This window comes from Equus asinus, chromosome 3 (genome assembly GCF_041296235.1).
Source record: "Equus asinus isolate D_3611 breed Donkey chromosome 3, EquAss-T2T_v2, whole genome shotgun sequence".
NCBI classification, from domain to species: domain Eukaryota; kingdom Metazoa; phylum Chordata; class Mammalia; order Perissodactyla; family Equidae; genus Equus; species Equus asinus.
Genome location: NC_091792.1, coordinates 47447593 through 48601025, shown reverse-complemented (window position 1 = coordinate 48601025; position 1153433 = coordinate 47447593). Strand labels below are relative to the sequence as shown.

At 34.5% G+C, this 1153433-nt stretch overlaps 2 protein-coding genes across 5 annotated transcripts; one reads left to right on the top strand and one right to left on the bottom strand.

Moving 5' to 3' along the window:
- Positions 1–36001: 36001 nt before the first annotated feature.
- On the bottom strand, positions 36002–36760 carry LOC106837759 (interferon gamma receptor 2-like). The gene has a single exon (XM_070506554.1). The coding sequence runs from the start codon at positions 36758–36760 to the stop codon at positions 36086–36088; it is 675 nt and encodes a 224-aa protein (XP_070362655.1). The 3' UTR covers positions 36002–36085.
- Positions 36761–291690: 254930 nt separating this feature from the next.
- On the top strand, positions 291691–1006851 carry FSTL5 (follistatin like 5). Of its 4 annotated transcripts, none has more exons than XM_044767022.2 (16): positions 291691–292332; positions 338436–338577; positions 417612–417645; positions 536031–536279; positions 669141–669337; positions 683450–683570; positions 771735–771901; positions 824113–824233; positions 862618–862779; positions 867249–867383; positions 893017–893043; positions 903282–903400; positions 922404–922553; positions 937717–937824; positions 943421–943545; positions 1004325–1006851. In XM_044767022.2, exons 2-16 carry the CDS (start codon positions 338452–338454, stop codon positions 1005025–1005027), a joined length of 2544 nt encoding a protein of 847 aa, XP_044622957.2. In that variant the 5' UTR covers positions 291691–292332; positions 338436–338451; the 3' UTR covers positions 1005028–1006851. The 4 variants fall into 4 exon arrangements, with proteins under 4 accessions (XP_044622957.2, XP_070361103.1, XP_044622958.2 ...); XM_070505002.1 differs by having other exon boundaries at positions 291882–292332; positions 417615–417645; XM_044767023.2 differs by lacking the exon at positions 893017–893043 and having other exon boundaries at positions 291932–292332.
- Positions 1006852–1153433: the final 146582 nt, after the last annotated feature.

Sequence of the window (1153433 nt, the reverse complement as noted above, 5' to 3'; positions counted from 1 at the left end):
TAGAGGCCAGGGAAATTTCTATTCATTTCTTTTGTACAATACCCAGCTTCAAACATAGTAAAATGTTTTAGCCGACCAGTATGTATACTAGACACTATCCATTGATACTTGACATTCATTTATGGCCCAGCTCCAGTGGTGGGTCTGAAAATCAAGTATTGGGATCAGAAATGTCTTTTCCCGCCATTTCCCTTGAAGATCCACTCACAAAATAATTGCTTATCAATCCCACAACTGCAGACACTGCTGGTTTAGAAATTTTCATTCCAAAGAAGAATATATATACAAGAGTATTCCACAGTGATGTCTCAAAAATGGGCATTGAGACTGTTGTCAACAGGCATGAATGAGATTAAAACATTGGCTGAGATAACTGATCTTGATGGTCAGGATAAATTAGTACTCCTATTGCACAACAAGCCAAAGTGTATCTGAATCCCAGGGGATCAACTGGATTACCTCCTAGTAATTCCATGTCTAGTGGTCAATTTAATGGAAAATTATGTTATATAGACAGAACCACTAATACCTTCAAGATTGAAAGGTTAGATCACCCCTCAGTTAAAGAATCCCAGCCAACTGGCGATTAGGCTGAGGACAAAGACAGTATATAATGGGTTATGGAAAAGAAAGTTGTAATGACTAACTAAGGTTTCGTGACCAGTTACATATATACATATGGATATATTAACTATTATCCTTAATTTTTTCCCTATCTTTTCTATATTATTTTCTATATCTTTTTACATGGCATGTTGCTGGTGATTATCAAGAAGTCTTCCACGTGGAATAGACGTCAACCAGAGACTGATGCAATGGACAATTGATTTGGGTCTCAAGTTTTTAGGCAGAAAGTGAGAATGTTTTCTTCTGAGAAAAAGATTGCTGCATTATAGGAGGTGAGAGCTTGCTTTTGTTGTCAATGTTGTTTACAATGAGAGAATCATAGGGTGCAATAACTGGTAGAAAAGTGTGTAAGGATATTGAGAAGCCAAAAAGAATACAGACTCTTGTGATTACAATGGGCATCGAGTTCTTTTTCCTTCACTGTTTGGTAGGGACTGGAATGCTGAAATTACATAGCCAGGCCTCCCTTGCCATTATGGTCTGGATGAATTAGAATTCCACTGTGAAAGTAAAACCAAATGAGAGAAGCAAAGGCTATTTACTCTGAGCTTGCCATAGCAAGGGAGTCAGTCACCATCGCTTGCACGCGTGTGAGTAGAGACTCAAGGCAGGCAGAGGAATGGAAAAGCCTTACAGTGGAGAAAAGGGAAGGCTTCAGCTATACTCTGGCTGGAGGCTGTTGGCAAAGGGAAGCTGGAGGTGGGCTGACTAGAAGCAGCGTATTCTATGTGATTGGTTAGGGGTATATAATTGGCTTTCTCTGGTTGGTCCTAAGACAGTAATGGGTACAAAAATTAGGGAAGCCGTCAGTTATTAATCAAATTCTGGCAATTTGGGCCGACTGTCTCAGAAGTTACTGGTTAGCTTCCTAAATTATCAGTAGAGATGGTAGTCTGACTTCCTACAAATCTGACTTACAGCAGGCTGACTTCCTGGGCTGTTTATTGCAGATAGGGGTTGGGTTCCTGGGCAGGTGTGGGTCGTAGTTGTATTACTACAAATTGTCTGGCCTTTGTCTGCATATTCAATCTCTCACTACCAATTAAGTGTATCCCTACAAGTTTTTAAAGGCTGAAAGCAGCAGAGGACATTTTTCCCAGTAATTGAAGGCTTGACCTTCTCAGATGTGAAGTTTTTCAGTGGTTGGGCACCAGCCCTACTGTCCTATCACCAGCTTCACAGCCTATGGCAGCTGTGATACCAGAAGCTGGCACGGGTCATACACTCCTGCCTTCAGGTGGTAACTATAAATTCTGACATCTAGATCACAAATTTGAGGATACACCATGTGGAAAGAAATGAAATGTATTTTAAAAGTAATAATTGAAGATAGCACAAATAGGAAGAGATGACAAAGAATGTGGGAATTGGTTTTAAAGCACAAATCCAGATGTATGCCAAGAAGGTGAGTTATAGGATCAACACAATAACCATTGATGGCTACATTATTGACCAATTAGAATTAAAAAATAACAAGTAATTTGAAATTCAGTGCAGTTAATGTTTTGTAAATAATATGTCTGTTTGTCACTGTGTACTTGTTCTGTAGCACCGTGTTTAAGTTTCTAATTTTCTCTTTAGAGCTCAGAGACTCTCTGCCTGTGCTCTTATCCTCTGCTGCCACCATGTGGTTTTAGGGAGGTATAATATAAACAGTTCCTCTCCTTTATTTTTTAGGTTAATCATCAAGGGAAATTTAGAAAAATTAAATATTAGGCCACAAACCTAAGAAATAAATTTTAATACAATAAAAATAATGAGTCATGGATAATTACACACATACACACAAATATATGTAATATATAATGTACAAGATAGCTCTCTACATATGTTATTGTATATATATTATATGTATATATAATAAATAACATATTACCTATCCACATCTATATTATATATAAGTTACATATTTAACGCATTGTATATCATCATATACCTATATATTTGTATATTAGATATATAGATATTGATATATATGAACAACATATATCAATATCTGTATATACAGAGAGAGACGTGTTGTCACTTTTCATTTTTCAAGAATTTTTCTTTCTCTTGGTTTATCAGAAGAAATTGAGAGCAGGAAAGTGAAGGGAGCATAATGTTCTTTACAACGGAATCATTGATACTACTTTCCCATCCACCAGAGACAGCTATGGCTGTAACCAAGGACATGTCCCCCTCCCCCTCTACTCTGTCCCCCCCCCCACTTTCCAGCTGTCTTTCCTATAGGATATCAGATTCTTTAAGAAAAAAGTCATGTCTTATTATCCTGTATAAGAGAGCGTAATATCTATGAACCATAAATATCAGTATCAGTCATACGAAAACCTATAAACCATCCATTTTTTCAAGAGTATCTCAGTTTTAATGTCTTTGCTTGTAAGGAGAGTGACTATGGAATTCAGAATCTAAATGGGACAATCTTGAGATTGAAATGTTGTACCATGAATAATCACACCAGACAACCAGTTTAAAACAGACTGCCCAGACAACCACAAGCATACCAATACGCTACCTAACAATCTGCTACCTTAAGTTGTTAAGTGCAAGGTGGGCTTCATTGACAGGTAACTGGCGCAGTCTCACAGGGCACCACTCTCAGAGGATGCTTCTTTAATTCTCTGCTGTTGCTGTCACAAAATTCTTAATAATTTTGAGGTCCTACATTTTCTCTTTGTACTGGATCTTGCCAACTATGTAGACAATCCTGGATATAGAATTTTTTAATTATCTCATTATTCTGTATTTCCTTAGTCGTCTATCTACTTCCTATTTTCTCCATCTGCAAAGAGTCACTCTCTTCCAAAAAATAAAAAATTTATAGACACCGTGTCTTACTCATGTATTCACCCTAAAAACAAGTTGTGATTTCCTAAATAAGTTAACTACATAGAATAACCATTTTTCTTCTCTCTGTGTACTAGTCATTTTTTTCATATTCTATAATTCCGCAATTTATCTTTTATTACTCAAAAAAATTATTTTAGAAATATTCTTTGTTTTTTTTTCCTCCCCAAAACTCCAGTGCATGGCTGTACATCCTAGTTGTAAGTCCCTCTAGGTCTTCTCTGTGAATCTTCACCACAGCACGACAATGTACAGATGGGTGGCGTGGTTCCACAACCGGGAAACGAACCCCGGGCCACCAAAGCGGAGTGCACCAAACTTTAACCGTTAGGCCATCAGGGCTGGCTCTTTGTTCTTTTTTTCACTCATAGACTAGCAATCCTCACATTGCACCTTTCTGATACACAAAGATTTTAGTTACCATGGTTTAGTTAAATAATACCAAATCTCCAACAATTCTGTTCAAATTTTAGCTACCATAATCTGTTCACTGCGAAAAGTTAAATAAAGCACAAACCTCACTATTAGCACTTTAGTCCACAAATCCCTATGTCAATACCTGATGTGCCAGTCATATTACTTCTTTTGAAGTCTGTCAGTGATTAATTGCTGAACATCTGTTAGTTCACAGACAGAGAGCAAAGCATGAAGTTGTGTTGTCTCCTAGTGAGAAACCCATGGAATGTTTTACTATAATGGATAATTGAAAGATAGAATTGGCCAACAAAGATAAAAGTGCAGCGAAAAATGAAAAGTGATTAGTGAAGAATAATTCAAACAGAAGAAATAACTGACCTTGGGAATATTAACACTGCCACCATTTGAGAGATTTTAGATATGTGGCCAATGAAACAGTGGAAATGAACTTATTGTCATGTTTTCCCATTGAGTATTAAGATCAACTTGTATGGTTTCAAATTGCATGATTCTTTTTGTGGTTCTTCACTACCATGCAATGTGAGGACTGCGTGTGTACATATATTAAGAAAATTAGTATATTTTTATTACATATTTCAAACTAATTTTTAAATAAATAACACCAATTGTAAATACTCTGATCATTGATGCTATTAAGCCAAGTGTACATAACAATAATTGAGAACATTTAAAATAGCTCAGTATGAGTGATAAGCACGCCCATTTATTTCTCCTCTTTCAAAACCTCATCAAATTGCCAGTAAAAAACAGCCAAAGGTCACAAACTTATAACAGTGAGAAGATCAAGACAGTTGATCACCAAAGTAAGGGCATTAAGAATAAATTTTGGCGACAGACAGTGGTTGGAGTTTGTGGAGAGAAGGAACAATATGAGTAAGCAGGAGTCCTTTGGCTCCGGGCAGAAGGCTGGAGGAGCAGAGCGGCGAGCACAGCTTTCGCTGAGGACCCAGGAGACACTGCATTCACGGAGCTGTGGAATACAGATGAGTGGATAGTGGGGCCAGAAAGAGGATGGTTAGTTACAGAGTCATTCATAGAAAAACGAGCGTGTAATTTCTTCTCTACTCTAAAAATACAGTTCAACATGTTGTCAAGCATTTTCTCCATATGGTCTATCTGAAAAAAGGAACCATTTTTTGGAGGGAAATTATAGACTTTAGTGCAGGTTTTGGTGACCCAGAGTAAAGCCCTCCATATTTGGCACTGCAGACCATGCATAGCCTACCTTCTAATTTCCTGTCTGTACACCGTAAATTTAAGCCCACAGTTGACACGGGCTGACCATATGCGTGGAGATCTTATTTTGTATTCCCTTTTAGGAGTGAGATGTACTGGATGAAATGGATCTCCTTAATATCTAGGAAATTAGTTATTCTTTCATCTTAAATATGACCAAAAAGCCAACATTTAGTTGAAAATTGAATAAGTCAAACAGCATAGAAGAGGATGAACAAGTTGAGAAATTGAACGTGGAAGTAGCAGATATCATTCAGAGATTTAGATGGTAACTTTCATGAAGAGAGGGACCATGTCAAATTTTATTAACATATCCTGAAATCCTAGAAGAGTGTCTGGCAAATTATGGTCACTAAATAAACATTGCGTTAATGAATAAGTGAAGGCAGTAGAATAGGAAACTGAATTATATATTTTACTAGAGAAATTTAAATATCTCAGTGCAAAAAAAGATCGAGAAAGGAGCAGTTAGAGAACAAAGAAGAAATTGTGACAATTTTTAAAAAGCATTAGATCATGATAACAGCAGCAGAAAGGATGTATAAGACGTTGCAGGAAATCTAAAAACATTAAACAAAAATAATAAGGAAGAGAACATATAATAAAATGGAATATTAATCCAGAAAGTTTAATGAGTTCCTACTAAAAGTCCCAAAAAATGGCAACAGAGAAAAGGGACTGGGAAAACTAAGCAAAGAGGCAATTGTGTCAAATTTCTCAGAGCTAAGGAAAAAATGCAATTATCATTGAAGGGCTCAACCAGTGATAAACTAGATTAACACCCTCCCCCTCCCCCAAATAACCACAACTACAGACATGCTTATGAGGTTTCAAGTCACCATATAAGCCTTGGAAAGCTTCTAGACTGGAAAGGGTAAACAAACATGGCTGACGGAAGAATGCCACTCTCACTGAAGCAGTATCAGACTTCATCATCAGCATAACTTGGTGCAAGACAGTAAAGCTATGTTTTCATGCTTCTAAGAAAGTTATTTTGAAGTTAGAACTCTTTAGTTAAATTAGCAATTGATTGAAAGAATAAAATTATTTTTTTAACTCAGCCAAAAGTCATAAAAATCGATTCGTACATCTTCTTTTGAAGAAGCAAACCATTGAAGAAGAACTCCAGTAAAAATTTAAAAATTGTATAATAGACAGGAAAACATAGAATCTGTAAACATTGGAACTTACCCAAGAGAGCGAAAAAAATCAATCTTAGGATAGTACCTACACTGTCAATAAGAGAACATAGTGAGGATGGACAATTTGAAAACAGAGGACTTGGGAGGGATAGAAAGTTAAAAACGTGATTTATGTAATAAGAAATAAGATTAAAAGTGCGTTTCTGCAGTGAAATATATGCTGACAAGAAGGAAAGTAAGATCCATTTAAAAATTCAGTTTATTGAAGTTTCACTGTAAAGTAATTACACTGTATATTAAACACTGATTGATATTTGTGATTAGTCCTTCTAGCTTTATTAATGAAGGCTTGTAGATTTCAGTTGAATTAAACTATTTTATCATGTTTTGAATTAGTATAACTGTAACATGATTTTTTAACTTTTTAAATTTTAGATGTAATTTATTGGCATTGAAATACGGAAGATGAGGGTGAAGACATTCTATGCCCATGTCAATCTCTCTAGTCTATACTCTTCGGCTTTGGTGCAGCATATCCTCCATTTTCTTCCTGAGAATTGGCGTTGGGTGTCATCTTTTTGAGACATTATATGTATGAGCACCTTTTAAATTATACTGAAACTTCATAATAGAGTGCTAGAATTTTAGCATAGGAATCTTTTTTTTCCTCACATTTTGGAACATTGCTCCATTTTCTGCTAGATTCTAGTGTGACTTTTAAGAAATTCACTTCAATTTTGATAGGCTAATACTTGATATGAGAGCTTTTCCCTCTCTTTCCCTTTGAAAGCTTGAGTGATCTCATTGTCCCTCATTTTTTCAAAATCCATGAAACATATCTTAATGTCTTTTTGCATCTCTTTGTATGTATATATGTATCTTTGTTACTTTTGTTTTTAAGCATCTTACAACTGGGCTCATATTTTATATGTATTTCCTTTTTCTTTTTTTGAGGAAGATTAGCCCTGAGCTAACATCTGCTGCCAATCCTCCTCTTTTTGCTGGGGAAGACTGGCCCCGAGCTAACATCCGTGCCCATCTTCCTCTACTTTATACGTGGGACACCTACCACAGCATGGCGTGCCAAGCGGTGCCATGTCCGCACCCGTATCCAAACCGGCGAACCCTGGGCGGCTGAGAAGCGGAATGTGCGCACTTAATCGCTGTGCCACCGGGCCGGCCCCGATATGTATTCTCTAACTTGCTATTCCACTCCGTTATGTTTGTGAATGTAGCTATAGGGTTTGTTTTTGTTTTTTTTTATATGCTTCTAGTTCAGTAATTTTCTCGGCAAAATAACTCAGAGTTGCATTAAATTAATATATTCAATATTTGTATCCATTCTCCTGTTGAAAGATAGTTGGGTTGTTTCTAATTTTATTTTGTTATGGGTATCAGGCTGTGAACATTCTTGTACATGTCTTCTTGTGCATCAGTGTGAAAATTTCTCAGGGGTGTGCATTTAGAGGTAGAGATGCTGAATCACAGAAAATGTGCATCTTCATATTTATATGGTAGTGGTTAAATTACTCTCCAATATGATTGTACTTATCAGTGTCTCTCTAATGGTAAAAGCATTTTCACCGAACGTTGTATTGTTAGGTGTTCCAAATTCATTGATTCATTGACCTAATGCCAAGATGAGGCAAAACTCATTTGCATTTCCCAGATCACTGGTAAGGCTGAGCATGTTTTCATATTTTATTGAATATTCAGATATTCTATTCTGAGAATTACTTTTTCATGTGTTTTTTACTTATTTTCCTGTTGTTCGTCTTTTTTTTTTTTGAGGAAGATCAGCCCTGAGCTAACATCTGCTGCCAATCCTCCTCTTTTTGCTGAGAAAGACTGGCTGTGAGCTAACATCCATGCCCATCTTCCTCTATTTTATATGTGGGACACCTACCACAGCATGGCTTGCCAAGCGATGCCATGTCCGCACCCAGGATCCCAACCTGTGAAGGCTGGGCCGCCAAAGCGTAATGTGGGAACTTAACCACTGTGCCACTGGGCCAGCTCCCTATTGTTTGCCTTTTTAACCAACCTGTATGAACTCTTTATAACTTGCAGTTTAATTTGTTGACAATTTTAGTTGTTACAAATATTTGTCTGTGGCTTGCCATTTGATTATTTAAAAAAAATTTTGATGGACATATTTTAGTTTATAATGCAATAAAAGATGTGAAATGTTTCTATATGTTTGTGTTTTGTATCTTATTTAAGAAAAATGTTCCTAGGACATCATAAAAGTATTCTCCAATATTTTCTTCCAAGATTTTTATAGTTTGGACTTTCACATGTAGGTCTTTAATCTATCCAGATTGTTTTTTCTTTTTCAGTAAAGGTTGAATTCAATTTCACCTTTTTTTTTTTCAGTAAGGATCATCCATTAAAGCAGAAATAATATTTACTTTTCTCATTGATAAGTAATGCTACACGTGCCGTATATCAAGCTGCTGATATACGTGTGGGATCTGTTCTGGGCTATTTGCTGTGTTCCATTGATCTGTTTTTATCCATGCACAAGTAACTCCCTGTGAATTCCCCACAGTGTCTGCTATTATAATTTTCATGTCTTGATATTTGATTCAGTAATTTCTTATCTTGTTCTTTAAAACTGTGTTGGCTATTCTAGGCAATTTGTTTTTTCCTTATTTTATAATCCAGGTCTATGAAAAACGCTTAGCAATGTTTATTGGAAATGAATTTAAATTATGAAATATCTTGGAGAGAGTATTGATATTACAGTAATATTACAGTGATACTGAGTTTTGATATCATGGCTATGATAGGTCTCTATTTAATTATACTTCTTTTATAACATTTTTTAAAGTTTTATGATTTTTTTTCTGTAAAACGTTTCACATCTTTGTCAAAGGGATGTTCACACATCACATTTTTGGTACTTTTAAAAATTCTATTTTTGTAAAAATTCCAGATGCTCTTTTTTGCTGATATATAGAAACACAATAGATTTGTGTATATTAATCTTAAATCCAGAAAACTTGCTGTACTCCATTCTCAATTGTAATAATTTGTCTGCATTTTCAGTGCTTATAACCATAAAAATTATGCATGATTAGTTTGTTACTTTTTAATTTTTGTAATATTTCTTTTTTTTGTATTTTAAATTCTTTAAATTTTTTTGATTAACTAATTAATTATTGCATCTATTTCATAATAAAATGGTTTCCAATATAATTTACTTTATATTAACTTAAAATCTCTTTAACTCTAATTTACATTAATACATTTTATCTGTTCCTCCTTGTGCTGGTTATCTATTTATTGTCTCTCAGCTCCAAATTCTCCCGTCGTTATCTGCTATGTGATAGTGGACTTGACTCTAAGCATTTCCTCTCTGCAGTGAGGCTGACATTAAGCTTTGTCAGCAGAGGGCACAGAAGGGATGTTACAGGTCAATGAGGGCTGCTGGTTTCACTTTCTATGTTTTGGTTTTTCTTGATCGTTGCTGCACAGTCCCTCAGTGGTGCACATGTGGGACATCCAGTGGTATTCTGTGAGCAGTCTTTTGCTGATGTTACATCTCTGGCTAGTTACAATGACCGTCATGCCAATTATAGTACCAGTTACAATTACTTGCCAATTACGAGGACCATTTCCAGCGCAGACATCTTGTACTCCAGGCCTCTTATCACAGTGCTCTGATACTCTCTGTGTGCCTGCCCACTAGTCTTGGCTCACCTATGCCCTAGAGAGTTATTTCCTTCTAGCATTGTGACTGTGGACCAGCTCTGGACCCAGAAACCCAGAAAGCTTCTTGGTCATCACATGGCTACAATTACATCCTCTCCAACAAGCTTTGGCCCCCAGCCTGGTGAAGATCTATTCTTCTGCGTTTGTCCTTTCTTGGGTGCTCTGCTTCGGCCCCAGGGTACTTTATAGGTATCTGTCTCTACAGTTACTCTCGTATTCTACAGATTAATAATTATTTAAACTTTCCCTGTTTAAATTATTGTGTGGCTCTATATCTTGATTGAATACAGACTGATAACCCCCATTTTTCCTTTAGGGAATGGGATTTGCAAGATCTTATTCAATAATGTAAAACCTACCAACTTTAAATAATCAATCTGCTAAGAGGTGTTAAGTAGGTGCCTTTAACAGTTGTTCATGATGTTTCTGTAATAGTAGGTTAATTCTCCTAAAGATTGAGCCTTTTTAAATCCTGAAGTGTTCTACAGATTGACAGAAAGTTACACTAACATTACCAATAATGATATTCATGGTAGATGGTAGATGAGAATACCTGCATTTTCCTAGCAGAATATACTAAATTCAACAAGGTACAGATGCCTCGGGCCCGTTTATAAATCTTGTTTAGGAGTATATGCACTTATTGTATTCACATAGTTCCAGGATTATGCCAGTAGCAAATATTGACTTCTACTTTGGGATATTTGAATTATGGAGATTGGTCTCATAGCCGCTCAATGTAGTTTTTGTTTGTTTGTTTATTTTAGTCTAGGGCTTAAAAAAGAAAATAAAATTCATGGAAAAATGCAATGGTTGTAAATCTCCCCAAACTCCCCATAAGAGCTGACAGAGTTACTAGGGTAGTGCAATTAAAACTTCGTGGACATCTTCAATAGAAAAAATTGATGAGGTTTTCCCAGAACCTCAAAAAGTGAAGACAAACCACTGAGAGCGACAAGATCAGCATAATCCGAGAATCCATTTGGAAAAAAGCTGAGGTAAAGAACAGGGAATATAAAAATAAGAAAACTAAATAATAGTCAACAAGTACTCACTGGAATTTGTGGAAATGCAACTTATCAAAGGCAGCTAAACTGGGAAGAGTTTTCCTACATAAATTCACAGGTAAGTATGGATTCTGATTATGTTCTAAAAGGTCTTGAGTAGCCTTCATCCATGACATCTCTTAACAAAACAACACCACTTCCTTCCTGGACAAAGCTGCTACTGAGTAGAAATAAGGAGAATAGCATTCTCATTGAGCAGTACAGGGGTATAGGAATTCAGAAGAGAAAAGATTCATACAGAAGTCATGCGCAGGTGGACAGAGCCAGGACATTTGAGACAATGGTGGCCATATTTTATTCCAGTTCATGTAAATAACAAAAGAGGATTCTCCATAGCTATAAGGCTCAAAACGTTGTTTCAGCAACTCTGCCTTTTAAAATAAGATAAGCTTATTTTATGTAAAAGTATATAATAAAAAATAATTGCTCTTGAATTCTAAGCAAGGTTATTATAAAAAAAGAAAAAAAACTTAAGGGAAGGGAAGAAAAACATCCCCCAAAGGAAGGAAAACAATTAGCAGACATTTGATCTTGTCCAAAGCATCAATGAGCGTATTTGGTCCATGCCAAATGGCTTTAGACAGGACCAAATATCAACGACTTTTTGGGCTAGACCAAATGTCTTATGGACATTTTGGATGGGACCAAATATCAAGGACCTTTTGGCCTGAACTAAACGTCTATGGACATTTTAGACAGGACCATATGTCCCGCACAGAGAAAAACATCACAAATTTATTCTCCAAAACAGATAGCCTAGAATCTCATATTTCTAAATGAAATGATGAAAATATCCAAAGTTATAAAAGAACAATATAAATTAGAATTATTATATAACGCGTAAAAGAGGAAGTGATAGAACTCAGGAATTAGAAAGAAAAAAATAGTCATATCAAAAATGTAGAGTAAACTAGAGTGCATAAACACAACAGAAAATGACTGTAGTGGTTGCTCCAGGCATCTTACTCAGATCCCCTTTAGCTGCTGGTGGACCTATCCCATGTCAGGAACTCAGCTGAGCTAGAAAGAGAGCTGAGTTGACAGGTGTCAAAATAGCCAATGAAACCAACAAATCAAAATGAAACTAACAGTCAAGTCTTTAATCACTTACTGAGATGGTATAAACAAGAAAAATGTCTGCCCACCTCCCATTCTATTTTGCTCCATGGAACTGCACACTGGTCAGGTGTATCAGCAGATGTGTGATTCTCATCTCACTTTTGAGGGAGCTCTGAACAAAAGGCTCCTGAACTTTTATGGACCCTGGAACTGGGGGGAGTGCAAGGGGGGATATCTAGGAGTGAAACTTTCCATTGAAAGCAGCTGGAACAATTCATATATCTAAGGATAACAGTTGCAATAGATCTTAACACATCAAGTATTTTAATGAGTTCATAATTACACTTAACAAAAACACTGACTTGTCGCTGCTGCATTATGCTAAGGAATCAAGCCTTTTTTGAAAACGGGAAGAATCAGATTTATCCTGTCTTTCTTAAATAAGCTGTAAGACTGAGTAACCAAAGAGTTGATGAGGATAAGTTTCTCTTCATAGAAGTATTCAGACTAATAAAATGAAGAAAACATAATACTTTTTTTGATGAGGAAAATTGACCCTGAGCTAACATCTGTTTGCAATCTTCCTCTTTTTGATTGAGGAAGATTGTCCCTGAGCTAACATCTGCACCAATCTTACTCTATTTTATATGTGGGATGCTGCCACGGCATAGCTTGATGGATGGTGTGAAGGTCGGTGCCCGGGATCCGAACCTGCAACCCCTGGACTGCCAAAGTGGAGCATGCAAACTTAACCACTATGCCACCTAGCTGACCCTAAAAATATGATTTTCAATAGCATCATTTTGCATCTCCTCAATCTACCACTGCTACCCATTTGTGTTATATAATGCTACTGATAACAGATCCTAATTGTGGAATTAAGAAAAGACTCACAGAAGACAGTAATTCCCAAGAAACATTTACTTATCTCCAAAGCATGGGCCAAGCACAACAAAATAGAAGGTGCATGGAGCAATCTCATATCACATCAGGCCCAGGGTCCAGGGCCCTCTATGGCACAGTACACCCTCAATTACAAAACTTAAGTCTACAAGAAACTTCTTGTGGTTCACCATAATCAGGAGCAAACAGGGAATGGAATTCTGGGAAATGCAGTTCAGTGTAGCTAGGTCGACATATTATAAAAGCCAAACTGGGGTTGAAAGGTCAAGATGTCTCCATCTTATTTTCAAATAGTTCAGCAAAACCCTCATATACTTGGAGAGCAAAAGATACACAAATGCGGCAAATGTTAACCAGAGTTGTAATCTAAGTGAAGGAATTGCAGGTGTTCGTTTTACCGTTCTGTCCATTTTTCTGTAGGCTTGAAAATTTTCCCACGTAGAGGTAAAATAGTAATAACAAAAAAATAGCTCCACAAAAAGAGAAAGAAAGAAACCAATAAAAAATTTTTGCCTAAAGGTCTGAAGCAAAATAAGAAGGTTTAACTATACTTGGCTTTCTAAGAGTTCTTTTTTCTCTCGCGTATGGAAAACACTTTTAGATTGGAATTTATGTTTTTGGAGTTTGCTTTAGAAACTACTTCAAATGATTTATGTAATGTTTGTCCTCGTAATGATTAGTTGAGCTAATAGCACTGCTGATCTTTTCCTTTTCCTTATTTAATGAATAAGGGAGGAGAGACTTCGCTTGTGCATAGCCAGTCTGAGGAGCCACTCATTCTGTCTGACGATTCAATCCCTAAGGCCCAGTGAGTTGTGGGGCACAATGTACGACCAATACTCTGGAGGTATTTTAGAAACTGAGGGGAACTTCTCTAATCTCAGTATCTACATCTATTATTCAAAAATCTAGTTCTGATTTTTAAATTACATGTTTCTCTGTTTCATAGTCAGAATTTCAAAAAATGTCAAAAAATTTCAAAAAGACCAAAGATATTGGTTCATCTGCCTCTGTGGGAGGCAGGAAATCTGTGGGCAACTATACCTCTCTGGAAAGTTCCTGGTACGTCTTTAGTTATTTAGCGTCAAGACACACACACATGACACATACATAAATACACATATGTGTGTATATATATATATATATCTGCCTTTATATATATATATATATATATATTCTAATTTGTAAAAATCCTGAAATTACAAGGATTAATTTTGTTCCTGACTATTTTTCATTTCATCACTGCCAGACATGATTGTAGGTTAGATGTTCAGGAAATGCCCTTTGTACAAATCAAATTATGGGTCATCCATTCTAGAGCATCCTGTTCTTGCGAATTTCAAGTGTTGACAAGAAGATGACTTGAGAGAACGGCAATCAGTGAAAAGGTTGTGGCAGTTGAAGACAGAGTAATTCTATCCAGGTTTTCAAAAAGACTGATGAACTCTCCCTACTCCATTTTCAAATACTCAACTTCTAGTTACTGAATTACCTATTTCTTCTTCTATTTCCTGGTCAATGATAGAAAAACTTTGTAAAGTTCGTGTATATTTGGTTCTTCTTTCTCTAAGTATATGAAGAAAACATGTTCTTTTTCGTAATTTATCTTTTCATCAAATGTCTTATTCAAAAAAATTGTATTTATTCTGACTTCAATTAATTTTTCATACTTCATCCATTCTGATTAAAATTGTTTTTCTTACACTACTCAATAACACATTTGCAAGCATTCTTAAGGCACTTACCAAAATAACTAATTTCATCTATTAGGTGATACTTCTTCTTTGTTTCTTTTCCAAGGATTACCTTTATTTCCAAACTCTGTAGGCACATTTATTAATGCTGGGGAATTTGAATAGCAACATCAGTTACGCCATACTTAAACATGAAGGACAGAAAATCTACAACATGTGCAGAATATGACTATTATTTACTGATTGACACTTAATCTTATGAAGTCTTGTCATTAATCATGCATTTAAAATATGCTAAAATATGCACATTCATTTAATTTATAGAGCTCTCTAAAACCTGTCACTCAAATCCTGTTATCATGACCTGAAATACTAGGAGGAATTCAGTAAGCTTTATGGTTCGGGAGAATATTGAAGCTTTCAATTCTTTTATCCTCTTTTGTAGACTTGGGAAGAATATTACAAAGAGCGAGGGATTTTCAATTTACTAGGAAAAATCTCAACCTACCTAGTGACACAAGGCGAGTTATTCTCTTGTGATTTGAAGGAGCAAAGCATATTTTATTCACTAGTCCTTTCTCCCTATGTATTGATATTAGAGAATTATATTATTTAAGATAGAGTGGTAGTATTGTAAAGTATTCTGATAGCCCTTTCTCTTGAGTTTACTCCCTGGGAAAGAATATATATTTTGCCATGTTGTCCCAGCATGTTCCTTAAAATATAAGGCAAATACAAGTCTGAATTCAAAAGGCATCTTAACTAAAATATCAATCAGTAGTTGTCTTACTAAATATCTTACTAGAATTCTCAGCACTAAGATTTGTGCTTTAATGGGTATTGGCAGAAATAGGCCCATTGAGTATTACATTATTTATCCCATTATTACTCTTCAAGACTTGCTTTATTGGTAAGATTGTAATTTTCCTCTTTAATTCTCAACTAGCTCTTTAATGATCTCAGTTCCTCATTTTTGTTAATGAAGGGCAACAGGCAAGGAAAATGAATTTCCCCATAATCCTTCACTCTAGCCTTTGGTGAACTGACTTTCCCTGTAATCACTGAAATGTGTTATCTCATTTATCTAGAAATGTCAATGACTTGTAGAAGGGACTGCATCTGAATGTGACTTGGATAAACATGAGCTAATAACTCAAAGTAAATGTCTTTCCCTTTGCCCTATGGATATAATTTATTAATATTAAATGACCTTTTATGTTTTGAGAACATTAAAGTGGAGGAAAGTAGACAGATGCTTCATGGAACATTTAAAGGCACAGACAAAGATAGTAAAGCTAATGACAGCAAAAATATTATTTTGCTTTCAATAGTAAAGTCAGGGGCCAAAAAGATTGGGTGTGTGTGTACATATAGAAGTAACACTTGTTGGGAAGTCACTATGTATCAGACACTATTCCTGCCCAGAATGTACTTATATTTTATCATTTAACTCTCAGAACCACTCCCTTAGGAAGTATGATTATAAGAAACAAATCCTTAAAGAAAAATGTAGACTCAGTTGTGGAGGCAGAGTATGTGGGACAAGAAACTGTTAGTCCTTTGTTTATGAAGCACCCAAAAAGCCTTTCATATTGTCATTCAGAACCTAGGAGAGATTAACACAGAGGAGGGGTGGGTGCTTTGTGGAACCTTAATGACAACTGAATGTAAAGATATTGCTGTGCTGTCACTTCTTTCTGCCTTGATGATAATACAACAGAAGGCGGAGAAATTCTGGTTCCAGATCACCAAGCTCAGTGCTATTAGGAAAAATTACGTAATTTTGTATCTCTGGTGCTTGGATCATTTTCTGCATTGAGTCTTATGTTGCTGAAGGCCAGATAAATCATTTGCAATTTTCAGAAATGAAGAGACAGTTCTCTATTGTCAGTTTTCCGACTAGATACAGCCCAAAAATGGAATTCAACTACTACATTGACAAATGCCAATGGTAGCTGTGGGTTGAAATAAAATTCACAGACAAGAGTTCTTTAAACCAAAAAGGTTTATTGGAAGGATGTAGAAGGAAATCAGCACCATTAGGATACCCAATAGAGAGATTAGTAACAGTAACTGTTGGTAATATGTTTAAATAAAGCAATTATATTGTTCTTTTCCAGTCATTAGGTCTAGCCATAAACACATAGTATTGCCTAGATGCAAGCTATGGATCACCTCATTGGATCAGGTATACCTCATCATTCTTGGAGTTCCACAAGGAAGAACATGATCATGGATGTACAACACATTTAGCACTAAACAATTATCTTAACTAACATCCACAGCTTATACAGGCTAATAGAACTTGGTATATCCTCAAAGATAAAAATCAAACAGGTAAGGAAACTGATTTCATTTAAGCTATTTACAATGGGGAAATCACCTCACATCTGAAGGTCACAGTGTCTCAGCAGGTTTGTTTTACCTTAGGCTTTCTAGAGAGGAGTAGAGAAGTCACAGGCAGCATGGTTTAAAGCTGGGATGGCATTGCCATCAGAGGAAGTCCCAGTCAGTGAGCTGTATAGGAATTACCTTTCTCTGTGTCCAGTTAGTTTTAGGGAACAAACAGGTTTAAACAATCAGGTTCTCAATTAGTCATTCATTAGACAAAGAATGGGGAGTTTGGCAACCTGTGTCTGACCTTTTCAGCAGGTTCAGGCAGAAGGGAAATGGTCTATGTTTGTCCCTGTCACAGGCAAACAAAGGAGTCATTGTGAGTATTATGGAAGTTATGAGAAAGAGTGGAAGGTGAATCTTATCTAAACCATGTGGTGAAAGATGGTTAGTTCTTTGCAATAACCATTTCCCAGAACACAAAATGGTGGTGGAGGAGGGAGTTGGAAAACAAAGCATTAGGTATATTTCTTAACTATCACTGCTCTTTGGGAGCAAAGAACTCTGGTAAAGTTGAATATTGTCAATATTCCTAAACTTAGGGCTATGAAATAGGGGCAAGAGCCATTTACCTGAATGATTCTGGAAGTTATACCTTCAGACTTGCAGTAGTTTCTCTTGTGTCATTAGGGCAAGGGAAATAGAGACGTGGGAGAGTGTTTGTATAACTGAGTAATTTATAACCCTGGGGTCTTCTCAAAAATTTTATATTAGATTTCTCTCTCTGTTTCCTCAATGTGAAGTTTCTTTCACCTTGAAGGTGGAGTTGTCACGTAACATGAACCATCAGGGTAACTTTCCAAGACGATGGAAGAAAGTCAATCTGCTCCTCTACTGAGTACCATTGCTCGTTGGTTATGAGATTAGGGCCATTACCAGGAGAAAAGTGAGGATGAACAACAGTAACTCAGAGGCATTCATTAAGGGAAAAGGTCAAACTTTTTGATTTGGGGAGTTGTCTGCCTCATGATGACTTATGACAAAAAAAAAAGTCCCCAAACTAAATTGATGAGCATTCCATTAAGGTGTTATGTTATCAGAAATCTCAAAGTAGAAAAAAGTGTGGCAACTAATTTAATTTACCAAGTTTGGAAGTTAATCTTCAAGTAATAATCAGGAGTGGATTGTCATAATGATACTGCACCTAAGCACACTCCCATGTGGGCATCCTGCATCTTTACCTTTTGAGGGTCAACATTTAATCACACTTGACAAGTGAAACTTGCAGTGTGAAGTAATACCAGAACAACGTTCAAACTCAATGAGGGCAGATGTTTGCCTGTTTTTTCACTGTGCAATGCTCAGTATCTAGAATAATGTATAGAATACAGAAAGTGCTAAACACATAATTATTGAATGAATGAATAGATGAAGAATTGAATGAACAAATGGGTGTGAAGAAACCAGTTCATCTCCAAAGAACTCAGTCTATAAACTAATTCCAATGATATTCTTTAGTCCTTTGATTCACCTAACAAATCTTTACCCTATAGGATTCATAAAGTCATATAGGATAAATCAAACTATTTTGGGAACATCATATTTTCATTTCCAGCTTCCAAATGTGAATATTTTGCAGTTGTCTTATTTTTTCCTCCATTTCATATAACTTTTTTCTTTTGCTGTCATTTTATGATTACAGGAAGGCTTCCATGCCCCTGAATATTAAGATAATTCCAAAGATTTTCTTAACTCCATATTTGTAATTTGGCCTATTTATGTGGAATACCAGCTTCCATTTTCTGGAGGAATATATTAATTTCATCAGGCTCACCGTATGCTAAGCAATTATTGGGCTATGTATTCAATATACTAATATATTCACTATGTAAATGTTTGTCTCTGGCACAGTGTCCAACCTATTAATAATCAATAAATTAAATTATAGTTGTGGCTTCCATAATCAACATCAATTTCTAGTATTATTTTTATTCTACGTACTCATTAGTTGACAGAACACAATTAACAATTAGAATAAACTAAAAAAGCTAGATGTAAACATTTACCAATGTGTATTACAGATACCAAGGTAGTTGGTGAATTTGAATCCATAAATATGATGACTGATACAATAAACAGACACAATTGCTACTGATTCTGTTTATATAAATTTGCACTCATCTGTATAATTTGTAATAAAATATGTATTATATTAAATTATCTTTGCAATCCATTTTAACGTAAGAAATTTTAGTAAAACATGATGTCAAAAATGACTATATTTGTGTCATTTGACTCCTGATGAGTGAAAAATAAACCCTTGTTAAAATATTTTCTTCATTTTTTCAAACGTATGTTTATAAGGTCAGTACAGTTTTGAGAAAATATTTTCTAACAAAGTCAAAATTAATTATAAACAGGAGAAAGGATTTTCCTTTGTGGATAATTTTCTGTATTATCCCACACTCGTGAAAGAGCCATCAAAGAAAACTGCTCATTAATTGTACATTAAGAAATTATCCCTTAGTCTTTGCTAATTTCTTGTTGACAGATTCAGCCACAATTCCCATAAGATGGCAGAAAATGTAAGTCAAAAACAAGTTAATGCCAATTGGGTTCTCATAAATTTCTTCTCAATCAACACTTTCTTACATGCTTCACTAGCTCCATCTCCTCTTCAGCATTAAAGAGGAACAGTAGGAAAATAAATGTGCTGTGTTGCACTGTATGCTTAGCTTATAAAAATAAATTCTCGATTATGAGAGAGCTTTTCTCTGTCATCTACACAGAAGGGGGTAAGTGATCAAGATATTGCACAGGAAATACATGGATAAAAAGTACTGATGAATACCAGGTGTTTTATGAGATTCATTTTTTCTTAAATTATTCAAGTGTCAATATACTACCTAAAAAAACGCTTTTACTAACATAACTATTCTACTCAGCATGGAAATAACACACTAACCAATTATCTATAATGACTAGCCCACTGGGACAGAAAGGTTTATAGGTAAGAGAAGCCCATCTAATCAAAGAATAAATTTGATCTGCCTGAGTTCCACTTAGTACTGCTTATAAAGTCTTTATTCTAATATCTGCAAGTACGATATCGAAGTATCTTTGTATCTACTATCTATCTATCCATCTATCTACCATCTTTCTGTTGTGCAATTATATCTTGCTTTGTTCTTTCAAGATACTCGTTATCATTATGTAAGTCTTAACTACTTAAGATGTGATAAGCAATGTACAGAATAATAGAAATATAGGCGATAAAGCATGTGAAAAAAAGCAGCTGATAGTAATTTGATACTATGAAATTTAAACACTTATTAGGCATCACCACAGTAGTTGTTTTAAAAGAGAAGAGTTCAGCATGAAATGTTCAGTGAGAATTGATAACAGCCTTCTATTACTTAAGCCATTTGAGGCAGGGAGTGTAAGAGGGAGCCATGAGATGTTTTCCCATTTCGTGATCTTCAGAAGGTTATGTGAAAGAGATGTCTAGCATCGTTCCAATTGTTAGTGTGAACTTCACATTTTTATGTTTAAGAGTTCTCTATTAGTAATTCATAAATACCACAAGTCACAAATTATATATTTAACTTACTCAATGAAAAATTCCATTAATTAATGGTTGTTTAGAATAATGCAATTTGGTTAGTGAGCAATCTCTTCATTACTAAGCATAGCCATTGCCAGCATATCAAATCTTTTAGAAGATCTAGGGAAAAAATGTACTGCACTTTACACTAAAACTATTTTGAATATAAACTTGCTTTTATTTATGATTTAGAAAGTAGTCACAAAATTAAATAAAAATAAAATTAAAAGCTTTATTTAAGGAGACTTTGAACTTAAAATAGAAATTGCGTAGCAAAAAAGAAGAATTTTCTGAACTTTTGACATTATAATGGATATATATTTTCCTTCAGGTAAATTGTTACCTAACTAGCTAATATTAATAACAAAATATTTTGCTGATATTAAGCAGTTAATATTCAAGAGCTTGGAATATATTTGTGTATATTCCAAATATAGCTCACTCTAAAAAAAAAATAAAGCAGTACTAAATAAGCCTGGAAGTTATTCACATCACCAATAGATGGCAGTAGGAGTTTATATTTTAAGTTAATTTAAGGAATTTGGCCATTTATTCCAATACTGCCCTGAAATCAATGTTGACTTAAAATTGTTATATTTAACTTTAATTAGCAACATTCACCAAAGTTAAATGTAAATATATATATGCGTATATGTTTGCATGTAGATTTGTAATATCTACACACACAAGCACATATACATATGTATCGATATATCTATTTTTATAATTATATATTATATATTTATTGATGTGCAACCAATTACTTCAAAACTTAGGAACTAACTCTTATTATTTCTATCAGTTTCTGAGATCAAGAATCCAAGCATGGTGTAGCTGGGTGGTTCTGGCTTAGCATCTCTCCCGAGGTGAGTTCAAGTTGGCAGTCAGGGCTGCAGCCACCTAAGGGACCAGGCAATCTACTCCAAACTCATTCAAAGAACTGATGGCAGGAGGCTTCAATTCCTTGCTATGTGGGCCTTTCTGTAGGGCTGCTTATATGACCTGGATGCCGGCCTCCCCAGAGGGAGGGAAGAAAGAGAGAGAGAATGGGAGCACAAGCAAGCAAGAGAACCCCAAAGAGAGCTCCCTACAGTCTTTAAACCTGACCTCAGATGTAACAGACTATCTCTTCTGCTTAATCTGTTGGTCACGTAAACCCATCCTGGTATATTTTGGGAGAGGTAGGGTGGTGTGAATACCTGTGGAAATGAAGAGATGCACCTTGGAGGCTGGTTATATATTTATTCTCAATGTTGTTAATTTTTTATACTCTTCATACTCAATTTTGTAATTCTTATGTCAAGTTCAATATTTCTATTTTTGTAATTGAAAATACTCTTCTCCTAACTTTCTACTCAATAGAGCTCCTCTTACCTCTTTCCTTCCCTCTTTCCTGCCTTCCTTCCTTCTTTCCTTCCTTCCATCAACACTGGTCATGACCAAACAAAAGTAAAATGCACACATACACATAAATATGTAAAACAAACCCTGATTTCTTGATTGAGATATTGTTAAATCTTTTGCAAATAGAATGTCAGAGAAAAGAGTGTTTATTATTCACTGATAGAAGAGTAACTTCTCACCACAGATAGCAATATCCAGAATTAAAAGTCCTGCTGGATTTCTAATTTACCTTTAGTCAATCCATGAAAACTTTCATTTGCTAAAGAATGTCTGCCAAGGCTTCTTAGAGTCAAAATAAGCTTGTTTATTAGAGAAAAAGCAATTGTTACAGATAAAGTGAGCATGCTAGGATAAGGAGTGTAAAAGCAGAGATATAAAACTTTTAAAGTGTTAATTCTCTATAAAAGCAGCTTTAATTATTTTTTTAAGCAAAACATTAGTGTTAATGGGATAGTGATCAAATGTAATAATAACCAGAAAAAGTGTTGAAAGGAGAAGAAGAAAATTTTTTTTTAATTTTTAAGAAAAAATAATTGAATTTAAGTGCTTTCTGGTTTACAAGTTATCTCCATCAGGGTTCAATAGAAGAAACCAGACTCCTCTAGGTATTTTAAACAGAAAAATATTTAATTCACGGAAGTTGGTGCTTACAAATCCATTGCGGTTTGTCAGGAGAGTTTTAGTCTGGGTCTCCCTGGAAGGACTCACAGAATCCTTTAAAACCGACCAACAGAGCTGCTTCTACCTGCGATACGACCAAGAAGGTGTCAGAAAGCTACCACAGAAACTTCCAGGTTTAAAGACCCTGTAGACTGTAGCAGGTGTCAAGTGTGGATAATAAATGGCAATCGACCTTTTCAACATGCAAAGTATTTCTATTTCAAGTAAGTGGTATTTTCATTACAACCCCTATCTTTCTCCTTGATAATTTCCCTTCCTTACTTTGCTCTAGAGTTAGGTTAAACATGCTCCATGTTGTTGTTACCGCACTTAAGTAGCACACTCAATAAAAATCGATTTTCATATTTCTATTGAAAAATAATAATCTCCATCCTTGAAGAATTATCTGCTTGCTAAAAGGGGTTAGTTGTTCAAAAATCAAATTAATCCTCCATGCCTAGAACAGTGCTGGGCTCTCTAGCAAATATTCTCTCTTTAACAATACCTACACCTGAAAACATATAAGAAAAAAATTAACAGGTACAGGTTACTGAACATTCATTATGAAATTATGGTCACTAATTATTACAATAATCCCATAAAATAAATACTGTTACCAATTTACAGATGAGGGCACAGAAGCTTAGAAGCTTTAAACAACTTAGCTAAGATTACACAGTAACCAAACTGAGGATCCTTACCACAATCCAGTTTTCATTCTATTGCATAATGATCACCACTATCCATTCTATCTAAAGACTTTGTGTCATACTGATAAACTCAAATTCTTTAATATGTATTGAATATAATTTGTATTTCTTGTGGAATCTAGAACTTTTCTCTAAACTGAAACTACCTGCTGTAGTTTCCTACTTTCCTTGCTGCAAGGGAGGAGAAGTGAAAAGGGAAGTGGGAAGAGGGAAGAGTGAAAAGCACAGAACTTTGTTTATTTTTAATCTAAGCAATTTACTTTTAAGGTACATTACTAATTTCACAGCTTTAAAGCCTTGGTTATTTTCTCCTAAACTATGCAGAGAATAGAAGTAAGTTGGTCATTGTTTTTGGCTGCATGTAACAGATATTCAATAGCATTAATTAAACTACAAAAAGGGGTTTAATTTCCTAATGTAATAGTAAGTACAAGGGAAACTAGTTCAGAGATGGTGTATCCATCCTTCTCTGCCATTTTTAGCATATGATTGTTTCCCCTCACGGCTGTAATCTGGCTGCTCCCCTTCTGGTCATCCCATCTGTCCTCCAGGCAGGTAGCCAGGAAAAGGGCAAATGGTGAAGAACAGAGTCTACGGAGGAGGTAAAGAGAGCAGGCAGCTGAACCTGTCCGCCTTTAAACAGCTTGTCCCAAAGTCCTCTCCTGCAACTTCTGCTCATATTTCCACTACCAGGACTAAATGGCTAATTGTTACATGAGAAAAATATGATCAGTGAGGAAACACTTAAAGAACTTATAAGCGAGTGTTATGTAGTTTGGAATGGGAAGAGATTTTTGGTAGACTAATAACAGAAATGATTATCCCAAAATTTCTAGGGCATTGGAAAACCAAATATTTTAATTGAGTATATTTCTGCTCAGTAAATATAGAGATTCTTGTAATAAATACCGAGATTCTTATAATAAGAGAAAAGGGAGAATGGATTTTTGGAAGGCTAATAGCACTGTCTCTAAAACTCTGATAATATTACCATGGCCCCAAAACATAGCATTAATTCAGTATTATTAATTAATACTCCAGTTGATAGGGCCAAGAAAAGTCAACCACTATTGAAAACTCCAAACACTATGTCCAAATTCCCATCCTGATAAATGTTTTCTTTTTTTTAAGTGTGTATAGTTGGTATTCTACTATGATAAATTTTCATCCATGCTTTTTCTTTGCAGATAAAGAGGAACATTTTTTAACATAAAAGAAATAACTATTTCCAAAGAAAAACAGCTCCATTTCAGTATAATTTTGAGGCTCCATCTCAGTACAAGTTTCCATATTCACTGTAACTGGAGGAAGGGACCACGTGGATGAGTGCACTGGCGATTATAGCTTTTACACCAAAATCAGAACTTTCACTGCTGCGCACATTTTATTGTCCAAAGCAAGTCACATAGTTTTGCTAAACATCAAAGAGAATACAAAAGTAAATGTGGAACCACCATCATGACTACACATATTCCTGCTTTTTTGAAGTGACTATGCTAGGAGCCCTGTGAGTGTATATAACCGACCTTTATTACTTAATAAGTTGGAAAGTGAAGAGTACTACAAAAAGGGCACAAAGAGGGGCTTATGGAGCAATTAGTAATTCCCTCATTAATCATCATGTAATAAAAACTTGAATAAAATAAACACTGAATTCAGCAATGCAGTCTAAGTACTTTTGTGCAAATAGAAATAAAATTCTTGGCACAAGGATGGAATAAGAGGCTGCATGAAGAATATTTTGTTAGCTTACTAATATTATTGAAAACATTTATTTTTTAAGAATTGTGTATTTGACATTGGATTTGGGGTATAATCAAACACAGAAAGAAGCAAAGACCCTAGTTTCATGGAAATTGCAGTCAAATGGGAATAAAGAGTGGCAATATAATGCCGGAGGAAATGAAGCTGAAGATCGGCCAGACTTTTACAGTGAAAATAAAAGAAAAATCTGGATCACATCTGAACAGGGACAGCAATTTCTTCCTGAGAAGAATCTAAAAGTTTATATCATGACTCTTTGTATCATTTATATTTAGTATGTATGTATACTAAGAGATGCACTGTTATCTACATAGTTCTCGTTTCTTAGGGCTTCAAAGAAAAGTTTCAATTTGTTGTTACATAAAGGTTGGAAATAAAGGACCCTGCCAGGTGTTATTTAAAATGTCCTAGTGGATTATTCATGGTTATTGTGACCAAACTGGGCAGAATTATGGAAGAAAAACACTCACCAAGTGTTGATTTTGAATTTTATCTATGGAGATATGTGCATATTATGTGTACATACATACATGATTGTGAGGAAATTAGGTCTGATGAGGAAACATTTAAACGATTTATACAAGGGTCTTAATTAGTTCGGGAATGGAGATAATTTTGCATAAATCCATAGCAGAAATTATAATCCTGAAGTCTTAAGGAACTATCAATCCTTCTTTTTTTTTTTTTTTAAAGATTTTATTTTTTTCCTTTTTCTCCCCAAAGCCCCCTGGTACATAGTTGTATATTCTTCGTTGTGGGTCCTTCTAGTTGTGGCATGTGGGATGCTGCCTCAGCGTGGTTTGATGAGCAGTGCCATGTCCGTGCCCAGGATTCGAACCAACGAAACACTGGGCCGCCTGCAGCGGAGCGCGCGAACTTAACCCCTCAGCCACAGGGCCAGCCCCATCAATCCGTCTTTTATATTTAAGAAGGCAAGTATAAAATAGCCTTAACATGCAATAATAGAGATTTAAGTATATCCTAAGAAAAAAATACGGACAGAGCATGGCTAAAGAATATGCCATTGAAGAACACATTATAATTAGCAATGATATGGCTGTGCAAATAAACGTATCTCATAAACTAGATATTGGCATGATATGATGTGTCCAGAGTGTTTCTGCCTCCATAAAAATACATGAACTTAAGGAAGGAAGGCTAGTGGAAAACATTTGGATTAAGATTGAAGTAAGAAAAGAAGGAAATGGGAGAGAACACAAAAAAGTTGCTGTTTCAATATAACAAACATTAACAAGAAACATGAAGTCATCTGATAATTTTACTACCACCCAATAAACTGTTTCAGAGATGGGATAGAACTAGTGATGACTTGTAGAGAGTCTAAAGTTTAATTATGGAAGAAGCATATGAGTCAAATATCCATTGATTTGTACAAACTCTAATGCATAGCAGAATCAAACGTGAAGAAAGAACTAAGTGGGGATAGGAGAAGTGATAGAATGTTTAGAAATTTAGAATATCATTCTATTAACAAAAGAAAAGAATTCTAACCTTGTTCAACCATATGCCCAAGATTTAAGATTTAAAAAGTTCCTTAATGGCAAGTGAGCATTACTCATCTGTAATTTGTCAAGTAACTTTAAGTAAAAGTTATGAGGCAAATTTCATTCCATTGGAAGAGACAACTTTCAGGCTGCTATAATTTTCCAGATTTATACAGGTTTCTAAAAAGTAATGGGCTAGATGTGTTTTTAAAAAAGTTGAATGAGAGGGGCCAGCCCAGTGGCATAGTGGTTAAGTTCCTGTGTTCCGCTTTGAAGGCCTGGGGTTTGTGGGTTCTGACCCTGGGTATGGACCTACACACTGCTCATCAAGCCATGCTATGGTGGCATCCTACATACAAAATAGAAGAAGATTGCCACAGATGTTAGCTCAGGGACAATCTTCCTCAAGCAAAAGGAGGAAGATCAGCAATAGATCTTAGCTAGGGCCAAACTTCTTCATCGAAAAAAAAAAAAAAGAATGAGAACTAGTAGAAAAATATGTAGAGAGATATAATTTGCTGTGGGAATTGGACTGGATGACCTGAAGTTTATTTTTATAACTGGAATTTGTTAAGAAATAACATTACATCATACATTATTTAAGAAATTAAAATATATTTATGAAGGATAGAAAGATGTAATAATTGCTGGAAATTTTTTTTCAAATCTGTTATGAGCTACACTTGATTTTTAAATAATGAAATAACTTCTTCAAAGTCAAAGGCAATGTTTTCAAATTTTCCACGGCTCTTCCAAAAAACACATCTTGAGTCTGCTAATTTCTTTTTTACTGTTACTACCAGGTCCCCACAATCTTTCATATAGCAATTGCAGGCAACATAATCCAATCAAACTCCGTATTTTAGCCAGAGTACATGACTCCACACTGTAGTCAAAATCATGTCACTACCTTGATTAAAAACTGTCAATAGCCTCCCATTGTATTTGCTGTACAAGTATATTTTTACAAACATTTGTACAAAATCCTAAGTGTGTGTCCCTGCTTAGCTTCTGTCATTTCTCTTTTGCTCACTATAGTCAAGTCACACTGGCCTACTTCCTGTTTCCTATGTGAAATACACTCTTTCCTGTTGCATAGACACTGTCCTCTACCTTTGAAAATCACTCTCCATCCCCTATCATCTGACAAAGCTTTATCCTACAAACAGCCCAAAGATGTACCTTATGAAACCCAATATAAATTATTTGCTTCTTGTATTTTCTCTCAGAGATCTGTTTTTCTTTTGGAAACGTTTTAAAGTTATATGTTTACATATATTATTATTTGATAATCAAATAATCCATATGATAGGGACTTTGGTGTAATAAGTGCTAGCACAGTACTTTTATTCAATAAATCTTTCCAATTATGACAGAACAGGAATTTCAGCTTTGATGTAGTGAATAGCTATTATAGAAATAAATAATTATGCAAACTATGAAAAAAAACTTACAAAGAGCTGTTTAAAGACAGCGGAGGGTGAACAAAAGCATTCAGAAGCTGGGGTGAATTTACCCTCTAACAAAGGCATCCATCCTATTGCGCATCCCCTCAGGGCACATCCCAGCCCACAGGCGGTGAAGCAGAAACCTCAGCCACACTGCTGAAGAGATCAGAGAAATTTGAGACTGCTCAAGGTGGAGGAGACACTATTTAGAATTTGAATCCCACTAAGTTAGAGGGAATTTGGACAGAAGTTGGGCTTTGTCTTGCAACAACCAAAAGGGCCACGCCTGGAGAGTCAAAGACTTACACTTGAATTAATGAAACAAATGAAATAGACCCATCAAAACAAAGTCAGAAAGTTCAAGGTTACCCACTGGTAATTTACTTGTTTCCTAGAACAAAACTCAACACTCATATGAAGAAGATACTAGAAATCACCCCTACAATGTATCTTCTACAATGTCCAGATTTGTATTTACAGGAAGTTCTAGAATAGGTTAAACTAAGCCACAATGATAGAAATTAGAACAGTGGTTTCCTGCGTGAGGGGGATTATTAACTACAACAGAGTATAAGAGAACTGGTGGTGATAATGATAATGTTCTTTATATTAATTTGGGTGTTAGTTACATGGATTTATTCATGTGTCAAAATTCATCCAGCGTTATGGTTAAAATCTATGAATTCAATTTACGTAAATTATACCTAAAATGAAGAAATTAATGAATTAAAGTATAATTTTTCCTGGTTTATAAATAATATGTAGAAATAATTTTGCATATTAATTGCTCATAAATTAGAAAAATAGATAAAATCATAATAATTCATGCAATAGTAGCCAACTGTTGGTATATACACATACAACCGTGTGCATATGTAACATACACATAGTTCTCCAATTAATCCAAATACCCATTTAGCAATTTTTTCCTTTATTATTATTGTCTTCTTATTTAAAGCCATATCACCATCTTTGCCCTTTGACTTGAGTGTAAGTGGCATGAAGGTGTGGCATACATTAGGGATCAATAATTCAATGATCTCACTCTCACTTCATTCTGCATTACTGAAACAAGTAAGCACCAATTTCACAATAAACTGCTTCTACTTTCTGCTTCATTTTTCACTCTTCAGGCCCCTCATACTCAGCAATAATAGAAATTAAACCTATTCCAGCCTGACACATATGTGGAATATCCAGAGTGCCTAAAATATGTCATTTTCACACGGGAAGCCTCTAGAGTTAAATCGTCCACTTTAAAAAGAGAGAAAAAAAATACACAATTCATTCATCATAAAAGGAACAGCAGGATGATTCTTCAGATCCAAGGAAAGAGCCTTCAAAATAAGCCAAGCACTCTTGATTTACATGCTTTGCTTTGATTGCGGAACTTTAAGGCTTGCCTTCTGTAAACAGAAATACTGGATTTGATGTCTAAAGAGAAATTCAGGGAGTATGTCGCATAATTGACATTTCTGATCAAATGTCTAATCTACAGATAGACTATTTTTGATAATTTTAGTTTTAAACCAAAAAGTTATGAAGAATAACAAACTGTTTCATCATCCTGTCTCTGTCCCACAAATGAAAAAACATTACAGTACTTTTGGTAAAAGTACATCGGTGCGCATGTATTTATAAATCTTTTCTTTTGATACCAATCTATTGGGTGATAAAACTCCAGGGTAAGCATGAATGATTTTAATTTCTTGACATTTTTCTTCTCTAGAATCAAAGTGCGTTTAAAAGCTCTCGGGTTTCACAATTTTGTCTTCTTAGTTTTACAGATTAAAGAACTTTTATAGATTAAAGATGGTTTATATCAAAGCATTCATTTTATGAGAAACCACAAACAGTATCTCAGAGTGGTGAAGTAAACTGCCAGCGCAAAGCTAGTTAAACAGAGTAAAATAGAGCTCAAATAGCGCATTCCAATAACATACATCTTAGACACCAAACATTGTAGCATTTTCTTGTGTAATTCTCCATGCTTCGGGTTTTGCCTTTCATATGATATGCTCTGAGCAAATCCAAGCCTCAGCATAAATCTAGAACTAATTCACTTATGTGCATTAACATTCTGACCTGGAACACATCTCAGATGAAAGAGAGGAACGATTGGATATGGTTTATGCTGCATGAAATTTAAATAGAGATGCATCTAGAAATATTTCCTTAGAGTTAGTAAAGCTATTATTGTGTTATTTGTTCAAAGATTCTTTTCTTGTAAGAAAACATTTTTATTGTGATCTCTGTCTGTAGACCTAAGTATTGCCAGAGACACAGAGCTTTCAAATTGTAGGCTTAAGTATTTTTAGATGCACTTAGAAAGGGCTTTCTAAAATGGTATTCAAATCCCCTTCACCTCACTCCCATAATACTATTCTCTGAGTTTTTATTTTTTGGTTATGATCAAGTGATTCTTATATATGAAGAATATATTTAGATTGAGCATACATATATGAAACAAATTTGTATCTGAAGCAAAATTTAACTCATCCTTTTCTGTATCTTTACCAGGAAAGTGGAGATGTTTGAGCACAATATTTGTGTCCTTTTAAGATTTAAATTTCTTGAGATGCTCTGCATGCCTTTATCCTTTGAGAGTTAGGAATCAGTTCTTAGTCTATAAGCCAGTGGACCCTCATAATTCAGTCATAATCACTGTTATTTTCCCTAGACAATCTAGCATGACAAATATTTCTTGCAATTAGATATGACAGTATTTTATACAATACTCATCAACTGGAGACTCAGTTTACTCTGTGTTCTATTTTTTCAGCTATGTATATCACTGCATTTTCTTTATTGTTATTTTTTTAATTAATTTTTTTTTTGGTGGAGAAGACTGGCCCTGAGCTAACATCTGTTGCCAGTCTTCCTCTTTTTGCTTGAGGAAGATTGTTGCTGAGTTAACATCTGCACCAATCTTCCTCTATTTTATGTGGGACACCACCACAGCATGGCTTGACCAGCAATTCTAGGTCTGCGCCCAGGATCTGAACCTGTGAACCAATGGCCGCTGAAGGGGAGTGCCCAAACTTAACCACTATACCACAAGGCTGGCCCCTCTTTATTTTTATCTTTTATGAGGCTGTGCCCTATTAAATACGATAGATCATTTGTTCTTTTTCTGCTGTAATTAGATGTTTGTTTAATTGTTTTTCCTTCTCTACATTCACTTTCCTTGGCTAAGCTCAACTTACTTATTCCAAAAATAAAGGATCTCTCTTTAAGCATGAGGCAGCAGGATCTGAAAAATCTTAGATTTTCCTTCAGAGAAAATATAGAGAAAAAGATTGAAAAAGCTGTATGATATTTTTTAATGTGGAATTTTTTGGAGTTGATTACTGTTTTTTTCTCTATATAGTTCTCTAAGGTGGTAGATTATGCAGAAATGTAGTTACTTCTATATTATATGTATATTGTCATTCATATTTGTGACTTATTTTAAATTTCTTTTATTTTATTATTTTATTATTTTATTTTTATTTAAAAAAATTTGTGCTAGTAGCCATAAACTGCTTAAGGAAGCATAATGGTTAACTTTATGTATCAATTTTTTCTGGGCCAATGGTGTCCAGATATTTGGTCAAACATTCTTCTGGATGTTTCTGTGAAGGTATTTTTCGGATGAGATTAACACTTAAGTTGATGCACTTTGAGTAAAGCAGCCCTCTGTATGTGGGTGGTCCTAATCTTATCAATTGAAATACTTGAGAGAACAAAACTGACATTTCCCGGGTAAGAAGGAATTCTGCCAGTAAACTCTCTTTGGACTCTGCAAGTTTTCCCTGGGTCTCAAGTCTGCTGAGTACTCCGTACATTTTGGGTTTACCAGGCCTTCATTAAACACATGATGCAATTCCTTCTCTCTATCTCTCTAAATATGTATATATATGTATATATATATGTATATATATATATACAATATTTGAATAATAATGTTGCATGAGGCCTTATGGCAATATGGGGATTGATATCAAGAAATATGAAAAAAAGCTAAAATACAAAAAAATTAAAAATTAGTAGTATATATTATATACATACAAATATACATACACTTATATATCACTCATATTTATATATTATATTATATTGTATAACACATATATGTATAATCTATTGGTCTGTTTCTCAGGAGAACCTTAACACAGAATGTATTGTAAATTTCACAATTAGTCCTTGAAAAAAATGGATTTACTTTAACACTTTCCTTAAAGCCAGCTTTTCCAATCTTCATATTTTTAACGAGATGAATAACATCTCACACATTTATAAGTATTAAATTATTTTTATTTGAGTTGCGAATGTCACCTGAAACTTTATTTAAACTAAAAGTTTAAATTTGAAACTGAAAATTGAGGTGTCTGTGTACAATCCTCCTCAGTTCTTAAACGGCTTTGCTCTCTTCCTTTGATTCATTTTTCTCAACCTCTGATGATAAAGGAGCTTTGCATCTCACCCAGGGACTCAAGAAAAAGTGTTATTAGCAGGAGTTTTCTACGAGAAAATTGCATTGAGCCATATGGGCTTTCCAGATTTCCCTGTATTACAAATGGGGATCTTAGAAGGGTCCAGGGAAATAAACTACTCACACCCCTACTGGAGAATATTTGAGACATCTAAGGAGGAGGATCAAGACAATGTGAAAGTCAGTCTTTTTCCTTTCAGAGATGTCTGTAGATTTTGCTCTGAAGATATGCGAGGAAAACATGGAAAAGTTGTAACATTTTTCTGTTTTGAAAAAACCTTATTAGACATGATAAGACTTTTGAAGGATTTAATGTTGCAGTAGGATGAAAAATAACCCAATTTTGATAAGATAAAAGGCACAATATCGACTACAATTAACAGTTTCAAGTGAGCCATGTATAGAGCTAATAGCCTGTTTAGCCTCCAGCATTTTCACAAGTAATTGCTTGCTTTGCCCAAGCCATCACGTCCTGCATTGCCATTGCTATTAGAATCATTAATTGCCTATTTGGCTGTTTCAGTTTGTTCAGATGTCATAGCAATAATTAGATATTCTGCCCATTTTCCTCTACAACTGTCCCTTTTTATTTCTTTAACTCTAATTTAAGAATTTAGGACTATCCCATTTTACCAGTCATATTCCTCTCTTCAGATAATCATAATTGACGGGATGAGCACAGATTGATTTATTTCTTTTCATATTTCTTGCTACTGTAGGGGAGGAAGACATTTCCTCTACCCTCCCTGGGTTCTTCTGGCTGGAGAATGAGTTAAATTCACATGAGACAGAATAACAGGAGAAAATTAAACAAAGCTTTATAACATGTATACATGAGAGAGGCTCAGGCAACCTGAGCAACTTGCCAAAATGGCTGAAGCCATCACCTTAAATATCCTCCTCAGCTAAAGACAAAGGAGGATGTTGGCTGTGGGGGGGAGACTGTTACAGGAGGTTACCAGACAAGTACAGTAAACAAGATGCAGATTTAAGTCCTTGCCTTTGGCATTGATTAAGAGTTTCTAGAGATAAGGTCATCCCTCCTTCCTGGTACAGAGAGGGAGACACCTTTACGATGGAGATTTCCCTTACAATGTAAATGTCTCTTAACAAAGGATAAGTAAATTCTACTTTTCAGAGTTTGTTTCCTGTCTGCAGTTTTTAAAAGTAACCAGCTCAAAATAATCCTCATGCCAAAGAGGCATATCTGGAGGTGGCCAATTCCGGTCCCCCACACTACTAATCCCCAAATTCCCATCAGGTCTCATTCAATATTATTATTCAAAGATTGTTTTTTAGTCTGGGTTCCTAGGGTAAGCACATAGAATTGAAGGAATTCAGTATCAGACGAGTCTTTAAGAGTCTACTATTAATATTATTGGTCTGATATTCAGCACTGGCTACATAATTTGTGGAGTTCAGTACTAAATGAAAACGTAGGGCCTCTTGTGCAAAAAATTAAGAATGTCAAGCCAGTGACTGCAGAGTATTAAGCTAATCATAGGGCCCTTCCAAGCACAGGACCCTCTGTAACTGGCCAGTTCACACACAAAGCCAGCCTGAATTCCTCCCACATCATCCTTACCAACAGGTTATGGGACCTCTGTTTACACACTTCCAGAGACAGAAAACTCATTCCTTCTCACATCTCTTCCTTAATCCAAGAGTTGTTTCTATTAGAGAGTTCTTCCTTATCCTTTTGAAATAAGGGGGGAATGATGGCACAAGACTAATTACTGATACGTTATTATTATTATTTATTACTCACTTTCTCACAATTTTTCTTACATCCAGTGTTTATAAGGAAAACATGGGAAAGGAATTAAAGTGATTTGGTCATCCCTCCAGTTTGTTACCTTTACTCTTTTTATGTTCATTCCCAAGTCGTTCTGTCTTCTCTCCTAAAACTAGAGTGAACAACATCCCTAAGAATACTTCCAATATTGGTTTTTAAAAGGAAGTGAATAGGGTAAGAGGCGAAGGATAAAAGGTGACATGATGCTGTCGGGGAAGTGGGAGAATTCCTCCCCCACTTTTCCTTAAGGTTCTTATGTCTGACCAAATAATTAAAAAGGCAGGTTAGCAGGAAAAAAATCGAACAAAGTTTAATAGTATGTATACATGGGAGAAACTCAGGAGAAACTGAATAACTCAGTCAACTGGCTGAGGCTGCCTGTTTAAGTATCTTCAGCTACAGACAAGGAGGATATTTGGGGTAGTGGTTTGGGGCTTCAAATGGGAGGAAGGCAATCCACAGGGAAATGGAAAAGCAAATGTTCGGTAAATAGAGCTTTGATCAGAGTGGGCTTAGCAATGATCCCCCCATCTATTGTAACCGGAAGTTATCTATGGTGATGGCCTGTCCTGGACACAGGCCCGTATTTTAAATTTCTTTTAGGCAGTTAGTGGGGAAAGGTCGAATGTTCTTCCTGAGTCTGAGCCCTTATTGTCTTCAGCTCTAAATAATCCACATACAACAGTGGTGCATCTTGGGGCAGCCTGCCCTGAACCCCATCAATGCCATTCAACCTAATCATCATTAGGTACAAATTATCTAGACAATACATAGTGTCAAAAATCCAGGCATTGATAGAAATTCCAAATGTAAGGACTTCATTGTCAAAGTAAAGCAGTAAGAGTGGACCTCTTATTCACTCTTGTATGAGCAATGAAAGAAACTGAAGGTCTTCTCTTTCATGTATCTCTGATTAAACAACTAAATGCATTATTTCATTTATCCAGTTTTACTGAAAACATCAATCTTATTGATATTTTTGTATTCATCTCTTTGGCCACTGCATAGATAAATTGCATCATTTTAGACACTTAAAAAAAGGCATATTTCCTGCTTTTATTAATTCTTTTCTTTTTTTAAAGTCAATTACATAGTCTTTTATTTCTAGCTTGAAAAAAAACAAATTACAAGGAAAATATTTACAGGATTAATCACGTTTTAAGCTGGGAGACTGGATGTGGGAGGCTGCTCAGTGTCCCTTGTTGGGACAGGCTGGGACAGATTAGGTGACCTGCCCGAGGGTCCACAGCTCACTTGTCAGAGTCAAGGAGAGGACTCAGTCTCCGGACTACCTGGCCCAACTGACAATGAACAAAATATCACAGGTGTGCCAAAGCCATTTTGCTAACAAATAATTACATGCTTGTTTAGTGTTTAAGAGAAATCTTCATTATTCTGAGATATCTCTGTAGAATCATCCTGGCGACGTGTATGATTTAGAAAATTCTGAAAGAAAAACAAATAAGCTTGTCTCCCCGATGAGACCTACTGCTTCTCCCCAGGCGCCACCGGCCTTTCTGGGACAGCGACGTGGAGCAGTGGGCTCCGTAAAGTCCTGACAGGGACATCCGCAGCTTCATGAGCTCAGTCCTCTTCCTGCAGGCTGGTGGAGCAGGCCAATGCTTTGCTTCAAAGTGCTTTGGAGAACATCTTCTTACTCCTTCTCTGGAAACACAATGACAGACACAGAGTCCCAGGCATCTTCCGTTGGGGAGCTGTCCTTGTCCAAGGCGTCTAAGACAGGCTGAGCCGGGTCCTTTAAATACTCTTCTATTTGTACTGGGATGCTTGGCGGAGACTGAAACCAGTATTTAACCAGGCCTCTGTATTTCAGGACCAGGAAGAGACAGGCCCCTGCCATCGCCAACAGCAACAGAAAGGTTCCCACGGCGATAAGAATCACTTGCTGAAGCTTGGTAGAGGCATCTGCCATCGTTTCGTAGCAAGATATGTTGCTTAAATGCCCGGGTCTAGAGATGTTTAGCGTTGTCCAAAGTAGTTGTACCTTGACTTGTAAACAGTATACTCTTAAGGGTTTTAAATCATTGAACACAATGGAGTTGGTCATGAAAGGCCCTGCGACATTTTGGATTCCTGCCTTTTCCTTTTCCCAGTAATGGACGTAATACTGAAGAGTGACCGTGGAGTCATAGATGTCAAAGGGAGGGGACAACCTGATGATAAGGGAGCCTTCTCCTGGGGTCACCCAAATGTTTTCTGGAGGCCCGACGGTAACATTCCGAAAGTGCTGGAACCAAGGTACCGTCACCCAGGTGGAAACGGGTTCTTCTAGCTCAGCTCGGACACGTAAAGAGATGTTGAAATGCATTGGAAACCCTTTGAGATGTTGGTGTTGGTAAAGTTGCACTCTGCCGTGATCTTCACATAGTTCACCCCTTCGGGGTTGTTACTGACATCAAACCACTTACTAGTGGTACTGCCGGGGGCGCTGCAGCGCCGCAGCCGCCGAGCAGCAGCAGCAACAACAGCAGCGGCGGTGGCGGTGGCCGCAGGGCCCAGGGCTCTGGGCACCGCAGGCTCGCTGGCGGCTCCGGCGCGGCCTGCCCAGGCGCGCGGTCCTCCGAGCCGCTCACGCCGCCGCCTTGGCGGCCATCTGCTTTTATTAATTCTGTTATGTACACTTAGCATGATCTCTTGCTCTTTATCTATTGTAAGAAGTGTTGTTTATCTCCATAGGACTTTCTTTCCATGATAATTCTGAATCTCTCCTTCTCTCTCCAATTAGACGTAATCTCTTCCTCATTTGAATCCTTGTTAAAATTTGGTTGGTTTGATTCTTCCTCATTGCGTTTCTTACCCACCTTCTCTACTGGAAGCAACCTGAAGGTCACCCTCATAGCACATAATATAGCCTTCGGCCAAAGATTTATTTCATTTATTGATCAAAATATGATTAACCATAATTTTGCTTTATGATTTTGAATAATACTTATTGAGTTTCATTACAATACATGCAAAAAAAAAAATCCACATACCCAAAATCATAAGGAAAACAGTGCTGCTAGTTTTAGACTCATTCAATTTTATACATATAAAAATTTTGGCTTTGAAGACAAATAAATATCTTTAACATGAAATTAATTCATAAATCATATCAGAATAATTTTTATACACTTTCACTTTGAAAAATTTTCATGCTAGATGTTGCTACAACTTTATTTTTGTCTTATCTACCAAAAATAGAAATATATTTTACTGTATAATATTGTATTATTAATTAAAATAATTCTTCAATGTCATGATTCTGTATAATTTAAACTTACTAATTAAATATGATGAAGTTTTCACCAATATGCTTTAAATTTCTTCAGATAAGCTTAACATTTAAATTCAGGAACTCTTTGCCACGATGGTTATCAGAATCATCAGTTTTGTACTATTTTAATACAGAACTTTAATGAGTTCTTTACAGACATTTGCATCAATTTATTTTTTCTCATGTCGTGTAGTTACTGGTTGTGTTCTATCCTTTATAATAGATTAATCCTTATAGAATGATATGCTTAAATTAAATATTTCAAAGCCAGATTTTGAAATAATCATTCACTATGTTGTCTCATGGTGAAACTACTCTGTCAGTTATAACTTAATAAAGTTATATTTTCTATTTCTTGTAGTATTTGACAACGAAAATAATCCATAACCAATCTGTAAATGAAAATTTGGGTGAGTTTATTCTGAGCTAAAATGTGAGGACCATGGCCCTTCAGGAAGTGGGGTGTACAGAGTGGTTATATACCCCCAAAGAGGATGTTTCACATATGATTGAAATATCCCTTTTATAATAGTTGTGAGACTGCTCTGTCAGCACAGTGATTAATAGACACAGCAGGTGGGTCTGCTGTCTTGGTGGACACAGCAGGGGGGCAGGCCTGCTGTCTTGAGCTGGGTGCTCACAGGTGAGCTGGGTGGTCAAAGGTGACAAAGTAATTGGTTCCTAGCCTAAGGAAAGATGCTTATCCTTAAGGAAATGCCAGTGTGGGGGGAAGTTGCACCTTTATCTCAAGGGCATTTGTTCTTGCCATAGTAAATGTTTAAAGCAGATATGCAATGCATGCTCAATGGCCGTGTCAGGCCCTTTTGGAAAAACAAAGTCAGGCCAAATTAGGTTTACGCCAAATGGCTTCCTCATATACTCCAATATATCTTATTGCTTGCCATTTCTATTTGTCATATTTATGTGTATTTTACTGATCCAACAACATTTACTGAGTTCTTACTGTGCTCTTGGGAAGATGCTAAGTGCTGAAGATAGATAGATAGGTAGATAGATATATAGATATAGATATGTTTAGTAATAAGATATTGTACTTGCCATAGGAATTTCTGATTTAAACATAAACAGATAACTAAGAATACTTTGGATAATGCTAATGAAGACAACTTACTGAAATGCTGTGGAAATACAGAAAATGGAACAAATTCCTCTATCTGGGGAAGTTGAGGGAGAATACAGAAGTGATCTTTACACTGAAGTTTAAAAGTGACTTGGACTTGAAAAATATATGAAATGATGTATACACCAGATGAAAGCAATAGCATGTAGATTCATTCATTTAATCGAGAAATAGTTATTGAGTATCTACCATTTGCCAGGTGCCCAGAAGGCAATGTGTTGCCACAAGGGCTAGAATGTGCAGAAGAGTCAAAGAAGGTAACTGGTAGGAGCAATAAAATTTGGGTGTTGGGTCTGAAAGGTGTTGGTATAAAATGAGAATGGGCAAATAGGTTGAGAACAAATTGTGCCAAGGTATGGAATTTGGATTTGATATCACATATAATAAAGTTCTTCAGCAGTGGCATGAACCATTTTACTTTTAGAAAGATAACTCTGACAGCTATATGGAGAATGAACTAGAGTGAGGGAGAAATGGGGTGTCAGCTAAGAGAGTTATGAGGCTATTATTGTAATCGTCCAAGGGAGAAATGATGAGGACCCAAACCTAGGTAGTGACAGGTGGATGGAGAGGATAGACTGAATTTGAAAGACATGTTTGAGGGAGAATTGACAGCATTTGGTGACAGTATTTTGCTGTCAATCATAGTAAAAGTGCTTTATTATGAGAAATACATAATATAAAAACATATGCATTCTAACCTTATATTGGTATTATTCATTTCATAATTATTTTGATGAGTTTAATCACTCTTATATAGCTTGAGATTAAAGAGAAAGTAGATTGGTAATACTGATGATAGGAATAGAAAGCTTAATTTGTGCAAAACCTAAGAATTTCAGAATCTATGCAGAATCAGCTCTTTCATTTTAGGGAGGAAACTGAGGTCTAAAAATATAAATCCAGTTAGTATCAGAACTCAGGTCTCCTGACTCTGTTGATTTGAGGTATCAGAATTGGCTGAAGTCGTTTTGTTGTATAAAGGAAGTACGTTCATACTGTCAGGGAGGACGACATTTCCTCTACACACTCTAGGTTCTTCGGGCTGGAGAATGAAGTAAATTCACATGAGACTGAATAACAGGAGAAAATTAAACAAGGCTTTATAACATGTATACATGGGAGAGGTTCAGGCAACCTGAGCAACTCGCCAAAATGGCTGAAGCCACCACCTTAAATATCATATCCAGCTAAAGAAAAAGGAGGATGTTGGGGGTGGGGGGAGTCATAGGAGATTACCACACAAGTACAGCAAACAAGAGTCAGGTTATTACACCGACTTAAGGAGTCCTTGCCTTCCACATTGATGAGAGTTTCTAGCGATAAGGTCATCTCCCCACCCCTTCCTGGTACAGACAGGGAGACACTTTTACAGATGGAGATTTCCTATACAATGTAAGTGTCTCTTAACAAAGGATAAGTAAATTCTACTTTTCAGAGTTGCTTTCCTGTCTGCAGTTTTTCAAAGTAACCAGCCTAAAATAATCCTCATGCCAAAGAGACATATCTTGGGGTGGCCAATTCCAGTCCCCCTCAATACGTTTTTGGAGTAATCTTTATTCCTAATTTCTTAGTACCTAGAACTCACCACTTTCAATTGTGCTGCACATAGTAGGCCTGTAGTAAATATTTGTTGAGTGAAGACATGCTTCAGAAAGAACCAAGAAGTAAACTGTGAGTGTATCATTTCACTTCATTTTAATTTACTCTTTTATTCTGAGGGACTGTAGAGCTAGGATTAGTACCTACCTTAGTACATTATGAAAGAAATCAAATTATGCCATTCTTAGGTTTTCCGAACAAAAATTGAAGAGAAAGACAATGCAACAAATTAAGTCAGCATCTAATATAAAAATGCAAAGTAAACAAAAGAGATTTTGAAGATTTCATAAGGAATAGAAAAGTAACAAGAAATTTAGAACATATCTACAAACACAAAAGGAGATCAAAATATTTTGACGTTTGCAATGACACCTAATGAAATAAGATTGGAATGTATCCAACCTGATTTTGTTTTAACTCTTTTAAATAGAACTAGAAAAGATTACAATTCTGTAGAGATTAGTAGTTTTGATTTTAAAGGGAGGATGAAGAAAAAAGTGAGGAATAAATTCATTTAAATAATAGAGTACTTTTGAATTGAGATAACCTCAGATGAAGAAAATATTTATCCTAGTTTCCAGATAAACATTTTCAGAATTTTGACATAGGCAAACAAAATGAAATGTATATGAAGATGGGAGAAAAATACACTCAAGCAATCTATCAACACTGACTATAAGAGAAGCAGAAAGATTCTATGGTAGTCCATATGCTAAAGGGTATTTTAGTAGCCACAATGTATGCAATCCTATAGTCAATGTGAGTTCATTCCAAAGCAGAACATTCTCTCTGGCTCTGGGAGCACTCCAGTGGATAATGCAGATCTGGTCTGCGGTCCTTTGTGTTCAGGACAGAATGAGGAATGATTTCGTGTGCCCAGATTCCAGAGATGGCCGTCCCAGAATCTGTGAAGTTTCAGTATACTGATATTCCTGTGCAGTGGCTGGGCTGCTTTGATAACAGAATTAATTTGGCCTCTAGAGAAGGTCTGTTCTCTTGGGAAAAGTATTTCACAGAGGTGATTTTGCCTCCAGTCCTTCATTTATCAATCAAATACCAATAGAGAGGGAAAATGAAAGTCATGAAATTACTTATAATTTCATAAGGAGGTGTTTGAGACACTTAGAAGAGTCTTTAATAATAAAAAAAATTTAACTAATGGCATCTGCAGAAGAATTCTGCATTATAAAAGGATTATAAAATTATCCCATGTTGGAAAATTTGAAAATAATAGAAGAGTAAGTGAAATTCAGAGTCTAGATAAAGTCATGTTTGTTTAAGGTACCTTTTATTAAGTTTCTGTCCTGTTATTTTAATTTTATTATTTATTTTCATATTTGTTTGAGTACACTCTTTGGGTTTTCAAACAAAACAAAACAAAAAAGACTATAAATGCATATCTCTGGGAGGAAAAAGAAACCCTAATGTTGCAGATTATATTATTTGTGACGGAAACTCCCAGAAGATGCAGAGAGAACTTTAAAGTTAAGAAATACATAGTGTACATGTTTAAAGAATGAACAAAATTCACTGAAGGAAAAGTGAGTCATATGTGGCTTTCCATCTTGGGCTCATTTATTGCCTTGTTAATATACATAGATCTTGGAATTCTCCTTTTGATAACATAGTTGGTGGCATTTTTAGGCTTTGTAGACTTTTGACAGATAGAATCATGAAGTTGTTGATTAAATATTTTCAAACCTAAAATACTGCAGATGCAGATGCACTATAATAAGGGTTTATGGCATAGTTAAGATTGGTTATGATTTATTTGAATATTTTCTTAGCACTCGGTTCATTTTGGATCCCAAAATTCTGTCGTGGTCTGTTATAAGAGGATCTAAATTAATTCGATGAAAGCATCATCTGCCTATATACAAATCTGGGGAGGGTGTTTCTGATTGACATGCCAAATTCCCCACACTGTAACTGAATTGCCACAGGAGATTTAAAGCAATTATCTGAGCAATCTGGTCAAGACAAAGTTATAATCATCAACAAATATTTATGGAGTGTCTACTGGGTGCCTAGCTTTATATTAGTTGTTATAAATCTGCTTAAATTTCTGGAATTAGATCTGATGGTGAGAACTGAGATGAGAGAGAGGTAAGTGCAGGGGGCAAAATTCCCATGAAAAAAGGCTTTAGATTCTAAGTCTATGAATGAGATGAACTAGGAATTGAAAAAGAGAAATTCTTATTTATATTTCTATTTACTAAATCTGGTAGCTCTAAAATACAGCATGTACTTAAATTAGACTTTTAAGAAGTCAGTTCCCTTAAGACATTTAAGAAGAATTTTTATTTGAAATAAGATTGCAGCATCATTTGGACACATTTGTCATATTTAAAATTAAAAAAATTAATTTTGGGGTGAGATATTCTAAAGGAAGAAGAGAAAAAGAAAAAGAAAATCAAAGGTGACATGTGTCCCGATTTAGAAAGCCTCATTGTCATTTTCAATTACGGTAAGGGAGAAAATAAAAGCAAATCTCTGACAGCAAAAATCACTTTCTTCTTAAATTATTTGTCTTGTACACATAGATTTCTAAAATCAAGTGTTACATTTTCATTGTTTTTTTCACTTTACAAACTTTTAAAAAACGTGCAGTAAGAAATACATTTTACATCATGACCATTTATTGCAATGTACACAGTTCTCGCTCACATGTGATGTGTTGTGATTGTTTCTCTTCTATTCCATTGTGTTCATTTCATTTAAAAATGTTACAATGCACTACATTTATTTCATTACCCACCAATGGGTAGTGACACACAGTTGGTAAGAGACTTTTCTAGAATTTTGAGGAAAATAAGCACAAAGAATAAGAAAAAAAAAGTTCAGATTTAATAGAAATTAAGTAGTAGACACATGAGTCTAAATTCTAATTACACAGTAGATATTTTATTCTTGTAATTTTAAGTATTGATTTTAATTCCTGATTATTCTTTGTGAAGTCTTGGTGCCAGCTAACCACTTGTCACACTTAATTCAGTATGACGTTTCAAACCAGTCTGTGAGTAAGCACAGCATCTCTGTTGTGGTGATCTGCATTTTTAATTGCCTCCCTGAAGCTGAGTAGCTGAGGCTCACGAGTTGGTAGGGCAACATGCTTCTCTATATGTTGATACTGGCTATGTTCTTCCCTATATGTTCATGCTCGCTATGTTCTTCTCTGTATGGTAATATTGGCTATACTGTGAACCCATCTACATTGTTCAGCAAAAGACTAGCAGACAGTCTTTTGATCTTTATTAATCGATTGGCATTTCAGACAGGACTGACCTACTTGTGGGGCTCCTTAGTCTCCATTGTTTAATCCTTCGTCCATAAAGATGGTTAGAAGGTTATATTATCAAAATATTGCCGATAAAATCCTTTGGATATATTCAGCACTTACCAATTTTGTTTTTTTCTTTTTCTTTCAATATTTGTGTGACTAATATATATATATATATATTTCAGGGTATAATAAATTAAAATGGCTACAGGAACTAATTATAAAATGTAATGAAGTGCAACGCTTTGGAAGTTGAGTCAAAAAATAGATGTGGTGGGAACCATGGCAACCTGATCTAAACTATCCCCAGTGAACCCAAATTTATTGTGATTGATATTGAAGGGGATAAGCAGGTCCAAAATTTTCAGAGTGTCTTATTTTCCAAGAGAATTCATAAATCTGGATGTGAAATCTCCCTTCTTAGAAACAAAAAGAAAACTGTGCCATCCAAACCCACAGTTCCGTGGAAAGGATGGAAATAATTAGTGAGCCTCCAGGTTGTACCCTAGAAGGATGTGTAACACACAGCACTTGAATCAGTTATGGCCTGGAACGGAAGTCGTAGCTACACACATGATTTTTTGTAAATCTTAATTTTTCCAAAATTAAAATTTCTTTTTATTCTTGTTATTTTTTATGTTTGTTTCTGGACAGTAGCTTTAATTGATATTGGACCACATAGGTCCATATTGAATCATCATAAAGCACATAGTAATATAGATATAATCATAAAATGGTAAGTAGTCTTATCTTTTAAGCCATCTAAAATGGCAACATTTTCTATGCATGATAGAGGCGCAGGGATCGAAAGTGTAATGGAGATGGCTAAAGAAATGTTTAAAGACTTATGGCTATTCAAAAGGCAGATTAATCCAAAATCTTTATATTATCTTTTTCTAGACAATGCACTAAAATTATGATGGTTATGAAGTTACTTTTGGTTCTTTTTTGTATTGTTTTTATTTTTTTATGCCAATAATAATGAACAAAAGGAAAGAATGAGAGAGAATATATCAGAAGAATAAAGATTTCTGGGAAAAGAAGAGAAGAAGGTACATGTGCAGGGAGGGTGAAGATTCTAGAAAAGTAAACTGGATGGAGCAAGAAAGAGGAGGCCATAGGCTACAGCACATGTGGAAAAGGCCACATGTGAAAAGGGAACTAATCTCTATTGAGCCCTAGGGAAGCTCAGGACTTCAAAGTTGGATACATTGCAAGAAAGAAATGAGAAATGGGAGAGAAATTAGATTGCTTAACTGAGGGGACCATTTGACACCTCCAAGTCCCCTCTTCTTCCTCCTGAGCATGAAGAACATGTGACAGACAGACTCTGCACCCAATAGCACAAGCTCCATCCATTGAGGTAACAAAAAACATGATATAAATGTATTGAGAAGAAGGGAAAAGAGGAGAAGAAGAGTGGTAAGAAGTGCTGAATCTATAAAAAAGCTGTAAAACAAGTTAGAGGTACGGATACAACTGCCAGAATAAACAAGGAGAAAGATTGCCTCAGGAAAGTAGGATTTGGGGTCAGCATGAGAAAAAAGAAGGACTTTTGTTGCTTTTCACTATACATACAGCCTTTGCATATATTTGACTTTTTAAATATATGCATGTTTAATTTTGATTAAAATATTTTTGAAAACCAGTTCAGTAAGTGAGAGTAAAGAAAGTTGTGGAAACTATTGATTAGAAGCCATTTGGTTAAAATGGGAAGCCGAATAAGAGAATCCAGAAAAAAGTAGTGAAGTTGACAAAATATGCTACAGATTTTATATTAGTATCCATCGGTTTTAAATATTTTCAAGCATTTTAGCTAGAGTGTGTATGATATCATTGTGAGCTGGAGATTTACTAATATGTGTTGCTGGATATTATTTTTTTTCTCTTTTCCTCTTGGTATTTTTTCAAATCACCATTCAGTAAAACATAAAGAAATGCTGACTCTGTACCTGCTAGCTTCTGGCAAGTTTGTGACATACTGAACAGAGAGAGCAGAAGTAGTGCACATGTCCTTTCTGGTTTTTGATCTCCTAGGGGATTGGATATCCCCAGGGATAAGAATAATGGTTTTAGAAAAAGCAGTTTCCCCATAATATTAATAGATTCCCTCAAGATGAGACAAAGAGAAGCATGGGTGGATGGAGAGAAAGAAAATGGGTTACCTGTCTATAGACAAGCCAGCGCCACTCCTGAGAGGCAGCAAGACCTTGTGATAAATAACTGTGTTGTACCCAGGCATATAGGACCAGATGCAAAATTACAAAGCTGAAGATTCTGTGTCTGAAGTATGGGACAGAAGCACTGGAGAACCATCAGAACAGAAAAAAGAAATGTAGAAAAATAAAAATGAAGGTCAGCAACCCTGCTCCCATCACTGCTGCTGAAGAGTTGAAATTGCAAAAGACGCCATCATGGTGGCAAAGTCCCAGGAGCAAGCAAGTTTAAATCTGGTAAAAGTTGGCTTTTTATTTGTCTTGTCAGCCTTGAAGAATGTAGACCCATAGTCAGAAATCAAGTTGAGTTAGAAAACATAACATTGTATATCTTGTCAACCTGAGTTTGCTGCCTGTGATTCATGCTCAATACACCTGCCGAAATCTAAATCGAAAGTGGAGCATGATGGATGCAGACAGGGCAAGAGAGACAGCGGCATGCTATTCTAGAAATTAGTCTAATTCTGCCTGTCTTCTGGGCTTTTTGTTGTTGCTGAAACAAATTTGTTCTTTAACAGCTCCCATTTCAGGTTCTTTTGGAGCTTGGGTAACCCCTGAAATTACCTTTATGCGCTTCTTTCTCATATGAGAGACTGTGATTTAAGGGCCCTGGCAATGATGCAGCGTGTGAGGCAATTCTACACCATGAAAATGTGACACTTTTGAGTTTCTTCTATTTATTTATTTATTTGATTTTTTGAGGAAGATTAGCCCTGAGCTAACTGCTTCCACTCCTCCTCTTTTTGCTGAGGAAGACTGGCCCTGAGCTCACATCCATGCCCATCTTCCTCTACGTTATATGTGGGATGCCTGCCACAGTATGGCTTGCCAAGCGGTGCCATGTCTGCACCTAGGATCTGAACCTGCGAACCCAGGGCTGCCGAGAAGTGGAGTGTGTGCACTTAATCTGCTGTGCCACTGGGCCGGCCTCTCTTCTATTTAAATATTTACATGACTGCTGAATTTTGGGAAGTGTCAGAAAGAGGTAACATAGCAGTTAGATAAGCTAACTAAACTAAGTATATTCTATTAACTACAATTCACTTATGCTTAATTAAGTAAATTGTTGGGTTTTATTTCATTGCACCCACACATAGCCTTTAAATAACTTGTAAAACAATGTTACTTGCATAAAATTAATTCATATTTAAAATATATTTATACTTATATTCAGATATATTCATATTTCAGATATTTTGAGACATTTAGTAAGCAGTCTAGCATGGGCATAGACTGACTTTAGCTAGTATTGTTTATACCTATTTAGTTAAAAGTTTCCATTTCCGATTCTGGAAGTATCTAAGACTGTGTTAGAGATGAAGAATCCATTTACTCTTATGTGTAAATGAAACACAGAATAACTAAAGGGAGAAGTATAGATACTTTCAGTAGAGACCCAAGTTGAACAGAAGAAAATACTGAGGCGATAGAATTGGTCATGCATTTTCTGATACTAAGATAAGTGTTCTGTCATAACAGATTATTATTTGTTGTTTTCAGACAACAATAAAATCTGAGGACCTAATATAACAATATATTTTATGGATTCTCATACTAAATGCACAAAGTTACATTTAGAATGTAAAGAATGGCATTTATTATATTTAAAAATTTAATATTAAAATGTCACTTGCCTGCTATTCAAAATATGTGTTATTTCTAGCAAGTTTAGAAAATATAGCAAATGCATTAAAATAGATATTTATGTTTATTTAAATCCGAGAAAGTGAAGTGAGTACCTCCAGAGACAGTATATCGAAAGAAAATACCTCTTAGGCCTAAAAATTCTAGACAGAAGATTTTCCAGATGAAACTAAGAATTGACCATCAAATGTATTAGGAAAATCATAAATTTTTTTTTGTTCTTTATTTTCTCACAAAAGCCACAATAAAGAAGAGTTACAATTGAGAAGATGGGAGAGATTTTAAGTTTAAGTATTTGATTTGACAAAATGAGTTCATGATGGTGAAAAGTACAATGTGACTTTTCCAGTGATTGAGGTTGAATCCAGAATAAAATAGGCTAGAAAGGACAAGGGGACTTTCATTTGGGTAATAGGAGATTTGCATATTAAAATACTTGTGGCTACAAATGCTTAGAAAAGCTCAAAAAATTTAACAATTTAAAAGTGAACATCCAAACTTGCAGAAAAGTAGAGACATTATTAGGAGTCAAAAACAAAGGCAAAAGGTTGAAATGCAGAGTGATTTGCTCTTGTGGAAACCGTAGTTGTCCCAGGGCTGGACTGTATGTCCAGGCAATTTTGATTTTAACAAACAGTAGACAGGGTTCATTACTCTGGTCTATTGAAAGACAGGGGTTGGAACTAAAACTCCTGAAAAACCTAAGACACCAAATATAAAGAAAGAATACAAACAATCCGTCATTAAAAAAAGAAAAACAAAAACTCACATAGAAACTCATCAGCCTTACCTCATCCTCTAGGTAGAAAAAGAGCTGTCTTCCACAGATTTTTAAGAGCTGGGCTGGCCTCACGTAGGATTGTGTTCAAACTTATACTAATGCTTCACCAGTGGAAACATAGTGGCCAATTAGTTCTGAATCACCTTTCTTTTCCTGAAAACAATCCAATACAATAAAGAAAAAATATATTATTTCTTAGAAAAACTAGAAGTGTGAGATGACCTCAAATTACATATGTAAGCATTCCCAAAAGCAATTCAGACAATCAGAGTATGCAGCATGTCACACAAGAAGTTGCAATAACACTGCAAAAAAGCATGGCCAGTACAGAGAGGTCTAATGATGCCAGATCTTTGAAACTGTTTTCTATAAGAAGAACCCACTCTAAATGGAAGTTGCTATGATTAGGGCTAAGATCAAATAGTGTACGAAGACTGTGGAATCTGAAGACAGCAACTGCAGAAGTGCTTAGAGGACCCCAGAGGAGAACAGAGAAAACACCAGCAAACAACACACTTCTTAAAGAAAATGTATTATTCTGGAAGGCAGACGATTTACCACTTGGAGGCATTGCCTTTTGAAGGAACTAAAGGAGCTCATAGCTGGAGCTATAACACTTCCTAAACCCAGTAAATTCTTGGAAGCATAAGAGGAATGGCTTCTCAGATATGCCAAATATTAATGAAAGACTATGCCAGTGTGACTACAGAGGCGATGGCACCTGACATGGGAAATATACAGCTTGGCAGGAAGGCTCTCAGGCCCAATCCTTCCTCAAAAGGAAACTTTGTAAATAGGTGGTCCAGAAAAATCCAGCTCTTTCTTTTTGCTAAAAGAATTGGCATAATACTCATACAAAGACAGCGAGGGAAGAAAAATGGAAAGAGTTTGTGTGAGAGACAATGAGAAAGCTAGAGAGAGATTGAGCTAAATTTTTTCCCAGAGATTTTTTTAGAGACAGCTAAAATTTTCCCATAAAGAAAATTCATGTCATGTTGAAAGGGCACAGTTTTCATCTGGGAAAGTTGATGCTAAAGAGCAAAAAAATCAAGACACATTCTAGTAATATTGGACATCAGAGGAGAGTTCTCTTTCCCATATTTAAAGGCGTGCAATAATATAACATTTTTCTGTGCTAAAATAAATGTCTTTAAGAGGATGAAATTTTTGATACAGAATCAAAAAAGTATAATGGAGGTGTAAATTCTTGATAAAGTGAGAGAAAATTCAACTCACAAAAAGGGAGGAACAGACCATTGAAAAGACAAGGGATGTCTCTTGCACAGAACTAGTAAAGAAGAAAGAAAAAAACAGATGCACACAATGGTATGTTCATAGACCTAATTTTGAGCATATTAAAATATTTCTATCTGACAGTTTCTATTTTTACAATGAAATATGAGGTAATTATCAGCTCAAATTGTGTACTTGATCATCCGAAGGGATGAGGGAGGTTTGAAGAGTGAGGAAAAAGTAAAAATGTCATTGTACAGAAAAGAGGGATAAACTTAATGATGCGTCATTTTTAAAAATTGATATCTAATAGCATGAGAAAATGATATGAAAGGGTATGATAAAAAGCTCAAAATAATGTTTCTTATAGGTGTTATGACACTCATAAAAATCATAAGTAGTACATAAGTTAACATTGGTAGTATCCCACACATCCAAGTGTACTTCCCATTGTATTCAGATGACTTCCCATTACATGCAGAAGGCAAATGTTAATAGTTGGAAAGTGTAGTCTTTGAATTTTTTGGCTATAAATGTATTGAGACATATGTCTATATACATATACATTATATTGAGATATATGTCTATATACATATACATTACTTATTTGTATATATCTCTATTTATCTAATTTATTTTCTTTTACAAAAGTGGTATCTACTTCTCTTGGTATCCCTTTGTTTTTCAGGATGGAAGATGTATTTTATTCTTGTAATGGTTCTATGGTACCTATAATACAAATATCTTATGCTTTATTTAGGTACTTTCCTGTTTCTGAAGTTTCAATGATTGACAGATTTGCTACTACAAAAAGTGATATTTGAGCAGATTGTATGTATATTTATAAGCATTGGTGAAAGTAGGAGTGAACTAATGTCACTTTCTGAAATCTTTTTAAGTTTTTATGTGATATTTGTTAGTGTATGCTTGTGTATGTTCCTTTTGGTTTTGGTGAGAAGATTCGCCCTGAGCTAACATCTGTTGCCAATCTTCCTCTTTTTGCTTGAAGAAGATTGGCCCTCAGCTGACATCTGTGACAATTTTCTTCTATTTTGTATGTGGGACACCGCCACACTATGGCTTGAGGAGCAGTGTAAAAGTCTGCACCCAGGATTCGAACCAGTGAACCCTGGGTCACCGAAGTGGAGCTTGCTAACTTAACCACTATGCAACTGGGCCAGCTCCTGTATGTTCCTTTTTTACAGTTTTCTATTATTTCCTGTGAAAATAATAGGTGTTTTGCCCGATTATGTTGGTTTGTGCAGGATACATTAATTTTTGTCTGAGCATATTTATTATTTACTGATTAATATTTACTAACACTGTTCAAAATTAAACTTACTTATCAAAATCTTCTAAAATAATGTGCATATCAAAGGGTTTCTGTGTGGCCACTTGTTTTCCAAATGTTTGTTCCTTTTCACATATCTGTGAACTGCCTTCCTTCCCTTTGAAGTCCCTGACTCTGCTCACCCCCAACATCTTCTTTTGTCTTTAGCTGGTAATGGTATTTAAGGTGAGGGCTTCACCTATTTTGGTGAGCTACTCGATTTTCCTGGGTTTCTCCCATGTACAAATGTTATTGAACTTTTGGTTATTTTTTTCCTGTTAATAAAAAAGAAAGTGTTAACAGAACCCAAGACTATATCCTGGCCCCTGAGCCACCTTTTGATAGTAGGTTAGCTAGTTATGTCTTTAGGATTATTTGTAAATACATACACCTATATTCCAAAAAGCAGAGCTGTCAAATATATTAACGTATATAGCATACAGTGTCAAATATATTAGCATGTATTACATACACACTGTCAAATAAAATGTATATATCTCATGTGATATATATATAAACAATATATAACAGATAGATATATTGTTATGTATATAATTAGTTACATGAGGCATAGAAGTGAACATAAGAATTTGTGTACACAGAATATGTCTGATGGAATACAAAAGAAACTGCTAGGAGTTATTGCTCTCCTCAAGGGAACTGGGATAGAAATAAAAGCTTATTTTTAATTTTCATCAACCACTCTTCCATTTGAATTTTAAAGTGGTACATGTAGGTATTATTTCAATAATAATTAAATAATTACAAAATACATTTTAAAAATAAAATTATATGGACAATTTTATGCCCATTTTGTCTTTCAAGAATAAATTTTTTAATCTCTTATGACTAAGTCTTTATTTAAACATAAAATGAGTGAGTTAAAATATTACCAATGGAAAAGATTAGTATTTTAAAGTTCTGAATAATGCTAGATACTGTGCTAAACACTTAATATATGTTAAAATATTTAATCTTCACATCCTGTCATCCACTTATGAAAGTGATGCTGTTATCTCATTTTTTAAGTGAGTACAATTAAGTCAGATAACTTATTAAAGACTGAGCAATTTTAGTTTATAGAGGCAGGATTTCAATCTTGCTCTTATTAATGTCAATGCAAACACTCCATAAGCAATCTATAAGTCAAAATTGAGGTGAGTTTATTATAAGCCAATCTAGAGGATCATATAGCCCAGGAGAGTCCTTTCATAAAGGAATGGAGCACTCGAAAGAAGTGGGTGTGTACAGAGTGGTTATGTAGCATGCATCACTTATAATTGGAATGTCTCTTTTACAATAGTCACGAGATTGCTTTGCTGGCACAGCAATTCCATGAACACAGTGGGTCAGTGGTCACAAGATGAGCGCAGCAGGTCAACAATCAATCGTTGGTTTAGGGAGAGATGCTTATCCTTTTGTGTGTGTCGGGGGGTGGGGGGGGGGAAGATTGGCCCTGAGCCAACATTTGTTGCCAATCTTCCTCTTTTTGTTTGAGTAAGATTGTTGCTGAGCTAACATCTCTGCCAGTCTCCCTCTATTTTATGTGGGATGCCACCACAGCATGGTTTGATGAGCAGTGCTAGGTCCACACCTGGGATCCAAACCTGCAAATCCCAGGCCCACAAAGTGGATCACATGAACTTAACCACTATGCCACTGGGACGGCCATCCGAGAGATGTTTATCCTTAAGGAAATGCCAATGTGAGGGAAGTTGCATTCTTATCTTTAAGGGCATTGTTCTTGTCTTTGGGACACAGTAAATACTTAAAGCAGATATACAGTACATGCTCAAGGGCCATGTCAGGCCCTTTTGGAAAAACAAATTCAGGCTGAATAGTTTTAGACCAAATGACTTCCTCATATACTACAATACATCTTATTGCTTGTCATTTATTTATCATTTACTATAAAATACTAATGCAGGTAATATGTTTAGATAACATTGAAAATATGAAAATAGCATATCAAGGTAGATGTGTAAAAAAAGAGAACATATTTCAGAATAATCGTGCATAAATAATAAAAGAATCCGATTCAGCAGGAGTGAAATCGGGGGAGGAGAAAAAAAACAAAGAATAAAAACACAAGTTCATTGCTGGAACTACTGAGTTCTAAAAAGGCAAAAGAAGCAGGAAATTATTTGAAAGCTGCCTTAGTTCTGTTCCGTAATTCAGAAAAAAAGAAAGTGGCAGTAAAGAGGAGAAATACAACAACAGTGAGACTTCGAGGTGGGAAGGACGTGAAATGAGAGATGAAAATACATCAGACGGAAATGAAAGAGAGTGTAACTGGAAATTCATGTATTAAACTTATAAACTTGCGGAGAACAATAAAAAATATCAGAGTCATAAGCAAAATCAGAATTGAGTGAACTGTATAACAACTATGCCAGAGGTGAATGATTGCCTCAATAACCACACGAATTCAAAAAAGTAGGTGATACTTTACATACAGTGTAAAAATAGTAGCTAAGCTGTGGGTATAAAAGTACAGCAATTTGAACATGAGAGGTAATAATAAACACAAGAACACACTTCACATTGTTTTGTGTGTGTGTGTGTGATAACTGACATTTGTGTAAATAATGAAGAATTTCTACTAAGGCATGAAAGTGATCACTGTAGACTTCAAGAAGTATATCTGTGACAAGTAAAACAAGAAGCAAGCATACACATTATTAAACCTATAAAGATAACCTGAGATGACTAGGATGATATGGCATTTCAGACTGAAAATTTAATATGTTGGAATTCAAGAGGAAGAAAATGTGAATTGGTAGGCTTGTAGGTTTTAGTATCTCAGGATGGAATATTTGTATAATTCCTAGAAGTGAAGCGGAAATGGCCATATGAGCAGCACAGCTTGACCCACGTGTGTGTGTGACAGGAGATTTCTATATGAAATTCTACGTCCTAGGAAACAGCTTCTTTTCTATGTACCAGACCTAACCATGCATAAGGGAATTAGAATTGTTAGAAATAAAATTATGCATAATGGAAGGTTAATTAGTAGGTAAATCAGGACCCAATAAAGAGAAGCTGAATTTTGAGAATGACAGAGGATGATGACAGAAGTAGAGGAACTAAATTAATACTGTTAATGGCAGTACTTCAATAGGAAAAGTAGATTTAGGAAGATGTGGGATCTTTGTAAATGAAATAGAAAAAGAATGTACAGTAATTTCAAAGAAAGATAATCCCAAAGGAAGGGGAAATGGAGAGAAGAGAGGGAAATAAATTTGAGATTGAGAAAATTCGATGCATAGGGAGAGAAAAAAATAAGCACAGGTATGAAATATACATGAATTTTTTAAAAGAAGCATAAAGAAGAGATAGAAAACAGCAAAGATCTGAAAACTTAAATGAACCCTTCCCTGTGAATAATCCCTACAGTTTATATCATCTTCAAAGAGCTCTTCTTCATATAGATTATATCCAGTCTTATTTCCACAAAGGAAAGAAAACCCAACTTTCAAAAACCTCTGCAAAATACTTTTATGAATTTCAAATATTTTATGTGTGGAGGGAAACGATGCCCTGCACAAGCACAAATGTGGGATTAGGGAGGTGAGCAAGAGTAGAGTCAGATATGACTATGATTGGGAGCCAGTCATGCTCTTCTCCAGGAGGATTGTATGGATGTCCATAATGGGCGGATTTTTTCAGTATTTATTTATTTTATTTTTTAAAACAAATATTTATAGTGATGTAGAACAGGAAGAAATGTTTGCAGACCCTAAGTGGAGATAGTAATCGGTTATCACAAAGTTAACTCATTCTTTTAACCACTACCTAATAAAATATTATCCACACCAGAAACATCCATGCCTCCTCAAGATTACTATGTCCTTGATCTTCCCAAGTAACATTATCTTGATTCCTAAAACCAAAGGTCATTTTTTTCTATTTTTGAACTTAAGAAAATGGAATTGTATAATATATATCCCTTTATAATTGGCCTCTTTCACTCACTAGTGTGCTTGAGAGCTTCAACTGTGCTCTTGCAAGGAGCAGTATAGTTCATTCATTTTTATCGTTGTGTAATATTCTATTTTAAGACTATACCTCAAATTAAATGTACATTTGCTTGTTGATACAAATTAAGGTGTTCACTTTTGAAACTATTATGGATAATGTGACAAAAAATTTCTAGAATATAACTTTTGGGGAACATATTACATGTTCGTTTTAGACGTATTTCTAGGAGCCTATCTGCTAGATCATAAGGTTTACATATATTTAACTTATTAGGTAGTATCAACTTTTTTTTGAGGAAGACTGGCCCTGAGATAACATCTGTGCCCATCTTCCTCTATTTCATATGTGGGACACCTGCGACAGCATGGCTTGATAAGAGGTGCTTAGGTCCACACCTGGGCTTTGAACTGGCAAACCCTGGGCCGTTCAAGCAGAGCATGCGAACTTAACCACTATGCCACCAGGCTGGCTCCAGCATCAACTTTTTTTCCCTCAGTGACTTTAACAATTTCCTCACTCACCAACATGTAAGAGAGAACATAAAGAAATGAAGCATTTTTTTCATGTAGTGGAAAATTCAGTATTGCTAAGATGTCAGTCCTCCTCCAATTCATCTGTAGATTTAATGCAATCCTAATGAAAATTCCTTCATGCTTTTGTTTTAGTAGAATTTGGCAAGCTAAATCTAAAATTTATATGGTATAAAGATACTTAAAGAGGTGCCAGTCCCATGGTGTAGTGGTTAAGTTCAGCGCCTTCTGCTTCGGCAGCTTGGGTTCACAGGTTTGGATCCCATGTGCAAACCTACACCGCTTATGAGCCATGCTGAGGTGGTGACCCATATATAAAATAGAGGGAGATTGGTGCAGATGTTAGCTTAGGGCTAATCTTCCTGAAGCAAAAAAAAACCAAAAACAAATAAAATCTTGAAATAGTAAAACAGTGTTAAAAGATATTCATTACCATGTTTCAAGAACTGTTATAAAGTTACGGTAATCAAGATAGAGTTGCATTAGCTTATGGTTAAAAAATATTTCAATAGAATGAAACAGAGCGTCCAGAAATAGACTGAAATATATACATACTCAATTCAATAAAGTGGGAGAAATGGAAATATTTTCAGCATATGGCTTGCAACAACTGGATATTACAAAGGGAGGAAAGAAAAGCTCAATTTCTACTTTATACCAAAAAAAAAATTAGTATAATATGGATCATAGACCTAAATGTAAAAGTTAAAACTTTGGAATTTTTAGAAGATGGCATAGTATGTTATCTATGCTAACTTGAGTAGAGCAAAATTTGTTAGAACACAAAGAATAGTGATCAAAAAAGAAAAACTGTTAAAGTGTACTTTTTTAGAACTGAAAAAAATCCTGAATTTCAAATGACGTTTAAAGAAAAATAAGACACAGACCAAGAGAAAATATTTGCGACATTCTTTTTGGATAAGAGCATATCTAAAATCTATAAAAGACTCTGTAAACTCAATAGTAAAAATAAATTAACTCAAATTTTAAAGTATCAAAAGATTTCAACAGACACATCACCAAAGATGCTATGTAATATTACTATATACCCACAGCAGTGGCTAAAATTGAAAAGAAAATAGAAAACAATAGCAAGCATTACCAAGAATGTGGAGCAAGTGTAACTCTTGTAGAATGTTCATGAGAATGTGAAATGGTAAAACTATTTTGGGAAACATTTTAGCAGTACTTTTTTTAAGTTAAAAATAACCTACCCTTGGACCCTGCAATGAAATGAGAAATGAAAGCATACACCCTAAGGGAGACTTTTATGAGAATAAATACAGAAATCTCATTCATAATAGCCAAAAGATCTGAAGTAAAAGAATGTCTTTCCTTAGGTGAATAAATAAACATAATGTAGTATGTTCATACATATATATATTTACACATGCTATTACAAATAGATGTTATGTTCAGCAAAGAAGTCAAATACAAAAGAATACGTATTGTATAATTCCAGTTATATTAATTGCAGAACACGCAAAATCATTGAACTGTACATTTAAGATTGATTTGTTTTCTTGTATGTAAATTATACATCAACTTACATAAAAAGAAGAAAGAAATAGAATATAGTGACATAAATAGGAATATATTGATAATATTAATTTAGTTTTGTACTTTAGCAGATATGTTACAATTTATTATTTTAAAAGTTACTATCATCATCCTTTCCCCAGCCCATTATTTAAGTTAATCTTAATACTGGACAATTTGTGACATACAAATTTTTGCAAAATATAATTATTGAAAATTAATTGTATTTCGTGTGTCTCTTCTCACTGGGAAGGATGATGGAAGAAGGGAGGTCAAGACAAAATCGAGTACTATTCTTCCTCATATGTCAGATGTTATTCGTGAACAAATGAAACAGGTAAAGGTTCTCAGAATATTTTGAGTACTTCTAAAGTTTAAGACCTAAACTCTAAGTCTTTACCAAATTTCTTTGAGATCATAATTGTTATGATGTCATAAAAATACTGTCAACTACTTAAATGACTTTCTAATCTCTTTAAAGGATATTGCTTCAAGTTGCACTTGCTGATTACTGTTAGGAACTTTTTGTCTCCTCGATCTTAATATCCTATCCTATCCCCTACTCTATCCTCTACCCCTGCCTTTTTATGCCTATTTTGAATATCTAGTTAATGTATTCTAGAAAGTCTGATGCTGGCATGGATACTAGGTGTTTAGGAGAAGGACAAATTTGTTTGTAAAGTAGTATAGTTTGCAGTCAAGATGGGATTATGTAGCTTTAGCTACGGTTTTGACAGTGTATATAGGGATATATTTTGGAGATAAAAAATTACTGGACATGGGATGGTTCAGGAGCTCAGAAAGAAATCTTGTGTTCCTAGAATGCAGAACTGAAAAGATAGATGACTATCAAAGCAGGGTGAGTTTTGTGGGAAAATAAGAAGTTTTATAGAAGATCAAGAGTTTGATTTTGAACATATTAAATGTGAAATCACTATGAGGACATGTCAAACAAGAATTTGATACAGTCTGATAGTATCAAATAAAGGACTAGAGATTAGAAGTCATCTGCGAGAAAAATGAGGTAACTGGGGGAGAGTGCATACAGTGAAAAGGAAAGAGGTGCCCATGGAAATCTTGAAAAACTCTAATATTTAGTGGCATGGAGAAAGGAGGATGCCGCTGCAGGAGACTGAGGAGTGTCCGAGGAGATAAAAAATACTGAAAGGAAGATTTTAACAACAGGAAAGTGTTTCAAGAAAGGATTCTAAAGAAATTCCAGAAGATAGCCGTTGACTTGAATAGTGTGAAAACCATAAATGAACGTATGAAGAGCTGTTCTAGCAGAATTTTAGGGACCCTCCAAAATCAGGTCCCAGATGAGTTCAAGTAAAGTTATGCTTTTGCAGTTGTTCAATTTTTCTTGTTAGGATAGATATGATGTTTTTTCATCTTTCTACATCATAAGCAGAAGCCAAAGGCTGGTAGAGTATATTTTATTTGCAAGGGTGACTCACTGTTAGCGGTAGACACTTCCGTGAAACGCATTTATAACGTGACAGCAGCTACGAACTAATCTGAGTGACTTGATCATGACCTAATCATTCCCCTACATGCTCGTGTCCTGGTTTCTGGAAATGTTAAGGGCGAATTTCATGCGTCACTCTATCTTACTTTTGCTTTTGACTTCATGTAAATAGATATCCTCAAAGAGAAATAGCTCTAGGTTGGCCATTTAGTTTTAATTCTTTAAGAAAATTATAACACATTTTTCTGTTTTTCTAATTTATCAACAGAGAGATTTGGTAAAATATTAATTCTCTGAGAAATGCCAGGAACAAATTCTTGCATGAAAATGCTAATCAAGTATAGTTTGTGGAAGAATAAATCGCTAGAGATGAATACATCCAAGAAATGAGAAGCTAAATTATTGAATGCATCAACCAATGGGATATTGAAGTCCGTTGAGAAGATAGCAGGATTAAGGTTAGAAGAAGGTGGACTGAGATAGACATCAGTGGATCAATGAATGAGGTAATGATTGCAACATCCGTGGCTGAAAGCAAAGAGCAAAGACACAATATAATAAACTCCAATTATATTAGCCTCAATGGATCAAGTTTTATTTTTTATTTTATTTTTTCATTAATAATAACAAGATTGAGGTGGTAATGATCTGGAATGATAGTATTATCCTACATAATTTGAATGCTAATATTATGTTTTAGGAACTGTGCTAAGTACTGTACATAGATTACCTCATTTAGGTGCCCAAGGTGAACCAATATTAAGTGTTAGTATTTGTATTTAAACCCCTGTAGACAAAAGGAGAACCTATGTGTAGACACTATATCATACTGGTTAAATAAGCATTAGTGGGGAATCCTGAAATATATTTGAGAGGCTTAGGAGAACAAAACAGTATTTTTAGAGTAGAGCCATTCTTCAGTTAACGAGCGGAAATAAATGAAAATCTCCTGCGGCCGGCTCCATGGCCGAGTAGTTAAGTTTGCGCTCTCCTCTGTGGTGGCCCAGGGTTCGGATACTGGGCGTGGACATGGCACAGCGTCAGGCTATGTTGAGGCGGCGTCGCGCATCCCACAACTAGAAGGACCAGCAACTAAGATATACATCTATGTACAGGGGGGTTTGGGAAGATAAAGCAGAAAAAAAAAAAGATTGGCAACAGTTGTTAGCTCAGGTGCCAATCTTTAAAAAAAAAAAAAGGAAAATCTCCTGATACACTGGAGTTGGCAAATGGCAGACAGATATGACTGTGGAGGACAGATTTGGTTGAAAAGAAAGGATTCAAGAACGTGTCATAATAGAGACATATAGAATAGGATACCAAGGGGTCTAAATTTTGTCTGTTGACTATTGCAAACAAGGATAAATGGTATATTGGATTTAGTATCAGCAGTTTCTTTAAGAAGAGTAGGCATTGGATTTAATGGCCAGAGGAGGTGTGTCACTCAGGTTGATTCCTGATAAGGTACAAACCAAAGGCTGAATCCTTTGTTCACTTTGCCTGTGGTGGGAGCAACTCTGGTGGCTCTAGTCTCTGCACCCAGGTGGTCCAGGCTGGTAGTGGCATCTGTTATGAGAGATACTGGAAATAATATTTCATACATTTCTTAGACTATAATGACAATAGAATAGTGAATATAAAGGCCATTTTACCTAAATATAAATCATGTTAATTTAATATAAGGGAACATTTTACCTGAATGTAAACCCAAATTAAAAAAGCAAAGATCCAATTTATGTCTTTTTATGTTTATAAGTTTTGGTAATGCTTTCTGTCATTTGTCAAATATCTACTGAAAGCCTATGATGTGCCCAGTACTATGATCAAAGATGAAGATAAACTGGTGAACAAAAATAGACAGTTATAGATCTTATGATCTTCGGGGGCTTCTAATTTAGTATGGGGACAGGAGACAGACATTAATCAAACAATCATAGAAATGAATGTGTAATTACAAGCTAAGATACATAGTGGAGAGGAAGACGAATCTATAAGAACATGCAACAATAACAATAACAAGAAGAAAAAGATTAGCCTGGGGGAATAACAAATGCATCCCTGAGAAAATTGTGTTTCTAGTGAGATCTGAAGAATTGAGAATTGTTAATTATGTATAAGTGGGTGGGGAGAAGTCATGGAACAGTGTGCCAAGTAAAGGGCACAGATTATGCAGAGACTGGAATGGAAGGGAACAGGACATTTTAGGCATTTGGAGAAGGCACTTCTAGCTAGTGTATGGATAGGATGTGTTTGAGATGAGAAGGAGATAGAAAGAGGTAGGCTCAGGAGCCTATTCGCCATGTTGGGGATTTCGGTCTCTTTCCCCAAGAGCAATTGTAAACGAGTACAGGGTTTTAGAAAGAACTGACGTGACTTCATTTGCATTTTAAAAAGGTAACTCTGACTACAGTATAGATTGAAGGAGGGCAAAGCTGGATGCCAGGAGACTAATTAAAAAGCTGTTTGCTAGCCCAGGCCAAAGATGATAGTAACTTGGACCTCTGAGTTGGCAGAAGTGATGGAGATAATTGGACAATTTGAAAAATGTCAATAAGAACTGGCATTCTGAATTGCGTTAAAACCCTTCCAAATAGTTTCGATAGCACATTGGCATTTTAAAATGTGAGCAATTTGAACTTTTCATATAAGTACATTTTTCCCACTTATTTAGATAGCATCTCTACCAATCACAATACTGGGATTTAATTGTGGATGTTCTTTCATTGAATCAAATTAAAATTACATTATTTTACTTATGATAATATCATTCATATTTTTTTTGACAAATATTTCTTGACCATTCACTTCTCTTGTCCTATCTTGATATACATTCAAATTTCCCCACTATTCATCCATATGTATATGATTGACACAATAGCTACTTCATATTAGAAACCAAATATTTCACTTAAATGAAATATTTTCAATTTAGTTGATGAAATATTCCTATACTCCTGAAACTTTTCTAAAAATAATGTGTTTTGCTGAAAAATTTTGTCACTCCTTTTCCTGTCATCACTTTCTTTTTCATTTCACTGCAACATTGACCACTTCATAACCCATGCAATTTTGCTCTTGTCGGATGGAGACGGAGTGTGCCTTGCTCTGTCTGCCTTGGAAGGGCTACTGCCCCATTTAGCAAGCTGCAGACAATTGGCACATTTAGAAAACAATCTACCACCCAGGCAGATGGGTACTAAAAGGCATTTGTAGATTTTTTTTTTAATTCCTAAGACATTTTTAGGAAATCTTGTAAAATAAAATCCAGATAGCTTCCTTACGGTAAAATATAGTTATTAAAAGAATTTTTTCACACATTTCAGATAACTTGGTATGTGTGAAAGAGCAAAGGTTGTGTACTTATAGTACTTGTGTTCAAGTCCTGGCTCTACTACTTTCTAGTATGTGAAGTTCAGCAAATCACATTTTGCCTCCATTTCTTCGTTGATAGATAAGTACAATACTACACTCCTTCCTCATAGGGTTGTTGAGAAGAATAAAGGAAATAATACCCTTACAGAGCAGGCCTTAAACCTGGGATTCCTCACTTAACATGCATTTGGAGGCTTCAAGTTCTTCATGACATTTTATGCAAAATTGTGCGTTTTTGTGCATGGACCCGTACAGAGGATTCATTACATTCTCAAATTAATCTCTGATTATCCCCCATCAAATATGAACTGCCCAAGGCAGTGTGAGATGTTGTTATTACTCATTATTACTGTCACTTTTGAGAGTGGCTTGTGCATCAGAAGGAGCACAGACGTTGAGGCCATACACACCCGGAGGTGACCGTGGACAGGTCACTTGTGTCCTCAGCAGAAGTGGTTTAGCCACTCTGAGGTCCAGTTCCTTCATCCTTAAAATTACATTTGTAATTTTTTAAAGTAAATATGAAGATTTACAGAGTAGGACTCAATGTTAGTTTCTTTATTTCTCCCCTAGTATTTATTTTGATAAGCATTCTGAAAGGCTTGTAATAGCAACAATTGAGAAGTGAAATTTTTCTATATTGGCTATTTTTGTGAATTGAGAGCATTGTATTGTATGATTCAGCAGTTAACAAGATAAATTTAAATTATGGGACTTTTCCTAGAATTATTTTTAAACTTGAATTGTTCTTATATTTCAAATATCAATCCGTTAATTCAGTATAGATTTACTTGGGAAAAATGATTACTTATGCTTATCGCTAAATGGCACTGATGGCAAAACTCTGATTTCATGACTCAAGATTCTCAAATGAAAAAACCTTATCATTTTTCTTAAATTTATAATGACATAAGGAAAAGTTTAGTAATTTCTTTTTTGGAGTAATGGTTCAAATTATTAAATTTTCCAACCAATTTTTACCAATTTTAAGGATTAGTTCAGTAAAGGTTATCTAGCCATCTATCATGTTCTTTTCTATATTTTGAGAACTCTGTCTCTAAACTGATTATTTCTTTGTGAAATACCAATGAAGCTTCGTTCTCTTCTTTATAAAATGTAGTCAGTGAGTTTTTTCTTAATGTCTGAAGAATGTAGTCCATATTCATACACAGAATCCTTTTCTAGAACGAAAGCTCTTTTGAATGTTTCTCTTTATGAAATTATCATTATAAGTTAATTTATAAATTCATTGTGGCCCTTTGATTGCCATTTTATCCAGTAAATATTTTTTTATCTTGACTAATTAAAGAAGAGCTTTAAAAAATAATTAATAGTGGGCCAGCCCAGTGGCGTAGTGTTTAAGTTCATGCACTCCGCTTCTGCAGCCTCGGGTTCATAGGTTTGGATCTTGGGCACGGACCTGGCACCACTCATCGAGCCATGCTGTGACAGCATCCCACATAAAATAGAGGAAGATTGCCATAGATGTTAGCTCAGAGACAATCTTCCTAAAGCAAAAAGAGGAAGATTGGCAACAGATGTTAACTCGGGGCCAATCTTCCTCACACACACACACACACAAATTCATAGTGACAAAAGTAGTACATTGGGCTTGAGGGATTTCATGTCTAGTAGGAGGATGATAGCCATGGGAAGACTTAGCAGATATGTTTATTTATCTAGTACTTGTTAACATTGGTAGGAGCATGTAGTTGTAGAGTTGGAACGAAACTTAACACATGTGCTCCAGCTTTCCCACTGTGTATGGAGGGTAATAATGGATGTATTGCTAAGTTCTCAGAGTTGTAGCTTGGGGAAGCTGAGCCCCATCTTTCACTTCTAGCATTTATGTGTTACTTAGTATATGCTAGACCTTGTACTTAGCCCATCATTTCATCTAATTTAATTTTTACCACCACACTGTGAGGTAATTTTATCCCTATGTTATAATGAAAGAAATAAATTTCTACAAGCTTCTTAAGGGACATGGCATAAGATCACAAAACTATGTAGGGGTAAAATCTGGATTCAAAGCCAGGTCTTTTTAATTTTAAACTTGTACTATTAATTACTGTGCAGTCTACTAAAGCCATGGTTATCTTATTCTCTGTCCACTCCAAATTATATCTACTGGATTTCTATTGTAAACAAACTATCTTTAGTTCCGTATTTCATTCTGCTTTGTGGGCATGGGTAGTAGCTGCAAGGCAAATCAGTGACTGATGACATTAGCCATGGGTATTCCATTTTGTTATGCCATGGTTGTCAAGAACACGTGGCAAAGGTAATGGCTACATTCTCTTTCAAGTAGATCAAAGGGCAAAATGGAAAATAGCTTGAGTTCAATAATGCTTATATGTATCTTTTTTTAACCCAATATATGAAATCTTTCCCTTTTTTCACAAGGATTCTCCCACATGAATAAAATAATTTCATTTTCATTTTTTGGTTGAATATTCAGCAGTCTTTTTAGCTTTGTTCAAATCCCATTGGATTTGTCTTTATTAATTAACCTTTTTATGTTTTATTCTTTCAGCATCAAATGAATCTCTGTCACTCAGATATTTAAATTTATCCCCTCAAAAAATATATTTTATTGAATAAATTAAATTATGAAGTTTATTTGTATTGAATATATAAATTATGATTTGTAAGCTCTTTTGTAAAGGAAGTCACCTTTATATTTTAACATTTAATATGAATGACTGCATGTTCCTTAAATTAAAAGCATACTAATGAATAAATCCAACCACCTCCAAGCCAAGGGCATTCTCATTCCTTGCTCTCTACAATATATTTCCTTTTGTCATCCAAGTATACAGAACATCATTTCAGCTATTGCATGCACTCTCCCTCTCTTGCTCTTTTCTTTCTCTCTTTCTTTTTCTATTTCTTTCTCTCTCTTTATATAGTCTCTCTTCACTGTGGTATCAATGTCCAAACACCCTGTTATGTGTCACTTGAAAATAAACAAACAGTATTCTCTATTGGCCTCACATCCACTTTCATTCATTTTTTAATGCAAAAATCCACACATGCATTATGAATACTTACTATTTCCAACTTTCCTCATAATTCTCTCTTGAAACCCATCCAAATAAGGTTTATGCCTCCACTGGTCCACTGAAACACCTCTTATCAAGGTCTCCAATGACCTCTGAACGGCCATATCCATTGAGCAAATCCCAATTCTCGTCGTAGTTGACCCATCAGTCGTATATGAAATGGATGATCTCTCCTTATTGAAACTTTTTTTTCCTCTATTGTTTCAGTTCTGTCCCTTTCCACTTCTCTTCTGCCAATTGCTTTGCCTTTCCCTGGGCTGTACATGGTGGAGAGTCCCAGGGCACAGGACTCTTATCATCTTTTTTTTCTATAATCCCTCCCCCCCCCCGGTAATAACTTTTAGTCTAAAGACTATATATCAGTCACATGTCTAAGTCTTCAAAATTTCTATCTGTTTATCTGTGTGAACCACACATTTGTTTACCAGCTGCTTATTTAATATCTCCATACAGATATCTCGCAGTCATCACAAATTTAACATATCTCAATTTGAATTTAGTCTTTAGTTGCTCAGGCTACACTTGGAGCTGTTCTTGATTTCTCTTTTTCTCTCATATCCCACATCCAAATCTAATAACAAATTCTGTCTATTCTATCATCAAAATGCACAATACATTTCTTCACTGCTCTCATGGTTACCACCCTTGTCCAAACTATCTACATCTTTCACCTGGATTACTTACATTGTTTCCCACCTGATTTTCTCATCTTAAAATATATTTTCAACCCATCTGTGAAAGTAATTCTTTTATTTATTTTTATATTCTTTTTGTCAAAGAAGATCCACCTTGAGCTAACATCCATGCCAATCTTCCTCTGTTTTTTAGTATGTGGGTCACCAGGACAGCATTGCTGCCAGGAGAGGGGTGTAAGTCCATGACTGGGAATTGCACCTGGTCTGCCAAAGTGGAGTGTGCTGAACTTAACCATTATGCCGCCAGGGCTGGCGCAAAATGATTCTTTTAAACATAAATCAGATCACATTGTTTCTCTGTTCAGAACCCTTCAGATGTTCTCCATCCCACCCAAAAAAGCCTTTACAATGGCCTAGAAGGTGCCATGAGTTCTGGCTGTCCTACCTCTTCAACACTGTGTCCTACTAGTCTTTTCCTTACCCAGTGTCCTCCCAGCCATAGTGTGACCTTGCTGTTTCCTGAAGGAAACAGGCTCCCACTATAGTGCTTTTATACCTGATGTTCTCTCTGCCTTGAGTGCTTTCTTCACATTTTTGCTCAAATATCTTTTCCTTAGTAAGGACATACTCAACCATCCCATGTAAAATATGACAAGACGTGATTCCTGACAGGGACTTCTTATCTCCCTAACTTATTTTATGCTTTATTTCCTCTTGAATGTGTGTGCCAAGGGCAGGGAATTTATTTTTTTCACCGTATTATCACTAGAGACTGGGATATAATGGAACTCAAAAAATATTTGCTGCATGAATGAATGAAGAATGAGGCCAGTTGTTCCCATGCATAATGCTCTTCTGATCTGTAATGTCAGTGGGTCCTCAGTGAAGTTTTGATCAATCTTCTTTAATTTAGACCCTTTTTGCTGGTTCCCATATTGCTCCGTGTTAAATTGGTTCTGATATATTACCTTATTCTTGGATGCCTCTCTTAATTGTGATCCGGTTTCCATTTTTTGACTCATTTTTTGTGTCATTTCTCTGGCCTCAGACTCTATACTACTCCAGAAATACTATGACTTGGATCTTACCCATTATCTGTCATAGCCTTTATGGCTGACCCCTTTAAGATGTTGCCACCACTCTCCCACTGTTTAACAGCCACTGACTTCACATTCAGTTATAGGAGTAGGTCTGAATTGATCCAAAATAACCGTGGTAAGTTTCTTTACACAGCCACAGTTATTGCATTAGCTAATGCAAGGCTAAATCAATTAGCCCATGGTGTTTACATGGCGATGATGATTATTTTGGAATACTGGCTGGAAATTCTGGCACACACACAGTCTCCTTCTGGGTAATGTGGTTGGTATTTATGAAGTCTGGTACTACTGCTGCTTTTTAGTGCAAGCCCAGGAAATACAACCAAATGATGAAATTAGTAAATGGAGAAACATTGGAGAAATGAGCCAGTGCCCTGATTAAACTGAACTTGAACTTTTAGCTCCTTGAGGAAATGAGTTTCCCTGAATGCCTAAGCCAAAATCAAGTTGTTGTTCTTGTTACAGTATTTGCTACCCAAAGAGTCCTACTAAAATACACTGTCCTGTTTCACCCTGTTTTAAAGCCAAGGCCTAACGATGTCTGTATTTACCTGTACAAACAAAGATTTTTTTTTCCTTTGAGGGAAAGAAATTAGAAACTTAATTCACAACCAATTTGGTTTGCTTTTCCCAACAATACTTATGAACATTGTTTAGTAACATCCACACTTGTTTTCCCACTCTGGAAGAAGAAATAAAGTTTAAAATTCTCAATATATTGGAACTAATGAGATATGCATAACTCAGAGACATTGGGAGCCCAGTACAGTCTCATTTTAGTTAGAGCCAGGTACTGTAGTACTGAGAGAGCCCAGGCTACTGGGTACTCCTGGTTGAAATGCCTAAACTCATCCTCTTTTATTTTATTTTTTTATTTTTTTGCTGAGGAAGATTCATCCTGAACTAACATCTGTTGCCAATCTCCCTCTTTTTGCTGAGGAAGATTTGTCCTGAGTTAACATCCCTTGCCAATCTTCCTCTATTTGTATGTGAGCCACCACCACAGCATGGCCACCAATGAGTGGTGTAGATCTGCACTTGGGAACCAAACCCAGGCCACCAAAGTGGAGTGTGTTGAACTTAACCACTAGGCCACCAAGGCTGGCCCCTTTGTTTTTAATTGTGGTAAAATATAAATAACATAAAATATACTATCGTAACTATTTTTTTAAAGATTTCATTTTTTTCCCTTTTTCTCCCCAAAGCCCCCCAGTACATAATTGTATATTCTTCGTTGTGGGTTCTTCTAGTTGTGGCATGTGGGACACTGCCTCAGCGTGGTTTGATGAGCAGTGCCATGTCCTCGCCCAGGATTCGAACCAACGAAACACTAGGCCACCTGCAACAGAGCGCGTGAACTTAACCACTCGGCTACGGGGCCAGCCCCCATCTTAACCATTTTTAAGCGTACAATTCAATGGCATTAAGTACATTCACATTGTTGTGCAACTTTCACCAGCATCCATCTCCAGAACTCTTTTCATCTTGCAAGACTGTAACTCTGCGCCCTTTGAACAGTAACACCCCATTCCTCCTGCCTCTCAGCCCCCAGCTAAGGAAAATACTTTTAATCACAATGACTGGGGCATGAAAAAGTGAGGAAGTGAGATATATTGATATGTATGTATATTATATCATAAATACATATGTGTATATATATATTTATTTATAAATATAAATACATAGTTACCCATACTAGAATAATTAAGTAAATATGACCAATTCAATCAATAAACACTATTGGATAAGCATTATTTCATCCTGTTTATGTAAAAATATGAACAGAGATACATACAGAGAAGGAGCAAAAGAGAGGGCAATACAACTAGAAAGGTGTTTACTGAAATATTAACATCGGTTTGAGTAGTGGGTTTAAGGTGATTTTTACTTTCCTTTTTGTAAGCTTCTCTGAAATTTTTTTTCAAAATAAGCAGGTGTTATTTTTACAACTGCTTTTTACAACTGGAATAAATTTATTTCTAAAAGAAAAACAATCTTATGCATTCTCCATTGTGTTAGATATTGGGAAAATATTAAATAAAAGAAAAAATGTTTTAAATGGCTACCTCTCTCCAACAGATTGGGGAGTTAAATAATGTTGGAGAGTGAAAGCTCCATCCCAATAAAATTTAAATTAATTGGTGCTCAGTTATATGATAAGCGATTATAAATTTTTTTTTTGAGGAAGATCAACACTGAGCTAGCATCTGCCAATCCTCCTATTTTTGCTGAGGAAGACTGGCCCTGAACTACCATCCGTGCCCATCTTCCTCTACTTTACACGTGGGATGCCTACCACAGCATGCCTTGATGAGCGGTGCCATGTCTGCACCCGGGATCTGAACCAGCAGATCCCAGGCCACGAAAGCAGAATGTGTGCACTTAATGGCTGCGCCACTGGGCCAGCCCCCTATGATTATAAATTTAATCAGAGTCTAGAGAAGAGACAAATCACTGTGGAGTGGTATATTAGAACTAGCGTTCATGCAGAAAGGGCAGTTTTATCTTCAGAACCTGGATCTTGTGACCCCATTTGAACATATATAGGTTAAAAGTCTAAGAATTAGAGTGTTCTCAGAAGGATGGACTTAGGATTTGTGAAAGATTTAATTTGGATTCAAGCTTTAAGTAAATGACAAATTTTAATTGATATAATGAATGGGAATATTTTTGAGTCTATAAATTCCATGAGAGACTATGAATACAGGAACTTGAATAATTGCAAGTCTGAAGAGGTTATCACTTAGATAAGTATCATTTCATTCCTGTTTGTGTTACATATTGATATTTGAAACAAATGCCAAACATTTAATTATTGTCATCTTATTAAATTAAATACCATTAATTTTTCCAGATGTCAAGCCTGCAACATGTATATGATCTTAATATTGGGGTATTAAATTTCCTTGAGACACCCATCATTTATGCTTGCTCTCTGAGCTATTTGTTTTTCTTCTTGTCTTCTCTGTATTGTAAAGGAGATAAAGTGGAAAAGATTTATGTCTGACTAAATTTTAGCATCTGCTCTATCCTCCCATTATGTTGCTGTTCTATATGCAGTGCTGTTGCTGAAAAATTGCCCTTGTCAGCAAGAAAAATTGCTCAGCAGTATGATCTAATATATTTCTCTTGTTCTTAAGGCAGAGATCGTTCTAGTAACCGTATTACATGGGTATGTTTTTTGTAATCTAATGAACATCCTATGAAACTACCATTAATTAGCAGAATATTTAATATGGGCCCAGTAATTGGGAACCTGCTTTCCTTTCCTACATGTTCTAAGGGAAATTTTCTCTTAGGTCATATCTAACCGACAGTAAGTGAATGCTTAGGAAGGAAAGTGTGCGTTAAGTCTATGCAATGTTATTAGTGTCTTAACTGGTAAAACCAGGTCCTAATGCAGAGGTTTATGCACCTCACTCCTTACAAATACACTGTGGACACAGAACAAGAGTCTCAGTGTTTCTTCTTTGAGCAGGAACAGTGAGTTTATTAAGAAGACCTCAAGTTCTTGGCTGTGGATGGAGAAGGAGAGTGATAATATTTTTTTCTTTGATGGCAAAGTAACTTTACTAAATCATTGAAGATGGGTGCTTACATCAAATGTGGAGTCTCCATAGCCCTGAGGGCTGTCACTCATGCTCCCCCAAGAGCCAAGGTGGCTGTGGGTTTGATGTTGATGTCTTTCTGGGTGTGGACAGTAGTTGGTGTGCACAGGGCTGCCATTCTGCAGATTCCTCTATGACATAAATACTTTTATTTTTGTCAGCCAGCTCTTTTGCTCTTGTAATACTGCTCCATCTACAGCCTGAGAGGGCTCAAGTAAACACCTTAGAACCATCAGTGTAATCTCACCTTTGAGTGTTCATTTATCTTTGCTTATACCTGCTAGTGTAGTAGGTAAATAAGCCATATTTGAGCAGGAAGAGTACAAATGTTGGAGAAATGTCAAATGAATCCCAGCAGAAGTAACCTGAGTAAAGAGGTACACAAATGATTAGTTTTTCCCTTCTAGGTAAGAGTAACTTAAGACAGCACAACATGAGGCCGTGACAGAGTTTGGAGCACATAGGACGTTAAATGAAAGGACAAATGAATGGATACTATTAGCTTTATGCCTTAGAGTAGAAACAGCAAATAATGTTCTATCTTTCAAGACCAAGATGTTCTCTTTCTTTATTTCAAGTATAAGGAAATGGTACTTAGCCAGGGGCAATCCTATGAAAAAAAATAGGGCGATTTTGGCAAATTGTACATCCCTGGAATGAGTGAGGGTGAAAAGAATTAGAATTTGTGAAAAAGTCAGTGGTTTGTAGAATGAAAAATGTTCCAGTTATTCTGACACCCACCTCCTGCTCATGCAGCCTCCCAGGTGAGAATGCTGGTCTGAATGGCTAACTTAAAACAAAATTATATCTTTAGGGATAGCTTAGAAACTTAAACAAGCAAACAACAAATAACAACTTCTCTATTGGCTGTCTTTGGTGTGCCTCATTGTGCCTTTATAAGGCTGGATTTATTATAGTGCCTAAAACACTCATTTTGCATTGTTTTATTATAAATCTGTCTCAGACTAGACTGCAAACTTATAGCACAAATGCAAAAAATAGAATACATTAATATACTAAAAAGTTCTATAAAGCATTTCATGAAATGTTTTATTTGAAAATATTTACTTCCAAGGAGTAAAAAGTTGACCAACATCATTTATAGCCTAATGTGCAAATGCTGGCCTCTTATAAGTTAAGAAGTGAGGAGGAAAGTGTAGATGTGAGGAGGAAAGATAATTCATTCGTGCATTTATCATTCCTGATATACTTTTCAGTTATTGCTGCAAATGGTTTTTAAAACTTAGTTTTTAAAAAAGCTGTTTTTTGGACGGGGCATGGATCTGTTTTGTTTTTCTTTTTCCCCAGGTTTATTGAGGTATAATTTACAAAAATTGTGTATATTCAGGTAGTAAAATGTGATTTTTTAAAGATATTTAATGTGATGATTTAATATACATATACATTGTGAATTGATTACCATAATCATGTTAATTAACACATCTATCACCTCACATAGTTACCTGTTCATGTGCGTGATGAGAACACTTAAGATCTACTCCCTTAGCAAATTTCAAGTACACAATAGAGTATTATTAACCATATTATGTACCATATTGTGCATTACACCCCCAGAACTTATGCTTAACCCTGGAAATTTGTACCCTTTGACAAACCTCTCCCCGTTTCCTCTAATCCCCAACCTCTGGAGACCACCATTCTACTCTCTGGTTCTATGAGTTCAACTTTTTTAGATTCCATATATAAATGAGATCACACTGTATTTATAAAACATTATTTTTGCACCATTATTCAAAATATTACACAGAATTTTATGTGTTAATATTTCATAATTGTTGATTTTTTACTTGTACCTTTCTAGTCAAGTCACATAATATACACATAGGATTGACTTTAAAAATGCTTGTTTCCCTCTAAGTGCAGGAATGCTTATAGCAATTTCAGGGTTTATCCCAAAAACTCTCTCACAAAGACATAATCTATCACTTTTCCAAACTCACCAGAATCAAATTAGACATGAATTCAGGCAGATAACTCTCCTCTAATTACAAAAGACTAGAGGAAACATTTTGTATTTTAGCCAAATGCTTCCAATCCAAGATAATGAGGAAAAAATTATATGCTTGTAATGCTATCTACTATTACTTTATTTTGGGGCACAATATTGTTGTGTATATAGCTGGTAAAATAAATTGTATATTAAGTATATACATACGTGCACATATGTATCACAATTTAATTACTATTTTCACACACACAGAGAATTCCAGGATTTCCATATCCATAACAATTGTTTTCTTTATCATACAAAAGCAGTCTTTAACATCTGTATTTTGAAACCCACAAAATCACTGAATAAAGCACTAGAGGCCCCCTTTCAGAAGAGCTAATTAAACACCAACATTTTATAGAGGTTGAAAGGTGTACAGGGATATTAAGAAAGTTGGCCAAAAGAGCAAATAAGCTGTAAGTTAATAGCAACTAATTATATTTATTGGAACTTGAACAACATGTAATATAAATTGGAATGTATTAAAAAATTAGGGGGGATTGTTATGATTATTAAAAGTATCCATTTGCTGTTTCCATTAATTTGGCATTCTTCTTTGCAATTTTATGTAGTATTTTACACATTTGTCACAACCTTTACCTTCTTCAGGCTTCCCTGTGACTGTGTAATCATGTTTTCCCTTCTCTCACTTGTCCTTGAATATACAATGATGTCCTTTGCTGGCAGTGGCTGTGACCCTTGATTTGAATGTCGTCAGACTGAGCAAAGCAGATTCTGATTCATCCCTCCTAGAGGTCATGTCTCAGTGTCCCTCTGGATATTTACTGCTGACTCTGTGCCACTTGGCAGTCATTGCCCTGCACAGTATTGTCAGTGATTCTTCCAATAATTGGTGTAGTTCACATCTAAGGGGTGTGTACCCATTAGTTTCTGTCTGTTTAGAAACTAACAATAAATAAAGGCTTTGGCATGAGTAAGGATTAGTTATGAATTGTGAACACATCTGTTTATATGATTTGCAATATTTTGCAAATAGCAATTTTTCTGATCAACAGTTTTTCTCCACTGGAAAAATATGGCTCAGAGTATTTGCCATGTAGGAATAGAGAAAACGACTAGCACTCAGTAAGGGTTCAAGGAATAGAAGATCCGTATCTCCATCCCTTTGTCTTTCCACCAAAGCTACTTCTTCCTCTTTTCTTCCTCTTCCTCTTATGCTTTTTGAATACAGTAAACTTTGTAGTAATTAGCAAAAGAATATCAGAGAGCAGCAATATGAAGGGTGGCTTGATGGTGATAGCAAATGAATGCAGCGGTATTTAGTGATTACCTTACAGATATGATGCAGTAAAGGCCTGGCTAAAGCAAGGGCAGTAGAAAGGGAAAGTCAAAGAGAAAACTTTGAGACCGAATGCTGCTAGAACTAACAAGACTTGTGCAATGATTGAAGTTTAAAAAAGAAACAGATTTAATAATAGCAGAGTTTACATTAGTAATATAAAATAGAGAAATTAGAAAAGATTTGTTGTACCTATATTTTTCTTTGAACAAATATTCTTGAGAACAGGCAAGTACAATGTCCTCTGTCCCTTGCACTGAGGATAGGATAATGAATTAGAAATCCTTGCCCTTATGCACCTTATAGTCTATATCAGGAGTTACCAAACAACTTCTGTAAAAGACGAGATAGCAAATATTTAGGCTTTGCTGGATATAAGGTCTCTATCTTTGTAACACCAAATCAGCCAAAGGCAATATTTAAACACATCAGCATGTATATTTTCCAATAAGACTTTTATTTATGGACACTAATATATGGATTTTATGTAATTTTCTTGAAAATGTTATGAAATACTATTCTTCATTTAATTTTTATCTCAACCATTTAAAGATGAATAGAAACATGATTAGCTCACAGGCCATCCAGAAATAGGCAGTGAAATGGATTTGGCAGGTAGTCCTAGTGTTCTTGTTACCACACAAAATTGGGGTTCTCTTACACATAAAAGGCCATTTAATTACAGCATCAGCCTTTGGTAAAAGAGATCAACTTTATTCTTTGAGAAAGACCTGCAAGGAGACAGGGGGCATGTGCCCTCAGATCTGTCTCCCTGATTCAAGATATGGGGCAAAATTTAAAAGGGTATGGAGAACAGGCTGGCATGCATAAACACTGTGGGATGGCTTTTGATTGGTGGACTTCAAGCATTTATGGTAAGATTTTAAACATTTATGACAGAGTTTTAAACATTTATAATGAGGTTATAAACTTTTATGACAGGGTTCTAAACATTTTTGATGAGGTGGGGAAAGAATTTTAACACTGGAGCTTTCTGAATGAGGGAGCCCTGCTTCTGATAAGAGTCTGACTTTCAAGTTCCGGTCATGTCCCAGTCTTTTGGTTCTGGATCTTTGGTTCTGCGATCATTTCAGACCAAGATTTCCTCTGCGCTGCTCTGGCTATGTGACTTTGCACACTTCCTGAAAGGCAATTCATAATCACTCTGTTGATAAGATATGGGGTCAGTTGAACTGGTCCTATAGGGCCTGCAGTTACATTCTAAGCAGGTTCTGCACTCTGCATGAGAAGTCTGATTTAGCTTATGATGAGTTTGAATGTGATGGGACATCCTTGTGCAGATATCTAGAAAATATTTGGAAATGTTGAAGTTGGAAGGAGCAGAATTAGGTGTCAGTTAGAAATCAAGCACAGAAATCAAACCAGGGAGGAAGAGATAAAGGAAGACAAAGAAGGAGGGCAGTTGAGCCCCACGACTTAAATTTGCATTAGAACTTAGAAAACCAACTGATTTGCATTCCAATTAAATTTGAAATATTGTCCAGGAAAGGGGAACATCAGACTGATATCTTACAGAGAAGAAAAAAAAATAGTTTTGAAAATAAGACATATAATTTGATATAAAGTAATTCAGTCAGAGATCAATAATGTTTAAAACAATTTAAAATTCATATTATCCTTTGTCTTCACCCTCTCATAGTACCACATGAAAGGATATCAAAAACATCAAAAGCGAGGAAAAAACAGCATCACCATGGGCTGCTAAACACTCTGATCTATATTTTAGACCTTAGAATAAACTGAAAAAATCCAGCATATCATAAAATATTCTTGAAAAAGAATCCAATTAACTCTTTACTATGTTTTTGAGGGTACAATTTACATCCTAATCTTTCTTGTCATTTCATTGTAGCTTCCTAAATGATTTTTAATGATTCTTTAGCTTATTGAAACAAATTTAATCATATTCTCCATCTTCATATAATTAATTTTATGTAGTTTTTCCTCAAAGGAATATTATCCTTTCATGATGTTTTTGCAGTTTTGTAACTTAGACACGTCTTTCTCCATATACAAATTGTTTACAAATCTGTAAACTCTGTTCAGCAATGATCATGTAATACAAGCAGAGGATGTGGCTTTTGTTGGAATTAAGTACACTGAGCCATTTTAGATCATCGGTAGCCTCTGTCACCTTGAATTTAACTGAAGGCCAAAAAACAAAGTGATATAAAAATCTTACTTTCCACTAATCTCTTTTCTTGGCTGAGAGCTATTAGTGTCAGAAGGTAAAAGCAAAATATCCTATTTTCATCCCATCATTTCTTATTGCATTTGCTCCATCAGAAGCGGTTTTGGGAAATAATGGGGAGAATGAATGAAGAGTATAGTAGAAATTTCAGTAAAACCAACATAAATAATTAAACCCAACAGAATTTTTGTGGAGTCTATTAGTAACTTTAAGTCACTCTTAAGATGGACTTAAGGGGCTGGCCCATGGCTGAGAGGTTAAGTTCAAGAGCTCTGCTTTGGCGGCCCAGGGTTTCGCTGGTTCAGATCCTGGGCGCAGACATGGCACCGCTCATGAAGCCATGCTGAGGTGGCATCCCACATAACACAACCAGAGGGACCTACAACTAGAATCTACAACTATGTACTGGGGGACTTTGGGGAGAAGAAGAAGTAAAGAAAAAAAAAAAAGAAAAAGATTGGCAACAGATGTTAGCTCAGGTGCCAATCTTTAAAAACAAACAAAAAAAACTATTAAAAAAAATGAAAAAGACTGACTTAGATCATAATAACTAGAAAAGCACCCTCCATTTAAAAAGTTAGAGACATCAGGTTTTGAAACACTACTTTTACCTCATTTAAATTGACATAGTAGATTCTGCAGTCATCATGATAACTAAAGCCCTGGGTGTGACTTGAAGCTTAAAAAGCTTTGAGCCCATCATGGATACACCTTCCTGTAAAGGGCACGCCATCTGTAAAAACTCTGATACCGTATTTCTAATCTTCCCTGACTCTCACACTATTGGGAAATCATATGTTCTGGAAAATTTAGTAGTTCTCTTGAAGACCTCGGTATAAATCCACACTGACACCAACGCCTTTGGCTGAGAATCATGACCAAGTCATGATTCTAGGTCTGTAGTCTGTGGACTTGAGCCAATGAAGTCTGATTTATGCCTAATTAGAAAGAGGTTCTCACTTCAGTTGCCAAAGAAAGCACAAATAAAAAGAAATATATATCTGAATGCTGCCTTGGAAAAATAAAATTCTAAAAGATATTTAAAAGACAATTATTTAGTGCACAAATAAATCCTTTATGATGCAGTACATGTTTCCTTCTTTAAATTCAAATTTATCATCATGTTTCACCTCACTTTGGTATAAATCTTTAGGTTACTGCCTAAAAGTCTCTCTTATTTTAAAGTATAATAGAAAGGGAAGCTTAGGTAACAATCTAAAGATTTATCAAAGTCAAGTCATTTTCAATAAGTTTTGATTAGTTAATCAGCAATATGGATAAACGATTTATTTATGAAATAAAACATCTATGTTTGTTTACAAGGAAATTACAGGTACTTAAGGAGTTATTGTATATTTCCTTATAAAGATAGCTAATAATTGTTACTGAAATTTATCTTTCTGTTATATTTTAAATTCCTAAGAAATTAGCGTCAGCAATATCAAGATTTGTTATACTGAGTACACATCATCTTGCTAAAATGTTGAAACAGAAAATAAATACCGGGAGATTTCATTTGGATTATCACAGTACTATCATTTAGGATGCAGATAAAATTGTAATATGACATCCATGCTACCCTTGAGAGAGAAACGTTTTCATGCCTTACAGGAGGCACTTGGTTTTTGCAGCTAGGCTAGGTAATTTTTATAACAGAAATTATTGTTGTTAAATTTAAACCTACTTAATCTTTTAGATCTAAAAAAACCCCAAAATATTATGAATTTCAGAAAGGGAGTTGACCTTTGTTTAGCCTAATCTACTTGCTACGATGTGTCACATATATTTTAGTTTGTATGTTATTTATGCAGGAATTTTAGAGGAAGTAAGAACATACCTTTTGTGATGGTTAATTTCACATGTCAACTTGCCTGGGCCACAGAGTGTCCAGATATTTGGTTAAACATTATTCTGGATTGCCTATGAGGGTGTCATGGGTTGAAATTAACATTTGGATCGAAAGACTGAGTAAATTGTCCTCCCCAATGTGGGTGGCCCTCATCCAATCCATTGAAGGCCTGGATAGAAGAAAATGTGGAGTAAGGGAGAATTCGCTCTCTCTGTGCATGACTGTCTTTGAACAGGGACCTAGGTGTCTCCTGCTCTTGAACTTAGACTCATACTGGAACTTAAAAGAATGTTTTTTATGCTTCTCAGGCCTTTGGACTTAGACTGGAACTATACCATTGGCTCTCCTGGTATATATACATATCAGGATATACATATATATATATGTATATTTACATATAAATAGATCACCAATCCCTTCCACAAGATATGACGGTGTTCCATTACATTGATAACATTATGCTGATTGGATTTAGTGAGTAAGAAGTAGCAACTACTCTAAACTTTGTGTCAGAGGGTGAGAAATAAATCTGACAAAAATTCAGGGGCCTTCTACCTACCTCAGTGAAATTTCTAGGGTTCCAGTGGTAGGACATAGCAAGATATCTCTTCTAAGGAGAAAGATAGGCTATTGAATCTGGCCACTCCCATAACCAAAAAAGGAGTCACAATGTCTAGTGGGCTTTTCTGTATTTTGGATGCAACATATTCCTCATTTATGTGTGTTACTATGGCCCATTTGCCAAGTGATCAAAAAAACTGCTGGTTCTGAGTGGAGCCCAGAACAAGAGAAGGCTCTGCCACAGGTCCAGGCATCTGTGAAAGCTGTTTTACTCCTTGGGTCATATGATCCAGGAGATCCAATCATGTCTGGAGCCAGATAGGGGCCCTGTTTGGAGCCTTACACAAGCCCTTATAGGTGAGTCATGGTGCAGTCCCTTTGGATTGAAGCAAAGCTCTACCATCCTTGGCAGATAACTAGTCCCCTCTTGAGAAACAAGTCTTGGCCTGCCACTGGGCCTTAGTAGAGACTGAACACTAAACATGGACCACCAAATTACCTTGCAACCTGAGCTGCCCCTCATGAACTGGGTGTAATCTGACCCACCAAATCATAAAATTGGGTGTGCACAGCAACAATCCATCATCAAATGGAAGGGGTATAATATATAATCAGGCTTGGGCAGGCTCTCAAGGCACAAATAAGTTACAGGAAGAAGTAACCTAAATGCCCCTGGTCCCCACTCCTGCTACACTGCCTTCTCTCTCTCATCCTTCTCCTATGGCCTCAAGAGGAATTCCCTATGATCAACTGACAGAGGAAGAGAAAATTTGGGCCTGGTTTGTAGATGGTCTTGCATGATATGCAGGCATCACCTGAAAGTGGACAGCTGCAGCTGTCCCTTTCTGGGACATTCCTAAAAGATAGTAGTGAAGGGAAATACTCACTGTGGGAAGAATTTTGAGCACACATTGTTTGTTTTTCACTTTCCATGGAAGGAGAAATCGCCAGATGCACATTATATACCAAATCATGTGCAGTAGTCAAGGTTTGGCTAGATGGTCAGGGCCTTGGAAGGAGCATGACTAGGAAACTGGTGACAGGAAATTTGGGGAGGAAGACTATGGACAGTTCTCTCTGAAAGGGCAAAAACTGTGAAGGTATTTGTGCCCCATGTGAATGCTTACCAAAGGGTGACCTTAGCAGAGGGAAATTTTAATAATCAAGTGGATAGGATGACCCATTCTGTAGATACCAGTCAGCGTCTTTCCCTAGCCATCCCTGTCATTACCTAAAGGGCTCATGAACAAAATGACCATGGTGGCAGGGATGGAAGTTATGCATGGTCTAGCGTTCTGGACTTCCACTCCCCAAGGCTGACCTGGCTACTGCCATGACTGAGTATTCAACCTGCAAGTTGCAGAGCCCAAAACAGCACCTGGATACAGTACCTTTCTCCAGAGTACTCAGCCAGGTACCTGGTGGCAAGCTGATCACACTGGACCACTTTGATCATGGAAGGGGCAGTGCTTTGTTCTTATTGGAAGAGATATGTACACTGGATATGAATTTTTCTTCCCTGCATCAATGCTTCTGCCAAAACTACCATCTGTAGACTCATTGAATGCCTTGTCTGCCATCATGGTACTCAGCATAGCATTGCTTCTGATCAAGGAACCCACTTCACAGCAAAAGAAGTATGGCCATGGGCCCCTGCTAATTCCCTGTTCTGACCATGTTTCTAAAAATCCTAAAACAGCTAGCTTGGTAGAATGGTGGAACAGTCTTTTGAAGACTGAGGTGCAGTGTCAGTTAGGTGGCAGTATCTTGCCAGGGCAAGGTTCTTCAGATGGCTGTATATGATTTGAATCAGCATCCAATATATGGTACTGTTTCTACAGTAGCCAGGATTCATGGGTCCAGGAATTAAGGGGTGGGAATGGGAGTGGCACCACTCACTGATAACCCTGGTGACCCACTAGAAAAAATTTTGGTTCTTGTTCCCATGATCTTGTGATCTGCTTGCCTAGAAGTCTTAGCTTCAAAGGGAGGAATGCTTCCACCAAAAAAGCAACAATAATTCCATTGATCTGGAAATTGATTGCTACCTGGCCCCTTTGGGCTCCTCATGCCTCTGAATCAACAGGCAAAGAAGGGAGTTACTGTGCTGGCTGGAGTGATTGATATTGACTACCAACGAGAAATAGAACTCCTACTCCACAATGGGAGTAAGGAAGAGTATGCCTGGAATACAGGAGATCCCACAGCGCATCTCCTATTATTACTATGTCCTGTGATTAAGGTCAGTGAAAAACTACAACCCAATCTAGGCAAGACTACTAATGCCCCTTCAGGAATGAAGATTTGGGTCACTTCACCAGGTAAAGAGCCACAAACAGCTGAGGCACTTGCTGAAGGCAAAGGGAATACAGAATAGGTAGTGGATAAAGGTAGTGATAAATACTACAGTCACATGACCAGTTACAGAAAGGAAGAATGTAATTATCATAAGTGTTTCTTCTTATTTTGTTAGGAATACTTTTGTGTGTGTGTGTGTGTGTATTAAGCAGATATTTGGGTTTTCTTCTCTTTTTTTCCCTTATTATGTAACATAAGACGCATGGACGTTGTATCATAGTATATCAGTATTGTTAATTTTTCATCATTATATTTAAATTATGGATATCGGGGAGAAATGTAAACACCAGTCAAAGGCTTTACTTCCTCTTCTGGGGAAGGAGTTAATTGTGTTTTCAGTTGTAGGCTAAATAGTTGTATCATGTTAGGCAGAATCAGGACCTTGCTGTTATCTTTATTTGAAGATTAAGTATGGTTTAAGGAGATGTGCAAGATGCCAAGTTGACAAAGAGTGGACTTGTGATGCTTTTATGTGTCAAGTTGACTGGGCCATGGGATGTACAGATATCCAGCTAAATGTTCTGAGTGTGTCTGTAGAGGTGTTTTTTGATGAGATTAACATTTGAATTAATAAATTGAGTAATGCAGATTGCCCTCCCCAATGTGAATGGGCTTCATCTAATTCATTGAAGGCCTAAATAGAAGAAAAGGCAAATTAAGAAAGAATTCACTTTCTCTAGCTGTTTTCAAGCTGGCACACTGGACTTCTCCTGCTTTCAAGTCTGTACCTGAAATTATACCAGCAGCTCTCCTGGTTCGAAGGCCTTCAAACTTGACTGGAACTGTACCATCACCTGGGTATCTAGCTTGCCAAATGTAGATCTTGGGTCTTTTAAGTCTCTGTAACCGTGTGAACCAATTCTTTATAATAAATCTCTTTGTATATACAACAAACATATAGAGATAGATCCTATTGGTTCTGTCTTTCTGGAGAGCTTAGACTTATACACCCATTTGAGACTTCTTGAATATCTTTCATTATTGAATAATGAAACTAAAGCTTTCCACAGAGGGGATCTCAGATATATTTTGCATGTTTCTATAAGATAGATTGATTTAGAGATTGGCCAAAGAACCATGGCAACAGGAGTGATTCTTGATGGACAATGACTGTCGCATTGTTGCACAGTGATATGTGTATCTTGCCTATGAGGTCCTAAACTGGGAAATAATATCCAAAAGAGGACTTAAATCAGATTTTTAAAACTTACACATCTATTTTATTTTACTTTTATTATTTATTTATTCATTTTTATTGTAGTAACATTAGTTTATAACACTATATAAATTTCAGGTGTACATGATTATATTTCGATTTCTGTGTATGAGTTCTTTATATCCTTTGGATATTAACCCCTTATCAGATATATCATGTGCAAATATCTTCTCCTAATTGGTAGGTTGTTTCTTCATTTTGTTGATGATTTCCTTTGTTCTATAGAAGCTTTTAGCTTGATCTGGTCCCATTTGTGTAATTTTTCTTTTGTTTCCCTTGACTGAGGAGACATATCCAAAAAGATATTGCTAAGACCGATGTCAAAATGTATCCTGTCTATGTTTTCTTCTAGGAGTTTTATGGTTTTGAGTCTTACGTTCAAGTCTTTAATCCCTTTTGAGTTAATTTTTGTGTATGGTGTAAGATAGCCACACATCCATTTTAAATTATCCAACTTTTAGAATTATAAAAGAAACTCTTTAAATGCTGGGTGGACTATGGTATTTATTTTTAAAGCTAATAAATTTGAATCTTAAATTTAACTGGTTATTCCTGTCATAGAAATATCAGAAATAATGTAAATAATTTTTAACTGGTTCTTACTTATTTTCACTTATTTTGAAGAACAAAGTTAGTCATCTTGAACTTACTTGTCTGTCTTAGGCTGATAAAATATTAGAAATAACCCTTTAAAATTCTGTTATTGATTCCTCATTTCCTGAGGAACAAAATTTAACTTTCTGAGTATGAGTTTTAAGGCTAATCATAACCTTGCTATATGCCCATTTCCCCAGGGTCATTTCCTTCATCTCTTTGTCTACTGATCTTGACATGTTTGATTGACCTGAATGAACCATGCCATCTCATGTCCACTATGTTCTCTCTGTTTGAATTTCCTTTATTCCCTTCTTAAATGAACATCCACAATCATCTCTAGCAGAATGTGGCCGTGCAATAATAGGAATTCAATTTAATCAGGGCTTTTTTTCCCCTCCTCAAAGCCCAAGCACATAGTTGTATATTCTAGTTGTAGGTCTTTCTAGTTCTTTTATGTGAGCCACTGCCACAGCATGGCTACTGACAGACCAGTGGTGTGGTTCCCTGCCCAGGAACTGAACTCAGGCAACCTAAATGGAGCACATTAAACTTTAACCACTAGGCCGTCAGGGCTGACTCCAGGCATTTTGATTCATCAAAAAAAGTCTAGAAGTCTTATTTTTTTTGTATAGAATCTCCTGAGTTCTAAATGTTTCCAGGTATTTCTTTCCTTTCTTCCTTCCTACCTTCCTTTCTCTTTTTAATGTGTGAGATGAACATAGCTTTCAGCCAGTTTCAAGGTTTCTTCACTTGGAAAGTAAACCTTAGGGGTCAGTTAGTCACCTTCTATGCCCTCTAGTAAATGGCGTATATCTCTACTCTAAAAAGCAGCATGTGCTAATTATTGGGTTCTTTCTTTAACTCATTGCTCTTTGATTTCTCTTCTCTTAGGATAATGACTAACACTTGACAAATTTTTGTCAAATAGATGTATGAATTGAGTTTGCCTTAATTTTTATGGAAGAAAAATCTCTAGTCAAGTGAATTTATAATTTGTGTAAGTTCATACAGCAAATTAGTAGCAGAGACAAGCCTCAAATTTAGGTATTTTTCCCATCCAAATTTTCCTACTCTAACTTTATTGTTATTATTGGTCAGCTTTGCATGTTCTCAAAATGTTACCAGCCCTTAAAATTGTATTCCATTCAATTAAAAAATAATTAAAATGTCTTTCCAAATCACACACACACACACACAGCACTAATAATAATTATTTGCTTTTCCTCTATCATGTACAAGACTCTTCTTCTAATTAATTAGAAATGTAGAAAATATTAAAATGACACTTTCAGACAACTAAAAATGCTTCTGAAGCAGGAGTCTCTCTCTTCCCTGAGATATGTTTGAATAGCACAAATGAGTGAGAATACCCTATTCATAGTAACTGAAACTGCTGGTAACTTGCCCTTTCTTGCTTCTCATCCTGGCTTTTCCTATGGTTTATTGGAATGGGTTGAGTCTGTGAGGCCTGGGTAATTCAGAGATGATTGCCTTAAAAACAGTATTCCTTGATTCCATTCTGACCTTGATTGGTGTCTCACCACCATCCAAAGGAGTTGTTTGCATACATTTTTTGGAATTTTTTAAAAGTTTCCATATAACTCAAGGTTTCCTTACATTCTTTCATTTGTCTAATGTGATTTTAGAGTATGATTTAGATGAAACATTTTATAGGACATTCTCTGATTAAAATCTAATGAAATTTAAAGAACATATTGAAATAACTTTCAATGCTGACAGATGGTTACTAGTCTTACCAAGGTGATCATTTTGTAGTGTATATAAATGTCAAATTGCTATGTTGTACCCCTGAAACTAATACAATAGTGTATGTTGACCATGCTTCAATAAGTAAAAGAACAAATATTTAGGATAAAATAAGTTATGTAAATCATGCCTTAACAGACCAGCTTTGTCCACATTGTAGACTTTATATTAGATTTATGTTTTAAACATTTTAATCATCCTTTAGTCATCCTTGGATCCTTTTAGCTAGTGAAGCAAATCTGGTTTTCTGAAAAGAAAGTTGCAGGTATTTCCAAGGATATGTGTGACTGTGTTTTCATTTTCTGTTCATTATTCATTTTAGTAAGTGCTTTGCCATTTCTCTGCATTCAGTTTCCATTATGACTCAAAGAAATGTATCCCAAACTACAGCACCTTTGTGTTTTGTACTGTGGCCCTGGATAAAGAACTTTACGAAAACATAATGTTTGCACAATGTTAGTTAATTAAGTTAAGCAATACATACAAAAATTATCTCTATTTTCTATTGTAATTCTCCCTTCACAATTGAATAAATTACGGCTTTATATAGGCCCTATTTCAGCAAAACATAGGGACATATGCAAATTATATATAATTGCTCAGGCAGGTTTAATTAAAGCTGTTAGAAAAAATTGTCGTGATAATTAAAATTATGTTTGGGAATGTAAGATTATCTTTCAATTCCATAATAAATTCTTAATGTCTTAATGAATGAATAGAGGGCATCATTCTTAATAACAAAACTATTTATTGAACATTTACTGTGGGCTAGACTCTATGTAAGTGCTCACATACTTTTGCCCTTTCAATCTTAGTCAAACAACTCAATATGCAATATTATTTAACTCTTTTTACAGAGAAGGAAAATAAGACTTAGAGAGGAGAATTTGCCCAAGAAACTCATTAGACTAGTCTTAGAAGTAGGGCCATAAAACCAGCAAAGCTTTGAGAACTACATACAGAGAATACAATTAGAAAATTTGTGGGTACATTAAAATGAGTGAAAAATAAAGCAAGCACAACTCATGCCATATAAAAATGTATTTATAACCTAATTGAATACTTCTCGTAATAGGAAAGTATTTGGTAATGGATATGACCTAAAAGTTTCCTATGTGAGCTTTGAAAGCAAAGCTAACCTATGTTTTAAAGTTATGGAATTTCTGTTATTACATCTATAAACGGGCTCAGTGAGTCCCATAGTATTGGAGGCAAGAATGTCTGGTTCTGTATCTTAGGCAAATTCTCTGGTTGACATGAAACCTAAGCTAACTGAGAAGGTAATTTCATACTTCCTGTTTCTGTGGATTTTAAGTGCAAAACCAGAAGAAAATAATGTATGGTGGCAGAATTCGAGATAATGGTTTTCTTTTTGGGATATTGATGAGAAGGGTATCAAGCATCTTCTATGATGCTGCTAATACTATTTCTTGTTCTGTATACTGGTTATTTGGTCACTTAGATTTTGTGAGAATTCATTAACTATGCATCTAAGCTTTGTACAGTTGTCTTTTTTTTTTTTGAGTAATATTAGCCCTTAGCTAACATCTGCTGTCAATCATCCTATTTTTTTTCTTTTGCTGAGGAAGATTGGCCCTGATCTGACATCCGTGCCCATCTTCCTCCATTTTATATGTGGGACGCCTGCTACAGCACAGCTTGACAAGCGGTGCTTAGGTCCACACCTGGGATCTGAACCGGCGAACCCCAGGCCACTGAAGTGGAACGTGTGAACTTAACTGCTGTGTCACTGGGCCAGCCCCTGTACAATTAATTGTCTTTATGTATGATATACATCAGCAAAAAAGTGGAGGAAAAATCGCTTTGATTGATTAGCTACAAACATTATCATCTGGCTGCCCTCACTTATTTACTCAAAATTATTCTTATTATACCATTGTTGTCCCCTTGTTGTATAAATATTTTGGAACAGAAAAAATAAATTTAAATATCAAAAATGAATAAGTGAATCAGTAGTGGTAATAATTCTATCAAAAAATAATGTGTTCATTTTTAAGGTATTTGCAATATTTAAAATAATTTACTTAAGAATATATTAATATTGACATTCTAATTTAAAATGTTTAATTGAGAAATTTATTTGGAATGTGATTTTAAATTGTCATCTTAAAAATCATATAAGCTCTATTTATAAACATGTTAAATGCCTGAATAGTCATCATAGTTATAAACTGAATTTATTAGTTTTATAAAAAAATATTTGAGTTTATAAAAGGCTTATTTATTGGTAAATCTGAAGTACTTATAAAGCTAATACAATACAGTAAATTAATAAATATAGTATTTAATCATTAATGTCAAAGAGTTAAAGACAATCAAGGACTAAACCAGTAGTTCAACAAAGTAAAGTTTATTTGTTTTCTGGAACCAAGAAGGGAACTGCACAGTAACGGTGGCATGCCTCTTGGTTAAGATGGAATAGGGAGGGTGTGTGTTTGCAAAACACACACTTGTACTGACCAACTTTGAGGAGATGATGGCTTGTGAGGATCCACACTGGATTTGTTCGTCTTCCTGAGTGAAACCACAGGAGACAGATCAGTTCTGGATTGATGGTTGCACTAGGTGAGAGCAGTTTAGCAATAGGGTATCTCTGATCTGTGTTCAAGAGTCATAATCAATGTGTTAGAGGTGGGCTAAGTCCTTGGTAAGGAAGCAGCAGTGCCTCAAAGAATAGGGGGGTTAGGACACTTGAGAACTGCAGCACGACCTTGGAGAAACATACTTTCCTGTAACTTTGCAGCTGACTTTATCCTAGTCTGTGATGGCAATCTGATGAATGGAAGGACTGATCTAATGTTTGCAGTTCTGAGCTGACTTTTTTACTCTTTTAATTTCAGATTAGTTTTTACTCTCTCACAATGCCTAACTGTCTTTTTTTTCCTCTCTCTTTCTTTTCTTTCTCCCTCCCTGCCTTCCTTCCCTTCTTTCCTTTTTTTGAGAAGGGAGATAGAAATGACATGCGCAAGCTTTTTTCCCCATATTTACTTTCTTCTACAAAAGCAAAGCAGATGAACACCAGTTTGCTTTTGTTCTCTCCCCAAAATGTTGATGGGGCTCTGGAGAATCCAGACAATGGTAATTGATTAGAGTGGTAGCAGAAGCTCCATTTTGATCCTGAAAAGTAAGAACCATTTTTAGCCCTGAAGAGTAAAAACAATTGTGGCTGAGTGGCATTCATGGCCAAGGCTTTTCCAAGCAGCAAAAAGCCCTCCCTGCATTGAATTTCAATGAATTTGAAAACAAATCATAGTAGTAACAGGCCAGATGAGTAAAGCTACTTTTGGCCCAAACCACTTAGAATTTTAACTTTTAAGTAAGTTATGTATAAGCGAAAACATAGGCAAACAGGGCTATGAGTTCAGAAGCAGGAGAGCCCACTTGACTAGAAAGTCCTGAGGTTTCTTAGAGGAGCAACCTGTGTGCAAGAGGGGATGGAAACCAGTGCTCGCTGCCAGGCCTTCAGTGAGTCCTTGACTTCCATGAGTCAGAGGAGATCCCGCAGACAACAGCAGCTCTGAAGAAACCCAGTATCATACCGCTCAGATTGTACAACTTGTCATCCACTAAAAATTAACTAAGTATACTTGCAATATACCATAAAGGTCCAGCTTCTCCTGTTCACTTTAGAGTCTAAGCAATACTTTGTTTGTGATGCCCTGTGACTGAACTTCTTCAAATACGCCTAATGCTAGATGCTCTAACTCCTGAGATTACAAGATTTTTCTAGTCTTTGAAGTGGCTGTTTAGCTATATAGATGACAACAGGTCTATTGAGCTATAAGTTATTGGTTAACTTGTCCACCCATGGTCAGTGACTGGTCTATGTATAGGTAAGTAACCCAATTTGGTGCACTGAGAGCTAATCATTAGCCATACTAACTGCATTTGCCTGGTCTTCCTCTCCTTGATTCCCATCTCCCTAATCCACCTCAATATCTCTCATTTCCTATCACTGATAGTTGTTAAGAGAAAGGATGTAAGCCTTGATCTGCTGATGGCTTATGTACAAGACAAGTGGAAAAATATGCCAAATAGCAGAGGAAATATCAGAATCAATAAGAAAGTAGAATTTACATATGAAATGTATGAGACTAGATCTTGACCAGTTTATTTGAGCTTCTGAGTCCAGCTGTGCCCGATGACAAACACCTCTAGATTTTTCAGAAGTGTGGACTAAATGTTTATTTTACACATTTTCAAGAGACATTTTAAATTACGTTTTCTTTCTCTTTTACCCAACAGAATATTACTCACCGAAATGACTCAACAACATGAGATGACTTACACTGTATGGTGCCTGTCTTTTCACACACCCACAAAACAAACACTTTTAAGAGTAGATGAAAATACTTTGGTCCACATCAACTTAAACACATCTAAATTCAGAAAATTGTGATTCTATAATCAATTGATATAGGAGACCATGACGGACAATATTTGTCAAGTGCTCATTATATGCAAATGACCATATTACCTCCTAGGGAACTCACATTTAAATAAAAAATAGACCTTTTCCACAACAAAGCAGTATATTATTTGGATCCTCTAAGAAGCAAGTGTATCCTGTTAGAGGATTAGATCTGAAAGAGTATATTTGGAGGGAATGCCTGTGAAGGAAGGGGGAGAGGGTGCTGGAGAAGCAGAAAAGAGAAGGTCTGACCCCTGTGAAGTGGAGAGGGAAGGAAAAGGAATGAGTACAAAGAGTTACAGCCCAAAGCTGTCCATTGAATAAGTCCCACATTTCAGAGGAATGAGCCTGCCTACTCAGCCGTTGGTTGCATGCAGCCTGAGGGAAGCTTGCCTTCAGCAAGAACTCACAGGAGGATCCAGAGGACTCCCAGCAGTAGTTGCTAGCAATTATGCTCCCTGCAGCAGGAGATTTGATGAGCACACTTTCATAGCTGCACGGAAAACTAATTGTCATAATGAGCTAGAAGAGAAAAGCAGATTAATAAAGTTATAAGATCATGGTACAGACACACAACACAGACACACAAACTGAAACTCAATTTAAAAGAACATTAATCTATTGAGGGCTTAAGGAAAGCTTCAAAGGAAAAAGCAATATTAGACCAGGCTTGAAGGATGAACAGGATTTCCTTAGCACAAGAAGTGGAAGAAGGGCTTTCCAAGCAAGGGAACAGATAAACAAAAGCGGGAAGACGCTGAAATACATGGCTGTGGGTGGATCCTCCAGCATTTTGATGGTCCTGGTATGGACCTGTGTGGGAGTTAGGTTAGAACAGATTGAAAAGAATTATGCAAGTCAAGAAAGTGTTAAGAATTAGTGTATGTGAAGAAAGCCATAAAAAAAGGGTCGTGTGAGAGGGCTAATTTCACTGTCAACAAAGAGGATGGTTTAGAAATGGAGAAACTGAGGAGGGAATATAAGGCAGCTCTGAAGGGAAGGTGAGAGATGGTGTTAAGGCAGTGGGGATGAGGACAAGTTGAAGATTGTCGTGGGGAGGAACAAGGAAGAAAGAGAGCAATGACTGAAATTATTCAGGACCCTCACCTTGCAGAATTGTGCAGATACGTAATACAAAAGAAAGACAGGTTTCAGAGAAAAGATGTTCAGGTTTATACTTATAGTGCACAGTGCATTGGATTGTCACTTCCTCATCCAGACCGCTAGGGTTTGAATCATGGCTCCACCACTTACTATCTATGAGGCCATGGGCAGGTCTCTTAAATTGTGTGCCTCAGTTTCCTCATCAGTAAAATGAGAATATTGATAGGATCTACCTTTTGGAGTTGTTTTGAGTATTAAATGATTTACTTGGCTACAGTCATTATTATTGCTATTATTATTTTAGAGGGATGCTCAGCAGTCACTTATATTATGAAATTAATAGCTTTTTCTCACAACTCAAACAAAAAGTAACATTAGGCACCTTTCTTAATTTGTACAGCTCTTTATATATTTATGAATAGATAAAATGCTATAATTCTGTAGTATACTGCATATATGTTTACTTTGAACATAGTTTCTTTTTGCTCAGTAAATGACTCTGCTTTATCAGTTCTTAATCAGAGTTATCTGATTTGACATATTTCTGCCTTGCCCCATACCTGATGTCTTTGGGAAACTCAGTTGGAATGGTTAAACAGTAAAAACAAATTCCTCAAATTAGAATGTATAGCTGGTTTAGAGAAAAAGAGAGAGGACACAGACTGAACTTTTCTCCTCTTCTCTCTCCTTCTGTGCTAACATGGCGTATTTATAGCTCAGTCTCTCACACTTCATATTAACGCAACAAATTCTTTCTCTTAGCTTTTTTTTGATCTTTTTACGTCCCAATGAAAAATACTATTCCCATATTGCTATTTCTTGATTTATAACTTTTAGACCTTGTATTTACTTTTATTTACTACTTTTATTTACTACTACAATCCATTAGGATTATGTATATTATACTGCATATGTAATATATGACATCTTATTACATTATGATACATGAGGATTCAGTTCTCTTAACTCACTCTGCCATTTCCCCTCCCCCAACAGAGTTAGCCTCTAGTAATTCTATCAAATGTTAAGTATTAGCATTGTTATAATTACTTTTAACTGTAGATCAAATGATTAACTATGATTCTTTCCTCTCTTTAAAACTCGTTAAACTTCTTAATTTGTCACTTGTTTTGTGATCTGTACGCCTAAACTTATTTTCCCTCATTTATTAATTTGTACCTCCCCATTCCTCCAGAAGTCTCCTTCCCGGAATACCCCATCTTTCTCTCCTTTTGCTCCCATCTGGACTGTTTAGTCTTAAGCACTATTACATGGCTGTCATCCTCAGACTCTCTTATATTTATTGCTTTCTGGATGTCATATATTTCTCTCTTTTTCTTATTTCTTCCTTTTTTAAAGAGTAGTCTCCAAGGAATTACCATGAAATGAAGGGGAAAAAAAGTTTACAATTTTTTCTGAGTACTTGCTTATTGAGAATGTATTTAATTTAACTTTTACCTTGATTGACTTGTTGGTTGAGCAAAACATTCTGGTTAAAATTCATTATCCTCCAGAATTTTATAAGCTTTTCTTCCTTGTCCTCTGTCATCTATTGCTGATTTTGAGAACTAGAATATCATTCAGATTCTCTCCCTCTCTCTCTCTCTGTCTTTTTTTTTTTTTTTTTTTACATTTCTTTCTTCTCCCTCTTTGGAAGTTTTTTGTATTTTTTTAATCTTAAATATCTGATTTCTGAGCCAGCCCTGATGGCCTAGTGGTTAAAGTTCAGCACTCTCACTGCTTCGGCAGCCTGGCTTTGCTTCCTGGTCGCAGAACCACACCACTCATCTGTTAGTAGCCATGCTGTGGCAGTGGCTCACATAGAAGAACTAGAAGGACTTACAACTAGGATATACAACCATGCACCAGGTCTTTGGGGAGGGGAAAATAAAAAAAAGAAGGAAGATTGGTAACAGATGTTAGCTTAGAGTGAATCTTTTCCAGCAAACACAGAAAAAAAAGGTCTGATATCTTATAGTCAGAATGGTTTGGTATTGGTGTTTTTAATTTGTGGTGCTGAGGAAGTATTTGACCATTTTCAATTTGGAGAAAGATGCTCTTCAGTTCTGGATAGTCCTGTGCTTGATTCTCTATGGTCAAAGCAATATCATCACAACCACCTTCTACTGTCTCCTCTGCCTGGTAGAAAAAAATGAACAAAATCCCCTTCCCCAGACCGTTGTGAGGGAGAATCTGCCAATGAGAGGTACTCCAGGAACAGTCACATGCACGCATCAGCAAATGATGAACTCTTGATTCAGGGTTGCAAGCACTGGAATCAACAGCAGTCATCCACCTTCCCCAAGATTCTGGATTTACAGAAGCTGCCCCGCAAAGCTTCTGAACATCACCCACTTTGGCAGTTGAGACTGAGTAATGGCCTCCCTTGAGCCTTTCAGATGCCAGATATTTTCTCAAAATCTCAAAATCTCCAGCCTCAGTATTTGAGGCGGTGGATGGCAAAAGTGGTAGGTGCCCGTGAAAATTCTGAGACTCATTGTGAGTGCATGGAGAGTCCTGGGTATCGCCTCATTCTACCCAGTTTCCTGTACCTTTGTGCTTCCAGCCCTTACAAGAGTTGTGTGCATCTCTAATTTTTTGTATTGAAAACCTTTTTACTTGGAATATCAAGAATGGCTTCTGTTTTCCTGAGTAAACTTGGCTGAAGCACCTTCTCTTGTTATTTCCTTGATAGTGTTCTCCATTTGTTTCTCTCTGCCTACACTTTCTAGAACTTCTGTTATTCTGTTAATGACATTCTTATATTGATACTGTTTGTTTGTATTTTATTTTCTAGGCTATTTTTCATTTCTTTATATTTTGGTTGTACACTTAGAAAGTTTTTTTGTTTTTCTCCTATGATCATTTTATTGGTTTCTTTAGTTTAGCTATCATACTTCTCATTTTAAAGTTATTTCCTGATCTCAGATTGATCTCCTTCATAGCTTCCTATTCTTTTATGAGTGCCAAAACTTTTTCAGAAAATTTAATCATTACAATATTTATTTGTCTTTACCTTATGTTCCCTACATTGTGTTGTTTTACCCTTAAATCTTTTTTTTTTAATTAGTGTTTGTAGTGTGGGAGGCATTGCACAAATGTTTGTGATCCATAGATTCTCATTTAAGAGTTAAAAAGTTCAGTAGAAGTTGCATTGCTGAGGCTGGTGAATGAGTGGATTTTGATAAAAGTTGCTCAGTTACAGAGCTAACTATATTTTAAAGGACCCTTAATTGCCAATATCCAGAAAACTTTCTTGGCTCTTCTCAGTTTTGCTGAAGACTAATTTTCCATTCTCCCCTAGGAGTCAATATCCGGCTAGAAGCTAGAAGCATTCTGTGAGTTGGAAGGGAGAGGCCTGGGGTTCCCGTTGTTAAGCATGCAAAATTTAGTTACTCTCTTATTTCCCACTCCATAACTCACTCCTTCCATCTGCCATTTCTGATGTGTCTGAAAGAGGAGCATATATTGTTCAATTTCTGTGGAGAATAAACTACCAGTCTCACGCCTGGGGCTAGGGCACTTCAGCTCAAACTCTTACAATGCCTGGTATTTCCAACTCATAAGTCTCATTTGGTATTTTCTTTAAAAACTGTAGTTTGTCTCTTTTCTGCTCTGCTTATGATTTTACTACCCTTTCTCTCCTTTCTATATTCCGTAAAATAGTTAACATCTCTTATCCACTGAAGTGACCTCTCCCATTTTATTTGAACTTGTAGTTTTATGTCTTTTAAAATCTATATTGTCATTTTATGGAGGTCTTGGGAAGGAAAAGAGAAATACACATGGTTAATCTTCCATAACAGTTAGAAATCCCAGAGCCCATTATTTATTCCCTGTGATGCATGGCTTTACAGTATTACTTATTCTGGAGAGCAGAGAGAGGAGGGCAGAGAAAAGATCGAAGAGAATAGAGACTCTGCTTTACAAGTAAATTCCTCTTCCACTCTATAATTAGTCCCATTTCAGACCAACTTAGTCTAAATGCTCAATCTTACAGAATTTCTCTTTTTATTCTTATTCCCATAAGACAGTTGGATGTAAGGCAACTAGGGGACAAGGCTTATGTGATTAGTGTCCATTCAGTTGTGCTACATTCTCTGGGCCTGGTTAACTATTCAATGCTATCGCTTGTCCCTCCTGAGCATCCAAATGCTGCTGACGTCAAAGCAGGTAAAATCACATCTGTTCTCCCTTCCCCTTCTGCCTCAGCACCACCAAAACCATGCAAGCCTTACCTAACCCACATCACCCTGCCATTTCTAGGTGGCTGCTGATGCTCCATGTTGGGATGTGTAGACCTGGGCAGCAGTTTCCACCTAGAATGGCAAATAGGAAGTTAGGAGAGCTCTTCCTTTCTCAGCTTTCCCCGGTTCCTGTTAGAATTTTGAACCTGCCAGGCAAATTAGGAGCCCAGCATCTCACCTCCTTGTGATACTACTTCTTGATCTGTTCATCAATAGTGGACGAATACCTGCTTCTGCTTTTTTGTTCATAGGCACATCTGTTACATCATATTTTGTATTGCAGCTGTTGCTGACAATATTGCTCTTTGTTCTGAACTGTGCAAACCTAGATTAAATATGTGAGAGAAGTTGAGATGTGAAAGAATATAAAGTAATACAAAAATATGAAATAACATAAAATAAACTATTTTACCCTTCTCATCATAGTATCAGCTTTTCACTTGCATGCTTCTGAGTCCCACATAAGAATCAGGGCAATCTGTTGACATGTATATCTCCCCATAACAACCCAATAATACACAGATGCTTGTTTCTAGATTTTCCTTCACGTTAGGGTGTTGCCCTGGAGGGTAAATATAAGGAGGTCAAGTTATTGTGACTTAACTTCTGCAACTTAATTGATGTAAAGAAATAAAAATAATTTCCCAACTTGAAAATTCTTTATAAACCACTGTATTATGCATCTAAAATATATATAATAGATATACAATAGTTATAATGTATGATTTTATATGGTTCTGTTAGCATTTAAAATGTACAAACACTACGACACATTTGTATTCATTCTTTATCTTTTTCGTTTTTCTACCTTTGTGCAATTCTGATCAAAGTCAATTATATTTCTTTCTGAATTTTCCCTTGACTTTCTAGTGGGCAGAATGCCAATATCACAATTTAAATAAATAAAGAAACATCCCTCAAAGTGGGAAAATCAGAAATACAGGCTGTCTGGTAGCAGAATTAGAGTCTTTTAAGCGTAGGAGTTGAATTGCTTCTTTCCTAATTACAGTATTAAAGTGTGAGTGTATGCAATTATTAAGTCACAATTGAATAGATATGAATATTTTACGTACATCAAACACCACCTGCAGTGTGCTTGAATAGTCATTTCAGAAATATTATGCAAAAAAAGGCAGCTAAATTATTTATTGAACTCAAAGTATTTAGTGTCTCTGCAATGAGGTACTGTCATTTATCACAGCTGTCAACTTTGGATTAATTCAAGGGTTAATTACCCATTTTATGATTTGTCCATACTTTCCCCTCCTTCTCCCTCTTTCTGTCTGCCTGTTGGCCATCTTCCTAGTAGATGGCGCCCGAGCCAAGACATGGAAAAGGAGCTAATGTTACATGAAATGCAACATGCCTCTATTAAACACAAAATGTATCTATGGAAAAGTTTAATAGTACTAGATTTTTAAAATTTGGATCTAAATTAGCCTGTAATCATTTCTTCTATGTCGTATCCAAGTACACATCAGTCAAAAATACTCTACGAGAAGAATTTTCATCCTAATAATGATAATAAATAAATTGAATTTGTTTTCATGAATGGAGATATATCTTGATATATTTAAACATGGTAAAGGTAAAGCAAGCTATTTAGCTGTATAAAATTATACATCACAAATCAAAATGTGAGCAAATGATTACAGTACACATATTCCCTTATCCGTGTGTGGGAATTTTTAAAAATCATTTAAGAAATCATTTTATGTATAAGGGAAAATATAAATATTCCTTTTGTTATACAAAGAAAGAAAGTATAATCGTTCTTTCTGTGACACAGACAAAGGTAATAAGCACAGAACCACCTCCAATAATCATCTAAAACATTTGGAGGAAGCTCATTGTCCATATGGTGATGGATTCAAACCTGGAGATAAAAAATGATATCCTTTTAATGCATGAAAATGTTTTGTTTCTCCATTTATTTGCCCAACATCAAAAAAAAAAAAAAAAAAAGTAACCAAGATGTTGAATGCTTTTTCATATTACAGGTTGCGGCTTCTGTGTTAGTTGGTGTTTCAAACATTGACTACCCTCCCGCTCCCTTCAGACATTTGAATTTGGCACCTCAGCATCATCCATTAAGTTGGAATGTCAGGTGGGAATGGACAAATATGGCTGATTTTAGCTCTTATATTTGGGAAGAAGAAGGTAATTTCAAGTATCAGCAATTACATTTCTCACGATTTAAATCTGCCTTAATACTAGGAAATGGTTTTCACCTTAATATTTATCTGTTCATTTTTATTACACACTCAGTCAAGAATTGTTGTATATCAACTCTGCATCAGAATCACACTATTAAAAATCAGCTTATATGAGTTCAAGACATGTCTCTGGATTTTATTTTATTAGTTAACATGAGTAAAATCATTCTCCAAAATTATTTTGATTAGAAAAATGTCAGCGACGGTGAGAAGACCTTGCCTCTGTCTCCTCCCCGACTCCTGAATTGATATTTATTGTGGTAAGACAAGGTTTTATACTTACCTTTTCTATATTCATATTCTTCAACTGTAAAATGAATAAAGTCATAATTACTACCTGCCTAACATAAAGGTGTTATAAAAGTTCATGAGATGAAAGCCTTAAAACATTTTGATCTCTCTGGATGAAAGGTGCTTCATAAATATGAAGTGGTTTTATTTTTTTAAATTAAGTGGAATAAGATGTACATTATATCTGAAGCAACCATACCTCATCACTTGCCGTTCCTCGTAAATACAAAACAATCTAATTAACACAGTGGTCTCTTCTGCTTGAAATTGCTTTGTGAGATATGAAAAGATAAGGGCACCCTTCAGCATACACAGAATCAAGCTCCTGGAATCTTTGAGGGGAAATAACACTCTTTGCTACTTCTGGTGTATTTGTGAGATTAGCACTCTTTTGCAGTTAAATACTTTGGTTCTACAGCATAAAAAAAATGAAAGAAGAAAAAATATTCTACTAATTAAGACGAAGGATGATATATTTTCTTTATCTAGTTAAAAAGTAGATCTTCCTACAAATACATGAAAAGAACAAGAAACTAACTTACAAATTATTTCTAAACCAATTTAGTTACAGTTGTCCACAATAAAATGACCAAAGACAAAAAAGTAGAAGCATTAGGAAGGTCAATGTTATTTAGAAGGTAGGAAACATGGTTGTGGTGGTGATTTGCAGTTCTCTTGGTGGCAAAGCATCTGTACCTTCTTTGACATCTTGGGCATTCCCTACAGTGTGAGTTGGGCCGGAAAGTAGAGTGTGCCAGCTACTTAAGTTGAAAATGATAGAGACTCACTTTCCCACTGTCCCTTGCAGCAAAGACACAAGCACATGACCCAAGCTGTGCCAAGGAAATGCATTAACCCAGAATTAAATTGGGACTCTAGTGTACATACATGTGCGACCTGAGGGACTCTCTAGAAAGTGGTTCCCTGAGCATCAGTGGTAGCCTGTGTCTAGAAATGTAGAATTAGCCATGCCAGTTATCATATTTAGCATCTTGTCAGCTGTGACAATTATGTCACAGATCACTCAGATGATTATTCACAGTGCATATTTCGGTGTGATCTTCCTGTCTGTGTAGCCTCAAACAATTTTCTAGTTATTCAGGCAGTTATGGGAACTAACCAAACCCATTTTTAGAAACATTTCTTTTATCTTCGGAGAGAGAGATGGTTTAATGTAGTTTGTGATTTATATTCCTAACTGATTCAAAATGCAATTAATAGCTATATGGTAATATTAACCACATTAAAATCCATTTAACACAAAATATTGATAAAATATTGTTATTTTCATACTCAGAATGAAGAAAGATCAATAAGCTATGTTAATAAAATATCAGGCAATGAGATGGATTATCTTAATCAGTTCTTAATAAATAAAAAAGGTTTTATTTAAATGAAAAATATTTTGGCATATTTTATAGTGGAAAACTATTTTATATTTTATAAGGGAAAAAAAGATGAACCTCAGAGCCTGTCAAATGAATTGATATCTGGCTTTTCTACTTTCCACCATGTGGCTTTGGGTAAGTCATTTAAACTCTCTGACTCTTGATTTCCTCCCTCATACAGAGAGTAAGATAGAGACTGTATTACACGATTGTTAGATTAGAGGTAATATATTTCAAAAACTCATCTAGAGCATGACAGGTATCCACAGGATTATATTGTGTGATATATTCCTGGCTATTAATGAGTTATTTTCCCAAACTATTCTGTCTTAAGGGGGGTTTTAGCTCATTGTGGTTCTAAAATATCTGTAAGTTGGACTCTTGAGTCAGTCTGGCCCATGTGGGACCACTTGATAATCACAGCTGGTGTTCTTGCTGACGGTTTGGTGTCTCTGCTATATTGATAATTATATATTTTTTATATCACCCTTGATCATAAAAGAAGAGGGGGATAATTATTAGAAATCTGTTAGATTGTTTACATTGTATTATAAAACAAGAAAACACTTTTGTAAAGTGTGACTCTTCATTCATGTTTGTATTTTGTATCTTTCCTGACCGACTGTGACAGACACTATAGGTTGGCTTCCCTACCTTTATTTTCCATTTTACTTCTTAATTGCTGAAGCTCAAGCTGAAGATCTACAAAATAAAGAGATATGTTCTCTGTTTCCAAACTTTCAACATGCCTCTTCACACTGACATTAGTTACCTTCTGATACAATACTAATCTTTAAGTTTCCTTGCTATGTGGTCTGATGAGATTTCTAGACTTATCTTGTGTTTTCTACCCCAGATACATCTATAGCTCTTTATTCTCACTGAAGAGTCTAACTTTCAAAGACAGAGAGGATAACAGAATTAGAGTTTCACGTACACTATTCTCATTTAACAATACCAATACTACTGATTCAAAAAACAAATTATGTATTTTTTCATATGCATTCTTCATTTCACCCCATTTTTAAATAGTCATATATGTACATTATCAGAGCACATAGGCTTTACATAATAGTTTCTCTGTCTTAAAACTCCTCATTTGATTTTGGTACTAAATGCAAATTTTTATTTACTGCTCATGTCTGCCTAGTCATTTTGTTTCTCAGAGGTCTGAGCTCTACTAGATTCCTTTTCCAAATTTTCTGTAGCTTATATAGTTGAAAACTAATTTGGCCTAATAAAATCCTTGGTTCACATTTCTTGCAACGCTAAATATATTTGTTTTGGCATAATACATTACTATTTAAAACTCATTGTTATTGAAAACTCTGATAGCAATTCCAATCCAGTTAGTCTTGTTGCTCTCTGCTGTGTTTTTCATCTCATAAGGGTGATTTGACCTTTTACTTGGATATTTGAATGACGTCTGTCTCCCTCTCCGCTTCTCCTTTTCTCCCCATCCTTTCCCCCATCCCTCCTTCCCTTCCACCTCCCCCTGCTCTCCTTCCTCCTCCTCCTTCGTCTTCCTCTCTCTCTTTTCTTTAAAATATGATAATTGTACTAGAATTTATCTTGGTGTTGGTTGTTCTGGGTCAATAACATCAGGTAGGAGTTTTTCAAAATGTATTTAAATTTTTTTTTTCTTTTGAGAGGGGGGACTTCTTTGAGTTATACATTTTAGCATTTATTTTCATTTACTTGATTTTGTTTTCTTCCTTATGGAGTCTTCTTATTATAAATGAGTCATCTTTTTTCTTTTTTTTGTTCAATTACACATTTATTTGATGCCTATTCATTCTTATTTTTTATTTTCTAGCCTGGTCTTCATTTCTGAAATGAAGTTTTCCTTTGTTTAGATCACCTCATTCCAGAGTTTTCCAGTTCTGATTTTCATTTTTATTTTGTTCTATCAAATCTTGTATCATTTAAAAATAGGTATTGCTTTATTTTGCCATAATGTTCATCTATTTTGTGATCCTATCTTTCTAGGATGCTTTCCTTGTCTATAGCAATGTTGTTCTGCACTTTTATTATATTAAAATTCCTAATCAATCTCCTTTCTCCAAATTCAAACATCCAATAAGTTGAAATCATTGGTTCCAGTGCTCTCTAGCTCATTGCTAGGGTACTTCCTTAATCTAGTATAAAAGTAGGTTCTATACCTTAGTTTAAATTATCCTGAGCTGTCCTCTGTACCTGCCTGCCATCCCCCTGACCACATATACACACACCTCCAAAAAAAAAAAAAAAAAGGAAAAGGAAATAATTAAATCCACCCAAGCAGATTTCACTAAAAATTTTATAAGGGAGAGCATTTGTATTATACATTCTTCAGGAAATTGATTTAAAATACACATTAGATATATCTGATGTCCCAGGTATTTTTAAGTCACATAACCATGAAGGAATAGAGTACTGGTAATGACTATTATGTCAATGCAGATCCCTATCTCTCCATATCTTCTATCTCTAAAAAATGATATGTTCCTCAGCCCCTTGAAGGAAGAGAGAAAAAATACTGTGCTCTAGCACTTCTGGCAAATATACTGTTTTCTTTATTGTTTTTATTATTTCTGGTCTCGTCACTATTTTAAATTAAATTTAAAAGAAATTTTCTTTCTGATTTCCATTGCTTTGCCAATATTTCATAGATAATACAGAAAGTGTAAAATATCAAGATACTCATTAATTCAAATAAACAAAGTGGAGAAGAATGATTAAATACGGATTAGAATTGTATCCCCAAAGTAATATTTTATATCTCTCTGTGAAGAGCAGTATATGACTGACTTGCAAGTTTCAATTATAATGTGAAAAGGGAATTTTATTTAGTTCAATATTTTTTCATCAAAATAAGATATTTACTTTTCCCCCTTTTCAATCTAAATTGTACTGCTTTATGGACACATTATTGATAGGGGTATATTGAGTATATTTACATATACATACATATGTGATTAAATAAGTATATTCCATATTTGCCTGTAGAACAACAAACACAGGCACAAATGTTTCTCTAGCACCAGAGGGAAGGGATGTTTGTTTGTTTCACTAATGATTTCAGGTACTAAGAACCATATCAGGAACATATTTAGTTCTCCATAAATAGTTCTTGGATTGTTTCTAATATATCACTTCCTCTCCACCAACCTCCTCTTTGGGTGAAAAAGTTGAATATAGTATTTGATTTTGCTATAGAATTGTGATTAATTCATGATTTGGAGGTTTGGAAGAACAATTTTGTATAAAAGAACATAGTATAGTGTATATTGAAAAATAGTGTATGTTACATAAGATTTGCATAAAGGTATTTTTGTATAACATTTAAATTTGTTTCAAGCTAAAATAGCCCATTTCTTTGAGGATGTATAGTGAGTACTAAAATTGAGGTGGGGGTATAGTTCTTTTTCATAGCATTGGAAGAATGAATGACCTTTGTAACTAACACTGCCATGTCCTTGATGAAGTCCATGACTGTGACCACATATTTCCTTAGATTGGGGGACTGGAGGTAAGGGCAAAAGAGTAGTTCACATTTCCATATAATAACGATTTCCCAATAAATACATTTCTGCTTTAGAAGACTTGTTTATTGCCCAGAGTATAACCTGCCTATTGCTGTGGCTGAAAATCCAACTATTAGTCCATGAGAGAACTGGCCTTTATGTTGTGCAAGGACTCTCTGGGTGCAGTAAGGTGCAGAAACACCAACACTGAAAACAGCCCCACATTTTGCTACCCTTGTGAAATAGTTTTACACTATAACCCATGTAACCTCTCAGTCCCCTCTTACTCTGGAAGTCTCATTGAAGACTTAATTGGCTAAAGTTGGCACATTCTTTACCTAAGTTAGATCTTTTACCCAGAAACACTAACAAGCCATATTCTCAAGGGTTTATAAATAATAACATTCTTATAGAAAGGGGAACTGCTTTTATTTCAGGTATGTGGTAGAACCTTATTTCTCTGTTCACTTCAGAATAATCAGTCCACTTATCAGTCACATCAAACTGACTACACCTGTCACTTTGTCAATTATTTCCGCATTGCAGTTTGTATCAGAATCTGCGAAATTCAGATGTCCAACAATTTGTAATTTACTGCCTTCAGTACTAATCACAGGTGGCTGGGGTCATGGCCACAGAGGACTGTCATACCAGTATCTCAAGGATCCTCTTTCTCACTCTTGGCCTGAGGTCGAAGGATTTGACATCCCCAGGGGCCTGCTTCACAATAGCTCAAACTTGTTGGTATTTGTTCGTTTGCTCTTTAAGTAAAGCTTAATTCCCTCACCAAGTTATTGATGGATCTGATGTCAGATCCAGCTAGCACTTGGTTAAATGTTTAGCAATTCTTGATTATCTTGAGAACCATGCCCTCCTATGGGAAGGTAAAAAAGAGGAGATAAACTCTTCAACAATTACTTTGACTGGAAAGAAGACTTTGCTCTTTCTAAAATCTACCTATGAATAAGGAAAGTGAACACTGAAAAATGTATATTCTGATTTATTTTCATAAATAACTAATTAGATGATCCTCTGACTTTTTTTCAGCTCAGAATTCCAAGTCCATTAATGTTGACTGTAGAGATAGTTTATTTATAAACTATCATTTCCATGATCGCTTTCTTGTTTATCTTTATAATATTGCATTTTAAATTAATTATCTGCTATCACTTTTTTGTTTCTGCATTTCCTTTTCCGGTCCTTCACTGTTGCTGCAGTAACACAGTTTTTTTTTTTTTTTTAATCTGAAGTTATAGATTAGAAATAACATCTTGGCTTATGATGGGCTACATTCTGGGGACCACTGTTACTTCACCTATAAATTATTTTCTAATAAAAACTATTCCAAACTCATAATGTTTATCCATTCCTCTCAGGATGCAAATATCCCTGAGCTGAAGGAGAGAGGGTCAATACTATTCATTTACTGATATCCACATCTTTCTACTTTTGACTTGCAAGAAAAACATTTCTCAAAGTGTGAGATGGCTGACTGATACTTACAGTGATTGGCCACTGCAAATGACAGAATGCTTATATCTAGGGGAGCCTGTGACCCTAGCTTCACTGGCAACAATGAAACATGTTCTGATGTCCACTGTGGTAAATTGTATTACTGTTCATAAATACCTACTGCCCAACTATAGAGGAGGTGTTTATTTTTACTAAACTAAAATCAAGCTTTGCTGTGTTACTGCCTTTGGCCAATGAAATGTGGATATCAATTCCAGGAAGAAGTTGTAAGTGCTTTGCTGGATATATTTTCTCTTTCTCTATGCCCTATTGAGTGAAGGGCTCCAGACAGAGGTGACGTCGACCTTGGTCCCAGGGTGAGGATAACTTGAGAATTAGAGTCGCTTGCATGTTCAACAGTAACTGTTAACTGAGAATGACCATGTAATAGAAATGAACTTTTATTGTTATAGGCCACTAAGATATTTGTTTGTTTTTCATTGACCTTATTTATAGCTAACTCCTGTGAGGGAAAATAACTTTTGCTTCATAGTCTGCAATTTACCAACAAAGGTATTTCTATATTCTCTAGAACTCTACCATCACTTTGACTGCATCTTAGTATGTAGAAAATGGTTATGTAGTATACTACACTTAGTATGTAGTATGTAGAAAATGGTTACTTTCCATTGAGCCAACTCCTTTTGTTGGATTGCTTTTTTCTCCACTCCCAGTGTAGTAGCATATATCTAATCATTTCTTCTGTTGAGGTGACGTTTGTGACAGCAGATGTATTCTTACTTTCTAGTAATTCTCAGTCTTAATCATATTATGATTGGACTACACTGTGAATCATACATCTCGCTAGGGTTTCAAACATTTGGCAGTGTGACCAATTTTCCAATATATGTGATGTGTGACTCAAGATAATGATTGGAAGCTCTTCATTAGACAGGAAACTACCTAGGCAGGGTTCTTATTTCCTTCTGTAGAACATTAAGCTATCATAGATATATTATTTCAATTTAACTGTGAAATAATTAAGTATATATGCCCCACTAATGGGATAGAAACCGAGAAATACTCAATTCATAATTGAGTGTACTTGTAGAAAAATAATCAAATCCTAATGTTCAGTTTCTGAATTCACTAGAACCCCATACAAATTGCAGTCATCTTTTAAAATGTAAAATTATCAAGACCCTTTAAAAAATCTTTTAGCTTTTATTCCAATTTCCCAGCAATATAATGAGGAGTTTTAGAATTCCAATATCATATTTCATTCGGCATATACTTAGACCACATTTTGCCCAGAAACTGCTATTGAGGACCACCTCTCCACTGAAAATACGTAGCTGTAGAGTGATTGGTTTTGAAAAGCATGAATAAGACTCTCAAGTGAGGTTTTATGCCATGGCCAAAGGACAAACAATTATATTAATCACTTCACATTCTTCTAAAGGTGTGTGTGTGTTGAGGAAGGAGATATGAGAAGGAATTGTCATGTGAAAATTATTTTGCTTGATGACTTTCAGTGTATCTGTAGGCCACTTTTATAACTATCCTCTGAGGCCAGGATTGATGATAGGGATTGCCGCTCTAGAACTGGGCTTGATAGTGTTAGTGGGGAGAATACTATTCTGGAAGAGCAGAGAATAAGTGATGACACTAAACCCTCAGAAGAAAGATGGTTTTACTTACAAGAAGGGATCTGAGATGATGATTAATAGACCATGGTGTTCCCAGGATGGAGGAGATTGGGAACCCATGAAGATATGACTTAATTTATAAAACCAAAAACTCAAGAGTTAATGAGCAAAATACTGATGCCTGTTGCTATGATGGAAACTCATACTCTCTCAGACAATTTCCAGATCTAACTGGTTCTCAGACCTAGAAGTCACTGATTGAAAAAGAGGCCAGGTTCCTTTGAGGAAGAGCCCTTCAATGTCATAACAAGTGTTTAAAATAAATATCAGCCCAACTCTTCCCCAAAGGGACCTAAAATTTTTATCAAAGTTACTATACTTGAGGAAAAGGGAAACTGAGATCTTTTGAAAGCTGTGGGATTCAGCTGACATGAAACCCCATCAAGGCCCCTCCCCACTTAGTGTGGAGATAAAAGAAGGCTAGATGATAAATGGCATGCTGTTACAAATCCCTCTTCTGGGTGTCTTATGGCTCTACAGACCAAACTTGTGTTTATTTTTGTGGTCCATAAATGTACAATTGAGTTGAATATAATTAGTAGCTCACAGAACTAGCACAATAGTCTCCTAGCCCAGGGAATGAGAGTCGTTGTGGTAAGAAAAGCCAGATGGACGTCTCTGAAACAGCTTGCTCTACCTAAAAGAGATAGTAAAGCAGAATCAGTGCCGTGTCCTGTGTGGAATGGCAGAGATTAGTTTCTAAAAGGATGCAGTGTTATTAGTCCTCATCACAGTTTATTTAATTCATCAACACCACCACTACAAAAAACAAATGGGTATTGACAGAAGACAGTGGACTCCCTAAACATAGTGAGGTACCAGTCCCAAAGTGGCTGCTATGGTGAAGGTGATGTCTTTATGAGAAAAGATTTAATCAGCTCTGGAAATTGGTATGTAGCTAATGATCTGATGGTGTGCTATTTTCAATTTCCGTAAGTAAAGAAGATCTGAATCAGTACACATTCAGCGCCTTGCCCTAGAGCTATGATAACTTTCCTACACATTTTAAAATAGATCTAAAGGAAATTTGGTCCCCTTGATATTCCTTACATCAGATTAGTTAACTTTATTGATGAATCACGTTAAGGGGACCTAATGAATAGGAATAAGCAAGTACTTTCACTTCCCTGGTAAGATTCACGTGCAAGAAAGAGTAGAAAATAAATCCTGTGATGATTCAGGGACCTGTCACATCGGCACATTTTTAAGGGCTTTCATTGTCTGGCGATGCTAGGACATCCCTCCTGTGCAAGAATAAATTATTACATTTTACTTCTCCTGCCACTAATAAAAAGAACAGCCTTCTGTAGACTTTTTTGGATTTGGGAGCAGAATATAGCTCTTTGTGGAATACTGTTTCAGCCTATTTATTAGATAATTCTAGGGCTGCCAATTGTCAGTGCACCGGGAGAAAGACTGTGCTCTGCAGCAGGTCCAGACTCTGGCACAAGCCGTTCTGCGGCTCGGTCACTTTATCTGTTAGGCCCAAATGTGCTGGAGGTAAATGAAGATGTTGTATGGAGTTTCTTGAAACAGTAATAGGCAGATAACAGTGAAGACGCCTACATTTCCAGAGAAAGGTAGTGATTTATGTAGCAGAAAATTAGCAGATTCTGACATGCTACTAGGTCCCAGTACATAATGAGCACCTGGTCATGGGACAGTGAGTGATGGTGGGATCAGAGCTGACCCTCGTGAACTTGATCTGTCAGAGATGCCAAATCATAAGTTCAGGCACTGCAGCAGCAATCTATTTTATCATGAAAGCAGTACCTTTGAGATGAAGTCTAATAAAATGCAGAGTGTACAAGTGAGTGACGCAAATAATTATGTGTGTCTATGTCATCTCTCTTCGTTGCACTGACTCCTTAATCTCACCCCTGTGGTGTCCTGGGGGCTAGGGGACTGATTCCTTCTGAGTTGCTGATGTACAAGAATAATCTTGGACCTGAATTAAGAATGGATCAGCTAGATAAGTTTGTTTGACCCCTTCCTCCCCCAAAAATGGACTTCCGTTACATTACAATCAAATTAGAGATGGTCCTGAAGACAATAGTGAGTCAAAATCTTTCCATCACCTAGAGTCTTGAACCATACCCTTGAGCATCCACTTTGAGTAGAAGGAAAAGTTGTTAAAGCAAGGATATATATAAATTTCTGGGCAGTGACAAATGCCTTGGAAGCTTGGAAGGATATTTACAATCTTCAAAGGTACAAGAGTAGAAGATCATATATAAGAAATTCTGGGGAATAGGCTTGTGGGTAGATCTGGTGATGGGTACAAGGGGAGCAGATCTTGGTATCCCGTATTAACCCAGCTACTGAATGTGTGACCTGTCATCAGCAGGGACCAGTGCTAAGCCTATGGTATGGATCTATTTGTTTTATTTTATATCATATTACCTGGAGGTTACAGGCCAGAAAGAACGTTGGAGTGACCTCTTAAATGTATAAATAAGGTATCAACTCTGAAATGAGACCCTATAGAGGGTTGGGGTATATTTCTAGATGTGGTATATACATTGAACAAATAACCATTGTAAGATGCTATATTCCAAAAACCTAGGATATGAGTCAAGGAAACAAAGAGTGAAAGTAGAGTTGGCTCCTCTCACCATTATTCCCAAGCACAATTTGGAGAAAATTATCCTTCCCGCCACTTTTGGCTCTGTTGGATTAGATGGCCTGATCTCAAGAATGAAATGACTCTGCCAGTTGACATGGTAGAATTTCCATAGATCCTAAAGTTATTACTATCAACTGGTCATTTTGGTCTACTCAAGAAAGGATAGATTGAACTGCATGTGGAACAGAAGTGGATCTGAGTTATGCAATGCATAGGCTGTGATCGATGCTATTGGAGCCTGGCCTATAGTGTCTCATTCTGTTCTGGATTCCATTGAAGCTTCAGTGGGTTCCTGCATACACTGTTCGCCTCCACCCTCAAAATTCTCTGTCTTCCTGCTTGAGGAGTAATTCTGATCACTGGAGCATGCTTAGAAGCTTGACAATCATAGTCAGAAATATCAAATTCTTGGAAATAAAATAAAAAACAAAAGAGTGAATTTTTAACTCTCTTGTACATGACAACACTGTATTAAAAGCTAGACAAATTCTTGCAAATATTTTAGATTAAAAGTAAAAGAGCAACATGCTATAAATTTCAAAATAAATGTATTAGGATAATTTATAAGATTTGTTATAGTTTTATATGTTTTATTTTTAAAAACATTATTTGCATTTTCACATGCACAGATTGTTTTTAAACTTAAGATTAATGTTATTTATTTTAATTACTTAGCCATCTCTATATTTAATTACAAACATTTCTAATAATAATTAAATTCATTTTCTAAACTAAAAGAAGCAGTTCAAACATCTCTGGCAAATTGAGGTTTCTGGTTTGAAAATTCTTAACATAACAGAGTTGAGTAATACTTAGAAGTTGTCCATCAGGATACAGAGTCTGAGTGCTACATGCCCCCAGGTTAATTCTATCTGAGTCACAGCTGGAGACACTAAGCACACTTGATAACGGGATAGTTTAGCAGTATCTTCACACACTCTCGACCCTATTTGCCTTATGGTTTAGGAGATCTCCTGATATTTCAGTTGTGTCCTTTCATTGTCCCAGATCCTGGCCGTGCGTCTGCCTCCTGGGGTTTGTGACCAGTTGGCTGTCTCTCTGGTTCTCACTTTCAGAAAATTTTTATTTTACTCTTGGGCAAGTGGTGTAATTTTGATCGGGTCCATGTCATATATGAGCCAAAAGATTTCAAGAAAGCTCTCTCTGCTCTCTGCAATATGTATCAAGGTTCCTATGCAATTGTGAAAGTCTGCTCTTTTAATCTAATAGTTTTAAATCTTATAGTGACTTTTCACAACTTTCCTTCCCATTACCTGTATTTGGTCCATCACAAGACCCAATGATAAATCTCCTAAAGCCTCCAGAATTCATTCACACCTCTCTATCTCGCACACTATCATCCTAATCCAAGCTACTACCATGTGTTGGAATAGACCCCTAAATAACCATTCTCCCTGTCCCAACTCTTATCTGCATCCACTCATTAATAGCTAGACGCTATTTTTGAAATATAAATGGGATTATGTCAGTTCTCCTTCCTTCCTAGCACATTGATTCACATTCAAATCCCTCCAAAGGCTTTGCACAATGCTTAGTCCTTAGTGCTTCCTGTCCCTGGTGCTCTCCACAGACTTTGCTTCTGGCAGTCCCTGGACTGCTTTCCTCCACATACTACCTGTAATTATCTCCTATTCATTGGACAGATTTCAATTCAGTTGTCATATATGAAGGCAAGACTTCTCTGTGGTCTCCATATATGCTCCCATAGTACCACACACTTGTCCTAATTAGCTCTTTTGTCTTCATTTGTGTGATTTTACTTTTTATGATTTTTTGTTTATCTCTCTCATTAGACTGTCAATTCCATGTGGTCAAGGGCTGGATTCACCACTGTATTCCCAGCACTTTCCATAAAGTCACCCTCAATAAACTTTTGTTGAAAAAATAAATCACTTACTAAGTTCTACCTTGAAATGGTAGATATTCATGCTCACAGCTCCACACTTTATTCTAACTGTGAAAGCAAGTCTGAAGAATTTCCTTTTATCCTTTTCTTCCGCACTTATGAGAAGGTAGGAAGGTAAGTTTCCCAAGTACCAAAACACAGGTCCGTGGAAACTGAAACAGGGCTCAAGTGGATGTGGGTTTGGGAGGCTATGAGAGGCTGGGATAATGATGTTAAAGCTGGTGAATAATGGAATATGATGGAGTATGAGGGGTAATCAATATGATTGTCCATAGAGTTAATGAAGGAAGGTAATATGGTGGTCCTTATTCCCATCTTTTCTTCCCCTTAATCTTGCCACTGTTCTATTACCACCAATTAGTAGTTGACTCCTCTCAGGGATTGTGAAAATTGGGCAGAAGAGTTGTTCTGCACTGAGGACGTGAGTGCATGCATTTCTGAGCTCAAACAAATTGAACAAATTGAATAAACGAGAACTCTTGGTATACAACTCATTCACAACCTGAAGATTGCATATATCAAAGACAAGTTCTTTGACAATATTTTCAGTATCATGTCTCAAAAACATTTATGTTTCAGGAAAAAGCACAGAAAATATATTCTCTTTGAAGGAGAAGATATTTTCATAAAATAGTGCTTTATACAATTTTATAGAAAATTGTTGTATTTACTCCATATAAATTATTCATCATTTTTCCTGGGCAATGCTAAGATTTTAAAGTAATGGCTCAGTTTTTGCCTCATCTCCATAATGTAACTTTTCAAATATTTCCAGTTACTCTTTTTAAAATATTTCAGCACTTATGTATGAGTCAGTAATAACAGCTACTCAGAAAATTATTGAACTACTTAAATATATTTTATTTAATAAACCGTCCATTCTTCTACAATTACAAGTTTACCATCTAGTAGCAAAAATGTAATTTACAAAGTTTTACCTGCACATAACCTTAATTTCTCCAGACCTCAAATGTCTGCGGTTTGCATTAGTAATATTCACATGAAACCCATGGGCATTTACTTGCACCTTATCCAGGAGGTCCTTAGGGTCCTCTATATTTCTCCTCAAGTATTTCTTTATTAAGGATCCTTTGCAGGCCCCAGAAGGTGTCCTATTCGCTTTGTATAAGCACATTTATCCTGCTAGGTGCTGTTCTGCCAGCTCCCTGCTAGTCTCAGCATTCTTCAGCAGGCACTGAAGTGTTCTACCTGGCAGAACTGGGGTCATCCTGAGTATTTTTGCCCCATCAACATCTCCACTGCACTGCCAGGCAGTGTTGATGCTACACTAGGAGGTGCAGACTTTGACAGGTGCTGCCTCTACTCCACTGAGTACTGTGGCGTCTCTGCTGCTGCTGCAGCTGTGGTCCCCCTTGTACATCCGCAGAAATGCCTTGAGATACTAGTGGTTCCAGAGCTGTTTCACTCTACTGCTGGGCAAGGGCAGGAGAATGGATGTCTCCTTTTGATAATATACTCTCTTAGACTTAGAGACATTCACAAGAAGTACTTATTCTACCTCATCTAGCATAGTTTTAGGCAGACCTTCTTTCCTGTATTTGTTGTGTTTATTTTACTTTATCATCTATTTTCTGTAATTCTCAAGCATAAATCTATTAGTGCCATGATATAAGCCTAGCATACTTCCTCTGATCATGCTTTTAATACAAAAAGCTTTTTGATTGTAGCAGATCATAACACGTTTTCAAATTCTGCTTTGAATCAATCAATGCATGTCCCCAACCCCCACCACAATAACAATCAATTTGCAGAAAGAATAACATTTTAGAAAATTCTCTTACTTCCAAATTCTTGTAGTCAGGGTATTGAACTGAAATGTTCTATTTCAAAAAAGACAATATTGATTTAAAAATAAAAGGACATAAGGTAATATGATACGGAACATAGCACACAGAAATAAATAAATTAATGAACTAAATAAAATCAAAAGCTCATGTATCCTATAATGCAATTTCTTTCACATAAATGGATCCTGAAAATCAAATGAAGACTGCTTTAAGAGTCTATTGTCTACACCACCATTGAAAACCTTAGCTTAATTGAAAATAGAAAAATAGCATGTTTATAAATTATAAAATAGGGTAATGATTGTAAAAGATACAATGTATTCATTGACTGTTGCACTCACAATCAGAATTTTAAAGCACATAAATTCCCTTAAAAATAGAAAACAAACAATACCATGCTATAATGCAAAATAAACTAAAAATATTAAATACTGAGAAGTCTTTCTTGATCTGCAAATAGAAATTTGGGAAAATCTAATCTCAGGATTTATCCTAATAGCACTGACAAAACTAGTATCAATGACTAGATCACAATAACTTAGGTCACTACCTGGAGTTAGGCCAAACTTCATAAGTAAAGGACACATTCCTCCGCAAGATTGCCGTCACTTCAGATAACAGCTGCAAGCCTGGGTATTCCAGGCACCCGTGATTCTGAGCAGCTGGCTACAAATTTGAGAGTTTGAACCATCAGGTTCGGTAATTCACTAGAATGACTCACAAAATTTACTGACAGTACTGTACTTATGAATGCAAATTTTATTATAACAAAAAGGACACATATCAGAACTAACCAAAAGAAGAGATGCATGGAGTAAGGTCTAAGAGGGTCCCAAACATGAAGCTTCTGTATCCTCAAGAACCTGCTACCCTCCTCACATGTTAACGTGTAGCAATACACACAGAGTATTGTTCACCTTCGAAGCTTACCGGAGCTTTGGTGTCTAGAGATTTTATTGGGGTTTCATTATTTAGACATAATTGACTAAATCTTTGGCCATGTGATTGAACTCAATCTATATCCCTCTTTGTTACCTGAAGGTTGGGCTGATATTAAGTGGCTCAAAGTCCCAACCTTCTAATCACACTGTTGGTCTCTCTGGCATGGCCAGCCCCCATCCTGAGTCATCTTACTAGCATAAAATAGGGGTCCACCGTGAGTCACCTTATTAACATAAACTATTAGAGCACACCATGAATAACAAAGATATTTCTATCTCTTAGGAAATCCCCCAAATTTAGAGGTTCTCTCCCAGGAACCAGTGACAAAGACCAGTCAAATTCTTTATTATACAATAGAAAGTGTGTGCATGCCATGTATTTTTTTTCTATGCCTTTCTTTTTCAAATTTCTTTTAGCCAGTAATTTTAAAGTACCTCTTGATCTATAGTAAATTACTTTATTCATGTGGAATTTATTAAATTGATTGTTATATTAAACTGCCTTAGACATTTTTTGATCTCTCCATTACCATATTCCTTATCTTATTCCTGCCAAAACAATTGTGCTACTATTTTATAAATTGGTAGTTCCCTAGCATATAATATCTTCTTTATTTATACAACAAAAATGATAAACCCAAAGGAAACTATACCAGAGCTCATCATAATTACACTTTTGAAAACTAATGACAAAAATAAAATCTTGAAAGCAGTCAGAGAGAAATAATAAATTATTCGTAGGGGAAAACCAATTCAAACGAAATCTCATTTCTCATCTGAAACCATGGAGGTCAGGAGAAAGTGGCATGATATTTTTTACATGCTGAAAATAAAAAAATTGTCCATCTTGGATTCTATATTTGGTGAAATTATCTTTCAAGAGTGAAAGATAAACATTTTTATACAAAGTAAAATTGAAAGAATTTGTGAATAGCAGATCTATCCTTAAACATTGGTTAAAGGAAGTTCTTCAAACAGAAAGGAAATGATAAAAGAAGGAATCTTGGAGCATCAAGAAGGAAGAAAGAACAATGGAAAGAGCAGAAATATCGGCACATACAATAGACTCTTTCTTGAGTTTTTGTGAAATTTGTATAAAATCCTCCTTATAAGATTATATATGAATGTGCACATATATGATTCATAAATCATATTTGATCATTGAAATAAAAATTGTAGTTCCATGTAATCCTCAAGATAATATTTAAAATTGGAGAAAGTAAAAGGACCTAAATGGAAGTGAGGTTTCCACACTTGACTGGAAGTGATGAAATGTTGGTGCCAGTAGACTGTTACAAGACATATCTGTACATTATAATATGCTGAGTGAGATGGAAAATAATTGGTGAGTTTTCTCAGACAAGTGATGTAGAATTAATTCCATGGGCATCATGGAGATTAGTTAGGAATCAAGACTACAGAGTATAAAATGGGACTGGATGTATATATTTATCCATGAGATATATATATAATAATAATAAATATTAAAGCCATGAGACAGGATAAGATCACATTAAGAGTTAAGGGACAGAGAGAAGAGAAATGGTATGAGCACTAACCCTGGTGAAATCCATAATTAAAAGGTCATAAAGATGAAGGTGACCCAGAAAAATAGACTGAGAAGGAACAACAGATGAGTTAGAAGAACTGAGAAAGAGGTATTCTGGAATCTTACTTCGTAAAACAAAAAGGGTTTAAAGAATAAATTATCAATCTTCTGAGAGAAATCCTGCTGAAAGGTCAAATGAGATGACTGAGACCTGGCAATTACATTAGTCATGCATTCTATTATCTGGATCTAAGAGTAGCTTTAGTGTTCATAAATCTCCATAAGATGATTTGCCCATATAATGATTAAATGATAGATTCTATTTTGATGAGATGTGTGGAACACTGTACACGTGAAAGAACATAAAGATATTTCCTGTTTACTCCTCTACTTGAACGCTATGCATATTCTCTATCTCTGGGCTCTCAAACCTTGAATATTTCAACCAGAAAAATATATCTAATGTTTTTTGGTTTTTTTTTTTTAGGAAGATTAGCCCTGAGCAAACTGCTGCCAATCCTCCTTTTTTTGTTGAGGAGGTCTTGCCCTGAGCTAACATCTGTAACCATCTTCCTCTCCTTTATATGTGGGATGCCTACCACAGCATGGCATGCCAAGCAGTGCCATGTCCACACCCGGGATCTGCACCAGCAAATCCCGGGCCACCGAAGTGGAACGTGGGCACTTAATGGCTGTGCCACCAGGCCGGCCCCTCTAATGTTTTAATTCATAGGTATGGCTTCTGAGGTAAACACATTAATAAATTTTGTTCTATATTAAGAATCTTTTGAAGTTCAAACCCTACAAAGTAATGATGCAATAAGCAGGAGTAAGGAGACTGTCAAGAGCACGATGCCCTGCGTTTGGTTCTCCACATTCCTTCCACCTAAGGAAAATGCTGTAAGGAAGCTATAAACAGAAAATGCACTGTAGTCATAAGATTCTAGGGATTTTTTCTCCCACAAAACCATCTATCATTTCTTTTTGACAGAGATCCACATACTGTGAAGATACCAAGATCCCATCTCAGTAAAATTAGGTGGTGGTTGATAAATGAATGACTGGTTAATGGGAATCGTATACATCAAACTGTACATCTAAGAAGTGAATTAAAACATCACTCTAGCAGATAGGTAATGAGACACAAGGATGAGTGATTTGCCACCTATATTTTCTGTTAAAATACTGATTCTGGGTAGATTGTTTCCAAGCATGTGATTCGTGGAAAAAATACTACAGAAGTGGGATTAGCACGTCATCCTGAAAGCCCAATGGTATTGAAATGTGTCATTGAAACATGAATTGTGTCAATTGAAAAACATAACTCTGGAAATGATCTAAAACATCCATCTTTATTTAATAAGAGTATATTACTGTGTATGCCCACATTTATGGATTTTTGGTGATACCACTTGTTTATGATGGGCAGCATAGGTTGCATTGGAGCTTGTTGTCATCTGGCCATGTATTAGTCTCTACTAAGGCCTAGTATTACGCTTTCTCAGAAGAAGAGTCAACTGCAGAGGATGGAATAGCTCTGTTCTAAAACCTTAAGGGTTAGTGCTGTACTGTGATTCACCTACAGTGTCTTTCCAAAGGCTCCACGGCATTCCTATCTGCTGGGAAGCCACAACATGGAACAGAAGGACAGGTACTACCGATGGTAAAAAACATGCAGTCAATCCACACAGGCTCATGTACATTCTTGGATAGTTAATTTTAGAGACTAGCCAAAAGAAAACTTTTAAGTAAAATAGAAAATGACTTTTATTCTTAGAAAAAGATTTTGGGTTTACTTTAAACCTATCACCCAAGAATTAAGGAAATTAAAGCCTTATAAATTTTACAATAAAGGTTTTAAAATCATGGCAGAAACTTTTATAGATTTATATAATAAAACTTTTTCTAAATAATATCACATCATACCTCAATGGGTTCTTGAACTTAACTTTGTGCTTGAGATTAACTGCTTCCTTTACTTTTGACATTTTAAATGAATGGAAATTAATAAAACAGTAGCCAATTGACACACACAATATTTCTTTCCTACTCCATACAAATGTGGTTTAATATGAGTTTCAATATAAAAGTCAAATGGCATTAGACTAAGCTTAAATCATATGCTCTTCGTTTGAAGATAAGACTTTCAATCTACTTAAATACAAGGCTAAAAATGTCAATAATTCTGAAAGTAAGACTGATGGATTAAATGATGGTGAGGCAAGAAGTCCAATAGACCACAAGTCAGAAATGATAATTAGATGTGATTTTCCTTAGCAATTTCACTTTTAATACCTCTATGAAATGAAAGAAATAGTGTGCTGCCATATTTAATATTATAGGTGGAAAAGGATACACGTTAAAAGGAAACTATGCCAGCAGTGTCCACAGTTGCCAGTGTTATTTCACAGAAGAAAATTTTCTCATTGAAGTTTAAATGTTTTACCAAATTTTTGTTTTGCAATGAGCATGAAATGACTAACAACAGAAAGAGATCTTTGAATACATTTATTCCTCCTCCTGTATTTAATGTGTTCACTTGTTAAAAGGAAACAATTTAAGAAGAGGACGGTGTTAAATATCTGTTAGAGCTGCATCTTCTGTTTATGAGAAACTTTAGAGCATTTTTTGAATCTGTAGGTGCAACCTTAGGGACAGGAGTAAAGTGGGATTAGTGAGGAGATCAGAGATGTGGTGAGATGAGAAAACCAGAGGAATCACACATAGAAAACCGGATCCTAGTTGCTGCTCCACCACGTCCTAGCTGTGTAATCTTGCGTATTGTCCATCTTCTTTAAACTTATCTTATTTAATTGATAAATGCAGTAAAATATTTTTTGTCTTATCTCACAGAATTTTCCAGATGGTTGCTATAAGGGTTCCATGAGAATTTATAGGAAAATACCAATATCCAAAATATGTGTTTTGCAAACGTGGAAATTAATATTATAATTTTAATCTTACATATTTCTAGTGACATGAAGAATACACAAAAGTAAATAACCTACCCAGGAATGAAGCTGTTGGGTTAGTGGATTAATTGTGCAATCTAAGTAGATAAGGGAGGGATTTGCTTTAAATCGTGTCAAGAAGCTTTCATTAAGGGGCAAACACATCATTAGGTGTGCAGATATTGCTAACAGGACACTGACGATCTGAGAAACAAGAGTGTTTCAGGATGCTATCTGGACCTGCACACTTGACAGTTGGCAGATTTGATGCGGTAGATGCTACTAAATAGAGCAAAGAACAAATTTGCTTTCGAATTCTTACTCAGCAACTTACTATCTATATGACCTTGGGGGAAATTACTTGGTTCCTGAGTTCAATGTTTTTAAATTTCTAAAATAGAAGGTAACAAGAATAACAGTAGTATGAGAGGCTCACATTACTAATTGCCACAGGAATTGTATTCAGTGCTTTCTGTAGGGAATAATCACACACAGCATTGCTGTGAAGAATGAAGGATATTTTATATATGAAAGATTTACTATAGTCATACTTGTATGTGCTGAATAAAAACCAGTTAAACTTATTTTTATCAATTTGAGAACAGGGAAATATAGAATACTGGCTGTGTTATTTGCATTCGGAGTAAATAGATAAATATTTAAATTCTGACTCTGAAACAAACAAACTTCGTTTAAAATAATTAGCCTGTGTAAGCCTCAGTTTTCCCACTTCCAAAAGATGAATAAAAACAGAAGCTAGTTAAAAATGTTGCATGATTTTCTCTTTTTTTTTTGAGGAAGATTAGCCTTGAGCTAACATCTGCCACCAATCCTCCTCTTTATGCTGAGGAAGATTGACCCTGAGCTAACATCTGTGTCCATCTTCCTCTATTTTATATGTGGGACGCCTGCCACAGCAGTGCTTGATAAGTGGTGCGTAGGTCCGCACCCAGGATCTGAATCAGTGAACCCCAGGTCGCCGAAGAGGAAGGTGTGAACTTAACTGCTGCACCATCGGACTGGCCCCTGCATGATTTTTATAACATTGCTTTTTCATAACTTTGTCACGGAGATTCAAAATAAATATTTGTGTTTCATGTAAATGAGTCTTTTTCAGGATCTAGACTTTGAAACACTTAGGAAAAAGTTAAAGATTGATCAGTGTTGTACTGAATTCTGAGTTTGTATCTGGTCTTATTTTGGAAAGTTCTAAAATATAATGTTTTTTCTAATGTGGTAACTTGTTTAAGATGCTAGTTTCATTTGAAATTAACAGTACTTTATTTTCAATTTATTTTTGCACATTTGACATTAAAAATCGATTTTTCTATTTGTCAATTCATTCTTCAGTGATTTATCAAACTCACGTAAACAGTCATTTTAAAAAATCTTTATGAATGATCAGGAAAAATTACTTGGAGGAAGAAATTAAGATAACTTTCCACTGAATATTGATTCTTTCCTATTCCAACTAAGATATTATTTTCAATAAATGATATGAAACTATTAAAAATAGAGCACATGATACATATCGAGGTGAACTTATGCACCACTCAGTCATTCGACTATCTCAGCAGCCCAGGAGCAAGTGTAACCAAGAGATAAGCTCAACCAGCCTTCTGGTTGCAGGTTTCACAATTGGTAAGCCATCTGAAGTGTTCTGAGTAGCGAACGATTATTGGTCCATGTATAGCGGTGCCCGGCACAGAGAGAGGCAGATTGACTCGCTTGACTAACAAGGGAAAATCTAATGAGGAGTGAAATCATGTTTATTTCATTTTCTAAATTAAAAGTAAAATATTTAGATCATTTGAATATATACAAGGTGAAGAATACTCTGCTACATTCTGTAAAAAAAAGAAGTATTGAGAAATAAATCAAATACAGACCTGGTGTTTACCCTAGAGAATTTTCCTTTAGAGATAGACAATATTTGTACAGACACCGAAAATAAAATATTTAAAAGATGAGGACATGCAGGCAGTCAGGCAATCCTGGAAATAATTTCAAAGATGTTTCTTCTGGTCCAAAATGTGCACAGGAGTTTAGTGGTATGTCACTATTGATGTAGTAGGCTATTAGTCAAAGTGAATTGACTGAAGCATGGATCAACAGAAAGACAATTTCCAGAGGGGAAAAGTACATCCAAGCATTGTCCTTTCTTACTTTTTTTCTCAGTGTTGGGTAGTTATAAAATGTTTCCAAAGGCTTGTTTCTATGTTTTTCTCAGTCTCCATGTATACTGAAATTTATTTTCTATTTTGTATACTGATTGACCCCTTAGATTCAGGAAGTCAGGGGATTTCCTGCCAAGGTGCCATTCATTCATGAAACAAATATTTCTTAATTCTTCCTAAATTTAAGCCAAAAATTTAAATTAAATAAGATACAGCCCTTGTCCTTTTGAACTCAGCGTCTTATTATTTTTACCAAAGAATAAAGAGACGGTAGAGTTGCAGAGAAGGAATGAGAGAAGTCTTTACAGAGAAGAGTCCTTTTTGTTCTGTTGGATAATTAAGTAGGGCTCTTTAGGAAGAGAATTCTAGAGAAAAATATTTTTGAAAAGTGTCCAAGCTTAAAATTCATTATCTATGAGGTACCTGTGAAACTGCAAGTAAATTAATACAGCTAGAGCACAGGATTTTTGAGGAGAGGCAGGAAATAAAGGCTAAAATAAGTTCAGATCATATATTTTTGTTTGTTATTGCTGCTGTTAGATATTATCACAAACAATGAAATAACACAGATTTATTATCTTAGAATTCTGTACTTCAGAAGTCTGAAACTCAGGCTAACTTTTCAGTTTTGGCTGGGCTACTTTCTTTTGTGGAGGTTCTAGGGGCGGATCCATTCCCTTACTCATTTGAATTGTTGGCAGGTGTGAGTTCTTGCAGTTGTAGGACTGTGGCCCCTGTTTGCTAGATTGCTGTCAGATCTAGAGACTGCCCACGTTCCTTGCCTCATGACCTTCTCTAGCTTCAAAGCCAGCAATGGTGGGCTTAGTCTTTGTCATGCTTAGAATCTCTTCTGCCTCTTTTTCCATTGCTGCATTTCTCTGATTGACTTCACCTCCTCTTCCACTTTTACAGTTCCATTCCATTTCAATGGTTCCACTGGGATAATCCAGAATAATCTTTTTAGCAGAAGTTCAGCCAATTAGCAATCAATGCCCTTTTGAGATGTAGGGTAACATATTCGCAGGTGTTTGGGATTAGGTCTTGAACATATTTGGAGGGCCATTATCCTGCCGACCATGGACCACATGTATCAAATGTATTTAAAGAAAATATAGAGGGGCATCTTTTATTTCCTTTCAGATTCTTTAGATCCGTCTATTGAAGTTTCTTCATTCTTCTTTGCCAAATTCTAGCATATTGTTTTCTAAAAATTTCTTCATTTTGTGTATATTATGAAACTAATTAGCATGTAGACATGCATACTGTTCTGTAATTGTTATCTTAAACCTCTATTGTATTAGTACATATTTAACAATTTCATTTATATGTTTTTCCCTTCTTTATTCTTGATCAGCATCATTAGAAGTTTACCCTTCTTGTTGATGGTTTCCAAATACCTGCTATTTGTTCTGTAAGCCTTATTTATATATTCTTTGTTTTCTATATTATTAATTTTATGCTCATTTTTATTACTTTATTCCTTTGTTTAGTTTTCTGTGTTGCAATTTTTTACAACTTCTTAAAATGGTTGCTAGCTCATTAGGTTTATTTCCCTAATTTGTTGCCTCATAACTGTATCTAAACTGCAAAATTCTCTCTAGGTACCTTTTTCTGTACCTCACAAATTTTGGCATCTAGTGTTTTCTTTGGCATTCAGTTCTAAGTATTTTTAAGTTCCCTTGTAATTTCTTCTTTTAACCAAAGAGTTAGTAAGTGGTATTTTATTTAGTATGCAAAATTTTGGTATTTCTTCTACCATATTTTAAAAATTATTAATTTCTGTTCTATTGCATTGTGAATGGAGATCACATTTTGTGCACTCTTAATTCTTTGGGAAAAAATAAGACTTCCTTTGTAGATTATTTCAGGGTAAACATTTTACAATTTTCCCTTGGTGTTTAATGTAAAAGTGAATTTTCTATTTAGGTGTATACAGTTCCCTATATAGCTTTTAGTTAAAGGTTTACACTTGGATTATTCAAGTTTTATGTATTTTGTCTTATTTATTGTGTCCTTTGCATATCAACTTTACATATTTGAGTGTGTGTGTTTATATGATATATATCACATATATATGATAATGAGAAATCATTCTAAGGGAACAAGCAAAATTTAATATTTTATTATTTCTTTAATATTTAGAGGCTATATTATTCATTGTTCATAATATTAGGAGTGAAATCTATGCAATTTGTAATGAACAGATAATCATTATCTTGGAAAAGAAGTTTAAGCATTTATAAGTAAAAGGAGAAAGTAGAAAAACTGTTTAATTTTATTAGCCAGTTAAGTATGACAAATGAAAAAATGACCATTTCATTTATGAATACTAGGAATGTATGGTATCTTATCTAATTTTGTAAAATGCATATTGCTGACAGAAACAGCAAATATTATACTTAATAAATAAAGCAATAAAAATAGATTTAAATAAATGGAAACATATATACAGGGATGAATAGCTACATTTATATATCTAATATGTCAATTTTCTCCACAATAAGACATATTATTCATACAATCAAAGCAAGATTTTCATCCATGCATTCTGAGCCATTTGACCATCTTATTCTAAAGTGGATATGAAAGTATTCAGTTGCAGAGATAGCTAAGTCAATTTTGATAAAGTAGATAAGGGTACTCTCACTTACAAATATTGACATATACTAAGAAACCATTCTACTAAACTAGTACAAGAAGGAGGAGTTTGACCAGGAGAAAAAAATAGAAGTCACAGAAACATATATATGCATATATTTGAGTATGTGTGTATGTGTATGATATATATCACATATATATATGATGAGAAATGGTTTCTCACAAACGGGAAACGGATGTGTTATTTTAGTAGGTAATGTTGAGAAAAATAACTCAGTCTATGGAGAAGAGCATAGCTGTATCACTACTTTATTCCAAATATTGATGCACTCAAAATGTATTAATATCATAAAGGTACAAGAAAAGAAAAAGTATGAAGGTAATAGAAGACAACTGGTAAGAACTTTTCTGTTACCAAGGAGTGGGAAAACTTCTTAAAGGAGATCCAAAAGGCACTAAGAAGTTAATCAATAACCAAAAAACAGATTTAAAAATATACAAACATTTTTTAAAGATTATATTTACTGATGATCTCTATAAACAAACTTACAGATAGATAAACAACCAGTGAAAGATTTTTGCAAATGTCTTCTAAATATCTAAACCTAAAAAAGAGACTAATAATATGGATAAAAAAGGGCTCTAATTACAGGACAGTAAAAAGAAAAATATTTCAATAATAAAATTGACAAAGAAAGGAACAGGAATTTTATAAAATTTGTAAGCCCAATAGCTGTGGACACTTCTTAAGTAATCAGAAAAAATGCAAATTAAAATATCGAGTGAAAGCATTTAGAAATATGGATATATTGAGTATTGGATATATTGTCTGGACTAAGATACTTGCAGCACCATGGACAGGCCCCAAAAATTTGAAGATGAATGAGAAAAATAGTAAAAAGGTCATAAAGCTTAATACTATCTGTGTAAAATGAAATAAATATTCAAGAAACAACAACACATATTTTGTAATAACATTTGCAGATTAAGCACATATTAAACTCATCAGATTGATGTTTATAGAAGAGATGGATAGAAATGGGTATTAGAAAGAAAGGAGAAAATAAGTCAGGAATTGTTTGTATGAGAACACTCCATAATACTACTATAAAGTTTTAAATATTCCTTTTTTTTAATTAATGTTATGATAGATTACAACCTTGTGAGATTTCAGTTGTACATTATTGTTAGTCATGTTGTGGGTATACCACTTCCCCCTCTGTGCCCTCCCCCCACCCGCCCTTTTCCCTGGTAACCACTATCAGATCTCCTTGTCAATATATTAACTTCCACCTATGAGTGGAGTCATATAGAGTTCGTCTTTCTCTGACTGGCTTACTTCGCTTAACATAATACCCTCGAGCTCCATCCAAGTTGCTGCAATGGGCCAATTTTGTCTTTTGTTACGGCTGAGTAGTATTCCATTGTGTATATATACCATATCTTCTTTATCCAATCATCAGTTTCTGGGCATGTAAGTTGGTTCCATGTCTTGGCTATTGTAAATAATGCTGCGATGAACATAGGGGTGCAAGGGACTCTTGGGATTTCTGATTTCAGGTTCTTAGGATAGATACCCAGTAATGGGATGGCTGGGTCATAGGGTATTTCTATTTTTAACTTTTTGAGAAATCTCCATACTGTTTTCCATAGTGGCTGTACCAGTTTGCATTCCCACCAACAGTGTATGAGGATTCCTTTTTCTCCACAACCTCTCCAACATTTGTCACTCTTGGTTTTGGATGTTTTTGCCAATCTAACAGGTGTAAGGTGATATCTTAGTGTAGTTTTGACTTGCATTTCCCTGATGATTAGCGATGATGAACATCTTTTCATGTGTCTATTGGCCATATTTATATCTTCTTTTGAGAAATGTCTGTTCATGTCCTCTGCCCATTTTTTGATCAGGTTGTTTGTTTTTTTGTTGTTGAGCTGTGTGAGTTCTTTGTATATTATGGAGATTAACCCTTTGTCGGATAAGTGGCTTGTAAATATTTTTTCCCAATTAATGAGCTGTTTTTTTGTTTCAATCCTGTTTTCCCTTGCCTTAAAGAAGCTCTTTAGTCTGATGAAGTCCCATTTGTTTATTCTTTCTATTGTTTCCCTCAACTGAGGAGTTATAGTGTCCGAAAAGATTCTTTTGAAACTGATGTCAAAGAGTGTACTGCCTATATTCTCTTCCAGAAGACTTATTGTTTCAGGCCTAATCTTTAGGTATTTGATCCATTTTGAGTTTATTTTGGTGTGTGGTGAAAAAGAATGGTCAATTTTCAATCTTTTGCATGTGGCTGTCCAGTTTTCCCAGCACCATTTGTTGAAGAGACTTTCTTTTCTCCATTGTAGGCCCTCTGCTCCTTTGTCGAAGATTAGCTGTCCATAGATGTGTGGTTTTACTTCTGGGCTTTCAATTCTGTTCCATTGATCTGTGGACCTGTTTTTGTACCAGTACCATGCTGTTTTGATCACTGTAGCTTTGTAGTATGTTTTGAAATTGGGGATTGTGATTCTGCCAGCTTTGTTTTTCTTGTTCAGGATTGCTTTAGCAATTCGCGGTCTTTTGTTGTCCCATATGAATTTTAGAATTCTTTGTTCAATTTCTGTGAAGAATGTTCTTGGGATTCTGATTGGGATAGCATAGAATCTGTAGATTGCTTTAGGTAGAACGGACATTTTAACTATGTTTATTCTTCCAATCCATGTACATGGAATGTCTTTCCATCTCTTTATGTCATCGTCAATTTGTTTCAAGAAAGTCTTGTAGTTTTCATTGTATAGATCCTTCACTTCCTTGGTTAAGTTTATCGCAAGGTATTTTATTCTTTTCGTTGTGATTGTGAATGGGATTGAGTTCTTGAGTTCTTTTTCTGTTAGTTCATTGTTAGTGTATAGAAATGCTACTGATTTATGTATGTTGATTTTATACCCTGCTACTTTGCTGTAGTTGTTGATTATTTCTAATAGTTTTTCTATGGATTCTTTGGGGTTTTCTATATATAAGATCATGTCGTCTGCAAACAGTGAGAGTTTTACTTCTTCATTACCTATTTGGATTCCTTTTATTTCTTTTTCCTGCTGAATTGCTCTGGCCAACACCTCCAGTACTATGTTCAATAGGAGTGGTGAAAGTGGGCACCCTTGTCTTGTTCCTGTCCTCAGACGGATGGCTGTCAGTTTTTGTCCATTGAGTATGATGTTGGCTGTGGGTCTGTCATATATGGCCTTTATTATGTTGAGGTACTTTCCTTCTATACCCATTTTATTGAGGGTTTTTATCATAAATGGGTGTTGGATCTTGTCGAATGCTTTCTCTGCATCTATTGAGATGATCATGTGGTTTTTGTTTTTCATTTTGTTGATGTAGTGTATCACGTTGATTGACTTGCGGATGTTGAACCATCCCTGTGTCCCTGGTATAAATCCCACTTGATCATGGTGTATAATCTTTTTGATGTATTGCTGTATTTGATTGGCCAGAATTTTGTTGAGGATTTTTGCATCTATGTTCATCAGTGATATCGGCCTGTAGTTCTCCTTCTTTGCGTTGTCCTTGTCAGGTTTGGGGATCAGAGTGATGTTGGCTTCATAGAATGTGTTAGGGAGTACTCCATCTTCCTCAATTTTATGGAATAGTTTGAGAAGAATACGTATTAAGTCTTCTTTGAATGTTTGGTAGAATTCTCCAGAGAAGCGGTCTGGTCCTGGACTCTTATTTTTGGGGAGGTTTTTGATTACTGTTTCTATTTCCTTACTTGTGATTGGCCTATTCAGATTATCCATTTCTTCCTGATTCAGTTTGGGGAGGTTGTAGGAGTCTAGGAAGTTGTCCATTTCTTCTAGGTTGTTCAATTTGTTGGCATATAGTTTTTCATAGTTCTCTTATGATCCCTTGTATTTCATTGGTATCTGTTGTGATTTCTCCTCTCTCATTCCTAATTTTATTTATTTGTGATTTCTCTCTTCTTTTCTTGGTGAGTCTGGCTAAAGGTTTGTCAATTTTGTTAATTTTTTTGAAGAACCAACTCTTTGTTTCATTGATCCTTTCTATTGCCTTTTTTGTTTCAATATTGTTTATTTCTGCTCTTATTTTTATTATTTCTCTCCTTCTACTGACTCTGGGCTTTGTTTGTTCCTCTTTTTCTAGTTCTGTTAGGTGTCGTTTGAGGTTGCTTATGTGAGCTTTTTCTTGTTTAGTGAGGTGAGCCTGTATTGCGATGAATTTCCCTCTTAGGACTGCTTTTGCTGCATCCCAAATGATTTGGTATGTCGGGTTCTCATTTTCATTTGTCTCCAGATAATATTTGATTTCTTCTTTAATTTCTTCAATGATCCATTGTTTGTTCAGAAGCGTGCTGTTTAGTCTCCACATTTTTGCACCTTTCTCTGCTTTTTTCTTGTAGTTGAATTATAGTTTCATAGCATTATGATCAGAAAAGATGCTTGATATTATTTCAACTCTCTTGTATTTATTGATGTTTGCTTTGTTTCCCAAAATATGGTCAATCCTTGAGAATGTTCCATGTGCACTTGAGAAGAATGAGTAACCTGCTGTTTTTGGATGAAATGTTCTATATATATCTATTAAGTCCATCTGGTCTAATTTTTCATTTAATTCTATTATGTCCTTGTTGATTTTCTGTCTGGATGTTCTGTCCATTGGTGTTAATGGTGTGTTGACGTCCCCTACTATTATTGTATTGTTGTTGATGTCTTCTTTTAGTTCTATTAAGAGTTGCTTTACAAATTTTGGTGCTCCTGTGTTGGGTGTGTATATATTTGAAAGTGCTATGTCTTCTTGGTGGAGAGTCCCTTTTATCATTATATACTGTCCCTCTTTGTCTTTCTTTATCTGTTTTGCTTTGAAGTCTACCTTGTCTGATATTAGTATAGCGACACCTGCTTTCTTTTGTTCATTATTAGCTTGGAGTATTGTTCTCCATCCCTTCACTCTGAGTCTGTGTTTGTCTTTGGGGCTGAGGTGTGTTTCCTGGAAGCAGCATATTGTTGGGTCTTGTTCTTTGATCCATCCTGCCACTCTGTGTCTTTTGATTGGGGAGTTCAATCCATTTACATTTAGAGTGATTATTGAGATGTGGGGGCCTACCACTACCATTTTATGTCTTGTTTTCTGGTTTTCTTCAATTTCGTTTGTTTCTAGTCCCATGGTTTAATCTGTTCTGATGAAGAGCTGCTACTCTCTGTTGTTGTCCTTCTACTTAGCTCCTCTGCTCTTGGTTTTGTAGCCCCTTTCCTTTTTTTGATTTTTCAGGAATGAGGCTTTTCCTGAGGATTTCCTGAAGAGGAGGTTTTGTGGCAATGAACTCCCTTAATTTTTGTTTATCTGGGAAAGTTTTTATTTCTCCATCGTATTTGAAGGATATTTCGCTGGGTAGAGAATTCTCGGCTGTAGGTTTTGTCCTTCATATTTTTGAATATATCATTCCACTCTCTTCTAGCCTGTAAAGTTTCTGCTGATAGCCTGATGGGGGTTCCTTTGTAGGTTAGTTTCTTTTGCCTGGCTGTCCTTAGTATTTTTTCCTTGTCATTGTCTTTTGCTAGCTTCACTACTATATGCTGTGGGGTTGGTCTTCTTGCATTGATAAAGCTTGGAGATCTGTTGGCTTATGTCACCTGAAGATCCATCTCTCTCACCAGATTTTGGAAGTTCTCAGCCATTATTTCTTTGAATAGGCTTTTTGCCCCTTTCTCCTTCTCTTCTCCCTCTGGTATACCTATAATCCTTACGCTGCATCTCCTAATTGTGTCTGATAATTCTCAGAGAGTTTCTTCATTTCTTTTTAGTCTTACTTCTCTCTCCTCCTCTGCCTGCAGCATTTCTATATTCCCATCTTCCAAATTGCTAATTCTTTCCTCCATGTTATCGGCCCTACTGTTCAGTGCATCTAGATTTTTCTTAATCTCCTCTATTGTGTTCTTCATTTCCAGTATTTCTGTTTGGTTCTTCTTTATTGTATCAAACTCTTTTGTGACATAGCTCCTGAACTCGTTGAGTTGTCTATCTGAATTCTCTCTTAACTCATTGAGTATTTTAATGATGGCTGTTTTGAAGTCATCATCATTTAGGTTATATATCTCATTTTCTTTGGGATTGTTTTCTGTGTATTTGTTATTTTCCTTCTGTTCTGGAGATTTAATGCATTTTTTCATATTGTTTGATGTTGTTGATTTATGACTCCACATAGAGATAGAGTTTAGTTGCTCCTTCCACTTGTTTCTGCTGGTGTGGTGGGGGAGCAGCTATTTATACTGTACCAACCAGGAACCCTATCCACAGTTGCTAACTGGGTCTGGGCCCCTCCTCATAGCCACAGTGGTCCTTTGGATTCCCTCTTCTGCCGTGGGGGCCGTCACGAGGGGGCTTCAGGCTGCTGGTGCCTACTGTTGCAGCCCACCTAGACGTGCTCCCTCCTTGGGGTCTGCAATGGTGTTATGGGCTTTTCCAGCGGCCAGAGGTAGGGTCACTTATATTTGCTGCTCCGTCACTGTTGGCACCCACAAAATCTCACTTGTCCACTATGGGTCACAGCAGAGCTATTGGCATCTTCTAGTCTGTGGTTAGCTCACCTAGCTATGCTACTTTTGTCCCGGGGTCTTCCAGCCTTGTGGCTGCCGGATGGGTGCTCTCTACTAGTGTTGTGCAGAGGCTTTCGCTGAGGCTGCTGTGAGCCTGTAGGCTTTCCACCTAGGCTATGGAGCCAGGTCGCTGGAACTCCACCCAGACCCAGTCCTGTTCCCCAGGAACTCGGGGAGCCCTTTGCCCTGTCTGGGGGATAGGCGGAGATCCTGATTTCAGTGGTAGCTGGTCAGCTGCTGCCCTGCCTGAGATTCTCCTCTCCGGGACCCTCCTGGTGTTGTGGATGCTAGGAGTGGCCCCTCCGCTAATAGCAGACAGAGAGTTTTGTCTGCTGCCCGGGTGGAACCCTGAGCTTCCCCTCAGGGCACAGAGCCAGCCTCTGGAGCTTCACGCAGCCCCAGTCCTCTCCAAGATCTCTGGCAATCCCTTGCCCCACGGGGTGGGCAACGGCAGCTGGGGGTCACCTCACCCTCTGGGATTCTCTCCAGGACTTTCCCGGAGTTGTGAATGCTGGGAGTGACCCCTCCACTAATGGCAGACAGAGAGTTTTGTCTGCTGCCCGGGCAGAACTCTAGAGCTTCCCCTCCGGGGCACAGAGCCGGCCTCTGGAGCTTCACCCAGCCCCAGTCCTCTCCAAGATCTCCCGCAATCCCTTGCCCCACCGTGCCAACCGTGGCAGCCGGGGGGCCGCCGTACCCTCTGTGATTCTCTCTGGGACCCTCCGGGCGCCGTGAACACTAGGTGGGATCTCCCCGCCAATGGTGGGGCGAGACTCTCTCCGTGGGCTCAGGTGTGTAACTCTAGAGTTTCCCTCTGCATTTAGGAGTAATTACGGGGGGTTTAGGTAGGGTTCTGGTCACCTGTTTCCACCGTCGCTCCTCTGGTGTGTGCTCGCTACTGCCCTGGGTGTGTGTTGATCTTCTGGGGCTGTCCGTTGGAAGAAAGCGGCTTGCTGGTACTAGGCTGTTCAGTTGGGGTCGGAGAACTTTCACCTATCTCCACATCCTCCCGGAGGGAAGTCCGTCCGCCTTCTGATGTATAGTTGCATGGGTCTCTCAGACATCCTGAGATGCTATCTGGATATCCTTTGTTAAGTGATGAGTGTTCAAATAATTGTAGACTCGAAGGGGGAGAGACAAAGAGGACTACTCCTAAATATTCCTTTTTTTTAAATGCAAAGTGAGTCCAGAATTAGGCGGAGGTAAGTTAGTACAGTAGCACATGATGTTATCAATACACAGTACTCCTTCTGTCTGTCTGGAGCATGTAACTGTGTTCATCGTGGCTGCAGTATGTCTGTTTCACCTCCAGATTTGGTACATATATTCCACTTGGGAAGAAGGATAAGACCTGGAGGCCAAACACAAGAAAGGGATGCCAACTGAGTCGGTCTCTCTTTTTTTTTCCCAATTATTTTATTGAGGTCAAAATGGTTTATAACATCGTGTAATTTCAGATGTATGTTATTATTTATCAGTTTCTGTATAGACTGCATTGTGATCACCACCAATGGTCTAATTTTTATCCCTAACCATATATATGTGCCCCTTTACCCCCTCACACATCCTCCAACCCTCTTCCCCTGGGGTAACCACTAATCTGTTCTCTTTATCCATGTGTTTGTTTATCTTCCACATATGAGTGAAATCATGCAGCATTTGTCTTTCTCTGTCCGGCTTATTTCTCTTAACATAATATCCTCAAGTTCCACCCCTGTTGTTGCAAATGGGACTATTTTGTCTTTTTTATGGCTGAGTAGTATTCCATTGTGTGTGTATATACATATATCTTCAGTTGAAGAGTAACTTGCGTTGATTCCATGTCTTGGCTATTGTGAATAATGCTGCAATGAACATAGAGTCCATAAATGTCTTTGAATTGTTGATTTCAAGTTCTTTGGATAAATAACCACTAGTGGGATACTTGATTTTATGGTATTTCTATTTTTAACTTTTGAGAAATCTCCCTACTGGTTTCCATAGTGGCTGCACCAGTTTGTATTCCCACCAGGGGGTTTAATGGTCCCCTTTTCTCCATGTTCTCTCCAAAATTTATTATTTTTTTTGTCTTGGCAATTATAGCCATTCTGACAGATATAAGGTGATATCTCATTGTATTTTTTATTTGCATTTCCCTAATAATTAGCGATGTTGAAAACCTTTTCATATTCCTCTCGGCAATCTGTATATCTTCTTTGGAAAAATGTCTGTTCATATCCTTTGCCTATTTTTTTTTGGTGAGGAAGATTGCCCCTGAGCTAACATCTGTTGCCAATCTTCCTCTACTTGCTTGAAGAAGATTCACCCCTAGCCAACATCTGTGCCAATCCTCCTCTACTCTCATGCAGGACACTGCCACAGCATGGGGCCATGAGTGGTGTATAGGCCTAAGCCTGGTATCCAAACCTGTGAACCCCAGGAAGCCATAGCAGAGAGAGTGAACCCAACCACAATGCCACCAGGCTGGACCCTACTCTGCCCATTTTTTGATGAGGTTGTTTGTTTTTATGTTGAGTTATATGAGTTTTTTATATATTTTGGAAATTAATCCCTTGTCATATGTATGATTTGCAAATATTTTCTTTCAGTTGGTGAGTCGCCTTTTTGTTTTGTTCATGGTTTCCTTTCCCTTGCAGAAGCTCTTTAGTCTCGTATAGGCCCATTTGTTTATTTTTTCTATTGTTTCCCAAGCCCAAGTAGACATGTTATTCTAAAAAATGTTGCTGAAACTGTTGCCAAAGAATATACTGCCTATATTATCTTTGAGTTTTATGATTTCAGGTCTTACATGTAAGTCTTTAACCCATTTTGAGTTAATTTTTGTGTGTGGTGTAAGATAAGGGTCTACTTTCATTCTTTTGCATGTGGCTGTCCAGTTTCCCCAACACCATTTATTGAAAAGACTTTCCTTTCTCTATTGTATGTTCTTGGCTCCTTTGTCAGAGATTAACTGTCCATAAATGTGTAGTTTTATTTCTGGCTTTCAGTTCTCTTCCATTGATGTGTGGGTCTGTTTTTGTGCCAGCACCATGCTGTTTTGATTACTATAGCTCTGTAGTACATTTTGAAGTCACAGATTGTGATGACTCCAGCTTTGTTCTTTTTACTCAGGATTACTTTAGCTATTCAGGTTCTTTTGTGGTTCCATATAAATTTTAGGATTCTTTGTTCTAGTTCTGTAAAGAATGTCATTGGGATTCTGATTGGGATTGCACTGAATCTGTAGATTAATTTAGGTATTATGGGAATTTTAAGTATGTGTACTCTTCCAATCCATGTGCATGGAATACCTTTCCATTTTGTTATGTTATCTTCAATTTCTTTCAATAATATCATAGTTTTCAGTGTATAGCTCTTTTACCTCCTTTGTTAAATTTATTCCTAGATATTTTATTCTTTCTGCTGGAATTGTTAATGGGATTGTATTCTTGAGCTGTCTTTCTGCTGTTTCATTGTTAGTGTATAGAAATGCAACTGATATTTGTAAGTTAACTTTGTACCCTGCAACTTTGCTGTAGTTGATAATTATTTATAACTGTTTTCTGGTGGACTCTTTAGGGTTTTCTATATATAGGATCATGTCATCTGCAAACAGCAAGAATTTTACATCTTTCTTTCCAATTTGGATTTTTTTTCTCACCTAATTGCTTTGGCCAAAGCCTCCAGTTCTATGTTGAATAAGATAGGTGAGAGTGGGCACCCTTGTTTTGTTCTGTTCTCAGAAGGATGGCTTTCAGTTTTTCACCATTAAGTATGATGTTGGCTGTGGGTTTGTCATATATGGAATTTATTATTATGAACTACTTTCCTTCTATATCCATTTTATTGAGAGTTTTAATCATAAATGGATGTTGGATATTGTCAAATGTTTTCTCTGCATCTATTGAAATGATCATGTGATTTTTATTTTTCATTTTGTTAATGTGGTGTATCACATTGATTGATTTGCAGATGTTGAACCCTTCCTGAATCGCTGGTTTAAATCCTACTTGATCATGGTGTATGATCCTCTTAATATATTGCTGTATTTGGTTTGCCAATATTTTCTTGAGGATTTTTGCATCTGTGTTAATCAGTGATGTTGTCTTTTAATTTCCCTTCTTTGTGTTGTCTTTGTCGGTTTTTGGTATCAGGGTGATGTTGGCCTCATAGAATGACTTAAGAAGCATTCTGTCTTCAACTTTTTGGAATAGTTTGAGAATAGGTATTCTAAATATTCTTTGAATGTTTGGTAGACTTCTCCAGAGAAGCCATCTGGTCCTAGATTTTTGTTTGTGGGGACGTTTTTGATTACTGTTTCAATCTCTTTACTTGTGATTGGTCTATTCAGATTGTCTGTTTCCTATTGATTCTGCTTTGGGAAGTTGTATAAGTCTAAGAATTTATCCATTTCTTCTAGGTTATCCAATTTGTTGGCATAGAGTTTTTCATAGTATTCTCTTATAATCCTTTGTATTTCTGTGGTATCTGTTGTAATTTCTCCTCTTTCATTTCTAATTTTATTTAGCTGAGACCTCTCTTTTTGCTTAGTCAGTCTGGCTGAGGGTTTGTCAATTTTGTTTATCTTCTCAAAGAATCAGCTCTTAGTTTCATTAATCTTTCCTACTGTTTTTTTAGTCTCTATTCCTCTTATTTCTGCTCTATTTTTTATTATTTCCCTCTTTATGCTGTCTTTGGGCTTTGTCTTTTCTTCTTTTTCTAATTCTGTTAGGTGTAGTTTAAGATTACTTATTTGAGATTTTCCTTGTTTTTTGAAGTGAGACTGTATTGCTATGAATTTGCCTCTTAGAACTGCTTTTGCTGCATCCTATAAGAGTTGGTATGATGTATTTTCATTTTCATTTTTTTGATTTCTCCTTTGACTTCTTCATTAATCCAATGGTTGTTCAGTATCGTGTGGTTTAGTCTCCATATATTTGCCATGTTCCCAGCTTTTTCTTGTAGTTGGCATTTAGTTTCACCTCATTATTGTCAGAAAAGATGCTTGATATGATTTCAAGGTTCTTAAATTTATTGAGGCTTGCTTTGTTCCACAACTTATGGTCTATCTTTGAGAATGTTCCATGTGCACTTGAGAAGAATTTGCATTCTGCTCTTTTGTGATGGAATGTTGTATATATATCTATTAAGTCCAACTGGTCTAGGTTTTCATTTAAGTCCACTAGTTCTTTGTTGACTTTCTGTCTGGATGATCTATCCATTGATGTACGTGGGGTATTAAGATTCCCTACTATTATTGTGTTGCTGTTAATTTCTCCTTTTTGGTCTTTTAATAGTTGCTTTATGTACATTGGTGCTCCTGTGTTGGGTGCGTATATATTTATGCGTTATGTCCTATTGGTGGAGTGTCCCTTTTATCGTTATATTGTTCCTCTTCATCTCTCATTGACTCTTTTATCTTTACATCTACTTTGTCTGACATAAGTATGGCCAACACCTGTTCTCTTTTGTTTGTCATTAGCTTGGAGAGCTGTCTTCTATCCCTTCACTCTGAATCTGTGTTTGTTGTTAGAGCTGAGATGTGTTTTCTGGAGGCAGGAAATTGCTGGGTCTTGTTTTTTAATCCATCTAGCAACTCTATGTCTTTTGATTGGAGAATTCAATCTATTTACATTTAGAGTGATTATTGATATATGAGGGCTTAATACTGCCATTTTATTTCTTGTTTTCCAGTTGTTCTATATTTCCCTTGTTTCTTGTTTGTATAAAAGATCTCATAGATGAGATAATCCATTTTATGATAGCCTATTATCTCCATTAGCCTAAGAAGCTTTCATCCCTTTCCTCTTACCCTTCTAAGTTGTTTTTGTCACAAATTATTCTGTTTTGTGTTGTGAGTTTGTGACTAAATTAAAGTGTTTATAGTTACTTTTGGTACTTTCCTTCCCTTTATCTTTTATAATTAAGTGTTTACTAAACTGTCCTGATAGAAAGCTTCACTTTTCTGATTTTGTCTGCTTATTTATCTCCTTGCTCAAGGCTTTGTACACCTTTGCCTTTTTGTTTTATGTATGAGGGCATCCTTGATCATTTCTTGTAAGGGAGTGCTAATGGTCATGAACTCCCTCAGCTCTTCTTTATCTAGGAAAGCTTTTATTTCTCCATCATATCTAAAGGATAGTTTCATTGGATAGAGTATTCTTGGCTGAAAGTTTTTGTCTTCCAGAAATTTAAATATATCATTCCACTCTCTCCTAGCCTGCAAAGTTTCTGCTAAGAAGTCCACCAACAGCCTGATATGGGGTATTTTGTAAGTTATTTTCTTCTTCCTTGCTGCCCTTAATGTTTTTCCTTTTGCATTTACTTTTGCCAGTTTTACTAATATGTGCCTTGAAGAAGGTCTTTTGGCATTGATGTAATTAGGAGTTCTATTGGCTTCATGTACTTGTTAATCCAGTTCTTTCCCCACACTTGGGAAGTTCTCAGCTACTATTTCTTTGAACATGCTCTCTGCTCCTTTCTCCTCCACTTCTCCCTCTGGAATACCTATAATCCTTATGTTGCATTTCATAATTGAGTCAGCTATTGCTTGAAGAATTTCTTCATTTTTTTTAAGTCTTAGTTCTCTTTCCTCCTCCACCTGAAACATTTCTATATTTCTGTCCTCTAAATCGCTAATCATGTCCTCTACAACATCAGCTCTGTTTTTTTACAATCTCTAGATTTTTTTTTAATCTCCTTTATTGTGTTCTTCATCTCCAGAATTTATGTTTCATTTTGTTTTAGAGTTTCAATCTCTTTGGTGAAGTATTCCTTCTGCTCATTAATTTTATTCTTCAATTCACTGAACAATCTTCCTGAGTTTTCTTGTAACTCATTGAGTTTCTTTATGGCAGCTATTTTGAATTCTCTGTCATGTAGATTATAAATTTCTGTGACTTCAGGATTGTTTTCTGGAGACTTGTTGTTTTCCTTTGGCTCTGAAGTGTTACTGTAGTTTTTCATGGTGTTTGATGAACTAATCTTTTGCCAAGGCATTTGTATTAGAATCAGGTTACAAATTCCAACTGCCACCTCTGGGTGGGGGGTGGGGGGGTCTGGAAGGAGCTGTGTTTTCTGAACCTGCCACATCTGCTGGAAGTTGTGCTGGTAAGGTTGTCTGTGTTTTCCCACTGGCCACAGCTGCTTGGCAGGTCACACACACATGCAGGCACTCTAGTATGGAACTGCTGCCTTTGCTGGGCATTGGCTGAGCCAGTACACTAGGCAGGAGGACAGGGGCACTTTCTTTCATGTGCACAGACCTGCTCTGCACTCATGGGTGGTTTGCCTGGGCTGCTGCACTTGCTGAGGGTGCCCTTGTGGTGGCTGAGCCACACCACTCGGTGTGGAGTGTTCCCATAGGCCAAGCTGTAACTTGAAAGTGAAAGCATTCACACTCAGGCTCACCTGTCCCCAAGCCTCTTCTTACTGTCATGAGCTGGCTGCTGTGTGAGAGCCCACAATCTAGATCACTGCTGCTGGGAAGAGGGAGGGGATCCCCTCACCTCTTTCCATTGATTTCCAAGGATCCAATACCCTCAGCTTCAGATGTATGGCTGTGTATATCTCTCAGACAGCCAATTGTGCTTTGTAAAGAATCCTCTGTTGGTTATTGAATGTCCATTTTGTTGTAACTTAGGGGTGAGAGACTAAGGGGACAACTCACTCTGCCATGATGCTGATATTACTCCTTGAGTCTGTCTCTTTTAAGCTGCTTTCCCAGAAGTCCCACTAAAAAACTTTTATTACATCTTATTGGCCAAAATTTTGTCGTATGACTACTTCTACCTGGCAGAGCACCTGGAAAACCAAATATTTAAAATTTTAATGATATAGAGTAGAGGGAAACTATAGAAAATGTCATTGTAAATGTGTGACCAATACAGAACTTGTTTATTCATGCTTGTATTGATCTAATGGGATGAGAATTTCCAATAGGGAATAAAAGGGAACAGATCTTGATGCCTAGGACATAAAATAGCAAGTGGATTTGTTAAGGTAATGATAAAATGTTTCAATATAAAAAGTAAACAGATTCACTGGCAATTCCTGAAAATAAGTAACAAAATGATGAAAGTGCTATTTTTGAAAGATTAATATGACTATGAGTTGTGGGATGTGTTGTAAAAGGGGTAAACTAGAAACAGAAGAATGGAGTAGATAAGCACTTTATAGAATAGTGAAAGTTCATGGATTTCATACCCCTCAGTTTGATTTCTGGCCTCAGCAACTAGTTTTATGAGCTTGATGCTCATTAAATCTTTCTGAGCCTTGTTTTCTTCATCTGGAAATTAGAGATAATGATACTGATTGCTGCAACAAATAAGTGAAATAAGGTTAGTAAAATTATCTAGCAATGTAACACTGTTAGTATAGGCAGAAACATACTGATCACGACAAACAATATCTTCTAGAAACCTTTCAGAAATGTCGCACTTACTGGAAAAATACTGTAACTTTTCTCATTAATGGCAAAAACCAGATAATGGTGCCCCACGTATAGTAAATTTCACATATCAAAATGTTGCTTTGAGCCAATGAAATTGGCAAAGTAGATAATAGCAAATAATTAGTTTATGATTCCAAGCTAATTCTTGTGTCATAAGGGACCAATAAAAGCTAATTCTATCACACATCCCAGGGGAGTTTATAGAAGGCACATTGAATTCCAGCCTAGTCACAATTCACAGTGAGCCCAGTTAGCCCTCAAACTCATCCTCCAATTATTTCCCCACTTGCTGAACAAGTCAGAGTCTATGTCGGAGTCTATGTGTCAAGAACACTGCCTCTTATAATATTTCCTCTAATCCCTACAACAACACACAGCCTCTTTTATTATTTTTCCTAAAGGTTGAACATTACAAAATGCTAACACTTTCAAAGTTTCCTCCAGGTCTTGCAGAGAGTTGATTCTGAGTGTTCTGCTAGACTATCACACAAATGATGATTAAGAATATAAGACTATCCTTGAGGTTATCCACTGTAGCGTGTTATTTGTTTATCAGTTATTATTGGTGAACATGAGTTCTTTTCTTTCCCCCCTTTCCTTCCTACTGAAACTACACCACCATCTCCCTACCCACAAAAACAGACAACCTTGGGAAAGATAGCTATAAGACAAACATCAATTTTGTATATGTATAATGAGTATATTCAGAGATCTGCAAAATACTAAACATCTCAGTAAGCAGTACATTCAGAGGATGAAGGTAGGCTTACATGAAGTCATTCTCATTTACATAATGATATTTTGATAATTGTGGAACAATCTCGAGGATCGCAAAACATGTACTATGTCTATTATTTAATTTTCCTTGCTTTTGTTCATTGCCCAATCATGACAAAACTTTGTCATTTTATGAAGTTTAATAAATAATACAAATCTACTTGTTACTGTAAAGCTATGATGCATTCAAATTTTAATGTAGAAGCAAGAATTTCAATTATGAATAATTCAGCATATTTTTAACTAAGCAGGCTTGTAATAGTAAAAAGACTTTCACTGTTAGCTTTTGCAGAAAATCTTATGATTAAAAGAGTGGCAATTTATTTTATTTGTATCAGGATCCTCAGGTAGCATGCTGATAAATTTACTAATTTTTAAAAAGATAATACGGTTTCTTCTTTTTTCCTATTCTACAAAATGTAATGGGAAAACAAACAGATTTCTAATATTTATTGACCTCTAACTCAAGTTGTTAATATATGTTATCTCATTTAATCTTCACGACAACTCCTTGAGGGAGAGGCTATTATTTTCCCTACTTTACAGAAGAGGAGATTAAGGCTGAGAGGATAAATAACTTGCCTGAGCTAAGGAAGCTGGTTGGTAGTAGGGACTGATGGGCATGAGGAATTCTGTCTCTGATGCTTGCTCACATAACAACTATGCCCTACTGCCTTCTCTCAGAGATTTCCTGTATTCTTTGCTTAAATTGAGGTTATGCCTTGGCCAAATGTAGAACTTGAATATGAGGCTATTGGTATGCATGTCAGTGATTGAAACCTGTGTTTAGTTCTGTAGCTTAGTGGATATCATGAGTACAAGAGTAGAGTTATGTGAAAGGAATAAAACAATTGTTCACTTAGGGCACAAACAGATTGCCTTCCTTCTGGGTCCCATGTAAACCTGTGAAAAGATTTTCTTCATGAGTTTAAAAGTATCTGGCCTCTTGCGTGTGATTTATGAAAACAAACTTTGAATGAATTCTGAAAAACAAGTGATTTGAAAGCCTTTTATTTGCTTCTATGAGAACATAACAGAGAAGCCAGAAGCAAGCAAAATAAGTTGATCTTGTGGTTTGTATGTCAGAGATGCCCCCAAGGTGCCTTATAATAATGTCCTATGAATAATTCTATCATAACAACCAAAGTTTAATAAGAACAAATAATTCCCTTTTTCACATTGAGAATTGAAAGAATGTTCTTTGATAGAAAATTCTAAAAATTGTTTTCAGGATTGAACAATAGTGAATGATAATAAAGCTGAGTAATGAATTAGTGTATTTCTTTTCCTATGTTGGATCATCTTTTGAAAAACGATTGTTCTCTGGCAATCTTTTAAACCCACGGTCTTTTTATCAGTTAAAATTATACCTTTGTTAACTTTCATTATCTGGCTTTATTTATTTTACACTTGTCCCTCAGATTGTAATAACATCAAACATTAAAAATAGTTGTGATGTAAATAACATTTAATATTTTTATGTGTTCCTTTAATGATGTAGGAAACAGCAACAATTTTAAAGTGGCATTCTATTCACACATATCCTAAATAAAAGTGCTAAAATTAAATATCATTTGATTTTTTTCTGTAAGTACCAAGATTAAAATAGTTTCTGGAATAATAAAAAGTAAGCAAAGTCAAATCTTCATTATCAGTGTGTAGTATTGCCTCTAATCCACTTTATAATGTCAATTCAATAAATAAATTGACTATATTTAGTATTATTTTCATCTATACTTTTAGAAGATGAGATGCCTATATCAATATATTTAGGAAAATCCCTAATGGGAGTGGAACTTAGTGTCCCAAAATACTTTAGGTGCTCAACTTTCCAAGCAAAGGAGATCATGAAATGCCACTAAATTCCCTGCAATAATTTATCTTCTCTACTTTCCTTCAAGCCATCACTGAATGGGGCTGAGATGCACTGGCAGACCCTTCTGGCTCCTGCCAACATTTTGTGCAGATTCACTGGCAACTATCATCAATTTTATTCATCCTCAGTCAACGGATCATAGATAATTTCTTCATAAGACCCTAGAAGTGAAATGAAGGAAATATAGTGGTGAGGTAGCAATAGGCACACTGGGAATGTATGAAACTTATGTTCCTTTAGGACCTGTGTGAGCATAATCCTTATCTCTACCACTTCTATCTTATGATCAAGTGTGTTACCGTCCATCCCCAGTTATGTTTTAGTATATACTCTATGTAGTGAAACAGTATAAAGTGTTGTGGATTGATGAGAATAAATATCTATTTAGACTGAATTATAATACTCATGTAGAGAATTGACATATCCCTGAGGAAAGATAGAGAATGTGCATTGCTGTTCTTTCCAGGAGAAAACAAAGAGTTTCTTTTGTTAGCTGTTTTGTGGTTTCCAATAGATAGCTGTACATCGGGTGATAAGGCTTATGCTATTTCAATAAAGAGACCACATTTGCCAAAATTTGCAATTTGAAACCCATCTTATTAAGTTTATAATAACCCTCTTTTATTTTTAAGACACCTCCCTCTTTTTCAGAGTTCAAATAGGGGTAGGTTAAATGGCAATGCTGTAATCTTAAGCACCTCTAAAAATTTCCAATCTTTGATGTGGTTCTAACACTGTTATTGGCTCAGTATATGGTACTGCCTTTTCTTGCTCTTTTGGTATGGGAAATAATTTCTAAGCACATTTTCTTTGCCTTTTAAACCAAAAAAATTATTTATGCCAAGGATCATGGAACCAATGAAAGAATTCTCCATTTGTTCCAAATACCTATTCCAATTACATGCTCAGAAGTTGAACGTTAACCATTCTATGGATTTGGGGTCTCCTTGTACTGATCAAGAGGCAGACTCCAGGTCAAAATCCCTTTATTAACATACCATGATGTATATGTGAAACTTGATAGCAGTGTCCTTCCTCAAGTGTATGCAGACTCCACTTCCCTCAAGCAGTATTTGTGGTTCACATTTGGAAAGAGAGAAGGGTTATATGTATCATAGTGGCCTTAGTCAGAGCTATAGTTTTCTTGGTTTATAAATCCAGCAGTAACTGTCCCAGGGATGCCATCAATGCTGTCTTCAAAGTTTCCTATAATTAAATAATTTTTATTGCCATTTTTCTTTTCTGCATTGCCTCTGGTAAATAGCTGTCATTATTTGTCCTGTGAAACCTGAGAATCTTATTATTTTCATTGAAATCAGGAAACACTGTTCAGTGACATAATCTCCCACCTACATCCTCAGATTACACATAACAACTACTGAAAGTATGTTTTCTCATATTTCTACTCACCTCACCAACACAGTTTTCAAGGAGATACCTATGAGGACTCTCAGGGTACATAGTGGGCTGTAATTGAATATGATTCATATGATACAACTGCTCGAAGATTTCTAGGCCCTTTGATTATTCCCATTCCATAATATAACTTAATGTTTAGCATCTGAATTCAGTTTTACCATACACCAACTGAAGTCCAAGTGCTAGTCAACCGAAGAAGTGAATACTAGACCATTTAAGCATCCAAGGTTTCTTTTATTGGCTACCTTGTCCACAAATATGGCCTGATCTAATACTCTCAGAATACAGCCCCAATATATTCTTCTTATATATTCTCCATATATATTATAAAATAGTTGTGATTGTTTCAATATTTGAAGCACTTGGAGAGGTACCGAAAAAATAGGATATGCCAACTGTTGACTCTAACCATTTGTCAAACATCCAACAAATCTCCCCACATTAGGAGCCTTGCCTTAAGAAGAAAAATGAACTCTTACTTTGTGAAAGCAGTATCACTCTAAAAAGGAAATTTATGAGAAGCTGGTCTGAACCTATGATATTCATTAGTCCCTAATTTGCTAATCAGAAAATTTACTCCATTTCTCATGGGGCAGAATTTTTAAACTCAGTAAACTACAAGCCTGCACTATATGAAATTTGGCTATATGAGCTATATTGGCTTAGTCTGTTTGGGCTATCATAACCAAAGAATGAGTGGCTTAACATAAACATTTATGTCTCACAGTTTTAGATATTGAGAAGTCCAAGATCAAGGTGCTAGCTAATTTGGTGTCTGGTGAAGGCCCTTTTCCTGATTTGCAGATGGCCATCTTCTCTTTACTTACTCACATGGCCTTTTCCTGGAGTATGTATTGCAGAGAGAAAGAAAGAGCTCTCCTGTCTCTTCTGTTTCTTAGAAGGGCATTAATCCCATTATGAGGGCCCCACCCTCATAACCTAATCTAACCCTAATTACTTCCCAAAGGCCCCACCTCCAAGTGTCATCATATTGGGGATTAAGGCTTCAACATATTAATTTTGTGGGTACACAAACTTTCAGGCCATACATTGGCCCTGAGCCTGTCTGAAAAAAAAATTTAAAAAATTAGAGATGTTAAAGCTCTCTCTCTTTCTGACCATTTGCACTTTGCGGTTATCATTTTCTTTCTTTATGCTTTCAAATGCAATTAGAGTGATGAGGCCACTACACAGTCCCTGTATAAAGCCAAGTAAGGATTTATTAATGGCCATTAGGTAACTAACAGAAACAACTGGAGGGTTGGCCTGTGTCCAAAAGCACGTAGGAACACTGGTATGATTGTATAATTTAACTTGGATGAAAAAACAGAAGTCTCTTTCCTAATCTTTCAATCCAGAATAAGTCCTTTCTTTTAAAGGAGGTTTTCTAAACTACTGCATGGACAAGAAGATAGTTTAATAGAGATAATTTCTTATTTTTAAGCCTTTTTACTGTTACTATAATAGATGGCAGCAAAGATCACTCATTCATTTACTTCTCTGTAGTCCATAATAGTCATGATTTGTGCAGTTGTGAAATTTTAATGGGAGAAGAATTCCCAAAGTTGAGTGTTCAAAGTGAGTATATATATATATATTTTCATTAAGATAATATATGTTCCTACCTTTCCTTGTTTATTAAAGGGTGGTTTCCTTGGGTAACTTTGTAAAGAAATTAATCATTCCTGGGCTCTAATGAATAGATGTTGATTTTTGGACAAAGGAACAGCATTTCACTAAATGTTTGTGATATATTGAGGCAACATTGTACATATTTAATGGAAATTTTTATTGAGACAATTGTAGGTTCACATGCAGTTGTAAGAGGTTATACAAAGAGATTCTGCTTACATTTTACCCAGTTTCCGCCAGTGAAATTTGCAAAACTATAATATAATATTTCAAACAAGTTATTGACATTGATACATTCTGGTGACCTTGTTCCATCTTTCTCCTTTTTATTTGTGCTCAATTTGTGTGTATATGTGTGTGTGTGTGTGTATGTATAAGATCTATATAATTTTATCACGTCTCGGTCCATATATCCTTAGTCCAGATCCTGAACATTTCAGTCACCAAAAGGATCCCTCATGTTGCCCTTTTATAGCTACATCTACCCTAACACCCTGTCCCTGTCACTAACTGCTGAAATTACTAAGTAGCTCTTCATTTCTCAGATTGTGTCAATGCAAAAATATTATATAAATGGAATTATACAGTATGAAAAATTTTATGTCTGGTCAGTCATGATTTATGTTTTTAGAGCTTCTGGTTTTCCACAGTTTCAGTGGAAAAAGTGGTTCTAGATTTGCCTCCTTCTGATTAAAACTATTCTCTGTTGATTAGGGAAAGAAGTTCAAGTTGAACTTCTTTAGTACTCAGCTCTCCACAATTCCAACCTACAACTCAATCTGCACCATTCATTCTATTCTAGAGAAATTTGCTTTTGCCTTCATGGTAGAAAATGTCATGCATTCAGATATTATAGTGGCCTGAATGAAATCTGTGTAGAAAAGACATCAAAATCAGCAATGTTTAATTGTACATTCATAACATCTACTTTATTCTTTAATAAAATCTCTGGGATGAGGTCTAGGATTTTCATTACACTTATTTAAAATGGAACTATCACGTTTATTGACAGTTAAGGGCTACAGTTTATGGGTCAGAAATAAGATAAGATAGTAGAGTGTAAACAATGCAGTAGACAGATTAATATTCTTCTCTTGGATTCTTTCCCTTAGCAACATCTAATCTAATCTTTTAATAATTCTTATCCAGGACAATCATATCAAGACATGCCCTTGAAAACTCTCTCATTTCCATGTCTTCACCTATGTACCAGCATGCAAAGGCATATTTGACATTCCTCAGATAAATTGTGTGGTGCTGGCAAGATCAGGCACAACTATAGTCTTGATGCTGCTCAGTGAGCACACAGCTTACTATTATTTGACCTATTTTCCACTAGCAAGCACAGTGGGAGCCCTGTCATTAATGCCATCTTTGAAAGCAGTGGGGCAACAATTTAAAACCTGGATGGTACTCTTCATTTGATGGTGGCATTAGTAGCATTGACATCTTTGGGATCCACATTGTGATGATATAACAGGCAGTAAGTAATGTACCTACCATTGCAAAGGTTAAATATTACCACCTAGTTTGCTGGCTCAAAACAAGTGCCTGCAGTTTCTGCTGCAATCAACTGTTTATTGTAGGCTTCTTCAGCAGATTTAACTGCCACTTATATGGCCAGAGGGAAATGGCATGGGAATTATGCACTAGGTAGTTAGTTCATATTGATAAATGTAGCATGAAGGCATTCTGCTTATTGATCATTGAATATAGCTAACAATTTTGAACAAAATATAGGTGTGGACCACAAATTTGAGGAATCTCTTATTAAAATGTTTTATTGAAATTAGAGCTTTTGGAAAGAAATAAATAGAATGAATAAAAAATGGCAAACTACATGTAGTACAATTATAACATTGTTCTGGTGGTAATTAAAAATTTTACAACAGTAAAGCTTCAATAAAACTTTTAGCTTAGGATTTCTGTTCCATAGCTAATTAACTAGATAAGCCACTTCCTCAACTGAGGACAAAGAAAAGCTAGACAAATATTTTTAAATCTGCCCTTTATGGTATGAAAGTTAATAGTCATGCAGAAAATAATGGGAAAAAACAGATCATATCCCAGCTTATATTGTTCAGAAAAAAAAATGTGCTCATGGAAAATGTTATAAATACAAATATTCATATTGTTTAAGAAACTGAAAATAAAATAAATGAATATTAAATAATTATAAAATGTAATAAAAATAAATGGAAAAATGAGGACTACAAAATCCAAATATGTCTACACACTTTCCAAATACTTACAAGTAAATAAAGGGAGAGGGAATTTAAAGCACAATAACTCATGCCTCAAAGATAACCAGGACATAAAGAATGATATAAATGTTAACTTACATTTTACATATTATAGGGAAATAAACCTCCAAAAGAAGCAGAACCTGTCTCGAGTACACACTCATGTGGTGAGTCAGGCAGTGACTATCAAAAAAGAATCAAGGATATCAGGGACCAAGCTGGGGCAGAGCAAAATTAATTCCCCTGGAAAAGGCAGTTCCACTGTAAGTAGAGTAAAACTCAAAAGAGAAATGAGAGATAGTAGGTCAGCATTCTGGCTTCTGGGTACTATATTGAAACAAACTTGAAATTGCCTGTGATCAGAAGTAACAGCCTCAGGAAGGCATTACTACAGGAAGGCATTTGGAATGGAGAAAGCAAGTAGAGAAAATTAAAGATCCTGCAGAAACAAGAGAATGTTTCAGAATCAGAAATCATTCCCCTCCCTCAAAAAAGGGCACCTTCTCTTAATGAAACTTCATTTCACTCTACCTACAATGGAGAGTCATCTTGAATGGAGAATCCCAGAAAGCCACTCAGACCCTTCAAGCCTCCTGCTATAGAGATGTATCTGTTATTGACAGTTCAGAAAAATTCAAAGCATCATAAAATGAATGGAAACATCCAGAGACCCTGAAAACAGCTACTATAAGAATAAAATAGGAGAATCAAAATGTTATACCTGATTAAAATGCTTACAATAATGAAGCATAAAGCAGAGAAAAATTGTAACTTAGTGTATTCAGTATGAATTAAATAACATTGAACTTCATTTGTAGAAATGAAAGAACTCTAAGTCAAAATGTCAGTATAACAATGGACATAAAAATAAAAGTTTGAAATAATTATTGACATAACAGTAAAGAATGAGAAGTAAAAGGCAATATTTTCTTATAAATGGTGATTAAATTAGGATGCTCAAAGGAGAATAAAATTCACTGAATATATAGTAAGAGACATTGAGAAATGAAAACAAAAATAAAATGAAGAAAGTAAAAGGATCAGAAGGTATAGATAGAAAAGGTAAGTTCTGACATGTACATAATTGCAGTTTCTGAAAAAGATAAACAAGACTTGAAAAAGAATTAATATTTTAAACTATGATCCAAAAAAAATGCTTTAAAATAAAAATCCTGAAACTACTAATGGAACAGACCAAACATATACCTGGAGAAATTGACATAGAACAAGCAACTCTGTGATATATTCTAGTATATTCTTAGTCCATAAAGAAATGAAGAAAAATATCTATGAGGCCCCCATGCAAAAAAGCAAGATACTTAATGAGGAAAAAAAGGAACATTTGTTGGATTCAGGCATCTAGAAAATGGCAGAAAAATTAATTCAACAGTGGAGTATTGTTCAAATAACTCAAGGGAAGGAAATGTGAGTCAATAGTTTTAGAGCTAGGCTATAGAGGCTATAGGAAAATAGTTTTATATCTGAAAAAATACTTGCAATAATGTAAACCTGGAACTTCCTTGAGCAATATACTAAAAGATGGGTTTCAACTAACCAAGAAGCGATTAAACATTCATGAAAGGACAGTTAGCAAGAAGTGAGAATAGGGGTCCGGCCCTGTGGCCAAGTGGTTAAGTTCTCAAGCTCTGCTTTGGCAGCCCAGGGTTTCGCCGGTTTGGATCCTGGGCTCGGACACGGCACTGCTCATCAGGCCATGTTGAGGTGGCGTCCCACATGCCACAACTAGCAGGACCTACAACTAAGATATACAACTATGTACAGCGGAGGGGGAGTTGGGGAGATAAAGCAGGGGAAAAAAAAAAGAAGATTGGCAACAGTTGTTAGCTCAGGTGCCAATCTTAAAAAAAAAAAAAAGAAAGAAATGAACATATTTAATTATGACCTAAGACAAAAACAAGGTTGTGACAATTGTCAAAAATAAATCCCCAAATTTAAATGTCATATACTACACCAAAAAGTTGAAACAGAAGAAAATGAGCAAATGACAAGTAGAAAGACATATTGATTGTTCACTTGTTAAAAGTCAAATCAACTAGTAGAAGCTTAGCTAAGGAGAACTCAGCTAGGTGAGAATTATTTTATTTTAAAGCCTAAAAAAACCTAGTAGAAGCTTAATAAGGGGAAAACATTAAGAATATTATAAAAGATGTTAAAAAGAAAGAAACTACCATAAAAATAGTACAACCTTTCATTAGCTCTAAAATAAATACCAGGGGCCAGCCCGGGGGCATAGTGGTTGAGTTTGCACACTCCGCTTCTGCAGCCAGGGGTTTGCCAGTTCAGATCCTGGGTGTGGACCTACAGGCAGCTCGTCAAGCCATGCTGTGGCAGCATCCCACATAGAAGAACTAGAAGGACTTACAACAAGGAAATACAACTATCTACTGGGGCTTTGGGGAGAAAAAAAAAAGAGGAAGATCAGCAACAGATGTTAGCTCGGGGCCAATCTTCCTCACCAAATAAATAAATAAATACCAGAAAAAAATTAGCAAAACAAGATATTACCTAGAGAAAAAACACACCTCTCTCTATTTCACACACACACACACATTAAATATAAAATAATAGACACAGTAAGTACAAAATAAAACAAGACGGCCGTGTTGAGTGTGGTCATATGAAACATATCATTAAATACAAAAGTCTTTAAAAGACTAGTAAAAGGAAATTAGCAAAAGCTAATAAAGATTAGTCAAATATTTGCTTCCAGAGCCAAATGCAAATGCAACTCTATGTGGTAAAATATGGGAAATGCTTATTTAAAAAATGTGGTTCAGAAATGACATAGAGGGTGAGAGAGGGGGAAAGGGGAGAGAGAGAGAGAGAGAGAGAGAGAGAGAGAGACAAAGAGATATTAGGCAAATGGAAATACTAAGCCAGCAGGTTTACAGTTTTATATCAACCGAAGTAGGATATTCAGGTCTCAGTACATTAGAGTAGACAAAGAAGCTTTTTCATGATGCAGAATGACACAATTAACAATAAAGCTCTAACAAGTATAAATATGTATGCACCGGGTAACACAGTAACTGTCGTTTCATTGTATAATTTAAAACATATGCAAGCAGAAAAGAAGACCACCAGGAAAGTCGGACACTTCTCTCAGGTTTGTATCAAAATAGCTCAAGTGGACAAATAAGTAAGGAAGCATATAGAGGATCTAATCAATATCAAAAAGATAGATAATATGGAGAATTATCAAATATTACACTTGATAATAAAGAATATTCCTTTATGTCAAGAGTAAATGGAAATACATTAAATGTACCATAATATTAAAAACAGAATGTAAATAAGTTTAACATAATTAAACTATTATAAACAATAGTCTCTGATCAGGATTTAATAAGACTAGAGATCAATAACAAAATTGAAAAGATCCTTCACCTAGAGTTTGTTTATTTCTGGTTAGGTTAGGTTTATCATGTTTCCATAGTCTGAATGATTGTATTCTCGTAAGATCCCTGTGTAGAAATCTAAGCCCCAAGGTAATGGTATTAGAAGATGGATCTAGAGAGAGGGGCGGAGAAAAATGGCGGGGTGAGCTGACCCGGGATTCTCTCCCCTCCAAAATACAACAAAAGATTGGAAGAACTGAATTTCAGAGAATAAACATAATGCCAGCTCCTTAGAGACCTACAATACCAAGAAGGCGGAGATCATAAACCTAGCTTTACCCCTTCGGAGGCGCTGGAACGGTAGGAGAGAACATCGCTCCCTCCCCTAGAGTCTGCGATCCCTGCAGTGCCGGTCGGGAGGGAGCAGGGGAGGGGCTGCGCGACCGGGGGGATCATCCAGGACTCCTGCCGCTGGTTCAGTGGAGACCCACTGACGGGGGAAAGCTTCCGTCCGCGGGGACCCTATAAATCAAGGGCCTTGGGAGACCAGAGAACAGAACTGATCTGAACACAGACGGGCGCGTGTGAGTAACAGCCCCTCCCCCCTAACAAAGCCAGTGGGCGCAGCCATCTTGCCCCGAAGGCGGAGAGCTAACACACCGCTCTCGACCCCCATCTAGTGGCGACAGGCTGTAACTGCAACTGAATTCTACCACCATGAGAAAAAACCACTCCTCTACCATCCAGCAATTTATAAAAGCCCCAGACCAGAAGGAAAACAATAAAAACACAGAATTAAGTCCTGAGGACTTGGAATTAGGTAAACTAAGTGATAATGAATTCAGAGCAGCTATAACCAAAAAACTCAATGAGGTAGAGAGAAAGATAGAGAAACAAGCCGAGTTCTGGAGTTACTTCACAAAAGAGATTGAAATCATAAAGAAGAATCAAACAGAATTACTTGAGATGAAAAACACAATGGACCAGATAAAACAGAATACGGAGTGGCTGGCCCCGTGGCCGAGTGGTTAAGTTCGCGCACTCCGCAGCAGGCGGCCCAGTGTTTCGTTAGTTCGAATCCTGGGCGCGGACATGGCACTGCTCATCAGACCATGCTGAGGCAGCGTCCCACATGCCACAACTAGAAGAACCCACAACGAAGAATACACAACTATGTACCGGGAGGCTTTGGGGAGAAAAAGGAAAAAATAAAATCTTTTAAAAAAAAAACAGAATACGGATTCCCTGAATGCCCGTGTAGACAACCTAGAGGAGCAAATCAGCATAATCGAGGACAGACAGGCTGAATGGCGCCAGACAGAGGAAGAAAGAGAACTAAGAATTAAAAAAAAATGAGGAAAATATCCGAGAGATAATGGATTCAATGAGGAGTAAGAACATAAGGATCATAGGAATTCCTGAGAATATGGAAAAGGAAAATGGAGCAGAAAGTGTGCTTAATGAAATTATTGAAGAGAATTTCCCAAATCTAGGGATCAACGGAGAAATGTGTGTAGAGGAGGGTTTTAGATCTCCTAGATTTGTCAATGTAAAAAGACCCACCACACGGCACATAATAGTAAAGTTGGCAAATAGGCATGATAAGGAAAGAATACTCAGGGAAGTAAGAAAAAAAAGAGAATAACCTATAAAGGAGCTCCTATCAGACTGTCAGCGGATTTCTCTACAGAAACCCTACAAGCTAGGAGAGAATGGAGTGATATATTCAAAGCTTTAAAGGATAAAAACCTTCAGCCAAGAATACTCTATCCAGCAAGAATTTCCTTCAGATATGAGGGAGAAATTAAATCTTTTCCAGACAAACAAAAGTTAAGGGAATTTGTAACTAAAAGCCCTCCATTACAAGAAACACTCAAGAAGGCTCTCATACTTGAAAAAAGGGAGAAAGGGGACACAAGCCACAGACTAGGGAGACCGATGGATAGAACCAGAACAGGATAGCAAATATTCAACTATGGCATTAGGGTAAAAATAAGGAAACTACCAAAACAAGGACGATCTTAGCACTCTAACTACAAATTAATAAGACGAGTTGCAATAAAAAATGAAAATAATTATTTAGGAGGGGAAGAGCAAAGGGTCTAAATCAGTATTGGTCAAGTAAGTAAGAGACCACCAGAGAATAGACTATATTATACACGAGATTCTAAATACAAACTTCAAGGTAGACACTAAAATAAAGTACAGAACAGAGTCACAAATCATAGATAAGGAAAAATCTAAGAAACCCAGCATAAGAAATTGCAGTATTAAATGGGTAGTCTAAAGCACACAGGAAAAGAAACACAGGAAAACTAGATAATGAGTGGCAGATTGGCAGCATTAAGTCCACATGCATCAATAATCACTCTCAATGTGAACAGATTGAACTCTCCAATTAAAAGACACAGAGTGGCAAAATGGATTAAAGAACAAGATCCAACAATTTGTTGCCTCCAGGAAACACACCTCAGCCCCAAGGACAAACACAGACTCAGGGTGAAGGGGTGGAGGACAATACTTCAAGCAAATAGAAAGGAAAAAAAGGCAGGTGTTGCAATTCTCATATCAGACCAAGTGGATTTCAAAATAAGACAGGTAAAGAGAGACACAGAGGGACAATATATAATGATCAAAGGGACACTTCATCAAGAAGAAATAACGCTTATAAATATCTATGCACCCAACACAGGAGCACCAAGATTCATAAAGCAACTATTAACAGACCTGAAGGAAGATGTTAAAAACAACACAATAATACTAGGGGACCTCAACACCCCACTCACATCAATGGACAGATCATCCAGACAGAAAATCAACAAGGAAATAGTGGAGCTGAATGAAAAACTAAAACAATTGGACTTAATAGACATATATAGATCACTCCACCCTGAAGGAGCTGAATACACATTCTTCTCAAGTGCACATGGAACATTCTCTAGGATAGACCATATGTTGGGAAACAAGGCAAGCCTCTACAAATTTAAAAAAATTGAAATAATAACAAGCATCTTCTCAGATCATAGTGCTATAAGGCTAGAAATTAATTACAAGAAAAAAGCTGAGAAAGGCACAAAGATGTGGAGACTAAACAACACACTACTGAACAAGCAATGGATCATTGAAGAAATTAAAGAAGAAATAAAAAATACCTGGAAACAAATGAAAATGATAGCATGCCATAGCAACTCATATGGGATACAGCAAAAGCTGTATTAAGAGGAAAATTCATCGCAATACAGGCACATCCTAACAAACAAAAAAAATCCCAAATAAGCAACCTTAAAGCACACCTAACTGAACTAGAGAAAAAAGAACAAATGAAGCCCAAAGTCAGCAGAAGGAGAGAAATAATAAAAATCAGAGCAGAGATAAATACTATTGAAACGAAAAAGGCAGTAGAAAGGATCAATGAGACAAAGAGCTGGTTTTTTGAGAAGATAAATAAAATTGACAAACCACTAGCCAAACTTACAAAGAAAAAAAGGGAGAAAGCTCAAATAAACAAAATCAGAAATGAGCGAGGAGAAATAACAACAGACTCTGCAGAAATACAACAGATTATAAGAGAATACTACAAAAAACTATATGCCAACAGAATGGATAACCTAGAGGAAATGGATAAATTCCTGGACTCCTACAATCTCCCAAAGCTCACTCAAGAAGAGGCAGACAAGTTGAACAGACCAATCACAAGGAAAGAGATTGAAACAGCAATCAAAAGCATCCCAAAGAATAAAAGCCCAGGACCAGATGGCTTTCCTGGGGAATTCTACCAAACTTTCAGAGAGGATTTAATACCTATCCTTTTCAAGCTATTCCAAAAAATTAGGGAAGATGGAACACTTCCTAACACATTCTATGAGGCCAACATCACGCTGATACCAAAACCTGACAAGGACACCACGAAAAAAGAGAACTACAGGCCAATATCACTGATGAACATAGATGCAAAAATTCTAAACAAAATTTTGGCAACCAGAATTCAGCAATTCATCAAAAGAATCATACATCAGGATCAGGTGGGATTCATACCAGGGACACAGGGATGGTTCAACATCCGCAAATCAATCAACATGATACACCACATCAACAAACTGAGGAATAAAAACCACATGATCATCTCAATAGATGCAGAGAAGGCATTTGACAAGATCCAACAGCCATTTATGATAAAAACTCTGAACAAAATGGGCATAGAAGGAAACTACCTCAACATAATAGAGGCCATATATGACAAACCCATAGCCAACATCATACTCAATGGGCAAAAACTGAACCCCATCCCCCTGAAAACAGGAACAAGACAAGGATGCCCTCTATCACCACGCTTATTTAACATAGTACTGGAGGTCCTGGCCAGAGCAGTCAGGCAAGAAAAAGGAATAAAAGGAATCCAAATAGGGAAGGAAGAAGTGAAACTCTCGCTGTTTGCAGACGACATGATCTTATATATAGAAAACCCCAAAGAATCCATTGGAAAACTGTTAGAAGTAATCAACAACTACAGCAAAGTTGCAGGGTATAAAATCAATTTGCATAAATCAGTAGCATTTCTATACTCCAGTAATGAACCAACAGAAAAAGAACTCAATACAATACCATTCACAATCGCAACAAAAAGAATAAAATACCTTGGGGTAAATTTAACTAAGGAAGTGAAGGACTTATATAATGAAAATTACAAGGCCTTGTCTGAGAGAATTGGATGACGACATAAAGAGATGGAAAGACATTCCATGTACATGGATTGGAAGAATAAACATAGTTAAAATGTCTATTCTACCTAAAGCAATCTACAGATTCAACGCCATCCCAATCAGAATCCCAATGACATTCTTTACAGAATTAGAACAAAGAATCCTAAAATTCATATGGGGCAACAAAAGACCCCGAATTGCTAAAGCAATCCTGAGAAAAAAGAACAAAATGGGAGGCATCACAATCCCTGACTTCAAAACATGCTACAAAGCTACAGTAATCAAAACAGCATGATACTGGTACAAAAACAGGTGCACAGATCAATGGAACAAAATTGAAAGCCCAGAAATAAAACCACACATCTATGGACAGCTTATCTTTGACAAAGGAGCTGAGCGCATACAATGGAGAAAAGAAAGTCTTTTCAACAAATGGTGCTGGGAAAACTGGAAAGCCACATGTAAAAGAATGAAAATTAACCATTCTTTTTCACCATTCACCAAAATAAACTCAAAATGGATTAAAGACCTAAAGGTGAGACCTGAAACCATAAGTCTTCTGGAAGAAAACGTAGGCAGTACACTCTTTGACATCAGTATTAAAAGGATCTTTTCGGACACCATGCCTTCTCAGAGAAGGGAAACAATAGAAAGAATAAACAAATGGGACTTCATCAGATTAAAGAGCTTCTTCAAGGCAAATGAAAACAGGATTGAAACAAAAAAGCAACCCACTAACTGCGAAAAAATATTTGCAAGTCATATATCTGACAAAGGCTTAATATCCTTAATATATAAAGAACTCTCACAACTCAATCACAAAACATCAAACAACCCAATCAAAAAATGGGCTGGAGACATGAACAGACATTTCTCCAAAAAAGATATACTGATGGCCAATAGGCACATGAACAGATGCTCATCATCGCTGATCATCAGGGAAATGCAAATCAAAACTACACTAAGATATCACCTTACACCCGTTAGAATGACAAAAATATCTAAAACTAATAGCAACAAATGTTGGAGAGGTTGCGGAGAAAAAGGAACCCTCATACACTGCTGGTGGGAATGCAAACTGGTGCAGCCACTATGGAAAACAGTATGGAGATTCCTCAAAAAACTAAAAATAGAACTACCATACGATCCAGCCATCCCACTACTGGGTATTTATCCAAAGAGCCTGAAGTCAGCAATCCCAAAAGTCCTGTGCACCCCAATGTTTATTGCAGCACTGTTTACAATAGCCAAGACGTGGAAGCAACCTAAGTGTCCACAACAGACGAATGGATAAAGAAGATGTGGTACATATATACAATGGAATACTACTCAGCTGCAAAACAGAACAAAATCATTCCATTTGCAATAACATGGATGGACCTTGAGAGAATTATGTTAAGTGAAATAAGCCAGCAAGAGAAAGATAATCTGTGTATGACTCCACTCATATGAGGAATTTAAAACTATGAACAGTTTAGTGGATACCAGGGGAAAGGTGGGGTGGAGGGTGGGCACAAAGGGTGAAGTGGTGCACCTACAACACGAATGACAAACATTAATGTACAATTGAAATTTCACAAGATTGTAACCTATCAATAACTCAATAAAAAAAAAAGAAGATGGATCTATTGGGAGGTGATTGGATCAGGAGGGGAAATCCTAGAAAAGGTGCCATCTCAGAAGCAGGAAGTGGGCCCTAGCCAGATACTGAATATACAGGCACCATGATCTTGGACTTTCCAGCCACCAGAACTGAGAGAAATAAATGTTTGTTGTTTGTAAGCTACCCAGTCGATGATGTTTCTGTTATAATAGCCCAAATGATGTGTGGTATAATTATATACAGTAGCATTCACTTTTTTTAGGTATACATTTCCATGAAGTTTTCAATTTTAATAAAGTTCAATTTATCAAATTTTCCTTTATGATTCATGTTTTACATTCTATCTGAGATCTTTTTTGCCTAACTGAAAGCTGCAACAATATTTTTTTTTAGAGTTCCAGATCTTATATTTAGGTCCCTGACAATATTAATTTTGGGAGATTATAATATAAAGTATGGGTGAAGTTTTATTATTTTCCATATCTACATCTATATGTTTCAGCACTATTTTCAGAAATTCATTCTTTTATCCACTGAATTGCCTGTGCAAATTTATCGCATGTCAATTGACCACATATGTGGGTCTATGTTGGGTCTATCTGGACTTCCTCTCTATTTGGTTCATCTTCTTCTTTATTTGATTTCAATTATCTCACATTTTATTATAAGCGTCAAGATAAAACCAGGTGGCACCTTAACACCTGATCTAGAAATTCCCTTAACTAGCTCACTCAGTTCAGTAAGTATATTTGCTACTTTCTACCTCACTGTAGATGATATTGTTGGTAAATATTCAGTTACTACGTAACAAACACCCCCCCTTCCTCAGCTTCCTCACTAAGATTTTTCATACTTTCTTATAAGCCCTCACTTGCAGCCTTCTCAAAATTTATACAATTTTATAGCTTTTTCAAAGCTCTTGATGCTTTCACAAATGCTTTCCTCAAACTCTTTAGCTTCCCAATCCATTCCAAGATATTAGGCTTTTGTTATGCTGCCATAACACCCATTCCCAGCACCAAAATAGGTGTTAGTTATATCTACAGCTGTGAAAACAATTGCCTCAAAATATAGTGACTTAAAACAGAAAACATTGATTGCCTAACGTTTCTGTAGGTCAAAAATTCAGAAGCAGCTTCACTGAATGATTTTGACGCAGGGTCTCACGTCTGGCTGCATTTAAGATGTTGACCAGGGCTACAGTCTCTGAAGCGTTGACTGGGACTAGAGGACCCTCTTTCAAACTCAGTCACGTGGCACTTGGCAGGAAGCATCAGTTCCTTGCTGGCCATCCCTAATCAGGCCTCTCAGCAGACTGATTGGTTGACCTCATGATGTGACCACTGGCATTCCATAGAGTAAGCGATTTGAGAGAGATAAAAAAGGATGCTAGAATGCCGTTTAGGACTTGGTCTCTGAAGTGACATACTATTAGTTCCACCACATTTTATTCATTAGAATCCAATCATTGAGTCAATGTCTACACTGGGAGGGGAGTTAAGCTCCACCTACTGATGGAAAGAGAGTCAAAGAATTTGTGGACATATTTTAAAACAATCACAAGGCAGAAGATAGAATTTTTTCACATACTTTGGACAAATTGAGTGCTGTGGCAGGAATGTCAGAGGTATAATTTGGTATAGTGATATGACCATACAGATTAGAGTTTACTGGGTTTGGGAAGTGCCATCTTGATATATGGGGCCTTAGAAACTAGGTAGGAGAATTTTATAGCAGGCAATTAAAAGGGGCATTAAATAATAAACATTATTTCTTTTAGGTTTTTTTTGTGTGTGTGTGTGAGGAAGATTGGTCCTGAGCTAACATCTGTGTCACTTGTCCTCTATCCTGTATATGGGGTGTCACCACACCATGGCTTGATGTGTGATGTGTAGGTTGGTACCTGGGGTCCGAACCTGAAAACCCCAGGCCACCAAAGCAGAACTCGAGAACTTAACCACTACACCACTGGTCCAGCCCCTATGTCTTTTAGTTTAAGTCCTTGATTGCAAGTCCCTGAGATCATTTCTGCTTGCTTGTTTTAGGGACTATTGAGTTCATGGTGGAGAGGAATACAAATTTTCTCTTTTCTCTCTTAGAATTCTTTTAAGCTCAAATGCATCATTGAATAAAAGATACACAGAAAAAAAGAATAAAACTAAAACACAGAAAATGATACTTAAGAACGAAAATCTGTTGGCATAAGTAATGTGTATTTCAATACAATCTATAGTCTTCAAGTTTCATGTGAACAGTGAAACAGCCAAGATTGTTATGGCTTCAGCAAAGATAGTACAGTGACTACTCATACACAGGGATGATAATACTAATGATAATGATAGAGATAGACTAATGTATTGAGCTGAATACTTATGCGCTAGGTACTCTGATAAGCAATTTATATGCATTGCCTCATGTAATTATCACCCAAATCTCATGAGATTGACACAACAAGGAAGCAATTATTTTCCTTAGGAGAATTACTTTATGAATTACGTTAATATACACTGATATAAATCTAACTCCCCTGAAGATTGTTGGAGCACTGGGTTTTCTGATTTATTTTCTATTTACTTATTAATGTTTTAATTGATTTAACATCTACTGATTATGATGATTATCATTAAGCAGTATCTAGCCTTTGCATTCACTGAATATGGTTTTTTTTTTTAAACCTGATTTCCACCATTTCAGGCAGTTAAAAATAAAACAATTATGCAAAATTTTTATACAATGAGAGGAAGAATTTTACTTTTCTAGTGTTTGAGCTGTGCACTGCTAAGCCATCTCTCTCAATTTAGATCTAATTTTCCCTACATAGACTAAATTTATTTTTCTTACTATTTTCAATTCATTGACTAAGGCTTACCTGATTCACCTAGAGCAATGACAGTGCCATTTGTAAATAGAAAAATTAATCTTTCTTCGATTCTAGAAGATACATTCATATGTGAAAACATTTATAAACTTTAAAATATTGTTCAAAATAAGTATATTCAAAGTATGTTCCAGCACTCCTATGATACAACTGAGAAAATACCTTTTTCAACATCATTTGTCTTATGATTGGAAAATATATGTTAATTATAGACCCCAGAAAATATTAAAAAAGGGACTCAACAAGAAAGCCCTAGAAATTACAAAGATTAACAATTTACCATGTTTCTGGTTATATCCATAAATATGTACAAAATATGTACATATATACACACAAATATATCTATATATTTTTAAAAAATAAAATCATACTACATAACTTTATTTCATTTAAGGTTTTTATCAAAAATATCTCCCTGTATCATTAAATATTCTTTAAAACATAATTTTAAAAACTGTATAGTATTCTCAAACATTTATAGACCGGATTTCATTTGATTATTTTCCTATTGTTGAAATTATAATTGGTGAAAACTGATCATTTTAAACCCATGGGGAATGTATTTTAAAAGAATTCAAGGTGGATGTATGAGTGCAGTGGGATGTCTTCTTAATTCATTCCTCAAGAGAATTCATCAGCACTCTTTGAGATTAGCCTTCTAGTTCCTCAAGGTTCTATTTTTCACTGGGAAATGTTTTAATATCTAGCAAGCAATTACAATAGTGCTATCACAGTACCCGAGGCATTTAATCACATGAGTCTACCCTCTTTGCCCAACTGTATCTGAATTATCTTGGCGAGGGAAAAAGAATGCTTATTTTCAGCATGGCTACAGTAAAACTTTGAAGAAACGTAAGATAAAAGACCAAGTAGAAAGGGGATGGAAACGGCAATAGAAATTGCACCTGGCGTTAGGAGATTGGTTCCTACTCCCTGTTGAGCACTTAAATAGTGTTACGCCCTCGGGGATGTCACTTAAATTCTCTACACCTCTTAACTCCTCATCTGATAATTTAGCTCAAATTGTAATTTTCGCTCTGAAAATTTTAATTTATCCTTAGAGGGAATAAATGCCTCATTTAATGTAATCTTGTTTCCAAGTGATATATCTGAAACCCAGTAAAAATTATACAAATTAATTCCATATGCTGGGCTAAGTTTACCACTGAGGTTTTTATAATTAGAGTCTGAGTTACTTGAAATGATTTAATGTCATATGTGGTTAGAGTTCAGAGCATTTTTCTACATGTTGTTTCTCTACAATTAACTTTTTTACTTCTGTACTAAATTCAGCACATTTTGGAAAATATAGAATGAATACTCATATTAACTTATTTTCATATAAACATTAGAATTACACTTTTAGCTCTGAAGTATCCATTTTATGTTGATTAGAAATGTGTTTGAATTATAAATTAATTTAGGAAGAATTTATGTTTTTATAATATTGAGTCTCATACGAGTGGAATTTTAAAATTGCTCTGGCAAAAAGGTTCTCTTAGAAGCCCATACCTTCACCTCTCAGTAGATCTGCTGAGCAAGAAGAGGCTTTTTCTGTCAATGTGGGTTGGAAAAATAAGTGAATAGAACTAGCTGAGCTTATTGTGTATGAGTAGAGAAATGAGATGGAGCTTGCCCTAGCAGATATTAAACATTATTCCTACAATATGAAACTGGTGTGATATTGGCTCTTGGCAAAAATTGAGATCAAAGAAAGAAAAATGAGAATCTAGAAACTACAACAAACCTGACATTAATAGGAAAAGAGTTAAATATTCAAAAATGAAACTGGGGCAAGTGTTAGATATTTGGATCTAAAAGTTATATGCTTTGTTCTCAATTTGACCAAAATGAGTTCAATATGAATCAAAGTTAAAACAAGAATATTTATAAAATGTAAAATAAAACACCATAATTATTAGAAAAAAAGATTTTGATATATTTTTGTTATTATTACTATGATATAAAATTATTTTCTCAGGAGAAACACCAAAAATAAAAATACATAAAGAATAAAAGTGGGAGGTTTGACAGCAGAGAGCTATTATAATCAGAATGCAAGAAGGGAAATCAAAGATAAAATAAGAAAAACTAAAGAAAGCAGGTACCTCACAGCCAGTATCACAGGTGAAAGATCTGTTTAATATCTTTAACAAATAAAGAGATTCTGTAAGTCAATATGAAAAGTTTGTGTGATAAAAGAAAAATGACAGAAATCAAATAAAAGAAAACATATAAAAGGCAAATAAACACACGTAACATATATGAGCACATTTTAAAACAAACAAAAGCAAATTAAAGACAAATAAGAGTTGAAATTTTTACCTGCAAAATTTCTGCTACACATGATGTGGAACGGTATCACAGATTACAGTGCAGAAGCGTCAACTTTCTGTAGTTTCATTTATCATCAAAAGCCTTTAAAGTTCATGGCCTTTGTTTTAGTAGCACACTTCCAGCAATTTATCTTCAAGTAATAATGGCAAGTGTGTAAATGTGTGGTTCTAAGGGTGTATTGGAGCAGTTTACACCAGTGGAAAACTGGAACAACTTAAACGTTTTTCAGTAGGATACTGGTTAAATTAATCACGGTATATTTAAAAGGAAAGCCATATTGGTCAAAATGATGGCAATAGATTTATACATGCATTAACAAGCAAAAAAGTATACAATATATACTTGTAGTATTTCTATTTAATTTTTATTTAATTTATTAAATGTGCTTTTAAAGAGCTTAGATCTGGATTCTCTTACTTTCCCCTAAATGACATTCCTGTAAATATCACTTTCAGAAAAGCCCATTTAGTGATTTAATACACACACCCCCACAAACACATTTACAAAATGTGAACATAGATTTTCTGTCATAATTTTTACAATGTAAAGTAGTTGGCAAAATTTTCCTATAAACATGTTAAAATTAATGTGATCAGATAAGTGTGGCTTTATAGGAGGTCATTTTGAAAGGAAATATTAAGTGTTATAAAGGAAGAAAGTCATTTATGTAATTTAATAAAAATTATTTATAATTGTAAGGAAATTAGACAAAATGAGTAATTTTTAAGCGCTGATCGATATCTCCTGTACGCCTTATGCGTTTGCTACATGTGCCCTCACAGATGTAAACTTTCATATGCTTAAGCTAATAAGTTGTCCTTGGAATTGCATCAACACAAACTCTTTCCGATGTTTCTAGAAGTAAATATCTCTTAGATGATGTACAAAATGACAGCCGTATAGCAAATTTCACAGTGAATCAAACATTGTCAATTAACGTAGTTGTATAGGTATTTTTATGCCTTCTGACATTTCATTAAATCCTGTAGGTTGGCATAAAGTTTATAGCTTTAAAAAGAGTATTTCTGGAGTAGATTTGAAATCCATTGCTGCTAGACAAAAGAAAAAAAAGGATTTGAATGGGAGTTATTAATTCTTGCATTGTTTCACAGTCTTCTTTTGCTAATACTGATACTTGAAAATATTTTCACCTATAGTGTTGGTTTGCATGTATGTCTCAGAATTAGAGAACATCTGACCTGGTTTTACATATCTAGCAGTTATCAGTAAAATATTTTCAATATTTAACTTTGGCTGTCATATGAGATAACTGAGCAAGCTTTATAAAAAGTCTTGGCGAGGGGCGTGCCCCATGGCCGAGTGGTTAAGTCCGCGCACTCCGCTTCAGTGGCCCAGGATTTCACTGGTTCGGATCCTGGGCATGGACATGGCACTGCTCGTCAGGCCAGGTTGAGGCGGTGTTCCACATGACACAATTAGAAGGATGTGCAACTAAGGTATACAACTATGTACCAGGGGGATTTAGGGAGATAAAGCAGAAAAAAAAAAAAAGATTGGCAACAGTTATTAGCTCAGGTGTCCATCTTTAAAAAACAAACAAACAAAAAAGAGGTCTTGGTGAGTACAAAAGGAATGAGCGTAAGTTTAGGGCTATCTGAGGTCAGTCTGTTTCAAGATGGAAGAAGAAGGAAGGTGAGGAAAAAGCCCTGAGAAAACTACCTGTACAGGAGGCTTTATTTTACTATTATTACTTTTCAAAAAAATGATCAAATATGTGTTATCTAAATGTGCTCTAATTTAAAGTATTCAAAATTTTCAAACAGACTGCAACTACCACGACCTTCTTCTTTCTATATAGTCCTTGTAGGTGAAATGGACCCAAACTGCAGTGATAGTGCTGTCAAAGTGCTGTTTGTAGAAGATCCTGTAAGTTTTGGAGCACAAAGGTGTTCTACACCTTATGTCTTTGTCTCCTGGGTAAGCATTTGTTCTTGGTTTTAGTTAGATACCCAGGAAGTTTCAGGCTAACTCACATATTTTCATTTCATCCATGTACCACATAAACCTACTTTTTGATTTACCTGTTTAACAAAACTCACTTGAGAGTCGAAGCGTCTCCAGCTCACAGGAGCAGCTTCTTGGTCATGTGAACTGTGCAGTCGATCTCACAGGGAGCACCTTTGAAAGGACTCCACAGCTGGTTCGATGCTTTGCTGTTGCCGTCTTGAAATTCATAATAGTTTTGAACAGGAGGTCCTGCATTTCGTTTTTCACTGGGCCCTTCAAATTACGTGATCTGTCTTGCTCACTCCTTAAAGGTGCCAACCCTGATGATGCAGACAATCCGAACAGAGTTTGCGGGATTGGTCATAAAATTGCGCTTATAGGAAACTTTCTTAGACTCTGAATGTTTTTAACTTTTTATTTTGAAATGATCATAGATTCATAGAAGGTTGCAAAATTAGTACAGAGACGTTATGTGGACCCTTCACCCAGCGCCCCCCAATGGTAACATCTTATGTAACTAGAGTGCAGTATCAAAACTGAGAAACTGACATTGGTACAATCTATAGACTTTATTCCAATTTCATCTTTTTACATGCATTTAGGTGTGTGTGTGTGTGTGCATAGTTCTATGCAATTTTATCCCTGAAGATTCGTGGAATCACCACTGCAATCAAAATAACAGACCCGTTCCGGCACCATGAAGGAGCTCCTTTTGTGGTTCCCTTTTCTAGGAGGAGGCTTATTTTAAAGACCTGAAATTTACCTAAATAGAACACTCTGCTTTCCATCTGGCCTAAACTTAAGTATTTACTACTTGAAATAATTTCATGCTTTTTCAAACATTAATTCTTTTAATTCATATAAGAACCCCATGAAGTAGATACTATTATTACCCACACTGAACAAATGAGGATACTGATATATGGATTATCAGAATATGTGAGGTTCTAATTCCTTCACCTTTGGAGGTTATGCTCCCTCTCAAATAATAAGCACATGTTTTCAAAGAAAAAAAGCCACTTTTGCCATTTATTCATCTTTAAACTTGTTCGGATATCTTATTAATTTTAAATTAAGGGTAATTGTTACTATTATTGAAAAGATATTTCCTTACTTTGGACCTTTGCCTCCTAGTCCCAATCACATATTAATGTTTTTTTTTCTTTTCTGAGGAAGATTCATCCTGAGCTAACATCTGTTGCCAATCTTCCTCTTTCTGCTTGCGGGTTGCCGCCAGAGCATGGCTGCTGAGAAGTTGTGTAGATCCGTGCCCGGGAACTGAACCCGCACTGCCAAAGCAGAGCACGACAAACTTAACTGCTAGGCCATGGGGGCTGGCCCACACACTAATTTTTTTAATATGGTCTTTTAAATGGCCAATTATTTGCAAAAAAGTTAATGTAAATGATTAATGGTTTTGTCAAATCTTAAATTATTTATCTATGATATTTTAAACTTGTAAATCAATTTGTGAAACACAAATTTTGGGTTGTGCAGTAAAATATCAACCATCGTCCAAGAAGCCAAGATTTATTGAAATACTTATAAATTGGGCAATTAAAATGGAGTTTTAGTTTCTCAAATAAGTTGATTACAAAAATTATTTTACCTTTACTTATTAATACATTATCTTATATAATCTAAGGTAGGGAAGTGAAAATATAGGATTTCAAATTTGTCATTGCCATATATTGGAAACAGCATATCTAAGTTTCCATCCTACAGAAATATAAAATAAGTTAGACTTATTTTCAAGGACTAGGCTGTACATTTGAGCTTTAGAAATAGCGTCTGCTGTATCTGAACACTTCCTACGCATGTGTTCACTACTACAAATATGCTGTCAGAGGAGCAACTCATCAAGCACCATGAAAAATTATGGTAACATGGTATCACAAAAAGAAAATGACAATTCTCCAGACACCAAATATGAAGTCATGAAAGATAGCAATCTAACTGCTAGAAAATTTAAAATAGCTGTCAAGAAGAAACTCAATGAGCTACAAGATAACTCAGAAACACAGTTCAAGGAATAAAATTAACGAATAAAAGGAGTACTTCATCAAAGAGATTGAAACTCTAAAAAAGAACCAAACAGAAATTCTGGAGATGAAGAACTCAATAAGTGTGATGAAGAATATAGTACAAAGCATTGGTAATAGAGCAGACCATATGGAAGAGAGAATTAGCGAGTTGAAGATAGAAATCTAGAAACGATTCAGGTAGAATGGGAGAGAGAACTAAGATTTAAAAAAAATAATAAATTCTGTGAGATATATCTGACTCCATTAGAGAAAGCAACATAAGGATAATGGTTATCCTAGAAGGAGAAGACACAGAGAAGAGAATGGAGAGTTTATTTAAATAAATAATATCTGAGAACTTCCTATATTTGGGGAAAGAATTGGATATACAAGTCCATGAAGGTAATATAATATTTAATTATCTCAATACAAAAAGACCTTTCAAGACACATTATATTAAAACTGTCAAGATTCAATGCAAAAGAAAGATTTTAAAGGTAGTAAGAGGAAAGAAGACAGTAACCTACAAAGAAACCCCCATTAGGCTATCAGCAGATTTCTCAGCAGAAACTTGATAGGCCTGGAGAGAGTAGAATAACATATTCAAAATAGTAAAAGATAAAAACTGCCAGCCAAAGATAGTCTGTCTGGCAAAGTTATCCTTTAGATATGAAGGAGAAATAAAGTCTTTCCCAGATCAATAAAAGCTGAAGGAGTTCACCACCACTTGACCTGCCTTATAAGAAAAGTTGAAAAGAGCTTTTCTACCATAAAGAAAGGCAAAAGTGCACAAGACTTTGAGCAAGGTAATAAATAGAAAAAACCAGAACATTACAAAACTATTACACTTAATTATAGCATAAAAGTTAAAGGAGAAGAAAAGCATTACAAATAACTAAAGCTACTTCAATACTGTAATGAACTCACAACATAAAAAGGTATAGTTTTTGGCAACCAAAATATGAAAGGGGAGGAGGAAAAGGGCAGAATCTGTATCGGCAAATGAATATAAGATACTATTAGCATCAAAAATACTTTTTATTTATGAGACATTGTATACAACCACATGGTAACCACAAAACAAAAATCTTGGGCAGACTGAAATATAAAAAAAGAGGAAACTAAGAAAAAACAAAATTGAAAACCACCAAAGTAAAATGGCACACAGAAACACAAAGGAAAAGAAACAATGGAGATATAGAATAACCAGTAAACAAAAATAAAATGGCAATAGTAAGTCCTCATATATCAATAATCATGCTAACTGGAAATGGATTGAACTCACCAATCAAAAGTCACAGAGTGACTGGATGGATTAAAAAACAGGACACAACTATATGCTGCTTTCAGGAGACTAATCTTAGCTGTAAGGACAAATATAGGCTCAAAGTGAAGGGACGGAAAGTGATACTCCCAGCAAATAGCAGCCAAAGGAAAGTGAGTGTAGTCATACTTACATGAGACAAAATAGATTTCAAGCCAAAAAGGTAACAAAAGACAAAGATGGATGTTACATAACGATAAAGGAGATGATCTATCAAGAAGACATAACATTTATTAATATGCATGCACTCCACATAGAAGCACTAAAATATATAAAGCACCTATTAACATGCTCAAAGGGAGAAATTGACAGCAGTAGAACAATAGTAGAGGACTTTAACTCCCCACTTACATTAATGGTAGATGATCCCTACAGAAAGTCAACAAGGAAACATAACCTTGGAATGACACGTTAGACCAGATGGACTTAACAGATATATACAGGACATTCCATTCAAAAGCAGCACAATACACATTCTTCTCAAGTGGACATGGAACATTCTCAAGATTAGACCATATGCTGGGACAGAAAACAAATCTAAATAAATTTAAGAAGATTGAAATCATATCAAGTATTTTTTCTGACCACAATGTTATGAAACTAGAAATCAATTACAAGAAGAAAATTGGAAAAATTACAAATATGTGGAGATTAAACAATATGTTACTGAAGAATAATTGGGTTAATGAGGAAATCAAAAGTCAAAAAATATATGGAGACAAATGAAAATGAAAATGAAACTAATATATTTTAAATGACATACCAAAACCTGTGGGATGCACCAAAAGTGGTTCTAAGAGGGAAGTTTATAGCAGTACAGTTCTATCTCCAGAAACAAAACAAAGTCAAATAAACAATCTAACCTTACACCTAAAGGAACCAGAAAAAGAACAAATACATCCAAAGTCAATGGAAGGAAAGAAATAATAAAATCAGAGCAGAAATAAATGAAGTAGAGACTAAAAAGACAATAGAAAAGATCAGTGAAACTAAGAGCTAGTTATTTGAAAAATAAACAAAATTGACAAACTTTTAGCTAGACTCACTAATAAAAAAAGAATTTTCAAATAAAATCAGAAATGAAAGACAAGTTACAATGGATACCTCAAAAATACAAAGGATCGTAAGACACTACAACAAATAGCTATACCAACAAATCAGAAAATCTATAAGAAATGGATAAATTCATAGAATCATACAAATTTCCAAGATTGAACCACAAAGAAATAGAAAATCTGAATAGACCAATTACTACTAAGGAGGTTCAAGCAGTAATAAAAAAACTTCCAAAATAACAAAAGTCCAGGACCAGATGGCTTCACTGGTGAATTCTAGCAGACATTCAAACAAGAGTTAATTCCTATCCTTCTCAAACTCTTCCAAAAAATTGAACAGGAGGCAATACTTCCTAACTCATTTTATGAGCCCAATATTACCCTGATTCCAAAACCAGACATGGACAGTACAATAAAAGAAAATTATAGACCAATATCTCTGATGAACATAGATGCAAAAATTTTCAACAAAATATCAGAAAACTGAATAAAACAATACATTAAAAGGATCACACACCATGATCAAGTGGTATTTATTCTAGAGAGGCAAGGTGCTTCAACATCTGCGAATCAATCAACACGATACAGCACATTATCAAAATAAAAGCTAAAAATCATATAATCATCTCAATAGATGCAGAAAAACCACTTGACAAGTTTTGACACCCATTTATGATAAAAATTCTCCTAAAAATAGGTATTGAAGGAAAGTACCTCAACATAATAAAGGGCATATATGACAAACTCACAGCTAACATTATCTATGGTGAAATATTGAAGGCTTTTCCTCTAAGATCAAGAGTAAGACTGATGCCCCCTCTTGCCACTTCTATTTAACATAGTACTGGTTGTTCTAGCCAGAGTAATTAGGCAAGAAAAAGAAATAAAAGAGATCCAAATTGGAAAAAACAAAGTAAAACTCTTGCTGTTTGCAGACAATATGATTTTACATGTAAAAAACCCTAAAGACTCCACCAAAAAGCAATCAGAAATAATAAAACAAATAAATTAAGGTTGCAGTCTACAAAATCAATATACAAAACTCTGTGGCATTTCTATACACTAACAATAAACTACCAGAAAGTGAAATTAAGAAAACAATCCCATTTACAATCACAACAAAGAGAATAAAATACCTAGGGATAAAATTTAACCAAGGAGATGAAATACTTGTACACTGAAAACTATAAGACGTTATTGAAAGAAATTGAAGACATAAAGAAATGGAAGATATTCCATGCTCAATGGATTGAAAGAATTAACATTGTTAAAATGTTGATATTACCTAAAGCAATCTACAGATATCAATATTCCAATCACAGTTTTCACAGAAATAGAAGGAAAAACGCTAAAATTTGTTTGGAACCACAAAAGACCCCAAATAGCCAAAGCAATCCTGAGAAAAAAGAACAAAGCTGGAGGTATCACACTCCCTGATTTCAAACTATACTACAAAGCTATAGTAACAAAAACAGTATGGTATTGTCAGAAAAACACACAGATCAATGGAACAGAATTGAAAACCCAGAAATAAACCCACACGTGCATGGACAAGTAATTTATGACAAAGGAGCCAAGAACATACAATGCAGAAAGGAAAGTTTTTTCAACAAATGGTGTTGGGAAAACTGAACAGCCACATGCGAAAAAAATGAAATTAGGCCACTATCTTACACTATACACAAAAATTAACTCAAAATTGATTAAAGACTTTAAGGTAAGACATGAAACCCTAAAACTGCTAGAAGAAAACATAGGCAGTATGCTCTTTGACACCAATCGTAGCAATATCTTGTTGGCTATATCTGCTCAGGCAAGGGAAACGGAAGCAAAAAGAGACCAATGGGACTACCTGGAACTAAAAAGCTCCTGCACAGCAAAAAAAAAAAAAAAAAAAAAAATCTCAGCAAAATGAGAAGACAATCTACTGAATGGGAAAGTAGATATTTGCAAATTGTATATTCGATAAGGAGTTAATATCCAAAATATATAAAGTACTCATACAACTCACCATCAAAAAAGTTAACAACCCCATTAAAAAACAGGCAGAGGATTAGAATAGACATTTTAAAGAAGACATACGGATGGTTAGCAGGTGCGTGAAAAGATGTTCCACATCACTAAGAATTAGGGAAATGCAAATCAAAACAATGATGAGATATCACCTCACACCTGGTAGAATGGCTATTATCAAAAAAACAAGAAATAACAACTGTAGGAGAGGATGTGGAGAAAAGGCAATCCTTGTGCACTACTGAGGGGAATGTAAATTGCTGCAGCCATTACGGAAAACAGTATGGAGATTCCTCAAAAGATTAAGAATAGAACTACCATATGATCCAGCTATCCCACTTCTGGATATTTATCTGAAGGATATGAAAACACTAATTTGAAAAGATATATGCACCCCTATGTTCATTGCAGCGCTATTTATGAGAGCCAAGATATGGAAACAACCTAGGCGTCCATTGATAGATGAATGGATAAAGAAGATGTGGTATGTATATATGTATTTGCATATTTATGTATATATATCTATATATACACACACGCACACACTATAGAATACTGCGCAGACGTGAAAATATGAAATCTTGCCATTCGCAACAGCATAGATGGAACTTGAGGGTATCATTCTAAGTGAAATAAGTCAAATGGAGAAAGACAAATAGTGTATGATTTCATTCATATGTGGAATATAAAAAACAAAACAAAATAAAAACAAACTCACAGAAGCAGACAACAGATTGGCGGTTACCAGAGGGGAAGGGAGGTGGGGGCAGGCAAAATAAATAAAGGGTCAATTACAGTGTGATGAATGGAAGCTGCACTTTTGGTGGTGAGCGTGCTGTAGTATATACAGATGTTGAATTACAATGTTGTACACCGGAAACCTATATAATGTTATAAAGCAATGTTACCTCAATTAAAAAAAAGAACAGAGGATGTTTAAAACATTAAAAAAAAAATGCTGTAACCAGTGCCACTTCAAATCCTTATAAAACTTCTGTATCCTCTATCTTGATGGACACTTTTGCCGTTTTCTCTTGGTTAATCCCTACTTGACCTTCATTTGACAGGTCATTGTTACTTCCTCAAAGGATCCTTTGTTAAACCTAAGACTAACTTAGATAGCCTGGTTATACAGCCATGTAGTTCCCTATGCTTTTCTTTCATAGCACTTACCATAACTTACAAGTTACAGTTTGCCATTGTTTAATTACTTTCTGTTTACCATACATAGCTCTAAGTTTTATATGGTTGGGAGTCATATCTGTTTTTTCCACCATTGGATTTTTTGGCCACAATTAGTTGCTTGGAAATCAACAAATATATGTTGACTGATAAATATTTTGCCTGAAAAATAATCTTGAACTTTTTGTTGGTTTAGTACCTGTCCACAGCTACCCATAATACCATAGTATCCATAACATTAATGACTGTGGGTCTGAAATTGGGTGTATGGATCCCCAAATAACCTGAAGAGTTATCAATATTAGATTGTCCACCTGTGATTGTACTAGCTCGGAATATAATCAAATGCTTTTCTCTTTTCTTTCAAGTTGCCTCTTCCTGAAATCACTGCTTTATCCCCTTTGTGTCAGCATAGAACCATATGACCCTGTAAAAGTTATCATTCTGCTTCTTATCTGTTTTTTCTATTTATTTTCAAAATGGAATGTTTTGCTGAAAAAAAAGAAGCTCAGGAATTGAGAAGCAAAAATAAAAAAGGCAGGTTACAAATTGTGCATGCTATTACTTGATTAATATTCTTGTGAGATCTCCTCCTAAATAATCAGATCTCAAACCAATTTTCTACGTGAACTACACAGCGAAGGTCGTAGGAAATGTCCTTAAAGCTCTACTCCTATCTCACAGTAGTAAAGGGAGGGCAGTGCATTGTGATGCAGATTTGCTGCACTGTTCAGCCTAGTTCTCTATCAGACAGATTCCCATGAATATCATTATCCTGCCCATAAATAGAAGCACACCTAGTAATGGGCAAAACACTGCCCACAATAAGATGAAAAGCCCTCCCAGCTAGCAAACGCCACCACCTGATATTTGAATGTTTGCGAATTATCAACAGGTGCAAGCAAGCAAGACAATAAGGATATTAGGTTACAGCTTAAGGAATTAGGGAGAGAGACTAGTATTTCCACTGAGAGATGTTGAACTGAGCTTGGTATTTGGCAAAGGTTACATATTTGAGCGTTACGATAAAATATGAAAGGCTATGTAAATGAGTGTACTATTTAGAAGCAGTATCAAGAACAAATCTTAGAGGCATTTCTCTAAAAAAAGTGTAACACAGTAAATGAAGCAGTTTCGTATCATTATGTTCCTTCAGAATAAAGTCTGGAAGTGAAAATGTGCTTTCTACCATTCAATATATGTTGTACTAAGGCATTATTTTAGTATTGTTAGAATTCTCAAAACAAAGGTAGGTACACATTTAATTTATAAGTGAATTGCTTTCAATAAAAATTACTTGCATAACCTAATGTGAACTATATATTAAACTATAAGGACTATTAATAAATAACTTTTGTCATTGCAAGAAAAATAAACTTTAGACCTAAAAATCTAGAAATTCTGAATGAATAATAAACATACAAGAGTCAGACTTAGATTAAGCTTACACATGGTTTTAATGGAAATATGCCAAGATGGACATTCTATACCTAATATTTTATCATTGTGAACATTTCTTGGGCTGCTAATATTAAACTAGAATATTAATTTTGAAGTAAATGTTCTTTATTGGTCGTTAAGAAATCAATGGTCATTTGTTACTTATTTTAAACTTTAACAGTATGGTTATCTAAAGGGTTTGTATGTTCTTCTGACATTTAAAATGTCACAATCATTTGGACAACAAAAGAACAATTATAAACTCTGGACAGAATATAAAATAAAACTTGCTGAGGCTTCTGATGAGTGAATAAGTACAGAGAAAATTTAGAGAGGAGTTCAGCCTTAAAGGAAGTGACACATAGAAACGGGAGTCCCGTTTTGGGGCATGGATGGCTAAAATACCAATAGAAAGTAAAGCTGTATTTCTCGGGGAAGAATCAAGGAAAGGAGCCTGCAGAATCAGGGTCACCAGAAAGTGGCCAGGAAACCCTGAGAAGGAGACAACCAGACAAAGAAACTCCAAATTCTGTGTATGAGTTTGTCAAGACTATATGCACGCGCAGGGAAAACTGAAAGCAGTCAGATTTGAGATCTGCGCTCCTACCCTGCAAAGGTATGGCAGATTTTTTGGTCCAGCCTAGATTTTGCTAGACAAAAATATCAACTCCCTTCAAAACAATATAAAATAATTCAGAGTACCCACAATACAGTGTTCACAATGTCCAGGATTCAATCCCAAATTACTTGATATATAAAAAGCCAGCTAAACGTATTCATCTTTTTCCAGAAAAAGCAAAGCAGCAGACAGCAAAACGAATCAGATGTCGGGTCTTTTCAGGCTTTAAAGCAGCTCTTAATATTTGTCATTGGGGTAAATGAATTAAATATAGAAATTCATCAAAGAAATAGAAAATATCATTTTATATAGAAAATCTAGAAGGGAAAAAATGCAATCTCTGAAATACGATATTTAGAAGTAGGGCTTAATGGCAGAAAGGAGATTTCAGAGGAAATGTTTGGTAAGTTTGAAAATAGATTAACAGTGATCATATCATCCAATCTGAAGAAAAGAGAGAAAAATTAATGAATAAAATGGCCAGAGTCCCTGGGATATGTGGGATATTTTTTCCTCATAGGCTTTGACCATTTTATTCATTCATTTATCTACGTATTGGTAATTGAAGTGCCAGAAGAAGAAAAGTGAGGGAATTGAACAAATAAAACGTTTGCACACATAATTGCTGAATATTCCCAACTTTGGAGAAAAAGATAGATTTTCAGATTCAAGGTCAGCAAAATTCAAGTGGGATAATTTAGAAATACATACACATACACACAAACACCAAGTACATGAAAGTTAAACTACTAAGAGCCAACATTAAGAGAAATTCTTGAAATCAATTAGAAAAAATGCATATTAAATATAGAGAAACAATGATTCTAATGATTTTTAACTCTTCTGCAGAAAATATGGAGGCCAAAAGAGAATTAAAAAACATTTCTAAGGCTAAAAGAAAAAAGAGCATAGGTGAAATAGATTTAAAGAAAATCTGAAAGAAACTGTTACTGCCAGATCTACTCTACAAGAGAAAAATGTTAGATAACTTCTTAAAACAGAATTAATTATTCCAGAGGGAGTTCTAATCTTCAAAAATGAATAAGGAACACAATAAATGGTAAATATCTGGGTGTTTATAAATATAAACAAATAAATGTATATAAAATAAATACATATAAAATATTCTTCTTCACTACCTTACATGGCAGATAAAGATAATAGAGTCACATGCCAATTGTGAATAAACAAAGCAAAGCCCGATTTGATTTTACATGGGAAATCTATCTTCATTAAATAATAGCTGGTTTTGGCTATTTATTTGTTGTATTGCCATCAACAGAACAGACATTTGACAGCATAGATAGACATTTGGCAGTATAGCATCTGATTTACAAATTTATGCATGAATACCTTGCTTAGTTTCCCTTAATTATAGCTGATTCCATTCCTATAGGCAGCTTTATATTTCTAGTTTTTTATATTGCTTTCCTCAGAGAACAAAGACATATTCTCTTACACATTAATTTATATAAGAAAGTAAAGCAGTAGTTTGCTTTCCTGTAGTTACAAAATCATAAGTGTCTCAAGAGATCGTCCAGTGTGATCTTACATCCTTCTATCACATATCTGATTCTATTAAAGTCTTCAAGCACAGCACTAGTTATTCTGTAATTAGTCACATCTCCTAAATGGGCTCCCTATTTCCATTACTTTCTTTTTTCTTAAACCTAGCCTCTCATATTCCAATTTATGTATGTTATTAAACATTATTGCTTCATGTTCATTGGGATCAATATTTGGCTGGTTAAGGTAAAGCATTGGCTTTAGCAGGGGATCATTAACAAAATTATACTATATATCTTCAACATTGCTTTTTAATTTAAAATATGAAAAAGTGCATTCATCCAATGATCTTTTATGTAAAGCCAATTTCCCTTAGGTATAGTCTTAATAAAGACTAATATTCCTCACCTTTCATTTATAAAATATACCCATGGGACATCATCTACAATATTCAGTTGAGTTCTTTAAGCTAAGCATAATTCTAAAGACAATGGCAAAGTAATGTGAATTCAGAATCATTCTATATTTCTGTGATGTTTCTCTAGTATTTTATAATTTTTGTCCTACTCTTATATTTATGTATATTTTTAGTAACTCACCTTTACGAAGTAAATACAGAGCCAATAAAATTTACAAAACATACATAAATTCAAATAAATGATAATATCCTTCTGTTTTTCGCTCCTTTCATTGGGTTATGTACTATTTCTTTAAATTGCATAGTACAGTTATAGGTACAACTAGCATAAATGAGATCAAACAAAATAAAATCATAGTAAGTACATATTTCATCAGATAGAGCAATTGTTCCTGAGTATACTAGAGAATACCCTAGTATGATCTAGAGAATATTAGCATTAATATCAGTCGATAAGGTAAATAGATAAATAGTGGTAAAAATGGCAAATTCTTTTGAGTTGAAATTGGTTTTGAGAGTTTCTACTGACATTCTTTCCATTCCACTATACACTAACTAAACTGGCCACTTACATATTTAATGAATCTCTACAAATATATACAATTTAAAGACATGAAGCATACTTTACTAGAAAAAGTACTAACTTCAGAAGCGTTTAGTCAAACATACATCCATTTAATCATTTACAGAACCAGGTACTTAATCTCTCCTTGTACACTGGCCACTGTGGTAAGCCCTGGGGATGTACACAGGAATAGAACAGTTCAAAGACTGGTGGGTTCAAGTGCAGTTTCACTTACTAAATGAATGACCTGGAAAAAAATCACTCTCTTATTCTAATTTCTTCACTATTTCTTCTGTAAGATAAAAAGTATATGTAGATCTGATGAAAACTAAATGAGTTAGTATGGGGATGAACCACTCCCAAATATTAATATAAATAATTGTTCACAATATCTGTTTTTATTGAAACACTGAGATTTTAAAGGTGCTGATTATTGTAGATAAAGAAAGAGAGATGATAAGTAAGGACAACTTCAAAACATAGGTAGGATTGGGAGACACTGAACAAATAAGAGAGAGCAGAACACCACTGGGCCCTTAAGACTATATCCTTGAGTTTTCTGAAGGAGGGGAGTCAGTTTAATTGCCCTGGTAAGCATTTTGTTTGCGTTTTGTTTTGTGTATTTTCTCAGATATGAAATAATTTTGATAAGGGTAAAGTCATCGGCATTGAAGAGAGGAATTTTAAAAATTCCCTGGACATATAAAATGAGGACCTTATCAGGTTGAGCTAAGATAATGTTACTTAACCTAAACAAGATTTTATCTATGAAAACTTTCAAATCACTGAAAGCATTCATGGTTTTGAATATGTACAGTTAATTATCACTGACTTCTTTTTAAATATTCTTCTCTGAAAAACATCTCCTTCCTCTTTTAAAATACATCATCATTAGTGTTATAAGGAATACTGAAAAGATGGATAGCTAAATCCACAGATAAGTCCTAATTTTGTTTTTAGGTAACAATTATTTTAAATAAAAATTATTTATTCCAGTTCCTATAATATTAAATTGAAGTATTTTACTTTCAAGTTAATCTCCCAATGTAAACTCTGTGATAAAATGCTAAATAATAGGGAAATAAATTCATATTTCTTCCTTGAGTCTTAGCCAAGAATTGCTCTTGTGTGATTTATTTTGTTTTCTTCAATTAAAAGTTTTAAGGTCAAAGGTTTGGAATCTTATTGTCTTTCGTGCTTTTAAAATTCTTATTTCACCCTTGGAAAACAATTTTCTCCTACTACGTCCACAACGGATGATGATCGGCTCCTAGGTGGACTGGACCCCGTATAACTGAGGCGAGAATTGGATATTATTGGGTAAGTCTTGCACACATCATGTTTGGCAGGAATATATTTAAGTGTAGGCAGTCATTAAATCTACAGAAAAGATTAATTAATACATTTATTGAACAAATATTTATAGACAAGCATCCATGTGTCAGACACTTTTCTACATGCTAGGAGTAAAGCAGTGAAGCAGAGAATAAAATACGCAAAATTCACATCCTTACAGTGCTGCAAAGATATTTTACTTTTATTGTTTTATGGATCCAGGTTTATAAGGAATAGGAAATTAGGAAATTGGGGTTAGAATATCTGAGTGAATTTTAGACAATTTACACCAATCTCAGGGAACAAGGACTTGTACAGGAAGGTGCAGATGGAAGTCCAACCCAAATAAACAGCACGAAGTCAGCATCCAAAGTCTGAAAATAACGGAGCAGGGTAAAAGGGAAATGAGTTCTGTACAAACAAGGAGTAGTCAACTGGTGGAAAACAAGGAATGCTCGACAGCCTGTGCCTTGGTCTCATCTTCCCTTGGTGGGTGAAAATTCAGAGTAAGCAAGGCTTATCACTTAGCTTCCTAGATGATTGACATTTCTGCATGGTGAAGGGACAAAATTAACTTGGCATGCTTAAAAGTGGAATAAAAAATTTAATACACTTTCTTCCTTCAAGCCAACTTTAAAAATCAATTATTCTGGATAGTTCACTTATTTATTTAAGAGAAGGAACTTTTGATTTAGTTTTAATTATCGTTATTGAAAATCGTCAAATATGCCAACTTCCTTTCTTTCTATTGAGTTATCAGTGACAGGGTGCTAGCACTTATCTCTGCCTTATGTCAGAGAAGGCTAAAACTACTATGAAAGCTGATTCATCGCTAAAGGACTTCAGTTAAATAACGTGAAGCTCGGCTTTTGAGGTTCTTTGGTAAGGCAAGATTCACTTTGTGCTTTAGATTGTTGCCTTGGTACGAACATGACCTTTTGGTTGAAATGTGTGTTTGACAGCTCTATAATGTAATTTTCCAGAATGTGTTGAAGTGGAACCAAATGTCATTGACTTCATTCAGTAGATTTTCCACCTGATGGAATGTACCATTACTATTCTATTTATTTTACAACCAAGAAAAATTTTGATTATTTTGATTTGTGGGGTTCTTTTACATGTAATTTTCCAGAAGGGGAAGATCACATCTTAGCCCCTATCTGTGTCCATGATTGAACATTAATTGATTTTGACCTGTAAGAAACTGTCTATGTTTAGTTCTATTTGGGCATTACTCATACAAAGAGTTAGCAGGTAGTATATTGGCTTAAGGAATATATGTGAGTGGAGGCAGAATTCTGTGGAATAATTTAAGGGATGTTTGTGTAAGAGTCATCTATAGTATAGAGAATGAAAAAGGGATTTTATAATATGAAACCAATTTATAATTTAAGAGGAGAAATGAAGCTGACTCAAATACTAGTGCCAAATAAGGAAACACTGGATTCTTGGGACTCAGACCTGCTGGGGAAAGGAAGTAGAGATATGGCTGAGGGTATTGGAGCTCAGAAGTCAGATATAGGTCATGGTGTTGGTCAGAGTGACACACAGATTCTGGCCAGGAAGGTAACCTGGAAAAAAAGAAAAAAAGGTTTATATGTTGTAGGTATTGCAATAAAGAAGCCCAACCAGACCATGAATTTGTATTTTTAACGCTAGTTAACTTGAAATTGAATGCTTAACTTTTTTCTATCAGCTTAATCAAAATTATTGTTGTGACACTAGGAAAGCTGTGACAACTTGGAAAAGAGCCTATTGCTGGACATAATTGTAATTTTTGAGTGTTTTTCTAAGTGCATTTTGCTGCTTACCTCTATTTCATTAATGAAAGAAGGGAAATCTCTCTCTTAACATGCAAATTGTAACTTTAATCAATGTGTTTAGCACAATGGACTTGGGAATAAAATACTTTATTAGCATAAGAGAAACCTAAGCCACAGTGAGTTTGTGACTTAAATCTATAAGCTTAACTTCTTATTTGCTTTTGTATCTCGTCAATACTTTTCAGTATGAAGATGTATGTATATAAGAAATCAGGATGCTGAAGTGATAATTGGGTTATGAACAAAAATGGAAATCTTAGAACTTCAGAATAAAAGGTCATCATGATACAAAATTATTTTACATAGTAGAAGCGTAGACAAAGTATTAGGACAAAAGATATTGTGAATCAGATACCTGGACTGCATGCTTTGGCTCCAGACTGTTCACAGTGAAGTTAGCTTTTTTTTTTTTTCCCCATTAATTTTCCTGCTGGTCTCCAGGAAGCTTTGACAAATATGTTAAGAACCTCCTGGTACTTCTCAAGTGCATCTTAATCAGCAGCTAGCTATTCATGGGAGGTCATTTGAAAATGAAGCAAGCATAAACTTCTGGGCTCTGAGTCTTCTTAAAGAGAATATAAAACATTCTCTTTTCTTGAGTCAGAACTGACTTTATTGCCTTCTTCTCACTAATGCATTATATATAAATCTCTGTTTCAACTTGCCCAGACCTGTGAGGGCTGCCTGATCTTTCCTGCCACAGCTGCCTCCCTGTGGTACAGCCTCACCCTTATTTCCAACGTCTGTACCATTTCTCTTCCCTAAAACTGAGTCTTTCTAATTGCCACCTGCAGACTAAAGTTTTTCAGTTTGATTTTTGACTTGGTTATAGTCCACTGGAGTCTGTAAGTTTCTCTTTTCAGTTCCTACACTGTAAGCCTAGAACTAAAGTCTTTCTCAATTGGTTAGTTCCTCTTCTTTCACTGGAATATGAGAAAGGAACTTGGCAGATGCCTTTTATTAATCAATAGTCTACCGCATGGAGTTTCCATGGGAATTAAAGGAGATAAGCACATAGGGGCTTAGCGTAAAACCTGCTACCAAGACACCTATTATAGTTAAATGCTCTCCCTGTACCTTAAAGTTTTAAAGTAAAACATAAATTTCTTGCATAACCCAGCGAGCCCACAACTAGATATGTACTTAGGGGAAACGAAAATATATGTTTGCATAACCATGTGCATGCAAATATTCATAGCAGCATTATTCATAATAGACAAAAGCTGGAAATATCCGCATGTCCATCAACTGGTGACTTCATAAAGGAAATGTGTGTACCACTTGTATTTTGTCTCCCAAAAAAAATCCATGTCCATTTGGAACCTTAGAATATGACCTTATTTGGAAATAGCGTCTTGCAGATGTTATTAGTTAAATGAGTTCATCCTGGTTTAAGAGGGGCCCTAATCCAATGACTGGTATCTTTATACCAAGAGGAAACAGAGGAGACACAGAGCAAAAGAGGAAGAATGGCCTGTGGTGATGGAGGCAGTGTTTGGAATGATGGCTTTATAAGCCATGGAACACCAGGGATTGCTGGCAACCACCAGAAGCTAGGAAGAGGCAAGGAAGGATCCTGTCCTAGAAACTTCAGGGAGAGCGTGGCTCTGCCAACACCTTGACTCTAGGCTTCTAGCCTCCCGAACTGTGAGAGGACAAACATCTGTTGTTTTAAGCCACCAAGTGCGTAGCTCTTTGTTAGCACAGCCCTAGAAACCCAATACGAGGGCCAGCCTGGTGGAATAGTGGTTAAATTCGTGTGCTCTGCTTTGGTGGCCCAGGGTTCCCTGGTTCAGATCCCAGGAACGGACTTACACACTGCTTATTAAGCCATACTGTGGAGGCATCCTACATAGAAAATAGAGGAAGATTGTCATGGATATTAGCTCAGGGCCAATCTTCCTCACCAAAAAAAGGAAATAGAAACGAAAACCAATATGATGTGGTACAATGGAACACCATTCAGGTATAAAAAGGAATACACATCTGATACATAATAAAGCATGAATGAATTTCAAAATACTACGCTAATAGAAAGAAACCAGACTCAAAATATCACATATTGTATGGTTTCATTTGTATGAAAAGTTTGCCTATACAGGCAGAAAATAGATTAGTGGTTTCCTGGGCATGTGAGTGAGAAGCAAGATTGTCTGCAAATGATCAGATAGGATCTCTTAGAAGTGATGGAAATGTTATCAAACTGAATTGTTTGGATGATTGCATAACTCTGCAAATTTACTAATAATCATTGAATTATATACTTACAAGAGTGAATTTTATGGTATATATGTATATTACACTACAATAAAGTTCTGGTTTGTTTTTTTTTTTTTTTTTGAGGAAGATTAGCCCTGAGCTAACTGCTGCCAATCCTCCTCTTTCTGCTGAGGAAGACTGGCCCTGAGCTAACATCGATGCCCATCTTTCTCTACTTTATATGTGGGATGCCTACCACAGCATGGCGTGCCAAGCTGTGCCATGTTTGCACCCTGGATCTGAACCGGCGAACCCGGGGCAGCCAAAGCGGAACGTGTGAACTTAATCGCTGCGCCGCCAGGCTGGCCCTACAATAAAGTTCTATTTAATAAAAAGTGAAAAAAAAGTGCTGTGAAGAAGACTGATGGAAGAAATTAAAGGGAAAGAGCGGTGGCCCTTGAGAGTATAAACAAGAGTGATGGATTGGGAAAAAAAGAATTTATAAATCTAGAATCTCCCTTTTTATCCTGGACATACCTTCCGCTTTCCTTTTTAATCTTTAAAAGCATGTGTCTTGTTTTTGTGTGCATGCTGTAATTGGTGCATTAGATTGGGGAATTATTTAAAAGCAACAGTGAATTAATAACAGAGCTTAAGCATTTGAATCTATTTATATAAACAGGTGACTGATCTCAGTGTTTTCTAGCCTGAAGCCTTCAGATTTTTGTAGTTCATTTAAAAGAGTAATTGGCATTGTCAAACAACTTTTGATATTTCAATAAGCATAATATAAGTCACAGTATTGTTATAAAGGCTAACTTTTACATTTTACGTGTTTATTTACTTTAGATGCAATTATATTAACTTCATGTTGTGACAGAATTTCTCTAGTGATCAGAGTTTCTAAATGGCATATGATCATTACTTGACGTGCCATTGTTTAATCAAAGATACCCCTTAGTACCTAATGTCTTATACAGGAATAATGAAATGAGGTTATGGTAGTAAATAATTTGGAAATGATTTAATTTATATGCACATGTCCTTTCTTTCACAATTTTTATTACCTAAAAGAGCAATGTTTTTATGACTCTCAAGAGATCTCAGAAGTTATGTTTTTTCCAGACCAATATAAATGCAAGTTTCATGGTTTTTCTTTAATACAGAGAGTTAAGGTTTTTCTTTGCTGCTTTGTCTTGTTTTTTGTACTTCATTTATTCTTAATTTAACCAATCTTCTATATTCTTCAGAGCATCTGTTAATAATCACAAACGGAGTAATGGTTATCTGTACAGGGCTTGCTTATTCATGATAAAACTCAAACTTAGAAACAACTCCGAGTTGACAGTGCATATCCACATAACAGTGGTTAATATGTCAGGCATGCTGAACGTACACAGAAGGAAAGGAGAATTGATGAGCAATAAATATGGTGTTTGCAACATACTTGTACCAAAACAATTATGGAAACATTAATAATTCACAATTATTAAATATGAATGTAACTGACAACATATAAATATAAAATATATTTTAAAATATATGAATGCAAGTATGGGCCCCCATTAATCTGCCTGAATAAAAAGAGTTGTAAGCAATCTAAGCAATGTTTACATAACACTTAATGTTTAGCATGAAAACTTGCAGAATGCAAACTAAAGATCATGCATTTTCCATGCTCAGTGTTTTCTCTTTAAAATGGAAAATGCTGTTTTCAGGTACCACAAAACTATTGTTATGTACAGTTTTATGTAGGACTTACATAAAACATGCAAATAAAAGGCAGTAATTTAAACAGTATTAAATACTTTTATGAAGAAATTGCGAAAAACAGTTTTATAGCACTCAATGCAAGGAGAAATCAAGAGAGTATTTTATCCTCTTAGCATATACCTTTCATTATTTTCTACCTAGGCCTTCCATTTATTATGTGCCAATTTGTTGTAAAATCTGGAGCCTAATAAAATCTCTTATATGCGAGGACATTGTTTTGAGTGGTAACATAAAAGCACTCATACGTCGAGTCAGCTAGACAAACAGTGGGGAGTTTGCTCCAGGTTATCAATATTAAATTAAAGCATGATTTACATAAAACTCTCAATATTCTTTAATTTTCAGGCTTATTTGTGTGATACACTTTGGAGCTTCAAAATAGCTACTTGATTCTTGTTTATTTTTTACTACCCTCTTCCTCTGATGCAATTTATAAGTTGCACCCCAGTAAATGGCACTCTCTCTAGTCATGGCATTTTCAACTCTCTATTTTATATAGGCTAATATATAATAAATATGTTTATATTAGGTCAGTTCAGCAAAACTCCATTCAGTTTTATAAAGATATATATTGGCTACATAGTATTATGTGTTGACACCATATGTAATTACTTTTAAGAAATTCAATCGAAAGATAGCATTTTAAGATTTCAATCAGAATTTATAGTTTACATAAGATAGACAAGCCTTATATCATTAAAACAGTGGTTCCTCCAAAAATCAAGCCTAAGATTATCATATGATGCAGCAATTCTACTTCTGGGCATACACGCACAAGAATTGAAAGCAGGGACTGAAACAGATACTTGTGCTCCAATGTTCATAGCAGCATGTTCGTAACAACCAAAAGGTGGAAACGAGCCAAATGTCCATTCATGAATGAATGGATAAACAAAATCTGATGTATAGATACAATGCATTGTTGCTCAGCCTTAAAAAGAAATGAAAGTCTGAAACATGCTAAAACATGGATGAAACTTGAGGACATTTTCCTAAGTGAAACAAGCCAGGCACAGAAGGACAAATATCACATGATTCCACTTATATGAGGCACCTGGAATAGTCAATTTCACAGAGACAGACAGTAGATCAGTGGTTACCAGGAGCTAGGGCAAGTGCAGACGGGGAGCTATTATTTACTGGGTACAGAGTTTCAGGGTGGGATGATGAAAAGAGTCCTAGAAATAGATAGTGGTGATGGTTGCACAATGTGAATATACTTAATGACACTGAACTGTACACTTAAAATGGTTAAAATGTTAAATTGTGTGCTATGTGTATTTTAACAGAATATTTTATTAATTTTTCTTCCTTTTCACCTCCTGCTTCTTAAATCTTCTCAAGGCCGAAATAAGTATAAGAAGTGTAGTATAGGATAATTTAGTACAATATAGTATAGTTAGATGTAAGAAAATTTTGAGCTGGAGATCAGAATGTTTTTAGACATTCTCCTCTGAAACCAGGGCTTTCTCTGGTCATTTTTTCCATATTTGTCATATTACCTCATCTAAGTAGAACAGAGAATGACTGAGCTACTGTTAGAGATTGAGCATGACAGAAATCAGGATCCTAAAATAGAACCTATTCATGCCAAGGACATTTCATAAGAAAGGCAACCACTCTATACACAGTAGTCCCCTTATCTGCAGTTTTGTTTTCTGCGGTTTCGGTTACCCATGGTCAACCACAGTTGGAAAACATTAAATGGAAAATTCCAGAAATAAACAACTTACAAGTTTTAAATTGCACATCATTCATAGCAGCATGGTGAAACCTAGCACCACCCTGCTCCTTCCCAACTGGGATGTAATTCATCCCCTCTTTTGGCTCCCCAACCACTGACATCGTCTGCTCCTGACATCCAACTATTGACACCGTCATAGCTCGACAATCTTCTTCTGACATATGGTCAGAAGGTCAATAGTAGCCTAAAGCTATGTCACAATGTCTATGTCATTCACCTCATTTCATGTCATCACATCGGCATGGTATTGTCTCATTGTCACAAGAAGAAGGGTGAGTACAGTACAATAAGGTATTTTGAGAAAGAAAGAGAGACCACATTCACATAACTTTTATTACAGTATATTGTTATAATTGTTCTATTGTATTATTAGTTATTGTTGTTAATCTCTTACTGTGCCTAATTTAAAAATTATACTTTATCATAGGTATGTATGCATAGGAAGAAACATAGTATATACAGGATTTGACACTATCTGCAGTTTGGGGCATCCACTGGAGTTCTTGGAACATTTCCTCAGCAGATAGCGGGAGACTACTGTAATATATAATAGATTACCACACAATATTTATAACATTAACAATGTGATCTTTTAAAAATTTCTATTATATCTAATATTGAGTAAAGTTTAGAAAATAATGTTGCTGGGTGCCATGTTTGTAGAATTTTCGTTGATTTTTTTTTCTTTTAATTTAGGAATAATCTCTTACAATACAATTTAACTCAGGTCACTATGGTGGTGAGGGCAGTTGTGCACATGATAGAAACACAATTAGAAGAAATTAGAAACAACAGCAGTAATTAGAGGTCACATTTTACAGAATGTTGAAAAATCTAGGGACATTAATATCCATAGAGAAAGAAAAGTTAATAAAACCACTTGGCAATGTGATTACAGTCTATAAATTGCTAATCTGATGTGCAGGCAGCAGCTGTGTCACTTTGCTGAGGAGGTCAAGGAGCTGTAGTTACTTTTTTTATACCTGGAGGAGAAGGGGCAAATGGCCAGTTAATCAACTGGCACCAAAGAATTTTATAAACAATCTGTGTGTGCATGGATGAGTGAGAAAAGAAGAGAGACATTATGTTTTTACGTTTGTAGTTTTGGCTTATTCCATTAAAATGCATCATCTTCCAACACAGTATGACTTAGAGAGTTCTTCTAGAAAAGGATGTGATAATCATTTGGAAAATCATTACGTGATCTCTAAGGTCTCTTCTGGATCAAAAAGTGTATAACTTCATGTCTTTCTTTTTTAAAGATTTTATTTTTTTTCCTTTTTCTCCCCAAAGCCCCCCGTACTCAGTTTTGTATTCTTAGCTGTGGGTCCCTCTATCCGTGCCACGCAGGACGCTGCCATAGCATGGTCCAATGAATGAGTGGTGCCCCATCCGCGCCCGGGACTGGAACTGGTGAAACCCTGGGCCGCTGCAGCAGAGAGCGAGAACCCAACCATTCAGCCATGGGGCTGGCCCCTAACTTCATGTCTTTTGATTGAACAAGCTTTAGTATTCTATACTTAGTCACATACATACAAATATACGCTATACATATAAAAATAAAAAAAAAATTGCAATAAGCTGCCTGGTTTGAGAAAGTGTTTTTAAATATAATATTTTAGTTCATTGTCAAATACTTCTTCAAAATGTATACCCCCCTCCTCAAAGATACCTGTTATATTTGAAGAGTTTCTCTACAATAATGAAACAAACAAAAACATAATGAAATGGCTTAAAATAGGACATTTCATTAGAAACTGTTAAGGAGACAACAAACTGAGAAAGTTGTATAATTACTTAAATAAACGTATAAATTGTAGCTTGTACAAAGTAATAATTCACTTATATACACTTAGATTATAAAGAGTAACTTTAATTTGTATGCAATGAAATCATTCATTCAAGTTTATTTTAATAAGAAATACTTCATTTTACAATGCTTACACAGTGTTATGTGAGAACACTATCATTATTCACTCACTTTACTAAATATGTGCCATTGCATTTATTTCAAATTTTGCAAGTTGCAATTTAGAAAATGATTAAGAAGCAGTAATGCAAGACCTACGTAAATTAATTCTAAAGATTGAATTCGTTTTGTTTAAGACTCTTACCATTATTCACTGTGTTCTATATCCTATTTCCTCTGCATTTGATTTTCTTTATTTTTTCTCTCCTTTTGTGTGTGTGTTTTGATGGCATAAAAGTAAAAGTCTTTAAAATAAAAGCAACAATGCATCTATTACTGCTCCATCTTGATCATTATTCTCTTCCGATCCTTAGCAATTGCAATACAGCATGTTATTTACATTTTGAAACAAACCAGTGACCATCATCATTTAATTTTGTTTTGAAGAACCCGGATATTAAATGGGAAAAGCTGCCACAGGATCTATTCTACAGGTGTGGTTTGCAACCTTTTCTTCATATGCTTTCTCTTTTTACTTGCAAATTGGATATATGTAGCCATAGGTGTTTTGACAGCTAATTAAATACGAATGTGTACAATTATATGCCAGCTTACAATTACTATTTGTGGAAAATAAAATGGAACATGTATAATTTGCACTGAAATATTTTAAATTCTGCCACTTACAAACCTGATTTTATGATGCATACTGAAACATTCACATTGAAATTTCCATTACGTGTGTGTACATGTGTGTGTGTGTATACACGTATATACATCTATATATATGCACATATATGTGTATCTGTGCATTTGTTACCTATTTGAAAGCACATGTTTTTATATATCTCATATAATGCCAAATCTGAGAAGCAAATAATGTTAATTTGGAAATAAATTTAAAAACCTTTGCTTTTTTATTATTTTAAACTTTTTTTCTTTCTTTTTTTGTCTTTTGTAAGATTCTTGGTGAAAGAACATTCTATAAGGCTTTTAGAATATTTATATCCATGAGGAAACATATTGTTCTTACTAAATTGCAGCTCCATTGTCTTGGGTTCGTCACAGTGACTGTGAGTGATAATCCAGCCTTTTTAATTATGGTAGAAAATGGTTGGAACTCAGCATGATATATGTATCAAAATAAACCCTAAACTGAGCTCAGATTCAACAAAATATCTTAGATTTCAAAGAGCCTCTACTTTAACTTTATTCTTACATCCTGCTTTTCCCTATAAGGTTGATCATAAAACTTATGAAAAATATAGGTGACATAAGGTAATCATAAAAAGAAGAGTAGAGGTTTAAAATGAGGCATCAATTAGGACAATAAAAAGGTATAATATAATCCAATATAAACATAGAATGGGCCATAGATTTGGCTCTAAGTTTTGGAAATTACAATGACATGAGAAATTGAGCAGATTGATGATGAACAATGACAACAAAATATAAAGAAACCTACTGCTCATCTTAAGGTGAGAAGTTAATTTTTTTCCAAGTTATCTGTAAAAAAGGGCACTATTTTAATTAGCAATGCCTTTAACAGCAGAATTATGATAAACATTGATGCTTTTCTTCTAACTTCCCTCAATAAAATGTTACTGGGACTCATTACATTCAACAAAAATATTTCCAAAGGGCAACTAGACATGGCGAAATCTAAGCTTTCTGCTGGCCTAGTTAAATTATGAGGTTTACTGAATGTCTTTCAAAATTTCTTCACAAATATGATTATTTCTCAAATATTCTGTATCATATATAAATTTATTAACAATCAATTATTATTTTTCTGACCTAATTTTGTTTAAGTAATTCCCAAATTGCCTTTGGGAAATCACCCACTTGATTTGGATGGTGTTTTTCCACCTGGCCATGCTCCTCAAGGGTCGTGATTGGTCCTAACCAATGAGCATATCATATTCCCTTAGCTAAAAAGAGAGATTCAGTACAGGCATGCTTGCATGCAAAGCATGTGAGAAATTATGAGGTGTTTGCTGTGACTTTTGAGACAGAATTTTATTCAGCCTTTTTAAAGACAAATTTAGATGTGTATCTTTTTGACATATTACCACCAATTTTTACTATCAGCATATGGCCCCTGAAAGTGACTCCATCACAGTGTAGGACAAAGGCACCACTAGTCCTAGTGATACGTTTGAGAGGTAGTACAGTAGAAACGTGGGGCAGATTATTGATAACTTGTGTAAGGAACTCTTTTGTTTTAGGTTAATTTTTTTCTAGTTTCTATTAATTTATGTTTAAAAGTTTAATACTTATAAAATAGTATATACAGAGGAATAACAATTTAAAGAGTAAAACTCGTATCAGAGTGCAAAGTTACTATCTTTCTCTCCCTCTTCCTCCACCACTCAATTCTCCTCTGCAGAAGCAAAAATTGGTGAGATTGTGTATGCTTTCAGAAATGTTCTACGCATATATAAGTAAACATATTTATGTTTTCTTTATTTATTACACAAATAGTAGCATATTCCACATTCTTTTCTACCTAATTTTTTCAGCAAAAAACGTATCTCGGAACTTCTTCCGTATTATATAAAAGTATTGTCTCATTTGTTTAATGGCTTTACGATTTATATAACTGATTCCCTAGAAAAGTCTGGTTAATTGACCTAACCTTTTGCTACTATATATAAAGATGCAACGAATAACCTCATTTATGCATTGTTCTGTTCAGTCGTGAATATACATGCGTGCGTGTGTGTGTACACACACATAGACACACGCATGCAAAATTGTCCTCCATAGTGGTTGTTTTAATTTATTCTTCTACCAACAACGTATGAAAATACTAATTTTCCCCTCCATCTTCCCAACACAGTGTCTTATCAACCTTTTGAAACTTTGGCCATCTGAGAGATTAAAAACCAATCTACATTTTTTTTTTGTTCTGAATAACATTAAACTTTTCTATCCTTAAATCATTTGAATTTCTCGGTTTGAGAAATAATTTCATATATGCTTTGCCAAATTTCTTTGGACTTTTAATCTTTATTATTTGTTTTTTTTAACTGGTGGTAGAAATCAGCCCTCTGTTGTAAGTTGCAAGTTTTCATGAGTATTTTGATTGTTTCTTCACTTTGTATATGAAGTTTTCCTTCATGAAGATTTTAAAATTTGAATTCGTTTGAATTTATCCTTCTTTGTTTTATCTCTGTATGTGTGGGTGTTTGCAATTTATAACATATACTTGAAAGTCTTCTTCATTCCAAGATTACTATAAAATTATGGTATTATCTCATTTCCTTTTTTGGCATTTATATCTTGATATACCTGGCAACAATTATGGTAAAAGCTATGAGGTATGGATCAACTTATTTTCCCAGAAGATTAATAGTAATTAACTCTATTTTTAAAAATTTCCACTTATGGTATGAAAAGCCATTTTTGCTATATTCTACATTTCCTTCTTCATTCCTTGCTTATTTCTTTTTCATTTTATGATAGCGCTATGCTGCTTTATTTGAATAGTATTATATATTTATTACCTACAAGTGTTATTTCTACATCATCTGCTATTACTATTTTTGTCATAATTTTCCTTATTTTTCTAGTTTGTATTTTATTTGCAAATTTTAAAAACAATTAGTCTATTCTCCCCTAAACAGGAAAAGAGTGTAGGTGTTTTTATTGAGATCTCTTACTATATAGACTAATTTAAAGATATTTGACATATTTATTGTAGGTCTTTATTTTTTCCAACAATATAGTAAATTCTTCTCTTTTTGTTTAAATATTATTTGTGTGCTACACAGTCACATTTTAAAGTTTCCATATATCTCTGCTACAAATGTCCTAGGTTTATTTTTAAATATTTTAACACTTATTCTATGATAAGAAAGCATCGTGGTAGGCAGAAGTCTAAGATAATCCACAGTTATCTTCCACCTTGTATAATCCCTCCAACATTTGTGTGGAGCCTGTGAATATGATGGGCTATCACTACCATGATTATATTATGTTATATGGCCAAAGGAGGATTATCCTAGATAGATTTGACTTATCAGATGAGCCCCTTTAAAAGCAGAGTTTCCTTCAGCTGGTCACAGAAGACAAAGTGAGACATTCGAAGCACCAGAACGATTTAATACTCTGTTGTTGGCTTGAAGATGAACATGATCATCAGATAATGATCTGAGGGTCACCCTTAGGGACTGAGAGTGGTCCCTGGCCTACAGCCAGCAGGGAAACAGGGACTTCAATAAGACAAACACAAGGAACAGAACTCTACTAAAAACAGCTATAATCTTGGGCAAGGATCCTGAGCTTCAAATAAGAGTGCAGTAAGCTGACATCTTGATTTCAGTCTGAGCAGAGAACTCAGTCAAGCTGTGCCAGAATGACAAATAGAAGTGTGTGCTAATAGATTGGTCCTATTATAAACCACTAAATATGCATTAACTTGTTATGTTTCAATAAAAACCTAATAAAGGCATGTCCATCTATTTTATCTTCTAACAGGTGGTTGTTATTTGTTATTCATTTTCATTCTCTATTTTTGTGCCAAATCATTTCATTTAATCACCTCATAATTAGCCAAAAAAAAATTTAGTTTCTGTTCTTTAGTTTTGCAGGCAAGTAAGTGTATCATCTGCAAATAAGAATGAATTTGCCTTTTCATTTAAATTTTTTTCTCATGTTCAACAATTTTCACTGTTATTACAAAATAATATTAATAATAATTAATATTATAAAATAATATAAAATAATTATAATATAAAATAATAATATAAAATAATAATAAAATAATATGAAAGTAATTGCAGACATTCTCATAGCAGACACTGCTGTTACCCTTATCTATGTTAGGATTTTTACCGGGAGCACCTGAAACTCTCTGCCTGAAAGCTTATTCTGTCTGCAGAAACAGGTACAGTCATTGTACAGGGCGTGGCATAAATGTTGAGGATTGTTGTTGTTTCCCTATTGCTGCTATAACAAATTACCTCAAACTTAGTGGCTTAACCAATACAAATGTTTCATCTTACAGTTCTGTAGGTCAAAGGCTGACAACCTCACTAGGCTAAAAAGCAATGTGTTGGTAATATGTGTTCCCTTCTGGAGACTCCAGGGGATAACCCATTTCCTTGACTTTCCAGCTTTAATTCCATCTGCAATCTTAATTCCCATTTGTCATGTAACCTCAAATACTCACAGATTTGAGGATTAGGACATGGACGTCTTTGGGAGGGCCATTATTCTGCCTGGAAGAAGAATATAGCCCAGCTTCCTCACCCCTTGGATGGTACAGTTCTAATGAGTGATCTTTGATGTCTTCCATACGTCACAAGAGGGATTGAGCCCCACTTGCACTTATACTTAGTGTTCTCAAATCAGTGTTTAAAAACTTTTTTTCCCTTCTCCATTGTGGTAAAGGACTTACACAGGACTATTAGTAACAGAGGTGGCCTCAGGAAATGGACTGTTACAATGGAATTTTAGAACCACATTACTCACCAGTCAGAGGGTAACAAGAAATCCATTGCCCGTTGTAACAGGGTGATAATAATCTCTAATATACATAAGCATCAGCAATTATTAAGATTTTTACTTGGGAATGGAGTGAAAAGGCTGAAGGGGTGTACAGTTTCATGCAGTAGATTGAGAACTTGAAAGTTAAGGGGAGAATGGTAATTATAAGGATTGAGAGCTTGTTTGACAGTTGTTAGTGGCCATAAAATCTTGGAAGGAAGAAAGTAACAGTCTGGGGTCAGCAAACTATCAATCTGGGGCACTCTGTGAAAGCTGAAAGGCCATCACTGCACTGTTTAAAGAGACACTCATCTCCTGTAGGCAGATGGCAGACTATGATGGATATCAGGCCAGGATTTGGTAGAAAAGCAATGGAATTAGAAAGGAACCTAAATTTAAATCCCTGGCTCTTCTGCTAAAATCGGATAAAAGAGGTGAACTTAGAGACCTGGGGTTGGTATTTGGGGGGAAGTTCTTGAGAACCTTGAATTCACAAATCCTCTAAATGTTCTGGGTTGGAAAAATGACTCTTTCCCTCTTGCTAGAGGAAAGCGGTCTCTGGAAACCATGCAAAGCTCTCATTGGAGAAAGATGTTTTGCATGATTATGCATATCCTCTTCAAGCTCTTCCACTGCCTCCCTTTATTCATCTTCATATTGATGTTTCTACATCAATAGCAAAAGTGAGTGCTCAGCATCACCAGGCCCTAAGTGCTACGCCTGCTATGAGAAGAAAAACTATTCACCAAACAGCTAAAGAATTTGCTTAACAGACTGGCAGGATCTACAAGATAATGCCTGGGAGAGGATCTTGATAGGGCTGGACCAGCAAAGGAAGCATATAACAATACAAAGGGATGTTTATCAAGATGGGAGAATTGTCTCATGACTCAAAATTTAATATCTTGGCAAGGATGCTTGAAGTTATAATAAGCATCTGCAACAGCTATCTGAAGCTTGGAAACAATGATGGTTTACAGTAAACGAGTTAGATCTGCCATAAATGCCTCAGCAGAGTACTGATTATCGGTTCAAATGGATCTGAGATGTGGGCATGTCGGAATGAATTCGTTATCTAAGACCAGGAAACCTAGTGGCTGAGGATGATTCCCAGAATCACCTGGAAAGCACTCCTTCACAATAAGACAAGAAATGTGCTAGTGAGGGAGGCATTGGCATATCTGAGAAACTTAGTGGTGGCTGTCCTCTGTGGGCAAGGATTGATGGTGAGATATGCAACTTTGAATTTGTCTATCTAACGTCAGTGGGGATGTTTAGATTCTGGAATAGGAGAAGCCAGGTGTCAGCTCATAACTATTAGGTGCAAAGTGAACTTAATAAAATAATATGCAGAGACACCAGGGTGACAATCCACGTGGACTTTAACCATAGGACTCACTGGCAGTGGCAAGAGACCATGTTGTTTCTTCTTAGAGGCAAAATAGATGGGCAGTCAATTAAGCTGTTGCTTGACGTGAACAGCCTGAAAAGATCAAGAGTGAATGAATGTGAAGGAAGTAAGTGAAGAGTGAAAGCTGATGTTAAGTGTCACAATGAACATTCACAAATTATTGAAAGTTTTCCAGACTTGAACCATTTCTGAGCCTACAGTCCATTGACTGAACTGGGGGCCAGGTACCTTTGAAGAAGTATCAAAATGTCACAGCAAGTATATACAATCACTATTCTTCTAAACCTTCTCTCAAAGGGACCTGAGCTCTTTTACATGAGTAGCTACCCATTGGGAAAGCAAAATATACAGAACTTTCATGGAGTGTTAGAGGCAGGATATGAGTTGATATTAATATCAGGGGAAGCAAAATAACACAATGATCTTTCCCTATAAAGCCCAGGTGATGCGGTCAAGGCCTGAACCCATCTCATCATAGGCCCAGTGGGTTCACTGAACAATCCTACAGTTATTTCCTCAGATTCTAATTTTATTATAGGAATAGATATACTTAGCAACAGAATTCTTACATGAATTCTCTGACCTGTGAAGTAAAAGACATTATAATATAAAAGAGACAAAGTGAAGATTCCTGAAATTGTTCCCTTTCTTTCACCCCAGACTGGGACAGAACAATACATCAGAAACAATGTCTTCTTCCAGTTGAAGTGGCAAATATCAGTGACATGTTCAAAAAGTGAAAGGATATAGGAGTGGTGGTCACTATCACATCCCCATTTTGTTTATAGTTATTATCTCTACAGAAACCAGAAGAATCATAGGCAGATAATGTGGACCATAAATTGAATCAAGTGATAGTTCCAAACCTAGCTGCTGTTCAAAGTCAGTATCTTTTTTTAAAAAATAAGAAATTGGTCAGCTCAGACTCTGGAATTTTATTAATCTAGCAAATGGGTTCTTTTTAATTTCCACTAGGAAAGAGGATCAAAAAGAGTTTTCATTCACCTGAGACAGATAGCAATATACATTGACAGTCCTTCTCCACGTTAACTCTCCTACTCTGCCACAAGAAAAGGCGGAGAGTTGCAACACAGACCTTTTGTGCCCATAAAATATACTATCTGGCTCTTTTCACAGAAAGTTTCCTTCTTCTTTTCTAGTGTATTCTGGAACGTCCCTTCTAAAGTAATGAAAAAATTATTTCATCTTGCACATCCTACTTGCACATCCTACAGACCTTTCTGAGCCTTTTCACATTTTGAAAGTAATGTCTAACCTACTTAGTTATACTACTTAAACCCTTTTATTGGGTGAATCATAAAGCTACAAATTTTGAATGAAGCCTGAGAAAAAGAGTGTTCTGCAGCACATTCAAACTGAAGTTCAAATGCCTGTGATTTAGTTCATACGACCCAGCTGACACCAAAAGTATAAAAGGAGTATAAGGACAGTGTGTGGACTCTGGCCAGCCTAACTAGGAGCAGTGCAGGGCGATGGCTATACCCTAAGGTATGATTCAAAGTCATGCTGCTGCAGCAGAGAATCGTTTATCATTTGAAAATCAGCTCCTGATGTGCTATTTGGCCCTAGCAGACATTCTGTCTGACCTTCACACATCATTTGACTATGTACCAGAGTTGGTCATCATGAGCTGCACATTGTAAGAGGCACCATTTCATAAGTTTGAGCATGAACAGCATCAATCTCTTATAAAATGGCACACTCAGGAAAAGGGAGCAAATGGGTTCAGAGGAATACTTAATTTTCAGAAATAAGAAGTCCAGACCCTCATGACAGTTATCTCTGTTACCTAATGCCTCTATTCTAGCAAAAACCTATAGCCTTCTGGGCAATTCTCTATAACCAGGGGAGGACAAACCTGAGATTGGGTCCAAATATACTAAAGTGAACTGGAAATGGGCTGCTGTTCCTCTACACCTCCACTCAGTGGTCGCCCCCAAAGGCAATATGAGGGGAAATCTTTCTAAATTTTTCAGCAGAATGGCTGGTCATCAACTTGATATGGACGAAGAAGTGGTCTAAGATAAAAACCTATATTGACTCCTAAATAGCAACAAATTGCTAAATAGGATTGTAAGGGACCTAAAAGCAAGAGGTCTGCAAGGATGTTGGATGAAAACACCCACGGAAATTAGGACAAAATGTTTAGATCTTTGTGTCTCCTGTCAGTGGCCATCAGGCATGAACTTTTCAGCTAGCGTAGTATGTAAACCAGCTTTCATACTAGGCAGAAATGCTAGATCTGCCATCTTTGTCAAGAGCAGAATATAATACTGAGCCTTTGATATGGTTCCATTTCTTGGGAGACCAACCAGTTCTTGGTATCAAGTTGATTTTACCAGACCTCTTCCATGCTGGACAGAGCAGTAATTTGTCTTTACTAGACTGATATACATTCTGCATTTATCTTTGCCTTCTTATCTGGCCTGGTAGCAACACACTGTGAAATTCTTAGAGTATCTGATTTACTAACATGGATTGTTACCTAAGAACACCTTGGATAAAGGCACTAACTTTATAACATAGGAGATACAACAACTGGCTTATGTCTTCAGGATCCATTTTTCCATTTAAGATTAGAACATTTTTTATACTGCTTTATCTGGAAGATGGCAGCCTGAGAGAACATTCTAATGGACTCTTAAAAGTGCAGCTAAGGTCTGGGGGTGACACTTTGCATGACTGAGCAGATCTTATACGTATTTTGAACCAGTGGTCACTATATGTTGCTATGATTCCAACAACTAAAATGTACTGGTCCAGGAAAAAATTTGAAAAGTGTCTCCTCTAACCATTAATTCCGGTGACCCACTTGGAACATCTGAATTGGAATCAGGTTTCTTGAATTAGAGGTTCTGGTTCTTGGGGGAAGGATGCTGTAACTAGGCAATAGCAGTGGGATACCAAGGGTGGGGCAGAAAGTGGAGGGGAACGTGTTGGAAGTGTTCATTCCTGACAGGGATGAATATTTGATCACTGATACTGTTTAGAATTGTTGGTGCATGTTGATAATGAAATAACCAAAATGCAGGTAGTTTATTATTGTTTTTGAATTCTATACAGTGCACCATCTTACTGCCTGAATCTTAGAAAGAACACTCCCATTGCCCACCTCCTTCGTATACCACTGGTCAACAATAAAGTTTCCACTAAATCTAGAGCTAAGATTGCTACCTGACCATTTTGCAATCTTTATGCCTCTGGACCAGCAAGCAATGAAACAGTTATTCTGCGGGCAGTAATAACTAGCTGAGGGATTCCTAAGGAGATAGGTCAATTCTTCATAATGGAGGCAGGAAGAATTATCTCTGAAACTCAAGGCACTCATTGAGTGGATGCCTCCTGTTGCTTCATGTTCAGGATTAATCACCAACAGACAAATGCAGCAACCACATCCTGACAAGGGCACCATAGCCGGAGGCTAAACTCCTCAGGAATAAAAGTCTGGGTTATTATACGAGAAGAGCAGCTTATACTACACTAAGTGCTGGCTGGATGTGAAGGGAATTCCAGAATGTGTCGTAGAGGAAGGAGATGATGTTTATAAATTCCAGTTTGGGGACTGACTAGAGCAATGATGTCTATAGCTGCAGCTTTTCTCTCTAATTCTTCTTTTGTAACTCTTTTTTTTAATTTAAGAAATTCTGACTGGCTGCTACCTTGATAAGTCAATGACAGAATGGAATAACCGTGGGGATATGAGTGGATTCGAGACACACAAAGAATGGAATGTAATAGACAATATCTGAACTAAACAGTCCCGTATATGCTTATCATTTTTAATGCAACCATCTGAGACTTGATATGGCTTGTTCACGTTGCTACAGGAGCATATTCAGCCACAGATGGGCTAAGATAAAATTGCCAAAGAGTTATTATGCTTAAGAGAAGTCCCGAACTAAAGACAGATAAGAATTGGTATATAAATACTCCAACTTCTTCACTGTGGCAGGCAGTTTAACCTCCACTCCCACCCCCAAGGTTTCCATATCCTAGTCCCTGGAAACTGCAAATATGTTGTGACATGGCAGGGGAAAATGAAGGTTGCAAATGAAATTAAGGTTGCTAATCACTGACTTTAAAATAAAGAGATGATCTTGGATTACCTAGGTAGGCCCGCCATTAATCACGAGTCCTTTAAATGTGGAAGAGAGAGGCAGAAGAGTGAGTGCCAAAGTGACAGCGTGGGAGAATGACCAACCATTGCTGCCTTTGAGAATGGGAGAGGGACACAGACAGCAAAGGAATGGGAAGAGCTTCAGAAGCTGCAAAGGCAAGGAACAGATTCTCCCCCGACAGCCCCCAGAAATGGGAACACAGCCCCGCCACTTTCATTATAGTCCCCTGAAACCCATTTTGAATATATGAACCGTAAAATAATTTTGTGTTGTTCAGCGTCACTGAGTTTGTGATAATGTGTTATGGCAGCTACAGGAAACTAATATACTCCCCCTTTTTGCTAGGACAACTGAGACTTTCAGATTTCTCCCATTGGTACCATTGGGTAAACTTGCTCATTCCCTTGCCCTGTATTGGTTCCCTTCCTTTCACAGTTATATTTCCACTCCACACTACTTCCTAGGATTGCTTTTCAATACAGTACTTACACCTAAATCCAGGGTATCTCAGAGGCTATTTCTGGGGCGATTCACTCCCAAAAAGGAGTTATTGTCTTCCTATCTTTAATGGAAATATTTCTGTTGTTTTACCCTAAGTATGATGCTGCCTTTGTAGTTTGGCTCCTTTGAGTCTTTGGAACCCAAAATGTTGTAACACAAATTACTGCTATAATGTAGAGTGTTATAAGTGGGAGGCCCCAATCTGTGCAGTTGGCTGAGTGTGAGATATGGTGGAGAGCAATCATGGAACGTAGCAATCCTTGCTCCGAGGCACAAATAGCTGGTTAAACTTTAATGTAACTTGGAAATCAAACTGTGTATCTACCAAAGTTACAGCTGTAGCAGACTGAAGGATAAAACCAAGATATATTCTATTGGCCACTTATTGTAACCTTTAGTAAGATCCTGTGTGTGTGTAAATTTTTGTTGTAAAATAACTTCAGGCCTTGTCCACAGTGCTCCATAATTTTGTAAGTCCTAGGAAAGGTCTCGACATCCCTAACCATATGAATAGAAAGTAGACTACAAAATAGGCAGAGATTCCAGAAGATTCTATTTCCAGCTCATATCTGGTCATGAAGTACAGTGTATAAGAGAAATTTTCCCAGAGAATAGATCTAGGAAACATGAAAGACAATGCCCTGAAAGATGCGGCAGTGATCGCTGTGTTGCTTCCAATTTCTTCTTTTCCTTTCCAAATGCGTCTGCTCACTTCAGTCACTGTTCACTTTCCAACACAATGAACAGGATATATTGTGTGGGCAGGGCTGGTTACACCTGCCATTTATTCATTGTCTGCTGTATCCAGTTATCTATCAATAAATCTATATGTAATCATTATCATCATCTATCTGTTCTTATTCTTTGGAAAATCCCTAGAATAGGCCATTTTCCATTTTTACTGCTTAAAGATGTGGGCTAATCTGGGTATCATCCTGTTTACCTTTATAATCTTTGTTGTTTCTGCAATAAGTGATGATTAATATGAAAAAGCAAAGGTTTGAGGAGTTGGAGAGAGGATGGGACAAGAAAAAGTAATTTCCCTTAAGCCTCATGTACTTTACAGTATTTGGCAACTTTGGGAACAACACATCAACTCTAGACTAAGATGCCAGAGAAGGACAGGAGATATTTGTTGATATCACCTTGATGCATTTTGTATTTTAGAAAAAATATACCATAGGAAGAATTTGTTCAGCATCATTTGTCTATTACAATAGATTGCATGAGTTTTCACTTTAGGTAATAATAATTGAAATTCAATTTTCCTTCATGTCTTGTGAGCATGTTTTGCTTTACAGTTCTAATAAGGACTAAAACTTTTCTTTTAGAAAATTGAAAAACTGTGACATAAGATTTCAAATGATATATGTAAACGCTGGATGATACATACAGTATTCTATCACATACACCATTTTTTAGAATATATTTCTATAAATTACATATTAGTTATATATAAAATATAATTTACTAACTAATATTACATATTTTCACTTTATCATCCATTGAATTGAATATGCCAGATGGCATAAAAAATGGGTTTTGTAAATGATCTCTTTGTTTATCAAGAATCCAATTGTTATTTTTGCTAGTTTTAAAAAAATGTTTAATGGAAAAATTTTTATTTTACTATGTTGCTCAATAATTAGCTCTTTGAGTAAAAAAAAAAAATCCCATGTGAGAATAGAACATTAAATCCAATCTATACTCCATCTTTCATTGCTGTTGATAACCTCTCCACTTTCCAAACATTTCTCTTTCATAGGCTATCAGAATAGTTTCCATTTCTGTGACTGGAAGGCTTTAAGTTCCATAAAGAGATACTGCTTTAATGTAATGTGTGGGTGATAGATAAATATTACTCTGCAATGAACGTTGGCTATTTTCTAATTAAATTGTGAATCTTAATTACTGTCTCACTCTGAAACTGGTAAGTTCTTTAAAAATCCTATTGAGCCGACTGTGAAGTGACTGAAGGACATGAAATTCTTTGAGGAAAAAGCACCTAGCAGAAATGGCCCTAAAGTAGAAGAGATGATCATTTTCTTTTATAGGATGGTTGGAGACATAGCAACTAGCTGAGTGAATTACTTACATTTTCTAAGCCTTAATTGACTCATAGGTAAAAGAGAAATAAGTGAAACTCCACCTTGTGGAATTATTGCAAGTATCAAATTAAACAATGTATTCAAACCTTTGAGGAACAATGCCTAGTGTGGAATAAGCACCCAAAATTTATGCACAGGCGTATTATTGTTATAATGACGCTATTTTGTATTATGTATCTATATAATATTAATATAATATATAACATATATTACAGTTATATAAACATATATTATATATGATATAATTTATATATATTAACATAATATAAATTTGATATATGGGACAATTGTTTTTTTCTCCCAAATTCAAATGATAGCATCTTTGATTCCTATCTATTTTGAACTCTATTCTTTTTAAATCTGTATAAAGTCATGTGCAGAGCCTGGCGTGAACCCTGACATACACTAATTGCTCGATTAATGTTAGATTTATCAACTCACTTGCACTGGCTTTGTTTCTTCTGGCTCAGGTTGTCATTCCAACATCGAATGTCTCATCCTTAGTCTTCCTTAAACACATGTGTTTCTCCAAGGTCTCAAGGAGGAAGGGTAAACTTAGTTCATATTCTCTGGGGGCACTATCTTCTTTCTCCCTCCCCTTCTCCCACCATAACACTTCTTTCTGCTAGTCAGTAATATTTTTAGCATCTTCTAAATTTATTTTCCCCTTTAATCAATATGCTGCCCTCTTTTCCCAGGAAATCTTCTGTAATTCATGGGCTCTTTATGCTTAACCATAGTATTTCAAACTCATTGATAAAACTATTATGAATGATAATAATTGGGGTGAGGTTTTGTGTATTTCTTTCCAAAATAGTGGCAAGATCTCTCAGTGATTCTGTTTCATATACTTTATAGAATGCATTCATAGTCATTTGCTTGAGTTTTTCCTGAATGCTTCCCAGTCATTCTTAATTAATCTTAGATGTAAATAGAATAAGACATCTTTTCTGTTTAAAGAAATATTATTTACTATAAAATCAGACCAGGGAACAGTTGGTTGAAAAGAACCCAGAATGAAGAATTATAACAACATGAACAGAGAGATTAATTTTCTTTCTTATTAACTTGTTTTGGTTTTTGAAACTAGCTTGCATTTCTTCAAAAGTTGATTGGGTGGAAGGAAAGATGTGTATTAAGGGTGTCTGCATCCTGGAATCAGTTAGATCCATTTGGAATTCTGGCTCTGCCATTCCCTAATTGGATGATCTTGGACAATTTATTTAACTTCCCTGGGTCTCAATTTTCTCATATGTAGAATGGGTATAATATGGTTGCACTTACCTTGTAAGATTTTCATGTTTTTTTAAATTAAATGATGTTTGCAAAAAAGACAGTGCAGTGCCCTGGCATACAGTAAGCACTTCTTGCAACTCTGAAGAGATTATCTCGACTAGGAGAAAACTTTGCTTATTTTACAGTCCATCAATAATTTCCCAGACAGCTACTTGGGCTGACATTCTCTGTGGTTTTGAATTCACTGGAGCCACCCAAAGATAATATATGTTATACGAAAAATGTATGTGTATTATATAATACGTTGTATAATATATAATATATATTATATTTATGTATGTCGTATTGTACTATTAAATCAGATATAAATCTGATTATATTAAATCTTATTTGAGGAAACCAATGGGTTCAGCTTAATAATATTTCCCACTTAATAATGGGTCAATTTATCCATGAACTTAAGTTTTACATATATATTTGTAGATACTTATCCTAAAAACTATTAACTTCAAATTACTAGTAAAAACAAACATCACTGTTCTTTTTAAAACACCTTACAAACTGAAAGCTAATATTGATTTAAAGTACAAAGTAGAATAAATTAAAGGGAAAATATTTTCTTTATATTTCACAAAAGCAGACTCAGAAATCTTCAAATGTCCCTGAGTGGTAAAAATATGTGTGGTAAGTGTGTGTGTGTGTGTGTGTGCACATGTGTGTGTGTTGTTTTCAAGACATTATTTGAAATGCAAGACAGATTTGGTACTACAAGCACAGAGGAGCAATCGTAAAGCATGAGGTAAGTTGTCGTAAAAACATATTGTTGGTTGGATAGCCATTGACTTTCTCAATTAGATTTATTTCCTATATTTTTTAAGTTTATGAAATCTTCGTTTAAATGAAATATTATAGAATAGCATAAACACAAAATTAGAAAGGCTCGGGACTTCAATGATTTAAGGTAGGGGTGACATGGTGAGGATATGAAGTTTCCTGTCATCTTCCCGCCCTTTATGTCCTCTCTTTCCCCAGCCACACACACACATATGCAAACAGAGAACATGTCGCTTAACTGGCATTAAGCTGAGTTAAGAAAGCAGAATGATTCCAAATTCTTTTGAAGGTCAGAGTGAAAAATAGAGTATAACACTTTGTTACTTTGCCCTGTAGTTCTGTTTGAAATATTTTTATCATGGTCCTTAAGAAGGTTTCCTAGTCTATTATTATATATCTTAGATGGCTATTTAAATGCTTTCAATATTTTTAGAAACACACACACCACAGGTACATCCAGGAACACAAATTTTCAGGCTTAAACTCTCGCCAATTTCTGTCTTGAATTTCTGAGGTTATGCTGGGTTACCTGAGTTGAAAATGCTGGTTAATTGGGAGGTTTTCCAGGCCATTATTCTGCCTTAAAGGATAAGGCAATAGATCTCATCTTGCATTCCTAAAAACCCTAATTACTCTCCTCCTCCATCCACTGTAAATCTCTGAGCAAGAATGCTTTTTCTTGTTTCATTTGGAAGCCTCTGTACTTCCTTGTTTAGTTTTTAATTACTTGGCCAAATTCCCTCTGAGTTTTGAGAGTCAGGTTCACTTGGTGCATTTTCAAGGCCTAAACTTATCTTGTCTTACAGTGAATGACAAAACTGGACTAGATGGTCTTTAAAGTCTGTTCTAGCACTAACGTTTTATGATTCTACATTTTTATATTACTTTATTGAGGAACAAAACAATATATAGACTATAAATGATGTCATATTTCATAATGGCTAAATCAATGTTTTCCTACAAATTCATGTTTCTTATTAATTCTTTTGGAGGGGAGAAGATCCATTTATGTAAGTTCTTAAAGAAGAAACACATTATTCCTTTATATAAATGTTGTTAACTATTCATGAACACCTTTCCATGCAATCTAATACCCCTAATATGGGATTGTCATCCGACACAGAGGCAAGGAAGGGAAATTCCTCTTCTTCCTCTATTTATATCTTCATTTCCTCAGCCACATTTATATTCTAATGAAGAAAATATGTTGGAAATCTATATTCTATGGTCTTTTCTTCAGGGTTTAATGTACGTTCCCATTTGTACATGAGAGTTAATTTAAACCCAACCAGTAAAAATCAGACCTATTTCTTGTTCCTTTCAAATTGATACTCCTTTTATGTTCACTGTCTTAGAGGAATAAATTAACAGAGGGGAAAAAAAGGTAGGCACTCAATTCCAGCTGTTAATATTCGAAATTAAGATTTGCTATTTAATAGCTATCTGTCAGTTTACAAGTTACTTATTTTCCTCCCATTTCAGTTATGTTATCCATAAACATTGACAATGAAATGATCTATTTTTTTTCCCTATGAGGAGTAAATAAGTTAATTAATATCATATACTTAGGCTATTTCCAGGACATAGTAACTATTCAGTAAATATATAGCATTATTCTCAACCCTTTTACTCTAGTGGATTAAAGATGCACATTCCACCTAACAGATGTGCAAAGAAATTATGGCTCGTTTATTTTCTGCAACTAATCTTGTCATTCTCACATGTCACCTTTCCAATCTCCCTTCCAGGTAAATTGTAGGAAAAACAAAAATAAACACATAAATATTTGTTGTTTTTATTTAACTTTGAATGTTGATTGATACTTTCATATTCTTTTCAGATTTTAAATAGATTTACATAAGTAGCTCAGTAACTTTTATATATCAGTGTTTGCTCTTTTTCTCCATAGATTTTTTTCTCCCTTCCCTCTGTCCTGTTCCCAAAGTGACAAGTGAGTATATGAGGAGTTTTTTTCTGGTGGCAAGGGAGAGGACGAGACATCCGCATGGTTTGTGCTGGATTTTGTGCTGTCGTCTTTTGAGAAGTGTCTTGTCTGTGATCATCTTTGAACTGCTAGCTGCTAAGGCACAACTGGTTCCATCTGGCTTTTGGGGTGCTATGCTACACCCATGACAGAGGACCATCATATCTTCCTTAGTCATAGAGCCCCACTCACTGAAGCTTCTTCCTTCTGTCCCAGCCATTTGCAAGTGCATAGACTTTCACACCATCCTTATATCCTCACAGAAAGGCAATCTGGATCTTCTAGATCCCCTGAAAATCATACATGGGTCATGGAAAACCTTAATCAGTATTATGCTTATGTTTAACTGACACAGGACTTGTAGCACAGACAATACTAGCTCTCTTTCAGAGAGCTCTCTTTGCAATCCCTTCCAGCTATAGGTGGGGAAGCAGACCTGAGATCTCAATATGCTATTTCTCTTTTTAAAATCACCATTTCCAAGTTTGGGCCTTAGAGGAAAAACCAAGAGGTAGGTTGTGGTGATGAAGAAAGTGACATCCTTCATTTTCATAATACCTTTATTTCCTTTTCACTCTGTCATCTGCATTTATTTTCTGTTTTTGAAAGGTACTACCCGTATGTTAATCTATTCCTTTTTTCCAGGGTTGTTAAGACTTATAGCATATAATTAATGACAGAATGTCTTTTAATATACATGTAAGGATATATCTAAATGTAGCATTCACCTAACCATAGTTTCCCCAATACTCTAGATACATGTGAAACAGCCTTCACTAAGCAATCTTTCTTTACTCAGCAGATATGATATTCTATTTATTCTACATCACGTATATCTCTAGGGTCAATTTGCTCCATTCCATTCTCATTATCATTGCCTTATTACAAGCCTGAATTAGATCTTAACTAGATTATTGCACTTAAGATATTGTCACCAATCTAATTTTATTCTAATGTATCTATTTACTAACCAATCTATCTACTAACTTGCTTAACTACCCTACCATGCAAGGTGAGGAAAATTGACACAATGCCAAAAAATGGCCAGCTGGTAACATAAATGAGTAATAAGATCCATGTAATAGTGAGCAAGGAATGCACGCTTTTCCTTAAAAGAATAAGCATTATTCAGCTCCTGCTGCAAAATTGTGGAAAAATAGTGTTTCTAGATCTTCTGATTTTTCAAGATAAGATTGGCATTTTGATTTTTATGTGAAATTTCCTAATATTTAAGTGTTTGAAACTAATAAGAAATTGTTAAAACATTTCATCGTGCAGGAAATTATCTGTAGTCAAAATTCAGCTGATGAGTAACCAGTTGTAAAGATTCAGTAGTCAGAAAAAAAGATTATTCCCCCTACTTGGCCTCAATCTACATTTATAAAACTTCATGTAGCATTCCCTAACATATATATTCAACCTTACAGTGAAACTGAATCATTCCCTGTTCTCAAACTTATTTGTGTATATATGTTTTTATACATGTTGGTCTTTTTGTCTGTACTGTATTCCTCCCTGCAGAACTCCCTCTAATATATTAAAATTGAAGTCAATGATTGTCAATGGTAGCCATGTTAACCAACTCTTTATCTGTGCTCCCAAGACAATTTTCTACAAAGTTTTATTATATAATAAGATTTATTTGAAGAGTAATCTAATGTTAACTCCACTATACTATTATCACTTCAAGACAGGGGCCAGCCGTATTCATCTTTATTTCCCAACTTTCAAATAACATCCAATAGAGAAAAGATAGTCATTATGAAAAAGAAGAGATTCCCTGTGATGCTTGAGAACACAATAAAATCTTAGAAGTGCTACGATCCTTGAAAGCTTTAGAGTAAGACTTACCTTGTACCAGTTGCTCATGCTGACCCAAGCCTCCCCCATCCCTACCATGTAGCATCGGTCTACAAGTTCTAGTAATTTTTCACAATGCATTTGTTACTGCCTCTTAGTTAATATCAGCCCTGATATTGGGTCCCCTACAGTGAACGCAACATATATGGTTTAAAACTAAAAGCAAATCTTTCCGGTTTCCTGGTTCTTTAGTTACACTCATATATAAATGCTTGTTTCTTTAACATCTGACTCCCTGCATTTTACAACCAAATAGAAGTTACAAATTGTTAAAGTCCAGATGGCCTCACTCTGGGCTCCCACTAAAATTGTGGGTAATCACAGGACGTTGAAGTTCTTTTATAGAGAAACTAATGTCCGGAGAATATCAAGAAACCAAAGCTTCCCAGGCCAAACTCCTGGCTTCCTGACATCAGAGTCTACCTTCCACCGTGGAGATAAACAGCCAAGGACACTCATCTGAGAAATCCTTTGTCTCTTGCGCTGGAAGCAGCCCGAGACACAGGCCCACGGGAAAATGCTGATGAAGAAGGCCACAGTCCCCCTCCCCTACCTAAATCCCCAAATAAAAATCTCCTACCCATTTCTTAACAGGGAGCTAGCAATTTTTCAGGCACTCCCCCTTGCTTTGCTCCCTCTGCCTGGCAAAGTAAAGCCTTTCCTTTTTCACCCAAGACTCTGTTCTCATTATTTGGATTATCATTGGGATCTGAGGTTAACTTTTGGTAACCCTTTTACATCTCATTATCCATTCCTACTGTCAAAACCCTAGTTTAGTCCCAAAATTTCTGTCACTACAGATAACTTTTACCCGTTCTTATTCTTCATAAAAACAAATCATACAGGAGTGGATCCAAGATGGCGCCGTGAGTAGTCCCATTGTCTCTCCCCCTTCGAGTATACAATTATTTGGACACTCATCGCTTAACAAAGGATATCCAGATAGCATCTCAGGACATCTGAGAGACCCACGCGACTATACATCGGAAGGCGGACAGACTTCCCTCCGGGAGGATGTGGAGATAGGTGAAAACTCTCCCACCCCGACCGAACAGCCTAGTACCTTCAAGCGGCTTTCTTCCAACAGACACACCCAGAAGATCAACACACACCTAGGGCAGGAGCGAGCACACACCAGAGGAGCGGCGGTGGAAACAGGTGACCAGAACCCTACCTAAACCCCCCGCAATTACTCCTAAACACAGAGGGAGGACCTAGAGTTACACACCTGAGCCCACGGGGAGAGTCTCGCCCCTCCATTGGTGGGGAGATCCCGCCTAGTGTTCACGGAGCCTGGAGGGTCCCAGAGAGAATCACAGAGAGTACGGTGGCCCCCCGGCTGCCACTGCCTGCACGGTGGGGAAAGGGATTGCCGGAGATCTCAGAGAGGACTGGGGCTGGGTGAAGCTCCAGAGGCCGGCTCCGCACCCTGGAGGGGAAGCTCCAGAGTTCCGCCTGGGCAGCAGACAAAACTCTCTGTCTGCCATTAGTGGAGGGGCCACACCCAGCATTCACAACTCCGGGAAAGTCCTGGAGAGAATCCCAGAGGGCGAGGTGACCCCCAGCTGGCATTGCCCACCCTGTGGGGCTAGGGATTGCTGGAGATCTCGGAGAGGACTGGGGCTGGGTGAAGCTCCAGAGGCCGGCTCCGCGCCCCGGAGGGGAAGCTCCAGAGTTCCGCCTGGGCAGCAGACAAAACTCTCCATCTGCCATTAGTGGAGGGGCCACGCCCAGCATCCACAACACCAGGAGGGTCCCGGAGAGGAGAATCTCAGGCAGGGCAGCAGCTGACCAGCTACCACTGAAATCAGGATCTCCGCCTATCCCCCAGACAGGGCAAAGGGCTCCCCGAGTTCCTGAGGAACAGGACTGGGTCTGGGTGGAGTTCCAGCGACCAAGCTCCATAGCCTAGGGGGAAACCCTACAGGCTCACAGCAGCTTCAGGGAAAGCCTCTGCACAGCACTAGTAGAGAGCACCCATCCGGCAGCCACAAGGCTGGAAGACCCCGGGACAAAGTAGCATAGCTAGGTGAGCTAACCACAGACTGTAGAAGATGCCAATAGCTCTGCTGTGACCCATAGTGGTCAAGTGAGATTTTGTGGGTGCCAACAGTGATGGAGCAGCAAATATAAGTGACCCTACCTCTGGCCACTGGAAAAGCCCATAACACCATTGCAGACCCCAAGGAGGGAGCACGTCTAGGTGGGCTGCAACAGTAGGCACCAGCAGCCTGAAGCCCCCTCGTGACGGCCCCCATGGCAGAAGAGGGAATCCAAAGGACCACTGTGACTACGAGGAGGGGACCAGGCCCAGTTAGCACCTGTGGATAGGGTTCCTGGTTGGTGCAGTATAAACAGCTGCTCCCCCACCACACCAGCAGAAACAAGTGGAAGGAGCAACTAAACTCTATCTCTATGCGGAAGCACAAATCTACAACATCAAGCAATGTGAAAAAATACATTAAATCTCCAGAACAGAAGGAAAATAACAAATACACAGAAAACAATCCCAAAGAAAATGAAATATATAACCTAACTGACGATGACTTCAAAACAGCCATCATTAAAATACTCAATGAGTTAAGAGAGAATTCAGATAGACAACTCAACGAGTTCAGGAGCTATGTCACAAAAGAGTTTGATACGATAAAGAAGAACCAAGCAGAAATACTGGAAATGAAGAACACAATAGAGGAGATCAAGAAAAATCTAGATGCACTGAACAGTAGGGCTGATAATATGGAGGAAAGAATTAGCAATTTGGAAGATGGGAATATAGAAATGCTGCAGGCAGAGGAGGAGAGAGAAGTAAGACTAAAAAGAAATGAAGAAACTCTCTGAGAATTATCAGACACAATTAGGAGATGCAACGTAAGGATTATAGGTATACCAGAGGGAGAAGAGAAGGAGAAAGGGGCAGAAAGCCTATTCAAAGAAATAATGGCTGAGAACTTCCCAAATCTGGTGAGAGAGATGGATCTTCAGGTGATAGAAGACAATAGATCTCCAAACTTTATCAATGCAAGAAGACCAACCCCACGGCATATAGTAGTGAAGCTAGCAAAAGTCAACATCAAGGAGAAAATACTAAGGACAGCCAGGCAAAAGAAACTAACCTACAAAGGAACCCCCATCAGGCTATCGGCAGATTTCTCAGCAGAAACTTTACAGGCTAGAAGAGAGTGGAATGATATATTCAAAAATCTGAAGGCCAAAAACCTACAGCCAAGAACTCTCTACCCAGCGAAAATATCCTTCAAATACGATGGAGAAATAAAAACTTTCCCAGATAAACAAAAATTAAGGGAGTTCATTGCCACAAAACCTCCTCTTCAGGAAATCCTCAGGAAAAGCCTCATTCCTGAAAAATCAAAAAAAGGAAAGGGGCTACAAAACCAAGAGCAGAGGAGATAAGTAGAAGGACAACAACAGAGAGTAGCAGCTCTTCATCAGAACAGATTAAACCATGGGACGAGAAACAAAGGAAATTGAAGAAAACCAGAAAACAAGACATAAAATGGTAGTAGTAGGCCCCCTCATCTCAATAATCACTTTAAATGTAAATGGATTGATCTACCCAATCAAAAGACACAGAGTGGCAGGATGGATCAAAGAACAAGACCCAACAATATGCTGCCTCCAGGAAACACACCTCAGCCCCAAAGACAAACACAGACTCAGAGTGAAGGGATGGAGAACAATACTCCAAGCTAATAATGAACAAAAGATAGCAGGTGTCGCTATACTAATATCAGACAAAGTAGACTTCAAAGCAAAAGAGATGAAGAAAGACAAAGAGGGACAGTATATAATGATAAAAGGGACTCTCCACCAAGAAGACATAACACTTATAAATATATACACACCCAACACAGGAGCACCAAAATTTGTAAAGCAACTCTTAATAGATCTAAAAGAAGACATCAACAACAATACAATAATAGTAGGGGACCTCAACACACCATTAACACCAATGGACAGAACATCCAGAGAGAAAATCAACAAGGACATAATAGAATTAAATGAAAAATTAGACCAGATGGACTTAATAGATATATATAGAACACTTCATCCAAAAACAGCAGGTTATACATTCTTCTCAAGTGCACATGAAACATTCTCAAGGATTGACCATATTTTGGGAAAAAAAGCAAACATCAATAAATACAAGAGAGTTGAAATAATATCAAGCATCTTTTCTGATCATAATGCTGTGAAAGTAGAATTCAACTACAAGAAAAAAGCAGAGAAAGGTGCAAAAATGTGGAGACTAAGCAACATGCTTCTGAACAAACAATGGATCATTGAAGAAATTAAAGAAGAAATCAAATAGTATCTGGATCAAATGAAAATGAGGACATGACATACCAAATCATTTGGGATGCAGGAAAAGCAGTCCTAAGAGGGAAATTCATTGCAATACAGGCTCACCTCACTAAACAAGAAAAAGCTCACATAAGCAACCTCAAACGACACCTAACAGAACTAGAAAAAGAAGAACAAACAAAGCCCAGAGTCAGTAGAAGGAGGGAAATAATAAAAATAAGAGCAGAAATAAACGATATTGAAACAAAAAAGACAATAGAAAGGATCAATGAAACAAAGAGTTGGTTCTTTGAAAAAATTAACAAAATTGACAAACCTTTAGCCAGACTCACCAAGAAAAGAAGAGAGAAATCACAAATAAATAAAATTAGGAATGAGAAAGGAGAAATCACAACAGATACCAATGAAATACAAGGGATCATAAGAAAATACTATGAAAAACTATATGCCAACAAATTGAACAACCTGGAAGAAGTGGACAAATTCCTAGACTCCTACAATCTCCCCAAGCTGAATCAGGAAGAAATGGAGAATCTGAATAGGCCAATCACAAGTAAGGAAATAGAAACGGTAATCAAAACCTCGCCAAAAATAAGAGTCCAGGACCAGAGGGCTTCTCTGGTGAATTCTACCAAACATTCAAAGAAGACTTAATACCTATTCTTCTCAAACTATTCCAGAAAATTGAGGAAGATGGAGTACTCCCTAACACATTCTATGAAGCCAACATCACTCTGATCCCCAAACCTGACAAGGACATCACAAAGAAGGAGAACTACAGGCCGAGATCACTGATGAACATAGATGCAAAAATTCTCAACAAAATTCTGGCAAACCGAATACAGCAATACATCAAAAAGATTATACACCATGATCAAGTGGGATTTATACCAGGGACACAGGGATGGTTCAACATCCACAAATCAATCAACGTGATACACTACATCAACAAAATGAAAAACAAAAACCACATGATGATCTCAATAGATGCAGAGAAAGCATTCGACAAGATCCAACACTCATTTATGATAAAAACCCTCAATAAAATGGGTATAGAAGGAAAGTACCTCAACACAAGAAAGGCCATATATGACAGACCCACAGCCAACATCATACTCAATGGACAAAAACTGAAAGCCATCCCTCTGAGGACAGGAGCAAGACAAGGGTGCCCATTTTCACCACTCCTATTCAACATAGTACTGGAGGTGTTGGCCAGAGCGCTTCGGCAGGAAAAAGAAATAAAAGGAATCCAAATAGGTAATGAAGAAGTAAAACTCTCGCTGTTTGCAGATGACATGATCTTATATATAGAAAACCCCAAAGAATCCATAGAAAAACTATTAGAAATAGTCAACAACTACAGCAAAGTAGCAGAGTATAAGATCAATATACATAAATCAGTAGCATTTCTAAACATTAACAATGAACTAACAGAAAAAGAACTCAAGAACTCAATCCCATTCACAATCGCAACGAAAAGAATAAAATACCTTGGGATAAACTTAACCAAGGAAGTGAAGGATCTATACAATGAAAACTACAAGACTTTCTTGAAAGAAATTGACGACGACATAAAGAGATGGAAAGACATTCCATGCACATGGATTGGAAGAATAAACATAGTTAAAATGTCCATACTACCTAAAGCAATCTACAGATTCAATGCTATCCCAATCAGAATCCAAAGAACATTCTTCACAGAAATTGAACAAAGAATCCTAAAATTCGTATGGGGCAACAAAAGACCGCGAATTGCTAAAGCAATCCTGAGCAAGAAAAACAAAGCCGGCGGAATCACAATCCCCGATTTCAAAACATACTACAAAGCTACAGTGATCAAAACAGCATGATACTGGTACAAAAACAGGTCCACAGATCAATGGAACAGAATTGAAAGCCCAGAGATAAAACCACACATCTATGGACAGCTAATCTTCGACAAAGGAGCAGAGGGCCTACAATGGAGAAAAGAAAGTCTCTTCAACAAATGGTGCTGGGAAAACTGGACAGCCACATGCCAAAGATTGAAAATTGACCATTCTTTTTCACCACACACCAAAATAAACTCAAAATGGATCAAAGACCTAAAGATTAGGCCTGAAAAAATAAGTCTTCTGGGAGAGAATATAGGCAGTACACTCTTTGACATCAGTTTCAAAAGAATCTTTTCAGACACTATAACTCCTCAGTTGAGGGAAACAATAGAAAGAATAAACAAATGGGACTTCATCAGACTACCGAGCTTCTTTAAGGCAAGGGAAAACAGGATTGAAACAAAAAAACAGCTCACTAATTGGGAAAAAATATTTACAAGCCACTTAACCGACAAAGGGTTAATCTCCATAATATACAAAGAACTCACACAGCTCAACAACAAAAAAACAAACAACCTGATCAAAAAATGGGCAGAGGACATGAACAGTCATTTCTCAAAAGAAGATATGAATATGGCCAATAGACACATGAAAAGATGTTCATCATCGCTAATCATCAGGGAAATGCAAATCAAAACTACACTAAGATATCACCTTACACCCGTTAGATTGGCAAAAACATCCAAAACCAAGAGCGACAAATGTTGGAGAGGTTGTGGAGAAAAAGGAACCCTCATACACTGTTGGTGGGAATGCAAACTGGTACAGCCACTATGGAAAACACTATGGAGATTTCTCAAAAAGTTAAAAATAGAAATACCCCATGACCCAGCCATCCCATTACTGGGTATCTATCCTAAGAACCCGAAATCAGAAGTCCCAAGAGTCCCTTGCACCCCTATGTTCATCGCAGCATTATTTACAATAGCCAAGACGTGGAACTAACCTACATGCCCAGAAACTGAAGATTGGATAAAGAAGATATGGTGTATATATACACAATAGAATACTACTCAGCCATAAAAAAAGACAAAATTGGCCCATTCGCAGCAACGTGGATGGACCTCGAGGGTATTATGTTAAGCGAAATAAGCCAGTCAGAGAAAGACGAACTCTATATGACTTCACTCATAGGTGGAAGTTAATATATTTACAAGGAGATCTGATCGGTGGTTACCAGGGAAAAGGGGGGGTGGGGGGAGGGCACAAAGGGGGAAGTGGTGTACCCACAACATGACTAAAAAAATGTACAACTGAAATCTCACAAGGTTGTAATCTATCATAACATTAATAAAAAAAACAAAACAAATCATACAATATATATTCTTTGGGTTTAGTTTCTTTCGTTTAGCATAATATCTTTGAGATTCACCTGTCCATTTTCATTTATTAGTATTTCATTCCTCTTGATTGCTGTGTAATATTTCATAGTATGAATGTATGAAAATTTGCTTATCCATTCTCCTGTTGAAAAGCATTAAAGTTGTTTCCAGATTGGGCTCTTAAGAATCAAGCTGCCATAAAGAATTTTTTAGGAGTCTTTTGTGGATATGTATTTTCATTTCTCTTGAGTAAAAATCTAAGAGTAGAATTGCTGGAGTATAGGGGACATGCATGTTTTATTGTATAAGAATCTGGCAAACAGTTTTCCAAAATGATTGGACCATTTGATAATCCCACTTACAATGAATCAGAGTTCAAGGTCTCCACATGCTTACCAGCATTGGATGTTGTCAGCCTTTCTAATTTTACCCACACTGGTAGGAGTGATTTTGCATCTATAGATTCAATAGTCATTTGCCTGATGATTAATGATGTTTATCACCCTCAATATGTAAACTGATCTTTGGCAAGTCTTTTATAAATTTGTTGTTCAAGTATTATTTCTTTGTTTCTTTTCTTTTTTTTTCTTTTGGCGAGGAAGCTAACATCTGTTGCCAACCTTCCTCTACCTTATGAGGGATGCCGCCACAGTGTGACTTGATGAGTGGTATCAGGTGTGCACCCAGGATCCGAACCTGTGAACCCCAGGCCACTGAAGTGGAGTACACTAACTCAACCACTATGCCACTGGGCCAGGCCCTATTTTTTCTATTTTTTAAAATTGTCTTTCCTGTTTTTGATTTGTTGGAGATATTTATATATTATGGATATATATTATTTAGGAAAAAGTCCTTTTCCGATGTCTCCTTTACTCTCACACTACTGCCACACTCACAACACTTGTGACACCAGATGTGTGGAATTTTTTCCCATGCCAAGTAGTTCTCTGACATCAGATGAGTGTCCTACAGTTCAGCTCAATTCTGATCATACCAGCTAGCATCACATCCCACAGGTTAAACGTTCAGTCTTACAAGACTGCTTCTCAATTTCAGATGCCAATGCAAGTCCAGATTGTCACCTATGCTTCTGACTAACTGGTTATAGAGTATAGCTTCCAGTGACCCCTTCCTTGGGTTCCATTAATTTGCTAGAATTACTCCTGGAACTGAAAGGAACATTTTACTTACTAGATTACTGCTTTATCATGAAAGGATATAGCTCAGGAACAGCCAGATGGAAGAGATGCACAAGGTAAGGTATAGGGGAAAGGGTGCAGAGCTTCCAAGCTCTCTGAACACATGCCAGTCTCCCTGAATCTCCATGAGTTCACTGACCCAGAAGTTCTCCAAACTCCATCCTTTTCGGTTTTGATGGAAGCTTCATTACATAGGCATAATTGAGTAAATCATTGGCCATTGGTAACCGAACTCAATCTCTAGCCCCTCTGCCCTCTCCAGAGGTTGGGAGTGGGACTAAAAGTTCCAGCCCTCTAATCACTTGTTTGGTTCCCCTGGCAGAGCCGCATCCTTAGATGCTTTCCAAAAGTCGCCTCATTAACATAACAGAAAGCACTTTGTTGCTCTTATCACTTAAAAAATTACAAGGATTTTAGTGGCTCTGTGTTAGGAATGGAGACAAAGACCAACTACATATTTCCTATTATTATCTCTAAGTTCTTTGTCAGATATATGTATTACAAATAATTGCTTGCTTTTACTTAGTCTCTTTTGATGTATAGCACGAGGTAGAACCTAAGGTATTTGTTTTACGTATTTTTATCCTTTTTCTCCAGTGGTTTTTTTTGTGTGTTTGAATTCCGTTATTGTTGAATGTTCTTGTAACTTGTAACAAAAAATCCTTGGCTTCGAATATGTAAAACTATTTTGGTCATTCTGTTTTACTCTATTGACTTGTATTTCTTTGTTTATGCCAATAATACACCATCTTATTCATTGAAGATCATGATTATATTGTGTTTATATGTTATTCAAATTTGTTTTTTCTTAATGATTTTATTTATTAGGTGTTTTTATTTTGTTATGAATTATAGAGTGATCTTGTTAACTTATACCAAAGAAAGAAAAAAGAAAAAAAAAAACCTGTTGGGATATGATTGGGATTGTGTTGAATCTATAAATCAGTTTTGGGAGAGCTAACATCTTAACTAGACTTCATAGTCCTATTCAGGAACAAGGTGCATCTCTCAAAGTTTTTAGGTTTTCTTTGATTTCTCTCAATAGCGTTCAATGATCTGTAGTTTCCAATGTAGAGGTCTGCAACATATTTTGATGTATTTGTTCATAATTATATAATTCTTTTGAGCACTAAAATAAATAGCATTATTTTACATTAAATTTTTGGTTGTTTATAGATATACAATTATTATTATCACTATTGTTTTTGTCATTGTTGTTGATATTTGTATATTGATCTTATTTGCTGCTACCTAAATAAATCAACTTTTTAGTTTTGGTAGATTTTTGTTAATCTTTTGGATTTTTCTATATAATCTTATTAACTATGAATAAAGAGTTAAAATCTTCCTTTCTGTGTATTTTAAATATGTTGATTTTTGACATATTGTATTGGTTGAGTTTCAAAACAATGTGGAATAGAAGTGATGATAACAGATAGCTTTGCCTTTTTCCTCTCGTAAGGGAGAAAGCATTCTGTACTTCACCATTAAGTGAGATGTTAGCTTTAGTTTAGTTTTTTTTCTTTAATAGATGTTCTTTATCGGGTTGAGGGTATACTCTGTTCCTAGTTTGCTGACAGTTTCATATTGATTGGGTGGTAAATTTTGTATTTTCTGCAGCTGTTGGGAAGATCACTTGATTTTTCTGTTTTATTAGTTAATGTGGTAAATTTCATTGTTTTTCAATGCTAAAACAAACTTTCATTCCAGAGATAAACCCCACTTGGTCATGATATGTACATCCTTTTATACTGCTGGATTTTGTTTGCTAATATGTTATTAAAGATTTTGATCTCTTCATTTACAAGCAATATTGACCTGTAATTTGTTTCTTCTGGTGTCCTGGTCAGCTTCATGCTGGTGTTATGTTGGCCTCTTCAAATAAGCTGGCAATTGTTCTTTTCTCCTCTATTATTCAAAGATTTTGTGTAAAACCAGTATTAGTTTTTCCATAAATACTTAAAAGACAACCAGTGAAAACATCTGGGGCTGCAATTTTCCTCAAGAGAAATTTCTCTTTCTCTTTGGTTTGGTTTTTGTTTGTTTATTTGCTTGTAACTTACAAATTGAATTTCTTTGCTAGAAGTGTGACTATTTCAGTTTCTTCCTGTGCTACTTTTGGTAAGTTGGCTTTCAAGGAAATTGCCTATTTAATCTAAGTTGTTAAATATATTGGCATAAAATTGTTCTTAAGGTTTTCTTACCCTTGCCTGCGCTTAGTCTCTTGTAAGAGTTCTTCTTTCATTCTTGATATTGAAAAATGGTTTTCCTCTATTTCTTGAGTATTTTAGGAGTTTATGAATTTTATTCATCATTTTAAAGATCAGTCTTTTTGCTTTATTAATTTTTCCATTATTATTCCATTTTATATTTCACTGATTTGGGCTCTATCCTTTAATTTCTTCCTTCTAGCTTCTCTGGGTTTAATTTGCCCTTCTTTTTCTAGTTTCTTTATGTGGAGGAGTGTATCATTAATTTTAGTCTTCTTCTTTTCTGTTCTAAGAATTGCATTTAGAGCTTAAAATTTTCCTTTAAGCGCTGCTTTACTGCATCTTATAAGTTTTAAATTTTTGTGTTTAATTTTCTGTTCAGTTTGAAATGATTTCTATTTTTCCTTGTAATTTTCTTTTTTGACATTTGATTTATATAGAAGTATGTGGTTAATTTCCAAATACTTGTGGATTTTCTAGCTACCTCATTGTGATTGATTTCTAATTTAATTCTGTTGTGCTCAGAGAATATGCTCTGTAAGATTTCTGTCTAGTAAAATTTATTCAAGCTTACTTAATGGCCTAGCATATGGTCTATCTTAGAGAATGATCAATGTGCACTTAAAAAATGTGTATTCTGCGGTTATTGCATGCTGTGTTCTACAAATATCAATTAGATAAGTTAGTTGCCAATGTTGTTCAAAATGTCTATATCCCTATTTCCTAATTGTTCTATCAGTTAATGAGAAGAGTGTTAACAGTCTCAAAATGTAATTGTGGATTTGTCTAATTCAACCTTTAAGTCTTTTAGGTTTTTCCTCATTCATTTAGAGTTTCAATTATTATAGACATTCACACTGAGGATTATTTCTTTCTGATGACTTAACATTTTAACGTTATGTATGTTCCTCTTTTTATCTCAATAATATTTCTTGTCTTGCAGTCTATTTTGTCTCATATTAATATAATCACATCAGCTTTCCTGTGCATATTGTTAAAAAATATATTAGTTTATAATTGGAAAGGGCTTATAAAAATCCCAGGTATGTAGTCAGTGATACGTAAGTGGGAAAATAAACAAACCCTCAATTTCCGAGGATCACTTTATTCCATGTAAACCAATCTGCATATTACTCCTTCTCATGCGGTTCTCCCTCCCCAAAGCCATTCCCCTTGTATGCTGTGCCTTCCCCTACTTCTACTTTTACCTGAGTCTGACTCATTTTCCTATAGTATTTCTTCTGTCCATGACATTTTCTGAAAAGTGGGCTTTCCCTTCTCTAAGCTCCTACAGCGCCTGCCATCTCTCTTTCATTCATAGTTTTCATTTGCTGCCTTATAATTTAGGTTTCATGTTTCTCTTTGCTCATCATTAGGCTATATGCCATTTTCATATTGGGATACGATCATTTTGCTTGTGTCACTCTTTCCTCACAGCAGTTTAAGTAAAATGTGTTTTGTTTTTTTGGCTCACTTATATTTAGACATGCTCCTAAGAATTGCCTTTGGTATATACAGAGGGACAGAGCAACAACAGGGCAATGAAATGGCCACGAGTAACCAAAATCAGAGAGGAACTATGGAAGAAAATTGCTCTGTCAAGGCCAGTTGAGTGGTACAGAAGTTTTCTTAACCTGCTTTATAGTTTTGCCTACACCTACTTGGAACAGTGTTGGTGGAATAATATGCATGCAGAATCAGGACAGTGGAAAGTATGAGACTTTCTACAACTAGTGCCCCATCCATTATTCCAGCCAATTTTAATGATGATGATGATGATGATGATAATGCCCTATACATCATGTAACATCTGCCAAGCACTTTCTAAATGCTTCATATATATACTAACTCTTTAATCCTCACAGCAATACTATTATTTAGTTATTATTATCCACATTTTACACAGGAGGAAATGGAGATACTGCAATAAGAAGTAATATGCCCAAGAACTCTTAGCCATTAAAAGTCAGAGTCAGGTTTTGGACCAAAGTGCCTTAAGCTCCAGAACAGACATGTGTATGTTTGGAGCCATCTTTCTTTAATTTTTCAGAAATACGGCAGTAACATCTCTAACCCTCCAAATCTTCAGAAGTGAGATGAAGAGGCTGGTGTAAGAGTTCCGATTTGTCCTCTTAACCTGCCAATGCCTTCGCTGTGTCTGTATAAAATGAGAAAGCATTAGCCCTTGCTAACTGCTACAGGCATACTTTCCTTAAATAAAAGAGTAGATAAATAACCAGTGGGAATGCCATTTATTCATTAAAATTCTACACAGCAAAATATCTACTCATTACCTCAATGACTAATGTGCTCCAGTGTCTTCACGTATATCATAAAACATAATAAAATTGATAATGGATATATTCCCCTTAATAATATTGCTGCAATTTAAATTCCTATTTAATGACATGAAAAGAAGCACATTTCTGTGCATAAAATAGTAAAATGTCAGATTATAGCTCAACAAAGAGCTGCATTATTATTTAAAGGAAAATTAATGAATCATCCAAAATAGCACATCATAATTTTTTCGTATTTGTTTTCTATTTGAATTATTTCTTCCTACTCCAGGAACAAAACCAGGACATTCCACATCTCTCAGCATAGCTTTCCACTCGAATGGTTACAAGACGTATTTTAACAAATTGCTATTTAGAGATAATTTTTCATGATTCTGATGTGATAAGACTTCCATTACTTTTTAAAATGAGCTAATAATAAGCTAAAAACATAATATAAAAGCATAAGTTTTCCTATTCTTTACTCTTTAATAGCAAAACTCTTACAGGTATATAATATCAAAATCTCCCACAAAACAATAGCCCTAAAATGACAACGTAGTATGATCCAACTTAGAGTTACTGCACTTCAAAAAGTAACATCAAACAGAACGCTCACAAATCCCAGGAACTCTATCCCAGCCAGGGCGCACATCATTCTGTTTATGTCTTAAATGCAACATTAAATGCATATCTGCAACAGAAATACATAGCCCTCAATCTAAGTGCAGACATTTTCTGGGAAGCATTATAAAATTTAGCGAAATCTATTGCTGTGAAGTCACCCAGAATGAAATAGCAACTTGGAAGTTTTTTATGAAGTTTCTATTGTAAAGCCTGCCTAATGTTATGTGGGAACATTTCACTAGTATCCTTCTTTCTTCTTATGTTTCTCCTTTTTCCAAGAAATGTTCAGAGGGCTTCATAAATTCAGGAATCAGAGAGTTCACCAAATCACTAAAATATTTCATTTCTAAATTTTAAGAATAACTAAATATTTGTAAGTGTGTTGGTAATCGTGAAAACACAGGTTGTAGAAATGTATGTTTTTGTTTTAATTTTTTAATTCTGATCATGAATATTATCTTAGAAATATATGTTAGGGGGCCCCAGACCAGTGGCGCAGTGGTTAAGTTTGCACGTTCCACTTCTCAGAGGCCCGGGGTTTGCTGGTTTGGATCCCGGTGCAGACATGGCACCTCTTGGCAAAAGCCATGCTGTGGTAGGCATCCCACCTATAAAGTAGAGGAAGATGGGCATGGATGTTAGCTCAGGGCCAGTCTTTCTCAGCACAAAGAGGAGGATTGGCAGTAGTTTGCTCAGGGCTAATCTTCCTCAAAAAAAAAAAAAAAAGAAATATATGTTAAACAAGATATGTAGGTATAAGTAGAAGAACGTATGTACTTTCAATTATTTTGAGCACAATTACTTGCAATTTGGAAAAAAACGGAGGATTAATAACTCCCAAGTTTCATTTGAAACCTAATGAATATGTGCATATTTAGAGTCATAAAAAAGTATTTACAATCTAATTAACTGTCAGCTATGTTTTGTTTATTTAAATGAATACATATCTGTCAGACTCAGGAATTCAGAAGTAATTTTTAAAGACTTTGGGGAAGTAATCTTTAACTTTTATTTTAACAAAATCACAATGCGCAAGTTTCAATGCATTTGTCTCTGTGCTCTTTTATTTTATGAATCTAGATTGCATTTGCTATGCCAAAGATCAAATGAATAGAGAGAAAAACGGAGAGGGGAGTGTTTTCTTCTCCAAATTAAGAGGAATCAAACTGTTAGAAGAATAGCAAATATAATTCTCAAACTTCAAGCCTTTTCGACACATTCACGCAGTTAAGGAAGAGGTTTTTATAGGGATCCTGAAAATGTCGTTGTTAAAGAGACACAGTGGTGCCTGAAAAGACTGTAACGTTTAACTCAATAGATTCTGGGGTTTTTTCTCATTTCTCAACAATATGGTGCGTAATTTATTTTCCCTACTTTATGAAAGTGGTAAACATATTCTGGAAGCTATTAGGAAAATAATTCATTCTTTATCCCATTTTATGTATCTTTATTTTCATTGTTCATCATGAAATAAGTATGGTTTTGGTTTTATATCGAAAGAATTCACTTTAGTTTTTTTACTTATTCAACAAATATAAACCCTATCACCAGACATACTTACAATTTTTTTTTTTTACCTGAAACTAATGTAATGTTGTACGTCAACTATATCTCAAAAAAAGACAAGGAGGAAAAGTATAAATGCCAAAACTCTATGGGAAAAAATCTGTATCTATAGTTTTGTGAGGAGATCCCTAGAAAAAGGCCCATTCAAATTGTACAGTTTTTCCAGTTCTGTGTTGTGACCCACATCTCTACTAATAGTGTAATAACTTAGTTGATGGGTCATAATCTATTCTCAATAGACAGTACCTATCTAGACTGGCTATTATATCACTACACTATCTCATAACATTACTTGTGTGTTTTATCAAGGCATGATTGAACAAATAAACTACTGAAATAATAATATGAGGGGCCAGCCCCGTAGCGCAGGATTTAAGTCTGCATGTTCCCTTTCAAAGGCCTGGGATTCGCTGGTTCAGATCCTGGGTGTGGACCTATGCACTGCTTATCCAGCCATGCTGTGGCAGGCATCCCGCATATAAGAAATAGAGGAAGATGGGCACGGGTGTTAGCTCAGGGCCAATCTTCCTCAGCAAAAAGAGGAGAATTGGTGGCAGATGTTAGCTCAGGGCTAACCTTCCTCAAAAACAAATATAATAATGTCAAACAATTTGATATTGATATCATCTAAAATCAGCCCCCTTCCTCATAAAAGTATTTCAGTAATTCAGGAGTTCTATCAACTAGGACCCAAAATTTCCCTAGATTCAAATTCCAGGTCCATTTTCCATGCATTTTATACACGGGATTCTTACTCTATCCTTGAGACTAACAGATGGTACATCATCTTTTCTCCTTTTCTGTCCTTTCTGTCCCTCATCTTTTTGGTAAAGGACCCCACTGCTTTTTGTGTTTGAATTCCTTTTACTCCATATAGGTTAATTACCATATCTTTACTCAACTTGGAAGGCACCATTTCCACATTGTTTGCTGGGAAAGACTCCATGGTGAAAATTATTAACCAATAAGAACCACTTTAGGTGAAAGTGCTGAGGTCTACTCTGGTGTGAGTGTCTTTAACAAGAGTGGAAACTACATTTATCTCTTCAGTGTGGGGAGACCAGGTGGGGGTTCTTTATTTCAACTGACTTGATCCCAAACATATGCAGGAGGCTTGTAGTCTGACCTTTCACTAGAAGTGAGCTAAATGGAGATAGGGGTTTTTCTTTAAATTATTAATTTCTGAATTCCAAAAGCTGGAATGATTTCTGTCATATAAAGCTCAATTTGATCTATTAAAAATACATTTCATTAATCAAAAATCTCAAAAAACAGTAAGTTTCAGAGGACCCTATGTCAGTAAATAAATATTATTGTACCGATTTTACAGGTGTAGTATTGGTACTTTAACTAATTCTCTGGAAATGTCACAGAAAATTATAACTATTGCTAGTATATAATGATGATGCTCTTAAATATATACATTTTTATCTGAGGTGAATAATAGAATTTTATATTTGGATACAGTTACATCAACCACCAAAATATTCATTTTTATCTAATATTCAACTGCTTATGTATTATAATATTGGTCTTCAAATATATTTTTGCCAACATCTTATAATAATTTTACAAAACTATGAAGCCCCTCATACATTTTTAAATAGAAATCTATTATTTTTGGTTATAAGTTTAAATAGTTGAAAAGGATATTTTCTATCATACTTTGTTTTATCTATATACATTAAATATATTTTCCTTGAAATTGTGATGCTGCAGATTTATCTTATTGAAATTACAGATAACATCACAGTGTTTCTTAATCAGCAAGTTAAATCCGTATTGTCAAACAAATCAGGCAAGTCAGACTAATTTTTCATCCTGAGAAAAAATCTGAACTCACTTTCAATCCAAATAACCCTGCCAATCACCATCCTAGACAATCATCTCACTTTGAGATTCTTATTCTTATGTAACCCTGACCTTGAGTGTGTAGTCTGAATGAAACAAGTCATATCCCCAGCACGAATCCTTTCTTAAAACTCAAGTACTCCTTTGAAGGGGAGATTGCCCTTGGTTGTGTAATCTGGAAGTTTTGACCTGGAAAATGCATTTTTAACAAGCTCCAGGATGGCAGAGAGGGATACTTTCTTCTGAAAAGTTGGGGAACGCCTACTGTGAAAGAGGAGGGGGGCAAAGAGAACATTAACCATGGAATATTCTCAGGCAGACCACTTTTAGGACAGTACCTATCTGAAAGTTGAGAATCTGGATACTAATTCCCTTAAAATTATTTGTGACTGTCCCACAATACGTGTGTACCTCCATGCGTTTGCAAGCCCAAATTTAAAGACTGATGCATTTCACACATCCAATATATGTTTTCAGTTTACATTACCAAGAGCAATTTTAATTACATTTGTTGACTTGCTGTCTTTTAAAACTGTATTTTGTTTTTTACGGGCTATAGTTGTATCTTACATTTAGTATATAAGAATGACAACTTAGCTCTTGATCATTAGATAACTAAGATAAATATTTACTTGCATATTTCTCTTAATTATCATACCAACTCTAAGGAGGATAATATGCCATTTTCCAGATAAAGAAACAGAGTTAGAAAAATTATGTAACTTGCCTAAGTTCACACAAACAGCGAGGGTTAAAGCTGGGAATAGAACTCAGCTTTTTCTGACCTCAACAGTCTATCCCTTTCTTGAATTGATTTTGTTTTTTAAACAAATGCAATTAAACCAATAATTTAATTTGAATAGAATTGAAAATCTTTATATATTATTACACATTGGTTATTCTTCAAAACGAAATTTTAAAATAAATGCATTTGATGGTAAATAAATTTCTATATAAAATATTTTAAATCCTCAAGACTTAAAGACATTGTACTTAAAAAAAAACTAAATCGGAGTTGTATCTGGATTAGAATGTTATACGTGTCTTAGAATAACATTGCATCTTTTGTGATGTTTAAGACAGTCATCATGTGTCCTTTTTATAATTTTCCATCTAGACCTAAATCACTTTAAACAGAAATACAGTAAAAAACAGAATTATTCAGGTTTCCAGTTGCTGAATGGATATAAAAAGTGTAATACTTTGGTAAAATATCTTGGACTCCATGCTGGATTAGTTAAATTAATCCCTATCTATTGCATGAGAACATGGTATACTAAGGAGAAAAGAGTTCAAGTGGTTCTGGAACCTCCATGGCAGATAATTAAGATAGTGATTTATAAAGGCTCTGAGTCTAATTCGTGACGTAGTTCATGTGATCTTGCCCGAAATTTATCAAGGATATTTCAGAGAAAAGTTTACAGAAGGCTGCCCTGGATATGTGTGTAAGCTGCAGTTCCCAAAGAAACCAGTACAGGGCCAAACATGGCCCATAGGCCAATTGGCTTATGCAGATTGTGAAATCTGAGTTCACCCTAAAATTTGAAAAAAAAGTATAAACAAGAAACAAACACACTGGCCAGTGGTATGCTGGTAAATTAGAGATTACCTCTACCCCACAACAAAAGCCTATTTTTTGTGTGTGTGAGGAAGATTAGCCCTGAGCTAGCATCTGTGCCCATCTTCCCCTACTTTATATGTGGGGTGCCTGACACAGCATGGCTTGACAAATGGTGCATGGATCTGCGCTCAGGCTCAGAACCAGCAAACCCTGGGCTGCCGAAGTGGAGCTCACAGACTTAATTGCTGTGCCACTGGGGTAGCCCCAACAAAAGCCTATTTTTAATGCTTTTCGTGGTGTAAATGCTCTTACCATAACCAACTTCATCCTACCAAATGAGAAGTTGTTAAGTAATGCACAGTGGGACTCCAGTGTACAGTATCTTCACCTACTGATACAAGAGACCTACATAACCTCAAGTAATTCAGTGATAGTAAAAGGTTATAATGACAAAAAAAAGAATTAATGAATCTTGAGTATTTATCTTTGTGTTTAACATCATTTATTTAATTATAAGTTTATAAAAATATATTTTTTCCACGTCAAGTGGATTATTCAAAATTTCTCAAGGGTAAAGATACAGCTTCTATTGAGCTCTATATTGTGTCAAGCCTGATGTGGAATTTTCTACCCCATAAAACTTTGCTATATTCTTGATGCATAGAATATAATGCAATTGTAATCTTAAAAGTCAATTTTAATAATTGCTGTAGTTAACAATCACTTTGCAAAATTCCTGAAAATTTAACTATCTGCTCTCAAATAGTGCAGTAATAGTCAATTTGTCTCCTCTCATCTGCCTGGGGAGCATAAAACTATTTCTCTGCTAAGAGTAGTTCATGCATCCAAGGTGGGCAGCCTAAAATATGGATGGCTAGATGACAGACACAGCATTATTCCTGAGTGGAGGCTGACAAATATGGGATGCTGCTGAACAACTAATATCAGATTGAGGTGACAGCTTCACTGTTAAGCCCTTTTAATCATATACCCCTTAAGTAAGTACTTGTCAATATAAGAATGATTAAATGTCATATATTATTGTGAATCCAAAAATCTTGTGAACTTATTTAATAACCACAATCAAAATCAGTGGCAATCTTTGCTCACGCAATAAGACAAGAAAGGGAAATAAAGGTATATAGTTTGGAAAGGAAGACATAAAACTGTTTTTGTTTGTAGATGACATGATCTTCTATATAGAAAATCTGAAAAAACTGACAAAAAATCTCTTGGAACTAGCAATTGGTTACAGAAAGTTTGAAGGATACAAGTTTAATATACAAAAATCAATTGCTTTCCTATACATTAACAATGAACAAATGGAATTTGAAATTTAAAATAATACCATTTATATTAGCAACCAGAGATATTAAATATTTAGACATAAACCTAACAAAATATATGAAAATATATACGAAGACAACTACAAAACTCTGACAAACAAAATCAAATAACTAAGTAAATGGAGAAATATTTCATATTTATGGATATAAAGGCTCAATATTATCAAGATGTCAGTTCCTCCCAGTGTGACCTACAGGTTCAATGCAATCCCCAAACCCCAGAAATTTATTTTATGAATATTGACAACTGATTCTAAAGTTTATGTTGAGAGACAAAAGACCCAGAATACCCAACAGAATATTGAAGAAAAAGAACAAATTTGGAAGACTGATGTCCCCTGACTTTAAGACTTACTATAAAGCTACAGTACTCAGGACAGTGTGGTAATGTCTAAAGTATAGACAAATAGATCAATGGAACAGAATAGAGAGCACGTAAGTAGACCCTCGTTAACATAGTGAACTGATCTTTTAGAAAGGTTAGAAAGGAGTCAAGGCAATATAATGAAGCAAAGAGTGTTGTTTCATTTCCAAAGTTTTGTGAGTTTTCCAGTTTTATTTCTGTTATTGATTTCTAACTTCATCCATTGTGGTCAGAGAAGACATTTTGTATATCCAAATTTCAAATCTATTGAGGCTTAATGTTTGGCCTAACATATGATCTATTCTGGAAAATGTCCCATGTGCACTAGAGAAGAATGAGTGCGCTGTTGTTGTCAGGTAGAGTATTCTGTACACGTCTATTAGATTCAGCTAGAATATTGTGTTGTTCAACTCCTCTGTTTCCTGATTTATCTCCGGTCTAGCTGTTCTAACCATTATTGAGAATGGGATATTGAAGTCTCCAACTATTATCATGGTATTGTCTATTTCTCCCTTAAATCCTGTCAATTTTTGCTTCGTATATTTTGATGATCTATTATTAGATGCATAAATATTTGTAATTGTTATATCTTCTTGCCATATTGAACATTTTATTCCTTCTTTGTCCTGTAAAATTTTTGGTTTAAAGTTTATTTTGTCTGATATTTGTATCTTTTTCGATCCTTTCACTTTCAGCCTGTGCTTAGTTGACTTTTTTGTAGTGAAATGTTTAAATTCCTTTCTCATTTCTTTTTGTGTATATTCTATAGCTATTTTCTTTGTGGTTACCATGGGAATTACATTCAACATCCTCAAGTTATAACATTAATTTGAATTTATATTAACTTAATTTCAATAACATACAAAAACTCTGTCCCTTACAGCTCCATCCTCATCGCTGTAACATCCCTCCAGTTGTTGATGTTACAAAATTCCATCTTTATACATTGTGTATCCAAAAGCATAAACTTATAATTCTTTTAAATGCATCAGTCTCTTAAATTATGTAGAAAACAAAATGTAGAGTTACAAACCACAGTTGCAATAATACAGATTTTAGACAAATATTTTTTTTTAATGTATTTGTTTCTTACATCATGTAGAAAAGAGAAAGTGGAGTGACATACTACTGTTACAATAATACTGGCTTTTATAATCGTCCATGTCTGTACCTTTACTGAGATCTTTATTTCTTCATAAGGCTTCCAGTTACTGCCCAATGTCCTTTCATTTCAACCAGCAGGACTCCCTCTAGTATTTCTTGCAGGAAAGAACTAATGATAACAGGCTCCTTCAGCTTTTATCTGAGACTGTCTCAATTTCTCCCTTACCTTAGAGGGACAGTTTTTGCAGACATAGGGTTCTTGGTTGATAGTTTTATTCTTTTACTTAATTTAATTTATTGATTTTTTGTTTTGAGGAAGATTAGCCATGAGCTAATATCTGCCACCAATCCTCCTCTTTTTGCTGAGGAAGACTAACCTTGAGCTAATATCCGTGCCCATCTTCCTCTACTTTTTTATATGTGGGCCACAGCATGGCTTGCCAAGTGGTACATAGGTCCACACCCGGGATCCAAACAGGTGAACCCTGGGCTGCTGGAGTGGAATGTGTGAACTTAACCGCTGCACCAACTGGCCAGCCCCTGCAGTTTTATTCTTTTAGAACTTTGCATATATTAGCCAATTGCCTCTGGTTTCCAAAGTTTCTAATGAGAAATGTGCTGATAATTTTATTAAGGATCTCAATCTTGTAGGTAATGTGTCACTTTTCTCTTGCTGCTTTCAAGATTCTCTTTCTCTTTGGCTTTCAAAAGTTTGATTATAATATGTCTTGGTGTGGGTCTCTTTGAATTCATCTAACTTGAAGTTTGTTGAACTTGTTGAATGTTTATATTTGTGTTTCTGATTAAACTGAGGATGTTTTCAGCCATTATCTCTTTAAAATATTTTCTCTGCCCCTTTCTCTCTCCTTATAGGACTCCTACAGTGCACATTTTGCCTTGATGATGTCTCACATGTCCCTTAGTCTATGTTCACTTTACTTCAGTCTCTTCTCTTTCTGTTCCCAAGCTCAATAATATTCAATGTCCTATCTTCAAGTTTGCTCTTTCTTTTTCTGCCTGCTAAAATCTGCCTTTGAATCCCTCTATTAGAGTTTTCATTTCAGTTGTGCTTTTGAGCTCTAGAATTTCCTGTTGCCTTCTTTTTAGGTTTTCTATCACTTTATTGATATTTCAATTTTGCTCATACGTAATTTTCTTGAATTTCTCTACATCTTCTTTTAGCTCTTTGAGCATCTTTTAAGACTGTCTTCAAAATGGTAGTTTTGAAGTCTTTGTCTTATAGATCCGCCATCAAATCTTTTTCAGCCACAGTTTCTGTTGATTTACTTTTTTCCTTTGAACGGACCATTCTTTTTTGTTTTTTTACATGCCTTATGATTGTTTTGTTGAAAAATGAGTATTTGTGATCGGAAGCAAAAATTGACAATCAAAGCATAAATCTTTGATATTTAAAGACAGGATCCTTTTTTCCCCACCCTGACTCCTGCATACTGATTGCAGGGTGCTCCAGGAACCCTTGCAGGGCTGCCTGCCATAGAGCTAAGGAGTGGCAGTTGGGTAACTGTTACTATGGTAAGAAATTGACTGAAATTAACTACAATTTGCCAGCCAAACCTTCCCTTGGAAGTTGCAAGGCTTAAATATACTCCAGAGCTCCAATCTATCTGCTATGGTTACTACAATAGGTTCTGTCAGTGCAATTGTTGTCTAGGTAGAGAGACAGATTCTCAGTGCTTCCTACTCCACCATCTTTCCAGAGTCCTTTCCATTTAATGATCTAGACTGGTGTTTGACTAAACATCTATACACCATGGTCTAGCTAAGTTGACACATAAACTTAACCATCACAGACTCCAAGCAAGAAAATCTTGAAATCAAAGTTTGGTGACTATTCTCACAGCAGTTTTGAAAGATATTTGCGTGTGCTGGGAAACCTGCACTCCCGTAGTTTATCCACAGAAATAATGCAGAGAAAATATATATTTTCTAGAAAAAAGATCATCTCCTATGAAATCCCAGCTGGAATTATTTAAAATTACACCCAAGAGGATCACCTGAATTGACCATGGGATCATAACATAGTTTCTGGGTAGAGTAGATTACTAAAGAAGCAATAACAGAAGTGATGCAGGAAGCCAAACAAAAAGACATTGCTGAGTTGATCCAGGAACGAGCCCCTTGAAAGAAAGTGTCGGCTTTATTCTTCCATCAGATCCAAAGAATAAGCAGTTAGTTTATGAAAGAACTGATTAAAAACTTCTCTGCTCTTCTATCTTTCCTCTTTCCTCTGCTCCATCTCAGAAGAGTCAGATACTATGAGAAACCAAATAAGAGCGGAAGAGTGGAAGTGATTCAGTAAGGAAACTAGACAGATCAAAAAAGTCTTCTAGAATTTTCTTGCCTGAAGCAAGTTCCAGTTGCACGAACAAGAGTAGCTACAGTCTTATATAAGCTTGTAATGTTGAATAATAAGTGTGGCTGGACCCTCAAGTCCTGAATCGGATCCATATCTATATCTTAAAGTTATCGTAAACCACTTTGTACTAATCATGAGTGACTAGCGAAGGGGCATGAGTCTTCACCCAAGGGAAGAGAAAGAACTTGCTCCATGTTATGCATTTCAACGTTAGAGTAGGAGAGAGGGGGAAAAAAAAACTTTCAGATTACATGCTAAGAATTGTTTGCTCAACAAAAAATGTAAATTTAAGTGAGAATATTTTAAAAAATCAGACTCCATGTGCCATGTTATATAATTTACAACAGTACAAAATAACTGATACCAATGAAGAACAGGAAGGACAATGGAAAATAAAGTTCCCAAAAGAAAAATTGAGAAAAGGGATAAAAGGCTGTGTTTATCAAACCTATCCATTAATCTTGTAAACTAATTCAAATATTTAAAATTTTTAAATATTCATTTATGTTGACAATTATGTGCCAATTCTAAGTGTTTACTTTTTTCTGTTTTCATTTGCCCTTCAGATCATAAAAACAAAATTTGGTATTTTAAATGGGATAGTTAGGTGCTTCTATATCTTTAAACAAATGGGACCAAATAATTTGACTCAAAGAATGGTACAAAAGAAATTTATATCAGAAATAACATCGTAAATTTCATATAAAATTTCATCACTGTGTTTATTCTTATGTGCTTATCACAATGCACATTTTGTAACATGAATTATAATGCTCTAAAGAGAAATTAGCCCAAAAAAATGAAAGAAAAAGAAAAATAGCAAGGAATTTAGGCATAAAATACTACTGCAAACATAGATACATGTAGAGACCTTATATCCCACATTGCTTACCTTGGAAGAACATTATTGCATATAACCTTCAATGTCTCCTATTATTGTTAGGTAACTTCTGTGTAATACTCCATACCCTGACATTATTGGGAACAAAGATTATTTATTTATTTCCAAAGAAGGAGCGCCAACTATTTGTATAAAATATGTTCAAATTTGAAAAGGTCCTTGGGTTTGGAAATTGTCACTCTTTCTGAACTTTATCCTTAAAGTCATCTTCTAGAATTTCATATGCTCTATCAGGATGTGATTATACTATCATGCTGTTAAGATAAATGATTCCTATCAGCTTCAGTGAGTTCTTACCTACCATTCATCTTCTTGATTTCCACCTTCAATGTCTGATGTACTCAACAAGCTTAAAATTGGTCAAGGTGACTAAATAAATGGTCTTTGGAGATGATTGCTGGAACAGACAATAAGATTTTGACAGGGAGAAAATAAAGTACCTCAGACTTCTGACAAGTGAACTCTGTCCAAATAAGATTCTCAGGATGTTAAACTGCTGAAAGAGTATCATCAGCTGAAAATATAATTTTGAGCCTAAGGTGGTTATTATTACCTTCCGTTGACACAACTCTTGAAGTATTAGTATGTAGCCACATTAGAAGGAGCACAATATTAACTGGATTGGAAAACTCAGCACTGTTTCCATGCCTTTTCCACTATAGCACTCACTGTAACGTGCCTCTTGTATAATTAGATGTGGGTCAGTTTTTTTCCATAGATCTAGAAGACTCAGTATATCTGTTCTCTTTAGCTAACAAATATTGAGTACTGAATAATTGCACCCAGGGAAAAGAAATCTTATATGTATCTCGCATATCATTCCTCCATCCACAAAAAAGAAGGGTTACTATGAATTAATCAATTTGAAGGACATGATAGGGAGCTAAATGTTGGAGTATTAAAACCTTTAACAAGACTAGACTGTCAGTACTCATGAGATTGATTCCTTTCACTCCCTTGCTTTCCTATGATCAAAATAGTACAGACCAGCACTACTCATTTAGTAGTCCCGGGTGATTTCTCCAGGAAAGAATACTGCATTCTCATTCTTAGCATCAAGACAAAAGATTTCTGCTGTGATTTCAGGTCTAGAGTGAGCAGTTTCTGCCTACTCTGTGGTAGGCATCAGGGACAAATTTTGCCATTTTTCTTGCTTGATCTTTTTTTTTTTTTTTTTTGCCTGTTGGTGATATATCCTTTTGTGCTATTGAAGTGTTAATTTCTATTATCTGAATTTGGACATTCGTGATTGTAGTGGGTATGCATGCTAGAAGGAGAACTTACTGAACCATATCCATGACTCAGCTTGTACTTTGATATTAAAGTTTGGTGCTGGAAACTTAGTTAATAAACACTACTTTGTTTCCTTTTCCAGTTTTTACTCCTATTCGTTTGATAACTACACTGGTGGAGAGGTTGTTGGAGCAAGGTAGGTTTAAGTATTCCTGTGTTTTCTGGCTCATGAATACTTCATGATATGATGTGAATATGACACTTTAATAGCACCTTATCATAACTTGTATGGTATCTATTTTTATATTGCGACCTCTTCCTCCATAGCTGGTGAGAGTTTTTAATTTTCCCAGCTTCACTTTAAAGTATATCATTTTATTATTTTTATATAAGTTAGAGAATAACCTCATCTTATTGTACTAATTTACAGAGCTCAAAGGATTCAGCACATTTCATCACCATAACAACCAGGAACCTAATCAAAGGGAAGGTTAATCATCTGTAAAACTTTGCCTATACTTGGAGATATTTGTTCCAGAAGGCCTTCTCTCTCATTTTATCTTTTTTCTCTTTGTGAGGATCTCATAAATTTAGCTTGACAGCTTAGCACTTGTTTTCCTCTCATGGGTCCAAGATCAATAGCTCAGACAAATTCTCACAATACAAATCTTTTTATCACCTAAGGAGAAGTGGAAAATGTTCAAAGATAATAAGGGTACAGGTTGTCATTGAATGGGTTTGTTTATTAATAAAAAATAATCCAGATTGACAGACAAGTGTAATATTATATAATTGAAGAAAACATTAGGGAAGAAGTATTTATCACAGGATCTAAACTTGAGAGAGAAAGAATAGGCACAGATGAATAAACCATAATCCCTTGTGTTGTGAGGGATACATAGACATTTACAAATAATTTCAGTATAACATGAAACCTGCTAAGAAAAGATAGGTAGAGAATAGGGCAATTGACCCAGCATGAAGAAGATGAGTCATCAGGGAAGGCTTCCTGTTGGAGTTAGCACCTTGGCTGACTCTATAATCACAGGAAGGGGTTAGCCAGACCAAGAGGAAAATAGGATTGGGTGTGAAGGTAAAGAGGCATTCCAATGACAAAAAAGAGAAAAAAGCCTGTGTGAAACACAAAGCCATGCATAATACATACAAACAGCTAAGTATTGTGCTCATAAATTACAGTAAAGTTTGAGATACATTTTAGCAAGGGTAATTCTTTCAGGTCTTAGATATCAAACTAAGATGCATTATCCTGCATGAAATAAAAGTAACAAAAAGCCTGAATTATCAAAATATTTTAACAAATTTATCCCAAACCTAACACAGTTCATTGCATATAATTTTTAATTAATACACATACAATAAAATATTAAGTAGACATAACAATAGCTTGCAGACGATAAAGCTTCCTCACTATGCTTTACATACAATATAAAGTAAGATTGTTGAATTGTTTTAAAAGATAAAATGGCTACAGTCTTTGAAAAATGCTGCTGGTGTTTCCAGTTTAGCTAAAATGTCATATATATATGTGTGTGTTGTATATATATGTATACGTGTGTGTGTGTATATATATACATATATATACATTCTCCATATGTATATAAATGTCCTCCCAGAATTATGTGTGTAAGTATTCACAGCATATCTTAATTAAGACCTTTTGGTATGTCATTGTTTACTAACTATGTAAAACAATAGAATATTACAAAAAAATTGTTGTATTCACTAGATTTCTTAGGTCAAGTCCTCCAAGAAACATACTCTGAGGCAGAAATCTGCTGACCGGTGGTTTGGGGAAGAATACCTGTAAGGGGATGAGAGAAGTAGGGTAGGGCAGACAGAGAAAGTGAACTTCAACACACTTGCAGCAGATGCCTCAGCTGAGCTCAGGGGTGGGAATGGCCCTTCAAAAGCGACCCAATAAAAAATAAAGACGATGAAATAAAAGTGTGCTTAATGTAGGCGAAGGGGCCAGGCTTCAGACTCTCGTCTTTGGTTACCGGCTGCCTGAAGGCAAACTATGAGCCAATAACAACCAAAATTTTTAGCAGGAAATTTTTAAAAAAACACAAAAACAAACAACAAAAAGCAGAATTCCTTGTTTGAGAATGGGGCATTTATTTGGGACAGCTTACCACAACATTTAGTAGAGGTCATCCCTGGCACTCCTGGGATCCACTTACTTCAAATAGTGAATTCGCACAGTTTGAGAAGAGCTCCTACAGCATTCTCATATGTTTCTCTCTCTAAATAAACTAACAAAAGGTAGTTTAGTGTGACAGAACTACAGTACAAGCCTCTGGAGGTGCCTTCAAGACCACAGTTGATCTTCAATATCTCCTCCTTGTCTAGATCCCTAACCCTCGCCTGGCAGTTTCGATGGTTTAGTATGTTTCCCTGAGAGAGTGACACAGACCCTCATTTTGAGGCATTGGAGCTCCTGGTCATCGTGACTTCTCAGATGGTGACTGCTGTGCTTATCCAGTTACAATCAAAATTGGTCAAGGAGATACCAAGAGACTATCCAAGAGATCACCTGGCTGCCAGGTGTATTCTTTCCTGCTGCCATTGAGTCATTGCAGCCCTCCCACCTCCTGATGAGTGGAGTCAATTCCCCTTCCTGTTTGGTGACTCCTTTCCTTGCCTGCTTATCTGTTGGCATAAGAATCCTGAAGTGAACAAGTGGCAGTTATAGCTTAAAGTTTAATGGGATATTTTCTGTGTATCCAGGTATAGGCAAGTGATCCTCCCCTGGAAACCATGCATTTTAGACACAAAAGTGCGTAAGTGTGTGGGGATGGAAAGCACAAATCACCATATGGGTTGCTGGAGTGATGGCAACTAAGGCTACCTCTACTTCCAGGTGCCATGTATTCTATCTATTGGAGACAAAACACTTAGAGTTATTATTGATTTAGGATATATACCACATCTTAAAGAATGAGACTCCATAATTACTGGATTATATCGTCTGCAAATTGATTCCTTAGATACACATCCCTTCTCTATCAGGCTGGCACATTCTATAAATGCTCAGATAATAGTGTTGAGGAACAAGCAGGCAGAAAAGGCAAACAAATATCTAGAATATATATTGATTCTAGCCAAGATGAAATGCTGGCCCTTCCAGGATTTAAAAGGATCAATGTAATCTACTTGTCACAAAGAGCATGGTGGATCTCCTTGAAGGATGATGCTCTAGTTGACTACTCAGTGTTAAACTCTCTTGCTAGTAGGTTGGACATTTAACAAAGGCAGTTGCTAGAGTAGCCTTGGTGATTGTGAACATATGCCATTGAGCGTCCATAGAGCTTTTTAGCACTGCCATAATTTCTGTTCCCTCCAAGAATGTTTTGTGCCAGGATTGTGGGGGGCTGATGTCAAAGGCTTGCTGACATCAAGTCCCTGCTCCTGAGCTGTCTAGTTTCTTTTCTGTGGTGGATGCTCTCAGGAAGATGCTAATAAGTATCACAAAGATCTTCATATATCAAGTTCATTCTTTTAAATCCCACTGCATGTCTTTTCCACAGATCTCTGTCTTTTTTCTTCCAATATTTCTCCACCCATGACCCTCCAACCAGTCACATTATTTACCACTTCCTATGTGTAAATGTTCATTCTTACCATGTCCTTTCCCATGAAAACTGGATAATTATGTGGAAAGCTGAAAGCTTTAGCCACTTGGAAGATATCCCTTCACTACCATCTTTAAGACTGACCCATCTATGAAGAAGCTCAAGAATTTTTCCTTTTCCATCAACTGTTCTAAGGGACACACTCTAATGTAGCCCACAGTTTGAGCCAAAGAAGAAGCTCTGACATACCTATGGTTGATGGCATAGTTATCTAGGTAACCTGCTCACACAATATACCTGTGTGCTTTAGTGCTACTTGCACATTCTGCATGTTCCACTTTAATTTTGTGATAGATTTTTGCTAGGCTCACTGGATCTTATGAATTTACAGGTCTGATCAATCCAGCTCTTATGGACAGGTCTGGATCTACTGTCACTTGATGTCCCAAGGGCCTACCAGAGAACATTAACACAATAAGAATTGTATTTTGCAGATATTATGACCATGGCCCAGAACCCCAGGAGTCTACAAGGCCAGTCTCCTATTGTGGCTTGCTGTGAAATCCACATAGCTTCTTTTCCCAATACAGATGATTGCAGTGTTTTAAGGTATACAAAATCATATGGACCAAAAGTCTTAGTCGTTCTCCCTGCAGCTTACCTAGACCTGTTGCAGAGTCCTTTCCTGCTCTGACCCCAACTCAAACCTGGAAGCCTTCTGAGTCAATTGATAAACGGAATACAGTTATATTCACAAGTATAGAATACTGTGACTCCAAAAGCTGAGAAGGTCTACAGATATTGTGTTTCCTTCTTAATGTTGGATTGTGAGATGTGTAGCAATCAGTCCTTTACATTGGATGGGATATCCTGGCATGGCCTTTATCATTAGATCCTGAAAAACTCCACTGATATGATGTGATTTGATCTTCTAAATCTTCGTAGAGTTTATGCGCTACCACCTGGAGCGTTTGTGTCTTACAAAGACCTCCAAATTACTTGAGCAGGCATCTCTCTTTTGCAAAAATAAATTCCCGAGAAGGACTAGAATGCAAGCCATCAAATGCCAACAGTTTCAACAGCTGGAAGAAGGAAGACTTTGGTACTAAGAGGATAAGAGATGTCAGACCACAACATCCCTGTGCTAAGGGACATAAGGAGAACAGATTTGAGGAAAGTGCAACATATTTTAAAAGAACATATTGCCTTTCATAAATCCTCACACTTGGTAAATGATTTGTAATTTTCAGAGGTGGGATGAAAAACATTATTATAAAAAATTGCAATTCATTTGTTTGAAAGCTAAAGAGAAAATTATGTTTGGGTCTGATACTGTGTGAAAATGACTAGAAAGCAAATTAATTAGCTTAAGATATGATATATTAAGGAAGTAAATCATGACTTTTATGAATTTTTATATTTTCAAGTTTATGTTTATTATGCATTTAAATTAAATTTATGAGAATTCTGAAATATACCTAAGGAATGCAATCAAATATTAAAAATCAGAAAAGCTATGAGAAGTTTTTTGTTTGTTTTTACAATAGGCTTGTCTTCTATACTACTTGCAAAGGTATTTTATCAATCCATAAGGCTTATTTAAAATGTTCTATTCAGCTGTAAGTTCTTCCCTGAACTATAAACTCCTTTAGGACAGGATATATGTCAAAATTGTCTTCACAGCCCTGCTAGCACATTCTTCAAAGTCTTGTACTAAGCAGTTCTTCACTGTTATATCTTGAATGAGTAAATGAATAAAACGTGTCATCTTTCCAAATATTAAAACTCATCAGACATCTTCTGTCAAACACAAAGATGGCAAAATATAAGAAATACAATAAGACAACATATGTGTAACTTCTGAGAAATTAGTTATTTAGCAGTATTATTTTAAAATAGATTTGGAAAATTAGGTACAAAAGGTCATTTCAATCAAATTTAATTTTTGAAAAGCTGAAAATTTCTTAAAACAAATATTTAAGTTGAAATTATGTGCCTAGAAAATCTGTTCTCCATTATTTGAATGTTCTAGAATTATTTGCAGATGAAACCATTATTTTATTTTAAATGTGAAGATGGGACAGCATGCAATAAAAGCATAAGTCAAAATCAAGGTATGTTTTTAGGCATTACTATTCGGTGAATCATTTTTACAGCAAAAATTATAATAAGCTAAGTATGGTACAAAATCCATCTCCTTTAACAAGGCTAGAAAATAGTATTAAATTATACCATCCTCATTACAAGCCTAAGTCCGTCACTTCACATTACTTTTTGCTCAGGTTGATATGTGCATTCACAGTCATTGCCAGACTTCCATTACTGCCTTCCCCTGTCATTTATCATTAGTGTAGGATAGAAACCAAAAAGAAACCTAACGTGATAAGGAATATATAAAAGAAATATAGCAAGTAAAATGAAGTGTTCCAAATAATATTGCTTGAATATTCTGGTACATTATAAGTTAGAGGAAGAATATTCTTTTTGCGTTTGTCCTTTTCTAATATTATTATAACACAACCCAAATGAGAAATATGCTAACGAGATATTATTAAACAGTGTACAATCATGCAGCAATTTATAAATTAGTAAAGTAAATTAAAAGTTAGCTCCTTATGATCCCAGCCCCTTCTCAGAATTCATGGAGATGGCAAAAAGCATAGAATTGTGATTAAAGGCTTAGGTAGTGTTATATAATGGAGAATTTGAGCCTGATCCTATGCCCCTTTCCATTAGTGAGGCTCATTATTCCAAGAACTATCACCTTTAGTCTATAAAGCTTCCTATCTAGATCAAGACAAATCCTTGAAAGGCTGGGATGGAGAAAGATTTTCTAAATAACTGGAAAAGTCATAGAGTCAGTTTACACTGTAGGCTCTTGGGAGTGGTATATACCATTATCAAGCGTACTGGGCCACTCTGTCCTCCAAATGAAGTACTCTGTCTTTCCACATCTTTAGCTATCAAATCCATGGAGTCATCCTAACAATTGCTGCAAAACCAGCAAGATGGATTTTAAGAGAGAGGGTAAAGTAAGACAACGAATCATATAGACTCTCTCTTTAGTGTTGATAAAAATTATCCATTGGATTTTCAGGGAAAAAATCAATTATAGCATGAAAAAGAGGGACTTGTAGTCAGACTAGGAGCGACTGAGTTGTCTCCACTAAATTGAGACTCATAATTTTTGGTTGTTTGCATGGAGATTGTAACAGTATTATGTATAAATTAAAACAAAATTAATCACAAGCCTCTGATTTGAGAGGAGCATGGTCAACGATATTGCAACTAGTATATAATAAGAATATACCTGGCAATTAGGCCCAAGTCCGGTGTGTATCCAAGGCAAAATTTTGGTCAATGTCCTTACTAGTAATTAACAAAATAGAGAAATCATCATTGTTAAGTAGGCTTTTTCCTCCAAAATGGAACGAAAGTAACTAACAGCACTTTTGAAAAGGAAAATATTCCTTATTAAAATTGAGAAATTTTGATCATGTTCGATACGATTACTTAGTTCTTAATATCCGTTTGCTCCTTGTATGTGCCTTGTTTATTGCAGAAATGGTAATGCTAAAAACTGCATTTCCCAGAGTCTCTTAGGTGTTCTAGATACACATTAGGTTTTATTAACTTTATAAACATAAAAGATTTATGTGGCAGAAGAGAAACCAATGCCAGGGTTACTAGGGTTTTGCTCATTTATTTGGCAAGAAAAGCCTATGAAGATGTAGGTGTCTCCTATTTCAGTCAACACCGTCGTGGGTGTGTAAGGCAGTTGCAGATTCAGTGGCAGCCTCCTGACCCTGCCTTTCTTATCCTTAGATCAATAGTTCAGCAATGGCCACCTGGTTGTCACTCATCTAGCCTTTTCAATGATTTTGTAAAATTCCTGGATTAAATGTCTTTCCGTTTAAAATATCTAGAATGGTTTTGATTCTTGGAACAAAGCCTAATTGATATGAGCAACAAAAATTAGGGAATGGGAAATACAGATTAGTTTGTTTCTTGTGTCCAAACAATCATAATTATTCTGCGGAACAAGCTACCTTGACCCGTCGAACAGACAGAGGTATTAGGCACATAAACACAAAGGAAAATGTCTTTCTTCAATGTCCTGGTCTCATCATTTTACAAAGTGACAGTTCAAAGATTGTTGCATCCACTATGTAGCCATTAAATCTTAAATTTCTTCATTCAATCATTAAGTGAACAATTTGAACATATCTTCAACATCGCATTCCGTAAGATCCATTCCCTTAGGATCAGCAAAATAAAAGAAAGAGACCATTAAAAATTGTAGAGAAAAGAGTATTTAGTATGTACCACTGAAAACGTCAACATTTTTTTTAAAGAAAGGGACTATAAAAGAATGTAGGGACAAGAATATTAAGTATGTACCACTGAAAAGTTCTACATTTAACAAACACATGGAAAACATGAAATCACTGATTATTGTTGTTAAGGGAAACATGAACCGAGAAACCACTGATTATTTTCCTTATATTAAACTTTTGATTAACTTAAGGAAAAGCAATTTTTAGAGAAGGAAACAGGATTGTCAAAGCTACTAAACAACTGTATCATAGAAAGCTCTACTCAGCCAAATCATCCAGATATGAGCTGACTGACAAGCTACCATCTCAATTTTTTCCAATAGTTTGTAGGAAAAAAAAGCATAAAAGAAAGCCATATAGGGGCTTATTACCTACTAAGTAAATGCTTGTTCAGCAAGTGATATACATACGTTCTTCTCACAATCCTTGGCCAGAAGTAGAAGAAAGGGCTACCAAAGGCAAGGATGCCCTCAGTTCTATTCTTTCAAATGCCAGACACCGGTACGATAAGACATATTGGGAAAACATGCAATTTACAGTGAGTCAGGCCCTCTGCAAGGCACTGAGAGTTTTCTCCTATCTGAAGTACTCTCTCTAGAATCTATTTTAATGTGCATTTATCGCTCATGAATTTTCTCACTTTTCATGTCTCTGAATGATATTTTCACTGGAACTAGAGTTCTGGGAGGATAGCTTATTTTCTTTCAGCATTTAGAAAGTGTTATACTTTGTTTTCTTCTGTCAAGGAGTCAGATTCAAGCTTATTACTCCCAGTGAATTTTATTTTCCCAAGTTTATTTTCTCAATCAATTACAAAGAATATAAAGCATACAGAGCATTTTTTTGTAGTAGAATTAAGGTGGGAACCTGTAACAAAAAGAAAACATGAAATCATTTAATGCTTGAAAATTAAGCAATATGCTCCTTCATAAATGATGGGTCAGAGAACAAACACAATGGGTAGTAAATAATGTTTTGAAATGAAAAATATTTCATGTCAAAATTTGACTAATGAAGCTACATAATCCTTAATGGAAACACTATCTCTTTAAAGCATATAATAGAAAAAAAGACTGAAAATCAATGAAGAAGAATTCTTAGAATTTAGAAAAATGAATAGCAAATTAAAGTATAAACATGGAAAGAATGAAATAAAGTAAATAGAAGAAATTAAGAACATGCTACTGAGAATTATTAAACCAAAAATTGATTTTAGAGGCTAAAAAAATTTATATATCCATAAAAACAACTTAAGAAAGGTATAGACAAGGCATTCTTAAAATAATGCATGAACAATATTAGTATCTAAAGAGTTAACACTAGTAATAGAAGCTATAATTATTATAATGTTAATAAAATTGTTCTATAAACAACAGTGTGGGAGGGGCCAGCCCGGAGGGTCAGCGGTTGAGTGCGCACATTCTTCTTCTTGGCTGCCCAGGGTTTGCCAGTTCGGATCTCGGGTGAGGACATGGCACCACTTGGCAAGCCATGCTGTAGTAGGCGTCCCACATATAAAGTGGAGGAAGATGGGCACGGATGTTAGCTCAGGGCCAGGCTTCCTCAGCAAAAGAAAGAGGAGGACTGGCAGTAGTTAGCTCAGGGTTAATCTTCCTGAAAAACAAACAAACAAAACAACAGTGTGGGATAAATTTGGGCAATATAAATACAATGAACACATTCCCAGAAAAACAACTATAAAACTGACACAAAAAGAAATAAAGACTAAATGTATATGCGCATGCACACAGCTGCAAACACGCACACACATACACAAATGCAATCCATATTTTTTTAGAAGGAAGACTCAGATTGCATCATGGTGAATGCAACTAGGCATCATAATATTACCTGAGATAAAGGAAGCTGAGGAAAAGTGCTGCAAGTCCCAATTACTCCCCACCTTGTTTAAGGAGAAAGTTCAAATTCACGTAAGGATACTCTAGGGCTAAATAGACAAGGGCAGTATGCTAGTCTAGCTTCTAATATAAGCTGGTTATTATGTTTACATATACATTATTGGGGAGGTATAAATGAATTATATCACTGATTGCACATGGGGATGGCTCACCTAAATTTCCTTTCAAGGACTTGATAAACTGTGCATCTTTGGAACTATAAGGAGATTTGGGGTAGGCAAAAGTTCAGATTTAATAAAGATCTAAAACAATGAGTCGTCTTATAGATGTAGGAACTACATATCTATGAAGACTTGCCAAGTCAAAATCCACAATTTTATAGTATCCAGGCAGCACCACACTTAAGTGAAACTTGCTTCTCTCACACCTGGTGGTCTTACAACCAGCTTCAATGATTCTATTCTGGACTTTAGGTGTACTTCTTCCTGAAATATATAGGGTTTTTTCTTTTTTATTTACTGGATTATATGATAATCTTTGAATAAAACAAAATATACCAAATAAATTTTAAACAGCTTCTGAACATTGGAAGGGTCTATGCCCCTCAGGACAGTGCTGTACACTCTTCTGGTTTAGGTGGAGCCATAAAGGGATCAAATAGTTTTTGAGTTCTGGCAATAAGCCAGGCATGATATTATCCTTTACAGATATTACTTCACTTAAGCTAACACAGGTATGAGGCAGGGTTTTAGCATCCTTGTTTTATAAATGGAGACATTGAGTTTCACAAAGCTAGGAGAATTGACTAGGGCCACTGACAGTTAATAATGGAATTAGTGTTCAAATCCTAGTCTATGCGAAATATTTTTTCTATGACCATCCTATATCATACATAGAGGGAATGTGTATATAGGAGTTAAAACCATTTGTAGATTATATTTAAAAATCTTCTCTCAGTTTCTTTAATATTAGTAATATCGTTGTTAGAAACAAAATTCCTCAAGTGAGTGGAAGATGCCATTGGTGGCATTCACGAACTCAGGCTGCCTCACGGGATCACCAGACCTTTTCTAACAGTCCAAATCGCTTTCTGTTATAGCTTTTGTCAGAGCTATTGATAGGATCCTGCTGTCTTTAACGCACCTAGAGAATCACCTTGTGGCATACTTTCCCTAATATTTTTTCTATAGTTTACACGAGTCAAAAGAACAGCCACGCAGGAGAGTGCTAATTATTTGTTATTGGTCTTTTTCTTGCACATCTAACTTTTAGGCTAGAGGGAAAACAACTGGATCTGTAAACATCAAACTCACATTACAGTTCTGCATTTTCTTCCAATTACTGTTTATTTTCCTAAAATTCTAGTGATTCATATCCCTATTATGCACCGTTTACCAGTGTCTCTCTCATCATTCTAGTTTATTCTCTAACCACTACCCACTGTTATCCTTTTATTTACATACTCCAGGTGCTGGGGATGTTTCCCCGTTTTGCTGTATTGGATATAGAATGAATTAACAAACAGAGGTATTTTCAAATTCACAGCTTCTTGCCTCGTGTGAGAGAGGGACTTGCACGTTTCTAAACTTTGGGAAGATCTAATCTGTACTCCTCTGGTGCCGAGCAATTCCCTGCGGGGTCCCAACAATCAATTGTACATTGCAGGAGTGAGACGAGCAATGCTCCTCCCATATCTGACATTTGGTTGATTATCACAAGAATGTCCTTGTATCACTTTCCATTCTTGTTGATGAAACATTTGACAAATTGCGTCCCTGTTCTATTTGTGACATTCTTTTTCTCATTATTATTTAGATTAGGAACAGGAGATAAAAAACTTTTCATATAATTTACTCTTCTCATTTTTCCCCCTTAATATCAATAGTAGACAGTATTTCCCTTTTGTGTGTAATTTTTCCTAAATACATTTAGATTCTGTCTAAACCTGTAATGAGTGTTCAATGTGATATGGAATAAAGCATATTCTAAATAATTTAAATTAGGTATTTGCACTGTTAATACTTTGAGTAATTCCCTCATGGGATCATTTATTTCCTCCTTTAATTAGAGAAGGAAAGATTGTTAAATTGGTAACAAAGTGCAATTATCTTTCTGTGGCTTCTCTTAACATCTATTTACAGTTATATGTTAATGCATCTTGTTTAGATTAGAAAGCTTTTCACTTCCTTGGTAATTCCAATAAAAAGTTCAATATTATTCATGCAAACGTGTCATTTCATGTTTAAACTGAGAAAAATATTGAAGACTTTACTAGACAAAATTCATTAATTTTAATGAGATGATACAGTTAATGCTCTAAATATTAAACTGAATATTGATTATTAAACTAAATATTAAATAGTACTTAACAAACATTACATTATAGAAGATTATGCTACTTCATACAAGTAGCATATCATCTTTTAGAACATGTGTTAATCTTATATTTCATAATTATGCATTAGTATTTATTTCAAAATGCTAAGCATCAGTGTAGATGGTCAATTCATATAATGCATTTAAAAATACAGGGAGAATTGGGAAATGCCATTCATTCAGTCAGTAAATAAAATTTGTTGGACAGTTACTTCATGCCACATACTTAGCTAAGTGCCAGGAATGAAATATTTCCTTGAGAAGGTAACAGTTTAACAGTGAAATATATAAACGAGTAAATATTTTTCCATTGTTTTAGTAAATGATTATAAGTGTTGCCAAAGAAATACAGGTACAAGTAAATAATTTCATCTAAAAGAGTCACGGAAATCTGTCCAGGATTAATACCTGAGTATTGCTGTAGAGAATGAGAAGAGTGGCATTTCTATCAGGGGAGCAGAATCTAAGACTTGTAAAGCACAGAGTATGTCTCAGGAATGGGAAGAAATCTGTATTAGCTTCTTAGGGCTGCCTTAAGAAAGTGAAATGAACTGAATAGCTTAAAACAATAGAAATTTATTTTCTGACTTTCTAGATGCTTGAAGTCTGAAATCAAGGCAGGGCCACACCCCTCCAAAGCCCCTAGGGAAGGCTCCTTCTTTTGCTCTTCCAGCTTCTGGAGGTTGCCAGCAATCCTGAGTTCCCCGGCCGGTACCTGTATCACTCCAATCTGTGCCTCTAATCACAGGGCTTTCAGCCCCCTGTGTCCTCTCTGTTTCTAGGTTCCCATCTGTTTATCCTTTTAAGGACGTCAGTCTTTCGATTTTAGGGCCACCCTAATTCAGTATAACTTCAGCTTAATTTGATTACATCTGCAAAAATCCTAATAACCTCACATTCACAGGTACCAGGATTAAGATTTGAACATACAGACCATCTTTGATTTAGGATGACTCCACTTATGATTTTTTGACTTTACAATGGTGCGAAAGCATATGCATTCAGTAGAAATAGTACTTCCAAATTTGAATTATGATCTTTTCTGGGATATCAGTGTGTGGTATGATACTCTCTTGCGATGCTGGGCAGCGGCAGCCAGCCACAGTTCCTCAGTCAGCCCTGCGATCACGTGGGTAAACAACCAATACACTTAACAATGATTCTGTATCCACACAACCACTCTGTTTGTCACTTTCAGACCATTATGTGAGATATTCAACACTTTATTGTAAAATAGGCTTTGTGTTAGATGATTTTCCCCAACTGTAGGCTAATGTAAGTGTTCTGAGCGCATTGAAAGTAGACTAGGCTAAGTTTGGTAGGTTAGGTGTATTAAATGCATTTTCAATTCATGATACTTTCAATTTGTATGGGTTTATTGGGATGTAACCCCTTTCTAAGTCGAGGAAGATCTGTATCTTTTAGGGGGACACAATTCAACCCAGAACAGAGTCCCACCAAGGGTTATTTGGAAGCAAATTTAAAGCAGCTGATGAGACATGCTAAAGAGTTTGAATTTGAGTCACTAGGGAAATATCAAAGGTTTTAATCCAGATCTCTGCTAAGATGCTATTTTTTAGTTTGAAAAGCTAAATGTTGGACCTGTGGAAGAGGAATTGGAAGGTGGAAAGCAGATACTTGAGTTAAGAAAGGGCTACCAAAGACTGGCAAGGAGAAAAAAAAGAAAAAGATGAGCCTTAGTGACTGTCATGAATTTGTCAAATTAACACATTCAATAGAGCACAGGGTGTCGAGTGGTGAGCCTGGTTTAACCACAGACCACAGGAAAATTGAAATAGAAAAGGTTATCACGCACAGGTCCTGCAGAAAGGACTTGGCATGCCTCAAACAGCCATATGAGGAGGTCAAGGCAGAGTGCGGGCATGGAGAGAGACCTGAACACATGCTTTATTAGGTTCTCTGAGTAGAGTGCTTTGGGGATCCCAGGCTAAGGCCAGATTGGTTAATTCATACCAAAAGAGCAGGGACTTGGTAAACCACATGGGGGTGTTATCTAAAGAGCGCATAATGGGAAAGTCTTGAGGGGGCAGGGAGACTGTTGATCACACAAGCACCATTGGGGAAGTCGTATCAGGAACTTACATCTGCTGTGACTCTGTGACTGCTATCCAGCACATGTGTTTGCAGGAGGGGCTATGGTCCATTTAAGGTCCCTGCAGGCTCCTTGGACAAAGGAAATGGATGCGGAGGCAGCAATACTATTGATTAGTTTAGCTGAACTCTCAGTGATAAAATAGGTGTGGGTTATGTGAAGTGAAAAAGAGAGAGGAGGAAAACTTGGTGCAAAAGTTTGTGGCTTGGGTGATTAGATGGAAGGCAGTGTTCATACACAGTGGGAGAATATATGAAAAGTAGGATTGGGGCTCGAAATACGGAAAAAGAAATTAGTTTGGTTTTACTTTGCTACAAAGAAATCTTGAGATTTGGGGATATATTAATTTAAAAAACTGTTCCATGAGCAGTTGTAAATACCAACCTGGTGTTCAAGAAAGGGTTAGATGCTTAAATGGTGTCATCAGATGTAAATGATGATTGAATCCCTGGGGATTCAATGGTATTGCTCAGTTTTAAGGTATAGGAGAAGAGACGAGAAGTAAAGACAAAAGTTGGGAAAAACTCAACACTATCAAGTAAGACAAACCGTCATATATAAAACTATATTTAAACTACTTTAAAAAATTAAACAAAATGAAACAATATATTTAAATACAAGTGTGGCTGGCACATAAAAATGTTTTAGTAAATATTTACTATCATTAATATAATCATCATCATCATTACTGCTTAAATGAAATATGTTTACTTTCTATACATTGACAAGATTTTAGGATGCTAGACCATCACTTCTTTTAATTAAAGTTTTATTTCAGAGTTATTTTAGATTTACAGAAAAAAATGTGAAGATAGTATGAAGAGTTTCCATATATCTCATACTCAGTCTTCCCTGTTATTGAATCTTACGTTAGTGTGGTACATCTGTCACAATTAGGGAACTAATATTGTTGCATTCTTATTAATTAAGATTGATACTTAAAATTGTTTCCCTAATTTTTTTCTAATGTACTTTTACTGTAGTCCTTTTTCCTTGGTCTCCTCTTAACTGTGACAGCTTCTCAGACTTTCCTCGTTTTTTGATGACTTGGATCATCTTGAGGTATGCTGGTCAATTATTTTGTAGAACGTTTATCAATTTGGATTTGTCTGATGTATTTCTCATGACTAGACTGAAGTTAAGGAGTTTGGTCAGGAACACAACAGAGATAAAGTGTATTTTTGTTGCATCATATCAAGGGTACATACTCTCAACATGTTTTTCACTGTTGAAAACAAAACTTTGATCACCTGCCCACGTAGTGTTTGCAAAGTTTCTTCATTGTAAGTTACTCTCTATTTTCCTCCTGTGGAAACTTTAGAAGAAAGTCACTATGCAAAGCCCACACATACAAAGGATTAGTATTTTTACAAAAAGAATCCTCAATAATTCCTGTCATTTTAAAGTTATTTTCCTTGAAATCCTATCAAAACATACATAGGGACTAGCTACCTTGTGAAATAATAATTGTAATTCTGAGTATGGTTCTGACTATTAATCAAAACCTTATCTATACTCAAGACAGCCCAATAGCCCAAATATATTTTACCAGAATAACTTTTCTTTTTCCAGTACAAATATTACTCCATAAAGGTGTTTGGAAATAAGTAGAAGTTGCAGAAAACTTTAGTGAATGACATCTCAATAAATCAGTGAAGATTCTGCTCTTGACACATATGATTTGCTTTAGAGTAAGCTTTTTGCAATTCTGTAATTCTAATTATCATATATTCTCATTCTTCAAAGCTCAATTACTCATGGAAGATATGAGTATATATTTATAACTCCTTGCGTAATACCCAAGCTCTTAATCATTTGGGCCACACCTATCTCAAGTCTCATGGCCACCTTTTCTTCATATTTATGCATGCTATAGCCCTTTGAAACTACTCATGGCTGCCCAAATAAGACCTTCAGTCAGATCCTTTCCTATATGCATTTACACATGCCATTCCTTTTGAACGTAATGACTCTATTTTCCAATTCTTTATCTGGATGATTTCTAAATATTTCACAGACTCACATGTTCTTTAAATCTCCCCACTGCTTTGGAGTTTGACTTAATTATCCTTTATTTGATTCCAGAGTAGAATTTTATGCATATCTCTGTGTACTGCCTTGTATATTGTTGAATTACAAGGTCTCTCTCCTCCAGATTGTGGGGTTTTTTTAAGACCAGGGACAACGTTTTATTTTGTTTGATATTATCAGCACCTAGCCAAATGAGGTAGTCAGTAAATGCCTCTTGACTGAATCAGTCAATAGCTGGCTTCTTAAAGGATGTGTACAAAAAAAAAAAAAAACCCAGAAAAAAAAATCTATCTTAGGTTTATAAATACAGCCATTTACAATACACCTAAACTTTACAAGTTGGAACAGTCTCCTTCATGAAAGGTAAAGGGAATTAACTTGTGATTGGGTTGATTTTGACTTAAATCTTGGTTATGGCTCTTATTAGTAGGTTGATCTTGAACAAATTGATTTCATTTTATGAGAATCAGTTTCCTTAAACAATTGAGTGAAAATAACTATATCCATATTGTTAAGAGATCCAAGTGAAGTAAAAAATGACAACCCCTACTATGTGCAAGGCACAGAGTGAATAATACTTCTATTCTTTATATGCTCAATTTAAAGCTTAAATTACATTCTAAAAGATTTAAATAATGTATGAGCTTTGTACTTAAGTCCCATAATCATGCAAAACTATCAGGCAATCAATTCCTTAGATATGAATTTGCTTTATTTTATCTTAAAAATGGATACATCAATAATTTTGCAAGTTAGAGGAATGCTATTGTAGAGAAGTTTCATTTGATCTTAACTTAGAATAAAACTAGAGTAAATGGTCAAAACCAAAAGATGCAAAGGCCATGTTAGACTTTTCAGAAGACAGTAAATATAATCACAATGGGTATCCAGGGTATTGGCATTCAATTTTCTGCTATGTTATAATTCACGTTTACCAAATATATATGCCAGATATGGATCGAAATGGAAGCTGATTCTATTAAAACATAAACAATTGATTACTAAATTACTCATTAAAAGGTAAAAATACTGATTTCTATCACAACTAGTATCAATATATTCTGAGAGATTATCTGCAGTTTGGAGTAATTAAAATACGGATTATTGTGTCATAAAATAACCAACTGAAGAAAGCAGTTGACTATTTTGTTAACTAAAACGTTAGATCAAAATACCAGATTCTGAAACTGAATTGATTTTTTTCCTTCCTAGGCTTTTTCAATGAATGCTCTGGAAATACTTGGTTGAACTGTTAGTGTGAGAATAATGTATACAGTTAAATATAAAGATAAAAGTAAGTGATATGAATATTCTGAAATTGGGTTTTGTGTTTTTGACTTTTTGAAAAATCTAAACTAATACTCTGGACATTTAAAAGTAATTCCTTGACATCAGTAAATATTAAATATTCTGAAAACCCAAGATCTCTTACAGAGACCACAACATCCAAAGCATACAAAGACAAATTGACCAAAGCTATAAAAATGCAACAAATCAATTTGGAAAATATGAATATAAAAAAGAATGCAGTCACTCCCTTATTGATCTTCTCCAGTCTCATGGCTTTAAATATCTATACTGGGAGGACCCGTAAGTTTACATCTCCACCCAAACTCCCCTCTCACTCTCGACTCATATATTCATCTTCTTTGTTCAGAAGATGAAGAAGAATGACTTTGGAATGGTAAGAAAGCAGCAATTACATTTAAGAAAAGCTTAATAATTTTGTAACTGTGATGTGGTCTTGACTGTATTCTTTTAGAAATTTTGTGGCCATGATAGGAAAATACAGACTGATTACTAGTAGGACTGATTATCACCTTCTGGGAGCCAATGGGCATCATCCACTCATTTGAGGCAAAAAGCAGTGTTATCACAGTGAACTATGAGGCCTCAATAAATTTCATCACACCTCTCTGACCTAATCTATTCCTACTACTTCACTCACTCTTTTCTATACACACCTACCTCTTTGCTTTTTCTGCAACAACCACATGTACTCCATCTTAGAGTCTTTATATTTGCTATTCTTTTGCCTGGAATGCTTCTCTTTAAGCACTATAGGCCAAGTGGGGAGACCCCACAGCCCACAGCATCAAATCATCTTGAAGTTTGTACCCTTTTCCTTTTCTTTGTTTCATCTTTTTTGGGTTTTTTTGGTGAAGAAGACTGGACCTGAGCTAACATCTGTTGCCAGTCTTCCTCTTTTTGCTTGAGGAAGATTGTCACTGAGCTAACATCTGTGGCAATCTTCCTCTATTTTGTACGTGGGACTATGCCACAGCATGGCTTGATGAGCAATGCATATGTCCATACCTGGGATCTGAACCCACGAACTCTGGGACCCTGAAGGAGAGCATGCTAACTTAATGACTGCGCCACCTGGCTGGGCCCCCCCTTAGCCTTTTTCTTAAGATTCTTTTTTAAATGCAATATTTTCACTTAATACTTTATTTTAAGCCTATACAACACTGGGTTTAGGGACACTCGTTTCCCTTCCTGTAATGGTTTTTCTCTTAATACTTCAAATATCTTATGCCTTGTATCTTCAAGATATGTGGATAGCTCACTTGCTCTCTTTCGTCAGATCTTCACTCAAACGTCACATTCTTAGTGCTGTTTTCATGGCTACATTATTTTAATATTGCAAATCCCACCATACAAATATTCTCTATCCCCCTTTCTTGCCATATTTTTGTTCTCAGTAATACATCATACAACCTTGCTTGATGTAGATTTTACATATTTCTTTTGTCTATCGTCTCCTTACTTGTGCTAGAATCTAAGCTCCATGAAGGCAGGTATTTGTCTGTCTTGTTTATTGAGGATCCTAGTGCCTAGAACAGTGCCAAGCACAAAGCAGATGTTCAACAAAGATGTGTGCTGAGAAAACAGTGAGTAGCATATTGTTTTCTTTGAAACTTAATCACAGTTGCAAATTTCAACAGGTTAGGATAACTAATTTTTCTACTTTAATGCCATTGTCTGTGATCATTTCAACAATGATGGATATTTTTCAGCATTACATTAATCCTTAAAGTAGAATTTTTAAAAATAGCTCAAACAAAGTAAAACCAAAATGGCTTAAGGAGTTTAATATGAACTTAGTGGAAGGAAATTTTAGGAGATTAAAGTGCATAAAGAGTCTAAAAAAATGTCTTGGTTAGTTTTTGGCCTTTATCTGGTAGATACAACAATGGACAGCCTTTGGAAGTCTTAAATGCAGTCATATTTTCTGATATGTATGTTAAAAAAATATAAACTGGTTACAATATAACAAATGGTTGGAAAAGGATAAGATAAGAGGTGGGAAAATCAATTAGAAGATTATTAAAATAAGACAAAATGATAAAAACTTAAGAGATAATGTAGGCAAGATCCAAAACAGCAGTGAAGTGGGGGAATTTGAGAGATTTTGGAGGCAGAATTGATTCATCTTATAAAAAACTGGACATGAGAAATAAGAAAAGGAGAGAGCTATAGATGAATAGATCAGGGCTTGTCATCTAGGTCTGTGTAAGGGCCACATAGAGGCACTCTGTTCCCTCCCTGTGAGCTTAGGCTTGTGCGTGCGTGTGTGTGTAAATGAAGGCATATACTTTTTATTTCTGAAGAAATTTCCATAAGCTTCTTTATTTTTCAAGTGTATTGATGACCCGGAAAAGACTAAGAACCATTGTACCAACGTGTGCAAAGTGTTATTATATGAGGGGATAAATTAACAAATGTTGTCTCGTTTGGAATAGGAGCCATGGGGAAACATGTAAGCAGAGATGATCATTGCTTGTGGACGTGTTTGAGTTTCCTACAGGACAAATATTTTGGGGGACATGTCTATCAGCCAAAGGTAAATAGTAGCATTAATCATATGAAGTGCACAATGAAGACGAAAATTTGGCAATCATTGATGCACACAGAATGTTTTTACTTTCTATAGGACACCTTATTTTATGGATATTTACTATATTATATGTTAACCATACAGTAGATTCCCAAAATTAAGTTTTCTACTTAGAATTGAAGAAAATATCCCCATTCCAGCATTGCATCAATACATCACAATGTATTACATTTTTAAAATACAAAAAAAAACTTTAATCACAAAAACTTAAATGATCGTCCACATGCATTTGTACTATTGATTTTATTGCTTCAGAATGATTAGTTTGTGTTTTTAAACCGAACACAAACATTTTCTAAACCTTTTAAAAAAACCTTTAATAAATTCTAACTAATGTCAAAATTCTTAACCTGATAAGAGTACATGTATGCATGCAATTCACTAATAAGCATAATTCACAGTATATCAGACAAAGAAAGGGAATAAAAAGAGATTCATAAAAGATGCCTGGGCTTTTGAGCTTGCATTACAACATCCCTGGGAGCATGAAGACCTGAATAAGGCCTTTAATATGTCAAATAAAATACCATCTTGGAAAGATCAATATGAGCAAAACACTCATTAGCAGTAACAAAATCCTAGTGTAAACAGCATTAAATAAAACAGAAAAGGGCATCGAAAACAAGGAAAGAAGTTTCGATCATTGTCTTAGATAGATCACTGTGATTCAAAATTTCTCCTGATCAAAATGACAAAATTGGTGTTAATTTTATTTTTCTGCTCTTTGAAAAATTTATTCACATAAGCAGTTAAAACTAGCTTCATTTTCCAAATCGACTTCATTTCCTAGAATCAGTTCTTTGACTATAGTTTGCTTTTTTTCTACCAGCTTTAAGGAGATGCAATTTACATATGATAAAAGTCACCCTTTTAAAGTGTACAATTCAGTGACTTTGAGTATAGTCAACAGTTGTGCTACCATTATCACCATCTAATTTTAAAACTTTCTGTCACTCCAAAAAGAAATTGTATACATGAAAGCAGTCTGTTCTCATTTCCCCCTCTTCTAGCCCCTAGTAACCACTAATCTACTCTCTGTCTCTGGATTTCCGATACTACGTTTATCATATAACTGTAGTTGTATATTATTTGATTTTTGTGACTGGTTTCTTTCACTTAGCATAATACTTTCAAAATTCATCCCTGTTGTAGAATGTATCTGTCAATAATTCCTTTTTAGCGTCAAGTAATATTCTATAATATGGATTTTTTTTTACCCATTCATCAGTTACAAACATTTGGTTTCATCCCATTTTTAGGTCAGTATGAATAATACCAATTTGAACTTTGTGTACAAATTTTTCTTAGGCATATTTTTTCAGTTCTCTTGGTTATATACTTACGAATGGAACTGCTGGGTCATATGGTAACTCTATGTTTAGCTTTTTGAGGAACTACCAAACTATTTTTCAAAGAGGCTGGGCATTTTACTTTCCCATCAGCAGTGTATGAGGGTTCTAATTTGTCCACATCCTCAAGAACACTTGTTACCTTGCCTTCTTTTCTTCTTTAAATTCATCCTAGTGAGCGTTAGGTGGAATATCGTGGAGGTTTTGGTTTATATTTCCTTAGTGACTAATTATGTTGAGCATCTTTTCATGTCCTTTTAGGTTATTTGTCATTCTTCTTTGGACAAATGTCTGTTTAAGCATTTTTCCCATGTTTTAATTGAATTGTCTTTTTATTGTTGAGTTGTAAGTGTTCGTTATGTATTCTGGATACTAGAGCCTTATCAGATATATGATTTGTGAATACTTTCTCCCATTCTATGGGTTGTATCTTGACTTTCCTTTGTCCTGTGAAGTAGAAAAGTTTTAATTTTGAAGGAATTTGAACTGACATATTTATTTGTCACTTGTACCTTTCATGTCATATCTAGAATACTATTGTCTACCCCAAGGTCATTATGATTTATTATGTTTTCTTCTAAGAGTTTGACAGTTTTAGCTTCTACATTGATTCATTATGTACTTTGGTTAATTTTTGCATTTGGTCCAAAATATGGGTCCAACTTTTTTTTTAATTTTTCTGCATGTGGGTATGCAGTTGTCCAGCACAATTTGTTGAAAAGACTATACTTTCTACATTAAATTGCCCAGTTACCCTAGTCAAAAATTGATTGACAATCATTTTAAGAGTTTCCTTCTTGATTCTCAATACTGCTCCATTGATCTATATTTCTATTCTTAACCCAGAACCACACTGTCTTTATTACCACAGCTTTATAGTAAGTTTTGATACGGGAACTCTGAATCCACTCATTTTGTTCTATTGAAGATTGCTTTGGCTCTTGTGGTTCCCTTGTATTTCCATATAAAATGAAGGATCATTTTTTTAAAATTTCTGCAAAATTTACATCTGTGATTATCATAGAAATTGTGTCAAATCCATAGATCAATATGAGGAGTATTGTCATATTAACAATATTTAAGTATTGTTATACATGAATATTGAGTATTTTTCCTTGCATTTAGGTCTTTTATTTTTTACAAGGCTGTTTTGCAGTATTTAGTGTACAGATGTTTTGGGGGATTCAGTACACAGATGTTTTGTGAGATTTCTATGTATGATATTATGCCATCTGCATGTAGAGATAGTATTACTTCTGCCCTTTCTATCTCAATGCTTTTATTTCTTTTTCTTGCTTAATTGCCTTACATTGACCCTCTAATACCATAATGCATATAAATGCTGAGAGCAGACATCCTTGTATTGCTCTTTACTTTAGGAGAAAAGTATTCAATCTTTCATATTAACTATGGTGTTTCATAGGATTTTTATAGATGGCCTTTATCAGGCTGAAGAAGTTCTCTAGTTTGTTGAGTGTTTTTGTCATGAAAGTGTGTTGAATTTATCAAATGATTTTTCTGGGTCTATGAGTTGATCATGAGGTATTTGTCCATTATTCTATTAGTATGATGTATTACTTTGATTAATTTTTCATATATTAAAATTTTCTTGCATCCCTGGGATAAATTCCACGAGTTCATGTCATGTAATCCTTTTAGTAATCCTTTTACATTATATACTTAAGGTTGCTAGTATTTGGTTGTGGATTTTTGCGTCTATATTTATAATGGTTATTGGTTTTTAGTTGCTTTTCTTATTGCTTATGATGTCTTTGTCTGGTTTAGGTATTCAGGTAATACTGGTTTCACAGAATGAGTTGGAAAATGTTCCCACTTCTTGTGTTTCTCTATTTTTTGGGTGAGTTTGTTAGGGAATTAGTGTTAGTCTTTAAACATTTGGTAAAAATTATCAGTGAAGCCATCTGGGCCTGGACTTTTATTGTGAGAAACGTTTTGATTATAGATTCAACTCTTTATTTACAGCTTTAATTACAGTTCTATTCAGAATTCTTTATATCTTCTTCAGTCGGTTTTGGTAGTTTGTGTCTTTCTAGGAATTTGTCCACTTCATGTAGATTATATAGTATGCTGGCACACAATTGTTCATAGCCATTTCTTATAATCCTTTCTGTTTTAGTAACATCAATAGTGATGTCCTCTCTTTCATTCCTGGTTTTAGTATTTTGAGTCTTCTCTGTTTTCTTCTCAGTGAGTCCAGTTAAAAGTTTGTCAATTTTATTTTAATTTTCAAAGAACAAACTTTTCGTTGCATTGATTGTCTTTATTGTCATTCTCTTCTATTTTTCTTCTATTTCTACTCTAATATTTATTATTATCTTCCTTCTGCTTGCTTTGGGTTTAATTTGCTCCTCTTTTTCTAGTTTCATAAGGTGGGCACTTAGATTATTGATTTGAGATCTTTTTTCTTTTAAATATAGGAGTTTGCAGCTATAAATCTTCCTCTAGCTTTAGTTGCATCATATAATTTTTGTATGTCATGTTGTCGTTTTCCCTCATATAAAAGCACTTTCCAATTTTTCTTGTGATCTCCCTTTTGACCCATGGATTAATTAGGACCATGTCATTTAATTTACATAAATTTTGAACTTCCAAAATGTCCTTCTATTACTGATTTCTAACAATTCCATTATAGTCAGAAAATGTACTTTCTATGATTTAAATACTTTCAGTTTAATGTGGCTTTTTGAAGACCTAACAATCTGGTCTGTCTTTGAGAATGTTCCATGTGCATTTGGTAAGAATTTGTCTTCTGCTATTTCTAAGTTGAGTGTTCTATAGATTTCTGTTAAGTCTAGTTAGTTTATAGTGCTGCTAGTCTTTCCTTGATGACTTTCTGTCAAGTTTTTCTTTCCGTTATTAACAGTAGAGTATTTAGGCATCAATTATTATTATTAGATTATGTATTTCTCCTTTCAATAATATCAAATGTAAAACAAGTTAATATTTTATGATGGCTTGGAAGAACAAGCAATCATTGGCACCAGAGTGTTGCTATATTTCTTTGAAGGATCATGTAAAGCTTTTCAAAAGATTCTTTTCATTCATCTTAAAAAGTAATCCTCTGAATAGCACCTAATATGGTCTGTTTTTTAACTCCATGTTCATCAGTTTTTCAATGCTAAATATCTAAATCGACAGCTGTTGTAACATAAGCCTCAAGTGTGTATAAACCACATATCTATTTTTCTCACCTACTGTAAAAGCAAACTACCCAATAAACAAATACTTGTAACATGTTGATTTACTCAATTTAAATATATATTCCTAATATTTTCTAGACCTTATTCATAATTCAACAGTCCTTCTACTTTCCTAATGCAACAACAGTTCTCAATTCCCACAGAAGTAATTCTAAATCTTTAACTCAATTTTGAAACTGCTACGTTTATATCAATACTAATTCTCCTCGTGTCTTTTTTAAGCATTGGTGCTATATTACCTGTCATAACTTTTCTTCTACTTCTCCACAATGTCTAAAAAGTAATGAACACAGGTTTAGTGATGGATTTCACTTGAAACTTCTTTTTAAGGATACTGTAATGTAATTTTGTGAAACTAAAGACTTGACCGTATTTAGAAGAATTGGTTCTCTCCTGAAACCTCTTTGTAATTGTAAACTTCAATTCCTACTAATCTCTGTGAATTTTACACTTTTGACTCTGCATTTAATTCTCCCTGATTGAGAATGTAGCTTTATTATTGGAGTTGAGGAGTAGAAGTACTAGAGTAGATGAATGGGGACAGAATTAAAAATGTCTGTTTCCTTACACTTTTCCTCCTGGTCAACTTGAAGAAGATATTTTCAATGAGAAATTGCAGGTGAAAGATGAATATCTACACTCTTCTACTAAGAAATAGAGTCAAGCTCACAAAGAACAACTTGCAGTACTTTGAGGCCATCACCTTTTTAGCACTTTATAGTTTTAAAAAGGCACAAGCATGTGAGAATAACACTTAGATTTAAAATAACTAAAGCATTCATTGACACTTTTTTTTGAAACTAGAAATTGCATAGTACACGATTAAAAGGACAAACCTGTTTTATAATTTCTGATGAGTATAAAAATAGCAACATTGCTGTTTCATTGACGATGTTGATATACTGAGTTTTATGTTTAGAATTAGAATCATTATCATGCTCAAGAAGCTTTTGCTGAAAGCTATTTAGCAGAATTTCCTAAATAGAAATAGCACTACTTTTAAAAGAATTACAGTAATCTTTAATTTCTCCCATATGGCACACTTGATATTCAGAGAAACCTTCTTGTATAGAATACTTTTAAAATGTTGGATGAAATTACATTCACTTACCTTTCAACCCATTAATCTCACTTCTAGCAATATACCCTGAAGATACACTTCTAAAATTACAAAAATGCAGATGTACATAGTTATTCTTTGCAGCATTGTTTGGAATTGCAAAATATTTGAAACAACCTAAATGCCCATGTAAAGGAAAAGGCTTGAGTAAAGTATGTTATATTCACATAATGGAGTACTATGCATCTGTGAAACAGAATGAGTAAACTTTCTGTGAACTGATATCAAGTGATTTCCAGGACATGCTGTTAAGTAAAAAAGGCAAGCCACAAAAGAGTATCTACAATTTGTTACTCTCTGTGTAAAAACAATGAAAAAATTGGATGTAAAAAATACATGTGACTTCTTATTTGTTTATTTGTTATAAACCAGAAACTAAAGAGAATTTTTACCTTTATGGGGGTTGGTAGGAAAGGGATGGAAATAAGGGAGAATGGGATGAACAGAGAGTTATACTTTTCTGAATGCATTTTTTATATAGGTTTGTTTCTCAGAACCATAGAAATATTTTATATACACTTCACATACTCCAAAAATTAAACTCTTCAAGCCAACCAGAATGTGAGAGAATTCAAAATGGAGTGTAATCTGAAACAAAGGAACCTAATCTTATAATAAATAAATAAAATATCTACATTGAGGGGATTGGCAAAGAAAAGAACTAAACTAAGTAACTGTGGAAAACTTTATCTTGAATGGATGTTGTAAGACTAAGACAAAAAGAATCATACATACTGAAATCTCATCAGCAAATATATTGTTCACAGTTCTGAAACAATCATATGCATATACTGGAACTGAAAAAGTAAGTTACTACATTGTAGATAATAAGAATTGAGCTTCAAAATATTAAGAAAGTTACAAATAAGGAAAAGGAGAAGGTTAAAATTAAAGCTGTGGTGTTGGAGTGGAATCCAAGGTGCCAGTATGAGCACATGGTGTTAAAGAGATGAAAGATAAAGAAATAAAGAGATAGACATAGATATATATATATATATATATATATATATATGGATATGGATACACACACGTGCGCAGAAATACAGAATATGGGTTAGTATATATATATATATATTTCCTAACAAACACTGAGAGGACCTGGGAGGAATGATTTTTCATAGCAAAAGTCATATCTAAAGCCATTGCTTGATTTCAAAGTACTATTATTCAAAAAAAAAAAAAGGAAAAGAAAAACCTGGACATCTTGCAGAAATGTTTGATTACAGAGCTGGGACAAAAAATATACAAGGTGAACATGGAACATCTTACAGTGCCACAATGAAAAGAAGTACTAGAGAGGAAGGTAGGAAGGAGGGGCAGAAGGAAAGAAGGAAGAAAGGAAGGAAAGAAGGAAAGAAGGAGGAGGGGAGGGTGGAATAAAGAGAGAGGGAAAAGAAATGGAACTTAGTAAAACTGAAAGCTAAACTGAAAGAGTTCCTCATAGCCAAAGGTGGAACAGTTTGACATCCCTAAAATAGTTAAATAAATACCAATGGTTTGGGATTATAACCCATAGAATAAAATAAATATCCATGAACCCATATTGATATAAACAAATAATCAATTAAATAAATACATGAAGAGAAAGACAGCTCTCACTTATAACATAATTCCAAGTAATAAATGTAAATAAAAAACAGAAATAAAAAATCACCATTAGGCAAAAACCTTAGTAATATATGCAGACAAAATATAGTTATGGATACTAATACTAGACAGATAAGTTTGAAGAGAAACAACAAGTTTATAGTCTCAAACGATCTCCCTTAAAATATTTGTTAAAGGAGAAGCGAAAGCTAGTAACTTTAGAGTAGAGAAATAACAAAAACACCTTAACTGAGCAGGCAAGGTTAACATAATCAGTAATAAGACATACTGACATTTTAAATCTCATGATGCACAGAAATGGTACAACCTCATTTCTGTGGTATTCTATAAAAAACTACATAGCCTCCAACCAGTCATGAAGAAACATCAGGCAAACTCAAATCAAGGAAAATTCATTAAACTAACTGAATAATACTCTTCAAGAGAGTAAAAGTATGGAAGACAGGAAAGACTGAGGGAATGTTACAGACTGCAAGAAACAAAGGAATATGGGGTCCTGATAGGATGCTAGAACAGGAAAAGGACCTTAGTGGAAAAACTGGTAAAATTCAAATAGTGTCTTTGGATTAGATAATAGCATTATATTCATGTTAATTTCCTGGTTCAGTGGTATAACAGTGATTTAAGATGTTAATATTAGGGGAAGCTTAGTGAATGATTTATGAAAACTTGGTACTATTTTTTCCATTCTTCTGTGAGTCTAAAATTAATTCAAAATAAAAGGTTTAAAAAAACAATATCAAAAAGAGGAGGAAAAGAGGAGACACAAATCTAAGGAGGAAACTGACATTTACATGGTCTTATTTGCTATCTCCAGGGTGCCAAGGGCCATGCCTTTAGTGAATTCTTACTTAGAAGACACTAAATATCTCCAGTAAACTGCTACAGCAGGGAAAGATTCAGACATTATCTCATAAGGGTTTACACCTTAAGTGAGAGTACTAGACAGTTTTCCCCAGTGCATAGAAAGATGGTGGTGGTATTTGCCTGCCTCTACTTTGTTTGGGGATGTGTTGGAAACAAAAAAAAAAAATGAAACAAAAACAAACAAACAAAATGAAGACACAAACAACATAGAAAAAAGTGAAAAAGATTTCTCACCTCCTGGTAATACTCATACTAACTGAGAAATACTTAGGCAGGAGAAATTTAAAGTGGTCTCAGGTTTATAGTACCCAAAGCTCATGGCACAATGAGATATTTTTCAAATATAGGCTTGAAAGAATTGCCAGAGATAGACATACAAGGACCACAGCAAAAAAAAAAAAAGAAAAATTGTAAATAACCTCAGAAACAAACCACCTTGAAAAAGGCCAGAAGAAACACACATAGGATATATTTTTTAAACATATTTTATATATCCAGACAATAGAATATTATTTAGTGAGAAAAAGAAATGAGCTATCAAGGAAAGACATGGAGAAATCTTAAATGCATATTATTAAGTGAAAAAAGCCAATCTGGAAAGACCATACACTGTAAGATTCTGTCTGTATGACATTCTAGAAAAGCAAAACTGTAGAGACAGTGAAAAGGATTAGTGATTGCTAAGAGTTAGGGGAGAGCACAGAGGATACTCAGGACAGTGAAGATACTCTATGATACTATAATGGTGGATACGTATCATTATAAATTTATTCAAACCCAAAGAATGTACAACACAAAGAGTGAACCATCGTGTAAACTACGGGCTCTAGGAGATGATGTGTCATTATAGGTTCATCAATCATAATAAATGTGCCACTCTGGTGGGAGATGTTGATAGTGGAGAGGCTATGCATATATGAGAGAAAGGAGTATATGCTATGAACCTAAAACTGCTTTATAAAACTAAAGTCTCTTTTTTAAAAAGTATATTTGGTGTGTTTAAAAACATGAAAGATAACCTTGAAAGTATAATGAAAGAAGAAGCAGGATCAAAAATGACATGGCAATTTTGAAAACAAGCAAGTAAACTCTACTAAACTTTAATAGAAATGAAAATAAATACTTGAAATTAGAAACCCAGCAGATTGGACAAAGAGGAAGAGAGAACTAATGAACTGAAAGAAAGAGCAAAAGAAATCATACAGGAAGAAATGTGATGTAATTTATGGATATCGGAAAAATACAGATTTTAGGCAAAGCCACCAAAAATTTTACTTGATATGTGGAAAATGATGTTTGGGAATGTCCACTGTAGCTGTGGTGTGTGGTTCGAATGGAGGACAACCATGCGAAAAGGAGGCCTATTTCTGTAGTCTACTAATAATGTCAATGTGAGGTAATGAAGGCGTGTATCAGCGTAGTGACAGAGGAGATGATATGGATGAAAAGAAGGTGGAAGACATTTCGAAGAAGACACGTTAGTACTTGATAGTCTATTAATAAGCTTTGTAGCACTTTCTTCTGTTTTATTAATGAAACTAGAAAAATTGGTGCACATTTTTAGAAACCAAAGCTATGTTAAACCATATTATAGTATGTTTAACAACCACACATTTAGAGATAGAGGTAGCCTAATTTGATATGATTATCGTGAAAAATGCAGATACTATCCATTTAATTCAGTCTCTGCAGCATTTCCAGGACGCATACATAACTTTGCAAGAAATAGGAAAATCACGCATTCCAGCAAAGGAAGTTTAAGCAATTCAACCATTAAAATACATATACATAAATGAACTGCCCTAGCATATTTAGCTGCCTGAAGTTCTCTGGTTGGCACTATTTGGAATATGGTTTGATAATAAGTTTTTATTTTCATCCGTGAGACACAACAAAGCCCTATTTATAACTCAAAGCTAAAATAAAAATCAGTTTTCCTGAATCTCTCAACGAGTATTTATTCAGTAAGCCTTCTACATCGATTGACTTCTTTATTCAAGCACGGAATGTAACACTTGAAAGGCACCATCGACAAAATCTGGTTTACAGACCTTACATAACTCTCCTAGGACAGCACAAGTAGAAAGTGTCAAAACTAGAATTAAAAAAATAAAGTCTTGGGACCGGCCTGGTTGCATAGTGGTTAAGTCTGTGCACTCCACTTCAGCGGCCTGGCGTTTGGAGGTTGGGATCCTGGATGTGGACCCAGTACCACTTGTCAAGCCACACTGTGGAAATGTCCCACATAAAACAGAGGAAGATTGGCAACAGATGTTAGCTCAGGGCCAATCTTCCTTGCAAAAACATAAATAAAAATCCTAAATCTTAAACAGCAAAGCACTATTTTCTTTTTACTACATGATGTTGTCCCTCTAGCAATTCTACCAATTCACAGATTAAGTTACTATAAATTTATGCGTAGAAAATAAACCTGCATTTCATGTTGGTTCTCATTGTATTCTGATGGGCTTGAAACATCAGGAGTAAATTAATTTACCTTTAATTTAATTTCAAATTTAAAAGATAGGAAAAATCTCATTAGCTTCAGAATAGCAAATCTTCTTATATCACTTTTTTATTTAAGAAAAAAAAAACTTAATGATTACACTTTGTCAGTGCATTAATATAGCATCCTCACTATCACCATTCAAATGAGTCCCCAACTAGCTTTATTGTGTTGTCCAGGGCTACTGGCACTCATATATTCTTATAGAATCCTTGAACACAGTAATCTTTGTAAGACTGGAAGGTACTTTACCTGATATGTTCTTTTTTATCTTTCCACTATTGATTCTTTATCTCTTAGGTCAAGTATCCTAGATTTATCCTTTTTCCATAATTCCGAAATATTTATTAGAAACATATTATTACCCGTTACATCTTGTATAGCTAGCTAACTAGAAGTCAAACACTGGCCTAGGTTCTAGGGATAAACTATGAATGAAAAATTTAAAAATATATTAAGCTATTATTTATTTAGTACACCTTAATCTAAAACACCAGAAACATCGAGAATGAAAGTATTATATTTCTTTGTAAAAAACTTCTCAAGACTAGCAGCAACAGCCTTTGCCTTCTTTTCATGATATAACACATCAAGAGCAAATATCTTTCATATGCCTTTCTAAGTTTGTATCATCATTTACCATTTTATCCTTTGTGTTTTCAATATCATGAAATATCTTCTAGAGTTCTAATGTGAAGTTTTGGCCAGTGTTTCTTCCTCTGGGACATCTTCATCTTTTTCATCACAATCACTTTCCTCATTTATGTCTATATGTTGATTTGACTCTGTTTATTTAGTCAGTCTTGCCTCATCTGTAGACTCCCCTGAAGAATGGCGCTGCCAACATTCCCTCACCCAGCTCTTTCTTCTGTAATTCCATTTACCTTTGATTCAAATTTCACTTCCAGTATTGTCACTTTTTATTTTTTCACCTGCACTTTCATCTTTGTTGGCCAATTCCATTTTTCATTATCCATGTTAGGAAAATCTCACACGGCTTTATCGCTGGAAGAGAAGGAGGCAACCTAACTACGTGCTTTGCTGACTGTGTGTGAACTGAATGACATGCACTGAGACCAATCGCTGTTAGACTTTGGAAAGAAAGTGGCATAATTGGTCACAGATCATTATGTGTATCTATTATTTACTTTGTGATTTGTGGACCGGAAGGGGTAGTGGTGAATTTTGCACTTCACACAGTTACTCAGTTAATAGATCATGCTGACTGAAAATTGGACCATGTTGTTGGAGGACTAGTATTATGGAACTAAACCATGGTAACTAAAACCCATGCATATCAGAATGATTTAAAGCAAGTGCTTCCTGTAATTTCTACAACAGAAAAGTATGTGACATACAATAAAACATTATTTTTCATGAACATTTTCCAATAGGGATTAACAAACAAGTTATCCATAGAATCTTGGTGAGATAGTTACATGCTCTTGTGCCTTTAGAGCTTAGAACAATGATTTCAAAGGTTGGATATAATTAATATTGTCTTTTGATTATGACTTTTGATGTAATAATATTAGTATAGTTAGTATCAGTCAAGTATTACTAAAAATAGCATGTATTCAACTCATAAAAATTAAAATGATCAGCATTTTTAAATAAGTTAAGACTAAGACTATGATTGCTTGCTACTGATTAATTAACTGTAAAATGTTGATAACATTGATGACAGCTTTCTTACATTCTAGTTCCATGAGTGAGAGCACATTGACACTAAACTCTTAGCTCATCTTTCAATTTGATATACACTATTGAACAGATCATATTGCTCATTCTCAAAAATTCAATTTAAGGTGTTGGCCATACAGGTTTTTTTAAGTGGGCAACAGCTGTTATGCATTCCTAATTAAATTTTTTGTTTTCTCCTCTCAACAATCTACTTAGCCATGAAGAACACTGACATAATAATTGATGTCTTCACATAATACATAACTTTAGTATTAAAAAGCCCTTTTATATCAGCTCTAAAACCGTATAGAGAAATTTTGTTTAATAAAAACAACTGCTTCATTTTCAATATTGGGACTTGGATTAAATTCAACATGATATAAGATCACAGATAATATTCGTTGGAAGAATAACAAGCGAAAGGTCAAGAAGGGAATGCTGAGCTCCTCCATGTTCCTGTTATTCCACAGAGGAATGTGCCATAGTCAGGATCTGCAATTGGACACCCTTTTACTCTCCCTTCTACTTAGATCCTTCTCAGCAGTTCATGTGTAGCCACTGGGGCCAGGCAGTCAGGATTTCAAAGATACCTCTTTAGACAGGCTTTTTTTGGAAACAGAGCTTCCCAGAACCTTTGGTACCTTGGAGAAATGACAGCCTTTGTAACCTGTGAGAGCAAGCCAATGGTCCTATGAGATGAGTTGGCTGCAGTTCACTGTAGCAGAAGGTGGATGGGACAGGGTGGTGCCAGGTCGTTTTACAAATGGAGGCACAAGGGAGAATGGGAGGCAAGAGAAATGCAGAAGTAACTTCCTTTCTTTTCATCTGTTTCTGTTCTTGTGAGCATCACTCCAGCACCACCAGTTCACCCCAGCATCTGGCTTCATTGGCATGTCAAGAACGAGGCTTCCATAATCTTTCAAAAGTGCCATCCTCAGGTGGCTGGTGCTCCCTCCTGAGACATCTGAAAATCAGATCTGAGGGTATTCTCTGAAATCCTGACTTACGTGAATATTTTTAATCACCCAACTTTGAATTTTGATCTAATATATACTCAAAGTATATTGAGGAGATGAAAATTGTGTGTGCGTGTGTGTGTGTGTGTAGGTTGGGTGTTGGGTAATAGTGAGCTAAATCTTCAACTTCCAAAGTGAAAAGTGAAGAACAAAAATCAAAACAAAACAAAAAAAAAATCTAAAACAGAGAGAAGTTCAATAAAAAGCAAGATGATCATATTTAGAGATGTAGAAATTTGTGCCAAAGCATCAGATAAAAGAGTAGAAATAAAATGCTCTGGGGAAGCTATAAATGGAAGGAGAGCAGGGGATATATTTTTAAGAAACCTCACTGAATTATTTAAAACTTTAAAAGAAATGCATGTTACACTTGAACACTTTGATAAAAATAAAAACTAAAATAAGATATCAAGTTAGGAAACTAGTTCCACACAATAAAATATAATTAACCTAAATAATAGGAAATATGATATTAAATATTATAACCCTGAAGGCTTTTCCATTAAATTCAAGAATAAGATATGGATAGCAGTTCTTACTAATACTTTTAGCACTATTTGGGGGGGATTTAGCTAACACTATAAGAAAAGAAAATCTTAAAATTTGTACATTGTGAAAAAGTAGATAAAAATCAGGTTGTATATTACAATTTTATCAATTATAAGATTACTCTTATAATCATGTTGAAGCAAAGAGCAGTCACAGTACAATTGCAAATGCTTGTGCCTACAACATCTTGACCAGGGCAGTTAATATTGTCTTTACTTCATTGAATTATGTACATTTTTGGAACTAAACACATTGAGTTTAACTATTACTTAATAGACATTCAAGAAAAACAGCACATCGTGATTTGATGTTGAAACAAAAAGTTATTTTGTACACAGAAAGGCTTGAGCACAGTAATGGGGGGTTACAGTTGATATAGTAAAACATATTTGTTGTTTGAGAAATGTCTACAATTTTATGTTTTCTTTTTTCTTATTCATTTTTTTGGTGAAGAAGATTGGCCCTAAGCTAACATCTGTGTCAGTCTTCCTCTATTTTGCATGTGGGATACCGCCACAACATGGCTTGATGAGTAGTGCATAGGTCTGTGCCCAGGATCTGAACCCGTGAACCCCTGGCTTCTGAAGCAGAGCATGCCAACTGAACCACTACACCACCAGGCCACCCCGAATTTTATGTTTTCTTGCAAGGAAAAAAACACAATGGTCTATGGGACCTAAGAAAATAAGAAATACACAGGTACCTGAAGCTATTCTATAGCTTGTCATTTATATATGAGCAAGAAGATTTCCTACTACAAGCCATGTGGTACAACTAAAGGAAAGAGAAACCACCAACTCATTGGAATAGATGAAAAAAAATCGGGCTGGCCCTGTGGCCGAGTGGTTAAGTTCACACACTCCACTTCAGCAGCCCAGGGTTTTGCCGGTTTGGATCCTGGGCGTGGACATGACACCGGTCATCAAGCCAGGATGAGGCAGTGTCCCACGTAGCACAACCAGAAGGATCCACAACTAGAATATATAACTATATACTGGGGAGCTTTGGGGAGAAAAAGAAGAAGAAAAAAAAAAAAGAATATTGACAGCGGATGTTAGGTCAGGTACCAATCTTTAAAGAAAAAGAATCAAAGCTATGAGAGATTAAATTGACAAATTTGTGATCTGTACATCACTCTCACCAAGGAAATAAACGTCATTTTGTTAGAAAATTCCTGCTCATTTTTAAGAGACTATTTAACTTCCAGCAACTGAAGAAATTCATATGGGAAAAAATGAAATTATGACTTAATCTAAAAGGAAATGCTGATGAAACCCTAGTGTACTTCAGCATCCACAGAAAGTGTACTGCCAAGCTTACAGATGCTAAAGATGTCAAGAGCTTCAGCACGGGTTACAAAAACCATTGCTTCAGTGTTGCTTTATTATTCTATTGAATTTTAAATTGCAGAAGAATAAGGCCATGTCTAAAGATTTTATCATGAGGGGAAAATGTTTGGGTAGAGGCTGAAAAAGAATGGTAGGTAAATGCAATTAGGAACACTCATAGAAATATAATTAGAACTATTTTTAATAATTGAATTTGTATTTAAAATATTTCCCACAATAAAAACTTTAGACCAAGTTGGTTCAAATGTTGATTTCTGTCCAATATTTAAGGATGACAAAATATTATCCTTGGACTCAGAAAGTAGAAAGGAAAAGAGCACAACAAAACTCATATTGTAAAGCCAGCCTCATCTGCTTTTTAAAGCTGGGATGAGCACTACAAGAAAAGAAGAGGGCAGACAGATAGCTTTCATGAATACTGATACAGAATTTTTCACCACATGATAACAAATCAAATTCAATAACACACAAAAGTGGGGCCAGCCCCATGTCGGTATGGTTAAGTTCACACACTCCACTGACGCGGCCCAGGGCTTCCCTGGTTTGGATCCTGGGCGCGGACATGGCACCGCCATCGGTCCACACTGAGATGGTGCCCCACATGCCACAACTAGAAGGACCCACAACTAAAATATACAACTATGTACTGGGGGGATTTGGGGAGAAAAAGTAGAAAGAAAAAAAACAGAAGATTGACAACAGTTGTTAGCTCAGGTATCAATCTTTAAAAAGAAAGAAAGAAAAATAATACACAAAAGTGATACAACATGGCAACATAGAGTTTATCCAGGGATTGAGTGGTATTTTAATATTTCAACTTTAATTAAAATATTTCACCACACTAACAGAATGAAAGATAAAAACCACATAATCCTCTCAATTGACAACAAAAATCGTGTGATGAAAATCCCACATCCTTTTATGATTTAAAAAACAGCTCAACAAAGTAGGAATAGAAGAACATTCTCAATTTTCCAAAGGGCATCTACAAAATCTTACAACAAGCGCTATGCCTAACAGTACAATGTTGAAAACTTTCCCTACAAAATCAGGGGAAAAAAATGTCTTGATGTTTATCTTCACATCTTCTATTCAATCATCTACCAGCAATAACTCAAGAAAAATGAGCAGAATGAACAAAGACTGTAAATAAATTGCAGACCACATGGTTGTTTCCATAGAAAATCCTAAATACGTACACAAATGTGCTACAACTAATGAGTGAGTTTAAGTTCTTAAGATGCTAAGTCAACATATTAAAATATCAATTGCATTTCTATATGATAGCAATAAACATTTGAAAAATTAAATAGAATAGAAGTTCTGTTATTCACAGAAAAGTTCTATTATTCAAAAAGTTTTATTATGCAAAGCCACCTCATATATGGTACTTTGCTATGACAGCCATAGAGAACAATACAGCGTTTAACTAATAAAAAATAAAAATAAATGTCAACAAACAGACTTGAACAAGAACATTTATGTCAGCTTTATTCATGACAAACCTCAGAGAGGAAACAATAAACAAGTCATGATCAAAAAACTGGGAAACAAATTCACGATGTAATCCTACAATATAATAGTACCCATCAATAAGAATGTATTGCAGATGCACTAAACGACATGGGCTAATCTCAAAAACATTATGGTGAGGAAAAGAAACCAGACCCAAAAGATGAATATTTTATGATCTTATTAGTACGGACTTCAAGATCAGGCTCAAGGGAGCTTTTGGGTGTGGTAAAAAATGTTCTCAGTCTTGTGTTGTTCTGCTTCATACCCCACTTCCCATCTCCCACTTTTCTTCTGCATCTCAGATTCCATCTCCTTCGCATCTCAGATATTGTCCCTTCGCTTCTCTCCCACCGCTCCAGTCTTACCAGCCTCTTCTATTTCTGAAACTTGCTAAACAGCCTGTATCTCAGAACCTCTACCATTCCTGGTCTCTCTACGTGGAACCCTTGCTCTCAAGAGATCATATGGCTTTCTTGCTCACAACTTTCAGGTCTTTACTGAAATTTTCCATGTTCAGGAGATTTTCCCTCATCACTGTGTCTGAAATAATCATTCTCATCCCCTCTCTCTCCCTGCTTTATTTTTAGTCTTAACATTCATCAGAGCTATCAGTGAGTGTGTGCGTGTGTAAGCTCCTTGAGAGAACAGGTGTTTCTCCTTTTTTGTTTTCCTGTCACACAATAAGTCCTCAATAATTATTTAAATGACTAACAAGTGACTAAATTCAGTTTATTAGCTTCCACAAAAGCAGAGGGAATATTTTTAGCTTTCATACTCCTTCACTTGTTGTAAGGTAATCAGCATTTATAACTAATTCTATAGGTTATGGTGTTTATTCAGAACCCACAGCGACTCAATAAAAATGGAACAAACTATTTCACAGTTTATGGGTTTCTTTTTTCACCAAAAGTAGCACCTTCTTGAAAGTAGTTATGTAACTTAGCACCTTAAAACATATCTTCAGATCATACAAGCCACCTAACATGAAAATTAAGTATAATTGAAATTCATTAGAGGTCTGAAAAAAAGTTTGGGTTCCATACCAAAAGGAAAAAGACAGCTTTTCTTTCAAATCACAAACAAGAACAAGCAGAGCAGACATACTAATTATGATCAATTAATCTGCTGGTTTCTATTAATTTAAGAAATTGTTCAGGGTTGGCCTGGTGGTGCAGTGGTTAAATTCACATGTTCCACTTGGGTAGCCTGGGGTTTGCTGGTTCGGATCCTAGGTGCAGACACAGCACCACTTGTCAAGCCATGCTGAGGCAGGCATCCCACCTATAAAGTAGAGGAAGATGGGCATGGATGTTAGGTTGGGGCCAGTCTTCCTCAGCAAAAAGAGGAGGCTTAGTGGCAGATGTTAGCTCAGGGCTAATCTTCCTCAAAAAAAAAAAAAAGGCAAAAAGAAATTGCTCATTGGTAATTTTATAGAGAAAAATATTCATGGATTGATTGAAAATAGTAAAGGGCAGGAGCTAGCCCCGTGGTGTAGTGGCTGAGTCTGGCGTACTCTGCTTTGGTGGCCTGGCTTAGCCGGTTCAGATTCCACATGTAGACCTACACCACTCATCAAGCCATGCTATGGTGGCGACTCACATGCAAAATAGAGGAAGACTGGCACAGATGTTAGCTCAGGCTGAATCTTCTTCAAGTAACAAAAGAGGAAGATTGGCAACAGATGTTAGCTCAGAGTGAATCTTCCTCACCAAAAAGAAAAAAAAGAAAATAGTAAAGGGTAAGCCAGGTAAAACATTACAATTTAATACGCCTTTCATAACTTTAAAAATAATTGCATTCATCTTGTCTATATGCCATACAATTTTAATAAATTATTGTTTTCAAAACATAGCAATATTGGGGCCAGCCCGGTGGCACAACGGTTAAGTTCACGTGTTCCACTTCAGCAGCCTGGGGATCACCAGTTTGGATCCTGGGTGTGGACGCATGCACCGCTGGTCAAGCCATGCTGTGGCAGGCATCCCACATATAAAATAGAGGAAGATGGGCACGGATGTTAGCTCAGGGCCAGTCTACTTCAGCAAAAAGAGGAGGATTGGCAGCAGATTTTAGCTCAGGGCTAATCTTCCACAAAAATAAAAAAAGAAGGTAGCAATATTAATAGTATTTTCCCCACATCATTAGAGTCTTCCAATACTGCTAGTAGAAAAATGGAATAAAATGTGATTTAATATATATATAACCACGGAACAAAAGGCACAGAAAAAAGGATAATTTACTGTTTAAAACACTGGTGTTGCATGATAAATTGTTGGTGGTATATTGCAACCTAACTAGAAAAAAAGAAGAAGAAACAATCAACTGTGGCCAATAAACACAGAGTGATAAATGATTAGATTTAAAATATCCAACCATCTAAGGAGAATATTTTCTCTTTTAGCAATTCAAACTTTATTTTTTCCAGTTTCTGTGGAGATATAGTCTAGATGCTTCTCATTTCCAGGTTGTGTAGAGGAAATAGGGAAAATTTACATGTATACATATATACATATATACATATATAAATATATAAATATACACATATACACACATATACAGGTATACACTTAGGTTTGGAAAAATGAAAAGTTACATTTTCCCGCTAACTTTATGGTAAAAAAGATATTGTTGAGTTAGTATTTATTTGTATTTAAATTCATGTAGGTTAAATTTGCCACCATATACAAATCAGATTCTTTATTCATGTACTTATATCCCATCAGTCATAATAACGTGATTTATTATGATATTTTTACCTATGATTCTCTTTGCCATTTGTTAAAGTATAAGTAATATAGTGCACTGGGTATGGACTCACATCTCAGCTCCGCATTTTGTGAACCTGGACAAATTAAACAGAATGTCTGACCTCAGCTTCCTCATCTGTATAAATGGGATAGATCAGCTTTCACAGTAAAAACACGAATAAATCTCAGTTGTTTTTAGGTTTAAATGCGCACTTATTATTTCATAGAAATATTGCATTACTATTGGTCCTTTTTTCTTTTATCTGACCGAGGAAAAATTTTATCATCTTACCTTAGCACAATGCTTAGAAAAGGGAATTCATTCGTTGTATGTTTGTTTAATAAATGATTTATCAATTCTTCTGGACCTATTGTTCTCGCCACACAGAAAATGTCAGCATGTAGTTTCACAATATTGGATATTAAAACGATCACACCAACCCTCAGGAAATTTTGAATTAATATAAAGCCAATGTTTGAATGCGAGGTATGACCTTCCTTCTCAGTACGGCTCCCAAGCTTCAAGCTCATGGGTGTGATTCCATGCACACACCGAGGCATTTCTACTGACACAGTCCCTCTCTAAGTAAACGTTAAATCAGAATATACAAATATCCTAACATCAGAAAAAGGAGGACAAAAGTCGTTTGCGTTCACAATTCAAAAATTGAAATAATCACCTTTATAGATAAATCACAAGGATTTATAAACATTTCAATAATTCACCAAGAAATCTCCCAAATGAGCAAAAGAATCATAGAGTAGACTTAGGAATGAGTTGAAATATCAATAAGTTTTTTTATATTTGAGCAAAAAAGGCAAGCTATAACAGTAAAATCAGTATTAGAATGGGCATTCAGACAGTAAAGAGATCACTAATTGCCCTCAACTTGTATGGGCCAACTTAAAGACCTTGATTCTTTTTCAGGTAATCAATATATTTCATAACACTCTCAGTATTCTGAACTATGACTTAGTCATCTATATATATTTTGTGTAATGGATGCTATTTAATGTATAAACACTGAGAATGAAAGAAATAAATGAAAAGTTAAATGTGACTTTTCTATTACTTCATAAGTGAAACCAGTTCATGCTAATTTTGAAGATAACCTCAACAATAGATTTTATATTGCTTCTATTCTTTTCAAAACGGAAGTTTTTGAGCTACTACTCATTATTGAATGGGTATGAAAAATATACCAATTTAGGAAAATTTCATCACCAGTGTAATATCCTTAATGAATACCTTTCTGTTTACCTACTAATAGCAAAAATTTCTTAGCATTATAATTGGAAATGTTTATATCAATTTGGTAAATAAAGTAGTGATATCTTCATTTACTAAAAAATGCTTTTTAGTAAAAATATGTTTTCTAGTAAAGTGATAGTAATATAAAAATAGTATCAAATAAAGCAGTAAGACCCACCTGTGTCAGCACAGTGTCGCCTACAGAATATTGGTTCTCTTTTTTATTTTATTCTCTGTATAAAATACTAGCACACTTATACTCTGAACATAAAACAGTGACAATTTGTAACATTACCTTTCTTTCTATATAAGAACGTCTAGGAAGTGCTTCCCTAGAAAGTATTACTCACTGTAATTTAGAAAGTTACTAACAAATCAAATATTATTTTAGAGAATTCCAAGAGGGGCTTTTTGATGCCCTTTCTCTGAGAAGGCCAAGTGAGGTGGGCTTGGCTCACCCAGTTTCCTTGACAATGCTGGGCTGTTTCCTATCGAATTTTAGGCTCTGTGGAGAAGGGAATCAAATTACCAAAATTACTATAAAGAAATTTTTGTGGCTGAGCATCCTGTGTATCCAAAGTGTCATCAGACCTGCAGTGGAGGCAGCAAAGAGAACACACACCAAAAATGGATTGAGGGCACATTTAATAGATCTGCACATGACCTACACCTTTAATAATCGACACATTTAATAGATCAATAATGACATCTTCGAACTGTTATTACAAATTCTTGTGAAATGCTTGATTGGAGTCGGGATGGAGATTTGGTCTATTTAAGGGACCAGAATGAGATAAACAGAGACCAGCGTATACACCACATACTCCCTCTCTAAGGAAGTATGGCCATATATTTTGAAATTCCAAGCAAGTCAAACCATGTGTTACTTTTGAGCTCAAGTCAGTTTAATTAAATTTTTTTCTTCTATTTATTTTTCAGATCTTAACTCATTTTGCTTTGTTTCTTGATCCCTTCTTGATTATATCTCCCTAGCCTATATCAGTTTTAAATCTTTTTGAACTATATAGTTTTATAGCACTTAGAATAATTCACAATTAATATTTATGTTGGTGATTACTTCATTATTGACTATGTAATATTGTTTGAATATATGAATGAATAATAGCTTCTATTCATTGAACACTTACTGTGTGATAGGCATTTTGTTAAGCATTTTATAAACATTATCCCTCACAGCAATCCTAAGATGCAGATATTATTATTATATCCCATTTTTGCAGATAAGGAAACAAGCTTAGAATGATTAATGGACTTGTCCAAGTTCCCTCTAACTGCCTAGAATCTGGTTCCACATGTCTGCAGAGTCTGTGACCATAAGACCCATGTTAAATTGCCTGTTATGTCCTTCTACAATGAAAAGTGTCTTCTCTGGTGAGGAGCTGGCCATGGCCTCCCTATCTTGAGACTTGAAATCAGCCAGTTTAATATTTCTTACAGTAACTTTGATAGTTAGATTTAAAATTTTCCCAAATGAAGCTGTCCTACATGACCTTGCTCCTTACTTATTTAAGCAGAAATTAGATGACCATACCACAAAGATGTGGTAAGGAGCTTTCTAGAAAGTATCTCGAAGGTACCTACCATAGCTAAGATTCTACAGTCCCATGAAATTAGAGTATTAGAATAAAACCCCATATTTATTGTTTGGCCAGAAATGCTATTCCATGCATATTTATAGTAATAAATGTAAACTTTGGCTCAGAAAGTATATTATAAATTTAAATAATTCTTAGCCAAAAAATTTGCAAGTGGAGAATTCTCGTAGAGAATTGTGACTAATAAATTTCCAGGTAATGGGTATTTTTGTTGTATTTATTCAAGTTTTTGTGCTAAATTTGACCCTTACTTAATGCAGGTGAAGTTTAAAGAATACAGTTTGACCCAAGGGATTTCAGACATTTTATAAGATATTAAGGAACTGATCAATATTTCAAGCATCATTGATTTGGATCTTGTGGTAAGAAAGAGAAGAGTGACTTAAAGTGCCTTTGGCACTAAGAGAAGATTCTACACAAATAAAACCGACCAGATGTAGTATTCAAATGGCTCAACTGTGAGCTGTCAAGTGCATTTCAGTATTTTAAAATATCAATCACAGAAACAGCAATATAAAAAACTTTCTCTACATATACAGTAGGTTTGACAAGGAATTATAATAGATTATACTTGCCTTTAGAGAAGTAAAGCACATTTTTGAGTTGGTCCTAAAAGCTGGAACAGTTTCAGTAATGCATATAAATTATACCTTATTTATAATTTTATATGAATATTTGAGGGAGAATATCCATCATCAGATGAACTGAGCTAAATCTTACCGAGTTAAAAATATTATTGTACAGTTTACTAACCAGAAGCATAAAAGATAACAAATAATTAAACAAAAATAGCAAAATATCTAAAAATCTCTTTACTACAAAAATATAGAATTGCAATATCATTGTGAATTAATGCTGCACTAATATTAAGATAGTGAGATAAAGAATAAAGACAGAAAAATAAGATACCAGAAGTAAATTTTATTCTACTATATCAAATGCCTAAGGAAACAAGAAAAGATGAAGAAAACTTCATTACTACTACCAAATTTAATTTGATAAATTAAAATATAGGAAACAGACTCTTACTAATTTGATTTTAACCTCTGGAGAATGATGTCTGAATATAGGCCAGATTCATAACACGTGGATAATATAATTCAAATCAGATCAAACTTATTTCTTTGGAGACTATTTTCAATAAATCTATTTATGAAATAATGAATTGATTATAGGCTAAGTAGCAGAAAACCCTTTTGATGTATGCCAGAGACATTCTTATAGCCAAGGGTTTATTTTTTCCTTCCTGCTCAAGATATAATTTAACATGTCTGTAGTCATTTGATGAAGGGGACATCAAATGCCATACCTAATTACGAGATAAGTCTCTAAGAAATCCAAATTCTGAATTTTTGAGAAAAACATGATGATATAACTTAATTTTAAATGAAAATCTACATTTTTATCTTATGTATATATCACTGTTAAAAATTGTGTGTGTGTTTCAGAGTTGTAACAACGAAAAGAAATACTCCAATGAATTAGAATGAGATTATGTGTGCATTCATCCAAAAATTAGGGCATTATTGATCTAATTTTAGATTCACCATAGTTAAAAGGTAAAAGTAAATAATGAAACTTTCTACAGAGACTTATCCAAACAATTTTAAATAACATGCTAATTATTTATTGTTTAATAGTGTCAAAAGGAATAAAACTTCCACATGGCTTTGATTGCCAGTGTTCTGTGTTGAAAGTAGATATCCTATATTTTTTAGTGATGGTTATTGGATAAGATGGACAATAACATTCTTTGAGTGTTTAACAGTTTCTGTATATGTGTATACTCTTTGATTTTATTCTCGCAACAACTTAGAGCTAACAATCCACAATTCGCTGATGTGAAAACTGAGGTGAGTAGTCAGGATATAAAATAATTCAGTTATTCTGAAAGATGTGGAAATTTTGAATAGAAAAATAGGTTAGGGAGAATTAAGAGTGGTGTGTGGCAATGGGTGGAATGACTGTACTTCTCCATCCAGTCAGGACGCTCCTGGTTTACACCTGTTCCCTGAAGGTGATTATTACTCATGCCTCCTTCACTGTCAAATGTCTTACAGTTTGGATGACAAATTCTATGGTCACTGAAGCAATGAAGAACCATGACAGGCTTTTTAGTGGGATAATGACAAGATGTGGGCAATGCTTTACAAAGATTAATCTGAAAGAAATGTGTAGAAAGGAATGAAGATAAGAAAGACCTGGAGCAGAAAAACCAATTAGGTGGCTGCTTCAATCATCTCAGGAAATGTACTGAAAAATCTGAACTAGGACAGGGACAAAGGAAAAGAAAGGAGAAGACATGGTACAAGCTGAATGGAGCAATGGTACAGATACAAAATGAATAGAACATGGGTGCTAAGTGCTTATTATGAGGGAGAAGGAGGGATTAACAGTGATCACAAGGCTTGGATCCCAAGCCACTGGGAGTAGGATGCTACTAACATGTAGAAGGCATCATGATTGTGTTCTTGGCCTGGAAGCATTTTTATTTATTTATTTATTTTGAGAAAGCTGCTTCAGTTATTATGGATTCTCTGACTTAATGTGTTCCTGTAAATTATTTCACTTCAAGTACTAAGACATCAATTTATATTTGTCTGTAGAATTTCTAGCTATGTAGCTCACTCTTATGTGTACAGTTGGCTTTAAAAATTGTATCAACGTGGAAACTCATATTCTCCAATATTTTCATAATTGATATTTTCCTACATTGTTTATCCTGCATAGCAAGCCCTCCCTCCAGCACAAACAGTATTGTTTTTAAAGTTGTTAAGGTGTCTATTATATTTTCCCACTCGATCAGCATTATATACAATGGAGGTTAGAAGCCCTAGGCTGCTGTGATCAAGTCCTCAAAGTAAATAGTGCCGACATGTTTTACATTTCATTGAAAAATCAGGAAAATCATACCAGCAGATAAATATTACTGAAATGCCAAGTTTATAAATGTATAATTTTCAGGTACTTCTGAGAATAATCATTATATTCCTCCGAATAAATTTTTAAAAAATTTTATCAGAAAAGCTGATATCTGAAGAAAATCATGCCTAATTAGGGAGTAATAATGAAGTCAATGAAAACTAAGAGGGGATTGTGAAGTGGAGTAAGGCCATTTTAATGGAATCAAAGAATTGGGGTTTTTTTTTGGGGGGGAGTTTCTCAATATATACATTTCCTTTGGGTTAATATAGGTATATCATTAGCTTTACTCATATTTATCAATTGTGATTAGGACTTTTTTTCATTTTTTAAATTTGGTCTTTTATTTCTTTAAATACAAATATTTTGTAGTTTACATTTGGTAAATCTGATATCTGCCCTCTTCGTGGGTCTGATTCTGAATTTTTCCTTTTAAACTACTTTATTGATCTGTGATTGACATAAAAAATCTTCACATATTAATATACACAACTCAATGAGTTTGGAGATCAGTATACATAAACATATCCATTACCTCCAAAAGTTTCCTCCTTTTCTGTTTACTTACTTACTTGTTTGTTTATTTGTGATAAGAACACTTAACATAAGCTCTTCTACCATCTTAGCAAATTTTTAAGTACACAGTTTGATATTGTTAACTCTAGGCTCCATGCTGTACAGTAAATCTCTAGAGTTTATTCATCTTGTATACATGAAACTTCATATTCTATGGCTTTTAATTTTAATATAAATGAGAGAAGAAGTGATAGAAAGCAAAAGGGTAGTGGAAAATTTCTTGAGTTAGCTGAGCAGGAGATAAATGGAAGAAGACAAAAAATGTGTTTTTAGTTATGCTTCTGTAAATTCTTATAAGTCTGAAAGATACTGATGTTAAATAACTTTTATTTCTCAGCTATTTTTGCCTAACCATATACTCCTGGACTAATGTGAGGCATCAATGTAATGTCAGTGTTACAGTTCTCATCACATTTCTCATCAAATGTCATGAGACATTTATTGCAAAATAGTGTCTCTACTACACAGAATCCATCAATTAGCACATATGAAACAACTACTGACTTTGCATAGTGCAGGACTAGCAGTGTAAGTACCAGCAGCACTACTAGCGGTCAAACAACCGAGGAAGGAGGCAATGCCAAGAGTTGGGATGGAAAATGTTCCTCCTTGAACAGTGAGAAATTGTTCGAGTTGAATTACAAACAAGACGACTTCATCACAAGGTAGTAGTGGTGATGATATCGATGGAAATGCATGTGGAGTAGAAATGGAAATGAGATCCTTCTAATGTGAAAAAAATATTAAACAAACTGGTCCACTAAATGCTTACTCTTTCCCATTTTTTTAGTAATAAGCTTTCTTGGAGGATTATATATGTGAAATATGTATATTATATATATTATATAATTATTCTTAAAAGACATCTTGTATCTTAAAAATAAACACTAAATTTTATTATAAGAGTACTTTGGGAAAGTAAAAAGAAGAAGGAAGAAAATAGAAGCTGGTTTTAGGTTCTGTTTTGCCAGGATCCTTGATGCCACTCTTCTGTACCTGGAATCATGACAAATGGGAGGTTGTATGCAGCCTAACTATTTATAGAAGTAGTAAGAAAGTCCTAATTCTTAGAGGATGTCAGTTATTATTCTGTAATTTCCTGTGCATGTTTGTTTAAATGTGGTGCTTCTGAGAAACAAGAATGTGAGCACGCGTGAAAGCAGAGGGGAAATACTCCAGATGACAAGGCTGCCCAAGAGATAGAGGGATGATGAAATGAGGGTCAGGAGTTCATGGAAGTCATGGTTGAATCAGGAGAGACAGAGAAAACTACAACCTGACAAAAAAAAAGGGAAATATAAATTTAAAGGTATGAATAAAAAGGAAGAGAAAAGAAACAAAAGTTAAGAAAATTGGAGAATAAGAGAACTTGTGCATTAGGTTGAGAAAAATTCAGTGGAAAGAATGAATTTCAGTACAAGGAATGAACTGAATATAAGGTGAGGAAAATGATGCTGCATTTGTGAAATGTGACTTTCTATTGCCCAATAATTCAAATCAGGAGTTGCCCTGATCTTATAATGGAGGTTGACTGGATTCTATGTCATGGAAGAGGAGAATAATAGATGAGAGAAGCATTTATTCATTTAGGCAATAATCAATAATCATAGAGATTATTATTAACTAGGAAACAAATTTAGATCTTAGTGGACACCATCTGTGGTCAGCTTTGCCCTTTCCTTCATTGCCTCTGTTGTCTCTAAGTCCTTATATACAGACCCATTGGTATCTTATATCTACTGGTCTCTATTTAGGAATAAGTTTTCACCAGGGCTAAGAATATACCAACAAAATCAGCTTCCTCCATTTACGAGGTTAAAAATTAGTTGTGATCCTCTAATCTATATGCTGGTGATCCATTAGTAATAAGCATATACGTGCTATCTAGAAATAGGCTCTGGAAAATCTCTGATTTTATTAGAGTAGTATTAGAATAATACAAGTAATTATAAACCTCTGGAGTCACATCAGTCTTAAGCCACCCTGCCCCTATCTTCATCCACGGAAAGAAAACAAAACAAACTAAGTAACAAAAAATATTGCATTGATCCAGTCCGTAAATGTGGACTTTTGCCTCGGAGAGACAACTTGTAATTATCATTATGGAGGATGGAAAAATCATAGCTGTTGGATCAAGACAGACTTAGATGTGAATCCTAATTTTAACTCATTATAGACACCATATTTTAAAATAGTTTTCTCCTATAAGATGGGGACACATTTGAGGATGAGCTTTCTAAAATTGTAGGCAACAATACATAACAAAAATTTACCATCTTCCCATTTTTAAGAGCACAGTTTAGTAATGTTAATGATATTTACATTGTCATGCAACAGATATCTAAAACATTTTTATTGGAAAAACTGAAATTCTAAATCCATTTAACAACTCCCTATTTCCCCATCATCCCAGCCTCTGGCAACCACCATTCTATATTGTGTTTCTAGGAATCCAACTACTTTAGATACCTCCTGTAAATGGAATGATACAGTATTCGTCTTCCTGTGATTAGCTTATTTCATTCAGCATAATATCCTCAAGGTTCATCCATGTTGTAGCATGGGAAAGTCTTCTTTTTTAAAGCTAAAAACTATCCCATCGTATGTAGATGCCACATTTTATCTGTCTGTTCACTGATCAACATTTGAGTTTCTTCCACTTCCTGTGAATTGTGAATAATCTTCCAATGAACATGGATGTGAAATATCTCCTCAGGATCCTGCTTTCAATTCTTTTGTGTATATACCTGAAAGTGGAATTGCTTGACAATTTTGTAATGCAATATTTAATTTGTTGATGGGCCTCAATTCTGTTTTCCATAGCAGCTGTACCATTTTACATTCCTACCAACAGTGCGCAAAGTTTCCAACAAGGGTTCCAATTTCTTCATATCTTCACCAACACTCTTTTATTTATTTTGTTTTTGTTTTTGTTTTTTTTTGATAGTGGCTATCTTAATGGGTGTAAGATGATAGCTCATTGAAGTTTCTAATTGCATTTCTCTAATGGTTGGTGATGTTGAGTATCTTTTCATATGCTTATTGGCCATTTGTATATCTTCTTTGGAGAAACATCTACTCAAAACCTCTGCCCCTTTTGGAATCAAGATGTTTTGTTGTTGTTGAATGGTAGGAATTATTTAAACATTTTGAATATTGATCTCTTTTCAGAAGTACGATTTTTCAAATATTTTCTTGCGTTTCATAGGTTGCCTTTTCACCCAGTCGATTTTTCCCTTTGATGTACAGAGTTTATAAGTTTGATGTACTCCCACTTGTCTATTTTTGCTTTTGTTGCCTGTGTTTTTGGTATCATATCTAAGAAATCTTTGCCAAATCCAATGTCATGAAAATTTTCCCCTATGTTTTCTTCTAACAGTTTTTATACTCTTACATTTAGGCCTTTAATCCATTTCGCGTTAACTTTTGCATATGGTGTAAGGTAAGGGTCTGACTTATTCTTTCGCACGTGGATATCTAGTTTTCTTGTTTTTCCAACATCATTTGTTGAAGGGACTGTTCTTTTCGCATGTGTACTCTTGGATCCATTGTTGAAGATGATTTGATCATATTTGTGAGGGTTTTATTTCTGGCCTTTCTATTCTGTTCTCTTGGTCTATGTATTTCTCTGTAGGCCAGTACCACACTTTTTTGATTACTGTAGCTTACCAATGTGTTTTGAAATGGGGAAGTATGAGGCCTCTAACTTTGTTCTTTTTCAAGATTATTTTGGATATTCAGGGTCTCTTAAGATTCCATACGAATTTTAAGATTTTCTTCTACTTCTGCAAAAAATTCCATTGAAATTTTGCTAGAGACTACATTGAATCTGTAGATCTTTTGGGGTAGTATGGACATTTTAACAAAATTAAGTATTCTAATTCACAATTCACAATTTCATTGTTGGTGTATAGAAACACATCTTATTTTTACATGTTGATTTTGTATCCTGCAACTTTGCTAAATTTATGTATTAGTTCTAACAGGGTTTTTTTGCAGAATCTAGGATTTTCCACATATAAGATTATGTCATCAGCAAACAGAGATAATTTTACTTTTTCCTTTCCAATTTGGATGCATATCAGTTTTTTTTCCTTGAATAATTGCTCTGGGCTAAGACTTTCATTACTATGTTGAATAGACATGGCAAGCATGAGCTTCCTTGCCTTCTCCTTATCTTAGAGGAAAAGCTTTCAGTTGTTAACCATTGAGTATGATGTTATGTGTGAATCTTTTATATTTGGCCTTTATTATGTTAATATAGTTTTCTTCTATTCTTAGTTTTTTGACAATTTTCATCATGAAAAGGTGTGGAATTTTGTCAAATGCTTTTTCCATATCAATCACGATGATCATATGGTTTTTGTCCCTAATTCTTGCAATGTGTTGTACATTGATTCATTTTTGTATGTTTGACCCATCCTTGCATTCTAGGCAGTAATCCCCATTGGTCATGGTGTGTAACCCTTTTAATATACTGTTGATATATTCTTAACTGTAGTCACTTCTTGCCAGAAATATTGCAGTGGCCTGCTAACAGTTTTCCCTGCATCCAATCTTGGTCTCTTAAAGACAAATATCCACTCTACCAGCAGAGGAATTCTTTTAAAACATTAACTAAATTTCCTTGCCCAAAACCTTTCAGTGGTTTCCCATCAAAATCAGTACCAAATATTAACAGATTCTAGTGAATTACAGGACTCTACATGGCTGGCACACCTATATCTCTGAGCTTAATCTAACGCAGGCACACTCGCTGTCCTTAAACATCCTTCATCCTTGTTATTCCTTCTACAAGAAAAACTCTTCCTCCAGATATTTCTATGACTCTTTTCCCTTTTCATTGAGATTCAAATCTTGCTTGCATTTGGCAAACTTCTTTGGACAGTCCTACTAAAATGGATCAACCACTTCTCTTTATGCTATATCAATTGTTTTTTCATAGTTCTTATAACTATGTAATAATATATCATAATATACTAATATGTATTTTAGATTAAGTTTCTCTCATACTGTAAAATAAGTACACTATAACAAGTACTATTTTTTTCTCTTTTGTTACTACTGCATCCCCAGTGTCTATTAAAGTGCTTGTCTCAAAGAGATGATCACAAAATATTTCTGCAATGATTAAAATGAAAACAAATCAAATAATAAAATCTCTCTTTACGTCTCATATCAAATTCTTCTTCTAAAATCTACAATTTTCTTTCTTTTTTGTTTTTGAGGAAGATTAGCCCTGAGCCAACATCCATCCCCAATCTTCCTCTTTTTACTGAGGAAGATTGGCCCTGAGCTAACATCCATGACCATCTTCCTCTACTTTATATGTGGGACACCTACCACAATATGGCTCAATAAGCAGTGCATAGGTACACGCCCAGGATCCGAACTGGCGAACCCCAGGCCACTGAAGTGGAGCACACGAACCTAACCACTACACCATCAGGCCAGCTTCTACAATTGCTTTTTAAGCTTCATTTATATGGCAATATTAGTCAATCTAATTCATGTGTATGTGTATTTCAGGCAGATATAACTGTAAGAGTAACTTAGAAGCAAATCCTGTGATTTGTAATATATTCTCTTTCATATTTGGAAATGGACTTGAAGCATGATTAAGGTTGAATTACTATCCAGTCATCCATCTTTGTCAAAGTATTTTATGAAAATGTTAAGGTTGGAGAAAATGCAATGAACATTTGTAGGAAAAAATATGAACTTCTGTAATAGATGAGGTGGAGAATGTTGAGAATTCCCAGCTCTGGTTTAATTAGGATTGATTAAATGTTAAAATGATAATGAAACAAGGGAACTGGAACTATTAATTGAACACAAAGAAAGGCAATAAGGCAGGTTGTCTGTGAACTAAAGCTGAGAGAGCAGCACTGTGAAGTCACCTAAGATTATTCTGGGATATAGATTGTACAGCTAACTGAACCTTGTCACTTGCCTAGAGTAAGTACATAAAATGATGTGCCAGTAATAGGGCCTGATTTGAAGTAAAAATAAATAAATAACCAAAAGAAACATAGCATTATGTGTGCACTGAGTTGTTGCTTATGTCTAAGGCATCTGATTGCTTTAATGTTTTTTCATAAATTTTCTTTACTAGTTTGCCTTGATATTTTATGCTCAATAGTAAACACAGTGAATAGAACATATTAATCTTCAAGACTCATTTTAAAATGTGCTATTTCTCTTTGTTTATAACTTTTAATTTCTTTCTTATATTTCACTGGCTAATAGAACACTTTTATTTATTTAGTATAAACTGTCTTCACAGAACTAGTTTCCGTAATTTAAGCAGCATTCTGTAAAGTAAATATTATTATAAAAGTCTTTTGGCTAGGATTTTATGAAATAATTTAGTAACATTGTGTTGTTATACATAATTGATATGCAGCACTGAGGGTAATTTAAGCATAATTGTTTTCAGGTATAACATCTATGTCGTAGTTGTTCTAAATTTCTATTTCTATGATAATTACATTAGTTTAATCTCTATTTTTAGATGAAATAACTGTAATATGCACATAGTATTTAAATCCTATATTACAGAAATTTTTATTCTATTTACCACAAGTTTTCTCCTATTAATAGATTATAGAACCCTTAAATATCTCAAATAGTATCTATTGATTGTTGCCTTTATAAAGCAAAACGTAGTTTTTATCATTTTGTAAGTGACAGGAGGGAATATCACATTCATAGAAATTAAAGTTTGCTGATTTTTCTACTTCTCTTAAGCAAAATCGTTCAACAAATAGAATAAATTCAACTAATATTTGCTTATGATTACATGTTTGGCAGATCACCCAACCTAAACATTACTCTTTAGTCATTTAAAATGAGCATATAGGGGCAGGTCCCGTGACCACGTGGTTAAGTTCGCCTGCACTGCTTCCGCAGACCAGGGTTTCACCAGTTCGGATCCTGGGCTCAGACCTAGCAGACTCATCAAACCACGCTGAGGTGGCATCCCCTATGCCACAACTAGAAGGACCCACAATTAAAATATACAACTATGTACTGGGGGCTTTGGGGGAGAAGAAGGAAAAAGAAAAATAAATAAATAAATGGACATATAAATAGTCTCCATGCAATAGCCATATTGTGAACATCAGTCTGTAAACTTGGGCATACATTTTCTTAATTTTTTGAAATTGTTTAAATTGTCTTTGTGTCAGTAGCAAACAGTGGTAAAGAGGAACTGCGTATGTATTCTTATAATACTAACAAGTGTTTTTTTGTCAGTGTTTTCCATGTAAACTTAGGTTCAAAGTTCTACACTTCAGTCTAAGTTTGAAGTATACATGCTTAAGTTATCCTGATTTATATCCTTCTCTACTACGTTTACCTAGGATAAGTATAGACTAAGAACCAGTAAAAGCTTTACAGAGTAAGGTAAGACATCTAAGTTAACATCAGGAAGTTGAAACTTGTGAATCAAAGGGTATATTGCTTATTCTGAGAGAATAAATTTTCAATCCACACTATTCCTAGAATCTGATATATCATTTTTTTATTCCTAAACTATTCACAAATATTAAATTAACCATTTGTCAGGTAATTAACTAGGCACAATGAAAAATCTCATAATCTTAAGACTCTGCTTGATAAAATAAGCATTGCAAAGGATTATTAAAAAATGTAGCAGGCTTGAAATAAATTTACCAGATGATGTTAATACTTTCACTGACAAGGTAAAAAAGTACATTAGGAAATGTTGAATTCAGTGTGAAAATGTTCAGGCTTTCATTCTTTCAGCAGCTATTTATTGGGCTTCTCCTACTTGCCAGTTCCTATCTAGGAGATGAGGACGTAGCAGTGACCAAAAACAGAAGGCCAAACTCTCACTTAAGGATAGAAAACAAATACATAAATAAGTAAATATACATGTTTCTGGATTGCATGTTTACTGTGAGCCAGAGGTTCATATCACATTCTGGATATTGAACTTATAAATCCAAGTTGTTTTCTCTGAGGTGGCCACTATCTAGTGATCAGAGAAAGGAATAAAAAAAATTCAAATATCATTAGAATGAGCATCATGATAGAATTCTACAGTAGTTCAAAGGAAGGAAGTGTTACAAACAGTTTGCAAATCAAATAACGTTTCATGAAAGAAATAACATTCAATATACTCTTGAAGAATGGGTAGATTTTTTAAAAGTTAAAACGAGTGGTATGTGAATGCATTCCAAAATATATTAATGCATTCATTTAGTGAATATCTAGTTAACACTTATATTATAGGCAGCTCTCTAAGTACCTAGAATAGAGGTATGAATAAGTTGGCTCTTACACTCAATGAGCTAACATTCAAGTGAGAGAAGGCATAATACCGAAGAATGAATGAATGAATTAATAAATAAGTAATATATTTTAAAATATTAATGTGGCATTTATTTAAAAAAACTATAGCTGACATGTGGGAAATATACTTTAATGGAAGTAAGAGAGTAAGTAAAAAAGATCAGTTAGGCGGCTAGATGATAGGAGATGATAGATGACAGATGATATGGATGATGGTAGACCATAGATGATGGTAGAGTGGACTATGGTGTGGAGCAGTGATAAAATAAACTTACAAAGTTCAGTGAAACTTGTGCTGTCCCATGTTAATTGTGTGGGAGGTTAGAGAGGAATCATGGCAAAGCCAGGAATTCTTACTTAATTTAGCAGACAATAGAAATTCCTCAAAAGTTTTTTGTTATTGGTGTTGGTGGAGGTATTTTATTTCTTTTTCTTCTTCTTCAGTACAATAACTCTTGATATTCCAAACAAAGTTGTCATGTGAGGCTTTATTAACTCTTATTGAAATTAAATTCCACGAAGTTTGTACAACTCTTTTGAAACTTCAGAGGGCAATTGCTACTTTCCCTGATTTGTTCTAAGTTTATATATAATTATCACTTTTTTGTCATCCCTCTTATCGTCTTTATAATAATGATTGTATGTTTACTTGAGCTCCATGCCTATGATTTATCCTGTTCCCCCTAGCCCACCCTCAATGTGCACATTTTCACTCCTTTATTCAATGTCACCATTTAGGCTGTAGAAAACTATCAAATTTCTGAACTTATGAAATTCAGTATACTCAATGCCATTTCCATTAAGTATTGATTCTATACTATGAGCTAAGTATGGGCTAAGATTAGAGAACCTATAATGAAATTTCTCATGAAACTTATATTATAGGAAACAGAATATATGCTTAAATATGTAATTACATATATTTTAATAAAAGAAATAAAGCAGAAGAAAGGAAAGGACATGATAAGGAAAGCAAAACTGAAAAGAACAAGGAAAAATCAGTAGTAATTGCTCACTTCACCAAATTCTTCTTTACTTCTTTTCCAGGATTTATCATTTTGTACCTGTGACATTTTACTAATTTTTACCTGTGATATTTTATATATACTTCTAATATTTTATTTCTATCTTATAATTTTAGTTATAGAGTTATTAATTTATATATTGTTTAATATATATTATATTTATATTACATGTTATACTCACGGATGCTAGACCTTAAGATCCAGATCCTTCCCCATCCTTTCTCATTGCTGTGCCTAATGTCTAGCAAGTAGCTGTGACAGTTTGGGCAAAATTTCCCCCATCTGGCAAAATATACAGATTATTTCCGGTTCTAACAGTACATTTTCTTACACATTATAATCTTTACGAACTCAAAAATTACAGCCATATTCTCAATATCTTTTTACATTCTGCTCTCAAAGATTATAATGTAAAATATGTCACTGTGTGTGCTTGATTTGAAATTTTAAAAGTCAATTATTTTGATACTCCTAAAAAATTCAGAACATTAAATAAAATACTTAAGGCAGCTAATCCAAACAGTGACATAATCATTTTAAGAGACAATATAAATTTTAAAAATGTTGAAATGCAAATATTATATTGTAAAAGTTTTAAAAGCCCAACTCCCATACCAGTTTTGTTTTCATGTTTTTGCTTAATACTTTAAATCCAACAATAAACATTAAACATTTCCATCATAAATTTCATCAGCACGCATTTAAATCATTGTTTTGAAACACAGAATCCTAGGGTTCACACTACTGTTCTCAAATTCTCATATGCAATACTAACATTGGCCAATAGATGCCCTAAGAGATCTCTTAAACACAAGAACTCTAAGAATTAAAATCATCTATTCGAGCATCAGTAAGTTCTTATGCTTTATTTTCATAGTTCAATTACAGTTGTGAAATGACACAATATTTTTAGATTCCAAAGACTTTAAGTTTACCAAATTCCAAATTATCTCCTCTAAACATTGATTATTCAAATATTATAAGAAAGAAAAGCAAATGTTTCCACAATTCAATTTTTAAACTACAATGAAGACAGTGATACATCTAATCCACTTAAATTGTTATTTCTAATTTCAATAAATGCAGCCAACACTATAGTGTGTAAACAAAACTTTAAAGTTAATTTAATGAAAGGCAAAGATCAGGTCGAGTTGTAAAGCGTTTGCTCGAATTAGCTAATGCATTTGGATTTTCCCGATTTTACTACAATTTCTATTTTCGTTAACATAGCTATTAGCACAGTATGCATCAAAGTCTATTAACGGAAGTTATTTTAATTATACTCTACTATTCTCTACTTCTAGATTGTTTTTTAACGTTGAAGTTTACTCATAGAAAAAAACGTTACTTAGATATATTTGTTATACAAATCTGGAAAAATAGAACTATGTTGTTTTCTTCTTTTAGTTTATAAAAATTAATCCCAGATTTTTTTTCTGCTAAGCCAAGGATTAAATGATTTTCTTCTTGGCTTATGTTAATATCTGTCATCCTCCTGATGAGGTTATCCCAAATTACAGAAACACGTGGCCATCTAAAGATAATTTTTAACTTATTGAATTACACTTACTATAAAAATATTTCCTTAATTCATCATTTCATTTGACACTCCCTTTTATAGAACAGCACATTTTGACACCATCTCTATGAGCCTGAGAATTCTGTGCATGGACATATTGATAGATGACAGTTCTTACTGAAAACTTATTCCCATTGTTTTCAAACTAGGACAGAAGGAAATATTCTTTACCAAGCCAAAACAGAAAGGCAAAATATAGCCCTGGGGGAAATTTATAGTTGTATCACTTGGAAGTCAGACGGCGCATGTCTATAAAGGAGTGATTAAATGAAGTAGATAAAAACATGAAAACTAGAGTAGATAACACAAACCTGAGTCTGGTAAATTTGTCTATTAATGTTTATTACCCTTGATATGCTTATATAAAGAGCAAGTTTTATTTTTCCCTTCAAATTAGAAGATAAAACTTATAAAGTTAAGGATCTTGCTTATCATGAGAAAAATATTACATTTACAGGGCTTTCTGCACTCAGGACCCATGGTATATACCTTTCATTGTAGTCTACAGTGGTCCTTTGAATGGCCCATGAATGTTTAATTCTGAATTCAAATTCAGAATTTAAATCTGGCCCCAAATTATTGATGATAATGAACCCCAGATTATTGATGATAATAAACAAATCTATTCCTTAAAACCCAACCTAGATTGCTCTGTTAAATGCTGCTGGTTTTAGCTTTCCAGTTAAGCAACATTTCTTGACACATGTTCTGTCTTTTCTCTAATATTACCTCAATACATTGAAATTAACCAATTTCTTGAACCTATACCTTTTGTTCATAGTAACCATTTTCCCAGGTTCTTGTGAAATTTGAAAAGCCTATTTACACAGGGGGAGTTAAAGAGTTCATATGTGTGTTGGTCTGCAAATTTGAGGGATAGAATAAAGAGTTATATCCAAGTTTTAGCATGATATTTCTAAAAAATATCTCAAATCTTTTATGAAATGTTCCATTTGATCGTGGATTCATGAATAAACATTATAAAAATAGTCTTTTTTAGTTTATATCCCTATGTGTGAAAGTAAATCTTAGTAAGAAAACAACTTACTTTTATATTATTCATGACAAATGTAACAAGATCTTATTCAAAATCAATACAATACTTGCACTATGATAGTGGAGACAATAAAATAAACATAATTTCAATTTTCAACATATATTGAAAGTTTCAAAAATTTAACCAATCCAGTATCATGAAAACTATGTAGTTGATTGCAAATACCACTTATGAAGCAAAATGGTCAAAAATGAGCATGCATGTGCGTGTGTGTGTGTGTGTGTGTAACTCAATAGCCTTCTTCAGTCTGTAGCTTTATATATTCTTATTGAGGTTTTGATTCTTATATCCTAAACTTTAGGCCCATACTTTAAAGACGGTATATTTGAAACTCCTCTTCCACCCATGCTTCTTCACCTCCCCCCACACACAAAGTGCATTTAAGATGGCAATTCTGGGTTAGCTAAGAAATTTAGATACAACTTCTATTAAATTTATTAAACATTCTATTAAATAACACAATATTGTATTTAAATATCCTATAACACAACAGACATCACTAATAAATGTTTTATTAATAGAATATTAAGGTAAAATAAAAGATATGTAGAGAGAGAGAAAGACCCTGGTGGAGCAAGAGTTAGAAAAGGAGGAAGGGAAGGAAAGAAGAAAAACAAAAAGAGAAAGTGGGGAAAGGAAAATATACTTTCAAGGGTCAAATATTCCAAATGTTGCAAAGCATTGACTATCTATCATTTGGAATTGATAATAAAAGGCCTACGGAGCAAGAGAAAAAATTAAATTTCAAAAATTCTTTTTTTATAAGAACAGATTGTTAAATGCGGCATCCAGTCTTTAAAAACACTGTGTGCATATATGTATCAGAAGAAAGCACAATCACTTAGAAGTTCACATTGCAAGAGAACTGAGATCTCTAACTTAGACACATTTTGTGCTTATGTTGTAATCTTATTGCTCTCTTTAATTAAGTAAGGCTTGGTCATTTAGGGCTATGATTTTTTTCTTGTTCCTGCTTTATTTTGATCCCCCCAAATTAAGTAGTGAATGCTTGCTTTTCAAAATAAGAAAGTTCTTAATTTGCACCAAACCTTCTCATAATAGATTCATAAAGAAAATTAACAAAGCATACACTGTTATTATCTTTAGAGTATTTATTATTCTAATGTACTACAAATACATTTGAATAATTATAATTTGAAAATGAGCTTGTAAAATTTGATGACACTACAGGAGCCCAAAGATAGAGAACTGAAAAGCAATGTGATTAAAAGGTAAGCCTCTCATGCAAGTATAAATACGCACAAGACAACAGCACAATGAGCTTCATAATTTCTTTGTTAAATTTCAATATGTTCATGTAAATTACCCAAGTTTAAAATCCTTAACTAGATGTTGGTCATTCAAATTTAAAGATATTTTCCTTAATACCTTTACTAAATATTTTAGTCATCTTTCCAGTGAAAATTTACAACTAAAAATCCATATAATCACTTTTTGCATGCCTTACATTTTATTATTGTGTTACAGTTTACGTATCTTGAACAGTAATTATATGCGTGACTATAGTGAGAATACTGTAATATGGTTTATATAAAAATAAGCGACTACTTTAACAGATCCATTCAGTCCTCTCTTAGTTTCATCCTAAGTAAGTAAAATTTCTTTGTTGACCTCTCTTAGTCTCATCCTTGATCCTAGTCATTGAGCTCCTTTCCACACCTCCCAAACTAATTACCCTAAGCTACCATTTTCATGGTCTTAGTAACCAGATGCCAATTTATACCACCTAAGAGGCAATTTCTTAAGATCTTGAATTCTAATATAGAAATATATGAAGTTTTTGAATTCTTTAATAGACTCACAGAATGACAGATATGTAAGGGACTTTAGAGATAACTTAGTACAATCCCCAAATTTTACAAATGATGTAATGAGTGATGAAAGAGTTTCAACAACTTGATCTCAGTCACACAGCCAATTAGAACGGAACAAAACCTAGAATCCCCTAGGAGGGTGCAGCCCTTTCAATACTTTTCTGCATGTGTGCATCCATGCCAAAATAGTTTTCCTTCTTTTCTTTCATTTATGTTTTTCTTCTTTCTCTCTCTCTCATTTTTTTAGAGATAATGAGAAAATAGTCTTCTTTTTTCCTTCCATATTTGAAACATAGGTTTGTTTTCCAGTTTCATCCCCTTAGGCTTTTGAATAATATTATGCCTGCCTCAAATTCATTCATAGCCCAAACAATATGATCACTGGAGTGAACTGAAAAATAGTGTCTGTAAACAACAGAGGAAACAGGCTTTGGTGGAATTTTTTACGAATTTTTATAACACACTCTATATATTTCCACAGTGAACTTTTAAGTCTTCTCTGACATTTTGGCATGTTGGCATGAAGCAGATCAAAATATGCCATGTGACATTTTCAAAAGAGGCATAACGTGTGCTTTGATCAGCCTAAGTACAGGTCATTCAACTGGCTGCATTGTAATTGTAATTGTAGAATGCCCATCTGCTCCCAAATGTCATCTTTCATGCCTTACGGTGGTGTCTGGAACCATTATTAAAATCACTTTGGGAACTGAGGCACTTTTGGTTTATTTGTGTCTATATATGAGTGTGTGTATATAATGAGCTGTGCAAATGGCATGGCACTTGTCATTTATATATTTACATAAAATCAATAGTTGTCAGAGGAAAAGAAAACATTGCAAATTACCTCAAATGCAGGCATTATGATCTAGATGTGTTGGAAGGACATTCCCAGGGAATTGAATATTTGGGAAAGGAATTGACAAATTATGGAATAAAGTTGAAGAGAGAGGTTTATGCAGATGCTAAGCGGTAAAAAGAAAGTTCCCACAGAAGCAAAATCACCATGGTTTTTCTCAATTTCCTCCTGTTCAAGTAACTACAAAGAAAGAATTTGGGTATATATATATATGCACAAAGTAAATATGCTTCCTCAATTTCTTAAACACCGCAGAAAATCAAATTTATTATTTATTTTTCCTGATAGGAAAATAAACAAGTGTACTCATTTCATCACAGTCCCTGAAAACACTCATGAGTGGATCCAGTGCAAAACTGTATTAGACTGGAATACCAGAATTATACTGGACTATGATGCATTTTGACAAAAAATGATGTGTTGAATGCTACAAAATCTCTTAAACTTTTTATGAAAAATGTTTTATCCAACTTAAGAATATTTAGGCTTAATTTTATTTCCTCATTTCTTTGTACAAGTAAGTCCTGAGGGCTGTAGGTGGGACATGTGGATGGCATGTGAATAATGACCCTTCCGGATGATTGATAGTTTCAGTTCACTAAAAGTGTTTGGTTACAAGTTTAAGCAGTCAGGCATCTGGCATGGCAGCGCCCCTTTCTCTTGCTGTCAAGGCCCTTAGAGCCTGACCGGGACAAGAAACATCACATATACTGAGAGAAGTGCTAAAGGCTATGAAATGCTTCCAGCATACCCCATCTTTCATAGAACAATTGATATATCAGATATAATAAATATTGCGTAACCTTCAGGATTTTGGCAGTGGAAGTCGAAGCTCAGAACTTTCACTTTTTTCACTATTAAATGATTTTTTTAACCCTGAAATCTCCAACTCTGTATAGCATGATGACGTTTTTAAATCACGAGAAGAGGGAAGGTTCTGCAGGTTTTACAGGAACACATGAAGTCTAAGATATATTACGCAGCACACATATAAAAATTTTTAAGAAAAGATTCTGTTTACGAAGATGATAAGCACTGCAAGCTTTCACATTTCCTCCCAGTGCTCAAAGCATTTTTTTTTTCCTCCGGAACAAGTTTTTGCTGCAGCGACTCCCTCTAGCAGCTCCGTGAACCGAGGAAAGGGAACGGAACACCAAACACATCCTTTCCAGTAAACAAACGGCAGGCAGAAGGAGGAAAGTTTGGCTAGGAAGATCAAAAAGATCGGAGATTTTCTGGAGTGGTAGAATAGATTCATTCTATTCCCCAGTCCCTTCTCCACCCGCCTTCCCAGCCTCTCCTCTCAGTGCCCCACTGGCCCCACTCTCCGCCCCATCTTCCTGCCAGAGCTGTGCCAGCAGCAATCTTTTAGAGCGCACAGAAACGGCAGTCCCAGCGAAGGCAAGGGCTCATGCAGCGCCGAAAGCATTTTAGTTTCTTCAGGACTGCTTCTGAAAGGGTCGTGAAGTCCAATGATGCCCACGTTGATCATAAGCCTGGATTTTGTTCCCTCAATTGCCTCGGCTGACCCCAGCAGAAGCCCAGTCAAGGGGGCGGCCCCGCACCTCTCAGGGAGTTGATATGCAAAATAGTTACGTCAGATGGTGGGGGCGGGGCACGCCCGGGTTGAGTGGCAGCAGTTCTTGCTTTGGGAGGAGGCGCGAGAATCAGCCTGGTTCAGTGACTGAGACAAACTGGAGGTGAGAGGAGCTGGTGCTGTCCACTGTGCTGTCGGTGCTGAATCTGGGGCGCGAGCGGACCGGTTGCTCCAGTACCTCGAGGCAACGCCCTCTTGCACCCTCTGTGCCCTGCGGGACCCGCTTCAGCAGCTGGACCATATCAACTTGACAAAGGAGTGTGGTATCCGACGTGGACGAGAGTCTTCCTCTGTTTTCCACCTGGGCGCCCATTCAGGCGTGACTTTGGAGATTTCTATAGTTTCAGACCAAACTATTTTATCCTTTCCCAGCTAAGACCATCTTTTTAGTTTTTTTAATCATTATTATTATTGTGATTTATATATCCACATCGTTTAGGAATCTTTCTGGGAGACTTTTTTGACTGTTAAAATAAGGTAAGAAAAAGAATATCGTTATAAATGTTTAAAAATGAGGGAGCAATGCAGATTGCCATACAAAAATTTAAAAGCAAGTTCTGATTATTTTTGTAATTTGAAATGGGACTTTTAGCAGTGATTGCAATAATTATTTTAATAATTACTATTATCGTTATTATTACAAGAGCATCTATTGGTGATTATGCACAGAATTCTAGAGGGGAAGTTGAGAGCTTTGTTTTTTTGTGAAGTTAATGTCATCATGTTACATCTTGCTTTATAAAGATAAATATTTGTAAAGTAACGCTCTGGCATGGCTCAAGGAATAGGAACCATTCAATGCAAGCCCCCAAATATGTTACTAAATTACAGTAAATAAATCAACCAACAAGTTGTTTAAAACAAATGTGACCTCAAAAAAATTTGAATGGACTAATCTCTGATTAATCAATATTACCTCTGGTATGTAAAGCATAAACTGCAAAGTGCAGAGCTCTCAACATTTTTCAGAGGGGAGGTGGTAGGGATAGGAGCATTTATATCATGTTGGGTTCATTTAGATGTGCTGTTATGCAGTAGATCCAAATAAAACTTGTGAAACTAAGTCTCTGGAAATTCTACACCCCAAGGTCATGTGTATTTCCAAGTTGGGGGCTGTTTGTTCTGCTATTGACTAGTAAATGTCACCCCCTCCTCGCCCCCTCAGGTTGGAGGTGGATGTAAACGGGAAACTCTGATTTAATAACACAGTGTTAGCTTGTATTATAGTCGCTAGTGCTGTTGGTAATTGAATGGAACTGGGAAGCGTGGGCTGAGAAAATGTCTCGCTATTTCAGCAATGTTTAACCTCTTGCATGCTTAACAGAGAGCTTTTCTCTACTTAGGAGATTTTCTTTTGAAGCTATGTTCCTTTTTTCAACTGGCAGTGTATTTTAAGTGTGTACAGAGAAAGAATTCTGTGCAGAAAAACCACTGAACAGTACTTCTCATAGCGAACAATGATTAAATGATAGAAGTTAGCCAGTGCTCTGTGTATTGCTTATTACTATTTATGACTTCATTTGACAGGCATGATGATTTGATAAATAAAATTATGATCTTTTATTTATATCATTTAGTGACATTAGATTAAGGATAAACGATAGCTGGGAGGACATGGGGGAGTTCATTTACATCCCAGGGAGAGAGTTCAGGATGCAACTAGACGTCCTGTATTAATAAGAATAGGTAAAATAAAAGCTGTTTCAGACTTAATAAGTATCGTTCAACTGATTAGCGCTATGTTTTTCAGCAACCAAGAGTACACTAAGTTAACTTTAAATATTTGTATATTTTTAATTATCATAAAAATTTCTACTCTACTTGCATTACACTTAACAAGGATGAACTTTAGTTTTAGAGTTTATGATGTAAAATAATTCCTTCTGGTAGAGATTTTTCATTTTATTGACAGTACAGTCCTACACGAGAGTAACTGTTACAAGAAATAGATATCATCAACACTAGAGGTTGAATGTAAATCCCCTTAAGTCTTCCCCAGGTTTTACCCTGGGCAGATATTCTTTGTAGGATTCCTGTCAGTCATGTGATCTTCCATTAAATGTTGACGCAAATTTTTAAAGACTAAGCAGGTAGAGAAGCAAAGTAGGATATATGAAACATTGGGCCATGAACCTTATTCCAAACAGCCTTCTTTAAATGAATATAGAATAACTCTGCTCTTCTATCCATTTTGAAATTTTCTCTTTGAAACTAATTATTTTGGTATAAATACTCAGTGGAATTTTACACAGAATTATGGCTTCTTTTAATTTCAGGGTTTTTTTATTATATTGAAACATCAATATATATTTTAATTTTATAACTAACTTGAAAGGCAGTAGCATATAGAAACATTGTATTCATCCATATGTGTTTGAGTATCTCACTGATTTCTTTTTGCATAAAGTTTCCCAAGATGTATGTCTCTGTTTCAAATTATAAACAGTTACCTTGAACTACCAATATCTGGAATTCTTTCAGACGAAGTTTCATGTTTCCATAGTGAGATGTTTAAGTACTAAAATCAAAATAAGCTATTGGCAATAACAAAACCGGTAAGATAGATTTGATGAAATTGAAAAGGTAAGATATTAGAAGCATTTTCCCCTGATTTCTTTTTACACATTTAGCTTTTATATCTTAGTTCTCATGTAAGGTAAAATTGGGTGACCATAACAAACCCAAATTTAGCACATGAGAGATACTATTTGGGTATAGAATGTGATTCTTGCTGTAAACAAATAAAATCGCCACCTTTGAAAACACCTGTTAGAGATATTCAAATGTGGTGGCCTTTCATTAATTCTTTGCTCCACAAAGGAATGACCATACTTTGGAGTTATAACTTGTCTGTGTGAAATTCAAAGGAATATTCAATACCACAACAATAGATAGCTTGCTAAAGCATTAATTTCATTTCATTGCATGGGCACTACAAGTGTATATAGCACTTTTTACTTCAAGATAATGAACTTTTACAAAGTTTATAAAAAATTATTGAAATAATTTAATTGTATGTCACATGACATGCTCAAGTTGTCTTTCTAGTTTCACAATTTCTTAAAGCATGTTGATCTAGATAAAAATTAAAATATGATATTACTGGATAGATGTCTTATTTCCCCTTACAAATAAGATGAATAACTATGTTTGTTTGGTAGGACTTAAGTTAAAGGTGAAACAATTTGATCTTACATTATCGGGGCTAAATATTGCTTTCTTTTTTTCTTCTATTTACTAACATGTACAATAGAGAAATAAAGGAAGTAATAATAAACTTGAAATATGCTACAAAGTTTTAGTGAACTGACTTTTTAAAAGTAACTTTTAGAAATATATTTAAGAGATTATGCAAGTAACAGTTTATTTAGAATTTTCTTTGACTAATGGCCACTTTTCACGTTTAATGCTCATTTGTCAATGAAAGCAAAAGGCCTGGATTGATACATTCCTATTAGTCCTTCATCTTTGCCCTAAATCAACATACTAACTCTAATATTTTTTATTACCTACTATATTATAGAATTCAAAAGAGTCTTGTGAACTAATAAGCTAGAAAAAATACTTCCTGTTATTAACATCATTGTAACAGCCATGTGACCAATTATCCTTTACCAAACAGACATAATCACCTTCTGCTTCAACACATCCAATGTCCTTTGGGCATAGTCTACTTAAGGTGAGCTGTAGGATCTTTTGTGGACAATCCTAATTTTCCCATTAAATAGGTCACCACACAACAAAACAATTGATCCCCTTGTGCTTTAATCACCTTGGTATTGAGAAAGTTAATATTTTTATAATAGATGAGATAATGTTTATGATAAATTCAGAATTCCAATGAGTCTTAATATGGATTTTCTGAAAAAGTAAGAATTAAACAATACTACAAGTTCTTGATATAATGAGTAATGTGTGTGTATATGATGTATATTTATATGCATTATATATATATAATTTTTAGTAAATTCTACTCTACCATAAATATGTAATGGCAATGATCTGGAATATACAAGTTCAAGAAATACTACTTAATACAAAAATAATTTTCATAATAAGCTATAATACAATGTATAACTTTTAGTGGCAAATATGTCTTCTAATTACTGTTATTTTTTATTTAAGCTAATATGCTTGAGCACACACCAGTTTTTTGCCATGAAAATGTTGTTCATTAGCTCTCGTGCTATGGTAACGGAAGGGACACTTGGAAATGAAAATTTTCGAGGAATAAGAAACAGAATGGATGTGTGCATAATGTAGAGTTTACAGTACTACATTGATTCTGAGAAAATATGAGTTCTGATAAAGGATTTGAAAGTTACTCTCTTTAAGAGACACCTCAGGGTTACTTCCTATACCTTCAGTTTACTTCCTGTATCTTCCGATAGCAAGCCACGAACTTCTAAGAAACAGAGCCTGGATATCCCTAATCTAAAATATTTTTATTCCTTGTGTATCAGTGTTCTCATGTATAGATGTGGTAAAATGTGGGAAGAAGAGTTGCTTAACTCTGAACTTTCTTGCTTTAAAATCAAGTAATTAATATTAATTTGATGTGTCTTTTGATATTGAATTATGAAAATTTCTAAAGCAAAGTGGTTGCTTAGTGAGTTCGTTTGCATATCAATACAGACAGTATTATTCCAATTCATAACTAGTTTATACCACTGTTAGAAATTCTAAAGCACAATGCAAAAGATTTGAAAATACTTTTTTTCATTGAGTTCTATTTAAATATGTTCATTGTAAGTGACAGTTAAGAGAAACTTATTTTGTTGATCTATTTTCTCTAGGCACATAGCACCAAGGTAGCAATTAAAACATACAAGCCTGAACTATGTTCCCCAAAGATGATGATGAAATGGAAATAATTTACCTTTCATGATTAGATCACTTCTACCAAACACTTTATATAACGTTTTAATGATCACCAAGGCCTTATTTTTTCTAATCTCTAAACCCTCAAAAATAAAAATAAAGGTTTTTACTCACATGAAGTGACAAATGCCCCCATGCACTCTGTTGTTATGTGCCCCTTTTTCTCAAAGCCACAGTAAATGCTGTGGTCCTGATATCAACGAGATTCTGAACTGCCTCATTTCAGATTAATGAAGTGGTCCCATTCATCTTTCCAAAGAAAAGGACCAATGAGTTGCTACTAGTAAACACATTTGCTGTCTCATGGTGGATTACCTGTTGATATTTCAGCATAAGGCCTTTGAGCCTGGATTTGCTTATATAAGAAGAGGAACAAGACAGTAAAACATATTACTCAAAATATTAATATGTGTAAATATATATATTTTATCCATATTTATACATGTGCATATGTATTTTATTCATCTTATCCGTATTCAGTTATTTAACATTTACATAACCATGTAAAAAGTTCACATTATCTTCATTTTAGATATGAGATAGCAGAAATTCTGATCACAGCTCTCCACATCTCCAGCCTGTGGTCATACAACCAGAATAGGTGGATTAGAGAATCAAACCAAGTTCAGTCCTCCTGCAACAGCACTGTGCACTTGTATCACTTCTGTTTAGCTCAGATATTCAACTGGGTGTGTCTTATTTAAAACCAGGCTTCCTCCTGTGATGCTTTCTTTACCAAATGTGAATACTTCTCTTTCCTTTTTCCCAAGTCTTTCCCTTAATCATTAAGTTATAGTGAAATGATTTTATGGCATAGATTCTTTAGCATACACACTTTAGAATGCACAATACCAGAGATCTAAGGGAATTTTCCTCTATATTTAATGTTAGACAGGTGCTACATTATTCGATCTCATGACTATTCAAAATATTAGAAGCAGACAACATTTCCCTTTCTTTTTCAAACAGAATAAGAAAGAATAGAATAAGGCAGTTAATGTTTCTTAAGAGTTCAAGTCTTTTTTCCCTAAAAAGTCCTACTAGATGCCAAACTCAAATACAAATATATATTGAACTTCAGCCCACGTCAATCACTCACCACTTATGTTATTAACTACTACTCATCTTTAAACCTTGAGATTAGTTAGCTGCTCATATTTCAAATAGTCTGTGAAATAAAATAGTAATCAAAATAAAATTAGTAGTTTTGAAGCACAATACAAAAGAGGTAGTCTAAAGTGGGGTCTTGAATACTTAGGTAATGTTAAATACTTTATTCTATTATTTCTTACACTATGTGAGGTACAAAGGAAATATTGACCACTAGTTGATACTCTTTGTTTTCATACAGCATTTAGGCCAACTGGGTAAGAGAAGAGGTGAATACTGGCGGCAGTAATTATAACGCAGCTCCCAGGTGCGCCACAGAGTTGCATCAGCCTCCCTGGTGAATCCTCATTATCGAAGTTTTGGGTTGTCCTTATTAAATGGATCCCAAAGGAGATAGAAAAGTTTGATTTGTGGAGAAAGTTTAACTTAAAAGTGGAAAGATTTATGGGATTTTTATTAAATATTTTACATATTGGTTAGCAATACCCAATGTTTTACTTTTGAAATGAAGCCTGGTATAAAAGTTTTTAATCTTGAACTTTCTGTACCACTTTGTATGCTATGCTTTTCACTCACTGCTCCTCATTCTCTGTGGAGCCCCGAAGGGAAGTCCATTCACTTCAACAGCTACAATTATTCTCTCTTCACAGATGTCTTCCAAGTCTACAGCTCTAGCCCGCATTTGAACTCCATTAATGTATTTACAAAGGTGTGCTAGACATTTTAACTCTGATTTCATGGTGACAGCACAAACGCTATGAACTCATCTTCTCATCCCTAGCATGGTCCCCCATCCTAATTTTTCTGCCTGTCAGTTAATGTCATACTCTTTTTCCATTCACCTTGGTCCGAAAATTCATAGATGCTTTAAACTTACATCATTCTTACTATACTATATGCAATGAGTTCCCACGTTTTGATGTTCTTCCCTTTGTAATACAGCTTTATCTAATACTCTATTTTCTATTTTCTCCTCTTATCATTTTTACCTTGACTTAGACTATTCCAACTCATCTAGAATTATTTTGACATTGTCTACCTTGACCTTCTTTCTTTCTGAAGTAGTAATAATTAACGATAATAATAATAGCAAGTAAAAGTTTTGATGATTCTTAATATGCCATTCAGGGTGTTAAGTATTTATAAACATCATTTTATTTTACATGTGCAGCCCCATGGGGTAGATATTGAGAATCCAAAGCTTAAAGAGTTGTATTGCCCACAGAGCTGGGAGTCAGACCAAGCTCTGTCTGAAACCAGCTGCATGATCATAATCATTATGCTCTGCTGATACAGACTTCATACCTCTTCTAAATTCTTCTTGATTAAAGTAAGCTTTGAAATGTCACTGTGTTCAGAAATCATCAGTAGATCTCTAATTTTTGCTATATTAAGTTGAAATTCTTTGCTTGTTTTAAAGATTCTTCTAACTGGTTTTAGATCCTGCAAGTAATCAATCTGATTTTCAATTTTCTCGTATGTGCAATATACATATGTAAAACAGAGATGGATCAAAATATAAAACATGATGCTTTCCCTTTGTATAAACACAAAGCCCTACCTGGACTCTTGTATTTTGAAGAATCCCGACCTACCCCCCATTCTGTTTTCAGCCAAATGTTCTCACAGTATAAGAGCATATTGTGCTTGTATGTGCTTTTCAGAGTCTCTGTAGTTTTTTTGCAACAAAGGTTATATCAGTGTCACCCTGGATATCACCAAGATGTCCATGTTTTTTACATGTATATGTTTGTGATTTATTGTTGCATAAAATTTGCCATAACTCTAGTGGCATAAACATTTATCTCACAGTTTCCATGGGTCACAAGTGTGGGTACAGACTAGCTGGATCCTCTGCTCAGGATCTCACATCAAGGTTTCAGCCAGGGATAGGCTCTTATTAGAGGCTCAGCTTCCTCCTCCAAGATCACTGGCTGTTGGCAGGATTTACTTCTTTTACCTCAGAATTCATGGAAGATTACTTCTTCAAGGCCAGATAAGAATCCCGCTGACTCTTTTAGTTTCTAACCTCGGGAGTTGCCTTTAAAGGGCTCACCTCGTTAGGTCAGGTCCAGCTTCAATAATCTCCTTTTTGATGTAGGTAAAGTCAACTGATTTGGAACCTTAATTGCATCTTAAAATCTTTCCTCTTGGCCACTTAACATAACGTAATCACAAGAGCAAGATCATATCGCCTTTGCCACATTCTGTTGGTCAAAAGCAAGTTAAAGGTTCTGCCTACACACAAGTTAAGGTAATTATACAAGAGTGTGGGTCATTGGGATTCATGTTAGAATTCTGCCTGTCATACTTGGTTCAAGTTCTAGTTGAACCTTAGAGTCTTCCTTCATTGCTGTAGTGCCACTGAGCTCTTCTCTCTCACACCCAGCATCTATGACCTGAACTATGCAGTGGACAGTCTGGCATTGCATTTGGATTTTATAATGTGTCTTAGGCTGTTCTTTCTAACTAATCTTAAACTCTTTTTAAAGGAAGATACCTAGGAATTTCTTCCATGTGTGCAAAATGTTGTTTAAAATTACTTCAAATATATATTATTTAATCCTTATTGAACTTTATTTTTTATGTTTGCTTCCATTATGTAGTGTTTTGTACATGTAAGATTAGAATAAATTTGTGCAGTGCTTTGCACATATAAGACTAATAAATTTATGCTCATGGTTGGCTAATGTTTCTAGATTTTAGATTTTGGTTATCTACTCTGTTTTCACGTTTTTGTCTTTGATCTCCAACTACTTGAAAATATAAAATGATAAGATTATTATCTTGTTTCAAGGAACATGGAATCTTTCCATGCAAATCAGTCAGGAATTTATATTTAATATTATGCCTTAAAGATGATATAGAAATTATATAAAAGGTGAAAGTCATAGTTACATTTAGTATTTAGGAAAAGTACAAGAAATTTATTTTATATTTACTTTGAAAGAAAAACTTTACATTTTAAAAGAATGTTGTCTTCAAAAGAATATCACACATATGATACTAGTAACTGTGTTCTTGTTTATTTGGTGTGAGGACTGGTAAATAATTAGACAATTACTTTTACTAACATCAATTATACAGAAACATTTCATTGCACTTATACCTTTTATAGTTTACATACAATTAAGGTGATTTTATCTTCAAAAAAGCTAAAGAAAATTAAATGACATAGAAATTCAATTTTTAATTTCAATAAACAATATGTTTTTTTAAAAAAATACCATATTTATTATAAAATACATTATTAATTCAGAAAATATTGATTAAATACCTACTATGTCTCAGGTACCCATTTGGGTGCTGGGTGTTGAGCAGGAATGAGAGAGACAAAGTTCCCACTCTCCTTTTCCTGTGCAAAGACACAATAAGCAAACTAATAAAGACAAAAGATAATGTCTGATGTTGGTAAGTATTATGATGAAAAGTAAAACTGGTAAAGGATTACTAAGGGATAAGAGTGTTACCTCAGATAAGGGTTATCCTAGGAGCCATCTCTGCCATTCTGAGATAACATTAAGTAGTTTCTGATAAGTTAACATTAGTTGTGGCTATTGTGAATAATACTGCAATGAACATGGAAGTGTAATATCGCTTTGATATCCTGCTTTCAATTCTTTTGGATAAGAGGCAGGATTGGTGGATCATATGGTAATTTTATTTTTTAAGGAAAGTCCATACTGTTTTCTATAGTGGCTGTACCATTTTATATTTCTCTAACAGTGCACAAGGGTTCCAATTTCTCCACATCCTCATTAACACATTACTTTTTGGTTTTTTTGATAATAGCCATTCTAACAGGTGTGAGGTGATATGTCATTTGGGTTTTGATTTGCATTTCCCTGATCATTAGTGATGTTGAGCATCTTTTCATGTACCTGTTGGCCATTTGTGTGTGTTCTTTGGAATATCTCTCTCAGTCATGAATGTCAAATTATTGGCAAAAACCGAAAGAATTCCATCCGGAAAAAAAAAATTATTCTTTTTGTGATTTTCTTGTTAATGAAAATTAGTTCTCTTGTTTGGCACTACAATATATTTAAAATATGTTATTTAGATTAATTTTTCTTTCCACTTTTAAATTCACTATACAGAGCATTTTGCAACTACATTCTGGGACTTAAAGTTAATTTCTGAAAATTAGTTTGTACTGTTTGTGTATTGTACAGTTTATTTGTTCAGAACTTCACATTCTTTCATAGAAAACTGAAGTCCTCTGAAATCTATGTTCCTTTGAGGCAATGATCCAATGAGCTGGTATTTATATCAGATGATCCATTATCTCAGACACTATGGCATTATTAGGGAAAGAGAAATGCTTAGAATGCCTTTTGGGTTTGTGCACATGCTTGAGAAACCACAGTGTTTACTAGTTATTATGTAATTATGTTTTTTTACAAAAGGTATGACATCATGGGACCATGTAAAGAGGAACCAAAGAAAATAAATGTAATAAATATACATCCACAACTTTACAAAATAAATGCAACAGTTAGATGCACAATATCTCAATCCTTTGGCAGAGTCTCAAAAGTTAGTGCATTTACAAAAAAGTAAGGCTTGAAAGAACTTGTACAAATCGTGCCAATGCTTTGCCTGAATTATTTCCTTTGGTGAGATTTGTCATGAAGCCATAATTAATGGAGCTAAAAATATTAAAAAGTGAAGAGAAAAATTTGTAGGCAATGCTTTGCATTTTAAATCTGCATATTTACAATTCATAACAACAAAAATTTCAAATAAATACCCTCTACAACTGTTTATTTATTTATTTATTTTGGCAAGTGTCCTGTTTCCCAAGTTTCCTGAGCTCTCAGGAAGCGGAAAGGCTTTCACTGAGTTTGTCTCCTTGTCTGTGCACGGATAGTATGACTTAATTGATAATGCATGGAGGAGAACTGTGTGCCCAGCTGTGAAAACCGCTCTAGATGCTAGCACTCGACTGGACATCTCGTTAATTATATATGTTTTGTTGAATATCTCGGTTAGGGTTAACAACTGTCTAAAAGTCAGTAGAGGGAGCACAAGGAGGCATTAAGGATATTTTGATACCAGCTTTCTAGTGTCACTATGCTTCTCCTCAAAAATAGTCTTATTCATGTGTAGGAAGTAAAGATATTTTTAAGTGCAAAATAACCTTTCTGAAGTGAAATTCATGATTATTTAAATAGTTGAAGGTGCTGCAAGATTTCTTTCTATATTTCTTTGTCCTATTTATTACAATAAATGAATGAGTTTGATATATAAATTGTTGGAACACTATGAAGACCACCTTGTGAGCCTGAGGTTTTTACTGCCCCAGTTTTTAGGTCTTAGCACAGGGTTCTTGATCCAGAAAAGAAAACATGAAAAATAGGGGCGTAGTATTGAAAAGACTTCTATAAAACATCAATAGGCTTAAATTAAGCCTGTGACGGTCATAAGAAATGACGGTCCATATCCGAAAAGTTTACTGGCTGGCTTAAATACACTGGGCTTAAACATGTGTTTTTATTACACTGCAACACCTGTAGCAGCATCCTTTTAAAACTCAAAAACTGGTGCAAAGCTGAAGGACATCCATCCTCTGAAACTCTTACACAGAACTGATGTTTGTACTTGGCAACTTCGTCCCAGGAGCCACGCCCCTTATTTACATATTTTATAAATGTGAGAGTAACAACTGTCTCAGGGTATTTTTTTTTTTTTAAAGATTTTATTTTTTCCTTTTTCTCCCCAAAGCCCCCAGGTACGTAGTTGTATATTCTTCGTTGTGGGTCCTTCTAGTTGTGGCATGTGGGACGCTGCCTCAGCGTGGTTTGATGAGCAGTGCCATGTCCGCGCCTAGGATTGGAACCAACGAAACACTGGGTCGCCTGCAGTGGAGCCGCGGACTTAACCACTCGGCCACGGGGCCAGCCCCAATCTCAGGGTATTTTTGATTGGGACTTTGCTTTATGATATTTCAAAATCTGCTGAAAATATAAGACTTGCTAATGTAGAATAAATTTTAAAATTAAAATTTTACGTTTTTTTCTATGTACCAGAGAGTATTAAACACACTTAAGGGTTTAGTTCAAAACTTACCATGCTGTAAGAATGAGCTATTCTTACATAGCAGCATTCTTGAAAAGGAAGCAAAATTTTATTGCTAATAACATCTTTTTCTTTTTAATTGGCACCTGAGCTAACAACCGTTGCCAATCTTCTTTTTTATTTCCCTGCTTTTTCTCCCCAAATCCCCCCAGTACATAGTTGTATATTTTAGTTGTGGGTCCCTCTAGTTGTGGCGTGTGGGACGCTGCCTCAGCGTGGGCTGATGAACGCTGCCACGTCCACGCCCAGGATCCGAACCAGCGAAACCCTGGGCCGCTGAAGCAGACTGGAGAACTTAACCACTCTGCCACGGGGCCAGCCCCCTAATAACTTCTTAACATGGTTTCAGTGTGACAGTATTATTCAGTCTTGATTTAATACTAAATTGATCATTTCTTTCCTTACATAATGGTATTTTTAGAATTAATTGCCTTCTATAATACAGTTAAATTTAATACTAAAATATATGATTTATTGAGATAATATGAAATTGCATTTTAGTAAAATTTATATAATATTTACTATTGTTTGGCGTGCAGTTTTTATATCAATGCCAAGTGATCTACAAACATTTGAAATGTATATTTGAAATTCATTCAAAGTTTTTATATTTCTTATAAAATTTCCCCAGAAATTGAGTTACTTGGGAAAGTCACCTGATCATTCTTAAGTTTAGAAATGGCTATTGTCATATCATTTTCTATGATGATTACATCAAAACATTTAGGCTGGTAATGCTTCAGCTGTTTGACCAGAGTGTTGTCTGTTACAATTTTGTTAATTTAACAGAGAAAATTGTGCTTTCCTCATTCTTATTTACATTTGCTCATTAGTGAATGTGACATTTTAATATCTTTCTTAGAATTAATCATCTGTTGTAAATTTTCTCTGTGTGTCTTTGCCCATTAATCTGAGAACTTTAACTTGATTTTCCAGAATCAATGCAAATTTGATTCTATGAAACAGTAATAATAATAGTCATTGTTTATTGATCAATTACTGGGCTTCAAGCAAGATTCTAGACATCGTATAAGTTATTTCACTAAAGCTTTAGACGAGCTTTCGAGGTAGAACCAAAGCCGAGCCCAAAGCTTCTGGGGAGGGTAAAGTCCACACTGTCACAGACAAGAGTCACACATGGGCCTCCCAGGCTCACCGCTGCATGTCTATATATTAAGGACCCTGTAATTTGTGTGTTATATTTTCTATGCAAGCTGATTTTTTCAATGTCTAAAGTTGTCAATAAAAATATATTAGGCCCAGTATGTTTTTCGAGAAAACACTTGGGTTTCTCCAGTACATAGAGTACTTCTTCAAAGACATATCTTGAATATCTAAGGTTCTAAACAAAGATATATTATTTCAATGTAACCCTGATTATCCGTTACTTTTTAATGAAGAAATTCTATATTGTTAGCAAAAAAGCAAAAGCACTGTGAATTATAGCTTTGCCTAATTTAGAGGGAAAATAAAACTAATTTTATTAATGCAATTTTATCTCTTTATTTTTCATTCAAGTCTTATCACTAAATAGAGGAATTTCAGAATTTCTATTTCTGGCATAGGGCATACTCCAAATATTTAATCTTAGAATCAGATGTCAAACTGAATATAAAACTGAAACTGACTTATGAATTAAGTAAAATCATAAGATAGCATGTTTACTAGGGACAAAAATATTTCTTAAAATCGTCTTATTTTTGTAATAGTTATTTAGATATATGTATATCTATACCAATGTAGATAGAAATGTATAGACAAATCGACAGAACCTACATTGACTTTTCAGTGGGAGCAATATAGTTGACTTTTCAGTGGGAAGAATCTTTATTAATGTCTAATTCTATAATGAGAAAACTAAAATTAAGCCATTTCATTTTAATTGGGATTAGATTCAACCATATAGGAGTAACATTTCAATTACTCCACACTTCTAGATTTTTGTGTATAATTCTGAACAGATACATAGCCACGTCCTTTTGGGGGGTTGTTGCTGTAATAACTTTTGACTAGTAGAACTCCATTTATGAACCTCAAGGCTATAATCCCTGGTGAATAACACAACAAAAGATTTTGATTTTGACTTTACAATATTTTTCTTCACATAAACTTAAGTAATGTCAAACACTGTTTTTAATGTAAATTCTTTTCAGGCTGAGTACTAAATGTGGAACTTCTCAAAAGTTTACCCCTTGTAATCATTCTAACACTTAAAATCTATTTCAAATTATATAAGCTATGTTCTTTTGTAAAATGGTTTGGCAGATCATTTCTTTTGAAATGCAAGTTAACAATGCCTGACTCAGAAAACCAAAGTATGGTAATAAATCACATGAACTTCAAGAGTTTCTCATGTTTTGATCTACACTATAGAATACTTTTACATGTTTAACATGAACACAATTATCTTTTTGGAGCATGAACTGCATATATGATAATTTATTACTGACAGTGAATACTCTAACTTTAATCGTGTTTACCTTGAAGTAAGTAATATTCTGTTTTTTGTAATGTATGATGTGTATATATCCTCTGGAACTCTCAGATCAGCTGGAATTTTCATACTTATTAATATGCAGATAAGTGCATTTTCAATCGAGTATTATGTTGATATATTAAAAGTTGAAAATCCACTGGAATTATGTATATACTAGACATAATGGTTGAAAATGGTCCAAATTCAAGACATAAAAGGAATTTAGATTGACGCAATAATTTTCACACTAAAAATTACAAATAGAGCCTTTTCTCTCACTTTAGTTTGAATTGTGTTTGAGGATAGACTATTTGTGGATGTTAGAAGGAAAGAATTGGTCAGCCAGTGTGGAATAGTCTAATTTGTTCACAAACTCATCTAATATGGGAAGATTCTGATAGCCTCTATGTTTAAGCAATTATTTATTAAGTTTTAGATATCAAATTTCACTAAATATTGAACAGTGATGGGCCAGATTCTACGTAACTTAGATTGTAATTTAGGTAATAAAGGTGAGTCAGTCAAGCAAGTATGAATGCCTGTCATTTATCTACGTAGTCTATATAGTTAGAACATTAATTTTGTAGATACAAGTGAACAAGAAACAGACTAAGGAAACAATACAAACAGTAAAACATACTTCTAGAAAGCTTCCTCAGAGAAGGGATAGTGAATTGATCTCAAGCAGAATTTTAACTTAAATGATGTATAAAAATGTAAATCCAGTTTGGATTTACCACTCTCTTATATTTTCTCACAGCAACAGAGTGAATGTATAATTCTGTACTACAAAGAAATCTTAGAGCTTTTATTGTAGGACACGCTTGGAAAAACCAAGCATCAAAGAACCGTTGTAGATCTAAAATTCAATTTTTTCCTGTTGTTGTGAAAACAGCTTCTTGTGAAATGCTTCTTGATGTTGGACTTGATTAGCATTATTTGAAAAGCAACATTTCTATGTTATGCTAGGGAGAGTAACCTAAAAATAAATCAATACATTTTGAAACTAATTCCCAGATAAGAATATTCACAAAATTTTGAAAAAATAAAGATTAGAAAGCAAGTGAGATCACAGTTAAGAAGAGCCTACAGAAACATATTGACTAGATGTAATGTGATGTCCTCAATCAGACCTTGGGAACGAAGAAGGTTATTAGGTGAAACTAAGGAACTCAGAATAAAGTATGGACTTTAGTTAATAATAATGTGTTCATATTGGTTTATTAATTGTGACAAATGTATCATACTAATGTAAAATGTTTACAGTAGGGGATACAAGCTGTTGGGTATGTGGTTACTATATAGCATATAGTTTATGTATTATGTCTACAAATTTTCTGTAAATCTAAAGCTTAAAACTATAAAAATATTTTAAAATGAGGAAGATGAAGAAAACTTGTGACAAGAAGGCTACTTTAGCCACAGATATAGTGATTTATTTTATTCTATACCAAAAGTCATAGATTTGAGCATATTTTTTTAGGCTTCTTTATAAGGAGCATAGAAATTATGACAGAAAGTCAATGCTAAGGAATTTAGCCTAGAAAAGGATATTCTATATTTGATATTTCCTTTGGAATAGATTCACCTCAAAGCTTCACAGATATTTCAATTAAAGATGAAGTATTCTTTAGATAGATAAATAGATGAAAGATAGATAGATGGAGACATAAAGACATAGATAGAAAGGTAGATATAGATGACATAGATATATGGATATCACCATCCAACTGTTAGAAAGAAAATAACCTTGGATACTGAATGAGTTAAAGCCTGAGTTTCAGAAAACCGTTATTATTTCCTTCAATGTCATGGCATATAAGTAAGAAATTATCAGAATTATCTTTTAATAATCAAAGAACAACAAAATCTTAATTGCTATAGCACAATTCTTAAATACTTTTAGTCTGTTTATCTGTTCCTAAGTTAAAATATAGCATAAACTACTGTTTTAAGGTATATTCATAGAAATTTAGTGCGAAAATATTCCACTTAAAAAAATCACTTGTTCAAAAAGTTAAGGAAATTCAAAACAGTCTCAACACCAGCCTTGGAGAATATAGAGGTTAGGACATTATAAACTTTATAATATTAAAGCACCTGAAGTATGGTGGAAATTATTAATTCCCAGTAATTTTTTATTCTCTTCATCATTTGAGCATAGAGAAAGATTACATTGTCTCATCTTCTTAAAGTTAGCTCTGGTCATGTGACTTGTTTGACCAGTGATAGGAGAGTAGACACAACAAGTTCACTCTTGTCTGGACGTACTTAAAATCTTGTGCTTGATTCTCTGTATTTTCTTCTCTTGTTGCTGTGACATATCCTGGTGGCCATGTTGATGTGAGGGTGTCATAAGATGGGGTACCCTTTTTTATTTTATTTTATTTTTTGCTGAAGAAGATTAGCCCTGAACTAACATCTGTGCCAATCTTCCTCTATTTTGTATGTGGGTCACTGCCACAGCATGGCTGCCAATGAGTGTTGTAGGTCCGAGCCTGGGAACGGAGCTGGCCTGCCAAAGCAGAGCAGGCTGAACTTAAGCATTAGGCTGCAAGCTGGCCCCAACATGAGATACTCTTTATCAGTTCATTTTTTTTAGAAGCTCCATGAAAATACTTTTCATGCCAGCCAACCCTCAGTGAACATATAGATAGCACAGACAAAAAATGCACTTAAAGAAAGTAGGTTTCTGAGGTTTTGGAATTATTTATTGTGTAACCTAGATGATCTTGACTGTAAATACTGTATAAAAACCTCTATGAACTTGCATTTTCATAGATATTTTGAAAATAAACATTCTTCTTATCATATGTACTGATAATATTCCATAGGCATATTGCCCTAAATGTTTCTGAATATGTGTTTTGAATTTTACTTCCTAAAATCCACTAAGATGTTGACTTAATTACATCTCCCTTTCATTATTTGTTAAAAAATAAATTCTCATATTTTATATGTTTATAAGTTTCTTTATATGTGAATATTCATGCTTGTATGGATTTGCATTTTTGTGTTTGTGTGTGTTTATTCAAAATGTTATTGTATAATATAGAAACTTTTTTTAACTTTTTGAAGATTCTCACTTCTTAATTTTCAGCATACAACAATAATTTGTGTGAATATCTAGTATCTAGAACTAGCTTCACGTTCTAAAATATACACATTTTTTTTTGAGGAGGAGGATTAGCTCTGAGCTAACTACTGCCAATCCTCCTCTTTTTGCTGAGGAAGACTGGCCCTGAGCTAACATCCATGCCCATCCTCCTCTATGTTATACGTGGGACACCTACCACAGCATGACTTTTGCCAAGTGGTGTAAAATATACACTTTTAAAGGAATTTTATTCAGAGGTTCCAAAACAAAAAAACGAATTTCTATAAACAACAATTTAACAAACCAGATGGCAATAATATGTGCATATAAAATTTTACTTAATTCTTTTTGCTTAGCTGTATTGAGTCTTTGACGTAATGTGCTTCCGCTTTTTTCTTTTTGATCATTATATTTGTCTAATCAAATTTTCAAAACAACCATAATGCTGTTTGATGTTTACAACCTCATCATGAAGAAGCACAAGTTTAGATTTGTTGTCATCTTTCAGAGCTGACAAGATTATTTAAAAAATTAAGTTGAATTTGATTCCATACTAATCACACACTGAGTGATTGTATGCAACATAGCGTACTCTGACATGTTTGATTGTAATGAATGGAATACAGCTCAAATAGTAACCTAGAAATAAATTTCCATTTGGAATAGCCTTGTGGGAGAAAAGTTCAAATTAAATCCTCTTAGTGCATTAAAATGCAAATATAAGATGGCAATCCAATTGAGTTACATCGATAATAGAACATATAACACAAATGGAAATTCCTCCCAAATAATTAAGTTATAGCTATATAAATCACTGATGTGTGCATTTGAATTTTGTTCCTTTCGTGCATGCTTGAAAGTTCATTAACTTTGGATCACATTAGAATACGTTTTGTTTATCTCCTGCAGACCAGTCACGAGGCAAGTCCTTTTCCCCACTGAGGCCAATGAAGGCCCTTCACTGCTCTTCATTACATTCACGATGCTATAAATAAAGCTTTCAACTCTGCCAGCAGGTTTTGTTTTAGACATAATTATGGGAGCTCTGAAATTAGGGCACCACTCGGGGAGTTTCAATGTCTTGAATTTTCCCAGTAAATAATTTTGACTAAAATATGCAATATCATGAGAACAGTACATAATGTTCATACTCCAACTGTGTAATCTTGAGAGAAAACAAAAAGCTTTAGAGAAAATTCTGCTTAGAAACTCTGTAACAGTGTGTGTCTCCTGGTGTACCATTTGCATGGGTGTGCGTGCGTGTGTGTGTGTGTCGTGTATTTAGAAGTCAGATATAATGTCGCCTTAGCTGTTGGGATTTGAGATTCTAAGCCCTAATCTTTTAAACTGTATGTGACGATTTAAAGATCCAGGTACTCAAAAACTGTGCAACTTACAACAATTATGGAAACCAAGGAACTATGGCAGTAAAAAGAGAAAAGTGAAAAGAAAATAATATGCTTTGGAAATTTAAATTAGTAATCATGGCAATTATATATGCAGTTAGCAAGGGGCATTAACGATATGTTTACCGCTAAACATATGTAAGATTGTTTTTGGTACAATTTCTGGTCTAGAAAAATAATCATCTGCTCTCAGATTCAGGTTATATAAGGAATACTTGTAAGTGATAAAGAAAATTCATAATTAAAATTTTAAAATAAAAATGAATTAAATAAAATTTAAATTTAAAAGCATATACAAATGCCTTAATATAAATCAAGCTACAATCAAATCACTTTTCAAAGTGATTTTTTTAAATCATTGTAATTTAATATCTTATATTAGAAACAAAATGACCCAATTAAATATAAATTATACATGGTTATTATGAAGAGAAGTGTAGGTGCTGTTTGTGTTAATATTTCTGACGTTATCTATCATCAGATATCAGTGTTTTTTTAGCAGAGCATATTCTATTTTAAGAAATTGCTAAACAACTATAGACATTCCATTTGATACTTTAAAAGATAATAAGAATCAGAGAAATATTTCAAGGATGAAGTAGTTGATTTTCTTATTCAATCAGAATGCTAACAGTAGTCATTATGTGAGAGCCTAATGTGTGTCAAAGCAAATTGTTGGATGTTATACATACATTGTCTTATTTAATTCATATAAGAAGGAATGATTGCACAGGTGAAAGCTGAAGTAGAGACAGTGTAACTAATTTGGCTAAAATCACATTGCTAATAAGTGGCAAAGTCTAAACAAGGTCATGCCGGTATGCGTGCGTATAACTGAGAATGCTTATTCTTTCATCTACTTTTTAAAAAACTTCAGAATGTATCAATTACTGTGTCACGTCTTCTCTTAGCTACTCAAGACATTGCTTCAAGGATTCTCCCCACTCTTTCTGCCTCATCAATTTGTTCTGCTCTGCTGGATTATTTTCATCAGCATAAAAGAATGTTGTAGTTTCCCCACCTTTAAACTCAACAAACAAGCAAAACTCTTTTGACCACAATTATCCTTCAGCTATCATTCCATTTCTCTCCTTTGTTTTATGGCAAAATTGCTTGAAAAGCAGTCTCTACTCACTGTCTCAAATTTCTCTCTCAAATACAGCCTCTCTCGAGTCTATTTTACCAGCCCCTGAACTCTATTTCTATCCAGGTCAGCAATGTCCTGTGCGTTATTTAATGCATTTCTCAGTTGTTAGTTCTCAGTTTGCTTGAACTATTAGATGATTTGCTATAGTTTATCGCTTCATTCCTCAAACATTTTCTTCACTTGCCAATTTCCCCACCTAGTCCTTCTTCAGGGATCTCTCAGACATCTTGGCTCTTTTTTCTTCTACATGCAATTTAAAATCAGCTTATCAAGTTCTGTAAAGAACCCCACTGGGATTTTGATTGGAATTGCACTGATTCTGTAGCTCAGTTTGTGGAGTATTGATATGTTTATAATACAGATTTCTCTTTTGCAAATTTTGGTCAGTGTCACCATTTATTCAATATTGTTTAAGTTTTCAATAAAATATTTTAATTTTTTCTATGACGGGATTTTATGTTTTTTGTATTGACATTGTAAATGTTAATTTAAAAACAATGCATTTTCTGACTGAATAGTATGGCCTAAACAAATTGCAATTTTGTGTTGCATACATATGAACGTTTTATTTTAGTTCAGCAACTCTGATTTATTCTGATAACAAACATGCATTTGAAACTTTCTGTATAGACAGTCACATCACTAAAAGTAGTTTTGCCTCAACTTTTCAATCATAGATTTTATTTTTATTTTGTAACTGCAGTGATTAGGACTCCAGTATAACCCCAAACAGAATTGATAATACTAAGCATTTTTTTTTTTTTTTTTTTTGCTGAGGGTCTTATTAAGGATTATCTCAATAAGTATGATCTTCTTAATATTTTTCTTTTAATTTTTTTCGTGAGGAAGACTGGCTCTCAGCTAGCATCTGTTGCCAATCTTCCTCTTTTTGGTTGAAGAAGATTAGCCCTGAGCTAGCCTCTGTGCCAATCTTCCTCTATTTTGTGTGTGGGATGCTGCCACAGCATGGCATGATGAGTGGTGGTATGTCCATGCCAGGGATCTGAACCTGTGAACCCTGGGCCATAGAAGCAGAGCACATGAACTTAACCACTATGCCACTGGGATGGCCTCTTTTCTTTCTTTCTTTCTTTTTTTTTTTTTTTGAGGAAAGTTAGCCCTGGGCTAATATCTACTGCCAATCCTCCTCTTTTTGCTGAGGAAGACGGGCCCTGAGCTAACATCCATGCCCATCTTCCTCTACTTTATATATGGGACACCTGCCACAGCATGGCTTGATAAGTGGTGCCATGTCCGCACCCGGAATCAGAACTGGCGAACCCAGAGTCTCTCAAGCGCAACGTGGGAATTTACCAGCTGCTCCACCGGGCCACCCTGGCTGGCCCCTTTCCCTTTAATTTTTTAAAATAGATGTCCTTTTTTAGGTTAAGTCATTCCCTTCTATTCTTAGTGCTAAGAGTTTTTATCATGCATTCTCTTAAATTTAATCAAGGGAATTATAGCTGCATGTACTGGGATGAGCTCCAGTATTAGTATCACTGTCCTTTAATCTGTAAATGTGGTAAGTTACAGTAAATACTAATCAAATTAATTAATTCTCTTAATTACTTAATTGAAGTTTCTGTAACTTTGAAGTGTTCTTTCATCACACTGTGATTTATCAAAAAACTGTTTCACATTCGGATTAGAGCCAGATTGTTGAACTACGTATATTACTAAGTACGTTTAAGAGAAAGAAGGCTTATGTTATATTTACTTATATTTACATCTACTGTGTGTGTGTGTGTTTCCTTTTGTCATTTTGTTTTCATAATGCTGCTCCTTGGCTATCAAAGACTTAAGTAAATTTTAAAAGTTTGCATGAGGTCTTGCCTTTTGCATTTTTTTAATACCCACTTTCCCAGCAGCCCTCTGAGCGCTCACTGGAACACAGAGTGACCCTGTTGGCCAGGATGCTGTGATGACTGACATATACTTCAAACTTCCATTATCCCTACTTGTGTTTTTTGTCCTTCTTCAAATTTTATGTTGATTGATTTTACTAGGTTAACAAATATATTAATTTATGACATTAGCTATAATATTACTTTTCTACAATAATACGCTAATTTTATCTAGTTAAAATTAGAAACACCTCTGGAGAACAAAAGCAATTTTTTTTGTTATGAAGCCATTGATAGATATGTTGAACCTCCCCAAAATGTTATTTGTTCAAACTGATTTTTGAAAATTTGTAAATAATGTAGATGCCTACTGCTAAAGAAAGACAACTCACTCAATTCATCATTTAATAAATATTTATTGTTACAAACTCTGGACTTGTAGTTGGAGCCAAAAAAGTAAAGAGCACAGCCCCCTTCAAAGAGAGTCTAATGTAGCGAGAAGACAAATTTCAGATGTGGTTCCGGACATTAAGAAAGGTTTAGGTATATGTGTCTACGATATGTGGCCAGTAGCTATTGCATTTGCCAATGTCTAGCTGAGTTGTTCCTAAAGCAGAAGTTTTATTCTCACTATGATTTCTGTGAACAATTCCCCAGACCTTATACTGGATGACTAGACAGTCTTCGGACATGGGCTTTGCTAAGCTGTGCCCCAGACAGTGCTTGACAGAGATTTGGTATTTGTGAGTAATTAAATATGCATGTTGAAATGTTGAGGCACATATTACAGTTATTCATAATGTAGAAAATATCCACCAGCTTTTATTTATTTTTTGCTAGGAGAATTATGATGATAACTATTGATTCATAACCAATATAGACAAATAGCCTAGAAAAAGTCAAAGTATATTTTTAAAGGTATTTTCTTCATTGTTTGGTATACTACATTTTTTTTAATCTGGTTTTACTTAATACCCACTACATGCAACTGGGTTTGCTTGCATTTATTTATAGCAGTCTATTTCAAAGTTTTATCACAGGTCTATTTATCCCTTAATATCTTCTTCTTGTAAAAAATAGGAACTGCTGTTAAACATATTTAAGAAACCCTGCATGCTACAACTTCCTCTTGGTGTTTCCGATACACATTATTATACTGAAGTCTCTGCAAAGTCTTTCATAAATTATTTTCTATCCCATCTTTCCTAAATTTTATTTGAGCATCTAAGTCTGTTTCCCTCCTATATAAACCCAACTAGTATATTACTAGTATTCTTTGGAATACATTTTGGAAAATATAGTTTTAGGTAAGAAATATATAATTTTGTAATAACATTGTAAATTGAATTACTTCCTTTTGGTGTATAAATGGCTATATTCGCAAGCCGGATTTTCTGGTACAGAGTTGTAGCCCTTTTCTAATTTATTTGGCTTATTAATCCAGTCTCCTGCTGTGGACTTCTGTCTGGGTTTCTTGGCTAATGCTCTAACCAAGTCTCCCTCTCAATCCCAACCCATTTTGCAGGAACCTATATGTCCACAACTCCTCCAACTCTAGAGATGTAAACCTAAATTTGACACATTCTTAGTAAATATTGTTTCGCTGATGCATTTACCACCAAAATAATCATCATGGGCATGTTATTCCTCCAGATCGTCTTCAATTCGTCTCTTTTTTCACTCACAAGTGGGATCTTGTCATCACTCACAGCCAAGCCATTTCAGTTATGGTTATTCCTAAAGACCTCACAGAGAGACGTAGTTATTTTTGGTGAAGTGAGAGGGTCAGTTTTTTGGCTTAGGACATGTATCTGAGATATGTGAGTGTGTGTGTGTGTGTGTGTGTGTGTGTGTGTATCAAAGTGGAAGACTACAGTAGGCAGTCACATGTCTGAATTTGGGAAGGGAGGATCTGTGATGGATTCTGATTTGGGAAAGATAACTATCTAGATGACAACTGAAGTCATAAAAGTGCATGGAGAACCAGGTAAAGTGTGAAATTGAAGATGCAGAACAGAATGTCACTGGCATTGAAAGTAGAGAGGAACAAGAGAAAATGAAAGAGATTTTGAACACCCTTCCAGATAAATAGTGGAAAATCCACAGGTTTATTGCCATATAATAAAAGGGAGATATTATTTGAAGATGAAGGACGTGGCCATTTATTCAACAAAATATCCAAGGAGCCATATTATGTGCTAGGCACTGTCCTAATGCTGGACTACAAAGATAAAACAGATACAATCCTTGATCTCATAGAGCTTAAAATATATAATGACGTCAAATTATTTAGGGAAAGCCGAAGCAGGTAAGAATGTATTTAGAGGTTTTCATTAAATTTAACAACAATGAGGACATAAGAGACTCAGTGAGATAACTTTTTGTAGAGTACTGCAGGAAGAAGCCATATTAAAATGAGTTGAACTGTAAGGCATTTCTTTTAGGTTATGTGCATAAGGAAAAGACTGAAATACATCAAAATATTAAGCATCATTGACTTTGGACTTTGGAATTCCAAGTGATTTTTGTTGTATTTTTTTCTCATATGTATTTTATAAATGCCTACATTGAAGATACTCCTTTTTATAATAAAAAAATTATTTTACAAAGATAAAAACGAACTACTCTGTTCTAATAAGTAATTATTAATTACTTTGTAAATATAAATGAAATGGAGGTATAATATTTATCTAAATAATAATGTTATCAACATAAAGAGCTTAATAAAATGATTCAAACAAATACCAACTGTGACAAAACCCTTAGTAAACCCACTTTGAGGACTTTATTACTCTGATTGGCTCCGTAATAATCTAATTAAGTAGATAATTGCCAAACCTAAACTTGTTCTGTGCTGACAACACACATTCACCAAAAGACCAGAGCTGTTCGAGCTTCTGGAAGTTTTTAAAAAAGTGGAAAGCAAAGCATCAATTTATGTAGCTGCTAAGTTGGCACATGCTAATGCTTTCAAAATGGAGAATAGCTTCAATTCCCACCAGTTTAGCTGCTGACATGATTATGTACATGAATCCTCTAGGAAATGGAGGAAACAGTAATAGCAAGCCCAGTTAACAGGAGAAGAAAAGGACTGTCTGGCTGACTAAGTTTCCTATGTTAACACTGATTATAAACATCAGTGGTGGTAAACACAGCCATTCCATGAGATTGAGCTGTGAACATTTATGGGAGAATGAAATCAGCAGCCATGATTCCATTCTATTAAAACAACTCCTCTGAGGCCTTTGTAGGATAATACCTTCGTTGTTTTCTCTTCTTCTAGCTTGTGAAGGGACCTACGGAATTACAATCTCCAGGAGCTAAATGAGAAGGGGTTAATTGTTAATTTCTTCCAATGTTATTACATTGTTAAAAAATACACCTTGGAACCAGTGGGCTACTAAGTGCTCTTTTTTCCTCTCAGATACCTTTCATAAACAAATTAAAACACCTGAAATATTCTCAGATGGTCTCCCATGTCATTTAACAGAAAAGAGTGTGTAATTGCTAGCCTGAAGCCCATCAACCAATTACCGATTAAAATACAGCTTGCAAAATGTGAAACTTTGAGGGCAGTGTAATCACGTATTTCAAAATTGACTATTTTGCAGTACTGAGTACAGCTCTAGGTCCCTTGACTAAAATTTTTCTCCCCCAGTACACTTCCTCCAAGCCTCCATGGCCTGAAATACCCCTGTGCTTAAAATTTCCAGGATTATTCTTATTTCGTAATATTGTACAATGCAGTGGCCCAGAAGCAGATGTGACAGAAAATAAACTGTATACAGGAAAGAGGGAGGATAATGGAATCTCTGGATTAGAAATCAGAATTTTGAGCTTTGAGAAAACATGAAGATCATCCATTCCAGGTGTCACGATAGACAAAAAAACATCAAGACAATTTCAGTGATTTACCCAACATGACACAAAGTTGGGGCCACATCACAAGTTCCCCAGCTCTCAGGATTAGGTGTGTTTCCAATGTAAGTGTGAGTCTGTTCCTTTAGAGAGAGACAAAGCAGTCAGAGAGCCCTGGGGAACTGGTGGTGGCACTGGGCACCTGGTAAGAGTGAGTCCCGACAGAGAAGGAAAGAGTGAATGTACATGCTGATCTCTATTTTATCTATTGTATCTATTTTAAAGCTGCTTCCTTAACGTTCCTTAAAAGCAGAAAAAAAAAAAAAGAAAATGAAGCACCTCTTTATGGGGCCAATTATCACACATTTAGGAAGATTCATCATTTCAAGGGAACGACTTCTGACAGAGCTTTTTTCTTTGTTTTCAAATATTTACTGAGTTGGCCATATGCCTGGCCAGCTGAAACACTGACCTAGTCTGAGAGAAAAGATACATTTTAAAGGGTCTGAATGTTATCAGCATCTATATTAAAATAAAATGTTACATAGGATACCTAATAAAAGATGGGGGCTGCGTTGGTGGTGGGTAGTGGTTAAGTTCACATGCTTTGCTTTGGCGGCCTGGGGTTCACAGGCTCGGATCCTGGGCATGGACCTATATACCGATCATCAAGCCTTGCTGTGGCAGCATCCCATATACAAAAAAGAGGAAGATTAGTAACAGATGTTAGCTCAGGGTCAATCTTCCTCACCTCCCCCCCAAAAAAGAAAAGAAAAGATGGAAAAAGATGAGGGTGAAAAGAAGGAAAGGACGAATGAGGAGTTGAAGAAAAAGCCATCAGTGGGCAAGAGTACACGTCCACCTCTTCTACTTCGCGTGCTGTAGAAAACACAAGTAGGAACCAGAGAGCTGAGATTTAGGGAGACCTTTTACTCTCTGTATGACCTTGGAGAAGGTACTTACTTGCTCTGCCTCACTTGATGATTTGTATACTGCAGACAAGTATACATTTCTCCCCTACTTGCAGTGTTTTTAATTACAAATATTGTTCAAAATTCAAATGCATATGAAAATACTTAGATTAAGGTCAACACTCTAAGCTTCCGGACAAATATTAGAATCAATTACTACCACTTCTCGCCACACGTTGAAGCCATTTAGATCTATTTCTAATAATTAAGCAAAAGTCAGACTTTAAAAGAAAGAGTTACAATCACTTAATATCATACGAAAGTTCAAAGATTGACCATCTTCCGGGGCCAAACAACTTCCTCCTTTAGAAGATAAGATGGAATTCACTCCTCCCTCCCAGAAAGCAGTTGGCAAAATCCCAAAGAGAAATATAAATGCCTGCAATTTTCTTGATTTCAACTTCTCCTTCACACTTCTAAAGATGATTTCATATCTCATCTAGAGCAGAGATGCCCTATTGCCAAAGTCAGAAACAGTTTGCAGGGTAGGTATTTTTAATGTCACGAACAATTTCACCTCAGGTTGGAAAGATTAGATATTTTTACATTCTGAAGTGTGTGATATTTTGCCTCTAATGGAGCACTGTAGTCCCAATGATTTTTTTCTGGCCCATAGTCCTGTAAATGAGGGTACTTAAATAGATACACTTCTGCATGCCTCTACTTAGATCAAGTATAAACGAATATTCAGGCGCTGAAATCCCACACTCAGTTTCATCAAGAAAGCAAAATAATCACCCACAAATATTTTGCCAGACTTTTTTTTTTTAAAGATTGGCACCTGAGCTAACAACTGTTGCCAGTCTTTTTTTTTTCTTCTTCTTCTCCCCAAAGCCCCCCAGTACATAGTTGTGTGTTCTAGTTGTGAGTGCCTCTGGTTGTGCTATATGGGACGCTGTCTCAGCATGGCCTGATGAGCAGTGCCATGTCCGCACCCAGGATCCGAACCAGCGAAACCCTGGGCCACTGAAGTGGAGCATGAGAACTTAACCACTCGGCCATGGGCTGGCCCCATTTTGTCAGACTTTGGTATATAAGTTTAATTCGTGTGCTTGGAGTTCAAACTATTTCTTGCACAAGAATAGCAGATAGTATAGAGCAGTGTTTCACAAGTATAGAGCTTGCTCCACGAGTATTGGAGTCACCTCTGATGCCTTTCTAAAATTCAGATTCTTGGATCTCATTTAAGAACCCTGGAATCAGAATCTCTCGAGTTGAACCTAGGAATCTTTAACAAGCAGTCTCTGTCCAAAATTCTCTTGCCCACCAAAATCTGATAACTGTGGGCATAGTGTAAGCTCTGTTGGTCTGAGTGTAGAGAAAGGGAAGGCAAAGGCTAAGACAGTCAGCGAGGTGGAAATGGCACAGAGCAGAGTCAGTACAGACACCTCTGCGTCCTCTTCTTGAGCCTGAAGCTTTTGACTTTCATTCTGATGCTGCTTGTGTCCTTCCAGCCTGGGGACTCTTCGCTCAGTGAGAAACCCCTGCTGCAGTAGGTACTCTCCAATTCCGTGGAATAATTTTATATCATTGTGACATTTGATGACTATAATCTCCGTAAAGAGAGTTGAATGGCTTAGCCACGTCCTCCAGAGAACCAGAGTACATCTTTTGGAACGTGACTTCAATTTGAAATGATACCACCAGATGGCCAGTTTTAGGGAAGATCAATGAAATTGTCCCTAAGTGGCCAAGGGGTTTCCACAGTCTAAAATTGTTTTTGATATTTAAACGATTGTGACCTTGTTATAACCACAATCGGCATTTTTTCACTGTGTGAGTGCTAACAAATAATGTAGTGGATTTACTCATTTAATATAAAATATTAATAGAGTTTTATTAGCCCACAAATAAGAACATCCTAGTTTATTGCTCCAATGAGAAATCATGGCCTACGATCACTCAAATTACCCAGATGATATCTGAGATTCTAATTCTATTTAATTTAAGGGATGACTCTGTAGTAATGTGTTCCTTCTTGTTTAAGTACATTCTTAAACCTTCTAAGAGGATTATGTTTTGGTTAACACAGCAGATAATGGTGTGCAAACCAATGGGATTACCATATTTGCAATGAGCATAATGCAAGTTGTGTTCTAATTCAAATGACATGTTTACGTAGGCTGTAAGTCTTTGGGCTAGAAAATGCAGCTCTCTAAAATAGTAGATGTTTCAAAGTAATTTTCTTTTCCAGTTAATATTCATAATCTAATAAGCAATGTGGCTTAAAGGTACCACCATTAGGATTGACATGCATATTTTAACAAGGAGTAGGATTTGTGTCTAAGGGAATAAATCATGTAAACAAGCACAGACATATGTTCAAAGCATAATCATTGATTATATTTAATACTTCATACCATATCTATATTATGAAAATATTGATAAGGTGAACTGATAAGGTGAACATTTAAAAAGTATATAGCAAGTACCTGTTCCATAGTGAATTGATAATTATTTAGAATTTCTTGATTTTTGGTCATGAGTAATGAGGATCCACATTCTTTTATTGGTGTGGTCATCCTGGGCAAATCACTGCACATCAGTCTGAGTTGATTGTGGTTTTTTTCCATAACATTAAATTGAATTATTCATATAACTTTTGTTTTTTTTTAAAGCTTGGCAACTGAGCTAACTATTGCCAATCTTTTTTTTTCTATTCTTCTCTCCAAAGCCCCCCAGTACATAGTTGTAAATTCTAGTTGTGAGTGTCTCTGATTATGCTATATGGGTCATCGCCTCAGCATGTCCTGATGAGTGGTGCCATGTCTGTGCCCGGGATCCAAACCGGCGAAACCCTGGGCCACTGAAGTGCAGTGTGCGGACTTAACCACTCTGCCACGGGGCGGTCCCCTCATATGACTTTTTTGACATAAAGCCTGCAATAGGTTAAAACTCAGCAAATGTTTACTATTGGTATTATTATATTGTTTTAACTCTGTAGGCCATAACATATCTGGAAGGGCTTTTTCTAGTTCTCTTTGAGCTAATGCAGCTTATATAAATACAAAAAACTGGGAAGAAATGAAATCAAATTTACTTGGAGGTTTTCTTCTCTAACGTAGACTACCAGTCATTTGAAAAAATGTGAATGTAAAGGCAATAAGCTTCTGTTTACATAGGTCACAGATATTTAGCTCATGCACCTTCCTAATCAGATGCATGGAAAGTGCTTCAGACTTGATTGAGCTTGTTTTAAATGACTGTAATTTGCGAACCATGAACCTATTTATTATGCACTGGATGAGGGGTGAATTCACAGTTATGATGACACCTTTTATGCAGTTAATACTAAACTTATGGATACATGTAGGAATACCCCTCCTTCCTAAGAATGAACTCGTTCTCGCTAGACAGCGAAATCAGAAAACAAAGAGAAAGTTTTTCAAAGGCCAGACACAGATGATTTTTTCCTAAACTCTTTGTCAAGTGCTCAGGGATAGCAGAATACAATCATTTTACAAGATCTTCCGTTGGTTGCTTAAAATGGCAAGACGATTTTAGAAAATGAAAAATGTTCACTACCTGTGTGGACTTGATCCCTCTCGGTTCTTAAAATTCTATTGCTTCATATCTGTAATCTCACTGTATTGTCTTTGTAAAGTATATTCATAGTGCTAGCTTGTTGCCTCTTACAAAAGGGCACATTTTAAATCTTCTGATGAGTAAATCTAAAAGGAATTGATAGTTTTCTTTGATTAAACTCTGCCTCTCTTCCCTTCGTAGCAGATATATTTCCGAGTACTATCTCTATGGCTATAAAATTTGGAAAATTGTGTTTTATGATTAACTTAAATTTAGCATTTGCGTAAGATACTTATGCAAAAAATTGATTATTTAATTTGCATTGAATTATTTGATTCAAATATAACCTGGTTTTTTTCTTTTCGCTTTCATTTTATTTTGTTTCTAACATGGAGCTGAGAGATGCCTTCTCTTGTTAATGCTGCCATGATACAGTTCAATGTGAATTTTGAAAGTTTTCACAATTACACAGCATTGTTTTAAGACTCATCTCTGGGACAGACTGCAAATAATGTTCTCTTGATATTTTTGATTATCATGAGTTTGTTGATTACGGTGCTTTAATTGAGAACTTCCCATGTAGCAGCAAGTATACCATCAAAGCTGTTTTTCGACTTATTTTTGTAAGGAATATGAAACTTTCTAAGATTTATTTGCTGAGCTCTCCGGGAGACATTTTCTTAAAACTTAAAATACACATGATAATGTCACAATAGTCAACGCATTATATTTCATGTCGCATGTGGATTTGAACAAAACAAATGAGTTATTTAAACATAAAAATAGATAAAGTCTTGAGCAAAGAGGTATTAAAGCTAAATTTAATATGGAGATAACATACTGCCAAAATACGACCAATCTCTTGTATATAAAGTCATTTTCACAATGAGAAAAAGATGAAATTTGCAAACACCATTACAGAAGTATGTCTACAAAATAATAAAACATATGGTTAGGTCAGGACAAAGAAAATACCAGTAGTTTATCTTGTTTTCATTGGTTTTAAGATTTTAATTTTTTCCTTTTTCTCCCCAAAGCCCCCCGGTACATAGTTGTATATTCTTTGCTGTGGGTCCTTCTAGTTGTGGCATGTGGGACGCTGCCTCAGCGTGGTTTGATGAGCAGTGCCATGTCCGCGCCCAGGATTCGAACCAACGAAACACTGGGCCACCTGCAGCAGAGCGCATGAACTTAACCACTGGCCATGGAAGCAGCCCCCATCTTGTTTTCTTAATCTAGATATTTTTCTTCTACATATTCTATAACATTGGGATAATCTTATGGAATTACTCAGTTAGAATCTTCAATGAAAACTTGAGAGGAACTCTAGGTATTAGGAAGTTTTATGTCTAGACATAGTCTTATACATATGTCTAGAAATATTCTAGACATATTACTGGGAAACATTATCTAAGTACCATCAGAGTTCAGCTTATCATACCAACTCTTGTTCCTCATCTGTGAGAAATGACTTTGGACTATATAAATTGTAAAGTGTCTTTCAAATATAAAATACTAATTTTTCGTGTTTCATGACATTGGATTTATTTTGTTATCAAGTCAGATTTAGCATACTAATTACTTGCTTTGTGGTTTTTGAAAACCAGTACAACTAGAGGGATATGTTTTAAAATAAATTTATTTGATAAAAATCTCCTTAGTACATCATTTAAGTTATTTCCAGAGGTTTAGATCCAATAAATTAATGATTTTCAAATGTTATCATCAGATTTTCCACCCAAACATTTCTGTTAGTGTATGAATTGAATAATATGTCAATTCTTGTGTGTTGGTATTTTCTTCTTTTCTCCAGATTTTCACAGTGAAGACCCAGTTGTATCTTTCTTCGTATACATATGCTAGCAGTTTGTGTTCACATTTGTGTGTTAAAAACTCTTGAATGCAAAAACAATTGTCCACTTAACTTTTATCATAACAAATATTAATGAAATTCTGCTAATTTATCTAATTAAATTCAAAAAACAAATTGGTTGGATGATATATGTACTCATTAAATGACTTGCAAATCATATTTCTGTAAGATTCATTTGTGTTTTGAATTTTAGCAACTCAAATTTATTTTTTGGATCTACCCAATGCATAGTTAAAGTCTGGTCCATCTTTGCAAGTCCAATAGCTGCAGATGGATTATAGCTTGAGCTTGCTTCAAGTTTTGAGCTTATGTTCCAAAAAAAAAAAAGACAACCCAAAAGTTTGCTTCCCCACTTAGCTTTTGAGGCTCTTCCTAAGCAAAAAACATATAATAATAATAGATAAAACACAAAAGAGGAAGTCAAGGAGGCATAACTTCGTGGGGAAGCAGGAGGAGTTGGTGGCAAAAGTCAAGGATGTACAGAGAAGCAGCCAAGGCTACTGGGAGAATTAGCTCTTTTGGGTTAATGGGAAATGCAAACTGGTGGAATGTGCCAGAACCAAATTGTTTGATTCCAAGAAGTAGGATAGCATTGATTTGAGATGGAGAAAAAAGGCTGGTCAGTGCTGCAGCTTAGATCAAGTATTGTGTTGAGAGAGGTGTCTGCTTAAAAAGTCCTTGTGATCACGCAGGCTAACCACAAGCTTGATGACTGCAATACTCTCAGCACAGTAACGTGGCAGAAGTCCAAAGCTGCCAATATTAGAGTGGGGAGGGAGGGTGAAACAGACAAACACTAATTTCCTCTTAGGCACCCATGTACAAACACAGTCACCAATATGACAAATAAATAAGTAAATACATAATAGAAGGTGATTATGTTACCAAAAAAATACAATTAAAGGAAAAGTCAAGACAATTTTTTAAATAAATGTATTTAGGATCATCAAATAGGTAAAAGAATGCATAAGGTCCAAACATACCAAGGTCTTATGAAATGAAATCAGAATAAATTAATACAAATAATTTCATATATTTAAAAGAGAAAATAATTTGAAATCTTGAAAAAATACCTATAGACATTTAAATAAAAGAGAGCTTACACATTAGATTGTACACAAAAAGAAAAATGATGAATTTTAAGATATGACTTGGAAATTATTCAAGAAGAAAGTGCTAGGGAAAAAAGAAAAAAGAAATTTAACAAAGAGGATATTAAAAGCTACCAACGCAAAAGAACACATTACCTACAAAAGGAATGACAGTTAGATTAACAGACTTCTCATCAGAGTAGCATATGCCAGGAGACATTTGCAAGTGTTAGAGAGGAAGTACTTCCAGCCTAGAATTACTTACCTTTCTGAAATATGATTTAATATTGTTAGACAATGATATTTTAAGACACAAAGAACAATAGAATTTGCTTCTTATTGACCACATTGAAAAACTCTAGAAAGGTTATTTTAGCATAAGACTAACCCACTAGAAATGTATGGTGTGCAAGGAAAAATGGCAAATTTAGAAGTTAAATAACTTTTGACTTTAAATATAATTATAACATCATTTGTCTTTTAAAGGTAAAACCATTGTTCTCATTAATCTCATGTAAGATCTTGTGTTTTCAAAACATATTAAAGCTTAAGATATTTTTCTTGTTCAGAAGAAAGATATATTGAGTATTTTAGATGGTAAAAACCCATCTTAAGGTTCTAAATGAAGTGAGAAAAAAGAGAATGTATTGAAAATGTATCAATCCAGTAGAAAGTGTGAAACAAAAGAATCAAAGATATGCAATAGTTAAGAAACAAAATAGTGCAAATATGTGAAAATATATCAGCAATCTTAATAAATGTAAAAAGGTTATATTCACCTATTAAAGACAGATTTTCATAATGGTTAAAAAACTTCATATGCTGCTTGGACAGTAAATGTCTAAAGTAAATTCCACTGAATGATTAAAAATAAATGCAGATCAAATATGAATCACAACAAGCTCTGATGAAGAACTTTATGCACTCATTCTACAAAGGATATGGAAGAGAAGAGGACCAAAATGTTGCCTTACTGAATATCAAGAAGTAGTATCAAACTCTAGTAATTATAATCTGTGGTGTCTGCATAGGAATAGATAGGTTAACGGAATCAAATAGAGAATTTAAAAACATAACCACAGACACAGGAGATTCAACATTTAACCAAGATAGAATTATGAATCAGATAAAACTTTTTCAAAAACTATAGCTAAATAGAACAAAAGTAAAAGCAAAAATGAAACAGAAATACAAGTAAAATAAAATAAAATCCTGTCACCATACCATACCCCCAGATTAGTTCCAGATCAATGCAAAAACTAAGGTGAAGAACATTGGATGAAAATGTATGAGAATATTTTTGTGTTGGGGAGGTGTTTTTTCTTAAACATTACAACTTTATCACAAACCATTAAACAATTCAATGAGTTATGTACATTGTGATTAAAAATTGTATACGTTATAATTAAAATTAAAAGTAAAGATTATATAATTAAAAATTTATTTTAAAAAATAAGTTCAGATGCCAAATTTGAGGCGAGGCTGTGTCCCCTGAGCTAAGTTCCCTCCAGGCTTTATATGCATTTCTGCCCCCTAAGAGTTGGCTTCATCTATTTTTGAGTTTTCTGTAAGACAATCAGTGGGCTGAGAAAAGCTTGTAGCTTGCTTTTTCAAAAAAAGTAATGAAATAAAAGAAACATTTAAGTGTGCTTGAGGGAAGTTTTGATAGATATTCCAGTCAGTATTTTCTTGGCTGCTCCCTGGGTGTTCAAGGACCCATTTTGCAAAGGATTCCCTTATTAAAGAAACTTGAGAGGTATTTCTCTCAGCCTCCAGCCACCAGGAATCATTATGGTCATTTCTGGTTCTAATTCCATGAGAACAGAGGGAAGGAGACAAATTTTACCAGCAATCTTGAGCCCAGCCAGTTCTGTTGGGCACTTTACATTCATTACCTACAGAAGAAAAGTAATTGGAGAGTCATATTTGCTAAAAAAGAATATAATAATTGGTTGTCAGGGTTACTGTGAATTTTGCAGACTTACAAGGGTCCTGAAGCAGGACATCTGTGGGTTGGATGATGCTACTAAATTTTTGCTACTTGCCTTCAAAATAGAGACAGCATCTTGATGGAGTTATAGGTTAGCTCCAATTCTATGTAGTTAAATTCCATGTTGTAATTGTCCCTAAATTTAATTAGAAAGAGTCATCCCAAAATAAATCATTTGTCAGGTTCTTAGAGATCAGACTGGTACCTGTGCCTTGCCTTTATTTCCTTCTGGAAGAATTTGCTTCAAAAGATGTATAATCTAGAAAGTTGTTATGGATATGTCGCCTGGACTCACATGTCTAGTCTAGCCTACCTAAATTAGTGGATTTTGTGCTGATAGATTGTTATCAAGAACATGAAAGCACATGGTATCCTTGTGCCTGGGGCACAGTAAATATTTAAGAAGTACTTTTTATTGTTAGATTATAAAACTTTATGTTACTGCTTTTTGTTTTTCTTCTTTCTTTCCAAACCTGACAAAATTCATTTAAAAAAAATCCAGACTTTATTTTTCAAATTTGAAACACTGATATAAAATAAAATGTAAGTTCTCTTATGTCATTTTCTGAAAACTGGCTCAACTTTTGCTGTGTTTTTGGTTATGACTTGTATTTTGATCATTGGCTACCATTGGCCACGTAACTAGATGGAAGTGTTCTTGTTAATTACTGTTAGGAATTTCTCGGGAAGTTTGAAATACTCTTGTCTGCTTTGGTTCAAATCGCCAGAAATGTGCTCGGCTTCAGTTGACTTAGCTGAAGTTTTTCTACATGCCTGGTTTACTCTCTGCTTTCCATATCTTCCATGAAAACAAGGAGGTTTTGATTCTGAGAAACTTTGTGAAATTCTCATAGGGGAACTACATAACTTTACCCTATTTTCTCTCTTTCCCTGGCACCTCAGGCCCAGGGTAGCCCAGAAGTCTCCTTTTGGGGAGACATGAGGTCATCCTGGAAAATATTCTGGGTCCCAATGACTTCTCCTAACTGTGGACTCCATCCTTGGGCTCTCTCCACACTTTCCTGAATATCAGCTAGAATACCTCTGAGACGCAGCTGACCTGAATGAATGGGCAAGTTCTCCCCATGGCATTTCAGTTTAAAATACAGAGGAAATTAAGTTGTTCCCTGTGCAGCACTTCGTTGTTAAACTGTGACAGATTTGTTTCCTTGTACAATAAATGTAGTCCCAGATTTAAAGAACATAGGCTGCTAGAAACCTTGGTGTGGAACAGGTTGAATTTAAAATCTGTCTGACATTGACAAAATTGCAATGATTTTTTTAATAGGAAATAAAATCTGTAACATTGTACCTTTGGGATTTTAGGCAGAGTCAATCCTAAGAGTTGCATTCTTCCTTAATTTACATTTTAAGTGCTCATCAAGGTAGGAGGCAATGAATTCAGAAGACAAAGCCTATAATGATTTTCTCTTCTCTTGAACCAGGGCAATATCTTCAAGGTCATATAATATATTATTATTTTTAAAATTTTAAAGCATCACTTTTTTCATATTATATCAGGCAAAATTAATGCAGGTTAGATACAAAGTAGGGTAATGGTTATTTCACAGCAAACATATATGAAATTGCTAATCTTTAGCTAACATTTTGCAATGGGCAATAAGTTACATCCATAGTGTTTAGGAGAAAAAAACTACTAAGATCAATGTGATTGGTTAGCTTTAGTTTGCATAATTACTTCCAGTTGGCACTTACTTTGAAAAGAATTAAGATGTTTTCTATAATTTTCGGTTTATATTAACATGACATGTGAATGCTGTTCTTTAAGTTTTTCTTGAATATATTACTGGAAATAGACAGACAAAGAAAAAAGTGAACTTTATCATTCTGATTAAATTTTTCCTTTATGAATTTAACATACTAAACTGTGGTATATCAGCTTTAAGAGATAAGTGAGTGATGGAAAGTACAAAAAAAGACTTCAAAATGAAATCATGAGAATACTGTGTGATTGAAGCTAAAGAGAGAAAAGACCAAGTAAAAGCGGTCACCTCTCTAACAGCCATTTCAATCGACTGGTTGGGATAAACTGGGTTACAGTGGGTTGAGAACTGTAACCCATAGGAAGAAAAAGTGCCTGTTAGACCTCAGGTTTCTGTGAAAATAAGCTGCAACTCAAATTCAACATGTGAAATAAATTGCATACAAAAATATAGGAAGAATATTGCAGTCACTTCTTTTTTTGACCTTGTCACACAGTAGCCAGGTGGACATACAGTAGAGAAAAGCTAAGTGCAGCACACTGAGCTATATCACATTATCCTGGCCATATTAGAACATGATTTTAACCAGTCATTTTCCACCGTGTTACACACTGCAGCTTTCAGCAACGTGAGAGACTGATGGTCCATTATGTGTGCATATCATCATATACAATCTAGAATGTTAAGATCAAATGTATCTTAAAAGAACTCAGTTTATGCATTGTGAAGAAGAAACTGACAGCAGATGATTTAATAAACTGTATACGAAGAATTGAATAAAGTTTATTTTTTAATACTATCTATTGAAAGTCATCATCAAAATGGACCTATGAAATTAATTTAATTTCAGGCTAAACATAATGCATCTTTTAACTATCGAATCATGAAAGCATTATAAAGTCAAGTCTAGGGACTTCTTTGGGAAGTTGAATATGAGTCGCTGTGTGTTGTGTTATCTTTTCTGCCCAAGTTTGAGGCACCAGTGTATACAATTTGAAGTCCAGCCTATTGTACAGTTATACAATTTAATGAAATTCCTTGGTTAAGTCAGCTAGACCCAAAGTTGTATTCTGTTTCACATTTGTCAAAGATGCTTTAAAAAATATATAACCTGTACAATATATAACCATCTCTATATAACTATAACTATAAACATTTATATGATTATATAACTATATCCACCACCAGTTTTATATATATACAAATATAAACATATATATGTTTTACATGTATTTATATATAAATCTTTATATATTTATATGAATAAATATACTTATATATAATATATAAAACTACTATATAACTACAGTTATATAAGCATAACTGTAACCATCTATATATAACTTTAACCATAACTATATATAACCGTCTTCCCAGTGAAGATCACTGAGATGGAACAAATGTAAAACCAAAACATTTTCCAAAAATTCTCCCTAAACTATATGATTCTGTAGAGATGGTGACTCTGATGTCCTTTCAGTTGGCATTCGGAAACCCTACTGAATCGCAAATACCAAGTTGTTTGGGCTCACAGAGATAGAGCTTCCAAACAGTGCCTTAGACACTAAAGCATTTGTACATGCGTGCCCCTTCTTTGCAGAATGAATGGATTCTAGTCAGGCGTGTTGAAGTATTTAAAACAAAAATACTGTATCTGGAATCAAGACAGCTGTATCCTAGGCCCACCTCTACTTTCCTCGTGAGCACACCTGTTATTCTCATTGGTCTCGTTTTCCTCACTTAGGAAAAGAAAGGGTTACGCTAGGTCTCTAATGTGTTTTTCAGTTCTGTTATCCTGTGTTTTATGTTGTTCTTAATATTTTACTTTAAAAAATGTTTTAGTGCATGAGCGGGGTTAATATAACTGCAGCATAAACAGATTTACAAAGCAGAGATGGTTTTGGAAAACAAATATTTACAACCTAACATGCTCTTCATGACGTGGAATTTTCGTTTGTTTGAAGCAGAGTGCATGCATCTTTTAAAAAAATTAAATGGATTTCAGTGTGTATACTTTCTCTTAATGCAAGCTTAAATTATACATTTTACACTGCAGTGCCTCTAAAATGGCGATGAATATATTTTCTCTATATTTAGCTGCTTCTTTCAGCTTCAAATTAAGCTGGCTATTGAAAGGTATAATTGATTAGAGCCTCGACAGTTTTGTTCATCCAAATTAATGATTCAGATGTCATTGAAATAAAAGTTCCTTTTTCTTTGAAACAGTTAAATTAATTTCATGATCGTAATTCTCATTATTTAGCGCTTATAATTCTATTCTTATCCAAGCTGTTAAGAAAAAAGTGTATGTGTTATAGTCGTTCAACATAGAGCATTATATTGAAGAGTTTTGGCCCCTTTCACAGTATGAACCAATAAAACATAGAATTAAGAACTGAGGCAATTTCCATGTTCGCTGGTGTTTCCATGTGCTGTTGAGAGACCCTTAGCAATGCAGTCTCAACATCAACATCACATAGCTGTTGCTCTGTTGTTATACCCGCATTTGTTTATCCTGTTTCTGCTCTTACCTTATCTAACGTGAATGTAAGTGAAAGATTCTCTCTTCCAGTAGCATTCAGTCTGAATAATTAGTTGTTTTTCTCCCTATGGCTACTTCTTGTATGTGCTGTCTCTTTATATCTGCATCATTATGTGTGTCTTAAGGTAGAATTATGACTGAACTATGGGCCAAATTTGATTGGCATCAACCTTGAGTTCAGATACCAGTTGTGACTATAGCCAGCCTTCTAAACATGAACACTTGATCAGTTTCTTTTTTTTTATATACTAGCTCAATATAAGCAATAATACCTTCAGAAAATATTTTGGATAATTAAATACCACAAATTACTACCCCAGTATGTCTAGTAGGATGTATATGATCTGTTTCTCCTTTGTTGCTCTCTCTTATGGTTATACAACATGCAGGCAGTGACTCTTAATTTTTGTTTGGTTTTGTTTTCAAATGATGATTATTAGAATGAGTATTTGAAGACAGTACAATGTTTGGGAGGGTCCTTTGCTCTGATAAGGAGAATCCATTGCTGGATGGAGAGAATTCACTGCCCATAAGAAAACTGGATTCTTTGGAGAGTGTTTTTTCCTAAGAGAAATATTACATTTGAACTCAATCACATAGTTCAAAGTAGTGGGTGTGAAGTTAAAGTGGGTCAAAAGATGAAAATAGTTCTTACAACAGACTTGCCTCATGGGTGTAAAAGAAGTCTCTGTGGTCCTTCAATATCAGCTGGGCTGAGGAATGAAAAGATTGTCCATCCTTAAGAAGGGAGGCTTTTCCAAGGGAACTTCCCATTGAAAGCCTGGTTTTGATCTTGGTGTAAAAGAAAAGCTTTTCGTCATAACTGCAACTTGATTTCTAGATTGATTTCATAGTCAGTTTTAATGAATATTTTCCATTACATAAAGAATATTAAGAATCTGTTAATGTATACCTACTATTTCAAATTAATTACTTATCACCATTAATTTATTCATTCATTTATTTATCCAAAACATATTTATTGAGTTCATGGTATATGCCAGGTACTGCTCTAATTCATACAAGTGATTAACAAAGTCCTGTCTTTATGGAGCTAACATTCTGGTTGGATACAGAGAATAAACAAGCCAACCAATAAAAATATACCATATCCAATGATGATCAGAGTTGTGGCTTCCAGTTATTTCATTCCAAAGAAAATTTTCTATCATTTTTTCTGAAATTACCATTTTACTATTTTCATTTTTGCTACCCCTTAGAAGCATTTATTTGTTTATTTTAGCTAAACTTGCCTGAAGGCTTAGCCTTTAGACCTCTTCTCCTCTCTAAGGTCTTCCCATCTCATGCCTAGATTAGATAACATATAAATGTTAAGAATCTGAACATGTATTTCTAGTCCATACCTCTTTGCTGAATTCCAGGTTCCTATGTCTCAAGGCCTATATAATATCTCCAGTTGGACTCCCAAAAGGCATCTCAGAAAAGGAATCATAATTTTCTCTCTCAAACCTGTTCTTTCCCATATCCTCTCCAAATCAATAAATGTACTCAGAAGGAATAATCTTGTACAGGTGCTAGACTATATAGGGTCTTAAATTTCTTCTTACATATGGGGCCCAAGTAATGCAATCGGTTTTGCTTAGCTTAATCAGTATGACACAGGGTAATCTAGCAGTCAGTTTTCCTGTCTTACAGAATTATAGGATACCAAAAGGGAAAAGGCACTAGTGATCATTTAGGCCACCTTCCTGTTATAGAACAGAGTGAAGAGAGGTCTGTGGAAATTAAGAAACTTGCTAGATTGTGACAGAGCCAGTTTAGTGTACTTCTTCTTCTTCTTCTTCTTCTTTTTTTTTTGATGAAGAAGATTGGCCCTGACTGAACATCTGTGCTAGTCTTCCTCTATTTTGTATGTGGAGTCATCATAGCATGGCTTGATGAGAGATGTGTAGGTCTGTGCCTGGGATCCGAACTGAAAACCCCAGGCCACAGAAGCAGAGGGCTTGAACTTAACCATCAGGCCACTGGGCCAGCCCCTAATGTACTTCTTTTTTTAATCCATATAAGGATATTATCCTTTCTTTAATCAATAACTATTTATGAAAAGGTGAAAAGATACATGAGCGAGACATGTCAAAATTGCAGCAGAGAGAGTCAAAGCCCCTGTGAAATTGACAGGGAAGTTTTCACAAAGGAAGGGACTGGAACTTTCTCTTGAAGGCCTATAGTAGTTTTCCAGGATGGAGTGAAAGACAGTGAGGGCACTCCGGGTGAAACTCTCAGGATACTTGATGTCTCTGTAACATTTGATAATGATGGACATTTGCTTCACCTTGCCATTCTTTTCATTCGTAGACAGGATACCACAGTCTCCTTCCCCATCTCAAATGCTGCATTTTGTTCCTAATGCAATACTTTAACATTCTTTGTTCGTTTTCCTAAGTGATTAGAAGTGAGACTCTAGAGAATGTGTAAACAAATCAAAATCCCTCAAATTTGAGTCTACTAAATAATGTAACGACTCTAAATCCTACCACCATAAGCAATACGGCATGTTATGCCATATGGTGAAAAGAATAGTTTGATTCAGAGAAAAATATTATTCTTTGAAGAAAAGAAACGTCTGTCCATGCCTCTTACCATTTTCAAGTCTAACTTTGTTAAATCCAATGTTAGGCAAATACTTTTTAGATACGTATGAGTTTTGTTTTCTCTTGGTTAGTAATGAGGTCGTCTTCTGGTGCCTCCATATAAATGTTGAGGTTACAGGGAAAAGCCATAGGATCATCATTGCACAATCTGTTCCAGCTGGTTTGTTTTAGTCACTTGCTTTTCAGTGTTCTTACTGAGCTGTCAACAAACTGCCAATTAATTATGAAAACCTAACAGGTTGTCAGAGTTGCTATGCTGAGAACATGAGATTGCGAGTCAGTATATCATGGGATCGATTACTGCTGATTTACAAACAATTTCCAGAACAGCTTCTGGATGAATGAACTTTTAAAGATATAATAATGACATATTTGGAATCTGCAGCTGAAGAAAAATAAGAAGATGATAATTATTTTCTCAGCATCCATCAAGACGAGCCATCTTTTTGTTTAAGTTGCTATTTCATAGCTAAATAATTGGATTCAATTGTTTTTCTTAGTAATAAACTCTTACAAGTAGCCATTCACAGATGATAAACACAGAAACCAGTCTTTGTCCTTTGTCTTGTCTAATACTGCACTGCTGAGCTCAGATACCTATCTGTAACAGAAATCAGAGTTCTCCTAAAAAAAGTTATCTGACTTTTAATATTAGTTCTGTTTCACTTTATCTGTGATGCCAAGTAAATCACTCCAGTTGTATGATAACTTTTGCCAAGATAAAGCATTTCTACTTATATTTTTGTACAACTTGGTATTATTAAGAAATTTTAAACTTGAAAACCACAGGGCTATCAATTAAAAAAATTTCATCATGGTTAATAATATTAGAGAAGTAGATTAAAATAGTGCAAATCAGTTGCATGCATTGAGCTGAAGACTTACATGCCGACTTATTTTTATCAGCTTTTAATGGAATTTCTTAAAGCAGATATTCCTATCCTATTGTCTTTTGGCAGAGAAAATATTTCAAGAGATTGCTGATCTAATTATCAATGTGTGGAAATTTATTCACCCAAGATTTATGAGAATTTTGGTCATTTATTAAAAGTTAATTATTCATTTGCTCTATGTTTTATAGTATATGAAATATTTGCAGCCATGTGGAATATGTGTGGTGTGTGTGTGACAGAGAGAGAGAGAGAAAGAGAAAGAAACAGAAAGAGAGAGAGGGAGAGAGGGAGGGGAAAAGACAGAGGAGAGAGAAAGAGAAACCCTTAAATGAGTACTTTTAGGAAATGGATGGCCTCACCTCTACCCAGAGTTATGAGGGACAGGGTTGTTGCCATGCCTCTACCCTCCCTCTCCTGATTGACAACAGAATGAGACTAGTATTCAGAGCCATGAGAAAATATCCCTTCCTCTGAACTGATCCTGTTTGCTTTATTCTTGGGCTCTATGTTGGATTTAAAATATTCCATCCAGTTGTCTTATAAACAAATATTTACCTCTGAGAGAAAGATTAGCCTATACATCAAAATGACAGCAAAGGGATGGATTGCAAATGAAAATATTTAGTTTTCTCAGGTTAGTTTTCAGATGTTTTGTAGCAGTAGTGGAAATAGGAATTGTATTCAATGCTGTCAGGATTTAGGAAAACACGATCTTTCTTTTACCCTTGAATGTGGGATGACATTCATTTAATGTCTAGTAGGTGCCAGGCAATTTGCTAGTTCCAGATGATATCATACTGAAAAAAAAATAAAAACAGGAAAAACACACCCCAGATCCCTGTATTCATGAAGTTTGAAGGAGAAGACAGTTATATAATCTGGTGAAGAAGGCCAACATTATTCAAGAAATCATATTAATGATGTATAATTTAAAGAAGATGCCCTGAAATGAAGGAAAATTGATCTATGAGAGTGAATTAACTAAGAAATGTAACTCACACTTGGTGTTATGGGGAAGGATTCTTAAAGGATATGTTTGGCATGTCCTTGGGTGATAAATGGGGGAAAAAGTAGTATATTTCAAGTGGAGGAAATAGTGTACAAAAGCGTTGTAGTAGGAATGGACAAAAGAAGTTCAAAGAACTCAACAAAAATTAGTGTGGCCAGGGGCTGGCCCAGTGGTACACTGGTTAACTTTGGGTGCCCTGCTCCAGCAGCCCAGGATTCACTGGTTTGGATCCCAGGCACGGACCTACACAGCACTCATCAAGCCATGCTGTGGCGGCTTCCCACATACAAAATAGAGGAACATTAGTACATATTAGCTCAGGAACAATCTTCCTCAAGCAAAAAGAAGAAAAAATAGTGTGGCAGGAGAGAAGAAGAGAAATTGAGAAGAAGAGAAAGATATGCAGAACCTAGACTCTGTGGGAACTTGTAGGCTATGTCAGTGATCTTTTTTTTTTTTATGTTCAGGGTAAATGAGTATATCCTCAAATTATTAGCAAGGGCAATTACATCATGATGTTTGGATTTGATGTGATCCTTATGGCATGGATTGAAGGTGCACATGCACAAATCTGGAAGACCAGTAAAGATGTGATTGGGGCAGCTTAGGGAAGAACTAGTGCTGATGGCTTGAACTGGAGTCGTGACAGTAGATTTGGAAAGGAACTCATGTTTGGGAGATATATTTTGAAGGTAGAAGTAACAGAACTTAGTGATAGATTTAATATGAAAGTTCAGGGGAATAAAGATGTCAAGGATGTCTCCTGTGTTTCCTGCTTGAGTAAATGGATGAATGAAAATCTGGGGAAGAGTGACTTGATATGTGGGGGTTTGTATACTATGAGGAGTCGCTTTCAAAACACGAAGGTGGAGATGTTAAGTAGGCTGGCTATACCAATCTGGAGTTTGGATGGAAAGAATACATATATTTAAAACCATACACAATGTTGAAGTAACCAGGCTGAGTGAATGGAGTAGGAAAGTGGCTAGCAATGAGATTGGATAAAATATAATATGTCGTGGCAAAGGAGTAGGATGAACTTGCAAAAGGACTGAGAAGTAGTTTTCACAAATCCTACAGAAACAGAAGAGAGAGATCATAGACACCAAGTAAGGAAGCCATTTCTTGAAAAAAGAAATGTTATTTTTAAAGAGTGATGAGACTAGAAACATGATTGAAGTGGGCTAGGGTCAGAAAATGAATAGAATGAGATGTACGACTCTTTCAGAAAATTTACAAAGTAGAGGAAAGAAATTATCTTCAAACATGGGTGATTTGGGTACGTTTAGGATGGAAGAAAATAACTGAGAGAGAGTTTAAAATACAGTAAATAGTAGGGTCAATCAATTGGTTAAGCTTCTCAAGAAGTAAGATGTACAGATTAGCTTAGGAGGATAAAGAACTCCTATGTTGTCACAATAGGGACGGAGATGTGTTGGTGACAGTGGTCAAGTGGAATATAGTTGAATGCAAAGCATAGATTTGTTTGTTTGGGAAAGGACTTAGCATTCATATAATAATAAATTTATGCCATTTTACAATTTTTCTGATATATCCAAAAACATAAAGCAGTGGAAAGAGTCTTAGGAATTTTAGTTTAAAGCACTTATAAAGCAATTTTCTAGGAAGTGCCTTTCAGATACTATTGGGAAAATGCATCCATAACTCAATATAACCCATCTGCATAATTTCTGTTGTACCTCAGTTTAAGTACCTACCATAGAAGGCTAGTTTATCAACCTCTCACCAATCTTTACCAGTGAATTATAATAGCTATAGTTTATTAAGCATTATTCATCAAACATACTTAAAGAGGAATTCAAGATTTATAAATATGTTGATAATTATATTCTACACAGGTGCTTCAAAAATTAGATATTGGGCCGGCCATGTGTCACAGCAGTTAAGTTTACACATTCTGCTTCTCTGCAGCCCAGGGTTCACCGGTTCGGATCCCGGGTGGGGACATGGCACTGCTTGGCAAAAAGCCATGCTGTGGTAGGCGTCCCACTATAAAGTAGAGGAAGATGGGTGTGAATGTTGGCTCAGGGCCAGTCTTCCTCAGCAAAAAGAGGAGGATTGGCAGTAGTTAGCTCAGGGCTAATCTTTCTCAAAAAAAAAAAAAATTAGATTTGGTTTAATGTTTTCTTTTTTTTATTTTCTTTCAACCTGTTTTTATTAATCTTTTCCTCAATATATTTTTGTTGTCCTCTATATTTCTATTTATTAATGTTGTGTAAGGCTTGCTGAGTTAAAAACAAAACAGTATTTGTTATGATCAAGGGTATCATAATCTTATTTGCAGATGTTTGTCTATTATGGATTCATTTGGCAATTGCCAGCAAGTTTTGATTACATCTATGAAGACTTCTTTGTGCTAGTAAATATTTCTTGATACATTTCTTAAATACATAATGCCTTTTTCTGATTGCTTTTAATGTTAATTTTCACAGGTGAAAAGCAATAAGGATGTTTAAGTGCTGGTCAGCTATTTTGGTTCTTGGATTCGTTTTTCTGGGGTCAGAAGGAAGGCCGACCAAAGAAGCCGGGTTTGGCCTTAAATCCTATCAACCTCTAATAAGATTGCGACACAAGGTACAGTCACGATTCTGAATTTTCTCACAGTGCCTAGCAGTGATAGACTAAACTATTAGTTATCTGGTTTATTATTCACTTAGGAGCACTTATTGTAGGATATGCTGTCAGAATGTAATTTCTAAATAGAAAATGCAAATTTTAAAACATGAAATGGTAGTAATTTTGGAAATTTACAATTTTAGGAATTAAATACTTCTTGACAAATATAGAGATAGCTCATTAAAAAAAATCGAAGTTTACATGAAGCAATAGCAATGGATGTGTAAAAATAAGACAATACGTTACGATCTAATCAATCAGGTAGTTTCTATTATTTCCATTGGTTTGCAATATTTTAAACTAAAACAGAAGTGTTAAATTCTTAAACTTGCCATAAAGATACACAGAAAGGATGTCTATACCATCTGGAGATATATAGGTTGGCAAAGTATTAGTTTTTGTAGAAATCATGAAACACTAATTTCATCAAAAATCATAATTTTGAGTTGTCTAATATTGGTGAAATACTTCACTTCTTTATGTTAAGTATTTTCAAGTATAAAATAATTTGACATTTAGGCATACTATAAATTATATATATTACATACTTTTAATAGATTAAGCTACTGCTTTTATTTTAATAATAGATCATGATACTGCAAACAACATACTCAAGCAACTTTTTATCCAAATAGAAGTTTATAATATGTTTTGGTTTGGTTAGAAAAAAGATAAAATATAATATGCTGATTATGGGAAAAAACATATATTTTGAAATTTCTTATGCTTCTTATCTTTAAAAAATGCTTTTGAAAAAAATGAATATATTTATTTTCTCCCATATGTTCAATACATGCTATTGGCATTTACATCGCATATATTTTTGCTGAAACCCTTTCATAATATTGTAGTATTTTGATAAAATAGCTAACTTTTATTGGGATTTTTATGTGCCAGACACTAGGCTAAGCCCCTAAATGTATTATTTTATTTAATCTTCAAAATAATCATATGAAGATGTACCTATTTTCATTTTATAGATGAGAAATCAAAATTCTTAGAAATATTGAGATTTTCTGAATGTAATGGTTATTAAATATATTAGTTACCTAGTGATAACATGCAGGATAGGTTTGATAACCAGAAAAAAGAAAATAAGTAAAATATAAAAATATACTTCAATGTCAAAAATAACTGTAGAAATTCAGTCACTTATAAAAGTAAATAAGTTCTTAAAGTTTCTAATCTGGGTAAATGCAATTGGAGAATTGGCCTTGTTCCACTATCTTTCAATTATTGTTTGTGTCCCCTACCTCATGACTAACATTCAATTTTATCTCAGCCCAAAGCTTAGAAATAATACTTTCTTTATGAAGACTCTCAAAACGCATTATTAATACAACATATTGGCTCATACTGTTAAAAATCCAGTGAATACTTATTCTTTGCTGTTTGTCTACCCTAAGTTATGTGTCTCGAGGTCAGAAACTATGCTTTTAATCATTTCTTTCCTGGTGCCATGAACACAGTCGATAGTGTCTAATTGAATCGATTGCAGAAAAATGACAGGTAGATTGCGTGATTATGCTTTTTTGATTGTTCCTCTGCTCAATATAATACCACAGGTTTTTATGTGTTAATGTACATTTATAAACAATTTTGAATTAAATTTCGATGTTGGAGATGAATTGCTTATCATGCATTGCTGTGAGATTTATTAAACCTTTAAAGAAAAGAAACAACACGATGAGTTAAACCTGTTTTAGAAACATTAATACCCACCAAAAATGATCAGTCATCTCCCAATCTTTTCCATCTCTGTGAGTCTTTACTAATAGTTAGAAGTAATACGTGATTGCTGGTATTTAAAAGCAGAGAGGCAGAGAATGTCATGGTAACATCTAATTTTCAAATGACTTGGGACAGAGGTGAAATTAAGCTATAAAAGGCATTTTGTGAGTGAGTGTATGTGTGTGTGTGCATGAAAGAGTGTATTTGACAGGAGTAAAGAAGTACCCTGAGTTGTTTAAGTCCCTGCAAATGCCCCACCAGATACTTTCCACTTACTGTCAACCTCCCACTAGACCACCATTCCTTCCCCAAGACCTTGAAGATTAATCTCATTATAGGCTTTATTTTTGTTTATGTCAGCCATAATTCGGATCCCAGGAATAGTTATCTGGTCATTATTAGGATCCCAAGAATAGTTATCTGGTCATCTTTTTTCCACTGATTTCTATTCCAGTTAGGCTCATATGCTACTTCATTGGTGAGGCTCTCCCAAACCCTAATTGAAGAGGAAACAACCATATACATTCCCTAGCTCCCCTTTTTGATTTATTCTCATCCATAGAACTCATCACGATTTGTCAAGATATATATTTCTCTTATGTATTAGTTTGTCAACTATTTCCTTCCAATGTGGTGTAAGCTACTATTCGCCTTGGTTTACAGCAGCACCAAGAACAGTATTTGACACATGGTAAACATCCAACAAATATATGTGGAATAAATGACTCCATCTGCTGACTAGAATAAGACTGAAATCAAGATGATATATATATATATAATTGTATTATATAGTTAATTATAATTAGTAATAAAATAAATAGGTATAATTTCCCTTTCTGTCATTTTATCAGAGTAAAATAAACACAGTAATACTTAATGAAGTTTTTAAACTGAAGTATCTTGATAGCATTGCATAAATTAATTTCCTCTTATTTGTTATTTTTTAACCTACGTAGTTTTATTTAAATTGCAAAGAATATAAATATATTTCTCTAAGACTGAGGAAATGGATAAGGAGATTTTCTATTTGGATTAGGTTTCACTAATATTAAATATTAGTTATTGACTAGAAAACTATAAAATAAATATTAGATACAATAGATTTTGAATTCTGACTAGCCCTTTTCCACATTTCCCCAGAGAAGGGTCAGTACTTTGAATTTGAACAAATATGTGTATAGAACTCATTTTTACTAAATATTTGTGTTTCAATTCTATAATGAATCCCGTTTTGGGAGCAAAAAGTGGAATGTGAGACTTTTTTTGGTCAGATTACATGGAAATATGGTAGATCTAAATATAATTATATACAAACATACGTATGTCATTTAAAACTGTGTGTACATATAAATGCGATTGAAAATATATTTTTCTGTGTCTCAAGATAAAAATGAATAACACAAAGCTGGCCCCATGGCATAGTTGTTAAGTTCAGCATGCTCTGCTTTGGCAGTCTGGGTTTGTGGGTTTGACTCCCAGGCACAGACCTATACTGCTCATCAGGCTTATGTGGCAGCAACCCGAATACAAAATAGAAGAAGATTGGCACAGATGTTAGCTCAGGGTAAATCTTCCTCAGGGAAAAAGAAATGAGTAACACATAAATCCATAATACTAATTATACAAATCTTAATTATAGTCCACATTATGTGTCTAAGGGAGCTCATCACGTTTCATCCGATGTATTTATCTGACAAGCGTTTATGGAACATGAAATGGAAGAATCCGTTAGCACTTTAGACACGTAAAATACAATTACCAAATTCGAATCCAAAAAGTGGGTCTTTTATTTACTACTTTAAAATAAAAATTGCACAGTTATATTGTGCTACCTGCTTTCATATACATTAATTGTTATAATTTAATTCTACAATAATCCTGAGATGCAGGGAATATTATTCCCATTTATCCAAATGATATTCTTAAAGCCCAGAGAAGTAAAATAACTTTCCTAAGGACAAGCGAGGGGAACAGACAGAATCAGTGAGATCAATAAGAGGAGATAAAAGCAAAGGTAGGCCAGTGATGGGGGAAAAGGACTAGAAAAAAATAAATGTGACGATAGTAGTGAACCAACGTGACACTGACCTCAAGGAGAAACATCTGATGTTCTTTCAGGTTGCTCCTCCTGCCCCTGCATAAGCACAACCATGGTATTCCCATACCTATTTCTTGGCCAGACTCAAATGAGTGTCTTCTCCTGAAGGTTGCAGTAGCCCTGGTTTAGGCCAGTCTCCCAGTGAAGACTCACTAGGAAGCAATAGGTACCACATTAGCTGCTGTCTGTAGCTGGGCGTCGAGCAGATTGTAGTGACTATTGATGGCCATGTGCATTTGTGAGAAAGTTCCTTGATGTTTCCCAAATTTTGAGCCAGTCTCCAGAATTGGTGTGTTCAGAGCAGCCCATACAGAATGTAACAGTGTCACCAGGCATTGACCGTATACCAAGTACTCTGTTAGCTTTATTCTATACACTGGGTCATTTAATTACATGAATATTCTCATGTGGTAACTGGTTTTATTGCTGGAGTCCACAAATGTTTAGTATCACATACCTAGAAAGTTAGAAAGCAGGGTTTAAGACTTAGTACACAGAGTCTAAATAACTTAATGCAGGTTACACAATGAGTACTTTTTGTAGTAATTTGGCCTGTGTGCCATATATTTCATATTCTTTCCCCATCTTGATCACATGGTAGCAAGGTCATGTCTTGGTCCCTTTGTGGATGGATGGGATTATGTGTCTAGTTCTGGCCAATGAGTTGTGAGAAGTGCCATTGAATGCCTCTGGTCTGAACATTTGATTACAATTGTAAAATCTTCCAGAATTCTCTTTCTCCTCTAGCATGGCAAGCAGCATCTGTTCAAGGTGGTGACTACTTAATCATCCCAAGTGTCTAAACAACTAGGATGAGTAAAACACCCAGGCAGTTAGCGTTTGTCTTGAAATGTGAAATGAGGGGAAAAAAAACTTTTGTTCTAAACCACTGAGATTTGAGAGTTATTTGTTATCCCAGCATAACCATAGTCTATCTTCACCAATAAAGACAGAACTAGAACTTCAACTCATATGACTTAACTGCAAATCCTGGGCTCCATTTTCTCTACTATCTTAGCTTCCTGTTCATTTCTGCTCTTTGGTCTTTTCTTACTCTCTTTTCTCCATTATTTCTTTTCTCTACTTCTTACCTTGCTGGTTCATAATTTCCCATCACAATTCAACCTCTTATTATATTTATAACCCTGTAATATGCTTGGGTTGGGGTTAGCATGTTACTGTATACCCTAATTGGTTGACTGTAAATCCTATTAGGATCAGGACCATATCTTACATCCCTTTTCTTACCTACAGAACTGATCATACTGCTGTATTGTTTGCTGACAATGATGATCAAAGTCAGGCTTGAGGGACGATCTTACAAAGACAGCAGGAGTGCTCTTTGAGTATACCTAGTGGGACCATTTAAAGACCTTAAAGTGCTTACATCTTTATGTGACCAGAGAATGCTATGTCCAGCTTCATAGTGCAGAACTGCTCCTGCAAACCAAAATTGCCTTAGGATTCCTTTACCTCCTTACTCAAAACGTCTATGAGAGTAGTTACTATGCAAATGGGACATACAGTTTGCATAACTTACTAAGTCCAGAGAATGTTACTATGCACTGGAATACAGTATAATTCAAAGAAGCCATTTGTGGGAGGTGGTTTTTTTTTTTACTTTTGGCATTAAAAGAATGATCGATGTGGATAGGCAAAGAGTGGCAGGAGAGAACTCTAGGGAAGGAGACAAACATTAAACAACACATCAAAACCCTGACTACTTAGAGGCTGGAAACCTTCAGGCAAACCCAGGAGCATTATTTCTTGATTGAGGACAAACTGTGCCATTCCGTCGGAAATATCTGACTGCTAGTAACATATTCAAGGAAAGGCGTTTTAAAATGTTAACCTATTTTGCAGAGGTCAGGAAGCAATTTGGACCACCATCTAAAAGCAAAAATGGTGGCAATGAGCACAGTGAGGGAGTAATCGTCAAATATTTAATTAATTAAATCTTAAGGAATAGAGTAGTTAATATATATTGGTATATTTATTCCATATATATGCTAAGGGGTAAATATTATTAATGAATACCAGATATTTTTCGAATCAAATAAATTGTTTGAAAAATAAGAACATTTTGGAGATACGTTTTCTGAGAAATGAAATTCTGGTATTAACTGAGCTAGTTCCTGGAGCCTACTTTCCACAGGGCAATGGAAAGAGATCCAGGTTGCACCAGCACACACTGTAGGGTATGTTACATGAAAAGATCTATGAGTTGAAGCAGACTAGATCTACTGTATGGGCCGTAAACTTGACTGTTCTTTGCACCAAAGGAAGACATTATCTTTGTTATACTAGACAGTAAGTATTCCTGACCTTTGCTCTGAAAAGATATAATCTCTGTCTTCTCCAGCTGTAAACACACTTGCCCTTTGCTCCAGAAGGAGACATTATCTCCATGTTCCAAGGCCGCTTGCCATACAAACATGCTTAAATAGATGCTTAAGAACAAATGCCAGCTAGGGTCTCACTCACAAGATATACAGAAACACAGAGACCATCAAGGACTGTTTCCCAATATACATTGAGAGTAGCACCTCTAACAGGAGGTCAGAGTTGCCATCAAATATACCTGCCTAATGCCAAAACCAATGCTGTGTGTGTTTCAAAGTTGATTTGAAAACCGAATACATGCTTATAACTTCATCCTACCTTGTACTCTGTCCTTTCTAGAACTTTAAGGGAAAAAAAATGTTTTGTTGGCCTTTGGATGTGTTGCTTGCATGTTTATCCCTTCAAACCAGGGTATATTTGCTAATCTGGGGAAAAATGAGATGCGGTGGACTGAATTGCTTTGCTTAACAAAAATAAATCAATAAAGGGATTTATCTGACTTTTAAAATTCTCAAGATAAGACCCTACTATGGAAAATTGACATTTGATCCCTTTGAGAATGAATTCTCAAAGCAGTACTATTATTATAGATGTGTAGGATGGTATGCACAAAGGTTGCTCCTTCACACCTCTGTCACCTTACATTAAAATATTTTTTGTAAAGCTTTAAAAGTAGCTATGACTTGAAAAAATAAATCTGCTTTCCATTGAATATTTGAAGTTTTGAAATGTTAAAAATGTGATGCATTAGCATTCTATTTACACTTATTCAACAAAATATAACAAAGTACTCAAATTTGCATAGTACATTAGAGCAAAGTTTGTCAGGATTCCAGAAAACTCCACTTATGCACCGACCTTGGGCACATAGGATGTTTTCTACCACTTTGGTATGGATTTTCAAGTGACATGAGTCATAATGCTTCCTCCTACCCAACTCAATAATTAAAAATAATTATCTTCTTTTGAAAGATAATATCTTTTAAACTAAGGACATCTTTTAGTTGGAAAAAAAATCACTTTATCGCTGTTCCCCTTAACACTCATTCATCTTTTTACTGATCAAGAAGCACCAGAATAATAGGATCTAGGTGCCATTAAATAAGTTTGTCGTTGCTGTTCATTTCTTTTGATTGAATTCCAAAGCTTTCTTATCTTTAGATCTAGCTGTCTTTTCTCACCATTTCTGTAGAAAGGATGTTGCTAGATCATATCAGTTTGCTAAAGAAAAACAAACTATTAACACACCCAAATCTGCCACTGGTTAAGCACTTTATGCTACTTCCTACTCAAAAAATAAAATATAGCTGTGATTATTTTTTACAGGGTTCAAAGTGGATACTCTAAACATGTAAATGTAGGAAAAAGGGTTAAGGGTTAAGAACAGGTGAATGAAATAAAAATCCTTCTATCTAATCATTAATATATTGGCCAGCTAGCATTTGCATTCACTACTTCAATGTATAAATTAAGTATAAGTTGTTTTGTACATCTTTCATTATTAAAATTCTTTTCTGAATTCAATTAGCAAAGCCTTGTATTATAAATGAAAGGATTTATTCTGATTTATGAGCTTGACATTCAACATATTTAAGAGATGAAAACCCTATGTATATAAACCACAATTAAGAAAAGTGGTATTATTTTTAACTAATATTACTCGCTGCTTATTTATGACGTCAATACCCCTGTATATGAGCTGAGAGTTAATTTTTTAGAGCTAAAAGATAGTAGAAAATATCCAATTTATTTAAATAAATATAATGCAGATGGGAAAAATGAGGGCCTGAGAGCAGAAGTTGCTGGTTGAAGATCACACAGGTGTTTCTCAGCTAAGATTAGAATCCAGATTTCCTGTTTTCTGGAATAGTTCTGTTTTCATTGAACACTCTGCCTCCCTAAATTAACACTTTTCTTCAAGTCCAGTTTTTATCAACAAAAAAGTATGTTCACTCATTATTTCAACAAGTGTTTAAGTACCTACCATACAAAAGGTACTTAACAAAATATCATGCTCTCTTGATTACTGTAACTTAAGTGGACGAGTGTCAGTCATTCGACCTTGTTCTTCTCCTTTAATATTATATTGGCTATTCGGAGTCTTTTGCCTCTCCAGATAAAGTTTAAAATTAGTTTGTGGATACTCACAAAATAACTCACTGAGAGTTCGATTTTGATTGTATGGAATCTATAGATCAAGTTGGAAAGACCTGATATCTTGATAATATTGAGTCTTCTTATCCATGAACATAGGATAGCGCCCCATTTAGTTACTTCTTCTTTGATTTTGTTCATTATAGTTTTGTAGTTTTCCTCATATAGGTCTTGTACACATTTTGTTACATTTATACCTAGGTATATCATTTTTGGGAGTGCTGATGTCAATAGTATTGTATTTTTAATTTCAAATTCCACTAGTTCATTGCTAGTATAAAAGCGATTTACTTTTGTATATTAACCATGTATCCTGCAAATTTGCTATAGTCACTTATTAGTTCCAGGAGTTATTTTGTCAATTCTTTCAGATTTTCTACAGTTAATTATGCCGTCTACAAACAAGACTGCTTTATTTATTTCTTTCTAATCTGTATACCTTTGATCTTCTTTTCTTGTGTTACTGTATTAGTTTGAACACTTTCCAACATACTGTTGAAAAGGAGTAGTAAAAGGAGACATCTTTGCCTTATTCCCTGTCTTCATGGGAAAGCTTCTAGTTCTTCCCCATTAAGTATAATGTCAGCTATAGATTTTTTTTTAGACATTCTTTATCGAGTTGAAGAAGTTCTCCTCTAAAACTAGTTTGCTGAGAGTTTTTGTCCTGAATTGGCGTTGGCTTTTATCAAATATTTTTTCTGCATCTATTGATATGATCATGTGATTTTTCTTCTTGAGCCTATTGATGTGATGGATTGCGTTAATTTATTTTTTTAATGTTGAACCAGTTTTCATACCTGGGATAAACCCCATTTGTTCATGGAGTATAATTCTTTTTATACATTGTTGGATTCAATTTGCTAATATTTTATTGAAGGTTTTTGCATCTGTGTTCATGAAAGATATTGCTCTGTAGTTTTCTTTTCTTGTAATACCTTTTTCGTTTTTTGGTATTAGGGTAATCCTGGCCTTATAGAATGAGTTAAGAAGGATTTCTTCTGCTTATTTCTTCTAGAAGACATTGTAGAGAATTGATATGTATTTTTTCAAAAGTTTGGTAGAATTTACCAGTGAACCAGTCTGGGCCTAGGGTTTTCTGTTTTGGAAGGTTATTAATTATTGATTCACTTTCATTAACAGACATAGACCTATTCAGATCTTCTATTTCTTTTTTGGCTGACTTTTGACAGATTGTGTCTTTCCAGGAATTCTTCCATATCATCTAAATTACCAAATTTGTGGGCATAGAGTTGTTCATGGTGGTTTTTTTAATTATCATTTTGATGTCCATGAGATCACTCAATCATTTTAAAAAATTGTTTATTATGATGAATGTTTTAATGACCTCAGTTATTGAAAAGACCCTGTGGTTTAGAGTAATTAAATGAAAGCCAGTCATTGGAAGGTCCAAATGATATAATGTTTCAAAAGAATATAATTTTATATTCTTGCCAGTTTATACAGTTCTCAGGGTATGGCTTCGATTAAATTTATATAAATCTTCTATAAAGACCCCACAAAAAGAAGTATTTTGACAATACTAAAATAAATAAACAAAAATGCAGCAACATGAATTTTAAAAATACATATTTTGAAGTAATATAAACATTTTCTTTAATTGTGTGAAGGTTTAGGAAATTCTTGAAGGGAATTATGTATCCATTGTATTTTATTTTTTCTCAAATTTTAGATGATATTTTAAGCACTTAGCAGATCTGAATGAATTTTACAGTGAACACCCATGTAATAAAGACCTAGATAAATATTTTCACATACACAGGTGTGTGTTTATATGTATCTCCATGTCTCTTTCCATGTGTTAATATATCTTATTTTTTATTTATTTCAAATTATATTATTCACATTAAACTCTTATTTCTTAAGTGCTTTGGTATATATCATTAACTGGAATTAAATATTTATTTAGAGTTTTTTATTTGGAGATACTTTTTACATACAATGGAAAGCTCATATCTTAAGTCTTTATTTTTTGAGTCCTGACAAATGTGTACACTTGTGCAACAGACATCAAAATACAGTTACATCAAGATATAGAATGTCATCATCCCACAAGAAAATTCCCTCATGCCTCTTCTCTGTCAAACTACCCTCTGAGGTGGCCAATGTTTTGATTTTTTCAACATAGTATAGTTTTGTCTGTTCTAAATTTCATGTAAATGGGATCATACCATATGTGCAGATTTGTGTAATACTTCTTTAACTCATAATAATGTTATTGAGATTCATCTATGTTACTGTGTGTCTCAATAGTGCATTCTCTTTTATGGCTGAGTAGCATTCTGCCTTATGAATATACCACAGTGTTTTCTTTTGTTTTTTTTAATCCATTTCCTGTCAATAGAATCCTAGTTGGAGCTCTTATGAATAAAGCTTCTATGAACATTTTTATACAAGTCTTTTTTGGTTATATATTTTCATATCCCTTGGGTCAATAACTGGCAATGGATTGCTGGTTTTTAGGATAGGTATTTTTCTTTAAATGAGAAGCTAACAGAACTTTTTCTAAAGTAGATGTACAGTTTTACTTTCCCAAAAGTAATGAATGAAATTTCTAGTTACTCTACATTTTTCACAACATTTATTATTCTCTCAGCTTTTAATTTTAGGCATTCTGAAGAATGGTAAGCATTATAGTTTTAATTTGAACTTTCTTGATGACTAGAAACATTGAGCATCTTTTCATTTGTGTACTATTCATAAATTTTGTTTTGTGAAGCATCTGTTCAAGTGTTTTTGCCCATTGTTTGTAAATTTTTTCTTCTTATTATTCACTCTTTGAAGTGCTTTAAATTTCTTCAATATTCCAAGGTACACAGAATCATTTCATGGAAATACTTATATCATCATTGTAAAATTTCACACTAGTTGATGTTACTGTTAGCCTCTTTAGTGTGAGTTCATAGAAAACAATGTGAAGACAATGAAAAGACTTTACATTTGGAAGGAAGTTTTAAATGTTTAACTAAACAATAATTATAAGCTATAATGGTTAACATAAATTATATATGACTAAAATAATGCTATATTTAATACAATGTGCCTGAATATATCTATGTATGTATTTGTATATGTGTGTATATATTTATATATATGTACATATAGAATTATATACAATAATATATATTTTAATATATGTTTACTTATAGTAATATAATATGTAAGTATATATATATCTCTAAAACATTATCTTGATTTGACTGACATTTCATTATTAAAAAATTTAGGAATTCATCTATTGCAGTTAGTTTCTGAGCCACTAAAGTTAATCAGTCACACTCAATTTAAGATCTAAAGCAGTATTTCCCTGGTATATCATCTCTATAACTCACTTCTCTGAGAAGATTAATGATATGCAAACCAGAAATGGCAGAAATAACATTGAAAAGAAGGAATTAAAACTCCAGTTAGGAAAAGAAAGAGTAAAAGAACATATAACTATTGTAATGAGAAAATTTCTCTTGCTTTATCACATTATATTAGAGTTTTAACAAGTCTTAAAAATGCACTACTATTTCATTTTTGAAAAATAAGAAAGTAAAAGATATTCACTCCTATTGCGTTCTGTATTCCTGTCAGTACCATAGGCATGTGGCAAGTATTAATATAGCTTCAACAAATATCTCTCATTTTATCAATTCCATATCATCATTTGAATATTGTTGACTTTTTTATTTCTTGTATTTACCCTTTAAGTTCATTTTTAATTTGTAGATATTTAAGAGACATGTATGAGTAAATTTTAAAACTCATACTAAGCTTGTTCATATTTAAGCAATATTATATTGAAAAAAAAAATAAGGCTGCATTGCCTGCCCACAGAACTATTTCTCTCCCTTGAATGGAGAATGTACATTAACCAAGTATTAGAAATACTAAAGGAAAGAGTATGTAGGCATCTATGAGTGACTGCGCCAGATTACTAGTTTCCATTCTATCTTATGCTTAGCTTTAAGGTTACATGGATGTGATCACGAAATAATACATGAAAATGGAAGGTAAACAGAAAGTTGAACAGAAACCCCTTTTGACTCTACTCCCACTTCACCTAAAGCTTGCTGATTTATATATTTGATTCATAAAAAGTTTTTTTGAATATAATATTTCTTTTGTTTAATAAAAATTAAAAGATTCAAATGCATGGTCTTAATCACCTACTGATTTTATAATTATGATTTCAAATGGTTTAGCTGTTCCAAGCGTGACATTTATCCCCAAAGGATGAAGACTAGCTGCACCCAAATATATTTTTTAAAAATTGAGGACAATTCTAAAAGTTTTTTTCTGGAGAGAAAATTAAGTATTTTGGAAACATAGTTGCATTTATTTATACACTCGTGAAAGCATCACTGAAAGTGAAAGTTGAAATGTGTTTTATCTGTCTACAGGTCTGAAATCTTTATTTTGCTAATGAAAAGTTTAGGTCCTAATTGCTATATGCTCAAGTTGCTAAAATCAAATATTGATAGATTTGGGAATTAAACTCTGATCTAATAAAAATTAGATAGGGGCTCTACACATTAGGGATATCTTTTCTGATACGTTTGTTTAAAACACTCTATCATCGTACTTATACACATGCAGCATACGTACTCATTGTACAAATATTCCCATCAGAAGAGTATTTCTACCATTTCTGCTAGATTTTCAGCTCCTTTTTCTTCAAAACTTGATATTCCAAATAGCTATGTGCTCTCCAAAAAAAAGCATATCCTTTAATTCTCCCTGTGTAATCTCAGCCATTGTTTAAGTCCATCATTATAATAAAAAATACTCCCTTTAAAACACAAATAGAATTGGTTTTTATGCTATAGTTCAAAACCTGTTGTTGTGTTCAGTGTCCCTCTTTTTGGAAAACTGTTCCACAAGATCTGATGATTTTTCCTTTTGATTGGTATAATAAAGTCTCTTATTCACCTCCCAAAGTCTGTATTCATTGCCCCTGATAACATTATTTCTGTGAAATGTTCTGCTGAAAATGGATTCTAATGACCAAGTCATTTGGCGAAAACTGCATAGTATGCTTCTGTGGAAATGCACAATGCACAAGAGCATATTAAAGTCTGAGAAATACTCTAAACTTTGCTTAACCTAGAATTTTCCAACTAAATGGGCTATAGAAAAATTTGAACACCTTCTGATATTCTGGGAAACTCAATTTGGGAAACTCTGCTCTAGTGGCTTTAGAATGAATTGCTGCTGTACACATCAGCTGACTTTGGCTTCTCTTTTAACTAACAATATTAAAGATCTGGCTTAATATCATTTTATAAACAATAAGATAGTATAAATCCATTTTTGCTCTTTTTTATCAGTCTTTAATTTAGGGTATTTTTTTCCTAGAAAGACAAAGTTGATGCTATATTTTAAGAATTATGATACAGGATTTCTGTCACATGCTGGCCACGTATGAAACCCCACTCTTTAAAATATTGGTCTCAGTAACTAGGTTGTATTGTTAAAGAAAAATATTGAAATACATCAGTTTTAAACATTTTAATTGAGGTAACAGATTCAGTAAATACATTGGTCATCATTGTACGCTTAAATACACTTTTACGTAAGTATACCTTCACAGTGCCACCACTCAGATTATGATACAAAATATTTCCCACAAAGCAAAGGCTCCTCTTACCACTTCTAATTAATACCATCTTCTGAAGGTAGCCACTATTCTGGATTTTGCGACCTAAATTTAGCTTTGCTTTTGAATGTCATATAAATGGAATTCTACTGAAGGTGCTTTCATGTATGGCTCTTTTTTTGCTAAGCGCTATGTCTGTGATATTCATCCACATTGTTGAATGTAGCAGAAGTGTATTGTTTTTAGTACTCTATAGTGCCTATTACACAAAATTCACAGTTTGTTATGCATTCTACTGTTGATAGATATTTGAGTTTTTTCCAGTTTGGGTATATCATGACATTCTTGTGTTATGCTTTTTGTTGAATGTATGCACTCATTTCTCTTGAAGAGTAATTTTAAGATCATAGGGTGAGCACATAGCTCTCATAGATAATGCCAAAGTTTTTTCCAAAGTGTTTGTGCCAACTTACTTGTTTTGTAAAATATTTCAGAATAGCTTTTAGGAATTACTTTAATTCTATATTTTTCTTTTGTCTACCTAGCTGGAAAAAATGAGAGATGAGCAGATGTTTTATTATTGCTGTTGCTGACTAATCTTGAGCAAAACCATTACAGGATAATTAAATGAGTGAATATTCATCTTTCAAGAGAAAAATTACTAAAATTGAGGCTTCAAAATTTCTTACTAAGTCCCGTTTTGAAAGTTTATTACAATGTGAATTATTATGCAATATCTGACTCAGAATAAAAGTCATTCTTCAATTATGAATTTACCCTAATGATAAACAAATCACTTTACAGTTGAAATTTTTCTTAAAGATATTTCCCTCTTTTGACATATGAGGAAACTTGGCAATTATCAGTGTAAACTTCTTACAGCTTTTGTACATAATATAAACACTGAAGTTCCTAATATTATCTATTCAATTATTTGATGTCAAATAGTCTCTCATTTGAAGCAGGTTCCATTACTCCTCAATCCCTACTAGGATGGACTTCAACTTTTTTATTTTTGCGATGTTTACTGATAATTAGTAAAAACAAAATTTCTCTATTAAAAACTTTATTCCTCTGAAAGAGTACTTGCCGCAGGAAAGCTTAACACTGTATATGAAAGAAGTTTGGGATTTCTCAACACACAATTGACCTGTTACCTAGGTGTCCTTAGGCTAGTCCAAATTTTTCAGAAGTGAAAAATTTGCTAAGAATCTGAGAATAATAAAGCAATTACAAAATCAACAAAGCAAAATAAACAAACAAAATAAAATCAGCGATGCTATGCTTTGGTGGTTTTAATTTGTATTAATCAGAACACCAAAATCTGATGTTATTGTCATGGTTTCCCACCTGCACTTCTAGTTCATTCTAATGTTGAGCGCCACTTGATACTCATTTGTGAATGTCTTGTTTTTCTCATAATCTTATTACTATTAATTATGGAAACTTGCTGAACCTAGCAGTTTATTGAAATTGCCTAAGCTTATAAAATGTAATCCCCTACACCACTGGAAGATACAAGCTCAGTATCTTTTGAATTATGTGCCAACTGGTAGAATTACTGAGTTTCTAAGTGAAGCTAATGTACCTTATTTCTTTTTCACTTATCAAACAGTAGGAAAATGATTGTAGCAATCAGTTCAGGCTGCTATAATAAAAATACCATAGACTAGATGGCTTACATGACATTTATTTATCACAATTCTTAAGGCTGAGAAGTCAAACATCAAGGTGCCAGCAGATCTGGTGTCTGGTGAGAGCGTTCTTACGTGTTCATAGATAGCAGTCTTCTCACTATATGATCGCATGGCCAAGAGAAAGATCGAGGGGACAATGTCTCTCCTGTTTCTTCTTATAAGGGTGCTAATTCTATCTATGAGGGCTCTATCCTCATGACCTAATTACCTTTCAAAGGCTGCATCTCCAAATACCATCATATTGGGGATTAGGCATCACCATATAAATTTTTTTGGGGGGGGACACAAACATTCAGTCCATAGCAATAATCTCAAAATTACTTACTTCCATTGTTGTGTTATTACTGTTATCAGGATTGTAAGCCAGGTGACATGATTTCTGGCAGCTACAAAATGATCCTCTCTTGGGAAATTTACTTGTTACCAGTTATAATGATAACAAATCCTACTGACTCTCAATAGAAAACTTATGTTTAGTATCCTTATGGTGAAACATTGCACAAACCTGCAGAAAAAGATTTTGTATTTCTGTCAAATTTCTTTCTTTTTAACAATTTAAGAATATGTCAAGAAAGCAATTATAGGTATAGACTGACTCTAAGGGCCTCTAAAGCAGTGGTTATCAATCTTGGTTGCATATTAGAATCTTCTGGGAGCATATAAACTTGCAAATGTCTGTTCCATTCTCTTAGAAAATTAAATCAGCTATTTTGAGATTGGGCCCTAGATATGGATATTTATAAAGGTTTCTGGATGATGCTAAAGTGCAGTAAGGGTAAGAAACTATTGTACTAATGGTTAGAATTCTGTATCAAAGACTTGAATATAAAAAAAAGTAAGAATAGTAATTTATGTTTTTCTATATGTATTACAGAATTCTATATCCTCTCTCCATATATTCTTATTATACAAGAATTCTATATTCTCGTTCCATGTGTTATTATATAGAAGAATTCTATATTCTTTCTCCATATATCATATATATGGAGAAAGAATATAGAAGAATTCTTTAATAGATATAGAATTTTTAATATGTCCAAGTTAAAAATATATACATATATTAATATAAATATATTTATAAAAATGCATATTATATATATATTTTTTGAATATATATAATAAAGAAAAATGTTGCCATATAAAAGAAAATCCACTCTGGTGAAAACTTTGTACTGCGTGCAAAGATTTTTTTTGCTGTTGAAATTTTGGAAGACAAAAGAAAATAATAATGTAACAACATTAAGTATATAGAATGTTAAGGTGTGATGTATGGGGTGGGTGGTTGACTATACTATGTACATGATATTAGCCAAGAAAAATCAAATCTATAATCTGTCAAGCTACAAACAAGGCCTGGGAGAATGAATGGCAAACAAATAGTAAAGAACAGAACTTCCAGAGGGAATGTTTGAATCATTCCGTTAATTAGCATCCCCTTAATTGCAGAATTAACTGGGGAAAAATGCTTGGAAACTTTTAATGGCAATTTATAGTAAAAGAATTCCCAGAGGAAGCCTATACCTTTGTTCAAGCCAGGTTGGTTCTGTTCATAATTAGGAAAATATATTTGATTTAAGCCACAACTAATAGTAGTTGAAGATTATGAAGCAAGATGCCTATTTAAGGCTTAGATATTTAAAACCTTCCAATATTAATATACTTTCATTTAAGTATGTATTAGTGCAGAGATTTAAGCAGTATATGGTATTCATACATTCATGGAGATAATTTATTAAGCAAAAAACTTGAGGTAACTGCAGGATGCAATAGAAGTACATAGCGTGGTTATTCAACTTGGTTTTACGGGGTGGGATAAGTGAAGAAACAACTTAGCTGAAACTTGAAAGACAAAAATGGTCACTTTTTTAGTAAAAAGAGGGGGTAAAAGGGTTCTAAGCAGGACGAAAGACGTATATATTCAAAAGCTCTGAGAATGTTCAGTATTTTCAAGGATTAAATGTATTCAACATATAGGGAAATAAAGGCAATGATTCAGTTTAAAGAGATGAGGAGCAGAGAGGTAATGGAGGGAATAAACTATAGTAAAACTTTTGAATCGTATTCTAGGATCGACAAAGAGCCAGTGGAAAGAGTAAGAATAGGGAATAATATTAAGTTAGTAATTTTATATACCTTAAAGTTTAGTAAAATATTTTGCTAATTTTTAATGGAACATAATTTTGGAAAGAAGCTAATTTTTCCCATACTTCAGTTAATCATACTTTGGAAAGACAATCCATTCTGCGTAATAATCTGGAGCCCAGATTGCTCTGTTGTCTAGGTAGGAGATTAATGTGCTTGGAAGTTAGCAGTAATACTACAAACCCACTTCCTTAAGCTGGTGTGTCAGAAAGTGTGGTGTCAGAATCAACTCCACCATCAATATCCCTTGGGAACTTGTCAGAAATGTGATTTCTCAGATCCCATCCAGATCCACTAAATCAGCCTTCCTGGTAATTCTGACTCACATGAAATTTGAAAACTACAACCTTAAGGGAAAAGCATAAATCAAAATGTTTCAGTGTTCTTTGCTTGAAGATTTTCACATAAGAAAAGAGTTCCCTTTTTCCCCCTAAGTTGAATCAAAATTTCTAATAACTATCTAAGAATTTAAATCATAATTCTTCCTTCTCTAATGTAAGATAGTTGACTTACAGTACGTTATATCTTTTGGATATGGTTAAAATCAGCTAGTTTACCAGATCTTTACTCTTTTTGCTTTTTTTCTTGAGGAAGATTGGCCCTGAGCTAACATCCATGCTCATCTTCCTCTACTTTATATGTGGGACGCCTGCCACAGCATGGCTTGCCAAGTGGTGTACAGTTCTTCACCTGGGATCGAAACTGGAAATCCTGGGCCAATGAAGTGGACATACGAACTTAACCACTGCGCCACCGGACAGGCCCCCGTTTACTCTTTTTTTAATTGAATACTCTCAAATATGCCTGTTAAACACTCATTCAGCTTATAGTAAGTTACTTTGAGTAACTTGCAGCCACCTGTAAGTGGATGAAACTCCTCATTGCAACTTTGAAAACATGCTATCTTGAACTAAAATCTACCTCCTGTAGCTTTCAGTTACTGGCGCGAATTCGGCTGTGCAGATTTGTCATAAAATATCTAATATCCTTTCCACAGTGTAGCCCTTGGAATATTTGAACATGGCTGTCATAGCCCCTAAAATGCTCTATTCCTCAAGCTAAAAATCTCCTGTTCTATCGACCATTATTCATATGAATAGGCTTCAAGTCTCTCTGCTATCTTACTTACTCTCCTGAATGTAGGCCATTTTATCCCTTCCCTGTGAAGTGTGGTGGCTGGAATTCTCCCAGCTAGACTCAAACTTCCTTCTAGATGTGACTTTTGTGTCAAAGTACTTGTTATTAATAATGAATTAATTGCTTTTCTTTTTTTTCTCATCTTATTAAAGATGGCTCACATTAGGTACTGTAGAATCTAGAATCCAATTTTGTGTTTTTCTTTTTCTATTTTGTTTTTGTTTTTTTGAGGGGAGATGTTGCTTCTTCTACCACGTTGTTCAGTCAGGCTATTTTATTGTGAATTTGGTGGTCTCTGTGTATTGAGAGTTAAACCAATATCTTACCTTTATTTTTCTTAAAGATCAAAAGCCCCTGTTTTATTCATTTTTTCCACTTAGATCCATGTTATTCTCAAATCAATATAGCATTTTGTATATAGCCATCTAAGACAATGACCACAATTTAGAAAATGTTGATATAGCTGTTGATACTGAAAACGTAAATGATTATTCAGATAGATACAAGATCACTTAGCTGTTCTAGAATCAACCTATGTTATTCAGCATTTCATAGTCATAGTATAAGTATATTCAATACTTTAGCGAAGTGAAGCTCTACTCTATCTATTCTTGTGATCACCTTCAAAAGGGAAAGTAAAAAAAATAGTATACGATGACTTACTGAATCAGCTCATTCTGCTTTCTATACATTCTCAGCGTCTAGGTTTCCAAAGTTTGTCCTTCAGTGATTTCTTTAAAAAATTTGTTTGAAATTAAAATTAAACACTGCTTTCTGTGATTTGAGGAATCTCTGTTTTTTGAGTGGAAAGGGGGTGGAGAGGATGGAATTCATTTAGACCATGAAATTTGAGCTTGATTGAAACAGCTGTATTTAGTTTTATAATCCCTTTAGTCTTCCTGAGCTTTTACCTTTTGGGTAAAATATTGTTATATCTTTCTAGAATTTCATTATCTTGCTTGAATGCAAAACAGAGAAAAGCAAATTGAAAGTTTTTTCTTTCTGCATGGTAATCATAACAAAACAACAGACTGCTATTTGCTTAATTTTCCCCAAATACAAGTAAAATTATAAATCGATAAACAGCTAAGCAAGTTTTCGTTCGACTTAACTTTCATTAATTGGAGGAATCTTTAATAAGCAACTCTAAGAAATTATCATTGCAGTGTTTCATTTGGGCAGAATTTGAATTGCTTTTTTACATTCTCTTATTCAAAGAAAATAAAAGTTTGGTTTATTTCCTCTGAGCAGAGATAAGGTAGTCATGATGGTGAAGAGCATAGGAAATCTGGAGAGGGTTCTGAAATCTCTGAATTGCTGCATTTTATACACTGCATTTCTTCATAGATTTCCTCAGATTTTTTTGCTTTTTGAGGAAGATCAGCCCTGAGCTAACATCTGCCACCAATCCTCCTCTTTTTGCTGAGGAAGACTGGCCCTGAGCTAACATCTGTACCCATCTGCCTCTGCTTTAATGTGGGACGCCCACCACAGCATGGCGTGCTAAGTGGTGCCATGTCCCCACCCAGGATTCGAACAGGTGAACCCCGGGCCGCCAAAGCGGAAGGCGCACACTTAACTGCTGCACCACCAGGCCGGCCTGATTTCCTCAGATTTGCTGTAAATTAACTCTGTATGGATACAAACTCTGTACGGATACAAACAAGAAGAAACTTTCTATCAGAAACAAGTTATCACTTTAAAATAGCCAAAGAATTGTCGACTTCATAGTTCACAGGACAATGTGTAATGCTAAAGTATAATTTACACATTTGGATTTATCCAAATATTCAGGTATGCTTTGTTCTAAATTCTTCAATTATAGAACATTGGTGAAATATTAAGTTCATCTTTCAAAATCTGAACTTATGTTATTATTTTCCTGAATGGAAGTGTTTGTCGAGTATATAAGAAAGAAGTTTTGAACTCTTTGAAAAAAGATAAAAATCTATAGCTTTCAGATGGATAAACATTTTGAAAGACACAGGGAAATCAACAAAAGGGGGAAAATAAACCCCCCTGGCAAAATACATTTGGAATAAACCATAAAGATTGCTGCAAATTCAGCATTAAAAAGTAATAAAAAAGGAATTACATTTTAGATAGTGTCAATTTTCAAAAGCATCCCACAGAGATATAAGCAGTAATGCTTTAAAAAAAAATAATAATAGCATGCCACATTTTCATTATGCCGGAACTGAAAGTTTTATAAATACCCTGTATATTGTTAATGTTGCCCGCGGAATACGAGGTCAGGACATAACTGAATAAACAACATCCATTATCAAAATGGAGGGTTGAGAAAGAATAGCAAAAATAAAGGCAGGGGGTTAAAAAGAGGGAGGGGGAAGGAGAGAGAGAATGTAAAAGTAAAGGCAATAATATGCGAGGTAGAAACAATGTAAAGGAAAGAAAACTTGAGTATATTTCCCCTTATCTATGTTACAGAAGTTTTGGGTTTATCCTGGTGCCTTTGCCTTGTGATACTAGATACCTCAAGCATGTATTTTGATAATGAGTGAGTAAAGAACAATTAAATTTATTAAATATTAAGTGAAAGAGGGAAAAAAATATTAAATATTGCATCTAGTGCCTACATTGACAATGCCCTGAGGCTAATAGATTCAATTTCAGAGACCACCTACTTTACATGCTGTAAATTTTTTAAAAACACTGATTGCTTTTACATTTGGTTCTTTTTACCTTGCTTCAGGATCCCCTGCTTAATGTAATTATGACTGCGACGTAAATTAAATCGTGAAATTTTGTAGAAGAAAATCACATAGCATATGAGTTGGATGTCTCAGAGGTATCACATGCAAAGCCCTGTATGTTAGCGTCCAGGTGACCAAATCCTTGGAGGTAGAGTAAGCCATCACCAAGTGCCAGAACTATTCAATGGCAGGGCCACCGTGATCAGGCGGGAATTCTGGATGCCCCTCTCCATACTACACAAGTACTATTGTCTTTCTTTTCCAAACCCATCCCTGATAATATTTCCTATTAATGAACCTGATGCTTTGTTGTCTCGCTGATGATTATATATGGATCCACTGGATATGTACTGGATGCTGGAGAGATATATATACATATACGTATATATATAAAATATATTATACTGGCTAATATAATTGTAAGAAACTATTGTAGCTAAACATAAAAGAAATATTATGTTTGATTTTTGCTCAAAATTGTTAAAATCTATATCTTTTTTCAAATTTCCTTATACTGAAGCTGAAAATAATCTTGTTATTAATAGTAGTATTTATTTTAAATAATATTAAGAATTTTTTTATATTTATTGCATACTTGAATTTTCTTTGCTTGTTTCATTATAGGTATTTTTACTTTGAGGAAATAGGAATAATTGATATATTAAAGACATTTCACCTTGACCCTACTTATTAAAGAAATTTCCCCATTCTATTAAATAACTTCAAAGGTTTTTAGTGAATAATATTTTCAGTAATGAAAATTTGAAATATTTTTTGGTCACACTAAATTCCTTTATGTTTTTAAAGTATTTTGTCCTATTTATATATGAATGATTCCCAATATTTTAGTAATTATGAAACTATTAGTTATTAAGAGTTTTTTTTTGTATGCTGGCACTGTGCTAAAGACAAAACATTATTCTAGAATATTTATCCTTGAATTAATATGATTTCATGGTTTACATTTACATTTAAAGGTGGAGATATACATTCCAAAAAGTTTGGAATGCATTTTGTTGTCTTTTTATGTTGACTTTTGGGTCAAGAATCTTTATTTCTTTTTTCCAAGTTATTAACTAGCTTTTCAAATATTATTCATAAGGGATTCATATTTTCCAAACTCTTTAAATAGTACTTAGTCATAAATTAAACTGCCAGGTAAATATGAATCCAGGACATGATATTCTAAATATTTAACAGCAAGCATAGGAACTGGCCCAGCAGCGTAGTGGTTAAGTTCAGCACATTCCGCCTTGGCAGCCCAGGATTCATGGTTTGGATCCCAGGCGTGGGCCTACACCACTCATCAAGCCATGCACAAAATAGAGGAAGGTTGGCACAGATGTTAGCTCACCGCCAACCTTCCTCATCAAAGAAACCCCCAAAAAACAATAAGCATAGTATAGGCATTGACCAATCAGGACTGTCATATGTATTTATCAGCTAACAATCGGCCCTGCAAAACTCCGTGTCTATAATTTATACCATTGATGTATCTGTTCACTCTGGCATGAATGCACCGTTTTATTTATTTCAGCTTTATGGTATACTTTAATAGCTAAGTGGGCATACGTCTCTCTTATTATAATTCATTTTCAGAATTCTTTCTCCCTTTTGACACTTTCTTTTATGTACATTTTAGAATAATTTGATTAAATTACAGAATGATTTATTGATGTATTATATTAAATTATTAATTAACTTGCTCTTATAAATTTTAGTTAACTTGTTCTTACATCAAATATTAATTGTCAGTCATGTCAGTCACTTTTACTTTAAGAATTATCATCTTATATCATCTTATACTAATGAATTTACCTTTTTCCATGACAAAATGTCACTCAATTAACTTTTGCTATATATCTCTTAGGAATGTTTCATAGTTCTCCTGATATTGGTGCTGTACATTTTAAGTTGATTTCTAAGAGTTTTATGTGTTCTGCTGTTGTACATTTGTCTGTTTTGATAATATTTTAAATTATTCCTTGCAAGTGTAGGAAGATCATCTAGATTTTTGTAATTCATTTTATTTTTGAATTCTTCTATTGGCTCTCCTATACTTTTAGTTGATGATCTTGTGTTTTCCAGGGAGAAAATCTCTTCCAAAAAGATAAGATTTTTCTGCATTAACTCATTTATTCTTTTCAATAAAGCTCTGTCAGTTCACTCAAGCTATTTGAATGAAAGCACATGTTTATATGACACCAAACTCTGTGCTCTTAAAGGGAGGCAATATCTTATATCCTAAAGCTGAACTGGCTCAGTTTTTAACATACTTTGAATAAAGTGGTGTACATAACATTCATCCCTGAGAGAATTAGAACATGTCATGGGAATGATTGTTTATTGCTTTTTATGAATTCAACATTTTGAAGACTTTCATTACACTTGCTTAGCCTTTAAATACAAGACAATCATCAAGTAAATGTTAGTAGTCATATGTTCTCTGCATGTTTCCAATAGAACTACGTTAGATCAATATTGGAAAAGATCATACCCACCAATCTTATTCAAAGTTTCAAAAGGGATAGAATATTATATTATCTCCGACATGAATATCCTTGTTGTAAGCTCTTCCAAACAAATGTCTCACAAAACACTTGCCATCGGGTAAACACTAAGCTCTGAGAGAAGCTTTTACTATCGCCCATTTAGCAAGCTTGTAAAAACCCCACTATGAGGTACTGTCAAAATTACCATTTAACTTTGTATTTCAGATTGATTCACTTTGTAGTATGTACTGATGCATTTCTTCAGTGGTTTCTTTCTGAGTGAGTTTGGATGGCACATGAAGTGAAACAGGTGAGAGTATATTTCACCTTGTCTCAAAAAAGAAAGAAAAGAAAAAGTGTTTTATGAGTCCTGGGTTTGGGTAAAGTGCGGATTAAATTTAATATGATCATGACATCAAAAGATGTAGATTTATATATTTGATATGCTGTGACCTGTCAGTTCCCATAATCAATGTGTTGATGTTGAGGAGTTGCAAGTTTAACTGATTCCAGGAGCTGATTAAGTGACATAAATGAATGAATTGGGCCTGATGGGTTCTGTAAGAAACTAATTACTTAGAGCAAAAGAGAGAGCCTTAAATACCTTCCTTATTACAGAATTTAAAAAATAAAGAACTTAATTGTTTATCCTAAAATTGGACAAAGAATAAATCAAATGCAATCAGGAATTAGGAATTTGTAAGATAAAAGCAGAAATTAATATGCTAGACAAGAAAAATTAGTGGAACAGGTAAATATATCCAAAAGTTGTTTCTTTAACTTACTAATAAAATATATAATCCTTTTTTAAGCTTAACCAATAAAATGTGTGAACAATCATAGGAAATAACAGGAGGGACAAAAAAAATCATAAGCAATTCTTAAAGCAATTCAATTGCAGCATTTTGAAAATTTAGATAAAATGTATGATTTCCTAGAAAAAAGCCAATTTTCCAAATCAACTCAAATGAAAGTAGAACACTTATTCTCCAACCACTAAAAAAGAGATTTCAAAGGAGATTAGAGATCAACAGTGATGAAGGCATCAGAACCAGATGGCTCCACAAGTGAGCCATCCATCTAACTTAATCTAACTTAGAAACTCCATAATGCCAATGGTATTAAAATAATTCCATTTTTCATCTTGGTGTGCAATGCCTCAATTTTTAAATGTTGGAATCAATTCAAATTTTATAAAATATAAAAATATATTTTGGGGCTCAAAATGATTTTGCAGAATATGTTGGTCACATGTTTGAAATATCAGGTCATTAGGACTGAGGCTGCTGATGGGGAATTGAACTCTATTTAGAAGTCTTTGAAGTGTGCATTCTTGTAAATTTGTCTGCCTAAGAAAATGTGTGTGTGTGTGTGTGTGTGTGTGTGTGTGTGTGTAGAGAGAGAGAGAAATAGAGAGAGAAGAGAGAAAGACTTTAGTAATTTTCTTCCTGGCTCTATTTTCATATGATATACATTTTTTCATTTACGGCATCTGTGGAAAACAAGATTCCCATGTAAATGAGCCCTTGTTTACCAAATTATTATATTAACTCTATGGTGTTGTTAAATAATAAATGGAATATTTTTTGCAGTGGCCTCCTTAGAAATAAAGAAGTGTCCAACAACTTGTCTATCACCTGACTCCCCTGAGTAAAGCATGAGCATTTTTTCCCACCTATGTGTATTTTGCCTTGAGATGGCAAAGACAAAAGATGAGCTACATTTCATTCCTCGTATATTGTTTGATTTATCTGGGTTCTGTTCATGACGGAGAGAATCCCTTTACAAATTGGCCTTTGACTAACCAAGTGCCAAGCCAGACATAAATGAGAATTAAATCATTCTGACTGGATCAGCCTCTGATCTGCTTCATTAGCAGAGGGCCCTCCCTCAGTCGCCTTTTGAACTCCTAGTTTCACTGTGATCCATTATACTGTGTCAGTTGTGATCTGCTCTAATGTAGACTTCCCTTAAGAGCATTTTGGCTCCACTGACCCAGGAAAACTCGGATTTTGTATGAACTTCAACATTGCTAGTCCTTGAGATGCTGGCGTTAGATGAAGAGTGATTAAATATTCATCTTTAAAAAATTAGATGCCTCCTAAAGTGAAGATTATTTAGAGGGAAGGGATAAAAATTTGCTCTAAAATTAACTTTCCAGTTTAATCAACCCAATGTTATATTTCAATCTTGGGATTTCAATTCTTATTTTGAAAAAACATAAATCCCATGGACATAATTTGCACAGAATAATTTTGTCTAAAACAATAAGGCTTATTTATGCTTAGTTCACAGGAATGTTTTCAAATTTTGGCAATTTAAATGCGCTAGAGTCTCTTTAGTCAAACTATTTAGGATTTGTCAGTTAAACAAATTGTGCTTTAGAAGCTCCTTTATTTAATTCACTGGATGAAGTTTGTCAAATTCATCAAAAACTTCAGTAACAGACAGGACACATGAGCAAATTTGGAAGCATGGGGGGATTTTGTTCAGTTTCAATTTCAAGTTATTGATACTCACATTAAACTAAAAGTAATAATTTAGAGACAAGGTAATGAAATGACCCTTATCACACAAGAAAATAGTAAAAGGTTGAAAAACGGATTGTTTTGTAATTAATGTTAGGGAAAATAACAATCTATGATACATTTGTGAAGAGTATACTTTGTAACGCTTTACAAAAATGTCTAGAATGAAAGTCTCCTGTAGAATTTTCCTATTTGGGCCTTACTGCTTAGTACCTATAGAGTAATGGACAACAGATTCTCCCCTGCCCCCATCTCTCTTTTAATTTGTCATTACTGCTTTGTGCATGGAGGGAAAATGCCTCCTTAAAACCCTCTAGCAATCAGCTTATGCCCTGCAGCATGGGATTTAATTATTCATGTCACCATTAGGACACACGTTAAATATATTAAGTCAGAATAAATCCTTACACAATTTGCCATAGAAAGACAAATACTATAAAAAAATCTGAGTAAAATTATCCCTAAAGGAGATTGAAGTAAAACATGTTTGAAGAGACATGGGGGACGCAACACACATAAGTAATCTCAATACTATGCTGTTTTTAAGAGATGTTGCTCAGTGAGTGATAAATAAGATGGAATATTTAAACATTCGTGTGCAACAGCACAAAAATATTCTAGGGAGAATGTTATAGTTTTCCTGATAGCAATTTGTATCATTTTACTTTTGGCAACAGCTATGATACCTTCAGGAATGTGCACATTGCCTTCTCCATCAAGTAATATCATCTTTGGTCTGCTATCATCCCTTAATTATTATTTTCCTGAAGTGTATATATACTCTTATCTCTTCAGCCAGTCTAACGTGTCCCTAAAACTGGTAACAGTTTCCTGCTGTTCATATCACACACTAGCATTACCTCTAATTCAAGGTATACTTTATTGTCTTAAAAGTTCTTTCTGATTTGATTGTATTGGATGTTCTTATTAGGCACTTTTTTTCTTCGGTGCTTTCATTTTCCTTAAATTAATTGAACTTTTTAAAATACTGCTCTCATTCTCATTTATATAAATTTTCTCTTTGGAAATTAGAGTGCATTGAAGTTGTGCTCCTATCCTGAAGAATGCATGATAATTCACCAAGGAAATGATAATTGTCATCATATCTAAATGTTTACACCTGAAAGTTTAGGGACAAATAAACATGAATCTATCCTTATTATATTTGTATTAATTTTTAAAAACTTTTAAACACATGTAATAGTACAAAAATACACAATAGAAACTCGTGCTGTTAACCATTTAAAGAGATGCTAACATTTTTCCTGCTGGTTTCATATTTCTTTCTGTAAAAATACGGGGGAAAAGCAGTTATACCAAAGACCAAAGAGTGCACTGTTCCTTCCCTCTGCTTGTCATCTCCGGAAGTCATTGTCTCTATAACGTAATGCAACTCTCTCTCTTACAACACAAACTTATATACCAAAAATGAGACATACTGAGTTCCCTTAGTCATGAAATTCATCTTGGGATGGTATTCATTGCATTAATTCAGTGATAATCTCAACTTGATTTGCTCTAACCTGAAAGCTAAATTAGAAAGTTAACAACCACCTACATACCTTATGTAAAACCATAAGAAAAAGTAGATTAATATGAAAGAAAATTGGTTAATATTTACAGTAGGCACAGAATAGAGGAAGGCAGACAACTCAGGTAATTTCTATAGTCTGTAATTCTCAACTGATCACAATATCATAGTTGGTGTTTATAACATTCTTCCTCAGTTAACGATTTCATGTTTCCTGGATCCCTAGACAATACCACAGACGTCTGAGCTCTTTTCTTGTTATTTTCCCCAGTACATGGGCCCAAATTTCTTTCCTGAAAGTCCAAGTCTTTAGTGATTCTTTTCCTATATTTGCTATAATCTCCCATCAATATTTATCAATGCATGTGAAAATGTTATGATTTAGTCCAAAGGATCTTTTGAGTTCTAGACAGATGCCTGTAACCTTGTTCCCTTGATAATCATGATCAGTCTCCCTATTTTCTTCTTGTTTCAGTTGCATAAAGATATATAGTGTCAAGTGGGAATTTAAACACCCAATTTAATGGAAGAATTTTTTATGCCTTAGTGGGAGCATTCCTCTCTTAAATACTAAAGTAACAGAATTCAAAGTTGGAGGAAAAGTATGCAAAAATTTGAGAAGTTATTAAGTTTAATAGTGTGAAATACTTCTCCCACTTCTATCTCTTTGTTCCCTGGGAAGTGGGTATTCTGGGATATAGGAGAACAGCATCATATATGGGTTACCAATTTATAATATCTATCTCATCTAGTACCATTAATTCACAAGCAGTGATTTCCTCCTAGCTGGCAACATAACTAACTACTCTATAAAATAAACCATTAAACTTATCTGTAAAGCCAGCTGCTTCTGAGTTTTGGGATTCATGGTAAGATCTGTAAGTTTCATAGTCATGTTGATCACTTCTCTTACATGAAAATGCATTATTTGTTCCAGAAGCAATATTGTGTAGAGTATATAGCAGAAAATGAGGCATTTGATGACTCTAAAGAGGGTGACAACTTCAGAAATATTGCTGACAGGAAAGGTCAATCCGTATCCAGATTACTGTCTATTCCGGTTTGAAAAATATCTACCAATACCGTGAATAGAATGTGACCAATGTAATTAACTTGCCCCAGGTAATTAGCTGGTCCCTCTAGGTATAGGTGTCATATCTGCGATTTAGAGCTGATTTCTGCTGTTGGCATAAACAGAATACTTTTCAAGGGTGCTGGTGATCAACTCACCAGTGCCTTTATAAAGATTTTACACTCTGGTCTTTCAGGGGACATCATTAAAGAGCCTGAGTATGTAGTTTAAGATAGCTCTGTTCTAACTTTACTATCGCTTTGAGTTTCTATTTCATCTTTGAGCTATATAAAGAAGTTTAGGACTCTCAGCATTATTTAATATAGGGTACTGATATCAAGCAAAATAATCAACTGTCGTATTCTGAAACTAGCCCAATAAATCCAGAGTATTCATAATTACTCTCATACTGATACATATGGCCCAATCTAGTTATTTTTTTCCTATCTAGTCCACTACTCTTAGAACTCATCTCCACACGTCTTATCCAGGTTTGGGCTGGTACAAATTATCAATATCTTGCAATTATTTTAGTGTGTTAGTTATTTCCTCCTCAGTCAGATTTTGTTCTAGGGCATGCTAAATCTGACACTCAGGGATAGGAAGGGAGCAGAAAAATATCGGCATGTCGTTGTAAGGTAACTGTTTCAAATAAGCTTATTAGAACGTCTTTAAGCATAGCAGTAGTTTGATTAGACATATAGATAGAGTTGATTTTGTTGGCAATGGAGGTTTTGTAGGGAATATTTGAAAGTATCCATTTGGGCCCATTCTAATTTTTGGAGACCTACTTCTTCCCAATTGGTACATTAACTCTTATATAAGAGACATGGAGGAGTTATAAATTCAGCTTATGCTGTAATTATATGTATAAGCTATCTGTAAGATTAGATTCTGCAACTAATTTTTTGCTATGTCTGTCCTGTGTCTACAAAATATATTATGTTAAGGCAGTTATATAACCTCTTTGGTCTTGTCTGAGTGCATGAAGCCTTAGTATATAATTTCCACTATTTATTCCAGGGTAGCCAGAAGCAGCCAGTGCTCCAACCCTATCTTTGTATTCCTCTTTCCCATCAAAGTATCGTATCCCAGCAGCCACTTCATCCACTGAAAAGTTGCCTTCAGCTGGCACCTTGTTCCACATGATTTCAGATGATAATTTAAGTAAGCATTTGCCACTGAATGCTTGTTGGTTTGTCTCACAGTTGAGGAACCCAGAGTTTAAAGATCTCACATGTTTTGTAATGCGCTGCAGCAAACCTATTGAAGCTTTGCCTAAAGATAATGAGCACTATCTTTTTTATATTGGAAAGCAAACAATCCTGCCCTCTACTCTGGTTGGAAATAGTATCTCTACCTTCTAAATCTGTGCATTATACAAACATCCTGGACAAGATAGTTTAGAATAAGAAGGCAGTTGGTGCCTTGTCCACAAGATGTGCAGAAACGTCAGTAATCCATGGAGAGCTGTGTCCCGACCACAGGCTTCGAGGTTTCAGCTACAGCAGCTGGTTCCTGGACTTAATAATCCAGTTGTGGCTTCAGACATTTACTCCTCCAGACCTCCTAATTATTTTGTAGGCACTTAATACCTATATTCAATGTTTGTGCTACACATACCAAGAATAGTTTCTGTTTTTTGCCTGCTACAATATATGTCTTAAGTTGGTTTCCTGGAAACAGAAGCTGAGATAGAGATTTGGGTGTAGATGTTTTACTGGGAAATTCTCTTGGGGAAATCACTTTTAAGTAATGAAGTATTTGGCAGAGGAAAAAATTAAACTACAATGAAGTTGCAACAGAGACTCCAGCCAATTCCACAGTGAGCTCAGGAACTGGGATGGTCTTTCAAAGATGATCCAATTTGACATAAGGGTGACAGCCTTTGTAATCCTATTATTAACCAGTCTGTACATGTGGCTGTACCTAAGGAGGGTGTGCAGCGTATACATGGGTGTCTCTTCATTGCCCTAGTGAGATATGAGCAGGAAGAGGAACCAGCATGAACATAAGGGTATGCTTTCTGCTATGTCATTACTAGTAAATCATTTGCCTATGATACACGAAACTGGTGTCTTCTGTCAGTATCCATGAAACTGCGGTGGACTAACTTGCTAGTCTGCAAGTTAGCTTGCAAGTTGTGTAAATTCTCAGATCCTTCATAGTTCTTGACATCAGGAAGCTACTGGTGTTGCCACTATGGCCAACTCTCATATCCATAAAGCTGATGATCAGACACTGGAACATGGCATCTGTTTGTTGCACTATCTCAGATCCTTATGGACATGACAACTGGAAACTAGAATGTTAAGTGTGGCCACCTTAACTGTGTCTAACACTCAATGTCACCATGTTGCCTTCTGGCAACAATAGCATCAGGAAGATGGCCTCTGACTCAACAATTGTGTTCTGTATCTCATGCAAGTGCATCTAATTGGGAAAACCCAACCGACATTCAAACCCTCATAGGAAAAGAAGTTTTGGAAATATAAATTTTACATTTTTTGTCTATCCAAGCAACAGTGTGGACAGGAGGTTGAAAGATTAGGGGATTGTGAGATACAATCTGTGGGATACATCCTAAGTTGTGTGCTTCTGGAAAGTTTTTCTTTTGCTTCAACCTGGCACTGTAGCAATATATCCAGCCAGGACCAAATTTTGTTACTATCTTGCCCTGGGTTTTCCTATAGCACAGATATTGCATATTTAAAGCTTACCTCGGTGGCTTTGTGGTTATTATTCTGTGTTTTCAGAGATTTTCCCAATCCTTCAAAAATGATTCAGAAACAGTTGCCTTTTCTTCTTGCTCCAGTGGATATATATTTTTATTGTCTTCCTAGTTCAGACTTTCATTAAGGATATAGCCCACTGAAAGTGCAGACTTTTTGCAATCATCAAGATATAAATCAATTTTTGGAAGCTCAAGGCTTCATCTCCTGCTTCCTGTGGGTAATATATCTCAAGCCCCAGAATTGCTGGTCCGGCAGCTTATGGAATGTGTGGTACTCGTTTTGACTCTTGCAATTTGATTTTCACTTTCTTATTTGTTTCTATTACCTTTGGTTTCTAGTCTCTTTTGTTTCTTTCTTTCTTGAAAACTCAGTTATGCATTTAAGTAAAAATTTGTCATATTTTTTCCAGAATTTCTAGATATTCTTGGAGGGAGAGTTTATGTGTGTGTATGTGTGTGTTTATAACAGGTTTCTGAAGCTAGGAGCCAAATTATCCTCATTTTAATTATTTCACCCCACTCAGCACTGCCTATTATATTTCTTTTCTCTTATTTCTTTATAGAAACTCATTTTTTTTCTGCTAGGAAATTGATAGTTTTCTCCCTAGCTTCCACTTTAAAATTGTTTTCTTCATTTTATTACTAGATTATTTGATGTCAATCTCTAGTAACAAACAACTCTCTTGATCAGTATTGGACCATTTTCAGATGGATATGGGTAAATTCAAGGGACAGCAGTGATGTAAGCTCTGGAAATTCTTACTTGGACCATGAATTCCCTGTAAATGGTCTTTTGAGATAATTTCCCATATACCTAAAATGAAAATAATGGCATCCTTGTATTAAATTAATATCTTTTGTTCATCTCTGGTGCTGGTCATTTTGCCAAGGATAAAAATATAAAATAAAAAATATATGGGACTCGCTTACAGAAAGTTCTTATAACAGTAAGATAGATAGCAATTTCAACAATTATGCAAGAGGTGCATAGTAGGAGGAACAATTCAGTTTCATATTTTATGGGATTTAATATATTAATAACTATGGTAATGTATATATTGCTGTCAATTCAACAAATCTTCATTAAGCTCTTGGTACAGAGTACCATTGGTATTCCATATTAAAATCTACAGTCTTTATTGAAAACATTCTTTGGTCACAGTTGTAAAATTTAAATGGATAAATTTAGGAAGACACAAAAGAGTCAAACTAAAAATAAATAAAACTTAGTAAGCATTACTAAGAATGCCGTCACTTAATAATAAATATTCAAAGGAAACTGTACAACTATGATTATAAAAAATAATAAATGAGGGCCAGCCTGGTGGCGTAGTTGTTAAATTCACGTGTTCTGCTTCAGCAGCCTGGGCTTCTTGGGCTGGGATCCCAGGTGCAGACCTACACACTGCTCCTCAAGCCATGCTGTGGTGGCATCCCACATACAAACAATAGAGGAAGATTGGCACAAATATTAGCTCAGGGACAATCTTCTTCAAGCAAAAGGAGGAGGATTGGCAATGTTAGAGATTGGAGATGTTAGCTCAGGGCCTATCTTCCTCACTAAAATAAATAAATAAATACATAAATAAATAATACATGTAGCTGGTAGAAAAAGGATTTGAAAATCTCCTTAGGAAAGGGGAAATGAGAAATCTATAAATTACTAAGTGGTGAGCAAAATACTTGTGCCTGGGAAATTACCTGTAGTCACTAAATGCATAATTTAGAATCACCTAAAATTGGCAAGTGTGTAATCCAGCTGACTTTGTGAAAGGCTAATTGTGCTGAACTAATTTAATTTCCTTTTATAGTAGAACAAGAGTTTTCATAAGCAGGGGACAACTGAGAGATGTGGAAATGCAAGTAAAAAAGGTGGATTTTAGTATATAAGATTTCCCATTGACAAGCTGAAAAATATAAAATCCATCATGTTTAACTTAGTTTTAAAATTCATTGGCTCAAGAATCTCAAAATTCTCTGGGGGCAGCATCCATTTTGCTTTAGCAAAATCTGCAAACACTATAAACATTTCCTCATCCTTCCTACCTTACTTCTGTAGCAGAGGAGTAGAGCAGGAAGGGTCACTCTCACCTACGGGGATAGCAGATTAAGTACAATTTTTTATTTAGAACCACTTGTTTCCCTACAACTTAACCCATTACATATTATCTCAACAGAAATTAATTCAATAAGGTAAACTATAGTCTAGGTATAATAAATATTCGTTTTTTACGCTTGCTATTGTAGTCAAATATTATCTATATCCTTTTTAATCAGAAGCATATTTTCAAAGTATAGTTACTTAGTTCTTTGTTCTGTTGCATCTTGAGATATTTCTTGAGGTAGAATTTTCCCCTTTTTTGTGAAGATTAAAAATATATCACAATTAGGGGCTGGCCCCGTGGCCGAGTGGTTAAGTTTGCGCACTCCACTGCAGGCGGCCCTATGTTTCATTGGTTCGAATCCTGGGTGCAGACATGGCACTGCTCATCAAACCACGCTGAGGCAGTGTCCCACATGCCACAACTAGAAGGATCCACAACGAAGAATATACAACTATGTACCGGGGGGCTTTGGGGAGAAAAAGGAAAAAAATAAAATCTTTAAAAAAAAAAATCACAATTAAATAGTCACAATTTGCTTGTATATAAAGAGCTTTGCCATGATGTTTGCAATTTAATCAAATAATTTACTAAAAGAAATAAGAAAAATGAGTTTCCTAAACTTGTCAATGTAAAAGAAGTTACTCATGTTTTAATCAAAATGATATTATTATATTGAGCTTATACCCATAAACCAGACATGCACATATGATAATATAATGATTAATAGCAATTTATGAATGCATATATTTTTACATTCTGTAGTAGTCACAGTTTTTCAGAGAAATAGAACCAGTAGGATATGTGTGCGCATGTGTGTATACATATATATGGATACAATGGGATGTGTGAGTGCATGTGTATATACATATATATATATTGTTAAAAGAGATTTGGTGCAGGGATTTGGTTCACATGATTACGGAGGCTGATACGTCCCAGATCTGCAGGGTGAGTCAGCGAGCTGTGGACTCAGAAGAGCTGATGGTATAGTGCCAGTCAGAGGCCCAAGGACCAGGAGAACTGACGGCATAGTTCCAGTCTCAATGCTGGCAGTCTCGAGAACCAGGAAGTGCCAATGTTCCAATTTGGGTCTGAAGACTGGAAAAAGCCTATATCCCAGATCTAAGAGAAGCAAGAAGGAAGATTTCTCTCTTCCTTGGGGAGGGAATGTTGGCCTTTTTGTTCCATTCAGGCCTCAGCAGGCTGGATTGTCCACATCAAGAGTGGACAAAATCTGCATTACTCACTTTGCCTATTTAAATGTCTCTCACCCCAAAACGTCTTCACAGAAACACTCAGAATAGTGTTTGACCAAATATCTGGGCATCCTTTCGTTCAGTCACTTCACACATAATATTAAACATCACACATTCCAAACTTAAAATTGTCAACTAGGTTGTAATTGAATATATCTTAGATTTCAACAGTTTTATATTATACACAGCAAGTGTTTCCTATTGTATCAGAATGCAATTACATTGTTAAAATTGTTTTCACTGAGGGGTGCCTATATTTGTCATATAACCATAAAACTCGGCTCTGTTCAAAGAACTAATTCCGTACTCTGAAACAAAATCATGTGGTATATTTATTCATTAAATTTGTAGTAAATAAATGAATACTTACTCTTGAATTCATTTGTTAATACAAGTTTTTCCCTTAAGGTATTCCTAATAGCAGAGCAAGGTTATCTTTCTTTATAATTAATTTATCAAATGTTTTATTTCAACATTTAAAATATGTTTTGTCTCTACATAATTGGAATACTCTTGGTAAGGTTCTATCGTTGTTCTGTGTGTGTTGGTGGTAGAAAAAGAAGGTTATATTTTAATAAAAAGGCACTTACACTTTGGCTTTTTAGATGTGAAGTAATATTGTGAGCTCTGATTAGACATCCCTTATTACTATGCATTGTTTAGTCTGTTGAACTGATATCAATTAAACTGACTTTCATTATTAAAAAAAAATTACAGGGCCTGGTCCCATGGCTGAGTGGTTAAAGTTCTGTGTGCTTCACTGTAGAGGCCCAGGTTCATGGGTTCAGATCCCAGGCAGGGAACTATTCCATTCACCAGCCACCCTGTGGAGGTGCCCTACATACAAAAAAAGTAGAGGAAGATGGGCACAGACGTTAGCTCAGGGCAAATCTTCCTCAGGAAGAAAGCCCCACAATTACAAATACAGGCTATTTGATTTAACACTCTTGCATATTTCATCCTCTATTAAGATGCCTTTGCATCAAAGTGTCCCTGATCACTTGCTGTAGACATTTGAGTCATGATATCCCAATGGCATATATAATATCTAAGCATCCATGCCAATGCATAACTGATGCCAATCCTCACCTAAGTTTTTCATTACAATTTAATATCAAAAGATAATTATTTTGTTTGTTCTGATTCAATTTTAGTGTGTTATAATCATATTAGAATAAAAAGACTAGTGAAACCAAGAGCAGAGAAATCATTTCTCATAAACCAACGTTAAATGTGGCAAATCATGTGTCATTCAAACTTACTTTCGTATTTGGAATACGCCTCTCCAATGTCACCTTGCTTTTCACCAGGTTCAAGCTGAGAGAGTTGTGCACCCTCTCAGTGTGTAATCTTTTATTCATTGGCCCTTCTTGTTTTCAGGTTTGCGTCAAGCTAAATAGGCAGAATTTTTAGTAATTACAGATTTCAGAAACCAAAAAGTGAGAGGTTTCAGGAAATGTCATTTTAATAAATTTAAGTGTACATTTACTTGGAATGACTTGTGATTGTGTGAAGAGAACTGCTCAATCATGTGTTTCTTAAGTATGCCAAGGAAATCTTCTTCGATAAGCCTACCTCAGAAAGAATGAGACCAAGAGGAGTCTTAAGCAATAAGTGTAGGGCAGATGTGGTTATGCGGGAGGAATAGGCAAAGAGTGAACCTTTCCACACATTCCAACCCTCTGTTTATTTCTCTTACATTTCCAGCATACAATTCAACTCTGGGAAAAAATGTTTCATTTTTAAGATATGAAAATACTATATTTAAAATTTATATATATACACACACACACACACACATACCCATGTATTTTGTATTTACCATTCCCAATATTCTTTGTTCCTTTGTGTAGATCCATATTTCCAACTAGTATCATTTTCCTTCTGCCTGGAAGACACACTTTTACATTTCTTGTAGTGGATCAATCATCTCAAAATAAAGGCTAGAATGGGAAAAATAGACATATTATTGTAAGATTCTCTTATTATACAAGACATCATATAATATGGCTTGAAGGCAGACAAAGATATGTTAAAACTATGTACTAGAGACCCCACAGTAGCCAGTAAAAAATTTTTAAAAATGAAAGAGCTGTAGCTAATTAGCCAAGAAAAGAGTTAACTCAAAATGGATCATACACCTAAATGAAAAACTCCTACAAGTTAACGCAGAAGAAAACCTAGAAGATCTTGGGTATAGCAATGACTTTTTAAGTTACAATACTGAAGGCACAATCTATGAAGGAAATAATTAATTAGCTGGACTTCATTAAAATTAAAGACTTCTGCTCTTCAAAAGACACTGCCAAGAGAAGAAGACAAGCCACAGACTGAGAGAAATATTCGCAAAAGACACATCTGATAAAGGACTGGTATCCAGATATTCAAAGAACTCTTAAAACTCAGCAGTAAGAAAACAAACAACCCAATTAAAAATGGGCGAAATATCTGAAAAGACACCCTACCAAAGAAGATAAACAGATGGCAAGTGAGTATATGAAAAGATGCTCAATTAGTCCAGAAGGAGGAAGCAAAAGAGAAGAAAGTAAACAAACAAAAGAAGAGACAAATGCAAAAACTGGTGAGGTAACAGATTCAAATCTAAATACATTAATAGTCACATTAAATGTAAATTGTCAAAATATCACAGTTCAAAGGTAGAGATTGTCAGATTGGATAAAAAAGTAAGGACTAATTTTATGTTGCCTATAAAATTCATTTTCTTTCTTTTTTTCTTTTTTTTTTTAAAGATTGGCTATGAGCTAACATCCATTGTCAATCTTTTTTCCTTTTTCTTCTCTCCAAAGCCCCCCAGTACATAGTTGTATATTCTAGTTGTAGGTCCTTCTCATTCTGCTACGTGGGATGACGCCTCAGCATGGCCTGATGAGTGGTGCTAGGTCCACACTCTGGATCTGAAATGGCAAAACCATGGGCCACCAAAGTGGAGAATGCAAACTTAACCACTCAACCACAGGAGCAGCCTCTAAAATACATTTTAAATATAAATATCCAAATAGATTAAAAGTTAAAGTGTGGAAAAATATATCACATGGTAACATTAATTTAAAAAAAAGCTAGACTAGTTATATTACTATAAGACAAAGCTGATTTCAGGGTAAAGCATATTATTGGGGATAAAGAAAGTCATTTCATAATGACAAAGGGGTCAATTCATCAAGAGGGCAGAACAATTCTGAACATTCAAGTGTCTGCAAATGAAGCGTCCAAATATATGAAGCAAAGAGAGAGCGTCTTATTATAAGGATTGGTTCGCACCAGCATGAAAGCTGAGAAGACCCAAGATCTGTAGTTGGGAAGCTGGAGACTCAGGAGAACCAACGTGTGGTCCCAGTCTGAGAGCCATCAAGCTCAAGACGCAAGAAGAGCCAATGCTTTAGTCCTAGTCTGAAGGCAGATTTTAAGACCAATATCCCAGTTCATAAGGTCAGGCTGGAGGAGTTCCTTCTTACTCAGACTTTTTGTTCTATTCAGTTCTTCAATTGATTGTATGAGGCCCACCCACATGAGGGAGAGAAATCTGCTTAACTCAGTCTACTAATTCGAATGTTAATTTCATCTAGAAACACCCTCACAGACAAACCCAGAGAAATGTCTAAACAAATATTTGGGCACCTTGTGACCCAGTCAAGTTGACACATAACATTAACCATTACATATACCATCTGTTGATAAAGGTTCTCTCCTTCTAGCAACAAGCCCCACATGCAATTTGAAAAATATCATGCAGGTACCCAAAGGTTACTTTTGATCAAGAATTCTTTATTGGTAAATGGCATCCTTATTTTAAGAAGAAAACAAAAGGCCTGAGGATTAGCAAAAAGTCACATGACCAAAGTAAAAGTTCTTGAAGAAATTTAAGCAAGGAGATTAAGAGAAGAAAGATAAGAATGCCAATGGAGAAATAGATGAATAATAAGAAAGAAAGGAAAGATAGAAGATATAATTAAGGTAAATATTTGGACAAAGAAAGGGAAAAAATGTATTTCTTAGATCTACATAATGAAAGGTGAATTTAGAATGTTTACACAAGTCTCTGAGAGGAATAACACAAGACAGAAAAAAACACGTTCAAGGAGAGCTTAATTTTAAGAATAACTTCATAAGTAATGAGAATAGGTTCCTAGAAAAGTATCATGAGATGAGAACCTTGATTAATTCCAGAAAGATGAATGAAAGGAGCATGTTTATCCAAATGCAAATCTCTCAAAGTATGGCATTTATTGTTTTAGAGGTGCACATAAATTGAATTTTTTAAAAGCGAATAGAGTAGTTTTTCTTTTTTTTTAAGATTGGCACCTGAGCTAACAACTGTTACCAATCTTTTTTTTTTATGCTTTTTCTCCCCAATCCCCCCGGTAGATAGTTGTATATTTTATTTGTGGGTCCTTCTAGTTGTGTCATGTGGGACGCTGCTTCAGGGTTGGCCTGATGAGCGGTGCCATGTCCGCGCCCAGGATCCGAACCAGCGAAACCCTCGGCCGCTGAAGCTGAGTGTCCGAACTTAACTACTCGGCCATGGAGCTGGCCCCAACAACTACAGTTAGTTTTGATCAAACAATAAACAAATCAAGGATTTCAGAAAAAGGAATTTCAACGATTTAACTGTCCAGGCCAAATTTAAGATTGCAGATTCTCGTATATCATGATATATGTAGTTTGTTTTAGACATTAGCATCTAAGTTTAAAATTTTTACTATGCAGTATAAGATTTGGAAGGATGGTTTTACTGTGTTCTTTCATTTCACGACAAAGAATTTTAGTTGATACAGCAGATTGATCAATACAGGCCATCAATCAAACTCAAAGAACTGTTAAATTAGACCTTTTGAAATTAAAAGGCAATCGCTGTTTCATATGTAGTAAATAGAAACGTGAAGTTCTGTTGTATAAGAAGTTTGTAAAAACTGTATTGGAAAGGGGCTTTGTTATTCAAAACTGTATATTTAAGGATTAAAATACATGGAAAGCAAATACCTCAAAAAATAGTTCAAAATTTTACAGATGAGAAAAAGGGGAGGAGAAGAGTGGAGAGAAAAAATGAAGTAAGACAACAAAAACAAGCAATATTAATAACCACAATGGTTATAAAACTAACCCCAGAAGAGTTAAGGACTCAGGGGTAATTAAATAATGTTAAGGTGTCACAACAGAATTGGAGGAGTCAACAGGATCATAAGAGAGGGCATTTAGAATATACCTTGAAGGGCAAAAGCAAAAAGCACACTTTAAAATATTACCATATAATACAAATAATAAATAGATGAATTATGCGAACCTAAGACAAGAGACTATCAGTACCACTAATAAGAAACTGGGTAGAATTCGGAGAAGATAACATTGTGCTTATGGAAGAACTTGATTTGAGAACCATTTGCAACATCTGTAAGAAGAGAATCATATGACTTTTATTGTTGTTGTCACTGATTTTCTTTTTCGACAACATGAGGAAATTTGAAAATGTTACTTAGTGAGGGCAAAAGAGATCAGTTACCCAACTAAAGTGTATGAGTAAAAATATATATATTTAATATTCTTCAAGTAAACTCTATTTTACTCCATCCTTTAATTGCAAAGGGACACATGAGGAAGATAACTAAATGCTATTCAATATTTAGTTATAATAATTAATAATCAATCCCAAATTGATTTCTTATCTAGATGATGTATGACAATAGATATGAAATGAGGATGGGAAATGTCAGGTGTGTGAATATAAATTATTTCAAGAGAAAAAATGTAAAGTGTTTATTATCTTCATTTACTAAAGCAGGTAAAACAGGTACTAGGTCAGATAGGAAAGCCTAGAAAATTTCAATTTCTTTTAGAAAAATCTCTTTTTTCTTTTTGTGAGGAAGATTGACCCTGAGCTAACATCTGTTGAAAATCTTCCTCTTTGTTTTTTTTCCTCTCAAAAGCCCCAGTACATAGTTGTATATTCTAGTTGTAAGTCACTCTAATTCTTCTCTGTGGGACACTGCCACAGCATGGCTTGATGAGCAGTGTGTAGGTCCATGCCCAGGATCTGAACCAGCAAACCCTGGGCCACCAAAGTGGAGTGCATAAACTTAACCATTCAGCCACAGGGCCAGCCCCTTCTTTTAGAATGTTCTGACTGAAACTGAACTAAGCAAAAAGCAAGATAAGTATCCTGAACCTCTGAGAAGGTAGACAGTATTAAGAGTTACTATTTCTGTATATACAGACTGCCTGACTACTATATAATCATACTTGAAGTAAGACTACTCAACTACTATTTAAAAATTCATGTCATAAAGAATAGTATATTCATGATAAGATAAAAATTGGTTTCTATTTGTTTAATCTAAAATGAAAATATCACCAACTTTGTATTAATGTGTATAATAAGACATAATATGTGCCATATATAAATTAGGAAGGTGTTTTGACATCATGCATATAATTCAGATAGAGTTTAAAAAACACTTCTTGAAGATATACGGATGGCCAATAGACACATGAAAAGATGCTCATCATCACTAATGATCAGGGAAATGCAAATCAAAACTACACTAAGATATCACCTTACACCTGTTAGAATGGCAAAAATATCCAAAACCAAGAGTGACAAATGTTGGAGAGGCTATGGAGAAAAAGGAACCCTCATACACTGTTGGTGGGAATGCAAACTGGTGCAGCCACTATGGAAAACAGTATGGAGATTTCTCAAAAAGTTAAAAATAGAAGTACCTTATGACCCAGCCATCCCACTACTGGGTGTCTATCCTAAGAACCTGAAATCAGCAATTCCAAAAGTCCCATGCACCCCTATGATCATCGCAGCATTATTTACAATAGCGAAGTCATGGAACCAACCTAAGTGCCCAGCAACTGATGATTGGATAAAGAAGATATGGTATATATACACAATGGAATACTACTCAGCCATAAAAAAGGACAAAGTCATCCCATTCACAACAACATGGATAGACCTTGAGGGTATTATGTTGAGTGAAATAAGCCTGACAGAGAAAGACAAACTCTGTATAACTCCACTCATAGGTGGTAGTTAACATATAGACAAAGAGAACTGATCGGTGGTTACCAGGGGAAAGTGGGGGTGTGGGGAGGGCACTAGGTGTGAAGTGGTGTACCTACAACATGACTAATAATGATGTACAATGGTAATTTCACAAGGTTAACTATCATAATCTTAATTTAAAAAAGGCTTCTTGATTAAATAGTGGTTTAAATAAAGAAACTAGAAAATAAGCTCTCAAGAAGTGACCGTTTGTTTGTTTAATATTTTAAAATATATTATTAAGAGGTATGCTGTTAGCATATTCACCATTTGAATTTTTTAATGTAATTAAAACCCAGAAAATTAAAATTTTATACTTCAAATAGCTCTCATACTTACTAAATTGGGAAATTATAGGAAATGAATTACATGTTTAACCACAATCTCATCATGTTAGTAACACTATATCATATTAGTTGGTAGCCCCTATCTGCTTATGCATGAATCATATCCAGGTAGGGCTGGCTTTGTGGACAAGTGACCCTCGAGAATGCATGAGGTACTATTCTTAGCAAGGCCGTGTGCTTGGATTTAAACACTCCAGTCATCATCTTGAAATTCTTAATAACTTTTTAACAAGGGGCCTTGCATTTTCATGCTGCACTGAGCCCTGCAAATTGTGTAGCTGGTCTTGTCTCCAGGCCTCAAATACCTCCTTCAGTTATTTCAGAGCATCCTAGGGTGACAGGGTCCCCTGTGTGCTCTCTCTGCTGCTTTTGCCTTTCCATGAAGCACAAATGGCAGTAGGAATGATATTGCCACTTGCTGCCCCTAACATCAGCTTCCACACTCTGGTTGCCTGAAGGCTCTACTTTGTTGACCTGGAATGGAGAGAATGACTCCTTGCGTATGTCATCTGTATTCCAAAGCAGAGTCTCAAAAACTTCCTCATCAAAGTAGCACCTTTGGATTCGTCATTCCCTTATCTTTCTGGGGGAGGCTGGGCAGTGACCTGGCTTTGGTCACATTTCCTCCATTACCTCAGCAACTGCTCTTTTCCCTCTCATTATTTCTCACATTCTTCTTCCATATCCTTTCTTTGTCCTTTTCATCTGTTTCTTTTATTTTTTTTCTTTCTCTCCTTTATATCATAGCATCTTTTTGCCTTTTATCTTGAACCAGAACCTTTCATTTTACTTCCAGCAAGTAAACAAACGAGCAAGCAAAATAACTGAAAACCACCAAAGCATGTAAACTGATGTGCAGTAAATACATAGAAGTGGAGGAACATTGCTCTAATCTTCAAAACCATTCAAGACCCAATTCATTCACAGGAAACTTACTTTGTTATGGAGGCATAAATGGAATTTTAAGTGTTTTTCTAGATAAATATAAACCAATAGTTACTTTATGAGTATTTAAAAGGGGGGGGTGTGTCAGCTCTCAATAATATTTATTTCAGAAACAGTGTTAGTTTTTCACATGAAAATATACTGGTACCAAGCAACAGATGTCATTCAAGCAAACTCATGTTCCACTTAATAAAAATGGTCATGTGCTATATTCATTTGCTAGGACTGTTGTAACAAAGTATCACAAACTGGGTGGCTTAGAACAACAGAAATGTATTGTTTAGCAGTTTTGGAAGCTGACATCTGAGATCAAGATATCGGCAGTGTTGGTTCCTTCTGAGAGCTATGAAGGAAAATCTTTCCTAGGCCTTTTTCCTCTCTCTGTAGGTTTCCTAGCAATCTTTGACATTTATGGCAGATGGCATTTTCTCTGTATCTTCATATCATATTCTCTCTGTATCCAAATTTCCCCTTTTTATATGGACACCAATCATGTTGGAATAACGACTACCCTAATGACTGTGTTTTAACTTAATTTCCTCTGTAAAGACTCTATCTCCAATTAAGGTCACATTCTGAGGTACTGGGGGTTAGGACTTCAACATATCCCTTTCTGTGGGACTCAATTCAACCTAGAACACATGCCAACATAAATAGAAAAGAGAAAAGAACACTGGAAGGAAAAGAGTGGAAAAGACTTTTTAAAACTTATGATGCGGACTGGCTCTTACTTTAAAAGAAATCCTAATAGAAAAAGTATAAGTTTACAAATGGGAAGTGAAATATTTTATCCTTTCTGATATATGATTCATAATTTTGATTCTAAGAAATTGGATATGGCTATATTGGGGCAGGAAATTTCATTGCATTTAGAATATTAATAAAACTGCATTTATCTTCCATAGTATATTAGCTGTGGTCAAATACGTTGAAAAATGTTCTTAAATAAATCTTTAAAAATATATCAGAGGTTATAAATAAGATACGTGATGTATTTCATTATAAAGTATCTCATAAACTGCAAAAACAAATATTTTTAGAAAGCAAAAGTAGTTGGAATAATTAATGTTGTTAAAATGTCGGTACTACCAAAGGCCATCTGTAGATTCAATGCGATCTCTATCAAAAGCCCACTGACATTTTTTACAGAAGTAGAAAAAACAATCCTAAAATTTAAATGGAACCAAAAAAGACCCCAAATAACCAAAGTAATCCTGAAAAAGAACAAAGAGGGAGGCATCAACTTCCTGATTTCAAACTATATTATAAAGCTGTAATAGTCAAAATAGTATGGTACTGGCATTGAAACAGACAAATAGGTCAATGGAACAGAATAGAGAGCCCAGAAATAAACCCAAGTGTATATGGTCAACTAATATTTGGCAAGGGAGCTCAGAATACTAGTAGAGAAAAGACAATTTCTTCAATAAATTGTGCTGGGACAATGGGATATTTACATGTAAAAGAATGAAACTAGAGGCCTACTTTACTCTACTGACAAAAATTAACTTGAAATGGATTAAAGTGTAAGATTTGAAACCATGAAACTCCTAGAAGAAAACACAGGAAAAAAGCTACTTGACATGGGTCTTGGCAATGATTCTTTTGGATGCAATGCCTAAAGAACAAGCAACAAAATAAAAAATAAGCAAATTGGCCTACATCAAATTTAAAAGCTTCTGCACAGCAAAAGAAATGATCAACAAAATGAAAAGATAACCTACAGAATTGGGAAAAAATATTTGCAAACCATATATCTGATAAAGTGTTAATATCCAAAATATAAAAAGAATTCATACAACTCAATAGCAAAAAACCAAACCATCCAATTAAACAATGGGCTAAATTCTTTAATAGATATTTTTCCAAAGAAGATATATGAATGGCCAACAGGCATATGAAAAAATACTCCACATCACTAGTCATTAGGGAACTGCAAATCAAAACCACAGTGAGATACCACCTCATGCTTTTTAGAATGGCTACTATCAAAAAGACAAGAGATAAGTGTTGGAGAGGATGTGGAGAAAAGGGAATCCTCGTACACTATTGGTGGAAATATAAGCTGGTGCAGTCACTATGGAAAGCAGTGTGGAGGATCCTCAAAAAGTTAAAAATAAAACTATCATATGATCTAGCAATTCCACTCCTGGGAATACATCCAAATGAAATGAAAATATTAACTTGAAAAGATATCTGCATGCCCATGTTCATAGCAGCATTATTTACAAAGCCAAGATGTGGAAACAAACTAAGTGTCCACCGACAGATGAATGGATAAAGAATTTGTGGGATATATATGTATGAAAATTATTCAGCTATATAAAAGAGGAAATCCTGCCATTTGCAACAACATGCATGGACTTTAAGCATATTACACATTTCTCTTTTTCCAGTTGTATCTGTATGAAATGATGGATGCTAACTAAACTTATTGTGGTACTCACTTCACAAAAAATGTAAATCAAACCATTATGCTGCACACCTTAAACTTATACAGTGATGTATGTCAATTATATCTCAATAAAACTGGAAAAAGGGGAAAAATTATAAAAGTCAAATACTCAGCCAGAGTAGTTTAACAATGTAATATGAGGAAGGCTAGATCACACTAGAACAAAAGTAGTGCCTACAATATTCTGAGAAGAGAAGCTAGGGCAAAAGCTGGTTTAAGAAACAAAACAGGACTATTACAATCAGTGCCAACTCCGAGATTAGGGAGAAATTTTTCTGAAAGCAAAATTAGTCCAGATGGAATAGCGTAGGGTTGCAAACTTATACAACCTATGGTCACAGATTTTGTTTTTGTTCTGCTTGGCACATTGAAAATCAATGGCTTGAATAAGAAATGATGAAATCCGGCCATTTGCGACAACATGGATGGTCCTTGAGGGTATTATGCTAAGTGAAATTAGTCAGAGGGAGAAAGTCAAATACCGTATGATCTCATTCATAAGTAGAAGGTAAAAACAATGACAAAGACATAGCAATGGAGATTGGATTGGTGGTTACCATAGGGGAAGGGGGGGGAGGGCAAAAGGGGTGATTAGGCTCACATGTGAGGGGATGGACTATAATTAGTTTTTGGGTGGTAAACATGATGTAATCTACACAGAATTCAAAATATATTACGATGTACATCCGAAAGCTGTATAATGTTATAATGGAATGTTCTTGCAATTAAAAAAATAAATAAAAATTAAATTAAAAAAAGAAAATCATGGCTTGAAATGATTACTTTATAGCTCTCAGTTAAAATTAGGTAATTTCATATCAAAAAGGGAGAAAATTCGTAACGAACTATCGCATTTTTCAATATTGATACTGTAAAATGAGGATTTCAATGCTAAACGAGTTAGAAAAAGTGGGCAGAGGGGATATTTCCATTGCATTGTAGGAGTTTTTAGAGCTCAGAGTTTAGATGTGGCCAAACATGTGATCCAAACCACTTTGAAATTTGTTTTATGGTTGAAGACTCCACATTATAGCCATGGAATCTTTTGCTTTACAATCATTTTCTGACTTAGAATGACACAGTGTTATGTTGCTCAGCTAAATATCCTATACCATCTTGTCTTTATAGAAGGGAGGACAGCTCATAGGAACAAAGCTTTTTGAAACCTGTCATGATGTCAGATAGAATTCAGATCTGAAAATGACCCCTAGAATATAAAAACTGAAGTAAATGGGCATTATAAAAAATTAATAATGTATTTCAAAGTTTGTGTAGACTTGTACATATTAAGCTAGCTTCATTTTTTATCAGAAAATAAGCAGAATGCTCTGGAATTATATTAGAGAAATCCAATCACTATTCCAAAAGTCAAAGAAGAAAGTATGAATTCTAGAATCTCTGCTATACTATGATGCTTACAGTTTCACCCATTGATCCACCGATTTGAGTATAAATCTAACACGAAACTGCTATTATTTCTAAAATTTTACAGCAAAATTTGTCAACTACAATTTTTAAGGAAATTATGAATTGAAAGATGTTTACGGATAAGAAAAAGTAGCAAAGCTGAAAATAAGAAATTAATTTAACCTCAAATAAACACAAGCCAACTGATTTTAGCATTCAATTGTGGTGTGTTTTTATTCCACATTTCCAATATAATTTTGAGAGAAATTACAAGAAATGGCTCCGATGAGGAATTTATTTTAAAGACATTTTAGATGAAGCACATGGAATCACTTCACTCCTCTTGAAGTGAAATGCAGGGAAGTCTGCAATTTAACAAGGTCCCCAGTGATTCATATGCACACTAAAATTTGAGAAATTCTGAAACTTTTTCCAGACCTGTGACCTTTATCCTGAAGCCAGACATCTGTGTATAAGTTTCTGATCTCTTAGCCTTGATCTTCTTTACAGCCTCTCTCTCCTCGCTGTCCATTTAAATTCTGAGCGTGATCCTGCCCAGTTTTCCTCATGTCTGTAGACATAACTGTTTCTCCTTTATTTGAGTTATAGATTATGCTATTTATAGACTACTATTAGCATTCCCATTTCACTGTGACTCTTGACTTTTTCTGACCTTTGTGATTGTTTGTGCACTGACTTGGCAGGGTAATATGATATTACAGCAATCTGAAATAGAATGTGATTTTCACTTTGTACTTGAAAATGCTGATGACACTACATAGATATGACAAATAGACAATAATTGCTATTATTTCATTTAAATTTTCTTCTTAGTTTCCAAGATGATGCTGTAATTTAGAGCTTTGAATCTAAGATTATTTTTTATTGCAACTTAATTTTTATTTGACTCTGAAATAAGTTTAAAATTTGAATGCTTTAACACAGCCACAGCACTAATATGTAAGAATGTATGACTTCCACCATGCATGATATTCTATGGCTAATATTTCAGTTTTGAGAACTGAAAATTTTTGACTATCTATAAGTAATTAACATATAACTTCTGGGTTTTTCTCTTTTCTTCTTTCACTTCTGTTGTATCACAAGTATGAGCCACTGAACACCTGTTGGGATTTAAACATAAAATAGTTTTCGATTGTCTCAGACTTTTTCTGATACTTTCTCAGAGTTTTAGAAATTTTGACTACTATGCAAAGGATGTGCATATAGCCCTCCAACTGTTAAGTTTAAGTGTTATGAGATTTCTAACTTGAAGAAATCTGGACAGCCACATGAAAAGGATGAAAGTAGACCATTATCTTGCATCATATACAAAAATTAACTCTAAATGGATTAAATATTTGACTCTAAGACCTGAAACCATAAAACTCCTAGAAGGAAACATAGGTAGTACACTCTTTAACATTGGTCTTAGCAACATCTTTTCAAATACCATGTCTATTCAGGCAAGGGAAACAAAAGAAAAAGTTGACAAATTGGACTACATCAGACTAAAAAGCTTCTGCAAAGCAAAGTAAACCATGAACAAAATGGAATGACAACCCATCAACTGGGAGAAAATATTTGCAAATCATTTATCAGACAAGGGGTTGATCTCCAAACTGTATAAAGAACTCACACAACTCAACAACAACAGCAACAAAAACAACCTGATCAAAAAATGGGCAGAGGATACGGACAGACATTTTTCCAAGAACGAGATACAGATGGCCAACAGACACATGAAACAATGCTCAGCATCACTGCTTATTAAGGAAGTGAAAATCAAAACCACAATGAGATATTACCTTACACCTGTCAGAATGGCTGCTATTACCAAGACAAAAAACAACAAATGTTGGAGAGGATGACGAGAAAAAGGAATGCTCATACAGTGCTGGTGGGAATGCAAACTGGTGCAGCTGCTATGAAAAACAGTATGGAGATTTCTCAAAAAATTAAAAATAGAAATACCATACAATCCAGCTATCCCACTACTGGGTATTTATCCAAAGAACTTGAAATCAAAGGTCCAAAGAGATTTATGCACCCTTATGTTCACTGCAGTATTATTCACAATAGCCAAGACGTGCAAGCAACCCAATTGCCCTTCTACATATGAATGGATAAAGAAGATGTGGTATATACATACAATGGAATACTATTCAACCATAAAAAAGACAAAGTTGTCCCATTTACAACAACATGGATGGAACTTGAGGGTATGATGTTAAGTGAAATAAGCCAGACAGAGGAAGACAAATACTGCATGATTTCACTCATATGTGGCAGATAACAAATACATGGATAAAGAGAACAGATTAGTGATTACCAGTGAGGAAGGAGGTTTGGGTTGGGTGAAAGGGGTAAAGGAGCACATATGTATGGTGATGGATAAAAATTAGATTACCGGGGTGCTAGACCGATGGTGCAGTGGTTAAGTTCACACATTCTGCTTTGGTGGCCTGGGGCTCACTGGTTCGGATCCCAGGTGCAGAATTATACACTGCTCATCAAGCCATGCTGTGGCAGGCGTCCCACATATAAAGTAGAGGAAGATGGGAACAGATGTTAGCTCAGGGCCAGTCTTCCTCAGCAAAAGGAGGAGGATTGCTGGCAGATGTTAGCTCATCTTCCCGAAAAAAAAAAATAGACTACTGGGGGGTGAGCATGATGAAGTGTATTCAGGAATTAATAAACAATAATGTACACCCCAAATTGCAAAATATTATAAATCATTATAATATATAAAATTTATATATATAAATTTATAATATATAAAATTACTTGGGAAAAAAAGAAAGACTTCCTCAATTTCTTAAGTTTGAAAATGATGGTCACACCTGTTAAAAGAGCAAAAATTAGCAAACTTGCTTTCCAATATATTTATGCCATTATTTTGAGTATAATAATGAATTATATCATTGAAAGCTTGTAGGCTCATTAATTTACTTTTTCTCTTAATTGAGAGAATAGTCGGAATATCCTGCACCTTCTTTTGAGTTCATTCTTTGACACAAAGCAAGTAGTGTACCCTCCTTGTATTAGTTTAGATTTTTTTTTGTTTTGAGGAAGATTAGCCCTGAACTAACTTCTGCCAATCCTCCTCTTTTTGCTGAGGAAGACTGGCCTTGAGCTGACATCCGTGCCCGTCTTCCTCTACTTTATATTTGGGACGCCTACCACAGCATGGCCTGCCAAGCGGCGCCACGTCTGGGGTGCAGACATGCATGGCCTGCCAAGCAGCGCCATGTCTGCACCCCAGATCTGAGCCTTCGAACCCCCGGCCGGTGAAGCGAAATGACCCCACTTAAGCACTACGCCACCAGGTCGGCCCCTTAGTTTAGAATTTTAACTTTATTTAAACTGCATGACAGCATAAAAGGTATTCTAATTGAATAGATAAGTTTAAAATCCAAAGTTAATCAGATTTATTCTCACTTTTGGAAAACTGGTATGAAGTTCTGATCTATTTCCCTGTCCTTTGATATCTTTGCTTTCTTTTAAGGCCAACAATTCAGATGAAACTTCCATATTCCCTATCTAGCCTTGTCTCTAACTCTTGGAAAATGAGCTTGCTTCTTCATCGCCGATGTCGAAGAACAGATCTTATGTGTTCCTCATTTACCATCATCTTCATCTTCATGTATCTCATCAACTATACCAATCCTCACAATGATTGTATACATATCATATCTAGCCTATAACTATGAATGAAATCAAGAACACACACACGTGTAATTGGTTAAATACTAAAATTTTCTGATATCACACTATTCGAGAATGTTTGCTGCATACTACCTTGTCATTGCCGATACCTCAGTGTTGTATATTTCAAATAGGAAAATATATTGAGTATAAAGTGAAATTAAAGCTAACTTTTAAAGGGCAATTGTAGAAATGTTTAATAAACTCATGGGTGCATTTTTATTGTCTCTTAAAGCAAAGTAGTCCAAGTAGTTGTAAATATATTTAATTTTACCTACTGTTCTGCATCACGCATAACACAAAAACATTAGAAATAATAGAAAATGATTAATGCTTAAATCTTTTTAAAAATTAGTTTTTGATAGTATGAGTAATTGCAAAATTATTCCTGGATACTTTTTTGCTTTAATTTTAGCTCAGGGGATTTTTTTTCCGATGACATAATGGCGGAGGATATGGAGAGTTTATCAGGATAGTAGCCATCTATGAGTAAAGCTCTTCAGGGAAATCTAGATTAAAAAGGAATAAGCAGAGGGAAAGCTTTTACAATCCTACTAGAAAGCTATGATTTAGTGAAATGAGTTTCCTGGAAGTTAAAGATTAGATAAAAATAGAAGCTGCTTGTCAGCTCCTTTTAGCCATGGTGCTAATCGGGCAGGTGGGCCACACACTCCAGCTGGGTTGTTCCATCCCCTCAGGACCTATTTTCAACCTGCTGCACACAGGTCTTTTTATATTAAGCAGCAGTTTAAATTATATGTCTGTGCAGACACACAGTATCAAATGTCTCCATGTATCAATATATTTTTCTCTGTGATAATGAAATGAACAACAGATGATTCAAGTTAATTGTCTTTTTTATTAGCTTAAGAGTTAGAATTTGGCATTTAGATAAATTTCCTTTTCCTTTAATTTATTAGAAAATATTTCTGATATATAATGATGTATAAAATAATTTAATAAACCCCTGTGAATACACCATGAAAGTAAGAAATGAGGTATTGAAAATATGATTTAAGCCCCTCTGTATCTTTCCCTAATCACATCCTTTACCCGACCACCTCTTCAGAAAAAAATGTTTTCTTGAATTTTGTGTTAAGCATTCACATTATATTCTTTGTAAGTTTCATATATATGGATGTGTTGATCAACAATAAACAGTGATTTTGCGTGTTATAAAACGTTATATTATTGAAACATTTAATTTTCATGGTGATTCCAATAGCTTCAATTCACTTATTTCCTCTATAATTAATGCTACACTTATAAATATGTCACACTCATCATATGAAGAATAGTTTGTTTCAAATTTCTTGTTATTACAAACAGTGCTTCGAGCAGCATTCTTACACATTTTTCCAAGTGCACATATGAGAAATTGCTCTAGGATGCATAGTCAAGAGAGGGTTTGCCATCTCATAGGATATGTGTATATTCAAGTACAGTTGATATTCACAATTGACTCTAGAAATGTGTTACTGATTTTCCCAAACAGCAATATGTTTGATCATCTGGTGAAGATCATCTTCATTGATTCCAGTTTCTTGGTGGACCTGTTCAGATTTATCTTCCAGTTCTCTAATTCTCTTGAGCTTGGTGCTGTTTCACTTGTTAACTGCTTAGCTTATTTTGAACTATCATACTCATATATTTAAAAGTGTCCCATATCTTACTTATGTATTTATAATTCTCTTCATCTCCTTAAATATTCTTAATCTCCTCAGTTTATATTCTATATCCAGTAACCCCAATCTTTGAAATTTGGGGCAGCATAGTTAGTCTATTGTTGGTTCCACTGACATTCACGTGTATTTTATAAGTTTGGACTCTGAGATTGTGTTCTGTTTCTTTCTTTCTTTGGGAAGCTTGTGAAGCATGAGTTGAGAGCACAAATTTCCAGAGATGAAAACTTCTCTGCTGTAAAGGATTTTAAGGCACTACCAAAGCAGAAATATTTTTTTTCTTGAGTTTTAACGGTCATGTCAGCAGTGTAAGTTTGCACTCCAAATCCTTATGAAGATAACGCCCATAGTTACAGATACTAAGGAAAATACGTTCCCCCAAGTAGAGCTCAGGCAAGAAATGGTACATTCCCTTGTTGCTTCCATTACTCCAAAACTTATTTTTAAAAAATGCATATAGATATGTATATACCTATCTCTCCTGTATGAGTTCCATGCAAGATGGTTAATTAAGGCATATTCTTTAAGTAACTGTCATCATCATCTAACGAAATAAATTACCTATTTTATTTTTATCTATCTATGTATATATGCATGTATCTATCATCTATCTACCATTCTATTCTTCTCTCTATTCTTTTTTATCCTCATTCTTTACTTAACTCTTTGTCTCATTATCAGCCATTTTAATTTGTTTGATGACTAATTTTTATTTGTATGTATTCCTATAAATATTTTCTTGTGCTTTTGTGCTTTGAATTCGATAAATTGCATTGCTTTCATCCTCATGCCATTGATTAATTTTTCACTCAGTACTTTGTTTTTAAGTTCTTTCCATATCATTTGCTTATTACTTCTAATTGAATCCCCAATATTTGCAAATCAATTCTCCTAGCAATGACCCCATCAGTTGCCACCAATACCTTTTACCACAAACAATGCTGTGCTGGTCATCCGCTCACCCTACTCCTCAAAGAACCTGTGAGAATTATTGAGCTTTTACAATATATGGTTTGCTGGCTGCTGTTCCTACTTGATTGCTGTCATCTCATGCAAACAGCAGTGTATCATTTGTAATTTTCTTGAAAATTTTTCTAATATATAAAACAATTACTTCCTGAATGGCCAGTAGAGTTTATCTGCAAAGGTATTTGGGTCTGAGTATTTGGAAAGAGATTTTTGATGGCCACTGCAGGCATTTTTGTTGTTTTGTTTTGTGTATGTGTTACTGTTTTTTAAAATTTTTCTTACCCATGCAAGTTTTTTTCTTCTGCTGCTGTTTTGGCATTTTGTATTTTTTCAGAAATGTATCATTTACATCTAAGATTATTAGATGAGACATATTAGAATATAATCTTTAAATACTCTTTACATTAAATCTGTTATCCATATTTCCAATTTTTTTATTCCACATTTTGTTTACTCTTAACGTTCTACCGTTTGTTGTTTTAATTCTGTCTTGCAAAAGGTTTGTTATTAGGAGATCTTAATGATTTTTTTTGAGGAAGATTAGCCCTGAGCTAACATCTGCCTCCAATCCTCCTCTGTTTGCTGAGGAAGACTGGCCCTGAGCTAACATCTGTGCCCATCTTCCTCTACTTTATACGTGGGACGCCTGCCACAGCATGGTTTGATGAGCGGTGCGTAGGTCTGCACCTGGGATTCGAACTGGTGAACCCCGAGCCACCGAAGGAGAAGGTGCAAACTTAACCACTGCGCCCCCGGAACGGCCCCAGATCAACTTAATCTTAACGAAAAGAAAATCCCAATTCAAATTTTATTTATATTCTTCCTTTCTTTTTGTTCTATTTTTCCTTGATGTCTATCCTTGTTGTTTCTTTTTAAATATGCTCTATCTTTTAACCTCTTAAATTGAACGCATAGTTTTTATTTTATAACCTTTCTGGTTTCCTGAAAAGTAAAGCTATAAATTTTCCACAAATGCTGTTTTTCCAGATCTCCCTTAATTTTGTCATGCAGTGCTTTTCTTTGCTCCAATCTAAATATTTTAGGATTATTTTATGATTTCCTTTTTAATCAAAGGATTATCTGGTAATCTATTATTTATATTCTGGCTACAGGGTGCTAATTTCAGCATCCTTTTGATATTATTCTAGTATTACTAAATAATATCCGATAAAATTATATGTATAATTTTCCCATTGGTTTTTATAAAGCTTCCTTTATGGCCTAATACTTATTCCATTTTTGTGCATTTTACATATGTGCTTGAAAACGATGCTGTTTGTCTTAATTGGGTATAGGGTTCTTTATCTAATAGCTTGAGCTGATTCATTTAGAACTCATGACTCAGATTATTTGCTCCAATTTTCAGTTTCTGGGAGTTTGTTAAAAACTACAACATCACTTGTTTATCTATCTTATTATTTGCATATATATGCAAATAATTTTGTATACGTTTGTGTATATACAAATGTGTACATATATTCACAAATATATATACCAATCTCTCTATTGAATCATTATTTTATATCATTAATTTATATATTAATTCAGAGTTAAGTCTCTTATTAGGTGACTATATGTTGATGATGGTTATCTCTTCTTTTTCTATGCTTCCTATTAGAACTATATTTTTTTCCCTAATACCTTTATCATAATTGCCATACTTTTACATGCATTTTCTCTCAGATTTTAGTATTACACCAAATATCTTTTGGTTCTTATTTGGAATATATATATACACACACACACACGCTGCTTTGTCTTTTTAACTGCTTCTTGAAGACAACGTATTGCTAGGCCTTATTTTTTTGACCCATCAGAGTTTTAACCGGTGAATTAAATCATTTACAATTATTATGACTACCATTACACTTGTTTTTGTTTCCACTATTTGCCATACATATTTCATATGTTTTCACTGTCCTTTTATGTTTCATTTTTCTTATTTTCTGCTTTCATTGTATAGATATAATTTCCTTTAACTGTCCTAAAAGTTATAGTGTTTTTAATCATTATTGTGGATAAGCTAAGACTTAAAACTCAAATTTATATTCTCGTTATTGATTTATTAACTTCCTTAACATTTGTATCTTCCCACAGAAGGACAAATATCTTAGATTAAACTCAAATCCCTTGGTTTTCTGCTGACTCTCCTCCCAAAATACACCAAGTTGGTATTGTCTACATCTTTTCCTTTACCTTAATATAGAGCTAGTTTTTCATTTCTTCTTCTATTTTTGTCCTTATTATGTAGACAACGTTATTCTTGATGTCGTGAAGTTATTTCCTTGTCAAATTCTCTTGGTGATTTTTTCTCAATAAAACATTTTCTCAAAGAGTGACTTTCAAAGTGAAAGGGGAAAAAAGCCATACGGCAACAGTGAAGAACTCTGCTGAATTTTTTGACAACTTAAATTCTGAAACCGTTTTTATTCTTTCTATGTTTAAGGCTGTTTCATTATGAACTTACATATAAATGTGAAAAAGTATTTTTATTTGGTAATTCTGAATATTCCATTGTGGTCTTATAAGTACGTTGCTATTGAAAAGTCTGATGTCAATATAATTCTCTTTCTTTTATTAGTATTTACTCCTTTCTGAAATGTAAAATATAGATATATTTTTGTCATTGATCGCTTTAAATCTCACTCTATGCAACTAGTTGTAAAGTTTTTCATATACCCTAATTGATATTTTATAAACCCAATTCTAGATTATTTATATATTGTGGAAAATGTATTTTCACTATTTCTTCTACTCCTTCCTACTTCCATTTCTAGGCTTCTATTTTTCTGGAATTGCTATTAATAGTTGATGGAACTACTACTTAGAACAACTTAGAAGCCCATAACACCTAACTTCACTAATGTATTTTCTAGGTCTCTTTCCAGGATTCTTTGCCTTAATTCAGTTTTAGACTTTACTAATCATTCTACTTCATTCATCCTGCCATTTAATTCATTTTTCATATTCATTATTTCAACTGTTATATTTTTCATGCTTGATATTTCCACTTAGTTTTTCTTTATGATTTGTTATTCCCGTTTCTTTTGCTAAAATATTTTCTTAAGCGTACTTGTCCTGCTTATTTTAAGATTATAGTTGATTCACATGGTTTATGTTGTCCATTTGCCTTCAGTTTCTCTTCTATTCTACTTGTACACCTGAGGTGTCTAGTTGTTTGGATCTGCAAGATCATGTTCCAATAGGAAGTAATTCAAGTTGGAAAGGGCAGACAGTCTGGCATGGCTCCCTGTTAATCTTGATTTGATTCAAGAGACAGTAAGAGTAGAGACCACAGGGGCCGGCCCAGTGGCGCAGCAGTTAAGTTCGCACCTTCTGTTTCAGTGGCCCGGAGTTTGCCGGTTCAGATCCCGGATGCAGACCTACGCACTGCTTGTCAAGCTATGCTGTGGCAGGTGTCCCGCATATAAAGTAGAGGAAGATGAGCATGGATGTTAGCTCAGGGCAAGTCTTCCTCAGCAAAAAGAAAAGGATTGGCAGCAGATATTAGCTGCAGCAGATATTAGCTCAGGGCTAATCTTCCCTCCCTGCGAAAAAAAGAAAGAAAAAAAAAGAGAAGAGACCACAGGGTTAAAATCCTTGGACACCAAAGAACCATCTCTGATCTCTCATCTGCTATAAATGTTCCATGAGCTCCTGTACTGAGAAGTTTACCTTTTTATTCTTTGAAAGAAACAGCACTGTGAAGGTATTATGCCCTTAGACTGCAATCCATAAGTCCTTGTTATTTTGAAGTGGAGTAGGCAGAGGTAGTAGGTAGGTATATGAGCAAGAATACATAATCATCCAGCTCATTCCAGCCTGGGGTTTGGGCTGCACTGAAAATATCCTGCCGACAGTGTTTTTGGGGGTTTTGCTGCAGACATATATGTTATAGTGCCAATGGAAAAGGCATTTATAAGGCATTTGGAGTTGGGTAGATGTGGAGGCAAGAGAAAATCTCCAAAGGTTTCTCTCAATCTGATCTCCAGCCACTTCTCATCGGCCACCTACACTAGTCGTGACAATCTTTGATCTTCCCAGTAGTTTATCACATTTTTATTTATAGTTCCTCACTTATGTGTTTTAATCTTGCTTTTGTAGATTTTTCCAAAGAATTAGCAGGTGATACAGGTTCAAAAGTTTTTCCCAGTCCACTTCAAGGGTTTTAGCATTATTCCAACATCTCAATTGTAACATCTCAATTTACACTGTCCCAAGATCTTTTGTCTGCCCTTCACACATAGGGAATACTTAGAGGGACAATTGTCCACTGTTTCAACATTAGCTGACAGGATAAATTTCCAGCCACCTCTTCTGATTTTGGATCCCATCACTCTGAGAGGATGGCTTTTTCGGAATATCTAGCTTATAATATTACCATCACTCAATAACCCCAACACTTTTGTGTTACCCATTATTATTGTTTTCTTATTCATATTTTTGTCTTCATTTTCTTGGTGGCTCTTAAACCCGTGGTGACTTGAAACACATAAAAGTTGCAGAGAGAAAATGATATGCTTATAGACTCAATAAGGCTTTAATTGTCAAATTTAAGTGTGTGTGTGTATAATATTAAACGTACTTATGAAGTCTGTGCATTTTCCTAAAGAAGAAAATAATACTGACGACAGTGTGGAAATCAGATGAAATATTGTCCACCAAAATTGCATCTTTATATATAACATGCTATTGAACGTAACTCATGTAAACTATTCTGAGATTTTATTTTTTTCTGAATCTTGCATGTATCTTAGTCAGAGTAGATTGTAAGCTTTTTTGCAGGAAGAAGCTTTGACATTGGCAATTGTAAACAGGAGGTGATGTCAGCAAGATGGGGGCCTAAGGGGTCCCAATGCTCATCTCCTCCACAAGCATACCAAAAACAATAAATAAACAATTCCAAACTGATTCAAATAGCTCTGTGAAGGCTCTGGACTATGAAGAAGAAGTAGCAGAGACCTCCTGGAGCTCAAAAACTGGGGATGGCCTCATAGAAAAGCATAGGAAGCATTTTACCTGCCTTACTCCATCCCCAAGCATCTCAGCACCAAGAGGGATCCCTTGGGAGGATTTAACCCATGGGGAAAAACAGAACAGGACAACCCCAACAAGCCTCACTGCCATAGATGTTTGCAGCTTTTGCTACTAAAGACCCTCACAGTCTTCACCAACACTGAACCCAGCTGATGGAGTCGCCCAGAGTCCCTGCCTCTGCACTCTCTGGAGCTGGAGCTGTCTCTGGGTGAGACCTGCCCCCAGGTGTCCCACTTGCTGCTGTGCCCTGCTTTCCAGAATTGGAACAACGCAGTGCCTCGCTATCTACTGGACCCCACCCCCTGGGGTTGTAAGTCAAGGCTTTGATCTGCCATTACTGGGGCTGCACTGCTGTTGCTCTGCACTCTACCTTCTGCATCCCAAGTCAGGACTTTGTCTCACCATCAGTGTGGGGTGAGCTGCTGCTGTTCCGTGACTACCCCAGGTCCTAAGTTTCAGGTTTGACCTACCATCACCAGGCTTCACTGCTGCAGTCTGTGTCCTGTCCCCAGGATTTAAGTTGTGATTTTGACTTGCCACCACTAGGGCTGAACAGCTGCTGTTCTGCCAACTTCCTCCTGGGGCTAGAGTTGGGACTTTGATCCACCATCCCTAGAGCATGCTACTACTGAGCCCTACTCCCTGAACCCAAGTCACCACTGCACTCTGTCAACCCAGGACCTGTGCCACTGCTGCATAGCCCCCTACACTCTGTGGGCTGAATCAATAGAGTGAGCCCCAGAGACTCAGACCCTGGTTCCATAAGAATTCTGCACACTCCTGCACCTCAGACGCCAGCACCACTGCCACAGCAAGTACATCTGTGCACCAGGATCCAGACACTGTGGTAGTTCTGTGTGTACCTGGTCTCAGGACTCTGGCTTCACTGCTGTTCTGAGTGCCAGTGTGTCAGATATGGTGCCAAAAGGGATCCACTAGGCTAGAACACCCCCCTACAGGCAACAAAGCAGAACATGAGGACTCCACCAGTCTTTGCCTCTGAGGACTGCCATAACTTTAGCTGCCAGTGCCACCAGCAGAAGCTTCACAATCATGGCCGCAGAAGACCCTCCCATGGTCTTTGCCAACATTAACCTAAGCTAATGGGTTTTCATGGAGACTACACTGCTGTGCCCTCCCAGGAAACAAAGAGACTACTCCCACCTGGCCAGCACCCTTGTAATGACCTCCGGGTGAAAGTCTTTTCTCGTTGAAGCTAGTCCAAAAATTATTGGAAAAGTTACTGCTCCCTCAAATACACAGACATCAATACAAAGCCAATGGAACCACAAAAAAGCAAGGAAACATGACACTACCAAAAGTATGCAATAATTTTTCAGTAACTGATCCCAAAGAAATAGAGATCTGCAAGTTACATAAAAAAGAATTCAAAATAACTTTTTTAAGGAAGCTCAGTGAGATTCAAGGGAACACAGATAAATAAGCCAATGAACTCAGGAAAAGATACATGAGTGAAACAAGAAGTTCAACAAAGAGATAGAAGTCACTAAAAAGACCCAAAACAGAAATCTGGAGCTGAAGACGACAGTGAATGGAAATGAAAAATGCAACAGAGAACTTCAATGGCAGGCTCAGTCAAGCAAAAGAAATAATCTGTGAACTTGAAGACACATCTCTTGATTATTGAGTCAGATGAAAAAAAAAGGAAATAAGATGAAAAAGAGTGAAGAAAGCCTACATGCATTATAGGCCATCATCAAGAAAAAAAGTAATATTTGCATTATAGAAATCTCCCAAGGAAAAGAGAGGGAGAAAGGGACAGAAAACTTATTTAAAGAAATATGGCTTAAAACTTCCCAAATTGGGGGAGAGATATAGCTATCTACGTACATGAAGCTTAAAAATCCCTGAACAGATTCAACACAAAGAGATCTTTACTAAGACATGTTATAATCAAACCCTCAAAAAACAAACACAAAGAAAGAATTTTGAAAGCAGTGAGAGAAAAAAACTCATCACATATAATAGAACCCCAATAAGGCTATCAGCAGATTTCTCAGCAGAAACCTTGCAGTCCAGGATAGAGTGAGCAATTCCATTTACAATAACATCAAAAACAGTGAAATACTTACGAATACCTTTAACCAAAGAAATGTAACACCTATACATTGAAAATTTTAAGATATAGTTGAAAGAAAGTGAGGAAGACACAAATAAATGGAGAGATATCCTGTGTGTTCTTGGATTAAAAAAAATAATATTGTGAAAAAGTCCATACTACCCAAGGAGACCTACAGATTCAATGCATTCTTTATCAAAATTCTAATAGCATTTTTCACAGATAGAGAAAACGATCCTAAACTTTGTATGGAACCACAAAAGACTCCAAATAGCCATGGAAATTTTGAGAAGAAGAATAAAGCTGGAAGCAGCACACCTGATTTCAAACTATATTAAAAATTATAGTAATTAAAATAATACTGTAAAAATAGGCACAAAGACCAGTGAAACAGAATCAAAACCCCAGAAATAAGCCCATGCATATAAGGTCAACTAATTTTTGACAAGGGCACACAGAATACACAACGGAAAAAGATCTCTTCAATAAATGGTGCTGGAAAAATTGGATATCCACATGCAAAATAATAAAACTGGACTTCTATCTTACAACACCCACAAAAATTAACTCAAAATGGACTAAAGACTTACATGAATCAGGAAAACTACTAGAAGAAAACATAGGAAAAAGCTCCTTGACATTGTCCTTGCTTGTGATTTTTTGGATAAACACCAAAAGCACAAGCAACAAAAGCAAAAATAAACAAGTGGGATTAGCTAAAACTGAAAAGTTTCTGCACCACAAAGAAAACAAACAACAAATTAAAAAGGCAACCTACAGAATGGGAGGAAATATTTGCAAATCATATATGTGTTAAGGAGTCAATGTTAAAAATATATAAAGAACTCATACAACTCAATAACAAAAAAAAGCAAATGATCGAATTTAAAAATGGGCAAAGGACCTAAATAGATAATTTTCCAAAGAAGACATCCAAATGGCCAACAGGTATGGGAAAAGTTCCCCCAAATCACTAATCATCAGGGAAATGCAAATCAGAAGCACAATGAGATATCACCTCACGCCTGTTATAATGGCTGTTATCTAAAAGACAAAAGCTAACAAGTGTTTGAGAGGATGTGGAGAAAAGGGAACCCTTGTGCACTGTTGGTGGAAATGTACATTGGTACAGGCATCGTAGAAAACAATAGGGCAGTTCCTCAAAAAATTAAAAATAGGACTACCATATGTTCCAGCAATTCCACTTCTGGGCATATATCTGAATGAAAAGAAATCATTATCTTGAAGAGATATGTGCACTCTCAGGTTGATTGAAGCATTATACACAATAGACAAGACATAGAAACAACCTAAGTGTCCACCAACACTTGAATAGAATTTGAAAATGTGGTACATATACACAAGGGAATATTATTCAGCCATTAAAAAAAAAAGGAAATCCTACCATTTGGGACAACATGGATGAACCTGGAGAGCATTATGCTAAGTGAAATAAACCATACAGAGAAGACAAATGCTGTATGGTATCACTTATATGTGGAATATCTAAAAAAGAAAAAAAAAGCCAATTTCATAGAAACAATAGAATGGTGGTTGCCAGGTATTGGGGAAAGGAGAAATGGGGAAAGGTAGGTCAAAAGGTACAAATTTTCAGTTCTAAGAAGAATACATTTTAAGGATCTAGTGTACAACATAATAACTATACTAAACAATGCTCTATTATATACTTGGAAAGTTGCTGAGAGATCTTAAGCATTCTCATCACACAAAAAGAGAGTAACTATGTGGCATGATAAATGTGTTAATTATCTCGATCCTGGTATTCATTCCACAATGTATGTATTTGCAAAAATATATAGTATCATTACGTTGTCACTTTAAATACATAAAATTATATTTGTCAGTTATTCCTCAATAAAGTTGAAGAAAAGGAAACAATTGTAAACATCAGGCCCTAGGCCTTGGTGATCTTTTGGTTAAAATCAAGCTGATATCATGATAACTGTTACCACCTACCTGCCTAAGCAGGAATGAAAATCCTATCAAATACTCTTCTACTTTTTTTAAGGAGATCTCGATTGAGGAGCTCATCTTTTTAAAATGGCAATGTATCTCCTAGTTTGGCTGTGATCTCATGTAATCACATTTGCTTGAAAATGCTGCTGTACATGCCATAGTCATTGTCCCCTAGAGACTTCTATGAACCCAAAGTTTGAGGATGTAAGTAGGGGAAGCTAGATCACGACTTTGGGTCGTCTGAAATGAGATAATATATGTAAAGAACGTAAAAACTGCTTGCCAACTAGTGAGACTGATATAAGTGCTTTAACTTTTCTTCTTTTCCTCCCCCTCCCCGTCATCCTCCTCTCCCATCTCCTCCTCCTCCTCCACCTTCTTATTTTTTATTCCCCAAGCCTCAATCTCCTTTTAATAGACAATTGAAACCTTCTCTCTGCCCACTGGGATGGGCAATCGGTACATTGACGCTTAGACTTCCCCATCATGCCCCTCAGTTGCCTGTGCCCAGAGTTTCTTATAATAGTTTGGATTTTCCTGGGATACCCAGCTATAAGTTTGTATATTTTCTACACTGCAAGATATAGTTTTCTTATACAAAGTATATTCTCAATAATAAATGTTAGTTATTTATCAGTAGCCTCTGTAAAATATATATTACTAGAAAAAGCATATTATACTCCAGATCACTAGAAATTTAAAAATCAAATCATTAGATTCCTATAACAATTATTACTTATGATCTGTTTACAGACTTAATAAATTACAAATCCAAATCTATTGAAGGATAAACATAAAATGGAAAGAGTTCTAATGTAATTTCCATGTCAAAATCATTAATTAGTGATTTGTATTTCTATTTATTCCAAATCCTTTAATTAGTGATTTGTGTTAGGAAAATCATCATTATTTTTCACACTCCAAAAATACACTGTAAAAACTGTAATAATAAGCGGCATGTTTATTTAATTTAAATGGCTCTTTACCAAATAGATTCAGCTATAATGCTTAAAGGGGCATACATTTTCTTCTGGAAACAGGAGAGAACTTTCTTGAATACACTTTTATATAATCCTTATGTCTAAAGAAGTATATAGTTGAGCTATGCTTAACTATTCACAGTTCATCCCAAAGGATTAAATATTTTACAATTCTATGCTTTTGCACAGCTTAATGCTCCTTTCCGCAGAAAATTATTTTCCTATCCTTTAATTCTTAGCTCATGCAATACTTTCATCATGAATTCTACCTTTGCACCAGTCAGCATAGACAATTGCTCCTCCCATTCTTGTTTATACATCATCCTATAAATTCTTTATCATTGTTTTTTAATTGATAGTTATCTGTCTCTCCAGAGAGAATGTGAAATTCCGAGTTCAGAAATTTATGTTATTCATTTTTAATCTCTGTCTCGTAGCACAGTGCTGATCCTGCTAGTCGAGGAGTGAATAGTTTAGTATGTCAGAATTTTATTAAAGTGGTAACATGATCATAAGAAGATTAATACATTCCAATCATATTTCAAATTCCTTTACACAAAAATGAGATAAGTGGATAAAAGATCTGAAAGCCAATTGGAATGTGTATTATAAATTTAAAAAATGCAATCTCCCCATTTTCTTTTTAGGAAAGAATCATAAATAATATTTCAAAAGTTACAATAGTATATCTTTTAAATGTTTCCAAGTTTATGCTGGACATCCTTCACAATGGAATATTGTCTACAATACATAATTAAAACTTCTTTCCATTTCATATTTATAACCTCAAAAAAGTGGCCTATCAACATATATTAATTCTAGATTTTCCACATATTTCAACTCGCAGTCTAGTAGCATAAAAAATGATGCTGTAAGAAGGTTCTACAGAATTATCATTTTTGTCTGAAGGTTATAGCTTAGGTAAAAGGAATTTCCTTTCTCCTAGCAGTTTTTTAAAAATTCTCAAATCCATATTCATTGTGAAATAAATAAATAATTTTATAATTTATTGTTTATATATGAGTGTACCATGTGTGGGCTTTTTAGTGCATAATTTCACTTTTGATTATTTTAATTACGTGCTATGCTTATCTGAGTCTTTGCATTATTTCCTATCTAACATATCTCATTACCTAATTTCCCCTTTCTACATGTTATTTTTTTTGCCCTGAATGCTCACAATTCCTTCACTTAGTTAAATGCTGTTCATCTTTTAAGATCCAGTTAGCTTATATCTTTCATAAGTCCATCAACCAAAGATGTCCTTTGTGACACTTTGGGCAAATTCTTATTGTTTGCATCTGACACGATATGTGGTGATTGTTTATGCATATGTCTTATCCATTTAACTTGAACACAAACACTCTTGGTAAAAAGAAAAATCAGAAAAAAATTTCTGATGTTTACTGTTAGATTTAAACCATGAATGTAATTATATATTTCCCATAGTAATCACAATTTTATTTTCAATGTAAATATAAGTAAATTTCCACCATAAGACTTCTAACTTAATATTTAAAATCAGAATATGTATGCAATAAAAGCTTAATACAAATATTATTGAACATTGAACAGATTTTGTGAGTAAATTCTGTTCTAGTTTTAACGTTTTTTTTAAAGTCTAGTGCATGTCTCGATACCTTCTTATGGACTTCAGAATTTGAAGTGATATTAAGAATATCCATCAATCCAATATCAATTTCTCTTCATCTTTTCCTCCTTAAAATCACATAAACATAGCTAATATGAGTCTATAATAAGGAGCAACTGTAATTTTGACATTGGAATTAATGACTTAACAGCAACATATTAAGGCAAAAGAGAAGCAGATGTAATTTTACAAGTTGTATTTTAAATATGTATATAGATCTAGATGTATCTGTGTGTGTGTGTATAGTAACAAATAATTAAATTTTTATGAATCTATATGTTAGACTATTAATATATCTCATGACATTTCTTATAAAAGTAAGAAAATTACTTTCACTTCTTCATGAATCACTGAAATATACTTGTTGCCCAACTCTAATAACTTTACTATCCCAACTGTATGCTATCATACCACACTATTTGCTGTTTTGTAGTCTTACCCTGCAGTGTCTTGGATCTGTAACTTTGTTCATGCTCTATCTTCTACATAGATCCTCTTCTTCTCTTTGCTATAGATATAAACTACTTATTCTTACAATCTGACCTTATTTCTGTGTATTTCCTAATTTTCTACATTCTCAAAGCTTCCTGTCACCTGCCTAAGAAATAATCATTGTTAACTTTACTGGGCTCTCTAGATTTTATACATAATTCCACTATTGGATGTCACATTTTATTTCACATATTTTTGTGTGTGTGCCTATTCCTCCACCACACTGTTAAATTCTAGAGTTGAGAGAATCTGTTAGGAACAGTGCTTATTCTCTTGCAGATGCTCTTCCAGCCTCTGTGGGTATACCAGTGGAGACTGCAAGGTGCCTTTGCTCATGGAACACACATTCCAGTGAGAGGAACATGCAATGCACACATAAATACATATTGTTCCAGGAAGTGGTAACTTCTGTGAGGAATGAACAAAAAGAAAAGGAAATCAAATCGCAATGGGGGTGCTATTTTTGATAGACTGGCAGGCATAAAGTTTGTTGAAGAGGTGACATTGGATCAAGAACGTGATTCACATTCCAAGGGAAGATATTTTAAATAAAAGATAAGAAGATTGTGATTAAACTAAGTAAGACTGAAAATTCATCATTACCTTTTACGAAAAATACATCTATATCTCCAAGATTTAGAAGGCTAGATATGATACATTATGCGTGTCAATATCTCTTATTTTCCAGGCATTTTATAATTAAATTGCCACCAGCAAAATATGTTTCTGAGAAAGACAGAGAGTGTGTGTGTGTGTATAGAGCGCCTGGGGGAGGGAAGCTCATGGGTACAGGGGTATGCATGCATCAGAATGGCAAAGAGATTTTTTACAAGATTATGATTAAGTGGCCCTACTGAAATAGTCTTCTATTCCCAATTTCCAGAAATTTACTATCCATATTACTTAATAGCTTTATTAATTATTAAAAAACTTTAATATTTTATATTTTCACCATCTAGTACATGGAAATGTTAAACAAATATGTTGAACAAGAGTATTCTACTGCAAATTAGCACTTTAAACTTTTGGTTGATGGTATTTGTCTGGGAAACAGTATTTACATCAGAGAAAAGGGAAGAGTTCTAAGAAGTAAACTAGGAAGACTTGTAAAATGAACAATGTTTATATATTTGCCGCCAAATTTTATATTTATATATACTTTCTTTCTGCTCATTGACTGTTTTTGCTATTAGGATCTATTAGTGATTATTCATGAGTTTAATATTACCTACACTTACCTGAGCTTCTATAGCACTAATGTGTGTGTGTGTGAATATATATATACCTTTGGTGAATGATGACATCAATTTACTTTAAGAACAAGTATGAGTGGAGCCAGCATCAAGATGGCAGGGTAAGAGGCCTCTGAACTCACCTCCTCCCACAGATGCAACGAATTTACAACTATTCTTGGAACAATTATCCTTGAGAGAGAACTGAAAACCGGGTAAAAAGAATCCCCACAATAAGTGACAGTGCTGACCTAGATGGAAGAGGCAGAAATTCCTCTCTTGAGAGGAAAAAGCCACCTAGTAGCCATGGCACTTCATGGCTGACTGGGAGTGATATTAAGGTATTAACCTTCTCTGGAGAAGTGAGGGATATGAGTAAGAGAGCTTTACCACAATAAGCAGCTTTTGGACTCAGCACAACTGAGACAAGTGTCATAATACCTGGCTTTGTTGGCTATTAACAACAGTGGGGAATACTCGCAGAAAAGCTATCAAACATAAGGGAAAGAATTGCCTGCTCTTAAAGGACCCACACACAAATTCACCCATTTTGGAATGTAACCTAAACTCACAAGAAAAAAATGTGCGGAGTCTTTGGTGAAAACTGACTTGCTTGATGGTCTTTGGGTGCATGTCAGTGAGAGGTGAGACCTCCCCAAGCTAGGACCATTTCCCCAGGTACTGCGATGGCAGCAGCCATTACTGTGATCTAGTACAAGTGTACTGACCAAGGTGCTGGCAGACACCATTGGAGTTCCTATCTTTGCCTTTTAGCACAGAGGTCAGCCCTACCCACTAGAGCACTGATTAAATCCAGCTCAGCCAGAGCAGGTAGCTTGCCGTAGGAACTGACTCAACCTAACAGCAAGTCCTTGGGCAACTTGTGGGCCCACATATGTAAGGTGTGTTAGGTGAGTAGGTCTACCTCAGCTGGGCAGGATGTGCAAGAGGGGTGGGCCTGTGTTGGTGGTGTTTGTGGGCATCTGCAGTGGGGGAGTGGGTCTGCTTCAGTGAGTCAGGGTGTGCACACAGGGCAGAAATGTGTTGATGGGGTGTGTGTTGACCTGTGGGTGGTAGGGTTTGTCAGCTGAAGCAGACTTGTACTTCTCAAACAGCCTCATAGGGGATCAGCCTCACCTTCTAAAGCCAGAAACAATTGGATGCTCCCATGCCTGGGGCCAGCTCCACTTAGCTGCACTTCTGAGAGAGCTGACAACAGCCTTGCAAACCAGAGGCTTACAGCAATTGTGAATCCCTGAGTCTAGCAACGATCCATCCTGGGGGCCTACTCACTTAACAGAAAAACTGCAACAGAAATGTGCTATTGGACCTTGAAGCCAACTGTGCTCAGGTTCCCCATGCCTGATAAAGTGACTGAAAGGATCACAGCAGCCACACACAGCTGAGCCTTGCAACCAGCCAGCCAAGAAGACAGCCTAGCCTCCCTGGCCACCTACAGTCACAGCAACCCTGCTACAATAGAAGGACACATGTAGCCCACACAGGGGTCACTCCTGGAAGATTTGGAACTGGTTATGAGAGGAAACACACTGCTGGGCCTCATAAGGCATCTTTTACATAAGCTCACCTCTCTAAGATCGGGAGACATGGCTCATTCACCTAATAGATATAAGCACAGATAAAGAGGTAAAATGAGGAGACAAAGGGATATGTTCCAAATAAGGAAACAGAACAAATTTTCAGAAAAACAACTAAATGAAACAGAGATAAATCTACCTGATAAAGAGTACAACCTAATAGTCATAAGGCTGCTCACCGATCTTGGGAGAAGAATGGATGACCTCAGTGAGAACTTCAACAAAGAATTGGAAAATATTTTTAAAAACAATAAAAAATGAAGGTTACAATAACAGAAATTAAAATTTCACTAGAGGGACTCTAAGAGAGTGGAGGATACATAAGAACAGAGCAGTGAGCTGGATGAAAGACCAGAGGAAATCATCCAAGCTGAACAGATAAGATAAAAAAGAATTAAAAAGAATGAGGACAGTCTAAGGGAACTCTGGGATAACATCATGTGCACTAACATCCATATTATAAGTGTCCCAGAAGGAGAAGAGAGAGATTAAGGGGTAGAGAATCTATTTGAAGAAATAATAGCTGAAAACTTTCCTAACCTAAGGAAGGAAATGGACATCTGGATACAACAAGCACAGAGAGCACCAAACAAGAAGAATCCAAAAGTACCAGCACTGAGACACTTTATAGTTAAAATGTCAAGAATTAAAGATAAAGAGAGACTCCTAAAAGCTGAAAGAGAAAGAGAACAAGCTACACACAAAGGAAACCCCATGATGCTATCAGCTGGCTTAACAGCAGAAACTTTACAGACTAGAAGGGACAGTCATGATATATTTAAAGTGATGAAAGGAAAAAATCTACAGCCAAGAATACTCTAAATTGCAAGGTTATCACTCAAAATGGAGGGAGAGATAAAAAGTTTTATAGACTAGTGAAGACTAAGGGAGTTTATCACCAAGAAACCAGCCTTACAAGAAATGATAAAAGAACATATTTAGGTGGAAAAGAAAAGACCACAAATATGAATAACAAAATTATCAAAAAGAAAACAAAACAATAATATCACTGGTAAAGACAAAAACACAGTAGAGGTAGCAGATCAACCACCTGTGAAACTAATAGGAAGGTCAAAAGAAAAAAAGTACTAAATTTATCCTTTTCCAAAATAAGAGGTTAATGGAAACACAAGCACAAAAAAGAGGTTAGATGTGATGTCAAAATCATAAAATGTGGAAGGAGGGGAGTAAAAGAGTAGAGCTTATAGTAACAGGTCAAACTTAAGAGATCATCAACTTAATACAGATTGCTATATTCATAGGTTATTATATATGATTCTCATGGTAATCACAAACCAGAAAGCTATAGTAAATACATAAAAGATTAAGAAAAATAACCCAAACAAAATACTAAACAAAACCATCAAACCACAAGGGAAGGGATCAAGAGAAGAAGAAAAGAACAGAGAAAAACTATTAAAACACCCAGAAAAAAAGTAACAAAATAGCAATAAGTACATTCTTATCAATAGCTACTTTAAATGTCAATGGACTAAATGCTCCAATCAAAAGGCATAGGAAGGCTGATTGGATTAAAATAATGAGACCCATATAGATGCTGCATACAAGAGGCACACTTCAGACTTAAATATGCTCACAAACTGAAAGTGAAAGGATGGAAAATGATACTCCATTCAAATAGCAAGGAAAAGAAAGCTGAGGTAGCAATACTTACATCAGACAAAATAGACTTTAAAACAAAAACTGTAACAAAAGACAAAGAAGGGTACTACATAATGATAAACTGAACAATATCCAACAAGAGGATGCAACACTTATAAATATTTATGCAACCAATATAGGAGCATCTAAATATGTAAAGCAACTATTAATAGTCATAAAAGGAGAAAAAGACAGCAACACAATAATAGTAGAGGACTTTAACACTCCACTTACACCAATGGATAGATTATCCAAACAGAAGCGCAGAAGGCCAGAAACATTGGCCTTAAAAGACATGTTAGACCAGATGGACTTAGTAGATATATACAGAATACTCCATCCAAAAACTTCAGGATATACATTCTTTTCAAATGCACATGGAACATTCTTGAGGATAGATCACATACTAAGCCACAAAAGAATTCTCAATAAATTAAAGAAGATTGAAATAATAACAATCATCGTTTTTGACCACAACAGTATGAAACTAGAAATCAACTACAGGAAGAAAATTGAAAAAGCCACAAATATGTGGAGATTAAACAAAATGCTACTGAACAATGACTGGGTCAATGAAGAAATCAAAGGAGAAGTAAAAAAAAAAAAACTTGGAGACAAATAAAAGTAAAAATACTACATGCTAATATTTATGGGATACAACAAAGGTGGTTCTAAGAGGGAAGTTTATAGTAATACAGGCCTAACTCAACAAACAAGAAAAATCTCAAATAAATAATCTGACATTGCACTTACAGGAACTGGAAAAAGAAGAACAAATAGAGCCCAAAATTGGCAGAAGGAAGGAAATAATAAAATCAGAGCAGAAATAAATGAAATAGAGACTAAAAAAACAGTAGGAAAAAATCAATGAAATGAAGAGCTGGCTCTTTAAAAAGATAAACAAAATTGAGAAGTCTTTGCTAGACTCAAGAAAAAAGAGAGAAGACTCAAATAAACAAAATCAGAAATGAAAGAGGAGAAATTACAATGGAAACCTCAGAAATACAAAAGATTATACAAGAATGCTATGAAAAGCTATACTCCAACAAACTGGATAATCTAGAAGAAATGGATAAATTCTTAGAATCATACAACCTTCCAAAATTGAATCAAGAAGAAATAGAGAATTTGAATAGACTAATCACCAGTAAGGAGATTTAAACAGTAATTAAAGACCTCTCAAAAAATGATAGTCCGGGACCAGACCGCTTCCCTGGTAAATTCTACCAAACATTCTAAGAAGATTTAATATGTATACTTCTCAAACTCTTCCAAAAAATTAAAGAGGCAGGGAAGCTTCCTAACTCATTATATGAAGCCAACATTACTCTGATACCAAAACCAGACAAGGACAACACAAAAAAAGAAAATTACAGACCAATGTCCCTGATGAACATTAATGCAATAATCCTCAACAAAATACTAGCAAAACAAGTACAGCAATGAATTAACATGATCATACAGCATGATCAAGTGGGATTTATTCCAAGGATGCAGGGATGGTTCCACACCCACAATCAATCAACATGATAGACCACATTAACAAAATGAAGAATAAAAATCACAAGGATCATCTCAATAGATGCAGAGAAAGCATTTGACAAAATGCAGCATCCATTTATGATAAAAACTCTGAATAAAATGGGAATAGAAGGAAAATATCTCAACATAATAATGGTCATGTATGACAAAACCACAGCTAATATCATTCTAAATGGAGAAAACACTGAAAGATATCCCTTAAGAACAGCACCCAGACAAGGATGTCCACTTTTACCACTCTTATTTAACACAGTATTGGAAGTTCCAGCCAGATCAATCAGGCAAGAAAAAGAAGTAACAGGAATCCAAACAGGAAAGGAAGAAGTGAAATTGTCAGTATTTGCAGATGACCTGATTTTGTATATAGAAAATCCTAAAGAATCCACCAAAAAACTTTTAGAAATAATAAATCAATATGGTAAAGCTGCAGGAAAGAAAATCAACATACAAAAATCAGTTGCATTTCTATACACTAAGAATGAAATAGCAGAAAGAGAAATTAAGAATACAGTCTGATTTACAATTGCAAAAAAAAGAATAAAATACGTAGGAATAAATTTAACCAAAGAAGTAAAAGACCTATACACTGAAAACTACAAAAATTGTTCAAAGAGATTGAAGACACCAAGAAATGGAAAGATATTCCATGCTTTTGGACTAGAAGAATTAACAGTGTTAAAATGTCCATACTTCCTAAAGCAATCTACAGATTCAATGCAATCCCTGTCAAAGTTCCAAAAGCAATTTCACAGAAATAGAGCAAGAATCCTAAAATTTATATGGAGCCACAAAAGACCCCAAATAGCCAAAGAATCCTGAGAAAAAAGAATAAAGCTGGAGATATCACACTCTCTGAGTTCAAAATATACTACAAAGCTATAGTAATCAAAACAGCATGGTACTGACACAAAAACAGACACCCATATCAATGGAACAGAATTGAGATTCCAGAAATAAACCCACACATTTATGCACAGCTAACTTTCGACAAGGGAGCAAAGAACATAGAACGGAGAACGGAAAGTCTTCTCAATAAATGGTCTTGGGAAAACTGGACAGCCACATGCAAAAGAATGAAAGTAGGCCGTTATCTTACACCATACATAAACATTAAGTCAAAATGGATTAAAGGCTTGAAACCACAAAACTCCTGGAAGAAAATGTAGGCAGGACATTCTTTGACATTAGTCTTAGCGGTATCTTTTTGAATATCATGTCTCCTTAAGTAAGGGAAACAAAAGAAAAAATAAACAAATGAGACTACATCAAATTAAAAAGCTTCTGCACAGCAAAGGAAACCATCAACAGAATAAAAACACCACCCATCAACTGGGAGAAAATATTTGCAAAACATATATCCAATAAAGTGTTAATATCCAAAATATATAAAGAAATATTCTTTTTAAAATGTTTTATTCTTTTTTCTTTTGGTGAGGAGGATTTGCCCTGAGCTAACATCTATTGCCGGTGTTCCTCTTTTTACTTGAGGAAGATTGCCCCTGAGCTAACATCTGTGCCAATCTTCCTCTATTTTGTATGTGGAATGCTGCCACAGCATCGCCTGATGAGCAATGTGTAGGTCAGTGCCTGGGGTCTGAACCTGCGAACTCTGGGCCACTGAAGTGGAGCACACAAACTCAAGCACTACACCATCAGGCTGGCCCAAGAAATATTCTTAATACTATCTTCTAGAGTGATAACATTCTGCTCATTTAAAGGACTAGCAAGCTGTGCATTGATGTTATTTGGCCACACTCTGGTTTGCCCAGATGCTTTAAGGACATGACATCTTATTTTTAAAGCTGCTATATACCTCAAATTGAATTAATTTTACACTAGCTTAGCTAAGTTACATTTATGTTCTTTTAAAAAAATCTATTTAAGAGATCATATCATACAATCATATTTCTTCTGAATCTGTACTTCTGCCCAGCTTGCTTTTGCTATACTTTATAATACTGCCTGCAAGGGTAATTGCCCACTTCTAACACTGAGCTCGATTTCAGGGAGTCTGTTTAAATAATTAATACAACACTTTGAGATTCTTCCAAGAAATAGTTTAATACAATGTAAAACATGAATGGTTTCCTATTATTTAGTTTTGATACTTCTCCAAAATATATTTCTTAAGACAAACTCACTATATTGGAAAATCTTTTGAAAGAATATCAAAGTTGAGTTATAGATAGACATTGGCATTCTGCTATCATGGAGAAGACCTGAGCTTTCCTAATGTAAGAATGTTTTTCAAATGTATCATGTGCACAGGATAACAAATCTTTCTGACCTCTTATGAGTTCTTTTGTAATGAAATAATCACAATTTTTCCTTAACATTTCCTCATTAAGAAAATTGACATTTAAAATATGGACTAACACTTTGTAAAATAAAGTTGAGGAAAACATATACTGCCAGGTGGAATACTGCAACATTTTAGTCATAGACTCAAGTTGAGACATTTATTACTTTGAAAATCCTGAATTATGCATATCATTCTCTACTGACAAGGTTGTAATATGAGTTTGGCAGAGTAGTTTATTCTTGTTTCCTCCTTACTTTACAAGTCTGTTTCCATTCTTCCCATTAAATTAATTACTAATTTGTTTTCTTTAAATACATGCTTCTTAAACATTTCCAGTTTGTAGAATATTTAATGATGTTTTCATTGGTAATTTATAATCATGTACAATTATATAAATAGAGAACTGGGTTTTAACAAACAAATATAATAAAATATATCAGTGAGTGTTAAGTCTATTTGACTCTGATTAAAATAATGCTAAATCACTATCACTACAAATTTATGATGGCAAACTCAACTAGGATTTCCATAATACCAAGCTATCCTACTCACCTACTTTCACAAAAACTAGCACATTTACAATCTCCTCTACTCCCTCAAATTTCTGACAAACCACTCTACCCCACCACTCAGCCGACTTCCCATCTGTTATATAAAGAAAGTAAATCATCACAGATTGAACATGTTCAATTCATCCTCTCAAACCTACAAACCTCCTGCATCTATGCCATGCTTTTTTGGTGCCCATCTGTTATATTACAGGAACTGGTTCTCCTTCTATCTAAATTTTGCCCCCATTTATGATCTATGTCATATCCACCCTTGCAATAACTTTATAAAATCAGGCATATCATCTTTCCCTTTTATCTTAATCCTTTCCATTTCTAATATGTATCTCTTATCATTTAGACATTCTCAATACTCACCGATATAAATAATATATTATAAAATTAAACAAAAAGAAAAATGAATAAAAATAAACACAGTACCTCTATAGACTTCACTTTATTCTCCAGCTGCACACCATCCCAGGCTTTTCTTTCCTAGTCAGGTTTCTCCCATTCCATTTTTACCACTTCATACATTTCTCTATCTCTTTCCTTCCTTGAATAGCTTAAATTTGACTTCTAAGTTCATACACCACCACAAAAGTGTTTTCTCTAAGTCATTAATTCCATCCATGTCAACAAATCTAATAGGCATTGTCTTAGAAATAATTGTACCTGACCTTTCAGAAGCATTTTATACTATTGAAAATTTTCCTTTTACATAATATATTCCTTGGGATTCTATGATTCTATTTTCTCCTGGGTGTTTCTCCTATAATTTGTCTATCCCTTATTTTCACTTATTGGCTAATTCAACTTTATATTTTTCTTAAATTTTTTCCAGTACTCAGTTCTAGATTATTCAGCTCTGCTATGTATTCTCCAGATGCAGTACTGATGATCTACACACAGGCTGGTGATTGCTAAATTTATGCTTGTCTTGTTGAAATATTTCCCATGAGTTCTAGACATTTTAACTGTCTGCCTACTTTCCATCCTCATAGTGATAATCAATGTAAAGTCAAAGTCAACATGTTCAAAAATAAAACCCATGAAAATTTCAGGCTTTTTATCTCTTAAGAGATGGAATAGACAAAGATGACTCTAAGGGTCTGTGTAACTAAAGGATGGAGAGATGAGGAAGACAAGAAGATGGCCAAAGAAGTAAGAGAAGATCAGAAGTTCAGTTTTGGACATGACAAGGGGGCTGTCATTAGACATCCAAGTAGAGATGTCAAAAATGCAGTTGAATATGAGTCTAAAGTTCAATGGTGAGGATTGGCTAGAGACATAACTTTGAGAGTCCTTAAGAAAAGAATGACACTTAAAGCCAGAAGACTAGGTAAGATGACTGAAGGAATGAGTTATGTGGAAGAAAGATAAAGGCTCAATGTCTAGGAAATTAGTATTTAGAAATTGAGGAAATGAGGAGGAATCAGTACAGGAGATAGTACAGCAATGGACAGACAACAAGAGAAATATTCAGAGTGGAACAGTACTAGAAGGCCCGTGAAGAAGGGATAAAAGTATTTCTTTTTCAGCCACCTTTCTCATTTTAATTAGAGGTAACTCCATCCTTTCAGTAGCTCAGACCCTTGCAGTCACCCTTATCTGTTCTATATCTCACACCCAACATGTATTGTATCAGCAAATCTTGCCAGCTTTAACTGATATTGCAACTCTACTTCTACTGCACTGTTCTATGCCATTATCACCTTTCACTTGCATACCACAAAACCCTCTTTTCTGGTCCCCCTAATTTTTTCCATGTCCTGTTCAACCTATTCCCAATGGTCAGTATGATTCTATTTGAATGTAAATCAGATAGGGTTACTCCTCTGAGGAGAAACTTTCAGTGTTTTCTCAACCCTCTCAGTGTAAAAAACCAAAACTTAACAAATGCCGCAAGTACAATTTTATCTCACCCCTATTGCCTCTCTGATTGCATTTTCTACTAATCTCCCCTTACTCAGTCCTGTCTAGTCACAATGGTCTCCTTCATATTTTTGACCATTCCAAGACCTCTTGTACGTCATGAAATTTGCAATTGTTTTTCTCTTCTAGAACACGTTTCCCCCAGATACATGCTTGGATCATCCTCTCATCTCACTCAGAATTTTATTCAAAAGTCATTTTATCATTGTAGACCTATGTAAAATTATAGCAACTCACTCTAAAACTCAGATTTTTATTTTTGAGGAAGACTAGCCCTGAGCTAACATCTGCCAATCCTCTTCTTTTTGCTGAGGAAGACTGGCCCTGAGCTAACATCCTTGCCCATCTTCCTCTATTTTATATGTGGGACGCCTACCACAGCATGGCTTGCCAAGTGGTGCCATGTCCACATCCAGGATTCCAACCAGTGAACCCCGGGCCGCTGAGAAGCGGAATGTGTGCACTTAACTGCTGCACCACCGGGCTGGCCCCTAAAACACATATATTTTTTGTATTTGAGCAAGAATCTCTTTCCCCCACTCACTCACCTTTCAGGAAATATCTATTATCATTCAAAGCACTAGAGTTAAAAGAACCCCATTCTGAATATCACTGATTGATATTTCCTTTTCTAAATAGAACTTAATATCATTATTGAGTATGTTTCATAAGGACATGATTTTTTTCTGTTTTGTTCATACCTTATAGCCTTATCACCTGGAACAGTGTCTGGCGCATAAAACTGGTCTATACGTATTTGTTAAAAGAATGAATGACTAAATGAATGAATGATTGGCTAAGGAGGAGGAGAGAGATACAGAGAGATTTTTTTTCACTAGCAAATACCTCTGGTTTTTAAGGCTGCTTGTCCTATAATTATGAAATAATATATTTTTAAGACAAGTGATTTATATTTAAATTTTATTTTAAATGAACATCAGATACTCTAAATTAAAAATAAATCAAAACTGAAAAAAAAATCATTTCATTAACAAAAGACAGTACCAAATTCAAATACAAAGGCTGAAGAGTTAGGATAAGAGAATTAGAACACAGTCTTAAAGTCTAATAGAATCATACATTGCGTTAACTGGCTGAATAAATATAATTTGTTAATATGCACTTTTATTCTCAAAATCTGCCTATGGAATTAATGCTTGCAGCAAAATAAGTTCTTCATTTTTTTACTATAGTTATAAATTTTACCAAAATTTATTAGCATTCATACAATTCTGCAGTTCAGTCTATACATACATATGTATGTATGTATAATTGCCACTTTTTATTAGAAACATATTTCAAAATTATTTTTAGTGTGAGACCCTGTAACTTTTAGACAGAGTAAACTGTGCTTGAATGCTTGAACATTAATTGAGAAGTTATAGAGTGCTCAATTTCTACTTAAAAACTTTAAAGCAAGCTAGTTCTTTTGGGGTTGCCTGGTAACTAATAAGGAGTATGTCAAATTGATAGATAGGTCTGACTGAAGCAGCCTTTGAATAAATAATAGAATTGTTGTCAACTTTAGCCTTAGAGAAGTGAGACATGGACCAATTCTAAGTTAAATTGAAGGGAAGATAGTTGAAACATCTTTTGTGTTTTTCTTCGGTGAATTCTCCACTGTTTGCCCTTAAACTTTCTCCTTTAGCAACAATTTTTGATTAATGTAGTGATGTTGAAAGCAAATTCTGAAGACATCATTCAATATCTGTTGGAATTAACTGGAATGACCTAAGGCATTTGAGCCACATGATAATTTATTTATTATTCATTAATTATTTGTTTGTTTATAAATCCATATTTATATAATGTATTGGTTTCTTAGAGAAATTTATGTCCCCTAAGAATGATTACTACTCTGATAAAAGATTTGACATAGTATTTGTTAAGATGAGAACTGTGTTACAATGATTCGTGGGTATATGTACAACAAAACATTTTGACAAGTCTTTAGATATAGTTATACTATAGATATAGATATACTTTATATCAGGCTATTGATCACATACTTACAGATTTTGACCTATTTCTGTTTTAATTCCAGCAGGAAAAAAGTCAAGAAAGCTCAAGAATCAAAGGTAAGAAATGACTGTTTTAAGATCATAGTTTCAAAAATTCATGTAAGTATAGAAAAAACAAGATTTGATGCTACTTTGAAAATAAAAATGAGAAATAATGAAAATTCAAAAACGTGTGTGATTTTGAAGCCACTGTGAGCCTTTTGGGAATTCTCCAAAGCCAATGTGGATTCTCTATTGAAATTTCCTTTCATCATATAGTGCTTTTGGAAGCTTCAACACAGTTTTCTGTTTGTTCCCTGAATTGTTCTTGTGGAATTCCTCCACCAACCATTGTCCATAAGAGCTGGTGTTCTGTCACATCTATGATTCAGTGGATGAACCTTTTCAAAATGTATCTCATGAAGAACCATTTATAGTCACTGCTGTCTCATCTTATTTTCTATGAAAAAGCAAGAAACATTTATATATTAAAAGTTGACGTTAGCTTTTAATATGGCATAGGTAACTCTAGTTGGACATAGGGAGATTCTTTTCTCCATAAAGACATTCTTAAGTTTGAAGTTTACTCATTGAGATAATAAATTATTCTAGGTAATCCTTCAACAAAGCTTTCCACTAACTTTTGTTCCTCCTGATCATAGTGATGGAACTTCACAGATTTTTCCTGGGTTAATTCCTCTGGCCTCTCCATTTAGATGCTGGCACTTCTTATTCTACACTTTGGACATACTCGCCCACCTATCCCTCCCCAAATATGTCCTAGTACCAAGCCTGATTGTGGAGTGAAGCACAATTATGCTGTTTCTTTCCATCCTTTTTGCATGGGAAGATGAGTTTATTGTGTTTATTTTTTTCAGAGTTCTACAAAAATAAAAAAATAGCTGAGGAGAAGTCACTAAGTTTGTGTGTACTGTTGAAATGAAGAAAGGGCATTTAACACTTCTGAGGCTCTCTAGATTGACGATACCATTCTTGCTTATTTATAACAAGTCAAAATAGAATCTTCTCTGCACATTTACCTGCAACTGACTGACATAATTTTTTTCCACGTTTGGTCATCTCTGATGTCTGTATTACTGAAGAATATGAAAGACATACTTTTTTATTTTTCTACACATATTTTATTCAAATAAATTTTGTAAGACTGCCCGTCTAGGGCTTTCCAAACTATCTGTGGTCTTTTTCAGAAAACTGAAGTAAGGCTTGTTATTGTATATGAGAAATTATTATAGTTATTTATCCTCAAAACACTCATATTAACTCAAATTTTTATGCTTTTCTGTTGCAAAAGGGAATTTCTATTCAGAGATGTGCTGTATGATGTGCATTTAAATAATATATGCATTTTAAGCACACTGAGTGAACATCTTCCTTCTCATGAAAGGTACTAGTGTTTCAGCTTAATCTTAAATCATATTTATAATTCTGTTCTGATTTAAATAAGTTTAGTATATCTTTCTTCTTGATGCTGTATTGCCTTGGGGTGCATAAATCATATCATCTGAAGTAGTAGAAATTATGTTTTTCCAACTGCTATCTAGGAACATGTTTTCTTTTATAATGCAATAAAACTTTCAAGATGATGCTTGTCACTTCTTTCACTGTTCTTGGCTGACACTTGGTTCAGAACTCTCACATTATGGCTTCTAGACTATTGAATTGCAAGTAAATCAGAGATATATGGTTACATTAGGACTTATTGCCAAGCTCTACTTAGAAGAACCCTATATTTTTCTTGACTATTTATGAGAATCTTCTGGAAAAGTTTTCTTACCGGAAATTAAGAATGGGCATTTAAAAATGTTTTTAAATATCAATATTAGGAGGAAAAGAAATTGAGTCATAAAAGCAATAGTTTATCCACTGGTAAATGATAAAAATTTTGAAAATCAAATATTGGACATTTCTTAACTAATTATTGAAATGGGAACTATGACCTTATTTGATACAAATCTCATCTAGTAATTTTTTAGACTTCCTGACTAATTGGTAATCTTATTTGTTAGAACATGTTTATGTACGTTGTCAGAAGTGTATGCAGAGGAAGTCTTTAATCTTCTAATTTCCTGCTTAAATTCTTTCTAATTCTGTGCCTATTTCTCCTTGTAAAAACAATCCCAACCTCATGATACCAGTGACCTGAAATTACATTAAGGCACCAAGCACTCTCTGAAAATCCATCCCTCTTTCCTCTGTGTACAGAGAGATGTATATTGAAATGTTTAGAAACTTACAATTCACTCTCTAACTGATTGATTATTTGGCACTTGCACATGCTCTTATTCTAATATTGCTTTGAAATACCATAGAAATCCATGCTTTTACATATTCTAAATTATATTTCTATGGAATCTAACTGGCAAAATGAACTTTGGTTCAACAATAGTATGCCACTAGATTCTCAATTGATTTTTGTGTTTAGATTGCCTATTGTTAAACGAATTAGAGCCTAATCTCCATTTGTAACACAATTTTGAAGTTTACAATGTTTAAGATATCCTCCCTTAAAGTTGCATCGAAGATTAAAGCAGGAAAAAGAAGACAGTCCTACAGGTTTGAAAGAAAGATCAACTATTCGGGAAGCCATATTTCACACTGTTCTTCAATGACATTACAGATATGTTAAAATAGAGTACATCGTGGTTTAAAATCCATTGATAATTTTATAAATATTATTAGGAAATAATCTCCTTTGAAGAATAGTTCTAATGTAAGAAACACAAAAAATCAATTATCCTCTGCCAGTATTTCTCAGGGCAGTATTTTAATTTGTGATTAGTTTACTCTTTTACATTTAAGAGCATCTTTAGAATGCTCAGTGATGAAACAGTAACAGTTTCTAAGGAAAATTTAAATGATTTTTGCTTTAAAAATTCCATCAACTTAGTTATGTTTTTAATTTCCAAAAATAGTTTAAAATGTTTACTACAATTGAAGGATAATATCACCGTGGAAAGTGTGCGTATGGTTATGCTATAGCATGCTCCTGAGTATCTGCTTTAGCCTCGCTCTGTCGATAAAAGAATGTTTGACAGTTCGTTCACCAAAAAGGTCCAGTGGCTTTTATCACGCCATTTTCCCCTTCTCTTTTTTCCAGCGGATACTCTTGGCTCTTCCCATCAAGAAGTGATAAAAATTAAGTATGTTCCCCTTTCATTGCTAGTTCTATTTTGGTTGAGACTTTACACTTGGGAGACACTGAGGATTAAAATTAGCTCTCTAATGGTCACTTACATGTTATTAACACTCATCTTTTCTTAAATATCTAATAGATATCAGACACTGTACTGAGCTTTTTACATATATTATCTCATTTTAATCCTCAAACACACGCTATTAGATAAGGTTTAGCATTTAAACATGACAGCATTTTGAAAAATCACATGCAAAGTAAATATCATTTTTGTTCTATTTTAAAATGGATAATATTTTATTTAATCAATTACCTATTGTACATTAGGTAAATTTAAAATACTGTTGTTAGCAATGCTTTTTACATTTTCATGAGTTGATATTTGTGAATTTTATTATTTATGTGTTATTTTTATTTAATGGCATGGTTGCAAGTATTTTCCCTACTGCCAATTTATATAAATACTGCTCAATGCTTTGTAACTTTAAGAAAAAAATAGATAATAAATGTGACATAGTAATGTTCTAAGGAACATATGTAAGAATTGTGCCAGCTTGGTCACTAAATACTTGTGATCTTTGATAACTGACTTAACCCCTCTACAAGTAATTCCTCTTTTATGGTGAATATTAGCCAACATATCCCATGATATCAAAAGTCCTTTATATATCTGAAATTCTGAGGCTTATACTTCTGTAAGGAAGTGGGACAATGCCATTATTACAAACATTTATCCTTCAAATCTACAATTCTCAATAGATTCTACATGGAAAATATGTCATATACATTTATGTATATGTAAATGTTAAGTCGCACAATTGTGCTCCCTGTGGAACATACATTCTTATCTACATTGAACCATAAATAAAAACGTTGTTAATACCATATCTAATCAATTAAAGGTGTGTGTTTGGGTCAATAAATGCTTTTAAAGAACTGTGGAACCTGCAGTCTTTATACACACACACAAGTGCACAAAGGCATATACACACAATTTTCTATTTATTTTTATACAACTATGGGTTCAGATTCTCCTTTATTTCCTACATCTCAAAATTGGCAACTGAGAGCACTGAACATCATCTGATATATATAGGGATATATACATATATATATGTATATATAGATTGTATGAATATTCAGAGAGCTTTTCACTAGAATAATCTCACAGAGTTCCTGAGGTTAGCTCACTTCTTCAAGGTCAAGTAGCTAGTCAGGAACAGTAATGGATAGGAATAGATCTTTAAATTCTCGTTCCTAAAAGCCATTGGATACATTACATTAATAAATGAAAATATTGCGTAAAACTGAAAGATGGTAATTTATATACATGAGCCCTTTATGAGACTTTTTGTCTAATTGTTGTATGTCTTTATGTTTAGGAAATAACATATAGCTAGTACAATAAGTAATACCTGAAATGGAGATTCTTGCCATTATGTGAATTTCAGAGTCTCTCTATTTTTAATGGATTACAGTATCATACACTATGAATATTAGGTTCTCTGGTATTCTGTTCAGAACACTATTGCTGAGATAAATTATTGTTTATAGGATTTATGAAAACTGTGGGTTCTGCCTATCTTATTCCATGGTTATAATCCTTAGGAAGTCCAAACACCTAAAAGACCAGAAAACTCAACCTCTAGAAAATGTCAACCAAAGGATTTATAGTTTTGTTTATTTGTTTGTTTTTGGCAACCGTTAATGCTGGATAAACCCCAGACAAGTGTATTTATGGCAGACTTTTGACAATAATTTTTAAAAAATAATTAAATACCGTAAAAGATGTGAAGGAACAATAATTGTTTTATATACGTTTTATGCCATAGCGATTGCATTATATCAAAACAATTCTATTTTCACTCTACTTGTTTTATTAAAAATGCACCTTTGAAATTAAATGGGGGTAAAATGTATTTTCATGGGTAATTATTGATTATCTTGCAGCAAAATATCAATGTTATATGTAGACAACTTAGTGTATGATTGGCAATTCTTTAATTACTAATATAAGCATCTCAAATATTTCAATCGATTTCACTTTACATCTAACTTAACTATATGAATATAAATTGGTTGTTGAGTAAGAAATCAATTAAAAAATGTAATTCCCAATTATTATGAACACATTGTCAGATCTTCCGAGTTCATTAGCTGACATCTGTTCCATTTATGATCTTTTACTATTTTAAAATAGTGATCATATCTCTTTATGTGAGTGATGTTTTTGTGATAATGTGAGTGAGTTTTTGAAATAAAAATGATACTATACAGATGAAAATTCTGGAAACCATTATATACATAAGATAGTAATTCTTATTTTGACAAATTTTCAAAAATATAGCAATTTAATTTCTTATTATAATTTCATAAAGGAAAAATAAATTAATGGTAATATTTTCACTATAATCTAAATGGTACCCACACATACCTCATTAAATAATTTTCAAGTAGTGTAGATTTCAGTGTATGTAATAACTTTTCTCTAAGAATTAAGATAAAATTCATCCTCCATTCTTTAAGAAAATCATTTAAACAACTTGGTACAATTTTAGGCGATCTTGATGCATGTCCTCCGGCCACAACAAACAGGAAGACAAACATCCTTCTCTCCCTAATAGTGCCTTTATCATCAACCAGAAGAGGTTTCAAAAAGTATCTGATCACGTTTCTCATTTACGCCAAGAAGGACACGATTTATGTTATGCCAAACGCATCATCTTCCTCCGCCCTTTTGCGTACATTCTCTAGTCTTCCAAAGGATACCAATACACCATCTAATCCAATGGGTCATTTATTTTAGTTCCAAAGGATTAATTTTACAGCTCTCTTTGCCCACCAGGAGGCAGTGCTATCTAAAAGAAATCAAGGCACGAGAGGTGTGATGATATTGGGAAAACAATCCAGAGTAACTGGATTTAATCTTTTAACTAATAAATTAAATAATGATTTAATGCTGTGTATAATATCACACGAATATTATTCAGACTTTTTTTACATAATCCAATATTTTTTTTTACCTGTACACTGACATCTCAATATTGATCTTTCCTTCAGTCACCAATAATCTTTTTATTCTAAACTTTTAGTAGAGTTAAATGGTTTCCTGAAAAATTTTTTAAAAACATTCCATAAACTGTTTCCTGAAATAGTTGAATGTCATGTTTCAAGAAATATCAAGTAATATTAACCAAAATGTGTTTGATGGCTTGATGAAATAACTTCGCTTATTTGCAATGGTTAGCTTTTGTGAAAGAGCGTGGTTCTTGAAATGGTCCTGCGAATGTTACATTCTTTTTGCAAAAGTCCCTGTTTTGTGTGCCAATGAGAAGTTATATGGTCTATCAGTTTTCCTTTTTGCTTAATCTCCCCGGGCCACTTTAAACATGAAATTTGACTTTATTAAAGAGATTGTGTTTACTTGTGTTTTTTAAATGTGCATTTCTTCCTTCTTACCCAAGATCTTAACCTTTAACATAACAATATTTAAGTGTTTTGCAAGTTATTTTAAATTGTTTTTAATTATGAAGGATATAAATTTTATACAAAAAGGATCTGTAACTCTGTAAGTGATATTACACTTACTGACTTCTAGGAATCAAAGCAGACATATATTTTTTTGTCTAACTGCGATGGATTAATTTAGAGTTTTACCTATTATTACAAAAACCAAATAATTTTTCTGTTAAATAATTATAAGATGCATTTCATAGTTTTAACTCATTTACAGGTAACTTTTTTTTTGAATTACTTAGATAATATGATGTAAATGTTTTCACTGGAAGAAAATGCATGCCATTTTGCTAAAATTAATACCATCGTTTCCTTAAATTGTTGGTGTGTGGAATCCTTATCCATTGAACACTGGAAAATAGGGGAAAACTCCGGTCAAATGTGACTGTGATATTGCAAAATTTCTATATAATCCTTTAGTGATGCTTACCTTTGCCTCATTAAGCATTTCCGTTGTATTTGACCAAGGATGTCCTTCCCCCACCACCTGCTTTTCAGGAAACAGCTATTATCATTCAAAGCGCTGGAGCTACAAGAACCACATTCTGAGAAGTACTGATTTATATAACAATTTTCAAGATGTATCATTTGGTTTATACTCAGCACACTTAGGCTCAATTATTTTTCCCCCACTTAAGAACTTTTAATCTCCCTTCTCACCTATAATCCATATAAATATAATATACCACACAGAGCTGTTTTAAGGATTAAGTGAGATAAAGAGTATGACCCTTCTGAGTGAAATGAAAAGCTCTTGGTTTTGTGAGTTCTTATTTCAATATTTTTTGAAATATCTTTTAATACATTTTTAATACATCCATTGTAGAAACATAGAAACATTGTAGAAACATATTTACAGAAAAAATAAGCTTTAATTTCATAAAATGTTAAGATTAGAGGTCAAGACATGATAACTTTATTTTGCCTCATTATTTTACATAATTCTGTTATAATCCACAAATTTTCAAAACTTGAAGACATTTGACCTACTGATATTAAATAACCTCTGTGTACTGTCATATTTATATCTAGACTAACATTATTCTTATCATGTCCCTACCATGATGCATGCAGATTCATAGAAGAAAAGAATAGTCCAATGCAGTCGACACTGCTTTGAACATAAACACATCTAGAAAATTATTCTTTGGGAAGTACAGTGTTATCAAGGAGTACTAATTTGTGATAAATTAAAAAAAACAAAGCCACATCTAATTTAACTCATTAATTATCAGTTAACTACTGTTACATTTAGAAATACTGCTTTATGCCAGAAGTTTTGTGGTAATGTTGGTCTGCCAGAAGAATTCAGAAAAGGAGAAGATATGATAAGTTCAGTTGCATCAAATAATAATGGGGAGGGCACCTGGGAATGAACTCTTGGTGATAAGCCTTTTCATTTTATAGGAAGACAAGATATTGTCTAGAAGAATGGGAAGGTACGGGAGAGATGAGGAATAAGGGAAAATATTCTAGGTCATGGGGCGTTAGCGGATTACAAATGTTCAAATATTAATGTTAGGCTGATGAGAAATAAAGGATAAATCAGAGTATATAGGAGAATAAATTCAAAGAGTTATTTATAACCAGGAAAGTATCACTAGCAAATTTGAGGACAGGAGTAATGCTAGTGTGAAGAGATTGCGCAGGCTAGATGGAAGACTGATGTTGATTAATTGGTACTGCATTGAAAAGTATTGGGAACAAGCCAAGCAGTTTTCCAATTTAACAAGGTGCAAGGAGTTTTTGCAATCTCTGAAATTATTGTTCCATCTTTCTCTGACAACAAACAGAACAAAAGCTAAAACCTGCACAATGATCATGAAATCAGTTTCTTGGTGGTTTAGCACTCAGACTGTAGAACCAGAGTAAATTTCAATCCTGGGTCTACCACTACATATCTGTGTGACTAAAGGCAAATTACTTGACCTCAGTGTACTAATGTCCTCATCTGTATGAAATATGGGTAATAATAGTTCCTTCTTGATAGGATGATTGTTTTGATGATTAAATAAGTTATTTAATTCAGAACACTTTGCAAGAACTCTGCAGGGTCTGACATTTCACCTTCTTCACAAACTAACAAGTGAGGCTCACAGTTTCCTGGATGCTGGCAGAAGACACAAGACTCCTGTATCAGAGACAATGAACAGTTTATTACTCACAGTCATAGCAATAGCCAGAGTACCAGCATTTGTGCCAGATCACACAGGGCCATGAGAAGAGGACCAGATGATGCCTGTGCTTGCAGCATTTTGTGTTACAGGAGAGGAACACTCTCCTCCCTGGCCCAGCTTAGGAATCTCAAATATTTCATAATGGACAGGAAACATACTTGACATTTACTCTGTAGAGAGACATTTTCTTTATTACACTTGATAGTAAACATTCTTGCCCTTTGCTCCAGAGGGAGACACTTTTTTTACCTTCCTAGGATATTTACTACACTAAATCCCTAAAAAGAAAGTCTGAAATAAAAAACAGTCAGTGTCTTTTCTCTCAAGGCATGCAAAAATGCAAGAGACCCATAGAGAATTGTCTCTAAGAGCACTGAGAATAGTGGGGGGCACAAAAAACCCTGCTCAATAAACATGTATGATTGCCCCCACCCCACCGTCATCATCCTCATTCAGAGAGGTCTTTTCTCTGGTTATTCTCTGGAGTGCAAGAAAATGTGGAACAAAGCATCTGTGGGCCTCTCCTGTTTACAGCCTTTCTGTTGATGTGTCATGGAAGGTTAAATGTTTCTGAATTTGCTTCTAAGGTAAAAGAGCTATATAAACATATAAGCATATAGATAGATGCATACAGAACCACATATACAATATTTTTTTCTCTCCATGTTAATGCATGGTCATTTAAAAAGTCAAACGACTTCAGAGAGTTAAAAATAGTAATTAGAGTAACTCACAATTTCCGTGTAATTGATAAGTGCCCTGCATAAGGTGTTTCCTTGCTTTATCTTGATTTTATATAAATGAATAGTTAGCATTTATGAGTACTTCTTTATTGCCAAGTCTTCTGCTAAGAGCTTTCCATGTATTATACACACTCAGAAGAATTTTACATACTAACAAGAAAGTAAATTTACTGATAATCTATCTAAAAATGATCATGATTGCCGTTTTGATTTATGCGAAATCAAAAATTTTTATATATGCATATATTTCCGCAAAAAACTTTCAGTATTCTTCTTTCAGAAATGTTAATGCATACCTATGTTTCTCAAAAGTTTACAAACAGTTAATGGTGGATGCTGTGATTTGGTTGACTCAACAACTATTTCAACACTAATTAACATGCTTTCTTTTTACTGACTTTTTACAAACTCTAGAAAATTAAAAGTTACATCTACATTTCAAGATTCCCTTGCAGTTAGCCTTCTAGATGTGTTTTAGGTTTCTCCTATCAGATTAATGCAAGTATGGCCTTTTATGAAATTCTTTTTGGAAAACAAGCATGGTTTGGGGACAGAAATTTTCCTTTTACAGATAATGGCAAAGGCAGCGTAGTTCTGAACCCAGCAGCTGGAATGACAGCTTCCTTACATAGTTCGTCCTGAGAATGGCGGAAGCAGTAAGAACTATGAGATTCCAGCTCTGTGGTGGGGTTGTAGAAGTTCTAAGAGCTCAGTAGAGAGCCCGTTCTTTAATCCTGTGAACTAAGTTCTATACCTCTTAATAAATATTTTTACTTAAAATAGTGCAGATTCTATTGTCTGTAACAAAGAGCCTTGGTTAGTGCATCAGTCCATTCTAGGACTACAACAACTAGGGATCTGTATGGAAGAGTAAGTAGAAAAAGGATTATGAGAGATCTAATTACCACATTGTTGGGAAGGACTCCAGGAAGGAAGCCTGTCTGCAAGGCTGATGCAGGCAATGACAACCAGGAGGTACAAGGTGTTAAGCCCAAAGAGTAGAGCAAACACATGCATTGTTCAGGTACATGTTAAAACCAGGTTGTGCTATCTATCTTGCAAACGTAACCATAGGAAATTCTTCAGCTAGACCTGATGATGATTGATACAGTCACTTACTCAAACTTTTGGGTTGACCATCAACTATGTGTCAAATACAGTTCTTGGCACTAGAGATATAGTAGTGGACAAAATGAGGAAAAGTTTCTACCCTTCTGGATCTTAGATAGCATCTCCTAAGAAATCTGACCATATCACAGGATAGTTGCTATTTTCTAAAAAAACAGCTAAAATCCCATGAAAAGCACAGGCAATTTTTCTTCCTTACTCCTCCCCTAACTATCCCCTTTGTCTACTTTACCTCAGTTCCTGTCTGAAACATTCTAAGACACTGGTACTAGAGGTTGGTGGAGGCAGGCAAGTAGATGGAAGCTGGTAAATCAGAATCCATGCAGCATACAATAGACTCCATCTTTGAGAGGTTAGCATTCTGCTACCTGTAAATTACCCCCCAAGCCTTCAGATCTTACAGAAGAAATAAGTTCTGATTCTGATTCTCTTAATCTTATCCCCAAATCTCTTCCCAGTGGTTCAGAATCATGGTAATTAAATGGTAATTTTCATGAAGTAATTCTCATGAATCCACAAAAGGAAAGGACTCCATGTCCTCTATTGGCCCTGTTTGGTCTTCATCAACATTCTATCGTCTCAGGGAAATGAAGGAGCAATGCTTTAACAAGATGACTTGGAACACACAGCAGTCAGACTTAAAATTTACCCCCAGAGTTATCATTACTTTTCTGGGTTTTCTGGTGTGGTAATTCTTCTGCTTTATTATGCAAATTTCTATTCTCTCACAAGCATGGTAGGACTTTATTGTTCCATTATAATTTTTTTTTTCTTTTTAGTAAGGAAGATTGGCCCTCAGCTAACATCAGTTGCCAATCTTCCTCTATTTTGTATGTGGGATGCTGCCACAGCATGGCTTGATGAACAGTGTCTAGGTCCACACCCAGGGTCCAAACCCGCAAATCCTGGGCCACTGAAGCTGAGTGCACAAACTTAACCACTATGCCACCAGGCAAGCCCTCCATTATAATTTTTAATAAACAGTGTTTTAAGTTATCCTTAAAAAAAATCTTGGTGTGAAGGCTATTATATGTAAATATAATGTTAGTTTAAAATGTTAATGTATTATATGCAATATTATAAATTATATGATCTATATGATAGATCATATAATATAGCTTATGTAAATAACAAAATGATACTATCACAATATTATGTTATCATGGATGTGACGTATTTTCTGTTTGTGTATTTGTTTTGTTGTTGTTATGCTTGTTGTAAAGACCTAAAAGGAGAGCTGATATACATCAATTCTTGGCCATGTACCACACATCTATTTTTTCGTTTCTTCAGTTTATTATATCTATAAAAAAACTCTGAAAAGTAGACACAATTTTTATGTGAGGAAAATGAATCCTGAAGGTTAAGTAACGCACCAAAGATTATACAGCTAATAAATGCTTGAAGCTTAATTTAAATAAACTTACTGATTTTACTTGGGATTGTTGTTCTCCTAATTATCTATATGCATCCTATTGCATGTATGATATAGTGAAATCTTTCTAATTTGGGGTAAGTCTATATATGAGAATGTGCTCATTGTTTGAAACTACATAGTAATCAATATAAACTACATTGTGTCCATTGCAAGATGGAAAAGTCCTGTGTCCTCAAAAAGTGAGTACATAGGTTAATTATTTAAATGTCAGAATCCCAATGAAAAACGCATGCTTCGTAGCTAATAAAAATGTGAAATAGGTGGGACTAATTACATGGGAGAAAAACATAAACCTTTGCCCTAAAATAAATAATTTAATTGTTTTGTGATTTGAACAAGTGAAAGTTAATTTTATTTATTTCAAACATCAATTATAAAATAAACAAGTAAAATTAAAACGTTAAATTACCTTTTATAAGGGGCCTATAAGGCGGTAGTCATTTGGTTCAATCTGCAAACAGCACATGATAAATATGTGGCAAAAAAGCATACTGTTTAATAGAAATGCTTCTTTGTTTTTTTTTCATTTGATGAGAAGTAACTTCATTCTTTTCTGCCTGGTTAAACAGCGTCAAAGAACAATGCCATGTGATGAAGAGTCAAACTGCCTGGGCTAAATTCTGGCTTAAACTCACTAGCCATGTGACTGTAGGCAAGTTACCTCATTAGTTTGAGCCTTAATTTTCTCTTCTCTAAATGAGGTACCACCAAGAGCACTCATCTAATTGGGTTGTTGTGAGGATTAATTATGATTACACATAGAAGAGTTTGGAACAGTTTCAGCACATAGTTAATATTCAATAATGTTAGCTTAAATACTTTTAATTTACTCAGTGATTTTACGTATGAACTAAGATTTGGGGAATTGTTTAATGACTATGTAATGAATTATCTTAGATGGAAGCAGAAAAATATCTGTAGTAAGGCTAAGGATACCTTTCAACATCAGTATTATTCACAGCATTGAACTTAATCATCTATTTTAACAAATATTGAATTTAATTTTGACTAAACAGATTTACCTTAAATTCATTTTGTTCAATAACTGAAGTAGTTTTATCCAGAGCATGAGTTTATCCATAGGACTTGTGTCCTATGACCCTGGCTAATCAAAAGATGAATGTGTAGGGTTACTTAATCAAATTTTTAAAAATGTATTAATCACATATTTTTAAATTTCTCTATAAATTTTCCAATTTATAATTTTGGGATTTTTTAAAAAAAGATTTTCTTTTTATGGTCACATAAGATAATGAATGTGATAATATATGACAGTACTTAGCATATTACCTGGAATCTGATAGGTATGCAGTGAATGTTGATTAAATCTAATTAGATTGCAGTTTATGATGTATGTGCATATTTGTATATGGACAGATATATGTTCATATTATATATAATATTAACTATCATTATTCACAATAATTTCCATAAGCTTACATATAAAATATATATTTTGAATAAATTTTTATATATTTATATATATACTTAGATATGTAAAGAGATAAAATTAAATTGCTTTCCATCTTTGAAAAGCTATGTATTACAACACACAAACACACACACACGAGCACACAGAGTTTCTTTATCGTTAAAATCAGGACTTATCCAGTTTTTGTCTCTCTATTAACACCCTGTCAAATGCCTTCTTCTTAAAAAGTGTTCAGAAAATATTTGTGAATAAATGATGACTGAACTAGAAGACATATTCAGTTACAAAATGTCAATGTACTTTCACATGAAAGCGTTTAATGCAATCCATGATGGATTATTTAGACTATTGCTACATAGAAATGTAATATGTTGTTTTCTCTCAAAATTGATTACTTTTACCAGTCTTCTATGTTTAGACAATAACAAAGATATTCCTTTTCCGTCATTTTTCAAACGTATAATGTAGGAAAACCATATGGGATAGCCTTTATTAACTTTTTACATTTATTGTCATACATAAAATTTCACTTAATTTTAAGAGTTGAGGGTCATAAATGTGGAAGCACACATTTTCACTATGAATTAAAACAATTGATATCCGGATCATATGTTATGCCTCCCTAAATTTTTAATGAATAACATACATAAATTGTGATAAGTGCAAAGTGTTTTCATTTTATAAGAAGCTTTAGGGATTATACATGTATTACCAAAATTCTATTTTCCCCAGTTCAGGAAAAGTATGTGTCATATTATAAAAAATGCCAAATTTCAGATGTGAAGAGAAAGAGCTTTCTTCACAGCTGACTGACAAAGTCAAATTTACAGGCCAAAAAATTTTGAGCAACATAATCAAAGGGCTATAGAACCAACAATAGGAAGTTGCTTAAGTCTTTGATTAGGATAAATGTGTGTAGATATGAGTAGGTTAATTACTTCAACCATGCAATAAATATGTGGGCAATATAGACTTTTAACAGATTGTTTACTTGTTTCCATGTTTTGTTACCAAAAATATCACTCAATATGGAATTGATGGGGGTAGTTAATGAGGAAGACAGATTTATCTAGACTGAAATGAAAGAAGGAAAAATGTGTCGCACCCTCACGCTGAAGTATTAACTGAGGAGGACAGAGGAACAGGAACCGGGTCTGAGCTCAGTTAGAATGCTTTCTCTAGCTTTCTGGAACTTGAGAAAGAACACTGAGTCAGCAAATGGCACTGATTTTTCTTACTTTTTAATTAAAGAAATGTAAACCTACTGGACACAAACACAAGAAGATATTATGTGTGTGGATAAAACAAAAGTATGGTAAGCTAGCTTTAGTGTCAACAGTGGTGAAGGGAAAAATAATCTAAACTGCATTTATGGTTTCCATGATAGACTAGAATACATCAGCACGAACATCTTGCCATTATTCAAGAATTACTTTTACCCAATATGCTGCAAAATAAGAAAATAATTATCCACAATTAAAACAATTATCAAATTACCGTCATCAATTAACTACAGTGTTAGATGTCAATAGGATTTTTGGAAATTAAATGGGAAACAATATTCTAAGCAGGTCAAACCTATGAAGTTTGTCTCAAACTATACTAACTTGCATAGTCTTGCTTAATTCCTGTTTTAAACAGGTCCGACTCTAAGGTTTATGGGACCTGGACCAAGACTACAAATAAAGTACTCCACCCATCCCCTCACACTCCTTGGTTTTCCCTCCTCTTCTGTTACACATATATGCATGCCTTTTCCATTGTTTTACCCCTGGGGAAAATTAAAAAAGAAAAAAAATCTGCCCTGAGAAGTGACCTGTGCAGGTCCATGAAGCAGGCTCAGCGCCATTGTTAGGGAATTCTGGAGTCCAATTTCCCTGAGCAAGGCCCAGAAGAGAGCAAGGCACAGACTTGGACTTAGCCCCATGAACTGCTGACCTTGCCAAAAGGGGAAGAGCCAGAGGAGGGCAAGGGCTGGGGGGGTGGGGGGGGGCTCTAGAGCAAGGGGCTCAAGGCAGGAACCCTTGCAATTGAGCTATCAGGGCCTATGGTGTGCAGATCACATGCCAGATGGTCTGTATGCTGTCATGATGTAGACGATGGTGATGATGATGATGATGATCATCATCATCATGAAGATTATTGTCTAGTCCCAGTCAATACTGCTTGAGAAGGTATAATGAGTTGGAAAATACCACTTAAGAAAGGTACAATGAATAGGGAAATTTGCACTAGAAAAAGCTTAGAAAAGGGGACCACATTTGGAAGAACATTGGCTTACATGAGATAAAATCATATTTTGAAAAACTTGAGAGTTTCATGAAAGATATGATGAAACATATCTTTATGTATTAGGAAAACATGCTATCCACTGTTGTCTCATTATCTAGCATGTTTTGCTGTTCTTCCTGATCCCATCCTCTGTTGACCCTATTATGCTAACTTAGCAAGTGGTCTTCTGGAAGTATGAAAATAAATAGCTAAAAAGTACACAAAATCGTGTGCCCTCTAGTAGACTGATGGTGTTGGTGTTCCAAGATTAACGTGCTTTAAATTGTTGTTCAAAATGGCAAGGAAAACTATTGAGTCATAGTGCCTCCATTGCATATCTAACACAACTTCCTCAGTACATATGCATTTCTTAGGTACCAGATATTTTTTATAAGAATTTTAGTGCGGGGGGCTGGCCCGGTGGTGCAGTGGTTAAGTTCGCACGTTCCACTTCTCGCTGGCCCGAGGTACGCTGGTTTGGATCCCGGGTGCAGACATGGCACCATTTGGCAAAAGCAGTGCTGTGGTAAGCATCCCACATATACAGTAGAGGAAGATGGGCACAGATGTTAACTCAGGGCCAGCCTTCCTCAGCAAAAAGAGGAGGATTGGCAGTAGTTAGCTCAGGGCTAATCTTTCTCAAAAACAAACAAACAAACAAAAACAGAATTTTAGTGTGGTGTAATAAAATTTGGAAGTATCAGGAGACACTTTGAGAAAAATGCTTTCAGTTTTATTTTAGGGCTCTGAGTCTTGAGTGAATTTATCTGAAAAAAAACAGAAACAAGGTCAGGTAGAGATGTTGCAAAGACTTTGGCTATTGTCTGGTCATTCTAGAAAGAACAGGGCTGGCAAGTAATCTACAGATGACAGCATACAGCCAATCTGGCATGTGGTCTGCACACCACAGACCCTGTGATCTCAACCACAGCAGGAGGATTCCACATGGACTAACCATCCAGGCACTTTCAAAGCTTGACCTGAAGGGAAAATTACTAGAGAATAGGAGCAGAGAGCTCCCACCTCTCCATCTAGATTTTTTTTAAACATTACTTTTAAACCATTTAACTAAATGATTAAACCTATCTTCAATTTGCAGTGTGAGCATCCTTCTTGGAATTAATTGAGGCGGTTACTAGACTTCATGAAATCACAAACCCAATATCAAGCAGTGTTACTGATGTATTTGATGGTTAGTGTAGATTTTGTCTCTAGAAGATGCTGAAATTGCTCAGAAAAAGATAGCTTTAACTCTAAGACTACTTCCTCCAAATCTGAAAATCTATTCCAATTCTCTTAGAATTCCCAAATCATGCCCAGCCCTGTTGTGAACTATATTTCATCCAAAGTTCTATATTGAGATTATTTAATGTTAGAAAGATACTCCGAAAAATGCCAAGAACATAGAGATACCTCAATACAATTACAAATCTCATTCTTATTTGAAGCCTGGGGAAGCTATTAAAGAAATTTAATCAGAAAACTAAATCCCCATGTAAGTTAAAATCCATAGACACTAAAGTCCAAAGGAATTAAAATCCCCCAAAATCAATTATCTAGCCCCTTCAAATCCAAAGAAAATAGAATTGTCTCCATTCCTTATCTTGCTCAGCATGAGCCCTCGGGGACATCAGAGCTCGCTTGTAATGAGGCTTCTTTCAGCAGCTGCAGCCTGGGCATCTGTTTTCCACAGGGTTGGTATGGTTCTCTCACAAACTGAGAATCTCAATTAGATCAATACCAAGTCTGATGTGCCTCTCTTTTTGAGAGTCCAAAGATTATCACAGTCTGTATTTCTCTCCAACAAGTTTTGTAAAGAAGTTCATTTCTAGAACCCAGATGAAGGTATTCTGGTCAGAATTATGTTTTCAGAACCTAGGATTTAGATTTGACAAAGACCAAAACAGAATCTCAATGCTATCTGAATGAGGCTAGAGCATAAAAATATACTTTGTTTCAACCACTCTAGGATGCCAATTAATCTATGCCGGTTCCCCATATCTATGAACTTTGAAATTAGTTTCAACCAAAAGAAGACTCTGACCAAGAGATTAATTATGGCACCATATTTACCTTATCTGGGAGAAGAGTAATTGCTTATGAACACTCTCTTCTTTCTCAGATGATGGCTTTTGAGACATGACCACCTTCTCTTGAAGTTTGGAAATATACAGTAAAACCAGCTTTAGCAAGTCTTAATTTATGCACTTTTCTTTCTCATCCAGCATATTAAACCTCTTTTAATTTCCTGTCTTAACTGAGTTTATCTTAAAAGCAGAGCCTTCGAAAGGCTTACATGCTAATGTTTTATGGAGAGCACATCCTCAGGAATTGAGGGATAGTAAATAAGGACGAGAGAAAGAGAATGTTGGAGAGCCAGAGAGGCAGTGCTCTACAAAGCTTGCTGTCACACTTTATAACAAACTAGTTGTTTGATCTCACAGGACATCTGTAGTGAAACCATATGAAGCTATTCCATCTGCAAATAGTCTATCTGTGGGGGCGAAGGGGTAAGAATTTATCTGAACTTATCCATCGACCCTTATATACACCGGTCAAAGCTTGCCGCATAGGCACTGACTTTCAGGCTGTGTATGCATGCATGCTGAATTGTATATGGTGCCTCAGTGGGCAGTGTGTGTGTGGCAAAACATGTTATTGGAGCACGCTCATGAAATCAGAGAATAAAAGCAGTCACCAAAGTCTGTATCGAGGGCAGTGGCAACTGGGATCTGGCTCCATGACTGAGGAAACAGTTGAATTGTGGCTTGAGTCATTCAGTCAGGAAGCAAATCAAATAGCCAAATCAGAAGTAATGAATAAAACTGAATCCAGTACCTTTTTCTTTTCCTTAAGCCCTATGTTTCTGGCTCTCCAATGCTACAGGGAATGTGGATTCTTTGCAGCGACCAAGCCTCCATCCTTTCTTGTGGACTAACATTTCCAGTGCCTTGCCACAAGAGGCTCATTATACTGCCTTGTTACTGTGGAATTGTTCAGACCTGTGAATCCTATCTCATGGGGAAGGTTTTACTCCTATTTTGGTTGTAACATCTCTCTCAGAAGATTCCAAACTTAAACATCTGCTAATGCTTCAGAGAGTTTGTACTGAGAACACAGTGAGGGCTATAGGTCTATCATGAGTTATCTAAGTGACCATCACTTCTTAGATTTTGAATGCTTTAGATCTTGAGTGGCATTTCCACCTGATATTTTTTATGCAATAATGGAAGATAACTTCTATTGTTTTATTTTCCTACTGGTTCTCTTCTCCTTTTAGAAAAGCCATGGGTAACATGTTCCTGGATCTAACTACTTGCTCCTTTTACCATCCTTATGTTTCTGTCCAGACTCTTCTTGTTTTTCTAAGATTTCAGAGTCACTATGTTCTGAGTCTGCTAAATTCATCCATTGTTCAAACAAATCGTGTGCACCTTCACTTTTTTGACTTCGATAATCCCACCCAGGAGATGTTGCCATCTTACTACAGCATGGATTGAATCTATCACCATCCTATCTGCCTTCCTGTCATGGGCCTCTTTTTTGCTTGCTTTCTTTTATGATCTCAATTCCACAAATTTATCAAACATATTCTCTCAAGGTGCAGAAAATTCCTGGACAGCCAACTAAATGTAACTTGAACATCTAAAGTTATTGTATTACTTTTTAAATCTTGGGCATGTGGATTAACTTAATGAATTCCAGTTTAGTTCTTCCACAGTTTCCTCTTTAGCCCCGAATGCAAAATGAAATTTGAAGTATCAAACCTCAGGCTGAAAATTATAATTTAAAACCAGGATCTCTTTAGTGTTCTGTAGCATGCCTGAAATCCAGCTGCCTTACTGTATAAAAGTCATTCTCTGTAGACAAGGCTGAAAAGCCTAATGCAAGTAGTAAATTACTATTCTGCTCTTTGAAGTCTAAATGATAGGTATACAGGAAGATTCTCTTTTCCATACAATTGAACTCTTGTTTCAGTTAAATCTGATGACTCGGGCCTCTGCAGCCCACTGGCAGCGTCCGCTGAGGTACCACTGCTTCCGCACACGCACTGAGGGTGGGGCGACTCAAGCTGCCATAGACTGTACTCAGGAGCCAGGATTGCTCCTTTACTGAGCTTTATAAGGCTTTTGAGTGTGCTATGGAATTTTCTATCCACATATAGTGCATTTTGGTTTCAGAGATCCATATGGCTTCTATTTTGCTTAAATCCAGGTTGCCCAGTACCTTTATCTAGAGCAATGCACTTTTGCTTACTGCCTGGTATTTGCAGGCATGTCTTTATATCTCTTCCAAAAATTGCCTGCGGACAAGTCCTTCATAAGCTGCAATGACTAACCAAGGAAGAAAAAAAAATATCTCAAATGTTTGATTTAAGGCTGTTGACAACCTAAAATTCACTTACATAACCTAATCTAAGCCTCTACAAAAACAAACAAAAAGACTCTTATTTACTAGTGTCCAAAGTAGAGACATATGCTATGATTCCAACCAATTCGATATATCTAAATTTTTTCCTATATAATTTACCTAAAAGCCATAGATAAAATAAAGCTTCTATGAGATTTTCAAGTTTTGTCAATTGGATATTTTTCTACCAAAATTCATTAGCAGGGTAGATTAAATTTATAGGCTTAGGACTATCTCCTTTTATGTAATATTTTTCACAGGTTTTCTTAATTGAAGAAATAATTGGAATGTTTTGAGCTATGACTGAAATGAAATCTGGGTTACATTATTTCGTTTTCGCTGTGATTTTTGTTTTCACTGATAGTCCATGTTTACTTGAAGAATTTATATATCCTGCTCAGATATTTAAAATTGCATCAAGGCAAGAGAATCAGTGTTGATAATCTGAAGAGCTGGTATAAAGCTTATTAAAATTCAGTATTTTTACCTCTGAAAAATCATGAAGATTTCTGTGGGTGCATGTTCCTCAGGATAAATCATATTTTTCTTTGCCCAAACCTGAAAGGTGATATTTGAGTTTATGTCTCTCTTCTGTCTGCTGCCTCCCAGAGATGCCCCCAGGGAGGGTTCATGCAAGTTGTGTATCAACATTTGATGTGCACAAGATAGTGTATTCCTGCCTATTACCCTTTGAACACAGAGCATCACATAGGGATTTAGACTCTACATACCTACTGAATATCCACATAGGTGAAAAGTACTCACCTAGGCTTATCAAAGATGCAAACTCATGAAATATTTCACTTGTCCTCTAGAAGCTTGTGATCTACTAGATAAGTCAAAAATACACAGGCAGAGAAATATTACAGTAGAATAAACAAGACTCTAGAGAGGAAGAACAAATAATAGATTTTAGGAAGCCTTTTGGAAGAGTGAGATTTTACATGAAAAGTGGGCAAAGCTTGAAAATTATTTATAATAGGGATTCACTTCCCAAGCAATAGACACAACTTAAACAATGTCTAAGAGTGAACAGAGTACAGTGACAAGCACCTGTTCATTGAGAGGGCCGGACAGAGATAAGACTGAAAATACAGGAAGCACTATGTCTCTAAATTTTTAGGAAAATATGATTTTAAATATTCTATCCCGCTGTTAGGCCATATGTCCAACCATATGTCCTGGTTTTACTTTGGAGACTCTGATCTCTGGACGAGGGACCAATTTGTGGGGAGCTTATTCCAGAAATTCAAGTCAGATCCTTTGGTATACAAGCTGATGTGACTCTGGGGATGGAAATCTTAATTGTTTGATGATAAAGAGAATGATGGCTCAGCACAAGAGTGGCACTGAATATCTAACTTCAGAGTTCCCCTAACTATGAACCCCCAATCTTCCAGGCATTATTGCACCCTAGTTTTCACTGTCCTGCACATTTCCCATAACACTATAGCCAAGTAAGAAGGCAGTGAAGCAGCTGTCTTTTTCCTTCCTGAGGGCATCTATAAACTGTTCTAGTGTTTCTGATTTTTATTAGGCTATAGAGCATTCCTCAGAATCTAATCAACTTAAACACAGAGTTACCAAATGGCCCAGCAATACATCTCCTACGTATATATTCAAGAGAAATAATAACATAGGTTTAGACAAAACTTGTACACAAATGTTCATAGCAACATTACTCATAATAGCAAAAAATTTCAAACATTCCAAATACCTATCAACTGATGAATAGATGAACAAATTTGGTATAATACAATGGAATATTGTTCTGTTAGAAAAAGAAATGAAATACCAATATATGCTACAACATGGATGGATGAACCTTGAAAACACACTAGGTGAAAGAAGCCGGATACAAAAGGCCGTATATTGTATAGTTGCATTTATATAAAATGTCCAGAACTGTCAAATCTATAAATGCAGAAAGTAAATTAGTAGTTGACTGGGCAGGAGAAGTAAGGAGAAGGATGGAGAGTGACTATTAATGGGTGTGGGGCTTCTTTATCGGGTGTTGAAAATGTTCTAAAATTAGATTGTAGTGATTGTTGCACAGTCCTGTGAATATACTAACAGTCATTAAATTGTACACTTTAAATGGGTGACTGTATGGTATGTGAATTGTTTCTCATATGTTCCTCCACTATTTTTTCTTGTTATCATGACAATCATGTTATAATGCAAGACTATGCATCCTATTTAACTTCTCTATGATCTTTAGCAATAATGCGTCACCACTCCAGGGTGCTTTGACAAATTTATCATTTTATAGGTATACAAATGCATTAGAAATTGGAAAAAAGGGTTTGAGATATATGACATGATACAACTTTTTATTTTGGAATAGTGTTGTCTCCTAAACTCCCAAGTTCAGTGTGTTGAACTCTATAAAAAGCAAATTAACCTACAAGTAGGAACAAAGCTTCAAGAAATGGTTCAGAATCACCACTTATGTTTATATTCTGTACTAGTAAATAGTTGGGAAAATTGTCCAAAGATGTAACAGGTTCTATTTCTTAAAACAAAACAAAGCAAAAGGAAACAAAAAATGCCTAGAAAATTTGCTTAAAATTGCATGTAAAAAACCGCACAGCAACACTACCATGCTCCTGTTCATCTTTATAGCCACTACTACATTTAATCTGTAGAGAGCTGTGCCGAAATACATTGAGTTGAAAGATAATTTATATAATGTAAATAGGAAGAAGCACAAGATACTAAATGATATTGAAATTTTTATGTATGCACAAAGTAACATAGGAATAAAAAATAATACTTATTCTCTGTATATAGCAGTTTTATTATTTTTATTTTTATGCCACCTATTAGCTTCAAGTCTGTGAGTTAATGCTTTTAAATATTATTAATTATATATCAAGATGTATTACTTTCTCTTACATTGTCTACTGGTAATTTAAAGGGCAATCAGAGCTCCTATAACCTTGAAATATGAATCCAAAGAGTGCTTTTTTGGGTGACGTATGTTATATTTGTAGCTTTTTGCATTATGCAGGTTCCTACTGAAACAATTATTGTATTCATTTTGTGCTTTTGCCTTTCCACAGAACTGCTGCATTTCATTAACAATGAAGGTCATGTTCTGGTTCACTCCAAGTACACTCCTTTGCCCCTACCCCAGATCCTAGCATGCTATTAATAGTGCCAGCTCTGGTTAACGTTTACATTGGATTGAGAGGAGATATTACAGTGAAGTGAAAATTAAAGCCTGCTAAAATGCTCCTGCCAACAATTAGACTGGGGCACAAGTACATTTTTCATTTATTTCAATGGGTCAGATTAACAAGTCTGCATGCAACGTTATCATAAAAGGTGGACCAGGCTGTCAGTTCTGATTATTGTTAAAGGAATGGCATTTCTAAGAAGGCTTTGTTAAAAGAGAACACATCTATTGCTAACTAGTAGTGTAAATGTATGTAATTATTGGACACTTTTTGCAGGATGTTAGAAGCTTCCATCAATCAAAGGTCAATTTTTCATTTCTCCCTTTCTATTTATTTTTTCTTTTCAATTTAATTTTTTTATAAAATCCAATCCCTTTATGTAAGCTAAATAGATAGAAGAGAAACGTTCTTGCATTTCAATAGCTGTGGATTAACTAAGCCGGTTTAATTTAAAATACTACAGTGCAAATTTCTATCCTAGAGGAAGACTGAGTAAATCAAGTCTGAATTTAGGCACTTCATCCTCCATATTAAATATGAAAAAAAAAGAGAATGACCTAAAGTCATTCATGCTAAAGGAGATCAGAGTCCAGCATTTTTTTCTATCTAGTTTATTGTCTTTTGGGTAATGATGTTTATCTTCTGGAACATGGATGAAAATTGTATTAAATAACTCATTGTTTTTCTTCTATATTATAAGAGCACATATCACATCATTGTTTCTACAGAACAGGAATATTCAATAAGATTTTTCTGTCCCTGTCAGGAGAATAGTGCATGAGTTATAAACTATCGCTAGATTAAAAAACATATTAAAGATGACTTTGTTATTGAATCAAGCTTAGTCAAATAACCGTCCTTTATCCAATGTCACTCTTTCTTACCAAAATTAAGTGAACCTAAATATTCTAAAGCATTAAGAGATACTGTTGAAAATTAAGCAATGGATCTTGAGGTTAGTTTCCTAACTCCTTCACCTGTGCCTAAGCCGTGACTTGGCACCACGGTTCTTTGATCATTTAACTTTTACTATCACTATGTAGAACATCTGTATATGCTTTATTTTATACTAAATGTTTCAGTTTTATGAAAATCACGATGAAGACAAGTTGGCAAGGTTATCTCACTCATGGTCATTATATTAATCCAGGCCATCAGAATTTAAATTTCAGAATGTTTAACAATATACTTATAACAAATTTCCAATTTTATGCAATTTTCATAACATTTTTAAATGAATGCTTTATTATGGTATAATTTACATAAGAAAATAAACAAATTGGCAGTATACAATTTGATGTATACCATGTCACTGAACCTTCCAAATTTCCTCTCGTGCCAACTCACTACTCAATCAGTAGCAACTTCAAGAGTTACCCATGATCGTGACTTCTGAAAATGAGTTTAATTTTACCTCTTTTAACCATATATAAATGAAATAATTGAATTCTTTGTGTTCAACATTCTAGAATATTTATAACACATATTGCTTGAAGCTACAGTTTGTTCATTTTATTGCTATGTGGGATTACACTGTGTGAATATGTCACAAGGTGCTTACACTTTGCACTGTTAACCAGTATTTGGCTAAAACAGGGCAGGGATTCAAGCCCTGTTTTGCCTGTCTTTTGAGCCTGTGCTACGTCTACTACCCTTTCACTTTTTTAAAATAAGTTGAATATTGTGAAATATGGTGTTCCAGGCATTGCAAAGTTGACATAAGGAGATATACGTAACCACAACACAGAATTTACCAAACCGTATAAAATGTTTTAGTCCTGATACTTTTCCTAAAAATCTAAGTATTTAAAAAGATAGTGTGGGGCTCGCCCCATAGCCTAGTGGTTAAAGTTCTGCATGCTCTGCTTCAGGGCCCTGGGTTCACAGGCTGTAATCCCAGGTGTGGATCTACTCCACTTATCAGCCATGCTGTGGAGGCGTCCCACATACAAAAAATAAAGGAAGATTGGCACAAATGTTAACTCAGGGCTAATCTTCCTCAAGCAAAAAAAAAAAAAACAAATTAGCAACAGATGTTAGCTCAGAGTGAATCTTCCTCACAAAAATATAAATAAAAAAGAAAATTAAAAGAAGAGTGTTTGTACACATTTTTATTGTATCATTTCTCTATGTCATAATTTTTATTTGAAAAATATACTTTCTTGGTTTTAAAATATTTTAATGTGTTGATGATTTTATATACTATGGTTCTTCATAACCCCTCCATATTAATAACTTCAGAATGTTGGGTGGTAGAATTATTTTATTTCTTTATAATGACTAATATGTTATCAACAACTGATGAACTACTGTGGGTTAATTGTGGGCCTGGTAACAAGTTACAATAAATGGCGCCCCCTCCTTAAATCTCTTAGTGCCTAACCATCTGAAAATAAGATTCCAGTTAGCTATAAGAAAGTCAAAATATCCCAGGGATTAACATAGGATGTTAGCAGATGACTTATGCATCTATTTTTTATAAATAAAAAAATATTTAATGATCTAATAATTTAATGACTTGGGAAATCCCTTCCCAAAGCCATGAGACTATTTCCTTTTTTTTTTTGCCACTGTGCATTATTTAAAAATAATCTAACATGAAAATAGAAAATTGCGATATTGAATAGAGTCACAGAAATTGAATTATTTTAAAAGCAGGAAGTCCTCTTTGAAAAACCACATGAGCACAACAAAACAAAAGAAATTGTATTGGCTTATTATTAAGCCACTTAGAGCAGTGAACAACTGGGACTTAGGAAATATTATTTCTTTTTTGTTACCAAAAGAATACTAGTTTAATTCTTGAATAGTCATTCTACTGTAGAAATATAGGAAAATTGGCATTAATCACATGTTTTTAACTTATATAATAACAGCATATAAAATTTCCTTACAAGAAACACAGAGGACATGTATTGTCTAATTTTTGATATCATTTATTCATTTATCTGCTTCTCGTTATTTAAGCATCACAATGCCCAGGGATTTTCCAAGTGAAGGTCAGAAAATCATTTTAAGGATTTTACTATGACCTCAATTTCTTCCCTATTTCTGTGAATTTACAGGGGATATAGGTTTTTATGTTTAGGATACAAACCTTTTTTTACATTTATTAAGGATATAAATGTTATCAACAATAAAATTAAATATGATGTGATAAAAGCTGTAGTAATCTACTCAAACAAATATAAATTATATACAAATATAATTTTAGCCTTTATATTGGGACACAATAGCATCTCACTATCTTTTAGAGTCCTTATTTACATTATTCAAAAATAAAATCCCATGTTTAAATTTGATTTATGCCATGAAAATTGGAATGTTTAAGATGTACATATGGCTGCCACCAGTTAATTGTGTATGTGTGTGGGGGGGTGATGTGTGTGCATACACACAATTTAAGATGAAAACAGCAGAGCTTGTAGGATTAAAATTTTGTAAATAGTAGTAGAAGAAGCAGTATACAAGAGAATAAGAGAGTAGATTTAGGATTTAAATCCTATTTCAGCCACTTACTTACCACTTAGGACAGTTGCTGAGCCTCTCTCTGCCTTAGTGGAGGTGGAAATAGTACCTATCCTCCAGTGTCATATGAAGTTTAAATATGATAATGCTAGAAAAGGTTTAGAATTGTGTCTAGCACTTGTTACTAATATCAATGTTTCTCGACTTACCAGAAGAAGTGAGATGAAGGAACTGAAAGAAGAAAGAGCAGGTATTTGTAGTAGTCTCCCCTAACTCCTTTATTTTCTCTATTTTTTCCCCTGTCTCTTTCACTGGCTTTACATTTCTCTTAAACTCTGAAGTTTCCTGGGGTCTCACTTCCATCTCACTGGTTTTCTCATTTAATTCACTCTTTCTGGCAATGTTATTCAATCACATGATTTTATCTATCACTCATCTATCCAATAACACATTAAATAATGCAATAATACAGAGAAGAGGAGACTCTAAGCATACAGTAATAGCTAGATAATGACTCATTTCAGTTATGATTTAATAATAAAGACAGAAGATAGGCATATATTTAGAAGGTGTTATGGAAACACTAAACATAAACACAAGGGCCTAACATACTCAGGGAATGGAACGCTTCTGTGTGAAATTTATATTTATCTAAAGGATATAGGGGGAATGTACCTCAACCTAACAAAGGGCACACACCATGAGCCAGCAGCTAACATCATACTCAACAGTGAAAAGTTGAAACTTTTACTCTAAGATCAGGAACAAGAGAAGAATACCCACTCTCACCACTTTTATTCAGTGCAATACTGGAAATCTTTGCCAGAGCAATCAGGCAAGAAAAACAAATAACAGGCATCCGAATCAGAAAGGAAGAAGTAAAGTTGTCTCCATTTGCAGATAACATGATATCATACATAGAAAATCCTAAAGACTCCTCAAAAGAGCTTTTAGAACTAACAAATGAATTCAGCAAAACTGCAGGATACAAAATCCATATACAGAAATTAGTTCTGCTTCTATATACTAACAATGAACTATCAGAAAGACAAATTCAGAAAACAGACCCATTTATAATAATCTCAACTTTACTGAGCCCAATGATTCAAACCCAATCTCATCTGGAAACATCCTGACAGACACACTCAGAAATAATATGTAATCTGGGTAACCCGTGGCCATTCAAGATGACACATAAAATTAACCATCTCAAGTTTACCCCTTGTCAACCTGACACCCATTTGCATCTTAAATCATACTTAATCTCCAAGCAAAGACAATGACAAGGTCTTAATTCCACCTAACATAACAACTATTCTGCATACAGCCAAAAACACACTAAGTCCCTCCCAAGAAAAGAAGGTAAAAATTATTGAATAATGTTTGCTCTTCTCCCTGATATCCTGCAACCTAAATACTATGATATAAAATCAATCCATTTTGTGCTATATTATAAGAGAATAAGACAGGAAAGAAAGCAAAGATAGATAGATATAATAGATTAGATAGATATACATAGACAGAGAGAGATAGATACACATACACATATTCATAGCAAAACAAGGAGGAAATACTCATGACAATTACAGTTCTTGTTTCTGTAACAGGTCATGTGGTCATAGCTGGTATAGCTACCTTCTTACATTATCCATTCTGTATTCCCTTTGCTTTCAGCAAGCACTTCAGCTGGTCATTGTTCTTTTCCTGTAGGGGTGACCCAAATCTTCATTTCTGAAGGGTCTGGGTCATTAATAGTCCTACCTGAATTGAGTTGTTGTGGTTTTCATTGACCTTGATTACAGGGCATGTTGATACTAAGACATATGCTAAGCAATCATTTATATTCCAGACATATTCTTCCCTACCTCCATTGGGGAGTAGTGATCCAATTTTCCCTTCATAGTCAGGATCAACTACGCCAGCCAACACTAACTCCCTTTTGTGCCTATTGATTCAGAGTCATGAGGACTCAAGGGGGCCAAAGGACAGATTTAATTTCTAGTTCAATGAAATCATTGTTGTTTCTCTTGATGGAAGCATTTCTTCCTCTGGAGCTAAGACTTCTAGGCCTTCAGAGTACAAGATCATGGAAACTGGAAGTAAAAATTCTTCTAGTGGGTTACTAGGGTTAATAATGAGTGGTGCCACTTCATTTCCACCCCTTGATTCTTGGACCCATAAATTGCAGCTCTGGCAGAACAAGCAGCATGTATTGGACAGTGGTTTAGAGCATATACAGTCTTCTGGAGAACTTTGCCCCAGCCCTGCAAGATATTGTCACCTAGGTGATGCTGTATCTGAGTCTCCAAAAGCCATCCCATCATGCTGTCAAGCTAACTGCTTCAGGATGGTGAGGAACATGGTAAGACCAGTGAATTCCATGAGTATGGGCCCGTTGCCATATTTTTTTTTTGCTTCTTTTGTTTTTTGGATTTTTTGATCATAAGCAATGGTATGGGGAATACCATGATGGTGGATAAGGCAATTCTGTAAGTTCTTTGATAGTAGTTTTGGCAGAAGCATTGCATATAGAGAAGGAAAATTTTTATCCAGTGTAAGTGGCTATTCTAATAAAAACAAAACATTGCCCCTTCCATGATGGAAGTGGTCCAATGTAACCAACCTGCCACCAGATAGCTGGCGGATCACCACAAGGAATAGTGCCATATGAGTGGCTCAGCATTGGTATCTTTTGCTGACAGATTGGACCCTCAGCTGTGGCCATAGCCAGGAAGGCCTTGGTGAGTGGACATTCATGTTGCTGAGCACATGTATAACCTCTATTTCTGCCACTGTGGTCACTTTGTTCATGAGCCCATTGGACGATGACAAAGGTGGCTGGGGAAGGATTTTACTAATATCTATATAATTATCATCTTGCCTTCTTGATAAAGTTCTCTTCTGCTGAGTTCACCCTTTGGTGAACATTCACAGAAGACATACATATCTTCATGTTTTTTTCCCATTATTCAGAGAGATCCATCCATATAACTCTCCAATTTTTTTATCATCAATTTTTCAATCATGATCCTTTCAAGTCTCTGACCATCCAGCCAAACCATTGGCCACAGTCCATGAATCAGTATATAATCACATGTCCAGTTATTTCTCCTTCCCAACAAATGAACAATCAGGTGCATTGCTCAAAGTTCTGCCCACTGGGAGGCTTTCTCTTTTTCACTATCCCTCCGGGATGTCCCAGAAAGGGGTTGTAGTACTTCAACTGTCCACTTTTGAATGTGCCTGCATATCGCACTGAACCATCTGTAAACAAGACCCTAGTCTTCTCTTCTTATGTCAACTGATGACAGGGAATCCCCCATGAATCCATAGATACAGACTGGGAAAGAGAAAACAGTGCAGCAGAAGTCAAGGTGGTAGGCATTTGGGCCACTTCCTCATATAACTTATTTGTACCTGCAGGGCTCGCTTGGGCCCAATCAAGTATACACCACGTCCACTTGATGATGGAGTGTTTCAGCGCATGCTCAACTTGATTGATTGGTTAGATAACACCCAGTTCATGATGGGTAGCTCAGGTTACATGGTAACTTGGTGACCCATGGTTAAGTGTTCAGCCTCTGCTAAGTTCCAGTAGGAGTTAAGAGCTGTTTTTAAAAAGGAGAGTAGTTATCTGCAGATGATGGAAGGGCATTGCTCTAAAATCCTAAAGGCCTGCCCTGCGATTCACCTATAGGGGTCTTCCAAAGGCTCCAAACAGCATCCCTATCTGCTACTGACACTTTAAGCACCACTGGAGCTGCTGGATCATGTGGCCCAAGCGGCAGAGCTAGATCAAGATACCTGAGAACTAAATTATCACATAGGGCTGAAGAGCCGATATACCTGTGAGGTAAGAGAGTGAAGGTGTTTTCAGCCTTGCTAACTGAAAAAAAATAGTTTCTGATGGACCTTATGGGAAGATATGGAGAAAAGAGTATTTTACAGATCAAAAGCTGCATACCAGGCACCAGGGGATGTATTAACCTGCTGAAACAATGAAACCACATTTGTTACAGCACCTCCACTTGAGTCATAGCCTGGTTGAATTTATCAGTCATTCTCCAAGATCCATCTGTCTTCTGCACAGGCCAAACAGGAGAGTCAAATGAGAATGTGGTGGAAATAACCACCCCTGCATCTTTCAAGTCCTTGATGGTGGCACTAATCTCTGCAGTCCCTCTGGGAATGTAGTATTGCTTTTGATTTACTACTTTCCTAGGTAGAGGCAGTTCTCATGGTTTCCGCTTGTCTTTTTCCACAATAATCGCCTTTATTCCACAGCTCAGGGAACCAATGTGGGAATTCTGCAAGTTACTAAGTATGTCTATGCAAATTATGCATTCTGGAACTGGGGAAATAACCACAGATGGGTTCACGGACCCACTGACATTAATTCCAGGAGACCCAAAATGTCACTGTGGCCCACCAGTCAGAGTAGGGACTTATGGAGGTAAGGTGATCAATGGAGTTTTAGCTCAGATCCATCTTACAGTGGCTTCAGTGGGTCCGTGAACTGAAAGTTCTGATTATTTCCTTTCCCCAAATGTACAGTTATCTTATTAAAAGGCTGTAGGTCCCTTTGAGAAAGGCTAGGAGAAAGATTAACCATAAAATTTTGTAGTAGTGTCTCTCCTTAAGGGGACCTGGCCTCTCCTTCATTCAAGGGGTAATGGGGCTGTAAACTGGCTCAAGTCTAGGAATTTATTGAGGTCCCCTGACTCTCTGTTTTTCTGATTCAGGTTGGACTTTTGTTCACTTGACCTATTTTTATGCTTATATATATCAAGTAAGAATTTAGTAGGCTTCCTCTCTATTCCCCTTCTAGGAACACCATGATCAATGAATCAATTTTATAAATATGCATATGCCAGATTATTCTGATTGCTGCTTTGCTTCTGCTGTCCATTACAGTAGCCGTGTCCACCTTGTCTTTGGCAGTTGAGTGCTGCCACTTGGCCACTGACATCCCAGGAATCAATTACCCCAATTGCATTTAGGTTTTCCATTTCAGTGACTTCAGTTCCTATTATAAGGTCTGTCCTATAGAGAAGAGTGATCACAGAACTCTTCAAGGATGCCAGGGCTACTTTTACAAATTTATTCCTCCCGTTATCAGTGAAAAGCATATCTTCTGGACCCTTTCCACTGTAAGATTTCAATCTTCCTAAGTCTTTGAATCCCTTCCTTTACATTAAATTAAGGCATATCTGGCATTTCCAATTCACTCACGGTGGTCTGCCTTTCCGTTCGTGTTTCAACCAACTAAACTGTTAGAGCCCTTTCTAACTCTAACAGTTACAGCTGTGACATTAAATCCCCAATCTCTTCTAAGTGAGTTCATGTCAATAAATCCAGCCTGTTTCAACTTTATGTTCCTTCCACCATCATCTCACACCCTTAATATCCATTCCCACACATGTCCCCCAGATTTCTGTCAGTACGAATTAGAAAACTCAAGTTGTCCTTTTGTCGTGTAGCACAACTCCTTGTGAGTCACACTTTGTACCTCACCTTTAGAGGCCTACTGGGACATGAGTCTAGTTACAGGTCTAGAAGCAAAAGGGGTGTTGGGGGTGCGTACTGAAGAGAATCAAGATTGTCTTGTGTGGCGACTGCCTCAGGGGAAGCTATTACAATTTCTTCAGGCAATGCAGGGTTAATCCCCTCAGAAAGAGGTGGAAAGGCTGATATCACTAGGAATCAGTAGGCTGCTGCCACTCCTGGTGGAGAAACTTCTTCCACTAACAAAGAAAACATCAGAAATTAGGGGCTCAATATCCCCAGCTTCATTAGGGTCTTCTCACACATCCCTATTCCAACCTATAGCATCCCATTCTTTCTCAATGTCCTTACTTTAGCAGCAGACACCCTGCAAGGCTGGGAATTCAACTTGCATTTTAATTCAGCCATTTGTAAGATAAGGTTCTGCTTTTGATTTTCAGCAATGTTCGGCCCTGTGGTTGCAAGAGATAAGGGTCTCCATTAGGGCACACAGGAGCTCTTAGGTCGTTTATGTAGTGCTTGATGTGGGAATTCAAGTCCCTGAACTCATCCTTTTTTTTCACCTTTTTCACTTTGTCCAGTGACATTAGAAGCAACAACTGTTATTAAATTCATCATTTTTCTAAAAATGTTCAAAAGTATCATATACATCTCCTTGTTGCTTAAGTAATTTCTTATAAGTATCCTGTAAAATATGCAGATATTTTGCATATTTCTGTATATACTTCATCCCAAGGACTATCAGTGCTCTCTTTATTACTGGAAATATAGTCATTAGTGTCTTTAAATCTAATCGGATTGGAGAGACAATTCCAGAAACCCCAGGACCAATTCAGGAAAATTATCTTTAAGTTCTATTCCTCTAGAACCACTCTTGTTGCAAATTTTGTATTAGTCAGGGTCTACATATATAGACCCTGCATATATATGTATGTATGCATATATAGAGAGAGAGAGAGAGAGAGAAAGAGAGAGAAATGTGTATATTTAGAGAGAGAGAATGAGCAAGCTAGCTTTATTATGAGGAATTGGTTCACATAATTATGGAGGCTGAGAAGTCCTATGATCTACTGTCTGCAAGCTGGAGACTCGTGAAAGCCAGTGGTTTAATTCATTCTAAGTCCAAAGGCTTGAGAACTCGGGGAGTTTTTGGTACAAAGCTTAGTCCAATGGCAGAAGGCAACAAGATGAGATGCCCTAGCTCAAACAGTAAGGTAGGAAAAAAGAGGTGAATTCCTCCTTCTGTTACCCAGCCCTAAGGGACTCGTAACCTGCAAGTGGGTCCTTTTGCCCAGAGCTGCTCGATCCAATAGAATGAGACAAGGTTCAGAATAGCAGAGCAGAAACTTTATTCATTGATCAATGAATGGAGGAGGTAGAGCTTGTGCTCTAAAACACCTTCTCCCTGAAGGGAAGGTGAGCAGCGTCGACACAAATAATCCATAACTAAACTATAAATCAAATTTGGGGTGAGTTTATTATGAGCCAGATCCGAGGACTAGCCCAGGGCCTTCCTTTCCCAAAGAAGGAAGGGCATCAAAGAAGTAGGGTGTACAGAGTGGTTATATACATTCTTGGAATAAAGATCATAAGTCACATATGACAGGAATGTCCCTTTACGACTGTCACGAGATTTCCCTGTTGGCACAGCGATTGATGGACACATCAGACAGCAGGGCAGTTGTCTAGAGCTGGGTAGTCACAAGGTGAGCACAGCAATCGATTTCTAGCTAAGGGAGTTGCTTATCCTTAAGGAAATTCCAACGCGGGGGAAGTTGCATCTTTATCTTAAGGGCATTTGTCTTTGTCTTTGGGACATAGCAAATGCTTAAAGCAGACATATAATGCATGCTCAAGGCCACGTCAGGCCCTTTTGGAAAAACAAAGTTAAGCCAAATTAGTTTTACACCAAAGGCTTTCTCATATACTCCAATATATCCTATTGTTTACCACTTATTTATCAGCAGGGTTCTTATGGGATGTGAAAGGGGAGGGGTCTCTGCATCATTGCTCAGAGTAGGGGCATTTGGGGCATGAGTAGATCTTTCCTTGCACATTGCACCTTTTGAGAGGTGTGTCCATAACATGTTGTCTTGTCCTATCAATTATTTAATTACAGTGGTTATTTTTAGTTTAACTATGAGATTATATGTACTTTGTTGACAATTCTACAGAGTGAACAAGTGGGTACAAACGTAACATTGAATGTGTTGCTCGTTTGCTTTAGGCTGTGTTCTGTGGAGGTCACATAGGAGAACATCAAATTCTAGCTCTGGCCCTAAATGCATAAAGAGACTGAACAGAATCAGATAAGATAGTGGCAATCTATCACATAGACCCGAATATATTTATTTTATGTGAAACTTTCCCTACTATATTAGAAATCTTCTCTTCTATCTTACTGCAGTATCTTGTGACATTGGTAAGCAAATACCACGTTATTATTATGGTTATTTGTTCTCATGTCTGACTCTGCCTTTGCTTCCATAGACCTTAGGTTATTAGGAGTTATTAGCAGGGGCCATTCATTATTTTATTAATCGTGACATATCTATCAGAATATCTGACAAGGAATAATAATATGTGACACTTACATTTATTGTGTACCCAGAGTCTGGTCAGTGTATGTGCTTTACTAATTCCATTCCCAGCAATACTATAAGGTTGAAATCGCCATTTCTAATTAAAAGAGGGGAAACTAAGGCATAGTGACCAAAGTCATTCAGAATTTACATTCAGATGATTGGCTTTGAAATTTGGACTCCCAGTTAAAATGTTATGTTGTTTTAGCAGATTTAGTATTAAATAAATGAATGTCTAAATAAATAATGGAGGAGAAGGCAGGAAGGAAAAAAAGACAGCAAGAAAGAAAGGAAAGAAAGAAGACAACAAGGCACTTAGGTAGAAAGGAAAGTAGGGAGAAAAAAGTATTATTTAACTTATAATGAATTAAATAAAGAAGATGGAGTAAATGGCATTATTACCCATTGGAATGACCTATTTAATACTATTGAAAATACATACATAGCATAAATGGAAAATGCTTATGCACAAAAATAATGAAATGCTATTTCATGAAATGATATACATGCACATTATATATATTTTATTCATTTAACACTTTATATGAATAAAGTACTTTTTCACATATTACTTAATCTTTTTACTATACCCCTCCTATAGATCCTATGGATATAGGGGGTTCATGTGTTATTGTGATTCTTTGGCCAATGAGTCTTCTGAAAACAACTAGGTGGCAAAATCAGGAAGAGTAACATTAAACCTAATTGAAAAGACAGGAAAACATTGTTTTTATCCTTTCTCTACCACTTAATAGATGCATTATCAGGCTAGCTAAGTAACTTCTCCAGTAAAGGGAATACAACATTTCTAACATTTTAACCAGATTGCAATCTTGCATTGGATTCAATACACTTAAGGATTTGCTGAGGGGTTTCCCTCAAAAAAAAAAACAATAAATGTGATACAAATGTAAATACAGTATTCAGTCCTTGGCCCAGAGTAGTTAGATAGTAATTGGTAACTGCTAATTCTTATTTGTTTATTATTATGAAACTAAATCAAAATTACAAAAATTCAGGACTTCTTGTTGTCATTATTGTTGCTTGGATATTGTTTGTAAATCAAACGAAAAATTGTGCTTGCTGATCCACTTCGTTTAAGATACATAGTTTCTAATAGATCTGAATCAACGGGATATCAGATTTCATTGTTTATGCATAATTATATGGCAGTTTTGGTAATCCTTTTCCAAGGCATAGTTCTGATACATTGGCAAGCATTCCCATGCATATTCTTTCTCTCTATTTTAGTGTTACTTTATTTTGTGTCATGGGCTGTGACTCCTATTTTACAGCTGTTTTTGCAACCCCTGTAAGGTAGATTATAATTATGACCTTCTCTGTAGAAAATAATAGCATGTATTTTAGTAACACAACTTCTCAAACTCCCATTGAATTAGCAAGGTCATTGTAGAGAACAGATTTTGCACAATTGTCCAGGAATACTACCTTAGCTTTCCTATTTTATTTCACAGAAGTTTAAATTAAAAAAAATATCTATATATATATATGTAGGAAGCATAGCATTTCGGTTCTTTTAAGACTGTAAGTGGTACAATGAGAAAAGGGAAATATTCAGTCTTCAATTTTAAAGCATGAACTATTCAACCTTATGATACTTGCGTCTTTGTGCCTGGCAGGCATTTGTGTAAGCACAGAGATTTTGGCTGATTCTGCCAGAAGTCAAACCTCTTGACACCTTTTCTCCTGATAGCCCCTAAGCAAAAGGACTTCAAATACAATATATCAGATCAGCTCATCAGAATCAATTTCAGTCTTCAGTTATTTAGTACAAGCTGACCTTATGATGCCTGAAGAATCCAGCAAAAACTGTTACTCGTGTTTAAAAATCTACTTGTGTTTTACCTGGAAAATCAGAGTTGAATTTGACCCCTGAAACCCTTTGTAACTTTTGACTAGACTAGAGATGACTTTGATGGTTTTCATGTGAATTGTCTAAGGAAGAATGACGAGGAATGTGCTTTTTACATCACTTCATGTAGGCTATTAAATTTATAAAATTTATGGATTATACTTAAATTTTTCATTTCTAAAATTAAGACATAATTGAGGCATAAATGAAATTTGTTGGCTATCGTGGTGGTAATTCAGTCATATTAAAGTGTCTTATCCAAATGATCATTTGTGCATACATAATGCATTGTAATTTTCCCATAAGAGGGTGATTCTCTTGTTATTAGACTTTTTTAGGCAATCTATTTGCTGATGAGTACGAATATCTTAGTGGCACCATGAAGTGTTTACTATACCTAGTTAATTAGAAAGAGATTTACTATACACAAAAGGAGATAGTTTGTAAGTGAATTTGTTTTCTCATCAACATCAATTTATATTACCAGAATTAAAGTTAATATTTCATTTTCAATGTTTAACTTTACTTTCAGGGGACTGTTTATTGTTTATTTTCCATTAGTATTTTAAATAGACCAAATATTTTTTAATTTCTGGTCCACATGACATTGTATTTATCCACATAATCAGATAATCTTTATTACAGCATATTATTTTTATCTTAAATAGCCAACTTTATATTTCTTTCAATGTGAAAGCAAAATAAATTGATGTATTTAGAAATAATTTTTACTAAATTTGAACAGGTCTAAGGACTTGAAATGTAACAACAATTTGTTATTGATAACCTTGGTGTTGGACATAATTTTAATAGAACTCTCGTAGTTTATTGTGATCAATGTTAGTCATCTATTATTTTTTATAAATAATGTTAGAAACACATGATCTTTAAAACTCTCTTTTAGCACATTTTATGTTACTTCTTATTTATTTTTAGCACCATAATAAATTAAGGGATCTGACTTCTTTGCCATCTTTGACATTATCTCAGGCATTTCTGGAAACATCAGTGTTTTTCGTTTAAGCAGCCTTTTCAGCTGATGTTGATTTCTTCCTCCAGGATCTGGAATAATTTACTCAGACCAGAGAGCTGATTCCTTTAATGAAGGTCGTGTACACAATCACCACATGACCACCACAGATCGTGACATCCCATTTGGTTACCAATTACTGGCTGGGTTATAGTCCAGATAAATTGGGTTATTTCAGAGACTGAGCAGGAAAATTTCCAAGTCCTGAGTGCTTGCCAATATTTTTGATCTAACTATAGAGTCATTTATTTTCTTATGTTACTCTCTAAAGATTTTTCTCAAATACTTCACATTTGCTTTGCATCTGAGCTGTCCAGCGATTTTTTATTCTCATTCCTCTGTTTCTAATTTTTTTTCTAAAATTAAGATGGCCAAAAGGAATAGAATATTTTAAAATACTTTTTACATGTAGGTGACTTTTTTAATTCCCATCTTGGATTATAGGGCCTACTGAATGTTTTGTATACTTCCGTGACATTGTGGTAATAAGCTTACACACTGCGCTACAAGTCACAAAATCCTATCACTTACAGAACACCGCACTTAAAAAGGAGCATAATTCACAGAAAAACTAGAGATATTTTATGTAAGAAAAAAACACAAATTATGAGTATAGGCAGCACCAAGATTCAAAAGCCATAGATCATCTACCTCCTTATCTAAATAATTATTTTATTCGCTTGAGCCTGGGGGTGGAAATATCTTTAGGAATATATGCTGAAAAGTAAATTTTCTACAAAATAAAGCAATATAACATTTATTTCAACACACATCTGTAAGGCAGGTGGAATATAAATATAAACTTAGAGTCTAATAATATTATAGATACTTCCCCTTAACAATTAAACTGTTATGACTTATTTCATTTAATAATATATTAAAAAGGACTTATTTGAATTATATTGGTAAATTTGAATTCAAAGATTTTGCACTATTCCATTCCTTTTTGCAGTACAGGTTTATTTACCTCCTTAGCTAAAGACCAATTTGTTAATTTCTTAAAAAATAAGTCTTGAACTTTGAAAGCAATGGAAAAATATTGCTCTATAGCACTTTTGTTTAGGTTAAACACTTAAACATTCGACAAATCATGTTTTAAATTTGTATGCTCCTTTAAAAAATTACTTTTTGTTTAATACATAAATATAATACTACATATTTCCTTTTCTCAGGATAAAAAATGCATGTATATTACTTAAGTGGTTCACCCTCCCAAAGCAAGTTTATTATTAAATCTCTCTGTGCAATTCCTTTTATATAGTCGGTGAAGCCAAAGATCTAACTATTTAAGGCCCCATTTGCATGAATAAATCGATTGACTGAACTGACTAGTTATTGATCTAAAAGCATTCAGTCAAATACTCTTTCAGCTACAAATATTGAATATTTACTGTAGAGAAAACTTGCACTGGAACTTGTAGAAATGGCAAGACTTTACTCCAGACTATGGCAGTAGGTCTAGTATGCTAGCCCTGGTAGTCTAGTGGTTAAGATTCTGCGTTTTCACTGCTGCGGCCCAGGTTTATTTCCTGGTCAGGGAACCATACCACCCGTCTGTTATCATACTGTGGCAGCTGGATGTTTTTGTGATGCTGAAAGCTATGCCACCAGTATTTCAAATTCCAACAGTCACCCATAGTGGACAGGTTTCAGCAGAGCTTCCAGACTAAAATAGACTAGAAGGAAGGACCTGGTCACCCACTTCTGAAAACCTTGGCCCTGAAAACCCTATGAATAGCAGCAGTGCATTGCCTGATATAGCGCTGGAAGGTGAAAGGATGGTGCAAAAAAGACCAGACAAGGTTCTGCTCTGCTGTACACAGGGTCGTTAGGGGTCAGAATCAAATTGCAATAGAGGTCAAGACTATTGCAATAAGCAAGACAGACTGAACTCAACTCCACTGAAACAAAAGGTGGGAGGATCTTAAATGGTGCAGTGAAGTAATAGAGAAGTACGGGAGGACCTCCCTTAATAGGGAAGTTGGTTAATGTGATTAGGCCATCTGTGTTTGCTAATTGTTGCTTAACAAAGTTAGGCTCCTACCTTCCCACAGTCTGGGAGATAAGGTACTATCTTTCTTGATGATTATATTTCAAAGAGATGGCTCCTGCATCCTTAAGAAAGACATTCCTGTTTTGGAGAAGATTTACACTTCAAAAAGGAAGAGAAAGAATTTATAATTGAAAGTTTCCTAAAGTAAATGCTGTAAGAGAAGGGACTTCAGAGGCCTATAGTCAGGAAAAACACTGTCTAAACTTTAGCCAAGCTGAGGAGAATGTTAAGGCCATCTTTTCACAAAGATGTACAGAACACTATGGGAATTCTTAAGCAGAGTAGACACTCTCTTCCTTTGAGTAACTTTAGATGAAGGAGCCAACTTTATGTCTTGCGTGGTTCTAACTGGAGGCCTCTGAGGCCACTGTTGCTTCTGTCTTAACTGTTGAGGATGGTTCAGACTCTGTGAACTACGCCCACGTGCACACACTCACATATACATGCACACACACGTGTATGTGTCAAATGAAGAGACAAAAAACCTTGTCATGTGTTGTAAGGTATATTTGACTTGCCTTCAACTGAAGGAAATATCCATTAAGAGCACATATACAATAATTTGATTATATATATTATATGTGGGACAGAAGATACTTAGGGATTCTACGTAGGTTGCACAAGTTCTGTAGGAATTGATTTTGGATATGTGTTCATCCCTTATTCCCACCTCAATGCTTCATGTAAGTTATTCTTTTGTTAATTGTATCCATTTATGCTCCACATCTTAAGATATATTCTGAAACTAATAAAGAAAAATCTATTAAAACATAAAACTGTATATGAAAAAGTAAATTGTGTTTAATTTATCAAATAAGTTCTGTGATGAAAATTATGTTTCTACATGTATTTATTTTTCTAATATGTGAGGGCCTTATTAGTTGAAAATAATTCTAAAAATTTAATTTAGCTACTTTATTTTATTTTCACCAAGGTAATAATAAAAAGTTAAATAAAACATCGTAAAACTATAAAAGAAAAACACAATATACATCTGTCTGACTCATCCCATGAAAGATCTAATTAGCATGTGTTTTGACTGTACTCACATAAATTTTATTGGAGTGGTGATTTCACACTTTAAATATAATTGCCTATTAAATGTGGTACATATTTTTAACTATAAAAACAAGATTCCCTTGTAATAACATCTATCCCAAGAGAAAGATTTTTGTGATGTTAAAAATATTTTCTAATTAACGATAGATATTCTTCTTCAAAGTACAGATGCATTCCTTCACAACATGCGAAAATATAGCCATATAGTGCAATAATTTTAGGAAGCAAATAAAGTTGGTAGATTTATCAAGCAATAATTTGGGCCAATGGTTCCAAAGTAGGGAGAGCGTACACCAGGTGATATATAACAGAATGCACTTGGATGCAAGAAAAAAAATATGATGCTGTAGGCAAAGGCTATTGCATGATTTTAAATATGATCATTTTTCTATATTAGAAAGAATACATCGTAGTTATGTGGAACATGGATTAAACAAAGGAGACAGAGCAGGCAGGTGAGGAAGGGCTTGTAAAAAATATGAATGTGTAAATTATAGCAGTAGAGATGAAGTTTAAGTGGAGGAGGAGGGTTTAAGATATATGAGGGAGTTAGAGTCAACAGTGAACGTTTAGTTATGAGAGGACAGGAAGAGATGCTAGAGATTACTTACAAGTGCCTGGATATTTACCATCCCCTGCGAAGGAGAATCCTGAAAGAAAAGCAAGTTCTGGAGAGAAAATGATTTCACTGGTGAACAACCTTAGTTTAAGGATCCTGCAGCCTACTCACTGCAGTTAGATAGTTCATGGTTAAAATGTGGCTTGGCCATATGTAGGATATATTACCTTGGGCAACTTACTTAATACCTTGAGTATCAGTTCCCTTGATGTATAATGCAGATTGTAATCGCTAATTCATACAGTTATTCTCAAGACTGAGTTCATTAGCAAAAGTTGCCTTTTCCTAGGCACCTGCTTTTACGTCTCTGGTGTTTTGGAGCATTGGTTAGCAAATAATTCTACTAATACGTTACTCCAGTGTACTTCTAGCTTGCTAATAAAGTGGTTGTGTACCCATGTGAGGTGACCGCTGTTTAAGAGTAACAGACAGTCATTGTAGGAGAGCAGCATGTCTTAAGACTCTGATAGGTGATCTGAACTGCGGTGTGGGTCCCCAGAGAGTTTTTTTGGCTAACTCAGGGAATAAGCATGTTTTCATTAGATATTAAAGAGAAAATATAAATCCAACCACAAAAAATGCTCATTACAGGGGTTGGCCCGCTGGCCTAGCAGTTAAATTCACGCTCTCTGCTTCGGTGGCCTGGGGTTTGCCAGTTTGTATCCCAGGCGTGGACCCATGAGCCACTTATCAAGCCATGCTGTGGCAGGCATTCCACATATAAAATAGAAGAGGATGGGCATAGATGTTAGCTCAGGGCCACGCTTCCTCAGCAAAACGAGGAGGATTGGGGGCTGGCCCGGTGGCACAGAAGTTAAGTTCGCACGTTTCATTACAGTGCCCTGGGATTTGCTGGTTCAGATCCTGCATGTGGACCTATACACTGCTTGTCAAGCCGTGCTGTGGCGGGCATCCCACATATAAAGTAGAGGAAGATGGGTGCTGATGTTAGCTTAGTGCCAGTCTTCCTCAGCAAAAAGAGGAGTGGTTGCAGATGTTAGCTCAGGGCTAATCTTCCTCAAAAAAAAAGAAGGTCATTACGTGTTAATAGATACTTTGGGAAACTGTCAACATGCTTAGGGAAATATTTAGAGAATATAAATTAATAATTCATTAACAACTTAGTGGTCTGCATCCTAATTTATATTTTTGATGTGATACAGAAATTTTCATACAAAAATATTGATGCTGCGTGCTAATTATTGTATTCTTAGGTACTGACAAATAACTCTGGTCCATCTGCTTAAGGCTGATAAGAACAATCTTCTCTTTATGTACTAAGAAAGCATTTGTTCAGGGAAGATAAGTCATCTATTGGATATAGGTGATACATAAAGATTTGACACATTAACAGCAAGCTAAGTAAAGGGTCTAGTGTTAGACTGTCTGGTCTGGAATCCTGATTCCATTGCTTCCTCACTGTGTGAAGTTGGGCAAGTAGCTTCTCTTCTCACTTTTCATATATGTAAAAGGGAATAATTCCAGACTTATCTGATAGAATGGTTATGAGTAACTAATCCTGTGCTTGTAAAAGTATGCACCATCTTCTGCAGTAGCCTCACATTTGGCATGCAAAGCATCAGTGTTATTTTTTCAACATCATTATTTTTTTAATTTTTTAAATTTTTTTAAAATTAAGATTAAGAAATTTCAGTTGTACATTATTGTTAGTCATGTTGTGGGTACACCACTTCACCCCTAGTGCCCTCCCCCCACCCTCCCCTTTCCCCTGGTAACCACCGATCAGTTCTCCTTATCTATATGTTAACTTCCACCTATGAGTGGAGTCATATAGAGTTCGTCTTTCTCTGTCTGCCTTATTTCACTTAACATAATACCCTTAAGGTCCATCCATGTTGATGCGAATGGGACGATTTTGTCCTTTTTTATGGCTGAGTAGTATTCCATTGTGTATATATACCATATCTTCTTTATCCAATCATCAGTTGCTGGGAACTGAGCTTGGTTCCACATCTTGGCTATTGTAAATAATGCTGCAATGAACATAGGGGTGCATGGGACTTTTGGAATTGCTGATTTCAGGTTCTTAGGATAGACACCCAGTAGTGGGATGGCTGGGTCATAAGGTATTTCTATTTTTAACTTTTTGAGAAATCTCCATACTGTTTTCCATAGTGGCTGCACCAGTGTGCATTCCCATAAACAGTGTATGAGGCTTCCTTTTTCTCCACAACCTCTCCAACATTTGTCACTCTTGGTTTTGGATATTTTTGCCAATCTAACGGGTGTAAGGTGATATCTTAGTATAGTTTTGATTTGCATTTCCCTGATGATTAGTGATGATGAGCATCTTTTCATGTGTCTATTGGCCATCCTTATATCTTCTTTGGAGAAATGTCTGTTCATGTCCTCTGCCCATTTATTGATCGGGTTGTTTGATTTTTTGTTGTTGAGCTGTGTGAGTTCTATTATGGAGATTAACCCTTTGTCAGATAAGTAGCTGGTAAATATTTTTTTCCCAATTAGTGGGCTGTTTTTTTTGTTTCAATCCTATTTTCCCTTGCCTTGAAGAAGCTCTTTAGTCTGATGAAGTCCCATTTGTTTATTCTTTCTATTGTTTCCCTCATCTGAGGAGTATGGTGTCCGAAAAGATTCTTTTGAAACTGATGTCAAAGAGTGTGCTGCCTATATTCTCTTCTAGAAGACTTATTGTTTCAGGCCTAATCTTTAGGTCTTTGATCCATTTTGAGTTTATTTTTGTGAATGGTGAAAAAGAATGGTCAATTTTCAAGCTTTTACATGTGGCTTTCCAGTTTTCCCAGCACCATTTGTTAAAGAGACTTTCTTTTCTCCATTGTATGCGCTCAGCTCCTTTGTCAAAGATTAGCTGTCCATAGATGTGCGATTTTATTTCTGGGTTTTCAATTCTGTTCCATTGATCTGTGCACCTGTTTTTGTACCAGTACCATGCTGTTTTGATTACTGTAGCTTTGTAGTATGTTTTGAAATCAGGGATTGTGATGCCTCTGGCTTTGTTTTTCTTACTCAGGATTGCTTTAGCAATTCGGGGTCTTTTGTTGCCCCATATGAATTTTAGGATTCTTTGTTCAATTTCTGTAAAGAATGTCATTGGGATTCTGATTGGGATAGCGTGGAATCTGTAGATTGCTTTAGGTAGTATGGACATTTTAAGTATGTTTATTCTTCCAATCCATGTACATGGAATGTCTTTTCATCTCTTTATGTCGTCATCTCATCTTCATTATTTTTAACTAAAGAGTGAGCATTTGATTTCCCTCCCTAAAATTGCATTCTATCAGAGTAGCTCTCTTTTAATAACCTGGAACATTAGTGCACAAATTGTTAATATTTTGAGTCAATCATGTATTTCAAATAAAACACGTGTCCTACACACAGGCATGTGCACACCATGCACACGCACACATTCACAAAAACTGGCAGTCAGGTCAAAGTAATTTTAGTTTAGTTTTATTCACTACCACTCCCTGGTTGCCCCAATCTGCACAAAACGTCATTCCACTGGAGGTATTCTTGATTTGAAAGCCAGATTCCTTAAAAAAGTCTTTCTTTGGTAAGTCTGTATTAAGGTGTGGCAAAGTCCTATAATCACACAGCTTTAAAGTCTTTGATTTCAATAGACATTGAAAGCAAAGAAGTATATCATTTTTCCATTTATTTTTGAATAATTCATATTAGTAAAACTCATGCAAAGGTAAAATTCATTTCACAATTTTGAGAAGGATATGGATTTTCAGTTACCTCTTTTCTAAATTTTCAAAGATTATGTACTATTTATTTAACGCCTCATATGTAACTTTCAAATATGTTTTCTTTTTTCCTTAATCTTGTTGGTATTCAGTAAAAAAAGTTAACTCGGGGCTGGCTCCATGGCCGAGTGGTTAAGTTCACGTGCTCCGCTGTGGCGGCCCAGGGTTCGGATCCTGGGCGCAGACGTGGCACCACTCGTCAGGCCACGTTGTTGAGGCAGCATCCCACATCCCACAACTAGAAGGACCTGCAACTAAGATATACAACTGTGTCCAGGGCGGGGTTTGGGGAGATAAAGCAGAGAAAAAAAAAGATTGGCAACAGTTGTTATCCCAGGTGCCAATCTTTAGGAAAAAAAAAAAGTTAACTCATAAAGCTTTTAATTTTTTTGAAGCACAATCTACTAGGGGCATTTGGAAATGAGTTCAGTTATATAACAGTATCATGATTTTTTCAATTTGTACACCAACCATATTACTGAATTATTGAAAAAATAAATAATTATTGACGACTAATTTTTTTCTGAAATCTTCATTTACGTTTGTCATTCAAGCGATGGAGTAAACACTTGATATCAAATTATGTTTTATGTTTTTATAAAACATAGGACAACAACACGCACACACGCTCACCACTTGTGAGACACAGTGAAACAGCTCTACATGGGTATCTAAAGACCTCTCAAACCTATCCTAACCAAAACCCAATACTTCTTCTCCCTCCTGCTGTTTTCCCCTTCTCAGTGAATGCTACTCCTTCCTTCCATGTGTTTTAGCCAAATTTTGCAATCAACTTTGACTCCTCCCATTCACTCAAACATTCTCTCAGAAAATCTTAGTCTTTATATTCAAAATATATTCAAAGCTCTAAGTTTCCCCACACCTCTGCTCTACTACTTTTGTCCAAGCCACTATTATCTCTGCTTAGAAGAGTATCCCAGTTACTTTCCTTGTGCTTCCACTTTCTTCCCTTCAAAGTCTTCTCAATCCAGCAGGCAGAGTGATGCAGATAAAGTCACTCCTCTGCTCAAACCAGGGCTCTCTACTCCCACGTGAAGTCCGAAGACCTTAAAGTTACTCACAAGGTCCTACAGGACATGTTCCTGCCTCCTCCCTCTCTGATCTCAACCAATATCACTTTCTTTTCATTCATGCTGCTCTTGACACACCCCACTCCTTTCGAGTCCTTGAGAAATAACACATTAGGCAGTCTCTTCCCGGGACTTTTGCACTTCATCCTTCCTCTTTCTCCAGTTGTCCAGAGCGTTATTCCCTTGTTGACGCCCATGCTTAAAGGCCACCTTCTCCGTGAAGTCTACCCTGACCTCCTTATTGAAAACTGAAATGTCCCATTCTCCATGTACTTCCTCTCTTCTATCTCTGCTTTCTCTTTCTTCATTGCCTTATTACCTTCTAACAGACTATATATTTTGTTTATTTACCCTGTTTATTGTCTATCTCCCTCACTAAAATGTGAGCTACCTGAGGACAGGGGCTCTATCTGCTTGGGTCACTGCTGTACACTTTGTCTATATAATGTCAGTACACAATAAATCTTGGATGAATATTTTTTAATGAGTTAATAATATGGAGCCTTGACTTGTATTTATATCCTAAAGTATTTGGTAGAATACCTGAGGAAGTTTCTCCAAATAATTACCTTCCCGCAGAAACATTGAACTGACCAAGTGAGAAAAATGAGATGCAGAGTTGAGCATAGTTGGTGCAGTAGCCACCAAAATGGTTTCATATCTTTGGTACTCCCAGTTCTCTAGGAACTCAGTTGCTTGTGCTTTCCCAAAGTGCTATCATTCTGGGTATAAAATTGGATACAGATTGTAAAACAACAATGATTATTCACTAGGTATTAAACCAATGCGTTATGGTGCATTATGTGAACTAATGTACATTAAAATGAAATGCAAAATTGCATGAAATTAAAACATGGTATTTCCGGTTTGAATATCTTATTAGCCCTTTCATTTTTATGTCTTGATGGCATTTCCAAATCAGTAATGGTGTAATAAATTTTGTTAGGAAATTAGTGCTGGAAATTTGGTCCACATTTAGGGAGTTTTTTTTTTCATCACAACACCTATTTCTATTCACCCACTTTTGGGATCCCACTGTGAACATCCTGCTAGTAGCTGCTATATTTTGATCTGCAGGTGAGTGGAGACAGCAAGTTTGGGCATGCACATCTAACACCTAACTAGAGGGAGTAATCATTTGGTAGCCATGTTTCAATGTAAAACTTTGTGTGTTGTATCTTACTATATCATTCACTGGAAAGAGTTTAGGAGTGAATTGTTGATTCAATCCATTTCTAACTAAAGTTATGCTGCTTCATAGGGAATTAAGCTAAAAATGCTTACAGAGGAAAAGAATAAGTTTTTACTTTATGATAAAAGTTAAATAGCCTTTCAGTGTGGTATCTATGTTCTTATCATTCTACAAACTTTCATATCTAATTGTATTTCCCATTGTATTCCTTAATGAATTCTAATGAAAAAATGTATAATGGTAATATAATTTGTTTGTATAAATTAATATTAAATTAATAAGAGAAGAATTGATATAGTTTATTATATTTTCACTTATGATATTACCACATTTTTCATTATATATATGTTGTTAAAAAGGTAGTATCACTTAATCATTCATTAATATTGAAAAGTGTTTAAAATTTAATTAACTTTATTGATCATAATTTTATAACACCGTTTTCTCTGAAGATGCATCAAAAGAATCTAAAAAATAAAATTGAGTGGCTTTTGCTTCAAGAGTGTTTAGATAAAGAAGACATTTTGTATATAGTCTAATATGTCTTTCTTGGCAAAAATCCAGCATATTTTATAGTCTTATTATGATATATGATCACTTAGAAACTACTTTAAAATTGTTTATATTGTGTAACTTCTTAAAACAGAGTTGGCTAAACAAGGACCCAGCCACTAGACTGTGTAGTATTTGAATTTCATCTTATTGTTTTATTTTGAGTGTTTAAATTTGACTTTAATTTAAAATTCTGGAAGTAGCTTCCAAAGTTATGCCCTGTATATCTAATTTGTTTAATGTAATTTTTAAACAATTTTACTGAGGTGTAATTAAATTATAGGTGTTTTCTAAGTTTTTTTCGATGGCAGGCATCCATCGTTATAGTATCATACAGAGTAGTTTCACTTCCCTGAAATTCCTCTGTGCTCTGCCTATTCATCCCTCCCTCCCCTGTCACCCTAACAACCACTATTCTTTATACTATTTCCAGAGTTTTGCCTTTTCCAGAATGTTGTATAATTGGAATCATACAGTATATAGCTCTTTTAGATTGACTTCTTTCACTTAATAATATTCATTTAAATTTTCTCCACGTCTTTTCATGGCTTGATAGCTCATTTACTTTTAGCACTAATGTTCCATGGTCTGTATGTACCATGATTTATTTATCCATGCACCTTCAGAAGGACATCTTGGTTGCTCCTAAGTTTGGACAATTATGAATAAAGCTTCTATGAACATTCAAGCGCAGGTTTTGTTCTCTGATTTTGTCGGTTTATTTACAGATATAACCAACAACATAATTGAAAGATGTATGAATAGATATATATCCATATCTATATTAGTATCAATATCTGTTTATATTTCTATCTATCCACACACATATATATTTAATTTAGTATTATTTTTTATTCTCCTTCACAGATCTGTGAGTTTTAAGAGCTGTTTAGCATCCTATAATCACCACCAAAATCTAGATACTAAATAGATCCATCATCCATTAATATTTCCTAATGCCTATCCTCTATAGTCAAATCATCCCCATCCAACCTCTGCCAATCACTGATCTGTTTTTTGTCCCTATACTTTTGCCTTTTCCAGAATGACATATGAATGAAATCGTGCAGTATGTAACTTTTGAGATTGGACTGGCATCTGTACTCTAGTTAATGCTTTTAATATTTCAATAAAGTAGAATTTGTTTTTAATTTGTTAGAGTGCATGGATAAAGTCAATTTATAGTCAGCCATAGACTTTTTTTCAAGTTTTCAGTCCATAGCTATGCTTTGGATGATATTTGAAGCATGATAATTCTAAGTTCATGAAATGTACAACATGCTGTAATATTTTTACCCTAACTTGATTGAAAGATACTAGTATATTTTCCTCCTTAAAACATTAAATGCTTAAATCTAGGATGAGTGTTGCATTTCTCGAGCCTGTTGATTACTTGGTATACAATTGGCTGACGTTTTCTATCCTCTTCTCAGTTTATTTAGAGAGAGGATGCTTTTCACGTACTAGTTTGTCTTTTTGAGAAGTCAATTGCAACCTTCGGTTTTCTTGCCTTGGATCTCCTGAGAAACGTTATGAGACACAGGCCTGTTTATTTCTTCCAAGCCTTTATTGTACAGGCAGAGATTTCCTTTTTCCAGATGTCTATTTTATTTCTCAAATTGTGGAAACTGTTTAAGGTTGGCAGAATCAGAGATTCAAGTGGAATACACCCTGGGCATAGGGGGCATGAAGGGCATTGCTACATTCCACAAAATGATTACAGTTTCCCATCAGACACTTTTCAATCTGATCTATTTGCTATCAGAAAAGTCAATATTTGCATCCTGTTGAATATGCATGACCACTAGTGTTTGAAGAAAGGGCTACTTGATATATGCACTTCTATGATTATCTTGTTTGCATTCACAAGAAATTATCTGAAAATCCTCTAATGATTCAAAACTTGCTGTAAGGGGTTATTTCATTATTAGAATTAGTTCTGCTGCAACTTTAAATTAAACTGACTTAGCATTTTATATCGCTTAATTTAAAATAAGTCACCAGAGAAGGGAAAAAATTAAAATATCTAAGAAATAACTTCTTTGTTCATAAAATAGTGGATGTAAATGTAGAAAGAAAGTTTCAAAATTTTCCTCATGTTCCTGACCTTTTTAATTTCAAAAGTGTGTGCATAAAGGAATTTGTCTTTCCTGGAGATTTCTCATGTGTTAATAAATCCAACTGGCTTCCATTGAAAATTATGTGCAGTTTTTAATTGACAAGTAATTTTCCAAGCTTTATTTTCTATAGAATTTTCTTCTTTTGGAGAATTTAGCATTTCTTTGAGAAGTGTGAACTGCCACTATAATTCATTTATGTGTATTCTGGATTTTTTGTTGCGGCTGTCTTTACCTGCATCACTTCATTGTTTGTAAATGGTCCATCTTCTGTTTTCAGTGATTCTTTTAGCTTAAATCCAATGGGGATGCATTTGTCTGCTGGGCTATCTATGACTTCCCCTTTTTTTTCTTTTTGTTTGGTGAGGAAGATTAGCCCTGAGCTAACATCTGTTGCCAATCTTCCTCTTTTTTGCTTGAAGAAGAAAGTCATTTAGCTAACGTCTGTGCCAATCTTCCACTATTTTGTATGTGGGATACCCCCGCAGCATGGCTTGATGAGCAGTGTGTTGGTCTACGTTAGGGATCTGGGCCACCAAAATGGAGTGTGCAAGCTTAACCACTATGCCACCAGGCTGGCAGCTATGACTTCCCCATTTTAACCTTCATGTTTTGTGGTTTCTAGGCTATGAAAACAAAGAAATCTTGCTAATTACCTCACAAGACTAAACTTTACTTCTCCATCTTCCTATTTACCTTTCCAATTTAGTGAAATCAAAGAAAATCTTACAATTTACTTGGTCCTAGAAGCATCTTTCAACTCTCATTACTTTTCTCCTTTGATCTCTCAAAGTTAAGCTATAGGTGGCAAGTGCTTTGCTCAAGGGGCATATTAACTGGACGTATGCTCAGGTATAGAGTCCTTCACTGAGAACTGACAGTTTGTAAGTTAGAATTTGTTGGAGCCATTGAGTGACATTATTCTCCTGATTCTGACTTCCTGTCTTAGGCTTAGGAAGCTCACTGATTTCTCTTTTTATTCATTATTCAAGTTGTTACTTAAGAGTTATAAGTCAATCCTTGTAGTTAGAAATGTCTTCTCTTCTCTCTATCATCCCAAAATAATCTTCTTCACCGCCTTGTTAACTGTTTCTGAAAATCCACTAGAATAGAGATGTCTATTTGGGTTATAAGAGAGCTTTTGTAAAGACAAACAAATAAAAACAACCATAACCACTGCAAAACCCCTGTGAGCCATAACACAGAAAGATAAGTAATGAAAAAAGAAACTGAGGTTATTATTTTAAAATCAGGATTCCTCCACATGAAAGTTAATGGATTAGCCCTGATAAGGCAAAATTAGAAGTAGACAAGAGGACAGATCTAGACAGGAGTGGGAGATTCAGGGAATGTGTGTCCCCCTTGAAACTATTGCAGATCTAGTCTCCTCCTTTCATAGTGCATCAAAATCAGTTTCACAACTTTTAGTGTTCAAAAATCATATCTTTAAGATTTATCTTTCAAGGTTTATGATTGATCTGTGGCTCATTTCCCTAAACTTTAAGTATTAATGAAATCTCATCCTAACTTCAGAGCCATAAATGTCAAATATGGTGCCTGCGGGCAGCCTTCTTCCTGGATTCTTTGTCATTATCACGTCAGGCTTTCTACATTTAAGAAAGTTTTGAGGTTGCTGGGGAGGCAGAAATCTCCTCTTCTACCCTTCTTGTATTCTTATGGCTGAACTAATAATAAAATTGACACAAGACAAGATTAACAGAAAAAAGCCCAATTTAATATGTACATATTGGAGATCATAAAAATGATGCTCTTCAAGATGGCCAAAGCAGGCTGCTTTTACATCTTTTTGTGCAAAGAAACAATGGATTTGTGAGGAATTACAAGACAAAGAAATTTAGGTTCGGTGTACATAATAAGAGAGGAATTTAGGCTTGAGACAGTAAGTTAGTAAAAGTAGCAGAGTTTGTTTATACAGGCTTCTCGGTGATACACCCAGCTCTGGTGATAAAGATGTTTATTTTCTAGTGTGAGTAGGGTACCTTTCTCATGAACAATTTGTTTCCTGCTTTCAGGGGGAAAAAGAGAGAAGAGGGTCAAAATGTTGTTTTGTTTGCTTGTTTGTTTTTGGATTGGCTGCTTCTTAAGAAACTTTCATTTAAAATAATCTATATGCCATTGTGGGATATTTTGAGATGGCCTGCCCTGAGTCCCAACAAGGTGAAAAAAAAAAATCTGGCCTCCACTCTCTCTTCAGTCATCTCATTCTAGAAGCCAAGGTATAAACAAAGATGTCCCTATACTTGAAAAAATTGTGATATCCTTCAATTATTAATTTTCAAAACTCATTGAATCTTTATATTTATTATCAAATTTCTTTCCTCATTCATTCTTTAAACAAGTATTTATTTAGCGTTTACTACATACCATGATCTTTGGTAAATCCTACATTTTAAGAAAAAGAGGTAAGCAAAAATAACAACGTAATTTAATTTAATTTAGGTATAAATCTGTGGGAAGATAGGAAGAGCATAGTAACATTTGTTGGGAAAAATATGAAAAGTTTTATAAAGAGGTTTTGGTTAAATAAATTGTGACATTTACACATGGTAATACTAGATAGTCAGAGAAACTATTTTCATAGAGGATATTACATCTCAAGGGAATGCATATTAAAATAATGTCTGCTTTATATGACTAAGTATATATTATTTCAAATTATTAGATATACATGGTATATATTCTTTAAAAGTTACTTTATTCAGAAACAATTTCTTTTAAGTCAGTTTTTGAAATTTGTGGTGAAACCCACAATATTAATAGATGGAGTAATTGGTAAACTGCAAATTTATCTTATAAATAATATAATGTTTTCAAAAGAAATGTACTCTATTTCTTAAAGCAACTCATGACTAACATTATTTTAATAGAATTTTTCTGGAAATTTCCAGAATTTTAACATTCTTGATAGTGAGAGTGAAGAATCTTAAGATATGCTTTTCGGTTTTTGTAATGTGATATGAAAGCAGCAATAAATCTAATCAACCGTAAGGGTAATTTAGGCTTATAAATAATCCTGGGTAAACATAAGAATCACTAGGAGAACATGTTGAAAAAGAGAGAAAGAAAGAGAGACACTCTTTAGCTCCGTTACTAAAGATTTTGATTCAGTAGTTCTAAGTGGGTGCAACAAATCTGAAAGTTGTTTTGGTCCTTCTGATATACAGTCAAATTTGCAGAACCACTGCTGATAGTAAATACACTACAAATATTTTTACCTTTTTCTTAGATATTAAACGAAGTACATATTGCTTATTGTTAGTATTATAGTTATCATTTGGGAATGACTGAGGATCTGGAATCTAAAGTCAATTAACAGGGCCTGCCTAGTGGCTCAGCAGTTAAGTGCACACGTTCTGCTTCGGTGGCCTGGGGTTCGTCAGTTCGGATCCCGGGTGCGGACATGGCAATGCTTGGCACCCCATGCTGTGGTAAGCATCCCACGTATAAAGTAGAGGAAGATGGGCATGGATGTTAGCTCAGGGCCAGTCTTCCTCAGCAAAAGAAGGAGGATTGGCAGCAGTTAGCTCAGGGCTAATCTTCCTCAAAAATAAAATAAAATAAAATAAAATAAAAAAATAGAGTCAATTAAAAATAGTGAATAGTATTATAGAGACCTGATTCTAAAGTGAACGGGATTATTTCTAGTGTACTTTTCAAATTCTTCTCTATCAATTTTTATCTGCAAATGGTTGGCAGAATAAAATAAACAAATTATCACATTCATGCTGTAGATGCTGATTATTGGTATAGTATCTATAATATAAATAAAATTAAGTGTGTGGTGTCAGAAAAAGTGACATGATATCTATAGCAGAAAAACTCATAGCAAAAAAAAGTAAAGATCTATAACAGACAAGCTTGAAAACATATAATCTTAGTTAATTACTAATTGATTTCAACCTAAATATTACTAGGAGAGAAAAATGTTCTTGGTAATGTGACTCTAGAAATAAAAAAAAAAAAAAAACGTACAGAGACACCCTAATTTTAAAATAGTTAGCATGATATGGAATGTAGAATAGAAGTTAAAGTTCCTTTGCAGTATTAGAGAATATTATAGTCTTTAGTATAATAAAACAAGTGATAGATTATATCATTGGTACTGACCAGAAAATCCAAGACTGGTTGACTAAGATTATGTTTCTTGGGAAAACTGAAACTGTAATTAGGTTAGATATTAAATCTAGGTTTGATATCAAAGGTTTTAGCACAAGTGACTCCATTTTGGGCTGCGTTTTTCTCTTTAACAACGGTCACTGAGTGCATAGTGTAGTATCTTTTTTTTCATAGTATAGTATCTTATCCAGTCTTATAGTTAATGTATTGTAAGCATTATCAAATTCTTAAGAAGTTCAAAAGAATACTACACAGACCTAACAAAGTAGTCCATGAATCTTTTTCAATGAAATAATGAGTGAAGAAATCAGCATTTTCTTTTGTAGCTTTTCTTAATATTTTATCAAAATAGACCATAATAGAATACAAAAGGCCATAATTATTATGCATATAAATGTACACCACGTTTCCATGTCACGTATGTTACCTCAAATATTATTCAAATATTACAAACATACATCGGAGATATTGTGGGTTCAGTTCCAGACCACTGCAATAAAGCAAATATCACAATAAAGCGAATTTTTTGGTTTCCAGGTGCACGTAAAAGTGACGTTTACACTATACTGCAGTTTATTAAATGTGCAATAGCATTGTGTCCAGAAGAACAATGTATGTACCTTAATTAAAAAAATGTTTTATTACTAAAAAATGTTACCACCATCTGAGACTTCAGCAAGTCATAATCTTTTTCTGGGGGAGGGGTCAGTAAAAAAATGCAATATCTGTGAAGCACAATAAAATGAGATATGCCTGTATTCATGTATTCAAAGACGTAATGTTTTACAGGTATATGGATAGTTTTTCCTAAACAAAAGAATGTATAATACAGATATGACCATGAACATACAAAGAAGTCAGTAGAATCCAGCAAAACGACAAGAGTGGGAGAGCATTCACTTTTCTAAGCAGGACATTGTTTCCCTGCAACTATGTTGCAGAAAAATGGCAATTATACATAGAGAAGCATTCTGTTGTCTAATTGCTAAGTGCCTCTTTATCCTTACAACAGACATTTTTATAATTTTGGTCTTAACTTCCTGTGAATACTCTTGGCAGGAGGAGGGCCCATAGCGGTTCTCACAAACAAGTCTTAATCCCAGATGAACAGTCAACTGGGCAGACCCCTTCTGTGCAGTTCACTCTCAAAAGTGACTTCCTCACCAGCTTCTTTACCCAGACCAGGTCTCAACCTGTTGTTGTTCCTGTTGTTATTTATGAAGACATGGATAATCCTTGAAAATCATAGCCTACCATTCAACAAAATGGCTGTAGCTCAAATTTGAAATTGAGTACCGACTAGAGCCATAAGCATTATAAAACAGGCTCTGAAATTCCATAATCAAGGAGAAATAAATCAAAATTAATGAACTTGTTTTACTGAAGACTTTACAAAAAGTTAAACATAACTTATTTCAAAATAAATCTATTTCTAACTGAAGAAAATTAAGATCAACTTTAAGGTATCTATAGATATTTATATAAATCAATTGTGTTCACAATTATGAAATGTGAAATTTATAATGTGTAAAAGACATGTTAGTTTTTAAGAGCTCATTTTAATGTCAATACTTACAACGCTTATACAAGAATAAGAATGAGAAAGGGAAAGATCATGGTTAAACACTAAAATATCAAGTTAAAGACTAATTCCAAGGACCTGAGAGGCAAAATCAAAACCAATATTTGTTACTAAGTATGAAGATGAACTAGTCACGTGCTGTAAGGTGAGAATGTAATTACACACCATTACAGAAAGAAAGGAAGTATAATGGCATAGCACTAGGATAAAAGAGGAAAATATAGGGAAAATCTGGTTAATATACATGTAAAAGTTTAAAAATGAAAACGGTAGTTTATACCAACTACCAACACATCCAGAATCAAATAAATTCTGAGTTAAAAAATGTCATAAGAATATGAAAGCTTTACATATTTGGTTGTAGCATATAAAAAGGCAAAGAGCTTTGCTGGATAATCTCTGGAAATCTCTTCATTACTCTGATTTCTTATTGGAAAGTTACTATAAAATGCAAGATCATCTTTATAACAGTAAAACATTTTCATTATCTTTTAATGGATCTAACTTCTGGTTTAGAATGTGTGCGGTGCATGATAGTGAATTTTAATTGAGGAATGTAGGATTTTACATCTGTATTTTAGTAAGAAGGTAACACATATGATTTAGTTGGTTGTCTCATCAAATCTTTTCCTATACTAACTTTTCAGAAAATATGTATCTTAGAACTATAAAGTGTTCTTTTGCTTTTGGCAGAAAAATTTCAAAGACTTCATAAATGCTAAGTTTTGCAAAATTTACTTGAAGAGAGTACAAGGAAGTTATACTTATTACTAAATTCCTTTTACATTTCTTTTTTTTTAAAAAAGGGATTGGTGTCTTGAGTAAATTTATAGAACCAGCTAGAGTATAAAAATATCACTCACTTTCCTATAATTTCCACATGATGCAGATGACAAATGAGAGACAAAAAATTGAACCGAAGATTATAAGAAAAGAAAAAAAAGAAAAAGAAGATGAAAATGTAGGGAGTGAATTACAATGAGCAAAGAAAGAAACAAATGAGAGAGAAAAAAACCACACTGCCATGTTTAGGAATAAAGGAAACAAAAGAACAGGTGCCATGGATTTAACTTGTCATTTGTTCTTCGGTCTTAAGCAGCTGCTGCTTCTTTCCCAGTGTGTCTTTTAAAATCCATCTGTCTCTTGATAATTTACTCAGTTCCTTAAACTTATTTATTTACTTGTTTTTTGAGTGGGAAATGATTCAAGTATATTTCTCTAGAAAACTTTTAATCCTTTAGGTAGAAAAAGATGCGTAATGTCAAACCTCCATTGGAGGCATCTAGTCCTCCGGTAGGACTAGAAACAATCACCTATAGTAAGACTGAAAATATGTAGAGCCCACTTGATTTTTAAGTAGCATTCTCCACTGACATGGATCAGAGACACTTGGAGAAATGGGTGATTCCAGGTCTGAGCAGCAGTGAATATGCTGTTTTTACACAAAGCAAAGAAATTCTCAGAGACACTCAGGTTATGTCCAAAAACCATAATAATCAGTGTTAAGGGTATTCTCTTGTTCAATTTGACATAATTTGAGTTTCAAAAAGAATGATGATGAAAATTAATTATAACATATTGAATTAAAAATCTTTGAATCTATAACGACACATTAATAAATAAATACATACATACATAAAAAATGAAGAGTGAGATTTTTTCAAGACAAGTTAATAATATAGAATAAAAGAAAAAGTTAGAAAATCATTATTTTTCAAGCCTCAAAGTAATATCTAAATCCTGTAAAGATCATCAGCTTATGCTATATTCCAGTCATATACAGTCTTACATTGTAGCATATACAAAGGACATTTATTTCTCCCTCATGTATATTTACTCTAGACTGCAAACTGGGTCAGCACTTTCTCATGTGTTTCTTATTCTCCTTGGACCAGTGGCTATCCAAGTTACACTGTTTTCATGGTGAAAGGCAGGAGAGCAAAAGAGTAAGCCCAGTTGGGCAAGGATATTTCAAGTATCTGTTTTCATCACATCCACTGACATCTGATTGTCCGAATCAAGCCACATGGCCAACTCCAGATTCAAGAAGGAGGAATGAATAATTCAGCTATGATTTAATCTATCACAGACTAGATAGAGCTAATCTATCTAATTAAAAGCCTGAAAGTTTGTTAGACATCAGGATATTCATACTCAAATATTACGCTACACATTACTTTTTTGGTTCAGAGAGAAAAATAATATATTCAATGAAGACATCTTGCAGTCACCATTGAAATTAATAAAACAGTATCACTAGTAATAAAACAACCTGATATTATATATCTCCTGATATGAATAAGTGCACAATATCACTTGCATTGTAATCTTGTCCCAAAAAGTAATTAACTAATTAAATTTAATTATGAGAAAAAATAGACAAATGTAGAATGTAAAATATTCTAGAAGACAAGTGGCATATACTCTTCAAAGGCAACAGGGGAGCTGTTCTATAGGAAAACAAATTAAGGATCCATAAGAAACAAATGCAAGGCATGAAGCTTGAGGATCCTAGATTAAAAAAAAAATCATGGATAAAGAGGAAAACTTAAGTATTGACTATATATTACATCATATTATTAAATTAAAATCAATTTTATATAGTGTTACAACCATGCTGTATTATACAGAAGACCCTCCTTATTCTTAGGAGATACAGGCTGAAATATTTAGAGGTGAAATTTAGGATATGTGTGGCTTTCTTTCAAATGCATAGATAGATAGATAAATGAAAGAAAGAAGGAAAGAAAGAAAGAAAAAGAAAGAAAGAAAGAAAGAGAAAGAAAGAGAGAAAGAAAAAGAAAGAATGTAAAAGAAAGAAAGACTGGGGAAAATGTGGTGAAATTTAAAACTTTTCTTAGATTGTGAATAATAAATAAAACATCATGAGTGACGTGTTATTTTTTGTGTGAAAAAAAGCACATCAACCAGCTTAACGTGCTCATTTAGATAAAAAAATAAGCATCTCTGAGTAGCCATAAGTGTCCACAAATGTTTTTTGAGGATTGTTTCAACATTTTAGAAAACGTTAACAGCTGATAATCAATAGCTTAGCAAATAGTTACAGAGTATATTAACAATATAATATCATATTAATAAGAACTCTTATTAGCCATTATTTTCAGTGGCTGTTATACACAAACTGCATTAAACAGGCACAATAGGTTGCCTTTGGATGTTTACAATTTAAATAAAAGTAGAAAGGCCAATACTATTAGTTTCATTTGGATATTGTCAGGACAATAATATGAGTAATAAATGAATTTTGCATTGTTATGATTATGACTGCATCAAAATAACTTACAGATTTTATACGGAAAATCCTTGTGGTAATGTAAACAAATGTATAAGCATTATGAATTCTCAATCCCTAATTGGGATATAGATTAATAAAGAATGTTATATTAATGGAAACTTCTGGTCAGCCAAATTCTCCTTTGGGGGTTTTGTGGCCCATTACAAAGAGATAACAGGTTCATTTATGACTGGGACTTTATAACTTTAGGACCTTATCACTGCCCTTCTCTGAATGAATAAAATGAAGATAGCCATAATAGTCACCAGGGAAAATGGAAAAGGTGGTGTCCATTGCCAAAGAAAACTTGTTATCTTGATAGTTATAAAGACTGAATCACTGAAACTTAGTCTTGGATGAATTTGTAATTCTCATATATCTAGAAGACTTTGTTCTTCTGTTCCACAGGTCCCCTGATATTTGCAAAACTCATGCAGAACTTCTCAAACTTAACTGCACCTTAAAATCACCTGATAAACAATAGAAAAGTACTCATGCCTAGGATCCACACCAGGAAATTTTGATGTTTATCAATTGGGGGAAACAATTTATTCCTTTTTTCCCTTACCAACTCTTATGTATATTTTGAATTAATCACTGTTAAAACAAAGACCGTCAAAGAGAGGCCTTCACGATGGATCTAGGGAGCAAAGTAAGAAGTAGCAATACCAAGTCCACTTCCCTCTAATCTCCCATCTTTATTCCAACAGAGAATATGTTCATAGCCTGAGGTTTTCCGCTTGAGATGACTATGGCTGAAGATGAAATGTATAGAAGTAGTCATTAACTGACTCTCATTTGGTCCCTGCCTTTATGTGATTGTTCAGTGATAGAAGCTGGGTCTCAATACAACAAACACAGTTAAGATTTTCCCCCAACTCTTGTTATCAGAATTGGAGGGTCCATCTTCAGTCATCTAGCTTCTCTAACATTGCCACAAGTGGGAGTACTTCTCGTTGGACTGAATCACATTTTTGAATACTTAGTCTGTAATAGGTGTAAAACTAAGTACTTTCGACACATAAACTCATTTAATCTTCAGTATAACCTTATGGGTTGCATATAAATATAATATAAAGTATTGTTTATATTGCTAATGAAGAATTGCTCATTGCTAATTAAAAAAACTGAAGTACAGTTTTGATTTCAATTTTCCGATATTTTGAAATACTTTATTTTTCCATGTATTAATTCTCTCTTATTATTATTATGTTTTTTTGAGGAAGATTAGCTCTGAGCTAACTACTGTCAGTCGTCCTCTGTTTTGCTGAGGAAGCCTGGCCCCGAGCTAACATCCGTGCCCATCTTCCTCTACTTTCTATGTGGGACGCCTTCCACAGCATGGCGTGCCAAGCAGTGACAACATGTCCACACCCTAGATCCTGAACTGGCGAACCCTGGGCCATGGAGAAGCAGAATGTGTGAACTTAGCTGCGCCACCAGGCCGGCCCTAGTTAGCCCCCTTAATTTCGTGCTATTTGTAAATTAAATGTGTATTACTTTTAGTTTCTCTTATACTTGTGTTCAAAATGTTTAACAGAATAGGGCCTTTTGTAGATCCTAGTAGTATCTTTACAGACATCAAACTTCATTTGACATATTTGTTTAAATATGCCAAAGTCACCTTTCTTTGTTATGTTTACAGCTGGACAATTAAAACTGTCATGAAACAAAATTTTCACTAAGTAGTACAAAAGATATGAGACACTTTAGAAAATTTATTTCCTGACTTTGCATGGTTAATAAGAGGATCTGAAAAATATCACCTAGGGAGAATGTTCAGAAACAGGAAAAATAGGTAAGGCCCCACATGCAAGTTTTTTAGATCATATTAAGGGAATATCAATTTCTTATGATCAAAGAGAAGCCATTAAAGGCAGGATTTTAAGCAGTATATGTGGTTGGAAAAAAGAGAGAGGGTGTTGTGATTAGGTTTGCATTTTGCACAGACAACTGTTGCTGAGTGGCGGAGAATATTTGGATGGTGCCAGAGGAGAAGCTATTAAAATACTAGCAGTGCATGTGAGAGTGACGTAACTGTATTATCTATTTCTGGTAATGAAGTACCGCAGGTATAGAAGCTTAAAAGTCAACTCACTTTTATCTGACAGTTTCCATGAGTCAGAAGACTGGGAAAAGTTTAACCGAATTCTCTGCTTCTGGATTTCTCACATGCAAGGTGTCAGCTATGGCTGGAGTCTCATCTAAAACCTCAACTTGAGAAGCATCCACTTGTTATCTCACTTGGGTGTTGACAGCATTCAATTTCCTTATGGATAAGAGGCCTGCTTGACTGAGGCCCTGACTCCTTGCAGGCTATTGACCAGAGGCCATCATCATCAGTTCCTTGCACTTGGTCCTCTCCATAGAGCAGCTCACAATGTGGGAGCTTGCTTCAGCAAAGTCAGCAAGAGAAAGTCTGCTAGCAAGACAGATGCCAGAATCTTATGGTATCCCAATACATTTCACATATTCTATTGTTAAGAAGCAAGTCACAGTTTCCTCTCACAATCAAGCAGAGAGTAGGGAAAAGACAGGAGGAATTATACTAGTGAGTGAATACCAGCAGACAGGGATCATTGAGGACATCTTAGAATCTGTGCACTACAGTAACTTTGAGTTGATGTAGTTACTAGTCATGGAAAGTAGTATAGAAAGATATGTGAGATAATTAGAAAGTATCAACTTAATGGATTGCATAAGCTAAGGATGGGAGAATGATTTCAAGAATATTCAACAATCAATTATAGGAAAGGTGTTAGTACTTACTGAAATATAAATCAGTATTCAATTAGATTATTTTTTTGGTTTGAGAGATGCGCAGTTCATAACTATGATTTTTTGCATCATTTATTTCAGTTGACAAACTATGACTGATGCCTTTTGTGTTCTGATATTTAAAGCCAGGAAATTTATAGTTTTCAAAGATGAAACCCTATTATTGACTTAAATATTTTCCTTAGGAATGTTGAGGGAATTGTAATTTTTATTCCATGTTATTGACCACCTTATAATAGTGTATTCATGTATGAGAATGGTTTTCTGGGTTCATTAGAGAGAGGAGTTGTGAATGTAATTAATAGTTCTATCTTAAATCATCCAGAATTATATGAAGAATATCAGAACCTTTAAAAAATAGTTTAGGAATACTTTAATATGGGATTTTAAAAATTAATTTCTGATATCTAAAGTAGAACTATATGAGGTTTCTGCTATTTCATAGTTCGTGGCCTATTAAAAAGGGTATTTTCATATGGTTCATTGCGACTCTACACTATCAGAGGTGATTGACAATCTGTTATCAAATCTGTTATCCGAATTGAGAACTCGACTCTATTTATCTCATGAAATCGCCAGTCTGAGTCATTTTATTTAATTACATATAAAAAATGAATAAGCATTTAATATTTACCATTGCTATTATGATATTATGGCAGTAATTGACATACGCATTAGTGGGAAATTGTTATTGTTTCCTAGCAAAATAATTCATAGTCCCAGATGGAAAAGTCATTTCTTAATGAGGAACCAGCTCTTTTTTTATGTAATTACATCACTTACAGAGAGTACACAGATGAAATAGAATCCATACCAGATATTAACTCTAATTTCTACATGAGTCACTTGAATTTCATTGTTCAAATATAACTGATACAGTCAGAGTTGCTTGGAATATAAATTAATTTCCAATCACCTATTGAAACCATATTATTCTTTTTGCATTTCAGAGGCTATATTCTGAATATTTGCATGCTTTACCATGGGAATTTTACTTCTAGTATTCTGTCTTTAGCGGTCTTTTCCTTAAACCAGGATTAAAATTTTATGCCTTTCAGAAAACTTTCTGCTCAATATTCCTGCCTGAGAGAGTTTTTTTGTGCCACATGGAAGATCTGTGTTTCTCACTGCACAGATGTCTTCTCCATAAGGCAACGTTTTGCTTTCTTCTCTTAGTTCAATCTGGATAGCAGATTCCTGAAAACTTAAATAATCTAATTTTATGTGAATTAAGTATTTTTTTAAATTTTACGTCTTGAAGGAAATGTAATGTGCCCTAATGAAACTTCAGTTGCCACCACAGTATTGAATCTGAAAACATTGTAGTTCATAAATCTGTATTCTTTTCATTGCTCTTTTCTTCCTAAATCCAGACTCATTCATATTCAGAATCAATTAAAGTGTTTCCATACTACAAAGGGTACCTTGAAATCTCAGAACATATTATTATTAATACAGTAAAGATAAACTTGCTAAATATAGAATGAGTTCTATGATTGTAAATCTTTAGTGTTTTTACAATTTATTCTTGACTTTCTTATTCCTAATCCCACGATCTTGCTTCAGGTCCTCATCTCCATCTGGACTACTTTAATAGTGGAGAATAGTCTTTTACTTCACTCTTCTTCCCTAAAAAAACACCTTCTACGTTAATGCAACTGTTCTTAAATTTTTTCAAAAATCACATAATTTCCCTGAATTCCCGTCAAATCCAAATCAAATCTGTTAGCTCAGAACACAAGAGTCTAGTCCCCACCATCCTCTTTAGCTCATGGTTTCTCACTCTATGCACTGAATCCTACAAAAGGAATAATAAACAAATTGCATTTTTTCCCAAACAGACACAATACCCTTTATCTCCTCTAATCCTCCCTCATTTCTCTGAGGGAGGTGTATATTACCATCACCTCCCATTCCTTATTTATTTTTCCTATTCATTTTTTGTAAGATTGGACTCCTGAATCTATCCCACCAAAAAAATGTCCTTACTCATTCTGAGACTAAGTTCTCTCTTTTCTGTTTCTCTCCAGCATTCTACAATCCATTTATATTAACAAGTGTTATCTTTCCAGTAGCGCTAGAAATAAAGGTGTGTCATACACTGGTTGTATTTTATTTATTTATTTATTTTTTAATGATTTTATTTTTCATTTTTCTCCCAAAGCCTCCCGGTACATAGTTGTGTATTTTTAGTTGTTGGTCCTTCTACTTGTGGCATTTGGGATGCAGCCTCAGCATGGCCTGACAAGCGGTGCTGTGTCCGTGCCCAGGGTTCAAACTGGCGAAACCCTGGGCCGCAGAAGCAGAGAGTGGGAACGGGGCCGGCCCCCTGGTTGCATTTTAGATTCAATGAAATAGAGGAAGAGGTTGTTTTAGATTTTTAGGGCTATTTCGTATTGCTGTATTTTCCTTCCCTCAGGCCTAACTTCCCACTCGGTATGAAATATAATAACTGATTTCTCCTGAAACAAATTTACCTGAATTGGTATTTTGACGTCTGTGTGCTCTCTAACAAATTCTTCTGTTTATCCTTCTACAACTTAATTCTTTTACATAATTCTATAGACGAATTTCTGCTGTCACTTATATGGTCTTAACTTTCATTTTACCTTTCCCTAAATGCTGAAAATCTCAACCAAGGATTGATGCTTTTTCTTTTATTGTTTGTCTGTTAATTTCTTTTGGGACGGGGATCCGCTGTTTGGTCCTATCCTTTGTCATTTTGAACTCACTGCCCTATAGACTATAAACATAATCTTAATTATTTTCATTTCATCCCACATTCCTATTGGTTGATGCACCACTGCTCTAAGGTATGCTTCTCTTATTTGAGAGAAGATAGTCATATGATGTATTGATCATTTTCTCAAACTTTCACTGCTTGTTCCATTTCACCAACATCTCTGTCAACAGTGCCCTATGTCAGATTGTTCCTCTTGATGTCTTCAACCATTTGCTATTATACGTCCTCTGTCTATATGCTATTCTTTTATCTATTGGGTGCTGAGTTTCTTGAAAGAACTAACTGTGATATTCAATTACATATCTTGTATATCTGTGGTTTTAGCCTGTCTCCCCCAATGGTAAATATGACCCAAATACATTAAAATATTTTCCTAAAAATGCATTCCTGTCAAGATAAAAGCAAAATGAAGGATATTTGGACATTTGTGACTCTGTATTATTGTATGTTTTTAGATTACAGGGAAAATACTTGTCAAAGTTGTGTATATCATAAAATTCTGATAGGAAGAAAACTTGGTAATTATTTTGTGATCTTAAGCACATCAACGTCTTGGCAAAGGAGTTTTATTATAACCAGGTGAACTATGTTAGTTCCAACACTTGGGCGAACCAAACACTTTGAGAAATATGGAGAAAGGAAACGATACAGCACCAGAGAAAAGTATGAATTAAACTTACTTGTCTATACTTAATAGGTCATATGACAGAATACATGAACTGTTCGCTCCACTCCCTACCAATACTTCAATATGGAGTACTTTTTTTCACATATAGGTGGGACTAAACTTTCAAACAATAAAGCCCGCCCTCCCAACTTTGGAACTCATACAGAGGATGTCAGTCAATGTGGTAAAAAGTTTCACAGCCAACTCCTAAGTTCCTAGTCTTTAGACATTTTTTTGAAGAAAAGAAGTGTGTGTGTGTGTGTGTGTGTGTGTACATTGTGTGCATTATGGGTGTTAGTAGAAGGCATAAAAATTATCTTTGCTTCTTTGGAGTCTGTTATGACAAGAGAGATGTTCCCTCTCTTTTAATGTCCAAAAGGATTAATAAGTCGAGGCTAAAGTGAATGTATTCAGCTCTCTATAAACCAAATACTAGCTTTGAATAATCAGGGTGCTGGAGACAGACTTGGAAGGCAGCATGTGGTGTTGCTTGTGACAACAGGTGTTCAAACATAGATGGAATGATTGCTTGGCTAAAGTGCTTTTGAGGAGATTAAAATATCAAATGAATGGTTGTCTCAGAATGTCTCTGAGGTCCCTTCTAAACCCCAGATTACCTGTTTGTTTTTTTAATATCCTCTTTCCAAATGGCTAGTCGTGATACTAAGTGGGGAATTGCTGTTCCAAATTACTGCTATAACAAAAATCACGTATTTTCTTTTATAGTTCTGCATTTAAGTAATGTGCAGTACCTCAGCTATGAAATAATGTGCTTATTTGATTTACTGTAAATACACTGCTTTTCAACTACATGTTTTTATCTCATTTATAGACTGTATCACATATTTCAGTGGTAAGAATGGCACTTTTTCAAAAAGATTGCATGTACATTTTACACTTGTATCTAATGTTAGTCAGTTATTTAACCAATAATGAAGGTAAATTTCTCCCTTAATCATTTTTTTCCTAACATTTGTCAGACACTGAACTTTGTATCATATTATTAAATTTTAAGAACAATACATGTTACAGATGAAGAAACTGATGTTCTGGGTAATAAACTAATTACCATAGTTGCATAATTAAAAGGAGAGGAATCAGGGTATTTAAAAAAATCAGAAATACATTAAACGCTTGTTCTTAACAGGTACAGTATATTTATTTTGTTTGTTTATTTTGTAAAGACCCTATTTCCAAATAAGACCACATTCTGAGTACTGGGGGTTAGGACTTCAATGTATTCATTTTTGGGAGGGACATAATTCAACTAATAACCTGCTCTTTTTAGACATTTTCTTAAGTGCTTATGAAAATGCCCTTAGATTTCCTGAGTAATTTATTTAGTTTATTTTATCCTTAGCTGTACAAAGTGTGGAATTTAGTGAAACCTAGCATGCACAGCTAGAGATCAATAAAATCAGGATAGATGTTCTCAAATTATAAAGCTATAAGCCAAAATTTCTGTTTGAATTGAAACCTTGGCTTCCACAATCTCATTCACCTGCTTAGTATGAATAAAAAAAAATACGTTATGTTTTTTTGTTATAGCTCCATATTTCCTCCAAGATTTTATTGCAAGTCAGTTATCTCTGTGACAATAAGAAGATAATACACACATGCACACGTGCTCAAACACAGAATAAGAAATTTACACTACATGCACATATACTAAAATATTTTAAGTTCCATGTGTTTTGCATATCATCATTCTAACATGGCTATTCAACAGTCCCTAAGTTAATAAGCTAAGTTTGTGGCAACTTTGTAAACTGTTGGCAGATGATCCATAGTCTACTAATAATTGGAGAAAAGATGAATATTATTTCCAGGCATTTAAGTTGGATTTCTAAATATACTTACCAGTAGAAACAACAGCACACTTCATTTTTTCATGCCTTAAATGCCTCAGCCCAGTGCTGCATTTACAAGGACCTGAGGAATGCCACGTTCAGTATTAAGCAAGGTGTGAATTGTCACTTTCCCATGCATTTAAATATCCTTTCTCTGGAGAGTAAGAATGAAAGGAATAAAAAATGATGGCCTCCACAGTACATATATAGGTCACATTTCTTCCAGATTGGTGATAGCAAATCTATGTCTCAAGACAAATCCCATCCAGTCTTCCTAGAGACTCTGAGCAACCAAATAATTTGCTCACAAAAAAATATTTTAAATGAATAATTAATTATCGAAAGTAAAAGACAAGAGACACCAACTACTATCACTCCCTCTCTAGTCCAGACAAAAATTCTGTTTAGTAGTCCAAGGTAAAGTTACCAGAACTCTTTGACCTCTCTTGGGCTTTCTCTAAAATGAGATTGCTAGAAGATCTAAGTGCCTGAAATATGTAAAGGTAGATCTGTTCTCTAGTCCTATGAGTTTGAAGCACTTAAAAAAGTGTCTAGAGGACGGTCATGTGCCTGAGATTCAGAATGTAATTAAAAGGGACCACAGATGGGGGCTGGCCCCGTGGCCGAGTGGTTAAGTTCGCGCGCTCCGCTGCAGGCGCCCCAGTGTTTCGTTAGTTCGAATCCTGGGCGCGGACATGGCACTGCTCATCAGACCACGCTGAGGCAGCGTCCCACATGCCACAACTAGAAGAACCCACAACGAAGAATACGCAACTATGTACCGGGGGGCTTTGGGGAGAAAAAGGAAAAAATAAAATCTTAAAAAAAAAAAAAAAAAAAGGGACCACAGATGTTGAACAGAAGTTAAAGTCAAGTAACAAGGGGAGTAGACCCATTAGAGATATGAAGGATTAAGTTATAATAAAAAATTCAACATTGATATGAATAAACGTGTTTTAGAAAAATATTTAAAACAGCGTGTACTTACTAATAAGCAGTTCCCTTTAGGTGTAATAATGCTTTTGGGGATATCTTAATAGTTTTCTATCAACTCTGAATGCTTTCTTGTTAATTAGATAAGCATTATCCTGTTCTAGAATAAAATAAAGCAATGTAATGATGAGCCAACAATTAAGTAAGGCCTCACTTGTTACAAAGATGTTATTATACTTTGCTAGGAGCTCAGGAAAAAAATTCTGAGGCATTGTGACTATATGTGTTATAAAATTAGGAAGTGCTTTATTCCAAAATGTAACTGTTATAACTGGAAGCCAAAAATCATGTTTCACAAATTTTTATTGCTATCACGCTGTGTCCTAGAAGGCAAACACAGGAAGTGATTAATATTTATAGACTAAGAATGAAGCAAACGTTATAAATTAAATATCAGCTGTTTTCATAGATGAGCACAGTAAACTGACCAAAAATGCAGTGGATGATTTCCTGTGGTAACAGAAAGAGGAAAACCACAGGGGGGGTCTTTAGAATAGTTAACCTTTGATATTATTAAATTTCCCACTTTAGTATAAGCAAGAGTCTAAGATTTCCTGAGGTAAATAATAAACAGCTACTCCCTAGAATTTTAGCTAAAACTTTGTATTCTTTACTTCAACATGATGTAGCTTCATTGTACTTTGTGGTTTTGAGAGAAAACTATAACAATCTACACGTAATTTGTAAACCGTGTTTAAGGAGCTGTTGCAAAGCTCTGTAGATTCTAACTGAAGATTTGATGAATTGTTTGTTAATTAAATAATTAAAAACCAATATCAGTGAGCTGAAGTGTGGAGATGTCATTTTCTGCTAGAGGTAAAATCTGACTTGAAATTTTCCACCTCAGTCAGATGACTGCCAATCTGGAACATACTCTGAGAGATATTCTTCAAATTACAATAAAGCCAACTTCAACGCATTGTCTTAATTTAATATCCACCATATTTCAGAGTCACATTAGAACTCAGTAGGGGCTCAAATCATTGCAAATGTGAATAGTTAGTATTTAACATTTATAAAGTTTAAATAAAACTAGAGAAAAAAGGATACTACTTAAAAATTTTTCTTTATTATCTTTCCTGAAATCCTTTGTTCCAGTAATAAAAATCTGTACATAATTTGGAACTCATGGAGCTGTTTTATTACTAAATGCAAGTACTCCCAAGAGATTACTGTTATAATCAATTTCTAAAGTGTTTTAATAAGTTCAAAAATTATTTAAATCGCTTCCAGTATATTTTACAATTGTACATGTGTCAAGCATGAGCAGGAAAAAAGTCTTTTGAATTTGTTTGATATAGCACAGTATCATATTAATACTTAGGCAAGGTCATTAATTGGTAATGAAGGTTGGTCATTAATTGAAAACACCAGTTGGGCAAACTTTCGTGAAGAAGTAAATTTTAGGAACTCTTTCTACCAAATTACATCAATCTCTTGTAAAAGATCACATGTTAGAAATGGAGAGTTCATAGAAACATGCAGTTTAAAGAATCTCATATTTTGTGTTATGATTTTCTTTATATAAGTGTTCAAACATATGTTCAATTTGTTTCTTTAATATGATGTTTGGGGTTTTTACGTTGGCAATGTATGAGTGGATAATTAGATTATCTAAGGAAGAACCCAGGCTGCTGTAATATTTCAGCGCAGCAAGCATTAGGCACAATAAATAACCCTGCAAATGAGGAATCTAGCCATGAATGTTGTAATTGTTTTGAATTATATTTTTAAAATTTCAAAATCAACCTCTTAAAAATACTCTTCCTGTAAGCATATACAACATATAAGGGAGTTCAAAAAAGGTATCATTTTAATAGAAAACATATTCATGTCTTGAAGGTGACTATATGGGCTTGCTAGAACAAAGGGAGACTTTCTATTTCATAGTTATTTTGAATCCATTTATGAAAAATTACAAGGAAAAATAATAACTATCATGTAATGTATACAGTGTTCTGTATAATATTTTACTTAACTCATTTCATTTAAATTTACAGCAAATATGTGAGGTAGTTATTGTATTTACTCTCTATTAGAAGTAAATTGGAGCTAAACACAACACAGTTAGCAAGCAGCATAGCTGGAATCCAAATTTAGTTCTAATTTCAAAGCCTATGGCACCTTTTCATAATAAGACCTACCTCTTGGAGTACAGTATCCACCAACACACACATACACACTCTTATTTCCTCCCTCAAAATATCATTATAAATTAAAATATTCCTTCACTGGGTTCTAAAATTTTTTTGATAGCAAAATTACCATATATACATGGCATTTCGAATAATTATTTGTATATAGTAATCAACCAATATTTATTAATTAGATATATATGCTTACAAAAATACATATTACTGTTGTTAAGACAACAAAAACAATGTTTTAGAGGGATGGCCACTTTATCCATAATTATAATAGTAGGGGGCTAGTTGGGAGAAAGGAAAATGGATTCTGATCTCAAAATCACAAATCTAGCATACAAAATTTTACATAAATTTTGCTCAACTGGAAAATGAATGTAGTTAAATGGTAGTCCTTCAAGTGCCTTGAGAAATAAAAGTTCTTTAGTTCTCTTAATGTTCCTGAAATTGCAGTTAGTACTTATCTAAATAGCGGTTTAAAGAGTATTAGGGGCTCAGTTAATGAGCTGTCTCAGTGACGAAATTAAATTTAATTCATAGTGCCTACCCTAGAGGAATTTAAAAGACAGGGCATCAACTTATGAAAATTAAATGACAGATAATCAACAGTAAAGGTAATAATGGAAGATGCTCTCATACAATGCCTGTAATTCCATTTTCAAATGAGAAGTATGGGCAATTATTTCTCTGAGTTCATAGGAAGGTACAAGTTAGAATCTTCTGGAGGCTTACAACAGAGGAAAAGAGATTTATTATATCTCAAAAAGGGGGCAGTCTTGGCTAGACTCGCAAGCAGAAAAGATTTTCTAATTTATATCAAAATAATTACACCTGGAGAGCAATGCTAGGTTCTGAAACAAAGTCTTTAAAAGAACAAATGGGACTCCGCGCTCATGGAGCTTTCAAATTTATTTAGGAATGTTTATATGAATAGTCAAATTTTATTCTGTAACTTCCTTAATATTAATATTTTAAATAATATAGTAACAAGTTTTTAAATTTGAGAGTAGGATACACAAATACTTAAATACTTAAATTATTAGATTTTACTCATGTTTGACTTTTTCTGTGAGTGGGACTCAATTTTCATAAAATAAAAAGATTCTTTTGCAATAAATACATATTATGTGCTATTAACATATTTATAATAACATAGTCAACACATATTACAATATTTAACATAAGCAAAATACATGTCAAACTAGTAGGTAGAGATTCAATTTTTTAAAAATTTTATAAGTTCACCCAATTTGGGCAATCAAACAAATTTTATAATTATACTGCCTGTTGTATGAATTTTTAAAATTACTTTGATAGAATTAGGCCATGTAACAAAGATAAAGACAATGATACAATGGTTAATTGAAGTTGGGAGGAAGGACATCTTTTTATCAATATTCAGGTACTAACTGGATTTTACAATTTTCAAAAAGCTAATTTACCACTAAGCTTTCAACTTTGGAGATGTAGATATTGTTTGGTTCTGTGGAAAAGTCTTTCGCTAACAGTTTTGGCAGTGAAAAGAGTTTCCAAGGTTAAGAGAATTTCAATTTCATATGAAACAATATCTGTTCAATAAAGAGAGGATGCTTTTCAGAGTTCAATTTTTATATCTATAGAAAATACATATATTTTTCCTTCCAGGGTAAAGTGAAGTATGCAACACATTATTTATTTGCTTATTACCTCTTTGGGGCCAAGTTAAGTTAGTAACTATGCAATGGTATCATTTAAAATTTTAGGATATTATAACCAAAGTTATCTCTTCAAGTTGTCTTTCCAAGTGAAAATAAAGAGCAAAAGAAAACAAATTAAAAACATATAATCTAAAGAGTATACATGAGAAACCTCACCAAGTGATTATATTTAATGAGATATACACGTAGAACAATAATTTACATTTAAAAATCTTCATATTCACTTATAAAGGAACTCAATAAATCAGTCCCTGACTTATTTTCATTGTGGCTCATAACTTTTTCCAATCTTGAACTGTTAACAGTTTTCCCATTTATATCTAAACCTTCTAAAAGTATTTTTGCTTTAAACTGTCTTCTCGGGGTCTTCTTCCTGCTTAAGTCTATCTTAGGCTTGCTTTTGGTCAAAACCAGATAGTTTAGCATGAGGTTTTCTTTTGTCTTGAAATAAAGCATGTTTTGATTTACACAAGAACATTAGAGTTAAGTAATTGGAAAGAGATTAGTTATTTTTTGCCAATTATGTAGTCTAAATGTTTCTACATAATGACCAAACGTATTTGCTAGATACATCTCGGCTCTCATTTATTTTGTGGTGACGATACACATAAATTTCATTGGTTAGAATATATTAAAATTCTGTATATCTCAATCTGTCTTTTTCTGTTTTGGCATAGGAATAAATATTGAAAATGAACATACGCTAACTGAACATTCAGGTGTCAAGCCTATTTCTATTTAATTACACTCTAGATAATAAACGTTTGTCTGTCTTACTTTGCTTGATTTGGCGTTTCAACGTGGTTTGAGTTTGGGGCCTGGGAATACTTTGAAATGCTAACGTTGTCATGCTGAGCATACAAGAAGCCAGAATTGGTCTTCTGTGTAAACTGCTCCCTGGATGTAAATTTAAAGCATAGTTCATTCTTCTAGGCAACCAGAACACCACTTAGTGAATTAGTGTTTGCGTTAAAGGCTAATTCAATAGCACGCCTCTGAATTAGCTTTCTCAGACAGGCAATTCTCATCCAATAAATTGTAAGGCACGGAACTCTGGAGGTGGAAACATTATTGGAAAAAATCTCCAAAATCATTTATTCACCAAGAAACATCTCTAATTTAAATAGATGATATTTCTCACACATATGTTACTTTTTATCAATGTTCTAAGAAATTGTTGACATTATCAGAATATATTAATTTAAAAGTTTGACCGAATTTCTTGCCATTGTTACCATCATCTCAATCAATTGTTCTTAGAACTTCTGTTATGGAAGGGTCTACATATTTTTAACACAAAGATGTAGTCAGCATGCCTTAAGTGGTTAAGAACTGTTTACCTGAAACATTATATAACTATATGAGGTAACAAATTATACTGAATGTAAAGTGCCATTAATTGTAAAACTTTATTTTATTACTACAAAAGAGAAAAATGAAATCCTGTAAATTAAATTATTGCTTGTTAAAATGTGGGAAAACGTGCATTTTAGAATCAGCGAAATGGATATATTTCTTTGAAAATTTTGTCTTTGCTGACCATAATACAATAAAATTCTTGTTACCTTGCATAAAATAATAGTTTTATAAGAGTAAAAGTTCAAGTTCTATTGCAAAATTTGTGCTTCCAGCCAAGATGAAGGAACAGGGAAAGGATTCAGCCCCTACTTGAAACTACTAAAAAATCAGGACAAAATCTATGAAACTATTTTTATTTTTATTTTCTTTTTGAGGTGAGGAAGATTGGCCCTGAGCTAACATCTGTTGCCAATCTTCCTCTTTTTGTTGAGGAAGATTGGCTCTCAGCTAACATCTGTGTCCATCTTCTTCTACCTTGTATGTGGGATGCCACCACAGCATAGCTCGACGAGTGGTATGTAGCTCCACGCCCAGGGTCTGAACCCATGAACCCTGGGCTACTGAAGCAGAGCTCACAAAACCAACCACTACACCACAGGGCTGGCCCCTGAAACAATATTTTAAGACATTGGGCATCAGGAAACAAAGGACAGTGATCCCTGAGAGACAGGCAAATGACAAAGTTAGAGTTATCCTTGTCCCATGTCATAACCTGGGAAGTTTCCAGACCATGGCACAGGTAAAGCTCCCTTTACTCTGAATTGACATGGAACTGAAGTCTGGGGAGGCTAACACAGCTAGAGTTCAAAGGACAAAGTACTGGAGGGGGCGGTACCTGCACAGAGAAAAAAATCTACACATTTAGACATCTGCAGAAATTCTTCCTTGAGGCTTCAGCTGAGTTCTGAACAACATGAGCATGTGAGAAAATGATCTGTGGTGGGAAAAAGAACGATCTGAAAGATTAAAGGGAACAATTCCTGGACCTCACATAGGACTAGGAATAGTTTCTTTGCCCACCATCCGGAAGTAGAATACTTTACAATGCAAGCAAAGCATTGGATAGTGTATTCAAAAGGGTCCTGCCTGAGGAGTGAGACAAATTCAGCACTAGGTTAAACACTGTTCTAACCCCCATTGACAAAACTTAAAAACAAGTTGCAAAATGTTCAAACCGTTTCCAAGTAACTTAATTTCCTCCCAGAAAAAACCTCAGCAATATTTATAGGAAAACAAAAGTATTAAGCAACCTAGAAGAACATTAAACACCCACAATGCCTTCTATCCAATCAAAATTCACCAGGCATGCAAAGAATCAGGAAAATATAACACACAATGAGAAGAAATACCAATCAATTAAAATGAACCTGTGACAGAGATGATTGAATAAGTAGACAAGGACATTAAAAGATATATTATAACTGTTTTCCATTAGCTCAAGAAATTAGAGGAAAGATTTAATGTATTAATTAGAAATATAGAAGATGTAACTAAGACCTAACTTGAATTTCTAAAGTTGAAAACCACAATGTCTGATATGAAAAATATATTGGAGGGATTAACAGCAAATCAGACACTGAAAAAGAAAAGATTGCTAACACTGGAGACATACCAATAAAAATTATCCAAAATATGATAAACATAGAAATAAGAGTTAAGATAAATTCAAAGAGCATCAGTGAGCTGTGGGGCAACTTCAAGCAGCCTTATATATGTGTCACTGGAGTCCTGGAAACGATACATGTAATTGAAGCCCTGAAAAATTATTTTTCAAATCTGATAAAAACTATAAAGTCCCATAGCCTGAAGCTCAACAATCCCTAAAGGCTAGAAAAAGTGTGTATGTATGTTAAGAATGACCTTTTAAATTGTAACTTTTCAATTTACAAAGTTTTACAGAAAAATTTAAATTGTGCGCTTTAAAGACGTGTAGTTAAATGTATATCAATTATACCGCAATAAAGCTGTTAAAATGAAACAATGATGAGGATTCCATACAATAGTTATCTTAAATATGTTATTTTGTGTGGGAGGGCTTATTCTGTTTGGCTGGTCTAGGATGGCCTTGGCTCTCTCCACGTGTCTGCTCATCCCTTCAGTAGCTAACCTGGGCATGTTTTCATTCATTACAAAGCAAAGAAACAAGAGAACAAGCCTTTTTCAAGTCCCTGCTTGCATCTTGATTCCTAATATTCCATTAGCCAAAGAAAGTAACATGGATGAGAGGAGCAAAGAAAAGAATGACTGACTCATATTCCCTACTTGTTTCGAGACTGATGTTAAAGCGTAAGCATTACAACATGATATAAAATGAAAGAATCATATAAGTTTGTGCAAAAGTTTAATACTTAATTTACATTAATTCAAAAGTATGATGATATATGATTTGTATTTATACACAGAGTTTATAAATTACATTTATTCACAGAAGTAAGAATTAAAAAAAATCATTCTATCCACCCATTCAAGCCCAAGTGTATATTTCCAGAGTTGTTTTATAGTCCAAGCCTAACTTTCTATGTTTGCATATCAGTTTATAAGAATCTAGGTTTTCAAGTTTTGCTTAACTTGTTAAATACTTTATACAGCCAGTTCTTCTCTCATGGATATTTTTCACTATTAGAAACAATATTGTGACAAATACTCTTGTACATATGCCAATACAGCTGAGCTACTTCTCCTGTCAATTGATTTAGAAAAAATATTGCTTAGTTATCGATTTTCTCTATTTGAAATTTTGCTAGATAGTACCACATCACTCTAATATATGATACCAACTTAACTGTACATTATCAATATTTGAGACACACCATTTTCACTACATTTTCTTCAAAATTTAGTATTAACACCTTCTAAAAGTTTAGCCAGCCTGATGGGTAAAAAATTAGTTTGCATTATTTTGCATGCTTTTATTAGAGATTGTCTCTGTTTTCCCCATTGACTTGTGTTTCTTCTTCTATGAAGTGTTTTGTCGTTGTCATTTGCATCTTTTTCCACTAAATTGTGTGTTTGTCAGTTTGTAGAAATAATTTATATACTATAGATATTAATCCTTTGTGTGATTTATGTGTTGGAAATATTTATATATTTTCTCTCTTTTTGTGTATCTTTTTAAATACAGGAATATCCAAATTTTATTTGATAAAATCTGTCATTATCCTTCTTATCAATTGTGGGGGTTTGGATAAGGCTTTTATGCATTCCTAAATATTATTATTTTTGCATTTTCTTATAATAGATATAAATTCATTTAGTGTGTCATGCCAATTTTCACATATTTTGTTTGTATATGTTTCCTTTTATTCTTATTTTTTTAACAGGCAACCTATATATTTACATTTTTAAAGACACAGACTTTGTTGTATTACTTCTATTTACTTTTGGAATTCATGTGTTTCTATTTTAGTCTTCATTCCTTTCTTAGTTCTACTTTATTCAATTGGCCATTTGTAACCTAAATCTTATAAAGACTTAAATGAACAGGCAGTTTTATTTTTATTTCTTCATCGTAACAAACACAATAGGTCACTGGTACAACAAGTTCACTGTGACATCAGTCTTCCATGTTCTTTTTCTTTCTCTCTCTGCCATCTTTAGAATGTGATTCTCATTCTTACAGTTTCAAGACTCATGCACCTCCAGGCATCTATCTGTGAAGAATAAGGAAAGGAAAGAACAATGGTTTATTTTATTGGTCAAAACTTTTAATTCCCTTGTATCTCTCTTATTTATGAATCAAAGCCATGTCACATGACCACCCTGGCTGCAAGGGTTGCAGATGCTGAGTAGCCTAAGCTCAACTCACTTGCACACTCCAACTGCAAGTTCTTTTCACAAAACAGATCAACCCTTCTTAGCTAGGCTGCTAGCCTTGTGTCTTCTGCCAGTTGTGTGTCTTCTGGAGATTCTCTTTTGATGGATTTTGTTGCTCAGGTTTGATTTGTAATATTAAATACTTAGGTTAATTTATTCCAAGATTTTTGCTTAGTGGTAAACCATATAAAGATAAATATTTTATTTTGTGTGGAGTTTCTGTATCTTCTAAGTATTGCCATACAATGTTATTGCTTTATATTGATTTCTCAAAAATTCTAATTTTAGATTTTGTTTTTGCTCAATGCAAGATTTATTTAGAATAGATTTTTTTTTTGTTTTTATTTACATTATTTACTTGGGGGTTACTCTTTTATTATTTATTTAACTTTTTATTGCCTTGAGGTCAAATAATGTGGTATGGAGGAATTCAGTCTTCTGGAATTCATTTTCTTTGTGTTTAGGTACATAATCAATTTTTGTAACTATTCTGTAGACATGAAAGAAGAATTTTACCTTCTCTGTGGGAAACGTAGTCTCTTTTCCAGTAACTTTGTCTCCGTGTTTCTCACTCTAAATAAAGAAATAAATATTTCCCATAGAAAATTATATATTTCATAATTTGACTCATAAATTGAAATTTTATTACTCAAAATGTTTTTGTAAATATAAAAAATTCTGGAAGATATGTTAAAATTTGGGGATATATATATATATTTTTTAAATGCTTGCATTTCTCTGTAAATTTGCCTCATGCATTTTATTGATTTTTTCAGTGTTGAAATATGTTTATCATTATATTTTTATCATATATTAAAACTTCTGACACCATGAAACTTTGTCTCTTTTCCCATTTAGTATCTCGCCTTAAATTCCACATTACCTAACTTTAGTACTGTCATCTCCTATTTTGTTTATTATACAGCTATTTTATTTTTAATTGGCTTGTGACATTTATTGAGACAAATTTTTCTCTTCTCTTTCTTTCTTTTTTTTTTTTTTTGAGGATGATTAGCCCTGAGCTAACACCCACCATAAATCCTCTTCTTTTTGCTGAGGAAAACTGGCCCTGAGCTAACATCCATGCCCATCTCCCTCTACTTTATATGTGGGATGCAGGCCACAGCATGGCTTGATAAGCAGTGTGTAGGTCCTCACCCAGGATCTGAAGTGGTGAAACCCAGGCTGCCAAAGCAGAATATGCAAACCTAACCACTACGCCATCAGGCTGGCCCCTATTTAGATGAATGTTAAAGCATACAATGATGTTCTGTTTTATTGATTTCAGTTCGGAGACATACATGTCACATGTTTGGTATAGGTGAATAAAAACAGTGAAAAAAGAAGTAAGGAAGTAAGGACAGACTTGCCTCACTGGAATATAAAACCCAAGTATAGCATGATGAGGATAGATAGATAGATGATAGATAGGTAGGTAAATGTAGAGATAGACACACAGATGTAGAAATACATTTTATACTCACACACACACACACAAACATGATACTCTACATGTAGACTCCAATATATAATATATGGCTTTAAGGCATGAATAAAATGATAATAAATTTGACAGGCACTAATTTCCAACTAGTTTAAAAAATTATCTGTACTAATTATATATGACAAAATTCTAGAGGCATTTGGTCCATGGTATTTTGTAAATTTTGAAATACACTCTTAAAAATGTTCCTACAATTGTATACGTATTCTGATTCTTAATGTCCTTATTTCGCTTGGAAGATTTATTTACCAAAATTAACTGAGTTAAGAATAATTTATTTCTGTGAAAAATGCCATTGGAATTTTGATAGGGATTGCGTTGAATCTATAGATCACTTTGGGTAGTAGGGACAGTTTAATGACATTAATTCTCCTGATTCATGAACACAGGATATCTTTTCATTTATTTGTTTCCTGGTTTCGAACCACATTACAAAGTTATGGTAATTGAAGTAGCATGGTACTGGAGTAAAAACAGACATATAGACCAACAAAACAGAATCAAGAACCCAGAAATAAATCCATGCATATGTGGCCAACTAATATTTGATGAGGAAGTAAAAATTACTCAGTGGGGAAAGGATAGTCTCTTCAATAAATAGCATTTGGAAAACTGGATATTCACATGCAAAAGAATGAAGTTGGACCCCTGTCTTACACCACTCACAAAAATTAACTCAAAATGGTTTAAGACTTAAAAATAAAACCTGACACTGTAAAATTCCTAGAGTAAAACATAAGGAAAAACTCAACATTAGTCTTGGTAATGAGTTTTTGGACATAATACCAAAAGTACAAGCAACAAAAGCAAAAATCAAGTGAGACTATATGTAATTAAAAAGCTCTAAAAAGCAAAAGAAGTAGCTAACAAAATGAAAAGGCAATCTGTAGAATGGGAGAAAATATTTGAAAACCATATGTTTGAGAAGAGATACGTAGATCTATAGAAGATAAAAAATATATAAGAAACTCATATAACTCAATAGTAAAAAAAAGTAAATAATCCTATAAAAATGTGCAAATGACCTGAATAGACAATTTTTCAGAGAAATACAAATCGCCAACAAGAACATGAAAAGATGCTAAACATGACTAGTCATAAGGGAAATGCGAATCAAAACCACAGTGAGCTATTACCTCACACCTGCTGGAATGGCTATTATCAAATAGACAAGAAATAAGTGTTTGCGAGGAAGTGGAGAAGAGGGAACCCTTGTGCACTGTTGGTGGGAATGTAAATTGGTGCAACTGCTATGGAAAACAGTATAAAAGTTTCTCAAAAAAAATTAAAAATAGAACTACCATATAATCCAGCAATTCTAGGTATTTACCTGAAGAAAACGAAAACACTAATTCAGAAGACATATGCACCCCTATGTTCATTGCAGCATTATTATACACACACACACACACACACGTGCACATGCAATGGTACACAGTGGAATATTATTCAGCCATAAAAAGGAAGGGAGTCTGGCCATTTGTGACATTTGTGACAACATGGATGGACCTTGAAGGAATTACACCAAGTGAAATAAGCCAGACAGAGAAAGACAAATACTGTATTATGTCACTTATATGTGGAATCTAAAAAAGGTCAAAGTCATGAAAACAGAGGGTATGTCTGGTGGTTGAATGGTATGAATGGTTCTTGCCAGGGTCTGGGGATAAGGAAAATGGGAAGATGTTTGTCAAAGAGTACAAACTTTCAGTTGTAAGATAAATAAGTTCTGGGTATCCAATGTACAGCATGGTGACTACAGTTAACAATACTGTATTGTATACTGGAAATTTGCTGAGAGTATGGATCTCAAATGTTACAACACACACATAGACGGTAAATATGTGAGGTGATGAATGTGTTACCTAACATTATTGTGGTAATCATTTCACGATGTATACATATGTCAAATCATCACATTGTACACCTTAAACGTATAGTGTTATATATCAATTATATCTCAATAAAACCAGAAAGAAAACAAAAGCACAAAGAAAATAACAGCAAAAACAAAATAATAATTTAAACCACTCATTTTACTTTGATCAGCATCTGAGATTAGATGTTAATTATTCATGTGTGCCATGGTTTTGTCTGTTAGTGATTTAAATTCTGTAAAAAGAAAAATTCATTTGATACATGCTCCTTTTTATGATTTAAATATTTTAATGTTTTTCTGTAATCATAATTGAATCCTGTAATATGTTCATTTTACATTGTCATCCTCTGACATATAGCATAGGACTGAATAATAAGCATTACTATTCAATGGACCATCTAACATGTAATATCTCAGTAAGTTATACTGCATAGTCAATCAAAAAAATTATTTTAGTCATGGTAGTATTTTTTGGGGGGGTAGCTTATCCATGAGCTAACATCTGCGCCAACCTTCCTCTATTCTGTATGTGAAATGTCTCCACAGCATGGCTTGATAAGTAGTGTATGGGCCCACGCCCAGGATCTGAACCCGTGAACCCTGGGCTGCCGAAGTGGAGCATGCGAACTTAACCACCACACCACCAGGCTGGCCCAGTGTTAGTGTTTCAAATAATGTATATAAATTACTTAGTCTTTGGCAAAACCAAACTCAAATTTAAAGGCACTTTTTGAAACCGTTATCAGACTCTACCAGGTTATGTATCTTATAATTATATAGAAAACATTTGAAAATCACTGGAAAAAATTCTCTGTGGGATAATTCCAGAGTTTGAGATACACAAAGTGAAGCAGTTTTGTTGTTTTCCCTCTGGATTTAAAATATTTCCACCTGATTTTTGAAAAGATGTGTTTGGTAATTCTGTGGTGACCTAAAATTGCGCAATTATTAAAATAACATAAAATGATTGTTATTTGACTCTATCAAGGCAAAATTAACATACCTACTTAAAGAAGTATGTCAGTTCTGTGAAATACATGACTAATTTATGAATTAAGTTCACATGGGCACATACAGCTTAAAAGTTGGTAGAGCTATTATATATTGTCTATATGTGTAAAATAAGTGTATTGCCCATTAGGTAGGTTTTCCTATGTTTTTAAATATTTTTTCAAATTATTTAAACATGGCACAAATAAATGATGTGTAGAGTTAAATTTTAAAGTTATAAATTAAAAGTTTCAGAATGTTTATATTTTATAGTTATTTAATCTTACTAAAGTTTAGATGAGTTAACTATAAATTTAACAGAAATAATCCTGTTCTTGAAGTTGTGTACTTGAATTGAATTCACAGACTCACATATTATATTACAGATGAGAGTACAACTCTTCTAACATAGAGAATAAATAACTAGATTTTAAAAATATGCTCTAAAGGACCTACTTAGATTGCCTATGATAACACATTCTTGAGGAGAGAAAGGGAGCTAAAATAATCCTTTAATCTGCCGTCTATCTTCAAGGCCTTCAAGCAAATAAGTGTCTAAAACATTTCCAAGAGTTGTGTCTTGTATTCATGAAGATAAAGAACCTTGCCTTGAGCTAATAGTAAATGGTGATATTATTTAATGTATGCTTAGTTCTCTATAAAATCATTATATTTTTTGTACAGGGTTATGTTTTAAATAAAATAGTTCTTAAAGTTAGGACTGTAAAGTCTAAATCTGAGTTATATAAAAATTTCAGAAGCAGCTAACAATGAGATTCATTACCCGACCTGATAGAAACTAAAAGGTGTCAGTTAACAGCCTGATCATTTTATTCCTGGGCCTAGTACCATACCTAGGCATTCCTTACATATTTGTGAAATGAATGAATTTAATTAATGTATTGATTTTTAAAATGAATCTAAGACCTTAATCATGTTTATTTCCAAAGCCACATGGCATCTCTCCACTGCATAATAATGTTTAACTCCAAAGATAAGATGATTTCTTTCACTTTCTAAGTAGTTATCTAATATCCAAAACAAAGCTTAACTAGAAATTTCAGATATTTCTCAACACTTTAGCTAAAAGCACTATGCAGTAGTTTTTTCTTTCTTTTTATATGATGAGTTAAACTATTTTCTAATGACCTCAGATCAGTCTGTAATGGCGAGTGAGTTGAAAACACTGCATTACATCGTCTTCTCTTTCCCTTGTCTGGATATTATCTTCTCTCACTTTCCATCTCTAGTTCCCCTGAGGCATATGTTTTCAATAAGGTCAAAAATAGAATTATTGATTGTGTCTGACAAGTGTCAAGTCTTTTCTATCAAAAAGAAAGAGAAGAAAACAATACGCCAAAGTCTGATCAAAGCTAGTGAGATGGATGATGTCGCGTTAAAGAGGAAGATTCATTATTTCTCCACTTACAATTCTTAAACACCTTTTGTTATTTGTCAAGTTATATCATATTTTATTTTTTCAGAGATTATTTTTAATTTAATATTCTATCGAGGGGCTTAAATTTTCATTACCTTCAATGAGTAATATTATAGATTTACTCATTTAATACCTTGATATGGGTACTACCTTGATGTAGATAATAGGTTTACCTGTAATACCTTGAAGGCTATATTTTGAGTACGGAATCAGTGAATTTGTTTGTAGATACATCTAAATCTTTCTTACAAGATGTGAAACTCCTCTATTTATATAATTGAGTTGAAGTTAACATTTCTATGAAAAGTCATTATTTTCCTACTGCTATTATTATAAAAAATATGTAATTTTATCTTAAAAATAAAACTACATTGCCATGTAAAGAAATAACAATATACGAACATTCACATATATAAAATAAAATTTCAAAATATATTTTAATAATTTTGCAAAAATTAAGTTGTAAGTTCCTTTACTCAAAAGTTCTGGATATGTAATACATTATGGTATTTGACTTTTAATTTTTATTTACACTATTGTTTTCAATGTATCTAATAGATAAAATAATTTAAATATTAATAACTAAGCTAATTTTGAAGATATGTCTTCAGTTTAGGATGAGTTGGTACACATTTAACATCCAACATTGCAGAACTCTGCTTCTGAGTAAAACAAAATGTTGTAAGAGAATATTAGTTTCACTCTAATAATGAGAAAAAGCCAGACAAATGACAAAATCATAGTTTTAAAAACCCATCAGAGATATGAGGATGCAAGTCAAGCTTAGTGAACTAAAACCCATGAAGTGACAAGCACCGCCTAGGAGGAAGAGAGCTAAGTTGGCTTTCGTCCCTTGAGAAGTGGATGAAGGAGAAGTAACTCAGCAAAGAACAGGGTAAAAGAGAAACAGGCCAAAATTAAAATATTACAATAAGAGTAATAATGACCAAGTGTTGTCTGGCATGGCAGTTTAGAATCCTGAAGGTCCCCAGCCTCCAAGAACATCTTCACCTACCTGTGAACTCTTTCCAAAGTCCTTACTGAGAGCTAGAGTCGTAGACAAAAGGTGAAAGAGCTGAAAAGTGGTAGAGAAAACTTTCTTGCGGCACTTAGAGTCCATGGAAGGCTGAAGGGAGGGCAGGATAATTGAGAGAAACCAAGCAGAGGCATTCTGGGCCTTCAATAAGTAGGAGGCTATAGCTGCTCAACACTGAGGGGAGGGAAGAGCAATTAAGATAAACTCATTACAGGTAAACATTCTGATTCCTGGGAGCTATCAGGCATGGTTGCTACAGGCTGTGTAGCTGATGCACTGAAAACAATGCCTCTGAGACACATTGTGTTTTCTCAGAGTCTGAAGCACGGCAGCCTCAGGATGTGGCAGGATAGGAAATAACAGAGAAATTTTTCCAAGGCTTTTCAGGCTTTCACTGAATGCTGGACTGCAGCTGTTCAAAGCAGGGCAGAGGAGACAGTGAGAGAGCGCGTTTGAATATCAGCAAGCCAGAAGCAGGAGTGGATAGCAAATAGAATTCCTCAATAACCCAACTGTCTGAGAGCCAAATCTCCCATGGTTTAGAGTCTTAGCACCATGCTGTAAATCAAAAGAGCAAAACCGAAAAAGAAAAAACATGATAAACAGAATTTCATAAAAATATTAAAATTTCATTTATCAAAAGGCTCCATTAGGGAAATTGATAGGCATAAGCAAGCCATAGACTAGAACACACACACACACACACACACACACACACACACACACATACACAACATATATATCTGCCAAACAAGTATATGCAGAACTTCTAAAAATCAACATAAAATGATATATGGCCCAATAAATGGACAAAAGACTTAAACAGAAACTTTGAAAAACAAGAATATGAATGTTCAATAAGTAAATTAAAAGATGTTCATCATCATTATTCATCAGGAAAATTACAGTTAATCCAACAGTGAGATACCATTATGTAGTCCCTAGAATGGCTGCAATCAAGAGAGGTGACAAGAACATGATTTTAAAAAGCTGTAGTGCATGTGGAACCCACATGTGAGTATAATATAGTAAGCCACTTTGAATAATATTTTGGCAATATTTTATAAAATTAAACATAAATCTACTTATGACAAATAAATTCCACTACTAAATATTTACCTAAGAAATGAAAACGTATTCCCACAAAAATACTTATCAATGAATATTCATCACAGCCTTATTCATAATAGCTCTAAACAGAAAACAACTCTGGAAAACATCCACAGGTGAATGGGTAAACAGATATTGATATATCCAGGTAATGGAGTACTACTCAGCATTAAAAATGGAAGAACAGATATTATAGATAGTAACATGAATAATTCTCAGAAAAACTTATGTTGAATGAAAGATGACTGATTTTGTTCACATGAGGTCCAAAGCAGGCGAACCTTTCTGTGGTGATAGAGATCAGGGTTGCATTTGGAGTCTGTGGTTCCTAAGCCTATTTGCTTTCATGGCCTCCTTCCCCAAATGCAAAAAAAAATTATTGTACTTTATGACTCTTCTAGTATAATGAAAAATATTATATCACATTTCCTTTGACCTGAAGTTTATTTTTCCTTTCTGATTTAAAGTAAATTAACACACTTCCATAGCTCCCTAAGAGTGTTATGGTCACAAGATACTGTATCTGGACAGGAATCAGAATGGTACTTTTCTCTGGGGTAGGGAACTGAGCTTGGAAATTGACAGGAAAGTCTAGAAGTCAGCTTGATGTGGTGATGGAAATATTATATATCTTCATACGAGAAATGTTTATATGGAGTGTGTAAGGTTGTCGAAACTGAGTACTTGAGATCTATGCATGTACTAATATATAAATTCTATCTCAAAACAAGCTAAATATATAAATCAAAATATCCAAGTCCAAATGGATCATGTGTCCAAATATATGTTTAGAGATAAATTCAATACTGGGTGAGATTAGAAATTAATTTTTGCCTTCCAAAAGACTGTTTTATTCCTTCATTCTCATTGCTCTATGATTCTTATCCCAGATGTCCCAAGAAACGTTAAAGCCTCACAAACTCCATCTTTTTGGTCCAGCTTAGCATCGTCTTTACATTATGTATATAACATCATCATTCTCAGAGGGAGAAACTATATGGCTCAATCTCTGTAAATTAACAGAGCTAAACAGGACTAAGTAATTAAAAAGAAATTCCTTTCTTTACTTCTGTCTCTCAAGACCATTAAAAGAAAACGTGATACTCTCTTTTTTTTCTGCCCTATAGTATTTATTTTTAGAAATCTCCTTGGTCAATCTGGTAAAGCTTTTTAGCAACCTGCTCATACTTAATTGTAAAGAATGAAGAGCTACCTGACCTATGAAATAACTTCCTTTTTCTGGACACATGGATTAATCCAGGGATGGGCCCAGGATCCACTTAGGGCCAATGAGAAGCTCTTTGAAGAAGCTGATAGTCCAAAGGACAGAATCTCCTCTTCTAAGGTGAAATGCTGGTTAGCCCAGTGTAAGTCTGGAGTCTCCTGGAATCGTCTTTGCTGCTGTGTGGAACGACTATTGCAGAAAAAAATAAGGCCAACAATAAGGAAAACAGTTTGAGAGTGAAAAAATGATTAATGATGACATTGATGAGTACCTGAAAAAGGCTGTGAAAAAAATCGAAAACCAGACTCAACCCCGAGCTTTGAGTTACAAGGGCCCGGAATTCTCTTTCCTGTACAGCTAGTTTTAGTGTGGCTTCTGTAGGTTACAAGTAAAAGCAGTCTGACTAATGCCAGCTCTATTCATAACCTACATAGACACTTCCCAAAAGCCATTCTATCTATTCTTGAATTTTCTGGCAATTACTGGCAACCTTAGAATTCTTTTTGTGCCAATGTTTCGTACACATCTCGGCCATGAAGCTTCCTCTCTTCCTCTTTCCCACTACTCTCTATCCTTTAATTATTAGATAAATTGAACATCCCCCCATATGCATGCCAACAAGCACGAACTCTGTTTTTAAGGAAGAGTAAAGGTGAGAAATGGCAAGGGGAATGCAGGGAAGGCCGTTAACATTTCCACATTAATAATTTTTCTGCCTCTTTCCTTGCAAGAATTGTTTGAAATATAATCTTGTTTGCAGCCTTAATTATCATTAGGTATTTATAATAAATTCAATGTTGAAATAAGAAAAGTAAGTTGCATATTAAAGTTTAATTTTGAATAAATAAATGCAAAAATCTGGTATGAACAATCATTTATGTCTACTTATTTATGTATTTTCTATGTATTTATGCTCATTCATATGGGTATAAATATGTGACATCTATGACTAAGATATATTAACACATTTGTCATTTACATATTGTTTAAAAAATAAAGTTAGCTTTCTCTGGATAAGAAACTGTGCTTTTTAATTTTTCAGTAGAGCCTAAATTACTATGGTGTCTTTCATAGACTTGCAGGTGGATTTTTAAAACATTGTAAAGCAAGACTAAGCAACCACATTGGTATATTAACAGAAATTAACATGTGTGGCTTTGTGATATATCTGAGAAAAATTGCTCAGACAGGAAGGTGAACAGGTAATCCATTAGTCCTTGAGCATTCCTGTGTGTGCTCTGTTATCCCACATCCATTATGTATTTTAAGGAGTAGGACGTGAACCTTTTCTCTTCACTTGTATCCCATATTCCTGTTGGTATGCTGAACTCAAGGAATGCTAACATATTTAAAGTATAACATCATGAATTTTCTCCATAGTTACATTAATATAATTCTTGTTTATTTATAATTGTATTTCTAAGGACAAAAATCACCTCAAGTTTTTGTTTGTTTTTTATTGAGATCACATGGTTTGTAACATTATATAAATATCAAGTGTACATAATTATATTTAGCTTCTGTATAGACTGCATTGTGCTCACCACCAAAAGTATAGTTGCTGTCTGTCACCCTACACATGTACCCCTTTATTCCTTTTGCCTGCCCCCCTCCCCCTCTGCTAATCACAGATCTATTCTCCATGTCTACGTGTTTGTTTATCTTCCCCAGATGAATGAAATTGTACAGTAATTGTCTTTCTCTGTCTGACTTATTTCACTTAACATAATACCCTTAAGGTCCATCCATGTTGTCACTAATGGCAAGATTTTGTCTTTTTTAATGGCTGAGTAGCCATTAAAATATATACAAGTTGTTTGTCAAAGCAAATTAACCAATAGCCATCCTATAGATAAGAGAGATAAGGTAAGTTTTACTTGAGCAAGGTGAGGGCTATAACCTTGGAAGGGCTTTTCCAGAAAGGAAGAAAGCTTTTCAGAGAAGCATGGTTTTGATTACAGTCTTACACCTTTTTTAGAACAAAGAACATACATTAAACACACCCAGGGTACATATTCATCAAAGTTTCAAAGAGGTATTCAGTTGCAAATTATCAGATCAATATTACCCTGATGTCAGAAAGAAGCCAGTGTGGGCATTACCAATAGGGCGTAGAAGGGAAAGTATGCATTCTTATCTTAAGAGATTGCCTTCTTTAATGGTGAAAGCAGATGTATAATGTATGTTTGATGGGCCATAAGTCAGTCTTCTTTAGTTCAAGCTGAATCAGTTTTGAACACAAATAGTTACTACAAATATCTTAACGTGAAAATTTCTTGTCATAAGTAATAAGGAGAAATTAGAATTGAGCTTATTTCATGAACCCAATCAAAGGGATGATGTAGAACTGTACTTGATCTGAAGATGGGGACGAGGACCAGAATCTATAGAGTCATTAGATATCCAGATAGTATTTTCTTTCCCACTGTCTATTCCCTCAGAAGAAAGCTGGCCATGTTCTGTACAGGAGCACTCATGAGCCCAAATCTTCTAACTTTGCATGCTGGAATTCCTCAACCACATACAGAAACCATCTAGTAGTCTCTCACTTCCAATTCCAAATTAAAGATAGAGAAAAAATCTAATTAACAGATTTTGGGTTAGGAGTCCTCTCCCTTCATTGAATTAGCTATAGTGAAGATGTGTATTCTTATTTGAAGGCCTTTGTGAAACATCTCACTTCCACTGTTCTTAAATTACATTCTGCAGGCCAGATCATGCTGTATTAAAAACAAATCAACAGCAACAAAATGAATCTATTTCCTGTTTTTGCTAGGTTCTGAATATTGGTTGCACTCTAAGGGTTCCATCAAATATAGAGTTCAAAGTCCAAAGATTTGCTAGAACTGTATGTAAACAACACAGCGCAAACACTTTCCTCTCCTTTCCAGATGTGCTATAAAACACTAACAAAGAACCAGATGAAATGATTCCTTACTTTCTACTTTGTTTAGGGATTCCACAGAAGCTACGCCAACGTGATTAACAGTCAGCTGTGAGGATTTTTTACTCATGGTTCTGGATTTGCAATCAATGATATTTTAAGTTTAGAATGAGAACAGAATCAGATATTAAAGAATGCATCCTGGTATTTGAATTGCTCGAACTTCTCAGGTCGTCTTCAAAATTATCAAATTATTACAAGTTACAATTACAGTATTGCAAAAAGACACAGAACTAGAAAATTTAAACTCACAATCTGATTCCATCAAAATAATCTGAAATCCAACAAATATCCTGTATTGGATAACTCAGTTTTAAAAAGCACAGCAACTTTTAAGAGTCACATAAAATCATAGTAATAGTGCCTTGAAGTGTAGAAGAGGAAAACAACTTTCCCTCTTATTTCATTATATGGGGGCCTATGAATTAAACTGACAAAAGAGATTAACAGCAGAAAAAGGCTTATGTGTAGTAGGCATACTATCCACAGTGGAGCCAACAAAAGAAGTAGCTGACTGGTTAGTGATTAAAGATAGAAGCTTATAGACCTAAAGTAATAGGGAAAGGGGAAGTGGAAGAAAAGGCTCTTATGGGAAGATCAAAAAGATTGCTTTAGACAAGACAAATGGGCTTTTAGGAGAAAAAAGGGGAGATAAGAAAGTTTGTATAATGTTTGTCTGTACAGGTGTGAGTGGTCCTTCCATCTTCTTTAGGGCTTTACGGTAAGTGTATTCCTAGTCTTCCTCCTGGGAGTAGACACATCCTGAAGAGGGAATTTATAGGTGTCTCATGTCCCAGAAGTTGCTGATTTTAGTCAGAGAAGGGAAGCTCAGAGAAGGCTTCTTTCTGCATCTGTTGCAGAAATAATCTTCATATCAACTCTGGGATTCTCAGAGGGTCCCCACAGAGACAACTGGAAAAGACTGCTAAAAGATCAATGAGGAATATTAAAAATTATAAGAGTTTATTTGAACAAAAGTGGATTTGAATTGGGCAGCGCCAAACCGGAACTGGGAGCCAGAGAAAGAATTATATAGAGAAAGTGTGGAAGGAAAGACATGAAATTGCTTGATTGTCTATAGCTTAAAGTTGAGTTGGCTGGTTGTGATTGGTTATTCTTAGCATTTTAATTTCATAACCTTGAGGCATTTGCAGTCTGGGATTTTGGTTTGCTTATGAAAGCCGATAGGGCATTAGAGCCACATCGGTCTAAAGGCCTTCTTGTTTAATTAATTTAACAACATATATGATGTGGATTTTCCCACTAGAGTTCTATATTATTTAACAATTTTGTTCAAGCTTTATATCTTCTGAAGTCATATTAATAGAGGAGGTGAGAAAAGGACAGCAATTAATGGAAACAAAATTAATCACTCATGACTCAAAGCTCAGAAGTCACCAGACAGAATTGGAGACCATAAAATTTAGAAATGTCATCTTAAAAATAAGTTAATGAATGAACAAATTAGACTGACTTATAACTAGTTCTGACAAAGGAATTTGAAATATGATTTATAGTATACAGGAAGAAATATATGCTGAATCTCTAAAGAAATGATTAACAAACTTGGGTTATATCCTTTTTGTGTAAATATACACTAAAAATTATTTCATCCATATGAATATGTAATGTTGGTAGCCTTGATCAAAACAGGAAAAGATCATTAGTAAAATTTTAAATTAAAATTATAATAGGAAAGTGTTCTGAAACATTCTAAAACTTGTCTTTACGTCTCTCTCTCTGTCTCTGTCTCTCTCTCTGTTGTTCCTCTTTGAGGCCTTTTCTCAGAATTCTGATTTTTTTGTTCTTAGTTTTTCCTGAGTCTAAACTCAGAGAATGTGCCATCCTGCTCCAGGATTTCTTCATTCCTCATTTGTAGATTATGGAATTGGGAAAGGAGAAAGAGATGTGGATAGAATACTCTCTCATATAAAGGAGATCTAAAAATTAGTAATTCTGTTGTTTGACCATGGATGGATACTACAAGGAAAGAATTCCAGATTTATGTATAATATAGCATTTGGCTTTGGAAAAGAGTATAACAGTTGCCATTCTTGGGTTAATCAAAAGCCTTCAGGCTTTGCTGGATTATTTTAACAGCAACAATAAAAATTTTTGTGAAAAAGAGAATAAAGTTCTCCTAGATCAGATAAAAATATACCTGAGATAAACACTTTGGAAAGACGGTAATGTGCTAGTCGCCCCAAGTCAACCACTGAGCATTTGGGAGTTTTCTCCATGATTTCCCTGCTGCTAGCATCATGTCTAGCTTGCACAGACGTTCTTATTTCCTTCTCTAGTAGCTCCTTAAGTGGTAAAACTAAGACATAAACAAGTAAATAAGTAAGCAAGCAGAAACTTTTATTTTTTCATGTGTCTTGTAGCACAGATGATAAATAACAGATGATAAATAATAGATAATTTTAAATAAAAAGTCATAATTTGGGGGGCTGGCCCTGTTATGGGCATAGCAGTTATGCTTGTGTGCTCCACTTCCGTGGCCTGGGGTTTGCTGGTTCGGATCCTGGGCGCAGGCCTATGCATCGTCAGACCTGCGTACCACTTATCAAGCCATGCTGTGGTGGGCATTCCATGTGTAAAGTAGAGGAAGATGGGCACAGATGTTAGCTTAGGACCAATCTTCCTCAGAAAAAAATAGTAGTCTTGGAAGAGGAATTGGGAAAGGAACTTAGGACATACAAAATATTTTATCAAGTAATATATGTGTGATATGTTTATATAATATACATTATAAAATATGAAATATTAAAAAATAATTTTTTTCATTCTGCTGATACAGTTTAGATGTAGAAATGAGCACTTTGAAAGGTAAAACCTGCTTTTCTTTGTCATCCAGTGTCCAGTGCCCTGTTGGTTCATTGTACCACGGCCTTCCATGGCAGGCTCGTTTTTGTTTTTACTATTTATGCTTACTCAAGGAAAATTTCAAAAGTAAACTTTTTTATTTTACTTTGAACTGATAATTTTTACTGTCTCCTTCACTGAATTTTGTGTTCTACTATGAAGAATTTTTATACTATAAGACTTATGTGGAGAGCATTATTATTAAGGATGATGGGGAATGAAGTGCCTGTAGGGGAAAAAAATATTCTCCTTTCCCTTCTTTGCATCTCTGGCTGAGACTAAGAATTAAGAAGACATAAAACAGATTACTAAGAGAAAAGCATACAAGTTTTACTAAATTTTATGGGTCTTTACAAAAGAATACTAAGACCCGAAGAAGTGACCAGAGCAGAAAGCTTTTTACACCTTTTAGAAAAAGAAATAATAAATTTGTGAATAAATGATAAGACAAAGGGATTTGGACTGAGGGCAATAAATTGTGGAGAAGTGACTAGGTGATATGTGGGGGTGGTGGCAAACCAAGAAGAATTCTAGTATAGTTTTGTGTCATTTATACAATTTTCTCTAGTTTCATTTAAATCATGCACTGATAAGAATACTCATGGAGTAAAATGTTTTTAAAAATTTTTTTTATCATTTTACTTATTCTTCTGGTAACTGTATTTATATGGACATATTTAGTGTAAGCATACATTGGCTCTTATGCCACCCTAATAGAAGGATCTAGAGAGAATCTACCATAATATATTGAATCTTTATATGCAGTCAATGCTTAAATGGTATGCAAATAGTGTTCCAAAGTTCAATATAAAATATATGACACATGTTTTCAGAAAACAACTTCAGAAGTTGTCATTAGATCCATGTGGAACTTAATTCACAAATAATTAACCTGATCTACAGTATAAATAATACTAGTGTAGACCTGGAAGAAGGGGACAGGTGGAACATGAAGAATTTTTCCCTGGATTTATACCATGACCAGTGCAAATAAAACTAAAATAGTGGGAACTGTGAAATGTAGTTTCAGATCCTGTTATATTTCACCTTTAATCCACTTACTATTTGCTACCACCTGAAATTAAGTATGAATTTTTCTACTCTCAGATTCTGTGTGAGATTATCCAGTCCTGAAAGTTGTCTAGGTAGGTTTTCCCAAACTGAATATAAACTATGAATATTCCTTTATATTTTAAAGGAGAGACTTTGCATATTACATATGTCCACTTTATTTTATTTTAATAAATATAGCAAGCTATAAACTTTACATAGTAATAGCTATTCTAAACTTATAAAACCTAAATAAAATTATAATTAAATACTAGCCAAACTGTAAACCAGTAATATCACATTTTACGTCATTGATTTAACTTAACAGGTATTGTTTTGCTAAAATGAAATAATTATTTTCAATGTATATATGATACATGATATTATGTTGATGGTTCGGAGTTTAAAATATGTATATTTATTTTTTATAAAGCAATTTTTCTACCCAGTTTCTCTACTTATACAACTGTATCGAAGCTTACTATTACCGCATGCTGTGACATCATTTGGCCTTGCTTGGCTAGAATACATAATACATTCTTTATGTCTGCTTCTGTTATTTTCTAATTAGCCAACAGCAGTTCATCAATTATATTTCAGTATTATATTTTCATGATGTCAAACGTGTCTCATTTGATGAAATAACATAAGACAATGAAGTTTCAGTCTTTTAAATTGCTTTCCAACTTTTAATTATAAATGTAAAATAGACATTTGTCTTTTGTACCGGCAAAAATGTTTCAACATGAGTTCCGAGGCCAACACAGAAGATTATTGGCAGTTGACATTAGGATGTACTGGTATAAAGATAACCATAATTAAATGCTACAGTCTTCTTGCAAAATGGTAGGCTATGTTTTTATCAACAAACAACTTTTAGTTATAATCACATAGCTAGAAATAAATAAAAATATTTTATTTGATTTTATTTATATGTAATAAATAAATGAAATTTAAAAATTTCAGAATGAAATGCAAGCTGATGGTAGCAGACCTGACAGTTTCATATCCAGATAGAACTTAGAGACTGAGCATTGGCACTGCAGAGAAAGGAGCAATTAATTTACACCTCAGAAGCTTAGCAACTAGAAGCTGTAGCCCTGCAGAAAGACTGAAGCCTTAAATTGCTTCTCTTCCTGTTAAAAGAGAACCGGGAAAACTCCAAAACTCCACCTCTCAGTTTAAGGCAGTGAAAAAAGAAAAACTTCTGTCTGAGAACTTGATGGGAAAAAAAAGTCATTAACAGAGGTTACAGAGCAGTTAAAGATATGGAGGTTGGGATGGGACAAATCCAAGAGAAAACTTATAGGAGTTCTGGAAATGGGATGGAAGTAATAGCCCCAAGAGATAGTAGTCGATAATTTTCCAGAATTTTTTTAAGTGCCAACCACCCGAATAATCATAAAGAAAAATCTTGAGCAAAATAAATGGAAAAAAAATCCTGTTTAACCATATCATGTTAAACTACAAAAATAACCAGAACACCTTAAAAATAATCACAACTATGTGTGTTTCTCATCAGCCTCAAAAATTAAAATGGAGTAAAATTAAAATAATAGCTAGCTGTAATGAAAATTTTATGTAGTATTGTGATCTTAACAATATTTAGTCTTCAAATCCATGAACATGGAATGTCTTTGCATTTATTTGATTATTTTAAATTTCTTTCATAGTGTTGTAGTTAATAATGTGTAACATTTGTACTTGTTAAATTTATCCCTAGATATTTTATTCTTTTGCATGCTATTGTGACTTGAATGGTTTTCTTAATTTCTGTTAATATTTTGAGTATTTTATTTCTAGTTTATAAAAATACAATTGGTTTTTCTGTGTTCATATTGTCTCCAGCAACTGTGTGAATTTATTAACTCTAATAGTTTTCTCATGGATTCTTTAGAATTTTTGCATATAAGATCAAATCATAGGTAGACAAAAGATAGTTTTACTTCTTTCTTTCCAATTTAAATGCCTTTTATTCACCCCTCTACCAGAAATTGCTTTGTCGAGAATTTCTAGTAAAATGGTGAGTAGACTAGTGAAACTAGGCATCTGTGTCTTATTCCTGATCTTAGGTGGAAGACTTTGAGTTATTCTGTGTCAGTTAGCAGTGGATTTTTTCATAAATGACCTTTATCACGTTAAGGAAATTCCCTTCCATTCTTGGTTTAACTTATTTTGTTTATTGCAGTTTTTTTTGCTGAGGAAGATTTGCCATGAGCTAACATCTGTGCCAGTCTTCCTCTATTTTTCAACATGTGGGCTGCCAGCACGGCATGGTTGCTAACAGAGCAATGTAGGTCTATGCTCAAGAACCAAACCTGGGCTGCTGAAACAGAGAACACTGAATTTAACTACTAGGCCACCAGGGCTGACCTTATCAAGTTTTTTTGTGTGTGAAAAAATGTTGGATTTTATCAACACTTTTTTTTGCGTTAATTTAGATAATCCTCTGTCCCCATTTTTCATTCTATTAATATGGTGAAATATATTGATCGATTTTCATATGTTGAAAAATCTTTGAATTCCAGGGATAAATCATACCTGGTCATGGTGTATAATCTTCTTAATATGCTACTGGATTGGATTTGCTAGTATATTGTTGAAGATTTTTGCATCAATATTTATTAGAGACACTGGTTTGTAATTTTCTGTTCTTGTGATGTCTCTCTCCGGATTTTGTATTACAGTAATGCTGGCCTCATAGAATGAGTTAGGATGTGTTTCCTCCTCTTCCATTTTTGGAAAATTCAAGAATGATTGGGTAATTTTTACTTAAATTGTTGGTAGATGTAATTAGTGAAATCATCTGGTCCTGGGCCTTTGTCTTTGGAATGTCTTTGATTATTGATTCAGTCTCTTTACTCGCTACTTCAGTAATCCTTTTTACTTCAGTAAGGTGATAGTAAGGATCCCACTTTAATTTTTGAATTTAATAATTTGATTCTTCTTTCTTTTTTTAAATTATTGAATCAAGATAAACATTTCTCGATTGTGTTGATCTTTTTGAAGAATCAACTTTGGTTTAGCTGATATTCTCTATTGTTTTTCTACTCTCTATTTCACTTGTCTCTGCTGTAATCTTTATTATTTCCTTCCATCTGCTGGCTTTGGGTTCATTTTGCTCTTCTTTTTCCAGTTCTTTAAGGTGTACAATTAGGTTACTGATTTGGGATCTTTATTCTCTTTTTTAAAAATTCTCCTTTAATGTAGACATTTATAGCTATGATTTCTCTGTCAGCTCTTCTCTCTCTAAATCTCATAAATTCTAGTATGTTATGTTTTCATTTTCATTCATCTCGAAGTATTTTTTAACTTCCATTTTTATTCCTTCTTTGACCCATTGCTTGTTTAAAAATATATTAATTTCTATGTATTTGTGAATAGTCCATTCTGTTATTGATTTCTAGTTTTATTCCCCTGTGGTTGGAGAAGATACTTTGGATTATTTCCATTTTTTTAATGTATTGAGACTTCTTTCATGGCTCAAAAAACAGTCTATCCTCAGGAATGTTTTTGTGCGCCTGAAAAAGATGAATTTTCTACTGTTTAAGGGTGAAGTTTTCTTAATAAGTCTGTTAGGTGTAGTTGGTTTATAGTGTTGTGCAAGTTTTTTATTTCAATATTGATCTTTTACCTAGTTATTTTTTCATTATTAAAAATGGGATTTCGAGACTTGCAATTATTGTAGAACTATAAACTTTTCTCTTCATTTCTGTCAGTGTTTGCTTCATATATTTTGGAGCTCTGATGTTTGTTACATACATGTTTGTAATTTTTATATCTTTTTTGGCAAAATGATTCTTTTACCAATGTATAATATTCTTTGTCTCTTGTAACAATTTTAAACTTAGTGTTCATCTTGCCTGATAATAGTATAATCATCTCATGGCTCTTGGTTAGTATTTGGATGGAAGATTAGTTTCATCCTTTAACATTCAGTTTGTTTCTTAATCTAAAGTGAGCAGACAGACAGCAATATAAAGTAAGTATATAGACAGAATATACTTGGATCACCTGTTTTATTCAGTCTGTCCACCTCTGCATTTTGACTGGAGAATTTAATCCATTTATTTTAATGAGAAGAAAGGACTGACTTCTCTATTTCCCTATTGTTTTTCACATGTCTTATATCTTTCTTGTTCCTCAGTGTCTTCCATTATTGCCTTATTTTGTGTTCAAGTGATTTTTTTTTGAAGTGTACCATCTTGATTCATTTCTCATTTCTTTTTATATACGTTTTAAGTTATATTCTTGGTAGTTTCCCTGGGAATTGTAACTAACCTCTTAAACTTATAAAAATCTATTTTAAATTAATATCATCTTAGCCTTAATAGTATATAAAATCACTGTTCCATGCAACTACATTCTTCATCCTTTCTGTTGTTATTTTCACAAATTAGATCTTTATCCCTTACATGTACATTAATATATATTTTAAGTTATTGGTTTTTGCTTTCTCTTAAATCATATAGTTAAACAAAAGAGGAGTTACCACTCCAAAATACAATAATATTGGCTATTGTATTGACCTACTTAGTTACCTTTACCAATGTTTTTGTTTCTTCATATGACATTGAGTTATTGTCCAGTGTTCTTTTATTTCTGTCTGAAAGATTCCCTATAACACTTCTTAGAGGTCAGGTCTGCAAGCACTGAACTCCCACAGGTTTTGTTTATCTGAGAATGTCTTAACTTCTCCTTTATTATTGAAGAATGGTTTTACCTCATATAGAATTCTTGCTTGTCAGTATTTTTATTTCAGTACCTCAAAGTGATCATCCCGCTACCTTCTGGCCTCCATGGTTTCTGCTTAGAAATCAGTTGTAATTCTTATTGAGGATTTATTTTATAGGACAAGTCCCTTCTCTCTTGCTACTTTTGAGATTTCTTCTTTGTGTTTCAAAAGTTTGATTGTAGTGTGTCTCAGCGTGGATATTTTTGTGTTTATCTTTCTTGGACTCTATTGGTTGTGAAAATTCATGTCTTTCGTTTAAATCTGGGAAGAATCGGGTCATTATTTCTTCAAATATTCTTTTTTGCCCCTTTTCTCTCTCCTCTCCTTGGACTACCATTATGTACATTTTATATTTCTGATGGTGTCCCATAGGTCTCAAACTTTCTTCATTTTTCTTTATTTCTTTTTATTTTTCTCTTCAGACTGGATAATTTCAATTGGCCTATCTTCAAGTTTTCTGACTCTTCTGTTTGCTAAAATATGCTTTGAAAGCCTCTAATGAATTTTTCATTTCAGAGACAGGATGGCTGGAAACATGGGCTGACATCTTCAACACCACCACTGAGCTGGGAAAGGGAGATAGGCAAGAGCACATAAAAATGCCACAAAGCTTTTCTACCATTTTTAAGTTGTCTTTTTCTGGATTCAGTGTTCTCTTAGTTTTTATAAATTTTTGGCTATTTTCCAGAGTTCTGATAAAGCTGATTCTGACAGATTATGCTCAATTTTTTGGTGTTTCTGTCGAGGGTCAGGATCTTGGAGCTACATGCTCCAATATTATCACCGATGTCGTTTTGTACATAATTTTAAAATTAACCTTTCTGATTCACTATTTTATTCACGTTACTGATTGTTCAATAGTCCAGAATGACACCTTATTTCCTGTCAAATGAAGCCAAACTCTCCAAACTGGCAATAAGAATTGCAACACTTTGCCCTTTCATAAGTAATGAAAATCAGCTCCACTTGTACCATCCTTCTCATTACATGGTCATTTTTATGCCTGAGTTATGATGTGTGTCAGCCAGCTTAATGGGCTTGAGCACAAACTAGATGAAAATCAGCAAAAGGTTATAAAGAAGAAAATTTACTGAAACTGTTCACTAAATAACCCCAAAACATATTTGTCTTATCTTGATTATTTAGTATTTAAATAAGGAGAAAACATCATAAAGAAATCAATATATCTACAATACAAAGAAAATATCTCGTATTACAAATATTTCCAGTATAATTCAAGTTATAGTTGCTCCAACATCAATAAGTCTATGCATTTCAGGAATTCATTATTATTCCTGTACGCTGTTCCAATTTACCACATGGAAACATAATTTTCTTTTATTTATTCTAAGCAAATAAGATAAACGTACTTTTCAAATACATCCTCCTTCATTATTAAATGTTTCAACAATTTTCTGAGTCAATATAGAAAACAATAGCTCTTTGTACAGTGTAATAATTAAATTTTGTCATCAAGATCTTTTGTATTTGTTAGATGATGTGATTAAGTCTAGCCGTTATAACTAGGAAAATGATATACCATGCTCATTGTCATTCTCTTTTTTGTGATTACATCTTCTAAATTTATTTTAACGTTAAAACTGCTATTTTTTGTTGAGGGCTGAGGACCAAATATAAATTTTTAAATCATTGATTAATATGTTAATTAAAATTAACCACTAGAAAACATTTTCTGTGACTTATATCACCAATAAAAGGAAACTTAAGTTTAAGAATAACCTATTCTCTATAGAGAATAATTTTAAAGATACTGCTTAGTCATAAAAATGCTATTAAACTATTAAAATTATAACTTCATTTTAGATGAAATAGAGATCAAGGACAGTCATTTTGATATGTTATATACACTACAATATTTATTTAGTTATGTCACATTTTTGTAAACTATATTTTATTTAACCAATTGAGTAGTTTTTAGCATTGGACATTTTACTGCTCTCCCTTACCAATGGCATCATATTTTAATCAAGCATAATACATAAAAGATGAGGATGTGCCCCAGTGTTTCATATGATAAATTTTCTCCTGTAATATGTCTCATAGGTAAAATTTGTGCCAAATTTATGGGATTTTAGATGAACAATTTTTGCTGAATATCCATTGCTTTAAAAAATGGAGTTCTACAAAAGTGCAATGACACTGATGAGTGGTGAAGTCTACTTTAGTAGGAAAGCAGTAAAAGGAAGGTCATAAAGGAAGAGTGTAGGTGAAGTCCTCTTAGATGAGAAGACATGTAATGTGAAAACTGTATGAAAAGTGGGAGTTAGACAAAGAGACTGGGTGTGTCAGTAGGGAGGGGAGATGATTTCAGAGGAATCATCATATTAGAATATCTTTAAGATCAGTAAGTTTGCAATAGATAGGGCAACTGGCAGGGCTGTAGTGTGAACTAAGTACTCAGGTACAGCAGACATATGGGCAGAGAGAGAGATTTTTAAATTTTTTTGCTTTTAAGTTTACCATTCCCTATCTCCAGCTCTTAGCAATAAACCAATACAGAATTACCTCTGGAGAGAAAGATATGTCCTCAGGAGCATGACATGGAGTGGAGAGCTGGCACAGGGCCCTTTTCTTCAGAATTTTTTCAGAGTCAGCACAAGGCCCTTTTTCTTCAGAATTTTGTACAGCTTTATGGCCTTCTCGCTTTCCCTGTTTCTATTGAGAAGTCAGAAGCAATTCTAATTCTTAATCCATTTTGCATGACTAAACACTTTGTTTTTCTTTTGGGAAGCTTGGAGAATTTTTTCTTTGTTTTAAATATTTTTAAATTTCATGATGTTTCATTTTTTGAGTGTATTCTAATTCATTTTACTGGGCACTGGGGGAACACTCTCTATTTGGCAATTCATGTCCTTCAATTCTGGAAAATACTTTAATAATTTCATTGATCATTTCCTGCAATCTGTTTTTTTTTTTTTCCCCCTCTCCATCTGGACCTTTGATTATTTGGACTTTAGAATTCTGGAAGTGATATCTGTGTTGTTTTATATTTTCTTTCCTATGTGTTATCATTTTTTATATTTCTTTATTTTCTGTAAGATTTCTTTAACTTTATTGTCTAGACTCCTTCTTGAAGTTTTTATTTAAGTATCAGGTTTTAAAATTCCAATAGCTGGTTTTGGTTTTTATAAAGTTTCTTCTTCTTCTTCTTCATTTTTTTTGGTGAGGAAGATTGACCCTGAGGTAACATCTGTTGCCAATCTTCCTCTTTTTGCTTGAGGAAGATTGTCCCTGAGCTAACATCTGTGCCAGTCTTCCTCTATTTTGTATGTTGGACTCCACCACTGCATGGCTTGATGAGCAGTGTGTAGGTCCACACCCAGGATCTGAACTCATGAACCTCTGGCCACCAAAGCAGAGTGCACAAACTTAACCACTGGATCACTGGGCCAGCCCCCATCTTCTTATTCTTATTTCAGGGGTTAACTATTATTTTTTATTTTTATGAGGGTATAAACTACAGATTTTATTTGGTTTGAATTTTGTAGTACTTTTCTCCCTGCATATTCTCATTTCACATTATTTTTATCTGTTTGTTTATCTTGGCCTTATTTTCCATGCTAGATGGTTTCTTTGGATGTCCAGTTAATGTTGGCTTTCTTCCTTTGATTAAGAGAGAGATACCAAAAAGTTCGTTTGGAATTTCTGCATACTGGGTAAGGTTTTCCGACTGTAAACTTCACTGTTGGTAACCTTAGTGGATCAATTTTAGGGAACTCCCGATATTAGGTTACAGATTCCCTAGAGAAGAGTCTTTCAATCACCTGCAGAAAGGACATGCCTATGACTGTCACATTCTTGCAGGATGCTGGGATGGAATGCACTGAGGAGAGAACTGCTCTTCACTGCATCCAGCATTCACAATTCTTCAGATTCCGTATGGTCTGTGTCCTGAGTGAATTAATCTCCAGACTTCTACGAGGATTGTGCAGTGGAGGGGATCTAGTAATTTAACTTCTCAAACAATTTTCAGCAGGCCTTCATATTTTAAAATCACTGTGAATCTCATACCCTGAGATACTTAATACTGCTAGTTTATGTATTATTTTGAGGAATCTGTGCAGTAAATAAGGTTTATAGCTTTACCCACCACACAAGGTTGGGAGTCAGCTTCATTAGGGCCACTAAGTTAGTCCCCACTTATCCATAGGCTTTTCAACTTCCAATATTTTGTTTCATCTTCTGTCCAGTTCTCCTTATCCTTGTGTATATCTTTTAAAATAATTTCTTTTTAGTGGCTTTGAAGGATTTGCGCAGGGAGCAAAATGATGCTCCTGTGTTCAATACGCTGTGGTAAACCAGAAGTGCACTTAAGAGGAAAATATCTGTATGGTGTATATATACATACACATAGTTAGATTATGTGTATTGTGTGTATGTGTAAAATATATGTAAAGGATACTTCATTTCTTTCTTAATTTCTACAATTCTCAAAAGTAACAATTGTTGAGAAACTTTAATCTGAATTTTACTAAAGGAAGCCGTATATTGAGTGAAGGTAGTTCCTTTTTGTTTGTTTGTTTATTTAATAAAAGGTTCAGGGAAGAGCCTTTAAGCCTATGCATTTCTCATAAGACTATTTTTGAAGTATATGTAGATTTATCCTATTTGTTGTCAGTAGGACCATTGAGAAGACTAGGAGGAAAATCTGTCCATTGAGCCTGATTGGATAAAAGTTTAATATAAGGAAACTGATACAGGGCAAAAAAGACCTAGAATCAGAAGCAATTGGAGACACGTGCAAAGGAGAAGGCAGAATATGATACCCAGCAGCTCGAAGAAGTCCTCATCTTCTCTCAAAGAATTCCATGAAAAGTCCTGCCAAGATGCCCAACCTTTAATTACCTCCTCCTGGCGATTAAAGAGATGGCTCTGATTATGTTGCCCTAAGTATCAAACAGACTGTTCATAGCAGAGATGCATTCAGTGACCACCAGCTTCCTTAGGTTTATGAGGAAAGTTATTGATAAATAGACGATTATGAGGCAATATAGGACTGCCTTTTTCAGAAAGATGTGATGAGATTGTTGACCTTGTTGGACAGCTTTTGTTGAGGAAAGGCAGGGAGTTTTGCAGCACTGATGCGGTGAACCCGAGAACAGAGAATAAACTGGAAACAAAGATCCTGTAGGAATCAAAATTGAGAGGATAACTGGTCTCCAAAGTTTTCTCTGCCTACTGTCTTGATGTTCTCAATCTTCTCTTTACTGTCTCCTTACAAATGCCCTGCCAAACTGGAGCTCTTGTGCCAAATAGAATGATTAAGCAGGAACTGGAAGTGGTCTTACTTCCATTACTTGATACATTGACAATGTGGACAAGAAATTTCCTACAATAGAAGAAATATGATCAGGAGATCCAAAATTAAATTGCTCGCCACACTTTGTTTAAGGACATTTTGCATATAATGATTATTTCTGTAATATAATCAACATGGCACCATACTATTGAATCATTGAAGGTCAAGTAATTTGTAGACTAATGTGGGAGCCTATCATGTTAAGTATTGTTTCAATGAGTATTAAATAGCTCATAAACTTTGAATTATAACTCCTTTGAAAATTGCCTACTTTTTTAGTTCTTTATTAGAATGAAATGTGATAACAATAACAACAGTAGCAACAATATTGATGTTGATATAACTAACATTAATGTTGCATTTATTATCTGAAAGGTACTATTTTAAGGGCTTTACATACATTAATTTATAACTTTATGAGATCAGTTCTATTACCATCTCCATTTTACAGATGAAAAAACTAAAGCAAAAAGAAACTAAGAAAATTTCCAAGATTACACAACCAGTTACTGCTGGAGCCAGGTTTCAAACCTAGGCAGTCAGATTCCAGGTCCAATGCTCCTAGGAGCAAATGAGATTTTTTCAAGTTAGCAGTTCTTTGATGACTAAAGGTGATGGTACTCTGAGTCTCCTTGAAAAACTTTCCCAAAGTCCAACTTGTTAGATTTCCAACTCTCCCATCTATATTACTTCTTTTACAACACATTCATTCATATCTTCCTCTATCCTTTTATACAGATGGCTGTCAAATTCAGATTCCTAAACTTTTTACTAAGCTCAAATTTTACCTTTCAATGGCCTATAATATATATCTCCTATATTTTCCACCAGAATTATTAAAATATACAGAGCACAATCCAGGCAGAATAATATAATGCCTAATAGTTCAAGCAGACATGAGTTTGAAGCCTTGCACCATCACTTACCAGTTGTATGACCTAGGACATGATAAGTAACCATTCTGAGCTAGTTTCTTCTTTATTTGTAAAACAAGGAAACAAATAACACATTTCATGGTATTGTTTCAAAGATCAAAGGAGGAAAAATGCTTAGGAAAATACTTTAGTCAGTATACATAAATGGTAGTTATTAATTATTTTTTTCTTCTCTACTTCAGAGCTACCACTCAAAGAACTAACTACATAGAAAAAGCTATATTGGTGCTGATTTTTATGTAATTTGAAAATATATATAAATATATTGTAAGTAATTATTTAAAAATAATCTGTTCAAGAAGAGAAAAAGTAGGTTCTGCTAGCTTTCCTTTATTGGTACAAGGAGAAAGAATTGGCTTACCAACTTAGGAAATTATCACTCTGAAACCACTTGTAAGGGTAATATAAAAATGATAGAAGAGTCAAGTTTTGTGGGACATAGAATATTGCTTTCCTATCTTCCCATGCCCTTCCTTTTCTAAACAATTTCCACCTGTCAAAATCCTAACCATATTTCTCTTTTGAGAAAGATTAGCCTTGAGCTACCATCTGCTGCAATCCTCCCACCTCTTTTTTTTATTATTTTGCTGAGGAAGACTGGCCCTGAGCCAACATCTGTGCACATCCTCCTCTATTCCATAGTTAGGACATCTGCCACATCATGGCCTGACAAGGAGTGCCCAGGTCTGCACCCAGGATCAGAACTGACAAACCCCGGATCACCAAAGCAAAACGTGAGAACTTAACTGCTGTGCCACTGGGCCAGCCCCTCCTAATCATATTTTTTAAATCCCTAATCAAATCTGATTTCTGTTAGGAAGCTTTTATTACTTTCAAATAAATGTCTTCTTCCTCCAAAATTTCATATCATTTTGTATCTCCCATGTCACGACTTTTTTTAAATTATAAAATACTAATGTTTTAATTATATCAAATCACTACTAAAATATAAGGCCCTTTTGAGCCTAAGCACATGATATGTATCTTAGTATCCTTTTCAGTACTTAGGTGATTACCTTCATGTAGAGAGTTCTACAATATAACCTCTACATTCATGAAGGAGAAAATGGGTAGAGAAAAGAAACAAGGACAGCCACCAAATTATAAACACCATGAAATATCATTCCAGTGATATCCTATGGCCCTGGAGCCTGAAATGTTTAACGAGAGAAACCCCTGAAGAAGGGCGTTGCTGCCAGATGTGTTAGCAGGGTAGGGAGAGTGAGATGCCAATCGTGAAATAACTTCCTCTCAATTTATACCAAACCTGCCACATCTGTCTGCCAACAACATAAAACAGAAAAACAATATTATCTAAGCAAATTACACATGATATAAAGGTGTGTAGAGAAGATCATCATATGTAAATTAAAACATGAAAAATTTTTTTTGTGTATTGTAGTGTAATGTTTTGTTTTGTTATACAACTTACATAGGATTTATCAAATTGTTTGAAAGTAACTAGAAGCCAATGATGGGAAGAACACCGCAAACAAAATATTCAGAAGGCTAAGAAAACAACTGTATTAACCAATAAAATTAATAAAATAATCTTCAAAAATAACTAAAAATGATGGGGCCAGCCCAGTGGTGCAGCGGTTATGTTTGCACATTCTGCCATGGTGGCCCGGGGCGAGCTGGTTCAGATCCCTGGTGTGGATATGGCACTTGTTGTCAAGCTGTGGCAGGTGTCCCACGTATAAAGTAGAGGAAGATGGGCACAGATGTTAGCTCAGGGTCAGTCTTTCTCAGCAAGAAAGAGGAGGATTGGTGGCAGATGTTAGCTCAGAGCTAATCTTCCTAAAAAAAAATAGAGAGAGAGAGAGCTACAGAATAGTGATAAATTAATAAGATCAGCAACCTGGATGTCATAGTGGTGATCCTCAGCAATGGGCTTGCTCTGATCACCGTGATCTGAACCAATTAATCATGGGTCAGGGATAGAGAAAGGAAGCCTTAATTTGATTGGCCAGCATAATCGGGAACATGGCACACTAATGTCTCAAAAAATCATCTTCAAAAACTACAGAATCTTGAGGCAGTTATATAGGGAAAATAGGGGGACGGGGTAGGGCGTGTCTAGGGATGTTGGCCTCAGGCATGATGGGCTCCAGGCATCACATTGTTCCATTCTTCTGTCAGCTGTGATGGATACCTCGTAGGTGTGTTTCCTGCCTGTGGTCAGTCTGTTCCTGGAGAGAAACTCATAGAACAAAGTTTTAATTCATCATGATATGGGAGAGTACATACATAAGCAGAGGCCGTAAACGAGGAAAGCATGTGGATTTTTTTAGAGTATGTGCAGAGCAGTGAGTAGTCACACAGAGGAGGAGCTGGGGTCATTTAGCGTAACAAGATGACCTCACTCATGCTCACTTACAGTGGGACATATGCTAAATGGGATTTTAAATATATACATATTAAAAATTCTAACGTGATAATCATTTTTATTGGTAGGTTAATTAGTTTTAAGATATTTAAATTATATTTCTGCTTTGTAGAGCTTAATTTTCAGATACATGAGAAAAGCAGATAAATATCAGAGTTTATGAACATAAAGGAGATAATAAACAGTATCTTTAAAACAAAGGACTTAGGATTTTGGCAATTTTACGTTTAACAAAAAGTCCCTGTAACTGGGAAATGGAAAGAGAATTTCTTATTTTCATACGTATTAGAGACCATCACAATAGATTGTTGTTTCAGCTGAAAAGAAAATGTTGGGCTTAATTCCATGACTATAAGTGATATTAAAGTACTAAAAGAATTTACCAGGCAAGAATTTGTCGTTAGACCCTGCTCCTTGTACCCAGTCTGCAGTACTTTCTTTTGAGTTGCTTCTGCTTTTCGTCCATTCAGATCCCTCCACCACACCCCACAAGTTGAACCATCATTCTGAATAGCGCTGTAAGCTTACTTCTTCACTCTGCTATGAGAGAGGACTGAGTATTGATGAAAACTAACACAACTTTACAGATTGATGCAATTAAAGGTGTTTGAACTTCCTCCTCAACTGTGTCATTTTAATCTACAGCCAATTATTTGTTTTCCTTGTGCTTAGTGTTGTTTTTCAAGAATGTTATGACTATTACTTAAAAATTCCTTCAGCAACTTACCATGCTATACACAAAATTATATTTATTTATAATCACTTTTAATTCCTTTCTTTTTGCTCAAAGATATGCTTTTTGCCTCCTCTCTTTACAACTCATATTATGTTGTTCCATAAATTGATTTTCTCATAGCCCTCCTTGTTCTGCCTCACATTTTTTTCACCTAGACCATGGTGGTAGCTTCCTCACTTGTGTTGTTTCTTTTCTATCCTCCACATAGACTCCTTCTTAAAGCTACTAAATACTAGCTTCTACTACCCTAGCAACATATCCTTAACGTTGCCTGCAGGATTGTCTATTACCATCCTTTCCCCAATTCACTAACCATATCTTCTAACAATTACAGTCATAATCTCTACACTTTAGGAACATTGAATCACCCTGTGCATATATGCACACTTTTGTTCGAACTTTCCTTTCATGATTCTCTTCTCTATATAACTGGCCTTTTCTCCTTTAGAGTGCCTTCCAGGATCCTACTAGAGCTAGTTATGTGTCCTTCCATTATGGTGGTGACATAGTACTTTTGAGGTAGTATTTGGTTATTTCCTCTTTGACCTCTTTCCAATTCAAGCAGTGGTTTGAATCTGTGTCTGTTACTTCAAGAAAGGTAAGTGCATGAAAACCAAAAATAAATCTGCTTTTATTCCAAACATGTAAACTAGAGGAATTGGGAGGATTCAGAGAATAAAAAAGTTTTTGGAGAAGTTAGATGTGAAACTGATTTGAAGCACAGTTGGTAGAGAGAGAAGTGGGAGGTTGAAGGAAATGAGTTGATGAGAGTAAAGAGAGTGCTTTATGTCATAAAATTTTTCTTTAAAAGTCTAAAGAACTTGAATAGGAACATGTGAATAGGAATAGGAATTGTAGGTAGTGAATTGTGAGTTCTGAACCTGAGGTCAGTGTATTTATCTCCCGCCCCTTGCCATTTCAGAAAACCCTCCCTAACACTGGCCTAAACCATCAAAAGAGAAAAACAAACCCAATAACCTCAAAGATGACTGATATTGAAGTTTTATAACTTATTCGTGGAAATATGGTATCTCAGTTATGGTAGTAAGTTGATTCTTAGGAAGTAAATGTCCTTCTTTTGCAAATGTTAGATCTCAAGTTTTGTTGAAGAAATGAATGAAATAATCAGTGTTTTAATTCAAACATGTTTTCCTTGGTAGCATTTGATAATGACTGAGTTTTTAGATTGATGCCGAGGCTAAAAATTCGGTTGTGCTGGAGACGGCTTGTACTGGTTTAGGAAAGACAATTGTGCACACTTCTTAAATTCAGGCTCAGTAATGGTATGTTTGTACCTTGAAATGGATATTGTGGAAATATTTTACAAAACAGTAATTGGCAAGTGCTACAAGCAGCTCTTTCAGTTACACGTTGATCACCACACTGCTGGTTAAGACTCAGAACTGGAAGAACACAAACATTTAAAGGACATTTCCAATAAATTGATCTTATGACAACTGTTATAGATAAGACTCTTAAACACCTCTACAATTTGTTTATAATGCAGTAAATATAAAGAAAAGGAGGAGTAGGTATAAGCAGCCACATATCAAATATACATTTCTTTGGAAAAATGAGAAACTATTTAGTCTAGTGCTTTTTGGCAGTCCTGAGTTTCACTTTTTCCTTAGAGGACACCAGGAGGCCTAGGGAGAGCTGTATCTGTGACTCTCACCACTGGTTTAACTAGAATGGTGACTCTGATTTATTTTACATATTGGGCTTTTGCATAAGATTTTCTCTAGGTAATGATTTTAGGATAAACTAGGCTTTAAAAACCAATCATGAAGAAGGCATATATTTTTATTTATTCACACACACACACACACTCATATCTATGTCCTCTAAAGTAATACTTAGGATTGTTTATGAGTATATTTTCCCACTAACTACATACATTGGCAATTTTTAAAGTTGCCACCTCTTATCTACATTCTGTATCAAATTCTATAAAAATAAATAACTTCCAATTAAAATACCATCAAAATGATTCATGGATATGGAAAAATTGATTCTAAAGTTTATATGAAGAGGCAAAAGACCCCAAATTGCCACACCAAAATGATGGAGAAGAACAAATTTGGAAGACAAACTAACTGACTTCAAGATTTACTATAAAGCTACAGTAATTAAGACAGTGTTGTATGGGAGGAAGAAGAGACAAAAAGACCGATGGAATAGAATAGACTGCCCAGATATAGTTCCACATAATCATGGTCAACTAATCCTTGACAGAAGAGCAAGGAAATAGTGGACATCTATATGTTAAAAGAAAAAAAAAAAAAAGCATCTAGCTAGAGACCTTACATCTTTCACAAAAACTTAAATCAATTATTTAAAATTTAAATCAATTATCCATTTTGAGGATCATAGACTTAAATGGAAAATGCGAAACTATAAAATTCCTAGAAGATGACATAAGAGAACATTTGAATAAGCTTTGGTTTGGCAATGACATTTTAGGTACAACACCAAAGGCACAATCCATGACACAAAAAAATTAATGTTAGACTTCATTAAAATTAAAAACTTCTCTGTGAAAGACAGTATCAAGAGATTGAGAAGACCAGCCACAGATTGAGAGAAAATATTTTCAAAAGAAATATCTGACAAAAGGCTGTTATCCAAAATACACAAAGAACTCTTAAAACTCAACAATAAGAAAAGAAACAACTCAATTAAAAAGGGCAAAAGATCTGAAGAGAGACCTCACCAAAGATGATATAGAGATGGCAAGTACACTGATGAAAAGATAATCAGTGTCCTAAGTCGTTAGGGAAATGCAAACTAAAACAACAATAAGATACCTACTAGAATGGTGAAAATCCAAAACACTCACACCATCAAGTGCTGGAGGGGATGTGGAGCTATAGGAACTGTCATTCATTCCTGGTGGGAATGCATAATGGTACAGCCACTTTGGAAGACAATGTGACACTTTCTTACAAAACTAAGCATTCTCTTACCATACAATCCAGTAATCACATTCCTTGATATTTAGCTAAATGAGTTGAAAACTTATGTCCACACAAAAACTTGCACATGAGTGTTTATAGCAGCTTTCTTTAAAATTGCCAAAACTTGGAAGCAAACAAGATGTCTTTCAGAAGCTGAATGGAAAACTGTGGCACATCCCAAAAATGGAATACTATTCCTCACTAAAAAGAAATGAGTTATCAAGCCACTAATAGACTTGGAGGAACCTTAAACGCATATTGATAAGTGAAAGAAATCAATCTAATAAAGCTGCTTGCTATATGATTCCAACTATATGGCATTCTGGAAAAGGCAAACCCATGGAGGCAGTAAAAAAGTCAGTGATGCCCAGGGGTTCATGGAAACAGAGAGAGGATAAATATGATGAATAGAGTGAATTCTAATACATACTATTGAATTTGGTTGATAACAACATGTCAGTGTTGGTGCATGGATTGTAACCAATATACCTTACTGGTGCTGGATGGTGATGGTGGAGAAGGCAGTATGTTTTCTTTTGGGGGGGATATGTAAGAACTCTCTGCACCTTAATTTTTTTTTTACAATTTTCTTTTGTTGTGGTAAAATACATACAATGTAAAAACTACTATCAATCATTTTTAAGTGAACAGCTCAGTGATATCAAGCACATTCCTGTTGTTGTGCAACCATCTCCACTCTTCAACGTTCTCCAGAACTCTTTTCACCTTGCAAAACTGAAACTCTATACCCATTACACAGTAGCTCCCCATTTTCCCTTCTGCCAGCCCCTGTCAACTACCATTCTACTTTACGCCTGAATGATTTTGATTACGCTAGGAAGCTCACCTGAGTGAAATCATGCTCTGTCTTTTTGTGACTGTCTTATGGAACTCTTTGTACTTTCTGCTCGTTTTGGCTGTGAGCCTAAAAATGCTCAAAGAAAATAAGGTCTGTTAATTAAAAATAAAAATCAAGGCATTACAAACACCTTTTAATAAAGAAAGTGATTTTTCAAAAGAAATTAAGCATATTAAAATTAAAGTATATAAAATTTAGCATTAATTAATTAATTAATTTAGAATTAAGCATATAAAAATTAAAAATAATTTTTAAGTGGATTTTAAAATTAAAACTTTTAAATTCTAAAGCAATATTCTTCTTTTAGCAGTCATTTATTCCTATAGTTATAACAGAAATTGTTATATCTTCATCTCTGTCTCAATTCCCTATTAGCCATATGGCTGGTCTGACTCTAATGATCAGCATTATCAGAAATCTGAGCCAAATCTACCCTTCTATTACAACGTTTGATCTTCACTTTAAAATTTGTATTTTGCTATTTAACATTTTTTGTTATGTGAAAATATGTATATTATTTGAGAATAATCTACTGCTCTTATTTGAGAATAATCTACTGCTACTAATAATTTGAGAAAGTTTACTGTTTTAAATTTTAATAAGAAATAAGATGTTTCTAAAGTTTTGGGTTTATTCCAAAGCCTGAAATATTTTAATTCTCCCAGATGATTAAGCGTATGTTTTTATCATTGCATAGACTTACATAAAATAAAATACTTTTCTTTTATGGCTGCTAATTGATTTATTTTCTTATTATATGCATCAAAATTATTCATAGGGGAGAGTGTCAGTTAACTACCAAGCAAAAGAAGAAACTTTTTAAAAAATATCACTCAAAGCCTTTGCAGAATTAAAAGATTTTAGAATAAATATTTGGCTTTTAATAATCATAGTCATCTAAAAGAAGATTTTAAATACCATAAATTCACCCATAATCTGTTTATCTATTTTGTCTATCTCTCTATCTACTGCCCTGTCTATAATGCCAAGACATTTTTAACTACTAATGGAAACTATTATTGAGTGAGATTTCTTTGGCTTCCAACCCATTTCTATGACCTAAATAAATCACACACATGATGAAAGCATTTTTATCTGGTAAAATGTGTAACCATAAGTACTACTCTAAGTTCTTAATGGGTTAGGGATATTAAATTGGTAGAGAAATCTCAGGTCCTAGATGGAACTTGGAAAGTATAAAATTAATGATTGGGAAAAATTTTTGTTATCAAGGTCATAGTTGAGGTGGGAGTTTTGAGAGTGTATCTTAGGCTCTTTCAGTGTTTTGCCGTCATAATTAGAGTTATCATGTTGCAGTTGAGAATATCAAATAAGAAGCAGGGGCAGGCCTCATGGCCAAGTGGTTAAGTTCGCACGCTCCGCTTCGGTGGCCCAGGGTTTTGCTGGTTTGGATCCTGGGCACACACCTGGCACCACTCATCAGGTCATGCTGAGGCAGCATCCCACACAGCACAACCAGAGGGACCTACAACTAGAATATACAACTATGTACTGGGGGACTTTGGGGAGAGGAAGAAGGAAAAAAAAAAAGATTGTCAACAGATGTTAGCTCAGGTGCCAACCTTAAACAAAAATAAAGAAGTAACTGTTGCCATATTAGTGATCTCAAATCATCTAACCTCTTGAAACGACAAATCAAAAATCATCTTCACTGGGGAAAATTCATTTGCATTAAACAGAAACTGTAATTTGGATGGATGCAATTTAACTGAATCCCTGGCTTTATTTTTTTTTTTTTTTGGAGTTATCTTTTCCATATTTACTTCTTTTAAAATACATCCGATTGCAGAATTACATGAAGCTGCTTGCAGAAATCCAATGGATTGTTTAAAATAAGATGGAGAAAAAGGTTCCAAATTTGCTGAACTATAGACACGTGACCGTTCAAACTGTCTTCCAATAGTGGCACACTAGGCAAACTTTCAGCAGGCAGCCTTTTCCGACCTACTTCACAAAATAGCCGCAGGAAATACACATCCCGATCATTAACGGCCATGAAAAGATCATACTGTGCTCGATCTTCTGCAGGTATTGGAGTAGTTCCTGGAACGACCACTTGCCATGAAGTTTGTGAGGACTGAATGAGTTCTGTTAGAGTTTACAGTGTGCAACAGGAAATTGCGTTTTGAATTTACTGGAGTTTCACGGTTTTTTCTTACGTGGATAGCAAAATGTCACCAAAATCTTATACTTATTTCTAAATCAAAAATGGAATTAAATAAGTGTGAGTCTTTTTTTCCATTTTTTTCAGATGAGGGAAATTCTTATACAATAAGTCCTCCTGAAAATTTCAGGTGTATTATTTGGAAACATGTTTCAACACTCTCATAAATACATTTCCAACGGACGTAATAAAAACTAGAGTTGTCAAACGCTGTTCTTTATTCCTTCCAATAATTTTATGTCAATATAGTCTACATGCCAAATCCATAGTGAGTTGTAATTTTTAATAATAATAATAACTATATTTGTTAAAAACATACTCTATGCCAGGCACTTTCAGGGCATCATCTCACATAACAAATAGAGGACTCTGATTTTAAGGTCCATTTTTGTAACTATGAACATGATACAAAAACAAAACAAATAATAATGAAATCTTCGAAAAAATAGCAATTTAGAAAATTCAACTTAAAAATAATGTTGTATTTTTGGATAGCTGAGGCTATTTCTAGAGTATGCAAATATGATTTAAATGAGAGAATTGTGAGTATATGATTATTTAATGCAGGTGAAGTTTAAATATTAAGCATTCTAGAGAAAGCTCACTAAGTATATTTTTCAGACACTAGCTTTTATTAGAAACCGTATTTGGCTAAGCATTCTTAAATAAAAGCATTGTTTGATGAGAGTAACTCTAAAGATGGTTTATGAGTTCCCTCTTTTTTTACCATTTGAACATCAGGCCCAAAGAGGTTACAGCCTGACTGAGGTCAGACAAATATATAACAGAAAAGCAAAGACTATCATCCTGTTCTCTGACCAAAAACCTGTTGTTCTTTTTAACAAGTCAAAGTTAACATAATACATATCTTTTGTACTTTTAACATTACACAGTTTTGTGAAATACTTAATACCTCAAATAACTTGGCACTCAATCAATTATGTTTATGTTCTGCTATAATATTTAGAGATAGTTAGCTCATCAAAATCTGGTTCTTCCCTCCCTCTGCTGTGACTGTTTTAAATGCAGCATCAGTCTGTTTCCTACCCTGTCTATCCCTGTTTCAGCCTTCTGAACTCCTGACCCACTCCTCAGACATAACCTGTACTGTGGCCTGATACATTGTCTGTGAGGTCGTACCTGGTATTACCCATTTCACTCTCTTTTGTGCCCCTAAGTCTTTGCCTCTCTACTTCGGCACTCTCCAATCCTGCCTTATGCCCTTGGTCATCCACTAGAAAATGTGTCAGTGACGGTACTTTCTATCCTATAGCAATTAATTTAGAACTTTGCACAAAAAACTAACTAGATTTTACAAAAGTTTATTTCAGTTTAGACCCACTCTATACTAAGGATCTGTTGGATAAAGTGTATATTATATAAATCACTTGAAGACAATTGCATCTTGATTGAGAATCTGAAAATGCCATCTTTAGAATTATGTAGAACTATGTTGCTTTATGACTTGGTATCTCTAAGCTTTTAATGTTTCAGCTTTGTTTGTTTGTTTTAAATGTATTTGAGTAAGTTTTGTAAAGCTCCAAAGGCATAGAAATTATAAAATGACATACTTGTTAACTGTACAGCACTTTTTGGAGAGCTAATGTTATTTTATTAAGTTATGAGATAGCAAGATATAAGTCCTTGATTAAAATTCATTTAGTGTGTTATCTGACTGAATGTACTTAAAAGAAATCTTTGACATGTTGATCAGACTAAATTGATTTAATCTCAGCTGAAATTTAAGTTCAGCATTAGTCATGGATAATTACTGTCAGAAAGGATATGTTCTAGCTATTCATTTACATAATATGAGCTTTCTTTCGGATTGCATATGAATTAATTAAATTTCCTTTAATTGTAGCAGCTACATGCAACACACAGCTTCTAGCTAGTGTAAAATAGTTCATTAACTTTTACAAAATGGCCAATATCCTAATATAAATCTCTAAACTGGAGTAGAAGCTTTAAGAGGAGAAATTTAAGAGGAGAGAATCTGGGACACATACTCACCTACCTAGATGTGTCAGAAATGACCTCATTTGGCAGCGGACAATCCTCCCCACAAAAAGAAATTGTACTGGCTCAGTTAGCCACCTCAATGAGTGACTCACAGGTGAAATGATCAGACTCTCGTGATAAACATTAAACTGGTTCTTTGATAATACAAAATAAATAAAATACTCTTGATAAATCTTGAGCTCTTTATTTGATAGCAAGAAACTATTTGTTAGTCAGATAGTAAGAAAATAGAAAAAATATAAGAAATAAAATTATGCAAAATACAGCTATGTGAGTCAAATTCCTGTGGTATAATGACAGTCCAATTTTAGATCCTGTAAATAGCAGATCAACAATTTGCATAAGTACTGGTATAATGAAGGAAAAAATTTCCAAATTGAAATCAGTCATTGTTTATAGTTATAATTGACATAATTTTGGAATTTCTGTTTTAATGTATTGCACTGAACATTAAAAAGCAATAATGTAAAAGTCGAAAAATTTGCCCAGTGTTGTATCCACCTAGCTAATCAATCGTGTTTGTTTTTCCATATCTTTTACTAGTTTCTTCCAAATATTTGCATTATTTTATATGGTTTTAATTGTAGCATAAACTCTTCATTTTTTCCACTTACGAGCATTTGATAATTGTTTACCTAATCTTTTTCTTTGCGTTATGTTTATTTTAATTAGAAATTCATTAAGTCAAAGGCCGAAAAGTGTGATCCCAGAAACAACAGTGTCATCATCACCTGGGTACTTAGAAATACTAATTTTGGGCTGAACCCCAGATTTACTGAATAGGAAACCCTAGGGTTAAGTAGAGGCAGAATATATGTTTTATCAACTTCTCTAGACCATTCTAGTGCATGCCAAACTTCACAAACTACTGTAGTAAATATATTTTCCAATATGTACTAAAATATTTCAGTGAGTCATTCATTATCAATTATTCAAAATAACACTACATGGGGAAGCTTTATTCAATAAAGTGTATGATTTTTTATTTCAAATTTTATAGAGTATTTTCACAACTATTGAAATATATCAAAAAGTGCAAATATTTTAAAATTGTTTTCAAGAGGATTTGTTCCAATTTATATTACTATCAAAAAATATTAGTTTTTAAAATTATATCCTTGATAATGTTGGGGTTTTTTGTAATTTTAATTTTGCTAAACTCCATTTGGAAATATGTATGTATTCATATATGTGTGTGTGTACATATATATATGGAAATAAAAGTGTTACATGGGTTTCACTTAAAAAAACAAATAAAGGGGCCAGCCTGGTGGCGTAGTGGTTAAGTTTGCAGGTTCTGCTTTGGCAGCCCAGCGTTCGCCAGTTCAGATCCTGGGTGCAGATATGGCACTGTTTGGCAAGCCATGCTGTGGTAGGCATCCCACATATAAAGTAGAGGAAGGTGGGCACAGATGTTAGCTCAGGGCCAGTCTTCCTCAGCAAAAAGAGGAGGATTGGCAGCAGTTAGCTCAGGGCTAATCTTCCTCAAAAACAAACAAACAAACAAATAAAACTGATTCTTTAAATACTTTTTCATTTGCATGTCTATCCTTATGAAACTTAGTTTGTAAAAAGATATTAATAATAATAATAACGGAGGTTTTTATGTGCCAAGTCGTTTAATCTAGATAGAGCATATGCTATTATTTCACAGATGAAGAAACTGAATTAGAGATGTGTTAAGTACCCACTCAAGATTCTGAAGTTTGCAACTGGTAGAGCTGTGATTTAAACTGTGGATCAAAATCCATGTTCTTAATCATTACAATGTCATCATGTAGAGAGATGGTTTTAAACCACCAAGCTGAAATATGTGCTAATTATCTAAGAAAATTACTGTAATTTATGTTTATAACCTCTCAAATCTTTCTTTCTTTGCAATATATAGTTCTCATTGATGTTAAAAATATGCGTACACACATATGGATGTATATATATGTATATTCATATTATATCTGTGTGTTTATATGTGTTTATATATATATATATGAATGTGTGTATAGACCTATATCTACGTTTCTCTCTCATATGTATACATATTCAGGTTATTGCCATTTTTTACTTTGCAATCAGATAAAACTCTCAAAATTAGTAAAACAGATCTGCTTATAAAAGCATAGGGATTCCAGTTGTTTAGTTTGGTTTTAGTGCAAGACTGCTGGATCCACCACTTTTCTGATGCCAGTGGAGGTTTTCGGACTCAATAAGTAACGAGAAAATTGTATTCTTTATGATTTTCTAATTTAGTCATGAAATGCATCAGCGATTGTTAAGTGACAAAGGTCAAAATAAGAAAGGATCAGTTGTCAAAACCCAGCAAGAAGTTTTCAAGGCACTACTTTTCTTTCCTATCTCTTCCTATTTCCTGCCTTATATGCATACGTTTCCTTTCTCTTATCCAGAATTCTGTTAATTTAAATGTTGACATTTATTGAAATTTACTATGTGCCAAGGATGTGCTTTCTGTGGATTACTACATGTAATATTTTCTACAACTCTAGGAGATGGTCTACACTGTTATTCTCATATTACAAATAGGGGCAGCTTAGCCTAGAGAAGTAATTTAATCCGAGGATGTGAAGCTAATGAGTAGTAGAGCCAGGATTTGAACTCAGGCAGTTTAACTTTAGAGACCTTGTCCTTAAGGACCACACTACTCATACTTGTTGGGGAGGGAGAGCTCAAGGAGAGTAGGGGAAGAAGGGAAGAATCTTGAGGGCACTGTGAAAAAGTTCATCTGCCGATTCTGATGCAAGTGCTTTCTCCACTGAGAACAACAATTGAACCCTGATAAAACTATATTTCTCTTTGATATTGTTTTCGTTTGACATGCACATATCCTTTGTACATACGAATCCAAATGATTTTCTATTCTTTATCTCCAGGATTCCTGATTCAAGATGGCCCTTTGGGATCTTGTGAAAATAAATACTGTGGTTTGGGAAGGCACTGTGTTATCAGCAGAGAGACAGGGCAAGCAGAATGTGCCTGCATGGACCTTTGCAAACGGCACTACAAACCTGTGTGTGGATCTGATGGAGAGTTCTATGAAAACCACTGTGAAGTGCACAGAGCCGCTTGCCTGAAAAAACAAAAGATCACCATTGTTCACAATGAAGATTGCTTCTTTAAAGGTAAATGCAGGGGGAACCTAAAGTGTCACCCTCTTCTTTTTCTTTCATCTTTTCAACTAGTACCTTTAAGTTTAAATTTTAGCATGATTATTTATCAGCAAGTGTCTAAATAGGGAAAGGAAAAAACTGTGAGCTTGCTTAACACTAAGTAGCAAGAGTATAGAAATTTGCATGGATACAATTCTGAATCTCAGTTATGAGAACAAAGCTGGCCAAAATATGACTACACATTTAATACAGCTTACAGCCTTGCACCATATGGCTTCCCAATCATGGTAGTTATCTTAGGGATACAGAGTGGCCAATTTAGTCAACAGGCCAAATCCACCCAGTGAAAAGCACCTGGAGTGGAATTGAGGGAATAGCGAATGCCAAGCCATGCTGTGATAACATCTCATTTCTTCCTGATTAAAAATGATGGGTTCAGTTTGTACCACAAAATTCAAATTATATGGAACGCATAAATGCCCACTGAAATAACTATGAAGAACTCAGGCTAAGCTCAGTAAATATGAGATGACAATAATTTAAAATTTAAAAGTATCAGTATTTACTTTAATGAAACTGGAAATCATTGGTCACTTTATGGAAAAGTACTGCTGAATTACTAGTTTGACAAATTATTTTAACATGCTGTATAAACAAATCATCGCACATCTTTAATCTCATATTTTATTTATAAACTTATTTTTTTGTTTATTTATACTGGAGAGAATATTTGCTTATTAATAGTTATAACTCAGAATCAAATTTCTATTTCTTAGAATGTTCCTGAGGTATATTTACACTTAAAAACTTGTCTGATATTTTCATTCTTAGCTGAAATTTATGACTGAAATATAATGTACTTCACTCACCCAACAATTAAGGTAAAACGACTAAAAATTTTCCTTTCTCAAACCTGGTAGAATAAACAAAGTATTATTTCCAAGATGGTAAAAATTGGTGCACAGAGTTTTCCAAATGATATAAGACACAATGTTCTGTAGTCGTTGTGGCTACTAGAAGCCCTTAGATGTAATTGAAGTGAAATTATAAGAATGGTTTCCTTATCATATTGAACCATGTGCACCTTGAATACATATACAGAGAATTTTATGATATTAGAGTCTCGTCTTTTACAGAAAGAATAGCAGCTACTCAGGTTTCAAGCTCAGTTTATGCCCCTCTTTTATCAAATCTATTTTACAAATAGCTAAAATTGATTCTATTAACATTGTGCTTTAAAACTCATAAAAGAGGATTTTTTTCTGTCATTTTGACCTGAGATAGTACAGTGGAAATTTTACTGCTCCACTGATGCATAACATCATAAAGCTACGTAAATAATATGCTGTTAAATTAATTTCGAATCATATTCTCAAGGTGAGCTTTTGTCCGCTGACACCCAGCAATTGACTATATGGAAACATATATTAAATATCATGTGAGAAAAACCATGTAGTGTACTTAATATTCTGCTTCATTGCGGATGTTTAGGCATAATGCAACTCAATATGTAAATCGATATAGAGATAGATGAACTGGATATACTAGGAATATTGTCTTCCTTATGAGCTACTTCATAAAACCACGGTTTGAAAAACTCGTCCTTCAGACTTATACTAAGGGTATTTGGTAGATCTGTGATTGCTTCAGAATACTTTCTCATTATGCATAGTATTAAAATTCCGTTTATGTTCTCTGGGTTAGTTATCAAGAGTTAGCACATTTCCCAGGTCTCAGAATTTGTGGGTCATCTGTTTGTTTGTTTTGGTGTTTTGCCTTGTATATATATATAACTCATAAAAGGACTTTATTTCAGCAGAAAGGAAGTAAATAATATAGAACAAAATAATAAGTTGCCTGTCTTATTTGTGTGCCATTGGCTGAGTTTGGGGATATAAAAGAAGATTCTGTATAGCTGAAGGCCTGACGTTGTTGTGATGGCTAAAATTAGTTCTTGTCATTGTGAATTGCATTTTCTGCGAAATTTCAGCAATTTACATTGTTTCCAGTAATGGCTCAAAGGAAGAAGCAAATCAAAATATTAGGTTCAAAAACTGCTAAGAACTTATGTTTAATTAGATATTTTAAATAAAAAAAGTAAAAACAAAATACTGGAATGAGTTTTCCTCCTTAGAAAAAAAGATTTATTACTTTTAAATCTAACAAGAGAGGATTACGAAAACCTCAGAATAGGAATCAACATACAAGAACCTATCGGCAAATCCAGTCACAGCCCATTTTTTTTTAAACAAAGTTTTATTGGAACACAGCCACACTCTTGTTTAGGAATTGTCTTTGGGAGATTTTGCACTACAAAGGGAGAGTTGAATAGTTGCAAGAGAAATAATATGGCCTACAAAGTCTAAAAAATATTTTATCTGGATATTTCCAGAAAAAAGTTTGTTAACTTCTGCTTTAAAAGATTACTAGTGCCTTAAAATTAAGTTTAAAAGTATTCTGTATCTTCTTGGCTATGGTGATGAATACAGGGACCTATGCATGTAGTAAAACGGAATAGAAATAAACACACACCCCCACACACAAAGGAATACAAATAGAACAGGCGATCTGAGTAAAATCAGTAGACAGTATCAAAGTTGATATCCTGGTTATGATACTATCTTACGGTTTTGCAAAATGTTACCACTGGTAAAAACTGGGTAAAAGGTACGTGGAATCTCTCTGTATTACTTCTTATAACTGCAAATGACTCTACAATTATCTAAAAATAAAAGACTTTAATTTAAAAAAAATACTTGAAAAATATTAGCAAATACTGAAAACAATTTTAAAGAAAGTAGTATTTGCATGATTCATTAATTATATGAACTTTATGCTAAGTCCTATTTATTTCATGTACCGAATTTATCAGATTTATGTTTGGCATTTATATTTAAACTTACTAAAAATAGACTACATTTGTGCAATCATGTATATTGATTCATTGTTTCAAAATTAAGATTAGAGTCCAAATTAAAAACATCTATATCTATATTTATATCTCTATACTTATATCTATATATACCTATATCTATGACTATATCTATATATCTTCTTTCTATCATTTGTGTTAAATATTTAAATAACTCTGTAGTATGTCCAGCATTTACTATTACTGACTCTTAAATATAGATATGAATTTACTAAGAATTTGCTTTAATAATTTATGATTTGTGCAACTATAGATAAAACATTTAATACATCTAAGAACATACATTTTCTGATTTATTTCTATTCACATTTATCTGATAACACAGGAACTGGCTATCATAGGATATAGAATATTGTAGAATTTGTTAATTGCTATCAAATACTATTGATGATGCTTAACAATCATAAAACTTACTATTTTTGTATGTATTTAAAAACAAAATGCAACTGAGAACATTTTAAAGATCTTATTGGCTTTATTCAACAGTTCATGAGTCAGGCAGCATCCAATCTAGCAGCTAGAAAAGAGCTCCAAAGAGCTGTGCAAAATGAAAGACTTTTATAGGCAGAAGGCAGAGGGGACAAGAACGTTACACTAGCAAAAAGCAGATTGGTTCAGGCAAGGTACTTTCCTTTAGGGGATGGCAGGGTTCTATCAGGCAGATAGCTCACTGTTCTGATCAGGTGATTCCTGATTGACTGGTTTAAGATTCCATCTCTAGGAGGGCCAAAACTGTAATTAAGTCTTTATTTGATGGCATGGGGCTTAGCATAAGTGATTCCATTTTGGGCCTGTTGTCTTGGTTTTTTTTAACATATGTAATCTCTACCTATTCACTGTGATGGCAGTTTTGCCTTAAAGTCAGTTTTCCATCCCTGCTCCCACCCGTAAAGGGCTTTCTAACTCCTGCAATTCACTCGTAACATTACAATTTCCTCTCACCCTTGACAACAGGTCAGTCTGCCATACACAGCAGAATTTACCTACTCAGAGTATAGATGGAAACTGGAGTAAGAAACTCAAGATATAAGCCATGCCAAAATGAATAGGAAATTAAACTTTTTATGAGAAAGTCAATTGAACAGAAAACCTTTTGCCATTTACTGTGCTGAGAATAAAACTGCCATAAAGGCAAATGTTCTGTGCGCTTAAATGAGTATCACAAACAATAACAACTTGGAAAATATGGTTTTTACAGCTATGAGTGTGCTGTTTGAATGAGATCTGACATTGTGTTCTTTTTCTTTGGTATAATCTAGAGAGGCATTCATATTCTATTTTTAATTGGTTCTTTTACTTTTTTTTTTAAGACAGGAGTTGTAGAACTTAGGTTAGAAAACTAGGCTGCTAATGATATTTTAAAATATATCAGTAAATGCCATGTGCTAATCCACATGTGTTTTTCAATTGCTTTTTTCTGTTTTTGAAACAGCACCTTTATAATGCTTCTATTTTATGTTTAAACAGTCTTTCATGCCATTTCATGAAAAACAGTAATTTTGACAAATATATAAACTTTAAAGAATGATACTCAGATGTTCATTCTGTTTTGTTTTAGTCAGTATTAGCCAAATAGAACTACAAGTTGGTGGTGAAATTGATAGTTTGGATGGCTATAAGTGGTCATTAACTCTCTCAAGGCCATAATTCTGACACTCAGAAGCTCCAGTTCTTCTCATCACATTCAGCACCTGCAACATCAAAACCACTTTTATTAATCTCCTAAATTTCAGTAGATGCATAGTAAAATTTTCTTAATTTGATGACAGGAAATCAACAGAGTTGTATTTCATTTTCAACATTTATTTTGCATTTAGCATTTAATAAAATTTAAGAATACCATTTTGTTGCCATTCTTCTCTCTAATAAAAATGTGAACTACAGAATCCTGTGCATTACCTCTTGCATAACATGCTTTGGAGTCATTGTAATGTGTACATTCATACATGCACTATTTGTTATTAATGTTATACCAAATGTTTGTTTTCCCCTGATTTTTGAAAACTCTTTAAAAGATTCTGAAATATTACATATTGTTTGTGTTTACCTTCCCTTTATAGTTAGATAGTTGATATGTGATAGATAGATTTTACATATAAAATGAAAAATGATCCAAAAATGAGGGATTTAGATGTTAGGACTACTCAACAAATGCACTAAAATATTACCAGAAAGCGAAAGAGAGAGGGAGAGAGCTATTGATAATAAAAATGCACTGGGTACTGTTTGTTTCAAAACACTTTAACAAATATTATATTGTTAATTTATCATAAGAAGAAGTCATTGCACTACAGAAAAGGCAACAAGTCTAAGATTTTTTAAATGGCCTTCCAACACTCACAGCAAGTTAATGCTACTGGGATGGGAAGCAAGGGCTTCTGGCTTCTCTTTTAGTGCATGTATGCCCCAAATACTTCTGCTTATGTCTACAATACCATAATATCTTACTTGCCTATGATTGTAAAATTTTACTTTTAATAGACATTTCCATGTGAATATTTGACATCACATAAATACAATCTTTCTCACTATGGTAATTCATTTAGCATAGTTCTTGGCCCAATAGAAGAACACAGTAACAGATAATTACTGTGTTTAAGACTGGAACTTTAATAACTGTGAACTTTGGATTGCAGTAAATTTTCAAACTTGAGTCTCTGAAGCCACACATACTTTCTTCTCAGTTTACATTAGATTGTAATCTTGCATCAAAAGACTCTGGTCAAATTATTACAGAATTGAATTTTCCACATTATAAGTGATCAATTGATGGTAGTAAGTTTTCTACCTTAGATAAGACTACTTAAAGAAAAAGTAAATAATGAGTTTAGAAACATTAATTATTTGAATATCTCATAGTCGTCTTTCTCATGGATTTTTATAGGCTGATTTTGCTTATCTTATACTACAAATAGAATACCTATTGGACTGGTAACAATGTTATTTTACTCCCCTCCCTCCCAAAAAGAACGTTAGAGGCTAAATGGATTTCTTATTGCGTTTAATTTTTGTCAAATTCTCCCCTTTTTGTGACATATAGAAGCTAAGTTTAACTCTCAAATACATAGATAGTCTTATCTTGTTTCTGTACATTGTCATGCTATAAGATTTTTTTCACTTTCAAGTTATAAAATAAATATTTTACTTTAATATTTTATTTCATGTTTTTCATAGTGTATGAATATTCCATTAATAGTTATGAGAAAATATTCAATAGTGACAGAAAAAAGAACATTTTATTAGTTCAAATAATTTTTCTTCTATCTTGAGGCTATTTAAATATTGCATCGGTCATTACCTCTCACTGGCACCTTCACTTATGTTCATTTTCTCAGTATCCTACTTTCAAATGTCGAATGTGATATTTCTGAAACTTACAAAGTGAAGAACATTTTTTATAACTATTCTTTTTCAATGTAGCTGATTTTTCCTATGTATTATTTCTTTGCAAAAACAGGATGATGAAAAACTTTCCATTGATTACACTCAGCATATGTAATTGGGAATAAAATCTTCTAGAAAATGCATTAGAAAAATTTTCTCTATTAGTCTGATTTACATTTCACTTTTAAAATCCTTTCTGAGAGGTGCCTATGGAAATTTCAGAGAAGATTTGGAAACTTCTTAAAGATAGAAATATAAACCCAAGTGTAAAAACTGACAAACATTGCAGGTAGTTATCATCCAGATAGTTGCATGAAAAAATATTTGGAGAGAATTGCATTAAAGGAGATTTGGCACTTTCCAGCATAATTGAAAGTTATAGGTAATTAACAATGTTGCTGTTTTGCTCTTGGTTAAGCAAAATATGAAAAACATCTTCAATTAATAAATATTTAAGTTAATTTGATGCAGTAATATACAACCTGCTTGATTTTAGTTTAAGATACCAAATCATCTAGCTATAAATCATTTATCAACTTCATGCTTACAATAGAGCTTCAGTCTATTGAGTGATGTGTGTTCAGGTAGATGTGAATCATTTCATATGTTCCCTTATGTGATAATCACTTTAAGGGCTTGTTTCTATATGTTTCTGTCATCAGTATCTGAATTTCCAGTGGTTTGTACCATGTCTTTCTAAAGTTACCTCCTGCAATAGTTATATTAGACAAAATAGACTTTAAAACAAAAACTGTGACAAAAGACAAAGAAAGGCACTACATAATGATAAAAGGAACAATCCAACAAGAGAATATAACACCTGTAAATAGCTATGCACCCAACATAGGAGCACCTAAATATATAAAACAACTATTAATAGACATGAAAGGAAAAATAGACAGTAATACAATAATAGTAGGGGACTTTAACACTCCACTTACACAGATGGATAGATCATCCATACAGAAGATCAATAAGGAAACATTGCCCTTAAATGACACATTAGACCAGATGGATATAGCAAATATTTACACAAATTAAGAGCTGGTTCTTTGAATTAATAAAATTGACAAACTTTTTGCCAGATTCACCAACAAAAAAAGAGAAAAGGCTCAAATAAAATGACAAATGAAAGATAAAAAGTTACAATGGACACTCAGAAATACAAAAGATTGTAAGAGAATAATATGAAAAACTATACAGTAAGAAATTGGATAATTTAGAAGAAATGGATAAATTCTTAGAATGATAAAACCTTCCAAAACTGAATCAAGCAGAAATAGAGGATTGAATAGACCAATCTAAGGAGATCAAAACAGTAATCAAAAACCTCCCCAAAAATGAAAGTCCAGGACCAGATGGCTTCCCTGGTGAATTCTAACAAACATTCAAAGAAGTCTTAATACCTATCCTTCTGAAATTATTCCAAAAATTTGAAGAGGAGGGGAAGCTTCCTAGCTCATTCAACGAGGCCAACATTACCTTGATACAAAAACCAGGCAAGGACAACACGAAAAAAAGAATATTACAGGCCAATATCACTGATGAACATCAATGCAAAAATCCTCAACAAAATAGTAGCAAATCAAATACAACAACACATTAAAAAGATCATACACCATGATCAAGTGGGATTTATTCCAGGAATTCTTGGATGGTTCAACCTCCACAAATCTTTCAACATGACACACCACATTAATAAAATGAAGACTAAAAATCACATGATCATCTCAATAGATGCAAAGAAAGCATTTGACAAGATACAGCATCCATTTATGGTAAAAACTCTGAATCAAATAAGTATAGGAGCAATGTACCTCAACATAATAAAGTCTCTATATGACAAACACACAGCTAATATCATACTCAGTGGAGAAAAACTGAAGTCTATCCCTCTAAAAACAGGAACCAGACAAGGATGCCCACTTTTGCCACTCTTATTTCACATAGTATTAGAAGTCCTAGCCAGAGCAACCAGGCAAGAAAAAGAAATAAAAGAGATATAAATTGGAAAGGATGAAGTGAAACTCTCACTATTTGCACACGATATGATTTTATATATAGAAACCCCTAAAGAATCCACCAAAAAACTTTTAGAAGTAGTAAATGAATACAATAAAGTTTCAGGATTCAAAATCAACACAAAAATCAGTTGTCTTTCCATACACTAGCAATGAAGTATCAGAAAGAGAAATTAAGAATAGAATCCCATTTACAATTGCCACAAAAATAAAAAAAAAAATACATAGGAATAAATTTAAACACAGAAATGAATTCTTGTACACTGAAAATTATAAAAAATGGTTGAAAGAAATCAAAGAAGAAACAAAGAAATGGCAAGAAATTCTGTGCTCTTGCATTGGAACGTTCAACTTAGTGAAAATGCCCTTATTTTCTAAAGCAATCTACAGATTCAGTGCAATCCTTCTCAAAGTCCCAATGACATTTTTTACAGAAATAGAATAAGCAATCCTACAATTTATGTGGAACAACAAAAGACCATGAATAGCCCTAACAATCCTGAGAAAAAAGAACAAAGCTGGAGGTATCACAGTCTCTGACTTCAAAATATACTACAAAACCACATGGTACCAGCACCAAAACAGACACATAGATCAATGGAGCAGAATTGCGCCCAGAAATAAACCCACACTTCCATGGACAGCTAATTTTCAACAAAGAAGTGAAGTGCATACAATGGAGAAAGGAGAGTCTCTTCAATAAATGCCGTTGGGAAAACTGGACAGACAGGAAAACTGGACAGACACATGCCAAAGAATGGAAGTAGACCATTATCCTATAACGTACACAAAAATTAACTCAAAATGGATGTATGACCTGAAACCATGAAACTTCTAGAAGAAAACATAGGCAGTAGGCTCTTTGCCATTGGTCTTAGCAGCATATTTTCAAATACCATGTCTGACCAGGCAAGGGAAACAATAGAGGAAATAAACAAATGGGACTACATCAAAGTAAAAAGCTTCCGCACAGCAATGGAAACCATAGACAAAATGAAAATACAACCTAACAATTGGGAGAAGATATTTGTAAGCAATATATCTGATAAGGGATTAATATCCAAAATATATGAATAACTTGTACATCTCAACAACAAAAAAACTAATGACACAGTTAAAAAATGGGCTAAGGATCTGAACAGAAATTTTTCCAAAGAACGTATACAGATGGCCAACAGACACATGAAAGGACGTTCAACGTCATTAATTATGAAGGAAATGGAAATAAAAACTACAATGAGCAATCACTTCACATCTGTCAGAATGACTATAATTAACAAGACAAGAAATAACAAGTGTTGGGGAGAACATGGAAAGAAGGGAACACTCATACACTGCTGCTGGAAATGCAAACTGGTGCTGTCTCTTTAGAAAACAGTATGGAGATTCCTCAAAAATTAAAAATAGAATTACCATATGATCCAGCTGATCCATTGCTGAGTATTTATCCAAAGAACATGAAAACACAAATGCATAAAGATACATGCATCCCTATGTTCATTGCAGCATTATTCACAATAGCCAAGACTGGGAAACAACCTAAGTGCCCATGATAGGATGAATGATAAAGAAGATGTGGTATATGTACACAATGGAATACTATTCGACCATAAAAATGATGAAATTTTGCCATTTGCCACTACATGGGGGGACCTTGAGGTTATTATTCTAAGCAAAATAAGTCAGAGCAAGAAAGTCAAATACCACATTATCTTCCTCAAAAACAGATGATAAAATCAACCACAACAACAAACAAACACATACATACAGAGATTAGATTGGTGGTTACCAGAGAAGAACACAGGAGGCAGGATGGTGAAAGGGGTGACCTCATTGTAGTTGCCCTAAAGAGAGATAGAGATGATGGTTGAATCAACAAAAATGCCAGTGGTAAAAATTGTCAGACTGTCTGACAAAATTTACTGTGGAAATTAAAGAAATAAGCTATGCAAAGAAATGACTTGAGGAGTTGTTTACTGAAATGTGAAACATTCAGGGAGTCAAATTTGGAAGTGTATGTGAGAAAAAGATACACACACACATGTGCACATTTAAGACTAGTTAAATTTGAATCTCTTGCAGACAAGCAAGGGAAAATGCCATTTATGCAGTTGGATATGAGTCTGGAAATCAAGGGAGAGTTTGGAGCAGGAGACACACAGTTAGGAGTTACAAGTATATAAATAAAGAGACAAGAAGACCAAAGGACTCTACAGTTGAGATAAACTAAAGTGTGAGTGTACATTGGGAAGCATAGAGAGCTGAGCAGAGAATTCTGTTGTACTTTAACCTTCTGCGGTCAGGGAGGGGAGGAAGAGCAAGCAAAGGAGACAGATACATAGCCACCAGTAGTATATGAGGAAAAGCCAGAGAGGGAAGATACCAGAGAGGGAAGGTAAACAGCAAAGTTTTTCATGGAGGCCAGAATGATGAGCTGACTTAAATGTTGCTGAGATCAAGTAGGATGAGGATTGGGTATTGACTATTGATTTGGAAAGACTATGGTCATGGTTGACTTTGGTAAGAGTTGAAAACAGAAAATCGTTGCTGAGGCAGTGAAAGAGCAAGCATAGAGAGCTCATTGGAAGAGTGTTTCTCTAAAGAGGAGGAGATATACATATACATATTTTTTTGATCAAGAGGGAAACATTTGGATAAGGATAATGAAACAAAGAAGGGAAAAATTATAGCACAAGAGAAAGAGGAGGGAATTGCTAGAGCAGAAACTTTGGACAGGCTAGAGAGAATGGGATCCAATGCACAAAGGGCAGATTTGGCTTTAGATGAGAACATGGATTCTTCATCCATTAAACAGAAGAAAAGAAAAAATAGGAGCTTTCAGGTGTAGATACCTGGACATATTTCATGGTATAAAATTGTGTTATTCTTATCTGGTTGCTTATATTTTCTTAATGAAATAAGAAATGAAGCATCAGTTGAAAGTGACAGAAGGTTTTGAACGTTTGAGAAGAACAAAGGAAAAATGTGAAACAATCAACAAGGAGACAGGGAGAAAAGACTAGGAGAATATAGTTGGGTTTACAACAGTGCTGATGAACCATGTGATATCTCTGCTCATAAAGTGAGAGCAATCTTTCGTGGCAGTGTATTGTTCTACAAATATGGTCAGCTGCTTAGATTAAAGCTTTGAGAAGATGAAGAGTTGGGTTTAACCAAGATTTCTGTTTTTCCAGGAAAGGCGTAGATGAAGAAAGAGTCCAAAGTCATATTTTCCATCTCTCTCAAGTGCAGTATGATTATGCTATCTCTGCTTAATCATGTGTAACTGATCTATTATCCTCAGATCTCCTGGTGGATATCTTTTCCTCACTTGTGTATAGACCAAAATGCATTCCCTAACCATCTCTACATCCTGGATACTGTACTACATATTTTAGCTTAACTTCCTAATGCTAGCATTTAGTTTACATTTGTGCCTCTTGGTTAAAATTGCCAGTAATGAAATCTGTTTAGACTAGTTAGCCAGGTCCTTCATTTCCAAGGTATTTGGAAAGCATGTAGGCCTACTGTAGCTGTTTTATTTCAATAGATATCCATCTCTCTGATCAATTAGCAGTCATCATGATTGACATGGGGACAAGTTACACAAAAACTTTTATTTAGGAAAAAAAGGACAATTGGGAGATAACTCTCCAAAACAGAGTGGAGATGGGCAATTATCTTGACACATATCGAACATAATGCCACTCTATTATTAATTCTACAGGCAAGCTGTAAGTCAATGTTATTGAGAATAGCCATTATGCTGATGTTTCACTTTGACAAATGAAACTGCTTTATTTGGTTAAGCAAATTATCTGAAAGTTTGAGGCAATTCAAACATTTTCTATCTAATATTTTTACATTTAAATATATTCCATTTATTTTATATGTTTTACTCAATCTGACTCCCAATCATCTTGGAATATAGATTGACTTAATGTGGGTGACTCCAGGGTAGTTGGCATTTACTTCATTTTTTAAAACAATTTCTTTTCCTAACAAATGAAGAAAATACTAATAAAATTGTGAAAGATACATGAGCATTTGATGAATCTAATTGAACATTAGTAAAATTAATTGAAAGGAACAATATTATATATGCCTGATTGATTTTATAAATGCTCCAAATGTTACATGCTTGTCAAAAGGCTTCAAATAATAATTGATGTAAAATCTATAGAAATAGAATGTATGTATATGTATACCATGGATAGGTATGTATGAACAAATAGTATTATTATTATTATTATTATTATTGTTATTTTTTGCTGAGGAAAATTGCCCTGAGCTAACATCCATTGTCAATCCTCCTCTTTATTTTGCTTGAAGAAAATTAGCCCTGAGCTAACATCTGTGCCAACCTTCCTCTATTTTTTTGTATGTGGGACACCTGCACAGCATGGCTGGTGAGTGGAGCAGGGCTGCACCCAGGATCTGAGCCTGCAAACCTGGGCTGCTGAAGCAGAGAGCACAGAACTTTAACCATTCAGATATCGGGTTGGGCCCCAAATATTATTTTTTTAACTTGACTGATGATTATTTATTGACACAATCTTGTGGCCAACTCATTCTTAAAACTCTTTCCAAATATGGAGATGACACAGTTCTTACTTTTACCAGTCAGGTGGAGATGAGTGGCTAGACCAACCAATTCATGACTAATGGATGTTTTTCCTCATTCCTGGAAAATCTCATGATATTTGGTTAGAGTAGTATCTGCATCTGATATTCAGGTACATTAAAATCTTTCTATGTCGAACCAAACCTATCTACCATTCCTTAAGTGAAACATTTTTTTCCCAAAGTGTATATGTGCTGCATTACAACCAATCGTTATTTATGGACATTTAGTTTTTAGTCTTGGCAGCTTATTATTACTTAGTATGAGATCCAAATTGAAAGAGGAGAGCAAGGATCCCTGGGAATCATATTCGGCAGGAAATGAGACAAAATAAGCAAACAACCAGGGGAAGTTAGAACTCACAAAGTATGAGTGTAGAACTAATTTTATCTTCTCATCATGCATTTTAACTCCAGTAGCTTTGAAACGCACTGCATATTGTTTTAATAAACAAGCAGTGTTTCTTTATAAGAATTCACATCTTCAAACTTACTAAGTAAGTTCACATTAACAATCGAGGAGATGCTAGTCATTTAATTGACTTTCAGGTAAGTGATGGTATCAGTAAGGGTATGGTGATGTAGTGTAGGCTGAAGCTAGTGCATTCATATAAAAACCCAGAGAACCTAAAGCCATGTATGTAGTGCATGACATATTTGCCCAAGTGAATATTATAAGGAAGAGAAAGACTTTTTTTTGGAGGAGGAGGAGGATTAGCCCTGAGCTAACATCTGCCGCCAATCCTCCTCTTTTTGCTGAGGAAGACTGGCCCTGAACTAACATCCATGCGCATCTTTCTCTACTTTTATATGTGAGATGCCTGCCACTGCATGGCTTGAGAATCGGTGTGTAGGTCCGCATGTGGGATCCCAACCAGCGAACCCTGGGCCACTGAAGCAGAACATGAGAACTTAAACACTGCACTAGGCCAGCCCCGAGAAGGAATTTTGAAACTGCTCATTTGTGTGATCTCTATCTAGTCATTGGACATTCATCTGCTCCCAAACATCCACCGAATATTAACATTGGAGCTCCAGCTTCGAGGTAGAGTTTTCATGCCTTATCAAAGTCCATAATTTAATTTGTGTATCCCCACATTTACTTATCTTCAAAACAGATACATGCTTTAAATTAATTATGTAGGACAATAAAACTGCTTATCAAATTTCACTTGAAAAATTCTAATAGGTGCACATCAACTGCACTTTTATTGAAATAGAAAAGAACGTGTAGCTTGGTATGGGGCGTGTTTTCCCGTATTCAGAATAATAACTATGGCATTTAGCTGTGATGACAGTCTACAAAACATAAGAGTGGAATTTTGGGGTTTAATTAAATTTATGTCAAAATTACTTTCAAATCCTGGGGAAAAAATATGCTTGAATAATATAACACATGTTTTGGCCTTTAAAAATTTTAACAAGTGGAAACATTTACATGACACGTTGGCACAATCTCCATAGTTCTGAAACAGCTAGTATATGACAGCAACAGCTTTGTTCATTAATTCCATAGTAAACATGCACAGCAACTCTTGTATAAATTTGTCGTTTCTGCGTCTCCTGGAAGCAGCAACGTTTAAGTGAGTTTCACTTAAACATATCTATAAATTTATGAAAGATGATGCCTGCCCTTTCTATGCAATTCTAATTATTTCAATATCAGAATACTACAATACATGAATAAATAAATAAGTAAAAATCTTACGTAGGCATGCAAACTTTATCTTACAAGCAGTAGTGAGAAGAAGGTTGCTGTATTTGATTCCAGCTCATTCCAAATATTTAGAAAATTTACTTGAAGATACAGAAATGGTTTGTTGCTCAGAGGCAAAGCTTCTTTTCGCCCTCCCCCGTCCCCCCACTCTACTCGCCCCACATGGACCATTCCATTGCTCTTTCAGACTTGAAAGTAGTGGCCCTGACAGAAATACATCATTACGCTCTGGCTTTTGGAAGAGACCAAGGCATCAAACCCCATTTATGACCTAATCTCCTGACTCTGTTTCTTAAAAAAAATCTCAAGAAGACCAAACTGTTAGGTGCATAAAAAGCAGTCTCTGTTCCAAGCTTATTTCCAATCAAACCAGAGTGAATGGATCAATTTGAGCTGGACCTTTAGCTATTTCAAAAATTCATCTTATTTTCATCAAGGAATTTAGCCTGAATTCCTTTGTCTTTGTCACCCTGCTGTTGTCATTTTTTCTACTTCTGGATATTAGGGCATCTTTACTTCATCTAGCACCTGACAACTAGTAATGAAGATTGAAATGATGGTTATTACTGATATCAGTGAGCCTGCATAGAATTTGGCTGGTTCCTTGTCATTTTCTCGGGGCACTTAGAGATGTCTTTTCTTTTGGACTCTCATTTCCATTCTTCTATCATGAAATCTGTGTCTTTTATGTTGACTCAGGAGTTTGGAGGTTTTGACTCTTTGAACTTCTCATGGGTTTGAATATGTTGGGCTCTAACTTTACAGTTCAATGCCAAAACCATGGGTTAAAACATTGCTGTCCAAAGGTGAGTCCTCTAGAAGCTTCCAATCTCAGTCATATTCTAGGTAGAAGAAAGCCTCTCTCACAAACCCATCCATTCCCCCTTCTCTTCTGATGGTTGCATTTTGAATCTCGGTGCATATCAATGGCAAAGGTTCTATATTCATATCTACCTGTGCATCCCCAGAGTCTTCACATCAACAGAAGAAACAGTGTTTTGTTGGATTTTTCTTTATCTAAGCCATATGTATTCACAAACTTTGATCAGAGACCTCTTTCAAAATAAATGTGGTTCATTTGCTTTATATCCATGTAATAAAAAGAGGACATCCAAGGGACTCTTTCCTCCACTCAGCATGTCTGTGATGTGGTACTAAGATCTCTAGGTAAACACACAAAGTTCAGTTATTTCTGAGTAAGCGCCACCTAGTACACATGAAGTTGCATTGCAGATATGTTTTATTGTCCACCACAATTGTCTATGACAATTGTATATAAAGTAAATCATTTTTAAAAATTTAAAAGAGGTGTAACATGAAAAATATCTATGAAGTGAAAATTATTTGGCAAAATTATATTTTTTCCTAGTTTATTTTAATATAAAGTAATTTTTATATCAGTTTTGTTAAACCATAATGTCACCCAACTGTCCATCACTGTGATAGGCATATAATAAATTCGTAATAGTAGGCAAGGATTAAGTGATGCATAAATATAAATTTTAAAATAGTAATATATGTACATATGTACATACATTTATATGAAACTTTAACATTTATAGTAATATTATTAATCTTTATTTTCCCAGATTATAACAATAAAACCATAATTTGTTTTTAAAGACAGGAATTCGTATTATATTGATATGCCTCAATATTAGACTGACTGAGGATCCAGAGATTTTAACGTAAAATAACAAAAGAATAGATATATTAATCTTGATATTAGTAGTCAAATCATTATTACTCTTAACCTCTTTTCTTTATTGGTTAAAAATGTGTGTGTATTTTGTGAGTTTTTTTGTGGTTTTTGCTTTTCTAAGATTAGGATATAAGCATCTTTTATGGTCTGAGTTTTTGCTCAATACCAAACATGCCTTTACTCCTTTAAAAAAAAGGAATTTTATATAAATTGAACACTATCAGCATTGCTTTGCATAAACTACTTAGAATAAAATAGAGCTTCAGTAATAAATTTTCTTCTCCTGAGAAAAAAATGAATGGAATACTTTAAATAATTAGCTCTTACACTGATTAATAATGGGTTGAATTTTGAGAAAATAAACTTTCTATTTCTGATTATCAAATCCTAAAGCACTAGAATAAATTAAATTGTGAGCCACTTTTAGAAATGATCCTCTTGAATCCTTAACTGAGTTTTAAGAATAAAATCATCACATTCATGTTGTGCACCTGAAGTTTCATGCTAAGATTGATATTTAAGTGCCAAGTCCTGTGAGTTTGGAAGTGACAGAATTCATAAGAATTTTGTTTGCTTGTGAATCTCTGAGTTAACAGATCTGGAACTCCTAAAGAAAGTTGAGAAAAACTTATTCGTTAATGTTTAGAATCTGAGCTCACAGAAAAAAATTGGTGATTTTTTTTCCATAGAGGACTATTCAAATTCGACTTAGGATAGACAATTTTTTTTCTTTTTCCTGATTTTTTTCACGATTAATTTGGCTCTTGAGTTTGTCTGGTAATACTCTTTCTCTCACTGTCATAACTTTGCCTTTCACCTTCCACTATCTTCACATGAGCAAAGAAAGGACTGAAGAAGTAGAAGATAAATGAGGGGTCCAGAGTCACACAGGAAGGGTTTGGGTGGCCAAGGACATGTAGTATCTTAATTTCTTTAGTGATTGATCAATGCATTTTGTGCTTTTGGAGAAAAAAGATTAAATACACTTTGGAAAGATCCACACACTGTTTCCCCAAGAGGGACTTACTGCCTGTAACTAAACACCAAAAAACGCTCCATCAACCTCAGTAAAACACTGATGTCCAGCTTGGGGAAAAATCTAATGTGATTCCTATAATTGAGCTATCTAGTTTTTGATAAGAATTTAAAAAAAGTCTTGAGGTATTATACCTAAGATTCATGTTGTATAACTGAAATTGTTAAAAAACACATTTTACTAAAATTCTAATAGTTGTGATGAGGTTTTAATAAGCTATACCTAAAATGGAGAAGGTGGTTAAAAAAATGAAAAGGTGGCTTCATGCAGTAATACTTGAAGAAATGAATGAAAAAAAGTGCTTCTCATTTTATTTTTTTAATTTTTATTTTTTTTTAAAGATTGGCACCTGGGCTAACAACTGTTGCCAATCTTATCTCCCCAAACCCCCCTGTACACAGTTGTATATCCTAGTTGCACGTCCTTCTAGTTGTGGGATGTGGGACGCTGCCTCAACGTGGCCTGACGAACGGTGCCATGTCCGCACCCAGGATCTGAACCCTGGGCCTCCGCAGAGGAGTGCGCGAACTTAACCACTCTGCCACGGAGCCGGCCCCATGATTTTATTTTAATGAGAGTAAGGTGTAATGGTTTTTGAGGAATCTAGAAAATGAAGGTTTTAAAATTATCTCTTTATGCCAGAAGTAAGTGAAAATTATGTTTGGATAGAACACTTGGGCCCAGTGACATCGATAGTCTTTTAAAATTTGTGAAAAGTGATGGAACATAAAATGAGGAGAGAAATTTAAGACTTAATAACCTGATCAAAAGAAGAAAAATGATTAACTAGATGAAAAAAATGTTAGAGCTTGGGATTTGATATTCTGTAGGAATAACAGCTATTTAAAAATATCAAAAAAATTCCTAAACAACGTTTAATATAGTTTACTGTTAGTTCCTGCTAGGATGAGTAGCCGGCCTTACTGATTAATTAGACCTCACCGTTCAAACATATGAAAGCAATTAACAAAATCTTGACACTGGTGGACAAGTTAGCAAAATGCAAGACAGCAGATATGAAAGTAGAAAGGATTGAGTATATCCACAAAACTTACAGTCTTCTGGAAATTATTTAAAAAAAGAAAAACTTTATACATGAATCTTTTTATCTTCACTTTAGCTAAGACGACACAAATTCATTGAAGGTGAAGAAAAATAAAGAGAATCACTGTGATATTCAAGTTTAGCCCTATTGTCTTTATCTATTATTTAAATATGTGTAAGTCCCCTTATCTGACCATTTAAAATATTATATATTTAAGAAAACTACTTCGCTCTATTACTGTAGCAAAGTAAGAAAGATAATTTGGCTAATTAATACATAAAATACTTATTAATACTTATTAATACATAAAAGCATGTATGTGGGATTCTCCATCTTCACTTAGTGAACTTAAATGAATAAATGCTTATTTATCAGATTAGATATACAATTTTACAGATTAAGCTAATTTTACAGAGAATCTTTTAGGTAGGTACAATCTTCATTAAACTTATTAAAAACTAGGCAACATATTGTTATGTATAATTTATAATTGGTAGCAACATTGGTGAATATTTTAAGGAATTGAGAACAATTATATTTATCAGAATACGTGTAACAAAGAATATCTAAAGAAACTAAAGAAGAAAAAATATAAGACTGAAAATGTTCCACTTACGTACTCATCTTTATTTGGTGTTTAATTTATGTAAACCTAGTCTTACCCTAATTTTTTCCTAACTGCATATCCATTTCAAATATTAGACTGAAATTTATGAAAGACAAATAAGATTATGTTATTCTTCCTCTCAAAACACCCAAAATGTATTTTAATAGTTCAAACAAAATGCAGCCTCTTAGTCACAAGCTAGGTTTCATGTGATCTGATCAATGCCTCTATCTTAGGGATCCTCTTTTATCACTCTTCCTACCTCCTCATTCATTTCAGCCTTCATGTCCATTTTCAGTGATACTAAAACCCAGCAAGCTCCTTTCTACCTAAGGGCCTTTGTCTTCCCTGTTTTTGCACTACTGGAAATGTCAATCCTCAGATCTGCACGTGGTTTATTCCCTTGTTTCATTCAGCTCTCATATGTCACCTCGGCATAGGACATCCTTCATAGAATACCTTTTGATGTTTTTCTTCAGAATACATCAAGAACGCATTACTGACATTACCAGAAATGTTACTAGCAATTTCTGTCTTCTGTTTTTTGGCGGATTTTCTGATTAAAATGTAAACTCAGTGAGGGCAGGGACATTTTCTTTTTCTAGACCATCTATACCAAGTCTAGAATTGAGGTAACAGCTTCATAAATATGTGATGAATCAAGGAATAAATGGATATTCAAAAATATCCCCTCAGATGACTTTAAGACAACAATAAAAGTGGTTTAGGAAAACAGTTGCAGGTTATGAATAAGTGACTATCAGAGTTCTAAAGAGTTAAATTAATAACCTCAAACATCTGACTATCGCTATAATCTCTTTACAATTCAGACCCAGTTAAGAGTTACTAACCAAGTATGACCAGACAAATTCTACTATTTTGATGTGTTTGCATCTTCTCATGTTTTAAGATATACACAGACACCATCTGCAATGGCTTAGTCTCCACATGCTGCTCTCCTTATCAAGGGTTTTCTGTTCCTGAGAATCTCAGTTATTAGTCACTTCTTTTGCTGTTCATGCTGCTCCCTATGCTTCATGTATTATGTGGTTTTCTGCTATAACTCTCCAAATGCGTCTTCTGTCATCAACATGACGTGCTTGTTTAGCTGCTGTTTAAAGCTGAGATTTTCTATGCTGTCTCCAGCTGGTAACGTTCTCTAAATGTGAAATCTCTGATGTGCCTGTTGCTTTGGTGATTTCTTCAAAGACTTCTGGCTGCACTGGAAGAAAGAGTTTACTTGTCTTTGGTTTATTTACTTGTCAACATATATTGTCTGTTCTTCTCTCTTTCCTTCCCACTAGAATGACATTCCATGAAGTCAGAGACATTTGATTTTTCATCACTGCATCCTCAAATCCTAGAACAGTATCTGACACATAGCAGATGCTCAGTAAATAAGTACCAGCTTAAATGACTATATGATAGGGAGAGCAGCTTCCTGGAAGTTCTACTATTACTGGCAGAAGAATTGTAGGTTTTTTTTTTTTTTTTTTTGAGGAAGATTAGCCCTGAGCTAACATCTGCCTCCAATCCCCCTCTTTTTGCTGAGGAAGACTGGCCCTGAGCCAACATCTGTGCTCATCTTCCTCTACTTTATATGTGAGGCACCTGCCACAGCATGGCTTGCCAAGCGGCACCTGGGGCTGCACCCAGGATCTGAACCAGTGAACCCCGGGCCGCTGAAGGGGAATGTGTGAACTTAATCACTGTGCCACTGGGCGCCCTGAATTTTAGGTCTTTTAATGACACTTATGTGTTAATATATCTGTTAGCAGCTTTGAGTTTAGAAGTGACAAAAATATCCAATGAGTTGGATTAAGCAAAAAATAGGAAATTTAGTGGTACCTACAATTAAAATTGAAAGAGCAGAGTACAGCTGGATGCAGGGACTCAAATAATATCTTATGAATGTATCCTCTGTCTGCCTCCTGCTTCTGTTCTCCTCCGCTTCACCCTACTTCCCTAAGAGGCAGGAGGTAGAATTTTCTGCAGTATCCACAGACATTGTCTCATGTGTCTGCATTCCCTTTTGGCTTGCTTTTTACCAGTTTCCTGTCCAATGGAAAGACAGCTTCTCTTTCACACAAATTCCAATTAAAATCCCATGGTTGACACAGTTGGGTTACATGCCCGTCCTTAATCCTGTGTCCACTGCCCCCATTCCCAGGCCTGCTTCAAATACTGAGGATGGAATTATTCCATCCAAGAAGATATAGAATGGCAGAAGAATATCTTCCTAAAAGAAAACTGTAGTGCTGTTACCTGAAAAAGGAGAGTAGAGACTGAGCAGTGATGGAGACCTCATTAAAGAAGATAAAGAAGGCACATATGTATGAAAAGATGCTCAACATAATTTTTCATTTGGAAATTGCAAATATGAACAACAATTAGATACGAATACGCACCTATTGGAATGGCTAAAAATACCCTAACACTGATAATACTGAAGATGGTTGGTTTGTTTTTTCAAAGGACTTGACACAAACTTGAATTTGACATAGAGTTGAACTCTTCAATTGGTTTGTTGCCACTTAGTGACTTTTACATTATGCTTGTTTAAAAATATAAGAATTACACTTTACACTTGAGAGATTGTTGTAATTAAAATCTCAAGACTAAATTATACTTCCCTGAAATCTGAACATAAGGAGATTGAATTATTTACTTTGTGTATCTGTGCAGATACCATAGACCTGTTTTATTGCTAGTAATGATATTCAGTTATAGATTATCACTGTGAATATACAAAACTTAAAACACATCTTAGTAATTGCTGAAACTCTCCTGAGACCTGCCACTGACTTTGAAAGTAAGGAAGCATACTTTGGCTTGACAGCTGCAGGTGTTAAAAATGTTAATGTAGACTATTCAGAAGTGTCCCCTACAGTTATGATTTCCTCAGTTTCAAAATATCAGAAACTCTCTGACCCCAAATAGTTGACATTTTTGCAGTTTTTTACAAAGTTAAGCATAGTCTTACCACATGCTCCAGCCACCATGTTCCTAGGTATTTATCCATTTGAGTTGAAAACTTGTCAACAAAAAACTCCCACATACAGCTTAATTCACAATTTCCCCAAAGTCGAAGCAACCAAGATGTCCTTCAATGGGGGAACAAATAAATAAACAGTAGCACATCCATATAATAAATGCATATGTATATAAAGTATAAATATGAATATAGTACACAAGTTAAAATTTTAATATATTATTTATAACATATATATTTATTTTATATATTGTAATATATTTTAATATATTACAATATATAAAATAAATTTATATATTTACTTATAATATATGTTAGTGTTCATATATTAATGTTATATATTATTAATAGAATATACTAGTATATGAATTTTGATATAATACAAGACGCATATAATATTATATATACATATAAATAAATACAATAAAAAGAAATGAGGTTTCAAGCCATAAAAATACACTAAGTAATCTTAAATTCATATTATTAAGTGAAAAACCCAGTCTGAAAAGCTACATTCTGTATGACTTCAACCATATGACATCCTGGAGAAGGGAAAACTGTCCAGATAGTAAAAATATTACTGTTCGTCAGGGTTTAGAGATGATAGGGGAGATGAATGGGTGAAACATGGGGCATTTTTGGAGCCCTGAAACTATTCTACATGCTACTGTAATGATGAATACATCACATTATGCATTTATAAAAAACCATAGAACTGGACAACACAAATGTAAACTATAGACTTTAGTTAATAATGATCTATCACTATTAGTTCATTAATTATAACAAACATACTAAATGAAGGCAAGATGTTAATAATAGGGGAAAATGTGGAAGTTGCTGGGTAGATGGAACTCTCCCTACTATGTGCTCAGTTTTTCTGGAAACAGAAACTTTTTTAAGTATTAGTCTATTAATTAAAAAAAAAGAAAACTTTTCACTATAACAAATCACGGCAATCTTGCTGCAAAGAAAATAAGAATTTTAGTAACCTGATGAATAGATACAAAAAAAGGAATGAATTACTTTCAAACATATATGTACCGTTAGCTTATATAAGTTACTTAGTACTCTTCCAATTACCTATTACAATTAAATTAAATTAAATTAAATATGTAGTTGATTCTTTCAATAAAATTTTATTTCATAAACAGTATGACCCAGTTGAATTCTCATGTTTGGTGTCTTCCTTGTTTTAAAGATATATAGTATTAATATATGTTTACTATTTTGGAAAGATTTGTATATTATGTATGCCAGTGGAATCCTTGATCACCTAAGGAAAAAATCAATACATTTCACAGAGTGTATGGTATAATTGACTGATTGATTTGTGCTTTCACACTGGAATTAAAAATGCAGAATGTAAAAATACAAAATAAAATTCTCCATAATCCAAAGAGAATAAAAACATAATCTTTTTCATTTTTTATAAGAATTCTTCTCATGGAATTACGTAAATGCCTGATTACCTAATTAGAAAAATTCAATAGTTATTTCAGGTTTAAGATATTAAAACTTTTATCAGCTTCTGCAGCTGCAGCATTATTAGATGCAAACTTCATCATATATATTATAATTATTAATATTTACAGAGAAATGAAAATTAATTCCAAATATTATATAAAACAAAATTGAAGATATGAACTTTTCCCAGTTGCATTAAGCTAATTTACTGTCTAATTTGGTGTGTGTGTTGTGGAGTGGGAAACATCTTGCCAGCATTTAAATTAAAATTTTCATAAAGAATTAATACATGGGTGGAGATCAATTAAGGAAAGTATTACCTGATAAGCAAGGTTAGCATGAACATATTAGGAAATAAGATAATATCAGTTTGAAGCTTAAGAAATTGCTAATATCCAACCATTTCAATCTAACATGTAATCTATCATTTACGCCATTACTTAAAGAATGAAATAGTTCAGGTAGCAAAACACTGAAGATACAAAAAAATCCTTATATTATTATTGGTAGTATTTTTGAGAGTGTAGCATCATTAGGAAATTTAGAAATCATGACAACATATCAAAAAAATTAAGGCTAAACTGATATTTGATAGATTAATTATCTAGTCATGTACTGATCGTAGGTGTCAACTGTATATTTCTATGACCATATAAGTGGAGGTCTTCCCATTGGTGTTACTCTCTTGTGATTCAGATGGCAGTCCCGTTTCATGGATAAAGCCTAATATTGTCAGATATCTAAGGGAAAATAATATATGAAGGAAGCAACAGATGTGCTTCTCTGTATTTTTGTTTGCGGTGCACCACAAGTGCAAGCTATGGAGTCCAGAATACTCATTCTGAATCCCACCAATGCCACTTAGAAGCTGATGGTCAGCTGGTCAATGATTAGGACATGCAAAAAATATTCTGACATATAAAAAAATAACCCTAATAGTCTTTAGTGAAGATTAACGACATAATATATAAACACCTTTATCACAATGATGGCTCAGAGTTATGTGCACTCTAAAGTAAATTAAAATAATTTATTTTATTTTCTGCTTCTTGCTGTATTTCTGCTTTCACATGTCATATACTGTATCACAGTTACAATAGGGGGTCAGGTAACTCCAAAAAAATCTGAATGAATTCAGCTTTGTATTTCTCTAGTTGAAATAGCTCTGAACTTAAAATCAGAAGCTTGGGCTCAATTTCTGTCCCTGCTACTTACTAACAGTGTGGTGACTTTCACAACTTAATTGAGCCCCTCAGTTAAATGAGAATCATAAATCTCACTTAAAGCTGGTTTCAGATAAAAGGATGACACATAATAGTTTTCTAAAAAAAATAGTGTTTCTTTGAAAGGTAGAAAGAATTGTAATAGATTTTTTTTCCTATTCGTGCAGAAGAAAGGACCTTTCTAATATAATTTTGAAATATAATATTGGAACTCAGTGTAGCTAAGTGGTTAAGAGAAAGGACACTGGTGTCAGATTATGTCTGGTTGTTGAGCTTCTGCTACTTATTAGCTGTGAGACCTTGGGCGAGTTAGCTAAACATTCAAGTCTGAATTTTCTTTTCTGCAAAAGGAAGATGGTGACAATACCTACCCCACAGGGCTGTTGTGCTGACTGAACACTCTAAAGAATTTAACTCACAAAGCACAACGCTTGTTACATAGTAACTACCCCAAGCATGTGAGCTATTATTATGATTGATTTCTCTACGCATTGATCTAGTTTTTTAAAAAGTTTTTTTGAGGTTTTTGAGGTAGATTAGCTCTGAACTAACATCTGCCGCCAATCCTCCTCTTTTTCCTGAGGAAGATTGGCCCTGAGCTAACATCCAGGCCCATCTTCCTCTGCTTTATATGTGGGATGCCTGCCACAGCATGGCTTGAAAAGTGGTGCATAGGTCCACACCTGGGATCCGAACTGGCGAACCCCGGGCTGCCCAAGCAGAACGTGCGCACTTAACCACTGCGCCACCAGGCCGGCCCCAGCATTGATTTATTTTTGACAAATACTGGTATAGACAGGACAGCTTTACTAAATAATGTGCACATTCTTGAAGAAAATAATTTCCTGTCTCATAGAACCTTCATGAGCAATGTGGGATATGGTAGAAATATGCACCACACAATTTAACTTGTGTGTGTGCATGTGCCTACATAAACACATTTTGAAGAAGCACATGTATCTTTGTCCATAGGCAGACACATAGAAATGACCAAAAGAGTCATTTTTTTTCTTGAGTTGCTTAAAAACTACAGTAAGATGGACATGGTGGTGGATCTATGGCTAAGTGAGCACAAACTAAGAATTCTGATTTTTCTAAAGCCAAGTCTAACCACTTTATGGTGTAATGAAGAGAAACTGGAATTCTGGAGTCAGGATTCCTGACATTAATCTATGCTCTGACTTCTTAAGGTGTGACTTTACTCAAACACCTATCTCAGAGTTACTTAAATTTCCTCATCTCTGGACATACCACTGAGTTAGGTGAATGGTACTATATTCTTCACGTAAAGTTCTAAAACTGAGAGCTGTACACTAGACCCTAACTTCAATAATTTTATAAAACAGCCTATATAAATAGAATTCGAAACACGCCTGTTTTTCTATATTAGAATTTCAGCTCTGCAGGCATTCCCCAGGAAAGTCTGACTAATATTAAGCTTGCAGAAGTAAAAAGTTGGTTTTACCCTCCAGTCTGGAAGATGATTAAAATATTTAGGCACTGGGGTTATTGAATCTTTAGAAGAAGGAAGAAAAAAGACAAATCAATAAAAATTTCTGATGTCAATTTAGAACACTGAAAATTCTCAAGGATGATTTCTAAGGGATTACTTCTGATACTGCAAATCCATCGGCAGTATTCTTTGCTCATTTGTTCTGTTTTAATAGACCTCGTATAGCTGCTTCGAAACTATCCTGTTAACAGAGAACACAATAAATATCCAACATTTAAAAACAATTTTAAATTACCTGATAAGGAAACAAAAGTGTGTGTCTGCTTATTTTTTACTAGACAAAAGACATTTAGTGATTTTTTTTCTATTGTGCTATTTAATTGGAAATAGTATGAAGGCATTCTGATAATTCCAGCAGTTTAGCTGTTAAGGCTCGTGTGATGGTTTTGCTTACGTTGATGACAACATTAGAAAAATGAAGCAAAACCATAATCAAAGAATTATGGTAAGCTGACAAGTTTAAAATATTAGAATGGAACATAGAACTTGAAAACAATCTTTCCAGTGTTAAAAGCTAATTATGACTTAGAAGTTCCATTATCTGTCTCAAATTTAAAACAACTGCTAAATGGATCATTTCTTTGTTATTTAGCCATTTGAGCTTCTCTTTGATAAAGGTCCTTGCCATCTGAATGGAACATAAAGATTTTATGGGTCTCTAATGATGCCAACTGCAGCTGTACAATCATCATTTTAGAGTCCAAACTCTGTCTGCTCTTAGATCTGCCGTCACTTGATCACAATTGCAGAAGTATCTTTAAGTGTATTTGCTTAACCAGATGGTAAATGTCTGTACAGGGATTACATCCATCTTTTTTACTGTATGACTAAGTGTTAAAGCAGAAATTTTATCTATGGTGGGAAAACACAGACTTGTGTCCTACTAAAAATAGTTTTGCTTTGTTCGTTGCAAGAAGCAGATATGAATATATGCAGCATGAGAATACACATAATTGAAAACATTTTTATAATGTGCACTTAAATGTTTGAATAATACTTTAAATTACAAGTTAAATAAAACATAAAATATTGGTATAAAATGTTACGGAATTCCTGACATATTTTTCAAAAGAAAACCTGGAGAATTTCCACTTGCTATATTCTCCTTCAACTGTTAATTTAAATTATTAGAATAACAAGTTTAGAAATGATGATATTCAGAAGCATTTTAATTTGCTATATATAATTAATGATATTTCACATCTATAAAAGTGAATAAGCTCATAGTGTGATATGAGAATTATTAAGAGTTTTATGAAACACTTTGAGTTAATTTTGAGTTAATTCTTCAAATTTGGAAAGCTGTGGAGAAGATATACATAGATATATTCCCTACACATTTAAACCCATAGAGTTCTACAAGGTTTATATAGAGAGAAACAGCGAGGATTAAAAGTTCTGTAGCAAAAAAAACTTTGGTGTTGTCCTATAGTAATTAGTGTGAACTGAGAAGGATTATAAAATATCAAACGTACAAACTTTTGTCCGTGTTTTTTAAACCAGGACTAATAAAAGTGTAGTATAATGGCAAAAACCAATGCATCTTGAATTATTTTAATAACTAAAATAATGTGACCAATGATTTTTATTGCTGCATATCAAATGAACAGTCAGCTTTTGTGGGACTTTTACCAGAAAGAGAGGCAAATGAAAGAAAGTTTAAGTTGGAAAGTTAGTGAAAAATGAGAAAGTTATTGGTGGTCATATTAAGGTCTAAGCTGATAGTTGTTCAAATAAGGACATGATTGAACTGAAATACGGCAGTTTATCATCATAGGACACTGGAGTGTGAGGTATTTGAGAACTAGCATGCATCAGGAAACAAAATCCTGGATGCATCCGTGGACTGGAAGTAAAACTTCTCAGAAATGTGAAGGCCAAAGAAAATTGAAGCCACATGGTCAGTTTAAGCAGGTCATTGAAATGGGCTTTTTTGATGGCAGAAACTTGTGTTGAAAAGATTAATATCATAACCTCCAGAGTTGTGAAGGAAGAGTAGGAGGTCAGTAGAAAAGTAAGAGAAGGGCTAAGTCTCTTTTTTCTTCGCGCTGGACATGTAAAAATCTATCATCGGCACACGTCTCATTCAGAGTTCGGTAACATTATCTAAAGTAATACTTTAAAAGTTAAGCATAATGAAATCCCAGGAGGGATGAATTCTGCAATGTTAGTATACTGCTAGTTCAATCAAAATTATAAGTAATATAAAGATGGAATGATTTTCTTTCAAAATTTTCCCCAGAGTAACTGATTAGGCATCTATAATTTAATGCCTTTTAACTATGTGCCAGTAAACATGATTTTGCTTAAAATTCAAAACGTCATTACAAGGTAGGTGGTAATATCCACATCTCACGTATGAGAGGCTATTTTATTTATGAGTGATCATAATTACTTGGACAAGATCACCAGCTAGTAACTAGAGTAAGTAGAGAAATGGAGATTTGAAATCAGAGTGTAAACCATCTTTTATTATTATCATTATTATTACTTTACTGGTAATAGTATACTGTAATGCTGTACTATACTAGTAATTATCTTTATTGCTGCCAGTAGACTATTTGTCTAAGCAAGTAAATTGTCTTTTCTGGCATTGTCCTGGTATTCCTGCAAACAGAATGACATTTTGTCTTTAAAGAAGTGAACAGAGCTTTCTGAATTTTCTTAATCCTATTCTGGGTATGTGAAAGAAGAATAGCAAAACTGAGGGAACAAAATGCTAAAATAAGGAGCAAATTCATCAGGAATGACATAAAGAAAAAGGAAGGAGTTGAAAAGGGAGATTTGGGGACCAAATAAAACAAATGAGGATCAAAATAGTACAAATAAAGAGTGAATAAATACTTCAGAAGCAGCGAGGAACAGAACTGACAACTGAAAGTACAAATTCTGACAGAATCACAGTTAATGAAGATGAAAAATAAAATTGATTAAAGTAATTAGGAAAGTATAGAATTTTAGATTGGCGAGAATATTGGGTCCTAGAGCAGGATGGTCAGGCAGCACCAGCTCATTTGTCTATGAACTCAGCGTTATCAGAGATCCTACCTGATCCTAGCTGTTTGCAGTTAACGATGCCTCATATAATTTTAATGTTCAACCAAAGAAGAGAGACAGATAGAAGATGACAGAGGGACACAGAGGGTGAATATTAATATTTCTTCTAATATTAGTCTGTCTGTGCTTTCTAATAACTGAATTTTACAAATCATTTTACTGGTTCCAAAGTATTTCTGAATATTTTTCTTATGTTTTGCAAAATAACACTGGAAGTAAGAGAATGCATACACTAGTCTTAAGATGATTTTTTTCACATTATTAGTTAATAGAGAAATAAGGGCTTACACTAAGGTCCATTCAAACTTGACTTTTTGCTATTTGGCATCGTTTTACATAGAGCATTCTATGTGCCATCAACCCATAGCTTAACAAAGTGCGCCCTTAGGCACCAATCAGTCAAATTTTGGCATGTGAACTTCCTGAGCTTTACACCTCAGTGCAGTTCATTGAAACTGATTTTAAATATGTTATGTAGATGGATTCATTTCCATTCGCTGACACAGAGAGCAAAGAGGAATAGAAATGGAGATGTATTAATTTTGTAAATCTTACATGATTCAGTACCATAATTAGACAGCTGGAATCTCCCCTTCAACGTCTGTGTTATTGGCACTGACTTTCTGAGCTGCTAATGTTTTTCAAAATTATGAGATCAGATTATAAAACATGGATATTCATTACAATGGAAATAAACTAGTTTTTAATTTCCTTTTATTAAAAAATCTTACGGTTATAGGAGAGAAGCAGTGTAAAGCATGAAAAGTCTATTAGAGAAACCCCCTATGAGAAGGTGAGCAAAGACGGTCTGCATTCATAGGCCATTTAACTCTCAAGTTTCTATCATATTTTTCAACTGGCTGGACCATAACCATGCACATCAGAAACAGGAGCAGAAACAATATATTTACATGTAAGTGAGTTTACTTGCATTTTCAATAAGGTTATCATAATGCTTTCAGGACATATTCATTTCATGCTTCTCCAGATGGTCAAGGATAAACATGAATTACCGTTGTCCTGGATTTCTCCAAGCAAATCATATCCAAATGATTCTACTGTATTATAATAAGATAGAAACTTTCGACAAAACCAAATATTGTTTAAAGAAGAGCATTTAGACCTCCTGTATCTGATGAATCATTATAAATTACTACATAAAGCTTTGCTAAATCTAGGATATTTAGACTGCTATCTAATTATGGATGAAAAAAGAGAAAACAATTAAAAAATAGTTTTTCATTCTTCTCAGTTATAAACAAAAGAAGTCATTTTTACATTTTGTATGAACATCTACAAATAAATTCCAAATTACTAATACAACTATTACCAGAAATCCAAATAACTATATCTGTTGTAACACAGGCACAACTCTCTTCATGAAAGGTTTTGTGAAAATATGCATTAAAAGAAGAGAGTATGCTACATACATAGATGACTCATAAAGAAATTTTGAGTAAATTATTTTACAAAGAAAGTGTGAATCACCAATAAATTAATTTGATTTTAGAAAATTAATCATTATTGCCCAGTATGTATGGCTTACAAACCTCTTTCTGTCTCATGCCCCTTCAACGAAGAATACAGTAGTTGAAATATATAGGAAATTAAACATAAGGTCTGGTGGTCTAGGATCTGGTGGTTTAGTGGTTAAGTATCAGTGCTGAAAGCTATCCCAATATTTCAAATATGAGCAGGATCACCCATGGTGGACAGGTTTCAGTGGAGCTTCCAGACTAAGACAGACTAGGAAGAAGGACCTGGCCAACCACTTCCAAAACAATTGGACACGAGAACCCTATGAACAGCAGCAGAGCATTGTCTGATATATTGCCAGAAAATGAAAGGATGGTAAGACTGGGCAGGGTTCTGCTCTGCTGCACACAGGGCTGTTAGGAGTCAGAATCAACTCAAGGGCACTAACAACAACAAAAACATAAGCTCTATAGGGAAATATATATATTTAGTAACTTTTTCAAGTTATTCGTTTTGTCAGTATAAATAAAACAAAGAAATAACAAAGTGACAACATGTCAAGCCAAAAGAATTTAATAGCAGTGTCTAGATATTTTGTGCATTATTGTTTGGCTAGAATCATAAAATGAGGCAGAGACAGAATCAAATCATAACTAGTTCTGTCTGTCTAAAGCATAAAAATTGACTACTACAATCCAAGCATAGTATATGTTATATACACTGTCATGTTTCTGTCACCATTATCCATTAGAATATTCATTATATTTGAATATAGATAGCATTTGCATTAATAAAAACATTAGTGAAATTTCTGATGAAAACCTCTCCCGAAAATCACCAGAAGCAAAAACGCCAAGCAATCAGGTTTAATATTGATACAGGTTTATCAGTAAAGCATGCTATTTTCTCTAACAAACAAATTCCTAAATCAGCTGTGATAAAACACAATCAAATGTCATTTCTTGCGCCCCTTGTAGTCCAGTATGGGTTTTTCAGGTTTGGATGGGCTCTGCTCCATGTTGTGATTCAGAGACTAAGGCTCTTCCATCTTAGGCCTCTGCTGTGTATTGGGTCCTATAGGTTCTTTCCACTTAGCTAGAGAATGGGGAAAGAATGTGAATCACGGGGGGAGATTTTAATGGGCCAAGCCTAAAGTGGCACGCTGTACTCTACCATATTTCCTTGACCAGAACTCAGTCATTTGGCTGTACCTCACTTCCAGCAAGGCTAAGATATGCAGCCTGGTTGTGTGCATAGAAGGAAAAGAAATGCATTTGGTGAATATTAGTTGGTCTCTATTGTAACAGCCATATGAATTTATCTATTTTACTAGAGTAGTACTCAGAGAAGTTCCAGTTGGAATTTGTTGAAGTTTGTGGGTTAATGGGGGAAAAGCAAAAAGACGAAGAAAAAATAAACTTGAGTGGATATTAGTACGTAGAGACTAGATGAGTCTTGATTGTTTGACAAGGTATTAGCCTTTCTGGACTTAGGTGTCTTCACTTGGAAAATGAATGAATTATACTAGATGTGGTCTCTACGGATTAACTGTAGACAGTCTTATGAAGACTAGTCTTAAGAAAAAGGTGAATTAAACTGGGAGATTGACAGTTGAATAGGAGTAAATATTTGATCAATAAATGATATTGTTCATCAATTTTATTCATGTGTGTATTAAAGTAGAAAATTACTGATTAAAAACTAGAAAATATTAAGAGAGATGAATCCAGAAAAGTTTTAAAAGATGCTATTAATACCATTAAGGATGTTGTAGCAAAAGATGAAAAAGTCGGAGAAGCACCTAAAATTGGGATAGTAAAGAGACCCAACGGGAAAGAAAGGATAGATAGGTAGATGACAGCTAGCTAGAGCCCTAGCTAGATAAATGACAGGTAGGTAGGTAGGTAGGTAGATAGATAGATAGATAGACAGATAGAAGACAGATACATCGATAGAGATGACAGATAGATATAACAAAGAAGCCCAGAAATAGAAGAAAACACTAATTTACAGAACAAATCAAAATTGGTCCAAAAATGTGAGTGGATTATGGTGAGACAAGATTAGCAATAGTGGGTAAAGTAGGATTAGTTTTTTTCTTATTTTTTTCTGCTGTTGTTATTTATTTATTTTCTTTCTTGGTCAGAGGTATGAATGCTTAATCTAGTTTATGTGTGCTTAAATAACTGTCTGATACCATTGAAAACATGCAACATTAGTTTAGATTAAATAACTCTCAGCCTTACCTGCTAATGCCATTATGGGATTTGGGATTTGAGAATTTGCTACATAGACTTTCTTCAGAATCATTAAATATTGCATTACCTGTAAATTACCAAACCAATAAAATGTTAGCATTCATAAATTTACCTATTTTAAAGCTTAAGTCAACCAAGCTTGAAAAATATATTTAAACACCAATATTTTTAATCAATGCTACTATTGTTTAGTAGAGGATAGCATATATCAGAATTGTTGTGTTGACAACCCAGGGATTCTTGAATTGCTATACAAATATTTGTGATGTGTGTCAATATCAGATATAACACGTGCATGTCCTAAAACAGAGTATGATCTTGTTCTTCTGTATTAGAAATATAACTCTAGAATATACTACAAGGGTGGTGGACCTTTCAGCATACACTGAGCTTTATGATAAATTAATTATTATTAAAGTTGACTTTCAGATAGAGATAAAGATAGTGATGATATAGAGATGTACTCATTTGTTATTGTGTATTTCACAGTCTATTCATATCTTTAAAAGTACTGGTCCTTTTGTATTTAAATATGATTGGAGAATATGAAAGATATTTACGTTAATGGCTCTAACATTGAAATAAAAATCATTATCCTAATATAAAGCTATTTCAGCTACCCATTAATATGAATTATAATACTTTGTTTTCTTGTCTCTTTCCCAAAATTAGGTAGTAATTTCCTTAAAGAGAGGAATTTTATAGTATTACCGGTTTCTTCAACAGTGTCCAGCCCAAGAGCTGGTATGTAATATGTTTTTCAGAAATAATTGTTGATTAAAGGGAAAAACAGGAACTGGTTAAGACTTCTAGATAGTAGGTTATGTCATTTTTAGGTCCTTTCAATAACTCTCCGTATCATCGTTCCTCTGACACCCTTTATATTGACATTAAAATCACGTGACAACGGTTGTGGCTATCTAACCAATCTAAACTAATGGTTCTTGACAAAAGGAAAAAGAACAGGCATACAGAAGAACAAGGAAAGAAGTAAACAAAAATATTAACAATGCAGTGATTTTTGGTTTTTGTTTTCATTTTGTTTCTGCCATTTTATGTGCTCTTATTTGGGACTTCATTCATTCTTCCAGATCAAAACGCACAGTTACTGAGGAAAGAAATGGCTCAACTGTCATCTCTTGCTTCCTTTTACCTCTTCTCCAAATAGTATAAACATGAACCAAATATGATTTTATTACTATTTATTTTTTTTAATTTCCAACTAATGACAATTTAAATGACAAATTAAAAAAAATAATTTGTATGTGTGTCTAAATGTATTATTTTTTGACTACTCTAAACCCTTAAAGTTATAATATTCAATAACCTTGATAATATATGTCTTTTTACTTTCAACATTTTGGGGATTAACTGTCAATGAAAAATGTCCCCCAGAGGTAACAAAGATCCTTTACACTGGTCATTCTCTTTCAATCACAGAAATATTCAAATATTTAAAATTGAGAGGAGCAACAAAGATTTTCACAGAATAATTCACCTAACACTTTCTCCTGAATTTTCTCGATTTTGGGTTGCAGAAGTTGAATTTGGACTGTGTTGTTGAGATCTTAAAACATGACAAAGATCAATTGCATATATTTAAAAAATGGGTAGTCTCCTACTCATTTAACTGAGACAAAGACTTCTCTGTGTTATTACTGTCTTTGAAGATTATGACTGCCTTAACATTAAATTCATTTATTAGTTGTAAATTAAAATTCTTATTTTCTATTTATTGCAGCATCTCTCAAGCATAAAGGTAATTTAAAATCAAAAAGGAATATAATCCAGATTTTTGTTTCAATTTCTACCTGAGACTTTATAATAACTAGATATAGAAAGGCAGAGTATGTATCTTTCCATTGTTGTTGTTTTGTAGAATTGTTATTCAGTGAGGAGTTTTCATAATGTACTATTTCTCTCTCAATAAAAAAAGTGCTTTGTGGGGCCGGCCCAGTGGAGCATTGGTTAAGTTCACGTGCTTTGCTTCGGCAGCCCATGGTTCACCAGTTTGGATCCTGGGTGCGAACCTACACACGACTCATCAAGCCATGTTGTGGCAGACATCCCAGATATAAAATAGAGGAAGATGGGCATAGATGTTAGCTCAGAACCAATCTTCCTCAACAAAAAAGGGGAGGATTGGCAGTGGATGTTAGCTCAGACCTAATCTTCCTGCTTAGTAACCTGAAGAAAGATAGAAAGAACTTTGTTAATATTTTAATACTTTCAAAATGCTTTTGTCACAGATATAATAATTTCTTAGATTTGTATAATATGGGATGCGAAATTGATAAGGACCCAAAGCAGTGATGGCATAATAAACACTAGAGATTTTTAATTGAAATGGAAAAAATAAGTTTGGAAAAATGCAGTACTATCTAAAAATCTAAAAAAAAAGATACTTTAATAAAGATACTCCATTTAAGATACTTTTTTTATAGATTTATCTCATTCCAGAAACATTAGATTTTACATAAGAGATATAGTACATAAAGGAAAGCCCAATTTAATTAAATGGCATTTTCTAAGTTTTAGTAAATCCAATATTTGAATTATATTCTTTAAACTGTATTTTGATGATCCTTTACTTTCAGTAGAAAGTGGATTCATATTATATTGCATTTCACTCCATTGTGCATCGAAATTTCTTAGGAAACATCGAGTAGAGGAAGAGAGAAGAAAGGGAGACTGGGTTCTAAAACCAATAGTGGGCACATGGTATGGCTCTCTTCCCTCAGTCTTTCACATCCGCTACGTCATCGAATCCTCAAAATATCTCTATCAGTGCGGGTGGGACAGATGCAGACTGTGAGGACTGTGGAGGTCAAATCTCGTCCTAGTTCCTCATGTACTAAGTATCAAGTCTGAACTAAAACCCTTGCTTGTATCCTTCCATTCAGCATTCTTTCCTTCTATCTTTCCGTTGTAGTTTACACCATATTATTTTTCATGGAGATAAAATTGTTCCTAACAAGAGCTACTTAAACGAATTTAAACAATCAGAAATTCAAAAGGATTTATAATGTTCTGAACCCTAAGCATCATTTCACACAAAAAACACATTGCATATATTCTGAAATATGTAAAATTTTCTTTTTTTAAGTACTGGACAAATCTCACAAAAATTGTTCAAATAAGTGAGGAAAAAATTTAGGGTAAAGAACATAAAGTAATACATCCTGCACTGTAGGAAAACTCTATCAAACTTTAGAAGTCTCCTGCTCTGCTGACAACACTATTAGGTAACTTCAGGGAGAATCTAAGACATGAAACTGTAGTCTCTGACCCCAGGGAGCTGAAAATCTTCATTTGTTTACCACCATCCATTTTTGACATATAAATTATGTTTTATATTAGTTTACTTAAGTTATTAGTATTAAATTCCTCATAATGAGACTAATATAGACCTGATAACAATGACAGAGTTAATGTGACATTGAGAAATGTGATGGATGAAGGACATAATTTGTGTATACTTAATATATCAAAATAAATTATTGTTAAACATTTAAAGAATATTTTGTTACTGGCTGTTGTTAAGTAACTGGAAATTGTTCAGTCGAGTGCCAATGATTCTATTTAGATCAAAACAAACCCTTCTGACATTCTCAACGGGGAGTTGAAGAATTTATAGGTTAGAAATTTAAGAACCACAGGTTTGTACACTTATGTTATTTGCTTAAGACTTTATATTTTTAGAGAAGTTTTAGGTTCATAGCAAAATTGAGAGGAAGATACAGAGATTTCTCGTATACCTCCTGACCCCACATGCATAGTGTCCCACATTATCAACATCCCCCACCAGGGCGATACATTTAATATAATTAATGAACCTACGTTGATCCGTCATAGTCACCCAAAGTCCATAGTTTACATTAGAGTTCACTCTTGGTGTTGTACACTCTATGAGTTTGGACAAATGTATGATGACATACATTCACCTTTATAGTATTATAATTAGTATTTTCCCCACCCTAAAAATCTTCTATGCTCTGCCTATTTATTCCTTCCTCTCCCATCCCCTGGCAACCACTGATCCTTTTTCTGTCTCCATAATTTTTCCTTTTCCAAAATCTCATGTAGTTGGAATCATATAGTATGTAGCCTTCTCAGATTTGCATCTTCCACTTAGTAATATGCTTTGAAGATTCCTATTTGTCTTTTCATGGCTTGATAGCTCATTTCATTTTAGTGCTGAATAATATTCCATTGTATAGATATAATACAGTTTTTTCTCGATTCACTTACTGAAGGACATATTGTTTGCCTCTGAATTTTGGCAATTGTAATTAAAGGTGTTATAAACATCTGTAAGCAGATTTTTTGTGGATGTAAGTTTCCATTACTTTGGGTAGATAGCAAGGAGCACAGTTGCTGGATTGTATGAGAAGAGTATGTTTAAATTAGGAAACCACCAAACTGTCTTCCAAAGTGGCCATACTAGTTTGCATTCCCACTAGCAATGAATCAGAGTTCCCGTTGTCCACATCCTCACAAGGTTTGGTGTTGTCAGCATTCTAGATTTTGGCTTTTTAATAGCTGTGTAGTGTTTTATTATGCACTTCCCTGATGACATATGATATTGAGCATATTTTCATATGCTTATTTACCATCTGTACATCTTCTGTGGTGAGGTGTCTGTTAAAGCAATTGGCCCATTTTTAAATCAGGTTGTTTGTTCTCTTTTGTTAAGTTTTAAAAGTTCTTTGTATATTTTGGATAGCAGTTATTTAGCAGATTTGCCTTTTGCAAATATTTTCTCCCAGACTGTTGTGTCTTCTCATTCTCTTGACATTGTCTTTTGCAAAGTGCAGTTGTTAACTTTAAAGAAATCCAGCTCATTAATTATTTCTTTTATGGATCAAGCCTTGGGTGTTGTAACTAAAACATCATTGCCACTCCAAGGTCATTTAAGTTTTCTTCTATGTTATCTTCTAAGAATTTTATAGCTTTACATTTTACATTTAAGTCCATGATCCATTTTTAGTTAATCTTTGGGAAGGGTGTGTCCAGATTCATATTTTTGCATGTGGATATCCAGTTTTTCTATGGTCATTTGTTGAAAAGACCATCTCTGTTCCATTGTGTTGCCTTTGCTCCTTTGTCAAACATCAGTTGACTCTACTTATGTGGGTCCGTTTCTGAACTCTCTATTCTGTTTCACTGACCTATTTGTCTATTCTTTTACCAATACTACACTGTCGATTAATTTAGCCTTATAGTAATTCTTGACATCAGGTAGTGTCAATCCCAGTCTTCTTCAATATTGTGTTAGCTATTCTGGGTCATTTGCCTCCCTACATAAACTTTAGAATCAGTTGTCAATATTCACAAAATAACTTGCTGGAATTTTGATTGGGATTTCATTGAAGCTATAGTTCAAGTTGGGAAGAACTGACAACTTTACAATATTGAGTTTTCCTATCAGTGAACATGGACTATCTCTCCATGTATTTAGTTTTTCTTTGATTTTGTTCATCAGAGTTCTGTAGTTTTGGACATATAGATCTTATACGTTTTGTTTATTCCTAAAAATTTCATTTTTGTGGTGCTTACGTCAATGATGTTGTGTTTTTTATTTCAAATTCTATTTGTTCATTGTTGTTTTACAGGAAAGCAATTGATTTTTGTAATATACTTATCCTGCAGCCTTGCTTAAATGGTGTATTAATTCCAGGAGTTTTATCTTTGATTATTTCATATTTTCATGTAGACAATTATGTCATCCTCAAACAAAGAAAGTTTTATTTTTTCCTTATCAATCTATATACCTTTTGTTTCCTTTTCCTGCGTTCTAGCATTATTAGGACTTCCAGTATGATATTGAAATGTGGCAGTGAGAGAGGTCATCCCTGTCTTGTTCTTGATCTTAGTGGGAAAGCGTCTAGTTTATCACCATTGACTGTGATGTTAGCTGTAGATTTTTTGTAGATATTTTATACCTAGTTGAGGGAGTTTTCCTCTATTCCTAGTTTAATGAGAATTTTTATCATGAATGGGTGTTGGATTTTGCCAAATGCTTTTTCTGCATTTATTGATATAAGCATATGATTTTTCTTTTTTAACTCATTGATTTGATGGATTAATTGATTTAAAATGTTGAACTAAGCTTGCATACCTAGGATAAATCCAAATTATTCATGGTATATAATTTTTTAAGTATAATTTTGGATCTGATTTGCAAAGATTTTGTTCAGGATTATTACATTTATGTTCATGAGACATATTGATATGTAGTTTTCTTTTATTGTAATGTTTTTGTCTAGTTTTGGTATTAGGGTAATGCTGGCCTCATATAATGAGCTAGGAAGTATTTCCTATGGTTCTATCCTCTGAAAGAGATTTTAGAGGTTGGTATAATTTTTTCCTTAAATGTTTAGTAGAATTCATCCCTGAACCCATTTGGGCCTTGTGCTTTCTATTTTGAAAAGTTTTATTATTGATTCAATTTCATTATTATATATATGCCTATTCAGATTGTCTATTTGTTCTTCTGTGAGTTTTGGTGTATTGTGTCTTTCAGTTTGGTGGGCATAGAGTTGTGCATAATGTTCCTTTATTATCCTTTCAATAACCATGGATCTGTAGTGATGTCTTCTCTTTCATTTATGTTAATACTAATTTGTGATCTCTCTCTCTCTTTTTTTTTTTTTTTTGACCTGAATACAGGCTTATCAATTTTATTGATCATTTCAAAGGACTAGCTTTTGGTTTCATTGATTTTCTCTTTTGATTTCCTGTTTTCAATTTCATTTATTGCTGCCCTATTTTTTAGTATTTATTTTTTTCTGCTTTCTTTGGATTTAACTTGCTCTTATTTTTCTGCTTTCCTAAGGTAGAAACTTATTATTAATTTTAGATCTTTCTTTTTCTTTAATATATGCATTAAATGGTATAAATATCCATATAGAATAATTTCAAACTCATTTTATGAGGCAAGTATTGCCCTGATATCAAAGCCAGATAAAGACACTACAAGGAAAACAACCACAGGCCCATATTTCTAATTAATAAATATGCAGAAATTCTAGGCAAAATATTGGCAAACTGAATTCAACTGCTCATTAAAAGCATCATACACCATGATCAAGTGGGGTTTATCTCTGGGATGCAAGGATGATTCAACATATGCACATCAATAAACATCACACAACACATTAATAGAATGAAGAATAAATATTATTTGATCTCAATAGATGCAGAAAAAGCACTTAATAAAATTCAACAAACTTTCATGATAAAGTTTCTAACAAATTGGGTATAGAATGAATATACCTCAGCATAATGAAGGACATATATGACAAACCCCAGCTAGCATCATTCTCATTGGAGAAAAACTAAAAGCTTTTCCTCGAAAATTAGGAACAAGACAAGAGTGCCCACCATCACAACTCCTATTCAACATAGTACTGGGATTCCTAGGCACAGCAATTAGGAAGGAAAAGGAATAAAAGACATCCAAATCAGAAAGGAAGAAGTAAAATTTTCCCTGTTTGCAGATGACATCACCTTATATATAAAAAACCCTAAAAACTCCACCAAAAATTGTTAGAACTAATAAATGAATTCAGCAAAGTCGCAGGGTACAAAATCAACATACAAAAATCAGTTGTATTTTTTTATACATTAACAATGAACTATCAGAAAGAGAAATAAAGGAAACAATCTAATTTATGACAGCATTACAAACAATAACATTCTTTGGAATAAATTTGGTCAAAGAAGTGAAAGATCCATACACTGAAAACTGTAATACATTGATGGAAGAAATTGAAGAAGACACAAATAAACGGAAATATATCTATGTTCACAGATAGAAGAATTAATATACATACTACCCAAAGCTATATATAGTTTCAAAGCAATTCCTATGAAATTCCAATGACATTTTTCACATAAATGGAAAACATAGTCCTAAAACCCATATGGAGCTTCAAAAGAACTCAAATAGCTAAAGTGATCTTGAGAAAGAAGAGAAAAGCTGGAAACATCAAACTTACTGATTTCAAACTGTAATACAAAATTATAGTCATCCAAACAGTATGGTATTGACATAAAAACAGACACATTGACCAATGGAACAGAATTGGGAGCCCCAAAATAAACCCATGCATATATGATCAAATAATATTTAGTAAGACAGTCAAGAGTACTCAATTGCAAAAGGATATTCTCTCCAATAATGATGTAGCTAAAACTGAATATTCACATGAAAAGAATGAATTGGGACCCCTATCTTACAGCATTCAAAAAAATTATCTTGAAATCAATTAAAGGCAAATGTAAGACCCAAAACTGTAAAACTACTAGAATAAAATTTAGAGAAAAGTTCTTTGACGTTGGTCTTGGAACAATTTTTTGGATGTGACACAAAAAGCACAAGCAACAAAAGCAAAAATAAATGAGTGGCAATACATTAAAAAACCCACAAAACTTCTGCACAGCAAAGGAAACAATCAACAAAATGAAAAGGCAACCTACAGAATGGAAGAAAATGTTTGCAAATCATCTATTTCATAAGGTGTTAATATCTAAAATATATAAGGAACTCATATAACTCAACAGCAAAAATCAAATAATCTAGTTAAAAAATGAGCAAAGGATTTGAATAGACATTTTTCCAAAGAAAATATACAAATGGTCAACAGATACATGAAAATGTACTCAGCATCACAAGTCATCAGGAAAATTCAAATCAAAACCACAATGAAATATCACCTCAAATCTGTTTGAATAGCTATTATTTAAAGTAAGAGACAATAAATGTTGTAAAGGAGGGGAGAAGGGAATGTTTGTGCATAGTTGGAAGGAGTGTAAACTGGTACAGGCACTATGGGAAACAGTATAGAGATTCCCCCAAAATTAAAAATAGAACTACTAGAGGTTAGTCCAGAGGCATAATGGTTAAGTCAGCATGCTTCTCTTCAGTGGCCCAGGGTTTGCAGGTTTGGATCCTGGATGCAGGCCTACACACCGCTCATCAAGCCATGCTGTGGCAGCATCCCACATACAAAATAGAGGAAGATTGGTGTAGATGTTAGTTCAGGAACAATATTCCTCAAGCAAAAAGAAGAAGATTGGCAACAGATATTAGCTTAAGGCCAATCTTCCTCACCAAAAAACAAAACAAAATAAAAAAATAGAATTACTATATGATCCAGCAATCCCACTTCTGGTTATGTATCTGAAGGAAATGAAATCACTATCTCAAAGACATATCTACACCCCCATGTTCAATGCAGCATATTCACAATAGCCAAGACATGAAAACAATCTAAGTATCTATGAATGTGTGAATGAATAAAGAAAAAAGTCTATTATATACTTGAAAGTTGCTGAGAGAGTAAATCTTAAATGTTCTCAGTATAAAATAAAATTGTAGCGATGTGAGGTGATGGATGTGTTAACTAATTTTACTGTAGTAATCATTTTGCAATATATACGTATATCAAATCATCATGATGTAAACCTTAAACTTATGAAGTGTTATATCAATTATAGCTCAATAATGCTGGGGGAAAAGTTCTCTATGCACTGCTTTAACTACATCCTACACTCTTTGGTAAGTTATGTATTCCTTTTCATTTAGTTCAAAATATTTTTTAATTTGTCTTGAGGTTTCTTCTTTGACCCACATAGTCTGTAGAAATATGTTGATAATATCTACAGATTTCGGGTTTATGCAGTTATCTTTCTGTTAGTGATTTCTATTTTAATTCCATTCTGTTCTGAGAGCAGACATTATATGACTTTTATTCTTTTAAATTTTTTAAGGTATGTCATGGCCTAGAATGTGGACTATGTTGGTGAATGTTCCATGTGATCTTAAAAAGGGTATATATTGTGCTGTTTTTGGATGAAACAGTCTATAGGTGTCAATTGTATCCAATTGATTGATGGTATTGTTCAGTTCAACTATGTCCTTACTGATATGCTGCCTGTTAAATTTGTCCATTTCTGCTATTTCTGATAGTGGGATGTTGAAGTCTCCAACTGTGGTAATGGATTCATCTGTTTCTTCTTGCAGTTCTATCAGTTTTTGCCTCAGTAGTTTGATGCTCTGTTGTTAGATGCACACACATTAAGAATTATTATGTATTCCTGGAGGATTGACTCCTTTTTCAATGTGTTATACCCTTCTTTATCCCTGATAACTTTCCTCAATTTGAAATCTCTCTGATTGAGATTAATATAATTGATATAGCTATTCCTGCTTTCTTTTTATTAGTGTTAAGATGGTTCCGGGGTGTCTACTCCTAATTCCAACATGTGGAGGGTGTTCCCTACACCAGCAGGGTGTCCAAGAATTCAACTCTTTTCTGTCACTATCTACTTGGAGACAGGATCCGATTCCACAGGCTACAGGCTCAGTCGTATGAGATTCCCCTCCCACTTCAGACACCAGTCACACCCCTAGGCTGTGCTTCTGACCAATCAGCTATAGATTGGAGGCTCCAGTGGCAAGTCCAGATTGTTACCTGTACTTCTGACCGACCAACTACAAGTCAGAGGCTCCCACTACTCCCCCTCCTTGGATTCAATTACTTTGCTAGAGAGGCTCACAGAACTCAGAGAAACATTTTACTTCTGGATCATCAGTTTATATAAACAGATATAACTCAGGTACAGCCAGATGGGAGAGATGCACAGGGCAAAGTATGTGAGAAGGGACGTGGAGCTTTCATGCCCTCTTGAGTGTGCCACTCTCCCTGTACATCCATGTGTTCATCAACGTGGAAGCTCTCTGAACTCCATCCTTTGGGGTTTTTATGGATAATTCATTACATAGGCATGATTGATTAAATTATTGACCATTGGCCACTGATTCAACTTCCAGCCCCTGTCCCTTCCCCAAGGGCGGGGGAGGGATTGAAAATTCCAACCCTCTAATCACATGGTTGGCTCCATTGGCAGCCAGCCCCCATTTGTAGGTGCTTTCCCAAATGCACCTCATTAACATAATGGAAGACACCTTTATCATCTCAACACTTACCAAATTCCAAGAGTTTTGGGAGCTGTGAGCCAGGAACTGTGAACAGAGACCAACATATGTTTTAGTAATCTGAATGAAAAAATATTTATTTCTTATAAATTACAAAAGTCCACTTTTTCTCTATCCACTTACTTTTAACCTATACGTGTTTTATAGTTAAAATGATTTCTTTGTAGACAACACAAAGTTAGGTCTTATTTTTGATCCATTGTGATAATTAATCTCTTTTAATTGGCACATTTAAATTCTTGACATTCATAATGATTGTTGTTATAGTTGGATTTCATATCTACTATATTTGTTACTGTTATCTATTTGTTGCCTTTGTTCCTATTTTTGTCTTCCACTCCTTTTCTACTTTTTGTGATTTTTCTTTTTTGAGAAAGATTAGCCCTGAGCTAACATCTGCCACCAATCCTCCTCTTTTTGCTAAGGAGGATTGGCCCTGAGGTAACATCTGTGCCCATCTTCCTCTATTTTATATATGGGACGTCTGCCACAGTGTGGCTTGATAAGTGGTGCGTAGGTCCGCACCTGGGATCCAAACTGGGAACCCCGGGCTGCTGAAGCAGAATGTGTGAACTTAATTCCTGTGCCACTGGGATGGCTTCTGCTTTTTGTGATTTTAATTGAGCATTTTGTGTAATTCCAGTTTTTCCTTTCTCACCATATCAGTTATACTTTTTTAACTTTTTTTAGTGATTGCTCTAGAGTTAGTAATATACATTTATAGATATTCCAAGTACACTTTCAAATAACACTATTCCACTTTAAGAGTAGTGCAAATTATAACAACAAAATCATCCTAATTTCTCCCTCCCATTCTTTGTATCATTGCTGTCATTCATTTCATTATACATAAGCATACACAAGTACAATTTATATATATACACATACATACATAAGACACATGCATAAGCATACATAATCGAATACTTTATTGTTATTATTTTGAACAACTCTTGTCTGTTAATCAATGAAAAATAAAAAAGTAGAAGTTTCTATTTTATCTTTACTTATTCTTTACTTCAAGTTCCTCTTTCTTTACCTAGATCCAACTTTCTCACTTATATTATTTTCCTTCTCTCTAAAGAATTTTTTTTCAAAATAAAGATTGGCACCTGAGCTAACAACTGTTGCCAATCTTTTGTGTGTGTGTGCTTTTTCACCCCAAATCCCCCCAGCACATAGTTGTATATTTTAGTTGTGGGTCCTTCTAGTTTTGGCACATGAAATGCTGCCTGAACGTGGCCCATGAGTAGTGCCATGTCCACACCCTGGATCTGAACCAGCAAAACCCTGGGCTGCCAAAGTGGAGCACATGAACTTAACCACTCAGCCATGGGGCAGGTCCCTCTAAAGAATTTCTTTTAACATTTCTTGCAAAGCATGTCTACTGCCAACAAATTTGCTCCATTTTTGTTTGTCTGAGAAAGTCCCTATTTCTCCACTTTTGAATGATAATTTTGCAGGGTGCAGAATTCTAGGTTGGTGGATTTTTTTCTCTCAACTCTTAATATTTTACTCCACTCTCTTCTCGCTTTCGTGGTTTCTGAGGAGATGTCAGATGTAATTCTTATCTTTGTTTCTCTATAGGTAAATTTTTTAACTCTGGCTTCATTCAGGATTTTTTCTTTGTCTTTGATTTTCTGTAGTTTGAAAATTATATGCCTTGGTTTAGGGGAGGTATTTTGGCATTTACCCTGCTTGGTGTTCTCTGAGTTTCCTGGATCTGTAGTTTGGTATCCGACATTAATTTGGTGAAATAGTCATTATTAGTTCAAATATTTCTCTATTCCTTTCTCTCTTTCTTCCCTATCCAGTATTCCCATTATATGTATGTTACACTTTTTGTAGTTATCCCCTAGTCCTTAGATATTCTGTTCTGCTTTTTTCATTCTTTTCTGTTTTCCTTTTCAGTTTTTGAGAAGTATAGTGACATATCACCTAGCTCAGAGATTCTTTTCTCCATCATGTCCAATCTGCTAGTAAGCCCATCAAAGGCATTCTGTTATAGCACTTTTCATCTCCAGAATTTCCTCTTGGTTCTTTTTAGGATTTCCACCTCTGCTTACATTGCCCATCTGTTCTTTCATACTGTCTACTTTATCCACTAGAGCCCTTAGCATATTAATCATAAATGTTTTAAATTCCCAGTCTGATAATTCCCATATTCCTACCATATATGGTTATGATAGCTGCCCTGTCTTTTTAAATTGTTTTTTTTTTTTTTTTTGCCTTTTAGTATGCGTTTTAAATTTTTCTTGGTGAAAGGAATTGCTATAATCAGTCCTTTAGTAATGTGGTGGCAAGGTCTGGGGGGCAGGGAAGCATTCTATAATCCTGTGATGAGGTTTCAGTATTCCACTGAGCCTATACCTCTGGGCTGTAAACTTCATATATGGGCTGGAGTTGGTTACCTCCCTTCCCTAGGTTGATTGGCTCTGATAAAAACCCAGCAGGTTATGCTCTTGTTAAACTGAGGGTAGGCCTTTTTAAGAAGAACATAGTGATCTTTCATGTCTTCAAATGGTTCCCTTTCCCCTCCCCCTGCTGGAAGCAAGAAGAGATTTTTCTGTGATATTTACTGTAAGAATCTGGTCAAGATCCTGCAGGTGAAACTCACACACGTGTGGGGGCCCACTTTGTGACTGGATACCCCTGGAGTTTTTAATTCTCAGAATTGTCTACACTGAGCCTCTATAATTCACCAATTATAATTCAGGTTTTTCTTTTTGGTACTGGTTTCCATGTTGTTTTCCACTGGTGAGTCTCTGCTTTGGTTAAGCCATGACTCTCTGTATGCACCCTTCTCTCTCTCCAGTATGGAGGTGGTAGTTTATCCTCCGTCCTTCCTTATCTTACGAATTCAAGAAGAGTTGATATTTTAATCTGTTCAGCTTTTTACTTGTGCTTAAGACAGATTGGCAATTTATAAGCTCTTTACCTGAGGAACTGGAAACTAAACGTTTATTTAAGTATTTCAAAGTTTATCTTTTAGCTCTTGTTTTCAAACTGTAATATTGTGGTCTATGCAGAAAAAAATCACACTCTCTTGAACATTATGTGCTTTTCAAATATCAAAAACATATATTTAATGGACTTTACCTACAAATAGAGGAGATGTATATTCTTTAGCAATGATTTCACTGAAAATCAATATTTCACTATTAACCCAAATGGGATAATACATGGTGTGTTGGAGGAGTGCCTTTTGGAGGTAAAATGAAATGAAACTATTCAGACATTTCAATGAACTATTTAGCATTAAGCCTCATACATGGATGAACAGTGAATTCTACTGGTAATGCTGCCTACTCTGCTATGCAAAGTGTCTGTGGCTCTTTCCTCAACTGGAAAGATAACTTAAGTTCTGTAAAATGATTATTCCACTGGAAATGGAAATGTGTAGAGGAAAAAAATGAAGTGAAACATATTTAAAAATCATTTTTATTTTTCATTAGTTGTTTTTGTTGATATATCCAAATAGGAAATATCCTAGGTATAGTATTCTTTTCCATCATTATTTTAAAGCTTTTAGTTTTCCTTAATAAAGAACTTGCCATGATTACTTTGGATTGTGGATAATATCATTGGGTTGAAATATTTATTCTGGATTTTTTTTAATAGTACCATTGGGATAAACAAGTGTAAAATAGAAAACAAGTAAGAAAAAAAATCTCTTAGTTAAGAGAGATGCTAAAAGCTGTATGAATGTTTTCAATTTTTCCAGTATTACAATTTTGCTTTGGTACACCAGATGAAGCTTCTAAATAATCCCATGTCAGGAATTAGCTGAGGATTTGTGGTTTTCAAGTAGCAGGTCACTACTGATTTGAGAAAATCCTGAATTTGAGAGGAACAATTTAAGATAAGACAGGTGATCAGCTTAAAGTCCATTACTGTTGGCTTAGGTGTCATAAGAGGAAAGAAATATTGCTGGTTTTCACAGTCCGGCAAAAGGTTGGCCAGAGGATAAACATAAAGGGAAACTGGAAAAGAAGGACTTTAATATGATTGAATACAATTTAATCAAATATAACAAGCATTAAAACACGATTTTGATCAGTTTCAAATGTCAGGATCAGAAAAATCAGCATTGTAAGGCTGTTGTATATTTCTGTCTTAAAACTGCCTGATCAAACAGCAATTTTAAGTGATCAGACAGATAAGGGTCTGACCAACTTAAGGGTGAACATCAAATATTCGTTTGAGGTCATTTTATAAAATCCCCTGGTTGTCTGCTGACCTAGTTAGTAAATAATCTTTGAGAGTTAATGCACATTGACATTTAAGAAATACTATATTCCGAGTCAAGGAAGCATACAGAAGAAACCATTCAAATAGAGAAAAAGTCTTTTCTGATCCTAACTGTAACAACCGATCACAGAGTATTATGTCACATATGTAACCCCTCTTGCGACTGTGATGGAAGCAGATGGCTTCAGATAAGCCTGAGTAAGAGAAACTAATTTTCTTTCATAAAAGCAAAACAAAACCAAAAAAAAGAAAGACAGTGACCTAAGTCCTTTCTTGCTATTAGTATAATGCCAGGACTTGTGCATTTTTTTCACTGGGGTATTTAGAACATCAGGACACCTCTGACTGTCAGAAACAGAAAATAATATTCAGGAAGAAATATGCTGGGTTTCCAATGTCAGGATCAGAAAAATCAGCATTAGTTTAAGCAGTGATTTCTAAAACTGAAATGTGAATGAGAGAGCTTGTTGTTTGTATACCTATTAGTTTTTCATCTTCTTGTTTTACTTGGTGACCCAGGTAATTAGTGTAGCATGTTCTTAAAAATATAAAAAATATTTACCAAATACTCTTGAATCCCCAAGTCCAGAAGTTTAGTAATACAACTTCATGATGCAATTTAACCTACTATGAAAAAAAAAAGTATGTGTGTGTTCATGTGTGTGTCTGTGTGTGTGCACGTCTATTCCATGAGAAGAAAACAAAAAAGTTGGAATACAGTTATAAAACTATCGGCTGGATTTGTTAAATAACTAAACCATTTGCTTTTACCAGTTAGAGTTATTAGAATTAAATTTCACTCCTCAGCAATATCACAAATTACTATATCATGGAACACCTTATGGATGATATTTTTTAAATTTACACATAGTAAAATTTACCCTTTTCACCTCTTTGGTGTACAGTTTAATCACGTGTATAGATTTGTATAACCACCTTCATATTCAGGATGCAGAGAAATTTCCTCACCTCCCCATAATTCCCCTAGCTGACTCTGTAGTCACACTCTTTCCCTATGCCTACCTGATAACAACCACTGATCTCATCTCTTTCCCCATAGTTTTGCATTTTCAAGAATGTTATGTGAATGGGATCATGCAATATAGGGCCATTTGAAACTGGCTTTTTCACTCAGCATAATGCCTTTGAGATTGATTTATGTCATTGTGTATATCAATAGTTTATTTTTTTTATTTTTGAATAGTATTCCATTGTATGAATATTGCACAGTTTGTTTATCCATTCACCCATTAAAGGACAGCTAAGTTGTGTCCAGTTTTTGGTAAACAGGAATAAAGCAGCTATAAACATTTGCATATAGGTTTTTGTATGCTCATACGTTTTATTTCTTTAGGGTACATACCTAGGAATGGGTTTGCTAGGTCATATGGTAAGTGTGTGTTTAACTTATTAAGAAACTGCCAACTTGTATTCCAGAGTGGCTGTACCACTGTACAATTCAACAATATATGAGCTTTAATTTAATATTTTTTTTAAATAGGGACATATATTAAGTAGACAAGAGTCAGGTTCTATTATATTTAATATTTATGATTAAATTAAATTAAATAAATGTGGTAGACTGAATAATGGTCCTCTAAAAGGTATACAGGATCTTAATCTATGGAAAATGTGAATGTTACCATACAAGGAAAAAGGTTCTTTGCCAATGTGATTAAGGATCTTTAGAAGGATGTCTACTGACATGGTTAATAAATAATACTTAAGAGTTAATGAAAATTAACATTTAAGAAATTACTGTATTTAGAATCAGAGAATCAGGCATGAGAAAAAGTTCTATTGCTTCCATGGAGTTAACATTCTAGTGGCAGAGAGCAGACTATAAGGAAATAAATAAGTAGAAATATAATATTGGATAATGTAAGTGTAAGCAAGAAAAACTGAGAGGAAAGTGTCCCGGGGTTTGAGGAAGAGTAGAATTTTTTAGAAGTTCTTGGATGGTCCCTCACATAAGGTGATATCTGAGCAGAGAACTGAATGAAGTGAGGTATGCTGGCCATGTGACTATACAGGACAAGGAAGTCCAAGGCAGAAGGCGAAAGGATTGAAAAGGTTCTGAGGCAGAAGCTCCCTGCATGAGTTCAGGCAGTTACTACACTGTGTCTGTGGCTGGAGACGAGGGAGGAAGGGGAGGCTGAATGGAGATGGCATTGCAGAGCTGCCTGAGATGAGCTCTTGCAGAGACTTAGACACTTCGCTGGGAAGTCTGGATTTTATCCCATTATGTGAGAGAAAGTCATCAGAATGTTTTACCTGAGGTACCATTATGAACAGATTTATATTTGAAAATAATCATTCTGGCTCCTCTATGATAAATAGTTTGCAGACTGAGAAAATGAAATGGGCCCAGGTAGGAGGCTATTACAGTAGTCTAGATATAGATGAGAGATGATGTCGCCTAAAGCACTGTAACAGCGGTGGAGGTGGGGAGAATTTCTTAAATATGATTTGCAAGTGGATCCAATGGGATTGCTACTGGTCTAATAATGGGGAGGGTGAAATGAGACAAAGAGAGATGTAAAACATAAGGCCAAAGTTTCTGCTGACTTCAGAAATCAGTCTTTTATTGACCAAGGAAAGATTGAAGAATAGGAAGTTCAAAAAGGGAGAAAGCCATAGTTCGGCTTTTGGAGTGAGTACTAAATATCTAAGTAGAGATTTTGAGTGGGCAATTCAAAATACAAATCTAACACTTACGGTAGAGTTCATAGTTACGGAAAAATTAAGAAGCACCAGAAATATAAAATTCTGACCTCAGTGGCATCATCTGCAAGCTTAGGATGGTAATATCCATGTTAAAAAATGGAGAGAGGGGCCAATCAAGTGACGCGTACTGGTTATGTTTGCGCCTGCTGCTTCAGTGGCCTGGAGTTCGCCAGTTGGGATCCCGCGTGTAGACATATGCACCGCTTATCAAGCCATGCTGTGGCAGGCATCTCACATATAAAATAGCGGAAGATGGGTTTAGATGTTAGCTCAGAGCCATTCTTCTTCCACAAAAAGAGGAGGATCAGCTGTTGATGTTAGCTCAGGGCTAATCTTCCTCAAAAAAGAAAAAACAAAAAACTGAACACTGTATTAAGTTTTTACTAAGTTACACAAGACAAGAATATTATTGAACTTTTTTTAAAATAGTGTATACAAAATTTAAGTGTTTGCTTCAAGGGAGGTAGAAATATTGTCCCACTTACTGGTAAAAGCATATCTCACTAATACATTAACAATGTAAGTATATCTTAATATAAACATAAACAGACTATTACATATGGTTCTTATTTATATAGTATTATGCCCTTTGTGCAGTAACATATAGGAAGAAGTAATGATGGTTTAATACAAGAAATTTAAATAAAATAAATACCCTATCTTTTGAAAATATTCAAATTACTGTAAAATCAATGTTTTGATTACATGCCACTTAAAAAAACAACACATTTAAACACTGCACTGTAGCATAAACACTTTTTGTTTTTATTTAGCACTTATTTTAAGATATGAATATTTTAGGTGCCCTAGAGGGCTATTCAAATAGAGATAATTATTGGCCCAACTTACATGAATGAGATAAAACGCAAACAGTGCTACCCTAATCATTTGAAATTTTCTGGTCTACTTAGTGTTTCTTCATCGATCAAGCACACTTTAACATTTCTTCCTGATGATATTGTAGAAAATGTGTTCAAAAATTATTTGAAAGATGCATTCATATTCAATAAAATATTCAAGATAGACCCTTAAAGTTTGCCTAGAAAAATATCTTTAAGAATATCCTTGGCAATTTATTTAATAATTCCAAGCCCACTTTTCACATTTTAGTATGTCATTAAAGAAATAAGACAGTTATTTGTTGCTTAGATTTCAGTCTAATACATTTTTATTTTTTAGTGCAACACTTAATTTGCAAGAAATTCATAACAAATTTTGTATCTTTACAGTTTTATGAGTAGTCATACTAGAAAAGAGGAGATATACATGAATTGAACATTTTCTAAAATAGAAAAATAATGACTTCCTATCTGGCTGCATGATGCAGTATGTAACACAAACAATCATCCAAATGAAAACATAATGCCACTAATGCCATATAAAACCAGAAACACTTTTGTAAATCAATCAGTTAAGTGGCAAAAAAGAGATTAATCTTCATAGGTCAAAAGCAAAGTAATACTGGGGGGGCCAGCCCAGTGGCATATTGGTTAAGTGCATGCACTCTGCTTCAGTGGCCCCGGGTTTGCAGGTTCAGACTGTGGGTGTGGACCTAGCACTGCTCATCAAGCCACCCTGTGGTGGCATCCTACATAAAATAGAGGGAGATTGGCACAGATGTTAGCTCAGCAACAATCTTCCTCAAAAAAGAAAAATCTATTGAAAAAAAGCAAAGTAATGATGGGAATCCAAAATTGTAAGCAATGTTTGAAATCACCAGTTGTTCCACAAGCATTGGCCATGTCTGGTGATACTGAGCTTTCCTATTTTCAGTTATGTTAGGCAAAAAGTCCATGTAAAAAGGAGAGTCTGATAATACACCCCTACCTAATTTTGAGACTTTCAAAAACCAAAACCTCAATGAAATAAAAATAAATCTACTTTGCAGAGGAAGCCATAAGTAAACTATCTCAAGCTTTTCAGTACGTAGTGTAAGAATAAAATACTGTTAAACATAATAATTACGGGGGTTTGGCCTGGTGGTATAGTGATTAAGTTTGCTTGCCATGCTTCGGCAGCACAGGGTTCACAGGTTCACATCCTGCGCACAGACTTACAGATCACTCATTCGGCCATGCTGTGGCAGTGTTCCACGTACCAAGTAGAGGAAAACAGGCACAGATGTTAGCTCAGTGACAATCTTCTCCAAGCAAAAAGGGGAAGATTGGCGACAATGTTAGCTCAGGGCCAATCTTCCCCACCACGCACACACACAAAATTACAAACTGTCTCTTCACTCAGATTTCAGCTCTAACTCACAGGATAGTCACACTGTGAAAAACCTCAGACACTGATTTAATTTCAAATGGGATTTGGGATGATAGAGTCCCACAGGCACCAGGAAAAAGAAGCAGTAAATAGGTTTTCTTTGCAAACAAACTTTAACCTTAAGGCTTTATGTAGTTTCACAGAAAAAAGTTTCATCAAATATGACTGCAAATAAAAAAATCATTTCTCATATAATGTAACAAGAGACTCTAAGTGAGAACCAAGAGAAGAAGAGATGGAGTAATTATGTCTGCAGATATACAATATCAAATAAGTACTTTACATATATATAAAGAAAAAATATATATGTTCTGGTTGAATAGTGTGCATACATACTATTGAATAGTATATATTGAATAATATGTGTATATACGTATTCAACTAAGAAGCTGGATAGTATAGATATAGCCTTGCCCAGTGCTTTTGAATCAAATCCTTTCAAAAGGAGACCAGGAATATGAAATTTTATAAAGGTCTTGAGTGGATTTTTAAATATTCTTAAAGCCACAACATTAGGCTATGAAAGACCTTTCTGGAATTCAATAAATTTTGTTTTCTTTTTTTTTTTCCTACTAAGCAATATATTTTGGCGTGAATAAAATATGGAGCTGTAAAATGGATGCACACCAGTTTAGTGGTTAAAAAGTTAATTTTATTACTTTGTTGAAATAATGATACTTGTAATAATAATAGTTTTCATGACCATGCGTGTATGATGTGCCAGATGCTTTTCTGTGTGGTTTCCAAGAATCGAATGACTGATTTTATGCAAACACCTTGTGAGATAGACTCTATAATTATCCCCTTTTTAAAGATGAGAAAAATGAGGTACAATGATGTTGTATCCTGCCCAAAGTCACACAGTTAATAGAAGCAAGAGTCATCATTCAAGCCTGTTGCTTAGTCATAACTTCAATCTACATATTCATCATATTAACAATAAATCAGTTTGGAAAATGGATAATCTGCCTGCAGATGGTCAAACAAGCTTTTAACAAGTGTCTGTGAAACATTCAATGGCTGAGTCTTTCCCTGAAAAATGGAGAATGTTAATTCCAGCGTACCTCATGATACATTGTGTAAAGGCATGACTATTATATGTGGAAATATGTGTAGGATTATGTCATCCACAACATGATGCTGGGTTACTGTCTGTTGTCTTTGCTGTATTACTTTCTGAAAACTGTGGCAAATTTGCAATCCTGATTGCAGTGATTCTTCTAATAAATCTAAAATTGTTACAAATAAAAATTTAAAATAGTAAATTTTGCACAAATTATGAATTCATTTATCTATAAAACAAACCCAGAAGCTATTCTTGACTTTGGAAATTGAAAGTAGTTAAATGTCTGTGGAAAGTCTTCATTACTAAGAATGTAAAGACATACAGACTCGTTAGCTAGCATTCGTGTTATGTTCTACATCCATTATGTATGGGAAAACTATATTAATGTCTGTGGTATGTGCTAATGAACCTCATTATAAAATTCTTTATAATATGAGGCAACTATAATTCATTCATTAATTATTTGCTTTTATCAGTTGGGTAGTTGTGTATCACTTGGTTGAAAGAGTGATCAGTTATCCATATAATAGTCAATTGTTCTTGATTTGGTAAAAGTAATGTGTAAATGATATTTGTTTACTAAGCTTATGGTTTTCAAAGAAGTGGATAGCTAGTTTTAAAATGTAAATTCAATTATAATTTATTTTTAAATGGAATTACTCATTTAAAAGACATCTACAGACTCAGCCCTTATGCCTAATGATTGGGGTTACACACACTCCGCTTCAGCAGCCTGGGTTCAGTTCCCGGGCATGGAACCACACCACTCGTCAGTCAGTGGCCATGCTGTGGTAGCAGCTCACATACAAGAACTAGAAGAATTTACAACTATACACAACTATATCCTGGGGCTTTGGGGGGCAGAGGAGGAAGAAAAAAGAAGAAGATTGTCAACAGATGTTAGCCTAGGGCAAATCTTCCCCTGTAAATAAATAAATAAACAAATAGTAGAAAAAATAAAACACATCTACATTTATTAAAGCATCTTCAGGCATCATCAAATTTCACTCTCTCTTGTCTCCGTGATTCCTTTTGGTCTCATTTTCATTATGTCAAGAGTTCCACCTATTTAGTACATGTGATTAGTATCTAGCTGTTTGAGATGTTTCTCAAGCAGAAAATTGTTTGGAAACATAAAGACAGAAAAGGAATTAATATATATTGAGCACCTGTAACGTGTCCAACACTTACTTCGTTGACTAGAATCCTAATAAAACCTGTACGGAAGTAGTATTAGTCCTATTTTGCAGAAACAAATGTGGCTTGAAAAGGTTAAGTGATATTTCTTCACTCATTAAGAATTTATTGAGAGCCAAGTAAATGCCAGACATTCCTTCTTCCAGACACCAGGAGTACATTGCTTAACAGAAAAAAAAATTCTTGCATGCATGAATACTATGATGTTATCTAAAATAAGCAAGGTTAAGACTAGAAGTCAGGTATTCTAATATACATGTACATATATATGATTGAACAAATAATATTTAATTTTTATGATGGAAAAAGGAAAACTATTAGGTAACTTACTCTTTAGTGAAAAGACAGACATAAAAACAAAACAATAAAACAATTACCATTTATATACAACCTAATATGTGCCAGATCCTGTGTGGTGCACTGGATGGTAAACGCATTATACATAACCTCTCTTATGGAGTTTGCAGTCTAGGAAGGGAGATAGCTCATGAAGAAGTCAGAAAGGTCATCAAAAATCCCACACTCTTTTCATCACTTTTCTCTGTTGTGTCTACTATAACAGATTCCCGTTGCAGTCTTAAGATGAATGTTGGCATTAATCAGAGCTACAAGCTTTCTTGTTCACCTTCAGTGAGAGGGTAGAAAATGAAGGAGAGATAGGAGGAGGAGGGAGGGAGAAAGAGAGAGATTGGCAGTGGCTGGAGAGGTGTGGAGTGGGTGAGAAGGAGACTACTCTTAACTATAATTTCCACATTTCAAACCAATTATATCAACTTAAGCTACATATACTCTGGACAATACCTATCTGTAGCAGAATGCCATGTGCTGATGTTTTGAAACCGGCCCAGGGCCTAGGATATCCATGACTGGTTATTACACTAGGGTTTCTCAACCTAGACACTATTGATATTTTGAGTCAGATAATTCTCCATTTTGGAGGACTTTCCTGTGTTCTGTAGGATATTTATCAGCATCCCTGACCTCTACCTGTTAGATGCTGGTAACATTCCCAAGTTATGAAAACCAAAAAGTTTTTCAGACATCATTGAAAATTCCCTAAAAATCACCCTTATTTTGGAACCACTACTGCTAGAATAATCAGCACTTACAGTGGGGGAGGTGGGATGGGTGGTGAAAGCCAGTCACAATGTCTACTGCAGTGGTGTTATTCCTATTCTGTTGATAAAGAAACTGATGCTTAGATAGATTAAGAAGTTTGTTGTAGTTACACAACTAGTAATCTGTGATGTGGTTGAATGTGAAGCCAATATTCTAATAAATTTTGTATACTTTCCCTCCTTAGTAGTTATTTTCACTCACTGAGAATCTTTTATGTTTTAAAATATTTACACATATTACCACATTCTCCCTCACAGCTGCTCAGTGGAATAAACATCATTCATTATCTTTTCACAGTGGGGTCATTGCTGCAGTAGATGACTTAGAGTATGAGGGTAGCACTGTCAAAATCTGTCTAGAACACTCAAAGGATATTGCTAAAGGAGATGATAGTTTGCGAGACTAGAGGAGTAAGTATGGCCTAGGACATACCCAAAGAGGGCACACCAAGACAAGAGTCTAGCTAGCATTTACAAATGAACACAATTGTGAGAGAGTGTTGCATTAAGCAATTATAATGATTTCAGTTTTATTGTAGATAAGGTGCCTGGAAGAGGCAGAATGTACAACCACTTACATCTTGCTAATTAATGGGTTTAGATGCTATCCAGTTAATGATAAGGAGTCATTGAGAGAATATGACCAAAAATTTAATAACATAACTAAGTTGTTAGAAAATCACTTTGACAATATTGTAGAAATTAGATTTCTGAAGGAGGTAGGGATTATTTGAGACAGAAAGAAGAATAAGGGGGTTCAGACAAGACTGAGCGAAAGATGATGAGCACCTAAACTAAAAAAACCTAACGGTTTTGAAGAAAAATTTAAGTTCTAGAAAGAGTTAGAAAGTAAGAGCTACAAGAGATGTTAACTGGTTTGAAATAGTAAAAGAAAGAGAAGGTGACATCTAGGTTTTCAGTTTAAACATCCAATTGGTGAAATACACTGATAATGGAATACCAGCAAAAAAAAAAAAAAAAAAAAACAAGATGGATGGGGGAGGGAGGTTCAAGAAGATACAAGGTTGTAGGTGATGAACAGAATGGGAGAAATGGAAGGACGACTTCAAGATGTTTTTCTTTTTAATTTCAACAAGTATGTTTATTGAACTGTCTCCTTCATTTTTAAAAAGGTTATTTTAGTTAAAATTATGCCATTCTATAAATATATGTATGTTTGATTAAATTTGGATTGGTTACCTTCATCCTTTTTTGATGCGGATTCTATTTATTTAATGTAATTGTAAGCATACTATATATAACTTCACATTATATTATGTGAAAATCTCTATTGTCAAATATTTAATTTTCTCTAACTTTTGAACACAAAAAAACCCTGAAGCAAACATCTTAGAGTGTGAATTTTTTTCTGTATAATGAATTCTTTCCTAAGGACAAGATCTCATTAGCTGGTTTATGGAACCAAAGTTTGTGGATATCTATTGCTCCTATTTATTGCTTTTTTCTTTCATAAAGGACTTGATTAAATTATTTTTATACAATTGATACTTAAGTATGCTATTTACCTTGCTCCTTGTCAAACATTAACACATTTTCTCATTGTTTATATGATATAGAAATAATTATATATAAATAAATATATATATAAAATTTTGACTGTATTTAATTAGTTCTAAACTTGAACATAATTTCCACACATATTTAAAACATTCATATTTCTCCAGTTTTAAATTGCCTGCCTATGCTTTTGCTCAAATATCGATGTGTCTGTCACATAGAAAGTGCTCATTAAATTAATTAGTAATTAATGATTTGAGGTATTGGTAAATTAAATATAATAATGCTTTGTATTACTTAGGGCATCAGTTTTAAAAGAGTTTTATGGTCTATTTAGAGAAATAGATTAGAATTAAAAGATTATTTCAAGATGGCAAATAAGCATGCAAATATAATAATATTGCATAATACTCAATGTATGTGTATAAATATAAAATATATATGTATGGAACAGAGACCAGTTGATAAATGCCCTCAAATGATAAAGCAAAGTGCTGGGATTTGAACAGAAGCCTAGAATACCTCATTGTATTACTGTCTCTCTCTTTCTGAGTTAACAATAAACAAATATTTCAAGAGGCAAGTAAGAGAGGAAGAGAAGTCATTTTATTAGCCAAGTGTAAGTCACATTTAATGTTTAATTTCTCTGTCTTCTCTTCCTGAAAGAGCTTAAAGATAGAGTGAAAAAGTTGTCATTTAATTGCTTAACACATATTCATAAATTTGAAATTCCCCAGTTCCAAGCCTTTTTTCTTCCTTTAGTTCCCAAACTACAAAATACTGCAAAATGGGTTGATCTTGTATTAGTCCTAAATGGCAGAAAATAAGAACTTGATTTTAGAAAGCTATAGAAAACTTAAATGTATAGGAAGAAAAATGTATATGTAACTAAGGATATCTCACATTTGGATCACTATCTTTTATCAGCATAAAATGAAATTTCATTAAATTGCAACTGATGTTAAAGCTACACTGATTAAAATATGAGATATATTATAGGTGTCTAGATCTGGAGAGAGAAAAAAGGAAAACCACAAGAGAAATGTGTCACAGAAGCCAAGAGAAGAATGAGTTTTAGGGAGAAGGCGGGATATTATTGTATTTAATAAAAATAAATAAGTAATTCTGATAAAATTCCAGAAAGACATTCCACAAAAGTTGCTTGACATCCTGGAGACAATAGTGTTGGGAATGTTGGAGAAATATTATATCAGGCCTTGAAAAGGTCTGGGATGGAATTTTTAAAAAGGAACTGTCATTTTGAGGATAAACTAATCCTGACTCCCATGAACTCATCTAGGTAGTAGCTGAACTAGGAGTAAACTTATTGCAGTAACCAGAAAGAATTTCTGGAAGTACTTAGAATACTTAAAAGAATTTGCCTCAGTGAGCCACTCTGCTGCTCCTTCTCTAACTAAACTGTTTTCTCTGAATTACACATTGTGGGGGGAGAAAAATCTCTTCTACAATGTGAACTAAGAAACAGCTATGAAAAAGTTAGAAAGAAGGGTCCATTAACTGTTCTTGTGAAAGATTTCCTGTTTATACATTCAGTGTGTTTCAAGCAACAGCAGTAAGGGAACTTGAGATTTTTTTTATGGCTGCTTGGTGATGGTAAGTTTCAATTTAGTACAGGAACCTCAAGAGACAGTGCATCCTCAGAGGGCAAACTAGCCTCTTTTTCCACTTCTGATACAAATTACAGCAGAGTGTGTTCATGATTTTTGAAAGACTACAGAAATATCTTGTAAAGAAAACAAATTAGGGTATTGTAACATTACAATAACAAGGCAATATTTTATTTGTTCTGTATCTTACCGTGACTTCTGACATCCTCATGTACTATAATAAAAGACGCTTTAAAATTATTTACTGAGGTTACAATTTGATGAATGAACGAGAAAAAGATTGTATGCTGTCATGCACATCATTGAATGAATGTTTCTATTTATTTTTATTTGTAATTTATAGTGCTATTATTCCTTAATCTATAATTTTCACCATATAATTTCGTAGCTGTTTTAAAACTTGTCTAACAATATTTAGAACAACAATTAATTTTAAATTAGATGAAAGATAGGTAAGCTTCTCCCCATAGTGTTTACCATAATTGGTTCTTGCTGATGTGTTTAAAAGCTCTTGATCACCTTTTTAGATCTTGGCATTCTCTCATCTTGTTTTCCACAAAGATGTCATTCTATGCTTCTCATCTGTTTTTGCTGCCTTCTCCTCACTTTCCACTTGCTAGATATGAGTTCTTCAGGGAAAAATTTGATTCTCATCTCATGTTACACTCATTCCCTTGGTTCACTTATAGAAATACATAGGATTTCTCCTTATCATTATGCATCTCTTGTATGTATGGTTCCCCTAACATTGCACCCTTTACTGTATGCTTCATTGCTGGACATCTATTCTGAAATATTTCACCAATATTACAAACATATTACAATCAAAATTGAATTCATTATTCACCCTTGCTAATATTTTTAAAATAATTTTATTCTAATTTAATGTACTAGCTTCCTACCTTTCTCTATATATTCAATTTGACTTCTATTTACTATCAACAACTATCTTTAATCTATATTCCTAGCTCTGGAGTAAGTGCTACACTTATGTTATGTCATTTAATACTCACAGCAACCTGTGAGGTAAGTCAAAATATTCCCATTATATAGTGTGGTAAACTGAGCTTCACATGCCTTAATGGCTTGTTTACAGCCACACAGCTAGTAAGAGTCAGGGTTGGGATTTGAGGTCTGGTTCACATGATTCCAAAACTAGTGAATAACTCTGAAGCTCAGCCACCACCACATCTTACTGTCAGAATGAACCGGAAATGCATATATAACTCCACTTCTTCATAATATCCTTCTGTGACTTCTCTAGTGCCCTCAGGATTCCCTGTAACTCCTTCGATTAAAAGGTGTTTTAGGATCCAGCTTCAAGGAGTCTGTTTCTAAAAGATAAGTATGAAATACTTGATTCAGTATCAAGCTGCCCTACAGAAAAATAAAAGTTGGCACTGCTCTTGGAGTCTTCTGGGCGCTCCAACTATTCAGGGGACTCCTACTCCCCGCTTGAGTTATAACAAATTTCAACGACAAGCAAACTTTTTTTTTTTCCATTGATATAATCAAGATTGGATGACATGGCTTTAGATTTGTGAGCCTAATAGGCTTAAAACTCTTGACCACAGAATTAGCCAGACCCATCCCAGCCGTGCTGAAGTCCTTCCCTGGCAGAATCAAAGCCCCTGCAAGAGTGCCTGAATACGTTTCCTGCTGGCACATGGGCAAAACTCAGGGAAAAAAGGGGTGAGTTGTGACAAGATTGCCGAATTATGCTTCGTAAATTTATAAACAAGATCAAGAACTCTCCTTCTCAACAGTGGAGCAGGTAAAAGTAAGAGAGGGTCAGGTAAATGATTTCTCACGGAAATCAAGAACTAGAAAAGGAGCACACAGTTCGCCCATTTACCTGGGCTGAATTTCTCCAACATCCTCTTTTTTTTGCTTGCATTACATCCAATCTGTCAAATCCGCTGCCGGCATGCCTCTCACATGTCATTCAGCTTCTACACATTCTCTGTTTCTATTGCAGCAATCTCTAACTGATTCTCCTGTTTCTTTACTTTCTTACTGTGTCGCCTTCCTCCATGAACTGAATACAGATAGTCATCCCCCTGCATAGTTTTGATGATGAAATCCCTGCATAAAACAAACAAACCAACAAACCTGATCTGTTATCACATGTAGTAAAAATCAGTCTGCAATCCAGGGTCTTCTATCCTCTGACATGAACCTACCTTTTCCATCATTATCATTCACTGTTTACATCTAACAAGATCATTTATTTATTCCGAAGCACAACTATCTATTTCCTGACACTGTGCCAGTTTACTGTTCTTCCTATATACTTGTAACAATAGAACAGTATACAGAATTTATGTTTTCATTGAAATACGAATGCTTGAGTACTATAACTGATAGAAAAACGAGATACTGTTTTGTTACATACAGATGAGGAGTAGGAATTTCCATAAAATGGGCTTTATGTGTTTTTAGGGACTCTTACATATGAAAGCCAATTTAATTGAGTCAATTTGTGGTGTTAATACTGACATTGGGTGCAGAGAATAGTTTGTACTCAATGGAGAATTGATGACACACACTTTCCTCACTCATTCATAGCCTTATCACTTTTATTTTTCAGATAGTGTGAATTACAATAAAAGTGCGTTTGTAAATTCTTTACTTACTTTCAGGAAAGAGAAGAAAGACAACCAGTCGGGATTTCTAGGTTCTTTACAATCTTAATTGCTCTTACACCAACTTCTTGTAGATCTTTCCTGCATACATTGAATATGGTATTTTCTCTGATATCAAGTTATTACATCCTTCTTTAAAATTAAAATTGTAATAGAAAACACTGAACTTCTTTTACTATACCAAAACTATTTAATTGCCCGATAATTATAGATTCAAGTGTATCTTCTATATTTATTCATAAATGAAGCAATTATCTATTTTTTCTCTCTGTTGTATTCCATTTTAACTACTGAAAGCCAAGGTGAAATACCACCAATTTAAAAAAAAAAAAGAAACTGTTTTATAAGGTTATCAAAGACACTTATTTTATCAACGCATAATTAAATGAGGTATTTAAAATGTTTTTCTGCAGTATTTATCAGATGGGAAGTATTTGCATAACAAATTCATTCCACCTGAGAGTTAATCTGTATTACAGTTCCTCCTAAAGAAGGAAATTGAGTTCCCTTGCATATGCTATGTCAGTTTTACCAGGTGAGGAAAGACTAATGATGTTAGATTACTTTTCAGTGGGATAGAATGAACTAAATCTGCATCAAGGGAGAAATGATTTCTTAGCCACAGATACATGCATTGATCAGATTGTCTGTGAGTAGCTTATTCTATGCATTTATATATTTTCTTCCCATCTTGCTGTCAAATATTATTATACCACATTCATCATCAGAGGAATAAAGCAAGAAAGCAACTTCCAAAGACTGCTTGAAATGAGCTGAAGTTTGCTCACTAAATTCTTTAGCTGCTTCTCTAACCAGAGTCTAGAAGGAAGAGTTAACCTCTATCTGTGAAAAATCTAACACTATCTAAATTGTTTTCCAAAAATTGGCCTGCTGAATTTTGGTACTATTTTTGAATGAGGATCAATGTCAGAGTAATTCTTCTTCTATTTTGAGTGATGCCACCCAACTGTCATTTAGAATTTCTGACAAAGAAAGAGAATATAATGCGCTCTAGCAGAACCAAATATTTACAAATATAACACAAAATACTCTGAACAAATGATATTTAAGCATATTTGGTTGTATTATTGACTTAGATGTCGTGTTTTTGAGAAATATAATATGCTGGGGTTTTTTTGTGGATAGTAATAAATGTATAATACACAAGGTCTTTTGAACTATGAAGCAAGTACTTGTGTTGCCGCGAGTGTATAGCTAAGCATTTATCTATTGCTAAACAACACTCTGTCAGCATTTCTTGTAGTGTGGGCCACATAAATATAGTGTATGAGATGTTCTGTAGGAAAAAAATGAAGGCAAATACATGTGAAAAATATTATATTCTTTATTCCCTTCTCAGAGATTCACCAGACAGAATATAAATGCACAAAACTAGGGGATTGGTTAAATTAATTTTTATATATCCACAGGGCAGAGTATTTTAGAGCCCCAGTGCCTCTACTCTGATTTATGTTATCATTACCTTTTACATGGATTCCTCTCAATTCTGCTCCTTGCCTCCACTTTTAAGCCTCTGGAAATTTTTTCTACCCTGAAGCCAGATTGACTGATATAAAAAAATCAAATCTGATCTTATTGTTTCTTAATTCTTCAAAGTCTCCCCACTCTTTTGTTGTAGCACCCAAGCTCCTTAACATGGTACACAATAACATTATTACCTATTCAACTTCATCTCTCACCTATTTTCACATTTAGTTCTGCTTTCAATCAAACTTGGTTTCAAATTCCATATGTTGGCATCTCAGAAAACATTGTACACATTGTTTCCTCACTGCTGTCTCTCTTTTATTTAATACATTCTTCTCATCCTATAAGCCTTAATATAATTGCTACTTAATTGTCAAAGCCTTCCTTGACACCTCACCTTAACCCCTCACTCTGGGTGCTATTTGCTTCCAACATACTCAATAGCCCTCTGCACCTGCATATAATATTTATTGATGGTATGTAAGCATCTGCTTCTTCAAATGGGCTGTAAGCCTGGTAATGGTAAGGAAGAGGCCTGCCTCATTCATTATTTTATCCCCAGCAAGAAAGTGTTCTGCCTTTTACATAGCTGACTTCTTGATTTGAATTCATTTCCCCAATTTTTGAAATTGAATAAGTATAATTTTTTAAATAATAAAAAACCCAGAGTATTGAGGGAAAAAAAAACAAAAGATCTATGAATTTCGGGTTTGTATGTCAGAGTAAGTGTTGTAGAAAACAACTTTAGATAGCTACCATTAAATTAGGTTACAGGGAGTTTTAAGGAACCAGGTGAAGAAATTGGGAAATAAACAAAGGCTTAAAGAAATATTTGGAAGTTTTTGTACATGGACGTAACCCAGTGAAATACGTTCTACTAAAGTTAATCTGGTGGTGAAAGGTGTGCTGAATCAAAGAGAAAAGTTCAAGAGCTGAGAGACCACTTACAAAGTTTTTGAATTAGCATTTATATAAACCATAAAAATGACGATATAATGTGAGACAGGGGAAAAGTATCCATCTATTCCCTTAGGGTAGAAATGAAGGCAGTGGGGAAGTTTGTGACTACAGCTAAGTATGCAGGCACCAGAGTAAGAAGTTAAATGTTTCACTTTTGATAGACAAAATGTTCCAAAAAGTGGAAGCAATAATCCTCTTCTAAGAGACTAGAAAGCAGTGTTAAGAAAGCTTCCTGGAGAGGTGGAAATGAGAGGAGAACCTGACAAGGAAGATATACAAAGTCTACTGAACAACACTGCTCCCAATGGAGATGGAAAACCACAGATTTGCAAAGCCACTAATTAAAACTTTTATGCGGTTTTCTCCAGCAATGTTCAATTGCTCTCATAGAAATAGAGAATGAAAGATAGATAAATGTATCCAATATTGGAGTTTACCATGAGTTTGTGGCTGAAAGCAGAGTCAAAGGAGATAAAGCTCTAAGCAAGAGAGAAGGTCCACGGCATATCAAGAGAAGAGACAGCAGGGAGTAAAGCTAGGAACAGAGCACTCACCTAGGAGTAAAAGGCATGGCCATGTACTGAATATCTCAGTGTATTCACAGAACAGAATCAATAGAATGGAAATGGTGGAGGGGTCGGATTCATGGTCCAGGAGTGAGATTTAGACTTACAATGTCAGAGGTGGAGCAGTTCACAGCAGTGTCTATGGAAGAGGCGAGCTAAAGTGGACTGGAAGTCAGGGTAATTTACAGGATTGTTTGATTAATATGTCTCCTCCAGTGTGACTTGACTTGCATGATGGCAAGGATCATTTCTGCTTTTGCTCACTGCATTACCCTCAGTGCCTATCACAGTACCGAGAAGTAGCAAGGACTCCCTAAACACACCATTTGTGAACGTGAATTATTCAAGTAAGTCAAGGACTTTCAGCATAGGGTATGTATGACTAGTTGCCCAGAAGGACTTTGAATTTGGTAGTTGGCTAAAAGTTAGGCTAAAAGCCCCTTCTTCCCAACAATTAACTGATTGGTAGTTGACAGCAACAGGAAGAAACAAAAGGTGATAGAAACATAAAGCACAAACTCCCATAAAAAGGAGTGGAAACAAAAATAGGAGAAGAGACAAGAAAGAGAGAATTACTTACTCTGAAATAAGTATTTATTGACTTTCCACTGTCTGCAAGGTCCTAGTTTTGAGAACAATCTGTGAATATAACAGACACAGTCCCCGCCCCTTCTGGAGCTTTCATATTAGGGATGCAAAGCTCAAATTATTAAAATAAAAATTACGTAATTAAAATTGAGATAAAAGATAATTATGTAGGCTTGCAGAGGAAGAATCTACAAGAATATATATTTATACTGAGTCATGAAGAAGGAATAGCAGTTAGTTGATGAAAGAGATGGGAGGCAAACATGGAGAGGGTAGTATTCCAGGCAGATAAGTATAATGCAGCAGATAAGAATGTTACAAATAATTGCTCCTCAAAAATTTTGGAGATGTTAGAAAAAATATTTCTAAGTGGTTTGAAATATATTTTCACTGAGGTGCTCAGACTAACACACAGAAAATATTGTTTACTCCATTCTTTCCTTCTATCTGACATTCAGTCCATCAGCAGGTCCTATAGCCAACAGCTTCAAAACACATATGCAGTATGAGAATCTGATCAAGTCTCATCACTTCCTCTACTTCCATCTGGTTCAAGACACTTTTCTCTCTCACCTGTACTATAATAGTTTTTTAAATACCACTTCTCTGCTTCCAGCTGTACTATCAGAGTGAACTCGTAAGAAGGCAAGTCAGATCATGCCACTGCCACTTTTGACCATCCCAATCGATGAATTCCCAACTGCTCTTAAAGTAAATTCCAAACTTCACACAATGATCTCCAAAGACGATACATCCCTCTTGGTGCTCATCTCATCCTTCCCTCCCCATGTTTATGATGCTTTAGTCCATCTGGCTTGTTTTTCTATTCCTTCAGCATGCAAAGCTCATTCTGGCCTCGGGTCCTGGAGTATTCTGCCTAAACTCTCTTCCCCCAAGTCTTTGCAAGCTTCATTTCTTCCCGTCATTCAGGTTTCTGGACTCATTCAAGCCTTCGATCTTTATCTCCCATCCAAACTTTTTATCCTCTTTCTGGGTTTTATTCTTTATGATATTTTATTATTAATATTTGAATTTACATTACTTGTTTACTTGCTTGCCTGTGTGGGTGTATACACATACGCATGCATATATATAGAAGCATGCAAAGAAATAAAAGAGGAACAGAGAGAAATATTCTTTCTTCCTCAGCAGTATTTAGTCCAGTACATGCTTAATACTTGTTTGATGATTGCATAAAAGTAAACCATGTGTTTTGAAATGGCTTTTTTTTGAAATGGCTTTTTTTTAATGACTACACTTTGATGATATATAGATTGTAAAATCATTATTTCATTAATTTTATAATTAAATAAATCACTAGTATTTCCCTTGAAATATATCTTGAAAACTACAAGCTATTTGGTTGTGATATTATCTATCCTCTTATGCACACACATTGGCCCACTGCCATGCCTTTCCTTATGCTGTTCCTTCTACTTTCTATATCAAGAAATTAGGCCTGAATTATCTTTTAAGGAAAGTTCATATTCCAGGATGCACGAGAAATTTCCCGTCCTCCAAATGGAAGTAGCTCACTGTTCTTTCAGCATCACGATATTTTTCCTATGCTTTCACTAATAGTATTCCGTGTTATAGGTGTGTTGCTTATTGTGGTTTATATTGTATCCCTATAAGACTATATGCTCCTTGATAGCATGATGTGTTTACGCATTTAAAAACAAAACAAACAAAACAAACAGCAAGATTTTAAATAGCTTGCTTTTTATTTGTCTGTTGAGCCTTATTTCTTGTTCAAACCTACATGTCATTTCTTTAGTGCCTTCTCCTTCCCGTTGTTGAATCATCCTTCTCCATCAAGTCAAAATTATACACATTTTAATATGTACAAGTTGGAAAAAATATCCATTAAACTGAAATTGCATTTAATTTTGAGTTGCCTATTTTACCAAGCTAAGTGAGAAAGTTAAATATGCTATTTAATTAACATCAGTGTAATATGATTAATGTCTCCAATAGTACTATAGTCAAGTTGCCATATGACCAGAAAACGAGCAAACTTTTAAACAATGTTCTGAGTAGGTAGCTGTTTTTACCTTTTCCATAAATTTCAAATATACTCCCAGGACCGAGCAGTGCACCTCTTTATCTTTTTTCCTGCACTTCCTATATTTTTTGGCACTGATGTAATGAATAATGAGGAGCAGATTTCTATGAGTTTCTGTGAATTTCCAATCTAACTATAAATTCCATAGCAAATGTGATTCAGTACTCTGATTGCAAACAAGCACACTGACATTATATTGAAATTAATGAGTCTGTTTATGCTCAAAGGAGAAGTTTGTTTTGTTTCCATGTATTCCTTATGGACTTGAATATATAATTTTCTTCTATTGCGAAATTTCAAGGGAATACAGACTAACTCTGAATATACCATTTAGAAAGCTCTTCAAAGATGCCTTATGGCAATGTTGTCCTGTGTTTACACAGCCCAGGGCATGAAACTTTGCAATCTTAATCTTTATATTTATTGTAATATAATTAATTTACCCCAAATAGCACAATTAGGGCTTAATCAGACTCTCTTCTCTTTAATATTACCGCCTTGAGTCAGATTTCTGAGAACACTGGCAATCTTTGCTTTCAAGCTGTAGAATTTAGTGGTAACAAGACTAAAAGAAAAACTACAAAACAAAATTTACAACCGTATTCCTTAGAAGAGATGTGAACATTGGCTTGGCTATACTGTTATGTACATGTCAGGTTTAGATTTAGGAAAATGATCTGGCATTTTTCTTTGTTTTGAATATTTTTAAAGTAACCTTCTGAGTTTCAGTAATGCTTTTGAATGTATATCTATATGGCGAATATATGTCTATTTAAAAGAAATTTTCATGACCCCTCTATTCTCATGAAAGCCAGCTACTAATTTACACAGTAGCTTAACCTAACTCATTTATTCTTAGTATTTCTCATTTGAGTCACACTGTCTGACTCAAGAACATGCTTGTCTATAAAATTGGTGTTTTTATTGGGATAACATTAGTAATCCCCATGGAGAATTAAAACTCCCCATCATCCACTATGAAATCAAATATCTTTTGTTCTCTTAGGCCACTGAAGGGGCATGTAATCATTCCTAATGACTGTGAACGCTTATAATCACAACTCCTGTCAATAGGAATTACTGTGTAGAGACTCCCCAGTATCCACAGCTCTCACCCAGAGAACCGATACTGCTGTTTCCTATGCAAGCAGCCTCTATGCTAAGTGCTGAGATTGTCTGTTGGAAGACTCATTGCATTCCAGAAGTCTCCTCCAAGGACTGAGTTTACTTTTTTGAGCAATGGTTCTTCTCAATTGGGAAGTGAATGTGAGTCATCTTTTTCCTTTCCATAATGCAAAGTATAACCTCCCAACTCAACCTGACTTACTCCCATCAACACCAATGCTTCTTTGGATTCCACTGAAAGGTTTTCTCCTCTCATCCTAACCAGCCCTCACAAACCCAACTCTGAGTTCCAGAATTAGGTTGTGTTTAATTTTAAAGTTATCACTACAAAGAAACTTATACAGGTTATGATCTACATTTGTAAATACATCTTCTTGTGGTATAGTTTTATTATTTACTGTCTTGTTAGATGGACTATTTCATTAAACCCTATCCTGAACCTGTAAAACAGAGACTTTTACTTGCATTGTGTTGATGAGAAAACTGAGTCTCAAAGTTGTGACTTAGCTAATGTTACATAGTGAGTGAGTGGTAGAACCTGGACGGCCTTATCTAACTCTAGAATCCCTAGAATCCTAATGTTCACCTGTCTGTTTTCTGTTAGAAGCTGGATAAACTATGTTCAAACATCTAGGAACGTTTGAACTCATTTTTACTGCATTTTTCTGACTGTGATGAAGGGAGTAAATAACTACCCAAGAAGAACCAACTTTGCCCCCTTGACCATGTCAATAATATCAACATATTCAAAGTGTATAAATGCTAACAAAAGTTGACGCATACCCAAGAAAAAGCAACAAACAAATGATTAGAAGTTTAAGACTTTCCTTTTTAAAAGTGAAATGAGCATTTTTTAAAAACTAAGCCCCCTAACAGTTATTCATGTATATGATTAAGTTGCATGGTTTTCGTTACAACTTCCCTAAAGGTGATATTATATTGATATTATAGTTAGAAAATGGATGGGCTAGACAAAATGAGACACAAGTAATTTGATAAAATTCTTCAGGGGAGCTATTAGGAAAACAATTTTTTCTCTCATGTCAATGATATTAATAATACATAAATTGTGTATAATTTGATAAAAGAACAAGATAAGAAATTTTTAATTTCACCTTTACTTACCATAAAGAGTAGGATGCATGTTGGGTTTTTTAGGGGTTTTTTTTTTTTCTGATTTTGAAGTAAATTCCATTACTTTCAAATAAGTTATTTTAGGTGCTTTAATATTTGACCGGCCTTTTCCTTTCAAATTTGTATGTATAATTTCTAACGCATGCATATAATTTACATCTACCTGTGTTGGAAGAGTGTATTCAATGAGCACTTTGAAATGCTGAGGGTCATGTAACTCACCTCATTTTTAAAAATTGAGAAGCTGTGGTGATTCTTAAGCAAATACATTTCTTAGATAAGTCTGAAAGATAGCATAAGTTAAACAACTTAAAATGAGCTTTCTGATAATATTATAGCTTAACAAAGTGAACAAACTGTCATGAAGAGACAATACTAATGAAACTATAGTACAATTAAAGTTAAATGCTTTGAAAAATAGTGTTTTCTGGGGGGGTGTATGTGTCATAAACTAGATTTGCCTTTATACTATTTTTCTTTAGCATTTAAGGTTATAAAAAAAAAACAAATGTGTCTGTAACTTAGACAACTTTAAGAGAAGCCAAAGTTATAAATAATATGAAATGCAAAAAAACACATGCATTAAATAATACAGGGACTATATATGACTCTAACATTTAATGTTTTCTGAATTACTGTAAAGTATTTTGCCAGCATTTAAATATTCTAAAAGTGTTTACAATAACATCTAGAATTAAATTATTTTAGATGAGGGAAAAATCATAGAAAAATATATAATAATGTTATAAATTATATATATAGGTATTATATGCATATATATGTATGTATATATGTATGTATGTGTATATATATGCACTTACCTTTGGTTTTGTTTTGACAGTTTGTCATTAGGAAAGACATTGAAACCATGTGTGTCAAATTGCCTTCGGTTGGGTGCACCTGTGTTTGTGTGATCAGATACTTAACCAGATACTGCTAAAGATTCTCTTAATAGCTAAATTATTGTGAGCAAAGAATTTAAGTTTTCTAAGCTTCAACTTTGTCGTGTGTAATTAGTAGGAATAATAATTTCTACAGTAGAACAGATTTTTACTTGATTCCTGTCTTTGCTTTACTTTTCTTGCCCTTGGAAATATGGATAAATTTAAATCAAACCTCCAAAATCCTATCCTTGCTCTATAAATTTATACAAATTTCTGACTTGATTTGCTTACAGATCATTTTTCTCTCTTCTTATATTTAATACACAGGTTGTAGCTTTTCTTCTTCTGGTTACCCGTGAAGATCTGTGGGTTGACGGAGAGAGAAGTTGCTTTATGTGATGCATAATCAGCTCACTCTCAAGCTTAGTCTCCATTTTCTTTCTGTATCTGCCGATCGTTGCCTCATGCTGCACAGACTTCCAGATGTCTGTAGGGCAGACCCATGATTCTCCTCCACTGGCCAGAGTCTCATAAACTCACTCTCTGCCCTCATTCTACACACGGGCAGGTGCGCACATCCACACACATCCTTTGAATGGGACAATTCAATTGTATTAAAAAAACTATCTTCTCCATCTTGTTCTATCACATTGAATGGTCACTCTGATAATTAAATGGGCTAACGCTTTAAAAATTTATAGCAGTACAGTAATATAATCAATGAGTTTTAGTTTTCCTTCACTTCAGACACTGCAATCTTCATTCAATAGTTGTGATTCTAAAATACATTATTATTAATCTCTATAAATAGCAACGTCTATCATTTTCTTGCTAAAACTCCCAGAAACCATATCATCCACTTCCCTAAAGTATAGACTACTTTTTAACTCTGTATTTGAAATGAGTGATGAAATACATGCAGTATGGTTGGAACTGTCTGAGAATTTGCATGCTGAAAAATATTGGTAATTATGTCCTTAACTTTTTGCAATATATGTTTTCACCAGGAATTACAGGGTATAAATACTATAACAACTTTTGTGTAAAATTAATCTTTCCTTTGTGATCATGGTGATATCAAACAATTCAATTTTATTGAAACAAATAAAGTATGTATGTGTGACCCAGAAATTGATTTTCTTGATTTTGTGATGTTAAGATCTAGAATACGGGCAGGCCTAGTGGCATAGTGGTTCAATTCCTGTGCTCTGACTTGACTGCCTGGGGTTCATGGGTTCAGATCCCAGGCGTGGACCTACACACTGCATATCAAGCCATGCTGTGACAGCGTCCCACATATAAAATAGAGGAAGGTTAGCAACAGATGTTAGCTCTGGGGCACTCTTTCTCATCAAAAAAAAAAAAAAAAACACCTAGAAGAGCTGCCTTTGCAGGGGGTAATCTATGATGACAGTGGTAATATCAAAGAAAATAGAGATAACAATTTCACAATTTTTAAAAGAAAAAAGTTCCAGGCACTTACAGGTTTTACAGGTTAAATGTAAGTAGGCTGACAGTGTCAATAAAGACATTGACTATTAATATTTCAAATTACTAGAAGTTGTTTTTAATAACTGAAAATTGATTTTCTATTTTTCAATTCTCTACTTAAAACATTTTTAGTCTTATAATTTATATAAAAGAGCTTACTTATTTTTATTAGTATTTTGCATCATATAGTATAGCAATAGTGCTATTCTTCTTTAGCAAAAGAATAAATAAAGAAGATAAACAGAGGGAGAACATCCAATAAAATTTGAGAATCGTGTGTGTGTGTGTGCTATAGATGTGAAGACATTGATGAAACATTTGAGGTACTTTTTTTTAGAAATTATTTTATTGAGATCATATTGGTTTATAACATTGTGTACTTTCAGGTGCACATTATTGTATACTAGTTTCTGTATAGACTGCATCATGCACACCACCAATAGTCTAGTTTTTATCCATCACCAAACATATGTGCCCCTCTACCCCTTTTGCCCACCCCCAACCCTCTTCCCTTCTGGTAACCACTAATCTGTTCTCTTTATCCATGTGTTTGTTTATCTTCTACATCTGAGTGAAATTATACAGTGTTTGTCTTTCTCTCTCTGGCTTATTTCACTTTACTTAATACCCTCAGGGTCCATCCATGTTGCTGCAAATGGGATGATTTTGTATTTTTTATGGCTGAGTAGTGTTCAATTATATATATATACCACATCTTACTTATCCATTCATCAGTTGAGGGACACTTGGATTTCTTCACATCTTGGCTATTGTGAATAATGCTGCAATGAACAAACATAGGGGTGTGGAAATCTCTTTGTATTGTTGATTTCACATTCTTTGGATAAATATCCAGTAGTGGGATAGCTGGATCATATAGTATTTCTATTTTTAATTTTTTGAGAAATCTCCATACTGTTTTCCATAGTGGCTGCACCAGTTTGCATTCCCACCAGGAGTGTATGAGAATCCCTTTTCTCCACATGCTCCACAACATTTGTTATTTTTATCTTGTTAATTACAGCCATTCTGACAAATGCAAAGTGATATCTCATTGTAGTTTTGATTTATATTTTCCTAATAATTAGTAATGTTGAATATCTTTTCATGTGCCTGCTGGCCGTCTGATTATTTTCTTTGGAAAAATCTCTGTTCATATCCTTTGCTCATTTTTGGATAGGGTTTTTTGTTTTTTTGCTGTTGAGTTGTGTGAGTTTTTATATATTTTGGAAATTAACTCCTTGTCGGATACATGATTGGCAAATATTTTATTCCACTTGGTGGGCTGTCTTTTCATTTTGTTCATGGTTTCCTTTGCCTTGCAGAAGTTTTTAGTCTCATGCAGTCCCATTTGTTAATTATTTCTTTTGTTTCCTTTGCCTGAGTAGACATGGTATTCGAAAAGATGCTAAGACCAATATTGAAGAGCTTACTGCCTATATTTCCTTCTATGAGTTTTACGGTTTCTGGTCTTAGATTCAAGTCTTTAATCCATTTTGAATTAATTTTTATCTGTGATGTAAGATAATGGTCTACTTTCATTCCTTTGCGTGAGGCTATCCAGTTTTCCCAACACCATTTATTGAAGAGACTTTCCTCTCTCTACTGTATGTTCCGGCTCCTTTGTCAAAGATTGGCTGTCCGTAGGTATGTGGTTTTATTTCTGGGTTCTCAACTCTGTTCCATTGATCTATGTGTCTATTTCTGTTCCAGTATCATGCTGCATTGATTAATATAGCTTTGTAGTAGATTTTAAAGTCAGGGATTGTGATGCCTCCAGCTTCGTTCCTTTTTCTCAGGATTGCTGGGTTATTCAGGGTCTTCTGTTGTTCTCTATAAATTTTAAGATTCTTTGTTCTATTTCCATGAAGAATGTCATTGGGATTCTGATTGGGATTGCATTGAATCTGTAGATTGCTTTACGTAATATGGACATTTTAACTATGTTTATTCTTCCATTCCATGAGCATGGAATATTATTCCATTTCTTTATGCTGCCTTTGGTTCTTTCAATAATGTCTCATAGTTATCAGTGTACAGGTCTTTCACCTCCTTGGTTAAGTTTATTCCTAGATACTTTATTCTTCTTGTTGTGATTGTAAATGAGATTGTATTCTTGATGTCTCTTTCTGCTAGTGTGCTATTAGTCTATAGAAATGCAATTGATTATTGTAAGTTGATTTTGTACCCTGCAACTTTGCTGTAGTTGTTGATTGATTCTAATAGTTTTCTGGTGGATTCTGTAAGATTTTCTATGTATGGAATCATGTTGTCTGCAAAGAGCAAGAGGTCTGCCTCTTCCTTTCCAATTTGGATATCTTTTATTTCTTTTTCTTGCCTAATTTCTCTGGCAAAACCTCCAGTACTATCTTGAATAGGAGTGGCAAGAGTGGGTACCCTTGCCTTGTTGCTGTTCTCAGAGGAATGGCTTTCAGTTTTTCACCATTAAGTATGATGTAGGCTGTGGGTTTATCATATACGGCCTTCATTATGTTGAGCTCTTTCATTCTATACCTGTTTTATTGACAGTGTTTATCATAAACTGAGTTGGATCTTCTCAAATGCTTTCTCTGCATCTATTGAGATGATCATGTGATTTTTATTCCTCATTTTGTTAATGTAGCATATCACATCGATTGATTTGCAGGTGTTGAACCCTCCTTGCATCCCTAGTATAAATCTCACTTGATCATGGTGTATGATCCTTTTAACATATTGCTGTATTCGATTTGCCATTAAAGTTCTGCATACTCTGCTTCAGCGGCCTGGGTTTGCGAGTTTGGATCCTGGGTGCAGACTTACTCCACTCATCAGCTATGCTATTGAGGCATCCCACATACAAAGTAGAGGAAGACTGGCACAGATTTTAGCTCAGGACTAATCTTGCTCAAGCAAAAAAGAGGAGGATTGGCAATGGATGTTAGCGCAGGGCAAATCATCCTCAACAACAACAACAAAAGTTAAGATTATAGCTACAAATACCAAGGTAAACCTGGAAGTTTTGATGTTCTTTAGTTTAATTCTGCTTAAATAGAGAAAGACAGAAAACAAAACTAAAAGAAAGAAACTGCTTTCTGGAAAACAACTAGCAGTGATCTTAGAGGTGTCTTGGCTCTAAAGAGTGAGTGCACTGGTGCAGGGGACAGTCAGCTCTGCAACCATGTTAACTGGCTTTAAATCTCAGCTCTGCCACTTTAATATCTGTGTGAGCTTCAGCAAGTTACCTAACCATCCTGTGTGTGCTTCCTCATTTGTAAAATGAGGATAACAATAGTAGCTTCATCATAAAAGAGGCATTTAATTGAGCTAATCCATGAAAAATTCTTAGAACAATAGCTTGTATACTGGAATCGCTCGACCAAAGTTATTTATTATGATCACAAGAAGGATTACCAGTTCATCATTATCTTTATAATGATTCTCTAATAAAATGTTGTATTAAACTTTGTACAGATATTTTGGGGTTTTTTTTACCCTGATATTGATTTTTTTAAATATTCCATGTATTAGGTAAGCAGAACACCAATAAAAGTAACATAACTATTGTGATATTAAATATTTCTTTTCCCCAGTTTTAAAGATTGTATCATTTTAAAGGAATAATTCTATAATACTGTCAAATGCCTCCTATCAGTTACTTGAAGTAATAGCAAAGTCTAATATAGATTATTAGAACACTCAACCTCACTTCAGATCTAGGGTTAAGGGTTAAATATATGTTTCAAATGATATTCAGATGACACAGACACACACATTGACTTACTTTTATCAAAAATGATTTCATTTTTTTCTTGATCGGGTACAAAAGAATCACAGTATGCTCCTAACTCGGTGATACTTGACTTCGTGGTTGCATAGTGAAGTGGTATTAGTAAGTGAAGAAGAGAATGCTTAGGTTCTAATCTTCCATTCAACGTTCAGTAGCTGTTGACCTCGGTAAATGCTCAAACCTTCAGTGCCTCGGTTTCCTTATGTGTACAATGTTAATAATATAAATCCTACTTGATATTGTGGTTTTAAGAATAAAATGAAATAATGAAAAAAGGCTTGGCAGAACGGATTGTGGTTGGTAAACTACCGTGAATTCTCTTCATAAATATCTATGGAGTAAGTTATTATTCATACAGTATTTTCTAGTGTAAATATTTAGCATTTGAAATCATTGTTACTAGTGTTTTATTACTAATGAAAATTTATAAATGCATTACACCTTAGCTAGAACATAAAATACATTTATATTTAAGAGTTATGAATTCATTTGCATATTGTTTATGATGTAATCAATAACAAGAATTTGTACCACACACCTAAATACTAAATTGCTGCTTATATGATTATAGAATTTTGATATATGGTAAATATGTGGTAAAATCTCACAATTTTGAAGAAAGAAGGCATTTTGGGAAAACAGGTGGAAAATATATTTATTTTCAAACTTTTTATTTGATTACAGAAAATAATTTAAAGATTACTTTAACAATAACAAAATTGTGGACTAGAAATTATTTGTCCTTTGTCTTAGAACACACACACACATACACACTCACTATTCTTAATATAAACACTCAAATAAAACACTTAAGATATCTGCAAAGAATAATATTACAAATTTGTGAAGTAATTAAATAATGGGTCATATTATAAACTAATATATCTCAGCTATCAAATGAAGATCTAAAGATGTTGACAATTTTGAATTCATGCCTTGACTTTCTCTTCTGCAATTTCATTTGTATCCTAAAGCAAAAGTTTCCAATATATTCAGTGGTGGTAAATATGTTTTCTTTAAAGTATAACTCTTTTATGCCTGGTGAGTAAGATGAGTGATCAACCGTTATAATATCATTTTCAGTCACAAATGCAATTGTCTATTAAAGAATGGGACTGATTTTCTAGCGTGACTTGTAAACTGGTCCTAAAGGCAGCTGCTAAGTTCTCTGAAGCCTGAAGACACGTAATATTCGTGCTTGTTTTAAGAACACATTACCTTCCCACATCTGCAAAGACAGCACGAATAAAGAGAAGCAACAGCCTTAGCTGAAACAAAACTCAAATGGAAAAAAGGCTTTTACTTGGCGTTAAAGGTATTTAGGAATCAATTATTATAATTAAAAAGAGTACATTAATTTCATAGCTTGTAGGGCTAAAGTACATTAAATAGCTTCTCAGACATGCAATTTGAAGATCTGGGCATTAAATTTGGGAAAGAAATAAATAGTGTAGCATGGTTGAACTCATAAGAACAGTGTTTGTTATTGTTTTCTGCTGTGTTATTTTTTAAAATTATGTTCTTTAATACGAAATCAACATCAACTTTCCAGGTACATTATTCTCATCTAATTCTTAATAAGCCATGGCAAGGAGAATAAGTAGCACAACAGATTTTACCTAAACAATAAGACAGTTATTCGGTCCTTCAAGTGGATATCCACAAAATGTGTAAAGGAGGTTTCTGGAAAAAATGGCGCTCTCAGCAAACAATAAAGAATCAGGTTTATCAGTCCTAATAAAGAAGAACAAAGCTGGAAGCATCACACTTTCCAACTTCAAACTTTATTACATAGCTACACTAATCAAAACAGCATGGGACTGGAATAAAAACAGATACATAGATCAATGGAATAGAATTGAGAGTCCTGACATAAACCCACACTTACAGGGTCAATGAATATTTGACAAGGGAGCCAAGAATACTCAATGGGGAAAGGAGAGTCTCCATAATAAACGGTGTTGGGAAAACTGGATATACACCCACAAAAGAAAGAAATTAAACATCTATCTTATACTACTCATGAAAATTAACTCCAAATAAAGACTTAAACATAAGACCAAAAACTGCAAAACTACTAGAAGAAAACAGAGAAAAAGCTGCTTGACAAGGATCTTGGCATAATTTTTTGGATATGACAAGCAACAAAAGCAAAAATAAACAAGCAGGCCTACATTAAAAAAAAAAAAAAAAACTGGCCCACCCAGTGGTGCAGCAGTTAAGTTCGCATGCTCCACTTTGGTTGCCCAGGGTTCACTGGTTTGGATCCCAGGCACAGACCTATGCACTACTAATCAAGCCACGCTGTGGCAGGCATCCTACATATAAAGTAGAGGGAAATGGGCACAGATGTTAGCTCAGGGTCACACTTCCTCAGCAAAAAGCGGAGGAGTGGCCACAGATGATAGCTCAGGGCTAATTTTCCTCAAAAATTAAAAAAAAAATCTGCACAACAAAGGAGACAATCAGCAAAATGAAAAGGCAACCTATGAAATGACATAAAATATTTGCAAACCATCTATTTGATAAAAGGTTAATATCCAAATATATAAGAAACTCATACAAATCAACAGCAAAAAAAAATCTGATTAAAAAATAGGCAAAGGACTTGAATAGACATTTTTCCAAAGAAGATACACAAATGGAAAACAGATACATGAAAGGATACACAACATCATTAATCATCAGGGAATGTAAATCAAAACCGCAATGAGATATAGTCTCATACCTGTTAGAATGGTTATTATTAAAAAGACAAGAAATAACAAACGCTGGCAAAGTTGTAGAGACAAGGAAGCCTTGTGCACTGTTTGTGGGAATGTAAACTGATATAGTCACTGTGGAAAACGGTATTGAGGTTCCTCAAAAAATTAAAAATTCAACTACCATATGGCCCAGCAATCCTACTTTTGGGTATATATCTGAAGGAAATGAAATCACTATCTCAAGGAGATACCTGCACCCTTATGCTCACTGCAGCATTATTCACAATAGCCAAGACCTGGGAACAACCTAAGTGTTTATCAGTAGATTTGAAATACACCTACACATGCACACACACACAATGGGATAGTATTCAGCCATAAACAAACAAGTGAAGCATGCCTTTTGTGATAACACTGATAGAGGAAGGACTGAGGTCATCACGCTAAGTGAAATAAGTTGTACAAAGAAAGACCAATACTTTATGTTCTAACATATATGTGTAATCTAAAAAAGCCCAACTGATAGAAATGGAGAGTAAAATGACGGTTGCTAGGGGCTAGGAGATGGGGGAAATGGAGCGATGTCAGTCAAAAGGTACAAAATCCAGTTAAAAGATGAATAAGTTCTGAGGATTTAATGTACATCATGGTGACTATAATTAACAATACCGTATTATATATTTTAAAGTTGTTAAGAGAGTAGATCTCAAGTGTTATCACCACCAAAAAAAAAGGTTCATTAAGTGAAGGAATGGAGGTGTTAACTATAATATATATATGTCTCAAATTATCAGTTGTACACCTTAAAGTTACAAATGTTATATGTCAATATCTGAATAAAGCTGGAAAAAAAAGAATGGAGATTATATTTGCAATACTTTAAAAATTTAAGAAAGAAATGTTAAATCACATGAAATAATAAAAAATGTTAAAAAGTACAGTAGAGCAAACACAATCAAGTTTGCAAATATGTGCTCAGATTATTCTGATCTCCTTGAAGTAGCAGAAAAAGAATTACCGAGAGCACTAGTGATTCTGTCGGAGAACTCATGATCGATCAAAATGACTAAGGTCTCAAAAGATTGTCATGTTTTGATATGTTTAATATCAAAAGATGTTATGTTTTATGATACTGATATTTGACTTTCAGAGCAGGACAAGTTATTAGAAGAATTAATAATATGGCTGCTTCTAATTGCTTAGTGGAAAAAGAAACGAGGTTAGAAAACCACTTGGATTTGTCAAAAATCAATAATAGCTGATTGTTCCTTGCTTCTCTTTGATAGGATAGCATCTTATTAGAGAAGGGAAACAGATAATTTTTTAAAGATTTTTTTGAACATGATACATTCTTAAAGGAATATACAATTTTTTAATTTAGTGACATTAATTAGGAGTAACTTTGAAGTTGGCCTTAAAACAGATGATAGACTTGAAATAAAATAGATGGCAACTATTAAGTAGCATGTTCCTACGTAGCGCATTTATCAAATATAAAGAGAGACAAATTTTATTTTAGGTGAAGATATTTGTGTTTTATTTTGGATCATTTGTAATTTAAAAAATAACCAGAAAGAATAATCATACAGGTGCTCATTTTTAGAAGACCACTTTTAGCCTCAGAGTTGGTTCTCCATAACCGTATGAGTGAACTATATAAAATAACAGATGCTTGAAATCATATAAGTAAACATGGAAGCTGACTTTGTGAAATCATAGATATGGGTTGGAATGAGCCTATAATGCAAACAGCTATCCTGATTAAACACAGGAAGATTCACAGACTGTACCTTCAAAATACAATAATCATCATCACATTTCAGTTCACATTTAGCCACCTGTTTTTGATTACTTTGGACCAGCTGTCAATTTGCAGCTATTTATAATAATGTCACAAGGTGTCCTAGCTCTGTTGGAGTCCTTCAGTTGACACCATGCAAAAGCCCCTTAGTATTTTTCCTGAAGCTTCAAATCCTTTAGTGCCAACACGCACTCACATCTGAACAGACATCCAGCGCAGCTGGGAGCAGATCTTCAGGTCCCTTGATTGGATGCCAAAGCCTCATCTACATCAAAAACGATTATTGAAGAGCCAAGCAGAAGAATAAGCACTAAAATATTAAATATGCTCTCATTCACTGTGCTTCCACTGCACTGGTCACTTTTCTATTCTTGAAGTAAATCCACTCAATAATTAAGAATAGCAGTTAATACTACCTGAGATTCTTATGTATTTATTTATTTGTTGCCTGTATCCTCTCACCTAAATATAAGCTCTGTGAGAGCAGGGATCTTACTCTTCTGTTTAACAATGCATCTCCATCTCCTACAAAACTGCTCAATAAATATCTGATGAGTAAATAAGAATCATCTCACATGTTCATCTGTGACATTTTGGTCTCAAATATTATATATGAATGTACATTATTGTATGAAATTTGTATATACAAGATGGAATTGATTTTAAAGAATAATTTTATTATCATCAGATGAAGATGTATACATTCTACTGTATTTCCTCTTTCGATTTAGAGTAATTAGGTGATTATCTGCTAAAGGAAACTTAGAAATTTTTCATTCATAAAAAATTGAATACATATTTAGACGGCATGTTCTGCCTTTGCAAATTGTTTATGTTCAATGTTGAATCTATTCATGCCCCCTTGAAACACCTGGGCAGCTTTGGCCTTACAAATATATAGTATCAATGGATTCTGAACAATACTTTTTTATATGACATGACTAAGAAACTGTAACAATAATGCTTTCATTTCCTTTTCCCATTTCATTTATATTTTTATCAATAAAAGCGGTGAAACAATCAGAATCCTGGCAGGAAACAAATGACACATGCACTTTGAGCAATTTTAAGAGTTTAATTAGGAACTGCTTATAAAAGTGTGGAAAGATCTAGTAAGCGCAAGCTTCCATTCCCAATTTTGGGACTGAAAAGGCAAAAAAGATATGTCTTACCAGACAGAGAGCTATGTGAAGAGCACTCCCAGACAAGAGCTGTGATGTTAGATCAAAAGATGGAGTTCAACCCTGGGGACTCCACAAGTGCTGGGGAGGACAAGGGATATCTATGTCTACATCTGTATCTAATCTACATTCTACCCATCTGTCTATCTATATATCATCTCTATTTATGAGTAGATTCCCATTCTTATTCTCCCTCCTCCTTTGATTTCTTGCCTGTGCTCCTCATTTTCTGAATCCTACAACACACCAAAAGTCCAGAGAGTCTCTTGAAGTTATTCATACAACTCAAGAGAGGATCTGAAGAGGGAAAGAGAGGATAACAAGCATAGGAAAGACGATCCAAGTTGGGGAAATAAGGCACCAGTTTCTCAGATTATCTTGCACAAAAATTTAAGCAATGCTTTTGGGGTAATTTGTAAAATTTGGTTTGCCAGATAACACAGACTAGGCTGGAATGAGATGAGTTTAAGGGAAATATCTGGGAGGAGATAGAGTGGCTAAAGTTAAATTTAAGAGCTACCCAGAGTGTTCTCATTTTTCCTGCTGTTGACTTCTACTGATATCAACAGAGTTTGAGACAACCAATTGAAGCATGGTCTTGAAATGGAGATCTTGCTATTTATGCTGCTCTATTTTTATTTTATTCAAATAAAAGAAAACTTTATTACATATTGAGAAATTAACACTATCACATGAATTCTGAACAGAATATAACAGTAACATTAGACAGGTAGATATAGGATCCAACAAAGTCTTTTCTGAATTTTTTTAAAAGTTGAGTTTTGTTTTTTAATTTCTCTCTCCTTTCCATTTCAATCAAGCATCTTGGAAATATGAATATTACCTTATTATCCTTATCTCTCTGTTCTCAGTCACACCTCAATGCTGTTTTTGGCTTGTGCTCCCAAAAATACATGGAACTCATTTTTCCTTAGTTCAGCCAATACCTGCTAAATATAGTGGACACTTTCAGTCATTACCTAAAGAGACATCTACCAATAACGTGGTTGAACAATGAAAAATATCAACATTATCAACAATATTACAGCTGCTATCCCTTAGCTTTTGTAATACCATACTTTTCTTGTAATTACATTCCAAACTCTGAAAATTTATTAGTAATCTATTTTTTATTCAACCATTCATCCTTATGTTTTCTCTTTAAATGTTTATTATTGATGCAAAACTTAAATTCAGCGACATACTATCATAAGTGGTTATTTTATTGACAAATTCATACACTATGTAGTCTGCATTTTAATCAAGACATAAAATATGTCCATCACTCCGGAAAGGTCTTTCACTCCCCTTTCTAGTTAAATCTCCTTTCTCAACCAATGTTCACTTTCATTCCTAAATATTGGTAATTTGTGTTCTCTTTCTATCTCTCTATCTCTCCTCTCTCTCTTTGATCAATTTTATTAGGGTTTTAATCATTTGACCAATGTTTCAAAAGAAATAACTTTTGACTTTTAAATTCTATCATATGTTTTCTATTTTGTTGATATTTACTTTTGTTCTTATTATTTAATTCCTTCTATACTTTAGATTAAGTTTTTTCTTTTTTTGTAGCTTCTTAAGATGGAATTATATTATTGAATTTAAATCACTCCTCCTTCTTCATATAAACATTTAAATATCCAGTTTTTCCGTACCACCGGGAATACATAATGTTCCTAAGTAGCAGGCCTTATAATAGCTAAAACAATCTTTATAAAAAGAATAAGTTGGGAAGATAATCTTACTTGAAGTTAAGGCAGTGTGATATTGGCAGAGAAATAGACACATGGATCAAGGGAACAGAATGGAAAACCCATAAATAGAGCCACAAAAAGGCAAAAGCAATCTAGTGGAGGAAAGATAACATTTTCAACAATGGCCCTGGAACAATTGGACAGCTATAGACAAAACAAAACAAAACAAAACTTCTACCGAAATCTCAAAACTAAATGTAAGATGTAAAACTACAAAACTTTTAGGAAAAATATAGGCGAAAATCTTCAGGATTTAGCATTTGATGAAGATTTCTTAGACTCAAACCAAAATCATGATTCATAAAATAAAAAAAGTGATAAAGTGAACTTCAACAAAATTAGAAATATTTGCCATACGAAAGCTCATTGGACCAGGATAAAAAATAAGTTACAGAGAGGAAGAATATATTTGCAAATGACGTGTCCAACAAAGGAGTAGCACTTAGAAATACAAAGAATGCTCAAAATTCAACAATAAAGATAAACAATCCAATGGACTTTTAAATTGAGCAAAAGACCTGAACAGACATTTCACAAAAAAGGATATACAACTGTCAAATAAACACATGAGAAGATGTTGAGCATCATTAGTTATTAGGGAAACGCACCTTAAAGCTGCAAGGAGATATCACTGCAGATATATCAAAAAGCCTAAAATAAAAAATAGTGACAACACCAAATTCTGTGAAGATGCAAGAAAATTGAATCACTTATACATTGCTGGTTGGAATGTAAAGTGGTACAGCCCCTCTAGAAAACAGTTTGGCAGTTTCTTATTAAAAAATACAATTCCCATATGTTATGAACTAAATGTTTTTATGCTCTTACATTCATATGTAGAAGCCCTTACCTCCAGTGTGATTGCATCTGGACATGAGGCCTCTAAAAAACTCATTAATGTTAAATGAGGACATAAGAGTGGGACTGATCCAATAGGATCAGTGTCCATATGAGAGGAGACACCAGAGAGCCTGTTACCTCTTTTTCTGTGCACATGCACAAGTGAACATGCAGTGAGAAGATGGCCATCTGCATCCCAAGGGAGCGTTCTGATCAGACACCAACCCTGCTGGCACTTTGGTCTTGGCCTTTCAGTCTCCAGGAATGTGAGAAAATAAGTGTCTGTTGTTTACGCCACCCAGTCTGTAATATGTTGTTACTGCAGCCCTAGCCAACTAATATACCATATAACCCCCGCAATTGCACTCTTGGTTATTTATTGTAGGGAAATGAAAACTTTTTCTCACACAAAAGTCAGTACACAAATATTTGTTTCAGCTTCATTTTTAATAACCAACCACTGGAATCCATCAGACATCCTTCAGCAGGTGTATGGGGAAGGAACCATGGTCCATGTATACCATGGAATACCACTCAGCAATATAAGTGAAGGAATAAACTTGGATAAATGTCCAGGATGAAAAACAAAATCCTAAACATTACATACTGCATGATTCCATTTATGTAACATTTTTTAAATGATGAGATTTTAGAGGTGGAAAACAGTTTAGTGGTTACCAGAGGTTAGGTGGGTGTAGGGAAAGCTGGAGGGAGTTGATTGTAGTTATAAAAGTGCAACACACAGCATCCTTATAGTGTTGGATCTTTTCCTTATCTGGACTTTGGTAGCAGATCCAGAACTCACACAAGTGATAAAATTGTAGAGTCCTTACACACACACATACACACACACACATAAGAATACATAATTACAAGTAAAACATAAAAATACGTAGAATCTGAATAAAATAGGTGGATTGTAACAATATCAATATGCTGGTTGTGATGTTATACTACAATTTTTCAAAATGTTCTCAAAGGGGGAAATTGGACAAAGTATTGAAGGGACCTCTATATTATTTCTTACAACTGCATCAATCTACAATTATCTCAAAAATCAATATCAGTTGGAAAAATATTACCTGGATCCATGATCGTTAATTGTCCTATAAAGTTGCCTTTAATTGACACTTTGTACACGTAGAGTACTGATTACCTATGTGTCATCAGTACAAGGGTGGTGGAAGTGGATGGTGTTAGATACTGAAAAATTTTCAAAGCCTAAGAGCAAAGGAGGGAGTTTTGAGAAATTTAATTTCAGAATGATTTGAGTTAGAGGATTTCTTTTTCCCTTTCTGTTGCTCAGGGAAACTTTCATGTTGGTTGTTTGAATAGTGAAAATGGTGATCCAAGCTTGGAATATAATTTGAAAGGGGATTTAAATTTTAGAGTGATATGACTGGTAATGTACAAGTAATGCTTTTTTGGTAAATGCTTACGATCATCTGCTCGACAGAAAGCAAAACACTAAGAAAAAAAGAAAGAAACCCTGCTATATATAACCTTTGCTGAGTTCAGTTGTGTCAATACTCCCATCATGGCTAATTTTAAGCTACCAATGTGATGTTATTGAACTTGTGGTAAGAGATGAACAGTTGACTCTTCTGATCTAGTGTGAGCTAGTTTAAGCAAGAAAGAATAAGTGGTACATGGAAATATGGAAAAAAACTACTTTCCTCAGTATGGTGAAGAGGTTGTACAAACCTGAGGGTGTGGTTTACTGATGTCCTCATGAATTTTCAAAGCTAGAGGTGATTGCATGCAAAGATGCCTTTGCTCACAATTTCCTCTTTACTGAATTGAAGCTTGAGGCTGAAAGAAGACAATCTTTCCCATATGACCCCTTCACATTCTAGTACACATTTTTCTATGGATGTGGGAAAATTCTTTAGCATTACTCAAAGAAACTTCTAAAATTCAATTTGATAAAAGAATACTGCCCTCTATGATAGCCAGTTGAGAATGACTAATTTTTTCCCATAATTATTTTTTATGTATAACTCCAGTTAAAAAGGAAACAAACAAAACAGATTATGGATCAATAATCTGTGTAGCAGGAGCTGAAGGGCAAAGAAGCTTCCTCCTTTTAGACCTAAGAATAGTATATGTATTTTTTTCTGGGAAATAAATTTCTATTAGTTATTTTTTATTCTTCTCTGATTTCATTTAATTTTCTGAAAATAGTGAAGTGCTATAATTCATTCCTATTCTCTCTTGCTCCCCTCTTTTCTAATATTAACTTTCTCTTACACCTATTCTCTGACAGAATTTTTACTCATTGGCTCAATTTCTTTCTTGTTCTCTCTCTCGCTCTCTGTCTCTGTCACTCTGTCTCTCTCTTTCTCTCTCCTTCCTTCTCCCTTTATCTACTCTAGATGTCTTTTCATTCGCTTTCTTATTTCTTTTATCTGACAATGTTTTTTTTGCCAAAGAACTAGTCAGAAGACTAAGAAGAAAACAAAGGAATACATTTTTCTTCCTCATAAGGCCTATATCTTCTGAAATAAAGGTTGTGTTACTGTAACCATTTTTGTTTTTCTTCAACTCAATTCCACTGTAATTATCAATGAAGATAATGTTATTTAATACAGAACAGTGACATCAACAAGATGGCAGAATACGAAGGCTCTGGATTCTCCTTCCCCCCACCAAAACACAGATTCAAAAACAATTCATAGACAAATTTCCTTTGTGAAAAATACAGAAATTAACTGAAAGGCTTCTGCACTCTGTGCAAATGTGAAACTAGACTAACCAAAGCCAGCAAGGAGATTCAGGATGCCCTCTCACTAGAGTCCCTGCCCTGGTGCAGCACCATATGGTCGGGAAGAGACTCTCTGGCTCCCAGCTCCTCTCAGAGGAGGGGAGAGATTGATTCACTTGTTCAGCACACAACTCTTCTGATGGGGCTCCCCAGAAGACTGGCTTGCCAGTCTTGGAGTTCTGATGGGACCAGCACAGTGTGGTGACTTGGGGGAGAATGAAGACCATGGCCTGGGGTTATAGATGCCATACATCCTCCTCCCTGCCCAGCACAGTGCAAGCAGATGAAAAAATTTCAGCTCTCAGCCTCTCCGTGGGAGAGAAAAAGTTGATCCCTTTGAGTTACACCACATGTGTGATCTTGGAGCTCTGATAGGCCTATAGTCTAGTCATAAGGAGGAAACAGAAACAGCAGCTTGGGCTGGGAGATGTTATAGACTCATCCCTCCTACCCCTAACACTACCCCACCACCTCCCCCCTCACTCCTGCCCTGAACACACTGTGAGCAGGGCAGAACATCCCAGCTCTCAGCTTCTTCCTGGGGAGGGAAAGAGAAAGAATTGACCCATGCGTGTAACATCCCAACTTCTCCTGGACTCCTCAAAGAACCAGCTTCGGTCTTAGTGTCTTCACTGTTCTTGTGTTAACAGAAGGAAGGTAAACATCTATAAATTTGTTACATAATTTTTTTGGCTTTTGAATATTTTAATAGTACAAAAATGCCAAACAACTTTATATATTGTGAGAAAATGCTTTATTATAAGATAAATGAGTTTGCTTTAAAAATGTGAAGTAATTCCACATTGAAACCTCAAAGTAACTATTTGCAACAGTAATAAAGTATACATTTAATATAAGTAAACTGCAATTATAAAATTAAATATAAATATTTATTATTAAATATTAAAATATTAACATTGATTTTATATTTATTTAAGATTCTATTTGTATTTAATTTTATAATTGCAATTTACTTATAATTCAAAAAATATGAACAAATAAATTCAATCAAAGGCAATATTGTAACTCTATAATGTACATATATGTAGAAAGAGAGAGAGATGGAAACCCAGATGTATTTCTTGAGTTCGTTCAATAGTGCCACCAAGGGGCTGGCCCGGTGGCACAGCGCTTAAGTGCGCATGTTCCCCTTCAGCGGCCCGGGGTTCGCAGGTTTGGATCCCAGGTGTACACATGGTACTGCTTGGCACGCCATGCTTTGGTAGGCATCCCACATAAAAAGTAGAGGAAGATGGGCACAACGTTAGCTCAGGGCCAGTCTTCCTCAGCGAAAAGAGGAGGATTGGCAGCAGTTAGCTCAGGGCTAATCTTCCTCAAAAAAAAAGATAGAAAAGAAAGAGTGCCACCAAGCTTCTTGGTATCTAAGGTTTACTCTGGACCCATGACCTCACAGGGTGGTCATTGTGAAGAGCATGTGGATTACAATCATGAGGAGCACAGGGCTGCATGATGGCACCCTTGAACAAATAACATCATAAGTAACTAATAATGATTAGTTATATTATGTTCTTGTATTCTGAGACAATGCTGTCTTTATTATGTCATTCATCTCCATTTCCTTCTAGTCCTGTAATCACTGCTTTCATTAAGTCCATAATATCTTCCAGTTTTTTGAGTGATCTCTGTATGGCTCAAAATCTATTCTGCTTTTCCTACATTTTAAATTTTTTATCTGATATTTCTAATTAAAATTGCTTGGGAAGATGTTTAATTACTCTAAGTAATCTGCAATTTATTTTAAGGAAAATACTATGCTTTATATTTCATATTTACTCTCATTTCTGGACAGTTAGTGATTCTATTGTTTAGCACAGGTAGTGCCAGTCCCAAAGAAAGATCACAACATTCATCAATGTCATCTCTTGATACTCTTCTCTTAAATGAATGAAATTTAGGAGTAAGGAACAATTTCAACAAAAATTAAAAGTTTTATTTTTTTATATGTAGAGTTATAGAGACATAAACACACAATCATACACAATTTTCTAACTTTATCATTATTTGGTAATACCAGGAAGGCGGTATTCTTTTAGTGTTTTTCTGGTTTACTTGCTTATTTTGCTTTATTTTTAGTTTGAATTTTCCCTTGAATGAATATGTACTATCGTTACCTATTTGTGTGTGTATGTGTGTGTATAAATCCTGTATATGTTTTATTGAATTCACCCTTACTTGCCAAAATAAAAAATAGCACACATAACATTAAAATTATATAATAAAGAAAACTCATTTAAGCATATAAAATCGTCAGGTCACGGTTAACAGTTAACACGGCTGATGGTTAACATTCTATGACTTGTGTTGTGATATATCAGCATTTATTTTATTGATTCTGAAAGTCAAAAATACATGTACTTTACGGATGAAGAGGTATTCATAATTTTAAGTAAGGCGGCACTGCATCTATGAGTAGATGAAAGGCGTTAAATGCATAATGGAGAAAATGCATACACTTCTGTATTTTTAACCTTATTCAAAGCTGTAGTAAAAATTCGCTTCTATAAAGCGTTTTTGGTTTTTTTATCGTATTTCAAATATTAGTGTTTGTTGTATAATTGGACTCCCTTCTTCATGAATCATAGATGGACAAAGACAGGACCTCACTGATTAAATAGTGAAATTCTTTTATTTGATTAATGATATTGAAGTGTTTTATCTAGTTTAAAATATGTCTAATTTTATTATTTTAATTTCTTGCTGTCTCTTCACCTCAAACTAATGCATTTCCATCTGCTCCCAAAAGTCCACTGAAACTTCTTTTCCTAATTTCAAAGTCATCCTATTTAGTTACCTTATAAAATAGGCATTTTTCAGGACTGGTTTGATATAACTTTTCATTGTATTTGAGATTTTTGAGCACCTCATATATCTGAAAATTCTCAATAGAATTATTTTCCAAATTTCTTTAGAAACTTCTTGAGCAATATCTTCTTACTTCCTTTATGGGCTCCCATTTCTCCTCCTTTGGTCTAAAGAAAGGTCTTCCTCAGATCCCTTACTTAGGGCTCTTACTTTCCACAATACTGTCTTTGAATGACTTCAACATCACCTCTGTTGGGTTACAAAGAATTTTCTATTCATTTTACACTATATTTTCAAATAAATTTTATTTCTCTCATGGCTTCAACTACTACCTATATTTTAATTAACTCAAGTTGAAAGTATGTCCTGAGATTCCAGATCCATAGGTCCAACTACATATTTAGCACCTGCAATTGGACGTCACACAGATTTGTCTCAAACTCAATAGACCCAGAACTGACTCATGACTCACAAAACTGTCCCTACTCCTTTTTTTTCTATGTCTAAAATTGGAGTCAACATTCACTCTATTATTCAAATCAGGAAATAGGAAAATATTCCAAATTCATTTTTAAAAAATTCTTTCTGACCTCTTAAATATGTCTTCATTATATCTCCTTTTTTTCACATATCCATGCTCACTCTTTATTTTAATATCTGAAATTTAAAAAACAAATCCAAAATTATACAGTTGTCAAACACTGCTCCTCAACAGCCTATTCTTAACACTGCTACCAAAGTGCTCTTTCTAATATTCGAATTTGATTCTATGATAGCCTTGTTTAAAATGGCCTCCTTGACATAGTCCAAACTCCTCAGAGAGTCTCCACCAACAGCTGGTTACACACCAGCCTTCTTCAGCAGCTTCTCCCTGAGGGATGATACCCTCTATGCAGGTATAGGAATATATCTTACTCATTATCAACTCCATGCACTTCTACTTGTATTCTGACTCTCTGGAATGATTCTCGCTCTTCACAAAATACACCACCACACTCACTGTCCTATCGTACAGTTCATTCTTTTAGTTCACTTTTCATATAATCTATGAATTCTTCCCTTGTCCTTGCTCTGAGACAATGATTGGTTAGTCATCGCCTCATCTGAAGTATCCTCAACCCTTGTAAATGTATACCACGCTTAAAACTGACATAATACTTGCCATGTTGTACTATGGTGGTTTTTTTGTATGTAGGAATTTTCCACTCGCCTTACAGTTGGGCATCTTTCATTTCTACGTTACTTGTCTTTGGCACATTCTAAGCAGGAGACAATAAGAATCTGTTGAATGAATTAATGATCTTAATTGGGTAATGTTTATCACTATTATTCAAATCACTTAATAGCTTAATAAAGTCAGAAGTCATTACTTTTACCAGTCTTTTAAAATACATTTTTCAGCAAATTCTCTCAAACCCTAGGAAAATTTTTTTGATTTTTCAGAATGGCATTTTATATATATATATATATATATATATATATATACACACACACAATCTCTCTATATGTATATATGCACATACATATATGTAAACATTATATATAGATATACATTATATGAATACCTATATATATACATATATGTGATGCATTGATATGCTATTCATAAGTATATATATTATAAATCCAGTAGAAGACTCAGTGAATGACATTACCTTGAGAACTATTCCTAAACAGACTTTACTTTTCAAAACTAAAACCTTGTGGAAATACACATTAGAATAAAATGCTATATTGAATTTTAAAATATGTGAAGGAAATTTAACTTTATTTGATTATCTTTTAATCCAAAATCTATTACAATGTAACTTTTCAGAATTGAGAATTAAAATGATAGCATTTTTTAATGTTTTATATGATTCATATATGCTTCCTAACAGAACAGAATAACCTTGGAAATTTAAAACTTTCCATTTTATTTCCAAATTTTCTATTATCTCCTCTTCAAAATGGCACAAAATAATACATTCAAGTGATGAAAACGGCAATTTAAAATCCAGGCAGATGGTGCTTGCTTGTCTTATCAGATACATAATATGAGGTATGTTTCAAAGGGGAGAAAAATCAAATTTAAACGTTGGAACAAGAATTTACAATGTGTCTGGTGGTGGGAATGACTAAAAGAGCCAAAATGTTTCTTAATGCTAAGTCATGAAAATCTCATTTCAACTTCTGGAGAACATGTAAGAATTGTAATTTTCAAATATATTAATCATCATAGCAATTTATTACTGATAGGGACCCATATGTCATCCTTTACCATCTTTCCCCTCAAAATGACAATGGAGCATCCTAGGGTTCAGAGAGATGTTAATACATGTTCTAACTCTATCAACCCCCATCTGAACTTTTGGAAGTACTCTGGTCAAATAATTTGAAGAAATGCAAATTTATTTATTTATTTGGGTTCTTTTTTCAAGATTTCTTGAGGTCCTTAATATTCTGAGGTTCATGGTGTCCCTTTGTTGAGAGGATAGGGAATGACTACTTCCCAAACATTTTATCAAGGGGTACTTTCCGTTTAATTTTGTGTTTTTGAAACATGCAGGAGCATCTTGAGTTTAATATTACTAATACTAATACCTTCACTTTGTAGACAGACAATCTTAGAACCAGAGACTTTAAGACCTTCTCCAGGCTACAAAAAAAGGAATAGAGAAGCTAGGAATCTCCCAACTCATAGTCAACTCTCTGCCCACTACAAAATTATGCCTCAAAACACAAGTTCATTTTTGTCAAAATCTTTAATTTAGCAAGGCAAAGTAAGTTTGGTCAAGTTAAATTTTATGAACAAAAACAATAAACATTCAAATTTTTAAAAAGCCAATTATTGGCATCTCAGTTAGTAATTCTTACTATCCACTTAAGAACTAGGAAAGTATATCATAACAGGCAACAAAAGCTCTAGAATTAGTTTCTTGCATGTGCATTTATTTTCAGCACACACATCTTTGAAGTACCTAGGTCTTCCAAAAGGGGAAAAAGGAAAACATGTCCAAAAATGATTGACTAATTGTTCTTTATACTATAATCGAAGAACTTAAGTAACCATAAAAAGAATTCTGCTTGCACAATATCAACTACTTTAACATAAGTTAAATCCCTATAAATGTTACTACATCAGCCAAAAGGTTCATAGATATTTGTTCTGTCTTCAATCGTTTATATCAAATATATCTTTAAAACCATTCAAAATAATAAGATAATTCTGGATTTCCACTGAATCTTTGCTTTCTAGTCTTTATTCATCTCAAAAATGTTTCTGATTCTAGCCTTTCACTATTATAAACTTAATTATTGCTGCTTCCTTGTGAACAAAATTGCAAAATGTGTTTGTTCCTTGTCGTTGATGCACACAATCATTTAAGGGAAATTGGCAGGATGTATCTGAGCTTTTGGCTCTGTGTCTGAAGACACTTTGCATACGCTTGTGTAAAGGCAGGTGGCAAAATGTGAATCCAAATCTATATCCATTATGTTTATTTACTTTACCATTTAGAAAGCACAGATGTTAACTATATAACAACAAGGTGATTTTTATTGTAATCACCTGCTGTTGGGGTCCCTCCTGGTACAGTAGCCAAATGGATTCTTGTTTCCTTCTCATTTACAAGGTGTTTGTTATTTGATGGCACAAAACTGGAAATTATCTTTCATTTATCAGAAATTCTTAAAACAAGATAATTTTGAAGAAAAATTGGTATAAATTTGAATTGCATATTATCATAGCTAATTGTATACGTTCATCATAATGTGATTTGTGTTGATTTTCAGCTTAAAAATCTAGTTCTCTCTTGTTTTATCTTTTGATTTGCTATTGTCTAGGCAGAATTTCTTCTATTCACTGGCAATCTTGAAAATGATTACTTGATTCTTTTGTCCTTTAGCTTTCTCCCACAAAATGGGAAATTTAAATTTTTTCCTATGTTTGCTACTTAATTAAAATTAATATTTTAAAGAGCTTTTGCTCTTAGGTATCAGAACATATATAAATACATATTCATATGCAAGTATTTATATGGAATGTATATATTGTATATAATACATACTATGTATAATGCATACATATACTACAAAAGATTTTTCATTAATGTACTCTCCGGAAATTTTATCATCAAAGAAATAATCGATAAAAAATGCCCAAAACTCTGTTCCTGGAGGTAGGGTCCACTTCCTTCCTCCCTCTCATCGTGTCTAGTGTGACTGAAGTTTTTTAACTTTTTGTCCAATTTATCCTCTTTGGAGTTTATATATCGCGAATCCTAATTTCACCCGCATTGGCAAAGTGTAGTGTCCTAAAAGTTTATTTCTCTTGTAACTTTGCTTTTCATTTGAGACCTGCTGAAAGATAGGGCTTCATATTTTGTTCCTGCTACCACAGCTTTTGACATAAACTTGATTTTCCTGGAACTGGCCTTGGTCCATATCTAGGCCAAATCAAAATATTTGTCTCTGTCTTGCTGTTGATGTCTCTTTATGTTTGCATGCATATCTGATTTACGAAACATTGCAAAAACTAACAAATATGTGCTGTGCTATATAAAACAAACATCATAACTACTAAAGGAAAATTAGACACAAAATACATACGTTTATCTAATCATTCAATAGAAATGTAGTAAACATCTACCATTTGCTAAATATAACTAAACTCTGGCCTAGAAAGATTAATGATATATGACTCAATCCTCTGAGAAAATATAGTCTAATGGAAAAAATCACAGATTCTAAAATTGCCAAATAAACTTTTCTAAAAAGTCAATGTCTTTTTTATAGTTAAATAAAAACCTCCTCCTAAATAAGCATCCTTTTTAAAAATATGAATCCTTACATGGCCCAAAAGAACCTATCACATCTTCATCTAATTCTTCATTGTCCTTTAATTAAATTTGTTTTTAATTAGATACCATTATTCAAACAAGTTTACAAATGTATATATTTTACATTTGTAACACCTTTATTTTTTTTGTATAGCACCCTTTAAATTCCAATAATTGAGAATCTTCGAAATATTATTGGATTAATTAAAGAATGCTAGGGTGTTGTAACAAATAAAAACATTGTGATGGCACAGATATACTAGACATTTTTTTCTTGCTCATTTATAAACCAAGACACGTGTTCCTTAAGGGATAGTAGTTCTCCTCCAAGTGGAAATTCAGAGACTCAGGTTGCTTTCATCTTATGGCTGCGTCATCTTTAACACGACTTCAAAGTTCGCCCTGTTTATCTGCATCAGGTCCATGAAGGAATGGGGACTGAGGATCACCTACAGGAGGCTCTTACACTTAGGGCCGCGTATTACTGCATATCACTTCTGCTTATTTTCCATTGGCTAAGTCTCTGTCACTCAACCACACTCCACTACAGGAAACACTGAAAAATGTACACCCTCATGAATCCAGGAAGAAAAAGAAATGGATTTGGTGAACAGCTATTCATTATGTGACTCAAAGACCTATTTTTCAGTTAAAATTAGCATATGTGCCTATGTGTGTGTGTGCATGTATACATAAGATTAGATTGCCTATAGATTGGAATTAATCCTTAAAATACATCTACCTGATGGGGCTGGCCCCGTGGCCGAGTGGTTAAGTTCGCGCGCTCCGCTGCAGGCGGCCCAGTGTTTCGTTGGTTCGAATCCTGGGCGCGGACATGGCACTGCTCGTCAGACCACGCTGAGGCAGCGTCCCACATGCCACAACTAGAGGAACCCACAACGAAGAATACACAACTATGTACCGGGGGGCTTTGGGGAGAAAAAAGAAAAAATAAAGTCTTTAAAAAAAAAATACATCTACCTGAATCTTGAGAATCACAAAAAGTTTATAATAGTGATTTTGAATTTTTTTCTCCTCTCCTCGTTTCCATTAGTGTTCTACCTTGAATATAGGAGGAAATACGTAATAAATCACTTCCAGTAATCATTATCTTTCAATAATGCTTTCTTATCGTACTTGTAAGTTAAAAAATATTTCTATCAATTGATACTACTCAAAACAGTAGGCAATGTAAGCGGAAAATTCTGGCAAATATTTGTAAACAGTTTGATTCTCTATATTATTGAGAACAAGCTTTAGAAAACTTCAGGAGACAAATATTTTCCACTTTAAAAATCTGACTATAGAGTAAAAGATTAAAGATTCTAGTACTTTAATGGAACTAAAAATTCTTCAATGTCCTTTAGATAAAATTTCTGTATACGTTTTTAAAAGTACTCCAAAGACTCTACTTTTTTCCATTATGACAAAAAACCCTCCAAAAATCATCAGTTTTTGATAGAGATATAACATTTAAAAAAATAATTGACTCACAATATGTGAACTACATTTTCCTCTGAATTACTATTATTGAACAGTATGATTAAATCATATATTTCTCATACCAACTTTATTAGAATACACTATTTATCCTTACATTTCAAAGGAGATTGCCATAGTTAAAATGTACTTTTAAATGATCAAAACTGATTTTGGATTTTCTGTCCTAGTCCAAAATTTCCTTCCATCTGATGTAACAGCTTGAAATAAATTACAGTATACTGATCAATGTAGTTTTGCTGAAAAGGCCATGCTCTATGTGTATATCAAAAGGCCAGTTATTGGATTTTAGAACATTTGAAATCCACAGAGAGGCAGGTAGATGATGAAAACTGGAAACTGAAGATTAATTTTGAGAAGCTGAAAGCCCTCTTTAGTTTATATTAGTTATACAAAATAAAACCTCAGGGAAATGTTTTGACCATAACTGCACAAAATAAAGGCAATCAACTCAGTGAACAAACTGCCTGTTGTTTGCTGAGTAAGTTATTTTACAAAGAAAGCTATTACTTATTTCCAAAAGACATTTTTAGCTCTCCATGAATACTGAAAAATTCTAATCTTTCAGTTCTTATAACGAAAAGCAAAGAAACGCAGTTCACCACCAACATCATCAACTTGGTAATTATTACTAGATAAACACATTATTTCATATATTAAGACATAGGAAATAAAGGTTAATAGCATATTTTATTGCAGTAGGCAAATGAATGCATATATGCTATAGGCATTAATATTTAGAATGGTTAAATCACACTATAATGTTTTCTTTATTTCAGCATATACATTTCTTTTTGCTTTTCATCATTAAATAATGCTTTTACTAAGCCTCAAATGTATGAAAAACAAAGTAATTACTCAAAATGGTTTCTCTCAAAAAATAAAATCCCAGCATGTAAGAAAGTTACAATTTACTTGAGAAGCCAAATATGTCCAACAAAAATAATAAGTAAACAGATAAAAAAGGAACCTTTCAGTAGATATAAACATCATATAGCAAAGCTATATTGTATTACTGAGCAGAGATTCTTTAGTTTTTGGAGTGGTTCCCATTAGGTCAAAATACACTGAAATTTTAGAAGGCCCTCAAAGAAAAAGGGATTATTCCTGACCAGTAATGTGTTACGCCAAGATTTATAACACAAACTAAGATCCAATTATTTGAGAAAATTGAAATAATTTAAACATACTTATGATCCAAGACCTTTTCATCTACAAGTAAACACTTGTGCAAAGATCCACAAACACACACACGTGCATAGTCTTTCACACTTAATTTTCAGATATATTGTGTGGCCATCACTATGTAAATTTCTATCAAACTTGAAAATTATGTTTTAAAAATAGTATTAAACACTTAAGAAAAAAAACTGCTAAGAAGTGTTAAGAATAACTTGAAAAATGAGAGTATAAATACTCTTCCTATTTAGAAATCGTAATCAATTGCCTCATTTCATCATTGAAGAACCAAGTTGAGGCTCAATTCCAAGCCATTGTATACTTCAATTGCTACTTGAATTTTTATAACATAATGATATAAAACTAAGGAAATTAAGTTTTAAACATTGCCAAAAACTTACCTAAACTTGTGTTTATATCCAATAAATAAACAAATAGTTAAATGTATAGCGTTCTGTTAAAATTAAATATTCTGTAAGGCCAAAATATGAAAAAAATTTCACATGGGTACCTGTCTCAACCTGCACATTAACAAATTTCTGTATCAGTGTAGAGGTGAGTGATGGCCTCAATACATGCCCGTACCTCAGTTTATTTGCCATGGTCCAGGGTCTGAGCTGAGCCTGAGAGTTCATTTATCTGATTTACCACTGCATCTCGGTGGGCTCGTCTATAAGAAAATGATTCACATTAATCTAGCCCACAGGACTGACGTCAATTTCCTAATGTTCCACGTGTTTAAGTGTGTTCTATGTAAGCTGCTGTTTCAACAAAAGCATCCGCTTTCAAGACACCAATTTTCCCCCTTATTTCTAAGTTCTTGATGCAGGTGGAGAGAAGAGTTTCATTTGACTTACTTTCTATTACTTAAAGTGATACATTGAACAAACTTCCATTCAATGAGTATAGGAAGCGATTACAGCAAACCAGTAACATAACGAAATTCAGTAAGAAAATGGATTACTAAGGAATATACTAAATTATTTGCTGCATATATCAACCTTTCAACAACGTTGAAACCATTTAGATGAAACAATAATGTACTATAAAGTGACTCCTAGTTAGGAAGTTATTTTTAATAATAGTAATTGAGTAATTATATTGACAATTTATTTGGGCAGCTGAATAAACAATCACTTGTATTAGGATGAATATAAGTGATAAATAGATCTTTTCTGAGGACAACCAAATTGCCAAAGTAACAAAATAAAAAAGTGCAATAAACGGCTGTCTATATTCACGGGATTAAAATTCTACACAATATTTTGTTGTATATAGAATGAAATGGCTGTTTTTATACTTAGGGTATAAATATTTATACAATTAAATATTATCTTTATCTCCAAGTTGCTATGCTGTCAGTGAAAAGAGACAACATATTATTTTCCAGATATGTGTAAATAAATATCAGCTGAAATTTTTATCTATCAGACAATATTGTCAACAATATTCTTTTTATATCATTCTATTTAAAGCAGCCAATATTTATATAATGTATGTGATTACTTAAGAAAAAATAGACAAATAAAATAATTCATTTTGAAATTAAATTTCAAATTTACATTTAAGAGCTTAGAAATGGATATGGACTTCTTAACTTTGAACGTTAATATGGAGAATTTGAAAAGATAAATGATCAAATATAATCTACAACGGTTTCAGACAAATAATTTTCTAAATTCTGTTTTAATTTATTTATTGCATGACAGCCATGATTATCTGCAATAGTAGATCTTAAATCCTTAAATTTACAAAATAAAATTTAAACAGTACTACATTATCCTATGGATGTATAGTTGGTATCTATGCTAGGATGGATACTAGTTGCATGCAAGGTGAATATTATAAACACACAGAAGTTGGAGCTATGCCTCTTTTATTCATTTTGGAATATTCCATAATATAAGGAAAATACTATCACATCCTAGAGAATTAATAAAGGTCTATCCTATAAAGTAGATAAATATTAAATATATAATTGGCTCAAATGTGAAGGTTTTTGTCAGCAGGGTAGGAGAGATTGCACTAAATATTAGTATACAAAGGCTTTTGATGTGGGAAACATTTCAATACTTTCAGACAGAGGTTGGAAACATTTTAGCTTTAAAAACTGATGCCATCTACCAACAAAATATTTTGTATAACAGAAATGTTTCTAGTCACACTCCCCTGAGTTTATTGCGACCTAAAGGGAATGGTGAAAAGTTTTCTGCTGTTTCCAATTTGTCTTGTAGATATGGTACCTGGAGCTTACATGCATTTAAAGTTTTATTTGAGGCCAGGGCAATCAGTCCAAATACTTAAAAAAAACAACGAAAGCAATAATGTTTCAAGAAGTGAGCTAAACAACGTCCTTTTCAGGCTAGTCTGAGCTTTCCCCAGATTTGATCTATGAATTATTGCAGTGTATTCTTGGCTAAAGCTTATCTGGAGAACTTTAAGATACTAACTTGACTGGAGAGTGAAGGATTTAGTGTTTATTCTTTAATCAGACTTTCACAGAACACCAAATGCACTGATGTCTGATGTACGTTCGAATTTTCTCTCTAGTTTCATGGTTCTTATCTTCTCTATCTCCTCTCTCCTTTCTTTCTTCTATTCATTTGTACATATTTATGTCTTCACCCATCTGTCTTTCTCTTGCCAAAACTTTTCATTTTCTTTCCTTCTCTCACTTTTTTCCTCGGTCTTTCAATGGTATTTGCTCTTTCTCTATTCCTCTCTCCTTTTCTTACTCATTCACTGGCTGATCTGGTTTTCTCCCGTTGCACTCCTTCACTGACTCTTCATTACACAGAGACAGATTTCTTTATTTGTCTAGGGTCTGTAGATGAAATCTGCATTTCTTGAGCCAGCCCTCATGGCCTAGCAGTTAAAGTTCAATATGCTGCACTTCGGTGGCCCAGGTTCAGTTCCTGGGTGCGGAACCACACCACTTGTGTCAGTAGCCATGTTGTGGTTCTGGCTCACATAGAAGAACCAGAAGAACTGACAACTACACACAACTATGTACTGGAGCTTTGAGAGGAAAAAAGGAAGGAAAAAGGAGGAAGATTGACAACAGATGTTAGCTTAGGGTGAATCTTCCCTTTGGGAAAACAAAAAGAATTCGCATGTCTTATTTAAATAAAATTTAAAAACAGAGACAGAACTAAAATAAGATATGCCTTACACTTGAACTTTCCTTCCATTTCCAGTTTTGTAAGAGTCAGAGATCTTGCCAAAACCTTTTTTTTAAATTCCCAAATCCTGATATAGAATAATACAATCACCATAATTATAATTATGTATAGTTAGAATACACTATCTCCTCTGCACTCTACCAGCAGTGATTTTTAAGAAGGTCATTTAGATAAAATATCAAAGTCAAAAATTTCAGTTTCCAGAGATGTTATATTTTTGAAAAGTAAGCCTGTGCTGTACAATATACTGGTGCATAACTGAAAAAATGTTGAAGATTCACAGAGGAGAAACACCAACTAGCCGTTCTCACAACAACCTCAGAATGAAAGTTAAGATTCAAAGAAATTAAACAACTTTTCCAAGATTACTTCATAAGTTAGTGGCTGATTCTGAGTTATACCTTCTCTTTGTACTACAACATGCTGCCTGAAATAACATTTTAGTAAATGTAAATCTTTTTTTCTGCTTTTTCTCCCCAAATCTCCCCAGTACATGGTTGTATATTTTACTTGTGGGTCCTTCTTAGTTGTGGCATGTGGGACGCCGCCTCAGCATGGCCTGATGAGTGATGCCATGTCTCCACCCAGGATCCGAACCCACGAAACGCTGGGCCACCAAAGCAGAGTGCACAAACTTAACCACTCAGCCATGGGGTTGGCCCTGTAAATCTATTAATTATTCACAGTTTAGCATATTTATTAAATGTGGCCTTATAGTGGCCTTATGTGATTCTAAAGAATCTTCCTTAGTCTCATATTGCCATTCCCCTAATCCTATTAAAGAGTCCCTGACTCATCTAAACAGTATCACTGACCTGAAAAGAACTTTCTTCCTGGCTCTTAATACTTCTAAAACAGAATCTTTTTGATCATATTTGTTATCTCATTTGGATAAAATTTTTTCCTTTCACCTAAAGATTTACATCTATGCTCACTCAATAAAATACCAACTCAAGTACCCATAATGAGCAGCATGAGGAATAACAAAGGCTGGGCTAATATTATTGAAGATGTAGAATGGGATAGTGGTGAAATACGCTAAAACAGAATGTCCCTTTGATACTACACTGCGCCTCAGAGATGTTCTGAAGAATCATAGTGTCTTTGTTTAGGCTACTATAACAAAACACCATAGACTGGGTAGCTTGAACAAGAAATACTTACTTCTCATAGTTCTAAGGTTGAAAAGTCCAAGATCAAGATTCCAGCAGATTTGGTGTCTAGTGAGGGCCCTCCTTTTGGATGGCAGACAGCCACCTTCTTGCTGTAGCCTCACATGGTAGAGAGAAAGAGAGAGAGAGAGAGAAAGATCTCATGTCTCTTTCTCCTTTTTAAGGGAACTGATCCCATTCACGAGGGCTTCATTCTAATGACCTAATTACCTGCCAAAGGCCCCGCGTCCAAATTCCATCACGTTGGGGATTAGGATTTCAATATGTGAACTTGGGAGAGGGAAGAAACAAACATTCAATTCATGGCACATTGTAACAACATTCAACAATTAATGGGAGCTTCCTCTGTGCCAGATACTATTTTAAATCCTCATTGCATTTTTTAGTCTTCATTAGAAGCTCTTAAGATAATTTTTGTTTCTTTTGCTTTTACTTTTACCTGTTCTTTTCTTAATTTTAGATGGGAAAATGGGGCACAGAGAAGTTAGGCGGTTTGCACAAAGTCGCTTACCTAAGCAATGGCAAAGCTGGTCTTTGTCCCATCAATGTGGTCCCAGGGTTCAGTCTAGCCGTTTCTCTGTAGTACTTGTACACTGACTCTGTGATCAAAAGAAATTGAAGGAAGCTGTTATCTATGTGATCTTCTCTTAAAAATTCACTGTGCTTTTTTTTTTGTTCTTAGTGAGGAAGGTTGGCCCTGAGATAACATCTGTTGCCAATCTTCCTCTGTTTTGTATGTGGCATGCTGCCACATCATGGTTTGATGAGCAGTATGTGTGTCTGCATCCAGGATCTGAACCTGCGAACCCCAGGCCACTGAAGAGGAGCACGTGAACTTAACCACTATGCCACCGGGCTTGCCCCCACAGTGCCTTTTTAAAAGGTCTAAAAAATGTCTTTACAGATATTTGCTTCAATATTTCCCACATGTATTTGTCCCACAAACTGTTTTTTTTTAAATGAAACGTCTATTAATATTTTATAGAACTAATGTCTAAGACACAGTTTAGGAACAAATCTCTATAATAGCTATTCAATTATCAGCTATATTGCCATACAACATAAAACAGAAGTTCTAGGATTCAGAGAGAGAAATATTTCTTATTAATATTTATATTATATTCAAATATTTTCTGGAGATCATTGTTAAGTATTAGTTCAACACTTAACCCATTATTTACAAATACTAATAGGGTAGTAGTAGTAGTTTTAAGAATGGCGTTCCTCAGAATATTTAACTTGTATTCAGTGATGCAGACCTGAGAACCAATTGGAAATATTTGTTTATTTTAGATAAATTCTAGTTGCAGTTAATTCCTAAGATAAATATTTGATGCCAAGTCATATGTGTGTAATATTAAATATTTAGGTGAATTATTCTGTATGAAGTTTGCTGATTTACAACAGAACAGTGGCATCTCAGTGTAATATTGTGTTTCTATGGTTTCATAGATTAGCTGTTATTAATGACATTTTTATTTATGGAAACCCTGTCTTGATTTGAACCTCAAGTAGGATTTTGGGTCAAGGTTTCATTTGTGATTTCATCTCTATGCTTTCAGACATATTGTACACTCTGCACAATTCACTCCCTTCTCAGTAGAGTCATTTTAAGATTAACTCTGCAGCATGTTTCAGGGAAAGCTGAGTGAGGGAAATTAGATTCAATTGTAGTGTATGTAGAAAGTCCATTAAAAAGCTGTCACAATGTACAAGTCACTCAATAATTCAAATTCTTGGCATCTACATGAAAGGGAAACATTCTTAAAATTTCATTATAAAATAATGTAATTTGATTATCCTGGCAAAAAAAATTCATGTGGTTCATATATTTTTCACTCTCTCCCTCTTTGACTTCAGTGAAATTGTGCTTGTTCAGTCCTCCTTTGGGCAAAGTAGTTGCTCCTTCCTTGAATCCTCTTGCTCCCTTCACTGTTCCTTTCCATCACAAAAAAAGATGATCTCAAGATGCTGCCCACATTTCCCATCCCCTCTCCATTTAGACACTTTGTATTACCTATCTATACAAATGATGGAAGAGAGTAAAAATAGGTCCCAGAAGTTTGGAAGATTAGAGGAGCAAATTCGTTTGGAATGTTTAGGACAGGGCTAAGTCATATAGCAAGTGCTCCATGCCTTCAAATGGTAGCTGGTTTTGGTGGTGGTGATTTTTTTGTTGCTGCTGTTATATTACTGGGTACTTAGGTATAGCTTCTATGTCAGTCCGTCTCAATAATTATCGTTATTTGTATTATAGCTACAAAGTCTAAGTACCATATATATGTTAAGGAGTTTATATAAATTCATGTTATATTATGCAAATTACATATTGATTAATATTGTTATAATTAAACATATAAATTAATTTTAGAACAAAGTTATGAAGCAAATATTGCCTTCCTCACTGAGACGTTAAGTAAGATATCCAAGGTCATATTGGTGGTGGAATTAGAAGTCATAATCTATTTCTGTCTGTCTATACACTCTAGCTTTGTAGGGAATGGAAACATTTTACCATGACAACTACCAAATTAATGTCTCCGGTAAGGAACATTCTCTGACACCTTATTCCCGAATTTCCCATTTTCTATTAGGCATTGTTATAGAGTTTTTCTTGGCAACCCAAAAGTGAATGCACTCATCATTGGGGCTATCCTCATACATAGCACTCATGTTTCTCCTCTTGCATTCTCTAGTTATTTTAACAATTTTATCAATCTACTCATCCTCGACTTAGAAGCTTGAAATAATAATAAAACAATAATTAATTTTTATTGATTTCTTTCTATGTGCCACTAGTTGTGCTAAGTACTTCATACTTAGTATCTCATTCTATCTCACAATATTATGTTTTAATTTTTAACATTATTCTTGTTTACAAATGTAGCAACAGACTTTTTGAGAGGCTAATTGACTTGTCTGGTTTCACCAATATGTAAACAATGAAATTTTGACTCAGACCTATGTATCCTAACTTCAGAGCCTATTCATCATTGATCAAAATATTTGAATCTACGGAATTCTTTCCATATTGTTGTAAAATACACATAGCATAAAATTTACTATTTTAGCCATTTTTTAGTGTACAGTTTCATGGCATAAGTACATTCACATTATTGTGCAACCATCGTCACCATCCATCTCCAGGTCTTTTTCATCTTCCCAAACTGAAACTCTATACTCATTAAACACTAATTATCCCTTACCCTCTCCCCCAGCCTCCAGCAACCATCGTTATACTTTCTGTGCCTGTAAAAGTGACTACTTCAATACCACATATAAGTGGAATCATACAATGTCTGTCTTTTTGTGACTGGCTCATTTCACTTAGCATAATATCTTCAAAGTTCATCCATGTTGTAGCATGTATCAGAATATTTTTGCCTTTTTAAGACTGAATAATATTCCATTGTATGAATATATCACATTTTGTTTATTCATTGATCCATCTGTGGACACTGGGTCTGCTTCTACCTGTTGACTATTGTGTGTAGTGCTGCAAATATCTCTTTGAGACCCTGCTTTCAATTCTTTTGGATATATACACAGAACTGGAATTGCTTGATCATATGGTAGTTCTATTTTTAATCTTTTGAGGAACTGTCATTCTCGTACTCTTTTCCACAGAGGCAGTACAATTTTACATTCCCACCAACAGTGCACAAGCTTTCCAATTTCTCCACATGTTGGCTATGACTTTTTTTTTCGCGTGTATATATATAGTAACTATCCTAATGGGTGTGAGGTGATTTCTGATTGTAGTTTTGATTCACATTTCCCTAATGATTAGTTTGTTGAGCATCTTTTTATATGCTCATTGGCTATCTGTATATCTTCTTTGAAGAAATATCTATTCGATCCCTTTCTCTGTTTGTGTGTGTGTGTGTGTTCTTAATTTTCTTTACTAAAACTCAATTTTTTAAACTTTAATACAAATTTAACTCAACTTTATCATTATGATATTGTTCAGTGGATATATTCAAATACTGACCCCTGTAAAAGACTTTTTTTTCTAATTTTAAGAGTACATCATTATATTTCAACTTCCGTATAGACTGCATTGTGTTTACCACCAAAAGTCTAGTTCCATTTATTTTTATTGTTCTTGTTGAATTTGTAGGAAGTTTTTATGAATTCTGGATATTAATGCCTTATTAAATATATGATTTGCGAATATTTTATCCCATTCTGTAGCTTACCTTTCATTATGTTGATTGTCCTTTGATGCCCATGTTTTTAATTTTGATGTAGTCCATACACAGAAAATTGGTATAGTCTGATTTTCACTATACTTTATTTCATCTAGTTCTTATTGTTTTCCTTTCTTCTACTCAATAACTCCCAACACATGTTATTTGTTCTCTTTGCCTTTTGATTTCTTTAATTTCTCCCTGAATATTAGCCTTCTGATTTAACTAGCTCTCATTTCCAGCATAGTCTATCCAGTGTGGTTCAGCACTTCAGGCACTATTTAACCTATATTCTCAACCCACATTTCTTATTACCCATCCTGTCTACTGATTGGCAAACTTTACTCAGGGGCAATACAAGTTTCTCCTTCCTTGTCTACAACCAAAGTGATATGCATTCTTACAGTGCAACAGTCTATAAAATACAGTTATGGACTAAATCCAGCCCACGACTTATTTTTGCAAATAAAGTTTTATTGGAACGCAGCCATGCTCATTTATTTATATATTTTCTATGGTTGCTTTCAGATTAACACAACAGTTGAGCAGTTTCTACAGAGACCTATGACCCACAAATCCTAAGTCACTGTCTGACATTTATGGAAAATGTTTCCTGACCCCTGACTGTACTGTACCACCACAGATTCAGCCACAACTTGAATATCAATTCTGCCCAGCAATGCTTCTACATTTTCTAAGTCATCTCTGTTTTCATACTCCACAGTTACTGTTTCAAATAATCTCCTTTTTCTTCAGACATTCTTAGTAAATGGCCTTGATTCATCAGTCAAAGTGAAAATCATTGTCATCAATTTTATGCCTCTAAACCAACTGATTAGCCTGTATACAGACTCATTGCTTCTGATTACCTCCTATTATAGTAAAAGATATTCTTTTAACCTAAGCATGATTTCTCTTTCTATCATTCTATCCCTTGTTAACTTTAATTTCTCCTATTCTTCCCTTTAACAGTCAAACATGTGCCAATCGTATGCATACAATCCACAGTATATAAAATATGTATGAGTCCTCCCCTGAACCCACTCTCTTGACTACCGAACTCTCTTTGCCTCTTTCACAGCTACTCTCAACTGTTTCTGTTGCCTCTAGTCAACTCAGGGGCTAACCAACTGCAATTTGACCTTACTCCCACTATTCCATGGCATTTTTAAGGTCATCAATGATTTACTTCTTGCTATGTCTGACAGCCATTTTCCATTTTTTTCTTATTTATACTCATAATATCTGCGCTCCACTGTTGGACACTTTTCTATTTCAAGCACTCCTTACTTGAAATGACACATTCCATTTTTTTTTCTCCAACTACTCTTGACCCTTCTTTGAGTCCTTGATGAACTATATGACCCAGGGTGATATGGCAGTGGGTAAAATGGATCCATACACAAACATACTCCACAGAAACATTCTCCATAACTTTATGTTAAGAGTGTTTATCCAAGCTCTACCATTAATTATTGCATAACTTGAGGAAATCTTTTAACTTCTCTTTGGCTTAGTTTCTCATCTATAAAATGCAGTTTAATAATTATATCTACCTCATAGGGCTTTTTAGGATTAAATGTTAATGTGCACATAGTGCTACAACAGTGCTGCGCACATAGCAATATCTATATACTATAAGGAGTGACCTCTGAAACTTCCTTTGACCACCTCTGGGTCAAAGGATCTTAAGATTTCCATATTTAGAAAATGTCAGATTTTTTTAAAAAATGTCTTAAGAGTCCCTTCATAATTGACTACACTTTCCTCTCCAGTATTATCTGATACTTAACTGAATGCACAATTAACCTTTCTCTCTATCAAGAAATTGCTTTCAATATTTGAAATTTACATTAGGCACACCTCTTCAAAGCCCTCTAGCCTTCTGTGCCACTCAAAGAAATCCTTGTTAAATATCTATTAGTTTTTATTTAAAAGGTGAGAAAAATCCACCCATATTTTTAATAATTATCTCATAAATAGGGAAAGTATGGTATTGGTTTTCACTTTGAAGAAAAATGATGATTGTACAGAAAATCTTTGGTCATATGAGGAATTGCTTCATATATATTTTGGCACATAATTTTTTAATGAATGTCAATGAGTAATTAGAGTTTAAAAATAATACGTGATTAAAATAATTCAATAGTGAAAAGAAAGGGTATGTAAATAGCTAGAAAAAATCTGTGGTAGGCAGATACTGTCCCCTACTCCCAAAGTTATCCATATTCCAGTCCCTGGAATTGCTTAATATATTACATTATAAGTAAGGCAAAGGAAAATTGCAGCTATCATGGTTAGGGACAGAAAGGTAGAGAGAGTACCCTGCATTATTTGAGTGGAGTTAACTACTCACAAGAACCCTTAAGAGCAGAGCACTTACTCCTGCTGAAGTCAGAGAGAAGCAGCAGAAGTGAACATCAGAGAGATCTGATGGATAAGAAGGATTTGATATGCCATGGTTGGTTCTGGGATGTAGGGGGCCCCATGCATGTACTAGAGAGAGGTATTTGGAGCTAAGAGTGACAGCAAGGAAATTCAGTCTGACAATTTCGAGGATTGAATTTGGCCAACAACCTGCATGAGCTTGGAAGTGGATTTATCCCTAGAGCCTCTAAAAAGGAATGCAACCCAGCTGACCGCTTAATTTAAGTCTTGAGAAACTCAAAGCAGGGGACCCAGCTGAACTACACTATACCAAGATTTCCGACCTAGAGAAACTGTGGAATAATAAATTTGAGGTATTTTAAACTGCTAAGTTGGTAATAATTTGCTAGGGCAGCAAGTGGAAATTAGTAAACATCTTATTACATAATTTTAGATAAATTATTGATCAGTATCTTTACATATAGAAGAGCATCTATTCATGCAAACATAAGGTAACAAAAGTGATCTTCACCACCATGAGTATTTTTGAACATTTTGAAATTTGAAAAACTGAAATTTGACTATTCTGAAGAGTTAGTATATTTGATCACCAATATTTTACAGGCTCATAGATATTAAAAGACCATACAGATCATATATTATCTCTCTTCAAGAAGTTACAGCCTATTAAATTGCAATGTTTTATTTATATGGGTTCTTTTCAGATGGATTTCGAACATGACTCTGAAGCTTGTTATGCTAGCAGATTAATTTTACCCAGTTAATCAATCACGAAGCCAGTGATAAACACTGAGCGCCACCATGCACAAAAATAGAATAAAAGTTTAAGTAATTTTTGGAATGCCTTATGCAGAAACCATGCAGCATTCTTTTCAAGACAGCAGCAAATTAATTCTCTTTTGAATTTGTAAACCAACAACTATAAAATATGCTAGGTACTAGGATACCAGGAAAGCACAGAACTCAGTATATGTGTCTTATACCTTAATTAGCTCTATAAATTCTTACCATGATAATAGGAGAAAAATAACTTTTCACAGATAGTGAATTATTAAGTTTCAAAAATTATTTTCAAGCTATTGCCACAAAATATGTTCAACTCAGCTATCTTCAAGTGTGAATTTTAGGAGGCATCCTTCTATTCAATAATGCCATGAACAATATTACTGATGAAACACAATAGTAGTTTTAATCTTCCCATCCATGTATGAAAGGAGTTACTCTTTTCAATAACAGAATTGTGTTCTTTGTCTCCTATGTTCCAGCAGCAGCAACACATGAATTAAAGACACTCTTTGAGATGTAGCATCTGCCACCCTCTAAATTTTACTTAGAATATGGCAGAGCATCCTAGGTATTGATCTAAGAATAAAGATAACTAATGCCATGGGATTTGAAAGAATGGAACATACAGGCTTAGTAAAACCACTCATATAGTAGAGTTTATTATCTTTTTACCTAACTAGATGAATGGATATTGGAGTAGAGCAAAGTGAGAGTTCTACATCATTTCCCATGAGTGCATTGCCTGCCCCATCATTTGCCAGAGTCCTCTGGTTTGGAAAATTATGAATGGGCTCACTGTATTAGATTCAGGAAATATTACCTAGACACAAACACGTACACACACAGAGCTCCTTTATACTGGCTGATTTTAGAAATGCTTAATCTGGAGTGAGTATAATCAATGTCCTAGAACTAACTCTCATAGGGGACAGTTAATCTTCCATTTCGTGACCACAGACTTCACCTATTTTAGCCACATAACTGAAGCAACATAGGTATGACGTGTTTGCATCTTCAAGTACATATGAAGGAAGAATCTGAAGAATGCATTATTTTCTTAATCAAGAAAAGACTAAAGGTTGACCAAAATAGTCTTCTTTATATGTAAAGAATAGCACACTATCCAAATATTTTTAAAAGTATACACAGATATGAGATCTTTCCATGACCACATGATTTTCTTCCACTGTCGTAGATTGAGTATCATCATAAAGTAAGATTCTATCTTTGAACACTGTGGAAGCAAGGAGAAAGCCATCTTCAAAGAATGCCATATCCTGCAGTTTATTTACTGGGGAGAAGAAAGTGCATTAGGACTAGAGGCACAACAGGAGTCTCTTTTTAATCTGTTGTTCATACATTTCAATCACAGCTCATCAGGTGTTCAAGAAACTTGATGGAATGCCTGCTATGTGGAGGCATTCTCCTCAAAAGCCTTGTATTATTATTATTATTATACATGCCATATTAGCTAGGTAAGATACTTATAAATATTTACATATAACAGTAATAAGATGATATATTTGACTATGGTTTCACAAGAATGTACCAGTCATGTTGAAAATTCTGATTACAGTATGTTTAAAATTGAATACTGGGCTGGATAAGAGATTTTAGATCTGAGACCTAGAATGTCTGGGAGGATGAGAGGATTTTGCTTTCCCATTAGGAACACAGAGTGATAAAACAGAAGGATCTCTTGATATTGCAGAAATGATTCTCGTATTTCTCTGAGGAGGTCTTCCTCTAAAGTAAACCACAGACCCCAGGAAATGATAAAGCTGAGAAAGACTGGCCCCATTCATTTCCTTACAAGGTCAATGTGCATTGAGTGAATATGTAAACCCAAATGGTACTCTTACTACTTGCCAATTATGCTGCATGCTAGCCATGAAAAGATTAAGAAGAAAGAATAATACAGTTCATACAAGAAATAGTTTGTGAATCACTCGTCTTCCTAGAAACACTCCTCCTCTACAAAAAAAAAATGCATGAACCATCAAAATCTAAACACTAAGATTTTTACTGAAGTTTTTTTTTTTAAACTGGGACTGTAAAAATGCTGCTTTATTTATTTTCCATCTCCATAATGTGACAAGTATAGCACTTTTCATCACCTAATGCCAATCCCTGAAGCTGCTTAATGAAACATATCTACTGTCATTTATTATTATTTTCTAATGGTTCTCAGCATTTCCAAACTCCTATCTAAAGAAATTAAAATTAATGTATTCACACAGACTATGACAAACTTATCAACTACTTAAAAATATGATCAAACTATATTTCATAATAGTCACCGATTCTGTTATTTTATCAGGGATTGCTTGGGCTCTTCTGAGAATTAAATATAATAGCTTTATATTAAATATATATATACATTTCTTTTTAGGAAGATTAGCCCTGAGCTAACTGCTGCCCATCCTCCCCTTTTGTCTGAGGAAGACCGGCCCTGAGCTAACATCATGCCCATCTTCCTCTACTTTATATGTGGGACGCCTACCACAGCATGGCTTTTGCCAAATGGTGCCATGTCTGCACTGGGATCTGAACCGGCGAACCCTGGGCCACCAAGACGCACTTAACTGCTGCACCACCGGCCAGCCCCTATATTAAATATATTTATACTCCCTGAAGAATAACTAATTATAGTCATGCTTATGCAGTCTATTGTTCACATTTTTTCAACTAATATTTTTGTGGCATTTTCTGCATTAAAATATGAAGCTTAACAAAAATGAACTTCTTAAATTTCCAATTACTATTTCAGCCACTTAGAAGTGCTAATTTACCAAAGTTTTATCCCCAAAAAAATCCACTTAAAAGTTAGCATTACTTAAGATGTAAAGAAATCAGGGTAATTTCGTCTCAATTGAGAAAAAAAAAGATGGTCTTTGTATATTCATTTCCATCTGCCAGCTTCAGGAAGATTTTCCTTCTTCAAAGATATTTTTAAAGTTTAAATTTAGTCCACATGAGGGCTCTGAAATGTCCTTTGACATAAATATTGAAAGGTGAAAATTGGCCAGGCCACGTGGGGAAACCTGCTGACAGCGACCATTGCTCTGGTTCTTTTACTGTGAAGGAGGAAATGAGTTTCATATGGAAATGTGCCTCTCAGCCTCTTCTCTTAATAGGTGCTTCTCTCTGTCTTGGGCTAGTGTTGTGTGATATTTACTATATTTATCCCATTAAATGAAATTAATCATTAGAGGCAAGATTTGTAACATAAGGTTTTTCTCTTGGACCATTTACTTAAAAATAACAGGTAAACTTTTTCAAATCCTCGGAGATTACATCTCAAAATTCTGCTTAGAACCAGTCGGGATGGAGATAGGAAGGAGATTTTTATCTCAGTGATAAAAATAAAATGCATAATTAGCGCTTTAAGATGAGACATCACTATTTCAATAATCAGTTAGCCAAGTCTAATCTTAGCCCGTCTACAGCATTCTGTTCTACATCTGTATGATATGGTAATCTAAATTTGAACAGATGTCCTGAATGTTATGTCAATATTTGAATTGCTATTATGGCTACGAATCAATATTACTTTGTAAACATCCTTATTTCAAGTGGCTTGAATCATGGCACAGTGGTTAAATACACAGACTCTGGAGTTTAACTGCCTGATTTTATAACCTAGCTCCAGTATTCACTGAGTATATCTCTTTTGGAGACTTACTTAACACTCTATTGCCATAGTTTACCCATCCGTGGAAAAGACATGCTAGTTATCTCATAATATAGTTGCAGGGATTAAACGTGTTAATACTCAGCTTTGGATCCTATAACATGATGAACATTCAATTATAATTGGTTGTTGTTATTCATGTATATATTAGATCATGCTTCCCCATTTCCATTTTGGACTCAGGCAAGTTGTACATTGTACTAAAATATAGACGATGTGAACAGGACGTCACGTGAAGAATGGGGATAGATAGTAAAACTGGTAAAACAATTTGAATCAAACATCTCTTTGCTTCTACTATCAAAATAGTTCAGATAAAAAAACTTTTATTTTTTTCATGTATTTTGCCTTTGCAAACCTCAGAATATTATAAAAGAATATTTTTAAATTGAATTAATATCACTAATATTTAACCCCAAATATTTGTAAGTAGAGTATGAATACTTTTATTTGATCTCTCATAGCTCATTCATCACTATGGGGATGTTTTCTGTTTACATTAAAGGAGAATGTAACATTTGGGAAAGGGGTTAGTTATGTGCCATTAACTGCAGTGAGCTGTTCACATATAATTTAATCATTTTGAAAATTCATGAGTTAGGTTTTGATATCACTGTACTAAACAAAAACACTAAGGCGTAGAAAGAACCAGTGATTTACTCACACGTTCAGCACTAGCATGTATTGGAGTTAGGTTCTTAACGTAGGCACCTTACCTTTTGGCAATTGAGAAGAGTCATTGAATAATATATGGTCTCAATATCCAACCTAATCTAAGGTTTACCTTTTGAACTTTCGTTAGAGTTTACTGTAATGACTTCACAGCCCATTGTAATTTCCCTCAGGTTTCTGGTCTATCTAAATCCTACCCCCATCCCGTGTCCTGCAGTTTCCACTTTTCTTTCCATTTTGCACAGTTTAGGAGTTCAAATCTTTTTGACATTTTTTCTTTATTAACTCAGATTATTAAAACACTTCTGCATTTGGCATGTAGGCCATGCTAAAAATTAGGCTTGGTTCATCTCTAAAGTACTTAAACTTTGTGTTCTTTATATTTCCAAATGGACCCTATCACTGGATTATATTGTTGTGATTATAATCCCTTGTTTGTCAATCTTGAACGTTCATATGAATCACCTGAAGAGCTTGTTAGAACTCAGATTTTTGGGCCACACACCCAGAGTTCTGATTCATTATGTATCAATTGGTGCTGAGAATTTGTATTTGGACTACAATATGAGACCACTGATATACACTAATCTAGTTTTTTTAAAGCTATTTTTATTTTTTTTTTATCTTTTTGTTGTTGAGGAATATTTGCCTTGAGCTAATATCTGTTACCAATCTTCCTCTTTATGCTTGAGGAAGATTCACCATGAGCTAACATCTGTGCCAATCTTCCTCTATTTTGTATGTGGGTCACTGCCACAGCATGGCTGACGGGGGATGTGGGTCTGTGCCTGGGATATGAACCCTAGAACCTGGGCCGCCAAAGCAGAGCACACCAAACTTAACCACTATACCATGGGGCCAGCCCCTAGTACATTTTTTAAATGCTTTCAATCACTATATTCCTGGGAATGCTAGGTACTTTTTTTTGTTATTATGAACATTCTTATTTTCAACCCTTAGCAAAATTCTAACTAGCAAAATATCTATATTAGATAGGAGTTGATAAAATTTTGGTTATAAAACTGTTTACTTCTTCTCTCTTCTTTTTGGATATGTTTCTATATTTCACAGACTAGGGGAAGTGTTTGTGGAACAGGAGGCTGTAATTGAGTTTGTTAGTTACAATTGTCTAATGTTGAGCACTATCACTTGGCAGGCTGTAAAGTAGCACAGACTCTTAGCCAAATTACCTGAAATTCAAACGCCAGCCCTATCTTTTCTTAAATCTCTCACCATGATTAAATTCCTTAACCTCAGTGTGCCACGGTTTCCTGACCTAAAATATGGAAATAATAATAGCATCTATCCCATTAGGTAGTTTTAGTATCATATAGAATAATATATGTAAGGCACTTAGAGACATAAACAGCGAGGGATCTATGAGATTTACCTTTTACTTTGATGATGGCATTATGCTTTACATAATGTAAAATATTTTGCTGGAGGGGTTTATTAATTGATAAGATATGATGGACATAACCATTAAGGGTCAAAATGGAATTCAAATCTCAGCATAACACATTTTGCACTGCTTTTATATTTTTTAATTCAACTATAATATTCCTGAAAGCTTTATAATTGAATTATTTCCAATAGAAAAACCTTCAAAATACCGTATTAATGGACCAAGAAATAGACTTTGCTACTTAGGAGAAAAGTAATTTCTTATTATTGATAGTATTGCATTCATTAAAAAATCTATTTGAAATTCTTTCATAAACAATACTTATAAAACAACATAGAGAATCTACTTTTTGTTTTAAAATCCATATATTCTAATAGTGTTTCACATACTTCATAATTGAAATATAATCATCAGAATAGATCAATTGTTTGGCCAAATATTTATTTCAATTCCTAGTTTTGAAGATGACTTGTTATTTTCATATAAGAATAGGTAATAGTTCCAGCGTGGTAAAGAGTCACGTTTTACCTGATTAAAACCAAATTAACATAAACAAACTATTCTGGGAAAATTAAGTGCTGTAATGAAAATCATTAAGCAATTCCAAGAATGTTATAGTGCCCAATTTATAATAATTTTATTATATGTATAGACATTTAAATAATTTGAATGAAACAATGCTTACTATGCATCTTCAATAAGCTTTTTGCACTGTGACCCTGCTGAATAGATACTACAAAATCATTGCTAAAGGAACAGCTAATAAGGATTCAGCTCTCCGAAACTTCAAAGTATCAAGAATAACTACACTAGAAGTGAAGAGTTAGTGGGTTGACGAAAAGCAGGCCTGCATCACACGTTTCTGTTTGGACTTAATATGGAAAGGAATGCTGAGCCATTTAAGGCTTAAAGCAGAAAAAATACCTGAAAATATTAATTTATGGTTTACTTTGACAATAATTAGGTTGAAGTTAGCAAGACTGAAAGCAAAGAGAGTTAAAAGGCAGTTAGGAAATTAATGCTAGAACAAGATGAATAATAAAGATAATCCTGAGTTCTTACTACCAGAAGTATGGATAGAAAAATACAATAGATTTTAAGAAGGCAGGATGGAAGAAAGCCAACTGAGATTAAACAATTGTCTCGTCACCTCTTTAAGACTCCAATAAAATGAGAGTAAAATAACAATCCCATGAAAGAGTTGGGCAATTAATGAAAGAAATTTTAAAGAAATTTCTCAAAGATGCAGAAAAGAATAAAAGATATTTCTATAATAAACATGTATGATAAAATACCCTTGGCAAGCACTAAAATAAGAAAAAAATAGAGCATATAAATTCTAAATCAGTAACAGATAAATGATGAAATAAAAACAAAACAAACATGATTTATCCAAAAAGAAAAGACGCAAGAACAAGAAAATAGTGAGCACAAAGACAGTTATAGAAACAAGTCTAAAGATATCAATCATCATAATTGTCTTAGTCCATTCAGTCTGCTATAGCAAAATACCACAGACTGAGTGGCTTATAAACAACATTTATTTCTTATCATTCTGGAAGCTGGAAAGTTCAAGATCATAGCACTGGCAGATTCAGTGTTTGGTGAGGGCTTCTTAGTTCATACATAGCTGTCTTTTCACCGTGTCCTCACGTGGCAGAAGGGGTTAGGGATCTCTGTGGGCTCTCTTTTGTAAGATCACTGATTCTATTTGTCCGTCTCTCAAAGGTCCGAACTTCTAATACCATCACATTGGGCATTATCATTTCAACATATGAATTTTGGGGGGGGCACACAAGCATTCAGACCATATCAATAATAAATATAAATAGACTAATCTTACCAATTAAAAGAAAGAGAATGTTATATTTTTTAAATCCATTTATATAAGATTAAGATAACATAATTCATTTGATAGCAGTATCTTTATCACATCTTTTCATCCTACATCATATCCCCCAAATTATATATGCATTCCATAACATTTGACCTCAAACTATAGTCAAGTATTGAAATGACTTCATAAGAAACCTTGGAATTAATGCCATTCTTCAATAAAATAATTTCACATTTCTGTTTTAAAAACAAGAGTTTGGGGGCCAGCCCTGTGGCCGAGTGGTTAAGTAGCGCGCTCCGCTGCGGCGGCCCAGGGTTTCGCCAGTTCGGATCCTGGGCACTGACATGGCACCGTTGGTCAGGCCATGCTGAGGAGACATCCCACATCCCACAACTAGAAGGACCCACAACTAAAGAATATATACAACTATGAACCGGGTGGGCTTTGAGGAGAAAAAGGAAAAAAAAAAAAAATCTTTAAAAACCAGAGTTTGTGCTGATCAAGCAGTGACCATGAGGCGAAGCTTTCAATTTCATCTTAAAAAGGGATTTTGAAAACATATTTTTCATTTTGATAGAAGTATATAAAATTTCATTCCATACTTTACTCGTTGCTAAATGCAAAGAATTTTCTTGTTTCTATTTTTGAAATTTCAGAAGTAAATGCTTTCTGAGGCTATCTTGCCTTTTCTTTGGAATACAGACTCAGGTGGAAGAGATGCACAACACAACACCTAAGCAAAGCCATTCAGGCCATGCATGGGACAACGAAGACAAAACATCCCTTGGGCATCAGCTCTAACTCAGTTTTCAAGAGAAAATATAGGAACCTGAAATGGAAATCCCAAACAAATTATTTATAAGATATCTCGTTTTAGAGTTTTCAAGCGTCTCACACAAAACCTTTGAAAATGTATCCTGTTGACTACAGCCACAGATATTTGAAATTCTTATGTTCTTATTTAAATAAAAATATGTCATTGTTGTACTACTCCTCTTTCCTACCATCTCAGAAAGAGATCTACAATATCAATGCAATCTACTGATAAATTATTCATTTTCTCTGAGATCCTTTGGTTAAAATAAACTTTATCAAAGATCAAATTGTTAGCATTAAAACGGAAATATATTAGTTTCTCAAAACCATCAGATCTCTTCAAGATTAGAAAAAGCACACTGCCTCATAAAAAACTCAAACTTTCTCAATACACTTATCTTGGTATCTTTCAAAATTATTTTAATGTGATACTGTGAAGCTCCAAATGTGAAATAAACCTCAATAAATGAGATGACTTTGTGGATTCTTACATGAAAACTTTTGGTCCTAAATATTTTAGTTTTGTTCAAAGAGTTTTGCATCCAGAATCAGCATTAAGTTAAAGCATGGTTTAGTAAAAAACAACAAAAAAAAGGAAAATTGAATAAATAAATATAAACAGAATATAGCCTGACTTCAGTGGTAAAATAAGAAAGAGGGCTACACATTTTTAAATAATTCCTCAAAAAAAGAACTATAAGACAGAATTATTCCCTGATTTAAAAAAAATGAGCACACACACATACGTACATCAACATTTATTGATTTTGTATTTTTGCCACATGTGTGTAGGTTTTCAGAGAGGGATTACATCACAAAGAAGAAACTGGTCCAATGGCTGGACAGGGAACCCCATTGCACGTCATCCAGCACATTCTGGAGAGAATGGGGATCTTCCTGGCTCTTCCCTCAGGCAGTGCTCACCTTGGTGGTGCCTCTCTTTTTCTTGGTGTTTCTTTCTGGATTTCAAATTGATTACTTCTTTCATATATACAAAATGTAGTACCACTTTAAAATGTAGTACCACTTTTTTTAGTAACTAAGATTGCCAGATAAAATACAATGCAACATTTGTGACTATATGTACCAAAAATTTATTCATTATTTATCTTCAAGTCCTATTTAACTGGCTGTCCTGCATTTTTATGTTCTAAATCTGGCAACTCTAGTAATAACTGAAATGCTCATTTACTGCACTCTTTTAGCCATTTCTACTCTGTGTCTTTTGAAAGTAGATATTAAGGTATTCAATAAATATTTAGTAAGCAAATAGTAGCTGGCACTGAGCTAAGCAATAAAAATATGTGTGTGTGTGTGTGTGTGTAAATAGATAGAGTTGTAGATATGGTTTCTTCAATAAGCTGGTCACTAAGTTTACCAGATTATGATAATAAAATCTAAATGATGCATGCAGCGGTAGAATAGAAAAAGTGTTACCTTTTTATATTAGTATTTATTTTATGACAATTTATTAAGATTTTATTATCTATAAAACCCAATAGGAGAACCTGTGGATGATATAAAAATGAATCACAAATGGTCCTTACCATTAGCACTTCATAGTTCAGAAAAGGGAAACAAAGACATGTTTAAAATAATAAAAGGCAAAATGAGAGAGAGAGAATAAATGTGATTCAGATAAAGCACTATGGAAGTTTAAAGTGAGAACCAAACACAGGTCCCAGAGAAGGCCTCTATATTTCTGAGCCCAAAGGACTGGGGACACTGCCTAGGTTGCCCCTAAGCTGGACATTAAAAATAGATGAAATATAGAATGCACTTCATTGATAAAAGCATATTTTTTTTCGTCTTCACTAATTTAACTCAGATTTACAATTACTGCAATACACACAGATCAGAACCAGCCCTGAACGCTCAAGGCATTTTTCTGTTGCCTAATGTGCTAGGCCTGTGCGAGCAAAGAAGCAACTAGGAGGTCATAGTCTAGATATAACCTCTGAACTAAGGTCAGGTCTCAGATTTTCCCCTTAGAGGGATATGATCTTAATCAACTTTATTTAAACTCTGAAACAGTGGTACGCCACCTTGGTTGCACAGGTGAATCATCTTGAGTGCTTTTAAAAAATACTGATGCCCAGATCCTGCCACAGATCAATTAAATCAGAATCTCTGCAAATGAGGCCCAGGCATCAATTGCTTTAATGTTCTTCAGGTGACTATAATGCGAAACATATGGTAGGAACTACTGCTTCTGAGTCCTACTTTCTCATTCAGTACAACTTAAAAGCAATTTCAGGCTGTGCCAGCAATATGCTTTAAGGAGTGAATTACGTTTGTAGCGCTTTCTTGACCATCGTCCAAAGGTAAAAGACAGATCTTTCTTATGTTCACAAACTAATATAATATAAAATTTATCCTGATTATATTTAACAAAATGCTTTCACCTAAAAGAACCCCTTTTAACCGAGAAGTTACTTCAATAAAAGTAAAAGGTCTAGTCCACTCTTTCGTGACAGTTGAGAAAAATTAGTGACTTCCCTGGGATATATGTGAGATAGCAGCCCTCCTTCATTCTCACACTATCCCTCGAATTCACATAAAATATTAATTTCTCACACCTTATTGGATGCATTTCTATGGCACACGTTAAAGGATCTTTTAAATAGAAATAACAAAAAATACTACTTTTGAATCCAGCATTGAAGAGATCTATATCTACATTTTTTCTCTAATACTTAAATTTTAAGAAAAGAGCCAAAAAACAAAAACCTAGGAATAATGTTAATGAGTTTTATAGCTATCTCTCTATGCTACACCATTCTATAGACCAGGGGTCAGCAAACTATGACCCACAGTCTGCTTTTTTAAGTAAAATTGTATTGGAACACAGCCATGATCATTTGTACTGCCTATCTCTGCTTTTGCCCAAAAACAGGGAGGAAGAGTAGTGGTGGCAAAGACAGCATGGTCCACAAAGCCTAAAATATTTACTCTCTGACCCTTTACAAAAGAAGTTTGTCCAAACCTGCTATAGATTGATTTTTAAAAATCTATTTCTTAAGATAACTTGAGATTACTAATTCTCTCAACTTGGTTTTGACAATTCCTTGTAGTAAATACAGGAAGAAAAATAAGTTATTTGGGAAATAAGTCTATTCTTCAGTGTGAAATGATCTTTTCTCTTTCTTTTCTTTCTATCACCCTGGCTTTTTTCCTTCCTCCTGTTTTTATGGTTTTTCCTTCTATGATACAATTTTTCTATTGTCCTTGGACTATTTAGAAAGTTATACTTCCTTAGACTTCTAAAATAATTGCCATCTTTCCACAAATTGAATGCCAAAATTTACTTTGTTTCCCTGAGACTAAGTCTGGGAAAGACCATTTAAAGATGATTTAAAGGGTCATTAAAATAAAACAGAAATTCAGATCATGCGTCACATAGCTTTCTATTTAGTCTCTAAACCTGGCAGAATTCCAAAAAGATAGATCTGTGCTAGGACCTGGTCCTGCCTCAAGTATTGGGCTCCAGCCAAAATCCTGTCTATTCTTTAGGGTGCCATGACCAGGTAAGGACAGGAATCAATCAGTGCATCTGGTGTAGTGTCTCATGAATGTTAGTACAAAATGTATGCTGTGGGTGAGAAAAATTTGAAATATGAAAAGATCACCTTCTTACTAGGAAAGTTATTGATGAAATAATGACATTTCCTGTTAACAGTGTCTTTGGTTTTCTTGTCTATCAGATATGTTTTCTTTAATGAAATAGCTATTAAAAAGCAGTATTTCACGGTACTTTTATCACTCTTTTAAATAATATTGGCTGATCTCTTTACATTAGATATTAAATATTATGACAAAGTAATGCATATGATGGTGTAGAAAATTAGATGCTTGCTCATGGAAAAGGTCTTTGTTAGAATTCATAATAGAAAGCTTACTCAAACTAAAATACCAAAATGATGCCCAGTACAAAGCAATAAAGGCAAGGTTGCCATCAGCTGTACACCCCACAAAGTCCCTCGGCCCAGGCAGTAAGTAGAGCTGAAATCCAGCCTGCACCTCACTTTTCAAGACAAGCCCCCTGCAGTGGGATGTGTTCACCAGCAAGTGCTTTCTTCTTTCCACAAAGACAATACGTGCTTGCAAGGCTTTGTATTCAGAGTTGTATCCACTCAGGTGAGCACATTTCTTAATTCACGACATGGTGCAGTAAAGTCTAAAGGATCCTGTTAGAAGTATGCAGCAATTTGAAAATTCTTTTGAAGGCAACCGATCAAAATTTTGCATCTACAGGAAATAACAGATATTTATATTTTTGTTTACCATATGACCTTGTAAAAACCTCCATTTTATTATTTCATAAGACCATGATAAAGAAGTGATAATATTTTCTCCTTGAAAGGATGTTTCAATGATTAAAACAATAAAATGACTATGTAAAGTAAACTGGAAGTATAAATATAGGATATTTGCTTTAGAATGGTGAAGAGTTAATTCAGCTATTGAGTTTTACCTTTTTAAAGCTTATGTTGTGTAGTAATAAAGAAGGGAAAAATTAAAACTGAAAGTGCTCTATAATTTTGCTATTTACAATATCTTTTCTTGTTACATTCTTTGTTTGACTTGCTGGAGGTATATTCAAATTCACCTGTCTGTATTCACTTATGTATCAGAAGTGGTATAGAATCGCTTATATCTGAGACAAACATAAGAATTTTGAGGTTATATTAGGCCTTTCTTTCTTCTAAGAAAAAAGAATCATATATTTGGAGTGATAAAGGATAATTTTCTTAAAAAGCAAAATCATAACTCTCATATAGATATAAAATTAACACGTTAACTATTTATCCTACTCATTATTTATGTGGCAACTAGGCATACATTATAATCAGTTCAAAGAAGTCAAAGAGCCACACATTTATATGGAGTAAACAACTGTGGAAATGAATTTATAAGTAGTTGTGAACCTGGCTTTTTCCACAAAATGGAGGAGAGAAATCATTTGAATCTCTTCCAGTCAGAATTCATTTGCAAGTCCATAGACGAGAATTCTTTTTCATTGCTATCAGTTATCTGCAATTTACAGGGTAGTAAAATACCTCAAAGGCGATAAAAATCTAAAGTCAGATAACCCAGAAAGTCATGTTGTAAATAATGAATAATTTTCCATTGGAGACACAATAATTTCATTGCTTATTCCAAACATTTACCAAACAATACTAGAAATCAGTATGTGGCCTAAACGACATTTGAATTGCACAAAGGGAAAATCTTTAGATATAAATTATGTAAGCTACTGTCATTATTTTAATCATGGAGCCAAGAAGAATTAAATTTAATTGAAGAAAATAAAAAAATACTAAACCATTGTATATTTTTGCATTAGTATATACATATATGAGCATATAAAAATATAGGCATATGGATATTAATATATGTTATCTTCAAAGAGAGGGGTGTTTTTTGTTTCCACTGCTCATAAAAGGTCACTAAATCAAGAAATTAAACAAATGAAAATTTTGGAGTGTATATAAAGGCAAAATCTTGGTTTTCTTCAGAAACCAGAAAGACAGGCATTACTTTAAAATATATTTATTAAAAACTTCTTCAAATCACTTGTAAAAATGAATGGCTTTGAAAGCAAGGAGTTTGTAATTCATATTCATCTGAAAACATACATGAAAAGGACAACTACTTAAGTAATTCTCTTCTGATATTTATTCATAAGGTGAAAATTAGGAATTTTACATCTCTCTATTGACTTTAGAAATTTCACACATTTTAATGAATAGTTTTCTTACGTAAACACATTCAAACTCATAAGCCTTTAGGTTGTAGCAACAACTTGATAAAAGTCAGTTTAATGGAAAACCAACTTTTCATTATATAAAGTTATCTTGAACTTATCTTTGATAAGGCAACCCATAGGCTTTTTTTGAACATAAGTCAATACCATATCAAAGGAATATCTCTCTACATGCACTGTTATTACTCATATTAACATAACCACAGTTTTTGTTTTATGTACCCACACATACACACATTCTTGCGTATGGTGAAAATCAAAATGCCAGCAGGATTTCACAGAAGACTTTTGCATTTCAGAGAAAGGCAACATTTCTTTTTCCTCATTATCATCCATCTAATTTACAGCAGTTAGTCGATGTTTTCCCCCTTTCAAGAAATGGACTTTAGCACATAAAGATGTGTGATGAAACTGTCTTCATGTCTTCTTCCACTGAACTAATCAATGCTTTAGCAGTCTCTTTTAAGAAGTCTGTATCTTAACACTCCTTAAAAATGCATGTGGTCATGGTTTAACGACTACCGTCTTCACACTTTACAAATGATCTCCTTTATCAATCATACTTTGACTGCCAATGACTCACAAGTCCAATTCATCAAAGCCTTCCTTTCTTCTGAATTATAGAGACTCTGGACTATAACTATGTTACGTTTCCCTCATTGAGGCTTTACTAGGCTATCCCACAATTACCTAAAATTCGTCTCTTTTAAAAATTGATTTGGGCCAGCCCTGGTGGCCTAGTGGTTAAGTTCCTCAGGCTCTGCTTTGACAGCCTGGGTCCAGTTCCAGGCGTGGACCTACACCACTCATCTATCAGTGGCCATGCTGTGATGGCAGTTCACATACAAAATAGAGGAAGGTTGGTGACAGATGTTAGCTCAGGGTGAATCTTCCTCAGCAAAAAAAAAAAAAAAAAAAAAAAATCAATTTACCGTTTCCTCTATATTTATTTGCTCACTGTCATATAAGCCCAATTTCTACTGATGGCATGCACAGTCTACACTTAATGTAGAAAACTTTCAGTATTAATTTCTCCATCTCCTCTTATTGATATCCCTTTTCTATTTCCCAAATATCTTTGGCCAAGGCCATGATGGGCTATTGTTAAAACATGATGCATACCCATAATAAAGTATATGAGCAAATAGATATTTATTACTTATCTTGTGTGACTAAGTATGTGTGAATGAAATAAAACGTCAAATAGTGTTATATTTCTATGGTAATATGTGACGCTGAGGAATTGAACAATTAGCATTTTTTTCCACCTCAAATACACTTTACTTTCTTTTTTTTTTATTGCAGTAACATTGGATTATAACATTACATAACTTTCAGGTGTACATCATAATATATTTTGAATTCTGTGCGGATTACATCATGTTCACCACCCAAGACTAATTACAATCCAACAATTAGCGTTTATAATCTTCCAGAACACAAAACAATGGACATAACATCTAGGTTATATATAACAAAATGTTCTTAATATATAGTCTTTATGTATGAGTTATTAAAATTTCAGACCAAAATAGGGGTCCACTTTGGAAATATTCTAAAGAACTGTCATATAGTAAAGAATGGCAGACACATGTCTAGTTGAAGAAGTCTTCTCTTGACCATTTAACTATTTAATTTCTAGAACCAGGACTCATTTGAGAACACTGAATAATCCTCTTCTACAGAGGGACACAAATTGGTAGAATGATTTGTGTTTATTTTGTTGGTTTTGGAACAGTACTTAATCTAGCATCTATGCTATAACCAATCAAAATATGAACTATCGTGAGACAAATACAAGTCATAGAACGATGTCTCCCAATGGTCAGCTGAGCTTAAAAGAAGTAATGACAATTAACACATAGTTGAGACTACCACAGGGATGTGACTTCTTGCAGGTTACATCTATTAGGATAAATTATTGATGCATGATCTTTGTATTGAGATAAGAAAATCCAATAAAGTGACATTGCCCACCCACATACAAGAGATTCCTACCCAAATCCAACAAGCAATAAATTGTTATATATATTAACCCATTTCAAGATTAAGCCTGCATGAAAGTGTCTATCAAAAAACAACAGCAACACTATGAATGTTGCTGCTGTGATGTTTAGTATTCGGTGGTATTTGAATATTTACAATTGAATAGAATTAGATTTATTTTTGAAAGAATATTTCTTGATGCTAAATTTGATAGGATAAACACATAGCCAGAGGTTGATGTCCATTCATATCTATTATCTCTTTTGTTTACTTGGCAAAAAAGAATGAGTACGTCGAATATATATAGAAGTAGAAACCACAGAATAAATCTTATTTTTAACTGTTACTTTTGTGACAAATGGCAGAAAAAGCAGCTGAGTTATTAGGAGGCAAGATGTATATGAACTCTTGACTAAGATATGCAGTGCCCAGAAAAAGACATATGGTTATGCTCATAACTAGGAACTTTTAACACCAAAATGGCCAAATGACCTAGGCTCATGGATAAACTCCATAAAGAAACTAACTCAACCTCAACCTTCTACTATATATAAACTTAGCATTAAACTCAATGCTTAAGGAAGAGTACTATATTCCCGTAGGAGTACATTTCTGGGTTTGTTCCAGACCAAGGCACTATGCTTAATGGCTACTTCATCTTCATTCACTATTATGTACTTAGTGTACTTAATATTATGTCATTAATGATTGTCGGGGAGATTAAAATCCTACCAACCAAAAGATCTCTCTGTCCCAATAAAGAAGACAGAAAAAACATGATATATTATTGAGTGTATATAGCAGATTACACGCATACAGGCAATCCTCAGAAGACTATAAATTCTTGACAGAATTTCACACAAATTTGTAGAGTAACATGGAAGAAAGAACAATGAAAGCTTTTCCATTTTCTCAAAAAACAAATAGATGCACCTCGTGAGTTCTGTATATCTTATGAGAAACTTCTGAGTTAATTTCTGAGCGCTGGGCTTACAATTCTAGGGTCAGAAGTTTCTCAATCTTTCATGTAAAGTCAAATGTCAAGCCTATTAGTGGGCTTACTATGTCTTCAAGGTTATGGTATGTTAATTGTACTTACTTCATAGGGTCATTACAAAGATTAAATGAGTTATCTGGAAAATACTTAGAACAGTGCCAGCACACCATAATTGCTATGTAAATATTGGACTAGAAATCATTACATGCCTATGGCTTCACAGATAGGAATAGCATACTTTCTATAACACCAATACAAACAATAAAATTTTCATTGAAAACCATATATTTGAGTGATGTGACAAAATTATTGGACAAGATTATTTAGTGTTCAAGGGTCCTAAGAGATCTGCTCTTAATGGAGTTACATGTCTTAGTTTTGACTATATTTGATGCAGTCATAGATTTACTTTTTTGTAACCTGGTTAACTTCTTAAATGAATTTAGTCAAATTCTTTAAAAATTAAAGTCTTTTATATGTCTTTATTCCTAGAAGTAACATCGGGGTAATATAAATACAAATTAATCACCTCTAAAAAATATAGGATCTCACAACAAAAACTATAAGATCTATGTAGTGTAATATTTAAGGTAATATGCACTCACATTTTAATAGCAATTGTAGGATTGTAAGAAGATGGAAGACCTTACATATCATGGACAAAATATTTGTTGATGGGTTGCTGGAAAAAAACAATGGTTAATTGATTAATTAGGAAAAACTTTATTCACAAACTCTTTAACAGCATTAGCTTTCATATATTCTATAGAAGATATGCCTTTTCATATGAAGCATATCATATTTTCTTGGTGTTTAATATAAAGATAGTGATTTAAAAGACTGTTAAATTCACCAAAAATTAAAATAATATATTTGACCAATTGCAATAATATTCTAAATTGTGTTTACTTCTGGTGAGATAAACTTACATTTTTCATTCAGTTTCCCAGGCATTCTACATTATAAATGTCACCATTGTATTGTGCTCTGTTTTATTTTGTTGTATTTCCTGTCAGCATTTTCTTCATCTTTACTTTATAGTATGTGATAGTGTTTGTAAGAATGATGAGAGAGGGTGGTAAGTAATAAGAGTAAGTAATAGCCAAGCTGAGCACTTGCTCCAAAGTCTGTGACCTTTGAAGAATGTAGCTGGAAACAGAGAATGGGATGCCTAATCTTGCTCCTCAAAGACGTTTGAATTAATGTTCACTCAGGGTTAAGAGAGCAAAGTGACCTGATTACTAGAGCACACTTATTGAAATTCTAATATATAAGCACATTTGCCAAACTGGAAAATCAAACTCTTTTTTAATACTGCTTGTATAGATTTGTAGGCAGTTTTCAATGATAACGTGGCACATAATTCACAAAAGTTATATCACAAATGAAACATGTTTGGAGAATGGATATTTAACTCGCAATACTTTCCTTTTATTTGCAGTAAGATTAATTCCCCAAGTTAATCAGTAAGCATGTCAATTGAATTAACTGTGTTTTTAATCATTTTCCTTTAACTATTCAACAGTGCTGAAGGAGATATTAAGTTAAGGCAAATCACATTGTTCATGTGTAGACAGTGGGGAAAGGGGAAAGGACCCAGTGTCTCTAGTAGAATATAGTCACTTATTAACTTTAAAAATTCCTTATAAAACAATTAAATGACATTACATATCTACTAGAATGGCAAAAATCCAAAACAGTGACAACATCAAGTTCGGGCGAGGATATGGAGCAACAGGAACTCTCATCCATTTCTGATGGAAATGTAAAATGCTGCAGCCACTTTGGAAGACAGTTTGGCAGTTTCTTACAAAACTAAACATAATCTTACTATACAATCCAGCAATTATGCTCCCTGATATTTATCCAAAGGAGTTGGGAACTTAGGTCCACACACATACCCAAACATGGATATTTATAGCACATTTATTCATAACTGCCAAAACTTGGAAGCAACCGAGATGTCTTTCAGTAGGTGAATGGATAAGTTAACTGTGGTACATCCAGGCAATAGAGCATCATTCAGTGTTGAAAAGAAATCAGCTATTGAGCCATAAAAAACAGTAGGAAACTGAAATGCATATTACTAAGTGAAAGTACCAATCTGAGAAGGTTTTATACTGTATGATTCCCACTATATGACTTTCTGGAAAAGGCAGAACTATGGAGACTGTAAAAGATCAGTCACTGCCAAGGGTTAACGAGGAGGGAGAGGTGAATAGGCAAAGCACAGAGGATCTTTAGGGCAGTGAAACTATTCTGTATGGCACATGTGGATACACATCATCATACATTTGTCAAAACTCAAAGAATATACAATACCAAGAACCCTAATGTGCTTAATGAACTCTAACATACACTATGGACTTTTGGTGATGATGATATGTCATGGTAGACCACTGTGGGATGTTCATAGTGGAGGAATCTGTGGGCATGTGGGTCTATGAGAAATCTGTGCTTTATGCTCAATTTTGCTGTAAACCTAAAATTGCTGTAAAAAGTAAAGTCTATTGTTTAAAAAACTCCTTGTCGCTATGAGAAAATCATGGCTCTTTAAATGTACTAAGTTGTGAAATATGTTTGTCTTAGTAAATTCCAAGAATTAGAATAGTATCTGAAATACAACAGGTTTACATTAATATTATGTATAACTGTAATACACTTTTTAATAAGAACATTTAAGTAAATGTCATGTAACACGAAACAATATACACCCTTATCTTTTTCACATTTAACTACATATTCCAGTTAAAGATTAAAGTTGGTTTTAATTCTGTTCAGACTATTTTAACTGAGGTAATTTTAATTCCTTCATACACACAGTTTAACAACCTACAAATTAATATAAACATAATAGTTTTCCATGCTGAATTTGATTCACATATGCACATTAAATCAATATCCTAAAGTTTTGATGTATTGTTTATGCTATAAACACAAAATATTTTTCCTAAAAATATGTGAAAGGGTTCTTTTAGAAATTATTGACTACTTTGAGGAAAAAACAGTTCCAATATGCATTATAATAAATGAATGGAATTGACATTAAATAATAGATTCAATTTTTATTTTTTTTGAATTTCTAAGATTACAGTTATATTAGAATCAGATTAATCAAATTCTAGCTATAAATGCTAAAAAGAGAAAAATAATATTATTTACATATTTAGATTTGAATATTTTTGTGTTGAACAGAACTGGTACTTTTTACTGATGGATGGAAGGGAAGGATAAAAATGTAATTTCAAAGATTTAAGAACAAATTACAGCCTTTGAAAAATATCATACTATGTATAATTGATATCATCTATAATTTTTAGCACTTGTCATATGGTCGAAACTGATGGTTGTACTATAAGATAAATACAATGTAATTATTATCAGTTCCATAGAGACTTAGACAGGCTCAGTAGCTACACAGGTGCAGCTATTTGAATGTTAGAGATTCTGCATCCTTCCAGGCCCTACAAGGCCAGATGGATATTAACTGCTCTTAGAATGACTCTGAGTCAACAAACAGTACAGCCCCAGTGTCCCTGCATTCATGGGAAGGAAGGTGGTATAGATGCCACCAAATAGGGACTTGATTCTCTTGTTCTCAGTGTCTAGAACAGGGACAGCAAAGGAAATTTCTTACTGGTACCCCAGAGCAGGAAGTGAATCCAGGGCAACATTTCTTCTCGTTAGTTACACCAATCTAACACTGCCTGTTGATTAAGTTTTGAGAAGAGAATCCTACCAAAATAAGCAAATAAACAAATTTCTTACTTTCCTACATGATGTTATTCTTGGGTGAGGCCATGATTTCTAAATATCTATTCTTCCTCATTAACAATACTAGTTGTTTTTCTTTCACATTAATATTTAACAAGGTATTAAACGTTTAATGTTTCCAAATCCTCACTTTGTTTTTAGTACTTAACCCATCATAATATAAATTCTGCTCCATTTATTCACTAAAATTTTCCTTTAAATTCACTAATTACCATCAATTTCAGGAACCCAATGGGCATGTTTTACTGTTTATCTTACTTTCTTTGGATTACCAGCAACCGCCCCAATGCCTGGACTTTAGAAGAAATTTACAATATGGGGAATGAAAGCATTAATAGAGAGCATTATGATGATCACATTACTTCATTAGATCAAAATTAGGCTGCAGCAACCCAGGCTGTATGCCTTTCACCCAAATTTAAATATTAGTTAAAGGTTAGTTTAAATTAATATTATTATATTATGTTTAAATATTGCATTATGTTTAAATTGATATTAGTTCAAAATTAGTTTACAACATGTAAATCCTATTTCCCATCTGCCTCTCACCCACATTCTGATCTTATTGCCTATGGTCCCAGGTCAGCTTCTCCAAACTCCACCCCGTCCCTGTCAGTCAATACAATGGAAAGGAGATAAGATCCAAGGTCAAATACAGAAATCCCAGGAAAGGCTATTGGAAGGGTTTATTATCCTTTTTCCCATTTTTCCATCACAAATTTCTCTCTGATGCACGCACACACACACGCACACATATATTTGAAGGCTCCTTTTGTGCCGCCTTCACAGACACCCAAATTGCTACCTATTCCTCCAGATTTGATTATTGCTCTCTTTTGTCAGTGATTTCTTTGCTATTATGAAAACATATTCTTCTTATTATTCTTTACTGAGAACAGAGTAATGCAAAATTGACTTAATCTGCAGCACAAAGTTTACATTTTGTTGTAAAAAAGAAGTTCTTGAAAGGATTGCTAAACACAAATTGCTGAAAAACAGTAGTCATTTCACTGTCTTTGAAGAATAAGATAGTCTTTCATCTCTCTCGAAAAGATTGTTTTCCATCTTGTCTTGAAAGAGAATGAGACTTCAAATATTGCTTTTCAACCCCATGCTTCTCAGACATATCTATAAAAATCTTTAGAAATCTTCTTTTAAAATCATGGATTCTGTTAAAGCCTAATTGTCAAGATTGACAATTATAAAATTAGTTTTTTTCTCTAAAAATATGTTTTAAAACTTTTTAGGTAATATATTACGTTTTCATTTGTAAATTACATTGTGCACTGTATTTTCTGCAATATATTTTATATCGCATTTGCTATCAGTAGTATGCATTTCATTTCAAGGCACTTTTATAAAGACATCATCATGGAACCATTGTAAGTCAAATCCTTTATAAAATAACCATATGAGGATATTAAGGCACTCATAGTTTTTTGTGAAGATATTAAGCCAGGTAATTATTTTCATTAACTATGAGGTACCCAGTAAGTATTGTGTTGGTTATGATATGGGAGATACTGAAAATCTGTAACATTATTACTTCAGTAAGCTTCTACTTTAGTTGTGGAAATGAAATTTGCAAAGTTAAAACTTCAAGATACAAACTGAAAATATATATCACGTCATACACTAAGTACTGTAAAAGGAGAGAGAAAGGGATATCAGAAAAATAAGTAAAGACTTTTGGAAGAATACAACTATGAGCTTAGCGCCGTTAAAAACAGAATTAAGAAAAAATGCCACATACACACACATACATGAACTTCTTCAAAACAAGTCTAAATATAAACAACATACTTTCAATTAAAAATGTGCTGTAATATTTTGGAGCCAGATATATGTGAATTAGTGCAAAATCCAGTACAATCTGACCCTTTGCCTTGGGCCAGTCATTTAATCTCCTTACACCTCATGTTCAAAACCTATGAAACTATCAATTTAAGAATGCATAGTGAGAATTAAAACTAAGATAATATATTTAAACACTGAGCTAATTGGAGCTATCATGTTATTTTTTTATGTCCCTCATAGAACTAAGGAATTTGGCAAAGAGAAAACATACAGTAAATGTGTTATTATTAGATTTGATACAAATGAAAATTTTCTATCTTACCACAAAAATAGCACATTCATTTTTCCTTGCACTGGTTGTAATATATGCAAAGTAGAGACATAAAAATAATGTACAAAGTTAGCTATCTATAAGATACCAGTTTCTAGATATTTGTAAAATAAATGATTTCTTTTCAATAATATTGCTTTGAAATAACTTAGTTCTTTTGTTACAGGAGATAACTGCAAGGCCACTGAATACAGCAAGATGAAAATCATGCTTTTAGATTTACAAAATCAAAGATACATCACACAAGAAAATGAAAACCCTAACGGTGATGACTTATCTCGGAAGAAGTTGTTGGTGGATCAAATGTTCAAATATTTTGATGCCGACAGTAACGGACTTGTAGATATTAATGAACTAACTCAGGTATGATTAATGACTAAATTAACAAGCTTATTTAAATATAGCATATATAATATATTTACATTTGTGCGAATTTATTCTATATTAATAAAATTTCATCCGTATTTCATTCGTATTATTGAGAGTGTGGGCATACAATATTTTTAATAGTACAATTTGACTATTCTATCGGCAATATTAATTTCAATTAACATTCATATGATATTCTACAGTTTAGAAAAAGATATCTACTTTTGACAGGTTTCTATACCTCAAACATCTAAAGGAATGACCAGTTCTCTCTCTTATAGAATTTATAAGATATCCCCAGACACATTCTGGAGCCTTTGTAATGTTTAATTTTCTATCAGTCAATAAAAGCATGTTTATCCAGTATTCAAGGGCACTATTGAGCCACAATTGAGTACATCTATAACATAATGTAAATAAATTATTTAAGATGGTATTAAGTTACTGACATATTGAGTACTTTTTCAATAATCAAGGATCAATTATATTGAATCTGGTTTTAATATTCAGTCTACATTACAAAACTTCATTTCTTTGAAAATTGTCATCTAAATGATACATGCAAAAAACTTGTTGTTAAAGAGAATATTTTAATAAATAAAAGGTCTTTATGTGAGCCGTTTAGGACAAATAGAAATATTTTTATGCGTGTGTCACTGAGACTGACTAGTATGAAGAAAATTGTAGTACCCAGATTTAAGAATCTAAACTAGTTGTGGATAGTACTGGAAAAGCAAAATAAGGGACATAAGAGTTCTCCAAAAATATATACAGGTTTAAGGGAGTAATGGAGAGAAGAAGCCAATCCAAAGTGACCAGGAAAATGATAGCAGCACTGAGGAATTTTGCTGACTTCTTGATAATCCATATCGCATACCTTGAGGTGGATTTTGCTGCTATGCTTAGCAGTTAATATAGTTTTCAAAAGGAAGTCAATAGTCTATATCTATAACACCATGCCATTCATTTTTATAATTTATCCTATGAATTATTTTAAAAATCTGACCATGTGGAATACTGGTCTTACTATGCAAGTATTTTTAAGCTTTGGGATAGTTTTACTTAGTTTAGAGACTTCATATCAAAGTGACCTTGTAAGCAAATTGACTATAATTCTTATTTCATTTAATTAAAATATATATCATTTTCATTATCTTCCTTAATTCAGCCTACATTTTTTGCATATCTACTAAGTCTCAGGCACTCAGATTTAAGGAATTGAATTCTGGAATTTTAGGGTAAAATTATAAAACTTTTGGGGCCAGCCCTGTAGATCAGCGGTTAAGTTCCTGCATTCCGCTCCGGTGGCCCAGTGTTTCGACGGTTCAGATCCTGGCTGTGGACCTAGCACCGCTCATCAGGCCATGCTGAGGCACGCACAACTAGGATATACAACTTTGTAGTGGGGGGCTTTGGGGAGAAGAAGAAGGAAAAAAAGAAAAAAAACAGATAGGCAACAGATGTTAGCTCAGGTGCCAATCTTAAAAAAGAAACATAAAATTTTTAATTAAGATATCTATATACCTCATGATTTATTTTCCTAGAATGAAAATCTTTAGAATTTTATATTTAGAGTAATAATAAGTGATTAGTTAATTAAATTACAATGAATTTATAATTAAGGCAGGTCACCTTGATCTGTGACTGCCTGACATATTCAAATATATTGTTCTTGTTTCTTTCTTTTCTCTTATATTTTTATAATTTATTTTTAGTTTTTATTAATATATCTACACTACCATAATCATTGGTTGGGTACAAAACATGACAAAATCTAGTTATTATCATAATACCCACATCTAAATCAAAAGAGAAAATTGCTAATCACTAGAGAATGGCAGTGACAGCACTTCACCTGTACGTGTTTCCAGCTTCTGCCATGTTCAAGTTTGTATTCATTGCCTAGGGCAGCCATGACAAACTACTGCAAACTGGGTGACTAAAACATCCTCCCTCTCAGTCTCTCAAAGTCCCAAATCAAGGTGTTGGCAGGGCCTTGCTCCCTCTGAGGCCTCTAGGGGAGGATCTTTCCTTGACTCTTCCAACTTCTGGTAGTGCCAGGCATTCCTTGGCATCTCTTGACTTGTGGATACATCGCTCCCATCTCCCTCCGTAGCCACATAGCCTTCTCTCTGTGTGTCTGTCTTCACGTCATCTTGCCTCTTCTTAAAAGAATGCCAGTCATGCTGGATTAAGGGTCCACCCTTCTCGGCATGACTTCATCTTAAATTATCTAATTACATCTTCAAGGACCGTATTTCCAAAAAAAAGTCACATTCTAAAGTACTGGGAGTTAGGACATTAAAATATCTTTTGGAAGGACACAATTCAACTTATAATAAAATTTATCTGCTGCAGAGTATAGTCTTGTTTTCCCAGTTACCTTTGCTTTGGAGTGGTTTGTGTCTGAAAAGTGGCCTTCCAATTCATCTGAAATTTATGATGTGAAAGCAGAAATAATCTTCAGAATCCCATTTATATCATGGCCCTCCAGGAGGTACATGCAGGGATCTGGGAAGGTCATGTTTACTGACCTCTTTCTGCACACATCCCACATGATGTACGTCACTCCTACCTGCAGTAGTATATAGTTGAAATGTCAGCATCTCATCCGTCAGTAACCAACTATGAAAAAAAATAGAAGGTGATAACAGGCACCCTGGAAAAGATATAATAAATTTCTAGCTACTTATAGCATAAATATTGTTTTTGTCTTGTGTATTTTTAGCTTACAAATGCTTTCTAAAAACCCATGTCAAATATTATAACCAATAATAGAAATGATTTTATTCATAAACTTGAAAACATATAATATTGCAATGTAAAATAAAATTTAAAAATGATTTAATGTAGGGTAAAAAGGGAAAGGAGCGTAATGGTGTCCGTTAATAATTTATAAGCCATTATTAGCAGAAAATGTAATATGTAGCTCTCAAATGCTGCCAGCGACAAGTGGAAATTAAAGAATAGAATTTGCTGATTTATAAATGCAGCGTGGAAGCTGGCTGCACACATTCCACTCTTACTCCACATAATGAATGTGTATATCTAGAGTTTTTCTTGCAGATTTTCAAGTAAATTAGAAGCTAGAGGCCTTTCTACTTGAGAAAAAAGAAGACATAATAGACGTAATTTATCAGTAGATAAAGCAGTAGAATCTTTAGTATCACAGTTAACAACCTGTCATAGCAAGAAAATATTTGCTAGAATGAACTGGCCAGTTATAGAAACAGATCTTGTTGGATCCACCTCTACACCAGTCTAGCTTAACATGAGTGTCTGCGACTGCACATTTAGTCCTTGAGTGGGGCTGATTTTTGTATGCTGAAAATATCCAACTATCCAACTATAAAATGCAAATTTATCACAAAGTGAAATTTTGGACTTTCAAAAGAATCATGTTTTATGAAGTTGATAATATTGATATTAGAACACTGGTAGCTTTGTCCTTGACATATGGGGATCTGGAAGGGTTAACACAGGTAGTAACTGAAGAAGAGAAATCAACAAAGATTAAGAGGGAATATCAATTTCAAAAGACCAAAAGAGAATGTTTCAAATAGCAAAGGAGTGAGTGGCCTTAAATTGATGAATTCCTAGGATATTTTTCAAAAATAATCTTTTGTATAATCATAGAATGGTGGTTAACAACTTTGCTAATAGAGCCTGCATTCAAATCACATCTCTACTACTTACTACCTGTGTAACCTTTGGCATGTTACTTAAATTCTCTGTGTCTCAGTTTTCCTTTCTGTATACAGACAATGGTAACAGTACCTAGTACTAAATTTGATATGATGTTTATATTGTTTGGAATATGTAAGATTCTTAGAAACGTGACTAGCACGTAAAAAGCATGACGTTATTGTTACCATAATTATATTTTCAAATCTAACTTTCGTGAGGATGCTGTGGATGAGCACTTGATCAACATTTCCATCATGCTCAGCCTTTGTATCATTTTAATGCTTTACAGTTAGATGATAGGTGAGAATGAATCAAATATCATTCATTAGTCAGCAGCCGTCATAATCCAAAAATCTATATACACATTAAACATGCAAAAATCGTTTTTAATACCAATTTTTACAATGAAAAAAATCATCTTGAAAAATAAGAGAAATAGTTTTGGTTATTCCAAGAAATTAGAAAAAAACAAATGATAGCATGTTATTTATTTTGCTAATCTCATTTGAAGTACTCATCTACTTATCTCATATAGCTAGTGTGAATGTTGCTAAATCCTGAGTTCTATCCTAGAGACAAGTAAATACCATCCTTCTGCAACCACTGTGTTCCTGGGCATTTTTTCCCAGAGTATATGGTGCCCATGCCTTCACAGATATAATATAAAATTGAACTGAACTTAAAATAAATATCATGTATATTTTATTTTGAATTTCTGATATATATTATACTAAAATATCTCTATATGTTAAAGTATCAAATACTTAGTTTCATACATTTTTTCTTGCCCATAAAACTAAGTTATAAGAAATAATGAAAGCAATGTTTTGAACAAGGGCACACGTAGATGTGTTATGAAAGAAACAATACATTTTATTTGACTATATTTTACAATTTAACTATTTAAAAATATATAGGTCGTCGGTTACTGTATACAGTAACTGGGTAATAGTGCCAGTAATATTAGTAGTAATAGTAATATTAAGAATACTATTATTCTATTATTATAATCCAGAAGTCTGTTGTCCCTCTGCACTTCTCTTTGAGCTCTATGAATGTATATATACATTTATATCTATTTGCAAAAAGCAACATGGACTTGATTGAAGATGTATAAGGGAGATGGAGGGTGGGTTTGCATCACATATTACACAAATCACAAACTGAAATCCAGCTTAGATGATACACTTGGTATACTTTCCCTTTCCTTGTGCTATGTCCAGGGCGTCCCTTGCATTTCCTCCACCACAGATGCAGTGCCCAAATCTATCTCTCAACTTCAGTTTCTTAATTTTCCCTGAGGCCCCAAATTCCTTATCATGCAAAACAATATGGCTCGATTTTAGATTCACCTCCTAAATTTGTATAACCAAATACAGCACATTTCACGGTTGTCAACATCAGTCTTTTTTAAAAACTAATGGCAATTTATAGAATTTAGCAAGACCAATAACAAAAACCAATTATCTGTCATGCTCTTCCCCCAGGGAGAAATATATCTTGAGTCCTCAAGACTAGAGGAAATTCCTAGACTCCATCTTCTGCCCTATTTTTTATTCTCTCACAGTCAAGTGAAATCCCATATCTCTCTCTTCAAGTGTGTGACAGTCTCAGATCTCCGCCTCCTCAAAGGATATGGGGTTGGATGGTAGGGTAGAATGGGACATCTATCAAGTTTGTTTTCTTACAGGAATAGAACAGATTATCACTCTTTCCTCTTCTATATAGGTGTTTTAATTACTATACGACAAAGATAGTATGTCAATCTCAAAGTTATTTTTGTGCAGTTTTGTTTTTAAATATCTAATCTCTCTTTATTGAAAATAGGTAAATGGGCTTTTAGTTGATTTTGTTCTGGGTGGCCCTATGTCTTTTCTTGGATCTGTGCTATATTGACTGGATCCTATCAGAATGAGATGTAGAACTGAATATTCTCTGCCAGTAACCAATTCTGTGTACTAAATGCAAAACCAAACATTCTGGCTTTTCCTGAGAACCATTCTGATAAGGTGTGAAACTTTGCTTGTTTGGTGTTCTACCTTAGTTCCACTCCCCAATCTAAACAGGTGTTTGAGGTTCCTCTCTATTATTTGGATCTCTCTCTTGCTTTCGTTAAATTTTCTTCTCCAACAATAAAAATTCAGTGCTCTCTGAGTCTGTGGTGAAATCTGAGCTTTACTAATGCTTGCTTCAATAAAAATTGTCCTAGTAGTAATATTCTCCAAATTCGCTTAATATTCCAATGTATGTCTCACAGAATAATGGCTCACTGTAAAAGTCTCAATAAACATAAAGAATCTTCTTTTTCTTAAAGCATGATCACACACCTGGTATCTTCTGTAAGTGTTGTATAAATGACTCGTGTGGTCAGGCACTCAGCTACATAGTAGCACATTTCTGGTTTTAATAACTTATTTTATTCCTAAAACAGACCTCAGGCATAATGCTTGAAACACAGATTTCAGGATGAAGTGACCAAAGGTATGAGCACGTTTCTCCTGGCAGGCTGGCATTGAGGAAAATGTCATTGAAAGAGAGAAGGTCAATGACCATTTGTAATAAAAAGGAGCATAGAAGTCTTCTGGGTGGTTTATTCATGTGGCTGTTGAACTCACTGGAAATATGGAAAGAGTTAAAGTAGACAAAAATATTGTGAATCAGGGGCTAAATTCATTTGTGAATTATAAGGAGAGAATAGGAAAGAATTATGTAGCTGAATGGCCTAAGATTCAAAGGAGTAGGTTCTATCTATCTATCTATCTATCTATCTATCTGTCATCTATCTAACAAAGACTGGTTTAGGAAGAGGAAATAATCCAGAATTGCCAATAGGCAACCATTTAGTTATTGACCATCTTCCTTAAATTGAGAAAGAATGGATGTGAGAGAAAAATTATCTTCCAATTGTTAAAATTATTGGACAAATGGCTTTCTTAAGAGGTAGTTCGATTTTCCTAAAGTCAGTATGGTGAAGAACATGTTTTTACAAAAAATGGAAGGCAAAAGAGAGTTTTCTGATCAGAGAACAGGATTTCCAGAGGTCGTTGTGATGGGTTTGACTTGGAAGGGATTGGAGATTCTGTCAGATTGGGAAATGTGCACAACAATATGGGGAGACTTGGAATTTATAGGGTCACAGAAGTAAACCACCAGGGTATGAAGCACAAAGCAACTTGTCCAAGCTGTCTCTTAGAGAATAGACAACTATTTCTTGCATTGTGGTCTGATGTATTTGATCTTCAGGGTAAAACGAGGGAATATGTAGGCAGACTTCACTGGATGGAATGACACCTTTGAGTTTGATAGCAGTGTTAAAAGTTAAACAGAGGCAAACTGAAATTTTAAGAGTTTATTTGGGCAAAAATCCATTTGAATCAGGGAGTGCCAAACCAGAAGTAGTTAAAAGCAATCTCCCAAGGAGGGCTAGAGAGAAACTTTTATAGAGAAAAGCTGGAAGCCAAGTAAAGAAATTATTGATTGGCAATAACTTAAAGCCTACTTGGCTGTTTGTGATTGGTTGTCCTTAGGTTTCAATTTTGTAATCTTGAGGCATTTACAGGCATAGATTTTAGTTTGCTTACATAGGTGTCACAACATTAGAGCCACCTCAATCTAACGGCCTCCTTGTTTAATCTAATATCAGCAAACATAGGGTCCTTGAGTGGAATGGTGGTAACAGCTTGGAAAATCTGCTCTTTAGGTCGGCCTCTCTCTGTTTCATAAACCACCACCAGGAGAATTTAAGTAAGCAAAGGCATTCCCTTGTGATTCTGAGTTTAAATAAGCAGCTGCATTGAGTATATTGATTTAGCTTTTTCTTCATTTGGATTCTGTCATCTTAATAAGCTGATTCACATTAGGAATGCATATTCGAATAACATATTTCCCTAATGTGCACACATGCCATCTCTTTATTAAAATAATAAAAAGAACTACTTGTTCACAGGATTTAGATTATTATGTTCTATATATTTGACTTAAAAAGCCCTTTGCTCAATGACTACCATATGTGAATACATTTACAAAATTAAATAAAAAGCAAGAATAAATCAGTCTAGATATTTTTAAGCTAACAGGATGGGCATGGCAATGCTTTTGCACCCTTTGTACTATCAACTTCTTACAAAAATTATTGGAACTGTTATATAAGGAATACACAGTTGATCTTTACTTTGAGTTGATAAAGCCTATTACAATTTTAAGGATTTTTAAAAAGGTTCTGATGTCTAGTCAACATATTTATTTGCTATGAGATTGGTAAGAATTGTTTTGTTTCATAGATAAAAAGGTATTTTGGTGGGAACAACCTAAATAGAAATAAGTGAGTACTTGGATAGAGAAGCAAGATAAGTGAGGACTTCCTGGGAATGCCATGGTAATTAATCCTATTTAACATTTTAAAACTCCATAAACCTAATAGGTATACAAAACGGGGCAGGAGAAACCAGGTGTTTAGAATGGCATCAGCAATGCCAGTAGGTGGATCCTAGTAATACCGAGAATTTCCTTTCAAGTGCTAAAGATTTCAGAATAATAATAACAGCAACAATCAGCACTTAGAGAAAGGTAAAGGCTGCAGTTGTTGGTTTCCATGTAACTCAGGGCAAAACAGTACTTTCAACTGTATCTGGAACATTAGTAACTAGTTTCACATGTTCTGTTGTCTTTAGACGTCTAAGCCAGAAAATTAAAACTGTTGTTAAAAATTTTAAACATAATTATTTGTAGCATTTTTTTCTTTAGAATGTCAAGGTGCATTTAAAAATGTGGCATTCATGTTCAGAGAATCCCTGTGAACCTTATAGTATGCTTTAAAAAGAAAATATTTTTCTTCTCGCCAGTGGTTTAATAATGCTATCTCTTTAGCTGCTCTTTCAAAAGAATTAATATTGGCCCTATTGATCTTTTTTAATGTTTTCTAACATGTTGGGCATGTTACAAAACCTAAAAGAACTTAGAAAATGTAATTTTTTTCATTTAATCCTTTTCATTTAATACACCTATTGCAACATAGCACGAGTTATATATGATCAAATTATTATAATTTGTAATATTAATTATTTACTCTTTATCCTTTCACCTTGTTTATTTTTTTAGAGCGCTATTGGCAATCTGTAACTATCTTTTTTATTTAATTGTTTGATTACATGTTTCCACTCATGCTGTCTAGAATATTAACTCTGTGAGGGCAGAGACTGTTATTCTTATTTACTAATTTCTCTCCAGCCCCTAGCAAGTTATTGGCACATGTTGGTTGCAAAGAAGGGAAATAAAGAGGGAAGGAGGAAGAGAGAGAAGAAGAAAAGAAGAAAAGAAGTAGACAAGAAGGTGTTCATAGAACTAAGTAGCAGAGGAGCCAACACATATTGAATATATGGGAGAAGCTTAAATCTAATGCCAGGAGATGTGTATTTCTACCAAAGGAGTATATTTATTTTCTGACCCTTAGGTTTTGACGTAATCTACACTTTTAGCAAATAAAGAAGTGAATATATCTGCCACTCCTCAACTTCACAAATGTGATGAACTTTCCTTAAAATAGAGAAGGCCTGAACTCTGACTACTAAAACCATTGTGATTCTGACATGGTCATGATTAACCTCAGAAAAATAGTTTGTGAAGGATGAGGAAGAGCTCAGATAATGTGAACATATGAGCGCTATATTTCTCCCTGAGTTCATAGCTTCTGTTCTCTTCTGTCTCTACCAAGGATAGTAAAGAAAAAGGCACAGAAGTGGAAGATTCCACTTCTCTGTCTTCCTATACCCTGACACCCCTAATTTCATCACTATGACCTGCCTTGAGACCATCAAAATCAATTCCCTGTGTTTTATCCCTTTTATGAGAGTCAATATAATAATCTCAGATTTCCAAGCCATGCCATATCCCCAGAAATCTAATCCCCACACATCTCTATAGCAGGGAGACAATCCTCTACACCAACCTCTAACACTTTCTATTTCTTTTTCCAGTTTTATTTATCTTCAGAGAGCTTATTTATCTGACGTAGTATGTATTTTACTTAGATATTTCTTTGCTCCCTCTTCACCTGCATGTAAATTCCACATGGGAAGGATTTTTGTCTGTCTTGGTGTTGGCTGTTTTTAGAGCCTAGGACAATGTATGGCACATAGTAAACAATCAAAAATAATTTGTTGAATGGATGATTGAGTAAAAGAATAAGGAGAATAGTTTACTTTGGAGAGGGACTTCTTTTTATTTTCCATTTTGGAACAAAAAAGAATATAGTACCAAAACATTGAATCACCCCTGACTTATTACAATTCCTCATGCAGCTTTGACAGTTCTATTACATTGAAATTAAACATGAGCCACAGGCTGGCCCCATGGCAGAGGGATTAGGTTCACATGTCCAGGGTTTCACCGTTTTGGATCCTGGGCATAGACATGGCACCGCTCATCAAGCCATGCTGAGGCGGCGTCCCACATAGCACAACGAGAGGCCCTCACAGCTATGGTATACAACTATGTACTGGGGACTTTGGGGAGAAGAAGAAAAAAAAAACCCAGAAGATTAGCAACAGATGTTAGCTCAGTGCCAATCTTCAAAAAAAAAAAAAGTACCCCATGTGGGATGCTATGCATCTGAGCTCCCTTGATGGCATACATTCTGCTGATACTTCTATCTCGTTGCACTGACTCTAACTTCTGTGGAGCCCAAGATTCATGTAACTTCATTTTCCCTCAGGAAAAAACAGTTAAAATTTTAATTTTTTTAGCCTTAAAGAGTTCCAGAAACACTGGTAAATTTGGGAAAGAGCCTCAATAGATAGATAAGAAAACAAATAGATATAACGAAAAGATAGCATAATAGATAACAAATGAAATTATAAGTGGCCTCCTTGACCAAAGCTTCATCATAAGATACTTAAATGACAGTTTACTCGGTGAGTCTGAGTATGTCATGAATCGCTAGTTCAGAAGTGACACGCGCGTTTTGAGGAGCCTAGAGTGGGAAGTTTTTGGAACCACTGCCAGACAGTAAATGAAAGAAACTCAGGGAGGTATCAAAGCCCTAGACATTTAGATCCCCTGTGCCAAAGAGTGCTTAATGTATTACTGTACACTGGGGAAGGAAGTCTATTATACTTTCTTCCCCACAGTCAAACACTCATCACTTTAAGGCTATCAAACTCTGGATATCTAAAGCAATTTTTCTATACTGGTTGAAAGCTCATAGGAAAGTACTTCCCTCATTTAGAACACCCCAGACAGTGCCAAAGCTTCCATCAGGAAACTGTTGTGGAAGTGGGAGAATTCCCCCTGATTTTCCTCAGCGTTCTTTTGGCTGGTCAAATAATTAAAAAGGCAGGTTAGCAGGAGAAAATCAAACAAAGTTCAATAGCATGTATACGTGGGAGAAACCCAGGAGAAACTGAGTAACTCAGCCATTGGCTGAGGCTGCCTGTTTAAATAACTTCAGCTAAAGACGAGGACGATGTTGGAGATAGTGATTTGGGATTTCAGAGGGGAAGACAATTTACTGCAAATGTTTCTTAAACAGGTTTTGCTGGGCCAAAAAAATGGGTTTGTTGTGGTTCTTTTGTCAGACCTATTTTACACCGTATCATAACTATCACATGATATGAGCTCCTTCCTGGAAGGTACAGGCCTTCTATGTTAGTCTTTTAGGCAGTTTGGCTGGGGGAGGTCGGATGCTTTTCCTGAGTCTTCTGAGCCTTTATTTTCTTTAGCTTGAAATAATCTGCCTACCAGAGTGGTGCATCTTGGGGCAGCCTGCCCTGAACCCCATCAAAACCTAAAGAAGAGAAAAAGTTACTAGGAAGTATGTTTTAAGTAGGCTGTTTCATTGACGAAAAATGGAATAAATGAGGAACACATGTATTTGAAATATTGAGGAATAACGGAATGGATCACTTCCTTCCTGTACATAGGCATGATTCAGGATAGATGAACAGGTGCTTATAAGAAGCTCACCAGCCAGAACCATGAGCTTTTCTGGGGCACGCTCATTAAAACAGTATGCCCAGCTTAAGCTGTATAATCATGATCAAATCAAGACCAAGATCACATCAAGATCAAGCTAGTCTTATGCCAAAGCCAGCATTCAGGAAAAAGGTAGAAGTCCATTCTCCTGATGTAATACGTGATTTAATTTGAGTAAAATATTAGAACAGAAATAAATGTGAGACAGAAAATGATGAAGCTTTTCTCCATCTTCTTTCCTCTCCATCTCTTTGCAAATAGGTATGAGAACAAACTAAAAATATTGTTAAAATACCTGACCAAAACCTGCTGTCACTGCATTTTAAAAATTACCACAATGCTGGCTTTACAGATCTTTAGGAAGAGCGTAGTGAAGGAGCATCAAATACACTGACCCCCACCTCCCAGAAAAGTCGTTTTCTGTGATCTAACAAATAACAGATGGAGAATGACTCAGAGCTCTGTTGCTTTCTAAATAGAAAAGCAGTATTTGTTTTCCCGTTAGGCTTAGAGGAGAGACGGCTTCAGCCATTCGGTAGTTTTGTTAATCCCTCCAGCTGGACTGTGCAAAAGTGTAGGGCTTAATACTTGCTATCAACAGTATCTATTTATGTGGATCAACTGAAGCAAATAAATGTTTTGCCGTTTGTTTTTTTTCCCTCTAAGGCAGCAAACATCAGCTTAACCAATGAACTGTGAATATAACACACAAGAGTAGAGAACCCACTATAGTGTAGAAGTTACATTTAGCAGTGCATGCACTACATTTGCATACCACTCAGGTGGCTGGGGAAGAGGGCTGGAGGCCCTAGTGACTCACATGCTGAGTTCCATCCTCAGAGCTATCTCTGTAGCTCATCCAGACCCAGGTGTAACTGAACTTTTAACAGAGGAGTATTCCAAAAAGGGTTTAAACAATAGCTTTAAAGGGCCTGGCCCCACAGCTTAATGGTTGAGTTTGGTGTGCTCTGCTTCAGGCGCCTGGGTTCAGTTCCTGGGCACAGACCTACACCACTTGTTGGCAGCCATGCTATGGTGGTGATTCACATACAAAATCGAGGAAGATTGGCACAGATGATGGCTCAGTGCAAATCTTCCTCAGCAAAGGAAAAAAAAATAGCTCAAAAACATCTGAGAATCTTTGGAAGTTAGTATTACCAATCTGCCATTGATAAACCAAAGAAAGTCTGAAATATAGTAATCTTCCAAAAGAAACAATAACATATCATAAACCTACAACCATAATGTACATGAGTTGCTGTGAAAATTCACAGTGAATTATTGAAGTAGAAGTACATTATATTAAAAAATCATTACTTTAAATTTGAATGATTGCTTTTGAGTGCACAATATATGTTGTCTTGCACCTAAGTATGCGTATATGAGTACGTGTGTATATATATACACATACATATAAGCTTTACAACAACCATGAGAGATAGATGTTACTATCTTCAATTTCTAAATGAGGAAAGGTAAAAAGATTTGTCAGAAATCATAGAGCTGTTAAGTGGCACTGGCAGGACCTGAACCCACGGCCAACTGACTTCAGAGCCTGTGCTTTCTGATTACACTACACCATGTTTTAAAGACAAAACATTGTGGTGCACAGCTCCAAGCAATGTGAACCGCTGCCTCTGTATGTGGGAGAATATAAAAGAGCATGGAGACAGCTACACAGCTACCCAGAATGAATAGGAATGTTTGAAAGGGAGCTGTTTTATATGACAGGCAATAGTCAAAAGCAGTAGAGTATAAAAAAGCTACAGCCTCAGTCCATAGGACAGAGCACAGAGTAGAAAAGCAGCTTGATGATTTTCCTCACCCACGCTTGGGTAGATTTCCATCATCAATCGGTGCATTAATTCTATTTGGCTCCTGGAAACAATCATTTGCTTAATAGCTCCTTTGTGACCAAGAGAGTTAATGCACAATCCCACATGGCTTAACTTGCAGCTGGGGAGGAGTTTTTACAGAGGAAAAAAAAAACCTAACTTTAGTTTTCACAAATAATATAAGGATGAAAGTTGGAACAAATTACCTCACTAGTTTTGTTGGAAAAGAGCCGTGTTTTATTTTGACATAGGTCACGGAGACACAGGAGGCAATTTTCACGTGGAGGTATTTCCTTGAGTCAGTATAAATGGAGCAAAATGAGTGAAATACAAAATGTCCTTTTAATGTTCAGATTTTCTGGGTCCTACTGTGAGATTTTTGTGTTAGGAAGTTTGGACTAAATTCTAAGTACCGATCTTAACTTCAAAAAACTTCATATCTTTGAAACAGTTAAAAATAATTGTCCCATAATTGAAAAACCAGATTTCCCAGATTCAGTTTTTTCCCCAGCTGCAGACTTAAAAAAATCTATTAAGTGATTATTAGATATAATTAATTATACTATATAAATATTAGGACACAGATATAATTGTATGGTTATGATTTTCTTGTCAGGTGATAAAACAGGAAGAGCTGGGCAAGGATCTTTCCGACTGTACTTTGTATGATCTGGTGAAATACGATGATTTGAACTCCGACAAGCACTTGGCCCTTGAAGAATTTTATAGAGCATTCCGTGAGTATCAGATTCTCTAGTTCCTTTTCGTTCTTTTTCCTGTCCCTTTACACAATACGGTATGTTTTCTTGATCTCAGAGTATGAGCTCTCCCTTAACAGAAGTGATATAATGGAGATAATTTAAGTGTTTGGCTGTATTGAAACACGTAAATGGAAGGGATTTAATAGTTCTAAGTAAAGAGTTGGAGATATTTGATAATCTTGATTCTGGTATAAGGCATTAATTCCACAATGCAGCTTTCAAAGTTCTGTTAGAGTAAGAGCAGCCTTTGACTGGTTCTCACAATGTACGAAAAACAATTTAATTATTTACACAGTGACCTTTATTTTTACTTTATTGGGAAACCAAAATAGATTAATAGGTGGAGTTGGCATATATTTTAATAACAATAATTAGCATAAGAATGGAAAATTATATTTATGCTGTTACTTTGGAATAATTTATATATGTTTAAACTGCTTAAAGACTTCTTAAAATTGACTATTTGTGCTTTATAAAGCACAGTTATCAGGGTGATTTGGGTAAAAGAATTACCTGCCATGTTATTCTTTTGGAAATAAGTCAAAGAGAAAGGACTCAGAGACAAAAACCAGAAAGGAAAGGTTTAGGAACCATGTGCATGAGAAAGAGAAAAAAATTAAAATAACTGGTTGGTATTTGAAAATTACCAAAGAATCAAAGTTAAACAAGATTTAATTCAGCACCTGAAACCAATGTTTTATATACACACATATATAAAAATATATGTTTATATGTATATGCAATATGTTTTATGTATGTACACATACATTTTATATTGCTTTCCAAATATCTATATATTTATTTTATAAATATATTGCATATGTATATACATACATATATGTAGATATGTTTCCCAAAAAGCAGGAAATAGGGTTTGTACTTGGTATAGAACGATTTTTTTTTTAAATTATGCCTCTGCCATCTGTCAGCTGTCTGGTATTGGGGAAATTACTGTATCTATAAATAAGGATAAGAATTTTCTTATTGCATGATAAATTTATATTAAGACACTGAATTTAACTTATGTAATTTTGGTATGAGCAAAATAATATAAGTGAAATAGTTGCAGGTTACAAAGCTTTAAGGCAAGATATCAACATGCTCTTCAGATTTAATTAAATTGCGTTTTCACTTTAGATTACAAGGCAGAATACAAGACGGATGATTCAGTAAACAGTTAATCCTTGAAAAGTGTATTTCAGGGCTAGACTACTTCTCAAAGATAACAACAAGAAAGCAGAATTATTATTCTACACTTATATGAAGAAACTGTAACACAGAGAAGTTAAGAACTAAGTGGCTGAGTTTCATGATCAAACCTATCTCAAAAGAATTATAAAATCTATGTGTTTTCCACTAAAGTTTACTTCAAAGTAAGCATTGTTTTGTCTGCTTAGGATGGCAGGGAGAATATACTGTGGTTTATCAGGGAAGAAATTATGTATATTATGTTATGTTACGTTATATTATTTTGTTATATTACATATTACCATACAAGATGGAGGAGTTAAATGCCATAGAGAGGCCTACATAAAATATTAAGTGAGTTGGGAATGCAATCTTCAGCTTTGGGAATCAAGGAACCTTTATGAAGTCGGTAACAATTGAATTATTCTTCAGGATGAGTGGATTTGGACTCTGGGAGATGAGACATGGGAGATGGACAAAAAGAATAACAAATAAAAACTCAAGTGTATGACATACCAGGGAATCTAAAGAAACTAGCCAACTGCAAGATCTGTTCCAGATCTGAAATTCCATGAAAACGTAAAAAATATTACTATTATACTAATTTCTTAAATAAGCAGTCTAATCGATCAACTCCCATTCCCCACCCCCATACTAGTAGGCTACGTGGATGTGACTAAAAGTAATTAAAATTTGTAGCAACAGCAGAAAATATTTTTAATGATATACAATTTATCAAACATCAATAAGACAACTAAATGGTATATTTGTGTAGAATTTTTATTGAAGATATAGTTATTGTTGATGGAATAGTGGATCTAAAAACTAAAAAAAGAAAACACCAATGAAAACAAAGTGTGAATAATATGCTATTTTTATGACAGCTCAAGAAAGATTGAATAATGATCCCTGGCAATATCAGTAATAAAAATCTTGCTTAAAATACTGCTGCTTGCACCTATCCCGGGGAAAAATGATACTGTGTTTTGGCATATGATTTGAGGTTGCTAAGGAAGGCAATGTAGATCAGTATATTGTTCCAATAAATAAAATTTTGCAATTCAGAAATTTGAATCAACAAAAGTGGTCAATAGAGAAATAATAAAACATTGTCCATAAAGGAGCTAGATTGTACTAGGAAATACTGAATTTGGATAGAAGAAAATGTATACGATTTTGTTAACTATTAGAAAGTAATATGAACAATTTTATGGAAATTATTTATAGTAAATGCAGTGAATTTAATGAATATTGTAATGATTCTGCCATTAGGTTAAAATTATATAAGAAATTATATAACGCAAGAGATTTACATTTTTAATATTCAGAGTCATAAAGAGATAATAGGTATTGTAAGCACCTGGCAATCAGCAATCATATTATGAGACTTTTCTCTTTTTGGATAATCACAAAACTCTCTCTTAATAATGATAAAATGATGTTCACAGAATGATTTAGAGAAGATAATGTTTTTCTAAATAATGCTGAATTATCTGGGGTATTTTAATATTCCCTGTGGTCTCACCAAGCAGTTTTCCGGAAGGTATTATTACATTTTCAGTGTGGAACCCTTCTTTAAACGGGGTGTCAAGCTATATGATGGCCCCTCAGAGAGAGCAAAACTAACTTGCCTGGGTTGTGTCTGCATTACCAAAAAGGTATTTGTACTCAAATGTGAATAGGAAACATATCTATTTATTCTCCCCATCTCATAAAATACTTTACAACTAAACCCACTTCAGTTTTGTGAAGTTCAGTGAAAAGATTTGTAGAATGAGGTGATTTTAGAAAGTCACTCTATTATAAAATACTAAGTATCATGAAGAATGTATTACAATAGTGAGGAAAACAATCTACTCAAAAATCATGTATTAAGTACCCATGTATATGGAGTGCTGAGATACTTAGAGCAACTTGAAAAGATAGGTTTCCCTTCCCTTAACAATGTGTAATCTCAGACAGACAATGATAAAAATGACAGATTTGATAAGGGTAAAAAGTAATCACTTTTTACACCCAGAATACATTCCTCCAGAGTTCCTCAAAAGAAAGCCCAGAGGGGCTGGCCTGATGGCACAGTGGTCAAGTTCCCACGTCACGCTTCGACGGTCCAGGGTTCGCCGGATGCGGGGTGCGGACATGGCACTGCTTGTCAAGCCATGCTGTGGCAGGCGTCCCACATATAAAGTAGAGGAAGATGGGCACGGATGTTAGCTCAGGGCTAATCTTCCTCAAAAAAAATAAATAAATAAATAAATAAGAAAGCCCAGAAACTAGTAAGTCCCTAAATGAATATTCAGAAGAATAAACTAGGACCAGAGAGGTTAAACTTATTGTGATCCATTAATTATTTAGCGTTAGATACAAGGATAGACAGATTTCCTGTGGTCCAGTTTATTCTTCTTTCTGCCAAGGTATAAAATGAAAGAAATTAACGTAAAGGGTAGCTTGCAAACAGAAAAATGCTAATGGTAAAAAACAGCACGTCATCAATTGTTATTACACTATTACAGTGTTATTATAGTAGTTATAAGGTTTTCTGTAAAGTAGTTTTTTTTCCTTTGTGTATAAGATGAATTATTTTAATATCTTCCAATAGGCATTGGATGTTGAATTATTCTTAATTTTTTTTCCAGAGTTTTTGGTCGTATTAAAAAATCTTTTGATTTTTACTATGGTGTTTAAAATAAATACTCAACGTGAGCATCAAGTATTCTAAATCATGCCTTGTTTGATTAATAAACTTGGAAGTCTATTAAGTGGTATCCAATGAGGTCAGTGACATAGTTTTGGATTCTTAAAGGAAATAGTATATCCTCTGGTCAAATGGTGGACATCTCTTACCCTGACGTTTCGCTGTCTTGAATATTTTAGGCAAAGTGGATAGATTTTTCAGTGCGAAGTTTTCTTACAGAATTAAGAATGTTAGTAGTGCCATTATTAACTATAAGGACTTGTATTAACACACAAGGATGCAGCATTTTATTTTCCTCCAACTCAAAATTAAACTAAATTGTTTGATTAAGTTTGATTTGCATGGAACACTATAGTTTTGCTTTAAATCTGTAGGTAAATGCAAGTGATTTGCCCTCAGACGAGATGATCATACGCTGAAGTGAGGCATTGAATTTCAGAAGTGATGTTCAAATAAGTGTTTATATTTACTTATTTGTACAATCAAACTTAATTAAGATGTTCAAGTGCTAAAGTGTTCAAATTATATGATTATTGATTTTAGGAATTGTTTTCATCTGCCCTCTCTAGATAACCAAAAATGGTGCAATTGACCATCCAGAGAAGGGATATTTGTTTTGAAAATGCTTTCTATGTACCTTATTTCCTGAGTTAAACCATAAATTGCTTTGACAGTAGTATTAAACCTTAAAATTGTTTGAAATTAGGAGTTTGTATAATTCTAATTCTTGAAATCCTATTCAACTGTTATGAGTCGTAGTTCCCAAAACCATATACATATACTTTAAGGTGTATATGTGTTCTAGTGGCTCAAGTTCTAATGTCACACAAATTTTTATCAATTCAAAACAATCTTTATGTGTGGAAAGTCCAAAAGAAGATGTGTTTCTATTAGGCATAAAATAAATAGGTTTTTGGGGCCGGCCCAGTGGCATAGTGGTTGAGTTTGTGCACTCCACTTTGGCAGCCTGGGGTTCATGGGTTTGGATCCCAGATGTAATCTATACACCACTTGTCAAGCCATGCTATGGTGGTGTCCCTCATGCGGAATGGAGGAAGATTGGCACAGATGTTAGCTCAGGGACAATCTTCCTCAAGCAGAAAGAGGAAGATTGGCAATAGGTGTTAGCTCGAGGCTAATCTTCCTTGCCAAAAGTAAATAAATAAATTAATTAATTAATTAAGTCTTTGCAGGTGTCAGGGTGGGGAAGATCCCCTTTCTTCCCCTCTTTTGTTCTTGTGTCTGGACTAATAGTAAAATTGACACAAGACTAGATTAACAGGAGAAAAACCCAGTAATACGTACGTATTGCACATCGTAAAGAAATGATGATCAGAGAGTGAACAAAGCAGGCAGTATACATATCTTTTACTCAAGGAAACATTAAATTTGTGCAGACTTGACAGGACAAAGAAACTTAGGTTTGGGGTATGTAATTAGGGATGAATTTAAGCAGAGTTTAGTCTTGAGGTAGTAAATTAGCAAGGTTTTTTTATACAGGCTTTTGGGCCCTGAATCCCCAGCTCTGGTGACAAGGATGCAGGGAGAGAATCTTTCACAGGGTAGATTTGTTTCCTGTTTTCAGTCGGACCAGAGACAGGAGGTTCAGAAAGCCCTTTTTGCTTCTCAAATAACTTTAATTCAAAATAATTAATACACTATTGTGGAATATTTTGGGGTGCCCTGCCCTGGGCCTCAAAACAAGAATAATGCATCACCTGTGAGCATTTGTATTGAAACTAATTGTATAATAGTTCTCTGTCCTTTCTGAAAGAGATTAGGTAATTGGGATTCTAAAATCTAAAATATTAAAAAATATGGAACAGTTATTTTAAATCACCTAACTATTCGTGATTATGTTCAAAATGTCCTCTCTCCTTATAGAAAACACTTCTTAATGGAATATAGATTTGATAATGACATTATATGAAAAAGAAAATTCATTTTTCTAGGAAATCACAATGACTATAATAAAATATTACTTATTGGAACCATCTAATAACCAGGGCAATAAAATATTAATATTATATTAACATTCATAGATATTAGATCATCAGTATATGAAAGATCTTTATTTGAGAAAAATAGCAGAGTCTACTGACCAGAATTGAGACTGTTGCAGTAATATAGGTTAAAGGTGATGGGATGAGAACCAGAGGAGCAGTAGTAATAATACAGGGAACTGATCATATTTGGAAAGTAACTTATAAGAAGAATCATCTCAATTTGATGAGTGATTACGTATGTACCTGGGGGAGAAGGTAGAGTCAAGGATCATATCCAGTTTTCTAGCTTGTATACCGAGAACAATGATGCTCTTCATTAAAATAGGGGACACAGGAAGAGAAGCGAGTTTGGGGACATAAATTGACTTAAATTTTAGACATATCAGCATATTCAAATAGAAACATTTGGTTTAAGAATATTGTGGCCTAGAACTCAAGCGGGAGCTCTGAACCACAAATAGAAATATGGAGCATGTTGTTAAAATCTGATGATCTGGCAGGGAGTGGGGTACCCAAGATGAGTATTTACAGAAAGAAGAGATGGGCAAAAAAGCAGGAGAGAAGTAAAACTAGAACTGAAACTGAAACTTAAACCAGGGGGGGAAAAAACACTTAGAGCGGTAGGAAGAAAATCACAGAAGTGCTATTATGAAATTTTAAGAAGGAATTGTTGACCAACAATTTCCAAGGCTGAGTTCAAAACAAGAAAGTATATGACAGATAAGTGGCCCCTGGATTTGGCAATAAGGAAGTCAGTGGTGACTTTGATCACAGTACATTCAGCAGAGATGCAGGGGTATATGCTAAAGTGCCGGTGGTTGAGAGGTTAGATGTAAGAAATTTGAAAAAAAAGAACGTTGAGCAAGGAAGCAGAGCACATAAGCACACATCAAGTGTAATTTAGATTACATCCCCAATAGGGTAAAACTCGTCTATGGTTTTAGTAGTTAATATGGTGGTTGCCTTTGGGAGAGTTGAAGAGGGATGGAGTGAGAAAACGAGGTTAAAGGAGGGCTTTGATGGTGCTGGTAATGTACTATTTTTTAGGCCAATAAAAATATCCCGCACTAATTTGGGAAATGCTGCATTACACACCAATATAGTTAATATAAAATAACCGCATACACAGATCTTTGTAGTATGAAACCTTGCAGCAACTTTAATTGCCTGGCCCAGTGGCGAAATAATTCTTCTACTATATATTTTGATTACAAAATTAATTCACATATTTGTTTGTAAGATTATAACTTTCTGTTAGCATTTATAGCATTTACAGCCATATCCTGAGTTTTTGGTAAATACAACTCAATACTGTTGGCGTACAGGTACTTTCCCCTTTATGTTACTGTTTCTCTATCTAGGTTCTTTAGACCTTTTAGAGAAAGGGCTGTCCAAAAGGTGATTTTTTGAGATCCGACACGTAGATGTGTTCCAAAAGGACGTTTTTTTTTGGTTCTAAACAAAATAAATCATTTTTATACACCAATTGTTAATATAAAGACAACAGGTAAGGCAATACCAATTTGAACTATAATTTAAAACATAGAAATCTTAAATTCTTCCCATTTTAAGACGGCCCTGTCCTCTCCATTGTTAAGAGTACCTTAATCTGTTGTAGCTGGTGTGCCTTCCTGTTTCTCTTTTTACCTATAGCCTCTGGCATTCTTCACACTCTGATCTCTCGCTGGTAAATTTTGCTTGCTGACCTAATGAGTTGTAATTCCTAAAAGCAGACATAATTAGATATTACAACTTCTCTTTCATTTCAAGTGAAACACTTGTATTTATTTCTTCAATTGTTGACTCTTTTTGTCATATGGACGCTGAGAATAAAGCCTTTTCTGACATAAAGTGAAATTGAAATAAAGAATAATAAAATGGTAATTGATCAATCATTCTTGTTTTCCACACTCTACCGTATCTTGTCAATCATAACTTACTGCATCTGCCTTAAAATTACTTTCCCCTGATTTCAGCATAATATTCTAGGAGAGAGTTTGCCTGGGGCTGTTTTTGGACTTTCAAAATCATTTCTGTAATTGGTACTTTGGCTTTAATAACTCCATGTTCTTTATACCAATTTCTCAGAAACTTCTTGAATTGAGCCTTGTATTGTCCTCGTGTGGTTCTGAAACCCTATGTGGACAGCATCTTCTTCATAATGACGCTATGTGGAGATTGCCAGCTACATTGCTGACCCAGATCTGATGCAATTGGGCATGCCAGTGTTGCTGCAGCTTGGCGACAAAGCCTTAGCTTCATTTTAAAGTATCTCAAATTTCCAACTGAATTTCTACTAACAAGATTTAATTTTGAACTGGTCAAATATTGTTCAACAATTTTAAACAATTTGCATGTAATAGATCATGCTTTAATTACTAGCGGTTTTCTGAGTCTCTTCTTTAGGTTAGTCTGAGAAAATGCATTTCATTTACATTTTCCAGTTAAAAGATTCTTTATAGGGTTCTGCTCTGTCAAATGATCCTTTAGGGAGGTGTGTATATCCCAGGTGAATGTTATTATGAAATATAAAATCAAGTGCTTTTAAATATATAATATCAGAAGTCACACATGTTTAAGCAATTAATCTTTTAAAAATATTTTTTTAAAAATTCAAAAATGTGGAAGGTAGAACTTAGAAAGCACATTTTTACTAAGTTTATTTTAATGCATAGTTATTATTCCTTCACTTATTTTTTTTTTTTACCAGCTAAAGGTCGACTTTCTCAGTTAAGAGAGTTCTACCATTTCAGAGAGTAGTTACATGGGTGTAACCCATAAATCATGAAGTTTAAGTAGGTCTTATCAATAGCATATAGAAATCATAAGATTTGAGTATCTAATATTAGTGCTAATCCATTCTGTCTTGTTGAAAATAGGAGAGAAGTGAATCAAAACAGGAGAAATGGATTTTTGAATTTTTATAAATTTTAAGTCAAATCACATATTAATAAAAGTTTGGCCAAAAACTGTTGCTTTTATTAACTACCATAATTAATATCCTTTTTAACAATGTCTATTTATTTTTGTTGCCTTATCACTTAAAGAAAACAGAAAGGCACAAAAGAGAAAATAGAAATCAATTTTAAATCCATTATTCAGTTATAATCACTTTAATATATATTAATATATATACACATATTTTATGAAAAAGTAATTATATTATTCTTATATCTTTAAGATTTCTTCTAGTTCTACTTTCTTTTAATTATTTTGGTATTCAGAACATATCTCATCATCAACAAACATAGTTTAACATCATGTTTTTAATGGCTTGCATTGTGTGAATGTACCATAATTGTAAAAATTATAATCATAACAATCCACTTGTTATCATTCCCAAGCTATAATTTCTCTCCTTAAAGATTAACACTGCCCACTTAAAACATAATGCAAGTAAAAAATGTTAATCATCCTGATAAGTTTTAATTTTGTAGCAGTCACATTAAAAAAGAAAAGAAACAAGTGAAATTGATTTTAATAATATTTTATTTATCCAATGTATCCAAAAATATTATCACAACCTATGATCAGTATAAAAATTCAGGAAATATTTTACTTTTTTTCTACCCAGTTTTGAAATCTAGTATATATTTTACATCTACAGGACATCTCAATTTGGACCAGCCATATTCCAAATGTCCAATAACCACATGTAGTTATTGGCTACCATCTTGGACAGTGTAATAGAGTGCTAAAAAAAATTTATTTAAAATTACATTCCAATTATTTTAAATATAAGGTTAAGCACATATTCCAGTTATAAATAAATAACATAGTGTGAACATTGTGTTCATATCTATTTTTCAGGAAACCAGAAAAATACATACTTACAGGGTAAATATAGTCATCTAAGCAACAAATTATATATCTTCAACATAAATAAGATCTTTATTTTAAAAACAGAGTTCAATAAAATATATTTGTCACCTTATGCCAGTGTCTCCCAAATGTTGTATCATCAATGGATCATTTATTTATTTGTTTTTTTTAAGATTTTATTTTTTTCCCTTTTCTCCCCAAAGCCCCCTGGTACATAGTTGTATATTCTTCGTTGTGGGTCCTTCTAGTTGTGGCATGTGGGAGTCCGTCTCAGCGTGGTTTGATGAGCAGTACCATGTCTGCGCCCAGGATTCGAACCAACGAAACACTGGGCCACCTGCAGCAGAATGCGTGAACTTAACCACTCGGCCACGGGGCCAGCCCCATCAATGGATCATTTAAATCATATATTCCCTGCTCATAGTTAGCACCTTTAAAAATATATTTTCTAATTTTTTTCGTAATCTTATTCTTAAATACGTGACTATTTTTTTCACTTTGATTTAAAATAAATGAACCAATCATGTAAGTCATCCAGTGAAAACCTATTCAGTCTCAGAATAAAAGTGTTACTAGTCTGAGTTATTTCAGCCCAACAGTTAGCAGTGAAACACTATATCAGGGAGCCTGTAAAACCTGACATACTGCAAGGACTAATGGTTTATATTCAGTTTTTCTAAGTATTAAAAATAGCTCCACACTATTTTTACCTCTGAGAACCCTAGGACAATTAATGTACTACACTGAACATAACCTACTAATTATTTAATGCTTACGAATTACTGAAATAGTTTGTGCAGCCTCAGGGTCATCACAATGAAAAGAAATACACATACGTATGCAAGTATTTATGTTAATAAGGTATGTGCAAGATATCTTATTAACATGCTTATAGTAATTCATGCATAATACTTTCTATGGCAATTCCTTTTACAGACATTCTAAAACCAGTACCAAATTATTTTTAACAAACATTCTAAGAATTAGCAGAATAAATTGTTGCTAGACATCCATCTTTACACTTTTATATGAGTAATTAACTTGATGACTATTACTATTTAAATTATGTATGTCTGACACTCTGTTTAGTAATGCTCAATCTTTTGATTGTTTTACTCCATTTTATTAAATAACAAAGTTTAATTTCTTAAGGAAATTCTATTACAAGCTCTCTCCCTTAGTTTGTAATGGATCTCTATCTCTGCAGTGTTATTTGATGAGTTATTTTTAGTATCATCCACCGTTACTATCATCCTTAGTACATTTTGGAATAATAATTTCCTATAACATAAAATGGTATATTTATCTTAAATTTCTAATGAATATTTCTTATATCCTTAGGTGACAATTTAAAAATAGACTGAAGTTAAATAAATGAGCAAAAAATGAGAAAGAGGCATTTACATCAAGTGCAGTTTAGCTGCCTGACTGAGGATTTTGTGAGGCATGAAATACTGTATATCATGTGCAATGTACTCACTGTAAAATGTGTTCCTCCTAGTGGAAATTGTTCCTATAAAAAAGAGGAAATTTCAGTAAAATTGTTACCAATCATTCAAGTAATGTAACAGATCTCTGTTGTTGGTGACCAGATAGGACTAAAGAAAAGCATCTATGATGTTTCAAACATTTAAAGTGTTACGGAAGTCACAGATTACACATCATCTTGAGAAGTAATGTGCATTTATAGTGACTGCCTGGAGCACATTAAATGATTACTCTCTTCTGACTGTTGCTATAATTGGTCGTTATTGATAATAACACTTTATTAAATAAATAAGTTAGACATCTTAGTATATAGTAGACAATATTTGACTATTCTAAAAGGATGAACATTTTCAACTAAAAGTAGTAATTAGAAAGACAAGGTAGGATGGAAAGAGGAGCGAGAAAGAGAGAGAGAGACAGAGAGAAGAGAGCTGGGAGAAGAGAGAAGAGAGCCAGGAGAAGAGAGAAGAGAGCCAAGAGAAAACAGAAGAGATTGAAGAGATAAAGAAGAAAGCCAGGCAAAGAAGAATAAGTGTAGTACATTTTATGTAAATATTTTGGTTTAAAATTTATCAGCTGTGCAATGATCCAATTACACACTTTTACATATTTAAATTAATATTTCAAGTTGCTGTTATTAACTGTATACACAGCAACCAACATTTGTTCTAGTCCTATGTGATGTTATCAAGGCTAATCACTACAAACACAAAGAAAGATAAGAAACAGTTTCTCTTCACAACTCTAGGAAATTAAACAGAAAAAGACAACTACAAAATAAGGCAGCATGGGATAAAAGTGACCTGTGTAAAACACCATGGGGCAACAAAAAAGGGACCACTCTCAGGGGTGGATTCTGAACAGAGATAACTTCTGAATTAAGTATACCCCAGAACGGGAGTTCTAGAAGACAAAGTTGGAGACCAGGTGCTTTCTGCTAAAGAGAACCTATCAGCAACGACCCAGGAGTGGGAATTTGCAAGTAGTTTGGGAGTTGAGGAAGATGGAAGTACAAAGTGGAAATTAGTGAAAAAAGAGGCTTAGGAAGGAGGTAAGGGCTAGAGCTTGAAATTCCATGAATATGATATGTACTGAGAAACTGAGATAATCTATGTAGTGATAGGCCAGGCACTAGCAGCAATATGGAATTGTCAGATATGAATTTGGAAAGATCATTTATGAAGCTGAGTACAAGATGCAGTTAAGAAAGATCAGAAGTAGAAAGAAAAGTAAATTAGTGCAATCAGTGGTGTGTTGAAGTCAGTGATTAAATTTTTGGAATTTTGCTGTCAAGTAGATGTCACATTGTCAACTAGAAATTGGATTTCCCCCAACACCACGCTGTCCCAGCTCAGGAACCTGGTTTTAAAACATTTGCCAGAACACTACTGACCTCAGGCTGCAATTCTCTAGGTGATAAATTTTGAGAGACTAAACAAGGATAATTGGTAAATAACAGGGTATGGACTTAAGGAATATTTAAGAGAAAGGACCTAAAACACTTGGTGAAGGATAGGGCTCACAATTTCTAGAAAAGACTCTTATAACATATACATTTTTCAATCCAAAATTAGTAATAATCCCATCAACAAGTATGCTGTAATTTACAAAGAGAATGTCTAAAAAAATTAACTGGTGGAAATTCTTTTTTTGATTGAGGTGAAATTGGTGTATAACATTAGGTAAGTTTCAGATATACAGCACTATAATTTGTTATATGCAAACACTGCAAAGTGATCACCACCATAAATGTAGTTACCACCCACTGGTGACAATTCTTGCCTTGTCAAACTTCAAATTCAAAAATACTTTCATTATCTCTAGCAATCTTAATGTAAAATGTTATTATAGTAGAAATAATTTATATAATGAAAAGGAGTTCTGAGAAATGTGTTGAAAATTCTTGAGTGACCCAAGAATTTTTCTTTTAAGATTTTATTTTTTCCTTTTTTCTCTCCAAAACCCCCAAGTACATAGTTGTATATTCTTAGTTATGGGTCCTTCTAGTTGCGGCATGTGGGAAGCCACCTCAGCATGGCCTGATGAGCTGTGCCCTGTCTGCACCCAGGATTCGAACATGCAAAAACCTGGGCCGCTGCAGCACAGCACGCGAACCTAACCACTTGGCCACAGAGCCAGCCCCTCAAGAAAATCTTTCTTAAAGTATGCTTTCTTTTTCTTTTTGGTGAGGAAGATTGGCCTTGAGCTAACATCTGTTGCCAATCTTCCTTTTTCTTTTTCTTTTCTCCCCAAAGCCCTGATACATAGTTATATATCCTAGCTGTAGGTCATTCTAGTTCTTCTATGTGGGATGCTGCCACAGCATGGCTTGATGAACAATCTGTAGGTCTCTGCCTAGGATCTGAACCAGTGAACCCCGGGCTGCCAAGGTGGAGTGTGCAAAATTAACCACTCGGCCATGGGCCGGCTCCCCTGAGACTCAAGAAAGTTTTAACTTTTATTCTTACTGATAAAAATGAAGATTGAAATGATCTGAATCAAAATAAATTAGTTGAACACAGTGAAGATCTGGAACTAGTGATTATGTTTAATCCCATATGTACAATTCATATTTCCATCGACACAATTCATTGTATTAGAATCGCCTTTTATAAGAACTGTCTATATTAACATTCTGTAAAGTGCATAGGTGACAGCTCAACATTGTTTTTAGTGATTGTGTCTTTGCTAGAATATATGAAGTGGTAACATTTTCTTTTGAGATCAAGAGTTTACATTACTGCTACACTGAGTATGATTTTTTACTTAAGGGTTGACACATTTCTTATATGAAGGATACTATTTTTGTGAAGTCTCATTAAAAGTGCAGATTATTTTCCTGCCCTTGGTAGACATTTTGACCCTTAACTAAAAAAGTATAATTAAATATTTTAACACCTTTTAACTATGTTTAAACAACAGATGAAAGTGTTATATCTACCATTGCCTATAAATATTCACTTGTTGTTATCACCCCATATTGTAATTAAACGAGTTTATTTTAATACTGTGCTTGAAAAAGATTTTATATTAGCGCTGCATTTCTAGTCTTTATGTCTTAAAAAGTAGCACATTTTCACATATAGCTATAGACGTATGAAAGACACAGTGCCAGCAAAAGATTTCCATGTGAGATTATACTACCTCCTTAGTCTATATTTTCAATCTTTTGGGATTTATGAACATTTTCTTATTTCGATTTCAAACTTGTCTAGTATTACTTGCTGAAATATTAGGATTTTGGGGACATTATGATAGTTTATGGAGATAGTAGGATTTATCAATTTTAATTGAGACTATTTCTCAAAATCTAGGCTATGTGGTCACGTTATTTTTTGCCTTTTTAGCAAAGAATTGCATTCTTTTTTTCAAAAGCTACTCACTCTTGCTCCTGCTAGATCCAATAAAGCAAAATAAATTGCATCTGATATTTCCTATCCCTAAAACTCATTTTATAATTTGTGTTGCTGACCTTTTATCATTTTCTTATACGTGGAAGACTGTTCAAAACATACGAATACCCAAAAGCAGGAAAATTTGATTCTAATAGTACATAATTGTCATCACAGAATCAGTATCAGTTGAGAGTGTATCCTCACTTTTAGAAGATTTATAGCTCTAAAAGTGTTAATGGATTTGAACTCAAAAAGTATTATGAACAATTTTATCATGTTTTTCTTTTGATTTTAGCAGAGACATGATATTAGAATGTTGAGAGACAGCCTATGCTAATTTGGTCATTAAGAGCTATTAGGTTTCTTGTAGCATCTATCAGAGACCTCACATAGTAAGAAATGGATGAATGCCGCATGTCACCTCCCTAACAGAAACTTCTGGCTTGGCTGCTGGGTGGTATTTTATGAATATTGGTATCTAGAGTCGAATTTGGTGTGAGACTTGCTTTCATCTTTCATCACACTTTCATAAATAGAAAGAAATATAATTAGGGACGGAGTTATATCATTGTTGTTGCTAATTCATTATATATTGTTAAAGAAAATACAACCCAACATTATAACAACTGAAGGAAGGAATGAATCATGTCAGCTTTAACTCTACCAGCTCATTCAACTCTGAAATCTATCTGTAGGAGTTGAATGCATAATGATATCATAGTCAGAAATTTGTGGTGCAAATAGATTTTTTAAATTGGTTAGATAAGATTCTCAGAGAGTGTTACTGTACAAAAAATTCTTCACAGTGATGGGCTCATTCGTTATGCATTCCTGACCACATGTTTTTACTACACTTGTTTGTAATGTGAGCAAATCATCTATTATTGAATGAATAGAATGATTAAAAAAAAAAAACCTTGGATTTCTCATGTTCTTGTATTAATGGTAGAATTTGCACCTTTTGAGCATAACAGCTTAAATGGTTCTGAACTTGTCAGCAATCTAAGCAAGTAAATTTACATGCTGAGTTTTACTAGAAGGGAGAAAAGAAGTAGGTTTGACTCTAAAAGTCTGCTACTTTTAAAAAAATAGGATCGAGCTAAAACACTGTCTCATATGCAACTACATAGTCCTTCATCTCAAAGAACTTGTGAATCTTATTATGCTCATCCATCAGTTTAAAAAATGATCTGTGAACTTACAATTCTAAAAAGCAAATTATTTTTTGCTAATTTTTATATGTAAATTCTGAGATTATGGAAAAAGAAGTTGCAAATGTGGCTGATTTAAAATATATCTGAAAGACATTTCATGTTCATAAGATAGAAAATTTAGTATAGTGAAGATGTCAATACAACCCAAAGTGACCTTCAGATGCAATGCAATCCCTATCAACATTCCACTGGCATTTTTTGCAGAAATAGAAAAAGTCATCCCAAAATTCACATAGAATTTCAAGCGACTTGGAATAGCCAAAATAATCTTGATAAAGAAGGACAAAGTTAGAGTTCTCATACTTCCTGGTTTTAAAACTTACTAAAAAGCCACGATCAAACCAGTGTGTCACTGGCTGAAAGACAGACATAAAGCATAGAATGGAGAGCCCAGAAATAAACCCTCACATAGATGGTCCAACGATTTTTGATAAGAATGTCAAGACCATTCAAAGGGTAAAGGACAGTCTTTTGAGTAAATGGTGCTGGGAAAACTGGATATACAGATTTAAAAAAATGAATTTGGATTCTTACTTTATACTAAACATAAACATTAACTCAAAATGGATCAATGGCTTAAAAGTAAGATCTAAAACTATTTGAAGAAAACATAGGGGAAAAGCTTATGAGATTGGATTTGGCAATGATTTCTTGGGTATGAGGCTAAGGGTACAGGCGAAAAAAGAAAAACAGATAAATTGGACTTCAACAAAATTCCAAACTTTCAGGGTCAAAAAACACTATCAAGAGTGCAAAGGCAACCTAGGGAATGGTAGAAAATATTTGCAAATCATCTATCTGCTGATGGGTTAATATCCAGAATATATAAAGAACTCCTACAACTTAACAACAACAAACCAACAACCCAATTAAAAAATGGACATCTGAAATACATATAGGCAAGGAGGTGAAAGACCTGTGTATGGAAAGCTATGACCTTAATGAAAGAAAGTGAAGAAGAGACAAATAAATAAAAATATATTTTGTACTCATGAATTGGAAGAATTAATATCGTTAAAATGTCCATACTGCCCAAACCAATCTACAGATTCAATGTAATCCTTATAAAAATTCCAATGGTATTTTTCACAGAAATATAACAATCTTGAAATTTTTATGGAACCATAAAAGACCCCAAATAACCAAAGCTGGAGGCATCACAATTCCTGACTTAAAACTATATTACAAAGTTATAGTAATTAAAACAGTATAGTATTGGCATTAAAACAGATGCATGGATTAATGGAACTGAATAGGAAGCCTAGGAATAAATCTACGCATGTACAGTCAGTTTAGTTACCCTAAAGGAGACAGGAATACACAGTGGAGAAACAAGTCTCTTCGATAAATAGTGTTGAGAAAATTGGGCAGCCATATGCAACAGGATGAAACTGCACCACCGTCTTACACACAAAAATTAACTCAAAATGAATTAAAGACTTCAACATAAACCTGAAACCATAAAACTGCTAGAAGAAAACATAGGTGTAAGCTTCTTGACATAGGTCTTGGGGATGATTTTTTGGATCTGACACCAAAAACAAAAGCAACAAAAGCAAACATAAACAAGTGGGATTACATCAAACTAAAAAGGTCCCACCCATGAAAACACAGCCTCTCACACTGAATTCACACTGATGTGAGAAAACATTTCAAATTATATATCTGATAAGGGGCTAATATCCAAACTATAGAAAGAACTCATACAACTCAATAATGAAAAAAATCTGATTAAAAAATGTCAGAAGATCTGAATAGACATTTTTCCAAAGACGACATATAGGTGGCCAACAGGTATAAAAGATGCTCAACATCATTAATCATCAGGGAAATTCAAAGCAAAATCATAATGAGACATCACCTCACACTTGTTCAAGTAGCTATTATAAAAAGAAATAACAAGTGTTGGCTGGGATGTGGAGGAAAGGGAATTCTTGTACACTGTTGGTGGAAATGTAATTAGTGCAACCACTGTGGAAAGCAGTATGGAAGTTCCTCAAAAAATTAAAAATAGAACTATCATATGATCTGGCAATTCCACCTCTTGGTATTTATCCAAAGAAAACTAAAACGGTAGTTCAAAAATGTATATGTATCCCCATGTTCATTGCAACATTACTTACTAAAGTCAAGATGTGGAAACAACCTAAGCATCCAGTGATGGATGAATGAATAAAGAAATATATATATAATGGATATATATATATATGTAATGGATATATATGTAATATATATAATGGGATATTATTAAGCCATTAAAAAAGAGTGAAATTTTGCCATTTGCAACAACATAGATAGACCTCAAGAGCATTATGCTAAGTGAAATGTCAGACAGAGAAAAACAATACCATATGATCTCTCTTATATGTAGAATCTAAAAAAATAAGCTCACAGACACAGAGAGCAGATTGGTGGTTCCAAGAGACAGCAAGTGGTGAGTGGGAGAAATGGGTGAACTATTTTTTTTTAGTTTAAATAAATTGAATAATTTTTTAATGTCCAAAAGACTTTAGACATTTCTCCAAAGAATATGTGCATATGGCCAATAGGCACATAAAAAGATGCTCAACATCACTGATCATTAAGGAAATGCAAATCAAGCCCACAATGAAATACTACTTCACATCCATTAAGATGGCTCTTATTAAAAAATCAGGAAACAGTAAGTGTTGACAAGTATGTGGAGAAATCAGAACTCTGTGCATTGTTGGTGGGAATGTAAAATGGTCAGCTGCTCTGGAAAATGGCAGGTGGATTTTCAGAAAATTAAACATAAAATTGTTATATGATCCAGCAATTCCACTTCTGGGTATATACTTAAACGAGTTGAAAGTAGAGATATTTGTACACTCATGTTCAAAGCAGCATTATTCACAACAGCAAAAAGTGGAAGCAACCCAAGAGTCCATGAACAGACGAAACGATGAACAAAATGTGGTATATATGTACAATGAAATGTTATTCAACCTTAAAAGAAGAAAACTCAGATACAGCCTCCAAAATGAGTGAAGCTTGCAGACATTGTGCTAAGTGAAATAAGTCAGTCACCGAAGTAAAATATTGTGTGATTCAGCTTATATGAAATACCCTGTCAACTTCATAGAGACAAAAAGTAGAATGGCGGTTGTCAGGGGCTGGGAGGAGGGGGAAATGGGTAATTTGTGTTTAACGGGCACAGAGTTTCAGTTGGGGAAAATGAATGTGAATGTACTTAATGGCACAGAAGTGTACACTTAAAAATAGTTAAAGTAGTAAATTTTACATTATGTATGTTTAATTACCATTTAAAAAGACAATAAAAAGATCTGCAAACACTTGTAACTTACATGCAAAAATCAAAGGATACATTTATTTTTTATTACCAATATTTTTATTTACTGAGTACAATGGTGAGCTTTCTACTATTGCCTTAAGTGCCCAGAAAACAATTAGCTATTCAGTACGAGTCAGTTTTGTTTGTTTTAGTTGATAGACATCAATTATTGCACTGCTAGAATTCTTCATGGAATAAATAGAGATGGGTCAGACATTCCAGGCAAATCCAGCCCCATACTCATCTTTTCTTCGATATAAAATATTATTCATATTTTCTTCATAATGATGTTTCTTACACCTGTTCTGTGTGTCCATTTTCTTCCTATATCCCCTAAGACCTGAGTCTACAAATGATTCCTTCTTTATATTATACCTTTGAACTCTCACATTATGATAGCTACTTTGCATTAATAATTTTAAGGACTTCAAATTCCCTCCCCCACTTAAACAGCATGCTTCCTTCCAATTGCCACCCTATTTGTATTCTCTTCTCATCCAAACTTTTATAGTGCCTTACACTCACTGTTCCTCCACTTACCTCACCACATGTAGATTCATACGTTACCTCTCCAAAGAAGCTGCTCTTGCCAACATCAACATTACCTTGTTTGTTACTAGACCCAATGAAATGTTTTAGTCCTTATTTTCCTTGATGTCTCAGTACGTGAAATTGTTTACTATTTCCTCCAACTTAAATGCTTGCTTTCCTTGGTTTTTCAGTCACTCTGTTTCTTGGTTATCTATTTCTGGTCATTCCTCAGTTTCCTTTATTGAGTTCCTTTAGTCATCACATTAAGGTTGAAATTCCTCATAATTCTGCCCTGTGACTTTTTTCTTCTCACCTAACCCACCCTCCTTTGGCAATTATAATCTATATGCTTTAATGATGCAATAAATACCTCCAGACCAGACTTCTCACCTTATCCCACTGGACACTGTCACTTGGATTCTCTTCTAGCATTTCAATACCATTTGTTCAAACCTTAATTCACTGCTTATGTTGTGTCAGTCTACTCTTAGGTCTGTGTTTCTGTCTCAGAGCATGACGTCGCTGTATACTCAGTTGCAAAAGCTATAAAAATATATTCTCCCCCTTGCCCTTGTTCCTTGAGCTATCAAAACTATGTGTTAAGTCTTTCCTCTAAAAAAAATCTAAGATCTGGTCCCTTCTTTCTATCCTCCCTACACGTCTCCTAGTTCAGGCTGCGGTCATTTCTAAATAGACAGCATGGCAGCTTTCCTCATGATGCCCCTGCATCCATTTTTCCCCCTCTTAGTCTGTTCTTTCTGCCAGAATATTCTTCCTAAAATGCAAAGCTTATCCTGAAATCATTTTAATGTCCTCTCAATCCCCTCAAGACATCAAGTGCACCCTTCTTAACAAGTTTATCCTCAAATTATTCCTTCTTCAGCTTAATAGTATTTAGAGGTTTTTGTTTGTTTGTTCTTGTTGTTTATTTGTTTTGTTTTCACTCACAAGCTATAAACCTGCCATACCAAACTACGATCCCAAAATGCCACATTCTTCCTTGCTTTTTGGTCTTAAACTCACCGTTCACTCACTTTAAGTCATAACATTAACCCAAGCTTTTCTTAATTAAAACTCATTCTTACTTCATGTCCCACTTCCTTCCCGGTCCTCAGGCTGTGTTTAGTGGACTTGCCTGAATATTCCTATACTAACTTATTTTTCTCCACCATACCACTACTACAGTCTGTTGTAATTCCCTGTTTATTTGACTGAATTCTCTGTTTGGTTGTAAGATATGTTAACTCAGGGTTATTATCTGCATTTGCTTTCTATTGCTGCTATAACAAATTACCAAAAACTTCTAGGCTTAAAACAATACAAATTTATTGTCTTAAGTGCTGTGGTCAGAAATCTGACACAGATATCCCTGGGCTAAAATCAAAGTGTCAGTGCCAAGGCGGCATCCTTCTGCAGACGCTAGAGAAGAATCTGTTTCCTTGCCTTTTTCAGCTTCCAGAGGCCCCCATGTTACTTGGCTCACGGCTCCATTCTTCTCTTCAAATCCAGCAATATTGGGTCAAGTCTTTCTCAGGCTGCCATCGTTCCGATTCTCTCCCTTCTGCCTCCCCCTTCCACTTATCAGGACTCTTGTGATTACATTGGGCCTCTCTGAATATTCCAGAATTTTCTCCCCATCTCAAGGTCAGATAGTAATCTAGTAATCTTCTTTCCATCTGTAACCTAAATTCCCATTTGCCATGTAACCTAACATATTCACAGGTTCTGGGCATTAGGAAGTGGACATCTTTTGGGGTGGGGGATACCACACTATCTAAGTAAGTGATATGTTCTGAGTACGTGTTTTATGAATGAAACAATTGTCAATGAATGAATTCCAAAAGATATCAAATTCACTATGATAATTCTGTTATAAAACTTAATGTTTGTGTGATACCCATGGAAATCATTGCACAGACCTAGCTCTGCTGTGTGAGTCAGTACAATATGGTATAGTATAAATAACATGGAAATTTAAGGCAAGAGCCTGAAATTTTGTCTCAGCTCTACTTCTTACTACTTGATTTGAGAAAAGTTAATTTATCTTTCTAAGAATCATGTTTTTTGTGTTGTTTTGCTTTGTTTTCTCCTTAAAATATGGAGGTTGAAATAGGGCTTGAGATGCTTAGCCCGTGAAAATATAAAAATCAAACTAGATAGTACGTTTAAAACTCCTCTTAAACCTTCATACACTATTAGAATATTGTCAACTGAAGCTTAAAAGTGATGCTATACTATTATGGACACCTGAATTACGATCTGGGATGATTTGTCCTTGATTTGTTTTCTGAACTGAAATTTAAGGATGCTGTAAGTTTTAGGATAGTCTACAAAAGACAGAAGACAACAATTTTCATGTTTCTATGGAGCCTAATGATACCTAGTTTCAAAAAACAAGTGTATTAGTCTGGCTACGTATGTTTTAAATGTGTGTTTATGTTTTAAACAAAGGACAGAGATATTGTTCACTCATTTCAAACTACTCTTGTTCCTCTCCTCCTTTCCCTTTATATTTAACAATTTATTTCTGCCCAGATCTAGAATGTCTATCCCTCACTCTGGGTCCCTATCCCGATGTGTGACATCAACTGCACTGGTCCCCAAGAAGACTCCTGTTGTTGTCCTTCTCTCTATATGTAATTATTTGCCATTTGAGTTAGCTTTGTAAAAATGTTTGACACAGTGTGTAGATAATCAGTAGTGCACATTTTAGGGATAAAGAAATATAAACAAGTTGTATAAGTTTGCTAGAGTTACCGTAATAAAATGTCACAAACTTGATGGCTTAAATAACAGAAATTTAATGTCTCACAGTTCTGGAGGCTAGAAGTCCAAAATGCAAGTTTCATCAGGGTTGGTTTCTTCTGAGGGCTGAATGAAGGATATGTTACAGAACCCACTCCTTTGTTTGTAAGTGGTCATCTTCATGTTCACGTTTTGTTCTCCTTATATGCATGTCTCGGTTTCTAATTTTCCCCATTTTATAAGGACACTTTATTTATATAAAGCTATAACAACTAATTGTATCTGCAATAACCTTATTTTCAAATTAGGAAACATTCTTGGTACTTGGGGTTACACTTTCAACATACGAATTTGGGGAATACACAATTAAACCCATAACACAAGTGGTCACATCAAACACGTTTTTAATCACTGAAGCATATAAATTATGCATACATAAATAAGATGAAACATAATTGTTAGAATTTTCCTGTACAAATGCTACCTTAAATGCAATTTGGACAAGAGTGTTTTTCTGTGTAAATTTTTGAAATAGTAGTACATAAAAGAGCTTGATTGCAACTTATATCATTAAAGAAATTGTGCAAGTGATTTAACCAAAATATGCAAATACATGAGAATAGTCAGAAACACAAAATGAAGTGTTTTGAGTATCATCAAAAAATATGCATATAATCAAAGGCTTGTTTTGCAGTTTAATATTTTGTTAAGCCAAACAGCTTTGATTTAGCATATAATTGTCTGAGGAGCTAAAGCATTATTATTTGAATTTGATCAACACTAATTAATTTGATACCTTTCGGCTAGGTGTTCCCAGTATATTTTTATTCTTTGTTTTTTTCTTGTTAGGAAGATTGGCCCTAAGCTAACATCTAACATCTACTGCCAATCTTACTCTTTTTTTCTCCCCAAAGCCCCAGTACTTGGTTGTATATCCTAGTTACAGGTCATTTTAGTTCTTCTAGGTGGGATGTCACCACAGCTCGGCTTGATGAGCAGTGTGTAGGTCTGCACCCAGAATCGGAACAGGTGAACCATGGGCGACTGAAGAGGAGCGGGCAAACTTAAGCACTAGACAATGGACCAATCCCTTTTATATTCGTTTTCATAAGCTTTGGCATAATACAAGCTACACTTTGATCGCAGTTTAGTATATTAATTATCTTTGTCTTTGCATCAGTTTCAATGCTGGCGTTTCTGGTTTTTATTTTATCCTTATTCGCATAATACTTTTTTCAGCAGCTTTTGTTCATGAGATATCTGGAAGAGAGAATGAACATTCTCTCCCCTTGTTCATTCTTGACCCTTTTTAGTTTCTCATTGAGAAAAATCATTACTGAGTATATTATGAGCTATCATTTCACAATTATTGAGCCAAATCACATGTATTATAAAGGCTTTTTGGTTTCCAAAAGCTGGCAACATAAATAGATGCATTGTTATGATTTTGTTATTTTTTAGATTGGCACCTGAGCTAACAACTGTTGCCAATCTTCTTGTTTATTTGTTTTTTGGGGTTTTTTTTTCTGCTTTTTCTCCCCAAATCCCCCAAGTATATAGCTGTACATTTTAGTTGTGGGTTGTTATGATTTTTAAGAGGTTATGGCTACCTCTGAAAACAAGGCCTTTGTTTAATAGACTATCTCCCGGTAAAATTGACACTTAGAAGAAAGTGTTGTCTAGAAAACATAGTTTGTAAATCACAAAAGAATATACATTTCTATTTAGTGTAACAAGAGAAAATATGTAACAAAATTATCAGATAAATAATGGCCTTCTTCTTTAAAATATTATATCCATGATGATTTAGAAAATCAGTAAAAATTAGTTTTCTTTTTTTATTCACAGTCTTAATCTATGTAAGTTTGTATGATTTGTTCATCATATGCTCCAAAGAAGAATAGCACTGAAATTCTAAAATGTATTGGTCTTAAATTTTTGATCCTCAAAATTAGTCATAATGGTTATATTTAAATGAATCCTATTTGGTCATTTTTTAATTTAAAGTTATAAAGCATATTATAAAGTAGTTGATTCAGAAAAAGCTAAAAGTTGCCTCCTTTCTTTTCTATCTTTTTTCTTAAAAACCAGTCAATGAACAGAGGTCAGCAGTAGATGTTAACATATAAAATTGAGAGTTAATGGCATTTCTCAGTTTGGAAATAAATATATAGACTTTGCTTAATTGGAAGTTTGGCTGTCTTTGACTCTTGATGAAATGTGGCAAAAATAACATTTGAGAGCTACTTCGCGCTTGTGACCTACTGGTGATAAAGATAGAAAGACCTTGAGAGGTAGTCAGAATGGTAGTGTTTCATATTATTGCTGGAGAATGAATTTATAAGGTACAACAGTTGTCCCGTATTCGGTGGTCCTTCCTTTTCTTCCTGCTGCTTTGTAGGATCAAAGTCCCTGTGAACTCATCATTATGATTGCATGTATCTCCTTCAGCGTGAAAACAAAAAGCTTGATTGATGGCCGTGCTTTATTTCCCTTTCCTCCTCCTTTCCTTTATTTTCCATAAAGTTAACACACAGTGCTTTATGGACATGCCAGGCATTAATAATGGATTAGGTTTACTAAAGGGAATTACAAATTGAAATAGAAAAAGCAAAAACCTGAACTTTAAATCTGACATTTCCCATAAACCAAAGCTGAAGCTCGTGCAGAGTTAACAATGATTCCTTTGTGGATTTCCCTGGTCACGGACCTTCTTTGCTCTTTCTGTTCTCTAATTAGTGTTTCTCTAGGAAATTTCCTCCTTCTTCTAAGGTCTGTTTTGTTAACCTTCGCTCAACTTCTGGCAATCTAAATTTTACAGGATCGTCCGGGGCTGATATTGGCCACTGAAAGTCCAGATTCCTTAGAGTACAATTCTTTAACTTGAGGTACAAATATGACTTTTTATTTTTTAGATTTCCCAGGACTAGCAGTTTAATCCAACACACACACACACACACACAGACACACACACACACACACACCAGATACGAATGGGCTCCTATATCCACAGACAGTCCTGCCAAGCTCAATATAAACCCAGACAGAGGAATATATTCTTAACTGCCCCTAATTTGCAGGATAAATTTTCCCATAATCCCCCTTCAGGTCATGCACCCCCTCCCCTGGCTCTGCAGAAATACAGAAAGAACTCTCACAATGACTGTTCCTTGGCTATATTCTAAGGAAAAAAATGAAAATTACTTTGCATGATCATTATTATTTCCTTGACTTGTCTCCTGGAGGGGCTGTATGGGGTCACTTTTTCAGTTACATTTGATTATCCAATGCTAAATTATCATCTATAAGGTCTAGAAAGAGAAGAAACTAGATGTTTTTTATATACTACAAAACATATTAAATAGTATTAATTAAGCCAAAGCTACTTGTTAAGTGGTTCATTTCATTAAATAGATAACCATATGGGGAACTTCATTTTTATCTACATAGTAAATTTATGTAATAATACTGCTTTTTCTTAAGCAAAAATATTTTAATAAAGTGTTTTTACTAATGTAAAATTATGGTAAAACAATGAGCTAGATGACGCAAGGAAACTATTTTCTGGACATTCTTACAGCGTTAAACATGTTCATTTTGGTAATTGAAAGCAAATAACATGCTGTAATCAAATGTATTGTTACAAAAATTTTGGTATAATTGAGAGTTCAAACGTGAAATTTGATTTAAAAAAAAAGTCACATACACTCAAGTACTAAGCTTGCTAAGAGAACTCTACTCTCATAATTGTGGAAATTTAGCCCTTATGTTTCTTGAATATGCAAGTAGAAAGACCAAAACAATCTCTTCTCTTGAGTCATGATGTTTTTCTTTTTCCTTACTTTTATTTTCTGTTTTGTGTTAAAGTTAAGCTTTTCTATTAGAAAATAAAAGAGTTTTAAGAAAAGAAACAACCATGACCCACAATCTTTCTAAGAATGAATATACAATACAAATTCTTAGTTCATTACAAATTATATTGGGGAGTCTGTACATTTAGTTAAATGCAAACGCAAACTACAGTCTCTTATGAGTGCTCAGGGACCAGTAATTTAAAAATATCCTCTTGATAATTATTGCTAAAATCATCCATACATTAACAACAAGTGAAAGTATTATTTATACTATACAAATTGTAAATTCTGAATAAAATAGAAAATTTTCTTAATGAAAACTTGTGTGGCCATAAGGAATTCAATTAGACTTTATCTAACTGATCTTGGAAGAAGCAGATGTTAATAAAAGATGGGAAAGCCACCTAATTTTTAAAATTGTATATTTAACTTAATCTAGATTTAATTTGAAATACTGACTGCTTGTTAAGCAAATATATTTTATTTTCTCACAGAATCAAAGGGAAGCAACTAATGGATATTGAAACAATCACATTGATTTGAGATACACACAGTTATCCTATTTTATTTCTCAGTAAACCACATTTCAAGAAGTTCATTAATTTATATCCTTAACCTGTCAGATTGATCAGAAATCTCAAAAAAAATTGAACAAAAATCATTTACTTTAGTATCTTCATTTAAGCAGAAAAGAAAATAAGACCCAGGGATAAGAGAGGAGCTGTCCAATCCTTCAGAGTCCATTAGTCTCATCCACTGAAACTTGGTTATGGCCGTCTGGACACTACATTTACACTTTACTTGGACACTAAAATGTTGCTTCAACATGGCATATCTTTTACCTTTCTGCATTATAAATATTAAAAAATGGAACTGCTTAAAAATGTTTTATTGTCATTGTAAAAGGAACTTTAAATAATTTTGTTTATATGATTGGCTCCTAAATTTCACTTCTTTTGTTGATTGAAAACCTCACGAATACTCACACTCATAAAATGCAGTTATGAAAGTGCTCATATGCAGTATAACATTAAAATTATTTCTCATGAATTAAAATGAATTGTATTAGTATTATTTAATTCTCGAAGATCTGCTCATATTTTCCCATTGAATGTATAATGCAGATTAGTGAACAAATTGAAAGTGTAATTCGAAAATATTACTCATATATTTTAAAGAAAGGAGAAAGTGAAGAGAAAAGGAAATCCTATATATTTGCTTTGCGTTGCTGACTAACCTTGAGACAGTCATTTAAACAAACTGTAAATTACAATCCCAATCCCCAAATATAGGGTTCAGACTAGATAACCCCTATAGCTCCCTACACTTCTAAAAGAAGTGCCAACTTTCCATATACTCAAGAAATTATAATCAGGCATTTTAATAAATTTGGATTACAAAATTAAATATATTAAACAAAATTTGGTAATTTTGCTAAAGTAGTAGATGAAAAAGTAATTCTAATATTCTAATATACATTACTGATAAAATCTCAGCAAACTTGAAGTAGGAGGGAACTTAATCACTTGATAAAAGGCATCTACAGAAGCCCTTCAGCAGTCATACGTAAAGTCGAAAAATTGAATCCTTTCTCTTATGATTGAGGAAAACAAGGAAGGTTGCCCGCTCTTGCCACTTGTAGTCAACAGTGTCCTAGAGATTCTATCAAGTGCAAGAAGGCAAGAAAAGGACCTGAAAGACATCCAGATTGGAAATGAAGTAAGACTGTCTTTATTTGAAAACAACATTATTGTCCTAATGAATCTACCAAATAAAAAAGAATCTACTAGAATTAATAAGTGAGTTTTGCAAGGAAACAGGATATCATGCCTATATACAAACTTCAAGTCATGTCAATAAACTAGCTATGAAAAATTGGAAATTAAAATTTTTACAAATACCCACAATAGCAACAAAAATATTTCCAATAGCAACAAAAACCTAAAATATGTGAGGAATAAATCTGACAAGAAATGTGCAAAATCTCTACTCTGAAAGTGACAATTTTCATAAGAGAAATTAAAGAAGACTTAAGTGAATAGAGAAGTAGATCATATTCAGGAAGCAAAAAATGCTAGTGCCATCAAAACTGGTCTATGGATAGACACAATCCAAAACAAAATCCCTGGAGACTTTTTAGCAAAAATAAACAGCCTGATAATAAATGTATATGGAAATAAAGAGTATCTAGAATAGCCAAAACTATTTTTAAAAACAAGAACAAATTTTGAGGATTTACCTCTAATTTTAAAATTCATTGTAAAGCTATAATAATAAAGACAAGGTTGTTTGAGCACAAAGATAGGCATATAGAATAATGGCATAGAAAAGAGTCAACAAATAGCACATGTATAAGGTCAATTTATTTTTGACAGTGGTGTTAAGGCCATACAATGAGGGAAAAACAATCTTTTCAACACATGGCTCTGGAAAAAAAGGATATACATAGGCAAAATAAATAAATTTTCACCCTTGCCACACACCATAGACTAAAATTAACTCAAAATGGATCATAGATCTCAATTTAAGAGCTAAAACTATCAAACTTCTAAGAGAAAATATAGAATAAAATTTTACTTACCTTGAGTTGTCAAAGCTTACTTAAATGTACCAACTACAACAACAAAAAAATCATTAAATTGATCTTCATCAAAATCAAAACTTTGGTCATTAAAAAACCACTGCAGGAATGAAAAGGCAACAACACGAGGCCAGCCCCATGGCCTAGTGGTTAAGTTTGGTGCACTTTGCTTTGGTGGCCCAGGTTCAGTTCCTGAGGGCAGACCTATGCCACTTGTCAGCAGCCATGCTGTGGCAGTGACCTACATACAAAACAGAGGAAGACTGGCATACCTGTTAGCTCAGGGAAGATCCTCAGCGAAAGAAAGAAAGAAAGGAAGAAAGGAAGGAAGGAAGAAAGAAAGGAGGGAGGGAGGGTGGAAGGAAGGGAGGAAAGGGGGAAAGAAGGAAAGAAAGAGAGAGAGAGAGAGATAGCTAATGATGTTGAGCATCTTTTCATATGCCTGTTGGCCAACTGTATATCTTCTTTGGAGAAATCTCTATTCAGATCCTTAGCCCATTTTTTAATTGGGTTGTTGGTTTTTTTGTTGTTGAGCTGTAGGAGTTCTTTGTATAATTTGGATATTAACCCCTTATCTGCTATATGCTTTGCAAATCTCTTCTCCCAGTTGTTAGGTTGTCTTTTTGTTTTGTTGGTGGTTTCCTTTGCTGTGCAGAAGCATTTTAGTTTGATGTAGTCCCATTTGTTCATTTTTTTCTTTTGTTTCCCTTGCCCAGTCAGACATGGTACTTGAAAATATGCTGCCAAGACCTATGTCAAAGAGCCTACTGCCTATGTTTTCTTCTAGAAGTTTGATGGTTTCGTGTCTTACATTCAAGTCTTTAATCCATTTTGAGTTGAATTTTGTGCATGGTGTAAGGGAATGGTCTACTTTCATTCTTTTGCATGTGATTGTCTAGTTTTCCCAACACCATTTATTGAAGAGACTCTCCTTTCTCCATCGTATGCCCTTGGCTCCCTTGTCGAATATTAGCTGTCCATAAATGTGTGGGTTTATTTCTGGGCTCTCAATTCTGTTCCATTGATCTGTGTGTCTGTTTTTGTGCTAGTACCATGCTGCTTTGGTTACTATGGCTTTGTAGTATATTTTGAAATCAGGGAGTGTGATACCTCCAGCTTTGTTCTTTTTTCTCAGGAATCCTTTGGCTATTTGGGGTCTTCTGTTGTTCCATATAAATTTTAGGATTCTTTGTTCTATTTCTGTGAAAAATGTTGTTGGAACTTTGATATGGATTGTGTTGAATCTATAGATTGCTTTAGGAAGTACGGACATTTTAGCAATGTCGCTTCTTCCAATCCAAGAGCACAGAATATCTTTCTTTCCTTTTTTTTTTTTTTTTTTTTGAGGAAGATCAGCCCTGAGATAACTACTGCCAGTCCTCCTCTTTTTGCTGAGGAAGATTAGACCTGAGCTAACATTTGTGCTCATCTTCCTCTACTTTATATGTGGGACACCTACCACAGCATGGCATGCCAAGTGGTGCCATGTCCACACCCAGGATTTGAACTGGTGAACCCCAGGCTGCCGAGAAGTGGAATGTGCAAACTTAACCACTGTGCCACCAGGCTGGCCCCATGGAATATCTTTCCGTTTTGTTGTGTCTTCTTCGATTTCTTTCAACAATGTTTTATAGTTTTTGGTGTACAGGTCTTTCACCTCTTTAGTTAAGTTTATTTCTAGGTATTTTATTCTTTTTGTTGCAATTGTAAATGTGATTGAATTCTTAATTTCTCTTTCTGTGACTTCATTGTTAGTGTATGGAAACACTACCGATTTTTGTATGTTGATTTTGTATCCCGAGACTTGACTGTATTCCTTTATTGTTCTAAAAGTTTTTAGTGGGTTCTTTAGGGTTTTCTAGATATAAAATCATGTTGTCTGCAAAGAGTGACAGTTTCACTCCTTCTTTTCCAATTTGCATCCCTTTTATTTCTTTTTTTTGCCTGATTGCTGTGGCTAGGACTTCCAACACTATGTTAAATAAGAGTGGTGACAGTGGGCATCCTTTTCTGCTTCCTGTTCTTAAAGGGATAGCTTTCAGTTTCTCTCCGTTGAGAATGATATTTGCTGTGGGTTTGTCATATATGGCCTTTATTATGTTGAGGCATATCAAGTGTTGACAAAGATAGGGAGCAAATGAAATTCTCATACGCTGTTGATGGGAATGTAAAATGGAACAATCACTTTGGATACAGGTAGTTTATCAAAAGATAAACATACAACTGCCATACTACCATCCTAGTTATTTACACAAAAAAATGAAAGAATAAGACACACAAAAATTTGTACATGAGTGTTTATGGCAGCTTTATTTGTAATAGTCAAGACCTGCACACAACTGAAAAGTCTGTTGACCGGTAAATGAATAAACAAATCATGGTGTTTCCATACAATAGAATGGCCCTCGGCAATAACAGTGAATCAACTAGTGATCCACACAACAAAATGGATGAATCAAAATGATTATGCTGAGTAAGAGAGGCCAGACAAAAAGTATGTATTGTGTACGTTCCATTTATAACAATTCTGGAAAATGTAAACTAATGTATAACAACAAAATAGAGTCAGTGTTTGCCTGGGGATGGTGTGAGTTTGGGATGGGGGATAGTGCAAACAAGGGATTACCAAGGGATACAAAAACTTCTTGGCTGATGCATATGTTAATCATGTGGAGTGTGGTAATGTTTTCATGGGTGTGTATACATATTAAAATACATGGAGTTATACATTTAAATATGTGCAGTTTAGTCTACATCAATTTTATCTCAAGAAGTAAAAATTGATATACTGATTAAAAATAATTGTAATAAGAAACCTCATTTGATAGTGACTGGTAAATATAAGTAATAAATAAATATAATAAAAATAAATGATCTCAAACCCATAGAAAGTACAACACCAAGAGTGAACACTAATGTTAACTGTAGATTTCAGGTGATTCTGATGTATCCGTGTAGGTTAAACAGTTGTAACATGTGTACCACTCTGGTGCAGAATGTTGATAGTGTGGAAGGCTGTGTATGAGCAAGGCAGGGGGTTACGGAAAATCTCTGTACCTTCTTTTTAATTTTGCTGAGAACCTAAAACTGCTGTAAAAAATAGTCATTTAAAAATAGATGATTCAAAAAATTAATATATGTACTTCTATTTTTCTCCTTTCTGTGACACTAGCAATAGATTTTTGTTTGTTTGTTTTGGGATACATACTCATATTCCCCAAATTCTCAGTTTCTTCTATTTTGATAAGAGAATACTAGTGTGTTTATTAACAATTTTGGTTTATCTAGCATAAGATTTCTAGTAATTCAATGTTCAGCTGCAAATCTGAAATCCTTCCAAATCTCCATGACTTCTACATTCAAGTGCAAGCAAGGAAATATAAATCAGTGTTGAATCAAAATTTATGGACAGTAGACCCAGCATTCTGGCTAATGAGGCAATGCATCATTTCAGGGAAAGGGTTAGATTTGTGAGAATATGGTGAAAGGGGAAGTGAAAGGTCAACAATTGAAGATAGATTCTGACAGCAGCAAACTTTCTGTAATAGCTTTTCATATGAAGAGGAGAGGTCAGTTATTAAGGAGGCCATTGTAGAAAAATCTTGATTTGTTCAATACATTCTCTATGAAAAGTTATTTTAAATATATTTAAATAAATAAAATTAAAAATAATTTTAAATAAATTATTTTATATTAAATAAATAAAATGAAACAAGTAAAATGGAAAGTATCTTCTTTTGTAAGAAATTGTTATAGATTTAGATACTTAATACTCCCTATTTCACATTTGTTGTCAACGCATTCAGAAAGCACTAATACCTAAAACATGTCTCAAAACAACTCATTTATAATTCCTTCGGCACTGTATTCTACATCTAAAGTTTCTAGTATAATATGGATCGTTTATAATTCTCAAAGGAATATTAGTTTCACGCAAAGCTCTTCTGTCATATAATTCAATGTGTGCAAACACAAAAGAAGAAGAATTGAAGCCACAAAATACAGAAACTGAGTAAGATTGGCATGAATTGTATTCACAGACATAAATAAGATTGACACAAAATATCAAAAGCATCATCTCAAAAAAGCTGAATAGAACACGCAAACATACATACACACACACACTTCCAACAAATGTTGGTTTAGAGCATTCTAGGCCAAAATTACTCCTAATTTCTCATCAAAAATAAATATATACAGAAAAAAACACTACAGCTTTACATGTACATATGGGTAGAGGTAATGATGAGTGTTGCCTGGCATGTCACACACTCTAGAGGTCCATCACCAGCCTCTCTCTCTGAATCCTCATTGTGGTGCAGAAGAACATATGACGCCCCTCCATCGTTGCCATCTTGCTGTACGTGAAATTTCCTGGAACCCAGTTCTAATCATTGACCAACTGCTACCGCTCAACTTCAACATAAATGCCTGTGCTAATAAATGAACAGTTGTACACAGAAGAGTAACATTTTCCTTGCTTTTATTTCAAATCTGAAGGAAATAGTTTCTTCCATATTTTTCAATAGATTTTCATAATTCAGAATTGCCTTTGCTTAAAATATCTATTTTTGTTCTTCCTTCCAAATCTTTAAATCACTGGAAGGAATAAAAAGTAGACAAATCATATATCGCTGAACATGATGAAGTGGTGATTACCATCTTTTTGAAGACTGCAGGGCTAGAAAGATCAGGAATGAGGGCAGAGTTATTCAGAAGTGTGTTTAAAACCCATGAAGCTTAAAATCTGACATGCTCAGCATCATAAAATATTCTCAACTGCCTATGCCTCTTGGTCCCACACACTTTAAAAGTTTCACTTACAGGAAACTGATGGATAGAGGGCAGCAAAACATTCATTAGGGAAGAGTTATTTGGAGATTATAAAAATGGAGGGGGTGGGCTAGAGTAGACACTAAAATTTTCTTAAATCTAAATTTGATAAATACATTTTGGTATTCTAGTCACACTCCCTGGCAGGATATCCTGACTTGGAGGGAGGCAGCAGCGGTTCGGTCTCATTTAAAGGAAACAACAGAAAAGCACAAGTGGAATATGTATGCTGCTCTCTGAACTGAGAACTGAGATGTAGAGGGGCAGGTTCTGCTGGCCTCCTGACACGTTGGCTTCTGTGGTGATGTTTCCGAAAAGTAATGGTAGGTTCACCATGCTTTTGTGGCAGATTGCTGGGATTTTTGAGGCCATTCTTAGATTGATGATTGGATAGTTGCTTAGGGCAGCTATGAAAGAGTCAAGGCAGCAGCAATGTTAACTGAAAGTAGCAGTATATTGAATCTCATGTTAGGGAAGACCTCTAAAATGATGTCCATTAGTTTAAAGTGTCGCTAGATCTGACAGGACATCATCTACTGTCAAAACTTATTGTAGTCTACCCACTTACAGAGAAGTTCTCCAAGTCTTTATCATATTTCACATTTTAATCACACCTAAAATTTTTATTTTATGGTATAATTTTCATAGGAAATAGCTTACCTGTCATATATTACTGAATCACGTGTATAAGTTGGTTTAAAGTTGTTTGACTTTTTTGTCATCTGAAATTGTATTCCTCATTTTGTTCAATGCCTTTTTTAGAATAGCATACTCAAGATGACAAAATATATCTCAGATTATTTGTCTTTTGCCATGACTTAAGAATTTTCTATTGTGTTATCCTGACATCATCATTTTATTAATACAATCTAAGTTCTTAGCAGTATCACACGTTAATACACGTGTTATTAGTTTTCTCTTGCTGTCATAACAAATTACTGTAAATTAAACAGGTTAAAACAACCCATTTATTATCTCACAGTTCTGTAGGTCAGAAGCCTTGGTACAGTGCTGTTCAGCTGAGTCCTCCGCTTAGAGTCTCACAAGGCTGAAATCAAGGTGTAGGAATGGCTGTGGGCCTTTCTGGAAGCTCTGAGGAGGAATTCGCTTCCAGGCTCATTCAGGTTATTGGCTGAATTCAGTCTCTTGCAGTTGTAGGACTGAGGTCTCCATTTACTTCCTGGCTGTCAGCCGTGGGGCAGTCTTTCCTCTGAGGGCTGCCCACATTCATTTTCTTGTTTTCCATGTAATTCCAGTTCCCGCAATGGCTGGTTGAGTCCCTCTCATATTTCAAATCTCCCTGACTTCTCTTTCTGTTGCATCTCTCTGACTCTATCTGAAGCAAATTCACTATTTTTAAGGAATTAGGTGAATAAAGTAGGCTTACTTTGGTCCAGGGTAATCTACTTGTTTTAAGGACAGCACCTTAATTACATTGGCAAAGTCCCCTTTGCCATGTGACATATTTGCAGGTTCTGGGGATTATGGCATAAGCATCTTTGAAGGGCCATTACCGTGCCTACTACAGTAGAGGATAACATTCTAATCTGAATCCTGAATGTATTTTGTGCACCTCCTGTGTTAGCGGTAGGTCCCACTTCACTAGCTTGGGCTCTGCATACAGACAGATAACTCCTTTGCAGCTAATCATGCATGTCCCAACCTGCTGCAGCGATGTTTTGTGCTTAAGGTTTCAAAGTGAGGGCTTGATAATGCCTGCTAGTTCATCTATTGATTTCTGCTCCATGGCTGGTGTGCCTATATCCAGAGGAGCTTCCAGATTTAGACAATCATGGTAACAGAAGCAGATTTTTTCTGAAAACTCCAGATTTTTTGTTAAGTGTATGTCATCAGCACAGAACACCCATTGCCTCATGGTGGCTTCCTCTCTTGGACTCTTTTGTGACAGCATACTATAGTTAGTGGCATTCAAATCCTTCAGAGGTTCTAATAACTTTGGCTTTCAAATAGGAATTATCTAACGTGTTGATTGCTTTCTTCTGAATTCCCTTCTTATTTCCTGTGCCAATTTACCCGTTCTCCTTAGCAACCAGCTATCTTCATGTTCATCTAGGCAGAACAGCATCTGGTAACTTTGACTACTAGTCTACTAGCTTTTGCTGTTTGTGTTTTTAATACCTCCCTAGGCATTGTTACAACTATGCCCTTTCTCATTCCTGTGTGACACACTAGAGACTAATAATGGGCTATGTAATGGTGGAAATCTCAGGAGTAAAGCAGCTAAATCATAGACTGCCAGGAAAGATATCTGTAATTAGAAAGTAAATGAAAAGCCCTCTTTTCTCATGATGGAAAGTTTTCAGTACCAGGAACTTCTCTTCTGGCCAAATCTTCTCTGTCCACAATTATTAACTGGGGAGAGGAGAAGGAGAGAAAAAGAGAGACAGAGAGAACATCAAATGTATGGAATGTATGGATATGTATGTTTTTGTAATGGACAGTTACAAATACCATTTCCATTAAATGTTTTGAAACAGAAGACATAAAGAATATAGATTGAATTATGTGAGTTCTTCCCTGGTTACATTACGTAGCGTCCTTTCTGTACCATGTACGTTCCTTTATTTTATTTTATTTTATTTTATTAAGATTGGCACCTGAGATAACAACTGTTGCCAATCTTTTTTTTTCTGCTTTATCTTCCCAGATCCCCCTGGTGCATAGTTGTATATCTTAGTTGCAGGTCCTTCTAGTTGTGGCATGTGGGACACCACCTCAACGTGGCCTCATGAGCAGTGGCATGTCCACATCCAGGATTCGAACTGGCAAAACCCTGGGCCGTCGCAGCAGAGTGGTTGAACTTAACCACTCAGCCATGGGGCTGGCCCCCGTTCCTTTATTTTAAATTCAAAATAAACCAACATTATCATCATCTCTCCTAAGCTATTATTATTCCCTATTTCCTGTCTGAGGTAAACCCCAATTTTCCAGGCCCAAGTCTTTGGACTACCCTCTGTGTATTTTTTCCCTGCCATAAATAGACAATCAGTTAACAATAGTAAAATTCTTTGTAACTAAATATCTGTCCAAAATGCCACCTTTCCATCCACATTTTTCTAATTGGCTAGTCCTTCAGCATTTATTGCCTAGATTATTGCAATCTCCTAATTAATATTTCCATTTCAAGAATTCTCAACTTAATTTCTGATCCTTAAGCTACCAACAAGGTAACATTTCTAAATATCAAAACTCAAAACTGTTACTATCCTGCTATAAATTTATCGCTGGCTCTCTGCCACTTTGGCAATCAAGCTGAGACTTCCTATGATCTGTTCCCTGCTTACTTTTTGAGCATGATTTTATTTGTTTCCCTCTTTTTCCTATCTGTAGCACTTTCCAGCCTCATAGATTTCCACTTAACACACTTGGAACTTGCCATGCTTTGTTTTAAACCATGGTTTTAAAAATACTATTCTCTTTTCCTTGAACACCTTTTCCTCTCCTTTCTCTAGTTCAAGTTTGCGAAACTAACAAGTCAACTTTTTCAGAAAACCTTCTCTTATATTTATAGTTTTTGTAAATGTTTGTTGCTACTTCACTGCTGCTACTAATGACAAATAGAGACTAATGCTGAGGGGTGGACAATGGAAGGGGCAGAAGTGGGTAAAGCCATGTTTTTTTAAGACGCAGTACACAATGCATTGGATTAGAAAAAATTCCACAAAAGCTGTCAGGGAACAAATAAAAACTTTGAGAAAATTCTCCAGCAATTTGGCAGGTTAATAATTCAGTAAAATCACTGAGGGGAATTGGTATTTGGCAAATTGGCCAGCCTCACTTTTTTCAATAATTTACCTCCCTTCTGAAACTCTTGAAGCAGAATCACATGTGTCTACCTGGGGCTAGACTTTTATCTGGTTCTGCTTGAATCTAAATTAGGAGTAGATATGTTAACACATAATCTTGCTCTCTCTAATTTCGGCTCTCTGCTTGTGAGAGACTAACAACAATTCAAATCATTTTATAATATGTTGTGACAAAGAATAACTAAAGATAACTATTATCTCAAAATACAGAGTCTTATGATGTAAATAAAGAAGTCAGTTGTCAAAAGCTGTTTATAAGGTCAGACAACAGCAGGATCCTTCACCTGAGGGTAAATCATTAGCCACTGCAATTTTCACATTTGATTCAGTACAAAAGTATTATATTTACCTCCTGGCTCAGCATCCTGATTGGCTGGCAAGGCTTCTCACAATCAGATCTCCTTAAATATCTCATTTTTATTGAATTTTTTAAATTAAAAGTTGTATATACATTGCAAAAACAATTGGTCTTTGGGGGCTGGCCCCATGGCCCAGTGGTTAAGTTCACGCGCTCTGCTGCAGGCGGCCCAGTGTTTCGTTGGTTCGAGTCCTGAGTGCGGACATGGCACTGCTCATCAAACCATGCTGAGGCAGCGTCCCACATGCCACAACTAGAAGGACCCACAATGAAGAATTTACAACTATGTACTGGGGGACTTTGGGGAGAAAAAGAAAAAAAATAAAATCTTTAAAAAAGAAATTGATCTTTTATTGTACTTTAATGCTTTTCTTCATCCAGGCATAGACACAAAAATTACATGAAAATATTTTTTCCATGTATAGTTACTAAATTAGTTAGCTAACTATTTATGTTCAAAACGTACTTGTAGCATTTATGATGATGAAAAGATGACTGTACATTTCAGTCTTTATAAAATATTAATGTATTTATACAATTTTAAATAATAATCAGGTGATGTTAGGAGAGTTAAAACTTCTGTTAATACTTTCTTCTAGTTGATTTTTGTGTGCATAGTGTCTGTTTAGTCATTTTTTTTCAGAATCAGGTTCAGATCATTAAAGTTAAATTCTAATTTTTTTCCAATTATCCGTACATCAACGTTGTCCATGACACTAAATAGTCTTTTTAGTTTGAATCCGTTTGGAAGTAGAATAGCATAGTGCACTGTGGAGCCAGAGAGCTTGTGTTTACATCTTGACTCTGTTGCTCACTAGCTTCTCTACCTTGAGTACATTACTTCATCAACTTGTGCTCCTGTGCTCCTGTTTCCTCAGCTATGAGATGGGGATTATAATATTACCTACCTCATGGAGTTGTAAGGGAAATTAAATCGGTTAATATGTGTAAAGTGCTTAGAACATTGCCCAGTGCACTCAGTAACCGTTATCGTTATTCCTATGATTTAGTTATTCTTTCTCCTTGAATTCCAGATGAGTCCAAGGATTGAGGGATTAACTCTTTGAAAATTTGTATTCAAGTTATGAAGTTTGTCTTCTCACAAATGCACTGAATTACATTACCAAAAGAGCTTGCTCACACTGAATCTTATGAAGATAATGTATTTTTTGAAAATATGTTTATATATTAGTTGTGCACTATGTAATATTTTCATATATTTTATTTATATATTCTATTTTTCCTTTCAAGTAACTTTTTATATAGTAACTATTCTTAATTCTAGATTTAGATTTAACTATTTGTTTAGCTTTTATAGTGCTCAAAGATAGTCAAGTGATTATGATAGCCACAATCTTGAGTTTTCTGTTTTTGCTGATATTTTTTTAAAAGTAATAACTATATGCACATGCTACAAAATCAATACTATTGAAGAATTTGTAGACTCAATGGCACAGAAAAGATTTGCCATTATCCTTTTTTCCCAAATCAATTCACCTCCCTGGGGGCATCCATTCCACAGGCCATGTTAAGTATATTTCTGGAGTTATTCTAAACATGTACAAGCAATTATGAATTATGAGCATATGATGTTCACAGGTCTATATATTTTTTTCAATTAACTATATTGTAGAGACGTTTCATATTAAATCTTTTATTTCTGCCTCGTGTTTTAATGCTTAGCATCCCTTTGCTCAAATGATTGAGATTTAAGTTTGGTTCCTGTCATTTACCCAGGGTATAGCTTCAAGAGAGTTTTTCAGATAGGACATGTGATCAGTATCTTTTCTGAATAATTGTATTTCTGCAATTGTCTTTTTATTGCTTTCATATAAAAACTGAGGTAAGAAAACAAACATGTATAGATATAAAATTTTGTACCCCAGGCAATTTCTGTACATCCTACAATGTCTTTTAACATTTTATATTCCAGAAGAAGTCTTCATAATGATTCATGATTTTATTCCTTCTTAGATATATTCCCTCATATACATATGAATATGTTGTGTATTCACACACATACATATATGCATGAATGTTTTGTCTACATGTAGATGTCTTTTACTAATTTTTCCATTTATTTTGTCTGGAATATGATGGTGATCGATGTATATAAACTTTCTTTTTTCAGTTCTAAAAAGAAAGATTTTTTTCTTAATAATTGCATCATTTGTTAACAAGGCTGATTTAATTGTTCTAGCATATAGTCATAAACATGAATAATATCTAAGTTGGCTTGCTCTCTGTCCTCCTTGTCTATCACCTCTCTTCATTTGCATTTTCTTTTATTTTCCCTAAATATTTAGGAAAATGTTCTCAAGTTTTTTCTTAACATCACTCATTTGATTTTTGCCTTATCAAGTCTGCTCTTAGTGCCTTGAATATAGTTTTTAATTCTGCTAATGTTATTTTGCTTTCTTTGTGATCTTTCCTTCCTAAGAACTTATTCATTTGAATCTCATTGTTTTACTCATTTCACCTTAATATTCTTTCAAAAACACTTATGCTTCTTACAACCTCCAGCTCTCCATAATAGATTTAATATTATTTTGAATTTCACTGAGCACCCAAGCAATAACTTATTTTTTCTGTAGAATTATTATCAAATGTATGTTTCTTCTTCTTGTGTATCTTTCCCCTCTGATTAAGTACCATTATCAAAATCCCGTGTTGGCTTATTTTGTTGTTGGTTTTGCTCTTCAATATACTTTTCATAACCCAGATATCTGTCTAGATATATGTCCTGTGCAGTGGGCACTGGGTAGTGGTTAATTTCTGCCTTTGGAGAAATGGGTGTATATACATTGATGTTCACACTTCTAGATCAAAACTCAGCTTGCCAGGCATTATTATAGCTTTTTTTTTAAACCATTCCATCTCTGAGGATTCAATGCACATTTAATATTTCTCCCCTCAAATTCCCAGTTGTTGTCATTTAAATGTACATTTTATAAATAGAAAGATGAGTAGAGAGCAAAGGGAAGAAAAGTCTTTAGGATTTAGGAAATATTTAGGATGCCCTAAAGATGTTGCACCCTGACTAACATTCTGTTGGTACTGTAGGGGAGGAAGACATTTCCTCTTCCCAAATGGGGGTTCATCTGGCTGGAGAACTAATTAAATTCACATGAGACAGAATAGCAAGAGAAAATTAAACAAAGCTTTATGAGGAACCATGGCCCGGGGCCTTTCTTCCCGAAGGAAGAAAGGGCACCAAAGAAGTGGGGTGCACACAATGGTTATATACCCCCAAACAGGGTGTTTCACATGTGACTGAAATGTCCCTCCCACAATAGTCACAAGATTGCCCTGTCAGCACAGCACTTGATGGACACAGCAGGTAGTGGTCTGCTGTCTGAGAGGGCATAGCAGGAGGCAAGTCTATTATCTGGAGCTGGGCGGTCACAGGTGAGCGCAGCAATCAGTTCCTAGCCTAAGGAAAGATGCTTAATCCTTAAAGAAATGCCAACGTTGGGAGAGGGAGGGAAGTCAGTTACAGGAGGTTACCAGAGAATCACAATAAAATGCAGATTTTTAAGTCCTTGCCTTTGGTATTGATTAAGAGTTTCTAGAGAGGTCATCTCCTTTCTTCTTCCTGGTACAGAGAGGGAGGCACCTTTTACAGATATTTACCTTACAAATGTAAACGTGTCCTAACAAAGGGCAAGTTCCAGTCCTCAGAGCCTCCTTCCCTGTCCCAGTTTATCAAAAGCAATCAGCCTCAAATAATCCTGATGCCAAAGAGACATATCTTGGGCTGACCAATTCCAGGTCCCCACAGTACAAAGCCTTGATCTCCTACTTAAAGGACAGAGAGACAGAGAGAAACCAACTGACTATTTTATAAAAAACATAACTTGTCCATTGACGGTTTTTTCAATCAAGCTCAGTCAATTTTACAATTAGTGAATAATCCCTCTATACTCTGCTGATAAATTGCTTATCAGTCTAACTTTTAGTTTTGATAGTTTTATCTTCATATATTTTAGTTGATGAGGGAAACTGCTAATCAAATGTATATATAAACTTAACTTTTAGCTAAAATCTTTATATGCATACATTTCCTCAGTTCCTTGCAAATAGCATTTTAGCAGGCAAAAATATGCCTTAAATGTGCTTATTAATCATAACAATACATTCTTATTTCAGAAATGTACTTTCTGGCTGGCCCCTCAGATGACTTGGCTTTGGAGATTTCTGTTCTTATAAAATTACACATTCTCTAGAAAGCAATGTAACTGGTCCTCTTAAATGTAAAGGTGACACTTATAAAAAGCCACATGTAACTCTTACTGAGTTTTTTAATAAAGGTATGTTTTTAACAATAGCTATTCAAGTCTCAGGAGCTTCAGTGTCATTCTAGTGGCCCAAAAGGATTAACGTGCCTCCATGATTTCCTTCTAGCGACATTTAGTTTATTTAGCTTGAAAAGCTGATCAATCACGCCTTATGAGATATGCCATTTAAAAGATAGTCTGGCTAGGAATATAATTCAATATATTTAAGTGAATAAAAGCTATGAGAACGATTAAAATGGAAATTGTCTAGACGGAGGAAGCAGCTAGTTAAGTGCCATAAAGTTAGTCTGCATATAGAAAGATCAGCAGTGCCATTATAAGGAAATACATCATTGCAATTTACATACATCAGAATATTTAAAAGTACTGGAAACATCAGTGGGGAAAATCACCTAAAATAAATGAACTAAAGGGAGATATATGAAATGTGAGCTGAACATCAAATGAGATTCTTCTGTAGAGTAGAAGAGAAAATTATTTGAAATTCAATAATTTTATAGCCAAGAAGAACCTGGAAAGCAACATTCTGAAAGGACTTAGATGATCTGACTATTCATTTTGAATCAAATCCATGTTGTGAATTAGTTAAAACTTAATGACAAATGTTGAATAGGATTCATCCTTAAAACAAATAGATACAAGAGATTTTTACAAGAGTAGGAAGAATTTTGCTAAGGAAAATGTTTGCATTTGCATTTAATTTCCCAGCTGTGTTTTCACATCAATGAGAGGATGAAAATAAAGTAATATTAACATTTCTGGGAACTAATCCCAGACACTCACATAATCCTTAAGGCAAGGAAACAGAAGCTAGACATGTTATTCCAGAGAGAAATGAAAGAAAAAGACATCTTAAAAGTCTTCTTTTTTCATTTATATTTGCATCCGTACTATGCATAAGAAGATGTTATCACTCTCTAATTATAATTTAATTCACCAGATATCTTTTGTGCCTTTTTATAAATTCAATTACTTTGACCCTTGGCTCCCCAGTATAATGATACCTGATTATGCTCCCTTAGATTCTCCCTTTGCAAACTATTTTAAAATTCAGTATTTTTTTGTATAATCTTTACCAAAGGAAGAGTTTGAAATTTGTCTAGTAAGTTAAGTAGTTTTATTCCAAAGAAAAGCTTGTCTCCTTGGGATGGTGCGTTTTACCTCTTCCTATCAAGCTATTTTTCTGACATAATTTATCTTACATCCTAGTCCATAAGGTCACGGGCTTCAAATGTGATTCCTGGAGACCTTGAATTACAAGGAAAAGCTCAGAGGTTTTCCATAGAAAGTGAGGGAAAATCTAGCATGTGGGATTTGAACCCCCACTTCCTGACTCAAAATAAGCAGCTCAGCTTTTTAACCATTGAGGTTTCAGAGGCTTATTTCAATGTCACTATAGATGAAAGTTTGTACATGAATTGTTAGTGTCAATGTTTCCCAAAGGCAACCAATGGATTTCTAGTGGCCAGCAAAGGAATTCCAAAGAGTTTTGACTTAATTTCTCCTTCTTTCTAAAGCAAAAATTTATTACCTAATATGAATATGAAGCAAATTTCTGCCTTACTGGAAATAAAATAGGCATATAGCGACACAGAGCTCTCTTCAAATTTTTACTTGATAGAGTATAGCTGCTGTGGTGGTGTTAATATTTTACCATGTTTTTATTTGTAGATACATATTGTATAATTTATACCTTAATGTACCATAATTTAGAGATGGGGAATACAGGAAATACTAATTTTGAAATAAAACAATTTAATGAGGAACATAAAAATGATAATAATTCTGTTCAATTGCCCCAAGATGCTGCTCATAGATTAGTAGAAGACATTAATCTGAATGAATTCCTTACATAGTATATAAATTTATCTCTAAGGCTTCAAATATCATTGATAATAAACTGAAAATATGATAAAGATCATTTCCAGTTTCTTTTTTCAGCTTCAGAGTTATGGATCAGTCGAATCTGCTATATTTAAAGGAAATCGTTTTAAAACAACTGCCAGAATTTCCCCAAATTTATATCATCATTTATAAATAGGAAATAACAATTACTGTAAAAGTATGCCAGTTAATTTTTAAAGGCACAAAATGCAATCATTTCAAATATCAGGTAATAAATGTAGATTTTTTTTGTTAGATGCTGTAGTACATAATAACCTATAACATTTTAGAACAAATATTTTCCAGATCAAGTGGACATAAGTGGACATTAGTTGAATATGTTATTTTTAAATGATTTAAGCAACTATATAACCTATTAAATGGGAAAAATAAGTATGTCCTTATTATAAATATATAATTAGTAAAAAGGTTTTACCTTTATAGAGATATGATAAACTTATTTTTCTTATAATTATATCCTTATCAAAAAATGAAATAATGTAACAAAATGCTAAAATGAATAAATATTTGTTGATTTACAATCAAGACATTTTTGAACTTCATGTTAAATAAAAAATCAAAGAATTACATTTTTTAACATAACAATTATGTTTAACAACCCATATATAGCTGATCAGAATAAGTGATTCTTTCCCTTAAGTGCACGCCCTTTTTGCAATTTTAAGAGTCTAAGGCCCCAATTCTCTGAAAAGATTAATCCTGTTTACTTGACTCTACTGGGGTTTTGAAGTGGAGATGAGGGAAGATGTATTCATTTACATATTTACACAAGAGGTACGTTTTGGATTTTATATCTGTCTACTCTGAGGCACTGTCTATTGGGGCATAAGCCGGGTGGGTAAGACTTGCTTTCACTTTATCTCTACATTAGTGTATACACGCTACTGACACTGAAACGAGTAATAGTTCATCATAAAGAAGTAGAGATTGTCTTTCCTGCTGACGTTCTCAGCTGTAGGAGCTCTACAATCTAAATATTTGTTTAGGAAGTGGAATCTCTAAAGAAAATATAATCTGCATACACATAGATCTGCCAATTTCCATTAATAAAAAGACCACTTAACTTAGTTTGAATTATGGGCATTTAGGACACATCACTACATTCATGTCTTAACCAAGAATCAAAAGGTCTACTAAAGGTAATTTTCCACACAAAAGGAAAGTTTGCTCTAAAAAAGTGAATATCCATGTCAGATAAAAATAAAAACAGCATTTGCAGTTTTAACCTAATAGTCTTTCTCCATTCTAGCCAAAAAGATATTCAAACCATTTTGAAGTCTACATTGAGAGTGCTATACAGATATTTTTATCTAACTGCTTTTCTCTGTCCTTAATGCCCTGACCTGAATAAAATCAGATAATCTCTTTTCTAGACCTCAGCAGTAAGCTCATTCATTCAATCAGCTAACAAATATTGTATATCAATCGCTTGCCAAGTTTGTGCTTTGTAATGAGGATAAAAGAGTGAATAAAATACACAAAGTCTCATAGAGCTTCCATTCTACTGGGTGAGGAGAGAGAAAGGAAAAAGTGCCTGAAATATCATGTGTAAATTATATGAAGAAAAATAAAGTAAGGGATTAAAGAGTGATAGTGACATTTTACATAGAGTAGTTTGGGAAGACCCATTGGATGTGGAGACAAATTGTGGACAAGCCACGTCCACCTCTCTGGAGTGGTGGGGAGGAGGCAGCATTATGAGGTGCAGAGAGAATAACAGTGCAAAATCCCTATGGTTGTAGTCTGCTCCCTGTAGTCAAGGATCAGCATGGAGATCAGTCCACCAAGAAAGTGGGGATGGGAAATCAAGTCAGAGAGGTACTCAAGGAATCAACAGTCATTCTGTTGTGTAGAATCCTGGTGTGAATTTTGGATTTGATTTTGAGTGCAATAAGAAGCCAATTCCTTTGTTTATTTTTAATGCAATTTCTCTGAGAGCTTTCTAGAGAATAGTCTATAGAATACAGGGAGAGCAAGAATGGGGGTGACAGACTGGAAAGGTAGTTTGGCACAAGTCCAGGTGAGAGATTCTTCAGATGTGTATTTCAAAGTTAGAACATATCTTTTGGTTGGATATAGAATAGGTGAGAAAGGAAAATCAAGGATGAGTGTCAGAATTTTGCTCTGAACACTTGGATGAATGAAGTTGTTGCTTCCCTAGACGGGAGAAGACTGGTGAAGGAGCAAATTTGTCATATATCATGCTTAGGTCCCTATAGACATCCAAGCGGAGATGGCATTTAGAAGAGAGATTGACGTTGGAAGTTTAAATTGGAAACCGCGGATCGTTAAGTGGTATTTTAAATGATGGAGCACGAGTCAGTGGAGAGTGGGGAGCTCCCACAAATATTCTGAGTTGCGACTGCTGCTGGCACTCTGCTGCTAAAAGTCAGGAAGATGAAAAGTATCCAGTAAAAAAGATGAGAACAAGTAACTAGTGAAAGTGGAAAGAAATGAATAAAACTACAGAATGTGTCATTAAGAAGCCAAAAGAAGAGTGTTTCATTATGGAGAGAAGGATCAACTGTTGTCAAATACTTGGGCATTAGACAAAAACTGTTTTGATTTCTGAACTATGTGAAATTGCCCTTTTCGTACATAAAATAATGGCCATATATCATCAGTTTTGAATGGTTCATCCCAATGCCCTTTCTGCACTCTAGTTTCCCTTTTCGAATGGAAGGAAAACCCTACGTTTGTTAAATGCCTGACAAGTAGCAGGTTCTCAGTGCATTTCCCCTCACCACCCTCCTCCTTAAAACATTTGTTCTCGTGGTATCAGTTCTGATTGTATTCATAATATAACTACATTAATTACTTTAAATCATAAAAAATTATTAGTTATTCCAACATTCTATTTCATCTTTTATACTAAAAAATAGTGTTGCTCTAAAATTAGACTTCAGACTTGGAAAGAAAAAAGGTATGTTTAGAGTGACATTGAAATTACTAATCTTTATACCTAGTACATATTGAGTAAAGAAAATAACCTCAGGCTTTTTTTGCAAAAAAAAAAATTCTAATTCATCTACTAAAATCAAGCTGCACCTGTTTGCCTCTATAATTAACAAAGCACAAAGCAAATTTTGTTTCTCCCTGTACAGATACTATGGCTTGTATCTAAAAATAAACATTTTAAAATAGAGCTGATATTTTTCTGTTTTTTTCTTTCTAGAAGAGACTAGTTAGTATGTAAAGGTGACATTGAGATAACCACAAAACTAAGCAGATGACAGCATTAGGACAGTGTCCTGAGGGCAAGGAGCAAGGCTCCCGTCAGTAACAAGTCAAATCCTGCTCCCAGAGTGAGCATTCATTATCATTACAGGAGACAGGCTAGTGGATTAGAAGATTTGTTAAAGGATTAGGAGATTTTCTTTTCATTTCTTTTTTTATTCCTCACAATAGCCCTCATTGTGTATATTGCTTATGAAATGTTTTATGTCGAAACATTAAGTGGAACATGAATGTAGAATTAAGTAAGATAAGGTATACTTTTAACTGAAAAAAGAAAAAAAACCCCACAGGACTCAGAATGCACTGTTCTTACGTGTATTCTGGTTCTGAATAAATAGGATGAGAATTTCAGATTTTGATTTACATTCTCTTTGTGTGAGAAAGTGTGTCATGAGGTGACCTCAGACTATTTCACACACGTTAATGAGTTTCTACGTGTCCTCTGAGTCGTCCCTTTGGATGGGAAGCTCCTCAACAAGCTTTTCCCAAAGCATCTTTCGAGAAAGGAGGCAATTTAAAAGAGTAGGAATGCAAGCGACCAACAAATAAGAACGCTTTTCAGCTCACCAGTAAATACAGAAAGAAAATTTAAAATGGTGAGATTGTTTTAAATATTTACAAGTATGATCGCTTGAAAAATGTGGCAACACAGTTTCCACAAGATTATGGGTAAGGGGTATCCCCTGGGAGTGCAAAAGGATATATTTTGGGGGAGCAATTTGGCTTTAAAAGCCAAAAAACTAAAATACCTATTCTTTGATAAACAATTTCAAGTCTAAGTAGAGACAACATAAAACAATACAAACCTTGTCAAAATATATTATGGGGACAAAAGTCTACAAAAAATGAAAAGATATTTATGTAAAAATATGCCTATTTTGTAATGTTAGGAGAAAAAGTAAATTATGAATCTCCATGTAGAGAATAGTATAATTAATAGAAAACTTTAAACATCCGTGGAGAGATTTATAGGGAAGGATATGTGTGTGTGTACGTGTTATTTTAAATGATTAATCGATATGCTTTTGTCATTGTTTTGGGAGGATTTTAGGTTATATTCACTGTTTCCTTCTTTTTATAAGGCATGCATTATTTTTACACTGAAAATAATTTAAGGTTGTCCTATGAAAGAAACTTTTAAAAGTTATGGTGAATGTTAGCTTTTCAAAGTAATGTCACAGAGGAAAGAAACCCATTTGACCTTGTATTACTTAACTTTTCCCTAAAATTACTTAGGAAACCCCACTTTACATAACTGCCTCTACTGCAGATGGGCTGAGAAACCCTCTTTGAAAGCTTCACACCTCGACTGTTTGTGCCCTGGCCCCTCCCACTTTCCCCGCCCCCTCGCACGTTCCCCACCAGCACAACTAGTAATGACAGTCAGACGAGGAAAATACGTTTTGGGTTTTCTCTCAAAATATAACTGCTATTATTCATAATTGTGCAATTATTCCTTATTTACAGAAGGTTAACCAGAAAAGAGGTACTTTTTTAAATTACAAAATTGTTTAGGGGAATTTCAGTCTCGTTCCCTGGATTAATTAACTATGCATTATATTACTAAACACTTCACTTGAATGTGGCAACAGGGTATAGGTTGAAAACAACTACATTTTCTGAGTGGCATGGATTCTTTGATTTTGGTTTTCAAACACTCTGTCTTGAATTAATTCTGTGATAAGACCTTCCTTGTCTTTGTGAAATCTATAATGGTTCTTACACAGTCACTACGAGGAAGGTTAACCTAATGGTTAAACGATTTAACCTAGCTGAATTCAGGAATGTTTACCAGCATCTATTTTTTTCTACATAACAGCAGGTCTTGGCCCTACATTTATTACTTTTTGAAAACACCTTTATTGAGATATAATTTATATACCATATAATTCAATTTACTTATTTTTAGCGTACAATTCAGTGGTTTTGGTATATTTGCCGGGGTGTGCAGCCTTCACCACAGTCAATTTTAGAACATTTCTGTGATCCCCAAAAGAAATCCCTCACTCATCGATAGTCATTTCACATCTACCCCAAGCTTCTGTATAATAATGAAAAGAAGTATTGATAAGCATTACTTCTTGTTCCTGATCTTAGGAGGAAAGCATTGAGTCTTTCAAATTAAGCATGGTGATAGCTGTTAGATTTTTACAGATATCCTTTATGAGTTTTAGCACGGTCCCCTCTACTTCTGGTTGAGTGTTTTTATCACAAAAGATTTTGGATTAGGTTAAATGCTTTTTCTGCGTCTGTTCAATTTGTCATGTATTTTTGTTCTTTATTCTACTGATATAGTGTATTTCATTAATTGCTTTTCAGATGTTGAACCAATCTTAGATTTTGTAGGATAAATCCCACTTGGTAATAATATATAGTCCTCTTTCTTTAAGTTTGTTTGTATTTTATTGAGAATTTTTGTATCTATATTCATAACAGATACCATCATACAATTTTCTTTTCTTGTGTTGTCTTTGTGTAATTTTGATATTAGGGTAATATTGACTGGAAAGAATGAGTTTGGAAGAAAACTGGTCATTTTGAATAATATGTTGTAGCAACTCTGAATATTGATCCCCCACTCTGCAGCTTCTTGTTTGTTTTTTATTTGTTTAATAATTTGGTTATAACATTTCAGTGAAGTCTATTTTCCCTACAGAAAAATGTTCAGCCTCTGATGTTGCAACTCAAGGGATTTATTCTTGGGCATATACACACATTCACCCCGGACCCCCACCCCCACCTCAGTATGTCAGTGGTTATGGTAGGACTCTCTTTGACTAGCTCTTTCCCTGCTCTCCTTATTCAGCTTCTAACTCATCTGCATCTACTGATATCACATCCAGTTGTTATTTTCCACTAATTGTTAGCTAATTGTTCTATTGTTTGGTAACACCCTGGGGCAATCATTGCTCCACAGTCAGATTCAATTCAATTTGGGTCATTTCGCAAGATTAATTTTGATACATTCTTTGAGGCTTGTTCCCAATACTGAAAGATCACTTTTTATCTGTTTCTTTCCCTGTTCTCTCTATTAAATATCTAGCTTGTCTACAGTTTCATGCATTGTTATCATGATGCTACTAGTCTCATCTTAATTGTTTACCACTAAAATCCCCAGTTTTCGGCAGCCTCCTCGGACTTGAACTCTCCCACATTCTGTTCCAAATAATGTCAGCCCCCTTGTGAAGTGCCGTGGAGATCTTTTTCACTTGTGGCCTGCTTCTTCGCCTGGGCAGAATTTCTATACCACTGCTCTGGACCTGGTGGTGAGAATAGGGGCCTATTTCACACCAATGATACTCCTGTTCTATAAGCGGTACATTGGGTAGGGGTTGTGGCCCTTGGTCCTCTCGTCCTGCCTCTTCTAGAGTGAAGCCTCCACCCTATGAGAGAGCAGGGATGAATGAAATTGAGCCCAGTATTCTTGTACACTACAAGTGGGGACTGGGTAAGAGAAGGGAAGCCCAGACCCCTCATTCGTGCTTGCCTGGAATAGAGCCTTTCTAATATGGAGCAGGGGGGAATGAGAAATGATGGCAACCTTCCTCTCTCAGGAAGAAACTGTAGCTCTTGACTTGTAGTTGAGGAGGGAGAGAGTACCATTTTCTTTGTTGCATCCACCCATTATAGAGCTTCAGACTTCATGAGGTCAGGGAAAAGGGAGCAAATCTTGGCTCAAATACCACAGACTCTCTCTGTTTTGACTGAGATTTAATAGATCTTCTGGAATAAATGTGTCTGCATTTGCTGTATGGCCTTAAGACAATTTCCAGAACTTTTCGTTTTTTTAGAACAATTTTCCTAGTTATGGTTATTTTGCTAGATAGTGTCCATAGACCTCTCACACTGTGATTCCTGAAGTGTTTTCCTTGCAGCATTTTTAAAAATTAGGAAAACACACAAGGGGAGGAAGCAAATACGTCTCATAATTTTTATATAGTTATAATATATATCAATTTAACTTATCTTAATCAAAGAAATAAAGTTATAGTAATGTGGAAATAAAGCTCAATATTTCTATGCAGAAGATAGTTATAAATTAATAGAGCACTCAGTTATCTGTCAGATAACTCTACAAACTGTTTAATATTAAAACTACACACACTCTCACACATATTTATATATTACAAATATTTTATTGAAGACATTGTTATGGATATCTGTTATTTTTGCCATCCATCATATATGTATTCTTCTGGTTCCAAAGCCCATATTTTATTTTAGGGCACTGGTTCTCAAACTTGAACAGGCATCAGAATCACCTGGACAGCTTCTTAAAAATCAAATTGCTAGGTGTCACCACTAGAGTTCCTGATTGAGTCGGCCTGAGAGGTGGCTGATAACTTGCATTTCTAAGACTAACTTTGAGATCCACTGTTCCAGGGAACTGCCCTTTCTCCTCTCTTAGTCTCTAAGGCATATAATGACTCAGGTCCGGCCAATCTGAGCATCACATTCTTCCTCCATTGTGATGAGAACATGACTCAGTAAGATTCAGCGACACAATGAGATTTTTTGCACCATCAGAGAAAGGCAAGTATCTTTTTCTGTTGAATTCTCTAACACTAAGAATAAGATTAGCCTGGAGCTGCTGAGACTGCCTGATAAAGCAGATAATGTAGCAAAAGGGAGATGGAATAAATCTGGTTTGATAACATAGTTTGGGAACCTTCAATAAGCAACATCTAAAGCTAGACCAGATCTAACCCTGAAGTGCCTGGATAAAGTACTTATTTCCATTTTTATTCAAGCCAGTTTGAGCTAGGTTTGCTATTTAACCATAACTGATATGCTGATGTTCATAAACTAACTAATTATCATTTATTCATTATATTCTAAAAAGTATATGACTTAGAATATTAAAAAATTTTTGAGGGGCTGGCTCAAAAAAAAGTGGTTAAGTTCCCCTTGCTCCAGTTGGGTGGCCCAGGTTTGCAGGTTTGAATCCCCAGTGCAGACATATACCACTCATCAGCCATTCTGTGGCTGCAACCCACATATAAAGTGGAGGAAGATTGGCACAGATGTTAGCTCAGCACTAATCTTCCTCAGCAAAAAAAAAAAAGTTTTCGGAATAGATAATATTGAAATGATCTTTACTGTTAGTGCCACTACTATTCCCATTAAAATGTCAGTATTGTTTTCTATTTCCTGTTCCACTTTAGAGGTTTAAAAATAGATAATTAAAATATAATCAACATAATTACTTTTATAATTTAATATTATCTTCATTTGTATCATATGTATTGGGAATTTATTGTATCTCTTGATGATTTCTTACATATTCCATGAGAAGACTTTTAAATAAATGGAGGGGCCAGCTCCATGGCCGAGTGGTTAAGTTCGCGCACTCCACTGTGGCGGCCCAGGGTTCAGATCCTGGGCGCGGACATGACACCACTCGTCAGACCATGTTGAGATGGTGCCCCACATCCCACAACTAGAAGCACATGCAATTAAGATATACAACTGTGTACAGGGGGGTTTGGGGAGATAAAGCAGAAAAAAAAAAAGATTGGCAACAGTTGTTAGCCCAGGTGCCAACCTTAAACAAAAAAAAAAGGAAATTAATATGGTTTAAATAATTCATTTGATTATGCTGTTAGATTATATTAAAAATAGGATGTTTTTCTCAGATTTGTATTGATTAATCTGTCTTTGAAATTGTGTATGAAAATAGATTTCAAAAATTCCTCTGAAATATGTTAAAAATTAAACGAATATATGTAAAATAATAAAAGTGAAATAAATTTTTATTTATAAAATAAAATTTGCCTCAGGCGCACTGAGATCGTTCAAGCTATATTATAAAAAATAGCAGCAGACGTTGGAGGCAAAACATGGCAAATTTTTGTGTCACTTTAGATTATAGATAATCAATGCATACTGGATTTTTTCATATATTTAACTGATATTACAACTGCTATGATAAACTACACTAAGAAAAAGCAACTTGTTAGCATTATCTTATGTTTGACATTTCGTAAATGTTTTGTATAATATTGTAAAGTTTTATGTAAATTCGGCATATGAAAAAAACCTATTTAGAAGAAATACTCCTAATATGTATTTCCTTAGATCTAGAATCAGCATCATGTTTGTGCCTGGTAGGCAAATGATAAAATAAACTATTTTTTCTTTCTATTTTACAATTCATCTCACTTTCCTCAATTACTTAAAAAAACACATAATCATCAGAAATGGGGAAAAAGTTAGACCACAAAGTCATAGTCACAGAAAGAAAGAAAACATAAAAAGACAGCATTTTTTATATAGAAAACTTTAAAAATAATTTATACACTTGACCTTATTTGGTATAATGAAAAACTGAGGCCTAAATGATGCATACGGCATGGAACAGCTTTAAGGGGGACATCCAACAATAGAACTGCTTCTCTTTGACTCTTGGGTTTTTTTGGTTGTTTGTTTCTTCTTCTCCCCAAAGCCCCCCAGAACATAGTTGTGCATTCTAGTGGTGAGTGCCTCTGGTTGTGCTATGTGAGAAGCTGCCTCAGCGTGGCCTGATGAGCAGTCCCATATCTGTGACCAGGATCTGAACTGGTGAAACCCTGGGCCGCTGAAGCAGAGTGTGTGAACTGATCCACTCGGCCACGGGCTAGCCCCTGCTTTTTTTCTTGTTAATGTCTTTAATATATTTAAGGACAATTATGCATTAAGTATGGAAAATATTATGTTAAAAAGCAGTGTTATTTTAGAAAATATAGAGTGCAAATATAAACTATAAAACAAGTACCTCCTATTTCAGGTAAATTCTAAGTAAAGGAGTGGTACAATGCGTTAATACATGTTCAATTCCTAAACTACTGTATTTACCTAATGTTTTTATAGATGTTGGCAGATAAGTCTTAACAGATGCCAATGGAGTAAGACATATTTTTCCTTGTCTTTCCTTGAGTCTAAATTAAACTCAACTCACTCACCTAAAGTCAGTGACTCATGCTAGATATCACCATAAACCTATTATTCAAAAAAAATAGTAGAATATGTAGTCCTTTCATCTTTATTAAGATATAATTAAATATTTTATAATGATGAGACCTTTTGCATATCTTAACTTTTGATATTCATGGTAATTCTGTAAAGAAGGTTGGCAGGGGAAGTATTACCTTTGGTATGTTAAAGGAGAGCAAACGGAAATTCAAAGATGGGATTTGACCAATTCATAGAGCAGAAAGCAGCCCAGGCATAGACTTGCAATTTGGACCAAAGTCTTTTGACTTTAAGTCAAAAAATAAATTTCCTTCAAGGTTTCCAAATACTGTACTTATTGTCCACTCCAACTCGAGCTTAGGTCAATTTAACTTACAGATATTGGGGGGGCTAATCCATTAGCATAGTGGTTAAGTTCACACACTCCACTTTGATGGCCCAGGGTTCACAGGCCAGCATCCGAGGCATGGACCTACATACCACTTATCCAGCCACGCTGTGGCAGCATCCCACAAAAAAAACAGAGGAACATTGGCACAGATGTTAGCTCAGCAACAATCTTGTTCAAGCAAACAGAGGATGATTGGCAACAAATGTTAGCTCATTGCCAATCTTACTCACCAAAAAAAAATAATAATAATAAAAAAATAAAATACAGATATTTCTACTAATATAGGATAGACATTTTTTCTCAATGATTTCCTAATGAGGTATCTCTTTTCTTTCAAAATTAATTCTTCTGTTAGCTTTTGTTTTGGTTTTTGTAACAGTATACACTAATAACGCATATAAATATATTTTTTAGAAAAAAACATTTCCCACAACTCAAAAATAAATGTTTTCATCTCCTATAGTTGGTTGTCATGAGCAGGTTTAGTTATTTTCAACATTCATTTAAATGCCTACTTTGTGTTTGATGTAGAGTTGTAAATATATAAATAGAAATTTAAATTTATATGTAAATTAACTTATTAATATAAATATGGAGTTTCAAATATACATAAGATGTTATGCTTGTATCTGAGGAGTACATAACCTATTGGGAAAGATCACTTCAAAATAATAGAATATAATTTAGAAATATAATACAGTACTTGAACATTATAACAGAAATATGAATAGGACTATTAGAGTATACAGATGTATAAACCAAATCTGAAGTTCATGGAAGGCTTTTACAAGAGACAGATGATGATGTTTGAAGAATAAGTAATGTCTGAATTTCAAGAATAAAAATGAGTTAGATAAACAAGTGCTAGAGGCAATAACATAAACAAAAGAGTAGAACAAACCTCTGGTGGTTGACAATGAGAAAGAAGATGGTCTTAAACCTGAGAAAGACAATGTGGGGTGGAGCTTTGTTGTCTCATATGAAGAACAACAGGAAGCATTTCTGAAAACAGAGTTGGGCAGTTGACTGATGGAATGTCTCGTTAAACTGCTTAAGTAACCATCAGTCCATAAGGGACATGCTACTCTTAGCAAGATTCGACTTTTTTTTGTACCTAGTTTACTTGTTTCCTAATCATCTTTTCTTCCTGTAAAAACCATTTATCAGAAAAGACATCTTGAATGATCTTTCTTGGATGTTAGTCTCTTGTTGCAAGTTTGTAATGAAACTTTGATCAGAGTTAGCAATCATTTCTTCCAATAATTTATTTTAACATTCCCAAGGTGCATTTTCATAAGGCATTAATAATATGTGGGGAGGGGGTTTTCAGGGTTGAATATGCTTAGAAAATTATGGGTTGGATAAAAAATAAAGGGGTTTATTTGATGTGAAAACTTGTAGTGCTTTTAATATGTAAAGGTAATAGTGAATTTTCAAGTTCAAAGAAAGAAAAGACCTGTGATTGAAGTGAAGGTAGAGTTAGACCAGTGTCTACATTACAAGACTCAATATTACAGCAGGTACATGAGAAATTAACTTATGTTTTGTGATGGTCTGTCCTATGGATTCATCATGAAGTGTTAAAAGGTGTGTAGCGCTTCTTCTGTAAGTTGTTCAGCAACATTGGGCCTGAGATTTTTAGAACCTATTTCATATTTGGAAAATACAGTAATTGGCAAATGAGAGTCAGCGTCCCACAAGGCAACCCATAAAAAGACTATTATTATAAAGGTCTACGCATGTGGAGGGAATAAAACTGTATCGAGGGGAAGATGTTATAGGCTTTTTGTTTCAAGCAGTGTTATCTGACCTCAAGGATGGTTTTGAACATCAGGAACTGGACGATAAAGCCCATCAAGTAAAAACCATCAGAAACAAACCTGTAGTCTAACAAATTTAGCTTTATTAACTTGCCAAGACAAGGGAGAAAATGGGTAGCTAGGGCTCCCATAACAAAATACCACAGACTGGGTGCCTTAAACAACAGAAATTTATTTTCTCACAGCTCTAGAGGCTTGAAATCCAAGATCGAGGTATTGGCAGTTTTGGTTTCTCCCTGGGCCTCGCTCCTTTTTTCGCAGATGGCTCCCTCTCATTGGGTCCTCACAGGATCATCCATCTGTGTACACGTCCCCTGGTGTCTCTCTCTCTTTTTATAAGGACACCAGTCATAGTGGATTAGGGCCCCTCCCTAATGGCCTCATTTCAAGGTATTTACCCCTTTAAAAGCCCTCTCTCCAAATACACTTATGTTCTGAGGTACTAGGATTAGGGCTTAAACATACTAATTGAGGACACAATTCAGTCCACAACAACCGGGGTATCAACTGTTTTTCTGAGGAAGGACTAGGGGAAACGGAGTTCTTTCAGCTTTTTATTGGTTTCTGTCATGAAGCAAGAGAGGTTTAGCAATCAGTTAAATTAATAATCTTCTTAATGGAAGCCAGGACAGCACAGTAGATCTGGAGACATGAGTGGTAATGACAGGAGAAATCACTCAATGAAAGGTTGCTGTTTTAGCATTCTACAGCAGGGGGACCTGGTGAAAAATGTTTACTTGTTACCTTTGGAGATAGTCATATCTATGGGTGTCACCACAGTCTGATAATCAGCAGGGCTGATTTCATTCTCTCATTCTAGGATATCACAAGAAATGAAGTGCAGAGGGCTTACTCTAAAGTGACACCCTGGGTGGCACTCCTTTTTGGGAGATGACTGTATGGTTTCCCATAGATATGTGGTTGTTAATAAATCGTTGTGTCTGCGGGAACGTCCTAAAGGATTCCATGACCAAGTACAGGGCAGAGGAATTAAAAATATTAGGAAAGACAACTTCAATTAGACTTCAAATGAACCAGATTGACCTGGTAATAAAAACAAATGATTATCACCATGTAATGTTCCTGTTGCCCTTCCCATCAACTTCGGGCAGACAAGCTTTCATTTGATTCAAAAAGATTTTTAAATTTTAATGTGTTTTTACGTGCATCCTGAGTGTCAGGAAACAATTCTAATGACATAAGGTAGTTTATATTTCATTTTTTAAATCAAGGGATATCATTTATAGTTTTAAGTAAGAGAATGCCATGATCAATTTTTTAAGATTGCACTGGTACCACCAATTTCAGAACATATTTATGCCTACTTTGAAACATATTTAAATATGTACTAAGCAAGTATATTACATAATATACTATAATATGAATAATCCACATAATATCGTATAGAAAGTATATTGTAATTAAGTGTGTTAAGATATTTGCATGTAGGTAATGCGTGTATAATATCAATCTAATCACACACTATTACAAATATTTCGTATACCAAGCATCAAAACATAAATAAAAAAATTTTTGAACTTTTTCATACCAGTTTGTTATTCTATACACTGCGTGTTCAAACATGGTTTGAACAGCATGCCTGAATGAATCATTGAACAACTACTTAAGTCAAATCAGTAGTTCTGTAACCACATGCACTTAGAATTAAATCCTTAACTTATATTTTGAATAAGAAACACAATAGTGTGTATAGAGGAAACATACCTCAACATAATAAAGGTCATATATTATAAGCCCACAGCTAACATTATGCTCAATGGTGAAAAGCTGAAAGCTTTTGAACAAGACAAGGACACTCACTCTCACTGCTTTTTATTCAACACAGTATTGGAAGTCCTAGCCAGAGCAATTAAAAAAGAAAAAATAAATAAAAGACATCCAAATTGGAAACTGCCATTATTTCCAGATGGCATGATTTTATACGTAGAAAACCCTAAAGACTCCACCAAAAAAAACCATTAGAACTAATAAATAATTCAGTAAAGTTGTAGGATGAAAAATCAATATACAGAAATTTGTTGTGTTTCTATACATTAATAATGAACTATCAGAGAAATTAAGAAAACAATCCCATTTAAATTTCATCAAAAAGAATAAAATACCTATGCATAAATTTAATCAAAGAGGTGTCATATTTCTGCATGAAAACTATGAAACATTGATAAAAGATATGGAAGAAGACACAAATAAATGGCAAGATATTTCATACTCATGGATTGAAGGAATTAATATTGTTAAAATGCACATACTAGCCAAAGCAAAATACAGATTCAATGCAAACTGTATCAAAATTCCAACAGCATTTTTCACAGAAATAGAAGAAACAATCCTAAAATTTGTATGGAAACACAAAGATCCTGAATAAAAGTCTTCAAGGCCTAAAGAACAACGTCATTGTTGAAAAAGAAGAACAAAGCTGGATGCATCACGATCTCTGATTCCAAACTATATTACAAAGCTATAGTAATCAAAACAGTGTGATACTAGCATAAAAACAGACACAAAAATCAATGGAACAGAATAAAGAGCCCAGAAATAAACTCATGCATATATGATCCATTGATTTATGACAAAAGAGCCAAGAACATCCAATGGGGAAAGAGCAGTCTCTTCAATAAATGGTGTTGGGAAAACTGGACAGCCACATACAAAAGAATGAAACTGGACTGCTATCTTACACCAAACAAAAAAATTAACTCAAAATGGATTAAAAGCTTGAGCTGACCACATCAAGCTAAAAAGCTTCAACACAGCAAAGAAAATTATCAACAAAATGAAAAGGCAACCTATTAAATGGGAGAAAATATTTGCAAATTATATATCTGATAAGAGGTTAACATCCAAAATATATAAACAACTCCTACAACTCAATAGCAGAAAAACAAATGACCTGATTTAAAACTGAGCAGAGGATCTGAGCACACATTTTTCCAAAGAAGACACAATAATGGCCAAAAGGTATGTGAAAAGATGCTCAACATCACTAATCATCAGGGAAATGCAAATCGAAACCACAATGAGATATCATCTTACTTTGTTTGAATGGCTATTATCAAAAAAGACAAGTGTTGGCAAGGATCTGAAGAAAAAAGAATTCTTGTGCGTTCTTGCTAGGAATGAAAATTGGTGCAGCCACTAATGGAAAACAGTATGGAGGTCACTCAAAACATTAAAAATAGAACTATCATATGATTCTGCAATTCCTTTTCTGGGTGCTTTATCCAAAGAAAAGGAAAACCCTAATGTGAAAAGATATATGCACCCCTAAGTTCATTGCAGCATTATTAACAATAGCCAAGATATGGAAACAATCTAAGTGTCCACTGATGGATGAACGGATAAATTGTTATATATACAACAGGAATATTATTCAGCCATAAAAAAGAATGAAATTTTGCCATTTGTGACAACATGGTTGGACCTTGAGGGCATCATGCTAAGTGAAATAAATCAGACAAAGACAGATACCATATAATCTCACTTATATGTGGAATCTTAAGGAAAAAAAACGTAACAAAAAAAACAAGCTCCTAGATAACAGGGAAGAGATTGGTGGTTGCCAGAGGTAGGGGACAGGGTGTGGCTGAAATGAGTGAAGGGAGTCAAAAAGCACAAACTTTCAGTTATAAAGTAAATAAGTAATGAGAATGTAATGTAGAGCATGGCAACTATATTTAATAACACTGTATGGCATATTTGAAAGAGAATAGATCTTGCAAGTTCTCATCACAGGAAAAAAATTCCGTAACTCTCTATGGTGACAGATGTTAACTGGACTTATCGTGATCATTTTGCAACACACACAAATTTCAAATCATTATGTTGTACATGAGAAACTAATATAATGTATGTCAATTATACCTCAATAAAAAATCAATAAAATAAAATGGTTTAATTAAAAAAAAAAGAAAGACGGGGGCTGGCCCCGTGGCCGAGTGGTTAAGTCTGTGCACTCCGCTGCAGGCAGCCCAGTGTTTCGTTGGTTCGAATCCTGGGCACGGACATGGCACTGCTCATCAGACCACGCTGAGGCAGCGTCCCACATGCTACAACTAGAAGGACCCACAACGAAGAATATGCAACTATGTACTGGGGGGCTTTGGGGAGAAAAAGGAAAAAATAAAATCTTTAAAAAAAAAAAAAAAAGAAAGACAATAAGGAGAATTGCCTTAGAACATTACTGTTTGTGGGAATGAATGGTCATTCTGAGAAGACAGTGATATTGTTTGCAAAAATCACACCTGGTTTTACCTAACAGTTGGTCTGATTTTACACTAGATGATAAAACTATAATTTACTGGTTTCCTCTTAAGTCTTATAAGCAGATATTAAAATAGTTCTGTTTTCTTTTTATGAAGAAAACGATAGCTTTAACTTTACTTGTGAAAGCTACTTTGGGAAGGTGTTTTAATATATATTTAATACTTTTTCTAAGTGAGAATGACATGTAAGACAACATTTTAAAAAATGCAAAGTGTTCATTTCAGTGCATTTGAAGGATTTTTTCACCTATATGAACCGAAATTAGAATCATTGGTAATAAATATTATCCCATTGAAGTACATATTATTTTTTCCTTGATGCTTTGATGCATAAAAATGCATAAAATCATGCATATTCATATGATGAAATACTCATTAACTTGAAACATAGTCTGCAGACTAAAGGACACTTTTTAAGAATTTTAGAAGCTGATTGCTTTTAAATTATGTTACATAAAGAGGTATACCAAATGAATGCAAGCTTAATTCAGTCTTAATTCCAAATATAAAGAATATGCCTCTATAAGTTTTGCTAGTTTAGAATTTTAAGACTATTTTTGAAGAAACAATGAACTAGAACTTGAAAAAAAATAAGGTCTAAATTACACTATTGTTAACAGAATATGCAATTGAATATGTAATTGAAACATAATTTTAAGTAGAAAACTTTGCCTTACTCATTTTGTAATTATTAAGATGGTATATGCATTATAAACATACAGGCATATAAATGTACAAATTAACATAAGTTTATGTAAATTGTATTCTATAAAAATTCAGTATTTTATGCACCACAAAAGGAATGGCCACAATTGCATTCTTTTGGCATATCTTAAATGTGAGCACATTAATGTTTCTTGTAGATTATCTTTCTATGCTTAAATAATGAAATAATGAAAATCTATTCCTGAAAATATCCTGCAACTCATACAGCAGATCCCAAGCTATCAGAACACAAGCTATTACTTGGGAAACAGTACTCTCTTTCTATAAAACATAAGGGCTGAAGATTGGGAGAACACAGAATGCTTTTGTCTTGTCTTTGAGCTGAAAAGACATCATTCCATGTGACTACTACAAAACAGTGCATATTAAATATTCAACAAATGCTGAGTATTGCATGATTAATAGTGAAAATATTTCTGTAAGCTATTTACATGGAATATCATCTTTCTATGTACATATTGTAGGTATAGTGAGATATGATTTAAAATGAAAGCTAAAAAATTTAATACATCTGGTTTTTATGTATCTAAACTTCAAAATTTTATGAATGAGAATTACAAAATTTTAATTTCTTTACTATAAAAATAAAGAAACAAAAGTTTCAGATATTAAATGATATGTCAGAAACAGTCAGCTAGTTAAGGACAGGCCTAGAACTTGAAATCAAGTTTCCTATTCATTTTGCGATTGCTCAAGCTTTTCACATTTCTTACTGCTCTTTGGAGCTGTAAACTACTTCATCAAATTACTTCTCTTCTTTGCTTCACTCTCACTTACTCCCCTCTCTCCTCCAAACTTTCATTACTGTTGTGAATTTCAGTTTTTTAGACTTTCTTATTGACTGTTGTTTTTTAATATTGGTTTCGAAATTGCACTCTAGAATGTCATGGAACATGGCAAAGTAGGGAGCTCCAGGAAAGGGCCCCTCCACTGAAACAACTACTGAGCTGACAAGAATTGTTAAAATTGACTATCTCAGAACTCTGGATTGTAGTTGAACAATTGTAGTATCCAGGGGAGTGCTTGACAAATAAAGAGGCTGGTAAAGTTTGATGAATTTTGGCATTTGTCATTTCACTAAGAAGTTACTATCCCTACTGCCCAGCCCCACAGCAAGGGGCTGTTGAGATGGCAGCACATTCATGATGTGGTTCACAAGTGTCAGGGTAGAGGAGAAAGACTTTATCCTGTAGAGATCAAGGTTACATATTGATTTGCCTTTGATTTGCTGGGGGACTTCTGCAGAGGTTAGTTCAAATGGCTTCTTAGGTAGCACTTGTAAAAAATAAAACAAATAATTCTGCTTATAAGATAAACAGAAACCAAAGAGCAAAATGGCGTAAGTCCTTCCTTATCAGTAACTACTTTAAATGTTAAGTGGACTAAACTCTCAAATCAAAGGCAGGGATTGGCAGAATGGATTAAAAAACTTGACCAATGCTGTTGTCAATAAGAGATTCACTTTAGCTTCAAAAACACAAATTAAGTTGAAAGTGAAAAGATGTTCCATGAAAATAATGGCCAAAAGAGAGCTAGAATGGCTATACTATTGGACAAAATAGACTTTATGTCAAAATGTGTTGTAAGAGATAAAGAAGGGCATTATATACTGCTAATTGTGTCAATTCATTAAGAAAATATAACAATTGTGAATATATATCTATATATATATACACCAAAAACCCCAAGATATGTGAAGCAAACATTGACAAAATTGAAGAAAGAAATGGTTATACAATATATATCTACAGAATTGTTGAAGACTATATAATAATACAATTGAAGACATATTAGTCTCAATGGAATGAACCTAGACATCAATAAAAGAAGGAAAAGTGTAAATTCACAAATACAAGGAAATTTAACAGTACACTCTTAAACAACAAATGGGTTAAAGAAGGAATCACTAAGGAAATTAAAAAATGTTAGCTCAGAGACAATCTTCTATGCCAAAAAAAAAAAAAAAACCCACAAAACCACCTCAATGTAGAATTATCATATGACCCAGGAATTTTGCTCATAGGTATATACCCCAAAGAACTGAAAACAGGTACTCAAATAAATGCTTGTTCATGAATGTTTATAGAAACACTATTCACAATAACCAAATGATAGTAACAACCCAAATAGTAACTTTATCCATCTATGATGAATGGATAAAGGAATTGTATGTCCACATAATAAAATATCATTCAGGCTTAAAAAGGAATGGAATACTGATACACGTTACAAATTGGATGACTCTCAAAAACACTGTGATGAGTGAAATATGCCAGACCAATAAAGGTCACATATTGAATGATTTCTTTTATATGAAATATCCAGAATAGGCAAATCTATAGAGACAGAAAGCTGATTAGGGGTTGCTAGGGGATGAGGAAATGCAGGGTGTCCTTCTGGGGTGATAAAAATTTTGAAACTAGAGAGATGTGGCGATTGTACAACATTATGAATACACTAAGTGCATTGAATTGTGCACTTGAAAATCATTAGTTGTATGTTACGTGACTTTCATTTCATTAAAAAAAATAAGCTGCTGTTGAATAGAACTACAATGTAAGTTACATGTGTAATTTTAGATTTTTTAGTATTCACATGAAATATGTAAAAGAGAACAGATGAGATTTAATTTAAAATGTTTTCCTTAAACCAATATCAAAACTTATTATTTTAACATATACTAAATTTAGTGATTGTTATTAAGATCTTTTATGGTTTTGTATTATCTATAATGTCGTATGAATTTGGAATTCACAGCATATCAGAACCCAGACTAGCCACATTTCAAATGCTCATTGATCACATGTGCCTATTGTTTACTGTCCTGGAGTGTGCCACATTAGAAACTAAAAGACTTTTACGTGACAATTAAAGAAAAGTCACCTTCTTATGAAGAAAAAAGGAGTTTACTCTTCTTAAGTTTATTCTGTATAGAGTTCATTTTATACGGAAAAAAGAAAGATTGTTCTCCTATTCCAAGAAAGTGAAGAAGGCTTTCTCAAGCAAGTATTTCTTTTTTCTACTCAAAATAGTTGCTCCTTGTTTCCCTAGTCTTAACTTAAAAAATACTACAAAGGATGTAGTATGAACAGAATATATATAGCCGTGTGTGGTGGCGTAAATTCCAACAAAACCCAGTGCTGCATGAAATGAAGTAGTTCATGACTTCAAGTAATTTATTTTGGAATTAACTAACCACAATAAGGCTAATAAAATCAGTAAGAAAAAGTCAGTTATTATTTGCAAGTGATGTAATTGCATATTTAGAAAATCTAAAAATCTCAGTTAAAAACCATTATAACTGAGAAGGCTGTTAGGATCAAGAGACATACGGAAGTAGTACTATTCCTGATTCCAGCATAAACATTTAGAAAATTCAATAAGAGAAAGATGCCATTCACTGTATCAACAATATAATTAAATACTTCCTATTAACTTATCCATAGAAATATATCAACTAAGAAAAAATCCTATAGAATTGCAAGTATTATAAAAATATTGCAAGTATTATAAAAAATATTTCTGTTAATGAGAAACCATAACATTTTTGAAAGATGTGGTGAAATAAAATGCCAACAAAGCAATGTATAAGAAATCCAAATACTCAGAGATCCTTATGATGTGAGGAAGCCCGAGACCAATGTGGAGGGAGAATGGTTCTGTGGAAGAGTACTGAGGTGACACACATGTCTCTGTCAACATGTGAGCGAAGATTTTTTGGACCTTCCAGTCTAGCACATTTACTGCAGAATGCAATAAAGTCAATGTCGTGGAATAGAATAATGGCATAGTTGAATTGATGCTGCAATACTAACCTGCAGAATAAAGAGTGGATATACCATTTGTCTTCTTGAGCCACTAAGTTTTAAGGCAGTTTGTTATGCAAAAAACAATTAGTTAAGGGGCTGGCCAGGAGCACAGCGATTAAGTTCCCACGTTCCACTTCTGTGGCCCGGGGTTCACCAGTTCGGATCCCAGATGCGGACGTGGCAGCACTTGGCAAGCCATGCTGTGGCAGACATCCCACAGATAAAGTAGAGGAAGATAGGCACAGATATTAGCTCAGGGCCAGTCTTCCTCAGCAAAAAGAGGAGGATTGGCAGCAGATGTTAGCTCAGGGCTAATCTTCGTCAGGAAAAAAGAAAAAATATAATTAGTTAAAACAATTATTATAAGAAAAGGTTTAATTAATTAACAGTGCATTCCAATACCAATCCAAATGTGATTACTTATTTTTAATAAGGTTAAAACTGGGTATAGAATTTTCAGAAAGACACACTTCTCCCATGCCACTTTCTTCCTTTCTGTTTGTGTGGCATGTTAAGACTGGTTAACAGGCTGGATGAAGACTGGATGAAGAGGTGGTTTTGCAGATGGAGAACAGAGAAAGTGAAGAGAAAAGGATCCTAGGTTTCTGGTGATATTGTCAAGCCACCAATTCTAGACTATTTCTCCTAAATGCCTGGGAGTACATAAAATCTTTTGTGTTTCCACTATTATAGCTGGACCTAATTCATATTATTAAAGTGATATTAAAATTTCAGTGGTTATGAAAACAATATGCATTCTTATACTCTTAGCTCCAATCTAGGGGAAATTTAATGTGAAATGGTTCCCGAAGACAAAGGGTAAAAAATGAACTAATGGAAAATATTAAATACGTTTTAATCACAAGCTGGAAATCTTTGTGTAAGAAGCACACCAATGGAATAAACATTGAAGCATATTTGATGAATTGAATATTATTATATATGACTCCAGACATAAACTGCCATAAAAATTATTTGTGATGTGTATGGCAGGTAAATAAATGTTAAACATTGTATCAAATTATCATGGATATAATACAAATTGTGTAACCATTATCATGTCATTATGCATTTAGTTTGTTTCAAATCTTTCATTATTATAAGTAATTATAAAAATCCAAATAATTGTTTTATTATTATGATATAATACAAACAACATAAAAGTTCAAATTAAAGCATTGAGACAAATTTTATCTCTTTAATTGTCAAAGTGTGTGTGTGTATATATGTGGTGTGTTGTTTAATGATAATACGTAATGCTGGCAGGGGCCAGAGCAGCACAAATTCTTTGTCCAATTTCTTAGATTGAAAATTGATATCATGTCAAAAGTTCAAAATTCAAATATAAATGAAAATTTTAAATTTGTCACAAAACTTTCTTCGCATATTCTACTTCTAGGAATTTATCCTAAAAAATAATCAGTTTGCTAAAAAGAAGGTGTCTGTTGTACACAAGTTATAATTTATTTAGAATGTATTATAACAAACATGGAAATGACTAAGATATCAAAACTAAGAGACTGAGTAAACAAATTATAGGTATTTTATATCTATAGAATGTAATACAGTGCAATTATTAAAAAGAGGACAAAGAAACATGGGTGATGATATAAAAATATGCCTAACATATTGTTGAGAAAAAGGTTATAAGTCTACAGATACAACTTATCCTTGTATATTTTGTTATTGTATATATGGGCACTCTTATAATACCTTTATATATACGCACACACATCTAATCATAAACACATATTTAGTTTTCTTTTTCTGTTTTTTCTGTATTATAAAAATTCTGTATTAAGTATGTTTAATATAAAAAATTATTAAAATGTGAAAGCAATAACAGATTTTATATATATATATGTAATCTTTGTACAATTCGTTTTCGTTTGGTAAAATAACTTGACAATACATACCAAGAGTCTTAAAAAATATTTGTAATTTTGACTTTATAATTCTTTAGAAATTAAGTTATAAAATGAGAGAAAGTCTATAGTTATGAACTTGTACGTTATTGTAATGTATTTATTACAGTAAAAAAGAATAATTCGATAAGTTATAACTACTCCTCACAATATGATCTAGTCATTTTTAAACTCAGATTATGAATAGATTTCAACATTTGTGCAAATTCTGATCATTACTAGGGCTAATATTCAGCTGGCATGGATGGATTGATCAGTGCCAATGAGATACTGGTTGTGAAATTTGTGTAGTACCCTCTTGGTTACAAGGATGGAAAATAAACATAAACATGTGTGAAATCCACAAACATCCATCCCTTCATTGAAACATAGCTCCAAAGAAATGTACCAAAATGCTTCTGATGTGTGTTAGTTTGTTCCCTAATTAGATTTTATGTTTCTCTCAAACTTTCTGTGATGTACTATTTTGCTGTGGATTTTTCTTTTATAAAACAGAAAGCAAAAAGAGCAAAATGGTGTCCTAAAGTGTTTCTGGTAACCCAAGTATTTAAGCAGAGAAAGAGAGGCTATTTTCACTTGATTCACATGACCTGGGGCTGGATTTAGCTGCCTCATTAGTTGATTGCCATAGTTACTCTCTCATAGAATGAAACTTTTGCTTTGACACTCTAATTCAGTTTGATTCCTGGACAACATCTACACATTATTACCCTTTGTAGTGTTACACTTCACTGAACTGAATGATTTAATGTGTTTTTTTTTTTTTTTAGTGCCAAAGAGGGATTTACGAACAGAAGACAGTAGAAAGCATAGAATTCCTTGAATGTTGCTATTTTCAGTCTTTCAGTGCCTCATATTTTTCAAGCCTTCATAATGCCACTATTAGTGTGTCACCTCAAACTTTTATTTAATCACTTGCAAATTTCCTGTATGACAAACTACTTGCTTTTCCAGATTTTTTTTCTCAGGGGAAATTTAGAAATATATCTGAAAATATAAACTTCATTATAATTCTTCCTCTAAATTTTTCCTTATTTAATAGAAATAAAAATAAAACATTTAAAATAAAAACAAACTCTAATATCTAAGGAAAGTGGCATAATTCATATCACTTGGGAAATTAATGTCTATACGACATCCTTGCCCTCTCAAATGAAGATCACAGAGAGAGAAAGATGAAAATAAAGCAAACAAAGGAGAAAAATTAAAGCTACTACTGCTTCACCTCAATTGATTTGAGGTAGCCCTTCATGAAGCAGATTAAATGAGTCTTAGTGGAAACTATAGTGAACCAAAAGCTAAGAAAAGGATTGAAGGGTTGAAGAAATGAGGAAATGTGTCTCGGAAGGGACAAAGAATAGCTTAGAATTGGGACAATATGCACACAAGATGGATAGGTGTCAAAACATTGATCTAAGTAGATTCAGAGCTCAGAATGTAATGTGACAAGCATGATGTATGACATTGCATCAAGCGTCATGCTCTAGTCTAGCTAATTTCGATCTCAAAGCTCTGGGTACCTAATTACGTTCATTTTTAAACATATTATTTTCCTCCATTAACAAATATTTATGTAAAGAAAAGTTTTTGAGTTAAAATTTCATCTTTTAATTATCCTGGGTATAATAGTGGATTAAATTTTATAACATGCAATTGCGTTTTGATTACAAACTGGAAGAGTACAATTAGGAATAATAAAGTGTAAATATTTGAGCTTTGATATAATATTATTTTATACTTTCTGGAATATAAGCTCTGTGAGGACAGGACCATCTCTATTTCAAAAACGTATTCCTCACATCAGAAGAGTACCCAGCCCACAGTATATGCTCAATAAATATTGTCAATAAAGAAAGGAAGTGATCATATTGGTTTATTATCTTATTTTCTCAATGAGTTAATGTTTATTCCCAATTTTCCCTAATTCTCTTAGGTTATTTTCCATGCATGTAATAAATGTTTATTAATAATTACACTACCAGGTGCAGTACTTTTTCAATAATCCCTATTTTTTTTGCACTTAATTATTTCGATACTTGTATTCTGCTGTACATTTGCTCCCCTTTCCCAATACTAGAACCAGTGTAGCATAATGATAACTAGCACACATCCCTGGAACTGGGGGTGGGGAGTGCTAGATTCATATCCCGGGTCTACCACTTCTTAGCTGTAGGACCTTAGCAAGTTATGCAATTGCTCCCTGGTTCAGTTTCCCTAACTTTAAAATGAAATAATAATTCTAACTCATATGATTCTTGGTGATTAAATAAACAAAAACTAGTAAAGCATGAAAACAGTATGTAGCACATGGTAAGTACTCAAGGTACGTTAGCAATTTTCACTTGTGAAAATTACGTTTCACTGGAACCCTTTGCTCCTATATATTAATATCCAGCTTTTGCCTGCTTCCTTTTATTTTCTCTTCTTTAAGTTTTATGCTCTAAGTTTTCAAACTTTGTATCATCCTTGCTCCACTACTTATAACTGGACAACCTTGAAAAATTACTTAAGATCCAATACTTCATCAGTCAAATAGGGATAATAACAGTATTTGCTTCAATATTTACTTGAGAGTTCAATACTAAGGTAAAGAATTTAATAAAATATCTAATAGCGTTGTACACTACCCTTAGTGTTCAATAAATTTTAGCTATTAAAATTATGATGGTTGTTTTTAAAGTTATTCTTGTTTGCTAAAAATGGACTCTAGGTATGGATGAAAAGGTAATAATACCCTTCATATACCACAACTTATGGTTTATTTAGTTTTACTTCACTGTCATGTAGCAAAATTCTCTCCCATAATCCATAGATAATTTCAAAACATTCTCTAACCAATTCTCTTCGTTTCTTTCTCTTGACATTCCTTCTGTGTATTACCTTACATTTATCTAAATTAAATCTCATCCTGCATTGCTTTTTCCCATTTCTCACTTTTCATCACTCTCAAACTTTTCTCTACTTTCCACTGTTTGCAGTTTACTTTGAAAATATATCTGTAGCTCTGATAAGTGCATACTCTTCTTTCTGTTGATCAAATGCAGTGATAGAGCCCTCTCTGAATCCAACTTGACTCATTTAATTATAACATTCCTTTTCTATATTTTCAATGATTTACTTGTGTAATTTATATTATGAGTAGTAATAGGAATAATGATGAAAACAAAACCTGAAAGAATGTGGTCCTTAAAAACTACAAAGATTGGTCTACTGTTCTTTTGTCGCATTTCTCTGAGCCCGAATGTCTGAAAACAGGGCCACAGATTATTGCGAATATTCTATTTTCCTTGGTGAGAGAAAACTAAGAGAGCATATTTATAATTATTCCCTTCAATCCCATCCAGTATTCCCATCTTTAATTACTTTAATTGATTTCGATTAGGGCAGTTTGTGTAAATTTGGTCACTGGGATTTTTATATTCAAGTGTGTGGGATATATATACATACACACAGGCACATATATAATACATTAATTTATACTATAAATATCATATATACATATTATATATTACATATAATAACCATTATATATATTCCACATTCGCGTCCATCACAGACGTTTCTATCGATCAATCTTTTTATGAAAATTCAAATTCGCTTTATTTGTCATCCGATTGCTGTCTTCCTAGTTTCCCTTTTTTTTTAAAGATTGGCACCTGAGCTAACAACTGTTGCCAATCTTCTTTTTTTCCCTGCTTTTTCTCCCCCAATCCCCCCATTAAATAGTTGTATATTTTTAGTTGTGGGTTCTTCTAGTTGTGGCATGTGGGACGCTGCCTCAACGTGGTCTAATGAGCGGTGCCACGTCTGCACCCAGGCTCTGAACCGGTGAAACCCTGGGCCGCTGAAGGCAGAGCGAGCAAACTTAACCACTCGGACATGGGGCCGGCCCCTGTCTTCCTAGTTTTGAGAAAGCGGAAGTCAAAGTGTACACCCTTTTAGTTCTCACATGGAAGCAACAGGGACCAGAGATCAATATTGACATAGTTGAAAATTTGTAGCTGTTTCTGTCCCATGACACCCCAAGAGTACAAATCAGTTCATGAGGGAAAGGGTAAGATTTCCAAATGTATGATATGTAATAAGCACACATTAAATACATTATTATGTATTAATTAATACATAATAATTTTAAAACAAAGAAAAGCAATATATTACAAAGTTGTAGCTATTAATTTCAATCTTAGATTATATATTTTTGCCTTAGATGCAATACTTTGTTGATATTTTTCTTACTTTTCTTGACTCCTTCCCCTCCGTCTCTCTCTTACCATCTCTCTAGTTGTTTGTTTCTGTGTCTGGCTCTCTCTGTCTCTTTCTGGCTCTTCCTGACTCTCTGTCTCTATCTCTGTCTCTCTATCTCCCCACCCCTCCTTCTATTCTTTCTTTATTACTTGGAAATGTATGTTAATTAATGTTGTAAATGACTGAATATTCCTCAAACAAATATTTTCTGTGGTTTCAGATGAGCATTTTGTACTTTAGTGATCAAAATTGTGTGTCAGGTACATATAAATCCCCTAAACGTAGGCTGATCTTTCACATTATTTTAATTTAAAGGCAATATTTAGCATTTATAAAATTATATTTTACATGAAGAGAAGGGAATTCCATTCAGGAATAAAAATATTACCATCTTAATATATTTTAAGACAAGTAAAAATATTTTTTAAATGCTTAATGTTGAAATAAGTTAATATGTGAAAATAAAAAGTAAGCAGTTATGTATGGTTATGAATATTCTTGGAAAACCTGAAAATAACCTTAGAAACTACACTCATCCTGAGGAAAGCAAATGCTTTTATATATACATTTTATATATATGATTTTTATATACACATTTTATATATACATTTATATTTATTATTTCTATTTATATACATTTTTTCAAATACAGTTCTGAATAATTGCAAGTTTGTTTAAGCAAATAAAATGTCACACCATAAGGTTAGAAGTACTTGCAGTGGTCATGTTTGGTAATTTAATAATACTAATAACTTCTATTTATGGAATGGTTACTGAACATTTTAAATGAATTAATTCTGACGAGGTGTCTATGATATAGCTATTCCCAATACCCACACTTTCCAGATGAGAAAACTAAGGTCCTATACTAGAAAGTTCTAGGGTTTACATTCAAATTCAGAATTACCCCAGGAACCAGTTTACATTTATCCACTGTGATTTGTTACCTAAACTTGTATCACACAAATTAGTTTATTTTGGTAATATGCCACATAGCAAGGTAGTATCACATGTATAATAAAATATTGCATGTTGACGTCTAAAATTTCCTTTGCAATTGTCCCTTCTTCCAGAAAATATGAAATTTATCATTTATATAAAATATGTATTAACAATTTTTAAAGATTTTCTACCAGTCAGCATTTCATTAGCATAAATTACATCATGTTTCCAGGTTTGAGTTTTTAAAAATTTTCCTTGAAAGCACATTTATATAAGTATTTTGTTAACAATATTTTAAAATCTGATTATACGACATTCCTTCAGGGCAAAAGTTATGTTTTTTTCTTATCTCACTAGAATTTTAATATTTGTACTTCTGAGGAAATTACAACATCCAAGTTTATGCTTTCATGATAAGACAGTAAATCCCTGCTTCTTAAAACTACCAAATTAGAATTTTGATAAATAACAAATTATGGATTATATAAAAATACATTCTATTTAACTGTGCTAATTACAGAGCTTTGCCTTTATGAGCATAAGAGGAATTAGTTAATGATCTCAGTGTATTCCTGGGTTGCTATTTTAACAAAATGGTGAGCTTAATGTCTGAATTATCTAATATTAAACTGATAATTAAACAGTACTTGGGAATTGTTGTGTTCTGTGTGTTCATTTGTATTACTGTTTCCAAAATAGATGAAATACTATCAAATACGCATTGGAGGACATGATGTGACACTCTTTATAGACCAAATTAAAAAATAAAATAAAACCTGCATGGGTTTATCAAATTTCCATGGAGGGAGTAATACTGACAAAATATTTCTACATAACTTAAACTGCTTATGCTATTATTTTATTGATAATGAGCAATTAAGAAGTCATTTATCAATTGGCATGTTTTTAACTTTTTTATTGAAGTGACTAGAAGCATGTCTATTTAGAGTTATATCTATTTGGTGAATTGAAATGTTGATAAAGTATACTGCTTTATGGATAATCTTGTCTTTTTGCCTTTAAATCTATTTGTATGATATCAATCTTGTAACAGATATCTCAACTGAATCAAAACAGAGATTATAAAGCAGAACTCAGATACTGAGGCATAAGACCCCTGCATGAGAGAGAGGGGCTCTTTCTCCTGTAGACTCCCAACAGGAGAGCAGCAACACTGGGTGCTAAAATTCAGAAGAGTTCTCCTAGGGACAAGATTTATATGCGTCCTAGGGCTGGCCTGGTGGTGAAGTGGTTAAGTTTCCATGTTGTCCTTTGGTGGCCCAGGGCTTCACAGGTTCGGATCCTGGGTATGGACTTAGGACTGCTCATCAAGCCATGCTGTGGCAGCATCCAACATAAAATAGAGGAAGATTGGCACAGATATTAGCTCAGCAACAATCTACCTCAAGCAAAAGAAGGAAGACTGGCAACAGATGTTAGTTCAGGGCCAATCTTCCTCACCAAAAAAAAAAGAGAGAGAGAGAAAGAGATTTGTATGCATCCCTCTGTTAAACAGAATGGGACACATCTTGACTGAGAAGTTTCTTTGTCAAAGTTAATAGTTCCCTTTGTGCCTTCTGCATATTGATTACTTTTGTTACATTTTTCCTGATAAACTGCTAAATTGCAGACCTAATCTCCTAATCTCCTTCGTCATTAACTGCCTTTTAATATATGATACCCAATCGAACAAGCCTAGCAGGGAGCCCCTTGGCATGGTGCCATACCATACAACATGCCCATACAACAGCAGTGCCATGCCCTCAGTGCAGCTTCAGACAGTCCAAAATATGCTGCTGGACCATGCCGCTCTGGCTGTTGAGTCTTGGAGCAATTTTATCTTTTTCTAAGAAGAGATGCAAATATAAAAGGGAATGGATCATTTCTTATTTTAGTATTACTTACATCAAAGGCTAGGACAGCAATGGAGAAAAGAAGTCAATGGGTAACAAGATTCTCCGTGAGAGATTTTCCCTGTTGCCTTGTATTCTGCACATTCCTTCCATTGAATCAGCTGTACCAAGTCTTTTCATTTTATTCTTTCCTCATTTCTATTCTTTCTCACTGTTTTCTTCCCAAAGAAATTCCTTTTTATTACAATGTAAATGTTGTAAAACTATAAGCTTACATTCCTGCCAAAATACATATTTGCATTAAAAAATTTCTATTAATAGTGAAAACGTATAGAGTACTTTTCTTTTACATTGAACTTTTACTTCTCTTTAGTTGTATACTAAATAGTACCACACCAAAATAAAGTCAGTCTTGTTGACAATTTTATATGTAGTACAGTATTTCATAATATCTTAAACTTAATTCTAAATGAAATGGATTATAAAGCTTAAAATACTATGGCTTTTTCTTTTGACAATTTATAAATGTACATTGTAATACTTTGCTAATTTTACATAATTTTCAAAAGGAATTATAAATCTTCTTTATGAATTTAAAGTAAATATAAAATGTATTCTCAAAAATAATCATTTAAAATATAAACAAATGTTATCTGATAAAATAAATTATGTACTTTATATAACAAATTAATAATACAAAACTCAGACTTAATTATAAAAACAGTGACATTTGACAATTGAATTATACTCTACGAACATTTATTTATTACAAAGAAATGAATATAGTGTCAGAGGCTAGAATTCATCAGTATATGAGTTTGATCCACTGTTTTATCTATTTAACCAAAAACAACTGTTTTACTTGTTTTTCATATGATGCTATAAACACTTTAGACATTTGTTATTTAAGGATTACTAAAAATCCTTTGGATTTGCCTCAGCAGCTTCTCTTTGAAAAAATGTATTTCATTTTTCTAGTCAGTACTGTTCACAAAATTTGCTCAAATGAGTAGGATAAAGATACAATACCTTAGGAAAATCTGCACAAATTTGTGTAACTTACTACAAATATTGAATTGACATAAAAGACTGCAACTTTTACACATAAAATAAAGCTGCAAAATATAGATTCTGACATTTATTGTACTGGAACCCTTTTCTCAGATAATCTTGCTAATGCTTTAGCAAATCTGAGATCTATACCCATAGAATTTAAATTAAAAGCCATGCAAGGGCTGGCCCTGTGGTCCAGTGGTTAAAGTTCTGTGTGCTCCCCTTTGGTGGCCCAGGTTAATGGGTTCAGATCCTGGGTGTGGACCTACTCCACTCATCAGGCATGTTGTGGAGGTGTCCCATATACGAAGGGGAGAAGGACTGGCACAGTTGTTGGCTCAGGGCCAAACTTCCTCAAGCAAAAAAAGGGGAGAATTGGCAAAGGATGTTAGCTCAGAGTGGATCTTCCTCAACAAAAATGATCCAAATTATATAAATACATTTTCAATCTGTGTAGTTTAAATCTAGTACATTAATTTTAGCAATCAATGTACAGTGTATCTATTCGCACTTACTGAGTGAAGTTTGTAATTGTTCATATCTCTTCTTTGTTTTGATGATGAAGATAAATGACCCTAAATCTGAGATTTTAGGCATTTAGATAGCATTTGATTTGCTGGGGAGCTTCCAATTGTAGTGTATTTACACAGGATTTGTAAAGTCGTGGTTTCAAGTTAGTGATATTGTTTAAAATTATGCTTAAAAGATCCTAAGAGAAGTACATATTTAAAGTGATTAAAACTACATTCATACCTCCTGGCTTTTCAAGTGATATAAAACCATCATTGTATGGCAAGAATCATAGGCATGTAAAAATCCTTAAATTTATATCTTTTTATTTTGGAAGAGGTGAGATGTGAAAATAAATGACAACAATCTCTGTTTTTCTTCAATTCTCGACCTCCCTAGAAGTATAGACCATAAATAAACGTTACTTGTCCTCTCATTAATGCTTTGTCAACCCCACATCTCTTAAGCATGAATGAGAAGACGGAGCGAAGGTAAGCAAATATGGGTAATTTTTCAGAAAATGAAACCTGATTTTGGACTGTCAGTGGAAAACTGCAGTAGACAAGTTAAAAAGGAAGACTTTACCCAAGACTTCTACAATAAGAGTCAAGACTGTTGTAACAGGAGGAGCGATTGAAATCACCTCCGCTGAAACAGAAGGTGGGGGGTTATTAAGCGCTGGGTGAGCAAGTTAAAACAGACTGAAGGACAATGGGGTGGAGATGAGGTTGGTTGACTTGATTAGGCCTTGTGTGTCTGCTAACTGGCGCTATTGGAGCTAGGCTCCTACCTTCTCCCAAGACTGGGATAGGGCATGATGTTCCTTGACGCTTACATTCCGAAGGGATGGCTCCCAAGTACTTGAGAAAGACATTCCTGGGTTGTACAACTGGCAAGAGGCTAGGAGAACATTTACATCTCAAAGGTACAGAGAAAAATTTGCAGTTGCAAATTTTCTAAAGTAAATGCTCTAAGGAAAGGGAGGCCAGAGGCCTATGAAGACAGGTTTTGTCTAAAGTTTAGTCAAACTGAGGGAAACGCTAAGGCTGTCTTGGTCAGATCCAGGTCCCTCTGATTTCTTAGAGAAAAAGTGGTAGCAGAGTTGGCAAGGGTTCCTTGGAAGATTTTTCCTTTTCAAAAGCTTTTCTGCTAAGCATTTTGGTGGTTAAAGACACATTTGAATTAAAATGTTCCCTATTAAAATGGAAATACTCTCTTGGAAATTGAGCTTGTTCACAGATTAGTACTGTGAATGCCTTACATGGGATAATCAGATTGCTTTCCTTCTGGCTGAGAAATGTGCCCTGGGAATTAGTATTTTGTTGGGTGTTAAGAAGAGAGAAGAAATGTAATTGTTCTACATGATAAACTTGAAGAACATAAACCCAGAAGGATGCTACTATCAGGGACTGAGAAATTGCATTTGGACAGGACAAACTTAACTTACTTTTACATTTTGCATTAGATTCTAGGGTAGTAACTGTCATAGTTTTTATAGAAACTTATCCTTCCGTTATTTACAGAAGACTCAAGATAAAAATTAGAGTGGTGATTTATGAACTCACCCATAAATAAATGGGAGTGATTTTCATGTATTCTGTATGCAGTTATTTAATGCTTAGAGTTCTGAACCTAGAGAATGGGTAGAATCCAATAGATCACATTTAAATAACTAAAGCATGTCCAAGGAATGTAAAACCAGCAAAGTAGTGTTTCAATGACTAAGCGATGTTCTGTAAAGGGCCAGACAGTAAATATTTTAGGCTTTGCTTATTTTAAGTTTTCTGTAGCACATACTTCACTCTGTCTATATAGCTGAAATCAGCCACAGACAATAGCATAGACAGTACAGTAATGAATGGATATGGCTGTATTCCGGTACAACCTTATTTACAGAAACAGGTGGTGGGCCAGATTTGGTCCATGGGTGTAGTTTGCCAGGGCTATGACTATGTGAACATTTGCTGATGTGAAGATGGCTCTAATACGCTCAATTTTTATAGCCTACCTGAGTTGATGCTCTAGTTGCAAACATATGGTGATATGCATGGTATTAAAAAAAAGGCCAAGAACTAAGAATTTGTCAATAAACTTGAAAGTGAGAAGAGAAAGAAAGGCTCTCTAGACAGAAACTCTCTTTAGAGTTGAAAAGGGCAATTCATTAGCTGATTAGAGCTTGGCTGGCTTGAGAATAGTCAACTCCCTTTTTTGTAATTTTCTGTTCATCAATCTTGAGAAGCTTTGACCTGTGCATTAGAAGGGAGATTCCCAGGCTCAGAGCTGACACTACTTATGAAACCTGATGCTTTCCCAATTGTAAATGAATAAATTGGTAGTCCAGTATAAACAAAGGTATCCTGTGGTTTTGATTAGCTCAGTCAATCTCCAATAGTCTAATTAATTCTGGATGAATTGTTAAATTTGTTTCTGGATTTGCCTAGCTGACGCCCAGTCTTCAGATGCAGTGAAAGGCTGCCAAAAAGAACAGCCAGTGTGCAATTCCCCATCTTTCACACCTATTTGCTGTTAATATATTAGAGAGACTCTAACTCTGTAAAACTTCACAGTGAAGGCGAATACTTGGATCCCAGTTTCAGTTTTATCAGTAAGTGCAGTGCATTAAGGCAAATAGCAATCTCTTTTATGTGAATTGTTTTAATTAGGCAAACAATACTAAAGTCTTTTACAGTTTGAAATGCTCAAGTTCTCTTACACTGCATGGAGAGAATAGTTGGTTCATTTAGCTCTGTCTGACTGACTGTAATCTAAAAAATTGTGCAGTTTTTTCAATTTGTTAAAGACAGAACAAATAATGTATCATTTGATTGACTCCAACGTTAACACCCTCAAGAGAAGTTGAAGGAATGAACACAGGTTAACATTCTTTCCTTAAATTTGCAATAGCTTTTTTTTTTTTTTTTTGGAGGAAGTTTAGCCCTGAGCTAACTGCTGCCAATCCTCCTCTTTTTGCTGAGGAAGGCTGGCCTTGAGCTAACATCCATGCCCGCCTTCCTCTACTTTATATGTGGGATGCCTACCACAGCATGGCGTGCCAAGCAGTGCCGTGTCTGCACCCGGGATCCAAACCGGCATACCCTGGGCCGCCGAAGCGGAACGTGTGAGCTTAACCGCTGCACCACCGGGCCAGCCCTGCAATAGCTTTTTATCATACCACTGAACACACTGTTATCATACAGGAAATGAGTATTGATTAGCTGATTGCCTTACCCTGACTGACAAATGAGTATTCAAGCCAACTCTTCATGCTAGATTCTCGTCTTCACATCTGTATCTAATTTCTCCTCCAAGTTTACTGCACTGAATTCCATTTATAAGTGATCATACTGAAACTTTTAAAAATTATTAAAGATAGTTCTGTATGTCACGTATTCTGTAATTTAGACATTCAGAATATATCAAATTTTCTCAAATTGTATATAGTATTTATACCAACAACAGGAAAAAGATACTTGATTACTTCAACGTCTCATTGATATTTTTCATGGCTTTTTACAAGTGGAAGAGTGATTATCATTATGTTCTGTATCTTTTTTTTTTTAACATGCATATATTTAAGTACAACCTCAAGGACGCTTAGTTTGTATGTAAGAGTAGAACCAAAGTGGAGTATAAACAGCCTTACGGGTCATGAGCCTGGGTTTTCCCTCTTACGCTTCAGTGATATCTATGGAAGGGAAACCAATATGATTTTACATAAACAGCAACTTTCTCAAAGTGATCATAATGTTATATTCCTAAACATGGTGGAATGGTGTGTATCTTAACCTGCAAATATTTCAATAGTTCTTCACAAGCAATAACAGCTGCATCATATTCAGAATTTGCTAACGGCCAGGCACAGTAATAAATATTTTAAAATACCAAATCTTATCTTCACAGTACTCTTAAGTACTCTTAGGTACAATCTTCACTTTAAAGATGGAAAAATTGAAACTCACAGAGTTTAAATAACTTGTCAAAAGTCTTCCAAATAGTGTGCATTGGAAATCAAACTGAGGCAGGCATCAAAGTCATCTTATTGATCTGGGTCTTACTGATGATACAATTTATGCTTTTACCCTCAAGCCTAGTTAGACTTCATTGTCAGTAGCATGTATTTTTAAAGATAATTGTTTTACAAGATATCCAAAGGTAGGATGTTTTCTCTCTTCTCACCAACTGTGATCAAGAACCTGAACTTCTTCTGTCTTTGCATTTGCCATCCTTAGTGTGTTGGGGAAAGTTCCTATCTCATCAAAAAATGGCTGGTGAAGTTTCAATTAATGATTTGCTCCTCACATAATAGCATTACAAATAGGAAACAAACTAGCACCATGATAGCATCTACCTCATAGGCGTGAAGATTCAATGAATCAGCTACTTAGAACAATGCTTGACTAACAGTAAGTGCTGAAGAAGTGCTGATAATTGTCCTTTGACTCTGGTACCACAAGGAGCAAACTACTTCTCAAGATATTTTAAACTTGGTATAATATGCCTTAAAATATTAATCTTATTATTCCAGCCTATACACCTATAATGTTAATATCATCTAGTTGTATGAACCTTTGAAGTTTTCCAAATTATATAGTTAAAATGAACTTGACCACTTTGGGTGGTCACCCACTTCTCTCTATTGGATACAATTTTTGTTAGGTCAGGTTTCATATAGAAACTAGTCTTCAGAAAAAGAATTATTTTCCAAGTCATTAGTGTCATACATATCACTGAATGAATAGGCTTATTCTTCACATATTGTAGTTTAAAATTCAACTTAATAGAATTTAGTTCAATGGGAGAAATTAAATAAAATTGAACAGAAAAGTTGAATGGTAATTGTACTGCAGTTATAAGACCACAGAAGGAATATCAAAACCGTGAATGAAAAAAAAAAAGAAAATGAGCCTCACTATTGTGAACATGTAAAACTGCTTGAAGTAGGATCAAAACACCATGCTGTCTATAATGCTGCATTGTCCTTATTACAGAGTCACAAAGAGAAGAAAAAATGAAGTTCCAATTTTGCCCAAGAACCTTTGTTTCATTGTTTTACGGAAAACCTTCTATTGAAAAGTCCTTTTTTATATCTTCCCATAACTTTTAAATCTCACCAATGACATAGGAAATGACCTTTTTGTTTTAACTGCTAAATAATTTTCTTTATGCTTCTGATTATGTCCTTCTTGTTTCTTTCAGAACTTATGGCAAAAATAATCCCATTCTCATTTGCATTCTCAGAATTTTCCTCTCTACCAGTGCCTTTTCTTCAGGATCAGCTCAGGATTCCTTTATTCTATTTCTTACCAGATGTTTCTCTTTTTAGAACTCTCCTCCTTTCTTCCCCTGTCCAATATATTAAAGGTATCTTGAAAATTTATGCATTGCTACCTCTGCTATTTCTTTACAACATGTAAACACTCTGCCTTCTCTATGTCATACTCTAGGCTTCTGCAAGGCATGTGGTTAACTTGGTCCATGAAGTGGCAGGGCAAGTTGTCTAGACCAGGCTTCATTTACCAATGGAGAAAGAAAGTTTATAGGTGAATTTACACTCTTGTTCAAGGTATAAAAAAATTTATGTTGCTTAATATTCTTCCTGACATTTGTTATCACTAGACTTTGTAATTTATGTCAATCTGAAGGATGTCTGTTAAATTTGCATCTCCCTGAAATGGTTGAGCAGTTTCTCAGGTTTTTCTTAGCCATATGGATTAATTAATTCATGCAGCATTGGTCAAGTCTTTTGTTGATGGTTCTTTGGAGTCGTTCGTCTTCTTTGTATTGATTTTTATGAAATCTTTATTAATACTGCATATGATTTCTTTGTTAGTTTTGTGGGGAGCAAATGTCTTTTCCTGGTTGGTTGCTTGCATTTTTGGTCTTTTTTGAGGAAGAGATGATCAAAATTATAATGTAGTCAAACTTATAAATCATTTCCTTTATGGTGAGTTTTTTTGCTCCTTGTTTAAGAAATCTTTTTCTACCTTAAGACTGAAGATATTCACTTATATTATGAAACATTCTTGAAAAGTCAAAGTTTAATGTTAAACTTTAACGCTTATATTTAAATACCTTCTTTGCTCTCCTTTCCTTCCTCCATCTTTGAGCTTCCCTCTAGGATAATTTTCTTTCTGCCAGAACAACAACTTTCAAAATTTGCCTCAAGACAAGTTTACTAGAGATGAACTTTCCTATTTTTTTTACCATATTTACTTTATTTTAACTTTTATGAATGTGTATAAAATTCCAAGATTGATTTTATTTTGTTTTATCGCTTCCAAGATATCATCCTTCTAGCTTCCTGTTCCTGTTTTTCCTGATAATATCAGTTACCTATCTAACTCTTCCTGACTCTGAAGGCAGATTGTATTTTTTTACTTGCATAACTTTGAGGTTTCTCTTTCTATTTGAATTTCTTCAATTTCACTCTTAAGTGTGTAGATGTGGATTTTTCTAGTTTTTCATTTGCTTTGTTTGAAATTTGCTGAGCTTCTTCAACCTATTGATTGGTATCTTTCAACATTTATGGAAAGTTCTCAGCAACTATTTCTTTAAATGTTGCTTCTGCCTCATTTTCTCTGTTTTCTCTTTCTGGGAAAACCTATTTTTGTTAACCTGGCATGTATTTTCAAATCTTTGTCCTTAGGCTTTTTATTCTGTAAAGTTTCTTTTAGTATCTTTTCCAGTTTATCAGTCCTTTCTGCTGTATCTAATCTGCTCTTAAGTACATCAGTTTACTTCTTAATTTCAGTTATCACATTTTCTACTTATATAATTTCTACTTGACTCTATCATAAACTTATAATATTTATAGATTATAGATTTAACTTCTATGTCAAAATTTATAAACTGAATTTTATTTTCATAATCATAATAAATGTTACAATCCCATTGTGTTTATTACTATTATATGTTATTTCTGCTCATTATCATCGTCTTTTCTCTTTTTTATGCCATGTTATCCTTGATTGTTTGCTAGATATTTTATTTTAAAAATTGTTTATACCAATGATTAAATGACTAAGATGATATTATCTTACTATAGAGAGGAAGGCTTTATGTTTTATGAGACATCTAGATAAAAGTGGGCTGCAGTCCATACATTCACTTATAGAGTGAAGCACCTGAAAGCCCTAACATGGAGAGGTACTCCATATTGTACCTATGTCATGTGCCTGAAGGAGCAAGAAGCCGCATAAGGGCATTTAGGCCTCTTAGTCATCTTCTCAAGATGGAAAAATTCCCAAAGCAATGTGTGACTCCAGGTGCAATTTCATCTCTCTAAGTTACACTTATCTTCAGAACGTCGGCTGGATAATTCCTTGCTGTCTTATCTCTTTCATGTTTTTAAAATATATTATTTGTGTTTAATTCAGTGTTGTTTATTTTTTGTATGTTGTTTTACTTCTTCAGTGGAAGAGTTAGTCCAAATTATCTAGTCCATTGCTATAGAAGGAAAGAAGTTTCTAGATCTCTTTTTAAATTTATTTTATTTTATAATAAAAATAATGTAAGCACACAATAATTTACAGATAAGCAATTAGTACCAAAAATTCTAGACTTTTTGTCATTATAATTTTGCATATAACTTGGTAGTCTAAATTAGGTAAGCATTAACAATTATTTTGAAATCACCAATTTTTTGACAAAAGATCCTATTAGAATTTCCCAGTTAGTTAAGCAGCTTGTCATTGAGTAATTGTGGGGTTTTTTTATTATAAGAATAATTAATTTATTCCAGATCATCTAGTATTTCTAAGTGTCTTATTTTGTGTGACGTCTTTCTGACTGAAGTGTTATATTATTATCTGCTTTCAATAGTAATTTCTTTAGTGGAGTAGAGAAGGGAAAAATAGATATTATCTGAAAATATTACTGATAAAATTCCTCTAGGCTTCATTCCTATAATAGAAAGTATAAGCATTATTAGGGCAATAATATTATGAGACTAGTATTTAAATAAATTTAATGAAATATTCAACATAAGTAAGTACTTAGGAACTTGAAATGATATTGGTATTTACAAGAACAGAATCCTGTTTATGATAAATTGTGTTGGTCTTATGATAAATTATGTTGTTCCCATGATTTTAGAAGAATTGATTTTCTATCAAAGTTATTAAAAATATATTTTTAAAAAATTCTTATTTTTGATTTATTCGAGGAAGATTAGCCCTGAGCTAATATCTGACACCAGCTCACCTCTTCTTTTGCTAAGAAAGATTGGCCCTGAGCTAACATCTGTGCCCATCTTCCTCTACTTAACACGTGGAATGCCTGCCACAGCATGGCTTCATGGGCAGTGCTAGGTCCATGCCTGGGATCTGAACCAGGGAACACCAGGCTGCTGAAGCAGAGTTCAAGAACTTAACCACTGTACCACCAGGCCAGCCCCTAAAATCAACTTTTTAACTGGTGTTTTACAAATATTCATAAAATTTTATTCCCTTTTTGTACTATTTAAAAATCACACACTATTTTTACTGAAGTTCCTCTTAGTATTTCCATCACCTAGTTGTTATTCAAATAAATGGTTCATGAATACCTACTTGCTGAAGTTGCAGTTGTGCTCAACTATACTCATCTCTCAGCCTCAGATTCTGCTGGAGAAGACTTACAACTTTTCATTCATTTGAAAGTAAGCTCTTAATGTTCCTCTAAGCCAAGTTGTGAAAATGAGAAAGTGCAGAAAGAGATCCACAAGGGCAAACCATTTTACTTGCCTCTTAGCTTCCTAAGTAAATCAAAAGAAAAAAGGTGGTCTGGAAATGGTATTAATAGTCTTCATAACATGAAATCAGGAAACACCACAGCTAGAGCTCTCTCTTTTTTTTTTTTCTTTAGAGGAAGATTAGCCCTGAGCTAACTGTTGCCAATCCTCCCCTTTTTGCTGAGGAAGACTGGCCCTGAGTTAACATCTGTGCCCATCTTCCTCCTCTTTATATGTGGCACCTACCACAGCATGGCTTGCCAAGCGGTGCCATATCTGCACCTGGGATCCTAACCTGTGAACCCTGGGCCGCCTAAGCGGAACGTTCGCACTTAACTGCTGCACCACCAGGCCAGCCCCTAGAACTCTGATTTCTTTCCTTGAATACTTAAGAGGGCTCAAATAGGAGGCAAAGTTTGTAGGTCAAAAGAAGTACGAAAGTGTTTCAAAAAACTCAGTGCCAACTGTTATACCTAGCCTATATGTTTTTACCTTTTATCAGGGCATCAGATGACTCTTGATATTATGTGATAGATGATTTTATTTAAAGAAGATCTTTTAAACGTGCATTATCATTGGAGCTAAAGGGATGGAAAAGCGTACTAAAATGATAGATGTTATTTGCTACAAAGCAGTTGTCTATACATAACTGGCATATGATATTTGTGGATAGAATGCTATAGAATGAAATATGTATATTTCATTAATGTATAGCTATGAAAATGTAGATTAATCATAATTGATAAAGAGTTAAATTTTCAGTATTTTTCCTTGAAACTCTTATTTCTAAACCAAAAACTACGATCACTCAAAGATACATAAACAGACACAACCAATAGCTCTTAAAATCAGTTTTAAATTGGTTTACAAATTGATTCATAGTTGTTGTTTCAGATTGTTAATGCATTTCTAGACATAATCACCATTTCTCCATAAAATGAATAAATTTGATGTTTTATAAGAATTTTATTTACTAGTAAAGCATTTTATATGAAATTTAGAGTATAAGAATAAAAATGTGTAACATTTGTGATTTTGTGAGATTAAATATTTGCTCTTTAATAACTATCAGAAAGACAAGTACAGATGAGCTTGAAAGTTTTCTAAATAAAAGAAATATTGCTGCTGAATTTATTTATAAAAAAGACCACTTTATTTTGAGAAGTAACAAGTGAACATAATTGGTTTTGGGTATGTAGCTCTATATAATACATTAGGGAAGATGTAAAACCTGTAGTATGAAATATGCAGGAAAAAATTCTAAAGGGTTTTCAAAATATAGATCATTGTTGAATAATACATACTACTGATTTAATTTAAAAAATCATTTTAAAATGTGCTCTCCAAATTAAAGAAAAAGTTTTTTCTGTGCATGTTAATATTCCCTGGGTGAATAGCAATTCTTGTTTCTAATTATGCATCCTCTAAAAAAATTACATTTTAGAAAATGTCCCCTGTAATGTTATGCCAAATATCAGCATTTATTCTAAGATGTTCATATTATCTAATTAGCATTGTAATGTATAACTACCAAAAGCACAACTAATTTGAATGGCCTGGGACCTAATACCAGATGTAGGAGGTTAGTGAAGAGATCCCAAGGTGGCTTAGTAGCAGTGGTATTTCTAAATGTCAGAATAGCCAATGCTAACACACTGTGTTTAGAACCAGATGTCTCATTATCTCTTACACGATTTTATGAGGAACCAGACGGTGAAATTCAGGAATGTTAATGGAAAATTATTAATAATTCTTATGTGATACTCTACATGATGTTATTACTTCTGTAATACTCTCTCTTCTGGTAAGTTTGTAATATTAAAAAGCACCATGAACACCACGTCTTCAAATTTCAAACTTTTCCTATGCATATTTGGTCAAACATATGTAAATATAAATGTATAGAACAGAATGAGTATTAAAGAAAAGCAGATCGAAAATATTACCTATGTTCTTATTACTCAGGAAACATTGAAATAAAATGTGAATATTGGATAAATGTTATCAGGGAACACTAAACTATCAATGCAAGGACTGAATAGGGTTCTTATTACCCGTTTCTATCATTGTTTTCAGTAATGTAATGACCAAAACAATAAAGTTGAGCTGGGTCTCTCTCATAGGGTGTTTCAATTTCAAACATGTGCCTACCCCCTTGTTTGACAACACAAAACAATAGTGACTTAACTATGGCTTTTAGATTTAGAAACCAGATTTTCTATAACAGAATTTAAGGGCCAGTCTATTTTGGTTGATTTTCATCAGATAATGGTATGGCAGCCAACGGTCCATGACAACAGAAATCACTTAACATTAACACTTAACACGTGCATGTGGGGGATTATACGTTCAATCTTGACCTTCTGATACAAAGATGTGTGGTATTTTTGAAATTACAATTTGTGGTGGTACCAAAAACTGAAAGAAGTGTTTATTGAATAGTTATAAAATTTATTTGATTGGCATTTCTCTTCCTCCTCAAGATGAAGACACATTTCAGAAAAAGAGAAAGGAAGGTAGAATGGTGAAGGGGAAGGAGGGGAGCCTGTGGAGGAGATAGCAATGATTGCACCTGATTATATTTATTAAAAATTAAAAGCCAACAACTTTCTTTACTCAAACCCCATGAAAAATATCATCAACCACAAGAAAGGAACAAAGGACAATAATTGTCCCTCTAATCCCATGGAAATTTAGTTGGAACAGGAATTGTGATATTTCTAACCTGGCTAAGACTGAACAAGTCAAAATGCAAGACTCAGTCACACTGTAGAAAAGATAGAGTCTGAAAGTCAGCTGAAAACTAAAGGGCCATTTTCACATTGATGAAAACTGCTAGGATTATCTCACTCATCTCTCATGAAAATGGACCACGGCAGAGTTGTTAATTCCCATAGTTGATAAGGATTGTCTGAAAACAGAAAGGGGAAGCCAGATTCAGATTACAAATGGTATTTTCTGTTTCGGCATAATTATTAGGAGAAATGTGTTCAATGGTTAGTTAAAAAACTAATATTCAACTATAAAACTTAAGGATCAGGAAGGGACTGTACTGTACCAACTCTGTCTGATAAAGGCAGCTGTCAGAGTTTCACTTAATTGTGCTTGGTTGGTGAACATCAGTTTTTCCTCCTTCACCTTCCCAAATAAATCTTATTCCTTTAGAGTCAATTTATGTTTCCCAGCATAATGAGGCATTTTACCCATTCAGCTATGCTAGTGTTCTCTGAAGCCAGCCAGCAATGATGTCACCTCACCTATAATATAAATCTATCAGTGAATAAACAAAATAATTTTTATTTCAATGCCGATGACACATTGCATGTCAATTTGGCAGTTAAATAATTTATCTCTCTTTTGGGTGCAATCTGCCAGGCTTATTATAACTCTACCTCTGATATTCATTTCATGTTTAATAGTTCTTTGCCTCGTGAGAATGCTTGTCAATCAATTAAATTGAAATGTCATTCTGACCTTTTATTGGAAACAATTTCTTTTTTTTATTCCATCACAAGCTTTTTTTCCATTTTATTCAAATTAAAAGCCTTAATTACTAGTATTCAGAAACTTTATACTAATTAACCTTACAAAACTACGTGCTCATCAACACTACTGACACTTTCTCTTTACAGAGGTTATCCAGCTGAGTCTGCCTGAAGATCAGAAACTAAGCGTTACAGCAGCAACCGTGGGACAAAGTGCTGTGCTGAGCTGTGCCATTCAGGGAGCCCTGAGACCCCCCATCATTTGGAAAAGGAACAATATCATTCTAAACAATTTAGACTTGGAAGACATCAATGTGAGTACATAAATAGGTGCTGTTTTATGATTTGTGTGTTTGATGTGATAAATTCGAGCCTTTGTGGAGTCTAAGGAGCTTAATGAATATTGGATGTAGAGTAGAAGAGAATTATTGAAACATTGGCATATCCATCCTGTTGACTGGAAGGTGCATTATGGATCGTTTGAAATTACCCAAACCACTTGTATGGGTGTGATAAGAAGATTATGTAGCACTGTGTTTGTTGGATCACACTGAGTTGAAACACAAAGGTCTGACTGTCAAAATTTTTATAATTACCAGCAATTAATCCCTATGTATTTGCTGTTACAACTGAGCAACAGACTACAGTTTGTGAAGTGTTAAAGTGGGTAAAAGCAGTTTTTGCTTCAAATACTTCATGTTTATTAGAAACAGTAAATATTAATCAAACAAATAAATGGCTTATTTTTGTGGAATGAATGAACATGTTTCTCCACTCAGGTTCACTCCTAGAGCTTCAGAATCTAAACTCAGTTCAACAAGGTGCAGCTCTAAAGGTGAAATGAAAACAGAACAAACTCCAGCGTATTCATCTGTTCCTTTTATGCTATCTGTTTAAAGTGAACATCCTCCTAGATCATGAAAAGAAGTAAAAATCATGTGTTATGGCATGTCCATGGAAATGAGGTGGGGCGGTCTTTTGCTTTAGTGATTTTGGGGTTTTATAACCTCTTTGTACATAAATTTCAGTATTTTTTATCATCGCTCAAGAAAGCTATCATCCATCCACTTGTTCTTTGCTGCTTCATAAAGAACCTTTAAAACGCAGGGCTGAGGGAGTCACTCCTATGTGTTGCATCTTGCTAATAATGTCGTTTAAAGTCTTCAAATAATTCAAAAACAGAAAGCTTCTCCAATTTTAATTTTTTTTATTTTGATAAAATTTTCCTAAATTTGCATCTGAGAACTTATCCCAGAGACTCTATGTAGAATAATGTTTAATTCTCTAAGATATTAAGGACATTGTGCCATAGAACAGCTATAATCTCAGGAGCATTCGAGATTGTTTGAGAGGTATGGCCCTAGACAAAATCATCCTGGGTTTGTTTTATGGATTATTATGTTACATTTTATCATTTATTTTCTACTCCATCCTTACATTCAAGCTTTCCATTATTATTTTCAAGAAGCCCATATGGTCTATGGTGCTGTGGTTTGAATATCTCAAAATAAGCTAAGGTGAATTGTTTTCAAGAATAAGGAAGAACATACTATAAGTGATATTCTGTGGACAATTTGCAAAAGTAGACACATTCTTGTACATAGATCTTGTAATTTATTTTGCTTACTTCCTAATGCTTGACTTTGTTCTACATACTGGAAATTATTAGAAAAATTATTATAGATAAGTTAGGTCTCTAAAATATATGTAAATAGTAACTAAATTGTGGCATCAGTAAACTGATTTTTATTGGATGAAGTTATTTTGAACACATTTCATGGAGCAGATAAATTTTAAGAATTTTAAAGAAAGTTTAATTTCACTTCAAGTTATATTTAATTAAGTTGAACAAGCATTCATAATCTATAGTGTACACATGACTACCAGCCTTTCAAATAGAACCACAGGGAATATCCAAAGACATCTTCTTTTTTTGGAGGAAGATTAGCCCTGAGCTAACATCCGCCACCAGCCCTCCACTTTTTGCTGAGGAAGATTGTCCCTGAGCTAACATCTGTGCCCATCTTCCTCTATTTTATATGTGGGATGCCTGCCACAGAATGGCCTGATAAGCGGTGCATATATCCACACCTGGCATCTGAACCGGTGAACCACAGGCTGCTGAAGTGGAATAGTGCATGAGCTCAACCACTGCCCCACCGGGCGGGCCCTCAAAGATATCTTTGAAAGAAAGGATATTTATTCAATTTCCCAGCATACTCCTGGTGTTTCCATTTAAGTACTATGACATCAACTGTCAAATTATCAAGATACATTTAAATGCATTTACCAATATAACCAAAATATGAATTAAAAAATTGTAAAATATCACTTTTGTATTTTGTTTTATACTTATTCCTGCTTAAAGTCTGCTAAAACAAGGACTTTACCATGTACATAAACAAAATATATGTGTGTAGTTAACCACATATATAGAGACAGTATATATACATATTCACTATACTATATAGTGTAGTATATATACATATGCACATGTAGTCAGTGTCATCTCTAGTGGACATCTGATGTATTTTCTGTTTACGCAACATATTTTGAACACTCCTTCAAATATTTTGGCAGTGCTTTGATTTTTGCTTCCCCAAGGTGACAACCAAAAATCTTACTTAATTGGCCTTCTTTGCAGTTAGGGAGCAGAAATGCGAATAGGGCTCTAACAAAGAAATTGCTGAACAAGACTTCATTTCATAAGCAAGAACAAGGAAATGCAGGCACTGTATAGAATTCACTCTCCCCATCCATCCTTCCTGGTGAGTCCTGTGGCAGCAGGATCCTATTTTCAAAGACATAGTGATCAAAGCTCTGGAGTTGGTTAGTGTCCAGCTTCAATGGGGTCTTCAATCAGCTGGTCTCAAAACGTGGCTTGTGCATCTTTCCTGGCTTCTCATTCTCCAAGACAGATGCTCTGCTCTCCTGGATATTCTATGACTTTCCTAATATTTTTATTAAATTCTTTTCCTGCTTAAAACTAGCTATAGTGGATTCTATCGTTTGCCATTAAGAATGTTGTCTAATTAATGTTTTGGATGTTAAGAAACACCTATAATTATGTATCTTTAAAGTGTATTTTTCACCGTTAGAGATGGATTTCTGATGTGTGAAAGATCAGGATGATCTTACTATAGTAGAATACATTCTCACCTTGTTTACAAGCAAAGAAAACTTTCAAAAAGTTCAGATATTGGTGAATTTTTATACCCTTTTGGTATGTTATCTATTTTCACTTAAGTGGATTTAATTCCCATTAAATTATGTAAAGTTAGAATTATAAATGCCTTTCATGTCAAAGGGAATGAGTGACAATTTGCAATATTCTTTCTGATTCTTTAATATATATTAGGGTTTAGTATACATTTCTTAGTCGATACATGAATACATTCTGATTATAAAAGATTAAAATAATATAGATGTATTATATCACAAAGCATACATCCCCTCACCTTTTATATCCACTTACTTCCATTCCCAAGTGTAGAAGAAATCCTGTGAGTACACTTTTAAATCCCCACGTGCATTGCAAATATAATGTTATTTATGTAATAGAATAGATTCATATTATGTCTCATTATCTCACTACCTCATTATTTCATTAGCCCTAAAAACAACTGCATGAAGCATTTACACATGTGGGGACTTATGCTAAGAGAGCCATTCACCCAAGGTTGGTGAGCTAAGAAGTGGTACAGCTGGGATGCTTACATGGCCTGGTGGACTCTGCATCATGAATGTAACCGTTGCATGGAAGTGAGATGTTCTGTGGTTTTCTTTGCCCTTTGGAAAATGTATCCCAAATAATTCTGGTCCCCATATATTACAGGTGGATTTGATACACTCTGCTGTTATATGTGGGCCTGATTGATATTCAATTGCTGTTTGAAACCTTTCATTTTGCCTGTCTTCTGTTTTGTCCCAAATGAACAAAAAGATACCACTGAACTGCGGGCAGCAGTATGGCACAGTGGCTTGCAACATGGACGGGGGATTCACACTCTCTGGGCTCCAATTAATACTGAGTCCCTTGGGAGTGATGTGTCCTCAAGCAAGATATTTAATCTACTTTATGCTCTAGCTCCTTTATCTGTAAATTGAATATAACAATAGAATGAACTCATTTTTGTATAAGAACTAATGAGATTAAGCATTTTAAAGCTGGTAACACTCTATGAGGCCCATTGTAAATGTTCAATTAAACAAGGTATTTTGTTTTCTCTTCTCTCTCCTCCTCCTCCTTCCGGTCTTCCTCTTTCTTCTCTTCCTCTTAATAAAGGGTTTCAAGGAGCAAAGTTCTAAAACATTCCTAAAACAATAGGAATTCAATGTTAAGATATTGTTAAGCTAATGTTAAGTCCCAAGGGACTTTGGGAACTCACAGGAAGTGCTGCAACCAAATTTTATCCAATTATAGCCACTGAAATTGAAAGATTTGTTTCTATTCAATTCAGGTTTAGGAATCATGCTGACTTATCTTCCTAGCAATCTGGTATTAATCCCTGCTCTAAAGATATGCCATTAAATTCACTCAGCTGCTATGCATTCATTCATTCATTTTCCTTTGTATGTGAGTCCTCAGTCCTCTTTCCACCCAAATTACTGATAAAGATAATTGGCTTATTTTGATCATCCTGTTTTAGGTGAAACTTGGCACACAAACTGCAATTCTGATATCACTGTGATTGAACCTGAGTCCTAATCCTGGTCTGATCAGGTGTGACCAGGGATGCAGATGAGGAGCTCAGACTTATGGAATATGACTCTCCTATTGAACTTACTGCTCTCCAGCTGTTGCCTGGTTTGCAAGTTCCCTTTGTAAGGGAAGCTGAATTAAGGATGATGAGGCAAGCGTAGAGACAAAGATAGAGATTTGAGAGAAACAGGAGGCAGAAAATAGAATTGGTGAACAGGATTGGCAGTCAGGAGTGAAGGAAGGAGAGGAGTTGAAATACAGCACTGTTTTGGATGTGTTGACTTTACCAAAACAATTTTCAGTAAGCGTTTGGATAGCAAATTTTTTGTTTTCATCTGGAAGAAATGAGGTATAAAAATCCTAGTCATTATTGTTTATGTCTTATTTATAATATCTGTAGTTTTTCACCATTCCTTAAGTTATGTTATAATCTGGTCTATATTCAACATTGAAATCAAATTATGTCATACCAACCTAGATTCCAATCCTAGTTTTGCCAGTTATTAGCTATGTGATTACAATGAATTGATTGAAGCAGTTTAAGCTTTAGTCTCTTTGTCTATAAAAGGAGAGATTATCATAAAATTCAATGAAACATACTAAATGTGCAATAAAATATTATTTCTTTTATCACTGTTGGTAGCTTGATTCAATATGGCATTGCTGATTATATTTAATAACAAATGAAAAGCCCGTAAAAATATTATTTCTTTGAAAATAAGCTGATTTAATTTATATTATTTTGGCTTTTAACAACGTTACAGGTAGATTTGCTAGACAAAATACAGAACTCCCAGGTAAATTTGAATTTCAGATATACAATAAACAATTTGTTATTATAGGTATGTACCAAATGTTAAATAGGTTACACTTACAGAATCATTACTTATAAAAATCATTCTTTATGTCTGAAATTCAACTTTAATTGAGTGTCATATTTAATTTGCTAAATCTGGCACTCTATATACCTGAAACTCAAATTGGTTTGAATACTACATTAGGCCACTTTCCTACAAATGATATTGTGGCTTTTATCACCAAGATTAAAAATTTGGACTACTAATGGTTCATGTGAATTTAAACCCTTGGCTTTGTAGATTCCTATTGTTTTCTTGTTCTTAGTGTTTGTTCCATGATTTTTGTTTTCTACATCCATCTAAACTGTGCTAGTAATTGTGTCCAGCACTGGGTAGAAGAGACTGGCAAAAATACTGGATTAAATGAGCAAAAGTTTATTCTTTCACAAAATACACTGTCCAGAGCTGGTATGACTGCTCCATGAAACATCTGGAACTCAATCTCCTATCTTTTTTTTTGGCATTCCAAGAGCATGGTTTTCGTCGTCAAGGTCATCTCAGAGTTCAAGAGGGCCATTGGAGCTCCAGCCACTAATCTATATTCCATCAATCTGTAATCCAGGCTCACAGCAGTACAAAGCAAGTGAAAGATAAATGGCACTTATTCCTGGAAGTCCCACAACTGTTCATAGGTGGCTGATGTGCAGTAACTGCAGTAACTGTACTAGGGAGGCTGGTAAACACAATCGTTCAGCCAGGCATCCTGCTCAGCCTTCTGTTACAAAGGAGGAACAGGAGAGCCATCTCTACTTCTCCATACAAGGCAATCTAAGCAGATAGAAGGTGTCTTACTGCATGCTTTTTTTTTGCCTTTCTGCATTGATTGAATATGATTATTCATCTGAACTCAAATCTGAGCAACTCTGCACACCATTTTTGTTCCTTCGGTAGTTATATCAGCCTTCAATTTATTTCTTTGATTGTTTTGCTTTGCTTTTATAGGCCTTTCCATAAATATTCTACCAACTGTTTTTTTCTTTTCCTTCAGTCTGATGATGTTTCCTTCTGCTCCTTCTTAAGATGGTTCTATCCCTCTAGCTTATTTGAAGTGATTCTTCTCATGTCCAGTTGATCTCCATTTAAAGCTAAGGATTCTGTTGAAAAAAAAATCACTCATAGAAAATAAAACAATTGAAACGATTCTTTAAATTCAAATCAGAATCCAACTGCAGGTGTGGCAGCTCGCCATGTTACTAGGTTTTTTAAAATGCTAGATTTTCTAGCGCACAGCTGACAAAGCAAACACTGGGAGATAATGTATCAAAGCATAATAAATAAAATTTTCCTTATATGTCTGGATTTTTAAAGCCATTAAGGCTTAATATAGAATATTATACCTTTTTCTGATAAAAAAAGTTTCAGGAAATGTACTGTACTTCAAATTTAGAAGTAAAATCCCCAAGTCATAAAGGAACGATTTAGTAGAAGAGAATTCTGGCTTTGTCACTCAACTTGAATATTTAAAGCAGTGTAAAACTATAAATGTATGAATTTTACATTTTTTTCTTTTTATACTTTTTAACTTTTTTTTAAAGTTAACTTTTTTTACTTTTCCCCTTACGTGTATGAAAGATCTCATATGTAAGAAAGGGGCATTTTTACCCTTTAGGCTGTTCAACTGTAACAGATCCCAAATAATATATCACCAATAAAAATAACTTAATTAGCAAGATTTCATTTTAACTTTTTAGAAACCTACAGTGTTGTCTTTTAATATGGGACATAGAGTATGCTGTCCAAACTAGTTATTTAAAAATAAGGCTATTGACCTTTATTCTTCTCTAGACTATAAACAATCCATTTCTCTTTCTCCCTCAGCTCAAAATGTCTGTAAAATAATACATCATTCATCATGTAATTTTTATCAGTAATTCATTTTTAATATAAGCCTGGGGCTATTGCGGCTCTTAAAATCCAGTGGAATCAGAGAATATTTATGATTCAAAATCTTTCAAGCCGGATAAAGCAGGAAGCATTGGCATGGCCAAGGAAATTGAATTTCTTCCACAAATATAAAACATGCAACATGCATTCATTTTTCACCTAAATATATGTCATATAGTTACAATACTAGTTGCTAAATTGGTGAAATTGCATGTGGTCATAAATGGTGCCTAAGAGTGAGCTGCTTTAAAGTGAATATTATCCCTAAATTACTTTTTTCTTCTGATATAACAGAGCACTGCCTATTACAATTTACTTCTCAAAAACGTCTTAAAATTGGTAATTTAAAAATTGTCTGTTTGTTTTTAGACTCCACATGTAAGTGAGATCATACAGTATTTTTCTTTCTCTGTTGGCCTTATTTTGCTTAGTGTAATGTCTTCAAGGTCCATCCATGTTGTCACAAACGACAGTATTTCCTTGATTTTTACAGCTGAATAATATTATGTTATACATCCATACACACACACATACATATACATATCTATACCACAATTTCTTAGTCCTTTCATGCGTCAGTGGACACTTCGGTTGTTTACATTTCTTGGCTATTGTAAACAATGCTGCTATGAACATGGAGGTGCAGATACCTTTTAGAGTTAGCGTTTTTATTTCCTTTGGATGTATTCCCAGAAGTGAAATTGCTGGATCATATGGCAGTTCTATTTTTAATTTTTTGAGGATCCTCTAAAATGTTTTCCGTAGTGGCTGTACCAATTTACAATCCCCCCAATAGTGCACAAGGGTTCCTCTTCTCCTCATCCATGCTAGCATTTGTAATCTCTTGTGTTTTTGATGATGGCCATTCTAATAGGCATGAATTGATATCTCATTGTGGTCTTAATTTGCATTTCCCTAATGACTAGTGATATTGAGCATTTTTTTTCGTGTACTTGTTGGCCCTTCATATATCTTCTTTGGAGAAATGTCTATTCAGATCCTTTGCCCATTTTTACATTGGGTTATTTGGCATTTTTACTATAGAGTTATTTTAGTTTTTAATGTATTTTGGATATTAAACACCCTTGTCAGATATATGTTTTGCAAATACTTTTTTCCCATTCCATAGGTTGTGTTTCTACTTTGTTTATGGTTTCTTTTGCTGTGCAGGAGCTTTTTACTTTGATGTAGGCCCACTTGTTTATTCTTGATATTGTTGCTTGTGCTTTAGGTGTGATTTCAAAATATCATTACTAAGAAGCACGTCAAGGAACTTTGTTCCTAAGTTTTCTTCTAGGAGTTTCATGAGTTCAGATCTTACATTTAAGTCTGTAATCCATTTCCAGTTAATTTTTGTGAGTGGTGTAAGACCTGGGTCCAGATTCATTCTTTTACATGTGGATATCCAATTATTCTAGCACCATTTATTGAAGAGACCATCTTTTCTCCATTGAGTATTCTTGGCTGCTTTGTCAAACATTAGTTGATGATATCTTTTCTTCTTATTTTTTAATTTTAGTTTCAGGGTTTAAAATTTTGGAAGATCATGTTATTTAAATAAGTTTATGAGGAATATTAATATGGAAATATGGCTTTGCTATGATTTTTATTTTACTGAGAATCTTGTCTAAATAACTATCTAGATCCTTAAATTGATGAAGCATGTTTTTTCAAGTTTTTTTCATCATGTCTTTGAAGCCATGCTTTCAATTACTATCTTTAAGCTGATACATTCCAAGTTATACGTCTACTTGAAATTTCTCTTCTGAGTACCATTTCCTTTATTTGAATGTGCAAAATTCAAAGTAGTATCTTTCTTCTAAAACCTAGAACATTTGCAGTGTTTTGTATTCCATGTAAACACAGCCATAAAACTGAGTCCTCTTAGAGTTCTCTCTTAATTTATTCCTCAAATTTAATCTGTCACAAAACTTTGATAATTTGACTTTTTAATTTATTTTAAAGCCATTTGGCCATCTCATTTCTACTATGGCAGCTTTAGTTTAAGCTCTTATAATTTCTCACCTTCAAACTTTATCCTTGTCTGCTGAGACTGCCCCTTCACTTTAAACTTGCACTTCATATTACAGCCAGATAGATCTTCACAAAATTTACATCTGGCCATTTCATTTTCCTTTTTAAGACCCTTTAATGGCTTCTTGTAGCTTGCAGGAAGAAAGAAAAGATTAAAATTCTTTAGCATATTCTAGGAATTTCTCTACTAATTCTTCCTATTGTTCACCCACATTCACTCTTTACACAAACTCTCCAAAACACTAGATGTTCTTTGTATTGTGTTATTACTATTGTCAACCTGGAACACATTCTTCTCTCTACTGGGAAACCTTCTCTTGTCCCTTTCGTCTACCTAAGTCCAGTGTGTCCTTTAAAAATAAATAGCCATGTATTATGTTTAAACTTGACTTTTTTTAAAGTTTTATGTCCAGTAACTACAGTATTTGTTATATCACAATAAAACTATTAATATTCTTGCCTTTCTTCTCTGGACTAGAAACTCAGAGCACAAGGACTTTTACCTATTCAACTTTGTATTATGATATTAGCACTGTACTGTCACATAGGAGCGACTCAGTTTTTAAATGCTCAAGTAACAAATGACAGTGATATTCCTTATATTCACAATTATGCACTATTGAGTTTATTCATGGACTTTTTATACTTAAAATCTTGCTAGGGATTTTATTTATTTACTGTAGCCACATACAGGATTATCAATCAACTGATGTTTATTAGCAATCAATCATTTAAGCCTAGCATAGCTCAACAATTTCTAGATTCAATTTCTTTAATAACATTTCTCATTAAGCATATCGATTTTTTTACTACAGCTTCAATTTAATCTTGTATCATATGCAATAAGGTGGACAAGAAAAAGATGAAGGCCAGCCCGATGGCACAGCAGTTAAGTGCACACGTTCCATTCGGCAGCCCGGGGTTCCCTGATTGGGATCCCGGGTGCAGACATGGCACCACTTGTCAAGGCATGCTGTGGTAGGTGTCCCACATATAAAGTGGAGGAAGATGTGCACAGATGTTAGCTCAGGACCAGTCTTCATCACCAAAAATAGGAGGATTAGCGGCAGATGTTAGCTTAGGGCTAATCTTCCTCAAAAAAACAAAAAAAAGAAAAAAAATGAGACGGGAAATGCATATTTGGTCATAGTTTAATCTTTATGCATTCAGTAAATATTGATTTAACTGCTGCACTTTTCCAGGCACTCAGCTAAATGCTGAGGATATACCTATAAGAGACATCATTCCAGTCTTCAAAATCTCACAGATTAAAGGAATCAAAAAAAAAAAAAAGGAACTGCATTACATTCCATTTGATAATGCAATATGAAACAAATTCAGAAATATATACATTAATATATGTATATTCTCTTATTTTTGTGTGAGGAAGATTGGCTAACATCTGTTGCTAATCTTCCTCTTTTTACTTGAGGAAGATTGTCACTGAGCTAACATCTGTGCCAGTCTTCAGCTGTTTTATGTGGGATGTCACCACAGCATGGCTTGAAGAGCTGTGCTAGGTTCACGCTTGGGATCTGAAACTGTGAACCCTGGGCCACTGAAGTAGAGCATGCAAACTTAACCACTACACCACCAGGTTGGCCCCAACAATAGTAGATTTTATATACAAATATATAAAGAATAGAAAAGGGCAGTCAAATTTAAGTCTCCAGAGTCATAGAATACTTGTAAGTATACACTAGTCTTGCAGTTTTGATGACAGCTAGATGAAGTGGTGGTGGATAGGTATTCTTGGGAAAGGGTACAGCAGGTTTGAGATACCGTGGTGCTTTCGGTGAAGTACAAGTGCCTTGTTATTTCTAAGAGTAAGCAAAAATAGTAGATTAATAAAGGCTTGAATATATTAAATAAAATCAGGTTTTTATATTTGATTATAGAGCTGTACATGTACCTTTATAACATACAATACAATGATAACGGTTGATGAATGCTTAATATTTACCAAGCACTGTAATTTGTCATTTTCAAAAGTATATTAACTCATTTATTTCTCAACACAAGACCTATGTAAACCAACGTATCTAAACCCAAACATGAGATGATGTTTAAATTGATTTTTAACTGCATAATTTCAATAATAACTTTTGTTCTCTTTATAGTTTATCTATCCCAAGTCACCTTGGGTCATATATGCAGATGGAACCATAATTTAAACAAATAATACATTTAGAAAATTTTAAGCAACTTTTCAGTTCTGTAGCAAAGGAGAATAGGAAGCACCGTTCAAAGGGTACAGAGCTTCTGCCGAGCGATCTTACAAACCCCCTAAAGTACAGACCATCATTTCACAGTAGACTTTCCATTGCCTTCTAGTTTCAGTTCCTTTTCTTTCTAACGTTTTAAATAATTCCCAGCTTGTGAGAGATACATCTGCTACAAAATTTACTTTTAAAAGTGTATAATTGCTTCACAACTGCCAAGAATCATAAGGTTTATAATCAAAGTCATCACATAATGGAAGGCATAAGAGACGAAGGAGAATTTTTTATACAGAAAGACAACAGTCAATTTAATAGTAATTGTTGATTCTTATTTTTTTGTCTTTCTCCTTTGTGCAAGAGGAAAAGTTACAGTTTAATCTGAAATAAAGAAACAGCATTATAGACATTTTATCTTGTAATAGTATCCAGATAAACTATCAACATTATGCTTCTGAGTACTCAATGTTTGAGAGAGAGGAATTTAAGAAGGCTGTCAGAAGTGATTAACCAAAGAGAAAAGAAGTTATAAAACATCCCGTTTTGTTGTTCCTTCACTGATTTCTTATTTTATTTCTGTTCAATTAGCAGGGTTTGGCAGAGGCTGGAGACTTATCATATATTTTCTTCCTAACAGTATACACTATTAAAATTAGACAAGGGAATAAAAATACTATTAATAAAGAACTCTTTTTTGCTCACTCAAAGAACTTGATGCAGAGGTGTATGGCATCAAAGTTATGTTAGCAAAGCATGTTAATTGGCAATTGCTTATAAACTACTGTTTTTCCTCCTATATTTGTGATGAATAACTCTAGTAAGCATACTCAAATTTATATAACTAATGTTCAAGCATATTTATACTGACATTATCACGATTCATAAAACCTTCTTTCACTTGATCTTAACCAAAAGGTGGAGAAGCAATAAAACCTTCCTTCAATGGAGAAAATGCATTGTGATTTTACAACTTTTGTCTAAAAATAATAAACCAGCTATAGTCCAGAAGGAAGATATTAATCTCTCTCTTATTTTATTCATTTCTATTCCACTACACCATATTTAAGTCCAATAATTTGACTCGAATGTGCTTCTTCAACAACTTCTCAATGAATTTTTACAGTCAACAAATATGTGTGAGTTTATGGTAGGGGAGGTATTTTATAATCTATGATTCTAGAGTTTATAGATGTAATATTTATTTTAATTTATGGCAAGAAAAATTGTGACATCAAAAATAAAGAAAATCTTCAGTGGATTTCCATTGTGTGTATGAAGTGAACAGGACAATTTATTTTTTAGAGAGAAATAAACTGGGATAAGCATGGTTACAATCATATACAGTCACATGCTGCGTAACATTTTGTTCAGCGACAGACCACAGATACGAAGGTGGTCCCATTAGATTGGTACCATATAGCCTAGGTTTGTAGTAGGCTATATGTGTAGCTTTGTGTAAGTATACTCTATGATGTTTGCACAAAGACAAGATCATCTAATGACACATTTCTTAGAAAGTATTCCTGTCAAGTGACACATGACCATATTATGACATTGGTTCATGTTCTGAGTTAAGGTAATTAGAGAGCCCTTTTTGGCAAATTATTTAGAGCCAATTGCTTGAGATAATGTATCAGCGACGTTACAAAACTACGTAATAATGACACATCGTCCAAAGTCATATTGAAGTATGATGTGACACTCCCACCTAAGGGTTATTTAATTTTCTACGGATGTATCTTTGTTTGCCCATTGACTACTGATTAGGGCACAGACTCTATGAATATACATGTTAACTTGTATATATGTTGTCCAAAAAAAAGATGCAAATGGTTTCTGTTCTATAGAAAACATAACTCCAAAATAATTGTTTTATTGTCCTGTAGAGCATTAATCACTTGTGTCTAACTTAACAAATCTATGTCAGCATGCATGCCTTTCCCAAATTACATAAATCTCTTCTCTTTAAGTAGACATTGAACTGGCTTTACCATCTTGCTGGTTCCCCCATTAAAAATATAAATAAATCGTGGTCTTATGCTTATTGTATATTTGTATAAGAACTTTGTTTTAACTCTTTTACAATTACATTTCAACAACGTTTTAAGCCCCGTACATCTGTGGTTCCTACACACTCCAGCACAATATTGTGATAAGATATACTTTTTACTTCCTGCAATTTAACTGAATAAAAGAAGCAGCTATTATTTATACAATTTAGTGATAAAATTTGGTACTAGGAACAGCTTCTTTTGTGAGGTAGGGGTGGAGGGACCTTAGACGTTTCTACTATTTTAAGACATTTAGAGACCTTAGCATAATCCCTGGCCTAACGGAGATGCACCCATGAAACCCCTAAATCATTGCTCTGTCATTTCCTAGGTAACTGGATGCTGGCAAGACATGGAATCTCTTTAAATCACAACTTTCTTATTTGTAAAGAAAATAACAGATGCCCCAGTAAATTGCCTTACAGATTTGTGAAAAAAATTCTATTAAACAAAACATACATCTTTAGACTAACACTAGATAAATAGTAGAAATTTGTGAAGATTTATTTCTCTTCCCTCACAGGAACATTTACTCTATTCCTTTTGTCCTCACTTAAATTCCCTTGTTCATTTGCTGATAAGATTTTATCCTATTATATCTGAATATTTTATTAATCAAAGGACTGAAAAAAATCAACTTTTAAATAAATTAGAGAAAGTATGTATAACCCCAATGAATATTTCATAAGAATATGTATGATTCACCTTCTAACTGAAAAATGCCAAACTAATTGTTAAGAAAATGTTCTTTATATCTCAGACACTTAATATTACATAAATATATTTTCCTTGACACAAATTCATAGAGTAGACTATACAAGCAGCACTCTATAGAAGAATAGCCAAAGAATAAAACCAGTAATTAAAGCAATTTGAGTAAGAAATTTCACCATATCATTTAAGTGGGAACTCAGATAAAGCATATCCTTTAAGTCTTGATTTATTCCATCCTATTTCTCATTGAAAGTTACCTCCTGTTTAGAAATGCATCAAAGTTATAGTTGGTTCACATACAATTTATTTTAGTGTGTGACAAGGTCACTTCCAACTTCAGCGAAAACAACCTTCTTTAACTGATTGACCTGGCACTGCACAGGGGGAACTCTGTTTTTTCAGAGGGAAATAGATTCAAGTAAACATGGTTGCAATGGTATATTTAGACACTGGTGTGTACTTTGTTCAAAGTCCTGAAAATTTATATCATTTAAAGGCTAATAATATTTTTTTCTAAGTAAATTAAATAACTACATATTCTTTGAGCTAGCATCTGTACCAATCTTCCTCTATTTTGTATGTAGGACACCACCACAGAATGGCATGATGAGCAGTGTGCAGGTCCATGCCTGGGATCCGAACCCACGAAACCCAGGCTGCTGAAGCAGAGTGTACGAACTTAACCACTATGCAACCAGGCCAGCCACAATCTTCCTCTATTTTGTATGTGGTCGCTGCCACAGCATGGCTGCCAACGAGTGGTGTAGATCTGCACTTGGGAATCGAGCTCTGGCTGCCAAAGCGGAACATGCCAGACTTACCCACTAGGCCATGAGGCCAGCCCCAGGGTCATGTGAATTATTGATAGAAGAACAGATTGTAAATTCGTGGACTCAAAAATGAGGAAGTTCAGACTTTGGTCTTGAAGAATAAGAAGGAACAGAATAGTTCTAAAGAAATATGCAAAAAATTTACTTGTAGGGGCGTTATTATGAAGGCAGAAATGGACAAATAATATTCAGGAGGCACAAATTCCACCAATTCCATTGCCATAATGGCTCTTAGTATAAGATGCCAGCAAGGAATGAAATTTTCTTGACTATAAATCAATACTGAAAAATGCCTGGGTGTGTCTGATCAATTATTAACTTGGCCTATAAGGAATTCATTTGCTTAAGTTTTGCTTGTTTGCCGTTGAGCTAATGTGTTATAGAAATGTTGAGGATAGGCAGAATGATATTTTGTGGCATATTCGTGTTAAGAGAACAGGTATAGATAGCAAGCGAGGGTCTGTTTCTCTCACAATTGTCCATGAAGCAACATTCCGTCAACAGATGAGGGAAAAAGTGGGAACAAAGTAGAACTCAAACACTTGGGTCCTCCTGACTGAAAGAATCATAGGACTATTGGTAAAAACAGAAGAATCTTGTGAGTTGGTTTCTTGTTGGAATTAGAATACGGTTTATACATAAATATGTTGACTTTGAAGTGATCTAATGACATCTATAGAAAATATGTGCAGGGGCTGGTCCTGTGGCAGAGTGGTTAAGTGTGTGTGCTCCACTTCGGCGGCACAGGGTTTCACCGGTTCGGATCCTGGGCACCGACATGGCACTGCTCATTAGGCCATGTTGAGGCGGTGTCCCACATACCACAACTAGAAGGACCCACAACTAAAATATACAACTATGTACTTGGGGGATTTGGGGAGAAAAAACAGAAAAAAAAAAAGAAGATTGGCAACAGTTGTTAGCTCACATGCCAATCTTTAAAAAAAAAAGAAAATGTGTGCAATTTAAAGATGCAAGATTTATTATCCATATTTATAAACACTTACCTAACCAAAGTGTAAAATGATTCATATCTTCCATCACTGTTATTTACTGTTGAAGATCCTTCAAGTTTCTAGTTTTAATTGTGGTTTTAAGATTTCCATCATTGAGTGTCAGTTTTATCCTAAGAAATCCATTTATATCATCTTTTATACTTATGATGAAAAAGGTATTGCTAACCAATTTTTGCAGACAAGAAAGTCTCAAAGAAGGTAGATAACTTCAAGAGCCGAGCTGAGCTGTAGAGAGCTCAACTGCCAGGTTTCATGGTAACTGCTTGACACAACAAGCCCAAATACAAGCCTTCAGTCACTTAGTGCAAAAATATAAGCAAGTGGCTAAATTAGAGAAAATGCTGACTCTTTTACTGTTCCGTTTTCCCCATGAAATGGCACCAGTCAAGGGGTCAGGTGCATTAGCACAGACATAGTGAATTTTGCAAGCCAAGTTATTGCCTCACTGCCAAGAGAGGCTGAACAGAAGGATCCGGCAGTTTTATGGACCTGAGGGGAAGCGGGAAGGGAAGGGTAAGGTCTCGGAGGGGCAGAGTACTAAATACTGAGTCAGAGTGGAAAAAAGTGCCTTCAAGGTCCCTCTCCCACTTTCCCCCAGAAAAAGTTCTCGGCAGAGGTGCCTGTTGAAAGCCTCTGCCTTAGGTTCCTGATAAAGACTCCTCCAAATGGCGTTTCTTGGGCTAGTAATACAGACAGTAAGAGCACGGCTGGCCAAGGGGTCCTGAGTCCTTACCTTCCACTCCCTTCAGAGATGGCAGTGCACTGGCTGTGTACCAAGTCTGGGGTGGGGAAGGCAGCTTTCCCCTGTGAGTCCTTCCAGGTAAAGCCTTTGTAACCGCCTGTGGTCAGGCCTGAAAGACCACATATAGGTTTTTAACTAGGAACTAGACTCCTCAATAATTTTTGCACAAACCAATTCAAACCAAACTTACACCTGTATGGCTTGAAAAAAAATCATATTTTCTTCTATTCAAGATGCTTCCTTCATTAAAAACATTTTTTGAATGTTACCTATAACTTTATTGATTTTCCTATAATTTCTCTTCATCTGACTATTCCTTACTAATAAAATATATGTTTGGAAATGTTTGTTGTAACTTGGGTTAGAAAACAGAGCTGAAGATAGTTATGTATATGGCAGTCCCGTAGGCCACTTAAAAAATGATGGAGGCAGAAATTACTTGTTCTGGGACTTAACTTAGCCAGCCCCAGGGTTCTGCTGTCTGGATATATCGTAAAAATCACTGATCTCCAGAAATAAAACAAACTTGGATTTAACTAATGATTCATTGATATCATTTCTTTCTACTTTGTCTAACACATATCTATATGCATGTTGCCTTATCTCCTTCACTAAATTCTAAGCTCTTTGCTCACTGGCAATGTTTCTTAATTCATAGTGTGTAACCATATAATAAATACCAAAATGACATCTGCATAGGAAATCCCCAATAAATATTATTGAGTTGAATACGCTAAGCAGTCAATAAAAGATAGAATTCATTGTTGCTGGGGATCAGTGACTTTTTTGTTAGATCCCGGAAGCAGAATAATGTGGCTGTCCATTAGTAGTCTGAATTTTGACATTAGAAATGAGTAAGTGACAAATTGTGATCGAGGGCTGAAGATTGGCAAGGCCAACCTAACAGGAAGTTAAAAGGAATAAATTACTAATTAGAAATGGAAGTTTCAGATTGAGATGCATTATAAAATTCAAACAACTTTTATTGAGATTTAATGTTACACTTAATGGACTAAAGTGATTTCAAATGTCCTTTTTGGCATCTCTCTGCACATTAAAAAGAATATGGCTGTCATTCATCTTTGGTTAATCTGAGAAAGTAAAACAATTAAACTCTGATATTATGTTTTATATGTTCATTTTTCCTTAGGTATAATTTTTAAAATGGAGCTGCCATTTGTGTGTTTCCCTTAAGCAATTTTATCATATTTCTGCTTAAAGTGGACATTTCCACCTTAAGAAGATCTTTAGACTTCTTCGATCTGTTAAGTTCAATTTTTGTTGTTTTCTTACAATATTCCACAACTAAAATATTCTCTATAACTCAAAACATAGAGATCATAGATTTTTCTAATCAAATCTGTAAAATTTAAAAAAATATGGTAGGGGAATTAACGTTTGTTGAGTGTCTATCACATGACAGACACAGTACTCATGCATTATGTTAAATCAGCTCATTCAATCTTGATTAAAATGTTGTAAGGAAACGTGCCTTTCTCCACATTTATGTATGAGAAACTGAGGCTAAGGAGCTGATTTAGCTAGAGTCATACAAAGAGAGCTAGAAATAAAGCCAGAATTAAAAGCCGGATTTGTTGGCCTCAAAATCATCCTGTGTTATCTGTGTAGGAATGTCTCTATTCATGTCTAACTCTTCCCTGTGTATTAGATTTGAATTAAAAATGAATTACTTCGGCATGTGTTACCATCATAAAACTACTTCAAAGTCTATATCTGTGTGATAATTTCAATATAAATTCAAGTTTTCCTTAATAATTTGTATTTCAGATGTGACGTTATATAACTTTATTAAAATACATGGAATAGAAATGTTATTTTAGTCAATTCCACTTTAGTACTCCAGAAAACTATTTGATAATATCCAAAGTTATCACATGAGAAATTGTCTGGTTCTACACTACTCATGCCTTAAGCACTAAGCACTATAGTAATAGATATAAAAATATGATGAATTCTCAAAAATTAATTCCATATAATTAACCCTTAAGGTTTTTGAGCTTCTGTATTTTGCACAAAGTTACCTGACAAAAACATTTCCTAAAACTATGGTGAAATACTGGTATTAAAAACTGGTAAACATAGGGACCAACACAGTTGCCTAGTGGTTAAGTTCTGCGTTCTCTACCTGGGAAGCTGGGGTTCGAAATTTCGTATCCTGGGTGTGGATCTACCACACTCATCAGCCATGCTGTGGCATCAACCCACATACAAAGTAGAGGAAGACTGGCACAGACGTTAGCTCAGGGTGAATCTTCCTCAGCAAAAAAATCCCAAAAATCAAAATACTGGTATACATAAAAAACTTTCAATTCATTAAGACCTTAAATTTGCATGTGATTAAAAAGAACTTTCTAAAGGCTATATTTCCATATAATAGATAATTTATTCTGTTTCATTAGTGAAAAATACTGCATGCTATTGACAGCCATGGAAGAGGTAGAATGTCAAACTGGTATTTCTGAACATGGCTCCAACTGCAGCTGCTGTGATGCTGGCCAAGGAGCCCCACACAGTTTATGCGTTATTCACTACAACACCTGCTTCTCTGCTTTTTCCAATCAAGACTGTATCAGACTTCAGCACTGGATCAGAACTAAAGTTTTGTTTACAGCAAATATATCTAAACTCAACATAGCTACAAAACAGAAACTGATTGATAACAGACAAAAAAATATGCAATAATGTGCAAAAGCAGATGAGAAGAGAGAAGACTTATTTTAATCTTGAAATAGCATCATTCTTTCTCATCCTAGATGCTTAATTTATTGCAGAGTAGTAGACGGCATTTTGTCTTCTCAAGCAATGCAAAGTTTTCTATCTTGAAATGGAGGTCTATAAGCACTGTGATATAATGCGCATACAAAAAGTAATTAACTTACTTTGAAGGATGAAAGTTTTCTTTTTTTTTTTTGAGGAAGATTAGCCCTGAGCTAACATCCGTTGCCAATCCTCCTCTTTTTGCTGAGGAAGAGTGGCCCTGAGCTAATATCTGTGCCCATCTTCCTCTACTTTATATGTGGGACGTCTACCACAGCGTGGCATGCTAAGCAGTGCCATGTCCGCACCCGGGATCCAGTGCGGCGAACCCTGGGCTGCCAAGTGGAACATGAGAACTTAACTGCTGCACCACCGGACCAGCCCCAGGATGAAAGTTAATGTATCATGGTTAAAAAAACAATAGACATCCATTGCCATACATCTGTAGCTCTGCTTATAATATACAGCAACTTTTTGTGTGTATGTGAGAAAGTCTTGCCTTGAGCTAACATCCATGCCAGTCTTCCTGTATTTTGCATGTGGGATGCCTTCACAGCATGGCTGATGAGTGGAGTACGTCCATCCCCAGGATCCGAACCTGTGAACCCCGGGCTGCTTAGCAAAGCATGCAGAACTTTAACCACCTGGCCACAGGGCCAGCCAGCCCCTGAAGCAACTTTTAATAAGTATCTATTTAAAATAATGAAAAAAGTACATTATATAATCTTCAGGTTTGAAGTGCACGTAATTTTGTGTATTCTCTAATTATTTTCTAAACTATTATATCAGAAAATATTCTGAGTTTCCATCTTTAAAATGAGTTACATTGGTATATCTGTGGATACATACGTGCAGAGAAAAATTAAAATATAAAAATAAAAGTGCTTATCTCTGGATTTCAGAGTTGGAAGTCATTTAGGCTTTCAAAAATTAGCATATAGTCCTATTAATATGAGAAAAAAAATAAAGCAAATTTAGTGCAGTAAAGTTAGCCAGCAAGGGAAATTCGAAATATGAATAGAATGACTGCTGCTACTCTTTAGAAATTGCTTCAGTTGCATTTTCTTTATTGGTAATAGCTATTTTATCTCTTACGAAAAAGTATTTTTTTTCTCCATTGTCTTTGTCTTAGGTAAAATAGTACATAACCAGCATTGGAAAATTTCGTCTTTGGTACATTCATCCATATAATCTTTTTCATCACTTAAAAATTTCTCTCGCAAACTTAATTGCCTAAGAGCTTATGTGAATTAAATTAATGAGAAATAATAAATTTGAAATGTATAAGCAAGTCCTTGGGTGTTTTACCATGTCAAATATCTCAGCTACATTTAATTAAAGCTCTCTGAGCAAGGGGTGCAAGACATTCAGCACAACTCTGCTCTTAACTAGAGGTTCCAACTACTGACGAAAAGCAGTAGTCTTCTTTAATAGAAATAAACAGATATTTGTTATTGACTTGAAATATCATATCATGCCGGAAATCCGTCATTTTTGGTAGGAAATACAATACCATGATTTTATCATTTTTCTTTTATAAACATTTGTCACAGAAAAAAAAAAAAGGATTATACTAGTAAAAGCTGACCTAAAACTAATTTAAAATAAAGTATTATCAAAAATTCCCTAGGTAATGGCTTTATCGGTAATGTAACACTCATTGTAAAATTCTGACAAACAACGACTCCATTTAACCAATATGAAAAGTGGAAATAATCTTGAACAATAACCGTAATATATTTCACTAAAAAGTCCAAATATAATATTTCAGATTTAAAATTTTTAAATATATGATCATTTGTTGGTCATTTATTTAATCTAATACCAAATAAATGTTGAAATAAAAATTAGAATGATTGGAATGAATGTATGTTTACAAATAATGATAATTTAAAAATAATAAAAAACAGAACAAAACTTCACCTTATAGTCACATTTTTGCTGTTTTTGTTAATGCATTTGAGAATAAAATGACAATGGTGTTCCTTAATATTATAATGTCTAAATGGGTCCAATGCATTATAAAATAAAAAGTAGGCCAAAAAGTTTAGAACGTTCCCACAGTCAAGAATCAGCTCCAGATATAACCCACGTACAGCTGTCTGTCTGTCTGTGTGTGTGTGTGTGTGTGTGTACTTAAATACAATTTTAACCACCCCCCATTGTGATGCTTGGTGTTTCTGTGGAGAATATCAGGAAACTTTAGAAATAAAGCTAAGAATGGAACTGAGGCTTTCTGTCTCAAACATCTTTTCATAAATTAAAAAAAGAAATCTTTAAAGGTTGATCGAAATAATATTCCTCATGTTGAAGACTTAAGCGTGTTAGTTGGATGTATTCTTACTTGATGCTTTCTTGAAACTTCTTCCTTATTTTGTCCTATTATCTGTGAATACTCTCTTGGTTGTTTCTTTCCTCCCTCTATGATTTTCTTTCTTTTCCTTGACTTACAGCACCTGCTAGAAACTCCAGCCGAACATTGAATGAAAGTAATGATAATGGGAATTTTTCTCTTCTTACAGATCTCAAAAGGAAGCATTCAGAGTTTGACCCTTAAGTATGATGTTTATTCTAGATGTTTTGAATACTTCTTGGCAGATAAAGGATGTTTATTTTATTCTGAGTGTGCTAAAAAATGTTATCAGAAATGATTCTTTTCTTTCAAATGTGTTATTTTTTCAGCAGTTATTGGGATGGTATCATAAGTTTTCTCTTTTAATCTTTTACTGCAGTTAGTTGATTTTTATAATATACACTAACCTTGGTATCCTGGATAAAGCAAATTTGGCCATGATTTATTGTCATGGCCAAAATGCCTCTTGTCAGACTGAGGTAGTTTACTTCTATTCTAGTATGTAGAGAATTTTATCATTAATGAGAGCTGAAAATTGTCAAATGTTTTTTCTTCATCTATTAAGGTGATCATACTATTCTGTAAACGTAGACTACATTGTTCAGTTTTAAAAACTTAAACAAATTTTTCATTCCTGGGATAACCCCACTTGGTCATAATATGTTATCGTTTATGTATTATCACTTACGCATATTGTTGCTTTCAAACGCTAATATTTTAATAAAGATTTTCATGTCTATATTCATGAGAGGTTATAATTTTCTATTCTGGTAATGTTGTGATGTTTTGATATCAAGGTTTTCCCCACTTTGTAAAATACATTGAGATGTGGTCTTCTTCTTCTGCTTATGGGAGAATTTGTGTAAGATTGGCGTTAGTTCATTCCTTAATGTGTGTAGGATTCACCACTGAAAACATCTAAACTCAACCCACACATTTTGAAATTTTATATTTTAATTATATTAACTATATTTTAATTATCATTTAGTCTGATATATTTTCTGTTATTTCTTCTTTGGCCTATAGGTTAATTAGAAGCATATATATATATATATTATATAAGCATATGTATTCTAAAGTATGTGTATATATATATACATACTTATACTTATATATATAATATATATTATATATGTGTGTGAATTTACTTTTATCCTGAAGAAGCTTCTTTAGCATTTCTTGTAGAGCAAGTCAACGGGCCTTAAATTCTGTTTTGTTTATCTGAATACATCTCTATCTCTCCTTCATCTATAAAGGTTATTTTCACTAGATATATAATTCTGTGCTCACAATTTTATTTTCATTTCCTTCTGTGATTTAAAGATGCCGTTCTATTGTTTTCCAGCCTGTTTTTTTTTCTAATGAGAATGAAGTGGTCCATTCTATTCTTGTTCACCATATGTAATGTGTCATTTTTTTTCTTTGGTTGCTCTCACATTTTCTCTTTACCTTTTAATTTCAGCAATTTGACTATGATGGGCCTGGGTATCATTTCCTTTGAACTTATCCAGTTTCAGTTTTGTTTAGTGTCTTGGATCCATGAGTTTATATCTTTCTCCAAATTTGGAGCTAATAAATATTTTTCTACCCATATTTTCTGTTTTCTCTCCGTTAGTATTATAAGTGCATAGATTTTAACACTTTAATATTTTCCACAGGTCTCCAGAAAGCTAACTTTTCTTCAATACTTTTTCTCTTTGTTTTTCAGATGGCACAAATTCTATTTAACTACCTTCAAGTTTACTGACACTTTCTTAGGCCATCACCAACCTGTTGCTAAGTCCATTCAGTGATATTTAATTTTGTTTATTGACTTTTCAGCTCTAGAATTTTTATTTGGATATATATTTTTTCAGCTGAAATTCTCCTTCTGCTCATTCCCTATTTTCCTTTAAGTCTTTGATCCTATTTATAATATTTTATTTAAAGTCCTTATTTACTTACTGCAAAACTAAGTCGCCTAAGGGCCAGGTTTTATTTATCCATTTTATTTTTCTCTTGAGTTTGATCACGTTTTCATATTTGCCAGTCTGGTTGATTTTTAATTAGATACTGGACAATAAGAACAATGTGTTATAGACACTCTAGGTTATTTTTCTTCCTCTGAAGTGTGTTCAATTTTATTCTAACAGGGAGATAACATGACTAGACTTCAATTCCAAACTCTCCTTCTTTAGTCAGTAGTGGAAAACTGCTCAGTTTCATCTATATAAACATAGTTCAAAATGGAAGATATTAAAAGAACTTAGACACAGGAAGAAACAACAACTCATTAGAGAATGTAACTGAGACAATGTGTGATAGTAATGTATTAATGAAGCATTGGAAACAGGGGATTTAAGAAAGAATTGATATCGTGGTATTATGGGAAAATATAGAAAATCAAAACAAAGGCAGAAGCAGAATGTAAAGAGTTGTGATTTCTTTCTTTTTAATTTTGTCTGCCCAGCATTTATCTTCTCAGATTAACCTTCTCTCCATTACTCTGTCCATGGGTTTAGATCAGATTGACCTCATAGCTAGCTCCAGATGAAGCACACATAATCCAGTCAACTCATCAAAACATACAGTCAACATCAATCACAAGGGTTTTGATGATGAGATCAGTTTCTTGAGCTTTTTCTGCTCTGCTTAAATTTGTAAAGATGTACTGCTAGGGTCACGTGCTGAGGACTTCCATCATGGCAGCCATCAGGTGGACAGAATCAGCCAAAAAATGAACGTCTTAGACAAAAAATCAGAGAGATCAGAACAGCAAGAGACTGGATCTTGATGACATTCGTTGATATCCAGGATCCATTTGTACCCAAAGCTGGAAGTTTCAGGCACTAACTTTGATATTAACAGAATGTCTAAGAAAATGAAGGAAGGATGGTGCAATGAAAATGCCTGAATAACACTGGGGATGTGATCAAAACAATTAAAAAATAAATTGGAAGGTATCCTTGATTAAATTGATACATTATCTTTGTCCTAACTAGGGATTGAATATGACTACAAGTAGCAGAAGACTCAAAAAAAAAACAGTGTCTTAAATAAGTAAGGATATGTTTACCTCTCATAATAGAAGTCCATTGTGCAGGCTAGAGTTGGAATGATTGATCCACTGTGGCATCAGGAACCAGGCACCTTCATCCCTCATTCTTTGCAATGATTGTTGAACCTCAGACATCATGTAGGTGTTTCAGGCACAGAGTCAAAGAAGGGAGAGGAGGAAGAGCTAACAAACTTCCTAATATCCCACTTCCATAACTGAATCTTTTGGCCAATTTTTAACTTTCGTTTCTAGAGCAGATAATGCCATGATAGCAAAGGCTTGACATGAACTTTACATGAGCCAATAAATTGGGACTTTTAAGAATACTGGAGGGGCTGGCCCCATGGCTGAGTGGTTAAGTTTGCGTGTTTCGCTGCAGAGGCCCATGGTTTCGCTGGTTCGGATCCTGGGTGCGGACATGGCACCGCTCGCTAGGCTACGTTGCGGCGGCATCTCACATGCCACAACTAGAAGGACCTGCAACTAAGATATACAACCATGTACCAGGGGGGATTTGGGGAGATAAATCAGAAATAAAAAATACTGGAAATAAAAAAATTCATTTTAGAAAGATGACAAAAGGAAAATGTGAGGTAATATGGGTAAAAAAATTAAATATTTCAATCTTGAAAATGAAGGAGAACTTTATTTTTTCACAGAGAAAAGTAAAATGGCAGAAGTATATGGAGAGCATCTCAAATATTAATATATGTTAAAAATCATCTCAGGAAGATTTTAATTTTGCAGTACTTTGCCCCTCTTGAGATCTAATAAATAGCCAGGCTGGAAGAAAGAATCTGTATTTTTAAACAAGCACTCGTTGGGATTCTGATGCAAGTGATGTGCAGATTACATTAAAAAAACAACAACAACAAACCAACAGGAGTCTATGTTAAATAAGAGAAGAGAAGATGTAAAAGCTCATACATTTTCTCCATAAAGTAGATAAAAAGGTCCTGTGCCTGTCATGATAGTTTCATGAGTGAGACTTGAGACTTGAGAAAAATAAAAAACAGTTTGTGAGCACCGTGTCAGGAAATTCATAAGATGAATATAAGATTTGGTCAGATTTGTCAGTGGCACAAAGACATGTCAGTCCCTGTTCCGCTGGCAGGACACTGCAGTGCAGAGTCAACCACCACAGCAAAAAGCAAAACAATTTAGTCTAAGGATGTTGTCAGACTATAATAATGCAAAACTATTTCTTAAATATCAGGTGACCTATCTTGCAGAAACACAAAACAAATAAGATAGTGTATAGCCTTTAAACTTAAACTTGCTTATGTATAGTCCTATGTATACTTTGCCCTGCAAACTATGTAAATTGTAAATAGTAATGCATATGTAGTGATCTCAATATGGCCTCCACAAATACAAGCTTGGGGTTTATCCCCTGAATATTAGGAAAAAGAATTGAAAGAAGTAAATTATAGAAATACTGGGAAAACAAATCCATATTTATAATATTAATAAAATAAGTGAAAAAGGAAAAAACTTGGGTAAAGTAGGCTTTGTGTTCTTAGTCATAACTTAAGTATCGAGCTGAGGCAATATAGAGCAAGCAGTAGGGAGCAGAATGATGCCATGTGAAGACCATGGGCTTTGCCTGTAGAAATTCCTTCTCTACCCGTAACTAGATGTTCAGTCTTGACTGAGATTTGAAGCTCTTTCTTCATCGTAAAATGAGGATGATAAACTTTTACACATGAGATTAGGTTTGTGAAGTGTCTAGTATAATTCTCTCCACACTTTCTAATAATAAAGTATGAAAGTCTGAAGATATACTTAGGAAAAAAAAAGATTTGTTGCTGTTTTGAAAGTCAGATTGCCAGGAGAAATAAAAGAATGTGATTCCTGAGCAACAGATAGAATCCAGACAATTTCAGGGGCCAACCCAGTGGCGCAGCGGTTAAGTGCCCACATTCCACTTCTCCGTAGCCCGGGGTTCACTGGTTCGGATCCCAGGTGCGGACATGGCACTGCTTGGCAAGCCATGCTGCGCTAGGCATTGTACATATAAAGTAGAGGAAGATGGGCATGGTTGTTAGCTCAGAGCCAGGCTTCCTTAGCAAAAAAGAAGATGACTGGCAGTAGTTAGCTCAGGGCTAATCTTCCTCAAAAAAAAAAAAAAAAAATCCAGACAAGTTTGAAAAGTGTGCCATAATAAAATTATTTTGACAGAAAGAAAGCTTAGGGTGCTACATTTTTAAAATGTGTTGCTGTGATAGCCTATTAAAAAGTTTAAACAGGGGCAAGCCCAGTGTCATAGTGGTTAAGCTGCATGCTCTGCTTTGGTGGCTCAGGGGTGGCAGGTTCAGATCCCAGGCACAGACCTGTGCACTACCCATCAAGCCATGCTGTGGCGGCATCCCACAAGCAAAATAGAAGAAGATGGGCAGAGATGTTAGCTCAGGGACAATCTTCCTCACCAAAAAAAAAAAAGTTTATATACACTGAATCATGAAAAATGTTGATGGTACCCGAAGTATAATGATAGTGTAGATATAGAAGCTGGTGGTGTAGTGGTTAAGATTCAGCATTCTCAACACCATGACCCAGAACTCTTCCCCGTCAGGGAATCACACCACCCTTCTGTCAGTTGTCATATAGTGGTGGCTGCCTATTGCTGTGATGCAGAAAGCTATGCCACCAGTATCGCAAATACCAGCAGGGTCACTCATGGTGGACATCTTTCAGCAGAACTTCCAGATGAAGACAGACTAGGAAGAAGGACCTGGCCACCCACAGCTGAAAAAAAATTGGCCATGCAAACCCTATGAATAGCAGCAGAGAGTTGTCTGATATAGCACCAGAAGGTGAGAGGATGGCACAGAAAGACTGGGCAGGATTCCGCTCTGTTAGATACAGGGAAGCTAGGAGTTGGAATTGACTCCACAAAAAAACAGAACCACTGGAAGAAATGGAGAACACTTGTGCCATTTGTTTTTAATGTTTATTTGCTCTAATGAGGCTAATTCAATCCATTGTCATTTATCATTTCTTACTGTGCTACAGGAAGTGATATGCTTACAATGAAACAAAGGGACAGTATATAATACAACAACAAAGGGACTGGATAACTCTAAATATTTTTCATGTTTAAAGATTTTGATATTTAGAGAGGCAAAAAATGAGAATAGTTTTATCCTAGATATAGTTACAACATTTGATAAATGTGCCCTTTTTTTTTGGTATGTAGCCTTTGTATATAAATATGGAGGAAGGGAGTACCTAAATTCTTAATTATTCAGGAGGCTTTTATCCTTTATTTATTTCACCTGATCACTTCATCTTTACTGACTGATTACAGTTTTTATCACTGCAATGAATCTCTCTGAGGCTCAATGAGGGATAGTACCAGTCTGATATTTAAATTGAGGTTCTCCTTTACTTTAATACTTTTGAGATTTTCAACCATCAAATGATGAAGAGATATTGAGGAATTGTTAACAATTGTGAATACTTAGTCCCTGAGAATAAAATTATTTTAAATATAGCACATTGTGTAATGGATAGAATATAGGAATGATTTGCTATCACAGTGTAGGCAGAAGATTTATTAATGAGAACAGATCATTGGAACGTAATTATAAATGACAATGGTAGTGATTACTTGCAACTTACCAGAGACTTCCTGTGCATGTATCATGCAACCTAAGCATTTTTATTCTTAGTAATCAATGAAGCCAGTTAACTTGTGAAACATATACAGCAAATACAGAATGGAATCTAAGTCCTTTCCAAGGTTCCGATTTCAAAATCTTTGCTTTTGCCACTCTGCTAAATTACTTCTTATACTTCTGATTTAATGAATGCCTATTTTGTGATGGGTAGTACAGTAGGAGACTGACTGAGCTAAACTTATTTAATCAAGTGAAGTAGATTTTATTAACCTTATTTTAAAGATGAAGACATTGAGATTCAAGGAGCTCAATTTACATTCTTAAAATCACGTAATTGTTAAGTATCAGATCATTTGGTGCATACTAGGACAAGACTGAGAAGTTTATCAGAATCCATATAGAATATGAACTTTAGTAGACATACTGATTTTATAAATTTGATTTTTTATAATTCTGAGATAAAATAATGACTAAACAAGTGTCACAATATGACAGAAGAGATTAGCCCTATTTTATATAAAAACCACACTGAGGCTTCCATTCTTGAGAATTCAAATAAATTGCAAGCAAAAGTATTTTAAATAGCAATAATCCATTATAAGCCTATATCATTTTTTAAATTTAAGCACTCAGATATTTTCTTTCTTTAAACATAAAAAGAATTTAGGAGTGTAATATATATAGTGCTGTAGGGATTAAAAAAGTAAAATAAACATAAAAATGATTTGATTAGTCAATGATATATGAAATATAATTGAGCTACATTAGGAATTCATGTTTTGCGTACTTTATAATGTTTGTCTCAAATTCTTCACAGAAAATAAATATTTTAATCTTGGCCTTCAGATTGAATTGTATTTTCTGCACTCTAGATGCTTATATTGTTAGTCAGTTCGCAGATCAGATACAATGAGAAAAGTTAAATGTGAAACAAAACTTGTAATTTGTCATTTAAAAGATGCTGAGGGAAGGTACTCTTTAAAGGAAAGGTCAGTTGAATATTTTTGAAATGTAAATAAAACGTTTTCATATGGATTTACCTAAATGTTTTCTTAAAGGGGATAACATCTGAAACTTATTAGGGATTTTTGTCTTGTTTCCTTCTCCCACATGCCTACTCTGCTGTCTAGTCTTCGAACTCCCGCCCTTCCTTACTCATCAGCATTGCCATCTATGCAGTACTTATACGATTAGGCCATCCTGTTCAGTGTTGGGAGCATTATATAAGCTGCTGTATTAGTAAATTGTAATGTATAAATCCTAGTTTCCAAGAAATTCTGTGATTATATTTTGGGTTCAATGGATATATTTCCCCTCAGGCTTGGTTAAGAGATTTGTTACAATCTTATCCAACTCCAAGCTTGTTTGGATTTCAGTACTCAATCTTAAGGTATAATTGTTAAAATATTTAAAATTATAATAACAAAACAACAATAAACCTTTATGTTACATTTGTAAGTATTTTTTACAAGTTAATTCATTCAATCTTGTCACCTGGTATTTATCACAAATATCCCCATTTCATAGATGATAATTCTGAGGCAAGAGGTTATGTGTCTTTCCTTCGTCATATAATTTTTGTTTCTGTTATAGATCCTACTTCAATACCTTTCCCTACAGCTCCCAACCCCTAACTGTCAGTGTCGCAATCCAATGTACACATCAGGATAGATGTGGAGAGGGCTGATGGCCACTCTGAATTTATTATAACCAGTGTTTCAATATATACATAGCTTACGTCTGTTAAACATATACAGGTGTTCTGGATGAAATAATTAGCGAATGCCAAGAATTCTTAATGATTTCTCAAGGAGCCCTCCCTTGGCCTCTGTTTTGATATTATCATGTTTTTGCTATGCCGGTATATTTTTATCTCGGAGCAGGCAAGATCTCCTAGGCAACGGCCCCTCCTGCTCCCGATATCGTGTCTCCATCTGTGCCCCCAGGTGACCGTGCCTGGCTTTGGTTGCCTCCCCCTGGAGGTCTTACCTGTCATTGGCTGACCAGCCTTCTCACCTCTGGGTCACAGTTTGTTGGCAAGCCTTTTCCAGTGATTATTAACCCTTCCTGCATCAGGGGCGGCTACACTAACCACCATGTTAACCAGCTTCTCGGGTTATGAGCAAGAATTCCCTCTCAAGCTTTATAGCCTTATACGCCCCCATTGAATTACTGCTCTGAAAAATGTACTGTGTCTTCCATTCTTCTAATCTCCAAGTGGACGAATTGACCTTTTATCTTTATTAAAAGAATCTAGAAAATCATATCACAAGTCTGTGTTAATATTCTAATGGGGGCTAATGAATATCACAAAGTTTGAACGCAAAAGTGCGGATTTCAAGCACCAAATTAATTTATCCTGATGACAAAATAGTTCCGGTGAAGGGAAAAATAGAAAAATCTGCCTTTCTAATCATCTAAAATGCCACTTATTTTGTTTTCTTTTATTGAAAAAACACACGATGGATACTTTGAAATAAATCCTTGTTTGTTTAATACTTTTCTTTCTGGCTCCTCCTGTGGCTGGCTCCTTTTCAAGGTCCATATTTGTTAGAAAGTTACCTCCTGGTAGAGAAGTTTCTCATGACCACTCCATCTAAAGTGACTCTCCTACCTTCATTTTTCCCCACCATAATTTTATACTAGGAAATCAGCTTTTTTACTATTTACACTTTGATTGTCCTCACCGCAATTTGCTTTCTGATGGGAGGCAACTTGTTGCTTAGTTGGCTCATTTCTATATATGCAGTACCTTGAATATGTTTATTCTCTAGTAGGTATTTCATAAATATTTACAATGGATGTGAAAAAAATACAAATAAATGAAAACGTAACACACTGCTAATTCTTAGCTAATTAGTGGTATAGGCTATAGTTAGTATAATAGTGTGCATGGCAAGTTATAAGCAATTAGTTATTAGATAAATACTTAAAAGATTAAAGAAGAAATTTAAAGTAAATACAAATAGATACCTCCTGCTTCTGGGAGCACCCCATATCCAGCATTCTCCAAGTTCCCCAAGGGTTGGCAGAGGCCTATGTTCTGATCACACCCTCTCTGTCTGACCAGTCCTGCTTCTCTCATTTCTCACGGGTATTGCTCCCGATAAGGTTCCCAAATGAGCCTCAGAGTCCGTTTCCAGGGAAATCTGATCTAAGACCATAACTTTTTAAAAAAATACTGTCTCTGCTCTTATGGAGTCCACACTATAACGGAAAGACACACCATACACATATAAACAAATAAGACATTTCACAATGTCCTCAGACTCACATGGGGGTTGTGGCTTGTGTGCAAGACCCAGTGGGTGCCTCCATCAGCACCTGACATACTGTGTGGCTCCCAGGGTGGTGGAAGATCAGACCACCACGGCGCTGAGGTGTGATGCTGAGCTGCGGCGGCCTGCCTCTGGCCACTGAGGAAAAATGCCTTTTCCTCTCTACCCACTTTTCCCCCATTCCACCTACTCAACCACCTGGTGCTTCACTGGTGCTGAGAAGAAAAGGAGATCATATCCCTTCCTGCTTCCTCCATAACTAAGAAGTCCAGCCATCCCCATGGCATGCTGAGAAGCCCTCAGGTGCTCCCCTTCTCACCCGTTATCCCACCCACAGCTGGGTGGCTGGCATTCTCTGTCACCACATCTTGCACTTGTGCCCACTTTCTCAGGTGCATCACAAACCCATCCCCCAACATCCTCTATCAGGCCAAGACTGTGGCAAGCTCCCTCAGAAAGTCATTTCTGTTTCATGCTCCTTTTATTGTATCCACTGGGCCTCCAACAGCAGGGGCCAGCTGCCTCAAGCACTGGCGTCTGCTACTTCCTAGCAGCAGGAACTCAGCTCTCTGAGCCTCAGTTTTCTCACCTGTAAAATAGCAATCATCTTGCCCACCACCCAGGATCATGTGAGAATGCAATATGGTGATACACGCCAGGCCCCCAGCACTGCCTGGCACACAGTCCCTTCCACTTCTACTCAAACCTGCCTCTCCTACACCAGGTCTATGTGCCTGTGACCCGTTTTCATCAGGTATCCCACCTCATGGGTCCTGGCGACATCTAGGAGAAGAAATCACCTCCTAGTGTCTAAATGCCGCATTTTCTACCTCTGCTTCACAGGCATCTCAGGCTGGGCATGGTACCCCTAAGAGTCCTGGACATCCCTCCTCCAGTCTCTCTGTCCCCTCTATAGACTCTTCTCTTACGACTTGGTCTGAGGGTCTTCTGCTGCTGCCTCACCTTTGACTAAAAGCCTGCCACACCTGGCATCATGGCTTCTCTGGTCCAAAGCATTGTTCCTAGCGCCTTGAGTGGCCCCTAGCTCTCACTTGGGGTCCATTATCCCTTTTGATGCCACAGATTAGGCAGTTTATCTATATCTCCCTTCTACCAAACACATGGTCCTCAGCTAGAAGGTCAGTCACAACAGCCATTGCATATTCTGTGCCAGGCAGGAGTCTAAAGAAAAAGAAAGAAGAAAATCCAAATATCTCAATTTTCTTGATAGAGTGTTAATGTTTCAATTACAAACAAAGAAAACCTTTAGATGATGAATGAAATTATGTACTGATTTAGGAAGCTATGTTTGTATCTTTTCAATTTTCAATCTCACCTGCTCTGAGACCTTGGACAATTTATTCAGATCTTCTGTGTCAGTTTATTCCTTGATGGAATAAATACTGAATTGAGTTATCTTACAAGTAATTCTATTCCTTTTATAGCTTTAAAATTTAATTTTGGGGCCTACTTTCTCTTATGAATCAGAAAAGGGGCTACAGAAAATAGAAAATAGGTATAGTTCATTTTTCATTATATCTGCAACAGAAATTACCAGATAGAAACTCTGGCACATAAAATCTTCACAGAAAAACTTCACCCACAATGAAAATATAAGTGAGATAAGTTGGAAAGGAAATAGATTTAAGTATGTTAATAGTTCCATATCACTGTGTAAGCAAGTTGCCTTATCATTTAAAGAAAGAAATTTGTGGCAAGGTCTTAGTTTTCAATTACAACTCCTCATCATTTGATATCTAATTTAGGTTTTCATGGGAGGAACAAAGTGTTGTCCCTTCTGAAATGGTCCTCCCCACTTTCTTGTTTAGAACAATCAATCCTGCACGAGATTTTGGAAACTTGAAAGGTATGTATTGACCTCAGTCATGCAAGTTTCTCAAATTTAAAGGAAAATTGAGCGCTAACAGGGATAAAGTCAGTTTTCTTCTGAGACCAGAAGCACATATTGGGAATGGAACGGGATATAACCGATTTTTGATGTTACACGTGTACATGTGTACACGTCTGAGTCATCTTTATCACTGCTGCCAGTTTAAGGATTCTATAATAAAACTAGAGTTTTATGATTAAAGCAAGTGTAACTCTTACACATCCAACAGAGTACTTTACAAATGTCCAATATGATTGAATCTAGAAATACAATCTAAAAGAATGGAAGCCAACATCCAGTATGTTTAACACCTCATATTGGTATCCATTTTTTATTTGGAGGAAGATTTTCACTAAACCAGTAGGCTTTTTAATTAGTATAATATTTAGTGGACTTAAATTTACCTATTGAAATAAAAATTTTCTGGCACATACAGGTACTGCTCTGATAAAATGAATAAAATGATTATTGCAAAGTATAAACTGCAAGATGTACATTAATATGAGAAGAGTACATTAGGAAACAATTTTCTCAAGTCTCATATTTTTGCATGTCTTGTGAGCAGAGGCATTGACAGTTTTTGTTCTGGACTGTATTTATAAGGATATTTGTGTGGCACACAGTCTTTGAAAATAGAAATAGTGTGTCCCTGTAAAACAGAGTTCAGATTTGTTTACTGTCTGCAGCATTCACCCAGGCTGCTCTTCATTGCTCCCATGGGACTTAGGGGGCAAGAGGATCTGATACAAAGATGAAGCCCAGGCTGCTTGCTGGACCATGAGTAATAAAGACCTTTGTCTCTGATTCAGGAATCTCATGTCTTCTGCCAGCATTCATGAAATTGTAGCAGACTTACTTATTAGCTTGTAAGTAAAAAAAATATCAGACCATCTGCAGTTCTTGACAACTTGAACTTATTTAATGCAGCAAACTAACCACATGATGTATCGAGGTTAAGTTGAATCTTGATAACCATCTTTAAATAAAATCTTTGCTATGTAATCCAATGAAATAAATAACTTAAGTCTTTGAGTATATTTGTTGGTTTTAAAACTGGAAAGCTACAACATAACATATAAAAATGTAAATAATCACATAAATATTCAGAGAAGTGTTATCTAAAGATGTCTGATAAATCTAAATAGCAACGCCAAATGATATATCACTTAATGTCTAGTGAAAGGTAAAAATAAACTAGTTTTCAGCATTATATATTTTTACAATATTGTTTATAGTAAATAATTTTTCCATGTAAATGCCTGAGAACTTAGAAAAAGAGTAATTGTAATTCATTTTTTCATTAATTAGGTCAAAGGACCATTGCACACTTCCATATACCAGGTACTGTGCTACTTGCTGAAGATCACATAGTGAGCTACACAGTGTCTGCCTTCATGGAAAAGACTATGGAGACAGATAATTAACAAAAAGTCGCACAAAATTTAACGCTAATAGCAATTATACTAAACCTAATAATAAAAAAGTTTTGAGGGGCCAGTCTGGTGGCGCAGCAGTTAAGTATGCACGTTCTGCTTTGGTGGCCTGGGGTTTGCCGGTTCGGATCCTGGGTACGGACATGGCACCACTTGGCAAGCCATGCTGTGGTGCTGTGGTAGGTGTCCCACATATAAAGTAGAGGAAGAAGGGCACAGATGTTAGCTCAGGGCTAATCTTCCTCAAAAAAAAAAAAAGTTTTGAGTAATGTGATGGATTATGGAAAGGGGACCTAGTTCATGTTAGCCAACAGGAGATTTTATGTAGTATTTCAAAGGAGGAGATATTATGTAGTCTCTCAGGAGATATTCTGGAAAGTGTATACCAAACAACAAGTATGAGGACTGTCAGGTGGAAATGATCCTGGACAGCTGGAGGATCCGAAAGAGGCTTTTCTCCAGAGAGCCTGACGGCAGGTGACAAGGCTGGGGAAGCAAACAGATATTCTTTTTTGACATAAAATTCAAATCTGTTATATGACATTTTTTATTACCATACCACGTCTTTTTCCCTCTACAAATATTAACCTCTTTCTGCTTGAGGAAGATTGTCACTAGCTAACATCTGTGCCAATCTTCCTCTATTTTGTACGTGGGACACCGTCACAGCGTGACTTTATGAGCACTGTGTAGGTCCACACCTGGGATCCAAACCTGTGAACCCCTAGCTGCTGAAGCGGAGTGTGCAAACTTAACCACCATGCCAGCAGGCTGACCCCATGGGGAAAATATTTTTAAAGGATATGCACTAATTACTTATTATTAAGACATTATAATGTATTTACTCTAGAAACCTATTGCTTTTTTAAGATTCGTAGTCATGATTTTCTATTTTATCATTTTCATGATTTTAGAAATGTGGAGAAAATTTTCAAAGTTTGAAATATTGCTTTATTTCCAGTTACTCTTTTCTGTCCTATTTTTCCCTGAATGTGAAACTATCATCTGAACAATGAAGCTATCTGAGCCTGTGTAGTGCAAAGAAAAGAGACCATTAGAGAAGCAGTCCTTCCATGAGGAAACAAGACTATCCAGCTTCACTTATAAAAGAACTCCAGAACACCTTAATTTTACCAACCCCATGAAAAATATACTGATTGTTGATGTTGAGATAAACTGTCAGAAGTAATACTACAATTTTAGTCCTTGTTACTTTAACAAGTTTACTCTCATATAGAAGTCTCTAATGTACGCAAAATTAAACTTGCCAGTATACAAACTATTAATTCTTTATCAAGAGAATTGTGTCTCACGTTTTATTTTTAATTTACAAAGAGCTTTCCAAAACATTATTCCATTTTCTCCTTCCATCTGCTGGTGAGATAAAGTGAGCAAATGTTTTAATTTCCATATTTTATACTTAGAAATTGAAGCTTAAAGGGGCCGGCCCTGTGGCCGAGTGGTTAAGTTTGTGCGCTCTGCTGCAGTGGCCCAGGATTTTGCCAGTTTGGATCCCGGGCGCAGACATGGCACCGCTCATCAGGTAACAGTGAGGCAGCATCCCACATGCCACAACTAGAAGGATCCACAATTAAAAAATATACAACTATGTACTGGGGGGATTTGGGGGAGAAAAAGCAGGAAAAAAAGAAAAAGAGAAGATTGGCAACAGTTGTTAGCTCAGGTGCCAATCTTTAAAAAAAAAGAAAAGAAATTGAAGCTTAGAGAGAGGAACCAACTTTCTCTAGTTTCTTAAAACCAGTCAATGACAAAGCTGGGCTTCAAATCTGAGTCTTTATTTTTCATAAACTTGAGGACCTAAATAAATAATTGGACTTAAAGTGTTGTACAGTTAACAAAAGCAATAACAAGGTTTTTCGAAGAAGCACAGTTTTAATGGGAAAAGTATTATGCACATGTGGGTATATAATATCATTCAACATAGCTGAAGGATGCAGAAAGAATAAGTAGAAAGAAAAACAAACATTTAAAGTTGATAAATAATCATCCTATGAATACTGTAAATATCTTTTGTTCTACGTAATTATACATGGAATTGGAGAGTTGAAAATTATTTAAGATTAGGAGCATAATAAGGATCAGCTAGTTTTATTCAAGTCCTCAACACCAATTATATCTTTTTCTTTGTGATTAGTTAAAAGGAAATTATCCCTTCCCACAGGACGTCTGAAAGGAGAGCTATGCAGTCTTTGTCTGACATTCACAGTGGTTGGTAAAGAAGAGGTGACCAATAAACATTTCCTGAAAAAACTAAATTGTCTTAGAGAAAGTTCTTAATGCGCTTCATCTTTTTTATTCTTATTCATTTTTATCTCAGAAACAGACAGCATAAACATAAAAAAGAGTAATTGTTTTGGGGTCTGATAATTATTTTAGCTGTGGTTTGTGCAATTACCAGATTAATACTCCCAATTCTATCTTGACTTATAAAAGATAGTTGAGCCAACAACAGTGCTATCATTTAGCTGCACCTAGAAAAAACTTCATAAAGTTTAGTAATCAATTTCTCATAAAAACATATTTCTTGACAAATCATCAAGTCACAAGATTCCTTCCCCAAGTTTTCAGAATGACGCAGAACGAGACCGTTCCATTTTGTGCAGCTGTTCATCACTATTGCCTAATTCCGTCATCAAACTTATCATGTTACTTAATAACAACGTGTGACTTAGTGAAACAGTCTACTTTTATGGTGTTATCATCTTTTTATTGTAAAACATTTCCAAGTAATTTTCAAAACATTTTATTGAACCCTTGCAACCTCTCTTAATGAAGAAATCAGATCACCACTATTGTATATTCAATTCTTATTTTTTAATCAATTATATCATTTGGTGGACTCGACATCAGTACATTTTAAATTTAAGCTCTTAACTCTCCCCAAGTGACCCTAAAAGTTCATGGTTTATAATATTCTGTGTTTTGGTTGTACTGTAATTTAGATTCACGATCTCTCATTGCAGGTATAAAGAAACAAGGTCTCTAGCAATTGAGAAATCCAAGTGACAACCTCATGTGAGAATCTCAGTGTGGCTTTTAGTTTTCGGTTTGCCAATGGGATAACTCCTGTAGGTGCTGTGATCATTATTTTCTAAGAAAAGAAAACAAAAAAAAATTCAGGCGAGCGAGAAAACTTAAGCCAGAGGTAAAAAATTATACTAGATATATATCGCACCATGACACATTTCTCCAAAACTTAACGACGCGAAATCACTATTCTTTATTTCTTGCAAGGTTTTGAGTCATTTTGAAGGTTCTGCTGATCTGGATTGAATCTGACTAGTCTTGGCTGAGTTTTCTTATTTTTATTCAATAAACTCGTGGGTCAGCTATGAACCAACTAGTCATGGATGGCTTCAGCTGGGATGACCTAGCTCTGCCGCATATAGTCTCTCAGCTTCCAACAGGTTTATTCTTATGTTGATAGACAGGTTCCAGGAGAGAGCAGGCTGTGTCATGTAACAGGGCAAGCGGAAATGCATTTTCTGCTTGCATCACACTTTGGCCAGAACAAGTGAAAGAGCAAAATAAATAGCCAAAGAGAAGACTAGAAATTTACAAAGTAAATGGCATGGTTTAGAAAAGCAGTTAATTGAGGCCATCAATGAAATCAGTCTACTACAAAAGGTGTTTCATTTGTTAACAACACTGTCCAAAAGACCTATCTTCTAACACGTGGAATGATCTTTCATTGAAGGATGAAGACATTTCGATTTTCAGTTTTTGGGAAAGAATCTGGTCTCTATGTAGTCAATTTAATTGAAGGGCAAGAACTTATTGAATGAAATGGGGGTCATTTGGTTTTTACCATAAAATAATTAATACTGTTGGAGGCAGCTGCCTGAGAGCATTTACTATGGCAATCACCTTCATCTAGAGGTAAACTGGAAACCTCCAAGAAGTCATGGAAAAAACATGTTTTGAATGATTGACAAGTGTTTACTTCCATAATAAAATCATTCTTCAACTTTTTTCCAATAAACTTTTATTTAGAGCCTGGAAATAGAATTATTTTCAATTCAGAAACATCGCAATTAAATAGGCAATTTCAACATAGAGAAATAAGTGTGTCAATAGGCTAAGTGCATGGATTCTGTAGAGGGCTATGTACAAACTAACCATAATCAGAAATAACTTTGCAAGATGGGAAGTTTTATTTAAAAAGTTTGCATTGGAATAGAAAAAATGATACAGACAAAAGCATAAACCATAATTGTACAGAATGGTGAGTTTTCAAATTGAAAATACCGAGGTAACCAGTTTTGTGATATGTTTAAATTTATTCTCTCTCTGTTCTTTCTTTTCTTCCCCCTTATTAATGGTGGGTGATTAGGAGAAAAAGTGTGTGTTGTACAAAACACGTGGCCTGCAGTAGACCAGATAGCTGAATGTTTGTTCTCATAATCTGGCATTTTTCTTGAGAGATATTGAAAATTGATGTACTAGTTTTCAATACATTGCTTCTTCACTCCAAATCATCCTTTAAATGACTGCTCTGCAATAATGTATCTGGATCTCATAAATATTTCTCCTGTGGCAGATGGCACGCTTTGTGAGCAGAGAGTAGTAGAGGGATACTAGCATAGGAAAGGTATTTCTCTTCCTAATGCTGATGTGTTTTTCTAGGCTGGTCCCTGCACTCTGTACAATTTCCTCAGCGGTGGCTAGGCTCCAGCAGAGCATGCAGCTTCTGCAATGCCTTGGCTCCAAAAGTACCTGATATATAGAAGCTCATGGTAGTTTCCATGGGCAGATTTCTTCAGCAAGACCATGAGTGGCTTCTCAGTGGAGAGTTTCCAGCAAGGTACCTCCCATTAAAAATTTCCTCCTGTGCCATCCTCCGTGAATTCCTCTATTGTCCCATGAGCCATTGATGTGGCCCTACTCTCTTCAGAGAGGTCTAGGTGTCAACACTGCAGGAGAGGAGCCGCTTCCTTGGGTTCACTATCTCATCCTTAGCCCATCCCACCCCCAGTAGGGGTTCTTATACCTGTTAATCCTATAATCTTTAGAGTACCCTTTGCTCTTTATTAGACGAATCGCCCATTACTCCAGGTCCCTGTTATAGTTAATAATTTTTAAATTAAAATTTCCGTGTTCAAATTTCTGCATGGTTTCTGCCTCTTGGTTGGTTCCTGAATGATGTGCTTGCTTTCTTCAGGGTCTGGGAAGAAAGTTCTTCTGATTTAAGGCTGATGATTACTGGTAGTAATGCTGAGTGGATTTTTGAATATTATTTGCTGACTTAATCCATAAAATTTAAGGTATCTATCAATGAATGTTAAACTCAACTTAACTTGCATATTAAAATTAACCAAAGAAGATATTGGAGAGATAATTATCAAAATTAAATTGAAAGTAAGAAGTAAATGCTATTGAAAAGAAGGTGATCAGAAATGAGTATTATTTGAATACAAACAGCAAGAGATGGTTAGTTTTATGAGTTGGATATAGAATAACCTCAGAATCTGATCATTTCCTTTAAAGATTGTATTTATTTGTTATTTATTTATGCTCATACAACTGATTAATTGGTCAATTGATTACTCTTTACAATAAGGCTGTAGATGACTGAGTCATCCAACTTCTGTTCGTCAGTCAAAACACACTTTATGCTGGAGAATTGACATTGTTACCTCACGTCTCTGATTTTTCTTAACCTCTTTGGTAAATCATTCCTTCCTCTAAATTATAAATAATTTTTTTTTCAGGTATGTTGATGCCTTCACTCTGGTTATACCTGGTGTCAAAGACCTGAAGACTTTCCGTTTCTTAAAGATGATTATGTACTTTTCTCTGGCAGCTTTAACATTTCTCTTTATCTTTGGTCTTCAGCAGTAAGAATATATTTCTAGGTTGTTTTTTCATCGATTATTTTTGGAAAATTCTTCACTTTTGAAGTACAAATATTTTTCTATCTGTTCTCCCTCTTTTTTCCTTCTAGAATTTCAATTACATGTATTTTAGATGGATATTGGCCTACATCTTTGGATATTCTATTCTTTTTGGCTTTTTAAAATTTTTTCGCTAATTTCCTCTTTGTGTTTCCATTTTAGTAGTGTCTATTGACCTATATTTACGTTCACTGAGTCTTTCCTTGGATGTGTCAGGTCTACTGATGAGCCTGTCAAAGGCATTCTTCATCTCTGTTACTGTGTGTGTGTTTAAATTTATTTCTAGCGTGTCCTTTGACACTTTCTTATTGTTTCCATTTCTCTGCTGAAATTACTCATCTATTCATGAATGTCTTCAAGTCTTTCTGCTAGAGCCTGTGACATATTAATCATAGTTATTTTAAATCCTCTGTCTGATTTTTCCAACAATAGGTTTATATTTGAGATTTGTTCTATTGATTGTTTTGCCTCTCAACAGCAAATAATTTTTCCTTTCCAATTTGTGTGCCTCATAATTTTTAGTTGAAATTTACATATTCTGTGTAGGGTAGTAGAGACCCAGGTAAATAGTATTTATGCCTGGAAATAGTCATGCCTCTTTCTCTGCTAGGCCTTTATTGAGGAGATGAGCTGTGTTTCGGTTTTGTTGCACCTTCAATGCACCACGAGCTTCAAATTCCTCTACGTCATTTTGTGCTTAGAGTGGGAGCTAGATTGATTACCTGAGCAAATTCTTGCCTATGCTTGGTCCATTTTCAGTTTTAGGTTTTCCCTATAAGCCTGCACCTCAGAAAATTTGTCTCTCCATGCTCTTGTCCCTTACTAGTGGTAGTCTGCTGTCACTTGCTTCTTGGTTGGTTCTTCTTAGCCTGGGTGGTAAGGAACAAGGAAGCATTCTCCGTTTTTCTCGTTCAGCATCAGCCTTAGGTCGTTCGCGTGTCTCTGAGCATTTTGAGCCGAGTTTTCTCAGTGATCCTGCGGAGTTGTAAGGGATCTTTAATCTTCTGGAACTAAGAGAATTTCTTGGCTCTCTCTTTTTCCCAAACTCACTGAGTTTTCACTCACTGAAAGTGACAGAATCTATTTCCTTTTTTCAGCAGCTTAAGACTTTATTTTACTTGAGCAAAAGATCTGGGTAAGAAATATGTTTTTCTCAGCAACAGCTGTTACCCAACACCACAACTGCACTGGGAGGTGAGCTTTCCCTGATCTTTCCTGTCCCCAGTCTTTGTTATGAACAAATAGTGAGATCTGAGGAGAAGAGTCTGCAAGTGTCTGTGCTCCCAGGGCTCTGTACTCTTGTAACTGTGCATGTTCAGGTTTCAGCAATTCATTAAAAAATTAGTTGAGTTTTTGTAGCTGTTTATATGGCAGTCTTGTTTTCTTCTATGCTCTGGGGTAGTGGAGTAATTGTCTGTGTCGTGTCTCTTCCTGGAGGCTCACTTCAGCTCTCCTCAGATTTTAGCCTAGTCAGTTGCCCTTTGAAGTCAGCACTCTGATGGGTTCAACAAAAACGAGGTTTTCCAGATTGCCGAGCTTCTTCTTCTTGTTTGGATAGATATGATGCTCTTTCCATCTATCTGTATCCTAAGATGGAGCCAGAACTCTAATATACACTATTAGTTCACTGATTATATGAGTTATCAGGATTTCAGTTACTTTTGGCTATTTTATTAATTTTTCTGTCTTCTTTTTTCTTTTATTAAGGAAGATTGGCCCTGAGCTAACATCTATTGCCAATCTTCCTCTTTTCACTTGAGGAAGAGTGGCCCTGAGCTAACATCTGTGCCCATCTTTCTCCACTTTATATGCAGGACGCCATCACAGCATGACTTGATGAGCTGTGTGTAGGTCCATGCCTGGGATCTGAACTCACGAACCCCAGGTTGCCAAGGCGGAGCACTTAACCACTACACCACCAGCCCACCTCTATTTATATTTTTGATGAAACAAAATAAGGATTTATTCCCTTTCAAAACATACCAAAATGTAGTTTAAAATCTAAATAATTCTTTTTGCCCGCTAAATTTTTAAGAAGTATAATTTCAGCCTAGAGTAATAATAAAGAAACTTGGGACTTTCCATATATACTTAGGGGAAGCTATGAACTTTTGAGATACATGGTTTAAGGCCTAATAGACTTTTTTATTGCATTAGTTTTTTATATTTCAATATTATACTTAACTGAGGGTATATATAAGATATGTATAATATAAAGGAAAATATACACTCATAACTATACATTCAATAACTGCTTACAAACTATGACATTACCAACCAATCTGAAGCCTCTTATAGGCATCTCACCATTATATTCTCCTTCTTCTCTAGACGTAATTTCTACCATGAGTTGTATGTTAACCGATTCTTTGCTGTTCTTTTTATTTCCACCATAAATGTATAGATCCCTAAAATATACAGTTTCTTTTTGCCTGTTTTGAACGTTATATAAAGTGAGTCATACTGTATTATTCATATAGTTGACATTGTGTTTGGTGATTCATCCATGTTGACATCTGTATCTATGAAGTATGGACATTCAGAATACAGATTATAGAGCCAGACGGTCTAGTTTTGAATATTGTATCATCCACTTAATAGCTTCATAGATACATTACTTAAACATGGTATTGTCAAAAAAACTTAATATAGTCAGAGATGGTTCAAGGTTATATGGATCTTGAAGTTTTGTTTGTCTGCTTGTTTGCTTATTTTTTTGTGAGGAAGATTGGCCCTGATGTTAGCTCATTTCGTATGTGGGACGCTCCCACAGCATAGCTTGATGAGTGGTGTGTAGGTCCACACCTGGGATCTGAACCCACAAATCCTGGGCCACCTGAGTGGAGCATGTGAACTTAACCACTACACCACCAGGTCAGACTCATGATCTTGAAGTTTTAAAGCACCTCCATTTCAAAGGTGTTCTATTTAAGAAATAGAACACAAATTATAAACAACAGTTAGCTACAAAATTGGATATTTATTACATAAGAAAAGAAATCACAGAAAATTATTAAAATATTGGTAAATTTTACAGAGATATATGACATATAAACACACAGCAGGGCTGTGTTCAGATCCTTGGAAAGGGCTTGTGCAAATGCAGGACTCTGAAACTTAAATTTCATCAGTCTCATGGCAAATTTGACTCTGTATATATGTAAAACACTTTGAATAGTAATTCTATTAAAACGATAGATTTTTAAATTTATTTTATTACTATTATATTAATGAAAACTTTTTGCAGACTATTTTATTAAGTAAAATAAAATATAATAAATCTAAATATTTATGTATACCATCAAAAATATTGTTACACATGGCTTTCATAATTTGGGTTTTGATTTTCCTACCAAAGCATACAGTTGGTTGACTTTTTGTTTTCTTATCAATTTGAAATAATAATTTCAGTCTATATTAGTTTACTTTTCTATTGTGTCTTTTAAAATTAACACATAAAATGGTGTCCTTTAGGACAAAAGAGTTTTAAAAATAATGTATTTACCAAATTGAATTTGTATTATTTAACTTTATATTTCACTGCACTATTTATTGATGATAGATTAAATATCTAAGTAAACAAGCTAGTGAGAGATTTGCACAGTTTTTAGAAAATCACATAAGTCATGAGATTACAGTACTTTAGGCAATTTCAATATGTTGATATTTGCTTAACTACTTTTATTGACATTTAATTAAAATATATTCTGTACACATCAAAAGCTAGGCAAATAAATTTTACAATATTACAAAGTAAAAGCATAATAGTATAATCAAAATTAGAAAGGACATTTTCTCTTTCATGTCAGTGTATATCAAGGCAATGTATGTTTCACAGAAAATCTCATTTAGAGTGTAGTAATGCTGGTACCACGCAATTTGGAAATATGAGGAAGAACATAATATGAAATAGGAAAGTAAACAAATTTAAATTTTACCATTTTCTAATGGATGGAATTTATCTTTCAGATTGGAACAAATGCTTATGGTTAAGTACAGGCCTGAAATTCAGCTGTTATGTTCTAGTATAATCATACCTGATGTCTTGTATATTCTGATTGATCAGAGCTTGTTATTTATATGTTGCTAAACATTTTGGTTATTACTCTTACACAATTGATTATAGCCAATTAAGAGTAGTCATAAAATTTTTCAAAATCTTAGAAATGTACTATAGATCTTTTTTCCACAGTTCCCTTTTGTACTGCTTTGGAAACAATATAAGCAATCAACTCAACAAAATAAATGATTTTGGTTTTCTCCATTGACTTTCCAGATATCGGTGCCTTGAGGCAACTTTTTAATGGTGTGGAGGCTCATAAAGATTTAATCACTGAAGAAATATTTATGCAGTGTCTATTGGCAGCAAGATTATAAAGGTGTAATGGGGGTTCAGAATACCGGCAAGACTTTGTCCCTGAGTTCAAGGAGTGTCTGTTTTAAGGCCATAACTCTCAACAATGGCTGAGCATCAAAATTGCACATTTGATTTAATCTATTTAAGACTAGAAAAATGCTGAGAAAATGAAAGATTAAAAGGTTAGAAATGCTGAATCAGGATGGAGGTAAAGAGGTAGGGTTGATGTAACTGTGTATCAACAAAAATCTCAACAGGTAGTTTTTGGTTTGGTTAAAATAATAGAGAATCCAGAAAGAGAAAGATGTGATAAGAATTACATAACAAGAGTAGTTCAGTTCTGCAGTCTGACCATTTGGATGCTAATCTTAGACTCCTCGTTTTGGTTGGTGTCTTAGTCCAGTGGGCTCCCATAGCGAAATACTACCACTGAGGAGCATGAACAGCAGAAGTTTACTTCTCACAGTTCTGAGGCTGAGAAGTCCAGGATCAAGGTGCCAGCACATTGATCTTCTGGAGAACTCTGTTCCTGGTTCATATCCTGCCTTCTCCTTGTGTCCTCAAATGGTGAAAAGGGCAAGGGATCTCTAAAGTGTCTTCTTTAAAAGAGCACTAATTCCATTCATGAGAGCTCTACCCTCATAACTTAATCACCTCTCAAAGCCCCCGCCTTGTAACACCATCACAGATCAATAGACGAAGGGACAGAAATATTCAGAATATATCAGTTGGTGACCTCAAACTTAACATCAGCAATTTCATTTTTCTGAGATATAAAATGGGCCTAATAGTAGTTAACTTTGAAAAGGTTGTTTAAAGGATGAAATTTGATAATTTATTTCAATTATTTACCACCGTTCCTGACATATTTAAGTGCTCAATAAATATTTATTGGTTTTTATTTTAAGTGTAGTGCAAAGATCCATGCTTTATTCAAAGTGGTGAGAAAATATTGAAGTCTTGCTTATTCAGAAAACTGTCTGAAAAGGTGATTATATCGTTGAATATTCAAAGAAATTGAGGCTGGAAGATTTTACTTCCATTTAGAAGAAAGATGGAAAAACATGGACAAAGACACATAGATTAGAAGGGGTCATACGTATGCTAATTTAGAGGATATTCTAAATGAAAGGGTTGTCATGCTGCAGAATAACAAAGGTAGCAATGATACCTCGAATAGACATTCTCAAGTTTATCTTCTTACATGCCATTGGGGGACAGAAACTTGATTATATAGTTAGGGAACAGCCTTGCTTTCTAGATAGCTATATACAACAACACGCGGAAATGTTGTTTATTTCAGGTTTTATGGAGATTTAAATAAGATTATTTGAAAATATACTTTAAAAGGTCTATTTACAGTTTGGCATATAGGAATATAAACGTAATTACAAATATCAGATATACTTTGGGTTTTTAGGATTATTTCCAATTCTTCCCATCCAGCGAAGTCATTCATCTCTGTTCCGATTTGGTCTCCTCCATGATTTGTTCTGCTTGTGATGAGTCTTTCTTGTATGTCCATGTCCTGTGTGCTTACCTACCTTATGCACACTGGATAACTTAGTATTATATTTCAGATTATCAATTATTTTTGGTTCATAATCTTTCTCAAAATATTTTCAACTCTAATCATTCCGAATTGATTTCTACACAAGTTTGGCATTCCCACCTTATACCCTGCCACATGTCAACTCTCTGCCTTGGTGTTAACCTGAGGCATAATGCTGGTCCTTTTTTTTTTTTTTTTCTGCTGAGGAAGATTCTCCCTGAGCTAACATCTATTGTCAATCTTCCTCTTTTTTTTTTGCTGAGAAAGGTTTGCCCTGGGCTAACATCTATTGTCAATCTTCCATTTTTTGTATGTGAGCTGCCACAACAGCATGGACTCTGATGAGTGGTGTAGGTCCATGCCTGGGAAGTGAACCTGGGCAGCCCAAGCGGAGCACAGGGAACATAACCACTAGGCCACTGGGGCTGGCCCAGACTCTAGTCTTTCTGTTTGGCATTTCCATTCCCTAGTCTAAGAGCTCTGCCCTCATGGCAACCTGTGGTAAGGCAGGGATTTTCCCACACATTTTTATCACACAGCAACTTTTTTGTCAGGCTTCAAGCTCCCAATCCTGTCCTATTGGGCAAATCCCAAGGCTTTTCCTGTAACTCCGTGAAAGTTCCCTCTGGGAGATGTAGAAATGTGGTATGATTAAGCCTATATAATGTGAGTTTGAAGAATCGTATTTTATTTAAGTTATTAATGAAATATTATTCTTCAGCTAAATCATATGCTGGTCAGAGTATGGTGTCTCTCCTTCCCTCTGTCCTCTCCTTCTCGTCACCCTCTCCCTTGGATTCCTCTCTGTCCTCCTGCTTCTCCTTTTCTTGTTCTTGTTCTTATTCTCCTTTGATTCTGCTTCTCCTCTCCCGCCTTCTCCCTCTTCCTCTTTATTCTCATTTTTGTTCTTATTCTCCATCTTATTCTTATTCCTCTCTCCCTGTCTCTCTCTCCCTCTTTCTCTCTCTCCTTCTCTGTTTCTCTCTTTCTTTCTTGACTGAGAAAACATTTTCATTATTTTCAGGCCGAGATTCAATAGCCTCACATTAATTTTCATGATTGTAATCGATCTGTAGTGAATACCAGTTAGAGGGGAGCTATTTTTAACAGATATGCACATAGTATGAATGTAGGTAAAGTCAGAAACAAATAAAGTATACTTTTGGAGCACTGCATGTGAATATTGGTAAGTCACAGGGTACTATTGTATTTCACAGATAGAAGGATAAAAAAATCACAAATGGGGGGAAGTTATCTTGACCAAATGATGCTGACACAATTAGTTACAGTTCGGAAAAAGAAGTAAAGATGAACGCTGACTTCATAAAAAAATAATTTAACAAAATGTTAAAGGATTAGATGTAATTGTTACAACCACAAGGAAATGAGAAGGCAATATTGCCATATATTTATATTAAATCAGAATGAAAAAAGACTTTCTAACCATAAAGCTCATGTGAGGAGTGAAAAAAACTCTCAATCAAAATATTCTACACAAAATTAAAAGTTGAGCAATACATTACAAAATTTGGGAATCAACATGAAAAACAGTAAACTCAAAATTCAAAAGCTGGAGGAGACAATAAACAAACAATTCTTAGATCGTAAATCCTATGAAAAAGAAGCTTTCAATAATATTTGTAGGAAAAAATGGAAAATTTGCTAATTCAATCCTCACATTCATCCTTATTCTCTGGGGCTGAGAAAGGAAAGAGACACAGCTGTCGAATTCTATTTTAAAGCGCTATTGTCTTTTGACCTCAGGGGATTTATCCAGCTTTACTTTTTCCTTTTCCACATGCACTTTCACTATATTTCTAGCCTCTTTTCTTCAGACCTACTAGTGTATTTGACCCCTTTATTTGGTGCGTTTTGTCTTGACTTTCTTCTTTGTTCTCCTTTGGTGTCTTTTTTCCTGGTTCACTCTCTGATTGACAAGGAAGGCAGCATGGCACAGAGGTTTAAGGCACAGACTCTGAAGTAAGCACACCTGGTTTCAAATCCTAGCTCTACTAATTAGGAGCGAAGTGGTAAGGAGATTACTTAACATCTTAGCATCCCCTGCTATAAGGTGGGAGATTTGTAATAGATTCTCTTCTCACAGGTTTGATATATGCATCAAATACGTCAATATTTATGAATTACTTAGAGCAATATCTGGCATATAATAAGTGCTATACGAATAAAGATTAAGATGCGTTATTTTGTTTTTCACATAGATAATCTGTGGCTTATTATCTTTCTTTTAATGCTTACAATGTGTTATAATGCAGAAGTGTTTCTTCTTTATATAAACATATTGATCATTATCTCTTTTGGATTTCTAAATTTTTTCATACTCAATAAAGATTCCATTAGCCAAATAATATATAGTTTTACTTTATCATACTTAATTTTTATATTAAATATTCCATACGTAACATTTTTAATAACAGCTTTATTGAAATATAATCCTCATACTACAAAATTAATCTCTTAAAGTGTGCAATTCAGTAATTCCTAGTATATTTGCAAAGTTGTATAGCCATCATGGCCATCAAAGTTTAGAATATTTTCATCACCCTCAAAGGGACTCCATACCTACTAGCGGTTATTTCCTGTCAGTGCATCCCCTCAGCTCCTAGTGACTGCTAGTCTGTTTTCTATCTCTATGTATTTGACCATTCTGGACATTTCATATAAATAGATTCATACAAATTGTGGCTTTTTGTGTCTGACTTCTTTCCTTTAGCATAATATTTTCAAGATTCATTCATGTACATAGCAATATTTTATTCCTTTTTATTTCCAAATAATATTCTATTGTATATAGATACATCACTTTGTGTTTATCCATTTATCAATTGATAGGTATTTGAGTTGTTTTTGCTTTTTGGTTATTATGAGGAATGCTACTATGAACATTTGTGTGCAGTTTGTATGGAGACATTTGTTTTTCATTCTTTTGAGTATTTCCTAGGAATCAGATTGTTAGACATGTAATGACTTCTTGTTAAACTTTGTGAGGAGCTGCCACACTGTTGTCCAAAGCAGGTACACCATTTTACATTCCCACCAGCAATGGTTCCAATTTTTCCACATCCTCTCCAACAGTTGTTATTGTCCGTCTTTTTTATTTCAGCCATCCTAGTAGGTATGAAGTGGTATCTCATAGTGGTTTTTATTTTCATTTTTCTAATGACTAATGAAGCTGAACACCCTTTTTTGTGCTTACTGCCCATGTGTAAATCATTTTTGAGAGACATCTATTCAAATCCTTTACCTACTGTTTTAATTGGATTATTTCTCTTTTTTATTGTTCAGTGTCAATTGTTCTTTATATATTCTGGAGGCAAGACCCTTATGAGACAAATGATTTGCAAATATTTTCTCCCATTCTGTGGGGTGCCTTTTCACTTTCTTGATAGTGTCCTTTGGGACAAAAAAGTTTTTAATTTTGATGACGTATACTTTATCTATTTTTATTTAGTTAGCTGTACGCAGTCACTGAAATCTAAGCTCAGTTACCTTAGCGGTGAGCTACTGATTGGATAGAGACTTAATTAAATGCCTTAAATCAATGAGTCTTCTAGACTTTGCCGAGGTGTTCTACTTCAGTTTTTTGTCACACACCGAATGCTCCTACAAGCTGTTACAAGTCTGCCGTAGGCTTCACTCTCTGCCTGTGCAGGACCTCAAGGTCAGCCAGAGATGAGAGATTAGGGGTTTTTCCTCTAACTCTAAAATGGAAAGAAAACACATCTTTTCTGAGTATGGCCCCAATCCTGCACATCTGTAGGGCCTTGTAGATTCCCAGGAATATGCAGATCTTTTCAAATCCCCCAGTGGACATCCCATCCCCTTTTTCTTTAAAAGAAATTTTTTTTGTGCCTATTGTTCTCATCAACTGGTATCTCCCTCAGAGAAAGCTGTAATGCTAAACAGCAGTGGTTGTTTCTGTTTGGTAAAGGCCTTAGGGAGAGGACTGTTTACGCAGACTGAGCTCCAAGCCTTGCTCAAATAAAAAAAGTCATAAAAATGAAAGTTTTCAGGGAGCTGCTAGATTGGTCAAATAGTGACAGTTCTCTGGGGATGGGGCCTTGGATGAGCTCCAAACTTGACCTTCCCCTTCCAGCTTCTGCTAGAATGACGGTTTACACAGCTAGCAGAATTGCAAGCCATCAGCAGCTGTGGAAAGAGAGATGCCACAAATCTCCCTGTTTTTCCTGAGATTCAGCCATTTTTTTGAGTAAGTGGTCTGTGGATTGGGGTGAGCTTTTGTCTATTTCCAGAGTTTTGAAAAAGTTGATTTTGACAATTTTTGCCAGTGTATTCACTGCCTTTTATGGAAGAGAAGATTTTCTGGTCTTTACTCTGCTGTTCTGGAGGGGCTTCTTGGATTTGATTTTGACAGTGTGAGACTTTTCTTTCTTTTTTCCCAAATGGTTATGAGTTTGTCCCCATAGATTTGAAATGGTATAGTTATTTTTCTCTAATATATTGAATGCTTCTGGGCTTTAAAAAATCCTATTCTATCTCTAGGGCTATAAATTTTATCTGTGAGACCATATTGCTTTAATAATTTTAAGGGGGGTAAATATATAATTAAAGAATATAAAAATTAATGGACAATTAGAAGCATGAAGTACATAATTAAGAACTGTTGGTTTTAGCTACAAATAAGAAAAACATCACATTATAGCTTTACTAATTAAAAAGGTAAACTGAATTAGGGGCCAGCCCAGCAGCATAGTGGTTAAGTTCCTGCTCTCCACTTTGGTGTTCCAGGGTTCACGTGTTCAGATCCTGGACATGGACCTATAGACTGCTTATCAAGCCATGCTTCGGCAGGCACCCCACATATAAAATAGAGGAAGATGGGCACAGATGTTAGCTTATGGCCAATAGTCCTCAGATAAAAGAGGAGGATTGGTGGCAGATGTTAGCTCAAGGCTAATCTTCCTCAAAAATCAAAAAAGGTAAACAATTAGAAAAATATGTGCAAATTGAATTATTTTATATATAAACTCATATATTTCAGGTAAATACTAAAAACTTATATTTATATATTTAGAAATTTTAAACAAAACATGTCTTGTGAAAATCATAATTACAGGTCTTCCAACTTTATAGGACTAACAATGATCATTTTGATAATTGAAAAACAATATTTTAGTCTATTCACTTTGCTCCTGAATATAATTTTTAAAGAGAGTGAATTGTTAAATACATTTTAAATACAAACAGCTCATTTTATTTCATTTTACTGTTTTTCCATAGGACTTTGGAGATGATGGGTCCTTGTATATTACTAAGGTCACCACAACTCACATGGGCAATTACACCTGCTATGCAGATGGCTATGAACAAGTCTATCAGACTCACATCTTCCAAGTGAATGGTAAGAAATGTGCTGTTGCTGTAATTGCTTTTTGCTTCACTAGATACTCAAAGAATATCACAGGAAGGCAAGGCTTCAATTTTTTGAGTTTGGGCAAGGCTTCGATATTTTGAGTTTGGGACCTACTATTAACATAGAATATTTTCAATTAAAAAAAAGCATATGAGTGAATAAATACTGTAAATTTGTACCTCTTTTCTCATCATGAAACACTGCAGAGTAACTCATTCTAATTGGAAAATTAAAGCATAGGAAATTTAAATTACTTTTTCAGCTTTAGAATATCAACAATTAGGCAACCACATAAATTTGAGAAACTGAAAAAATTAAGCACTTAAATATTTTGATCAGATCATCTGTTTAGTTGATCTAATTAATGATATAAAAATTGTTATTTATATACAGCAAATTTTATACTCTTAATGGTTAACTTAATAGCTATGAACATTGGCCAAGTAGGTTGATATCATTCTTACAATCCAAGACGTTTTATTTCTGATCTAATTCAAATTTAATTTAGTGAATTGATGATACAGAATAGCATGTATGATTCACTAATATGCTGATTCATTTTCATACTGATGTATATGTTAGTTTATGATTTACAAAATGGAGGGAGAAAGTTACTTGGATTTCTGTAGGAACAACAACATCCTAGTATAGTTGGCATCAATTAAGAGGAGAGTGTCAGATATGAACTTGGAGAGGTAGCCTGGGGTCAGATCACACGAAGCCCTGTGAACCTGGATAAATATTTGGATTCCCATTCTATGTGTAATGGGAAGTCATCAAAGTGTTTACTGTATGAAGTGACACATTCCAATTTGTTTTAAAATAACAGGAAGCACTGAGAGCTGTTAAAAAACTATTTTGATAGTCTAGGGAAGAGATAATGGTGGCTTAAAATATAGTACTATGGTGAAGAGGTGAAGAAGTGGTCAGATTCGGTATATACTTTGAACGTAGATCTGATGATATCACTGAGGAATGGCATATGAGTCTGAGAGAGACTTTGAAAAAAAAATGAACCCAAGGAATTTGAAGGAAGCATTTGGATATATGGTGGTGATATTAACTGCAAAGGAGAAGAAGCACATTTGGAGATTGAGTGAGATTAATACTTTTTTGACAAGTTAACTTCAATATAATTATTCATATGGAAATCACTTTAGTATGTAAGTCTGGAGATCAGAGGAGAGTGATAATCCAAAGTTACATACTTAGATAATATCAATGTGCATAGACTGTATTTAAAGCCATAGATGTGAGCTTGATGAGGTCACTTTAGGAATGATTATAGAGGGATATGAGATCAGAGGATTGAGCCTTGAAGCTGAGGTTAACAAGTGGAGAAAAGAGGACTTAGAATCAGCACTCTCTTATGGGAAATATGTGTCCTGGAAATCAATTAAGAAAATCTTGGGAAAAAAGTTGAAAAAATTGGGGAGTTCATGGTTTGACTATTGTTAGCACTCAATAGAAGCAGATCTGGGCCTTGGTTTCTAGTACAAACCCAGTTGGTAACTATACATTGGTAAAGGTTTGGAAACCAACTGTCAAGGAAATTGGTGAAGAAAGCAGACAAGATGCAAAGAAGTTGATGTGTGCTGTTCTCAGTGGTCTCAGATGTGTGGAGCTGTACTTTCAGATATGGCATTTGTACCTGAGGACACACAATCTTGGGAAGACAGGACAAGTCTGTGTGGGAGATGTTCCCTATCTAGATGCTGCATCCACGGGGAAACGGTTGTTGTCGCAACCGTTTGTTGTGATGTTTTACTGACTAATGGCCTATTTGACAACACTAATGCTCTGTGATTTTTCGTTTTCGTTCCTGTCTTAGAGTTAGGAAGAAAAATTCTGTAATTTTTTTTCTGGCTACAATTGTTCTTTTATCTGTTATCCTCACTCTCAATCCTGGTTCTTCCAGTTTAAGTACCAACCGTGTCAGAGTTCTTGGTAGTTTGCAGAGCAGTGCATAGTTCATTTTCTACCTGCCTCAGAATCACTTGAAAAAGTTATCAAAAGTGTAGAACCCTGGGCTTCACCAGCACTCTCTGGAAGTTTGATTTGACATCTGCATTTTGACAAGCTTCCTAGGTCCTCGTGATGCATGGTAAAGCATGAGAACCATGCTAAATGGCTGCTCTTTAGAGTTTCTGCTCCTTATTCATGTCTGATACCAGTTTCTTACATAATTCACTCATCTGCCATGCTCCAGCTGAGAAGCCCAGGAAGAAAACTTTGAGGCAAACTGCAGGCTTTCATGTTGCAAAAGCTATCCTGAGCAGCGTTGGGGAAATGCATCTTCCCTATTTCATCCCCTCCGGTGAAGGAAATGTTAACTCTGTGATCTCAGGTATTTCTGAAGATGGGATATGGGAATAAAGGAATAATGAAGTCTCAGAAAGAGAGGCCCCGTCACCAGTCTTAACGTTATGAATTAATTAAGAGGAATTCAATATTAGCAGTGATTGCCTAAGCCGAGCTCTAATGCTTTCCCTTTTCTAGGAACAAAGATTCCTGAACCTGGAAGTAAAACCAGTGTCTTTCTATTATCTCCTACTACATTTAGTCTGCTTCAAAATCCTTGGTATAAATGTCTTCCTGAAGGGATGGGGCTTGGATAGAGGAACAATGATATATCATTGCTGAACATTAGTTGAAAGTGAACAGAAAGAGAACGTTGTGGTAGCTGGAGAGTGATGTGGGGTTAAGAGAGGGAATTTTAATGAAATTGCAGATATGGTAATCCTTTATACTGATGTGAATAATCCAGTAAAGACGAAAAGCAGATCATCTAAGAGAAAAAAAGGGGAAAACTGCATAGTCAAGTTTTTTAAAAAATTGATGTATTCTAGTACACAAATGGAAGGATTAGTCTTTGGAAGATGAATAGTTTATCTGTTGAAACAGGAGGCGAGACAGACTGTTTGGGACCAGTTGCTCAGGACGGGAGCATGAAGAAATAATCCTCTTTGTGTTGCTTGGATTTTTTTCATTGTAATCAAAAATACCAACTATTGAAAGTGAGGAGTTTGAGAGAGCTGTAGTGGTTTCAGGAGAGGGCAAGATATAGAATGATTATCTTGCAGAGCAGGAGGGTGATGGAAATAGCAGTATGTGGTTGGTATGCTGGGCAGATCTTTGGTGTTCCTGAGGTGATATATATTAGCATATTGTCCTTCAGTTGTGGTTGGCTGTGAACTTGCAATCATAGGAAGAAGATATTTGGATTTAACCAGTATTTTATGTTGTCAGGTGAGTAATGTCATCATTATCCTACGCTTTCCCTATTGCTGTTAGCATATGGTTTCCATTCTCAGTGTCATCCCATGTTTTCCAAATGGCAGTAGAGATTCCGCTCACCATGTTCATATTTCAACAGGAAGAAGGAAGAGAGAGGAAGGAAAAATAGCACCTGACACCTGAGAGACCACTTTTAAGAGAACTTTAATGGAAACACCAACAATAACTTCCACTGGTCCTCTCTAAATGCAGAGATTATAAATTGTGTTTCTTTGACCTTGGTATTTTGCCATCCATGACAATTAAGGATTCAATTAATTAGAAAGAAGGAAGGGTGGAGGGAATAAATATTGGGTAGGTAACTAGCCATCTTTGTCACAAAAGTGTCTGGTACATCAAAACTTTTTCCAAAACAGTAATAAAATAATGACACTTTATAGTAAAATATTTAGAAATGGTAGGATTAGCTATAAAACAGCACCCCTACAAGTGATTTGCTAAACAACTAATTTCTCCCTTTTTTGGTGTTTTCCTTTCCTTTAGTCTTATGGTATTTTATATTTGGCATCATAACTTTAAACATGTGTTTTGTGTATAAATAAGTATAGTAAACTTGAGATCACTCAGAATATTGTTATAGGCCAAAAACAAAAGAATAGTTGGGAATGAGCTGTGACATTGGAAAAATACAATGAAAATGCAAGAAAATGCAAATTAGATAGCCAAACAGCATATTTATGGACCCAATAAATCTCTAAAACTAGTTTAACTCATTTTCCACTCTCCATCCACTTTTCAAAAAAAAGATTAAAAAGACCTTTAGAAAATCAGGTTTTCACAGAGAATTTAACATATTTATCTTAACAATTTGTCAATTAGTAATAAGAATAAAATATATTGGTGATTACCATAAAAAGCTCAGAAAATAGCCACGAGTTATTGGAATTTGTGAAAGAGTGTTTTTGAAGTGCACAGTCTATTTAAATATCCCAGAGTGCAAGACAAATAAAAGTCTATCAATAGACCTGTTTCTTTTCAAACAATGCAAAATTACATTACTGAAATATGAGAGCGCTTCTGTGTCCTTGTCAGAAGAAACATTATGTATAAATCAAAGGAGCTTGACTCTACCAGTGGAATTCATTTCATGCTTTTCTTTTTCTTTTTACATAAAGCAAATCGTCTTTAGATCTTCAGCTTATGATACGGAATGTTTGAAATTTTAAAAGTCATTCAGTGTTTACACTACCCTCTGGGCAGAAAGCTTGTCCATATTCACAATAGACTCATATGTATGCTGTTATTTCTCTCTTGTTTATATTGTTTAAGACCTTGCACATAACATCAAGTAAATTTTTTTCTACTCGTGTCAGAAACTTCTGCACAATGTTGCTGGTTCTATAGGATGTCTATATAGAACACCCCTGTTTTTCTCCTTCGAAGTTTGGAAACATCTCTAAGAAAGACACTAGAGCCAGACGGATAGACATCAAAGCATCGCCTTCTTTACTGACAAAGCTATTTAGAGAGAGTGGCTTAAGTGTAGGGCAACGATGGGCTGCTTCTTGCATCCTAGATCTGAATTTCCTCATTGGGCCGCAGGTAGCCTTCCCTGCTAAACTGTCTGTATGGCCCAAATGCAGATGGGAATAAAACCTTCCTGTAAGCAGTAAGATCCCCAAATCAGGAAGTTAGAGACTAATTCCCACTTCTCACTCTTCCGCCCACTGTGAATTATCCAAGGATGAGAGAGAGAGAAGGCTTGAGGGTTACTCTGGCTCAGTGACTCCCTAACTGTGGTTCTTGGGCAAGCAGCATCAGCAGCTTGTTTGAAATGCAAATTAGCATGGCGTGCCCACTCCCACTGAAGCAGAGGCTCTGGGCATGAGGTAGAACAGTCTGCGTGTTTTAACAAACGTTTCTCATGATTCTGACAATAAAGTTTGAGAACTCCCGCTCTAGCAATTTTACTCCTTAGGAACATGAGAAGTGGGAATATGTGCTCCAGCTTTATTCTCTTAATTTTGACTTGAAACTAAGTTTACAGTGATCTCAGGAACTGGCTATCCCTTAGCGTGTGGGACCCGCTGTGTATCAAGTCAGTCTTCTCTCTCATGAAACCCTGCAGCTGACGGGATTGATGTTTGCTCCAAACCCCACCAGGGCCACCTCAGCTGTGGTGGACGTCCCCTGACAGCTTGCCACTTCAGGAGCCTGTCTCACGCTACTCTTCCTAAGGACATTATTTGGCACAGGAAGCTCTACCAGCTGCACTCTAGGCAGCCTAGACATGCTAGGGATTCAATGCCCCCAGGGACATTCCTTAACCACTGAGCGACACAAGTCAAAGGGTAAGAAGCATAGGTTCCCACTCGTTCAGTGGGAAGACTGTGAGGCATTCTACAGGATTCTTCAGCGGGTCCCTACTAGAATGGGGACATTTTTGCCCATAGTGGTAACATGTGCATGATGGTAATGAATGCACCTTTTCCCTTTTCCTTTCTCTCTTTCTCTCTCTCTCTCTCTTTTTTTTTTTTTTTTTTTTTGCTATTTTCTTTCCTCCATCTTACTTTTCCTACTCTCTGACTTGTGCTTCCTGGGATCACTTCCCTATTCACTATGTGAACCTAAGTTCTTTTCTCAGAGCTGCTTTTGTTGACATGTATACTTAGGAATGTCCTTACCTTAATAAGTATTGCCGCCCTTTTGTTTCTCTCCTGAGAGCTACTGGTGGGCTTTGAAATATGATAGAACAGTACATTAATTCACTAACTGCAAGGCATGAAAATTCTCGCTCTGTTATTTCCCATGCTAAATTATGTCCAGTTACATTGTTCAATACAGCCCTTCAGAGCTGTTGCAGTTAGATTAAATCACGACATCAACATATTCCAATGATGCAATGGCAAGCAGAGAGATGCTCAAACTTTAATATAATCTAATTATTAAATTCCCAGAGAGAAATAAAACTTCAAAGATTAAAGTTCTAAAGAAATTAGTCCAAAGTAATTAATATCCAAAATTAAATTCTTCTGCCCCTGCAACTTCAAGTCTAAAGAAAGTCCAAAAGTTTTAAGTACAAGTCAAGTCCAGAGAATCAAATTCTTCCCTAATTTGTTTTATTCCTTTTTGGTGAGAGAGATCCTTGAAAAGCTTATGGCTTTGGAATAAGTTCAATATCTATATCCTGGGCTAATTCTCACTGGATTTAAGTGCACCATCTTGCTATTTGTTTTCAAATGGTCACATATGCTCTTTTACGATTATTTCCTTGGATTCTGCCTTCTATTGGATTGAATAACTTTTAGAAATTCTATCTATCTCCACTATTGGTTTATTACCTATACTTCTTTGTTTAACTTTTTTAGTTGCAGCTGTAAGCTATATTTACAATATGCAACTTTAACTTATTACTGTGTATTTTCAAATAATATTTTACCACTTCACATTAAAATAAGAACGGTAAAACAGCAATCTTCGATCTTCCCCCTTCCATCCTTTGTGCTAATAGTGTCAAACATTTTACTGCTATATATGTCATAAACTCTACCATACATTGTTTTATTTTTGCTTTAGATAGGTAAATATCTTTCAAAGAGATTATTTTTTAAAAAACAAGAGAATAAAATTTTTCCATTGACCATTGCTGATCCTCCTCATTCTTTCATGTAAATCCAATTTCTGAATTTTCCCTTGGCCTAATAAATATCCCTTAACAATTTTCTCAGCCTTTATTTGTCTAAAGGTATTTTTCAAGTTTTTCTTTCATTGAAAATATTTCTGTTGGATATTGAAGTTTGGGTAGGCAGTTTTTGTTTTTGTTTTTCTTTTAACACAGATATTGTTCTTTTATCTTTAGGCTTGCATGGGTTTTATTTTAAAGATTTTATTTTTTTTCCTTTTTCTCCCCAAAGCTCCCTGGTACATAGTTGTATATTCTTCGTTGTGGGTCCTTCTGGTTGTGGCATGTGGGACGCCGCCTCAGCATGGTCTGATGAGCAGTGCCATGTCTGCGCCCAGGATTCGAACCAACGAAACACTGGGCCACCTGCAGCGGAGCGCATGAACTTAACCACTCAGCCACAGGGCCAGCCCCATAGGCTTGCATGGTTTTTAACAAGAAGTTGGTTATATTTCCAGTCTTCTTGTAAATTTTCATTTCGCTGACTGCTTTTTAAGGTTTTCACTTTTTCAATGGGTTTCAGCAATTTAATTATGATATGGCTTGGTTTTGCTTCCTTTACTTAGATTTATGCTGCAGAGATTGATCAACTTCTTGGACCTTGGGGTATATATTTTTCAACAAATTTGGGGAAAAAAATTGGCCATCATTTTCAAGATTTCTGCTGTTTCTCAGTTAGGAATTCAATTATAGATATGTGTATAGATATTTTCCCGTAGGCCAATAAAATTTGTTTGTTTGTTTCTTCTCAACGTTTCCTCTTGCTGTACTTCAGCTTAGTTTCCATTGCTCTGATCTCAAGGTCACAAATCTTTTGTCTACATGTCTCTAATCTGCTGTTATACCCAACCATAGTATTTTTAAAAAATTATTTAGGGTATTATATTTTTCAAGTTTAAAACTTCCATTTGTTTCTTTAATAATTTCCATTTCTTTCTGAATTTTGGCATATTTTCCTATAAATCTTTGAACCTGTCTATACTCTATATTTTAGTGATCTTTTATGCTAATTTCATGATCTCTGAAATTTTATATCTCTACATTGATTGATATTTTTCTTGCACCTGAGTCATATTTTCCTGTTTCTTCTCATGTCTGTTAATTTTTCTATTGGATGATGGAAATTATTGAGAGAGATTTGCTAGATTCCTTTGATAAGTGTTGAGTTCTTTTTGGCGTTAAGTTACTTTCATATCTGTTAGATCTTGTGAAGCTTTTTTTAAAAATTCTATTTGAGTATGACGAGAGTAGCCTCTCCACTAGGGTTTGTTTCATTATCCTTTTAAGATATAATGTTTCTGGGGCCTGTAAGAGGTGTTTATTGAGGTCTCTTTAATCTGATTTTTCTATTAGGTCTCTCCAGTATGGAGTTTGGTTAATCCAACTCATATGTCACCTGTCCCTGTGTAAGTTCTTGGAGCTTTTAAACTTATAACTCCCTGGTGGTCGTTCTTTCCGTAGTCTTTGGACTTTGCCTGACTTTGTGAAGTTTCATTCTATGCATCAAGCTAAAGCCCCGACAGACTCCTATTCAGATTTCTATAGCTCTTTCTCTCTGCATATTTCTCTCCTCTCTGGTCTTCTGCCCTACGAATTGCAAGCTTTCCTGAATTCCATCTCTTTTATCCTTAGTTCAGTGAGCCCCTCCAATTCCCCTTCCCTGCATCAATGTCAACTAAATGCCTCTAGGCAGAAAGTGGAGGCAAGTATACAGCTTGTCTCATTTTTTTTTTTCTTTTTTCTCTTCTTTCAGGGATCGTGATTTTCTGCTGCTGTTTTTCCAGCATTTGATAACAATTGTTTCATATTTGTTTTCTTTATTTATGGCAGAGGGCTGGTCTGTTATGTTTTCCATTATGACCTTATATCTCATAGGAACCATTCTTAAAAGATTGAGAGGCTTTATTAGTTAAAGACATATTTTTGTATGACCTTCACTTGTAAAATTTCTGAAAGTTAATAGACATCGCTAATGTTGACAGCATCAACACTGTATCAAATAATTTTAGAAATTGTAAGTAGTACTTGTTTAGTTCTGAGAGTCTAGTACTTAATGCTGCCAAAAATCATAGTAGGTACTCAGTAGTACATGAATGGAGAAGAATGAACAACAACAAGGTTTGTTTTGGCTGTGACAAGGTATGAGTCTTTCTATATCAATTGCTCAAGGTTAAAGAACTTACACTTAATTGACGATAACCACCTATAAATAGGTTTATTTTGTCACTATGTGTGAAGACAAGACTATTTGTTGTGTACTAAATAATTTTCTATAGTTTTCTTAAGTATCAGAGGCCCAATTTTAGCCAGTCATGGCCACCCACATAAAATGACCTTTCCCAGATTTCTTTGAAGCTAAGCATTGTCCTGTGATAATGTTTTGGCCAGAGGCATGTGAGAATAACTAATATATTTAATATCTGGATTTTGACCATAAAATGGAAGATATGTGTCTTCCTTCCTTCCTTTTTTTCTGTTTCTGCTTGTTCACATACAGGTCTGACGGTGGTAGCTGGAGGAGGTATTTTTAATTTGGAGAAGGAAAATCATACTTTGAAGTTAGCAGAAGAAAAGTTTCTGGTGTGGCAGGCTGAATAATGTCTTTACAAAGGCTATTGTATCTTAATCCCTGGAAGTTTTAAATGTTACCTTATATGGCAAAGGGGACTTACATATGTGATTAAGTTAAGGATCTTGAGATCAGAGTGTTATCCAGGTGGGCTCTAAATTTAAGGGTCCTTATACAAGGGAGGCAAGAAAGTCAAAGAAGGAACTAGGAAATGTGGTAAAAGAAGCAAGAGGTTAGAGTGATTTAATAAGTAGGTCATAGACTGAGGAATGCAGGTGGCCCCAAGGAGCTGGAAATTGCAAGGGAACAGATTTTCCCCTAAGACTTCAAGATGAGCCAATTCTCCTAGCACTTTGACTTTACTTCAATAAAACATTTGCACTTTTGGCTTCTAGAAATGTCAGAGAATAAATTTGTGTTGCTTTAAAGCACTAGATCTATGGTAATTTGTTACAGCAGCAATAGAAAGCTAATACACTGGATTATGCAACAGGATCAAGCTGCCAAACTGTCCTTTGGCCACATACAAGGGCTGATGATTTGTTTAAGCTACTGTATTTGGGTCTCTGTTCTAACAGCTTAACCCATATCCACACAATTAAGCCACCACAAGGCTTTATGACCACCTATCAGGATTTAGATCTTATTTAAGCCACCAACTATGTTGTTGCTTTGTTTCTTACAGCATTTCAACCAACGTCTTCTCTTTATTTATCAGGTTGATTTCTCGTTTCTACTACAGTGCAGTTGTGGATTGGGGGAGGGGCTCCGTTTCATACAGTCATTCAGTCATCCAGAATCCTTCTATCTATAAACACTGTATCATGTGAAACAGTGTTCCATTTCCTTGTTCCAATCTGTGAACTATTTGTTACCTATCCATGAGATGAAGTATAGAAATTATGGGTAAGCTGTAAAAAATTTTATAGTAACTTCATATTGCTACATCATCTATGTAAACTATCTTATTTTCTGGTAACTAGAAATTGAAGAAAGCAAAAAGATTGCAATCACAGATTCACAGATAGTTGGGTTTTTTTGTGTGTGGGTTTTTGGTTTTTTATTTTTTTTTTTTGGTGAGGAAGATTGGCCCTGAGCTAACATCCCTTGCCAATCTTCCTCTTTTTGCTTGAGGAAGATTGTCACTGAGCTAACGTCTGTGCCAATCTTCCTCTATTTTATGTGGGATGCCGCCCCAGCGTGGCTTGAGAAGTTGTGTTAGGTCTGCGCCTGGGATCCAAACCTGTAAACTCGCAGCCACCAAAGTGGAGTGTGTGAACTTAACCACTATGCCACTGGGCTGGCCTCCACAGATAGTTTTAGAATTGCTTCCCTAAGGCCTTGGAGTCCTCCACTGGATCCTTTGTGTTTTTTCACTAGACAACAGAAGAGACACTGTGTGAAGGATTGTGTAGGAGGTTTTACAGGGCAGGCTTTCTGGTAGCAGACAGCACTTTTGCCTACTTACCAGGACTCACAATTAGTGTATTCTATCATAAGGGAGTTTGAGAAAGGTAAGCGAACTCTGACATCAGAACAAAGACGCAGTACTTTAGTGTGCATCTAGCCTGATTTTGCCGCAAGAAGACAATGCTCATAAGCTTTCTGGGAGAAAGATCAAACCATGCAGAGTGCCACCTCTCTCCAAAAATGTTAAAGACAATCATATTGTCTCTTCGGAGCAGGCATTTTTGGACCCAGTGCCACATGAAATTACCTCCATTTGTGAAACGAGGTCCATAGGGATTTCTCCAAGGCCCCACATTGTTTCAGCTGGCATATATCCTTCAGCTGATTCGGAAACTAACATTGAAATTAATATTTCTAAAGACTGTGCTTTCAGGGGACTACTGCAGGCTAAACCTTGCCCAGAGTTCCACAATGTATCATTTCCTCCATTTAGAAAGTGCCGTATTTATTTCTGCTACATTTTCCCCTGCTTCTAATGCTCTCTTTCTTAGTTATTCCAATATTTCTTTCAGGAGGGTTCAGCCACTTTAACCATCTTCTTAATTGGGACCTTTTCCTTTTTCTTTTGGTAGGGCATTGTGCTAGAAATGTGTCTTCCTTCTTTGTTATTACTCACTGCTTTCTGGCCCAAATGTTTTTGTTCTCACGTATTTCTTTATGTGTTATCCTGTGGGATTTATCATGGTGAGAGATTTGAAAATATTACATCTGGGTCTGCCAAAAGCATTCACAGTTCAGACAAATATTTTCCACCTTCTCCTTACTGATTTGAGTAATCCCACCCAGGGGTTGTTCTTCCATTAGGACAATATTTAACCTATGCCCAGACATGATCCATCATCATCTTGACTAGATTCCTTTTTGTGTTTCCCATCTTGGCTGTCTTCCTTCAGAGTCTTAATTCCATAGACTTTCTGGGCATGTGCGTTAGACACAGGATAGCTCCATGGCCACTTGTATTTAAAATACCTCCCGGGCAGACAGGAGAATTTTATACTGCTCTTCTATCTTTCTAACACAATTTTTTCCACAACTTGTGTAAACACTTGATAGAGATCTATGAAATATTATTCTTATTTTTGTGTATCCCCAACTTCACATTTATGAGGTCAGGTCATGGCCCTCTTCAATAGCAACTCCCAATGTCACTCAGATTAAAAGTCAGCCTTTTGAATGCCCTTCAAGTCCACAAAAGTTCTGATTTTGCAGTTTCTTCCTATCCTGTTACTCTCTCCCTTGCAAACTCCGCTCCAGCTGCACTTAATGCTCACTGCCTTCTTGGCCTTAAATGTAACAAGCAATTCAGTTGGCTATTCCCTCTGCCTGAAGATGCCTCAACCTCTTTCACCTCTTTGGTTAAATATCCTTTCTCAGTGAAGCCCATCCAGACTAGAGAATTTAAAATTGTAACTAGTCCCCACCTTCCTACACTAGGGGTCCCTCTTGACTTTGTTTATTGATAATGCTGTTACCTTCTAAAGAGTTGCGTGCATCCTAATGTACTATTTACTCTGGGATTTTTTCTCTCATATTTTAACATCTTTGAAATAGGGATACATTCTATGATACGGTTATAAAAAGCAACGTGTCTATTAAACTGGCAGCATTTTTTTTAGTGGTATATAATAATAGCACCTTAGATTTAATTATATAAGGTAAATTACTTCTTTAATATGTTTATAGTTTAGTTTTGGTTTTCTTTCACTGGAGGAGATTCCTTTTCTCTCTCTCTCTCTGCTTTTAGGTGCCTAGAGCAGTGTACCATAGTTATGACTCATATATATGCTGAATGAATGCACAGGAATAGATGAATAAATGTTTCTCATTAGTTCCTGGGTCAAGATCCCTTTGAAGAATTACTTTCATTTGCTCTCTGAGGTTTTTCCACTCTCCTCTGTTGTCAGATTGCTGGGGTCTACCTACGGTTTTATTAAATAGACAACTAAAACATTTCCTCACTTTTTAATGATACTTTTTTAAGAGCCGGCTCTCCATGGTGTGTGTGCGTGGACTGGACTTCCAGATCGAATTCTCCTTTTCATGTGTCTGCTCCGTCCTCTCAGATATCCTCCTAAGTAAATCTCTCTTTCTCTAGTTTAATCAATGATTCTTCCTTTATTTTGTTTTCATTTTCTACTACTTGTGTCCTGATGGAAAATTAAAGTATATTTTTAAGACCACTTCAGTTCCTCCTTGACATCCTGAGCAAACCTAATTCTTAGAGATAGTGGAGATATGGAACTTTAATTGCTGTTTTAGTCTTTAAATTTGCAGTGCTTTCATTGAGCTGTTTCTCTATCAGCCCTTGAGATTTTTTCTCTAAAATACTCTTACTTTGTCTATCAATAAAATACATAATCTTTCTTGGGTAAAGACACATTGTAGATCTCTGCAATCTAAAACCATGATTAGAGTTTATATAAATGAGGAAACCAGAGTACTTGTTCCACATTGCAGTGGGCTGGTGCTTAACAGCCTTCGAACAAGCCCTTCCTTGTAGAAGTCAGCCCTGCAAGATCCTTCTTTTGTAACTAAAGGTAGTTAATGGAATTGGAGTAGTCAGTTTAGTACTGCCTACCTAGGGCTGCTACTAATAATTTAAAGGAATAACCTATACTCAGTGCTTTGTAACACTAATGGAAATTAGCTGCCTGTGCATTAGGAAAAACACACAAAAACGCTGCCTGTAGACCTGGTTGTGAAACATAGCAAAAGCCACTTACTGATACATAAAAAAGGACCTACCCCTGCTTCAACCTTGATTGAAGCACCAGAGCAGAGTGCACCTGTGTAATTCAAAGTTGAACTATGACAGCCCATACACAGGGTGACCTGCTTCCTAAGGTCTGTGTTTGTTAGACAGAGCTCTGCCTGCATAAACACAGCTAGTCATTTATGGAAAAAAAAAAATCACCCAATGGGATCAAATCTAATTAGCCTATATTTACTGAAGCTTACGGCCTAAAGCCACTCTATATGAGGCTGCAGCATATAGAAACCAAGTTTCCTACTATAAAAAAAGAAAATCATCTCCAAGGCATACACAATCAAAGCTAAGTTACCCACTGTAGCCATTTTAAAAACTGATTCCTCCTGATGTTATTGTGTCAACCACACATTACCCTTTGTGAATTTCTCAAGGTTTCCTGAAGCCTGAGACGCTGGGCATTTAGGAGATCAATAAATAACACTACTCTCTTCCCCTCCTGATCTTGTCTTCAGAACCAGTGAGGGAAAGATGCAATAATAAGTCATATAAAGGACAAAATATCATCCGCATTACAGAAAAGCTGTCTAGAGCGTGTGATTGATATACATGGCAATTATTTAATTGCCGTAATTTAATTTGCCCACCAAGTCATGGGCATTGCTGGATAACCATAGATCTCAGCAGACAAAAAACAGAGCTGATCTTCTATTACCAAGAGAGCAGAACAGAATGTGTCCTCTTTGGTGGGCAGAACTAAAATCTGAGAAGTGGTGAGCTGAATATGTCACTCTTTCTCAAAACACACTGAGCAGATGCCAAAGTACCCCCTCCTCCCACTTGAGGACTTAGTAAGGGTTGGGGAGAGACACAGTACTCTACGTGAATCAAAGAGCTCTGTGGAGCCTTTTGTTAATAAGAGCAAACCTCTCAGGGAGATGACTCATTCTCAGATACTATAGTTTTGTATTCACCTACGATTGACTCAGCTCTAGCTTCACTCAGCCAGAATTCTTTTATGCTATAAGCGAACACACTTATGTACTTTTATGAGTAAGCGAACCTACTGAATCTTGTTTTTGAATATTACAGAATTTTTTTTCCATCAAATTATAATCGATTATATCAACATGCATATTTAAATTAGCGTGGCATGGTTTACTGGACTAGTTTACACAGGTCGATAGGAGTGATCTTTCATAGACTCCTTTGCATATACAAGAACTAGGTAATGTTACAAAACACTCACGAGGTGGCCAGCACTTGAAGAATAGTATAATGACTAATTAATGTAATGATACTTGTATAACAAGAGAGTCGAAAAAAGGTTAATGTGGTAATGAGGCTTATTTGATCTTAAAGATTTAGCATGAGGGCACTCTCAAGATAGCTTAATTAGATTTTAAGCACCTTTTGCAATTTGCATGTGTATTTGTTAATCCATATGTTCTAAAAATAAATTTCACTTCATTTAAATTAATGGATTTGTCTAATCTCTTTCCCTGTGTTGTTTTACTGTTATTGGTAATAGTGTTTTCTTGAATTTTTCATTTAATGTGTACTATTTATGACTGTTTTTTCCATATTATGCTTAAATTGTAGTTAAATTCAAAATAGTAAACATTTTAAAGTTGAAAAAAACAATAGCTTAGTGTATAATTCCGACAGTTATGACAAGTCATAACTGGACTCATTTTATTAATCTTTACATCGTTTAGGATACTTTATTGTACCATACAATATATCAGTAAATTTGATTTCATTATTTGATACTTGTGTTATTTTTAAACTTGACCAAATGGAAAGAACATTTTAGAAATTAATTTAATAATGAAACAAAACATCATTTGTGGCAGTAATTCAGTCAACAGTACACTGGAGTTTTTTTTCTTGCTGTTATTGTTGTTGTTTTTGCTGAGGAAGATGAGCCCTGAGCTAACTAACATCTGTGCCAGTCTTCTGCTGTTGTATATGTGGGTTGCCACCACAGCAAGGCTGGCCAGTGGTGGAGATCCAAACCTGCGAACCCAGGGAGCCAAAGCGGAGCACACCAAACTTAACCACTATGCCACAGTGTTGGCCCTAAAGTACACTGTTTTCTGACATGCTGAGAAAATATAGAATTACATTTTCACATTCTATATTTAGGTTTTGATGAATTCTTAAAATTAATAACTTTTTATGCTTTTCTTATACTTATATGTGATTATTATTTATTTATGTGATTTATACTACTCATTCCTTATTCTTTTTTCAACGCAATTCATTCTTGTAGTACATTAATTCTCAAAGTCGTCAAGGCACATATACTGGCACGGGTGGGTCTCTCATTTTCTCTGGTCTGTCTAAGTTAGATCCGTTTTCTAAGGCTCAGTTCATTTTCCATGTTTTATGTGAAGGCATCTATGAGCACAGCAGCTCACCGTAACCTCTTCCACCTCAGACATCCTGCATGACTAGACATTTTTTCATTAGAAGTAATTAATTTGATTTTCCTACCACCTTTCCTTTAGGTTTTTAATGTATATAGAACTTTGTAATTAGATATCCAAGAAACAAGGGATGTATTTCATAAATTCTTTTCTTTCTTTATACGCTTAAGTTTCTATTTTGCAAATACTAAACAGTAAACAAACCTTAATCGATCTATTTTGTTTACTGAACTGGTGCCTTTTTTTTAATATGCTAAAGTAAATAATCAACTAAATGATTTGTGGACTAGTGAAAGTTGGCCACTCTGCATGTAAGCATGGTATTTGTGTCTCAAGATATGCTACTCTCACAGTGATGGAATCAGTGCTTGGACTCATCTCACAGCAGGTTAGGTCATTGATTAAATGTTCTGGTGGCACAAGCAAGGACATGGTCTTACACATATAGCCCTTTTGAAATTTGAAGTGTCAGACAAATACCAAAAGTTGTGTGTAAAGTGCTAAAGAAGAACTCTTTCCAAATGGGTCAAGAAGACATCCTGACTTGCTCAAATTTTCTCTTAAATGCAGGATTGCTACTCATGTAGATAAATAATTATAAATAAGAGTCAAGTAGAAAGGCGTGATCATGCAGATGGCATTTTCTCCTCCAAAACCTACCTATATACTTATTTCAATATATTCATTGAGATTGGATTAAGTGCAAGGGGGTTTCAATTTAGTTGAGATTATTAGGCAAACGTACTTCTGAAAGTTTAATTCCAATAAAGACTCCATATTGATCAAGTGCCAAAAGATGTAATTGATAATTATAATGAATATGATGATGATGATAGACAAGATATACCAAAAGAAAACGAGAAATCAGTATGGATTGGAAGGCTCTGGTTATTTTATTGTTAATAATGTGGCCTGAGAAGCTCCTCTTTGCTTCCAGCTCCACATTTCTAGGTAAACAAAAATTAGTTGAAACAAGCTTTGCCAGAGGGTAAGTAGAAGGTTTTCTATACACTGTCATCTATAATAATGACTTTGGACTATGCTTCATGACAAAATGTAGATAATTTTGTCTGTCATATAGTTGCATCATGGATTAACAACAGGAAATACATCATTTGTGACTATCAGTAGTGCTCTATCACTATTAAAGGATAATTTATGCAATTAAATTTTGAGTTTCCTCCAACTCACTTTTTGATTTAAGACCACTGATTATTTTAAAATAAAAGCAAGCAATAAGCAAGCAAATACCCAGTGATAGTACCACTCCCAACAACTGCAACAGGCATCTTCCCCACAAATACTAGTCTAAGTCTGACTGTCTTAAAAAATAATAAGAGGAAAAGATTTCTTAGAAAGAATCTGGGAAATTTGTGGATGATGACAATGCATTTTACAGTAATTGTCATGTATTAAAACTTTAAGTATCACTTTTGCAAGTGAATATTTTAGAATAACACATCATTATGTTGAGGAAATAAATTGTTAATTGAAAGTTACTTTTCAAGCAGGAAGAAAATATATTATTTAATCAATTGATATATTTTAGTAAATATTTGAAGTTACAGTGCAGCAAAAAAATATGGTAAATAGTAGTGCCATCTATTGATAAAACTGAAAACTACAGTTTCTTCTCATGGAAAACTGAGACTTTTACATTAATAGGATATATTTCCCAAATTAATGATTTCTTATTTTTATGATTATTTTAAATTATTATTCTGTCACGTTAAATACTGGAACTGTGTTGAAAAATATGTGTGCGTGCATATGTGTATATGTATGCATATGTATGTGTGTATATACATATATGCACACATATATGTGATTAATAATGTGATATTTCTGATAAGTATTGGTTATTGGTTTAAGTTTAGTTATGCTGACTGTCACTTATTTGAATAATAATAAATTTAATCACCAAAGGAAATTAACTTTATTATTAAATACTTATTTTCTGCTAAAAAATTTAAGTAGTAAATACCTATATGTTGAACAAAGAATCACTCTCTCTCTTTTTTATTCATTCTATTTTAATATGCAGAAAATACTTTAACATGTAAAAATTTGCACATTTACCTTTTAGCACCCTCCGGTAACTATTTTAACGTTCCTTTTTCTTTCTAATTTTGGTTTGATTATATATAATAAGGGGTTATAATTTTCAAAATTATTAGATTGGCTATTCTCAATAATTCTAAATTATACTTTTAATTTTTCCAGATTTACTACAGTACACTTGGCTAGAACAATCTATGTGCTGTCTGGCCAAATTGTCAGGGTGAGATTTTATAGTTTAGGAAAGTTTGATTTTTAAAAATCTACATTAATAAGGGACAAGACTACAGAGAAGGAGCAGAAGGCAGTGGTAATATCCATTGACCTCTAGGGCTTGATCAGATTATATGTTGCAGGTGATGTTTGCCGGAGCATTTAACAGGTGCAATGGAAGGAGCAATGTAATTGACAAGAGCAGAAACAATAAAAACAAGCGTAGTCTTAATAGGGAGGAATTAAAATGGAGACTGAGGTGAAATCAGGGCCAACTTTGGCATGTTGTGGTGGTGTACTATTAGAGCATGAAGCTGATATTAAGCTCTCATTCATTTATTTACTCACTCTTATATAATTTATCTATTCTATAACAGTAGGTTGAAATCTATTATACACTATGTGGGATGCTGATGACCCAAAAGTGAACAAATGATAGTTATATTCTTTAAAGAGCTTTCTGTCATTCTTGATGCCAGTCCAGCCTCCTATATGTTGAATACTAGCTGCCCTTTCCTCAAAAGCTTTTCTACCCATGCTCAGATATCATAATAAATAGAGAAATCCATGGTGAGCAAAATAAGAATGGAACCACAAAGCTGCAAGAATCAAGATGGTGTGATACTGGCATAGGATACGTATATAGATCAATGGAACAGAATTGAGAAAATTGGAGAAAGGAAAATGGATGTAAAGTGGGGAAGAGCAAGGAAAAATACAAACCTGTGAGTGTGTCCATGACTCTGGCCTGGTAGTGATGTCAGTTCTCACTGCCTCCAACTTTGACAAGAGGAATGTCCCGAGATTCTGGCTCCTCTTCATACAAAACCAAATGGACACCATGCCCAGGGATTGGCAAAGCTGGAGGGAAGGTGGGGTAGTTGCAGGCCCAGCTGCTGCCCCATACGAGCAACAGGAGCCCCAGATAGGCTGCCAAACGTGTGAGCTGCAAGATCCTGTAGTGACCCTCCCCCAACATTCAAAAGTGGCTTTCGCTTTACTTCTGCCTACCAAACCTTGGACAAAATTTAAATTAAGATAACTCTTATGGTCCACCCTAACTAGAAACACATAAGAGCAGAAATTCTTGGATATGTAGTTCAGCCTAGCTAAGTTGAGACATTATAAAGGCTCTATTATTGTTACTTTTTTACTTTTTCTTCACACAAATCATAACATATTACGTCCACTGTTCTCGCTTTCTGTTTTTTGCTTTGTATTTTTTGTTATAATTCTCATATCATAAAATTCACCCTTTTAAAGTGTACGATTTAGGGTTTTTTTGAAATGTTCCCAGAGTCATGCAATCATTAACACTACCTAGTTCCAGAACATTTTCACCACTCAGGAAGTAACCCTGTACTAAACAGCAGTCACTTGGTATTCAACCCTCCAGCCCCTGGCAATTGCTAATCTACTTTCTGTTTCTATGGATTTGCTTATTCTCACGTTTTACATGTATCTTCTATCTTGACTGTCTGTCCTGTGGACTTCAAGCCCCAGAATCAGAAAGGAAGACAACAGCCTAACAGAGGCTGTTTACTCAGCTTATACCATTGAATTGTGTAAGGTAAAATTCCTGTAGCAAATCCAGATAGATAGATAGATAGATAGATAGATAGATAGATAGATAGATAGATAGGTAGTAGTCAGATATAGATAGATAAAATCTACATATAACAATATAATGTATATAGTTATATATATCTCTATATATGTAGATGGCTATACATATGTAGAATGATAGATAATGTATAATTATATATCTGTCAGAATGCATGAGAAACTGGTAACATATGTTAGTTGCTTCCAGAGAGATGGGAACTAGATAACTAGAGGATAGTGATGCAAAGGAGAAAAAGGGGTTAAATTTGAGAGAAATTGAGGAATAAATATGTTGTGGTAAACAATTATATTGTAGAATGGCTGGGAGGGTTGCTAATAAGTTAGAGGGACAAGTCACAAATGACTCCCAGTTTTCAAATTTGGTTAGATGTATGGTGGTAACATTATTTGCAAATAAACTTATGGGAAGCATGCCATTTTTGAGTAGAAAATGGCATTAGCTTGAGAGATAACCTCCACTAGTTGTTGATAACAGCAGCCACTACTAGAAGTGTAGAAAAAAACAAATCCTCCTGCCTATCAGGGCACATATCAACAGAGAGAAATGTCAAGGGAAGTATTAGGAAACCAGTGAGGATGCAGAGTACAGGGGACCAGGAACAAAGGATTGCCTGAGAAAGTTAGAATAGCATTTTGATGCTTCCAATGGGACGATTAATTCCCTTTGAGCTACTCAGGGTGGACTCTTCTCCACTAGAGAAATAAATCCTGTTTTATTGAATATGAATCAATAATATTTTTGTTAAACTTCTTATATTGAGATAATTGTAGATTTCTATGCAGTTTTAAGAAATAACAAAAAATGATCCTTTTATCCCCTTCTCCATTTTGTCCCATTATTAACATCTTGCAAAGCCATAGTACAACATAAGAACCAGGATATTAAAATTGATACAGTCAAGATACAGCACAGTTCTAATGACAGAAGGATCCCTAATGTTGCCCTTTTGTAGCCACACCCACTTTTCTCCTGTCCCCACCCCCTCATTAACCCTCAGCAACTGCTAAGCTCTTTTCTATTTCTGTAATTTGTTATTTCAAGACTGTTATATAAATGGAATAATACAGTATATATCTTCTTGGGATTGGCTTTTTTCCTCCACTTAGCACAATTATCTGGAGATTCATCTATGTCATGTGTATCAATAGTTTATTTCTTCTTATTGCTGAATAATATTCCATTACATGGATATACCAAAGTTTGTTTAACCATTTGTCTGTTGAGAACATCTAGGCTGATTCTGGTTGTTGTCTATTACAAATAAAGCTGCAAAAAATATTCACGTGGAGGTTTTTTTTTTTTAAGATTGGCACCTGAGCTAACAACTGTTGCCAATCTTCTTTTTTTTTTCTCCCCAAATCCCCCTGGTACATAGTTGTATATTTTAGTTGTGGGTCCCTCTAGTTGTAGTATGTAGGATGCCACCTAAACATGGCCTGATGAGTGGTGCCATGTCAGCGCCCAGGATCCCAACCCTGGGCCACCTAAGCGGAGCATGTGAACCTGACCACTTGGCCATGGGGCCAGCCCCAACGTGGAGGTTTTTATGTGAACACAAATTTTCATTTCTCTGGGATAAATACTCAGGTGTTTAGTTGCTAAGTGGTGTTGTAGTTGCATGTTTAGTTTTTTTTGGAAACTGACAAGAGAGCCTGTACCACTGTACATTATCACTAGCAATGTATGAGTCATTCAGTTTCCTTTCATCCTAGCCAGAATTTGGCATTATCACTATTTTTATTTTAGCCATTTTGATAGGTATGCAGTGATATGTTATTGTCATATTAATTTGCATTTACCAAATGGCTAATGAAGCCAAACATCTTTTCATGTGATTATTTGCCATCTGTGTATTGTTTTCAGTAAAATATCCTCTCTTGTCTTTTGACCATTTTCTAATTAGATTGCCTTTTATTTTCCTGGGAAAGATTCACTCTGAGTTAACATCTGTTGCCAATCTTTCTCTCTCTCCTTTTTTTTTCTCCCCAAAGTCCCAATCTGTAGTTGTATATTCTAGGTATAAGTCCTTCTAGTTGTGCTATGCGAGCTATCACCACAGCATGGCTACTAATGGACAAATGGTCTGGTTTCATGCCTGGGAACTGAATCTGGGTTGCCAAACATTAAGCACTAGGCCACCAGAACTGCCTCTACTCATTTTTTACTGTTGAGTTTTGATAGTTCTTTAAATATTCCAGATACCAGTCTTTTGTTGGATGTCTAGTATATAAATATTTTCTCCCACTCTTAGCTTGTTGCTTAATCCATTTCACAAGGTCTGTTCTAGAGCAAAAGTTTTAATTTTGGTGAAGTCTATTTATCAATTTTTCCTTTTGTGAATGGTGCTTTTGGTGTCAAGTCTAAGAATTCTTTGCTGAGTCCTAGATACTGAAGAATTTTTCCTATTTACTTTCCTAAAACTTTCATAGTTTTACATTCTACAGTTAAGGTTACAATCCATTTTTAGTTAATGTTTGTATAAGGTGTGAGATGTAAGTCAATAATAATTCATGACAGAAGGATAATTTATTAACACTAATAAAGGAGAAATAACAGCCTCCAGCTATGAGTATGACCTTACAAGTAGCAGGTGATGGGAGGGATGACACAAGTCTGTGTAATTACAAATGGGACCACCTCTCCTATAGTTGCATATTTGCCTCTGCTTTGGACAACATGCATATGTCTAAATCCCTAAGTAGACCAGGAAAATAAAAGGATTTCCTGCTCCATCATATGATGGATTCAGAGTTTTCACTGGTCCTGTTTCATTTTTTCCAGGTTTAGAAGTGGATGTGGGGAGCAAAAAGTAGTAAGGATGTAAAGAAATTCTAAGACTCTATTTCAGAGACAGATGGTTATTTTTTTGAGTTGTAAGTAGCTGTTATTTAATTCTTGGTGATAACTTGAAAAATAAGGTTTTCATATGACAGTTAAAACATGGGAATTTCACAATAGCAGAATTTAAGAGGAAGGAATGCAAAGGAAATTTATCAGTGCAATAGAAGTAAGGAAAGGTCAGAACAAAAGAGGAAACAGCACCAATGTAAAATACATTATAAGTATAAACTAATATGAAAAAATTCAAACAATTACCATATTTATCACAATTAATATGTATGGGTTGAATTTCTGCATCAAATCAAATGGTTAAGTAAAAAAATTCAGCTACGTGACATTTGCAAGAAATACCTAAAAACAAAAGATGAAAATATATTAGTAATAAAGTGATTGGTCAATACATATGTAGAAAATAAATAAAATCAATGGTAGTGTATGTATATTTGCTGAAGTTTTATTTGTGCTAAACCCATTGACTAGAATAAAGAAAAATATTTTACCATAGTAAAGAATGTATGATGAACATATGAGTTAAAACCTTTTGTGTGCCACATATATAGAATAAAATTACATCAAGCAAAAAATAAAAATCAAAGGATTTCTTGATAAAATTATAGCAATAGTGAGGATTTTAATGAATGATTAAAAAAGGAATTTGACAGATAAACTGAATAAAATATAAGCAAAAATAAAGAAGATTTTAATAGCTCAATGAGTATGTTTGAGATATATATGTTGTATTTAGATTATAGATAGATAGATGGGTGGCTGGATGGCTGTAGCGTTAGTCCTCTCCTTTTATCTTTCTTTTAAATAATATATTTGACCACAATGAGATTAACATTTTTAAAAAGAATCTTGTGAGAGTCAATGCTGAAAAGTATTCCGTAAAATTAAAATACCATTGTCAGAAATTCTACATTAGATATCAAAGGAGTCAGGCTACACCCTACAATGCTTATTTTTAAAATACTAACTAATATAGCAGAAATTTTCTTAACATCAAAACAAGAGAGGCTATCACATATCATTTATCTCCACTGTTATTCAAATTGTTTTGGAATTTCAAAATATAAATATTACAAAACAGACAATTTTTTATATATATTCACAGATGATATTATGGCTTACCTCTGAAACCCAAGGGATAAAGATGTAAAAGTATTTTAACTAAAAGAAAATTAGGGCTCATAGATATATAACTATTTATGAATATATGCAAAAGACACATTTTCCCTTAACAGCAAAAAAAGAAAATGTTCAAGAAAAAAAGTTAGCAGGAAAATTCAGATTCTAACTTAAGAAAACTATAAAATTTTATTGAAAGACTTGAAAACTAATGTAAATAATCATGTTCCTAGATTGGGAGATATCATATGTTAAAATAATTGTAATTATTCAAAATAAATACAGAAGATAAAACACTTACTGTACAAATAAAGAATAAAGGATCATTATACATTTCTCTAGTTGAATAAGTATTCCTACATATCAACAAGGAAAGAATAGGTAAAGGTTATAAATAGACCATTCATGGAAGGAATCGAAAGGCTAATGAGAATAGGGAAACATACTCACCCAGGTAGCAATCAATGAAATTTAATTTATTTAAAATGAAGAAGCATTTGCCAAATTAGGAGGATTAGTAACATCTATTACAGATGAATTTGTGTATATTGACCCTTTCATAAATTTGTTAGTTTAGGGAGAAGGGATTCCTACAAAATGTTAGTGTAGTAATTTAGTATCCAATTTTAAATGCATACATTTTTAATGCAGCAAGTCTTCTTTCATTCAGCTAATCTAAAAAATGAAAGCTACAGTATGTAAACACAAGGATGATTTTTGTGCCCAATTATATAATATATTATATGATATATAATATATAATAATAAAACTGTCTCCTGAATCATCGATATTGAAATTGAATAAATTATCATACCCTCATACTGTGAAATATTATTAATCTATTAAAAATAGTGAGCTAATTTATATATATTACCCTAAAATATATCTAAGATATCTAAAATGAAGAAAAAATCCAAAGTAATATACAAAGACTAAGTCCATACTTAAGAAACAAACGTGTGCATATATGTTGTATAAGGACAGAGATAAAACTTAAAGTACATTGAAAGGTTAAAACTCATCATTTCAAAAATCTGGTGAAGGGGCTGGCCTTCTGGTTGGGTTCCCATGCTCTGCTTCTGGCAGGGGGTTGTGGTTCAGATCCCAGGCACGGGCCTGGTACCACTCATTGGGCCATGTTGTGGTGGCATCTCACATCAAATGGAGGAAGATTGGCACAGATGTTAGCTCAGCGACAATATTCCTCAAGCAAAAAGAGGAAGGTTGGTAACAGATGTTAGCTCAGGGCCAATCTTCCTCACCAAAAAAAAAAAAAAAGTAAAAATCTGCTGAGGGAGAAAATTAATATTCTATATGCTTCTCTATATTGTGTTTTTAATAATAAATATGACTACATTAAGAAATCAATAATATAGAAGAAATTAAAAGTAAATAAAATATATCCAATGTGAATCAGTAATTTATATTTTTATGCATTTGTTAATGATTTTCTACATATATGATCTTTTTTTATTTCAAAAATTCTTTGAGGTAATTATTATTAATGTGCTAATTTTATGATTGAAGAAACCATGACTCAGAAAGCTTAGGAAGTTTCCAAGTACATGTGGCTGTATGTGTTGAACATGGATCTCAGGCTCTGATTGGTGTGGTTTCATGTGGTCCAAGGATTTGGTTAAAGAAGGAATAGATTTTGATCATGCTTCTATAAGATAAAAAAAGTAGATCTTGACTAGTGGGGGAAAAAACCTGTGAAACTGTCCATTAAGTTAAGGGATATTCTTAAAATTATCAAATGCGCTAATTCTAAAGTAGCATTTAATTCTCCTCAGAGTAGAGTCAGCAAGTTTATATGTGTGCCATGCAATATTTTTACTGAAATAAAAACCTAAAAATGCTAGTCAACTTAATGATGAAAATTTAAATAATAAATTGTTTTAATGAGAAGTAGTCATGGGGCCGACGTGGTGGCATAGCGGTTAAGTTCTCACACTCCACTTTGGCAGCCCAGGGTTCACCAGTTCAGATCCCGGGTGGGGACCAAAGCACCGCTTATCAAGCCATACTGTGGCAGGTGTCCCACATATAAAATAGAGGAAGATGGGCACAGATGTCAGCTCAGGGCCAATCTTCCTCAGAAAAAAGAGGAGGATTAGCAGTGGATGTTAGCTCAAGGCTAATCTTCCTCAGGAAAAAAAAAGAAGTTGTCATATATTTTCTCTTTGTTTAGTAAGTATTACTCTTAGTATGATTCTTACATAATTTTTTAAGGCTACAGTTTCATTTGTACTTTTGTAACAAGGATTAGCCAGCCCTAGTGGTCTAGTGGTTAAGATTCGGTGCTTTCACTGCCACAGCCTGGGTTTGTTTTCTAATCAAGGAACAGCCACACTAGTCTGTCGGTTATCATACTGTAGTGGCTGTTGTAGCTGTGATGCTGAAAGCTATGCCAGGGCCATTTCAAATGCCAGCATGGTCTCGTATGGTGGACAAGTTTCAGCAGAGCTTCCAGAACAAGACAGACTAGGAAGAAGGACCTGACCAGCCACTTCCAAGAATTTGGCCATGAAAACCCTATGAGGAGCAGCAGAGCATTGTCTGATGCAGCATCAGAAAATGAGAAGATGGCATAAGACCATGCAGCGTTCCACGCTGCTGTGCACAGGGTCACTGGGACTAACAACAAAACTTAAGGATTGTTTTTGACAGTTATTCTTGAGTAAAGTATAGGTAAAATAATGTTTGCTCAAAACAAAGTTTACTGCTACTTTATTCAACTGCTTTTTCAAATTAAGTATCCTCACATATTTAGTAAATTAATACTAACGCTTGGTGTCACATGACTCTCTCCAACTACAGGTAGATTGCATTTACAATTCCTATTAAGAGGCGCATTCTGAAATTAGGATATTATATTTATATTTCTCAGTTTGTTAGCAAATGTAAAATTTGTTCTAAGATAGGTAGGTTCTTAAGAAATTACTTCACATTGATAAAACTGGATTTCAACACATGATAAAATATATATATATATATATCTCTTATACAGAATTATAGACTAGCTAAGTGTGGATAGCTATAGATGAACTTAATTGTCTAAACTGGTAGGGTTTTTTTTTTTTCTTTTTACATATATTAGTTTGCAATCAAAAAATCCCTGAACAAAATTATTTTAATTTGTAATTTTCATCATCTGCTCTATTGAAAAGATTTTCACCAACATCTGTACCAACAACATTATCATGAATCTATTTCTTTCTATTTGCGAGGCATTTTATATTTTAAAGTGTTGTCACATATTATTTCATCATAATGTTCACTTTGCAAATGAAGAAGCAGATACTGACAGAGGTGGAATAAGTCTCCCAAAATTACATAGCTGGTCAATTCCAGGTTGTGATCTAAGATCCGCTTCTTGAGTAATCCTGTCTAATGTGAGGTGTTTTATGTTTTGTAGTCTTACATGTTCTTAAAGTTCTTCCACTTCCTACCTAAAGGATGGAAGCAGAGAAGGCTAGCTAGAGTAACAGCTGTAGGAAAAGTTATGAACAAAATCTTTCAAAATCATATATTTTGTTGCCACGCATATTAATATTATATTGAGTGGCATATGTTTTCCTTATCTTTTTAAGTTCTAACTAATGCAATTGTTTTTCTTACTTCCAAGTCACAAAAATCACCTTTTTAGAGTACACACGCACTTACTAGTTATAACCAATGGAGTGCAAATGTGAATGAAGAAGAGTTTAGAAGATACACTTGACCTGTTTAGAATTTCTTTAGAGGTAGCTTTGAAGAAATCTATTCATATGTTGTATTTAGATAGTTTGTATTTACACCTTGAACATTAAGCAAGTTTTCAAAATGTGTATCTTGCTTCCACTTTCCTTTCTCTAGTCCTGGCAGATATTGCTGATCGATTATAGTTTTCTTTCCTATTGAATCCACACATGGGCTTAGGCTGCTTCCAGTTCATATCTCCAAGAAGTCCATTTCTACTAATCAATTGCTACTGACTAGTGAAATTAAATATATTTGCCATTTTTCTTGTTAAGCCCCGTCTTACGTGTAATGGGCAAAAAACATTTCCAAAAAGCAAGTTGTGGGTGTAAGACACCTCGGGTTTTCCGGCTGACTTGCTGACTTGTGTCTAGCAGTGGGCTGAGAACTTGCTATACATTGTTTCCTTTAATCCATTTAATCCCAGGCAGGGTTTCAAATTTTATAAATGGGGAAATTGAGACTCAGAGAAATTGGATATTTTATCTCTCAGAGCATAGCAGTAAGTGTTAGCGATAGATTCAAATTTTCAGGTTGGGTAGGGTTACTATAATATATTCATGGCACGATTCCTGCCTCAAATAATTTGAGATCTTCTGACGAATTATTTAATTTAAGTATACATTAAATCAAAGTAAATAAAGTTCTAAGAAAAAACCCAACATCCACCATGCGCCAAGCATTAAATTTATACTGTTTTTCATTAATTCTTGATTTTATTTTTCATACATTTAGAAAAACATCACCCTACGTATTATTACCTTGAATGTTATTGTTATGTTTCCTGTTTCAGAGAGGATTTCTGAAAATGGTGGCTTTTGAGACTGAGAAATCAGGAATTAAAAGGGGTTAGTAGAATAAATCTAAGTTAAACTAGGATGAACTACTGTCCTTTTCAAAATAGTTTAGAAAGTTGTGATTTGTTGCAATACTGTAGGATAAATAGGAAGATCTAATAAAAAATCACAAAAGTTTATGACCATAAGTATGTTGCTGTTAATTTATATTTTGCCTCCATCATTTGTCGCATCCTCTACACTTTTATGAAGCTGCAATAATGGGATCAGAGAGTTTTGTAATATTGACAAGAGGCAGTGTGAAAGTCATGAATATAAAAAGACTGCTTTGGGACAAAGTTAAAGAGAAATTGATGGCTTTAATAATGTCAGAGACAAAAGGCATTGGACAAGCTCAGTAGCATTTAAAATATTTATTAAACCTAGTCTGTAATTTTTCATAGCAAAGTTGCTTTAATGACAAAGGAAGTCGTAATACAAACAGAACAATCCAGATGCTGCTGTGAGTCAGCACTACTTCAGAGACATTTATATTCTTCCCCTCAAGCTTTCTTAGAACCTTCTCTAACAGTTGCAGCTGTGTGAATAATTTGTGGAGGAGCAGGGATAGAATCCTTCAAAAGAATAGAAGACGATGGCATCAAGAAAAGGAAAAAATACCTAGTGTTTAGTTGTTTACATACCACTGACCTGACGATTCACCTTAAATTTATTTTTGTTTCCAGGTAGAGTGAAGTCACTGTGTTGGGTCAGTGCTCTCTGCCACCTGACTAAAATCAGGCCCCCAAAGTACCCAGGTTATGTTGTTTTCATACTTTGTGGCAATAGTGCAGCGACTTCTAAAGAAAGCTCACAGGATGAAAGTTGCAGGATGAAAAAGAAGGAGGGCTCACTATTATAGAGATCTATTTTCTTCCATTAGATCCTTTCTAATATTAGATTGAAGGATTATTAGATTAAATAGATTCTATTAGAGCCTTCCTAATGTTGAGAAAAGCACTGATTTATTCTAATACAATGAAGTTATTATGGACCTTTGAGAGGTATATTCATTGACTTTTACCCAGTTTTATATCTATCTATTATTATTATTAAATATTTTATGGTTTTGAGCTGATAAATATTTACAATTGATTCCATGTAGACTTCAAAGTTTCCAGAAAGAAAGTCTAAGAAAATATAATTATACTTTATTTTCTTTAGCTTATCTACCTTTTGGATATCTAAATTTAATATACTTTAGTAGCAGAACCCCTTTCCATTTCTAGCTTCTATAAGTAGTTAAAAAGTATTAGCGTGGGGGCTGACCCCACGGCCAAATGGTTAAGTTCGCATGCTCTGGTTTGGTGGCCCAGGGTTTCACTGGTTCGGATCCTGGGTGTGGACATGGCACTGGGTCAGCAGGTCATGTTGAGGCTATGTTGTACATAGCACAACCAGAACAACCTACAACTAAAATATACAACTGTGTACTGGGGGGCTTAGGGAGAAGAAGAAAAAAAAACATCGTCAACAGATGTTAGCTCAGGTGCCAATCTTAAAAAAAAAGAAAAGAATTAGCTTTTTATATATATTCTTAGACCAACTAGTCTTCCAAATATAATTATTTGCGTTTTATGACCTAAGAACTCTTAGATAAATTAAATGCAATTTTATTACTTTAGTTTAATTTAGTCACATGGTGATATCCTTTACTTTAATTGGGCGTTAGAAAGAAGAAGTTCAATTTCCTTGAGAAGTTACATCTATTTGAGATGAATTACTAATACTTCTCTAAAATACTATCAATGCATTGATAATTCATTTGAGCTTTACATTTTAGAGTACAATTTTTCAGGGATCCCTAATATATCTTATATACTTCTGCTAAAAGCCTAACTCAGAATTTATATTTAGGTTCCAAGTAGTCAAATTCCAGTAGATAATTCTTTGGGACATTTACCTTTATGATCAGTACTAAATAAGACAATTTAGGCTAAGAACGCATTTTTTTCTTGTGTTCCATTTGGCTAATTTCAAAACTTGAACACAATAATATATAAAAGTCAGTCAACATCTTAATATATAAAAGAGAGCATGTGAGTGATGGGGAGAGAGTCGCCTAGCACAATGGACTGCACTCAGAAGTTGCTCAATAAATATTTGTAAATTGTTATCTTAAAACTCAAAATAAACAGATCAGATTTTATACTTCAATTTTATTCATGAGTAAAATTCATATCTTTACATCCTCTTGTATCCCTTCCATTTTAAGGGAGAGAAACTGATTTGGTTATGTTTCATAGAATATAATTGAATAATATGTAATCTTAACTGTTTAACATTTGTATGTATATATACATACAATATTATATTATTTAATGTTGATATTACTTGGCTTTATTTCAAAATATTGTATCAAAGCCAACTAGTTTAAATGGCTTCCTGAGTTATTTTAGTGAGGCATTGAATAGCACTGGGGAATTTTCAGTGTATAGACTTACTTGTAAATATCATCTTTTGCTTAAAATGTTAGGAGACTTATTTAAAGATTTTCATGATAGTGAACACAAACTGGACTCTACATCCAATGTGAAAACCCTTTTGTGGTCTTCATCATTTTCTTTTTTCATGCACTGCCATTAGAAAGGGAAGAGAGGTTCATAGAGTGCACTTCTTAACTAAAAATGACTGTAACAAAAGGCTTGAAATGTTCTCTGGAGGATTATTGACTTTTTAATTCAGCTGCCATCAATCCTCATTTATATTTCATAATATGTATCCCAGGAAACATAACCTACTCTTAAATGTGTAGTTTGTCACTGAGGTTAAATAGTTGTTATGCCAATCACTTATCCTTCAATTCTACCTGAGTTTAGAGATATTTTGCAGACCATCACTTGATACCAATATACTAAATGCAAAGCATAGTAAATGAGAGTGTTGTTTATTTCCAAAACATATATTATCTATTTGGGTATAAAAGTTCAATGTAACAAAAATTATTGTTCATTGTTGTTCTGTCAGTTTGTGTACAAATGATAAAGTAGAAACTGCTAAGAATGCAGGGGGAAATTGAACATCTCATTTGAAAGTTGTCCTTTGGGGAGTAACAGTGAGAGTATAGGTGACCCATATAAGTTTTTTTCTTTTTTTGAGGAAGATTGTCCCTGAGCTAACATCCACTACCAATCTTCCTCTTTTTGCCGAGGAAGATTGGCCCTGACCTGACATCTGTGCCCATCTGTCTCCATTTTATATGTGAGATGCCTGCCACAGCCTGGTTTGATAAGCGGTGCTGGGTCTTTGCCCGGGATCTGAACCGGCGAACCCTGGGCAGCCAAAGCAGAGCAAGCAAACTTAACCGGTATGCTTTCAGGCGGGCCCCTCATATGGTATTTATATTTTCTAATATGAATGATGTAGAATCTATTGTTAGCATTGACTTCATTGATGTGCATCCTTTGGGGCTAATTTTGAAATATATTTTGTTGTCTCAAATTTTTGCTATTCTGAAGAGTGTTGCAAGAAACATTGATCTTTCCTTTGGCTCTAAGTTCTGTGGCAAGATACACTTTCTTTTGTTAAATATTTATTGATCATAGTTGTCCATTTTGGCTCTCAATATAAGTCTTTTTAAAAAGCTCATCTCCTAATCATCAAGCTGTTAAGAGATTAGAGATTAGGTCTGAGTATTTGAAAGAGTCTCTACTCTGGATCCTACAATGATGTAGTTTAGCTGGAAGCATATTAATATATCTCTCCAAAGATTTATTTGAACTTCCAATATAGTAAAATGTACAAAAACTACTCTGTTCTAGATATAGCAAAAGAGCCTAAACATATACTCTATGTCACCAGGAAAGCAAGTGCAGAAGTATTATGAGAACTATTTTTGAAAATGTATTTGACATTTCAATATAAGCCATTTAAGTAGTTATCAAGAGAAAAAACTCAGATCTTGCTTTTGCTCCCCATCATTGTTGTGGATGTTTGTGTGTGTTGTGTTTGTTTTGAATTGTATTTAGGAGAGAGGGGAAGGGTGTTGCAGAATTCTGGTGCTCAGAGCTTTGGAAGTCTATTATTTTTCTGTTCCTGAGACTATTAAAGGCAATACACAAGGTCAAGTCCAAGCTGCGAGCTCAAAGGATTATTTGCCCTTTCTGAGGACTCCTCCCCCTGAGCCACTTTCTCTTTGTGTTATAATTGATATGAGTCTGGTTTAAGATCTCTAGAGTATAGCCAAAAGGGGAACTAAAGGGCCAGTATAGTGATAGACATATCTGTAGCCTGACCTGGTGGCTTCAACCGTTCCTTTGGTTTGCGTTGCTTTTGCAATTTCAATAAATGTGGAAGGCCAACATTTATTCGTTAGTCACTCATATAGTCAATTCGTATATACAATGGCTCCTCCAGTCCCCTAGAAAGAAGAGTGGTGAAATTAATTCTGGGCTGGATTTGAGGGCCTAAAAAGAGTCTCACATTGGTTACTGACCTTGCATCTTTGACATGCATTCTGATGAGTGAAAACAAAAGTTAGGTAGTTCAGAGTACTACATGCATTATTAAGCAAAGAGCAAGATGGTACAGGTGAACAAAACTTTTCTGTTTATTATCTTTTGCTAAGATAGCTTCTGCAGAAAATTCTTCGACTCAGAACTAGAGTGTTTTTCCGTATTTACCAAGTTGTAGTTAGCAAATGCTAAAGTGTGAGTGTGAATAAGAGATACGTGTGATAAACCTGTAACACACATCCTGTGGACCACTTGTGGAACACCTGTCCATGCTCTATAGTTCCCTAGTCATTCAGCTATGTGTGGGGATGGAATAACTGAATAAGGCAAAACCTCTTCTATAAAGGAGCTTATTTTATATATATATATATATACACATATATATACATACACATATATATGCATAATAAATTATCCTACAATTTAGGAGCTTAAAACAACAAACATTTATTATCTTCTGAAAAAATAGGAAAATAGAGATATGAGATAAATAGAGAAATGAAATAAAAAATTTGAAAACAGCTTAGATTAGGTGGTCCTGGTATGAGGTCTTTTCTGAGGTTGTTGACGAGAGCTGCACTCATCTGAAAGCTTGATTGGAGCTGGAGAATTTACTTCCAAGATGGCTCATGCACATGCCTATTTGTACTTCGCTGGTTGTTGGCATGGAGCCTCTCTCTCGCTTGAATCGTGAAAATCTCCATAAGGCTCTTTGAGTATCTTTATGCTGTGGCAGCTGACTTCCCCAAGGGCACGTGATCCAAAAGAGAGCAAAGGCGATGCTGCAATACTTTTTATGACCTAATATTGGATATCTTGCACCATCACTTTGCCATATTCTATTCGTTAACGGAGGGTCATTAAGTCCAGGGCATATGTAAGATGAGGAAAGTTCCTCATCTTATCCATCTTAGAACTGATTGTTTGTACCCTTTTAAAGACAGAAGCGTCAATGGATTTGTACAGATATTTTAACACTACCAAGGAAATGCACCCCTTCTTTTCTATTCTCTAGAAGAATTTATGTAAGATTGGTGTTATTTCTTATTTAGTTTTGGAAAATTCTACAGTTTTCTTTCAATAAAGGTTTTTAATAATGTATTAAATTTCTTTCAATGTTATTGACTTTTTAGATTTTGTACTACTTTTGTATAGAATCTCCTAGAAGTTGGTGTTTCTAGAAATATGTTGATTTTAAATTCATGTATTGGCATGAAGTTGATTATAATTTCTTTTTAGTTTCCAGCATTTCTGTAAGAATTTATCTGTGAGTCTGACTTTTGTTACTTTGTGTGTCATTTTGTTTCCTTGGGTTGCTTCGTATGCTTTTTCTCTTTTACTTTGATATTCTACAGTTTCACTATAATGTGTATAGATGACCAGGATTTTAAGTTCCATTTAGAAAGATGATTGATTAGAATTAATAAGAGTCACATATCTAGTAATATTGGAAGCAGAAAGTTCTCCAGTGATCCAGATCTCACTTTTAGTTTATCTCTTCAGTTATGTCTAATACGTGTTTAAGCCATCTCATTTTTAATGTCAACGATTACATATGTACATATTTATATTTGAGAATAAATTTGAGATAATTTTTCTTTTTACCACTAATTAATTCAGTGTGTGTTTTCTTAAAAGAAAGTGATTTGGGGGATGGCCAGGTAGTGCAGTGGTTAAGTTCACATGTTCCACTTTGGGGGCGTGAGATTTGCAGGTTCGGATCCCGGGTGTGGGCACGGCACCGCTTGGCAAGCCATGCTGTGGGAGGCATCCCATATGTAATGTAGAGGAAGTTGGGTACAGATGTTAGCTCAGGGCCAGTCTTCCTCAGAAAAATGAGGAGGACTGGCAGCAGATGTTAGCTCAAGGCTAATCTTCCTCAAAAAAAAAGAAGTGACTTTATCCAATCAAAATACAATTATTAAATCAGGAAATTTAACATTGATGGAATATCCTTATCTAGTCCACAGTCCATATTCGTATTTTGACAGTCTTCCCAATAATACCTTTATAGCTAATTCTTTCTGGTCCAGCATCCGCTACTGAATTTTACATTGCATTTAGTTAATATTCTTTTTTTTCCCCCTGCTTTTTCTCCCCAAATCCCCCCAGGATATAGTTGTATGTTTTAGTTGTGGGTCCTTCTAGTTGTGGCATGTGGGATGCCGCCTTGGCATGGCCTGGAGCAGTGCCATGTCCGTGCCCAGGATCCAAACCTGCGAAACCCTGGGCTGCCGAAGCAAAGCACGGGAACTTAACCACTCTGCCATGGGGCCGGCCCACATTTAGTTAATTTTCTTATTTAGTACCTTTTAATCCAAAATCTTTCTTCAGCCTTTCTTTGTTTTTCTTTTCTTTTTTCATAAAGGTAAAATTCACATAATGTTGAACCATTTTAAAGTGTACAGTTCTTTGATTTATAGTCCATTCAAAAACTTTTGACATCTTTTCATGTGCTTATTGTCCATTGAATGCCTTCTTTGGAGAAATGTCCTTAGCTTACATTTTAATTAAATTGTTTGCCATTTTTTAACCTTTTTCTTCTTGAGAACATTTAAGTTCTTTTCTCTTAGCAAATTTCAATCATACACCACAGTGTTATCAATTATAGTCACCATGTTATACATTAGATTCTCAGGCCTCATCCATTTTATAACTGACAGTTTGTACCCTTTGTCTGTTTTTTAATTGGGTTTCTGGTTTTTGTTTGCATATAAGTGATTCCATACAGTATTTGTTTTTTTCTGTCTGGCTTATTTCACTTAGCATAATACTCTCAGGTTCATTCATGTTGTTGCAAATGACAGGATTTCCTTCTTTTTTCCATTGTGCATATTCACTACCCTTTCTTGATCCATTCATTCACTGATGAATACTTAGGTTGTTTTCATTCCTTGACTATTGTGAATAATGCTGCTATGAACATGAGAGTACAGATATTTCCCTGAGATAATGATTTCATTTCCTTCGGCTATAAACCCAGGAGCAGATTTGCTGCATCATAAGGTAGTTCTACTCTTTTTTTTGGCCATGAGAAACCTGACTCATCAAATTTGGAACGTGCTTTTAATACCCATCAGAGTGTCTTTCCTCTTGACTATTAGGGACCTAGATCAGCCAGGTTGATTAGGAGCAGCATGAAATATAAAAAGCTTTGGCTCAGGTTTCAAAGCCCCCTGGATTTTAGTCTCAGCTCTGGACTCTAACAGGCCGTGTGACCTGAGGAAGCCATTAAATCTCTCTGTGACTCGTCTTTAAGTCAACATTACCACGAGGGTTTCAGGACAAACATTCTATGGTGTCTATGAATATATTTTTATTTTCTCTCTTAAAATACTGTTGCTGATGGTATTGCTTTCTATCACCAGAAAAACTGACATATGTCACAGAGTCAAAAAAGGAGATGTCAATCAAATCTAATTTTTACTGATGAAAATATTCAGGCTAAAGTTCAAAAGGAATCTGTATCAGTTAATGCTTACTTAAGTACAAAGGCTGAATTTATTGAGGTGGAAGTAGTTCAACTTTTCATTTCTTGAGGAGCTTCCATACTATTTTCTGTTGTGGCTATACCAGTTTACATGCCCACCAACAATGTGCAAGGATTCCCTATTCTCCCATACTTGCCAGCATTTGTTATCTCTTGTGTTTTTGATAATAAACATTCTAACAGTTGTGAAATGATATCTCACTGTGATTTTGATTTTCATTTCCCTGATGTATCAGTGATGTCATGTACCTATTGACTATTGTTTGTCTTCTTTGGCAAAATATCTATTTAAGTCCTTTGCCCATTTTTTAATTGTGGTTATTAATTTTTTCTATTAAGTTGTACGTGTTCCTTGCTTTGGATCTTGATTTTGGATATTAACTCCTTACTGGATGTGAGGTTTACCAACATTTCTTCCATTCTGTAGGTTGCCTTTTTGTTTTGTTGATGGTTTCCTTTGCTGTGCAGAAGATGGTTTCCTTTGCCTTTTAGTTGCTGAGTTATAACAGTTCATTATATATTCTGGATGCTAGTCTCTTAACGGATATAATTTGCAATTCACTTTCCTACTCTTGTCAGTTGTTTTTATACTTTTTTGATTGTGTCTTTTGATGAATCAAAAACTTAAATTTTGATGACATCCACTTTATCTAGTTTTCTTTCTTGCTTGTGTTTTGGAGTCATATCCAAGAAACCATGGTCAAATACAGGTCAAGAAGATTTGCTCCGAGGGTTTCTTTTAAGTTTTATTGTTTTAGCTCCTACAGTTAGGTCTTTGATTCATGATGAGTTAATTTTTATATATGGTGTGAGGTAGAGGTCCAAGTTCACTGTCTCACATGAGGATATCCAGTTGTTGTAGTATCAATGCTTGAAAAGACTATTTCTTGGCATCCTTGTTGAAAACCAGTTGATCATAGATGTATGGGTTTATTTCTGAACTTTCAACTCTATTCCATAGATTTATATTTTTATCCTTGTATCAGTGTGACATTTTATTGATTACTGCAGTTTTGTGGTATGTTAGTAAATCAGAAATATGAGACTTCCATTTTTGTTCTTCTTTTTCAAGATTGTTTTAGCTATTTGAGGCTCCTTCTAGTTCCACATGAATCTGAGGATTAGCTCTTCTATTTCAGCAAAAAATTCAGTTGGAATTTTGATAGAGATTACAGGGTATCTACACATCAATTTTGGAGTATTGTCATTTTACCATAATTCTTACCAATTCTTACTATCTTACAAATTAATTCTTTCAATCCATGAACATTTGATGTCTTTCTATTTATTTAGGTTTTCTTTAAATTCTTTCAACATGTTTTGTAGGGTTCAGTGTAAAAGTCTTGGTGAAATTTATTCCTAAATATTTTATTTTGTGGGTACTTCTGTAAATGGAATTGTCATCCTAATTTCTTAACATGCTATAGTAAGCAAAAGCTTTCTCTTTTCTCCCAGTCATGCATTCATTTATTTATTTATATAACAGAATTCATAGAGTATTATTTAGTTCTTTATACTCCGTTATAATTGCTAATTATTTTAATGCTAAATTGTTCTATATTTGGTAAATGAGAGTCCCTTTAAACTGGTTTCTGATTTTTTTGATATGTTTCCATTATTCTGCGAGGACTCCTTTAATTACTGAAACAAGATATACGAGGCTTAGCTTGTATTTTCCATGGCACAGTTTCAGGCTAGCCTTTATCCAAGGAACACTGGTACATTTTAGTAGATAATTATAATTGTAAATTAAGCTCTATAGAAATAGATAACATCATTAAAATATATAATGTGCAATTTCCAATATTGTAATTTTTTGTTTATTTTGGAAAATCAAACGTTGGATATGGATCACTAATTCACTTTCCTGTCCATTTCTTTTTTTAGTTCCTCCAGTAATCCGAGTGTATCCAGAGAGTCAGGCTCGAGAACCTGGGGTAACTGCAAGTCTTAGGTGCCATGCAGAGGGCATACCAAACCCTGAGCTTGGCTGGCTAAAGAACGGAATTGATATCACACCAAAGCTGTCCAAACAACTTACGCTTCAAGGTGCTTTTTACTTGCATTTTTTTCTCTTAAATGACCATGTAGAAATTTTATACTAAAATTTATAACACATTTTATGTTACTTGGGGAAAAAAATAAAATGAGTCTTGGTGGTAACAGAATGTCATAAATATGAAAAAAATATGATTGTACCTAAGACATTATATTTGAAATAGATTTCTTTAATATTTTTAATGTGTTAAATAATGGTCCTGTCATAATGATTAATTATGTCATTATTTTGGTGATAAGTAAAATATTAAATTATATATCTTTTAAATAATTGTCCTCTGAATTATAGCAGATGTGCTGAACAGAATAATTGGATCTCTTCATAGAATACATTTCTGAAGTGACTGTTTAAATGTTTAAATCATACGTTAAAATATTCACTATAGACAGTTTCAATAATATAGAAATTCTTTAGCCAATGTTTTGCAGCATAATTTGCAAGTGAAGAGAGAAAACAATCAAAACATTACTAAATATGTTACGCATTTACATTGTTTTAAAGTTATGGCATTCTAATATATAAAACTTTCTACATGTTTTAATGTTCTAATGTGTAGATATAATGAATCAATTATCATACAGTTATGATAATCACAAATATGCATCAAGTGAAAAATAAAAACAATCTTTATAATGCCAAATAATCTAATTAATGCAAAAGTAGTTGCACATATGCTGATTATACCAGTGGGTAAAAAAATATACAGATATTATTTCTGTTGACAAGAGTAGCACGACAAGTCATTTTACTAGAGTATCTGTTGCATAGCAATATATTCCTTGTTCCATGCTTTTAAATTCCTTCAATTCATAATGCTAGAAATGAATATATTTTCTTTTTTATTGTTATTTCTATAAGCACAGGGTTCTCTTATTATTCCTCTTTAACCGTGGATTTTATCAGATACATTTTTCAATAAATCTTTTTCAAACATATTTATTTTTCCAAGTCAAAAATGACATATGAAAGCATTTTTGATCTTTAAAACCTGAATCTTAGAAATCTCTATATTAATATAAGTATACCCAACAAATTTATGTCTACTGATTATGTGTTGGTGTCTATAATTTAAGAAGAGAAGAGGATTGACCAGATGAACGGAAATTCATGTGAAGAAAGTTCTAATTAGCTTCTGATTTTGTCATCTCTTGCCCATTTACTGCCCAGCAGTAAACCATATTATATCTTTGCTTCCGGGAATAAACAGAAAAGCAAATTTGGGAAAATGGTTACACTCCAAACTCAACATTGAAAGAATGGGGTCCCTTGTAAAATAGGTATTGTTATTTTTAAAAACAAAAGAAAATAGGTAAAGTTTGAGAGAATATGACACATAATAAAAGGTGAGTAGGAAGCACAACCTAAGAGATAAATCTGGGTGCATAGGAGTGTGAACTCCCATGTGGCTTTGCATATGATTACATATTACCAAATATTGTAGTTTTTTAATTATTGACTTATTAATCAGTTGCTTATTTAGCGTTTCTATGTGAGGTCCAAGTCTAGGCACTAACTAAATAACTATGGCAATGGATCAAATAATATGTTAATGAGAGTAAGTAAAATCCTAGAAATGCAGAAATATTTTATTGGTAAGCAAATCAAAAAAAATAAGACAAGGAGACTAAGAATCAGCAAAGAAGCAGGGTATAAGGTGACACTACCGAAGAGAAGGAAAGAAGCCAAAGATGGGAGAGAGCTCAGCAAGGTCAGATGCACAGAGAGGTCAAGGAGGGGCATTCAAATGTGTTCATGGGTTAGGTGATTAGTTTGTCCTTGCGACATTTAGAAAAGTAATATAAGTAGCAATCAGTCTTCAGTGGGTTTAGAAATGAAGAGGAGGTAAGAAGTATAAAAACCTCCTTCCAAATTTTGAAAAGAGGAAAAAAGAAAAGCTAGTAGATGCTGGTGGAAAGAGTTAGGACTAATGAGGATGTTTCTTTCTTCTTGGACAATTTACTGGTTTTAAGGAATATTGGGAAAGAGAAAGATGTGTAGATAACGGAGGGAAGAAAGGATGAACAAAGAGTTGTAAAAGTCAACAAGAAAAGAGGAGAGATTTGCCTTGGAAAGAACCAGAGAAAATTTCCTCTGATAAGTAAATAAAGGTGAAGCTGTAGACGGAAACAAGAAGTTTTGGGTTTGCTTTGTTTTGTCCTAGCCTTTACTGAGATATAATTGACATATAACATTGTATAAGTTTAAGGTGTGCAACATGGTAGTTTGATACATGTGTGTATTGCCAAATGATTTGGGCCTACTTTCTAATCACTTCTATGAACTTCGTGATTTAAAAAACAGCATCACTTGCTTAGAGTGAGAGGTTAGTATTATCACGAAAATCATCAAACGAAGAGTAAAGATTGGAAATAAAAGTGGAGTAGGATATGAAAGGCTCCTAGCTGTGAAGGTCAAGTAAAATGAATATCAAGTAGCATTGAACATCTTGCAAATTGAAAACTGTGAATTTGTAAATTTGCTTGTGCAATAGTCTCATTATTTACTCAGAAATCTAGACACAGGGACACCAGGTGGAGAGATATGTCAGCTTGTTCTAGTTCTGGAGGTTAGTAAGGCAGATGTGTCAGGATGATAAACAGAGGAGGGAACTGGTAGTTCTGGCAATAGAATAGAAAACATCTAGAAATGCCAAATTATGGACGGAAGGAGGGAAAGACAGTGGGGCATATAGGTTATGAGAATATATAAGACTAATAAGAAGACAGAATTTGAAGAAGGAATAAATTGACTCGATGTTTCAAAAAAATCTAGAGGATTTAGATTGTTAAGCGTGCAAGTCTTGAAAGAAAAGTACAGGTATATTCTTTGGAGAGGACCGTATTCCACATAAAACAAAAAACTGATGCAGGCTTAAATATTTTGTTCACTCCCTGTCTTTCAGAGCAGGGGTCTGCAAACTAAAGCCCACAGATCAAATCCAGAAAGCTGCCTATTTTTGTAAATAAAGCAACTTTTTTGCTTGTTTTTTGTATTTAGAACACAACCATACTCATTTTTAAAAATATTGTCTGAGGCTGCTTTCATGCTGCTGTGGCAGAGGTTTGTAGTTGCCGCAGAGAGAGCATGGCCCACAAAGCCGAAAATATTTATTATCTGGCCTTTTACAGGACAAAAGCAAAACAAAACATTGTCAACCTCTGTTTTGGAGTAGGGATTCTCAGCAAGGGATGGGTGGAATGGAGATGTGCGGTAACGTTTATAAACTGAGAAAAGATGTCCAAGAGATTTAAGTGATTGTCCCTCTTCAAAGACTCACTGCCTCTCCATATCCCATTCACATCCCTTGAGAGCCATGGGATCAGAGAGATGGCATTCAAGCTTTCTTCCCAATTAGATTCTACTTTCTTTCTCCAAACAGCCACACCAATTATTTATGTCACCATAAGTCATCTTCCTTTCTACTGCACATGGTACATATTGTTCTTGTGAAGGGATAATGTGGAGCACACGCATAAACACTCAAATACAGACACATACAGAAAGAAAGAAAAGAAGGTAAGAGAAGAGAAAAAAAGAAACAACTGAACACAGCAAACACTGAACTTTAGCCTTTACCCTTTGAACTGGGTGATTTGCATAAGATCATTCTATGAGTCTCAGATTCTTCATCTGATAATTGCGCATTATTTGGGATGATTAAAGAATAATATATGTGAAAGCACTTTGTATATTGCTAACATATAGTAAATGGTTAATTAAACTCTGGTTTCCACATTGGGAAATTCAACTCATTATTTAGGAATTAGCTTAAAATATTATTTTACCAAGACTTAAACATTGGATTAAACATTCCCTTAAACTTTTGGTTATACATTAACTATATCAATTTCCATATTATAATATTGTTTACTGTAAGTTTGTTTCTGAGAAAAGACTGAAAGCTTACACACAAGTCACGTGTTATTATCTTAATGTCTTCCTTACCTAATTATATCAGATATATAATATGGACTCAATAATATACTTGATAAGTGGAGGTCATATTATATTTGTATGAGGTAGCTCAGTTAATTTCTTTATTAAAATGTCTTTTCATATGCATTCTTCTGTCAATGAACCACAGTGGTATTATTTAAAACTGTTGTAAAAGCTTGGGACACAGTGGATTCTGAAGACTAAAAATAAATGTTTAAGTAAAATTATAGTTATCAATATAAAATACTTATGCAATGTAAGAAACAGGAAATGAATATAAAATATAAAGTGTGTGCATTTGTTACAGTGTGTATGTATTGGGCTCTCTGTAATAGAGTGACAGCACTGTTATGAAACACTTTAATGCTTGTGGAATAATTTGGCACGCCTCCAAAGCATGGAAGTAGGAAGGAAAATAGTTTAATTAGGACAAGCTAAGAGAACTGTTTGACTGTGTAATCGGAAAGCACTGTACCAAAACTGAAATTGTAGTTTACAAGTTGCATTTGCCTTCTGTTTTCAGCAAATGGCAGTGAGGTTCATATAAGCAATGTGCGCTATGAAGATACAGGAGCGTACACTTGTATCGCAAAGAATGAAGCAGGAGTGGATGAAGACATCTCTTCTCTTTTTGTGGAAGATTCTGCTAGAAAGACCTGTATGTATTGAACATACACACACACACTGTACTTAACTTTACAATTAAGTGTTTTTCAAAAAGCAGAGGCATCAGAAAACTCTGAAATGAACAATACCTTAAAAAATGTTTTTGTATGTAGGCAGGATAAGAATCTTGAAATATAAAAGTTGATTTAAGGATTAGAGAATAAGCTTGTGACATTTTTAGTGTAACATTAAATGATTTTTTTTTTCTTTCACAAGTGTATATAGGATGTTTTGGGTCCTGTCTTCCCATTTGCTCATACAGGAATTCAAATCCCTTGGAAAATCCCTCTCCCAAGTGAGTTGGGGAATTCAAGATCCCAAAATATACCCAAGGGACACCCTATGGGTTGAATAAATTCGTATCTTTCTTTTTTTGTCAGTTGCATTGTATTCAGTGGCCCCATGGCCATACAGTAATGCTTCTCTGCCACAGGCACGGTGTTATCACCGCCATGAGACACTCACTGCCTTGGTACCAACACCACTCCATGGACTGGTCTCTGTTTAGAGCTGGAATCCTTTGTCATCTCTGTATCTGTCTCCTGATTGTATTATGAAGTAATAAGAAAAATGCACCATCCCTTTAAAAAAATTATTACTTGGTGAAAGGAATATAGATGGAGTGGGATGCTAAAAATGGATTTTTTGGTTACAACTGAATTGCTTGGAACTCAAAGTACTGTTATAGCGTTTATCAAGTAAGCGCTCTATAGGCGTTCTCTTCCTTCTGGTCCACACATTCCACAGTATAGCTATTTTGGGATTGGGTCTGGCCGTACTTGTAATGACCGTTTTCCTTACTCCTCAGTCTGATTTCTTGTACTTGTTTATAACTCCTGTTAATCTAAGTTTTTGCAGAGGCCCTGATGTTTTGAGGGCCCTTTAGTTTGGCATTCCCATTTCTCTGAATCCAGTTTGTTAAACAAGGTTGAAGCATTGTCCCAGGAATCTTTTTATTCCTCTTTAAATCAATGAGTGCCTGTAGATATGAGTGGATCCAATGAGGATGGAGGATCTTATCTATGTCCTGACTGCCAGTATATCTTTATCCATATTTTGTCTGGCTAGGACAACCATCATTAGCAGCAAATATTTAATAAGAAAATTCTTAAGGTAGAAAAGAGAAAAGAAAGCTGGATTTAATGACTAGACAAGTTCCACCATAATATTTTTACTCTACTCCTTTTAGGTATTTCTGCTAAATACCAATTTGCAATTCACTTACCATTGAAAATTCATTTTGCAAGTCACTTTCTGTTGAAAATTAATTTTAGGTGACAATTGAAGACTTTAGTTTGCTTTGTCCTTTATGATGACGTTTGTTAGACATTTCAATTTAAACTCTGTTTCTCTGCAAACTCTGATTTTCTTTTAATGTTGGTCAGGTATTTTTTGATATATTTCCCTAGTTACAACATTAAAACACCTGGCCATAGTTTCTTTAAACAGTGAATCACTACTGACCAGCACATAAATTTGAAGAAAATTTTAGGGGAAGATTTAATGTAACTCTAACCATATATTTAGTCATATTAATATGTTTAATTATAAACAGTTCCTGACATCATGTTTTCACCTTATTTTAAACTCTTCCAGGTCAACATAATACATTTTAAATAGTTTTTTGAGATTATATGCTAGTGGTATGCTGCTAAAATCAGAAGTAACAATTTTATAAGATACAGCCTTGCTGCCTTTACAATATCTATATTTACAGAACTTTCAAAGTCATCTTATAGGAAAGAGACAATACAAGGAAAAGCTTTGAAGAATGTCTTTTCTAAGTCTGAAAGTGAAATATTTATAGATGTTACTTGTGTATTTAAATTATGTGACATTTTCAAGGATGAAGAGTAAAAGCTAATAGATTTTAAAAGTTAATTTATTTTGATAAGAGCACAATATGAGATCTACCCTCTTATCTAAGTTTTAGGTGGACATACTATATTGTTAACTATAGGCACTAAGTTGTGTGGCAGATGATCAGAACTTATTTCTCTTGTATAATTGTAACTTTATAACCATTGAACAACACTCCGATTCTCTCCCCCTCCTTCCCCTGACAACCATCGTTCTATTTTCTGCTTCTGTGATTTTGACTTAGATGCCTCGTGTAAGTGCAATCATACAGTATTTGTCCTTCTACAAATGGCTGTTTTCACTTAGTATAATGTCTTCTAGGTCTATCTATATTGTTGAAAATGGTACAATTTCCTTCATTTTTAAGGCTTAATAATATTCCATTGTTATATACACACAGTATTTTCTTTATCCATTTATTTGTTGATAGACATTGGGTTGTTTCCATATTTTGACTATTGTGAATAATGCTGCAATGAACATGGAAGAGCAGATATCTCTTTGATCCTGATTCTTTTGGATATATACTCAGAGGTAGAACTGCTGGATCATATGATAGTTCTATTTTTAATTTTTTGAGGGGCCTCCATAATGTTTTCATAGTGGCTGCAAAATTTTGTATTCCCATTAACAAAGTGCAAGAGCTCCAACTTCACCATATCCTCACCAACACTTTTCTTTTGTTACTTTGATGATAGCCATCCTAACAAGTATGGCTTGTTAGATATCATCATTGTGAATTTGATTTGCATTGCTGATGATTAGTGATGTAGAGGACCTTTTTATATATGTATTGACCATTCATACATCTTCTTTGGAGAAATCTCTATTCAAGTCCTTTGCCCATTTCTTAACTGGGTTATTTCATTTTTGCTATTGAGTTCTTGGAGTTCCTTATATATTTTGGAAATTAAATGCTTATCAGATAAATGAGTTGAAAATACCTTTTCTTATTCCATGAGTTGTCTTTTCCCTCTGTCAATTGCTTTGTTTTCTGTACAGAAGCTTTTTAGTTTGATATAGTCCAACTTGTCTGTTGTTCCTTTGTTGTTCCTTTTGTTGTTGTCTTTTTGAAAAAATTATAGGCCAATAGTGCTGATAAACATAGATGCAAAAATTCTCAACAAAATATTAGCAAATTAAATTCAACAGTACATGAAAAGGATCATATACCATGATCGTGTAGGATTTATCCCTGAGATGCAAGGATGGTTGAGCATACACAAGTCAATGAATGTGATTTGCATATTAACAGAATGAGGGATAAAAATGACTGGATTATCTAATAGATGAATATAAAGCATTTGATAACACCATTTCATGACAAAAACACTTTTGACAACACTCTTTCACAGTAAAATTGCTCAACAAACTAGATGTAGAAGGAATGTACCTCAATATAGTAAAGGCCATACATGACAAGTCCATAGCTAACACCGCACTCGATGGTAAAAAACTGAAATCTTTCCCTCTCAGATCATGAAAAAGACAAGGATGCTCACTCTAACTATTTCTATTCAACATAACACTGGAAGTCCTATCCACATTAATTAGGCAAGAAAAAGAAATAAAAGGCATCCAAATCATAAAAGAAGAAGCAAAAATTTCTCTCTTTTCAGATGATGCGATTTTGCATACAGAAATCCCTAAATACTCCACAAAAAAACTTAGACTAATGAACATATTCAGGAAAGTGTAGGATAGAAAAACAATATACAAAACTCAGTCGCATTTTCACACATTAAAAGTGAACTATCCAAAAGGCAATTAAGAAAGCAATGTCACATATGATAGCCTCAAAAATAATAAATTACTTGGAAATAAACTTAACCAAGGAAGTGAAAGACTTAGACGTTGAAAACTATAAATAAATTGATGAAAGAAATTGAAGAAGACAAATAAATGGAAAGACATTCCATGTTCACGGATTAGAAGACAACACTGTTAAAATGTCTATACCATTCAAAGCAATCTGTGATTCAATGCTATTCCCATCAAAATCCCAATGGCAGTTTTTACGAAAATACAAAAAATATCCTAAATTTCATATGGAATAACAAAATATTCAGAATAGCAAAAGTAATCTTGAGAAAGAACAAAGCTGGAGGTATCACACTTCCTGATTTCAAAGTATATTACAAAGCTATAGAAATTAAAACAGTATTGTACTGACATAAAGACAGACACGTAAATCAATGGAACAGAATACAGAGCCCCGAAAAAAATTTATGCACATACGGTCAACTGATTTTCAACAGGAATGCCAGAATACACAATAGGGAAAGAATAGTCTTTTTAAGAAATAGCACTGGGAAACGGAATATTCAAATGTAAAAGGATGAAATTGGACCTTATCTTACATAATACTACATAAAAATCAACTTAAAATGGATTAAAGACTTTTAAACATAAGACCTGAAACTATAAAGACCTGAAACTATAAAGACAAAGACAAACTATAAAGACAGTAAGGTAAAAGTTTCATGACATTGGTCTTGACAACACAACTAACAGATTTTAGTTGTAACCAAGAAGTCTCAAACATTACTAATTCATGTTTATATTCTACTCTTTTATAAGCATGCAAACACAGGTTTTTTCAGAGTAACAAATTTACCTCTCATTTAAATGTGTCTCTAATTTTTAAGTGTGTGTTCCACACATTTGCTGCAGTGGTTATTAAGAACATGTCATATATGTGGTTGTTGATGTGAAAGTGCTCGTTTTTAGAAAGTTATATACATAGTTAAAATCAGAATAATAGTAAATAAGTAAACTGAATAGAATATTAGTAGCTACAGAAGAGAATTAACTGAAAATGTAAGAATGTGGTAGAAGACAGTTTTCCTTGGGATGTTTCCTAATAATCAACAGACTGTCAGAATTCTATATAACAAAACCAAAATCAAAGTCAGGTGAAGATCACACGAGGGAAAATTACAGCCTTTTGTAATCCCCATCCTAAGAGGTACTCTGGGCTCTCTTCTAGTAATTCCATAGACAAAGACCAATGTTAATTATACAGAGCACATTTGTATTTTGACAGATATTTTCAAAATGTCAAAGGAAACAGTCACAGGCTCATCAATGATGACTTTACTCTTCTTATTTGCAAATATTAAAAAATTACTGATTTGTACACATTCACCAAAAATCTTTTGGTAGTGATGGGATATAACATATATCTAAAAAAGCAGATTAGTATGACAAAAGATCATGAACTTTGGAGTAAGATGTGAGTTGGAATGTGCCTTAGTTTCACCACATAACAGCCTGATCATTGGGGCTCTTACATATAACCTCTCTGAGCTTTACTTTCCTTATCTGTGACATGGAATAAGTACTAACTCACTAAGGGATTTCTGTGCAGATGTTACATATAAAGCACTCAACCTAATGTTAGATATAAAGTAGTACCTCTTCCGCCCACTCATGCTTACTTTCTGAAAATAATTACTTGTTTCTTGCTAGAAACATGGACAAAAATCATTTTTTAAAAAAAAACAAGCTTAGAGAATCCAGTAATTGTTAGAAATTGGAAAGTTTACAAAATGAATGATACATATTGATAGATATGTAGATAAATATATATATCGAGAGAGAGAGGGAGGGAGAGAGGGAGGGAGAAAGGGGGATAATTGCATATGGACTTCTATATTATTGTATATCCTAATATAAAATGTCATTATTTCTTTTCCCATTTAAAAAAAATTGACTCATGGGCCCAGCCTGGTAGCACAGTGGTTAAGTTTGCATGTTCTGCTTTGACAGCCTGGGGATTGCCGGTTTGGATCCCGGGTGCGGACCCTCACACTGCTTGCCACTGTTGTGGCAGGCATCCCGCATATAAAGTAGAGGAAGACGGGCATGAATGTTAGCTCAGAGCCAGTCTCCCTGAGCAAAAAGAGGAGGATTGGTGGCAGATGTTAGCTCAGGGCTGATCTTCCTCAAGAAGAAAAAAATTGACTCAGCTAATTGGAATATATATATTTTGTTCTTTGATGTGGCTATTAAGATACTTTAAATAAAGGACACATTTTTTGCCATAGCCCACTTTTGTCAGAACCAAAGCAAAAGCTGTACTTTATTTCCCCTTTACATTGGTCAATTTGTATTCCTATTATATTTTAAAAATTCTTCTGTAATGTACTGTTCCTCTATTTTCTTTTTGAAAGATGCAGAGAAGAGAGGTATTGAATTTCATGTAGACAGGAAAAAATGGGGAAAGATTTACAATTTTGGGCAAAATGACACAACACAGACTTACTTTGCTTAGCTACAGCTTCGGACTAATCATCCAGCTATTTTCTGCATAACAGAGCACTCATAGGAGGATGAGTCACGTCTTTTCTTACACTACACTTCCCAGCAATGTGATCCCCTTGAGAGAACAATTCATGCAAAGCATCATACGGCTAAGGAGTTGATGTTTTGCTTGTATGCTAATCTTTGAACTGCAAAACTTTAAGTACCCAACTTTGTCAACAAACCTCACTGGCAGGTTTCTCATGTGATAAATTGAACTACAAAAAAGTGTTTCAAAATAGTATACTCTACATTTACATTAGGGATAGGGTTTGATAACTAAGATTTAATGAAGTGATATACAGAGAGGATTTAAATGCAAAGAAGAGTATAAACAGACCTTAGGGGATTGTGTGGTACTGGTAGCAGGGAGTAGAAGATAATTAGAAATATGCGAGGGGGTTTTAAGTACAGGTGGAATGTTATTTACTTGAAAATGTCTTGCTCACAGCATTAGCACTTGATCCATTTCCATTCCCAAGAGAAGTCCATTCCCAGATGATAACAATTCATCTTCAGGATTAAGGTAAATGAAAAGTGAAAGTAGGCTCCTACTGAAAGCTTTTAAACTACTGGCTGCATTAAGCACTGAGCACAAAGTATAGCACACCTTGCTCGGGTTTCAGTAAAGGATATGCTTAATCTGGCTTCTTGCAAATATTGAATATAATATCTGAAGATATTACAATAGTATATACATCTTTTTATCATTGTCACAGGCAATATTGCATTTGGAAATACTGGGCTACTGCAAAAATCTTTACTTCAGAGTTAACTTCAATAAAATAATATTGGTTGATTATTATGACCTCAAATTCATTACAAGATTCTTTAAAAGAGTACGTTAAATGGATTAAACTCTACAGCAAGATTACTTGAATGAACAAATTATATAAATATATAACGCTCATATAAATTAATATGCAATGAGTATAAATTCACAATACACACATTTAGAAATATGGTAAAATGTAGCCACTTGTAACCAAATATTTCAAAAGATGTATAAATGCTTAAGAAGTATTTGCCTAGTTTAGAAATAGAGGAAAAGGTTTTAAAATAGGTTGAAACATGGTCTCTTTACATATAAAGGTAGTTTAAATATAGTATCACAAACTTTAAAAATAAAACGTATTCTGGTAATGTAGACAAATTAATTGACCTCTCTAGTCTTCATTTACTTTCTATTTTTAAAGAATGGAGAAAATACATAATTCAAAAGGCTATTTGCATAGATTTAATGAGATCGTTTACATAGGATCTTATTAATGTATACAAAGGGTAGGGAGATAGGTAGGTGACTAGCATAGTCTATGAACATGTGTAGATGAAGCCAAATGTGGCTACCATAGATTAATAATAAATTTTTACATTTAACCAATGTGAGACAGGGGCAGAAGTCATCAGATTAATAGATTAATTTTTTTACACTCAACAAGTGTGAAATAGATAGACTCATTAGGAATAAGGAAAATCCATAGTTAGAGATAAGGTGTGGACGTCATAGCCAGTGTGAAGTTTAATCCTGTTAGTTATGAGCTCAGCGCTAGAATCAAAAAGAACCACAAAAAAACAAATATTTTAGGATAAATAAAATAAACCAACAAGTGAAAAATATTGTTAATTTTTATTTAACATTCACCGAATATTATTCAATAGAGGGGTTATACTAAAAACATTTTAAAGCAGAGTGAATAGGCTGGCCTGGTTGTGTAGTGGATAAGTTCATGCACTCTGCTTTGGACGCCTGGGTTTGTGGGTTTGGATCAAGGGTGTGGACTTAGCACTGCTGGTCAAGCCACACTGTGGTGGCATCCCACATAAAATAGAGGAAGACTGGCACAGATGTTAGCTCAGGGCCAATCTTTCTCACCAAAAATAATAAAAAATAAAAAGGCAGAGTGAACAATTCATATTTCTTTTGAAAAGCCCAAAAAACTATTTAATATTTGTCACAGATATTTACATATTAGTAAGCTTACATGAAATGAAACTCACTTAGGATAATCAGATTAATGTAGAAGTAAATCATGCCTGATGAGCCTTTATTATTTTATGAGCTTTCATTATTTATCATAATTTCTAATATTTATGCTCTCAGTTTGGCCAATGACATTGTCACATTTTGTGAAATAATTTGTTCCATAAATCTTTTCATCTGTTGACCCAGAGCATGGTGAAATTATCTGCCTTGTGATTGCCATATCTGAAGCTATATATTTAAAATAATACCTTTTTGATGTCATTAAATAGATCTGTTTCTAACATTGCCATTCTTGTGCAATTGTGGAGCTTTATCTACCAAGGTGCTACATGATTTGAATGTCACCGGATTGACAGGTTTGCAGCAACCATAAGCAATCAGGCACTTCTACTGCCTACAAAACGAAGCTTTCTTATTTTGATTTATTGCCTACCTGTTGTCTGCAAGGCGTTCTGTTGTTTCAGTGGAATATTCCTATCTCATCTCATATTACACAATGTCAATTTGCCTAATTTATTTTACGACAAGTGATGATGACATTTTATTTATATTTCTCCAGGCATGCAAACTAAATAAGTTTATATACAGTGACAGTGCTGAGCAGAAAATCTCTACGAAATTTTTTAAAAATCTATGTACTAATATTTTATTGTATATTAGTTGTTGGTGTTCAGGAGAAAATGTTAGGACTCACTTTGAGATTCCATAATTCCAGAAACATTAAACTTGGTGAATGCTTTGCAAAATAACTGTGTATGTGGGTTCAAAAAAAAGTCAGAGTTATCACCACTTCATGATTTTCTTAGAATCCCCTGATATAGAAATTCAATCAGAAAATAGTGTAAATGTGTGAAAAAATTCATTTAATAAGACCTTCAAATGTCCAGGCTCTGGGGTGAGGGACTTAAGTAAGGTGCCATCTTCAAGTTTTGTAAAGTCTAATTTATGCCACACATTTTTATCAGCTGTGTGCAAAGAGGCCAGATTATACATCTGCATGCCTTATTGTCTTCTGTTTGCCGGGATGTCTGAATTCTGATAGAGCTGAATGTTAGATGAACATGTCAGAAAGAGTAAGACAGTTTGATTATTGTTCTGCCTCCTCATTTGCTTTATTTTGCAACTTTGTGTGCATTTCCATATTTGTGTTACATGTGAATGTTACATTACGTTTGAAATGTTTTTAAATATGAAATTTCTTGAGACATTTTTCTATCATATGCAGTAAAGTTGTGTGCCAATTTGAATATCTTTCCCCTAAATTTGTCTACTATCTGTCTAATACATGTGTTAGAAATCAAAATCAATAGAAAATCAAAATGTATTTCTAGATATAGTTTCTGTTTAAAAGACTGAAATTATACTATAAAAAAGAAAGTGTATTATTTTCTAATTTGATTATTAGAATATTCAAGTAAAGAATGCATATACACATATATTATAACCAATATTGCACTAGTTATGATTATATTAATATTAAATCAGAATGAAATTTTAGAAGTATATTTCAAAGGCAAAATAAATATCAGAGAAAACAGTATGATTGCATTAAAATTAAGGAATTCTAATCATAAAAATTTGTCCTCAAGATATTGTCAACACAAATAACTGACAAGAACTTAGTATCATAAATAGGTAGGTAGATAGACAGATAGATAGACAGATATAAGTGAAACACCCCAAAAGAAAACTAGCTGGTAGGTTTGTTTTTTGTTGTGGTGGTTTTCTTGGTGAGGAAGTTTCTCCCTGAGCTAACATCTGTTGCCAATCTTTCTCTTTTTGCTTAAGGGAGATTGTCACTAAACTAAAATCTGTGCCCATCTTCCTTCACTTTGCATGTGGGACCCTGCCACAGCACAGCCTGGTGAGGGGTGTGTAGGTCCACACCTGGGATCAGAACCAGCGAACCTCATGCTGCCAAAGTGAAGCGTGCAAACTTAGTCACTGCGCCACTGCACCAGCCCCTCATCTGTAGTTTTAAAAAGACCTTTCAGAGACAAGGGAAAACGAAATGCCTATATATATATATATATATATTATGAAAAGATGTTAATACTCATCACTTATCAAGGAAACACACCTTATAACCCCAGAGAAATGCCATTTCACATCCACTAGAATACCAAAAGTTAAAAAGCTACATGATACCAAGACTTGATGAGATTTCAACAAATGGAAATCATTCTACATTGCTAATCGTAGTGTCAGTTTCGCCACCCTTTGGAAAGTACTTTGGCATTATCTATTAGAGTTGATTTTGCATATACCTTGGAAGCGAGTATTCACACATATTAGAGAAACATTGAACTGCCATACATTCAGAAATTATTTAGGAAGATCCTGCCATGTACTTAATATTTTGCTGTAATTTATAATTTCTTTTTAATCTGCCTTTTAATTACTTCTATATTTCCATGGCAACTGGACTAACAATTTAATTTAAATCCTGTTTACAATGGCTGTAATTTGATTTATGTAGTTTAAATATGTGTGAAGCTAGTTACCTTCCCAAGTGCATGAGTTTCAGTATTACTCCAAACTTATCTGTTTCTTAATTGCCTATTAGAAAAGGGACATTTACAAAGTTTATAAAGTGAATACAAGCTGTCATTGTAAGGAGAATTAAAAAATCTACAGGGAACAATAGGTTTGTTCATTTGTGCTTTCCCCTACTAAATATTTATTGTGGGAAGAACACACACACACAAACATGTTGCTAGCATATGGCTAGCACTGAATAAGACAATTCTGTACTTTCAGAAAGGCTATAATTTAGTGCAGTTAGAAGTAAAGGAGAACTATAATACATGGTAGAATAAAATGATTGCTGTACCAGACATACAAGCCAAGTGTGACAGGACTGCAAACACAGAAACATCCAATTCCAGCTGAGCTGTAGAGTGAAGTCTCATTGAGCCGATGGCGTTTGAACTTGTATTGGTGGCTGTAGTGATATTTCCATAGCTGAAGACTTGAAAGTATGTCAAACTCAGGGAATAGTCATAAAGTCTGTAGTGGCTTTCATCAATTTTGTGTAATATATGATCATAAAAATATTTGCTGGGAATTTTCAGTACATGGTGAGAATGTATTGTTGGGTAGAACCACACTAAGGGAGACCCTGAACTGTGTGAGTGGAAAAAGTCAAAATAGGAGCTATTTACATGTTATCTTTCTGCAAAGATAAAAATTCTTTTCTGCATATTTATTATTTTATGTTTATTCTAGAGATATCACAATAAGTATTCTTTTATTTTTGGTGGAATTTATTGTTAATGTATAGTAGACATTTGAGTATGGTTTTTTATTACCTGGGTAGGATTAGCCAAATTTGAATTCCCAGCACAGTATATAAGACAATACTCTTGTATGTTTACTATTTAACCCCAAAATGTGATACGAATTGCGGGAACTCATTACAGCATGCTGCTGGAACATAATTAGTGCAAGCAGTCAATGTAAGTTTGAATTATCCTTCTTTATCCATCTTTTGAAGAGTATCGCGCATAATGACATTTCCCAAAAGATGGTGTTACTTGGTTTATCAGCCTATTTGAATTTCTAAGAAGGAAACCAGTGCATTAATAAAAGATTATATTTCATAGTAAATAATCATATTCAAATAGTCACGGACTAAAATTATGCCTTAGGCTACTTATGGCTATTAATTTATGACCTTTAAATTAGAACAAAATTGACACTGGAAAGAGTTTATTGTGATAATAGATAGAAGATACTCTATTGTCAACTTTATGCTTTTGTGACCCCCTGAGCTACCTTCACTTCATGCCGATACACACACAATTGCTACAATGTTGGCCAGATAGAGCAATTCTGTCTATAGAGCCAATCTGAAAACATTTTGTGTCATACTCAAAGAAGTGGGTGCTCTGCTTATCAATTTGTTTTTAGAACACTATTATTTTACTCCACACTACTGGACTAGCCTCTTGTATTTGTAACACATGCTTGCCTTATTTTGCTTTTTAAGATTAAGCTATTAGGGAAATTAACTCAATTAGAGACATTTGTAGAAATGAAATTTTAATGGATCCAATGCTCTAAAACGCTTGGCGCAGTATTTAGCATATAAGGAGAGCTTAGTAAGTGTTTGTTCTGCTTACTATTATTGTTATTATTCTGGGTCAGTGACAATCAGCTATAAAATTCTCTTAAATATTTTGAACAATGGATAAAAATGGTGTAATGGGTAAAAGTGATAGTACCATATGCTAGATATGGGACTATTCAAGGCAGAGTTACAAATTATATATTTTATATCTATATCTAATAGCAAAATACTTTGAGGTTCATATATTCAGGAATTGCTTACACTTTTATTAGCATGTGTGGCAACTGGCTGTTTACTCTCATATCTTATGTATTTTACTGCCCTTACGTGAAGCTAACATTCCCTTTTGGAATCTCAGAGTCACACAAAACATTTTGTCCTCAAGTTTGAAAAAGTGCCCCCAGAACATAAGATTTCAGAGTTTTATTCAAATCTGATAATTTTCTTTTACTGTTCCTTCTTGCAGAGTGTAGGGAAGGTAAGTTTCATAAGGAATGCCAGTAAAAAAAAAAAAAAGAGAAAGTGTTTTTCTATCATCTTCTCAAAGTCATGCCTGACTACCTCCTATTTTCCAGAGTGAGCAATAATTAAAGGTTACACATGTGTGGAGTCACTGTGATATCAGAAAGCTTCAGCTAAAAATGCTCTCACATTTCAGTGCCAATGCTCATTCTTAGCATAGCCACGGTTGGCGACACTGCCGCCAACTTGGCCTAGTTTCTTTGCTCTCCCTGTCACTTCTCTGCTGAGCATCTTTGACCGCATTCTCTTTTTCTCTGTGCCAGTAACTGCAGCTGCTAGAGTATCACTGCTGTCTGCTGTTTGTTCTGCCCGCTTTTTTAATGTTGACAACAGAAGGAAGAAGAGCAGCTGGCATTGTTCTCTCAATACACAATCTGTATTGCGTGGGGGTAAGGGCGGGAAAGAAGGGGAGAGAGAAAAGATAGGACTAGAAGAGAACTGAGTAATTTATTCGCTCCAGCATTTGGCTCTCCACTGTAACAATTTGAAGTAGTGATCCAGCTCCCAGTAGTAGCAATAGTAGCAATAATGTTGCAAATAAAGACAATATGTGTTAAAATAAGATGAATAACTCCAAATTCCTAATCTTAATTTATAGTGGTGGGACACCTTTTTGCTTTCTTTACCCAGTCTTAGACATTGATGTCACTTCTTTATGATTTAATTTTCCCTTCTAACACGATGAGAAAGAAGTGTGGTTCTCAAATTCATTTACAGACATTTGAAAGCAGTGATGATAATATCTCAACAGAAAAGGGTTTAGGCTCCTGAAAGATAGAGATTTGAAATCAAGTGGCATTATGGCCAGGAGCCTTAATGGTACAATGTAAGAAGCATGTTAGTTTTATAGGAAAAAAAACAAAAAACCTGTGGATGACTTAAAACATTTTTTTTTGGTTTCATTGTATTTTCCTCTTTCTTTAAATATACTATTGAACTGATTTTTAATTTATCATATTAAAAACACCGTGCATTTCACTTACTGTATCTAAATGATATTTTAAAAACAGGTAGGTATATTCTAATAATTAGAAGCATATCCATCAGAATTTTAGGAAAACATAGGCTATTAAGTGACAATATGTGAAGAGTTGAGAACAAAACTAAAGCTTATGATGTCATTTTAGGCAAAACCTGTTGTTCCCTCTCCATGAACGCAAGCAAAACAAAGACCCTAATGTTTTTTGAATAAGTATTACTTTCAGAATTAAGTTGGAGAGAAGGAAAAATATCCTAGGAAAGAACAGTAAGAGAGACCTCAAGCTAAAGTTGAATTGGCCGGTGCAAAATCATCCCATCCAACAGGACGACTCAATGAACAAGTGGGACATGCAGTGTTCGGTTAACTCATCTTCTTGGGACCATCAGGATACTTTCTGATTCAAGAACACAAGTTCTTCCATGATTAAGCTAAAATTCGTTTTAAAAAGATATTATTAGTTTGTAATTCTCCAATTGCTATTTCTACATCAAAATTTTACCGCATAATACAGATATCTGGGTTCTCTACCATGAAATTGTACAAGAGATGATATATTTAAAGTACTTTGAGGAAGAAAATTTCAGTTCTAGGGTTAGTCTTTTCTTTAATCCAATTATGTGTGACCTCATTCTTGTAGGATGGGGATTTAACAGATTGAGAAACAAGTTTTATGTTTTTATAACAGAGTGCCAAGTCTGGTGCTTATTGTGTCTAAAAGCAAATCAAAAGTAATATGGACTTCACTTTAATCAACACAATGTAAGTATTTGAAGCAATTATAAATAAGAGACAAATTCAAATTTACTGCAGAGCTTGTCATTGGCCTGCTGAGGCACCTAATATTTAACAAAGAATGTCTGACAGGACATGTTAAATATCTGATCCTCAACACTGTAGACACACTAACATTATATTATTACTCTTCATTAAAAAACAAGATATATTGACTATATTATGACTGCAAGTTGCTTCATAGTTGAATCACAATGTAAAGTTCTTATCTTTGGAGATAGTTTCTCTGTATGTTTAGCAAAAATATGTATTTGCGAAATGGATGTGTGTACATATGTGTGTGTATTCATATACGTGTGTGTGTATGTGTGTGTGTGCCAGGCACTGTTCTAAGCAATTTAAAATTTTTGACTCATTGAATGCTCATAAAATCTTCATACTACCTAATTTGTCTGTTCTATTTCAAGCTATTTCTTGAGAAATCTTTTCTAGGAAGAAGTTAACCTCTGTTAACTCATAATCAGCTTGTTTTATGAGACATTATGCCATTTTCTACATGAACACTTTCTCAGACAGTGTGAAGTCCAATATTTTTTTCTTTTTACCTTGTGACTAACTAGAAATTTCAGACGCTAAGTTTCGGGCCCGCTTTAGTGATTACCTTGCCTTTTATTGCCCTGCTACTAATCTGTTTTATAATATCTTTAAATATAAGCAAATTTAACTGAATTATAAACTATGTATTTACTCAGAATGCCCTAACTACCAGGATGTTTAATGCATCTGAGGTTTATAATTGTAATTTCTCTCACAAAATATTTATCTAAGAATCTTTGTTTATCTTAATGATAACTAATGTTTTAAAATAGTCAATTTCTTTCAAAGATTGGATATCTTTTATTTTCCACTATATTTAAATATAGTATTTATATTTTAATATTATATTATATTTAAAATAAATATATTAAATGTACATTTAAATTCATATTAGTGAGGCGTTCAGAATATGAGAAGAGTAATAAAAATTGTTAGAAATAATATCCTTTTATAAAAATTATGATGTGTTGCAACAGCTTTAAGGTCTATTATTTTTAAGTTCTCCTTTCCCATATGCTAATTAATAATCCAAATAGCCCTCTACGTTTTTAATTATTCTGTTTTCTCAGATGATAATAAGGAAAATCCTCTGATAGCCCTAATGATAGGTTAGGATATAGTTTTATGCAATGTTTTGTTTTGGCAACATTTCCATTAATTTAATGTCTATAGGTATGATTATCTTGAGTTCTACCCAGGATACGTATAACTATATAGCCAAGATCTATTGAGCAATTCCTTATATGTCACGTACTACTTAAAATGTTACAATCATTTTATGTTTTTAATTCTTTAATTAACCCTGCAGTATGTTTTCTAGATGAGGAAGTTAAAGCCAAAGAGGAAGTAACTTTGCTTGCCATCTACTTATAATGATAGAATATATGACTAAGTTAGAAGGCAAAGATTTTCCCCCATCTATCTACAGCTAATTATCCACAATTGTTTAATAATGTCACTATTTATTGTTTATAATATGAAAACCATAATCATTTGTGAAGAATTATCAAAATCAAGTCACTTCCTGACAGTGGTGGACTTAGAATTTCGATATTAATTGAAGCTTAGGTATTGACAGTCTGGCTAGGAGGACATTAGCTAGAAAAATTTTCTTGAAGTTAACGTTTGCTTAGTAAGCAGTCTGTTACACTAACATTGTAAGGTGTCCAAGATGGTCCTAATGATCCTCCTTTCTTTTTATATACACCCTATAGTATCTTCCCATATTGGAATGGGTCAAGTCTCTACCACACATAGAGTAGGGTGGAGGAGAAGGTATATGACTTCTGAAGTCAGGTCATAAAAGGCATTAAGGCTTCTGCCTTGCTCTCTTGAATCACTCATTCTGGGGAAAGCCAACTGCCAGTAAGTGAGACACTTAAACAGCCTTGGGGAGAGTCCCAATAGCAAAGAACTGAGGCTTTCTGCCAACAACCAGCAGCAAATTGCCAGCCATATAAGTGAGCCATCTTGGAGGTGGATCTTCTAGTCCAAGTCAAGCCTGCAGATCCTGGAACCTCATAAGATATCCCAAACCAGAACCCTCCCAGCCAAACCACCCCACCAAAACCATAAGTGTTTTTTGTCGTTTTAAGCCACTAAATTTGAGATAACTTTTTACACATTGTACAATAACCACTGCAGATTGTATGCTTACTTGGTTTGGCATTGGAAGAAGATGGATCCATTTTTATTTGTTTTGTGTGATGGCTTTAATCTTTAGACATGGCAACAGTTCTTACATTGTCTTGGTTTCAGTCAGACTGATTTGGTTGCCAAGACTCTCTGTGTTTGATTAAGTGTAGGTTATTTTAAAATGGATGTGAAATTTAAACTGGCAATGTGAAGCACTCAGAGATGTACCCACACCCAGAAGCCAGAAACTGACATTACATAGTCAGACAACTGCTGCCTCTCCTGTCTCGCCCATGGGTTGCACAGCCTCTTCCTCCCTTTCACATCTTGAGTCCTTCTCTGCATTATCACAAATTATCATAGCCCTAACTCTACATCATGGTGCCTTTCGCTGTGCATTCTTACCATTCCGATTCTCTGTGTTCTCTGTTTTCTAACATGATTTCTTGATTCACATTACACCCCAAAGGGATCTGATTATCCCGTCTCATCACTTTTTAGAAATTCAGATCATAGATTCCTGGCCATTTTCTGCGTTGTATGCCCTAATGTAAGCTGAGTACTACAGCCTAATCAGCTCATGTTAGACTCTAGGTGGGGAATCTGTGTAGTCACAGGGGAGAATCGTCTTCAATCAGTGCTAAAAGAGTGACAGTTTCACTTAAAAGTGGCTTTGAATTTGGCATATGGCAGGCAATGTACTTGACATATCTTATATAGCTTTCCATCTTAAAAATAGTATGTTTTAAATGTCTCATTTCATTCTCCATATGTACAAAGAAATTTCAACTACCATAAAGCTAACAATATATTTTTTCAAATACATTAAATTTTTATCTACATTTTCTTTTGACGTTGCCCTTTTTCATCTGCCTTCTAAAGTTGAGTCAATTTCTTAAATCCAAAAGGAGAAGCAGTCAATAAGACATCTAGCTAAAATGTTATTCTTACATAAATGCAGTTTATCAAAAAATGTTTTGCACTAGTGGAAACCTTATACTTTCAGACAAAGACAAGGACAAGCAAAAATTTATTTCGTTGAAAAGCCAAGCAGTTTACACATGAGTTGTCAAGGAAAATAGCCTTTCAGTACGATGGCATGCTGCTATGTAGTTAATAATCTTATTTCTGTTGCTTATATAATATTCAACTCTCCACATGTATTTCCATATAAAGAAAGCATATTTAATACGAGATCCATTACTTTAAATATAATTGCAAGTACCTAATATATAAAATAAGGCAATTTATAAAGAAGGCATTGATAAAGGATTCTGTTACTAGTATCTAGGCATCTGTTCCATTGAACTACATTTTCATTATAAGGCATATGTTATCTTCAGAAAGAATATTACATTTCAGGTAAGTTGTGAATAACTATTAAATTACTAGGGTCTGTAACTTTGAGGTTTTTATTGTCCAATTTTAAATAAAAGGATTTCAGAACAGAAAATTCACTTATGGTATATTGAGGAATGCAATAGGTGTTTCACAGGATTTCATATGTAGCAAAAAAAAGTCATTTAGCCCAAACTCTTGGTTCCAGACAGGTTAACTATAGATAAAAACTAAACTGGTTTAAAGCACAACTAGTGGAAAATTAGGTGAAGAATTCTGGTAAGAATATTACTGTCAGATTTAACATATGAGCAAAGATGAAGAGTTTCAAAATGATTTGATATTTGGTACATGATTTTACAAGGGCATTTCATAGAAGACCTTATGTGCTATGCTAAGGACTTTGAGCTTACACACACAAACACAATGCATTATATGTTTTTAAATAAATGGGTGGCATGATTAAGCCTGCATTTATTATAGGCAGCTTGTATATATCGTATGAAGGATAAAGTAATATGACAAAACAAATCCCTTTCAGCATGTAAGTAGCTGTGAAAATGTAAAAAATATAAAAGTTACATCCCAATAGAAATAATGAGTTAAAGACATAAAGTTTTCTTAAAATATTTGCAAACATATTCAATATAATTTATAATCAAACTAATATACATTATATTTAATTTATATATATAATAATATATATATTCACTTTTGGTAAGCTTGTGCACATGTGCATGCGTACACACACATACCATAATAATCTACCTTGAGTGTGGTGGTATGAATACTTTCATAGACTGCTGGTGGTTGCTGGTAACAACCTTTTGGAAATCAACCAGGCAACATGTGTCAATGGCTTTACACATTCCCATGCATCTTGTGGGAATGTATACTAATGGAAATAACATATAAGGATGATCACCACAATGAACACACACACATATATGTATATATATACATATATCTATATGATTGATGTCAACAATACTTGTTGAGCTCCTGTAATTTATACTAGCGTCTGATCTAGGTACTAAATTTGGATTGATGAACAATGAACAATAATATTTTTAAAAGGGAGAAATCCATATAATTGAATAGTATATAATGATTAAAACCATATATTTGAAGACTATATTAGACATCATGTGATAAATGAATAAATAGGATTTAAAATGATTGTTACATTTTTATATATTATATCAAAAGCATCTCCATGTATGTATGCATTTCTATAAAAATCAGAAAAATAATGAAAAGACATATAAGGAAAAGAGACTTGGTTATTATACCTGCGTAATTGAATATGAAGTATGTATTTATTTATTTGTATATTTATTTTTTTATTACAGTAACATTGGTTTATAACATATACATTTCAGGTGTACATCATTACCTTTCAATTTCTGTGTAGATTACATCATGTTCACCACCCAAAAACTGATTACAATCCATCACCATACACATGTGCCTAATCACCCCTTTGGCACTCCTCTCTCCTTCTTCCCCTCTGGTAACCATCAATCCAATCTCTGTTTCTAAGTGATTGTTTGTGTTGTTTTTATCTTCTTTGTTATTTATTTATTTTTTGGTGAGGAGGATTCGCCCTGAGCTAACTTCTATAGCCAATCTAACTCTTTTTGCTTGAGGAAGAGTGACCAGGAGCTAACAACTGTGCCAATCTTCCTGTATTTTGTATGTGGGATGCTGCCACAGCATGCCCCAATGAGCAAAGTATAGGTCTGCACCTGGAATTTGAACCTACAAACCCGGGGACACCAAAGTAGAGTGTGTGAACTTAGCCGCCATACAACCAGGCCAGCCCCATGTTATTTTTATCTTCTATTTATGTGTAAGATAACATGGTATTTGACTTTCTCCCTCTGACTTATTTCACTTAGAATAATATCTTCAATGTCCATCCATGTTGTCACAAATGCCCGGATTTCATTGTTTCTTATGGCTGAGTAGTATTCCATTGTGTATATATACCACATCTTCTTCATCTATTCCTCCCTTATTGGGCACCTAGGTAGCTTTCAAGTTTTAGCTATTGTTCATAATGCTGCAATGAACATAGGGGTGCATGTATCTTTACCCATTCATGTTCTTTGGATAAATACCCAGCAGTGGAATAGCTGGATCATCTGGAGGTTGTAGTCTTAATTTTTTGAGGAATATCAGTACTGTTATTTCCTGTCTTGTTAGTTATAGCCATTCTTTTTTTTTTTTCCAAGGAAGATTAGCCCTGAGCTAACATCTGCCAATCCTCCTCTTTCTTCAGAGGGCGACTGGCCCTGAGCTAACGTCTGTGCCCATCTTCCTCTACTTATAGGTGGGATGCCTACCACAGCATGGCTTGCCATGTGGTGCCATGTCTACACCCTGGACCCGAACCAGCGAACCCTGGGCCACCAAAGCAGAATGTGTGCACTTAACCACTGTGCCACTGTGCCAGCCCCAATTATAGCCATTCTGATGACAGTAAAGCGATATTTCATTTTAGTATTGATTTACATGTCCCTGATAGTGATGTTGAACATCTTTTCGTGTGCCTGTTGGCCATATGTATATCTTCTTTGGAGAAATGTCTGTTCAGATATTTTGCCCCTTTTTTAATCCATAAGTTGCCTGAGTGCTTGCTGTTGGGTGGGGCCAGTCCCTAGGGCATGTTGCCTAACCTGGCTCAGCTGGATTAAATCTGTGCTCTAGTGGGTGGAGCAGACCCTGGTCTAACAGTCCAGAGGAAGAACTCCAATGCATCTGCCAGCATCTGTGTAAGCATGCCTTTACTAGGTCACAATAATGGCTACCACCAATGTCTCAGTCCCTGGAGAGGTCTCACCTCTCATGGAGATGCACTCAGAACCTATCAGGTGAGTCTCTTTTCACCAAAGGACTGTTCACCTTTCTTTCTGGTGATTTTAGGTTGCTTTCTAAAATGAGTGAATTTGTGTGTGGGCCCTTTAAGAGCTGGTTTTTTTTTCCTTTTATATCTGATAGCTTTGCTGGGGGTATTCCTTGTTCTTGTTAGTAGCCAGGAAAGCCAGATATTAAAACACTCATCTCAGTTGTGCTCAGTCCAAAAGCTGCTTATAGTGGTAATGCTCCCCCACTAAGACCCCCTGTTCCTCTGGGGAAGGCTTTGTACCTTAGGATTGCTCCCAACTGGCTGTGAAGCTCTGTGGCTCACAAAGGTGGCTTTTTTTCCTCCAAGAAAGGAATTGCTGCCTCTTCCATCTCAGTCTGCACTGTCCCTTGTTGTGGGGGTTCTTTTCATTCAGTTTTCAGTTCTCTCTCAGGGGTAATGTTTCCAAGAGTAGTTGTGAATTTGTTTTGTCTGTGGGAGGAGGTGAGTTCAGAGTTCACTTACGCTTCCATCTTGACACCATCCTTGATTTTTTTTCTCAATTTTTTTTTAAGTTTAATGCACATTCTAACTGTATACAATAAAATGGAACATGCTCTAAATAGACAAAAATAATACATGCAATTTTTAAATTTAGTAATTTCAGAATAAATTTTGTCTTTATAAAATTCATTCTCTTGATCTAGGAATAATATAGTTTTCCATCAGTGTATTTTTGGTGAATATTACACTTGATTTGCTATATTTTTTGTTTTGGTATATTATTGATACATTATGTTTTGAGCTATGTAAATAAAGTGCATTATATTTTCTAATTCTTACATAAGAATATAGTTTTTTTGTGTTCTTATCTTGTCACTTAACTGAACTTTCTTACTAACTTTATGTGTACTTTTAATTTATTCTTTTGTGACTCATTTTATCTTCACATTTTGATTATTTTATTTTCTAATTTATATTACTTATACAATTTATATTTATTTCTTGGCTTAATGAATTGTCTAGTTCATAAAAATTAATTTCTGATGACAACCACAATCCATTAGTTTGACTCTCAGCTTACTATTCTGGTGTTTGTTAATTTTTCGTTACTATGAAATATGCCTCTACTCAGTTTGCTAGATCACTGAGAGTATTTATATTACACTTAGTAATATGTGATGAACTTTATCAGATTATATTTGTTTACTTAAATTATATTGATTATTCTCATTAGCTATACTAATATATTGTACTAAATTAATTGATTTCTTAACTAAATTCCTACCAGATCATTTTTTAATTCCAACAGGATTCCTGTCTATGATCAAACTTTTAATATCCTGGCGAATTTTGCTTTCATTTTGTTTACAATTTTTGTCATTAGTGAATTTGTCCTATAATTCCCTTTGCTCTGCTGCTATTATCGATTATTGCCTTCACTTTTGCTGACTTTATAAAATGAATACCAATGTTTCCATCTTAATTGATATTCTAACAATATTTAATACAATTTGAAGTATATGATTCTTGAATGTCAATAAATACTCATCATAAAAACTACAGACCTGGAGCCAGCCCTGTTGCCTAGTGGTTAAATTCAGCGCACTCCACTTCAGTGGCCTGGGTTTAGTTCCCAGGTGCAGACCTACAACACTCATCGGTGGCCATGCCGTGGAGGTGACCCACATACAAACTAGAGGAACATTGGTGTGGGTGGTAGCTCAGGGCAAATCTTCCTCAGCAAAAAGACAAACAAGCAAGCAAACAAAATCTCTATAAACCCTAAGAGTATTTTGGAAAGAAACCATTTTAAGAAAATGTTTCAATTGATACCATGGTTATTTTCATTCAATTTTCTTCTTTATGTTTAGTTGGTATATTAATATATCTTTGGATTTTTTATGATATAAGATTACCAAATTTACCAGCAAAATGTCTATATTAATTCCAAATCATTGTAGCTACAGTCATTCCTTCCTTCTTCCTTCTCTTCCTTCTTCTTCCTTCCCTTGCTCTTCCCTCCTCTCTCCTCCTTCTCTGCCTCCTCCTCCTTCTACTCTCTTCTTTCTCTTTCTCATCTATTTTGCTCAGTAATGCATCGATTAAGTCTATGCATTATCTTTTGGCCAAAACATTTTGCGTCCACATGTCAAATTCTCATTTTTGTTGTTTTATATGAACTGTGATTATATTTGATTTTTTTTAAATATTTAATTTATTGAAGAATTTTTTGGATTTAGATGCTTGTTATACATTTCATATTTACTTTATTGTTGTCTGAAAATGTCTAAACTATTAATGCTTATTGGAATATACATAAAAAATAGAGACTTTTTATTTTCTAGTTTACTTTCTGAGCACTCTTGAAAATCTTTCAAGAAAACTTGAAAGGAAGACTCTTTCTGTTTGCATACTACAACATTCATTATAAAAATACTAATTCAGTCTTAATAATTGTATTATTGAAACTTTGTCTTCTCTTCACTTTTCAAATACTAACAGTGATGAGTTAAAGAAGCAGAATATGATTGTGGATATATCAATTTTGTATCCAGTCTTAATAGTTTTTGCCTCATATTGTAATGCTATGTTTTTAACTTACATGATTTTAAGTTCAATATGTAGTGCCTTGAATTTTAAGTTATCTGATGTTAATATCACAAGCCATGTATTTGTTTCTCATAAATGATTGCCTACCTTAAAAATATCTCTGTCCTTAGTCCTTTAAAATAACAGTGTTTGCATATGCCACTAGGATTTGTGCATGCTTTTTCCTATATCTGGAAATCTTATCCTTACAATCCTCACCCAGCTCACTCTTATTCATCTATTAGACATCACCTTCAACAGTATCATTAGGGAATTTTCCTCCAGTTTTACTGACTATGTCTAATCCACCTTTTAAATGCATTCACATTACTCTTCCTCTCTTTCATAACACATTAAATTTGCAATTTTGAAATTTTTTCCTATTTGAATACTGATTTTTTTGTCTCCTCATTAGAATATAAACGCTATTAACCCAGAGAGTGGGCCTGTTCTAATCTGTGTATTGTAGCACTGAATACAATGTCTGGCACATGCTAGGCACTCACTCAATATTCACTCAGTGAATGGATGGAAATATGATGGAAAATATATCCAGTTACCTTTTTTAATAAGCCAGAAAAATACTGATAAGTCTAATCATGGCTCCATCTTTCCTGAGCCTACAGAAGAAAATTTAATCTCCTTTGCAATGTGTACAAAAGGCTTTCTTGATATTATCAAGGACGAATTGTCTGGCCTCATCTTCTATCAATTTTGCCCTTCAAATATACTCAGTTACTGAAATCCCTCTGAATATGTTGGTATACTTTGAATGTCTTTAACCCCCCTGCACCACACATCCTTCTTGTAAGCTTGGGTGACATTATCTTGCTTGAGCATCACCAATCCAATGAAGCTGTCCCTCAACTGCCCAGCCTTTGCCCCAGAGATGATCATTCTGTCATATCCTTAGCCCCTGAACCTGAGTTTTGTTTCTTTGATTGCAGCTACCACATGGTTGCAATTATTTGTTAGCCTGGTTCTTTGTCCTTGCAAGTCTATGTCCTCTTCCTGCGAATAGGATCTATCCTTTTCATAGTCATTGCAAACACACTGTAGGCAACAAGAACAGCACCACAAAATGTCCTGAAAGGATACATGTATCATGCATGCATATTTGAATAAATATTATTAAGGAATTAAAAACACCAAGAATCACAAAAGGTGCTTACTCTCCAAAAGTTTATTTTAAAAAATATAGCAGGTGCTGAAACCTGCATGACTTGGGCCTTCAGCCTCCATCTAGGAGTGCTAGACTGCTACATCCTGCTACATTCACTGGGGGGATTCAGTTTTTTTAAAAAAGTGATTATGCTTTAATAGGGTTAAAATATTCATGGAATAATTAGATGTGTATAAGATTTTCCATTAGTTACTCTTAAAGTATTTTGCCTTGAAAACCTATAGAATTTGGGAAACTTTCAATTAGTAAGAGAGGCAGAGATTTCCTCAAGAATATTTCTAATTGATATTTGCTCTTTATCTTTATCTTAATATTTAACTCTCTATTGATTTGGTCCCTATCCAAGGTCTAATAAACCTATTTCCAGAAACAATTTAAGATGACTCATTATTGTGCATTGAAATAAGCAAGATATATTTAGATATATTTCATTCCATCTGGTTTAAAAAGTGGAAACATATACTACTTAAAAATAGGTCACTTCTGTGTTCAAAATCCTGTATTTACAAGAAGTCTTCTTGCTCAGAAATATTGCATATTATGTAGGAATATTACATATTGTGATTATGGAGAATTTTAAAAATACAGCTTTTTAATTAGTAACTTCTAACTATACTGTCAAATAAATAAATAGTTTTAACTACCAATGCTTGTTCTAAAGATGTATTTCAATAAAATTAACTTAAATATCCCATTCCCATTCTTTTTAGTGATGCACAAAATGTTCTTTGTTTATTAACAAAATCTGTATTCCAAAGAAGAATTGGCTGTTTCAAGAAATGAAGAGAGCATTATTAGCTAGTCTCAGTGTTTTACTGTTTTGTTAATTTAGTTTGTTGAATTCACAGTCACTCCTTTTACGTACATGCTCTATCCTAGAGATTGTTACCTCTTTAATAGTTATTTATATTACTATGCAATTGAAGTTCTCTTTACTCATTTTTTCCTCTCCTTTTTCTTTTTCACATGCTGCAGTAGCTAACATATTATGGAGAGAAGAAGGTACTAAATTCCATTATGTTTCTTATTGTTATGATTATTTTGCTTAATTTTTAGTAGATGTGTTAACCATCAGTCTTAATAATTACCTTGTTTTGATGTTGACTCAACATTTTTATTTGATTATAAGTCAATATTCTTCTATAAATGTGCTACCGTTAAAAATATTTCTCATTCCTCATCAACTTGATTTATTATTGATATGTAACTAGGAAGTTATATTACAATATATTGAAATACTTTTCAGGGTATAAAAGTAAGTCAAAGAAATAAAAGCAAACTTAGTTAAACAGAATGTATATAATAAACCCTGATTTAGATTATCAAAAGGAAAATTTAAAAACTAGTGTCTTATGAAGGTAATATAATAAATTGTTTAAGAAAATAGGTTATAAACTTGAAGGACCTAGATTCAAATCCGATCTCTACCACTATATAGCCTAGGGCCTCTTTATATCACAATTTTCTTATCTCAAAAATCAGGACAACTGTTAATACACAATAGGGTTGTTATCAGTTCCTTAAATACAGTCTACACTCAATACATGGTATCTACTGTTATTTATTATTGTTTTTCTTAATGATAAAGTCTTGGAAGAAAGTGTTTGACCAGGTGCTCAAATATCCCATGCGCTTTAGTTCAATTCTCAGGATAAAAATGTGCACAAGTCATCCTTACAATCGTAGTAAGCAATGGCTAAAATCATTGCCTTCACAGTCTATCCTAGACAAACTTCCTCTTCCCTAATTTTAGCTTCCTATATGACCTGTAGTCACTGTTACTGTGAGGACCATGTCTCATAACCTTCAGGTAATTCCGGAATTTAGCCATCTCAATTTTGTTCTCAATGATGAGGCATACCACTTTTGTTTTTGTCCTTGGTATTTGTTGATCCTCGAATCTTTCATGTAGGCTCCTGTAGAGTCGGGCTTACTAAAGAGGTTCTGGTGTAACTATGCCTTCTCATCTTGTTCCACTTAGATATTTCACATTTGAATTTACAAATTCAAGTGTTACTGAAACTAGCATGAACACATCTGTTAGACATTTCTTTATATTCTCTTCCTTCCTGAGAGCAAATAAAAATTTCTCTGGGCATTTAAAAAAGTAATTTTATTTTACAATTGTAATGAAAGGAACAAAACCTAAGTAGTCAGAGACCAGGTACCAAGGATCTGGCTTCGCTGGTTAATTTCTGGGAAAAATTTTATATTAGTTTTTAATAGTTAATATTTAATAATAATATGATATTCTTCAGGCTACCCCTAGAAGTGTAGGAGACCTCCAGTTAATTAAGATCACACGAAGATTCGTTATATAAAACCATTTTTATCTATTTAAATTTTTCTTCTGTTAGTGTTTGAAAATGTATACTCTCAATAATTATTCTCCATCAATAAATGATGTGTTTAATCTTCATGATGATAATAACAGACATTTGGTCCTATCCAAAATGTCCATCAGATATTTGGTCCATGCCAAAAGGTCCTTGATATTGGATCCTATCCAGAACCATTTGGAATGGAGTAAATTACTCATGGACGTTTTGGAAAGGACCAAATGTAAAGGACGTTTTGGCGTGGAACAAATGTCCTACAAGGTTCATGACTTTGTTTGACACAGAATGTGTACTTGAGAAAAAATAGCTATTTAGTATATTTTGCAGATAATTTTAAGACATACACAAGAAATGACTTTAAGTAAATTTTTAAAATCTTTTATTTCATGTAAAATTATCATCAGAGTCCTTTTTTATTTTTTAGAATAAACAAGATTTAAAATAATATATTTGAGAAAATAATATGCTTGATTTAGATTCACAGGCATCTCTAAACTATTTGTTATAATGCCACAGCTATTGGCAAGGCATTACAATTAGAAATGATTGCATGTAATAATAGTAATGATGGCCAGAGATAATCAACCAGCTTGAGGAATCACTGAACTCCAACAGTGTGTAGAATTATTTCATAAAAATTAATTAAAATAATAGCCAACTGAAGCTTTCAAAGCAAATTTCCACCTCTATTTTTAAAAGATAGGATAATAACAAATAAGAAATATTTCTTGTTTTATGTCTATCTATATCTATATACATCTCAAATATTTCTGAGATCCACTTTTATTTCTTCTCTAGCAGGGCTTTCTGTTTGTATGCTTGTCTCTTCACCCTCCAAGGGAAATTTATCCCAGAGAGAACCAATTGAAGAATTTCAGGCATTTTAAGATTAGTAATGGAAGGAGAGTTGAAAATGATAATACCTTTCATAACTTCACTTTACTTATATGCAAGTGTTAAAACTATAAAATTTGCTTAACTGAAAAATTATTTTTTAAACATGACCATAAGAATCTAGCTTAGCCAAAACTTTGTTCTTTAAATCAATTTTACTGAATTTAATATATATTATCTTAATAATCACATGGATATTTAAGCCTGAAGCACATTCTCCTCTCTTTTTTCTGAGTTCTCTTTTCAGTTCTTCTTCTGTAATCATCATTGTAGTTTGCAGGAGTGTAGAGAGACAATGTTTCACTCATTTATTGATAAATGCTTTAACAAGCCTATTAAATGTCAAGCACTTTGAAAGCACTGGAAATATAAAGATAAGATCTAATTTCTACCCTAAAGAGGGTTTAATCTAGTAAGTTAAAGGCTAAATTGTTCTTACTGACAACTAATTTTACTATGTGATTTTAAAATACACATTAAAAGATTCAGTATGATTGGTTTTCTTCTGCAATAGTTTTAGGACCTTGTAATCAAATATAATCTAATAAAATATTTCCTAGTGGACAACAGTTTGAGTATATGTTATATGGTCTAACTTAGTAGTAAGTGTTTTCATTTATTATAAGCACTGAATCACAGGAAGTTAAACCATTTTATTCACTGCAAGATTGGTCTGAACTTTTAAATATGCAAACTTCAAACTCCAAGGACAGATGTAAGGTGGTTCATTATATAACATACCATTTTCTAAATTTATTATAACATGGAATTATTTTGATGGATATCTGCAGGATCAACATCAAATAGAATCTACTTTGGGAAATACTGGTTTGATGTGATATCTAATGATTTGAAAGCAAAAAATTATTTTCTATATTTATAAAAATTGACTGTCCTAACCTTTGTAAATATTTATTAATCTCTTCACAAAAAATATATTATAGAAATAAAGTAAATCACTATATCAGCTGGGCTAATTAACACTAACCAACACAAGGTAGAAATTTCTAGAAATTGTAGTGAAATCTTACAACAAAGTTTACATGGTACATCATAATCTGATTAGCTTTGTGATATATAATATGGCCAAGGTGGGGAAGAAAGAGATATAGAAATAGGTCAGCTCTTAACTCCTTCAGCCTAACATTCACAGTTTCATTGGCCAGACAATTATACATTGCAGGTTGGGAAATACAGAATAATATAGGTGCCTACTTAGTGTGTTCCATAAGCCTCTTGTATAATTATTTTTAGAGGGGAAAAAAAAAAAGCTAAGGTTCTCAGGACCTGATTACTGCCTCACAGTGATATTGAAGAAATATTTAAAATGCAAAAGGAGAATTTTCACAGCGTAAAGTTTCCCAATGCATGAAACTTAGAAAGCCATCGAATTGGGGGAGGTAGAGACCAAGCCTTCCAACGGCTAGTACATGATGCCACTGAAACTGTGATCAAGCTGTCACCATTTCCACTGGCCAGTTTGCTACTCTTTCTGTTAAAAACTAATGTCAGCCTAACTGTTTTAGCATTTTAAATTCTCTTATAAAAAAGTTTTTCAAATCAGAAAAGTGACCTGACAAGAGATATCCTTTTGCAGATATATGTGTATATATGTATACATATATATGTCTGTGTACATGTGTATACACATACATGTGTGTGCATATCTATAAGTATATATATGGTTGCACTAGTATTAATTATATAACAAATACTCTATTATGTTATAACCTTTGCTATGTTAATTATTAAATGTGAAATCAACCATGCAGATTTCTATTCAGTTTTTCCAGCGTATCTTTGGAAGTTCAGGAAATTGTCCAGTGACTCAAAAGGAATAGTTTTACATAATATTCTTCCTGGATTAATAGTACCTAATAAGGAGATTGACATAATCACTCTCAAAAAACTTTCTAGCAAAAATGAAAGCGCTAGTCTTATTTTAGTGGAACATCACATAAAGATCTTATTGAGGTACAATGGTATGATGTTCCTGTGTGTGAAAAGCTTTTCAGTTCTAAAGATAAAAATATAAAAAATGGGAACATTCATGAACCAAAAATCTATCCCTGCTGAGTTATTCAGGGTGAGAAATGCCATGTATACCATCTATTCCTGACTATATTTTTCTTTAGCTAAAAAGATTTCTTCTATACTTCAAAAAAGAGATGAGTAAGTTTAGGATCATTCAAAAGTGAAAAGAATAATATCAACAAATAAAGAACTTTATTTAACACCAAAACTTATTGAATCATCTGTGATTAGTTATCAAATCACTGCACCGTGGAATCATAATTTGCTATTGACCATAACTTAAATGCTAAAGTAATGGCAATCTAAGTCGGGGGAAGACAAACATCACCACAAAATCTCTTTTGTTATTGACTTAAATATTTATCCAATAATCAAACATTAACCAAATTTTGGGGCCGGCCCAGGGGCGTAGTGGTTAAATTTGCACGCTTTGCTTCAGCAGCCCAGGATTCATGGGTTTGGATCCTGAGTATGGACCTACACACTGCTCATCAAGCCCATGCTGTGGCAGCATCCCACAGACAAAATAGAGGAAGATTAGCACAGGTGTTAACTCAGCGACAATCTTCCTCATGCAAAAAGAGGTAGATTGGCAACAAATGTTAGCTCAAGGCCAATCTTCCTCATCTCCCCCCCAAAAAATTAACCAAATTTTATTGTTGATATAAATTAAGTAATATACAGGCTATATATAATAAATAATTGTATTATCACAATACACTATTATTCTTGAGCAGCTGTCCTCAAAGGATTGAAACAAGAATGTGTATTACACCATTTTTTCTCAGTCCATTTCATGTATTTAAAGGTGCAGTATTGGTTTAAAAATCCTCTGGGAAATTCTTCTCTCTTATGAGACTGCAAGTAATTCCTGCTTATGTCTTTCTCTGCATAGAAAGAAAAACAAAGCAAAAAGAAAACTCAAAAGGAACAAACGAATTATGAATCAGTTTCTAGAGCCACCATACTCCCTTAGATTAACAATCGACCTGGAAAAGACAAAGTACCTATGTCTGTCTTCACCAGGGGATGGAAAAAGAAAAAACAGCCTGCACATTTTGCCAGTCTTTCCTGTGACTAGAGTGGTGAAACTTTTACTGAGATCAAGAACTTTCGTAATCTCCACAATAGAAGGCATTAGTGAGGATAGAATTGTAATCGAACCCTCATGGTTATCAAACTTTTTGCAACTCAACACTCCTTTTACACTTTTCCATATTATTGAGAACTCAAAGAGCTTTTGTTCACATGAGTTATTTCTGTCCACTTATATTTACCATATTAGAATTAAAACAGAAAACTTTAAATGTATATTTTGTAATTTATTAAAAATAACCATAATAAACTTATTACCTGTAGCCGTAAATAACACATTATTTTTAAAGCTATATTTCCAACAAAACAATGAGCAGGCTCACATTGTTTTACATTCTGCAAATCTTTTTCAGTGTCTGACTGAATACAAGATGCTGGATTCCTGTTTCTGCTTCTGCATTGAATTGTTGTGATTTCACTCATGACATCACATGTCATGTAGCCTGTCGAAAACTACACTCTACATTTGTGAGGATCTAATCTGTGAGACTGAGAAAATAATGCAAATGATGTCTCAGTATTATTATGAAAATAGTTTTCACTTTGCAAACCCACTGACAGGATCAACCTTGAGAACTTCTCTAGTAGAAAATGAAGTTGATCCTTTAGCAATCTCAGGGATTCATAGAATTTGATATCACAGAAAACTGAAATTTAACAGTATATCTCACAGTATAGATTTGAGGAAAACATGAGAACAGTAATGAAATTCTGGTTATATACCATGTCATTATTTGATTTTTATACATTAATGTTTCAAAGAAGAGATAATGTCAGTCATAAAAATAGTGACAGTTACTCTTTCTTGAGATCTTATGGTGTGACAGTTACTCTGGGTAAATGTTTTACTTTCTCCACCTTATTTAATTCTTACTACAGCAGCATGATGTAAGTACAATAATTACCTCTGAGTTTGAGATGGGGAAATCAAGACACAGACTAAACAACATTCCCATGGTACAACAGTAAGTTCTATACCCGTGATGTGTCTCTGAACTGTCTGAATCCAGAGAATGGAGTTTATTTCCCTTTGTTACATTCTTCCATTAAAAAAAAAAGTTAAGATGTAGAAACTTAATTGTTATACCAAATATACACAAATATGTTATTGCTTTCTCTACAAATAAAGCTAGTGAATGCCCCAAATGAAAATCTGTATGTTTCACTGACCAACTTCTCCATCATCAGACAATTTACATTATCCTATGCTGAGTGTATTCATAATAAATGCATATATGTACAATATTACAGCAGAAAGTTTAAAAAGAAACACATCTGCATCTTATATTCAGATCATAAATTCTGCTGCTAAAATCTAAATAAAACTTTGCATGAACAAAATATGTCTAGAAAAAAAATAAAAGGTAAATTATACCTCCTGTGGGTGGGGAGGGGAGGAACTCATAAAGGGCTCTATAGGGATAGGTAAAGTGATTTCATAGCAGAGTGATTGATATATAGCTGTTCAGTCGATAATTATTATTTTAGCTAACATATTTATATATAGTATTTTGTTGGCATTACTATTTCATAAACACTAAGGAGTTCTATTCCCACTGAAAATAATAAAATGCAAAATCAAACTAAACCCTCCTTTATGATATCTGTATTTTTTCAATAACTTGCATCCTGGAAAGAAGTTTATGCTTTGTAAAAATGCTGATGTGTGATTCATATTTTAAAGAGCAGGAATATAGACTATCAGATTTGAACAAGTGATTTGGAGGGATTAAGTGGGCTCTAGAGGAAAATACAGCTCAAAATTTCCTCAGTGCAGGAATGTAGTGGAATCCCACTGATTATGTACAGAATATGGTAACATAATATAATAAAAGTATCCATAGGAGTAAGGACAGGAAATATTTCAAGAAACTTTGAAAATAATCTGGACTTAGACGAGTGTCAGGTTCAAACATATTCAAATTCCTGATTGTGAAGCAGAATTTTGCAGCAGTTGAAGAGCAGAGTGACATTCATTCAAAAATGCTATAAGGGGGGCCGGCCCCGTGGCCGCGTGTTAAGTTCACACGCAGCCCAGGGTGTCCCTGGTTCGATCCTGGGAGCTGACATGGCGCCGCTTAGGCCATGTTGAGGCGGCAATCCACATGCCACAACTAGAAGGACCCACAACTAAAAGTATACAACTATCTACTGGGGGGATTTGGGCAGAAAAAGCAAAAAAAGGAAAAAAAAAAGATTGGCAAGTTGTTAGCTCAGGTGCCAATCTTTAAAAAAAAAACGTTATAAACTTTGTAATAATCCTCAAACAGTATGTAACTGACAACTGAAAACTGAAAAGCAGACGTTACGTTATGACTTGGTTATGTTCAGAAGTTTCAATAACCAATAATGTTAAATTAATAGTCATTGATATATAGCACACATAAATCTTATGTGGAAGCTTGCTGATACAAATATTTTTGCATAAAAAGCGTTGTTTTTTTTGTAAAATCCTTTGGGCACAGAATTTATATTTATTTATGCACAGCTATTAATTATAAATAATAGCTGACAACTACTAAATTTTTTTTATTAAAAATATAACTTGCTGGGGCTGGCCCAGTGGTGCAGGGGTTAAGTTTGCACGTTCTGCTTTGGTGGCCTGGGGTTTGCTGCTTCAGATCCCTGGTGTGGACATGGCACCACTTGGAAAAGCCATGCTATGGTAGTAGTGCTACATATAAAGTAGTGGAAGATGGGCACGGATGTTAGCTCAGGGCCAGTCTTCCTCAGCAGAAAAGAGAAGGATTGGTAGCAGATGTTAGCTCAGGGCTGATCTTCCTCGAGAAAAAAAAATATATATATATATGTAAATTGAATTTAGTTTTTGCCACTTCTATTATGATCAGTAATATACCATCCTAATGTAATACTCTGTGGAATTATAATATATAATTAACTGATAAAGCTTGTGTGTATTAAAATGTGAGTACTGTAAAATATTTATAAAATAATAATAAGATGTATCAAAACAATCTGAGGTCACTTAAAACGTATATGTATTATTAGACAGAAATAATTTCATTTGCTAAAAGATATTTATACACTATGTATAAACATCAATAAAGTTGTAATTATGTTTGAATATATTTTCCTGTAAATCATAAGAATAGATGGACACATGGCCAGATGGGAAAAATTGGTGAATTTCTAATTAACCAGGAACATAATTAATAAGAATAAATTTGGCTTAAGTTGAATAATCAAATATTTTCACAAATCGATACATTTTTATTGTGATCCTCAGGCTTGACTTAACAGAACTTGCAGGTATTCTCAATTAAAATAAAAAATGGGATTTTTTGTATTTAAATAAATTATCTTTCTCTTTGTAGCTGTTTTTAGAATTTAAACATTTTAAGCAACAATAGTTTGGCTTTCCGAGCTACTGAGATTTCACTGTCATTGCTTGTCTTCTAAAGAAGACGTGCTATCACTCAATCTTGTAAGATATAATTAGACTGAATAAAGATGATTGTGGAAACCAGTACACTGGGGCAAGGGAGCTACTCAGGTGAGGAATGGAAAAGAAAGAACTATATGTGGTTAGGTCTGGGTATGTTAGAACAAGGCAGAAGCTGAGGCAACAAAGAGAACAGGTGCACAAGAATACGCAGAAGCTCCCCAGGTGCAGGCCTCAGTTTACCTTAACTGCATTCCAGGTATCTCATTTGTAGGATCCTGCACCCAGTAGGTGTGCATTTATAAAGTGATATGAATTTCTGAGATGCCACACAGTCAGATCTGTAGTGTGAAAAAAATTAAAAATAAGATTTAAATGATTATACTGAGATTTTTCTAAGACCTTAAATTAAAGATTTAAAGTCCAGAGATAGACCCCAATTACTGCCAGTATAAAAATTGATATATAGGATCTCTATGTAGGATTATATTTACAAAAAGTGGTTTAGGAAAATACACATTCTCCAAACTCTGGGGAACTTGGTCTTTTTGTTTCAAAAGTCTTTATATACACTAAATTCCTATACTGAATGAAATTTCATATTCCCTAGGGAACTCTAATAACAATACTAGAATAAATATGATCCTTTAAAAAGTACTTTTAGGGGCTGGTCCAGTGGCGCAGTGGTAAATTTCACACATTCTGCTTCCGCGGCCTGGGGTTCACTGGGTTGGATCCCAGGTGCAGACCTATGCACTGCTTGGCCAGCCATGCTGTGGCAGGCGTCCCACACATAAAGTAGAGGAAGATGGGCACAGATGTTAGCTTAGGGCTAATCTTCCTCAAAATAAATAAATAAATAGGGGCCAGCCTGGTGGCGCAGTGGTTAAGTGCACAGGTTCGGCTTTGCTGGCCCTGGCTTTGCCAGTTTGGATCCCCGGTGCGGACATGGCACCACGTGGCAAGCCATGCTGTGGCAGGCTCCCACGTACAAAGTAGAGGAAGATGGGCAGGGATGTTAGCTCAGGGCGTCTTCCTCAGAAAAAAGAGGAGGATTCAGATGTTAGCTCAGCGCTAATCTTTCTAGGGAAAAATAAATAAGTAAATAAATAAATAAATAAAAACTGCTTTTGTTCCTCAGTTAACATCTAAATTAAGTAGGGGAGGTATCAGAAATAATCTATGCATCAACAAATTTATAATTTTCATTTATAATTATTGAAAAATACATGAAACATTTATTGAATTATATTAAGGAAATCACTGAATTGCAGATCAGGGAGAATAAAGTGGAATGTCTGCATAATGTCACAAAGTGGCTTGGGCATTCTGTAAAGGTCTCATATGATTTGCTTTATTAATATTACACGACTTCACAAATTGAACTCCTGCCAGCAATATGTGGGGCACTGAATTTTGGTTGTAAAGGTTTCTGATAATTTTTTTGAACTTTTGAATGTGTTTTTATTCCTAAGGTCTGGGAATTGGGAACATGTTCTATGTTTTTTATGAAGATGGCATCAAAGTGATACAACCCATAGAATGTGAATTTCAGAGGCACATTAAACCTAGTGAAAAGCTCCTTGGATTTCAGGCAAGTATTTAAAAAATTCCTTTGCATTTTTATGCAACAATTTTGTTAAGTAGAATTATATTTTGGAAATACAATGAAATCTATACATGCATGAGACGTGTTTGGAGGAAAATATTAAAACTATGATATTGGCTGTTACTCTATGCAGTTTTATATGTGAGGAGGAAAGTAATATATTGGGTAATCCTAATTACTTGTTTGTAATTAAAATAAACGCTATAGAAGTGAAATATCGGGGCTGGCCCCGTGGCCGAGTGGTTAAGTTCGCGCGCTGCGCTGCAGGCGGCCCAGTGTTTCGTCGGTTCGAATCCTGGGCGCGGACATGGCACTGCTCGTCAGACCACGCTGAGGCAGCGTCCCACATGCCACAACTAGAGGAACCCACAACGAAGAATACACAACTATGTACCGGGGGGCTTTGGGGAGAAAAAGGAAAAAATAAAATCTTTAAAAAAAAAAAAAAAAGAAGTGAAATATCAAAAATGAACACAACCTAATAACTTCACCTGCTCCTTAATTTAGACGGTCTCCCATTTTGGTAGGCAACAGTAAGTTTAACAAAATGAAAGAAAACAGCGTGTAGATGATCTGATGGAAATTTGGGGTGTCATCAATACCTCATGGATGTTGATTCCCTTTTATTCTTCATATCTTTTTTCATGAGGTGTCAATGGAATGAATGATTTAGATTTATACGGGAAAATATCAATTCTTTTATTTGTTTATTTATGTGTACCTTGTCTTCCCCATAAAGATTTTTTTCCTGTAAAATCTTGGTACAGAATTCAGAAAATAAAAGAATATCTGACAAAATGGTTGATTATACATATTAGGTATTGTATTTTTTTTGCAAGAGAAGAAATTATAATTATTTTTATATTGCCATGGCTATATATATCTCCCCATAAATATATGCATACCAAAATATGTAATATTGAAGGTTACCTATGTGTTCTCTACAAGTTCAGACATACACCAAACACCTAACATAAGTTTTTGGCAGGCCTCATCATGGAACCCTCCCTTGATGCTCATTTTAAAGGTTGGCATGGCCATGAAATATGAATAAAATAGAAACTTAATGCCATAGTTTAGATCCTTTATTTTCAACTCTTATTTATAGTCTAGCAGTACTCAATGTTGTTGTCATATATTGACATATGAAGATAATTTACATCTGAAAGCCATGCCCTGGAAGGGGGAGAAGAAAAAAAATTATGAGTGAGATAAGATAGGTCAGCTTCTTTCCAGATATTCTGTAGGACAAAGCAATCTAATGACGTCTTATTTTAAATAAAGGAAAGAATTTAATTCAATATGTCTGTAATTATTTAAAACAAATGAAACCATTTTAATTTAAAAATATTTCAGTTATATGGTAAATAACAAAATAGAATTGTTACCATTTTTGTTAAGCTATAGTTTAACTACAAGTATGAATGTCTTAAATTGTCCATGCAACTTTATTTTGTTTTATAGTAGTATAATATCAATACTAACTAAACTCATTTTGAGTAAGGTGTGTATGTAAATAAATAAACATAGATACAATCATAAGTATTTTCTTGTGATAAAGCAAATCATTCAATTTTATACCACATTCATATTTTTATAAAAACCTTTTGGATAAGAAATCTGGGCTATCACACGGGTATAGAAAATGTGGCACCAAAATAGTTATTTAAATAAAAGCAAAATGATTTTCTGGGAGAGTGTTTCTCTTTGAGTCCTGCAGGACTAGCAGTTTTACAGCTAACTGACACAGCTGTGTCGGTTACATCACAAATTCTGAAACATCAGTTACTAATACTAAAAAGATAATCTGTGAAATTCATACTTGTCATCACAAAACTGTAACCTCATGAATTTGACTTGCAAATTTAAAGGCAAAGAATTTTCTTTGTCCACTACATATGTACTATTCCAGAGTATCAGTAAATGGTTTGATGCAGTTTGACTCAAGTCTTAAAGAATGTGCTTTTCCGGGACATTTTTTGATGGCTCTGGATGAATTAATTTAACTGTATGGAATCTAAAACTGAAAAAGTAAGCAAAAACTTGATGTGACAGTTTTGTGACGAGTCTGGACAACAGGGATGTAAAGTTTACTCACCTGAATTTCTCTCTCTTCAAAGCTTTTGAATACTTCCTCCTAAAACGGCTACAGTAGGAACGATATAGAATTGTGTATATTTATCTCTCTCTATATATAGAGAGAGAAATTATACATATAAAATTTGTATGAATTATATATAATTTTCTATAAAAATTAAAAATTGAAGGGGAGGTACAAACCAAACACCAGAGATGACAGCCTTAACTCATTTCCTTCTATCTGAGAACCCTTATCCACAAGCGTACACGTCAACCTTATCCACATCAACAGTGACAAAGCAGGGATAATTGGCTGTTAAGAACTAATTTACTGCATCGGAGTTGCGAAGTCGTAGCCCCTGGAAATCTTACAGTCATCTCACATATAGGATTATGCTAGAAATGCACATTGCAAAATGAAAAGAAATATAAGAATAGAAAGTTGAGGGACCAGCTCCATGGCCGAGTGGTTAAGTTCCCGTGCTCCGCTGCCGTGGCCCAGGGTTCGGATCCTGGGCGCGGACATGGCACGGCTCGTCAGGCCACGTTGAGGCCGTGTCCCACATCCCACAACTAGAACAACATGCAACTAAGATATACAACTGTGTACGGGGGTGAGGGGGTGGTGGGGCGGGGGGGGGGGGGGTTTGGGGAGATGAAGCAGAAAAAAAAAAGATTGGCAACAGTTGTTAGCCCAGGTGCCAATCTTAAAAAAAGAAAAGAAAAGAAAAGAAAGTTGACAGTCTTACATTATATAAAACAAAGATTTACAAAAATTTCTATACTCTAATGGAAGAGTAAGCAATAAAGAGTAATAAAAACCAGATTTGTATTTTTAGGAATACAGCAACTATCAAATAGTGTCTTTTTAAAAAATGTATAACATTTCTACTGCTTTGGATGTTGAAATTAAAATAAAAGTACATTTCAGCTGACCAATATATTTTTAAAGCACTGAGAATAATATAGAGAATGATGAAATGGCTAAAACTTTGTTCTGCTTATAATTGTTAAATGCAGAATATAGAGACATTTGCTTGTACCATAAAAGAATGACATATTTTTATGTAATTATTATAATACACTTATATGAAATAAAGACTAGGGTAGATCACATTGCTCTGGTTTTTTTATTCTTTAATGTGAGATATGCTTAAATAATTAGAATATGTATACATAGATATTTTCTTGATTGACAAGTATACAGTGGTAGAAATAAAAAGAAACTGATCGTGTTATGCTTTGAGAATAAATGTTGAACTAAATATTTCTGGTATGAAGTTATTTTGTTTTCTGTGTTTAAACACAAGAAAGATATCAATTTCAGAGTGTGTAAGCTATTTGATGCTACATTCCACTAGATTTACATTCCTAATTACAAAATAATTTTATGAGAAAATTGTTGAGCACTATGCAAGGAGAAAATTTTTCTCCAGAAAACAGAACCAAGAGGATTAATATCTGTATCTATATCTGTATCTGTTTCTGCTTCTCTCTATCTCTATGTTTTTATTTTAAGGAATTGGCTCAGGTGATGGTGGATGAGGTGACAAGTCTGAAACCTGTAGGGCAAGTTGGCCAGCAGGAAATTCAGATAGGGGTTGATGTTGCAGTCTTGAGTCCAAAATCCACAGCTTGGGTCAGCAGACTGGAAACTCAGGTGCAACTTGCTATTGTCGTCTTGAGTCTGAAATCTGTATGCAGACTGGAAACCCAAGCAAGATTTCTCTGTTGAAGTCTTCAGCGAGAATTTTTTCTTCTTTGGGAAGCTTCATTCTTACACCTCCAGGCTTTCAACCGATTGGATAAAGCCCACTTGCATACCGAGGGTGATCTCTTTTACTTAAAGTCAATTAATTATAAACTTTAATCACCTCCACATGCACCTTCACAACAACACTTAGGATAGAGCTTCACAAAACAACTGGGCCCCATAGCTTAGATGACATGTAAAATTAACCATCACTCTTTACTCTTTCTTTTGCTCAAGGACCTTGTTTAATTAGTGTTTGTACTCCTGACATGCTTAGTACAGTGCCTTACACATGGCAGGTAGTTAAGTAACATTTGTTAAATAAATGTAATAAAAATTCTGTTGCTTAGAGCCTTACGCTGTTCATTCTTTTAAACATTCTCAAAGTTTAATGATATTTAAAATTTCCTCCTCACCTTAATATTTCTCCTCAATTTATAATTCTCACAAAATAGTGTTCTTCTGTTAATGTGTTTTTGAAACATGTTTCATTGAATGTTTCAGGGTAAATATAACCTCATGGGTCTATTAATTCAAGATCACATGGTCAAAATGTACTGTGTGGATGCTCTGTGTAAGATAGTTTGGAATTCTATAATAGAAAAAAAAGCTAGTTCATCTGGATTTTAGAAGATAAATCTCTTGAACGTGAGTAGTGTACATGAGTCCTTTGGAATAATTTTTTTTCCCATGAAAAAGAATTACACATGGATATAATATTTTTCAAATTCACTGTTGATATTAAAAGAGTAGCAGCGCAACTCCCAATATAACTCATTGGTCAGTATAGTTAAGATAAAAACTGAAATATTTAGAATATAGAATCTTCCATCAAAACTCTCAGAAGATGCTGTTTGCTTGCTCTACATAAAAATTCCATTTTGGTGCAATGTCAGATCAGGTCTCAGCTTTCGACAGTGAGTTGGTAGGGATTCATACAACATGCTTCAGCTATACTTTTCATCTCCTTTTTTTGCTCCTTTGTTAGGTAGCCTTGCAAGATAGGATTCTTGCTATATTTATCCTAGTTGTACACATGATTTCATCTTGTCACCTACAGTATTGAACTTCAAACAAATAGAATTCTACTCCAGACTTGGGAATTCAGAACTGAAACTGAAATAGGTTTGGCAAAATGTTTAAATTACAGGCTCAAGGATGACAGCCTTTTCCAAGATTACCAACTTTTTCACTCTTCTGGTTTTCAACAATTGTGTCATCTTTATCTACCACTCTTTTAATCTTTAATACTTTTTTTTTTTTTTGAGGAAGATTGGCCCTGAGCTAAAATCTGTGCCCATCTTCCTCTATTTTATATGTGGGACACCTGCCACAGCCTGGCTTGACAGGTGGTGTAAATCCTCACCTGGGATCTGAACCTGCAAACCCTGGGTCACTGAAGCAGAGGGCTTGAACTTAACTGCTACGCCACGGGGCTGGCCCCAATATTTAGTACTTTTTAGTTCAATTACTCTTGTGTTTGCTTATCATAGACCTAGGTACTGTTCTACATACATACCGTGGTGTTACTTATTTTTTCATGGGTATTAGAAGAGCTTAAAAGAAAATCACTTACATCTTATCATCCATGAGTCTTATATTTTGGGAATTGAATGTTCTATTCTTGGTTTGAATTCCAACTTAAATAATCCTGAGCTGCAGAAGAACATACTTTCTACAGGAAGTCTGATAAGAATTGCCTCTCAATTCTCTGTTGTCTAGGTTTGGGATTTCCGCATATGAAAATTACCTTTATGAAGAAATACTGCTAGTAGTCTATTAGACTTTGTACCCAGGAACAGGTTGTCCATAGCGTCCAGAATAATTAGGTATGAAGAAATTGAAAGTGAGATTAGGAATGGGGAGCACAGCAGTGCAGGTTTCTTTCTTTGCTGGTGTTCTGCTCACCTCAAGCTCTGCAGCCTTCAAGACATTCATCGATTCCCTTAGTAATACCTCCAGATTTCCCTTTTCAGCATTTCATTCTGTTTCTAATTCAGTTATTACTTTTCCAAACTCAGTCCACAAAAATGCTTATTAAAACACCAGCCACTTTGTATGATGCTGACAATTCATTTTCCCAAGATGCCACTGAGCAACCTTTTGAATTCAGTGATAATCGAAATGTTTCCCCACTTATTCTTTTCATGGTGGATCTCTATTCAAACATGGATTAACTTACAAAGAGGTATAGAATGATAAAAATTTAAGCGTTCATTCCTTTGTGGTTACAATGATATCCTGCAAAGAGCTTCCCAAAGAGAGCAATGTAAACTACCTCTAACTATTCCTTAGAAGATTACTCTGTAGATTTTACAAGAAGTAAAGTTATGAAATTAGTCTTTGAAATCCTACACTTAAAGAGGCCTTCTAATCTTTCATTAAAAATCACACTGTGTTAAAATTTTCCTTCTATTAGACTTTACGTAAGCCTTACATTGGGGGAGCAACAGTGGGAAGCATGTGAATTGTGCAACAGCATTTTAGTGGAGTTGTATAGCATATTAATTGGGTCAAGTAATTTTATCTACGATGGCATTTTAAATATTCTTCAAGAGATTATTAATAAGAGCCAGTCAAGCTATTTGGATAAATGTGACCAGAATAATGTATGTGTCTCAGACAATCTAGTGCCATCATTTTAAACATTTTTACATGAGTAATAAGGACTCATTATACACATATAAGTACATTCTATTCACTTTCAAAAGAAACCTGTTTACTACAATTTGGATTTTTCGATAGAAACATCTTAAGGGTAAAATTGAAGAATTTAACTTATAAGAAATTATTCATACAAATGTCTTTAAATGTGAAACCTTTTTACTTGAGATTTACAAAATCATGTAAATCTGTCTCATATGGATCTTAAACTACAGTTTCCAGTTTAAGATTTAGTTTTATTCACACAAAAATTACCTATTTCTTTTTTCATGGTAACAGATTTGCATGGTAAAAATAAGATAATGCAAAAAAGCTTAGATAAAAAGTAGTAGTTTCTTACTTCATGCCTCACTATTCCCAGTCTCACTTCCTACAATCAATTACATTTAATCATTTAAAATAATTTCTTGTAGTGGTATTTCATGAATTATCAATATTAGGTATTTTCTATTGACGTCCCTCTATGAAAGATGATAATTTGGCTTACACAAATTCTAATTAAGCTTCCTTCTAATTATGATAAGAATTGTGTAATTATTTTAATGATTCTGTGGATTGGATTTATAATTTTAATTATTTGTTTAAATTTTAATTCTTATTTTTCTTGAAATTTCTTAAAATTTCTATTTAACTTTAATTTTCTGAGCTCTTGCTTGATTTCTCATTGTTGACATTTTATATTACAATAACAGTTGTCAAAATTGCAATTTAACACTGAAGGCTAGTCATTTCTTTAACATTGTTTTCATATTTCAGATAGGTCATAAGTCTCACTTTGAATAATTTGAGAGGTGAATCAGGAAGGAAAACAATATAGTAAGTTAATGCCTTCACCTTTATTTATTAAATATTTAAATTGCTAAAAATTAAGAATATCATTGCTGAAAGTTTAACATGACAAGTTTGCACTTCTCCATATACTTTATTGTATAATGATTTTATATATTTCTACATGGAAGTTTAAGATACAACTATATAATAAGAATGAGAAGGAAAACAAAACTTTAACCTCAAAATTATTTTTCATCTCTTATTTACCTGCTAATTTATTGCCCATGAAAACTCCTTTTGTTTCTAATTTAGCAATTTACTGTCAAAATTTTATTAAATCATTTTTAGAAGACACAATATGGATTGTTTAGCAAATTAATGGCAAAACCTAAAGTTCATCTAGGACTTGCCAAACAACAAGGCAATTGTTCCATCCCGTTTTAAATCTCATCTCTGCAGCTTTAAAGAAATGTAATATGACATACAATGGAGTGGGATAACTACTGGCAGCATCACTAAGTTGCCTGAAATCACCACCAAAGTGTTTGTTTCAGAAACTGGAACTATTTACTGACTCTCTTAAGTGTTCTTTCTTCCATCCTGAGAAAGACAGAAACAGTCAGTCCCATCTCACCTCTATTTTAAGGAAAAAAATGTATTCCGTATGATGAGAGCAGAAGAAAATGAGTTTAGTATATTTAAAAAATCTACATACTAGCATGACGTTCATTAAAAAATAGTAACTCTTTAAAGTGTAACTTTAAACATAAAGATATTTACTAAAATGATTTCACAAAAATTTATATCTGATAGCTCAGTTTTGAAGTTATTTGGAAAACTTAAAGATGGAATAAAATAATAACATATCTGATTATATAATCTGTAGGCATTTTAAAGAATTTGCATTGAACTAAGTCACAGAGTCAGTTTGGGTGAATTCTCACTCAATATTGTTTTCGTGTTATTACTCAAGAATTTTTCTGAACTGGATAGTGTGGCAGAACCGCTAGCTAATTTATCAGTAGAAAAGAGACAAGACAAAAGTAATTCTGTCAGCAATATAATAAATATGTTGTTTTAAAGAGAAAAGATAAAGAAAACATGCCTTTGGTCTGTATCTCCCTGCCTTTCAAGTAGATAGGTGCAGATCTAAATTATTCTTTTAGTGTAACATTTATTTCTGAAAGTTTATGAAATCTGATTTAAAAATCAATCTCTTTTCATGGTTTTTATTTAATTGATACAAACATAGAAAAATGCATATGTATAAATTATTTGGCTAATATTCTTTCACTACATAGCGGTAGGAAATAGAATGTAATGTCATTCGCAGTAATAATTAACAGTAAATAATATAAACATGCCAAAATAATTTTTAAAGAATGTTGACATAAAAGGTAAAGTGTAATGGTACTCATTGTCGACATTCCTATGTGGAGCAACTTTTTGTGTAAATTACAATAAAGTTTAAAAATAGAAATGTATATAATTATCTTATAAACAGCTTTATAATTTTTGAAGATAAATCTATCACACTTCAAAATAATTTTTTTCAGTCAGTAACAGTCTTGCATAATCTATTAAGCCCGTCTTCCACATAAGGCACTTCTGTGCTGGACAACATGGGAAGATGGAAGAACTTGATCAACATGATGTGTCACCATCTGCATCGTGAGATTATGCACTACAAAAAAAGTTCAATTAAAAAGTGTTCATTCAGAAAATGACATTAGAGTGTATTGAACCAAATGTAGATAATGCAATAATTGTAAAATTAACTCAATTTATACTTTTATGCCAACTTTTTTTTAGGTAGTTATAAGACAGTAAGCTATTTACAAGGAGAGAGTACACGTTCATACTTAGAAAGTTAATCAATAAAATTTGCCTTGCTCCTCAACTAATGTCCCCCAAAAGAGAAATCTGTAGAATGTGCATTATCAAAACTAAAAAAAAGAGATGAACATTTAAAGAAAGGAAGGGGAACTTATATAATTTCTAATATTCTGTCTCATTCAAATTGACCCTTTTCCTTAGAAGTTTACCTTTGTTTCCTGTTTATCCTATGGACTTCTAACAATAAGAAATAATTTACTCCATTTAAATATAAAAATGTTAAAACCTCAAGGTCAATTAATACAAATAGATTCATTTAAAATGTCTTTTAAAACCAAGCAATTTTCATTTTGACAGATATCATTTCTCTCTGTTCTGATCATATTTCTAAAGCAAATATAGACTTTGAAATAAATAATACCTATGAAATGAATAATCAGGCAGGCAGATGAAATGGATTTCACAAGATAGGACTCAGGTAAAAAAATTTGAAGTTCAATTTTGGGGACCATGTTTTAAAAGGTTTGAAGGACTTTCGTGTAAAATTTGGAATGGAATATATTGCTTCAAAAGAAAGAACCACATGGAATGATTAGAAGCTGTAAAGAAGCAGATTTAAGATCAATAGCCAAAATTGAAAGGAATATCTTATGCAAATATAGACTTTGAAATAAATAATACCTATGAAATGAATAATCAGGCAGGCAGATGAAATGGATTTCACAAGATAGGACTCAGGTAAAAAAATTTGAAGTTCAATTTTGGGGACCATGTTTTAAAAGGTTTGAAGGACTTTCGTGTAAAATTTGGAATGGAATATATTGCTTCAAAAGAAAGAACCACATGGAATGATTAGAAGCTGTAAAGAAGCAGATTTAAGATCAATAGCCAAAATTGAAAGGAATATCTTATGCAAAAGAAGTCTCTCTCTTTCCAAAGTTTAAGAATCAGGCTAGATATCCAGCTGTCAGGAAAATTGTACAGGAGGATATATACACTTTGGGCATTTAAACAAATGTTTTATCGATCTTTCTTATCATAAGTGTCTATTAGTAAATAGTCAGAAAGGACCATTTGAGCACGTATTCTCTACTGCTACTTAAAGAAACTAGAGTATAGAACATTTTTAAAAGAAGTAAGCCCCATCTTCCCATGACATTCATTGGTGTTCACAGTATTGTCATGATTATAATTAATTTTTCATCATTTTAAAGAAAGTTGCAAAGCTACAGCCCAGCTTTATTTTATTTTAACTTTGGTAGTCAGTTAACTTCATGTGTTATCTGGTAAGAAATTTGTTTTCAATCTTGTCCTCCCTCACCCCAGCTAACCAACTTACAACTGTGCTTTATAAAACAAAGTTAGGAAAGAGTGTCATTGGTCCTATACAAATCGAATCTTCACTACTTTGAGGAACAATTGAATACAACTAAGTATTTAATTCCAACTATCCGTACTAACATTTAATCAAATTGATCAACCATGGGCCTTGTGGGTCTATATAATTTACATTTCCTGATACCCACCATAATTGTCTAAGTCCTTTAGTGATTAATGTTAGCTTTCAATTCAAATTTTTGCCAAGCTCTGTTTACTAGTTCTTTGACCAAACTTGAAACCTTTGGTCTTGATATTTAATTTGGTCTCCCCATTATTCAAATTTATGCCTTTCCCAACAGACAAAAGTCCCTGCCTCTGGGATTCTCAGTGCCCACAGGCACCTGGACCAACCCCTAGCCAGGATTCCAGCTCAATTACAAGAACCAGGAGAGCCAAGACACAAGCCATCCAGTCCTGCATTTACAAAATGTCTAGATTTTTTTCTCTTGTCTTCTGTAGGCATTTAAAATTTAACAAATTTAACACTGCGGATTTGTGTTTTGATTAGGTATTCTTACCTAATACAATATTTTTATAAACTGGTAAAACATTCTTCATTTAAGGAGAGTGGAAGTAATTCAGATGGCTTTGAAATTTTTTTATGAAAACAATTGACAAAATCCTAATTTAATCCCCCTAGCTTCCAAATGAGGAACTGAGAAAAGGCAAGTGATTGGCTCAATGTCACAGAATTGCCAAGTGATAAAGGGAAAAATAAATAATTGTACTGACTGCATATGCAATAATCATTCCACACTTAAAGTAACTTTCTGAAATTCTTAAATATCTGTAGTGATCTTCTCTCCAAAACACTTTGGAAATTTGAAAAAAAAATGTATGTGTGGACTGTTATAGTTTTCATGAAATGTGGCCCATAGAAAATTTCTTATATGAAAATAACAGGTAATATATATGGATCACTTGACACTTTCACATGTAATTTCATTTAACTCATATAGCAATCTTATATGATAGGTAATATTCTCATACCAGTGAGGTAAATAAGGCTAAAAGGAATATTCACACAGCAAATATGAGAGTAAAGCTGGACATTACATTTAAGTCTGGTTGACCTCAAAACGTGTTATCTTAACCTCGCTAATATATGTCTTTAAAGAGAAACCGGTCCTCAGTTTATGACAGTGTAATGTCACCAGCTCCACTTTTACTGTAACACTGAAAGACATAAATACATTCTTCTTATGTTAAAAGAAAGGATGAAATTTCTGTAATATGATCTTTGTATGTTTGATATCCTAGAATCAAAATCCTGCTATATAACAGTTTTCTAAGACAGACCAAGTTAAGGCAAATCAGTCCCTAAATTGCCATGCCTACCTATGCTCTGAGTAATATGAGCTAGACTGTGTATGACATTCTAATAAATGAAATGGCAAATAGAATCAGATAAATAGAATATGTCTAATTATAGGAAAAAGCAGTTGTACTGCTTGGGTTATATGCCGTGATCTCAATTACAAATTGATGAAAATACCTTAACCTCATTGCCATTTTTGGGAAAATAGTCCAATAAGGGAGATAGCCATTGATATTAAATCATTTAATACATTATTGTAAGGTCTTTTTTTAAAAAAAATATTACAAAGCAAGATTAAAAGGATACATTATACCCAGTGTATTCACAAATAGTTCATCCTTGACTATATATATTTTCACATGGCTGTAAAAAGTATCCTGGGAATCCTAGCCTAAACATTCTAATCCAGTACAAGAGAATCTTTGTTTCATTTGCCTTGATTCATGATAAACTGAACAAATCCTCATTGAGAACAATTATCTACATTCTATTAAACTTGATGAAGTCAACACTATTTTTTTCAAGGGTTCCATTATTCACTTTTTATTTATCTCAATAGACGCAGATTGTGACAGTTTTGAATTAAAAAACTATTTAAAGAGAGAGAGAGTGCTATAAAAGAAAATAAAGTTAGAAATCAGTACTTAAACTATTTGTGGAAAGAATCGCTTTGGTTCTTGCTCAGTCTATTATTGGAACCAGTAGGTAGTTTCCACCCCATGAAACCCTCCAGGTAAGTTTGACAACACCCAAACTGGTCTAAATCCTGTTCAGAGAGATAGATCCACTGATCATGTACATGGCTATTATGGCAATGTCAAATTTCTAAAAAAGATTCTAAATGGTTATTTTCAATTTCTGTACTATTCTCAGCTTGGTAACAAATGATATGCCAACTGACAGCTGTCCACAAACCATATTTTCAATAATGCTGCTCTAAAATTCAGTTTCCCAATGATTCTGGGTGGTATGACGTAGTGTTTAACATCAAGATTGAGAAATATACACTTCTTGAATTTTTTTGCTATGATAAATGGTATTTAAACATGTATTTACTGAGAAAATATTGTATCCTTCACCAATATTTTTGAAAAATGTAGAAATATAGGAATAGCAAAGGCTAACATTTTAATTGAGAATGATAGTATGTGATTAAATGGCAAACTATGTGGCACAAAATATAAAACAAGAAGAAAACAAATAAGAAAAATATCAGTAAGACCCATGGTAATTAGGGGTGACTCATGTAGGTGTTGGAAATATGGCTGCCAAAAGATTGAAAATATTTTGATTTATAAAATGTGTAGTGTGCTCTTCAGTAGCTGTGGAAAATAATTGGTTTTTTATGAAATTTTGATGAGAACATTCTAGCTGGAGGACAGGCCCTTTGTTGGAGAACAATGAAGATTATAGTTGTACATTTTGAGTGAGATACTTTTAAATTTCTTTTTTGTTTCTTTTTGCAAAAGCCCTCTTTGATTCCTGCCAATTCTTAATTACTGCCGGGGTGGGGGAACTCTCCTGCCAGTCTTAAAAACCTGATTGGTAGAAAAGCAGAAAAGTTCAACAATGCAGAACTACTAAAACCAATTTATTAACTAGATCAGTGAGAGAAACAAGTGTATAAAATGTCTATAAATTTTCAACCTTAAATGCTTACATTTACATATTTATCAAAACATCAAACCCTCTCTTTCCTCCTTTGACTCAATATACATTTCCAGCAGTTCAGCACCTATCTAGGAGTGCATATTAACCACCCCAGAGTGACTCCACCATGCTGCCTAATTCAGTGCCCAAATTGAGAGTGTATTCATCTGAGGTCACCTTATCTGTTACACACTCATTTCTGCCTTCTTTCTAGTACTAATGCCAGTTTGTTTTCATTCACAGCTATGTACATTACATAATGCACTTGTAATCCAAATTATGCCGATCAGATATTTACTTTTCTTTATAGATAGATAAGCCTCTAAGATAGGCTATTTTACATATCAATAATATTTCAGTTCTATATATAGGATTATGCAGGATTATTAATGTCAATTTTACTCTTTGTTATTTTACTACCCAATAATTCTTCTGTTATTTTACAGAACTACTTAGTTTTTTAAACTTCCCTAACAGAACCAAACCTTCTTATCTATCCCTAGATAGATAACATCTGTCTATCTATATCATCCGTGTCTGTATCCATCTAGTATCTACCTATCCTATCTACCTATATGTGTTCATGTATATGCACTTGTATTTAACTGTTTTAAAATTTATTTTCTAATTAATTTTCAAATCACCTTTAATACTTCCTTTAATATAGTATACTTATTTTTCTCTGTCTCTTTTATTTCATTTTATTTTTTTGATAAGGAAGATTGGCCCTGAGCTAACACCTGTGCCAATCTTCGTCTATTTTGGATGTAGGAGGCCGCCACAACTTGGCTTGATGAGTGGTCTGTAGGTCTATGCCTGGGATCTGGGCTCGCAAACCCCAGGCCACCGAAGCCGAGTGTGCGAACTTAACCACTATGCCACCAGACTGACCCCTATGTTTCTATTTGAAATTTCTCATTCAACAGTTTTTCTGAAAAGAGGAATGCCTGGTGAATGACAAAGCCAGAGATTAATCTCTGAGTGTCCTCTAACCATGATAATAATAAGACAAGAAGAATGAATGTACTCTCAGAGGAATTTAAGATAAAATAAATAGAGCAGAAAACCAAAGTCTGAGGCTTAGCTTTCCTGAAGTCAAGATTAGGGAACAGAAGATAAAGAAGCCACTATAGACAGAATTTAACCAATAGGATTAAAATTATAACTAAGATAGGGATATATCCTAGAGCAGGGATCAGCAACATTTTATTTGGAAAAGTCCAGATAGTAAATATCTTTGGTTTTGCACTCCATATGGTCTTTGTCTGCCATTATAGCATGAAAACAATCATAGACAACATTTAAATGAATGGCTATTTTCAATAAAGCTTTACATATGTAAATTTGGATCCATATAATGTTTACATGTCATGAAATGGTATTCTTCTTTTGACGTTTTTTCAACCATTAAGAAAATGCAAAAAACGTTCTTAGTTCCTGGGCCACATGTCAAAATAGTCAGTGGGATGAATTTGGCTTGGGGTCGTTGTTTGCGAATCCTTGCCTTGCAAGAATGAAAGAACATTTCCCAAAGAATCAAGTGTCTGAAACAGTCAAATACAGCAGAAATTATAAGCAACTTGAGAGCAAGCATTCTCTCATATTCATGTGTTTATTTCCAAACATAGCTTTACACAATATCTTTCACATAGTAAGTGCTTAAAAATTTTTTCCCAACTAGAACTGAAGACAAATGATTGGAAATTCTGAGGTGGCTGATGACTTTCCAAGACATGTCTCTTGGAAAAAATAGGATCATGAAAGCCAGTTTGAAGTATCAACAATTTTGAGTGAAAGGTCAGGAAATGGAAGTAAAGTTCTAGACAGCATGTTCAAAGTCTGAAAGAGAATTAGGTGGATGATTGGGAGGAAAAGTAGATGTAGTCAATTAATGTTGTTTTATTGTTTGCTTCTTAAATTACAAGGTAATGTGTATGTTTGAATACTTGGAGACATAATTAAAGTTGTAAATTAAATGTAGAGCAGGTCTTTCTGAAGGCAGAAGATAGTGGACAAATCTATGATTAGAGAGAAGGATGAGAGGAGGGAATAATGACAGAAACTTATTGATTTGGGTGCAAGGAAAATGGAGGTGCTTGTGACAAACAACATCCTCATCATGAATGACTGAAGATGTGCTAAAGGGGGGATTATGAAGAAGAAGAGGAAGGAGAGATGGAAATTTGAATATTTGAGGGCAAAGTATTTTTTTTTCCAGAGGAAGATTCACCATGAGCTAACATCGGTGTCAATCTTCCTCTATTTTATATCTGTGTTGCTGCCACAGCATGACTGACAAGTGGTGTCTGTCTGTGCACAGGATCTGAACCCACGAACCCAGGCCCCGAAAGTGGAGCACACTGAACCTAACCAGTACATCATGGGGTTGGCCGAGGGCAAAGTATTTTTAATAACTAATCAGTACAATAGATAAAAATGACCAACTTCCTTAGAAGATGAGTGTATATATCCATCTATTTGACTTACTTATGTTTAGAAAATCAGGTATCCTCAACACTATTTTAATTGCTAAATCAAAACTTCCATCATCACCAGTAATATATCTTGTATTCCTTTAAAATTTTGGAGGAGGATAACACATACACAGGAAATATATAAGTAAATAGGAAATACGTATCATCTAATTATGAACTAGGGCTGTCTTTTTTATTGAGACGTCCTCATTATTTATATCTTATTAATTTATTTTACTCTAAATACTAGTATACATTTCTATAAAAAAATGACTTAATGATACTCTTTGATATGATTCCCGACAATTTTCCTCATCAGTATGTATTATATTAATCTTATTTTGCATGTCTGGTATTTTTTACCTTCTCTTTTATCCCATTAAATGCCTAATGCATGTGAATAACATTCCTCTCCAATTCCTATCTACAGAAATGAATATTAATCTATGTAACCTGGATAAAATAAGACTGCTATTCTAAAATGGGACCTAATAGACTATAATCAGAAATAATAGCATAAAGTGAAGCAAAGAAAATTCAGGGTGATTGTCAGAAACTTTTAATGGCTTTGTAAAAATGATTGTGAGTCTGCTCAGGGACATCTTATGGGGACAGCATACAAACAGGAAATAATTCCCAGCAGAGCTGTTTATTTTACTGTTGAATAGTTTTGTAGCAAACAAAGGGGTGGAAATTCTCCCGGCTCAGCAGTTGCTTGGCTGACAGTTCTGTGGCAGGTCACTCACACTTTCTCTTATCTTGGCAGGGTTTGTTGATAGCTTTTACACAACAGCGAAGAATTTGTAACCAATTTCCCTATATTCAGAGCCTTTCATCAACCTTAGGTCCCACTATTTCCAACCTATTCATACCTCTCAAGTACATATTTTATAGGGTGTTTGATTCTCACAAAATATATTCTTGTCAGAGATATTCAGTATACTTCTGAAGAAAAACATTTGACATAGAAAACAATGTTTCAGCGAATTGATGAATGAAAGTACAATCCTGAACTCTGTTCTGGGTGTGTGCAGAAGACAGATTTCTGCCCTCAAGTGTGTGTTGCCTGCTTAAGGATGCTGTGGACATTACTCAGGATGACCCCACTGCTGGCCATCTTAGAATGATTATGTACATTCTATGAGTTGATTTCATACCTCTAGAACTACCAGAAGCATACACTGGATGTTTAGATTTCGGTTTTTTTCGCTTATGTCCTGGAAGCCTGGAAGAACCTGTGCTGTTCAGAGGAGAACACTGCTGTTAAATGTTCCTGGTTAAACCTGGGAACTTCTGGACTCGAGCATAAAAATTAGTAGACACTCTTAACATCATACCAATACTGCATGATTTCACTCATATGTGGAAGATAACACATACGTGGATAAAAGAACAGATTATTGGTTACCAGAGGGGAAGGGGATTGGGAGGGTGGGCAAAAGGGATAAAGGGGCACATATGTATGGTGATGGATAAAAATTAGACTCCTGGGGGTGAACACGGTGAAGGCTACTCAGGAATTGATAAACAATAATGTAAACCCCAAATTACACAATATTATAAACCATTGTAATCCTAATAAAATTATTTGGAAAAACAAATTAGTAGACACTCCAGGTCCTTCCTGAATCATATTGGAAGTTTGGAAAACAAAACCAGCAGACCGCAGACTGAGCTGCTCATTCCGAAGAGCTCTGGTTTTTACCTTATTTTCCAAATTTTATGCAAACAAGAAAACCACCTACTATGGTTGTGCTGCCTGAGAAGTGTTCCATTGTGGTATTCATTTTAATGACTAAATGCCATATGTGGTTTATCTGCTGTCAGTATTATCTAAGATAAAATAGATGCTTAGTGGTGTTGATAATAAAAGCTTTGTTGATTTTGTTTCATGATTTTTAAATACAGGTGCTGAATGGAATCTCTGCTGAAAAAAATGTTTTCATTTGAATTAGAGAAAAGAATATTCTAATTTAGCTTAAGAGCTACTAACTGGAGTATACACCTTGATAAATTAGACATCAATAATCAAGATCAGACCTAAATCATAAAACAAGTGAACCACGGGAATCAGTGCTTATTGTTATATCATTATCATTATATAATAAGTATTTATCATTACACCCATATTTTATGTACAGTTCAAAACATCTTTCTTCTTAGTGGTTTTTCCAACTATAAGAAAATTGAGAGAATTATAAAACCATAGACCAGTGAATAAAAGAAAAACCTGAAACAAAAATAATGAACTAAATGACATTTCTCCTACTTGTGATGTGTCTGCCGGCACTAAGCACAAAGGCTTATGTATCCCTTCAACATTCATTTACTGACAAAATGCAGGAAAGGAGGACATAGAAGGTGTTTTTCGCCTCATTTATGGCTATCTAGCACAAACTGCACAATATTCCACCAGAAGGCAGTTCTAGGGTAAAGGAGCAGAATAAAAAGGCTCGCACACATTAAAGGATTTTGTACAATTTGATCTTGATACCAATTTGAAAAATAAAATAACTATTACAAATAACTACCTTATTATAAGTTTTCTAAGCTTCTGATTCTCCACAAATTAGAAGACTCCTATCATTTGCAGTGAATTTGGTAGCTTTTGAAAAGACCATGGGTGTATGATGTGGGCAACCACTGATGTTTTGAGAAGCTCTCAATATACTTTACTGTTACATTTAATATCTGGTAAAGAAGCCTGAGATTGGGAGATTTGGGAGGAAACATTGGATTTATAATATATTTCTGAAGTTACTGAGTTATGAACACGTGGCAATAAGTGAAAGGACTATATCGTACTAGAAATAAGTAATTAAGGACTGGAAGTTTATTTTAAAAGGTGATCATCCACATTGATTTCCATACACACTTACTAAGCTTAAGTATGCACGATATGCTGTTTTATTTGATGTAACTCTCTCTTTTTGTATATATGTATACATTTAACTTTTGATGCTGAAAGTAATTAAGCATCAAACATTAATTTTACCCATAAGCTGCCCATACTGATGTTATAATTTAAGATATTCATTTTATTTTCTACTTTCTAAATTATAGGATGAAGTCTGTCCCAAAGCTGAAGGAGATGAAGTTCAGAGGTGTGTGTGGGCCTCGGCTGTTAACGTCAAAGACAAGTTCATTTATGCTGCGCAGCCAACTTTGGACAGAGTCCTTATTGTTGATGTGCAGTCCCAGAAAGTGGTTCAGGTGTGAATGATTCCTACTTTTGAAAGTTATTTTAAAAAAACATTTAATATAACAGTCTTTACCAGGTAACTTGTGCACTGCCATTTGAATGTCATTGATAACTTGTTTCACTACTTGGATAACTGAAAATATATGCATTTTCTGCAAACTCTCTTCTTCTGCTCCTTGAGCATAATGAATTAAAGAAGAAATTAAAATATCTCTTGTTTTTAGAAATGGATTCCATGAACACATCATAATACTAACATGACTAATTCCACAAAAATCGTCCTCAGAGTTGCTTATTCTGTCTAGGACAAGGAGAGCCCCAGTCAGAAGCTAATTAAGGTATTCTTAGTTATCATTCCAGAAACAGTATTATGTCCTTCACATTTGAATCTTAACAAAGGCTGAGACAATAGTAGGCTTTACTAGGTAATAGTAACTCAGTAGGTTTCACAATAGTGGTAAAACAACTAGCACGCATATAGGTCAATGACAGAAAAAGATCTCTAACAAACATTGCCATGGTCATGGTTATGAAAAGCCATTCTGGTTTGAGCCACCAAATGTTTCATTCCCTGCTCTTTTCAAGACTGCCCAACGTGGACAATCTACTTGAATTCAGTTGCGCAATAACCAAGCAGCAGTGTAGGATTTGCATCTAGGCAGTCTGGTTCCAGGATCTGGGTCCTTGACTATTATGATCTATTGCTTCTCAGCTCAGAGGAGACAAACTTACAATAGCTTTATGAGATATGAATAATCTGTTAAATAGGAGTAATAACTGTACATATCTCAAAAAGTTATATTAAGGATTAGATTAATTAATGTATATAAAGCATTTATAGCAGAGCTTGGCATATAGAAGTGCTATATCCTGGTTTACAATAAAAATTTCTGAGAGACACTGGAATCTAACCATTCCTTATATTTACAGAGGTTTTTTTTGGCATCAACATTGGCTTGAAATTGAATATTGAAGTAGCTGTTAGTCCCTCTGATATTGATTCCTGAATAGAACCACAAAAAGTGCTAAGATGTTCAAAGTCAGGACTTCTTGTTCTAAGGGTCCTTAACAGCTTTACATGAATTCATCCAATAATCCGTCTATCCATCCATCCATTTATCCATCCATCCATTCATTCTGTATACATTTATTGATTGCCTATTATGAGATGTGTTTGGTATCACAAATAAAATAATGAAAAGTCTTTCTATTAGAAAGCTCTAGTATCTCTAGGGTTACAAATTTACAGTGGATAAATAGTCTGATGTTCCAATTTCTAATATGAGAATGAACTGTACAATCATGAGTAAAAGCATGAATAAATGTTTAATAGTAAACTCTAATGCCTCCAAGGTTACACAGTTCTCATGTATATCCAATCTAATGGTCCAATATCTAATGTGAGAGTAGGTTTTTCTGTATATTTCACTTCTTATGCGTCTGTCTTTGAGACTGCTGGATTTTTGACCAGGTTGATTTTATTTTGATTTCAGCTGCAACATAGGCCAACAAATTATAGGCATTCAATCTGGTATTATCATGACTCTTTAGCCAGTAGGTTAAAATTCGAAGTATGTTTCAGGAATACTCAAGCTAGTCTTTAAATTCAATTTTCAAACTAGTATACGATACTGACTGCATATGTATTACCTACTAGATGTTCAAAGGTGAGAAAAGCTAATATCACTTATTATTCATATAACTTCCATCTTTAGACAATGATGTACAATTTAAAATTAACAAAAAATATTGATAATGAAATGTTCATAGAATGGTAAAAATCACATAAATTATATTATTTTTCAAAATGCCTATAATTAGCATGAAATACCAGGAGGGTGTAAAAGACATTATGCAATGTTAAAATATTAAACATCATATTATGATATAATCATGATTGTGGAATTTTTCAGATGAGAATCTAAGTCTCACACTTTTTTAGGTCAGAAAATTGGGCCTCAGTCTGAATGGGTTCTCCTTATGATCTTGTTATTAAAATAATAATAATTGTGTTTTATTCCTCCTTCTAATCATTACCTAGCCAAAGGTAGTCATTCTGTAGATTTATAGCCCCATAAATAGGTATTGCCTGATTTTGAATATTACATACATGGAAATATACAGTATTCGCTATGTGTGATCTGGCTACTTGGAGTCTATGTTATAATTGTGAGATCATTTTGTTTGCTTGTAGCTGTTGTTAGTATTATTCTTACTTTTTTTGCTTCAGAGAAATCGATTATGGTTGATTCTCATTGTTGATTCTGTATTTGAAAAGTCCTCTACTCTCAAATTTATTTAGAACCACAAAATCAATACTCGTGGGACTTTTGTGATGATTCAGGGACAGGCTCAGGGAGAAGAAAAATCTATCACCCAACATACATGTTCCCAGCTAAGACTGAACAATAGAGGGGCCCTGTCTTCTTGTTTCAGCTTTCATGATCTAAACAAGAGTTCTTTTCATGGTCTATTTAGTGCCATCTGTTTTGCATTTCTGTGCTTTTCTTGGCAATTTTGCTGTTTAAAATGGTCCCCAAACATAGTGTTGAAATGCTTATGCAAGAGGCTGTGATGAGCATAAGAAGAAGCTCCATTCAGGCATGAACTGTAGTGCTGTTTGGCTATGAGTTCAATGTTGTCAATGAAAAATATGTTTTAAACTGTCTTTGAACAGAAACATACATGAAACAAGGATATGTGTTTGATGAGTTCATGAAAATCTTGTGACCAGAGGCTCATGGGAACCTGACTATATATTTCCCGTAGGAATAATGCTTCAGTATTCAGAAATTCAGTGTTTGTGGTGACTTTATAGAGCAGCTACTGCTAATAATGAGAAATGATTGTATTTAAATGTCAGACATTTTTTATTCATTCACAGTAGAAAAGATAAATTCTAGAAGGAGATTCCAGAAGGAGATAATAGAAGGAAAAGCAGAAAGTTAATATTTAGGTCAAATGAGTGATAATGAGTGATAATTTCCAATAATATAATAAAGAATAATATATAGTATGCATTATATATTAGAATATATAGTATCTAGAATATATAGTATATATTAGAATATATATTAGTATAGTATATACTATATATTAGAATAGTATATATACTATATTATATATAATAATATATTTACTATATATTCTATATATTATATAGAATATATATAATATATACTATATATTATAATAACATATTAAAATATTAATATATATTAAAAATATACAAAATATATATTAATTTAATATATTATATTAAAATGTATAAAATATAATAAAATATTATAATAATATATAGTATATATTATATAGAATATATAAAATATATACAGTATATATTATTCCTTATTTTACAATTTATAAAATAAAATATAGTAAACTCTCAGATTTAGAAAAGGCAGTGAAACTCAAATGGGAAAAAAAAGTTATTACCTAAATATATTAGCGTGACACAACCAAATGTGAAGGCAAAAGGTAGATCTTAAAATGGCAGATAAATTACTATGAGAACAGTAGCAATTTTCTCAAAAGTGATAATGGCCACCAAATAAGGTGAAATAATATTATTAAAGGAATAATTGGAAATAAAATATATTCTAATATTATATGGTCAGTGAAAAAATAATTCTAAAACCAGAACATAATTTATTTATTGTGTCAGACACACAAAAACATACACTTGATCACCAACAGAAATCAAAACAGAACTGAAACTGAAAACTGTTTGCTTCAGGAATAAGGAAAAGTAACTGAGCAGTAAATTTGATGTGAAAGTAAGCAAGTAAATTGGTAAGCATATGATCTATTAAAATGTTAACTATTGATAATAATAAGGATATTCTCTGAGTTTAAGATTGTAATTTTTAGAAGAGTAAAAACATAGGACAAAAATAACAGTAAAAGTGTTTAAATATTGTACAACAATATGTGAGCAGGAAAAGGGATGATTTGATTTGAAATATTTTTAAATTTCTTGTATTATTTGGGGCTGGAAATAATAATGATTATCTGTGCATATGTTAAGTATATTAATTAATATTTCAAGAATCTATGTTTTGAAATATTGTTTGTCTATGAAAAAATAAAATCAATGAACAACTTACAGATAAATATAGTGGAGAAATAAGAAGAGAGACAAAACAATAAGAGTGGAAAAACCGGGACAAATAAAAAAATTAAACAAAGTGATAGAATGAAGTCAAATACGTTCATAATTGCAGTAACTGAGAATGGACTAGTGTAACTAACTGAAAGATGAAAAGAGAATTGTTGGACTGAATAATGAAAATCTAGCCACATGCAGATTGTGAGATACACCCAAAAAATAAGAAAAAATAAAATTTGAAATTTCAGGACAGTAATAGATAATGCAGGCATGTACTGACAACAATACAAAAAGCTGGTGTAGCTATAACATCAGACTTTAAAAGGGACTTCAGGCACAAAGCACTAAACTAAAGCAAGTTATTTGATAATGATAAAAAAAGTTCACTAAGAAAACGTGAGAATAAAAACATATGGTTGCTGACAATTCTAGAAAGTGATTATTGCCAAACTACTAGAAGAGATTGATGTGTGGTCCAAGTGAGAAGTATTTGATAGTTCTATAACTGATAAATCAACAGACAAAATTAATATTATATGTGAATTGAACAACATTATTATTATGTTTGAACTAACAGATATGTGTATGGACCTTTGCATCCAGCAATGCTTAACTATACATTATCACTAAACCTTTCACTATCTTAGTCCATTTGGGCTGCTATAACTAAATACAACAGACTGCGTAGCTCATAAACAACAGAAATCTGTTTCTCAGAGTTCTGAGTCTGGAAGTCCAAGATCAAGGTACCAGTATGGTGGTCTTATGGTGAAGGCCCTCTTCCTGTTCATAGTCGGTGCCATCTCACTGTGTAGAAGAGGCTAGGCATCTCTCTGGTGTCTTTTTTGTTAAAGGACTAATCCCATTCATGAGGGCTCCATCCTTATGACCTAATCACCATTTAGGGGTTAGGCTTTCATCATTTGAATCCTGGTGGGACACAAATATTCAGACCATAGCATTCACTAAATAAAACATTTAGTGAAAATGACCGCATGCTGGGTTATAACTTGAGTCTTAAGTAACACTAACAAAATTATTTCATACTGATTCTCTGACACAATCTTAAGCTATCAACAGCACCAAAGTAAATTTAAAAAGATCAATATCAAGTAATATTGATAATCATAATTAAAAATGTTGAATCCAAGTAAGGCTGTGTTTTGAGGGAATTTTGCTACCTTAATTAAAAAAATAAATAATAGACTGAAAATAAAACATTTAAACGGAGAATTTTAGAATTTAGGTGAAGAAAATCAGAATAATATAAACAGAAAAAGGAAAGTATAAAGATAGATGTAAAAAGACACAGTGGGGGGCCGGCCCATGGCCTAGTGGTTAAGTTTGGTGTGCTCCATTTCAGTGGCCCAGGTCTGTGGGTTCAGATCAAAAGACTCAGTGGAATTAATGTATAAAACATAAAAATTGATTTATTCAAAAAAACTAATTAAAAGGAAACTCTGGGAATTTTGACAAAGAACAACGACAAAAGTCACGATTAACACTATTAGAATTGAATAAAAGAAGATATACCTACAATCTAGCAGAGAGTAAAAGGAACTATGAAAATATTAAGGAAAAAGTCATGGTAGTAAATTTTGAAAACATAGTGGGAAAGAACAAATTAAAGGGAAAATGTAAGTTAATAATGTATAACCCAAGAAGGAATTTAAAAGGAATACTTTTATGAATAATTAAATGAACTGATTTAAACGTATTGAAACAAAAATATTCTGCCCCAAATTGGTTTAGGGGTGAAAGGTCTACCAAATTTTAAAGTAACATTTTAGCAGGCAATTTGATAAGGTCTAGTAATTTAAAAATGTCTCTTCATTGACTTGGTGATTGACTTCCTATTTTACTCCCTCCACCTGCTCTCAAAACCAGCCCTGGTGGTCTAGTGATTAAGATTCAGTGCTGTTATAATGGCCTGGGTTTGTTTCCTGGTCTGGACCACCCACCTGTTGGTTGTCATACTGTGGTGGCTTCATGTTGCTGTGATGCTGAAAGCTATGCCACTGGTATTTAAAATACCAGCAGGGTCACCCATGGTGGACAGGTTTCTTCAGAGCTTACAGACTAGGAAGAAACCTGGCCATCCACTTGTGGAAAATTGGCCATGGAAACCCTATGAATAGCAGCGGAGCATTGTCTGATACAGCTCTGGAAGTTAAGAGGATGGTGTAAAAAGAGTGGGCAGGGTTCTGCTCTGCTGTACACAGAGTCACTAGGAATCAGAATTGACTCCATGGCACTATCAACTACAAAAAGCTTCTCTGGGTATAGTCTCTGTATATTCTCAGACTTTCTACTATCAAAGAAAAATTTTAACCTTCTCTTGATGCATTTTGTCCCACAGGACCATTTAACAGCCTTATTTCCTTACTGTCTGTAGATGCCTTCCATTGTTGGAACCAAAAATAACATAGCAGATACATCCCTGTTGTAGGAAAAATGTGGGAACTTAATCCTTGGAATAAAAAGGTAGAGGCAGTATTGTGTCATGGGGTTGCTCATAGAGGTCTGGAGAGGTATACGATGGAGTTGAATATTACCCTTCTGTCAATAAAAGGAGAAAAATTTGAATTATAAGGGCAACTGGATACCTCACTGGGTAGAAGGAGAGTGAAGTAGCATTCTCTTGATTTGGGCCTTCTGCATCAATCTGTTCTACAGAAATTTAGAGATCTTCTTAGTTTATAAAAATGAAAATTTCCGTGCTGGATACGTTCAGTCTAATATTTGTTCTGATAGGGTCACTACTTCTTGAGGCCTATGGTTGACTCTAAATATCAACCTAAAATTTTAGATCTATACCACATAAGATTCTCTTTAAAAAAATTAAAATTTGGGGGCTGGCTCACTGGCATAGGGGTTAGATTCATGTGCTCTGCTTCTGTGGCCTGGGGTTGGCAGATCCGGATCTGAGGCCCATGGACCTAACACCGCTAGCCAAGTCAAGCTGTGGTGGCATCCCACATAAAATAAAGGTAGATTGGCACAGATATTAGCTCAGTGACAATCTTCCTCAAGCAAAAAGAGGAAGATTGGCAATGGATGTTAGTTCAGGACCAATCTTCCTCACACAGACAAAAAATAAAATTTTTTATCTTTGAATTTGTCTAAGTTCTCTTTTTTGCAACCATATATGGTTTCAGTCTGTGAACCTCTTTAGATATTGATTTCCTTAAGACTACTACCTGCTGGGTGAAAAAACACATCCTTATATTCATCTTAACTTTACCTTAGAGCATGTGAATTTTAATCCTCAAAAGTATGTGCTTAAAGGTAAATTATGAATATCTTAATGACTGTATTTTTATACTTAAAATGCTTCATCTCAACGGTTTTTCTATTTAAAAACAATATGTAAAAGTTAGATTTTATAGACTTAGATATTGAACCCTCTGTTTTTAAGTTAATAATCCAAATAAATTGTTATAAAACTATTTAAAGAAAGAATATGTCTAGCTACTCATAAAAGCTAAATTTAAAAAACTTTATTTGTGATTTAAAGCTTTATTTATATCCACGGGCAGAGAACACTCTTAAAGTCAACTGCAAAGTGCAAAGTTAATTTTGTAAAAATTAAAGCAGCCTTTCTCAATTTGACAACTTTTTCTACTGAGGCCAGATTCGAAGTCAGTCTTTTTTGTATCCAAATGAAATTATACTTCCTGACTGTTTGCTGTAACTCTGCTCATATATTTCTTTGTAACCTGAGTATATAATACAGAGTCAACCAATAGTATTAATTATAATCAAAATTTGCTTATCTCCCAAACATGATAGAAAATACTACAGAATTTTCTATAGGGTGGATATAGAAATGGAACAGGGAATTCCCAAATCAAAATGCTTTCTTCTTGAAAAAAAAATAAGAAAAAAAAGAAAGAACACTATACTTATTTAAATTTATTCTTTTAAGCTTTCTTTTTCAATCCAATTAAATTATATCCCTAGTGTTTTCTACTGAGCTTATCAAGGAAGTCACTTTTCTGACTTTTTCTGTTGCTAGTGTTTGATTGTATGGATTGGTATTAAATGTGTATTTTAGGAGTAAACATTTTAAAAATTTGAACAACATTATTACATTTTATTAGTAAAATAACAAATATCTTCTTGACAACATAAGATTTTACAAACCCCGAGATAAATTATTACCATTAGGGTATATTTATTTTCAGTGAATACATCAATATCATGTCTATCTGCAGCTTAAAAAGTAAAAGGTCACAATTTTTTAATGGAATCTACAAGCTTGGTGTTGCTTTAAACGTCAAATGATTATTGCTTTTCTTACTATTAAAGTTTTTAGAAGAATGGCATGCACGTGATGTTTTGCTGTACAAAAGATTAGCTAGTAAACAACTGACCTCATTTTGTCTTCTGTGGAGCAAAATCAGATTCTGCTTGGATGCAGAAGTGGCTTATTGTAACACCTCGGGAGTATTCTTAAGTGTCATCAGCCCTCTCCTCCAGCCATTAGCACATTATCTTGAGAATCGACATCATTAGTTTAAATTAGGTTCACTTAATTAGCCAGCTGGCACTCTCCTTGTCAGACTGATAAACAGGCTGAGCTTCACTGTTCCTTCGTGTCAAGACTAAACCCCCAGCTCTATGTATTTTTGTTACTATTATCAGTATTTCATTTTTACAAAATAAGGCATTTTTATAGAAGCTGATACAGCTGGTCCATGACCAGTGTAGCAGAAATTTAAATTTTTTGTATTTGTTTCAACTTCTCAAGAAATATTGATGAATTTGTATAAAACTAGGTATGTTGGGATTATAAGAGAAAGTTTACAGATCAGCAAAGAATACCCTCATAGTATAAGTAAGTTGTATCCTTAAACAATGTCTTAAGTATTAAAGAAAAAGTATTTTATTAACCTCTTTATAAAACTACAATAAATGAAAATGTTTTGGGGGCCGGCCCCATGGCCGAGTGGTTAAGTCCGTGTCCTCTTCTTTGGCGGCCCAGGGTTAGGATCCTTGGCGCAGACAAGGTATCGCTCATTTGGCCATGCTGAGGCGACATCCCACATGGCACAACTAGAAGGACCCACACTAAAATATACAACTATGTAGTGGGGGGATTTGGGGAGAAAAAAGCAGGAAAAAAAAAGAAGATTGGCAACAGTTGTTAGCTCAGGTGCCAATCTTTAAAAAAAAAATCTTTTATTGTTGCATTATGTAGTATATTTTAAACATATTTTTACAAAAGAATCTGATAAGAAGTTAGTAACACTTGGAAAATGGTACTTCCATGGGAAATTAAAAAATATGGATTCTACGACCTGAATACATAGATAACTGCTATTAATTAGTTGCAATAACACAATAAGTTATTTGAAAGATATTTCTTAAAATGTTTTATAAATCAATAAATCATTGGAAGAAGTATTGTAGCTTAATTATCTGAATAGCACCAGGCCAAGCAAAGGCTACTGTGTACCCAAAATAGTAATGCTTGTGATTTGGGAGAGTAATTTCCAACCTATAGTATCAGAAACTTTTATTTAAACAAAGTCTTACAGAATCATTCAATAAATCAGAACTGATCCCCTTTGTTATATTATGGTCGAGGTTCAAATCACCTGCTACAAATAAACTTTATTTCCATAGGCTTCTCAAGGCAAAGTTTGAACGATCTTTCTGGCAAAATAATAATGGTAGTCAAATGCAAATTTATACTAAGTAATCATTGAGTCTTCTATGTGGGTTAATTTTGAGGTGAAAGATGAGCTTATATGCAATGCTTTTTCTCAATCACATATTCTTAAACATTGTCTTTTAACTTATAAGGTTTTTCTGATAAATGGTTGATGGCTGCAGAAATAAGATAATATGCACGCCAGTGGTCTCCAAAGTGGAGTGTATGCAGCACAAGGGAAGTGAAAGGTGACTAGTGCGTGAAGGGAATCCTAGGATGTCGTTATATTTCATTTATCTTAAAAAAGCAATTACATTACATTTTATAAATATTTAACATGTGAACCAATATTGGAGGTCAGAATTTATCTGTGTGTTGGATGATGATGTAACACACAGCGGACACGAGGGCATCTTGAGAGGAAAGTGGCAGTTTGACAATAAGGAGAGGATAAAAGCAGTACTCTTAGTCTCCTGTGGACTTTTATCTGTACAAAAGAGATAAAATAGCACGTATCTCAACAAAAATTTATATAAAAATTTTTATTTGTAAAATATTTAGGAAAATACTGTATTCATAATAAATCTGGTGAAGGGTATAATTGTTTTTGTTAGATAAAATAATGAAGATGTTAATAGTAAGTTTTTCATGTTGTTCAATTTTGCAATTTTCTTTTCCCAATTAGGTAGATTTAGAGGTTAATTAATTATATGTTGAGTACTACTATTTACAAGGTATTCTTCTAAGTGCCTAGGTTATATCATTGACCTAAACCAACACAAAAACCTGCCCTTTTGGAGTCTAGAATCCATTGAATGGCGACAATGAAAAAGAAGAATACTAAAAATGTAAATTCTATAATATGTAAGGGGGTAAGGGCTATTGGAAAAGTTAATGGTACAGCAAGGCCAGGTGGGATTTGGAAGCTAAGGCTGAGGGGACTTTCACAAGGAGAGGCTGATTACAGTATTAAAAAGGGTGGTCACGCCGGCCTCACTGAGACAGTGAGTTCTCAGCAAAGAAGGTGTTGTGGAAGCAAACATTGGCCTATCTAGGGGAAGACCTCCAAAAGGCAGAAATGTGGCTGGCATGTTGGATGAATAGCAAGAAGGTCAAGAGAATCTGGATTGGGGACACCAAGGGAAAAGTAGTAGGTGAGGGGATCGGAGAAAGAAGACTGGGGACTGACAGGCCAGCTAGGGCCTGGTAGTCACTATAAGGACTTCTGGCTTTTGCTTTGAGGGAAATGAGAAGACACTGTAATGTTTTGAGCAGATTAGTGTCATAGTTTATTTAATGGTTATTTAAAAAGCACTCTGGCAAATATGTTGAGGAAGTTGATGAGCATAAAGTTAGAAGTTAGAAACCATGTGATGAGCTTAGAGATGATGGAGGGTCTGTCCATGGTGGTGGCAGGGAGGGGCTGCAGAGGTCAGGATTTGAAAGACAGATCCAGTCTTGTTTCCTGCGGATGTGAGACATAGGAGAGAGACGGCAGTCACGGATAGTAGAATCTTTACAATCCTTTTCATAAACTGTGGAGAAACATTTAAACTATTTTATAACACAGAGGCTTGCAGGCTTTAATTGTGCCTTTCTCTTTTACAAAAGCTAATGGTCTAAATTTACTGATCATTTAAAGCAATTTCCGGAGTATACTAGCAGATATTTTGTAAAATCCAACACACGTAATTTATCCCTTTCAAAAGTTCATGATATAAGTGGGAAAATATCTGTTTTTTTGAGTGAAAATTAGGTTATGGTAAAATGATCCTAAAGATAGTTGTTTGGAAATATTTTTGTCATTGTTATATGAGTTTGTTGCTGAAAACCATGTATACGTTTCCTCTGTAAAATGTGTTATATCTGCACACTTGAAAACTTCTAGACAGATTTTTCCTCAGAGTTAAACCTTTTCCATATAAAGTATGTCAGATGTCCTTTTCTTCATTTTGATCTTCGTGTCCTTTTCAGTTTTGGTGAGCTTTTGTAACCAAACATCAAAATAAACTAAATTTAATAACAAACCTTTGAAATGCTAAAAGACAAAATGTTCAAAAATTTTGGAGCCCATTGAGGAGATATTTTTCAAATTCTGAAGTTGTTTTGAAAATTGCTTGATATTTTCCTCTTTCAAATACATATATCTTAATTTATTTGAAGGTAATTAATCATGGGCTCCCTTCTGACACCTTCTGGAAGATACTCTCCTAAGTTAACTTTACAAAATAGTCTTTGTCTTCCCATTTATAAAATGGTTCCTACTTTAAGGCTCACTTTCTCCCCTTGTCCCTTACCCTGCATCGTAATCCTTCCCCTGAGCTTTCATGGCATTTGGTCTTTATTTTTCTTTTGTGACATACATCAAGCTATTTTAATTTCTTCTTTTACCCTGTAGCTTATAAATTCTTCAAGGACAAAGACTGTGTTTATTTACTTTCTCTTCCAAGTCTTCATTTGCCTAAATGAGAGTATTGCATCTCTAACCTTAAAACACTATGATGCTAGTTGTCATTAAAATTCCTTTAGTTCAACTAGTTTTCCTAATAGTACTACTAGTAGCATTTTCATAGTGCTTAATATTCACCAAGCATACCCTAAGCTCTTTATATTTATTACCACACCTAATATTCACAACAACCCTCTGAAGTAGGTGTTATTATATCCATTTTATTATAGAGGAAACTGAGCCACAGGTAAGTTTAGTAACTTCCCAAGGTATTTTCATTATTATTTTGTAATTTAAGTGAAGATGCTAAGATTTGAAACTGCCTTCAGAATACATGCTCAGAAGCATGGTGTTTACTGCCTCTCAATGATTCATTAGGACTGTACTGCTTAGACAGATGATACTGCATGTATTTGGGTCCCATGGGTTTCTTTCTATCTTTCAAAAGAGAAAAAAAATCCGAAAAGAATGTTTTTTATACATAAGGCATAAAAAGGAGGGCAACGTATTCATTGTCAGGAATTAAACTATGAACTAGAAGAGATAGTCTTTCATGTGCAGGAGGTTCCCACCTTGGGGAGAAACACGGACTGTAAAGCTCCAGCCCTGCTGATCACTGGCTGGATGACTACTGGTAAGACTGAGTCTCAGTTTCCTTATCCCATTTTATGTGAATATTAACATAATCTATTGATTGTGACATGGCCATGTAAAATAGTGCTTACGTAAGGCCTGGTGAAAAGAAAAGAACCCTATGAGAGCTGACAAACTGGAAATTTTCATTCAAATTGTTCCCTAATATTTAAAGTTATCTAAAGATGTTTGATCATTTTATAAGTGTATCCTAACAATTGAATAACAATGAGCTCTTTGGTATTGCTGCTTTTGTTGTCGTATTGAACTACAGTCATGTGCTTCATAATGACATTTCAGTTAACACGGGACCACATCTCCAATGGTGGCCCCATAAGATTAGTTCCATACAGCCTAGGTGTATAGTCGACTATACGATCTAGGTTTGTGTAAGTCCACTCTATGACATTTGCACAATGATACAATCACTTGGAATCATTTCTTGGAACATGTCCCCTTCATTAAGTGATGTGTGACTGTATTTTATCTTTAATGTTTTAAAGACCTAAAGATTGTTCCATTTTAAGCTGCATGGAAAATAGGCTGACTATCATGATTATACATAGGTCAAGTTTAACGTGTAAAGGGGAAAATAGGAAAAATCAAAGAAATCTTATTGCTTTGTTATTAGTATAATGATTAATGATGACTCTTTTGCTATATATGCAGTGAAATTCTCAATCCGAGCATGAAAGAATTTAAATGAGACATCTGGCATTCACTTGAGTACAACTGACAAAATACCAGACTATTTCTTAAGCAATAAAACCATTTAATTATCCCAAACAACATCAAGTTTATGAATAGTTCTTCTAAGTTTGTGTAGCAACTCAAGATTATTATTGAGAATTTGGTCATATTTCTCCTGCTGAATCTTCAAAGTTTTGGCTTTTCCTTCTTAAGCTTATTGTTTCATGGCCTCAAAATGGCTTTGGAAATTGAGGTTTCATATTCTCATATGACAGCATTCAAAGCACGAAGAAAGAGAAAGTGTAGTGCAAAGAAGACCCCTTCTGTTATTGTCTCTTTTGATATTTGATGCAATATCATTCTCAGAAATCATTCATCATATTAATCTTTACAATGTGCAGACTAGAATATGCCATGCAACTGCCCTGAGCCTCTAGAGAGGCTGGGAAACTTAAGCGCTTGTCAAAGGGGAATGAGATTAGTCGCTGGCTTAAATCTCTGGTGCTTACCAAGTGAGCTGCCTTTCCTTAGAACACTGCTGCCCACCTGATCCCAAAGCGATATCACAGCTCTGATAGCCAGGAAGACAGGGATGAGGACACGAGTACAGAAATGTGCAAATAGGTCTTTTCAGAAATCCAATAATTACTTCAGTAATCCAAGAATATTGAGGATCTTAAATAGATAAAATGCAGGGCAAGGTTTTAGACAAAAAGTACTTTAGTATGACTAAATTACCAACTTGTTAGTTAAAATGTGAATCTCCATATGTTGTTCAACTGTAACTATAGTTTACCTCTAACTAACCCACTGAGAAGAAGATTACATTATGAACTAAGATGGGAAATTCTCTAAGGATATTCAACAGAGCTTTGGAAAGAAATGCTTTCAATATTGGTTAAAGGTTTTTGTAATGAATACAATTTGTTTTATGTTATAAAATTAGAAAAAATATAACTATTACAGAAAATACTTTAAAAAGGTGTTAGCTTATACTATAAATAGCTTGAAATTAAGGTGAGTGAAATAACTTCCTGGCAGCAATTTGTTCTCTGGAAGTTTTGTTTTAAGTATATAATGTTATAAATATTATAAATGTTATAAATATTAGCAAAAAAACACATTTACCATATCATGTATGGTACAAAAAAATTGCTTCTCCTCCTTTCTGTGGTTTTAGATTTCTCATTAAGGAAACTAAATTAAGTAATCTGTTATCAGAGTTACAACCATATATCACATTGTTGGTGTTTTAGCATTATAGATGATCAAATCCTATAACCAGCACTGGGATGGAAAAATCTCATAGAATAAACATAATTCTCACCTGTATTCAACAATTGATTAAAATGCACATATTAATCATTTATATCTAGAGTTTTTAAATAGCTTCTTCATGACATACAATTTGCATAAGTAATGAATGAACACAAGACTATATAAAATTGTGCAATTTGTGTTTGAGTAAAGTATTATATTTCCAAATTAATCAAATAAGGGTTTAGAAAATTAGATAACTGGCAATACAAATTTTTAATCTGACATGTAAACTCTTGCATTCTTCCATAATTTCTGGTCTAGTTTTAAACTAATATTTAGTCTGAAAATATTTTTTTTAACTCCTTTTTATTACAGGCAGTAAACACAGACCCTGTCCCAGTTAAATTACACTATGACAAGTCACATGACCAGGTCTGGGTGCTAAGCTGGGGTACCATGGACAAGACTTCTCCAACACTGCAGGTAAGTACATTTCAATAATTTGAGAAAATAGTGATCTTTAAACCATTTAATGTCTCGTTGGATATTTGTATCCATTTAACAATGATATTCTTCCATCTGAGGGCTATACTTTAATCACATTTAGACCTGCACCAAAAAAAAGGGAAAAATTGATATTCGAGTACTGGTTTGGATTGGATAATATAGTAGGTCATATTATCAAAGGTTAGCATCTATATGCAAAAGGAAGAACCTATGATGACAAAGTTGATGCCATTAGGGGAAAAAAAAAGTCATAATCTACTTTTCAGGAATTTCCTGCCTCCCTCCAAATTTTATGAGAATTTTCTTGTTTCCATCTCTCTTTTCAAAATGGGTCCAGGAGGGTGGAACATGTGAGATAGAGACCAGGAGAGTTAGACAGAGTCTCAAAGCAGATCTCCCTTTTTCTCCAAACAGATAGAATTTATTTTTCCTAGCACAGGCTCATTTCTAACTGGGAAATATGTGGTGTCATTTTTGTAAAATTTGCGTATGTTTTGAAGCTGTTTATATGAGAACTTGACAGGTAGAGAAAAATAAATACATTTTGACAATGACTCTTTGGCGTAGTCTTTAGATTTTTGAAGTTATAAGTATAAGAAGAAAAGAAAGGGAATGGAAAGGAATGTTTGGCTCTGGAAAAATGTTTTTTATCTATTTCTCAAACTTCCTGTGATTATAGCCCTGCCTTGAATATGTTTCTTCTTACAAAGTTCTGAATCATTAACCTTTGGCTAGTTTTCAATAAATCTGTTGAATGCAATGTTTTTATTTTTTTTTTATTTTTTTGCTGAGAAGGATTTACCCCTGAGCTACCATCTGTTGCCAATCTTCCTCTTTTTTGCTAAGGAAGATTCGCCCTGAGCTAACATATGTGGCCCATCTTCCTCTATTTTGTATGTGAGCCACCACCACAGAATGGCCACGGAGCAGTGGTGTAGGTCCGTGTAGCAGGGAACTGGACCCAGGCTGCCCAAACGGAGCATGCCAAACTTAACCACTAGGCAACCGGGGCTGGCCCCACAACGTTTTTCTGTTTAATCAGTTATCACTACAAATATATTGAATGTTTGTGAATTATTTTCAGTATTGCAATATTTAACTTACAAAGGACAGGTCTATTAAAATAAAATATTTTAGAGTAACTATCACAATGATGGTTCATTTTATATTTCACTAGAATTATGTGTCATTTGAAACACCTAAAATATAATGCACTATTTAAATTATCTATTGTTGCAAACAAACTACCCAAAACTTGATGTCCTAAACAAAACTAAAAAATGACTCATCACTCACAATTCTGTGGCTCGGCTTCTGCAGGGGTGATCAGGGATCACTCATGTGACTGCAATTGTCTGATAACTGGAGCTGGAAGCTCCAAAATGACCTCACTCCCATGTCTGTCATGTGGTAGTGGTGCTTAGCTGGGTGGCTTGTGTCTCCTGCATGTGCTTGTTCATCCTTTCGGATGGCATCTTGACAGCATGGTGTTTCCCGGTTACAAGACAGTGGAAGTTGAAGTTGCAAGGTCAATTAAGATCTAGGCTTCAGAATTCACATAAAGTCACTTCCACCACAGCCTATTCATCAAAGCAAGTCACACTGCCTGTCTAGATTCAAGGGAATGGAGTAATGCAGCCAATCTCTTGATGGAAAGGGCACAATCTGCATTGTGGACAATTGTTAGAATGATCTACCACAAAATGAGAATATGGTTTATTTATTTAATATTTTGAAAAATATAATCTTGACAAGATAACTAAAACAGGTCAACATATATGATTTGTTAAAAACTTTCATTGTAATGAATTATTTTTCACACTATTACCTTTAAAATAAACACAGCTTGTAAAAGTTAAAAGATTTTTTTTTCTTGTAAAGCTGTATACATTTTCAATATACCATATTCTTCAAAATTGATCCCTTCTCCTCTCCTTTGGTACATGCTACTTAGATGGAGTAATAGCAGTCCCAGTCTTGAATCTTTCCACAAAGTAGTTTAGGCAAACTCTTTTACCGTTACAAAGAAAGGTGAAAAAAAGACTTTGCAGAGATGTTAAATAACTTCCCATACATTATCCAGCCATCTAAAAATGGATTCTTTTTCTCTGACTATCTAATAAAAAATATGCTAATAAGATTTGGTGAATCTTTAAGATTTTTGCTGGGTGGGAGCTGAAGGTAAGTCTCACACCTGAAAATATAAAATAAAATGTAAGAATAGAGTGTACTCTTAAAATAGTACATACATAAAGAAATTTATTTACACAAAATGTGCATGTATAAGTATATAACAAGTAGATAGATGATAGATAGGTAGATCAGTAGATAGATAGACAGATAGACTGACAGGAAACACAGGTTCTCTGGATCAGAGAACAGACCCTTTCTTACTAACAGAGCATGCCAGTGTTCATTCTCCAGTCCCAATCTCCGTGGGGTGATGTGATGAGAGACTGTTACCTTCCATGTGCAGCACACTTGTACTATAGCAGAAGGACGCTGGTATTGTTTTTCTGTTTTTTGAGACTTAGCGCATCAGCACATCCTCTTCTGTGAGAGATAGAGATTATTACACCGAATGTACATAAATCTTCTCCTGGGAGAGGAGGGGTATGTCAGTATCTTGGAATGTCAGTAATTGGCTCAAAGGAGTTAAGTCTCTAAATGTCTCAGGAGCAATACACCATCCCTAGCTTCCAAAGCATTTTTGCTATGCCATCATCCTTTAACTAAGTTCGCCATGCCCTTTGCTCAGAAAGACCTGACTGCAGAAATGTCCAAATGCTCATGGATAATTTTTTCTCAATAGGATTATCAGGAAACATCCCCAAAGGAAATGGGGCTTAAGATTTGTTTGAAAAGAGGAACAGATTTTTATTAGGAGAAATTGAATTCACCAAACCAAAAACATAGGCAAGCTCGCATTTTTGCTAGAGTGTCCCTGTGCTATAATGTTCAAAGATTAGACTGGAAAGAGATTGATGCTAGGTTGTGAGGGCTAGGAAGTAACTTTTTGCCCAAAGGCAGTATACTTTATAATGGTACCCACTAATCCTTGAAGGTAAAAAAGCATTCCGTCAAAAAATCTGGAACCTCTACTTTTACTTTGTGTTTCTATTTTGATTATAATTAAATCTGTACATCTTTGCCAATTATGAAACAAAGTAGATTATTTTCTGTGATATTTGCAATTAATTAATAAAAACCCATAAACTGTCATAATTTTAGATACGTAAGACATTGATTTTCCAATTAGTGTTCTCAGATGAATTCTCAAAGATTTATCATAGTTATGTTTTTAAAGGAAGCTAAGGCTTTTGAAAATTTAAGAAACGCTGCTCTAAAAATCACGTCTGTCATCTGCAAAGTTTTACAATTCATATGTAATGTCTTTTCAAGTGCACCACAATTAGAGAAGAAAATATCCACAGGAAACAACTTGGAATAAAGTCCTTACATTTTGCTATTGGCCAGGAAGTAAGCCCCAGCCAGATGGGGTGACAGTAGGAGGTGGTGGCTCTGGGTTTGTGGAAGGCATCACACATAGCGAGACTAGCAGCAGGATGACATTAGGAATGAGCCAAGGGTTGTTACCAGACTGAGCCTTTTGCTTAAGGTGCATCATAGATCAGTATGTGTGTCCTTGCAGTTAGTCAGCTCAGTCCTGAACCTGGTAATCAATTCCATCAACGAGAAGGACCTAGAACTATCAAGGAACAAAATCCAGACTGAGGGGAACTAGACAAGTGGCATTGTATTTTTTACACCCTAGGACTATTCCAAACACAAAAGAGATGCTCAGTTAATATATCTTGAGTGGCGTGAAATATTTTTGCATCAGTAATGTTGGGGAACAATACATACATTATGGTGTTGTTTGAATTTTAAATTTGGTGATGCTTGTAAACTACCTAGAACACATATTGGCACATAGCAAGCTCTCCCTAAATAGTATAGTTGTGGCCATCAGTCCAAGTATTATTATTAATTTCAAATACATGTAGATGCATTTGAAAAGTATACACTTCTATACAATCTAAAGAAAAGAAAATTTGGAGAGTTCCTTCCCTGTTACTCCTGCTGATCTTTATTAAAGTCTTGTAGACATTATTATGAGTAGCTAAAATCCAGTGATGACTTTCTCACGGATATTCATTAATAAAACAGGCATAATGTCTTTAAAGCTTTTATCAAATACTTTGGTTTTCTCTTCCTCTGGGTACCTGGTAGGCTCCTTTTGTTTAGGTGGGTCCATATGATCAATCCTGGCAAAGGAAGTCTGTTGTGAATGGAAACATTCAAGGTAGTTGCCTGCTCCTTTGGCGTGGAATACTGAGTGCAAACAGTAGATATCCTGCCCCAGCCCTCTGGGGAACTAACAGATGTGAACCACAATCATAATTTTCTAAGCCACTAGGACTTTAAAAGTTGTTTTCTGTTTGCTTTTGTTTTGTTTTGTTTTTTAACTCTAACATTGCTGAACCTGTCCTGATTGTTATAATACTTAATCTATTTTCATTGTAAATGGTGATTTGCAATGGAACTCAATGAAAGTATACTCATTTGAATGAAGAAAATTAACTTTTCAGAAAAAAAGAAAAATCTAAAACTAAAAATGTTATTTACCTCTGTCATAAAAACCCAAGGAAGAGACTCAGTTGTGAAGGAGGAAAGTCTATTTAACTTGGAGAATCAGTCAGTCGTTTAGGAAGTTTAATTTGGTGGCCATTTGTAGAAAGGATTTAAAACAGGGAAAATGCTTTAAAAGACTAACACAGAACAATGGTTGTGCAGCAGAGACAACAGAAAAAAACATGAAGGTACAGGAAATCTGAAGAAAGAACCGACAGAATTTGGTGCATGATGGGATATGAAGAATAAAAGAGTTTAAATGTAGTGATCTTTTCTTTAATGGACTGTAAAAGTTTTTTAAACTTTTAATTAATTAATTATTGATGAATAGTTAGAAAGAAGAAACCTCTTTGATTAAAACTTACTTAAATCTATTATTTTCAATTTATAGGAGGAAAAACTTAAAATGTGATTTTATCTCTTCTAAGATTTTTAAGAGCTAAAATATTTTGCATGTCTTATTTGGGAATTTTGAGTCCTATGTTTCCAACTCTGTTCTATAGGAGGGCAGTTTTTTGCATGTCAATTATATCTCAGTAAAACTGTTTAAGAAAGAAAGGAAGAAAGAGAGAGAGAGAGAAAGAAAGCTAATATCTGATTTACATCAGATGTATGCTGGCCTTTATTTTTCTCATTATAGTAAGGTTAACATTTTTATAATACAGAAGTTGTTTATATTTATTTTATATTTTAAGGAGAAATTGCTCAAGACAAATCTTTTTCTATTTTTTATTTCTTTATAAACATAGAAGTTTCCACATTGAAAATAAACAATTACAGAATACTAATTTGCTTAATAATATACTAATTTTGAAGATGGCAATAGAGAGTCTCTGCAAACAACTGCCAGAGATTTATTTCATCTCTAAATAAAATTCAAGCTGACACTACTAAAGCAATGCATTGCCAAGATCTAAACATGGTGTGTTCTATTTAGGTAATAACCCTGGCCAGTGGGAATGTACTACACCACACCATCCACACCCAGCCAGTGGGAAAGCAATTTGACCGAGTGGATGATTTTTTCATTCCCACTACAACACTCATCATCACCCATATGAGGTAAGTGCTAAGATGAGTGATCAACTGTTAGATTCTCTCTAATTTTGATAGAAAGCTATGGGAAATCATAAAAAGACCCCCAAACATTTCAATTATATAACAAATACACACATAATTGCACATGATTTAGCTTTGTCTCATCTGCTTGATGAACTTTCATTTATCAACGTCAGTGATAAATTTCCCATCATAATTTCTTTTTATGCCTAATACAGAAGTGCATTTATAAAGATATAACTGAATCTTTAAATCAATTTTGCCGTTAATATTTTCACAAATTGTCATTAGTATCGTCTTCTTAGGCTTTTCAAAATGCTGACATTTGAACTCAGCAAGATGGAAGAGCTACTCTCATAAAAATCTATACAATGTATTATAATAACATTCTTGTATCATTTTTGCCCATATAGAAATCAATATAAAATTGTATTAGGAAGTATAGTAAGTTGAAATGAAATCTTTCAGGTCTGAAGTTTATTTGTTGGAGAAAACATATTGACATGTTCTCTCTGTGTATTTACAAGAGGTGGAAAAGTAATAAATTCTAATGACATCATTCAGGGTTTCATAGGATGGTTTAAATACTTAAAAGGGGGAGACTTTGGATATATCATGATTTCTAGTATTATGTACTTGATAATTTACTGAAAACATTTTAAAGCATTGCTTAGCAATGTTAGTGAATCTGAACCAAACTAATATTTTGTTCTGTTTCTCAAGTGAATTCTGATAAGGGGGAACTGCTCCAGATACATTATAGGAGTCATTATTTGACTCTTTTGTATATTTGTTTCCCTTCTATTAAAATGCAAATTATCTCGTCTAAAAGTTGGAGTTATAAGAATTCTGAAAGAGTACAAAATTCAACTTTCAAAAATAAAAAGAGGGATTAATAAATCAGAATCATGACTCAAGACATTATAGATGAACTGTTCTTTGTGCAACCAAGTATATGTTTCAGAGTTTAATACATTTGTCAAGCAATTGACCATTACTTTCAAAATGCCTATTACGTTCTCAGCAATAAAAAGACTAAAAAACATAATATCTTGTCAAAATTATTACACGTGTTTGTGGAAAGTAAGTAGAACTTATTGAAAATGCAGCATATTTGAAACTTATTTGCATCAGAGTAGTAATATTTAGGTCTGACTGCAAGTGCTATAACAGTTTGGAGACTGAAAAATCAGCATATGAACTGAAAATGATACCATTTGAGATTGTACTTTAAAAATATATAATGCTTTTATTCTTATTGGATGAGAAAATTTCACTTAATTGGCATTGAGAGTTATGAATAACAAATATGCCTTTGTTTTCAAGTTGTTGATAAATTATTACTAATCAATAATTTAATATTGTAACACTTGCTTTTATTTACTCCATTCTCCTATTCCCTATTACTGTACTTAATCTACTATGATCAATTTTGCTTATTTTTAAAAGATGTACTATGAATACAATTATTTAGGGCAAAATTCCCATGACTATGACACTAATAGGGTTAGTACTGTATACTTTTGGGTATTTCTTTCCCCCTACAACAAGTAAATTGCATGACTGTGGTAAAATAGCTACCAGGCACAGGAGTTTGACTTTGTCTGGATGCAGTAAGTATTATGTGCAATTCGTTGTATGTATAATTGAAATACTATCAGAACATAACATTTCTTTAAGGTCTAAATGATTACCACATAGCTGGAGTTGGAGCTAGTAATAATTAGAAGAACATCCAAATAATGTGAACACATATAGGGCAAAATTTTATTTTACTTATTTCTATATATTATGAGAAATGCTGAAAAGTATGCTTGAGGATATTTATAAATGTCTTAATTCCTTTTAGGGGTGTATAGTGAAATGCATGGGTGTTTTGCAATACTTCTAAGAAGACTAAACTAAATTATTACAATCCTACCTGCATATAGAGTCCATTTTAATGAACATAAATGATCATCAAATTTCCTGTTTCATTTCCAAGTAATTATTCCTATTACTAAAGTTAAGAGTAGGAGTAAAACTTAGCATGCATTTTCAAAAATAAACTGTTAAATATGTAAAGTATTTTTAACACAATAAGGATTTATTCCACATCAGGAAAACCTGAGGGATAGAAATAGTATTTTCCCCTACCGATTTCATTTAACATATTTCTCTAACCAAATTTGACATTTGTTTAAATATATGTTCCTGAGATTGATCTTTTTATGAATTGTGTTTTTCAGAATTGAGACTATTTTCTGACTGTTGTACTTGGTATATATTTTCACACCAGGTAGAAGGTCTGACACACAATATGTATTTAATTAATATTAGTTTTTTTTCCTGACCCCCTCATCACATTAATCTGCTTTTTCTCTCAGATCACTACACCCTCATTTCAAATAATTTGTATCTCCAATGTCTGGAAACTCCTGGCCAAGTGGCAGGATTTTATATTCTTAGTGCCTAAAAACTGGTAGGCACTTAATTCATGTTTCTCATAGGAATGGAAATAAAGAAGGAAGAAAGTGCTACGCTATTTCCTAAACCAGACCGTATAGTATTGAGGGAAGAACTGTATTTCTTCTGAACTGTATTTCTCAGCAGCTAACACAATGTCGGACATGCAGCAAGTACTGCATCAAGAGCACATGAATTGTGTGGAAGCGGCAATAAGAACTTACATCTCCCGTCAGACAGATCTAAGACTGAGTACCCCAGCAACACCATTTGCCATTGGCTACTGTGAAGCTAACCAGCCTGCTTCATTTCTTTCTAAGGATTGGAATAAAATAACGTTTGAATATTAAGTTGCCCATGATAGTTGTTGTCCAGACTAATAATCTACACTGGTGCGGGAGATCCCCTGAGATTACTTACAATTTTGCCAGAAGTCTCTATTTTTCTTGTTGATGTCTTCTCTTTTTTACCCTCCGTTTTTAAATTTTTTCTGTGTCTGTAATTCTCAGGCTTGTTTCGTTTGTAAAGTAATTCGAGACTGAGGAATTTAAGGGAACCAAAATTACCTTATAAATCTATATTAAAAGATAAACTTGTAGTTTGCAAAACCAATCTTCATGAAATTTGGGAAGTTCACTTTTTAAGGCAATTTGAAATTCGTAGCACTTTAAAATTTTTTGAGAGCCTAATTTGGGCTTCTTTTTGAATGGCATGAGGAATTTGAATTTCAAGAAACTAATTTCCATTTTAAAAATATCTGAGAATGAGGGTCTGGTACCATCAACTCATTCAGCTCCTCAGAGAATTCCATCCCATTCCCTGAGCAACACAGAGTAAGCCACATACAGTTTTCTTGTTTTGTCCTATAGAGTAGGAGCTTATTAGTGAAAAAAGCGCGTTTGATTTTATTTTATACTTTCCTTCTCCATAGAAATCAGATTACCTAAACCCTAGGTTGGGCTAGATCACACTACCTTTGGTCTAAAACAAAATGGTCTTTAAACTGCTGGTTCTGGTTATGGGACCAAGCTGTGTCCCTGCCTTCCTCTTTCTTGAATATGAGTGCTTGTCCAGGAGATGATGCAGAAAAACTCCAGACCAGCACGCAACCTTCTCTAAGATGTGAGCATGTGAGCCTCCGTGGTGAATACAGTTAAGTTAACTAAACTAAACTTGCTGGAAGATGAGAAAGGATGTGTTATACTCCTGTCTCCTCGATAGTTCCCACTACTTGCTGACCTTCTGAAAAGGACTGACTAGATACTTATTGACTAAAAGTTCATTTTTAAAAGCTTAATAAAACTCTATAGTAGATTTTTTAATATGCCTGAGTGTGAGATGGTAATCCTTGCCCCCATTATTTAAGGAAAATTTAAATTACTTAAAATTTAGTTAATAGCATGGATGATTTGTGATGCTTATTGAAATATATTAATTTAAATCACTCTATAATTATATGCCTTTTTACTTCTAAGTAAGAATAAAAAATTTTATTTCTTATGTTCTGTTAATTTTCAAAGAAATAGTTCCATTGAATATTTAATAAATGATGTATTTTTCACATTAGTAACTCACTGCACATTTCAGTTAACTGGCAATGCATATTAACTGGACACATTTTCAGACTTGCAGTTAATAGTTTTCTTTACAAACCTTAAACTTCAGCAAGAAGTTAATAAATCATGAATCGTAATTCTAAAGTTGAGATTACGTAGTGCAAAGGAGCCTGTTTGTAATGACAGGAGAAATATAAATTTCTTATCTAAATATGTGGATTTTCGTCATCTTCTATATACAAAAATATCCAATAGGTAAAATTAAAAGAAACTGTTAAAAATGAAAACGCATATGTAATTCTCAGAAGAATCAATTATGTCTATTTAATTTTATAAAAATTGAAATGATTATTTTTTAAGAAAAAGTGCTCTACAAATGTAAAGCAAAAAGTTTTAGTATTCTACTCATAATTTGTATCTAAAGAACAAATTATAATATCATTACATGTAAATAGATCTATTTGAATAATATTGTAGTTCTACTACTCAATTTTTTTATGATATGGCTAGTACATGGGGGATTTAGTGATTTTGCTTTCAAGGTTTTGAAATTAGCCAGCAATTTAAAAGTAATTGAAAAAGTAAGTGTATATTTTTCAGAAACAGTTTTTACAGTGGTTGTGTTAAACTTCAAAGCAACTATATCTCACAGAGAATGAGCATTTATGTTATTGATTGTGTTTTATTTGTGGTACCATTCTGAAGAGAGAAGGATTTAAATGTCAATTTCTAGTTGTGATATGTGCAAAGATTACAACCTACAGTGCTTTGAATTTTCTGCTTACTACTCCAGGACTAGTCTGATAACTTGAAAGGGAAGATAGCAACTTAGGTGATGCTATTTGAGATGCTTTGAAAGGCTTGCCTACTCTTGAAATCACCCCTTACATATCATACTGCCTAGAATTTCAAACTACTTCTATTTCTTTGAGTTATATTTCTCCAAGAATCTCCCCCAAGTGTTTCTGTTCTTGAGAGGAAAATGGAACAGTTGGGAAACTCATGTTTTTATTACTGTGATTTTTCATTGTGGGTTTATTGGTTGATCATGCAGTATCTTAAAATTAGTGTTTGTACTTGGGGGGTTGTGTGTGTATTTCAATCAATGATTACATGATAAGCAATAAGATGACTAGAATATATCTGTAAAGTACAGTGGCAGGGAGACCTTGAAAGCAACAGACATTTATATAAAAACTTGAAAATGCCAGTTCCCACACTTTTCTCCTCCTCTGGACTTGACCTGCTAAACAAACGAAAAAATAAACACATAATGTTCTAAAATTTTCCTGGTAGCACTCCTCTCTTCCCCACCACATACCCCAAAATGATACTGATTTTGAATGAATATCTCAGATTGAGTGTTTCGGGAATTCCCTGGAAAGTGGGCAGCATCAGTGTTACTCTTCAATTTGGGTGGGCTGGAAAGGACAAGAGTAACTGGAAGGCATTCCTTTAAGACCCTCAAAAGGGGATGAGTGCTCAAAGTGTAATGTGAGTGCTTGCAGTCAGATGTGACAGTAAGGGGCTAAGGGCTGATCCTGTTTCCCATTAGTCATAATCCCTGCACAGCCAATGGCTATGGCTCCAGTGCAAGAGATGAAGAAAACTGAAATAACAAGTAGCGGGCACCATTCTGGCAGTCTGGAGAGAGGTCTGTAGCACTCCTTTCCGGTTATAAATTACAGCAAGGAAATGATTAAGAAGGGATTGAGTTTGATATATGTTGTCTTAAAGCTCCTCCAAGGGAAAAATAAACATTCTGTGAAAGTGAAAGTTAAAGTAAAGTATATCATTCTCCTCCATATTTTATCAAATCTGTTAAAGCAAGTTATATATATGGCTAGCCGTAGATCAAGACAACTGTACACTTGTGACTTGATTCATGGACAAGACAGGTGTATGGAGATACAATTTTAGCACTAAAATTGTCTAGTTACATTAAGCCTACCAGAAATGGAAAATATCAGTTGTTCAATGCCTTTCTAAGAAAAGTAGAGTCTCAGGATGATAAGCAACAATTAAAATTGTTTCCAAAAATAGTTCTTAAATATCTCACAAAATCATACTTCAGTGAGGTTCATTTTTTTTTTTACTTTATTCATCCTTATTTGCTAATTATTCCCGCAAACAGAAATAAACTAACCAACAAAAAGAATTCCAAACATCCCAGAGGCCAGAGCCGTTTCTGGCTGTATTCTCTCAGGTAGTGAATACCTGAAACATTTTTAAATTCTGAAACTGTGACCTACCCTTTCCCAGTTTCCTGAGCTTATTCATCCTCCCTCTCTAGTAATTCCTGCTCCATTCCACACAAACACACACTCGAGATTGTCAGGACCTGCTATCTCATAGGATCCTTACCTGAAAAATAGAAGACATTCATAAGTAGTTTATTAAACAAAGTCTATATGTATAATTTTATGTATGTGTTGTGCATATGTATGCAAATCATTGCTGGCAAACCTTCTTATATGGGTGCAAAGCTTCTTCTGCGTAAACATTTGATAATTTTCTTCATCTTCTTTCCACAGAAGTAAACACACTATACCCTTCAAGCTTTGATCTAGAATTCCCTTCTTCTTTTTCATTATGGTTATTGGATTTGCTTTTATTTTAAGCAGTCCCTTCAACTTTCTTTAGCATTTTACTATAGCCCATACATCTAGTGTAAAATGCTTAGACAAAAACCACTTAGTACTTGCAGGCAAGTGTTGTGTGTGTGTGCGTTCATTTAGCTCTCTGTATTATTTCTTGAGTTAGAGAAACTTGTCTCCTTCCCCACTTCATCTTGTATTAATAGGGCTTAGCTCTCTCTGAGCCTTGTAAGAAAAGAGCCCAAAGTGGATGAATTGAATAGACTCACACCTCTTCATACAGAATATTCCCTTAGTCGGATTAGTAGCCTGCATTAGCCATGTCATATTTTTGTCTTATGGGGAAATACGATTGGAGTTAAAGAGCAACCTATATTTAAAATATTGAAATTTCATTACTTTAAAAAAGGAAAAATGATTCACAGGTATTATTAGTAGACTCCAAGCATTAGGATTTAATAAAGGCTCTAAATAGCTTCATTCTACAGCATTTTTTGCTGAAGAAATCAATGGAGCACTAATAACACGTAATTTAGAAACACTCTACATTGCAGATCTGCCTCTTAAGGTTTATTATGCAAAGTAAAATAGCTCTTGCTTTTTCTCTCAGAGGTCCTTAAGCTAACTCATCAAAGTGTTCAGCAAAACAGGGCCATCCATTTGACACGACCCAGTATTCTCCTTAGGAGACAGCTGTAGTATGTAAAGCAAATTTCTAGGTTTTCTTTTCCTTTGTCAAATATGATCTGGGGTTTTCCTGGAAATGGTAAATCATACTTGTTTTACCCTAAAGAAGTAAATGATATCATTGCATAAATTATTTGGCTCTCTTTGCTTAGTAGTAAAAACAAACTCAGATAACAATTAAGTTGAATAAAGAAATGTATCAAAAGTTATGATACAATGCAATACATCACAAGAGCGAGGCAGAGCGCATCCTGAGAACTTAAGCAATTTCTTATGTGAATTTACTGTGCACATTGCATAATCTGTTTCATATGTATATTTAATAGATTAGACTATAATATTCTGAATCAAGCATGTAAGGCGTAACTAGTTCTCATAAAATGTGCATACAAAAGAATAATGTATATTGAGATTTTTGTTCTTTCTATCTTTCAGTGGATATATTTTCTTTCTGTTGAAGAAAATGATATATTTTACCATGGCATCTTATTTTATAAATTCATGAATTTTTCTTGATGTACTATTTTATTAAAATGCTGAAACTTTAAATACAAGTATCATAACATAATAAAAATTCTCTTTTGAATGATGGACTCCTACTGTGGCTCAAGAGAGCAACAACATTAAATAAATAATTTTATCTTTGAGAGCACATGCACAAACTAATGATAATAATCAGTAGAATATTTTGGAAACGTTCTGTGAATGTGGCTAAATTCTTATTTTATATATTCATCATTTTTAAATCTTGTTTGACCAGAAAAGCAAAGTTAATTTCAGTGTAACTAGTAGGGGGTGTCTTTAGATGGACAACATTGATGACACTGATATTCAATTACAGTACTTTGAGGCCATAAAAACTATTCACTGTGAATTAACCTGAGTTAATACTTCGTACTATTTTAATTTAGTTGTGAATCTGTAGATGTACCCTTGCTATAGCTATCCAACAGGAAGAAAGACATTGATTATTGTGAGTCAAAGAATATTTAGAGAAAGGCAATTTTTTTATTTAAATTAAATTAAGAACGTTCACTTGTTAACATTTGCTTGTTATGTTACAGTGTTGTGTCTCTTGCTTCTCTTATTGAAAAAGAAAATAAATCATGCATCAAAATGTCAGGTTTTAAAGTTCTTTAAGAGTTTTTTTCAAGCAAAACCAAAGACGTGCAAAGGATGTCAGAGAGCCTTAAAAATTAACTGTTGCAGAGAAACTCACCAAATTAGTAGATGTGTGGAGAAACTGCCTACTAAGTCTAACCTGTCATCAGTCATGAGTAGAAACACTCAACATAACTCCATGAGTGTATGAAGAACATTAGGTAACAAGCACCAAACTGCCAGGGTTTTATCCTTTGGTGTGTACACCAGTGTGGTGTAGGGCGTACACACTGCACAAAAGGGATTGAAATGCACAGACAGCTTCAGGGACAGTAAAAAGGATAGTTGTGTTAATTGACCCTTAAAACTGCTAGTTGGGTTAGTTATGCTTAAAATCTCCTCTGCATTGTTTTAGACTGAGGCTAGTTGAATTCTTTTCTATACTAAAGGAAATTCTTCCTTTCTTTTTTTTTTTTATGTGGGGGGTAGGGATAATGAAATATTTATAAAGTTTTTTTCTGTATTGACAACTGATTTTCAATAAAAGCCGTATAAAATGACAGTAATTCATTTTGTACCATGATGTAGAAGCTTGTTTTTATGCTTATGTAATTTTGGATACATAAATATAGCTTTTAGTTTCTTTGAAACAAAAGGGAATCAGTGTTTGTATTTGCTATGAAATTAGTGGCTGATTTATTTTTACTAAGCCAAGAAAAATCCTAAAATAACCTATATTTTTCCCCCTAATAATATAAATCAGATTATTCATCAATTTTGAGTGATAGGAAACATTGCTTATATTTGTAATTAAAGTATATATTGTTTAAAGTCTATTTAAAAATTTTATTATATTAATATCAAATATATAGAGTACTTTGAAACTCTGAAGAATCTTTTACTATAAAAACTTGACACAACATTTAATTAATACATTAAAATTATTTGAAAATAGATTATTAGATTATACAGGAAGATGACATTAAGAAATATTTTTAATAGATCATAGATACATGTGTCTTTATATTGGCTAAACATAGCTTTCTCATTTCTTGCATACAGCCTAACTTTCCTTGGTAATTTTTAACATCAAAAACCTCTACTTTCAGGGGCCAGCCTGGTGGTGTAGTGATTAAGTTCAGGGTGCTCTGCTTTGGTGGCCCAGGTTTGCAGGTTCAGATCCCAGGTGCAGACCTATACCACTCATTAAGCCATGCTGTGGCAGCGACCCACATACGAATTAGGGGAAGAGAGGCACAGATGCTAGCTCAATGCCAATCTTCCTCAAGCAAAAAGAGGAGGATGGGCAACAGGTGTTAGTTCAAGGCCAATCTTCCTCACCAAAAAAACAACAAGAAAAAACCCTTCTACTTTGATCCAAGTTATTATTCACACTGGGAAATGATGGACTCTAATATAAAAGATTTTATTGGACACAAGTGACTTTTTTAACAACATAAATAGAGTGGAACAGAAATCATTTGGCAACAATCATTTGGGATATATGCTATGATAATTTAATATTATATATATTGTGAATTTTCAAGAGATATACTATTTGGGTACTATTATCAGAGGCCTTATAAAAATATAAGTTACAGTAACCTATTTATTACATTTTTCATTTCCTGTGTCTGACCTGTGACCTGCCAACATAAAATTAAGGTTTATTAATAACTTTTTGATACTCCTACCATTTATCTAATTTTAAATTGATCCATTTGCCATCTCTTAATTTTTGAAAATATTTGAAAACATTTTTTTGAACAACCATAATATTAAGTTTACAGAAGGGAAATACATTATATTTATTCTTCTGATTCATAAAGTCATGATCAAAATTTCAAATTCATTAGGGAAACATTTTTCCATATTGCATTTATACAAGTGAAACATAAATGATAGCATTAAATTTTTATTGTAAGTCTATAATGTAAAAACTTTAAAGAGATTCACTTTTTTATTATGATAAACTGAATGACTTTATATGCACAGAAATAAATCAAGAATTTAAATTTTAGCAGGAAATAAATGAATGAAAATGTTAAGGATAAGTGGACCAGGTATATAAGGAATTCACTTGAAATACAGGCAATATACTACCATTTATTCACATTGTCTAACAGAGTTTCATTAGTAATTTCTAACTTTCTTCTTCGACTTATAGTAGTCATTTAAAGTGGTTCTCTATAATTTTCTTATGTTAATATAGAAGCTAAAGTCTGAGTTTATAAATTCAAACTTGAGTTTACTATATCATTTACATGTTTTCAGCTTGTATTGCTTAGTTGTATTTTTGTTCTTATTACTATGGTTATTATATAATACGCTAATAGTAATTAAGAAACATTGAGCACTTACTTTATGCCAGACACTGAGCTAAGAATTTTTTGGGCACTGCCTCATTTAAAACTAGTAATGATATAGATTTTTATCCCTATTCTACAAATGGTGAATCACTTAACTAATAAGTGTTGGAACCAGCTATAAACTTGGTTCTGTCTAAATGCAGTGTCTTAGCATTTAATACATTATAGTATTCAAGTCCTTTTTTCACTTTCAGGGTAAAACCTAATGACTGATGTGCTCTACAAATTATCCTAAGCTCACTTCTAAAACGTCTCCTTCTCTTGCTTTTATGCACCTCTGCTACAGCAAAGCTCGACTCCTCACAACAGACCTACACCGTATTTTCTTGCCTGTCTGCATTTATTTGCAGAATGCCTTGTTTCTTCATTGTCTGCCTAATAAACCCTTCAAGGCTTATCTCAAAGCCACCATTTATAAAATTTGTTATAATTTCCCTAATTGGAGTCCCCTTGGTATTTTGAATTTTCGTTATTTCTGGTTTGCGGTTGAGACTCACACAGACCTAGATTGGAAACTAGCTATTCAGCTCCTTTGGTACCTTTAACACAGTATTTAATATCACTTAGATCAAGTTGATTTTCCTCTTCCAAATATAAATGATTTTAGAAGGGACAAAGGAAAAATATGGTATACTGTCTACAGTCCCTGCAGATCCTGCGGTAATTTTTTGCCATGTGCTCATGTCTAAATTCATAATGTCTATTTATTAATCTGTTCCTCTTCAGTCTTACAGACGCAGCCCTAAGCTGAGCTTGCTTACCTCTCACCTTGCTAATGCAATTAACTCTTTACTGTTCTCATTTTCTCCATACTTCAATTCACCAGAGAACAATTAGATTCCTCTTCCTAAATTTATAGCTATAGTATTACAATTCTGCATTGAAAAGGGGAAAAATCACCTTAATATATTTCCTGTTGTATATAGATTAACTCCAAAGCATGTTGAACCTCTCTCCTTTAGTAGCCTTAGCTCCTGAGACTGATCCACATAAATCCTATGGTCCAGCCAATGTGAACTTGACTAGCCCATACACTTTCTTGTTTCCACTTTACTGTTCATTTTGTCTAAAGCACTCTTTCTGATTCTGATTTAGATCCTCTTAATTTTATATCAATCTCCTAGCCAAACTCAAATGCACTCTAATTCATGCAACTTCTTCTATTCCTCTGTCATTTATGACAGCACTTTCCTCAGACTTACCTCTTGTTAAGGGCATTCAACCTCACATCAGTTGTTGGTATATTTCATTTATTTATTCATTACTGTTGTATTAAACATCGACTATTTGCATGCCAACACCATTCAAGATTCCAATAAGACAGTGAATACAAATTTTGTCCTATTGTCCTATAGTGTGAAATAAATATCACTATAGCTAATAAAAGTGGGAAAAATAAAGACTTTTTAAAAAGAACTCATGCTTTGGAACTGTACAGGTAAAGATTCATATTCAGATTCTGTAACTTAACTAGAGTGTGATTCCAAGGAAATTGAACTGTGTAATTTAGATGTAAAAATTTGTCTGGAGGGATTGACCCTGCCCTCTTCTTAGGACCCTGTCTTTTGCATAAGTTTTTTCACTTAATAACTGAAGAAGTGGAGCACCTAGCAAAGACAAGATACATAAGTCCCCTGATTTCTCTCTGGCCACAATCATTAGTTCAGACATGAGCGTTTAACCCACTCAGACCCCCTATGAAGTGATGAGCATTTTCCTGAAGAGACTTCTGTTTTTTCTGCATGCCGATATAGACAATCTAGAACTAAGCAGTTATCTTCACTCCACATGAAGCCTAGATCTCAAATCAAGACAGAAGACGGCAGAGCCAATAGATTAAAAAAAGAATGAGTTATAGTTACACGACTGTAGACCAAATTTCAGCTATAATTGAGCTGGTTGTGGAATTTCCATTTGGATGAGCCCCCAAATTCCTTTTGGCTTAAAAAAGTTTGGGTTGGATATCCTATCATTTACAAATGAAAGTCTAAGATTATGTTTTTTTATGTCTAAAATATGTGTATTATCCACTTTGCACTATTTTGAGTTGATTGCAGAATCCTGTGCAGTTCCTGGCATACAATAGATGATTTACAAATGCTATTTTCTTTTTTCCATAGGATGATGAATCTTTAGTCATAATATCTGCTATAGTAGCCATACTAATTAGCATTCAGCAAATATTTGTTAAAAATATTTCTCTGAATGGTTTATCTGGCGTGGTGATTCTGCATAAAAGAAAAAAGTATAGTAAGCTAAGTTTCAGTTTGTAGCTTACTGAAAACTTCTCCACGGCTTTAGGTGCTGTGAAGACAGGGAGTTGCCACTTATCAACCACTTGTGTAACAGCATCTGTAGACAGCTCAGGTTAAAGATATTTAGATCACGTAAGTCAGCTCAAGAGTAACACTGAACCTATAGGATTGCCATTTATGGAAGTTTTCGGAGTCCCTTAAATTACAACAGGTATAGATGGGGCCATTCATTTATTCAATCTAGGCATCTATTCTATGACTTGCACAAATCCATATTTTCTTTAAGCGATAAGAAGAGAAAATGCACTAGGACATTCCTTAAAGGGAGACTTTTTATTTCATTTAGGATTTGACTGAAACTTATGATTGAACAAAACCTTGAACTCCGGGAATATTATAATTCTTGTAAGGTCTAGAGAATCTATTTTTTCCCTCAGGTAGATTTCATTATAAATCTCCCAGATTGTTTGTTTGAGATTTATGGATTTACTCAATTCTGAAAATTCTCTAGAGACATTTAGTCATTGAATTTTTTTCTAGTTCAAAGCAATGTACATTGGCGTGGATAATTCATTAAGCTTCTCAGTTATAACTTAGGGTCAACCTAGTTTAAAGCAAAGTTGAATAATTGATGAGGTTTATAAGTAAATTATAACCCTATCCACTCCATGGCTAATATTTCTCCAAAGAGTGTAATGCTTTTGAAAAATGGAATTTATCATATTATAACACAATGAAAAACAATATCATCTGCGTTGACATTTGGCATGTTTAATAACTTATAAAGCTCAGAAAGCCTTGTGTATTTGTTCATTTTAATTTGCAGTTTTAATATCGGTGCTGTAGAGAAAGCAATCATACTCTTCAGCAAACAAGGTGTAGGAAGAGGTTCAAAACCAAGGATGGTTTGTCAGTCATGAGCACTGATGATCCATACAATTCCTGTGGTTAGCTCTATTGACTGCCTTATCTCTGGCCAGAAATATTTAGAGAAAAAACATTCTGTAACAAAGATGACATGGAAGAATTCTAAATAAATACCTGTCAAATGGAATACTGGAGAATTTTTTTAAATGTCAGTATCAAAGTAATCAAATGATAAACTTGCATGCTTATTACCTAATGAGCATCAGGCAGATGAATGTTTGAATAGTCTCAAAATTTATTACTCAGTTTACTAGAAATATCAGTATGTACTCAAAACAAATTAATAAGGAATCTCTCACAGTTATTTCTATTATGCTTAATATGTGCCACTGTAAATGTCAATCCTATGGTGTAATTCATCTTAAACTCTTTGAAGTAAAACACCATTAGTGGTTGAAATCACAGTCATGGTAGAGACTTTTATTTCGTCGAGGCTGTAAGGAAAATATGGTAACAACAAGCATCTCTAAAATAAGAAGTCATTGAGATGTGATATTTGGCAGGTCCAGAGGCAGGTCAGTGTTTTGAACAGAAGGAACAAATCACCAGCATAGCAGATGTTCATTAGGAAACTCAGAACAGCATGAGGAAAATAAGACAGAACCCCTTTCTTTTGGAAAATGAGGTTGTCAGAGAGTTTCTGTAGGTATAGGAGGAAAGAAAATAAACACTTCATCAACAAGTCCAGATATGTGATTACTTTCATTGTTTTCTCTGCAAAAAAAAGTGAATAGAACAAAGATCTGTATGTTGGTGAATTCCCTACCTGTTCAATGATGACATGTTCATTTTCAGTGCCTCCTAAGGAACATTATAGCTATTCTCTTTTCTGCTTTAAAAGGAAAAATAAAATCAAAAGTTAGCCTTATCCTTGTGAGGTAACCTTCAAAGTCGCTTTCTTCTCTATGACTCTAATAATATTAGCAGATATTGTATTGTTTGACATTATCATTTTCTATCAGGACCTGAAGCTTCTGAAAATGGCAATAAACCATTTTCAATCACTTGTAAAAACTGTGCCAGACCATGGCATGAGTAAATGCTCAGAACCAACTCACTTTGGCCATTACTTGGAGAACTTTCCTGATGCACTCCTTAGCTGCACAAGAAGATATTTCTACAACTTGATCCATGTACTGCTTAATTTTTCAGTAATACAAATTTGAAAGCAACCACTTGGTTTCAAATCACCCTGTACATATATATATTTTACATATTCATGCGTGTGTATTAAATAATCAGGGCTTGTATTAAGCAGGTGTACACCAGGTCATCATGCATTCTAATTGGTTGGTGCCTGTGACCTATCAGTTGTTAAATATTTTTAATATCACTTCGTAAATAACTGATCTTTATTAAATGTTTAATCTGTGCCGGACAATGTTTTATCCTTTGCACATTTTAACCTATTACTAATCATAACAACCGTACTAGTCTCATTTCATGAATTACAAAACAGACTTACAGAGAAATTAAATAGCTTACTCAACGTTGCATAACTATTAAATTGTAGAGCTGGGATACGAACAGACATAGTCTGTTTGGAGTGCTGTACTTGAGTGTTCCTAAACACCTTGCTCTGCTGATGGCACTCCATGTTCCCAACTCACCCACCCCCGCCAAAGATATGCACTCTTATCTCCATTTAAAATTTGCCTTTAATGTTTTACCTCATAACCTTTTGTTTGTTTTGTGGAGAGATGTTCAAAGTGTTATTTGGTCAGATGTATTTCATCTTGTTTTACGGGGCTTTTTTGAGAGATATCTATTGTTAATGTGCAAAAAAATAGCATATTATATTGAATTGAATTAAATTAAATCATTGAATCAATTAAATTATATTGATTATAATATGTGATTTATAGTAATTGGGTAGTGCTATAGTCTGGTATTTTCAATTCTTAAATTACTTCCAGTAGAAAATAAGCGTGCCCCTTCCTTATTTTCATCATATCTAAGGGCTTCCTTCATAGCTGCCGGTATGTTAAATACTCTGATCAAGAATATTTGTACTCCCTATCAAATATTACTGACATACGTTTACTGACAAAGCATACGATCTATACTTAATTTCAAGTATATGATAGAGGAATAACTATAAAACAGATTTTCACTTCTAATCTATTATCTCAGAGTAGGCAGCTTGTCTCTTTCAAAACATTACTTTGTACATAATAGTTAAATATTCTGTAAAAACTCAAGCATCTGGAATATAGTAGTTAATTTAATACATTAGATTCATCAACTTAATTTTACTTTTGAATCCTTGTTCAGTAATGATATACTTCAATTCAATTATCTTCTGTTCATTTAGATTTATGAATTGTAGAACTGAAAAATAATCCCTGGTGTTCTTTAGACTTTTATAAATATTTTTTCATGCGACATTGTAAAAATACCATTCTGTAGCCATATAAGATGCTAATTAGCAGCCTATTTTTTATCATCAGCATAAAAGGGAAATTAAAAGGCAGCATATGAGAGATTTTAGATAAAATGCTTTTGTTGAATGGTATATTCATTTTCACCATCAATGCATCCAGTACAATGAGCTGCTCACTTATTTCTAAGTAGCAGTTGTTATCTTCTCTCTAGTACATTATGAACATAAAAGAAAAGAAATTGTAAGTATAGACTTTGGCCCACTTAAAGATAAATGTGAACAACCTCAAATGGCCAGATGGGCTCATAGGCAGAGAATCACTTCAAATGCCTCAACATTGTCTCACTTTTATAGACAGCTATTTGAGTTAAATTTCCATACATCCACAGACTCTCCTTGCCTTTAATGAAACTCCATTCTCCTTATTGAAGGCTATTTTTGCACACATGCCTGGTATTCTCATTCTAAAAAGCCTTGTTCTATGTGCGGCTGAGGGAGGGAGTTGTTTTCTTTCGCCATTTTTCTCACATTGTCATTTACAGATGATTGGTCCCCTGCCAATATGAGAAAAAATAAACACATCCCCTTTAGAAATGTATAGTCCTCCATCTCAATTCTATCACTTTCAACTTGTCTTGTGTATTGTTATCTAACATCATATAAGCTACCTCCTTAGCAACAATTACTTATTGAAAATTTCAGTAAGTACTTTCCTCTCCATGCCAAGTCCTGCCAAGTGACTCCACTTCTATGTGGACAATGCATCCACCATTTCACTCCCCACTTCCACAAGATCAACAAATGCTATTGATTTTCTCACCTAAATATATTGTAATTTGCTTATTTTCTCTATTACTCATATTGCATTTAGAATGAAGTCATTGCTTCAAAAATGACAACAATGCCCATTATCTTTAAAAGAGATAACAGAATACTCTTGATGGGATTAAGGTTATTTACAATTTAGTTCTCTTCAAGTTTTTTTCATCCTCACCATCTGCTACTTTCTAATATTCATCTTGTACTTCAGACAAACTTCTCACTGTGCCTCTACTTTGCCATGCTCTCTTATGCTGCAGTGCCTCTCCCCCAATCTCCTCTACTGAACCTATTCCAGCCCCTCAAAATTGTATTTTCATAGAATTCCATTCAAGTTTAACTGATAGCAGAGTTCATTTTTCAAAAATTTATTTGTTCACATATTTGTCTTCACCATAAGAATAAGGTCCTTAATAAGAGAATCATAATCGTTGTGTTGTTATCCCCAACACATAGTTTATTGCCTGGCACATGGTACAAATTCAGAATGTTCAGTAAAGGAATGATTGAATATAATTAGAAGAAGTTACTTGAAAATATTTAAAAACTTTTATTTGCAAACTTGAAACAGCTTAGGAAAAGATTTTACTTGTCTCTATCTCAAGAAAGAGCTAATAACTCCAATGATTCTGAATGATTGAAACATCCCAACTTTTTAACAGGATCAAGTTGACCATCTGCAGATAAACATAGGCATAGATGGAAGGCTTTGATACAGAAATCATTTACATGTATGTTTTACTGAAGACTGGCCCTCAAGTTCTTCATAACCTAGTAAAGTAGTTTAATATATAAATATAGTTTAATGCATTATGGTAAGTGCTATAATAGAGATAGTGTCAAGACATCTCTAATAGAAATGAAACAACCATTTTGGAGAAGTCAGAGAAGATATGGAAGTATCAGTGATGTGTACAATGGGTTTTTGAAGAACGTAAAGCTTGGAACATGAAAATACTGGCAGATAGTTTGTCCATAAAATTGAACATCATCTCACCTCTTCTCCAGTAAACACCCAGCAATGTTTACAGCTTCTTAAATCAGGCAAACAGACAGGCAATAACCAAAATCTTCCAGAGGGTTGGAAGAATCTAGAAAGGTATTCAGATCCCTTGAGACTGGAAGATAGAAACAGAAGAAAGGAGTTGTCTACTAGGTGTTTTTCCTATTTTAAGTGTGATCAGCAGTTGTGTGCTCTTATGGGAACTTGAGGGCTAGTAAAATTTTCCCTCCAACTGGGAGCATTCTGTTATGTCCTTGTGCTGACCACATACAGATGTGTTCTTAAATCTTTGGCTTTCATAAAAAAAAAATAAGCATGTTTTTGCTTGTGTCTTTTGGAGAATTTCTATTAATCATTGTTACTCTGAGGCAACTACAAAAAGTTTCAGAGTAATAGCTTGCCAGACAAGCAAGGGGAGAAAAGTGAGGAAATTTATTATAGGTGGAGGAAATTGCACGTGCAAAGACAGGTGTAAATAAAAAATCATGGCATGCTCACTTTTATAATCAGAAAATAAAAAACTTAAACACACTGTTTTGACTCCTTTGGGAAAGTCCAATTGTTTGTATGGTAGAAGTATAAAGTGTTGTATTTATTGCCCAGTTTGAATAGCATTTTTGAGAGTTGCCAAGGGACAGTCTAGTTTTGATTCTTTACTATGAAGACTGAACTTCTTGATTAATAATAATTTATTGCTTCTGTTGAAAATTTGTCACATTCATGATATGGCTATTGTAACCCCAATCACTGTCTTTATGTATAATTTACATACATGTGTCTTATTCCGGGTTCTTTGAAAACTAGACACAAGTAGAGTGCAAGAAATTTATGAGGAGAAACACTTGTGAAAACAAATGAGGAGGGAGCGGGCAAAACTAGGAGAGCTCTCTGACCATGGTGCATGTCTGACCCTGAGTGGTGAAGAATAATAAAAAAAGGAAGTTGGTTTGGGTTAAGCATCTTAGACTGCCACAGAGTCTAAGCAAGATTTAGCAATGCAGTTGGAAGTTCTAGAGCCAAAATTCCATTCAGAGAAGCCTCATATCTAGCAGAAATGAGCCTGTTTTACTATCAGTACTATACTTAGGCACTGGCTCGGAGAAGCCTGTGGAAAACATGGTTGTGTCACAAATGCAGCCATGGGTTTCAAAGCCCAGTAGCTGAGACCCTCAAACAGTTGAGCTTCCCCCACAGTAGAAGAACTGGTGGTCTTATTCTCATGTTTGACACAGCATGTAACGTAGATCCTACATAAATCAATAGTCATCAAAAGTTTAATAAAATTAACTTACAAGTTAAAAGTAACAAAATATGAGGGGGTTACTTTTCTAAAGACACGTACTGAGATCTGGGCAAAATTTTAAAGTTAACTTTTACTATTGAACATTTAGTATCTTAATGAAGAATTTTCTAATTTCTAGCTAAACTCTATTTTGTATCTTTATAATACCTGCATATTAGTGATAATTTGTTTTCTATAGTAGATAATACATTACTTATACTTTAATCTCAATAATAAATATAGATCATTAAATCACACTAAAGTCTATTGTCAGAATCTTGACATAATTTATACTTAACATGGTCTTTGATAAGGAATATAAGGCCTTTCAAAAGTCATTTTTTGTTGAATTCTCTGAGACAGTTGGCAAACATTTTAAGTGTGGCAGAAACCATTAGGCAACTGATTAAATGTTATACAAAATTATTTTCAAGTAACTCATAGCTATAGATCAGAGAAAGTATAGTTGTTTTACTTTTCTTCATAATTAAAATAAAATTTTACCTTCTTATATTAGAAGATTTGTGCCCTCAAGCTTGAAGAGGGAAAGGAGTGGGTGGTAAAATTGAACTCAGAATAATTCCTGTGCTAAAAGTACCCACCTTCATATCTGCCTACAAGATTCTGTCTTTTGTTTAAAACCCACATAAATTGTGTGTGTTAGTTTACAGAATTTTTCCAGATTTTTCCTGTACCATCCCCTTGATGCATCTATATTACTCTGTCCATTTCCTATATTCTCAAAGCCTATTATGATTACAGATATTGCAGCATTTATTGTACTATATGTTATATCAAAGGATTTTGTTTATCTTTGCATTCTCTAGACATTGAGCTTCTCAATGTAAGATATTAGAATTTGTTGAATCATTCACACAATGCAGTATCTAACAAACAAAGATTATTAAATAAATGTTATTTGAAACGAATGATTATATATAGTTAATTAATTTTGGTAAATTTAATTTCTGCATTTAATGAAGATATGTAGATACAAAAATATAAGTTACACAATGCAAATAATATTGAGCAAATGGTACAAGATTGAGATACTAGCTAGAAGATGTTACATTTTTTCTTAAGTATTTTTTCTGTCACTTTTCTGTTGGTTTAGCTTCAATCACTCCTAAATAGTTAACCTTTCTTTTTCTCTATGTACCAAATAAAAAAAAAATTCCCACAGTAGTTTTAAGCTCTACTTGTGACCATCTCACTCCTGAGAGAGAAACAGAATAGAATTTGAGGACATTGGATCTAACCCAAGCTCTTCAATAAGTGAGCTGTGTGACTTCAGGTATAGCCTTTAATCTCACTGTGTTTCAAGATTTTCGTCTGTAAAATGAAGGGATTGAACCAGATCATCTCCAAAGTCCCTCTAGCTCCAAAGCAAACTCTAAGGTCTTAAGATTGCCTCAGACCAGAACATCCAGCTCTGTGCTGTTCTCTCTAATGCCTTGTGGTGTTGTATAAGAACTACAAAGTATTAATCATACTCTCAAAGGAGGCAAACATTCTTTGGAATAGGAACTTCCTGGACAATGAAGAGCTATTAAAATGTAACATATAGCCATTCAAAGCTCTATGATATCTATGTTACAGCTCAGTTCACCACATTGCCAACTGTAGCCTTAACTACAAATACATCCTGGACTCAACCTGTTCCAGTGACATTCTGCCAGAAGTGGACACACCCCAGAGTTTTTGGATTTGGTATTTGACATACCTTGATATAGGTAGTATCTAAATATGGAAAACTTGATCATTAAATCCAGATAGCAACATTTTATGATGTATAAAAAAAATTCTTTCCTGGCTACAATTTCTCTCTAACTTTAGTTTCTGCCTCTAAAACAATTTCCAACATCATGCAACCCTTTTGTATTCTTAAATTTCTTAAAGTTGAAACTCATTCACAGTGTGTATCTGCAAAGATCTAAAGTAGTGTTCTGCCATTTTCTGATTTAACTTCCAATCGCTACACTTAGAGACTGAATAATTTACAAAATCTTATCAACATCCTGAGTCCTAGAGAAGAGTAGGAAAGAAGCAAGATTCACTTTAAATAGGAAAAAATGAATAAAGAGATAAAGTGGAAAAAATACAAAAGAACACCAATAAAAATTTTTAAATGTTAGAAAAGAAGGAAAAAAGAGATATAAGCTTTTTTTTTTTAACGATTGGCACCTGAGCTAACAACTATTGCCAACTCTTTTTTTTTTAATTGATTTTTCTCTCCAAATCCCCCCAGTACACTGCTGTATATTTTTTAGTTGTGGGTCCTTCTAGCTGTGGCATGTGGGACACCGCCTCAACACGGCCTGATGAGTGGTGCCATGTCCACACCCAGGATCAGAACCGGTGAAAGCCTGGGCCGCCAAAGCAGAGCACACAAACCTAACCACTCGGCCTTGAGGCCGGCCTCTGAGATTTTCTTTAAATAAAGAGAAATGCATCTTCTACAGATATTATTTTTAAAATTCTCGGGGCCAGCCTGGTGGCATAGTGGTTAAGCTCATGTGTGCTGCTTTGGCAGCCAGGGGTTCATGGGTTCAGATCCCAGGCATGGACCTATATACCACACATCAAGCCATGCTGTGGTGGCACCCCACATACAAAATAGAGGACGATTGGCACAGATGTTAGTTCAGGGACAATTTTCCTCAAGCAAAAAGAGGAAGACTGGCACAGATGTTAGCTCAGGGTAACTCTTCCTCACCAAAAAAAAGAAAAGGAAAGAAAACAGAAAAACATTCTCTCCCTGTCTCTCAAAAAATAAAACCTTAAGAAGCATAGACTGTTTGCTGTTAGGACATTATATCATTCGCTGCCATGCCCTACATACCTAGGAAGCAGTAAGTAAATATTTTGAATAAGTGAACATTCTATTTCCAATCACAAAATAATTATATTAAAACTACTTTAAAAATTAGTCTTACTACATTGATAATCTGGGCAATCTTTCAACCTCAGTACAAGCATTATTCCCTCTAACTCCTCCATGAGAGGATGAACAATAGAAATACTAGAAAAAGTCAAGCCCTGTCCACTGTCTTAGGTCACCTTCAAGTTGACTTTGGTTCAACTGCTGACGTGTCCATTCTCAGGACAAAGGCATCATATCTGGAGAAGAAGTATTTTCATCATGGCCTATATCTGTCCAATTATTTCAAATGACTCAAATGCTCATTTCACTAATGTCTTAGTCTTGGTAAATTTAAGCTAACATTGAATGAAAAATAAGGTAGAGAGAATCATCCTACTTCAAAAACGGTAGATAAGAAATCCAAACACACAGAGCCAACGAAAGCATTTGAGAGAATTGTTCATATCAGGAAAAGACTCACTTAATTGTTTCTTTAGGTAGATAGTATTTCTGAGATAAAGCATGATATGTTTTACTAGAAATTATTCTTCACATGATTTTTGAGGAGAATATTTTCAAGACTTGAATAAAGAATATATTTTCTTATTGAGGTAAAATTGGTATGTGATATTACATGGGTTTCAGATATACAGATATATTCAGAATTATAATTGTATACAGATATATTCAGAATTATAATTCAACATCTGTGTATGCTACAAAGTGATCACTGCCAAAAGTCTATTTACCATTCATCACCATACGATTGACCCTCTTCACCCATTTCACCTACCCCCCAACCTCCTTCACCTCTGGTAAACATCAATCTGTTCTCTGTATCTATGAGTTTGTTTTTGGTTTTGTTCTGTTTGTTTTATTTTTTAGGTTCCACATATGAGTGAAAACATTTGGTGTTCATCTTTATCTGTCTGACTTATTTTATGTGGGGTAATACCCTTAAGGTCCATCCATGTTGCCAAAATTGCAAGATTTCATTCTTTTTTATGGCTGAGTAGTATTCTATTGTATATATATATACACTAGATCTTCTTTATCCATTCATCCATCAATGGACAGTTAGGTTGTTTCCATATTTTGGTTATTGTAAATGAAGCAATGAACATAGGAGTGCATTTATCTTTTCAAATTAGTGTTCTCGTATTCATCAGCTAAATATCCAGAAGTGGAAAAGCTGAATCAGATTGTGGTTCTATTCTTATTTTTTTTTCATTTTTTAAGTTAATTATTATGGAACTTATGATAGTTTACAATCTTGTGAAATTTCAGTTTTACATTATTGTTGGCCAGTCATATTGTAGGTGCATCCCTTCACCCTTTCTGCCCACACCCCAACCCCCTTTCCCCTGGTAGCCACAAATCTGTTCTCTTTGTCTACATGTTTAACATCCTCATATGAGTGGAGTCATACAGAGATTGTCTTTCTCTATCTGGCTTATTTCACTTAACCTAATTCCCTCAAGGTTCATCCATGTTGTTGTGAATGGGACAATTCTATCCTTTTTTATGGCTGAATATTATTCCATTGTGTATATATACCATATCTTCTTTAAGTTGACGGGCACTTAGGTTGCTTCCATGTCTTGGCTATTGTAAATAATGTTGCAATGAACATAGGGGTGCATGGGACTTTTGGAATTGCTGATTTCAAGTTCTCTGGATAGATACCCAGGAGTGAGATGGTTGGGTCATATGGTATTTCTATTTTTAAATTTTTGCGAAATCTCCATACTGTTTTCCATAGTGGCTGCACCAGTTTGCATTCCCACCAGCAGTGTATGAAGTTTCTTTTTTCTCCACAACCTCTCCAACATTTGCTATTTTTTGTTTTGGTTTTTGTAGCCATACTAATCGGTGTAGGGTGATATCTTAGTGTAGTTTTGGTTTGCATTTCCCTGATGATCAGCAATGATAAACATCTTTTCATGTGCCTTTTGGCCAACCATATATCTTCTTTGGAGAAATGTCTGTTCATGTCTCCTGCTCATTTTTTGATTGGCTTGTTTGACTTTTTGTTGTTGAGTTGTGTGAGTTCTTTATATATTATGGAGATTAATCCTTTGTCAGATATGTGACTTGCAAATATTTTTTCCCAATTAGTAGGTTGGCTTTTTGTTTCAATCCTGTTTTCCCCTGTCTTGAAGAAGCTCTTTAGTCTGATGAAGTCCCATTTGTTTATTCTTTCTATTGTTTCCCTTGTCTGAGAAGACATGGTGTTGGAAAAGATCCTTTTAATACGGATGTCAAAGAGTGTACTGCATATATTTTCTTCTAGAAGCCTTATGGTTTCAGGTCCTATCTTTAGGTCTTTGATCCATTTTGAGTTTATTTTTTGTGAATGGTGAAAAAGAATGGTCAAGTTTCATTCTTTTACATGTGGCTTTTCAGTTTTCCCAGTACCATTTGTTGAAAAGACATTCTTTTCTCCATTGTACGCCCTCAACTCCTTTGTCGAAGATCAGCTGTCCATAGATGTGTGGTTTTATTTCTGGGCTTTCGATTCTGTTCCATTGATCTGGGCACCTATTTTTGTACCAGTACCATGCTGTTTTGATTACTGTAGCTTTGTAGTAAGTTTTGAATTCAGGGATTGTGATGCCTCCAGCTTTGTTCTTTTTTCTCAGGATTGCTTTAGCAATTTGGGGTCTTTTCTTGCCCCACATGAATTTTAGGATTCCTTGTTCTATTTCTGTAAAGAATGCCAATGGGATTCTGAATGGGATTGCATTGAATCTGTAGATTGCTTGAGGTAGTATGGACATTTTAACTATGTTTATTCTTCCAATCCACGTGCATGGAATTTCTTTCCATCTCTTTATGTTGTCATCAGTTTCTTTCAGGAAGCCCTTGTAGTTTTTGTTGTATAGCTCTTTCACTTCCTTAGTTAAATTCACCCTGATGTATTTTATTCTTTTTGTTGTGATTGTGAAGGGTATTGTGTTCTTGAGTTCTTTTTCTGTTTGTTGATTATTAAAGTATAGAAATGCTACTGATTTATGTAAGTTGATTTTATACCCTGCAACTTTGCTATAGCTGTTGATTACTTCTAAAAGTTTTCCGATGGATTCTTTGGGGTTTTCTATATATAAGATCATGTCCTCTGCAAACAGCAAGAATTTCACTTCTTCCCTCCCTATTTGGATTCCTTTTATTTCTTTCTCTTGCCTAAATGCTCTGGCCAAGACCTCCAGTACTATGTTGAATAAGAGTGGTTATCGAGGGCATCCTTGTCTCGTTCCTGTTCTCAGGGGAATGGTGCTCAGTTTTTGCCCATTGAGCATGATGTCGGCTGTGGGTTTGTCATATGTGGCCTTTATTATGTTGAGGTAATTTCCTTCTATCCCCGTTTTGTTCAGAGTTTTTATCATAAATGGTTGTTGGATCTTGTCAAATGCTTTCTCTGCAGCTATTGAGATTGATCATGTATTGAGATGATCATGTGGTTTTTATTCCTCAGTTTGTTGATGTGGTGTATCACATTGATTGATTTGCAGATGTTGAACCATCCCTGTGTCCCTGGTATGAATCCCACTTGATCATGACGTATGATCCTTTTGATGAATTGCTGAATCCGGGTTGCCAAAATTTTGTTGAGAATTTTTGCATCTATGCTCATCAGTGATATTGGCCTGTAGTTCTCCTTTTTCATGCTGTCCTTGTCAGGCTTTGGTATTAGCATGATGTTGGCCTCGTAGAATGTGTTAGGAAGTGTTCCATCCTCCCTAATTTTTTGGAATAGCTTGAAAAGTATAGGTATTAAATCCTCTCTGAAAGTTTGGTAGAATTCCCCAGGAAAGCCATCTGGTCCTGGGGTTTTACTCTTTGGGATGCTTTTGATTGCTTTTTCAATGTCTTTCCTTGTGATTGGTCTGTTCCAATGGTCTGCTTCATCTTGACTTAGTTTTGGGAGGTTGTAAGAGTTGAAGAATTGTAAGAGTTGAAGAATTGATCTGTTTCCTCTAGGTTATCCATTTTGTTGGCATATAGTTTTTCATAGTATTCTCTTATAATCCATTGTATTTCTCTGGAGTCTGTTCTTTCTCCTCTTTCATTTTTTATTTTGTTTATTTGAGCTTTCTCTCTTTTTTTCTTTGTAAGTCTGGCTAGGGGTTTGTCAATTTTGTTTATCTGCTCAAAGAATCAGCTCTTTGTTTCATTGATCCTTTCTACTGCCTTTTTTGTTTCAATAGCGTTTGTTTATGCTTTGATTTTTATTATTTCTCTCCTTCTGCTGACTTTGGGCTTTGTTTGTTCTTTCTCTAATTCAGTTAGGTGTAATTTGAGATTGCATTTTTGGGATTTTTCTTGTTTGTTAAGGTACGCCTGTATTGCAATGAATTTCCTTCTTAATACAGCTTTTGCTGTATCCCATGTGAGTTGGTATAGCATGTTATCATTTTCATTTGTCTCCAGATATTTTTTGATTTCTTCTTTAATTTCTTCAATGATCCATTGCTTGTTCAATAGCGTATTGTTTAGTCTCCACATCTTTGTCCCTTTATCAGCTTTTTTCTTGTAATTAATTTCTAGCTTTATAGTGTTATGATCAGAGAAGATGCTTGTTATTATTTCAATTTTTTTTTAATTTATAGAGGCTTGCCTTATTTCCCAACATATGGTCTATCCTTGAGAATGTTCTGTGCACACTTCAGAAGAATGTGTATTCTGCTGTTTTTGGATGGATTGTTCTATATGTGTCTATTAAGTCCAACTGTTTTAGCTTTTCATTTAATTCCACTGTTTCCTTGTTGATTTTCTGTCTGGATATCTGTCCAATAATGTGAGTGGGGTGTTGAGGTCCCCTACTATTATTGTGTTATTTTTGATATCTTCTTTTAGGTTTATTAATAGTTGCTTTATGAACTTTGGTGCTCCTCTGTTGTGTGCATAGATATTTATAAGCATTATTCCTTTTTGATGTTGTGTCCCTTTCATCGTGATATACTGACCCTCTATGTCTCTCTTAACCTACCTTATCTTGAAATCTACTTTGTCTGATATAAGTATTGAAACACCTGCTTTCTTTTGTTTGCCATTAGCTTGGAGTATCATCTTCCACCCCTTCACTGTGAGCCTGTATTTGTCATTGGAGCTGAGGTGTGTTTCCTGGAGGCAACAAATTGTTGGATCTTGTTCTTTAATCCATCTTGTCACTCTGTCTTTTTATTGGAGAGTTCAATCCGTTTACATTGAGGGTGATTATTGATGTATGGTGGCTTAATGATGTCATTCTGTCACTCATTTTCTGGTTTTCCTGCATTTCCTTTGTTTCTCATCCTCTGTGTTTTGGTCTACCCATTGACTTCTGCAGTTTCTTATGCTGGGTTTCTCATCTTTTTCCTTATTTATTTTTTGTGTCTCTGTTCTTTTTTTTAGTATAATGGCTACCCTGAAGTTTGATTTAGAATCTTGTGCACAACATAGTCCATTTTCTGATGGCCTCTTACTTCCTTAGCCTAAACTGATTCAGTATCTTTTCTCCGCCCCTCCTAAGTTATTATTTTCATCTCTTATTCCAACTTGTGTTGTGAGTTTCTGGTTAAAGTGATAAGATTGTCTTTGTTTTTGGTGTTTTCCTTCCTTTATCCTAATGCTATAGTTGAATATTTGCTATCCTATTCTGATTCTATCCATTTTTCCCCTTACTCTGTGTTTTGTGACCCTTTTCTCCCTTTTTTCTTTTTTCAGGTATGAGGGCCTTCTTGAGGATTTCTTGTATGTGGGGTCTAGTGGCTACAGAATCCCTTAGCTTTTGTTTGTCTGGGAAAGATTTAATTTCTCCCTAACATCTGAAGGATATTTTTGCTGGATAGAGTACTCTTGGCTGAAGATTTTTATCTTTTAAAGTTTTGTATATGTCATTCCAATCTCTCCTAGCTTGTAAAGCTTCTGCAGAAAAATCTGCTGAAAGTCAGATAGGGGTTCCTTTGTAGGTTGTTTTCTTCTGCCTTGCTGCCCTGAGTACTCTTTGTCTTTCATTTTTGCCAGTTTTACTACTATATGCCTTGCAATAGGTCTTTTTACATTGATAAATCTAGGAGATCTTTAAGCTTCCTCCACACACATTTCTCTCTCATTCCCTAGATTTGAGAAGTTCTCTGCTATTATTTCTTTGAGCATGCTTTCTGCTCCATTCTCCTTTTCTTCATCTTTGGGGATACCTATAATTCTTAGGTTGCATTTCTTAATTGAGTTGGCTATTTCTTGGAGATTTTCTTCATATCTTTTTAGTCTTAGTTCTCTCTCTTCCTCTATGTTGAGCCATTCAATCTGTCTATCTTCTATTATGCTGATTTTTTCCTCTATGGTGTTCACATGGGCATTCAGGGAATCCGTATTTTGTTTTGTGTGATCCATTGTATTTTTCATCTCTAGTGTTTCTGATTGATTCTTCTTTATAGTTTCAATCTCTTTTGTCATGTAACTTCACAAAAACTCTTTTTTGAAGAACTGGTTGAATTGTTTCTCTATATTTTCTTTTACCTCATTGAGTTTTTTGATGATAGCTATTCTGAATTCATTGTCATTTAGAGTACTTATTTCCAAGTCCTCAGGACATAATTCTGTGTTGTTATTGTTTTCCTTCTGATCTGGAGCTTTTACGAATTGTTTGATGGTAGAAAAACAATTTTTTTGCATAGCGATATTATTCGGTTGCAGTTACAGCCTATTGCCACTAGATGAGAGTTGAAAGCTGCGTATTCTGAGCCCTCCACCTTCAGCTGAGATTGCGAGGCAAAGCAGGAGTTGTGGAGAGGGGCACTTTCTCTTGCATGCAGACCCAGGTTTCCTGATCAGCTCTCGCTATCTGGTTTCCTGGGGTGTTGGTTTTATGGTGTCACCCCACACGAAAGCTTTCACTCTGTTAGAGGGCTTCCCTGTAGGCTGCAAGGGCACTAGGGAGTCCTGGGTGATCCTGCAGATGTGAGGCCCCTCCCCCACTCCTTCCCTCAAGGAACCTCCCTTGGCAGCAATCCTAGTCTTTAGGGGAGGGAATGAAGTTGTCTCTTACCCTGTTCCAGCTCCTCCGAGGGGGGCTCCAGCCTCTCCACCCTCCATCGTTTGGCTCCTATGAGTATCTGAGGATTCCTGTGCTACTAGGATATTTTTTGTTGGAATATTGTTGTTCCTTTTTGTTGTATGTTGGAGGGGAGAGAGTCCCGGGAAAGCTCATTCTGCCATGACTCTGACATCACTCATATTCTTAGTTTTTTGAGAAATCTCCATATTGTTTTAGATAGTGGCGGCACCAAATTACACTCCCATTCACAGTGTGGGACAGTTGCCTTTTCTCCACATCCTCTGCAATGCTTGTTATTTCTTGTCTTTTGGATAATAGCCATTCTAACAGGTGTGAAGTGATATCTCATTGTGTTTTTGATTTATATTTTCCTACTAATTAGTGATGTTGAACATTTTTTCATGGGCCTATGGGCCATCTGTATGTCTTCTTTAGAAAAATGTATTCAGGTCCTTTATCCATTTTTTAATCAGGTTGTTTGGTTTTTTTGTTGTTGAATTGCATGAGTTCTTTATATATTTTGGACAGTAATCCCGTGTAAGATATATGATTTGAAAGTAGCTTCTTCCATTCAGTAGGTTGCCTTTTCGTTTTAATTGTGGTTTCTTTTACCCCTCAGAAGCTTTTTAGTTTGATGTAGTCCCATTTGTTTAGTTTTGCTTTTGTCTCCCTTGCCTTTACAAAGATAATGCTAAGACCAATGGCAAAGTGTTTATTGCCTATGTTTTTTTTCTAGAAATTTTATGATTTCAGATCTTACATTCAAGTTTTTAATTCATTTTGAATTAATTTTTGTGTATGGTGTAAGATAGTTGTCTAGTTTCATTCTTTTGCATATGGCTGTAAAGTTTTCCCAATACCATTTATTAAAGACACTGTCCTTTCTCCATTGTATATTCTTACTTCCTTTGTGATAAATTAATTGTCACTGTATATGTGGTTTGGTTCTGGGCTCTCAATTCTGTCCTGTTGATATTTGTGTTTGTTTTTATTCCAATACCATACTGTTTTGATTACTATAGCTTTGTAGTATAGTTTGAAATTAGGTAGTGTGATACCTCCAGCATTATTCTTCTTTCTCAAGATTGCTTTGCCTATTTGGGATCTTTTGGGGTTTCATACTAATTCTGTAATCATTTGTTCTAGTTCTGTGAAAAATGTCATTGGAATTTTGACAGGGATTGTACTGCATCAGTAAATTGCTTGGGTAGTATGGGCATTTTAAATATATTAATTCTTCCAATCCATGAGTACAGAATGCCTTTCCATTTACTTGTGTCATCTTTAGTTCCTTTTATCAATTTCTTATAGAATACAGCTCTTTCATCTCCTTGGTTAAATTTACTCCTAGGTATTTTCCTCATGTTGATGTAATTTTAAGTGGGATTATTTTCTTAATTTCTCATTCTGCTAGTTTGTTATTAGTATATTGAAATACCACAGATTTCTGTATATTATTTTGTATCCTGGTACTTTACTGAATTAATTTATTAGTTCTAACAGGTTTTTGGGTGGAGTCTTTTGGGTTTTCTATATATAGTATCATTTTGTCTGCAAATAGTAACTGTTTTATTTCTTGATTTTCTATTTGGATAACTTTTATTTCTTCTTCTTGCCTAATTGCTGGGGTTAGGACTTTCAATACTATGTTGAATAAAAGTGGTGAGAGTGGGCATCCTTGTCTTGTTCCTTATCTTAAAGTAAAATCTTTCAGCTTTTTGCCATTGACTATGATGTTAGCTGTAGGTTTGTCATATATGGCTTTTATCATGTTTAGGTACATTTCCTCTATATCCCCTTTGTTGAGATTTTTTTTATCATAAATGGATGTTGAAGATTTTCAGATGCTTTTTCTGCATTTATTGAGATGATCACATGATTTTTATTATTCATTTGGTTAATTTGGTGGATCACTTTGATTTGCAGATATTGAACCATCCTTTCATCCCTGGAATAAATTGCCATTGATCATGGTGTATCATCCTTTTAATGTATTGTTTAATTCAGTTTGTTAGTATTTTGGATTTTTGCATCTATGTTCATCAGCGATATTGGTCTTTAATTTTATTTTATTGTTGTGTCTTTGTTTTTTGTTTTTTTTAATCAGGGTAATCTTGACCTCATAAAATGAGTTTTAAAGTGCTCCCTCCTTTTCTGTTTTTAAAAAGAGTTTGAGAAGGATAGATATTAAATATTCTTTGAATGTTTGGTAGAGTTCATCAGTGAAGTCATCTGGTCTTGGGCTATTATATTTTGGGAGGTTTTTAGTTACTGATTCAATCTCCTTACTAGTAATCAGTCTATTCAAATTTTCTATTTCTTCTTATTTCAGTCTTAGAAGATTGTATATTTCTAGGAATTTATCCATTTCTTCTAGAATGCCCAATTTGTTGGTGTATAATTGTTTGTAGTAGTCTCTTATGATCCTTTGTATTTCTGTGTTATCAGTTGTAAATTCTCCTGTTTCATTTTGAATTTTATTAGAGCTCTCTCTCTCTTTCATTCTTGGTTAGCCTAGCTAAAAGTTTGCCAATCACGTTTATCTTTTCAAAGAACCAGCTCTTAGTTTCATCGATCTTTTCTGTTATCTTTTTAGTCTCTATTTTGTTTATTTCCACTCTGATCTTTATTATTTCTTCCTTCTACTGGCTTTGGACTTCATTTGTTCTTCTATCTCTGGCTCCTTTAGATGTAAAGTTAGATTTTTTATGTGAAATTTTTCTTGTTTCTTGAGGTAGGCCTGTATTGCTATGAAATTTCCTCTTAGAACCACTTTTGCTGCATCCCTAAGATTTGGGTATGTCATATTTCTGTTTTCATTTGTCTCTGGGCATTTTTTTCTCCTTTGAGTTCTTCAATGACTTCTTCATTTCTTCTTTGTGTTTTTTCCAGTCTTCTTCTTGTTATTGATTTTAGTTTCAAACCACTGTGGTCAAAGAAGATGTTTGATATGATTTCAGTATTCTTGAATAATATTGGTGTCAATTTCTCCCTTTAGGTCCATTAATATTTGCTTTATCTTTTTTGTGTATGTGTAAGGAAGAGTGGCCCTGAGCTAACATTTGTTGCCAATCTTCTGCTTTTGTTTCTTCCCAAAGCCCCAGTACATAGTTGTATATTCTAGTTATAAGTCATTCTAGCTCTTCTATTGGGGATCCCATCACAGCCTGGCTTTATTAGCAGTGTCTAGGTCCATGCCCAGGATCCAAACTGGCAAACCCCAGGCCACCAAAGCAGAGCACATGGTCTTTACCACTCAGCCATGAGGCTGGTCCCTATTTGCTTTATCTTGATGCTCCTATGTTAGGTCCATATGTATTTATAGATATCATGTCTTCTTGCTGAATTGACCCCTTTCTCATTATCTAATGCTCTTCTTTGTCTTTTATTAAGTTCTTCATTTGTAAGTCTATTTTGTCTGGTATTTTGTCTGAACAGCAGCTTTCTTTTCATTTTCATTTGATGGAAAATCTTTCTCCATATCTTCACTTTCTGTATATGTGTGTCCTTACTTGAAGTGACTCTCTTGTAGGCAACATATAAATGGGTTTTATTTTTTTGTCCATTCAGCCACTCTATGTCTTTTAATCGGAGAGTTTAGTCCATTTACATTAAAGTAATTATTGATAGGTATGTACTTATTGTCATTTTGTTAATTGTTTTCTGGCTGTTTTTGTACTTCTTCTCTGTTCCTTTCTTCTTCTCTTTCTCTATTCCCATGTGGTTTGATGGCTTTCTTTGGTATTATGATTATGTTGCTTTCTCATTTTCTCTGGTGTGTTTACTATGTTTTTGTTCTGTGGTTACTGTCAGGTTAATATATAATTTCCTGTGTATATAACAGCCTATTTTAAATTGATAGCAACTTAAATTTGAACACATTTCAAAACTTTACATTTTTCTACCCCCTCAGATTTTATGTTTTTGATTTCACATTTTACATCTCTTTATTTTATGTATCCCATAACTAACTATTGCAGTTCTTGTTAATTTTACTATTTTTGTCTTTTAACCTTCATACTTGCTTTATAAGTGATTAATCCCCAACCTTTAATAGGTATTTACCTTTTCCAGTGAGATTTTTTACTTTCTTGCTGTGTTTTCTTGTTGTTGATTAGTGCCATTTCTTTTTAGTTTAGAGAAATCTCTCTTAACATTTCTTGATTTCTTGTAAAGCCAGTTTAATGATGATGAACTCCTTTAGCTTTTGCTTATCCAGAACACTCTTTATCTCTCCTTCAATTCTGAATGATAACCTTGTTAGGGAGAGAAATCTTGGTTGGAAGTTTTTTTCTTTTCACCATTTTGGGTATGTTGTGCCTCTGTCTTCTGCCTCACAAAGTTTCTGCTGAAAAATCTGCTGATAGCCTTATGTGAGTTTCCTTTGTGCATAATAAGTTGTTTTTCTCTTGCTCTTTTCAAGATTCTCTGTTTATCATTAGCTTTAACCATTTTAATTGTAATGTGTCTTGGTATGGATCTTTGGGTTTGTCTTATTTAGAACTCTCTGGGCTTCCTGGAGCTAGATGTCTGTTTCCTTCTCCAGATTAGGGAAGTTTCAGCCATTAGTTCTTCAAATAAGTTTCTGGCCTTTTCTCTCTCCTCACCTTCTGGGAACCCTATACGTGAAATGCTGTTCTGCTTGATGCTGTCTCAAATGTTCCTTAAGTTATCTTCATCTTTTTAAATTCTCTTTTCTTTTTGCTGCTTTGTCTAGGTGAGTTCTATTGCTTTGTATTTCAGCTTGCTGATCCAATCTTCTGCTTCATCCAGTCTGCTGTTGAATCCTCATAGTGCATTTTTTAGTTCACTTATATTCTTTGGCTCTGTAACTTCTGTTTGGAACTTTCTTATATTTTCTATCTCTTTGCTGAAGTTCTTACTGCATTCATCCATCCTTCTCCTGAGTTCAGTGATCATGTTTATAATCATTACTTTAAACTCTCTATCAGATAGATTTCTTATCTCCATTTCAATAATGTCTTTTTCTGATCTTTTCTTATTGTTTTGTCTGGAATATATTTCCCTGTCTCCTTATTTTGCTTGACTCTTTGTTTTTGTTTCTATATATTAGGCAAATCAACTACTTTTACTAGTCTTGAAGAAGTAGCCTTGTGTACGAGATGTCACTTAGGGCCCAGAAAAGCAATCCCCCCTGACCACCAGAGCTAGGAACTCAACGGACATCCCTTGTGTAGGCTACATGCACCCATTATCTCTGTTGGTGCCATGCAAGCAGTACATGGGGATGGGCTGCTCAACTGCCACGTGTGAGGTCTGCACGTGGGTGCCGCTGGGCTGGGGGGAAGGCTCTGCTCACCTGCAGCTGTTAGCAGTTTTGAGTGAGAGTGCAAAAACAGTGCCCAGCAGCGCCAGCCAGATAGAAGGAGCATGTAAAAATGGCATCCACCAGTGTTCCCTCCCAGAGAGAGTCTCAGTAGACTCCTGTCTCTCTGGCAGACAATTTAGGATTAGCCAATGAATCTCCTTCAGATATAGTCAGGCTTCTTTTTAAACTGCTGCTTTTTGTGCTGGGTCCCAGTGCAAGTGAGCTTTCTAAGAATGGGATCTTTGTTACCTATAGGGCTATGTTTCTCCTGAAGGTAAGCCTCTTGATTTTCTGAGACAGACATTTTGGGGGTTTCTCTCTCTGGTGCAAGATCCAAGGGTTGGGATATCTGGTATGGGGTACAAACCCCTTGCTCCTCAAGGACTATCTCTGTTTATTTATTTCTTGAGATCCATCCTGATTGTGCATCCCCAGGCTGAGGTGTGGTTTTTGGCGAGAGTGTGTCTCTGTCTCTTCTCCCCATCTCAGTGTGGCTCTTTTATTGTTTGTTGTGGAGCAGGTGTTCAGCTGGTTCTGAGGTTCTTTTCTGAGAGATTCATTCCATATTTAGCTGTATACTTTTTGTGTCCATAGGAGGATGTGAATTCTGGTTCTTTCTACACTATCATCTTGAACCATTCTTTCCAAGGATATAATATTTTACTTCATTCTGAACTCAAAGCTAAGTTGTTTTTATTTATTTATTTTTTACTAGCCAAGACATGATCTTGGAAAGAACTTTTCATACGAGGGAAGTAGTGATTGCCCCATATGCCTTTGAAATCTGTTTTGTGTAAAAAAATGGAGTTTTGAGCCTCATCAATTTGTAAACACAAAGGAAGTACTTGACATACTGTACTAAATAATGTTATAGTTGCTCATTATTAATTCACAGATCAGCTATTCAAGCAAAATTGTTTGTGAATTTATAGCAAACTAAAAGAAACATAAAAATTATTTCTTCCTTGTGGTCTCCATAAACAACTTTAACAGGTAGTAGGCAATAAGTGCGTATAAATGCCTTTCTGAATAGTTAAGTGAAGCTGTGATCGGATTGTAATATTCTGTAATGTGTTTTCAGCCCATAGATCCTTTCCAAGGCAACACTATGGCTTCTTTCATGCTTTCTTTTTCTAAGAAAGGAAACTTTTGAATTATGGTATGATTTATTTTCAAAAAATAAAATAAACTCCCTAGGGCACTTTGAAGAGTAGCGTTTAGGCATCCTGCAGGGAATGCTCAAATCACTTGCTTTTTTTCAGTTAAAAAGTCAGCCAAAGAAAATCAAGGGCAGGCAATATAGGCAACTTTGAGGCTCAGTCTACATGCTCAGATTCCCAGAGCTATGCTAGTCCCTCCACGCTTTAGTACTTCCACACTTTTACTTTAGCCCCTTTGGATTCCTACCTTCACCTTCTCTGGGGTAATTCTAAATCTGCTTGGTTTCTGGAATAGTCTAGGCAATCTAAATAAGAAAAGTGATTCTGTACTCTTAATAAGATCCTCATTAGCTCAGGAGGAAAAACTAGTTTTTTTGTTCAGAAATCTCATGAACTCCATTAGAACAGCAATAATAGTGATAGTAGATGCTTTTTACTATTTTATATCAGGCAGTCTACTGAGTACTTTATGTATAACATTTATAGTGTTCCCAACAATCCTTCAAATGAGGATTTATAGACATTAATAGAGAATGAAATATGGGAATTATAAAATGCCCAGCAAAGAATAACCTACTGGGGCTGAGCAAAATCTCTCCAAGTAGTTGTTGGATTAGATCACAGAATTCAGGATTAGGAGTCTCATTGCAAGGTCTAGAGACTAATACTTAGAAGTTCCCAGGGATGAGCAGGATCTGAGCAACTGCCTCTTGCCCACCAAAATGCGTAAAAAATTGAGGAAGATATAAGCATGTAAATTTATTGACAAAGATAATTATAGTAGGGTGTTTGTGAAAAGATTATATGGATTGGAAAAAAGTGAGAGACCAATCAGGCCAGGTATTTTAGGTAGAGGCAACTGTGAGTACAAAGTTATTGAACAGAAACAGTCCAGCATGTTTGAAGAGCAGGATGGAGGCTGCTGTACCTCTAGAGGGTGAAGATGAATTTGGAGAAGCAGGGCCAGTTGCATGTTATTCTGAGTGTGATAGAAACCAATAAAGGTTTTGATCAGAGATGGGTTAGGATCTGATTTTCATTGGGAGAGTGTCACTTTAGTGGTTGCAGAGATTACATTCTAAGAGGACAGGAGTGGAGAACAGTTAGGAAGCTAATGTAGAAGTTCATATCCAAAGATAAGCCCTTTAGGACAGTGAATCCTCACGAACACGGTACTAAGAACTAATCAGTAGTCAGTAACTTAACCTCTTATCTTTGGGAGAATTTTCTTTTTTGTTTTTTGGTGCTTCCTTTACTTTTCCCATTGCATTATTCTTAACTTCCAGATTTAAAGAATACACATGTTATAGTTAGACAAATTATATTTGTTTCATGTGTATGGGGAAATATATGTGATTTAGATAGAAGAACAGAGGTGGCTGAACAAAGAGTAAAGAGGCCTTAAAGTGTGAAAAATATGACTAGTGCTAGACAGGAACTGTATCTTCAATATTATTGGTAACAAGCAGCAACTGAAGTTCTTCAGCTTGCTCTTCTTTTAAGGGATTATGTGTGTGTTGTAGGTTATCCTGGAAGCTCTACATGACGTAGATTGAAATATGATTGAGAAGAGGGAGAGAAGTTTAGGAAGCTATCACAAGAATAATGCATGAGATGAGGAGTGTCTCTTATGTGTAAAGCTCTGTGTTAGAGACTACAAGTGCTACAGATATGCTAGCCCAAGACTTGCCGCTCAAGTAGCTTAGAAACAGGAATGAAATGAATATCTCTTCTTTACAGATTTCTCTTGTGTAATGCAAGGCAGCTTGTACTCGGTGTTACAGACTATGTTGCTTATTTTGTTCCTTACGTTTGAAATGTATCTTTCTCCTTCTTCATCTGACCACTATTTTCCAACACTTACTTTTTTTCTCCAGAAAGAGTTTCATAATCTCTATACAAGTCTGTGTAAATTGTCCATTTCTGATGGGCTTTTATGCCTAATTATAGCACTTAATGCACTATATTAAAGTAATTCATGTATTCATTAGTGAACATTTATATATTTATTTAACAAGCATATATGATGATGAGTATGTGCAAGACACTGTTTTATTTGCATTGCATAAATTAATCCAGTCTTCACAAAACTCCTAGAAGTAGATGATATTGCTACTCCCACTTTACAGATAAAGAAACTAGATGACTGGGGGCTACACAGTTAGTATGTAGTGAGATTTGAAACCAGATAGCTTGGCACCCAGGCCCACATTGTTAATCCTAGACTATAAACACCTCAAGAATGGTGACTGTTCCACATTCAGTGATATATTTCTAGTACCTCAGCCACTTTTTGAATAGGACATCAAGAGAAGAGGAAATCAAAAAGTTAGGGAGCAATGAAAAATACTCGCAACATTAGTAACTATGTAAATGTAGCTTGAGTGTAAGGTGGCATTATTGAAAGCACACAGATTATTTTATGGATGGCCTTGATTACAAGATAGAGTTCAGTCACTTTGCATGGTCATTAAGAGTTGTTAGGTTTTGAACATTTACTAGGTTAAAACAAATAAACCAGTTAAATAAATATCTACTAGATATGCTGCTTCTAGAATTAAGCTACTGTTGAAATTAAAATAGCCAGTATTATTCATGTTTGTTAACAAACAACATAAAATGATGCTGTTGAATGCACAGATTATAGTATAGTATATAGTATAGATTATAGTATAGTATACTGAATATTAGAAGTAAACATGGAGTTCCTTTGGGAAATGGGCAATTTACACAGACTAGAAAGGGCACCAATATTGGCTATGGTTTTATAAACCATAAACTTGCAGAAATTAATTCAGGAGGGAAGTGTTGGTGAACCCACACTTTTTATGTAACCAAAGCCATGATATGGTGAAAGAACAGGTAATAGCTTCAATCTAATTTAAAACAAAATGACCAAATAATAGGGGAATAAAATCTTCAGTAGAAACAAACAGAAAAACCTTGTGAGAAATATATTATGACAATTTAAACATTGTTAAAAGCACAAAGAAATTTCAAGAGTTAAATAAAAGGTCACTGGCTCTGTCAATTCTCTAAACTATAAAAGCATACCTCAGAGATATTGCTGGTTCAGTTCCAAATCACTGTAATAAAGCAAATATCACAATAAACAAGTCATACAACTTTTTTCATTTCCTTGTGCATATAAAAGTTATGTTTACACTAGACTGTGGTCTAAGTGTAAAATAGCATTATGTCTAAAAAAACACTACATACCTTAATTTAAAAACTTTATTGCCAAAAAATGCTAACCATCATCTGAGCCTTCAGTAAGTCCTAACCTTTTTTGCTTGTGGAGGGCTTGCCTAAATGTTGATGGCTGATGAATGATTAGGGTAGTGGTTGCTGAAGGTTAGGGTGGCTTTGGCAATTTATTAAAATAAGACAACAATTAAGTTTGCCTCATCAATTGATTCTTCCTTTCATGAACAATTTGTCTACAGCGCACAATGCTGTTTAATCGCATCTTACCCATAGTAGCACTTCTTTCAATATTGGAATCAATTCTCTCAAACCATGACACTGCTTTATCAGCTAAGTTAATGTAATAATATTCCTTTCAACAATCTTCACAGCATCTTCACCAGGAGTACATTCCATCTCAAGAAACCACTTTCTTTTCTCATCTATAAGAAGCAACTTCTCATTCATTAAACTTTCATCATCAGATTGCAGCAATTCATCTACATCTTCAGGCTCCACATCTAATTCTAGTATTCTTGCTATTTCTACCACATCTGCAGTTACTTCCTCCACTGCAATGTTGAACCTTTCAGAGTCATCCATGAGGGTTGGAATCGACTTCTTCCAAACTCCTGTTAATGTTGATATTTTGACCTCTTCCCATGAATCACGAATGTTCTTATTGGCATCTAGAATGGTGAAGACTTTACAGAAGCTTTTCAGTTTACTTAGACCAGATCCATCAACAGAATCATTATTTATAGCCTTATAAACTGTATTTCTTAAATCAAAAGACTTGAAAATCAAAATTAGTCCTTGATCCATGGGTTGCAGAATGGATATTGTGTTAGCAGGCATGGAAACAACATTAATTTCATTGTACATCTCCGTCAGAGCTCTTGGGTGACTAAGTGCACTGTCAACAAGCTGTAATATTTTGAAATGAATCAGTTTTTCTTAGAAATAAAGTTTCAACATGGACTTAAAATATTTAGTATACCATGTTGTAAACAGAAGTGCCATCATCAAGGCTTTGTTGTTCCATTTGCAGAGCACAGGCAGAGTAGATCTAGCATAATTCTTAAGGGTCCTAGGATTTTCAGAATGGTGATTAAGCATTGGCTTCAACTTAAAGTCACCAGCTGCATTATCCCCTAACAAGAGTCATTCTGTCTTTTGAAGCTTTGAAGCCAGACACTGACTTCCCCTCTCTAACTATGAAAGTCCTAGGTGGCATCTTCTTCCACTATAAAGCTTTTTCATCTACATTGAATATCTGTTGTTTAGTGTCACCACCATCATGAATTATCTTAGCTGGATCTTCTGGATAACTTGCTGCAGCTTCTACATCAGCACTTGCTGCTTCACTTTGCATTTTTTATGTTATGGAGATGACCTCTTTTCTTAAACCACATGAGCAAACCTCTGCTAGCTTCGAAATTTTCTTCTGCAGCTTTCTCACCTCTCTCAGCCTTCATAGAATTGAAGAGAGTTAGGGCCTTGCTCTGAGATTAGTCTTCAGCCAAAGAGAATGTTGTGATTGTTTTGATCTTCTATCCAGACCACTAGAACTTTCTCCATATCAGCAATAAGGCTGTTTCTCTTTCTAATCATTCCTGGTTCACTGGAGCAGCACTGTTAATTTCCTTCAAGAACTTTTCCTTTGCACTCACATCTTAGCTAACTGGTGCAAGAAGCCTAGCTTTCAGCCCATCTTGGCTTTCAATACCTTCCTCATTATGTGTAATGATTCTAGCTTTTGATTTAAAGTGAGAGATGTGCCACTATTCCTTTCACTTGAACACTTAGAGGCCATCGTAGAGTTATTAATTGGCCTAAATTCAATGTTGTTGTGTTTCAGGGAACAGGATGGCCCAAGGCATATGAGAGAGACAGGAGAATGATCGATTGGTGGAACAGTCAGAACACATAAAACATTTATTGATTAAGTTTGTCATCTTATATGGGCATGGCTTGTGGCACCCCAAAACAATTACAATCAAAGATCACTGATCACAGATCACCATAACAAATATAATAATAAAAAAGTTTGAAATATTGTGAGAATTACCAAAATGTGACACAGAGACATAAAGTGAGCAAATGCTCTTGAAAAAATAGTGCCAATAGACTTGTTTGATGCAGAGTTGCCACTAACCTTTAATTTGTAAAAAGTGCAATATCTGTGAAGTACAATAAAGAAAAGCACAATAAAACAAGATACACCTGTAAATTGTTTATTCTAATTAGCCACAGCCACCAGACAATAGACTTAGTTGTTAGTAGTTGTCAGAAGAAAATAGCAGTATTTAATGACACTACTATCCAATGAACCTTTTACATTTTTCTCTTGGAAGAATAATAATACAATATGTATTGTGCTAGATCATTGAACTTTAGGGAAAATCATATCCCATATTTTAATGCTGATGTATTGGCATCAAAAAGCTCATCAATAAATAAATATGTAGAATCAGATTTCAAGTAAATATAGACTCATATACTGGAATGTGCTAGGCAGAAATATTTCTCCATATGGCATTTGTAAATATCTGAGTGCTAAATTCTCTGAATAAAGAAATGATTTGCTCAGGCCATCCATCACTCACCCACCCATTGTACACATAAATTAAAGAACAACATCAAAACAAATTAGCAGCTGGTGCTCTGAAATGCCAGACAGTTAGCACCCATAAGGTAACGTGTATCTTTTCGAGTAGGTAAAGATGAGAAATTCTTTTAAACCCGAAATAGCTAAGTGAACCTCAAAAGAAAGTGAATATGTTTTCTTAAACCTGCAGAGAGGAAAATACTGGAGCTTTTAAATGTATTTTCCTTCCTTTTTCAGAGCAATCATCTAAACACTTGAAAAGAAACTGGTGACTGATAATTTGCCCTATTTGTAATTTTGATATATTTTCTTGACATCTTAGAATTATTGTTAATGATAATAGATAATTTACTAAGCACCTACAATATATCAGACTTCATATATGTATTTCTCTAATCTTTACTGGTTGTGCATTATTAGAATAGATAACAAAGGAAAGAACCAAAGCTCAGATACAGCAGCATCCAAAATGTTACAAACTAGTCCATGGGAGACCAGTTACCCAAACGTATCTGCCTCTAAAATACACCTTTTCACTATACAAACTCATTAGGAACCTGGATTGGAATATTCTTGCTCCACATTACAATTCATATCAGTATTTAAAGGAAGCAAATAATAGGTCTGTTAATTTTTTCCAGATGCAGAAACAAAAGAATTTTTAGTTAATATTTTTCTGGAGTTACTAGTATGTTGTTATTCTGCTATTTTATTTGCTTTCTGAATTTTCTCTTGCTTTTGTTGCTTCTCTAACTATAATTTCCCTTTTTGATAAGTTTAATGAATATTAGACAACAATCTAGGTTGTGTCCTATATAAAATATAAGGAATAAAAAGATTTGAGACACTTGACTGATATTTCCATGATAAATAAAATGAGCTCTTTGAACTAAACACTAAAATTACCCCAAGGATTCTAGAAGCATAGCCCTTAGATTATAGTAGACTCAGAGAATCTCTAAGTGCACACATTAAAAATGTAGCATTTTTTACTTCTTTCAGATGAATAACCTAAATTGTATAGATAATGTTTTTGTTTTGTTTTGTTTCTACATCTAATGACTATTAAGCTCTTCTATGGGATGTTTATGTTTTATTGTTTTTTTTCATCCATTAACAAAAATTAAAGATGGACTGAGGATGTGGTAAAACTAATATCCAAATGTGGCACAAAGCAGGGGAAGTGTTCTTTGATATTATCAGTGTTATCTTGAGTTGTACTTAGTCAGCAATTCCTACAAATTTTTTGCTGTTAATTAGTTTTACCTTAGTCATCAATTAACATTGAGATTTAGTTTATTTTTTAATATTTTTGAGGTGAAATTAATGTAACATAAAATTAAACATTTTTCAATGTACAATTTATGTTATTAGTATATTCATAATATTGTGCAACCATCACCTGTATCTAGTTTCAAAATATTCCAAAATGTTTTCATCACCTCCAAAGGAAAACCAGTACTCACTAAGCAATCATTTCTTATTCCTCCTTGCCCCAACCCCTGGAAAACACTACTATGCTTTATATCTCTATTGATTTACCTATTTGTATTGTATATAAATAAATGGAATACATTTCATATTAATTGAATCATACCTTATGTAACATTTTGTATCTGGTTTCTTTACATAGCTTAATGTTTTCCAAGTTCATCCACGTTGTAGCATGTATCAGTAGTTCATTCCGTTGCTGGCTGATTATTCCACTTACGGATACACCACATTTTGTTTATCCATTTATTTGTTGATGGACACTTGGCTTGTTTCCACATTTTGGCTATTGACAATAGTACTACTATAAATATTTGTATGCAAGTGTTTGTTTGAATATCTCTTCTCAATTTTGGTGGGATATATACCTAGGAATAGAAATCCCAGATCATATGATACTCCCCGTTTAACTTCTTGAGAAACTACTAAACTGTTTCTTCAGTGCTGCACCATTTAACATTCCCACCAGGAACGTATGAGTTCCAATTTTTCCACATCCTCACCAACATTTGTTATTATTCATCTTTCTGATGATACTCATCCTAATGGACGTCAAGTGATATTTTATTGTTTTGAGTTGTATTTCTTGATGATCAACCTTGTTGAATGTCTTTTCAGTGCTTGTTGTTCATTTGTAAATCCTCGTTGGAGAGATTTCTGTTCAATTCCTTTGTTCATTTTCTAATTGGGTTGTTTATCTTTTTGTTCTTTCATTGTAAATTTTATTTATTCTTGATACTAGACAATATCAAATATATGATTTGCAAATATTTTCTCTCATTCTCTGGGTTGCCCTTTCATATTGATAGTGGGCTTTGATGCACAATTTTTATTGATAATGTTCAAATTATCTTTTTTCTTTTGCTACTTGTACTTTTGGGGTCATATCTAAGAATGTATTGCCAAATCTGAGATCATGGAGATTTATACTTGTTTCCTTTTAAGAGTGTTATAGTTATAGATCTTACTTAGATCTTTGATCCATTTTGAGTTAACTTTTATATATGGTATGAAGAAGGGAACCAACTTTATTCTTGTGCACATGAATACCCATTTGTCATAACAGAATTTGTTGAAGAGACTATCTTACCTAATTGAATAGTCTTATTATCCTTAACAAAATAAATTAGCCATAGATATATTGATTTATTTCCTGACTCCCAATACTATTCCACTGGTCTGTAACTTTATCCTTATACTGGAACCACACAGTAGTGCATAAAATAGTTTTAGTAAGTTTTAAAATCAGGAATCACATGTCCTACATCTTTGTTTCTCCCTTACAAGATCGATTGCCTATTTTGGATACTTTGAAATTCCACATGATATTAGGTTTGGCTTTTCTATTCCTGCAAAAAAAAAAGCCATTACTATTTTGATAGGGATTGCATTGAATCTACGGATGACTTTGAAAGTATTGCCATCTTATCAATACTATATATTTCAGTCCATGAAGAAGGAATAACTATTTAAATTTTTTTAATGTCTTTTAGTAATGCTTTGTGATTTTCAGTGTGAAAATCTTGCAGCTCCCTAGTTAATTTACTCAGATATTTATTATATTATTTTTATGCTATTGTAAGTGGAAAACTTTTCTTAATTTCATTTTCAGACTGTTTATTGCTAGTATATAGAAATACAATAGAGTTGTGAATGTTGATCTTGTATCCTGCAATTTTGCTGAAAGTGTTTATTACCTCTAATCGTGTGTGTGTGTTTGTGTATTCTTTAGGCTTCTTATATAAAATATCAGCTCATCTTTGAATTAAGATAGTTTTACTTCTTCCTGTCAAATCTGAATGTCTTTCATTTCTTTTCCTTAAAAGAATGCCTAATTACTATGGCTAGAAATTCCAGTATAATGTTTAAGAAAAGTGGTGAAAGTAGGCATCCTTGTCTTGTCCCTGATCATAGAGGGAAAGTTTTCAGTGACAATGAGTACGATGTTAGCTGTGAACTTTTCATGATGTCCTTTATAATATTAAAGAGATTCTTTTTCAGTCTTAATTTGCTGACAGATTTTATCATGAATGGGTGTTGGCTTTTGTGAAATGATTTTTCTGCATCAATTTTGATGACCGTGACCTCATTTATTCTATTAATGGAGACAATTATATTGATTGATTTTCTCATATTGAACTACTCTTTCGCACTTGCTTATGGTGTGTAATCCTTTTACTATGCTTCTGGATTTAGTTTGCTAGTATTTTGTTGAGGATTTTTCCATCTGTATTCAAGAGAGATATTGATCTGTAGTTTTATTTGCTTTTAATATTTGGCCTTGGTTTCAGAGTAATCATGACCTTTTAATATGAGTTAAGAGGTGTTATTTCCACTACTACTTTTGTGAAAGATCTTTAGAAGCACTGGTTTTCATTTTTATTTAAATATTTAATAGAATTTATCAGTGAAGCCATTTGGTCCTGGACTTTTCTTTCTTGGGAGTTTTTAAATTACCGATTCAATTTTGTTACTTGTTATATATCTGTTTAGAATTTCCATTTTTTCTTGAGTGAATTTTGGAGTTTGTTTTCTTTTAGGAATTTATCCATTTAATATATATTATCTAATTTGTTGGCATACAATTGTTCATAGCTTTCTCTTTAATCTTTTTTAGTTCTGTAAGTTCAATAGTAACATCCCCAGTTTCACTACTGATTTAGAATTTGATACTTCCCTTTTTTCCTAGTCAGTTTGCTTAAATATTTGTCATTTTTGTAGTTTATTCAAAGAACTAACTTTGATTTTTGTTAATTCTATGGTCTTTCTATTCTCTATTTCATTTATCTCCACTCTAATATTTATTATTTTCTTCTGTTGGTTTTAGATTTAGTTTGTTCTTTCTCTTTTAGTTCTTTAAGGTACAAAATTTAGTTATTATTTCAAAATCTTTCTTCTTTTTTAATGCAGATATTTACAGCCATAAATTACCTCTGAGCACTGTTCTCGATGCAATCCGTTTTCTTATGCCTTTATTTTCACTTGTCTCAAAATACTTCTTAACATTCTTTTTAGTTTCTTCTTTGACTCATTGGTTCTTTGGAATGTTGCTTAATTTTCACATATTTGTACATTTTCCAATTTTCTCTCTGTTGTTGATTCCTAGTTTCTTTCCACTGATGTTGGCGAGGATACTTTGTATGATTTTAATTTTTAAAAATTTACTATGACTTTTTTTTGGCTGAATATATGGATTCTCATGGAGAAAGTCCCATACGTTCTTGATAAGAATGTGTATGCTGCTGTTCAGGGTGGGATTTTCTAAATATATCTGTTGGGTCTAGTTGATCTATAGCGTTTTTCAAATCCTCTATTTTATTATTGAAAGTCTGTCTAGTTGCTTGATCTATTATTCAGAATGAAGTATTTAAGTCTCCAATATTATTTTAGAATTATCTATTTTTCCCTTCAATTCTGTTGATATTTGTTTCACATGTTTTGGGGCTCTGTTGTTGGTGCATATATGTTGAAACTGTTGGAATCTTTTTGATTCAGTGAACTTTTTGTCAAGATATAGTGTTTTTCTTTGTCTCTTGTAGCAGTTTTGACTTAAAATCTATTTTGTCTGAAGTTAGTATGCCATCTCAGATCTTTTTTGGTTACTATTTTCATGGAATATAATTTTCCATCTTATCCTTTCAACCTATTTTTGTCTTTGGATCTAAAGTGAGTCTCCTGTACACAGCATAGAGCAGATTATGTTTGTTGTTGCTTTTCTATCCTATGACTGATTAAAAAGTAAAAGCAAATCAAATAATTATAAGAAATTTAAAATCAATGTAGCAAAATAAGAAAAATATGTCATTATTGAGCTCTAAATTAATTAACATTGGTTAAGTATAAAAGGTATTCCATCCAAGTGGAATATAACCATTTTTCAGTTCATTATTATAAAGATTCTAGTTATATGTGTGTTGCCTTTGCCCTTCATAGGAATTATATGATTTAAAACACTAAGATTCCTAAAACTAATTTATTCTCACAGTATTCTGGGAATTAAGTACCATAATCACAATTACACACATAGAAATCAAATCAATGCGATCACAGCATTTGGGCAGACTTAAAACATACATATTAGGCACCCTTTGGTTTTCTATTTCTACTTTGTCCCTCGTGAAACTTCATGACATGTTTCTCAATAGCATCATTATGCCAATTAAAAGAAGTCACCAGGGAAAGGCTACTAAAGTTAATAAGATTAAATTTTCAGGCAGAATTGATTAAGTAGTTATACAGATACAACTACTTCACACTTGTTTGTCCTTATTTCTATAGTATGTGTGCTTAGTTTAATCTCTGAAATAAATGTGCCTTTTCAGAGATTTGCAATCAAATCATATTCAATTTTAAATTCTGATGTTCAGTCACCAAATTACCTATAATAGACTTAGAAATGGAAAATCTTCCATTATCGTTGAAACGAGAGTTAAAACAATTATCAAAGGTGCTATTTTGAGTATAGAAGTTGTAAAAGAATAATTAGTTATGCCAGGTTGGATTTCAAAGCAAATTTTCAAAGAGAGAATAGTTCAGAGAAATATAAAAAATAATCTCTGATTAACATTGTGGAATGATGTCTTGAAAGGAAAATGCTTTCCTGTTTGCAATTTTTCCATGGAATTATTTTCTGCTGTACTCTTCTATCTACTGAAATCACTTCCACTACCCAAATTCTTTCCTTCCACTACTCAAATTCTTTATTGATGTTACAGATCATAACATTTCCCATTGGTCCTCTGTGTAATATTCAGTTACTATATCCTTCTTAATGTATTGTGAATTTATTGTTCCATCATTTCCTTGGCTGATTCAGTACAAATATTTTTTGTATTTATAGATGTTTTTCAATAATTTGATATCCAAACATATTCTGGTATTTTAAGAATTTTTTTTCAGCATGTCTATAGTTCTCTAAAGATGAGTCTTTAAGTGGATGAATCCTTTTATTGAAGCACATAGCTGTGTCTGTACATTTATCTGGACGTTTGGTAAATGGATCTTCAAGATTAAAATGATGGTCAGCAGTTATCACGAGAGCTACCTGAGCCTTTGATCTAGAGTTCCTACATATTGTTTTATTTCTGTTAATGCATAGAAATATATATTGTATTTCTTATTACAAAAGTAGACTATGCTCATTGAACAAAGATTACCAACTTCAAAACAAAAGAAGTTAATCCAGTCTCCAGACTTGACCAAAGTTAACCTTTGGGCATGTTTATCTTTAGTGTATGCATGGGCTTTGCTTATTTTAATTTTAATGCTTTAATCATGCCATTCATATAATATCATGCAATTTTCATATGTTTATTGAATAAACCTTAATCCTAAATTAGTATTTTATATTTTTAACATGTGTATTCTGTTGCATCAAATGACTATATCATAATTTACATAAATATTTACTTATATATGGGCTTTTGAGTTATTTCCAAATTTTCATTACTATATGTAATAACATTGTGAATATTTTTGTGTGTAAGGCTTTATCCATATTTATTATTCTTCCCTCAGAATAGTCAAGTAGGAAGTGAATTACAACTATAAGTGGCAGGAATATGTGAAATATCCCTGATGCTAATTACTAATTATTTTCTGCACACAAGTTACACTGTGATTAGCAGTATAAGAACGTACCGATTTCATTGAACTATCTTGTATTCCTAATTTGTGAAATGAAAATGGCATCTCACTGCTCTAATTTTATTTAGTTGGGAAATGATGAGGTTGTGTATTTTCTTTATATGTTTTGATTCATATATGTAACATTCAAACCATGCAGAAGTATATGTAGTAGTAGGGGAAAGTCTCCTTTTGTAAGCACCCCATAGCACTTTTCTCTTTAGAAGAATAGACAGAACCTTGAGTAATTTTTCAGTTAATCTGTTGAAGCAATTACATACAAGTGCATTAAAATATATAGTATTCTTTTTAATCGGGTATATACTTGTTTAAAAATGAACAGTTTTTGAGATAACTCTATATCATTACCAATACACTATAATTTTTATAACATCAGTATGAGATTTCATGTGGTGGATGGTTCATAGTTTATTTAAGTATTCCTCTACTAAACTGTAGATGATTTCTACTTAGATTTAAATTATCATTATTACTATTTAGATTATTGTTATTATTACTGTACATTATTTCTAAATTTCCTTATCGCAACCAGTGCTGCAATGTAAATATCCTTGTCCCTGCTACTTTGTAGTCACTTGTGAGCATTTGTTAAGCGAAGATACTAAGAAACATCATTGCTTCATTAAAGCAGAGTCATATTTTAATTTTCAGAAATAACTCCAAATTGTTCTGCAAAAAATCTAAAAGAATTATGCTTCCACAAATAGTGAGAGAATATATTTAAACACGCCCCTACCAATGATGGTTCTAAACACACTTTGTTGTTATTGCCAATAGATTGGTGAAAATAAATGTCTCACTTTTTTTGGTTTAGATTTATTTTCACCTAATTATTTAGGAAGTTTTGAATCTTTTGATGTTTATAGGCCATTAATGCACTCCCTCATGTGAGGAATAGTCATTTGTTTGTTTACTAATTTTTCTTTTTAGTTCTTTGCTTTCCTGATTTTACTTAATTCATTATACAGTCAGAATATTGACCATTCCTGTTATATTTTTGCTCATTTTGTAGATTGCATTAACCATTGCTCGTTTTTTAAATATAGTCACTCTACCAAGCTTCACCTTTTGACTTATAGAATGTGAGGTCTTTCTTAAGAAGGTCTCCTTTCCCCAATATTTGAATATTTGATGCTTTTAATGTAATTATAATGTTGTTATTTAATACTGTTTTTAATATTGTTGTAATATTATTGTAATTTAAACTCTTGCATCTATGTAGATATTATTTGTGTAAAAAATGAAATATACACACATTTCTCTTATTAGATAGCTGATTACCTCAACACAATATATTATGTAGCCTATACCTTCTCTTACCGATGTGAAATACCACCTTTATTATATTTTTAATTTTCACGTATGACATATCTGCTTCTAAACTCTTTATTCTGACCCCCAATAATTTCCTGTACTGCTGAAACACGACTAGATCAAAGCCAAGTTTGAAATTTATATTTTAAAAATTAGAGGAAAGTACTAGCTGCTACAGGATAAAGATGGAGGCTTAGGTGGGTCAGAAATTACAGGATGGAGGTACAGTTACCCATCTTTAAAGATGGTATCAGTGAATACAGGTAACACTAGAAAATCAGGTGCAAACCAATATAAAGATAAAACAATTCAGAATGTTACAGGATACACAACTAATATTCAGAAATTATCAACTTTATACATCCTAACAAAAACCAATCAGAATGTGTCATGGAAAAAAGAATTCATTAATGTTAGCAACTAAAAAGGTAAAATATCCATGAATATCCCCAAGAATAAATTAATTTTTGATATAGTAATTAAAAATGAATCAAATAAATAGAATTACATATCATAGTCCTCTTAAAAATGTTAAAACTCCATTAGTTGATATATAAATTTAATAAATCCCCTGAAGACATCAACATTTTTTAATTAGATAAGCTGATTCTAAAATGTAAGATAAAAGTATGATCATGTCTTAACTTGATAAACTGTAGAGTTTGTGGAACACCACAAAAAAAATAGCCAATAAATTTTGACAAAAAAATTCTGAGAGATTCATTCTCTTGGATATTTATACATAATACATAGGCTCAGTAAATAAAATAGTGCAAAATTTATGTATAAAGAGAAAGACTGATGAAATAAATAGAACATTCAGACATAGACTAAATAAATGTAGGCCGTTAAGTGGCATTCCAAATCAATGGGAAGTAATAGACTAGTCAATAAAATAGACAGTAATAGATAACTACCTCAAGAAAAAGAACACAACAATTGAATATTACCTTATATATGGTAGACTGATATAATAGCCTCCAATGAATCCTATCTCTCCCTGTCAATGCCTTTGGGTTATCCCACACACACACACACACACACACACACACACATTGACCCTAGGCTTGACCATGTAATTCATTTATGTCAATGGGACATAAGCAAACATGAGGTGAGCATGGATTTGACTCTTTAGAGCTTTCCCTCTTAGACTGCTTCAATGACCTTGTGAGGAAGTCTTGTGCAGCAGCCTTGAGGATATAAAATCACATTCAGAGAGAGGCCCACCCATCCCAGGATTCCTCGCTGAGGTCAGCTACCAATAACCCAGCAGCTCAATGAAGACAGAAAAGTACACACGTTATTGAGGAAGTGATTCAGTAAAATATGGTGGATCATATTATAGATTCCTATGAATGACTATAAAGCAGTAAATATGCACAGAGCAACGTTAATATATCTTTAAAATGTAGTGTAGAAAGAAAAAAGAAAGATACAATATGAGGTATATACCAATATTGTCATTTATATGAAGAAAAAAATGCAACAAAACAAAACAAAATCCTCCCCTTTCTCTTACTCTTGTTTACCCAAGAACACACACAAAGGATAACAAAATTTAAAAAAATATCAAATCCAGATAAATTTCTAAACATATATTACAAACCCTTAGCCTGTTAACCAATAATTACTCAGATAGCTTTAGTCTTATCTGAAGAAAATGTAAAAAGTAACAGTAAAATAATAATATAACAACTAGTACCAATCATGTATGTAAGTTTTACTACATGATTTCTATCTTAGTCGTTCCACTAATTTTACAAAATACCATAGACTGGACAGCTTAATCTACAGACCTTTATTTCTCATAGTTCTAGAGGCTGGTAAGTCAGAGATTAGGGCCAGCATGTTCGGGCTCTGGTGAGAGCTCTCTTTTCTGGTTTGGAGACAGCTCCCGTCTTGCTGGGTCCTCTCATGTCAGAGAGAAACATCCTATCTCCATGACTTTTCCTATAAGGGCAATAATCCTATTCATGAGGGCTCTACTCTCAAGACCTAATTTCCTCCCAAAGGTTCCACTTCCAAATAACATCACATTGATGATTAAAACTTCAACATATGAATTTATGGGGGGACATAATTCAGTCATAGCGTTCCACCTGTGGCCCCTCAAAATTCACGTCCTTTTCACATGCAAAGTATATTCATTCTATCCCAGTAGCCCCAAAGGTCTTAACTTGTTCCAGCAACAACTTTAAAGTCTAAAGTCCAAAGTCTCATCTAAATATCATCTAAATTAGATATGGGTGAAACTTGAGGCACAATTCATATTGAAGCAAAATTCCTCTCTAGCTGTGAACCTGTGGAATCAAATACATTATGTGCTTTCAAAATGCAATGATGGAGCTGGCATAAGATAGACATTCCACTCCAAGAAGGAAAAATAAGAGAGAAGGAAATGGTGATGAGTCCCAAGCAAGTCTAAAACTTAGCAAGGCAAACTCCATGAGATCTTAAGGTTTGAGAATAATCCTCTTTGGCTTGATGCTCTGCCTTCCACATCCACTGGGATGGCGGTCCTGCCCCCACAGTTCTGCAGGGTTGTGGTTGTGCTCCCAAGGCTCTGGGTGGCCCTGCCCCCAAGGTTTCAAGTGATGTCCCATCTCTTTTCAAACTGATGAGGTAGATCAGATGATCACGAATCACCTTTGGAGACATTTTTCCCTTAGTCTTGAAGAATAATACATGTTCACAGGCAAATAGCTGTGTGGTCTTGTCCTATAAAATTCAAGAAGCCCAACAACCTTCCTTTATTCCATCCTGTCTTCATCCTCTTGAGTTCAAACTAGCAGTGTTCTTGCTGGGTGGCTGATTAGTTCTGTTGTTCACACCCATACTAATCTCCTTATCAAGTGACTGGTCTTCCACACCCTTAATCTTCTCTTCTGAATTTGCATTCTCATTTTTTGTATTATAGACAAGCTAAATATTTTCCAGATCTTTATATCCCGGCTCCATTTTGCTTACCAATTCCCTCTTCAATTCATTTCTCTCTTCTTTCACTTTAAGCAGTCAGGAGGAACCAGGCCACTCCTTCAACACTTTGCTTGCAAATTTCTTCAGCTGCATATCCAATTTTGTCATTCAAAAGTTCTACTTTCCACAAAACACTAGAACACGTAATTTAACCAAATAGTTTTCCACTTTGTAACAAGTAATTGCCTTTCCTCCAGTTTCCAATAACATGCTCCTCATTACCATCTGAGACCACATCAGAACAGCCTTTACCATCCATATTTCTACATTCTGCTCATGATTATTTATGTATTTTAAGAAGATGGAGGCTTTCTCTCCAGGACTCCTCTTCTATCAGAGCCCTTACCAGGATTGCCTTTAGTGGTCTCTTCATGGCAATGTCAGCTTTTTCTAGCGTGCACCTCGAAACTCTTCCAGCTTTTATCCAGTACCCATTTCCAAAGCTGTTTTCACATTTTTAGATATTTGTTACAGCAGTACCCCTCTTGCGGTACCAATTTCTGTCTTAATCAATGCAGGCTACTTTAACAAAATATCATAGATTGGGTGGCTTAAACAACAGAAATTTATTTATCACAGTTCCGGGGATAAGAAGTCAGAGGTGCTGGTGCCAACATGATTGAGTTCTGGTGAGCGCCTTCTTCCTGGTTTGGAGACTGTCATTTTCTTGTTGTATCCTCATATCGCAGAGAGAGATCATCTCTCTCTTGTGTCATCTTATAACGGCACTAATCCCATTCCTGAAGGCTCACTCTCGTGACCTGATTTCTTCCCAAAGGCCCCACCTTCAAATAACGTTACAGTTGGGTTTTAGGGCTTTAACATATGAACTTGGTGAGGCGGGCAGCACAAACATTCAATACGGAGCAGTTATTAAAAATATCTTACCAGTAACTAAAGGTAAGAGACATTTTTTAAAACTTTCCCAGAAGCAAGAACATGGTATCTAAAGAAACATTCATTTCAGGTAAAAAGAATCAAGACTTTTCCTTCTCCCAACTTGCAAAGTTACGTATTTTTCATTAATTGTCAAATTATCCCAATTAGAAACCAAATGTATGTGTCACAATCCTCACTTGATATAGATCTATATACCCATTAGATGTGACTTGTTCAGACTGTTGGCCAAGAAGCTCTGTGGCTGCTGTTTTGCAGGTACACACTCCACTCTTCTCCACCTTGCTTTCTGTCCCAGAAGCCTGGCAAATATGGTTTCTGGTAGGTTTGGCCAATGAAATGCCTGACTGGAGATTGCATGAAGAAGGAGAGTGAGACCAGAGTATATAATCCCCATCCGTCAGCTCCCTGTCTGCTGATTTGTAAGAGATCAGCTATTTCTTTAGATCAAAAGTCACAGCTCCTCACAAGACACATCTCTCCATATAACTCCTTGTTTCCAGTACATAGCAATGACTACAGCCTTCTTATCACTCTCCCTATATTACTGCAAGATCTCTTGTGGTCTATTTCTATTTCTCTATAAACAGCCTCTTTATTGCACTCTCCTTGATTTATCCTAATTGAAATTTGTTCTTTTCCTTCTGGGATCCAGACTAATATAAACTCTCTCTTGAGTGAAAGCCTAGCATAACAAAAATGTAAATTAGTAGCTTAAACAGAGATGTACCTACATGCATCCCTTCTCCCATCTTTGAAGAGGTTCCCAAAACACTCTTTGAAAGTCAGGGCATACAATTACATGCACCTCACTGCATGATTATAATTAGCTTAAGTATAGGGACCATTTATTTCCTCTCCATTTCCTTCATCAGGTTTCACAAAGTGTACTGAACATATTAGGTTGTGAATAGTTACTGAATTTGATCACACTGTATCTAGCACCCAACTCATGCCAAACTTGGTTTTTCATGGAGTCTTTTTTCACTAATTATTTCTGTCTTGCAGGTATTCAATGGACACTTTGGTAATTTTTTTTTCATTGGTTAACAGATTTTAATTTGCTCTTGACTTTGTTTACCTTCCTTTCCTATTTCCACCACTGTACTAAAAAAGATTATTTCTCATTCTTCTAATTACTAACTCCATTTCTGCTGTGTCACCTCTGATCCATTTATCAACTCCTGCATAAAACACATCCTGATCAGAAACATAGGTAAGATCAGGGAGGCTGCTATTTTCAGATTTTCATGTTGTTTTGCCAAAATCAAGTTAGGAGGAGCAATCTCTTTTAAATTGCCATTCTAAGGCATAGTTGTGAGTTTTTTCCTAAGCTCTTAAGTTCTTCAAAAAGAGGTGGAAGACTTTGGTATTTGAAATATGGTCTGTAGTATAAATGTGTGCACATAATTCTTAATAAATCTGTTCTTTCTGTATGTTTGTAACTTGCTAGAAGTGATAGACCTTTAGACATTGTATTAATTCTGTCAAGCAATTAGACATTCAAATATACTATAATTAAATTATGCATTTATATCTCAGTTTTCCCTAGAAGAATCAAACTCCATACATATCAGAACAACAGAATACCACAGAAGAAAGAAAATAGGGAAGTTAGTATTTAGAAATGCATTCTACTTTTTTTAAAGAAAAACATTCTTAAAATCTTAGTAGGGAAGAAGTAATGTAGCTAATAGCTTTAATATAGAACTTCTATAATATACTCATAAAAGTCAGGTAGGAAGGGATCCCATGGTTCATTTTAGCTTTTTCAACCTATATTTTGAAAACAGAACACTTCAAAGTACTATCATTTCTCAAACACATCTAAGCATTAGGACTATTCTGAAACTGTCCTTGCTTTAGTTGGAAATATTTACTAAATGTGTCAATTCTTTTTCTCTGTGCTTCCCCTCTCCCGAATATGAATATGACCACTGTTTATTAACAGGTATGTTTTACTGAGCTATTTATGTGAAGTTCAGATAAAAACTAAATCCTCCGGCACTTGAGTAGGAACAGCATTCAGTCTTTTCTTACGAGGGTCAGTCTAGGATAATAGAAAACAACTAAATATAAAGGAATTCATAAACTAGTGAATGATGGCTTATGTCAGATTTATGGTTTGTGTCCATGAAAACTCTGTGTCAGATGTAACATAATGGAAGATGTCATTTCAACAGCCCATTGTGAATGTGAGTTTACATATTAATTATATGGAGAGGAGGTTATAATTTTAGTTTCTCATCTGTTAAGCATCTCTTACCTTCCAATTTGAAAAACAAGAAACATATAATCTGATCAGAAAAACAATATATTAATAATCCTGCTTATTTTTATTTGTGAAGTATGAATTAATTGATCATATGTTTTGGATGTAGATTTTCACAAGTAAAATCCCAATACAAGTAATTCCTAGGGCTGTTCGAATTCTTTTGTTCTAGAATCTTTCTTCAAAGAACATGGTTTCTATAATCAAGACATCAAAAAATTTTGGAAAATGCTTTGGTTTTAGATGTGGATTGCAGCAATGTTGTTTTTATAACAGGATAGAGTGTCTGGCTAATACAAGGCTCAAATACACCAATCTCCACTTACTGCTTCCAGCCTGTGTTCATCAACATACACGAAAAATCTTGTTTTAAAATCTGAGGAGGTGCAGATGTTAGGGTTTGAGGAAAGAGATCTTATAGAAATGGGGAGGGAGCATAAGGCACACTTCCCACCTTCTTGTATGGGAATTGACCCTCAGCAGTTAAATATTAAAAGTCAGCAGTAAGGGGAACTAGTCAGATGAGAATCTATGAAGATTCTGGGAAGAGGCAGTATGATACTAAGACTCAGGAGAGAAGATAATTGTTGTTCTGCAAATCTTACAAGGTTCTTTCACTCCAAGCTTTGCCGTATCAGTGTTCTTGGCACTGACAATGGCAAATTAATACAGGTCATTAATTGCAATTATGAGATTCCTTCAGCAGCATCTCAGGTGATAGATCTGAAAGCAGAACAGGAGCAGGATAACATGACAGATGCTGTGGAGTGACAGTGACTGAAAAGTACTTTGTGAGAATTTTTGTGACCAGACCTATTTTGGGACCATCTGAGTGAGAGATAATGGGGAAATTATTCACTACTCAAATGCAAGGATTGTAGCCTGGTCTTGTGGAATGCGAAAGCCTGTGAGCAGTTACTCTTTATTAGGCTTCATAATATTTCAACCATGCTTTTCTGTGAATATCTGTTCTTTTCCCCTCTCTACTAAACAGCTTTCTTTGCAAGGCTCTTGGATTGTCATGACATAAACTCTGATGAAACTCTCCATGTCCTTAGATATACAGGTCCTAAAGTCAATCACAAATTTTTCTATTACCTTTAGTGAGAATTCTTGAGTAAGACAAGTATCTATTTCAAATCTTGTCATCTGAGCATAGCTCAAATTTTCCCCATTCACCATGGCCTACTGCTCCATGCCCTCAGTAAGAGCTGAAGTAGCACTCCAAAGAAGATGGAGTGAGCCAGACTGCCTTCATTCCTAACAACATGGGGGATTTGGTGATTGAGTAAGGTGTGCGCTGGACATAGATCTTGTTGGTTCAAGGGAGAGCAAGCATAAAAATATGAATTTCTATTGTCAAAGTGATCTCTGTTTCATTTACGAATGGAAAAATCTTGCTACGTTTGAGTAACACTACATGCTTATTTTTAACATTGTGGGAATACTGGCTACATAGAAATATTGATAATTTGTTTTTTCTACCATGGATTTATAATAATCTGTTGTTTCACAGGAAATATCTTATTTGATTCATAATGGAAAAAATGAGGCTACTTAAGGTATAAAGCGCGGACAAATTCTATTTATTTAGAATGTACTGTTGGTCTGATAATAAACAAGCATTTACTCTTATCCTGAAAGAAAAGTAGTACCCTTATCCTCTTCCTGATGATGAGAAAATTGAATCTTGTGAAAGTCAAGGGCTTTACATAAGGTCACATATCTATTACATTGAAAACTGGATCATGAAACTAAATCAGCCTAGATTGAATGAAGCCTTATTTCATCCAAAACAGCAAGTTCTCTGTGTATGAATCATTTCAGGACCTCACCTTAAAGCATAAAAGCAGTAATTAACATTGAATCTTTTTATAAACTTTATGATGAACTAAATTGAAGCATTCAGAAAAAGAAAATAATTTGGGAAAGAAAATAATTGCTCTAACTCTCCTCACCAAATCTAACAGCAAACCACACAATGCTAAGAGGTCACACTAGGCTAGTTGCATTAATTTCCTAGTAAAAGAAGTGATTTCAAGAGTAAGTTTTAACTCTCTCATTTCTCACAGTCTGCAACAACCCGTACACATTCTGGAAAATATTAGACAAACTATGTTAGGCCTAGTACTGTGCAGAATTTTATTATACTAAGCAGGCATGAAAGTTGAGAGCCTCGTAAATATTAATCACAGACTAATGAACAGTAGGAGACTCCTGAATATCAATCTGTACTGGGGGAAATTTTGAATTAGAGACACCACTTCCTACCCAATAAATCAGTAGTGAAAAATTGAAGGCATTCTTGTGCATCTGCTTATGTAGCTAGATCTCTAGACCTAAAGGAGCATACAGTGTGGATGCCAAAATAGATGTAATTTTATGACCCCCTAGAGCTTTTGCATTTTTAACCAGACCATTTTTTAAAATTTTAATTACCTCCAAAAGAGGCTGGATTGTATCATAGAAAACTTGACTGTGCTCTTTAGTATCAGAGTTTGAATAGTTCAAGAGTAGTTAGAGCTTGTCTCCTTCTTCCTCTTTAGTATTCTGAAACCATTGCCCAAAGGGATGAGAAGACTCAAGGTTAAGAGGAGAGCTGAAATGCCAAAACTTCATTGGCTTATTGCTTTTATTAAATGTGCATATTATTGCTTTTGCCTCTGAGCACATGAACAATGTATAACAGGAAAAAAAGACAGTATCTTCCATCTTAACTTATAATTTCATAAATAATGCCAGACGAAATTATACATCTACACACTTACATATTCTTAATGATTGTCCATTAATGGAAAAGCCTCCCTTTACAATAGTCAGAGTTAATTATTTATTAAGACAATAAGAGTGGATAATGATATTTTGGATTCTATGTTATTTTTGATGCCGACACAAAAATAATAGGGCTCAGTTTTCAGTTTCAGGATTTTTTTTTTTATTTTTTAATATTCAGATAGTATTTAAGACCTGCCCAGGTATTAATATTTTAATGGGAACATTTAGAAGTGACTGTTAAAAATATAAATGTTTCTTCATAGCACTGTAATCAGGACTAAAATTTTACCCTGAATACATATGATATGAGCTGTGTTTACTGAAAGGAAAGAAACAGTTTTTAAGGACACAAGAAAAGAGAAAGATCCAAGAAATAAGCCAGAAATGGTGCATGTCATTTTGAATTACTTTAGAAATATAATTTTCAGAATGATTACTTTATTCTACATCAAGTATATATAAAGTAATAGTATAGCAGAAGGCTATAATTAAGCATTAATCATTAACAGTTTTTCAATTTTTTTACCACTGAAAATTTCTAGATTCATTGAAAGCAGGGAGAGTTATGTTGTCTCCAATATATTCCCAATGCTTTGTATTTAGTTGTTGTTCAATAAATATTTAAGAAATCTTTTAAAGTAGTTGTTCAATTAAGAAATTGTAGTTTTTCTTTTGCATAGAAGAATTTGTACTATCTCCAATGACAACCAACCGTCTCTTCACAAATGTTCAACTATAGCTAAAATTACAATATGGGTTCCTGACTATATATAACGTAATAACATAGAAGCAGTAACAACTTTGTCTCTTAGTAAAGTATTTGTTTATGCACTCCCTACTTTGCACAATTAAAACACAAGACTGATTTTTTTCAGAATATTCATCTGATTTTTCTGTGATATTAAAGATATGAATTTATTTATATTTTTGAGCTTACTGTATGCTTGTATTTAAAATTTTAAAGAGCTATTGTCCTGAATCCACCATATTTCTGTATTATGTGTGGAAATGGTAATATTTTTTACATAAATAAAATTTTGTATAAGAATTAGCATACTGGGGGCCAGCCCGGTGGTTCAGCGGTTAAGTTCGCATGCGGACATGGCACTGCTTGGCATCCCACATATAAAGTAGAGGAAGATTGGCACAGATGTTAGCTCAGGGTGAATTTTCCTCAGCAAAATAAATAAATAAATAAAATTTTAAAAAATTAAAAATAAAACATAGCAAATGGAAGTCTAATAGTTCTATATCTTCTTCCCCCCAAAATCTGCATCTATTAAGGTAATCCTGTGAGGCAGGTTAAACGAGAAAGATATGGATAGTTGTCTAAATAGTGATGAGGGTGAGATTTATTTGATGGCCTTAAAACAATATAAGAAGTAAGTGAAGTGAGTGAAATATATATCCAAGCCTTTTATTCTTACTGGCTTTCGTAGCAGTTAATCAAGCTTATTCAATATCAGACAGTTTAGAGACATACAAAATGTTTACTTTTCTACTCTCTATGGTGAAAATAGTTTGTTATTGCAATTAACTAAACACATTGCTTTGAATTATTTTGCTCTCTATAGCATGAGTTACAATTTTTTGCTTGTAATGAAAGAATGACCTAGAGAAAGGAGGAGGGCAGCACAATTCAAGCTTTAATTTTGACACGATTATGACACAGTTTGCTGCATAGCCTGACAGTTAATGCTTAGACTCGTCATGGCCATTTTCATTGGTCCACAATGCATTTTCTTATGGTAACCACTCTATAGTTTCCTTTCTAATCTTGGTTTTCATATTTTCAGGTTTGGATTTATTCTTCATAAAGATGAAGCTGCGCTACAAAAAATTGATCTCGAAACCATGTCATACATCAAGACAATTAACTTGAAGGACTATAAGTGCGTTCCTCAAGCACTGGCATATACACACTTGGGAGGATACTACTTCGTTGGCTGCAAACCTGACAGCACTGGGGCAATTCCACCACAGCTCATAGTGGACGGTGTAACCGACTCAGTCATTGGATTCAACAGTGATGTGACGGGCACTCCATATATCTCTCCAGATGGGCACTATCTTGTCAGCATTAACGACATGAAAGGTCTTGTAAGGGTCCAGTACATTACCATCAGAGGAGAAATACAGGAAGCTTTTGATATTCACACAAATCTGCACATATCTGATCTGGCATTTCAGCCATCCTTTACAGAAGCCCATCAATACAACATCTATGGTAGTTCAAGCACACAGACTGATGTGCTTTTTGTGGAGCTCTCCTCTGGGAAGGTTAAAATGATAAAGAGCCTTAAGGAGCCACTCAAGGCGGAAGAATGGCCTTGGAATCAGAAGAACAGGCAAATCCAGGACAGTGGCTTGTTTGGTCAATACCTGATGACACCTTCTAAGAACTCTCTGTTTATACTAGATGGAAGACTCAATAAGTTAAACTGTGAGATCACTGAAGTTGAGAAAGGAAATACAGTCATTTGGGTTGGAGATGCCTAGGAGCCCTATTAGATAATTATTAAATGAAGAGTTTTCCAGTACATTGCACTTAATCCATTGTTTAAATTTATAGCTTAACTTTTCAAGTTTATATCCTAGTCAAACATAAGTTACTTGGTTGGCCCAAATAAAATAGATTTTTTTTTTGGAAAAGACATACACAATTAGTTGATTAAAAATATTGGTTGATTAGAAATACTTAACGCAATATTTACTGATAAAATCCATCAATCACAAGAATCAAATATATAATTATGTTTTAAGCCAATAAAATAGGAATTTAAATACTTAAAAAAATAACTGCAGGGAATTTCAGATGACTTTAAGCACCATTTTATTTTGGGGGTGATTTACCTCTTTTTTTCTCTGTCCTTTTGGTAGGCTTAAACCAGAAATAAAAGGTATTGTGAACTTTAAAATTCTTAATTCAAAATATTCTGTCCCATGCACCGTTTATAATCTTTTGTGCCTTGAAGGGAATGTCACAAGAGGAAAAGGAAGGCTAAAAGCTGCGTATTGAACACCCTCATAACTATAAATCTCTTGTCATTGAAAGAGAAAAGTTGAACATCTCTTGCACCAAATCCTGCCTTCAGTCAGTTGCTTAACCCTCAGTGAAATATCATTTGAAGGCATAAGTTGGTCTTAGGTTGTATACAGGTGACAAACTCTATTTGACACTTACTGTATAATCTGCAGCATGTTATGGAAAATGGGGAGGAAGGGAGGAAAAATAACTACGGTAAAAATGTTTGCAATGTATTCTCTACTCATTTTGCTTTCAATCACTAGAGGCATTATATTCTTTGTGCACGTTTGTCTGGGATGTCAACTGCTTACAATTGTTTATTAGCAGAATAGATTTTGTTCTTTTTATGTAGTCCAGTGTTGCATCAGTAGGAACTTTCAGTTCTGAAAAAGAAGCATCATTTGTGTCTGCTTAGAGTAAACCACATATAGAGAAATAAATACCAAGGAAGAAATACTGGCTAGAGAACTGATGAGTATTAGTGGTTTAGGAGAATTAGTAATAGAAATTGGGAATAAGAGGCCAGATCCACAGTGGTGAGTAAAGATATAACCCATCAAAGAACTTCATTCCTTAATAACTTTCCTAAGTGACTTCTGGTCAGCTTCTACATCATCCTTAAATGACTCTCTCCCTAAGTGTGCACTGTAGTTCGAAACCTAACTAATCCTCTTATTTGAGACACTGCATAGAAGTAAAAATTCTTGCTGCTGTTTTTTTTTTTTTAAGGGCAAAGAAAGGCCAGTAGAAGTGAATTAAAACTAGAGAGTTGGTTTATTGAAATAAGCAGATAAGTATCCAGGCTTAAAGTAAGCGTTTACATGTTTTGAGAATCCTTTTACTTATTTTTGTTTTATTGTTGCTAAAAATGCTAATGGGCTGTTGAAATGACCTCCATTTACTGAAGGTAATCCAATAAGGTCTTTTTTAAATACAAATTTTACTCAAGTTTAAATTGTGCAAAACTGCTTAGAAACCTGAAATTTTATAGTGTGTAATATCTTATGTGTATATAGCATCCCGAGCTGTGTGATACAGTAGATGTCTTCTTAGCTTAAAGAAACATTATGGGAGAAACATTTAATAAACAAGGAAAAGTCAGCTTATGTTTCTACTTATCTGCTTTCCCTTTTAGCAATTTTCTCCCTTGTGAACATGAACCATAGAAAGTGTCTGTGATCTAATGATTTAATGGAAGTCTGTCTCATACATTCTTCTTTGGTAGATTACACCATGTGGATGCTCTGTCTGTAGACATTGCTTGATAAAAGGAGAATAAACCTCTTACATTTTAACCCTTGAGCATTCAGTCAGTGTTTTAATGTGCATACCAATGTTTTGTTTTGTTTTTCTTCCCAGGGTTTCAAACACAGTCTGATGCTCTGTATGGTTTTGAAAGTGACGGGATCTGGTAGAGGGCAAGTCAAGTGACATCCATAAAGGAAGGACAACTTAGTTTGTTTTTTGCATCAGTTCTTTGTTGCTATGTCCTTTCATATTCAATGTTTAAAGCAAGGAACTATCCTTTTTAAGGTGTCTGTTTCTTTAGAATCTCTTCTTGTGTATTAAAAGAATGAATATCAGCATGGAATATCAAAAGTAAACTCAAAGGAAAATTCTTTTCTTTCCACATCATTACACTATTAACCACATAAATATTGACCACTTTTTTTTTAATGTTGCAATACTTCTAATACTGACGTGATTCTTTTTTTAAAGAAGATGTAATGTTAGGTTCTAATATTTTCTGAGGTAGGTAGTTCTTTCTTCAAGGATAGTGGAAAAGATAGAGTAAGAGCTAGCATCGAGGGCACCAGCATTATTCAATGCACGTCCTGATAAAAGTGTATGGCAAATAATGATCTCATCAATAATGTGGATATGTATAAAAACTGGACGTTAAGAAAAAACTAGGATAAAACGATTAGGTAACTGCTCTAAAAAAACACACTAACATCAAAGAGTAGCTTTTTAAAAGGCAGGAGATAAGAGTGAAGTAATAGCAAAAAAAAAGTGAAGTGAATTTTTTTTTTGCTATAAAATTATCTGGTGCTGATTCTGTGATAGCAATGAAGGCATGAAGTGAGAAACGGTGTGCAACAAAGACTGGATGTAGGATGTAGGGAGGTCCTTGAGCAACACTGACTGGAAGAAGTAAACATTTATGTAAAGCAGGTGATATAGATAAGGCAGGAAAAGCAGGCTATGATCAGATTTTGGAGGGCGAGAGGTGAAGAATGAGCCCAATTTAAAGAGTTTAGATAATCCAGACAATAGGGGCTCAACGATAATTTTCAAAAAGGGAAATGGCAGTGAAAACAACACTTAGAAAATGTATGAGTTTTAATGGAATGAAAATTTGACTGAAGAAAAGGGAACTAGAGGAAGAGGTATCAGTTGGGAGTCTATTGAAAAAATGTGAGTTTATGGTCTTTAATAGAAGACAATTAAATTGAAAGTATATATTATAAAACAAGGCATGTTTAGGAACCAGACTTGAAATGGCCACTGAATACACATGGATAATAAAAAAGACAAACACGACAGCTCTCAAATATGACATCATTGATAGAAATAAGAAAGCCATGAAGGATAAGCATATTTAGGTAAGGGAATGAGAATTGAAATAAAAGACAAATTTAATGAAAATACTGGGCAGTGGACTATATTCCCAGAGAACTGTCGTCATGTACAGCAAGCTAACATAATTTTCAGGAGTTTTGTCTCAGAATTTTCACCTTCTGTTTAATTATATCTATGTAAAGGTGAAGCACTTTTTAAAAAAAGGCAGTTTAGAACCTTATCACCTTTCAGACTCCTACTCACAAGTTCCTCACAGGGTTTTCTTTTAAAAAGTAAGTATATTTGACTAGATTATACATTCACTAGTAAAGATTTACAGGATGAAACAATATATTTAATCATATCTACCAACTTATCATGTTACGTATATTTTTAAAGTGAGAAAAATGTCAAGAGCAATATTGCTATGATGGAAATCAATACAACTCTAAAATAAGATGAAAATGTACAGGCCAGCGTTACAACCTTAAGGACACATAAGGGGCCACTTCTAACGCCACTTGTCCATTTATCTACCACTTAGCTGTTCTTTATAAATGAGTAGAGAGAACAAAAGCAGAACTTTATCAAAAGTCTATTTTCACTTTTCTTCCAGACACACTCTAATATCATTTGCCTCTCCTGGGAAACTTCATACACAGAAATATGTTCTGAAAGTCACGTTATAGAAATTCTTGTCTGCACTCTTAAGTCATGGTAACTTTTGCTATCTTTCTGGAAGATTAACCAGAGTATATGAGCATGGTTTTGTTTGTTTGTTTGCATTTGATAAATTATATAGTCCTATTAGTAAATGGAAAAGCACTTAGCTTTTCAGTGATACTCTTCAGCTTTCCCTGTGGTATTTAATGGGTACTGCATGGCTATTTTCCAGTAATTTACGTCTACAATCGGTGAAGTAGAAAAGTTGCAACCATTATTCTTTTCTACTAGAGTTCAGTAATAATGAAATTCTCAGTGTTTTGAGACGTGTTCAAGTTCATAAGTAAATTTTGTATGCAGTATAATTTGGCTGAAATTGAGAAAGGACATACTAAAATACCCAACATATTCTGTTTTAATCTTTGATCAGAAGCCTATTTCTAGTCTTGAAGACTATTTCTAAATACAAATTTTACCACTTTTAAGAGAAGAATCAAAATTGACTCTAAATATATTGCTATTTCAATTGGAAAAATGCCTATGTTATTCATGTGTATAAATTCTTTCTGCATTTCCATGAAAAAGTACAAGGATCCTTGGCATCTGGAACAATATACTTGTTCAATGTTACAAAGTCCAAGTGAAAAGTCTCATGATACTCAAGACAGGGACTCAACATACATAAAAATATATAACTATTAAAATGGATGATCACTGAATTACTCTACTGTGCCTCTGCTTGCCCATTTACTTTGAAACCAATTTTGCTCCTAATTCAGGGTTCTGTACTTTGTTCAGATCTATTAGCAAAGAATAGAAAAACACTCAACATTTCATCTTGCGGATAAAATATGATTCCTGACTTTATCTAGATCAGTCAATGTCATTTTGATACATTAATTGACCTTTAAGGAAATAATTATTATAAATTGAGGAAAAGTAAATATATTCATTAGATTAAGGATATTAACATGTAGCCTGTTAATTCTCTATAGTTTTTTACATTTGTTGACATAAATATTACATGATTTCATTTTGTCTATTTTGGTGCAAATGTGCCATACATATGCCATGTAGTTTTACATATTGCAACAATTAAACACCTCACTGGGTTTGTGTGTGTGTATGTGTGTGTGTGTGTTTTAATTTGGGCTTATGCAGAAATGGAAGCCCATCTGAGGATATTAGAGAATTAAATTTTAATATTCAAACATATCACATTGGTATTTTGAACTATTAAATCTAGAATGACAAGATTGATTTAAACAAAATGTATTAATATAACAGAATGTAAATTTGTGGAATGATCCTAGATCACAGAATCTCTATCTTCTACAAACCTATATACATGTGTTCTTTATAATGATGATGATTGCAACCTAAAATGAGGACATAAATGACAAAGTATTTATGCAACACCTACTAATAGCATCCGTATGCAGTCATGCGTTGCTTATTAACAATGACAGTTCTGAGAAATGTGTCGTTAAGCAATTTCATTGTGGAAACATCATAGAGCGTACTCACATAAACCTAAATCGTATAGCCTGTTACACATCTAGGCTATATGGTGTGCTAAGCTTATGGGACCACTCCTGTGTGTACGGTCCATAGTTGATGGAAACGTTATGTAATGTATGACTATATTACAGTATAAACTACAAAGAAGCAAGGCAAATCAGAGAAACAAAATAATAGTGAGTCTTGACTCTGGAGAGTCTATTCGATCAAGTAAACTGAGGCTATGTAGAGTGCGTAGGATCTGAAGAATGTAATACTAAGATCTAATAAATTAATATATATGTATATATATACACATGCATATGTACATATATATACAAAAGTCACTTCCCTGAACTTTTCTCACAATTACTAGTACATCAGTTACTAAAACAAATTTAATAAAGAAAAATAATATAGAAAACATTCTCAATTCATTGGAAGTAAACTGAGAAATAAAAATTTTTCAACCATTTAAGAAGTTAGAAATAAATAAGAATAGAGACTACACACATATTCACAAACAGCACTTTAAAAAAGAAATCAAGTTGAGATAGGCATGATCTGTAGATTCTCTACATAAAGATGAAAATGAAAACAAAGTACTTCAAAAGCAATGTGAAGATTCTGCCATTACTCAGAAAGAAATCTGCAAAGAAATTCACTCTAATGAAGAGAAAAAGCTGGAAAATTGACAAAATTATAATTTCACCTGAGCATATCATAGAGCTGGGGGTGCAGGTTCAAAGGTAAACTAATTTGTAATGATGAATGGGGAACTATTTAGCTCTTGGCATAGCTCAGGAGAAAGCCGTAGGCTACACAAAAGCGTGTGGAAGACATCAGCTGAAATTTTAACAAATTCTTAAAGGCCGTGTGTGGGCTACCATATCAGTTTGGACTGGCTGGGGGGCCTTACACCCATGAGGAATTCACACTCACTCTCAAGATCATGTCCACAGGCCTCCACCATGTGCTCTCAAATAAGATCAGAGGCTGGGTAGGAGATCAGAGACAGCTTTCCTGGTGCACAGTGTGTAAGTGGTGACCAGCTGCCGTGGGAAGACAGACCTTATTCCCTTGGTCTGACTCTTTTGCACTTGGAAGCCAAAACATTAAGCAGCTTAGGTAGGGGCAGTCATCTGTCCCATCCCCAAGGAACAGGTGAGGATCCATTGTTTCTAGGCGGAGTCTGCCTCACAGGGAAGGAGGGCAATCACTTTCAGCCTCAAGACACAGGTAAGGATGTATTGCTACCAAAAGAGGATAGAAGAAAAGATGCTCTACCAAGAGAGGGACAGGAAGTCTTCTGGTCCAGTGGAAGGTGCAAAAAGGGGGCAATCTAGTAACGCTTTTTGTATTAAAGTCTAATTTGTCTGCTGTTAGTAGAGTGGCTCCAGTTTTCTTAGTTTTGCTTTTTGCATAAATATTTTTCATCCGTCTACTTTATATCTGTATCTTTCAATTTAAAATATGCTTCCTTTAAACAGCATATATTTGGATCTCTCTTAAGTCTAGTCTGACTATCTGCATTTTGATTGAATTTGTCTGATCTATTTGCATTAAATGTATTATTGCCATAGTTGGAATTGTATCTTCCATTTTAGTTTTTATAGGTCTCCAGTCTTTTCTATTTCTTTATTCCTCATTTATTGCTTGCTTTTGAACTAAGTGACAATTTTCTAGAGTAACATTTCAGTTCCCTTAAGAAATTTTCACTTTTAAACATTTCTTTTGTAGTTGCTGCTCTGTGGCTTACTATAGACATTTTCTTAGAATAATTTCAGGTTTACACTAACTTAATTCCAGTAAGATACAGAACTGTTACTCCCATATAGCTCTAACCACTCTTCCCTCTTTTCATACTATTTTTGTTATTTACTTTATATAAATTTATGTCTTTTAAAGAAACAGAGAAGAAAGGAGAATAAGTACATATTGTCTGGTTCCCTTGACTGGTTCCTGTGTATGTGAGTTACCATTTCCTCATTCTATACAGCTTTGCTCCTAGTCAACTCTTTTCTGCTTTTACTGTCAAGTACATTGCATAAGCATATGTAGTCCAAAAATAGACTATATATATATAGAAAATGTGTATGTATATATATATATATTTACACAAATAATTTTTATATCAGTTTAAAGAAGACAAGAGAAAATATAGGTATTTATAATGTCTTCTGTAATCACATAATTATCCATACTTGTGCTCTGTGTTAGTGTGTGTGTGTGCCTTTGTGTTAGTGTGTGTGTGTGCACCTTTGTGTGTGTGTGTGTGTATGTAGATTCAAATTACTAGCTGTTGTCACTTGATTTCAGCCTTGAGCAATTTGGTTAGCATTCTTGTAAGGTAGGTCTGATATCAAGAAATTCTCTCAATTTTTGTTTATTTTTGAATGTCTTTTATTTCACCTTCATTTTTGAAAGATAGTGTTGCCAGATATAAGATTCTTAACTGAAAGGTTTTTTTCCTTCTCTTAGAAATTTGAACACGTCATTCCATTATCTTCTAGCCTTCAGTTTTTCTGATGAGAAATCTGCTGTAACTCTTACTGGGGTTTTCATTGTATGTGACATGTTATTCCCTTGCTGCTTTCAAGATCATCTATTTGTCTTTGTCTTCTAATATTTTTACTATGATATATTTGAGTTTAGATCTCTTTATGTTTATATCACTTGGTCAACGTTGAGCATTTTTAATGTGTAGATTATCATTTTTCATTGTTTGGATGTGTTCAACTTTTATCATTTTTAATACTATTTCTTCCCCTCTCTCTATCTCTCTTCCTCTGCCATGCTCATTTTGTGTATGTTGTTATGCTTATTAGTGTCACATATTTCTCTGAAGCTTATTGCATTCTTTTTATCTCTTTTCTTTGAATTGCATATTTTTTATCCACCTGTCTTCACATTGATTGATTTTTTCTTCTGGTAATTAAAATTCATTGTGGAACCATTTTAGTGGGTTTTTATTTTCCTTTGTTATAATTCTAAACTCCAGGATTGTTTTTTTTAATCAATTCTATCTTTTAATTTATATTTTGTATCTGATAAGACATTATCATCATGCCTTACTTTATCGTTAAAGAATTGTTTCAGTTAGCTCTTTGAACACATTTATAGTGGCTGCTTTAAAGTTTTTGCCTATGAAATGCAACAACAGGACCCTGTGATAGGCAGTTTCTGGTACACACTTCTTTTCCTTTGTATGGGACGCGTTTTCCTGTTTCTTTGTATGTACCATAGATTTGTTGAAAACAGTATATTTTAGATAACATATTTTAGCAACTCTAGATACTCCCTTGCCCTCGCTGGCCTTCCTGTTGCTTGCTGTATTATCTGCTTACAGATTTAGCTGGAGCATTGTAGTAAAATATAGATCCTCCACAATGTGAAGACTGATGTTACTCCTCAGCACAACATTGGGCATGTGCACAGTAATTCTGGGATGACATTGTTTTAGCAGATTAGCTTCGATCATTTCTTTTCCTGAGGTCTCTGTTAAGCATTACACCAAGCTGTTAGCTCCACTGATTGCTGGCTGAATTTGTTAATACTTTCAACAGTGCCCTGGGAGACAAATTTCTCCAGTCTTCTCCAATTAAATTCAGACTCCTATTCAGGGCTAGTTTTGAGGCCTGCCTTAGGACTTTTCCTTACCATCTCTTTTCCATATTATCTCTGGAAAATTAGCTGACCTGTTATTTACCCATACAGAGTTACCAACTTCCTATAATTGATTATCACCAAAATCTCTATTGTTTTTAAGAGGGACCTTAGGTTTGAATTTCTTCACACGTTGTTTCAAATAAAGTCATATTTTTATGAGACTAGGTGTTGCTCTCTTCTTATGATCTGCCTCTCCCCTTGTTCTTGTGACCTGCAAAATATCTGAGCTGCAGCTCTGGAACTGGTGTTGGATATAGTTGCTCCCTACTCTTGGAGTGATACTCCAGATTTATGAGCAGGGCAGTGGGTGAGACACGATAGTCTCTGTTCTTCTAGGCTTAATTCTGTAATCCTAGAACTTTCTTAAAATTGTCTATATGGTACTACGTGATGTAGCATCCCACTAGCTCTCTGATCACATGATTACCATCCTAGTTCTTTCTCACACTTATTCATCTCCAGTCACATAGTTTCCTTTCTTTTCCTTTGAAAGCCCACTCCTGACTTGGGCCTTTACACTTGCTGTTTCTCCCACCTGAAATACACACACATTCCCAAGGTATTCTCATGAATTGTTTCTTTACTTTGTTCAGATGTCTGCTTACCAATGAGATTTCATGATTATCTTGTTCAAAATTTGAAATCTTCTTCCAGGATATGCCTAGTCACTTTTTCTGATATTCATTTCCATAATTGTATTGGCATCTAACATGCTGTATAATTTATCATGTATTTGTTTATTATCTGTATAACCCCATCCAGCATATAAGCATTATGCAACCAAATGAGAGCAGATATTTTTGTCCATTTTGTTTATACTGCATTCAGAAAAGGTCTTGGTATGTAGTAGGCACATATTAAGCGGTCAATAAACATGTGAGATGATTGAATTGCTATTTTAATTGGACTCAAACTATTTTTTGGTCTCTATAGAACATATGTTTAACTTTTTGAGAATCTCAAATTATAACAGCAAAAATGTATGCCTTGAATGTTATTAAACTGTGATAATTAAAAGTAGCATCATTCAGGCAGATGTTTTCTATTTAATATTCTGTAACTCTCTAAAGTATTAGGGCTAATAGACATATAATGAACATTTGGATAGCTGAAGTCTTTTTTAAACATTTGCCATCTCAAATTAAATTTAATTGCTTATTATGTAATAATATTATGTAAACATGATATTTGTGATGTTAAAGATTAATCTCTTTCATATATATTAAACTCTAAATTAATATACATCATCTTTTAGTTGTCTAGAGAGGCAGATTGTCCTTTACATATTAGCTTTGCCACAAGAAGAATACTTATATGAAATGAATAAAGGATGTTGCATCTATGGTATCCTACACAAACATCAGTACATTTTGGGATGATAATTTGTATTCCTGTTTTGAGATTAATTCACCAAATCAAAAGTATACTATTCCTTGTTGAAAGTAACCAAAGTTTTATTTAAACTTCTATTAATTGTTTGATGAATTTATGTTTCCCTCCAACATCCAACAAGATATGACTTGCCTTTGATTTCTATTACTTTTATTTATTGTTCATGAAATTTTTCACCATATTATCCAACCATGTTCACTCTATCTTTTCATTGTTAGCCTGGTTTCTCTTTTTGCTAATATTTTTAGTTAGGATTATTTGGACTGAGTACTGTCATCCAAAAAAATCATACTGTTTAAGGAAAATTATAATAGAAAAAAATAAATGTAGTTATTATACTTGAAGTGCTGAGACATTTTATTTAAAAATTATATTTTTGAATTCTCTCAAAATTTCTGGGCTCAATCTTTGCTCTTTAAAATACCTGCTATTTTTAAACCCTCCTAGTATTTTTTAAAATAAAACCCATCATTATTATATATTCTTTTGGCTCATAAAACCAAGGAAAAATATGTTTAACAGTCCAAGTCCAGGAGAAATACACATATACAGAAAATAGTGGGAGAAGTGATATTATGGGAGATATTATAAAAGTTTTAAAATAAGCATTATTGGTAGTGTGATATGGTATTAATTTGATTCATAAAAGGTCTGAGTTACAATATAAGGTGCCTTGCCACTTGGTTTGTAGTAAGCCTAAAATCTCAGTAGTATTAGAAAAGCCTCTATAAGTCTTCCTAGGTTTTGGAGTATATCTATGTCACATTTGCCAGAAAAAAGTTATTTAACTGGAAAATAGCTTCCTGTTGAATACTGACTAACAGAGACTGAATACTTGACCATGATGGACAAAGTTACTATATCACTTAAATTATACATTCTGAAATGGATATTACCAGATATGTTGAACCAAAGAACTGGATGTTCATAGCAGCTCACTTATAGGGCATAGAACTTACCCTAGTCCAGTGAAGCTGAAAATATTTGGGTTTTGTTCAACTTTGCCCCAGCTTACTTGCAAGTTGGAGTTTCAGGCAAAAAGAGGAAATTTAAGAAGACCAGAGACCACAACACCAGCCTAGTGTCACCCAGAGAAAAGTGAGTCACTGTCTCCACTCCCAGTTCCAGAGAAGTAACCAGACATTTTGGACAGGAGTAGAAGGAATAGAAGCAACAAAATTACTCTCAAATGAACTGACTTTATTTGAAACACAGTGTGACGAAATGGAGGTTAAAAAGCACTCCTAAAAACAATAAATATTTGGATTGTAAGCAGTTAAGTGGAGGCTGGTAGCTCCACTTGGTAAATTGTAGGCCAATTAGTTTATTAGAAAGAATGAAAGAAAGAGATCTAAGAGACCTAAGAGATCCTCCTGGGGTCAGAGCAAACTACAAAGATGAGCATCAAAAACTACCTTTGCAAAAGAATCTGAATTTAATTTGAGCAGACTGTGGAACAAGTTATCCCCCAGGGCCTTGTTGAAAGAATAGTGAATTCAGCCAGCAATCAGTGGAACCTATTAGCTTTGTGTGATACCAATGGAGACAGACAGTTTAACAAAGATCAGGAAAAGAAATAAAGAGAGCTCTGCAAAAACCAATGTCATTCCAGGGTGATTTTGAAAATGCTAAAGGCCACACACTTCCTGTGACGTAGTATCAAAGGCTTCAGATTGTATGGGTGGACTATATTTCATTAAAGTAGTCTAGTTAAGTCATTAAACAAATAAAGAAGCAAACAACAACAAGAAGCTCTCTTGGGGCTATATGGATTTGTTACAATATGCTACCTAAAATATCTTATTTTTAAAACCCACAAAAATTTTACATATAAAGGAAAATGAAAATATCACTCATACAATGGGGGGAAAACAAGCTTAAAAAATGCTTTTGTTTGGGTCAAACTGTTGCATTGAACAGGCAAAGTGTTCAAAGCAGCCATTACAAATATGTTCAAAAAACTAAGGAAACTATGCTTTAAAAAAGTAAAGTATAATGATAATGTCCTATCAAAGAGAGAGTATCAACAAAGAAATAGAATTTTGAAAAAAGGAACAATTTCAGGAGCTGAAAAGTACAGTAACTGAAAGCAAAAATTCACTAGTGGGGTTCAATAGTAGATTTGAAGTGAACTTGAAAGTAGATTCATAATGGCAATGCAATACAAAGACTTAGACAAAAGAGAATAAAGACAGATGAACAGAGTCTAAATAAATGTGGAACATCATTAACCACATCAAAATATGCGTAAGGGGAGTAACAGAAGAAGAGAGAAAATTTTAAGAAATAAGAGCTGAAAAATCCACCAAATTTGATGGAAAACATTAACCTACACATCAGAGAAGATCAATGAACTTCAAATAGTACAAATGCAAAAATATCCACTTACAGGCATGCCACTATTGAAAACCAATGACAAAGAGAAAAATCTTCAAAACAACAAGAGGAAAGTGATGTGTTTCTTATAGAAACACTAGTAAGATTAACTGTGAATGCATCATCACAAACATTGGAGACCAGAAGACAACAGGATGATATATTCAAAATGCTGAAAGAAAATAATCACCAACTAAGAATTTTATATCCAGCAAAACTGTATTTCAAAATGTAGAGGAAAATGAAACATTCTTAGATAAATAAAACTGAGAGAATTTATTACTTGCAGAACTAACTTAAAGGAAATTCTAAAGGAAGTTTTTCAGAATAAAAGTATGTGACCCTAGACAGTAACTTGAATCTACATGAAACAGTTAAAAGCATGGTAATGTATATTATATAATCACTAAAGACAGTGTAAATGGATATGTCCTCTCTTTTCTCTTAATTGATTTTTATAGGAATTTTATCAAACAACATGTGTGTGATTGTATTATTGTTCCTATAACACAGAATTGTAATATGTTTGGTAATTACAGAAAAAGTCTTGTGTAAATATGCATTGGAATAAAGAAATTAAACCAGTTGATAACTTGAATCCACTGGAACAAATTAAGAAAATTAGAAAGAAAGAAATAAAACTGTGAATAATTGCAAATCACATGATATTATTTAGAGAAAACCCTACAAACTCCACCAAAAATTTTTAGAATTATTAAATGAATTCAATAAAGTTTCAGGATACAAAATCAATATACAGAAATCTATTGTGTTTCTATACACTAATAATGAACTATCATTAAGAGAAATTAAGAAAACAATCTCATTTACAATTGCATCAAAAAATAAAATCCATAAGAATAAATTTAACCAAGGAGGTGAAAGACGGGTGCACTGAAAACTATAAGACATTAATAAAACAAATTGAAGAAGACATAAATAAATGGAAAGATATTCCGTGCTGACTGATTGGAAGAATTAATATTATTAAAATGGCCATACTACTCAAAGCAATCTACAGATTCAGTTCAATCCTATTAATATCACAATGAGATTCTCCCCAGAACTAGAACAAATAATTCTAAAATTTGTATGGAACCACAAAAGGCCCCACATAGCCGAAGCAACCTTGAGAAAGAAGAATAAAGCTGAAGGCATCACACTCCCTGATTTCAACCTATATTATAAAGCTATAGTAATCGATACAGTACACTATGGGCATAAAAACAGACACATAGATCAATGGAACAGAATAGAGAACCCATACATAAACTCGTGTGTGTATAGTCAATTAATTCATGACGAAGAAGCCAAGAATATGCAATGGGGAAAGGATAGTCTCTTCAATAAACGGTTCTGGGAAAACTGGACAATTATACACAAAAGAATGAAACTTAACCACAATCTTGCACCATATGCAAAAATTAACTCAAAATGGATTAAAGACTTGAATGTAAAACCCGAAATTATTAAACTCTTAGAAGAAAACATAGGCAGTAAGCTTCTTGACATCAGTCATTGTGATAATTTTCTGATTCTGACACCAAAAGCAAAGGCAACAAAATGCAAAAATAAATAAGTGGGACTATATCAAACTAAAAAGTTTCTGCATAGCAATGGAAACCATCAACAAAATGAAAAGGCAACCTATTGAATGGGAGAAAATATTTGCAAATTGTATGGCTGATAAGGGGCTAATATTCTAAATATATAAGGAGTACACAGATCTCAATATCAACAAACCAAATAATTACATTAAAAATGGGCAAATGATTTGAGTAGCAATTCTTTGAAAGAAGATTTACAAATGGTCAAGAAGTAAATGAAAAGGTGTTCAAAATCACTAATTAGTAGGGAAATGCAAATCAAAACCAAAATGAAATATCACCTCACAACTGTTAGAAGGGCTATTATCAAAAAGACAAGAGATAAATGCTACAAGGATTTGGAGAAAAGGTAAATCCTGTGCACTGTTGGTGAGAATGTAAATTGTCATACCCACTACGGAAAACAGTACAGAGGTTCCTCGAAAAATTAAAAATGGAAGTACCATATGATCCAGCAATTCCACCTCTGGGTATATATCCAAGGGAAATGAAATCACTATCTTAAAAAAGATGTGTTCATCTCCATGTTCACTGCAGGATTATTCACAATAGCCAAGGTATGAAAAAAAACTAAATGTCTCTCAACGAATGAATGGATAAAGAAAATGTGAGATACGTACACACACACACACACACACAAACATACAATGGAATATTATTCAATCATAAAAACAGAAGGAAATCCTACCATTTGTGACAACCTGGATAAATTGGGGGACATTATGCTAAGTAAAATGAGCCAGAAAGAGAAAGAAAAATACTACAAAATTTCACATAATGTGGAATTCAAAAATCTGAATTCACCGAAGAAGAGAGTATATAGTGCTTGCCCTGGGATGGGGGTGGGGGACTGGGGAAAATGAGGAGATGTTTGTCAAAGGGTACAAACTTCCAGTTATAAGAATAATTTCTGGGGTCTAAGTAGAGCATGATGACTATAGTTAACAATCTTGTATTGTATAGTTGAATATTCCCAGGTGAGTAGATCTCAAAATTCTCATCATAACAACAATAAAACATCATGTCAATTATGGGAGGTGTAGGATGTATTATCTAACTTTCTTGTGGTAAACACTTTACAATATATGGATGTATTAAATTATCACATTGTATATCTTAAACATACACAATATAATAGTCAATTATATCATAATAAGGTTGTAAAAACAAAATAGAAAAGTAGACACAAAAAATGGCCAGTAAGCCCATGAAAAACTGCTAAACATCATTAGTTATCATGGAAATGCTATTTAAAACCACAAGGAGATTCTACTTCACACCAACTAGCATAATCAAAAAGAGGAAATAATAAGTGTTAGGGTGGAGGTGGAGAAATTAGAACTGTCTTACATTACTGGTGGGAATGCAAAATGTTTCAGACACTTTGGAAAACAGTCTGGAAATTCCTTAAAATAGTGATCATGAAATTACCAAATGATTTAAGGATTTCACTTCTAGATATGTATCAAAAGACCTAAAAACATAGGTCCACAGGAAATCATATACATGATTGCCAAGAGCAGCATTATTCATAATAGCCAAAAAGTGGAAACTCTCAAATGTCTAGCACCTGGTAAATGGATAATTTTAATATAGTATATCCAAGTAATTAAATATCATTCATAAAAGAATGAATATAGCTATATGCCTTAACATGGATGAACCTTGAAAATATTATGCTAATTGAATGATACCATATCTTTAATAATATTATCTTTAATAATCTTTAATAATATAAAAGACCATAGGTTTAATAATTTCATCTAAATGAAGTTTCCAAAATACAAATCTATGGAGAAGGAAAAATATATTAGTGGCTGGGGGAGGATTGGGAGGAGTGACTGCTAATAGGCATTGACTTTCTTTTAGCATGGTAAAAATATTCTGCAACTGATTATGATGGTAGTTGCACAACTATATGATATACTAAAACTATTGAATTGTCCTCTTAAATGACTGAATTTTATGGCACGTATTATATCTCAGTAAAGCTCTTACATGGAAAAAGTAAAAAATTAGTGGAGATGAAAGAAGAAATATTCAAATGATATGATTTCTATGCAGCGAATTCCAAAGAATCTACAACCAAGTTTCTAGAACTAATAAGTGAACTCGGTGTGGTCATAGGATACAAGATCCATACACACAAATCAATTGCACTTCTATGTATTTACAATGAACAAGTGGAGACTGAAACTAAAGGCGTGATGCCATTTACAATTGCTCCAGAGAAAATGAAATATTAGGTATAAATCTAGCAACACATATATAGGATGTGTGTAATGAAAATAAAATATTGAAGAAAAAATCAAAGAAGTCAGATACTAGAAGAGACATGCAATGTTCATTGATTGGAAAAACTCATCATTGTAAAGATGTCAATTCTCCTTAAACTTATCTACAGGTTTAGTGCAATTCCCATCAAAATCTCAGCAAATTATTTTTCTTTGTAGATAAAGGCAAACTTATTCTAAATTTTTGTGGAAACTCCCTAGGATGAGAAAAATAAAACAGTTGAAAAAGAAGAATAAAATGAGAGGAACCCCTCTTCCCAGTATGAAGGATCATTCTATATTTAGAGTAATCAAGACAGTGTGATACTGTGCGAGGGTAAAACAAAGATCAATGTAACAGAATAAAGAAACTAGAATTAATTTTTGACAAAAGAGGAAAGCAATTTAATCTAGGGGGATAGCCTTTTTAACAAGTGGTACTGAAGCAGTGGCACAGCTATAGGCAAAAACGAACCTCGACCTAGATCTGACACCTTTTACAAAATTAACTCAAAATGGATAATGGATCAAATATAAAACAGAATACTATAAAACTTGAGAAAAACATAGGAGAGAATATGTGGGGCCTAGCATTAGGCAAAGAGTCTTAGACTTAACGTCAAAAGAATGATCCATAAAAAGGAAAAAATGATAAATTGAAATTATCAAAGTTAAAAGCTTGGCTCTGAGAAAAACTCTAAGATAAAAGAGCAAATTATAGCCTGGGAGAAAATATTTGCAAATCCTATATCTGACAAACAACTCATATGTGCAATGTGTAAAGAATTCTTAAAACTCACTATTAATAAAACAATGCAGAATAGACATTTCGCCAAACAGGATATACAGATGACAAATAAGCATATGGAAAGATCTTCAACATCATTAGCCTTTAGAAAAATACAAATTAAAATCACAATAAGATAGCACTACACAGCTATCAGAATGGCTAAAGAGAAAAATAGTGATAACCCCAAATGCTGGTAAGAATGCGTCAAAACTGAATGACTCATACATTGCTGGTTTGAGTGTAAAATGGTGCAGTAACTCAGGAAAAGAGTTTGACGCATTTTTTAAGAACTAAAAATAATCTTAACAAATTACCCAGGAATTGCACTCTTGGGCATTTATTCCAGAGAACTGAAAGCTTTACACATGCAGAAACTTGTACATGAATCTCCATATTAGCTTTATTTGTAATTGCCCAAGACAAGAAACTTCTTTAATGTTCTTCAATGGTGAATGTTTTAGCAAACTGCGAAACTTCCATATCATGAAATACTCTTCAGCAATAAAGAGGATCAAACTACTGATGCACACAACAACTTGGATGACCTTCAAGGAAGCTAAAGTGAGTGAAAAAAGGCAATCACGATAGAACACATATTGCATGATTTCATCTATATCACATTTGTGAAGTAACATAATTATAGAGATGAGGATGAGTATTGATTGCTGTGGTGAGGGGGTGGGGTGAAGTAGATGTGGCTATAACACAAGGGAGTCTTGTGATGGTGCAGTCAAGCATCCTGACTGACGATGGGTACACTAAGCTATGCATGCATAAAATTGCATAGAGCTACACAAACACACACACACACACACACACACACAAAGTTCATGTACAATTGTCGAAATCTGAATAAACTTTACATTTTGAATCAAGGTAATTTCCTGGTTTTGATAGCGTACTGTAGTATGCAAGATGTGAAAATTGTTGGAGGCTGGGTGAAGAGTACACAGTACCTTACTGTATATATTTTTGCAATTTCCTGTGAATTTATAATTATTTCAAAATAAAGTGTTTTTAAAATTTGCATTTTCATTGAAATAAAGTACTACATTTATACTAATGCCAACTTTTACGGATGTGATGAATAAACTATATATTTGCCTGTTTTGGAAACCTCTGTTTATAACCCAGTGTTGTGGATTTTTATTTTGTGATATAATCCTGAGAATAAGTGTCACTATGTTCCTGGAGGAACAGAAACAAAAGCAAGAGGTTGTTGTGATATTTACATTGTCTTTTTAAACCCTGTTTTTTTATGTGAAAGTCAAATGTTAGGTGGGAGGAACTTGTGAAAATACTCATTTGACATGACCATGTAGCCATCTGCAAAGAGAACCTTTTGAGCTGCGATGTCTTAACGAAGATTCTTCTCTGATGGAGAAATTCTATATCTTCACTGTCCATTATATAGCCCCTAGCCACCTGTGGTCATTGGACACTTGAAATGTTGCTAGTATGACTGAGGAACAGAACTCTTAATTCAATTTAATTTAAATTTATTTAAATTTCACTTTCAACTACATGTGGCCAGTGTCTACCTTATTTGACAAAACTAGTCCTTCAAAGCTGTAGTTTGAAAACCAGCAACTTAATGGAAACCAACATTTTAAGGTAGCACACATTCTAATTTACAGTCCTTAGTCTTATCACATTTATCTGTGTAATCCTGATTAGGCTGTAATCTCTTTGGAACTGTTTATTTATCTTTGAAATCAAAGAATTAGAACACTTTAAGTTCCCATGTTTCTATATATTATTTCGCCTCCCACTGTTATCATTTTGTTTAAAATATTGATGCCTGCCTGTACTGCCTGGCATAACATTTCCTCCTGTCTCAGTTGGTTCATATAGATAATGCTTTTCAACACAAATCAGATTATAGCCCAGGGGACTAGAGAAAAAGGAGCTCTCATGGTGTGGAAGCTGTGCTCTGTTAGAAGTGGTGTTTTTCTAAACCAATTGATTGAATCATAGAGGTGTAAATGCTTTCTCTCACCAAGCCACCATCTTCTGAGAGGCTGACAGGCAGTGGGTGGCAACAAGCTGTCTGACAAGACAGATTTGCAGTGCATACCTGAAGTGATGAGATTAGAGAAAGGAAAACGTTTAAAAAATCAAATCAGTGTCAATGCTTCGGTTCTTTCAAACTAGAGGAAGAACTGCCTAAGGTTACCGTGTTACAGGAGATTTAACGAAGTAACACCTCTGGCATTCTTTGCTTTCGGAGATTAGGGCAGGCTTTATTTGAACTGGCAGGATGTCTGCTTTACTGAGAGAGTACCTTGGGATTTAGTTCAATTAAATTAATAAATGCTTGCTGACTCTGAATCAGACACTCAGTACTATAAGGAAACAAAGATGAACGAGGTACTATTGCTGTCCATAAGAAGTTTCCAATCCAGTGAGGAATAAAGAACCAAAGAAAACAAATTTTTTTTTGTTTGGTAAATTTTTAACTTTACTAATGTGATCATTTGCATTTGTATTTTGCAGCACTGCTAGTTTGGGCACTTCCAAACGAGGGGTTATGAGTGTGATATTATGATGTTTTACATACGTATTTTCCCCCAAACTGGTAAATATTTACTTTAGAAACAAATGGTATTGTCTACAATAACAACCTGTCCTTTGGTTCTGAGACCTCTCTTGCAGAAGAGTTCACTGTGTCCCTGGCTGCATCGATCTTTTAATCTTCACATTCTGCTGTTTCTGTGCTCCTTTTGTTCTTTCCTTCACCCACTTATGAAATATTTATTAAGTACCAACTATTGCTAGGTTCTGCTCAAGGTGCTGATTATACAGGAACAAAACAGCAAAGACTCTTTTTGAAGGAGGCTTACTTTCTAGTAGGGGGAGAGGCGGGGAATGAGGAGGAGAAAATTATTCTCTCCTAACTCTTTGACTCCTTGCCCTGTGCTTTCTGCTACTCCCGATGGCTTCAAAAGCTGTGCTTCAGCCAATTCCCATTTCTGTTTTCTGTGCTTTTGTATTTATCCTTTTCCAGGGGAGTCTATCATCCCTCCGTTTTAATCATGGTAACTGTCAATCACAGTGTTAGGACTCCCTGGGGAAGGATGTAAGTCGAGAGATACACATGTACACAAAATACTGGTGTTAAGTTGAACAAAGGAGGCACGAAGTTACATAAAGCGAGCCTAGGAACTTTTATCCGTAGTTACCCATGCTGCCCTCGATGCAACTTGGAGTCACTGAGTGCAAATGCCTTATCCTACTTCATTAAAATCATTAAAATATGACTTTCCACTCTCTACTTACTTTTTACAAATCATGGCAAAAATGAATTTCTACAAATAATTTGATGACGTATGATAGGTTCTAGAATTTTATGTTTAACGAATTCATTTAAAAATGTTGAGTGCCAAACATAAGCCATGCGACAGCTTAAAGGACTGTCATCTAGATGTTCAGAGACATTTGAGTATGTCCCTCATGTTCTAACTACAGCTCTGAGTTCAAGAACACACTCGTGCTAGGTTTTACTAGCCTCAGAAGCAACAGATGACAAAGGAGGAATGTGTTCATGCCTGTGGTCTGTGCCTTCCCTCACTTTGTAGCCTTATGGGATATCATACTACCTGGATGAGGTGTACAGTGTGCATCAGAACTTGCTATGTGCTACAGTAGCTCTGGCCTTGTATACATAAGGCTGAGTTTGGATGGCTCATTTGAGCATCCTGGAGATACGATGTCACTCTCTCTCACGTTATTATTTCCTGGAGCAGATGAGAAATTTTAAGTTTTAAGAACTTTGTGTCACTATCGCTTATGAAAAATAGTGTTTCTCTCTGTCACACATTCTGATTGTACTGACTTACGTATGTATAGTTTAAAAGATTGGCTATGGAAACCATAGACTATTTAGGGCAAACCTCAGTGGGAAGATAGCAGGGCGATAAAGGGAATGGAGGGGAGGAAGAACAATGTGATGCTTGATTGAACTGATCATCTCCCGTGACTCAGATATTAAGATATGTGATGGTAAGTAGAATTCCCAGTGGAGTATGAAGACATATCCTAGGAGTCTGGCACATTAGATTACATTAGAATTTTAAAAAGAAAAAATTATTGCATTTCCCCATTTACTGTTAGCTGCTCTAGAAAAGATTAAGACAACAGAATCTGCACCAATACCATGGAGGAGACTCTTGGGTTCTGTAGATCATGCCTTTAGTTTTAAATACTGACACAAGAGGCTTGCTGTAACCTTGGACAGATGTAGGCTGTAGTGTGAAAAGTCAAAGACAAAGGAAAGTTAAACATGTTAATCATGAGCTTTGTTCTGAGTGACATAGTGATATTACAATACATTGGTGCGGGAATTATAACCAAATGCTAAAAGGTCACTGATGTATGGAGTGCCCGCCCTCCTTCAGGTTTAGGAGGACATCCTTAGTAGAAACCTCTGATCTTACTAAAGGTGAAAAGTCGTAGGAGGTTTGAAACAGTATTGGCTTTCAGGAAGACCTCAGGAAATATGATTTATAACTAAAGAAATGGTATATACAAAGGATTTGGGTATAAGAATAATAGCAAACACTTATATAGCTCTTTATATTTATGGGTACTCTATTACATGCTTTAAGTATTTTACATGTTTTAATGTTCACAACAACTCTAGGAAGTAGATACTATTAGAACTCACTTTACTGATTAACAAAAATCGAGCAAGGAGAGATTAAGTCACTTGACCAAAGTCATGCAGCTAGTAAGAGGTGGAGCTGGCATGTGAGTCCAGGATATCCAGCACCAGAGCCCATACTTTTAATCGCTGGAGTAGTGGAAGCTCAGCATGCTGGAGGAGAATGGTATTCTGTTATTGATCTTGTTCTTGCTAGCTTTTCCCACTCTATTATAAAAGACAGGAAGAGTCGGCATTTACTTTGGAAAAAATTCAATACACTTTTAGCCTGTTAACTTAGCAATAGGAGAATTCTACTTTAATAATATTAGTGTTGCATGAAGAAGTGTAATCTGTCGTGACAGATTGTGACAATCCCCACCTGCACGAGAATAAATTGCATTGATGATATAATGTGCAAGTTAGTAGATAGATGATTTCTCAGTTTGAGAAGACACATACCATACTAAGATGAGCTGCACAAGAAGAAAGAAAAAGAGTTTGTAAAATGATGTTTCTAAGTCTGTCTTGAAGTGAGATATCAAGGACTGAAATTATTTAGATTTTGGTGAAATCATATCCTTAAACTGAGTATAACTTAGGGACACATATGTCAAATCACATACAAAAACAGTGTCTCTGAAGACGTTAATAAAACTTCCTAATCACTCTGAGGTACTTAAAATGTTAGCTACAAAGACACAGAGACTGGAGCTTTTTGAAAACATATTGGAAGTTATCGTACAGCACCCATAGCTTTTGAATAAATGACTCTTATGGAAGTTATTCTTTACATCCTTTTTGAAAGATGGTTGCCAGCCTGATGCTTGACACTGGCTCAGACCAGTCCCATTACTGAAGAATATCAAGTAACTCCGTGAAAACTGGTCCCAATACTGCATTGAGAGATATCAAAGATGCATTTAAACAAGAAGCTTTCTGCTCAACAAAGTTAATTGTTTACAGAGAAAGTGTGCATGCAATAATGTGATTTTAAAAAGCAGAGCAGGGATCCAAATTTTTCAAGAAAGTGTGAGTGGATACCTTCTCTCAGCCTCCATCATGCCTTATCTTCCCTCAAGCCTGTGTCCTGGGAGGATGATCCATAGGGATGGAATCACTGGGCTCCGTAGTCCTCTGGTAGCCACTGGGAGGAACCAGAATATTATACAGAAGACAGGAAGAGTAGTCAGGATATTTATTTCCCTGGCTCCCTATCTATTGCCTCACTGTGGGATGGCTGCATCACTCTATCAAAGGACAAGACTTGAATCAGAAGGTCTTTCCCACCAAGCTCCCTCTCAGATTGCAGTTAATACTCTCCCACTTGTCACTTCTGGCCCCATGGTGGGCTCTCTAAGGGCACTAGGCTTGAAATACTACATCATTCCTTCCTGCTACTTCTATACCCTTCCCACATCTTTTAAAATGGTGCAAACTTTCCTCAAATTATGCCAAGAATATCTGTTTCCTGTCATGGTCCTGACTAATGTTGCACAGGGAATTAGAAATGGCCTGAGGAAAGTAGAAGCTCAAGATGAGATTCTAGCTTGGTTTTCCTCATCTCAATGGGACTAGTAGGATTCTTAAATGGTACTGGCAACTGCATAAAATATTACATGATTTTATTATCGGTAAGTGTTTTTACTAATATTAGCAGATAAATAGATGTTTCAAGAAAATAAATCATATTTATCTCCAGTAGTTCACAACTTCGCTGTTTTACTAAAGTACTGATATATTGATTAGAGAAGAATAATTTCAGTAAATCTATTTAGTACTTTTGTTTTATTGTTTGTGTGATGCAGAGATCTTCTTATTGTTTTACTTTTAAAAAAAATATGACTTTTCCTTTCTTCCTTCACCATCAAGAATTGGTGGTACCCCGCCCCCTTGAGCCTGTCCTCCTTTGCTCAAGATCTTTTCCTCTCCTTGTGTCTGGTGCTTAATGCCCTATAGCGACTATTCTAACAAATGACTCTGATAAAATTAGTAATAAAACAGGAGCATCCAAAAGCCCCTAAATTATAAAAATAGTAACATTTTAAAGCCCTTACATGGTAGGTTGAATTTGGTCCCAAACATATCACGTCCTAATCCCCGAGATTTGTAAATGTTACCTGCTTTGGAAAAAATATTTTTGTAGATGCAATCAGGTTAAGAATATTGCAATGAGAAAACTACTCTGGATTATCTGAGTGGGCCTTCAATGTCATCACAAGAGCCTTGTAAAATAGAGGCAGAAGATTTCACACAGAGACACACTAAGGAGAAGGCGATGTGAGGACGGAGGCAGAGATTGGAGTGATGGGGCCACAAGCTCAGGAACACTGGGGCGACACCAGAAGGAGGAAGAGACAAGGAACAGATGCTCCCCTACAGATCCCAGAAAGGATATGGCCTCACTAAAGACTTCTAGCCTCCTGAGCTGTGAGAGGATAAATTGCTGTTTTAAGCTACCAGGTTTGTTGTTATTTACCACAGTAGCCACAGGAAACTAATATACCCTTGCTATATGTTAAATACTATTCTGTGCACTATATATGAATTAAGTAAGGTACTGACGAAAACTCTCTGAGGTATGTGCTACTTTTAGGACTCTTTTACAGATGAAAAAACAAAGATACAGAGAAGTTAAGTACATTGCCTAAAGTCACACTGCATGCAAGTAACAGGGACAGGATTTGAACTCAGGGAGTCTGGCTCCAAATCTCTCTGTCTCTCTCTCTTTTTTTTTTTTTGGTGAGGAAGATTGGCCCTGAGCTAACATCTATGGCAATCTTCCTGTATTTTGTATGTGGGATGCTGCCACAGCACGGCTTGATGAGTGGTATGTAGGTTCACGTCCAGGTTCTGAAACTATGAACTGCAGGCTGTTGAAGCAGAGCGCACAAACTTAACCACTGTGCTACCAGGCCCACCCCATAGATCTTATACTTTTAAGAATGGCATCACATTGTGTTTCAAACAAAGATTTAGCCAATGGAACAAAGATTGTCTTGAGTATCATGAAACTTAGGTTTTCATGTCATGTTTGTGATCTTGGCCAAGTCCCTTAACTGTAGATTATAAAGTGAAAGTGACAGAACTCTTTAGCTTGAACATTCTTCCACTTCTTAATCTTCTTATATTATTTCCCTCCTTATACATAAGGAGATTATACTTCTAGCTACTTCTCTCGTACATTTATAGATATCATTCTTTTGAATATTTATTTCTTTTGTTACTTGCATTTAACTTCTTCCTTACTTTGGCTGGCCAAAGCTTTCCCAACAAATGATATTTTGTCTCCCCTTCTCCAAAACTGAAGAATCACAATTTTACAATAGCAAAAGCCACCCCTGACAGACATACAAACTTCCTGTGATTTTTCCAAGAAAAACAATATTAATAAATCCTTGCAAATATTTTACAAGCAAATGTAAATATGTTTACAAAAAAATACCATAAAGTTAGCCATTTTAAAAGATCCAAAGGAAAGAAGAAAATTGTGTAAACTTTGGCTAATTCTATGACAACCAATATAAGAACCGGTTGAGTAAAAGATGTTGCTAATGGTTAAACAGTAAACTAGTCATCCCTACATAAATGAACACCTTTTCCTTTATGTTTGTTGTCTCCTCTTCCACATTAGCACTCCTCTCACCCATTGGGATTACCAGCTCCCAAATTTCAAGAGAATTAGACAAGTATGAGTCTGAGAATTGAAAGATCCCTCAGAATTTTGTTTTTGTTCTTTTTTTCTCCTTTTGGTAAGGTGAAGAAAACTGCATATTTAATTATAAAGTGTGGAGGAAGGGAAAGATGTTCTTAGTAACACTCGCTGGTGTGCTCCTAACAATAAAATCATGAATTGTAGCATCCTCCTTCAGAATTTTAACGTAGACTCACCAAAGGAGAGACATTGCTCTGAGTCAAGTATTCTGAAATCCCACTTACTAATTTCAGCAAATTCCTAAGCATTTTATTTCAGGTGAATAAATTTCACTTCTTTGTGTGTAGACTATGCATTATACTTCTTCATCGTTGTTTTTTTCCCCTCTGTTGTGTATTATAATTTTCTCAGCATCTGAATGTTCCCATACCTCAAGCTTTCTGACCATAACTTTTTTTCTTTTATGAATATTAAAGTCATATTGACTTAAATACTTCTCTTAGGTATGGTGAGAATATCAGAGCTTTCTCAAATATTTTAAGTGATCCTTGGTGTTTTTATATTTCTTTTAGCTACACCAGATTCTATGTTATTGCTTTTGCTGAATTTTCTGCCTCTAATTTCCTAACTTACCACTGCTTTGAGCAATGTTTGGAGCAGGCTAGAATAAAGCTTTGAAACAATGGACTGAGATGGTTACAAAGCAAGGTGACACTTCACAATAGTTTACAACAATCCATGAGGTTGTTAATGTAGATAATATTTTTATCATTTACAAGGGAAGAAAACTTTGTGTCCAAAGTAGCAAGGCTCCAATGCCAGAACCAGATTGAATTTCTTCTGACTCCTAATAAAGGATTTGTTTCCAGTTTTATGTTCCCTACCCAAGCTTATCTTTGAAAGCAAAATTTAAACCTGTAGAACACTAAGCTTATTTCAATTTAAAATTAGTAACTAGTGAAATATATTAACCTTTGTTAGTTGGATACATACAAATAGCAAAAAAAAAACCGATTCAAGGCAACCATTCAATCCAGGAAGTGTCAAGAAACACTGGGTACACGGTATTGTAAAAACTGCTTTGTGTAATTTTAAAGAGAAGAAAGAATGAACATGGCATATCCAGAACAATAAATAGAAAATGATCTGTCCTGAACAGCTTCAACACATGCATGCCAGAAGGAGAGGAGCTGGATAAGATAATCCCCTAGGATCCTGTTACCCCTTTCTCCCTAGTACCTAAGTTAAGCTCTGTAAGTCTCTTTGGCATCAGGTACATAAATTTTTTGAGCCACTTGGGCACTGTTTTGAGCATTATACATGCACTGCAGGTGCTAATGGTCCTTCTTAAGTGCCTAATTCACTCTCAGGCAGGGACTTGAGTCCATAGAAGAACAAACGTATTCAGTGTGGCTAAAACCTTTGAGATTCATTCTCACTAATGGACTGGTAATGTGTAAAAGACAAAAAAGGAAAAAAATACCTAAAAGAGACCTGTGCAAAATAATGGAAATGAAAGGAGAAAATTGTCTTAACACAAAGTTTACAATTTTTACTGTAGTCTAGAATTTTTAAAGTGGTGATGAAACAGAGTAAAAGTATGTCATGTTTGAAGTGAAAAAGGGAAAATGAATGTTAAAAACTAGCATTTGCTTTCCAAGTTATTTTACATATAACTCATTTGAGAGAAAAGAATTTATAATCCGTATAAAGAAAGGAAAAGCTTTAAATAAACCATATGGAGATTTCAGAGAAACATCTTAACATAAGAATAAAAATTAAAAGTTAAAATTCATAAATTCAAGGGGACATTATGGACAGCATGGGAATGGTTTAAACAGAGACTTTGAGAAAAAGTTTTAATACAAGTCTTGTGAGATGAAATTGACTTTTAAATTGGAAGAGACTCAAAAGAGAAAGATAGTGTTTGGAACTCAAACAGCTGGATTTGTACCCATAGGATATGTGAAATATGATCACTAGAATATAAGATCGAGGATAGGGATGTTTTTATTTTGATCACAGATATATGCCAAGGGCCTCAGACTGTGATATATTACCAAAGAGTTTATGATGAGAGCTGTAGATGTTCACAAGAAATATTTCGTTATAAGCAAGACACATTAGGAAACATCAAATTCAGTGTTATAAATGAAAATAACCTGATGACGTTATGTTTTATTTATTAACAAAAGAAAAGTTAAGAAAAAAACCTAATTACATACAAAGGTTTTCATGTTAATACTCAGGATTAAATGTAAATAAAATATTTACTTGTAAAATATTACAAATATTCCAGGAGGAAAGGAGATTATGAAATCTGCTCAGTAATTAGTAATTATCATATGGAGTGAATTTTCTGAGCTTTCAAGAGAAAAACACCTTAAATAGATATAAAATACATTAAAGTTTAGCCTTTAAGGAAAAACTTATTCTCTTATAGATATTTTGGATTCATCAAGAAAAGAATCTTTGTGAAGCTTACAGTTTAGTAAGCAGAGAACGACATTTAATAATAAATGTAACCAGTAAATGATACCTTAAAAATTGAGCAGACCAAGAAATGTGGAGAATCCTGGGGACAGGTGCAGATGTGGTGGCTAATTGTCATATAAAATAGAGCAGGTAGAATTGACTTTGTTGAGAAAGTATGATTCCGATGACTTGAAAGAGAGAAAATCTTTTGGTGAGTGAATGTCTTCCAAAAGATGATTCCAGGCCAAGGGTACAGGTGGAATTAGATTCTAATGCAGGGTCATGCCTGGCGGCTTTAGAAGGAAAAAGGAGGCTCTTGCTGGCGTAAAGTAGATGAAAGGGGAATAATTCAGAAAGCTAATAGAGGTCTGTATTACTCAGTTTGGGCTGCCATAACAATATGCCGTAGACTGGGTAGCTTAAACAACAGAAATTTATTTTCTCACAGTTTTGGAAGCTGAAAGGCTAAGATCAGGGTGCTGGCATTGTCAAGTTTTGTTGAGAGCTCTCTTCCCACCTTTCAAATGACTGCCTTCTCTGTGTGTCGTCACATGGCAGAGAGAGTAAGAACAACTTCTCTGATGTCTCTTCTTATAAGGGCACTATTCCCATCATAAAGGCCCCACCGTCACAATCTCATCTAAATTTAATTACCTCTCAAAGGCCTCATGTCCAAATATTATCACATGAGGGTTAGGGATTCAACACATGAATTTGGGGGGATACAATTCAATTCGTGGCAGGGTCAGACCTTGCAAGACACTCTAGGTCATGGTAAGGTCTTTGATTCTTATTGTAAGAAAAATGAAGAATCATTGCATGGTTTTGGCCAGAGGCAAGAATTGCTTCATGTTTTACAGGATCACTGCAGCATCCAGTTTAAGAACTGACTGTAGAGAGCACTAGTAGAAGCTGAGACTTGGTGGTTATTGCAGCAATCCAAACTTGACATGACAGCAGCTTAGACCAGGGTTAGAAGATTAAGAGGCAAAGAAATTGAGAGAAGTGGCTGAAATCTAGATGATCAGATTTCCTGATAGACATGGTAGATGAGAGAAAAAAGTGACTTTAGGATTCTTTTAGCTAAGCAACTGAAAAGATGACGTTATCGTTGACAGAAATTGGGAAGGCTATGGTAGAGCAGTCTCAGAAGAAAAAATTAGGACTTAAATTTTGGAGTTGTTGAGTTTGAGATGTTTATTTTATACAAGCTAGAGATATAAATTTGCAAGCAGTCAGCTTTTGCCATATTTAAAACCTTGAAACTAATGAGATCATCAAGAGATTGTTGATAAATAGAGAAAAGAAGAGGACCACAAGATAACACTAAACAGTCTTGAGAGAAATAGAAGGAACCAGAAAAAAGCGAAGTGTGTCAGTTGAAAAATAATGTAATATAGTATTCTGAAAAGTATGTGTGAAGAACGACTATCAATGATATTAAATAACTTGGTCAATATGCTATGTAAGGTATTTTATTGAAAACTGATAGTAGGATTTATCAACGTGTATGGTATTGGTGATGTTCAGGAGAACACTTTTGGTGCAGAGGTGAGTTTCAAAGCCTGATTAAATTGAGATTAAGAAAGAATGAGAAGAGAACAATTGGACTCAGCATGTCTACAAAGATAGCCAGGTAGTAAAATGGGGTAGTGGTTGGTGCCGGCAAAATTTCTTCATTTTTCTTTAAATAGGGAGAGATAGCATCATTATGTTAGCTGATTAGAATGATCTAATAGAGATTTTTTTATTACAGTTAATAGAGACATAGGAAAATTGCTAGCGGCATATACTTGAGAAGAGGAGAAAAGACAGGATCTAGAACATGGTGGAAGGAACTAAATATTAGGAGGAAGATGGAGTATGTGTGCAGATACTGGAAAGTGTGGCGAAAGTCTGAAGTTTCTCTTCTTAGTGCTTCAGTTTCCTTGGTAAAACAGCGATCAAAATCATCAACAGAATATGAGGACCTGCGGAGGGACCTGGTGGTTTTATCTATAGAAATAATTCACAAGCATAGAAAATGTAATTTTAAGTAATATTTCAATAATATTTTGATATAAAAAAATGTCAATTTTTCCAAATATAAATGGCATTAACACATTTAAAGAAAAAGTGAAACCTAGAGGGTAAAGTTGGCAATTGAAAGATGAAATAATATTTGAAAAATAATGTGGACTGATTGTAGCAATACATACAGACTTGAGACTAGCTCCGCTTTCCAACTGGGAGTCATTAGCTACAGGCCACACAGAGGAATTTTAGTTTTAAGTTAGTTGAGATGTGGGGTTGCATCTGTGTATAGACAGAAACTTCTTCATAGTTCTCAAACAGTTGGATGAGTAGAAAGGAAAAGTAGTAGGTAGAAACGAGGGAATATTGATAAATCTTGTTCCAGTTATTTCTCTCTCTATCCCCCAATAAGCTTACAGAAATTCTGCACTGAATTGAATTGAATTTTCTATTAAAGTGATTTGACCAGACGAATTTTTTTCCAAGGCCTGACTTCTCAACCTTTAAGCTTCATAATGATGCTAACTTAGACTTTATATTATTAATCATTAGTATTTTAAGTACCAAGTTAGGCATAAACATCCTAAGAGTATTGTGTAGGCATTGCAATCGCCTATGTGCACGTGCAGAGCTCTGTGTGTTTTTAGAACTATGCATATAGCAGTGGGACAGGACAAATATAAAGTCTACACATTGGCTCCTGGGTGCCCCCCTATCATTCCCTACAGCACTTTTTTTGAGGCTATCAGTCCAGGGAAATCACAAGTGTCCATATTCCCATAAATCTCTATTGTGATTACTTCAAAGCATAGTTAGAAACTATTTTTGAAACTATTTTTGAAAATTGAAGCTTCTTAAAGTTTTTAACTTTGTTCTTCCTCAAAAGTTCAGCATGACTTGTGTTCAACAACAGCGGCAGCATCTACTGAGAGCCCATTGCTGCTCAACCACTGCCTTTGGAATCCAATTCACAGAAATGACTAAGGCCACCCTCCTTGTATGACCCACACTATGGCTCATGATGTGCAGTGAGAGAGAATACTCAGGGACCTCGGGACACCAAGAGGAGAAGGAAACTAGATTGAGCAAAGGAGTACCTCACGATATCTTCAAATAGAAGGAGACGAGAAAAGTTTGAAATTAGCAATTAAGAGGAAAATGGAAATAATCCCAAGAAGAGAGATGAGTACAAGTAACGAGATTAATGAAGAAGATTAGGTCATATTTTTACAACTGCAAGAAATTTGAGTTGGGCCCAGTACAGGGTGCCTATGAGGATGGCAATGGAAAAGTTGGATAAAAGACAGCTAATGAGTTTGAATTTTATTTTATTCTAAATTAAATATGAGAATTGCTGTAGAAATATATTTCAGATATATATCCATCCTATGAGAGCTAGGGACAGCTAAATATTGTTATTCAATACTTAATGATTCACTGTAAGAAAAAAAAAAAAAACTACCCTAACAAATGCTTATTAGTAATTCTGTATGCAAGTACTTCCTCAAAATCCATGAGTTATTCCTTACTATCACTTCACCACTTTGAGCACATAAAGACACAGATTTCAAAGTGGAAAAAAGATGGGAATCAGAGGCAGAGAGATCAGGTTTGACTCTTATTCCATTTTACAACATTCTCTACTCTAGACATACCTAGGAAAACTGTGACTGTTTCCTTTGATATTGCAAAACATGTAATATCTGCAACAGCACAGGCTACAGTAGTATAATTACTTCAAGAAATCTTTCATTCATCTACATTGTATTATTTACCAAGTAGTATCACCAAATTTAAGTCAAAATCAAGTTAAATATTACCTGAAATAAGTTCATAGAAAATAAACACAATTATTTGCTTGCATAGCAGAGTCATTTATGAAGAAAAAGATGTTTGATGAGCTTGATAAATTGGTGTTCTAATTATAATGTAATAAGAGCCTATTAATAATTAAAATATTTTAGCCAAATTCAATATGTGTGTGTGTGTGTCTGTGTGTATTCTAGAGAATATACACTATTTTCACTTGTATTATTTCAACTGAAAATTATGAGAGTAACCCCATCACCCTCTTCACCTTGATTAGGATGGAACTGAGTGGAGGAAAATTAGGAAAAACGTTACAATGGAAATCTATCTTAGAGCCAAATGTTATAATCCAAAACATTTTTCAGGATAAAAATTGAAAGTTTAGACTAGATAAAATCACGCTTACTTTTATTAACCCATCACTTACATTTAACATACTTAATATAATAAATAATGATATGTTTATAATGAAGAATTTGTCTGAGAAATAGAGTGTGTTCATTTGTCATTTAATCACATAGGATTAGTTTTGAGAATATTGCAAAAACATATTCTATTCAGGGCATTTTGAGAGATGCGGGCTTATAATACATCACAGGCTTCCTCAAGTAGAAGAAGCAACAGAAACAGGAACTTGCAATCTACAAGGCAAACCTTTGTATAGCAGTAGTAATTGAGATCTGTGAAAGAGCATCGTGTCAAGATGGTGGGAAAGGTCGAATGTTAATCTGGACTTCAGTGACAGGATTTAAAAGGTAGAGCAGAGGGAGCTGAGCATTTCAGATCAAGAAAGTGGGTCACTGGGAATCTGGCCTGATTACTGATTTGGAAATGTGGTCCCATTAGAAACTGTGGATTCACATAATAAAGAACTTTAAAAGACTGGTGGACCAGTTTAGGTTAAATGCAACAACAACAAAAAAAGAGAGTCAGATTACAGTGTGTGAAGGAATGCCTGCAAAAACTTAGTGTGTTTTCCTGGCAGTTTTCTGGAGTATGGACTGAGTCAGGAATGAAAGTCCAAAGACAAAACTTTCTCTCTAAATCTGTAAGAAAAGAATATAACAGTAGTCATTTTGCAGCACGCAGTCTGAGAGTTTGTCAATACTTATATAAACAGAAATTTTGTCTCTACCACCAAGTTCGCAGTATATTGTTTTCCCTTCTTATTGCCTTACCTGTAACAATATTTGCTTCTCCTTGCTACAGCTTTCCTATTTTGACTCTACCTGTCTCAAGCCTTTATTCTCAGATTGTAAGCTTCAGGGCAAAAACTATCAACTTTTCATTTTCCACAATGTTTGGAGCCCTGTATCCCAGTGACAAACAGAAAATAGAAAGTGAAAACATAAATTAGATGACAACTGAATTTCACCTTCCTAGGCATCACATTCATTACTTTTTTACACATAGCAAAAAAAAATTATTTTAATTCTTTAATTTAAAAATTATTTTTTATTTGCCGCTATCAATAAAGTAGAAAGTTACTGTTCTTGGGAAATCTAATGCATACCCTCTAAAAAAAAATAGAAATGCGGCATGAAAGAACTCGAGAGAGACAGAGATTTTTCAACTGAATTTGGAGAGTATATGTAACTGAAACAGATGGAAAAACTAAAGAAAGAAAATAAAGATTTTCTTGCAAAATGACTAGATCTGTGTAGGTTTATAATTTGTCATCCTTCCTGTTCTTAATATATTGTGCATAACTATTAGCTGCACGTTTCAGCAGGACAGATTTAAACACAGTATGTTTTGCCACACAGAATGTGTTGCTACTTTTATGATTCCAAAATGTACTGTGCCCCCGGAACTGCAAATGTTGTCATATTAAAGCACTTGTCATTTGGATTTGCTGAAACAATAGCTGTTGCCAGAATTCGCTCTTTCTGAAAATGATTGCCTTTTAGGAGTTCTCACAAATAGATTTATTAGCTTTCACACTGAATAAACAACCAAGAGCTTGCTATGCAGATCGGCCCCAGAAGCTGTTATAGAGGATATATTTCCAACTTTTATGGCAACATCCTTTACTTTTATGTTCTACCCTCTCTCGAATTGATAAATTGAGTTTTGTTTAAAAAATACAAGAAAATGCAACAGAATGAAGCAGGACAATTTCTTCTTCTTTTTCTTTCTTTTTTTTTTTTTTTTACTAAATGTAACTCTTGGAGTTTCTGTGGTTTTAATGTATACAAGCTTTTGCAGGAGCAGAAGTCTTTGTGGTAACTTTGCTAGAAATGAGGATTCAACAGGGATGGATTGAGGTAAATTTAGGAATTAGTAACAAACAAGAACATAAGTATCATTTAGGAAATGCAGTGTCCCTCTAACTTCCTCCTGCCACGGGGTTTGTTATTTGTTTTTATTTTGAAGGTGGTCGTTGTTATTCTTAAGGAATACGTAAGCATATAAAAATTTTATGTCGAGATAGCATGCTGTTTTGTCAATTAAATATTGTTAAATTTTGTAAAACAAAAATGCTTGAAATTACAGAGAAAACTTTAGATATGTAGAGAGAGGGAAGAAAGAGGGAGTAAGTGAAAGAGAAGAAATGAAGGAGGGACAGAGAGGAAAAGAAAATGAGAGATTTCTAGGACCATACTAACTGATTGTCAGTATGAAAAAGGAAGGACATACTAACTCCAGAGATGATTGCATTTCACACTAGATAAAAAGTACAGGTATTACAGTTATGAACATATCGTATTGAGAGACTATTTGTGTAAGTAGATTCCACACTTTTTCAAACCCATATTTTTTTGTAGAATAAACAAAGAATCAGATAACTCAGTGTGGGGTGTTTCCTTTTCATATCCTACCTGCCATATTGTATCTTGCCTGCCTGCTCCAGAGAATTCTTCTCTTCTGAAAGAGAGAGAAAGGGTCCAAGACTCTTCAGGTCTAGATACAGATGGGCCCAGTGAGGCATGTTTTATAGTTCTCTGTAACATGTTTTGTTCTAAGAAAAATGTAGCACATCCGTATAACTATTTACCATACTATTTAGTAGAAAATGTGTTTTAAACAAAACAAAAAATATTTGCAGTGTCCTATGATTCGAAGCTGATTGGCAAAGTTGAGACATTTTTTTTTTAAAGATTTTATTTTTTTCCTTTTTTTTTCTCCCAAAGCCCCCCAGTACATAGTTGTATATCCTTCATTGTGGGTGCTTCTAGTTGTGGCATGTGGGATGCCGCCTCAGTGTGGCTTGATGAGCAGTGCCATGTCCGCGCCCATGATTCGAACCAATGAAACACTGGGCCGCCTGCAGCGGAGCGCACGAGCTTAACCATCGGCCATGGGGCCAGCCCTGGCAAAGCTGAGATTTTGTGACATATTTTCTCCAATCTCTGTCTCCCCACCACACTGAAGATTATAAAAACACATATTCTGAATTAAATTCAATCCTCTTATCCTCAGCTGGGCAGGATCAGCACAGAAGATGAGGAGAAGTGAAAAGCCCTATTTAGCCTGAATTATTCAGATCCTTCCCACCTACAGGTCAACAGTGCAATAGACCGGAAATGTGTTCATTACATCTACCGGTAATGGACCCCACACTTTTCACTGTCCAAAACTCAGCATCTTGTAATACTTAAAATTCTGGTTAGTACTAATTTTTCGTCATATATCTATATGTGAATCTAATAAAAGCTGTGGACCCTTGTCCTAGGAAAGGACAGACATATACATCTAACCTAGGCATTAATGGAGAGACACCAGGCCAAGGACAAGGAGACCTAGTTTAGACTTGGTTCAACCACTATGCTCAGGCATTTAGCTTCTGAAATTCAACTGTATTACACATAACGGAGAAAGATAACCAAGATAAATTTGAAGAAAGCATATAAAGATGCTTTCAAAAGTAAAAAGCAGCTTACATGAATGAAACTTGAGTGTCAGAGAAATCCAAGACAAGAAAGACTTGGCCAGTGGTAAACATGTTGGGGGTGGGAGCTGGAGGTGAGGGGCAGTGCTCAATTTCCCACCAAAGAACCAGAAGAATATTCTTTACAGGAGTGAGATAATGTACCTAAGTGGAGCAAATAATACAGCAACCTTGCTTAATCTGTAGTTGTTTTCTACAAGTAGTATCAAAATTGTACATTCTCTTGGCATCTGCTGACACGTTTCTTCCAAGAGCATATGGTAAGGAGAAATGAGGGGTAGGGAGGTGAAGAAAGTGTTTTGGCACTTCCTTTACCTGAGGGGCTCTTTTCTCCATAGGTGTGAAACAGTAATGCATAAGCTAATTCCACCCAATTAATACGCCACGTATAAGGGAGAAATTGTCTAGTATGTTGGTACTTTCCATATGTTTAAACAAACTATTTCTAGTTTGTGGAAATTTCCTACATGTATGTTTCAGAATAAACTATTTTTTTCTAGTAAGTATTTCTCCAGGCAATGTCAGTCTAGTGTACAGCAGGAATAACAGCAATAAAAGTAGCTGACCTTCATTTAACAGATGCTATGTGGCAATGCCATTCTAAGCATTTTATATTTATTAACTCACTAAACATTACATGACCTTTGAGTTGCATATTTTTAAAATTCTCATTTTAGGGAAGAGGAAACTAGGGTACATGGAGTTTGAGTAATTTATTCAAAATCCCAGAACTAGTAAATAGCAAAGTCAATTCTGTGTAGTGTGCTTAAGTCAGGTGGTTCAGTTGGACTGGTTAAAATAAAGAATATCAGGCATGTGGAATCACCATTCCTCCCCCAACACACACACATATATAAATCTGCATACACACACACTCTTTATTTGTTTGAGTTAACAGGCTTGGTAATGCCTAATTTTCTTTTGAATCTTGTACGTGGGTTTAAACTTTAAAAAATGGGTAGAGTGGAAGGGAAAGTAGATGAGGGGAATGTAACTATTGGCGTGATTTTGATTTTTGACTGATGGAGAGTTGAAAAATATTGGCAAGTTCTGGACACACATAGTGTTGGTTCAGAACCTGGAAAATCAAGAACCACACCGATATGAGCATAAGGGCATGCTGTCTCCGAATTCTCGCCGGCGTGGTTTCAGCGCTGTCAGCTCTCAGGACAGTCATGAGCAAAGGATAGCTTAGTTGACCATTATTCTCATGCAGGATATGATAAGCAGTTGCATTTGGTTATACATACCAATAATTATTCAAAAATATTATAAAATGTACACTATCATTTTCACCACACAAGGGACCTTAATTAAGAGATCTAACATTGCAAAGAAATGAGCCAAAAGGGTTTATCAATCAGGAACTTGGCAGGAAAAACAGAAAGAATGCCAAGTATTTGAAATGAGGGAATTTAACAGAGAATTGGTTATATAGGTGCTGAATAAGCTGAATGAGTAAAAAACAAAAACATTTAGGTAAGATGGAAATAATAACTGCAAAAAGAATCTATTGCTCTTACATCTGGTGGAATAAAGGGAAAGGGTTAGGATAATCATAATATAGACTGTCAAGAGTAGTCCAGAAAAACAGGAACTCAGACTTCTAATGAGGAAGTGTGATCCTGTTGCTGCTAGTACCAGAAGGGCTTTCAATGACGTTGGTGCTGGGCCGGCAAAAAAGTATCTGGAGGCTGGAATCAACTGCTGCCACTGAGGGTAAGTGCTGTTGCTGAGGTGATGGTAACGAGTAGCAAGCACACAGGAAGACGAAAGACACTTTTCTTTGTCTGCTTTGCAATTTCTTCCTTGTGCTGCCCCCTATTGTCAGAATGTGACAAGAAGGCAACTGTAACGAGAAATGTAGTTCGCCGAATTTCAAACTCAGCATCATAAAGTAGAGATTAACAAGGGAGACCTAATGCAATGGGACAATAGCTTAATAACCAGGAAAACGGGCTTGCAGATATTTAACCTCTTTGTGATTCAGTTTTCTCATTTACTAACTTCAGAATATAGTATATCCACCTCAAAGTGATGTTATAAATATTTAATAAGCATATATATAGTAAGTGCTCAATAAATGTTATATACTAAAATAATTTTTATTCATAGAGTTCTCTAAAATATGTGAAAGTGTGTGAGAGGTAAACCAGAAAAAGGTAAACCTTTTTTCAAAAAAAAATTATACTGCAGAGAATGAATAGATCAATATCAAAATTCTAAGCAAACTCAAAGTACCTTCGAACCAATAATGACTATTGTGTGGTAATCAGCCGTTTTCCTTACACGAAAGCAGTAAGCCAAGCCAGCAAACAAATCAAATGTACGAAATCTGTTGAGCACAATTTTCTAAAATATTACTCATTTCTGAAAATTCTGTTAAACTCAAGGAAGAGTGCTTCCATAACATTCCTATTCAAGCAACAACTCACTGATCTGTGCCTTTGAATATTTCTGTTTACCTGAAGTTTGAATGTGGTAAGTGTCATTATGTTAAGAAGAAAATAGCATGGATAAAAATCTTACATTTAATCTCAAGATGTTTTTCATGTCTCCAAGATTCTTTTATTAGAAAAATAATATTTCTTAACATTTATCATTGATGGTTTATTGTCATTGATATCCAAGATCATGGAGAAAAACAAAACAAAACATGACAACCTACTGTACTATCACATATATTTGGAATGAACATGTGGGCTATAAGCCACAATTTATGAGCAGATTAGTCAAGTGGTTTTATTAAACACATTAGGCCGTATTTATTTTAAAGTATTTGTTTAGTGGCCCTAGAACAAGCAGAGAGTGAAGTGATACTCATCAAGCCTTACGCTTTATATAAATTACTGCATTTAATTAACACAACAACCTTATAAAATAAGTGTTATTCCATTTCACAGATGAAAGAAGAATTTTAGAAACTTTCCCAAGGTAATTATTTTTAAGTGACAACATTTACAAACCAAATCAGTAATCCTTCAGGGTTATCATGCTGTTTGTTAGATCATATTTTAATATATTTTATATATCCCTTCAATAAATATTAATGAATGCTTATTAATTTTCTATGAATTAACATGCTATGAGGCTAAAACATTTCAAGTTTCATTCCTTCTCTGGAAGATACATCTCTTTTGTGGAAGATACAACATGTGACACAATTAGAGATAAGAAAACTTTTAATAAAACTGATTAATTATTAATACAGTCATGTGTTGCTTAACAATGGAAATACATTCTGAGAAATGCATCATTAGGTAATTTCATCATCGTGCAAACATCATAGAGTATACTTACAAAAATCCGGACGGAATAGCCTACTACACACCCAGGCTCTATGGTACTAATCTTACCGGACCATCGTCATATATGTGGTTTCTTGTTGCCTGAAACATTGTTATGCTGTGCATGACTGGATAGATAAAAATATAGTTTATTCTCAGACAATTTTAGATATTAGTTTGTACAAAAATCTCTTTAGTAAATAGTCTTCATATGAAGGAGAATTTGACTTAAAGTACAGATAGTATTTGGCATACATTGAAATAAGCTGTCACTGAGTGAGTTTTTGCTAATTGGTTTGCAACAAAATCTACTGATGTGTGAACAGGGATCCTTGCCTTTAGTCTGACACAATTTCATAGTGTTTGTCATACATACTGTGGAGGCACAGGGGGCTAGTAAATGACAAACACGTTCCTTGCTTAAGTTCTGGACCAACTGAAGATAAAGGCTAAGACATGACTACATGGAAATAGCGATATCAGTTTAATTACCAATAGAGATATTAAAACATGTATTTCATAAAACTGAACCCTAGAGTAGACATATTTATTTACTTAGTCACATAATTGCTGACCACCAGGAGGAGTAGAGACTCCTTTTGTAACATTTAGAGCAGGGGATTGATGTTAGCAAAAATAGCAACATAAGAACATACACAACTTTTCTTCTACTTCTTCATAAAAGCAATAAGAACTGGCCAAAAAAAGAAAAAAAACACACCCAACTAGACACATCATAATCAAACAGCAGAAAACCAAAGACAAAGAGAAAATAGCAAAAGAGAAGTGACTCATGATATACAAGAAGAAATAGAAACTCTGAATAGACATAGATAAAGACATTAATTTAGTAATCAAAACTATTCCCACAAGGAAAAGTCCAGGACAGATGGTTTCACTGGAAAATTCTACCAAATCTTTGAAGAAGAATTACCACCAATTTTTCACTAACTGTTCAAAAATAGGAGATGAGAACAGTTCTTAATCATTCTATGAGGTCATTATTACCCTGAAATGAAATGAGACAAAAATATGACAGGAAAGAAACTACAGAACAATATCCTTTCTTAACTTCGATACAAAAATTCTCAACAAAATACTAACAAAGAGAATTTAGCAACAAATAAAACAATTATACATGGGGATCAAGTGGGATTAATCCAGGTATTGCAAGGTTGGTTCAACATCCATCTTAGTCAACTCAGGCTGCTATGACAAAATACCATAATCTAGATGGCTTAAACAACAGGAATCTGTGTCTCACAGTTCTGGAGGCTGGTAATCTGAGATCAGGATGCCAGTATAGTAGGGTTCTGATTAGAGCCATCTTTTGAATTGAAGACAGCCATCTTCTTGCTGTCTCCACACATTGCAAAAAGAAGAGTTAGCTAGCTCTCTGGTCTCTTTCTAGAGAGGCACTAATCCCATTTCCGAGGATCCATTCTTATGACCTATTTACCTCCTAATGTTTTTACCTTCAAATATCATCACCTTGGCATTAGGATTTCAATATATGAAATTTGGTGGCACACAAACATTCAGTCCATTGCAATATGAAAATCAATCAATGTAATATACCACGTTAGTAGAATAAAGGACAAAAAACCCATGATCATCACAACAGATGTAGAAAATATTTAACCAAATACAATACCTTTACATGATAAAACACTTGACAAACTAGAAATAAAACGAAACTTCCTCAACTTCATAAAAGCCATCTATGAAACCCCTTCAGCTAACATAGTATTTTATGCTAAAAGACTGAACGTTTTCCCCATAAGATCAGGAACAAGATAAAGATATCCTCTCTTGCCACTACTTCTATTCAACTTTGTACTAGAGGATTTAGTCAGGGCAATTAGGCAAAGAAAAGTAAACGAAAGTCTTTAAGATTGGAGAGGAATTAATAAAATAATATTTTCTTGAAGATATGATCTTTGTACATAGAAAATTCTCAGGAACACACACACACAACTATTGGAGTAGTAAACAACTTTTAATTAATGAGCCAGCAAAGTTGCAAGATATAAGATCAATATAGAAAAATCAATAATATTTCTAAACATTAGCAATGAACGATCTGAAAATGAAATTAAGATAATTCAATTTGCAATAGCATCAAAAAATTAAATAATTATGAATGAATTTAACTAAAGACATACAAGACTTGTACACTGAAAGTATAATACATATCTGAAGGAAATTAAAGACCTAAATAAATGGATAAACATTTTATGATTAGAATAGAAAACATAATATTAAGATGTCAATAATCCCCAAATCGATCTACAGATTTATCTCAATGCCTATATAATTCCAGCTATCTTTTTACAGAATATGACGAGCTGATTCTAAAAATTCATATAGAAATGCAAGTGATCCAGAAAACTCAAAACAATCTTGAAAAAGAAGAACAAGGTTGGAAGATTCACACTTTCTGATTTCAAAACAAATTCCAAAGCCAATATAATCAAGAACCTGTGTTACTAACATAAGGATGTACGTATAGATCAATGAACTATACTTTGGAATCCAGAAATTGACCTTCACATTTTCAGCCAATTAAGTTTTTATAACAGTCCCAAGACAATTCAATGTGAAAAGAAAAGTCTTTCAGCGAAAGGTACTGGGAAAACTGGATATCCACATGCAAAAAGAATGAAATTTGATCTCTACCTCATACCATATCCAAAAATTAACTCAAAATAGATCAGAGATCTAAATATAAGAGCCAAAGCTATTAAACTTTTAGAAGAAATTATAGGAGTAAGTCTTTGTGAACTTGGGTTAGGCAAAGCTTTGTTAAATATGACAGCGAAAGCACAACAAGCAACAAAAGAAAAAATAAATAAATTAGACTTCATAAAAACAAAGACATTTGCACTTCAAAGGATCAAGAAAGTAAAAAGAATAACCACAGACTGGCAAAAAATATTTGCAATTCTTATATATGATATGGGTCTAGTATCTAGAATATAAAAGAACTATTAAAACTCAACTGTAATACAGATACATTATGCAATTTACAAATGGGCAAGGAATTTGAACAGACATTTCTCTAAATAAGAAATCCAAAGAGCCAATAAGGACATAAAAAATGTTCAACACTATTAATCATTAGGGAAGTGAAAATCAAAACCACACTAAATATATACTTCACACACTTCACACCCAACAGAATGGCTATAATGGAAAAGAGTTAATATCAAGTGTTGATGAGGATGTGAAGAAATTGGAACCCTCCTATATTGCTGGTGAGAATTTAAAATGTTGCATCAACTTTGGAAAATAGGTTGGCAGTTTCTCAAAGTGTAAATACGGAGTTCTTGTATGATCCACTGATTCCTTTACTAGGAATATACCCAAGAGGATTGAAAACAAATGTCCACATAAAAATTTGTACATGAATTTTCATAGCAGCATTATCCATAATAGTCAAAAAGTGGAAGTAACTCAAATGTCTATTTACCTGATTGATGGATAAACAAAATGTGATATAGGCATACAATAGAATATTCTGTAGCATAAAAACGAATGAAGTGCTGGCTAATATTTTAACATGGATGAACCTTGAAAGCATTGTGATAAGAGAAAAGAGCCAGACACAAAAGATCATATGTTGCATGATTCCACTTACGCAAAATGTCTAGAACAAGCAAATCCTTACAGACAGAAAGTATATTAGTGGTTGCCAGGGGCTGGCAGTAGGGATGGTGGGGAATGGAGAACCACTGCTAACCCATATGGGATTCTTTCTTGGATTGATGAAATTGTTCTGCAATTTGATAGAGGTGCTAGTTGAATAGCTTTGCAAATATACTAGAACCACTAAATTGTACACTTTAAACCTGTAAATATTATATGTGAATTCTATCTTCATACAGAAAGGAATTAAGATGTAGTAATTTAGAGTAGAATGTGTTTCCTTCAAACAGCTATTTCCTAAAAGAAATGAGGGAGGATATGGCTGAGACACATATGTTGAGTTCTTGTTTCTAAATTTATGAAGCAGATAATTCACTTTTCATCATGTGAGGCAGAGTGGATGAGGGATAAGAGAGACAATATATTACTCTAATGTAATGTTTTCCCCCTTGTAAACATACAGGCAGGGGAAAGTAGTCTTCCCTCCTTCCCATACAAACACATACTTTTGTGGTGGATATACATGGAGAAAAGCAAATGGTTTATGTTATACCTAATATATTCCCAGTATTCTGCTACATTCAATGCATATAAAGATGAAAAATAAAACTAGAAATATAGAGAAAAACCTTGAAAATATTGTTTAGTAATAGATACAAGGTTATTATGCCACTGAACATCTCAAAACAGATAAAATATACGAAATGTTTTTCAAGACATGGGCATCATACAACAAATGGCAATTATCCATGAGAGACAGGAAAAATTTGAAGGGAGGCTTAACACTGCCTCAGTTTTGGGGCAGAGTTTCAGTCCACATTGCAGGGATCAGGACCTCAGACAGAGCCTGAGTATCTTCCTGAATTTAGGAGATGAAGCTGCGAGTTCTGAGAAAGAAAAGTGGATAGTGGTCACAGGACAGATTTTCAGAGAGGAGAGAACTGCACAGACAGAGATCCAGAGATTAGTAGAGGATCTTCCTCAAGTCTTCCGCTGAGCAGTGATCAGCATGTGTATAACGTGATTACCCAAGACTGGAGGAGGAGCCATCCAAATGGATTAGAAGGTAGTGTCCCCCACAGTCATACAGGACTAGAAGTAGACACTGTTGTCATCAGCCATAATGAAAAACCAGAAAATCCAAAGGGCACAAAATTATTTGAAGAAATAATAGAAATGTTTAAAATTTGATGGAATAAATCCATAGTTCCAAGATGATCAAAGAATTCCAAATATAAGAAACACGAATAAAATGATACCAAGGCAGATGTTCATTAAATTGCTTAAGACAAGAGGTGAAGAAAAAATCTTATAAGCAGCAAGACGAAAAAAAAAGACATCACTTGCAGAGGAACATCTGAAACATCTTTTGTTTTTTGCCTTGTTCTTTTGTATAAAAAGAACAAAACTGTTAACTATATCCAGCAAAAATATCTTTCAATATAGGTAACACTTTTCAGACATAGTAAATTGAAATTCACCAACAGCAGACTTCACTATAGGAAATGTGAAAGGAAATCCTGAAGGCAGAAGGAAAATGACACCAGATGGAAACTAGATTTCAAATACAACTGAATGAAATGGTAAATACGTACATAAATATGAAAGATATTCTTGTTACTACTTAAATCTTATTAAACTAAAATTGATTACTTAAGGGAAAAAAAGGTATTTGTGGGGATTATAACATACATGGAGGGTAACATATATGACCACCATAACAAAAAGGACAGGAGAGGAGAAATGCAAATATGCAGTTGTGATTTTTTTATATTATGACACAGTGCACTTTGAAGGGAGCCAGTGGTAAGTCAAAACGAATGCCATAAATCCTACAGCCAACACTAAAGATGTAAAAAACAAAGAGTTAAGCTAATAAACCAATAAAGGAGATAAAATGAGTAACCAGCAAAAAATAATCCAAAATAAGGCAGAAAAAGACAGGAAAGAAGGAACCAAGAACAGACGGAACAAATAGAAAGATACCAAATTTATACCCAATCATAATAATCATAATACTGTAAGTGAGTTTAAAAATCAATTGAATAATTACTGTGAGACAATAAAGAAACATGCAAGTATATGTTCCTTACAAGAAATCCACTTAAATATAAAGAAAAAGTAGATGAGAAGTAAAATGCTGGGTAAGGTTATACCATGCTAACACTAATCAAAATGAAGCTAGAGTGACTGTGTAAGTAACAGAAAAATTAGATTTTAGAGCAGAGACTATTATCAGGTATGAAGAAGTTCTTTCATAATAAGAAAGGGACAAATCATCAAAAGGACATAAGAATCCTAAATGTTTATGTGCCTAATAAGAGAATTTTAAGATACATTAAGCAAAAATTGATAAAATTCAAGTAGAAATAGTAAAATTCACAGTTATAGTCAGAGATTTTCAACATCCCTCTCTCAATAATTGAAAGAACAATAATATATAAAAATTACCAGGCTATAATAAGAACATAGAACACTTGAACAACACTAGCATTCAACTTGACATAACTGACATTTATAGAATACCCCACTAAACAGCAGCACAATATACATTCTTTTCAATTATGCAAGAAATACATAAAGGTAGATCGTATTCTAAGCAGTAAAAAAAATCATGTATTTAAAAGAATTAAAATTATACAGAATATGGTCTCTAACCACAATATATCCAAATTAGAAATCAATAACAGAAAAGTCTCTAGAAAAATCTTCAAATATGTGGGCACTAAATATCACACTTTTAAATAATCCGTAGGCCAATAAGGAAACCAATTGCAGAACTAGAAAATATTTTAAACTGAATGAAAATTAAAATACATATCAAAATTTATAGTATGCAGTTAAAGTAGAATTTAGAGGGATAATTATAGAATAAATGGCTACATTACAAAAGAAGAAAAGTTTTATGTCAATGACTTCAGTTTCCCAACTAAGCAATGAGAAAACAAAGAGCAAGCAATATAGGAAAAGAAATAAACTAATGAATATCAGACAGAAATAGGATAATTAGAAAACAAAAAGTGGAAGAAATCAGTGAAACCAAAAACTAGCCCACTGAAAATAAATAAATTAGTAAGCTTCAAGCACGACTAATCAGAGAACAGAGGGAAGAGACAAATGACTAATATTTACAATGAGAGAGGTGACATCATTACCGGTTGTGTAGACAATAAATGGCCAATAAAGGATTACCATAAACAACTTTTACTGATAAATTTTAGCAAACATTTAAGGAAGAAAAAAATACAATTCTACATAAACTATTGCAGAAAACTGAAAAGGAATGAATAGAACCCAAATCATTCGTCGAGGTCAATATTACATTGATTCCAAAATTAGGCAAAAATATAAAAGAAACAAAAATACAGATCAATTTTCAAATGGGGCTTATCCCAAGAATATGAAGTTGGTTTAACATTTGAGAATCCGTCAATGCACTTCACCATATTTAAAATAAAACTGGAAAGATAAACTATATGGTTACATCAATGGCTGAAGGAAAAAATTCTAATGTAAAGGAACTTTCTCAACCTCTTGAAGGGCATCATTTAAAATCCACAGATATTATTCTACTTAAATACAAAAAACTGAATGATTTCTCTTGAGATCAGAAACAAGGCAGGGTGTTTCTTTCACTATTTCTATTAAACACGTACTGAAGATTTTTGCCAGTGCATTAAGAAATGACAAAACAATGAATGCTGTCCAATTGGAAAGGAAGAAGTAAAATTTTCCTCATGTGTAATCCACATGATCATCTATGTAGAAAATTCTACAGAATCTACAAAAGAAGGTACTTAATCTAAGAAGTGAATTTAGAAGGGTTGCAGGATACAAGATAAATTAAAAAAAATCAATTGTATTTTTATAAACTAGCAACAATCAGAAATTAAAGAACCAATATCACTTACAATACCTTAAAAAATATGACATACTGAGAAATGAATTTGACAAGATATACAAGACGATTACTGAAAACTACTCAACATTACTAAGAGAAATCAAAGAAGACTGAAATAAATGGATGAATATACCACGTGTGGTATTGTGATGTGTAAGAAATATGAATTCGGTCTTTGTCCCTGCTCCTGGCACAGAACTCCTAAAACCCTTGGAATCTGAATACACGTGGTTTTTGTTATTCATTACAAGTCCCTTGCAACCACATCTCAGTTTATATTAATGAGGTGACTTTTGGAAAGCCCTAAGAATGGGGGCTGGTTGGTAGGGAAACCAATTGTGTGATTAGAGGGTTGGAACTTCTAGTCTTACTTCTGACCTCCAATCCCTGGGAGAGGGGCTGGAGATTGAGTTCAATCACTAATGGCTGAAGACTGAATCAATCATGTCTGTGTAATGAAGCCACCACTAAACTGCAAAGGGATAGGGTTTGGAGAACTTTCAGGTTGGTGAACACATGGAAGCGCTGGGATGCTGGCACACCCAGAGAGGGCATGGAAGCTCCTCTAACTTGCTCTATGCATCTTTTCCATTTGGCTCTTCCTGAATTGTATCCTTACACAATAAACTAACTGGTAATCTAGTAAGTAAACTGTTTTCCTGAGTTCTATGAGTTGCTCTGGCAAATTAATGAAACACAGTAGCAGGACATAGGCATCTCTGATTTATAGCTTATCAGTCAGAAGCACAGGTGACAACCTGGACTTAGGATTGGCATCTGGAGTGAGGGCAGTCTTGTTGGAGTGAGCCTTTAACCTAAGGGATCTGATGCTAACTCCAAATAGTGTCAGGATTGAGTTAAATTGTAGGACGTACAGCTGGTGTCAGAGAATTGCTTGATGTGTGGGAAAATCCACACATCTGGTTTCAAACTGAAGTATTGAGAGGAAAGACAAAACAGAAGGGTTCCCCCTCCACTCTGTTCATGCATCAGAAGACTGACAGAATGCTAGCAGACTCTCCAGGTCTTATGATGGATGACTGAAGAAAGATGTCCACTCGAAAGGAAGGCAGAGTAAAGATTGTCCTTTGTAAAAGATATTTCGATTAAGAAAAAGGAGTGTAAAAATGCAGTTAAAGTTCCAAACCTAGAAAATGTTTAAATATAATTCAGAGAATAGCCACTGATACAAACAGGAAAGTTAAGCAGGGAGAGAATGGGCTTGGGTCAGAGGTGTGGGAGCCTGTCAGGTTGGATGATGACTGCTGGGCAACAGGAGTGCTTTTGGGGTGGAGTCATACTCTCATGGGACAGAATAAAATAGCCCAAGACTATGGCAGCCCAGTGGAAAGATTAATTTAGAAGAGATTTAAATCTGAATATTATCATCAAACTAAAACAAATAGTAGTATAGAAGATAAATAATGTGATAACTTTTCATGTCAAAAACATTTTAATAAATTATTATAATTATAGTAATTTAAAATCATATTAAATTATAAATTACTGTGTCCCTTCCCAAATCTCATAATTCATATCTGATTTTTTAAAAAATCAATTAAAACTCCTGTGATGTTAATGATAAACTTTTAATTTGAACTTCAAGAGTAAGTTCTTTGTCTTTCTGGGAATGAAGTAGTAAACATTTGACTTTGGGTGAACTTAGTGAGGAAAGCGTTTGTGCTAGAAGACCCGGGGGAAGCTGACACAGCACAGCAGCAGCCTAAGGAGCCGAGGGAAAAAAAAACCACTGTGTTTTTATTATATCATGGGGTACAACCAACCACATAAAGAGTTAACATTATTATTAAAATTTCCTTTGTAAATGTGACATTTTTCTTGAACCAGCAAATATAAGTATTTTTAAAATTACATGAGGATTTTTTTGGTGACTTGTTCTTAAAGTAAAAGATATTTCTCATATATAAACCAAACGACAACAACAAACTCTAGATGACATTTAGTCTTCGCTAGTTAAAGCGGTGAAACACATGTACACACATACATCACACTCACATTCACCTCACACTCTAACATATTCATACCAACAAATACACACTTAATAGTCAAATACACACAAACACAAATGTCTGTGGCTTTTCATTGAGTATCTTGTGTGGAACTAATCTGAAAAAGCAAAACTGAAACATTACTTATGGAAAAGTGGATCATTATTGAAAATATGTTTGTTTACAGAATACTGACATTCTTTTTGTATGAAAAAAACTACAGTATGGTTGGAATTTCATAGACGGAATGAAGTTCAAAGATTTATTACAGATTTGTTTTCAATATATGTAGAGTGCTTTAAATTTTTGATTAAGCAGCCTATTTAAACAGCAGGAGGTCAAACATACACTGAATGGTTCCTCCAAAAATGAAAGAGAAGAAAAAGTACCTCAAGAGGGAATTACAATATTTGTAAGGGCACATTTACTTTTTCAGAGGCTTTTCAGCCTAATGTGCATGGAAGCAAGGAGCATAATGATGTGCTTGATGTTATAATCCTTTGTATAAAGCAAAATCTTTTGGTCAAATGTTACTACTAAAACATTTAAAGTCAATAAATATTGTATTGATCCTTCCAAACGTCTCATTCAATCCTTCCATAGAAACCGATTTGTGTATAAGAGGATTTTTATTCATAGCATACTCTTAAAAACTACATAAGCAATGCATAAAATACAAAAATTAGAAAAATCTGTAACCTTTTTAGATAATAAACAGAAACAGGATAAAATAGTTCCATGTTATGGCTACCTCAGAAAATATTGATTAGGATGAAAAACCATTAACTCTCATTTAATATAAGAACAGATGTGGCAGACATGATGCTACTGGAATAACTGTTACTAAATACAAAACTCCTTGGTCTTGCAATTTTTAATGTATGGGGGAAAAAGTCCTGAATATAAAGAAGTATGAAATTGGAATGCTCAAAACTCAAAGAAAAGTGAAAATGAGGTAAATACCAAAATAGGAGAAAATTTCAGAACTTTAAAAAACATTTTGAAGTCTAATTTGATTTAAAAATTAATAAAATTCAGTGTTTATTTATTGAATGTTTCCCAAGGGCCAGACAATGTGCACAGGGCAAAGCGCAAAAGAAAGGAGGTATTTCTTACCACCAATATAATTCTGCCTTCCAGGACCTGGCTATTAGAAAAGAGGTTCAATTTGAATATACTGACAATAACAACAAAAACAGAGATTAGAGAATTAAGAAAGAAAATTCTAGAGGGCTTAAAGATCACATCTGGAAGGATCTGAAAGGCCTCTTGAAGGTAGGTATTAAGTTAGAAACTGAAGGGTCTGAGATTTTGCCTTACTTGCAAGTTAACAAGTGAGCCTGCCACAGTGTTATAGGCATATACCAAGAAAGCATGAGAACCTGTGTTAGAGACAGACTAGTTATGACTCAAGATAAAAACAGCAGTTAGAGCAATATCTTGTATTAGTGTCCTGAGCCCTGACCCCCATACAGTGATACAGTGAGGGACAGATGATATCTGCACGTTTAGTGGGGTGCATCACAGAAGAGGAACTCAGAAATTAGGAAATGCTGATCTTTCTAGGGTTGCTGGTTCCTATACACTCACCTCTCAAATGAGAACAAGGGGCCTAGTCTTTACTCTGGAAGGTAAACGAATCTTCTCTGGGGAGGAAAATGAGACTTTACTTTCCTGGAATGGATCTTGGAAAAAAAAGTAATCAAGTTCTCTATCTTTATTATATTAGTCAGGAAACAAGTGTTCTTCAACCTGGAGGGAGATACTGTCTCTAGCTTCAATGAAGGTTTTCAGTACCTTTTGCTCAGAGAACCAGATCATGTAAAATGTGAAATATTCATGGAGTGTTATCTCCAAAAATCGCCAGTAGATTTTGAATTGGCTAGTAGAAATTGGAAACTTCTTAATGGAAGAGACCCTTTGAATCAACATATCCTGTCATACAAGACAGGAATGTATCTGTTCAATTCATGTTATACTGGTTTACTCAATTGGAGTTTCTAGTAGAAGGGAAGGAGTGGTAGCTGGGACACGCAGACATAGAAAGGTTAGGAGGGTTTATACTTGTGCAGATAATTATGTTTTGGCCTGGTGTCTACGATGTCTTACGGATTCAGATTTAAAAACACTGAATGTGGGCCGCTGGTAAAACATTCAGGTATAAATGTTTACATGTCTACTAGATACTGTAAATGTTATTCTAAAGTTTGAAGAAATAGTAAGACTGAACATATACAAGTAAAATCCTTCACTAGGGCTTATAGTTTGATATCTGGTAGTTGACTGTGAGGTTCTTAAAGCAAAAATTATATATATTAATCAAGCCCTCTTAATCAAGACCTCTTAGATAACATGACATTACATTGCAATTTGTTTGACAAGAATAAGGCTGATGCTTCTGGGTGATGGAATATATGTTACAATCAATGAAATTCCTGAGTACAGTGTAGTTGCCATATCCTTTTCCACACAACATGCTTCCTGAACACAAAGAATACTGTCAGCCAATATAGCAAAGAATAAGGGGTCATAGAGCTGACAGAAGCTCTGTGGGCAGGGGAGGCATATCCTTTTCTGGAATATTTTTCTATTTCTCCAAGAGCACAGTAATGTTCCTTCAGGATAAGAGGGGTTCACTGCAGTCAACTTGATAGCATGTCGCCCTCTGGCATCATATCAGGAGTTCAGTGTTGGACTTTGCTCTTGGAAGATCATCCACTCATTCAACAGTGGTGACAGATAAAACAGCCTCAGTGAGGGCAAGAGTTCGTTATTTATCCCATGTAAGGCCTCCATCCCTGCCACCAAAGACATGTTATATGATGTGTCATCTTTATTATTGAAAATCGCTTCCATAGTAGATGTCTTCTGGTGGACGTTTATATATGACACAAATAACTACACACTCGGCCTATTCTGAGAGGTCTATCAACATACATTTTCTCAGACAAATTTGTCACCAATTTTTCAGTTTTGTTGTTTTAAAATTCTGTCCAATAAATTATTGGATATACACTAATAGGCAATGTCTACTTGAGGATAGATATTGAAATTAATACTTAGTGAGTTCCTTCTTTAACTCAGTCACTGTGTTAGAACTTTTCTTATATTACTAAATCCATGTAAATATGCAAGGGGTGCTATCCTTTCCATTTTATAGTAGAGAAAATTGAGGCTCAAGATAATGAAATATCTTACTGAGGCCACAGAACCATCATCAAAATGTATACATTAAATATGTGCAGTCTTTTGTATATGAATATACTTCAATAAAGCTGGAAAAAGTGGTAGAATCAGAATGTAAATCAAGTTATAAGTCCCATACTTCTAAAACCAACTGCCTTTGAGTCAGTTGAAATCTGATCTATTAAACTTCTTATTGTGTGTGCATGTGTTTTTGATGCATAGGAGTGGGCTTATACATATTATATAAATCAATGACATGTAATTTGCTGTAATGTCTTCCCTGCCATCATTTTTTTGGTTTGAATTTTCTCGTAGGAAATAGAAAAAAAAATTCTGGCTAATTCCTCGAATACTTCTGGACCCTCATTGGCTAGGAAATGTGAGTATAGATGTGATCACCACATGCTAAGCCTCAAACTATTTAATATCCTGTGCCTTGGACCCCTGAAAGCTATTTTCTCCTTAACTTATATTTTTCAAAATCAAATCATTTGTTTAGCTTAACAGCACTCAAAAATTACTTGCTTTTCACTGTCTTCATTCCATCACTTAATTATGATTTAAACTGTCTTTGCTTTGCTATATTTTATTTATTTATCTCAAAACTAAATGTCAGCTTTCTTCTTTAGAAACTACAATAGCAAACAAAGCATAGTGGCTTCCTCAAATAGTTTAGAGTCTAAAATAGAAGAGAGAGACAAATAAACAAACAATTACAATAAGGAATTACAAGTAGAGAGGTAAGGTTTAATACAAATGTCTAAATCTAAGAATATGAATTACAAAAAACCTATTTTGAAATACAGCCAACCTGTGCACTATTGATCTTTGTAATATTCTCTGTAATTCATCATTGACTAACCTTATTTTTATTCACTTAACAGATATATACTAATATATGCATAGACAGCGTATACTATATATTATGTTAATTGAGTAGCCAACAGCTATAGACTGAGTCTGTGCCCTCAATGAACTTCCAATCTTTTAGAGAAAGCTTTAGTAGTAACAAAATACTCTGTGGCTTTTTTTAGCTTTTAGGGTTAGCAATAGAGAAAATTATATGAGCTTACATTTTGAAGGTTGTTATTAAGTCTTTTTGCAAAATATACATCATAATTTTAGTACTTACTCTAAAAGTGAAAGTAGCATAAGTGCTCTCTCAACTGAAATAATGTTAGAATCTCCAGAGATTTAGTGAAAGATTATTTCATATTAGCACCTATTTAAATCCTTGGAACACTTGACCTTTTGGCTATACAGTACTCCAGGTAATTCCTGGAAGAAAGTCTAGATTTTTCTTGCCTCTAGCCCCTTTCCTGGTAATTGTACCACTTTACTTTACTTTCTTTACCTGAAAAACTGCTCAATGTTAAGGTGTCAGGTTAAACAAAAACTCCTTGGCATAGCACATTGACACATCCATAGCCTGTCAGTCAGTCAGTCCTTGACACTTCCGGCTTATATTCTCACTCTTCTCATCCTGCATATTTTTTCCGGTAGATGTAACTGGTTTGAATTCACCATGCAGTTTTCTGAAAATTTATGCTGCTTTGTGACTCACACCTGACTCCATATCTAACAAACTAACTCTTTGAGAATAATAGCAGCAACACGGAAGCAGAGGCTCCCTAGCTGCGATCATGAAATTTTAGTGGTGATATAGTGAACATCACACCCATACATGGACCATATTTGTCACAGAGAGTGTTATTCTCTTCTCCAGCTTCCTGTTCATTACTCTTCTCATCCACTGTGGAAAACCTTTATAAAAAGTGGGGGAAGATTCCTTTTGTTTATCGCAAGGGGTTTCTTTCTGCCGTGTCATGTTTTGTAACCATCCCAACTATGGATCGTGGGCAACCGTCTAGTTGCTCTATACCATACATCAAAACTTTTAAATTACCTAGATTTTCTAAAGCAGAAATACTTGACATTCTAATTTGGCTTCCCCTAAAAAGGCTTTCTGGCCTTAGCAAAGAAATTCTTATAATATTTTTGGAATACAATTCTAGTACAATAACAAGAGAAAACAAACCATAACGGATCCATTTGACATATTACATAATATCTGAAGACGGTGATGCTATCACACACACACACACACACACACATTCAAAAATAGTAACCATGTAGAGATAATAGATATGTTAATTAGCTTGAGTGAGGTGATCTTTCCACAAGATATACATATACCAAAATATCAAATTGTACACTATAAATATATACAAATTTTATGTCAAGAATATTTCAATAAAACTGTTAAAGGGAAAATAAGAGATAACAGAAGATTAAAAGAAAGATAATTGTGTTGAAGATTTTGAGACTAGAGACAGACAAAGATTCTGAAATTTGCTGTGGTTAAATTTAGTCCAGTTATGTTGGAATACAGACATCCTTATAATTACTATTAGTTTTTGAAAGATCATATCTCTTCAACCTTAAGTTGTTAATTCTCCTTATAGCCACGGTTCTTTCATATACAATGTTCCTCCAGCACAGGCTGACCTTCTCCCATATTTTCTCCTTTCCCTTCAAGGTATATACTCATCATATTTAAGATTCAGATTAAATCACCTCCTCATAAAACTTTATTTTATCTCAGGTTGATTTGGTCATGGATCTTATATTTATGGGTCATCTACTATCTGATAGGCAAATGCCACATCTTGAGGATATACACATGAAAAACAGAGATTGTGCCCTAAAGGGCCAGGAAACAGTAATCATATTACTATGCTAATCTCAGTGACAGGATTAAAATCAGATAGGTGCAGGAAAAAAAAAGGTTTTCGTTGTTCTTTCTCTGTTGAAAAATATTTTAGTAACTTGTTTGAAATCTCCTAGTTTGCATGTGGCACAAGCAATATCTTACTGATATTTTTGCCCAACTTTACATAGCTGTAGGCTAACAAATATGTCTTTAAAAAGAAAGGAAATGAAAATATTATGACTGAAAGTACTGAAGGAATGTCAGAATGACTTAGATATTGTAGAAAAGACTGTTCTAAAGAACAGTTTTGTTTTGTTTCAAAGATAAGCCCTGAGCTAACATCAGTTGCCAATCTTTTTTCCTTCTTCTCCCCAAAGCCCCCCAATACATAGTTGCATATTCTAGTTGTAGGTCCTTCTGGCTCTGCTTTGTGGGACACCACCTCAGCATGGATTGATGAGTGGTGCTAGGTCCGTGCTCAGGATCCAAATCTACAAAACCTTGGGCTGCCAAAGCAGAGCGCTTGAACTTAACCCCTTGGGCCACGGAGCTGGCCCCCAAGAATAGAGTTTTAAATTAGGTGATTTCTCTGGTTCCTTACAACTCCAGCAATTCATGCCTCCATTTTCAAAATCAGCTTTCCCAGGTAAATTCATTTTATTTGCCTGCATTGAAAATTGTCTAACAACTTTGTTCACTTAGATGTAGCTTGTCAGATCTTAATAAACATTCTCACAGTTTATAAATGTTTTGAAATTATCAAAAATATATAAAAGTCACTAGAAACTTTGCCCTTATGAGATTTCTCACTATGCTTTTGGCCCTGGAGGACAAAATGAAGGTTGAGTACAGTTATTTCTTCTCATTGAAATGCTCTCCCAAAGAACCCTGCACGTCAGAAGTTTATCTATCAAGTTCCAGCTCAATAGTTACCTCTTATGTAAAATATTCTTAGAGATTTCAGTCATATTTGATCTCAGTTTCTATATTATTGTACAAATGATAGAGAATACTGTAAAGTATCAACATACTCATCATAAATGTATTTTGTTCAGCATGCTGTGTTCCCATATCTATTTTCTGGTTCCGGGGAAGCTTCTTGAGTACATGTCTAATTTTGTTGGGTTCCCCCACTCTCGTACAGCTTCTCATACAGGTAAATTGATACAGAAGTAAAACAATTACATAACTTATTCAGTGTAAAATAATATATATCATCATTTAAAGTAATATTGCTGTATATCAATAATATAGAAGTCAAACAATTACTTATTCAGTACAGAATAATGCATATCCTAATTTTAAGTAATATTGCTATATATCATCTCATGAAAGATAAAACTAAATATGAAAATTAAAAATAACCACCTTAGTTACAGAAATAATGAGGTATCCATAAATTAGCAGATTAAAAAACAAACATATGGAGAGTTCCATCTGCAAAAAAAGATACTTTAGAATTGGAAGGAATGTTTGTCATGATCTTTTCTTCCACTCAACTCCAGTGATTCTCACTTTCACTTGACAAATGAGTCTCAGCAAAGACTAATGTTCACAACTAAATCACTCAACCTGGTTAGCATGGACCTATGCCTTTTGATTCTACATTGATTTTTCTTCTATTATATAGAATCAAGATTGAGATAAGACCTATAAGAACTATCACTGTATAGTTTAAATAACTATAATGGATACTTAAAAGAATAATTCATGTTTGAAACATTTGTAAGAAAAATATTAGATGAATATTCAATAGTAGCTTATAATTTATGACAGGGATATTTGGACACATAACTTCTGAGTGTAGCATCATCACAGGATATTATGCCGTCTCCAAAATACAAAATTTATAGTTACAACACATAAATTGATAGACTACTGTGCTAAGTTTTATATAGTCATTTTTAAAGTTTATAGGTTGGATAATTCAAAGACAAAGAGACTTAGAAACATATTTTAGTGAAAAATAGTAGAAAAAGTTTATTAATGATTCTAGCTCTCAAAGTAAGAAGTTTCAATTAATATACCTCAAAGTGAAGTCAGATATAAACAAAGTGCATCATGTGAGATACAGCTTTCTAACTTTTACTTTTAATTTTAAAACATTTAAACATTTATATTTTTCATATTTCATACTTGTTTTCAAAAGTATAATAGTTATTTCAGGAATTGTAATCCTGCAATTGCACAAATACAGTGTGTTTACATTCTATTATTTTGAAAAACTGGACTTGTCAGTAAAAAATTGCAACTTATAGGCAACTCTGCTGAAGAGGTATAAATAAATAGATTACCTTTCATATAGAGATCTCTTGTCATTCATGAGGTGTGAGTTATAGAAATTTCTATGAATGATAAAACAGAGAAATGTCAGTAGTTAAGTACATGTTATATATGGAGGATCCCCAAACATAAAAATACAGTACTTGTAAAAGAATATTTTGATAATAATAAGTGTATAATGATGTGTACCAAAGCAGTAAATAAGTAGTGAAATACCATAAAGCCACATAAAATAAATAAATCTTAGTAAAACCTTTCCCTTGTGTTTGGGAAGAGTAAGCAGATAATAGGAGAGTCAGCACGATTCTGCCTGAACTATCTGAAAATATTAACACAGCCACAAATGTTACATTATCTAGGACTCATTCTATTTGAACTGTTAAATGGCTTCACAGTGACTTAAATAGATTTGTACATGATATGAAAAAATTAATGCATTAAGCTTTTTATAATTAATAACTGTGTTGTGCATGGACAGTTTCTTTCATGACATATACTTCAAATATAAACCTATTTCTATGTTTTTTTTCATTTCTGGATTTTAAATCGAAGTAGACTTGATAGCATTTGCTGCAATGGAAACTTCGTGATTTTCTCCTTTCTCTTAATGTCATTTACTATGAACATTTTGTAAACATTGTGCAACCACTACATTTACCAAGTGTAGCTAGTCAGTGGCCTTGTTAATTTTAGTAATTCTTTCACAGGATAGCAAAACTGCGGTCCTAGATGCGATTATATGTAAAAATGGACAAATCTACATCACATTTTTAGTAGATAGTCCAGAACTGGAGTTCAAGAGAGACAGAACACAGAATGCCAGGTTGAGGGAGAACAGTGTGGACTCCAAGACCAGCACATTTCAAGACTAATAGTAGTAAACAGTGCTTACTCAGAGTATCCTGTCTCAAGTAGTGCATGGCTTCAAACAGTTAGAAATTAAATTAAATTAAAACATTTTTTTTTGTTCAACTTTGACATATTCATGGAATTAAGATCAGAGGAATAAGGGATAAAGTGCTAAATTTAAAAGCAAACCACTTTAGTTGCACCCATTTATAATGTTGATTTTGAGGATGTCATAAATATTACATTACAAGATAACAAATTGTGTGAGCTTTTACGTAATGCTTTTTTATGCCCTTGGTGTACTCATTTCTGGTGCATAGTTATTTTCAATCAAGATCAATTTTTGAGTTTCAGAGCAACAATAAAATAATTCCATTTAGTACTTCCAGTTAATATATAATTCCACATAGTACATCCAAAACTTAACTTATTGTCTTTACCCCAAAACCAACTCCATAAAAAACAACTCAGAACTACTTGTTTAATTGAGTGGATTGATTTGAGATGATCTATGGAATAACAAACTGGATTAAACCTATAAATATATCATCAGAGGCAATTTTGACTTAACTACAAACTATGCATTATATCTTTATGTTTCATACGTCTGGCAGTAACCTAAGCAAACTAGCCAAGGTAAAGCTGGAAGATTGTAAATAAACAAGTATATATATAAGAACATGGAACACGTAGTAAAAACACAGAATAATTATATTTTATTATTTGTTTATCTTATTTTAATTACATATTTTCTTTATTTATTATTATTTATTTTTTATTATATAAAATCTAAAATGAGTGTTTCTGAAAGTGATCATTCAAGGAGCAAAGCAGTTCCATTTTTTAGGCCCACCATCTTCAACATGTGGTTTTCAAAGTTGCCGTGCTTATCCGAATTAAGCTGACAGAAGATGAGAACTATGGAGAATGCACCTGTGAGGTTTTTGGGAGCGCGTCCTGGAAGTGATTCACTTCAATTCTGCTTATATTACATTGGCTATCATTCAATTACATCCAAATGCAAAGGAGGCTAGCAAAATATTCTGTGGCTGGTTCTCCAAGAAGAGGAAGTGGGTTTAGTAAACACATATCCTGTCTCTGCCAGTCAACTCATTTAGTCACAGAATACCAGATTCACTCTTGTCCCCAAATATAGGACGAAATCATCCTTTTTTCAAAGAAAATAAACAAAGACATCCAATTACTACACCCAATTCAACGTTCAAAATCTCTAGGCCATCTATTTGGTCTTGGTAAGTTCCTAACTGTCTGACAAGCCATAAAGCAAAAGACATCTTATCTGATTTTTACATGTCTCAGTTTATATAGCTAAGAAGCAGGGGCTGGATAACCATAATAAAAATTCTCACCTGGAACAGTGGAGAATGAAAGATATACCGAAATCACCTTTCAAGAGCAATTAATAAAAATCCTACAGTACAGGCCTTGTAAGAATTTCTGCTTGGACTGTTGAAGAATCACCTTAATGAGATCTCCTCAATTTTCTACTTTATACATTGTTCTTCATGAGTGCTGGCTCTTCTTTCTCTCTTCTTCTTTCTGACAGATTCCTCCTTGTTTGTTATTGTCCAAAGCTACATCGGAAGTGGGTGTAATTTGAAGAAAATGACCTATTTGATAGTAAAGAGTTTTTATAGTGTTTTTCCTACTTTGCTACTCTGAACATCAAGGATTGATTTGAAGTAAAAAAGTCAAAGGATTTTTGTTTTCTGGATTTGTTGTTTCTTTGACAACACAAGTCCCTCAGAATAGTAGGTTTCTGATCCTATTGCTTACAGGCATTTCAAATGTGCCAGTAAACCATACAAAGTGCTCTCAGTGCATAATTCTCAGGTCTGCTGTATTTATTTGCTTTAGTAATCTTATGCTCCTCTTCCCACTTAATTTTGGCTAATTTGAGGTAACCAAGGGAAAAGATTCAGGTGGGTCAGTATTAGCTTGAATGATCTTTGTCTCAGAACTAAGATACTTGTTCAACTAAGGAATCTTATTGGATCTCTATTGCTAAGCCTTTTCCAATCTCTTTATCTTTTTACTTGGATCCGGAAGTAGTTGGTGTCTTTCCTAACCCCATAACTTTCTTTATTTCTATATGTTCTCTATTCATGTCTATATTTGAAAACCAGTCAATTCTTGCTTGATCTCATATCTTATAATTCCTTGCTAAATGCTGCCAATCACAGTTAATGCACAGTATATCAGTTTTAACTCCGTTTCCCTGAAGTCAGGCTCAGTAGGCACATAGTCTGTTTTCAAAGTTTTCAACAGTTTTATGGGCAATAGTTTTACTGAATATTTTGCTGTTATATAACACAGATCTTCAGCTTTACAATTTGTAATGTCTATTTTCTTACCACCGGCCGTCCAACCACTAAGCCAACGTCACGTACTTTAGGTCCCTGTGAAGGCAGTAGGCCATTTCCAGTTACCAGTTTTGGTATAAGCTCATGTAACGTTAGCTGCTCTAATAAATAAATGTACAAAAACTCAAACATGAGTGAAGTTTATTTATCATTCAGTAAATTCCCAAACTAATGTGCCTGACTTGCCTGAATCTTTCTTCCAAGTAGTGATTTACAAACCAGGGCTGCTTCTGTCTTGAGGCTCTGCAGTTTTCAACGCTTGGACTTTCATGCACGTTAGATCATGCCCAAAGAAAGGAAACAGGCATGGAGGATTGCATAAGGGAAGTTTCATGGATCAAGCCTAGAAAGAGTGTGCAATGCTTCCACTCATATTCTATTGTAAGCCATAGTGGGTGACCACACCCAACACCATGGAATCTAGCTGTGTATGCCAGAAGAAGAATAAATAGTTTTGTATCCATTTTTGAATCAGTGTGTGATTTGACAATATAATTTCAACTTTCTTCAGAAAGAGATTTCTGCTTTTCTAACATACTATTTATATAATATTGGGGAGGAAAGCCTAAAAGTTTGGAAGGATGTTTTTAGGTCATAGAAGAATTGTCATTGTATACAGCTGCATTCTGAGGAGGAAACTGGTAACTGCGAAAATATGAGCAAGTGCTGATGGGCATGTAAATTACATCCTTAGTCAAGAAAGTGTGCCAGGAGAATCAACATACTTCTTTGAAAAATGAAAGCAAGTGTTTAGGGAAAGCATAAACAAAATTCTGGCTAGATATGCATGTACATTAAAATGTGTCAATTAGTCTGGAGTTGTTTTTTGTATTTCAGAAAAAATTTAAAGCATTAACTGAGAGAAAAGAGGTATATTTTTGAAAAAAATGACAACTCAGTTCTGTTTAGAATCACCATTTGCATTATGCCTGCACATGTTTTGTTGCATCAAAGATGGAATGAGCGGTTCTGAACTTGAACTGAAATAAGTGAGTGGTGGAAAAAGTGTGTGGATGTTATGACATAAATCATGCAAAATTTTAAACTTTTATTCATTATATATTTCCACAAGATGCAAGGCGGCATGGCAAAGGAAGTATTATTTGGAAAGATATTTTTCAGGGAAAAATACTTAATTAAACTTCTTTTGTCAAAATACATCCTTCCTCCAACTGTACATCTGGGTAATGTCATGACCATGCACATTTAAAAATTTACAGAAATATTTTTATGCTGTGGGGCTTTTCATTTACTATTTTTTTACTCCATATTATTTTCAAATCATATCATTCAGCAAAGCTTTTTAAATTAAAAAATGAAACAGCAAGCAATTGTGTTTTCTGATTCTCAAAATAATGTATAAAGAAGGGTTATTTTGGCCATAATTAATTTCAGGTTGCCTAAGGGAAAAGAGAAAATTAGTTTGTGTTGTGAATATTCTTTTTCATAAACATTGTTTTAAATTCTGTTTTATCTAGGCACTTCTCATTAGAATAAATATGATTAGTATTCAGCCATTGTTTTTAAAGTTTAAATTTCTTTCAGATACATTTAGAACTAAAATATATTTTGAATTTAATTAGGAGATAGAATGAATACCTTGCCATTATAGCTGTTTCTCTTTCATATTATTTTTATGGTCAAAAATGAGCAGTTATTGGTAACTTTATTTCTATTTTGGATACGCCAATTAGAGTAACATAATCAACTGTTTCCTGCTTTTGAGTTTTAAAAGTTAGTTTTCATTGGCATTTGGAAAGAACATGACACTGAAATTAAAGCCATAAATGTAAGCTCTATAACATTGAGAATGCTTGAAAATAGCATGATAGATCAGAGCAAGCTGGGAAGAGAGTAAGGAAACTCTCCCTTAGAGGATCTTAAAATCAAAGAAAAACAAATGCACAAACAAGATAAAGATAATGTGCTCAAAGTCACCTAGATTATAACATTTTGGTTTTTTAGAACAATTTGAGGAACTGTGATATTTTAAAAACGTGTCCGTTATTTTGAACCCTGAAGATACATGATTTTAGTGTTGAATTTTGTCTGGGAGCCATCTTCCTTAAAATTTATTCTTTGTCTTTAAAAGAAATAAGTGGAATGACTTTAAGGTTAGTAATCTGTAATAACGGCCCCGATTTTGCCAGCCTAGGCAGTAAAACCCTATTGACCTCAAAAAATGTTCTGTTCTGCCCCTTGGTGATTTTAGTGTTCTTTTTAAAATATGTAGTTTTCGCTATTTGCAGGCCTACAGGCTTTTAGAAGTTCAGTATAACTGGTATTTTGTGGCATTCTTCAGAGTTCACAGCAATAAGTCTTCGTCCCTCATATTGGAAGGTTACATGGCTGACATTGTTAATTTTCTTTAGCAAAGTTCCTCTGTCAGCAGGATTTATCCTTGAATTGTTTAGAATGGTCACGCCAATAGACAATTTTTGTGAACTGTGCTCTCAGCATTTAGGAATTAAATGACACTGTAGATGCCATATTAACTCTAACAGTTTGCATGACATATTGTGAAATATCTCAATGAAAGTGGAAAAGGAGGATTTTGAACTATAAAATTTCACTGTCAAGTGACACCAAGAACCCAATAGTTTAATAATGACTGTGATAGTAACGGATCCCTACAACTTTCAGTAACTTCTTTCGCCCCATATTTGGGAAAGTTCCCAGACTTCCCAACACTTGGGAATGTTCCCCGAAAGAGGACCAAGAGATTAAAAGAAATAAGATTTGTGTCTTAAATTAAGGTTTTAATTAAGATTTGTGTCCTAAATTAAGGTTTTTTCTTTGATTATTTGTATGTCGATGGACTGCAGATCACATATATATAAAAATAATTGTATCATATGTTCATGTTTAACTATGTCCTAAAAACAAATTATAAAGTATTTCATTTCTTGCTCTATAAAATGTGTTTTATGTAGAATTCAAGGGGGAAAACAAAAGCAATATGAGAACGCAAACTTTGCTAATGTTAAGAAAATGAATAAAAATACAGGTTCTCAACAGATTTCATGTTTCAATTGAAGTTCATATGGGTTATTATAAATGCCATCATTGGACAAAAATTACCCAATGGGATTTTACTTAGTTTCATAAAAAGGGTATTTTATTACAGTATTTACTGTAGCATAGCTAGTATTAGAATAAAAGAGTAAGAAATAATGGATTCAAAATAAAAATGTATATAATGGAACAACCATGATAAAGAATAGATTTGTACTGATTTTTCATTCTAAGTCAGTCAATCTGAAAACCCCTCTTGTGGGGAAGTTGTCTAAATAGGGAAAAAATATATTTACAGATAAAATCTATATAATACATAGTGCTATTTTTTGAAAGATTGTAGTGGTGGAAATAAGATATGCAGATTTGCACATGGAAACAATCTCTTTCAAAAAAATATGCACATGCACGCAAATGGAAAATAACATATGTGAAGATATTCAAAGTTACTCAATGAAGATTGAAATACAGAGCACACAGAAAGATCATATTGTGACAAGATGAACACTTTATTTTGGCAATGTGTTCTTATTTTCGACTATAATAGGTAGAATTGAAATTACTGTTTTGTTTTGTTTTTTCGGTTGTCCTGCTTGTCCCTGAGCTAATATCTGTGCCAGTCTTCCTCCATTTTTTATGTGGGATGCCACCCCAGCATGGCTTCATGAGCAATGTGTAGGTCCGCACCTGGGATCCCAGCCCAATGGCCCTGGGCCACTGAAGCAGAGCACACAAACTTAACCACTATACCACGAGGCTGGGCCCAGAAATATTGTTGTTTTATCCTTAGAAATTAAATTGAGTATTTGTGTTGGGCAGAATAGTGCTACCCTTCAAAGATATCTACATTCAATCTCCAGAACCTATGAACTATTAGATTACACAGCAAAGGGGAATTAAGGTTCGAATGCAATTAAGTTTCCTAATCAACTGCCCTTAAACAAGAGAGGTTATTCTGCCTTATCTGGGTGAGCTCAGTGTAATCACAAGTGTACATAAAGTGAAAATGGAATCAGAGGAAAGAACAAGAGAGATGACAGCAGTGCTGGCTTGGAAGATGGAAGAATGGGCCACCAGCCCAGGAATACAGGTCACCTCTAAAAGATGGAATAGGCAGGAATTGGATTCAGCCCGAGTTTCCAGAAGTAATCCAAACATGAAGACACTTTCACTTGACTTCAGTGAGACTCATTTCGGGTTTCTTATCTCCTGAGTGGAACATAATAAACTTGTACTGTTTAAGCCACTAAGTTTGTGGGAATTTATTATGGCAGCAATAAGAAACTAATACAGATTTGGATACCTTTCTGTTCAGAATTTTCAAAATCCTCTTCTGTCCAAATATTTGTTGTCATCCAATTTAATTCTCTCTATAATTTTATAATGTCAGAAAAATATTACAATGTTGAGCCACTGCAGGTAATTCAACTACTTAGCAGTGTCATCTAAGATTTAGAAACAGTACCCGTATACTTAAGTTTTCTATTAACTTTTACTTAGACTTTCTATGTCTAGACACTGAGGGTCAATATATGCTTTCTTTTTTCCCCAAGGATCACCATTCTAAGTGAAATTACATGAAATTTTAGATTTTACTAAAAATTTTAACTTATTTACATGTAACAACACTTATTATATTCCAGTTGTTCTAAACACATTATATGTCTCAATTCATGCAATTCTCAGCACAATCCTCTAAGTTTATTTACACTTCCCTTTTGTAAAAGAGGATCCCATGGTACAACGTCAGCAACTTAACCAGTATCATTCAATTAAAAATGAGTGTAGTTAGAATTAAACACAGGCACTCTGGCTCCAGAGAGTGACTGGCTCACCAAAGCCTTCCAGACTGTATTACTCAGCTATTGCTGAAACGATGGTGTGTAACAAACAATCCCCAATGCCCATCACTTGCAGCAACAAATATTTATTTTTCAGCCTTATGGATCTTTATTTTGGCTGCAGTTTGTCTGATCTCACCTAGACTTATTTGGTCTTAGCTGGACTCAGCTGGACTCTAGGCTTGTTTTTCATGTGTCTTCTTCATTCTGGGGACCAACAATTACCCAGGCCATATTCTTTTCATGGCATGTGGTAGAAGACAAATGACTAAGCCTAACGACAGAAGGCCATTTTAAAACCTCTATTTATATCACATATATTAATATTTTATTGTCCAAGCAAGTCACACGGTCAACAGTATGGTAACAGATACTCTGCTTACTATGATAATAGCCACTGCAGAGGCAAATGGCAGAATTAAATGAATGTATAATTAATTACAGAAAGGTGCTGAAGGGCTGGGAACAACTATCAAATCTACCAGAAACTCTCTCACATCAACTCTGTATTTCCACTTCTGGCATTTTACCTTGCTGTTTTTCTTTATAGTTCAGCGTTCTTGACAAGATTTCTTTTTACTCATAAAGGAAAGAGTTTTAAACTAACTATTTTAAAAATCATAGAGCGCTTAAGTATGACTCAAATTAGAAGCAGGACAATGTCTTTCCAATCATAGATAACTAAGAAGCAGAAATGGAAAGATAATTCTCAATGAGAAATGAAAATTCAAGAGGAAGCTAAAATGTTTTCTAGCATATACTTTTTAAAGCATTACTAATATATAATTAAAACAACATATGCTTCCATGAGAATACATTATGATAATTAACTTTATTTAATTACAGAGAACAAATAATTTCCTTCCCACATGTTTTTCTGAGGCAGATATGATGCAACTAAATTAACTAAATGCTCATAATCTATGATTTGATTTAAATATTCATTTATATTTCTATATGATGTCCTACCAAGCATGCAGACTTAGAAGATCTGAGAGAGCCTTGGGATGTTCTTTTTGTCATCTTATGTTGCAAATTAAGCACAAATGCCCTCTATGTTTTATTTAATTCATTCTGTAGGTTCGTTTCTCTTAGGAAGAGTGATATTAAATTTGACTTATCATAAGTACAGAAAAGAAGTGTTTTGGACAGTTAGACCCTGAGCAAAAATAAAGGCCCTTAGGAAAACACTCTGCATAACAGTTTGAGAGGCTCCACTTCTTGTTTATTCTAAAAACTACCTGAGAGATTTCCTTTCCCTACTCATACTTAACTCTTCTTGGTGTTATGATAGATATTCTTAGATCTCAGTGGAGCAAACTGTTTGACTTTATTTCATCCCAGTAATCCTTTTTTAGACAATAGAATTGTGATACAGTGCTTTTTGTTTTATTTAAAAGCATTTAGAAACACCTTGAGTTGGCTGCTTCTATGTTTTGTGAAAACAAAACGTTACTATTTACAAATTGTAGTAGAAAAGATGGATAATGCTGGAGTATGGTCCAACTGATTTTATCTACACATTATCTTTCCTAGTTGAATTTTAATTTTCATTCCATCATAATGTTGGTGTTTGCCATAATCAAGACTGGCACATCTCACAGGTATGAATATAATGGTGATGGTCATGGGAGCAATGGGAAAAAATTTTTATTTTTTATGAGGAAGACTAGCCCTGAGCTAACATCTGCTGCCAATCCTTCTCTTTTTGCTGAGGAAGAGTGGCCCTGAGCTAACATCTGTGCTCATCTTCCTCTAGTTTATATATGGGACTCCTGCCACAGCATGGCTTGATGAGCGGTGTGTAGTTCTGCACCTGAGATCCAAACTGGCAAACCTTGGCCAGTGAAGCAGAACGTGAGAACTTAACCACTGCACCACTGGGCTGGCCCTGAAAATGGCATTTTAAATGGAGATAATCCTGGAAAATCTGATAGATATGATCATCACAATAATATTTAGTCTATTATATTAAGTTTAATAATAAAGTTCCCCTGAATAAGATCAAAATTATAAAAGTTCAAAATAATCTGGAAGTATATGTGTATGTGCACACACATATATGAACATACACATATACATATATACACACGTTATATATGTATAATACCTGCATATTCTATAGTGATGCCATTCGCAGTTCCAATTGTGCTGTGTAGTATTATATAAATAACACTTTGAGGTAGAATCTTGTAAGTTCTTTTTTTCTTTAGGGAAAATAAAGGCATTAAATTACCCAGTCAAAAGGTCAAAGTTTATTAGTGTTGCAGATGCTCTTAAACTAAGATTGTCTGTGCTTTTTAAATAACATTCACTATAGGATATTGCCTCTCATTAAAAGAGAACCTAAAACTAGCACTTCTAATCATTTTTATTCATGCCCAACACTTTGTCAATATTGTTTACAATGCTTAAAGAAAAGCAGAGAGCAAGTTGTGTGTAGAGTTTTAATAATTTTCCAAACTAAAGACTTCAAAGCAGTTCTCCATTTTAGCACATGTGCCAAGGCAAAAAATTGAACCATTTCTTTTTTATTCCCAGGGTGTCAGGCTCTATAAGTAAAACTGATGACTCAGTCAGATATTGTTTTGTTATTTGATTTCATTAATAGCAGCAGAGTTGCTAAGTTTATAAGACTTATTGCTTTTTAAATAATAAAATTTATTTTTAGACCATCTAAAGTTATTTTTTAAATGTCTCGAAATCAGTGAATTTCTATAGACTCATTTCGTGAGTTGTGATATTCACAACTTATTTAGCATCACAGTATAACCCTCAAATGAATTTGCTATAACTTGCCTACCCACTAATTAAAAGTGGAAAAGTTATATGCTATATCTTACAAATAACGTGATATGAATCAAAAGATAAGCACCTTGCATTGCTGTTCTCCACATGCAGAATTTCTTTATGAAAAAAGTCATGATTTGTAAAACATCAGTGAAAATTAGAAATTCAAAGACATCAAGTTGCGTTTTAGATAGTTCAGGATACTTCTAATTGATATACAACCATTAAAAAGTATAGTCTTCCAAGTTTGTTATACCAAGTTTAAACCAGTTTAAACTCTGATTCATTTTACTAACTCTCATCACTAGATGAGCTAGAATGATTTGCCAGCAATCGATGTGGCTCCCTACTGAGTGTCCTGCTGTCAAAATCTTTTGAAGAAGACCATTTGAAACAGCTGACTAAACTACAAAATCACTGTGTGTGGAAGATTTCTTGTACTGATTGTCGAAACTCTGAAATTTGATTCATTACATCGTTTTTGCTCTTTAAACACTAGTTTGCTTTAGAAGATTTTTATTTAGAATCCATGAAGTGTGTCTTAAAAAATAGAATAAAACAAGCAACAGACTGAACTGTATCATTGAGTAGCTTTATATTTATTGTATTCTTTAATTTGAAAGTAGTTGTCATTTATGTATTTATTTACTTATTTACTTTTCTGTGTTGTATTTTAAGTTAGTTTTCACATATATTTCACCTGTTTACATTTAACTTTCTTATTAAATTACATTTCCGTTTTGTGTAAGATATTTATAAATACTTGAAGATGCTTCATACTCTGCTTTATACTCTTTCATACTCTAAAACAAATCAAATTGTTTAAGGACAACACTGATGGGGGAAAAATGCAGTTTTATCTTCCTTGAGAATGAGGGGAAGATGAGAAAATATAGAAAGCAGAATTTGCAAGTAATATAAAGTTTGCATCCACTTGTAAACACTTCTCACTTCCCACCCTCATTTCATACCATTAGGGCAAATCTGACTTCTCTAGGTAGCTCTAAAACTTCAGCTTTTCAATAAGAACTGTTATTCACAACTTCCTTTTAAGTGTATTAACTCTGTTTCAAAATCACTGACCATGGTAAAGTTAGGTTATCACGTAAAAGTAGTTTAGAAGTATAAATTTTCTGTTTAATATCTGTTTCTCAAAAAGTTTATTCTTGCTGGTTTTCTTTTCATAGATGTCTTTAATATGACTTTTTAAAAATGTTTTAATACTGCTTATATCAAGCAACCTCTCCAGGTCAATGATTCTATTACTGGGGTCTGGTAGCATTCCTCAAGCTATACTGTGGCAATTATTATCTGCCTGAATGATTTTTCAAAAGCTGAAGAGAAAAACTATCACACATTTTAGCAGACCAATGTGGACTTTCAGATCTATTCTATTGAAAACCTCTGCTAACACAATCACTATTGCATTTGGCAAAATACTTTGTCAAGTAACAATTCTTTGGTCGTCAAAAAAAAGGCCATGATTTGTACGTAATTTACGTAACTGAAGGAAAAATAATCAGACCATTAATGTAGTGAAATTATAAAACATAGGTTAAATAATGAACAATATTCAAGAGCAGGGTTGTGTCACATATTCATCCATTTATTTAATGAGTGCATATTGATCGCCTACTCTGTCCTAGATGCCTTTCTTGGTGTTGGGGATACAGTGGTGAGTAAGACTGAGTATCTCCTATTCCATAAAATTTAGATAACTCTGTATTGGGAGGAAGGATACAGCAAACAAGTAATCCTATGAATTTCTGCCAAAAATGCTATGAAAAAAATATAATCAATGTCATATACATTGACGTTGTCGTTAGGGATGTTATGCGGGTCTACCTTAGGAAGGGACGCTTTGTCCAGTATTAACTGATGAGACTGAATCAAAGATGTAAAGAACTAAATAAGAAGAATTCTATATAGATGAAACAGTACATACAAGGTAGAAAAGATATGTTTGAAGAACCACCAGGAGGTCATAACCTATTTTGAAGAGTTTGAAGAGGTTGGCAGGAGCCAGAGCATTCATGGCTCGTGTGTATTTATGTATGTGTGTATATGTAAAGAAGTAGATTTTTTCTTGTAATAACTAGTCTTATGAAAAATCAAGAAATACTTAGTGTTTTTAGTGTTTCTATTATGTTCAAGTTACTGTTTCTCTACATAAATGGTACAAAATATAAGAGTGAGATTTATTTCTCAAGAATTAAAACTGAAAAGTGACATTTATTCAGTACATACTAGCTGTCAGACACTGTTCTAAATTGTTTTACAGATTTGGAGTTATTCATTCCTCATGACAATTCTGAGAGACAGCCATTATCATTACTCATTTTATACATAAGAAAAAATACCCAGCAGAGTTCAATAACTTTCATGGCTTTTCCACTGCAAGTAGCAAAGGCAGATTTGGAACCCAGCCCATTTGACTCCAACATTTCTGCTCATCCTCTTTTTTTCTTTCTTTTTCTCCCTCTCACTCCTCCTTTTTGTGAATATATATAAAAATAATTTTTAAAATGCCTATAAGATTTCAAGGATTAATAATAAAATGAATATCCATAGCCACTACCAAACTTGATAAATAGAATATTATCATTGCAATCAAATTCCTCAATGGATCTGGTCTAAAAGGATCCTCCTTCTCACTCTTGCCCAGGAAATCATTATCCAGAATGTTGCTATTTATTCTGTTATTTCACAGTGTTAGAGCATACGTATGCATCTTTACTTAATTTAAAATTTTACACAGTTGATCTGTATTTCAATGTAATTATTCATATGTACTTTTCTGTAACAACATTTTTCATTACTTTTTTTTGATTAAACTTTTTTTTATTAATGTTATGATAGATTACAACCTTGTGAGATTTCAGTTGTACATTATTGTTAGTCATGTTGTGGGTACACCACTTCCCTCTTTGTGCCCTCCCCCCACCCCCCCTTTTCCCTGGTAACCACTGATCAGATCTCCTTGTCAATATGTTAACTTCCACCTATGAGTGGAGTCATATAGAGTTCATCTTTCTCTGACTGGCTTGTTTCGCTTGACATAATACCCTCAAGGTCCATCCACGTTGCTGCGAATGGGCCAATTTTGTCTTTTTTTTATGGCTGAGTAGTATTCCATTGTGTATATATACCATATCTTCTTTATCCAATCATCAGTTTCTGGGCATGTAGGTTGGTTCCACGTCTTGGCTATTGTAAATAATGCTGCAATGAACATAGGGGTGCAAGGGACTCTTGGGATTTCTGATTTCAGGTTCTTAGGATAGATACCCAGTAATGGGATGGCTGGGTCATAGGGTATTTCTATTTTTAACTTTTTGAGAAGTCTCCATACTATTTTCCATAGTGGCTGTACCAGTTTGCATTCCCACCAACAGTGTATGAGGGTTCCTTTTTCTCCACAACCTCTCCAACATTTGTCGCTCTTGGTGCTGGATGTTTTTGCCAATCTAACAGGTGTAAGGTGATATCTTAGTGTAGTTTTGATTTGCATTTCCCTGATGATTAGCGATGATGAACATCTTTTCATGTGTCTATTGGCCATATTTATATCTTCTTTTGAGAAATGTCTGTTCACGCTCTCTGCCCATTTTTTGATCGAGTTGTTTGTTTTTTTGTTGTTAAGCCGTGTGAGTTCTTTGGATATTATGGAGATTAACCTTTTGTCGGATAAGTGGCTTGTAAATATTTTTTCCCAATTAGTGAGCTGTTTTGTTGTTTCAATCCTGTTTTCCCTTGCCTTGAAGAAGCTCTTTAGTCTGATGAAGTCCCATTTGTTTATTCTTTCTATTGTTTCCCTCAACTGAGGAGTTATAGTGTCTGAAAAGATTCTTTTGAAACTGATGTCAAAGAGTGTACTGCCTATATTCTCTTCTAGAAGACTTATTGTTTCAAGCCTAATATTTAGGTCTTTGATCCATTTTGAGGTTATTTTGGTGTGTGGTGAAAAAGAATGGTCAATTTTCAATCTTTTGCATGTGGCTGTCCAGTTTTCCCAGCACCATTTGTTGAAGAGACTTTCTTTTCTCCATTGTAGGCCCTCTGCTCCTTTGTTGAAGATTAGCTGTCCATGGATGTGTGGTTTTATCTCTGGGCTTTCAATTCTGTTCCATTGATCTGTAGACCTGTTTTTGTACCAGTACCATGCTGTTTTGATCACTGTATCTTTGTAGTATGTTTTGAAATCAGGGATTGTGATTCCTCCGGCTTTGTTTTTCTTGCTCAGGATTGCTTTAGCAATTCGCGGTCTTTTGTTGCCCCATATGAATTTTAGGATTCTTTGTTCAATTTCTGTAAAGAATGTTCTTGGGATTCTGATTGAGATAGCATTGAATCTGTATATTGCTTTAAGTAGTATGGATATTTTAACTATGTTTATTCTTCCAATCCATGTGCATGGAATGTCTTTCCATCTCTTTATGTTGTCATCAATTTCTTTCAAGAAAGTATTGTAGTTTTCATTGTATAGATCCTTCACTTCCTTGGTTAAGTTTATCCCAAGGTATTTTATTCTTTTCGTTGCGATTGTAAATGGGATTGAGTTCTTGAGTTCTTTTTCTGTTAGTTCATTGTTAGTGTATAGAAATGCTACTGATTTATGTATGTTGATTTTATACCCTGCTACTTTGCTGTAGTTGTTGATTATTTCTAATAGTTTTTCTGTGGATTCTTTGGGGGTTTCTATATATAAGATCATGTTGTCTGCAAACAGTGAGAGTTTTACTTCTTCATTACCTATTTGGATTCCTTTTATTTCTTTTTCCTGCTGAATTGCTCTGGCCAATACCTCCAGTAGTATGTTGAATAGGAGTGGTGAAAGTGGGCACCCTTGTCTTGTTCCTGTCCTCAGAGGGATGGCTTTCAGTTTTTGTCCATTGAGTATGATATTGGCTGTGGGTTTGTCATATACGGCCTTTATTATGTTGAGGTACTTTCCTTCTATACCCATTTTATTGAGGGTTTTTATCATAAATGGGTGTTGGATCTTGTCGAATGCTTTCTCTGCATCTATTGAGATGATCATGTGGTTTTTGTTTTTCATTTTGTTGATGTAGTGTATCACGTTGATTGACTTGTGGATGTTGAACCATCCCTGTGTCCCTGGTATAAATCCCACTTGATCATGATGTATCATCTTTTTGATGTATTGCTGTATTTGGTTTGCCAGAATTTTATTGAGGATTTTTGCATGTATGTTCATCAGTGATATCGGCCTGTAGTTCTCCTTCTTTGTGTTGTCCTTGTCAGGTTTGGGGATCAGAGTGATGTTGGCTTCATAGGATGTGTTAGGGAGTACTCCATCTTCCTCAATTTTATGGAATAGTTTGAGAAGAATAGGTATTAAGTCTTCTGTGAATGTTTGGTGGAATTCTCCAGAGAAGCCGTCTGGTCCTGGACTCTTATTTTTGGCGAGGTTTTTGATTACCGTTTCTATTTCCTTACTTGTGATTGGCCTATTCAGATTCTCCATTTCTTCCTGATTCAGTTTGGGGAGGTTGTAGGAGTCTAGGAAGTTGTCCATTTCTTCTAGGTTGTTCAATTCGTTGGCATATAGTTTTTCATAGTATTCTCTCATGATCCCTTGTATTTCATTGGTATCTGTTGTGATTTCTCCTCTCTCATTCCTAATTCTATTTATTTGAGATTTCTCTCTTCTTTTCTTGGTGAGTCTGGCTAAAGGTTTGTCGATTTTGTTAATTTTTTTGAAGAACCAACTCTTTGTTTCATTGATCCTTTCTATTGTCTTTTTTGTTTCAATATCGTTTATTTCTGCTCTTATTTTTATTATTTCCCTCCTTCTACTGACTCTGGGCTTTGTTTGTTCTTCTTTTCCTAATTCTGTTAGGTGTCGTTTGAGGTTGCTTATGTGAGCTTTTTCTTGTTTAGTGAGGTGAGCCTGTATTGCGATGAATTTCCCTCTTAGGACTGCTTTTGCTGCATCCCAAATGATTTGGTATGTCGTGTTCCCATTTTCATTTGTCTCCAGATAATATTTGATTTCTTCTTTAATTTCTTCAATAATCCATTGTTTGTTCAGAAGCGTGTAGTTTAGTCTCCACATTTTTGCACCTTTCTCTGCTTTTTTCTTGTAGTTGATTTCTAGTTTCATAGCATTATGATCAGAAAAGATGCTTGATATTATTTCAACTCTCTTGTATTTATTGATGCTTGCTTTGTTTCCCAAAATATGACCAATCCTTGAGAATGTTCCATGTGCGCTTGAGAAGAATGTGTAACCTGCTGTTTTTGGATGAAGTGTTCTATATATATCTATTAAGTCCATCTGGTTTAATTTTTCATTTAATTCTATTATTTCCTTGTTGATTTTCTGTCTGGATGTTTTGTCCATTGGTGTTAATGGTGTGTTGAGGTCCCCTACTATTATTGTATTGTTGTTGATGTCTTCTTTTAGTTCTGTTAAGAGTTGCTTTACAAATTTTGGTGCTCCTGTGTTGGGTGCGTATATATTTATAAGTGCTATGTCTTCTTGGTGGAGAGTCCCTTTTATCATTATATACTGTCCCTCTTTGTCTTTCTTTATCTGTTTTGCTTTGAAGTCTACCTTGTCTGATATTAGTATAGCGACACCTGCTTTCTTTTGTTCATTATTAGCTTGGAGTATTGTTCTCCATCCCTTCACTCTGAGTCTGTGTTTGTCTTTGGGGCTGAGGTGTGTTTCCTGGAAGCAGCATATTGTTGGGTCTTGTTCTTTGATCCCTCCTGCCACTCTGTGTCTTTTGATTGGGGAGTTCAATCCATTTACATTTAGAGTGATTATTGAGATGTGGGGGCCTACCACTACCATTTTATGTCTTGTTTTCTGGTTTTCTTCAATTTCCTTTGTTTCTCGTCCCATGGTTTAATCTGTTCCGATGAAGAGCTGCTACTCTCTGTTGTTGTCCTTCTACTTATCTCCTCTGCTCTTGGTTTTGTAGCCCCTTTCCTTTTTTTGATTTTTCAGGAATGAGGGTTTTCCTGAGGATTTCCTGAAGAGGAGGTTTTGTGGCAATGAACTCCCTTAATTTTTGTTTATCTGGGAAAGTTTTCATTTCTCCATCGTATTTGAAGGATATTTTCGCTGGGTAGAGAATTCTCGGCTGTAGGCTTTTGTCCTTGAGATTTTTGAATATATCATTCCACTCTCTTCTAGCCTGTAACGTTTCTGCTGAGAAATCTGCTGATAACCTGATGGGGCTTCCTTTGTAGGTTAGTTTCTTTTGCCTGGCTGTCCTTAGTATTTTCTCCTTGTCGTTGACTTTTGCTAGCTTCACTACTATATGCCGTGGGGTTGGTCTTCTTGCATTGATAAAGTTTGGAGATCTGTTGGCTTCTGTCACCTGAAGATCCATCTCTCTCACCAGATTTGGGAAGTTCTCAGCCATTATTTCTTTGAATAGGCTTTCTGCCCCTTTCTCCTTCTCTTCTCCCTCTGGTATACCTATAATCCTTACGTTGCATCTCCTAATTGTGTCTGATAATTCTCAGAGAGTTTCTTCATTTCTTTTTAGTCTTACTTCTCTCTCCTCCTCTGCCTGCAGCATTTCTATATTCCCATCTTCCAAATTGCTAATTCTTTCCTCCATATTATTGGCCCTACTGTTCAGTGCAGCTAGATTTTTCTTAATCTCCTCTATTGTGTTCTTCATTTCCAGTATTTCTGTTTGGTTCTTGTTTATCGTATCAAACTCTTTTGTGACATAGCTCCTGAACTCGTTGAGTTGTCAATCTGAATTCTCTCTTAACTCATTGAGTATTTTAATGATGGCTGTTTTGAAGTCATCGTCATTTAGTTTATATATCTCATTTTCTTTGGGATTGTTTTCTGTGTATTTGTTATTTTCCTTCTGTTCTGGAGATTTAATGTATTTTTTCATATTGCTTGATGTTGTAGATTTGTGCCTCTGCATAGAGATAGAGTTTAGTTGCTCCTTCCACTTGTTTCTGCTGGTGTGGTGGGGGAGCAGCTGTTTATATTGCACCAACCAGGAACCCTATCCTCAGTTGCTAACTGGGCCTGGGCCCCTCCTTGTAGTCACAGTGGTCCTTTGGATTCCCTCTTCTGTCATGGGGGCCATCACGGGGGGCTTCAGGCTGCTGGTGCCTACTGTTGTAGCCCACCTAGACGTTCTCCCTCCTTGGGGTCTGCAATGGTGTATTGGGCTTTTCCAGCGGCCAGGGCTAGGATCACTTATATTTGCCGCTCCGTCACTGTTGGCACCCACAAAATCTCACTTGTCCACTATGGGTCGCAGCAGAGCTATTGGCATCTTCTACAGTCTGTGGTTAGCTCACCTAGCTAGGATACTTTTGTCCTGGGGTCTTCCAGCCTTGTGGCTGCCGGATGGGTGCTCTCTACTAGTGCTGTGCAGAGGCTTTCGCTGAGGCTGCTGTGAGCCTGCAGGCTTTCCACCTAGGCTATGGAGCCAGGTCACTGGAACTCCACCCAGCCCCAGTCCTGTTCCCCAGGAACTCGGGGAGCCCTTTGCCCTGTCTGGGGGATAGCCAGAGATCCTGATTTCAGTGGTAGCTGGTCGGCTGCTGCCCTGCCTGATATTCTCCTCTCCAGGACCCTCCTGGTGTTGTGGATGCTGGGCGGAGCCCCTCTGCTAATGGCAGATGGAGAGTTTTGTCTGTTGCCCTGGCAGAACTCTGGAGCTTCCCCACTAGGCCACGGAACCAGCCGCTGGAGCTCCACCCAGCCCCAGTCCTCTCTGGGATCTCCGGCAATCCCGTGCCCTGCTGGGCCGGCAGCAGCAGTTGGGGGTCGCCATGCCCTCTGGGATTCTCTCTGGGACTTTCCCGGTGGTGTGGATGCTGGGCGTAGCCCCTCCACTAATGGCAGACAGAGAGTTTTGTCTGCTGCATGGGCGGAACTCCCCCCCCGGGCCACGGAGCTGGCCTCTGGAGCTCCACCCAGCCCCAGTCCTCTCCGAGATCTCCGGCAATCCCTTGCCCCACCATGCAGGCAGTGGCAGTCGGGGGGCTGCCGCGCCCTCTGTGATTCTCTCTGGGACCCTCCAGGTGCTGTGGATACCAGGCAGGATCTCCCCACCAATGGCGGGGCGAGACTCTCCCCGCGGGCTCAGGTGTGTAACTCTGGAGTGTCCCTCTGCGTTTAGGAGTAATTGCAGGGGGTTTAGGTAGGGCTCTGGTCACCTGTTTCCACGGTCACTCCTCTGGTGTGTGCTTGCTCCTGCCCTAGGTGTATGTTGATCTTCTGGGGGTGTCCGTTGGAAGAAAGCCACTTGCAGGTACTAGCTGTTTGGTCGGGGTTGGAGAGTTTTTACCTATCTCCACCTCCTCCCGGAGGGAAGTCCGTCCACCTTCCGATGTATAGTTATGTGGGTCTCTCAGACGTCCTGAGATGCTATCTGGATATCCTTTGTTAAGCAATGAGTGTCCAAATAATTGTAGACTTGAAGGGGGAGAGACAAAGAGGACTACTCATGGCACCATCTTGAATCTTCTCTCTCATTACATATTTTTTTAAGGTTCATATATGTTAATGAATATGAAGGCAGTTCATTAATTTTCACTGTTGAGTAGTATTTTGTATTCATTCAATTGCTAACAGACATTTGGTTCTTGTTTGTGTTTTGATTTTAGAAATAATGCTGGTATGTGCATTCTTGTACATATGTACTGGCACAGATACGCAAGAAGATTTCTAACAATAAAATTGCATATCTGCAACTGTACTTGGTAATTCCAAATTCTTTTCAAAAGCGTTTATATCAATTTATACTCTGCCTACACTGTCTATTGCTCTATCCTTTATTAACATCTGTTATTTATTAAAAAAAATTTTGGTGTTTATTGTTTTGTTTTTCAATCTAATAGAAATGAAATGGTTTTCAAATTAATGATATTTAGTTTTTATTTTCCAGATTAATAATGAAGTTGAATTTTTAAAATCTTTATCATCTGGTTATGTTTTTTCTATTGTAAAATATTTGAACATGACTTTAGCCCAATATTCTGTTGTGGTGCTTGTGTTTCTCTTACCAATAGATGGGAACACTTAATATACTCCAAATACTAAAACTTTCTGACTATATGTGAGGCAAATATTTTCTCCCAGTTTATGTCCTGTCTTTTTATCCCTTATGTTGTTGTTTTTCGTAATAAACAGATACTCTTGATTTCTATGTAGTCAAATTTATTACTCTTTACTTTTTGTTTAATTTTTATTTTTTACGAGGAAGATTGAGCTAACATCTGTTGCCAATCTTCCTCTTTTTGCTTGAAGAAGATTGTCGCTGAGCTAACATCTGTGCCAATCTTCCTCTATTTGATGTGGGATGCTGCCACGGTGTGGCCCCATGAGCAGTGCTAGGTCTGCACCCAGGATCCAAACCTGTGAACCCCAGGCTGCTGAAGTGGAGCACACAAACTTAACCACTACACCACTAGGTGAGACCCTATTCTCTTTATTTTTATGATTTGTATAATAATCCTAAGAAATTCTTCCCTAGGTCCAAAGTCATTTAAAGTTATTCTCATTTGGGGGGAAATTTTTAAATTTTGCTCATCATATTTAAGTTCTTAATCCACCTGAAGTTTATTAATTATTTTATCATGTGTGAGATTGGACTAATTAAAAGAAAGGAATTTAAACACAATAAAAAATCATGTGAAAGGAAAGAATGAAGTATATTCAGAAAAGTGTATGTATTATTTGGACTAAGTTAGTAGTTATTTCAAGAGACCTCAAAAATGCACCAGAAAGACAACTAGGAACATTTAGTAGTGATATTTAATATGGGATGAGGAGATATAACTTTTTAAAGTATGAAATATGGTGTTTTTGAAGGTTTTTGAATATGGCATATTATAACTAAAATAGTCCTCTAAAAAATAATGGAATAGAGTTCTGCAAGTTTATTGTGAATAAAACTAAATGAACATAGAGATAAATCCAGAGACTGTAATAAAATTCAGGAAAAAAAATTAGCAGTAAAATTGGAAAGCAAAAATACAATTGAACAAGAGAGCAATTTTAAAGGAAGTATAGATATAAAGTGATTATGATTGTAAATTTGTGACAAAGGAAAAAAATAAAATTTGTTTACTAGATTTATAGGCTGTGTAAACAGGACAATAGACTCTCAATTAAAGTGATAGCCAAGAATATTTGCCTGGAGTGATTTGTTGCTAATATTAAGAGAAAAAAGGAGGGTAGAGAAAGCATGGTAGGGAGTTAACTAGAGATAAATACCGTGAATGTTGAATAGCTTTTAGGGCCCTGTATAGTTAACCTTGGTGAAACTCTAAAACATCTGTAGGGTGATTACGTTTTTTTTCATTACAAAAATTCAGAGGCAAAAATTCTCGACTGTTTAAAAATAGTTTAAAAATATAATAATAGTAAGATAAAAGCTTCCTGTGGCTCAAGTAGCAACATTCAAGCAGGTCTAATATATGTATCTAAGGCAGGGTTATAGAATGCAGCATTCCTCAAATCTATGTGAACCATTTGTTATAGAACAATTAATAATAAATTTGAACATATTAATTTCTAGGAACATAGTTTCATTATGTTTATGTCTAGGATCAAGAATAAAAAACAAACTAATAGCACCTCTGGCTTCCAGTTCTGCATGTAAGGACTTTGAAAGTCCCACTCTGTTCTGACAAGGGAAAAGTTGAACAGGCTGAGTAATCAGCACGCTCCTTGCATCTCCAGTAGAGCGGAGGCGACAGAGGAAATTTGAGCCCGACAACTGGAGAGACAGACAGGAGAATACAGGGAGCCCCGGCGTACAGAGCAGAGAGTCACAGGCAGAAAACTGCAGCACTACTGCCCGGATAAGAAAATCTGAGCTATAATTAACAAATTACTGGAGGTTGAGAGAGGACAAATGTGAGAGTTAAAAACTCCAGCACAATCTAGTTTATAGTCCCCCCAACTACTTTTGTGAGTTTTGCTTCCAAAAAAACCGACCAAGTTCTCACACTAAATATGGAAGAAAAATCCCTTCATTCTTCCAGCAGGAGGATCAGAAAAGGGACCATTTTGAAATACGCCAGAGCACTCAGTTCTTCTAGTTCTTCTTAAAAACGTCTGCCCTCAGAAGAAATCAGTTAACTGGAGTCCAACCTGCTGACATATGATCAGAGCCTAACTCCAACCCACTCTGCTGGGGGCAGGGGGAATTGAAAAGCACTGTGAAGCTCAAAGTCCAGAGGCTTAGGCTCACTAGGAGACTGAGACCTAATCATTGGAGTGTCAAATGCTTTCCTTCCCCCTATACTTTACCATCACATTACTAAAGTCCTATTTACAGCAGTTCCTTTTACCCAGTGCCCCATTTCCGATTATCAAGAAAAAACTACAAGTCACATTACAAGGCCAAAAACACAATCTGAAAACATAGAATGAGCTGAACAACCAGACACGGCAGGTGTGTTGGATTATCAGACTGGGAATTTAAAACAACACGATCAATATGCTAAGGGCTCTAATTAATAAAGTAGACGGCATGTAAGAAGAAATAGGCAATGTAAGCAGAGAGATGGAAATGCTAAGAAAAAACTAAAAAGAAATTCCAGAGATAAAAACACTGCAACAGAAATGAAAATGCCTTTGATGGGCTTAAGGGTAGACTGAACATAGCTGAGGAAAAAATCTCTGAGCTTAGGGATATCTCAATAGAAACCTCTAAAGCTGAAAAGCAAAGAGAACAAAGGCTGAGAAAAACAGAAGAGACTTTATTTTTTAGAGCAGTTTTAGGTTCACATCAATATTGAGAGGAAGGTAGGGATATTTCATTATGTACTGCCTGCCCCCACACATGCGTAAACTACTTTCTCATTATCAATATCCTACACCAGAATGGTACATTCTTAGAAGAGATAAACCTACAGTGTCATCATAATTACTCAGCATCATAGTTCACATGAGCGTCCACTCGGAGCTGTATGTTCTGTTAATTTGGACAAAAGTATAATGACTCGTATCCACCATTATAGCATCATACAGAATATTTACACTGCCCTAAAAGGCCTTTGAGCTTTTTTTTAAAAAAAAGAACTAATAATTGGTCTAACCACATCTAGGTGGAGTATAGAGTTTTCTATAAAGGACTTAAGTGATTGGTGATTAGCTAACTTGGTGAGAGAGAATGTGAATGTACTGTCAAATAAAAATAAATCTGGACTTTATTTAAAAAGACTATTACAATATTGAGGAGGCTCTGATCTTAGTAATTTGGAAACATCTCAAACTCAAGCAAACAAAAAAGGGCTTTTCTTTTATGTGGATGTATAAGGAGTGCTAGAAGGGACTTTTTGAGAGAGGAGGGCAAGCCATGTAAATGTGCAGGTGGCACATGAGGGTGCATTGACAAGAAATGTTTCTCTGTGAAGTTGGTTGATCCTCAAAATGAGCTGGTGAGGAGGGACATTCTGTTATTCTGCACTAAAGCACGGCTTGCTCAAATTTGGAGGCAAGCCAAAGTTTAGAGGCCTGTGGAGAAGAGAGAAACCTGACTACTTTGGTCAACTCAAGTTCAGTGGACAAGTTGTGAGTACTTTGTCAGTAGGCGATATAGATACAAAGATTGTATTTAGAGATAATACGTGACCAGTTTGAGATTTTTAATGTGGAATAAAATAATGAGTTCCAGGAAGGATGTGTCCTTAAAATGAAGGAATCGAAAAGCCTTTGTTTCCTCGTACAAGTTTCCAGAATATAAGATTCTCATTTATAGAATTTGTAACAGTATCCACTTACATATTTTATTTACATGCTTACTACTTGATTCTTCAGATTCCAGTCATGCTGAATTGATCTGAGAAAATTTCATGGATCCAGACATCTTTCAGTCATATTTTAATTGAATTAATATAAAATAAATATAATAAAAGTTGTTGCATATATACATGCATACATATTCATAGTATATATGTATATATCGGCAGAGTTGTGATATAGATTAACTCCAGGAAAGGCAAAGTATATGGTTTCTATACAACTTAGAAAGAAGCAACAATAAACATGAAGTGATTGTCTCTAAATTTTTAGTTCAAGAATGATTTTTTAAATATTTTTTGTTTTCATTTAAAGATGTGTTGCTTAAAACCTTTAGAATTAAAAACTTCCCAAATACATGAATCATAGGCATTCTTTATAGTATTAGAATCTACCTTCAATAGTCATTCGAATTCACTTTGAATTGTATTTTTTTCCTATTGTCTCTATGGATATGGACATAAATATTTTAGCTTTTGAAATTGTGAAACTGATACTAGAAATTTGATAGTGTACACACTGAACTAAAATGCAGTCTATGACACTGTAGTATTTCCTTCAAACTTCCTTCTCTGTTCATTCCCTTCAATTTCATTTACATTCAAAATGTAATGAAGATACATGTTATATTACAGTAACCTTCAATTCAGCCAAAACTCAATTCAAACTGGAGCCTCAGTGTTTGTTCTATTAATGCACATTGACCTTATCTCTGTGTTAACGTGCAACTTTAATATTACCGATGTCCTGTAATACGCAGTTTGTCATTTACACATCTGTGAGAGTTTCACACAGTCATATATTTAGTTGGTCCAAGAAATCTCAGTTCAAATGAATACAATCAAACAAAGTAAAGAAATAAGCCATAAAGGGTCAAATTCTCTCAAAGAAAAAAGATCAAAGATGATCTGACAGAAGAAAAAATGGCCATGTTGATTTCAAGAGAAATTACCATTCTGATGAGAATACTTTATCCAAAATGAGTAGAAAAGGGTGTACCACTCTCAGTTGTTTTCATGGTATAATGAATAGGAATTACAATTTACAAATCTAAATGTAATAAACCTTCTTCTGACATGAAAATTAGTGGTCAGATTGCAATAGGAAGAATATTCCAGTTGGGGAAAACCAGCATCTAAGAAGAGATTCAAGTAATATAATAGAAGACCTCTCTGGATATGGTAAATATTCTCTTTAAATTTGGGCCTATGATAGAAGCTGTGGAATAAGAAGAGTTTGGAAAGGGGCTGTATAGTGAAATGCCATGATTATTTTAGTCTCAACCCAATAGGTATTAGTGTTTTGATTTGGGGTGGATAGACACTGACTTTTTTTTTTTCAACAGGATAGTCATGTAAACAGAGAGAGATTTTTGTGATGATTTATCTGGTCAAAAGGTATAGGTGTAATTATACAGGCCTGAAGATAAAAAATCAGTTTATAAACATAGTAAAGAATTGAGCTGGGCAAAATTTATTTGACATGTAAATGAGCTAATAATTAAAGTTATAGTATAAAGAAAAATATAAACAGGAAAGAGTGTAAGTGATATTTATTAAGCATTTACTATATGCTTACTGTTTTGTTAATAACCTTACACAGCTTAATGTATCTAATTTGTATTACAATTCATCTTGGAAGGTATTATTATGCCCATTTGAAAGATTAGGAAATCGAGGTCCTTGAGATGAAATAATTAGGTAGAAAGTGCTAACTCAGGTATTCACACTTGAGTCTGGTCCTTCAATTCAGATACTTTCTACTCCTTAACACAGTATGATCATAGGAAGAAGGCAAATAAGGTAGTTCTAATAATAAAGACTAAAGATTCTAGAAATGATGCATGGGTTCAATTTTCAAATAAATTGAGTGTTAAGAACAAATGAACCTGTCTCACAGGCTTTTAGAAACATACAGCAATGTTCAGAAATGAGGTTAAGGTGGAAAAATGAATTTGAGAATTACTCAAGTAAATTGATGCTTAATGGCAAGAAAATGGATAAGATGTTTAGAGCTGCGTTGTCCAACATCGTAGCAAATAAACAAACATGGCCATGGAGCACTCGAAATGTGGCTAGTGAGTCTGAAGAACTGACTTTTGAATTTTGTTGATTTTAATTAATGTAAATTTAAATCTAAAAATTGATATTCTAATCAGGTATTAGAAAATCTTTACATATGTGCTAACTTTGATATTTGTTTACTTGTTCAATTGTAAATTTGATGGTGTCTATAATGGTTAAGTATTATGTGTCAACTTGTTTAGGTTATATTACCCAGTCCATAGAAATGTTTCTAGACATTTAAAGATACTTAAAGTTATTTAGCCAAACAATAATCTAGGGGTTGCCATGACAGTATTTTGTCGATGTAGTCAACATCTAGAATCAGTTGAATCTAGTAAGGATGTGGATGAGTAATGTAGATGGGCTTTATCCAATTAATCTAAAGGCCTAAAGAGCAAAAACTTAAGCATCCCAAAGAAGAAATTCTTCCTCAAGACTGCAGCATCAACTTCTGCCTGAGTTTCCAGGCTGCCAGTCTTTCCTCCAGACTTCAGACTTGCCAACTGCCACAGTCAAATGAGCTGATTTCTTAAAATGCACATATTAATATATACATTGTTTTATATAAAAATATATTATTAAAATAAATATTCTGATAAAGGGCTTGTATCCAAAATATACAAAAAATTCTTAAACCTTAACAGTAAGAAAACAAACAGCATCAATAAAAATGGGAAAAAGATCTAAACAAAGACCTCACCAAAGAAGATATACAGATAACAAAGGAGTATGTGAAAAGCTATTAAATATTTTGTCATTAGGGAATTGCAGATGGAACAACAATAAATAAGATACTTACACACACCTATTAGAAGGACTAAACTCTAAAAAACTGGCAATACCAAATGCTGCTAAGGATATGGAAGAACAGTAATCCTCACTCATTGCTGGTGGGAATGCTAACTGGTACAATCACTTTCAAAGACGGCCAAGCAGTTATTTACAAAGCTAAACATGGTATTACAATACAATCCAGCATTTGTACTCTTAGATGTTGACCTAACTGATTTGAAAACACTTGTCCATACAAAAACCCAAAAGTGACTGTTTATAGCAGCTTTATTCATAATTGCCAAAACTGAATACAACCAAGATGTCCTTTAATAGCTGAATGGATTAACAAATGACGAAACATCCACACAATGTAATATTATTTAGCAACAAAATGTGCAACCAATCCATGTAAATACACAGATGAACGTTAAATGCATATTCATAAGTGAAAGATGCCAGTCTGAAAAGGCTAAATGCTGCCTGATTCCGGCTATATGACATTCTTGAAGAGGCAAAATTATAGAGACAGGAAAATGGATCAGTGGTTTCCAGAGCTTTGGAAGAGCACTAGGGAAATTTTAAATAGGTAAAACTTTGAGAGTTTTAGAATAATGAAACTGTTCTTTTGACACTGTAATGATGGATGCATTATATTACCTATTTGTCAAAATCCATAGACTTTTACAGCATAAACAGTGAACCTTTATTTACGCAAATTTTAAAAAATCAGTTAGAAAGTTAGCAGATTTTATAAAGAAATGCAGACTCTGACAAGAGAATCTAACTGTATCATAAACACATGAAACTTCCTCAGTGAAGTGGGAGGAAGAGTTGCTGACCTCAGCAACCTTAGAAACGAGTGGAGTCTAAAAGATTCAAGGCAAAAAGAACTTCATATAAGTTACCATATTCTAGTTGGTAAAGTTGGCTCTTCCAGGGGTACAGGTTAAATATTCTGATACTGCCACACATGTATACTGGAATTGCGCAATTAAGTATTTAAATAAATGGCGAATAGTAGAAGCCAGATTTTTCACTATTGAAGTATGAAATAACAGATATGTAAGTAGGGAGGCTGCAATGATCCATTTGATAATGCAATAGAGTTGGAGACAGTATATATGTCTATATACATGGTTTAATATACATACATATATTTCCTTAGATGGTTAGCTGAGAGGGTTAGAAGCAATGGCACCATAGTAGCAATGAGCTCATCTGGTGCCCAGATGCTGGTTTCTAATACCATTCTTCAATAAAATGACCAAGCCTGATTAAATAAATATTGATTATATCACAGGACCAGGACATATACAAGATAAGCCTGGAACAATTTGTAGTGCCAGAAAATAAAGAAGTGTTCAGAAAACAAAAACCCACATTGATGGGAGAGTGTCAAAGGGACAGAGGCACCAACTGAAAGAGGTCTCAATGGTCAAAGCAGGAGCAGTTTGAGCAATAAAATAAATAACTTAGTATTGGATGATAACCCAGAATATAATAAGTATCCATTAATCCATACTGATATACATAAATGATTGAAAAAAACAAATAAATGAAGGAAATGAGATAAATCCTGTTTGTAAAAGAATTTCAGATAAATTATGTGGATATAATGCCCTCAGCAAGGTGAAGCATAAATCTCTGCTCCCTCAGTATGGGTTGCAGAGAGTGACTTCCTTCCATAGAGTACAGTATAGAAACGAGAATAAAAGAATAACTTTATAGTGAAGACCCCTGAAGAACACTCCAGTCAAGTAATCAAGGTCAATATCAACAGTGATAAATCATGTTGATAGTATGTACCCATGATACGCTGTAACGAAAATAGCACCTCAGCTCTGTGTCTTTGTCCAAGAATTTCATAACCACAGACTAAATATGAGAAAAATAGCAGATAAATTCCTATATAGGAAAGTTATAACTCTAAATACCTATATTAAGAAAGAATAAAAAACTGAAATCAATAATCTAATCTTCTACCTTAAGACAATGGAAAAAGAAGAACAAACTGAACCTTAGGTAAGCAGATAGAAGGAAATAATAAATATTAGAGCAAAATTTAATGAAATTAAAAATAGAAAACCATAGAGAAAGCCAATGAAATCAAAAGCTTTTCCTTTGAAAATATTAACACAATTGATAAACATTTATCTAGATTGACCAAGATAAAAGAGACAAAACCCAAATTATTAAATCAGGAGTAGAAAAAAGGGTATTATTATTGACCTAACTGAAATGAAAATGAATATAATCATGGTATTAACGATTACACGTTAATCAGATAACTTAGATGAAATGGACAAATTCCTGGAAAGATACAGACAACCAGATCTGACTAAAGAAGAAACAGGCAATCTGAATCAACATACAAGAGGTGAAACATTTGAGTATGTAATCAAAACACTACTCATTAAAAAACCCAAACCAAAAAAAAAAAAAAACGAGAATAATAGGGAACACTTCTGAAATCAATTTAAGAGGCTGGTATGAGCCTAATAACAAACTAGACAGAGAGGTCACAAGAAAAGAAAACCACAGACCAATATCTCTATGAATAAGGATGAACGTATCCTCAAAATATACTAGCAAATCAAATCCAGCAACATATAAAAAGAATTATTATTTCTTTACTAAAGAAATAATACTACTATTTACTACATTTCTATTTCTAATACTACATTTCTATTACTAAATGGGGTTTATTCCAGTAATGCGAGTTTGGTTTAACATCTGAAAATCTTGTAATGTGATACACCATAATAATAGAATAAAAACCAAAAATCATATGATCATCTCTATAGACACAGAGAAAACATTTGACAAAATCCAAATTCTTATACTTCAGTGAAATTTCAAGGGGTACAGTGGTCTGGAGCATGTCAAGGTATGCCTTCTGCAGTGGAGGATAAATTGTTACATCTGGCCTCTCCTACAACCAAAAAGAGAGGCAAAACACCTACTGGAATCTTTGTATTTTGGAGTCAATGCTTTGGATTTAGGGTGTGCTACTCTGGCCCATTTACAAATTGACTCAAAAAGCTCTTAATTTTGAGTGGACCCCAGGAAAGGGTCTGCAACAGATACAGACTGCTATACAAGCTGTTCTTCTACTCGGGCCATATGATGAAGCAGACACAAGGATAGAATAGTGTTTTGAAAATGCAGTTACAGCTCCAGCTAGATGACAACATCCTGCAGGACTGGGGCAAGGTTCTATAGCTTTGAGCTTTGTGTGCTTTGAATCAGTGTCCACTATATGGTGCTGCTTCTCCCATAGCCAGGATATAAGTTGTAGAGATGGTGTGGTACCACTCACTATTACCCTTAGTGATCCACCAACAAAATTTTTGCTTCCTTTCTCTGTGACCTTATGCTTTGCTGGTCTGTAGATATTAGTTCCAAAGAGATGAATTCTTCCACCAGGAAACAAAAAAATTATTCCTTTGAACTGGAAGTTAAGTCTGCTACCTAGCCACTTTGGGATCCTCATGTATCTGCATCAATAGGCAGAAAAAGGAGTTACTACAGCTCAGAGTGATTGATTCTGATTACCAAGGGGAAGAGAGCTTCTAGTATACAGTGGAAGTAAGGAAGAGTAGATCTGTAATACAGGAGATTCCTTTGGGAGTTTCTTAGTATTACCATGCTCTGCAAGTAAAGTCAATGAAAAATTACAATGACCCAAATTAGGTAAAACTACTGGTGGCCCCACAACTTCAGGAGTAGAGATTTGGTTCTCTCCAGCAGTTAAAGATCCACACCTATCTAAGCTGCTTTTGCTTGCGGAGAGAAAAGGGAATATTGGATGGGTGGTGTTAAAAGGTAGACATAAATACCAGCTATGACCTATGTGACCAGTTCCATGAACTAGGAATATAAATATTGTGAGTATTTCTTTCTTATTTTGTTATGATTATGTTTCTGTGTATATCTGATGTACATCAAATAGGTTTGTTTTCTTCTCACTCTTATCCCTTTATCAGATAACATAAGATGTATGAATAACAGTTAACTCAACATCACAATATTCAAGTTACAAGATATCAAAGAGAAGAGGGAACATTACCCAAAGACTTTGTATCCTGATCTGGAAAAAGGACTAATACATTTTTAGTTGTATCCAGGATAATTGTAGCATGTTATCTGGAAATATGACTTTGCTATCAACATTATTTAGAGATTAATTATAGTTTGAGGAGATGTGTATATCAAGTTGACAAGGAATGGACTGTGATGATTATTTTAATGTGCCAACTAGGCTAGGACATAGCAGCCAGTTATTTGATCAAACACTAGTTTATGCTTTGCTCTGAAGGTATTTTGTAGATGTGGTTAATCCATAATCAGCAGACTTTCAGGAAAGGCGATTACTCTTTGTAATATAGGTGGACTTCATCCAATCAGTTGAAATGGCTTAAGAGTAAAACTGGAAATTCCTCAAGAAAGAAGAAATTCTTCCTCAAGACTACATTAGCTCTTAATTGAAAATTTCCAGCCTGCTGAACTTTCAAACTTGCCAGGCTCCACAATTACATAAGGCAATTCCTTGAAATAAATCTTTTTATACAAACAAACACATGCATTTTGTTTTCCTACTTGCTCTACATCTCTGGATTAACAGATAACCCTGATTGACTGACAGATTCTTGCCAGTGTAATTAGGCAAGAAAAAGAAATAAAAGACATTCACATTTGAAAGAAAAGTAAAACTATTACTATTTACAGACCATACAATCTTGTGACTAGAAAATTCTAGGGAATCAACTAAAAAAATAAGAACTAATAAATAAATTCAGTAAGTTTGGAGAATATAATGTCAATATGCAAAATTCAATTGTAGAAGTGATGTCAGCAACATAGTGTAGTGAGTTGTTTCCTTTGTCTCTCCCTCTTTGAATTACAACAAAATGGACATTCCTTGACCAATGGAGAATACCCACGAAGCACAACAAGATGCCTGAGAGATCCATTCAGTTATACACCTGAAAGGGTATGGACTAGATATGCAGGAAGCAGTGGAGATAGGTGAACACAATCCTCCCCATCCCTGGCAATAGTGAACCAGTTTGTGAAGGATCACGCTGTGGCCAGCACAACTCTAAGAGGAGGCCAGGAAAGCTCAGCCTGCACAGAAATGCTATCCCAGCTTTTGGCAGTAACCTCCATCCTGTGGCAGACCCACCAGAGGAGAAAATCCCCACTGGCCACAACTTGGCTCCCACAAAGGAGCCCTGCCCACCAAGCACAGTGTGACTGTGAGAGGAGGCAAGAGCCACTCAGCATGCATGCAAACGCCTTTGGAGGGGTAACTCGGTGTACAGGAGCACCCACTGTGCCCTGGTGGCCCTGCCAGTGGGAATGCTCCCCACTGAGTGGCCATGGCTCAGCCCACACATAGGTGCCCCACCCACCAAGCACAGTGGCTCTGCCAAACCAGCAAGCATCATGTCTGCCTGCACCTGTGCAACCTGCCTGCTGACACAGAGGGGCAGAGGCCTCACTCCCATCAGAGTGACCAGCCATGAGGCTGTGGCCAGACTGTGCAAATGCAGGGCAGTGGTACCCGCACAACTTCTAGCAGACAGGGTAGGATCAGAAACACAGTTCTTGCTTCTCCCCAGTGGTGGCAGTTTCTGTTAATCAAACACCATGAAAATCTACAGTAACACTTCATAACAGAAGGAAAATGACAAGTCTCCAGAAACCAATCCTGAATTCTCAGAAATTTGCAATCTAAATGACAGAGAATTCAAAATAGTTGTTATGACAATACTCAACAAATTATGAGAAAACTCAGAAAGACAGTTCAATGATTTTATCAATAAAATTAATGAGATGAAGGAATATTTCACCAAAGAGATTGAAACTCTTTGAAAAAAACAAACAAATTCTGTATATGAAGAAGACAATTAATGAGATGAAAATGATCTAGAATCCTTAAAAAATAGTGCTGACATTATGGAGGACAGAATTAGTGATTTAGGGGATAAAAATATAGAAATGTTTCAGGTGGAGATGGAGAGAGAACTATGATACTTTTAAAAAGTGAAGAAACTCTTTGAGAAGTATTTGACTCAATTAGGAAAAGCAACATAAAGATTACAGGTATTTCAGAGGGAGAAGAGGAGAAAGGAGTAGTGAGCTTGTTCAAAGAAATAACGGCTGAGAACCTTCCCAAACCTGGGGAAAATACTGGACTTACAAGTATATGAAATAAATAGAAGTTCTAATTACATCAACAAAAAAGACCTTCTCCAAGGCATATAACAGGAAAATTGGCAAAAGTCAATGACACCAAAAAAATTTTAAGGGCAATAAAGCAGAAGAAAATAATCTACAATGTGAACCCTATCAGGCTTTCAGCAGACTTCTTGGCAGAAAAATCAAAAGCCAGGAGAGAATGATATGTTCAAAGTACTGACAGACAAAAAGTTTAACAAAGAGTACTCTATCCAGTGAAACTATCCTTCAGGTATGATGGAGAAATTAAAGCTTTCCCAGATAAACAAAAGCTGAGGGAGTTCATTGCCACTAGACCCATCTTACAAGACATGATGAAGGAAGACTTCATACCTGAAACAAAAAGACAGAGGTCTATAAAGCTTTGGCAAGGAGATAGATAGACAAAATCAGAAAATTGCAGCTCTTTATGAGAACAGGTTAGCAAACACTTAATTATAAAATAAAAGATAAAGGAAAGGAAAGCATCAAAAATAACTATATACACTTTGATTTAGTCACAAACACAACACAAAACAGAATAATTTGTGACAACAATAACTCAGAAGGGGAAGAGGAAAGACATGGAAACTACTGGCCAATGGAGATAATAAGCTATGAGAAAATGGACTATCTCATCTATGAGATCTTTTACACAAACCTCATGGTAAGCACTAATCAAAATCAGATCAAAACCACAATTCATAAACAAAGGAAAAACTGAGAAAACCATTATAGAAAACCGACAAACTGAAATGACAGTAACAAATACAAGGGAAGAGAAAAAATGGAAATACAGAACAACCAGAAAACAGGAGATAAAATGGAAGTATTAAGCCTTCATATATCAATAATCACTCTAAATATAAATGGATTGAATTCTCCAATATAAAGACACAGAATAGCTGAATGGGTTAAAAAACAAGACACAATAATATGCTGCTTCATGGAAACACATCTCAGCTCTGAAGACAAACACAGGTTTAGAGTGAAGGGATTGAAGATGATACTCTAAGAAATGGCAAACAAAAGAAAGCAGGTATTGCAATACTTATATTAAATAGAGCAGACTTCAAGACAAAAAAGACAATGAGAGACAAAGAGGGACATTCCACCAAGAGGACATAACGCTTGCATGGATCTAACACAGGAGCACCAAACTATAAAAAGCAACTATTAATAGACCTAAAGGAAGAAATTAACAGCAACACAATAATAGTTGGAGACATCAACATCCCACTTACATCAATGTATAGATCATCCAGACAGAAAGTCAACAAGGAAATAATAGATTTAAATGAAACACTTGATCAACTGGACTTAATAGATACACATAGAACATTCTATCCAAAAACAGCAGAATATGCATTCTTCTAAAGTACACCTGGAATGTTCTCAAAGATAAACCACATGATGCAAAACATGGCAAACCTCAATAAATTTAAGAAGATAGAAATCATGTCAAGCATCTTTTCCAAACACAATGTTATGAAACTAGAAATCAACTACAACAAAAAAGCTGGGAAAGTAACACATATGTGGACATTAAACAACATGCTACTGAACAACCTTTGGATCAATGGAGAAATCAAAAAGTACCTGGAGACAAATGAAAATGAAAACACAACATACCAACTCTTGTGGGATGCAGCAAAAGTGGTTCTAAGAGGGAAATTTATAGCAATACAGGCCCAGCTCATCAAACAAGAAAAATCTCAAATAAGCAACCTTAAACTACACCTAACAGAATTAGAAAAGAAGAATAAACAATGCCCAAAGTGAGTAGAAGGAGGGAAATAATAAATATCAGGGCAGAAATAAATGAAATAGAGACTAAAAAAGCAGTAGAAAATATCAATGAAACTAAGAGCTGGTTCTTTAAGAAGATAAACAAAATTGACAAGCTTTTACCCAGACTCACTAAGAAAAAAAGAGAGAAGGCTCAAATAAATAAAATTAGAAATGAAAGAGGAGAAATTACAACAGATAACACAGAAATACAAAGGATTATAAGAGAATAATATAAGAAACTATGTGCCCACAAATTGAAAGCCTAGAAGAAATGGAGAAATTCTTAGACTCATACAACCTCCCAAAACTGAATCAAGAAGAAATAGAGAATCTGAATAGAGTAATAATAAGTAAAGAGATTGAAACAGTAATCAAAAACCTCCCAAAAAACAAAAGTCCAGGACCAGATGGCTTTGCTAGAGAAATTATACCAAACATTTGATGACAGTATAATACCTATCCTTCTCAAACTATTACAAGAAATTGAAGAAGAAGGAATGCTTCCTAACTTAGTCTAAAAGGCCAACATTACCCTGATGCCAAAACCAGACAAGGGCAACACAAAAAAGGAAAATTACAGGCCAATATCACTGATTGCAAAATCATCAACAAAATATTGGCAAACTAAATACAGCAATACATTAAAAGGATCATACACCATGATCAAGTGGGATTTATACCAGGGACACAGGGGTGGTTCCCCAACCTCAAATCAATCAATTTGATAGACCCATTTAACAAATTGAGAAATAAAAATCACATAATCATCTCAAGAGATGCAGAGAAAGCATTTGACAATATCCAACATTCATTTATGATAAAAACTCTCGATAAAATGGGTATAGAAGGAAAATATCTCAACATAATAAGGGACATATATGACAAACCCACAGCCAACATCATACTTAATGGCGAAAAACTGAAAGCCATCCCTCTGAGAACAAGAATAAGACAAGGGTGCCCACTCTCACCATTCCCATTCAACATAGTACTGGAGGTTTTGGCCAGAACAATTAGGCAAGAAAAAGAAATAAAAGGAATCCAAATTGAAGAGGAAGAAGTGAAACTCTTGCTGTTTGTGGAGGACATGATTTTATATATAGAAAACCCTAAAGAATCCACCAGAAAACTATTAGAAATAATCAATAAGTAGAGCAAAGTTGCAGGGTACAAAATTAACTTATAAAAATCAGTTGTATTTCTATATACTATTAATGAGCTAGCAGAAAGAGAAGTCAAAAATATAATCCATTTGGGGCCGGCCTGGTGGCTCGGTGGTTAAGTTCACATTTTCTGCTTCAGTGGCCCTGGGTTCGCTGGTTCAGATCCAGGGTGCGGACATGGCACTGCTTGGCAAGCCATGCTGTGGCAGGCATCCCAAATATAAAGTAGAGGAAGAGGGGCATGGATGTTAGCTCAGGGCCAGTCTTCCTCAGCAAAAAACAGGAGGATTGGCAGCAGATGTTAGCTCAGGGCTAATCTTCCTCAAAAAACAAAAATATATAATCCCATTTACAATTGCAACAAAAAGAATAAAATATCTAGGAATAAATTTAACCAAAGAGGTGAAAGATGTATACACTGAAAACTATAAGACATTACTGAAAGAAACTGAAGAAGACATAAAGAAATTGAAGGATATTTTATGCTCATGGGTTGGAAGAATAAATATAGCTAAAATGTCCATTTTATGTAAAGCAATCTACAGATCAAATGCAATCCCAATCAGAAGCCCAATGACAATCTCCACGGAAACAGAACAAAGACTCATAAAATTTATATAGAACAATAAAAGACCCCAAATAGCCAAACAGTCCTGAGAAAAAAGAATAAAGCTGGAGGTATCACAATCCCTGACTTCAAAATATACTACAAAGCTATAGTAACCAAAACAGCACAGTATCAGCACAAAAACAGACACACAGATGAATGGAACAGATTGGAAAGCCCAAAAATAAAACTACACATCTATGGACAGCTAATTTTCAACAAAGGAGACAAGAACATACAATGGAGAAAGGAAAATCTCTTCAATAAATATAGTTGGGAAAACTGGACAGCCACGTGGAACAGAATGAAAGTAGACCATTATCTTACACCACACACAAAAATTAACTCAAAATAGATTAAAACCTTGAATGTAAGACCTGAAACTATAATACTCCTAGAAGAAAATATAGGCAGTACATTCTTTGACATCGGTCTTAGCAGCATCTTTTCAAATACCATAGTCTACCCAGGCAAGGGAAACAAATGAAATAATAAACAAATGGGACTACATGAGATTAAAAAGCTTCTGCAAGGCAAAGGAAACCATGAACAAAATGAAAAGGCAACACACCAAGTGGGAGAAAATATTTGCAAATCATATATCTGACAAGGGATTATTTCCAAAATATATAAAGAACTCGTACAACTCAACAGCAATAAAACAAATCACCCAATCGAAAAACCGGCAGAGGACATGAACAGACATTTTTCCAAAAAAGATATACAGCTGGCCAACAGGCACATAAAAAGAAGTTCAACATCAGTAATTATTAAGGAGATGCAAATCAAAACTATAATGAGATATCACCTTACACCCCTCAGAATGGCTATAATTAAAAAGACAAAAAATAACAAATGTTGGAAAGGATGTGGAGAAAAGGGAACATTCATACACTGCTGATGTGAATGCAAACTGGTGCAGCCACTAAAGAAAACGGTATGGAGGCTTCTCAAACAATTAAAAATAAAAAAACATATGATTCAGCTATCCCACCACTGGGTATTTATCCAAAGAACTTGAAATCAACAAAGATACTTAGGCAACCCTATGATCATTGTAGCATTGTTCAAAAGAGTCAAGAGGTGGAAGTAAGCCAAGTGCCCATCAATTGATGAATGGATAAAGAAGATGTGGTGTATATATACACAATAGCATACTGCTCAGCCATAAAAGAACAAAATCGTCACATTTTCAACAATGTGGATAGAGCTTGAGGGTATTTTGTTGAGCAAAATTAGCCAGACAGAGAAAGACAGACACCACATGGTTCCTCTTATATGTGGAAGATAAACAAACACATGGATAAGTAAAGCAAATTAGTAGTTACCAATTGAAAAGAGGGTGGGAGGTGGGCAAAAGGGGTAAAGGGCCACATATGTATGATGACGGGAAAAAATTAGAATATTGGCAGTGAGCATGATGCAGTCTATAAAGAAATTGTTAAATAATAATATACACCTGAAATTACACAATGTTATAAACCTTTATGACCTCAATAAAATAATTGACAAAAAATCATTTGTATATCTATATAATTGAAATGAATATCCCAAAAAGGAAATTAAGACAAAATTTCTCCTTTTAATAGCATTAACAAGAATAAACTACAGAGAGATAAATTGAACAAAGGAAGTGCAAAACTTATTCTGTGAAAAGTAAAAAACTATGTTGAAAGAAATTAAAGAAATTCAAAATAAATGGAACAACATTCCATGTTCATGGACTACAAGACTGAATATTGTTAACTTGTGATACTTTCAAATTAATCTACAGATTCAATGTGATCCCTAACAGAATCTCAGCTGACTTCTTTGTTTCTGCACTATCATATCAATTTTTCTATATATCTAAATCTCTTCTAAAAAATAAAATCTCTTTAAAAAACTAAATCTTATTTTTTATTTTGTTTTTTAATGTGGCTGATAGAAGTCAAAATTACATATGTGGCTCCCATTACATTTCTATTGGACCTTTCTGCCCCAGAGATGTATAGAGCAAGACGGAAAACCTCAGCATTTGTGGCCTCCTGCCTAGGATATGAACTTGAGGATCTTGTGGTTCAGGTAATTCCAGGGAATGGATGACTGTCTATACTGAGGGTAACTAACTAACAGGAAAGAATCTGGCAAAATTAAAAAAAAAAGAAAGGGTTTTCCTCTCATTTCCTAAATCTCCCAAAGGTAGGAAGGAAAAACAAACAGGCTAATCATGATAGGTTCTAAAATACAAAAGGATCCATAATTTGGAATTAGAGTTTACTTCAGGAATTTTTATCAGATCACTTCACAGAGTAGAGCCTCTTTTTTTAATAACTGTTTGATTAAAATACCTTGCACAATAATGACCTTTGTCCAAATATTAGACACACTAGAAATTAAAATGATATTTATTTTAGAACTCTCTCTTACTCCTTTCCACAGAAAGAAATCCCTTGAAGTTAAGAACTTTGAATATCATAATTTAGAATTTCTTTTCTGTCAGTAAATTATTAATCAGTCATGACTTACTGTGGGAACATGACAAATATATTTTCTCTGTCGTCAAATTTTTTGTTTATACACTGAACAACTTTAAGCAATTTGTCATCTATGGTATCTTCCCTTTAAAGCATTTAATTTCATTATATTTGTGGTCCAAGAACTTTAGAGGCCAAAATATTAATCATAGCACTTTTATTATGTGTATATTTTATTCATCCATTTCACAAACATGCAGTGAGTGAAAATTCATAGTGTTTGGTAAGTGATTTATCGGGTTAATTTTGACAACAAATGAGACTTCTTAATGCTAACTGGTTGTGTGACCCTTGAATTCTGAAACAAATTTTCTCTGACTACTGTAGAGTCTTGCTCCATCTCTCTTCTAAACTCTTGCTGTCCTCTCTACTTGCGCTTTTTAAAAACGTCTTTGTCGTCTATATGGTTGAAACGTTCCCTTCAATATGCATCTATATCTACAAAGTATCATATCTCTTGTCTTTTTTTTCTCAGCCAAGCTTTCTTAAATATTAGAATAAACTTGATTCCGAGGAAATCTAAAAAGCAATTAAATTTGTCTAGCATAAATGATTTTAAATAACTCTTTATTCCTCTCAGTACCCCTGACATGGGTCTAAGTTTCAGACACATATAATAATTATTTACTAAACCTTGACAACCTCAGGCAACTTGAATTCTGTGTGCCGAAGTTTACCCAGTTAGAAAATGGAGGGACTTCAAAAAAGAGTCACTTCACTCAACTTTCAATGCTGCCTCATTAGTAAATGCATCAAATTAAGAATTTATACAGCATCTATTTTTATGATAAATGTTTGAAAAGGTGATATATTGTGAAAGTGGGAAGCGTTACATAAGACCAACAGATCTTTGGAATAATCAAGAAAAGTAGCAGTGTGCTACACTTTCAACCATTTATACGCTCCTTTATCCTCACTTGAAGGTTGCATCATACTCTCAGCACACTACAACAGCAGTAATTATCAGAAGGGAGAAGGGGCAAAAACTGTCAATGTGTCATATACACTCACCAGATGGGTTAAGAGGCGTTCCTGTAGTTTGAAAAAGCTCCACAGGTTATTTTGGTATACACCTAAATAGAAAGTGATTTTATTGAGTATCACTTTTCAGAGTTGACCATAAGAAGTTTCATGAGTTCATATTTTGCTCAGGTCACTCATGTTTCTTGTGAGCCACATCAGATCAATATTACTTAGGATGCCTGCCTGTAAAATAATCCTCTGCTGTCTTCAGTACAAGGCTGTACTGAAGAAGCAAATATATTTATAAATTTACAAAATAAATAACAGGCATAGACAACAAATAGATGAGGACTCTTAGATGCCGCCCAAGATCTGGGACCATTTTCAGTTACACTGTAGAGATGAGTTTGTCTCATATAATGCCTTTTCTCCTCCAAAATTACCCTGACGCATCTTCTCTCCATCAAAATTTACTGTTAGGAAATCATTCTAGCCATGGAGTGTATAGATGGAGATTAAAAGTAGGGAAGCTCATATTTTCTGAGTGCTTATTATGCTCCAGGCACTGGGATACCACTTTTTTCACATACATCATTTTGGCATCCTGACCACATCTCCTAATCTGCCTCTCACAAATGGAAAGAATACAGAATTTCATCATGAGATCACATGCCCTGAGTTTTGGTTTAGAAAGCAATCCAATGAATCTGGGGGATTTAGAATCACAGGAACACAGGATTTTAGAGTTGAAAGGGGCTATGCAGACTTTTCAGTCTCGCTTACCCGTTTTATTGAGGATTTGAGATCAGACTTCTCAAAAGAATAATCAAGTTCATCAAGTCATGCAGACAATTAGAGATATTGCCAAAACAAGATTTTTGGCTACTTATCCCAAGTCTCACATCCCTCAATCAGCTGAAACTTTAAAAAATTATATATCATCGTCTGAATTCTTTTTAGGAAACTGTTTATTACATTGCATTTGGCATGTTGTATCATAAGTGAGTGCTTATTGTAAGATGTGTGAACAGTACAGTGTACTGCATTTACTGATTATCTTTTTATTGAGGTATAATTGACATAACACTATACTAGTTTCAGGTGTACAACATAATGATTCGGTATTTGTATAGAGTGAAAAATGATCACCACAACAAGTCCAGTTAACATTTATCACCACACATAGTTAGAAAATTTTTTTCAGACGATGAGAATTTTTAAGATCTGCTCTCCTAGCTACTTTCAGACATGCAATACAGTACCATTAGTTATAGTCGCCATGCTTTACATTGCATCCCCATGACATATTCATCTAATATTGGAAATTTATACCTTTTGACCCCCTTCATCCATTTTGCCTGCTCCCCACCCCCTGTCTCAGGCAACCACTAATCTGTTCTCTATACTCATGAGATTACTTTTTGTTTGTTGGCTTGTGTTAGACTTCACATGTAAATGAAACCATATAGTATTTAACTTTTTCTGTGTGACATTTCACTTGGCATAATCCCCTCAAGATCCATCCATGTTGTCACAAATGGCAAGGTTTCATTGTTTTTGATGGCTGAATAATTTTCCATTTTGTGCCTGTATGAGTGTGTGTGTGTGTGTGTGTGTGTGTGTGTGTGTGTGTGTGTACTACATTGTCTACATACATTCACCCTTGATGGATGTGTAGGTTGTTTCCATGTCTCTCCTATTGTAAGTAATACTGCAATGAACATGAGAGTACATATATCTTTTCATGTTAACGTTTTCATTCTATTTGGATAAATACCCAGAAGTGGAATTGCTGGATGGTATGGTAGTTCTATTTTTAATTTTTTGAGGAGCCTCTATGCTGTTTTCCATAGTGTTTGCATCAACTTATATTCCCACCAACAGTGCACAAGGATTCACTTTTCTCCATATCCTCTTCAACACTTCTTATTTCTTTTCTTTTTGATAATAGCCATTATAAGAGGTGTAAGGTGATATTTCACTGTGGTTTTGAGATGCATTTCCCTAATGATTAGTGACATCGAGCATCTACTGTAGCTGTTGGTCATTTGTATGTCTTCTTTGGAAAAATGCCTATTAAGAACTTCTGCCTATTTTTTAATCAGATTTTTTATTTTGTCACTCGAGTTGTATGAATTCTTATATATTTTAGATATTAACTCCTTATCACATATATGATATGCAAATATTTTATCCTGTTCAGTAGGTTGCCTTTTCATTTTGTTGATAGTTTCCTTGCTGTGCAGGAGCTTTTTAGTTTGATGAAGTCCCACCTGTTTATTTTTGCTTTTGTTGCCTAAAACTTATTTTAGCTTTCCAGAGTCCAAGTTACAGAAAATTACACTATACTACCAGTGAATTTCCTTATTTGACACTTAGGTATGAATTGAAGAGGGATAAAATACATGGCTGGTCTAGCTGTAGTGGTGACAAATAATAGATTAAAGAATAAATATGCTTTATGAATTTTAACTTCAAGTTTAAGTCGAATGTATATTTAAAGATTCACATTTCAGAATATCTATTTTTCATTACACACCACTATGCAAATCAATTATTTTTGGAAATTTTCCATTTAGAAAAAATACATTCAAAATGTGCTCAGCCTTTTGGAAGGATGCTTAACTTTGAACGGTTTTATTTTCTTTAAAGATAATTTGATGCATTATTTGGTGTTTTGAAAGTTTTATATTTTGTTGATTTTCCAGATAAAACAGTTTCACAATTGACTGAAATGATGAGATCAATTTATCATTTCACAAGGCACTATCTTTTGAGACACTTACTGAATTAAGTGTATGAGATCTGAGCTTATCATAGACTCATAGGACCACAGAATTTCAGGGCTGTATACAAGCATCTAAATTATTATCCTAATTTACCGAATTTTAAAAAATACAAAAGGAAGACCAAGAAAGTAGAGTTTATCCAGGATTATTTTTAAATTACACAAATATTTATGTGATAATAGACATTCATGTACAACTAATAAGTATTCCTTTATTTTGTATATTTTTTCTTAAATATTTTCCTATTTTCAATTTTTTACTTACTATTGATGTGTTAGTGAAAATAATTCCCTGTATTCAAAATATATCTTAAACACAGATGGTACTCATTATGATTGATAGCAGTTAATATATCATAAAGGGATTTTCCTTTCAGAAGAAAAACATGTGAGGCAAGTAGTTGTTACCAACAAGAGGACATCTAACACTTCCTTATCTCATGTTTTTGACCTATGTAAAACTTCTGGAAAGGCTGTTTTCATTGAAATAGCAGGTCAGGAAGATTTGTTGAGAAATCGACCAGTAAAGAGTTCATGTGCTGTAGAACAGCTTGGAAGTCCTTTGAATCAATATTTCTTTTATTCCTAGCATGTGAAATAGTCTGATACTATCTGTTGATAATTATTTAGCTCCGTATAAACTTTCAGTTGTTCAGAATAAAAAGCTATACAGCCAGAAAAACATGCCTAAATAAATTTTTATATACTTGAAAGTCACTTACCTTGCTTTCAAAAGGTATAAGATTTACGAGATCTGTGGAGTGTGACAGAAGAGAAAAACTGAAATGCTTTCATTAAGTCCAGCAGAGAAAAGCCTGGCTTTCAGATTGCAGTGTTAACAAAAAGGGAAAGAGAGGCAGCGAAGCAGATGGGATCCAGTACCAAAAAGACAGATGAAGGAAACTTGACTAAGGAGGCCATGTTTGGCAGAACAATATGGCACTTCAGAGCTGTGCTGTTTCCAAGAGGTCATGCTTAATTCTGGCTTGGTTCAGGCAGGCATGGATAACTGAACAAGCCCATTCATATGGCTGAGATATGATGCAGGGAGAACATACATCACAAGCAATGCTTGGAATAAGACAGGAGATAGTGGACCAAGCTGCTTCAAACAGCGCCACTGCTAAAGGAACACAATTTTTGGGAGACTGGCAAAGAAAGTCTGTGTTTCAGGGCTCTGACAAGCTTTCTTTTGTTTGGTGTAGTGCCAGAATTTGAGCATACAAGTGCTGAGTAAAGATAGCAAGAATGAAGTCCAGGGCTACCAATGTAGCAACATGGCAGTGGGAGGGGCAGTGATGAAGGAGAGAAGGAAAAGACAGTGGACTTACATTTAACCAGGACTTTCCTGCCCAATAAATATGAGGGCTTCAGCAAGACCAATTGCAGAGGCTATCAGCGGCTGTGTATGAGATTACCAATGTGTTGGCTACATTGCTCAGGATACGGGCAGACTGAGCCTTTAGTTGATAAACATTATTAATTTAAACTGAGAAAAGCCAGGGAGTAAGGCATGTTTGGAAACTATATTATGAATTAAAGAAGGCTATCAACAATATCACATGAGTGAGTCACTAATATTAAATATAAATGAAACACTATGGTGATAAGAAAAATATAAATAATAGAACAGTTTTTTCCCAAATAACTGATTTATTTTAAATACATTTTCCCTATTTGTTTCCTTTTTTAAAATTGCAGACTCAAAATATCTCCATTTTTTGTAGGTAAGAAGTACTATCACATTACCCTTGTATAACTTCAAACACAGTTATTGAAAGTAACTCATAATTGCTGCTTATGAGTGTCCCAATATGTTTGCACATGCCTCATCTTATTTCTAAGTGCAATGATTAGAAGAAGTTGAGGCAAGATTGCACAGAGGTTTCAGGCAAATCTTACTGTCCCTGTTCTCAGGTTACTTTGATATTTGAAATGCATCACAGTACAGTCACAGTCCAACAGGGCATATTTCCTCTTCCCCATCAAGTGAATATTATATTAAAACTTTACAATTCAGCTCCTCTTGTTGTGTTTTATTAGGATTCAAGTATATATTTGATCAAGTAATGATTCTAAGAGGTGCCCCTGTATCTGTCAGGGCATAATGTAAGAAACAGTGTAAGAATCCACTTCAGGTATTTCAACCAGGAAGAATTTAATACAGGGAATTTTGTAGTTACAATACTGGTTGAATGGTTGGAGACACAAAACGTAAGAGAACTTCAGGTATGCATCCTCTGTGTTTGCCTCACATCTATGAAACTTATAGGTAAATACATAAAGAGGAAACCAGCTACAAATATTCATATATATGTCATATCTTGCTTGCCAGGCAGCAAAAGTGAAAGAAGTTGGTCTAAGCTAAACTTTCTTTTGAATACCAAGAGAGTGTTCTTCATCTCTAAGATTTAAATAGATAAGAACTCTAGCTTCAAGAGAGAATGACAAAGCTAGATTTTAGCCTTTCAATTACTGTGATAAAAGGGAGAGGAAGTTGGAAAATGGGAAATATATGACAAATTTCAATTGGCATTATGCAGGACTACAAATAAAATTGTTTTCTAGGAGCAACACCCATTATAGCCAGTTCATATTTAAGAGTCAGCTCAATAAACTATAAATGTACCAGTTGTTTAGCAATTACCAGTAGGTATGTCAAGGTTATTTTCAAATTATTAGATGATTCTAGTTGGATGAAAGGATTTCAATTTTAACAGCAAATGAATTACTTCAAATTGTGTTTAGGAATTAAATGTAAATTTTTAAATAATCTGCAATATCACAATAAGGAAACAATCATAAGTTAACTAAAAGGTTCATATGTATATTAATTAATTTGAATGTTCATTTCATAATCTATTAATAGCCCTCTCCTTGTTTAGTTGCTCATTTCTCTTTATCAAGAACTGTTCAAGTATTTTAGCAAAATACAATGAACTGTTCTGTCCCAGTTTTCTCTTTTGCCATTCTGTCCTTGGAATCTGTATTATCCTCCCAAGCTAGTAATTTTCTCCTGAGGCAGTGATATTTAAAAGTTTATTGGTCCCAAGGCCACTCAGATTCCCTATGCACTAATGTCTTTAAACTGTAATGGCTGCTACTTTTTTTTAGTTCCTGCTGCTGTTATTACTGTTGTATCTTTCATCTGTCTCAATCTTCTTGCATTTGTTCGTTCATTCTTTATGTTTCACTGCTAAGCTCAAGACACTTCTCTGTCTAGTTAGGAAAATTGCTCTTATTTAATCATTTATAATTTGCTTTTGTCACATTACACTGTTCTATATTGGAGTTATTTTTTATGGGCCACCCTTTCATAGTCACCATCCAAACCTATATCCATATAAACACCGAGATTTTGGTCAAAATTTGTTGTATTTAGCCAAGATAAAATGTTACATATCTCCTCTACTGAAAATGTGCCACACTGCATGCCTTTCTCAAGGTTGTACACTCTCTTTGATGGATTTCCTCCTCTGAAGTCTAGTTTCAGATAGCTTATTATTCTAAGGGACCAGAACAGTGGTCATGTTTTGTGATAAGATGGAACTACGTTTTCCAGAATCCCCTTCCTTGCATGGTTCTAGGAGAGAATTGACCGAAAGAGAACGGTGCGTGAGATTTGGAAAACAGGAGTGTAGCAGGGGCCATTACTGAAGATTGTCACACACTTATTGGGTCCAACTTCTCTTTGATCTCCTTAGCTCTTCTTTCCAATTGCTGAACTTCTTGACCAACAGAGGCCCCAAGCCCACCACCATATGCTTAGTGTGAACCCTCAGAGATAAAGCTACCCAAAGGCAGCAGCTTACCATATATCTTACCATGAGTTTCTCCTACTCAGGCCCACATTTGGGGGTGGAAGGCTTTTCTTTTCAGGTTGACTGGCTACTGACTTCTTTGCTTCCCTAATTCCCTTTCCAGGCTTTTGTTGTCCAAGCACCATCCACAAATGCAAAAAGTCAAATAAGTATGGTAAAATCCTTATTTCCTAAAACTCATAGTGATTCTGCTTCTTGAATCCTGACTGAAAAACCAGGCCATATAAACATAGCATTAATGCCGTAATATATTTCATTTTCTCCCCAAACCATATACACAGAAACTATCCTAATCAGTTTATTTTATTTATTCTTTTTATTGAAGGATATTTGACATAAAATATTGTTAGCTTCAGGTGTACAATATAGTGATTCTACAATTATATACATTGCAAAACGATCACAATGACGTCTAGTAATTATCTGCCACCATACAAAGATATTACAATACTATTGACTATATTCCCCATGCTGTACATTATATTCTTGTGACTTATTTGATAAGTGAAAGTTTGTATCTCTTAATCCTCTTCACCTATTTTGCCATCTCCTCATCTCCCCTCTGGCTACCACCAGTTTGTTCTTTTTATCTATGAGTTTGCTTCTGTTTTGATTTGTTTGTTTTGGTTTGGTTTGGTTTTTAGATTCCACATATAAAGGAAATTATGTGGTATTTGTTTTTCACTGTCTGACTTTTGCACTTAGCGTGATGAACCCTCTAGGTCCATCCATGTTGTTGCAAATTGCAAGATTTTGTTCTTTTTTATGACTGAGTAACATTTGTATACATATACCACATCTTCTTTATCCACTCATCTGTTGATGGACGCTTAGATTGCTTCCATATTTCGGCTATTGTAAATGATGCTACAATGAACATAGGGGTGCATATATCTTTTTGGATTCATGATTTTGTTTTCTTTAAATAAATACCCAGAGATATTGGCCTGTAATTTTCTTCTTTTGTGGTGTCTTTGTCTGGTTTTGGTATCAGAGTAATGCTGGCCTCATAGAATGAATTTCAAAGAATTCCTTCCTCTTCAATTGCTTGGAATAGTTTGAAAAGGGTAGGTATTATCTCTTCTTGAAATGTTTGGTAGAATTCACCTGTGAAGCTGTCTAGTCCTGGACTTTTGTTTGTTGAAAATTTTTTGATTACTGAGATAATTTAATTGCTAGTAGTTGGTCTATTCAGTTTTTTTACTTCTTCCAGACCAGTCTTGAGAAATAGTATATTTCTAGGAATGTATCTATTTCTTCTAAGTTATGCAATTTGTTAGCATATAATATTTCATAGTAATCCCTATGATCATTTGTTTTTCTGTGGTGTCGGTTGTAACTTCTCTTTTATTCTGATTTTATTTATTTGAGCTCTCTCTCTTTTTTTCTAGATAAGTTTGGCAAGAAGTTTATCAATTTTGTTTATCTTTTCAAAGAACTAGCTTAGTTTCCTTGATTTAAAAACAATTTTTTAGTCTCTTATTTATTTCCACTCTGATGTTTATTATTTCCTTCCTTCTACTAACCTTGGGCCTTTTTTCTTCTTTTTTCTAGTTCCTTTAGACATAAGGATAGATTGTTTATTTGAGGTTTTTCTTGTTTCCTGAGGTAGGCCTGGGATTTCTATGAACTTCCCTCTTAGAGCTGCTTTTGCTGGATCCCACAGATTTTTGAAAAGTTGTGTTTTCATTTTCATTTGTCTCAAGGTATTTTTTTATTTTCTCTTATATTTTTTTGTTGACCCATTGGTTGCTTAGTAGCATGTTGTTTAGTTTCCATGTATTTGTGTTTATTCCAGTTTTCTTCTTATAATTGATGTCTAGTTCTATACTATTGTGGTCAGAAAGGATGCTTGGTATTATTTCAATCTTTTTAGATTTATTGTGACTTGTTTTATGGCTTAAAATGCAATCTACCCTGGAGAAGGTTCCACTTACACTTGAAAAGAATGTATCCTTGGAATATTCCATGTGCACTTTGTGTATTCTGATGTTTTGGGGTGCGATGTTCTGTATATATCTATTAAATCATCTGGTCTAATTAGTCATTTAAGGCTAATGTTTCTTTACTGATTTTCCATCTGGATGATCTATCCATTGATGTACAGGAAGTGCTAAAGTCCCCTACTATTACTGAACTACTGTAGATTTCTCTCTTCGTGTCTGTTAATATTTCCTTTTTGTATTTAGGTGCTCCTATGTTGGGTGCACAGATATTTAAAGGTGCTACATCTTCTTGTTGGATTGATCTCTTTATCATTACGTAATGCCCATCTTAGTCTTTTGTTACAGTCTTTGTTCTAAAATATATTTTGTCTGATATAAGTATTGCTACCTCAGGTTTCTTTTTGTTTCTGTTCACATGAAATATCTTTTTCTATCTCTTCCATCTCTTTAGTCTGTGTGTGTCTTTAGATCTGAAGTGAGTTGCTTGTAGGCAGCATTTGTATAGGTCTTGTTTTTTACTCATTTAGTCATCCTTTGTCTTTTGATTGGAGCATATTTCTACTTACATTTAAAGTAATAACTGAAATTTATGTACTTATTGCCAGTTTATTAATTGTTTTCTGGTTGTTTCTGTAGTTATTTTCTTTCTTTCTTTTTTTCTTGCTCTTATCCCATGTGACTTGATGGCTTTCTTTAGTGTTATGTTTGTATTCCTTTCTATCAATATTTTGAGTAACTATTATAGGTTTTTGGTTTATGGTTACCCTGAGGTCATATATAAGAACTTACTATATAGAAGTCTATTTAAAGTTGATAGTAGCTTAAGTTTGAGCATATTCTAAAAGCACTACATTTCTACTGCTCCACCAATATTTTATGTTTTTGATGTCACAATTTACATCTTTTTATTATGTGTATCACTTAACTAATTATTGTAGATCTAGATGATTTTCCTACTTTTGTATTTTAATCTTCAAACTAGCTATATAGATGGTTGATCCAATACCGTTTTTTTTCCTTTACCAGTGAGATTTTTTTCTTTCATAGTTTCCTTATTTCTAGTTATGGACTTTTCTTTTCCATTAAAGAAGTCTCTTTAGCATTTCTTGTAAGGCCAGTTTAATACTGATAAACTCCTTTAGCTTTTGCTTGTCTGGGAGACTCTTTATATCTCTTTATCTCTGAATGATAACCTGCTGGATACAGTATTCTTGGTTGTAGGTTTTTTTCTTTAAGCACTTTGAATATATTGTACCACTCCCTTCTGGCCTGTAAATTAGCAGCTGATAGTCTTTTCGGAGTTCCCTTTTATGTAACTAGATCTTTTTCTCTTGCTACTTTTAAGATTATCTCTTTGCCTTTCACTTTTGACATTTTAATTGTAATGTGTCTTTTGTGAGTCTCTTTGGGTTCATCTTCTATGAGAGTTTCTGGGCTTCCTGGACTTGTATGTCTGTTTTCTTTGCCAGCTTGGGGAAGTTGTCATCCATTATTTCTTCAACTAGCTTTTCCATCCCTTTCTCTATACCTTTTCCTTCTGAGATCCCTATAATATGAATGTTAGTAAATTTGATGTTGTGCTAGAAGTCCCTTAAGCTATCTTCATTTTTTTAAATTCTTTTTTGTTTTTGCTGTTCTGATTAAGTGATTTACATTACCTCTTCTTCCAGATAGCTCAACCATTCTCAATATCTAATCTGCTGTTGATTAACTGTGCTGTATTTTCATTTCAGTTATTATATTTTTCAGCTCTGATTGGTCTTTGTATATTTTCTATCTCTTTTTTGAAGTTCTTACTGTGTTCATCCATTCTTCTCCCAAGTTTGCTGAGCATTTTTATGGCTATTACTTTGAACCCTTTATCTGGTAGATGGCTTATTTCTATTTCATTTAATTCTTTTTCTGAGGTTTTGTTTTGTTCTTTTGTTTGGAACGTATTCCTTAGTCTCCTCATTTTGCTTAATTCTCTGTGTTTGTTCTGTGGATTAGGTACACCAGCTACATCTCCTAGTCTTGAAAGGGTGGCCTTATGTAGAAGGTAACTTGTGTGACTTAGTAGTGCAATATCCCCTCATCATCTGAGCCAGGAACTCCAGGTGTGTTCCTCTTGTATGCTGCTTCCACCCTCTTGTTGTGCCTGGGACACAATTGCTGCAGGCATATTGATGTGTGGGGCTGGCTCCCAGGGGCAGGAGCTGCTTTGGAGGGAATCTGGTGCCAACCAGGGTCACCTGCTGTGTGGGGCAAGGTGGCTGTTGCATTGGAGAGGCATCAGCTGGCATAGGTTCACAGGAGAATTCTGGAGTGGGTGGGCAGTGCTAGCAAGGTAGATGGAGAATGTCTGAAATGGCATCTACTAGGGTCATGTCAGCTAGGTAGAAGGAGGGTAAAAAAAAAATGAGACCCACTGGCACTTCTGTCACTGGAGAAAGTTCCAACAAATCCCTGCCACTCTGGCACATTCTCTAGAAGTAGTAAAGGATTCTTATTCATGTATGACCCAGGCACTTATCAAACTGCTGTCTCTGCTCTGGAACTTGGAGTGGGTGAGTTTCTGCACATGCCATTTAAGAGCAGAGTCTCAGTTTTTTTGTAGCCCTCCAGCTCTCCCAATGTAAGCCCTTCTGGTTTTCAAAGCTGGACATTATGGGAGCTCATCCTCCTGGGGAATGTCCTCAGGCTGGGGAGCTCTATATGGGGCTTGGGCCCATTGCCCTTTCAGGAAGACCTCCGCAGTGGTGTGATATTCCTCCTGCTTGTGAGTCACTGGGTAGATCACATCTTTTAAACTCCTACCCATTTGATGTGGCTTTTTCTTTATATCCTCGAGTTGTGGAAAATCCGTTCTTCTAGTCTCACGTTGTTCTCAGCCATAGTTGTTTTACATGAAGTTATAATTTTTGTTTGTCTACAGGAGCAGGTGAACTAAGGATCTTCCACAATGCCATTTTGATCTTGGAGTATCTTTATCACTTTAAGTTCATGAATATTACAAGCCTCATTCTGATGACCTCACATCTCTATTAATATAAACTTTCCTGTATACACAGATGCTTAAGTCTCAGTGACTTATTTCATCTTTACTTTCAACATTTTACAAAATCAATTCACTCTGATGCCACAATTAAGCATAAGAAAACTTTTGGTAAGACAGGTCACTAGAAATATCAGATCACTTTCTCCGTCATTTCTTTTCTTTCTTTATTTCCTTTGTTATTTTGTTTCTATTCTCTCTCGCTCTTTTTTTTTAACGATTGACATCTGAGCTAACAACTATTGCCAATCTTCTCTCTCTTTTTTTTTCTGCTTTCCCTCTCCAAATCCCCCCAGTACGTAGCTGTATATTTTAGATGTAGGTCCCTCAAGCTGTGGCATGTGGGATGCCAGCCCAGTGAGGCCTGATGAGCAGTGCCATGTCCACGCCCAGGTTCTGAACTAGCGAAACGCTGGGCCACAGAAGCGGAGCACGTGAACTTAACCAGTAGGCCACAGGTCTGGCCCCCTCTATTCTCTCTTTTTAATCTATTCCCCTTTCTAACAATTGCAGAATAAAAAGCAATAATTATATACAAAAGTACCTAGAACACAAACTGGTGCACAGTAATCTACTTTAAAAAAAAATTCTAAATATGGATAGATTGAGCTCCCATTGCTGTTGACCAAGCCTAAACATTTTAGTCAAGAAAACACTTAATTCTTTCCAGCTGTACTGCCCGAAGTTCTTCCACAGATATGCTTAATGGTATAACAAGAGATCATTATCCATATGATTATTTTAACTTTTTTTCTAACAACATCAAGGTGCTCTGTGCTGCATTTACTAGCTGAAATCAACAACAATTATTCTAAGAATACACTTCATCCCGATATTATGATCTTTCCTGAGAAAGTAGAAGCAGTATATATAGGATATGTTCTGCTCAAGTGTAACATAGAGATCTTTAAGTTTAGTAATAAAGTATATAGCCAAGCTCATACTGGTACTAAGTGAATATAAAGCAATCAATCAAGGGGCCTGAGTTATATTTTTATAACAAACTACTCCATCCACCATAAAGATGAAATGTCTGATGGTCGTTTACACTCATTTACTGATACATTGTAAATCTGCCATATTTCATGTGCCTTGGCAAAGCCACTGACAGGAGGTTAAAGAAGATATGTGTTCACCACCTATCTCTATCATGATCTGGGAGGAGCGCTTTGGAAGATTCTTGACCATCGAATCAGATATGTATACAACTTGTCCTTTACATGCTACTTTTTAAAAGAATACATTTACACAAAGGTCAAGATATGTGAGGACAGTGGTTATCTCTTTGAGTCAAATTTCTTGGTTTTCTCTCTAAGTCAGAAGCTGTTCTTACCAAAATGTATGAGGTACAATGTCATTCTTCATTTGGAAATATGGATGTTGCCTAACAGTTGGGACAATTGAGTAACCAATGATTATAAGGTAACCCATCCTTATCTGACATAGAGATAACTAAGATGGCTTAGGGTGGGAGGCACCCATTTTTTAAATCAAAACAAACTAGGAGAGCTATCTTTTCTTGTTTCTCAGCTGATGTTCCTGGAATTCCAGACTTAAGTTTAATTACCCATATTAGATAATAATTTTCATTTGTGAGATAAAACCCCAAATAAATCTTGCTTGCACAGATAGTGTATATATTGGCTTAGGAAAACTGAAAATCTAGGAGTCTTCTGGCTTCAACTACAACTGAATTTTGGTCAAAATATTGGCATCAAGTCTAGATTTCTCTTTCTGTTTATATATTTGACCAAAAAGAGAGGACTTCTTTCCAAAAGTAGACAAGGAACAAAGAATAATTTCGTACCTTGACCCAATCTCATTGCTATCCCTGAAACAATTAATGACTGTGACCAAGGGTATAGAAAACCTCCTTTTGGATCCCATGTCTACCTCTGGTGAAAGGGAGAGCACCAGCTCACCTGAACATTTCCTGTAAACAATTTAGACTTAGACTTCATATGATTAAATAAATTAAATCATAATTTCTTATAAAACATTTTGCTTTTATCATGAACAGTACAGTATTTAAAATATCTAAAGTACAGGTATTTCAAGGAAGAGATAATAAGGAATGGATATTACAGAAAAAGTAAATAAGATTATAATATAATACAAGTTTAGTGTATAATTAGAATATCACATGGTTTCTGAGAAATATACAGATCAAAGTTTAGATTGGGAAATATATATTTTTCACCTTTGAACCATTTGAAAAGAACGAATCTCTCCACTTCCCTGAAATTGCTATGGAGACAACCTTACCAGATTATTTTTAAATTTCCTTAAAGTTATTTAAATGTTACTTGACCTCATTTATTTTTTTTAGTTTCCTAAGAAATCTAGGCATGTTAACTCTCCAATGCTAAGCATCACTGATCTTCCTGTAACAACCATCATATTTCAACATAAATACCAAAAATGTTAACCTTTAGTTAGAATTGGTAGTTAAAATAACCTTTAGTTAGTCTATTATTCAATAGTTCTCTTGAAACATTAAATGAATAGGACATTATTAGTTTGTTTTCTTTTTCTCAGAAAGGAAGAAAAAAATTATTGGAACACTTACAGAATTGAAATCATCTAGCTGTAGTTTAAATATTTGGTTCCAGTTTGACTTTGTACTCCTAGTGTGAAAAAAAATAACTTCCTGATTTGGCTTGGGGAAAAAAAATGGACTTATGACCCGAGTGCTCATTAATTTTTCAGCAAGGGGTTAGGAGAAATCTTGTCCTTATCTCTAGCCTGTGTATTGCAGTAAAAGGAATTGTTCTATGTTAATCTTTCATAGGGCTTCTGTGAATGTGAAGTTAGCTAGGAAGTGATTTACTGTCTATTGACTTCAGATTCTGAATCTTTGTATTTTGTTAATGAAATTGATAAGAAAAATGAGTCTCTCCTGGCTTTTTCTTCCTTTCTTATTTCCTTCCTACTTCACCTTTTCAGAGATTTATCTGTAGGCACGAAGAGGAGTCAGTATATGAAGTGCAGTGGTGCTTATCTTCCTTGGAGGTCACTGCCGTGTATGCCTTTCCTTCTGCAACAAGAAAAGAATAGATTGCTCATGGATGCATGATACTGAATGGATGTTGTTGAGGAAGCTACTGCTTTTTCAAAAGCTATGGAAACTATTTGGAGGGAGGTTATAATTATTCCACTTAGACACTACAAACTAAAGTGGTTTAATTTTAATTTTTAATGGCAAAGATACATAAAAAGTCAAATTATAAACGTGCTATTTATTGAAATATTCCAAAGTACCTCTGAATTAGCTAAGTAAAAGAAAAAATCACATTTCTCCTTAAAAATATTTATTTTAATTTAGACCAGGACACTTCCTAGATGAACTAATAGAATACAAGAAAAGTAGAAAGTGATGAAGCTTCTAGAAGTCACCTCAGGATGTTCCTTCTCAGTTCACACCTCCATTATCACTTTCTCGATACATTGATCCCTCATCAATCTGCCAGGTCTAGAATTTCTAGGTTCCTGAATTTTCAAAGTTTTTTGATTGTCTTTTGCATTGTAGAAAATAAACTACACTTTTCTCTCTATAAAAAAGGATTAGGCCTCACACACAATGTCACATTTAATCATTCATTCTCTCTCCTTTGAAATTAAAGACAGAAGAAGAACAGCTGTCAGGTGACAATAGTAGAGTGTAAGCAATTGCCATAGTATTGAGTATCTCTGCTTTCACTACATCCAGTGTTTTATATTTAAAGTACCCTTGAAATATATACTTAAGTTGGAAACAAATATTCTTGATTCTTGGAATGCTTAAGAATATTATGGTACAGCCATAGGCAAGAATCACATTCATTCATGATTATTACAGTTAATAATTTCAAATAACCTTGTACAGATATACTTTTAATAATATGTAAAAATATCCAACATACAAGGTAAACTATATGATATGTATTTGACTTTAAAAAATACATATACTTAGAATAAAGCCTAGGAAGAAACAAAAATAATAATAGATTTTGTATCTAGGTTGCAAAATGAAATTACTTTTAATTTTCCTTTTTGTAAGTTTTACCACAAGTTTTATGTTTTACTAATTTTCTGCAATGGGCAGTCTTGATTTTTATAATGAAATATACTCTAATTTTTAAAGGTTCTTGCTATAGTGTGCAAAACAATAAAATCAATTAACTTGGAATTTCATACACTAAGTGAAATATGCTAGAATTGGAAAAGAAGACATATGATACTCAGATGTAAATAAAGTTACAAAACTGTTTAACTTACAATACACTATGATTTATACTTGGATATACAAGATGAAAATGTTGATTAAGACTTTAATTTATCTAAACAAATTATTAGGGATATTTTAATCCAAATCTCACATAATAAACAAGTATAACGACGTTTATTAACTTGCCCAAAGTCATATTGCTATCTGATGCCATAAGTAGGACTAGAAACTTGTTTTCAGGGCTGCTTGTGCAATTCTCTGTGTAATAAATTCAATTTAATTTGAACAAGAATAAGAAGAGGTAAATTGCAGCCTAGAGAATAATCCTTCATACTAGTGAGTGGTTGAAGCTATATTAATAAGGGTAGTTTTCCTGAAGCTGAATAAAGTGACTAATCATTTAATTCTTAAAATTATATTTTTATAGTTGAGATGTAGTACAATAGTGGAAAGGTAATGGATTTGAAATCAGCTAAACTGTAATGAGAAGCCTGATAATACGATTGAATATCAATGTGACCTTGGGTGACTTACTAAGGGTCTCCGAACTTGACTTTTATCTGAAAGTGAGCATGATAATTCCTCTTACACAAGATAGTTATGAGTATTTTTGTTGTGGTGGTTGTTGAGGAAGATTTGCTCTGAGCTAATATTCACTGCCAATCTTCCTCTTTTTGTATGTAAGCTGCTGCCACAGCATGGCCACTGATAGATGAGTGGTGTATGTCTGCGTCCAGGAACCAAACTCAGGCCACTAAAGTAGAGTGCACCAAACTTAACCACCAGGACACCAAGGCTGGCCTATTATGAGTATTAAATGATGTACAAATGTAGACTGCTTAATATATCCTGGCAGGCCTTCCATGAGTGTCTGATTCCTTCCCACTTCCGTTACATTCCTAAATTTTCAGTGATCCATTCATATGTTTGTTTATTCACATATGTGAGAGAGTTCAACAGATTTTATGGATACAAACACAAGTAAAACACAGCTTCTTTCTTCCCAGATCTAATTCTGTATTTTGATTCTTATTATATGTTGTTTCCAATGAATCAAAATACATAGGGACTCTCTGGGTTTTCTTTTCTTTGCACTGCTGGTGATAGAATTATAAACATGGCCTTTTGTATCAGTTGGAACAACTGTAGAACAGGCAGTATAAATAAACGAATAAAACAGAATCAAATAAGCAGTTAAACGCCATTTGACCATCTTAAAAAGATAAATTTCGGTATTTCCTTTGAAAAATAGATATTTAAAATATTAAATATTGTTTTATATAATTGTGAATTTTAGAAGTGAATGAATTTATGGTGAATTGTAGAATGAAGGAAAGCTGTAATAACATTCTCAATAGTTGGAAATACTTTAGAAATAATCAGCATTAAGAAATTTTATAATCAGTGATAGCTGATTTTTTAAACCGTAGTGACCTGGCTATAAAACATTACAAAAGTAATTCTATTCAGTATATAGAGTATCTTACTGCCTCCTTATTTGTCTCTGAATATGTTTCTCCAGAATTCTATTTTCCTTTTCTTATCTGTCCTAATTTATCTAAACCTAAATACCTCCTCATCTCTGTATCTTATTACAAGTCTCTATCCCTATTTGTCTTTCTTTTGATCTGTTTCTCTCAATTTCCTGTTCTCTGTATCTTACTCAATACACAACTGCATCTTTGTCTCTGATTATCTTTCTCACTGTACTTGTCTTTTCTCTGTCCTCTCCCATTTCTTGTCTCTGATTATCTAACAAGTAATGATAACCATGATAAATAATAGCCACCATATACAGGACATCTACTAGGTGAAACACAACTAAGAACATGCATGAAATAGTCTTAATTGTGTATCATTACTTTCCCTGTTTCAGACTTCTGCAACTAAGGCTTAGAGCAGAAAGTCAACCAATTAATTCTACAGAATTAGTTAGCAAGGAAGTGGTGATGTCACAGCTGTCATTTTAGATTGTCTAACATCCCTGTTTAGTTGTGTACTATACTAATAGAAGAATTGTAATTTCACTTGCTATTTTTTCCTGTTCCTCATTCATTTAAAGCCAGTATATGACATTTATTATACTTTCTCTTTTAGAAGTAGTGGCAAAATAGTTTTCAAATAGATTCTCTTAATGGTCATTTGCACTGCAAAAGAACACATCCTGCTAAAAACATAATTTTCATTGTATTCTCCAGCTAACAGGAAATAAAAGGAATATCTAAAAAGAAAGAGAGAGAGACAGACGACGTAAAAAATGGAATCTGAAAAGAAAGAACTCATGGTAACTGAAAAGACAGGAGTAAGCAAATACTAAAAAGGGTCATCATGAGGACAAAAATGCTGGTATCAGTATTTCTACAGTGAGACTAAGTATTTGGCCAGATGTTAAGGCAGGGGAACAGAATCTGAAACCCTCAGGTTAAGCCAGGGGAAAGAGAAGGAGGATGTTGTGGTCCTGGTTTAGGAGTGACTTTTGACTTCTAGGAGAAGTAAATGCAAACCGCTTTAAAAGACTGCAATGGAAAATTAGGGCCTAAATTTCCACTTATAAAACTAACCTATTAAAAGTTCATAAACAAGGAGCATTAAAGAGTCAAGAATAAAGCATCATGTGTGCATCAAGCAATGACTCCAGCCTGAACTGATATTCTTGCATCTATAATTCAATAAATATAATAGTATTTTAATGCACTTACTCTGTTTTAAGTATTGATAAAATAAAGTATTTCATATTCTGGTTTTTTAAAATAAAATCACTTAACACATATTTTCTAAAGCAACTACTCTCAGGTGTGAGACTTGTACCTTCTTCGATGTTAAAAAGTCGTCTTTTTAATCTGAATCTCATTTTGTACACAGTTTTACTTACACTAGCTCTTCCTAATCTAGCTTGCATTATTAGAACGCAAAGCTTTTAGGCATAAATTGTGTTCTACACTGATGTAAATTGCTTTTAGTCTCCCCTCCTAGCAACTCTGTTTACACACCTTACTTCTGTTAGGAGCTATTAGGGCTAATTAAAGAAACAAATTTAATTTTCCTTTCAAACTCTGAATCAGTAGAAGCTCCAGGTGTTATTATTACTGAATCTCTCTTCTTATTATTGAATAAGAAAGAGAAAAAATTACTCTCATAAGCAACATCTTTAGATGTCAGGATATGATATATTCATGACTAAATTTTACCAATTGGGAGAAGGCCACATGAAGCTTTTTGTTAAAGAGGAATGAAACACTCTATCATTTTTGTTTCTTTTTGTTAAAGATTTTTTTTTTGTTAAGATTTTAAAAATGATAGATGTGGTTTATAAATTTGCCATAGCTATGGAAATCTGTCTTTAGCACCAAGTGATTTGAAAGAATTTGTAGCTTTTATCATGGATCATTACATTTTGAGCAACATTTTAAAACAGAAAAATAAAGGGACTTTTCAAGCAGTGATTTTAAATTGTTTTCATCACAGAGGCAAACTAAATTTACAGCATGTAGATGAATGGTTTTATGATGATTCTGAATATCTTGCTTTCTTTGCTATCGAATCAAGCCTACATAGACTCAACGGTGAGGAAATAGGAAATTGAACTTCTGTTTCTAGAGTCCAAATGTGAGCATTGAAATGCTGGTAGGAAATTGTCTATAAAGATATGGCAAAACAGGAGATCCGGAAAATCACCTATTTGACAAGGTAACGAACAGGAGTCAAAATCTTCCAGAAGATGATTTTATCCTGAACTTTCGTTATTATTATTATTATTTAATAAGGATTGCATTGAATCTGTAGATCAGTTTAGGGAACTTAGCCTTAACAACAATATTTAGCCTTCTGATTCATGAACCTGTGATAGCTTTGCATTATTTTGATATTTAAAATTTTTTTTTAATTAAAAATTAAAAAAATTCAATCAAGAATGTTTGGTAGTTTTCAATGGACAAGATTTTCACTACTTTTGCTAAACTTACTCCCAAGTAGTATATTATTTTTGATGCTATTGTAAGTGGAATGGTTTTTGTATTTTAAATTGCTAATGTAAAAAAGGCAAATGATTTTTTGTATATTGAACTTATAGTCTGTAAACTTACTGACTTATTATTCCTCATAGTGTTTTTGTGGCTTCTTTAGGATTTTCTGAATGCAAGATCACAGGCATCCCATTATAGGTGATTAGAGAGTGTTTCACTTCTTTCTTCATAATCTGGATATCTTTTCAAATCTTTTCCTGCCTAATTTCCCTGTATAGAATTTCAATACAATGCTAAATGGAAGAGGCGTGAGTTATCTCTACTTACAGAGTAAACATTCAGTCTTTAACCACTACATTTGATGTGGGCTGTCCATTGTCTGTAGATGACCTTTATTACTTCAGGCAGGATTCTTTGAAAAGACAATAATACTGGGAAAAGTACAAGGCAGCAGAAAAGAGGAAGACAAAATATGAGATCAATTGACTGAAAAGGAAACCACAGGCATGAGTCTACAGGAGCTAAGTAGGGCTTTTGAGGACAGGACATTATGGGCATCACTCATTCTTGGGGGTCACCAGGAGTGGAGCTGAGTTGATGGTATGTCATGACAGCAATTAGATTAAGGAAGTCCCTTTCTATTTCTAGTTTCCTGAGTGTTTATCAGTAAAAGTTTTCGTATTTTGTCAAAGGTTTTTTCTGCATCTGTTGAGGTAATCATGAGTATTTTGTTCTTTATTCTATAATATGGTATATTACATTGATTGATTTTAAGATAAGTCAACCTTACATTTGTAGGATAAATATCACTTGGCCAAGATATATAATCCTTTTGATACATCGCTGGATTTTTTTGCTAGTATTTTGCTGAGGATTTTCTGTCTATATTCTTCTTCTTCTTCTTCTTCTTCTTCTTATTTTTGGTGAGGAAGATTGTCCTTGAGCTAACATCTGTGCCAATCCTCCTCCATTTTGCACGTGGGATGCCTGACAGCATGGCTTGATTAGCGGTGTGCGTGTCTGCGCCCAGGATCAGAAGCTGCGAACCCCAGGCCACCAAAGCAGAGTGTGGAAATTTAACCATTACACCACCAGGCAGCCCCTCTGTCTATATTCTTAAAGGATGTTGCTCAGTAGTTTCCTTTTCCTTCAATATCTTTGCCTTGTTTTGGTATCAGGGTAACACTGACTCCATAGAATTAGTCAAAAGATGGTTACTGCTCTTATAATTTTGAAAGAATTTCTAAAGTATTGGTATTAAATATTCTTTCAGTGTTTCGTAGAGCTTACCACTGAAGCCATCTAGACCTCGATTTTTCTTTGTGGGAATTTTCAAAATTATTAATTCAATCTCTTTACATTTTGTGGGTCTATTCAGATTTTCTATTTCTTCTTGATTCAGTTATGGTAGTTTGTGTCTTTCTGGGAATCTTTTCATTTCTTCTCAGTTATGTATAGTTGTTCATAGTATTTCCTTATAAAGTTTTTTACTTTTGTAAGGTCAGTAGAGATGTCCTTGCTTTCATTCCCAATGTTAGTAACTTAATTTTTTCTTTTTTATTGGTCAATCAAGCTAAAGTTTGTCAATGTTGTTAATCTTTTCAAAGATCTAACTTTTGCGTTTATTGATTTTCACTATTTTTTTATTTCTCATTTTATTTATCTGTGCCCTAATCAATTTTACTTCCTTTTTTCTACTTGTTTTGAGTTTAGTTTACTGTCTATTTTATATTTTGTTCAAGTGAAAGATCAGATTATTTTCGTTATAGTTATTCCCTTTTAATTTGGAAATATTCATAGGCATAAATTACACCATAGTATTTATAGCTACAAATTACACTTTAAGGAACACTTTGGATCTATTCCATAATTTTGATATGTGTGTTTTCATTTTCTTTCATGTAAAAGTATTTCTGAATTTTCCTTGTGATTTATTCCATGACTGATTAGTCATTTAGGGTTATTTTTTAATTTCCATATATTCACAGATTTCTCAAATTTCTTTTTGTGTTTGATTTCTAATTTAATTGCATTTGCTTCACACAATGTCAGTCCTTTTAAATTTATTTGGGCTTGTTTTATGGTGTATCCTAGTTAATGTTTCCTCTGCAGTTGAGAAGAAGGTATATTCTGTGGTTGTTGGGTGAAATGCTCTACAGATGTTTCTTTGGTATATTTGGCTTATAGTCTTGGTCAAGTTTCTTATTTTCTTCTTGCTCTTCTACCTATTTTTTCTACCCTTTGTTGAAAGTAGGGTACTGAATCTCCAACTGTTATTGTTAAATTTCTATCTTTTCTATAAATTCTCTCAGTTTTTGCTTTATGCATTTTAGAATTTTGTTATTAGGTGTGTACATGTTTACGATTTCTATATCTCCCTGATGCTTTGATCCTAGTGCAGGTCTCCTGGCAATAAATTCTTCATTTATTTTTTTTAAATTTTATCTTCATTTTTGAAGGATTGCTTCCTGGATATAGCATTCTTTCATGACAGTCTTTTTCTCTCAGCAATTTGAATATGTCATCATACTGCTTTCTGACTTACATGCTTCTTATGAGAAGTCTGCTGTTATTATTATTTAGGATCCTTTATATGTGATGAGTCTGTCCACTCATGTTGCTTTTAAGAGTCTCTCTTTGTTTCTGGCTCTTGACAGCTTGACTATAATGTGTCAAGTCAGGAATATCTTTGAATTCATACTACTTGGAGTCTTTGAATTTCTTGGATGTGCAAGTCATGTTTTTTACCCAATATGAGAGGTTTTTGCCATTGTTTCTTCAAATATACTTTCTGCCTTTTTCTCTCTCTGCTCTTTTTCTGTCAGTCTCATTGTTTGAATGTTGATACATATTACAGCGTCCCCCAGACATCTGAGGCTTTGTCTACTTTTTCTGCACTCTTTTTTCTCTCTAAGGTTGGATAATGTCTACTGACTTATTGTCGAATATACTTATTCTTTCTTAAGCCAACTCAAATATGCCATTGAACTCCTCTTGTGATTATTTTTAATTTCAGTTAATGCATGTCTTAGTCTGTTTGGACTACTATACCAAATTTACCACAGGTTGTGTGGCTTATAAACAAAAAAATTTGTTTCTCACAATTTTAGAAGCTGGGAAGTCCAGGGTCAAGGTGCTAGCAGATTGGTGTCTGGTGAGAGCCTGCTACCTGTAGATGGGCAGCCATCTTCTTGTTGTATCTTCACATGGTGGAAGGGATGAAGGAGCTCTCTGGGGCCTCTTCTTTAAGGGCACTAATCCTGCTCATGAAGGCTCCACCCTCATGACATAATCACTTCCCATAGTCCCTACCTCCAAATATCATCACATTGTGGGAATAGGCATCAATACATGAATTTTGTAGAGACACAAGTATTCAGTCAATGCAATGTACTTCCTAACCCCAGAATTTCTTTTTGGTTCTTTTCTAGAATTTCTCTCTCTTTATTGATATTTTGTATTTGGTGATAGTCAATCCATACTTTCCTTTAATCCTTTAGATGTGATTTTCTTTACCTCTTTGAACATTTTTATAATAGTTAAAATCTTCACCTAGTAACTCCAACATCTGTTCTTCCATAGGGAGTTTCTATTGATGGCTTTATTTACTTGAGATAGAGTATAATTTAATGGTTTTTAGCATTTCTTGATTTTTTTTTGTTGAAAACTGGGTGTCTCAGATAATTTGATTGGCAAATGAGGGAATCAGACTCCCATCTTCCCCAGGGTTTCTTGATGCTGGTGATTTTGTTATTGTGTTTTCGCTGTTTAGTGACCTTCCTGAACTGGTTCCATAAAGTCTGTTTTTCGTTGACATTTATGGCTACTGAAGTCTCAGCTCATTTAGCTTATTGGCTAGGTAATGATAGGACAGAGACTTCTTTCAATTCCTTGAATCAGTAAGTCTCCCAGACTTTGTCAAGATGATCTGTTTCTGATTTGGTATCATGTGTTCAAAACTTCTTCAGGCAGTTTGCAACTCTTCTTTAGCTTTCACTTTCTGCTTGCATTAGGACTCAAAGTCAGCCACAAGTGAAGCATTAGTGTGTTCTTTGGGCTTTTCTGACCAGGCACACAGTGTTGCACATGCACATGAATTTTTAGATCCCTAGGAAAATGAGGAGCTTTTTAAAACCACAATGGACATCTATTCTTCATATCTTCCTTATAATATTTTACTTTCCTGTTGTTTGTCCCAACTGGGAGCATTTTCTTAGTCTACTGTGGTGTTAAATAATTGTCACTAAGTTTTTCAACAACCACTTGAGGGAGACAACTTCTTCCATTGAGCAACAACAGAATCAGACAATCAGGCCTGGGAATGGGACTTTTTAAAAAATTTTTATTAAGATTATGGTAGTTTACAACCTTGTGAAATTTCAGTTGTACATTATTGTTTGTCAGTTGTATTGTAGGTGCACTTCTTGACCCTTTGTACCCATCCCCGACACCCCCTTTCCTCTGGTATCCACTAAACTGTTCTCTTTGTCTACATGTTTAAATTCCACGGGTGAGTGGAGTCATACAGAGATTGTCTTTCTCTATTTGGCTTATTTCACTTAATACCCTCAAGATTCATCCATGTTGTTGTGAATGGGGTGGCTTTATCCTTTTTTATGGCTGAGTAGTATTCCATTGTGTGTGTGTGTGTGTGTGTGTGTGTGTGTGTGTATGCCATATCTTCTTTATGAAATTATCAGTTGATGGGCACTTAGGTTGCTTCCATATCTTGGCTATTGTAAATAATGCTGCAATGAACACAGGGGTGCATGGGACTTTTGGAATTGCTGATTTAAGCTCTTTGGATAGATACCCAGTAGTGGGATGGCTGGGTCATATGGTATTTCTATTTTTATTTTTTGAGAAATCTCCATACTGTTTTCCATAGTAGGTGCACCAGTTTTCATTCACACCAGCAGTGTATGAGGGTTCCTTTTTTTCCACAACATCTCCAACATTTGTTACTCTTTGTTTTGGTTATTTTTGCCATTCTAATGGGTGGAAGGTGATATCTTAGTGTAGTTTTGATTTGCATTTCCCTGATGATCAGTGATGATGAGCATCTTTTCATGTGTCTATTGGCCATCCATACAGCTTCTTTGGAGAAATGTCTGTTCCCATCCCCTGGTCATTTTTTGATCAAGTTTTTTGATTTTTTGTTCTTGAGTTGTGTGAGTTCTTTATAGAGAATGGAGATTAACCCTTTGTTGGATGTATGACTTGAAAATATTTTGGGAATGGGACTTTTACAATGTGCTTCCATACATGTCAAATAGCGGCAATTCACTGTGGATGGGGCTTATGGATCAGCTGCACACTAGGCCTGCCCCCTTTAATGGCTACTAGGTTGTTAGTTTTCACAACTTTCATGGTTGTGAAACTGTCATTGGAAAGGCTGCCATGGACTTGGGAAAAGGGGGATGGAAATAGGACAAGCTAAAATGTCAAAAACTTGATGTTCTTACAAAGATTTAGCTGTTCTTATTGAATAAGCACTCCTTAGATTGTTGCAATCTTTGGTTAAATTCAGAGTTCTGAGATGTTGATTTTGATACATTTTCCCAGATTTGTGATAGCTTTTACAGAGATGTATATTTTTGTAGGCCCTTCCTCTGCTGTTCTGGAAGCCCTGCCTTTCTCCTGAATCCTTCTAAATGTATGTAGGCTGATTATTTTCTGTTTGTTGAAAAGTATGCAATTAAATGCTTTAAGACATTCTCTCCATCTTAAAATTTAGATTTTTTTCAAGAAATTTAATGCCTTAATTCTAAGACTAATTCTTCATCAAAATGTACTTTTTATGCAGACAAAATAATACATTTATATGCAATATGAAAGAATCTGTTACTTACCTATGTATGTATTCATCTATGTATTTATTTTACGCAGATATTTATTTACTTATTTATCTATTTATGTTTGGTGAGGAAGATTGACCCTGAGCTAACATGTTGCCAGTCTTCCTCTTTTTGCTTGAGGAAGATTGTTGCTGAGCTGTCATCCATGCCAATCTTCCTCTATTTTGTATGTGGGAGACTGCCACATCATGGCTTGATGAGTGGTGTGTAAGTCTGCACCAAACCCTCAAACCCCGGGGCACCAATGTGGAGTGTGCAAACTTAACCACTATGCCACTAGGCTGGCCCCAGTAGATATTTATTGGGCAACCAAATTATCCTGGACACCTGGCAAAACCATGGTAAATAAACTATGCTGCCAGTGCCCTAATGAATGTTATGTTTTATAATTTCAAGTGGATCATCAATGATATTGAAATATTCTTCCTCTCTTTAATTCGAATTTTTTTCCCATGTTTTAGAAAAGTCCACATATGCCTTCATTTTCACTTTTGATATTAAGTTTAAAATGTAAAAGTTATATATTTTCATGAAAACTAAATGTTCAGTACACAGCAAATAGGTACCGTGTAATCTCTGCTGAGGCTATTTTCTACGTCACTGTCTCCAAAGTTAAAAAATATATAGTCTCTTTTAAAGAAAATAATCAGATTATTGTGAACTCCCTGTCTTACAAAGATTCTTATTAAAATGAATAAATATAGTAATACTTTATATATAAACCCTTATGCTATGGTTTCTATGCAACTATAAAATCAAAACATATTTATAAATTCAATGCTAATATAACCATAGAAACAATTAAATTTATTTAGCTCATTAATTTAATGGTAATGATATGCTGATTCCTGATGATATGCAAATTTCTGATACAAGCCCAGCTATGATTTTGATACCTACAGCACAAGTGTTTTTTTTTCAATTTTGTCATATCTGTATTTATGAATGATCTGTGATGCTTAAATACTCATGCGTTTTTTAAAAAAATTGAGCTACTGTATACTATGATAATATCATTGAGGCTTTCCTTGACATGAAAACCATTTTTATGTCACATTTCCAATGATCATTTCTCATTCACTATTTTTAAGGTAAGGTAGGACTGCTTGCCACCAAGAGAGTTAACAGCACACCAAACACAGAATCTAAAATTACATGTCAATGCTCAGTTACAAGGTGAATAACCAGTTAATCCAGAATGTTATAACAATCTCAAAAAGAAATCATGTTCTTCTGGATGCTATGTAGTACTACAAAGCTTTTAAAAAGAATGAGCTAGATTTTCATCCATGGACATTGAATGAATCAGAAGAAATATTGCTAACTGGAAATCTAATATTGAATAATATCATTTTATTTAATATGTTATATAATGTAATAGACTAAAATATAATATATTAAATATTATACATATATTATATATAAATACACACATATCTACAAACACATATAAAATATCTGGAAGGATAAACTTCAAAGTGTTGTCTTTTTATTATTTTACTGCTAGTGAATGGGAGTAAGTGAGGGAGCTTAAAATTACTTTTACTTATTATTTTGTACACTTTTATATAAGATTATTATCTGTATATGATAAAAACATCTATGTTACACACAGAAAATATATATTTCAATTCCATGGTACTGGGAAGTTTAGGAAAGATATTAGATACAAGTTTTCTAAATATGAATCAATAAATAAAGTTAACTATCAAGTGGTGGCTAGGTAGTAGACAGTGATAATGAGATTTTATATTAAATGAATCTAAAGTGGAAAAGTACTAAATATCTGAAACTTAATACATGAAGAAAAGCAACATTTTCTATGTTTTTAAAGTTAAGCCATAAATAAAAACAATTGAAGTTTATTTTAAAATTCAAGTCCTATACCACACTCAGTTACAAAGAAGAGACTCACTGTGAGTGGTTCAGAAATCTGAGCATTTAATAAATTTCAGGTAAGATAAAATTATTCCATACAAATAGATATACTAAGACCCCTCAACTTTTAACACCAGAATAAACTGTTTAATATCTTACATGATAGAAAGAACTAACTGTTTGTTTTACAGCTAGCAGATGAACTCATCTCTGTATTTAGTATTTTTTTTGGCAGGGGCAGATTCGCCCTAAGCTAACATCTGTTGCCAATCTTCCTCCTTTTCTCTTCCATTTCCCCTCCACAAAGCTCCAGTACACAGTTGTGAATAGTTGTAAGTTCTTCTGGTTCTTCTATGTGAGCCACCACCACAGCATGGCTACTGACAGATGAGTGATGTGTTTCCGTGCCCAGGAACTGAACCTGGGCTGCCAAAACACGGTGCACCAAACTTTAACTGCTAGGCTTTCAGGGCTGGCTCAGTATTTTACTTGTTAAACTACTGGTGCATTCTGTTACCAGCTAGATCCCATTGTCCCAGAGAGAAGTCATAAACTTAGCCAACAACTTTTCTTCATAATGTACATACAAGCATTGGATATCTTAGTATAATACAAAATAAGTATGGATAACTGTTCCCTTGTGAGTTTTTTCTCAGCAAAATTCATCCCTGAATTTTTTTTAATTACTCTGGATTTTATCTTGAAAGAATCATTAATGATATTAATATAATAAAGTGAATTTTAAATATATACATACACATACACAGAGCTATATTACTTTTACATTATTTCTACCTAAAAGTTGATATTTAAACCTAATCTTCCTCACAGTTATAACTTTTAAAAAAGAGCCCACTGTTTTCTTTGGTCCTCTAACCACACAGGAAAATCCTGACTTATTTTAATGGTTCAAATTCTTAATGTCAAAGAGAAAGATGTAGAACCCTGGAAGCAAAGTACAAAATGCTAGAATTCTCTATTCCTAGTAGAATTTTGATAGCCACTTCTTTAAAGACAAGGAATGATTTGAATATTCAGAGTCTATTTTACCCTGTCTTTTTGAGTCTTCTTTTAATTTACTTCAACATTCTCTAGCTTCTATGTGCATAAGATATAGTGTACAAGGTTATATTTAATAAATATATAGTAGATATTTACGTGATTTAAAGTATCTCCAAAGGTAAATTACATGAAACACTCAACATTTAGTTTGACATTATACCCTAATTACTTGCCCAATGTTTTATTATGAAAATTTTCATAAATACAGAAAAATTGAAGAATAGTAGAATAAACACTACTATACCATTTACCTAGTTTTACCTATATTTAACTACAAAACACATTTTGACGTATTGGTGTCATATCACTGTATAAATACAGTAGATATTTTTTGTTGTTACTGGACCACTTGAAAGCTGGAACATCATAATATTTCACCACAATTTCTTCAACATGTATTTCTTAAGATTAGGTATATTCTTCTAACCATTCTACCATTCACACAGGCTTCCCAGTCTAAGACAATATCATCATCAACTCATTCTTTAAGATGGTACTAAGAGACAGTGTTCACAGGATTTTTCAGTCCAGAAACAGATACCATGAAAGTATACTACATAATTCAAGACTGACGAAGACAAAAATTAATTACCTAAGACTAAATGGACTATAAGAAATCCTTTAAAATTTTTATTAATAGTGTATGCCAAAAAACATTTATATTTTCTTTATCTATAAGCCCAAATTTATTAGATTATCATGATACAAACAGGAATACAACATTTATTTATGATATCTCTTTTCAACTCACTCTTAGAATTAAACAAAATTATCTTACTAAAATGATTATCAATGTTTATGAGAGAATAAGTTTTCAGAAAAAGCACTTAACACTTTAGGTAAAAATGATGAATATTGATTTTGTTTACAAAATAGCTCAAAACAGTAGCAATAATTTATAAATATTTTCCAAACTACCTTAACCATGTTCTTTTACATTTGATAACCATGTAGTTATTTGCTTAGCTTTGAGAATATATCCCTTTTCTAAAAGGATGCAATTGGATATATAAAATATATAACTAAACTATGTCAGAAATCTCATTAATTAGGTATGATAAATACACTATATGATCTTACTACTCATTTGAAAATAATACCTACAAAATCTTTCCAGGGAACTGGCCTAATATCTACTCTATAATTAACAGAATCATAGGTTTAAGATAGTAAAGAATACCATCTTCTGGCAAGACAGGAATATCAACAATCTTGAGATCTTAGAAAGAGAAAGAAAATACCTTTAAAGTACTAATAAATAAATGACAAGCAATAGGATATTGGAATATATAAGGAAGGCATTTGGTGTAAAACTAATTTATCCTGAAGTTGTTTTTCCAGAAGCACCTGAGTTGGCCACTGAGTATGCATTGTATGTCTGCTTCAGGAATTTACTGTGTCCCAAAGACAAGAACAATGCCCTTAAAGATAAGGATGTAACTTCCCCCACGTCAGCATTTCCTTAAGGATAAGCATCTCTCCCTACACTAAGGATTGATTACTGACCTGCTGTGTTCACCTTCAGACCATCCACCTTGAGACTACTGACCTACTGCATTTGTCAATTTGCAGTGCCAATAAGGCAATTTCGTGACTATTGTAAAAGGAACATCCCAATCATATGTGATACATGCTCTTCGACGGTATATAACCACTCTGTACAACCCCAGTTCTTTGGAGTGCTCCATTCCTTTGTGAAAGGCCTCTCCTGGGCTATATGGTCCGCAATGTACATAATGCACTCACCCCAATTTTGATTTATAGATTGGTTATGGATTATTTACATTGACAGTGTTGTAGGTGAAGCATAGAAGAGGAAGACTCAATGATTTTTGGTTTCTTATCTTTCTAGTATAACATGATGACAAAAATGCATAAACACAACAGTAATGCTTGAGCATTGTCAATTTCATGACATAAATTCCTATAGTCCATTGCTATGAACAGCTATAATTTTCATTCAAATGTAATTTATAATTAACACAGAGCATTGTAGAGTTCTGGTATCACATTTAAGATTCTGCCCCTTTTGCCAAAAATAGAAATACTGTTTTCATTAACAATTATTCCTCTTACTTATCAATAAGAGTAAGAAAAACTTTGAAAATATGCACACGGGCATAACTTTAAATGAAATTTCTTGAAATCAGACGAGGAATAATCAATGTGATTGAGATTAAAATAGCCTGTGTTAGGCAAGGGGCTGAGTAGTAACTTAGTTCTCCCAGGATTTTGTAAAGTAAGCTCAAACCAAATTTGCAGCTTTCTTTCAATGTTACATACATAAAAATCTTGCTGAGTGATGAATATCATGGCTCTTTAGGTTTTTGCACCTGCTTTGAAAGGAGAGTAAAGACTCAAATAAAATTATTCTAGACACTTCAAGTTTCTCACCTGTGAAAGACAAACTGGTGCAGTAAGTAAGAGTCCTTGGAGATCACTATAAAAGATTCATTTGCAAGTAAGCTCAAGTGCCTAAGAGAGAACTTTTAAAGTACAGGGAATTTTTTGATATTTGAATTTTTTGTATTACCATAGCAGTTTTGAGAACAAATGATTTTTCTTTCTTAGGTTTGTCATTGGGAATCGACAATTCTGTGAAGATAATTAACATCTTTAAAAAATCTTATATCTTGGGGCCAGCCCTGTGGCATTGTGGTTAATTTCACACCCTCCGCTTCGGCAGCCCAGATTTTATGGGTTGGGATCCTGGGTGTGGACCTACACACTGCGCATCAGACCATGTTGTGTCAGGCATCCTGCATACAAAATAGAGGAAGACAGACATGGATATTAGTTCAGGGACAATCTTCCTCAGCAAAGAGGAGGATTGACAGTAGATGTTAGCTCAGGGCAAATCTTCCTCTCCCCCTATGCAAAAAAAATCTTACATCTCAATAAAAGTTATAGGTCAATTACGAATGAAGATTAAAGAAGAAATTAGAAGCCAGTAAAATAGAAAGAGGTTCATTTGTATGACGTCATTATTTTTAGTGCTTAATAGAACACTGAGCTTCCTGGCAATTTACCATCTATGTCTCCTGATGTCAAATAGCTTATTTTTACTGCATGCAATGTTTTTCACTGTTATCTCCATCTTCAAATATTTGTTATTTTTTCATCTTTCCATTCTCAGCTTTATGCTCTCTGTCAGCCTACGTTTCTCTGACTCTCACAATGAATTCTAATTCCCATTTGTATGCTTTTAAATACCCCTTATTTATTAACTTTAAACTAAATGCATAATTATTTGCTTAAAGTCTGTTTCTACCTCAGGAATACAAGTTCTGTGACGTTATGGACGTTTCTTTTCTACTGCTTTCCTCAAAGAGACAATCATTCCTTTATGAATAGAGAATTCCCAAGAAACCAGACATCAAGGATATGTAGTTATATCATCACACATGGGTCATCCTATTACAAGAGACACCCAGCACAATCACTAGAAATCAAGAAAGTGATACCCCTAATACCCTGTCTTCTTTTATAGTTGGTGATTAAACTTTTTTCACCTCGAGTAAAAATAAAACGTCTTATTTGTCTTTGTGCTTTCAACACATTTCAAAGATGTATGTGTTGAACATAGGAAGTGCTTTATTAATATTAATAAAATTAATGAATAAATAGACTTATGCTAGCCATCTTTCTTATCTAGACCACAGAAATTCCCATCGTTCAGGATAGAGTCAGCCATATACTTCTCATAGATTCTGATTTATTGATATTGAGGGAAAAGAATAATAAACACGGAATGAACCCTGACCCCTTTCCATGGATATTCTTTTAACTTTATAAGGTACACCTGTAATTGGGTACTTCCTGAAGTTTATATTTGTTATTGAACAGAAATTATACTCCTTATTGGAAATACAGTACTCATTTATTTTAAATCAGCACAATTATAGGAGGCGACTTGCTTGCATAAACCAGTAAAGTTCCTTTGCTATAGATAGGTTGCTATGTTTACAGGAAAACAGATAGGAATGTAATGAATATTTCAAAAGTTATGTTAGTTCAAGAGTAGTTAGAGTTCAAGACAGACGGCACCAGGGGAGCTCACCCGTTTACTTGGTCTTTTGTGGGGTGGCGTAACTTGAGTTGTATTTTAAGGTTTGATCATTAACTTTTTAAGTCTAGTAATTCTCTCTGGACTGTAGACTGAGAATTTATCAGATTCAAGAATATCAAGTATTACTAAGCATACTCTTAGGGAATAATATATAAAATATGATTGTAAGGAATCTGAAAACCTTTATTGCTTCCTGAGTTATGACTCTGTAATAAAAAACGTTGGAATTTATATTATCATGAAGTATATTTGACAAGCACAGAGACAAGCAAAATATTAAGTGACATTAACCAATATGAGCAATGACAGCCTTATAAGGCTCTCTCCAAGAACATGCGACTGGATCATCTAGAGCAGTTGACTATGGAAATTCATCACCCAAAGAGTAGTAGAAATATATCAACAGGTTATTTTTTCTCAAAAATTCAACTTTTTAGGGCCTGTAAATACTTTCTCATTCTTACTAACAGAAGTTTTCTTTTAAAAAGTGTATTCATTGGGAAATAAATGACACTAGCTTCGCACTTTGAGGAGAGTGCAATAAAGAAACTTTTAAAAACTATTTTATTCTTTTTTTATTGAGGCAACATTGGTTTATGATGTTATATAAATTTCAAGTGTGCATAATTATATTTCAATTTCAACGTAGACTATGTCATGTTCATCACCCAAAGACTAATTACCATCCATTACTGTACACATATGCCCAGTCACCCCTTTTGCTTTCCTCCATCCCCCATTCCCCTCTAGTAACCACCAATCTAAGCTCTGTATCTAAGTGTTTATTTACTATTGTTATTGTTTTTACCTTCCACTTATGAGTGAAATCATGCAGCAACATGGATGGACCCTGAGGGTATAATGCTAAGTGAAATAAGTCAGATGGAGAAAGTATATAAACTTTTTTAAATGGTGCAGGTGGGGATAAGTGAAACCAATACTGAATAGCAAGTGAGCTTAAGCTTGCAACAGGGAACCCACCTCTATGCCTGAAGTTATCAGAACCTGGACAGATCAGTTCTAGCTTCCATAAATTAATTTAGCCAATCTGCAGCGACCTTGCAGAGATGGATTCAAGGGAAACAGACCAGGAATGACTCCACTCCCACCTGACGATTTCTTGCTAGTACCTCTTGTTAGTTCAAGTGGATGCCAAGATCAATGAGTTCCTTTGATACATTCCATAAAAATCAGCCTCTCTGGGCACAGAGAGCAGGAAAGCAGAGTGGAGAATGAATTCGGTGAGGCAGAGAAGACATGTATACCCCATACAGACAAAATATATTGACTAAGTAATACGTACTAAAATAATCACGTGAAACAAACTATACTCTAGATGCCTTGATTAGAATAAGATTATTCAAAATCCATTTTAGTCAACAATTTATAGATTATTATTTACTTTCACTTACTTTACTAGAGAGTTAATCTCATTTACTCTAAGTCAATTTTTCCATATTGCATTATTAGAAGGCAGCCTTTATTTTAAATTATGGGTTCCTTTATGTCATCCCTGTGTACTGATTAAAATTTCCACAGCTTTAGGTTAGAAACCGTTAATACTCACACACACACACACACACACACACACACACACACACACACACTACACAAACCTGCAGAGTCTACATGTGTTTCATCCCAACGTTTTGACTGGACAAATGCTGCTTTGCTGTGCTTTACCTGTTTTCCTCTATGTGTGACAATCTAATAATTTAATCTGTCAGTCACAAACTGCACACCTGTTAATATATTCTCTCATTGTAGTGGCTGTATTTCAAACAGAGCTGAATTTTGCTTTTCTTCGTATGCTTTTCACTTTGCATTTACAATTGGCTCTGCAGTGGTATTATTTCTGAGGCAAACAAGAGCCTATTGTGAATGTAAAGGCAATATTTTCACTTCCATTATTCCAAACAAAGGATCAAAATCAAGTTTGCCTTTAGCAGGATATGAAGGAAGCATGGCCTTGTGTTTTATGTCCTGAAAGCAGCATCTGCCAGCTCACACATGCTGTCATTACTGACACAGTAAGTATTACATACCTCCAATGTTATCACGTATTGAGTGATATTTTCCCAAATGAGAATTTCTCTCTAAAATGTCTAAACATTGTTAGAATTAAATAATTGAGGCAACAAAACTTAAATATTCTCCATTGAGCTTTAAAACACACACTTCTTGAATCTAATTAGCTCTGTTACTTCTACTAATGGAAATACAAAAATGTAAAAAAAAAATCTAGAAATTATTGTGTTTTGTTTTGAAATGGAGAAGTGGTGAATAAAAATTATCTACAATCTAAACTAGTTTGAAATTAAACATAGTGAGTTAAACATTTTAACTTCAGTCATGTGAATAAAGTAAGTGGCTCACACAACTTTTCAATTCACCTGATGATTGTTTTCTTATAATTCAGTCATAGTCTAAGACACGTATTTTTCTTTGTTTTTTAATTTTTGTTGAGTTAATGATAAGTTACAATCTTGTGAAATTTCAGTTGTACATTATTGTCTGTCAGTCTTGTTGTAGGTGCACCCCTTCACCCTTTGTGCCCACCCCCCCTTTCCCCTGGTAGCCACTAATCTGTTCTCTTTGTCTACAAGTTTAACTTCCTCATATGAGTGGAGTCATACAGAAATTGTCTTTCTCTATCTGGCTTGTTTCACTTAACGTAATTCCCTCAAGTTCCATCCATGTTGTTGTGAATGGGACAATTTTGTTCTTTTTTATGGCTGAGTAGTATTCCATTGTATATATACACCACATCTGCTTTATCCAATCATGTGTTGATGGGCGCTTAGGTTGCTTCCACATCTTGGCTATTGTAAATAATGCTGAAATGAACATTGGGGTGCATAGGACTTTTTGGAAATGCTGACTTCAAGTTCTTTGCATAGATACCCAGTAGTGGGATAGCTGGGTGGTATGGTAGTTCTATTTTTAATTTTTTGAGGAAGCTCCATACCGTTTTCCATAGTGACTGCACCAGTTTGCATTCCCACCAGCACTGTATGAGGGTTCCTTTTTCCGCACAACATCTCCAACAGTTGTTACTATGAGTTTTAGATATTTTTGTTATTCTAATGAGTGTAAGGTGATATCTCAGTGTTGTTTTGATTTGCATTTCCCTGGTGATGATCAGCGATGATGAACATCTTTTTATGTGCCTGTTGGCCATCCATATATCTTCTTTGGAGAAATGTCTGTTCATATCTCCTGCCCATTTTTTGATCAGGTTGTTTGAATTTTGTTGTTGAGTTGTGTGAGTTCTTTATATATTATGGAGATTAACCCTTTGTCAGATATATGACTTGCAAATATTTTTTCCCAATTAGTGGGTTGTTTTTTTGTTTCAATCCTGTTTTCCCTTGCCTTTAAGAAGCTCTTTAGTCTGATGAAGTCCCGTTTGTTTATTATTTCTATTGTTTCCCCTGTCTGAGAAGACATGGTGTCAGAAAAGATCCTTTTAATATTGACGTCAAAGAGTGTACTGCCTATGTTTTCTTCTAGAAGCTTTATGGTTTCAGATCTCACCTTTAGATCTTTGATCCATTTTGAGTTTATTTTGGTGAATGGTGAGAAAGAATGGTTAATTTTCATTCTTTTACATCTGGCTTTCCAGTTTTCCCAGCATCATTTGTTGAAAAGACTTTCTTTTCTCCATTGTAGGCCCTCAGCTCCTTTGTCGAAGATCAGCTGTCCATAGATGTGTTTCTGGGCTTTCAATTCTGTTCCATTGATCTGTGCACCTGTTTTTGTACCAGTACCATGCTGTTTTGATTACTGTAGCTTTGTAGTAAGTTTTGAAGTCAGGGATTGTGATGCCTCCAGTTTGATACTTTTTTCTCAGAATTGATTTAGCAATTCGGGGTCTTTTGTTGCCCCATATGAATTTTAGCATTCTTTGTTCTAATTCTGTAAAGAATGTCATTGGGATTCTGATTGGGATAGCATTGAATCTGTAGTTTGCTTTAGGAAGAATGGACATCTTAACTATGTTTATTCTTCCAATCCCTGTACATGGGATGTCTTTCCATCTCTTCATGTCATCATTCATTTCTTTCAGAAAAGCCTTGTAATTTTCATTGTATAGGTCTTTCACTTCCTTAGTTAAATTCACCCCATGATATTTTATTCTTTTTGTAGTGATTGTGAATGATATTGTGGATATTGAAGGATATTGTGTTCTTGAGTTCTTTTTCTGGTTAGTTAGTTATTAGAGTATAGAAATGCTACTGATTTATGCAAATTGATTTTATACCCTGCAACTTTGCTGTAGATGTTGATTACTTCTAAAAGTTTTCCAACGGATTCTTTGGGGTTTTCTATATATAAGATCATGTCATCTGCAAACAGCAAGAGTTTCACTTCTTCCCTCCTTATTTGGATTCCTTTTATTTCTTTTTCTTGTCTAGTTGCTCTGGCAAGGACCTCCAATACTGTGTTAAATAAGACGGGTGATAGAGGGCATCCTTGTCTCCCTCCTGTTTTCAGGGGGATGGTGCTCAGTTTTTGCCCATTGAGTATGATGTTGGCTGTGGGTTTGTCATATATGGCCTTTATTATGTTGAGGTAGTTCCCTTCTATCCCCATTTTGTTCAGAGTTTTTATCATAAATGGCTGTTGGATCTTGTCAAATGCTTTCTCTGCATCTATTGAGATGATCACGTGGTTTTTATTCCTCAGTTTGTTAATGTGGTGTATAACGTTGATTGATTTGCATATGTTGAACCATCCCTGTGTCCCTGGTATGAATTCCCCTTAATCATGATGTATGATCCTTTTGATGAATTGCTGAATTCGGGTTGCCAAAATTTTGTTGAGAATTTTTGTATCTATGTTCATTAGCAATATTGGCCTGTAGTTCTCTTTTTTCATGCTGTCCTCATCAGGCTTTGGTATCAGCCTGATGTTGGCCTTGTAGAATATGAGAGGAAGTGTTCCATCCTCCCTGATTTTTTGGAATAGCTTGAAAAGGATAGGTATTAAATCCTCACTGAATGTTTGGTAGAATTCCCCAGGAAAGCCATCTGGTCCTGGGGTTTTATTCTTTGGGATGCTTTTGATTGCTGTTTCAATCTCTTTCCTTGTGATTGGTCTGTTTAAATTGACTGCTTCTTCTTGAGTGAGCTTTGGGAGATTGCAGGAGTCCAAGAATTTATCCATTTCCTCTAGGTTATCTATTTTGTTTGCATAGAGTTTTTCATAGTATTCTCTTACAATCTGTTGTATTTCTGTGGGGTCTGTTGTTAATTCTCTTTCATTTCTGATTTTGTTTATTTGAGTTTTCTTTCATTTTTTCTTTGTAAGTCTGGCTAGCGGTTTGTCAATTTTATTTATCTTCACAAAGAACCATCTCTTTGTTTCATTGATCCTTTCTACTGCGTTTTTTGTTTCAATAGCATTTATTTCTGCTCTGATTTTTATTATTTCTCTCCTTCTGCTGACTTTGGGCTTTGTTTGTTCTTCTTTCCCTAATTCAGTTAGGTGTAGTCTATTGCTTATTTGAGATTTTTCTTGCTTGTTAAGATGTGTCTGTATTGCAATGAATTTACCTCTTAATACAGCTTTGGCTGTATCCCATATGAGTTGGTATGGCATGCTATCATTTTCATTTGTTTCCAGGTATTTTTTGATTTCTTCTTTAATTTCTTCAATGATCCATTGCTTGTTCAATAGTGTATGGTTTAGTCTCCACATCCTTGTGTTTTTCTCAGCTTTTTTTCTTGTAATTAATTTCTAGCTTTATAGCATTATGATCGGAGAAGATGCTTGTTATTATTTCAATTTTTTTAAATTTCTAGAGGCTTGCCTTGTTTCCCAAAATATGGTCAAATCTTAAGAATTTTCCATGCACACTTGAGAAGAGTGTGTATTCTGCTGTTTGGGGATGAAGTGTTCTATATATGTCTATTAAGTTCTATTGTTTTAGCATTTCGTTTAGCTCCACTGTTTCCTTGTTGATTTTCTGTCTGGATGATCTGTCAATTGATGTGAGTGGGGTATTGAGGTCCCCTACTATTATTATGTCATTTTTAATATCTTCTTTTAGGTTTGTTAATAGCTGCTCTATGAACTTTGGTGCTCCTGCATTGGGTGCATAGATATTTATAAACATTATTACTTCTTGATGAAGTGTCCCTTTGATCATTATATAATGTCCCTCTGTGCGTCTCTTTACCTGCCTTATTTTGAAATCTGTTTGTCTGATATAAGTATTGCAACACCTGCTTTCTTTTGTTTGCTATTAGCTTGGAGTATTGTCTTCCACCCCTTCACTCTGAGTCTGTGTTTGTCCTTGAGGCTGAGGTGTATTTGCTGGAGGCAACAAATTGTTGGATCTTGTTCTTTAATCCATTTTGCCTCTCTGTGTATTTTCATTGGAGAGTTCAATCCATTTACATTGAGGGTGATTATTGATGCATGAGGGCTTAATGCTGTCATTCTGTCACTCGTTATCCAGTTTTCCTGCATTACCTTTGTTTCTCGTACTGTGTGTTTTAGCCTATCCATTGAGTTCTGCAATTTCTTATGCTGGGTTTCTTAGATTTTTCCTAATTTATGTTTTGTGTCTCTGTTCTGTTTTTTAGTTTAGTGGCTACCCTGAAGTTTGTATTCAGAATCTCGTATACAATATAGTCCATTTTCTGGTGGTCTCTTACTTACTTGGCCTAAGCTGAGTTAGTCCCTTTCCTCTTCCCCTCTTAGATTATTATTTTCATCTCTTATTCCAACTCGTGCTGTGAGTTTGTGGTTAGAGTGATAAGATCTTCTTTGCTTTGGTGGTTTCCTTCCCTTTATCCTAATGCTATAGTTGAAAATTTGCTATCCTATTCTGATTCTATCCATTTGTCTCCCTACTCTGTGATTTGTGACCCTTTTCTCCCTTTTTTTCTTTTTTCAGGTATGAGAGCCTTCTTGAGGATTTCTTTCTTGTAATGGAGGACTTTTGGTTACAAAGTCCCTTAGCCTTTGTTTGTCTGGAAAAGATTTAATTTCTCCCTCCTATCTGAAGGATATTTTTGCTGGATACACTATTCTTGGCTGAAGATTTTTATCCTTTAAAGTTTTGAATATGTCATTCCATTCTCTCCTAGCTTGTAAGGTTTCTGTGGAGAAATCTTCTGAAAATCTGATAGGGGTTCCTTTGTAGTTTATTTTCTTCTGCCTTGTTGCCCTCAGTATTCTTTCTTTGTCATTCATTTTTGCCATTTTTACTACTATATGCCTTGCAGTAGGTCTTTTTACATTGACAAATCTAGGAGATCTGAAAGCTTCCTCCACACGCATTCCTCCATTATTCCCTAGTTTTGGGAAATTTTCTTCAATTATTTCTTTGAGCACTCCTTCTGTTCCATTTTCCTTTTCCATGCCCTCAGGGATTCTGATAATTCTTAGATTAGATTTCCTCATTGAATCCGCTATTTCTCTGAGATTTTCTTCATTCTTTTTAATTCTTAGTTGTCTTTCTTCCTCTGTCTGGAGCTATTCAGCCTATCTTCAATTATGCTAATTTGCTCCTGTATGGTATCTACACATGCATTCAGGGAATCTGTATTCTGTTTAATCTGATCCATTGTATTTTTCATCTCTAGTATTTCTGATTGGTTCTTCTTTATAGTTTCAATCTCTTTTGTGAAGTAACTCCAGAACTTGTTGACTTGTTTCTCTATATTTCCCTTTACCTCATTGAGGTTTTTGATGATAGCTACTCTGAACTCATTTTCACTTAGTTCACCTATTTCCAAGTCCTCAGGACTTAATTCTGTGTTTTTATTGTTTTCCTTCTGGTCTGGAGCTTTTATAAATTGCTGGATGTTAGAGGAGCAGTTTTTGCGCATGATGCTATTATTTGGTTGCAGTTATGGCCTGTCACCACTAGATGGGGGTCAAGATCTGCACATTCTGAGCCCTCTGCCTTCAGCCGTGATGGTGGCATGCAATGCGGGTTGGGGGAGGAGGGGCACTTTCTCTCATGTGCAGACCTGCATTCTGATCAACTCTCGCTCTTTGGTTTCCCGGGGCCCTGGCTTGATGGGGTCCCTGCATGCAAAAGCTTTCCCCGGTTAGCAGGTTTCTGCTGCACGGGCGGTGGGAGTCCTGGACGATCCCGCTGATGCATGACCCCTCCCCCACTCCTTCCCTCACCCGCAGCAGTGATCCCAGTCTCTAGGGGAGGTAGCGAAGTTCTCTCTTACCCTGTTCCAGCTCCTCCGAGGGCAGCTCCAGCCTCTCCACACTCCGTGTTTGGCTGCTGTGGGTTTCTGACGATCTCTGTCTTATTAGAATTATTGTTTTAAATTCAGTTGTTCATTTTTTGGTTGTAGTTTGGAGGGGAGAGAGTCCTGGGTGAGCTCACTCTGCCATGTCGCTGACATTACCCTGAGACATGTATTTTTCTTAATCCCTTTCACGGACAAACCTGTGGTTTGTTTTAAATGCATGTGATTTTCTAGTTTAGTGAATCACATTTATTGACTAAACTTATTTAGTGCTTATAATATTAATTATACTTATATTGACATAATAATAATAGCAGTAATAAACCTTTATAGATAGAAAGTGTAATAAACATTTCCAATAATTATTTGATTTAATTTTCACCAAAATTCTCAATAGAAGTTCAGCAATGGTATTAAAAGGTCAGAAGGAGGAACTGGCCCTGTGGTGGCCGAGTGGTTAAGTTTGCGTGCTCCTGCTATGGTGGCCCAGGGTTTTGCCAGTTTGGATCCTGGGCCCGGACATGGCATCACTCATCAGGCCATGCTGAGGTGGCATCCCACATGCCACAACTAGAAGGACCCACAACTAAAATATCCAACAATGTACTAGGGGGATTTGGGGAGAAGAATCACAAAAAAGGTCAGAAGGACACTTTAGTAATATACTGAAATACAGAGTGGCCTTGCCACTAACTGCTGAAAAACAAAATCTAAGTAAAGAAGATAAAAACTGCCAGATTCAGAGTCATCATAACAGGCCATTTACTTTTTTAACTGAATAATTTCAGGATAGAAAAGTTTATGAAATGGAGTTTCCAAGAATAAGAGAAATTTTCTTTAGTACACAGTGAGTTTATTTACGACACAAGATAAGTTTGTGAATTCGTGTTAACTTTATTACTTCCTGCCTTCAGGTATCTGCCGATATAGGGCTCCTCATAATTCGTTCTTTCAGCATGCTCACTCACCAACAGACAGCTTCCTGCAAACATGGCATATCCAAGGGATTTCTCATTCATCCTGACTTTCCCAGCTCCACTTTCATGGTAAACCTGTCTAGGAAAGCTCACTTCAGCCTGTGAACTTTGTTCCATTTCTCTAAAAAACGAATGATTATTTTTCTTCCCAGGTGTGCTGTCTCCTTTAGATAATTTTCTGCCAGATATCTCTTAAATCTGAAGCTGCAGAAGTTCTCTTTAGCATGCTTGCAACTCTCCTTCATCTTGTTCTATTAAAGATGGCTTTTGTATATCACTCTCTCACTTCCTTGTGGTAGTTGATGATTTATGGGACCAGGAGCACTCCCTTTCTACTCTACAGTGTAACTATTGTAAATAAGGGGTTTTTTTGTTGTTAGTTTGTACTGAGTCAAAAAAAAAAAATAGATCAGTGCATTGAGGCTAAACCTAAAAATAAAGAAAAATAAATGTCTGTGCACAATGCGGAAAATATTGTTCATTATATAGTTTTTCTTATAGCACAATCATCTTCAAATATGTAAAGAAGGGATATCTAGTTATAGAAATAGGAGAAAGAGGAGAAGACTCCTTGGGCTGTAGAACAGAGGTAGCCCAGAGGTAATGCACAGTGGGTGGAAGTTAGGTTTAACTATGTTATTTTTATTAATATACACAGTAAAATTTTAATTGTTTGTTGAATAAATAATTATTATTTAGATATTTTTACATGGCACTGGCAAGGTAAAATAGAGGATATAAAAGTGCAAATACATGATCTTTTATCTTTATGAGGTTGCAGTTAGTAGGAGAAACAAGCTAATTTTTGTGAAAGGCATAAATTCCTTGCCATTAAAAAAGGAAAAGGATATATTGTGTTTCACGAATCTTGAGGATGGAGAGAACACTTTATTAAAGAGTTGCTTCTTAAGGGTAAGAATTATTCAAAAAAATGAAGAGTGAAAATATTCTAGAAAGAAGGAAGAGCAAAGGTAATGAGAAAATACATGGTGTACAAATAATAAGAAAGTAAATAGATTTGGCTGAAGCATAGAAAATATAAAAAGCACTAGTTGAATAGAAGTTTGGATAGTTCATTAGACATCCTCAGATACCAGGAAATCCTTTTTCCTCAGCCAATGTAAAAAAATGCTATAAAATACAAAGATACTTTTAATTAATGATGTGAGTGAATAACTTTTTCTTTGAACAATTTTGTTTTCAAAATATTTGTGTTTCGTTTTCAAAACTTTTGAAATAAAATAGATCTGCAAATACCTTGAATGTTGTTTTACTATTCACAGAACAATAATTTTCACACAGGTGCAATTTTAGGCATTCTAATTTGCTCTGTTTTCCATGGATCTATGAGAAAAATGCATGTTTTGACCCTCTTGCTAAGTTGCTGCCCACTACTTGAAGATTCATATGAAAATTCTTAGGTTTTTATTCTTTTGGTGCCTTCATTAGGGATTCCCACTAGTAATTAGCAAAATTCAAACCTGCTTCAGAAAGGGTATGTGACGATGAATTTGCAGTTGAATCTAACAAAACTCAAACTTTGGGCCTTTCGCTTACACGAGCTTCTTCCAAAGCCTCAGGAAAGTCTCAGGCTATTATTTTTGTAAAATTTCCCAAAGTAAAATTTTAAATGCAATTGCTAAAGATTACTATCTCTTAATCATTTATCTTATTATTTGTCACCTTTTCTTTCATACTGATGGGCACTCTTGGGGTCACTCTGAGGGAACGTTGAGTTGGGGAATCTTCTACTTTTGGTTCAGTAGAATATATTTCTGGGATTTTCAATGTGTAGCTGGCCATCTCCATTGTAAGAATTGCCCTCCACTGAGCTGACTCACCCAGTATTGTGACATAGGGCCAAAGAAATTCACCATACAAACACAATCTACAGTACTGGGCTCTGTCTGGAATTATGTGGGTAGCGTAGGAGAAAAACAATTAAATATATGGATCCAGAAATGATTTTGTAGAAAATGATTCTAATTATGAGATGTGTAAATTATAAGTATACTATTCATTTTATTGATCCTTAGAATGTATATTCTCTTCCGTCTAACTATACTTGTAATTCACATTTTACTATTGTACAAGATGTATAGGTAGTGGGTAAACAGATAGACATGATGGAAAATTTTGGCAGTGTTTGAGAGCTGTCTGAAATAGAAATTATCAAAATTCGTGGTTTTGTTGTGGCACAAACTGCATTCAATACTTCAAATAGTGAATATGCCTGTATGTGAAGTTGCATGTTATATGCCGTTCAATATATCAGACTGCATTTTAGTGTGCTTCGTGTGTTTTCTTGACAAAATTTGGCAATCCCAAAGGAAATGGCATGCAAAATTGCCTCTGGTATGGCAAAATGACCTGAAGAAACAAAGAGTATAGTGACAAAACTCCTCCACATACAAATAAATACGTCAGTGTAGGTAGTATTAGACTAATTTGAATGTGCATTTTTGTAGCTTAATACATAGTGGCAAATTATAACATGCTTTGAACTATTTTTGTATATGCCTTGATTTCAGAATAATTTCCAATATTTTTTCACAATAATTTATCCTACAAACCTTAAAGTATAACTGAAAGGAAGCGTCTTAGTTGAAGACAAAAAATGTTAAAGAAAGGCTGCCAGAATCATTAAAATATCAAACATTTGTCGATTTTGTTTGTACGTTTTCTCAGGCAGTTAACTTGATTCAACTCAAGCAGCAAACTGTCTTGAGAAGAAGCTCAAACCTAAGTTCAGTCCTTTAATCCTTAGCTGCTTAGTGTCTGCCCTGTATATGTGTAGCCCAAGGGTAATCCAGATATTCAGACAGTGTTGGTACACAGATTTGAGGCTCTCCTTTGGCTTTCTCCTTCCTGGGATCTCTCCCTTATCATTCAGCCCTGCAGTTGTCTCAAACTCTGTACCCTTCTTCATGCCTGAAAGACTTCACCCTTTCTTTTGAAAATTTAGCCATCCATGTAGCACTGCTAGCTACCTGCCTCAGGCTAAAAGTCATAAAATCTGGAAAGTCACCCAGAGACATTCCCTTCGTCCAAGTGCCAGCCAGAGCCTGCCTGCTTTTGTTTGCTCTCCTGTACCTTCAGGTAGTTGTTGTAGTATTTAATCTAGAATTTATTTGTTATCTGCAAAAGGTTATTCCTGCAGGAACTTACTAGGCCAAAGTCTAAGTGTAGGTTATTCCCATTCTTTTGATTAAGAGCACAGCAGTTTTCTGATTCCTCAAAGCTAACAGATTATAGAAGATCACATTCTATCCCTCACAGGTTTTCAGTTTAGCTCTTTAGCCTCATCTGACACATTTTCACAATATGATTTATGTCTTGAGGGAAAGACTCATTGTGCTTGCATAGCCAGCACTTCCTGAGTCCTCTGGCTCCTGGATCACTGGGACTTTTTATGCTAAACACTGTGACAAGGTGGGTGATTTCACTTTCCCTTCTGGTCCAGACGTCTTGCCTCATGTGCCACCCTAGAATTCATAAAATGTATGAGGTACATCTAGCCTATTTTATGGATTGATTAATTTCCAAACTGTGAAGCTAGTCCCGGGTAACTCTGAAGATTTTTACTGCTTTTCTCCCCCTAGTAGAAACTATCCTACTGGACGGATCTAATCATCTTACCACACAGAGAATGGGCAAATTCCCACATAGGAGAAATGTCTGCTGATGATCAAATTACTTAAGAAGAGTTCTTCCTTCTCTGGCATTTTAGTTAATATAGTTTTAGTCCATTTTAGAACTCATTATTTCCAGTCTTCTGATATTTTTAAAAATTGATTCTGCCAACACTCATTCATGAAAGTAACTCTCAGCAAACTAGGAATGAAAGAGAACTTCCTCAACTTGGTAAAGAATATCTACGAGAAAAACTCTACAACTAACACAACTAACATCATCCTTTATGGTGAGAAACTAGATGCTTTCCCCTGAGATCAAAACCAAGAAAACAAGTGCCCCCTCTCCTACTCCTATTCAACACTGTACTGGAAGTCCTAGCTAATGCAATAAGACAAGAAAAATAAATAGAAGGTATAAATATTGGAAAGGAAGAAGTAAAACTGTCTTTGTTCATAGATCATGATTGTCCATATAGAAAATACTAATAAATCCACAAAAATTTCCTGAAAATAAAAATCAATTATAGCAAGGTTGCAAAATGCAAGGTAAATCAACAAATTCAATTGCTTTCCTATATATCAGCTATGAGCAATTGTAATTTGAAATTAAAAATACAACCCATTTACATTAGCATCATAAAAATGAAATATGTAGGTATAAATCTAACAAAATATGTATAACATGTATATGAGAAAAATACAAAGCTCTAATGAAAGGAATCAAAGAAGATACAAATAAATAGAGAGATATTCCATGTTCATGATTAGAAAGACTCAATATTCCTAAGATGCTGGTTCTTTTATAATTTATCTATAAATTCAACACAATCCCAAGGTCCCAGCAAGTTTATGTATATCTACAAACTGATTCTAAAGTTTATAAGGAAATGTGAAAGACCCAGAGTAGTCAGCACAATATTCAAAAGGAAGAAAATCAAATCAATGAACTGATATTACCCAACTTCAGGGCTTACTATAAAGCTATAGTATTCAAGACAGTGTGGTATTTGGGAAAGAATAGACAGATCAATGGAACAGAATAGAGTCCAGAAATAGAACCAGACCAAGATAGTCAACCAATCTTTGACAAAGGAATAAAGACAATCAAATGGAGAAAGTACTGTCTTTTCAACAAATGGTACTGGAATACCTGGACATCTACATGCAAAAACATAAATCTGGATACTGACTTTACACCTTTCATAGAAATTGATTCAAAATAAATCATGGACTAAATGTATAAAACCTCTAGAAGATAACAGAAGGGAAAATCTACGTGAGTTTCTAGATACAACACCAAGAGTGTCATGATGAAAGAAAAAATGATGAGTTGGGCCTTATTAAAATTAAAAAATATATACTCTGTGAAAGACAGTGTTAAGAGAATGAAAAGACAAGTAACAAACTAGGAAAACTATTTGCAATCCCACAACTAGAAGGACCTGCAACTAAGATATACAACTATGTATGGGGGGGGGGGTTGAGGAGATAAAGCAGAAAAAAAAAAAAAAAGATTGGCAACAGTTGTTAGCTCAGGTGCCAATCTAGGAAAAAAAACTATTTGCAAAACATATAATAAAGGATTTGTATCCAAAATATGCCAAAAAATCTCTTAAAACTCAACAATAAGAAAACAAGCAACCTATTAAAAAGTTGGCAAAAGATATGGACACACATCTCAGCAAAGAACATACACAGAAGTCAAATAATCATATGAAACTATGTTCAACATCATATATCATTAGGAAATTGCAAATTGAATAAGAGTGTGATATCACTACACGTCTTTTAGAATAGCCAAAACCCAAAATACTCACACATCACATGCTAGTGAAGATGTGTAGCAACAAGAACTCTCATTCGTTGCTAGAAGGAACACAAAAATGACACCACTTTCGAAGACAATTTGGCCATCTCTCACAAAGGTAAACGTTTTCTTACCACAGATCCAACAATAACATTCTTTGGCATTTACCCAAATGAGTTGAAAACTTATGTCCGCACAAAATCTGCACACAAATGTTTATAGCAGCTTTATTCATAATTGCCAAAACTTGGGAGCCATCAAGATGTCCTTCAATAGGTGAATGGATAAACCAAACTATGTATATCCACCTAATGTAATATTATTCAACACTAAAAAAGATAAGCTATCAAGGCATGGAGAAAACTTAAGAGCATATTACTAAGTGAAAGAAGCCCATCTGACAAGGTGACATACTGTATGGTTACTACTGTATGATACACAGGAAAAGACAAACCTATGGCAACACTTAAAAAGGTCAATGGTTGCTTGTGGCAGGGGGAAAGGGTAAAAGGTGAATAGTTGAAGTACGAAGGATTTTTAGGGTAATGAAACTATTCTACATAATACTTCAGTGGTAGATACATGACAGTATTCATTAGGCAAACCCAAGAGTTAATCCTAATGCAAACTATAGATATTAGTTAATAATAATACATCAATATTTGTTCATCAGTTTTAGCAAATGCACCACATCAATTCAAGATGTTAATAGTAGGGGAAACTCTGGGCAGATGGAAGAGTATACAGGGCTTTCTGTACTTCTGTTCAATTTCTCTGTAAACCTAAAACTGCTCTAAGAACAAAATCTATACATTGATAAAAAGAATATATAAATATAAAAATCAATTTCTATAATTTGTCAAGAATTTTTTCCATTTTCATCAGGAGCCTTTGCCCGTCATAGCCTATTACATCCTACTGCTGAGTGTAATTCTCAAAGAAGGGAGTTTTTAAAGTAAAACTTGAGTAAATTATTCTATGGAAGACTTTCAGGACTCACTCTCTATAAACCAAATGACTCACAGACAAGCACTGTGTAAGGGCTCTTCACAATGTGAGAACAGACATTCAGAGCAACTGATTGTTTCACTGTTAACATTGTTATTGCATGATAGAACCTACAACATGACTTCTGCTAATCTCTGAGTGGAGCACTAGGCCGAATCTAGTCATGTCTTGAATGCTTGAATCTGAATTTGTAGTTACACAATTTACAATACCTAGCATAAGGACAATATTTAATGGTAGTGATTCGTAGTATTTTTAATATAGTTTTTGGAACAGTTTCAGATTTACAGAAAACTTGAGAAGTGTGTATAGAGTTTTCATATATGCTATACAGAATTTCCCCTAACATCAGCATCTTACATTAGTATGTTACGTTTGTTATAATCATTTAACCAATATTGATACATCATTAACTAAAGTCCATAGTTTATTGAGATATCCTTAGTTCTCACTTAACGTCCTTTTACTGTTCCAGGATGCTATGCAGGATGCATTGTATTTTGTCATCATATCTTCTTTGGTTCTTCTTGTGTGTGACAGTTTCTCAGATTTCCCTTGTTTTTTTCTGACCTTCCCAGTTTTGAGAAGTACTGTTCAGATGTTTGTGGGACTCATGTCTACTGGAGTTTGTCTGAGGTTTTTTCTCATAACTATGCTAAGCGTATGAAGTTTTGTAAGCAAGATCACAGAGGCAAAGTGTCATTTTCACCACATCCTACCAGGAAAACTTATTATCAACATAACATAATTGTTGATGTTGACCTTGATCACCTACCTGAGGTGCTATTTGCTTGGCTTCTCCACTGTAAAGTTGCTTTTCCACTATCCTCACCTTTTTCACACTGTTCTTCTTGGAAGGAAGTCACTGTGTACAGCGTGAGGAGTAGAGAGTTATGATTCACTTTCTTGAGGATGAGTATCTACATGAGTTATTTTGAATTCTTCTGCATGAGAGATTTGTCTTTCCTCACTCATTTATTCATTTTCCAATCATTTATTTATATTGACATGGACTCATGGATATTTATTTCATAATTTGGGTTATAATCCAATATTACATTACTTAATTTTTGATAAAATTTTTACAGCTTTGACTGAGAGCTCTTTCACTTGGCTTTTGTGCCTCTTTGACACACTCTTATCAATCTGTTTTATTTTTAAGTATTTCCTTACTTTCTGGCACTATCAGATGCTCCAGGATCGTATTGTATATTTGCTGCCCTAATTGTTGACTCAGCCATTTTTCTAAGGAGCTGTGATGCCTTTTACCTGAGAATGGTATTGTAAACCAAGATCTGGCTGCTAGATATGCTTGTTACTACTAGGGTGTCGTTTCTTTTTTAGGACATCTATAGTGTTTTCAAATTAGTAAGAAAAAAGATGTGCTGAGTCATGTTACTATCAAAATGATAATAGAAGGAAGAACCAAGATTTAAACTCTAAAATAAAACAAAATAAGGAGGTATGGAGCAGCCAATTGAAACACAACTTTTATAGAAAGTCGTTTATCTAATGAATGGGTAGTTGGGAAGTTGTTTGGTTCATTAGTTAGTTGGTTAGTTGTTTTTGGTTCATCCTGGAAGCAGAAAACTGCAGCAACCTTTAGGTACAGTGTCATAAAGGCAACACTCATTTACAATTAGAGAATCGTTTTTTGCATGTATAGCATCTCCAAGATGATCCATTTTGCCAATAATTCTGCCTCTAGATGCCTAAGAACAGAATTGTATAACTTGGAATTTTAAGAGTCTACCCTATTGTCCTAATCATGGCATTTTAAATGCTGAGCTTTGACCTACCATATCTGCTTTGAAACAAAAATGCCTTTGTTCCATGAGGTATTTAAAGCACAGACAATTAGCACGTGATACACAAATTGATCAGGAATGTATTTAAGAAATGTATTACTAATACATTTATTTACAAAATAAAGCAATGCTGGTTAACATTTTATGAATTATTTACCACAGAAGAGTTAGTTTCCATTCCTAATGAGAACTAATGTTAGAAGTAAACAAAAGAGATATTTTCTAAAGCCACTTTCTATAAAATTTGTTATAAATGAGAAAATTCTGTACCACAATTGCTAAATCTAAAACCCACAAAAATTGACTAATAAAAATAAAAACATACAATTGGAGAAAAAATAAACAGAAAATAAAACTAAAGGTGTCTAAAAGAACATACTCTAAAATTACTACATGCTTAAAACTTAGAAGAATAAACGCTTCTGAAGAAATTTATATCTATGAAATGTGACCAAGATATAAATAGACCTCTTTGGATTAATGGACCAAAAATAATATCACAGTGGTACACAGAATAATTCATCAAGATTAGCATGAAACAAAATTGCTTACTGAATATTTATTTGAAAGTGAACATGGCAGATAAGTGATTCCAAATAATTTTTGATGAAAATGTGTTTGTATTTTTAAGAAAAACATAATTATTTTGATTTAATGGATTTAGCTGAAAAAGATAAGATTTCACCCAACATTAA

Excerpts from the sequence above, each read along its gene's own strand:
- LOC106837759 (XM_070506554.1), bottom strand. The coding sequence starts at position 36,760 with ATGCATTTCAACATCTCTTTACGTGTCCGAGCTGAGCTAGAAGAACCC.
- FSTL5 (XM_044767022.2), top strand. The coding sequence starts at position 338,452 with ATGTTTAAGTGCTGGTCAGCTATTTTGGTTCTTGGATTCGTTTTTCTG. Across the intron at positions 683,571-771,734 it reads AGAATTTTATAGAGCATTCC|AGGTTATCCAGCTGAGTCTG; the intron begins GTGAGTATCAGA and ends TTCTCTTTACAG. Across the intron at positions 937,825-943,420 it reads AGACTTCTCCAACACTGCAG|GTAATAACCCTGGCCAGTGG; the intron begins GTAAGTACATTT and ends TGTTCTATTTAG.